Genomic DNA, 1,153,433 nt, shown 5'->3' on the forward strand with positions numbered 1-1,153,433 from the left:
AAAACCATCATTTGAGGAAATTTTATGCAGAGTTTCAAATTTTTTTTAAGAATAAAGATATTCTTCAGAAAAGGAACAAGCTTTGAAAGACTTCGGATGTGCAGCACTGTGCTGAGAATAAGGAACCGATCTGGTCCCTTCACATCGTTCTCTGTTGTAGGGAAGTGGAGCAGTGGGAGTGTGTTGGGATCAAAGGATGGCTGGTAATTTATTTTGTGTCCTTTTCTAAAGCTACTTTGATATCCAGCATAAGCTGAAATGAATAGTGTTCATTTCTTGAGGAAAATATGGTGCATTTGAAAACCAGTGTTCAAATGAGCAATAATCCAGTCTGGCTTCCTTTGTGTTATCCAAAACAGCAGCGTCTTCAGCTTGAGATAAGGGTGGGAAGACTGCTTAATTTCAAAGGTTTTCACTTTTATCTTAGACTGGGAAATCTGAATACTTTAATGGGTTTAGGTTTTTAATTTAATTCCAGGTTGCTCATCATTTCACCTTTCAGCTGGGCTATAGAGATAATTCAATCGTATTTCCCTTGACAAGTCATCTGAATTACGTTTATGTTTCTCTGCAGATGTGAAAATCAGCTACCATAATAGAGAGTGTGACGGACACTTTTGCCTTCCCTCCCTCTTTCTCCTTTAATTTAGGGACTCTTCTGTTCTTGCTCCATAATGCAGATGTCCTCTGACAGAGGCACATGAAAGACAGCCTTTGATGAAAATGTAACGTGGTACTTCTGCACAGACACGATGCCAAAAGGTTTGGAAGTAAGGCCAGAGAGCAGTCATCAGGCAAGAAAGGGATCAATATGCACAAACAGTCTATTTTGCAGGTTGGGGAGTGTGGGCTCAATTTTTGACCAGAGTTCAAATAACACACTGATCTGTTTACATTCTCCGCTTCATGATTATTTTCCACAAAGACTCCTTTTATTTTCTTTTTTTGCAGAGCTATTCCCTTGCTGTCCAGCATGTAAGAACTCCAGACCCAAATATGTGAACACAGAAGAGGATTCTCTGATCTGATTCTTGATCCCAAACGGTTGATCAAGAAAGACACAAATATGAGGCAGTAGTTTCTTAAATTAAAGTTTTTCTGTTAGACTTTATAAATTAATGTGTGAAAGGTCTTCTCTTGGAGGTACCCCAGCCAATCACAAGCATTTCATGGACTCGATTGAAGACATTCTAAAATAAATGTCTTGACATCTCCTTGTTCATGTAAGGTCTGTCTTTTTAATGTTCACCTTCTTCACACTAAATGTGAAGATAAATTTTTTCTCCAGCATTCATTTCATCACCTCTGTTTTTATGCTACCCCTGAAAGGTCAAGAGGGCGACAGCTGCTCAGGAGTTAACCAGTGCTGAGCCCCACAGTGCTTCTCTGCTTTTAGAAATCCTCAGGTATGAACTGCTACCATCATCCCACTGAGAGTTTTCTGCCTTCTTTGCTATAGGCAGTTAAATGTACTACCAGCATTTTCCTCTAGTTAATAGGCAAACAGGCATCAAAGGCACATAAAATACTTTTCCTTTGAGGTTCAGACTGTAATTCCCAAGTTTATTCTTTATAACTGTAGATCATACAAGCCTGTGAAAACTCAGGGTCTAAACTCACCCTTCATATGATATGTTGTTGTTCTGCTGGTTTAGTTTTCTGATGTTCTTCAGAGAGATCTGGGCATTCATTTTTACCCCAAATACTCACAGGAGACATCCATAGTGTCTGCTATTTATAAAACTGGCATTCATTTTATATTTGGCAGGTGTTCATGCACAACCCTGGATATCAAATGTCCTTTTTTTTCCAAGGCATTTTTGGTGCCTTACTGAAGATAGACCCTTTCAGCTGGAGAAGTAACACCAGGATCTTTTTCATATAGAGAGCTTCTAGTATAAGGTGTGTATGTAGGTGAGGGTATGTGAACTTAAAAAAACCCCCAGCCCTGGAACAATTACAAAATTTAAAAAGTGTGCTACTGTGTCTGTGTCTGCACATGCATGTTAATATGTGTGTACGTGTATGTTCTGACAGGACCATGTCAGATTAACACAGACTGAGGGGTGATGTAGGTAACAACGCAGTGTCCCTTTATAAGGCATAAACACTAGCCCTATTCTTTACATGAGATCTCTGTACTATGCTGCTTTGATAGAACCATGAATGCTAACAGCAGAAAAATTAATTAAAAATAATGACTACAGATTATTTTCTGGGTGCTTTTTTTTTTTAAAGTAACTCCATGCAAAAAAAGAGAGCAATAGGTGGATAGGTGAAACATGTTGAAGAACATTTATTTTAAAATCCAATTTATAAATAGACTGGTCTGTTAAACAAAACCTCATGAACCCAAAAGAAACTCCTCTTTCAAATATCATAAACATAGTATTCTGGTCTCTAATTATTGTCAAGAGAGTTATATAAGCTCTGTTTTACTATGTTACATCTTGCTTCAAGAGGGTGCACTCTAAAATTCTCCTCATGTAGAAGTGAGGAGTATTTTGTATCATTTAGTTAGAATTAATTCCAACTGCTCTCAAATTTATAAAAATATTTTTCTAGGGTCAACATGGAAGATAAATAAAAGGTCAGAATTAGAAATAATGGAAAAGGAGTATTAAGGTTGATATAAACAGAAAAAGTGAACAGGTAAGGTCAGAATGAAAAATTAAGTGAAAACCTTATAACTTGTGTGAGATTATGGTTAGCTCTTCAGTCAGTGAATTATCTAGACAAAGTTTATTGCAAATTATTTTTGGCAGTGAAATTAGATATTTGAATTATTTAAACAGATAGAAAGTGGCTCAGACCAAAATTTTTCTCACTTTTTTTTTTTTTTTGATAAATGACAAAGAAACCTTCTCAGAGCCTGGAAAAATGAGGGAATGGAAGAAAATACAGAAGCACTAAATACAGCAAGCTTAATTATGCTGCTGTGTAAAAAAGTGTGAAATACGAATATCCTGCTTCCAATTTTTTTTCAATGAGATTTTACTAAACCTTCTTATTCTCAGACTTACTTAAAGTCTGAAGATATCTGGCTTCGGAGCATAACAAAATTATTTGAGTTTGTGGTATAACCTATCCAGAGTGTTACTTTTGATTATGGGTTCTCGATCTTGATACTGATGCACAGCTAGTAATTTCTCTTGGCAACGATGAAGCCACAGATCTGCTCCATGAGATGTAGTTAAAAATCCTATTTCATAATCTTGTTTTGAACATCATTTTAATATTTAGTGTGACGATGTGCAACTCTGACAGAAGAAAACTGTGATACATGGAATTAATTTCAGTGGGCCAGCTGAATGCCTCACCTTGTAACGACAGCGGACAGTTCAAGTCAACATGGCTGGGAAAGGTACCCAAGAAAATGAACAATCAACTGTCTTTGCTTCAAGCTTGTGAAATTGCTTTTAGAGGACTTAAAAGAAGTACAGCATCAGTATGAGATGGAGAATTTGGAGAGGAAAACAGGTCAAAAATGATTGACAAGCCACTGTAATGTGGTGTAATCCTTATGGAAAATAGCAGTCTTCTGATACAAAGCAGTGTAGGAGTTATTACTATTTCAAGCACAGATCTGTCCCATTTGAATGGAATATGAATATTACCATGCCACTTGTGACTCGTTTTGTGAATCAGCATTTTTTATTTTATTCTGGCTTCCTTGTGCTATTTCTTTATACTCACCATTATATATGTGTCCTTTTTTCTATATTTTATGATTTTCTTTTAGATTTTCAGATCGTTAAAGCGTTCTTGATGCTATCATGTTAATTTTTTATGTACTTCTAATCTTTCCTCCATGTTAGGATAATTTGCTGTTGTGCTTTATCTCTTGCATTCCTTTTTTCCTTATCGCTTCTCAGATACTTGCATTTCCCTGAGCTATTAGAAGTCCATTACCCTTATTTTGTTATTTGCAATTTAAAGGAAGAATGGAAGACTTATCATTTTTATGATCTTTTCCACTTGAATTAACTTCCACTTTAAGATTCTCAACCACTTCCTCCTAAAGATTTTGAATTAAATCTAAAATAACTACTTTCTGTGTAATTTCCTCCACTTCATAAAAGCAAAAGTGATCCTTAGCACATTTGAAGAATTGAATAGACAATCTCTGTCCTGCCTTACTGCTTTTTCAAACAGAGCCTCAGATAGTTGTATTCCCATCTAACCACTAGGTCCTGCTATGTAGGTCTTTCCAGTCTGGATATCCTTTGGATACCTCCAGTAGTTGCTATACTGAAAAAACCTCCTGAATGGAAAATCTTTGGTTTAAACCTGTCATTATGTGCACTTTTTTCTCTTCCATATTTCAACTGGTATTCAGCAAATCTTCCTGTCACTTTTCCCTAGACTTCAGGAGAAGTAAACATGCCTTTCAGAAGCCACGCCACCTGATTTTTCCTATGGCTGTTCTTCTAGGATGTGCTATGTCCTTCCGTAACGACATTCCAGTACTGCTGTTTGCCCACCCACACCTCTGTAATGCCAGTTAGGTCACACTAAGGGTATTAAGACCATAAGGTCTAGCACATATCTCAGACTGCAACATTTGTGGGTCTATACTTCCGATGTTTGACGTCTTACTTTGCATTCTCCCCTTCTTCTTGCAATTTTTTCCTTTCTCTCCCTCCCCACCTTGGCTCTGACTATACATATTCTGAATCTATAACCTGAAAAGCAGGGGAGGTAAAGCCTGCAGAATTTTTTCACTGACACCTTTTAAAACTAGTTCAAAGTCTTGCACATGAAGAGCAACTTGCCATGCTGGTAAGGTTTTCCTCAGCAGTTAGTCTTACAGACAGCTATCCAGCGTGCCCACCTTCACACCACCTGTGCAGCCAGACCTCCCCCTGGCATGGTCTGGGCTTTCATCCCTAGCTGAGAGCACGGATAAGGTCAGCATCTCTACGTGTAGCTTCTTCAGCTTCACTCATACCATACCTGCAGTAACACCAGTGCCCAAGTACACAAACAGGAGATGCCACATGTGAGGACGTTTTGCTCTTTTGTGGCAATATCTGTATCTCTAGGTATGTGTAAAACTTGTTACTTCAGGTAATTAAGGTAGTTCTTATTAATGTTTACTTCTACCATTATTTCAATCTGCAGATATAGAAATTAATGTCTTAAGCTAATTAAATAACTGCTTGTGTGCTTGACAAAATATTGTACTTATACATGAGAATTATTTCTCCAAATTACTGAAAATGATTTCATTGAATTAATACAATATGCCAGTTAGATTCTTGGCATATTGTCTGATTCAACATTAGTACTGAGGGAAAATTTAACCTCCTCAATTCTTTTTGACATCTGTATAGTAGACAAGACAGGGATCAATGCATGCATAGCCTCTCATTTTTGCCAATTTTATGCAAATCAAAGGGCAAAAAAGAGCATAATTTTATTCTATTATTCCATTATGCCTAGTACAATTATGGTTTCATTATCCTTGTAGCAGCCTATTTGATGTACATGTTTTTCCATTTTTTTTTGCAAGAATCGCTTTCCAAAGTTTAATATTATAACTACTGAAGTGTTAACTGACAAGAAAAAGAAGTAATTTTGTTTTAAATACATAAAGGGGAATCAACAAGAAAAATCACTAGGCTGCAAAAGTACTAACTGGAAAATACCATTTTAAGGAAAGCAAATAATTTTGTTACAGTGTTCAAACAAAATGTTGATGAATTAAGTACTAGAGAGGTTACTACAGTGGCCATTATGAAAAGTTTTTTAAAAGAAGAGTAGGAAATCAACATGAGATTATATTGAAATAGAATCACTAAAACTAGGCAATATCCCTCCAAAGGAGCTGAACCGTGATATAAATATGAAGATGAAAATTGTATTAATCAGAATACTGATTGTACTGTGGATTTAACAGTTACCCCAGCATTCTACCTTTTTTTTTTTTTTTTTTTTTTTTTCCCCGAAGAGGTGAAATTTGTCAGCCTGAAAATATAGACTGAGAAGTCATGCTTTAGGAGCCATTGAAGAAACTGGTATAGGACTTACATAGTCCTTGGGTAAAACAGAATGTGATAAGGAAAAAACAGTAAGCCACTAATAATAAATGCAATTTCCCTAAGTCTTTCAAAGAAAAAATAGTGGATAGGAGAAAATTGGAGCATATGGTTTATTTCAATTTTCAAAATCTTTTAGTAAGGCTTTTTTTGACATCATTCAGCAATCTAGCCTTATCCAGAAAAATGTGGAAACCTCTGCTAAACTCTGAAGGAGGGGTGTAAATCCCAGCAAGGTTAATAGAATTTCATTACCATCAAATAAATTTTTCAGCATTTTGCCGAAACCTTTGAATAAAAAGAACAAATACAGAAATAAAGGCAGGAGTGGTATGAATCCCAAAGATCATTTCCTGATTTAGAAAAGAATGAGAGAAAATAACTCAAAGTAAATGCTTTCTCAGCTAGAAAAAGTCTAATAGCTGTGTCCCTTTGGGATCGTTAAGGGTATTGGATAAATTCAGTATACCTACTAATGATGTGTAAGAAAGGTTGAATTGTGAGATGGAGCTTTGCTGACAAGGAAAAAATGCCCCAGCTTAGTCAAGATTAAGCATGATTGTGAAAAACTCCAGAAGGAATAGCAGTGAAAATGAAATGCAGCAGAACAGATGCAGAAAAATACTCAGCAGAAGAGATTTTTGCAGTGGAAAATGTCAGTGTTTTCCAGATAATTTGTAATATATTGCAGGATGCATCAAGGTTTCAGTATGGCATACAATTACACACCTATTCAGTAGAAAGACATCTAAAAATTTTTTATTGAAAAAAATCAAAGGATCATATTAAGATTCAGTCAGCAGATTCATTTAGTCATAGATGGAAAGGCTAACAGGTATACTTGGCTATTGTTAACGTGTACAGAAAGTTTATAAAAAAACATAAGATGATTTTATTTCCTGCTTCAGTAAACTTTTATTTGAAAGCAGACAGGTGTTTCAAAGAATGACAATGTTATTGTCAGTGCTGATAGAACTTGGTTTTGTCTGGTCTTTCTGTTTTTCTGAAGCCTCATTCATCTTTAAATGGACCTGAAGTCAACTTGCACCCTGTTATTATTGATCCAAAGACCACAATTTTAAAATAAGCGTGTAAAAATTTTTCCTGATTAAAAAATTCTGCAAAGGAATAAACATTTCATTGAAAGGCTGACTCTTTCTTTGTAGAATAGATTTCACACCTTGGCTTATGCACATGCATAAAAAATACAGAACTGACCCTGCGATTTTTTTCTCCAGATGTTGGCTTTTGATAAAATAACATAAACAATATTTTCCACCTCCTTTGTTTTGTAGTTCTTTCTGAGTTTGGTAAACTTCCTACAGCATTTATAGTCTTTGCTGTACAGCAGTTTGCTTGCCATTATTATTGGAGATGATGGTAACAAATGTGACTTACTGCTGTAGCAAAATACATGCACAGGTGTTAAGAAAGGTAAGATTTTCTATCAAAGTTTCATTTTAGAAGGGTGCCAGTGAATGTTCTGTGAACTTTATTTCTTTCTAAATTAAAAAAAAAGTGTAGGCAAGGGAAGGCTTGTATTTTTAATCCTATAAAATCGATGCCTCCCAAGAGTTGACTTACCAGACAAGACAAATATGAACAGAAAATTGTAACAGGCATTATTCTGTTAGCACTAGAATCTGCTGAGTACAGATGAATTTGTTATACCTCACAGAAGAGACTGATGGGTTTTCATAATATTAGAAAAGGTTTTATGGAATGGCTCAGGTGACTCAGTGTCACTCAATGAAACATTAGCATGGAATTTAGGAACAAAAGCCTTGTGTCATCCTCCATCTAAAGTGTTGTGTGCATATTTGGAAAGAAAAGGGAAAGCCTACACTCAAGTTATACCTGTAAGGTTCAATAAGAAGCCCGTGCACTGCACACCGTAACACCTGTACGCTGCTCTGATGTTAAGCTAGAACAGCCCCTCAAACTGTATGAAATCACTCTGCAGCCATTACCTCCACCACAGCAATCTACATGATAGTTTTACCAATATATCAAAGGCCAATTCAGATCTCTATATCCCTGCCCAGAAGCAGTGGACAGCTTGGCCCCTTTTACTTAATGAGTCTGATAACATCTTTCTCCCAAGGAGAAGGGAAAGGGCGCAGAAAACATTTGTTTCTCTTAATATCCTTGTGAAGAGGTCAATCACAAAGGTAATATTTTCTTCTCCCTTTTCTGTTCAGCTGGTTATATTGTTCTTCTCAACATCACTGCAAAAACACGTCTGCACTAGATACCGTAAATAGGACTAAGCATCCTTAAGGAAAGATGTCTGCAGCAAGGCTTGATTGGTATCAGCCTGTGGGAGAGGGACAGCAGAGCAGGGAGGGGGGTGTAGGGGGGGTAGTAGTGAGGAGGTAGGGAGGAGAGGATGGATTCTGCTGTATTCTTGTCCTCAGGCTCTTGCAGAAATTCTGAACAACTGAAGTAGTCTGTGTTTGAGGGCTGTTTCCCTTTACGCACCCCACCCTGCCTTACAACAGCAACCATATAGATCTTTAAATATATTTTAAGCTGTTTTGCTGAATGAATACACGTATCAGTATTTTTCTCCTTGTACACTAGTTATGTTTTGATAGTAACAGCTAAGAAGCCTTTATACTTTACATTTGTTCTTTTTATTTTGCTTTCCTGCTACGATGGACATATTCTTGGAAGGTTTTGTTCACATAACCATCTACATCACTACTGTAATCTCATTACCTGTTTTTATTCAGTAACTTAAAACTTTTGATAAGTTATTCAAATGCTTTTAAGTTGTGAATTCTACCCAAGACATTTTGGTACCTTAGTCCTTTAAAAGTGGAAACGATTTCTGTGTCAAGAACCGGAAGGATGAAAGGTGTAAAATGTTACACTTCCAAGAAAAGTGGAACTTACAGATATGCATGTAACGATGAAAGGATTGACAGATCTGACTTCTCTCAGCCAGATCTGTTAACTTCATCTGACACCAAAAAAACCCCATCAAATCAGCACAGAAGAGAACCAATATTGGCATTTGCACATCATTCATTTCCTAGGGTTATGAAATATCTACTGCATACCCACTGCATTGATGTGACATACAGCAGCCAAAAGGTTTGCATTCCTTCCTTTCTGTAGTGTGTTACTTTTTAGCCAGGAGATAGATGCCCAGTGTTTCTTCCTTGCTGTTCTAAATCTAGAAATCTTTATGGTTGTGTTTACATTTTTAGTTATGATTTCTTTATGCAGTAAAAGTACTGTCATACTATTCTCTGCAACTCTTACAACCACCCTAGTCCTTTTCTGATAGTCTACTTGTGTTTTTCCTCCAGCCTTACAGAATTACCTAAAAAGCTGTTTAAGCTTGCCCATCATAAATTTGTATTTTTCTTTTTTTTTTTTTTCCTTTTTTTTTTTTTTTTTTCATTCATTACTGAAGAAGAAAGTTGGCATTTAATGGACATGTGCCCACTGATCATTGTGCTTTTGAACAGATCTCCTGCCTGGCAAAGGATTGTTGAGATTTTAGCTTTGCTGTGAATGTTAATTTCAAAAATTTGGCTGACTTCTGTAGATCTGAAGCAAAATCTTCCTTCAGTCTGAGAAAAATATAGTGCTGGCTTTGGGACTTTTTTGGTTGGTGGAGGAGGAATGTAGCTCCCTGCCATGGTAAGCAAAACTATTGCTTGAAGTGTTTCTGGATTAAAGAGTAGTCTTGAACTGACTTTGTGCCTTGGACTATAATCTATTAACTGCATTTCTGGTCTCATAATGTTATTTTACAGAAGACAGTTGTTCAGCAGCCTTAATCACATGTAATATTGTACAATTAGCAGACTGTTCAGCAACGGCTTCAGTCTCAGCTTTTTTTCATAAAATATAAAGCAGCAACACAATTTCCATTTCCTCTCTTTGCATGAATTTACCAATTCATCACAAAACACATACAAAGAGACGTCTAATAGCTAAGAAACGTGTCTGATCCAGAACAATGAAATGATCTATCCGAGCTCTGTTAGGAAGACAATGTACAGACTCCTGACTGAGAGTGGCTTGTGGGCCTCCTGACATCCTCTGGAATGAAAACGGACAAACACACTTTTCATCTCTGTTTTCCCCTCACACTTTCAGGTATTGCCTCCACCAAGACTGTAAACTCCTTAAGGCACAGACTTTGTGATGTTTGAATTGTGCTTGGCTCTGACATCCTGACCTTAGTTGGACTCTTACATCACACAAAGTACAAATAGATACCGCTGGATGTTATCGTGCTCCTTACTGTGGAACTGATGTACTTTGATTTTTTGGAAAGGCTAAGCCAAACCTCAAACAATTCCTCCACACTCCCAAGGGTAAGAACTGCAGAATGTGAAGGGTCGATTTGGATCTGATTTCAGACTCTAAGACTGGTCACTTTGGACTTATCTGTTTTGAGATGGTACCAGGAGATGGAGTTAAATACCTTCCCTTTATCTTCTTGGGGTAGAGATCATGTCATAAATTCTCAATTCCAGTGTTAGGAGAAAGTTTCAGAGGGTTTGATTGCTGTAATTTTCTTCATTGCTTAGAGCAAGGCTCATCATTTCTCCTCCTGTAAAAAAACCTGTAAAATGAAAACGGGCTATAGTAAAGTTGATAAAAGGCGGGCTGTGTATGACACACATTGCAGAAAAAAGGACATTTTAGGCAACTTGATTATAACGATTACTCTTGTACCGCTCTGTTTACAAAGCTGAGAACTTTTGTTACCGCTCATCAGGCCGTGAGCAGCTTGATTTGAACCGTAAAGTGGGAAGGTGGAGTAAACCTCGGGAAGGTAAGGATTTCACCACGAGCTGTGGCATCTCTTCTAGCACTAACCCTGATGAGTTCAAAGAAAACCGCCTCTGAACTTTGCAGGACCTGGGGCAAAGACCGGGGCGGCCCGGCCCGGCTCCTGTGGAGGAGGGACCAAGGCAGCGGGCGGCTCTCCCCGCTGACCGGGCCCGGACGGCGGCGAGGAAGAGGAGGAGGAGGAGGAGGAGGAGGAGGAGGAGGAGGAGGAGGAGGAGGGGGAGGACGATGAGGAGAAGCGCCGGGGCGGGTCCGCCCCCCCCGCCCGCGCGGGGCCGTGGGGCCTCCGCCGGCTTTGTGCGGCGGGTGGGCCCGGGGCCGTTCCATCTCCCCCTGCTTTTTTTCCCCTTTTTCTTTTTCAGAGTGGGCGGGAGAGGCGTCCGTTGAAGCACGGGGCTCAGGCTGCCGTCGCCGGGAGCCCCGGCGTGCCGTTACCGCGGCTGCGGGCGGAGGGGAGGGGAAGGGGGCGGCCTCCCGCCCTGCCCGGCCCGGCCCCCCCCGCCGCTGAGGGACGGGCGGATCCAAACGGACCGGGGGGCGGGGGGCGTTAGAGCGAGCGGGCGGCTCTGAGAGGCGATGACAATTAGCCTTTAAAAATGGCTGCTTGGAAGCTGTCAGGCGGGACACGGCGGGGCTGTTAACCCTCCCCTCCCGCCCTCCTCGCTTTCCCCGCAGGGCTAGGAGCGGAGAGGGGATAAAGGCTCCTCAGCCCTTTCCTCGCCGCCCGGCTGCCCCCCCCCGCCCTCCCGCCGCCGGTGCGGGGCGCCGTGGCGGCTCCGGGGCCCGGCCGCCCTCACTTCCCATCTGACTGGCGAGAGGACGGTGGCGGCCCCCGCCTCCCCGCGCTCCTCCTCGCCGCCGCCTGCGTGTGTGCCGCGGGCAGAGGGACTACAAAGGAGAAGGGGGAGTCGGGGGGCTACATGATCGGGGGTGGGGTGTGCGGTGTGTGCACGCCGGAGGGGGGCATATCTGGCGAGGAGGAAACACAAGGTCAAGAAGCGGTTCTCCTCCTCCATGGAAGAAGACGGGAGCGATGAGCCCTGAGGAGGACGACGAGGAGAAGGGGCGGATGGCTGAGAGCTGCCGGGCTTCCCCTCGGGAGTGACGGGGCGCCGAGGGCTGAAGGGGCCGGGGGGGGCAGCGCCGGGGTCGGCAGGGAGGGAGGCGAGGCAGGCGAGAAGGGAGCGGGGGGTTTGAATCTCCCGGCTGGATTATTTCCCCCGGGAGGACGCTGCCCCTGCCCGGGGTGCGCGGGCGGCGCTGCCATCGCGGCCCCTGGCCCCGCGCGAAGATGGACCCGGGCGGCGCCGCGAGGCGGGCGGGAGCTGCCCCCGCGCCCCTGGGCGCCTGCAGACCTTTCCCCTCGTCCTCCTGCTGCTGCTGCTTCTCCTCGCTCCTGGATGTGAACAGCTGGCTGCTCTTCTACGGCTTCTTGTACCTGGCCCTCTATGCCCAGGTGTCCCAGTCCAAGTCCTGCGACAAAATCTCCTGCTTCTCGGGTCATTGTGTCAACTCCACCTGTGTCTGCGACCAGGGCTGGGTGGGAGACCAGTGCCAACATTGCCAGGGCAGGTTCAAGTAAGTCTTTGATTATTACCATTACCTTTTTTTTTCCTCCCTACACCCTTTCCCTATCGTTTTCACTTGCCTTTTTATTTTCTTTTTTTTTTTTTTTTTTTTCCTTTTTCTTGTGTCTGCTATGATTTTGTTCATGTGTGGTGGAAGTATGTGACAGAAGTTAAGGATGAAATAGGCTCCTGCACCTCATGGTCCCTCCCTCTAAGAACACAGGACGGAGTCCTCCGACGGAAAATTGTACCCGCTGATCTACCGCTGAAAATAGGCTGCTCCACTTGATGGGAGCTGAGAGACAAGGAGGAATCGGCCTAAAGCTGTGCCGCTGCTGTCCCTTCTGGAAGTGTCATGGAAATGACATGTGCGCTTCATGGGGCTGCCCAGGGAGCAAACGTTACTAGTAAATTTGAATGACTTCTCCGGAGAGTGAAAGTGCTTTGCTCATTTCAGCCTTCCCTCCCTTCAAGTGTTGTAGCGAAGTGGGCTATGAGTCAGGCACATTCAGGGTAACATGAGCATAATTTAGTGGAAGGTGCATCACTCATGGTAAGGTTTGCAGGAGAGGAGAGAGGGGTAAATGTAAAAAAGTACCGTTTTTGCAAAGGAGTGAGTGGTCAGTGAAGCTAGAACTACCTTCTCATGCTTAAAAGTGGATGTGATACTGAGTCATTGATCAATGAGAAGGAAACACACCCTGACACTTGCTTTTCTATATGTAGTGGAAAAGAAGACTTTAATTTATAGGGCTGTCGTTTCCCCCACCCCCTTTGGTATCTGTATAAAGGCTGGCTGTGAAGAATACCATTTGCTGTTATTTTGCTATATAACCTTGGACAGGACATCTCATTTCATTCCCTTCTAGGGGAACTCATTCCCTTACAAGCAGGAACTGTATTTATTAAGTACATTGACATACATAGCTAGAAAGTGTTCTTGCATCTAGCTAATAACAATACACCTGTGATGCTGTGTTTTAGACAATTCAAATTATGCCTTTGGAAAAGTACTCAAGAGATTAGAAGTATCAATTGTCTATTCTAAATTGTGTTTAAGTTCAGTTTTCTCTTTGGAGCACTGAAATTTAGCTGTATATTTTACATCTCTTTTAAAGATTTAATCCAAGGTCACTTATTCCTATATAAACAAAAAGTAAATCCAGTAACTTCTTAGCTTGGGAAGTTAAGGGGTAGCTGGAGTCAGACATGTTGACTGAAGTAATATACATGCTGCAGAAAAGAAACAATTCACTAATAATATATGGTGGATATATGGTCAGTGAGATTATAACTGAGTTGTAAAGCTAATATAAGACATACAGTACTTCTTTTCTGTATATGAACTTGGTAATAAGATTTTTCAAGTTGGTCATTTGTTGTGTGTGTGTATTGAGGATTTGGGGTTTGTCCTGCCCTGTGCTGTGGAGCAATGGGCTAATTGTGTAGGGACTGAGAGTGAGGAGAGGAGGTCCAGGTGAATCTTCTTTGTGTGTGAGGATCTGCAGGAGACAGGCTTGCAGAGCTATTATTTCCTTGCTTTAAAGAGATTACTTGTATCCTTTGTCTTGGTGCCACTCATGACAGACCTGAGCTGAAGGGCTGAAGCAAATTCATCATCTCTAAAATTTCACAGCTTGTGAACTAGTATATTCTCTGAAGGGGTACTGGAGCCTTTATCCAGTTCTTACAGGTATTTCCTTGATTATTTGTTTAAACATTTGTTTCTTTACACTGATTGTGCTTGTCAAGTGAGGAGGCACAGTGGTTACGTTTTCACTTCTGGTAGAAAGTTAATAATCCATCCCCACCTAGAGGAAGTTCTGCCTGAATGTTGAAAGGGCACCTCTTCTGAGCTAAGCTAACACTGTGCTTAATCAATGTGCTGTTAGGAGTTTTGGTGAAATCAGAATAGATTTCTCATTAACTCCTCTATATTCTCTCGTGCTTAGCTTTAAAAATGACAGTGATGCTTGCATTGTGATTTCTATCACAGAAGTAAGCGGTTTCTATTATGTTGGAGATCTGTTTTTTTACTGAGGATGCATTCATAGTTGTGCCTTTAATAGCTTGTCTTTAATATTTATTCTTAGAAGCAAAATATACTCTGCAGTAAAAATAAACGTTCTAAGATTTAGAGCTTTTCAAGTCCTGTGAGTTGGGGATGGTATGAAATATGTGAATGTGTATTAGAACGCAAGCAGCAACTCAGAGTGGTTGTATTTTGAATCCGGAAAATTCAGATGGGTGTTGAATGGATGATGAGTCAAATCTATGTATTTCCAACTGAAGAGATGGAAAAAGAATGCTATTCTGCCTTATGGCTGGGTGATTGAAGACCTTTCTGACTTTTGTGGCAATTGCGGGTGTGATTTATTACCATGGAATACTTGTTTATTGTTTCCACTTGTCTGTGAAGCGTATCTGCTTTATAGGCAGGTAGCCATGGCTGGACTTTGCACCAGTGGTGCTTTCATCTGACAAGTTATGCTGGATGTGTATCACTTTTGCAGCAGTTGCTTCTGTCAGTAAGAATGTTTCAGAATGACAAAGATTGAAAGGTTTGGTTATGATAAACTGCGTTAAGAATTTATGGGTTATAGATACGATCTATACAAATGTTAATACAACCTAGTTTATTATTCTAAGCATTTACATTGTTTCAAAGTTTCAGCAGTTTGAAGTGCCTGGGTGAGTCATTCTTATGCAAGATTAAAATTGAACTTTTAATGACCTAAACTGGATGTATCCAAAACCCATTTTCTGTCACTAGATTGAGGAAACAGATTTTTAAGGGTAAGCTTCAAACACTTGAAAATAAAATGGTCGTTATTTTTCTTCATATAAGTATGGTTATTTTTGCTCTTCTGGAAATGTGTGCCTTGCGTTAGCCAGGATCGGAAGCATTTTCATAAGAAATATTCTACCTAGGTGTAACTTGGAACCATTATTTCTTTGGTGAGAGATGTGTAGAATTTTTGGCTTAGCTTTATTTCTTTTCTAGACTCAGAAATAACAGCATAGCAGGGAGACATCAAAAATCAATATTAGTAAGCAGGTGTCAAAATTAATTGACAATACTATGCTAAGTTTGCTTTTTCCCTGTAGAAGAACTACTGAATAAGTAGACTACTCGGCAAATGTTGCTCTGGACTGGATGGAAGAAGATGAATGGGGGGGAAATGGGCAAAATGGTTCTTTAGCACTGTCTTATTACTCTTATTACTCTTATTTATTAACTTTTGTAATTCTTGTATTGTGAAGCATGTGGTAACTCGTTATATAAATAGAAGAGGTGTTGCTCTTACTGCATTGCATTCACATCTGTTAGTCACTTTTCAGAATGATCTAGGCCTCATCTCTGCCTGGCAGTAAATTATTTTACTCTGTTCAGGATGGATATCTGAATGTAGTTCTGACTTGTTTCCTTCTCTTTGAAATATTTTGTTTTCTTTGTGCTCTGACAGAATGCAAAAACTTTTTTTTTTTTTGGTATTGAAATAAAAAAGGGAAATTTAGTTCTAAAAATAGGGTAAAGGAATTCTGTCTGCCTGTTTGTGGGAGACAAGTGAAAGGTAAGAAAGCCAAATGGTGAGCAAGTTCTGTTTTTATAGAGGGAGCTTCAAACAACAGTTCCCAAGATCTAAACAAAAGCACAACCATGAAAGTGCAATGTCCAGTTTTATTCTGATAGATTGATTTATTAAGGAAATAAGGATTTTAATGCTACATCTGCCACTCTTTCTTCCCCTGTGCTAGACCTTTGAATTTGTTGGTCAGTTACAGTTTTCATGATGATAGGAGTTTGGGCAGAAGGGAGAGGGAGAGGCTGCCCAAATCAGTTGTGTTATGAGACTCCAGGGAATTCAGGGAGGCAAACATTATGAATGGTCCAACTGCAGGAAAAGCTGCAGTCACAGCTTCTATGTATTTAGATGTCAAAGTCAATCAATCTTGAGATGCAGCACTGCAGGAAAACAGGTTTCATTAGTTTTGCTGCTCACAGAATGAGCTCTGAGAAGAAAAAAAACAAGTTTCCTTCAGCTTGGAGCAAAAAGCTACCCCTTTCTCTAGCTCTGGTTTGTACACTGGTGTGTAGAAGAGCATTAGAGAAAAAGTTGTGCATGAAACTGCTCTTCTTAAGTTTTTGAGTACCTGAGTGACTGGAAATACTCTGTCTTCTAAAATGCTGTCTTTAAAAAATAGATTGTGCCTTCAGATGGTTATTGTTGTTTATTTGATAACTTGTCCCAGTTTGCATATGTAACAAAGCGGATTGTGCAGGATAGGTGAGCATCTTTGAGTACCTATGCTTCAGTTAATCTGCTTTGCATGGTTCTAGGTATCTAGTTGTTATGGAGAGAGTAAGAACAAATTGATTTGTTTGATTATTTAACCTTGTCTCCAGATGGTCTTATTGCACTTCTAAATTACCTCCTGGATGTTGTCCTTAATTTCTAGAGCTCCTATAAAAGAGTTTATGTTCTTCAAGGTCAAAAAAATTTCCAAGTACAAGAACTTTCACAACTGAAATGTTAAAGGGGTATCAACTTTTATTATTCCACGCAAAATCCTTATTTGTATCTAAAACTCTGAATTCTGCTGTCTGCAGAATGACTCACGCAAGGAAAGTGTCCTTAAATTGCAGATTGTAAATGAACAATAATGTTGTATAAGAAATGATCTTTAGAAAACAGTTTTTGCTGCAGCCAGTTGAAGTTCATGCTGCTCTAAAAAGGCGTGACTTTATCCTTCATGCTTCTCTTTGATTACATCTTTCTGCTTCTTATGTAAGCATTAATATTCCTGCTGAGAGTTGAAAAGTGTCAACAGGAACGTATCTCTCTACCTCCCAGCCAACTTTTTTTTAAAGCCAGCTCATTTTCCTCATGTTGCTTCACTTGCGTAAGTCTCTTGCTGACCCAAAGGAGGTAGCAGAAATGAGCAAGTGTAGATGGGAAAGGAATTGTCCCTTTTAAAAGCGGTACAGACTTAGTTTGCCTTAACTTTAATGTGAAACAGCATCACCATTAAACTGGTGCAACTTCTGTTACACAGGCTGAAATCCTGAGTCAGGCTATCAGTTGCAAAACTGCCTTTGTCATCAGCATGGCCTGTATCTGATTCAGGACACATGCATAATTATTCTTGACATCAATGGAAATGTGTGTGAGATTTTACACCTGCAAATTGCCTTTTTATAAGTCAACATGTGAATGTTAATGTAATTAAACTATTGGAAATATCAGTGAGTATGATTTTATTTTTATAAAATGTGGTGGGGTTTTTTTAAATAGATTTTAGTGGTGGTGATCTGAAAAATATTTCTTCCAATGTAAGTTATTCTCTCTGGATTAAAATTTTAAAATACAATGATAGTTTGTATGATAAAGAGACTTTTAATTTGTAAGGAATCCATTTTTTAAAATTTCAAATCTTGTTTTGAAATTTAGAAACACAAGCCATATGACCATACTAAAGTCTTCCTACAAGTTAATCAATCTGCACTGAAAAGTGTTTTTTTGAAAGGAAAACAGTCTTTTCAAAATTAAAAAAAAATTTATTAGAGTGTATTTCTTGTTGTTGTTTAAAACTTCCTATATAGAGTCATTTAGGTTGGAAAAGACCCTTAAGATCAGAACCCAACCGCTAACCTAACGCTACCTAGTTCACCATTAAACGTTTGGATTTTTTAATGGTTTTTTATGGACAAGACATGAACTCTCTGATTACCTGGTCTTACAGCTTGCCTTATGCAGGCTGTAGGGTAACTCTGAACTGATCCCTGTTTAGAACACATGCTTTAGAAAAGCATCCTTACATGTCTGAAAATACTTCCCCTGACTGAAAACCTATTACAGACTTTCAGGATTCTTCCATTGGTTAGTTATCCTCACCATTTTCTAAACCAGCAAAAAGAAATGCTTAATCACCCTAATCCAGAAAATCTACCCTACTTCTTTTATTGTGTCTTTGAACTGCCTTGTTTTCTCATGTTTTTGGAAAAACCTGCCTTTGCTGGAGATTCTTCAGTATGTCAGGTCTGTGTTCCCTGTCTAGGTGAAAACATGGTTACCTTTTCCTCACTGAGCATGGAAGAGGAGTGTTCCTTGACTCGTCTCAACATAAAACAAGTTTTTACATCCTTGACTGCTTTCTTGGTTTTCAGCCTTCCCTATTTTATCAGTATTCTTGAGCTATGAATGCCAGAACTAGATGCTTGTCTTTTGGTGATGGTTGTACCGGTGAAATGTGGAAGCAGAGTAACCCCCTGCTGCTTGGTGTCCTGCTGCGTGCAGCTGCAGAGGATGCTTCGAAGCTTAGCACTGTGCTGCCAGCTCAGTCTATTATTTTGTCTCACAAGTCTTCTCAGAGTTGCTGCATCCTCAGTACCAGTGATTGATACATGGCCCTGCTTTTCTCAAACTAGTCTGTGAACTGAACACAGTCTCCCCTGTTTGGAGTAATATTTAATTGTGGTGTTGCAAAAAAATGTATCTGCTTGGGATGGAGCTATGCTCTTTTAAAAACACCTCTCTTCCCTGCCCCCGAGCAGTAGATAATTAACGGTGTAGAGAGTCTCTTCCTGTGTGAAAGTCTGAGACCTTCTATAGGATTGAATCCAAATGCAAGTTAGGCACAGGGCTCCTGGATTCTAGAGTCTAGTTTGTTTGCTATGTGATCTGTTCCTTAACAAAGACTAAGTGATTTGTTCCTTAAGCAACTAAGCGTGGGTTCAAATAGCTGATGACCCTGTCGGGCCTTCAGGCAGCACCAAAGGCTGGTTGCCATTGCTATGGGTGTGTAAAAAGCTCAGTTGTTTGGAATGTGTGCTTAGGTCTATCCATAAATGATACATAAATGCCTGTACTAGTTATAGCATTTAATATTTATTATGTTTTAAATGTAATTTGGCAAATAAATAGTCTCACACTGTGTATTTCTTACTTCCTTTAACCAAAAAGGTGTGATGATCATATTTTGGAAGGCATAACCATAGTTCATGTCATCTTTTTAAAATGAATATGAGTAGTTTTTGAGAGATCAGTCTATCACACTGCACTACAAATTGATTTAATTGTATCAAAATGTAGGCAGAAAAGGTGGGAGGTAATATGAAATGCCACAGCAATATCCTTAGGATATTTTTAACACATACTAACTGAAGTGCTGGTGAAAAAAACCTTATTTTAAAACAGTACCTCAAACAATAAAAAAATGCATTGGAAAACTCATGCAATATTGAAGAATATCTGTTAGTATCCATGGAATATATCATTAGCTGTCTGGTCTTGGAAAACATGCTACAAAGTTGATGTAAGGAGGGAAGAATGATGATGATACCTGAAAACATGGGCACTCCAGTGATGTGCAGCGGTTAACACTAATAAAGGACCAATAATAGACTATAAGCAAAGTGTGTGTTTTCATGTGACGTGGGTGAGCAGTGGGAATTTTGAAACTAGTATTATAGGCTGCCCTATATATTCTTAAAAGCCTAATGAGTGGATGTAAGAGTTGTACTGATTTCAGAGCTCCATGTGGAGCAAGATGCTATTGAGAAAATATGGAACTGAGCTCAACACTGCTACTTAGTGTTCGTAAGGTACAAGAACTGTGTTCAGATTTGAAGTCTCCTGCAGATGGGAAAACCTAAAGCTTTTAGACCTCAGAAAAGTAATTTAGCCACCAGCTCTATAGAATATTCTAGGGTAAATACCTTAAACTCTCTGTTAATGCAACAGCATTTTGCAAAAAATAAAATCACTGTAAAAGCTCTTCCAAAATTTAGAGCTTAACGCCACTCATCTGGAAGAAATGGATTCCAGGATTTGTCTGAATTGGTATTTTATATTTCTTAGTTAAGGATGGAAATGTGCTACTACCATCGTACGATGGCAAAATATCTACCTTGTTCATGCTAGTGATGTTTAGAAACAAGCTAGCTGTAGACTATTTCCAAGTTTAAAGTACTACGTGCCTGAGAACCATGATTGGGTAGGGAATTTGAAACCAGGATATTCTAGGATTACGTGGCCATGGAACAAATACTGAAGTATTTAAAGGTTGGATGTAGACACATGAAATGACACTTAGTGTCTACATTTTTCCTATGGATTTCTTCCATAATTTATGTGCTTCAGTGTCTCATCAGTAAAAAGGAAATAACACTTTCTTAAAGGTAAAGACTTGAGGTGATGCATGACTGACTGTAAAGATGAGGGACAGCTGATAAGCAAGGTACAATTTTAGAGAATGCATTTCCTCCTGGAGTGTGATATGCCATAGCACTGAAAAGATATTTTGAAGACCTACTCTTCTACTTGTATGATACAATGTTCTATATTAGTTATTATGTTCCTGTATTAGTACCAAAGCACCATGCATTCCTAATTTGTAGGATGATTGCATCATGTTATTACAGCACTGTGAGTCTGGATTCATAGTCTTTAAATGTAGGGTTTTTTCAGTGTAGACATGCATTTTTATGCATGGATGTATGTTTGGTCACATGTGTTTGAGTTTTTAGCTTGTTCTCTGTTACCTTGAAGGCTAGTAAGTTGCCTTCAGTGAAAAAGTGGATCATGTTGTAACTATTGGGATGCAGGAGGTGGGACTAAAGAACAATCAGAAATAATCACAAAAAGGACCAGATTTTAACTATGTACATTACCAGTTGTGGCAGTAAAGTGTGAGCAACAATGACTTTGGTCAAAAGTCTGTTAAGAGAGCTGGGGTTAGGATGGGGTTAGTCATGTCTTTAAATACCCTGGTTAACTTTGCAGAAACTGTCTATTCAAGGTGTAAGTAAACCATGAGGCACTGTGGAACAAGAAGGCAAATGGGCTCCTTGTATGCCACCCCCAATGCAAGGACAGAATAAATTAACTAGAATAAGTATCTTGCTAGTCATGATGAAGTTTAAAATACTTTCCTTTTTGTAATAGATAGTAGTGGTGAACAAAATATGGTAAGCTTAATTTTCCTGATAATGCATCTCAGCTTTCAAAACTCAAGAAAACTTTGATACACTCTGAATTGTATAAAGGAATGCTTGATATTTCCAGCTTTAGTACTAAAAGTGAAGTGCTGATTAATCCAACTGTAGGATAATTTGCACCTCTAATTGTTCTTTTTTGAACCTATGGGGTAAGAGTGTTTTGTTGCAGATGAAAGTATCTCTCACAGTTGTGACTTAATAGCAATTTGAGATTTGTTTGTAGTGCGAAGTGGATCAAAGGTTAAATTTTAGCAGCACTTAATGCTTGATCAATTTAAAGATTAACAGAATGATTTGGGAAAATATGATTAAGATAATGACATGATTACAGAATTGAGATTGGTAAGAGTCACACTACCTTACTACAAGATATTTTAGATAAATATATATATACATATATATGTGAATACTCAAAACATACACACACAGCACAGAAATATTTGAATATCCAGTGAAATATCTAGACATCCACACTTGTGAAGGCAAATGTGTGTAGTTAAGCACATAGATAGGTAAAGAGGTGGATAGAAGAGGCTAACCTATAGTTAAAATTTTCCTCTTCTCGAGTTTGGAGCAAATACTCACAATACATAGGTATCTCTCAGTGGGTGATAACTGAGAGTTGAGAAGCAGTCAGACTTCATCCTGGCCTTCTGTTGGCTTTGTGGGCAGACCATCTTGAAACTTTGAGAGGTGTCCCAGCTCAGGGGAGGTGCTGGTCACAGCCTGCTGCGATCCAAGAGAGCTCAAAGGGTCTCGCTTAGGGTCGCTATTTATAGGGTCTGAGATAAATGACTTTCGTCAGGTACTTTTCCATTTTAGCCCAACTCAGATGATGGAATATTATGGTACTTTCTACCAGTTGTGCATGCCCAGAACTCTTGGAGTTCTTGTATAACCCCCTTTGGGTCACAACCCAAGTATGGATATACTAAGCTGTTAGGAGGTTATTGATTGTTCTTACTGTTCTTTAAATGGTAAGAGATCAGGGCAGAAATCAGATGGGCTAAGGGGGTGCCTTAGTTCTCTGGTGCCCTGCCTTTGTCATTGTCCTCAAACACGAGGAGAGGAGAGGTCAGAAACCAGGTGGGCTAAGGGGGCACCTTATCTCTCTGGTCTACTGCCTTTCCCAAGCCATTTGAGTTGGTGTGTGGTCTGTTCCCAAGCAGCAGGGGAGGTAGGAGTCAGGAGTGTTAAGGGAGTGCCTTTGGGCTCTCCTTCCCTACCTTTCCCCATTCATCTTGGGTTGGCATGTGACCCAAGGAGGGGAAAATCGCACTAAGCAACGAGCAGCCTAACAGAACGGGGGTTGCACCACCATGTGTGTGTGTCCATGTATCTATTTCTCACAAAGAAAATCCAAAACAATAAACCAAAACAAACACAAATAGCTCACATCTGTGTTTGTGTGTGCCAGCCCAGTGGATGAATGTATTTTGGAGGATACTTAATCAAATGTATATGTGGTATATGCAAGATGTACTGAAGCAGTTATGGGGAAGAGGAAAATGATTTACATATTTCATTGTAGTTCATCTATGATACAGTTCATCTGTATCATAGAGCTGCTGTAATTAAGCTGCATGCTTCTGTAGTTCTCTCATATCAGATCTCTTTTGTTTGCTTACTAAGTCAACTGAGGTTTTTCTAAAGGGTAACTTAAAACATTGAACAGGAGCTGGAAGGTATTCTTGAAAAATGACAAATACTGGACAAACAGCTGCTTCTTAAAACATACAAATTTGCACTTGTGTGCATAGCTGTAATATGTTAAGAAAACTGTTAGAAAATATTTTTGCAGATGTTTTCTAAAACCTAATGCTGATACAAGTATTATATCCAGAACATTTGTATTTAAAACTTTGGGGTTTTTTTCTGGGTATTTTTTATAGTGTGGCACTTTATAGGAATAATCTGTGGGCATCTGTTTTAAATTCAAAATTACATGATTTTTCTAGAGTTTTTATTTTACAAATTGCTTATACTTATTTTAGTTTTTCTCGGGGGGGGGGGAGCCTACCTATATTCAAGGAAGCATTTACCTCTACACATCTGTATTGTACTTTGTATCCAGGTATCTAATTTAAGCACTAGGTAGCTAGTCATCACAGTGGTTTTGAGAGATAGGCACTTATTTTTTGAGCTCTTTTACATGTAGGAAACCTGAAGTTCTGTGGTTGTCTAAAGTAACATAACAAATAAGTGACTGAATTGAACTGGAAGCCTGGGAGTTTATACAATTTTCTGTAATTCTGTCCCAGTCCTCATTTTAGGAAGACTGAATTGTTTTCAAATTGCATGTTCTTTTTCTGCAAAAATACAATACAGATTGAAGTGCTTTGTTACCTCAGAGACCTTTACTGTGTAACATAATCAGATCTAGGAGAGGAGATAAAGCTGCTTATTCAGCTATGGCTGCATAGCTGAGGAGTTTGGTGATGATATTTTAGACTGACCCAAACACATGTCATTCAGTGAGTATATGGGGGGCCTCTGTTAATGAAGGTATAGGTTAGATGAGTACTTAGAATTGATCTTGAAAGGTGTCCTCTGTTCAAATGAGCCAGGATATCAAAGCTGGACTGAGTTTGTAGCTGGTCTATCTTTTTGGTTTTAAAGAGGGCAGGGAAGATACAGGGAACATGCAAACCACAGCTTAATATATTGGGTTCAGAAAAGCTGTTCGTTACCAGGAACATTGCTGGATTATTTTTGATTTTAGATATGTCCTTGAAGTGCACTTACTGCTTTTGGGGTTTGTATGCATTCAGAAATCTATTCTCTGACATTGAAATCTGAGGTGACAGGCAGCTGAATGTAAGCAGAGTATTCTTTAAAGTTAGACTTAGGTTTTCTAATTTAGATTGACTGCATTTATAAGTAGCAATTGGACTGGAAAGCAGAGCTGGTGTATGTTAGATTTGCTTGGAATGATGGTGGCTTGCAGTGCTGCACTGAAATGGTATTTGAGAACATCTTCCTCTGAATTTTTCCTTTGTGTTGATAGTTTTAAGGTCATGCTCAACAAAGATCTTACAAAGCCTTATCTACTATTATTAAAAAAACCCTGTGGTTAAAGTTCTTGCCTTCTAAGGGCATTCCTAAAGACATGCCTTTTAAAGAATCATGCACAGGTCTTTGAGATATAACTTGCTGCTCTTCACAGTCGCTATTTTTTTTGTCATCCTGGTTAATTTGATTTTTCATTTCCACCTGCTAGTGAAAACCAAAGCAGATGAGAAGGATATGTTTAAGCTTACTCCTTATTTTTAAATACAGTAATTAAGATTTATTCTGGTTTTCTGTGATGATCAAGGAGAGCTCTGTGCAATGTGTGATATTCCAGTTTATGTTGTAACTTTCTAATCTAAAAGTCTCCTTGTCTTCATGTAATTTGCTGGGTGTGGAGGGAAATTACTGTGCTTCAAGGCTTGGAGAATGACAAAACTAACATATGCTAATTTTCATGACTGAGCATAGCAGCACAAGATCTGTAGCAGAAGAACGAGACTTTGTTCTCATAGTTATACCATTGCAGGCTTAGATTTCGATGTGTCATAACACTTATTCTGGGGCTACTTGAAGTTTTAGTCAAGAAAGTATGCCAACACTTTGAAGGAAATTCTCCAGTATCCTATGTTTAAAAAGCAGCATCCTATGTTTAAGCATCAGCAAGTTCTGGGTTTTTCTGCCCTGTTAAGAACCTTCTCACTATGTTTTTGAGTCCTTCTCTCTTCCAATTTATCAATTTCTTCTTTCTGTTGGGTGTTTTTTTTTGTTTGTTTATTTGTTTTTAATGGTTCAGAAGTATTTGGAAGGCTTTGAGGTGATGTCAACCTATAAGCCAACGAGTTATTCAAGCTCATCTTCAGTATATCTTGTATTTATGAAATATATGTGTCCTGGTGATATAGTTTAAATGATAGGATGCCTTTATTTTGTGGTTTTTGTTTTTAAGGACAGCTCATCATCTTTGAATTCTCTTTTCTTTGCTCATTACATTCTTCTTGGTAGGATATACTTGCCTTGTAGTTAAGAAGACATGTCTAAAAAATCATGTCATCACTTGCATAGAGAAGTGGAATGTGCTGTTAAAAATCTGGATGAAATGTCTGGGAGCCTGCAAACCATGGCTCTGAAGGGAATTATGGAACTAAGGTTAGCAGATTTTTGTGTAAGGATGTTTCTGTGCAGAAAAAGTTGGTCAATACATACTAGCATTAAATGTTTCTATTTTTGCACGTGCTTAACAGCATAAACTAGTAATATTGTTCAAGGCATCTCTACTAGATTTCAATGGTAACTTGGGTTACAGGCTGCATAAATCTGACCTGCTTGTTGTTGTGAATCTTAAGGGTGGATTTTTTTCATAACAGTATGAGAGTTTTGGAAGATATTGTCTGTGCTTAAGAGTCTCAAAAGGATTTTTAGGTCTTTTTCCTCCTAATGTTCAATTTTACTTAGTTGGGATTCACTTGTGCTGTTCTTCAGGGTTTTGTGTGCATGTATGCTTTATGACTTATCCTAAGTTATTTGCTCAGGCAGGAAAGAGAAAATAGCATAGCTGTGTGGGTATGTGTGATGTCTGCATATCAGAAATACTACATATTTGCTCATCTAATTAATCATGTTCAAGTTTTGGGAGTGGGCAATAGTCATCTTCAGAAGGTAATTTGAAGAAGCTGTGTGGATAATGAACTTGGTTCACAGGTTCCATGTACTTGCAGAAGCATTTTCTTGAGGGACAATTTGAAAGAGACTCTCTCTCCAAGGATGTCACTATACAAAGTAAGGAGTGTTGTAGAAACAGGTGAAACTTGAGCATGGATTTTTGACTTGTGATTGATTCAGGATGGGAAGTGTTTCTTGGTTTTGGAGACAGGTTAACTTTTTTGAAGGTATACACCATCAGAAAGCATTCATGGACTTAGCAATAGTTGTAGGATAAAAATTTAATAGAAATATTAATTGAATAATTTCACATCAATTAATATTTAATAAATAATTAAGAAATGTTGTTCAATTTAGTTTCTAATAAATTAATATTTATGGTATAACAAGAAATAATGACTGTTCATAATTTTGCACCTGTAATTAGACTGCAGACCTGACTCTCAATGGCTACAGGTTTAATATGTAATTAATCTCTTTAAGATTTGTTATTTAATTGGAAGATAAATGTCAGGAAACTCATATAATGGAATGGAGAATCAAACTCTTAAATTAGGTATATATGACAGTAGTGCATCTTTCATGTATAGGTGGTGAAATCCTGCAATCTTTTTAATAGATAATGTGTATGTATGTACATGTGCATCACCTTGTTATGTTGTAGAATATTGAGTTACTTCCCCTATTGTGCTTGTCTTGAATTTTTTAAATTACAGCAATATGGTGAAAGAGGAAATCACCCAATAAAAGAATGTCAGGATAATAATAGGAAAGAATGACACTGGCAATGTGTGTATGGTACTTATGCTATATGCTTTTGACACTTGTGTGGCTGCATACAGTCATCGTTTTTAGAGGGATTTTTAAATGATACAAATGAGTAATTTTGTGAATTAATCTTTTCACCTGATAAACTGCTGGTTGCTGTATTTATCTTCCTGCTACTTTTAGAATCAAGCTGTTAAGGTGGTGTCCCATGCTAAGAATGTCTTTATTAAACAAACAGTTCTCATAGGTGTGATTTAATTACATTAGTCTTGCATTCAGAAGGAAAAATAATTATTAACTGTTAGCTTTTAGTTATGATTGTGGTTCCAAATATTTGCCTTGAGTTGGAGACATCCAAGGGAATGTTCTCCTTTAGCATGGTTTATGCATGTGAAGAAAGGGAAGTGCTAGCTTCTGTTCAAGTAGAATTTCCTATACTCTCTTAAAATATTTTAAACTTAATCTTCTCAGAAACTTGTCTAGAAAACTAAGAAGAGTTGCTATTATGAAATCTCTAGGAGCTTTACTGTGTTTGAATGCAGAAGAGAAATTAGAATCTTACCATGGAACAGAATGGGCACCTGAAAAACAAAATAACTGGACTACGCTGTGTGACCATTATTTTTGGAGTAGTTGGCTTTTGAATTTATGTTAAAAAGCACAGAAGGAAAAACATTCAGCATGAATGTGGTCTTTTGATGTAGGGTTATATGCTGAAGGGAGGAGAAATAATCTTTGAGTGTGTGGGGGTTTTGTACAACTAGCTTGAAATATGAATACTTGACTCTGTTTAAGCCTGTTCCTTCATCGAACTAACACAGCATCTTATTTTATTAATCCTCCTGTTTGCAATAAAATAGCAGTGTCTGCATTACTCAGTAGTGGTATACGTAATTGTCAGGAATGTCTGAAGTTATTGGTGTCATGGGAGACACTTACTTCTCAACTAATCTTTTCTGTTGTTGGTACTAGACATAACTGGATTGTCTAGGAATCAAGCAACAGTCTTTTGTAGGTGCCCAGAAATGTTATCAAAGGCATTTGCTTGTGCCAGGACCATACCTGAAGCAGAATTATGTTGATACATCTGATGGAATGAATTTGCAGGACTGTATGACTAGAAAGGCCTTTTGTATTGAATAATGTGGCGAATGACCAACAAGTATCAGCAGTTAAAGCATTAAACTGAAAAGTTTTAAATTATATGTAGAGGGTCATTTCTGACTGAAATATGTAGTAGTTGCACATCTTCCAAAGATTTAAGTTTTTCTGCACTGGGGAAAAAAAAAAACCAGAATGGGTGGAATAGAAGTGAAGTGTTTGAAGACCAATAGATGTGATCAGTTTTCCTTTTTCACATATAAATCTATACTTTGGATAGTGCCGATCCTTCTATCTGTATTCTGGAACTGCCATTTTTAGCAGATGGTGTCTCCACTCCCAGGATTCTCATTGTGTTTCAAAGATTTCTGTTGAGGGGGTTGCTCTGTCCAGCTCAAAGGCTGAGGAAGGTCTCTGCAAGAGTCCTGCGAGTACCACCACTTCAGTCAGCCTTTCAGTCACAGACTTTTCCCATCTGTACTTCAGAAGAAGCTGTAGTTTCTTATTTTACTCTAGACAAAAAGCCTCAGGTAGGGCCTTTCATATGCTAGTTGTATATCATTCCCATATACAATTCTGTTTTTCTTTCAGCATCACATAGACCCTGTTGCAATGGCTAACACTAGTTGTGACTCTGCATTAATTGCCTGGTCTCAGTTATTGTTCTTGGAAGAATAGCTTTTAGTCTATATAATGTTCAGGTAATTTACACAGAGAGCTTTATTTACTTACCTAACATTCCTGTGGGTAACTGCTAACTTTCTCAGAAAAAGTGAGAAGCTTGCTTATTCTCAGATAGTTTTTCATGTATCTTTTCCCATATGTTTGGCTGGGTACACGACAAAGTGTATCAAACTACTGTGAATTAAAGCTCAGTATTTGATGCTAGAATCTGGTTTTGTTTCTTCCTATCAATCCTTAGGGAAAAGCAATCTGAAAGCAAATAAATGCTCAACAATCAATAAATGTAAGATCATAATGGAATTTTGAGGGGGAAAAAATGTAAAACAATCAATCAAAAAAACTCCCTTGCAAAATGGTATTCAGATTGATTTTTTTTTTTTTAAAGCCTTGAAGTGAGTACTTAGGGATTGTCCCTATTTAAAAACTGCCACGTGATAGTGAGATTGAGAACTTGTTTTTATGAAAAATGCTTTATAGAGATTTTCTTACTGCCTTCACAATAAATTGTTTTCCTATATCTTTTACTGCTGTATAAATCTGCAGGGAAGTTTTGAATTTGTTTCATATTGCTGCGTTGTGATGAAACTCCTTATGTCATAAATAGATTTAATTTCATAATCTAATGCAGGAAGAAACATAAATAGCATTAGGAATTAACAGATAAAAGGGGAGGAAATTTTGTTACTAAGATATACAAGCAATGCAGTACTTATGAAATGCAGAACCAAATATTTTGTTTTTCCTTAAATAACTCTAAACAACCAATTTACATATGAAGGAAAAAATGTCTAAATGACAGAAAACTTTGTAGCACCCTTCGTAGCATAGCTAAAACTACCTGTGCTTTGTCATTTCTTAAGTACTGCAGTTTTGTTCTCTTTTATCTGATTCCTCTCCAACGTGTATAAGTGCCGAAATAAAATACTTCGTTTATGACTTAGATTTCTACCAGCCACTTGTGAACCTCATAAGGACCCCTGCTCACCTTGGTTCTCTACTAAATGGGAGGAGAATAAACTATGTGGCCCCACTAGAGATCTGTTTTAATTTTGGTTCCTCAAAATTTCAGAGATTGACAGTAATCATTAGATAGTTTCTAGCCTCTAACTCTGGAGCTACAAGTCTTGTGTAGCTTTTTACGGAGTTCAGTGACACTGGAGCATGTTCACTCTGGATACAAGTTTAGAAGTATGAACCGCGACCTCACTGATGATGGTCTTTTCACCAGCCAGTGCACAGTTATTTCACCAAAATGATGTGTTTAAGTAATGACTGAACTACTATTGCAATTTTAAGATAACATTAGTCACTTAAATTATTAATAAAAGAAAATAAGTAGGATTTATAAATGAAAAACATACTTTACAATTCTCCAGTTATCTACAAAGCTGTTACTTTTAAATTTCTGCTATAGATGAACGTTTGCAGTTGTATGAAACTTAAAAAGTTATAACCCTGCAATGGGGTGAAGAGGTAACTCTGAGCCTTATGGAGGAAGGAACGGGGCAGCAGGGAGTTTTAATTTGCCAAAAAATAAAAGTGTGAGCAACTTTGAGGATGAAAATTAAATATTGGAGCTGTCAAGTTTGAATGAACTTAAATGTTGAAGTTTATTATTTCTATTATGGTTCCGCCTTCCTGGGACACTGTTTGGCCTTGCATTAGAAATTGCAAATAGCAATTGTTCTTGTATTTGTTGTGGGATAAATGAAAATTATTTGGTCCTCATGGTATTTTAATGTATAGTCGTGACTTGTAGAGTATTTTAATTTTCTGTTGTTTAAATGTAAACTTTTAAAATTGCTAGGTGCTTTTGACTCAATTTATGGATTTTTATTTTAACAAAAAGATTCTTGGTGATACTTAGTTTCTGAAGTATCGTAGTACTTCTGGTATTTCTTTCTTTTTCCTTTTCAAGTGCTTTGATTTTTTTTTTTTTTTTTTTTTCTAATGACTTGCCTGCCTTCTCAACATTCTGGCAAATTGGAATTAATTAAGAAGGTGGGCAAATTGGGATTAATTAAAAAAGCTTCTCTGTAAAGCAGCAGGGATTTGTACGAGTTTAAAGATGAAGTCTTGCATATAAAGGCAAAATATTTCAAAACCAGATACGTATATATGTGTGAGTATATGTATCTACTTGTATCTCTATGTATATACAAATAGACTTGAAAATAGGATTTTCTAGAGTCTATGTGAAAGTTCAGATTCCATGCTGTTGTTTTTTTGACTTGAAGCAGCTATGTGAGTACTGCAAACCTTCCCTTACCTGGGTTAGTGCTTCTAATCATTGGGCTGCTGAACGAGAGTGGGAAGGATAAGGAGGAAGAGCTTCATCTTTTCCTTATGTGCTCATATTTTAAAATAAAAGCACTGCCACTGCTGTATTGTGAGCTGTGTTTCCAGATTGCCTATCAAGATCTGTGAGGAGGTAGGTACCTGATTCCTGTGTCAGAGTAGACATTATATCCAGCTTCATCCAACTAATGACATCCTTTCATGAATGCCTGGAAGCATAGCTGTTAGAGCTCACAAGTTGCAGTGTGGAAAAAAAAAAAATAAGGTGGCTTGTTAAGAACAGCTGTCTTCAAGACTGGACAGCAAGGCTAAGCATTTTGAGTTGCAATTTAGGTTTGAATTCTGCTTTTATCCTACAAGCTACTCTTCTTGCTTTCTCTCCAGGTTTCTGTCTGGTGTTACCAGCCAGAGTGATTGAAATTGCTGGCTGTCGAAATCTCTGCAAAGGGTTCTTCTGCTGCCTGCCCCCACCTTTCCCACGTCCGTGCAGGATTGCTACAGTAGTCCATGTACACTATTTTAGGGGCAAAGGCATCAGTTGTTTGCAGGGACCTAAAAGCTGTGTGAAAACATAATGTAATGCTTCTGGGTTTTTAATGATTGCAGTAAAATAAAGCCTTGACTACCTGTATGTGGTAAACACATAGTTCCCTGTTATTATAGTCAGGGGCATTTTATATGGAGGGGCTGTTATGTGTTTAAAAAAACATAAAGAACAAAATCCCCAAACCCCGCAAACAACTCTAGAACAAATTTGAAACTTGAGCAGATATTTTTTTAAAAGCATGCCTTAATGACTTTGTATATAAGATTTAGGTAAAAGAATCCTTAGTAAGCTATTTTATGCCGTGCTCCCAAACTCTCTGGAGTAAAATGGCAGTATTTTGTGACTAAATGTGCTGTAAACATGTTCAAAGATTCTTGAATCTCCTATTTGATTGTCTGAATTTAGACTGTTACTCTAAATTTGTTCACGCATTCTCCTTGATACATGCCTACTTTTCAGTCAGTCAAAAGATCGGTTCTCTCACTTTGCTTTTCCATTTGTCCTGTGTGCATACAGAGAGTGTCATATTTTCACCTTGAACTTCATTATGCTATGATAAGCAAGTGTCTTCTTACTGGGCTGTTATTTCTTCTAGCCACTCAAATAGCATTCTCTGTTCATGTTTCAGTTTAATCTTTCCTATTCTGTTTCCTGGGTATGGCTTTGCCTGTCTCTTGTGCTGTGGTACTCTTTCTGCCTGACTGCTTCTGGAAATCCCACATCTGGATCATTGCCTGATCTCTGGAAATCCCACACTGTAGGAGCATTTATCTTTTTTTTTTTCCCCCCCCTGGCTGTATCCCATTGGTGACATAGTCATTCTGCTGCTGTTTTAATTATCTTCTCCAGTGCACTAGTTAAAATTATTCCCATCACTTCTAAGTGTATGATTTTACAGACTAAATTACTGAACTTGACCTCTTCTCTGCTGTGAAGCATCAGCATCACCTAGCTCTTTGCATGGGGTATATTCATCTCTAACAGTATGAACAACTTCATGCCATCAAAAACTTGTACTAGCACACTTGTGCCATCATTAAGTATATTTTTACAGTGAGCTTTTGACTACCTCCACTATCCAGTGTTAATCCCAATATAGGCTCAGATTTTTTCTCTTATGAGCAACCTGTTGGTTCCATTTCCTCTCTAGCTTGTTACTTGCATTATAGTTTTCATGTTAACTTGGTCTCCAGGTTTAACTAATTGCACAGCTTCATAGGAGTCTTCATATAATGGTAATTTTCTTTATAGTTGCTTTATCAAAGATGAAGTGTGTGGTGTTAATAAATTTATGACGCATTTTATTCCACTTTCTCCTCACATTCATATTTTTAGATTAAACTATGAATATAGAATAATGAGAATCTAGACTAATAGTTTCTATTAATTCTAAGCAATTCCTTCCCTTTTTGCATTAAAATTAGGTACAATATTCACTAGAATATGACAAATGGTATAATTTAATATATTTAATGAAGTGCCTACTGTTTAACTTGCAAGTTAATGTCTTTGGGTCTTTTGTTTTCCATTGTTCTTGTGTAGAGATTCCTGTCTCTGTTCTGGTAGGACTATAAGTTGAATTCTGTTGAATTTCTACTAAAAATGTGATTCTATACACTCATTTCCATGAGCTGTCTTCCTTTTGCAAAATAATACTTCACATCATCATTCTAATTGAAAACTGTCAAACATTTATTGTTTTGTCTAATTTCTGTTGCCTTGTGTTTCCTGATGTTTTATTTATTTTTTTTTTCCAATTGTCTGACGAATTTGTGGTCATGTATATACACACATACAAACACATGGTCTCACAAACTCTCCTTAGCTGAGAACATTATTTTTAAAAATTTGGACAAGATTTGGTTCTTCTAAAATTATTAGTGTCACACATTAAAGCTCAGATGTTTTGGTTTTACGGTTGATTGCCTTGTCATGAATATGTTCTTTAAAAAAAATAAAAGTGGAATTAGAACTGAATGTAATGCTCACAAAAGTATAGATTATAATAACAGCATCCCAGATTATTTTTTAAGATGTAATTAGCTATCAAGTAATTCAAGACTTGTTTAGAGTTCTTCGTTAGGTATGATTATTTCAGCCCCATTTGGAATTTGGGAAGAATTTTAATTCTGACTTGAATGACTTGAATGCTTATGAAGCAATTTTCATGTTGGCTATAAGGTTAACAGCACGAGGTTCATCTCCATTGCTCCATAAATTTTAATTACTTAAAAAGGAAAATTAATTATGCTGAATACTACTGGAAATACCATGTTGCTTCCCTATTTGCTTTGCTATCAATTATCTTAAGTACTAAGTGTATAAATAAAACTATGAAATACTGCATAAGATGCTGTGAACAAACACTAGCTGTCACTCAGAGCAAGTTCTAACTGTCAATAACAAATAATATCTATTTATAACAATTTTATGATCCTGTTGCATATATATTGTAGAGATGAATAACTTCTGTGCTTGTCTAGTTGTTAAAGGTGACAGTTTAATCAGTGTATTTGACTAATCTTGGATTACAGCTGGAGTGCTAACGAGTTAGTGCAGCTGCTTTGGCATTTCTATTATGTCCATATGGACACTTGATATTTGTACATCGTGTATGTAACGCTCTTCCTTCTTCTCTGTTCTTTGTTCCTTGCACTAGATAACTAGTCGCTGATGGAAAATTTAAATGGAAATATTTAAGATTTAAGTATCATACATACTGGTTGAAAAAGTGCTAATTAGTTATACTTGGTACTTAAAAAGTAATTATGCAATTCACCCAATATGAAAAGCTTTGGTGCTGTTATATGCTCCTGTAATGGCCCTATTGTTAAGTACGTATGCACCTGTTACATCTGATTTAGGATCTCTGCTTGATATGTTCTCAAAATAAGTATTTGTATTGGAGTTGTGTGGTGGAGGAGAGATTTATAATGAATTATATGATTTTTACCAAATCCATCCCTGAGCAACAATAATGCTTATACATGAGAAGGTATTAAAGCATATATGTATCTACCAGTACTCTTCCCAAATATCAGATTTTAATGAGCATCAATCTACTGAAAATGTATAAATAAAAACCTACTTGCATAATCCATCCACACCTCAGTTTTAGCTAGTAAACTGCACAGTTTTTCAAGACAGATTCTTTTGTTTACGAACAAATTGTTTAAAAAAACCCCCAACAAACCAATCTGCTCTGTAATCCAAAGAAAATGGGAGTTATGTCAGTATACATCTGAAATATAAACTAATGTATCACGTCTTTTGTGTGTTTCTGTTGGTTTATATTTCAGTCTTTGCTTTTGACATGAAATAAAGAGATACAGTTTATTACTACAGAAGGAACCCTCCACCCACCCTTGTAAGAAGAAAATAAACCAGCTTTGAAGAGTTTTTAAAATTTGCTGTTGATGTATTTTACATACTCATTAGCTGTGACGCTAAAATCAGTGGATTAAAGGATTTTTAAAGGGAATGGAAGCATTTAACTAGAAAAAGTTGGCAGACATAGCAGATAAACCCAGTATAAACACTGTAAATCTTCAGGGGTTTGTGATTTTTTTTTTTTTTTTTTTTTTTTTTTAAATTTACACTCATTTGTGAGATTGAGTAAATTGTGTCATTTAGAGTGGTGCGTAGCAGGCAACTTTCTGGATGATGATGATGACTTATGTGTGTTTGGTTCACTAGCAATGTCATGATGCGTCTTAAGATGTCTGTCATCCTGATATTTTTACCTAATTTTTAAAGGGGGGGGAAAACCCCCAAGCAATACAGAGAAGACTAGGATAGTATGCTGTTTGTTTGTGAAAGATGACTACGTCTACTGGATGCATGAGCCAGGGAATAGCTATTCGTGGTAACTGAAATAATTACAGCAGCTGAGCATCCAATGGGAACTTGACATTTTGAGCCTTGATGTCTTCTTGACTATCTGAAAACATTTGGATTTATTCTCATTAAATCTCTTGTTTAATACAGTAACCTTCATGACCAATTTAATGAAATATTAGTAGGAATGTCCATTTTTGTCCTGAGATGAGAGAGCTAGGCTGAAAGTACCTTTTTGCTATAATTAAGCAGAGTGATTTCCCTTTCTGGATCTTTAGGGGTCCCATTTGCTTAATTATATGATTTTCTTTCCCCTTTGCAACATGCTTCCCATTCAGAAATCCCTGTTTGCAGTATCAGTGATGTATAGAGAATGCATACTATCCTTGTTAAATATTGCCATGTTAAGCTGGAATCAGCAGGTCTTGCAAAGCTTGCAGCCTGTAAGTGATCTGTGACATAATCTGCATGTAAAACCAGCCCCAAATAGGTAATACTTGAAGATTTCTGTCATCTTATTTTATACTTAAATTAATTTTATTATTTTAACCTTAACTGTTTGATAAGTATCTGGTTTTGAAATGAGAAACCAAAGGCTATGCAGACATATAGTTAGATGAGTCACCATGTACTAGTTGCTTGCTATTTGGCACTTATTTCCATGTTGACCCCTGCAGGTCTTGAGGTGGGAACTTTCTGGCCTTTTCATCTATGTGATGGGTGCAACTGGGACTTGCCAATGTTGACCTAAATTATGCCATCCAACCTCTGTTAATCTGAGTTTTTATTTAATTTGTCTTTGACTTTGTTGCTTTTTGAAAAGAAGCCCCCTTCAGGGTGTGTGTGTGTGTTTGTTGTTTGTGTTTTTTTATCTTGTTCAGTTTCCTTGAACTTTGTTTTTCTCTTGAATTTCACAATAGTTTGCTCTTGACTTGAGACTCAACCACTGTTGCTGCTCCTTCAGTGTCTTGAGGAATTATTTTCCTTTCCAAGACTTAAAGTAATTGAAACGACTACTCTTCATCCTTTTTTTAGCCACCATTCTCCACTTGATTGCTTGTCTGCGAACTATGTCTCTTGCTGTTGATTTTAAAATATGTTCTTCCAACTCAGCCTGTTCTGTTTCTTTAAATAATCATGTCCATTCATCTACTGAGGTAATCAGTTTTAAAAGTGTCTGGAACTCCTAAATGTCCAACAATTCACTAGTGTACTTAGCATTTCTTGCAAATATCTCAGATGGCATTAAGATAGAGTCTTAGTATATTGTTGTACCTGTATATTAATCCAACTCTCACACCTTTAACAAAATGAGGTTTTTATTGTCTAGTCAAGCTCTTATTAGCAAATCCACAGTTCAAGAGTCAAATCTGCAAGTAGACATAGGAAAAATTAGTCTTTCAGATACTCTTTGTTTTTAAAAGGAAGCCTTCAAGAGCTGTTACCCAATTGTCATGATTTTTCACAGAAATTGCAAGCCATGTAATCAAAATTATTTTGAGTCACTTGTGTTAACATTATTATTAAATTTAAAGGTTACTATGGCAAATGAGCTGTGTATTTTGGCTGATTCAGAGTAGAATATGCTCATACAGTTTTGCAGTTCTTCTGTGGACTAATTGTTACAGAACTTTTAAGTGTCTGAATTTTAATGAATTTCCAAAAGCTCATATGCTTGCTACTATACATCTTATTGATTAATAAACATATTCTCAAGAGCATATGAACTGAGAACAAGAATGTGGCCTAATAGATTCTATTGAGTACCGACCATTGTAGTACAGCCTAATTTTTGAAGAACTTGTTTTAACATCTGTGATGTTTTCCTCACAGCTTAAGTTTCATATCACACTTGGATCATATCGCGTATTTAACACAATTATTGATCAATACATCGATGAAAAAGTACCTTCAGAACATGTCATGGCATTCAGGATTATTTGAACTTTTTATTATACATGGACTATACTATGTATGGAGGATTTGTAAACTACATCTGTTTTCAGGGCTTTGAGTGTTTTAATCCACAATTCTTGCCATAGTTTGCTTCTTTCATTGTATTATTATATTTATATTAATACTTCTGAATGTTCAAGTAAAATGATTTCTGAATTCAACACTGACTTGTTTTTTCTTTCTTTTCTTTCTCAATGAATCGTGCTGGATGGCTGAGTTGTTGCAATGTTTTAGAATGCTCACATCCATGCTGAGCATTTAAAGATCTTTCCAAAACTCTAAAATACAAATGTGATAGACTTGGAGTTCATGTATAACTTTTAAGATCAATGTGTTGACTAAAGTCCTTTTCCACCTTATTCATAAGAGACATGGCTCTGCGTTCTGGTCTTGTTCATCATCAGACTTATAACTGTTAAATTCCTTTTATGCAGACTTTTATGCAAGGTAACCTGTGACCTAAACAATATGTAGCCACCCTGTTTTCTGATGGAACAGCAGGTGGCTTCCCAGAGCTTCCTTATGACTTATTCATATATGTCCCAGTATTCACTTGTGTCAATGTATTAAATGCATTACTAAAGAGGGTTCTTTCCTATTTTGAAGCAGCCATATGTTACTGACCTCATGTGGGCTGTTACCTTATCTAGTATATACAGCCAATGTATCAATCTTTTATGCAGACCAAGCTGCAGTGTGGTGCAGAGGCAATCCAGACACGGATGAGTAGCACAGATCTGAATGGCTGTGCATAGTATGCAAAAACCCCAAAGGAACAAACATGGAAAAATATGGGAAGCTACTAATCTATACAAATGCATAATTACACTGAAAGCTTACTAAAACCATATTTCCCCTCTCCCATTATATATTCTCTTCTTAGTAGCTTAAATCTACTTCTACTTAAATTGATGCTTTCTGTCTTAAAAATCTTTATTTGCAATTTAGTCACCCGCTTAAAAGGCAAGTTATTTGGTCTAACTGTCTCCAGCTTTCTGTGTTGCTACCTAAAGGATCCCTCTTCTCTTCTGGCATGTCCAAAATTTCTTCTGTGTTTATATCACTCTTCTCTATTGAGTGGTAAAGATACTAGAGAAGAACGTTCAGAACTACAGATCAAAAGTGTTGAGAGTGTTCCAACAGGTTTCTGATGGTGAGCTTTGCCCTGTCTTGTCCATAAGACCCAATCCTGTATGCCTGGGATCTCATGCCAGAGGTAACATGGTCAGGGCACTGACAGGGATGAAGAGAAGGAAGGGTGGCTCTGTGTGTGCATGGTAAATTGCAGAGAATATATATTGTGGCTGGTGTTCTGTAGAATGTCTGAACAGGAAAAGCTTACTTTTGCAAGTACCTGCCAGACTTGATCCTCTTCCACACAATGACTTTAACCTAAATATGATTTTAAAGTGAGATTTTATTATGTCAAGAGTAGATACATTCTGCTGTGAATGTGGGGTTATGTAAGATGATATACATGTGCTATATAATCCTACCCTTAGTAAATGGATTTGCAGCCTAAGAACTTCTATGAGTCAGAAACTTGGATCTTTAGGCCGATTCAGGAAAAAGCATTTTAAAATGTAAAGGGATTAAAAACTTGTATTCCCAGTTACTTTGTAAGTAAAGATTTAGCTAATTTTCTAACTAAGTGAAAAAACTGATATTAGGTTGGCAATTTCCCAAAATCCGGGCTGAAGAAGCCATCTCAATCTTGTATATAGAGATAACTTTTAGACCTGGTGTTTAAAAAGTAGTTATTTTATTAAGCTATTATTATTTGATTTTATTAGAAGTAGCTATTTCACAGTAGCTTCCCCTCATGGGAGGGGAAGAACGTGAGAAAATCCAACTGAACTAGAAGGGTTGGGAGTTCGCTTGGCTGGGAGATGAACCTAATCTACTGTCACTCTGGGTCTGACTCCAGACTGGTGGTTCAGTGCTACCTGCCGGGGGGTGCAGCCTGTGCTGTGCTGGCTGGGTCAGTGCATTCACAATAAAGTTTGGGTCTGGCTTCCCTCTTGGACAGAGAAATTGAGGAAAAAGGGGCTGTGCTTCATTTAGTTACACGGGGTGCAGAGATGAAGCAAAATAACCTCTGTAGAAGACTGTGCCTTGTTCTGCCTTTGCTGGCTGGTAGAGTTTTATACAGCCTGATCCGTGTCTGGCATTATTTTTGGGGAATGCACTTGTTAAACTGCAGGTGTGGATTTTATGAACATTGGACAAAAGTGAGCGAATTCACAGATCAAAATAAAACTCTTTCCACAAGTATGTAATTTAGTTACTCAACATTATTTACCTTGATTTATATAGTCACTGGAACTAAGCTAACACATGTTTGGATGAAGACGTTTTTCTCCCCTTTCATTTCTTCCCCTAAGTAAGTTATTTATTAAAATAGCTATACTTTTAAATACCACATCTTAAACTTCAGTCTTTTAAAGCAATGAATGAAGTGTCAGCTTCCTAATTCTGTATTTTGAGATGCTGTAAAATATGTCTAGTCTTGGAGTAATTTTCCTCTTGGGTGTTTTCTGTGACCTTTTTTTCTTTTTGATAAAGAGTATGCATCCATAGAAGTGTGTGTTATTTTTTTCAGTTTTGAATAAAAGTGTATTTTGGGGATGACTCAGCAAGCCCTCTGGCTCTTTTTAGGCCGATGATAAACTTTCAGCTTCCTTGCTGAAAAACAAGCATTGCTAGAATTAGTTTGAATTTTGCTTTAATACGTTTTAGTTTAATGACCTACTAACAGTCCTGCGCACAATGCTGTCCTCGAAGAGTTGAGGTCAGGAGTGATTGAAGCTCAGATTAATGATTTAAGAGCACCTTCTGGTGACTAATCAAAGGCCAAAAAAATGTTTATTTTGACTGGATTCCATGTTTAGAAATGTATCTAGAAATATATCTTGAAAACAGATTTGATATATGTTTTTTACAGGAGAATATACTAGAATATAGTTTTCTTCTTGGCCTTTCGTCTCTAGAACCTCTTTGGTGCCCCCCCCCCCCAATCTATTCTGTTTGTGAGAATTTCTGAACAGATGCATATGCTAGATAAGATCTAATAAGAGTAGCAATAACCAGAAACTCTAACTCTGTCAGAAATTGAGGTTCAGCTGTGTTTTTAGGTAATGTAGTGTTTTTTTCCTGAAACAGCACTGAATGTTCTTTGGTCTGTAACTCCACTTGCACCTCTTCTAATTTGTAACATTTTGAATCTGGCCAGACCATGGTTTGGAAACAGTCACATGTTGAAAGAAGACAATGTTATATTACACGTTGTAAAAGTATTGAAAAGGTTTAAGGTCAACTGAAAGTTTAAGAAAAGTTAAGTTTCATTTCCTGTGACTTGTTGCTGGTATTAAGCTTGCATGAATGAATCCTTGGAATTATTTTCTTTAAAGAAGAAATTATTTTTGTATTGATAAACATCATAGCAATTTTGCATCAATGTAACTGATCAATAGGAACTTTAGAGTCTTGAGTTATTTGAGAAAGTAGCACAAATGGCAAACTTGAGTCCATAAACAACAGAATAAAAGCAACATTAAAACTTGCTTTTATTGTGTGAGGGGTTTCTTTTGATCTGCATTCTAAACCGGTTTTGAAATTCTGGATGAATGCTGCTTTCTGACCATGTTGGTAACACAGAACCTTTCAAAGAGTATTTGAGTATTCTTTTGTCCAATAAAAATTAAGAACATTTATTGTAGTTTGTGTGGTTTTCTAGATTTAGAATTGGTTTGTCATATCTGCTCACTTATTTTTACCTGTAGTGAAACTTTCTGAAAAGCAAAACCAAGCATCCAGAACACTTAAATTATCTTTATTCCTAATTAAAAAACCACCAAACAAAATATGATTGTCATGATATAGAATATGATGTGACATATTCATGACATACTGCTTATGTCAGTGCATGCCTGTTTGCAACAGTGGACTGGAAAGGTACACAAAAAACAATCTAGTAGAGCATGTGATCACATAGGTAAGGAAAGTCAATTTTATTTAAACAGGATTGGTTTCAGTTGTCATCCTTGCTGCAATAATAATCTTCCTTCAGCTAAATACTTTCCTTTCAGATGACTCTATGCAAACCAGTGTACCACTTTCTGAATTTGCTATCTGTTCCAGTTTTGTTGAAGCCAATCAGATAAAACAAAAGTTAATCTCTTTGATGTATCTTTCGAAAGCCTTTTTTTTTAAAAAAAATTCCATCAATGCCAGGAAATTTACTCTGTGCTTGACTGTTAGGTGACTTACTGAGTGGGGTGACCAGGGCAATTTAGATTTCTGGTTTGATAGATTTCAAGGAACAGGTAGATGATAGTTGACACAGTTAAATGCCGACAGGCATACTTAATGGCATGTTTGTAAGGTGGTTTATTAAATAACAAAAGTATCTCTTCAGAACAATTCTGTTTCTGTCTACAGTTGCTGAGAGTTGGGGAAACTTCTCCCACAGCATGAACGGTGGAGGGTGTGCCGCTAGTAGCATATGATACCTCCTTTTGGCATGTGATTCATGACATCGGAGAAGCAGCAGCGTCAACCCATCTTTCTCATTCCCCCTAACTGTTCAGCTGCGTTGAAGCAATTCTCTGCTCTAGTGCATTTTGCTACCTGAATCATCACTTCTTCTCTAAGCCTTAGGGTCACTGCTATTTTCTGACCCTATTTCAGCGTGATTGCTTGCTGCCTTGTGTCTCTTCCTCTACTTGTTTCCAACTGCCTAATTTACTGGCTTTAGACTTCAGTGTATGGCTTCGTTGATTCCTGCTGGCTTTTGGGCTCTATGCTGTCTATCAGAAGCTCCTCTCTGTGGACAGGTATAGTTTCTGTTTATACTGTCTTGATGAAGAGTGGATCCTTCTTTCTAACGTATTTTGCTTTGTGTTTGAACTGAGTGAGGAAATAGCAGCAGCAGTTCTGAGAGCTTCTCATAGAAAAAGTTAGATTGTCAGCCTCTGAGAGGGAAGTGAGTACAGCCTGTTATCCTAGGAACAATTCTCAGAATTTCTGCTCATGAAAGATTGTCCTACACCTTCCATATTCTATCACCGATAAGCCAAGACAGGCTGGCTGTGTGTCCCACGTGCTGTGCTATATCCCTGTAAGGATCACATGAATAGGCTTATGAGAAAGAGATCTGGTCTTGTAGGTGTGTGTCTTGCTGTTGACTCTTACAGGGAAAGCAGGGCTTTCCAAGCAACGTTCTGCTGACCTGCATTCTCTTTTTGTGGGAAACTGGGGGCAACAGCCCCTGTGACGAGTTCCTGTAGGTCCTGTTTCCTCATTCCTATCTCTAGCTATGTTTTGAGCAACTGGCTGATACTGATCAGTGCTTTGGCCAGCTACAGCAGAAGGGTTTTGGAAATCTCAACAGAAACTTTTGTAGTTTTGTTCATTGATTTAGCAGTGTCTTCATCAAGACAGGATTTAAAGGGACTTCAAGTTTTTAAACTCAAGTTTTCTGTTGTAATTTTTCTGCTTAGCAGAAAGAAATTATAAACCAAAGTTTTTTTTGTTCTATGCCTGTGTGGTGAATAAACCCATGGAGTTTTACTGAAAAATTTCAGAGTTTGATCTTTTATAATTGTACTAATATGGTGCCTCATTTAAATCCTAAACCCATATAAGACTGTGAATGGAATATGTACAGTCTCACTTGAGCTTTCTCATTAGAACTACAGGAATGCACAATGGATCAGTCTGCAGGATGCAACCTGTTCATTTTTCTGTGTGTGTCTTTTTTGTGTGTAAAGCTTTAAAAATGCTTATACCACCTTTCAGAGATTTCCATTAGTTTTGTGTTGTATATTGGTAATTTTTCACTACTTTGTGCTTCATTGCCAAAGAAACTAAACAAGGGAGGTAAGAGAGAAAATATTTGATAAATGAAGCTGTTATTTAAATTCCATGATTAATTTTTGCTTTATATCACTTTGTGTTTGTGGATAGTAAAAATAACAGAAACACCTTCTCCCCAAACCCCAACAAAACTGCTCTGAATGTATGTAACACAGACTAAGATTTATTTCAGAAGGGTTTAAGACTTCTGTAGTTATGAAGTTGTCAGGGTATTTCACAACACCAGCTTTGGAGATGCAAAATCATTGCATTAGCAGGTCTTCTGTTAACAGTAAATAAACGGGAAGGTATATTTAGCTCGGTAACCAATGGATATAACAAAGATCTAAGTGTGCCCCTGTCTTCCAACAGTTCTATCACTATTTGCAAACTGTTCTCGGTGTTTCATTTCAGTTGAGAGTTTATGAGCTCAAAGCTAAAATTGCTAACAAGTTTTGTCTGTAATTTTTTAAACTTGTGTTTCATGGATTCTGGAGTTTAAACACAGAACAAATTACAGGCTAAAGATATCCCCCCCCCCAACCCCCAAAACCCCCAAATCAAAAAACCCCCACAAACAAACAAAACCCCCCAAATTTCCTCTACCAATATGTGAAGTGTTTAATTCTGTGAAATTTTGGACTCAAAATATGTAGTCTTTCCTTTCTGATATCTTTATAGAGGCAGTATTGGAAGTTGCTAACAGTGTTACGATTGATCTATTAATTAAAAAGTCAACCAGGAATTGAGTGAAATGACATCTCCCACAAATGATGTGTTCTAAAATGATGGGTTTTAAACTACTGTAAGAATCTTTCATATCCCCAAACAGGAATGCCTTGTAATAGCCCAGAGACATGAATGCCATTATTCCAGTTCTTTACAGAAAAAAAAAAGGGCTGTGTTTTGTACTTAAGGCAAATGTATAATGTCTTGATAATCACTATAGCCACAGGAGTAAAAATAAGTTGTTATCTATATAATTATCTAAAAGATGGTACTTGAAACCTAGTTAACAACCAGTCATTTGAATTTATTAATCAATTACATTTTTTAAAGAACTACTATCTCTTCTTATCTCAACATTTATACTGTCTGGGGTTGTGTTCAGGGACTGGGAACCTCTTGTGAAGCAGTATGTGTGCTGATGGGAGGTGGAAGAGAAAGGAGTTGCTGTTTATATATTTGTATAAAAATAGAATGAGGATGCTGAATAAAAAAAGGTGTTGAAAACGAAACAAATCGTAATATAAAACAAAACAAACTTATGTTAGTGTAGTCTTAGGGATGGGAAGAGATACTCAATGTCCTTGTTTTTCTGTTTGGAGTGTGTGTGTCAAAGTATACTGCATTTGGGTAATTTCAGAATTAACATAGCTAGTGGGAGCTGGTACTAGCAGCCTTATGGTAGGAGGTAGTTTCCTGCCAGGAAAACTCTGTCCTTAACAAACATACATTTTGATGGTTAGGTATTAATCAGTCTAAATGACTGAAGGGTAGAAATAGCAGTTTCTTGTTGAGCTCAGGTGTTCATTAGAAACTTGTCATAAATAGACAGTGAGAAATTTAGGAGTAGGTGACACACTGGATTTAGGGCATTTGGCTGTTACTGCAGGAAGCTTAAGTTAAAGCCCTGAACTAGGTCACAAATGAAAGTGAGATTTATAGTGATGTACAGTGAAGAATTGGCACAGTGTGTTACCTTTTTGCCAAGTACCTCAGTCTGCGTTGTCTATATGCTTTGTGCCCTACATTTTAAGATACTGTAGCATGGTTAATTATAGAAGTCTTATAGAATACATACATATTGCTCAGTAATAAATATATACATACATATGTTTAAAGTATATACAAATACATAAAAATTCATGAGTAACTTTATCCTTTACTCATGTTAATCTTGTGACGAAATCAAAGCCTGTAGACCATCTTACTTTAAAGTGGAACCTACTTGGATTCAATCTACTTTAGGCAGCAGAGTTGAAGTGAAAGAGGTTAACAAAATAGTGTAAAAATATGTTAAAAAATACACTTAATCATGTTGCTTTTGGAAATGGAGGGGAGCCTTATAGAAAATAAAGCATAGAGAAAAGAGCTCTAGCAATTAAAGAAACTTAAATTGTAACTTTTTTTTTAAACACTAAGGATAACAAAGGATAATGTGTTACTTATGGGTAATGTTAAAGTATCATGATCTGTTCAGGTACAGAATTTTTCTAAATGAAATAATAATTGTAGTAATGTGGTAGGATAAAAGTAATAGGACCACTTCAGTCTATCACAGTGTGGTGTTTTTTTTTTTTTTTTTTTTCTTCTGTTATTTATTTCTTTATTATCTTGGCAACATTTGGCCTTAAAAAATAATTCTTGGCTGAAATGAACATTGTAAAATGTTCGAGCTCTGAGGTGTCTCCTTGCTTCCAGTCAAATTCCTACTTGCTTCTAATAGTAGCTATCTATATGGTTACATTAGAGAACTCTGGGACTGCAGGTAATATCCTTCTGAGTCAAGACTAGTCAGAATTTTGAATATTTCAAAACTTACTCTTTTTTTTCTGAGAAAACGAGTAACCATGACATGAAACCATGAGTGCAAGAAGTTCAGCCAATGAATCAGATAGATGGTCTGCTTCTTACTCAGGAATTATTTTTATAGAGCTTTTTCACGTTTTGTTTTTTATATCTACAGTAGCACTTGTAGCCATAATTAAATAAGATGGTGATAAAGGGAAATAGTTGATGTCTTGTGTTTTTATCAAATGTGAACTTGTTTTTTCTATCAGTTCTTAACTTTAAGCATAGTGGCAGGCCTATTTATAGGCAGAATTTTGGATGACATCTATGAACTTGCCTAGTCATTTCTAACAGAGTAGGTGTCTGTCTCGTATGGCTCTGTCCAACCATGATGGTAAAATAGGAAATACCAAATGTGTGTATTATTCCATGTGAGAGATGAAGCTACATTTGAAGTTTTATCCAGGTCAGTGGAGGATATTGTTCTATTTGCAGTATCTTTTAAAAGGCATTGATTTCAGAGTTGAGTTGAAGAGGACCCCTGCCACCTGGAAAATATTGGCAAGTTTCAAACTGTTAATTGGTGTAGCAATTCTGTAGAAAGTAAGCAGTTCATTGTTGAACTCTGTAGATTCTCAACTCAATTTTATAGAAACTTTCAGTAAATATTACGTGTAGATACAACTGTGTAAAACAAGATAACATAGAAACTTTTATAGTTGTTGATAACTTCTAAATGTTTGGGGGTGATACAGTATTTAGTAGTTTCGCTTTCTTAAAATGTAGCCTAACAGTCTTCCTCCCTTTCCCCCAAATGGAAAGGTTTGCATTTAGAAAGTATTTTCTGACTTCAGGTTAAACCTCAGGAAAACAGGTCAACCATTTTTCAGTAAAACTTGGGTATCTGTGTTAAACAATTAAGCTGTAATCTCTAAGAATCTGATTTATCTCACAGATGCAAAATCAGGTGCTTTTGAAGTCATATTAAAAGAAATAGTTTCTTGATGGATATCTATTATATTCATTAGAGGAGGAATAGTGGCACAATGAGAGATATAGGTAAGGAGCAGTTTTTCTGAAGATAATCCAAGTAATTTTTCAGAAGTCTTTGTGGTTTTCTTCTTGTCACACTATGTGAATATCGCCATTCAAAAAGGCTGAGAATCTGCTGAAGGATAATAATGGATTTAATGACAGATTTGAGAGCTGATTTATTTTTCCTTCCTGTCTCTTTCTTCAGTCAGCTTCCTAAAGTGTTTATCATGCTGGCTGCACTCTATTCTCCCTCGTACTGTATCAGTGTCTTTGCAGACCAGATTTTGTTAGGCTTTGCTGCCTGTCTTTTTTTTTTTTTTTAAAGATTTGAGCTCTCTCAAAAAATTGCTTCTCCTCTTGAAGTTCTGTTATTCCAAAATCTGCGTTCATTTACATAGTTATAAAAAATAAACAAATACTTGGTAGAGAAAATGGTGTGTTTCTTTGCTTAGATTCAAGGCAGTAAGTACTTGGATTGTTTTTTAGATAGTTATGGCTTATACTCACATATTTTAAAGGATATATGCATGTACTCTGAAGAACGATCTGAAGATAGAAGCCATCATGACTTTTTCAAGACCCATGCTATGAAACTACACTTTCAGTAGTGTTATTTGCCCAATTTAGATATCAAGCTGTTAAATGAAAATAGTCCAATCATTTGTACAGTGAGAGAGATTGTGCCTGTTCTTTACCTTGTCTCTTGGCCTCTGTTCATCCAAAATTGTTAACTCATTTTGGCAAAACCCCCCTTAAATTAAGAGCATTTTGACATATGTTATTGCTGGAAACTAATGGGAAAAGTTCTCAACATTCAAAAAAAGTAGAAAGCTCTCTTTTATACACATGTCTTTCTTGGTCTTGATATTAAAACTGTGAGGAAGAGGAAATCCTTGTGTGTTTGCACCTTTACTTTGCAGTGCTGATGTCTGGCAATGACCTAGTTTTAACAAACATAAAACCCAGCACTGTTGTAGTTGGTTGAATGACTTACATTACAGTGTACAAAATTAATGCAAATGACCTTCTACATACGTGCACTTGAGTTCTAATTTTGGTAGTACTGACTTGTTAGTGTTTCCAGAAGTGAATGACTAATGAATATGAATAACAATTCAAAATCTGACGTAGCTGAGTAATGGAAATATGGCTGTTATGGGAAGTGTAGGAGTTTTAAGAAGAACTTTGTGATAAATATGCATAAATATATCATTTCTTATGGAGTCCATTGATTTTAGGTAGGATTTTTCACTATACAGTGTGGCCAGGAGTTACCATTTTTTAAGCTTGTGCTTTTATCACAGAAAAAAAAAATAGATTTTTTCCTACTGAAAAAGTGATTATAAATGAAACTTCCCATGCAGCAAGTTCCAGATCATGCAAGCTGCATTGATCCCACATAGTATTGCCTGAAGAAAGCAGTACTGACAGAATTGGATTTGTATTTCTACACTTCAGTAGGCATGATTAACCCCAGTAAGATGAACAAGAGTAATACTATTTTGTTCCTTCTGTGGAGGAGTTTAGCAGTCATAGGAAATTACAGGTTGTATATCAGCATGTATAAAGGAAGTTTTTCTGCCCCTTTCATTCAGCAGAACTGGCTACATTAAGGACATTAAATATTCTTCTCTGGTTGCTATGCTGGTCAGACTAAACCTGGAGTATGATAGGTACCATTTTGAGATGTAGATGCATTAGAGAAATTCTAGAGGAGAGAAGTCTAGAAAAGGGTGCATGAGAAATGCTAGATTAAATTCTTCAACTCAGAGAAGAAAAGCTTGAAGGCAGGTATTTGTAAAAGGTAAGCAGAAAGAGGAAGGGAAATACCTGTATTCCAGGTCTGCTCTGGGTAGGACAGCAAGTAATATGTTTAAATTGAAGTTAAAAAAAAAAAAAAATCAGACATTTAGAAAAACTTTCTAATAATAATAAGGATAAGTCAGTACTAAAATAGATTGCCTAAGAAGATTGTAGACTTCTGTCATTGGAATTATTAAGAACAGATTAGACAAATAACTGTGAAGAAAGATTTCAGTATGGTTGATCCTGCCTTGGGATAGGTGTTGGGGCATGTTGTAACTGAATGGCAATTTAAGTTTTTTTTTTGGGGGAAAAAAAGTCAAGTACCACCTAACACTGAGAAGGTAGAAGAAAATCCTTGGGTAGTCTCATACAGTATTTTCACAGTAATTTTAACTTACAATAGAATACATTTTGGTATTACCTTTAACGTTACTATGTTAGTTTTATTTTCTGCATCTGGTTTGTCTACCAAGTCTTCGTAAGACTGTGCCCACATTTGCTTATTTCTAGTCACTTTATGGATTCCCTTTTAAGTATAACAGTCACACATTCAGATACCCTATTCTAAATAACCTGTCATGGTCTGTGATCTGTGAATTTATATAATCCTGTGCAGACTAAGGAAGGGAACAGATTTTTTTTAAACTTTGATGTAAGTGTAAAATACATTGCTTAACAAAGATGCCTTGTAGAAAAGAACATCTACTTCGATTTTGGTATCCTTTCAGTTGTTTTTGAGACTATTACTGTAGAATAACAACCTTTTTCAGAAACAGTAAATGAGGAAACAAAAAGGAAACAAAACATCTGTTGGGAGTTGAAACTTAAATTCATATTTTGCAACAATCAAAGATTATATCCCTGCTAACTTTATTAAAAACAAACAAACAATTCTCAAAAAATCTAAAACCTAAACACTCAAGAAAAAAATAGATGTGCCTCACATAACTATTAAGCTTCTTGAAATACAGAATATATTCTTATGGGGGAAAAATGTTTTATTGTAGTCTTCATTTTAGTGTTCTGGGGTTTTGGGATTGTGTTGCAGCCTGATTTTTTTTTTTTTTTTTTTTTTTTTTAAAAAGTTAAAGGTAGGAACTGAATACTTTAAGTAGTAGGAAAATTTTACAATAGAAACTGTTACATTGTCAATGGATGAAGTGGGGCATATTTAAGAGCATGCCTTTGATTAGTTGGCATGTGAAAAGTTGTTGTGAATGTCCTTACTGTTTCTAAATATACATTCTTCTATTAATGCAAAGCAGTATGTAACAAGTGTAGGAGTGATTGGCATATGCAAATATTTTCTTAATGTATTAAACACTTATTCCTCTTAGTCATTGAAGAAAAATTAGAACTACAGTATGTTCAGTATATTCTGTTTTAATATACATTGGGGAAAAAAAATTAAACAACAGCAAGATTCTACAATAAATGAAAAAATGCAGGAAAATAAGATACAAATTCTTAGGGTATTTGTCAGGTGCCAATCAATGCTTTATGCTTGGAAAATAAAAATCTGGCAGTGAGTTTTTCAGAACATGTTGTTTTTCAGACCTTCCTTTGAAAAATAAAGACCTTAGTCTATCACTTAAAATTTTGGTATGAGAAATGGCCTCTTGATCTCTTTATTTCCTTCTGGTATCACAGTGCTCACTGATTCTGGTTTGTTCTGTAAGATGGCCCCAATTTTAGTATTCTTCTTTCTTAATGTATTCATTTGATCTCATCTGGGATGTGTTGTATCCCTGCTGTAAAGGTTAGGCACAAGATCTTGAGCTAGAAAGACTGCCCCTACTTGTATTTATGAAGGATTTGATCTTACAGCTTTGAAGCACAGTTATTGATTTTTATTTTTTTAATAAAACACATTTTCATGAAAGGTGGAAAGGAGATGGAGCAAAATTTTGCAACAATGAAGAGAATAGTTCTTGACTGACATAAAAATACTGATATTGAGATGAACCTATGTAGCAAAATATGCTCTATATCTTATTCAGATATATCTGAAGTAGGAATTGCAAAGTAATCCAACATTTCTTAAAAATCTGACACTAATATAGAGATAAATGAACCTCTTTATAACCCCCTCTTTTATTTAACAGTGAATATTTGTAGTATTATGAGTGGGCCTTATGCTTTGTTTGTGCTAATGCACATGTGTTATAAATCAGACCTCTGTCTATCTACCAGCAGTTTTGTGGATCTCCATGTTCTGCTGATTACAGAAAATACCCAGTGACTTCTCTGGTTTAAATTAGTTGCCCTTTCTGAAAGATTTGATGATACTCTTCTTTTAGAAGAAGACACAGGAGATGACATGACTGCATTTTTCACAGATTTATAAATATTACAGCCAGAAAGGCCCATGTTAATAACCTGCTCTGTTTTAGGTATTGCAGGCTGTAGATTTCAACTGACTACTCCTTCATTTTTGACCAATAATTTTTAACTGAACTAGAACATACTTTTCTCTTGGAATGCATCAGTCTTGATTTAAAATCTCTGCGGTGGTAAAAATAGAATTTACAGTGGTAACATTTAACTCAATTATATTTGCCATTATTTTATAACAGTGGTAATATTCCAAGGGAATATAGTTCTCTATTGCATGTTTCATTTGCCCTGTGTTGGTTTCAGCCTTTATCCCCTGAGGTTCTGGTATATGTCTGTCTGTTAGATGGAACAACCTATAGTGCCACATATCTTTCACATAAGCTATTACTGACTAATTAGCTCGGTGAGTGACTAATCTGTCACTGATGCTTCTGAATGTCTTTAACTCTGCTGTGCAGCATCCTGACTTCTTTCTATGATCTGGTAGATCTGTTTTACAGTATACAGAAAAGAGAAATGTTCTCTTGGCATGCGTCTCTAATTCTTTATAGGTTTTGATTATAACCCTGCCAACTAAAAAAATATTGTTGTGTTTATGAGAGCAGGCGTGCAATTTAAAATGCCAAAATAAAACATCAGCTGCTCCCCTGTGCATTCTGTTTAGAAAGCTGGAGTCTAGGTGTGATAAACCTGTGGTTCTTAAGAAGGCCACAAAAATAGTTCTGGCTGCCTCCTCATCCCTGAAGATTTCTCAGCAGTGAACAGGGAGCGGGGTGCAGTGTGTAGGCATCATTCTGGCTTTTCCACTTCTGTGACTAAAGCTCGTAGTCATGTTGGCTCATCTGGATTTTAATTGTTTGACAGGATCACTGTTAATTACAGAGTGAAGCTATGTCCACAAATACCTGGTGTTACATGATAGAGATTATTGCTCTTGATTTGGTAAGAGGTTATGTGAAAGTAGTACTGCTTATCTGAGTCTTATTTATGGGATTTGGGATTTGATAATGTTTGGAAAGAAAAATGATACAGAGAAGCTCTTGGTATGACTCAAGAAACTTAAAGTAATACCACTCTTATGCTGTGTGTTTATTTTTAAGAGAACAGTCTCTTTATCTTACCATTTTTCACAACCCTTGTTAAAAAGCAATGTCATGCTGCTCTTTACATTTTTCAGCAAAGTACAATAGCTACTTCAAAGGCTATCTACTCTTCTAAAAGAAACTATCAAAAAATTATCAGCCTAGGTGGAAAGGGAAATTTTTTGCACTCTACTAGTGCCAAAGGGCTGACCTAATAAAACCAACTCTCTTAAGTCACCTCTATTGCATTATGCAGCTACTAAAGAAGGCAATGGTCATGACTGCAAATGAATACTTATGATATTTCACATTTCTTGCAGCTAAATAAATATTCTGTGACTTGCTATATAGGACTTTACATCTGTATATAACCATATGACAGCACTAAAAGTATTTTGGTTGGAATTTTATGCATTACTGCCTTCTAAAAAAAAAAAGCCTTCACCTTAGTGCACACTCAGACATGGGATCTGCTCCAATAATCAGCTTTACTAAGGTTCAACCGTGAATACTAGCTTAATTTTAAAATCAGTGATGTACAACTTAGACTGCTAAGTTGTAAGTTGATATGTTGTTCAGAACTGTCCAAACAATATAATTAATAATAGATAATATATTTAATAAATCTATTTCTCCTGTATATGAACAGGAAAGTATGCCTTTAGGTAAAGTTGGTATTTCTCCACAAAAGTATTATGGACTTAAACTGCATGTGTCTTTTGCTTTCTTCTAGCAAAAGTATTCTGTGACCAAGCACTGAATCCCATGGTTGCACCTGGCAGCAGCATGGTTAGCCTTTCCCCATGGCCATTGCTGAGGCTTCTCCCCTGTGCAGCAGGGGAGGGGTGGGAGTTACCAGCTGTGCCTCATCATTCATTGCTTTGCTTTTTGAGCTGCACCAGTGTCCTGGTTTTGGCTGGGACAGAGTTAACTTTCTTCCTAGTAACTGGTACAGTGATGTATTTTAGGTTTAGTATGAGAATAGTGTTGATAACACACTGATGTTTTAGTTGTTGCTAAGTAGGGCTTATCCTAAGTCCAGGATTTTTCAGTTTCCTATGCTTTGCCAGCCAGGAGGTGTAGAAGAAGTTGGGAGGGCACACAGCTGAGACAGCTGATCCCAACTGACCACAGGGATATCCCGGACCATACAGCGTCATGCTCAGCATATAAAGCTGGGGGAAGAAGGATGAAGGGTAGGAAGTTTGGAGTGTTGGCGTTTGTCTTTCCAAATCACCATTACACATGATGGAGCCTGGCTTTCCAGGGCATTGAATTCCTTGGTTTACTTTGCTTGTGTGCGTGGCTTTTGCTTTACCTGTTAAACTGTCTTTTATGTCAATCCACGAGTTTTCTCACTTTCACTCTTCTGATTCTCTCCCCATCCCACCATGGGGGCAGTGAGTAAACGACTGTATGGGGCTTAGTTGCTGGCTGGTGTTAAACCACGACAAACAGGGTTTGTATGGCACTTACCAGGAACTACTGCTTCTGGGGAGTGGTGTACTGCAGCATTTAAACCAGCAAAACCTATTAGCTTTTTAGGGACATTTTTTCTCATCTGTCAGCTGACTGAAGTATATGGTTGTTGTTTGGTTCTGTTTTTTTTTTTTTTCCTCCCAGTCTTTTGCTCATGTTACCAGCTGTTTATCTGCTTTTCTTCTTTTTATTCAGAAACATAAAATACGTTATTGATACTGCTTTTATGCCTTGAAAATGTTTTGAAGTACATTTATTTGGATAGCTCCCCATATTAGAAGGCTTTGTCTCATTTCATCAAAAGGAAATGGCAAGTAAAAAAAAAATCTTCATTCAAACCACTAATAATTTGAACTAAGCAGCTTACAAACTGATGCTAGTTCTTACAGGAGAGGTGAAGGAACTTGCTTAAATACCTAAGAGTTTTCACAGACTTTGTCTCATAAATGCTTCTTCCTTTCTCCTTTTTTTACTTCCTTTACACGTGTTTATAGCTTTATGTTTAGAATTGCAGACCTTTGTTAATAAGTGTACATTTAGTGTTTGATATGAGTTCGAATGTAAAAAACTTGAAGTAGATGTGGTAGTGAATAGTTTTAAAATTGGTGTGTACAGCTCCAAAGATAGTAGGATAGCAGATACTGAATTCCTGTTCAGCTAGACTCCTGGTGAGAAAATTTAGCTGTAACTTGGTCAGCTTGTTCAACATTGCCTCTGGGCTTAGATCTAGTGTATTGATTTATTAAAAAGACTGCAACAAAACAGAAATACCCAACTGCTTCTTTTTCCTTATTCAGTGATAATGATTATCTTTCCACACTATGGTGGAAGAAATGAGTATTTCTCATTATGCATTTATATTCGTTATCATTGTTGTAACATTTTATAGAGTAGGATGGCCAGTGTTCACAGTGGAGCAAGGTCACCAGAGATGTGTGTTAACGCATGAACTGCAGAATATTATTGTAAAAGATACAGAAAAATGGGGTAAATAGTGAAGCTAGTGTGCTGAAGATACTGAGCTCTTTCAGAAAGCTTTTATGGTAAAAGATTATTGAATTTCATCTGCTATTTTATCACTCTGTATAGATTAATTGAAGTAATATATATGAACAGAGGAAAAAGATTCCATTTCTACATTAAATGAATTTCTATATGTAATGAATCTTGAACTATCATCACTCAGAAAAGAGTTATAGCAGCTAGTTGTGTTTAAAATGTCAGCATAGCAATTATTGAAAGAGCAAATAAAATGTTAGGATGGGAATAGAGAACAAAGTGGAAATCATTATTATGCTGCTGTACACATTTATGGTGCACTTACATCTTGAATATGATATGCTAATCTGTGTTGATCTCAGAAAGAATATAGGAGACTAGAAAAGATATATTAAATACTTGGTGTGGGAATGATTAAATATAGTTATTCCGTATGATAAACTACTAAAATGAGCAAGGATTTCTCAGGTTGGAAAAGGGACCATGGAGTGAAGGGAGGGAAACAACACAGGCTATTACATTTTTGAGTGGGATAAAGCATGTGAACAGGGTACTGTTGTTCATCTCATCCAATACTAGACCTAAGAATGTCAGATGAAGTTGCCAAGAGGTAGGCTCAGGACAAAAACACTCGAGATGTCTCTTCATATATATGTGGAAATTATTCCTGCAGGAGGTTCTAGATGCTGCAAGTTTACATGAGCTTACATGGGCAAACTCCTAGGAGAAACATTTACCTGAAGCCAATACAAAGGCACAACCTCTGGCTGAGAATGTCCCCGAGCTGCAAGTTGAAGTTCGTATAACTCTGTGGGGAGTACCTGTAGGGATTTAAATGCTTTTGTGGGTATCCACTGTAGGTCACTGTCGGAGACAGGGTACTGGGGTACGTCAGCATTTTTGTCTGACCTTTTACAGCTCTTCATATGCATTTTATTTAATTTCTGTGTATTCCAGGGTTGTTCTGCTTTCCCATGTCTAATCGCTGACCAGGAATAAGAGAGGGACAGGCTGGCAGATATGGTTATTTAAATTTATAATTTATACCTTAATTTCTTTTGATCTAGAACGGTTTTCCTACTGCTGCTGTGATCTAATTTCAGAAGTAAGATGTAAAACAATGGCAAAAGAAAGAAACAAACAAACCAAAATACCTTTAAACAAAAAAAACCCTTTACATTGGCTTGGATCCATTTTATGTGAAGGATAATTTGAACTATGTGTAGTATTTGCTTGCTACTGAACTAAAAAAATTAGAAATCTTGTGATTGCCTAGGGGAAGAAAGAAAATCAATGATATGGAATAATCAGGATTCTAGTTTTTATGAGTAAAAATAGTGTGACAAGAAATACAAAGAGAGACTCGACACTTTCCTCTACCCCTAGACTTCACAGAATCTCAGAATTGTCTAGGTTGGAAAAGACGTTGAATATCATCCAGACCAACCGTTAACCTAACATTTATTTCCATCCCGGAAGAATCTATTGGTATGTTGATGATGTGTATTCTGTTGTGCTGTCTCTGGTTTACTATGGCACTGTTTTTTCTCTTGTAGGCTAACAGAACCTTCTGGATATTTAACAGATGGACCAATAAATTATAAATATAAAACTAAATGTACATGGTTAATTGAAGGATAGTAAGTATTTATTTTCATGCTTAAAATTTTTGACAGTTTGTTACTGTGTATTCTAGAGATCTAAAGAACTTCTCAAGTAGAAACTGCATCTGGATACAATATAAACAGTTTTAGGGGTTTTTGTTTAAATGTTATAGAGATTAAAAAGTTGAAGTAGGATTTTCAGCACCGCTCAGTTGGCCAGATTCCATTCCTGTTCAAATTGCTGGCAAAAGTTAGGCTGACATTGGAATTTGGCCAGTGCTGCAAGCTCTCAAAACCCTGTGATAAATATGTTGCCTGTTTGAGTACCTTTACATAAGTTCCAAATGTGATTACAGAATCCTATTATTTAAGTCATTGTCTTATTTATCTTAATTAACTCATATCAGTGATAAATCAGGAATGGCTCCAAGTACAGAATGCTTCCACTCTAATGATAATTTTTGTTGTGTGGCTCAAAAGTTAGTGCTTCTATAAAGTATTTTCTTTTGAAATCTGATTTTTCCTCACGAACTTAATTTTAAAATCATATTGTGCTTGTAGTTTATATAGTTCAGATATTTCATATTTGTTGCTATTTTTTTCAGTTTATGTAGCACAGAACCACACAGACCCACACAAAGAAATATTGAGACACGTGCAGTAGTATGGCTAACTGTCAAAGGCACGAATTTGTTAAACTTCAGTGGGATTCTTTTCCCCAAGGCTATGGGTCAGGATTTTGCTGAAGAATGTAGTTGAGTCTAAGTTCTACTAATATTCCAGAAGAAAATTACACCCTTCTGTTTTTCCATATGGTCATGATCTCAATTACATTAGATGTCATCTTTGTCACTGCACTTCAGTAATGAACTATGATCTAATTTTGGTCTGCTCATATGCAGATAGTAATTTAAACACAACAGCAATGAAGTTATGAGTAGTTTGCAAAATCATTCAAGTAGAAATGTCTTTAAGCAGGATTGGGTGATTAGGCTATGGCTGAATATCTTTCTTATATAGTTAGACTTCTCTTTTTACCCGAGCTAGCTCAGGAATATTTGCACTGCACTACACTAGGCTAAAGTGGAAACATGCCTCAGGACTGTACGCAAACTCTGCTTTGAAGTTGGTCTTCACTCTGTTCCTCCTCTTTGCAGGAGATGGTGGAGTGGGTAGCTGGAGGAAACAATATGCTGTACAATATGTGGAAGAGTAATGCAACCCAGTAACATAGTGCAAAATGTCAACACACAAGGAAGTCACATATGTATAAAATACTCCCTCTTAAAAAATGAACAAAGATCTCTTTCCAAATGATCTCTCACAAAAAAACCCCATATGTTTTCCAAACTGACAAACTGCATCCAGGCCTGTCAGTGGGGGGGAAAAAAACCTAAAGTGAAATAAAAGAAAATAATCAGCATGTTGCATGGAATGTATTTAGGAGTCTGCTAATTTGGTCATATGAGAAAATTCCCCTTTCAGAAATCTTACAGTCCTCATTTGGATCTCTACCAAAAAGTGGTAAAATCTGATTCTCAGGTGTTGGGGGAAATTATATCTTGCACTAATATTGCTTGCTATTTTAAATTTTTATGTTAAGATTTTTATTTTCAATAACTGATATATTATTGAAATGAGGAAGTGAAGATGTGTAGGTGATTTGTCTTGAAAAACTTAAACCTCATAGTCCTGACACTGTAAAGTAAAGCATGTTGAATTCCCATACTGAAATGGGATACTTTCAATTCTCTGAATTCATGGTTTTGAATACTGATAAAACCTGGTGAATTTAAGTCTCTTGTTAATTTTAAGGATTATTAGATTTGGACTGAAGATGTTATTTTTAAAGTTTTCTAAGATAAATTGCAATATTTGCTCTCCCTGAATTTTGTTATTTAACTGTTTGAAATATTTAGTTAGTACTCAAAATGTATTAATAGTTATGCTGTCATGATCAATTTTGCTGTAATTTCTTTATCTTACAAGCTCAGTATTTCTGTAAATAATTTTTTATATTAATGTTTGGTGTGTTTGTTTTTTTTTCAGCCCAAATGCAATACTAAGATTAAGATTTAATCACTTTGCCACAGAATGTAGTTGGGACCATATGTATGTATATGATGGAGATTCAATATATGCACCTTTAATAGCTGTATTTAGGTGAGTGTATCTATTAGCCTTTTAGTCCAAGTAGTCATGTATGGACATTTTTGGTTTGTAGGGGGGGAAAAAAAAAAACATTAGAGACTTTCTCTACCTTTCTGTTAAAATTTTGGGAAACATTCCAGAAAGAATGCTATGCAAGGGGGCTATAGTTTATTAGAGAGAAGGCACAGGATCCTAATCCTCTGAAGTCAGTAAAAATTTATTCTTTGGATATCCATTGAGTACAAAGCTATATTAAAAAAACCCAAAACCAGCCCCCCATGCATATATACACACACGGTCTGTGGGGCAGAAACTGTACTTCATTTTCTGTTAAGAAATACTGATTATGCTGCTGATGTTTAGGAAATACTGATTACGTAAATGATAGTGTTTTCCCCTAAGGGAACTACTCTCAGGTCATTCCTCCTTCCTGCCCAGCTACAGCAATCTACACCACCTCTGCTAACTCTTCTGAATTTGTTACATAATTGCTTGGTGGTTTTCTTTTTTACCCCCCAAACTTGTAGTTGTTAAATGTGTCTGGCTATTATTCAGTACCTGAATTGCAGCATAAATGGAATGAAAGAAAGGTTGCTCTTCCTGTGTTCTTTACTTCAAATGTCTTTCAGTTTATTGATTGTCAGTTTTTTTACTTAGGATTCTTATACCTTTTAATTTATATTTGTGATGTGGCACTTTTTGATCCTTTTTCTCAGTATTTTTATATATTGCTTTTTTTCCTACTCCAGTCTTCATATAAGACTGGTACCTTTAACATCTTTCTGAAGTTTAAAAAAGTATTTTAATTTTCATTGAAAATTGCCTTTTCATGGAGATTACTTAATTATCATACTTTCCAGGTTTGAAATGATTTAATAAGATAAATTTCTAAAGATGCAAATATTAAGTGGAAATAAAATTTATGCTGATAGACAGTGAGTGTTAAGCACCTATCTGAAGGATATATGTATTTTTTCAAAGTTAAAATAAATTTTAAAAATTATACTCATGGTGCTTGCACCCTCAGAATAATCTAATATGTAATTTTGCATTACTGTGCGAGGGAGGAGGTGTTTTGCTTTGTTTTCCTGGAATACCCTACCTTACCTTGCAGAGATATGGGCAAGTTTTATACACTTTTTATTATTTGTTTTTTGAAAGAAGTATTTAAATGAGATTTATGAGTTATCTATATAATTAACAACCAGAATAGCTAACATATTTTCCTATTTTGTTTCCTCTCCGAAAGACTGATTAAAAACATCATTTTCTTTTCCAGTGGTCTAATAGTCCCTGAAGTACGTGGAAATGAAACTGTTCCGGAAGTAGTTACTACATCTGGCTATGCATTGCTACACTTTTTTAGTGATGCTGCTTATAACCTAACGGGTTTTAACATTTTTTACTCGTAAGTATATTTTAATAAGTAATTACTTTGTTAATTAGCCTATCATTTCTTTCAGGAGAATGACAAACCCAGGGAAAGTGTTTATCTATTGATTTTATTAATAATCTTAGCATTATACTTTGTGGTATGTTTCAAAAAACAAGAAGCTGGGGTTGTAATTGGGTTATCATTAAGGTACTAGTTTAAAAAAAAAAAAAAGAAAAAGAAAATGAGATAAATATGTTCTGAGTGAAGCCACATGGCCATTCCAAGAGTGTGTTTTTCCTGTGCCATATGGAACTAGAATGCATCCCTTCCAGTATTTATCTGACACATGTAGTTGTCTCATGGAATAGAAGGGAGGTTATATCTACTGTCATATCAATTCCCTTTTCTTGTACTAGAATCGTCTGTTGCTTGATATTTTTTTTTCCTCCTGAATGGACTTCTATGTCTTTTGAAACAGCCTACTTTCATTTCTGTGCCAGCCGCGAGGGTTTTATTCCATTTCTTCTTTACTTCTTGGGTACTTTTCCCTCCTGTTGCCCATCTCAGTCTGAATTCTGCCTTCATAGTTCTTATCTGCACTGTCTGTCTTTTAGTTTCTCTGATGGCAGTCTAATCTGATATTACTATGCTTGCTTTCCTCCAGTCTGCTTTTCTGTGTCAGCAGCTCTAAAGATGCATTCAATGGACCTGAGTCTCTTCCTTCTTACATGCACCAGCTGTTGATTGCAACTTCTGTCTCAGTTGGGACATGATTGTGACACATAATGTGATGTCTCTTTATACTGGATACTTTAGTTCAATGAGGGATTGCTTGGTCCTGTCGGACCTGTTTTTCACGTGATAGTTTTCCCATGATTGAAGATATTTTTGTTCCTTTCAATTAATTCAGATTCTGAAATACCAATATTTGGTATGTGGTGGCCAGCACTGCACATCAAACGTGAATGTACATGTAATATTTTTGTCATATTCTTCATTAATTTAAAATTCCTGTTTGTGCCTCTGACCATAGCTCTACCCTTGACAGAGGTCTTTATTAAATTTTCTATAGAAAGGTTGGTTCTATAATTGGTAGCGGTTTGCCTACCTTTTACCAGATAATAAATAGCTGTTCAGAGTTTGGGAAATCTCACTAAGTATGTTGTATTGGAAATGACACTCTAGAAGACTGTGTATTTTTAATTTTTGTCAGTTGACATCAGTAAAATGCAATCACTTGGCAGACTTCTCTACTGTAATTAGATACATTTTTTCAGTTATTCCTGAGGCTTTTATTGCACGTTTGTGTTTGTCTTGGGATCAAATGGCAATATGACATGGTAGTCTTAAGAAATGAGTGTAAGTACTCTGCATTCTTTTATAACTTGGTAATGTGGTGCATGCTACATATCATTACCTAATTATTTGGAAGATTTAAAAGAAATGAAAAAAACCTGCCAGTTTTTAATTCCATTACATATAAAACTCACAGTTTTAGGTACTCTGTTCTTCTGTTTTCTCTTGCAATGGATACTTGTAATTTTTTTAATAATCCAACGGTAACTTTCTTTATGATAAAAGAAGTACCTATGATTGTTATTTATGGCTGCATTAACTTTTTTCTGTCACTTCTGTTAACCCTCCTCTTCCTTGGTTTGGTAACCTCAAAGCAGTTTTTAACTTAATCTTTGACTTCATCTCGATGGACCACTTGTATTCTGTTATTTTGGGGAAGACAGTAGCACAATTAGCACAATATCTGTGACTAAAATGCCATGTTAGTTGCGAACAACAGTAGTTGCTTCAGAATTCTCTGAGTAAATTTTGTGTTCCTTGGAAGGTAACCTGCTTCCAACTCTGCTGATCCAGTTTTTCCTCGTTCTGTTTGAATCCTTAACGAACCTGTTGGAATGGGAATATGTCTACTTTTAAACTGATACTTCTATTGCTGGAAAGACTTAAATGTTCGCCTTCACACAGAACACCCTCCTGGTAAAGTCAGAGGGAGAGGTTCCTCACTCCTATGGTACAGAGCAGTTAATATATATCAGTGTGGTTTTAATGCCGTTTGTGTTACAAGGCAACACCCACAGGATGCTTTCAGTTCAAAATTTTCTTTTTTGGTGATGTAACAGAATCAATCCTCTGAGGTGTGAGTCTTCAGAAAATGAAATCATGTCTACTGACTGTCCTACCACAAATACATTTGGCCAAAGGCCAGACTTGAACAATTCCTCACTAACTTTTTCAGTTCCTTCTTCCTTTGGTAAGAACAAGGAAGGCTATGAACAGTATCTAGCTCTCATATCTACAGGGAGCAATCTGTATTATCAGGGGTTTGTAGTAACAGTTTATTCTGAATTTCAATCCAACCCAAGTAATCAAAAAATGTTTTGAATCCTTTTTGGACTTCATCAGGTGCATACTGCCTGAAATTCTGTTCTTGGAAACTCTTGGACCCACATCAATGTCCTCCATCCCTCCTCACCTCCAAGGAGTTGCCTGCATTTCTGGAATCAGTTTACATAATTTTGCAGTCCTGTTGCCTGTGATCTCAGTGCTTGGTAGAGCGTATCACAGAAATGCTAACTCCCATAAGAGTCACAGACTTCTTTCAGCCTAATCTTTCATCTTTTTGCATCTCTGACTGCAGAGTTAAGGAGGCAAGGTTAAGGTGCCTCTATTATTAAGGATTCAAAGCATGAAGTGCTACCTGTAAGTAGTTTCAGTTTATTTGCCATCTTGTATTTTCTTCCTGACTCGTTTTTTTTCCCGATTTTATTCCCCTCAGATGTTAGACAAGCTGTATTATAGCATGGACCAAAGCCGCTCAGGAAAACCTTTTAACTGTGTGCCTGTGGTGCAGACTTTAAGGGTTATGGTTCACAGTTGCTTCCATTGTGGATGTTCCTAGAGATAATAAGCATTTGAAGGGACTGACTAGAGTGCTGATACTGGAACATAGGAAAAAATATACAGTGATCTGTCCAGGAAGGGCCTGTCCTTCTACTTAATGTCAATATTCTTGTTATAGTACAAGGTGTTTGATCCTGACTGCGTCACAGACTTTGTATGTAAGCTTGGATGAACACCTCTTCAGCTCAGTTGCCTGTAAAATCATCATTAAACTTGTGTTTTATCAGTACATAGAAATTTTTCTGGAAAAAAGGTACTTTAACAAATACTGTTGGAATACTGTCAGATAAAGCTACTCTCATCAACACTTGGCTTGTCATTTCCCTTATTTTGCATATTTTTTTCAGAATGAATTCTTGTCCTAATAACTGCTCAGAACATGGAAAGTGTACAACCAGTATGTCTGTACCAAGCCGGGTATATTGTGAGTGTGACAAGTACTGGAAAGGAGAAGCCTGTGATATTCCATACTGTAAAGCCAACTGTGGCAGTCCAGATCATGGGTACTGTGATTTGACAGGCGAGAAGCTGTGTGTCTGCAATGATAGCTGGCAAGGTAAGGTTTTGTTATTTGGAATCAAGTTAATCTTTAAAAAAGATCTGCTTTTAATCCATCCCATCTAGTATGCACATTAGCATCTGATGAATACACACTAATGAAAAAATGATTGGAGTAAACGTCCATGTGGACCTAGTTCTGCATATTTTAATACCATAAAAGACTCACAGCTTTGTTATTTTCTGTCTGAACACACTGTGGAAATATCTGACCTAAACTTTCTTGTGGTGGTCATTCTTCTTTCTGGATTGGTAATTTGAAAAAATAATGGCAGGAATTACTCAAGAGTTGTGAGCACTACTGAAGACTAAGTTCCTCCATAGCCTAATTTCCTACTTATTAATTTCTTTAATGTCTAGATAGATTTGATTTTTTTTTTTCCTACCCTTTCTTAATGCCACATCATTACATCATATTTTGAGTACTTCCTGAGGTAAGTATTCACTGTCTGTTTTTTCGTTGTGTATTATATGTATAGCCTCTCAATGAAAAAGGAAGGTAAGCTCTCTTGTTACGATGATACAAGAATGTCTATGTGGACACGTACAGTGGATTAATGGATGTACTGTGAGCATGTGCTGTAGTTTTATTCCCCGTACCATAAATAATTTTCTTATTACTAATATCCTAAATCTTAATCCTAAATCCTTAAGATTGCTTAAGATTCTAAGTGTTTAATTCACTAGCTATAATTACATCAGATGTTTGTGAATTTTTTCTTTTTATCATTTACCGCTCCTATTAGAAGTCTCAATTGGATAAGCGTGCTATATATTGAAATTGCCATTTTTCTCTTAAAAGAAATATTAAACCACCTCCAAATTACTTGGCTGATGTGCCCTCTTCCCATTACTTCCTGCCTCTACTTTTGTTTTATTGCTGTTTCTTTTTGCACGTCAAAGGAAATGACTTTTTTTTTTTTACTCCTATTAGCTGTCACACTTAGACCAAAGACACCATGAGATTTAATACATTTCTGTTCTTAATAATTAATGAAGTTGTTCATTAAAAGGCAGTCAGGGCACCCGCAGAAAGGAAGTGGGTTAGCAATATGGTCATTGAATGGAAACAGTGCAGACTTGTTACTGAGTCATTTAGAACCTCTCGTGATTGTAGTGCACAAAAAAAAATCCTGAAAGCTCAATCGCTGTAAGGAAGTTGTGAATAGAACTTGCAGCAAGAATATCACCCTTTTATTTGTGCATTGATTCCTTGCAATTTCAAGTTGCTGGGTACAAAATGGGGAAAAGTCACAAATCTTTAGAAACACTTTTTAGGCTATACCTTCATTTACAGTGCTATGATCTTCATTAGAAGTTTAGAGCAAAAAATAAAACTAGAAGTCTAACTGTCACTGTTAATACCTTCTTTTCATCTAGCTTTTCTGGGCATACTAGCTTTCTGTTCTTTCCTACAGTGAGTAGGATTATATAGAGATAACTTGCTTCATTGTTCCTTGGAACCAACATAATTTCAATTTTTTCTTCTTAAATTCAGTGACAGATGAGATGGCTTGGATACATAATTGCTTTTCCTTATTAAGTACAAACCAATACCAAACTTTCCTTAAGCTCTCTGGGAGACTGCTTGCTTCTGTTCTAGTTATTTATTTATTTGCATCTATGCACTCTATAGTTTCTAAACTGGCAGTATTTCCTATGTAGGTTATTTGCAATGCTGGAATCAGAAAGGCTTCTACTTGTCTTACTACTCCTGCTGTCCACAGAGGTTTTTCTTGTGCTTGGTAATTCAAACCAAGTGGCTTAAGTAGGGTCTTGACTTTTGCTTTGTTTTTCATGTTTTGTGGGGTTTTTGGAGTGTGTTTATTCCCTAAATTAAAAAAAAAAACCAACCCACTGAACTGTATTGACTGAGATGTGCAATAAATAAAATCCATGGTTCAGAATATACAAGTGTTTAATACTTTACAATGTGTGGGGTTTCTTTCTTTTACAATGGTGACATCTTGTGGATGCTGTGGAAGAAGCATCTCTGAAGAAAATTTCACATTTAAAACCAGTATTCTGAGAAACGAGAACACAGTATTCTTTGGGATAGAATAATTGTTTTGAGTAGAAAGTAGGGTCCTCTCGTTATTAGGTTTATTTTGTGGAAGAAAGGTCTTGTAGATATTTGTAGTTAGCTCCTAGTCATACAAGTATAGAATAAAGCCATGGCAATAAAAATGTTTCTATTTGGAAAGCAAATAATCTAGTAATAGTAATAATTTTATTTAAAACAAAAAGTACATTTAACATTGTTAAAGGTACTTTTTGTTAAAAATATTTATTTTTAATAATGCTAATAATATTTAATAACGTTTTTCTGAGGTGATTGGTTTCAGAAGTACATACAGGAAGAAAATTTATTATTTACTTGAAATCTGGTTAATTAAAATTATTGAGGCAACAGAAAGGAGGATGAAGTTTTCTCTGAGGATTGATTCCTTTTATGAGTTCTACATGCTATTCTGCTGTCCCATTCTTGTTGATCTGTCTTGATATTCTCAAGCAGAATGTATTGATGTCTGCTGATACAGGCTGGGGATGTAACTCAGGGAGGGGAAAAAAGATGCCTTAAAACAACCAATTTGCTCTCTTTTGCTTGACACAGATAAGAAAGAAATGAGGACTTGGCTGAGACAAAAGTGGTGCCGCTTGCACTATTTGACTCGCGTAAGAAGTTGAAAAAGATAGTTTATAGAAAGATGCTACCTTCTGATGAAAATGTGTTTACAGACAGCAAATCCTCTTTGATGCCAGGAAGACTGTCTTGAACTGTCTTAAGCTGTAAATGAGCAGAGGATATTTCAAAACAGTTAACTCCTGTAATGGGTTTAAAAATTCAGGATGACTAGAAAGATTGTAAACAATTCCACATTCTTAAAAGGGTTAAGCAGACTATCTCTGGACACGCTGAAAATCTTTCAAACTACTATGAATACATTATATGCTTTTTAAAAGTAGCATTGGGGATCTTGTTGATAGTAATGTACTTTGATTTCTTTAAGGAGCTTGATTTAATACCACGTAAGGGGAATAATTAGCCTGCCACATATTAAATAGGTTAAAACTGTTTTACAGAAGGAATTAAAAATATAGCTACATGTAAAATATGCCCAAGCCAAGTGCTTAATTGGAGATTTTTCCAGTGGTGTCATGTTAAACAACATTTTATAAAAGATCTCAATGATTACATATAACTTTTCCTGGACTCACTGTGTGGTAAAGAAAGAAAGTTAGTCTCATTTTTAAGAGCTATAAATCGCCCAGTTCAAAATCATAATTTAGAAAATTGTCAATATCACTTAACGTAAACCGGTCTAGGAACAAAGACTGTGTCAGCAAAAGAAATGCTGTCTTAGAAAGCAGCGTTTGTTAGAAGACTTACAAATTACTGTAGGTAATAATTTCTATGTGAGGAATTTTGAGTAGAGAGGAAGTGACATTTTCTCTGTGGTAGGCATTTGAGAGAGAACATTGGATTATAGTGCCCAGGTTGGGGATCAGCACTTTAGGGAGGGATGTAAATACTGGCAAGAACCCAAGTCATGCCAGAAAATTGATATGCTCACTAGGAAATAATATTGTGATGGGGAGACTAAGGAGTTAGTGGTGACTAATGCTTAGTGGGAGTCCCCCCATGAGAGCTCCTGTGCAGGCACAGTATGCTTCCTCTCCCTTTCCAGTGTGATGTGGGGATGCTCTTGGTGCTGGTACCTTTTGTACTGGGTTCAGGTGGGAAAGAGAGTTGAAAACTGTTGAATTTAAGAGAAACTTTATTAGTACTTTGATCACTGAACATTAATACTACAAGTAAAAAGGGGGTCTGCTAGGGGGGAATTATAGGGTGATCCTCTTTAAGAGGATCAGTAGGGTACCTTTGAAGCAAATCTGATCCTCCACGTGTACTTTGTTTTGGACTGCATTGTGAGGTGGTTTGAAAACACAGTAACTGCAGTCCTTTTAGATGAAACTACGCTTGAAGATGAGCTCCAGGATTGCATATAATGTACACCAGTCACAAACAGCATTCAATCCTAGGGATCAGATATAGACTAAAGTTAAAACACCAGCAAAAATTCCAGAGTGTGTATGGTTAGTTGTTTCTCCCTGCAGATCTGCTCCTAGCAGATAGAGATGTAGTGGAAGACCAGATTCTGATTAACATTAAAATATATCTATTAGCAGTTCAGGCAGCTTGAATTTTACAACATCTCTCTAGGGAAAAAATGAGCCTTTATGTAAGGAGAAAAGTAAACAATGGAAATATAAAAGCAGTGCTATGCCTACTGCAGTGTAAAATTCAGTGTTTTGTCTTGCTCATTATTTTGGTATTTATTCTAACAGCATCTTGATTATGGTCAGAACTACTATGTCAATGTGTGTCCACAGCTGACTTCAGTTAGTCCTTTCAGGATAATCTGGGTTGAGTTCATTCCCACTGCTTCAGTGGAAGGCTTTGGGGTCATACTCTCTTGTTTGGCCTGCCTTATTCCTCAATACTGAGATTTAGCAAAGCTGTGCTTGTGTGATGGTGTTTTATTGAAACCAATGGAGGAAGTTTGAGATTTAGGCTCAGGCAGTGGCAGTTGAAATGCAGGACTGGAAAGAGCTTTTGACAGATGCTGAGAAGTCTGAAATCTGACATTTTGGCCTGTTGTGCCTGGATGTTCTTGAACAGAAAGCATACAAGTATGTATTTTCAGAGAAGGCGACCTATGGTGTAACATTTGCTTTGGACAAACCTGTTTCTGAAAAGAAAAAGGAAGCAGGTGTTTTATAACTGTTCATCCTGTGATAATGTCCTCTTTGTCTAGATTTTACTTCTCAGGTTTTCTCCTATCCAAAATTCAGTCAGAAGAAACTACAGTTTCTCAACTGGGAGATGTCCTGTTAAATATATGTGCATTAATACTATAGGTGCACATAAAACCACAAACACAAGGAATCATTTCCTCCCCCAATTTTAAGTTAAAATCCATTTTCTGCACTCCATATTTTTAAATTTCATTATGTGTATTGTAGAAATGGAAGTTGTCTAAGGAAATTTTGCATATACAGTGTTCATATATACTGGAAAGATGTTCTTCAGTTTCATGTTCAAATTGAGTTTAAATATTTTTCAAGCATCCTTGGAGGACTTTGTGCAATTTGTAAACAAAATATATCATAATTAGGAATTTAGTATCTGAAAATTCTGTGTGAGAAAATTAAGTAACCTTATTTCAAAAGAAACAACACCACAGTTAAATGAAGAGCCAACTTCAGTTTTAAATACCTTTATGATGTCATCTGATGATTAGTGAAAGCAAGTTTAGTATAATTTGTTGGATAAATCTCCATAAATAGTTGGCCGCATTAAAGTGGTTGATAATGCTCTATATGTGCAATTACACTGAGATTTAGGGAGTCCGTCTCCTGCTATTTGTGAGTTTTAATGGAAATTGTAATCCATTTAAAATAAATCTATGACCATCTAAATGTTTACTTAAAATGCATACATATAAATGTAGCAAGGTGGAACATGCAAGCACTTGATTAAACTAATGAACAAATGCAGTACTATGTCTTGAACACAAGAAGGGGATCGATATTGCTGATCTCCCTGATAAGAGAAGATACTAAATTTAATTCATTATCTGTAGCACCTTTGTTTAGCAATATAAAGAGACTCAGGCAGCTCAAAAACTTGTTAGCTTGATTTCAGCAGTGTGTTAAGTTCTAGACCATAACTTGAGGAAAGAAATAATTCAACATATGGTATGATTGAATAGTGAAACAGTTGAAATGTGGATTTATAAATAGAGTTCATACTAAAATAGTTTGTAAGAAAGGTGGCAAGAAAATGCAATATATTTTACCTGAACCTCAGTGTTTGATGATAGGAAATAACAGAAGCTGAAGAAACACTCAGGGATTACATAAGGGAACAGTAAAGGGAACATACCTTCCTAATTGTGAAGTGTGAGTGGGTGTACTGAACAAGTTTCTTAGGATGGAAAGAGATCAGTACTACTTAAAGACTGATCTTGGGACTGATCTTGTTACATAATTTTTATAATCTACTCATAAGACTGCTAATGAAATCTGGTAATACAAAGGTAGGAGTTCCTTTAAATATGAAGGAGGACCAGAATATTCTGAAAAAAAGGGTTAGAGTAATGTGTGGGATGTAATTACTTCAGTATAACTGCAAATTCATACATTTAAGGACTAAGAATATTAAGAATTTGTTTTATCTTGGATTGAAGTACGGAAGGTGGCATGGGAGAAAACCTGCTTATCTCAATTAGAATATGAACTAATTAATGTTCTTAATTTTATATACTCTGTGAATTATAGGCTGTAACATGTCAAGTGCACTAGTAGGATGATCAGTCACAGAATCTACAGTTAAATATATGGAAATGTTAGTATGTAATTTTTGTAACTACCCTTTCATGAATACAAATTTAAACAGGCTCAGAGGGACAACCATTAGGATGGTCAGGGCTATGGAAGATACTAACAAAACATAGTTTATTTAAACTAGTAAAATGAAGGTTGGAGAGAATAATATTGCTGTTTATAAACATTTGTGGGGTGCATAGACAGACTAGCTCTTTAAGTCCAGCTATATCAACACTGGTAGAAGAAAAATTGTGGTCAAGTGGCATCGGTACATCTAACTTGAAAAGTGGAAGGAGGCTTTTGATGATTAATGCTGTGAACTTTTAGAAAAGTATTTGGCAAAACTATTAGAGCTTGATGTTCTGCTGGCATTAGCATGGAGTCTCAAAATCTGTAATCCAGTGGGTACTGTCAGCTACTGCTAATGTGAAAAGTCCCCTTTCTTTTAGAGAGTAAGAAGCAAAACACCTTTTTGTTTATTATTAAGATGACAAACCTTAGGCAGCATCTACCAAAAAGTATAATTGTGCTCAGTAATGAAAGACTGGGAAAGCTTTCCATGCAATGTGCTTCCAGTAAAGACTGCCATGGCTTCAGGCCTTGCCCTTCTGTACCAACCTAGTTGATCTTGAGTTTGAGACATGAATTCAAACAGTTAAAGGGCACTGTTGAGTAGTATGCACCTTCTGGCTTGTCTGCTCAGACTGGCCCTGCAGATTCCCCGGTGCTAGAGAGCCCTTGGGTGATGCACTCTTCCTGGCTGAGGAAGGAAATGGGACTGAATAATAGCAACCAGATGGTGTTTCAGGAACTGCATCAGCTTGTGTGCATTAGGATTTCTGACTGTTTCATTCATTGAGGAGGCCGAGTCCTGGCACAGCTTGCCCCCATGCTGCTTTAGCCGAAGGCCTATCCAGGATCTCTCTGCCTGCCACTAAGTCTCACTTGGAGCGAGACTATTTGCAGGAGGGGGGATATAATTACATCCCATGTGGATGCTGTGGAGCTGTGCAATGGCAGTGTAGGCATACATTTATACACCTACTATCAGAATGCTGCCGAGCCATTCTTGAACAACATTTATCTTTTCATTTACATAGCAACTTCATATTTTTGCGTAGTTACTATCTCATCACCTTCCTGTAAGAAAGGTGATTTACTGCTTGGTGAAACTTCCGATAGAATTTTTATTGCAAGTATATTCAAATATATTCTCTTTTCTCAAAAAGAGTTTTCATAATCTCAAATTCATTATCATATGAAGATTTTATTGGGTACTTGACAATAGTCGTATTTGGTTTGTGGTGTTGAAAAATTATGCTAATTCAATCATTCTCAATTCAAATGGTCAGCTATCAAATAGAGAATAAATAACTATTTAAATGCTTTAATTAGATTGTATGAAAAACAGCACTGTGACATTTATATTCAATATATTGTACTTTTTTTCCTGTGATCCCAAAGGAAAAGATTAGGGTTGAAGACAGTAGATGATGTCTTCTCATTAGGTGGAAATTGATCTTATGACTTGAAGTGCTAGAACAAATTGTTACTTTGGCAGTTTGTGAAACTCCTCAATAAATAAAAATTAGATTCTTTCTTTTCTGTTGTGTGGGTAAATCACTTTTTTAAACCTATAGAATTTTTTTCCTACCTTTCAGGATAATGTAATTGACTCCCAATTCACATTTATAAAGTTGTCTGCCGTTTTTAAAGTGTTTGGTTTGGTTTTTTTTTTTCCTCCAGAGGATGGAGTGACACGTTAGAAAGATAAGAAAGAAATACAATTTTACATGGCGAAAAATCATATTTGAAAATAAAATAATAAAGCATATTTTTCATTATCTTTGTTCTGCAGCTGTAGTGCTCTCTGCACTAAAGGCACGTGTTTAGTGAATGTGATGTTTCTGAAGAGAAAATGTATTTATGATGAAATAATGCTGATATTTCATGGTATATGTATTTAAGTAGGAAAAATCTGTAAATGATATCAGTCTTATGTTTACCTTGCCTTTATAAGGCGATAGCCACACAAAAGCATTTGAGTTTTAGGTAATGTATCAGTAGAAGTCCATATTACTCTATTGCTTTGGGTTTTTTCAGCTGTATGTTCCATTTTTGTACTGATTGATAGATACTGTGATAACTCCATGACATTTTTTCACTGAAGAGGCAGTCCTGGCCATGCAGTCTTACTTGTGTGGGCACAACCATGTGTATGTGGGCAAGGTGAAGCACGTAAGGGAACACATCCAAAACAAATGCCAGCCTGGCTAAAAAGAGAAGTTTCTACCTGGATGCATTCCATCGTCTCATTCATGCTGCAGCCATGTGAAAACTGGTGCCAGTAGCAATGACAGCTGGAGTAAGCAGTGAGGGGAGGCCAGGGGTGTCTCTTCTGGTGGCAATGTTAACTGATGTCACTTTGGTGCATGAGTGCATTGTGCACAGGATATCGATGTGCTCTTTGAAGAAAAGCTGCTGCTTTCAAACTCCTGAGTTCAGGTGTGTCTCCTTAGAATATGTCCTTCCTCCATGCCAGTACAGGACCTGGGTACATGGTATTTCTCCTCTCTAGCTCACCTTCCCAGCTGGTCAGTGTAGACCAGCAACAAAGCACTGAGGCTGTAAAAGTTATCTGTGACATTCTTTCAATCACTGATCTACTTAACAGTATTGTTAAAATTTTTGCATTGCTAACTTTTTATACAAATTTTTTGCTTGCCCTCATTTTAATACGGTCAATGTAATTCTAAATATATTTTGGATTTTCTATATGAATTCTTGCGGTTCCCTGTCTCCCGAAATGAAAATCTCAAATCGATTGACATGCGAGCAGTTCGTGTGTTTTCATATTTATTTGCCACTAGGGGACACTGTTGACCACCACATTTCTGCACAAGAATGGTAGCTGTAAGAGACACAAATGTTTTTCACTTTCTGACCGGAGACACTGTTTTCATGATTTTAAAGTCTTCCCTGGTCAAATAACACTTACTCAATTGTTTATTTTTAGACACTTGTAGATTCAAATGAAGTTTTTCCTCCAGTGATTTACCAAATCAGAACCTTGCTGAAGTTACAGTTCTATTACAGTATCTATTATTAATGCATAAGAAATAATATACTGAATTGTTCATACTCTCATTAGACCTCATTCAAATACCATTAATCTATTCTGGGTAGACAGCATAATGAACAATGGGAATTGAGTTTCTCAATCATTTAATGAGTCGAAGGTAATTTGGATACAAGTGGACATCATTCTTCTATAAAGTACTAAGAAAAATTGACAACTGGTTAGGTACAGATTAGATGCCTGAGTGTTGTGTATAAGTAGTAATTGTAACAAGTTGCCCTAAAAATGACAATACACACTGGAAAAATGTAATCTCTGCCCCCCCAATTTTAAAATTATGAATTTGATATAAATTACTTATTTAGATTTGGTAAACTTCAGCAGATCTCTTTTCTAATTGCTTGTTCAGTCTCTCCTTGACTCAGTGTAAACCTCTGTGTCCAGAGCATCCTTTGTCAGGAGAGCATCCTTGCTGAGGAGATCTGGTACATTTTGCATGAGGAACTACCTCCTCTTCTTTGTTTTGAATGTGGCTTCTTCAGGCTGCATTTGATAAATCTCAGTTATTCAGAAAGATTGTAGACTCTTCATATCCACCCTCTTTGTGTTATTTTATAGACATTTATTATTCACTTGTAAATTTTTCCTAGGGAAAAAGTCTTGGCCAACTCGGTAATTCCAATTACAGAAGTCATTCAATTCATTTGAACATTCTTACTGCTCTCCTGTAAACAGTCTCCAGCTCTAATCTGCCTTCTTTTTGAGTAGGGCACACAGTTTTCTAAGTGTAGGCACACCACTGATTTATACAGTGGGGTAACAGTGTTCTCTATTCCTAACATGGTTGGCGTTTTTGATCATTGCTGAGTGTTGATGTGATATTTTCATGAGTTATCCTAAGATCAGACTTTGCTACTTCACTAGTGATAGTTATTTAAGAGCCCATCTTCTTTTTAGTAAATCTGAAACATAGCTTGCTTAGTTTTAAATTTATCTATATTGAATTTCATGTGTACTTTTATTGCTCAGTTACATGGTCAGACAAGAACTTGTTCTGTCTGTCTTCAAAGCCCGATCTTATTCTTTCTGCCCTTAAGTAATTACCTTTGTCAACAAACTTTCTCCACTGCTCATCCACTTTTAAGGATCATTAATGTGTATGTTGAATACTTTGGGTACCAGCAGAAATCCTTGTGGGATTCCACAGGTGACCTCCCTCCCTTACGAAGTGGCCATTTACTCCTGTCTGCTTTTTTGTACTGTATCTTACAGTCAGTTATTTAGACATGCTCAGGCCTTCCTTCTCTTGCTATAAAAGTTTCCTTCAGAGTCTTTGGTGAGGAATTTTAAGAGCCTTGTGAAAATCCGTGTCAGTTGCTTAATTGGATCACGCCATCTTGACTTCTTCAAAGAATTTTAATAGGTTTGGAAGACATATCTTTATGAAAACTATACAGATTTTTAAGAGTAGATGGCAATTATCTATCTATTGAGTAATTCTATCCATTCTTACAGTTTCTGTTGATGTGTCTGGTAGGAGTAGCATAGCAGGCCAGTAGTTTTCCATCTTCACCGGAACCTTTTTCAAAAAGTTGATGTCATGTGTGACATTTGGGATGCTGAGTAGGGTGGGGTGTGTGTGCTTGCTTTTTGGTGGTGTGGGGTGGGTTTTTTTTTAGCATGTTACACTGAGTTTCCAAAGAAGGCTGTGCCCAGTCTGACGTTAACTATTTTAGTTTTTAGCAATTTCCAGTACCCTGGGGGGAGGATTTATATTGCTTACGCAAGCTGAGAGGGACATAACATTGCTTATACTATCAGCATCATATTACAGAAATAATTTAGCTGTCATACAACATCTGTATGCCATCACTGATGACAAAAGTTTCAATTCCGTGATTGATAATACTTAAAGTGGAACATATTGTGTCCTAAAAATTCAGTGTTCCCCATCTAGAAATAAAGCCAATCAGTAATGATTTACAGTCACTGACAAGAGGCAAATAGTGCATATGCTGTCTTTTTTTTTTTTTTAGCAAAGTTCTGAATATATTCAGATTTTAAATAACAAGATTTTAAAGCTCTTCTAACGTCTAGAGCATAAGCTAATAATGAAAATATCACATTTTGGTTATTACAGAAGAAATGAAAATTAAGTATTTCTGCTGTTCATAATTTAATAGTCCTGTAACTTAAAAATGATAAATTTTGCTGACTTTTAGCAAAAATTATTCGCTAAAATACATTCCAAAATAATATATAGTTGTGGGTTTTGGTAGCTTTGTAAAATGATCTATAAAATTTTATAAATTTAAATATTCAAATCATTCTTTTTATAAAGTGTTTTGCAGTGTATTTTAGTATTGAAAGATGATGCAGAATGGCATTGGCAAAAAAAAAAATTTATTCTTGAGACTTAATATATATAATCTATATTGTAACTTAATTTACTGTAATGTTATTTGCTTTGATATAAGCTTATTCTGGTTGGTTCAAATAGAGTATACTTTTCCAGAGATAGCGTGCAGTGTCTATTGTGCTACACATTTTAGACCTGTACCTTGTCTAAAAATATGATGCATTATACCTTTCTTTCAATTTGTGACTCATACAATATGTTTTCTGAGATGAATGCAGAAATGGATCATTATTATTTGAGCTAATCTAATGCTTTCAATTTGACTGACATCCCTTGTTGTCAATTTTTTTTGCTGAGCATCTGTTAAACATAAAACTTTATTTTATCAGAATGAGCAATCCTGACATCTGTAATTAAGCCTCCCCTGGTTCTGCTTTATTGGCTTTAACATTCCTGTCTAACATATTGTGCAAATTGCACATTTGTTTACAAAACAGGTCCAGATTGTTCTTTGAATGTCCCTTCCACGGAGTCTTACTGGATTCTACCAAACGTAAAGCCATTCAGCCCTTCTGTGGGTCGGGCTTCCCATAAGGCAGTTCTACACGGGAAATTTATGTGGGTGATTGGTGGATACACTTTTAACTACAGTTCATTCCAAATGGTGTTGAAGTAAGTGATTTCTTCTTTGTCATATCCTTTCTGATGTGGCCTAGAGAAAACATATCTTACCAGGGAGGTAGCCTCTATACTGCAATTTAACAGAAAGATTTATATGGTTCTTTATTAATTATCTTCTGCTTGTAACTTGTGATTTAAAAAAATAAAAGTGAAAAATATGGGTAGCATCAAACTATATGTGATACTAATATGTAATTTCTTCAGTTTTGTGAAAACTGTTGCTATAGTTTGCTACAAAACATAAAAATGTATGTTTTGATAAAACAGGGAATGAAATCCATGTGCTGGTATTTTCAGACAGTACATCTAGAATGCTATCTGTATTACTGAAGTTAATTTATAATTATTGGAGACTTGTATGTAACGCATGGACCTTGCCTGTAGGTGCCATGCCAGTAGGGATAGGCATGTAACCTGTATTTCTCTTTAAGACAATTTGTATGTATGTGTATTTGACCACCTCCTGAAAACAAAATTGAAGCAGCTGTAAATATTACCTCGATGATTTGGATGCTTACTTTTACGTATGTAGAGGCCCTTACTGTGGCAAATGCAAGTGTTAGGATATGTTTATTAGCATGTTCATTTCTCCTATTTTTGTCTACTTCTTGTTTTCTTTCACATGTTTGCAGTCATCTAAAATCCCATAATCTTTGGTGGTTTTCTACTTCTGTCATTTATATTTTTTTACCTTTTCCATCCTATTGTGTGTTGATGCATTAATAGATTCATAGTTAATTAAAATTTAATGGAAGTTAAAATCAATCATATAGCTGAGAGGGTGCTCAAGAGTAAGCCTTCAAAGATGTGCGCAAGATTGTGACATGAGCAGTTTAGTGGGGTGGGTTTTTTACGTGGCGAAGAACAGTGAGCTCAGCAACCCAGTTTCATAATTTTCTTATAAGTCTGGTAATTTTTATTACAGTCCCATTTTCTGAGCTTGTTGATGGGTACCTGAAACTGCTGCTCCAGTTTTTCGATGAACATTTAGTACACTATCACAAGTTAGTACACTGTTGTAACAGTTAAAAGTGATCGTGTTACTGCTGTTAACAAACTACCATGTCAGATAAATGGTGACTGATGAAGTCTGCCAAACAGATATTAGTTTGAACATACAAAAACCTCTATTTCTCTGCAAGTAGAAAATATTTACTTTCCTTTTTCTCTTCTAGCTACAATTTGGAAAGCAGTATATGGAACGTAGTACCTGTATCCAAAGGGCCACTCCAGAGATATGGACACACTCTTGCTTTATATCAGGTTTGGACTCTTCAGTATCGTATTTAATGAATTTCTCTGTGTGTACTGGTAATGATTTTAAAATGATTCATCATGAACATAGATTTGTGAGAATAACTTAATTTCTAGATCCCTAACATTTTGTATTAGTGTTTTCTTCAGTACTTAGATGTATTGTACAATTTTTGTAAAAAAGATTTAGCAATAGATCTAAGTCACTTACTAACTGGCCATAAACCCTCAGAGCTAAACCTTCCAATAAAAGGGGTTAATATAATTGGAATTGTGGTAAGGGGAGCCAGGGGTGACTCCAGCATGGGCAGTACCCTCCCTGGCCAGGCACCATCCCCAGGGGCTGAGCCCAGCAGGCAGAGCCAGGTGTTGGTAGCAGGATCCTCTGACAGCCCCAGACTTCGCAAGCAATAACCCAGGTCCAGGAACTATTCAGGGAATCCAGTCAGGAGCACAAGGAGACGGGGCCGGAGACAGGACTTGAGAGAAGGCTACAATGTATGCTAGAGGGCTCCATCCAGGAGACCAGCTACCTACAGTGCAGGTCCAAGTCCATCCAGGAGGCAGGATCACAAGCCGTCAGGGACTGGAGTGCCATGGCTGAGCTCCAGGTGAGGCTGGTCAGAGCCATTAAGGTCTGTTAATGCCCTAAAGGCTGTGGTAGTAAGAAATACATTTTTATTTATGTGTTATTACTCTAACTACAGAACCAGAGCAGTATTAAAATAGAAACTGTTGCTCTGTAGTATCGTTTTACTGTAAGTTCAAATAAATACTGCTGGCAGTTTTGCTTCTACAGGTATCATGTAGCCTGCATGTTGCTTTACTGAAAGCACTTTTAAAGGGTTATTTCACTTAAAAAAAAAAAAAAAAAAAAAAAAAAAAAAAAAAAAAGGAAAAAAAGATTCTTGATAGAATGTAGAGACAGAAATTGTCTTTATTGGGAAAAAAAAGCACCTTTTCTTAACTCATTAATTTTTGGCTGGTGTTAGTCATGTCTCCAAAACATAAAGTACCAGAAGTGAATGCACTGTGTAATTTAGCACTGTAGAGATGATGGCAAACTTGTTAACTGTGACAGATAAATACAGAATTAGCATCACAAACTTTCAGATGTTTGCATAAGACACCTCCAGTAGGGATGAGCAGAAAAAGACTGGAGTGTTCATCTAGCCTGGTAACAAGTCTTGAATAGTGGGTAACAGTGAACGCCTAGGGAAAAATATAAGAAAAAATGACAAGAACATATAGAAGCTTCTTCATAATACTGTCCTAGTTTACAGCTGGGACTTCCTAGAACAGGGTAGTATTTTTGTGGAAAGATTATGAATCCATGTTTTTTATTTTTTCCAACTTTTCAGACCATATATTTATCTTAGCATTGAATACCATCCTGTGCCTAAGAATTCCAGTGTATTTTGTAAAGAAATAACACCTTCTGGGGAACTGGTACTAGCTGGTTTAATTTTGATAACCCCTACTTCTTATACTATTTTTCCATTTATTTTCTCTGTACCACTCATGATTTTCTGTAAAGCCAACATATCCTCTCTCTATCATTTCTTTTTCATGCTGAAAATTCCTTGCGTTTTTAATAATCCTCTAGAAGGAAGCTATTTCATACCTTAGATAACATTGTGTCATTTCCTCTACCTCTTCTAGTACTGTTATATCCCTCCTGAGATAGGGAGAATCATAGTCTTTAGTGTATTGGTTCCTCAGAGATTGATGTCGCAGAATTAACGGTCCAATTTCTTCCCTTTTAATTCTTAATGTTTTCTTAGCTTTTAAAAATTTGCTGTTGGCTTTGTACTGGTATTCTCAAAGAACTATCAGTTATAACCTCAAGATCTCATTCTAGTCAATTCATACCACCACCATATGTACAGACCTTGAAATTGTGTTTTACGCCTATGCATTGCTTCATGCTTACCTACATGAACATTGATTTACACTTTTATTCGTCCTTGTGTTACACATTTGGTATTATGAGATTCTTCTGCAATTCTTTGCTTTTGACCATTGTCTCAAGTATTTTGAGTAACATAGTATGGTCAAAGAAAATTGTAATTTTCCATTCGTCCCTGTGCCAGGTTGTTTTTCAGTATGTTGAACAAACAAATCCCAATTGTAGTTTTCTGTGGGACACCACTGATGACCTCTGTTCATTAAGAAGTGACTGTTTTTTTTTTTTTTCTAAAGTACTCTTTATTGAATTATTTAACCTTGTGTTATCTGCCTTGCTTGTCTCAGAACATCTTAGTTTCTTTAAGGCATGAGGAATGTTGTCAAGTGCATTTTGGAAACTCCAGGTACCTGTTCAACTAGACTTTTGATTCTTTCAGGAAAATCCAATCATTTGCAGGGTATAACTTCCCTTTTCAAAAGTTCTTAGACTTTTCCTCAGTCTGTCTTATCCATGTGTTCACTGGATTCTGTCATTTCTGTCTGTTGCTTTTCAGTCTCTTGGTACTGATACATTTTTAAGGAGGGATATACACACTACAGACAGGGATCAGCTGTTTTGTTCTTAAATTCCTTCAGAACTGATCCTGGTGTGACTTGTTGCTGATTGTTTCATCAGCTGGTGTTTTTTTTTTTTTCTTTGCTATAACCGTCTGTTGTTAAATTCTCCTATGGAAATACCTGTGAAGTCTACTATGAAGAACTCACATGGGAAAATTAATTTTATTGCTATGGCTTGATCTTCTCAGAATACTCCTTCAGACTGACTGTTGGTACCACAAATTATCTAGTTGACTGTGTTTCTAATGCATTTGATAAATGATGTATTAGTACTTTCTATAATTTTGCAGGCAGCTCATTAAACTGTTTCACGACTTGCCTTTATATGTCTCTGTTTTAATCTGCTGGAGTTTTTGAACCTTTCTTGTGAACTATACTTTTTCTTCTAAGTCTCCATTATCCTCCTATTAAGTTAAGCTTTATTTATTTTGTTCTTCGTAATGGGAAATTTTGGATTTTTTAAAGCAAGGAATATTTAGGTCATCTGAGCAGATGTCCTTTAAAATGTCTTCATATTGTCATTAAAGATTTTGTTCTTTGTCATGGTTTAAACCTGGCCAGCAGCCAGACACTATGCAGCTGACCAATGCCCAGCCCATTCCCAGCTTGCGATCCCAGAGAAAAGAAAATCCTGAAACTGCAATCCTGGAAGAGGGAGATCCCAGCTTGCTGGCCAACCCTCATTATATGCTGAACATGACACTGTATGATGTCAAATATTCCATTGGCCAATTTGGATCTGTTGATCTGGCTATGCTCCTTCCCAGCTTCTTGTGCACCTCCAACTCCAAATCCCATACTAAATCCAAAACACGACATTATTTTAGCTACTAAGAAAAAAACCTAGCTCTATTCCAGCCAAAACTAGGACATGCTTCTAGTTGTACATTTTAGTTTCTTTTTTTGATCGGTCTTTCGGTCTTCCTTTTATATAGTGCTGCTTTTGAAGTTAAGCAGAATTATAGGTGTGGCTGGATTTTCTTTGTTTTTTTTTTTTTTTTTTTTCCTTGGCTTCTGTTGGTCTTCCAGAGGTGTTGAATTTGTACATGACATGGTTAATATTGTAGAGATGTTTTTCAGTTTTCAGTAGTAATATGAACTAGATTCTGTGTGTGCCCCAACCTCAACTCAAAAATTGCTTTTCTGTTCATCAGTTTCTCGATTCATTACTAATGTATTATCTGTTCTTTGAAAGGTCACATCTTTCTGACCAGTATCTTTGGTTATTATAGTTCTTGTAGAATGTGGACCTTTTAGTTGGAAAACATTCAAGTAATGTATCATTTAGCAGTTCAGAATAAAGGCTTAAAATATAATTTAACCTTTTTATTTGACAGTGCTAATATTTTCTTGAGATATTCTAGACCAAAGGCTAACTATTTTAGAGATACTTTTACCAGCAGATATTAAATATAATAGAACTGTGTTAATTCAGAGATCTTTTTGGATCTCAGTGAGGAAATGCAACTCTCTTTAATATTAATGAAAGCTACAAGCAAGTGTGTAGTGAAGAAGCTGTTGCTTTTGTCAAAGGCACATATTAATCAGTAACTAGAATTCCCTAATAACAAAGCACTACTCATGTCAAATAATTAGCTAATATGTTGCTTGTACTAGTGATTATGTCAGATGTCAAAAATTACATGGGCCAAAAGGATCTTTTCATATAAGTTGAAGACATTTCAGGAGAAAAAGTACATCCTTTTGCAGTAAGTTCTGAAATTAACATGTTAGGATAAACTTTTGATGTTTTTCCTTTCAGATGTTCAGTCTCTTGAAAAAACAGAAAAATAATTTATTATGAAGAGTAGTAGAACATAATACCTAGAGATGGCAGCTTTGAGCTGTGTTTTGAGCTGTGTACTAGTAATTGTGTAACGTTTCCTTTATAGTTGAGAGAAAAAAATATCCACGGAGAAGAAATTAGATTAAGTTTTTGACTTGAGCTCCTGAGATTTCAAAGCCTAGCACTAGACCAGAGTGAGAGCACAGAGCTAGTATTGCCTGATCATGGTGCAAGGTAAATTGAAGCTATATAATTGACTCTGTGGAGAATGAAATAAGTTACTGTGCCCATTTTCCTTGGAAAGCTTCTTTAGTTAAAATTGAAGTACTGTACTTCTTTATTCTGAAGCAAAAAAAGATCAGAAGACTCCCACTGATGTATAGTTATAACAAGTGACTAAGACTTTTTATGCATTTATAGAGGAGAGAGTATAAAAGTGTTCTTGCTTTTAGACCAACTAAACTGTTATATAGTATCACCTTCAGTGCCTCTTCAGGTTATTGGAAAGGTGCTACCTAGGTCTGTTAGCAATAGGTTCTCCTGTATCTCAAAGTTTGGATACGGTTACTGGCATCTGGATTCTGAAAAATTTCAACATACTTTGAAATAATTCATATAAGAAATAGGATTATAAAGAGACTGGAGGAAACTGCTTGTGAGATTTTTTTAAAGCAGGTACATATTGCCTTGCTAAATAGTGACTAGAGAGGAAGTTAGACAGTAAACTGAAAAATAGTAAACGTCTGGAATAAAGTAGAAAGGGAGTTACGTACAAGGTGTGTATATGGTCACTGCTAGGAGTTTACTCAGTAGTGAGCTTATGGTTGTATCACAGAATTCGACCTCATAGTTAAACTGTTGTAATGGTCCCAAGACAGTGGGGGGATGGCCAGGCACTGAAATTTGTCTCCTTTGAGATTGCCGGTGGGAATGAAGCAAACAGGCAGGCTGGCATAGTAGTGATCATAAAGATGTTTTCCAGTATACAGGCCTTTTTATACATAGTCAAATTTCATTTGGCTCGTTTGAGTTTTATGAATGTTACTTCCAATTTTAAAGCTTTATTAAAAAAGGGTAATTGTTTTGATTCTTTTCCAAATTAATTAGTATTGATGTTGTCTGCATATCTGTTCTGGTATTTTTTTATTAGTCTAATCAAAAGCTAGGGATAACAAAACAAAAAGTAAACCCTTTTTCTGCTTTAATATTAGTGAGACAAGATCTTTCACCAGTTGGTTTACTGTTATTCTTTCAGTGCCTATTTTTGTTGGCTACTGTAGTGTAATTTGAACAGCACTAGCAATGTAGAAGTATTTTCTAACTATTCTATTAATAATTATTAGCAGGTTAGACCACCAAGTTGCATAGTTTTATTATTTTATGACTTTCAATTATGTCTTATGCACAATTTGCTTTTCAATTCTGATTGCAGACCTCAAAAGTGTATGAGAAGCAGGCAATATAAGCTGTCATATACTTTTTGCATGTAGTCTAGATAAAAGCCTATTCAGAGTTCCTCTTCAATTAAGTGGACCTTACTCATCAAGAGATTGGTTCGTTCATGTAAAAGTGCAATATTTTTCAGTCATTGTTTCAACATTATATGCCAATTGATTTGAAAGTTGAAGTCTAAGCATGATCGGCTTTTATGTCTAGTAGATATCAAAGCAAATGCCTAGTTAATACTTTCCTATGCAGTCTCAGTTACTTCTTTCTTTCAATGTTTAGTCCAAATATTAAATGTACAAAAGAACAGTCTGACACGTCTGCTAAAATTCCAGCCTATACCTTCAGTATTTCTAAAGCTCTGTTCACATAGTTTTATTTGCATGCTTTTCTTCAGCCTAGCTTTCTGTGAAATGTAGGAATGTTCATGCAAACAAGTAAATCTCAATTTTTTTTTTTTTTCCAAAAGCACACTACCTTATTTTCCTGTCCTATATTTAGAATGCTGCTGTAGTCCAGAAAAAAAGTTATTGGCTTTTAAGATATATAGGAACTGACTTAATTGAATCCTTTGAATTATTACCTTTAATTATAGCCAGCAACAATGTGGAAAACTGTGGAAATAATGAAGAAATAAAGTGACAGCACTCTTGATTATGATAACCTCCTGACATACAAATTGCTGCAGTATGTACTGTCTTGAACTTGAATTTGGTCCTGTTGGGAAGCTTAGGTTATAGTATGCTCCTCGTTTAACTGAGCAGGTTCTTATTCAGATTCTTATACAATGAGGACATAGTTCTATGCTAAGCTAAAAATAATAAAGCAGGCTACTGGAGGAAGAGTTAAGTGAAGATTGCTTTCCAGTCTGTCAGTCCTGTTCTAATGGGAGGATTATGGGATCAAGTAGAGGTGTTGATTATTCGTTTTTTTCCTTTGATATAACATGTAAAAGAATGTTCTCCATGTTGTTGCCATATCAAAGGAGGTGTTATGGTCTGGGGAAGATAGGAGGAGATATTAGACAGTCCTAAACCAGGTTGCACATATTGAATGCAGAAAGCAGGCTTGCAATGGATGAGTTAATGCCAGACAACTTTTTTGCGTCCTAATTAAATTTTGCTTGAAAAAAAATTCCAGAAATTTCTTAATGATGTACAGATTTGACTGACAAAACTAGAAATTTCAGGTAAGTATAGAGAACAAAAGTTCTGTTGAATTTTTGAGTCCTGTTAATTTACATAAAGTTCATTTATATACTAATGCACGGCTTACAGTCTATGGGAGGAAAAAAATGGATAGTCTTGTTTCAAGAAAATGGAGAATGACTATTCTTCATGTGGTTTGAGAGTAGCATTTCTTTGGCCAAATTTTCAGGAACATACTGGATTTTTATAAGAATTAAGGCAGCACTCATTTCTGAGAGATAAACTTTTCTGTGTATTACAGAATCGTCTAGGTTGGAAAAGACTGTGAAGATCATCCAGTCCAACCATCAACCCAACATTAACACTTCCCAACTACACCATATCCCTCAGCGCTAAGTTGACCCGACTCTTGAACACCTCCAGGGATGGGGACTCCATCGCCTCTCTAGGCAGCCCATTCCAACGCCCAACAACCCCTTCTGTAAAGAAATGCCTCCTAATATCCAGTCTAAACCTTCCCGGGCACAACTTGAGGCCATTCCCTCTTGTCCTATCACTTGTTACTTGGTTAAAGAGGCTCATCCCCAGCTCTCTGCACCCTCCTTTCAGGTAGCTATAGAGGGCGATGAGGTGTCCCCAGACTAAACCCCCCCAGTTCCCTCAGCCGCTCCTCGTACGACCTGTGCTCCAGACCCTGCACCAGCTCCGTTGCCCTTCTCTGGACACGCTCGAGTCATTCAATGTCCTTTTTGTAGTGAGGGGCCCAAAACTGAACACAGGAATTGAGGTGCGGCCTCACCAGTGCCGAGTACAGGGGTGAGATCCCTTCCCTGTCCCTGCTGGCCACGCTATTGCTGACCCAAGCCAGGATGCCATTGGCCTTCTTGGCCCCCTGGGCACACTGCTGGCTCCTGTTCAGCCGGCTGTCAATCACCCCCCAGGTCCCTCTCTGACTGGCAGCTCTCCAGCCACTCCTCCCCAAGCCTGTAGCGCTGCTGGGGGTTGTTGTGGCCCAAGGGCAGCCCCCGGCATTTGCCCTTATTGAAACTCCCCCAGTTGGGCTCAGCCCATGGCTCCAGCCTGTCCAGGTCTCTCTGCAGAGCCTCCCCACCCTCGAGCAGATCAACACTCCCACCCAACTGGGTGTCATCTGCAACCTGACTGAGGGTGCACTCGATCCCCTCGTCTAGATCATGAATAAAGATGTTAAACAGGAGTGGCCCCAAAACTGAGCCCTGGGGGACACCACTCGTGACCGGCCCCCAACTGGATTTAACTCTGTTCACCACAACTCTCTGGGCCCGGCCATCCAGCCAGTTTTTTACCCAGCAAAGCGTGTGCCCATCCAAGCCACGAGCAGCCAGTTTCACCAGGAGAATTCTGTGGGAAATGGTGTCAAAGACCTTACTAAATCAAGGTAGACAACATCCACAGCCTTTTCCTCATCCAATAAGCAGGTTGCCCTGTTGTAGAAAGAGATCAGGTTTGTCAAGCAGGACCTGCCTTTCATAAACCCACGCTGACTGGGCCTGAGCATCTGGTTGTCCCGCACGTGTTGTGGGATGGTACTCAGGATGAACTGCTCCGTCAGCTTCCCGGGTACTGAAGTCAAGCTGACAGGCCTGTAATTTCCCGGATCATCCTTCTGACCCTTCTTATATCTGGGCGTCACATTGCCCGATGTTCAATCTGTAGCCATGATACAGTTAACCACATAACTTCAATTTTTCATTTCTTATTTTAACATGATTAATTTACTTACAATTCAGTAGAAATGGATTATAAATTACCCCTTATTGAATTTCCTTTATGCTTTTTTTGTGGTAACTACCAGATAAGATTCTTTAGGAATGCAGTCAGGATTTGCATAACAGTGTAGCATTCCCAGGTACAGTCAGAGCAGCTGATAAGTATTGTTAGTTTAGGAAATAAGAAAAGTTACAAAAGGATAAAAATATGATGTTTTAGAAAAGTCTTGAATTAGTGCATGTATATGAAATATGGAATCAATATTAACACTGAGATACGGTGTAGGGAAGAAAGCCTGTCCAAGGTCAAATGAACTAATGATTTTGGCCGTTTGTTTGTATTCAATGTGAAGTATGTAGAAGAGTTACTCTTGTCTGCTGTATAGTCTGTTGACTGGGACTTATCAGACAAGTGGATGCTTTTGCTTGCTCTTTTGGTGATCTTGTTGAGTAACTTCCTTGCTCTGTTTCAGTTTTTTTCTCACTAAAATGCTCCTCTGTGAAGGGATTTGAAGTCTTGTTAAAATTACTATGCAAAAGCTAGGTGATACTGTTGGGGCATGATTTTTCAGGAATTACCAAATATACAGCCCTGGAAGTCAGGAACATAAGACAGCTGAAGTAAAGCATACTAGATCAACAGTCATTTTTGCAATTTCTTATCTTTTTACCTCTATTAGAAATTACTATTCCTTTACCTATTTTGTGAAAATTATGTGGATTATTTGTCAGTTTTTATGAAACTTTGAATGCACAAATCACCATGTTAATTTATGATTACTTACTTAAAGGAGTAATTTTGGGATTTGGAGCTTTTATTACTTTACAGAAATGAATGCTTTCATGTAGATACTGACTTTCTTCATTGCTGTAACTCTAAGGATACATTCACATTGAAAGATTTCATTCTCTTTTGGGCTTCTAAAAGAATTTTCCCCTCAAATATGAAGTTCAGATGGCTAAGCTGATTGCCATTTGTTTACCAGAACTCTAAGCTTTTCCTGTCAATTTGTTTAGTCACACAAAGTAAGTGGCTTTTCAAAGTTTCTGTGTATTTTTTTTAAAGGATTTTTTACTTTTACAGTTTGGGTATTGTTTATGATCATCCAATGAATTATTTTTGTTATTTTTTGTATTAGAAAATTAAATAAGGAAGAGGCTCTCCAGAGGTGTGCCTATATTAAAAATTGTTTTCACAGACTCAAAAAGAGTAGTTGAGACTTCTCGAGATCATACTGACCAGCCTCTCTGCTCAAATTAAGGTCAACTACAGCAGGTTGCTCCAGACATCATGCAGTTGGGTTTTGAGTATCTCCAAGGATATTCAATTCCACAATATCTCTGAGCAACCTCTTCCAGTCTTTGACTATCTTCACTGTAAAGAGACATGTTTTTTCTTACATTTAAATTGGATTTCTTGTAATCCAGTTTGTGCCCATCACCTCTTGTCTGTTCACTAGAAAACACTAAGGAGAGTCTGACTCCCACTTTATCCTCTCTCACCAAGCATTTAATTTTATTTGAATTATAAAACACATTCTTAAAAAACTTAAATAACCCCATTCTCCAAAGATGATGATGATAATATCAGTAAGTGAAGAAATTAAGAGGAATTTTACTGCCTTAAATTACCTTAATTCCTCCAGCAGACTTTCCAAATTGTGACAGTTTACTCTTTCTCTTGTATTCGAGTTATTCTCTTGTTTCCATTTTGGCTAGATGAAATGTGTGTCAATCATTACTCTGTAAGACAAATACTAGATCAAACAAATATTTTCTTCTTCTCTTGAGAAATGTGATTTAACTGTTTTGTTCAAATCAGGGCTTTGGTCTTATGATTCCTACCTTCTGCTGTCATCCTCTCTGCCCAAAATGCACAGCCAACTATTTACAGATCATATATTTTTTGTCATTTTTCTTTATGGTTCATCAAAAATTTCTACTGACTTAATTTTTTTCAGGGGAAGAAAGCTGGTTTGAGAAAATGGAAACATCTCTTTGAAAGTTCTGGCTCCATTGAAACTAACAGGACCTACACTGGCTGTTTTGTGGGCTTGCATCTGAACAGGTGCCAAGAAAAGTGCAAGGTCCTTCACATGGGCTGAGGCAATCCCAGGCACAGATATGGGCGGGGTGGAGAATGGATTGAGAACAGCCCTGAGGAGAAGACCTGGGGGTGTTAGTGGATGGAAAACTGACTATGAACCAGCAATGTGTGCTTGCAGCCCAGAAAGCCAACCGTATCCTGGGCTGCATCAAGAGAAGCATGGACAGCAGGTCCAGGGAGGTGATCTCCCCCTCTGCTCTGCTCTCATGAGCCCCCCCACCCCAAGTGCTGTGTCCAGCACTAGGGCCTCTGACATAACAAGCACATGGACCAGCTCAAGCAGGTCCAGAGGAGTCCACAAAGATGATTGGGAGGGTAGGAGCATCTTGCTTTTGAGAACAGGCCCCTATGAGAGAGTTGGGATTGTTCAGCCTGGAGAAGAGAAGGCACCAGGGAGACCTTAAAGGGGCTTTCCAGTACTTCAAGGGGGCTACAGGAAAGATGGAGAGGGACTCTGTCAGGGGAGTAGGGATAGGATGAGGGTCAATGGCTTAAACTGAAAGAGGGTAGCTTTAGATCTGATATAAGGAAGAAATTCTTTACCCTGAGGGTGGTGAGACACTGGAGAAGCTGTGGCTGCCCCCTCCCTGGAAGTTTTCAAGGCCAGGTTGGACGGGGCTTTGAACAACTTGATTTAGTGGAAGGTGTCCCTGCCCATGGCAGGGGGGTTGGAACTGGATGATCTTTAAGGTCCCTTCCAACCTCAAACCATTCTGTGATTCTGTGCAATCTGCTGATGTGATCTGTAGGTGGGAATGTAATGAATGAGTGAGCTGCCTAACTGCCTGGTTTACAGCAAGAAATTTTTGCTGGAATTCCCTACTGAGCAGGAACTCTGAATTACAAGTTCAATATATAGTGTAGTTTATATACTTTGATTTGCATTTGATAATATCTATATGAAATTTTCATTGAAAAAACAGAAGGTCTTTAATGGTTTTTGTAAGTTCTTGGATAATTTTATTAAGGTGAAGTAATATATCTGAAGTGACCAAGGTTAATTTGTTGAGTGAATGCTCACCTTCACACTATCTGCCACTGATTAAAAGTGTTGCTGTTGATGTGTGGCATAAAACTTTAAAATATGAGTGTGGTGCAGGCCTTGTATCTTCTTGGTGGTTATCTGCCTGATTTGTTATCTGTTCCTTAGACAGCTTGCCTCTTGGTCTTGTTGCTCCTCTAAGCTGAGGAGTTTGTTTTTGTAACATCTTCCATCTGGGCCAGATTCTTGATGCTTTTTCTTCACTAATTTAACAAGGACTCTCAGTTTTTTACATTGTTGTTGTTTTTAATCTCATTCCTGTTATGGTATGATAGTTTATTATAAACAAATACCTATTATGCTTTATTCATGTAAAGATCAGCAGTTTTTGTGTACTAGCATTCTTGAAACTCTATATCTTGTGTATTGTGTCTGTCAGCCTCACCTTTAGCATATTCCTTGATTTATACTTAGTTTATAAGTAAGTTATAAAGGTAGTATAAGTTTATAAGGGGATTCCTTCTTTCACAGTCTTTAGGTTTCTTGGGACCATTTGCACTTGTATCCTTCCTACAGTCATTTTCTGATTAATCTTTCCAGATGAATACCCAGCTCTGTGTGCCTAGGATGCTGTTTTTTGTCCTGTATAACTGTATATGTGTAACAATATTTGTTTCCACTCTGTATTTCTTCTACTGACTTTAGTCTCTGAGCCTTTCTATCTCCATGTTCAGCTGATCATCACTAACTTTTAAAGTGTTTTTCAGCAGCACTAGCAACTTCTTAATCTCAGAAATAGCCCTGAGCAAAGCTTAGTTAAATCTGTTTTTTGTGGTTGATAAAGCAGTTGTCATGACCTACTTGTCTTTTTCTCTGTGTGTACAGGATCTGCTGTGTCATTTATAAAGATTGCTTCTCGCAGAAGTGTTCTTTTATCTGAACTTTGAATCATTTAAACAGAACTGTGAGGAGGACTTTCTTACTGTCAGCTGTCTGATTAATCATTTCAAAGTTCATGCAGCTCTTTAGGTCACCTTTTTTTTTTTTTGTGTAGTGTCTTTCCTCAGTGTCAGAAATCTTTTTCAAACACTGTTATACAGCACCTGCAACTCTCTAATTAGCTCCCTCTTTCTGCTGTAGTCTGTTATCTGCATTTAAAAATAAATAAATAAATAGTCCACTGTGGTAGTGACATTGATTTGCCTTTTGAGATTTATGTGGCAGTGTAATAAATGAGCCATATATGATGCTTTTAAGAAGAATATTTGTTCAAGCCATTCCTTTGGATCAGTGCACAGCCTCCTTGCAGCTTTTGTGGGTGTTCATCAAGATCTTTGAAATGTTGTTTTATCTCATAGGAAAAGAATGTATTCATATATATATTTATTTATTTAATCCTACAACAAATTCCTACTGAAGGATGTGAACGTCTTTTGTTCAAACACCACCTGTCCAAACTAATTGGTAACACAGAGTATCATTGTGCAGGAGTGATTTAAATTTCAAATCAAGAAATGTTTACCTGCCTCAAATAAAAAAAAATAGTTGAAAATCTTGCAGAAATTTCAAGTGTACTCTTGAAGACAGGTCACACAGTCCGGTCAGTCATTTAATGACTAATCTCTCTGAGTAATGAAGAAATTTTTCATGTGGTCCTGGACTCCGGTGTTTACCATCAACTTGTAGATATATAGATAGCATTATAACCCTTTCAAGCCTTTGTTTTGCTGGACTAAATAGACTGTCATTCTACTGACCATCTATATTTTTCATGCTTGCCCATTTGAGTTCATCATTCTTGATGTGCATGATGATAATAGCATGCAGTTTACATTTCTATTTAAATTCCATCAGCTCCTTGTACAATTAAGTCTAAAACTTCTGCATGGTTGATCCAAAATTCTCATATTAGGTGGTTACTTTATCTTCCAGTCTCTTTTTCTGATACTCAGTATTCTATACCAAGCAAAACTTTGACAAATGCACTAAGCCTGCAGCTTTCTTTTTTATTTTTTTTTTTTTAAGACAGGTTAAGATTAAATTTAGGGTAAACCCTAGAATATTACATTACATTATGCAGAAGACAAATATAAAGACACCATGTAGATGGGATGCAGAGTGTATGTGGCTCTGGCATGTCCTGGCAAAGGCTAAGTATCATTCTCAGAACCAGAGGCAGTTTTTTCTACCCAGGATAGGCTGTTTTTGAGCCAATCTGTGAAGCCAACAAGCTGGAATTTATTCTGTGACATTGTATGACTTGGCTTGCAACTCTAGATGAAGTCTGATATTTAGTAGGATTTGCTTTCAGTCAATACTTAAGTAAATTATTCATTTCTTATCAAAACAGATGGCACTGCTCTTTGAGGTATGTAGTTCATGAAGACTTGGAAAATCTGTTTTGCATCCCTTTAAAAGAACTCAAAGTACTCTCCTATGGGTTTTGGTGTTAGCAAATGTGTCCAAGAGGATGCTATACACACATTGTCCCTTTTCTTTGTGTTCTAATGACTGAATTTTCTCAGGGCTTAAGTTACTTTGCTATTAAGAGAGAACCTGCTCTCTTGTGCACATGCTGAATAAAATCCCCATAGACTGAGTGTGTGGAAAATCCCATTTTAGTTATGTGAACTGTTCCTTAAGAAGACAATATAATAGCCTTTCTGTTTAGTTTTTTTGTGTTGGTGTTTTTTTTTTTTTTTCAATAATAGAATATTGCAGTATGAATTAGAAGAGCCATGTAATTAAAGTTTTTCTGCTTGAAGTAATCTGGTTGAGATTCATTTTGGTGTCATTTTCATGGCTGGGTTTATTTTTCAGAGAAATAGTCTCCTTATCGTTGTTGGTTTAGCTTAAATATCATTGTCTGGGATTAGTGTCTGATATTGAGCTGGTTAATGTAAGATTAAATGTGAAGATTTAAATCAGATTGTTCAGTTATGAAATATTATGCAGCACAGAAGTATGCAGTTTAGATGTTATCGTTCTGTAATCCATTATTTGCTTTCTCTTCTCTCCCAATTTTTACAGGAAGACATCTACATGTATGGAGGCAAAATTGAAACAAATAATGGCAATGTTACTGATGAGCTGTGGATTTTCAACATACACAGTCAAACATGGAGTACCAGAACTCCTGCAGTACTTGTACACGGCCAGCAGTATGCTGTGGAAGGTCATTCAGCACACATAGTAGAGCTGGACAGCAGAGATGTGGTTATGATTATAATTTTTGGATATTCTGCAATATATGGTTACACAAGCATTGTGCAAGAATACTACATCAGTAAGTCACTTAAAAATAATTTTTATCACGTACTTATAAAAAAGAAATCCTGATTTGTCTTTTTTAAAGTGAAGAACATGCCTGTCTTCAGAAAGAAAAATATGTATTAGCAAAATAAACCCTCACCTTTTTTCCTTCAAATTATATATAGGTGAGATTTCTTGTTAAGCAGCAGCATTTGAAACCTTTTTGGAGTACAGTGGCTTTGGGTATGTGTTACTGTGTTCATGGCTGTGGTACTCTAAAGAGGGTAAAGCTGAAACCAAAAATTCCACACAGTGGTTACTGTTGTGATGAGACTTACTTTTTTACCATAGACCTACTGTTTTACCATGGAGTAGATGGAGTAAAAAATAAGCAGAGCAAAAAAATGAAGGACAAAGAATACAATGAACAGTTCTTATTAAAATAATGTAGTTACTTTGAAGGTTCTTTAATGTTACTATAATATTTTCATTCTGATTTTCAAAAGGTAATAATGTAGTTCATCGTTGCATATCTAAAGTGTATATATGTTACTACTAGAGGAAATAAAAGAAAACAAACACTAATTTTTGTAAACAACCTGTCATGTCTGCCTGGGATTCCTCTTGTGTACTGCAAGCTTTTCCTAGGGGTGATTTTAAGTGCTAGAATTAAATAAAGAGATTTTTTTTGTCGTATAAATGGTATATCTAAGATATAATTTCAATAATTTGCTTTTTCACATGCTGCTTATTTAGTCTAGAATAGAAGTACCAATAGTATTCTCACCTATTATTGTGGTTGGTTGAATTATGAAGAGGGATACATGATTCACTCCGTAGTGCAAAATTTTCAGTCTGGTGGATTTTATTGCTGGTCTTATGGTTGAAATGTTCAACTCGTTCCTATTTTAATTTTTTTTAAATGTTAAAGCTCTATTTGTGGAGGATTAATAAAACAGACTATAACTATAAGCATTTATAAAACAAACAAAGTAAAAAGCCCAAGCCTTTCATACTATGCAATAAGCTTTGAGTAGGAGAATGAACTTATTTCTCTGGCAGTTATGGGTCTGAATTATTCTGAAGTTTTTGTGTCACCTTTCTGAGATGCTAGTTTTGTCACATACTAGTGAGAAATTTAGTTTGTTAGAGAACATACGCTTCACTTATATTCAATAGAAATTAAACTTTTAGCAATGTAGGGTACTACTGTGGAAACCCATAGATATCACTGAGTCTGTTCACGTGATGAAAGATTATTGGTGCATGCAGTGCTTTGCAGAACATGGTCTGTATGCTGACTGACTGTATGAAACAGAACTGTTTCTGCCATGAATAATTCTCATGTTTCAGTTTACCTCATTGCCTCTTCCTTCTTCCCCTCCCCTCTAAGTTAAATGAATTTTTTGGCAAATTTTCCCGTATTCTGTGTCATCTGTGGCATATATATATATAGTTTTGCAGCTTTAGGATCATTTTTCACCATAAAATTCTGGATGGTTTGAGCCAAGAATGACTAGGTTTTTGGGGACTTCAGCAGCTCAGAATCCAAACTTAAAAGACAGGAAGTGATAGAAGTATTGCTGTGAACCCACCTGAATAGGAAAGAAAATTTGATGCAAGAAAGGGCTTCTGATGTTAGGGAAAGAAAAATTAGAAACCAATTTTCCCTCTCCCTACTTGCTTTTAAAGTATACATTGCCATAACATTTCAAATTAGCTCCTTTATACTTTCTGAATGTTATCAGCCATGGCTTTTAGTCCTAATGAAGACTATTTTTCAAGTATTTACCAGATGCCTCCTGAAAGAAGGAGGCAACTTACCTTTTGGTTCATATGAATTGAAATTCCTGTTAATGAACTTTGAACTTGATACGTGGAATCCTGGTGCTAAAACATTCTTTAGTTACTGTGACCATGTTTTCCATGGGGTCTGGGTCAAGAAATGTCTGAAGAACTTATAATTATTTGTGGACTCCCTAGATTTTCATATAGGCATGTAATTCTTAATAACAAAACATGTGAATCAAATGGGTGCATGGTCTGAAAATTTCTCTGACAATGTCTGATTAGCGAAGAAAGTAATTTCTCTGAGTCAAATTCTGGAAAAATTGTACATGGTTTGCAGCCATATTTTCACCATGCAAAAGCATGGGAATTCATTTCTACTCCAAAGGTATGGTGGTTGTTGCAGGAACAAAAGAGCTTCCTGTTGTCCTTTCTTGCTATACATAGACTTACGACTTTTGAGGAACCGATAAATCCTGGTATGGGAACTATGTGAATGATTTTACTAACTTGAACCATAAAGCTTTTCTGGGTTACTCCCCAGGGAAATTTATTTCCTTTTAGGTTAGCAATACCTCATAAACCTTCTAAGAATCTCAATGTGAGTCTCAAGGTGAATATAATAATGGTGTTTTGTTTCAGCTGAGGTTTATAAAAGCTCCTTATATATTGAGAAACTTCTAAGTCTTCTGTGATTTTGTTTTATTTTTTTTAGAAGACAGTTTTGTTTGGATTAAGATTGCTTTTTAGGCTGAATTTTTTTTATAACTTTAGAAGTAGGTTATAGGTTGTTTTTGACTGAAAATGTTTCTTTGAAATAGTGTTAAAACAAATGGCCCTATGGTATAACATGTGTTTCCTCTTTCTTTTATAAGTTAGCATAAGCTACATAGTTGCTTGAAAAATTTTCAAGTTTGTCACCACAATGAAATGAAGATAGCATACCGAGGTGATGCTTGGACACTTATTCTTTTTACCTAATCTGTTTGAAGGTTATGTTGTGGTAAGGACAGATCAGGTCACTTTATATACTTTTCCTTGGATTTTTTTTAGTGGATTTATTACTGTGTATTAAAAAAAATTTCTTAAACATGTTTTTAGAAACAACTCTATTTCAAAATGCTATTTTAATTATTCTGTTTTGAATGATAAAATGATTATTGCTCAAATTTGCAGTTTTCCTTGATTTGGTCTTCCTTATCAGTTTCGTATAAGGAAATAGACTGAAAAAAAGAAAGAATAAGATTTTGTCTTATTTCACTTGCTTTTCATTCTTTGATGATGGAACAGTGTTACATCTTTGGTTAACTTCCTGTGAGCAAAAGGCTGGAATTTGTCATTCTGGCCATCAAAATCAGTCCTTTTTAAATGTAAACACCGTATTTTATAATTCCTTTCAAAAGTATATGAGGATTAATCTTTAAAAGTTTGGGTTTTGTTTACAGTGCCATTGAAAAATTGGTTATAATCTTGGTGACTAGGCATCTTCTAATTCATAGCCTACCTTTAGCAATGGCTTGCTTATATTAACTTGTTATCTGTGTGATACGTTGTTTAATGTAAGCAGCTCATCTTCCTTCCTGGAGTTGTCTTTGAATGATATTTATAGATATCAATCCTCTTTTTGCAAGGCTAATTATAATTAAGGCAACTTCATTTATTCCACTCATTCTAATAGTTCATCTCTACACCTTTGCCACAAGGAGTTAATCTCTCTTGAACATGGAGGATTATAAAAACTTTGGGATATTCTAGGTGAGACTTTACAAGTGCCTGGCTAAATAACCTTAATCCTACTTTGTTGGGACACCTCACTAGGTATGTAGCAAAATGACATTTGTACTGCATCCATGAGAGTCATTAGTGGCTCACAGACTTTCTTCAATGGAACAGAGCTCCTACTCATTCTTCTTAATCATTATTGAATGATGAGCTTCCATTTTATAGAAATTCGTGTTGGTAATCCCAGTTGCACAATACCTTTAAACTATTGTTGAATTTTGATCTATTTTTTCTGGTAGCCAAGATCATCCAGTTAATTCTGCATGTTTTTCTGCTGCTTCTGTGAATTGATAGTGTTTAATGCAATTATTACTCCTTAAATTTGTGACAGTGTCATAAAATAGATCCATTCTGATTCTGCAGAAGTTTCTGTAGTAATCTCAGCACCTCTAAACATTGTTCATTGCTGCTTCCCATTCAGTGCCCAAATCCCATTCCATTATAATGGTTTATTTACTAATTTCCCATTGTGACAGTACAGTATGGAGATTAGTGAAGCCCAGATACTGAGAACACCTACTCTTTCTTCTGTAGATAGTTGGTTTCTAGGTAAATGTGATGTAAATGCTTTGGTATGTTTATGTTGTCCAGTGAAACAGTTTCCCATTATTTCAACATTTATTATTTACCCTTTTCTTTAAAAAAAACCCCAACCCAAACCCACATTTGTTCTAAAGCTTTGCATATTACTGAGGCGAGATTAAGGTCTGTAATTGTCCAGGTCTTTTCTCTCCTCCCCTGGGTCTTTAATGTGAGCAGTATGGTTGCTGTTCTTTAGTAATATCTAACCAGCTTTGTTTAAAATGCTTGCTACTGGGCCTGCAGTTTCACCTGCTGTGTCTGTCAGAATTTTAGAATGGAGTCATACCTCCATATTCAGTACATTAAATCAGTGAGTTTAGCTTCTATCTCAGCTGTAATTTCTTTATCTAATTACATGTTTTTGTATATGCCTCTTTTTCTTTTTTTCTTTTCGTTGATCAGTCTCCTGGAAATGGTAAAGTGGGAGATGAGTGTGTGATTCTGTTTGACAAAGGTGACCAGAATCTGCAGCCTGTAACTGTGTCCAGGTGTTTAGTATTTGACAAATTTAATTATCTGAGGTTGTCATAGTGACTTTCCTAAGCACTTCAGGAGAAACTTTGTGGTAGAATTCTCTGGAAGATTGCCCAGATGTTGATGAAAAATGTTGAATTACAAATGAAAAGTAGAAGCCCCTATTACTGGAATGATTTTGCATCTTGTGATTTTCTTCAAAATTTGTTTGACCTTATTTTTACACTATTAGACCTACAAAATCTGGAAATTTAAAAAAAAAATCCTTTTTTCTTATTTCTGATTTGCTTATTCATAGAGCATTTTCTGTATTTGTTTTTTTAAGCTGTTGAGGATACAGTTTCACATGACTGCTTTGGTCAATAGAGTACTTCACCTGAGCTAATGATAGTGGGATCTATTTGAGTATAAGAGTTCAATAAATGCATTTCTACTTAAAAAAAGATAGATGAAGTTACATATCAATGAAATGTTTAAAAAAACCCCAGATCATGTACATAGTAATGTCTTTAAATTCAGACAGAAGTATATTTTTGTCTGAATGTGGCCGTATTCAAGATGCTGGAGAAGTGTGAAAGAGATCAAAACTGTATGTATACATTTCAGTATTCAAAATTCAGGCAGCTCAACTGAATATTAGAATCTGAACTAGGAGAAACTTTAATGTGGTTTTTGACTTTTATTTCAGAAAGATATTACTGGACCTCTTTTCTCAAATTTATTTAGTTATCCACAGCACGTGGCTTTTATTGCACAAGAAGGAATGGGCTATTCATATGTCTGCACAAGTCTTGTAAACCTATGCAATATGCAATTTTACCATGACAGTGTTCTAAATGCTACATAAACCAGTCAGATATAAATGCAAAATATTCTATTATGCATATGTTCAACACCACTGTGTAAATTTATGTGGAGGAATAGTCATTTTCCCCTGAAAAGCATATATGTCTATCTTTAGGACTGATCATTATTTAAATGAAAATGAGGATGGTGTTAGTGATAGGAAGGTGTATCTGCAGCTTGACTCCTCACCATCCCTCTTATATAAATTGTATCAAATATATTTGTTAGTAAGGTAATATGTATGTAAGATACAGTATTATTGGTAAAAATCTGATGGTTTTGTTCAGAGTTGCAGTTCTTAATAGATTGATAATATCCAGTGTAGAGATTGGAATAAAATACTAGTTACATTACATATAAATAATGTAAATATACTATGTCAGATATAAATAGTGTATTACACAAATATTAACATTCATACACACAAAAAATCAGCATAAGTCTTCCCGTTTAATCTATACTTTATAATTTGCTATAAGCACTTGTTACTGAAAAAAAATGTAACTTGCTTATAGATGTAGTGCCTGGAAACCACTTAATGAAAGTAGAATAAGAACAGTAATAACTGAAAGTCGTGACTCTTTACTGAACAGAAGAATCTGGAGGAAAAAGAGGTAATCTTAAACTACCTACGTAATATCAGATAAGAATTGAAAAGGGATTTAAACTGACTTTAAGATGAACCAAGTTATATGGTGTTGTGTGCTAGCCTTGGATAAATAACTGTATAATGGCAGCCAATTTAGGCGAAGAATTAGGAGAATGCTCCATTTTGAAAGTCCTTGTCCACGCTTTCTATTCTTCTGACATAATCTTCAAGAGGCTGTAAGTGAATTATTTCTTCCATTTCACATCTGTAGAACTGGTTGCCTAATCATCATCGGCTCTTTTAAATAGGCTGGCTTCTACAGGAGATACCTCCTGGCTTGTTCTTTTTGTGACTTATGTCAGGAGCTGGGAAGATAGAGGGGGACAGGGAAATGGAAATTTCAGGGCCACAGGCAACAAGAAGTCGCTTAACCTCTCTATCTTTTTTGTTGCTATGGTAAATTATTTTCCAGTTGTGTTTTATTCTTCAGTCATAACAGCTATTGTGAATGGTTTTATTTGGTGTCTCTTTGCAGTTATTAATGATGTGATGTAAAATGTGGATTTAAGTGCCAGTTTAATGAGCTGCTATCAAATTATCCTTCTGTGAGTTTTCAGCAACTGAGTAGGTATATTTGCAGTTAAATAACTAAGAGTAGTTGGAAACTGATTTTTATCTCAATAATTTTACAGTTTACTAGCAAAGTGCCTGTCTGTAGCCATGTGTACTTTGAGCTACTTCACATTACGTGCTTCTCACAACTCTCAGCAGTTCAGTTTCTGCTATTCTTCTTAGACAGTTTTCCCATGATGGAGTACAGGTGTTCCTAATGTAGCTGAAGCACTGAATCCTCATCAGCCATCTCTGGTGGGACAAAATTAAGTTTGAGAGAGAATTCATTGTAACTCTTAATATTTTTCAAAAGATTTGGGCTTTTTCTCTTTTGTTTTGTCTGTGTCCTGAACTCACGCATGGGAGAATATGAGCTACTGCCTGGTACCTGTAACAACAAAGTATTTGAGATTTAATCAAGAATAGCAGATGATACTCTAATAACATTATTCAGTTGCAGATATTTTGATACATTTGTATAAAATTACTTCTTAAAACAAGTCCCTAGTTGTTACTATATTTAGAATTATAGTGAAAATGATTTTATATCCTTTAAACTCCTAGTATTGCATGTTAGCAATTGGAAGCCTTAAAATTATGGTTTTTGTACATCTGTTACAGGGTCTAATTCTTGGCTTGTACCAGAAACAAAAGGAGCGATTGTGCAAGGTGGATATGGCCATACTAGTGTCTATGATGAACTCACAAAATCTATTTATGTCCATGGTGGATACAAAGCGTTACCTGGCAATAAATATGGATTGGTGGATGATCTTTACAAATATGAAGTTAATACTCGGACATGGTAAGTGGAATTTATAATGTAGGAAACTAAGTTATTTCTTACTGAAAAAAACCCCCATAAGCATAGAGTGAGGTAGAGTAAGGTTATAGTAAGGTCACATAGGTACCTCCATATCCTTTGCATGTTGCAGAACAGTGTGTTCTTTGCAACAAAATGGAAGATTGTGGTAAGGGATTATACTTTAGGCAGGGGATTAATGGAGCTACACATCGAAGGAATGGCAAGGAGGAAGCTTTGCGCGTGTTCTACAAATTAAGAAAAGGTTCTCTTATCCAGATATAACCACTGTGCAGAAATAGTACATGTGTACTGCTTCCACATGTTATGAATATACTGCTGATGCCATTCAAGTACCTGTTATTTATATAAGTAGAGAAATCTAAGAGTTGTGGAAGGCTATTTTTCACAAAACTACAAGAAATAAGAGAAAACTCTTGGTATTGTATAAGGATCCTTAGTTACTAATTTTCTTGGTATTTATATTTTTGACAGTTCTTTGTCCCTCAAGTTTATTGTAAATTATGAATGTCACTTATATGTTATGTATAGAAAGTGGCCTTAAATCTTTTTTTCTTACCTTAGAGGTGATTTGAGATCAAGAACTATTTCTTAGAACATTTTATTCTTACAATTTAATATTTGTGTTGAGCACTAACAACTGTAAGCACACAAGACTTCATCTCGGATGTTGGAAATGTAGGTTTGATTTCACTGAGGCTTTTGATTTTTAATGTCACTAACTCATGACACTTAGAAACATTATTACAAGAATTTTTTGTCCCTTTTAAAGTATTTTTACATTTCTGGAATTTTAACAATCTGTTCTTGGAACAAAGTGATATTGTATCCTTTGGTCTGATCAACAATGTAATAATAATTATTGGAATATTTCTATTTATTCATTCATATAAAAACTAATAGTGATTGCTTCGATCTATACTAATGTGGCATTCTTTGCAACTTGTAGAGAACTTATTCATTTAAAGAGTATTATACTGAAAGTCAATTGTCATATGAGACTGAAAACTGGCTGAGAGAATGGGGTAATGACACTTACATGGTAATAAAATTTTTACTATATCTGTGCCATAATCAATATTCAGAAATTTCAGTAAGGCATCTGAGCCTGAAAGTGCCACTGGCTAGGTGGTAAGGCATGAGGAAGAGGTGAAACCACAACAGCTTTCTAATTCCTGTGGCATTTTTCAAACTCACATTTTCTTGTCCTCACTCTGTTTCTCTGTCTGATCTGGATGAGGTTCATTGATTCCCTAAGTCCTGATATACAAAGCTGATTACTTTTTTATTCAGTGACACATGGGTTTTCATTTTTCATATCAAATAGACATCAACTTTGTTTCTTGGAACGTGAGGGGGTGATATTTTAATTCCTAGTGTGAACATTATTTCTCATACATGATGGAGAATTACAGCATTTGTAATACCTACATTGCTTTGCATTACTTGCATGCGGCTGCAGTTGGAAATTGGGGGACAAGGTGGTGCTGGGCTTAGATAATGGCCTGAAAGAATAGAAGCAACTGCTGGCTCCTGGGTATTTCTATTACTGTTATAACATGCTGCTGTGTGCAACACTTGGCATTGGTATAGTTACCATGGCCTAATGTTTGCAGATACATGTATAAGTGCATAAATAATGAGTTCAGTGTAAAGTGTATTTGAGACTCACATAATTTTCATGGGGTTGGTATGTGTTGGAGAATGCTGAAGATTGCTCTCATCAGTGATGCTAATGGATACTAAAAATCATGGCCAAATTAACAAACTTGGTCTGTATTATGCTTCTGCTGAATCTTGGGGAAAAGTTACTGTTACCAGGAGGAATGAGACTGAGAATACAATATGCAAAGTTTAGGGGGGAAAGAAACCCCCTGTACAACATGGAGACCAGGGCGAGGGCAATGTAGTTGGTGACAAGTAGAAAAGTGCGTAGGCCAAAGAAAAAAGTGTGAGGATTGCTGTTATAGCCATGGTGGAGAGGAGAGGAAAGAGTCTGTTTTCCTTGGAACAGTGTACGGCTCTTACGGCCTTTAGTGATCAAGACAACTATTTGTAGCCAGCTGCAAGGCGCGATAATCAAGACAGAGCCTAGTGTATAGCAGTTAATGTAAATTAGGAGGTAGCTGTAGAAAACTGGTAAAGCAAAAGACAGAAAGAAATCTGTAGTCTGAATGGATAAGAACAACATGTTCTTAATATCATTATTTCAACTCATAGCAGCAGTATTCCTCCATTGCTATTCAAAATAACTGTTAAAAATAATGTCTTTGTCCATTTCCTTGTCATTCCTAAATTTATATATGTTGCTAATTGATGAGTTGAACCCAAATATCATGGTTTTCTGGGTACGTACCATAACTGATCTGTATCAAACTGCTTAGAAAAACAGTTACGTGGTGCATTGTTTTCAAAGTATATTTATGAGAAATACACAACAAAACCAGAAGTTGCTTAACAGAACAAAAAAAAAGGGTTAAAACTGGAAGCACGTTGGTGGGTATGCTGTTAGCTTGAAGGAATTACTGCATTTTTAAGCAATTTACAAACCCCTTCATTTACTTCCATTTAGTCTGGTATTTCCTTCAATGTTACTTTCTATGGGTAGGGGGGAATTTAAATAAATGAGAACATGAGAATTTAGGTTTAATGCCTTCCTCGCAGCTTGTTTAAACATATTATCTCTTATATGATCTTCTTAGAAAATATTTACATCATTACATCTAAACAATGAGACACACTTTAAACCCTTTCACCTAAACCTTATGATGATGTAAAAATATTGAACAAATATTACCAGTGTGATTCAAGAGAGGCAGTATTATTCAATCAGAAGGAAAGATTGTCAAGTCAGTATGTTCCTATGTTACAGGAAACAACTGACAAAACAGTTTAATTGTAGGTGTAAGAAACACGCAGTAGCACAAGTGAAAGTGAGTCTAAACTTGAAAACTCTTAGATTACTGAGACAAGAGTTTATCAGGGGAATGTTAATAATACTTTTTACTGGTGATCTAATCAGCTCTTGATAAACATGTCTACATCTGGTCCACTTAACCAATTCAGGCTGGCAAAACCCACAAACACTTACTCTCTCCCTTGGTAAGATTTATGTGCTGTGATTGAATCAAGTTTGTGTTTTGTTCTTTCTACTAACCCCACACCTGCCCCTTTAAGACTGTAATATTGATAGCTCTTGGCTACTGTTGGGCACATTTTATTGTTCTGGCACAAGGCAGACCACATAGTCACAGGCTAAAATGAATGAAGAGAGATCAAAGACTCAATCTGCGTGGATTATTTTTTTCTGGTACTGAAATTCTGTATGTTTGAGTTTGCCAGCCTGAATATATTTATGAAGCAGTGCAAGTGTTTTTCATCATGCCTAGAATGACTTCTACCATTTCTTTTTCAGGTCTGAGTGTTCAATTCATAATAAAAAAAAATAATGTTTCTCCTTTCCCAATACTTAGGATGGTCTAAAGACTCCTTTAGCCTTCTAAAGAATTCTTTATTGAATTTCTTGAGCAAAAAAGGTTAGCTAAGGATATATAAGAATAGGTATTAATAATATGACTGGATTTTCATTCAGAGTAAAATTTACCATATCATTAATCACTTGTGGAGAATGTAAACACGATACAATTTATTTCATACATTTTATTGAATAAAAAAAATTAATTTAAACCACCCATGACATTTTAAATGAATACTAAATATAATTGTTGTAACGTGAGCAAATTAATAATCTTAGAAATAATCTGAATACATTTCATCATATTTACTAATAGCTTTAGTGTTTTCCTTGTATTTTATATTGATTTCATCTATATATTTTCTTGATGTATGTATACAGTGTCTCACATGTTAGTGTATTAATTTTTTATATTTTACAGGACCATTTTGAAAGAGAGTGGTTTTGCAAGGTACCTTCATTCAGCTGTCTTAATAAATGGAGCTATGCTCATTTTTGGTGGAAACACTCATAATGATACTTCCCTGAGTAATGGTGCAAAGTGTTTTTCTGCTGACTTTCTTGCATATGATATAGGTATGTATTGTATTGTAATTTTTTCATTTGAGTTCGAAATACCACAGTTTTGCTTTCTCAAGTCCAGCTAATGATACTCTTTAAAGTCTTTATCCAAAACACCTTCAAGTTATTTATAAATTATATTGTAAAATTAAAACCAGGCTTTTGTTCCATGATTTTCTTAATGTTTTAGTTTGTGGGACAAAGCATAGTAGCTAAAATGATCAGTTAAAAAAAATATACCTAATAGTGTCTTAGAATACAAAGAACAGTTATGTTGCTAAATGAATTGTCAGGGTTGATGCGTTTTGGTGTTATGAAAGTGTGTTTGTGCAGAGACCCTGGTGGTTATTACCTCCAAGTGTTGATTTTTTTCATACTAAATATCTACATAATACTAATAAAATATAATGCTGAAATTGAAAAAACAAAACCAATTAAAAAAAAAAATCCCCCTAAACCGGAACCAAAACATTTCCCCAAGTAACACTTGAGAGGTTCCTAAAAAGGTTTGAAATTGGCAGGGTTTGGTAAAATGCATTACTCAGTGCTTATATCAAGGCACCACATGGGTCTGAATTGAAAACTGGGGAGTGGAGAAGCCAGGGTAGGCAGCAGTCCAAAAGGCAAGTCAGGGTTAATCAGGTGGTGATACTCAAGAAACTGAGAATGCTTCAGCAGCCACAAGCAGAAGAGCAATCTGGAAACACAGCAAGTCCACACTGCAAGAAGCAGAGTCTAGAGAAACAGCCTCTTGGGAGACTGACTGTGGTACGTAGCTGGTTGTAGCTGAATAGACTTAGATCGGGGCTGATAGCTGAGACACATGGATTTTGCTTGATATCTTCCTCTGACAAGCTGCCCTGCCCTCTCCTGCCTCTTCCCATGCATTTCAGATCAGAGTAATAATTAAAAGATTCCTGCCTTTGAGACGTTACTTGATCAGGATAAATGCTTCAGTATAATGCCTGTTTCACAGAGCAATACCCCACCCAAAGTCTAGCATGAGCAGTCTTGCTGAGTGGGAGGAAAATTCTGGGGGACAGTCCCTTGTATAGACTAATGGGATAGTTCATTAAATGAAACAGGATAATAATAGACCATGGAATACTTTTGCGTCATTATGTTAAAGATATATTGTATTTCTGTGGACAACAGTGCAATGAAAATGGCTAGGCTGTTTGTGTTTAGTTTCACAGGACAGGAGATAGTTCTCATCCGATGCTGCTAAAAGAAAAATTTACTTGTGAAGCACTAAAGCCTGCTAGTATGTTGTACAAATGTCAAATTACAGAATTCATTCCCAGTTACTGAGTTCAAAAGGAGAACTGAATAGTAACAAAATAACCCCACAAAACTTTGCTGACAACCGGCTGGGAGGAGGCTGGACTATCATTCAGAGAGAATGAGATAATTGAAAATGACAGTCAATATGAGATAATGTTTAGTGGAACAAGGTGCAAGTCATGCACTTTGGAAATGATAAGAATTTTCTCCTACAAACTGAAGGAAATGACAGTGGCTTGTGTGTCCAAGTCAGGAGTGATATGTGGCTGTGGAATTGGCCTAAGCAGTTCTGATGGGAAGAACACACATTTAAGAAAGACAAACTCAAATGAGGCTCTGCATGGCCAGTGATAGTAAGGATGACTTGAAGCATGAGGAGCCTTTAGGAGATAATAAAAGGATGTTGTATATTTAATTTCACAAGAGAGTGGCTGAGAGCAGAAAAGATTGTTGTATATAAGTACATAAGAATACACTTTGGAGGGAAACTCTTCAAGGTAAAAGAGTCTCAAGGCAAGACTAGATGTGTGTAAGCTTTCAGTCTGTAGAATGGTTCCAACCATTAGAGCTGGGCACTTATGGAAAAGCTTTTCTATAAAATTGTGGAGGCTGTAAATCTAAGGGAATTTAACGAGTCCACAATCTGTTTCCTGTCTTGTTTATTGCCAGTGCTGTTCTTACCATAAATAGTTTTTCCCTTCCTTAATGTTCATGTCTGTATTTTATGCATAGGCTGCAAATATAAACACACAGGTCATACTTGGGCTGAAAAGCACAGCCACTTGTCCTGAGTGCTAAAAATTGCAAAATGTGTCCGAGCAGTCTGGGAAATGGTGCATGATATTGTTGAGAAAAGCCTGTGGATAGTGCCTAGAACTACTTTTGGCAAGTGTTAATCATCTGACTACAGTAGTAGAAGAGGGTGAGACATGATCCTTTCTATAGGACTAGTTGATGGCTCTTTAAGGTTTTCTGTATAGATATCAACAAAAGGTGTTTGCTTTCATATGAAAATAATCAGTAAATTAAGTACATGGAACATATATGTGTTATTTCCTGCCAGTTTCACTGGATGTGCCTATAATGCCTTTTCAAAACAGTTGAATTTTTGGACTATATCCCTGTATTACATATTCTATAGCTTCTTGCAGGCATCTGATGGTGTGAGCTATTGATTTTGTTCTCACTTCAGTTTACATCTGGTTTTAATTTTTAATGAAACAGAGCTCCCTCTTCATTTTAGAGGGTAATATTGCTTATTGGTCTACATTTATTTGTAGAATGTGCACTTGAGAATCAATAGTATGAGTCTCAGGATCTGAATAATTGTAACTTTGTCTTTCATGCAGGAAGAGTTTTTTTTATCCTGGTTAATGAAAATGTTGTATGCTCTTTTTTGCTTTTTTAATGTGAAACAATATTTTTCTTCTAGTTGATTACAATATTTAATATGGTATTCGTATTTTCTTGCAAGTCACATTCTTGATGTGTTATCAAGCCGATGAAGTATAAAAGAAATTGCTGTAGTAATTACTCTTTAAAAAAAATTTAAATCTATGAAGATTGATTTGATTCAGACTTAATCTTCTGTATTCTTTTCACCAAATTAAAAACACAATTTCACAGCACATATTAGATAGACATACTTTTCCAGAAAACAGTAAATACTTATTTTACTAAGGATTAAATAATTATGGAGTGGGTATATTTCAGAATTTTATTTCCTTTTTATCATGAGTTTTTGAACAACACTTGGAAGAAAAAATATATGATGCTATCAGTATCACGTTTCCTAGATACTTTGCAAGTGATGGAGTGTTGTGCTCTGTCTTGTAAAAAATGGGTGCTGTCTGGAAACCAGCTGAATCCTGGAGATAGAGCCTATACTATTTATGTTCATGTTGGGCTATAGAGTACTTTTGATTATATCTCTTATTATATGTGACATGGTGTTATGGATAGATTGCTTCAGCTTTTTATTATCCATGAAAATGCTTACTGTTTTTCATATTAATGTGAAATAACTATTTGGGGGGATTCATCTCAGTTAAGTTTAGCTGTATAAAAGGTTGTTTTCTAATATAATCTGGTAATCCAGTCTCCTTCTCTAGGGTAGAGCTGCTTTTTTTAAATTATTTTTCTGAAATTAATCATTGCTCTCTAGGTACTGAACTTAGTCTACACGAATAAATTTTAGACAGTTAAAATGTCATGAGTAAATGTCATGAGCCAAGACCTCAATTCAGTCATTTAAAATGCATACTGCACCTGAATATATTTGTTAAACTTGGAGATCTGGAGATGTTATAAAAACTATTATGGTGCCCTAATTTTCATAATTTATGTTGTTTAGTGTGTTTACTTAAATAACAGTTAGTTTATAAGTCTGCTGCATAAAATGAGCTTTAGAAAGCAGGCCTTTGGTATGCTTTTGTCCTTCTCTGATATTTTAGCAAACTCTCTGCTAAGTTGCTCTGGCAACTCTGACAAAGATCCACAAATGTTTATCCTCATAGAGGTGAGGTATTTTCCAACTGTACTGATATTGCTTCCATTATGCTGACAGAGGAACCTTAGCAATGGGGACAGGGCTGCTACTGGGCTCAGTCTTGGATGCTGTGGTTGACCTGCAGTTTTCTAACTGATGTTTGTTATGGCTTTTCTTATCTGCTGTTCACTGGAGTGCTGTAGTTACCTGCTCAGTATGTAAAAAGAAACTGAAGGGCCTCAACTGGTGAGGTCCTGCCTATTATGGGCATAATGTCAGTGTTCAACCTAGGATGTTTATTCAGGTCTTCCATTATAGCATTTTTAAAGATACTTGTAGAAGCTTTCTCATTTAGAAAAGAAATTTGAGTAAGTGCATATAGCAAGAATATATATGCAGTGCTTGTGAAAATCTGTGCTCTGTGACAGCTCTTTGGAAATCGGGGAGTTACATGTGCAAAGGACAGTTTGTACGATAACTATACACATAATAATGACAGTTATTACAAACTGAGATGTGTGTGTCTGAAAATCTGGCTTCATGCTTGTAATTAATAGGGATTTATCTTTCAAAATAATATATTATCTTGTTCTTCAGTCTTTGCTGTGCAATTGAGAAACTATATATTAGGACCTGTACCCCAAGTTGTCCTAATTCCTTAGCACTGCTTTGTAATATATAAAAATCACATACCTTTGGGAGGCTGAGACATGGTAGAAAGAAAGTAGGTAATTGTCACTGACTTAAAATTCTACAAAGTTCTTAGATCCCACAGAGATTAGTTTAAATAAATATGTAATAGAACTAGAGAGGAAGCATGACGTGTCAGTATTGATGTTTTGCTTATGTTTTCTTCTTGGTACAAAGTTTGACATTAGTTCAGTCTGCTTTTTTTCTTCGGGAACTAAATCACACGGGTTGGTGACTGTTGGTCTCAAATTCACCACTGAACTAGGTTTTCTGCCTACAGAGTGGTAGAGTCATTCAACCAGGCTCGGTGCTGGGGATATTTTTTTCTGAATAGTTGATTAATTGAATTATATACATTGTATAAAGAATGGAATACACTTCAGAGAGAAACCATGGTGTCCTGTCTACTGTACAAAGTTCTAGTCCAACTCCTGCTCCAAACAAAGTGTTATTGTTTTGCAGAAGTTAGTCTGAGTATACATCTCGATAACTGGGCTGAATTCTGTGGAAGAATAAGAGCACCGAAATAAATAACATTCTGTGCAAAGAAGTTCTTAATTTTTTAAACATTTATAAACAAAATGAAACCATTTCATGAAGACATCTCATTCTCTGTCATGACTAGGGATTATTTGGTGCAAGTTAGGAGATTTGAGGATGTTTTATACATACATTTACATGACTTTGAACAAAAATAGTATACTTGAATCAGCTATCGGCTGAAATGAGATAAAAGCTATTATGGATTCTTCTTGCTGCTATTGGCCTTCTGATATTGCAGCAGTCATGAGAAACCCTCCCATAGAAATGCAATTCTGTGGTATTGTCCCAAAACATAGCAGAAGTTACACTGTGAGTGTTCAGCCACACTCTTTATCTTCTGGGCTGTACCAACAACCAGCTTTTTGGAACAAGATTATGTCTGGTAAACAGATTTGGAGCAAGAATCCTACCCTGCTCCGTTCTCTCGTGTAGGCTTGGGAAGAAAAGAGGGTGCAGCATTAAAACTTTGGTTTTTTGCTTTTATCCTCAATTGTTATATTTGATATGAAGGTTTTAACACATCATGTGTCTTCCTTATGCTGCCCTATAATTAACATTACAGTGCTGATAAATGTATTGTCATACAAATTGTAAATCAGATTTATACATTAGCATTACTGGAAAGCTTTTATCTCTCTAAATGTGTGGATGGGTAGTTGGAAGGCCATGTCCATGTGGGTTTTAATTTTCTGAAGGAAAGCTAATATTGACCCTGGGGAACCTGTTGAAGTACTACTTAAAAAAACCCACCACCATGCTATGTATTTAAATACATATATGTATTAAGTATATATTTAAGTGTATGTATATACACAAATTTACATATGTGCACGTTGAACTTTATATTATATTTTATGAGTATTCAGATGCAGAATTTGCAGATAAAAGTAGATTAATTGGCCACACAGAATCAGAATTTAAAAGATATTCTAACTACTGATTGATATTTAAAAATAAAAGGAAAAAAATGCTTTTTCTAAGAGTAATGATATTTTAGTTGCTGGCTAAATGGTAATGTTAGTAAATATATTTCTGTATGCCTAAGGCACTTCCTGTAGTTTCAGTGTATGAAGCATTCAGTCTGTCTTTTGTTTCATGTATGCCAGTTGCTAAGGTACCTGGATACCCTAGAAATATATAGAGGATGACTGACAGGGAACCTCTGTAAATGACAAAATCTGAAATCATTGATACGTGGCAGCTGCTTCCATGCTCTCTCTTAGTGGTAGTTGTATTTCAGCTTTGTCTGTATCTATGGGAGAAGTGCAATAATCCATACATCTAAGATAATGATATACTCCACAATGTTTCTTTTGTAAGTCTTGTTACTGTCTGAATTTCAATTTATTATTATGGAATAAATAATATGCAAGTTCAATTCCTAATGAAAGACAATATTGCATGTGAAATATTGTTTCTTTTAAGGACAGCTCTTAATCTCATCTTTGGAAAAAATTTTGAAGACTATTTCATGAGTTTAACTTTAGTTTCACTTGTAATCAAACATATTGCTTGTATTTTGTTATGAAATGAATTGTTTATTCAGAAATTGTTTGCTCGTAAAATAAATTGTTTCAACTCTAGTCCTTGTCATCAACAAAATAAATATTCTTAAATGTCTCTAAAGATTTATTTTTTATTGATTTCCAGTGCAAACCTATCTATTTTTACAATTCTCCCTCCTTCTGGAGTTAAGAGATTATCAATGTTCTATCACAAAGAAAATGTAAAGCAGCGGCTGTGATAGATTGTTTTATGTGTTCCTGCGCACTTAAGTCATAAATGCAGTTCTGGTGCAGTCTGTAGTAGCAATTACCTCCGTATCGCTGTACTATTAGAAGAGCAGAACTGTAATAATATAATGCACTAATTGCTCCATTTAATAGTAAAGCTCAAGGTTGTTGTTTTTTTAATATTGCTTAGGGAGTCACTGTTATGTATATAGACTCTGCTGTAGATGTTAGATCTATAGTTTAAATTCAATTCATGCTGTTTCAGACATAGTTGCCTTTATGTTTTCCTGAGAGTAAGGAGATTTTTATTATCTGAACAAAGTAAAATATTTATGCAGTGTGGATTGAATTGGAAAGTAAGTTTTTTGTTCATACCTAACTGTCGTGGTTTAACCCCAGCCAGCAACTAAGCACCATGCAGCCGGTTGCTCACTCCTCCCCGTCCAAAAAAAGGTGAAATTTGTGGGTTGAGATAAGTTCAATAAGTAAAATATAACAACAATAGTAATGATGATAATAATAATAAAGGATATAGCAAAAAGATAACTAACACCAGAGAGAAAAAGCCCAAGTGATGCACAATGCAATTGTTCACTACCTGCTAACTGATGTCTGGACAGTCCAGAAGCAGTGATCTGCCCCTCTCTGCCAACTATCCCCAGTTTATATACTGAGCACAATGTCTTATAGTATGGAATATCCCTTTGCCTAGTTCGGGTCAGCTGTCCTGGCCGTGCTTCCTCCCAGCTTCTTGTGTACCTCCTCACTGGCAGAGCATGGGAAACTGAAAATTCCTTGGCTTAGGATAAGCTCTACTTAGCAACAACTAAAGCATCAGTGCGTTATCAACATTATTTTCACACTAAATCCAAACCACAGCACACTACCAGCTACTAGGAAGAAAATGAACTCTGTCCCAGCCAAACCCAAGACACTAACTTTCATGGTGTTTTAGTTGTTTATGGTGTTCAGTTGTCCAGAGTCACAAAAAAAGAGAACCAGACAGAGTATGTGCCCATACTTTTGTGAAATAATATATCTTCTTTTACCAGAGTACAACTGAGTAGTTACTGGAAATATGTGAAGAGAAAATACAAGCATAATCTGACATTGGATTTTACATAGTACGTAAGGCTGCATGGCCAGTGTTACAGAGTGTGTCACTGAGCAGAATCACTGGCATTTCAAATCTGTTTAAATAGTTTAAAATCAAGAAAAGTGTTAATGCAGACACGAAGTAGGTAGCTTTGTATACCTTTTTGTAAAGCATAGCTCCAAATGGAGTAAAATGTCACTAAACAGGCCTGCCAATGTCAAAATACAAATGTGATCATGGAAGTAAAGTAAGGAACATCGGTTGCCCCTTTTTTAGAGACTGACCTAACAATTTTTGCTTCCTATTTCTAACAATATTATTTTAAAATTTTGTATTCAGTGTAACAGCATTAACTCAGAGTAGTGAAGAGTAGTTAATAGTTAGGGTGCTTTCCTCAGAGATGAAAGCTCTAGGTTTGAATCCCACTGGGGAGGAAATGAACCTGTTTCTCCTATATTTTGGGTCATTATTCTAGCTACTATTAAACTACATAAAATAAACTTTTTTTTCTTTTATAGTATTTTAGAAGTATGAACTCTTTCCATTCTTTAAAGGGAATGGTAAGACTATCACTTCAAGAGAGTTCCACCTGCCAGTTCTGAGTGGGCATGGTGCTTCTGGTTTAGTCTTGAGTGCAGTATTGGGCATTGCTCAGGGGGGGAGAAAAATGAAGTGTAAAGAAACTTCTGTACAATCCTTACAGTTTTTCATCTGAGTTTCTATAGTATTTTCTGCAGAGGGAATGTTTAAGTTCCTTGATGTTTTCTTATATTCTTTATAAAATTTTGTAGATATGAGAGCAAGCTGTCAAGATTTTCAGAGTCATTCTCAGAGTTGTTGAAAATAATTGAGATGTCCATAATACATTTAATAAATCAGATGAAGAAAGGAGAGACTAATCACCTTTAAAACAGCTTGTAGATGTGCGGTTCTCTTAGATTTTCATAAATCAGAATTTGAACTGGAGATAGTTGGATGCTCAACTTGAAAGAGCTTTATTAATTCAGACATGAATTTAATGGAGCTGTGTTAACTTGCTTCTGCTTCAGTTCTGCCCTAATGTTTAAGTAATACATTGTTCAAAATCAGATGTGAAAGATAAGTCCAAACTTTATAGTGCCCTCCAACCCTAAACAGGTTTTTAATGGTATCTTCAACGGTATATCCGAAGAGCAAAAGTCACTCATAAAATGACCTGCAGGCCTAACAAAATGAACTAGGATTCTGTATTTCCCCTATTTTTCTTTCAGTCACATTTTGGTAAATCTGGTCTTAGTTAAATATTTTAAAGCAGATCTATGTTAGAGTATTTTACTGATGTGACAATGTTGATTAGAAATGTGACTTTTCTAGGAAGTCATATTGGGAAACATTCTAGTAATGCATGAATACATTGTACTAGTGTTTATATATATATTAGTATGATATATACTATAGCATATTCCTCTTGCTCTACTGTATATGCTATTATAGTACCTTTGTATTGATGTAACTGGTTGTATTTTTAGTGATCTCAACAATGGAACCTTAATGGTTCCTAGTGAATTCTCAGGGACTCCTTCCCTGTGTCTCTATGTCCCTTGTAGACAGCCTAGATTCCCATCTGAGTTCAAGATCTGTGAAATTTTCTGTACTGTTGCAACATTGAGAACTTTTATAGAAAATATCTTGGTCATCCTCTCTGATACCAGTAATGCAATATTGCCAGTAGGATATAGATGAGAAGAATACAGGTGATTAGACAAAGTAAAGGGTGTCGAGGCCTATGGGGGTGCACTACCCCATGCAAAGTATAACTGGAGTTTTCCTCTGCCAGCATCAGCTGGATCACCTCGAATCTGGTGCATTTCTGTGGCATGTTTCACCATATCAGTAACTTGTTTGGCTGGCAAATTTACTCTGAGCCACCTGTGTATCATCTGGTAACCATTTAATTTACACTAGGGAGGAGTATGAAGCTTTTTATTATTTAGTAGTAGTTCTTGAAGTTGAAGCCTTACTAATAGGAATAAAAGCCACTGTATTCCTCATACTTCTCAGTGACTCCAAATCAATTAGCAGAATTTTAAATTAATATTATCACTTCTTCATCTGCTTAGTAACTGTTTCTGTTAAAAACAGTATGCACTTCTGTGTGCTATATATTATACCTGGATTCATGCAGAGACAATGGTAAATACAACCAGTACCATATCTTCCACTTATTATCTGCATAATACCTTAAGAGTGCATGACATTTGAGAGTGAAGTATTTCATTCTTCACTCTCTAGAGCTTACCATCCTTATTAGACTTAATACAACAAATACAACGCACAAAAGGCCGTAAAGTGATAATGTTGAAACTCCTACTGCCTTTGCTGTTTGTGGCTTTCTTCTTGGAACTGTACTGCAAATATGGGTACTTTGAAATGTTCAGAAGAAGTTTGGAGATGATGGGCAGGGATGAATTCTATTTGATTCTTTACCGAAACCCACCAAAAATCAGTTGGTTAACTATCTGTATTTGGTATTAACCGATCTGGGCAGAGGAACTCAGATCAGGAATTTAAAGCTGAGCAAAAGTATTACTCTTGCACAGTTCTCCGTTCAGTAGTCATTGAGAAGGCTAGGAGGAGATAAGAGGGAAGGCTATTTGTAACGTGCTTCCCTCCCCCTTTTTTTTCCTTGTACTTATTGAAAAGACCTGCCAGTTTGACAAATACCATTGGCAAGAAAGGAATTATTATATCTCCAGCCCTCAAGGGTTTCTTATCTCAAAGCTGGCCTTTATTATGGTTTTATGGTTTTCCTTTGGCATTAAATCTTGCTTTTTCTTAAATAAATTTCTAAGTACAGGAAACACTATATATTTGTATATATGTTTGTAAAAATACAAAGAAGTGCAACAGTTTCCAAAACCGGATGAAAATTTAGTGTGGGTTTTTAAAATCATTTCCTTTACTATCAAAGGCATATGAGCTCAGACATGCTGTTTCTGTTAACATGCAATGACTTACAGCAGCAAAAACTTGATTTTAAAGTATAACTAAGATTTTGCCGATCAGTTGTACCATTAAAATGTTTGCTTTTTATAGCTTTTAAAATTGAAATATTTTCTTGAAATACAAATTGAATTCCTGATTGTTGGTCACTTATTTCCAATAAATGATATTATTGTTCTGCATTTCTTACATAATTCAAACATCATGGAGGCATCAGATGCCAGTGTTATGCTGGAATATGGGGATTACACAACTTTCATATTTAATAGTACTCCTATCTTCATCTGCAACTTGTGATCATAAGTAATTGATTGTTGCCCTAGTACTGTGATCTATTTTGTTGAAACTGTTTTCAGGAACAGTGTCTCTGGCATGTATGTACTTTCACCATTCTATTCAAGTAGAGGGAAAAAAAAAGAATTGTGAAAGGTGAACTCTATTAACAATACCATAATTTTGTAATATTATGTTAACAGTGATAGTGACAGAAGGTAGAAATTGAGAAGTGGCAAGATTTTGGGGGTGCATTAGGAAGTGAATTAAATTTACTGTACTTTCTTTTTCTTCAAACTATTAAATTCATTCTGAGTTCACCATCTGATGCTGAAATTATTGGTGTTTGGACCATCTGTGTTAATCTCATAATAATGTGCTTTTAGTTTCTGTCTGCAGTTTATAAAGAGATGTAATTGACCTATCCATCACAGCCACAGCCTCACTCTGACTCTCTCTATGGGCTCAGGCTGTGATCCCGTGGAAGCCCAAGTCAATCTGGTGGCATATTATGCAGTTTTGCCTGTGGCCATGACGTCCTGTCCCCTCTCATGTGCCGAGTCCACCCTTGTGTGACCTTGCACTGAGCTTTTTCGGCACGGTATGCTAACAGGCTACTAACTGGACAAAGTGCTGCTCTGAATAATTTTCTTCATTAGAAGTGTGTGAAGAGCAGCACTAGCAGAGATGAACTCTCTGACAGCGGGAATGAGAACAGGGCCAGTGTAGCCAGCAGTTAGAGTGACTTAGGCTCTGTATGACAACAGCCTGGAGGACAGTCTTGGATTTCCTAATATCCATTTTCTGTTGTTTTAGACTGAGGAAGGAGGAAGAAAGAGTGTGGGGTTTTTTTTTTTTTTTTTAATTTATCTTTCAACCTTAAGCAGACTTCCTTGAAATATGTGGTCCGATAGTGATTGCATAAATTATTCCAAATTTTAAAATTCAGTATACCTTATTTAGATGTAGCTGTCATTGGAATCTTACAGGTAAATGAATTCAGCAATATTAGGTAAAAATCAACCTGGGTAATAACTGCATTAAGACCCTAGAGACAGTTTTCAGATGTGTTCCCCACAGTCTTGCTGCATGTCACCAACTTTTTCTGACTGTTGGTCTCTGTCAACACTTCTGCTTCTCTGTGGTATTAACATTGACTCTGCAGCTTCTACAGGCATGTACTCTGTCCAGTTCTGTATATTCTGGAGAGTATGCTGAGCCAATAGGTCTTTTTTTTTTTTTTTTTTTGTCTTAGAGTCCAAACTGATAGCTTTGCCACTGGTTTAAAAGAAAAAGTGTCATCTTGTTATTCTGGTTTCAAACAATGTTAAGGCAAAATGCAAGTAAGTTTTCATTGAGCATATCTGAAAGGAGTATATAAATATCAAGCACCTAAATATATATATATATATATATGTAAACTGGAGAGGTCTCTCTCCCTTTAACTCCTTTTCAATTTTGGATTTGATCCTTATCTTAGTGTATAGCAGATTTTTTTTTTTTTCAGATGAGAAAACTATAACCCTCTCTGATATGAAAGTTTCCTGAAAGTTTACCTTACCTGTCTTCAAGTCCTGTTATGATGATAATTTCTAGAAATGATTTGCCTGCTCTGTAGAAAAGTACTTTGTTTTAAAGGTATTTCCTTGAAGTTTCAATCTCTAGGTACTCCCTATTTCTGTTAACTGTGGGATTTGAATATTTGAAGTCGGTAAAGATAAGTAGGAGTTAATGAAGAAAGGACTAATTGTTCCAAAGAACTAAAATCCCAGTCAGGACAGAAAAATGAAACCACACCAAAACCATATTTGTAAATGTTTCTACATCAGTACTAAAAGAAATATGCTTGAATAATTGATTTGACGTGAATATACTGGTATGACATTCATCTCAAATGTGTGATGAAAGGAATTGGTAGCATACTTTAATCGAGATGCCAAAAGTAAGATGATAATGAGGTGGGTTGCACAGCTGGAGGAGTGGTGTCCTTATCTTAAAGCACTTCTGAAAAGAAATAAGTTAACTGTCGAAGATGTTCCATGAAATACATATGAATTGAAATCCTTTGGCTAGTTTGAGAGCGTGTAATGTTAGGGCAGTGCTACTGATCACTTGATGACAATGATGGGAGTGGTTGTTGTTGAAATGGGCTGTGAAGGCAGAGAACTTTGTAATAAAGGACACTTCTGTGGGTATCCCTTGACCCTAATAATTGGCATGACAGATAAGTGTTGCTGACAGGTTCTTGGAGTACCTACTCAATGAATGCATCTAAAGGTAGTACCTATTGATTTATTCTTGAGCAATGCAAATATAACTTCTCGGAACTAGTGGTTGCAGCATGCTCAAATCCTGCAACTTCTGGAAGTGTAGAAGAATCTTCATGCATATTAATCCTTTCTCCAGAAAATTCATCAATGATGCACTTAAAAGGGGGACCTACCTAAAAATCAAAACACTACTCAAGAAACAAAAAGAAAGACCAAAAATTACAAAATGACATTAATGAATCGTGTTTAAATATTGATAGTGTGTATATCACTGCTTTGTGATATATATTGATAAATGCATATCACTGTGAATAAAGACTCTAAAAGGACTCTATGAAGTCTGAAGAAAATATTTAAACAGCAGAATAAAGCAGATTAGCAGTAGGAAGAACCAGTTTAGCTTTCACCTACTGAGGACAGAAAAGAAGTCTCTCAAATCCTGCCGATTTTGCAGAATAATTTAATATAAAGCCCTAGAAACTGATATTAATGATTTTAAATAAGTCAAATTTTGTTTTAGAGTCCATGAGATCAATAGGTGATGAAAGCATGTTAAGAACATTTGAAGGTCATGAGGTATAGATGGTCTGTTTTTACAGCAGAGTCTATGAGGGTTACCAGCATTGATCCTTCTGGGAAAGGAGAGGAAATAGGAAATAAAGTTAGTTGATACTTAAAATGCAAGAGTGCTGATAAAACCCATTTTACATAGATTTTGCTGAAAACTTTTTGAATTATATATGTTTTTGTTTGCTTTTGTTTTGTCTTTCAGCTTGTGATGAATGGAAGATTTTACCAAAACCTAATCTGCATCGAGATGTCAACAGATTTGGTCACACTGCTGTTGTCAGTAATGGGTAAATGAAGTGTTTTTTAAATTTTCCTGGTCGTTTTTCTGAATGAAAAAACTGTGGCAGAAATTCTCTCTATGTGAAGTATGGTCAATGGCATAATCTGATGTAATTTGTTAACATGAAAAGTAGTGCTCATTAGGGGCTTTACTTGTTTTAGGTAAACTGTACAGCTAACTGTCAATCTGACGTGCTGTGGGATCTCTTCAATGGCATTTTATATGAACCTACTACTGCACTGAGGTGTTTCCTCAGTATTGTGAACTACAGTGATTTTTGAAAATCAGTACCGACTATAATTCTCTCTTAGATGTGACAGGAGAAATCTTCTCTCTTTGCAGCATGCTATAATTCGTTGTTCTACAATCATAAAATCAAAAACATGTAACTAAAATTTGCTTGGATAAAGCAAGATTTTGATGATACTGGTACAGTTATCATCACTAACAACTTGCAGGAAAAAAAGCCTGCCAGCATCTAGACTATATTAACTATATTGCTTATCCTCTAGAAAATGTAGCATTTGTTGAGTAGAGGAGCTCAGTAAAGCTTCATCATCTCGAAACAGGAGATGGAGTGGATTTTCTGGATTTGATGGCTGAACTCTCTGCTTCCTCTACCCCAGCCCCCAAAGATGGGACTATAGGACAAACATCTCTGTTTTTTTGTTTTAGTGAAAACTGTAGTCAGGTTTAAAGAAATTTCTACTGTCTGCTTGTGTTAGTTTAACTATTACTGGTTGCCAAATGGCCTAATGATGCGACAGTTGCCGTACTATAGATATTGTACTACTGATCATACCTCTTTGTTATTCATCATGTTAATAAACTCAGTATTTAAGTATATGTGGGCAACTTACAGATCCTCTACATATGGATATTATATAGGTCAGAAGTAATGGAGTTGATAAATAATATTGCAAATAGGAGTTTGACTGATTTCAACAGAAACCTAGTAAGTTATAACTGTACGGAGACCACTTGAAAATTAATGAACAGCTTCATTAAAAGAAAATGGCTTGGAAGTAATGAATTCAGCAGCTGGTAGATTTTCATTCTGATTTGTGTTGTTTTAAGACATCTAAGGTATGTCTGATACTTTGAGAACTGTCATTTTCAGTGCATTAGATTCAAGGTGAAAATGCCTTTTTTTTTTTTTTTTTTTTTTTTCCCCCTGAATTTAATGGTATTTTTAGTAGGGTTTTTTGTACAAAAGAAGTGTAGTACAAGATACTCTTCAAAGATTTTTTGCTATTGGTAACTGTATGGTTAATTCTGTTTTAAGAGTATATGATGTAACATATATGCAAGTTTTTTATTATTGTCTTTTATCTGGGGCTGTTTTTAATTTTAAATGAGAAGGATAAGATCTCAAATCTAGTATTCTGGTTCTGATGTCAGCAGCTACTCCACCGGAAATGTTACTGTAAAGAAATATCCATCTGCCAATTATTACTGGCTGTCTTTGAAATCTTCTTGAAGAAAAATGTTCTCATTTCCTGCAGCCCATTATTTCACGCTCTGTTCTCATTATCTAACTCTAAAAATGAGTAGTTTCCTCCATAGCTGCTCCTTCTTCTCTCCAGATATTTGATATATGTCACTCACTAATACATATAGCACAGTGCACTTTGAGCAATTTTTTTGTTAGTCTAAAATTCCGTGGAGAAATAAATTGAAAAACTTAACAATCTTTATAATAAAATCACTGACAGAGTCTTTATTAGAGAGAGGTGAAGAATGCTTTTTATAGTATTATGTATTATATTTTTACTGTATATCAAGACAGATAAAATCATGAAAATGTTATCTATAGCTACAATAACCATTATATTTTCTTGCTTTTTCCTAATAGGTCTATGTATATATTTGGGGGTTTTTCGAGTGTTCTTTTGAATGACATCCTCGTGTACAAGCCTCCAAACTGTGAAGCATTCAGAGATGAAGAGCTGTGTAAAAATGCTCGTCCAGGGATAAGGTGTCTGTGGAACAAGAAACATTGTGAATCTTGGGAATCTGGACATGCTAATAATATCCTTAGAGCAAAATGTCCTAAGAGAACAGGTAAGTCGAATTTTAGTGTTACAGTGCCAGATTTGCAATGTGATGCAGGAGATGGGGGGGGAGGGAACACAAATGAACCCCCCAGGAATCAACCAAGTGGAATCAGTGATTGGACTGTTGAGACTGTTCCTCTCTGAGAATACTCAATGCAAAGGATTTATGAATTAATTTTAAAAATCATTCAATTCTGGATTTCTTTTTTTTTATTTTAAATACAGCGAAGTAGGTGCAAAACAGCAAAAGTTTAAGGTGTTAAGGGATACAAAACATAAGAGGATTCAAAGAGAAGAATTTACTTCATTGGGAGCTAAAGCATAAAATGACTTTAGATTGGATTTGGCTCAGTGTGTTTGAAGCATTTATAAAAGGGTGAGCTTTGAAATATTGTAACTGAATTAGTTTTCCTCTTTCTCCACCTTCTCCTGTTTCACGATACAGACGCACGTACATACATATATATAAGCCTTCATATGTCTGTGTGTTTTTTAACATCCATCTTAGATTTTTAAAAAATTTTATTTATTTACTACTTTTACCACCACCTTCTTGCATAGCAAGAAACCTGCATCTGAAGAGAATCTTGTGTTAAACTAAAGGAGTGAAGAATGAATAGTTTAAGAAACTTTCTGATACTCTTATGTACTGTGCTAAGAGAGCTTGCATGCTGCAAATCAGTGAATATTCCTTTAGTTGATGTGAGACTTAGGAACCTTCGAATATAGTTGTTACTAAAGGAATTTTTAAAGTAAATCTTATTAACTGAATAGAATTAATTTCCTACAGTAACTTAAACCTTTATGAATGGCTGGAGTTCAAATGAAGGATGTAACAAAAAATGCTCTAAGCAAGTGTTTAAAATGTGGTATTATTCTCCTTCTGTGCGATGTTTCTTTTTGACTTTCATTTGTATTACAGCTGCTGCAGATGACAGATGTTACCGATACGCAGACTGTGCGAGCTGCACTGCCAATACAAATGGGTGCCAGTGGTGTGATGACAAGAAGTGCATTTCAGCAAATAGTAACTGTAGCATGGTGAGTGTTTGCAAATCTATGAGCATGTTTATTAATACTGTTTCTCTTCTAGCCAAAGCAGAGGCCTGGTGCAGCAAATGAGAGGGACACCCTACTAATTGTAGCTTGTTTTGAACACAAACGTAAACATGTTTGCCTAACTTTGCAGTAAAAGTGTTGCAAAGGGCAGATTTGGTCTGCAGCAAAGATTCCAGGGCAAAACATCAATGTATTCCTTAGGATTGTGTTAGCCCACTGCATTTCTCCCAGGACAAATACCATCGTCTCCTAATTAATGACATTTGGAATGTTCCAGTCATTATCAACTTGGGTTTTGTACAGTATGCAGGCAGAAACCATGGAATCCCATGAAGGGTGGCTGTTCATTTTATTCCTTTTCAAACAGGACCAGGTCAGTTTTGTTGGTCTTGATATTTTTATTGTTGATCATCATATAAATGTTTTTTAAGTCTTGAAGTTACTTGTCATCTCATTAAAGGAATATGAGCCTCTGTCACCATGAGATTAACTGGCTTGTGATGATTTGGTAAGATTGTTCTGATTGTTGTAAATACAAGCAATAAGAACATGCAGATTCACACAAGTTTATATTTTTCTAATTTAAATATTGCTTAGTGCCATGTTTTATACTTTATGTTGTCTACCGGCTGCTGCATGTCTTGCCTTTTCATTTGATTTTTTTGACATAATAGTGTTGTAGCTTTATAAATTTTATCTCCTTAGATTTTTCAGCTAGCTCTAGACAACTGGCTGTACTTGAGTTCAAAATCCTTTCTTTAAACATTTCCATTAGTGAAAGTAACTTGCTCTCTGGTTTGAACCTCATGCAAATCAGTCTTCTTCTCTAGACAGACAAATTAAGGTGTGAGATGGATTGACTCTGACTCAAATCTTGCCCATTCAGAGTGAGCACAGCCAGCTCTAATCACTGGCATTTGTAGCTAGTCACTATTAATAAAAGCAATGCAGACACCAATTCATCAGCAGCCATGTTATAAGTCTGTCAGAGGGATTTCACATTCCAGGCACTAATGGTTAGTTTCCTTTGTGATCTTCAAGGGCTCTTCTTTTCCTAACACATTGTACTATATTAGGTGCCAATTTTCTAACTGTGGTTTCCAACTCTTAAGCAAGGAACAGTTGCTAAGGAGCAGACCATCTTCATCCCTAATAAATGTGGAGCACTGGGTATTTTAGCACAAGCTTCTCAGTTCAGTATCTTTCTGTGACAACCTTTCATGACCAAGATTGTCAGCTTAATTAGCAACTGATGCACCAGTCTTCTCTATATCATTTCCTGTCTTTTATTCAGGGTTTCAAGTGGATCGCAAAGGCTGCTGGTGGAGTTACTAAAGAATGGGACAGTGAATATTCATTGAAATTATTTCTGAAAAGAGTTACTACCCTAAGTCAAAGGTGGCTATTGCAAAATAGTGTATTGGCTGGGAGGTGATGGAGGCAGAATTTTGTAGCTATTGACATAAACCCACCAAAATAGCATTAACAGAATGTCACCATGTGGGGAAATGGAATGGATCAGGCTGATTATCCATTTTCATAGACTGCTACGTCTCGATTAGGCCCACAAAATTAAAATGTTGTCACAGTACTGTGATGGTAATGTGGGATAACAAGCTGTAGACTCAAAAACATCACAAGGAGAAAGCCCCATTTTTGCAGCTGTACAAAGGCCTTGATTTATGACTTAAATCATAGAACATCCAGATGAGACAGACAATAATGTTTTAGAATCTGTTGCTTTTGTTTCATGGAAACTGGCCAGCATACTGCAGATATGTTGGCAATCAGTTTGGCATCAGCCTCATGGTCCTGGATATCTGCAAAGCAGTGACTGTTCTGCTGATTGGAAGGGTTGTAAAATATGGAAATTTCCCTGAAATAACTCTGGACAGATGGACTTCATAAGTAGTACTAATGTGTTGATGATACACATATACCTGTGTGTGCTCACCATCTGATGTGGGTCGGCACATTAACAGGACACTATTCCTCTACTGTGCAGACTCATGGATCATCAAGATATATATCATACTCATATCTGATGTAATTTCAGGTAGAGGCTTGTAATGCCAGGTCATTCTGGGGGTCTGGCTCCTTTCAGCACTAGCAAGCTGATTTTTCTCCCATAAGCACTCACATAAGTGGGATACTTCTGCATACTATGGTTTAAGTTGATAGGCAAATGCTTCTCCTGTATTGCCCAACTAGGAAAGTTTACTTAAAATATGTGGAGTGGTTCAATATGGTAATGAAATTTAGCTTGTGAGTAGATTGAACAGCATGCTAGCAGTAGTGTCTCATTGTCTGTTTTCTACTGTTAAATATATATATTGGAGATTTTGATTGTTATAAGGATTTTGAAGGTTGCCTTGAGAAGTTACACCACTGAAATTCCCCAGACTGCTTAGAGTGGTTTTACATAATACACTGAAGTTATTACATAATACAATGTAGTGCTTATGTATAAAATAAAATAAAAATAATTTTTGTCTTTTGGATTGATGGATGCTAAAAATGGTAAGATCACCTACTCTACCTTTTCAAAAAAAGCAGATATTAGTTTGCCATAGGGCAAAAGCAGCTATAATACTGTCATTAACACTGTCCTATGCCAAGTACAGACTTCATGAACTGTGGCATACTAGTATCTGTACAACTTGCTCTTTCATAACCCTCTTCATCTAGTCCAGGGCTGTTTTCAGTTTTGAAACGGAGAATATTGTTTAAGACTTTGTCACAGAGAAGGAAATTATGTCATTGTACCTATTGTTTTTCTCCCACACATTGGATGTCTGCATCAAAGATGGAAATTTAAACAGGAATATTTTGATTGACTTGTGAAACCTAACAGTGTTGCGTATGTGTCCCTTTAAGCACTACGTATCACTCTTTCTTCTAAAATGAGGAGAAACATATTTCTGTCATGTTCATATCTGCCTTTTTTCTTTAGCTACTCTGTCTCACACCTTCCTTCCTTTTCCTTTTTCAGAAAAAATTCTATGTCCTGCTTGTGGTATATTTCTGATTTTTGTGGAGTAGATTGACTTTTACTAGCAGTTCACTGCCCTTAAGTCTATTACACTGACTTGCACTTTGACACTTTCATTAGTTCTCTATAATATCCTGTGTCCTCCTGGTCCTCACTGCTTCTCACGCATTTTGCCTGTTTCTTGATAGAGGAAGGCCACCAGATCTGCTTAATATGTTTATGAAACTGTATTCACTTTGTACATCTGCACATAAAAATCTGTATCTCGCATCTTGTGAGAATGATACTCACTGACTGTGTCATAAAATTGACTATATTTATATTTAGTAATGGAAATACTCCCAGGAAAAGCTGTTACTTTTACAATTTTATCTTCCAGTTAAAAGGTTTTAGGGGAGAGATTTAATTTTAAATTGCTACACCTTTACAAGGTGTCATTTTTCTTGAAGTAGTACCATGGAAGAGTAATCAAAGAATTGGCCTGTTCCTCTGGGAGGAGTCATCCTATGGAAGTAAAACTTTTTTTGTACCTTGTGACAAATAAAATAGTAAATGACTGAAGAGTGCTGACAGTCCCAACAAAAGGTAAAGTTTCCTTTTACTGAGGAATATCAGAGAGAGCCTGAATTTTAGAGTAAAAAAATTATCAGGGTTTTTTTTTGGTCTTCAGACATGGAGCATAATATTGGTTGAGAAAGTGACAGAGAGCCTTCATGTATTGAGAGTAATCATTTTTAAAGATAGCAAAATATCAAGTCCACATTATGGTTATAAAGCTGTTTTGTTTTTGCAGGTATGTATAGGCACATTCAAAAAGTGTGTCGCATTGAAACCCTCAAAGAACTGGAATGTCTCCTCTTGCCAGCCGCCTTTAAGCAATGTGCTTGAGGAGGAGGAGGGTGGGCTGGGTTTGAATATATACTACGCCACTTACATTTGTGATTGGCTCAAGTACTGATAGACTTACAGGCTGAAGAATGTAAAAATATTTATGTGCAAATGTAGGTTATTACTGGACAAGATGTTGGCTCCTTTTTGATATTTAAAATGTGAAAGAATTTTGAAGGTTTTCTCTTGTCTTTTTTTACCTTTTTTTAACCTTTTTTTTCAACCTTCTTATTTTCTCCCTCAACTCACCCTGTTCTTTGGGAAACTATGGAAAATGCTTGCACTAGTTATCAAGACAAGTTGGTTTTGATTCTGTATCAAAATTACTCTTTCCATTTCGTGGCTCCACACCTAACTCCACTCTACCAGATCCAAACAGCAGTCCTGAAAGGTGTGCTTCAGCAGTTAGCAAGAAATGGCTTCCTTCTCCCCTTTCATTGTCTTACAGTAAAAATTGAAGTAATCACTGCAGATAGGGTAGCTGTAATAATATGCTCCACTGGTTGTCTACAATGATGGCCTATAATCCTTCAGTTTATAGAAATGTTAACTGCCCACACTAAAAGTCTGCAAATAAAGTAACTTATTCCCATATTACTTAAGGAAAGTATTTTGAAGGCTTGAAATGGAGCACTAATATAATACTAAACTTTACTTGAAAAATGTTGATTGAGAGAAAATGTTTTCTTTTCAAAACCAGAGAAGTGCTTGGAAAAAAATTGAAATAACACACTTTCCTTACAAAATTGTAGCTCTTACTCTGGATCTTCACATTAAGCTTGTTAAAATACCTACTCTTTTACTGTAACAAACAGCAGGCATATGGGAGGGCAGAATAAATTGAGAACACTTAATCAATTGGGATCAAGAATACCAGGCAAAAGCACATGAATGTAATGCTTTATTGGTCAGAATATGGTCTCTGATGTGTCTTTTCAAGTGAAGTGCATGTGATTTTCTTGTTTGCAGAGTCTGTGATGGGAAGAGGCACAGCTGAAGTATTCCCGCATCCAGTCTGTATTGTATTTTTAAAAGCCTCAGTGCTTTCAAAAGCAACAAGGGGGACGTGTTCCTTCTGTAACTGTGATCAACCACACCTTTACCTCCACTTGCAGTTTCTGAATTTCTTATGTGTTGGTCTCCTCACATGTAATATGTATGATAAAGCCCCAGTTGACATTAAGTAACCTAAATACAGCCCAAATTGGTCTGTCATTTGAAAGTATTTTATATCTGAGTGTGGCAACATAAACTAAATGTTGTAGAACCCATGAAGGGTATGATAAAGAGCATCTTCCTGAGAGATATAGGGGACTGAAGGATGCTTCAAAGAGAACTACAGTCCTCCGCTGTTAAATATTTTTACACAGTGCCTTAATGACAAGAATCATTGTCTTTTTGTAATGCTTACACTGCTTTCAGAAACTTAACATCCTCTTTTGTGATGGGAGACCTTGGATGCTACACTAATACCAATAATAATAATAATAGCAATCAGCCTACGTTTCAGGAATTCAAACAATAGTCAAGGGGGAAATGTGTGAAGTGGTAGAAGGAATTACAAATAGAATCAAATTTATCTTCGAGGAAAAAAAGAAAGTTTAAGACTAAGGAGTACCCAATGGTAAGATTTGGGAGTACCTTCAGAGAAATACTAGCAAATCTCTTAGATTAATAATTTGCAACTAGACTAGGCAAACTAGACAAGATTATACTGTTAACCTGAAAAATCCAGGGGGAGGAGAGAGGCACATTATTTAATAACAATTTCAGAAATTCTAAGATAAACTATGGTAATATTTTCATTCTACAGTGCATATTCAGAAAATCACTGCAGTTCATAAGTCTATATACCACTATATCAAGATCAGTGCTGAAAAAAATCTAAGTAAATCAGACATAAGTGAGAAGCTTTATACATAACATGATTTACTCGTAGTTTGGTGTGTAAACATTATAAATATCCTACAGCAATATAGAACTTCAGTAACAGATGGGCTGTCATATTTCTGAATTTCATTGGGTTTGGTAGCTTAAGTTATAACCTTAATATTGTGTTAATATGAATTACCTATTGGATTCACATCTACATTGAACTAATGAGATTTTCAGGCAAGCAATGTTTAAATTGGATTTAAGGGAAATAAGTGCTGGGAATAAGGGAATACAACAGAGAACATTATTGCAGAATAGTCACTAGTACTTTGAATTTTATTTTAAACATTAAATAACCAGCACACAACAAGCTTCATGATTAGAAAGTAATAGAACAAATAACTTGGTTTAGTTGGAAAATTGTAATCTGTATATAATATCACTAAAGATTATATAATTTTCAAAAACAATCTGTATACTTAAGGATTTTGACTATGTCATCATGAAGTGTTAAAAGCGAGTATTAGTTCAGGTATTGTAAATAAGCAGATGGTGGTTACTTCTGCTCTAAAATTCACTTCAAAGCATTTCTCAAGCCATTTTGTGAATACGCTTCATGTCTGAGTGAAACTAAATGTGGGTTTGTACCAAATTTTTTTGTGCTTTAGTGTTCATATGTATTTATTGGCCTAGACATTTTGTTACGCTATGGCATTGCCTTTGGCTCTGTTACATACTGTGATGTAGATGCCTTCTCCTAGAACTACTGTGAAGCAAAAAGAACCAGAGAAGCAGCCTTTCTTACAGACCAGAAAAATAGAGAGTACCTTTTTATAATAAGCTCACTGATGGGCATCTCATCCAATAAAGGCAACAAACAAATCCCTGAACAGCAGTGTTCTTCAGCAGGAACGAAGCTGGTCCTGTGTGAGAGTGAGAATTCATTTTAACAATTGCATTGTTTCAGGACTTAAAAAAAAAAAAAGAAGCTGATTGTCTTCCCTCCTGACTGCAGTAGGTTGATGCCCTGTCACTGTCATCATTCCAGTACCAACAACTGTGTAACTTATTGTCATATTGCCCCTTTAGATGTGCTTCATTGTACACCAGGAGAATATTAGAAAGGAAAGCAACTAAAATTGCTACGTAAGCCATGCATTTACTATCTAAGGGCAATCCATTTTTGCTACTACGCATGAATTAATCTTCTGTTGTTAGAGAGACAAGAGTTGTTAGGGTTGGACAAGATGACCTCCAGAGGTCCCTTCCAACCTCAGCTATTCTGTGGTTCTGTGAGTATAAAGCTGTCTTGAATTAAGATTTATTTCTAATTATTACCTTGAAATTAAGTTAGTAGAGACATCTTCATGGATAAACTGATCAATTGGCTGAGTATTTGGGGCAGTTTATTAAATAAGATATCAATATTATGTCCTAATTAAAAGTACTATGCAGAGGGGAAAAAAGATTCATGTTCAAAATGCCTAACTTTGAAAGGAAGGTCTCAGTTTTCACCAAACCCAAGTTAAAATTCCTTCCTTCTCTTGTATACTAAGATAATGAAGGAGTAATATTATTTCTGGTTTTATGTCACTGTCTGACAAAATGGTTTTGTGTAGATTCTGTAAATTTTATACTAGCTATGTTGCATACAGGTTTGCAATTAAATCTGTAAAAAAGCATGATTGAAACTTTTGACAATTCTCTCTTGTGTTTTGGGACTATGGGTCTATATCTCCCATTTTTGTTTCATTTAATCCAGATTAAAAAAAAGCAAAGCATATTCTTGCACGTTCAGTCAATGATATGTAATTGCTTTACACCTGTATCTTGTGCCATTTTTAATATTCTGTATGATTATTTTGCTTGCTTTAACTTGTGTAAGATGAAATAATTTAGCGAGAGCTTATCCCGTAGCAATCTTAAGAAATAGAGATTTAGTTTGGTTATTTAAGCTCTTCCTGGGTTCTGTGCAGGGAAGTGATGTCTTCAAATACTGTTTGACCCACTCCAAGTTAGTTGTGTAGGGCAGATGGGGTGATTTTTGCTCTACAGATGCATTTTGTACTCTCCGCAACTAATAAGGGGATCTAGACAAAGAGCTTAAATTCAACCTTTTTCTCGGAGGGACCCACCTGCTGTGTATTTCAGTTTTGACTTCTGGTTTGTTGATTTTTTTGGCATATGTTTGAGATCCTCTTTTGTCTGTTTTACAGTCAGTTAAAAACTACACCAAATGTCATGTGAGGAATGAGCAGATCTGCAATAAGCTGACCAGCTGCAAAAGCTGCTCGCTACACCTGAACTGCCAGTGGGACCAGCGGCAGCAGGAGTGCCAGGCGCTACCTGGTAAGGGCTGTGGGGCAGCGATGCTGCTTTTTATTGTTGATTTAAAAACAGACTACATCTCCTTTATTGTTGCCAAAGAATATTTGTTCAATGAATAGTTCTGGATTCTTTTTACTCATGCTGACTCTGCCTGCCTGCCTGTGCCTGTACAGGTGAACACAGATGTAATTACATCACTGCTGGGTATATCAAGGCTACCTTTAACCTTGTTAGGAGAGATAGTAATTAAAGGCATAATGGCATGTACTTCACTCTGCACAAGCCACTGACAAGTTCTAACCTGTGGGGGTCACCGAGTACAGAGCTGAATTGCATACTGAGTCCTTTACTGTTACATATTCACTGACACTGTTACTTTTTCTAGCTGGGGTTTTATCTTATAAATTATACTTCAGTTTTTCCTGTGCAGATAGGGCCTAAAATCTAGTTTCTTGATTGTCTAATGTTGGTAATACTATGAAAGCAGTGAATATTAAAGTGCTAATATAAAAATTATAAAAATTCATATTCATAGCTACATATATGCACTTAGATATCAGAACCTTTCCATTTGATCTTCATGTCCAGATGAAAGTAATGAATTCAGTTTTTTTCCATAGAGATTATTCATTAAATAACTTTAATCAATTTATTCTGTGCAGTTTAAAACTGCATTTTTAAAGATTAACTGTATCAGTTGCTTTGAATTACTTATCTTTTAATAGTGATCTGAATCTGAGTAATGCTGAATATGTTGAAGAGGAAATATTTTCTAAGATGGTATCTGAATTTCCTGCCACTCTGCAGTTGTATTTAGGCAAATCTAAATGCAAAGATAGGATGTTAAAGCAAACATAGGGTAAAGTTGTGATCTCTTAATTCTAGGGCAATTTTCTTCAGATTTTGAAATATACATAATGTTTAGGTAAAGTGATTGGTTAAAGCACTATTAACTATGTACATAATCTAATCTTTAATATTAAATTCTCTAATCTGAATACAGGAAAGAAATAGTGTCATAATGATAGCTATGCTGAAACTTAGCATATGCCTTATAAATATTTTATAAACTATTAAAAATTTCCTTTCATAAAAATACACTATTCAGTATGATACTACTTGGTGTTTTAGAATTTGTGACGTGAAAAGGGAAATTGCATGTTGGATGTATTTTGCATTATGATCTCAGGAAGATAAAATTCAGACACCCTTAGATTTTTTTTTTTTTAAAAGTTTGTTCAAATCAGTGTTAATGGTGTGTTTTTTACACTAGCTCATCTGTGTGGGGAAGGATGGAGTCATATTGGAGATGCCTGCCTCCGCATCAATTCTAGTCGTGAAAGCTATGACAATGCCAAACTGTATTGCTACAATCTAAGTGGGAATCTTGCCTCATTAACAACCTCAAAAGAAGTGGAATTTGTTCTGGATGAAATACAGAAGTATACACTTCAGGTAACTTGAGTAACTGTAATTGATGTTTATGTGAATTAAATTTGCTTTGAGAAAACTATTTTAGGGACTCATCCAAAGAGAGGGAAGTTTATGCCTTCAAAGAAATGTAGCATGGTGCTAAAGACTGATATAAGCGTGTGTAGGATATTAAGGAAATCTCATGTTTAAAGCTAATGATACAGCAGTTCCCAAGGGTTTCTCCTTAAAAAATTTAACTATTACAGGTTACTGTTTACTTTCAAGATGTGACTCGAGAGAATGGCTCTAACACTGATCTCGGAAACCCTAGCCCTTTTCAATGCACTGTGACAGCAGGAATCAAAACAAGACAAAATAATTTTCACTGTAACAGAGAAAAGAATCCTGACTTTTACATCAGTATGTATAAAAGTGCTTGCAGGATTGGTTTTGGGTGGTAAGTAGCTAGGCTGCAAGCAGTTGAGAACAGGAAGGTGCTAAAGATGTATGCTTCTCCAGAAAACACTAGCTCCCTACGTAACTAGTATGTGGGACCAAAGGGTCACAGAGAAGCTGTACTGGTATGTGAAGCATGTGGAGATTCCCTGCACAGCAGTACCAGAATGAGCCAGGAGCTAATTAGCTCTCTGTGATAATGGTGGGGGAGGGAGAGGGCTGAAAACTCTTACATGCCTCTGGCAAGTACAGGGAGCTGCCATCAGAATATTCCTTAGGAATGTGATCCGTGTTAACTTGTTAACTGTGGGACAGGAGAAGGGAAACTGAAGATTAATTACCTGTCCATGGGTGGTCAGGTTCAGCTTTTTAGCATTTAAATATTCAAATGCTGATTTCTGTGTTTAAACTGGAAAGCCCACCCACTTCATTGGTACATGTATATGAAACACATGTATGCTCAAAAGATGTCAAACCCTACGGTGTATGCTCAGACAGGATGTCCTAGCAGAATAAGATTCCATTACAAGCAAATCAGTTCATTTTAGCAAAGGACTTTTTAAAAAGTGTGTGTTTTGGTTTGTAGAACATGTAGCATTTCCTCATCTGTATAGCCCCCTCAGAGTTTAAGTAGTTTAAGATTTTACATTTACAGAAGAATGAAAGATTATTATGAGCAATAATTAAAGCTCATATCAAGCTAGTATGTGATTTGCAAAGCTGTTATTTTGCAGATGAACTGAGATGCCTACAAGGGAAACAGCAGTTAAGGATTGCCTTTGTGTTATGCTAAATCTGAAAGCCAGAGTTTAGGGACATATACTGTGAATCAAAATATTCTGTATTATCCTTTTTAGTGTTCCATTTCAAGAAGGAGATATAAACATAGGTTATGTACTTAAGGTTTTTTGTTTTTTCCCAATAAATGAAGGATCTGGACAGAGCAACATTTTTTACTAGAAAGACATGTTTTTTCTATTATTTGCTAATAAAAGTGAGAGAAAAGTAATTCTTCTATGTCAGAGAATCTCCCTCGATATTGTAATACTTACTGCAGCCTTGAAACACATTCTGTCTGTCCACTCTTTGATATGATAGTTGACAATGTAAATGAAATGAAAATAACAATCACAAATGACAATGATTTCTCTAGTTATTTATTTTGCTGCCTTTTACCCCCACTCCCTGATTCTTATTAAAATACTGTACGGGAGGCCTTGAAATCTAATAGTGTGTGATGGAATATTGATATGACTGATATTACCTGACTGGCTTGAGGTATAGATGAGAAATAGCTTTTTTTAAGTGTTTAGAAGCTAGATTTTTCTTACATTTCAGAGCTTAGAACATCTACAAGGTGACATCCTGCCGAGCATATCTTTATTTCAATGAAGTATGTCCTCAGCCAATGTGGTGATATAAATTTGAGATACCTTGCATACAGTTTATGCAACTGTAGACAAATGTATGCACTTTAAAAGTATATCTTGGGTTAAATGATCGTTTAGTTATCAGAATCTCTAATGAAATGCTACCATGATTTATTCTAGTGTTTTCAGTGGCATTTAGAAAAGCAAAAAAAATTTTTTTTTCATTTGTATCTGTCTGTCCAGATACATTTATTCTGTGTGAGACAGCCTACATGTCTTATCAGGTGTGACAGAGGCTCTCTGAAACCTCTTGATTTTCTTTTGTCTGCCTTGTCCTCTCAAACTGCTATTATAATGATTTAAGGAGTGAGATTTCATTTTAGATGGCTTGTTTTTGTAACAGGTGGTGGTGTGGAGTTCACAGATGTAGTCAGAGCAACTGTAAGGTGAATACTACGCCTTTCATCTGTATTATCTATGGTGGAGTTTGACTTGTGTGGTTAATATCAAAGGCTTTAAAATCCTTTGCCTATGTGAAACAAAAGCTTTCAGGATTAGTGTATGTGTCAGCAACATTTGGAAATAAGAATATGGATATGGTTTTGTCTGCTGTATTTGATAATCTTATACTGAGAAAAGAAAAACAACTTGGTAACTGTTGTGCATTTTACAAACTGTTAGAAGAGTGTCAGTAAATATTACAGCCTGGAAGGACTTAAGAATTCTTTATTGTTCATCGAAACAACATGGGACTTTGTAGATTGTTTTCTAATACACAAAGTCCTTGTTCTAAGACAAATTTAGGACAATTTCTTCATGTTTAGAATAATACAGAACATTGATGCTTTGGAAGAATTCAGAGGGAAGAGGTTGTCATTGTCTCCACACCCTATCCAGACCTCATTGTATATTAATAATTTCTCTTAATTCCAATACTAAATTGGAAATTAATAGATTACCTCCTTTTAAAGGATAAAGAGATGGTTCATTTGGTACTAAAGAAAGGGACAAAACAAAGATTTTTGTAGTATGAACTCAAAACACTGTTGAATTTGCAGATGTATTCTAAAACTATCACCGGTAATTAAAGTCTAATTTGTATTTTTCCTTGAAAATAAATTAATTTCTTTAAGAGAATGCAAAAATAAACACAATGGATAGACTGCAGATTTCCATACTAAAGCAAAATGACTTGATTTTTTTTTTTTTTCTCTGCTGTTTTATTGACCTAGTAAGCAGAATTTTATGAAAGGGAAGATTTTGGGTTTTCTGCAAACTAGATTAAACAGCAATATGAGGTTAATTAATTGTTCCTGCTAGTATTAAAATGTTGTATATTCATTTAAAAGTGCAATTAGTTCTCTTGGGATTTTGCTCACAACTGTGGGATTTAACTAAAAATAATAATTCCCTTGTTAGTATGCAATAAATTCTGAGAAGATTTAGTTTTGGTGTAGTAAGCATAAAGAAAGATGAATACAGTTTCAAACAATGTGTTTCATTATATAAACTGTTTGCAACTTTTCCCCATTCTCGCTGTTCTCAGGGCTAAGCATCCTTTATAAATTACAATTGAGTGTAGGTTGCAGTTAATTAGTGAGTTTTGCATGGCAATGTTATTCCATGGTAGCTGAAAGTATTCCCAGAAGGCTGGTTTTGTTTTATCATATGTTTGGCTGTAGTGAAGCTGACATCTTTTCTGAATTAGTCTCTTCACTACAGTTTCTAGCAGTCTCACATTACTGTTGTGGTTTTGGAAGTCTAATAATTTATTTCAGCACTTCGTCTCTGTGTTAGAGTTGTTACACTGTCCTTTAGTTCACCTCTAGTTAAACTGTCTTCCTACTTTCAGGAAGTGGGGAGCTCAGCTTGCTTTGGATACCTGTGAAGAGAATTTCAATTTCCAGAAAAATTTTCCCCTACAAAGACCAAAACTTGAGAGTATCTAACCCAAAATCCCACTGGAATACTGGCTATAATATCTGTAGATGGAAATTGGGGAAGTTGTAGTCTTTTCAGTTTGTCAGATTTTACACGTTTTTTTAAACCAATGACATAACAGCAAAATTTGAAAAGAGTACGAGAAATAAGTGTATTTGTGACCTAATGCATAACTCCTACTACTAGTTACATTTAGATTTCATCGTTTGTGTCTAATAGATACTTGAGACACTTAAAAATCATGAAGATTTCTTCCACTGCTTATAATGTGTCATTCACTAGGTAAATATTTATAAAATATGAAATGTGCAGATATCTAGCATAGTTAGAACTGATGCATAGTTAAAGAATAGAAACGAAGCAGTGAGGTAGTAAAAAGAATGGATGGTTTCTCTTCATATATATCTTATTTGCAGTAAGCAGGTCTTTTTGTTCATAATGTTGCAGAAAAGAGCCAAACTCACTGCAAGCCCATCTCAAAATTGTGAATGATGTGGAAGTGTGAGGACTAAGGAACCATTGTATCTTCAAAGTTTAATTGTGTGTTTCTTGATAGGGCAACTATTTTCCTAGAAATCAAGAAGTTCAAGTGATTCTTGAGAAGTTTGCTGGTTTGGTAGTAGCATATTGTGATGCACATACTAGAAAATGAGTCAGAAATGTATCATACTCTTCCAGGACAATTTAATATTCAAAATGAAAGGAATTTAAATAAAGGTAGGGATAAATTTCTGAAAGAGATACATAATTCCTTAGCAATTTACATAATTAAGAAACAGAGGAGAATTTTGAGCCTCAGTAGTAATTGGCTATTCAGTAAAGGTAGACTTGCTCACTTCACTCATCTGCAGATTATTCAGCCCTCATTAAATTAGTGCTGAGGCAGTAGTAGTGCCTGAAAAATGTGTCATGACTATAAATGATCACATTCAATGTAGATCTCAAAGCAACTTAGTCTGACTTAAATTTTCTAAGTAAACAGTGGATTTAATTTGAAGTGTCAGCGCTCTAGTTAAGGTTACACAATTTTCCTTTCTAACATAGTTCCATAATTACTACTTAAAAGAAAATTAAAATTGGGTGGTTTAAAATAAGGGAAGAGACCATTTTTGAAGTTATTAGAGATCAATATTTAATACATTCCTGTAATGGCTAAAACCTTGCCTTATGCCTAAGACTGTAGATGTGAGTACACAATGATATTCTATTGGTATGCATCAACTGGTTGCAATTTTGCTCTTCTGTCATGAAAATAAAGGTCTGTCTAGCAATTTGTCTCAGGATTTAATAATTCCTAAATCTTTTTAAACTTAAAGGTTGATTTCTCATTTAAAAGGTTTTTTGGCAACTTGTTATCAGTGTTATAAAAGATTGTTCTATAAAACCAGATAAACCATGATTATGTGCATTTCAAGCCCAGGTGTATGGCTTCTAAAATGGTCTGTGAGTTCTCAAAACTCGCCTGGCAAGATATGCTAAGAGAAACATTGTAGAGAATAGTTCTAGATTTTAAGCAGTGTAGTGAGATAAAGCTATAGAATAGTTCTCAAGACATATTTGATTGCATTCTCCAGTGCAATGTTAGTAAGGCCCATTACAAGCTTTCCCAAGATGGATTTGGCCACCCGCTTTTAACTCTTCATGATTTTAAATGGGACCAAAAATGTTCAATGCTGATGTCCAAAGTAATGATAAATCATTAGTTAAAAATATAATGGGTTTAAAAGTGAAAAAATTTAAGGCATAAATAGAAGATCATTCACTAGATAAAGTTGAGAATCTTGGTTAAGAAATTCAAAGTTAAGATTATGATTCAAAGAAAATGGTTAGTCCTATATCTATGCAAAGCAGAAGCTTTTCCATTACTTATTAATAGCAGTTGTAACAGGTAGTAAGGCTAAAGTATTAGGGAAGTGAAGACATCAAATAAAGAAGTATTTTACTAGCTAATGTGTAAAAATATGAAGTGTTATATTAATTACTAAACTTTTCCAACTGTTAAGATATTTTCTTTTACTTGTTTAAAAACATACTTTGTTAAAACAAACATGACAATTAACTTCTGCTAGCTTGAAAATAATGTCAATTGAAATAATTTTAGGTTTTATGTCAACAAAGAAGTAGGAGATATTGCTGATCTTACTGTTTTTCTTGTTGCTTTTCTTTAATGCTAGAGCATTGCAGAGCGTACTTTGCATTAAGAAATTCTTACACCTTCTTTACAGACAGCAAACACTCCCTTTTCTATTTCAGATCAATGAAGGTGGAGGTAGGTCCAATAAAATCTGCTAGGTGGCAAGAGTGGGTCCTACTGAGCTTAGACATTGAAAGTCTCCAGATGACCTTGTTGTGCCTTTATTGGTGCAGCACAGGATGATCATGCATTTGACATTAAAAGAAAATTCTAGTAATAGTAGGAACCACATGGATTTGGAGTGTTGTTCACTTATCTTGCCAGTGGACTGACAACTCCAGCTAGTGTGGACTACTTTAAAGCACCCAGGAAAATTGTGATGTGCACTAGATATAATAGCTTGAAGAACAGCACAGTCAAATCACTTGGAAAAAGTTTCAGTACATTTCTACTCACCTGGTGTCTGGCTTGCTAGTCATAAGCTAAGCAGGCCTGCTGTGTTAAGACAAAGGTGTCTTGAGTGAGAATGATTTCCTGAACTAGGTCGTGTCAATGTTTCCTGACAACTTCTTGAATGTGGACATGTTCACATGTGCATGCATTTACATGTGTGCTGGAGCTTTTCCTCCTTCCTCAAATAGAAAAGGAACTGATTCTGGCTGAGTTGCAGGTTTCTCTTCATCTCTGAATCTAAACAACTTACTAAGTGCCAAGTGCAGTGAGGATAGGATAGGTTTCTTGATTGTGGTTTTTGGACATCTTGAAAGTATACATTCATCAAGGCCTTGAAAAAGAAAGAATAAGTCTTCAGAACTCTCTGAGGAGTAACTTTCTTTCCACTTACGTGTTGAGCAAAGATCATCTGACCTTCCAGTAAAGAAGATGGTATTCTTGAGAAGGAAAAAATAGACATATTTGTGGTTGATTTCATGTCAGCAATGTTTTTCTGAAGTGAAGAGTTGATTTGTATGATGTTTTTCACCCACCTGGTTTGATAACAACATTTTCTCAAGAGGCATGGAAACTAGAATCTTACATCGGTGAGTTTCTGGGTACGGAGAACAGGTTGTCTGGTTTCCTTCCTGTCTGATCCTCTTCAGAAACATCTTTGGCAAGATATTCAAAGTAAAGGAATCAGTTTCCTACATTCATTTTGCATTAAATGAAACAACCATAGAGTTCAAGTGAAGGTTGGTCAACTCATTATTTTTTAAGCCTGAAGAAGAAACTGCATTGGCATTCTCATTCCGGCACCTTTGAAGTCCCTCAGCTGCTTCAAGTACTTTGAGACTCCCAGCTATTATGAGTGAACCTTTCATCAGTTTGAGAGATAAGGACTAGATTCATTCTTTTTTTGTGAAGAAATTAGTTTGATAGTCACAGCACATTGGTGGCTGCAGGTGTCATAGGTGGAACTTCCTGAATTCTCTATTCACTGTTTGCTTTTTCCTGTTGGCTTTCGTGCAGTGCAGCAGCAGTTATTTTTGCTGATAAGCTTTTCTGGTATCAACACTCAATCTCTGCTATCGCCAGCAGTCTTCAGCTGTAGGCCACCACATCATGGATTTAATGCCACATAATTGAATATGTGCTTTAAGCGTGTCCTTGGAGCATTTTGGTGGCCTATTTCTCAGCTATTTACCATATTTTAATCAGACATTAAAAAAATGTTTTGGATAATCTGTTTTTGGCATCCTAACAACATGCCCAGAGCAGCATAAGTGAGCCTGCAAGGCTCAGTGGTGTGTATTTGATAGCATACTAATCAGCGTTCAGGTCTGTATTTTGATGTGTTACACTAGCAAAGAGCCAGAGATGGTACATATGGAATTTGAGTTGTCCAACATGAAGACTATAAGTTGTCCAGATATTACAGCTATTGAGAATGATGATGGCTACAATATGTCTTGCCTTTGCTTGAAATCTTTCATTTCAGGGATGCTGCTTTTATTTCCTAAGGCTCCTCTGGCTTTCATGATCCTCCCTGGGACTTTGTCATCATTAAAGGGGTTCTGAGACACTCTCTTACTCAAAGAATAATTTCTTCCAAATGTCACTGCTGCACTGTCAGTTTTTATTATTGGCCTGACATGCTTTTCACCATAGCTGGAATAGGATCTTTGTTTTCAATATACCGTGCTGAGGCCAAATTATTTGGCAGTGCAATCGAAACAGTCGGTAATATGTTGAAGGTTCTCTTGGCTAGAATTTCTTAGCCCCAAAGTAGGCATTTAGGGTTATTTTAGGTCTGTGTTTGTCAGCAATTTATCCTGTCTAAGCCCCTGACATTTTTTATACATGCCTGGCATGCACGCTTAGCGTTCTACAGAGATGTCTAGAGATGCAGATAAATATCTAAGGTTTTCTGATGCATGTGGACTGCACACACATACAGCAATCTAAGCAACTAAATAATAAAAAAGACAACAGATGTATTATCTACCCCTTTCCAGATGCCCAAGTTCCTCTTTTGCTGCTTGCATTCTAGTATCCAGAATGTGGGAGCTCTTACAGACACCTGGAAAGTTGGTCACCTGGGGTAGCAATGAAGTTATGAATAGAGAATTTTTTCTGGATGTTCTAGTTGCTGTTCAGGAGTCTTCCAGAGTACATCACTGCTTATGGAATGGAACATTTCTTAGTCATTTGCTGGTTTATTTAAGCTTGTTCTTGCATCTGTAAGTCTGTTAGTTGTTGTAGCAATTTTTGATCCTTCTTTCAACTGATAGGACAGAAGAAGGAGAGCATAGGGACTACATTTTAGGGAGATTTGGAATACAGATTATCTACCTAATGAATTTTAAGAAGTAATTGCCACTGGTATTTCTGAAGCAAAAATAATAATCCTTTATATTTCAGTTTGGTCTAACGAGGCAGGGAAGAAAGAGGAATGCTCTGAGCAATTGTAGATTTAAGAGCTCTGAAAAATTTTTCAGCCATGGATTAAACTTGAGTAGCCAAAGAAAGATGTGAGATCAAAGATGAAAGATCTCTCAGAGATGAAGGCAGTGACTCTTGGTTCACTTGTGAAATAACACATAGATCTTGAACTGCAGCAGGTACCCTTTAGGTATATATTATAGTGTTTTACTTACCTTGGCCTATAAATTAAATCACTTGAGAACCTAATTCACAATCAGAACAAACATCTCTGCTTTGGAGGTGATAGCATCTCACCTTTGCCTGCTGCAGACAGCTGTGGTGTCTGGTGCTCTGGTATTCACCTACTACCACATACCTGTCACAGCCCACAGACTCTATATCTCTGTTCCTTATCTTTAAGCCTGGGTTAGAGAAAACTGTATTCATGGAGAAAACACGAGGAAATGTGTTTGGGTTTGGCATCTTGACGTTTTTATAGTGATGGGAGCAAGAAATGTATGTAGATTTATCCTGGAACAGACAAAGGCCTTTGTGTCTCAAAATTTGCTTTTTCTCTTGCTGATTGTATAATGATGAAATTATAGAAAGGAGTGGAATTTGTAATGTAACTTTACTGATACCTCCTGAATATTTTTTGAGAATTAATTTTATTTTTTTTCTAGACTAGGTTTTTTATAGCTTATAAATCAATAATATAATTGTATTCAATGTGTATTTAATGGCATTGGAGTTGTGGATGTACAACTTTCATCTCTGTCTCTGAATTACCTAAAGGTGTTGATCAGTATCAGCAGTACAGATCTTAGAGGATGGAATATTTGTCCTGTTTTTTCCAGGTTTTTGATTTCCATGAATTGATCTTAACCTATGTGTGTTTTATTATCCACACTGGACTAGCAATTAGTAATCAGTATAGTAGCCACTGGAAAAAAACCCAAAACATTATGACCATTTGGTTTGGTTTCTGACTCTGTATCAAACAATATTAATCGACTTTAACAGAACAGAGATTTTTAGTAGAACAGAAACATATAGTGGGTGGGGTTTTTGTTGTGTGTGTGGTTTTTTTTTTTTTTTTATAGGGGGCCTTCAACAAGATAGAACAATTAAGATAAAAACTGTTATGGACAATGACTGATGAGATGGTAAAGAGAAAAGAACATGGTGAATTCTCAAAATGTGAAGTTGTTGCTGCTGAGCTATTCTTTGAAATGTTTTAACACGAAAAAAAAAAAGCCCAAACCATTTAACTAATCATCTCACGTTTGTTTCATTCTGATTCATAGAAAATTTCACCTTGGGTAGGTTTACGCAAGATCAATATCTCCTACTGGGGATGGGATGACATGTCTCCTTTTACAAATACAACTCTGCAGTGGCTTCCTGGAGAGCCAAATGACTCTGGCTTCTGTGCGTATCTAGAAAGAGCAGAGGTGGCAGGTCTGAAAGCGAATCCATGCACTGCAATGGCAGATGGTCTTGTGTGTGAAAAACCTGTTGGTAAGCAATCTCTTGTACTCAGTTACTGTTACTGTCATGATTAGCAAGCTGTTTGGGTTTTCATTTGGTTAAGAGGGAATTTTGGACAATTTGGATTAAATAATTACAAAAAAATTACTTTTGTATTTTTGAAAAATATAGTGCTTAAATCTAGAAAACAAATAATATTGCTAAAGCAGCAAAAGTTTATTTGTGAATTAGTTTACATAGCCTACTTTGCATTACACCTGAAGTCTTATAAGTTGCATCTAAATCAGTAGTAGTCAGTGACAACAGTGATTGTAGTATGAAAGTGTCTGTGGAGGTGTTCAGCAAGGCTGATATTTTCTTTCTGAATCTTGCTGAACATCAGTGAACATTTTACTTGTCTAAAAGACTCACAAAACCAACATTCTTGTTTCAATCTTTTAGGTGTGTTTGTGTATGAAGATTACTGTGGCAAATAGATGCATGACAGTTCCAATTAGCATTTTCATGCTCTGATTGTCCTGTTTCTCTTCATAGCTGTGAGGTCGAGAACATGAAGTTCTTTACATTTTCCCTTCAGATTTATTTTGTGCTTTGTCTGGTCAAAACCAGACAAGAGCTGCATTGTTGTTGTGTTGGGAACACTGCCTATCAATCTGATGGTTTTTGCAGTGAAATTGTCAGTTGATAACTTGTGTAACCAAAGCATGATCTTACCAATCCTTTATTCTCTTATAAGCATATCCAAATAGTAATGTAATTGCAAAATATATGTTGTACACTTGTTGCTACTGCCATCTGTATTTCCTAAAAATATAATCTTTCAGTGTTCTTAATTTTCAGTTAATAATTACTTACCAGATGTTTCTCAGAATAGTAAAATATATAGTCACAATGAAGAGACATCTTGAAATGTAAAGGATATGCTAGGTGGAGCACAAATGACATTACCAAGAGGCAGTATTTTAGAATTAGATCAGCATTATATGCATTTGTAATTTGTGTCTTGTTTTAGTTTTTTTTTTTTTTTTTAATCTTGAGGTGCTTCAAAGACTAGAAGTCAAAGTCCTTCAGCTGTATGAGAATATTTTTACAGTTAGCTGATTTTTGTCAGTTTTCTCTTTGTACTTTTTTATTAATTGCAAACCACAGCTTGATTATGTGCATAGCTGGTCAAATCCAGAAACATCCTTGTTTAAGTGATTTGGCATACTATATTAGCAGATGAAGAATGGCTTGACAACTTGGCTGGTATTGAATATAAATCAATAATATACAAAAACATGGCAATACATAGGAGGGCTTAATCCCAATGTTTCCCAAGGTGCTTCCATACGGAAAATATAGTGCTATGTAAATTTTTGAGTTCCTACCTAGGAATTCCTATACTTTTGTTCTTGCACACTACTTTCAAAGCAAAAATCAGGAGATAGGGTATACAAGTTGGTTTTGTGTGTTAGGACTTTTGAGATAACTTGTACCATTAACCTAGTCAGAATGTGGTCTCTAGTAGAGAAAAACAAACCAAGAAAACACCCAACACCCCCCCCCCCCCCCCCCCCCCAACCAAACAGACAAAACAATCTGTTTTACATTGAACAATTTTCCTTTTGTTACTTTCTCTTTAGGTTGTAGTGACTATGTATACTTTAAGGCAAAATTTTGGGGGATAAGTAAGTCATGAGTAGAATATTTGTTATACACTGTTAAACTAATGATGACAATAGACCCAGAATTCTTCTGTACTTGTTATAGAAGCTTGAGACCTATTTTGTCATGTATGTGTGAGTAACTAAGCTGACATTACCAGGCAATGAATATTATATTTGTTACGTCAGTATATAGATAAACCTGCTGTGAAATGTTTATGGACTCTGTGAAATTAAATGGACTCTTAGAGCTATAGTATGACTCATACTGAGTATTACTCAAGACTTTTATAAAATATTGCATTTATGTACTGCAACGTAAGTTTGGATTAAATTATTTATGTCTAATTAAGGAAGCAAGCACTTTAACAAGGATTTTTCTAATGGAACATATGATTAAAGAAAAAGGAGATTGAACTTTTATTCAGAATTATAACTGTTTGTGTTGTTTTGTTGTTTTTTCCAGTCAGTCCCAACCAGAATGCCAGACCCTGCAAAAAGCCATGCTCCCTGCGAACAACATGTTCTAACTGCACGAGTAATGGTATGGAATGTATGTGGTGCAGCAGTACAAAACGATGTGTTGACTCAAACGCCTATATAATCTCCTTCCCATATGGACAGTGTCTAGAATGGCAAACCGCCACATGCTCCCGTGAGTATCTTAATGAACAAATTCATCCTATTAAATATACTATTGTACTCTTTTCCACTCAAAAGAGCATCTATATGAATAAGATACAGCACATTCACTAAAGATAAAAATAATTTCAGATAAGTGGCCTTATATAGCTACTAATGTGAGCAGTCTATACAGGGTATGTATTTTTCTAGATCCAAATAAAATACTTGCAGTTCTTTTCTAATGAAACATATTTAGTCTTTTGAAACAGTAAAAGGTGTTTATTGTTTTCAGATAAAGAAAAAATACCATGAATGTTTTATGACCAGTGTTAGTGTGTCAAACAACAGCCATAAACTGGAACAGAATACTGTTTAAGTTCTACATATTATTTATCTAATTTAGACTTATACAACATCAAGTTATTAAGAAAGGAGATGAGCTGAATTCCGGGGTTTTAAGATTTTGATTTATTTTGTCATATTCAAAGCAGTCCATTTTCCTAGCACACAAAGATAAAACAATTTTATAATAATGATAGTCTTGAGAGTATTGTAACACAGATGCAAAACAAATGGTCTTGGTCTTCCTTAGATTCTTCTCACTTGCAAATGCTGACTATTAGCCCTTGCAGATTGTTTATTCTCTTAATGGAAATAGAAGGAATTCCGTTAGGCCATCAGGCCGGTAAAGGAGCTGATGAAAACTTTTGTCCTGTGTGATCAGACTGGGTCAGGCTGTATTAATGTTCAAGATTGCTCATTTTGTCCTTTGAGATGAAAGGGAAGTGATTTCTTACTTTGTCAAGCGGCAAAGGTACTCCCCAGGTGTCACCTTTGGAAGCACATTTCATCAGAAATTGATACAATGCCTCTCTAGGACGATAAGAAACCTACTCAATGTAGCTTTCAGTGTAGCATTCATCTAAAGCTGCTTCTTCCGAAGTCTGTAGTGACTGGACCCTGTTAAGCCCATCACTGTGCAGTGCCTGTGTTTATCAGTGCCATTATTCATGTAGATGCTGGAGCAAGCTGCCTGGTGCCTTAGATTCTTATCTCAGTCATGATTTATTTAGAACTGTTCCTCAGTTGCCATCCTACAGAAGACTGATTCTTAGTATTTTTACTGTCCTGCAAGATTTGATTAAAATATTTTCTACCTGTAAAGGACTCCAATCCAGTAGGACACAAACTTAATATGTAGGACTTCTGAAGTGTACTGTTGAACTGTCATTACTGTTTTTCTCTGTGTGAGTGTTTTTTCTAGTTACTTCTGACTTCCTTTCCCTCTCCATAAGGGTCTTTTGATATCAGCACCACCGGGACATTTTATTTCTGGACATTTTGTAGCAGGATTGGTGATGTTGACAAGAAGAAGCAACATGCTTCAGGGTTATAATTAGATCATGATTCCATTTAGTAGATTATGGATACAAATACTGAAAAATATGAAAGGTAGTTACTTGTTTTCACCTAAGCCTCAGGAAATACTAAGTAAAGTAAGGTCCTGCCATAACTGTCATAGGAACCATAGATATATTCTAATCTTAGGAGAGCAGCGTGGCTCTATGTACTAGGCCACTACATCCATCTGTGTTAAAGGAAAATAAGGCATAGGAGAATTCTTCTTTCAGGTAAAACTGTCCAAGAGCCTCTATTCCTCTTAAATGAGATTCCTTCTTCATCCTTAGTAATCATAGAGTATAGTGAAATGGTACAATATTGACCTGTTCTGGTAAACATAGTTATGCTTAGTTAGTAAATTTCAGATACTAATCTCTGTTCTAGTGTCCAGGTTCATTGTGCACTTACAAGTAAGGTTTCCATGTTCCTTGGATCCTTATGTCCTCTAAACCCAGCCATTGACCCATGTTTGATCTAAGAATAAAGAAATAATAGGAACACTTAATCTATTGTGCTATGTATTTTGAATAATAATCCTGTACTTATGTAAAGGTTTCTCTCTCATAACAGTTCACTAAACTTTTTTCACTCCTGGAAGGAATTAATTTTGCAATTTATGAAATAGTATTGGAGGCAGAAGATGAGTAGATTGAAAATTTTGAGATAAAACTGACAGAATGCCATATGAATGATGCCTACCTTTTAAAAATAGCACATATGTTATGAACTTTTAATTCTGCTTTTATGTTTACATAGTATTTGTACATCATACAGTTTCAATTTGTTTGGTGAACACAAGAAATTGTTTTTAATTTAATTGTAATTTTTGGCAGGTCTGTAAACATTTGTATTAAATAAGGCAAATGGGATTTGCTATATAGCAGCTCATCATTATGTAGAGGCAGTTTTGTATGAAAGTATATTTTCTGTTCCTGTTACAGAAAAACAAGATTCTGTGTCCATAAGCAGGTTTTTTTAGACTTTCTAAGCATTAGATATTTTGCACTTAAACAAGAAAATGAATGTTCAAATGAAACATGGCTCAGTCATTGTTTCAGTCTAAATGACTTGAAGATTTTATTAGGTAGATCTATCATTGTTGCTGCTGATGTAATGAAGTATTAAGTAGACTCCCTTATCAAGGGATAGTGTTTCTATTTACTTAAAGAATGGAATGTAACTGTACCTTTTAAAAAATTATTCTTTTAAAAATTTTATTATGAATGATATCTGAGTTTTTACATGTTTTGCTCTGAATGAAAAAAAATAAATCACACAAGCCTGTATTATTTAAAAGAAAAGAATATAACAACTGAAAACTTCACATTTACTTTCACAATTTGGAATTAAAATGAAGAACACTGTTTTATTGGTGACGTTTTGTCATTTTAATACCTGCTTGTGAAAAGGTTGCATTCCACTCTTTCCCACATCTTCTATCCATTATGACTTTTGATTGAATAGCTGACAGTTGAACAATCTTGGACCACCTCTAGAATTTCAAATTTAAAAAAAAAAAATTGCTTGAATATCCCTGTCTTCCATAAACAGTAACTTCTCAGTTAGCTCCCTTCAGTTTTTCAGCTGTATGCCACTACAGAGATTATCTGAGGATTTTCACTTTTGGTTCTATCTTCCCTAAAGATGGTGCAGCTGATACTTCAGAGCTGATTTCTCCAAGCTTTATAAATAGCAGCACGAGAATTGTTTGAATCATTTACAGTGCATCTCTGAAGGGGCAAGCCAACCAGTACAGAACGGTGGTCTTTATTTTTCTGCTTATCTTCTAAAGTATTCAAAAAACAAAATTTATAACATTCAGCTTCAGACCTGATTAGGTCTTGTTTAAAACTGATTTTTCACATGATTTATGTCAATTTCTAAGAGCAGTTGAGCTTCCCCGCTCCCACACACCCCTCCCCCCTCCGCCTTTTATTTTTATTTTTTCTGTATTTGGGAAACTTGAAAAATTTCCTCCTATTTGGATTCTTCTAAGTCTAATGATACAAGAGCTCATGCTTCAGCTTTCTGCACTGTTAAAGTCTTTTTGAGATCTCAAACAGATTTTTAACTACTTGTTTTCTTGATAGATGCAAATAACTTTAGCCGACTGGAGTATTTTTTTCTCTGACAACTTTTATTACTTTTAAACAATTTTAATAGTTGCTGAACTGAGAGTAGCTAGCTTTATTCTGCTGTCAGTTTATGTAATTAGAAATTAAATTGTACTGCTTAATATACCCTTTATAGCATGGATTCAAGTATTGCCTTTATGGAGTGGGCCAAATAGCTCATTGGCTGGATATAATGTCCTGGTTGCAGCTGAGCAAAATTGAGAGGTTCCACTCATGTAGAAGCCATCTGAGTGTCCTCCAAAAAAACCCCCCCAAACATTTGAACCACTTTCTTTTTAAAAAGAAACTTAGGCTTCCTGGCAGGATATTCCTGAATTTCATGTATGCTTACTGAATTTCATGTATGTCTACAAAGTTAATTTGAAAAGAGACAGGGACCCATATTGATCAATGTTCAGATGATTCTGATGTTAATTTGATTCAGTGTTGACAACATTAATTTAAAAAACTTAAGACATAGCACAAAAAACTCAATAAACTTGTGAAGCTTAATGGTCTTCCTGAAGATACTAAGTTGTTAATTTCTTAATAAGAAATGGCAATAACTTCAGAATATGAATTTTATTTGGTTCTAAATAGGTTTAAAATATGAGGAAGACCATTTCATGAGAAATTATTTTAGAAGAGTAGAGTATAAGAGATCTAGAAGGAGATTTGATTTTTCATATGCAAACTAGAAATGTGAAACCTGGTTGACTTCAACAGATGAGATTGATATAGTTCAATTAAATGGGATGGAATTTTGACTTCTATCTTAAGAATCCTTTTTTTTTTTTTCTTTTGAAAGATGTGTAGTATGCTAGCTTGTTTCAAAAGTTCTATATGAGAGGATTGAGTCGCATTTGTAGATGATTACTCAAGGTGCAATCCCAGGATACTTTGTACCCAAATAAATTTTTGGTTTGAATTTGAATTATCACAATTTTTGGACTATTACTATCACTCATATTTGGATTATTGACCTTGTCTTGAATTCTAGAGTCTTTCTGTTGGAAGGGCTGTTTATGTCAGTAAAATCAGTAATATATGCATCCCATAGTATATATTAATAATAAGCACAGAATATATATATTTTATCATGAAATTTAATCAAGATATGTAATATTGATCTGCTTCATTATCTTTGTTTATTAGAAATCTTTGTTGCATTGTGGTATAACAGACACTTGCTGTGTATTCTGTGATCTTTGATGAAGTACAACTTTTAAAGAAAACAAAGATATTTTTAATATTGTTATGGAAGTTTTTTAATTTGCACAAGGAAATAGAAATGCAAAATTGTTTATTTGTCAGCTGTTGTAAAATCCTAGCATCTTATTTAAGGAAAAAAAAAACCAAACACACCAAACCATAACCAATACACAAACAAAAAACCCCCATGTGTTAATATTTTATTCTGTGTAATAAAGCTCAAAACTGCTCTGGACTGAGGACCTGCGGACAGTGTTTGGAACAGCCTGGGTGCGGATGGTGTAACGATCCCAGTAACACTGGAAAAGGGCAATGTTTGGAAGGATCATCAAGAGGCCCAATGAAACCTGTTGGCATGCACTCTAATGAAATGGTGCTTGATGCTAGTCTTTGTCCAAAAGAGAAAAATTATGAGTGGTCTTTTATCCAGTGTCCAGGTAAGGTTGGCTTTCATTTTTTCTTAACATGTCTGTTTAAGCATGCCAAATTAACATAATTATTTCAAGTAATACAAATACCATTTTCATGAGAGATTTGTTTTTCCAAAATATTTCCTAAATATATAGTTAGTCACTGTCTACTGAACACAAATGTGCTTTCTGTTATGCAAGCTCACATGTGAAATTCAATGCAAATAGTTTAACCAAAATAGCTTATTTGTAAATAAGTTTTCATCCATCCTATCCTTCTTCTTTTTCAAATCCAACTATATGAATTTGCTTTGGATCTTGCTTTCTTCTGGAAATTATCTATAGTCAACCGTTGATGGCCAGAAGCAGGGCTTCCTGCATCCCCCCTGCTCACACAAAAGCCCAGTTGGCTCTGGGAATGGGAGGCTGTCAAATATCTGAGCTGTGCCTCCAGGCTACCATTTAGATATTTTGAATAAATATAATGTATGCTTTTGTAGTCTTAAAGAGAACATCTGATGTCTAAATTTGAGATATGTTAATCTGATTATAGTATTTTAATTAAGTTCACTGGAAAAGTAAGCAAGACGTCAGGTGCTTTAAGATAGTGGAAGCTGAGCTGGTACAGCCTCCTGTATGGAAATACTCAAATCCTGAAAGCAGTGTGTGAAAACAGTGGTGTAGTAGTGCAGGCAAATGAAAAGCACACTGGGGAGTTTGACAGAACTCCAGTGGTAATTTACAATAAATAATACAGTTTAAAAGACCGCTTGAAAACTTTTTTAGAATAAATGGTGTAATTATGCCAAAGTTATTTTCCCGGCACGTCTTCCTACTGCCGATGAATTTGGAAGCTGGAGCTTCCCTAGGATCCAAACTTTTATGGGTACATGCAGCTATGTTGTTTGCTCTCCTGGGTACTTTTTTCATCAGCATACTCTATGTGTGTGTGTGTGTATGCATATATATGTGTGTTTATACATATATATTTATTTAAGTATGTGTATCACTATATTATTTAGAAAGCAGGATCTCTGGAGAAAATTTTATTTTGATAACTTTTTTTAAAAATGTATAGGTGGACTGTAAATTTTTTTCAAGTTTTAGGATAATGAAGTGAAATGTAAAACCAAGTGAACACTGTCAAATGTTCTGTGTTAGAACCAAAAAAATCCAAACCATGTAATACGATTTCCTGAACAAAGAAGCCTCTAGTAAATTTCTGGAAACAATAGAATGATGTTACATTGCATGGAAACTTCAGTACTTAGTCTGTATGTTAAACCTGAGGTATGTTCAGTGCATGGTTAGACTTTCACTGCAATACATAGTATATACTACTAGTGAGATTGTAATGAATATATATCTATTGCTTGTCTAAAATGTTCAAGTTATAAGATTTCATTACCTTATTTGGTTAATATTTATTCTTCATGGGTAAAATTCTGTATATATTATATAGTCTGACAAAGAATTCACCAAATTTCCACTTTGGCTTAAAAACCCACTAGTTTTATTAGTTTGAGGCACATCCTACAGAATTCATAGGATTAAAATTTCACTTGATATGAAATTTCACTTTGATTGGTATAGGCTATAGGTTCTTAAGCTTTTAATTTTCTTAACCATATTATCTGTAATGGATTATCATAGCACAGTTTATTATTCATAGCACAGCAACATTTGGTGTACTTGAAATAAGATAGAATTGATACTAAGTCTGTACAAGCCTACTGAAGAGTTTGTTGTTTGGATGGAAATAAAAATAAATAGGTTATAACATGTAGTTTGAACATTATTCTGTCACATTAATATATAGTTGGCTAAACCATTTGTGTCCATTCATGTATGCATTTAGTTTTCATTGTGGTTCATATCCATGCTCTTTATAGTGCCTCTGGGCAATTGTGTTGGTGTAAGTATTTTAAATTCAAACAGGCAGAAAATAAGAATGAATCTTTAAAACTAGGATTCAGCAGGTAGCATAAAAATGTTTCTTTTTTTGACTGGTCATTTTGAAATCAGTAGTTCCCAAAGCAGCTGTCGTAGTATTTCTTTGGATGTAAATATATTTCTGTTTTTTTCATCAGATTTCTTTTTAAATGAACTATTATTATAAATAAAATGGCAAATATCTTCTATTAAAAAAAGAAAAAGAAAACTAAATAGTGTTGGCATGTCCTCTCATGAGAAGAGCGGTTTAGGTAGAATGCAAGCTCAAGTTTGTCTTCAAAGCCTTTCTCATCTAAAAAGCAGTGTGAATTGATTCTAACTAGTTTGTTTAAAACTAGATGAAGTATCTTTACACTAGATCCAGAAGGTAATGCAGACATCCTTTTAATATATTTTCCTAGTATTAAGTGTTTTCTTAAAACTATAATTATCAACAATTGTCAGTACCACCATCCATTTCAACACAGAGTTCAAAAGCAAATTAGACATAAAATTGCTTATCTCCAGGGCAGCTTCACTGGAGATTTTGCTACATTTATATGTATGAGGAAAATCACTCTGTTGCTACCAGTGATGTACATTAAAAAAACTTGAAGAAAAAATTACTTTCTAAAACCTAACTTGTAGTTCTTACTTAAATGATAATCCAGTCTCTCATTATTTTAATTATTTAGTACTGTGTCTCCCGTTTGATTGCACTTTATCACAGAAAGTTGTTGAATTGGGCAATTCTTCTACATTTTCACTTTTCTCAATGAGATACTTCTTTTTTCAGGAAAATCAGCAAATTTTGGTTGGATTTGATGGTCTTAAAGGTCTTTTCCAACCTAAATGAGTCTATGATTTTACAGTATAATTTTTATCTGGTGCACCATGTACATTGTAGATTATATTGATTCTTATTGTGTATGTAAATATTTTAATTTGATTTAAAATCTCTTCCATTTTCTTTGTCTTAACAAAATGTAAAAATAAGAGCTGTCATATATGACCAGTTAATGTTATGACTTGCAGCAAACTAAAATTCACAATAAAAATTTGGTTAAGGTTGCTTTCATTATTCTTTAAATAACAGAAAAATTAAGAAATACAAAACTAAGCTTTAGGAAGAACAAAAAATGTATAAATCAATGACCCACTGGTTAGAGAATATTAGAATGGAACATTTTCTCTATATTATGATACAATCTTAATCAGGCAATCCACTTTAATAGAACACCTATTTAATGCACTATCTATTTTTACTTTTGGTTTATTGGGCTGCATTTTTTTTTTTAACATTTGCTTTAATGTCTAAGACATAAACAAAACCCTGAATGGAGCTGCAATTCATGCTATTTTCATGTAGCTTTTGCTGAGAAAGGCAGCCAATTGCAGAATGGCAAACTGCCTGGAGGAAGACACCACAAGGTTGTCTAAAAATCAAGTATTAGGAAGAATAAAACTTGTAATTTCTAAAGAAATTTAGTCAAGACAGTGAGAAAGCTTCTTTTCCAGTAGTACAGAAATGTTTGATACTTGTTTACATGATTCTATAGGCATAGCTACCGAAGGAGGAGGAGATTGTAAACTTGTGAGTATTAATGGTTTATGAGCCAAGCCTGGCTGTAAATGTAATAAATTACGAAGTTCTAAAACAGCTCTAAAAACTTTTAAATCATGCAGTAAGAATATTTTTTTTAATTCTAGTCAAGACACCAATTGACTGTGACATTTAGATTAAAAATGCTTTTTCTTTTTTCTTTTTTAAATCTTACTAAGATAGCTGTCCTTTGCTGAGTATTACACACCTGTCACTAGTAAGGAATTGACAGGTTTGACATAGTCTGACATTTGACAGACTGGTGTAATTGACAGATTGCTAATCTGCTGAGCACTACGAGCTCTGAGGTTCCACTCTATAGAGAGGTCATTCTTCAAAACCTCTTGGTTGTTCAGACAAGTCCTGGCAGCAGGATCAATGATTCTGGCAGAAGTCAAATTGTGATTTTGCTGCAATAGTGATCAGTACTTTCTGAGTTTCTCCAAAACATGGAGCACTGGAGTGGAGGTGTTGTGCAAGATCAGTGGTTTATATGATAAAAAGTAAATTTATGCTTCTAGATCAGGCATAAAAAAATAATGTCTATAGGAGTCTAGTTTTTTTTCCTTTCACCAAAGTCAACAGTAGTGAGGAGGAACTGGAGCTGTTTGTCATCCTGATGTCCTTAAAATCCCTTGGTATGGCCCAAACTAATCCAAGGGTCAGAACTAAAAATAAGATGATTTTTGGATGATTTTTTTAAAGTTCTCTCTCCCCAGTAAATATAAGTTAGTGTGCGAGTTGTTCACGTTCTCCATCACAGTAGCCTTTCAAATGTTTCACAGTGGATTGCCAGTAGGTATGAGGGTTTTCAGTTGGTCTTAGTGCTTTACTGCCTCTTAAAATGCTGCCTCATCACTGAAGAAACCTGTTAAAGCTGTGAGGACTGGATTCAGTCACAATGGCAAAAAAGACCTTCTCGCACACCTTAAACTTGCATGTCACTACATAGTCAACTCCTGTGGTCTTTTGTGTGAATTTGTGTCTTGTCACAATTCTGTTTTAAAGAGGTTTTGTGTCAGAGTACAAATATATGTGCTGGTCATTAGTCAGGATTAAACTCCTCAGAATTACATTCTACCGCAATTTTGTAACCACATAGGAATGATTTTGTTCCCAAGAGCAATTTAGTAATGGCTTTTTCAATGTTATATTCTAGCTTGCCAGTGCAATGGCCACAGCACCTGCATCAACAGTAATGTCTGTGATCAATGTAAAAACTTAACAACAGGAAAACAATGTGAAACATGCATGCCAGGGTATTATGGGGATCCCACAAATGGAGGACAGTGTACAGGTAAGTCGTTCTGCTGTGAGGAAAAAAAAAAAATTGAAATGACATTTATGATGTGAATTTAACTCTTTTAATGTAATGTGAAATTAACTTTTCTTTAACGGTTAAATATTTATTCAATAATACATATATGTTGATGAACTAAATGAAAGATTCAAAATCAGATTAATATTTTTAAGAGAAACTTTGCATTCAGAATCATCATTTTACAGTTGTTTGTTCTGGATGCTCTAAGAACAGGATAATAATTTAAAGATGCTCTTTCAGTTAGGGAAAGGAGGAGAAAGAAACTGTCTTGGAGCAACACCTTAAATCCTGATGTTTGAGAGGCATTATTTCATTCTATATAAATAGTCCTCTTAAAAGCAGTGAGAAGGTCCTTATAAATGAACTTTAGTATCTACCATAATGTCTGGTAGCACTGACTTGTATAAATGTGTGATATTAGTGGAAAAAATATGCATTTAACAGACCAACAAAACAAGTCTTATTCATGTATAGTTCAAACAGAAGAGCCTAGTACACAGAGGATTGTAAGGTACCTTAACCTCTTGAATCTGTTTAGTTTTGTAAATGCTGCATTGGAGGATTCTTCTTGAAGTGTAAGTGGGAGTAAGTCCAATACTCAGTACTCCAGATGGTTTTTGTATGTTGCCATAGGGCTGCTTTTTTACTGTCAAATTTAAAATAATCCATGAAAGTAACTTCTTCCCTTATAAATAAATGGGGAAGGGGGGATATATTCAATATGAAAAGTCATTAAGGTAGTTGAGATTGAATTTAAGAGGGTGTTAGGAAGTTTTTGTCGTATGACTTTTTCTTCTCTATTATTGATGTTTCATTAACTTGACCTTTGCTTCTCAAGGAATATTTATTCATTTAAAAGGTTCACTTGTTCCTCAGCATTTTAACATGCAGTAGTCAATGCATAAAGCTGCACATCTGGTAAACTCAGGCACAATATGTAGAAAGTGTGTTCAAGGGGATGGAAAGATTAATGTCTACCCCTATTGACAATTGCACATTTTGCTGGTGCTTTATGACGCTTTAAATAATTCTTAATAGTTCTTTTATTTCCTGAAGTTGACAAAATGTTCTTTAGCTGTCTATATCACCTTTATGGCAAAATGATATATTAATATAGCTTTTATTCTTCAGGGATACATTAGCTATCAACCAAATAAGCATTCTATCACATTTAGTGAATTATGTGTAGTGCAATAATGGCTAAAATCAATTTATAAGACCAGTAAAATTATAAATTTTATTACTTGTTTTTTCAACTCTAGTCTGTAAGAGTACATATTTTTATTGGTAGACACAATTTTAACATGAGCTCTAGAAACTAAAGAATTCTTAAAAAAATAAAGATTATTATTTTGAGGCTTTATCTGCATTGGTGTATTATATTTTGTAGTATAGACCCTGTAAATCTGTTTAAGTCTTTAAGACATTTTGATGAATGCAGTCATTATGAACTGTTAGATTTTTCTTTCAGTATCATGATTTTTTTTTCTCCTGTGATAGAGGTGCCCAAATTGTGGGCCAAGGATTTCTGCAGGAAAAAATACCAGACATCCATAGATAAGGCAAATCAATTTTACCTGGATTTAAGAGGATTTTGGAACCATAGTTGAGATCAGGCAGTGTGCAAATATAAAGACAGAGAGAGGTGGTTCTATTTATTTTATTTTCTTTTTTTTCTGAGTCATTCTGGTAATACTTTTGACACCACAGACAAAATATGAAAATAGCTGCAAGTTAAAACCATAATTAAAGTAAAAGCATCAAGAAAAAATGAGTGGAAGAAAAGCACCCTGGACAGAAGGTGAACTTAAGTATGACTGATATAATTAGAAAATGAGACAATGAGGAAGAAAAATCATGAAGAACTGAAAAAAGCCCCAGTCATCCTCATAGTCCTGTTTTGTGTCAGTTTTCCCTGCTGCTGCCAGCTGAGTTTCTGGCTGGACCCTATCAGCATGTCTTTTCTACCAAGACTCATCCTTCTGTATGAGGGTTGATACTGCCTGAGCATGTCATGCGTTTTTTCCTCAGGGCTCCGGGGTTATTTCTTTGAGGATCCAGATTGAAAACTTTTTAAAGGAATGACAAGATAATGACTATAACTCTTAAAGTACATCCGTAATACTATAATATTCTTCGTATAACAAGTTGCTATAGTTACAAAGGGTGTAACTTGGTTATGAATTGGAGAGCAATTGAAGCCGGGAAAAGAGGTTGTATTTGATCTCTACAGTTAAGATGCAAAGTGGTGTACACTGGGAGAAAAACTAAGAATATTCTTTTAACATACTCATAACATATGACATAAAATAATTTTTTTCCCACTGTCCTGAAAGAAGTACTTATGTATACACTGCACATGTATTCTGCTGTTGTGACATGTGTACTTATAGGCAAATCTGACCTCCCAACTTTGACTATTGGTGATATAGATTAAAAAGATTTGCAAGAAAAACTTACTTACCTTTTATAGGCTGTTTGTTGTTCCTTAGATCCCTGATGATTTTGAAAGAAAGGAGAAGGACATGCATAGCAAGTCTTTCAGTCCTTGGAAAACTTTTTTTTCCCTTAACTATGTCAATCCTTTCCCAAATCCTTTCTGTTTATACTTCTAGGAGGTCATTCAAAAAACTCTGAAAGAAGTCAACTGTCCACCCCTGAGTGATCAATTCTGTTCTGACATTTATCCAGGAATGGAATACTTTGTACAAATATAACTATTTTCCTTATTCTACTCTGGGAATAATGATGTCTCTACAACTGTTGTCAGATAACTGATACATTCATAGTGGTGTTGAGTAGTGTTATGCTATCAAATTACTATGGGATGAGTAACAATTGTTACAGGAAAAAGATATAATTCATGTTTCGAATAGATGTGATTAAAGAGCAAATTTTTAAAAAAAAAATATTCTGGATTTTCACTCATTAATTGCTGACCTTTCAATAGCTTTAAAACCAATCTAAGAAGCCTGCATCACATCAGGATGCAGAGTCAGTAGATGTGACAAACCTAAAAAGAAGGACAAAGAAAAGATGGAAACATAATAACAAGCATCAAATACATGAAAGGAAGCTGAAATGAGAGAATGGTGATATAGTGCCTTCCACCACACTCCCATTTTGTTTGAGGAAAAAGTGATGGGATTAGGTTGCAACAAGAAAGCTTAAGGGGGAATACAAGGAAACTTTCTACTGGTTAAACTGTAAAATAGATTGCCTGAAGACATTATGAATTCTCTAGCTTTGGAAAAGGGCAGTGGACTCGCTCATTCCATATATTCTTCTCCAGTCCTAATTTTCACAAGATTCTTGGAGTCCGAGATCTAGAATGCAGAGATGTACTGAGTAAAGTATTCTGAATATATAAGAAAATGATTGATGTACAGCAAAATGACTATGGATATTTGCCATACTATGAGTGCTTAATAAAGATGTTCCTAAGTTTTACGTATTACTTCTTTTGGAATCTGTAGCATTTTTGTTATTGTGGTGTTAAAAAGCTTTCCATCTAATGCAGGTTTGCTGTGTGTACTTTTGCTTCTAAAAAACCATGCCTAATACCAATTATTAATTTAAATTTTGTCCCTTGAAGTCTCTCTTCTATACAGAGAATGAGAGTTGGAGTTTGTATTCTTGGTGTATACATGATCTTTTTATTCAGTAGTCCTACCATGTGGCTTGCAGTAATAATATATGTACTTCTTCAATTCTTAGACATTTCATTATACAGATATCTAGTTTGAATAATTTTTATATTTGGTTCATTGCTGCATTCAATATAAAATTTGTAATAAATGCAAAAGCCTTTTTTATATATGAAAGAAAGTTCTGTGACTGTAACTTATTACGGTTATCTCTTCTTTTGCTAATTAAAAATGGTTTCATGCAGTTATGACTGTGATGTGAAACAGGTAGCCAAAATATAAAATGAAATATATTTTTTTTTACCTTATATTATCCTATATTTTTAGTTACACAAAAGGATTTGCATTCTTTGTTGGAAATAAATAATACACAGTGCACAAATTAGTAAGTCCAGACCCTGTGCATGTGCATAAGATTTGTAAGCCAAAGCCCCTGTATAGCAAAGAAAAGTGCTATAGTGTTCTTTTTAAGAGTTGAGTCAATGTTCAAGAAAATAAGAGGGAAGCCAGAGGTGAATTCTGAAAATGAGGGAATAGAGCACTCTAGCAAGAGGCAGGTTTTGGGTTCCAGACCAAGTTCCAGTTCTGTTTACCGCTTTTATCTGACTGGTCTTGAGTGCAAATGGCATCCCTTGGAGTGCTAAATGCCGTGCTGTCAGTCTGTGCCAGTTTGATTTAAGAAATAAAACCCTCTAGTGATTTAACAGAATAAGGCACACTCACATTCTGTATTGTGGTGAAGCTTAAGATGTGAGATGCACAGTTCAGCTTTGGTTCTGAGCAAGTAGCGGTATCCAGATGCAGAGAACCTAGGAAGCCTTGTAGTCTGAGATGCTGGAGGACAGATACTCCATATTTTTTAAAAATTCTGTTCAAGTCCAATTTGAGGTACAATTTTGAAGGCATGAATATCAAAATTCACTAATAGAAAACTCATCATTATATATTGATGGATTTTAGAAATAAACCAGTAATGATTGTAGATGGGAACAGATACTGGGTTGCTGTCTTTTCTCTTAGGGTTACATTTCTTCAAGGTCATGTTCTGTTATGTACTGCATGTCTGGGAAATATGCAATGTTTTAATAGAAAGTCTATAAAGAAATAGTTATATGTGTACTACAGACTGCAGCATAAAGTATCAGGAGAATTGCCTGGAACAATTTTGTGTCATCTTGGCAACATTTTTTAGCATTATTTTTGAACTTATTAATCATCTACTTAGCTGTCAGTGTTAAAAAAATTTACTCTAGCTGCTTGTCATCTTGTCGTTTTCTTTATGCATAGTATTTTTAAAAATTATTCTTAAAATGTATGAGATGCCAGGAGAGAATTCTTTACAGTAATTTATGACACACACTGTGAATGTATAATACATTTAATAAGACAACGTAAGGACTTTGCTGTATTGCCATTTTTATCATAAAGTGATAACATCCCAAACAGTGTTCAGTTTTCCTGTAATTGTACTACCATTGCTGTTGCCTTTGCAGTAGGAGTAAAACTGAGTACCAGCAGGAACACTGTGTTTTAACTTTCATTGCTCACTCTCTAAGCAGCCTTATTTTGAGGCATGGTGCTTAAGATGCTGATGACCATTCCGTAAAAATCTCCTACCAGATAGGCTGTATGGGTGAAGTTTTTTAAGCAAGTCTGTAGCATTTCTATTGCCTTTATAATCTGCCCCCTTCTTTGCTATCACATAGTTGGACATTTTCAATACTAAAGGCAACAGGTTCTCCCCACATTTGATTTCTAATAATTCTGTTTGAAAGTATGATGTTAATTGTTTACTGGAAACATTATTTTTTTTTACCAGATCTTCAAAATATTAGCAAAAGTGAACATGTTTCTAGTGAGTGCACACCATGCATGCATCCAAGTCAGTAGCATCCACTGCAGCCAGGTGAGAGGTCTGGGTGCCTTTTTTGTTCCTCCAGTATGTAGAGTGTGAAGTACGGAATAATTCTGAGTTTTTCTGCTATTCTTCTAAAGCATATGCTTCTGTAAAAGTATGCCTTCTGCAGTGTCTGCTTCCTTTGTACACTAACTCGGTACTTTTCACCTACATTTATATACATGTGTTTATGTGTGTACATCTACACATACTACTAATTTTTTCCACCTGAACTTTAGCATCTACACATTAGCTGTTCAACTTGCAGATATCTACAGTAATTCCTTCAAGAGATTAAAAACCGAAGAGATAGGCATCAATAAAAGACTAAGTTGTTAGACTAGCTTTAAGGTACCTTGAATTAGGTGAAATTGACCCCAGCAATAAAATAGTTGCCTAGATTCATTTGTGAAGAAAAAACTTATTAGTGACTTGTTGATACCTAAGATATATCTTCAGTAACAGGAGGAAAATCCATGGTGTTCAAACCTCACTGCTCAAAGAATGTTATTCTGCTGAGTAACTGAGATGTGGGCATTTTGAGAGAAGAGGCTGAGGATGGCAGAAGTCATGACTTCTAGTGTCTATGAAAGAGAGATACGAGAAAGATGTTAAGCTCATCATGGCAGCTAATTGGAAATGATCTCCTTGGTTTTTAGGATCTATCTAATTTTGAAAGATGTCTACTGGGTAGATTTACAGATTTTTTTTCTCTGTCACTATTTCTACCATTTTTACCTAATCAGCAGTAGCAACCTTTGAAACACATTTTTGTAATGACAGTCCATGGAGGAACTGATTTCCTTCCTTGCCTTTCTCTCCAAAAGAAATACTGTTGAAAGCTACCATGGCACCATCAAGAACAGAACCTTGTTCCTACAGAGCACAAAGGGTAATCAATGTATTAAATATTTGGGGAAAAAAAAAGAAAAATCAGTTTTATTTGCAAGGAGCATGTGTGCATTAGACCGAGGTTTTTTGTAGGCGGCACATCTAAGAAACCCCAGTTACTTTGAAGTAATCTCTAGTCTGATTTATTAGAACAAAATAAATTTGAACAATATTATGGAAAACTAGGGGAGGTGTACTAAAGAAAACCAATTTGAAACAGATCTACCTTTTGCTACCACAGACTTTCAAGGTGGGTGTCCTTCTTTCACAGTTTTCTTTCCAATCCAACAACTTCTTGCTATGTCCCAGCTGAATCAGACTCCATACAGTTCACATTAGATCTCAGGAAAGTCTTTTTTTCTTTCCCTCCACTTTGTTCGATTTTGCTCTTTAATATAGATAGGCCTCTTTTCTGAAACATCTCTGTTTCTATTCCTGCTTTGAGTTTTCTGCTTCTTGTCATCTTCTCTCTCAATCCTACCTGCTGCTCCCAATAGTTTTTGCAAAGCTTGTAATTTTCATTTGCACCCAAAGAAGCAGCAGTTTCCTCTCCTGTGTGAAGAGTACAAAGTAACTCACAGTGCCCAGGACAATGTAAACAGTCTTTCTGTTTCACAGAATCACAGAATCGTCTAGGTTGGAAAAGACCTTGAAGATCATCCAGTCCAACCATTAACCTAACACTGACAGTTCCCAACTACACCAGATCCCTCAGCGCTAAGTCAACCCGATTCTTAAACACCCCCAGGGATGGGGACTCCACCACCTCCCTGGGCAGCCCATTCCAACGCCTAACAACCTGTTCTGTAAAGAAATGCTTCCTAATATCCAGTCTAAACCTTCCCTGGCACAACTTGAGGCCATTCCCTCTTCTCTTGTCACTTGTTACTTGGTTAAAGAGGCTCATCCCCAGCTCTCTGCAACCTCCTTTCAGGTAGCTGTAGAGGGCGATGAGGTCTCCCCTCAGCCTCCTCTTCTCCAGACTAAACACCCCCAGTTCCCTCAGCCGCTCCTCATATGACCTGTGCTCCAGACCCTGCACCAGCTCCGTTGCCCTTCTTTTGCTCTTCGTTGCCTTCATTTGCTCCCCAGCCATATTCTTAGAGTATATAAACACACACATACATATCTGCATGTATACATACGTAGTGCACAGTATTTGTATATTAAATTGTAATGCAGAAAATGACATAATTTCACACATTACAGAATGCAACCTGTCTTTTGTAAAGGAAAAAGTTGATAGTGTGACAAGGCAAGCAATTTAATGTTCAGTTTCTTTTTAGAACTAAAATATGCTGTTATCTACTTAATTGATAGAAAGGTACTTGGTAATTTCCCTTTAGACTTATTTTTCTAGGTTTCAAAAAGTTATACAAGCATTGAGGGAACAGAAAGTAGCAGTCTTAATTTTTCACTTCAACACTATCACTATGTAGCTTTCAAGTTACCTGTAATTTGGGATTGTATAGGGCAAGTGTAGAGAAGCATCAACCTAAATATTCTGAATATTTTATGACTATTTTTATGGCAGTGGAAGTAGTGGAAAAAATACTTCCCTAAGAATCATTTGATTAATAAATATTATAGCACAATGATATATTTAGTCTCAAAACACCTGGAGACTGATGTATCTTAGTATTAGGAACTGTGTGATGCTACTTTAAACAGGCAAAACTAGGCAGATGTTGTCCTGAGTAATAGGTTTTGAAAGGAGAGATAAAACCTTACTTTAAAACTTCATCAAGGGATTTTTTTTCAATAACCTGAAATAATTTGGTTCTGTTGTGATTCAGAGCTTGTGATTCTGCAGCAATCCTGGCCTTTCTAAATGTTTTCAGCTAAAATGGGAATTGAAGATTCTGTCTGTCAGGAAAGTCCAACCACTGACTGGTGTCCGAGGCACATGTTGGTTACTTTTCAGGGTTGTCACAAAATGGCTGTACATATGAGGGCTTTGTTCTCTTTAGCAACGCACTTAAGTATTGTAGTCATTTGCAGTTGCTGGAGGAAGTTCATGCCAGCAGTCTGAACAGTAGGAAAGTGATAATTGTTTTGGTTTAGGTAAAATTTATAGTCTGCTTTTGAAAACGCCATTTTAGTGTGCTATTTTTTATTTTTTTTAAACTGTGATCATGACTGAGGACTGGAGCAGATTGCCCAGAGAGGTTGTGGAGCCTCCCTCCTTGGACATACTAGAAAGCCTTCTGAATACGGTCCTGGGCAACTGGCTCTAGGTGGCTCTATCACCTAGAGCCAGTTGCCCAGGGGGATTGGACCAGATGATCTCCAGGGGTCCTTTCTAACTGTGTTCTGTAAAGTGATTATATGAAGAAGGTAGAAATTTAAAATAGAACATCTAAATTTTGGTTCTCATGGAATCATCAATCTTTCCTCCTATTGAGTCTGGCGTTCATAAAAAATTACTTATTGAAGTCTGGTAAATTAAAAACAAGCTGGAGTGCAACATTTAGTTTTGTTTATAAATGGTGTATAGGGTATTGTGAAGAGGCTGTAAAAACCCACAGTTATCTGCATTTTTTTAAATAATTCCTCCCTTGCATCTGAATTTCTGAAATGGGAGGAATGTGGTGTGTTCAGCTACACAAGTCCAGTTGGTACTAATAGAAGTCTCATAGTTTTTGATCAAGCTTAAGCTGTCTTGTAATCATCAGTGTGTCTCACGCTTTTCAGCTGATGGTGATAGCAGCAATTTTTGCAATAGATAGATGTGTGCACACATGTCCCTAGAATGCTGCACGGGCCCAAGAAGAAAATGTCATACAGAAATAGTAAAAGATATTCATTGTCAGGATAACACTAAAAAGCCAAGAATATTTATTTGCTAGTAGTTGGAAAGCAGGACCCTGAAGCTTTCTTACACCTGGCCTTTTTAGCATTTAGCCGAAGCAACTCTTCCTTTGGTGTCATGTGGGTACGGGCCTGGTGCTGCATATAGCACAAGCAGGATACTGAGAACTAGAGAGTTATGGTGGGGATCAACTCCACTGCCTCGAAGGCAATTTCCACACCTGTTTGCAATGGTGTTTTATTCTTCGAAATGTTTGCTCCTGTACATTTCATCCTGACTCTGCCTGTGCCGCCATGCCTGGTGTTTGGATGTTTTTGTCCATTGTTGACCATAGAGGTCAGCACCTGCACTGTTGTGGAAATAGCAAGGACAAAAAATAAGCTCCATCACTATGTAGCATTTGGTTTAATAGAGTGTTATTAAAGGTTTAACTTGATATTAGGAAAGAGGTAAGTAGGTGATTTCTACTACTGTTGTAGACAGCTGTAAATTTGGTCTTTTATCTTCTACAGGGGAATGCTGTTTTGGTAAGGTTTCTGGTCCAAAATATTATATTCGGGGATCTCAAGGTCCTGTGTAAGGTAGGACTGAGAATGAGACCTTTTAACTGTCATCTGCAGGAAAAACTAACAGAAATGTAGAAAGCATAAAGCAATGCAGTATACTCAACTAGCAGTATAAACGGCAGCAAAAGCATTTTCTTCTGCATCTTCCTAAAGCAGAATTAGGAATGAACGTGAATTGCTGGGAGACTTGACTCTGAGTGACATGGCAGTTCAGGATGCAGAGTTTTTATACAGTTGTTATGTTTAGATGTTTTAATGTCTAGCATGTAGATAATTGCATTTATGGAATTCACCGATGCATTAAAGATCATACGTTTGGGCATTCCGTTATTAGATTTCTAAAATTTTAGAGGACATTTTATATTGGGTTAAATATTCTGTTGTGGAAGCCTTCTTTTCAGTGGCTAATTCTGTGTAGTTAAAAATCGAAAGCATCCTCTAGTCCAGGCACTTTGTGGTTTATGCACGTAAAAACCAGATATTCAGTGGATTGGAAGCTTATGGTACATACAGACCCCAGGAGTCTACATGAATAAAGACATTTCATATAAAAATGGATAAATGTTGGAGATCAGTGAAAAGTACAATGTGCTTCATACTGTCTTCAAGTACTAGAATATGGAGTTTAATTAAAAAAATCCACAACACTTCCAATGTTTGTCTTGTACCTTGGTTTCTAAGAAACAGTGGGTCACAAGTTCATAGTTAAACTCTGTGGTAAGAAGCTGTAATTTAAGATTATTCAGAAAAAGAAAAGCTCACATGTAACACTAAATTCTAACAGAAAACATGATCTTGTTTATCCCATACAAACAAAATAACCAAAGGTTTCAACAAATGTTGGGGTCTGGCGTGAAATCACTTTTTGCAGTAGTGGTGGTGGGTTTTTGTAGTGTGGTGTTTGTTTTTTTTTTTTTTTTTTTTTTTAGTGTTGAGTAGAGATAATGACACCAATTGCTCATTTTATACAATACCTTATTAGAGAATAAAACCACTTAATATTAACTAAAATGCTGGAATTTGTTTTTTGTAGTAGGTAGAGAGCTTCTTAGTACATATGAAATATAGAGAAAAGAGATCATAGTACAATAAGGTATTGAAGAGAGTCTTCATATTGCTTTTTGCAGAGATAGTTAGAATAGGCATTCTTTTTTTTCTGACCTTTTTCCCCAAAGGTGATTTGTAAATTTATTTTCTTTAGTGAATGCAGTTTATTGAACAGTGTTCAAGATAGTCTGAATACTGAGTGAATAAAATGCCTTGTACTTGGACTTAGATATGAACTTAAATTAAATTCACTCCAATGAGAATGTATTCCATATAAGTGCCATGCTACTAAAGCAGAAAAGTGGATTGCCATAAGAAAAAGTTAGTTGAGGAATTTGAAAAAAGACATTTTTAACAAATTACTGTTCCAGTTATTTTTTGACTGCCCAGCAAAATGTGCTAAGCGAACTTGTCAGTATGCTATTGAGTGTTGTGTATACATATAATTTTCTTTTGTTTTGTTGAAGATTAGACCGGTATTATAATTTCTAGCATAATTAATTGCAAATTAAAAGCAAAAACTCAACTAAAACTAGGAACCTTATTATAGATGCATTTGTATTCCATAACCTACTTAGAATAATACTGGGTCAAGGACCTGGAGTTCTACTTCAAGGAAAATGTCATTTTCAAGCTACATTTAGATGTCTGTAACTTTATGGGAGAGAAACAGAAGGTTGAATGTAACATTCCTCATAAGTAACTTCCAGAGAGAGATTATTTGGGTGGCTATGGGATTTCATAACGTTTTGACAGGATGTCTGTAGGGCATATTTAATCTTTTTGATGACTTTCATTGACTGCATACAGAACACTTTTATAAAGCCCGTGTCAGGAACAACTTTTTTAAGCCAGTGCTTGATTCTCTAAATTTGATTTTACTTTCCAAATCAGGGTATGTGTGTTCATTGCAGAGTGGTCTGATTTTAGGAAGAGCAAGCATGAGCAAGTACTGGTTCAAGCATCAGTTTAGGACTTCTATTGAGAAAGTTGATATTTGTGCAGAACTGCTAACTGATGGGGTGTGGGTTGACCCTGGCCAGCAGCTAAGCATCACTCAGCCACTTGCTCACTCCCTGCACCACCACAGTGGGTTGGGGAGAAAATAGGAAGAGCAAAAGCAAGGAAACTCACAGTTTGAGATAAAGACATTGTAACAAGGAAAGGAAAAAGAGAGGAGAAAAACAAACTAAGCAAAGGCAGTCACTCACCACCATCCCATAAGTGTAGCGATGCCCAGCTAGTCTGAGTGATGGTTATCTTCCAGACAACTACCTTACCCCCCTCTCCAGTTTTTATTGCTGACCATGACATTATATGGCATGAAATATCCTTTTAGTCAACTTGAGTCAGCTGCCCAGCATACCCTCCCATCCAAATTACATTTTTTTTTAGATTATCTCATAATCAGAAAGTAATAAGATAGTTCAACCAAGTCTTTCAGTTCTTGACCATTAAAACTCTTTTTATTATTCTTAAAGGTGATTAAAATAAATTAGTTGAAGTGTCTTTTTCACTTCTTTGAAGGAGATTTTTTTACCTAAGTTTTCTTTCCACCCTGCACAACCACAATGTAAGTGTGTAGCTATATGTCTAGTAACCACTTTTATCAACTACAGTTTTGTTCCTTAAGCCTGATTGTTAAAGTATGTTCCTTTGCAGAAATGTAACTTCACCATCCAGTAAAGCTGATTCTAATTTATGCACGTAGAGAACAAGGTAGCTTTTTTAAAAAGGAAAATAAAAGAAGGCAAACTTATTTCTGAAATTTTACAAATGTACAATCAATACTGCATATTTAATAAACTTAATCTAAACATTTTTAGGTCCATTAAGCAACAAAAATATCTGAAATAGTAAAATGAGTAAGAGCAACTTGTGCTATCTTAATCTGTTTAAGCAGCAGTCATTTTGTGCTTACTCAGCATCTTAGCTTGAGAACTAAGTATTCAGACATCCTTTAACTGATCACCACTTACTACTTTTATAGATATTGAGGAGACACGGCAGTTTGATTTATATTGTATTCCTTTATCTCTGTGCTTATTTTATCTTTTCACAAGGATTAATGACAATTCTGTTGCTTCCACTGATGTTAGTGATCAAGTTACTGTGTAACATAGTTTTTGACAATGATGAACAAGCTGCTGTGCATTCTTATTTTTGTATTTTTGGGGTTTGCATGCTATAAATTTATGGAATAAGGAGTATTTATAAAATGTATTTCTGATGTGCTCTCTGAGCTACGCATCAGCATGTTCACCTTCCTAATGAAATTTGTGAAGTTACTGGTTTCCAAAAGATGTTCCCAGAGGAGATAGGCAGGGCATGATTTAGAAACTTTCAGCTTCCCAGAAATATAGTGATTTTGTCTGCCTCTTATAGCAAACATATTTTACCTTGTGTCAAAAGAGATGTCAAGAGATCACATAGCTACCGTGTTTAGGCTGAGAAGATGCTATCCTCCCATTGAGGTTTTGCAGTTGGAAGTTGAAGATGACGTTTTCTTAAATCACCAAATAGGGATCCTCAAATAAGGATTTTGACTATAGCCAGAGTTTTCTTGTCCCAAATACAATAGGAATAAAAAAAACCATTTTATTTGCTCGTAACTTCTGAATCTACCTTTCTAGATGTTTCTAGGTGCTGAGAAGCTCTTTTCTTCTCTCTTGTTACTGCAACCACTCACAACTTCCCTATTATTCTCATAGCTTTAAATGCAGAGACATCTGCAGTCACTAGAAAATTCCAGCATCTCTGTCTGTAATCCTTCTCCAGGAAAATCTCACAAATATGTCCCCTGCCAGCTGGTCAGTCTGACTGTAACACGTGTGGTATCTTCCATCATGACTGCAAATTTAAGGCCTAAAACAATTTGAATTTGTTACTTTTTGTTTTTAAGATTTGGTTATGTACTCATCAGTTTAAATTAGATCAGAGCCTACACATAGATTAGGGAGGTATGATGGAAACTCCGAGTGTAACAGGAGACCATGGAGTTACCTTTTTGAATCTCTACATGTGAATATGCCACCGTGACAGAAGAGTCAACAAGTAGTCATTTGGCATTGAAATGTTCATCTCTGTCTCTAAGGGGTCTTGGAAACCCCCTATAGGCTGTTGAGAAAATAGCACTTGAGGCATCACACAACTCATTTTTCCAACTGGTAGAAAGAAGATTCTCAAAAAACTCTTATAATGGCATTTCTGTTTGATTGCAGTTGATTCTGCCTTCATTTTCTGAGTGGTAAAGGCAATACATTACAATGGCAGACCGCATTAGTTATTTAAGGAAAAGAAAGCTTCACTCACAGTTGAATGCATTAAAAATCAGTTGTATTTTGTACCTCCTAATGGCTAACACAGGGAAATGATTTGCTGACTTCTTTACATTTTGTGGCGGTTTTGTCTGATAAATTGCGTAAGTCATTTCTCTTCTTTGGGCTTTTACTCTGAATGACCAAATACACACAAATAGTTGCAATCACCAGTTGTTGATTTCAGTTGTTTTTCACCTTAGATTGTTTTTTTTTTTTTTGACATTTAAAGCCACTATGAATAGCTACTGAGTGGTTTTAAATTGTTTTGCTGTTCATGCTGCCTTATATAATAATCTTTGATTTATTTTTTTCTGTTATAATTTAGGAAGTTTTACATTCTTTTTAGAAAGAGGGGGAAAAAAAGTAGCAGGCTTTTGATGAAAGAAGGTTTTTGGCCAAAATTTTCAAAATAGCCAGTAGAGAAACTGTTCTCTTTTTTTTCAAGAAAATATACAAAGACACAGTTTAAAAAAAATTACTAAGTCGTATATATCTGAAAAAGTCTTCCTAAACACATCTCAGATTGGACATGCAAAGGTGAAGGCATCCAAAAAATCATCTATTTGTGTTTCTCCTTTTTAAAAAACCCCAACAAACCAGAAAACAACAAAACCCACTGTTTTAGTTTTTACTAAACCTAGTAAAAGTTTTAGCTGAAAAATCTGAAATTACTTTTTTTTTAAGTAATTGTGATTTTTATCTTATGTTTTCATCTGAGAAGCCTCTTCACAAACAAGAAAACTAAGTAATTTAAGGACTAATACTTCTAATCTTGTAGGTATGTGGAAGAAACATCTCTTTAAATGCTTTCATGCTTAAAGAACTGTACTGAACATCAGATAGAGAGTTTAGGTTTTGACTTGAACTCACAAAGCCTGCAGCTTAACCCACTGTAAAATTTGTAGGCTATTTATCTCTTAATAACATATCATATTATATTTAAAAATGTCAAGAATAAGTGGAAATAATGAAAAGGAGACTGATAAAGTAGGACGTGTTAAACTTGTCTCTGAATAAAGTGCTCTTAATGATTTGATCTGTAATTTTTCAGTTTTACATGTTCAAATTGAGTGTAAAAGTTTCATTTTTTCCACACAGATTAACATGGAGAAAATAAAATCGGTGCTACTGTAGTTCATGAGTTTTTGTAGAAATGTTTTGGTTTCCATGGTTTTTCAGAAGAAAATACTGTCCTCTATGCGTGTTTTTCCTAATGATCCCTAGAGCAAGCTATAAAAATTCTGTACTAAGTTCAGTATTGGCATGAAAGATTCAGGCACAGCAAGACTCTTGTTAATTGTTTAAGATTCTGTTCAGTTCATAACAAGGAAAAATATCCTGTCTTTCAGTGTTAATCCTCTGTGTTGCATTTTCATTATCTACTTGTATATAACAAAATTATGGTTTTCCAAGCTGTCTTTATAATGTTACACGCTGATGATTAAAGACAGATTTAGTATGATTGCTTGAGAAGTATTTATTACAAACACCCCAAAAAAATCAGTTCACTTTTCAGGATAAATTCTTTAAACAGAAGAAATAATGAAATACAAACACTGCAAAGCTCTTTTACCAGTGTAAAAATGGCTTAAGAATGAATACCAGCCTTTAAATGTAGAAGGTTGCCATAGGATTGTGTTGGTCTGACCAAACTTAATTTTGTTTCCCGCAACAGAAAATCAGCCTGTCTGTTGTTTTCTAGATTTGTTTTGGGTTTTTTAGAATAAATATCCTACTTCTGGTATGTCTGTGTCAGTCCAAAAAAGATAAGGAAACTTCACTTTTGGTTTCCAGGTTGTTTGACTGTGTGACACAGTACTGCTTCTCAGGGAAAAAGTAATTGCATTAGTAGTAGTCAAATGATCTCAGTAGGCTTAGGTCATGGTCAAGTGAAATTGTGTTTTACTGCAACCATAAATTCCAGAAAAAGGTTAAAATCACATTCGGGTTTGGGTAAATTGCTCTTTCAGAATGGGAAGTGGATAAGGACAAAAGCATTTCTATAACCACTAGGTTAGACTCTAAAATGCCGAGGAAGAGCAGAGGGCAGGCTGCACTGCAGTCTGAGACAACTCTTGAAAATATTGCAATATGAGGAGTGTCTAATTTTACAAAAATGTCTTCCAGGGTTATTGGGCATACTTGCCTTTTCCAGAACAAATTTATATCTGGTATTGATCTGGTAAAATGATTATCTATGAATATTGAGAATAGCTGACCTTGCTTTAATTGACACGTGATTATATATAAGATTTGGGTGGTTGGAGAGAGTTCCTGCATATTCTGCATATGCAGATTCCTTATCTTATATAAATTTGAAAAGTATATTTCTTCTGTCTACCTTTTCTATCTCTCATACCTTAGTACTGTTTCAATATACATAGATATAGTTTGTCTCTTTTTTGTGCTGTTACTGTACTATAAAAAACCCCCATGGATTGAGACCAAAGAAAGATAAATCACAAGATAAACAAGGATAAAAATAAAATTAGTTATATATGTGCTAATTAGTCTAATAAGACTGATTATAAAGGTGACTGATTTTATGACTGATTATGACAGTTGCATTTGACCTGCATGTACAGCAGTCTTTTCTAATAACATCTTTTTTTTTTTTTGTATACTTATTTTTATTGCTCATTGCTTCACAGAAGTTCTTTAGCTTAATTCTAATGCTACTCAATTAGTGATATTGCACAAGTTGTTGAGCACATCTGTTTGCTTTTACATTGCCTGTCTCAAAGGCTGAATGGATGTATTTCCTGTAAAATGAATGCTAAAAGGTTACCAGGGACTTCCAGCTAAAGATACGTTTCTAGAAAAATAAGTGACTTGACAGTTCTGTAATATTAATGTAGAAAATTGTCTCATGCTCTCATACGAGTAAACTATTGGATTACTGAACTAATGGATTACTGAACATTTACAGAGAAATTGAACATTACAGTGTTATATCTAATATATGTTCGTACTTGCTCTTTCTTAGCTGTGTACAAAAGACTATCTCCTTTTTTTGATGCAACACATGTTTTCTGATGCAACTTATGCCTTGCATGTTACCAACATTAACAAAGTAGTACACCTCATTATTTAATAGCATTGTCATAGCTTTCTTTTTTAAAAAGATTAGCAAGGTGTCTTAAAGGAATTATCCACGTACAGCTACTGGTTTAGTAAGCAAACGTATTAACTTAAAGTACCATTTGTAGTGAGCTCTGAGAGAAAAATTGCTCTTGCAGCTATATGTTGGAGATGGGGGCTAAGCAATAAGTGTTTTTAAATTCAATTGTCTAAAATGCATACTTCATGGAAATAGTGATGGGTATTCTTTTTGTTGTCAGCATCAGCAAGAACATTTACATGCTGAGCTAGCAACTCAGAATCAATCATGCTGTGGATTTATTATTTAATAAATTCTATAGGGTTATGGTTTTGCAGCATGGGTTTACTCTACTGGATTATATTGTTTTCATATAATCTTTCTGTTCCACTTAGAATCTGCATGTTGTAAAAAAGAGTAGTGAGAACTGCTATTTCCCTAAAAATAGAGTAGATATTGCCACGGTGTTTTTTTTCCCCCGTTTTTAAAGCTTTAATGTCATCATCTCCGTTAATATGTAAAACTAACATGACAAAAACAGGTGAAAAATTCTATATTTAAAGCAGGCTTTTTTTATAGTAAGTGGTCATCTTCTGTTTTGGTTTCATTCCTGCGAAACTGAGTTCATTGACATGGAATATGGTACAAACCAAAGCATGGTAGGAGGGGTATGACTGGGAGGTTTGTTATAAAAGTTCACTGATCTGCACTAAAATACTCGATATTAATGTGATGTTAACTTTAAATCTTACCAGTCAATCTGGGGGATCATTTCCAGCATCTACAGAGGATTAAATTTCTAAGGTGTATTTATACTTGGAACATAAAAGTGATCAGAACTTATTATTAAAGATCAACCTGGAGGCAGTTTATACAGTATTGTATACTTCATGTTTCTCAGTTATGATGGGGGTGAATGGGTGGTTCCAAAATAGTGCATCTAAAGTTTCCAGTCTTGTGAGAAGAATTTTTGTAACTGATATGATTTTTTTTTAAAACAGGAGAAACATATAATTTGTATGACTTTTGGAAAGCTGATTTAAAGAATGTACACATTGGGCCGGGATTTGCAACATGAAATAAAGTCTCTATCAGAATTGTACAATATATTTTGAACTAAAATATGTTTCTCTGTCTATATTTTGTGCCTGAGTTTTTCACACACAAAATAGTGACAGTCTTAATTCCCATCTTTTCTTGGATCTTTAAGTGAAATAGGAACATTGGTAACAAGTTTTTCTGTGTAACATGTACTGCAATTCATTTCAGTAACTGTGAGGCTAATGATAGTTCTTGCCTAATAGAGGGCTCTGAAATCCAGCAGAAGATGGCATTTATTTTAAGTCCTAAGTTTGTCCTTATAATTAAAAATTGTTAGCACTGTGTGAGTTATGAAATAGAGAATGAGAGGTGGTGTCCTTTCCCATGAGGGAAAAGGAGCCATGATATACTATCAATCCCTGTTGTATCCTAGAGGTGTGATTATCTCATTGAAAATACATTGCCTGGAATTAAGTTACTGTTATTTAAAGCCAGTGTTGTTTTGGGATATGGATTTTTTTTTTTTTTTTTAAGGGAAGAAAATTCTCTGTATTTCATTTTAGCCAGTTGTTTTGCATAGATTCATTTCTCAATTTTGCATACTGCATATGAGTACTTAAATTAGGAAGAAATAGAGAATGTGAACAGAATTTAAGATGACTGTTATTGTATATTAAACTTGCTGCAAAGTTAAAGAAGGATTTCAAGATATTCTCTGCACTGATGACTGTCAGGGAACATTTGAGAGAGAATTAGTGTCATCATAACCTCCTGAAATTGTTTGAGGGTGGTGCTGCTATGAGTGCTGGAATATGTTGCACAGCATTAGAATCTGAATCTGATGTACCCTGTAGATAGTCATGTCTCTTCTCTAACAGTCTTGTACTACTGTTCCTATGGCGGTACTCAGCAAAAGGTGTACTGGCATTGGTGAGGCTAGTTTTTTATGGTGGTGGTATGGGTTTTTTTGAGGATAGGGCCAAAACGTGACTGCAGATTTCTTTTAAAAAAGCCTATATTTTAAATAAATAAATATTAAAAAATCAGGTTTAGAGAACCTTTCCCTTCTGGGCTTATAAGTGTTGTTATCTTTCTATTTTTTTCTGTCTTTTTAAGGGATGCAATATCCCTATCCAAAAGCACAAAATTTGTTTCTGTTTATATTTAATTTCTCTTAACCCAGCAAATCTATGTAGGCATGCTTCATCCTCTAATTTTAAGCCCACTGTCAGTGTTCCAAAATGAAATAATTAATGATAAGAATTTAACATTATCTAAAGCATAATCATGATAGAGAATGTGTCGCTGTCAACCTAGCATCCCTTGAGAGATGTGACAATGCAAAAGATTCACATTGTGCCTGACTGGATGTGTGAAAGAAGAGTGGCTATCCAAAATCCACACTGAAGGACATGGGAACTAAATGGGAGAAAGGAAATCAATTAAAAGATGCTGAAACTTGATAAAATGCTTGAGTGTGGTAAAAGCTGAAACTGTCCTTATTGGCTGAGAATCTCAGTGGGATGGCTTAGCTAACTTCATACATAGCCACAGAAAATACAATGATGTAAGAGAACACTAAGGCACAAGAATGGGATCTCAGAAATTTTCCTTGACGGTGTCTCAGATATGTTAAGTGAGATGAGGCAGACAGGCCCAGAGAATCAAAAGTGATAATGGGATCCTCCCACCATTGAGCATTAAGTAGTTTGAGCCTACGATTTTCAGTCAGAAATCTCTGCTTACCTCCGTGCAGTCCTACTCAAACTCTTAAACCTTTTATTAAATACATGGGGGGTGGGGGGAGAAGGAAGAGAGAAGCATTTGAAATGTGAAGTATTAAGTATAGCTTTCATTTTAGCTCTTATTTCCTAGAGCTTTAGGGAGTTCTTACAAAGAAAAATCACGTTAAGTGTTTCTTAGATCAACATTAAAGATCATAACTGTCCTTTTTTGGAAGGAAAAAAGGTTACTTCATATACAGGCTTAGGTGCGACTGCTGCTGCTAGAACTTTAGCCTTTGCTCCTTGAAAACAAATGCATGGGGGTGGAGAGGGGTGGTGTTGTGGGGCAATTCTTACCTCTCCCCGCCCCTCCTTGTTGGGCTGCTTGGTGCTAGGTGTGATTCCACCCACATCCCCAGGGCTTTACACCAATCTGTGGAGATAAGTTCTGCTAAGGTTAAGGTGCCCCCTTAGGAGCCTGGCTCCTGCCCTCCCAATTGCTCAGAAATGGCTATAACAGCCCATCATCTCCTAATGGCCTGGTACACCTGTGCCTGGGGTGTGGTCAAATGGGAACAATAACAGAGTTGCACATTCATCGAGTTCTTGTGCAACTGCTGGAGGGCACCAGAATACTTAGTTGTTCCTATCTGACAAAAGTCAGTTATCTTGGACCCTATAAATTTCCACCACGAGGGAGACCCTTTGAGCTGTCCTGGATCAAGCGGGCCTGTGACCAGCATCTCCGCTGGGATGCCTCTCAGGTACCAAAACCCTTAAGGTATTGTCTGCTGCCAGAGCTGAGGGAAGGCTGGGGTGAAGTCCACCCGCTTGAGTCTCTATTATCGCCCGTGGAGGAATGCCAAGGCATTGGGAGTGTTTAAACTCGAGAGGGAAATTTTTCTTTGAGCTAACTTCTTTCACCCATTCTTTCTCTGTTTATTGGTGTGTGGGTACGTACTTCATTCTACTGGATCCAAATACTTTTATTTCTGTGTGTGTGTTTGTACGCTTTGTGTTCATTCTACTGGATTCAAATACTTTTGTCTCTGTGTGTGTCTTTGTACATGTATATATGTATAAATTAAGGTACTGTTAAGTTAGTGTGACTCTTGTCATTTTAGAATCTGTAAATAAGTTGCTTTTCTTTCTTTCAACATTTCTGAATTGTTTTTTAATGATAAATTACTGTTAGTTATTAATAAATCTAGATTTCTTACTAAATCATTACTGTGTCAATACTTTCATCCGTGACAGGTGATAGCTCAAAAAAAAAAAAAAAAAATTGCATCCTTGTCCTGACTTACCAGCTGAGAACGATTGGTACAAAATATGCTTTTAAAACTGATTCCAAGATTTGCCATATTTCTACTGGCATTAGAGTGCAAAAGATATTACTGTAGCTACAGTTTTAAGTGTTGCCTTACAGCTCTACCAGAAGAGAAACCATTCACTGAAAATTATTAAGAAGAGAAAAGCAAGTAGAAAACATTAAAGAAAATATGGAAAGAGGAGTGTGAAAATATGGAGGTAACAGAAGAATGTAAATCTTCTGTTACTATGAAATCAAATGTAGATTCAGGTTGCAGTTTATTAATTAGTAAACATACTTCACATTCAAAGCTCATAATTTCTTTTGTATTATTTAGAAGTACACCAATGGAAAAAACTGCAGTGAGGCACAAATGTAGTGGTATCTAAAATGTCTTCCACTGAATGTACTATAATATTATCCCGCCTTTGCTGTTGCATTTTGTTGATAACATATATTCACATTTGCTTCAGTAACAGCAGGGATGGCTTAAATGTATTTTGGGTTTTGTGTTACTTTCCACATAGAGGTCCACAGATTGGTAGTATCCATTTTTCATCACAGACTTGTAAACCTGAGATTTAATTAAAATATCCATTCAATGCTGTTAAATAAAATTCATCCAGTAATTAGCTCCTGATGTCCTTTTTCAAGGTATTATCCAGGGAAATATTTTTTTATTTTTTTATTTTTTTCCCCAAGAAGATGATATCTAGTATCCAAAGGCTTTTATAACATAGTGTTTAAATATTTTCACTAAATAAAAGCTACTCAAGTAAAGGAGGTTCCACTTTCACATTTGTGATCTACTTTTAATTGAGCAATAGCTATGGGAGTAATCAATTAAGGCTGACTGGCAATAGTTTCTGTATCTGTCAATGTATTTACAACTTTTGGACTGTGATTTGGAATTCAGCCTTTTAGCTCCTTTATGCTGTCTTGTAATGGTGCATCACTGTTAAGAGCAATTAACTATAAGTAGAATAAGCTGTTAAGATTACACAATTTAACTCCTGAGAAGAGGCTTTTCCAGTTTAAAGTGACTAAATAATCATTCCATAAATGTAGAGGGGAAAACATGAATGGATTTAGGAAAACATAACTGATTATATAGTAGCAGCACTTCTACAAACATTTATTGTAGAGTGTCAAGATCATAGCAAAATTACAAAATCTAGCACTCTGTGGTAACTGTAGGTGTTTCTCAGAAATGTTGTTACAAGCTGTATTACAAAAGAGAAAAAACATCATGCATTACTATATATTCCATAGAAAAATCTGGTATGTGTTTCTTTCAGACGGTTTGAATCTCTAGAGTGAGTCCAGAGGAGGCCACAAAGACGATCAGGGGGCTGGAATACCTCCTTGCGAGGACAGGCTGGGAGAGCTGGGGTTGTTCAGCCTGGAAAAGAAAAGTCTCCAGGAAGACCTTAAAGTGGCCTTCTGGTACTTAAAGGGGCTACAGGATAGATGGGGAGGATTTCTTCCTCAGGGCGTGTAGGGATAGGACGTGGAGTAATGGTTTTGTTGAAAGAGGGGAAATTTAGATGAGATGTAAGGAAGAAACTCTTTACTGTGAGGTTGGCGAGACACTGGCACAGGTTGCCCAGAGAAGCTGTGGCTGCCCCCTCCCTGGAAGGGTTCAAGGCCAGGTTGGACGGGGCTTTGGGCAACCTGGGCTAGTGGAAGGTGTCCCTGCCCATGGCAGGGGGGTTGGAACTGGATGATCTTTAAGGTCCCTTCCAACCCAAACCAGCCTGTGATTTCTTAGTAAGAATTGCTCCTTCACCTTCAGCTGTCTATTTAACAAGTCTTGAAAGCTAAATAAACCATATAAATCCTGACATTGAAATATTCAATAATATTTTATGTGTAATTGTGGTTCTAGTCTGGCTGTTACTACCTTTTTCCCTATTTGGCTCTGGCAGAGCGGTTAGAGTGTGTATGTTATGGGACACTGTCACAGAAGTATTCACTGTGTGTTATTCCTTGTCAGTAGAATAGAAAACATTAAAACTCAATCCCTCTGACAGAAATTCAATATTAGGATTATAAAGTGCAAAATAAACTTTTACTACGTACAGGTTACCACTTAGTATCATATCTGTTTCCAAGCAGGAGTCCACATATTAAATCTTTTATCTTACTTGTAATTAAAACTTCAGTGAAAACATAATATGATCATCAAGGTAGGTTCAGTTGCTTTGTATTACTTTAAATGTAGTGTGAATATTAGCTGGTAATTATTCCAGTATGATGTGGGAACTTATTGACACATTTACCAGTGGGAGGTTATTAAGTTTTTTATGCTTGGTTAGAAAAGAGGGAGGACTGCCTAAACAAGATAGTAATTTGTATAAACATGGGAAGGACAAGGAAAAAGAAAGCTTCAAGAACTGGGAACATTGAAGGTTTGTTTTGAAGTGAAAATCAATCAGGCAGCAAGAGTGGCAGCAAGCAGACCATTGTGAAGAGATTTACTTTAGCCACTGAGTTTAAAAAGGAGCGGAGTGATGATGATGTTTCTGTGATTCTCCTCCAGTTCAAATTCCAGGAGCTTTTAAAGATGCCTGTTTTCTACTTCTAGAATATTCTTGTTGTGGACCATAATCACAGTATTAACTCTGCCTTTGCTCAAATGGTTTCACATCTTTCTTTTTGTTTGCTTTTGCCAAAAGCAAGAGTTCCAATTATATCAGACATTTTACCAAATATCTGCAGTAATAACTTCTTTAATTAGACATTTGAAGCTAACAGAATTTTACTATGGTTTTTGCCATTGGTCAGGATTTCACCTTGTATAGAAAAGATGTATTGTTAATAATTTTCTGTATTGCGCATTAAAATGGTAGATTTTATTGCCTGTTCTACTATACTGTAGTATTATGCACACTATAAATACTACTATTTGAGGTGAGGAGAGCCCCTAATGACACATGTGAAGTTCTTAAGTCTACAGAAAATAAACTAAATGGTATTCTAGTGAAATTTCTTCAAAGTAGTTTATATTGAAGTAGTAATGTATTTTTTAAAAAATACAGCTTGTAGGAAATGTGTTTAGAATGAAGTATTAAAATCCATGAAAATTCCTTTAGTTATGAAGTAAAATATGGGTAAAAAAAAATCTCATTTTTCCTTTTTGATTTTATAGCTTGCACGTGCAGTGGACATGCAAATATTTGTCACATGCAAACAGGAAAATGTTTCTGCACAACTAAGGGAATCAAAGGAGACCAGTGTCAACTGTGAGTACAATTTAATGTAGCCAAAAGTTATTGCAATTCATGCCTAGTGTATAATCATTTTTTTTCTGGTTTGGTTTTTGCGTTTTCTTTTGGATTTTGTGATTGATCTAACATTTTTTAGTGATGAATCTAGTGTTCCATACATTTCTTAGGAAATTTCAATATTACTTAACCTTTTGTTAAAGAATTACATCACAAATGTTAATAATATTTTGCGGATGCTACAGATTTAAAAATACCCTGTAAAAAAACCCCAAACAAACAAACTGGAGAATTACCTGTAGTTTTCTTCCCTTTTTTAGGCTTTTTAAAAATAATTGTAAGTAAAAAATATCTGCAAAATTGATAATTATATTCAGTACATTTGTCATATATCTTGATCAGAATCTACAGCAATTAGATTTTTAGAGTTTTGGAAATGTATTAAAGTGCGTGGTTTTTTAGACATTTTTCCATAAAATTAAATGCAGAACAGAGGAATGTGTAGACATACTAATGAAAGTATAATTAGTGAATCTTGTTTTGTACTGGAATAACTTACTGCATTTGTGTAGAGGAAAAGTTTTGAATTTGAGAGAGCATCACAAATAGGAGGAGTAAGAACAAGGAACTACTGGAGGAATTTGTCAAGTAGGAGAAATAACTCTTTAAAGTTAACTATGAATAGCCTTATATTTAAAGATGTTTCTTTCAGTTCGTTCTATCCTGTATATTGCATTATCCAATAGGAACTTTATTCCTTTCACAGTTATAGTAGTTTTAAATAGTATCTGGCCCCAAAATTGTCTCAGCAATGTTGTTTGGAACTAGGGAAAAGTCACAAATACAGTTTATTCCTCTCCAGCAGGGAAAGGTCCCAGAAGGTTATGTTCTACCTGCCACGAGGCCTGTTCTTTCACTGGATTTGTGGATTCATATTTGATGCACATAATGAACTGGCTTGAATCCTACCCTTAATGCTTCGCTTGATGAATAGTCAAGAAACAAAAGTATCTAATGCAGAGGCTATGTGTATATTCATGAGAAAAAGTTGTGCTGACAGGTGTACTATTTCAGTGGTACCTCTGGGACTTTTTGTCTAGCTGATTGGGGACTCTCAGGATAAGATGGGAAACCAAGATTAGGACTAAATGAGGAACTTTTATCATAACAAAAGCTAAAGAGTGATAATGTCTTGAAACTCTGAATTAAGTCTTCACTGAGAAGTTATTTTTCCTCTTTTTGTGTCCGAACGTTTCTAGATGTTAATGAGTGATTTGATTACCAGCGTGCTACAGACATGTATGTTGGTGCCATTCTATTTACAAAGATTGGAGGGGGTGAAGAATCTACTGCTCTGTACACTGAAACACTCGAACTCCAGAAAACAGTTTCTCTGCTAATAACTCCAATCCTCTCCCAGCTATCATTTAGCCCAAGGCATTCTTTATAGACCTTTTCCCCAGTCTGTATTTCACATACCTATTTTGCTATTGCTTTCCCTTTGTCTTATGTCAGTCTCATCATTGTTTTCTCCACTCTGATGTGGAACTGTTGTCTCACAGAGTCAGTTGTGCTGCTCAGCTGTATCAGTCATCTGTCCTGAGTTTATGTCTGTTGTAAAAGGTTCTTTTATCTCATTTATTTAACTGGAAGAGAAAAGGTTGTCATGGTGGTGTATTTTCCTGTTCTGGTCAAGAGTTACAGCAATTCCACAAAATGGAGGAAACGAAGATTTAAATTTTGACTTTTCAAGAGTAAACTTAAAATTGCAATTTCAGACTGAAAATCCCTGGTTTTGTCACATGTAATACATTTCCCTTCCGAGATTCTTACATAGTCCAAAGGCTTATCCAGGGCAAGCTTTGGTGTTCCAAATGGTTTCTTTTGGATGAAATAAACTGCGGAGCAGCCATTTTCAAATTGGTTTTGGCTGTGACCACATGTCAGATTGTGAGCTTCTCATCTGTTGGGTTCATAGACACAAATATTAGCATAAAAATTGAATTTCTGCTCCTGCCCTTTCCAAACTCTGGTCTTTAAAAACCCAAAGGCTGTGTAGACTATTTAGTTTATGACAACACATGTAGAAAGACACTAGTTCCAGTTATAGACACTTTGAAAGTATTAGGAGACTATCTAGGATAAAGTTTCAGTACTAGAGACTCGCTGTTAAGATCACTGGATATCCTGAGGAAAGCCGATAACCACAGATTTAGTTTTAGTACAGGTCATCAGACGATGTGCTTAGTATTTGTCATTTTGCTCTGATGCTTGGTGTTCGACAGTGATCCATTGATAAAGTCTCAGTTAAATGTTGTTTTTTAATTATTTCACTTAGAATATCAGGAGATGAAGAACATAAAAAATAGGTCACTTGTGAATCACTGAATATGGTCTTATACTGCAATCTGATTTGTTAGCTTCATATGAAGGATGCAAACTTGATCAGACCCATATTATGTCTCTAAAATGTTTTCTATTTCCTCTGTAAAAATTATCCTTACACTCAAAACTAATTTTTGAAACTATCATCTTATATTGTCAAAATACATATACAGTTGTTACCTAGAAGCTAAGGATTATTTTAAATCAGCTAAGTGTTTTACATGTGTTTATTACTTTATTTATATTCTGTATAAATCATCTGGAACTTGATTCAAGTTTTAATACTGTTCTCCATAGCTCTGGATACTTTTTTTTTTGCCGCTCATTAGACTGTTGTGCAATCTCAGCAGCAACCCTGGGATTTCTAAAACAAGGATTTCTGTGAAAATTCCAAACTCTAGCTGTTTGGTGTGAAAGTTAGATTTATATTCCTGTCAAGAATCCTATTGATTAGAAAGTCATAGCTGCAGGGTTGTATGTTATCTCTCTCTCTTCCTCCCTGCATCTCTTCCTCCTCCCTCTGATGCTTTAGATCTGCTCCATGTGAAGTACATCCCATGCCTTGGGCGCAGAGTTTTTAGGAAATCAAGGAAACTTTACAAAGCTTTTTTTTTTTGTTTCTGTTTTTACGGAGGATCTTCTTTTTTTTTTTTCCTTATTTTTCATTTATAATTTTTTTAGTATACCCATCTCTGTTATATTAATTTCTGAATTGTGCTGTTAGATAGCATAAAGTACAGTGACATTTAAAATCAAAATTGGTTTTCTAAAGCAGCTTTGAGCATACGTTTACATTCTGTTTTGCAATGCTTAATGACAAATTATAACATTTTTTCCAAAAAGAAGTGATTTTATTTTCTTTAAGTAGTATCTTCAGTTGATAAAAACCTGTCATACTCTCCTAATCAGGAGGAACTGATTACAATGGTTTGATTATTCAAAGCAACCAGACTGTAAAACAATAAAACCAGATACAAATAAAAATGCTTAGATATTTTTCCCCCTTAATTTTGATACTGAAATGTAGTATTAATAACAACAGGAAAATCATACTGACTTAAAATATATTGTTTGGTGAAAACTATTACTTTAAGACAATTTTATTTAGTTTTTTTGAATATTTGATTTATTAGGTGCTCATCTAATTCCCTCATAGAATTTTGTCTACAGAGGTTTTAAAATTTCCATAGATTTCAGTGTATCCATGTGCAGGATTATGTACACACATAACCTTTCAGGAATAGGCCTATGGAAAAGGGGATGTTTCAAAGTTCAAATTTTGATATTAAATGAGGGAACTTTAACTGGATGCAAGGAAGAAAAATATGAAAATTATACAATTAACTGAGTAGTTCAATCATTCTTTGAGAAGTTTCAGTCTGAGCTCTTCCAAGAGATAGACTTCATCTGGAGATGTAGTCTGTAGCTTTAGTCATCCCTTGTAAATATGTGGAAATCTGGATATATTAGCATCTGGAAAGGTTACAGGGTTACAGATGTTTAGTGGAAATACTGAATTTTTCAAATTGTCAGTTTTTACTGCATGTACTATAACATTTATTGCACTGTACTTCCTGGTTACAGCCATTGCTGTAGTTTTGGGGAAGGAAATCAATCTCTCTTGTCAAGTACTTTTTGCTGTGGCAGATTTTAGGCTACTGGACCTGTCCTGTTGGTATTGAAACTGTATCTTTGAATGATGGGCAGGTTAGGTATAGTTGCAGTGTTTCTAAGTTTGCCAGCATAAATCAGAATAATAATTATTTTACCTAGCTGTGGAACATTACAATGTTGAGAATGTCTGCTGTGGTGTCTAAAAACCGAAATACCAGAAGATTGTCTAAGAACTAGGCAAAAACTGGTCTTTAGGACTTCTGTAATGAAGAACTGCTAGGTAGAAATAAAATATTGAGGAAAAAATTATTTATTTTTAATATCATATTTCATAGTATATTTTATGTAGTTGTAAGAAGGATAAGTTTAAGAGTATGATGTATAGATTGTGAGAGTATTACGGAATGAAAAAGTAATATTTTGCTCATTTTAATTCTAATATTCTGACTATTCATTTCTTAGTCATACTTTGATTTTCTCTGAAAAGGTGAAATAAATAATATATATTTATAAAAATATACTTTATTTGGTAAAGTATTCACTGTATGCAAGCTTTAAAAAACAATTTAATAATGTAAGGATCTGTGCATAAATAATAAGCACTTATTGATAGTCTGATTTCCATAAGAATAAGATTTAAAAATATCCAGCTGTCGTCTTCTGGATAATTCCCCTTCACAGAATGGTATAATTCCTTTTACCAGATGGAAAGGCAGGTAAAAATATACCGGGTTAGGAGTCAAATTCACCATTCTATTGATATCACTGCAGCTTTATTTGCTGATAGCAGGGTAAATCTGTTCCCCGTTGTTTCCTCTCATAGCTTTGCTTTCTTCTTTCCAGTAGGCGAAGAATTGACAGCAATCATATATAACAAATTCACTTTATTAGAACTTCCTTTATCAAAGACCCGCACACACAAACCCCAAACAAAAAAACAACCCAGGGAGATTCTAGTCGCTGGAAGTTTAATAAAAAAACTTCAATTGAAGAACTTATTTTTCCTGATAGAGGGTAGAATCCATTTAATACTAGTTACTATGGTGATGTGTGCTTTTCTAAAGTGAAGTTAGAAAGTATAATATTTCATGTTTTAAAATGCTTGAGAAAACTGTATTTTATTTTTTTTTTCTTCAAGAATTTTTTTTTTCCTTTTTCTGTCATTTGGTCATATTCCATTAGTTTTACATATTTGGCTCTGTTTGACATGAGGTGTTTTCTCCTTGTTCATTCTGAGTCGAGTCCTTGAGTTTTCCATTTTTCAGAAAACTTTGATGTACCTATGCATGTTACTTCATTAGCTATAATGTTTCAAGGAGAATTCCAGCAAAATCAAGCATGTAGGTTTAGGTGGATTTAGTGACTGTCTCTGTCCTTATTTAACTGCCTGAAAATTTCAGCTTGCTTCTGAAAGGATAGGTTCAAGCCCTCAGCTAGTTCAAGAGCTAGATTGTTAGGTTGCTAAGGAGAACAATAAAATAAAACTCCCACTTCAACCTTAAATACGTGTTTTACATGTACTAATTTTCTGCTCTACATGTAGTAATTATTGCCATATCTATCAAGGACTTGAGATATTTCTTTTTTTCTTTAATTCATGTTTCTGGCATCAATCATTTTTTGCTTAAATTGCAGCTTTCATTTAAACAATATGTCTAATATCAAAGCTTCAGAACATGACCGAAATGCACTCTAATGGCTTAAACACTCAGAAGGCAAATATCAGGAACTTGAAACATTTGAGATTAGTTTTTAGTCTAAAATTTCAAGAAAAATAAAGTTTGTGGTTTGCAATGGGCCTTGTGCAGTATTTTTTAAATGGATTTGGCAGTATTATAGATCACTATCAGCCTTTTTGTTGATTTTTTTTTTTTGTGTGTGTGTGTGTGCTGCTGTGGGCTCACTGTCTCTCCTTTGATATATTCGGTACATGATATGTAAAGTTTATGAAGCTCTCTGGGATCTTTCAGAGTTGTGGGTTCTGTGAATGTGAAACAACATTTTTCTTAAACATTGTTACGTTGCAAACTTATATTTTATGCAGGAAATTACCTGACTTTGTAGAAATGAAGAACTGGAGTTTGAATGTCCTTGTTCCTAGAAGGCAGGGTTCTTGGTGAAGAAATGAGAAGGAGCTAGTTGCAACCACTTAGCTGAGAGCTTTTTATATTCTTGCTTTATTGTGGGTCAGTTGTGAATGTGTTAAATCTGGAGAACACTGTAATATTGATATTGCTATGTAAAACTAGTTATGTTAGCAAGATGCCTCTTGCCAAGAGCTGCATTAAAAATGGTACATGTAATTTTCTTAGGTGTTCTCATGAAATATGCCTTTTATCTTTCTGAATTCAGTACTAAATGTCTGGAAAATGGGGAGCAGTTTGGACATGAAGGTTCCTCTTTCATGACAATAAAGTAATTTTGCTTTTGGCTTCTAAGTTAGGCTCTTCCATAACTGACTGTGTGCACATATATAAATATGTGTTTTGGTTTGGCAAGCTCAACAGAGTAGAATCTACTCACTACTGGGCTTCAGATGTTCTCTAAGTTTTTTTTATATTTGTGATTTCCTCTCCAGGCTACCTCCAAAAATACAAACTGCAGAGCAAAACAGATTTTCTTTAAACTTTCCAGACATGCCTGGCTGTAAAATAGGAATACAAGGAGTGTACCTGTCTCTTGTGCCCGATGGTTTATGTTGGTATTCATGCTGGATATATATTTAAGTAATATCTTTTTTGTTTCCTGTTTGAAAAATAAATTTTTTGTTCAAAATAAGTGAATCATAATACCTTGTTTTTAAAAACTGTTCCTCCTGTGACATGGCCATGCCTTTCTGTGATTGGCATTTGAATAATTTGTTTTACTTGGTCAGGATTTATCAGTGAAGTGGTGGAACAGGGCAGACTGCCTAAGTGTCTCATGGATGACATGCCAGTGAGACCTGTTTTGAACTCCAGTGCTCAAGATATATCTGTCATAAAGCAAATCTCTTTTATAAAAGTGCTAGTAATTTTTTTGCGCTAAATGTTGCTGATGTCTCGATTATCTAAGGATGTATAGGTAAGGTAATGCTGCTATTTATTATTTTTATTATAATAAAGTAGCACAGCTGACAAGAATAGACAAGTTTGCAACTACTTTAGGTCTGAAATAGACCCGTAAAGATTTAAAACTAAATAGATGCGGAAGACAATTATTCTGTCTTTAATTAGGTATGCATTGAGCTGACTGGTATGAATTTAGGAGTAGGAGTGATGGTAATGTTTGCTCTCATACAGGAAAAGGGGAAATGGGGAAAGCCTGTGCCACATGGAAGAATTACTGGGAAGAGGAGAGGAAGGGAGATAATGACTGCCACAAAACTACTTTATTGTTGGCTCTGACTTTTTGTTATCCAGTAGAGTTGTAACCTTAGTTTCTGTGCTTGCAATTTTAGAAGGCATTTGGGAGGTTTTGAGGCTGTTTCCATACAGCTAAGAAAAGGACGATGGGCCTTGTGGCTTGGGCTGTCTTTACATTCTGCCTAGGGCTAGCTTTAAAGTAGCCCTTCACATGTCTGTGTAGCACAATACTGCGCGGTGGTCTTGGACAGGGACAATGGATTGCTAAGACCTGTTGTGATTTAAGGGCATTTTTCCCCATTTCAAGTTGTTGAAAATTATGTTGGTGCTGTGCTGTGTTGCATCCCTTAGGGTGTGCAATGAAGGCATCTGGGAAGGCTCTCTGTGGCCAGGGCTAGAAGTGCAGTTAAGAGCTAGCGAGGCTGAGTCTTATGAAAGTAATATAAGCCAAAATCCGTATGAACAACTCTTCCTATAAAGCAACCAGCACAGTGGGAGGTGCATGCAGTTGCACTGTCTCTTGGCACTGCTTTTTTGAGATGTAAAAGGAGACTGAAGTGTTTCTTGTAAGACAGCCAATAGTGTTGTTCAGATTCCAGAAAAAACTTGTAGGAGGTTGCTGACAATGGATACCAGCTTCTTTTCAACATGCAATTCTAGCAGCCAGTTGTGTCCTCCAATTTGCAAATTGTGTCCTCCAAGCAAATACGCCCATGGTCTGTTTTTTCTGTCCAGATAAGGTGCTGGGGTCTTCAGAAATCATAAATACATTCAGTTTGAGTATCATGGTCACTAACTCTGTTAACTATTAATATAATTATTCTGTTCTTTTCATGCTGCTATGGTTGGATTATAAACTGTCATTGTTCACGGGAGCCATAATTAATCTTACAGATCATAAATTGTCATGTATAGGAGAACATCTGTGAATTATGCTAGCAGAGTACTTTTTACTACTCCTTATTAATGAACTTCTGTGCCTTGATATAACCAGGCACACTGTGTGTGACCTAACCATTTTACATTTTCACTGTTCATTATACCTGCTGTCAGATTCCAGCTCTTCTTCACACAGTAACAGCTTGTCCATCTGATATCCTGCATGTCTCACACCTGGTCAATATTCTGACCCAGTCATTTTCTGTCCAGAGAAACTGTATGCACAGCTAAGTCTAGCGAATGGTTTCAGTCGGTACCTTCCAGTCATACAAAAAACTCAGATCTAGAGAGCGTACAGGTAGCTAAGAAGGTCTCCAGCTGACTCACCCCTAGGCACCTAACTGCAACCTGTTTGCTGTATGGGCAGTTCTGATAGTCATTCTGGATTTAGGAATTCTACTCGAGCAGCTGGGCATCTAACAATTTGGTGGTGAGATAAGAAGCATTACAGCACATATGTCTCTGCTGATTTGGGCTCTGGTCCATTCAGTTTTGAGGCTTTTCTTGTTCCATTGCATCCCTCTTGAGGAGACAGTGAAGTTGGAGTCCTCTCCCTAGTCAGCTGCCTCTTCGAAATCTGTTAAATCTTTCTTTTCAAACTTTACTCCATAAAATTAACTCCTGAAGATTTTTTTTTTTTCTTTTAGGAGTTTAAAGGCAATGCTTAATACTCCATCTTTTCCTACCCAAAAGCCCACTTCAATTTTTAAGAGTTAGAATATTTGCTGCAGGCAGGGGAGAAAAAAATAAGAGATTTGCAGTGGAGCATGAAGTTGTTGGGCCTTTGTACTGCTTTGGTTAAATATAAGGTGTTCTCTTTATAGAAGCAAAAGAAAGTAATTGATAGCTTTTCTGGCTACTCATTCTGCAGTCATCAGAAAAAATCCTTCAGCTGAATTGTGACTGGCAAAACCACGTATTTGAGGAAGCTCTTTTTAGAAATTCTAGTATATACTGCCATATTGTAACTGATTAAATTCAATGTATGTGATGTTATAGTAACAGCCCCCTGCATCACTATTATTATTGCTGACTACTGCTACCAGAGTCAGTTTTGGACAATTAACTGTGGAGCAGAAGGGAGGAAAGTGATATTTCCCTTGTGGAAGGGGAATACCTGAGGAGAGGTTTTTTTCAAAGATGTAAGAGTAAACACTCCTACAAAACTTTATGGAGGACAAAATATTTTCAAGGTGAGCATCTTCCAGAAAACAAATGTTGCTAGCAGAGTTTTTCATGGGCCCTTTATCTAGAACAAAAAATGTGAAATATATGATTACTTTTGCATATGTCAGTTTTAGAATATGTATGTATTTGAGAAATCAATGCTATCAGAGTAATTTTAATTTTTTGGTCTTCCTAAAGAGATCTTGGCTAGTATATGAGGTACAGATCAGCCTTAAAAAAAAATGGTTTATCAAATTTTATGTTTCATCATTGGTTTTTTTTTGTTCTGTAAAAGAGCTGTGGAGGAGAGCCAAAGAGTGTCCTGACGTGCCCTCATCCTTGCTCTTGCTCATAGTTAATATCAGCATCTTAGACAAAGACAGCTGTAGGGAGAGGGGAGAAGGGAAATAAGGTGAAAGAAGGGCTTACAGCAGTATTGTTGTCACCTTAATCAAAACTGTATTTTTTAAAAAATACATTTTTGGCTGTGTAAAGCCATCAGTTTTCAGGTGTTTCATAAACAAGCAGGTTCTTCTTATTAATTTTCAATTTTGGGTAGGATGAATCAATCAAAAATATTAAAAATTGAGACCGAAAAAATTACATAGAATGATATTGGATCATGACCGTGATAACAGCAACAACAAGAAGCTGATCAGGAGACAAGGCAGATTGTCTGTCAGATTCTAGGAGCCACACACCCAAGTAATAATGTGGCAAAGAGTCGTAAGCACATACTGCTCACCTGATGGGTCGTGAAAGCTTGGTGAATATTTCCAGGCAACCTTCCTCCTCCCTTGACTGCTCAGGAATCCCCCTTCTCCACTGGGAGCTGAGATGTTGTGCTGGGTGTGCAGCTCAGTCCCACGATGTCCTGCTGTTGTTGGCCTTGTTGACTTGGTGACCCCCACAAGCGCTTTGGATTAACCAGCTGCTTCTTGCCGCAGTGCAATGCAACTGCTCATTACTTACAAATGGCACCAACATGAGATGTTAAGTAGCAGATGTTGATAGACTATTTTGATTACTTCATCTTGGAGGTACATTAATTGTTTATGATCTTTGTACAGCTTCACTCCTCCTGTGGTTTCTACCAAGGATAACATTTTCTAGTAGAAGTACTTAAAAGTATTTGAGTAAAAAAGTATTTATGAAATTATTTCCCCTGAATCACTGTGTTGGGGAGGTAGAAAAATTTTTTTTACAGTATTTTATTAGAGAGAAAGGAGAATCGATACATTTTCATTAAATGATTATCAACAGAAATGAGGTTTGGATGGCTGAAGTTTAAAGAGAGTAGTTTTATTGTAAAAAGCATTATGATTTAAATACAGACATTGATTTCATTATGCAGAACTGATATTTCATTATGTACTGTTAGACTTTAAATACTCTGTAATAGAAACTCCAATTGTTGTGGGTCATAGGTATATTGAGTTTTGATACAGATGATGTGGTTTCTTTTCATTTGAAACCGATCTGTAAAAATTAGGTTATTTCAAAGGGATCTCAGCTGTTTCTGCACGTAGTTAATTTTGCATGTTAATATAAATTCTGGCTTTTTTGCCATAGGGAAGATTCCATGATGAGCTTATTAAATAGTACTGGATGTCCCCCAAAACAGTTTTTGTGGTGTTTTTGTTTTTTTTTTTTTTTTTTTCTTTTTAAGTAAGGCTTTCTTCCTGAAATGACAATGCTCACTGAGGCACAAAACATCAATTCTCAGTAAATGATGATGCTTTTTAAATGACTAAAAATAGGATTTTTTTTTCTTTTTGAATGTAAAGAAAAATAATTTTAAATAAAAATGAGGAAGCAATTATTTGATCTGTTCTATACTTAGTATGTATATTCTTAATATCCATAATTTTCTGAGATACTTGATTAAATGTAGTCTGAACTTTATTAAAATGGATTTAGTTTTAACTATAAAATAGCTTTGTAATTATATCCAGTAGGAAGTGTATATAGGAATTACTTCAATAAAGTTGTCTCTTGAAATATCAGGCCATTTTACAAATAAAATAAATTAAAAACATTAGGATATTGCCTGTCAAGATAACGATTTCCCTTACTATTTCAGTATGTGAAAAATTCAAAATATAAACCTAACGGGAGGTGAGTTAGAATTTATCCATCACAACATGTATTGCTTTACCAGGTGTAACTGACGTAACACAAATCTCTCACACTCCAGGATTTGCTTTTTAGGCTGGGCAGAGAAAGTGTTCAAGGAGCATTTACAATGACAAGAATATTTTCAATGGAGTCTGTATTAAGTTTGCCGTTTTAAACAACATCAGGTTGCATGAGATGAAGGTGATACTGATTTTATTAATTGACAGGTAACTGAAAATATTAGCTATTACAGTGTTGGTCTCTGTTGAAAACAGTTTTGTAATAATAGAGTAAGCATTTAGTAGCTTTAAAGTGGTTGTGTTGCTTGTGCTGCGTAATCCAGCAAATTGGTCACATAATTTTGGCCAGGACTGAGCAAAGATTTAAGAGACTACCTTAGTGTGTCTGTGGTCAGGGTTTGTGGTATCCAAGTCAATACCTCGCAGTGGATATACTGCTATACCTAGCTCAATCAGGATTTGTAGGAATTAATTTGTATTGAATGAAGAAGTATTTTAAGCAAGAAGATTATATTGATGATAAATCTTTGCTCAGGCCTACTGGTTTTTTTTATGAAATGAGAATGGATTTGCATGAAAGATTTTTATTTCAAGGGAAAGAAGTTTTCTAGTGTAGACCTGTCCTGAATGTCTACGTTTTACTTTCAGTGAGCAAGTTTAATGTATATAGCAATGAAAACATTTAGTTCTTTTTAATGAAATGAATTTTGAATTTAATGAAATAGATTCTTTTAATCTTAAATTCTTCTTAATAGATCTACAGTGCATGTGACTTTTCTAAGCCCTTGAAAATTGCTTCAATATTCTCAGATTTTTAACCCTCAGATTAAATATTATCTAGTGTAGATATGAGTTTATAATTTTTATCTGATAGGCCATCAGTGTGGTAATTAATAACTGGTACAAGGGTTGTTAAAGTTGAAATAAACATCTGGTTTAATCGATTTGTCATTAAGCTAGTACCAGTATATAGGCAGCAGTGGGAAAAGAAAACACTGGTGTGATAGCTCATAGCTCTCTGTAACCTATCAATACATAGATAAATCTGAAATTAAAATAGTGCCTCTCTATGTTGCTTGATATGGATTGCTCAGTACTCAACTTGCACAAAATACCATGTCCTATTATTTTAAAATCTATTTTCAAAAATCTTACTAATAAGTAAAAGAAATGAAGCTATGTTGTGATGAAGACCCTGTCTATCAGCTTTGGCTTGTGATATTTATTAATTTTATTTACTGAGAAAGGGGAAAAAGCCCCCAGTTTTTATACAGCACTAAGGAAATACTAGGTCAGATGAATACTGGTGACGATATTTGTTAGAAATCTCCTGGTGATGGAAAGATTGCTTTTCTTCTCCTCTTATGGTGTCTAATAGAGATAATATGCATCTTCCTACTGCTTTTTTCATTTTCTGTTTTCTTTTTCAGTTAATTGTATACCTTTACATATAGATGAAAATTTAGCTGCAATAGGTATATTTCTGGTTTTAAAGTGAAAACATTTTCTTTCACTTTGTTGCCAGTTATTAGTTTTAAATTGCTTCAGTAGTTGCTGAGAGTGTTAAAATAAGTTTTCACATAAAGTATTAAAATTATGTATAGATAGAACTAAGGAATATATTATAGTATTAAGACATAGGAGTGAAAAATGCATTACTACTTGTTCTTTTTTCACAAAGCTGATGATAATTACATAGACTAAGCACATCAGTTACACAGTGCTAAATCATGCTTGGAGAGTCCTCAGTTTGGGGAGCCTTCTAGTTACAACGAATTTGCATTTTTCTGCAGTTTTATGTGCAGGTATCTAGAAGTCACAGGTTTTCTTATATATTGTACCTTCTTTTCACCTCAACTCTGTATCTGCAGCTGTTGCAGAAGAGCCCCATGTTCTCAGGTTTCCCAAGTACATGCAGTGCTAGAAAAGCTTTCTGTCACGCTAGCTTCTATATTAATGATGGGCTAACTAAAATGATATATCCTTTTTATTTTGTTATGAAGATAATCATACTGCATGCAACATTTTAAAGAGCTGCTTAGAAAACAGTGGGTATTTGAATTGTAGTTCAACGATTAACATAAAGGAAAAAAAGGGTCTATAAAGTCTATGTTGTTTCAGAAATGGAGTTAAAGTCCTGTTCTATAGTTGATTGGTGAAATCTGATGTGATTACCTAAATTGTTATTCTTCCTTACTGTAGATTTGTCTATTTAAGAGGAATATTTCTTTCACTCCTGTTTAAAAATCTGGAGATAGTCTACTTGAGGTAATGAATTCTGCAGGCTGACCATATGTAAGCACGTATGCTTTAAACATCCATTCTTCTTCGCCTTTTCTTTCTTAGCTTAGATTATAAAGTGAATGACAAAATAAACAAAATATGGAAAGCCAGTAAGTTAAAATAAATATTATTACTGAAAAGTAGCTGTAATATTTAACCTTTTATAATATAAACTCACAACATTTGACACTAAGAGCAAGTTCTCCATCATATGCGAGGTATTTTCAGGGAATGATAACTGATAGGGTAACAAGTAGCACAAGACCAACCCTATCTGTATTCACCAGCTAAAAGATAATGATGTCTTAATATTAGAAATACTCCCTTATTATTTCCTTCTTTTGTACTGAAGAATCACCTTTGGAAAGTATAAAATATAAATTAAGCTGCATAACCTTTTCATGCTTTGAGCTCTCTTTTTTTTTTTTTTTTTTTGGTGGATGTATTGAAAAGTAAGTGGTATTCTTTATCTGGCTTACTAGGTAATGGGGCTGGGGAGCTTGATTACAGAGGAATAAATCAGTCCAAGAGACCTGAAGATATCCTAAACTTCAACAGTAAGCCTGAGTGGTTTGTTAGATTATCACTTCAGAGGGATTGATTTACAACTTTAGTTCTCCATCTCCATCTATTATTTTTATATTACATAAAAAGGGATTCTTCAGCAATTTAAAAAAAGAACAAAGTACTAGAAGTCAAAGTAAATACTTACCTAGAAAAGAAAAAAATAGTGATAGGAGTCTGATTTAGAATCAAAGCAAACTTACCAGATCTGAAAATCTGACCTGCCACAACACTTTAACTCACTGTTACACAGAGCAATGATAAATTGAGGAATATTAAATTACAGCAGGAGTCCAAAGGGAGAGCAACGAGATTGCCAGAATGGCACACTGTCCTGGAAGAAAAGTTGTTGAGCTGCTCACAGAGAAGTGATAAGAATTAAAGTGTAAAAAGAGTGCTAAAAGAGGTTTAATAAATCAGATTTCATAAAGACGGTTTAACTTTAGAGAAAAAAAAAAAAAAATTGTCCTGGAAATGAGTTCTTACAAGATCCAGGAGGAGATGAGGACAGCAACTACTTTTAAGCAGATGCTTCAAAATGAATTTCTAATCCTGTTCTTATTTAGATTATTTTATCCTTTCTTATGTAGTCTTGATTTAATCACAGATTTTGACCCCAATTCAGATAAATATTTAAAAATGTGACAACACGTTGTTATTTAAGTTTAAAAGGAGATATTTCCATGATTTGGTGAGAATTTGGAAACATAGTTTACTTTTACTTTCTCCTGCTGTTGGGAGGCTAATTGGAAATTGTTATGCACAGAACAGCACAAGATTTTCACAAAACTAATTTACAAAGTTCTTCCACTCTTGATACTTTGCTTCTCTTCAGTCATTCCTTTTCCTTCTCTTTATTATTATTTGTTGTTTTCCGTACTTGGTAAAGGTAAGGCTTTTTGAGGTAAGGTAGTGTTGAAGGTGACAAATGATGATTGTAAAGAATGAAAAAATACATAAATCAGTCCATGTTGAACAGAAAGATTGCCTCCTCTCTATGAATAAAAGAAGAGCTAACAGCACATCTAAACAGATGAACAACTTTACTACTGTTCAGTGTCATCCACATAAAAGTAAAATACCTCTAAGAATCTCAAGTGAGAATTCTGTAAATCCATTCTTTGGGGAAGATATGCATTATTATTATTATGTATTTTTAAATTTTTTTTAACAATGCATTTATTGTTGAATTGTGCTTAAGGATTTTTTTACCTCTTTCTGTTGTATTTAAACCTCCTTGACATGTATAAAATCAAATGTATTTTCCAGCCCCGCTTTTAGGGTGGAAAAAGGATTAAAATTCATTATGTTTTTTTTTTTTTCTTTTTTCCTTAATGCTCTTGTCTTTTTGTCATTGACTTTCATGAAACCTTTCCTATACCATTAGTTTATTGCTTTTGTTCCTGCTTTTTTCAAAAATGGTTAACTACATGATTTAATAAATGGTTTGACATTTACCCTTTGGAAGCTTTGATTAGAGCTTTCTCTGTGCTCGGTTTTGTAGAATTGTATCTGCCTGCTTTTCATTGTCTACTCAATGTTCTTAAGTATTTCTATGCAGTTAAAGTTATGATAACATCATAGGTTTTTCTGAGATTAGTTGTTGTGCCACAGGACGTTGATTCTTTTAACTGACATATCTGAACCCGTGCATACTCCACACCTGACCTCAGCTTTTACCTTTGACACTTAATTTCTGCAAACTAGAAATCTCTGGTCTCTTGTCATTATTATGTTTGTATCATACAAAATTTTCTGCAACACAGATGTCATTTAAGTACTGACCTTAAAATAAATTACAGTGAATGTTCAGCAAACAGTAGTTCTTTCATCAGGGCAAAGAGAATGAATGAAATAGTGACTAACTTAATAGTGATAGAAGTTCAAATTAAATTATTCCAGGTAAATGGAGACCTAGAAACAGAAAAGAAGCATTGAATAGCACAACGGAAATATTAGTCTGATACGTCGTCTTCTTCCATAGCAGATATATTGAACTATACAACAGATATATCCAGCTTTATGTTTCTAAACAGTATATTGTATCTAATTTTTTGTCTGCTCATAATATGGTAGGTTATCATACGTTCTATTAATACTGTAATAAAAGCTACCAGGTAACATTTTGTGTGAGTATTTTCTTCTGCAAGTTCCAGTCATGGAAATAATTAATATTCCTTAATATTCCTACAGAAAACTGTACTTCTGTTTTCCAGAATCTAAGCCCAATTACCAAAATTTCCTTCTGTTATAGCAGTAGGTAGTATGATGCACTTTTTTTTTTTTTCCTCTTGCTCTCTCTTCTAATGCTGCATAGGTCTTATCAACTGGAGTGGACAAAAACTAAGATTTGCCTCTGTTTTGGAAATCTTAATTTTATTTTAATTTTTTTCCAAAATGAGAGGGAGACCATATCTTTCCTAGGGAAAAAAAATTGGGAACACCTGCACTTTGTTTTTAAAACAGAATATTTCACTGTAGTTCTTGTATAGTTCTTATGAGTAGCTTATGTGAATTTGAAATTTTGTCTCATTTTGTCTTTTGCATGTGCGCTCATTCTTCTTTGATAGTAAATGAATAAACAAGTCCAAGATTGCTTGTAAAATATTCTGCCATTTCAAAAATGATGTGGTGCTTAAGACACTTTTCCAAAGCCAATTTTGAAGTAGAACTTTGAAATCACAGGGTCATTTCAGTTATTTATTTTAAAAGTGAAAAATAAAAAATTGTGAGAGAAAGAAGATAGAAAGCTTAAAACTGTAGTACAGAACATGCCATTTTTTCAAGCCTGTCTTGTGATGGTCACTAGAGAATTCTAAAATTACACCTTTAGATTTGATCCAAGAGTGAAATATTTGCTATAATGCATTAGGATACTCTGTAAACATAAAATAATTGTAGAATGTATTATTTGGATTTTTTCCACTGTGATCTTCCCAGAAGAGCATTCACCTCAGAGTGCATTTTTTCACTGTGCTCTCAGTTAATTTCTCTCTCTTGTTTATAGAGAATGTGACAAGTACTTTGTTTTTCTGACATGATGGACCATTTCAGTCACCACAACTGTGTTTTAAGTGATATTAAAATATTTTGCATTTCTAATTTCAGGGTAATGTTACAAATTATAGCATGACTTTTGCATAAATTAGAAACCCAATCTGTATACAAGTGAGGAAAAAAACCTTAGGAATATGAGAACAATTGAGGGCAGGACTGCATTTTAAATAATTTTAAATCACTATTATAATGCAGAGAAAAAAAAAAGATATATATTACTAGTGAATATTGTAACTGAATTTTTCCTCTTAAGTACTAATTTTGAGATTATCTCTGTTAAAAAATATCAAAATATTTCACAATATTATAACCATTGGCTAAATTATTGGACTGAGGGAGTTTATTATTCATTGACTTAAGCAAAATGACTTGGGACAGATTTTCATGCTGGCATGCAGAACAAATTTAATTCAAACTGAGATGAAAGGCGGTTAATGTAATTGTAGCCTATTATCCTATGCAGGCTTGAGTTAAGAAGCAAACCAACAGACAGTCAGAAAATGATGGATAGAAAATAGAAACGCTTGAGGCTGGTGAAATAGAGACTTGTGAAGGGATTATACCGTAACTGTTCCCACACAATCTCTGCATCAGTAATATCCCACCTCTACCGTATGTTTGGATTACTAAACAGGATTTTTTTTTTTTAATGCCTCCTGGGTTCTCTTTATTTTTCTCTGACGTCAAAAAAGGTCCTCGTTTAGTAAATTTCAGTACTCTGTAATCCTGATTTCCCTCCCCCCCCTTAATCTACCACTTTCATCAGTCCCAGGATGTGGTAAAGCATTCTGTTACAGCACTTCTTCATTTTCTTTTTTCTTGCATTTGCTATCACAAAGAGGCAAGTGATTGGTCACATAAATAGTTAAAGTCTTTGATCCTGAGTGTGTCTGTAGGGCTCAGTACTAGCAAGAAACTATTATCTTGTTAGAGTATTTCATTAAAAAATAGTAAATAATCATCAGGTCAGGTTTTTCACCTGTAAGAGTGGGTGTTTTGTTTAGCATAGCCCTTTGAAAGTAGTGTATTTCAGGTGACCAGGTGTTTTTTTAGGAATGTATTATGATAGTTTACCTCTTTCTTATTATTCCATACCATTTTTCAGTAGTCAGTATTTGGTTTATTGAAATACGTATGAAAATTTGCACTGAAAGCTTTTAAAAATCAAAAAGTCATGTCTCGGTCTCCTCAGAATACCTATGGAAAGGTGCTAAGTTTTGGAATACTTTGAAACAGGTTAGTTACAAAAATATTTCATACAGTTTGCTGCTCTTGTCACAGCACAGGATGCAAAGAAAACACCTTCTTTCCCATAAAATAACTGATGATATCTAGTGTAATACATACACCTCGGGTAATTTTTGCAATAACTACTTCAAGCATCTAGTGTGATGCTTACAAAATATAGGAGATCAATGACTAATCAGAAGTCCAGCTAGAGCTGCTGTCTGATAGCCTCTTTGTATAGGGATTGAGTCTTTGAGGTACATGGGCTGGGCGTTTTTGAGGAGTGTAGGCTTTAGCTTTCCCAGGCACTCCCAGCTGGGATGCAAGAATTCTCTCATCCATTGCAGGTTATAACACCAGAGCTCTTACAATAGCTAAATCTTTTTTTCCCCCCTCATTCTGCCATTGTTTAGGGTGAGATTTTCTGCATTTGAAAAATGCTTTGTTCTGTGAATTGCCCTTTGGGAAGTCATTGGGATTACTTACAGAGTTAAAGGCTCTGTTCTGTGCTGTACTCACACAGGAGCAAGCATTGCTTTTCACGGTACTACTCTGCAGCCTGTCTATCAAAACCAACATGAACACAGTTTGAAAGGATCAAGACTGACAGACCAGGACGCCTGTTATGAAATACTTCACAGTACCGTGCCGTAAGGCTATAGTGTCATTTTAGTCAACTTTTCTTTCCTTTTTTACAGTCATTCCTTTTAAGTTTTCTTCTTGAAGGGCAGATAACTTTCTGAGGAGAGTCAGCCAAGACTGGAAGTGTTGGCAGATATAGTATTGTTGTTGCAACATAGACAGTAACATTTATTTCCACTTATTTGGCACTTCATAAAGAAATTTCAGTGTCATCTCTGCTCCAGAAAATTCATGAGATTATGTGCTATAATGGACTAATGGAGATTGGTCACTTTCCTCTCAAGAGCCCCAGAGAAAATCTAATGTGTGTATTTATCTTCATACTTTATCCAACCACCCATACTCTTTTATGTGTTCTGTTCTTAATAGAAATTTCTGTATCTCTTGGATTGGTGTCTTTTTTAAAAAGTCAAATAGAAAGTGGTGGGGTTGATATCCTAGATATTAAGAAGGACTTAAAAAGAGGCCAGACATGGTTATAATGGAACAATGGTAGGCAATAAGGCATGAATTTGATGGGCTTTGCCATGCAGAAGTAAGGTGAAGTAAGTTCTTTTGGGCAGGAAAATAACTTAGAAGAATAACATATTGGATATATTTATAGATATTGATGTGGTCTGATGGACCATTTAGCAAGATTTCTTTCTATGGAATTTTACTGAAAATAAAATCAATGTTACACTGAGGAGAACTTTATATTAAAAATGATTGCAAAAGAAACTTTTTACAAATTGCTTATGTGTAGGGATGCAGATTCATGAATACTCTGTTGTTGATATTAAGTTAACATTTAATACATTTCACCAATTCTTATATTTTTTAAAGAATGAAACGTAAATTTTGTGAACTGTTCGCTGATTTTCACAAAGTAAAAATTTAGGAGAAGCTGCATTTCAGTTTGAGAAGTCATAAATATTCATAAACTCTGGATTATTTTACAATTGCTTCCACCTAATTCTAGCTAAAAGGAAAGAAATAGTTGAGAAAACTATGCTAATGTTTTTTGGAGATGTGGTTCAGGTCAGTGTCAACATAGCATCTCATTTTGAATTGTCTGGGATATTTTTACCATTTACTTTCTTAGGGTTGGAGAGATGTCTGAGATAGGTCAAAAATGTGAGAGAAGAAATGTGTATTTTTCTCCTCCCCCCCACTTTGAAAGAAGATTTTCTGGTAGGAGGGAAGTCTGCTTTTTCCAAGTTCATCCTTTTACATATATAAAAGTTTGTGTGTATCACTGCCAAACCCATGGTCATTTGTAGAAAAAGGAGAATACCAGAAGTAAAGGGTAAGGCTACAGACATGAGATTTTCTGATTCAGAGTAAGCAGTGTCAAGTCATTGGCATGTGAAATCCATTTGGCCTTTGATTCCTGAAGAGTAACAATTTTTTTTTTTTTTTTTTTTACCCAGATAGTTCCAGATGATGGCTATGGGTTACTTAATTCTTGTATAAAAAAGAGATGAAAATATAATCTAGAGCTTATTAGAAAATCTTAAATTATATTTTAATCAATTTCTCTTAATTATATAATTATGTGACAAGTTTGTCACCTGTTTGAAAGCTTATTTTCTCTTGTAGTACAATGTATTTAGTGATATGAAATATTACATCAAAGAGTATATAAAACCCATATAATGAGGGTTCATGATCTTGCAGGGAAGAAGGATTTGAATAGCAAGAGAGAAATCTGGAAATGGAAAATTTGCTTATGAAGTGACAATATTTTTCTTTTGCTGAGATCAGCCTAGATCTCTTTCATGAATTATATGAAGAGGAGACAAATTGATCTTTAGAAAAAACATTGTCTCAAGACATCGTTATATGCACTTACAAGAAGAAACAAATAAATCATTTACCCACATTATTAAAAAGTCCTAACTAGAAACATAAATCCTAGTACCTTTTACCCTTTTTAGGTTATTATCTTAAGAGGTAGGCTCATAATTCTTTATATCTAAAGCAGAAATTTTGGTCATGACTGGAAGGATCTTGGCACTGAGAAAAGTGAAAGCATCCAATTTTTTCATTAGAATCAAAGATGCTTTATTTAGCTCAAAAAAATTTAGAGAACTATTCGCATACTTCAGTATTAATGGAGAACATTGGGGCAACATAGTGCAATGTCATTACAGTCAAAAAGCAGGCCCTTAGCTATAAGAGGAATATATTTGCATTTATAGATTATTAGTTTGTGTATTTCACTGCAGCAAAATAAAGATTATAGTAGCAGGATAAAAAATACAGTAATAAGAATTAAACAAAGCTATTCTCTGAAAATCACAAAGCCCTCATAACTTTGACAATACATATTTTTCTTTTAATGTATTATTTGAGCTCAATTCTTGCATCTGAATCTTAGTATTTCTGCAGGAGAATGATGCTGCTTCTGAAACTTTTAAACATGCTTGAACTCTCCATACGTGAGCAGGCTGGTGCAGCATAACTGTGCTGGTTGTGGGGTCACTCACTTTTATTGCTGTTGACCATTTCTCTTTAAGGGCTGTTGATGTTAGAAGATGTGGCTGCTCTTTTGGCAGTTCTGTGTAAAAGGTACTGAAACCAAGCAGACCTAAGTCAAGAGCTGGGGATTTTTGTTCTCTTGCATCCAGATCCACTGTGAATTGGAATTTCAGGTATGTTACTCACTGTTCTGGACCCGTTAATAACCCAAGAACAGCTGAGGTTGGTGCTTTCATCTGTGAGTCACCACTCTTGAGCTGAAAACCTGCAATTTCTATGACATCACTTCCAGAATGTTCTGAAATACAACCAATCCATTATTGACTATAGTTAAGCATATACCTCACCTAATTTTCTCATTGCTGAAAGGGTGCTTTTAGAATAGGAAGTTCTGCATGATTTCTAAGGGGGGGGTAACCAACAAGCAGGGTGGTAAATACATGTGTGTGAATCTGTGCTCAGCTCCAGTGTTACTGCATTGTTATTACTAAAAGTTCATCATCTATGTATCTGGAAAAGCTGAAGTCACAGCATCTTGGGCATATTTGTAACGCTGAGGATGTAGTAATATAGTAGTATGTATTAATACTTAACAGTCCACTTATGCCACAGGCTTGACCCATGTGATTAGAGATGTCTTAAGTTGAGCTTTACAAACACTGTTTGAACTTTTGTTACGAGGTGTCCCACGTAACCAAATTATGTTATTTTAAATAGTATTCCAGTATTCAGAAACCCCGTAGCATCATACCATTGTGGGACCAGGAGAACAGAGTGAAAACAGGATCCTGTTGTGCAAGTTCAGGAACTGGGGCAAGGCGATCAGGAGCAAAATTAACGATGGAGGACAGCAGGAGCAAGACCACTGGCTAGACAGGGGACAGAATGACAAGTACAGGCTAGAACAGAGTTTAGCAGCAGTTGAGCATAGTCCTAGAAGATATTCGTGCTCATCTAAAAGCTGGGGCAAGCCACCAGTCAAAGCCCAGGGATAGTCTAAGTCCATTAGTCTTTATTTATCAAGAACCTCTTGTAGATGCAATGCTGAGAACCTGGGCAAAATCCCAGGCCTGTTTATGACCCGCTGTAGATCAGAAAGATGACAGCTCTTCTCCAGACTCTGTGGAAGTGGTCTGTATTAATTTGTAAGGAGAAAATATGAGGTAAGGGTTGTAAATACATACTCAGTATAGTTGACAAGCCTGTGTCTAGGCTGGAACAACATACAACTGCCTCAGGAGGGAATTAGTTGAATAAACGAATGCTGTCTTTTAGAGTGGTCTCACATACATTTTTGTCTTCACTGAAAGTTTGGCATTAAAAACAAACTCAGCTAGAGGAAAGACCAGCTGTAGTTAGTTTACCCTTCCCCCGTCCCTCTGTTTTTGCTTCACTTTTAATTGAAAGGAAAGGTTTACCAATTAGTGGTGGCAGCAGAACTGCCAAAAATTCTGGCTTCATGATCAAAGGTTAGATGAGCTGTTGTAAGAATGTTTCCAAATCGCTAATCTAGAAAGTTTAGATCTAGGTTGGTGTTATATTCTGGTGGTTTTCTTGATGTGAAAAGCTTGAACATACACCCTTCCTTAAGGGAGATCCCAGGAAGCACAGTAAAATTAGACATGTCTATATTTCTCTACTGCCAGTTTCTTATCTTTCTTAAGGTTGGAAGATCATACATATTTCTAAGCTTCAACATAAAGTCGTTTCTAAACTCTGTCTTCAGAAAAGTGTTTCATTCATTAAAAGACCCTCAAATCTGTGAATCTTAATATAAGCATGTACTCTTGGAGATATTTATGGTATTTAAAGAGAAAGCCAGAAATTATCATTCACTCAGTCATAAACATGAGAAAAGTTATTTTTGTAATGCATTTTTCCATAAATTTTATTTTGAACTCCCAGGAAAACTGGGGAGAGAAAAAGAAAGTGAAACATGTTAAAATGGTTCAGTTTTGAAAGGGTAATTGAGGGAGAGGTTGGGGAATAACTGCTAATAGCAGGCCATCAGAAGGTCAGTGAGCTTGATGAATTGAATACTTTTGTATTGGAACAAACCATAGAACTTGTACGTAACCTGGTAGGAGCCTTCCTCCATTTGTCCTTGTAAATGGGAGCTGTGTCTTTGGAGTCATGCCAGAGTGGAACCGCTCATTCATTATTACCACTTAAAGCAAATGATCATAGCCCTGTGGCACATAAAATAACGAGTGTAGCTCCCATTTCACAGATATGAGGCATATATTAAGCTTCACATATGGTCAAATGTGTGCTGGCTTTTGGAAAAGGTACAAAAATTTCTACAATGAGTAAAGCTCATAAGGAAATAATTCAGCGAATAGGAAATTTTGTAATTGGAACCATAATTGGTGACTAATGCAGAGCGATACATATGCTTAATGAAATAGGATAGGATTAAAAGACAAAACTAAATTTATTCAGAACCTAGCATACATATGTGAACAATTTTTTTTTTTATTCCTAATCCTATTACTTTCATCTTTTCACTCCACTGAAAACTAAGTGTTTAAATATCATCTTTCATTTGAATTAAAGTAGGCTTCCCTAACTAGTAAAAACTCCACCTCATGCTATTCCTAACATACGTTATGAAATGGTTCTGCACTCAGGGACAGAGGAGGGAGCATAAGAAAGGTGGTGCAATCTTTTTTCTGTATTTCAGTAAAGCCTGGCAACAAATGACATCATGAACTAGCTGTTTGAATAAGATGGATTCCTTAAAGAGGAATAGAGGTAGCACATAAATCTTACTCCCGTCCAGGTGCTGGGAACCCTGCGTGCACGTAGCACTGGATGGACCCAGCACAGATTTTCCCCTGGGGTGCTGCACAGATCCTGTCTGTGGAGAGGTGCCTCCTCCCTCTCATACTGTGGTGCCTCTTACCTTGCGTAAAAACAAAACTGTGTCTACTCATGACAAACAGGAAGGTTCTCTTTGATAACACCCACCAGCCCCCCACACAGGCTGGCAGGGGGCCTTCCAGCACCTTCCCTTATGGCAGATACTCGTGCTCCCAGATGGGCTTCTCAAGCCTGATAAGGACCACTGGATCAGACATACCTTGCCCAAGATCACTAGCTCCTTGAGTACAATGTTTTCTGTGAGGCTCCCAATACAGAAAGTATAATATATATGATAATATATCAAAATAATTTGCTGTGGTGTAATTCACTGTTCTTTTTTTATTATGCATATTTTATCATTTCATCATGCATTATGCTGAAACAACTGAAACGGCTGGCTGTAAAATTGCATTGCCATTTTCTCTTCAAGATTTTTGAAGGTCACTTCTATAATTGTCAGGGAATTAGTAATTATTTTGATTTGAGTGAATGCTTATGAACAGTGTATATTGCAAAATATTCCATACCTAGTAATTTTTGTATTAACCGTTCTTTTGTGTGTCCTTTTAAGTAGTGAAACCTGTGATGCATTAGATGGATTTTATAGATAATTTTACTTATGCATTCATGTGTTTTTTCTGTAATATAAATAAAAATATAAATATCAGAAAGGTATATGTGATGCTGGAAGTCCCTGGGTTCTCGTAATTCCTAATCTACAGGAGATGGTTTCATGTGATTAGAAGGCAACTGAATGGAGAAGGGAAGCTGTATGGAAACACCTTTTGTTTTTCATAAAGATTTTCAAGTTCTTTTGCCTTTTTTTTTTTTTTTTAAAAGTTCCTGTTTTGCAATAGGAGCAAAATAAGATTTTTTTTTTTAGACCCTGGGTCAAATCACCACAGGTGAATGCTGTGGCCAGCAAGAGTTCACAGCAGAATTTTAGTCACTCCTCATGGGAAGTTATACACCTTATTGTTACTGGTGGTCAGATACTGCTCTTCAATGTTGTACATAAATCAGTGCCATTATCAGTGAGCAGAACGGTAAGTTTCTTGCCTTCTGAGAGAGTGTCTTGTCTGAGAAAAGATTCTGAATACACATTTATATAAAATATATTTTTGTGTTCTGGTATAAAACTCCAGCATATTTTCAATACTGCCTGTATTTAATATTCTACTTTGCCTTCAAAACAGTTCAGAATAAAAAAAAAATTCCTTTTACAATAATCTCTATCATGTTATTATATTTTGTTGCATGATATACTGTCTCATTTATATGACAATCTTACATACAAGAAAAGGAAATTCTTTTAAACTCTTCATTCAAAAATGATCCTTTTCCCTTAGCTCTTTCTTTCAAAATTGCCAACCTAAAGATACTTTCAGACACTTGAGTCTATTTTTACAAGCCTAATCTCTTTAAGTAGAGAGCTGTTTGGTGAAGAATTTAGTTAGTGTTTTGTGATGTTTAGAAAAAATGTGTTCAGGCAGACCAGTATTATTACCTGAGATTATTTTCTTCTTTACTTTATAAGTACTTGCAAGAGAGATGCTTCAGCATCAATCCCACTTCAAATTTCTGTGGGAGGGACTTAGGTCCAGAATGTCTTTGTGGACAAGACCACAAATTGTGTGCTGCAGTTAGAGGTGAAGCATATGGTCTTCTGGAATTTAAGCAAAAGATTTCCTATATTAAAAAACCATTGAATTTCTGGATAGTTGACGCTGGCAAAGAGTTCTCACACTGACATGAGACCAGGAGTGGGCAAGGGCAGAATCCAGAACATTTATTTTTCCACTTTTCCATTTCCAACAGTGCTACTGTTGATTATTTTATTTATGATATTGTAAGAAAGGGTCAAGGAGATTCTTTGCCTATTTTTTAGTAAAAGTGAGCATGTTAAGAATCACCAGTTGGAAACTATTAAAAAGATCAACAGAAATACAAACATTATTCTACAGTCTGCAACTTGTTAAATGATATGACATTGAAGTTAGAAAGGTTTTTTTAAATATTACTCATAAAGAACACAAAAAAATCTCACAATTTAAGTTTCTTAGAACAAAGTAATGAAAAGGTAGTCCAAACTATTAAATGATCCAGATTTCCTGTGGGAAAATATTTATATGGAATTCAATAGGCAGCGATAAGCTTTCCTCTTTGTTTTATGAATCATTCTGGGTATTTAATAGAAAATTATAATCTTGCTGGAGACTACTGTAGAGTAGCCAAGAAAACCAAAAGTAGGATAATCATTTTCATTTAAAGTACTTGGCATTTTTACAGAAATGTTATGTAACTTAGTTTGATCACTGTGAAATTCTGTAGGATATTTCATGTCTCTGAAGATAACTACGCAACTCATCAATAAGAAAGATATTTCTCCAGATCTTATCATGTACACGTCTTGTCAGCAGCTTCAATACATTGTATTCAGTCTAAATTTCACTTAGTGCCCTAGGTGGTCAGTGAAGAGAAGCAATTGCCTCTGAAGTTCTGAGAAACAAAGTAGCTGAGACACTGCTGTGCTTGTAGTGCTGCATATATATCTACAATTTCTAGCTGCAGAGCTGGTTACCATGGTCTGTTTATCACAGAATGGTTTGTGTTGGAAGGGACCTTAAAGATCATCCAGTTCCAACCCCCCTGCCATGGGCAGGGCCACCTTCCACTAGCCCAGGTTGCCCAAAGCCCCGTCCAACCTGGCCTTGAACCCTTCCAGGGAGGGGGCAGCCACAGCTTCTCTGGGCAACCTGTGCCAGGGCCTCAGCACCCTCACAGGAAAGAATTTCATCCTTATGTCTAATCTAAATCTACCCTCTTTCAGCTTAAAGACACTACCCTTTGTCCTATTGCTACACTCTCTGATAAAGAGTCCATTCCCATCTTTCCTGTAGGCCCTCTTTAGTTGCAGCTACACAACTTAGGTCTAGCCTCTCTAGAGCACACAGCACAGCTTTGGATCACCTCTAGGTCCTCTGTAGTGCTGTGAAAATGTAATAATTACTTTATGTGTAGGGATATTTTGGTGTTTTGGCTTTTTTCTTGTTTGGCTTCTGTATTTAAAGAGTTAGAAATTGTATGAAGGATGTATTTGCAGCCTACCAGAGTGGTGTGTGTGAGGCTGGAAATGAAGTGTATGTTCCGTTGCTGAAGGAATGGCATGAAGAGGTGTGGAAGGTGTCTGATGGTGCAAAGCCTGGTCTTGTAGTTTTTCAGGAGTGTGCATGTTAGAGGGAGATATATTTGGGAATACTTTGTGCTGTCAGTGATCCCCCCTATGGATGCTCAGCTTTTGTCTTGGAGAGGGCCAGATCAAAACCAGCTGAGAGAGAAAGTTATCACTGAGGCAGCATGGATAATTAGAGATCCAGTGCTGGGCCTCCCTGCCTGGCTTGCTTTCATTCATTAATGGAGACATACCACCTGTGGTAAGTCCTGCGATAGGCACCGACTTTAAGCACACGACTGAAGTGCTTTATTCAAGAGCCTAGTCACTCTGGGTTTCTTTTATAAAGAGAGGTGCCTCCAGAAAGTAGCACACCCTAATTAAGAACTATTATCAAATACTTTTTATTTTCGTGTATTTGTGCTACCAGTAACGAAACTCATGCTATTTGGCATAAATATTCTATCTGCATTTTTATTAAAACTATACTGTGTTTAATATAAATGTTTTTGTTTTTCTTTTTTCCCCCCTGCAGCTGTGACTCTGAAAATAGGTATCTTGGAAATCCGCTTAGGGGAACATGCTACTGTGAGTATTTACATTTTTAATGTTCAGTACTTAAATGCTGTTTGCATATTCTGTGATAATTTCCTTTCCTTGGGAAAAAAAATGGTTTTCTTAAGATTTTAAGTTTGGCACGTTGATGTTTTGACCAAAAGATAAAACACCTCACTGTTACTTTGTCCACAAGAATGGAAATTAAAGTGTGCTAAAAGTTGATTCTTACACCTAGGTTAGAGGGACTGGCCAAGCCATTGGGTTATCCTCTGTATCTCAACATATGTGAATGAAAGGAATAAATAATTGTGTCACTTTTTAAAAGACAGGATTTGTGGTGAGGAAATGCAAATAGGCTGAACAGCACTATTTTCAGGAGACATTCTGAATGGTTTAGCCAGTCTGCCTCCCAGGGACATGATACACAAGTGCTCTCCAGAGTATCATAAAATGATACTGTGTGTGTTCTCCATGTTCTTATTGTTGTAGAAAAGGTGCTTGTAGTAAATTTACTTTAAAGCATTACATTTTTGAAAGTCATAATGAAAGACCCGAGAGGATGAGAATGCTTATTACCTAAGTGCAGAAATCCCTTAGTGAGCTGTGTCAATTTTGCTGTGCCAATATCAAAGCTAAATAGTAATTTTAATCATCATAAAAACATATGAGATGTTGGAGAACACTGTTTTACCTTTTCTGACTTTTGCACATACCTGCTCAATGTCAGATAATTGCATCAATTGTTTCTATTGTTTCCTAATGTCATCCCTACGTCAAACTTAAATTTGCATAAAGACATATTTCTGAATATATTTATAGCATCCATTCTGGTCTTTGGCCTTGTCATTTAGCATTTCATTTTAGAATGTACACAAAAGCTTTGGGTTAGAATCTCCTTAAGGCATCACTTACCCAATAAATGAATGTTTCTCTTCTTTACTATTGTTTCTTTTCTACCTTAAATGGTTTGCATCTGCAAGGTATGTTTTACAGAATGAATTAGACACATACCACATTACAGATGCTGACATATCCCTAGGCCTAAAACATTTATTCCTCTTGTCAGGTATTAAAGAAATTTGCTGTGGATTGATGTTTTTTTTTTTTTTTTCCCACAGAGAAGTTAAGTTCAAATGTAATACTGGAAGATAATTTTAAAATATTGTATTTTGAAGATACTGTTGACATTGACAGTTTACATAAAATAAACCAAGTTGAAAATACTCCTTAAAATTGTGTTCTAGATACTGTTAATAAAAAAAAAAATCAATTCCATTTGTTGTTTGTTGCATGAGAAATTCTTCTTATTTCAAAACAGAAATTTCAGTATTTAGAACAGTGAATTTTTGTATCTATGAATTTTATACATTTTGTAGATTTAAGGCTAGATAATGAGTGCATGAGAAGTTCATACTATGAAGAGAGTTCTATATAAGCTATTTTGGATGTGTATCAACATTTGTTTTGTCCTTTAAAAATAAACGTTATTAAATTTAAGAGAAGGAAAAGAAATGACAGTAATGGAATTTGTAGACCTCAGGCACCTCCATGAAAAACCTTATTTTTTTGCTATCATATTGCAGGTTGTGTCTATAAATCATGTTGGAGACAAATTGTACTATATTCAAGATACCCCTTCACCTTTAACTTACTACTGTTATTTGTCTTCTGTCCGATTTAAAAATATTTTAAAGATCTTGTTGTTCTGGAATGATAAATCATCTTTAAATGCTTTCAATCATTTAAAATATTGTACATAAACAATTTTCAGAGTTATTTTATCTGAAGGTAATAAGTAGCCTGTGCTAATTTAAAATAATGGAATTCTGTATTTCTTATATTTAGTGGCTGATGCATCATAATAGGAAATAATTTGTTAACTTGTGGATAACTGACTGACCTAAGATTTCAATGACAATTGCTTATCAGCACCCTCCATTACCTGCTAAGTCATGTGTTGAAATATATATATCATAAAGAGATGATTCAATTTCTTATCTATAGAAGTATTTTAAAATATGATCTTACCATGGGCTATAATTTGTATAAGAAAATGTTTTGCATTTTGTACAAGAAAGACATTTGGATGGTATTTTTCTGTGCCTATTTCTCTACTCTGTAAGAAACTTTCTCTTTAGACACTTTTATTGCTGCTTTACTTCTCCTTGAAGTGAAAAATATTCTTATTTTTTTACAACATAGGAATAGTTATTGCTCAGTAGGGAGGAAAATACTGAGGAAAACCAAATTGTATGTACTTATGAGCACCATAACTTTATGAGAAATAAAAATTCTAGGCACATTTGTTTCTACTACTTAGAATCAAAATCAGTGAATGGTACAAAAATAGGAATACAACTAGTAATTTGCTGTGTGGTTGGGATCTTCTTCAGGAAAGCTTTTAGTCACATGCTCGAGTTTAGCCACCTTCAAAATAACTGGGTTTAAGTGTTCAAAGTTTCTTTTTTTTTTTTTTTTTCACGTGTAAATACTGCCCTAAATTGGAATTATTTTCTAAGCTAAAACCTTAGAATTCAATCCCGAGTGTATGGCTAACTTTTATGATATTGGATGACCTCAATTTATCTTTAACAGCAGGATGTGGATTGAGAATGCTTGTTGCCTTAGAGCAACTTTCTGCAACTTGTAATATTGGGAATACCCACAGCTCTCTCTGCCTAGCTTACCTAGATCTTGTCCAGTCTTCACCTAGTCCTCTCCTCCTTCTTGCTTGTCATTTGCCATCGTCAGGCCTAGGAAGGGGGAACAGATTGGTGTTGGTGTAGGCACTGATATTAATGTTAATAGACTGTTTAAGATAGTAAGTAAATTCTAAACTTAGTAGATTTAGGCAGTGAGTAGCAGAGATTGTTTCTTCCTTATTTGTTTCCTTTAGAAGTGATACAGGAGAGTAAGCAGAATATTAATGCTGTACATGGATTGTGTTGTGATTGGAGAAGTGATCTGCACACAAATAAAAACACGGAATTTGGGGATAGGTATAGCATGATCAAAAAGAATGAGATTTATATAGGAAGTAACATGCTGAAACATTGCAAGGACTTAATCTAAATACAGATACTATGCCAAAAGGATAAACACAGATACCAGCATAGTCATCCAATCCTAGAGATAACAGGAGCAGTTTGTTAATCAGATTTAATTTCTAATATGGCATTTCAAAACATGGCAGCACTGGACATGAGTAGTTTTTGTACTTAAAATTACCAAAACTTAATAAAAGTAGAGTAGGAAACGCGTAATAGGGCGTAACGTAGTGTATTATCCAGATTGTGTGAAAATTGTCGTCCATTGCTTCTATTAAAACTACTTTCATTATTTATGACTTCACTATCTGATTGAAAAAGCACAACAGAGAGAACAAACTTCTCTGAAAGAGAATGAGAACAATCCACACAGATATAAAAATTAGAAAAATATTGATTGTGTAAGAATGCATTGAGCAGCTGCATGATGGTTTAATCTGTTCTAGTACCCTGTTGTCAGTAATGGCTGAATATGAATGCCAGGGGAAGAGTATAGCAAATGGACAAACATACAATGATAATTCTCTCTTTACATCCAACATTTTGCGGCTCAGAAACTTTGTGAGAGGAAGGATTTCTTGAGCCAAAAGTGTTTGATGTGCAGTTGTTTAGGAATATCAGAGGAAACCTTATAAAGAGATTTCTTATACATAATAAAAAGAAGAATATGAATACAAAAGAAAGCTTCGTGAATTTAAAAGCCACGGTTTTGTTTGTCTGTGTAAATATTCTTGCCGTTTCAGTACAAGTCTGCTTCTGGACTGTGTCTCTGTATTTCTATTGAGGAGGCTCTGCATCTCTGGGCCTTTCTGTTAGAAGCCAATCTTTCTGTGAATGATCAGAAGCTGATTCAATCCATATAAATGAATTCTGAGTGGTGGCCAGCGATGGTTGTGCAGCTGACTTATGCATGTACACAAACCATAAATACAACAGTTTGTCATGATGCATTCGTATTTGTTGTTGTTATAGTTCTTTGGTATCTCAGCCAGCATGATGTATAACAGTGACACCTAGACAGCACAGTATGCATCCAAATTGCCACATTAGTTCTTTGCACGTCGGCATTAGAAATACATTGCTGTCGGAATCAGTGCTCCTGAGTGCAAAGAAACATGCAGCAAAACCAGATGGTTTTAGACTGATTGGGAGGAATTGCTGGGACAAATGCCACTTCTGTGGTTCTGACCTGGGTTATATACAGACACAAAGCTTTAAATCATAAAAGGATGAATAGTTAAACCAGCGTTTGAGTGAAAATGAGAGCTGGAATTTACAATTCATGATTTGTTACTATAGAGAGGGTGAATTATAGGCTTGTTAACAATCACTTGTTTTGAAAGGATGTGATACTTTCCTTCATACACCTCTTTTAGATATCCATATTTCTAAGGTCAAAATCTTTCCAAATTGTCTGTTTTATGTGCATTACTTTGAGTGTTACGGTTCCAATGATAGTTTTAAACAAGAAGCACAACTGATAGATTCTAATACTACTACAAGCAGAAGCATAAAAGCTTACAATAAATCAGTAATGTGAATGTAAAGCGTATTGTTTGCCAGCACAGTTGTTAGAATTTCCAGATGAGTTGAGCATACAAGAGGTGCCTATTCCACCAAGAGAATTCCTAGCTAAGACCAGCCTAGTGGCCAGCTAAGAAAATGTAGTTGAAAAAATATACGTGGATTTACACACCTTAGTTTCTTACTCCCTTTTACCCTTTAAAAGGATGTTTAGAAGCATCTTTTATTATTTCTGAATGCTACCATCAACAAGGAAGAGAAGCTTCTCCATTTGGTTCTGCAGATTGGTTGTCCTTTTAAAATAGGCAGCATAGTGGGTTACAGGCCAGCACACTTTAGGAAACTCATACATTTGAGAAAATTTTCTTAGCAATGCACAGCAAGAATGTAGTCACAGTGCAATAAAATTGCAATAAATTAATAATTTTGATTAATCTGGTGCTTGACTTTTTATTGAACAGAAAGTTTCATGGGTCTGTTGCTTCTTGTGAACTCAAAAAGCAGCTTGCCTTTTGTGTTCAGAAGTACATTATATATCTGGGGTAACAGTACAGAGTTTACTGTGCTGCAGAGCAGACCCACTTTTAAATTTGTTAGAGATTAGAGCATGACCTTTCAGAAGGATTAGAGAATCCAGGAATGAACAGAGGTCAGAAGGGATGAGTCATTTACAAAGAGAATTAAAACAGGGAGGGGCTGAATTATTTGTAGTGGGGTGTGGTTTTTTTTTTTTTTTTTTAATTAAAACCTATTTATTGATCATTTATTCCATATCTACGCAAGAATATATGCCTGGAGATGTTTCTTGGATTTACAGCCTTAAAAAAAGAGGAAGCATGAATATCTGTACATAAGAGAGGCTGAATGAATGTACAAATTTTATTTTAACTGTTTTCCTAGGTTCAGTGTGTTTCCTTCCACAGCTCTTTCTAATCTTTCTCTCACCTCAATGTTTTATGAAATGTCACTTGTGGATGGCTTCACACAGTGACTCATCAGCCACTCTTTCAAATGTTCTTCTGGGATGAAGCATGCAAAAAAGGAAGTTAGTAGGCCTGTCTGCAGAAGTCTTAAAGGTGAGGTGTACTACAGAGCACTGGTACCACTGAGCTTGTCTAGTCAACCTCATGGACATGGAGGGAGGAAACGGAAAGCCAGAGAAAACATTGCCGAGTTCTCAGATGTTTATCCCTAAAAAAATCCAACATAATGACCAGTAGGAAAATAATATTTTAGATTTAAAAAAATAAAATTGTCTCGGGATAAATTTTATCAACTGCTTTTTTTCTACTTAAAGTACACTGCAGGAAAAATATGTGATTGTATGTGAGCTACTAAATATTTTGAAACAACTTTTTTGGAGTGACCTGAATAACTGGTTTATGGGTTTACCATGCTGTTCTAAACTCTGAGCCATAAAATCATTATAGCTCATAACACTATTGCTTGTCTCCTTGGTATACATACAGAAAGGATAGCAATAAGCAATTCTCTCTGTATGTCAACAACTCACGAAGATGAAGAATGATACTTTCATGTCCAAAATTGATGAGGAAGCATGAAATGTGAAAACTCTCAAGATAATATCTGGCATCTGTGCAGGGACATGGGGAGGAAGAAGGAAATTTTACTCCTGACTGTAGAACCTTGTAAGGATTCTAGTCCAGTCCCATTACTGCTGACACACCAGGACTTCAAAAAGGGCAAAGTAAAGGAAAGTGCTAGTCCTTACCTATAGTCCTTTCCATTTCTTACAGTAAATTTTAATTTTAATTTAAAACTTTAAAATTATATTGTTATGTGATATATGTGGTGCCTGATAGAAGAACAAACACTTTTTTCTTGTATCTTGTATTTATTTAAAATTCATCTCACCTGGTAAAAATTAAGAAGTGGTGTCTTAGTTGCTTTTTGATATCCAGGCTTTGAACTAAAGGTCCTGTTACTCGTTTAGAGGTGTTACTTTATATTTTTTTCCTGACTTTTTTTTTTTTTTTTAATGCAAAAGAAGTAACTAGAAAGATGGTTTGATAGAGGACAGATTATTTAGCATAGATAATTTATGACTGGTAGTACTTCTAATGACTTTTTAGAAATATCAGCTCAATACTGTCTCTGAGCAAATGGGTCAGCTAATATATCCTTATTTATGTTGACATAATACAGTTTAGGCTTAATTTGACCTATTGATGTGGTCTGATAGATCATCCCACCTGATGTTTCCTTGCTATTTGGACATATCTCTTTTTTAATCTTTTTTTTTTCTGAGGTTATTTGTAGTTAAAGTTCTGATGTAAGCCAATTTTCAGGAACAGTTATTATATTACAAATGTTGTAATTTCATAAAAGCGGGAATTAATACTGTTAAAAGAAAAATCTCTAAATACGATGCCAAATTTTCTGTTGTGTTCTAGCTGCCTTGCAATAATCTGGCAAAATGAAAGGGCAGAAACCTAGGTTGTTATCTTCACAGCAGAGTGGACATAAGCAGACGTAAGCAACCTCTGCAAAAGGAGTTGTTCTAGGGGTGCTGGATCTGGAATGAAACTTGGCTCTGGTTGCTTTCAGTTTGTGAGTGGCACACTGGGATCTGCCAGGAATCACTTCTTGGGCTGCTCCAGCCCTGCTGGGAAAGGTTTTTTTGTGAATGGAATCTATTTTATGCTTCCTTTTCTTCATCATTCGCCAGCTTTTGCCTTCCATGTAGTGTGCCGCTACTGAAGAGTTGTTGCCCCTGGATCCAAGCAGGTAATCGCATCAGCATTTAGCTCAGGGCCCATTCCAGGGGGTGCCTGTCTTCCATGCTGGGGGTTCCACACTGTGATGGCACTCCCCACCAGTGACTGTCTATAGAGCTGTGTTGGGCCAAAGACATACTGGCTTTCCTAATATTTCTTATACTATACAGACATGATATTTTAAATTTTGTTTTTCATAAAATAAATTACAGGTTTTTCCTCTTACAATCGCTATGAGATTTTCAGATCTCACAGCAGAAGAGCACAGTTATAAGATGGTTGCACAGTAGTCGAGAAATGCAAATACAGCCTATGCAACCTGCCAGCATGAAGATACAGTGTGATTTTTAAGCACTCTGACTGTAGGCAAACATACATGTATGTGCATTCAGGGACTTAGAGCATGGCATCTTTTATTAAAAAAAAAAAAAAAAAAAGCCGATCAAATGTGTACTAGAAGTAGCCATAAAGCACTAGGTGGCAGACTTGCTATACTCAGAGAAAAAATAAACTCAAGAACATTCCAAGGAGAGTATTTTAGGAGATAAATAGCAAGTAGCACTTTTAATAAAACTGTTAGCAGAGATTTTCCAGATATTTAAAAATTATGTTGAAACTTCAAGGGCATAAACAATAAATTTTAACTGTTGGAAAGGTGTGTGTTTTAGTTGAGTTCTGAGATGCATACCAGGAGTTAGATGCTTCGCTACCAATTTGTAGAATTCATGTTTCCTTTTGGAACAGCATCAGTTTAAATACATATCGTTAATGTAAAACTGTCATGCTCGACTTAAAATAATGAGTTCCACCAATTATATCTAACACTGATTGACTTTGATACAGATTGAAACAATTTTTATTATTTATCAATACAGTAACAATAATGACTTATATTGTCTTTTGAATATATGGGCTTATACAAATAAATTCCATTTAAAAAGAAATCTTCTTAGTGTTTAAAGAGTCTAGTGGAACAGATTATAGTTTAAATCAGACAGTTCTAGGATGGTTTGAGAAAAGATTAGTGTCAACAAACCTACCAACTCAAAACATGCAAAGAGCTACAGACAGAGTCTTTGCCGTGAGCTAATATAACCGCACAAACCAACTGTCGCCTTCCAAAGAATTGAAACAATAACCACACCAAGAATCTGAAGCTCCTAATAAAGTATTATGATCTCACCCCAGGCTCTGCATACTCATTTGCCAAATGCTAGGTTGGCTTGCAGCTTTTTTGGGCAGGCTAAAGAAACAGTTTTGCTGCCAATTATTTTCAGACTACCGTGAATTGGAGAATCTTTCCATGTTTTGTTTTGGGTTTTTTTTTTTAATATTGATTATTTTCTTTGTTTAAAAAACAGCACACTTTATTTTCGAAATGAGAATTATTTGCTTTACTGATAGCTTTTGCTGATATATCAGTGAATTTACTGACTGATATCCCAGTACAGATACTATTTAATAAATTTGCCAAAGTAGACAAAGTCATTTCAGTGACTGATCATTTAGATATACTACTCTAAGTCAAAAGATGGCCAATACCCTGGACAAGTTGGCTTTCTAACTGCTAAGGAGAAGAAAATAATAGATAAACATGCATTATAATGTGTGCAAATAAAAGTCTGAATTAGAGACCTTCATCAAATGGCAGACTGTTCCACAGGTCCCATAGTCATTTTTATATTATTATTTATCTTGCAAACATAATAGGTGGTGTTGCAGTAAAATACCTATTAGTATAAAATTTAAAACAGAATAAATTATTTATAGAAGTATAAATTTTAGAAAGCTTGATGAGGCAAGAGAGAGATACGGTGTCTTGGAGAACTCATTCAGAAGAAATGCTTTGCTTTGTAGGGGACTCTAGCTCATGCGTGAAGAAGTTTTTTTAAATGAGAAGGAAAACGATGCAAATATCTACATATATACAATATTTGATTATGTCTGTATATTGAGCTGGGGTTCACGGGGATGAATACTTTTTGGATCCTTGTGCTGTGTATACAATGTGCTGTGTATGTGTTTGTTTCCTTAACATGTCCAGAAAGACAGGACCTGTCACTCCTCAGACACCTGGGAGGCCTTATAGCTCACCAAGACAGGAGCTGTAAGAAGCAAACGGAATAGAAAAGGATCCATCAGTGTCCCTTTACTTTACTTTCTGACAGTGAAGGGAAAACCTTTGTGGTGGTTTTACAGTTGCATTGCTTCCCATCCCGACTTCTCAGGGAAAAGAGAGAATTCGTGATGAATGGGAATTTAAGGAAAGATCTGTAGTGAAATCTTGAACCAATTGAAGTAGGAAAAAACACCCCTGACTTAAATAAGTGGCTTATGGTCTGTGGGAGAATTTGTGTTGGTTCTTTTGACTGCAATTTCTTGGCAAACTAGCACATTGTTCCATATCAGCTGGGGTACTTTCCTCCACTGGCAAATATGAAGCACTTGAGGATAGTTTAGCCTCTTCCATTATTACACGCTGAACACCTAATGCAACTGTCTAGTTATTGTAAGGTATGCTATTCATGTGTCTTGGGTTTTCAACCACCTTATCACCCATCTTATCACACATATTTGTAAAAGTCAAGAGAGCAGTCAGTAATGTTTTCAGCTTTAGAATTAGTGTTTTGAAGCCCTTGCAGAGTATTTGAGTGAGGGACTCTGTTTAAATAAATTGAGGGTCATTTCTATTTCAAGATGACAACAAAATCTTGAATTATATAAACTTTAAGAAATCTTATATTAGGTTAAATGTGGACATTGTCAAGTTCAACTTTCTTTCTGGCTAACTCAGCTCAATTTCCTCAAGTAGCCTGAGTCCTTGATATTAATTTATTGTCACTTTTTCGTAGCTTGAATTATGAATATTGTTTTAAAATATGTTCTAGAAATGGAACCCATTGACAGCAAAGTGTAATTTGCTAGTCACTTGATATACAAGGGTAAGGCTGACATGAAGTGGAAGAACAAACTGTGTGAGGTCAAAACCCAGCAGTATAGATTAGCAAAATAGATACAATAGCAAACAAGATACTAAGGGAAAGTTGAAAAATGTATCTTTCAAAGAGTATGAAGATACACTGGTAGAGAAGTTATAGATATATGTATTTGATTTGTCTTTTTATGTTATGGGTAAATAAATATGCTTTACTGTCTTAACCCCTTAAGGAAATGTCATGGCCATCAGAATAATTTTAGGAAAATGACAAGCTATGCAAAATGTGGGCAGAAAAATCTTAAAAGGGCAAAAATATCACATTTTTCTTATCAGTGAAATGAGAATTTTAGAATTCTACTCTTGTTGTGTAGAAATAGGTTCTACTTCTGTATGGCTTCGTGGAAATATGGCTAGATAGATTTTAAAGTGTGAAGAGCCTTTCATGGCGCTAGGAGTGGCTAATGAAGGAGAAGATGAAGAGGGGTCTTTATTAGAACAAACAGTAGACTAAATGTTGGAAAGAGAAAAATGAAATTAAGGAAGGCGATGTACAGCTACATCATGCAGATATATCACTTCATGTTCATTGGCAAGGATTGCCTACCACAATGTGTGGTCTATGAAGGGCAGGAGTAGATGGTATGAACAATCAGTGTTTTTTAAATACCAAGGCAGACTGTCAGAATTCACTGCAGTTTGCTGTTCCTTTTTACATGATACTTCAGTTGCTAGAAAAGCTGTGTCAGAAAGTTTGTGCCTGATAATTATCAAAAGGTGGTATTATCTATCAATTGTTCTGTATTAAGCTAATTAACTGAAAAAAGCAATAAAAGAGATTTATTCTGTTTGTACATTTCAGTTAGCAGTACTTTCTTTCCATGGCCAAAAAAAGTCATGAATTAATGAAAGCACAGCTGTATCTAGTTCCTGGTTTATAGAGAAAATAGTGCTAGGAAAATAGAATATTTCTTTTAATGTCTGGCAGCTGTTTGAGGTGGAAATTGAGTTTTCCAAGTCACTTTCAGAAAGGAGTCAGTGAGCCCTGCCATGGTGGCCAACATTTCCCTTTCTCAAGCAAAGGTTAAATCTGAAGAGTAGGTGACTGCATTGGGGTTGAGAAAAACAGCCTTTTGGGCTCCGTTTTTCCTCCTTCTGTTATTTCCATTTGCTTAGTTTAACCAAATGGTTTATTATTTTACGTACTTAACTGCCAGCCCTACAAGCTAAAATTGTGGGAAGTGGAGAAAAGCATCTGGGTTTATTTTTTCTCAGATTAGTCACTCTATACTTTATACTAAGGTTTGAGATATTTCCTCCTATCTGTTTCAAAGGCTGTGTAGGCTGGATTAGGCAGTATTACAGATATGTAATCTCATTTGTAAATGTTTGGATTTTGAATATTCCATCAATGTTTTATGCTGAATTGGTGCTCAGTTCCTAGCATAAGTGAAAAGTGGTGAGGATATTATTATCTAAATCAACAGATTTTTACTTTAATTATACCTGATGGTGTTTTAAATGAAAAGGTGCTTGTGTTACATCTTCTTTTCAAAGTTGTAATGTAAAGGCATTTCTACTGTCCATTGTGCAAGTGTGGTGATTTAGCATATTGTATTCTTTACAATACAAGTACCTGTTGCAATTCATGACATTAAAATAGAGGAGACTACACAGTGAGGTATATGACATTGTATCATTTCTGTCCAGGATGAAGTGCAATTTTGCTGAAAGTGTTCCGGATTTATTTGCTATAAGGGATTTTAGTTCTCAGAACTAACATGTTAAAATTGTTTGAGAAAGAGCAAAGAATATCAGCAAAGTTGAAACATCTCAACTTCAATTTACATTATGTATTTTGTACAAATCACGTGGATTCAAGCAACATGGGGTAAGTTCTGACATTTGGACTGTAGATTTAAGGTTTCTTAAGCAAAGTTCAACTAAATAATGAATAAAAGGTAGGAAGAGATTTTTGAAAACGTTGAGATATTACAGGAGCACCTACTTATCTGTGTATATTTATAGCCAATTTACAAAGTACATGTTCTGTCTCCTTGTAAGGCTTGATCAAACAGAGGTTGCTTCTTTAATTGCTGAGATCTGTGTTAAATTATTTGAGAACCAGGATAAAAACTGCTAATAATCCACATAGAAGTTATTGCCTGAATAACTTCTGAATATTCTGAATTTCTATGAAAACATGTATAAAAACATAAACAATTTTAAAAACAGTATTTTTACTTTTGCCATATCCATATTATGGGTGTTGATCCATTTTAGAAATAAAAATCAATTTATTTCTAAACCAAAAGAGTATCTTATTTGAAGGGATTATACAAAAACCCAAACATTATAGGAACAAGATTTAAAATAACATTAAAATTTGACTGCTTTCATTAGCTATATGACAAGAAGGTCCCTCTTTGGCAATAATAGATGAACTCAAACAATAATTTCATGATGTTGTTTCTTAGATGTGCCATTTTGGTTATCAGAACAACCAGATCAGAGATCTCTTAATTGTATATAGACTATGTAACTAAAGAAAAAAATTAGAATCAGATTAGTAAGTATTGATGATAGTATATTGTAAAATGATGCTGCATGTTAGAGTTGTAATATTAATGTAAGTGCTGTAAAGCTAGTGATGCATCTAGATTGTTATGAAGAAAATTTCATGGAGAGATAAATTTGAATTTCTACCATAATATTTTAATGAGATCTTTTTTTTTCTTGATTTCGTTTGTACTTTTCTAACACTTCAAGAATTAAGTTATTACAAAAAACTGTTGGTTGTGCAAAAGTTTGTTTACTCAGCAGTTCTTACTATCAAGTAATAACACTTTGAGTAATCATAATTCATGTGCCATAAGCTTTGAAATGCTCTATTATTGGAGAGATCTAGGACTTTTTTTCTAAAATTTATGCTTAAATAGCTGCCAATTGATGCTCTCAATTTTCTTTGTTGTTGCTTCTTTTACTAATACTTTGTTCATAATTATCTAGTTCATTGATTTCCAAACTTGGTTTATAGACCGTGGTCCTGGGCAGAACTTGAAAAGAGTCTGCAGCTGTTCACAGAAACCCCATCAGTTGTTGAAGGATTTTCAGTTAAATGTTCAGTTAAATATCTATGAAAAAAATGAGATCTGACTGTGGCCCATAGTTTAAAAACTTTAGGAACATTATTGTCAGACTGTATGCTTAAAAGAACCCAGGTAATTATATATGTTCCTCAGTTTTTAGATCTCAACAAGTCTTCCCTTGCTTGCCTTAACTTTTACATACTTACAGATTTACTTCTATGACATTTACAGTGAGATGCATCACACCTATTTTTTTAAACTTATGTCTCCATCCTTAATTGACCTTTTACGTCTTTCTGTAGTCAGTAAGGAAAATCAAGGGTTACTCATGTGACCTTTGTGCATATCTGTTTCAGAAAAAAATCAGTCATCTTCAGAAAGTTTTAGTCAATACAGAGTAAGCATAGACTAGTAGCATTTAGCTGAATAAAATTTTAACTTGTTTCACATTTTTTTGTATCTGGCTCTCCCTTAGGATCAAAATTGACATTAAAATAAAATCTAGTTACCCAGTTTGCTGATTATGACGCTAATCCCTGTGTCTTTCTGTGGGCTTTTTAGCCTAGTACATTTTTTTAAGTACAATAAAAGAAACATTTGTTATTTGAAACAAATGAAATAATTGTTAAGGGTTTTTTTTTTTAGAATTGAAATTTTGTGAAATTCATTCTCACATGCTCTTGCTTTACATGGAAAAAGGCATATAAATAGTAAGTGCTGGAGTATTTTGAAGCTTATTCTGCTCTCATTACATTTAGCAAAAATGCAAGTTTTGCTAGTTTTTAGTAAAGACTTCACAGTAAATGACTCTTTGTTTTGTCACAATGGACAAGTAATGTCAGACACCAACATATTTCAATATAACAATGAAAATGAAGCAGTGGGTGACTGCTAGATACAGATGACAGAGGAATGAATCAGGCAGCTGCTCTGAAAGTTCAGAATAATTATCCTGACTGAAAATAGGTCTGGTGGTAACCCCCTAACTTTGATGTAATACGAGCAGAATTTATTTTGGTCACAAATGAATATGATTTATAGCATTTGATAATGGAACTTGGTTTCAAAAGCAACATTTTTGCTGATAGTGAGGAATATGAATAGGACTGTTCTCAACAGACTCTTACTGGAAATAGAGAACAATTGCTAGAAAGAGCAGGAGAGAGACAAACTGCCTGTGCAATGTAGAGGTGAGAGTATGAATTTTAGAATCAGCATGAATAGAGAGTTCCCTAAATAGAAAACTGTAGGAAGACTGACTGTGATGGGTCTGATTTTGCAGTCATGAGGGAGGTTCTTACAACTTTAAGTGATTTCAAGAAGTAAAAATAGAACAGTACTATTTTGTGAGGTTTCTATTCACAAAATTAGTTATTGTAGTTCACTAATACAGAATTATAATAAAAATATACCAACTCAGGCACATAATTGACTGGCTTTTAGTGTAATAGAGATACTGAAAAAATGTTACCGGTGGAAGTGAATGGTTGAAATATAACTTCTTAACTGTAGTTTTAAAAGTTTTTATTAATATGTACATGATTGTACGTAAGGCCAGCCATTTATCCAGTGAATGAAGAACCTTTCCAACTTTTTGTTACCCATCCTTTGCTATTAAACATTTTAATTTTCTGTTTCATGTCTAGTACTCTTAATAATGTACCATCTCTTCCTTCAGATTTAGTGACTATTGATCCATCATCATTTCAAGCTGGCCATAAAGATTCCCTTTGCATAAGCACAAGCTGACATCTTTTGATGTCCATTACACTAGTTTTCAGTATAATTTAATTATTGTTTATCAGGAAAAATGAAACAAAACAAAACCAAAACCACTTTAGTGTCATTGGTGAGATAAAGATCATGTGATCCTCACCTAATGTTTCTAAATTGTGATAATTAGGTTGTAGCTGGCAATGAAACTGTTGTGAGCGGGTCTGGTTGTGTGCTCTGTTCGTATGGCTGTCTGACATACATTGCAGTACTTTTGGCTTAGAACTTTTGCTAAACTTTAACTTCTGAAGTCAAGATGCTAGACATATTTATCAGAAATTCTGTATATTATGAAAACCTTTTGAGTGTTTTTCAATTTTGTGAATGTGTATTAAGAAACTGTGACAGGAGCCATGGGAGAATGACCAGTGGCCATTAGAAAACCCATGAATGTGTCTAGTTCTGTGTATTCTTGCTTCCTTTCTGGGAACTCAGGTTCGTTCTTCCCTCTCTGCTGAGAGATGTAGTGAACTGGGATGCCCTACTGGCAAGATTTGTGAAAATGGAGAAGCCAGCTCAAAATGAAATGGTTCTCTAGAATTTACTCCAGCCTGATTCTTAAAATTACTTAATAAAACTCCTTTAATGAAATATGCTATTTAGGCAGTGGGTACCAGGCAAGTGGAAGAATTAAGGCTGCTGGCACAATCATTTTTGATTTGCATCTTTATGAGGGTATCATTGTACAACTTCTGATAACATGGCTACATACTATATTCCAAGGAACTTCCCCTTTACGGTGCACTGAATGAATTTGTAGGGGATGAATCAGTGATAATGTAATGGAAAGATGAATGTATGTTCCTTTTCTGTTTTGTTGTAAAAGTGGAAAGAACTACAATGAATGATGGAAGGAACTGCAAAAGAAGAAGGATCATATGTAGTGTTATATAATTCAAAATAATATGAAAAATCAAACTCTAGGTATTTCAGATTGGCTACTCACGATTAATGGATGTTTTTGTCCTCGGTCTCCTTGTTTCATTTCCTGTCCTATAAAATGAGACTAATAATGCCTGCTCATCTCACAGTAACGTTGTAACAAATTCATTAATTTTTCTGAAGAACTTAGAAAATCGTAGTGATGAATACTATAGAAAACTGCATTAGAAATTAATTCCATCTTTAGAAAAGGGTTTGTGTAGTATGTAGTAAATGAGGCATGGGCCCAACACTGAGGACTGAATGTAGAACAAAGTGTTGAATAGCTGCCCATTAAGTGAGCACTCACCCAAAAATAATTCACAGGCACCCTTGATTGTCATGGTTAATTTTACAGTCTTAATATTCCTTTTTAACATAACTTTTTGTATATAATGTTATCATTAATTTATAGTCAACATATCTAATTTTTTTTAAAAGTATTTTTTTAAAATAATTGCCAGTGTAATTACATATTCTTAGAGTTGTAGTGGCACTTAAAAATACAGAAGTGAATTTCAAATTAACACTTCTTTGTGTTTTTTTGAGAACATTCTGGCATTTGAGACAACACAAAGTTTTCTTTTAATACAAAAGCTTGAGTATGGGAATAGGTCTGTTCCTTGTTGGATATGAGTATAAAACTCCCATATTAAACCATATTAACCACATTAAGAGTCATGGGCCTTCAATAAAGAAATAGAACAGTTTCTTGAAAATTAACAGCAATACTAGGATTAAATGATTGCTTTCAAATTTATTTTCCTCATTTAATTAAATGGCTTTCTTTGTCTAATTATTGTTGTGTTCTCACATGCACTCATTACTGACATTTTGAATTGATTTTAATGACTCCTTTTGACTGTGAAAGCAGTCAAGGGTTTTGAAAAAATCAAAATAGAGATGTGAAAAGACTCAATAACCGTAAATCCTCGCTGTATTTGACTGTTGATGATGTCAGGATGGAATTGTGGTCTTATGTCCCAACATTTTTTTTCCACGTTTTTTAATGATCTTTAATACGAAATGAAGCAACATGCCCAGAAACAGAAATTAGACTGTAGTACTCCCCTCTCCTTGCTGAGTGCCTGTGTCATTTGACTTCCGCTGGTTTCCTTCTCTCTGTGTGCAAATTAGATCTTTTTTCCCTGTTAGTGCAAATCCTTCTGCTGCTTCTCCCTTGCCTACACTAAGGTGATGGGGCACACACTCTGACAGGCAAAAGTAGGAGTTGGGTTTAATACTATCAAGAAGAAGGCAACCTACAACGTGTTTTCCTGGTGAGAGCTCTGAAGAGGAGGCTACAGCACAGTGATGTGGCGGCTGGTGTTTGTGCTGAACTTTGTAGTAGCAGTGCTTAGGATGCACTAGGCTGACTCCTGGAGAAACTTTGACTCAAAAATGCCCAGCTTGTGGATTCCAAACACTGTGTGAGGTGGGGAATTAAGATCAGAGCTGTGGGCTCTGTGTAGGAGATTTCTGTGTCTTTGAGAACTTTTCCTGTGAAACTAGACAGAAAAGTTCAGGGAGTTGAGGGATTATACTCTTGTGTGCGGCTGTTTAAATTCTGTGTGGCTGCCACTTGACTCACCTGTATCTTATATCAGATTTGAAATGAAGGTCTAAGGCTGCATAACTGAGCCAACAACACACGAGACATTTTAGTCATTTGCACCAGCACAAAATAGGAAGGGATTGTTGCTGTTGTAATGTGACGGTGGTTCAATTCTTTCCTTGCCCATTGGTGTAGGGAAACTCTGAACATCAGTTTAGAAAAAATAAATATTTGTTTCAAACATATTAAGTGGGAAAATGTAAACAAGAAGGATATTGATGGCATAAAAATAATGAAATGCTGAATATTACAATTTTGTTGAAACAGTGTAAAACTAAGATGAAATTGTTGTCCGCATAATATATGCGAAAGATTGGGGGTATGTAGAAGAGCAAGTAATGGTTAAAAAAATGACATGTTTCAGTTACATTCCTTTTTCAGTTAATTTTTTTCTGAAAATAAATGAATGCAACAGTCATTCTGTAATGCCATTAACATTTTTCCCATAGTTTAAGAGTCAATGCGGTGCTCAAGGTAGTTAATTATCTAGTCTTTTTGGGAAATCATTATAGCAAGTTGACACTTTATGAATTTAAAATGTCTTGAGAATTCAGTTTAGATTGAGGAAATATGTTTTGAAAAAAAGTGGGATTCATATTCTAGATTTTTTAATTCTTATAGAAAAATAGGAGAGTCACCAAAATGAAACAGAGTACATCAATGGTACTTCCACAGAATCAAATATTTTCTCCTGTCATTCAATGAAATAATTTTATAAGTTTGTGAATTTGATTTTTGGATATTAGTGGGCATTGATAATATTTTGATCGCTAACTCTTATGGAAGTGTTGTTGCTTCAGTTGTTTATTTTCAGAGTTCACCGGATTTTGAAAATAGTCTTGAAATCTTGTTGTTTAGATAGGTCAGCCAGATGAAAAGTATAAGCCTGCTTTTATCGGGTGTTGCTCATATGGCAGCTTGATGCTTATGTCTAATACTTTTATCTTTGTGTTTTCATTGTCATCCTGTGCTACAAAAAATGCAGTAAGATTTTTTTTTTTTTAATTTTTGTTTATATACGATTCAAATTTCTTTCCTAATTGAAGCAATCTGTTCTCTTTATAAACAGAACCACTTAGGAAAAGTTTTATGTGTTTATGTAAAGGGTAAAAATACTTATGGTGGCTTGTTAAAGATTTACAGTAGAAACAAAAATACATGGAGTAAAATTTCAGAGTTCTATTAATTCCTGATTGTGAATAGACACAACAATATATATCAACAGGATATACTGAATGTTCTTTAAATAACTGTTTCTATGTTTGGCTATTGTGCATTTAGCTATTTATACATTTAACTATTCAGAACAGGTTGTACTCTTACAACTAAATTTTACTTTAAAATTTGTATTTCTTTAGAGGCTGAGCTGTCTAGGCTGAATGGCACCAAGAATTGGGAAATACGTTGTGATGTGCTGTGTAACTGCTTAGTTTGTTTATGTGCGTTTACAATCTATTGGCATCGATTATGTTTTAGGGTCATGTTCCGGATGGGGCTTGGCAGTGGGGAGGAAAGCTGCTCTGCTTGCTGCTGCCTGTAGAAGGTGAAGCCTTCTGGAGCAGAGGGAGGTGATATTTTCCCTGCAAGCTGCTGAATACATGTGGGGGAAGAGTCTCCTAAGGTATAGGCTGAAACAGATGGAGAGAGGGAGGAAGGAGAGTGAGACAGACAGCAGCAGGATGCAACAGATAGAGTTTTCTTTACAAACCCTTTTATTTTCTACTCTCGCTTTGAATTTCCTCTTAGAATGTAAATTAATAGAACCAGTTTAATAAAATCTAGCTTTATAGCCTTCCAGAGATTTGAGATGTGCAACTTAAGAATAGGTCCAGGTAGATCTTTCTCAAAGTTTTGGGCAACCAGAAAGTATCCTGAGTATGAAAATGAACCTTCCTCCAAGCTGTGAAACTTCTTCAGCATATTTTTGCAGTCCTCAGAAAGATGGGAAGGAATGTTTGCTCAGTGTCAGCTGTTTCATTTGCACCTGACTTAATTTTCACTGTTGAATCATATTAACTGCATTAGTCAGTGCTCTCCATTCAAGTCATATGCACTTTAGGTATCTTCCCTGGGTTAGAATCATCTGTGAAGAGATGTATTTCTGCTTTGCAGCATTCACTCTGAGGCCAAGATTGAGATTTAAAGGCTTGTCCATCTCTACTGTAGGTCTCTGTGGAATAAAAACGTCATAATTTGCATTTGTTAGTGCTAAGAAATGTGCTCCTTCTAAACTAGTTTAGTGAAGATATTCTCTTCCCGTTTTGTAGTGCTGGCTTGGCATAAGTTAAAGGCCCTTTGGCACCTTTGAAGAAACCCAAGGCGAGTTCTGTGTGTTGGCTCTCAGAACTCTTCTGCAATAACACAAGCTGTGTTGTTCAAGGCTCTTCGAGTACTACAGAGCAGATAATGGCTGCAGTGTGGGATATATAATTATTTTCGATACTGTTAGTGGAGTATCTAATTAACTAAACATTTATTAATGGAGTATTTAATAGCTGATTAATAACACCATAAAACACTTTGGGATATTTTGAGTATAAAAGGCACTATACATAACCAACACCTACTGTTTTTCATGATTTACTGTTTCAATTGTATTGTAGGTAAAAATGCAGTTAAAAAAAAGCAAGTATTTTTCTGATCTGTTACAGATGGTAAAGTTATGAGGAACTATACAGTATAACATCTTTTGTCAATATAAGGAGACTTTTCCTGCATTCCTTGAAAAACAAGTACCTATTTTCTTGGCTTTTAGAAAGTGAAACATAAATGGACAGAAAAGAACAACAAAACAACAGCAACAGCAACAACCACCAGGAAAAAAGTAGTCATATTGTTTCAAGAGTAAATGACTGAATTTCTTCTAAACTTGTTTGCAGAAAAGCTGTTTGTTCATATGACTGGGAGAACAAGAGTCCCATGTCTACTCCCAGTTTTGCCTTATGATGAGATCTTAACTGTATAGCACGGGTGGTCTTTGGCTGATACTCTGCGTCTCTGAGAGGGCACAACCTGAGTTTAGAAGAGAATGGTATTTTTAACTGTTCATTTTCCATATATTGGGAACACATCAACAATATCTTGTCCAGAAGGCCTGTCTACACTGCTCCTTGCGTCTTGTAGCCTTTGCAGTAGCCAGGATTTCTGTAGGAGTGCATGCTGTGGTCCTTGTCCACCATACATTTACAATAACTCTTTGTAAAGATTCTTGCTAGAGCAGTCATTTGTATTTCATGGGATGCCAAGTTGACCAGATCAAGAGATTTAGCATATCTATACATTATTCCTAGCCTTTTGGCCTTGTAACTCATTATTATTAAAGGCTTTATTAATCCTTTTAATAGGGGTCAATCTCTACTTGCCATCTTTTGCTGTTCTGTTACCTTCAAATATGTTCTGCTGCAATGGTAATCTTACTGTTAAATATGTGGATATGGCACTCTGTTACTTAATAGAGCCAATGACACTTTATTAATTAGATTTGCATAGTCAGAGAAGTATAGATTAGTATCAGTTAATAAATAGGGTCTTAATATTTATTCACCTTTTGCCTTCCTAAGCTTGCAAAAACCTGAAAATAACTCATTATCTATGACATCTAGATCAACTTATTCTTATTTGAACAATGAAACTGTGGTGGCTAATAATAGAGAAAGTGGACTTTTCGGCTTTGAAGGTCATGGTAATTCCTTTCATGTAACTCCTTTATTTTCTAATTTTCTTTCCATGCTCTGTAAGAAAAAAAATAAAAAAGCAGAAAATAAGCACACCCCCACACCCCCCAACCCTCAAACAAACCAAACCCAAGACAATACAGGGGGCTGTATTCATGCTTCATTGGGCAGTAAGCTTTTTTATTCCTTCTATGTCAGGCTTCCCATGGGATACAATAGAGTGTATTTTTTCAGATGATGTGTTGCTGCAGAAAAGGTGATTGTCAGCAGTAAGCAAACTATTGAATCCAACAAAAGGCTGACACAGCTTTTTCCTGCTTTGACTTAATCTTTTACTCTCTTTGTATTTACTGATTTTGTTTTTATGGTCACATTTTTTTATTTGTAACACACTGGTTGTATGGTCTTGGTAACTAGTAAAATGCCATCAAGACACAGATCAAAATATGGCTTCAAAATTATTCATTAGGATGTAGCATCAGAGATGACTTGCATCTAGCCGCATTTTAACATGAACAAAATAATAAACTGAATCATGTCCGCTTACAGGTCATCTCCTTATTTCCTGTGACAGAGGATAAAACAGTCTTTTGATCTCTGTAGAACAATAATAGTCAAAGAGTTAGAAGATTTATTGTTAGATCAGAACATATCTGCTCCTGTAACAGAGCATTCAAGATCCATCCACCACACCTACCTCTGGTTCACAAATGTCTGTTGAACCAGGATTATTAGTCTGTTAACACAATTTACATCTGTGAGGGCTCTGCTGGTTCTTCACTATCTGACTGCACTGAACATTGCCTGCTGGGATTCTATGTGGTTCTCTATGAGTTACAGCAGCAGTCATCCCTGGTGGCTGCGTCTTGGGATTTTTTGGGGTTGGTTTTTTTTTTTTTTTTTTTTTTTTTTTTTTTTACATTGTGGAGATGCTGGAAACCTGCTTCACCCTGACAAATCCACCTCCACCTCCTCGCCCTGCAGAAAAATTCCTTTTCAGTCATTCCTAATGCTGTGACCCAACTAAGGATTAATCTCATTCCTTCAGCTTCAGGAGCACAGTGGGATACCTCAAAACTCATGTCTTCTGACTTATACCAGTCACTGTATGCCCCTTCCAGGAAGGCTTAAGCATGGTTGGGGTCAGTTGAGGGTGGCCCTTTCTCCCTCCTGCACCTATGCCAACTGTAGCTGGTTACCAGGGGTGTGGTGGTGGCGTGCAGTGACAGAAATGACATCAGTAGGACATCTCTCTGGCAGACTCCATTCTTTTGTAGGTTGAAAGAAAAATGTGTAGAAAAAATGCCATTTGGAAGTTAAATATAATCTTTCTGAGGCAATACTAAGCTGCCACTTGTTTCTCTTGTATGAAGAATCTGGATCACTTGCCACTTACAAAACCTCTTAGAATTTTGGCAATTTAGGAAGGGTGTGCTTGGTGGTCATGTAATTTCTATTCACAATTCCACTGTGTCATTTTATTATTAATGGTCTTATTTGCTACAGTATCATTTCATACTGTAGATGCAGCTTTTTTTTCCCAAAATTTGTACACCTAGTAATTCTAAAACGTGTTCTAGTAATGTGGCTATGTAAACCACTTATATAACACAGAAAAGTGTTTTACAGTATGACTGTAAAACTAAAATATTTAAATGCATTTTGAACAGAATTTTTGAATAATTATTTCAGAGTAAAATTAGGGAACTGATAACACTAACAATACTTGATACTGTATTTTGGAATCATTACTTTCCAAAGAATGACTGTTTCAAGTTATGTGTAATAGCTGCTCTGACGTTGTGGTAGACTGTTTCTTAACTTAGTTATTTTTATTTTATTTTTTTTCTTACTGCTTCACTTAAGTTTAATTTTTTTTATTGCTTCAAGTCATTATAGTGCAAATACTTAAACAGTGAAATTCATCTGTATAATTCTAACTTGTAGATTACTCAGTGCTTTTTAAAATAAAAATGAACAGTAATTTTTTATGTGCTTGTATAACATATTATTAATATATATACACTTGAATATATTTTATTATTTCTAATTTCTGCTTTGTCCACAGACAGCCTTTTGATTGATTACCAGTTTACTTTCAGCTTATTACAAGAGGATGATCGCCATCACACTGCCATAAACTTTATAGCAAATCCAGAACAGGTAAGAAAATGTTATTAACTTTAGACAGGTTTTGGAGAGTCATGATTACGATTTCCATTGTATATGACCATAATTAAAGGTTTTCCATGTGCCTATAAGGTATTAGAGATATTTCAAATCTTTTTGAGGACAGAAAACTATTCCAGTGCATTCATTGCAGAAACTTCCGAAATGGTAGATGTACTTCATATCAACTAATACTCAAAAAAATTGTCAGCTCATTTATTTTATTGTTGTTTCCATGAATAACAAGTTTTAGTATCTTCCTGAGATGAATTACAGGTGTAGGCCCTTCAGTTAAGAAATCTTTATTAGCAGATGAGAAAAGTAATTTTTGGATTGTAATTAAAATGTAGCCATCTGCTATGTATTTTTTTCTTTAGTTTTACAGAGAACTTATTTTCAGATTGCGATAAAAATAATGAAATAATAACTGATGTAGTTATATACTTACTTGTACACTGTTCTTACTGAAGCAAAAGAGAGGATTGCCTTTGGCTCTGACTTATTACCATTTCTATTTATGTTTAAAATGAAAAATAGGAGATGATTAAAAGGCTATATGCAGTTATGTGCAATGGTTATATACAATACATCTGGAAATATTTTGTTAACTTCAATATATGTGCTTTTTTTTTTTATCCAGTCAAATAAAAATTTGGATATATCGATTAATGCATCAAACAACTTCAACCTCAATATTACATGGTCTATTGGTTCTACAGGTGAGGGTGAATTTTGGTATGATAACTTTTTCCCATATGATTTTGTGATCCTTTAAGCTATTTTAACCTGATTGTCTCTTTGTTACTAATTTTGATAATAAAACTTTACCAAATGTGTTCTTTTTGCCATTATCATTGTGCCATTATTAATTATATTATTTAAACCTCAGATGATAATTTGCAATCTGAACAAAGCTTCATTAATATGTTAACTTTCTCTTCTATTCAATTAAAATTACTTTGGTAGAAAAAGCTTGTAGTCTATTTAAATTTTTAAAATGACAGTGTTATGAAATGCTGTGATTTTAATTAAGATAAATTGCTTCCTTAACTACTGCAGAGACTGAGATTTTATTTCTTTGTTTCAGTGTTCAAGCTAAAAATTTAATTATTAACCTTAACATTGATATGAAACAATAAAGTTCTTCTCTGTATGCTGATAAAAGGAGCTGCTTATCTTTTTTCCTCCAACTTTGAACCCCATTACTCTTCTTTGTTTTAAGAAGGAATAAAAGCTTTATTTAAACAGTTTCTCTGAATTGCTTCTATTGACTTTCTGAAAACATATCCAAGGAGAAGCATGATGCTTAAAATAAATCGTACTAAAATAAAAAAAAAAAAAATCTTTTCAAAGAAGGTTCAGAGTTTGTCTTACATAAACTCATTAATTTCTTCATCAATGTAATTCTGAAGTATTTTAACATACCGTAGTTAGCAAGTTCTATTAATGCCTTTATTTTAACTTACCACAGCCATCCATTTATTTGCAACAAATGATACATGTTTATTAGTGGGAATGTTATTAAAGCTTTCATGAACAATTAAAACTCGACAGCAACAATGTATGATGTAGACAAAGCTTTATTAACCTATGAGTTTTTATTGAAATGGAATGTAAATTGCTAGAGGAAAGCATATTATCTTTTTAGCTGACCATAACAACTTTCTTCTAAAATTCCTGTAAGTTCTATCAATTTTATGATTCAATCATAATCTTTTGAAACAAGAGTAAGAGTTTCTGTGAATTCTCTCTATGTGTATGAAATATACCTAATGTGCTGTGTAAACTGTAATAAAGGTTTATTATAGCTGTAGAATGAAGACACCAAAAGTAATTCAAGAATTCTTGTGCAAATTTACTTTGGCATATTTAATTGTGATTAATATTCATCATAAATATATATCTACATATGGGTTTTTTTAGCTGGAACAATATCTGGAGAAGAGATTCCTGTTGTTTCTAAGGCTAATATTAAGGAATACAGAGATAGCTTTTCCTGTGAAAAATTTAACTTCCGGAGCAACCCAAACATCACTTTCTATGTCTATGTCAGCAATTTCTCCTGGCCAATCAAAATACAGGTTAGTATGGCTGTTTTGTGCTTATAGAGATGTTGACATCTTAGCTTTACATTGAATTTCATGGTTTCACATACAGAATGTGAGTGTATGCTGTATTTTCTGTGTATAAGAATTACAATGCTTTTGCTTTTGATAGTGAATCAGACTTCAGACCATTGATTTTAAAATCTGAAGTTAAAATTGTTGAACATAAATGTTTATTTGTAATATATATATGCATTTAGATTTATACAAAGAAAAGGTCATACAAATATGGATGTATGTACCTAGATATTTGTGTAATTTTTCGTTAATCATCAGCTTTCTTAGCCTCTGATTTTCTTTAAGATTGAATGTCTGTATCATATTGCAATATTACAAACTTCAGTTAACACTAAATATATTTAGTTAGGATTTATATTCTTCTTTGACTTCACTAGAATCAATTTCACTGAGTGTGAGTAGTGGGAGTAGTGATATACTGTGCTGTGGCAGACTCAAAAAATTCAGTGCAATGCTGATTGTGTCCCCCCCCCCCCCCCAAGTTTCAGCGGTATTTATAGTTACCATTACTACAGCTGCATTTGTAGATAGTGTGTCCCTTGCACCAATCACAAAGCTCTTTATATGGATGACCAGCTTTTGGCTATAACTCCCTTATGGAATTAAATATTAAAAATTAAATTGTTAAAATGGTAGTAAAATTTCATAATTCCTAGTGATTTGCTCAGGAAACTGGAACAAGCTCAAAATACTTGCCAGTTAACCATAATTACAATTATTCTACAGGCTTCCATTTTGGTGGAAAAACCTCTGGTTTTATAAAATACAGAGTTGGTTTCATATATGTATGTATATGAGATAAAGTAATCTGCTGAGGAGCCTCCTGGATTAAAGCAGTCATCTTCCAAGTAAATTTACAGAGAAATATTATTCCTGTGTTGTGTTAAGTAAAATTAGACTTCTCCTAATCATACATGAACGTTAAAAGTAAATGTGTGTTATGCAGTGTGGAAGGATGAATTTATCCAATTTATTAACATATAAACATGTACTGATTTACATTAAAAAACCCTGAAGGTTAACTGCTTTCTTTGAGTGTTCATATTAAGGGTATTTTTTACACTAACCAGTCCCACTTTCTAAGGATGGAAGAACTTCAGTTGCCAAATAGCCTTCCTAAACAAACCCATGAAGCAATTTAAGCTGTAAATGCATTACACGCTCCTTTCACCTTTAAGATTGGAAGGTGCCCATATCATCGTTGTAAGACAAACATTATTAAGGTGATGTATTCCTAAAATGTGCAGCTCTTTGTCAGATGTCAGCAGATTGCAGCCCCTTTTTGTGCTGTTTCCACTGCAGCATAACACGTTCAAGGGAACATGTTTTAATGCATGATAAAAGCAATCCCTGATCATTGGTTACATCCTTTCTTTTTTTTTTTTTTTTAAATCAGACTTTTCCTTGTCTGTCACAGTTGCACAGATTTTATTGTATTTGTTTTTGAGGCACATTGAAATTCATCGGTCTAGCGAGTTCTGTCTTGGAGATGATGGTGCTTGACTGTTGCATTCCTTTCCTGTCTTGCTAATTTTTTTCATGAGACTTCTTCCATCTAGAAATTAAGTCACTCCAATTTATGCAGTGGAAAAGGAATGCTAAAGTCTAATTATGAAAACTGTTTCAGGGTCTTAATGTTGTCCTCTGTATTTGCCTTCTTAAATTAACAAGATTATTATTTAGTTTTTTGGGCTTTGGTTTTTTTTTGTTTTTTTTTTTAAAATGCTGTGATTTGTTCCTTTCCAAGGAAATATCTGAAGTTCACATTACCCATATGGATTTCTTATGTTTGGTGCTTTAGCAGTAGATAAGATCTTCAAATGATAAATGGAGTAAAGAGCTTTTCAGATAAAACAAGTTTAGTTTGGTATGTTAACTTTACAATTCTGTATGTACTAGGAATTTTAAAAGTATAAGAGCCTTTCTATGACTTAAGGTTAAGAGAGGGAAGTCAGGGTTCATCCCTATCCAGAGAGTGAAGTTTCCAAGACCAGTAGTAAATGGGATCACAGTTCTAATATTTACGATTTTCTACATTTACACATCTCTTACCAACCAGATTTCACCTTGACAATATGCAAAAATGGTTAATATTAGTCTATTATTGTATTAGAGAGTGTCCATTTAAAGGATGGTAATTCTTACAAAAATACTGATGAAAAGACTCATCGGGAGAGTCAAGATACTGAAGGTGGTTTCAAGTTCTGTTTTGGAATGGGGAACTCTTCTAGATGGTCTCTGAATTTTCAAATGGTCTAGAAAGTAGTTTCCTGAATTAGTCACCTTTGCCTTTCTGTGGTGATTAGAGTTAGCTCTGTGTTCTGGTGCAGCGCTTAGGATGTCAAGGAAGCTGGCTTATACATAAATGGTCTTAAACACTGAACTATTTGTACCGTAGTCCTTTCCACTAATGCAGTCACGCTGCATTGGTCAGATCGTGTTCCTTAAAAACATAGGGACATTTTATATCAAGTCAGTGTGGAAGGTTTCATTTAATCCTGTTAGAGCTAAGGAAATTACTGTGGCTTCCTTGAGGTATTCTGTTTATAGGAATAAGTAAGATAGCAACATGAAACTTGGTGCATGCTTTTGACACAATACTTTTGTAGAGGACTAAATACTTCAGCACATCTAGCATTTTTCAAATACAATAGGAGTACCAGTCTTCTTTATTTACATTATTTGTTGTGACTTGTCAAAGTAGATTATATAAAGAATGAGTTCCTAAGGAAGCAGAAATAGTGACCATACTTCCCTTGTAACATATTTCAAATTGCATTGTTGATAGGCATTTTGCCTCTCTCCTTTCATGGCTTCTGTTATGCTGGCACTGGAGCTAAGATTACTCGTGTCTTTCATTGGGAAGGTTTGGGTGTTGATGTTGGAGTTACTGCTCTTACCTTTTAATTTTCTGTAGGAGATGGAACAGCCCTCCTCATTATACAAGACATTTAGTTTCATTTTCTGTCAGTCACCTATATTATCTGTTTTTGTATTCAGTTATCTTCAAGATTTTCATGCCTACAAGGAAAAACTGTACATCCCAGCATGTGACTGTTTATTTCGATCAATGGCTCACAGTTGCTTCAAGTGCTTTTATTATGCATGTTACCTATTCAGCAAGCTTGGAGTTTTTTTCCTAAATCTTAATAAACCCCTGGTGATTGTAACACAAAATAGCCTCTTTTGAAATATGCTTTCCTGACTTTGAAAAAAGGGTATGCGATGGTTGTGTCCATACAAAATTTCCTGAAGATCTGCTGGTCTGTGATAACTTCACCAGCAACTACCCTGTGACCAGTTACTTTTGATGCTGGTGAGCCTAATGACCTCAGAATACAAGTTCTTCAGCACTGGATAGCAGGGAATTACCTGCCAACCATAGAAACTATGTGGGAAATTTTCAATATGAGATGAAGTCCTGCTTGCTTTATAAAAAGGTACTCTAGGTTCCCATTAGTCAGCGCCCTTCTGTCCATAATGGCTGTGGGCACACAGCTGGGTGCTCAGTCAGTAAGGGAGCTCTGCAACCCTCAAGGGAAAACTCTGCATTTAAATTTCCTGATGCTAAAAGCATTTTATTTAGCTATAAGATCTCTTCTTCCTTGACATCAAAGGAGAAGCAGAAATGTGGCATAGTTGCATAAGGGGTCATTAGAAAGATGATGATGTAGGACATCTTCAGCTCAGAGCTGTTTTCCGCAAATAGACCTGTTATTGGGTACAACATGGACAGCTACCAGTTTTTCTCAGAAGTATGTGGTAGTTATATGCTGGCACACAAATGCTGGATATTTTCCTGCTGAATTATTGGAAGAGTTTATACCCCTCTTTTTCTCCATTTCTTGTAATGCAGACCTGATTAAAAAGTAAGGATGAATACAGACCCTTACGCTTAGCTGTTTCAGACTTTCACTGGCAACAGTAGTTTATGCATCTTTTTGGAGGAAGTCTGTGTAAAGTATCTTTGTTATTAGTTTGAATATCCAAGTAAGAGGACATGATTTATCATCTGGCTTTAGCATCACTATGTTTGACTGAGTGTCTTTGACAGTCCTAACCCTGTAGGTGTACCATGTCTTCTATATCTTGTTAAACAGGGCTCAATGAAAAAATGCTGTTTTCTTAAATAGGCTAGATTTCTGAACAGAACATGTTGCAAAGCCCATAATTTGTTTCTGTTCATTTTTATTTTATTTTGAGAGTAGATATAATTCAGACTCCACTGGTAGTGGACTTTGAAGGCTGTAACATTTATTGAAAAGCAGACTGTAGCCAGCACCTCAATAACGGTCAGTGGTCCCTGAAGTAGTAAGCAGTCATAAAGCTTGGGTCTCTGACAGCTATACAAATATTAATAACAACAGTAACAACATGTCCTTCAGTCTCAGGAAACTAATTTTATGGCAAGGGATTTTTGTCAGTGAAGCTGATGATAGATGTCTTTCCTTTTTTTTTTTTTTTTTTTTTTTCATCAGTTGCTTCCATATTCTGAACAGTAGCAAGTGCATATGAAACAAATACCCTTAAAACACTGCCCTGGATATCTGGTTGATGTGCTCTGTCCCTAAGGACAGCAGTAGCATTCCTGCTTCTGGATTAGCTGCTTTCATGCACCTGTATCTCTTTATAACTGTCAAACTTTTAAGTCTGATCTCAACTTGTGCGTGAGCAGCAGAATTTTCTACCAGTTTTAAGCTTCATCTGGAGATAGTAACTGTTCTACTATTTCCTTTCCTCTCTAAAGTGTAAATGAAAGATTCATAACTGTCCGAGTTATAATTAGGAGGGTCAGTTTAAATTATAAATTTCAACCTCACTAACAAAGCACTGCCTGGAAAAATTAGGTTTGTATTTAATGAAAAAAAAAAAAAAAATCTCGTTATTAATTTCTGATCATAGAATAGTTAATTTAACATGTTTCCAGAGCACAGAACAATTATTGGTACAGCGAAGTTAGACATGATGTTAGTGTACATATAGAATGCCCAAATGTGTTGGAAAGAAGGAATTTAATTATTCTTAAACAAGCCTACTGTAAGCTTTAGTGGCATGTTGTTGGGTTCTTTTTTTCCTGCACTGTTGTTTCTGAGGAACACTGTCTTTGGCACCCTGTGGTAGTTTGTATGCCAGAACAGAATAATGAATTTTGGTGAAGATTTACATTTTAGTTTTATGTAGCACAACAAATAATCAAAACTACTTCATATATAAATTTTCAAGGGATTTTTTTTTGAAGGGGAAACTGGTGTTCTTTCCATTTACTGGCTCCTGTTTCAGAATTGATTTTCTTTCCCCTGTTAATAGACGGCCTGAGCAACTGAAGTTGTGTCATGTAAATCAAGAAGCATATCTACCCTTGTAATAAAATTTACTGTGTAGCATAATTTATTTCAGCTTTTTTTGTTTTGGAGTTCATTTTGAATGTTTAACTTCCATGAATGACTTATATGTTGTAAAAGCTCCAAGAAGTAAAACTTGTCAGTCACTGCCATTAGATCTTAAAACAGCTAATTATTAAATCAAGAAATAAAGATCAGAGGTTTTTTTTTTGTTTTAAAGACCTTTCCAAAGTTTGCAAAGGTCATAATTCTGGAATCTTTGCTTGGAAAATGTGTATTTATACACATGTAGCTGTGTTTGTACAGAACCTCCTACCATCAGTGATTACATACCTAAATCTAATGTCTGTGATTTATGGTGAATGATTCAATTTCTAAGTGCCTTAATGGTTTTCATAGAGGCTTCTGAGTAACTGCATATAGCTATATGTGAAGACACTATAATTCTTGAAACACTAAACAGGTATTGATGATGAAGTAGATACATTAGCTTCCAAAATGACTTTGATGTTTTCTTACAGTAAATATAAAATCCCTCTTAAAAAAGGGGTTTGAAAGTAGTATAACAAGAAGAAAAACCCGAGAAATCCATCAAACTACCATTTAGTTACAATTCTGCAAGGAGCGTGAAATTGAACAGAAAAAAGTCAGGAGCAGAAGGCATCTAGCACTACAGGCTGGGTTAGTTTAGATGAATGAGGTATAGCATAACATTTAAATATATGCTTAGCTTCAGTTTTCAATAGGGATCATGATATTGATCATAGTGTAAAGACAAGATTGATAATAGTATTAATAAACATATATTTATGAAAATTATCCTCAACAGAGTTGGACACAAAACTCAAGCTTAATGTGCTCTGATTAGGCACCAGGTGGTATCTATCGTAGAATCTGAAGAGGTAATGTGGGAAATTGCAGGGCCAAAAGCAGGACGGTGGGACCACAAGACTGGAGAAAAGCAAATGCAAGTTTGTACCTGAATGTAGGAAAGAAGTGATTGCTAAACACTTTACTAAAACAGATTTAGTAGTATACAGTGCTTTGGAAGAGATTTTTGAAGGAAAGTTATAATATAGTATTTAGTATTTTCTCACATTTTATGCATTGACTGTAGGTATTAAGTTAGACAGCAAGGGAATTATCTGATGATAGTAAAGCAGAAGAATGTATATTTAAAGAAATGTACCTTTTGGTAAGAGATCTTATGGCTGCTCGTGATACATTCGCACTTCGATATTCTGCCAGAGTGGCTCATCTAATTACCTTTCTGGGCATGGCAGAGTGGAAACATTTAGTTTGCTTGACAGGAAAAAAAAAAATCTAGAGATTCAGATTTATATCTTGATAGGATTGTTTGTTATGTCTGATTAAAATATATGAAAAGATGTTTTCATTGTTTCTCAATTTAGTGTGAATAGAGTTTTTGCTCTGGAGTTTATTTTAGAAAAAAAACAACTCCACTAATTGAAGGAATTCAAATTTATTTTGAAATTTAAATTAGTGGGACAGTAACGTGGAGGTGAAGATTCATTTCTTTCAATACTAGATTCTAAAGCTATTCTGTTTTTCAACACATTAAATATCATTATTAAAAATTATGCATCATAGTTACATTATTACAGGTATATCTGTTACAGATTATATAATTATATATATATAATTACTGCATTATATAAAGTAGTTGAAAATTACTACACAGATGTGGACTGTTACAGTAATTACGACTACCTTTTTTCTTTCTGAGGTAATCAAATATAATACCAGAAACCTACTCTTTCTTTCCTTGGAAAACTGACTGTCTGTAATATCCATATTTCCTTGTAGTGCAAGGCCAGTCGTGTGGAGAATAAATCACAAGACTGTGTAAGATTCTCCAAAGCTTAATGTGCCCAAATCCAATAAATCATTTTCTAAAATGCTTCCCATGAATCCTAAAGTATTGCTAAAATGAGGGGGTGTTTACTGATGATTATATTATACCTTTTTTTCTTTAACAAATAATGGTAGAGATGTTAGTGTTTGTCTTAAAATATTCCTGAACAAGGTTGCAACCATAGTCTGCCAATGTCTACAGCACTCCAATATATGGAAATGTTAATTTCTTTACGCTCCCTGGTACGTTTCTTTTTCCAGTCACCTTAGAAAAGGTGAGCCACTGGAATATCTGTAAATATTTAACATATTTGATATATTTCTCAGAAGGCAGAAGCACTGTTAATAGTTCATCTGATGATTTAAAGGAACCAAAACACCTAATTAAGAGATAATTAGTCCTCAATGATGCATAGTTTTAATTGGTGTATAATTTGAATGTCTGAGATAAGAACTCCTGTAACTGATGTGCCAATTGTGTAGGGTTTTTTCCAGGCAGACCAAGGCACCATCTACTGGTAGTTGTATAACACAATAGAGATGTATAGATATAGTATTTGCTAATAAAAATTATCTCCCTATGATGTTTAGCAAGTAGATAGTGAGATTTTTTTCCTGTAATTTCCATTTCCCTTATCTACTTAATTATTTAAATTATAGTTAGGACATTTAGAGTGTAATAGAAAATATGGCTCAAAGATAGCTTTTATTTGTTCAGGACTTTTGGTTAAGTATAGGAAAAGAAATCAATTATCTTGGGATTTTGGGAGGGAACATAGGACAGAATATAGAAACCTGTTTTTTTAATAATAAGAAAATTCCCTTCAAAGATTAAGATTCTCCCTGAAGAAAACATCCATGCCTTGTTGAACTGCAGAAGCCTATAAAGGTCATACACAGTGGCTTCGACACAGTCAGAATAATTTTAAAGTAAATGTTTGGCTCATAGGGAATCAGAATGAAAATAGGAAGATAGTGGTAGGGAATAGATATTTTCATCCTATTTATCATGACTGTTCATTCTCGAAAACGTAGTTGCTCTCTCTAACCAGGATTTTGTAGATAAATGTGAACAATGTGCAGTATTTTTGTTTAAATTTGGATTTGTGCCAAACTGGACCAAATCCATATTTTTCAACGTTTCTTAATAAACAAAATGTCAGTGGCCCAAGATTAACTTAAAAATTGCAGCGTAAGGCATTTGTGAAGTAATTTTCTTGGGAACCCCGTATCTGCTGAGTAGTGATGGCAATCTTGTCGGCCTCACCACATGATTATGGTCCTGACACTGACAGGAATTCCAGGTTTTTGAGTTAAAGTAGCTTTTGGCTTTCCTCAGGTCTTATGGTTACGAGTGGGTTTTACTTGTCAGACTGCTCTGAACTGTCCTTCAGAGCTACAAGGTACCTGAACTAACTGGATCCTCTGTCTAAAAACACAAACCAGAGCTCATTTGCATCATAGGATTGTCCTTCAGCCGCAGCATGTAGTCACTTGTCCTGTGAATTGAAGGCTTCAAGGCTAACCTCCGAGAAGTGATCCAACAGGCTGTGTCATGGTGAACTGTCTCTGAGCCAGCGACCCTGGAAGCAGTAGTTTCCAGCTCTAGGTAAATTTGACAGCAGTGACTGGAAATACAGCTCTGGGATTTTGTTCAGGACTTCAGAGCTTAATTCCTCAGGCCATGGCAAACTAGCTAGAAACTGTAGGGATGCTTACAGCGGAGTTTGCAGAGCTCTCTAACTCTCAGCTTTTCAAAAGCACTGAAGCATCAAAAGTTGAGGCTGTTTATCTGCAGGAACGTTCACAGGAGTTAGCTCAAGTGCCATCAGCATCCTTAGCATGAGGATTCCTGCCTTAGATTAAGCAAACTTTCATACTTAAGAATGTTTATTGTAGTGAATCAGTATTTGTGATGGCACTCTACTGTACAGGAGTTACTGCAGTGACAGATGAAAGGAGTTAAACTTTATATATGCTACTAGAAGACAATCTTTGAGAATGGAAAATGATCACCTTGTATTGATCTTTGGGGCTTCTCAGGTATTTCTGTTGTGATGAGATATTTCATGTAGACCTCTATTCCTTGCAAAGCTAGGTCTTATTCTTTTAACCATATGGTCAGTGTATCAATATTCTATGATGAAATAACAAAATAGAAATATTAGTAAGACTCCAGGATTTTCAAATCCAGAGCCATTCTGTGTTTCCTCGTTGATTAACTAATGCTTATGTGGTTTTGGATGAGCTAACCAATGTGAACGTGTAAAGAAGTCAAATTTCACAAATGTCATTCCTGAGAAACACAGAAAGAATAGCATGAAGTTAGGCAGAGTCACCAGGTCTTTGTTTGGCAAGAAGACCAGCTCAGACCTGCAAATTTTACTTAATTGGGCAGATATTGGGGAGTTTTTGTGCTCTTTGTTGGATTATAGTGTGAATGCTCACTTCTTTAGACTGTGCAAAGGGATGTTAGGGCTGTGATTCTGTTTTTCCACTATGAAATGTTAATTGTTAGTTTTTATTTTGAAATGCTGTAAGGACCTTTAAATTGTGGTAACAATATAATTTCAAAAATCTCTTCAGTTCTTTATCTTCAGAAAGCTAATTGCATGTATTTCAAGGAAACAGAAAAAAGCCCACCCCAAATTGCTTGGTCTGTATTAAACAAGCATATTTTGTGCCTTCAGGGAGGTAGTATAAACAAACATCAGACATAGATAAGAGTGTTAAACAAGAGATGGAAATCTGGCAGGTCATCTGCTTTTTTAAAAATCTAGCTTTAAGTACATTAGTTACTTGTCATTACTTTTTCATGTAAGCACTTGATTTCATTGCTACCATGGTGTTATATCTCATAGATGATAAATCCAGAAGGGGCTGTTGTGATAATATAATCTGAAATGAGACGTAAACTAAAGCATAGGTTTTCACAAATTAATTGCTGTTTGAATTAGACCATATATTTAAAAAAAAACATTCAGTCTTGGCTTAAGTATTTCTAGAAATGGGATATGCACTAGACTCCTACTGAGTAGTTCTGACTATTAATTATTGCCACTGTTTAAGATGTGATTCATTGTAAGTGTAGCTTTCCACAGGCTAGTATTGAAATATAATTTTGTGCTAGAAAGATGAGCTTCCTCCTACAAAGGACGTGCTGTTGTAAATACCATGTACTCCATCACCTTTTCTTCAGCTTTTCTCCAGTCTTACCGTCATTTTTGTGGCTTTTCTCTGAACCCTCCAGTATTTCAGTATCCCTTGGGAATTATGGATGCCAGAACTGGATATTCTTTTCCAAGTGTGATAACTCTGTATCTGAAACAGATGTAAATGATGTGCTTGAGGGGGCAGAAAAAGGATGCTCTTCAGCAGCTCCCCCATGGGCCATGTTGTGCTGCTGAAGGACACAGAGCAACCTTAGCACCAGAACCACCTTTCCTGCTCTTTCTTATGATTCCAATCCACCCTTTTTGCAGCATTCAGAATTTTCCTCTCTACATCCAGGGTTACTGTAGCCCTTTCCTCAGAGCCTTGGGAATTTAATGATTATTTACCATAACCTCAAATGTTTTTCAGTGTCACTGAGTCCAGAATAGCATCCTTGAGAATGATCTTCATTCTTTGATTTCACATTTATACTGTTGAAGGCAGTTTTTATTACTTTTACTTTTCCCTTACCTTCCTGTACAAATAGCTTGGTAAAAGTGACCTATTATTTTCACTTTCTTCCCTTAGCATGCCAAATAAATATATATTAATAATGGTATTGTTTTCTTGCCAGTTATTGACAAAAGCTTTAAATAACACTAGAAAACAAAGATCCAAGAATTTTGCCGTGCCTTGCATTAGAAACACATTTATACAAATGTGAATCTCTGTTTGCAATCACATTTCACATTAGTTAGTTTAATAAGTGCCATGTTGAGTTTGTATTATTCTAGTTTCTCAGAGCGGTGCTTTTTCCAGAAGGATTAATACAATCTCTTTGCATGTATAAATAATCCTTCTGGATATTTTCCTAAAAGTTCCGTTACTTGTATTTTATTGCTATGTATGTTGTTGGGAATGGGTTAGGATGTGGTCTATATAGGCATGAATTGGAGAGTAACGATTTCCTGTGAGAAAGTGTAAGAACTGCTGCATATAGTATACTTTTTTGAACACTTACATTCTTAAAATTGATAAAAGGAATTTTCACATCAATATGCTCTACAACTTTTGCTAATCTATTCCTGCATTATTATTTATCTTACTTTAACTTTATTCATAGTTCTAATCTTTCATTCTGTTACTCCTTGATGAACATACCTTACACAAAACTGGGGGAAGGTGAATCTTCTGCATTTCTTTCCTTCCTTTTTTCTTGTTTCATGGTGTCCTCATTTTACTTTCTTGTCTTCCCCTTTTATTATTATTCTTTACTGTGACAAGAAAAATATGCAAGACTGACATTGTTACAGATTGCAGTCTTGTTAAAATTGCCATATTAACTACCAGTCCAGGTAGTGAAAAACCATTCAAGCTGTCAGATATTCTCAAATGAGTGAAATAAAAGCTGTTTGTATGTATATAGAATCATCATTACTCCTTTGTCTCATAATACCATCTTTGTTCAGGCTTTGAATTGTTTTCATTTAAGGTAATTTTATTTTTGTTTTATTCCCAGTGGTAATGCCTGAGAAATTCTCTGCTGTGTACATATGAGAGTTTTACTGAAATGACTAATTTTCACTGATAACAAAGTTTTTGTATTAATTATCTCTAACAGAAGTGTTTCACATTGGGTTTCTTCATCAAATTAATCTAGATATAGTACAAAAATCACTTGCTGTGGATACAGAAGTTCTGAGTCTGGGAAACACAGAATCATTTATACTGGAAGAACTTCTGAAGGTCTCCAGTCCAATCCCCTGCTCAGACCAGGGACAACTTCAGCATTAGATCTGACTGCTCAGATCCTTGGCCAGTCAATTTTTTCCCTTTTTATCTCATGTTGCAGTTTATGTCCACTGTACCTAACCTTCTTTCTGTGCACCTCTGAGACGACTCTGAATCTATTTTCTCTGCAACCCACCCATTAGGTAGCTGGAGACAGCAATAAGATCCCTTCTTTGCCCTCTCCTCAAGCATTCACAGTTAATGACTTGTTACTATGTAGTAAGATATGAGCTCAATGAATTTACAGAAGACACTAAACTCGGTCCCAGGAATTCACTGTAATTCAGTGCCTTCTTGAAAGTTTCTCCAACCCCAAGGATTTAAAAATAATAAAAATGATTATAAATCCTGAGGTCATTATTTAAAATAATAAGTTGTATAATATAAATACAAGATAGTTTATTTTGGTATTTATCCAGCTATTAGGCCTTTTAGGCTCGATATTTATATCTGCCTCCTTGAAGAAAAGAATGCTACTTAAACTTAAATGGCATCTGGATAGTCTCCCAAGACAGAATGAGATGTGGCTTTTGTAGACACTAATACTAATCACTATAAAAAGGAAATGTGTGAACAGTATTTTCTGCGATAAATGTAGTTTTATCCTGTCAGATCTTAATTTTTCCCTTTTGGAGTTGCTGTCCCAGTGAGTGGCTTCTTTCAAGACCATAAATTGCTCATTAAACCCGTGTAGGTGAATTAACGTGTGATGCTAGAAATTTATATGATCAGGTGTTTCTCTTAAAAAAACACCTGGGAAACATGTAACTCTTACCATGGAGGGGACTTTGTACTAGTAGTTACAAGCCACATCCATTGTTCAGAGTGTAACGTATGAAATGCCTTTTCAGGTCAATCTGTCTTTTCAACTGATATCCTTCTTGTATAGCATAATCATTATCCTTAAAATCTGCTTGGTTGTTGGGTTTTATTCCCCTTTCTGGCATATGACTATTTAAATATACATTCCTGTATTGAAAATTTGATAGTGTTTGTGTGTACTCTAGAAATTGGAAAGAACAAGGATGAAGTGCATCTCTTCAGTAGCAGCAAGGATAAAAGGGTGAAATAGTGTAAAGCAGCATTTAAACTGAAATATAAGGGTGGAAGGTTTGCAATTTTTTATTGTTACTGTTACACTTTGCAGAGTTGGTGGTGAGATGTCAGTGAAGAAAGTATTTGTAACATTTTTATTCTAAAGCTTTAAAAAGGAACTTTTTGGCTCTGCTTTCTCATTGGGGATGTATTCTTGCAGCACTCATTAACATGAGTGTGGTGTAACTGTATTGCTGCATCCGTGCCAAAGCGAAGGCGCTCAGTGGCATCCTTTGAAGTGTTTATGTCATCTCTTCAGTGAGGGTATAACAAAGGATGTATGTTCTGCCCTCAGTAACAGGTATATTAGCACTCCTGTGGTTAAGCCCCATGTGCATCAGTAAGAATAGATTTTTTTTTTTTTTTTCTTAGCTGCTGCCTTCTATTTAGGCATTAAAAAAAGCAAAAGGCGATTTAATTTACCTCATACTTGTATTAACTACCATAAACTGATAGTGGTTTTTTTGTAAAATGATTACAGTGGAGTGTTTTGTGGTTTGTTTTTGGTTTGTTTTGTTTTTTTGGGGGGGGGGTGTGTGTGTGTGTATGTTTTGGGATTTTTTTTCCTGAACTAATACCACTTCATTTATATTCTATGGGCATTAACCACAGAACTTAATTTGGTTTGAAAATCCTTTTTAAAGCTGTATTCATCTGTGGTAAGGCTAGTGGTGGTAAAAAATCAATTGCGGCTGTATTATTTGCAAAGTAATCAATTCACTTTTCCCTTCTAACTAGAAGAGGCATCCTGAGGAGCTGGAAAAATTACACTAAACTGATATGCTTGCATCTTGTCTTTGTTTCATTGTAAAGACTGATACTCATCTCTTCATGTCCATTTCCTTTGAATTTTGAGTTCATATAAATAAGGGCTATTTGAAAACATCTTGAACATGTGGATACAATCTCCCTGTTCTTTTGACAGTCTTATTTGGTCTTGTTTTGGCTCATCTTATGAACTGGGTGTATCTAAATGATGTGTTCACCTTCTGTGTTAAATGTTTTGACCTGAACAGTATCTCAAATTATGTGTTTAAGGTAAGTTTGGAAGGGAAGCATACAGTATCTTTTCAGTCCTTGATTTTCATACATACTAAGTATTATTCGATCTAAAATTTGACTCCATTATTAAAGTTTTCATTAAAATAAATTTTTATTTTTACTAACTGCTGATATATATAGTAATTTACAAAAAGTGAAGGGCCACAAGTTTTGAGTGTTGGACTCTTAAGTTTTGTAAATACACGTGGAAATTTAAAGTGGTCTTCTGACATCTTACTAATACAGACTCAGGGCTGGCAGGAACCTATCCTATCATAAAGGTGATGTTACCAGATGTTGCAAGTGAACATTTTTAGGAACTGATCTATCTGTTTTAAAAAGCAGATTTCCTCACTATTTGAACTTAAAGTATTTTCACAAACCTCCTTTATTTCTACAAATGTAATAATTCAGTTTATACATATTTGTTATTGTGCATCCATTTTCTATGACATCAGTAGCTGTTCATTCTCTCTGGTGTTGCTCCCTTTCATGTATTTATACATGGCAATCATATTTCCTACCAGCCTTTGATTTACCCAGCTCAGCAAGCTCTATTTTTTGCCTTTGATAAGATTCATTTTCTGTTCCCCTCCTGGCTACCCTAATGGTTCTTCACCTTCAGTTTGAATCCTCTTTGAACAGAGTGACAGTGCAGCGTACAGTTATTAGTCTGTCAAGACATCATTTGGCAGTTAGGAGATTAAATTGCACGGTGCCATTGTTATTGTCGCAATTTCAGTTACTCCATTAAGATGCCCTACATTCTGTTGGTGTTTTTCTTTATGCTTGGCTGGTGTAGTTTGAGGAAGTGGCTTTAGTGGTGCTTATTCTACACCTGTTGTAGCAGCCAGACGTAAAAGAACCAGGACTTCTGGTTTTAAAAAAAAAGCATAATAATTTAACATGAAATGATAAACTGTTTTTGTTTGAGGTGACAAGTTCAAATGATATACTAGTATGATAGAATTCGGTCTTTTAAAGAAGTCAGTGAAAATCCGTGTGAATAATTGCAATGTATGGATGCCTTATCATACTAGTACCAACGTGAATTTGTACTGAATTTACAAATACTCAATTAGATCGTTACATGGAGTTTCATCTGTTGGATACTTTCACATAGTTTATCACTCACAGTGATAAACTATGTGATGCTACGACGATATTAAATGATCATTTCCAGTTCAGGTCCACTTATATGATCTCTCCATTAGCACTGAATACTGAGTTACTGGCACTGTACTCAGTATGGATGAACTGCTTTGTCTGTGAATTTTTATTTTTATGAAATACACTACTGCTTATATTCTTGCTCACATTTTTCAAACTGATTTTCATGATATTTAAATAGTACCTTTGTTTAACATTGCTTTTGTTTAACCTCAGTCAGTATGGTGAAATAAAGCAAATTATGTAGGAAGGAATTTTTTTATTTTTTTTATTTTCAGTTTAAATTGATAAACATACAAGATACAGTAGTGACAATTTACTAATATGATAGCAGATGTGCTAAGGTTAATTGTGTTTTCTATCAGAAGGAACCTAATGGTAAATGGTACATCACTGCAGTAACATTTCTAGAGTTTGTAGAGGGAAAGTAATTCAATTTTTATTAATGATATATAGTATTAATAAGGTTTTAAAAGGCTTTTTAAACTTCAAGTGTAGCGAAAGCAAGATGTTATTTAAATGATCATACTAAGTAATATACTTTTAAAATTCTATTGCTAAGCTGACACTTGTGTTAATATTGTTCAAACAGTAACTCAGGATACAAAGAGAACAAAATGAAACTGAATACAAAGACATAAACCAGGATTAGTTACCTTGAAGAACAGTTTTAAGTGAAACGTGTAAAGCAGTCCTTTTGCTCTACTCAGCTTTTTCTGGTTTCAGCTTGAGAGTTCAGAGGATAGTAAAAATTGCAAAGACGTCTAGAAAAAATGATCTGTGGAAATACTGAAATGATTTCACTTGTTAATCTCATGAAGGGAAGATTTAAAGGGTGATACTGCAGTCAAGCATCTAAAGCTGTCTGACTGGTGATGAGGGAAAGAGATGGAGAAAGAGAGCTAGAAGGATAAATGGGCCTAAATATCAGTAAAACATATTTAGTTTAGATATGCTAAAAGGAAAGGTGGCACAGGTAGTTTTGAAATCTCTAAAATTAGAGGTTTTAAAGAGAAACTTTATAGCCGTCTGTCTGGATCGATTTGATCTCCTTCAGGGAAGTTGGTATGCCCCATCTGCTTTACTTGCTGTGCTTTTATTATATTTTCTGTGATATCATTTTCTTTTTTCAATATTCCATGATTTTTCCTATTTGTTGTGAATACTTTGTAACAATAAAAGTGAAGAGACTCCATTGGTGCTATCTTAATAAAGGAACGAAATCAACCTTCTCATGATACGACAAGCAGGTGCCCTACTAGTCTTTCTTAGGAATTGTAGAGGGAAAACAGTAGTGGGGATGAAAGTGTTTACAATTATCTCTGAAGTTAAGAGGAACCAATAATTCACAATTAAAAAAAAAAAGTTTCATAAAACTAAACAGTGATTACTAGAAAGCAGTTAATGGGCTTCAGAAAAGGAGGATTAAACTGGTTCATTTTATGAGCTTTGTAAGTTTTGTGTGAATGTTTTAAAACAAATGAAGTTGGTCTTTTACCAATTGACTCTTTTTTCACTGCCAGTTTGTTGACACTTAGAGCCCTTTGCTCCACAAGGAATGATAATACAATTGGGCTAGTACATGTTCTTTAATTGAATTGACTATTTTGCCCTGTTGCTCAGGGAATTGATAAATTGTTACAACCTTCTGTTCTGAAAGTTGGTGGGGCTTTTTGTCTTTTGTTTTAGGAATAGAAAGTATGAAAAAATAGCATTCAGAATTTGTTAAAGACATCACTGACTTTTTGACTAGTGATATCCTTACAATCTTAGTTCTGTGAAATATTTTAGAAATTCATATTTACTGTAATTTCTGTTTCTGGTTTAATCACGTAAGTAAAATAAACTTTCATATTCAATATGCCACTACTGGTAGACTATAACTGAATGTTTTGAGCTTTCAGTAGCAAAGTTATTCTTTAGCCTGAAAACGTTGATAAGGAGAATTTTATTCTTGTCCTCATAAGGTGAACATTAATATTGTTTTTGTAAAAGGCAGTTGACCTGCAGACATAATTTGAATGACATCGTATTATTAAGCAAGTTAAGTTCAGTTCCCAAAGTTGTTATTTAATCAAGAAAATATGACAGAAAACTTTTTTTTTCCCAGCCAAATTGATATTTTTTATTGATAATTCCTAGTGTCCTGCCCCCTTCCTTACAAATCCATTTCCCACTTCTCAAATTCTGGAAGTCACAGGTCATATATAAGTAGCATTTTTTTAAGTCATCTACATGTTTGGATGCTTATTTTCTGAGGGGTTTGGGCATCTGGGTACTATCAATGAGTTTAGAAATATCAGCCATTATTTATCTTTGACTTTATTTCATATCATGCTATGAACAGGTTCTTTCCACTCATTATGATGGAATGGAGGAAATTAAAGGGGTTGCTTTGCCTGAAGACGTACACTGGGGAAATAAGGGTGTATCCACATACTAATCAAGCATAAGGAGGATTAGGTCATTCTTCAGTGACAACCTTTTATTCTTGAAGCACATCAAAGAGGGTAGAGTGGGGGGAGAGGAGAAGAGAGAAGATATATGTAGTATCTACTTGAGAGTTGTTACAGACACTTCATTTTTATCAGTTTCATGTCCTTTCCTTAAGTTACTCAGTTCTGCGCTGTGCAGAGGTTACCCATTTATGCACTCATACAATGGAACCGCCGTCATTTGCTTCATGGAAGCATCATTTGAGTTTTGGAGAGCTCTGTGGGTTTGTGTGTCCTCTGCAGCTGAACCCATTGCTGGGTATACTGGGGGATTTAATGTCAGACTACAAAATTTACATACGAACTTATCTTTATGATTTTTAAAATCTACTTTAATTCCAGTAGGTTAATAATTTATCAGTTGTTAGTCAAAAACATGTCCAAGACAACATGAAAGAAGTCTTTTCTCAAAGACGAGGCAGCTATGTTATGCTGCTGAAAATTAAGAAATAGCTTTCATTCCTTTTCTTGGTTTCTCCTGGTATTTTTTTGGTTTGGTTGTGTGTTTTTTTCCCCCTGATTGCAATGTCTGTGTAAGTACCCTTTGCTCTGTCTTTTTATGAAATAAACATGCTTTCAGTAAATGTTAAAATGGATAATTGATCTGAGGAAAAGCTTAAACTTAGCTTGTTTTACCCAAGACAGACTACAGTTCTTGGTAATACAGAAAAAGTGCATCATTATGCCATAGTTGGGAAGTTTGTGAGTGTTTGGCATGCTTTTTCATTTGATTTGTGTTTGATGCTATTCATGATTATAATTCATCTAGGAAATGCACTAAAAACACCTTCCACTTAAAACTGTGAAAAACACTCATGAGACCTTTAGCAGATGCAGTGTACTATGTATTTCCTGGAAGGGTGCCCGTTTTAGTTTTCCTAAACAGTTGTATGGCCCTTGCACTTTTATAAGGCCCCAGACATTTTGGAGAGTTAACTGCCAAATATCCCACTGCTGCAAGAGGTAATATTTGATTAACCCCTGACCAAAGATAACTGTGTCCATCAGGATATACAGAAGCTTATTTAAACTATTTCTTTTCAGTAAAGGTTCCAGGAGTCTGAGAAGATGCTCAGTAAATGCTTATTAATCGGATAAACATAATTTTTTTCTTTACTCTCTATCAGTGAAATAAAATAAATCATAGCCCAAAAGTTAATCAAAATTCCTACTAGGATTTTAAGGCATGACTCCATTAATGTAGTTTATATTACTCATGCAAGTTTAAAGTGCAGCTTTGAAGAAAGTACTTGATAAGCTGAGGAGCATGATGTTTCTACCAAATACTACTTTAGAACAAAACATTTGTCATCTTATGTCATTATCTACTTTGGGTTTCTTCTATGTTGACAGTTTTGCTGCTTGACAATGTAAACTGTTTCTCTGTTTCCTCTTTTTTTTCTCCTAGGATAGCATATATGATATGCATATAAAATACCTTGTGAAGGGCCTTCAACTTGACCAGAATTCTTTGAGATCAGGAACATAGATAATATTATTTTTTTATATAATTGAGGGTGGTACATTAAAAAAATGTAATTTAGGATTTTACGTCTAATTAGGGCTGTACTTCTATTTTTGTTTTAGATATCCCAAGTGTAAAGACATTTGTACCATTGAGTTCCATCTTGCAAAGTAGTTATAATAATCTATTGGCACCTCATAGTCATCAAGGAAATTTTCAAAGCAAAGTTTAACCAATTCAAATATGTTCCAATTCCAGATTTCTGTAATAAGATGCTCCCCTATTTCTGTACACATTATTTCCCTCAGTGAAGCACTGCACTATTCAGAAGCAGAAATAACAAAAGAACTTTCTGTCTTCATCAGTCATTTTGTTTTCCAAAATGAAAGTCTCTTTAATCTTCTGGTAGAAGTTGGTAGAAGTTTAGTGTAAAAATTATTTTTTTTCATTATTTTGTTTTCCTTTGAATTGTCCCTTGACTCTACAAACACACTATTGGTAATTGTTCTGGTTTAAGCATCGTTATACTGCTTGTAATTACATATGTACTTTTTCTAATCTGATAGTTAGCGTATACTAAACTCTTCTGCAGAAATCAAGTAGTGTTTGTGTGCATGTTAGAAGGGTAGGTTTTTTTCCTGGTTCTCAATGTCTGTGGCCTGAACCTGTTTTATCACATATCTGTCTGTATTGTTTTCCTACTGTCAAATAAGCCTTCTTCTATTCTCACTCTATCAAAAGACTCACCTTCTTTCTCTCCATTTTCCTTAAAAAGTTCCTCTTTCACACAAGCAATGGGGGTGTAAACATGGGCATTTAGTAGTAGTATTCTATTAATATAATTTTAATATAACTGTGATGTACTGCCAGTACTGAATCAAAACCTCATTGTGTGGTGGGCTATATAAACAGAGAACTAAAGGAAATTTTTTTGTCATTCTCAGATTTCTTCTATGTTAGGAATCTAAAATGCCTTTCACCAGCTACTGTCCTGGGTGGTGGTGGTGATGTCAGCAGCATCACTGTTCATGGTGGTAGCAGGTCCGTCACTGACAGTAGCTGTACAACAGTCTCTTCTGTTTTGGCTTCTGTTGAAATGTCACTGGATCACTGGATTTTTAGTTTCTCCCCCTTAAGTTTTGAAGAGCTATTTTAATAGTCTTTAAATGAGTGGAGACTCTTTCATTTAAAATATGTGTAATGCAAACCCTCTAAATCAGCTTTAAAAAATACTGTATGTATTAGTTTTTGTAGAAAATTTAGCTTTAGAATTAGTCAGAGGTGGTCTTTTGTTTAGTGTAATTTTTTTATGTCTATTAGGTACCTTTTTTTCAAACCTCTACCATTAACTCAGTATTCATGTCTCAATGAAAATAAATTCTTCCTGTGGTTGGGGGGGTGTGATGAATAGCCTGAATATTGCATGTTGATTGCTCACAAATTGCTTTATATATGAACTCCTTATTTTTGCCTTGTGATTGGCTTAACAAGATATATTATCTTTTGTAAAAGAATGAGTGTAGTTAATAGAAAAAATGGTAGAAGGAATTACTGGTCCTTTTATTCTCTCAGGAAAAAAAATGGGAAGTGTTTGGTCAGTTAGGAATAGCTAAACTGTATGGATTTTGAAGCTTATAGGACATTCCGAGGCGTTTTCAGAAGATGCTTTTTTTCTGACCTTATATGAGACATGACTGCCAGAAAAATTAGGTTCATGTGTCACTAAAGCTTAGTTTCAGGTTTAAAGCTATTTTTTCTTGTAACACTCACAGGCATAACAATTTGCTGCAAAGCAGCATCAGTTTTCTGCAGTAGGAATTTACTAATCTTTCACCAGAAACAGATTTCATTTAGTCACAAACCAGATTTTAACTATTAAGCCTGAAACTAATTTTTCACAAGTACTGCATCAATATTCAAATAAACTTGTTCAACAATATTAACTCTATTTTTTTTTTAATACCTTCCACTCACCTATTGTGTTGTACTAGAGAGAAAGTATGTCAGGGAATTGGCGATAGGCACAAGAAGATACTAAACTGAGATGAGATAAACTGAGTGGGAGATACATATATCTAAAGCTGAATGTGGCCTGGTGGGTACACTTTCCTGATGCCATTTACTTTTTATGTATATATGTATATTAAAAAGGTATATATAGAGGAATAGATATGTGTGTTCCTTGACATAATTCTTTTCCATCCATTTCCATATTCATTTCCATATACAAGTCAGAATTATTTTGCTGTCAGAACTGTATATTTGTCCCGAGGTTAAATTAAAATCTGTCTATTTAGGCTCTTCATTTGTTAGTGAAATCATCATTAGTGAAATAATGGTTTGAGTTTTAATGTATTTATCTGGATGATGAAGCAGAGTGTACCCTCAGCAAGTTTGCCGTTGATACAAAACTGTGAGGAATGACTGATAGCCAAGGAGTTGTGCTGCCATCTACTAGGACCTGGAGAGGGTGGACAAGTGGTCTGAGAGGAACCCTCAAGTCCAAACAAAGGGAAGGGAAAGGCCCTAGGGGTTCTGTTGGACACCAGACTGACCGTGAGCCAACAACCTGCTCCTGTGACAAAGGTGGCAAATGTTATCCCGGGCTGAATTAGGCGGAGTATTGACAGCAGGCTGAGGGAGGTGATCCTTCTCCTCTGCTCATCACTGGTGAGGCCACATCTGGAGTACTCTGTCCAATTCTGGGCTCCCCCATACAAGAGCTGCAGGAGAGATTCCAGCAAAGGGTCTCTAAGATGATGAAGGGACTGGAGCATCTCTCCTGTGAGAGAAGGCTGAGAGAGCTGGGGCTATTTGGTCCAGAGAAGAGAAGAAAGGTCAGGGGAATCTCATCAGTGTTTATAAATACCTGAAGGGAGGGTTCAAGGACAGAGGCAAATTTTTTTCAGTGGTGACCAGTGACAGGACCAGAGCTAATGGGCACAAACTGACACGCAGGATGTTCCGTCTGAATATCAGGAAATACTTTTTTTACTGTGAGGGCTGAGCACTGGCACAGTTTGCCCAGAGGGGTTGTGGAGTCTCTCACCTTGGAGATATTCAGAACTCATCTGGACATGGTCCTGGGAAACATGTTCTAGGTGGCCCTGCTTGAGCAGGGCAGTGTTGGACAATTCCAGATGTCCTTTCCAATCACAACCACTCTGTGAAACCCTGGTTTATATAAAAAGATTTGAGCAGGTTAAAAATTGGAGTACAGTAAAAATATGTTAACAGGAGATACACACGTTTTGTCCTGCCATATTGCCACTAAAACATCCAGCTATCTTACTGTATTATCCAGTAACAATGAAGTGGTAGAAGGGAAAAACTAATCACCCCATTACAGGCTCTAACTATCCCTTAAACCTCTGCTGCTTTTCTAATAAAATCCTTCACTTTTTTTTTTTAATATGTTTCAACACGTAAAGCAGCTATTTTTAAAGTGCTACAAATATATTGCAGACAAATGTATCATTGCTTGAGGGCAAAATATTTTGTCAAACGGTGAACAAAACAACGAAATGAATTATATCCCTAAGCATCAAATGTTTAATACACTTAGTGTAGATGCTGAAAAAACCATTAAATTGTACAATATGTGTTTGTGTAGATGTATTTTGTGATTATTTTACAGTCAGAGCTTCTTATCTTGTATTTTGAGTGTTATCATGGCAGTTTTTAATTTTTAGTGAATATTGCAAAATAAAATTCTAACTAATCATCAGATTAAATATTTTAATTAACCTTTATAGCTTTAACATAAATACAGCTATGTAAACAGCAAATGACAGTTACCGATGGGTTTATCCTGATTTTTAGCATAGTTTTATTTGTGAAAATGTGTTAGATGCAGCTTGTCATAGCTTAGTTTTTACTGATGTTCATCTATCTTGAAGTAAAGGCCAGTAAGTGCAATATTGTGGGGAAAAAAAGATCTGACAATTTGTCTTATGTCCATATTGTTCTTTGAAGTGTCCTTTCATTGTACTTTCACTTGGTAGCATTAGAAGATCTCATAAGTGAGAGATCACAGAACTCTGTAAGGTCGCTGTGAGTAACTCACTGAACATCTCAAAGTTCAAGCATGTTCTTATTCAGAGGGAGGGCTGGTAACATGGATCTGGGAGGAACAAGAGGCCCTTTCATTGTCTCTGGATAACGAGAAGGCCCTCTGACAAGCAGCAAGCCTGGAAGAGACTGCTTGATTGCAGAGAGTTTGTTCCCAAGGTGGTGGTTTCGGTGGCAAGCCTCTGAGAAGATCTTAAATTATCCTTGTTATTCTGAATAGGCACAACAAGGTTCATGTCCATTTTCTTCAAACCACTCTGAGAAAGTAACTGGTTAGCAACAGAAGTCTGTCACAAATAAAAACAGGTATACTGAATAAACTAAAAGTTGCATCTTGTGTATATACCAGTAAATAGTTGTCATCAGTACAAATTAGCAAAATGGTTATATAACCTGATGTTAAACCTATGTGTATAGTATTATTTTTGAGTGACATTACAGTTGCTGTGGCTGTGCATTTTAATATTTGTAGAAAAAAAATTGTGTCAGTGGGAGGTCACTGGGTCACTATTCTGAAGTCTGCACAGAAGTATAATGTACCGTTATACTTTTGTATCTAATGGTACAAGTTGGGCTGTGCATTCTAATATTTGTAGAAAAAAAAAGTGTCAGAGGTCACTGGGTCACTATTCTGAAGTCTACACAGAAGTATAATGTACCATTATACTTTATCTAATGGTACTATTGCAAGATGAGTGCAACGTCTTTTTTCAGACACTGTTACATAGAACTGCTCAGGGCTGAAGTATTTTGTTTGTTTGTTTGTGTTCAATATTTCATGTGGATTAAACTAAGGAATAAGCAGTTGAGGGTACGTACTTATATTGCAACCCTGCGTATTCAAAGTTTGTGATGAGATTCAGAAAAGGATTTGTGATCTAGAAGGTCCTATTGATTTTCTAATGCGATGAGGTCTTTGAAGTCTTTGGTTCCCATTGTCTTTGCTTCTCAAGATAATACATAGCTGTGAGATCCATACTTTTCTTATTTTTTGAATTCTAAGCATCAGAGAAGATAACTTGTTCAGGCTTTCTATGACAAGGCCTCCAGACTATAAAGGCAGCAAACATCATTGCAATAGCCAGATACGTCTGGAGTACCAAAGGATATTACCATAATGGAAACAAGGTGATTTTTACTGTTGGTTTCATTCAGCTAAGATGCTTGGCTACAGATGAATAGCTCTTCTATCTTCATCTCATTCTTTTCTAACTGCAGTGGATCATTATTAAGTGTTTGAATTAATTTAATTCTTTAACCATTTTCAGCCAGAGGTGGGCATCTGCAAAAAACTCCTCCAAGTAAGATGAATCTGAATATTTGCTTATTGTTCTAAAAGATAAATTTAGACCTGAGAATAATTTTTATTTATTCACCATTGTATGAAAAATGTTTTTGGAAAAACTTTTGCAAGTTAATCTTCCCAGGAGGTAGTCTACAAAAATTGGGTTGTGGCTTTGGACCGGTGTTCTATTTTATTTAAAAAATCTCCTTTGTTTTCTAATAATTTGAAAAATTATTTTAAAATGTTCTTTTAATAAAAAAGTAAAATACATTAAATATTTTATTTACGTTTGAAAATACATTTTATGGCCACATGATTAAAAAAAATTCTAAATTTCAAACATTAAAATACTGCATTTTTGAAGAGCGGTGGCTGTAGCTGTATCTTTCAGAAGAATAAGACCATGTCAGTGTGGCCTGTTGCATAAAATATAGAGTACATTTGTAACTTAGTCTTTTTGTAAAGGAATATATTTTTTCTGTATGCTAGAAAATTATGCTGTAATTAGCATGGATTCTAGATTTAATTTTATTAACAATTTTTTTTATGGTTCCTGTTTTAGCTCTGTCTTTGAAAGACCAAAAAGAAAAGAAAACTACTGTAGCTTAAACAGTAGCAACTTAAATTTAAGTACTTTATATTCTTATGCAATAGTCTACTAATCAACATTTATATATCACAGCTAAAATTGAATTAAATTAGATTGAAACTAAATTACAAGGTCCTGAGTAAATTGGATTTGGTAATTTACTATTGAGTCAATCTGCAACTGATGTCATAATTTAGATTTGCTTCTTATGTGAGAATGATGCCAAGAAGTATTCTTCCCTTTGCAGTTTCAATTTGTGAGCGTGAAGAGGAATGTACTTTTGCTAATGATCATGCTTGAAGTACAAAACTAGCAACTGACCAGATGTTAATAATGAATGTGTTAAGATGCCATTACAGGTCTTTCAGCTCATCTTTTCTTCAACTTGAGAGACAAAGTTGGGACTCAATGACTCTCAAGAATGCTCAAAGAAAGAGGTGTGTTATGGTTTGTGTGTGTGAAACGGACAAGATTCAAGATATAGGAGAAATGTTTCACTGTTTTTGTATGCATTAAACTCTGTATTGTGAGCTTTGTCTTTTGACCACTGACCTGTTTATGGTTTATCATCCTAAATTCTGACAGCTGGCTTACTTGCAGAATGTGTGGGAAATCATTTTTATAACAGGTATTTGAAGGTGAGGTCCATTATCAACTTTTTTTCCAGTTTAGTTAGCCTTCACAATGTATATTCCACTTTTTGGAATCTTGGGAAGGGATGGTTTGACATGATTTCCTGCTCTGGGCTATAAATCAGGAGACTGTTTTATTACATAATAGTGTGGCTTGCATAAATGCACTCCATTTATGAAAGCTCTTACGTATTTAGGGAAATTTCATAATATGCCACATTACTGTGAGTTGTTCCCAGCTGGAACAACGGCCTTGGGCATGAAGCCACACAGTTGGGCAAAATAATGGCATCATTTTATAGCTTGATAATGGCACCATTAGCACAAGATATTATCATATCACCTTTTTATGGATACTTATATTTTAAACCAAGCTCCGTTATATGACATAAGTGCAGCATTGGAACAGACTTCAAAAAATAAAAGTGTAATTTCTCTTTCAACAAGTTAAATATTGTAACATTTATGTAGCTATTATCTTCATTCTTTATAAAACACTGAGCTTTTCCTTTAGACGTTTAACTGAAAAATATATATCAACCCAGCAATTTTGCATCTGTCATAGGTACTGAGGTATAAGGTGTTTCTTGACCCACTGAGTGTGACTTTTATTCCCAAACAGATGGATGGAAGGTCTGCTCTTGGCCAGTCTGATGCAGTTTCTGATTCTTCCAGTCTGATAGAGCTGCTGATGCTTTGGAGATTATACAGACTGCAAGTTCAAAAAGTCAATTTTTGACTGTTCTGGAACTCAATTTTTTAACTCTAGCTGCAGTTTCTAATTGTTGATTTGTTTACTGCAGCCTCATGTTTGAACTCAGTCTTTGCTTCTGATAGCACATCTCCAATTGCAATTAAAATGCTGTGGAAGATCTATTCCCTCAAACAATCAGATTAATGACAGTCCAAGCCACAGTCGTAAAGGTTTCTGAGATTTTTTTATTCTTTTGAAAGAAAGTCTTGATTATGGATGAACTACAAGTACTCTGAGGTCTGTGAACACTTATATCATAGACCCTTAAAACCTGTCTTCCTCAACGCTTCAGAAATTTTTTCTAAGTCCTTTTAGCATCATAGCTTGTCCTTTCTTAGTACAAAACCATGTCTTCTGGTTCTTATCTTCTGAAGCTGCCAGTAAGTATCTGTTCCATAGCATTTTGCTCTCATCAAGTTGCCACCACTCCCTAAGGTTTTTTTCTTTACTGTTTCCTATTAGGTGATTCAGAGCTTGTTCTCTCTCCTCTTGAAAGTGCAGTGTGAGTGTACTACTTTACTCTCTCTATGGTACTCAGACAACTAATTGGAATTTGGAAGCTCATATAGCGACACACACAGATTAACAGTAATTGGTCACAGTCCACAATTGAGTATCAGGTTTTACAAATTCAAGCTATAACATGTAATGCAGTAAATAAGCTCAGGTTAGTAGGGTAAAGATATGAAATTGGGACTACCACTTATTTCATAAGATAACACATTAGGGTTTGGGTTTTTTTAAGGAGTGTATTGTGCAATTTTATTGCAACTCCTTTGAATAGAATTTAAGATGATATTCTTATCTGTTTGAAGTTACCTATCCCAAAGAATAGATGAATTGTTGCTTAAATATTTGATCTTGAAATTTGTTGGGCAGTTTGGAGTTTCAAATAAAAAACGCAGTTGTGATAAATTGTGTTGTAAGAATCATGCAAAATTATTAAGATTTTGGTTTGATTTGAGAGCTGTAACTTGCCTTTCACTTGAGTTGGAATTCTTACATTCCAAAAACTACATCTTTAACAGATGTGTCAGATGGAGTACTGGTACAATGACTTCGTCTGGGAAATAGATCAAAACCTATCAATGTTCAATAAAGGAGTTGACCTGAAATTGCACTTGAGTTCTGGTATCTTTGATTCCTGTCAGGCTTTTAAATTATAGCACAATGAATATTTGGAGACCTTGAAGAGTCACTAAGATTTATAGATATAGTAGTTGCAAAGGAAAATAAGGAGAAATTCTTCCTTTAATAAGAAGGTGGCATCAGAATTTTTTATGGTAGAGATGCGATTCAGTACTGATGTGATCATTCTTGGCATTAAGATTTTTTTTAATGATAAAGAAAAAAATTAATAAATGATTCAAAATAAACAAGCAAAGAACATAAAGCTTACAACAGAGCAATAGTCTGTATTTTATACAGTTTTGACTGAAAAGATGCACAAAGATTTATTGGTAATGCATCCATTAATCTTCAGTTTCAGAACACCTAAAATCTCTCATTTGAGTTGGTTAATTTTGGAAGGATGTTAAGCAGAATTGATTAATTAAATTATTTTTTTTTAATACAAAGATTTGGAATTTATCAAGAATTAATGAGAATTAATGTTTCTTTTTTAAAGATAATTTAAAAGAATTGTAAAGCTTTAGTGCCTATGGCTTATTAGTGTATATTATAATTGTTGGAAATAGAAAGTCAATACATATTTAAAACACCAGAGTACCAAAAGGCAAGATCCTGAACTGCCATGGAAAGATAAGGCAATCCTGGTTCAGATAATTTACATTATAAATTAAAAAAAAAAAAACAAAACCACAACAAAAAACCACAAGCAATTTAATTTTTTATAATTTCTCATTTCTAGTGTTCATTCTGAGAAAGAAAGTATAGTTCTAGATGCTTTGCCTTCTTAACATTTCACTATTTAAGCTATGTGAGACTTTCTTACCATAAAAATGAAATTCTGTGTTCTGGTCTGAAAAATATGTTTCCGGTATGCTGATACACCGTATACAGATTTCCCTTCACAATGTGTACATATGAAGACTCTCAGTAGGAAGCAGATCTAGTGTGTTATCTCTTCTGCTTTTTTCTGTAGTTATTATTTTATCGGTAGATTCTCTATCCTATTTTTTAATCCAGTCTTTGAACTGTCACAAGACATTTTCAAATACTGATAATGTTGAAATTAAGACTCCTGGTTTTAGTGAAGAGAAATTTTGGCCTGGTAAAGGGGAATTTTAGTCTGGTACAGCACAAATGCAGACATGTGAATGGTGGGTTGGTTTTTGGGTTTTTTTTTGGTGCTTTATTAAACTTCTAAATTTGATTGAATGTAAGAAGTATAAATCACCAGAGATGAGTTGTGCAAATCAGATAGTTTAAAATTTCATGGTTATGACTCACATGAAGAACATGCTGGTGACTGCCATGGCATTTTACCTTCAACTCATTTTTTTGGATTCTCATGTAGTTGCTTTATGAAAGTTTATGCTGGCCACAGCCTTATTAATAGATTTTCTGGTAGATCCAGGTGTAGAGATATTGATATCTGGGACATTTCAAGCAACCCATGTGTATATGTGCATAGCATACATAAATCTATATTATTTTTCATTACCATTCTGTATTGAATTTTGCAGCTATTGAGTTTCTAAATTAAGTGCAAAGAATTTTAATACTGTAGTTAAGATTTTATGCATACCAGGAATCAGGATAGGGGAAGATAGGCTTACTAGAGCAATTTCAGCTCTTGCCTCTTAATTTTATTGGTATCTCAGAATCACACACTGGTTGAGGTTGGAAGGGAGCTCTCGAGGTCGTCTTATCCAACCCCCCTGCTCAAGCAGGGTCAGCTGGTACAGATTCCCCAGGACCGTGTCCAGATGGATTTTTAGTATCTCCAAGGATATCTATCAGGTGTCTTCCCTCCCTCCTTCTGTTCTTAATTACTGGGGGTTTTTATTCCCATGTAAGATTTCATTTTGAGTACCACCAAATGCAGCTTGTATCCGAGTTACAGCATGAGTCCTGAGTGTTCTGTAGACCTTGGTAAATGAGCCTTTCACAGTGGGAGACTAGATCTGATCACCCTGTTCTGTTCTCCAGGTTCCTATTCTCCTATATCACATAAATTTGAACGTTGTAACGTTTCTCTATGTAAAATTTGACCTGCCATCACACTCACCTAATTCGTGTAAAGGGCATGTTTAACATTCAATTACTGCACACAGTTGTGATAAATGTTCTAAATTACAGCAGTTTAATAATAAGCAGTTTAATAAATCCCTAATCAAGGAACAGCAAAAGGGGCCAAAAGGGCGCTATCAAGTTTGTGGGCTCGATTAATTGTTATAAAATGTGACCAGCTTTCCAGCTTGTCTATTAGGAAAAACAATTTTAACTCTTTAGGTAGGTTAAAATTAAATAAAATAAATGGTATTGTATAAAGATTGAGTCATTGAATAGATATCAAATCACAATGCAATTCTTCAGACCAATAATGAAAAAGCATAGATGTGCTCTTTACAAACTATAAGCATTATATGGGTGCTTCTGCAATAGCATGTTGCCGTAAATACATATTAGATTACATCGCAGTGTTAAACATTTGTTGTCATTACCAGAATTGGGGCATTTTTTTCCAGGAACTTTTGATATAAACTTTAAATGACCACTCTGTTTCTGTCAAAATATCAGTTGGTACTTTTTAATGGTAACAGTAGACATTTGCAAGATGGCCCTTTTCTATGAAACTGCTTTGAAATTAATAAAAAGCATAGGTGTCTTTGGTAAAATACATGAAACAGGTTAAGTTTTGTCTGGATAAGACAGTATTTGTTGTTTTATGTTAACTAAATGTTGTTTTATATTAACTATTAATTAACAATGTGGATGTATCTGCACTTGTCAGTTTTGGAAGAATGAAACAAAATTAAATCTCTTGTCAATCCTTTTTCTCTCCTGTTTCCTGTTACTGACACAGGGGCCCAATAACCCATACTAACAACCTGTGAGAAGGGAAATAATCATGCCTAATCATAGAATCAAGGAATGATTGTGGTTGCAAAGGACCATCTGGAGATTATCTGACCCCTCAAAGCGGGGTCAGCTGAAGCAAGCTGTGCAGGGCTTTGTCCAGTCAGGTTCTGAATGTCTCCAAGGATGGAGAATCAATAACCAACCCACTGAGCAGTCTGTTTCTGTCTTCAATCATCCTTGCAGTAAAAAAATTTCTTATGTTTAAATGGAATTTCCTGTATTTCAATTTGATCTGATTTAGGTTTAGGTTTAAAAAGGCAATTGGTATATAAACCACTTTCAATTACTGTGGTGCTTTTTTTTTTTTTTTTTAATTATTATTAAGAATGTATTTGCACTGAAAGAGTATTGCTGTATAGAACATCTCATTTGTGCAAACCCCCTGTAACCTTTGAATATGGTCACATGGTTTATTTTCGTTGAACTGTTTCCCAACAGGCTAAGTCAAGATTTCAGTAAACAACATAAATCAGCATTAAGCCCTCTACAGATGCTTAAAATAATTACAAAACAAACTCAGTTGCAGCTAAAAAGCAATTAAGCACTGGTTCTCAAAAATAATAAATATAGAAAATCTTCTCTATTTTTTTTGTAAGTATGTTCTTGTCTCAGTGGAAACCATGAGTAAGTTCTTATCTGGACAAAAGGGTGTAGGGTACAATGGAATGACCTTGGGAATTTCTGTAACCATTGGGAGAAAAAAACAACTCTTCTTTTTGAGTGTAGTCAATGCAGTTAGTTGAAGATATCTTTCTGCAGTATTCTTGTCCCAGAAAGCATATTGAAAATCTTTCCTGGAATACTCTGAGGATATCTGTTACATATGGCTGTTGGCAAGAAAGATACCTCTAAAATCTGTATGTGAGAAAGTTCACCCTGCAGGGAGTAAACAGTATGATTTTAATTTCTTTATTTTTCAACACCTTCCTGTACTTGAAGCCAGATATTCTGGATTGTCTCTTGAAGTACTCATCTCTTTGGGGATGGCATTGTTAATCTTTGTTCCTCTGTGCCCTGTTCAATACCACTCTTGCAAAAGCCTGCTCAGGCTTATAGAGTGCAGTAATTGGAGTTTGTCAAACATGATGATTTTGTAGGGAAATTTGGGGGGAAAATTGCTTTTTTTATTTCTAAAACTTTCCAGGAAAATATTTCAAGGTTAAGCCATGTTTTCACTTCAGGTTTTTTTTTTTAAGCAAAAACTTTTACCATTTTCACATTATAGAAAAGTAATTTTTCCCTATAAACACTGTTCAAAAGTGACTTCTTTTGAGCCAGCTCAGACAGTAACAACCTTGTCAAAACTAGTAGCTATGGGAGCAAGCAGCAACTTCAATATGTTTCTGCAGAAAACCTGATACTTCATCCTAACATTCTGTCTAAAATTAATGTGAATAATTGATGCTTTTATAAGTATTTTCTTCCATATGCTTCTGTGATGTCTGATAACATGTACACTTGTGTGTGTAGGTGTCTGTCTTTCAGCTTGTATATTTAAGGCCATCTCTCTTGTGCTGTTGTTATGAATCTTGGAGGCACTAGATTTTCAAGACCCTTAATCTTTTATGCAGTGTGTTTAAAATCAGTCTTTAAGCCCAAAGCTGTTCATGCAGGACAGGCAGAGCTACGTTCTGTAGCTTTGATTCTTAGGAAACAAAGTTTTGTTAAAGGATTTCCTAGAAATTACTGTATCGCACTTTAGAAACATGTCCCTTGTTAGAAGCAGAAATTATTTTACTGAGGCATAGAGGAAGGCTGGAATATATCCAATCTTTACTTGACTTACTCTTCCAAATAGGCTTCTTACTCATTGCCTGACTCCCCTGCCATATAGATTCAGTGCAGCAAATGAGGTGTTTCAGAGTTCCAAAGTACACATCTGTGTAACAGAAACGGAATTAATTATCTTTCTGCATATTTTTTCATGCAGGATATTTGCCCTGACTCAAATAGTTGTTTTGTCAGAAGATGTTATTCATTATTTTGGGATCAAATTCTGCTCTGCAGACTCTCTGCTCATACGCAAATTAAAAGAATCTAAATAACCGAAAAGTACCTCTAAAAGCAGATCTTAATATTTCTGCCTTAAGTTGGTATGAAGTGTTCAACATGAGAAAGGAAAAGGCACTACCTACATCTCAACAGAGGTCAGGCTAGCATTATAATTATATAGGGCTTTGAGAAGTATTTGCCTTTGCTTTCTGAAAGCATAAAGTGTTCTTGCAGAAAAATTGTGTTTATTTTCTTTGGATCTGGATTTTGTTAAAGCTGTTCAACACCCGAATGGTTACTGTTGATTTGCACATGCCTAATTAAACAATTAGAGCTTCTGGAAAATATATTTGATATAGTTTTTAAAAAGTGAAAATAAAAGCACTCTTGGTGCTGACAACTGTGAATATTTTTTTTTTCTTCTAAACAGCTAAGGCCTTTATAAATTCAACTGCCTTACTGTTTGTCCATGAGGTGTGAACAGCCCATTCTGAACTTTGCAGGTAGCCTTCAAGATCAGAGTTCTAGGTGATATGTCTCATATATCACACTATCGTTTCTATATTTGAGTTATAGAGCTTTTGTTACAAATGTTGTTTCATGGAAATGACTGTTGCCAGTACCTGTCAGTGTAGTTCTTTGTGTCACTGCCAGAATGCTAGCACGGCTAACCTAGTTTCTTGGAAATCGGTCTCAGTTGAGGAGGTCCTGCTCTTCTCTTTGGCTTACATCATTCTGAATCTGCCTGGAAGCCAGTTACTCATCCACCTTTCCTCACTTAATTACTGCAAGTTATTAAAAAATGCGATGTCAAAGGTTCCTGCTTACTAGTATTACACATTTCTCTGCATCTTTCATAAATACTTTCCTGGATCTGACAGCCTATCAGTCAGTGATATGATATATAACATATCAATGATATATCACCCTGACTCTACAGAATGTATTACGAGGTTGAGTAAAATCTAGAGCTGTCAGTTGTCTCTGCTTTTTTTAAAATTTATTACAGTTTGCAATATAATAGGAGTTTCAAATGAGGGATAAAAGTTAAATGAAAGAGAGTAAAATTAACATAACAAAATTGGATCACAATGTGTTCTGTTAATCCTCATCATTTAATTTTCATTTCATCTTGTAAAAGTCTCAGTTGTCACTTTCTGGATTTTGATCACCTCTTCAAGGAAGAACATTAAACTCATTTGCTTCCTTACATGTTATATAGTTTCCTTCTTAGCATGCTGAGGGATTTTTAGGTCAGTTAAGCACTTCCACTTTATTTGAAACAATATTTTCACATTAGTGTGACCTGTTCTTCTTTCAGCAGCAGATCTGTTAGAACAGTCTTGTCCCTTGTATAGCTAAGTGGACACAATCCCTTACATGCTAAACCCCACGCTCTTCCTTCAGTAGCATATACATACAATACAGAAAAATTAACCCATTTTAATTTTCCTTATACCTTTGGAGGCTGAATATTCTAAATCATATGGGTTATTTTGTGTCCTCTTATCTTCACTCATGCAGACACATGTAGCTGCACCCATACCCTTCTTTGCATACCTTAATTTCTCTTACTATTAGCTGTGGATCTTCGATAAAAAACCTGAAATAAGAAAACTGATGGACATTTTCTCTGTACAGTTGAATGAGGTTTCTGTGTCTTCATTTGTCATCATTTCACAATAATGATAAAAAAGTTTCACTTGTGCACCCATAGTCTTGAAAAAGTCTTTCTGCATGAACTACCTTCTTGGCTTATCTTTTGGCTAGTTATAGTCTTTCATGAGAGGCAGGACTAAGCATTTCAATTTCTTGTCTTAGCATTCTTCTCTGAAATCCTGGTCTTTCCAAATCCGAAAGGAAGTCAGTAGGTATTTACCGTTAATAATAATGTAGTCATCATTCACCTCTGGAGAAAAGAATTTAGAATTTTTTTTTAATATATTCTAGGTTTATTCTATGATAGTGCTGTTTATAGGATGAACAAAATTCAAGTATTTGTTCTCCTAACAGCTGCTGCAATGCAGATTCCTTCCTCCTTTCAAAGTTTAATTGCATCAAATATGCTCACAAGGACTTCTACTCTCATTGTAGTAGTGCTATTTACATCAAGGAATTAAAGTCTCTGTCTTTCATGGTCTTATCAATAGGTAAGGAGGGGAGCAAGAAGATACATCAAGGAATTTCTCTGCTGAATGGGAATGCTGCTTTTTGTTTGTTTTACACATTAGAGAGGGGAATCACCAAGCACCACGCAAAAGATCAGAAAATGTAATTTCTACAAAGTGGTTTTATATACATAAATCTTCTGAAAGACGGATACCTTTGGGATATCGTAGGCCGTAGACTTCTGTGTAATCCATTACCCATGCTGATATAAACCTTTGATTTGTGGGTTTAAACCTGAGGCTGAGTAACCTCATAAATATGCTAATCCACAGTAATCAAGAAAAGTGCTATTGCAAATACAAAATTTTTATTCCACAGTTCCAACAGCTTTATAGCATGCTCTACATTTATAACAATAAACTTTGGGAAATTACTCTCTTCATGTTTAAGAAAATGCTTTGCCCTTTTCTTGGCATCTCACCAATGAGTCTTACATACATTATTTTGAATGGCATGATCTTTATGCAAAATTCAGTGCATGTTTTGCCTTTTCTAACCAGTATTTGATTTCTAAAATGAACAAAACATTGCATAAATTTTAAAAATTCAGCTTTTTGTGGCCCTATAAAAATTTTATTATCATTTTTATTAGTCTGGAGACCAACCAGTGGGTTAACTAGTAGATTGTCTGGCAAAACCAACTCTACTGTATATTTAAGAAGAAAAAGACTAAGTATATATTGAAAAAACTTACCCTTTTAGCTGTGCCTTTTTGATATCCGTTATATGTATTTCCACACGTACACATAAGCATGAACTTTAAATGCCGTAGTCGTCATATTAGGTTCTAGAGTGATTCAAATAGTATAGTTTGGTGTGTGTGTTTGTTTAGGAAAGGTGAAAAATATCTTCCATGCAGGAAAGAAAATAGGACATTTTTCATGCTTATAAACCTCTGAATATGAGAATTCTGCTTTTCTTTGGGGGGTGCAATTTCTCTGTGCTAAAAAATCCTCACTGGATGCTGTATATAAAAACAGTTGTGTTTAAAAATCAGTTTTCTGCAAGAATTAAACAACAGTTTTCTCCAGGTGATATTTCAGTTCGCGGATACTGCATTACAAACATTTACTTAGCTTGTTTTGAGTAGTCCCATTTCTAATCCGTGTCTAAAGAAAATTGAGTTACTTTAAAAATTGAGGAAAAAATAATCAGTTCTGAAACAATTTATTCCTTAATTAGTGTGAAATTCCTGTCAAAATTTATTATTTTCTAGTTTCTCTAATCCGTACTTATGATTTTGTATTATGTGCCTGAAGGACTGAAATCTAAACACTGGTAATTGGAGCAATATAGTGTTTTTTTCATGGTGTTAGGACTGTGTTTGCCAGATTAACTGTGTAATATAGATGTATCTCTTCGCATAGGTTTCTGTGTCCATTTCTTGGTGAGCTGACACTTGCACAAACTACTTCACTCTCCACAAAATAAGATTGTATTTTTGTTTTAGATTTAAATATGACATTTTGAAGAAACAAGACTGCTGTTAGCATCTTTAAAAACAGAAAATAGTCCAATACATATTCACTTTGAATTCTTTCACACATTTTAACTTCAATCTCAGATACTCTTTAAATACATTTGGTGTGGTACAGTACCACAGTTTAGGTTTCTATACACAGTAATGTTGCTTCTGAACTCCAGTCTACTTATTTCACAGTAAAATCAAAATCTGGTCATTAAAGATGAAAAGCCAGAATCAGATGCTGTGTAACCACTCATAAGGGAGTTCCCTGCCCCTGAAAAGCTCTTCTTGTTTTCTAATTTGATCTGATCACTTTTGAATTTTATTTTGTTTGATAGTCCACAACAGTAAATGAGTTACATGTTGATAAATAATAAAAGGTCAATTATGCTAAGTGATCTGGATAGCTTTGTAAATTAAACTCGTTTGAAGAGTATACACTTTAGTAAAGCCAAGTACAAGGTTATTAACTGCCTGTAAGTGTAAATAAGTATAACATCTTGACACTTGTGTCTTGTTCCGCAACACCAGGACCCCTTGCTTGTATCAGAAGAGCAGGATATACAGACCTAACAGAGTTAAGATGTCTACAGCCTTGTCCCCAAACTGTTGTTTTTCTCCTGTAGGCTGTAAGAAGCAAGTGGGGGTTTAATGTTACCATATTTCCAGCAGAGGTGCATTGTAATAGACATGGGAATGACTACCTAAATATACCGGTTTATGAAACATTTTGTGTTCTACAGAATTGTTTCCCCTTTTATTTGTATGCACTTTTTACAGGCTGCTTCTGCCCAGTCTGTGAGCATTTCCATTCAAAAAAATGTAGAGGATTTGCTTCAGTGCTAATTTTTGTGGATTGTGCAAACTAAGGAGCATGGCAGCCTATTCTTCCATTGTAGAAGTCTGGGTTCACGTGTGCTGTATGGCAGGCTGGTGGTGGGTGCACACGACGTGGCAGAAGGATTCCCTAAGTCAGAGGTCAGTGAATAGGTGGTTTCAGGTTGGCGTGTCAAGTGCAGGTGAAGTGGTTTAGTGCAAGTCAGGCAATACAGATATTTGCCTTAGCCACCCTAACAAACTTTTGCCCAATTTAAGAAGATGCAGCTTGGTGGCTCTTCTAGCTGAGCCTGCAGTGCTCTGTCTGAGGTTCACTAGAGAGACCTGAGATCTTGCTGACTAGTGTGTTCTAGAACTTTGTATTGCTTGAATTTTTTTTTTTTTTTTTTTTTTTTTCTTCTGCGGGGAAAGACTTTTGATCCACCCTCTGCACCTTACGATAACTTCTGTGAAGTGACCCTTTCACCTCAGTGAAATGTGCTCAGATTCATCAGAGAACTATTAAAGATGCCCTGACACAGTAGCACTGCCTCTGATTCTGACTTCATCACCAGGAAATTTTTCGTTTAACAATATATGCGGATTCTATAAAATATGTATTTCAAATAGCCATCCCATTGCGTCAATAATTACAGAAATCTGACTTAAAAATTAGCTGTTTAATGGTAGTGGCTAGGCATTTTCCTGGATATAAGAACCCTGAAAGAAATCCAGATTGCTTCATCAACTTAACCACAGTTTGACAGAGTAATATGATAGTAGTGTGCCAGCACCAGCAGGTTTAAACTTGCACCACTAATTCCATTTTGACATTGATGAAAACATCATATGGGTCTTTTGCATTTGAGGAGGTATCTTTTAGACTCTCTTCTGAGAAGAGATAGCACTTTAGTTTTGCTATGTTAAATGAGAGTCATGTTACTATTTTTGTAATGCAATATTTTTTTTATTGAACCATTTTTCCTCAGAAATATACAGCACTTTGAGGAGTGAAATTAATCTGTGTGGGCAACTGGTTTGTGTGGAATCATAAACAATGTATAAAGTTGGAGATTTCTTATGTTTATTTTTTGAATAAATATAATTTACCGTTTTGACTTATTATGGTGTCCTAGAGCCATAGTAGTCTGCCAGTTGAATGGGATTGTCTGTTATGGGCAAGGATTCCTGATGTTTTTGCAAGCCCATCGATCATGCTAAACTGGATGAGAATGAAGGTATTACTGTGTAGCACCCAGGTAGTTTCTCACACTCTTCAGATGCAGTATCACCAGCCTGTGCTTGAGCTAATTTAGGTTTGACAGGAAAAAATATAGTTTGATGAACAAATCCATATCATCATGCAATGCTTCTCTTTGTAGTAGAATTTAGTCATTCAACTATGCCTGACAAATTCCCTGACTCCATTCCCTTCACTTCTATATTTAATTTTCCTGCCTGTCCATTTAATCTAGCCAAGCTTTTAAAAACCAGAGTTTTGGAAGATGATGTCTGTCTAGAAATCTGCTGTTTCACACTCGGTTTGTAGAAGAACTCAGTCCAGCAAAGATTTATGTCTAAAATAGCTTTCTGGTACTATAGGTCTTTGCATCAATTACTTTTCAGCTTTTTTAAAATTTAATTTCGAAACACGTAATTTGTCTTCTGTTTTGGCCTTTTAATTTTCTTTCATTCTCTCATCGACTTTACTAATCAATATTTCATTTGTTAATAATGTCTGTATTCATCATTATGAAGATTTTTGCATACTGACTTAAACTGTAAATTAGATAACAGTTCCTCTCTCTTTCACTTCTTGTAGTTTATTAACTGAGGGTTTCTCCTCTGTGTGGTATACATTTGTTCATATGTGCCCATACACACAAAATTAAATAAAGCAGTAAAATGGTGTATGCATATTGAATTTAATAGGCATAGTACAAGATAGGAAAAATTTCAGCTCTAAAAGCCTTCTTTAAGAACTTCATTCATCTCACTTGAATACAAACCTAGGTTGTCTTTCAGCCTCTCATGACTCTGAATAGTGGAAATAATATCCTGTAATTATGATGTTGTTCGAGAAAGAATGGGGTGGGTAGTTGGATAATCTAGTGCATGACATCATGAGAGACAGGACTTCAGCATGCAGCGATAATCTCTGGAAGCTGTTTATCAAATCCTGATGTGAAGGCTGTGATTCTGAGTCTGATTTTCTTGAAGTTATCTTTCATTTTCTCTTTATGTTATCAGTGTGAAAGTTTTGCTCTCACTAATTCTCATCATCTGGGGGGACTGTTTGTCAACATTAGACTAAATTCTTTACTGGCATCAACACAGTAGAAAGCAGTAGGATTCTGCCAGCAGGCACTTAGCTCCATATTGCTTCTCTGATAATTTCATCCTAGCAAGAAGAAATATTTATTTTTCCTATTTTAGCATTATGTTATTCTGCAAAAATGCCCAATCAGTACTTAGAAACTATGGGAGAAATTTATCTCACCTAACATTATTTATATTCTATGTTTCACATGAGATCTATAGTCTAAACTAATCATAGACTTGGTGTTGTTAGCAGAGCGAAATGGCAGCTCCATAGGGTAATTCATTCCATGTTACGAGTCCCACATCTATTTTAGAGTCACTCACCTATGAAGTGCCTTCCTATCTCTGCTGATTTTTATAAACTAGCTGACTAATTTTGACTATATTCACACATTTGACTAGATTTCACATGTTCCACATGGCAAAATTCAGATAAATTTTCTTTAAAATTTCAGTTTCTAGGAAAATAGAATAAATGTGTGGCATTTTTAGCCTCCATGTGAAAGTCTTTAATGTTTCTCTAATTTAGACAGAAATCATTTGGAGGATTCATATCAGGAAATTTGTCCTTGTCTTACCTTGCTCTCATGAAATTTTTCTTTTCTAGACAAAAAAAAAATATATATTTTGTGCTTTGTCAAATATTTATATTAGGAAAATGACCTACCATCTACCTTTCACTTGTGCAGGTCACTTTTCATATTCAAAGTCCAATGTGAAAGAAAAGTCATTATCATTTTTTACACTCTTTATAAAAACACACACATATTTAAGCAAAAAAAGAGTAACTGATCTTCTGTTATATAATTACTGACTATTCAGTAATCATGTATTTACTGAGTTTAAAGATATCTATAGCGTTTTTCTTCCACTCAATCATTATATAGGCCATAATAATGTTTTTAAAATAGTTTATACTTTGGTCTCTGCAGTCATGCTTCTGTACACTATATATCTAAACTTCACTCCATACAACAAATAATAAATTGGAAAATTGTTGTGTATCTAAATTTTACATCCTGGTTCCACATTATCACAGTATTTGATTGTTCCCATTTTCCTGATAAAAATGTTATACCCAAAAATGTGCCCTTCTACACAAATGTTTCCTCATCTGTCTTCTATTTGTTGCCTAAAGTTGCCTTAGTCAAAAAATGTTCCTCAAGAAAGTGTAAAAGAGGATGGACAAGAAAACATGTTAGTCTTTATGTTCAGTCAATATCCATTTCTTCTGCTTCAGCACCTACATACTACTAGTGTGGGAGTGTATAATAGTTTTATCCAAGAAGAAATTAAATTACAGTTTTGATGGTACTGAAGGAAGTAATAATTCTACATAATCAACGCAGTCCTGGCAGTTCAGTTTGGGTTATGTCTGACCTTGCTGTAATATGTTTCCAGGTTTAATAATTAGACCATCTACTAAAGTTTTACCATGTATTTAGTTTAGTTACTCTTCATATTTGTTCATTCTTAATTTATTAACAGTGGAAGATGAAAGAATGTATTAATGGAAGTATTTGTTCATTGTCTGAGAGCCTGAGCAGGTATAAGTTTACATTAGCGGATAACGTCATGAAATGGAGCAAAGATTAAAATTGCTTTTTGTGTACATTATTTGAATATATGAACCATCTCATGGATTAGGTTCATGTTTACTGCAAATGTGAAATTTTGATTTAGCGCACTACTATTGTGTCTAATTTTCCCTTTCTTTTCCCTTTTGCTGGATTGGTTTTTTTAGAATTACAGAGACAGCTTCTCAACACCTGTATTTTTCAAACTAAAACACTAAATTCTGAGGCCAGACTATTTCCATATGAAACATATCCCTAAGTTAGACTTTCAAAATTGTCTCATTTTTGTTGTGGAACAGATCTTGACCTATTGTTCTGTAGGACTGTATTATTGCTGCTTGTGCTAGTCAAGGTGAACGTGAAATGAAGTATCTAGAGCAGTGAAAAAAAAATAAATCTGTTCCTGCAGGCATTAACTTTGGAAGGCTGGAAAAATCCCTGTATTCAAAAGTTATTCTTATTTCAACAGACCTATTCCATCCATCATTGTTCAATGTAAAGTGTATTTCTTACATCATGCATGTAACTAAACCATAAAAAAATAAGAAATACCATACATTGAAATATTGGCTGCAATGCATGCATGTATGCAATACTCTGGCATATTCTGCTGGATATCTGAATTTTGAATCCTCACTTGCTGTAAAAGATTTTTCAGCAGTCACAATGCCTTTTCTTCCAATTGGGTCACATGATGTAAAGATCTTAAGGCTTTCTTAGGGTTTTATTTTTGTTGGTTTGTTTTAAAAACCCTTACATTTTTCAAAGACTTGAATGTGTCAGAGAAAAAAAAAATAGACTGATCAGTAATGCTTGTTGGAGCAATCACCGCAGCTCATTTATGAGCTATCAGCTTTTTCTTCTTGTAACTTGTATCTCTTAAGACTGTGATCTGGAACATATATATAACACATTTTGCTTTAGAATCTTTTTATTCTGTCTGAGTTTTTATGACTGTGGATTTCAGAATGTATCTACATTTATTCAGTATATTGGTTTTACTTTGATCTAATGGAATACAAAAGTAGTGCACTATAAGATCGTTATTATTTTTTTAATATTTTAGTTCATCCAGATGAGAATCTAATCAGAAATATTGATAGAAAAACCACTTCTGATAACACTGTTCTTTAAGTTCAAATGGCAAGATGGGTTTTGTAGATAGAAGTTTGTATCTTTTACTAAGCTAATGGAATACCTTAAAAAGTTAGACAAGCTTTCAGACACACAAGTCCTCCTTCGTGTCTGATACAGAAGCATCAGACTTCAAAGCTAAATCCAAGTTGAAAGCAATTGCTCAGAGTTTAATTATAGAGCATTTCCCATAAAACAGTCACTACAGATCTTTTGCCTAGGTCCTGCTCCTCATAACTACTTTACAAGATGAACCTTGAGTCTAGGATACAAAAAGCCTTGGCCTTAGCAGAAGCATCAGTTTTATGTCACATTATAGTTTCCTCAGACATGTTTATCTCTTTGTGTTTCACAGGTTATAAACTATCCATCTCTCCTTTTTGTTGCAACTTGCCTACCTTATCAACTCTTCTTCCTCCCTCACTTATCTCCTCTACTTCACAAAAGAAAACCACACAAGATATATGATCTAATATACTAAAATGATCACTCTTCCCAAATTCTCTTTTTGTTTGAAGTCCTCTGTTCTGCGCATCAAAAAGAGCTTGCATGCTCAAGAACTAGACTCATTTTTATCTTGTGGCGGGAAAAAAATAGATGCATACAACTCTTTTATGTTATCATAGATCCTCGTAGCTGGAGAAAATTCCAAACTACCCCACAAAAATTAATCTTTTTTCACATTGCTCAAAGTAGAGATCCTCTAATTACAGGACAGCTTTCATTCTTGATGGAGGTGTCTCACAATTATTTTTTTTTTTTAATGCACAAATCTAATGGAAACTCAAACAACTTCTAAGTTTTTCCGTGAACCAAGTATTGAGATTAGACTTTGTCTTACTGGAGTACAAAGCTAGGAGTTTCTAAGTCCTGTAATGTTTTTATTTCAGCAAATTCACTATAGCTTGATAATCTAATAATCATCTGTTAGTAGTTTTTTAGCAACAAATGACAAAACTTTACGTCAGCTATAAATCAAAAGGCCTTGGTTGCATTCAAGGAATATTCCAATACTGTAACCAACTTGATTAACCTTACGTTTTCTAATTAATTTGTTTTTCTTTGCTGTCAATGGCAGAGTATTTTAGAAAAATAAACATCCTTTTTTTTAGGTTTCTGAAAAAACTATCATTATTTATGTTGCAAAGCAACAATTTATCTGTAACAGTCTTGGATCATAGTCACTGAAAGCTTTTAACTCAAGCCAAATAGGGAAAAGCACTTCAACCATTATAGTTGATGAGACATTTTCTAGTGGTTTCTATAAAGGTGGGAAGACTGTTCAGTAACATGACAGATAGCTGTCTATAAGCTTGCCTTTGAGAAGCATAGATCAAGGACAGCTACTGAAATATATGTGCATCCACAGCTATTTCTTCAGCTACCATATTGATGTCAGTCTTAAATTCTCTTTTGGAAATCTAATGCTGGTGAATGAAAGAATTAGCATCTGTAACAGAAATTTTACTTCAAATAATGTTTTATAGTACTGTAAGTAATCCTACTTCCATTTTTCAGTATTAAGCTGTGTAAAGCAGAGCTGTTATTCCTCTTTCTTCAAGGGAAATAGTTTTATGCTGGAAATTCTGTGTTCACTCATAGAGGCTATCTTATGCCATAGAAAATTATTTTCCACATGGCACTTTGTGATTCCATTCCATAAGAAATGATGCAGACGATATTTATCTTGAATGTCATTTATAAGAGATGATAGAGATACTATTTGTGGGATCCATAGGCTGATCAGACATTTTGGTGAAACTGAGGGCTACTTAGGCATGATTCAAATTAACAAAAGAGATATTCATCTCCAGTATCTAAGTCCAAAGCAAAAATCTAGGGTTGAAAGAATTTTCCTTGTCTTGTCCCTTGTCTATGTAGACACAAGAAAAAACCCAATATGTTCATATCTAGAGGAAAGTCCCATGGAAATAAATCTTTCTAATTGTATTCTGGTTCTTTGTGACAGTCTTAGATTAACAAAATTTACTTGCTTCTTAGTGATCTACTTACATTTAAAATATGTATCCTTTTTGTTAATATTCTTGGTTGAAATTAGTCTAAGAGGCATGGTACTGTTTCTTCAGAAAATACTGTAGTTCATCTTTTAAACATGAACTCTAATAATTAAAATACACCGTTTGATTAGAATCTGAAATTACTTGTGGGATGGAACTTATTATTTTTTTGTAAATCTGCTTCATATTTGCTGTGTTGTTTTTGTAAAAGAGGAATAAAGGCGCTACAGTTTCTTAAAAAAAATTGAGGTAAAACTTTCCTGATACGTTGTGATCAGATTGTGTTTTTTGATTGCAGGACTTTCCCTTGACTGTAGTTTTTTCTACACTGTTACTGCTAATGAATGCTGACACCTTGAATGAAAATAATTGAAGTAATGCAAAATATAAATGCTCCTTCAACAAACAGGTTTTGAACAGGTCACAAAAGGTGAACTATGTTGGAACTGGCATTTTTTTTTCTCTTTGTTCATCTCTTGAAGTATGGTACTGGTAAAAAACATTCTGGAAAAGCCAGAAGTTAATTTGAATAATAAATATTATTTGAAGGGAATCTAGCCTGCATTTAAAATAAAGATTGAATAGAGAAAGCTTTTGGTTTTCACACAAGGTATCATTAAACAATTGTTTATGCTTAGGATGCAGTTTATATTGGGCCAGAGAAATCTTCAGATCTTTTTTCAGATTTTATCTTTTCTATGCAAAATAAAAGTTACATTGGTGTTAACGGATACTTTGACAATTTTGTCCACTCTGTAATTTTTCAATTTTTTCATACTTTTACTCCCTAACCTCTCTTCATTTTTATACAGTATTCACCATGGCAGTAAACTAAGTTAAAGTTTCTTAGAATTTAAAATTTCTGCTTATATTAGACAAATAGGAAAAAACATTTGTAGATTAAACTTCAGTAGTGAGTCAGAGTTCTTTCTCTCTTCAGCTTCTTGTCTTTTCACAATTTCCCAGGCCAGAATGTGGGTTTTGCCCTGATCCAAGCACAGTGTTCTGCTTAAGATTAGACACATTTGGATTTCCTCTCTAGAGAGGAGATAGATGATAGTACTCAAAGAGTTTAGTACACTAAATTATATTCTGATTCATTTAGCAAGTATCTTTCCTGATAATTTGGTCTGAGAAATTTGAAATATCTGGTTTTTGTGTCAAATTCCATAGCTCCTAGAACTGTTTGCATTGCTTGCAGTTGTGCATTATTAGTGAAGAGAATGGAGAAATTACATTTTAGAGGTGTGTTTGCATAATGGTGCCCTCTATACTTATTCTTGGAATGATGCAGTATCAGGCACTTTAACACCATTATAATACTAAAGCTTATGTAAAAGGTTTGCCCTAAAATAAATAATTAAATAGATAGTTAATTCTTCATTATCATGAGTTACCATGTCAAAAGTCCACAAGTTAGCTGTGAAAGGGAATCAGAGTAATTTTTTTTATAATTACTAGTCAAGATCAGATCTTAAATGCACAAAGATCTCTAAAAACAACAATTATTGTAACAGGCTGGGAGTATAGTTAGATAAAAACTTTGCACTTTGAAGTCGAACATTCTGTATATCTTCAGTTTGATAATTATACACAGTGAAATACTGATCAAGACAGGGACTTAAGGATATTTGTAGATATAACTTAAATATTAAGTACAGTTCTTAACATTAGCAAAAAAGTAATTATAATAATTATAGGCTCTATTTCATGCAAGTGTGAATGTGTGTCTGTGTATATGCTGTCTTAGAGATAATTATTAAATCTTTGTGAAAAATTACAACGAAGAGTTGAACTAATACATATTCTGGTAAGGCTGTAAAAATGTAGCTGAAAATAATATTTGTTACATTGCATTTAAAGTAATTTGCTTTGAAACAGTTTGTTTTATTATGCAGCAGATTTATCTGTTTTAAAAAAATTAATATATGCATTCATTTTAATACTACATAATTCTAATCTTTTAAATGTGTTTTAAGCACGAGATGTTTTTTGTCATTTCTAAAACCTTGTTTCATTGTTACAATTAAAGTGGAAAATGGTGATATTTAAAACAGTAGACTGTTCATATCAGTATAATTTCTTTGTATTTTGCATGTTATACTTTATATCAAACAAATTTTATGTGGATATTTCTATCAACTTTACTTTGATAGAAAGACTATATTCCATTGTATTTTGACACAGGTAAAGATTTGGGGTGGGTTGCTCACCTCACTTCATGGTAAATGCAGGTGTGTGCACACCAGACTGAAATTACACTTGAAGCCAACCATCCATGCAGCCATAAAGCCCCAGCCTAAAAAGAGCTTTTGATTCTGCAAATGTTGTAATTTACTTCTGTTTTATTTGCAGATTGCCTTCTCACAGCACAATACTATCATGGATCTGGTGCAGTTCTTTGTCACCTTCTTCAGGTAAATTGCTTTTTCTGTCTTCTGACTGAAATCATGCTGATTCTTTCCCATGAAACATATATCTTAACCAGCTTTTTAATCTTAAGAAACGCCTGCAAAGAAGCCTTCAGACTGTGTTCTCTAATTTGCACCAGTGGAGGATCCAGGCCGTTGCCCAGTAGCTACAGGCAACTGCTGGCATCTTTCATATATTTGGTGGTACAGTCTTAACACTTCATAAAGATTAGCTAGATATGTAGTGTATATTACAGTGATTAAGAGAAACCTGCTATACTGACTTAAGCTAGTAATTTATGTGTGTGTGAATTTTTTTGTAAACTCTCAAAAATTATTAAAAATGATGGTTCTGTTCAATAGCTTGTTATTTTTAATAAAACACCCCAAATCACTACTACTAATGCTTTCAGAAGTTAATTGTGAAAGGCGGAGATACATTCCTACTGTGAAAGTAGGAGATACATAAGATTTGGTTGTGGCAGCAATGCAGGAATTGCTTCAACTGCAAATGGACAGCTATTGTAGGGTCTGAACAAAACTTCACTGAAAGACTTCATAAAATTTAAGCTGTCTTATAAAATGTCACAAACTTGAATATAAACAGATGAGTTACAGTGCTTTGAAACCTTGCTGTGAAGATATTCCCCAATAACCATGAAGTATTTGCAAAATATGAACACAGACAACTATTTTGATCGGACTTTCTGTATTTTTAGATCTGCTGTGCATTTATTTCACAAGTTCGCAGCACAGATTTTCTGTCTGCTTTAATCACTGGGCTCTGAGGAACTGTACTTGAAGAATCAGACCCTTAAGTGCTGTCAACAGATCAACTTCTGTTAATTTCTGTCACCTGGAAGGGGGCAGACATGAGCAGACACTGAATTCTTCTGTGCCCAGTGCGTTGGCTAATGGAGAGTGGTTGAGTAGCTGATACAAAGCACCCCGTTTCTCCTCGTTCACCACAAACAGAGCAATGAAATGCTGACTGACTAAAAGTCAGCCTAGTAGTGTTCTGGGTTTTTGGTGTTTGGTTGTTGCTGGTTTATTTTATTTTATTTTTTCTGGAAAGACAGCAAGATCTAAAAAATGATGATGCTCATGCAAACTTTAAGAGGACAAACTCCTACAGAAGAAAGCAAAGTCTATTCAAGTATGATAGAACAGAGGGACACCGCGACAAATAGTAGAGGTAGACTAAAAGCAGTTTGTTTCTGTTCTGTGCCCTGAGGCAAGCTTAGAAAAGGTGAGCTGTAGACTCTTTGATGTGAAGCCATTTCTATAGATACACTCACTGCATTAGCTCTCTTGGTGTGATCGTCTATCTGATGTGGTTTGTTCTGGGTAAACACAAACTCACCATGATCTTGATGAAAGAGGAGATCTCTCTGCCTGAACAGTAAGCTAATTGGAAGCCAAGGCCAATGTAATCCCCCTTACAGAGAGAAAGGTTGTAGGATAGCGGGCAGCTATGCTACCACTGCCTTTGACTCAGCTCCAGTCTAATTGCATAACCAAGGCTTTCAGCTGGCATTCAGTTCAATAGGGGCTTGCAGCTATCTGCAGCCTAACGTTAATGATCAACCTTAGGAACCTAGTTGCAGAAATATGTAAAGGAGTCAGGAAATGCTGTGAGTAGTGCATTGCAGTAATCCAAGCAAGCCATAAAAATGAATCACAGGGCACCCTCCAAAGACACATATAAATCACACTAAGGTTAGATGGTTATGATGAGGAATAGTGTTCATCAAAACAGATTTTAAAATCTTGATGTAATTTTGTATGGTATTCTTCTACAACTCAATTAGTATTAAGGTGCCTGTAGACATAGGCAGGAATGTCTAGGAGCTGGAGCTCTCATACTGTGTTTCTAAGAAAAAAATAGAAACAGAAAAATTAGCACACGGTAGATTCCCAGTTTGCAAAGCAGAACTTGAGAAGAAAATGGAAAGGAGAGGAAGGGAAAAATAAAAGGAAGAAGCTTGAATTGTTCTGAATGAAATGACTGCATGAAAAATTTATTCGATTGCACTGTGTTCCCAAGTTGATTGACTCTGCTAGGAAGATTAGCCCAGACCTATTGCTTGGCTAACCATCACTTTCCAAGACACAAACCAGTACCTTCTGTGGGGTTTTTTGGGGTTTTTTTTGTTTTTTTTTTCCAGTGTTATGCGCAGAGTTATGGAGTTTTTATAAGTGTTAGGAATCCATTAATTTTCTTATCACAGAACCAAAATAATTGTGCATAATGTCACAGCAACACTCCCGACTTGATAACCCTGACATCAGAGCTAGCAAATGGTCAGTCCATGTGAATAAGCCAAAGAAAAATCTCTCAGGTTGTTTGTCACTGGACCAGTAGTTACAATGTGTTGTAATAAACGTAGGAAAAATACTTAGTGTGTCCTTCAAAAAACAAAACTGAGAAATTTAGACTGAAAAGTCTAGACACCATTAAAGCTTTCAGTAGTTATTAAATTGGATGTTGTTTCTACAGGATCACTAGTCTAAACAAGCTGCAGAATGTTTCTGATAGGAAGATATAGCAATAACTAATCTTTTTTTTTTTTCACAGTAATGGACAGTTAGTCATACCCAAGGAAGGTATCAATACATCTTCTCTAAAACAGTTAATAGTGTTCAAGCCTTTATCTGAAAATTTAGTTTCAACAGTTCATAGCCTAACAAAACTATTTTAATAAGGGTTGGTTTGTTTGCTTTTTTGTTTGTTTGTTTTGTGTGTTTTTTTTTTTTCTTCTCTTTTTTTTTTTTTTTTTCCTCTGGATGGGAATGTGTTATATTAAAACAGTGACAAATTATGCTAGTAACAGTAATAACCCAGGTCATGTTTGCTAGCATTATTGACAGAGAAAATAATTGTGTTGAAAGACAAATTTGAATGTGCTTGATAACAAAACTTGTTTCAACCTGCTTTGATAAACATGCATTTGCATTTCTCTCATCTAGTATTATATTTTTCGTATTTCTGAGCACATGGTATAACCCTGTTCACTCTGGTGGCCTAGCCAAACCAGCAAACAGGCTTATTTGACAATAGCATTTTTTTAAACAGCGATTTCAAACACATAGTTTAAAACTGTTCCTTTATAGGGTGACTGCTTCTGAGTAAAAGATGAGATGCATGTTTTGCTGCTTGAATCAAAAACATCAAAATAACAAACGTTCTTAGAATTTTCCCAATGTATCAACTATTTAAACTATTCTTTTGTAAGGAATTTTTTCAAAACCATACATAATAAACTATGATTAGATCTGTAGGTAATGCTTGATCTACCAAGATATTATTGTACATCCTGGAACAGAAAAGTTATAGAAATACAAGGTCTTTTGAAAAAATAAACATAATATTACAGAAAGTATAGTGCTCCAGACCATGTTACTCATAGTGAAATAAAGAACCCCTATTTAATTTAATTCTTTTTATTCTGGAAGGTTTCATTGTATCTACTTATTCAGTAACCTTTTCTCAAAGAGTAGAAATGCAAGCAGATCTATAAGACTAGTAGCAGATACCTAACAATTTTATAGAAACTGTGGCATCTGTATTGCTTTAGTCAATGCTTTTGAGCTCATGCCTTGAAGACTTTTAGCCGTCACACAAATTGAGAAGTGTGTGACTTGGTTTTTTTTTTTCCACCTGCTTTGAAGCAGTACAGATCTTATTAGAAAATTTCACAGGCAGCAAATGTGAGTGATCTTTCTTATACTGAAGAAATGCAGTCCCCACAGTTAAAGAAAGTCTCTTCCTGTATTACCTTGACCAGGAAAACACCCAATAATCTAAAACTTGGCTTTTTTCCAAACTGTAAGTGATAAAGGAGTACTCAGTGTTTTCAAATCTTACATGAATATATTGTTTTAGCCGAGTAGGTAGCCAGGACATTTTAGGCATTTAATAATGGATAATGAAGTATCTTTAGTTTCCAAAAACATTATTCATTTTTTCTTTAGATCATATTCTATCACGCATAAAATTTGACAGTGTTCAATATTTGTTAGCTTTTATTATGTATCATTTGAATAAATCCAGAACTGAGAGCCAAGAAGCTCTTGATTTCTAAACCTGCTTTTAAATAAAATTATTGTTAAGAATTTATAACAGTGCTCATGCATTTCTCGGAAAAACTATTTGTTTCAAGAATCTGAATCAGGAGTTCTGGTAAGAAATGTGGTTTTGTCTCATAATCAAAAACCAGGAAAACTTAAAATCAATAGTTAAGCTATTGGTATTTTTGTGATAGTTAATGATATGCAACTGCTACTGTCATAACTATTTTTTTATAGCCTGCTTCAAATATGTAATATTGACCACTAACTAATCAGGGACTTTCTCTGAGCGTCCATCTTCTTTATGCTCTCAGAACGATTCCTGCCATTGCTTCTGGTTCGGCTCTTGGGGTGGAGCTGTCAACTGGTGGATTTTATGACTGACTGGAATGGTGCATTTTAGTCACTTTTATAACATCTCTCCTTAGTGCTATTAATTAGAGAATTTCCAATTTGTAATAAGTAGAGCAGTATTAAGAAATATGGCTAGTTTAGAAGTTTGAAAATCCTTATGTGTGTGCTTTTGAAATTCTATGAAAATTATGGTCATTTAGGATCAGGGGTACGTTCTTTCTGATAAATCTTTCTGCGAGCACTGCAAATAAGAGAAAATATTTAAAATATACTCAGTGTTTATTGCAAGAAGAAGGGATGGGCATTTGTTTTGGGATGAGGATGAGTAGCATGAGCTCCGATAGGAATTGTAGCAGATACTGAAGAGCCAGGTTTATCAGCCCCATATGTGTATGATTGTTTGCCAGAATCTCAGCACAGTCACTTCAGTTGCATTTCACGCAGTGGGAGTGGATGGCAGCATTTCAGCGGGTTGTATCAGAGCTCCCAAGAGCTTCAGTACCTGAATCTGCCATTCCCGGTGTAAATTCTCAATGGGTGAACTCCTTCTTTTTACAGTTATCCCTTGGTGTGTCTGCCTGGGTTTGTGTTTGTTGTTTTAAAAATAAAGGATGATAAATTAATGCTAGATTTTGGCATGCTTATGTTTATGAGATTGAATATTTATCTCCATAAGAAAGACAAAATGTGGTGTGTTGGGATCAGGTCATGTCCATCATGGCTGGGTTCTCAGAAAATACAGAAGTCTTATAAATCTAAATTAGCATATTTTCTGGTAACATGAAAATCAAGTTATCTTAGCAAAATGGATTTTACATTTGGGGCTAGAATAAAATTGATTTTTACTTAGTGATGCATTAAACCGTTTTCACCTCACTTAGAAGCAAATAGTTTGCTTCCACTGGGACAAGCATGTCTGTCTATATTGCAGTGGGCAAGATGAGTTGGTTTTTTTCAAAAAATGTTTGTTTTGAATTGTGGAATTTATGTAGATTTTTGTCTTCCACTCTCTAAATCACCCAGAAATTTTTGTCATCATTGTAGAATTATTTGATATATTAATATTTTCTGAGAAGGCAGTCACTTGTTGGCCTGCAGGCAAAGGAGATTCCCCAGTATCACTGGATCGGTTGCTCTTCAAAACAATGGATCTGTCATTTAATCCCGTGGTGACCAGAACTGTTTTCCATTATTTCATTCTTGTTTTTCTTCTGTCTGTGTTCATCCTTTGAGTCATTTGGAAGTGCACGTGAGTGTACTAGTGCTTGCTGTATTTTGATTTCAACATACACTGTTCCTTAAAGTACAAAATAGTTGCTCAGCTTGTATCTGAAGATGGCTGATATACTTGTGTTAGGTATAGCAGATATGGGCTTTTCCTTCCTTCCAGAAGGTATATTTAAATTTTTGAACTTCTCACATCCTGTGTGTGTCAAATACAGTCAGAGCTGTTCATTGTGCCTGGTGAAGTGCTTAATCCAAATTTCTTCTCAGTTCATAATGGCTAGAAACAAGTTCTGGAGTTGCTGAAGTGCAGAGGGGAGTTGTAGAGTTGTAGAGTAACAGGATTTGAAATATTTATTTTCTTTTTTTTTTTTTTCCTAGTCTTTTTTAGAGGGAGGAGAAAAAAAAAAAAAAAAAAAAAGGAAAATCCTAAATTGCACTCTTCATTGTGTATAGTGCTGTAGCCTAGCACTCCAAAAACATTTTGTCACCACTTTTGCTTTTATAAACTCTCATTGGAATCAAAGCTGCTACTTATGTAGTAATGTTCACAGCAGAGGCCTCAGAAGGTGTCACCTGAAATATACTTCCCAAGACTCCTGAAGAAAGTATGTCTTTTTTTTGAAGACTCAGTACTTTTCAGGCTCCCTTTCTCTGAGACAGTTCTCTGACGTTCTCCTTTCAGGGATGAGTCTTTTTACAGCTGCATTGTATTTTGTTTCCTAAGAAGCATCATGTATAATTCATACGGTGTTTGTGTTTTGATTCCCTCCATTTTATAATGTATTTTTTAAAATCAGATTAGTCAATTGTTTTCTTAGACTAAAAGAATGTTGTCGCTCGCAGCTATTTGTCTTCTAGAGTGCTTAATCCTGGTCACTTTTTTTATGAAACTCCAGTCCACAGTACTTTAAACAAAAGAACAAGAACAGGTTGTCATCTGTGATAAATGGACTTGAAATTTTGCTTTTGTCATTTTAATTCAAAAGAGAAGCAATTCTGTCTTCTTATGACAAGAACTGCTTGCAAGTACTAGTTGCAAAGTTAACTTCAGAAGTTTGTTTCCAGATGTAAGTGTAGAGTGAAGTGGGGCAAAAGCTGATAAAGAAAAATAATAACAAAAAATAAAGGAAATAAAAAATATTAAAGTTTTCCTTTAGGCAATAATGTCATTGTCCATTATAGCAAGTGACAAGCAGCTTTCTCAAGCACTCTGCCAGTCTGTCTCTGCAGACGCAGTGGGTATGGCATGCTGTGAAATGAGTGACATCGAAGAAATGAGCAATCTGTTTATGGCAATAGAGAAATATTCAGGGTCCTTGTGTTCACTTGTAATAAATCACAGAAAGAGGGAAGAGAGAGTGCTAGACTGTGCGTTATGTTCTGGATTTAATAGATACCAAAATTGTAAATCTAATTATTGCTTTTGAGAAGAGACATCTGAATTCAAGGGAATTAATCTAATGAGCTTTTAAAATGTAATATTAATAAAAATATTCCAGTAAGAATTTCCTGGTAGCAAATGAAGCATTTTTTGTGGAAGATTTTTGCTTTTTTAATTTCTTTATTGGGACTCAAGCCAGGGGGGCTACAATTTTTCAATAAGAAGCAACATTATGGAAACTCTGCTGTGGACTCTGAAAGCCGCGCTAAAAATTACACATTAAAAAGGAGTTATATAATCTATTTAAATTTTTTTAATCTGAATTTGATCTGCATATGTGGCCAGTTATGTTCTATATCATAAATAGTTTTCTATATTTTCAATTTTTTTGGTGATATTTTGGGAAAACACTCTACAGTTTCATAATTATACTTCTTTCCTTACATGTCTCGAGGCTTTTCAGTCAAAATTTTAAATATTAAGTTGAGGGGAATCAGGAGTTTTGTATTCTTTATACAGAATTACAGAACAATAATGATGCTTCTTTGCCCTGGAAATCTAAAAATCCTTACTCTATCTGCAGGAAAATTTCATGTTAATACAGCTTTTAAGAAGGAGAGCTATGAGGTTTTTTTTTACACCTATCAGTTCAAATATATTTGCCTCTTTGGAAAAGGTATTGGAAATGTTATGTAATAAAGGGAAAAGTTCTTCACCAATGTATGAAATTTCTTTATTATATTTTAGTCTAATACAGAAAAAAATACTGACATGACTTGGTGAAACTCTAAATGTATTTTATATTTCTGTGATTTATTATCAAAGGGCAACATCTGCACTAGAGAAAAAGTTCAGTGAAAGAAAAGAATGAGGGGAAAGCATAAAAAAATTTTCTTGAAGTATTAATCTCTTGCTGTGGAAGGCTGCTGAAATGTGGCATTAGTTGGCAGTCCTTATTCCCCAAATTCACTAATTGATCATGATTAGAATAAATGAATATCTTTCTCCTTTAATTTTAAATCTTAAATTAGCATAAATCAGCAAAATCATTGCAAAAAAGCTGAAGTGAAAGCACCACTATTTTGACATTAAAAAACATATCCAATTTCTAATTATTCTTGAAACTTACTGCAGAAAATATTAAATTCTGTATTTCATGACTTGTATGCAAATTTAATGGACTTAGATTATTTTCCTTCCTCTTTAGATCTGAGTCTTTTATGTGCAATATCACTTGTTGAGAGAAATATAGAGTCTTTCACCCATGAAGGGCAAACCCATAAAATTATATGAAATATGAAAGTCTTTTCTATGAGTAAAAGAAACATAATCACACTTTATGGTTGTGACGTTCTATTTATTCTATGGAGATTAATTTCAGTTTATGTTAGATTAAGCCCCTTTGATTGTAAATCTTATTTATTTGCTGCTTCAAAGAGGTGAAAGGAAGAACTGCCGAGAGTTAAAGTTCATATCTAGAGCTTTATTGTGTAATATATTTTAGAGTCCTTTTAAATGGTTCACTTTTATTTGATATTGTATTGGCAGAAGGAAATGTGAATGTTGGTCGTTCATATAGCGTCCTGACGTACACTGCATCCATTTTCCCTTTTTAGTTGTATATAAAGGCTGTTTGCATAATTGATCATTCATTCATACATTACTACAGTAGCTTCTGGTATGGCTTGTGGTATATTTAATATGAAAAGGCATCTTTATGTGTGTGTATATACATGAACTATGTATGTAGGAAAATACAATTATAAAAATATGTATGTGTGCATTTATACATTGTATATTTACTTTTTTATAATTATTTAATGTAGTTGTTTTAAACCCCCCCTACGTTCTCTATAACATTTCGACACATATATAATGAAAGAAATAGGATTTTTTTCATAATCTTTTTCCTGAAAATAACGAATTCCCCACTCAAAAACATTTTGTTCTTCCTTACCTTCAAGAAATAGTTTGATATTTCATTGCACATCAAAGACCAATAAACCCAGGCTTTGTAGGGGCAGTTGTCAGAGATGATTTTAAACTATTATAGGATTTGGAGTTTATGCCTCAGGAAATGAAGGATTAAGTTGGTTTTCTACACTTAATATATATTAATAAACAATTTTACAGGGATGTGGTAGCTGTTCTTCCTAATAAACTAATATCTTTTATATTGATATTTCCTTGATGCTGCTTTACTTTATAATATAATTTATATAAAATGCAGTAGATATCATTGATATTTTAATCTCCCTGTTTTCACTTATTCATTCAGAGCTTAAATTGTGAAACTTTATTAATACCATTATTGAAGTTTTAGTTTATTAGTATATTTAATTTTGTTGCTCTTCCTCCTCAGCAAAATTATTTTGGTTACATTCTTAATAGTAATTTTAAATGTGTTCCTCTAGAGACATCTTACAGTTTGCTTTTGGCAGTATGCTGCTTTTTTAAGGTTCATTTCCCTTTCATGTATTTCTCCTAACTTCAGTAGAGCAGTTCAAAGATTCTGTGCCACAACATCCAGTGGTCCTGTGGAAACCAGTCAGAAAGCTCCACTTTAATTTGCCCATGACCTTTATTTTGGCTCCTCCGCAATGCTGCAGATCTCCATTGTGAAAACCGTTCTCAAAACAGAAAGGCTGCTACCACCAAAACCAGTTACCACAGCCAGTGGGACACCTAAAGGCAACAGGCATCTTTTACTACAATAAATCTTTATTACTTCCAAAACAAGTTACACTCTACATGCAAAACAGCTGGAGCACCTCAACCTGTCCATCTAATCCTTTGTTTATGATTTGTTGTATACACGGGCATGCATTGTGCTACCGTAAGTGTCAGTGTTGGGGTGAATCAGTCCCTAGATGCCTACCACGAATACTGTGCTGCCCCACTCAGGATAGGTGTTCTGGGTAGAAGTACTTGAGTAGAGACAGCTCATAGACTTTTCTTTGATTTTTGTTGTTGTTAATTTATCTAAGCAGTAAAACAATCATTCTATAACTCCATTCTTCTCCCATAATATCTACATAACTTTATTTTTATGTACGTAAAATATATATTCATAAATATTTCACATGGGTGTACTAAATTTTTTTGAGCAGAGTCACAATGTACATACATAAGTGGTCCAGGTGGCCGTGGTGCAAACTTCCCAGGTATTTTGGAAAATAATGTCACTGGGATATTTCGAACTGACCTTGTGGAAATTATAGTGATCTTGGATGACAAATGTCCTTACTTGCTTTTTGGTTGTTGTCTGGCTGGGCAGCTACAGATGGCCTGAAGGTTAGTTAATGAGAACTCCTCAAAAAAGGAAAAAAAAGTACAAACTATGTAACAGAATCCAGCTGCACTGGATCAACAGTATCATCTCATGATCACAGTCAGGTTAGAGTTGTTCAGGAAGCAGCTAAAGGTAGTGTTACCTTGGTGGAGTTGGAATAAATTGCTTCATCTGGAGTTTCAGACGATTGAGCATAGCTGTATAAGATGTGATTTCTTAAAGGGACTTTTCTTTGAATATTTTTTAAGATATAGCTGTAGCACAGGTCATGCACTAAAAAAAATGATGCTTGGATCAAATACTGCTGAGGATATGAAATTCCATGCCCACCTGAGTACTACTGATGTAATGTCGAGTTCTGAGATTTAACCAATATGTGCCATTTTAAAAATAAATTCACTTAAGAATTTTTGCTCATGTCTGAATGTGCCTCCTGCAGTGATCAGTGTAGCGATGCAGTTATGTGACATCTTTAAAGCTAGACTGTGTCTGAGATTTTAGTAGGAATCTTTTCTTTAAAATAAGTTACAATATCTCTGTGTTTTCCAGGTATTTTTCTCAATAGGACCAGGGAATAAGATTATTTCTGAGGAATTCCTTTACAGTCTTCCCGCCATAGTCAATAATAGTCCTTCAAGATAGAAACAAATTTTCATCTTCATATCCATCTACTCTGTGGGAGATGATATTCTGTAGAAAGATCTGTTACTCTGATCTGCCAGACTTCTCTTTAATTCACAAAAACTCCTAATCTCTGATTTTAACATAGGCAAAACCAGGTATTTATTGTGTGGGAGTAAAGTCCCCCCTAACCTATTGTCTCTGAAAATATGTCATTTATAAAGCTCAGGATCGTCAACGATCAATGTCTCATCTACCAGGGAAAGAGAATGTGTTGACATATAATTTCTGAACCGAGCTTTTATTTAACAGCCCAAGTGCTCAGTCTGTGGCTCCATCTCACTTTTCCTTCTTCCTTTTATTTCACTCTAAGTGAGATAAGTACCAGTTACATCTGTTTCCAAGCAGAAATATTGTGCACACACAATAGAATCACAATTCTAATACAGATGTTATGAAAATAGTCATTGTAGTGTTTTCCTGCACCAGGGCAGGAAATTCTTTAGATATGGTCTTCTGTTTTCCTCAGTTAAAAGGACTGCTCTGATACTAAGTGAAAATCTTCACAAATGTTTGACGTTTCCTTGGAGTATAACTTGAGTCTGCACTGTTGATAGGCGTTAGGATGGCATTGAAGGACACTATGTTGAAATGCAGGAATCTGAAATCATTGAAACCTATTCTTTTGGATTTCCTCTTTTTTTTTTTTTTTTAATAAATAAATGGAAAAGCTAATAGCATTTAACAGTTGAGTTTATTCTAAATTCTGATCCCTATTATATACACTGTCAGCTTTTTCTCACCTTAGAATAACTATGTGTTAGTGTTTTCTATACCTGCAGAGCTGTTCATGGCAATTACTTTGCTGTGTGAACTGCAGAAAAGGGTATACAGATTTTCTATCACCATCTTTAAGAAGTTTCACATGTATTAAAGTAGTTTCAGTTGACTCTCCATATATGAATGTATTTTTTAATCCATGAGCTAAGGTATTTCCATTATACCCTTGTCATGTTTGTATATCTTCTTTTAAAACCTTGGTCGTTAATTTTATGAACTGCATCTCTGTGCAGATGCTGCTCCTGTTGATCAACCATGTCACAGTAAAACAAATCTGATGTGGATATCCTTTACCTTCAATTCTTACCAAACATAGGGTTCTGCCTGGGAGGACCAGATTAGTAGAAGACCATATATATTTCTCTTTAACTGTTATTCTGGTTTTTATAAGGTTGGTAGTTGTAGACATGTAAGAAGTGAATTTTAGAGGCAATTATGTGACTTTTATGAGACACTTTATGCAAGATTTATTTATGGGAACATATAGATTTTCAGGACTGCATCCAAAAATAGCATTTTAATCACTGTCATCTGGATAAGAAGAATTATCCATGTAATTAGTTTCAAATGAACTTGAAAAGTGTTGCTTAACTTGTGTGAATTCCATTTGAGACACAAATAAATAAATACAAATTTGCATTTAAATGATTTTTGGTAATACTTGAAGTTTTAAATACCATCTTAGATAATTTACTTCCTATTCATGCATTTCTTTCACTTTGCAGTTCGGAAAGCAAGAACTGGGAGCTTGAACCCTTTTTATGGCTTTTGTATTTGAAGGTTCACAGCTGAATTAAATTTCCCTTGGGTTCTTTTATTTCGTGGAGAAACTGTGGGAGAAAAGTTGGAGCTCAGGAGCTATTGCTTTGTTAAAAGAATAGGTGCAGGAAAAAATTTGACTCAGAATGGGACATAGATCTAGGCTGATGGAAAAAACCTGCCATATTTAAGCATGTGCAACACTAAAATATATGAAGCTGAAGGGGGAGAGGTTGCAGCTATTAGCTGATCTGTTCCAGAAAATGGAGTGTGGGGTGCAGTCAGCGTATGGAGCTGCTGGTGCTGCTATCATTTCTCATGACTAGCAAGAATAACAGAAGGACATTCCTGTGTCACCTAGACGGTGATGCTGGCTTGCTAGGCAGTGTGTTTCCCTGGCTGTGGCAGCCAGAGCTCTTAGACCAGGAAACAAGCAGTACTGGCTGGTATGTCTTTGTTCCCCAGAGTCAGTCAAGATTTATTTCCCTGACCCCACACACTGCATTACCATAGACTGGAAGCTGCACATCCTACTCCAATGCTAGCCAAGAATACTTTCCTCTACGTCTTTTCACACTTTAATTTGGAACTGTGACACTTCATTCCCAGAATCGTTCAGAATTGCTAATCGTTGAAATATTCCTACTTATAACAGTGTTTGCAAAACTGTGAGTCAAAGCAATTTAATTAATAATTAAAAACATAAAAAAAATTATACCACTCTCATACATATCAGACTTCTAATATTATGTTTACAATGCTTTGCACTTCAGATAATCCTGTTGAAATCTTTGAAGCTGCTTGTCATGTGTATATTAGTTAACACAAGTAAGGATGGCTGAACCTAGCACATCATAATCAAAAACACAATGTTCTTGTCAAGTGCAATGAAAGAAATCAATTGCTGTGACAATAATTGCTATTCGAAGACATGATTTTAGAAAAATAATTGTTCAATTATTTTTATTTTAGAATTATGCTTGCTTTATAACATATCAATTAAAATGTGCTCTATTTGCCAATAAAAAGATAGTAAATAATATGTCAGAAAAACAGTTCTTGGAAAAACAGTGTGTATGATCTCTTAGGAAACATTTGCAATATTAAGTTAAAAATGTTAACTTAGATATGAGGCTTGTTTTCTTTGCATGTATCTACATTAAAAATATTTGTCACTGTTGGTTTTTTTTACTAATATTTTTGTTCATATTTAAAAAATCCATAGTTAGTATGGAGAAACATTAATACAGTGTAGGATCACTGTTAAGATTACTGTTTAGTGAAGTGTACATTTGTGTGTTCTTGACAAAGTGAGATCAATGGGCAAGAGGTTTAAGATCTAGAGGAATATATAACTATTTTCTCACTCAGCACAGCAAGGTTTAAGTAATTAAGCAATAGTTGACTTGATGGCCCAACTCATTTTCAGAAAAAGAATTGGGAGGAGTTTTTAAAATATGTATAAGTATACACATGTGGGCAGTCAGTGAGACTTCTATGCACCTAAATAACTGTATGGAAGTAATCTTTGGGTGCTTAGGTCTATTAGTAAGCAGTGTGGACAAATAGGAGATCATCCATTGAGTAAAATGGTGCTGAGGACCTGACATACACACCACATGCATCTTGTAATTTTTTCAGTTTTGACTAGCTCTAGTTTAGCTCCATGGACTGAAAGCCCATTTGTGTCTGGAGTGTTCATTGCACATCTTCCAGTTCAGCTTCTGCATCATGAGCTCCAAGGATGCTCCGCAGTCCGAGCAAAGCACAGCAGTGGTGACAATCAGGGAAGTCTTTCAAAAGCCCGCTCACAATCCACACGAAACCAGCCATGCAGGCATTCCCTTGGGAATCTGAGGACGTGCCTGCCACGCATTTGAGTATGGTGACCGTATGACATGCTGGTGTGGTGCTGTGGTCAAGCTGACCAAGTATGGGTTTTCTTGTGAGTTGTTAGAACAGTCTTGACAAACTGTGCTGCACAGATATGCTGCTCCCAAGGTGGGCTTAACTGGTGATACCTTAGGGACTTGGTGCCATGCTCAGCTGTGCAGAGCTACTGCACTTTGTGCCCTGTCATAAGATGAGTAAATGTGATGGGTGCTTGAAGTAGAATCCTACAAAATTTTTAATTTTAATAGAATTCAAAGTATACCAGATTTAAGATAAATTTTGAAAAAGTTTTTTTGTTTCATCCAATATGGAAGTCTATACTGAATTATTATGCAAATTAGTGGCTTAAGCAAAATCACAGAAACAACAATTATTCATTTATGAATGTTTACAGTTTAATTTCTCTTTGCATGTTAAATAATAAGAGAATGAGAAAAGAAATAGCAAAGGATAGAACATTTTATTTTGTTCTGTTTACCTTCCATTTACAATATAGGTCCTTAAAATATTTATATTTAATTCATGAAATAGTTCATTTTACATTACTGCAAAAATAAGTAAATGATTTCAGTTTAGCTCAAGTACTCTTTTGATACGATATCTAACTTATAGGCATTAATATGTAATGAAAAAAGAAAAGAATTTGATGGTGTGTTTATAATGCATTTATAGAGCTTAAGGCACAAATGTGTCATTAATTCTTCTAGTCCAACCATACTGACCACTAAATTTCACAGATTTTCCTTTGTATTTATCTCTGCAGTTTGAGTTTCCTTAAAGATGATGTACAGGTTTTGTTTTAATTTGCACATACCATGCAGCAACACATCCACTAATTGTCTTTACAGTTTTCAGTCTACCTCCTAAACACATACAAAAAAAAAATTTCTCAGTTATGAGAAACACTGCCCTCTCACTCCTCACCCAGGTCTGTGAACTGCACTAAATATGTCTAAATATGACCTCTGTAAGTTAAAAATTTACTCTGTATATTGCAAAATAGTTATGCAGGCAGTAATTATTCCTTGCAGTTTTCTTTTTCTGTGTTCTATTAAATCGGTATTTCTCTTTTCTTACTACTCAGAGCCCTTCTGGGAAGGTCATCTGCCTAGCCTAGACTTTACTGCTACAACCTGTTGTTCTCTTGCAGCCCTTTCTTGGCCATTTTCCTCTGCACTGGACATAAACTACTTATGCTCAAATCTTCTTCCTCTTCAGTTCATCCATTCTCCAATTGTTTATTGTCTCTTACTTAGTATTAAGACGATGACTTTCAATCAGCCTGTAATACGTGCCACTATTAATGAATTGCTCAGTTTCAAGCATGTTTTTTAGTGTTTCTTCCTATTTTGTTCCACATGGTTTGAAGGGGCAACTGTGCAAAGCTATGTCATTATCCTCTGGCAGATGATTTCTTTGTTCCAGCAACTACAAAATCCTAATAAGGCTTGGCCTGCTGTGGTTTTAAGTGTATCTTAGCATGATAATTGTCTTATTGAGAAGATTTACATTTATAAGTGCAGAATATAACTTGCTCTGTACTCTGGGTCAGCATTTCATAAGCCATCTGCATTGCAAAGGCAGCTATCTGTTTATTCGGGTGTCATTCAGAGTCTCAGCTAGAGACTCAGAAATGGTGGACCAAATCTATGACCATGGGGATGAGTCTGTGTAAGCACATTTATTTTTGGTACTCACTGTTTACATCCATCCATTTTCTGTATCTTAGATTATCTGGTCATTGCATCATAGTAAAATCTTCTTTTTTTCAGTATATGTAATGTTATTTTATATACAGAAAATACATAATAATAATGTCTGAGTATAATTCAAATGTGTCTCCTTCCAGCCATTGTTTCTTACCATGTATTGCTGTGCTAGATGAATGAGGGCCTTGGTATTTTCTCCCCATGGAAATTTGTACTCACTGTAGGCAAGTCACCACTTGATCTTTCTGAAAAGTTAAATGATTGAGCTTCTTGCATCAATGTCAGTAAAAGATTTTCTCCAACCTTCAAATATTTTTTGTGATTCTTCTTTCTATTCTCTCCATGCTTCCAACCTCCTTTAAAAAAACCCACAAACACCAGAACTTCAAGAACAAGTCCAATAGCATCTGTTTTGGCAATACTTTGTAGAGTGATAAATTCATCTGCCAAGTGCTGATTACTACTGCACACCTGAGTATTTAAGGTTGTTTTAACCTTTTTTGCTTCATCATCCCATCAGCAATTCATACTGAGTTGGTCATTCTCACTGATCTCTAAATTATTTTGGGAATTGCTTCATTACAAGGGGAATATATATCCTTTGCTCTGTAAGTGAGGCCTGGATTCCTTATCCTCATAAATATAACTTAGCAGTGATTGTGTTTAAAAACATTAAATAATTGCTGAAATAGCTACAATTGACCAATTGGTACACTGTGTGAATTCTTTGTCCTCCTTACTATTAACAAATTTTTTTCAGTCTTTGTGTCACACATAGACCTCTCCACTATTATATGTCAGTCTTGTCAAACCAGACTGGATCTAATGCTCTGGGAACCTTGCAAACCCATCTAGAAATTTCTGATGTTGGTCCCCTTCTGGAAATTTCTTTTTTAGCCGTCAGGTGACCAATTTTTAATTCATTTATTATGCACTGCACTGATCTCTGTTTTGCCACGCTGTTTGTGATTGTGCTTTCTTTTCTCGTATCTGTCACAAGAAGGAGCTAGGAAGTATACTGAGGGATTGGACAGCATCCATCTGTGCTTGTCCTGCTGTTACACTGTTTCCTTATGATGTTAATATCTTTATCATGTCTCACTTCCACTCCCTATTATTTCAAAACTGAAAAGAGCTTATTTCTACTACCGTTACCTTCCCCTAGCCCAGTTGACTGTATTCCTTTATACCTTTTAAGTTCAACATAGTTTTTTTGAGATGAGATGGTGGGTGCTTCAAGATACAGACATACTATGGATTTATGCACTGGCGTCTGAATACTTTCTGTTTTGCTCTTTATTCCTTTTTTAATCTCTCTTAACATCCTATTTGCTGTTTTGAGTGCCACTAAACATTCAGTTGGTACGTTCAAAGAACTATCTGCAATGACTTCAAGACCATTTTCTTGAGTGGTAATTGCTAATTTAGAACCTATCATTGTGTATTTGTAGCTAGTTTTGTTTTTTTCTTGTATACATTGCTTTCAGTTCATTGGCACTGAATTTCATTCTCTTATTTTATTGCCAAGTCTTTCAATGTTGTGAGATCCTTTGCAGTCAGCTTTAATTTTTATTGCCCTAAATAAACCAAGGCTATTATCTCACCCTGGTCTGGAACCAGGTTAGTTTGACAAAATCTATTTTCCATGTCTTGTTTCTCTTCATTAACGTGAATTTTGATACTTTTTTCCTTCTGATTATTTATATTTTAAAAAAAACAGAGAAGAAAGTAAAATATTTCTTGTTTACTTGCCAATAAAATATCATACAAAAGTGTTAAAGTGTTAAGTAAACAATTCACATTATCAATGCTGTAGTTTGCAGTGATTTATTTTATCAGTGTGTCTTTGAAAAACTCATTTCTGATTTTGACTTTGCATGTAAACTAAACAATATTTTGACTGATGACACGAAAGTTCAGTGTGTGACCCAGCTCCATTGATGTACAATGTACAGAGTACAGAAGCAATTTATACAAAGTTTTTCAGCCAGAGCGCTCTCTTTTTTTTTTTTTTTTTCTTCTTCTACTATCTTAAGAGAATTGTTCCAGAAATTAATAAAAGTGAAGGACATAATTTTCTAAGGAAAGAGATCCAGTTCCTGGTCATAATGAAGCAATCACACAGTGCAAAGCTCTCTTAGTTTCTTGTGTCCATCTCTCCTGAATGTATTCATCTTTTTCCAATTCCAGGAGCTTTGAGTTCATAATTTTAAACAGACTTGCTGATGTTTCCCTAATTTAGTTGTTTTGGAAGGACTATAGAGGAGGATAAGAGTGAGGTGGCTTACCCTTACTTCATGCACAGCATGTTAATTTATAGCAGGATGTCAGTACTCTGTTGCCCCTAAGCATCTGTTGCAGTTACTAGCTAGACAATACAGTATATGGTAGGGAAAACATTTCTGGGAAATAATATTTGTAAGCAACTATTGGTTTAAAAAAAATAAAAGATGTTGCTGCAAAAGTGGATATATTCTGGTGGTCAGTGGTTTTTTTTTGTTCTGCATTTCCTTAGACACCAAGTATAAATTCACAGTCAATTTGTACTTGCTTTCAAAGGAGTCTGGAGAAAGGGAGACAGCCAAAGACAAATTTTAAAAAGTGAAATCAGTACATCAACTGGAGTAACGCATTAAACAAAACGATGAATGTTCTCTGATGATAAGTTTCTGTCATAACATTCTTTGTGCTACTTAGATATTTTGTTGTAAAAAAGTTTTAAGAGAAACTCTTCTAGTAAGAAATACTCTGTCAATAGTGTATCAATTAAAATGTTCTTACTGTGTTAGTTCCTTTCAGTGAAGACCCATGTAGACAGATGGTTTACACTGAGATTCATTAAAGTGTAAGGTTGAGATTTCTCTTTTGAATTCCCTGAGGTTCTTGAACTAGCACTTGCCCTCTCACATCCTTTTATTACATATCCTTGACTCTTCCAACAATTTTCTATTGGCAGAATGGTTCTTAGATATGCTGAACTGTTCTGGTCCATTGATCAGAACCAATCAAAAGTCCAAGTACCTTTGTTTTTTAAAGGATCTGTGCCAAGAACCAATAAAAGCTCAAATAAGTTTTTAAATTGGCCCTAGAAGGAGAGAGGAAGAATATATCTTGCTTTCCATAAAAATCCCTAAGTCCCAAAGAGCATTAAAAAACTGCAAACAAAATCCTGGTGGTTGATATTGACTGTTAAGAGGAAAGTCAAACTTTGCATCTATAAACAGATCCTTTTACCAGTTTTTCCTTTCAGGTTCAGAACAATCAGCCTTCTTGCAGGTAAACAGACGGAATTAAGTCTCTTAAGTAGAAACCCAAGCTGTTTGTTTGAGCATCCTATGTCCAAACCACTTTATATATTTGGTACTTTTGTCCTTCAAACTTGGCCCCACTCTGTCAGGCTTTCTCACGGGTGTTCAGAGAAAAGCTGATAAAAAAGTTTTGAAAGCTTGTAGTGAAAAGTTTTAAGTGAATAAGATTCTGATAGAAGCCATATCAATTTGTATTACTTTAACTATCAAGGAAAGCTTGTGTTAAGGAGACTGACTTTTGAACATACTCAGAGTAATGGTACTTTTTGTTGTCAAATATTTGGTGGTGCAGATTCTGTTGCTTGCAGACCAAGGAATGATTGGGCACTTTCATGCCATTACCTTAATAGTGACATTAAACTACAGTTGCCCTAAACAGGTTTCTAATACTCTTCATATTATGGGTAAAAATTGAACGTCGTGAGCTGTTACTTCTGAAAATGTATCTTCTAGGTCATTTCAGTTCTGTTTAAAGCATGATATAGGGAGGCATTGCTGTTACTGCTTGGATAATTATTATATTTTGCATTTATGCACAGTACTCCTCTGAACTATATTACTTCAGGGAATTGTTTCTATTTCCCGTATTAAAGAATACATTTTGAAGCTTTTTGACAAAATATACAGATGACTAGTATAATTCAGTAGTCATAGGCTTGTATTAATTGAAAACACTGTGTACAGCAGATGTGCTAACATGACTGAAAGTTCTTCACACAGCTGGAAAACCCGGATACTTTTATGGAAAACTGTCTAAAAAATTAAAAGGTCTTCTGACTGCTTACATTAGGTGAACAACTTTAGAAGCTTTTACCAGTATACAAAATTCACTAAAAGAGGTTGAGAATTCAGTGATCTTCCTACCAAAATCCTTTATGGACTAAATGTTACAAATACAAAAATATTGGAGCAAGAGAGAAGGTATATGCTCTCATTGTGAACTGCAGAATTTAATAGTTTTGATTTTTTTTTTTTCTTCTTCTGTAATGTTCTTTGAGACTTTAATGTTCTTTGGTATGTTTTTCCTGGGCAATTTACCATGGAAATACTCAATTTGGTAAAACAAACCTATTGTCATGTTCAAACCTGGTTTTTCAAACTAATTATACTCCTTGCATAGTTATCATTCCTACATCCCAGAAAATTATCCCAAATTCACAAACTGAGAGAAGTATAAATTGGTATCAATTTTTGCTGTAATTCACCCTCTTTTCCATCTACTAAATGCAGTACATATTTGTTGAGACTGTGGTGGGTATATCGATGGTTGCAATAGAACTTATCCCATGCTAATGAAGAGAGTGATAGCATTTTATGGAGACAACCACAGCATCAGAGGTGTGCATTCTCTTTTCACTTTGAACTTGGACGGTTGACTGTATTTGTCATCCTGGTAGAGTTTAGTTTTCGTCTATTTTTGTGGGGTTTTTTTCCACAATTAAATGTATTTTTGTTACCTTTGATACCCTAAAAACTTAAGTTTTTTCAGACCATTATGTTACAATTATTATTTTTTTTTTTTGTAATTACAGTTGTTTCTTATCCTTACTGCTGGTAGCCGCTGTCGTTTGGAAAATCAAACAAACCTGTTGGGCTTCTCGACGGAGAGAGGTATCAATAACTTTAAGATTATTGTAGTAGTTTTATCTTTTAGAATAAGTTGAGAGCTTTGATGAACAATCACACTTCCATTTTCCACTGTGTACACAATTTAAATATCCCTCTAAACATTTTTATTTACCCTGGACTTTTTATGCCGAAGAAGAAAATTTTTCTTCTTCCTCCTGTCAAGAATTAAACAAATTGCAGCACTAGGTTGCAGAACGCTAAATTTTCTTTACGGTGAGATATTTGGAATGGAATGGAATGGAATATTTCAGTTGGAAGGGACCTACAAAGATCATCTAGCCTGACCACTTCAGGGCTGACTAAAAGTTAAAAAATGTTAAGCGGCATTGTCCAAATGCCTCTTAAACATTCACAGGCTTGAGGCACTGACCACCTCCCTGGAAAGCCTGTTTCAGTGTTTGACCATGCTCTCCGTAAAGAAATGCTTCCTAATGTCCAGCCTAAGCCTCCCCTGGAGAACCTTTGAACCATTCCCATGTGTCCTATCACTGGATCAGGGAGAAGAGATCAGCACCTCCCTCATCACTTCCCTCCTCAGGAAGCTGTAGAGAGCAATGAGGAAACCCCTCAGGCTCCTTTTCTCCAAACTAGACAGGCCCAGAGTCCATAGCCACTCCTCACAGGACACGCCTTCCAGCCCCTTCACCATCTTTGTTGCCCTCCTCTGGATGCATTCAAGGACCTTCACATCCTTCCTAAATTGTGGGTCCCAGAACTGCACACAGTGTTCAAGGTGAGGCTGCACCAACACTGAATACAGCGGGATAATCACCTCTCCTGACCAGCTGGTTATTCTGTTTAATGTATCTCAATACTCTCAGTAATCTCAAAATAATAGTGCAAAATGTTGGTAAGTTGAGCGAACACAGAATCATACGGTAGCATCTCAAACTTCCTAGGAAGCTATTTGATACTGTGCTTAGGCTGTGTTGTTTTCTACAATCATTGGAACTTAGAGTAGAAGACAACCCTCTCTGCAGAGAGCTTATACTTATTTTTTAATTATCTTTTTTTTTTTAAATTTTTTTTTAATCTAAGAAAAATTCTGTCTCCATTAGTATCAGTAGTTCTGCCATTAAAACCATAGCACAATTGAAGCTCTTCAATAAATATTCGTACATAAATCACCTTATTCTTTTGTTGTCTCAATCATTATATCTGTGTTGGAAAATTTGGCTTAAATATTTGTTCTTACCTTTTAACAAATTATTAAATTTAGATTATATTAAATGTAGGTTATGTATACTACTACATGTATATAGCATTATTCAGATAATGTATGCCGATAGTTGTCACCTTTCATTTTGTATACTGATAGTTATATTTTATTTTGTTCTCATAAATAAGATATATAATTTTTAGACATTGATTTTTTTCTCTTGAAGCTTCTGCTTTTGATATTTTTTGGAAACACCACTTGCTTAATGGTAGTGTAATCTAGATTTAAAGAAAAAAACTCAATTCTAATTAATTGTTTCTCAGTATACTGGCACTATGAATGTTTAAGTAACTTTTTTTTTTTTTTTTTTTTTTTTGGCGTAGATCTACAGTGAATTTATATATGCTTTAAAAGTGCCAGGTAACTAGCACTTACAATTTTCCTTCACTGAAATCATAGCATACTAATGCCCAGGTTTAGCTCTGAACTGCTGTTACAAAGAAAAATGTATATTATTGTAGTTATTTAGCTACTTTTTTATTTGGATGAATTGTGTTATTCTCCCTCTAAGGGCATAAATACAGATGAAAGTTACTTTAAACTACAGTATTCTATTCAACTTACTAATATTTTGTTTGAATTTGTCTCAATACTTAACTCATCAATAGTTCTGTGCCAAATTGTGTTGTGTTGGAATGTAGCAATTACTTTGATTTCATTTCTCATGTTAATGTTTGTATTATTGACATGTTTAAGAACAGATATGAACATATGAGTTTACCAGTTGAGGTGATCTAGTCTGTTTTCCATGGTTACTCTCCTGGATGTTTGAAATACAGTATTTTTAATGTAGTCTGTAGGCATCATCCTATAAAGAACACATTCTCACGTTAAAAATTTTTACAGTTTTCCAAGTTTTACATTCCTAATGTCATCAAAAGCATTTCTGAGACTGCATGAAAGCTCATATAAACTGGCTGATAAATGCAACATAAACATAAATCAGCTTCTTTAGAAGAGCAAAATAGAAAGTCTTACTTGGCAACTGGATTAAGTTCCATGCTGAATTCTGATCCCTAGTTTTCCTTGAATATAACTAAAGTTAGTTGTCACTCATTCAGAAATGTTCCTTGTTTAATTTAAAAACTACATGAGTATATATTTTTTCCTATTTTAAATGAGTTGGGAAAGAGTACCTAGAGTGTGGTAACATTTTGAGTTGTAAATGTTTAAGCAAATCTCCTTTATTTTCAATCTGCTATTGAACATCAACAGCAGTTTATGTCAAATACAAGTTTTCGATAACATTCCATGTAATATTTTCCTTTACTCTAGATCAGAGAACTTGTTTTTATAGGTAGCATATTTTGCAAGGTTTTGGGATGAAGTGCTACAAATAAATTTTATGAACAACATACAAATAGAAGGCAATCTATTGTTGAAAATAATTCTGAAGTACCTACTTTTAAAGCCCATTTAGCAGATGAGCTCTTGATTTCTTATCATTCTTGAACGACAGGAATGTTTGGCTCTTTAGGTGTTACCTTCAATATGGACACAGGCTACAGTAAGAAGTGAAAAATAACAAGAACACAGATATGAAAAAGCATGCTGTTAATAGCATCCATTTATTGTTCATCTCAGTCTGTTTTCCCCTAGAGGAGGAGAAACTTTATTATCCAGTTCTTGTGTTCTTTTACTAATGAATTTTATCAGGCTGTTGAGGTAAGAAAATACTTTTTTAAAGTTTTTGTAGACCTGTATATGTAGCTGAAAATTCAGAACTTTGTCATTTTTTATCTTCTGACTTTAATGCTAGGCTAAACTGGGTCATTCTTGATTCCAAATTGAATGTAGCATGTCCTAAATCCAGTACAAAGTAAGAGCAAGTTGTTTGCATTGTATAGTGAGGATGTCTCAATTTTCCCATGAATTTAGGGATTTTCTCTCCAGTTCCTTTCGTAAGTCATTGTTCATTGAGCAAATATTTGCTTTCCACTGGTCAGAGCACTGCCCAAACCTTACCGAGCAATTCATTTGAATTTAGGCTCTGTTATACGTACAGGTAAGAAACTATTATATATACATATATATGAAAATAAATAAATAAATTGTATCTCCCAAAGACTTCATCTGATATCTGTCAACACTGTGTTGAACTTCACTTTTCCCATATCTATTATTCTTTTGATTTAATTAGTTGAAATCATTTTTCCCTAAGCCAAGTCCTTGAGTTTTGGTAATTTTTTTTACTCATACTAACAGTTCTCATCTTTTTCCTACTTTCATTTCTGCCTCTTAAGATACACTTTATCTAAGGCTTTTTGAACATCTATATTTATACTTTAACTCCTGGCTGAGCTTCTCTTCTTTCTTGCCTTCTGAAAGGGCAAGAAACAGCAGATAGACTCTCTGTCACCTTATACCATCAAAGTTATCCACCTTTTGCATTGCAAGAAAATGGAAAGTATCATTCTTTTAGTTCATAGTTCCAAAAAGATCAATGAAACTTTGAGCAGAAGAACATGAACAACCTCCTGCCTGGCATCCCTTGACACCTTCCTCCACCCATCCCTCCCATAGATTCGTGATATTTTAAAAAAGGTTTTAAGGAAGACTGAAGTAGTGAAATATTGCTCATCTGAGAAGCTTGATCCTTGAAAGGGATAATAAAGAATATGATGATGATTTCCAAAGCATTATTCTTATGGCACTATGTTTCTTGAGAAAAAGAAGGAATTTAGAACATTCTTGTGGGTACCAAACCTCGAATTCCTGCTAACAGAGCAGGATAACATTTGCAGGTAAGCATGGAGATCCATGCAGGAGTAGACAAAGAGCAAAACTTAAAGGAGTTTCTAAGTATTGCAAAGTTTAGGAGCAGCAAAGCATTTCTACAAGTCTTATACTACATAGAAAGATCAGATATGTACTGTAGGTTTTAATCTCTCATCCTTCTTTTTCCTCTAAAGACTCACAAATCTTTCTACCGGTACCTTTCTTGGTGAAATTTCACTTATTAGTTCACTGAATGAAAAACTGAGAGCTGTCATTTTCTCCCAAAAGATTTGTTAGGCCTCTTGTATTTTATATCCAGAATTCACCCAAGAGCCCATCCATGAAGTTTCAATCTGATTCTGTTTTCCTTCTTTATTTAAAAAAAAAAAAAAAAAAAAAAAAAGAAAAGATGTATCACCCAGATTTACTAAATAAGAAAATTGAAGAAAATAGTATTTGTTGTCTCTGCATATTTCATATCTAAAGTATTCATTCAATCTTCTGTGGAGAATGGGTACAAGAGAATCTGTTCATAGATCATTTTACTGAAAAACTTGATATGTTGCCTGCCAGTTTTGAAGTGACTCAAAGATTTTGTCTCATGAACTTCTGATTGAAAGGCACCACACTGCAGATAAAATCTGCATGCAAATACTTTCTTATTAATAGCATGCTGAACTTTTATTTTTGCTGTCAAGATTATGCTGAGGTCACTAACAAACTCATACAGATGTAAATATAAACTACACATCTTCTACTTGAGATATTTTAGCAAAGTGTTTGTCCTTCACAAGGTAAAACAGTTGCTGCTCAGATACCTTGTACTGTTCATTCAACCAGATGTTTTAAAGAATTGTTACCTTTAATCCAAATGCATGCAATCACTGATGTACATACAGAAGTACTCTTCCTCCCCTCATATAGACACACACATTTGTGTGCCAATGTGTGTCGTGTCATAATATAGAATCACAGAATTATAGAGTTGTTTTGTTTGGAAGGGACTTTTAAAGGTCATCCAGTCCAACCCCCCTGCAATGAGCAGGGACATCTTCAACTAAATCAGGTTTGTCAGAGCCCTGTCCAACCTGGCCTTGAGAGTTTCCAGGGATGGGGCATCTAACAGGGCAACCTGTTCCAGTGTTTCACCGCTCTCATTGTAAAAAATTCTTCCTTATATCTAGTCTGAAATATACATTCCTGTATATTGAATCAGTCAATTAGTTAAAATGCAGTTTTACATCTTTTCTTATGGAAATCTTTTTTACATATTGTTATAATTACACACTAGAAAGAGCTTGCACGTTCTCAAAAAGATGACTTAGAATCTTATTTCCTCATGTAATACACTATAATTCTCTTGAGCAATGAGGAAGTAATGCATGATTGCACATTTATGTAAAAATGTTTGAAAGCATGGTATTATATGTGTAAAGTGCTTGCCTAACTTTAAAGGTTAATATCATTCCTTTATTAGAATTTTCATATTTATATATAGCATTTCATTATACAGTCAGCTGTGCACCATTTGCCTGTCTGAAAGAATAGCAGATACAAGCATAAAAACATGGAATTATAGAGAATGCTTGCTTTATACAGTGTGTGGGTACCACACAACTTACTGCTTCATTTTATTAAATAAGCCTATATTTGTTTAAAAAAAAAATCCCACCTTTCTAGCCTTAATTTTAATATCAAGGTAGTTATATTATCCTGAATATTCAAAGATCTTAAAAACACACAGATGAAACTGAAATAGACTACTTCTTAATAGCAGTAACAATTCATGTAATAGCCTTAGGCTCATTTCTATGGTAACCCTAATAAGAACAAGAAAGTTCAGTTATGTTGATAGCACTAATGAATGTAGACAACATGTGAATTTTCAACTAGAGCTTTTTTACTTTTTATTGCAATGACACTTGTATTTTTAAAGCATTCTTTTTAGAAAAGGCAATAATGGCTTTGGTGTGTATAATACTGTTTATGGAATACAACATGTTTAGTTTAGCAGCATTAATATGCATAGAATAGGGAGTATTCTTGAACAACAACCAAAGGAGAAAAAGGAATATTTTGGGTCATATCTATGTTTTAATGTGGGCAAGGAACCGCCAATAGTAGATATAAGGAAACCAAGAAATATTAATACATATAATTAAAGTACCCCAGTGAGTAATACTATTCATGTGTGTAGGTGTCTACAGGATTATATGGTTTACATTTAAAAGCTGTTAACCTCACAGACAGACACTTTTCTTTTTTGGTGGCTTCTTGTCTGTTGCTTAGCAAATATCTTACACATCTATATGTTCTTATTCATAGACTGTGTGAGTAATCCTACTGAAGTCAAAGGATCTATTCATAGGACCGGAATCTCAACTTGTTATATTGCTCAAGCTCTTCTGAAATCAGTTGAGCTATGACTGCTTATTTCAAATGTGGATCTAGTTTTATTGAGGATAACTGGGGCATTTATTTTAGGCTGAAGATTTCTGCATTCTCTCCAACCTAAAATTTAGATTCCTCTCTGAATGAACCTTTCAAGTGATGTGCCTAGTTCGTTGACACTAGATCTTGTCTCAGGACTCCCTCTGCAGTCAGTGTATGAGGCACCTCCAAATGGCAACTCACCTCACCCAGTTTTCACAGTGTTCACTTATATACTCTGATACTTGTGGGGGGCTGATTTGTTAATGATATAAATAAACCAATGAGTCAAATCTCCTATACTGGGATTTAATATTTGCTTTAATTTTATAAAATTGAAGTTGTATTTATAATGCTGTCACTTAATAAAAATTAGCATCTGATTGATTCCTTTATTAGCACTGCTCACATCATGTTTATTCTCTGTAAAGAGAAGTATTAAATGGTACCAGTGACAGACTGAATATTATATTGGAAAGATTGCGGTGTGAGTTAAACAAAGTTGATCAAATGCGGGTATCTCAAAATATTATACAGTGTTAAGAGTTTCATGAACATTTATCATAAGAGTAGGGTTATGAGATTGAAGAGCCCATCTAGTTATTGGCATCTGTGTGTCTCCTGCCAGAGACATTTTGCTCAGGATGTAATCTGAGCTGTCTTGTGTCAACTCTGTGTATGAATTGCCATCTTCAGTAGGAACTCACCATGACCTGACTGCATGGAGTTGACCCAAGTTGTATCTGGGCCTGACAGTTCTGTGTCCTCTGTGTGGAGGCAGAGATGTGTTGGAATAGTATTATGGTATGTAGACTGGAGGAAATTAACTATACTAAGAAAATCACTGGAGAGGCAGAGAAAAAACAGAAGCCAAATTATGCATCAAGTGAAAAAATTCCTTTGAAAACACTACATGTAGAGAATGGAAACCTTGAAACATGGGTTGAATATGTTGTAAGGTAAAAAGTAGTGATCTTGTTTCCTTTGCAGACCTTCCCTTTCACAAGCTTATCAGTTCCATCTTAAAATCATCCTTTCCAAAGAAGAATTGAAGAACATTATATTACACTATATGTTACATTGTCTCTTGAAGTTGTCCTTTTTTAAAACTCGTATAGGTAAATAATTTTCTTATATACTGTACTACCATATTCTTTGGCAGGATAATTGGCAAGATAATTTCCCCCCCCCCCTTTTTTTTTTTTTTAATTAATGCTGAAAAATAATTGTAAGTTGGAAGTAGAGAGACAAAGCTTTGCCTTTTCTGGTGACCAAGTTTGGAACAGAAACAAAGCCAAATCAGCTATCCAAAGATGCGTACCTGAGCTATGAAAATTCATTCCTACCTCTATTACCTCGTCTTTTTTTTTTTTTTTTTTCTTAAAGTAAGTACATATAAACGGGTTTTTTTAAAACAAGTACATGTAAAAGACACTGGAAACCAGTGTGTGTGTGCAGATAAAACACCTACTTTTACCTAACGCAAAGCATTTGTGAAAGCTTGCTAACAGATCTGTCTCTTCATTGCACAAAAATTCAGAAGGTAAAGAAGATAACAGATGACAATATATTTTGCAAGGAAAATTGTGGGCTACTTCTTTTTCCTAAAAAAATAAATAAATGAGAGAAAACACAAATTAAGTAGGTGTTTTAATTGTATATACATATGACCAGGAGAAGAAAATTGTTCTCTGTTCTTAATAATCAAAGTTCCTTCTTACATTTGCATAGTGTCATTAGCCTGAAGAATCCTAAAAGGCAATAATCAAAACAAATTAATTTCATTTTAAGTGATTCCTGGGTGTATGTATAGGGAAAGGTTGGATGTAGTTATTAGTGCTGATAACATTACTTTAAAATTAACAGTTGTAGTATTCTGTTCAGTAGAATTTATCATCAAAGTCAAGCTTTCTAAATATTAGTATAAAATACTGCTGGAGATAATACTATGTTATAATGGACTATATTAATTCTTGCTGTCTATCACAGATCTGGTTAAATCTTGCAAGTGTACTAGGTCAAGCTTTCAAGCTTGTAACAGAAGGTGAAAATTAATGCTATTTAAGAGAAAGAGGGTATTGACCAAAATGAAAAAGACTGCCTGAGGCAAGTGGCCACTTGGCAGGACCTAAAGAGCCTTTGAGCTGTATGAGCTGAGAGGTTTCCATGGGACTAGTTGTAAACATAAGAGCATTAGGAGAATTTTTAACAAACTACCTGTCAGCAAGAAGCAGCAGAGAGGGAGAAAGGCAATCCTTAGTGGGGCCCTGGGAAGAAGCCAGATAACTTCTTTTGAATTTCTGAGAAGAAAAGTTGCTTGGATTTGTTTCCACACTGTTAAATGAATGAGTATGGTGAATATGTTCTTTGTAAATAAAGAGGATTGCACAAAAATAGATGATTCATTTTTTCTCTTAACAAAAACTAAAGAGCAGGTGTTGAATATGGGCCCAGAGTGGTAAGACTCTTTTCTACATTTGTATTTCTCTGTATTTGCAGTATTGTGTCAATTTTTTGTCCCCTATGAAAACACAAACAAACCTCACATTCCCCAAATCCCTGTAAGAATGTGAGTGGATTTAGGTGCAAACAGCAAAAATGCTTAGAGACTTGGAAGTACCCTGCTATGAAGAGAGAGTGAAAAGGTTTGAGGGTTTACAGTAAGACTTCTTTGAGGGAAATGTAAATACTCTTCTTTAGTTCCTCCTTAGATTTCCTCAGATCTGGGAGGAATTTTAGTGGCACTGGGTAGATAAATTTGGCCCAGGTAAGTCACCTGCAACAGGTCAGAATTGTCCTTCCTCCAAATAGCAGGGAACAACTCAAAGTCCAAGCCTAGAAGACAGATATAGTTCCTCTCTCTTATTCTGCTCCTCCTTTCTAACTGAAGTTCTCTTTATTTGCACTTGAATGTTAATCAATCACGTTTTCTAAAAGTTATTAAATCATGCTAACAATAACTTTGATTACTTGTAATGTATGGAACATTTGCTACTGGTCTATAGACAGTTGATGTCAGTATTACTGATGTTCTTCTACAAATATATCTGCTTCCACAAACATCCAACTTCTTCAAAATGTATTGATTTTTTTTTTCCCCGAGCTGGTTTTTAGGTGCATTTCTGTATGTGTGAAACAGAATAACAGTAAAGATGGATTAATAATGAATAAATGAATAATGCCGGAATCTATTCCAAAATGTTTGCTTTTCTGTTTACCTGGCATGGATTTCTAAAACAACCTCATTGGCCTTTTTCCTCTCTTAATGTTAGTGTTGATAATATGCACAATATTCTTTCTTTCTTTAAAAAAAATTTTTTGAAGGCACTGAAGTTTCTTGTGTATGGACAACTCCCTGCTAAGGTCAGAGCTTTAATAATTTTCAATGCAAAGTAAATGCCATGATCAATGCAACTGGAAATTAGTTAACTTCACCAACTTATATTTTCAGTGTCTGCAGTATTAATGGGTTTACTCTCTCAGCAGAATGTGTTCAGTGCCATAACTATCAGTATTGTTGCTGTCAAGAAACTCAGTGGGGAACTTCTCCACTTCCTGTAGATATTTTCACATACCAACATTCATTGGTGTCATCCCTCTGAGCAAACGGTGGCTGTGCAGTTCATCTGGGCACCTTCTAGACTTCTCCCCCTTCTCTGGGTAGAAGGGAAATAATGGTGACAAAATTTGCATATATATGCTTATTTCTTGAGGAACCTGCACATACAAAGTAACAGTGGAACCTTAGGCTGAAAAAAGAAAAAAAAAAAACAACAACAACAACAAAAAAAAAAAACCCAACACAAAAATCCGTTAGAAGAAAGCATTGGGTGTATGACACAGTCTACAAAAAGGTAGTTAGTCTTTCTCAAGGATATAATAATGCAATATTTATCCTTTCTGGAGCTATAGTTTTTATTGGTCCAACAGTTGACAAACAATAGTTGAGAGTTAGGGTGACCTGATATAAACTAAGCTCATTACATTCATTTTCAACAAATAATTAATAATTAACATAACCTTTGGCTTTCCTTTTATCTTCAAGTATTGACAGAAGTCGCATAAAAACATACTATATGTGGGAAAAATGCTTTGAAATGCAAAATTTAATTAAAATTAATGTAATGTTATTTTAGGACAGTTGTATAGTAGCAAAAGTATACTATAGGGAATATGAATTTTTGAACAGACCATTATTTTTATCCATTTATACAAAAGTTTATCAATTATTTTTATCAATTTATACACAAGTAATTCTGGAAAGCTGAATACCATTTGATATTTTGGTTGGAATTTATTGGATTAAGTGCACCATGGCAGTTAAATTGTAATGTCAGTAAATTACTCTAGACTGCTTTAACTGTCAGTTGACTCACATGTAATTAACAAAAATGAAACCACAGTGAACCCTGTAGCTTGAGCTTTTTTGGTTTTCTGTGATGCACATACATTTTGAAAGTCCCAGTTTCCCAGTTAAACTTATCATATCTAAATAGCTGTAGTTTCTTTGGTTTTTATATTTGTGCAACCATGGACAGAAACTACCGGAGGAGTAAGGCAGGGAATAGCATGTTCCAACCAGAGGTTTGGCTTTGGAAGAGAGTCATGTACTTCCTGGTGTTAGGGTGACCTTGTGCAAATTGCTTTGCTGTCTGGGCCATCAGTTTCCCCATCTGTTGAATGGAATCAGTTGTACAGGTCTTCCTTACATGCTTTTTATTAAAGATGCTGTTGCTATTAATTGGAGGAGCCTATTTTCATGAACATTTTGCTTTATTCCCTGATAATCCTCTTTTTGTCCCTAGGCAATTTCTTTAGGCATCTGTCCATTTAAATAGGAAAAGAGACTGAAATGAACACTGGATTGCTCTCTTAATTTTTGTCTGGGTACATTGATACTAATCGGAGATACAAACGTTGTGAAATACAGTCTGGTATTTTAATGTGTTATATTTAAGACATATTTCAATATTTGATAAAATACATTATGAAAGTATTAAATATATCTCATGTATTTCATTTTCAGGTTAATTAAAACCAATCACCCATTTCTTAGGGTTTTATGCATTCTGTGTTCAATGATGTACAATACTGATTCTGCATTACTTTTTACCTACCATAATAATTTATGCCTTCAGGAAGTTAAGGAATAATATTTCCAGAACAATGGGTGCATGTTACAAAAATACCATACCCATGTGTATGTGACCCACATGCAAGTATCAGACAAACCGTATTTTGACTTAATACCTTAACAGTGTCCATTAATAATATTCCTGGACTTGTCCTCTTCCTCATTCACATGGAAAGCAAGTCCAAATTGTAAATGTTGTTAATGACTAAATCAACCATGTATGAAATGTCCCAGTTTCACCTCTGGTTAGAACATCCAGTATAAGGTAAGCTCATCATAGAAAACAATGAACATAAATCATTTTGGTAGAAAGCAAAGGAAAGAGGAGCCAGAGAATTGCGGTGTGTAAATTCCCAGAAACATCCAAGAAAAATGAAGCTGTTTGTAAGCACCTATGGAAAAAAAAAAAAAAAAAAAAAGATTAAAAGCCTAGATATTTTTTCATGAACCAAATCATATGCAAAGAACATGCTTTACTTCCAAGGTAAAATAACAGTCCTTTTGAATGGAGGAGAAAGCATCTGATGCTTGTACAATTTGGCCTTATAAAGGCTTTAAAATGCCTTTAATAAGTAAGGCAAGGAAACATTGCCATGATTACATAGCTGTGGGGTAGGTGCAAAACTGGTCAGAAAAACATACTTAGATGTTAATTATCAGTAAAATCACATATTAGCTAGGTGTTGACTGTAGTTAGCTGCATGAACTGCAGGTTAACTTAGATTAGACCTAGCTCTAGAACTTGTCAGTGTTTTTATTAATGATCTAAGTTATACAATTATGGAATACGTCTATTAAATTTGCAGATACTAGAAGCTGGGTCGCAAGTGTGTTGCGGTAAGTATTAGACTTCAAAATAATCTTTACAAATTGGAGGGAATATCCATACTGGTAAATGCAGGCTTTTTATCTGGTTAAAATAATCATCTCCGCAGAAACGTGAGGAAAAAGCTGGCTGTGCTACAATTCTTCAGAACTGATCAATAGCTTAAAAAGGCTGACTGGCTGAATGTAAGTAAACAACAACCTTGTTACAAAAAAGGAATATATTACTGACTTGCATTGGTAGGAGTAGTAACTCTAAGGCATTTAATTCTTGTGCTTCACTGAGTATGGCATTGACTGGAGCATCATGTCCAGTTTTGACACTCCAGTTCAAAAAGTATATGGACCATTTGGAAATGTTCAGAGGAGAACAATTGGAAAGTGCGTCTGTCTCTAGATGTACAGTGTAAAGGAAAAATGTGGAGAGATATAACAGCCTTGCAAGTAGGGAATGAAATAATGCATTTGCTGTAGCTGTTGTAGAAAGGACAAAAAGTGAGACACCTGTGTTGCAGCAAAGAACATTCAGCTGACACAATGAAAAATAATAAATTATAATGATTAGAGTAGTTCTGGAATAGATTGTCTTAGAGATTCTGGAGACTCTCTGTCATTGAAAGCCTTTAAGAGTGGAGTAGGCAAATACAGAACAGAAATTAGAAGACAGATACGTCTTTGCAGGGGGGTGAATGGTCTCTTGTCAGTCTCCTGAGGCCTCTTTTAACTGTATGATCTTACGATTTAAAAAAACCACTTCATGCTGAAGTCAGGCAGAGGTGTTTTTTGCATACCAATATCATTTTCATTTATCGTAGAATCACAGAATGATTTCGGTTGGGAGGGAGCTTTAAAGATCACCTAGTCCAACCCCTGCTGCCATGGGCCCTAGGGATATCTTTCACTAGCCCAGGTTGCTCAAAGCCCTGTCCAGCCTGGACTTGAACACTTCAGGGATGGGCTATCCACAACTTCTCTTAGACTGGCTCCTACTAGATAATATGAAATTACAGCAGCATCTATCTGTGCTGTAACTGGACCTGCACGTCCTCATTAAGACTATTCTAAAATCCACATAATTTGATATTTATACTTGCATTGCAAAACTGTGTCCCAAATGACGATAAAGGCAAGTAATTATCCAGAAGTTCAGTTGTTTTTCCATTAAAAAGGCTTTTAAGTGGCAGCTTCCTTCTTTATAAATCTGACATGCCTAAATGCAGCCTTTGATGTTACTGATGTTGTATACTGTGGTTAGAACTTGAAAAATCTCAGATACTTAAAAATCAGGGTCAAAACTAGTCCCTTACATTTTATACCATTTAAGTTTATATCCATGATATATCCATCCAGCTGACTGATTGGGCCACCCTGTGATTTTTTTTTTTTTTTTAAACTTTATTATTTGTATTTTTTGGTTTCATGATTTGAGCTAGATTAATTGTTCTGGACCTGACATTGCCTTCATTGTACAAATCTGCTGGCTTCTACGTAAAAGTGGCAGACAGGGCAAGGTAGCTTATTTGAGATTAAAATCAAAAAATATACACAGATCAGAAATTGAGCAGGTTTTTTGCTGTGTTCTTTTTTTTTTTTTTTTTTCCCCTATAACACGTATTTTTGTGGTGATTCTGGTTCTCCTGTAGCTGAACCAGTTTCACTGGTCTTCTAAAATACATGTACATATATTTTCCAACAGCACTGTTCAGCCCATGTGCAGAATTCTTATCAAAGGTATAATACTGCATTTTGTGAATCATTTTTCTTGCATTCCTGTATCCTATGACAGGTGATTTGTCTGTCCTACAGATGGAAAATATATTATATTTCCACTACTTTTAGAATTGCTTGTTGTTTGCTGACATGAAGCTAACATAATTTAAGCATACTTTCTTCCTTTATATAATTAATATTTACATATGACCTTTAGCTTTCCTTTTACTGTGAATCATTGATACAAAATATATAAAATCATACAATTTAAGCAAGAATTATTTGAAATGCAAAATCTAATTAAAATAAATATAGTGTTAAATTAGGACATTTGTGCTGTTGAAATAGTGTTTGGGACATTATCAGTATTTAAAAGCGCTATTAGTTTTTCCATGTTGTTTGTGCTTAAAAAGTGCTTTTGGGTAAAAAATTTGGATCAAGCACAGTGTGACACGAGCTAAATTATAGCTTTATTAAATTGCTTTAAATTGTTTTACCAATTGAAATGCATGCAAATAGCAAATGAATAAAACACCTACAATTTGCTTTTTATTTTAATTTTTGTATGTCTGCTTACAAGGCTGTTATTAATTGGAAATAATGCTATGGCGTCGAAGCTATTACCAAACACCTTTCTTGACAAAGATATTTATCTACAGGCTGAAAATCCCCCTTTTAGTGGAAGGTAAGCAGCTTCATTTAGGTTAAGTTCTTTTGATGAAAGAGGCATGTAAGTATATATTTCTAACATAAAGAAATAAGGTGATTTAGCTGGATTGCTAGCAAAATAGGATATTAAGAAATATAGTCTAGCATCCCAGCAGTAAATAGTTTTTTTCTAGTAGTTGATACAGTCAAAAATTCACTGTCAACCAGTGTAAAATTCTCATTCATAGATAATCTTACAAAGCAGAGTTTATATCCCTCTATTTTGCTGGCATCTCTCTCAGGTCAGTCTGATATAATTTTGAAAAGTTTCTGCTATCTTTGAAGGATCTTTCTCTAATCCAAATATTTTACGGGATGCTATTTCTCCTACCAGCTTGATCATTGGCTTCACTTTTTCATTACATCCCAATTCTTAAGCTCTGTAAGTGCCCTTTTACTGTTCAATCCTACAGCGTTCCTACATCTAGTACACATATTCATAGTTTATGAGACTTCTTACTCCAAGAAGTATTGTCTGCTTGTGGTTTTTTAAATACGGTTCTTCTTTTGTTTAATTCTTTCCAACATAAGCTGCAGGATATATTAATCTGAAAATAATAGCTTTGCTTTTCTCTCCACAATGGAGGGAGGCCTCAGGCAACCAGCTGTCATGCAGCACTTTCATACTATTTTGCTCAGTGTCCTCCAGGTGGGAAAGTAGTGTAAGTGTTTACAAAACATTTCTCTGATCAGAGATTCAGCTCCTTGTAGGCTTAGTCCCTCAGTGGGACTTGGCCCTCTGTTAGCAGTTTGGGATGCAATTAATTTCAAAATCAGTATTTACTAGACTGCTAACCACCAGCGGAAGAACTTGAAGCTGCAGTCTGTCAAAAATATGTTAGTGGTATTTGTAGGAAATCAATTGCATTTTTTACATTTCATATGAAAAACATTGACTTGGTTGACACATTTGTTCCTGTATGAAAATTCTGCCCTATTTTACTCAGGGCAGTATTTTCCCCAGAGTTCATGTTAAGAGCAAGCTTTATCTACTCATCAGTGCCCTCACATTACTGTCATAAAGAAATCAGATTTTTGAACTATAGGTAAACAATCTTCTGAATAAATTATTAGTTATTGCCAGTTAGTTCTGCCTTGTGGGATGAGGTAGCATGTAACGTGAACAGAAAGTGTTTGTCTTTCTCTAGTTCACCATAATAATGTGTCACAAATGGGTCATGAGCAAATAAGGAATATGCAGCCATAACTCCACCTACATTTAATGTTTTTTCTAGATGTTCTAGGAGGCAGACTAAAACTTGGATAAGTGCTAGAAGGGAAATCCTATAGAAGCTATTATCAGGTTTGCTATTGATTTAGTGAGGTTAAAACTTTGCCCTTTAAAATTATTTGAGTTGCTCTAATCTAGATAGAGTTATGCCCCATCATGATATTGTATATAAGCCTTCTAGCCCGTGAAAAAATTTGAGACATACAAGTGCCATAATATGGTGAAATGTGCGTGGTGACTTCATATTGTAGCTGTTCTGTACCTACCTCTGCTATGCTTTACATCAGGTGGGTGTGATTGCTTTGAAGAATCCAACAGAGTTTGTAGTTCACACCATTCCCAAACATGAATTTTATTTTAAGCAGGGAAAAAACACATTCTAAAAATAAAATTTTTATTTTTAGAGTGCAAAAAGCTATACTTTTATCATCTTTTATTTATGATTGTCTTTGATTTTCACACCTCAAATTATTAAAAAATCAGCTTTTGATCTTCATACATTCTTAAAACAATCTAGTAATTAAGTGAACAAAGGGAAAAGGTAAGAAAGTAAAATTGTTTATGAAAGATAGTGAATCAAATTATAAGTAGGGTTTTTTTGGTCTGATAAAATTAGAATAATGTTTTGGCTGAAAAAAAATTACACTGTGACACCGCCCTCCCATACTCACATAAAAGTTTGTCAAGTGGTGCTTATGTGCTTTTGATAATAATGAATAAAGTTCTGAAGTTCTGGAGAGTTTCATTCCCTTTTAGCTGTTGAGCATATTTAATATCTCTCATTAATTCTACTTGTAGAGTTTCTTCTTCAAGATAAATGTTTGTTGTATCCTAAGTGAAGGTGCCTTTGATCTTAAATGGCTGGTGCTTGTGATAACAATGAAGTAGTAACTTGTGTGAATTCAAGTACAATCATGTCTTGCAGCAGGTCATTGTTATATGTGTGTGAGGCCAGCATACTTAGTACAAGTCTTTGAAGAGATTGTGTAGCTATATATGTTGGGACCCACTAATTAGATAAGGAAAAAAAGACGTCTTCCTGGTGTCTTAAGGACTTTATAATCATACTTTTATTCAAAATGGAAACTCATCATTGATGGAGTGATGTTCTGGTTGGATTTAATCTCTTAATAAACAGAAAATAATACTAAAAAGCAGTTTTTTAAAAATTCTACATTTACTTTCTTTCCATGGTATTGGTATCAAATATCATTCTCCCTGAAAGAAAAAGCTGTCTCACTGCCTTAACATTCATGCTTAAATATACACCATTAATTGTACTACCTATGTGTGAATAAAGGGATGTGCTTTACTTCACAACTGCTGGAAAGCATGGGCAAGCTTTGGCAAATACAAGTTTTCCTGGAATAGGAGAGGATAGTTGTTCTGAGTTTTGGGTGGACAATCAGTTAGACATTCAAAGGAAAAGGTTGGAGGCATCTGGGGACATTTATTACAGTGACTGTCAGTAATATTTACACCTGTAGATTATCCTGGCAGTATCTTTTCAACATTAATTGCTTCATAGGAGATGCCTTTGACAGCTAGTTAGGCACGGCTGGGGCTTATCTGAAGGCTGGGATGAAGAGTGTTCCTGAAGAAAAAATTGGCACAATGAAAGTAAGAACAGTTGGCTAGTAACTTAGTGCTGGGGAGCCACCAACACCCGTTGGGAAGGGGAGCTGGGGTGACCCCAGTGTGGGCAGTGCCCTCACCCCTCTGGCAGCATCCTGCAGGGGCTGAGCCTGGTGGGGCAGAGCTGGATGGTGCAAATGGGGTCCACTGATGGCCCTGGTCACGAACCAATTCCAGGGGCCATCCAGGGTGTCCAGACAGGTGAAAAATGGTGCAGGGCCAGACACAGGACTGGAGACAAGGCTTGAAAATGAGTCCAAATCCATCCAGTCAGTAGGGTCAGGGCAGGTAAGACCTCTTACTGCTGTCATAGTCCTGACACTTACCCTGAAGGTTGTTGCTGTGATTTTAGACAAGGGGAATCGTGTAAATTTTCAACGACATAGGTTTTTTTTGGTTTTTTTTTACAAAATAAACTTAGCTTTCTCTAGAAATACTGCTTAGTTTGTTTCATCTTGTTATAACAACACTTCTTTCATGTTTAATTGAAATTCAGTTATACCTAGTATTTTGTTATACAAATATACAAATGCACACTCTACCCGCCACTTATTCAGAGAACTACCAGAAGAAAAAATTAGTTATGGCAAAGTTTTTTAATGAAAATCCCCTCCAAGTCTGTGAAAAACTTGTTCAGTTATATTGATTATCTTATAATATTAGTCTCTGCCAGAAAATATGGGAAGCATTTGTAATCAGTTTATTAATTCATCATCCCTTTCTTCCTTTTCCTCCTGATTTTGATTGTATAGCTGTTATCTCTGATTTTTCTCCTGTTCTCGTTCCCTCTCACATCATATACATCAGTTTCTCCTTTCTGTTATTCATTGTTAGTTGTCTTTTCTATTTCTCTAGTACTTGAATATGCTCTTATGAAACGCATCTCAGCTGTGTTATGTTTTTGTTAAAACTGGCACTTCTAAAAGGTTAGGCCTCTGCCTTTTGGCTGTTAAACTTGAACTCAATTGTCAAAATGATTTCTCTAGATTGATGACTCTTTAGAGAAAGCACTGCTTTTGCCTGAGTATGTTGCTGGTACATAATAATCATTAAAGATTAAACTACCTCTTGACTGTCAAAATCACCATGCAAAACATTTAAGAGGACAGAAGGGACATTGTGACTTGGTGTAATGAAGAGAGGATGCAGCAGCGTAATATTATTGTCTTCTGGCAGGAGAGCACTTGTCTCACTACCCAGGGCCAGTGCAGGAAGGGAAATGGAAAAGTGAAGACTCTTAACCTCTCTGAGTTTGGACATGAAAATGTAGGGAGCTCTTCATCCACAGGGATCAGCCTGAGCCTTGAGTATGGCCACAAGGAATGGTATTTCCAAGTTTCACTTATGCTAAGCAGTTGGGCAAGCCGTGGTTTAGTATCCACTCGAAGGGAGGACATAAAAGAAAATACAAACAGGTTCCAATAGGGAGAGATTTACATCAGGTGGGTGATTATGTTACTTTATAACAGGAGTGAATGGCTTAAGAGCATACACTATCAAAAAATGTATCAGATATCAGTATAACACAAACATCCTAAAGTATCTGTCAGTGCATTGGTAGAGGATTATGCCTTTAATTCTCCAGAAATAGTTCATTTGCCAGAAGCTTTCTGAAATAAAAGGAATAACTATTCAGATCCCCAGATGGTTATTTACATTTGACATTTTTTTAATTTAAAAATATCTACAAGCGGCATTTTATTAATGCTCTTAATTTAAAAAGTTGTCTTCTCATTAGTGGTACATGTACAGTGGAATGTGAAGCAATGCAGAAATTGAAAAGCCAAACTAATACATGGCTTAAGAAAAAACCAGTTACAATCTATTAACAGGAATTTCAGACACAGCTAACAGGTTAATATTGTTTCTTTCACATCAGTGCATTTTCTGGAGGAGTACAGGTAAAGGATAAAATGCAGAAAGCTCTCATCCCATCATTATTTTTGGTGTTAGGGATGAATTTATAGGTCGTTACCTACATATTTTTCCCACAGTTATTTGCTTCCACAGCTTGAGCTGCTTGAATGTATAAATGTATCTGCGATCACTGTGTCTCAGGGTCTATCCTACACATAGAAAGAGTGCATTTGCAAAAGGAGAGGGCCAGCTGGGGCTAGCAGGAGGTTTTCATTGCCTTTTGGAGTAGCATGCCTTTCCACTGAGGCATGAAACTTTATTTAGATTCCTAAAATTATAGCATAGGAATTCCCCTGTATTATAGGAAGTAGAATAAACTGAGAGTAATATGTGATGCAAGTTTCTTGTCATAACTGCTTACCTTTGTATGTCTGTATATGCATGTATGGGTATTCCATATATTAACACCCCCACCCCCCCAAAATAAGCCCTTCATCCCTCCAAAAGACACCACAAAAGTGGACTGAAGGGCTGCAAAAATACCAGTAAATAGTCATACAAATTTCAGCTTCTGCCTCTGTGGTAGGAGCTACTGAAAAAGTTTGGTTCTTGGGGATATTACTTGGCTATGTTAGAAGTCATGGTAAATGGAACTGCAATGTTCACTTTTTTACACCCTTACCCTTAGAACTTTATCTATTTCGTATGCCTGTTTGCTTTCCTTGGAAGAGAGTATTAATATCCCAAATCAGGTTGTATTCTGAATTTAGTATCAAGGTTGATTCCATTTCACTGCATATTGTATCCAGTAAATGTTCAATAGCTTGGGAGAGAATCAGGTCCCACTTCATATTAGATTTTAAAGTTGCCATTTGCTACTTTAACTCTATTAATATTTCTTTCATCTTTTGTATGTTTTCTTATCCTTTTTTTAAAATGAATTTTGGGAGTACAAGTCTGAAACACAACCTTATGTAAGGGAAGTAAGTTCTGTGGCAAATTCTGCCACTGTAGAGTAATTTTATTCATCAGTATAACTAAAAAAAACCCAAACAAACCAAAAAAACCCCAACCAAAACTTCCGAGTTAAATTGTTCTTTTTACAACTAGAGCCATACATACCCTCTGTATTTTATGTAATTGTCATGATTATCAATATTTATATGTTGAATTTTATTGTAGGTTACACAAGGAAAACTGGCAGCAATAATCACTGGTTTTGCTTTAAATTGTTGGGATATTTTTGGTATCTTTGAGAATTTTATCTGGTTATGCTGAGGTTCAGAATGCTTCTTGGAGATCTCCAATGCACCTTGGAGATCTTTTTTAGTTTGTTGGTTCTTTTTTCATAGCACAGCATTTTTAAGAATGCAAATGAAAGTTTCTGGTGCAGCAGGCATTTTAATACCTGAAGCAATATTTTGTGCTGTTCTGTATTGCTTTTGGCATGTGTTTGTTCCGATTTTAAACCTTTAGAGTGAAATTATGCACATTTGTCACATATTTCACAACTTTTAGATATTTTCAGGTACTTAACGTTTTATGTTTATCACTAATTGACATTTTTCTTTTAGTACAGAGAAATAGACTTAATCAGTGTCAGATAATATTTTGGCTCTTAAAAATGAATAGTTTTGGATACACAGTCTTTAAATCTTCAAAGCTTGACATCACTGAAAACTAAAGACTTGTTTACCCTTAAAATGGGTAGCAGAGATATTTGGCCACAGTTCCCAGTGAATTTGCTTTGCAATCAGCATTCATGTCCCTTTATTCAGTTTCTTTTATCAATTGCCCACAACTGTACCAAGTTTGTTTGAATTTTTTTGAAGCACAGAAAATTATCTATAATACTTTTAGTCCAAAATTAATTAAAATCAATTTATGAGGTCCTGATGACTTCAGTGAGAGCTGGGTTCTGCCCCATTATCTGGACTGATGTCCTCAGCACCTTTTACATTCATAACAGACATACTTTAGATAACAACACTATAAAAACAGAACACTGACATCATTGAAAATGATCACATTCTTCATTGTTAGGCAGGACAATAACTGCTACAGCACTCTTTGTACCTTTATTGTAGCTGAATGAAATGTCATCATCTAAGTGTCATAAAATGTACCTTAATAAGAGGTGTGTGAATAACAACAATTCTACCCAACAGATGAGCACTGATATACAAATAGCTCATAGATTCTGGGGTTGGGGCGGGGAGAGGGGTGGTTTTTTCAGGTGATTAGAAAGGCAAAAACGTTTTGTGCCCTTGCTACAAAGTTAACAAAGCATTATATTGCCACCTGGCCATCTGTTAGGGTAAAATGGTTGTTATTTTCAATGAGGTTACTTTGATTTTTTTTTTTTTTCCCGAAACTCATGATTCACATTTCGCATATTATACAAAGGGGCATTTTATTCAATGCATTTTAGTTGAAATCTTGTGGATAAATTTTGTGTGCTCATAGCTAAATACCCACTTTCACTATTTGTTCACGGATGGTAACAGTTATATTTTATACATTGTTGAATTCTTATAGAGGCAGCTACCATTTTTTGCTCAATGTTAGGTAAAGCAAACCTGCACAGTTGTATTTTCCAAGAATCAGATTATGTTTGCTTACAGCCAAGATGCCTTGCCAGTTATTTCATGCTCACACAGGTGCACTCTCACCTTTCCCGTGTCCCTCCCCAACTGGCATATGCTAATGTGGCTGTCCCTGTGCTGCTGCTGTTGTAGTGGCCATAGCATATATTCAGGTTATCTTAATTGCACCAGAATGATTCTGTAACTTATTTATTTTTAATTAGTAATGTCATGAACAGAAATAATTGCCTTTCATCATTTATGTGTAGCACATTTCACGTGCTTTGAGACAGAACACCTTGTAGTACCACTTGTTTTTAGAGACAGATACACAGTATAAAGATTTAGATACACAGCATGTCAGCTTATCCTTGAGTATAATTCTGTTGTCTTTGGTCAAGAAAAACGGAAGATTAATATATCACTGTAAATCTGTATGTCTTGTGCTGGGAATGTTGCTTTTGCTATTTTCTGTAGTTGTGATGATCAAAACCACGCTTTAGATATACAGGAAGTATAAAATTATGATTAAGATTTTAAGATTATCAAAATTCTGTAAGCAAAGCCAATGTTTCCTCCTACTACCCACAAAGAAGAAATACTACAGATGATCTATGCAAGAATTGCATTCATTTTCTTTGCAGATCTGAGCTCCTTTGGTTTTTTGAGGATTATACAAAGTGACCATATGTGGAATATTGCTACCAGCTTTCTTTGATAAATCCAGACAGGCAGAAGAATGCTGGTGGCAGAAAGTCTAGGATACTGGAGTTTCTTATGTTTAAAACAAAACCTGGAAATTCTAGCCCTTTTTGAGCCACAAATGTCAGTGAAATTAGAACACAGGTTACTGGATGAATGTGTTTCACGTATTAAATATCAAACGATGATATCAAATACATTTGGCAATAAATTAAAGGTTTCCATTCTGTGATTTTCACAGATCTTCTGTAGTATACACATGTAACAGAGATACAAGCAGAGAGATTTCCATTCATAATTAGAACCAGAAAGTGGTCTTTTTGCACAAAACATCTGAGTGGTACTGAGAGGCTTTTATATGCCAGTAGACTGTTCCAGCTGTCTCGTAGCTTCCAGCAGCACAACAGTGGTAGGGGTCAGGGTCTGTCAGTTCAGACCTTTGCTGTTCAGCAGACGTGAGCTGGTATCATTATGCAGGCTGTCGGTGCCAGTCTCAGACTTCGTGGGGTTTCCTGTCACTCTGAATTCCTGTCGCTCTGGAATATCACTCCTGAACTGAGGGAGGAACTATGAGTACTTCAAGGAATATTGTCTAATGTATGACTTCACAGAACCTTCTCACAAATTTTTGCCTGAGGAAATAGAGACTATCCGATCTTTCTCTGTGCTCTCTGTCCTCCCAAAATTTGTAATCCATTGGTCAAGGTAACGCTGGACAAAAATAAAGGAGAAATTGCTAAGAAAATTAACTTCAACAAATATCAGGAAAATAAGTGGATGATTAGAGGACAGAGACCTATCCTATTTCTTTTGCTGAGGGAGGGACCAATGTTGTGTTTGTCCGTAACCAACAAACCACTCTGTACATAGATGCAGTAACTGGTCCCTAAGCACAGCAGGACTGATAAAGAGAAACCAAGGGAATCTGATATCCTTATGAGTGAAGGAGGGTGAAGAGTCTGGGGACAAACCCCACAAATCAAAAAGAATCAAAGCTTCATTAGTTCTGCTATAATGTAATTTGCGTGTTACACCTTTAATTCTGTCCAAATAGTAGGACCATAATCATACAGGATATTGTGGGTTTTAGTATAATAAATATTCCTGAAAGTGTAAAACCAGACCTCGTTTAAAGTCTGTCTCACAACATAAACGGCAATTACTTAAGATTTTTTAAGTTTTTCACTTGCAATAGGTAGAGAGGACTTGGAATGGGATAGAATCTTTTGTATTTTAATGGAGGTACTTTCCATTACTATAACAAAAATTCTTAATCTGTTTTTAATGGAAATGCATGCTAAAAATTTCATCATAATAGAGACATTATAATCTCGTTTACTTTGGGGCTTCAAATGCTGTGAATTGGTCTTAGCCTTCATTTCCTTGGTGGTCTTGATCGTCCTTTGCTGAAAGGCACTGTCAGCATCAAAGCCATCACAGATAGTTTAACTTGCTGCTGTGATTTCCTTGCATACATCAACATTCTAGGACATTGTCTTGCTTATTCATCTGGGACATCCCTTATTTCTTTGAGAGATCAGAAGGACTCTGACGTTAAATCAAGCTGCTGAGTAAACACATAATATATTTTGGAAACATTTAAGTTGCTATATAAATTCATCAGTGCTTGTCACTAATTTCACCCATTCTTTTTTAATAGTTGTGTGATTTATCAGCTTTGCCTTTTCTCTGAAACTTTTTGACTATATGGTCTATTGAATTTTGTTTCCATAAAATATTGTAATGATGACTCTATAGATTCATTTTCTTTTCTAGCTAAAACACATTATAACCTACACCAGAAAAATTTTGAAAGAGATATCTAAAATGAAATACAAGCCTTGTAAATAATACATATTTTTGTAATATGAAGTATATATCTATAAAATTATGCCACATTCAACTCAATTTTACCTTCCAGAATAAATACCTGTGAGGAAACATCCAACTTTAATTTAGCTAACTTTCTGTGTCACTAGCAAAATACGATAGGAAGAATCACGGTATTCTAATTTGTATTAACAAATATTATTTTCTAAAAAGAGAATACTAGCAACCTTCAGTCCAGTGTAGAGCTGAACATCAAAGCGTGAACGTACTCTTGCATTTGTTATCTGATGTCTGAGACTTAGTGTTGCTGACATCTGGAATATTTTCTCAATGTGTTTGTATAATGTGTTTTTCTCTCTCTCTGTGTTATTGATCATACATCCATTTGCCATGCAGTCAGATTTTCCTAAATGTTTGGAGCCTCAGTTTTATTTTATCTTCCTCTCTCACTGCAGCAATTTTACATTTGTTAAAATTTTCCTCAACAAACAGTGGAAAGGAGTCAAAAGTTCAAGAGTAGACTGAAGACAACCACCAAGGGGAACTGTTGCATATGGAAAATGTAGCTGTGGTTGTTCATTTGGATTTAAGTGAGACTAAGTTTGTGTTACTTCTCTCTGAGCAGATCTTTAAGATAGTAGTTGAGTGGTATTGGCACAGACTGACAAAGATACATCGTATCTGGCTACACAAGTGGGGTAGAGGTTAAAGAAGCATAGTTCAGTATAGTGGGGGCAGGCAAAGGAAGTGTTGCTATTCAATGAACAATTCAGATCTTTCTGTTGTGTTGGGATATTGACCTCTTTCAGTGATCCACTGAGGAATCCTTTCATCTACTCTGTGGATGTTCTGGGTTCCTATTGGGGTCAGTTTTCTGAAAGACACCCATCTAGCACTCTGTTTAATAGAGATTGTATATCAGTTCTGAAAATTTTTATCCCTTTGAAACATTAGTGAGAATTTACATTGTATTAACCTGCTCCTTTAAATTAGTAGGTACATTAACCTGCATATTTTAATTATCTGTAACTTAGCATCCACAGTGAATATACAAAAGAGTGCTTATAACACTTGCAGTAATACAGATTTCTATTTATAGTTTGTTTTATTCCTGTTAGGAAATATTCTCTGTCCTAATGACGAGTGTAATTTACTTCAAATTTTGCAAGCATGCAAAGTAACCTAGTTTAATGAAAATTTGCAAGGTTTTGGTTTGCTTCACTATGGTTAATTTTAAGTTTCTCTGAAAGCTTAAGGTAGATTTTGTTTACTCAGCTACTTACTTTTTTCCCATGCCGTTGCTGAAATCTCATGGGCCAGATAATCTACAAAAGCCCAGCAGCATATCTGCTGTGATAATAAACACTTAGATTCCCCAGTCAGATTTTATTTTAAGTTACTGTGACAAACTCTGCTCTTGAATAAATGTTTTTATTTAAAATGTGTCATTTGTACTGAAGTCTTTTATAACTGAATCATTGAATAATCATAAGACAAGGCCCTGAACTAGCAATAGAAGGGTCAAAAGAACATGGTCAATAATTATGTGATCATGTTGCGAATTCAGGCAGCAGGCTTTCTACATTGCCACAGTTTATCAGGCTTTTCTATGCGATGGACAGAATTGTAGCTGACACAGCATGTGTGTTAGATTTCTGTCAGGAAGCTTTAACAGAGAAATGTATTCCAATAATGCGAAACATAGCACGTAGGGAGTCCAAACAAATGAGTTCAGTTTGACCATTGTTGGGTTGGAAGTGTGGACTGCAGCAGCCTTAAGAACAGATCTGAATTGCAAAGAGTCTGATTGTTAAATGATTACAACAATCGTTTACTGCCATAGGCTATAAAAATTAAAAAGGTCTAAGTGCTTCTTTCAGACAGAGATGCGGAGACTAATTTTACATGAATGCATATCCTAACAAGATTAGCTGGCTTATTCAGGCGTATGAATTGCACTTCTGTTCTTCGTGTTAAACAAGCTTGTATCATCAGAGCCACTTGGAGCTTATCATGGTCTCAATCAGGCCTGTACTTCCACTCCGTGTTTTCCCTTCGTCTCACTATTATAACTCTAGATCTCAGAGGTTTAGATCTCAGAGGTTGACTTTTGCTAGTTGTCCTCAGTTTGAATTGTTCATTCTCTACGCTTCTATTTCTTTATTTTTAACATATCATTCTCCTAACAGCTCTGTGTATAATGCAGAATGATGTCATAGTTTAGTAACACTGTGCTAACAAAAGAATAGAAATGATCCATTCCTAACAGCATTTTCTACGTTGCAGTATATACTATATTCTTACAACCTCAGTGGTGCTGTTAGGAAACCACTGTTTCTACAGCAATTATGCAAGCAACAAAAAAATAATTTCCTGTCATGGAATTAAAGATTGATTTTTATATGTTGGCTAATCTGTTGATGGTGAAACATTAAAAATTACTAGATTACCAGAAATATATATAAAAAAATATCAATTCTTCTGAAATTTCTTCAACTTTTAAGATCAAACACCATGTGCTGCTTCATGCTTTATGAAGCAGTCTGACTGAAAAAACATTAAAAGCATTAGTACCTTTGTCATTTTAGATGTATTAAAAAGATCTGTAATATATTATGAACAATATATTTTTAAAGGGAGCCAAAAACCATTTTTTTTTTGACAAATTTGGTTTTCCTTTTTTGTTAATTTTAACTTTTATAGTTTATACCTCACCTTTAAATTAATTTATCATGTATCACATCACAGGAGTTGGAAATGTCATATTTTTAATATATCTTGAAAACACCTATTCATTTAATAACTTGATTTTTAAAATAATCCTAGATCAGTAAATGTATGGATAACTAGTATTTTCAACCTTCCTCTTTTTGCCACTATGTGTTCTTACAAGTTTGTATATACTTTTAGTAGTAGCAATAGCAGTCATGAACGTGTACTTTAGTATCTAGAACCTAAGAAAGGCTTTGCTGAGGTAGTTGCTTTACATAGAGCCTGCCATTTTCCAAGCCTCTTGTGCAAACCTGTGTGTATGGATGTATGTATGTGTGCCCACATGTGTATTTTTCTGCTGTTATAAAATTGTCTGGGTGCTAAACTGTGCTGATTTCTCAAAACAGAAAGGAAATTATAGAAAAATGATAAAGAAATTGCTTACATTATTTAAAATTTCAGGTACTTTATATACAAAGGGAAGAATAATACAGCTTACTAACCCCAATTTTTATAACAAAGTTCATATGTAAGGTTTCTGTGTTGCATGTTCATATTACAGCAATAACTTGATAGCAATTATTATAGGCATACTGCATAATATAATACTACTTTCACATTAGTTTCATCTGTTTACATTTAATTGTATTCTTTTGAATACAATTTGAAATCTTGAATACCTTGGAAACCTCTTGTTCTTTACCCTCTTTTTATTATTAGTTCCTCCGTTGTCATTTGGCCAGACTGTGAAAGTTTAAATCTTAGATCTTGTGCCTTAAAAGAAACATAAAAGAAGCAGCAAGCTGACTAGATAATACAGGATAAAATATAGAGGGAAATAAGTAATGTAAAAAAAAATTATATATGAGTATTGGAAACAGCATTAAAAATAGTAATAAAAAAGGAGCACAATAACATCTAACAGTCAATGTTAGATTTGCCTCAGAAAAATTGCTTCAGTTTTGACTCTCAGATAGTTTTTGAAGTCTAGAAAGAATATATTAGTAATGCATTCCTGTTTTATGTGAATGTGGTTAAATATGATATTGGACATCATTTTCAGGACCTAGATAGTAAACATTTTATATTCATCAACTTTCTTGAGAAATTAGTTCTCAACTAGTAGCCTCTGTGGTGTAACCTTTCCTATCAATTTGATGTTTGACAGTCAACAAGTAGACTGGTTTTTTAGTTATATGGTGAGGTCTTCTGTGACACTTGCCATGTTCCACTGCTTGTGAACCATGAGAAGAAGCAAACTGCAAGCACAGATTTCTGAGATACCAGCTGTCTGGTAGCCCATCGAGAACTCCTTTAGAAACTGGTGAATGCAGCATCCCAAACCACCAGGTACTCTGGCAGGTCTAAGGCCAAATGCCTGTACATACTGACTATACTTAATATGACTATGCCTATTATAACCAACACCACTGCAGTATTGCCCTAACTCTTCTCAAGTGAGTTTTATGTATTAGGAAAAAGTTGCTCCATTCTGCATTTATATGACTCTTTCAAATGGTCTTCAGAGGCAACCAAACTGAATATCCAGGTAAGCTGGATTTTGAGATGAGATGCCCTCCATAATGGATAGCAGGGGAGATCAAGTTTACAGCTTTGTGGCTTGCTTTATGTTTGGTGGTTTTTTGTGTTGTTTGGGTTTTTTTGTTGGTTTGTTTGTTGTTTTTTTTTTTTTATCCATGATCAGCAAAGCACAGCTTTTATTGACTTCATCAATAAGGTTTTTGTATACAAGTATCAGCATATCCAAGTATCAGCATATCCAAGCAATAAAACTTGTCTCCTATGAAGAGACAGCTGGTAAAACAGACTTGTGAGTAGTTCCACATCCCTGTTAGCCCCAGCAGCACTTCAGTCTCAGTATCACAAAGCCATATGCCAGGCCTACTGATGTAAGGTCTGAACTCAGGCACTGTAATTTCTCATTAGGCCAGAAACCTGGCCCTTTTAGTAGGCTTGCCTTTAGAAAGTGAAGTTGTCTTCTGCGCAGGTGAATGGGTTTTCAAATATGGTGTCAGGGACAAAGCAATCACAGAAATCTGTTCCTGTCTTGGCTAGAATGAAGGTGCAGTTTGTCTTGGGCTCTGGGAGGGGGATCGGAATTCAGAGAAGAGGAGACAGTGCAAGCCACACGCTATGCACAAAACAAAAAATAAGTGCAAGGGCAGGTTTAAAAACCCATACTTTCTTCCAGTTTCTCTATATTCTTCTGATTGAGATCCTACATATTGTAGGTCTTGTTGAAAAACTTACGGGCACATAAGTGACTGAAGATAGAACCTCTGGAGGATTCAAAGCCAGCCTGGAATAGCCCTCAGACGTATGGCTGCGGTTTGATGCACCTGGCGGTCAAAGCCTGGGTCAGTTACAGTGGATGAAGAGCAGCAAGAACAGAGATACCATTTGGGCAGATCTTAGGATTGTCTTTCTTTCCTTCATATTGTGAGCCTGTTTGCTTTCTGGCAGCATCCTCACCCACTTGGGATTTTCCAAGAGTGGAAAAAAAAAAAAAAAAAAAAAAAGAAGACAAATAAAAGTTCTGCATTATTCAGAGCTGGTAGTAAACAAGTTATCATGAAAGTTGGAGATGAGTCAGCTGCAGAAAGAGACATATCTTCCTAGTTTTGGTGTAGCCCTATGCTGACATGGGTCTGCTGATTTGAGACTGAATTGTTTTCTTTTCATGAAGTTGCACTGTATCATAGGCATGTCTTGCAGAATAAAACATGTCTGAATCTTTTGCCAGGCTTTAGCAAATGCCTTATTATAGCATTTGAAAATGCTGTAATGCTGAAAATGCCGAAAAAGATGATGTGCTTTGTTGCCTTATGTTGCCCATTGTGACATGTTTAGATAGCCATCTGAAAGCCAGATTTTCAACAAACAAATATGTTAAAAGGCTACACAAATATGTAGACTTTTTATGAAAGAAGTATCATGAAAAGGGTCTGTTAAGGGGAATCGTATCCAACTATGTGGAAATAATTTTTGTTCAGCAGGACAATGGCATTTGCTAATTAATTGCTGTAAATTCCCTTTACGTTCAGTTGCCTATCTGCTGGCTTGGTATCACAAAGGCAACCACATTCAAAGTTCTCAAAAGCCAGCTGGCTGCTTTTCAAATGTACAGCCTTTGAAATTGATTTGAAACTCCTTTGTGCAGTAAAACAAATGTAAATTGTTGACGTACTGATGACACTGCACATACTGCATTTCTGTGAAAGAGCAGAATCAATTATTTTTCCTTCCACAAAATGAATCACCAAGATGTAAACCTAAGCAGGATCTTTACTAGCTTGAGTTGAAACATTAGATTAGTTAGTGTTTTTCCAGAGGTGACATTTATGATTCACATTTTCTGTTGAGCTGATTCATCTTGTTTCTCGTACTTTGAATTATTTCAACAATTTAGTAATAGATTTCTAATTCACATAATTAATGTAGAACACAGTTATCTTGAAGCTGATTGCTTGTATTGAGATGCTTGAGTGGATGAAGAACTGTCTTGGTTTTGGAAGCTTGAATGCATGTGTGTGCATTCTCAGGTGGCTCAGACAAGGCAGTGCAATGATACGATTAAGCATAGTCCTCTGTGGCCAGCTAAGACCACATTTTCTTATCATTACATGTAAAAAAGAATCTATCAGCATGAGTTAGTCAGTAGTTCATTAAACTGTTGGACTTTATTTTATTATTATTCCTGTCCTGAGTTTATATCCTTTGATAGAACCTACCATTTTTCTAGTTCTGATGCTCCAAGTTATTAGGAAGTTAGAAAATGGTAGTGAAATCTTCCTTTGTGCAGAATGTTGTTATAGCCTTATCTGTGCCTTTTTCCTTCTCAAATCCCATGCAAGGTGATTTTGGTATGCTAAATTAGATGAGTTAATCTAAGTCTTCAAACTGTATGGCTGCTACTTTGGGATGTTTACTACCAAAATATTTGCCTAAATACCAGCTAGCTATTATATTTAATCTCAATTTCTATACTGCTGACCTGTAACGTTGTGACAAAGCTGGTTATTTACTTCAAAGCTGAGGAATGTCTGTATTACTTGGATGAGCTGTGCCCTCAATTGTTCTTTCAAACTCTTCTGTAATGGTTGCATAGGTGATTTACCCATCTTCATTTCTGAAGCAAGTAATGAAATCACATGTGATCAGTTGTATCACTAGTTTTTACTTCTGTTATTTGGGCTTGGTTTTGGGTTTTTATCTATATGTATCCCTTTAGGCTTATAGGAAAGGGTGAACACTGAGAAAAGCAAAAAATCTTCCTTCAAAAAAATTAATCTAATAAGCTAGTGAACACATATTAGTAAGACTATTTGGCAGAGACATGTTATGTTCTTGATAAGAAAGGCTCATTTTAAATTGTGGTCTCCAAAGTTAAATATGTGGAAGATTCAGAAAGCTAAAGAATTTTTTAGAAATTGACTTCAAACATCTTTAACAGAGATCTAGGTCTGAGCTAGCAATCAGCTGCATGGCTGAATTCCTGCTGCTTACTGTACCTGTTCAGAACCTTGGGAAGCCTGGGGGTACCTGCTGCCAAATGAGGGGTGAGGGTATGTGTCTAAGTAGATTTGGTACCAGCCTCTGTCCCAGCGGCAGTAACCTTGACTCTCTGAGGACACCTCCAGCTCTCCATCCCAGCACAGTCTGTCTTCTTTTTCTTTTTTTTCCAAGTACAGGGCAGCAAGAGGCTAATTTGACATTGACCTCCTCATCCTTAGAGTGACAAAATGCAGTTGTTCTTACCCCGCTCAGTTTTGGCATTGAGATAATGCAGAAGATGATGTTTTACTTAAACCTGTAAAGCTTTTGAGCATGTAGCAATACCGTATATGAAATGTGAGGCATCACTTTTAAGGTACCTCCAGCTGACATATATTACAACCACCATACTGCCTAATGTAAATGGTAATAGAAAAGGTTCCCTCAAAGGTACAGTATAGTAGGCAGTCAAATACAGATCTCAGCTCTCTGAATCATTGAACTCTCAGCCATATCATGGCTGAGCTTGCTTCAGCACTAATACTTTGTGACATGTGAAGGACAGGAATAATCTTTCTCAGTAACTCTAGTCCATGCATGGGCTTTATTAGAACTTAAACATGCAAATAAAGATATGGATATGGTTTGCTGAACTGGGATCACTTATGGTGTTTGTGCTGTGAAGAATGATCACAGCAGAGGATGTGAAACCCTGTTTTAGCTCACTCTTTGTTCTCCTTCAGCTAACTGAAAAGAGGTAAGGGAGCCTCGCAGTCCTATACAGTTTCCTGGCTGTCACTCAGGTGGGTAGATGAGAAAGAACCCACTAAGACTAAATTTCTCCCTGACTGCCAGTGTGTCAGGAGGACACAGCAAAGAAGGGAGCCCATGAGAGATTTTTTAATCCTGCAGTGTCATATGCCGCCTTCTGCCTCATTTAATTAAACACATGCCTGTCATTTACATTCTAGGAAAAGATATATAGAGCTGAGGAAGCTGGAAGTATTATTTATGTTAACTGACACTTGTTAAAACAATGGAGATCTTGACCTCAGCAGACTAGGCCTTATTGTTTCTTTTCATGTATAAGCACGTAGTTGAGAGAAACAGTTTTTCCTTCCAAGTATGTTTAAGGTCAACTTGGAAAGGAAGAAAGAAAGGTTGGAAGAGATAAAGTGGAAGTTTGTTTAGCATAAGCCTCCTGCTATTTATTTACATACCATATGCTTCCTCATGCACATTTGCACCGGATGATTTTATTTGGATAGACAACTGAAACATCAAAAAAGTAACAACAGTTTTTGCACAGTGTGAGGCTTCTATTACAGCAGCTTGCCATCCACTGCTAAGTTCACTTCTCAGCTGAGCAGTTTTGAATGCAATACAAAGAGAGAAAGCTGGCACTTAGTTTCATTGTCACAATATTGAAAACCACCACAATTCATAACCATGCTCATTTTCCTTCTTTAAAACAGTTCCACAGCTTCCAATATCATATTTTAGCTCAGCAGCCTAAAAAATACACTTGCGCAAATAGCCTGTCTGCTGACTCAGTAATAATTTCTGAACCCAGTCGCCAACTGCAACTGGATTGCTTAGATATGCTGTCCAAAGTCCTCAGTTTCTACAAAGTCTTGTGAAAACTGACAACCATTTAGAGGAAGGAAGAACAGATTTATGAGAGCAAGGCCCCAAGAGAGCTGAGCTTTTAGGTGCAAACCCCCCAGTTAGGGGATATATATTACCCAAACCATCAGCATAACCCCAACACTGGACACAAACCACAACCATACACTGGCTGCACTACGTGATGTTTGCCCAGCTAAAGTGGTAGCGAACACAGCAGGGAGGAGAAGGAGGTATCTGGGGAGGTACTAGGAGTATAGAATGGAGCCAAGAAGCCCTACAATGTGGGCATGTAGAGATTTTAGGCCTGTGGATTTAAGGAGGGTTTAAGAGTGATGAAGCTGAAGGGGTTGGTTATGGGACAAATGAAAAAAAAAATAATCTATCAGTGTATCTTTCCTTTCTCCTGCTTCTGTTTTGGTTTCTCTGGGAACTGCCAGCAAGAGATGTTTTGGTATCTGTGCCTGAGAGTGGTGGGACTTTATGATACAGGAATAAAGGCATTTGAATCCAAAACCTTCATGTTGTACCCAAAAGCATTCAGATTTATATTGAATAGATAATTTCTTAGTGTCCAAATGTGTTTTCTATTTCTTTGAACATACCTGAAAGCAATGGTCAGTTGAGCATAACAATATGTTTATTAACAAAGAAGTATTTAAAAATCTTCGTGAAGGGAAGAAAAGAAATATAGGTTATTTGGGTTTTTTGCATGAAGGAGGACAAGCTAGAGGCATGGAATGAAGTAAAAGAGGAAGAAGGAAAGCTTTATATAGTAGCATAATTAAACCATTAACAGATTATGCTGAGGTCTAAATGGATACATGATTAATTTAATTTTCCTGAAGTGGGGCTCAGGTCTCTAAAAGATGTCAAAGCAAAGCTTTAGATACCCATTAAACCTACACAAAGAAATACTGCTTTGCAAATGTTTGCCACTCCAAGTTTCAATCCTGCTTGTCAGCTGAAAATTAACACCGTGCACAAAAATAGTTGCTAAATCAGCATCTCTGGGACTTCCTAAACTCACATTTAACTGAACAACCTGATTTTTTTTTTTCTTTTGCATGTAAATTAGTGTGTTTTTCCTTGCATCATGAGGAAGACTGACTAGTACAAAAGGGAAGTGTCTGTCCTGTGATCCAAGTGCCTTAAGTCCAGTTTCATAAATGAGGGATGTTTGTCCTACTGGCTAAGTGAATAAAACTTGGGCCTGCTGTACTGGAAATTGAGGTTCTAATCCTAACACTGCCACAAGTGAACACTGTGCAACGAAAACTTTCTGTTTTGTAAGGTATAAGAAATGAGACCCTTCAATATGAAGGGCTCTAAGTGGACAGAGTAATCAATACCAGTCAGTGGCAGTGCTGAGAGGAGGACTCCTGTCCTCCCACTGGAGGACTCCCATCTTCCAGGCCACAGGGATGACAGTAATAGCTGCTGTTACTGTTTCCGAGATGTTATTCTGTGTCTCTGATGAAAAAAATGTTTAGTAGAGGCTTGAAGCATTCTCAGGCTTCAATTCAACACAATATTGACAAATATATTTTAGACTCATCATTCTGCAAGAAAAAAAACCAAAAAACAAACACAACACCTTGTCCCACTGAAATTTATGTTCAGAAGACCAGCCTGTGCCCATTCTATCACCTTAGGGAGCACTAAATTCCATCCAATTAAAATAAATACTCTTTGAAATAACGATGATAATTATGGATATATCAACTACTTGATTATGTAGGCTCAACTCTGTAAATGCCATTAATGTGCACACTTGCATTACGTGACTCAAAAGACCAGGATGTGTCATAAATATTTCTTATTTCAGACACATTAAAAAAAATTACACTTTCCATCATGACAGAGGTTTACAATCATTTGAGTCAAATTACCTATTATGTCACAATGCATGGTTTCATTCTGCAGGGAGTTAGAGTGCTTTTGAGGCATTTGCATCCATGTGGTAAAATGAGCATACTGAGAAATGCTTTATATATTGGTTCAATGTTGGTGATCAAATTAAAGGTTTTTTTAATGTTTCTTTCGAAAGATTAACTTTTTTTTTTTTTTTCTTTTAGTAAGAACTAGCAATACTGTATTAATATAACAATATAAATTCTACTGGTGTAAATAGAAATTCAGTTTATATTGTAGAAAAGTTTTGCAGTTTGTCCTAAGAATTTATTTCGTGGTCATGCAGACAGATGTAAACATAGATATAACATTACTAACATGGGCAATTCCATTGTTTTCAGTAGCTCTAGTTAGGTATTTGCTTTCATGTTTTGGGTTTGCTGACTTAATGAAGAAACTTTATTGGAGTCTGAGTAATATGGATTAAATTAGTATTATGCTCATGCCAAAAAGTCTTTTCATCTTGAAATAGTAAACCTGTTGAGGTGTCAGGGAGCAGCAGTAAGAGTGGGCTGCCCAGCAGGGGAAGCTGAGCTGGGGGCTGAGGATGATGAATGTGTGACACCAGTACTGGCACAAGAGGTGAAGAGTAGGGCTGGTGACCACCATCGGGCTCAGCCACCACACAGGGCATGCCAGGCAAGCCTGCAGTGACAAGAGTTGAGCCATGAAGACAAGTCAGCAGGGCAGGGTCAATCTCTGCAAGGTCCAAGGCCAGGCACAGGTGTACCTACATACTAGTTCAGGAAGGACCAGATCCTGGGCTTAGGTGCAGCTCCCAAGCCAGGGGCACATGCCTCAGGCTAGTGTAGCTCTCTTCTGGGCCTAGTCCCAGGTCACACAGCTGCCCCACGCCAGAGCTGACCTTGGACATGGGCCGTTGAACGGCTCAGAGGAGCCAGAAGACATAAGGCTCAACACTACGGTTGCCACTAACTTATGGCAATAGCTGATAGCTCTCAAAGTGTACAGATTGCATGCCTGTTACAGCATGCAGTGTATTGTCTGTTAAAGAACCTTATTTTTGTAAGGCTGAGTATTACAAGCTATGTCTATGTTAGAAAGTAATTCAGCACCCTGGGGTACACCACTAGAAGCAGCTGAAGCTCCTACATGTTCGTTGCATGGACTTCAGGAGATTTCCAGCCAGATTTAGTCTGCTTTCCCATACCACACATTTCTACCCTGTGTATCGTTTAGTTTTCCTAAGGATCACTCATACATAGCTCAGGACTCTTGCAGACCCATTGGGATTGTAGCATTTACGGTGCACACATCAAAGAGTTTCTTGTTTGGTTTCCTCCAAAAAGAGCTCAGTGCACCAGAAGTTCCCTGTAAACCTAGCCAAAGACAGACAGAGGGAATGTCAGGGGGGATTAGTTTCAAAACCACACTACTGTATTTGACCAAAATGCTAAGGTTCTTTCTTGATATGTTCCGCTCTCTCTTCCTGCCTTGCCAACTCCTTTCCACTCAGCTCTTGTAAAAACTTCTGCAACACTTCCATCCAAGATATTTATTCACAATTGGACCTACAGTAAAACATCTTGAACTTGACATCTGTGCCTCTTTTGAGTTAGAGAGTATTTGGGATATAAACTTTATTTTTGTAGTTTTCGCCACTGCTGTGACATGTAATTAAATAGTAGTAATAAAGATCAATACACACTGTGTTCTTTGTAGCAAAAATGTTTTTCTGCAGTGCCATTTTTTATATTAAAAATAATTTTACTGTGAAAAAATTGTTATAGATAGGTGCCAACAGAATTATTTTTAATTTTTGCTTTTAGCTAAGAGCACAAAAAGAAGTCTTTATTTAAAATCTGTTTTATGGAAGATTTGAGTGTATGCCCAATAAAGTTCTTTCTAGACTGCTATCCTATATGCTTAGTTCCAGATTGCAAAGAATTTTGTCCTGAAGTTATAAGCCCTCTGAAATAGGGATATAAAAGGGTATCTAACAGACCATTAACTATAGGGGTAGCATCAAGTGTAACTTTAATGTCATACAGATCTCACCTTTTAGAAAGTTTCAGTACACAGTGATGTGAATTTTAAGTGTGTTAGTCAAATATTTCTAACACATATATGGTTCGACTTAAACAAAAGAAAAATCTTGAGGTTTTTTCCCCCTTACTTTGAAGTGAAATACCACCCCAAAATGCAAGAAAAAAACCTTGAAAATTAGCATTACATCTTTACTGGATGCAAAAGCTGAAAAATGAAATAAGGAAGTTACCAGAAAGCTATTAAGTATTTTTAGGTCTACACAATTTAAATAAAGATGTTGTTTTTTTGAAAAATCTCAGAAGAAAATAAAGCTATTGTATTATTGTCCTTACCATAAAAGAATGCTAAATTAATTTAGGACCCAGAATCTTCTCCCTCTCTGAAGACCTCTTGACTGGAAGAAGTAAAAACTGAGAACACACAATACTAGCTGCAGCTTTCAAATGAACCTCAGATCACCTGTCATCTCTGTCAAACTTCATTTTCCACTGCACTAAGTGAAGAAAAAAGTGGCCACTGTAAAAATGCCTTTAATATGGCAGTTTCAAGTATCATTAAGCTCTGTTCCATCTGCTTAAAGAGAATGTGGCCATGCAATTGCTAAGAATGTTGTTACAGACCAAGCAGCCAAGCACGTAGATTTATCATATGGAGTCTGAAAAAAACCCCAATCAACTCTGTTGATGTTCTACTGCTCTTTGTTGAATTATTATGGATTAACTCAACAAGTTTGTAACTTCCTCATTTAGTGTTTAATCCACATAGAGAAAATAAATGAGCAGTTGAAAATCAGTTTTTTAAACTATCTGGTATATAGTTAATTGTCTCTTGTGGACTCAATAATTAACATTTCTTTAGGAACTTTTAAATCTCAAAGACTCAAACTTTTAAATCTCAAAGACTCAAAACACTTTACAGCAGTAGCAGGTGTCATATTTTACAGGTTAAGACAGAGGTGTGACAGTAATGTCATAAAAGAAATGGCATATACAGTGAACAAGTTTAAGTAAAGATCTCAGTGCTGTTTAGTGAACCTTGTTTCCAAGTACTGTCTCTGTACTACGTTTTTAGATCCTCCTATCCTTCTCCACTCTTCTACTCTTCAACTCTTCACTTCTATTTCGCTTTTGTTCAAGCTGATGGACGCTGAACACTTTTGAAAACCCTGTGTTAGGAAATTTAAGTGTAGCATTGCCAACTTAAAGAAAAGGAAAGGTCTTGGAAAGGATTCAGGATTGACCTTGTCAGTTGCCTCTACTGTACATTTGATTTATTTGTCTCTCTGTTACTTTATTATTACTTCCCTCCCCACTTTGCCAAGGAGTAAGGAAGGCTTAGTGGAAAAGGGAAAAGGAGGGAGAAAACAGATGAAATCAAATGGATATTCAGGAAACTTGAGATGCAGCGTTCCTAATAACTATCCCTTAAGACATCCTTTTTGCTGGAGACATCAGATGAACCATCCCATTTGTTCTTTTCCTGCATCCAGATCAACATTTTAAATAGATCTAAGTAAAAGCACAACATATCCCAAGTCCTATGAAATGTACTGTCAACATATTCTAGTGTGCTGCCTGGAAATATTCATACGTTAATAAAATCAAACCGATTTTCTTCAAAGGTGATATGTTTTGCCATTCTTGGCAAGGTCAGTAAGTCAGATTTGAGTTTGAAGTATTTAGTTTCAACTTCTCTGAGTAAAGAGAGAGCCAAAAAATTTGAATTAAAACATTCAGGAAATGTATCTCCATTTATATACATGAGCAAAGGAACAACTGAAGCTGTTACATCTTTTTTTTTTTTTAATTTGTTTTTTTCCCAAACATTTCACAAAATATAAGGAAAGGTATCCTTATATTTTTAATGTTTAGTATAATGTAGCTATAAATTACAGGAAAACATTTTAGGTAAAATGGAACAGAAACATTTGTAGTCACATGCTCTCCAAGATTAAGTTTTTTACCAAAATAGTTAAAACCAGTAAATCTAATAATATAATAGAATTAATAGATAATGTTAAAAACCCAAGCTGTTCCTGATGCTGCAAAAATCAGTTAAAGTAGCAACATATACATAATTACTATCACTTCTGAATAATGTGTTTATAAGTGTATCTACATGCATTCACAAATGTATTTATTATTAAAAAAAAATAAAAGCATAAATAGAAGCCTTTTGAGTGCTCATTTCTCACTTTGTAATGATTAAAAAATGGGTTTGGTTTGTTCCAGAGTGCTAGTTTATTCCTGGGAGTATTTCATATCATATTGCATCGCTGCATTAAAACTTCTGTTTCCTGAATAAAACGGTGGGTTTATAATCCTTTTTAGAAGTAAACATTCTTGTTTATAAAGAAAATGCCCTATATTTTGCCATGCAAGAGGAGAAGCAGCTTTTAAGAGAATATTGAGTTCAACACATACATATATATATATATATATACACACACATATAGCACGTACATGGTTGGCTGTAAGGAAAGTTATAATGTCTAAGATTTTAATGTTATTTTGGCCACAGATTAAAGTTTTCCTTTGGGTACTGAGGCTGAACTGTCCTTCTGTTAAACTGCAGAAGAGTAGGTATCTGTACACCTCCAAGCATATATATTTCAGCAGAGTGCTTGAATTTGCAACACTTTTATGCTTTGAATTAAATGCACTCATCAAAATAATTAAAGAGGAATTGTAATCTAAAGTTAGCACTGGTGAGAAGATGCAGTCCTTCTTTGTGTACTTGTCATCTATATAAGGTGCAGCACTGGAATTTAATTTTCTGATTTTAAAATGAATATTTAATTAAATTACTTTAGAAATACTTATGGTTAATGAGAAAACTCAATTTGCAGAAAGTGTACTCTTGAAATACTTTTGTGACATTCCAAGCTTGATTCCTCATATGCAATTATTATGCAAATATTGTTTTGGCAAATGACCTTTGCCATGAGTTGTTTTATAATCGTGCAAGGTTACGGAATGCTGTAGATTTTTAGGTTTTTGGTTGGTTTTTTTAGCAGTGGTTTCTGTGACAATGTTACACATAAGACACAAAGACTAATTGCTGACAGTAAAAGCCTCTGCAGTTGTAACTGATGCTTTTCTGTGTTTTAAAATGTCAGGAAATGAGACATTTAAAAATATTTAAAATTTATTAGTTAGTGTTTCCTGAAATAGTTGCTATGGATGGCAGCTCATCTTCTCCAGTAAATGTGAGAACTGTGATTGTGTCCAGCTTTTCTTTTCCAGCTGTCACTAGCAGAGTGTCATAATATTTAGAGATACGCTCTATACCTGTCAGAGTTTGTTACAGTTCAGTGATGCATGATGAAGTGTGAGGGACATAGTCTTCCTACCCTACTAACAGTATAAATGCAGTGACGATACTTCACAATGACTCCTTGTTCAAGGTCAGTGCAAAAACCTGCATCTGTAGCGTTCAACAACTCACTTATTAATTGTTGAGTTCTAGAATGCAAGGCCAATTTCTTTAATATGTCTATAATTTTATGGAACTATTCCTAGGCATTTATGAGCAATACAACAAACTTTTGTAACAAGTGCAATTTTTCCCTACAATTTCTCTTTCAAAATGAACTGATTTAATCATCTGAAATTATTTCTTTGTTCAAATCCTTTGAAATTAAATATGATAGCATTAAGCTTTTGCTATTTTACCTGAGGATTAGTCCTGCTGGTATTTGAAGATATGACTGAAGGGGTACCTCTGACTAATACTTATTCTGGTAATTTTTATAACACTTTGAAAAAATTAGAACTTGCTAGCTAAGGGATTATTATAAGCATATAAGAATAATATACACCTAACTCATTAGCCTTATTCTTCTGTTTTGCTAAAATATGCAATTTTAGGCCTTTAACACCTCAGGTGCTCTTGGCTTATTTTGTGCATGTCATTTAAACACATGCTAGTGTGAGTTATTCCATTAGAATATTTGCATGTGCTACTTTTCCAGCTGCTAATTATCTAATAAAAATACTTGCTAATTTACAGATGTTCTGTTACTGCACTATTGTCCTGAAACCTTTTTTTTTTCTCCTCCTACACCTTTCCCTGGAAATCACAGGGCCATAAAGGAAGTATGACTAATTGCATTATTAATGGCATATTCAATTGTTTATATCATTGGAAAGACTTATTTTTAGTTATTTTTAATCTAAATAAATACATACAAATATTTCGATTTTCTATTAAAGATCTACAGCTCCACAAACTTAAGCAACATTTTATTTTTGTAGAAAATGCTGTTTAAATAATGCAATAGAAGAAAATCCTTTACACAAAACAGTTTCAGGTAGAAAGTACTTTTGAAAATCTGAGAGATGAAAAACATCTTTAAATGACAATAAGGATGAAAAACCTTTGTGTATTTTCTGAAGAGTATCCATCTTTGCCAAGATCTGATGAAATCATCTCAGTGGGTTGTGACTCCTAATAGAGCAGCAGCTGCAGCGTTCACCAGGCTCCTGGGCAGCATCTCTCCAAACCCGCACGTGAAATCAGTGCGGCACGGACACAACGGTGCCACTGGGGCTGAGGTGGATGAGATCCTCTGAGTAGACTGTCTACCACTGCACATCATTCTCATTTCCAGGTGTTAAACTCCATAGCATTTCTTGGGGCAGTGAGGGGTTGTGACTCTCCTGATATCTTTATTCATCATTTGTCTTTTGCTTTGTATTGCTAGATTTGAGAGGAAGACATCATCTTTTCTTGCTGTGTTTTGGGGCAGAGGTTTTTTGTTTGGTGGTTTTTTTGTTTTTGTTTTTGTTTTTTTTAAACAGTACTGAGTATAAAAGACAAGAAGAAGTAGGGTCAGACTGAAACATAATGTATGTTCTAGTACATATGATAGTTTATAAAGAGTCTACCTGAGACTAATAAAGTCAGCAACTTGCTTGGTCAGTTTGTTTTCTGGGAACTCACATGGGACAATAACAAGGAAATGTGCCTTTACTTGCTCCAGGTTTTGGCTCCTCTTATGTCACTTTAACCTCCAGGGCAATGCTGTATAGGAGATCAGGACTTCAGCTTCCAGCAAAGGGTTCCTTCACAGATTTGAGGGAAAAAAAGAGTATATATTTCATGCTTATGTCACAGAAGGAAGCACAGATGACTAGCGAGACCTGAAAAGGTAGCAAGATTGACTGATTTTGATATATTTTTGCTTTTTGTTGTAATGTAGGTTAGTTCACCTACACAGCAGTTAATGTTGACATCAGAAGTTTCTGAATAACTTAAAAGTATGCTACACTGGTTACAAAGATTATTTTAAGGTATACATTTTGTTGAAGAAATAAACTTCTCTAAACCTTGAAAACTTTACCCTGATCCTCAACATTTGTTTTGCTTATTGAAGAGGAATCCAATGTCCATTGTGTATTTTGCTATTTGACGTTAAAACAGAAAAGCCTGAAGTGCTATACAAGTATGAACTTAAGGTGTGTAATGTTAGGCTTGAAACATAAAGTCCTACAGTAAAGCTCACAATAATTTAGAGAATACATCAATTGCATATATGATCATAATAATCACTTTTATTATAATCTATGAATCTATTTACCGTGTTTACTCCTTTTCTTAAATATTTATCTGAAATATCTTTGGCTGGATAATTGTAAAGGGATCAACAGAAGAGAGACAAGAATTTGTTTGAGATTTGAAAAAATGCTTATACAGAGAGAGACTGAAGATCTCAATGCAGTTAGCAGAATGAAGGTTAAGAGGTGATCTGTTCAGAGTTTATCTCCTCTTTAGGGAAAAAATTACCAGCTACAAGATGAGTTTTTAATGTAGCAGGAAATGATATAGCAAGATCCTATAAAGAGAAATAGAACTTGAAGGTTTCAGGGATTCTCTATCACTAAATAAATGTTGTATGGTTGATGCATAAACTACTGGGGGCAATTCTTTAAAGTATGTTACGGATCAAGTCAGACTGGATCATCATAATAGCTCCTTGGTGGGCCATTGGTTTGGTCCTTATGTAGGCATTAGAATGTCACCTTCTCTGAAAGTATTCATCATTCTTCTTTTATGCACATACTGATCTATTCTTGCGTTTTCTTAGTTTATGAGATCTGATATGTTTCATCATGAGAGAGGACAGTGGCTGACAGGCCTGTCACATCTTACTTGAAAATAATTGCAAGTGCCGAACAACTACATTTCGTTTGTATGTCTTCTTTTATGCTGCCTTATTGTACCACATTGTAACCTATTCTGCTTTAAACTTCACAAACTTCTGCAGTCACATAGCTAAGGAAAATATTGGAATATATTAACAGTAGATTGTCATTAGTTTGAGTCGATCTCCTTTCATGAGTGAACTATGTATTGGCTGCCAGGTTATGTGTGGAACAATTTCATTTTCACTGGTGTAGCATAAAACCCTGCCATGCAGTGACAATTACTGAGACCTATATCCCATAAAATGTACTTTAATTTTTTTTCCCTCTGCAGTGTTTAGTAGCAACTTAGACCTCTTGAGCACTTGGAGATTTACACTGAAATTATTGCTACCAAATTGTTTTTTTAAATATAGATTGCAAATCTTTTAAAGCATTTATTAGAATCTGTGTCATATGCTGCAATTAACTTGCCATTACTTGCAGCTGCCCTTTCCAGTGAAAAGATTAGAAGATGGGAATTTGTAATCGGGAAACCTCAACACAGCTGTCAAAAAAGACTTGGGATCAGTACAAGTAGTCTCAAGGGACAACTTGAAAGGCAGATTTGAACTGTGAACTTCTATGTCAGAATTTTGATTGCCAAGGACCCTTCTAGGTCACACAACAAGGATAATGAGTGCTACAGACTTAAATGCTCTTGGACAAAAGTTTATTATAACTGCACATAGAAATAGCCCAAATATGTCACAGTAGATTCATGGTTATTACTCAAACAATGCATTAATGTTGGCAGTCAGTTGAAATATGGTATGTATATAATAGTTTCATTTAGTATCACTTAAAGGTCTGAACTGCAAAAAGGCATGACCTGTCACTGATGTATGCAGCTATAACAAAATATGAGAGTTATCCCTTTCGTTTGACAAATTTCAGATCACTCATCTACTGTACAAAATGAGAGGAATGTAGGATAAGTTATAAAGAACTTAATTCACCACTTTGCTGGGTGGTTCTTATTCTAGAAATTCAGGTGATTCTCCCTGAAATCTGGAACATCAGAAGATGAGGTATAGTTTTTATTTTAATTTAAACAAGCAACCCTTTACTCCAAATGGAAAAAGAAAGTAGGTTTAAAGCTTCTTGGTTTGGGTTTTGGGTGGTTTTTTTGTGTTTTTTTTTTTTTGTTTTGTTGTTTTATTTGTTGTTGTTGTTGTTGTTGTTGTTTGGGGTTTTTTTTATGATAGCCAAAGATATTTCATTTGAAATAACATTCTGAGATGTATATGTAGTTTATTCTGGGAGTCTTAATTAAAAAAAATAAAAAAGTAGTATGCCAAAATAAATACATAATAAGGAAGCATCTGCGTCTGCCATAGAACTGACAAAAACTAAAATAAATTATTGCTTTTCTGAAGGAAAGCAAAAGTTGTCTTCTCTAGTCTCTGCTGTTATCATTGGAAGGAATCAGTGTTTGTGTTACTGTTGAGCTACTATGACACAGTTTTCAAACTGACTTATCATGGCATGCTGGTTGGGAAGATAGTGAATGTCACCAGTTTTCAGTAGGAATATGGAAAACAAGATTAGTGCCTCCATAAAGTGCAGTAGATAACTTTGTCATTGTAGTCGATGCTAGGAAGACTCTGAGTTTGTATCTTACCATGAACTCTGATAGCATCTGAAGTGACAGCAATGATTTCAAGATCTCTAGTGCTGCAGTTTTTAAATCACTGCAGAAATGAAATAAGGAAAGACTCTGGAAGTTCTTGGAAAAAAAGGTACAACTTTTGTTTTATAGTTAAAAGAGTGATTGCAGTTAATCTGATAATGAAATCTATCAAGTTTGAGATTTTATTTCTAAAATGTATTCAGAATTGGAGCCCTATTGAGGAGACTGTATTGACTTTGTAATTCAGGATACCACAAAACAATGAAAGAAGAGTTTAATAAGGTGGAACTGATTGGGTTGGACATTCGTATACCTCTGTGAGAATTGTTTAATTGTCCATGAGATTGAGTTGTTAAATAAGCAGACTAATATAAACTGAGTAACACAAGAAAGAGAACTAATAAGAGATTGCAGAAATAATTTTGCTTCTAATATATAGTTCTTAATTATAGTGTTCTACACTCAGTGCTGTATGCTTGAAAGCTTACATTTCATGTCTTTGTTGAAGGAAGCAAAATAAATGTTATTTACCAATACCAGAATTTCTCTCATGTACATACATTATGTGCTTGACTTAAGGTGTGCAAGAATTCAGGGATTAATTGAAATGCTGGTTGACACTGTAGGTACATCTGGAAGGTGTAGCAGAGAAAAGTTTAGGATGTATTTGTGATTTTATTTCACAAATACACAGAATGAGTGGCTGACTGACAATTAGATGTCCAGATCAGGAATGCACACTATTGATTTTTTATTCAAGTATGATGGTCTGTCTTTCATATGTTAATGTAGCTGTTCTCCCCCATCCAGCTGTGCCAGTGAAAAAGGTTATAAACCTATTTCTAACCCCAGCTGCTCATTACTGCCATCTGCTGAAGGTTATGATGCTCTCAGCTGTGCTGAATGAATTGCCAGGGCTCACTTAGCCCGTTTCAATCAAAATGATCTGTGCTAGCAAAGATGCACTGTTTAAATCATTTAATATAACCTGAGGCTAATTGTCTTTGGAAAAGAGGGTGACTGGGTTGGCTGTTACCATGTCTGGAAAAAGATATGTGTCTACATCTTTTGATTTCTCATTGTTTGATTACTTCATCCAATTTAGTAACTCCTCAAGATGATCCTGGTCAGCAGCTTGTTGTTGTACTGAGGCAGACTTTTCTTTAACTACGTTGGCACTGATCAGCCCTGCATATACCAGTGAGAACTTTGGCAGCGGATCAGTTACAGGGGGATTCCAAAATGTATTTGTGCAGTGGTATACGTGTAGTCTGTGAATATGTTAGTGGTGCTGGTGGTTGTTAATCTAAAAAATTTGTACAGTAACTGAAGAAAAATCTATGATTCTGGCTTTGCTGTCATTTGTTTACTTTAAGTAAGATGAGTTGGGGAGATGGAAATGAAGATATTTCATTTATTTTGCTTCCAAGCCAGCTTTTGTGCTTTCTGCAGTCACCATAGAATTTGAGGTAATAAGCAGGTTAAACATAAAAAGACTAGATCACTTTACATATTAAGGGTTCATGATACTTCTGGTAGTCTGATAGTTCATGACTTCTGTGAGGGGAATCTATGTGACCCATATGTGGTGTAAACTTTAACTGGTCAGAGCCGCTGCAGTGCAGTTAAGGAAATACAGTACCACGTGTATTGCATAGGTTGTGGTAGTCTGATTTTTAGCTTGAGGTACGTCTCTTGCATTGCACTGTGCCATCACAGGGAATAATCCCCTAAAGCAACATTGCAGTGGACATGGCAGATGAAGAAGGCAGTTGGGATCATTGAAATGCTTAGAACAAACTTAGTCAATGTAAGATTTTATTCTTCATTGTCCATGATCAGACATGTAAGGAGTACCCAGAGAGTGATACTGATTTCTGCCCAAGGTGATTTCTCTTTATTGTGTACACATCCTGAAGAGCAAGGGCGAGATACATATCTTCCATGTGCCTCATACAATGTTTTTCTCCTAGAAGGTATGTTTCTCTTTATCCAAAACTTTATGCTTCTCTGGAACCAGTATCTTTGACAATAGTTAAATTAGGGTTTCCTTCCTAAAAGGCAAAGTGGGCTTCAGTGCCTCTTTGTTATGTTTTCAGAAGTGGGAGGATGTAAGTGACACCACTCAGCCTCACAAGAACATTTTGCCCTTTCTGAAAACAAATTTATAACAGAATAAAGATTTTTATTGATGCGTTTAGGATACTGAAGTGCTATATAATAGCACTAGTCTTATAAGACTGAATTATCTTCAGTTGATATTATAATCTATCGCATTAAATTTGGACCTGACCATTCCATTTAAGTTAACCCAAATAAAGAAAACTTGAAAACATCACAGGAAAAAAAAAAAAAAAAAAAGATGAAAATTGTTTCTCAAAAGGTTGTTTTTGTGTTTGGTTGGGGATTTTTTTGTGGTTTTTTTTGTAGTTTGTTTGGTTTTTTTTTTTTTGGGGGGGGTGGTGGGGGTTTTTTAATAACAAAGTAGCTATATTTTCTTAAAGACTTTTTCACACTGGAAATGTATGTAACATTGCCAATTTTTGGTTTTGTTATTTAGTCTGCATTAGGATAAAAGGGTTAGATGGTTGTGAGAAAAAGTGGCTGAAAAATAGTTCACCAGGAGTATTCATGTAGTGATTAGTCCTTCACTGAATAGTGAAGGGAAGCAAGCATAAAGGATAATGAACTTCAGCTGAAGTATCACTTGAGCATTAAAAAAGTATTCCCCTGGGACCAGTGTTGACTAAATTTTAGAAACAGATTTCTAAATATCTGATTTGATTAAATGTTCTCTACTGCACTGTTTCATGGTGAACTGGATGCTTTGATAAGCTAGAAAGTATTTTGGATTTATGATAATTGACATGGAATGTCTGCTGTAAGAGCGACTTATTTCATGTGAATTAACACTTAAAAATGTCTTCACAAGTGTCCCTTTGTAGACCAACATACACTATATGTAATTTGATTTTTGTTAATAATGAAAACAGCTGTTTTATCAAATCATTATGTTTTGAAATCTGCCAGCATTAACAAGCATACAGTAATGAAAATACTTTCCAAGTAGAAACTCTGCAGGATTCTAGGCTACCAGAAAGGCATCTATGGTTTGCACCAAGGAGAATCTGCCTCATAATCATTAGTATTTTACCGATGTACTGCAAAAGATAACTTGTTTCTTCTTAGTGTTAACAGTGAACACAAGATGATTTAACTTATTGGCATTGATGTTTGTTAGAACAAAGTTTAAGAGTCAGAATGAGATCTATTTAAATATCTGTGATGTCCTAGACAGACTAATCAGGTGAGTTTACTTTGACACAATGTGAGATACTGGGGAAGCATCCTAAAATTCATTGCATTAAAAAAATTTAAAATTAATTTGCAAAAAAAGAAGTAGAACTGCAGAGACCAGTTTTAGTGTTCATTTTAATATGCCTTTACAGCAAGCAACACAAATGAGCAAAAAACCAGTACTAATTCCTCATCATAACAGGATTCAAGCAATGTCACTAGGATTCAGTAAAGTCAGATGAAATGACAGCAGCTCTTCAGCTATTATAATGAGTTCGTTAACTAATCAAAATCAAGCATATGTATTTTGCATAAATCAGATAAAATTGTGACTTCAAAAACATTCATATGAATGTCTCTGACAGAAAGGTATTGTAGAGTATAAATAATTACATTTATAATACAATGTGGTATTCAGGAAACCCTTTTAAGGGACAGAATTTTTTTCCCACTTTCCAACTTTAGAGGCTGTCACACATTCTCTGTGTTACCCTACCTGTTTATTTGTGTTGATTCTGGTCCTGGCTGATGGAGGGCAAAATATTCTGCATGCACCAGGAGTTGTAAACTGCACGGAATTTACTCAGCAAGAGAATGTTCTCTTAGTATTTTTCTTGGCAACCATTAATAGACACACCTTAAAATACTGCCAGGGCCCCACAGGATCCTTGCTATCCATCTTACCTGAGGGAAATGTTGCCTGCTTCCCTGGTCTCGATTTTCTCCAAGTATTGTGCATTCCAAAAGTGCAAATTTCACTCTGCCTAGTGACATGGAGTGTTAATACAAGTCAAAGAAAATAAAAATCTCTTAGTAATAGAATTTTACAGCCATATAGTAACAAAGCCAACTGGGATATGTATTAAGGTTTCTGTAAGCTTATGTCTGTTGGCATATCTGTCTAGAAAGAAAGTCCTATTTGTAATAGACACCTGAAGTAGTCACTATTTTGTTTTGTGGAACTACATCTAATTACAGAGGAATCATTATGACCTGAAAGACTTACGACGTTCAACCACTGTTTTACTGCTAAGCACAGGCGCTAAAACCCACAAGTTTAATATAGACCCATATGTTGGAAGAACTCAAAAATTTCAAAGAACATTATTCCCAAGTTAAGTCCTGAGTGTAGGTTGCTCATGTTCCTGCATAATTCATGTCCTTTATATTTGTGTTAAAATAGTCTTTTATTATCTGATCGCAGATTTTTATTTTTTCTCATGAAAAAGGCAAAAGTCGTTAATATCCTGCTTGCCAAATATCAGTTTATCTCCAAAGTGTCAGAGTACGAGAGCCTCTTCGACTAGAAAGAATAGTCAGATTGTTCCTAATATGGGGGAAAATGTGTATTTTTAATTTTCAGAAAAAAAGAATAAATTTTATCTGAAATTTATGCAGTCTTGAAAAAACATCACTTTGACTGAAGTGTTAAATGTGGAAATTTTTTACCTTAACAGTTAAAATTTGGTGAAATTTTAAGGAATATAAAACTATTTTCTTGTGATAAAAAGAATTGAGTGATCATTTATGAGAGATACAATGTTCAGGAAAAGTATCTAGAGACTGTAATGGAAGTTCAGACCACATAAGATCATTACTTTATTATACATAAAAATGGTTGAGTTTTCACTTTTTAATATATTTTGTTTTAACTTTCTTCCATTTGTGAAAGTAACTTACTAAAACTACCAAAAATAACAACATCCTTTTATTGTATTTGCAGGTTTACAGAATTACTTACCTTTGCATATAATGATTATCCCCATTATTTTAATGAACTACACATATTAGCCTCTTAGGTAATTTTTCTACAAAATTAATGAAATATTTTGTATTTCTGGTTTATGAAGCAATTGCTGATTATGTGTTATGAGAAGAGACAATGACAGATTCTGATGTAGACAAATAATGTAAGAAACCTGAATTAAATTTGTGGAGGTTTTCATACAGTTACTACATTTTAATATATATAGACTCCTATGCTTTTAAGAGGGCTGGACCCATTTTGGGGAGATACTTGAAAATCAACATAAAGCATTGCAGTAAATGATTTAATCACAGTAGGAAATGAGATGAGACAGACAAGAATTTGGCTGCTACTGCGCTCTGAAAAGTTTCACAAAGGGGATAATGTGAAGACTGAAGAGTGAATTTTAGGATGGTTTATTGACTTGCAGATTTTCTGTCACTACAGAATTCTTTTGAAAGGTGCCACACCATCCCTGTACCTTTGTTAATGTGAGAGAGCCCATTGGCAGTTCCAGCCAGAAGGAATAACCTTGCCAAATTACACATTTACAAATCCTGCAGTGGATTTTCTGGTAATTTGCCCACTATTCATTTTTCTTGCTGAATAGTCATTTTCTTTCCTTTTTTTTCAGCTCCATATAGAATACTGTTATTAAAACTACTTCTTAAAGGCTTGTAAGCATTTTTAAGAAGTTTAGTTTGAACATGAGCATGCTCTTAGGACTCAGAAGTAAAAAAAGCTAAACTCAAGATATTCCAAGATGTCCAGAAATGTTAACTTCTTCAAGAATGTATTCCATTCAAGTTAGTGGACTGACAGATGACACTCCAGAATGACATCATAGCATCTTTGCATCCTAGCCCTGAAAGTGGTTTCTTTCTCTGTTCCTCTTGCTGCTGTTGAAACCTGTGACTATCTTCACTCTGGTCTCAGTGGGAAAAGACAAAGTTAGTGACCATCTGTAAGATGTACATGTGGGTAGTTTTTATACCAGCTCTACTGTTGTGACAAATATTCACCATATTACATATTCATGTATAAGTGAAGTCTGTAGTGACTGCCTGCCTGTGGCAGAGGAATGCATTTCCCTGGTGCCCAGAAGGAATGTTGCTTGTCTAAACAAGTTAATACGTGTCTTTGGGTGAGGAACTTTTTACTGACCCATACTGAAATGGAGAACAGTAATGTTTGCGACTAGGAAGAAGAATCCTGCACATTTTGTCAAAATGTGACGCGTTAAGTAGGAGCAGACTCTGGTCAAAAAAGTTGTGCTGGACTGTATTTCTGTATGAGGGACAACCTGAAATCCCAGCTGACCCTCTAAATTAGACTATACTATCTACATACTATACTACATACCTGTTGAAAGCAATGTAGCTGTTGCAGTTCCACATAATTATGGTAAATTATTTGGCCAGACAATGCAGACCTATTAAAAAAAAAAAAAAAAAAAAAAGTGATGGGATACAGAGAATAACCTTGCCTTTTGGTCCAAAACTGAGGAGAGTGCTTCAGGAACAGTGTCACAAGGTGTATGCTATGGTTTTTGCAATAGGAATATTTTACATTACTTAATATTTCTGGTAGAATTTTCCTCAGTGTTCACTGTTTGTTGTAAATGCAAAAAGGCATAATAAAATTATACAACATTTAGGAATTGTACTCCAGCCAAAGTGGCTTACATTCATTTGAAACATCATCTGTCTCAGTAATTAGAATAGTTACAGTTAACAGGGACCTGGCCCAAGCTATTTGTTTTTGGACTATATTCTGTTCAAGCATCTGCCCTTGAGTTAATTTTTTTTTAATTTCTCAGTATGTTCTAGGTATGGCCTGCATATTTAATTCCTCTTGAATATTTTTTTACCATTGGTGAATGAATTACCCTTTCAAATTAAAAAAAATCCTGATATTTTTTGTATGGGTAGAATATAGAACTATATTATTTTCCATTATGAACAATTATTTCTTATTTGTTTTGTTGACAAAAATTACCTTAAAAAAAAAAAAAATTAAGACCTTTGGCATGTGAGTGAAAGAATCCCTGTTTTCACCTCACTGTCTTTCCAGGGTAAAAAAAATGCATAGAAAGACTGGAAATCATGTGACACCATAAGCGAGAACTATTCTTCTAGGGTAGTAGATCATTATATGGCTTTTGTTATTTTACAGTACAATCATTTCAGTTCAGTTACCGTATTTTAAAAGTACATTTGGGGAATGTTTAAATAATGTTATCCTGTGAGTTACTTTACTGATACTTCCATTTGACTTATTACTGAAGATGAGATGCAGAAGTCCCATTTTAGAATATTAAAATATTTAGAAACATTGACATATTTGTCATTTGAGAGATTTGTCAGGATATCAGTCTCTCAAAATGAAAATAACATGAAAATATTTACAGAATTTTTTTTATTCCAGAAGTTCAAAGATCAACATTATTAATATCAATTAGTAAATAGAGGGAAAATTCCCAGTACCTTTTCATTTCATTTTGGATCTCCTTTCTTTCTGCAGGTGTAAGAAGGAAAGGAGAAAAATGTTTAAAGAAACAGAACATTGTTGATGTACGTTGAGGAACTCTGGCAGAAGCACTAGAGGCAAAAATTGGGTCAAAAATTGACATAAAACACTTTGTCTTGTACCATATATAATCTGTAATGACAGTATAGTGTGTGCCTGTATCTGCATCTATGTGTATGTATTTATCATACAAAGGAGGCCCTTGCCTTTTTACAAGTAAGTTATGAGATCATATAGAGATTAAGTAAAATAAGAATTTTGCATGCCTCAGTTGTCACTCGGCTATCTCAAAGTACTGCACAAAAGTGAGGACTATCATTCCGGTTTAACAACTGGAGAAAATAAGGTCTGGGTTGTTAAATAACACACTGCAGTTCGCAGGTTAAATCTGGGCAGAGCTGGGAGAACACTGCTTCTCTTCTTCCCAGTCTACTGTCAGCTCTGACAAATGGCAGCTTTAGTGTATTCTTGTCACTAGGTCATTGTTAATGACATTTGAAATCTACATGTTAAATGAAAGTGTGAAAAATGCTTAATAGTTGTTTTGTCAGGAAAAAGTTATACATAAAACCACTTTGTACTTTTTATTGAAACAATTTAGCTATTAAAGCATATTTAACAAATCCAATTTTTTGATGCGTGGTGTGCCACAATTACCATCAACTTTTATTACCTTTGGCAAATGATCATTGCTGTTCTCTGAATGACTTCACCTAGACAGATTTTTCCATTTCATGCAGCACAAAAAGCAGTTCATTAGTTCCTATAACAGTGCTTGCATTCAATCAACCATATTAAGCGGTGACCTATTAACAGGATGGTTCAAAGGCTTAGAGATACATGTGTTTGGATTTAGATTGACTTGCACTGTCCCAGAAGTTAAACTCAGTCTTTTATAGCTCTTAGAAATCATCTTGGAACAATGACTTTAATTGACCTCTAGTTAGTAAGCAAATAGTATGTAGAAAATCTATATAACTGAATATCCTTAAACCTAATGGAGTTACTGTCCCCATACTAAGGAACCCTTAGCCATATCATATTTTAGGTCCAGTCATAAAGCTTTGGTTTACTAATTCATATTCTTCTAAAAGAACTGAGTTAAGTGTTGTGAAATGGCTACGTTAGCATTTTCACAAGCCATCATCTTTTTCATAAGAAAAATGAATGTTTATTTTAATTTTATTGGTAACATGTTGGACCACTCCATTCACTTTGCCTTCCTTATAGAGATGAATGCAGAGAAAGACATTTTAGAGTAAATGTACATATTTCTAGGATACTTAAAGATGTTATAGATCATCTCTGTGATCAAACTGAAGATGAAAATTAACTTTGTATTCATGCTTGACGTTTATTTTCCAGGGAGTAAAGAAATAATGGTGTGGGTTTTCTATGCTTTTGATTTACATTACTTACTCACTACAGTTATATAGACAATATGTTGAAAATTGTCTAGTTACGTGTAGTTTCCTTCTGTGTAGCTGTTTTAGAACCCTATTGTTTCCTACTGGGTTTATTTAATTTGAATAGATGCAAAATTGTCTGTTTTCTGTGTAGAGGACTTATTTTGTCATTCATTGAAAAGCTAGATGTACAATGTTTCCAGAGTGAGGAGTGCGTTTCTTCTCGTAGGAATGGTGTAAAGTCATAAGGGATCAGTGATTGAAAGTTTTCCTCTAGAACCTTTAGTTGTTATGAGGTACTTAGTGTTTATTGTGCAGTGAGGTCATGATTCTACCCACAGTGATTATCGTATCTCATCATAGTTCTGTCTGGTTTTGCTTGCAAAGAATTGTGGCTCCATTTGTATATGTTTTGTTTGTGTTTTTCAGACATAACCAGATGATGCGTTTCTAAAATATGTTTGTTTCAAGTATTTCATATGGCCTAGAATTTAATAACTTTGGATTGTGTTATAAAAATAATACCCCCTGATACAATCATAGGATTAATAGGCTTTTTTTAAATATTGGTAAGATTCTTTTTTATATTTCTGTTTTCAGAACTGTGTGCTTTAAAGATATGAAGATAAATGACAACTTAGAATTCTGTCAATAATTTCTGTAGTGTGACAGAGGAAGAAAGCAATATTTCCCTGAAAATAACAATCATAATCCTAAAACCAGGAGTTATTGACCTTGAGTAGGAAGGAAGAGAAAGAGAAGTATAAGCTGAACGTGTAAAATGGTGGCTCTGGAGGCTAGAAGATAGAAAAAGAAATCTTAGGAGTTGTCTTTCAGTGAAATCTTAAGGTTCTCTTTCAGTGTTGTCTTGGTATGTGTGGCCAAAGGTGTTGTCTGACAACGCCCTTTCTTCCATGATTCAGACAATATAAACTACTATTGGTGAAAATTGGTTTCAATAGTTTTTCATACAAAAGTTCCCTAAGTGAGTATTTTTTCTGTTTTATTTTCCTGCATTTTCTTAGCTTTAATTGGAGAGCATAGCTCTCCAAGTTTCAAGTGTATTTCCTGCAACAGCTTTTATACCTGCTAATGATGGATACTCAAGCTGTTTATTTTGTTTAGGCCAGAGAGATTTGAAAAGCAAACTTTCACTGTACAAGTCCTTATCTCACATGAAAAAAAAAAAAAAAAAAAAAAAGAAAAAGTATAGTATTGTTAAACTATCACTTCTAAGAAAATAATATATGCTCTTTTTCTGCCCTTGGCAAATATCTCTTGAAAAAGTCAGAATCTTCAAGAAGAGTCTGCATTGCCCTTTACAGATTTCTTCCAAGAAAGGGATCTTTCTACCTCTCTCACTAGAAGGGCCACAAAAGTACCAAAACACCTTCCAAAAAGACTTGCTGGAAATCAGGAAAAGCTCTTTTCATCTTCTCACAAATATATTTCTTACAAATGCTACTATATGTTTCATAAAAGCCAGTAAGATTTACGATGGAGTTAATACCATCACCAGTACATGAGTAGCATGCCTTGTGCCTCTATAATAGTACCTCAGTACCACCTTTCAGTTTATTTTTGAGTTTTTTTTTCTTTCCTGGGAAGTGGTACATAGCAGCTAAGGCCATGCAGAATATCTGATGGATTTTCAGGCTCAATCAGATGCCATACTCGCCCCTCAGGTAGGTAGGAGTGAGATCAAGGCACTTTTTGCACTCTTATTGTTTGAGGCTGTCTTGTAAAATGAGAAGACTATTTGATTGTGGGCGGCTTTTATAAATTCTTTGATAGTCCCCTGCTCTCATGAGGCTGCAAGATGATCTTTTTTTTTTTTTTTTTTTACATCATTCAGTAGGTCAGACTTCCTGATGTAGAACAGACTGTCAGGTCAGTCCTTTGTTTAGTGTTTCTGCAGTCTGAAATTCCTCTATCCACAAAGATGTCTTCAGTGATTATGTGGAATATGCAAAAGAGAAGGAATAGTTACATGTCCCTGAAGCAATTTGGGATATTTTGGGGATGTGATGGGTATTTGGGATGCAATGCATCTACATTTGTTCCATCTGAGGCATAGACATATCTGGTGCACTTGAATTACAGCATTTGTTTGCAGTACTCTTGGGGACTGCTGGGGGGACATAAGCCTGGATTATTATTGCAGTCTCAGCTAACGGTGTTGGAGATATTGATATCACTGTCTCAACTCCTGAACAGTTCCTAAGAAATTACGTACTGTGGTAGGCTACTTGGGAGATGCAAGTACTAAAGACAGTGAGAATAATGACAAAATATTTATGTCTATGGTGGCCCACCCTGCATAGATTATTTTAATGTAACTTCAGCTTTTTGTTGGAAAATAAGTATTTTTCTTTCATAAGAATATCATAGAACTAACTCTTCTTCTACTCTCCCATAGAAAATGCAACAGTGCAGCCATCTACCTAAAAATGCAAGGCCAGGAACTAGGAACAACAGAGGACCAGCCTCTCTCCTGTTCTATCCTTTGCTTGATCTTGAAACTTGGACTCATTCAGATCATTGCACAAACTGTCAGACCATCTGCCTTTCCCTGTTTATGTGCAGAATCATAGTGTCTAAAGCAGCCTAACTAGAGATGCACTTCTACAACTAGCACGGAAAGGCGATCAGAGAACTCTGTGGAGATCTCTGTGTTACCTAGGTGGGCTCCACTTTCTGGATCTGTATTCCCTGTCTCATTACAAGTTTCTTCCCAGCTCACTAACCTGCAACTGGTTTATAGTTTATACTGATATTGAGTCCAGACCTCGTCCTTTTTTGTCTTTTGAGTTATTACAGCCTGCCCCATGGCCTTTCACCTTTCTTTTATTCTGTAGTAATTTCTGCCCTCTGTGCCTTAGGTAATTGTAAGTACTGCCTGCTTAGGACCTTCATATTTTTACATCCTGTTTTCCCAAATAGCTGAGCTTTCTCCCTTCGTTTCAGCACCTTTCCCTATTGATGGATATTTTCTGTGTTCCACTTTCTTTCAGCAAAGTTACTCATCAGCTGCTGTTAATTTGTCTCTCTGATGTCCCACTGACATAGGTTGGCCAGTAACATAGGACCAGCTATTTTGCTATGTGTTTTTTTTCTTCCATTCCCACTATGTAGGCCCAAGTTTTGCAATAATATAATTATTTTTAGACAGACTAACAACAGGTTCTAGTGGTAATTTACCTCCTAAACAGCTGATACTGTGTTGAACTCATATGCTAGTTTATCCCATCGTAATTTCTGTTTAAAGGCAACATCTTGTATCAGCATCATATCTCTGATCCCAGTAAGGTTTGTGGGGTTAAGCTACTGACTTTAAGAAAGATAAAAGAGCAGACCTGAAATTCATTGCTTCAGTATCACCATTAGAATTGCACTTTCACTGTTCGCACCCTTTGGTGGTGTTAGGCAGAAGTCAATAGTGGACACAGTAACATATCAGCAAAAATTCATCCAGCTTCCCTTGGCCTTAGGTGACACTGGGGACTCCTGTAGTTCTTTTGTTAGTAATGGATCTTCCTAAGTGGATCTGGTCTTCAGATTCCCTGAGGAAGATTTTGTCCCCTGTGCCTGCTTATCCAGATGATGTCTGAGAGTTTTAGGAGCTTTGTCATTGTCTGGCTTGTAACTAAAGGACGTGCTATTGGCTGAGGTCCAAGATAATTCATTCAGTTGCTTGACGTCCTGTAGCCTGGGGATAAGGAGAAGGTGACTCCACCAAATAATGAAGACTCTAGTCTCATTGGCTGAATGGCAATTCTGTACAATAATAAAATAAAATAATTAATGTATTTTAATTATAGTCCTCTTTAAAATCCTTTGCCTTAGCATATTTTTTTAATAATGCTCAACTGAAAGAACAAACCCAGAAAATATACAGATGTAACTGTTAATAATTCATACATACATTTTAAATGCAGTTTGAAAAAGGTACAGAAACACAGGAATTACTGAGTGTTTTTTGTTTGGTTTGCTTTTTCTTTTTCTCCTTTTGAACAACCTGGATATATTATATTGTCCAGGAACCTTTTTCCCATTGTATTGCTTTGAAGATAATGAAGGCATTTGAGATCACCGTTACCTATCTGTAGATCAAGCTGAAATACGTTGATTTCTTTCAATTGCGACTAACTTAAGATCATCAGTATAAGTAGCAAAGATTTTGAAAGACATGAGATGTTATCTTCCCTGAGTTTGTGATAGCAATATATATTTCTGTACAGAAGAGATTTTAAGGACACTTAATGTTTGGCATTTCATTTCATTTCATAGATCAGAAAGTAAGTAATTCTAGACTTCCATTCTTTCCCTTCCAAAATAGAGAAAACAAATGTAAATGATTTAAAAGCAATTAGTTGTATGCATATTGTCCTGGCAAACCATCCTATTCCTTTCTAGTATGTAAATTTTGAGGCAAGCTTGATTCATCTGACTCATTGATGTGAAACAGGGGAAAATCAAGGCTGCCATTCTAAACTGATGTGGGTTGTATTCCATTCTAATTTTATTGTTATAGAAAAATAAGACAATTTTAAAATCAGTTTGAGTCAATAATAGTGTAATAGCATCCTAAAATGATATTATTATTTATTCATGCTTAGTTAAATATAACTGTAACATGAAATAAATGATTATCTGTTTTGGATATAATTTCATAATAAGGCCTTTGAAGGTCGTTTGAACTACTGCACTAATTAATGTTTTATTTCCAGCCTTCCTTAATTATTCTTGCCAGATGGTCCTTTATTTATGTTATTGCTTGGAGTTTCCAGCTGAGGTTGTTTGATTGTTGAAGAAAAATATGTGATGGCACCATAAGATAACTGTAATTGAATTGTTAGGTATGTTAGAACATTCAAGCCTTCTGTCCCTGCTTTAGCCACATCTGGGAAATAAGTTTGTTAACAAAGTGCTTTGGCACCTCATTGAATACTTGATGTGATATATGAAAATGTTTAGAGCAAACTCAATTAACATAAAAGCTGTTAGAAAAGAGAACTCTGGTAGCTTCTCATTCATTTATGAATTACAAAATCTTCTGGGTAAAATGCACAAATGGGTAAATTACCAGGTGGTTGGTTTTGTTTTGGCTTTTGTTAGGTGTTGTTTGTTAGCGTCTGACTTACTTTTCTCATATCTAGACAATATTGCTTTTGTGTTTATAATAGGGTATCTTTACACTAGACAAAATGATGTAATAACAGCATAGTAATACTCAAATTATTTGGGTATCATGTGTCTAGCTTTGGTAATTAATATCTCAGGAGTGCTGGTTTCTAACAGGGTTAATTTCAACACTGAGAGATACCAGGTTTGGCAACAGGAATGTGAAGACAGCATTTACAGGAAACGTAACTGTTTTGTTTTATCGAATCATCAATGTTGTTTGTATTATGCTAGTAAGTAGGTATCCCATTTGTTCTTTGAAAGTTCTGTGGCATCAGGTTCTATGCAGCAACACATGAACAAACGTTCTAAAAAATAAGAGGAAATAAGGGGAAAAATGGGATGTAATATTACACAAATGCATAATTTTCTTCCAACAATGTAAATATTTGTTTTATCTCTTCTCTCTCTTTTCAAACCATTGTTTTCCCCATTTTTCTATAACCATTGCAAGAAGCAGTTTTGGGAAGTGGAGATGAGTTTACAGCCCTAAAACAAACATGGAGGAAGATGTTGAATGCATTTTACAGATATCAGGGTATACAGTATGTCGAGGTAGCTGGGAAAAAAGAACTGAGATGTTTGTGTAGGAAATTGGTTAATGGAGGAACAAGAAAGATATTAACACAAAGGTTCAAAATCAGGAAAAAAAAAATAATTGTACCGTCTCGAAAATGAAAAGTGAGACGTGTATTTTTGTCTCACTAATAGCAGAGTACTGCAAGAGATTTAGGTAAAATGTACTATAAAAAGAAGGTAAATCAACTACAAATTAGAAATAATAAGAAAAAGCTTACCATAACAACAGGTAGTAAGTGCTTGTTGAATAAGAATAGTCTTAGAGAAGATGACTTTTCTCTGTTTGTCTAGTGTTTTGATTTTATTAGCACAATAGAAAACGCTCTGAAAGAAAACTATCGTTTCAGTTGCGGAAATTGGCTCCAATTTGAAAATATGGATGTGCTGTGTGAAGTTTCACAAATCTATAACAGCTTTTAGAAACATCAGTAAAATTTTGTATTGTCTTTTTCTGTTGGAGTCCGTCTTTAACAGCTCAACATATTTCCTTGGCAAATCTTCATTGTTTGCTACATGTAGTTTTCCTGAGCAGCAGATAGTCTGGGCACTCAAGAGAAATAGTCTCTCCCTCAGCCCATATCAAAGATGTGTGTTCTTGGCTTGTGAGTACTCGGAATGTAAAACTCTCTTCAGATGTTATGGAAGATGGGAAGCAGCTGCTGTCTTTCAGAGCACAAATGTAGGGCTTTCAATGCACACTCTGTCTGCCATGGAGCAGGATGGAGCCCATACAATGGTGCCCATCACACAATACAGATGTGTCAAATTAAGGCTCTACCCAATTGGTTTTTGCTACTTCCTGTGTAATTCAAGCACTTTGTGATTTGTTAACTCATTCGGCTGTAAAAACGTTATAAATATGCATTATCTGAATTGCTGCTCTGAAAAATGGGACCCTGGAGCTGGTGGTAACATCTCTGCAGCAGTGGTGGAATGAGTGAGCACTTCTGTCAGCTGCAGGAGATCTCCCCATTCATATTTAAATCTAGTCCTTGTGCCAAAACAGAAATGCAGACTGTTCACGTGCTCATCTTCCACAGTGTTAAGCGTGCATGCCTCTGAACCACAGACAAAAGAGAGCCGAATTTCTCTAACGACCAGTTAGATTGACCAGAAACTGCTTTTAGCAACTGGTTTCCCAAATATTTAAAATAGGTAAAAGAAGCATGAGTATGGGTGTGCTTTCACCTTAGTAATTTTTAAACTCTTTTCACTTTTAGCTTTCTTTTTATCAATTAATCATTTGTCTGCCTTTCACTTCCCTGCCTCACTATATAAACCAAATTTCCCCAATAATACTGTGTCATATTTTTAAATAAAAATTTTAGGACTGTATATGAACTTCCTTCACTCCTTTTCCCTCTTTCTAGCTAGTGATGCAAAATAACAGATCAAGGCCAATGCCTCCAAGTTCCATAGCTGCCTTGTCATCGGTGTACTTAATTCTGCTGATTTGCAGACAGCGTCTTTTCTGAAGTCTCACAAGAGGTTCTGCATTTTGCTGTCTCCACTCAGTGCAGTGGGAAGGAGGGTGGCCAGCTGGGAAGAGACACAAATTGTAAGAGAAGTGAGCTGACCTCTGACTTCAGTATCTGTGTGAATGGGAGGTTGGTCCTGGACAGTCTCTTACCACAGCAGGATATCCCAGTGTGAAATGCCAGCATGAAATTACGAATTATCATGCTTTTTAACTTCAGGATATGCTGCTAACTTTATATTTCCATAAAGTCACCATAGTATTACAGAGGTATGTGCAGAAAAAGGTATTGTCTAGCCATTGTGACATTAAATTGTATCAGAGTAATTTAGCAGTCTTTTGTTACACTTAGTTTAATTCTCCTGCCTTTTATAGGGATTCATAAAATTCCTGTGCAGAAAAAAAAAAAATCCCCAGGCAAAAGATTAAGTGTCTTTTTTAACCTTATTGTGTAAACCTCTAAATTCTTTGACATTACATATGGTTTTTCATGGTGTAGAAGATCAATATTAGTGTTTCTTCATGCCCACAATGCAAGATGTATTACCCAAGGTACATGACATACTACCCAACCAAAGCACCCGCTGAGATTTGTAGGTGGTGTTGGGTTACAACTGTTTTTTCCTGGAAGCTAAAATTGCCTAAATCTTGGTTCTCACTGTGCTGTTTTTTCCCTCATTATATATTTAAGAGGGTCAAATCATTCATCATTCTCAATTACTGGGATATAATTCACTGCATGCAATGTGAGCTACAGACCAGATGCCTGGAAAATTCCTGCACTGACCAATAATCTTAGGTCCCAGTACACATTCTGTTTTTAATACAACAGTAACATGTTTGTTTCCTATTGAATTATTTGCAGAAGATGCATGCCCAATCAAAGCTTTGTCAGAGAGGTGGTTATCAGAATGGGACACAATCAGGGAGACTCCAAGCAATATAAACATTCTGGGCTCTGTTCTTTTAACAGCCTATAAAATACCAATAACATTTAAAAGGAATAACTTGATTTTATTAAAGGGCAGGATCTGTCATGGGAACTTGTGGCTGCAAGGCGTTTAAATGAATGTCTCTTAGTGGACTGGTAGTCCTGCCCTCTAGTACAATTTACAGGTAATAGAAAATAAGTGCTTTCATTTTATAAGTGTTTCATCTTGCTTTTAGTCTTCTCTAATATTGTTGTGTAAAATCATTTATTCTTCATGGTGTCACACATTAAATTCATCAGAGCTAAGGTACAGACATCACACTAAAAAAAAAAAAAAAAAATTCAAAACAATCTCTGCATAAACAACCCATTCTGGGTTTGAATTTTTTGCTTTAGCTTACTGCAGCATACCCATCTTCATACATTTGATGCCAATTCTTGATTCATACCAACAAATATAAGGCACTAAAGGAATGTAAAGACTGGAGGGTTCCTGTGTCAATGGAGTCTCAGTATCCAGGATTCTTGAGTGGTCAACACTCACAGTGGTTGGTTCTTTTAAATCTGAATCTGCAGCATTAACTTGGTTTGTGTCTGACAGAGCTTTTAAATGGAGTAGTTTTTGGAAAGCTAAGAATTTGAAAAAAGAAGAGGTGGAAACATACTGGAAGATAGTCTATTGGATAAGATTGTGGTGGTATGGAAGCCCATACTATATTCATTCAGCTCAGTACACCAGTGGACTAGTTTAGCCCAGTTTTCTGGAAATGTAGTGTCAGAGGGACTGATGGGAAGGCTGAAAACAGCCTTTTTAGGTAGCTGAAGGGAGGGTACAAATGGTCTTCTAATTTCAGAAGGTAGCAATAACAAGCTGTAAATGGTAACATATGAGAAGTGCTAGATAGGAGAGAATAAATTGCAAAGGATTTTGAAATTGAAGACAAATAAGAGGTATTTGATATGATAGGGAAACTGAGGAGCCAGTGAAAGGATGTTAAGCAAGGAATGATATGATCACGGTGATGACAAGATAATGATCTCTGTAGAAATGCTGTGAATAGACATAAGTGGCCCAGGATTGCATTTGTCAAGGCTAGTGAGATGGCTGCAGTGGTCGAGGTAAAAGCTGATGACCACATGAGTGAGAAACAGAATTGTGAGAGTTATTAAATGTGCTCACACTGTTCTGTGGTTGCATTTAATCTGTTGTTGGTATTTGCAAAGCCTTCCAGTCCTTTTTAACTACAGTTTTGTGAAATACTGAAATTTTCAATTTTGTTGCTTTTGTTCATTTGTCCTAGAAATGGAAGATAAATTCATTTGGGTAAACCTGAGTTTTTTTCTCTAGGGTTCTCAGTTCTATAAAATATCTGGGGAAATTAAATGCCAAGTTTAACATGACATATACTTCTAATAAAATCAAAGAATACATGGAAGTGAAAAATCAGAATCTTAGGCTTTGAGGAGGAGGAGCTTTCATCCAAATTATGTGCCATATTAATTGCTAAGGCACTTATGTGCGTTTAAGATAGGAAACCACAATTAGAATTATTCCTTTGTCTTACCTGGAGCAGAGAGCTGGAAATAAAACTTTCCATTGCTTAAAAGAGTGCCCCAGTTGCTAAGTTAGAATATTCTGGAGCATCACTCTCTCTGAGCCTGTCGTATTAATGTTTTTTACTGGGGGAAAGATTAATTGGACCAAATAGTAAAAAGTGATGACTAGTGCCCTCATCAGCTGGGGGAGATGCTAGGTTCCATTTTTTTTCTCTCCAAAGAATAATTTAATTATAGTTATGAATTGGAACGGCTTAAAGAGGAGAGACAGGGAAATCTCAGGCTAGGCCAAATGTAAATCAAAACATTTTGAAAAAGTAACTGTGAAATTAGGAGGTCACTGTATTAGCAAGTTTTTCTGTGTTTCTTTGTGGTTTTTAACTTTATAGTTGATGATGACTGAGAGGGTCCTCTCGAAGTTCATGTAGAACAGGAGATGGATTCAGGTGTTTTGACTTGTGCTGTAGAGAAGAATGCCTTTTTCTGTAGAACACAAAGGAAACTCAGCTGTAGATGTCCAAAGCTGTATGGAACTAGTGGCTACCTTGTTTCCCATTCTTACACTTAATCAGCTGTAAATGACACCAATTCTTTATGGCCTGTTTTGTTCCTGACTACATCTAACATATAATCAATATAAATTGTCTCAACATCCCTCCTTCTATGCAAAGACCACGTGGGAGAAATGAGCACAGAATTTCCTACAGAAAATCCCATGTTAACTCAGATGTTTCTTTGTTTCTCAGACAGTAATATAGCATTGACATTTTCCATTCCTATTAACCAGAATGGTCACTGGGCACCTAAAACCAAAAACAGTGTTTCAGGATGTATGTTAATATCACTACAAGGAATAATATAAAAAGGAAATATTTGGAATATTTATTTGAAATATATATATTTTCAAAAGAAGGTTCTATGGTAAATTAATAAAATGAATAAGCCTGATGCAGTTAACTGTCCTATATGAGGAAAATTCAATTAAACATAAATTGAAGAACTTGAGTTACTTTTGAACATGACAGTATATCATGTGACATTTTGGCTCAATATCTAGTTTCCAGTTGTCAGATAAAGATGATTATTTGCAGACAGCCCTTGTTCCCTCTGGCCTGTATCACTTCTGTCATGAGAGTGTGGTGCTTTGATTGTGTTTAGTTTAAGTAAACTGCGTATAGAACAGCACAGCCTTTCCCCTGTCCTCTCGCTGCAGACTCTCCACGTTTTTCTGTCACAGCTGCACTAGAACTTAATGTATTTCCAAATGTCTGTAGGAAATATGATGATGTAAATGCTATCAGGACTGAATGGTGATGACTTAAGAAAAATGAAGTCATATTCAATTTAAATAATGACGCATGATATTAAAAAAACCCCACACCCTCAGTTTTCAGTTACCTGGTCCACACTTTCCCAATAGTCATTCTACCTTTTCTCCCCTCTTAGTGACAGATCATGGGGTTTACACAAAGCATAAATTCTTTTACAGTAGCTACATGTTTTCATTGAAGCCCTGAGGTTGCAGTGGGCTCCACTGGGAGATTTACAAGAGTTGAGGATTAATCAAATTGAATAAGGATTTCAGATTTTCTTTGGGAAAGTTATGTGATTGCATGTAATCGCAACATTCCCTGAATCTAGTTCACCTGTGGTTGTTTTCTTTTCAAATAGTGTATAATGAAAACCAAACTGGTTTATGTTAATATCTGTAATATTGAAATGAACTTTGAAGACTATCCTTCTCTAATGGTTAGGCAAACTGTTACATTTAACCTAAGATCTGATTGACAAAATAAAGAAATATTAAAGCAAATGTAAATTCAATTTTCAAACCTTTCCTAGTCTTCAGTATTATGGATTTCTTAATCTTAAATACCAATGGAAGTGCCATCACTTGATTATAATAATATCATATAATATATAAAATACTTCTGCACTATTATTTCAAAGGTTTGGAAGCATGCATTAAGTACTGACACTTCTAAAAATAATTTCTGTTAAAAAAGAATAGCATAAGTTTTCCATTTACACAAGAATGAAGAATGATACAATTACATTTGCTATGAATAAAAAAAGACTTTTGCTTCTCAATTTGAAAATGAATTATGTGGATTTTTAGTGCTACTTATATTTGTTTTAAGACTTATGAGGAAATTTATGGTGATAACTATAATAATGAATAATCACTTTATATAAATATACATAAAACTCCTTCAAGTATTATAATTAAGCATTTAAAGATAGATACTTTTCACTTCATCTTTAACATATCACATAAATAGATTAATTCATGAATAAGGAGGCTGATAATTGGACCATGTGATCCTTACCTGAACCTTTTATATTATACCATAAAAGTTGTAGACATAGGCACTCAAGACCCCAAACATTCTCTTCATAAGGCAGAATTTTATCATTAATATGAAGGCTTCTGCAAAAACTTTCCATCTCCCATCAGTGGCAATGAAGTACATGCCATTTGGTTGTGAGCTAGCCTCGTCATCCATTTTCTTAAGATTTAATACAATTTCTCCTGGTCATTTGTAGGTATATATGATAGGTGTATAACTTATGCAGACTGTTGAGTTTACCTTCATATTTATTCATGCTGCTTCTGTCTTTTTTATTACACATTCAGAGGGTTTAGGAAGTAGTAGGAAAGCACTGCCCTCTTTGAGGGCTGCGCACGTCTTAAGAACATAAGGAAGTAGAGAAGGTACCTGTGCTCTATTTTAGGAATCCATTTCACATTTTATATGAACGTTTCATTTTTTAAAAAAATATAAAGGATTATGGAGTATTGTAAAGTAATAATGGCTAATCATAGTCCACTCTTCTGACATTTACTTGATTCTTTGGTTCAGGTCTAAACATAGCATCGTTTATATTTGGTTGAGAATAGGGGTTTTTTTGTATGAACTTACATGTCAGCAATTTTTTATATTCTTGTCTATATTGCTGGGCTATAAAGCCCATGTACTTTTAAAATGTATTTCTGTTACTATATTTTGTGAACACTTGATAATATTAGATCGTTGTAACCTCAAAAACCTTTTGCAAAGTACTTCTATATGTAGTTTATAGATGGAAAACTGAGATTTGGAAAGACTAAAGTCCTCAAAAATGATAAGGTACTGACCTCCTTCTAGACATAATTCCTACTGGATCCATGATCATATTAAGCTTTTTGTCTCCTGTAACAAGAGATATTGTGGATATGTGAGGAGCAATAGATATGTAGTGTATTGTCTTCAGGAAACTGTCAAAGAAACCTGGAGGAAGCAGCAGCTACGTTGCAAAACAGGATTATAGTCTTGGAAAACTGGAGAAATATATATTAATACCTGACTGTAGTGAATATCAAACATCATGATTCAAAAATTAAGATGGGGAATGTGCTGGAAAGCAAGTCCTATACTGACAAATAAGATCTGTAAAAGACATGAAGAACTTAGGACCATGAAGATGATCAGGGGGCTGGAGAACCTCCCTTATGAGGACAGGCTGAGAGAGCTGGGGTTGTTCAGCCTGGATGTCCTGGTTTCGCCTGGGATAGAGTTAATTTTTCTTGAGTTGGGAGGGGACGCAGCCACAGTGCCTGGCCTGGATTGGCCAATGGATTATTCCATATCATGTGACATTATGCTCAGTATATAAAGGAAGAGGGTTCTCTCTCACTTCTGGGTTTGTGACAGCAGGTTCTTCGTTCTTTTGGGATCACTGGCTGGAAGCGGGCTGGTTATTGGTTGGCAGGTGGCGAGCAATCGCATTGTGCATTACCTGTTTGTACTTTCTGTTACTGCTTTGTTTTACTACACTCTCTAAACTGTTGTGGTTTTTTAAAAATCACAACCCAGGGGTTCCTTTGTGTCCCTCCAGTCTCCTCCCCCATTCAGTGGGTGGGGGGAGGGTGAGCGACCAGCTGCGTGGTGTTTGGCTGCTGGCAGAGTTCAAACCACAGCACTGGAGAAGAGAAGGCTCCAAGGAGATCTTAGAGCAGCCTTCCAGTATTTAAAGGGGCTACAGGAAAGCTGGGGAGGGACTCTTCCTCAGGGAGTGTAGGGATAGGACAAGGGGTAACAGTTTTAAACTGAAAGAGGGCAGATTTAGATTAGATCTAAGGAAGAAATTCTTCCCTGTGAGGGGGGTGAGGCCCTGGCACAGGCTGCCCAGAGAAGCTGTGGCTGCCCCCTCCCTGGAAGGGTTCAAGGCCAGGTTGGACGGGGCTTTGGGCAACCTGGGCTAGTGGAAGGTGGCCCTGCCCATGGAAGGGGGGTTGGAACTGGATGATCTTTAAGGTCCCTTCCAACACAAACCGTTCTGTGATTCTGTGATTTTCCCACTCTGCTTGGTTTGGGCGATGTCTCATTAGAGTCCTGTGTTAACTTCTGAGCCCTGCAGTTCGAGGTGCAATCTGATTTTATAGAAACCAGAGAATAGTATTATAATGAGTCTTTTCCACTGTTTGTTTTGTTTCGTTTTTTAATAATCTACAACTGTATATCAGTTGTCATTAAATGAACAGGGTCATGAATCCAAATCTTGCTGTTCTGAAGCAGTGACCCATTCCCTAGACATAACCATAATATTTATTCTTCTTATTATCTGGCCATGGTCCAGACTGGATTACATTGTTTTCTTTAAATAGATATTCTTACTTTCTCTTTGAGATTTTAAGGGTAATTTTGAAAGGATTTTTTTCCACTCCAAAGACTGATTTTTCACAAGGGTCCAGTGGAACCTATCATACACGAAATATGATGTCACCAGGAAAAGCAGCACACAGTATAGACTTCACTGTCATCAGTGTGCTGATGACCTGGGGCTCTGTGATTTATTTTCATTAAACTTTATCAGCAAAAGGTCTCCTTTGTCTCCACCTTTACAGAGTGTCTGTGAAATTGGATTTGGATGACAATGAGCTGGCTAATGCTCTGACTAGGAAAAGCAGACACTGCTCATTTGGGAACTTGAGATTCATTCTTGTCTATAGGGAGTTCCACCAAAGGTTCAATATGTTCATTGAGATCTTGGTGGATAAGAATGGCTTTTAACATGCATTTGGGTAGTTACCTAAAATTTTTTATACTAGAATTTGTACTTTGCCACACTAATTCATGGACCTGCTAGTTTGATTACTCCAGTGACCTTATTTGTTGTTCTTCTTGAAGCCACAGAGAGCGCTCAGGTATTGCTGCAAAAGCAGAGTGCTACTGTGTGTTGGTTACGGATGTCTGACATTGAGTCTTTAGGCAGTCCCTTGGCTTTTCAGTTATTTTTTGTAGAAGTGCAGGGGCCGCAGTAGGTCCTTAATAGTCTTACATGATTTAGGTCTGTAACCTAGGCAGATCTTTGTAGACTGCTGATCCAGTTGGCTGTACTTTAAACATCTTTGTTGTGGCAAGTGAGCATCCTCAGTGGAAGAACAATGATCTTCTAGGACATAAATCATAATCTGTTTTTCCTCTCATGAAGATAAAGCTAGTTCTTTTCCTTCTTAAATAAAAGTAAAAGGCTTTTTTGAATATTTTGTGTGTATCCCCTTTAGGAAAAATGTTTGTAGTAGACCAGGTTGTTGTGTGTTTTTTGTGGGGTTTGGTTTTTTTCATCTTCTGAAGGGTCTTTGTTCTCTTATATTTTACTACAACATTTTTTAAAAAAAATAATTTTGATTTTTTTTTTCATTTTTCCCTGACATCAGAATAGCTGAGAGGCATACAGATTTACATTCTGTAGTTCCAGACAACACCTCATAGAAAATAAAGAGCATCCAGAACTACATGTGTAATCTGTTCTATCATTTTTAGTGATTTTCTGAAGTTACATGGAATAAACATTTCCCAACTGGAAATCACAACCGTTTTTTCTCTAGAGCATGTTCTGTTTGAATGAGCAGAATCTCTCTTAAGTATATGCTCCAGTTACAGTAGCACCAGACCCAGATCTGTTCACACAGTTATAGCCAAATTGCTCATCTCATTTTACAAAGTCAGCAATGAGAGCGAATTACTGGGTCATATTATGTTGTTATTTTTTTCTTCCTGGTACTGTCTTGTGCTCTTCCTTTCCATAATCCACCTGGGCTCCAGGTGGCTGGTTGGCACTACTAGGGATAGACATACTAATTTTGTTTTTATTTATTATTTTACTTGTATAGATCCCAGTTTAAGATGAGATGAAGATGATATTATCAAACACAGAACATCAAGATTCAGGCTTAAAATACATATCACTTAAACTTGCATGAATGTAAAGACTTCAATACAAGTTCTTTACTTCATTGAGTGTGTGCCTTGCAGCATGGAAATCAGTTACTGTGAAGATAATCACTTTCATTTCTAGTTTCTGCAAACCTGTGTTTACATCAATGCATCATGGATGTATGTGGCAAATAGCAAAGTAGCAAGATAGTAGCTGAACTATTTAATTTAATAGCTACCACCCGATTCCTACCTGCTTTGTATAATATACAGATATTTGAAGAAATATTGGAAGTAGCTGCATATTCAGCAGGGGTGTTGTTTTATTACAGGATCTTCAACTGATGAATTTGTCAGAAAACGGGAAGCTCTGTTTTGCTCCGGTCCACACTGTATTTTGGAAGGACTAGCCACTATAAAGAATGTATAAAAAACAGAGATTGAACTGTAGACAAATAATTGTTTGCTTTCACTATGATGAAAGATACAGCTTTAAGATAGCCAAATATAATGGTAAGAAGATCTGCCAGTGCCTTATCATCCGGCAATTTAATTTAGTGTAGTCAAAAATTAACTGTTGAATGAAAACTGACACAGCACAGATTTATCAGATCAGGCAGCAAAGTACATCAGAAATTACTTATTTGGAGCTAATGGAATTTTCTTCATGTGTACTTTTGTATTAAGACTTTCATTTTAAGTAACACATTTCTGTACTGGTCTTGCTGTTCAGCCACCTGGTTTCAAAGTTGTCATTAATGTTTTCTTTAGAATTAGTCAACAATTTTACTTTTTTTTTTCCAAATATGCATGAATATTAATATTTATTTTAATGAATAATTTTGTAAATTATCTTGTAAACATTTAACAATACTATCAGATCAAAGGACTTGGTAACACCTAATATCACTACAACACGTCACATAATGTGCTACTACTTGGTGGTATGGCATACTCTAAGATAATATACTTCTTGAAATATGTTTTAATTTATATTTTTTAACTACTATTACTTCTTGTGTTTTATTCTTAGAATCTTTAGTGTTGATTGCAATTATCTCAGGGCCAGCACTGTATTGTCTTGGTTTCTGCATCAGGCAACATGACATCACAGATTATGTACCATCCTTTAACAGTAAAATCCCAATTTTCAGAAGTTAGGCATCTAGAGTCGTCATGCAGCTGATCTGAGAGATTGGTATGTGTGCCCCCATGATGAGTAGACGAGTAGGGAGTAAAGTTTAGCTGTGATTAGAGATAGCAAAAGGAAGTGCTAGGCAGAATTTAATCCTATTATATCCACACCTGTTTACCACTCAATATTAAAACGGTGAGAAAATATGGGATATAGTAAAAGTATTTTTTTTAATTACGATACAAATAATATATTTAATAAATAGAATCACTTTAATCTGAAATAATTTCTCCCTTGGAATAGCAATCATTAATGACAGAAATCTTTGCGGTTTTATACAAATATCAGAAGTAGTTCAAAATTAGTCCTTAAAAATACCAGATCTGATCTGTAAAGTTGCTTCTGTCTTTAAAATGGCTTCCATGGGTTATGCATTGGAGAAATTCCTCTACAAGGTTTCTAGCTTAATGATCCAGTTGAAAAATCCCTGACTTTTTGTTTTGGAAGGTAGAATATATATTTTTATTTAAGCACTCCGTAACTAGGAAAAGAAATTATGCAGATGGGCTAAATTTCTAGAATTTTGCCAAACGCAGTACCTACCCAACACTACAAAAGACAGTGTACTCAAAAGTACTCAAAAAGAAATTTCTGTCATTTTTCACACCCTGATTTTTAACAAAGTCCTACTTCTTTTTTTTTTTTTTTTTTTTTTCCCATCAGTGAGGTATGTTTTGGTTTTTTTAAGGCAGTGAAGCTAACAGCCTCATGGCTGATATTTAACATTTATCCATGAGAATGGTATTTAACACACACACTTGCCCTATAGATAACATAGCATAAAAAGATGATTCTAAAGTGAAAAAATATAGACAGCTGATTTTTCTTCTTCATTTTGTATACCAATACACATTTGAAGTGGTAATTAGTCTTGCAGGTTTAAACAGTTATTTGATGTATGTATAAGACTTGGGACTGATCAGTGGCACTACAAAAAGCAGAAAATTTTGAGTACAATAAAAATTCCCTATATATTTACATTTATATGTATAGTTATTATGTTTTCATTATTCCTACAATTGTCCTACTATAAGGAAAAGCAGAAGGGAGTTTCTTCTGAACAGCTCCTCAGTCACATTGTTGTTGAACACTAAATAGACTTTTAGCTCCACTTTACTTTGATGCCTTCATAACTCAATTCAGGTAACACTGCCAACCTACAGTCCATTTACCCACCATAACGGACCTACTTTTGGTACTGAAATATTAATCTATTTTCTTTGATTTTTGCCTATATTGCAAGTTCTTTGAGACAGGACTTGTTTTTTTATTCTGTCTCTTCAATATACCTCGTCTTGAGGAAATTAAGTTGGGGCTTGTAAATGGTACTTGAAGATGCTACTGTTAGCTGGGTGCTGTCATTTACAACACAGTGCCTTGCTAGGGATGTGTTAGTTTGTGGACATTTTATATTCGGAGTTGTAGTCTAACTAGTATGTTTCCATTGTTTTCACTCACAAAATAATTCCTAAAAGTTTGGGTTGCTAATCAGGCAGTCATAATTTTGTAACAATTGTCCAGAAGCACTGCCAAGAAAAACATCTTTTGTGTATTCATTGGATCACAAAACCCAATTACTGTGATTAAATTGGTAGTAATTTTGTGTGATTGTATTTGAACACCTTTTCTTCATTTCTTCATACAACTTAATTTCTATATTTTCATCATGTATTCTAAAATACTGTGTATGGGTGTGTATATGGTGTGGGTATGAGCATTTGTAAAGATAGTCAGTTATGTTTCTTGAAAGGAAAAAAAAAAGAAATCAAATTAAAGAATTGACAACCATGACATGAGACGTGGGTGGGATGCTGGATCTGAAGGTTCGATACTGCAAACTCCAGAATGTCCATAATGCACATTGAAGTGAACGAGGGGTTTAGAATGGGAGCAGCAGTAGAACTTTGAAAATCAGGGATTAGTTATAGTCAAGTGCATACATAGAATTGGTGAATACTTTTTTTAAGTAAAGGCTTGATTGGTTCTCTTATTTTCACATACTGTAGAGAATTTGTTTTCAATGATTCTAGGATAAAATAAGCAATTACTATATGATCAGTTAAGTGAAATTGTCTAAATAGTGTGAGAATGTCCTTAAAGAGAGGTCTGTTGGATTTCTTTGTGATTGAAGATTTTGTTCTTGATTATGAAATGCAAATGCCTTGTTATATTTTAACTGAAAAGAAGGTGGGACAAAATATTTAGAAATAAGTCATCCTTATTCTGTCCCTGTAAAAAAGTTTGACAGCTGTATATAACCAAATACACATTTGGATAGTGAATGCAACTGTCAAATATTTCGCGGGAGTGATAAAAGAATGGGTTATTTCAGTCTTTCTTCTTAGCACTATTCACATACAACAGTGTCATTGGCAGGCATAACATTTTTGTAATTCCATGAACTTGATGTCTTGAAAGAGTATGACTTGGCCCTAGGACACAATACTCATTTGTTTTGCTTGTCTTTACCACATGATCTTACCAGATATCCGATGATCAACTGAGACAGTAAAATCTAAAGGCAAGTAACTGGCTCACAATCTCTTTCTACCTCATTCAAGTGAGAAATGCTGCTGCATGTGATTCTTAGTAAGTGAGGATAACACAGTACTGCCTTGTTCAGGGTAAGAATGCTTAGCGCATTTAAATGCGTAAGTCAAAACACAGGCTGATTGTTTAGTAGGACATAAGAATCCAGAAATAATTATATGACTCCAAAATGCATCACAGATATTTGCCTACATGATATTTTTCACTTTTACTCTTGATTATCAAATGTGTATCAAACTGTTTCTTGCTTTCAACAGAATTCTATTTACTTGTGAAAGAAATGTAAGAGTCTGCTGTCCCACTGGTGCATAGAAGTGCATACTGTAGCTTCTTCTGAACTTGAGGATGGATTTCCTTAAAACTCATTTATTATATTAAAATATTAGAAAACTGTCAGGTACATACAGTTGAAGGATATTCCAGATGTTAAATATAACCAAAGCACATGGTAGAAAAGGAAGTTAGTAAAATTATGTGTTGAAAATATTTTTTCCTTTCATTTCGTATTTCCTGGTAAAACCTCAGTGACAAGCAGTTCAAAAGTCCATGGAAAAGTTTCACCAGAGGTTATAGCTTATCTCTGTTGATATATCCTGGCACTGTTCTTCTCATCTCATCAATGTCTCTTTTTGAGCAGAGTCCCAAGAATTACTGGTTGACAGTACATGCTTTTAGAACTATAACCTCTAATCTGTGACTAATGTTGGGTTTAATTACAAGAGCTGAAGCAAGTTACAAATATTACTTTTGTAACAGCATTTCACCTGTCGACATGTTACATTTTAAAACTGTGGGTTTTTTTGAGTAATAACTTTTAAAATCTACTACATAGCTTGGTTAGAAAGCATACATTTTTTACTTTTTTTTTAGGTAGGTATTGGCTTCACGTTCCTGTCAGTCTTCAAATAAAATCAAGCAAATTTTTTTAAAATCTGGGATTTAATAGGAATAAAAATGTGATTTTAAAAGTCTTCATGCTAGGGAAAACATTTCATGTTTCCTTAAAACTCATTTATTATATTAAAATGTTAGCAAACTGTCAGGACTTTTACCAACACTGCTCTGTTTAGAGTCTGTACATGGTAATGGAGAGTCGTGACATACCTTTACAGAGGTTTGTTTTTTTTTTTTTACCATCCTTCAGTATTAGAATTTCATATAATAATTCAACAGCTAAATCTAAATTAATTGTCTGCCACAGAAGTAAAACATTAAAATAATTTTATCTATCTTAAATAAGGTCTGCCATTTATCATGTTCTATGTATCATAAAGTATATTCCGTGCATAGTTGTGTTTCATTTTTCTTATGGTTTTATTTCATGCATTTTTCATGAAATCAAGACTTTAATGTTCTCCTCGAAGCTGGTTGCTATAGTACTATTTATACAGTCCTATAGTGTTATTTTAGCTCACTAAGTAACTTTCCCTCAGGCAAGTAGGATCAAAGTGCTTTGTGCCTTTAGTTATTGTCAGTAACCAGGACAGTTGCTATTTGAATCTTTGCTAAGCAATGATTTATGATGTTTTGCTTGAAGTCACACAGGATATCTTTCTATCTTGAGACACGAGGAACTCCCTCATCATTTAAGACAATCTCTAAGCATCGTACTTCATAATTAGTAGCATCTGGATACGTTCACTCGGTATTAGTATCTGAAGTTAAATATCATGATGAAAGCTTTTGTGATTTTCCATTTCCCCATAATTGTTTGTTCTAATAAACTAACTTTTGGTGGATAAAATGAACAATAAGATTCAGAAGTTAATGAGTCTAGAGGAACATCTGTTAGAAGGACCTTCATTACCATACATTTCCAGGGAAATGAGAACATACGGCAAGACAGGAGCTGATGAAGAACTTGTTTGGCTTAAGCAAATTGATAATGTGGCCCAGGACAGAGGATGAGCTTTTCAGTTAGATACTAATAAGCATTGCATTGTTTTTAGCAGTTAACCCTACTTGTTAATCTGGTGTCAGATGCATTGTCCTGTCCTTTTATTTCATGTCAGTGTAATCTATTCATCCACTTTTCCCTTTATTTTTCCAAGGCATCAAAACAAATATATTTTATCCAGTAGGCTTAAAAAATACCTGTCCCTTAATTTAGAATGTAAAATGGTTACCAGTCTAAAATTAAGTTTCTTAAATCAACTTTATGCTGTACTGTAAAATTCAGCGCACAAACAAAGAAGCACTGGTGTCTTTTGTGTTAAGAAAAGGAAATCTCAAGGATGATTGCATAATGTATCTTTTTATTTCTGCCTCTTTTCCTTTATGATCAACTGCGGTAGTTAAAAATACATTTTGTATAAGTGGTTCTAGACACACAAAATAAGCTTTCACACAACAGGCACTCTGAGATGGAAAAACAATTGCAACAATACTTTTCACACAGTGAAAACTAAAGCACATTTATTAATCACTCAGTCCCAGATTTAGTATTTTGAAGCTAACACTTTTATTCTGACATGGCAAACAACATGTAATGAAATAAAATTATGTCTCTAGACAGATCTGCTATTTCTAATGAAGAGACAAGAGTCACTCTTGAAGTTCTCATTGATGCTAGTTCTCCATTATAGAGTTGATTGACTTAAACATCTCTTTATTACCCCAGAGATACTAAGCTTCTGAAAATTGGCCAAGTACTTTTTTTCTTTTTTTTTTTTTTTTTTTTTTTTTTCCCCACAGACTAGACATTTTATGAGAAGTTTGATAGAACTAGTACAAAGAATTTTAAAACTTGAGGTTGTGGTGTATTTTTAAAACAGTCTGATCCTGGGGGAGGTGGGGAGTAATGGTATCTACAAAATTACAGCAGAAAAAAAGAGGAAAATATTTTTTTCCATAGCTTGGACTAAGAAGATCCTTAAAAATTTATCTTGGAAAGTTCACAGGATGTTTTTAAGAACATAAAATGAAGCCTGTGTACATGTAATTTGGCTTTGCATCTTTTGACTATAGCCAGTTTTCTAAGGTGGAAGGTTGCTTGGCAGTGGGGGAGAATGTTGCAAAGAAGGGAATATTAGGAAAGATGCGTCTATGTATAGTAACACATTCATTTATCTGTAGTCACTCCTGTGGTTGAGAAGGTGGCAGGATACTGATCCTTTTCTGTGTGGACTAAAAGCCTCCAGTCTCTTCTGTTATTCCTCACCACCAGCTGCTTCCACCAGATCTTATGGCTGTCCTGATTTACTCGTCTTGAATTCCAGCCTTGAACAACTTCCCCGTATCCAGCTCCTGAGTCTAAATATTCTTTTAATGCTAAACAAGCCTGTGTGAGCTGTTTCTTTTGTTGTCATTTGGTACAGTAAAATTGCTCCCATTCATTTTGAAGGTGGTTTAGCATACTCTGGTTCAGTAGTTCTAATTTCTTTATGACCAGCTTGATCCATTTTGCTTCATTTTCAGAACTGGATATGTTCCTTGATGTTAGAGGCATCAAACTTGCTTTCCAGGGCTGTGCAGAGCAATTAAAATGAGAGTTTTCAGGCCAATTATTTCTTGATATTTCTCTGCTTTGCTGAATAATAGACTCAGATGATATCACTCAGTGGTGGCATTATCACAGCACACTGCATGTTCATTTTTACTTAAATATAATTATAAAATCTTGAAGTAATTTTAAAGATGAATTTCAAAACTATTGTATACACATGCTGAAAGAATGGTTGCTTTATTATTAAAATAATATTTTTTGTTCTAGATCCAATTTTATCTTCCATAGTTTAAAAAAATTCTATTACCTTTGTAATTCTTGAAGAGACAATGTTTTCCTCTTTTGCTGAAAAGAAATGACTTAATGGGAATAAGGACCATATAAGCAATTTACTACCTCTTACAATTAATCTTCAGAATATATTTTAGTCAATTTAAAAAATATTGCTATTCATGATGAGAGAGCAGAATCAGATCAGAAATGTTTTTATTTAATAGTGGAGTTACTTTCAATTCAGATTCAGTTTCAAAAATATTTCATCATATTTTGAAATTTTGACAATCTCACTAGCCACAAGGTTTCTGCAGTGGTTGCGATTCCCTTCCTGCGATATTTATTCATTTGGGAATCTGATTAGTGACTTATAAGAGCGTTCAAGTCCAGTATTATATTTAAAATTCAATAGTGATGATTACTTGTTTAGCTCTGTCATTACAATAAATACAGTTGGGTAATAGCTACTATCAAGTGCTAAGTTTTAATGTAAAATAACATCTACCTTATGTTTTCAGTGTTTTCAAGAGATGATATAAATGTAGTGTATCAAGATATGCAACTTGTGACAATGTATTTTACCTGGTTATGTGCTTAGTAATTTAGGAAATTGCAGATATATGGATAGATTATTGTGTTTTGAATTTAGAGATGTCCGTTAAAGGCAGCAGATAAAGATCTCAGGAGGGCAAAGGGACACGTCTCAGTATTTCTGCTCCTAAATAATGTTCAAATTTTCAGCTTAAAACATTTCCAATTGTTCTAAATCTTTACAGTAAGCATACATGGGCATATATTATATGGGGAAAAAAGTATTTTATTTATAGTAATCAAATACTTTTATTTGTGTTTCCTTAGTTTCCCAGAGGACATAAAACCATACCTCCTTAGCTCTTAGCAGTTTTTTCTTAGAGTGTCCCAATGTTCACTACAGATGGAAAAATACAGTAAGCACCACCAGATTTCTTTTTTACCAGCCCAAAACCTTCAGTGAGATTTTAGGTCCAGAAAATAGTAGTTGAGCAGCAGTTGTACTTATGACTTCTGTCTTATTTTAAAGTAAAATTAGTTTGGGGGTTATAGGAAAAAAACATTCTTTTAATGGATATTAGTAGTTTACAGTCTGTTGTTCGTTTGTGTGGATTTTGTTTGGCTTTTCATTTTTTTCTGCTTCCATCTTTTTTTGATAGTGGATCAAAATTCTCTTGTAGATAGGCATGATTCCACTGACGTTCGTAGTAGTTCAGGCATTTATACCTAAAGACAATTTTATCTGCTTTACTGACAGTTTATAGCAGTGTTCAGTGTATTTGGTAATGGTGTTTTCTGAATGCAGACTGAGAATTGTAATAGGAGCTGCATTATATAGCTAAATGCTTTCTGGTTTTGAATGCCTGAATGTCTCATTCAGATTATCTTTTACTCTTCATCAAAAATTAACAAATTATAATAGAAACTCTCTGGACCATAAACTCCCTCTTTCCTTTGTTTGCACAGCAGCTAATGCGGAGAAGTCCTGGCTCATGGCTTTTAGGCAATACACTGTATAATAAAAATAATAATACAATTAAATTCAACTTTAAAGTGAATAGATCAGAGGCAGTCAACATCCGTGACAAGGGGCTTCGCCTCTATTAACAGACTCGTTAGGTGAAATGGTAGTTACTTTCATTTTACTAGAAGTATTGCATTTCTCTTTCTTGAAATTTGCTTTCACACATTGCTTCCCATTCTGCTACTGCTGTTGAGGCAAAGCTAATGAAAAAGAACAAATGATGATATACAGTGGAGATCAACAAAATTTGTAATCATTTGGCTTTGCCAATATAAAAAAGTACTGGCCTATTACTGGAGTCTTGGTCTACTCCTTTTTCTGATGCCTGCCATTGTATTGGTACTCTACCCTTCCAAAATAAGGGGGCCTGATGCTGATTTTTATGCTATTTTCACACATATTCACATGGGTGGGTTTTTTTATTTACAAAGATGTGAGTGAGGAACGCCTCTGTGGATTGTTATTTATCCTTTATTGGTCTGATATCTTTAGAATTGCTACATTTCACACAAATTACTCTAGAGTCTGCAAGTCTTTCCAAATAAATACTGTTGTCCCACAAAATGGATGGTACAAGGTCACACCATCCATGTGACTGCCATTTAAGTTCTTTACACAACATCAGGATATGAATGTAATTCCAGTATTTCTCCTTTATTTTTAACTTATTCCTCCCTAACATGGGGGCCATCCCCACCTTCTTCATGGCAGAGTTTATGCACATTCCCAAAGTGAAGGAAGATGCAAAGTAATCTTTTTCTCAAAGTTAGGGTTTTACCAGTCCCCTGGTTTTGCATAACAGATGCCGAAACAGAGTCATTCAATCTGATTGCATCACTTTTGTCTAGTAATACTCCATGTAACATGGTCCCTCGATAAATACACCCCTGTATTTGTGGCTAAAAGCAATGGTGGGAATTAGAAGACTCTTCTTTCTTTCTCGCATATAAAACCAAAGTCATTTTTCCACCCTTGCAAATGAATTCTGACGAAACAGCCTTCATTTGTTGTGTTACTGTAGCAGCCTTGCTCTTGCTAAAAACATGTAGGATGCTGTTAGAAGGTGGGATCATCCACTGAGACCTCTCTCCTTTAAGGAATTTGCTGATGGTAAGATGCAGGATGGAAAAACTAAGAATCTGAACCACTGGCTCAGAGATAATCAGCAGACAGATCAAAAACTTGAAGAATAAATTGGAGAACAGCAGCAGTATGCTGAGCTGTTATCAAAAGCCACAGACCCTGAATAAATGTTTCACAGGATAATGTCAGAAGCAAGTATTGTGTCACGTTTAAGAACGTGTCCCAGTTGGTTTCTCTGTACCATTTTAAATGCTTGTAGTTTTTTAAAAAATTACAGTATAAAAATTGGTGAGTAGATTTTTACTCATCCCCTGATATTATGTTTGCCTTTTATTGAACATGTCCAGGGAAAATAGGACTAGCTTGTCTTGTCTATTTGCATAGGAAATGTTCTGTGCTTGTGCTAGTTGTAGGGTCATATCTCTGGCAGTAAATTAATACCTGAAATCTTTGTTCAGCTAAATTAGTTTTTAGCCCCTTTTTTGGCTTCACTCTTTATGTGCTACTTTAATAAGTGGCATCTACCTGTACATATATTTATTGTAGTATTAATTTATCTCAGCATTCTATTAAAATCCACATAATTTTTGCCCCACAGCTAAGAAGAAACCAGATTAAATTTTCTAAAATATTACTTTCTTTTGAGAATTACTGCTCTGTGTGTGTATCTGTATGCATTGAGCGATATCTACTGCTGTGGTATGGCCTGTGTATGGGTCCTGGGAAAAGCTTGTTGTTCCAGAAATCATCTGTATATTTGCAGAGTATTTATTTCCTATTTGATCATTACCCATGAGGAGGAAAAGATTGCTATGAATTTCTTCTTTTTTATAATTTGTTTTTTTTCTCACAATAGTCGTGGGAGAAGTATGGTAAATTTTAGGTTTGCTCTTTTTGCTAGTCAAGCCACTTCATGCTGGTAATTAAATCTCCTACTTTTTGTTTGTTTGTTTGTTTTTGGTTTTTGGGGTTTTTTGTTTTTTTTTCTCTATGAGTACACTACCAACATGGTCCAACAGGCAGTTCCCAAGTGGGCTCAAACAAAGCATGCTCTTCTTGTTGTCACTATTCCTAAACTGAGGGAGTAGTTGATGAACCAACCCAAATAGCTTACTACCACCAAGTGCATGGCTTGATCTCCTTGTACCACTGGTGCCTCTGCATCCTGGACTGGGAGGCCCTGAGGGAGGAGGAAGGGAAGAGGTATGAAGGAATGCAGAAAGAGGTGTTCCTCACACCCTTCCTTGTCTGTCAAAAATTCAGAACAAATGCTATCTAAGGAAGCAGGGCAAAAAAAGCCTGCCCTGAGCAGGTTCTGCTGCTTCTGAAAGGAAGAGCAAAACCACCCCAAATCTGCCCTCTCTGAAAGAGAAGAGAAAGGGAAGGGACATGGTGGCGGAATAGCGAGTTACTGTATTATCTGCATGAAAGGTAGGACTGGAGGGACAGCAGGGGTTCCTGAGGGGAGAGGAGGGATGGCACCTGCACCCCCAAAGCTCCCACAGCTGCATGGCTGTACCCAGGCCTCAGAGCGTGGGCTGCAGAGCCAGAACCTCACCCCTGTGGGCTGGAGACTGCTCCTTCCCAAAACCTGCTTCGTAAGGGTGATTAGCTGAAAGCCGTGTTGCTACTTATGAATTCTGTTGCATACAATATTAAATATGTTTTAAAGCAGCTTCAGGAGAGCTGGGCAGCTGAGAAAGAGTCTTGTAAACATTTTCCATTTGGGTTTTATTTGTTATTGCTTTTGTTTTGCATAAACATTTTTGTAGTTATAATATCTTTCTTGGTAACATTGCCCAATGATCTTATTCACAGTAGTGCATTATAATAAGAAAATGGAGAGATCAGTATATTCTGGTTTTATTGACAATAATAATGAATGAATAATCCTATTTCTCTAGCTCCCTAGATTTTAAATATTTTTAAGTACTTTAAGCATACGTGTGTTTCTTTTAGATAGATTGTGATTATATTTTTTTAATATAGCATGAAACACTTCCATAATAGATTCAGACATTTTCTAATTTAATATTAAAATGGAAATAATAATAAGCCACACAGAACTATACAACAAAACTGAGTTAAATCCCCAAAGTCAGCACAATCAAAAAGAAGGGTGAAATGTCAGACCTGGTGTAACCCACTTCATTATGCCTCATTTTCACAGTGCTCACACAACAGTGGATGATCTTAAACATCATAATTGAATAATAATGACTCAGGATGTTTTGCCTTAGGGCATAGTTTCAGCTTTTCCTGATGTGGCAAATGATGTTCCATGTCATTTTGCATTGGGAAACACGGTAGCCAAGCTCTGTATTATGCACTGGTAGTTTTAGGCTAACCGCACACAATTGTCTGCAGTATCAAAATAAAACACCACCCTCCAAAACCACCTCTATTTATCAGAAATAACTATATGCCCACAGGTAATACTCAGTTGTTTGAGGTGTTTGTGCCAACTTGGTATGCATGTTATTAAGAATTGGACCTTTTATTAGAAATTGTATGAAAGTATTAAAAAAAAAATTCTGTATCGAGCCATGTATGTATACAGTACCATTGCTTATAGCATTTCTTTTAAACAAGTAAATTTACTTTGAGAAATGCAGCTGACATCACTGAATGCATGGCACAAAGTAAGGTTTTGCATAGAGGTTTAGTCTTTGAAAATTAAATGTAATTTATGTCCAGATGAAGTGATGTTAGATGTCCTTTTCACGTATAGTAAACTGTAGGTCCAGCCTCTATTTTCACTTCATCACAAAAATAAATTATGTGCTCAGGGAGTGCTAGATCTCATCACATCACAGCTTGATTCTTCTGCACTGTTGGTGAGTTTGCCAGTGGCAGCTGAGGTGACATTAAATGAGTTTGCTTCTGGAGAAGTGCCCCAAGAGAGGAAAATATGAGAGCTGTTTTGTACAGCTGAGTCACAGCTGCCAATCTGCAATTTGTATGAAAAAGGGCCAAAATGTTGTCTGGAAATACAAGATTAGCAAGAAAATCCCAGAGTAAATTCAGTAGACTGGGTGTTACCTCTCATCTTGACTATGTCTTACTCCACACAGTTCAGTTTTGTTTATTTTGTGCATAACAGTTCGTGCTATACTATGATGTACATTAAGATCAGAAGCATTGCTGAATGACTTCAAAATACACATAGAATGAGTGAAATCCTGGAAATGATGACAGTGCTCCCTATGCTAAGTGTTTCTTATTATTTGTTACTAAGGCTAAATAGCATGTTTTTCTTTTTGAAAATATTACTTTATTAAGTGTCAGCTTCGTATGAGAACAGACATGTTTCAGGGAAAATTTTGAATGATTTTGTTTTGGGTCAGGTGAACACTGATCTCTGAAATGTTCAGAAGGCTGCTATGCCTTCTGAAAGCTGTAATTCCAGGCAGCCTGAAGTGCTGTTCTCCATCATCTGTGTTCAGCTCCAAACCTGGGTTATATCCAGTGCAATCTCTTCCTGTGGTTCAGCTCTGTACTGTGTGGAGCAAATATGATCAGTTCCCTCCATCTGAAAGAGTGCATTTCTATCTATCACACACTAGCTGGCTGGAGACCTTGACATTACTACCCACCATCATACACGATGCCACAACATGTTATACGGTTTAGCTCTAGCTTTCCCCATCTTCGTTATCCATTGTGTAATGCTGAGTGACTTGATACTGCAGAAGAGAAAACTGGCTTACAGGTATCTTGGCTTGTCTATCAGACTGTAGCCAACATGATTCTTCAGTTGACTTTCCAGCTGAATCACAAAGTACGGTTCACTCAGCAGGAAAGCCTAATATGCATTGGAATTAAACTGAATACATGAAATTTAGGACATCTGTATGTGTGTAAATTGTTTACATTGATTCTGTGTAAGCTTTACTTTAATTTACTAGAAAAAGTCATGTTACATATGTTAGACCTAACTCACAGTTTGGAACAACCCATTTTACACTGTGGGAAAAAATAATGCCAATATCCTGCCATTCTTTCCTACTTGTAGTTGCAGTAAATGCTGGTATAATTATTACATGTGCTGGTGTGGCCACTTAAATAAGTGTATATGAAAATAAGTTCCTACATATTGCAAATATTCAATGTACATTTTATATTAAGATGAATATGAAGAATTTAAACATTTTCTAATTATACCAAATAAAACCTCTTTAGATGAACAATATAGGTAGTGGATGAAAAGGTAAAGGCATAATTTTTATTCCATGAGATTTAAGTGTGTTTTATTTGCTACTAAATACTGGAGAGTGTTCCTTTATGCAAATCCCTCTAACTGGTTAAGTATTTTGTTATGTTAATACTAAAGACATAATGAATCAAACTGTAAAATGATGTCTACAGCTCTCAGTGTTAATCTATGCATGATTGAATATGAAAATATTTGCAGAAACAGAACTTAAAATTTCAGAAAAATCAGAATTTGTCATTGAGAACTAAAAAATGGGTATCTCATTGATAAAATGTGGAATGCTATTGTATTTTTTTATCCCATTGGTGACATAGAAAGGAAACATTTGAGAAAAAGAAATGTGACTTTTTTACAGCTTGTGCTGAGCATTTTCCTTGATTCTGCCTTTCATCATTAACTTTACTTCTGGTATACGTGATTCTGGTTTAGCATATCTTGGACCCTGTCAGTCTGGTTGAAACCAACTCTCAGTGTAGTTCACAGTGTATGTTTCATGTTTCATTCTCTGAAAATCGGGCAGGACATGATAAGGGAAGGGCCTGATGTCTTCTGTGTATGTAACATGGTTAGAATGCAGAGACTTAAAAAAAATAATAACTGAGATACTCAGCTGCAGTAAGCCTTGAGTCATTGCATATAAATGAAGAAAAAAGGACTAAGTAGCTGAAGTGTTTAGTGTACATGAATCTGTGCTCTTGCATCTGTGAATTCAAATGATTTTTTTTCCCTCTGGACTAATTCAGATCCAAACACTATTCATTTCTGACTTGAGCACTAAATCGTACAACCTGTACTTTTGCAATCAAAGAAGCCAGAGTTTTTAAAATAAAGCTATATTTTTAAATCCGTGCTGGAGCATACATAAACTCATTGTCAGAAATACTGGGTGCTCAACAGGTCAACAGGCCCTATTTTATTTTCAACATAGGAAGAGAGACTACAGCTGTGAATACATTTTAAGCTAGATATTTTAGAAATTTTTTCATTTCTCAAAAAAAACATGAGGAATCTGATATCAATTTATATAATACAGAAAACTGATACACTCTCAAATTGTTTTAATTGCTATAGTCACTGTGAATCTAAAATGTTGGTACAGTCAACTGGAAGACTGCATTTGTGGGATGTGACTGGTTCCACTTCCAAAGAAAATCGTTTAACCTACCACAATTTTATTTATTTTTATCCAACCACCTTTTATTGCACTTACATTTAAAAGCCATGCTTAAAAATTTGTTGACATCTTTTGCCTTTAAAGTTGCAGAGAATTAGATCAAAATTTCTCTCCATCAAAGACTGAGAAACTCAGAAATTACTTCTGCCTGTAGGACAGGAATGAATGCACATTAGTTTAAAGGCCAGCAAAATATAACTGCAAGTTGAAATCATGAGATTCATTCATCAGAATTGAAATGGAAGAGAATCAAAATGCTGATAAATTATAAAGCAAGGCAAATATTCAAATCCTTTTTCAAAATTATTAATTTTTCTTTTCTAATAAAGCTGTAGTCTTACAATCAATGGTTTCTAGTTACAAGGGTATCCCTGTATGAAAAGGGAAACTGATCTGCTAATGTCATGTTTTCCCACATTTTGTATTGGAGCATGGACAAATCAGTAAATGTTAAACAGCCATTTTTGAGTACTTATATGGAGCAGATTTTTGTATTTGAATCACAGATATTTGCAACTGTAACTTCATAGTAAATATGTATATTGTTAGAAAACAAAAATGTTAAAAATTTTTCTACATCATCTGAGTATTCATAACATCTTAAAGAAATAACCTGTGGGGACAATGTAATTCTTTATATTTTGAGCCCTGTATAAGTTTGAGAAAATAATGGAACTGGTTGCCCAATATAACCAAATTATTTGTTAGGAACTCTTTGGAGCTACTTACTCAGGTGTAAGTAGCTCTTGTGCTCTTGTGCACTGACCCTCAAAAATGGCCATATAGGACATAAAGGACATAATATAGTTAGAGTAACCCGTGGCTCTATACACTCTTAATTTGGTAATGCTGAACTTAATGATCCACTGAGTGTGACTGACTGTTTGGTCTCCCTTTGTCCATCATCATGGTTTCTCTCTGCTGTTAGATTTTCATGTTACCTCTTCCTAATACAAGGGTTAAGGTTGCACATAAGAAAAATCATAACTGACACTAGTCTTTCAGACCCATATCTCAACAATGCCAAGCTGCCTGTGTTGATCTCTGGTCTCGTATGAAACTGGGCTTTCCGACTTAGTCCTCCACCCTGCACTCCTGCAGTTGGGGCATAAGGAATTGTTGTACTGAGCAACCAAAGCAACATTTCCTAAGGGATGAGAAGCTTCAACCCCTGCCCTGTATTACATGATTCAATCTAACCAGGTGAGGAAAAGCATCTTTCTCATCTCCTGATGGCATTAGATAAGGCCTTTGGGACCTATTAGTAACATACTCAATTCCCAATGCCAAATCTGGATAATTTGTCTTAAGCACTGTCAAAAACATTGAACACCAATGGAGAAAGATTTCTTCATCAATGCAGGGAAGCTGCAACGGAGGTGTTATCCAGAAATTTTTCCTGTAGTACCTTTAATGACTTCTATACTCCACCTCTATTTATGTGTGGGATCATAGAGTCCTTTCAGATCATCACACCCTACCACTGCTCTTGCACTGCACATATTTGTGGTCATTCAGCTCACCTGTACTGACAGGAGTCTGATCTTTGCTTCACAGAGAAGAATTGACTCCTCCGCAGTGCACTAGACTTACCTGCTGTCATTTGGCATATTGAATCTGTGCTAGATCTAATGTTGAGAGTTATCCTTACCTAGATAACAAAGATAGAAAGTTTTTAGGTCCCCAGTTAGATGGGAGAAAGAATGTAAATGTACCTCTGCAGAGATGAGTATCATCTTTAATTCATGTGGATTTTTAAACACATCTATTTAAATAACAGTAGTTCATGTAACCAAGAAATAACTTTGTCCAGGTTAATAATCAAGCAACCAACACCGTAATAAAATAAAAACGTATGTTGAAGGGTTTGAGCATTGTGTACTAGAATACTTTGCTCAACTCCAAGTAAGTAGGAAAAAATAATTAGGCAAATCATAGTTGTTGTGCGCTTTTTAAGAAGCCCCCGAGGACAAGTCCTTGCTTTCCATGCACTGTGATAAATATAGGTCTGTTGAGGAAAATCATTGAGATGGGAGGCACCTTTGACTCATAGATCATATCTTTGTTTTCTTTTGTCTCCCAATTAAGGATGTTGTTGTTTTTTTTTCTTGGTAAATAAATTTCAATTAATGAAATTCCAGCTGTCTCATACATTATGCTAGTGTAAATTTGAAAGCATTTAGCAGATGCCCATATAAAAATCCATTAACACATAGCAGGTTCTCTGACATTTTAAACCAATATATCTCCAGCTGGAACAAATAACAGAAAACAAGTCCACATTCTTGAAAAATTTATGGCTCTCTAATGCAGGTATAAGATTCCTATGCAGAAAGAGGCATATTGTGGATGAATATAAAAATGTCTTATGTTTTCAGTTTTGTAAGAGGAAAGTCATGAATACATTTTGTTGCATTCATTTGTTCTTTATACAAATTGTATAAGACTGAATGTAGAAAGGAAGAGTCAATTAAGATTCCAGATAAAAAACAATTCTGTCTCTAAGTTTTTACTGAGTATTTATCATTCCTAATATCATATGAGGGTCTCTAAATATTATCAGATATTCTGATAATTTACTTGTCTCTAAGCATTTTAATCATATACAATTATTAAAAAAAACTTTAAGACTGTCATAAAAAGCCTACTAGTAGTTCACTGCTTAAAATCTTACTAGCAAAGTCAAGCTTGGGGAGGAAGTAAAGGAATGGGAAGGATCACCTTGACTTGCCTAAAGCTTGCAATATTTAATTTGGAAACAGGACATATTAAATGAAAGAGATGCGCAAGGTAAAAGAGATGTGCACATAATGCCAATATGCACAAAAACCGTGATGGAAGATCATGGAAATATACTTTTGGAAGCCTGCTCATTCTGGTGAAGTAATCATTGCAGTGTGTGCACTTTTAAATGCCAATTTTCATTTGCCTGTGTTAAAAAAGATTTTCTTTAGGAGAAGAGGGAAACTGAATGCTATGAAGAAAATAGTGGGTTTGTTCTTTTGGTTTCTTTCTTAGTATTTATTGTGGTAGAACCAGTAAAGCTGGCTTTTCATCCCTGTTGTGCAAATTCACCACTATGCAGAGGGCTAACACAAGGCCCATTTTCCATTTCAATCCATCTAAGCCTCTAAGCTGCAATTTAAATGATGCACAGTGTTTTTGATCACATCCATAGCAAAGGGATGAATTCTTAATATAAAATATATTGTAAAGTGATATCTGTGTAGGGTTCTTCAATGCTTTTCTGTGTTTCACTGTGATTTAAGTTATTGCACTGTCAGTGGCTTCAAATAACCATGGCAAATTCAAATTTAAAGTCTGTCAGTTGGAAGGCAAATTCTAACAATTTACTGATAGTGATTTTCCTTTAAAATAGCTAACCTGTGTCTTAACCATATACAGTTACAATAGCATTCCAGTAGTGTACTCATCTATTTTAAGGATTTAACTGCAAAGGTAAATCACTGTGAAAGATAGGTGTATACCTAACAGTGACTGCAGGACTGCTAAAGTTTAACACATTTTAAATGAGGATGAGGGTTTTCAGATCAAAGCGAATGAAAGAAACTAAACATGGCTGGAGATTTTGACGCAGCTGAAGCAGCTGTCCAGAAAAGCCTACCATTCTTGCAAAGCAAAAGTGCTGTGCTTCCCTTTGACTGTGTCATTGCCACAATCCTGTACTTGGCTGTCCTCTCTGTTGTAAATTAGAATAGATGAAAACTGTCGAGCCAAGCCAGTGATGGAGGCTAATTTGATGTGATATAATTGATGAACTCTAAATCGTCCCACTTCTCTCTCTTGAAACAGTCTGACTGGAGCTCAAAATGCCAGAGTACTTTGATTTACGCTCTCTGTCACTTTTATATTGAAAGTCTCTGTGTGGCAGCCGTGAGGGATTAACTTCTTCACAGTATTTTTTTCTAATCTGTAGAGTATGTTAACACAGAGACTGGTGCAACCCCTTGTAGGAAGACTACTGGGAAAGAGATTTCCTTATTTGCAGCTGGATTGTGCACAAAATTATTACCAAGATCAAGAGAATAACAACCTAACTTCTGCTGCTACAGATATTACCAAGATAGTCTCTTGGAATTAGTGTTGTGCTTCTTATTTCAGAACTGAATTTTAGACTGTAGGATGAGGGTATTTGGTGCTTGACAGCTCTCTATTTCTGAAATTCTGATGTAATTTAAATATTTAAGATTAGACAGGTTCTAGTCCCTTCAGTAGCTGCAGCTTACTAGGGAGCAGTTCAACTCTTAATTCTCCATTAAAATATTACAAGCTTCAGACTTCCTTATCTCAGCAGTTTCTTGTTACTCATACTTTCCTGTTCAAGATACTTGAACTCAGAGCAAACTGCCTTGGTTTCTTGGTCTCTTCAAAGGTAAGAAACTGTTAGTTGCCTTGCTTTCTTAGTTCTATAGCAGGAGTGGAAAACTTTGTGATCAATTTATTATTCAAGTATTCTTGAGCTACCACCATTAAAAGGTGTAACATCTCACATCTGCTAAATCAGTTGTTTCAAATTTAGAAGCAACATGAACAAAGGAGAGCTGCTTTAATTGACATTATTACTCTGATCAGATAGCAGAACTGCATCTGTTTCAAAGCCGTTCACTCCCCTGCACAAAATCAGTTGGCTGTGGCCACATGCCGTTCCCACTAGCAGTGTGTGCCAAATTCTTGCTGCCCTGAATGTACTAGGTATGGTGAGCAAATCTGTGGAGTTTGGAATATTCCTTTGGACAAGCACACAGATTTTAGATCAGTATCTTAGTTTTGTATTGATTAGCTAACAACCTTCTCCCTGAAAATGCCAGGGGGACAGGATTTATTACAAGGATTTTCTGAATATTCTGGGTGACCACACTTTTTTCACACTTCCTGATCCTAGCTATATCTTAAAACTATAACTTTACTAACAGTTTGTAATTGGGTTGTTGACTTGAGAGATACTGGGTTTTAGAGCTTCTCCAGGGTGGGGCAATTGAACTAGAAAGGCTATCAGCGACAGAATGAGCCTAGTTTTTTAATGAAAAGGGAGTTATGTAGCCAAGTAACACAGGTTCAAATTTTGTAAGGATTACCTAGAAGAGCTTTACTCACTCAACACAGTAGCACAAGGTACTGTAGCATGCCCATTCTGCAAGGCTAGTGGATCTGGCTCTCTTTTTCTTTGTACACTGAGGATCCATGCGGATCAGGGCATTTCCATCCAGAGACAGGCAGGATTACAGAAAAGTGTCCCTCTTTTTAGTCCCCTTTGCAAGGCAGTGAAAATGATTGTTATTTTGCTTAATACTGTAAGAATTAAAGCTTGAAAGCATTTAAAGGCATCAGTCAGTCATGGTACATCACCAGTTTACCTTCCTTAATGATAATGTCATTTGTGCTTTAAGTAGTTTCTAAAGTACCGCTTTAGAATAGTTGTATAATTGTCAATGATGCTGCACTTGAAATGTTTCATTTGCATTGTCACTTTATCAGTGTACCAGTAATCTCAAATAATAGATGGGTTTAAGGAATTAGAGGTAATAATAATAAAGGCAAACTTCACCTTTGCTGGAGTACAGCCCAGCTTTTCTGCTCAGTTTTTTTTATTTTTCTTCTTTCATAATTTTCTACTTCATGGGTTACGATTTAATTTTTTAAAAATATAGAAACAAAATAGTGAAGAAAAAGAAATATAAACCTCAGATTCAATGTAATCTGAAAAAAATTCTTGAGATTCTGATCATCTGAAGTTACTGTGTAGTATAGGGTCCAGGTATGTTTCAGAAACTTCAGCTTTTTCTAAATTGGCATAGCTTCAATTCAGTCATCATAATTTGGACCATATGTTTTTACATCAGTTCACATAGGAAACAAATCCAGTGCTTACCCTTTTTGTTGTCTTGCAGGTTAAAAAATGCACTGACATTATTTACATATTAAAATATACTTGTCCTGCACTTGAACCTCTCCTTAAAGTAATAGTGTGTACACTTCATCTTTCTGACTGTCTGTGCTAGGAAAAGATTCTGTTTTAAAACACGCTTTCGTTAAGGCTTCTTTAAAAGTCTGCGAAAAAGGGTTACAATATCAAGCAGTAATGTAGAAAGATGAGTTAGAGAATTTATTCTAGAATATTTAGGGAATTGGCCGAACATGTATGTGATCCCAGAGCCTCTAAGGGTTCTGAGATTTCAGCTAGGACAAGTGAGGTTCAGGAAGGGGATGATTGTAATTCCTATCTTAGAAAAGAAGGTAAAAAAGGAAGTGCTGGACAGCTGGACAATTAGACATCAGCCAATTTATTGTTAATTCTTAGAAAAGTACTGGAATAAATATTTTTTTCAATAATCTATAAGAATTTAGAAGAAAGTGAAGATGTGATGACATTCAATGTTGTTTTTTCAAGTACAAATCTTATCAAGCCAATGTGATTTCTTGCTACAACAGACTAGTATAGCTTGTAGATTAAAAGGGAGTGAATATAAAACTGTATTCTTGAAGTAGTTAGTTATGAGTCATTCATTGTGAAAAGGGAAAGGTATCTGCTGGGATCTGATTCTGGTGTTGATTTAAGAGATGGACCATGGTTATTGCATGTGTAACTGTCATTGAAGTAAGAGAGACTGCAAACATATTATAGGACAGAATTATTATCCGAAAAGAAGATGGGAGAATCTGAAATAATTAGTTGAAAAGCTGCAATTCCACCATTCTGTAATTGGCAAATACATGATTCTGCACTGAGAAAGATGTAGCCATCTGCTAAAATAAAGGTAGGGGGAAATGGGCCATGAGCTTGGTAAGAATATTTTAAAAATGAGGTGGAATGGTAATGAATCTGAAGTGAATATAAGTTACCATACTTCTGTTGTAGCAAAGATGCTGGCACAATATTATCAACAAAAACATCTGTGAGGCTTGTGAAGTGACCCTTCTATTCTGCCATGTAAGGGTTTGGGCCCCACTTTTTGGCAAGAGTGTCTGGCACTTGGAGAGTACACAAGGGAGAAACTGAAAAAGGGGAGCAGGAGTGGTGAGATAGTGCTTGCACACCTGCATTTGTTTACAGTTGTGAAGGTTAAGGGAAACTTAAAATTCTGAGATACTCATGTAATGGAGAAGAGAGTTTTGGTTTGTTTTTTTTTTCTCACTTATAGACAGGGAATGCTCTCCACTGTAGACAGAACAAGAAGCAAATGGCTTAAATGTCAGCATGGAGATTTAATTTAGATTTTTAGAAAAGAGCTTTACAGTATGAGGATCATCAGACATTCTGGGCTTCTGGAGTGACTGTGAAACCTCCATCACTGGGGCCTTTTTGAAGAAACTTATACATATACCCAGTTTGCTTCTTTTATTAGACCATATTTACTATCTTTAAAGCAATATTAATTGCTGTAGAGGCAGCCTAAAACTTTATTTCAGAGCTGGGAATTATCAGCTTGACATCTGTTGTCTAAGGTAAGTAAATAAAGCCAATTTTAACAGTTGTGAAAATAATGGTTAATATTCATGATGCCTCATTTCAAAAGTAGTAGCTTAATAATGCTGATAGGATGCACTGAAATTTCATTAATGTAAGGTAGTGTCATGCTGTGTCTATTCCACTTAAAAAGATGGCACTTATGTTTAAAGCACCACACTATCAGTGTTAGTAATTCTTTAGGAGACATTTTGAAAAACATTATTTATGTGACACCATTGTAAATGAAAGTTCTATGGAGTAGTTTGCATAATATGATACTTGAATTTCTCTTTCATATTCTGAAATAATTAATTTTAACACATATTTTAATATATTCATTTATAAATAACTGTCCTTGGGCAAATAAAGTAGAATGTCTTATGTGGAAACATTTTAACATATTTAATTAGTGGATCTGGCTCTCTTTTTCTCTGTACACAGAGTTAGTTTGCAGAATAAGCATTTTAAAATTTTTCTCTGAATTGAAAGTGGCTCTGCTAGCTAATAGCAAAATAACAGTTTGCTGAAAGGATTTTTAAACTCAATTAGGAAGAAGAGTGCAGTTTTGGGCCTACAGAAGTTAAGTTTTTCTGTAGGCAAGGCCTTAGTATCTCTAAGAGGAACCTCTAAAATATTTATGGTTACAGAACCATGTAAATGTGCAACACAGATTCATAGTGAACTAAGTGAAAGAGATAATAGGATTAGGTCTTGTTTAGGACTTCTTAAATCTGAAAGCAGTGAATTGAACTTTCAGCTGATTCTTAGCACCCAAAAAAAATCTTCCTACGCTAATCTCTAGGGAAAAATTCTGAAGGATTGATCACAACTTTATTGTAACATGAGGCTCCATAAATTACTGGCAAATAAGCATAAACCAGGGTGCCATTTCCATTGTAATAAGCAGCTTTTCATACTCTTGAGTGTTTTAGAGATGGGAATTCTATTCCAGAATCAAAAAGGTCCAAAACCTGAAGTCACAGTAGGTTCACATTTTGCTCTTTGCTTGCTAATGTGCAATACATTAAATGTCTGTTCCTTGGATCTAGCAACAAAATGACCTTTTCAGGGCTCATCTTTTTTTCTCAATTTTGATTTGTTCAAGGGAAATTACAGACGACTGGTATTTGGTTTCCAAAAGGGATACATAAAAACTTGACCTTTTGGAACTGTTATTTTTTGGGATGTGTACACTGTATTTTAAGTATGTCTTAGCTGTTGTTTGCTGCACTATGTGTAGTTTAAATAACCCTTCATTTTATTCGGTATAAAGCTAGGACAAGAAGTATAACTCCTCTCTTTTTTTCCCATGACAGACCTTTGCTCACACCTGAGAACACTTTTTCTTCAGGCAATTTTTTTTTTAAATTGGCATGGAATAGGCCATGATATCTTAGGAATTTTCCATAGAGTCTGTTTTGCAGTGTAAATAGCACGTTATACAGGGTTCGTCGTTGTAATATCTCACTGTCTACCTGAATCACACTCCTGTCAGGCCACTTTCTGCTTCCAGAGTGGGAAATGAGGCACAGGGAAAAGAAGTGACCAGGATTATTTAGGAAGTTCAAGACGGAGAGAATGAATGAATCCACATTGTCAGACTGCTGTCATAAATTTGGTTATTCCTGCTGCTTGGTTTCCTAAACTGGCTTTTGTCCATCTCTTAAAGTCACTGTATCTCCTGCAGTCATGGAAGGGTGAGCTTATTTCACCTAAACCCCAGCAAAATAGTTTAATGGCTATGATATGCCCTTCTAGTGAAATCAGCTGATTTGAAAATTAAACAAGTCAAATAGATTATTCAACATGTAAATGAGAAAGTGCTCTCTTTTCCAGCTGTGTAAGTAGCTAATATAATTTGAAGAGATTTGTAACACCAAGTTATAATGGCAAAAGTTAGAGAAGGCAATCTTTGTCCCGTGCAAATTAAAGCAAATAATAAGAGCTTCACTGAAATACTGCAATGTATAATTCAGTTTGAGAATGAGAATTTAAGAGTTTTGAAGATAATTAAACCGTGTTTCTAACTAAAATGTCCGTGATCCACTCAGATCTGTGTAGTCATTTAAACTCATTTAAGTTACTTCTGTTGATTAGATATGGCAATAAGAATCCTCCAGAATATGCAATGAATGACTGAATTGCACTGCTTTATAGACACTGTTTTTACAGGGCTGTCCATTTATATACCTTTTTTATTTTTTTAACCCTTGCAGTTTGTCAAATGAAATGTGATCAGCAATTATTCAGTGCAACTCTCCATGAGGTTTTGGTGGTTTTCCTCATTGCAAACACTTTTCCTATAAAACTCAGATTTAATGCCTGGAATAGTTAACGCTTTTGTTATAGTCTTTGGTTTTATTCACATCAGCAGTTGAATCACAGAAACAGGAGACAAGACCAAGTTGTAACTGCAGAGAAGTCAGAGCTGGGTGGTGAATAAGCAGAACAGGAATTTCAGGTTAGACATTTGGAAAATCTTTGTCACTAGGAGAGTAATGCAGCACTGGACTGGACAACGGTTGCCAGGAAGTGTAGAATTGCCATTCGTTGTGATTTTGAATACTCACTTTGACAAAGTCATGGATGTCCTGGTACAATGTTGACAGTGATCTGATCTAGGAAAAATCAACAACAAAAAAAGAAAATCTGAGATGTGAAGGAAAAACAAAACCTAGAAAACCTAAGCAGTTGTTGCTGTTGTTAAAATAATAGGCACCCTTTCAACTGCCAACTCCTTCCTTATATCTGAAACGTGTACTGAGACTGGCTCTAAACTGCCAAAAGGAAAACTTTTTTGGTCTGGCGGTCAGAAGGCTTTTTCCACCTCTTATCCTTACCCTAGCTGTCAAGCTGCCTCATGAACCTGGGCATGCACACTTGTCTGTGCATGCTTTATGGCACACTCTAACATGTACCTTGCTTGCCAGTGGGCTAAACTAGCCCATGATGGTGCCAAACAGCAACAGAAAGAGCTCTGAAAGGATTTTTCTGTTCATTGTATTATGGCACCAAAATGGTCTCATCCTTTTCAGCTATCCTAATCTATCAGTTCCTCAAGAATGTCTGTTACTGTATGACAAAGAAAAAGTACACTTGTCCTAGTTCCTAACATCTCATGTACTTTATTAGGTTGGGGTTTTTTTTGTTTTTTTTTTTTTTCAATTAGGGTTTTTCTAGGACAGTTATGCTGGAAGGTGAGGAGAATAGCGTAGAAAAAGCAGTGTTAGTGAGAAGAACAGTATCCTATGAGAGACCAAGTCTGAACAAAAGAAAAAGAATAAAGTCTAAATAGGAAAAAGAAGCAAAACGGTAACACTTACTAAAATACAAAAGATTTGAAACATGTCAGCCTGAGATTGCTGAAATGTATTCTGTTAATGTTAAATCATTGTAATATGTATTTTGCATTGCGTGTTTTATTATACATGAAGACAATATGGGTGTTAAAATATTTTGAAAGTAAGTCTAAATGTTATCAGCCAAAAGAAGAAAAAATCCAAACATTTTTATTGAAATAAGAACTTTGCAACAAGTACATTTTCTTATACAAGATGCTATGGAGCATTTTAATTCACTCCAAAGTTCATTGCTCAGAGGATAAGTATCCCCTGTGAGATTTTTTTTGATCAATGGTAAAATTGTATACCTAGGGAAATGCTTTTGTGTGATGTATTTCTAGATGGGGAAGCAGGTCCTATTTCAAAGGTATTTATTTGACTAACACACCAAAACTCAAAATTAACATAATCTATGGGCAAAAATGTCTACATGTCCACAGAGAATCAGGTGAAATGTATATTTCCATGACAAGGAACTAATTATGCTAAAATGGTTGTTTTTTAATGAAATGTTATCAAATTATATGGGGTTTGAGTGAGAAATTTAACTAATTTGTAGTATCCTAAGATCTTACTGTTCTTCACTAATGACAAATATAATTCTATTCTTTACAAGAAAAACTCTTTAACAGGATATAAGTTAATACTTTGAAACGGCTACAAAATAATAGAGATGCCAATAGTTAATCTTGTCAATACTCTTGTACTTAATAGGATTTAAAATTCGGGTAGACCTTGAAATCGGTTGTCTGCTCAGTCAGATAAATGCTCATTGAATTTCTCAGTCCTGTGCTGAGAAAGGAACATTTTGAATTTTCTATAGTTTTAAGTTAATATTTAGGCATGTGCTTAATTCTGAATAGTATAAATTAAATGTGTGATAAGATATTAAAATATTATATGTTAATAATGTCCATCTATTCTTTGTCTCCAAGTAAATATCCCTAATTACTGAAGAAGTATATATTTATTTTTTGTTTGTATGATTTTTAAATCAGTTTTGGGTTTTTTTTAATGTGAGTATATAAGTAACACCAGCTTAGTTCTGCTTTCCAATATCCCATGTTTATTCTGCCTGAACTATGATGAAATCTGTGTGGGTTTTTTAATCTCTCTGACTGGTGAGAAAAAGGTAAGGAAGAGTTTGTTCACTCTTCTTACAATAGCCGTGTATGGAGACTTTCCCTGTGTCTTGGCTTGTGGCTGAATTACGGGAATTTCCCCATGCCCATGTGGGCTACATGAAAACAGGATGTGACTGGACACGGGGTGTCCCACCAGAATGCCACCTGCCATGCGATAATCTTACTCACAGGATTTTCTATAACTAGAGCTTTGCCTTTGTCTCAGTCCTGATACACGGACAGTTGCAGACGGTGGGAGTTAGTGACCTTTTCCAGCCACAAAACTGATTTTAAACATCATAATATCTTCCCATATTTCTCTTCATTGCATCTTATTTTTCCTGCTCTCCCCCTTAGTGGGAGCTTTAAAATGCTGAACAGAAAGAAGCAGTGTTTTGAATAGAGCACTTTTCTTTGATGTGCAAGTGCTCAGCTGCCAAACTCAGCAGCGCTTCAAGGGCAGCCGAACATTTTATAGTTTTCATTCTTGTTTACAGAGCTAATTAAGAATCTTTGTAGTACTCTTCTCAAATGAGAGATTACCAAAATTTCTGTGACTACCTTGTGAATGAAAAGGTTTTACTGAACGCATGACCAGGAGCAGAGGTGAAGAAAGCTGATAGCCATAAAAAACAGAGAGCAGATTAAATATACGTTTCTTTATAGTCTGTATTAAGTAAATATTTTAAATAATTGTTTGTGCATTTGGAGCATAGGTTATTCTGCTCATTTAAGTACTTTCCCCAAGCAATTCTATTTGTTAAAGACAATGTTTGGTTTCCCATTAAAAAGTAAGCATTTGCCAATAGCTCTGTAGACGTACAATACTGTAATGAGTTCCATATGGCAGGACTGCTCTAATAACATTGTTTTCTTTAATTTTTCTTATTTTAGGAAGAAAATAAGCTAGATATAGTAATTTTAGCATGTAGTGACTCAGTATTTTATGCTTTAAATTTCTGCAGTCTTTATCAAGTTGTTGGTAATGCTGGAGAGTCATAGTAGTTCTTTCTGGCTCTAAAATATATGAATATATGGTATTGGAGTAAATCAGTGCTGATGTAAATCAGTATCCAGAGGCTACTAGTTTAATTTTTAAATAAAGGGTTAATAATGTAATTTTTAACCATCTAGATATTAATACTGGGGTTTTATTTATTCAAAATATAAAACATTCAGTTTCATCCACAGACATATCAATTATCCCCCTGGTGTGATATGCTTGAAGTCCATTTGCACAGGTGCTTACTGACAAATATACTGCATGTTTATAAAAAACAGGCTTTGGGAATGTACTAGGTATGCATTAGGAGACTACTCTACTGTTTTGATTTTAACATTATGAGTGCTTCTTTAGATTTCTACAGACAATCTTAAAATGCAAGTCAAGAAAAAATGCATGAGAAGTATCACAAAATGAGCTTGTTGCTTTGTAACAGACCTTAAATCAAGAGTGTTTATTAGTAAGCTGCCAGCAAATATTTGCTCGCATACCTTTTATTATTTCGAAGGCTTTTATGAACAATATGTTACAGTGCTAGTGTCATTTACATTCAAATACCAGTTTCAAATATCTTAAGCTTTCCAGAGATATAATAGAGAAAAACAGTAAGAAAATGAAATTTAAATCTTTTCTAATAAAACATTTTTGCAAGCATTTTGTCTCTTCGAGATGCTGTGACATCCTGTTCAGTTGAAGGAGCGCATGACTTTAATTGCACGACTCATTCGCTTTAAATATTTAATAATGCTTTTATTAGTTGCACTGAACCAGTGAAGTAAAATTTGTAACATCTAGTGCTGGTCATCATTTTTATTCATCATGGCTTAATAAGCATTATAATTACAGATTGAGGATGAAATATGAGTTAGCTTTGTGGTTTTGCTCAGGACTTCTGTGCACACTGGAATGATTGGAAAGGATTATACAAACTCTGTGAGCATAGCTGATCATATTCAAATACACTGATGCAGGCTTCCCAGTCCTGACACATTATTCTTCATAAGTAACTGCAGAAGAGATACAGCATAAAATTATGAGTCCTGACACTATTAACTCCATCTGGCTTAGTAGTAAAGTATGAAAATTAGAAGGCCAAGTGGACTTGTTCTTGGCCAGTGTTCTAATGTGTGCGTTACCAGTGGAATTAGACTTCAACTAGTTTTACCAACCATTTCCTGTATTTGCTTGCAACTTGCACAAATAGCAAAGTAATTTAGAGTGAACAGTCAGTTAGGGAAGCTTTCATTTGGAGATTTCATCAGAGTTCAAGCTGAAAGACCATTTGTAGACAACATAAACCCTCCGGGCTCAGTTCTCGTGTCAATATAGATGATAATTTAGTATAACTTTCTCCCTTTAATATTACAAATATGACTATTTGCATGCTATTTGCATTCTTATGTTTTAATGGGAGGTATAGTAGGGCAGACTAATATCTGGTGCATTTTTTAATGTTTTGTTAAAACATCATTTTTTCCTCATCAGCAACTTATGCGGGAGCGACAGCAGATGGCCAGCCGCCCCTTTGCTTCTGTCGATGTAGCACTGGAAGTAGGAGCTGAGCAAACAGACTTTCTACGAGGGCCATTAGAGGTAGGAACAGTGGTGCTGACAAGGGACCATTGTGATTTGCATATTTATATTGCTAGTCTCATCTGCATCTGCTTCTGAAACCAAGCAGCGTCTGATTACCTGGAGCTGACAAGTCTCAGCTACATATGTTATGCCATTTTCAAGGCACAGAGTTTTAATAGCATGACATGAGCTGTAACAAAAGCCACTGGAGAATCTATTAGCCTGGGCTGGAGTGACAGCCAGCTCACCTGGCAGTCCTACCGTGATGGATGTGAGCTGAAGGAATGCAAGATGCAGGCACTAAGGAGGGAGCAAACCTCATGCTCAGTCCTTCGAGTACACAGTGCCCCCTAGTTAACATCTATCTTAATTAACAGAGATTATAGCAAATAAATAAATAAATAAAGCAAGCACCTGTGAGTCTAATTTCAGTGTTGTGTTTTATATGTACAGGTTTAAAGAATACAGAGTATACTGCATATTTTCATTTGTAGATAATGGCTACATTACTGCATTCTTTTATTGTAATTGCAGAACATTGGAAAAGAAATAATAATATGCAAGGCAATGTGATATTGGAATAGTGTAATAATGCATGAAATGGATTCTGGAAGTTTCACCTGAAAATAGGGGGAGAATTACAATATGTGGATAATAATGAATATCAAATCTAGGTTGGGCTTTTGGTAGATCATAAGCCTCTATTCCTTTACTTTTATTTACAATATTGTGTTTACAGTTATTACTTTATCTTATTTATGGTAGGACCTGGGAATGAGGTGTGATAGCTCTGAAATCTTTCAAGATTGTGCTTTTCTTTTCATTGCTGCCAATTCCTCTTAAATTCAAAGCTTCTCTTACTTTTCTCAATAGCCTCTTTCAATGGAAGATTAAATACACTCTATCAAATCTCTAAGGTTCATGGAGAAGTGAGCAGTGTGAAAAACAGATTCATAGCAGAAAGAAAAAGAATCAGCTCTGGAGTACTTATCAAATTGAGGCTCTCTGTCCTGTTACTGTATAGGAAGCAATCACAATTGTTCTTGCTGGCATAATTTAAATACTTGAAATAGATAGTGAATAAAAATGCCATATCTTTTTGAAGAAGCTTTGTTATTTTCTGACCAAGTACTAGAACCCCCACATTCTTCACCAATATCACATATTTCTGTCTCCTTTTATCTTGAAACAGAAGACCTCTGCAACTCCTCAGGCTGAGGACACATTACACTGTAGTTAAAAGTTAACTTTTAAAAAATGTGATTTCATTGTTTCTACACTTCTATTTTCTCTGTTGTCTTTCCAGAGGGAAGCAATGAGTGGGAGCTGATGCATCCAAACTCTAATTCTGTACATACTGATTATTTAATTAAACTTTAGAAGTAAACATCACAAGTTAATTGCCACATTTTCTTTTCTCCTATCTTTTATTTAGCACTAAAAGAGGTAGATGCTAAAATAATTTAATTATATTTTACAGTTTTTATTGCTTTTTCTTCCTAGCCTAGCATTTTCTAGTAATTGTTTAGTATTCAGTATCCATAGTGGTTTTTTTCCTAATTAATACATGGCTATACACAGAAAGAAGTCCATTCAAAGTTTCCTTGGAATTACAATATACTGATCTATATCAAAACAAAGCATTGTGCTGAGGATTAAATGAATGTGATTCAGGGTATTGATTGTCCTTTGATGTATATTCTGTAAGAAAGAGCTGTATTAAGCCTCTATTCCTGGTCTATCTTCAATTTGTGAAAGGACACTAAAAGTTGCAGTTTCAATTCAGTTCTTCATTCCCATCTCTCTTTTGGACTGAAGGGAGTTGGGATCACATGTGTTTCCAGGATGCAGTGCTTAAAGAGTAGGATAGTCTGGAGTAGCTATAACTTAATTTTGTTGTATTAAGTTAGAATCATTAAGCTATTTTCATAATTCTCTGATAGCTGATGCCTGCTGGGATCTTTTAAAGTTAGAGATCTTTTGGTAAAAATGTGGAATATACAGTAACTCTCTCCAAAATATTCCACCAACATTGCAGAGATCTTGCACTGATGTACCAGGGGTTCCAGTTTTAATGGTGGTGCATTGCATTCCCTCACCTCATACTTTTATTGAGACTGTGTATTACTCACTGATACTTTGGGACATTGTTGGTATTCTTTCATTGACATCGTAATAACTCTGGCACTTCCAATGACATTGTATTGATCCATGGGTCCTTTGGGCACAGTGTAATGTCATTGAACTGTTCCAGACATTACTGCAAGTCTCCTATTCAACTGCTGTTCATTAATGTCATCTGGCTTACATGATGGAGATTTTTTACAGCTGGTGTTCTATATTAATACTGATGGTCTGGTACATGTCAGTATTTACATGACTGTCTACATGGTAATTCCAGTATGCCATTTGGTTAGCCTTTGTTTTATTATTTGCATTTATTTGTAAACATCCAGAGCAACTGTTTCACTGTAGAGTTTTAGTTTGCAGTAATAAGGTACTTTTTGCTCAGTGTTTGGATAGCATATCTAAAAAAAATAAAGAGTATGCATACTGTACTTAATATGGTTGCCTAGTTTAGATACTTATAATATAACTGATAATATTTGGGTCTATTTTCAGTTAGCAGCAATTTGCAACAGATTAAAATAAAATCCTGAAAACGTTACAGAAAATAATTTGATCTCTGTTATTTTGGGCTCTTTCTGTTTTGGAGTCTTTACCAGCTATCTTTTTCCATGTTTTGCCAACAAAATGACAGTATCTTGATATTAACTCCAAAAAACTTTAATCTCCATCATATTCCTCCTGTTTCCTGCTGTAGGAGTGGGTTTTCAGGCATTGGCAATAGCCTTTGCTCTTCCCAATTTAAACCATATTATTCATCAGTCTTTACCTCCTCAGGCTGCCTTTCTGTGTAGCTGAATCACAACATGACATTAACAAGTCTCATCTTGTCATCCATTCTGTCATGTTGGCCTTATATCAACTATTAAATATCTTATTGTCAGTTTAAACTTAGTACAGAACAGAAGAAATCAAACTTAGTTTTTCCCTTGCTCTCCTTCCCTCTTGGTTTCACATCAACCACTGTCTTGCTAATGATATTGATAGCACACTAGTATCCTAATTCTAAATCTATGAAGCAATACCTACTCCTGCTGTGGCATGATATTCATGATAGTAATTTGTGCACAATTATTCTATTTAAATCGTGCCAGCCCTAATCTGCATCTTCATCTGCTTCCATTACGGTTGCCATTTCCCTACTTAGAAGTGATGAAATCTGCGTGAGCTTTTACAAGGGAAGGTGAGGCTGGAGACAAGCCACCACTCTTCCTTCTCCCTCTTGGAAAGAACTCCAGTGGAGGAGGGAATGGGAAGTCTGGAAAGCAGTGAACCTCTGGATCCCAAGAGTGGAAGAGTCAAGGGGGGCTCCAGTAGAGTGTCTGGTGCCTCGAGGGCAGGTAAAAGAAGAGAAAGAATTCCTAAGGTCCCCTTGTTATAATGGCAGTTTCACATAGCACAGGTTGTTAAGGAGCTAAATAAGAAAAGACCAGGAGCATCCTGTCCAGAAAGTTTGAGAATATTGTGATAATTTGTGATACCACCCTAATTTTTTCAATACCAGAATCATAAAAAATTAAATTAGCATCACAGCTCAATACATACAATGCTTCTTGACACTAACTGCCTTCAGTGTTAAAATGTTTTTCATTTCTTTCACTTCTTTTTTCTAGACATCTAAGCCATTTCCAGACCTGGTTGCTTTTTGCTATTCAGTATATCCGAAAAGCTAAATCATTTAGGTTATCTTCATATTCTAAGCCTCCTTTAGGCAATATTTTTTTTCCAAAAATATAAGTCACTTTTGAAGAGTCACTTCCACTGTGTTGCTGACAGTCGTTTTAGTTAATCTGTATGTTAAGTGAAAAGTAATAAAATATTTTTTTCTCTCCTGCTTTGCCTAACTTCTGGGTATTTTTCAGTTCATTCAGAGCCTGTGATTTTTTTTAAACAGGGACAGGTTCTTCCCTTAGGCTGGTGAGATAAGGTGGGCACTGCTGTAAACTCTGATGTATGGTCATGCTGAGTCTGGACAGCAGAATCTACTGTGCTACCTCTGCTGGAGTAAAGACAGATATGTTATTGCCTGTGTAAGAACCAACTGCAGAATTGTTCTTAACATGACGATCCATTTGATATCTTTACAGTATTACTTGGATACCTTTTTTTCCTTTTGCTAATCAATTTTCTTTAATAATTATTTCAGCAGAAAAACATGCAGTAAATCTTTCAATCATTTTTCCATCAAGTAACTTTGTTTCCTGTAGAATTGTCACAGATTTTAAATTGTTCTCTACTTCTGACAAGGTAAATTTTGAACCTCAAAATCTGGCTTTGTTTCACTAGTAATCAGTAAATAATATTTGTGGTACATTAAATAAGTTTTGAATTTCAGGCACTTCTGATAAATATGAAGCAAAGATTGGCCATTATTTCTGATTTATTTGAGTAAAAGAATTAGAAGGTATGTACCAACACCAGTAGCTATCATTATACCAAGAATGCCTATTGGAACTTAGAGTGACTTATTAAAACACATTAAAATCCTGTACCAGAGGTTTGTGGGGTTTAGGTAATTGAAGTTTATACTAATAAGCTCTGTTGGTAGTTTCTCCTGACAATAAGATATCAGGACTTTTTAGCTTGCTTTACAAATAAACACAGTTAAATTGGGTTCATTTTCTTGTTTAATTTCAATAATTCAGTGAGTAATTTTTGAAACTACAACCTAAACGTACTTCATTTTGTACAAAATTAATTTCAGCGTTACATCTGCATTATTTTGATGACATAATGTCTAACATCAAGGAACAGACTCTTCCCAACTCTTTGTTGCAGGTCATCAGATTGAACCTTGATATTCTCACTTTCTAATTTTAGTCTCAGTATCAGAGGATAACTTCACTCCTCTTGTAAGAAAGTAAGAACTTATTTAAAATAATGATGAAATTGTTCCTGGAGTGGTCACCTTGTTTCCACTGACCATAAAGGCAATACAGATTTGGCAACAGGAGCTATCAAAGACCATTATACTTGCACTTCTTGCTTACTTAAGTCATGCTATAGAATTTACACAATTGCAAGTGTTGCTCATGTAAACTTATTGGGAAGCTGTACTCTGGGAATTTCAAAGAAGATATTAGTATAAGATATTAATTATGTATGGTAACTTTTGTTTAAAATACAATAAAATCTGCTTATTCTTTATTGCTATGGTGGGTTAACTACACATTATTCCACACTGTGTTGAGGGCAAAGCAGACATTCTCCTGGATGGGGAAGGGTAGGTTCCCTGGCTACTGTTCTCTCACTACTCCATGTTTTATCTTTCTCATGCTTGGTGCTGAGGAAGGTGGAATTCCAAGTGTAGGATACAGCCTGTGAACCAGTTCAGGCACGATCACATAGAGCAAGTTGTAGGTTGTTCTGAATCATTCCAGCGACTGCAAAAGGTGTAACTGGACTTGAGGGAGCAGGACTGCAAAAGCTGTATCTGAACTCAAAGGAGCAGAAACATAATTTAGAGACACTTACTCCTTTCTTTTCAGTGTCATTCAGAAACAAAGGTTGCCTTGGTTTTTTGTAACCTGTCCCTTGGAAGACTTTGGTTATGCTTGTGAGGAGTTGGTGGGTTTAGTACTCTCATCCCTGACTTTAATTTTAATTTTCCTAACTAATATTTTTTTTTCCTAGAAAGGTTTTGTTTGGTTGGTTTTTTTAATGTCCTGTTAATTCCAAATTTGGATTAGCCATATTGTCCATATGTCTGTAAAACAAGCTCTGCTTGACATTGGAAAAGGCTTCACTATTTTGGAAAGCCTTTGGCAAGGCTTCACCACTGTGTCTAGTCTGTGACAGTGCAGGTCAAGGAGGACCAGAGGAGAGAGAATCTAGATGAGAACAATGTGAGCAATCAGAGACTTAGAAAATATAACTACAAGGAAAAGTCAAGGAAATTGGAGTAGACTATTGAAGGGAGTAAAAATAATAACCTTCAAATATGCAAAAGGTTAGTAGCAATCAGGAGGGCAACAGTCTTTTCTTTGTGTGCACTGTAGGCAGCAAAGGTGTAATGGACTTAAATTGTAGTAGAGGAGGTTTAGGCTGGATATCAGGAAACGCTTCTCATAATAAAGCTGAATCACTGGAAGCAGTTGCCTGGGGAGGTGATGGAATTTCTTTTACTGGAAGCTTTTTTGAACAGGTTGGACAAACATTTCTCAGGTACCATGTATCCATAGCTGCATTAGCTTCGGTCCTTTCAGCTCTGTCTTTATTATTATTCTGATTGCCACCTAGCTTTTCCTTCTGCATAGTCTCTGAAAAGTTTCCATTTCTGTTGTTTGAACACCTTAATTACCTTCATTGCGCTATTAGTTTTCTGTTACCAAATATTTCTGACCCTTCTCTTCATGTCTGCTATTATCTTCATTGATTTACTTCCTCAGTTTTCTTGCAAGGTCAGAAACTGTTAAGTCATCTCTCACCCCTAGTCTCTCCATGACTGTAGGTTTGCCTAACATGATCTCCAATCCATTCTGGAATAGCTTCAGAATTCTCCTCTATGTAATTATTTTTTGTCTTAATCAGTCCATTAACATTTTTATAGCCTTCCAAAATCCATGCATCCTGCACTACTAGAACTCACAGAAATGTCAGATAGTACACCTGACACTGAAGAAAAGACTCTATATTGGATCACATTTTCTGTTTTTCTGTATTACTCAAAGATCATGCTAAATTTGCTGCACACTGCCTCAAGAACTCCATTGTCTTGTGCTACACTTTGACCTTGATGGCTCACTGCGTTCTTCTCTGCCCACTCCCTCAGTCATGTTCATCTGGAAAACTTTCTCCTAAACTATTGAGTCACTTTGTTTTAAATCCTGCCTTCAAATCCTTTTTCCTCTTTGCAAATGATTGGTTCACCTTGGGTATCCTTTTGTGATACCATGTGTGAGAGATGTCATATCATATGCAAAATTCCCATTTGGTGGTGCTTCTATTAGAGAAAAGCATTTACCTGAAAGCAACGTTGTTTAATTTGCAATAACTCCTTCCTTGTACAATGAACTGTTTTTCATTAAATAAGAATTTTTGATTTTTTGCTATTTAATTCCTCATTCAGTGGTCATATACAACACTGTAGCTCTGCCCATTTGCATAAGATTTTTATTGTTTCTCTTCAGATTTATGTCTAGCAATGTGTGAATGTTCTGAGACTGTGATTCAGAACAAATACCTAATCTAGTTGCTCATGCATACTGGCCACAGCTATCATTTTTTTATGTGTGTTGTGTATACTAACTCCATTCAATGTAAAGTGTATAGATGTGTTAAGGTAATTCTGTCTGGGTGTCCAGTTCAGACTCAGGTAGTCTCTTTTACACCACCTGAGACTTTACTGCTAGGACCTAGGTCCCTTCACAGAAGGTGGTTCCAGTGAACTGATGGGCAGCACAGTTGACTCCCTGACACATGCTCCCACACTCGTACACCCATTTGATGGTATTATCCCCACAGTTCAGACCCTAGGTTTCCCACAGCAGAGTTCCAGGCACCAGATTACATTGAAAAAGATATAAAATAGTTGGTACAGCAGTAGGAACAGCTCCAGCTGCATGCCTCTGAAGAGGGACCACGAACAAAGAAAACTCTGGGCAATTATACCCTTACAATGTATGCACCCCCCCCCCCATGTGCCTTTCATGCACCTTTTAGTCCAGTTGTGATTTCTGGTCTGGGATCTTCTAACACCTTACTGGATTCCTTCTCTGTCTCCAGCCAGGCTGTTAACTGTTCTTGTCCAGTTGCAGCTTCTCCTGACATTTGTAGCCTCCCTATCATCTGGTTTGCACTGGCTCTGGAGACCTTCTTTTGCTTAACTAGATAAAAGTTCAGCACATCTAGGTGAAAGTTCACAGCTTGTGGCCTAAGGCTTCAGCAAATCTAGCTACTCATACTAAGTGAGTGATGCTTAACGTACAACATAATGCTGTAACCCCTGCATCCTAATGCTAAATGATTGACTCTAAGTGATTCATTCTATTTAAAACTTACTTATTTAAACTAAATGACTAGTATTTCTTAACAGATGTTCAATTCCTTGAACAGAATCAAGTTAAAAATATTTTAATATTTCTAAGTAATAGTTTTCTCCTTTGCATATGGGAAATCTAAAAACCGTCTGAGAAATGCTGTCTAGAATAAGCCACATCTTTTTTTAATTTTAAAATATATACATTCATTTAAAAATATATACTAACACCTCAAAACTTGATGTTTTGACAGAGTCCTTAAAGTTTTTAAGAATTCTAAATTGGTTCTGGAATGCATTCAGTCTCTAAATTTACAGAAAACACATTTTTAATCCCTTAATTCTTCAGTTGCCCTGCTTATTTTTCTTGAGTCAATTTACCCTCATGGTCAAACAGATATTGTAAGAATGCCTTAAAAATGATATGTAGGAGATGGTTCTACATGCAGGTTGGTGTCCTAATATTTCATACTAACAAGAGAGTAAAGCCTCTGCTTATTCGCTTATTCACTATAGGATCTGTGAATCCACAATTAGTTGTGAAAACCTGACTTTGTTCAGGTTTTTTGATAAAAATGGGTCTTTCCACTTCACAAAATTTATTTGGCACATGTACTGCATAATCAGATGACTATAGAAATTGTTTGGATAGAAATATATGATTTGTGTTGAACAAAATTGCCAACAAATTTCATGCTCAATTGGAACAATTAGCAGGAATTTTGGCTGACTAGCTAAATGTAGGTGTTTCAGCAGTATTGGCATGCTGTGAATAGAAATTGTTAAATTATTGTATTACGCATAGTTGCAAATTGAAAGTATCAAAATAAATATTCTGATTGTTTTCAAGCAGAAGTGTTTAGATGTGTCTGTAAATGTTATGAATAATGACACTGTACATGTCCTGTGTTCATTAAAACAGTTTTTCCAACATCTTATTTCGTGTAGTGCATAGGTATAAAATTCAGTAAATGCAAAAAAATATATATGTATGTACCTCTAGGATTGTCTCAGAACAAAGGCTTGCTTATGAGAATCTTGCCTTTGGATAGCATATCCATGACAATGAGATTTTTCCAGAACTGTTTAAAATGAACATACGAAAGCATGGAAATAATTATGCTGTCAGGATAACTAAAAAGAACATAGACGGAAATCTTTATCTGTTTGATTGACTGGGCCTTTCTGTACACCTGATTTGCACATGCCATTCTCTGACAGGCTTGCTCTTTCTAGTTATATGTATTTTCTTAGTATTTCTTTTGGTTTTAGATCAAAAGTTATTTCTCATCTTTAAAGTAGGACATTTCTCTCTTTAAAAGGAAAGGAGAAGAAGGGAGAGGTACAGAAACTGTAGTCTTTCATCAGATATTTCCCACGTTTCCAGCTGGAACTGTCTACTGTATAGTGTTGTTTGATATTTGGCAACCTGTAGTCCTTAGCTTTGCTTCAGAGACTTTACCTGCATGCCGTTCCCTAGCTCTGCACTTGGGTTTCAGTTCTTCCTGCCAACAATACATACTGAAACTGCAGCAGACAGGAGACAAAAGTGCAGTGCCTTTGCTTTTCTTCACAGAACTTGACAACCTGCATGCATTGTTAGGTAATCTAATAGGTTATGCCAGTTTTCACTGAAGTTTTATCATTCTATAACTTCTATCAAACTAAATTCAAGTCTGAAGTGAATATGAATTCATTGCGTAGAAGGCAATGCACCTGCCCTGGACAGCAGATGCCTAAAGCTCACCTAAGCTTCAGAGAGCCATCCAATTTGCTTACTTTCCAAGACTGTTCAACCCAGCAGGCACTTTCATACTTGGTTTACAGGCTCAGCTTTCAGAGTTATTAGCTAAGCTTTGCCTGAGTCCACAGAAAAGACAAATATTATGTCTTGTCAGGATTACAACTAAACTAATTTTGAAGACAGCCACCTTTTGCACAATAATATAGTGAGAACAGCATTTGTCCGTGAGGTAAGAAGGCACTGAGCCTGATGGGGACTATACCTACATAGCCCCAGGAATCCTGTGGGAGTACGCTCTTATTTTTATAGCTGCAAGACTGGATTAATGAGGTGGTGAAAGGAGAGCAGATTAGAGGGAATCTGACTGCTTGGATGACCTGGACACTCCTATGGAAGGGGACAGATGTACAGTGTTCCCTGTGGGCAGGATCCAGAGCTAGAGAGTATACTTTTTCCATCTTAATGTCTTAATTTGATTCCACCTGTTGTGCTTTGGGCACCATGGCTCTTGAATTTCTAGTTGCATGGTGGCTCAGTTTCAAGAAGAAGGATGGACCACATTCCTGTTTAGGTAGACCATGAGCCCCCTGGACTGAGCAGAGCCTGAAGCTCAGCTTTCTCCTTACCTGGATCACTGTGCTGATGTCTGGTCTGCAAATGTGGGTCCTGCTCTCAATGTGCCCATTATCAGAGCTGAGGGAATTTAGTATAAACGTGCTGCATAGCATTCCTTCTCGTTCCCTGTGTTCTCAGTGGAATCATAGAGTGGTTTGGATTGGTCACCTAGACCAACCCATCCTGCAATGAGCAGGGACATCTTCAACTAAATCAGGTTGCTCAAATCCCTGTCCAGCCTGACCTTCAGTGTTTCCAGGGATGGAGCATCTACCACCTCTCTGGACAACCTGTTCATGTGTTTCACCACCCTCACCATGAAAAATTTATTCCTTATATCTATAGTCTGAATCTACCCTCTTTAAGTTTAAAACCATGAGTCCTATCACTACAGGCCCTATTAAAAAGTGTGTCCCCATCCTTATGTAAGTCCCCTTTAAATATTGAAAGGCCAGAATAAGGTCTCCCCGGAGCCTCTCTTCTCGAGGCTAAACAACCCCAACTCTCTCAGCCTATCCTCATAGAAGAGGTACTCCAGCCCCCTGATCATTTTTGTGGTCCTCTGGACCTGCTCCAACAGGTCCATGTCTTTAGTGTGCTGAGGAAGAGTAGTCCTATTTTTTCCTCGTGCACATTGTGAGAGGCAGTTTTGGTTTTTACACTGATTGTTTAGAAAGGTATGATGATAATTACAGGCAAACTAGATCACTTCTTTGGTGTGAGGAACACAAAATTTCAAAAAGCCTATGAGGAGGCTGGGAGTTTAAGTTATAGGGCATGGATTCCATTCGCTGGCTTTAGCAAAACAGAGGTAGAAACACTGCATAAGGTGTTTCAGTAATAATCTCAATTTTTTTTTTATTACAGAAAACAGCATAATACTGGAATTAGAAAAATGAGTGGGCTCAATAAGGATTTAAGGCCCAGTGGTATGATTCATTAATGGTCCTGAAGGAACCTGTTCCTTGTACAATTTCTTTGGGAAATCGAAAGATTAGGAATGGTATACTGCAGTAAAGTAGAAGCTGTGGCAATGTAGAAGTTACAAAGGCATTTAGACTGCAGTGAAATTGGGAAAATCTTGTATCAGGGCCATCTCTACAAGAGAAACTCCTTTAACAAGTAAGCAGTATTTGTGATATGTGATTGCTTCCAGTTATAAATATCATGTACTTTACAAATCTATTAGAGCTTCCTATAACAAAGACTGTAAAACATTATTGTTCATTATTGTGATGCAGTAAAGTTTTTAATAGATATGTATGAAACAAAATTTTGCTTTTTTTCATCTTTGGTATATATTCTTGTTATTGGAATTTTATTTAAAGTAGAATTTTGCCCTTCCAAGTGCTATTCCTTATATTATATCCTTGACAAGATGACCTTTTGCTTATCTTTATTATCCAGCTTTCAGTAAGAAACTGGGAAGTTTAAAGAGACATTTGCTGTCAGCTTCTTGTCTCCACTGTTTAGGCCTTTAAAAAACATGTATAAATATTGAACCAGCTGCAGTTAATAAATAAAGTTACTCTGTTCTACAAACAACTTAATGGTTATTAAAGGAAAAGCCACTAGGCTTTTGGAAAGGTAGACAAGCAATTTATTTTATATTGAGAAATTTTTCAAATTGTAGGAATCAGAAGGACTCAAATATACCCATCTGAACACACTTAAATATCAGTTTATGTGCAGAAAAGAAAAGCATTATCCAGTGACACAAACATAATTTGTGTTTTGCAACACAAAGCACAAAAGTGTAGTACACTCTTTAAGATCACCACTAAATATACCAAGAGGTGCTGACATGCCTTTGGCAGTGAGATCCAGTGAGATCATTTTCCTCTGGGCATATGGATGCTCTAAAGTGAATATTTCATTTTTTACATGGAGAATATTTTAAAATCATATTAAAAGAAATAAAATATATTATCGTTTTGTTATAAATAGAGCTAGCCAAACATCATAAATTGAATATGCATAAAACCATCTCCAAAACCTACTGTTGTGCACTCCTATGTACCTTCAGGGTTTACTCATGAATGTTATTTGAGTTACATTCTCTCATCACTCGCTGAACTCAAGAAAGGTGGAGTTGCACCACATCCTAATCCAGCACAATGTATATCTGCTAGATCACCGTTAAAACTAGGCTAGTGAAATTATATACTTACTCTGATGGTTTTAATGAGGAATAGTGGATTACTGTGTATGATTAAATGCAGAGTAATGAAGAGATATATTTCTAAAAAATTGGAAAAAACTTTAATTTTTTCTCATTTCATAGTATAATTAAGTGGAAAAGTAGTACTACAATCTGAATATTTAATTTTCTTTTGCTCCAAAATAGTTGCAGTACCTGTTTCTGTTCTAGTAGGAAACTTTAATGGACAATATCCATTCAAATGAGGGCAAAGCACAGTGTGGTTGTGAATCTAGCAATAATTTATAACCATTTGCCACTATTTTGCAAAATAAATAGCTAAAGAAGTCATTAAATAAACTCTAACCCAGATATCTGTCTTAGTGACTTTCTTTTAATTATATGAAGATGTAACAACTCAACGTGAAAAGGAAGAAAGAGGAGAACTGGCAGGGGCACACAAACCATTTAAGGACCCCGAAGAAAGCAATAATTAATGTGGGGCCGTACAGGAAGATGCTTTGATGCTTTGGGAGCAACAATTCTATATCCATAAAAATGCACAAAATACACATCTATAAAAGGTTACAAACCTGCTTCTATATCTCCCCTTATGTGACTGCTTCTTGCAACTTTTGAGTGATATGTTGATAAAATTTGCATGCAAACCAAACCATATTTCTCAAAGCCTAGACATAGTGCTACAGTTTGCGTATGCACTGCATATACCCTTTGATATTCACATCAGGAAATGGCATAAACCCAGTGCATTTAGTGTAGGAGTGTATGATGTCATGCTTTGTTTTGTTTGATGTATATGTTTTGGCTTGCATTTATGTGAGAGAGGGCAAAGTCAGAGAAACTTGTCTAGGATTTGGGGTAAATGATAGGGAAGTTTGTGTAACTCTGCAGACGAAGTACTATTTCAGTATCATTATTGAGCTAATCCTAAGGAATTTATGTCTCCTGTAATACTTGGAATTGTTTTTGCTCAAAAAAATTCCATTTTGCAAGATGAACAACAAAAAAAGTTTGATCACAGACCTTCAGGCAGTGTTTTAGATGTGCCGTCTTAGCCACAGTATCTTGAGAATAAGGTCTGAAACCCTGAATTTATATTCTTTAGAAAGCCAGCACAGAAAGCAAAGGGTCAGTCTGTTTTTACAGCAATCTCTGCAATAGCCTTTGCTACTGAGGCATACTCTGTTACTCTGTTTCAGGTAGTTTTTCGAAGGGCTTAAAACGTCCAAGTATATCATAGAACTGTAGTCATCCTGAGAGGTGAAAATAGTACAATCAACTCATTTTCTCCCAGAATGTGGGGCAACAACTTTAAATCAACTGGGAAAAGCAGAAGGCATTATTCAGAAATGCTTCTTCATGAGAGCTGGGACTGAATGAGAAATTCAAAAGCTCTTCTATACCACGGGTTATATCGATCATTTTTTGGTACATCTTCTGTGTAGTTGTAGGGTCTTCCAAATGCTTTCCTCTGCTCACGTCTGTCTTGCACATTTTTAACTGAACCATCTTGACTTCATCAGTATGCAGATCTTCTCCAAGCACCATTCTCTTTCAGCGTAATCATCACTAAGATAGTAACAGTGAACGCTTCTGACAGATGAATGCAGCTATCTGTTAGCTGAGTATTTACAGCACTAGAGACATCATCTACTTACCAGCTGTTTTGGAGACTTTACATTAATAGGATCAAGGAACTGACCCTTGTTAGGAGAGTCCATGTTAAGCTGAAATTCAATATTTTTACTTACAGAATTTGAATTAGGCGGTAAATCTAATGTGTAGAAAACAGCGTTCATCATGCACAGTAGAATCGTAGAATAGTTTAGGTTGGAGGGAACCTCTGGTAGTCATCTGTCAGTCAAAGAGACTGGGAATGAGCTAAGCCCCTGAGCAATGTCAAGCCACCTTTGATCAGGTTCCTAAGGGCCCTGTCTGATGGTGTTTTAAATATTTCTAAGGATGGTGATTCCTCAGACTTGCTGGACCCTGTTCAGATATTTGACTGCCCTCATTGTGAAAAGCCTTTTCCCAGTATCTCATCAGAATCTCCCTTCTTGCAAGTTCTTTCTGCTGCCCATTGTCTTATCCCTGTGAGTAAACCATGGCATAGTCAGTCAGCAATAAAATCCTATATAAGCCACCTCCTTTTAAGAGTGAACAAATCCTGTACTGTCAGGCTTTCCTTCTAGCTCCTAGGTCACCTATATCTCACTGTTTTGTTTACAAAGATATCACAGAAGACTATTTTGAGAGTCTTGCTAAAGTCAGGCTTAACACCATCCACTGCAGTTTTCCACTGAGCCAGTTGTATCATCACCAAAAGTAGCCAGGTTGGTGAGGCAAATTTTGCCTTTCATAAATCCATGCTGGCTATTTCCTCATCAAATTCTTGCCCTTCACATGCCTGGACAGGACTTTTAGGGGGATTTCCTTCATAGTCTTCCCAGGGATGGTGGGAAGCAGGTTAGACTGATCAGTCTGAATTTCCCCAGATCTTCCTTCTGCCCTTGGTAAAGATGTGTGTAACATTTGCCTTTGCACAGAGATCAGTAACTTCCCTTGATCACCGTGACCAGTCAAAGACGATAACATTTTCCCAGTGACATTGTCCAGTTCCCAGTACCATATCTGGTCCTGTGGACTTGTCTATATCTAATTTGCTTAAGTGGTCCCCAGCTCAATATTTTTCTACTATGGGTACTGTGTGTACTCTCTACTAACTCAACCAGATGAAAAACATCAGCAAACCCCAAAATCTGTGTTGCTCCAGATTTCAGGCTTGTGTGTGTGTGTGTGTGTGTGTGTGTGTGTGTGTGAAGAAAATTGGATATAAAGTCCTTGCATAAACTAGAGAAGCTTTGATGTTAGTGTAATCAAAAAACTGCTGTAAAGGCACTTCCTTCAGTAGCAGCATCTAAGAGTGGTCTGCTGATATTACCTGGTGAGACATATTTTTTTGAGTGTTAATTCCAGATTTTTTTCCCAAATTTTACGTTTTAGTAGTTGCAATGTGTACCTTTGTATACTACACACAGTGCTTTCTAAGGAATGTGTTTAGATATTGGCAGTGCATGTGCAGTTACAAAACACAGTTATGAGTTCGTGGCTTATGTATGGTCAGGTGAGCTCAGTTTTTTGAGGGCTTTTTTGAGGTTTTGTGATAAACCTAGGCACAGTTCACAGGGTAACAAACCAGAAAGGGTTAATGATGATCTCACTTACAGGCTTTTAGGTATCCTCAGCTGTGACCAATTAGCCAATTAGAAACAGCAGCTATAAAAGCTTAGTTCCAAGTAAATAACAAGGTTGCAGGCTCTCCTGAGAAGGCTGTAAAGTAGTGCTGGGAGATGCTGTAGGAAGAGCTTTGCATGAAGAGCAATGGTTGACTATGAAAAACAGCTTGGTGAGCTACGGAAAGAAAAGTCTCTTCTCTTTCTTGTTTTAACATGGGATGTGTTGGTTGGAGTTCGGTAAATTTAAGGTGAACTGTACTAAAGCTGTTTTCTGTGCTGTACAGATTGGCAGTGCTACTTTAGCTTGCTTGTGAGGGTCCACTGCTAAAAGTCATGTCTCTTTAGTGTGTGTTAATACTTTTTTGCTGGTGTCCTCTCTGAAGGAGAGTGTCCTTTGCTAGTGTCCTCTCTACCAGGTAGATGTAATTTTTCTCCCTCGTATGTATTTTCTGTTTTCTTCTATCTTCAGGAAATAGGCAGCCATCTCCTTAATGGTAATAAAGTTTAACTTAAATAGACACAATCTCCTTTTGGGAATAGGTGTGTTCATTTGACTAATTAAAAAAATCCATGCCACATCAAGTCTTCTGAGAGATGTCATATTTAATGACAATCATTGATACATATTACCTTGTAGCTATGAATAATCTAATGCGTGTTCTAATCTTTCACAGAAACTCACATGCAGTACTGTCCTTCCAAAAGTAGTCCATCTGACTTAAAAGAAAGTAGGCAGCTGCAGTTAAGTATATTCATAAAATTTAGGAGGATCAATTTTATAGTCAGTTGCACTAAGATGGAATTTACAAACGGAATTACTTGTGTGATTATTGTATCTGTATCTTGGGAGCAAACATGAGTATATGATATAAAACAGCTTTGGAAAATGGGGAAGTAGTTATCTTGGATTGTTGCGTACAAATACTTAACAAAGCAAAAGTAATGAATTAAAGCTACAAATTAAGAAACTGTCCTCTGTATATGGTCTGATGTTGTTAGTGCAGACCACTAATCTACTTCTATAAATATTTTAATCTAGAATGAATGTGATAATGAATTTATTAAGTGTTAGTATTGGTACCCTTTTCCTCAGTTGGAAATTTCAGTGAAGGTAGTGTATTCATAATTATAAGGTACATAGTGAATCTTCTAAAATTTGTATTCAGAAATTCACTGTCACTAATTTCATGCAATCATGGGCAACTTGAAGTCAATGTGACACAAGAAATGATACTCAGCTGTCTCATCTCTAACAAATGACAGTAATTAGCCATATTTCAAGCAAAAGATAATATATTACAGATAAGAAAGTTCATATTTCAAACAGCACCCATTACCAGAGATGTAGGGCCAAATGAACTCTCATGTTGTACTCCTTTATAAGCAGTTCTGTCACAGAATATAACATTAAAATGATACTAGTAAAGTAAGTTTTAAGATGGAGGAAGCTTTTCAGAATTCATGACTTTAGTGAGCAGTCAGTATTAGTATTTACTTTGATAAGTATTAAGGGATTGATCATGGGAATTAGAAAGCCTACGCATCCTTGCTGTGTTGTCTTCCCCACTGCTAATCAGGGAATGGCAGTTTGGTTCACCTCTGGTCATTTCCACAGTGACTGAAACAGTAGCAAGTTTGTCTTTTTAGAAAGACTACAAATAAAACAATTGTTCTCAAGTATCTAAAAATTCTTTGCTGCTTATAAAGCCTAGTATGCATCACTGATCCTATGATATGGGGGCCTTGGAAACAATCTATGCAATGGGAATGAGGCTTCCCATGCTGAATGGAGATCTAAATCTTTCCCTTTCGAGATTACAGTGGTCTGAGATTCAATAGCAAATAGCTGATTAATACCTTAAGGTATTTTGTCCCAGTCTCTCAAACCAGTGAATAGTTTGAGTAGCTGGTAAATAAAATTAATTCTGTTTACCCACCATAAATAAGAGGGTAGAAAGTTGCGAAATGGTGAGTGATGGAGTGAGTAAAAGCTGTGACCTAAGCCAAATCCTGTCCACTGCAGTAGCTGCAATAAGTAACGTATCTATACAACTAGTGCAAAGCCGCAGAACTGGGGAGCGTAGAGGTACTTACCCTTTATGCAAAGCATTCCTCTGTGGTCACAAAATGCATGTAACACAGGTGAGTGAGAAAGGTGGTGTAGTTTGGAGGGGGGTGGCAGTAACAAGGCTGTGAAGCATCTGTTCTTACAGTGCTGGGAACATGCACATGAGGGAGGTGTAGTATGGGTGCAGCCTACTGCTACAAAGGGCCATCAGCTTGAAAAAGATGGACACAAATCAGTTTATGCTGCTTTGTGCAGGACTGAGGCAAACTTTCTGATTTTTAAGACACACAGTGTAAACATTCATAGGAAAACTACAGTACTACCTTGTTTGATTTCTCATGTGAAAATGTAATTCTCAGTATAAATTTTTGTGTTCAACTTCTAGAAATTCAAGATTAAAAAGCTGAATTAATGCATACCTGGCTGTGTTCAGTAGCATCTTACTGAAAGTAGTCAGGCATGCCTATGATTTTTATATGTGATTTTTTTTTTAACAATCATTTTCTAGGAATTTCACCCTTGCACAGGGGGGAGAATATCAATACTCTTAGCATTCTGAAATCCCTTAATCTGCATTCCTGATAAGACTTTGTTAGTGATTCTGAGGAGAAAACCCAAGTAGATTCTTTTTAAATAAATAAAATTTTAAAGTCTGTTTGCATAATCTATATAGCCTTTTCTAGCATTAAATGTTTCTTATAAATATGAATTAATGAAATTTAGTATTTTCTTCGTAAATTACATTACTGTTTAAACAGACATTTTATTTGAAAAAGCACAGCTTTTCTTTAGCAGCACTTACAGTGGTGTCAAGTGTTTATACATGTGATGGATTCAGATAATAGCACAAATATGTATGCTACATGATGTGAGCACAGATCAAAATTTTTAAAAATATTTTGAAGGAATAAAAGTATTCTTTGTAATAGAACAAATCTTCCTAGTGTATGAACACTACCTGAAGTGTCCTGCTGATGTGTTTGTACATTCAGAGAAAATCAACACTGTAATACTTGTTTCCTTCTTTATAACATGAAGCTGAGTTATTGCTGTACTAATGGTGTGGCCCAGAATGTTTTTTGAAATGCTGGCGAGGCTCCAGTTTATCTTGTTTTTAAGTGTCACAATTAACTTAGTGAGGTTATTCCAGTACTATCTAAGAGTCATTGTTATAATCTAAGTGGTATTTGTGGGGTATGGAGTTAGGCTCCCTGAAGTGTGAATGTCCTTTTGCTGATTTATAGTTTTGCATTATTTAAGTAGTAAATCCTGTACAATGCAGATAAGAACCTTTGAGGGAAAGCAAATATTATAGTAATTCAATATTTCAGTAGCCTTGTAGCTATTTGAAACAGTCTATTAGTAAATGATGTTTATTTTCAACTTCAGGTATAAAAATGCTTCTTATATATTAGTAGATATCCATTTCACTTTATATACAGGAAAAATGACAAAGAAAAATTGGAAGTAAGCCCAGGTTTTTTGCTCCCTATCTAGTGACCTACTCGTAAATGACAGTATTTATATTGGCCCTTTCTATCTTCAATCTAGATATGGCTTTCAGCATTACAAAAGCCATAAAATATCACCCAGTAATTACTACAGCTTTTCCTAAAAATACAAGGCTTAACTAGAACTCATTCAGAAATAGGTTGTCAATTTAAAAACACCACATGAAGTGTAGGGATAAATTTCTCCCAAAAGATTTTGCTATTGTAATGCCTGTTGCTGTAGTAATCCATTTTTAGGTGCCTGACTCAGAACTGAATCCAGAGCCATGTGTGGAGCAGAGCCAACAGGGAATACTGAGAAGGGATGCCTCTTCAAAAGTGCCTAAAACAGGCTGCAGAAAGCTGCTTCTGTCAAGTCAGGATTCACATCTAAAAATGGTCTCCTGGAGCTAGGCGCTCATGGTTCTGCTTTCAAAAACAGAGGCAGTGCTGTTGTGTTTATACTTTGTACAGTAGTTCAGTGCCTGAAACAGTCATTGACGGGATAAGAGATGGGTGTTGCAGGCCATCATCAGCCAACAGTCAAAGAATCATTTCTGACCAGCATGCAAGGCTGGTCTTGTCACTTATGGTCATAGCTGCAACTGCTGCTGTAGAGAAAAGGATTCATGAAGGATGGTGGAAAAACGACCCATGACCTAGACTGCTGTCCTGGGAGACAGAAGAGATTGGGTATGGGTTTTCTAATATCTGTGCCAAGTGATGTCCAAGCCTTTAATCCAACTGTGTTGATGTAATGTGTACTTCATGAATTGCTCTACAAAGTAGAATCAAAAACATAGTTTTTTTCCCCTAGTAATATATTAACAATATGTTACAAAATTCTACTTTGTTCTGGCCTAATTAATCCTGAATTTTTCACTGTTCTATAGGAAACTTTCCTCTATAGCAGAGGAATGTTTGCTTTAATATTCCTGCATGTGCTTATATAAAACACAAACCCTGAAGCCATGAACTCTGTTTAGACTGCAATAAATTCTGAACATGTGAATGTTTCTCTGTGTACCAGCAGGAGTTTGTTTGGCTTTGGATTTAGGTGCCAGTAAAATAATGCATGTGTCTTTGGGGGGGGCACACAAATGTGATAGGAATAGGTATCTAAATTTTGCACATCTTCAGTCTGGTCACAGTTGACCTTTCTGGATCTGGTCTTCCAACAGTTAATACTTTTCAACTCTATTCATGGGTCTGCTTAAAATAATGCATCAACCTGAGCTGTGATAAATGTAAGATCCACTTAACTTTGTTTTGCCTTCATCTATTACAGTGGTCTCAGTCTTGTACTTGGTAATTGTAGATTTTGATTTAATAGTCTTTTTGAAGTTGTTCAGTAGAGCAAATCGCATTCTTCACATTGCAAAGCATGTTTCCCAGACCACAGGCTGTTCTGGAGCTCTTCTCTGAATGTAATGCAGTTCTCCATCTTTTGTCGTCTTTGTCTAGACTAGGACTGGAGTCAAAGGATAAAATCTGAGAGTTGGTCATAAACTGGTATGGTTTTATTAATGCTTCATGCTTGGTAAGGCCCTGGCCAAAAATGAACACAATTTTACAAAATCTGTATAAAAGCATCACTGCACTCATCTGTTACTGTTTCCCAGCTCTCCCTTAAGAGTGAATAACATCCTGTGTCTAGGTAGGACATTGCTTTCAGCTGAACTGTGATGCATGCATCTTCCTTAAAGTTGTCTTGCTACATAATGTCTATCAACGGTAAATAACAATTTCTTACAGATCAATGTTATTTATAATCTGAAAGCTTTACTAGAATTGCTTTATTACCACATAATGATGAAAGTAACAGGTTGTATGGAGTCAAATATCAGTTTTCATAGGATGCCAATAGAAATACTAGTTGATACTTCATCACAAATAGAATTTATTAGAACCTGCCTGTATTTTATGTATACTACTACTTGGATCAGTCAATTCTGGTGTTGAACTGAAAATAAGATCCAGTCATGTTTTTTCACTCATGTGGTAATGCCTTGCAACCTTTCGGAGCACTACTTTTTTATCTGATGAAACTGTAGATTCTTCTAGCCCTAATTTTGTAAGGGGTTAAGATGTGATACAGACTTCAAGCCGATGAAGTATGGAAACATTTCTTCACAAAAAGTTCTACCAAACAACTTATTTTTAAAACTGAAGCATTAAGTGGTTTTTATTAATTTCATGACATATGAGGGGAGGGGAGTGCTTTTTAACTCTACTACACTATTGTCTTCAATCAGTGAATATATATGTTTTTTCTGAACCTTCTAAGTGTGGTTATAAATATATAAACTCTTGATTGAGAATACTTCCCTTCCCTTGCCCTAAAAGGAAAAACTCAAATGCCATATTGCCCCCCTGCCTTTTAGGCACAAACACTTGCTGACAGAGGTCAGAATAATTTTATTCCTGACAGCATAGGTATGTAAGGTGTTAACTTTGATAATGGAACTAGATTAAGAAGTTTGCATCTCTGATTGCCTCTTCATTTGTGTCAGCATAGCTGTGAATCAATACAGTAAAACACTGGAACAATCTGGTTCAAAATTAGTCCTCCAGGTAAAGGGTTATTTCTGTTACTACCAAAGGTTATTTGAACATGGTCTAAATAACTCTATTTGACAGGATTTTTGAACTAAATTTTAAAGTTTCAGTTGTACTCTGCAATGTTAAAGTGCTAAGCCATGCCTGTTCTGCAATGGTCAGCTCCTGAAATGGGCTTCTGTAATCTGTCCTTGCTCTGCTGTACCCTGACACCAGTTTAGTGTGTTCCAAAATGGTCACAGAAAGAACAGAGTGACTTCCTGAAGCTGGTCTTCCAAAGCTGTTCCTGGAACAGTAAGAGGAAATGAATCTCAGAAAATCCAGTTAAATGGTATCAGAGAGGGAGTTATCAGACTTGTAGAGAACAAGAATTTGAGTCAGAAGTAAAATGTTCTATTAGTCTGACATGAACCTAAAGCTAAGATACTTCCTCACTCATGAAAAAGTTTTTTGTGAAGTCTAGTAAACAGCAATGCTAGTGTAGTGCTGGTTATGTGCTGTTATATTTTTAACTACGTTGGTCAATATCTGTGTTCAGCCTGCAGCATTTTCCCAGTGGAAGCTGAGTCTGTTAGCTTTAGGATAGGCTTAGTCAATGGATTCATTTTTGTTAGCAGAATTTATCCATGGGAGCTCCCATAAGCAGAAAAGTCATGAGGCAAAACACAGACAGCTTTTCATGCTATGAAAGAGAAGCTAGGAAGTAAGAATCTGACCTATTTTTGAGGTGGCACTTCAAAGACTTTGCTGTTGAACTTTTTTCTTTATTAAATCAATTCATGTTATTAAATGAAAATTGAAAAGGCTTTTGAAACCTTTTAGTTTATTGCTGCTTGTTTGCAACTACAGTGGATCTTTCTTGAAGTCACAGATTACAGGAGAGTATTAATACAATAGTTATTTTGAAATATAAAGCAATCTGCATCTACTAATGTACATACTGCATAGTTGTGTGAGGAAGTTGCAGTAAGTCAATGAAACTGGCAGTAACCTTTGTGCTCACTCGTGTCTGACAGATCCAAGTTGCTGGACTTTGTCAGGTACCTATTGCAAGCATGCTGGAATATGATTGATTTCAATGCCTTGCTTGCAAAGTAAAGAAAAAGGCTGATGGTTTATCCATTTGCAGAAACTGCAAACTGTTGCAAGAACGTATATTAGTTGTACACGTAGACTGGCATGGTTCCTAGAGGTAAAGCTTTATGCAGATTAATAAACTCCTAAATACTTATGCTATCTTAGTTTATTGTTATAATGTAACTGTACATTTGTACTTGGGCAGTGCTAACTGAAGTTCATGACTGTTTGAAATCTGCAAGGGGGAGGTCTTTTAGTAAGTGTTAAACTGTTTCTAGCTCACAGCTTCCTTGGAGCCACTAAGAAATTGCATCATTTTGCATCCCTTTTCAAAGGATGTTCTTTTTCTTAAATTTCCTTGTTCACAATTGCCAGCAAATAACCTAAAAGTCTTCAGAAATAGGATGGAGAAAGCATAAGATGAACTATCTCTCCCTTGCCCCAAACCTGAGCAACTTTACATTCTTTTACTTTGTTTACAAACCTGTGTTCTTTGCATTTTCTTCAGCATCTGGACATCAAACTGTCCAGGTGTGCTAAAATAGTCTAGTAAATGCCTCCACATGTGGTGTATTTGCTAGCATGCATGGCCTAAGAGACCCCACAAAGTATTTTGACTCAGTTGGCCAGAAGCAACATTGCACATTGCATTTTTCACAACGTTATTAAAAGCACAGTCAAGTCTAATACTGCAGCAGTAGGGAAGCATTTGTAATGAAACATGCTGCCAGTGGGACGAATGGGGGTGTTTGAATGTTGAATACAGTTGCTAAGTATTTTCTAAGTAATCAATGGCAAAATTGAGTTATAGGCTGCTTTAAATTATTTACAGAATTTAAATTTGCAAACTTATTACAATAAGCTGCTGCTTCTAACAACACTCAAGTTCTTGAAAATTCAATGCTAAAATGAGTTATTACAAGTTAACTGTCTGAAATTAAATTAGATGATAAACAATCCATTTTTCTGCTGTAAATTGGCATTCATGACAACTAGTTCTAATATGCACCTGAACCCATTATTCCTGGCACTTCATAAAGTGGCAATTGATAGCAATTTGTATTGACAGACTTCTATTGAATATAATTTCTCAACAGGAACTAGCTAATCAATTAATTAATCAAGGCGTTACTCAAGTTTGTTTTTATGTTGCTCCATCATTCAGAAAATTAACTGTTAACATTGTTTTCGATTAATATAACTTAAACAGTTTTCATTGGCTGAATTACCAAGCTTAGACTAATGAAATAAATGTTAAAGCTTTCTGAATTAATAGCAAAACCCAAAATTATGTACGCTAAATTGCAAAACAGACAACAAATCTTAATTCTTTTATACTTACCATTATATGGTATTTCAAAACAGAATGTTTAGTGTTGCATTCCCTCTTGAAAGCTGCTTGGGTATATGTGGAAAGACCTAGTCACTACTGAAAAGACTTGAGATTGTAGTCATCAACAATATTATAATGAAAAGCACCATCAAATCATGCTCTTCTAAGGCTATCTAATAAATATTTAAATGTTCCTTCACATTTAAATAAAGCTTTCTTAAAAGTCAAAATTGCAAAGGGGTCACTCCATCCTACTGCCAGGTCATTCTGGACAGATGCTCTAAGGATGTGAACTCCACTGACTACAGTGACTGTGCAGAGGATGCCAAGATTCATCAGTCTGTAGTGCCCTCTAAGTCAAAAGGGCTTCCCTGGAGAGCAAGGTTCTGTTTGCCTGTCTCTGACTACAGTAACAGAACCTGTTGTCATCCATGTCTACCTTGTTTTTCAGGCTTCTTATTGTCATTAAATATCTTTGGGATTTTTTTTTTTCCTTAAGGAATGGCCTGAAGCTGAAAATGCAAAATAAGAAATGAATGTTTGAGTTGTCTGTAGATCAGAGTTACAGGGATGTAGATCTGGGTTTGTTCAGGTTCTCAGACTCCTGAAACCAATAATGACAAAAAGCATCAGAAGCAAATTAATCTGAAACAAATGCCTTTTGTCTTCCTTTCTCTGTGCACAATCTGACTTGATTTCAGACAGTCCTTGCCTTTTGTCAGTAACATCAAGGCTGTGTGCCTGACCACTTCTATCAAAAGCCCTTTTTGACTTATTAAACACTTCTAAGATGCAGGGTATACCTAAGCATTTTATCTTTACCTCTTGGTAATCTGAACAGTTGTATAAAAATAACATTTTAGCATGGCCAGAAAATTAATGATAGTAATTAGTTGTATCAACACATTAATAAATAGTCCAAAGATAAAGTTTAAAATAATGGACAGTTCCTTTTTAAAAAGGTCACTAGAGGTACTTCTATAATTCAGTTGAAAACAATTCAGTCTTCTGGTTGGGAAACTCATGCAGCAATTAACAGGGGAGGAGGGGAACAGAACTAGTGAGGGTGGTGGTGTTCAATCCCCTCTTATTACCCCCTGTTCCAATTAATTGGAGTAGAGCATCTAGGAGCCTAGAAGAGTGTGCTTCACTGCTGGACTTTGTAGCTGCTGGTATTTAGACTCAGTGGGTCCACGGCTGGTGGAGTGATTTGTGTGCCAAGCTGGATGTTGTGCAGGTTACTCTGGGTTTTACAGTGCGGTAAGCAAAGACTTGCCTGAAGTCAATGCATTCAATTTAAATTGTCATTGTTGGGAGGGAGAAGGGGGAATAAAAAAAATTGATGGCAAGTATGTCCTCTCAGTAGGCCATGATCTAGTTGACATTGACAAATTTTGGGGAGGCAGATGAATCTGCACGTCTCACTTCTGTGAATCTTGTAACTAGGCTGTTACATATAAGGAAGCTCTGATCCCATCTCCATTTCACATCTCTTTTGGAAGGAAAGGCTGGTATATCTGTCTGAAAGAACCTGATCCTGAGAATGTAACATTGATTGGCACTGAAAGCATATACTTAAATTAATTCTTGAATGGAATGAAGGAATTGTAATTTTGCAACTTCATCTATATTGGCATGTGTAGACACAGGGCTTTCCCTGTCAGACCCTAGATGCCTTTGTTCGTAGAAAGAAGTAAACTTGATGCTTCTGAGAGAACTCTAGGATTAAAAACTAATAGTGGTCTTGTCTAGGTGGAAATCAGGAGGGTTATATATTTTATTTAGGTTCATGAGTAACATTTGCATACTATTTTGTTTACCTCTGGTTCTCTTCAGCAGTTTGTACTGAGTGAATATTTCTGAAGACTTTTACAAAGATTATAATATGTGAGGTGTGGGAGGTACCTCCTTCATTCAGTCACTAAATAAATGGGTACAGTACAAGATTTTTAACAGGGAAATAAGATAATTTTAATCTTTGAGTCATTGTTTGAGGGCGGTGTAAAGTATGCTGAAGTTATCCAAATGCCTGCTTTCTTCCTGTAGAACTGGCAGGAGTAGAAGCTAGAGGGAAGACTGGGGCTCTGGCTATGTATCTGAGCAAGAGGTAGTATGGTAGTTGTGCTGTCCTAGAAAGAGTTCCCCAAACATCTTTTTCCCTGTTGCTAGCTTACCTCAGAAACAATCAAGGATTCTCTCAATGTCACTGCTACTGTCTACTGATTACTGTCTACTAGATCAAGTGTGAGACATGTTGGACACATCTCATTGATATATTAATGTAATAATATTGAGGTAGAGGATTTTATTCTTCTAGTAAATAGTGTAATCTAAATTGAAATCCAACCTATGGGAATGGAGGAGACCTAACATGAAACACTACTACAAAATTTCTGATGCATACTTTTTGTCAGATCTCTTTGAACACAGAAGAGCTAGAATGCAATAAATCAGTTTAGATACCGGAGAACTTGATTGGGATGCTCAATTTTACTATAATAGCCTAATCTGAAACACTTAGCCCTTTTCAGCTCTTCTGTACTCTTCCAAAATTGTTCCTAACAAGAACAATCTTTAAAAATGGGGCATTTGAGACAAGTTAATGATGGTATAGCTACTCAAGATAACCATTGCCTAAGAGTAGTATTTGCTGCCTAAGCAAAAGGCTGGATACAGTGAATAGTATCTAAGTTGCTCTCTAGCAGCTTGGAGAGACTTGAAAAGAAGGATGCATTAGCCATTAGAAGAACTGTGCAGTTAGACAAATCCACTGGTTTTAAAAACCCACAACTTCATTGTAAAAAGAAATGCAAAGTTACGTTAATCAGATTTTAAAGTTCGCTTCTGTTTTGCACTGAGTCAAAATCCAGGAATTGAGATTAAATCAGAATAAGGAAACTCCCACTTTCAACATTATTTCTTTGATATTTTTATCAATGCTTATCCCACTAAGTTTGTTCAAATACAGTCTCATTACACCACGTCCCTCACCCTCTCTTCAAAAATTTTATGCAATTAAATGCTTGCCTTTAAGTTACTAACTGGTGGTACAGTACTTTTCTGAAATATGTATCCTGAATAACTTGCTGTGAAAGCTTGATTTTCCCTATTGATAAATTTAATTAAGTATGCAGTGTGGCCATTAGCAATTTCTCTGTAACTATGTGAAAATATAAAATAACATGAGGAAAGGAGACAGTGTCAGGCTTTGAATTTATTTTTTTAAGGGAGGTTTGTGTGTGAATGTTACTGCTGAAAACAAGACTTTTCTACTGAGCTGGGAAGGAAAATGAAAATTTTTTTTTCTGGTCCGTTTCTGTTCTTTGTCAACAGTCTAATCACTTTGATATTTAACTGAATCTTGTGTTCTGTTTGACAGTGAAGAGGAATATATCTGAGTATGAGGAGATAGGAGTAAATTGGCTGTGTGGGGTTTGTTTAAGAACACACTGCTGCCCCCTAAGACCCCAGACTTTCTAGCCTGAACTTGAAAAAGCAAATATTGTGAACTTAGACCATTATATTCCCCTCCTGTAGATCACCTAACCCAATTCCAGCCATCCAATGAGAAGGGCATCCCTGAGATTTTCTTTGGCACAACTTCCCCCATCTCTACCCATTGCCAAGTCTCACTCCTGCTTTGGAAAAGGAAGCAGCAATATCAGAATATCTTTGCAAGCCTTTTTCATGCTGGCAAAGAGGCATGGATGATTCCATTAGTGAGAAACATTAGAACTCTGTGCTTTTTAATTCAGAAGTTTTTGGTCTTCAAGGTTGCATAGATATTTCTAATCAATTAAGAAAAATTGAAAGAATTGGGAAAAGCAATATATATTGCATGCAGAGATGACAACACATATGTTATTGTGTCTTTTATTTACTAGGGTATTTGAAATATACTTATAAAGCCACAAACCTTGCTCCCATTTATCATTCACTGGCAAATTGTGAAAATAAAGCAATGGGGGAAACAGTTTGGTAGACAGGGAAAAATCTAGCTGTAAGTGACTTCTCTTAAACCAAGCCAAAACTATTCACTGCTAACAAAGCTGAATTTTTTTTTTTCTTAATGGTGGGTCAAATAAAGTGCTTTATTTGCAGTGAGGACAGCATCACAGATGGTAAATCTACCTCCTAGAAGAGTTGGCACTGGGAGCAATCAGACTGGTGACTGGGAGAATGTATCAAATAAAAATAACATTGAGAGCAGTAGATTATCTTAATAAAAGCATGCACAGTGATAAAGAAAGTTAAGTCTTCTGCTTTGAATCGTACTACTGCTGGCAAGCTGTTACTGACCCTCTACTAAGTGCAGGTGTTGCTGCCTGGTGTTATATACCCATTCATGAGCAGACCTGTCTGTCCAGGATGAAAGGGTAGGAGGCTACATTAAAGTCTGCAACATCTCCTTTATTGCCATCATCTTGTTTTATTTCATGTTCTTGGTTTTAAGTCAGTTCAGAATATGACCCCAGATTTTCTCCTGATTTAAATGAAGAATGATTTCCTCCCACCCCAAAAGTGCTATGTAAGCACTAACATTTTCGAACAATAACATTGTCAGGGTATAGGACTACTTCTTCCTTTATATTGTGTTATCTGACCTTTCATTGACATGCCAGTATAATTAATGATGCATAATTACATCCTACTGCTGACAAAAAGCTGCAGTGTTGTTTTTTGTTAGTCGGGGCCAATTATCTGTAAAGTCACCCTTTGAATTCTCTATATTCAATCATCACCTATGTATGTTAAAAGCAAGCTATTTCATCAAAAAGTTGATTTCCCTTTACCCCACAGTTGTGTGCACACAAACAATGGTGTCCTTTTTGTCATCTTTTTTCCCTCAAGGAAGGGTTGATTGACACTCATTCACTTTATATCAAGTCTTCCTAAATAAACTTTCCTTTAGAAAGTCAAAATTGAAACTTTACAACTAGGTTAGTTCTCATAATTAAGGTTTTTTTCAATGGTGGAAAAACATGCAAGTAGTGCTATAGTGCTTGTATGGCACATGCTGTGTTGCTGCCAGGACCTGGAGGTTAGAAGGGAGCACTGAAGGCTGGAGCATGGGGAAAGCAGAGCAATCACTAGCTGCTCTCTGAACAACAGACCACCGGTGACTACCTGTCCCTGTACACAAGTACTGCCTCTCATGTTTTGATGTAAACATAAATCTCTTCTGAATGTCAAGATCTGACTTTATCTTTACACTAATACACATCAGCTTTCTAATAGAGACACTTTCTTTTCTAAAAAAGCTTGATGTAAGATGAAGAAAATGTATTCCTTTTATCGCATAGTTTACTTGTAAACCCTGTTAGTCTTAATAGGTAATCTTAACTTTCTGAGCTGCTTTAATTTTCATCCAAATTTAAAAAAAAAACACATCAATTTTATTTAAGTGAGTAGATAATTGTAACTCTAATGTTGTTGACATCATTCCTAGCTGTACATCTGTATAAGATTTGGCAGCTTTCTTCCTTTAAAAACAGCACTTCTCTTTAGTCATTTCAGTGTTACCTGTTTGAAGATAGAGCTGAAAAGAAAAAGCTATAGACTTTAGGAAACTTGGGCATTGTTACAGATGGATGCTATGTTATAAGAGTTCTTTTAAAAATAATTCTATATACTGTACTTTGTGCAGGGCAAAATATTGAACCCCTTAAAGTACAACTGCAGAAATGTTAGATCTTAATGAAAGTGCTGGAAATCTGACTGACACTTGCAAGATTATTGCAGATATTGCTAGACTTCTACAGTCACTGTCAGTCAGTCTGTGACCTGCTCAGATGCTAAGCAGAGTAATGAACGCAACTGAACATCCATGCTTGAGAGGAATACAGTAAATTCAGGAGCGGGATGTGATCTAGTGAGTGAATGTGGTTTTTTTCCTTCTGAAATAAAACTGAGCAATATAATCTGACTACAAGTAAGATCTATACCCCTTAGCAGATGAACACATAAAAGTTTTTATGGCTAGTACACTTAATTGGACTATTCTAAGAATCTTTATATCAATCACCAGGCAAGTCTGTCCTTTAACTGTGTAATAAGTGGTGAAAAGCCTAAGTCAGGGTGCCTGGTCCTCTGTAAAACATTTGTAGGCTCCTTAACTACTGAAAGCTTAATAGAAGTCCATTTAACCAACAGAGCACTGGAGTGTTTAAATTACTTGGCTCTCATCATATGGGAGCAGCAGTAGGATTCAGCCTGGTTGCAAAACTTTAGTTTGCATGCTTTCCCTCATTCCTGTTCCTCTAACTTTCTGCCACTTAGATGGATATAGCATAGCACGTGCATTTGTGAGTCATGGTATACGGGTACAGGGAACAGAGTATTGTCTGGCAGTTTGGTCATACACACCATGCAAATAATGTCACTTTTCTTTGTGGTGCTATGACATCTTGTGAAAAAGTTTTCAAAGCCTTTTCCTACTGCAGCTCTTAAACAAATGTGACAATAGGCAAATGTCCCATAGCAGAAAATGCTAGAGTCAAAGCAGGGCCCTAGAGCAGGTCAATTATTTCAATTATCTGGAATTCATGATGAAAAACAGCAGCAACTTTCAGGAAATATGCACAAGCCTGGCAATTGCTTGATCAGTTATGACAGTCGCTGCCAAATATCATGTCCCATCAGGTTTTGCAAAGGGAAAGCTTGGAACAGGTGGATTGTTTTAGTTACCTATGCTCCATCACAGGAGTGCAGTGCAGTTCTCAGGAGATCTAGCAGGCCACCAATTGCTTGATTAAGTATGACATCACTGGCAAATATCACAAAGTAGTAAGTAATCACAGTATAGGCAGAAGGAGAGTACATAGAGCAGATGGATTGTTTCAATTATTTGGGCCCCTTGATGAATAAGAACTTCAACTGCCATCAGCAGATCCTGTGGCAGGCAAGTAATAACTGCATTGCTATGACATCACTTTAAAATCCGGTATGGCTTAAGTATTTCAACAGCTGTAAAGCATAGATTTGTCTTAGCATTGACTTGACCCACAGCTAGCTTCAGTGCCGAGAACTGAATACTGAGAAAATTGTGAGTACTTCTAAGCACTTCATGGTATTTCACCACTGCAGGGGAAAACATTGAACCAGCATCAAGCTCACTGTTGGTACATTAATTTTTTTTTTGTATTACATTTTTCAGAAGGAGTCAGCGGGGTAAAGCTAAGGACTGCTTACTGTCAAGGCCACAACAGAAAGCAATAGCTTAGATCTGTTTATGAATAAATTTGGGAAGGTCTGAGCATCCAGAAAATGGACTTACTGTATTATGCAATTAAGGATCAAGATCTGATAAGCCTGAAACTTGTTAGGAAAAACTGACCTAAGGCCACAATCCCTCATTTTGCCTTCAGTCTTCCTCCAGGTTGCAGCTGACACAAGCTACCTTTAATTTCTCTTTTTACATTTGTCTTGATGTTAAAACAAGTTTATAATGTTTGCTTTTACAAGAAGATACATGGTACCTTATATCACTATCCCCTTTCAGCTAAAAGTTGTTTATTGACTCTGGTGCACAGAAATCTAGTTTACACATAAAAAGCTAAAGAACAGAGGACACCAAAGAATTAATAAACTTTGAAGCCTAGAGTTGTTTTTTTACAAACCAAATCCCATCTGAGCTTTATCAGATTTAAAGTCTGAGAACTGCTTTGGTCAGGCCTTGAAGGCAGAATAGAGTCAATAGGAAGCTTCTGTCTGAGCCAGTATGTCTTGTTAACATCTTTCAAAAAGTTAATATTATAAAGGATTTGATTTCTGAATCCTTCAGTGTCTTTAAATTCACCTCAGCACAGAATTGGTAGAGAAATATTTCCTCTAAGTAATTAACCTGGTTATGCAAACATATTCTAGTCATGAAGGGGTATCATTTATGCTGGAAGATGGGCACTGAAGTGTTTCTAGTCAAAATTTGAATCCTTTCTACTTTTACATTGAAAAACTAGATAGGACCATAAAATAAGAATCCTGAGGGCAATTTAACTATATTCTAGAAAATGTAAACCACAGCAATTAAAGGTTTTGTGGAGGCTGAGTGGAGTAAAAATAACCAACCCCTTTTCCTTCCATATCATATAGCTTTGAGATAATTAAAGAGGGGTATTGATTACATTCTATCCAATGAAAAAGTAATCCTCATTAGTATTCTTTATCTGACCTGTCCATTTCCCATTACAGAGGAAACTGCTTCTAATTTGAGATCAAGAAATTACTTTTGATAAGAACAAATCTCTCAAACTGATGAGGAAAATTGAGATTTTCCTCCATTTGCTGCTGGTTTGATATATGCTAAGTACCAAACACTTGTCACTTTGTGTCATTTCCTTCCAAAGTTGAATAGAAGCTACTGAGGCAACATTGCTGCCCGTTTTTCAACTTTAGTGTAGTGGGTGACGTTTTAATGGCATTCATGTGATGACTGGTATTATTTTTCCTTTTATTTCCTTCCCTCCTTCCTCTAATATTCTAAGTCTACAGTATGTAGTCTTAACTTCAAATAGTTCAAAATCAGGTACAGACTTGAGCTGCTGGTTCTGCAGTCTGCTTTTCTATTCAGATCAGGTTTATGTCTGTCCCTGTGAGTCAGAATGTTAATAGTTACACAGCTTAAAAATCATAAGACTTTAAAGTATTAGGGTGCAGTTATACCCTTTCTCACCTGTGATTAACTAAGTTAAGTCCGGAGCATGTTTTATGTTATTCTTTTAACCATCAGAACTTGAATCTTTCTTTGGAGGGAAATTTCTTAGATTTCCTTCAGAAGCTGCATATTTACTAATAATAAACTTATTTCAAGTATTGTAATAAAATAATGGGAATTGATAGCACTGCTTGCAGTGAGAAGGTTTTGTGTTTTCTTAAATTATGCTGAAGATCATCTCTCCTCAACTTATTCTTGTTAGACTATCAGAGCAAGGCAGGAATGATCCCTTAATCTAGAAACAGTTTATGTAACTGTTGTTTGGCAGGATGGTGCAATAGCAGAAATTTGGTAGCGTGTGAAAAAATAATAGAGAAAAGAAATGAATGGGTTTTAGGTGAAAGAGGGATGTGAAGAGAAGAATGCAAAATAATAAAGGCAAAGAAGAGCTGGAGGTGACTGTGGGGCAGTAGGTTGAAAAGGGGCAGGAGACACAGCACTGAGAGACTGTGGAGACCAAAACAGAGTTGAGTGATACAGAGAGAGCAAGGCAAAGACTAAAAATTGTAAAAGGGCTTGTGGAGCTGAAGAGAAAGGTAACAGGGAGAGGCTACCTGAAGACAAAAGGGAAAGCAGGTATTTGGACAGAAGGAAGAAAGGTATAAGCAAATAGGGAAAATAAAATTAAAAAACAAAAACACGAAAAAACCCCAAACAAAAAACAAACAAACAAAAACTACTAAAGAAAGGATTAGAAAACTTTTTTAAAAAAGAGATGGGAGGTAAATTAAGCTAGATGATGTGGAATACTGATAGGCAGATTAGAGAGTGGGACTGGTTTTGAAACCAGGATTTGATGACACTTTTAAGACAATCACAAGTTGTAATTACAGGATGTTTTACTTTCTGTGGCATTATCATGCACTGTTAAATAACTGTCTCGTTTCCTCTATAAGGAAATGTTGCTTTTCCCTACTCCAGTAAAGCAACTGGGTACAGGAACCTCATTCTAGAGTTTTATGTTCAAAACACTTTGTAGTACTGTAGTATACAGGGAGGGTCTTCTATTACCATTTTTATCACTTCAGAAATATTGTCCAGGTAAAGCTAATAGGTAGTATTTTTAAACTGCTGTCAGCACAATGGAAAAATATTGGGTTCATATGTGTGGCTCAAGAAAATCTATTTCATCTTGGAAACATTTATCTAAAGAACTGACCAAAAATCAAACCTCAGAAACTGTAGAAGTGTTTCGATGTGGTGGTGGTTTTAATTGAAATATCTCTGAATCATTTAACACTCTGCACCTTTCACACAATACTCTCATACAGTGGTCCTAGAAATGAAACCATTGAAGATTGTATTTGAAGGAATGAAGATAGTTTTTATTGGTATTCTTTTAGGATCGACCACAAGGACTGAATAATGCTCCCAAAGAAATACATTTGGATGAAGATGACTGAGCATGCAGATCCAAAGGCCTTTTAGGATATGGTGAACCTTTGGCCTTGGATGAAGAATGTTCTTGGATGAAAGAACTCCAGCTGAAAGACTTTGTCTTTGCCTTTTGCCTGGAGAATTGCAAAGATATGAAAGACATAAAGGAAACAAAGATTTGCAGCTGAATTCTTGCAGGGTGCAGTTACAGTGGCTGACACTGGCACACAGCCAGCCTGTCTCATTACTGTGGAATGTCACAAGCTTGTACCCCTTGCCAGTCTCCTACAGCTCCCCAAAAGCCTCTCACACACTTGTTTTTTTTCTGCTTTCTATTTGCAAATTATATTAGCAAATTTTAATTGCATAGTTTCTGTAATGAAATGAGCACCTCTGGGGTTTATGTATATCATGTATAGCTAAAAAGGTAAATGTAGAAAATGCTTATTATGCTTAGTTCATCAGATTATAATATCATGCTTGTACCTGCAGCTGAATAGGTAGTTAAGTATTAATCTTTGTTTTTCTTCATGGTTAATGACTTGCCTAAGTTTAAAATGACAAGGGTTCACTGACAGAGTCACTGAAGTGACATTCACAATCGGGTCAGCCATGGCTACCTGGACATTCCAATGGATTTCTTATTCTAAAATACTGAACTGTGTTAAGTCGATAGGAAGATATCTAGTAATTCTGTAAGTTTCCTTACTAAATATTCAATATACTTGAAACCTGGTTATACATTTAACAATTTCACTTCTTGAAGTGTCCTTATTTACGCTCTATAATAAAATGCAGCTCTACTAGATAGGTTCTGTTTAGTATCTTAGAATAGGATGTGAACAACAGATTTCATGTAACACTGTTTACTAAGGTTGACCTTCAGAGCGGGTCTGTATACAGACACCTTACCTGACATGTTTGTTACCGAAGTAATTCTGCTAACGTGTCAAAAAAACGACTACATGCAGAGAAATGCTGTACCAAAGTTAAAGGGCTTACTTTGCCTTTGATTCCAGGAGAGACAATCCACATGGAGAGAGGCTTAGTGATTTTCACCATTGTGGGCAGAATTCTGTAATTCTGTTTTCATACCAACTCTCACATCATAATACCTTTTGTGCCAACTGGGCTTGCTTAGTAGGTCTTCCAGAATTCAAGCTTTTACAGTATCTCTGTTCTAAAATATGGCCACTAGAATACGTAGTCACGGACAGACTTCTCAAAGGACAAACCTGAACAGAAAGTAATCGAAAAATGCATCCTCCACCAAGGTAGCTTAGGTGAGCCTAGCCTTATTCAACTGATGACATATTAGCCTAATTTTCCTAAATGGCCTCTAACTTGTTAAAGCTTCTCTTCAACAGCTCTTGTTCTTCTTGGCCAGCCACCTGATCTGGCTTTACAAACACAGTTCTAGAAACTGTTTTAGCCAAGAAATAGACTTTTCTAGATGACAATATGGACACTGTCTCTTAACCTTTAGCTTTTGACCCAAAGAACTGGGAGACCATAGCCTGTCTTCAATCAGTGATTTTGCTTGCTTGCCTTTTCTCCTCGTAACTCCCTGTGTCTGTTCCTCTGCTCCCTCTTATCTGTCCTTAATGGTTCATGAACATTGTGCATGACTATTGGAAGTGTCAGTTACTGCAGGGTCTCTGTGCTGGGCTGATTAATATAAAATAATTCATATTGAGGTACATATGTATGTGTTTGTGTGCAAGATGTTAATATAACCTGCTACCACCTAGTAAATATGCCTTGGGACTATTGGAATATGTGTATACATAAAGCAAGCTATGGCTAGAACTTCAGATATCTGGATGCTGGACAGTTAAACTCCACTGTTTACTAATTATTACTGTACTGATGCTGCTTTGTTACTGCCATAATAAAAGGAACCTTTACCAATGCTTTGCTACTGAGTAGTGTGTATGGCAAAGAGGTCCGGGGTATTTCTCTAAGAAAAGACAAAAAAAGCTAAAAGATATGTCTGACTTGACCAAAGCAATGTGTTTTTACAGTGATTGTGCCTAAAATCAGGTCAAATCAGTCATGGGTTAACTTGGAATAGTTATGTGACTTACTTTTCTTTTCCTATGGCCACCACTAAAATTGAGCATTTCCAATTTTACATGATTCTTCCATGTCAGATAATTGTGTGGTTGTGCAGCCTTCCCTCAGGTTGGGGCTACACCTATTCCTCGGTGAGCAGAAGTATTTGTTATTACACAACCACTTTATTTTCCATGTGTTTGTTCTAGTAAATTTGTTGAATATATAAACCATCAGACTTTTCTGGATAGGTATGTGGCTTTCAGTTCAACTTAGTGCTCTGTTCTGGTGCTAGAGCCATGCTCTATTAAAGATCTTTTACAACTCCCAAGAGGTGAATAAGAGAGTTGGGATGGATTAGACCACAAGATATTGTGTTTTCATGGAATTCCTCTTACCAAATGTTTTCACCTCTTGTTAAACATCAGTAGTACTGCCATGTTGGCAAATGTTGATTGTTCCTCAACAGAGGGAGTATGTTGTGTGTATTCATTCCCCTGGTCACTAGTGTGGCTTCCTCTAACTTTGCTAGAAATTCACCATGTTTATTTACTAATACTGTAACTAATTAAAAACTATAATATGATTTAAAAAATCCTATGATATAATTAAAGTCTGATATAACTGTAAAGGATCTTCAGAGAGATAATTTCTAATTTTAAAGCTGTGTATGAGAATTTTCCCCTGTATTTCCCCTTTGTGCACATGCTTAGAAATGTTTTACTTCAATTACCTCTGATAGGTCTATCTTCATGTGGAAAGGACATGGGAAACAACTTCTATTAGGTTCTTTTCTTAGTTGTTTTTTTTTTTTGGGGGGGGGGGGGGAGAGGGGAGCAGGGAATGGATCTCCCTTTTGTCTTCCTTTAAATCTGAACCTCGGTGCTTGACTCTTGAATTGGAGGTGGAAAAAAAATCTGTTTTGTATTTAAGACTAAACCTAACCTCATCTTTTGTTAAAAACATTGAGCCAACATTAAATTCATATGAGGGCTTTCTTTTCACTTCTGTTTTCCTCCACTGGCTTTTCTTTGTCAAAGAAAAGCATAAGGGGTGACATATCTACTCCACACGGAGTAGATGCTTGGTATTGAGGATTCATTTATCATGAAGACAAAACATAACAAGATCCTGAGGCTGAAAGTCAAAGAATTTGATCAGGAAAGATGATGCCCATTTTAAGAAGCCAAAGTATTTTATTATTGGAATGCATCATTCAGAGAATATGATAGATTTTCCATTAGTGGAAGTCTTTGATCAAAACTGCATATCTTTCTAAAGGAAGAGCTGCCTCAAAGAGCAAGCAGCTGAGCCTGATGCAAGAATCATTGAATGAGAGAATTTTGCCCTTTTTTATGCAGGATGAGTCAGATATGGGTACCATAATCCCGCAAATGGTAGTAGTTATTGTAAAAAAAGTGAGATTTGACTTTTTCTACAGAAGGGGCACCTGGAGAAAATTATTAAACCGGAGCCTAAAGCAACTATACCTCTTGCTGCTGACATCACAGAATGAGTATGACGAATGTTATAGTTAGCTTTGTTATAGGTAACCTTGTGTCTGTACGATCTTAGAAATGCTTGTTGAGGCAGGCTAGTGCTTTCCTGTAGGTAGAAGATTGAGAAGAAAAAATTGCAGCAGCTTTTAGCTTCACAGATCAGTAGTTTGCAGGGATGAAGTGGAATTTCTTCTTTAATTGTTAAAACATTTATGCAGAAAGACCTGGGTTCAAGGTCCTTTTCAGTCTGAAAGGCTTAACCCTAAGTGTCAGAAAAGGGATGCAGTTATACAACACACATCAACGTGATATATTCCTTTATTTGATGCTGGGCCACTCTAGTTGTCAGAGGCACACACAGCAGCTGCAGAGAACCTCCTGGTAGACTAGAAGTTAGGACTCTAACCTCTGCTGGCAAGCAGAGAGTCAGAGTTTTTGCTTCTGGCACTATTTTTGCTTTTTTTTTTTTTTTTTTCCCTAGTTTTATTCAATCATAGACAAATGAGATTGTAAGTTAGTGTAACATGCATGCAGGGTGCAAACCCCTAGCTTCCTCTCAGCTGGATCAGGCTGCATTTTGCCAGCACTCCTTCTGGCCCATTTCCACTTGCTGCTGGCCCATGGCTGGCAGTGGGGTGAAGAATGTTCCCTGGGCTGGTGCCTGGGACATGCTTCTTGTGAAGTGACATCTGAGGCCTACAGCAGTGGACCCCCTGCTCAAAAAAAGATGAAATTGCCTGGGTTTCAATAAGGTATTCGCAGGGTTTCCACTAGCTAGAACTCCGCTGCCACGTGAAGCCTGTTACAGGGTTTTGTCCCAGCATCATCTTCACCACTTCTGGATTACAAACATTTTAACATCTGACCCTGCATAAGCTTAATGCTGGACAGACCAACCCCCTTTAGCAATTATGGAGATATTCTAAATTAACCAAATTACAGAATTAATTTTGCAGACTTAGATGTCTTATAAATGTTATGTACCTTCATAGTCTTTCCATTGTAGCATCTTATTCTTTGTTAGTGTACATGGTTAATAAAATCTTTAAGTGCTACAGAGCTCATTATTGTCAGTAATGAGGCTATCTTCAAACTGAGTGTTTTACAGGAACCCTTGTACCTTCAGACACAAGGACACACTTTACATAAGTTTCCAGTTGTTTTCCACACTTTCAGAGATGGTCTAGAGGCTTTTTCTGCTCTGGGTAGTAATTCATTTTTATTCCTGGAGCTATGTGTTAGTCACTGATCTACCAGATTTGAGTAATCTTGCTTTTTTTTTTTTTCTTTTCCTGTATCTGACTTGTGCACAGACAACTGGAATTGGAAAAATTCTGCAATGCTCAACCTACTTCTGTCTTTCCAGGAATATTAGACTTCAGAGATAAAGTCCTCTATAGCATAAGAAGCATCAGCCTTAGCATATTATAGGTCTTTTGTTTAGCCTTATCCAATGATTTTGACCTGGAATATCTGTGGGTTTGTCTTCCAAGCAGTGCTATTACATTTCATCTCTTTAGCTTCCCTTTTACAGCCTCAGTTGTTAGATAGGAGATACTGGAGAAATTAATAGGTGATAACTTTTTGGTAATAATCACTCTTCTCTCCTACTACATCTCCCTTTCTGAGAAAATTTGATATGTTTTTTTTTTACTTTGTTATGTGTTACTTTATTGTGAAAGTCTGTTACTGGAAATGTGGTCACATTATTAACTTTTACTGATAAATGTCCTGTATTCCAGCTTCTGGTAGGTGGAGCCATTATGCTTTCATTAACTGCTATTGCTACATGATGTGGGAGAAAGGAGAGGGAGACTAAAAAGAATCTGAAGAGGATAGTTTTCCTTTGGGAGTTGAGGAATGTTTTTCCTTCATCACAGTAACAGTTTTTTGAAAGCCTGAAAGAGGTGATTTGCTCCTAGATACTTCCTGCAGGGAAAGCATGAACTGTAAAACAATCTTGACACCAGTACCAAATACAGCAGTTCTGCCAGTCTTATTGTCCCTTTTTTCTGTTGTCCAACATGCACATAGCATGTCACAGGCAGCTTTGAAATTGAATTCCTTCAGGATATATGAGACCATGCTGCAAGTCTGTTATTCTTTGTGTGTTGAGCTTTGTAACAAGCCATGCTACCTCCTCATTATTATAAATGTCACATTTTGATACTTCCTCCTTTGTATGAACTTTTGTGTTCTGTCGCTCTTCAACAATGCTTCAAAAAACCTATATGCTTCAGAGCCTAACACCTGAGTTATTCCATACTGCTGCTTTCAAGCAAGAAAGGTAAAATATAATTTTTAAGAGGAGAACCAAGACTTGAATGTTGAGGTTTTTTTTTTCTAAAGTACAGGCAGTGTTATCTGGAAGCTTTCATGGGGCCTTCAAGGGCACTCTGAAGTTGAGTGGGGAAATCATATGTCCGCAGAAAGTCTATTCCATCTTTTCGACAAAGGTTTCTACCAAATTTTCAGGTATTGCTCTGGCAATTTCAGTATTACTTTTGAATATTTTGAAGTGGTATGCCAGAGGAAGATCTTTTGTTATTTTATGGCATAGCTTATTTCTAGTACTTGCATAGCAGGATTTTTATAGATCTGAATATCTCTGAAAACAAGATGTGTTTCTAATGATCACAAATTAATAGATTTTTTTCCCCAAAGCAACCATCTTCAAAATTCATCATTCACATTGAGATCCAAAGGTTTTTACAATCCTAAACGTTCCCCATTTTTCTCCTTCACACCCTCTCCCCAACCAAGATTTCAATGCCTCCTCACAACATATTTTGTGAAAGTATCCACAAGAAGAGTGGCTAGAAGCAGTAGTAGTCAAGTGATAGTCTTTATTTTGTATCAGGTTATACAATTTAGTTTTCAGATAACAAAAAAAACCACCCCAACCCCAAAATGCAATGTAAGTTGTCAAAAAGCTGACACTCTATATACCAGAAAATATTAACATCTATTGACAAGAAAAATAAAAAGTATGAATCACTCCATCTCCATGACACATTTCAAAACTGCTATACACAGCACAAATTATAGTGTTTGATGGTATCGGGGATAATAGTACTTGAGAGTTCCTCTCTGAGTGCCCAGCGTTACTACTAAAAGGGTTCAATTGTCTTGGCTTACACTATAGAGCTACAGAAAAAAAGATTAAGGTTCTCTGAGGTCATCTTTACTAAAAATAAAAGCTGATACAGAATTGTTGTTAATAAATTCAATCAAAGGAAAATAGTTTCATATTTTGTGTATTACATTCTTCCTGCAAAACAAAAATTATACCTACATGTAAAATATTTATTTTCTTAGTGCCTTACAGAATATTTCCAATCTCGCCACTTATGTCCTCCACAATCCTGTATTTTAATTCCTTCTATTGTCAAGTTCCTAACAGTCAGGCATGCTTCCTGTACCCAGCAGCCACATGAGTCCTAAACAGAGGAGTCAAAAATATGTCAGGAAAGGCTAAAATATAAAAATTTTGCCTGAAAAGCTTATGAGGAACTATCCTCCTTCAGAGATGCCACCACTTTTGATTTTTCTTGCATTGCCCTTAGCTAGAGGTCTCCAATGCTTCAAGGAGAGGGAGAAACAGCTTCACTGAAAGCTGTAGGTGGTAGAAGTCTTTTTCTAAGTGGCCACTTGTAGGCAGCATCTTGTTTCATTTTCAGGAAGAGCAGTGAGAGATAAATATTTTGTCTGGAGTGGTTCCTCATGGAAATTCTGGAACAGAACATTATTATTTGGCAATACTGAAGGGAAAAAAAAAGTAGTTGTGAAGACTTATGTGGGGAAATCATTGTTATTTCTCTTTTGAATAGTGTTCTCTGAAAGTAAGCACAAGATGAAGAGATTAAATTATATGCAGGGTTGTGGAATTTGTTTTGTTTAGCTCATTAAAAATCAAATCCTAATTTGAGTAGGTTTTGGTGGGGTTTTTTGGGGGGAGAGGGGTGGAGAGTAGTGATTGTTTTGGGTGGGTTTTTTTTGTCTGCTTTTCTTAAAGGACCCAAGTGTAATTAATTTTAACTCCAAAGTAATAATTGGCTTTCTATCTAAACTCTGGAAAAATTCAGCTATAGTAGAAGGGGAAGTACAGTGATATTAATCATGTAATTATTTGGTTTATTATTCATGTGAAAGAAAGAAATTTAATTCTTTTAATGCTGAATTTTACACTAACTGCAGGGGTGCAGCTCCTGCCTATATAATGAAAAGTTTAATAGAAGAATCCCTGGGGAGGGTTGTTGCAAAATCCCTGTGGTTACTGAATGTTGAAATGGAGCAGATAGCAAGAGGAAGAGGAGGGTATAGAACATCATAAGGCCTGTTATTAATATGTTAACCTACCTGGAAAGAAAACAAATTAATTGTAAATCAGAAGAGAGAACATAGATACTTACATAGATTATGGATCTCTGAGGATGAAAAGGTCATTGTAAAAGCATTTTCTGAACAGGTCTGTCTTCTGTGACTCTGGGGGTTAACTGCACTATTAAAAAATACAAACAAAAAATTTTAAAGTTATGTTCTGTTTAGGTTGTCTTCATCATTACAGTGTCCCAATTGCCTTCAGCAGTTCATTAAGGAATGCAAATAGTATGCAACTTGTAGTTTGTTCTTTTGACCCTGCATATATAAAGCAACTGAAAAGGATGGCAAGTATAGCTGAATCTGTTCAGTTTTGCATTTTCACCAATGGGACTGTGTCCCTTAATCCCATCCCTGATGCCTGTACAGAATTCCAGAAGTCAAGGGACCTCCAAGTACCATTACAGACAGAGCTCAGCTGAGTGTGCAATTACTACAAAGCCTTCTTGCTTAAACTAGTTAACTTAAAGACATTTGGTGTGGATATGATTAAAGTAGAATGAGAGGCAATAAAATTCTTTTTTTGTTTGTTTGTTTTAGAAATTGAGGTCTGATGAGAGCTTAGTTTTGTCCAATAATTTCTATTTTAGTTCTTCAGTGAAAGAGGAGAATGATGCTACAGTTAAATCCAAAGACATTAAAAAGGGCAAATCGTACTTTTTTTTGAGGAGGCAAGATGTACGTTGGATGTGATGGTGCAACATGGTAGAATAACTTCCCAAGACAAATAATATAAGTAGTGCTGTTGGAGAGAGGTGAATGATGTAGTTTGAAAATTACCGTTGAAAATATGGAGTAGAGCAAGACTGTGTTGAAAGAACATATGAAGTGGCCTGTCAATACAGGTCTAATTTCTACTATGACTTTATGTTATTTTTAAAACTTTTTTTTTTTTCCAGAGTGTGAAATTACTTTCAGAGATCCCATCCAGTTCAGTGCTGGCCTCCCTAGTCCTCAGGTTTTTTTTCTATTTGCGTCTCTGTGTATTTCTATCATGAGGCAGTTTCACAGTCATAGGTGCAAATAGGATTACTTCTTGTAATAACATTTCAAAGAGAGGCTTTCATTGGCAGAAAGCAAGTTTGTGCAAAATGCTGATGACATAAGCAGCGTGTTGGATGGTATAGCCTGAAAATGGAGCTGCTAAGAAATCTTCAAATCAAATGCAGTTTTGTCCAGAAGGAAATCATTTGCATTAGAAATTTTGCTGTAGCTTTCTGCACAGGCCTGGCAGCCCACACTCCCTCTGCTCTGCGTTATCTCATTAACATTATTATTTGGACGCCAGAGTCAAACACTTATATTGGGTAATAGTTATGCCTACTTGACACAATGTCAGTAAAATGCAATTTTTTCATGTAATTAGAATTTTGACAGGAAAGAGAGGAAGAGGCAGAAAATGAGAAATTAGTTATTTCCTGTACCTCTGTCATTGCAGGCATTAAGCTTCACTGGTTTATTTTGCATGATCTCATGGCAGCCCCTTCACAGCAGCCTGATCTCTGCCAGATTTAAAGGCAGGATGAGTTAAATAAGGAGTTAGAAATGTTACTGGTTGGAACAGTAGACCTTTTAGATTTTCTAAATCACAAGAGGTACAAGACAAAATGCTGTAATTCTGATCTTGCTGGGAATCTGGGTTTACGAAAATACAAATTTTAAGTAAAACTTTCCTAAATTTTCATGTACAAAATGGCACTTGCTAGCTGGGACCCTCTGTAGAATGACAGTGAAGCTTTTTATTATTGAAAGGAAATCAGTGGGAATAAATTCTAATGAGCATTAGGACCATAATAAATTAAAGTTTTGGAGTGGATTTTTTTTTTCTATTTCTGAAAGAGAGCTTATTTTCTCACCCCAAAAGAAAGATTAATCCTCAAAGTCTTTAATATGAGTCTCAGATTTCAGAGATCAATAATCTCTGCATACAAGCAGACATCTGCCACCAGACCTCCATCTGGGACAGATATTGGTGAGGCTAATGTCCCTAGAATTAAAAAAAAGTCAAGTTATCCTGTGTCATCTTGGAAGGACACATTCATTAAGAACTGACATGTCTGCTTATACGGATAATCAAATAATAAATAAGGTTTTTAGCAAAGTGCATTTATTCAGCACTGCTCACAGCACTATCCAAATTTTGTCATTTGATTTTTCAAAATCAGATTAATTTATTACCTTTTTTCTTTTGCTGCTCTTTCATATCTTTGTGGCTGCATAATTCTGTGAACTCCTGTTACGCTTTATTTGGGTTATAAATGTTGAGGTCCCAAGTGAAATCAGAATTCCCGCTGGGCTATACACAGTGTAAGCTTGTGGTAAGAAGAGTTTTTACCCTGTAATGTTTGCTTTATAGTTGAATAGAAGCGGGCAATGAAATAGAAGCATACAGAGGTGAAGTTATTTGACGAGGGTCACAGAAAAATTAAGTGGCAGAGCAGAGATTTTTTTCAGCAAAGTTTCCTGAGATTGATCCAATCAGGTGATATTGAACTCAGCAGTATGGAATCTCTCCCTCTGCTTTAGGTAGAGATCTGCTGAAACAAAATAAACTAGCATCAGAGCAAAATACTGACTCATTTTAAGCAAAAACCAAATTCCCTCCTTTGGTTCCTCTGTTCCTTGAGTTTTCTTTTTTCTTTATAAGATTGTTATTGCTTGTATATGTAAAATTACTCCATTCATATTTAAAGTTGCAAGGTGGTTATGATAGGCTTCTAATTCTTCTCCTGCACCTCCTGAGATTTAAAATAATTAGTAATAACCCTATGATACTGCTGCCTTTTAATTTTTCTTCTAAGATCAGTGAAATTGGTATAAAAGCTTACCCTCTTCTTTACTGCGATGCTTTTGGAAAAGTTCATACAAAATTACAAGCAGTATTATAACACACTGAATTGTATAATTCTCCTCCAAGTTTGACACTAACAAAAAAACCCACTTAATTTATTTCATTGGAAGTGGAAACTGAATTCTGATAACTAATAACTTGGTCAATATTGCATCTGGCTAATGATTTATGGGTTTAAATGTGTGTTTTGCTCTTTGGGCTAATGCTGCAATCAATGTGTGAACTTGTCCATTACCTATTTGTATTGTATTATTCAAACTTAAATACTGAGTTCTGTGTGATAATCTAAGAATAATTCAGTCACTGTGATGTTCATTAATCTCCTTTCCCTAACCCATCTCACTCTCTCTCTTAATCTGGCAGTCTGATTCACCATCTTCCTCTGACATTTTAAATCTTTGACAGCACGCTATATTTACACAGTGTCATGGCATTTTCTGCAGATGATGATATAAACTTTTTTTTTTGGTGTCTCATGTTAACAGATGTGTATTGCTAGAGAGTGATCAGGTTAATTAGAATGAAGTGAAATAAATCTCCGTTTGAAAGGATTGTATCCCATTGAAACGGCTGTTATAGCAGATACAGGAGGTGAAGCTTGAGGTGAAAAGTCCCTGTTAATGTAGGTTGTGCCGACCAAAAGCACAGCATTTCATCTCTCATCTGACAGGAGCCCAGACGTTTTTGATCTATGAAACCAAGCTGCTTTTCTGGTTAGTCATAGTTCTTCAGAAAAGCGTGCAGTTGGACATATGTTGGGAAAAAACATGTTCAAGATTGCATTGAATCCAGACACAAAGTTTTCTTTGAAATTGTCCTTTCGTGTATGAATTTCTCCTAACATATTGATCCTTTCACGCTAAACCATCAAATCTTAATAAAGTATGGATGCAACTATTCAGGTAGTAAGTACAGACTTCTACTACTTAAGAAAGTAATGCAGTATTCAAATGGCAGTGTGCCCTGACTTTTCAGACCCTATTCTTCCATAATGATGCTTCACAAAATGTGGAAGAAAGTGAAGTTCAATAGATATTATGTTTCTTTTCAATGACTAGCTAAAAATTCTCCTTATCAGAGTCCCTTGTTAAATGATCAAACCTATACTGATGAAAAAGGCTGGGGGGGGAAAAAAAAAAGTCAATTTTCTTTTTTCGGGTTCTTGTAAAATTTACCAGTAAACTTTATTTGGCTATAGTATATTAATAGTGGGAAATACAAGGAATAAAGGAATAAAATTAAGAAATTTACACATTTTGAAAAAAGTAAAAGTATATAAAATGATCTGGGTTGGATGTTTCATGAAACGTCAAGCATATGGTGACAATTTCTGCCATTGGTTATTCTATAAAACAGGGAACTGCAGAGAAGCATTCATTATCGCAGTTTTCAAACGGAGGGACTGTGTATATCTTTTGATGCTCTCGTATTAGAACAGCACTCTCACAAGTGTCACGTTGGTACTCCTAAAAGTACTCCATGGAGCTTTTTGTATAGATTTCACTTTTCATACCTGGAATCATCCATTTTAAATAACTGGACTCTCCTCTGGGTATGGAGGTTCTTGAAGAATTCTGTGGAATCTCTGTAAGGCGTAAAATATTTATCTATATATACAGTCTGTGTTTGCATGAGGAATATACTGTAAGAGAAATGATAGCTAATGCATGCTCAAGTCAATTGGCAACTTTTTTCTAGGTGTTGCTAGAAGTATTTATGTGTGTATGTTGGTAGTAGAACAGAATATATATTGTGACTGAAAATGGCTATCTATTGCAGCACTGTTATTAAGGGATCTGAAAGCCTTTCTGATTCCTGCTACAAAGCTCCATCTTTTTGCCTGTGTATTATGTGTCTAGCAAGTTTTTCTTTTTTCCTTTTTTCTTTTTTTTTTTTTAAAAAAATTTAGTTCAGTGCTTTCAGTTAGAAAGTGAGGCAAATTAGCAGGTATTTGCACCACAGATAGAACAAAGCATTTGCACAGCTCTATGGAAACCCCACAAAGAATTCCTGAAACTTCATAGCATCGTACTAGCATCAGTACAGGATCCAACAGCCATAACTGACAGCTCTATAATTTCACCTTCCAACATAATATTCTTGGAACCTTATAAAAATGCAAAATGAATTCTTGCTAACAAATCTACAATGTTGTAAGTAGTTATATTCTCCTCACTTACCAATGACGATTTCTTTTCAAGGAGGATTTAAAAGTGGATAGAAAGGGTCAAACCACATTTAGTCTTGATAAATGTCACCATAAAAAAGGAAAACTTTCATTATAAATCAGGTAGATACATTTCAAGTTGTTCTCTGAAACTGTTGTTGTCTTAGGATCAGTGATGTGCAAGTCACTGGAAAATGGGTTGGGGAGTGATTCTTATTCTGATAGAAGTATATTAAAACTCACTAATATTTCATAAAAGTAGTATAAGGGGGAAATAATTGACTGTATCTTGTCATATGGTAATACCTTATAATCTAACCGGAAATCAAACTTAATCATATCAATCTATGAGATGTTTGTAAGCTGTCATGAATTAAGTCATAGGAGAATAACACTATTTCATAAATCAGTAAATGAGATCATATAAATAAATTGTTGAGATTTTGTAAATACATGTGGAGTGCTTTTGTTCTCTTCCTTGGCTTGCACTCTCTTTTTTTTTTTTTTATTTCCTTTTAGGATTATTCTTCCATTGGTTGAATGTTTAGAAAGAGGAATACATGAAATGTAGGATTTATGAATACTTCTGACATTTATGGTATTTTTGATTAACACTTTTATTAGACTTGTCTGAAAAATAATTCATTATTTCAGCTTTTCTTTGTAGTTCTCTAAAAAGCTGCCATGATCATCAAATAGATCAGGGCATGTAATAAAAGCCATACAGGCAGTAGTAGAACATACTGTCATATAACCATTAAGATTGTTCTAAGAGCCAAAATGTTGGAACTAAAAGTATTTTTAATGACTTGAAATTGCTTGAAGTGCTTTCTGAGAGTTGAAGGGTGTTGATTTATTTATCTAGTGTACTTACCTAAATTAATTTGGATAGAACTACTTTGGTTTTAATCCTCTTACAGTGAAATTTACGTTAATATTTTTTGATGGAGCATCATTTTGTCTGGAGAGTTTTGTCTAGAGTTAAATAATACCGGGTTGAGTATTGTCATTAAATAAGAAAATGTGAACAAACGGGCCAAAAAAGCATTAAGGAGTGCAATCTTGCCTGGATTATAGTAATAATTTTTAGAAGTGACCTTGCAGGAAATGCAAAATTTTGGTAGTATCTTTTTTTCTTCTTTTATTTTTTTTAGCATGGCAACAGTCAGTAACACAAGTACATTGGCAGCTTTTTAAAGTAATTTTGTATCGTATATGTATGAATTAATTTGTTCATCTTCCTCTTCCTTTGATATGCTTACTGAGAGGAAGTGTATTAACCTGTTGGGACACCTGTGTTGTAATGAGTGAGTTAATAGGCCTGTATGCTTTTGATTTTACTTTTTTTTCTGCTGGTAAAAGATAACTGCTCACCTGGGTTTATCTTATCAGCAGCCATTTTTAGCCTTGTTCTAATTATAGCATTGCTTCTTTTGGGAAATTTGGTAGCCTAGTGTCCAAGCTGCTTCATCATTAACCATCACTGTGATAAAACTTGTCTTCATCAGTGACAGTAGTTCCTACAAAGACTTTTTCCTGCCATACCGCAGAGCTCTCCCAGAGCAATTTCCCCCAGCTCACATGTACCTCTTATTTCCTATGTGACTGATAATACTTTTTCCTTCATTCCTCCTGAGCACTGCCTCATTTATGCCACACATCTTCATTAGCTGGAACTTTGTTGCAGTCACTGTAGTATCTAAATATCCTTGATGAGCATCTGTCCCTTCACTGACATGTTTAACTGCCGGTAGATATAGGCCTTCCCTTGCACATACATCTGTATTCCTAGGTCTGGCTCTAGTAAAACAGAGCAGCCCACTGATTTATACACAGATTGAAAATATATTTGTCTCTATTCACTCTTGATTACAGCTGTCCACCGCCAAACTGTGACACTTTGTTCTCTTGGCAAAAAGTTCGATGGTGCAGCAGATATTGGTTGGGTTGTCAGAGTCTCTGGGAACTAGAGAAACGGTGTAAGTGTCACAAGAACTTTACCAACGCAAAATCTTGCTGCTAATAGTTTTATCCTTTCTCTTTCATGATCTAGAAAGCGCAGGTAGAAATATACCCCGTATCATTATATTCATACATATAGTATATAATGTAAATAGAAGGGTCTGAGAACATGAACTTCCCATCATTGTGATTAATTTGCTTATTAATCTGGTCTAGCTGTTTATTTTGATTTCCCCCTTTCAAAATGATAAGAAATGTAAGATTTGGGAGGAAAAAATATTTAAAATATGGGTTTATTTCATCAAAGAGGGGAGAATTAGGCATTTCTTCTTTTCTGAGTCATGTACATAGATTCCTGATCTATTAAGTGGAGGAACAGAAATTAACCTTTCGTTTTTTTTAAGAATTAAAAAAAAACCCCAAACCTGGAATACTTCACTAGCTTGTGGGGAAACTTGGTTTCTTACTGTGTCTCAAAAAATAACCAAACTTCAGTGAGATGACATTGTGGAAGATTTTATGATTTTAGAAACCTCATGGAAAGTGATATCTTTCCATTTCTACATTTTCTGTTCTAGCACGTCCCAGGCCAATAAAAACTTACAGTTATTATTTCACTCATAACTGAAGGTTATTATGGCAGGCTGTGCTTAATTTATTTCCTTACTTAAATGTGTCTACATTATGCAATCTCTGCCGAAACAGCAGTACCTAGGAACTTGCTTCTAATTGCAGAGAAGCGAGGCAATGCCCCAGAGCTCTGTAAGAGTAGTGCTATATCCCTTTTTGTGAGCAAGTTGTGAGAGGAGTTACTTTTGGGTTCTGGTTTTCTTCATTGGTAAAGCTGAGGAGTTTTTTAGATTATGAAACATAAAGACGTGATATAAAAAAAAAAAACCAAACCTGGAGGGGAAATAGTGGTCATTTTTCCTGCAACAGACAGTCTTCCAGAGAAAACTCAGACAAGATGGTTAAGAGGTTGGAGAAATATATCCTGTTTACATAAAATTTAACTCACCAGTCTGTTAATCGCATATTCTGTAAGAAAATAAAGATTTCTCAGAAAAGCCATGTGTTTTATTAAACTAACTAATATATTTCTGAAATAGAAAACAGGCCAGCTTTCAGGCAAACAAGACCTTTTTTAGTCAGAAAAAAAGCAATGTCAATCTTCAAATTAAATACAGGTTGTAAACAATTAGTCTTAAGTTTGATTAGTATAAATAACATAAAAGGTTACTTTGAGAGAAACTAGCTCTTGTGAGCAGAGGGACATGCTAACAAAGGAATATATATTATAGCCTGATGTTCTCAGCTGGTTAGTGGCAATACTGGTTTTTACTATATTTTCAGTCCTCTGCATCAGGCCCCCATCTATCACTTATACCTTTTACCTGTACACTTTTGCTTTTGTCCCCAAAAACTGCTTGAACAACCACTCTGTTAAATGAATCGGGGATATGATCCTACTCTAAAAAATCTCAACTTGCTTTTATTTTCCTGGGTTATTTTTAAAGTAGATCATTTCAGCAGTGCAACTCTCGGGATATGACTACACAAATTGTGCTGGGAAACCTAGCAAGGCAGTGTGCTGTGATGCAGAGATGAGAAGGTAACACCAGTTCCCAGCCCAACACCTGAGCAGTTAGTGCATATGGAATTTTAAAGGATGTACTGCGCTCTACAACTGATATTTTAAGTATCTGGGATTTGTATGAAATAATTTACAGTAACGTTTACAATGAAGTGCCACCAGCACCTATGGAAATGCACAACACATGTTGCAGACAGGGTTATATCCTTTAGCTTTGAACTAGAATTTCAGCACTGTCATTAAAAAGATTTTCAAAAGTATCTCAAGAACCTTAGGGGCTGAATATGTTTGGCAGGGGAGAAGGAAACTGAAGCCCAGGTGCAGTAGAGCAAAAGTGTCTGTAAGGAATGAAAAAATTGAAATTAATTTGAGTTAATGGGTTTACTTCCATACTATTTGAGGTATTCAGTATATCCACTGCTCAGTATAAGAGCTTCTCCATAAAAGAAAGCAAGCTAAAAGGCTTCTTAATTGCTGTGCACTGTTACCATAGGTGACCATATAAATTATGGGAAGATACACAACATTTTTGTTTGCATCTGTTTGAGGGGAAGGAAGAAGAGGGGCTAAAACTTGGAACACATGAAAAAGCAATAGCAAATCTGAAAAGCAGTCATTCATTACTCATCCCTTTTCATAAACACACACGAATTAGGTGTAGGCAAGTTGATGGAATAGGTTTTAAACCTCTACGAGAAAACTTGCTAATAATACAATTCATTTTGTTGCTTCAGTTTTATATTTTATAGCTTAGAAGTTGTTGGGATTTGTTTTGGGGGGTTTTTTTTGTTTTTTTTTTTTTTTCCCCCATTTAAGGCAATAGTTAAGGAAACCTTCATGCTGGATATCATGTAACTTCTGTGCTTTATTGTTATGAGTGATCTTTTATTTCCATTTTTTTCTGTCTTGCTATAAACCCTGAGCTGGTGTAATTTGTTCAGTCCCATGTGTGTTACTGCCTGTAAGGTTGGCAGCATCAAGGACTGTGTTTCTGCAGGAGTTAGTCTGCCAAAGCACAAACACTTTGTTATTACAGAAATTGGCAGATGGAGGTGCTAATAGCTGGAGACAAGGATGGAGACAGGGTTGTGCTTACTTTGTAAAGAACCCCGTAGCTGAAGATGAGGAGTACAAGCTGGCAGCTCTTTGAACAGGAGAAGTGCTAGCTGTGCCCAGGCAGCTTCTGTGACTTCAGGGGTAAACGCAGGGACTTTGCCTTGCATCTGCCTTGCACTCGCTCACCAGTCATTTTGTCCCTCTTTGTTCCCAGGAGGAATATTCTCCTTTCTCTCCTTTTCCCTTCTCAGGGTGTAGGCTGTGATGCTGAGGGCACAGTTCAGCTGCAGAAGATGGATCATAGCAAACATCACTCACTGTTTGACTTTGAACAAACATGGCAAACTCCTCTCATGTGACACAAATATTTTGTCTAGAGTATAAAACCAGTTATGAGAGTAAAACAAACTAAATATTTACTACTTCATCAAAGGTGAATGCCAGTCCATCTATAATAAGCAATTTTATTTAATCTGTCATAAAATCCAGACTGTTGGGGCATTTTTGTTTCCTTGTCATTGCTTTCCCGTTAGAGGCTCCCATCCATTAAATTGCCTGAGGGAAGAGGGGACTCAATTCCTCCATAGGATACAAACTGTTTGTTTTCAAGTATTCTCTCTAACATACATGTTCACAGATGAAATTCATCAATATTTCCTACTTAGTCTCCCATTTATAGCATCACTTTACAACTTTTAAACTTGCAATAAGTTTTTTATATATTAAATTCCATTCAGAATTTAAAAGATATTTGTCAGAGTTGTTGAACCTGTTATTGTCCTCGATTCCAAAAAATCACTTTAATAACAACCTGTTTACTTTTAAGAAAAAGTTCACTATAAAGGAATAGACTTACTATAACCTGAGTTTATGTGCATTTTTCCCAGCATGATACCTACTCACTTAACATTCAATATCAAATGCAACTATAAATTATCCTGCAAGATCTACAGATATCAGGAACATTTAAAAATTTCTCCCATTTCTGCATTGTAAGCTTTGCTAACTAGTATATATATTATCAATGAAGCAGGTAGTTCACCTTCTTGTTTTATTAATTGCAGGGTAATAATCTGCATATAGGAATAAAGGAGAATTATATAGTGAGTGGCTTCTACAAGACAGTAACATAATTTATTTTGATACTTCTGTATTGTGTTTCATACATGCGTCCTTCAGAAGAAATGGTCAAGAGCTGTTATTTTGTTACTCAGAGATTTTGTGAAAAACTCCTTAAAGGAAAGATATAGATCTTAATGAATAAATTTTGTAGAATGACTGACGAAGTTGAAACTTCATTTCAAAAAGCACTGGGTTTTGTTTAACTCTGTATTTTTAGTATCCAGAGTTACTGAACCAGACTTTACTTAATTAATAACTATAGGATGTGAGGCAGTTCCAGTGCTGCTTTTTCTATTAACTTGCAATTTCCTTTAGGAAATGAATAAACTGGGGGGGGGGGGGGGGGGGCAAGGCATGGTTGCTGAGAATAGATGTGGTACCACTGTACATTGCCAAATTCATTTGAATGAGTTAACAAACATGGTTTATAAATTGAGTAAGTTTAATTCCATAACTCATGAAACACGTTTTGTAGGAAGAACAAAAGCAGAGCAATTTTTAAGCTGAATATGGACTGAGACTAGGAAAGCCAAGAGATCATATCTAAATGTTCATTAAAATAGTATTCTAATATGAAAATTCACTTGGTAGTTTATCACTATCAAGGCCATATTTATGTAAGATATTGAGATATATTTCAAATATATTTCATTTTTTTTCCAGTGTAATCTCTTTTTCTTCCTTTTGCATGTTGTCACTGAAAGCAGCATCTGGAACACTGCGGCTGTTAGCAATTTTGTAATGGTTGGGCTAGGCTTAAAAAGTTACCTTTGGAACTGAAAATCTACTATGGAAGTGTAAAACCACTGAAGCCTGTGGCTATTTCGTGAAAGTTGCATTAAAACTAGGGAGACTGAACCTTTCCAAACATTTTCCCCATGAATGAAGAAGGACGTTACTAATATTTGATGTTATTTAATGAATAGCCATAGTTTTATGCATCAAATTCAGCATACTTAGATTCTGAATCTGTGTTTTAAATGTTCTAATTTCAGGAGGTTATCACAGATCTATAGAAAGTTTTTGTAGTTAAGTCATTCAATTAGTTGTAGAGAGTTGTAATTGAAATATCTCATTTTCAATTGTTATCAATTATCACTGAAGTAGCAATGTTGTGTGTTTGAACACCTCAAACACTAAAATTTTTCCATTTTCTCAAATATTTCAGGGCCTAATTTTTTGCCAATATTGGCATTTCTAGGTATATTTGAATAGGAAAGAACCATACTTCTCTTTCTACAAAAACACCTATTGAATGCGTACAGTGAGTTTTCCACAAATACTACTTATTTCCTGTGTCTATATTGCACATTTGGTAAATATGATTGTTGAAGCCAAAGGAATTATGGTTAGCCAGCTATCAGAAATAAAATTTAAGAACATAATCTTACATTTACTGCAATAATTAATCAAGCGCTAGTTCTTATCTGAAAAAAAACACCTAAATAAGAGCTTTTAATATCTACAAGCAAGCATAGGACTATTAGCTCTGAACCCGTAGTATCTTGTATATTGCATAAGCTACAGAATGAGTCTCAATGTAGTTTCACTGTCATTTAACGTGTGCTCATTAAGGAATCTGCTTCCAATTATTTATTAGACACCTATGGTTGGTGTCTGTGTTTATAGTCTTTAATATCATAGATTCATCATTTTTGTGGATACCAGTTTAAATATTTGGTTTTTATTTCATTTAGGCTGTGTATAAGCATCTAGTCATTTGTGTACCTGAAATTTCTTGTTCTTGATTAACATGTGCTAGTGAGTTCATCTGAGTGTGTCTTGTTATTAAGCTTCTTTTATTAAAGTCACCTTTTAATTTCCCGAGTTAATTAAAGATTTCTGTTATTTTTACAATCTCCCTAGTTGTGTGATGGCAAGTATAGTACCTTTTACTCATTTGGTTTCTTGTAATTTATCACGCTGTCACATGGAGTTGTTAAACTATTACTTTGTATTTAAGTGTTAGTAATGAGTGACTGAAACAAATGACGTTATAATAGCTAACATATATTTGTAAATTATATTAAAGTACTATCTTCATTTTCTGCTGAACATAGGCACTGAATGAAAACCAACCTTTCATCATTTTGGTCTTTGTCATGGATGCAATATAATGGAGATTTTGGTTTAGATTTAATTTTGCTTAGTTCTGAAGAGCTAACTGTTGATGTTTGTTTGTTTGTTTTATCTATTCTTTGATTGCTATGTTCTGTATTTAGTCAGGACTAATGGAAGAGCACCCCTTTCCCCCATCAGATAATTTTTGGGCAAAATTTTCTATTGGCTAATCATTTGCAGATTCACTATGTACCTGTATGTGTCTACAGTTGAATGGGCAGTCAAAAACTGACTCTCAGTGACAGCTGGCAAGAAAAGTTGACTTTAAGTAATTAAAATTCATTATTTCATTCAAAAAATAGAGGTTGAAGGTGGACCATTCAATAACTACAATAGGTATAATCATGAGATTGAATATAGAGACAGGAAACCTACATGCCATGAAAGAAATTACTATTTCCAAATGCTGAAAGTAAACTAGACCTGTCTAAAAGAATACCATCATGTGCTTTCATACCTTCATATCTTTCTTAAGAGCTGTCCAAAACAATGTAATAGGCAGGTCTCAAACCTGTAAAGCACTTCACCATAGGCTTATTCATAGTGTAGTCATTCTGTACAGGTTATCACACTGGTACAACATCAGGTGGTTGAGTGATGTTAAGTTCAAAGTGGCAGATACAGTTCAACCATTTGTTTCAATTTGAGAAGTTGGAATTAGGTTGTAATTAGCTGCATCAGTTAATTCTGTTTTCTTTCTCTGACCTGACCACTATGGCAGAATATGAATTGCATGGCTGCAGTTTTTAGAATGAGCTATCTGCCAACACTTTGATTTTAGTATCGATTATGAATAATTTAAAAAGTATATCCTAAAGATTTATAAACCACATCCTATGAAGCAACTGAAAGGTTCTACAGAAATTTTAGAGGCTTTATGAATCAAACATTTAAAATTTTGTTTCGTGTTTAATATACTGAAAACATATCTAATAAAATAATAACCTTTGATTTATTATTGAATGTTTCACAGCAAATACTTTAGAATATGTAGTTATACTCCTATACATCAGATAAATTGAACATGTTAGGCCTTTGGAGATAGTGTGATACAGTTTCATAAAATCTGGAACAGCTGTAATTTTTAGAGAAGTTGTAGGACCAACCATAGAAAAAAAAAATCATGTCACCTTTTAGCCTTCTTCAAAATTCAAAATCTGAGCATGTAAAAATTTGCCCCTAATTGTTACATCACAGAATCACAAAAATGTCTACATTGGAAAAGACCTTGAAGATCATCCAGTCCAACCATTAACCTAACACTGACCATTCACAGTTACACCAGATCCCTCAGCGCTAAGTCGACCCTACTCTTAAACCCCTCCAGGGATGGGGACTCCACCACCTCCCTGGGCAGCCCATTCCAACACCCAACAACCCCTTCTGTAAAGAAATGCTTCCTAATATCCAGTCTAAACCTTCCCTGGCACAACTTGAGGCCATTCCCTCTTGTCCTATTGCTTGTTACTTTGGTTAAAGAGACTCATCCCCAGCTCTCTGCAACCTCCTTTCAGGGAGTTGTAATGGTTGATGAGGTCTCCCCTCAGCCTCCTCTTCTCCAGACTAAACACCCCCAGTTCCCTCAGCCACTCCCCATACGACCTGTGCTCCAGACCCTGCACCAGCTCCGTTGTCTGTCTCTGGACACGCTTGAGTCATTCAATGTCCTTTTTGTAATGAGGGGCCCAAAACTGAACACAGTTATATGTCGAAAAGATGTTGATGGTGAAGACAGAACATGCCTGTATATACTGGAAGTTGTAGAACCTTGGTAGGATGAAAGAAAAAGAACTAGAAAAAACCCTATAAAAAGCACCTCTTGTTTATCAAATGCAAATCAGACAGTAGAAATGGTCCCTGCTAGATGAAATTATAAACTCAGAAAATATTACAGTCCAGTTTTCTATTTTCCAGCATTATGCAGTTGGATTGATGGAAGCTAAGGCAGTGGTTTTAGATCTGAAGTATACATAAACTGGTATAAGAGGAAAAACTTCACATTTCTTCTCTAAATTACTTCTTTTTCTAAAATGTATAATGTATTTAGAGTGCGTAATTGTGTGATGTCAGTTAGTGTTATGCTGTCTTCAGCATGACTTGCATAAGCTCTGACATTCAAGAATAATGTGGCCTTCCTAAAGTGATATTCATTGAATGTTTTCATCTTTTATATGTGTGTGAGCAAGAGTTTGGGAGGACTGCATTACTCATAAATGAGCAATATATGAGTTATATAGATCACACCAAACAACCATCAATAAAAGCTCTGTAGATCTCATTGCCATACATTATGCATATACCACATGTTTCACAGCAGAAAAAAATAGAAATTAAAAACTGTGGTATGGGTTCAGTTCTCATATTCTTAGATTATAAAGCTAATTCCTTCATTTGTATTAGTCTAAATTTGAAATCTTGAAGCAGGTGCTGTGTATCTCAGTGGAAAGCTGTGAATCTCCCAATTTAGGTTATCCAACCCTTTAATTTCCAGCTCCTAGAGGAGGCTCAAAAGTGCTCACTGGCGCTAAATGAAATATCAAGTGCATATATCATGAGCTTTTAGATCAATTCCAGATCTTCAGAACAGAAAAGTGCCTTGGCATTTGGAGTTAGGAACAACTATTACAAAATGTATTTAGATATTTTAAGTCAAACTAGGTCTCCAGTATTTTTCTTTTAAGTACGGAACAAGTGAACAGAGGTGTACAGTGGATTTTATTTGACACAGCACATATGATAATGACCTGTGTGGGATACAGGAGAACACTGATTTAATCATTTGCATGTACGTGGTAATGGAAAGGAAAAACAGCAGCAAGTGCTATGTTTAAGAAACCTGGTAACAAGCTTTTAGATGATTTGATGAGATTACTCTCGGAAGAATCTGGAAAATTGCAAACAGAAGATGTCTCGTATTATACAATCTGTTGCAAGCAACATGAAATAGATGTGCTATAACAAAACTGGATTTTAAGGGAGATCACTGAGTCAGAGAAAAGTAGAACTGCAGAAGAAGGAAGATGAAAGCCCTCAGGTTTCTCTCATATTTGTGTCTCTGCTTTCCCCTTTCATAGATTTTTTTTTTTTTTTCTTCAACCTTTGGTGAGTAACAAGTTCATTTTATTTCTTTATTTTCTTTTCAACTCCTAATGGTCCTGCTCAGCTCCTAAAGACTATACAGTAGGGATCTAATTACATACAAGTGCTGTCCACAAAACAGTTCTAACAACTGGGGAATTAAAGACAAAATAAAGTGCTTCAAACATAAAAGTCATAATGATCTCTTGCTGAAATATTGGTGGAAAGTATATTATCACTGAGATATTAGCACTAAATAAAAATGTATCTGCCTCTAAATTTGTCTGTGCCAAGTTATGGAGATTCTGTCATGTTCTGCTCACATGCTATTTAAAAGCAGTCACTTCCAGATACATATTTTACACAGATTGTCCTGTGTTTGTGGTCATCACACAAAAATTTCTTTGGTGTGGATTAACAGCAATGTAAGTCATAGCTGTAATTTTCAATAGTTACGGTAAGGTACTGAACAGAATAGGGAAGGATGAGAAATAGATGTGATGTCAGAACTGGAAGTGCCTCAGAGTAGCCGTAATCCCTTCCATGTGATTGAGTGGCACCCTTGATCTGCTTCTGTGTGGTAAAAATGAATAATGCCTACTGACACACATCAGTAAGTTATCTGCTTGTAAGGATAGAGAAGATGGTTTCCTGTTGTGCTAGAAATTGCTGCTAAGTATGGACAATAACTTAGTGTCTGTCTCTTTGTCATGGCTGTGAGCAGCCCATGGGAAAAGAACTAGAGGCTGTGCATCAAGTCTTTGTGAGCATATGTGGTCTGTAACAGCATACTGGGAGTGGGAGATATGTATACTACCTTAAGTATATAATACCATGCATGCTATAATAAAAAAAAAAGATATCCTCATTGCATTGGCATGTTCAAAGGAGCATGCTCCCCAGGAGGTGGTGAGACAAGATTTATTAGGGGCGTTGGTTCACCTGCTTGAAGCTGTTCAGAAACAACTGTGGTCATTACAGCATGTAAAAGTGCTACAGTATATAATTAGGCAGACACCAACTTTGAAAACAATATTAAAGAAAAATAACTGATAAACTTACTGATTAAAAACTCTAAAATATGAAAGAACTTTCTAGTGGGTAACCATTAGTGTTCTGGAAGACCAAGATCTTTGCAAATGCTGAGAATAATGTACCTTTCTTTTTGGGGAAACAAAATCGTTTTTATCTAAGAAAGTAATGTTATTTTTAAAGACTGTCTCTCTATTACTTTCATCATAGTAATGTATGATCTTCATTATCCTCACTTCTTATAGCCATGGAATACACAACTCTTAGTATTGCTAAAGCACCAGACACTTCACGGGAGCCAACAGACTTCATGGGAGCAATGACGCTTTCTCATAATAGCAATGATTCAATTAGAGAGAATCCAGTGATCCCCAATCTAGATTGAGTCACTTGTCTTTTTCCAATTACTTTCTGTATACCGAGAGAAGTCAAATATTTACAGCAGGGCATAGTGGTAGCATGAGGCCCTTACTAGCCTTTGCTAGCTCACAATAAATGACTGAACCCTGTTACTGAAGAAGGGTTTGTTTACAGATGGTTAATTAGGGACTTAACTGAATCTTTTAGAAGGACAGATGCAAATTGATTAACATCTATATTATCTACATGAGCAACCATTAATAAGAAGCTCTTACAAGAAAAAATAAAGTGATATATCCAATTAACATCTTCAGCTTGCTCAGCAGTTCACTGAAAATTAGGAAACTCTAATGACCAAAACCAGGCAAACTGGAGGAAAATTACAACTATACTAAGAGGCTTTTAATGTGGACATGAAAAATTGTTTTAAATATATAAAGAAAATGTAAAAATAAAACTCAATAATACAAAGATCAAATGGATGAAATGTTAATCTCCCCAATTAAGTTTGTCATTATGTATGTGTTCAGATGCTTGCTATAACTGAAGGTTACACAAAGATAAATTTTTCTTACATGAAGAAAAATATTCATCTGTTTTAAGTTGTATTACTTATGGTAAATTCATAGAAGTTTGAATAAGGACAAAACCAATTGGAATGTGAAGGGCAAAGACTGCTTGAGCAAAGAGTGTTAGCTGATAAACAGACCAAAAAAGATAGTGTTTGGAATTGCAAATTTCAACACTAGGTGATTCTGCAAAAACAAGGACTTTACAACAGTCAGAACTGGAAGTCATCCAGAAATGTCACAGCAGAAGAATCAGGAACAAGGAAAGTGGACAGAGTAGAAACCATTCTGGCAATTTATGATCAAAGAGAACTGAAAGGCATCTATGAAATTCTTCAATATATTGATGGCTCTAGAACCTCTTAGTGCAACTCATTTCAGTAGGCATTTGTGGAGTTATGAGAAACAGCTCGCTCTGAGACTGAGGAGGTTTTCAAGAGGATTTCTCTTTCAAGGTCTTTGACATAGTTTTTATTATGCTTGAATTTTTGCTTCAACATAACATTCCAGAGATTTCTGATAGTACAATTAGAAAGAATGACATGTACTTGTTTATGCAGTCTATCTGCATGTATGTATAAATGCTATGCATACTTTACTTTTTTACATTATGTGTCCTCTCTCCATACAGTAAGAAAAAGCTAAGAAAAATTAAACAAACAAGCAAAAACCCTTGGAAAATTGAAGTAGCTACACATAAAGGGGAATGGGTTTGACCTGCTATAGGCAGATTCTGAAGGTTGCCCTAAGTCAGTGTAGCTGTAAATGGCAACTTACTCTATCTGGGAAGGAGATTTGTTGCTAGCTGTTGTAATTCCTTGAGGACCCCTACCCAGAGGGCCTGGCATGCTTTGGCCATGTTAGGCCCAGCTATCTATAACTTCTCCTCCATGAAGTAAGCGTGACCTACTTCACAGACATACAAAATCTGTTAAGATGTTCTGAATATTGTGCGTAGGTAACTGCCATTTAAAAGACAGCTTGTACGTTCTCTGAACCCTTAACCTTGCTGTAACTACAGCATTTTACTACAGCACTTTCCTCTCTGGATGCTGGTCCATCAGGACATGTGCCATGCCTTAATTGCATGCTTTGTATTCAGTCCCACACAATCATTTCTAAATTGTAACTCTGTCTTCATAAAACATGCCTGCTTTGTCTGCAATCTCTTGCTTTGTCTGTGACCTGTTTCCAGAATATCCGTCCACACATTCTCACACTTAAAATGTTTTATGGATTTTTTTTTTTTATTTTATTTTATTATCATCTTCAGCATACTGTTGCAGACAGCACAAATCACCACAACAAAAACTTTTTAACTGGCTCCTTAGTTGTGCTCTTTCGCTTAATGCTTTTCTCACTATGGCAGTATTGTACATTAAAATGGATACCAGGGGCACATGTAGTTCCATGTTTCTGTATATTCTTATGGAAATCTAATTGTGCTCTGATTGTTTCGCTGCATTTTAAAACAGATTTGTTCTATGATAATGAAAGGCAGGAATCCTCAAAGTTACCTGAGTAAAAAAAAAAAAAAAAGTTTTAAAGTAAATTGTAAGCCTTGGATAGAACTGGTATTGGGAAAAAATGTTAATTGTCCCAAATCTCAAAGATAGCTGAGAAGTTTCTGAAAGACATGGGCAAAATTGTCCTATTTGAACAGAAGCATAGTTTAGAAAGTTAAAGGAGATTATGAGCACATGACAATAAATTGAGAATGAAAACAGCTTTGCAATTTTAATTACAATAATCAGAAGTTGCTACCATACCTGTCTTGAACATCCCTATATTTTGAAATACTAGTTGCATTTTATCCTTTCTAAGGGTTTCTCTGTGAAAGGAGACAAGAAGGCCTCAGAGAAGGAATATTACCAATACCCACATGATGCATTCTTTCTGTAGTAGAATTCCTTCTGATTTCCTTTCATAGCCTTAAGTACAGTTTTCCTTTCCACAGGTTATAATAACAAGCCAGATTTCACCTGCCTAACTTCAAATAGAAGTTTGCCCCATTATCTGTCTATGGGTAGTTTAGCTGTAGCAAGAGAGAGAGGTGGTTAAAATACCAGGCACAGGTTGGTCTAACAGGACCTTACCTGCCCCTTCCCACTCTGGCACGGGCTGTGGTGTTTTTGAAGTTACCTGGCAGTGATGGCTGTGACCTGCCTCATCCCTGAGGGTGCGCTCAGGATCAGGGACCCTGCCCTGCTGGAGTCCCACTGACTTCACTGGAATCAGGATTCAGATTTTTACCCTTCTTCTATTAGTATGTTTAACAAATAAAGCAGCAAGTCTGAAACTTCTGGTTAGGATATGACAGGCCATTGAAAGATGCTTTCTGAGTGACGCATGGGCTTCACAAACCCTACTAAGACTGAAGAATAGTTTAATTGCTAAAGAGGCTGGGGCTGGCATTTAGTAACCATTGCTGGTTTTGTGCTGCTGATCTAACCACAGGAAGGAGCAGTGGGTTCCTGTTTTTCACTGTTGCTGAACAGGGAAACACTGATTTGAGTGGCTGCCCACAGGAGGGGGGAAATGAAACAGACGGGAGTTTAGTGCTGAATGAGTACAGTGTGTGTCATTTTATGGATGGCTGGTATTGTGATACGCTGTCTTTTAAGACCTATAGAAATCCTGTCTTGAGGTTACTATTGCAAGCAAATAACCAGAAAGAAAATATGTGCGGTTGATAACTTACGGTGGGATGCAGCGTAATGCAGAGTGCTGTAGTTACAGCACAGGCTAATAAAGAAGTGTTTGTTTGGAATATTTTACAAAGCTTGGTTTCTATAGTAACAATCATCATGAATACTTTCAGCTTCAGAAATAACATCTGCTTGATGACTGATCTCAAATCTCAATCCTTGTTTAAGTAAATAAGATACTTCTCCTTCTGCTTATTGTATTAGTCAGTGGCATTTGATACAGGGAATTTACTTCCATGGAAAGAGCAGCCTAAGACTGAGAAAGGTGTTGGGAAGGGGTGGGAAAAAGCAAGAGGAATCAGAATGCAATGGTGAAAAGCAAGATTTGCCTCATTAGCCTTGTAGACACTGCTAAAATAAATTTTAGTTTACGTATAGTATAAAAGTAAATATGTTACACCATTCTGTTTTACAGGACAAATATTGCTCTGTTCTACTCTTGGCAGTGGGTTAAACTCTATGTATAAAATTAGGGGAAGAGAAATCATTTGGTTAGATATGAAAAATATATGAGATGGCATACAAAGCTTCATGGAATGCAAGGATTTGAAGCAAACTCCAGTGAAAAGTTCACAAATGTGTGAATTTTCAAGGAAACTCTTAAAAAAAAAGATGGTCAATCTGCTGTGAAAATGGTATGTCTTTTGAAGAAAAGATGTTTCAAGCGTCATCACTGCTGCTAAATTTTACAATGTAAAATTTAAAGTGAGAACATTTCCTGAAGCAAAATAACAAGTTTTCCTGTACTTTCGTGCAATAAGGATGGGCACTATAGAATCCAATGTGAATAATGTTTTTTGGTGATGGTGACTGTGTACCATCTTACTGAAGAAAATAAAAATATGAAATATAAATATAAAATAATTAGAAGTTGCTGCTGTGCCCCTGGAACACACATGGAACAGAAGGGTAAGCTGAGCTAGACTATGTTTCCATGTTACTCATTTTCAGTTAGCAGTGCTCAAGGGGCTAAATAGGCTTGGAATGTGATAGCTTCTAAAAAAAAAAAAAGGCACTTTCCATGAAAGTGGGATTCAGCAAGTCCAAGTTCAGCAAATATTTTATACAGTAGATCTTTACTGGTTTAGTAAAAATGATGCAGATTTTGTAATATTTTAAAGGAGCAGACTTTTTCCTATTTTATTAAAAACCCCCTGTTTCTTAAAAAAAACCAACCTCCGTCAGTTATGTTAAGCTAACGTGAATTACAGTATCATCTAGGTTGGAAAAGACCTTGAAGATCATCCAGTCCAACCATTAACCTAACATTGACAGTTCCCAACTACACCATGTCCCTCAGCACTATGTCGACCCGAGTGTTAAACCCCTCCAGGGATGGGGACTCCACCACCTTCCTTTCAGGTAGCTGTAGAGGGCGATGAGGTCTCCCCTCAGCCTCCTCTTCTCCAGACTAAACCCCCCCAGTTCCCTCAGCCGCTCCTCATAGACCTGTGCTCCAGACCCTGCCCCAGCTCCGTTGCCCTTCTCTGGACACGCTCGAGTCATTCAATGGCCTTTTTGGGGTGAGGGGCCCAAAACTGAACACAGGAATCGAGGGGCGGCCTCACCAGTGCCGAGTACAGGGGTAAGATCCCTTCCCTGTCCCTGCTGGCCACGCTATTGCTGACACAAGCCAGGATGCCATTGGCCTTCTTGGCCCCCTGGGCACACTGCTGGCTCCTGTTCAGCCGGCTGTCAATCACCCCCCAGGTCCCTCTCTGACTGGCAGCTCTCCAGCCACTCCTCCCCAAGCCTGTAGCGCTGCTGGGGGTTGTTGTGGCCCAAGGGCAGCCCCCGGCATTTGCCCTTATTGAAACTCCTCCAGTTGGGCTCAGCCCATGGCTCCAGCCTGTCCAGGTCTCTCTGCAGAGCCTCCCTACCCTCGAGCACATCAACACTCCCACCCAACTTGGTTGGGCAGCCAGTTTCTCCAGCAGAATGCTGTGGGAAATGGTGTCAAAGGCCTTACTAAAGTCAAGGTGGACAACATGAGTAATATGCATAAATAATTTCATTCATGCATGTAATCCTGTTTGCTTTAATGCAACAGTTTCTCCAAGCAGTAATTCTTATGTGTCTAATTATTTGTCAGATCCTGTAAGTTTCATTTCTTGTTCATTTTCAGTAAAGTTCTTAATATGTTTGTGATCGCTGTAAGTACTAACAATCTTGATGGGGAACATCTTAAAAAGAAACATTAAGCGATAATACTTGAGTTTGAGTCTATCTGCAGGATTTTTCAAGGACACTGTTAAATTAATAATATAGTGCTAGGTTTGCAGTTGGTATAAATCAGCATAGTTCTGCTGTTATTCCAGTGTTGTGCTGAGTTAAGCAGGTGAAGTTTATCTCGTAGATGTTTGAGATTTGAATTAGTTCATAAGATTTAAATGAAAAAACTTCGCTCAATTATACTTTCAAAATGGTGAATGGGCCAGAGCAGGTGATGGAGGTCCTTAAGAGAGGAAAGAGAGAGATGCATCTTGCAACACCTTTAAAAAGGTCTGGTTTGTGCTTTCAGAAATCTGCTAGCCTGCCCTCTCCCTTTCCACCTAGTTGGCAGCAGCTACTGCCAAAACTGCTAGTCGGTTTAACACATGCTGCTGCTGCTATATAATACAGCAAAACTAATTTCCCTTTTGCTACCATCACATACCTTTTCCTTAAGATAGGCGTCTTTTATGGTTCTTTCTTCCTGCTGCTGGAGCAGCTATGATCTGATCCATACTATCCACACACACTCACTAGGGCAAAAACTTGTGTAGATTTACAAATCTTAAATAGTGGAATAATTTGTTTCAAAATGTTTTTGGCTATGGTGTACACATTTTACAGCTGTCCTTGGACCATGGCAAAGACAATCAAAATAAAATCTATGTCATGCTTTCAGAAGTTCGGTTTGTGTCTTCCCTACAGTCTTCAGTAGACTGTGATATGTGTAAGTTATCATGATGGAAAGTAATTTGTTATTCTGGTGCCATGAGCATTTTTTCCTGCATTAAGAATATTGCCAAGTTTGCACTTTAATCCCTTCTGCTGACAGCTAGTTTTCACAACGTGTCTTGATTTAGTTCTCTTTTTTTATTATTACAATTCTAGGTATAAATGTTTTAATTTATCATTCACTAAGCATCCCACATGTGGCCAGGAGGTTACAAAAGAACTTTAAAAGACATTGTTGAAAAAAAGTTCACTAAAAGAGTATTTTGGATGACGTATGGTGTACTGTATTTTCTTCCTAGTTTTGCAAGAAATGCAAAATACAGCATAATAACTCCAGGACTCTTGCTTTTCCTAACCCTCAAGTCTGGCACAGATCTCCTAATTAATAATCATCAAACTTTATCTTTAATGACTCTAGGATGCTGCACATCTATAAGAGTGAGATCTCTGTGCTCACAAAAGGCACCTGCTAATCAGAACTTCTGACCACTGTCCAAGAATTTCTGTCGCAATGACAGATTGAAATTTTATGATTCACCCCAAGCAAAGGACATCCCAAATTTATCTACATTATGGACATTTCAGAAATCTGTAGCTGATTCAGTTTGCTTGTTCCCAATGAAAGCAACCTGTACTGTGCCTTAGCTCAGCATTCCCCTGCCTGCCACCATGGCCACCCTTGTTAGCCTGCAAGTTAGGCAGAATTTGAACTGCACCTAGTGGCTCTGGAGGGACCGTGTCCTCTTCTGCCAGGCAAACTGGGGTAAAGTTAACCCACTGATATATGGGAGTGATGTTCTGGTCTTAAGTGATCAGCCCAAGTTCAAACAGTGATGGACTGTCACTAATTTCTCACCAGTGAAAAGTGAGTTTTCACAGACAAGCCTTTAAGGTTAAATTGTGAAGGAATAACAGAATTCTCCACTTCTTGTCTCTATAATCCTGGGAAATCCAACAGATATAGCCATCTGGGAAACACACTCTTGAATCACTTCACTGTACAACACCCCTTTGACTTACAGAATTTGAAATGGCAGTAGGAAGAATTTACAGGAAAGTATCTGGGGATATGAGATGCTTGGAATATGCCACAGACACAGGGTCTCAGGTGCTTTTCCCAACAGGATTTAGCTAGCTGCTGCCAAGATAAATTTCTTTTCACAAACTGGATGCAGGCATTGCCAGCCTTTAGTCAGACTCATACAGCTTAATAGGGGAAGGTTCCAGAGGCTCTTGGGGATACCTCTGGCAGTAATCCAGTACTACTACTACACATACCATCCGTTGTAAATTACGTTCAATATTTTCCAGATTAACCTGAAATTACTCTTATTAGTGGTCAAGATGTAACAGTAAAGTAAAAACAAGTTTATTTAACGGTATGAAGAGATAGGAAACTGCATACATGGACACACACAGGAAAAGAAATGCAATGTGCCTTGCAGCTACCTGATGTTTTGATTTGTCTTCAATGTCTTGTGTTCTGTTCAGCCACAAGAAGACTGCAGTATGGTTCACACTAGTGTCACAGAAAAAACAACCTCTAGTCAGTATGATGAGAGCTAAATAGAAACCTGACTAGGAGGTCTTTTTGGAAACCCCACTGAAAATAAATTCTGCAGGTGTTTCTCATAGTTTTGTCTTAATAAATCAGTTTTAGTCAATTCATAACTCTCTTGCTAATGAAATGCTATATGAAATAATATTACATTTTGAAAAAAAGTCTCTTACCAGATTAACTGAAAGTAACTTTGTTGCAAATAAATATAGTTCTTATAATAAAAATATGGCTCTTCTCAGCATAAACCCTTCCAGATTAATACATAAATTTAGCATCAGTACACAGCCTTTGATAACTAACCACCACCACCTACTCAGAAATGACTGCAAAAAAGAATTCAGGCTATCACTGCATATTGATATAGTTGAGAGAGAGAGAGGTAAGACAATAAATTGAAGGATAACAATGTGGTTTGCTCACTGGGGCCATAATCACAGCTTGCTAATCATAATGTGTTCCTTTTATTGTTAATTCCCACTGTTTTTCTTATGAAAAATAATGTACCAATATATTCTAAGATTTGTATTGATATTTTGAAACAAGGAAATTAACGGATATTTATATTCTGAAAAAAAAAGAGACAAAATTACTCTGGAAAGATAATTCACAATTTAAAAAATATGTAATAAGAAATGTTAGTATAATTTTGGTCAGGTTGCATTTTATTATCAGTAAGCTTGTTGATCTCAGCTCCATTAGACATTACAGAAGTTTTCAGGAAAAACTGGTTAATTCTGAAGGTTGAGTAGAGTTGGTAGAGTCCTCCCAGTAAATCAGCACTGGCTGGATGACTCAGTCACCAGAAGAAGGGTAGTTACCTCAAGTTTCATTCAGTATAGGTGGAAGAATTGTAAGATACTCCAAACTGTTCTCCAGCTTTTACTGGCGTAGGTAACGTAGTCATGAACCTCACATGGGTTGGTGGGACCTCGTTACCCAAAATTAGAAATCACTGAGAAATCCTCAGGCAAAAGAAGGTGCAATGTAGAAGCCTGAAGCACTGAGGACACTCAGGCTCTGGGCCATTCTTGTAGATTTAGATGTAAAGCTTTCCACTCACTAATTACAAAAGAGGAACTTTACAAGATGGATTAAATGAAAATCTTTAGTGGATGTTTATAATTTCAGTAAAACCCTAGGGGCATATAAAGAACTGGTGTTTCCTATGCCAGCCACAAAACAATGTTCAGAACTCCAGCCTTGCTTATTTATTCTGTGGAGGTATTTCCTAAAGTATATTTTTCCTGGCACGCAAATGATGTTTGATGATAGCGTTTTATTTTTTTTTTCCCGTTGCACTGTCATTAAGGCTCATTACTTATTGAATAAATCTGTGGAGAAAGTTGTCAAAATTTTTGGGTGTCTGGGAAGCTCATACTCAAAAGTATTAACATTAATGAGTGTTAGTTAATATGCACCCAATATTTAGAATAGCAATGCAGTATAGCACTGACAGTCCAAGAAAACAGCCATTCTAATTGCAGTCTTTGTTTCTGTGTGAGACATTGTCTTGTTTCAGGACTCTGCAAGAAGTGCCAGGTTCTCCTTAGGGCAGCAGTTGGTGCTGGGAAAGCACTGGGCTTCTGCTAGGAGGAGCACACAGCGTTGCTTTGTTTTTCTGACATTACCGTTGGTTTTGATTCTTTTGGCAAATGACCCTGGAAAAAATCAGATGGGGTTAGGATGGAGGTTGGCTACAGGTGAGAGTCACCCATCTCCTTCTCTTGGCCCGGTAGCCGTGCTAGGGACACTGAAGTTTCTCCAGCAAAATGGCCAAAGAAGCTCCCACCAAGTGACATCAATGGAATTTTGTGAATTTGAGAGGATACATTTTCTTTTCCTCCTTTGGACTGCTGAAAAGTCTGCTTTTACTGCACTAAAAATGGTCGGAGCTGTCACATTTTACTCTGCATCTTTAATTATAGGTCAGAGTATTTCACCTTAAACAAGCATTTAGTAAAAGCAGAATAGGAAAACCAGGATTAATCCTCTTTCCACAAAGAACAGAGCTACCTCTTTTTTCAAATGTGTTTTAAAAGAAAGTGGCCACAACTGTATTGTAAAAATTTAGTTGGGTAAGCATGTTCTGAAAACAGCTACCTAGATCCAGGGCAGCTGCAGGAATGCCAGTGAATCCTGAGTGGGTGCAAGAGAGACCAGGATGTACGTGAGCAGGTAGAGGAGAGCAGCTATTGGGAAATTTTTAATATTGAAACGAAGATTAACAGGGTTTTGAGTTTTTGAGTTTGCATGTACATGTCTATATGTGACCAAAATACAATTTAGGTACTCAACTGCTTTTCTGAATCTGAGACTTGCTTATCAGAAATAAATCAAGAAACTCAGAAATAACCAAAGAATTCAGGAGAAGAACCTGAAGCTGAGAAAAAATGAAGATGTGGATACTTGTAATATAACAGTCTAAATTTTACATTTCCTCCTTTTCTACATTCCTTACCACTTCAGAGGACACAGTCTTGTTTTCTTCCTTTCCCTTTCTCTTCCTCTTTTTTTTTTTTTTTCTTTTTCTTTTTTCCCCTCTGAAGTCTTGCATGTTGAACTCCAGAAAAGTGGCTATTTACATTCTGAGTCTGGTACTAATCCTGCCACAACAAGTTTGATTGTTTATTGGCCAAGCCATCAAGCTTAGTTTATGTAGAATCCATGAGATTAATTCTGTTTTAATAATATGATTAAAAACTAAGTTTAAATTGGCATCATTTATTACTAAAACAAAAAGCATAAGACAAGCTGGCTTTTTTAAGAAGAAGAGATGAAGTTTTATTTATAATGAATTCTCAGAAGTAGTACAAAGAGCATTTTAGTTAGGAAACATTACAGTGATTAATGCATAGTTGTTTGCATTTTAATACTTGATTTATATATCAGATCTGTATTTGTGCACACTGTCAAACTTTATTCTGTTCTTGTCAAAATACTTATTACTGCTGACAGGTGTAACACGCTCACATTAATCCTTAATTCCTTGATTCAATTTTCTAATTGCTTTTTTGGCATGAGTTTAGAGTCATTTAGTCTTACGTGATCTATTTGTCTTATGGTATAATAATGCACTTTTAAAAATTGGATTCACCTACCTTAGAATACTGAACAGAAAATATATATAGAAATTACTTGGTACTGAAAATCCAAAGTTTTATAGCACTTCTGTGAGACACCACTTCTTGGAATGCAGATAGAGCCAAAACACTCTACACTTTTCTTCTTCCCGTATTCACACTATTAAATATTTTCACTGGTAGATACGAATTGATGCAAAAGTTTCAGTGTGTTTCCTCCAAAGAGATTCTGAACTCTTACAGCAGATCCATGAACAGCCCCTTAGTCATCATGTTCTCCTCCTCACCTCTTCATGCCGCTGCCTTCTGTTGCCCATCCTGCTCACCAAGTGACAGAATACCCTTCCCAGCTGCTTCTTGGTCTGGGTTCTTAAAGCTGCTCATTTATGTTATTCCTAAACAGCCAAATAACACAGTGCAAGATTTGCTGAGTTTTTCAATAATTAAATACAAAAATAAACCGTTTTTGTTACCTTCTTATCATCATAAAGCAGATGTTCTAACTTAGAAAGAAATATTTTTAATGCAGTTATGAATATGACATACACTGACATATATTTTTATGCTACTAATGGTGATGTTATCATTTGTCCTTTGTATAGGAAAAAAAAAAATCCAACTAAAATTTATTTCTTGTAGTAACAGATCAAGGATGAGCAAAGAATCCTCCCAAAGCTCACTAATTCCTCACAAACTCACCCAGGCAGCTGGACTTTGGCTGAATCTTTGTAGGATTTTCAGAAAAAATTCTGGAGAATTGAGAACTTTTTCTCTGATAAAAATCTAAGACTCCAGGAAGATGACTTCTGATACTTCTTTTCTGTGAATAAATGTATGACTACACATTTAAATTGTGGATAAAACCTTCTGGGTTTTTGTTTTTTTTTTTTTTAATTCTCTGTTTTATTACCTACACTGTCCACTTATTTCTTCTTTCTACATCCACTGACTTACTCTTCTCACTGGCAATAATAAATGGTCTTTCACCCTTTTATTCCTTTATGGTTTTCTTCCCCCTCCTTTTTCACCTTCCCAGCTGACATACCTCTTTCTGTCATGGTGTGTATAAGAAAGGAAATATAAAATGTTGTTAAATAAAGAAGTATTTGTTTATTTTGTCTTCCACTGATAAAGTTTTATTAACTCCGTGATTGTCATTGTGCTTTTTGCTAAAAATGTAAGTCACTTTCTGTACAGGGGGAAAAAAAAAAATTCTACCAAGTAAATCATGGTATCTAAGTGCTTTGGGCAAACAAACATGTGCCTTATCTCTCCCAAAAAACCCGTTGAAAATACATGATAAATGGCACATTTCAGAGACCATGTTATGTCACTGTGAAATAACTTTGATTCATGGTTTTGTATTTATCTTTAAACAACTGACAAACCTTAGGGTATCAAAATTATTATCATTTGCTCTATGCTTCCATGGTTTGTTGCTAGTGAATCTGAATGATGTGAGGCAAGATAAGACATCTGCTCCTTCAGTCATAATGTTCTATAAAGAACAAATAAGCACAAATATAAAATTCTTACTGTGTTTGATTTTTGGATTAAGTCCTCTGAAAAATATTTATGAGAAATAATTTCCTCCAATTGTGTTTTGAAAGGCATTAGTATAAACTTCGAACAGAAAAGGATGGGACCTGTTAAGGAAAGGTTTGTATGTTACAGAACAATAGAAAATATAATCAGTTTGATTTATAATGAAGTAATTATTCAGCAATTTAAAATAAATAGTGATAAATTTGTTCCTTTCAGTTTTGTGTCAGAATAAACATTTTAAAATTAAGGTTTCGTTTTATCTGCCTTTTCAAGTAGAAAGGAATCATGCTATTTGTTTTGCCATTGTGACAGATCAGGGAAGATGACTTAAATACTCCATTGCTCTCATTAGTAATACCAACTATTTTAACCATAAGTGCTGTATGAAGGTTCAGGTGCTGCTGTTGTAATGCATAGTGGAAGGCAGTCCATGACACACCATGCAAAGGTATTTATTTGTAAAATCTGTTTACCACATTAGTGAATGCATGGGGGTCACTGACTAAGCACCTCCCCAGTCTGTGGCACTCTGCTCATTGGACATGAAGAGCACAAGATCTGTTCCATTCACAGCTTCTGCTGCAGGAAATTGCCTAGAGCTGGAAAGTCTGTTTTGCTCAGGAGGTGCAGGAGCAGGGCCAATGCAGGGTGGAGCAGGAATCACACAATCAATGTGAGATGAACTTAATCGGCATGGAGCTGCCTCCCTGTCTGGATGGTTGGAGAAGAGAGATGTAGGTAGATGTGTTGGAATGAAGAGGCACATATTTAGGTCCCAGGGGAGGAGTGATATGAGTATGTGACAGTTGGGAAGTCTTATGACAACTGAAAGTGCAACAGGTGGAGTGCAACAGGTAGGAGTGAATGAAAGCATGTAATAGTGGGAGAAGTAAGCAGAGAGGTCTATACCAGGCTGCTGTCAGTGTTATGTTATATTATATTATTCTATTATTCTATGCCTACACTTGTCTGATTAAATTTATACAGCCCAGAGCACAGACTAGCTGATAATCTGAATGATCCCATGAAGACTCCTTTCTATATTAAATGTTAAGACCAGAATGATTGCCATTATTTTGGGTTTTTTTTTACATTGCCCATGAATATACGTAAATCAAGGAAACCTTGGTGTGGTGAAGTTTTCTTACTATTTCGTTTCCAATCCACTTGTACTACTTCTGTGCATGTGCAATCAATGTTGCTAATATTAGCAAAGTTCTTATTCTGTTTTCCCCCTTTTCTGCATTGCTTTTAGTATAAAATCATATAATCCAGTGATGCCTGTATGAATGCTTTGCTGTTAATAGATCCACTGAAGTTGACAGATATACACCAGCTTACACATGTTCAGAGTCTGTTCTCTTCATCTGTTCCTTTGGCGTATATTGAGCCAATGCATTACAAGAATTTATTATTAAATGCTACAAATCCAGTACACTCAGATTAGAAAATATTTCTTATGTTGTTTTTTAAAAAGTTATTGTTTTTAGCTGAAGCTTTTGGGGTTTTACTTACTTGCTTCATCATTTGGTAAGGCTTTAGTGAATATAAATTGCCATTCATTATGTCACGTCAACTTTAAATTAGGTGACGTCCCTCAGCCAAGTTATTTCAATGCTATTCCCTCAAATGAATTTACAGAAATGCCTATCAAATATGACCATGAAGTATAAAATAAATATTTTTATTGATTGTTTGATTTATCGCTGTATTCTCTGTTTCCTTATCTTCACTGAGCAGTAATAAATGTTGGTTACTTTGAGGTAAAAAAAAAATCAAAATTGTAATTGTTTTACATGATGTAAGCATCTTTGTTTTCTTTATATCTAGTACTTTGCAGTGTATTTGACTTGGCTAAACATTCATTTTTCTTAGTACACTTGTATCAGTTGACGTTTATATATACATTGCATTTTTCATGTAAAGGGAAAGTTTTATGGCTTTGAATTTTGAATCAAAACATCAAAATCATATTTTGCCTTGGAACAGGACAGGCATTCTAAAAATTTGCAAACAAACAAACAAACAAAAAAAACCCAACCAAATGCTTATGCTGATCTTGACCTAATGTTTTTAGAAATATCTTTAGTGCTTGACTAGGTGTTCAAGCTCTCCAAAGAGAAATGCCTATCTCTTAGTGAGCACAAAACATGGAAACATGTAAATATGGAAATATTGTAAATTGTCAAATTGGAAAGTTATTATTCTATGGCTTTGTAGACTGCTTTGCTTTTTTCCAGCTCATACTGTCCTCAGTCCTGGTAACTTGAGAACAATATGGCAGCAACCATTTAGTTGAAAGCTAACTGCAAATTGAAAAGATCTGTATAGCTAATAAGAGAGATGCTTGGTAACAGCACATACCTCCTGCCAGCAAAAACACCATTATCATAGCTTTATAGAAGACAGAGTAAGATGATAATCATGTAGGCAACATTTTCAGAGAGTTTCTAAGTTTATATAAATATAAACTGCACCTATTTTCTGCACATGCAAAAAAAAAATCAGGAAGGTCCTGCCTCAAATAAATCATTTGCTTACCAGGACAGACACAGAGAAGGCACACTTACAGGTCTGGGAAACTCAAGAGGGATTGGCTATATTATATATCTGCATATAATACAGATTTGCTCTCATTTTATGGTTTTGGCTTTAGGATGGCTAGGTAATGGATGCTGTTGAAGCATAATTCTTTCATATGAGTACTCCTTGTTAGAATAGGGGAACTTCTGGTACTCTCAGAGACAAGTGTGTATCCCAAAAGGTTTTGCCATTTTCTAAGCTTTAAAAAGTTGTTATCACTAAATTTAGGAATCTATAAAATTAAGTGTATTTTTGTTCTCTTTATGATCATTTCATTTTTTCTGTTTGGTTAGGTTTGCAGTGTGGGCTGTTAAAGCCCGTTTTTAAGTCAATTAACATAGGTAGGACAATCTGTTTAAATCCAAAGAACTACCTGGGAAAAATATCTTCCTATTGTTACAGTGACCTTAAAATAAATTAAATATGTACAAGTAAAAATGTAGTGAAAATCTCAGGTGTTACATAGTTATTTCCCTTTTTCAGGGTGCTCCTAAACCGATTGCCATTGAGCCATGTTCAGGAAACAGAGCCGCAGTCCTCACAGTATTTTTGTGTCTACCCAGAGGATCATCAGGAGTCCCACCCCCTGGTCAGTCAGGTAAGGCTTGTGTTGGTGAACGTACTGTCTGTCCTTGTTCAACAGAGTCTGCTTGGACAAATGCACCCACACAGATCCCAAATAAAGGCACAGCAGATGAATACAAGGGGCTACTCAGTCAAGATGACGTTAAGTTTAGGACCGATGTTTAATGAGGAATTTTTGTTTGGGATTTGATGTGGTATTCCAAATAAAAAGGCCCAGTGATCGAGCTAGGCTGGTGTACACTGACGTGTCTCATTAGGACTTCCTGAAACAATACATGTGCATACCAATATACTTCAACATTGTCTTTCAGGGCAAAAAAATAAAATCTGTGGTTTCAGTTCAAGTTGCTAATAGATGAGGCTATATAGGGGATACCAGTGAGTATTCTCAGTTCAAGTTGATGTTTAGTGAACTAACTTCTAGTTAAGTTCCTTTGCGCCATGAATCCCAATGCTGTGCTGTCCAGGATTCAATTTAAATTTCCCAGAATGCCATTTGGCTGAAACCTGGGACTGTGAGTGAATGCTTCACTAGGAAGGTCTTCACTTTGGAAATGGTCCCAGCTCATTGAAAAGCAGCATTTGCATTATCTGGAAGCACTAGTGGCAGTCTCCCTTATCTGATCTGTGCGAGATCATTGTACATAATGATTACTATCATCCTTATAAAAAAATACTTCTTAAGTAGGAGGTACCTAAATACACATTTTTAATCCTTTAAGTAACTGTCTACATTGATATGATAGAAAATGGTCCTGACAACAAAGTTTAGAGAGTAATGTGGCACTGCACAGGTGACCATTTTGCTGTTTCAGAATTCACTGGAGCTGTTGCCAAAATGAGCACCTTTGTAATGAACAGTAAGCTGTATGGTGTGTGCCCAAAAGGCTCCTGTAAACCAGAAAATACGCTTTAAGGCTAACTTTTATCATTAAGAGCCAAAAAGATATACTTTCAACCTTCAAAAATCCATTTAAGAGATTAAAAAGTATTGAGTAATGATGATGAGGGCAAACTCAAAGTTGACTTATGTTAGAAATAAGTTCAGCAGAGTGTTCTTTTTCTTTTTTTGACCTGATGACTGTCTGTTATTTTTTGGGTTTCTTAGTTCATTTTGGTGGGGGAGAGGGCTTTGGTCCCACCCTGCACCACCACCACACACCCCCCACTTCCCTCCGCCAAGTTCAGAGATGAGGATTTAGTTCTGAAAATGATGTTTGTGGCTTGGAATATAATTTCTGGAAGTGCTATGAAAATAAAAGTGTTACTGATGCTTTGTCAAATACATTTGCTGGAAGAAGTATATAAATGTAAGTGCTCTGAAGAGAGCAATGAGGGAGGAAGGATGTTCAGCGTATTCCCTGTTCATGTTTTAAAGAAATGAAAAAGAAACGAAGGTGTTTATAGTTTTACAGCAAGGAAAAACATTATGAAAGGAAATTAAAAGTAATTGTTGAAATTGGAGCTTCAAATGGTTTTTTTCTGTTGCTTTCAAATTTACCTATGATGTGCATCTCAGCAGTAAAAATGTATTTATCTAGTTACTTCATAATCAGCTTCTATTTACTGTATACAGGTTTTTTTTAAAGTAAATGTTGTTTGTTGTGTGTATAACATCAGAAGAACAGGCTTTTTGAAAAAGCAGTTGGGTTCAACAACACAGCAGCAGACGTGTCATTTTGAATGTTTCTCAATCTTTAAAAGAATACACCTCTTTTTAACATGTGTTATGTCCTCCTGTTCTGCTCTGTCTTCTTATTACTTTGCCTTCCAACAGCTTTGCAGGCATATATTTCAAATGCTATTCTGCCATTTATTATTATGGTCTTTGTCAGCCATTTGGTATTTAAAAATATCTACAAGTTTTAGTCCCACAACTTTCAGTTTGTTCAGGGTCACAAGCAAATAGAAATACTTGAGGTGTGCATCCATGCCAATTCAACCATTAGATTATGTTAGATTATATTGCTATAATCGTTTTTTCTTGTGTGTAATGAATTTTGGTACTCATGGACTGTTTTCACTGTATGTAACCATGCATAGTCTAGGCAGAAGCTATTATGCAGGTTTCTTGGCATACCTGTAGCTCTACTAATTCACTTCATTCCTGTCCTGCAGCACTACCTGCTGCTTTCTTCCTGGGCTTCCTGGGAGCAGATGCTGTGGACTGTGCCAAGTTATTTGAAATGATGTGGAAGCTTTGTGCAGCAGACATATGTTTGCTATGCAGTTGGTTTCCATTATGACCTAAGCTAGGTTAAAACAATGATATTTAGGTGGATGGTAGTAGTGTGTTCAGTAATTATGTCTTGCCAAGTAATTTTAGAATTCTCTATTACTTGCATATAACCATTTTCAAGCTCATTGGGATCATTCTAGGATAAAACTGATAGTGTGTCAAACATTTGTTTAAATGGTAAGTCAACGATGCTGAGTCTCAGTTCACAATGAGAGACAGTGGGTTTCATTGCTCATATGCCTGTCTGAAATATGGGAAGGAAATGCCTGTACTGTTCTGCATTGCATTTTCTCCAAAATCAGGAAAGCTAATTCTTTCCACCAATAGCTAGTCCACGCTCTACTGGAGTTGTTAGAGTTGAATTCCTATGTTTTTAAGACCTGGATTTTATCAAACATGAATTTTACTTGTTTCCAAGGTTTACATCAACAAATATTTTGTCGAAAAGCGTTCCTGAATATTAAAAAACCCAAGCAAATAAATGTAAAGGTTACTCTTTCTGCAGCATATGTTCCATACTTCACCTTTATCAGCAGCTGGAAGAAAAGTTGAAACTGCAGATGGTGGGCTTTGGCCAAAGGCTATGCAAGGCAAAAACTTCACGAGGAGAGACCATATGTCCCACTGGAGATCTGAGTGCTCTCTACTTCCTGCAGAAAATTCTCAGAACTACACAGACTTCCGACAGCACTGTTTCGTTCTAAATGCTAATAGAAATAACAGCTAGGTTGACACAATTAAACTGCTTAAAATTAGTATGTGGTTCGATTGGTCATATAGACTCAGATGAAATATTGATGAAAATGAATTTGTTGCAAAAGAACACTATACAGTGTGACTTATGCTTTAAAAAGGGACTTTTCCAATGAAGGAATGATTTGCAGGATTAAACAGCCTGAAAATTGGGTAAGTCAATAAGTGCTACCATTGTAGTAGGTTAGATATAGCACAGTAAACATTACATTTTCTTTTAGGTGTAATCTTTGAAGAGAATCCTAACCGTTTGATTATACTTCTCTAGAGTAACAGCTGTTTTTAAATGAAATTTTGCTTGGATTAAGGCAGAATTTAGTACCAAAATATAAATTAGAATGATCAATGAAAAACATTAAAGAAGTTTAGCAGTGATAAAACCTAAATTTCTCAATTTTGGATTGACTGAGAGAACATGTGGTTTCCTCATTCTTCAGTTTGTCTCATTGGCTGCCTTGTACCTGATTAATCAGATCAAAATTCAAAGATTTTTAAAAAATGGCAATTCTCTGTACAATTCATGCGTGTATCAATATGCATACAGCAATGTATGTGCATATCAAAAAAATCACTTATTCAAACACTTGTGGGCAGATTATAACATACAATGCATATACATGTCTGTCAGATTTTATGACACATTGGAAGCTAGGGATCATCTGTCATTGCTGTAGTGTTTGACCCCATGTTTTAAATAGCTTAAACTCTTAATATCAAAGGAGATCTAATAATGAGAGCAGCTGCAACCAGATCTCTAGAAAGGACTAAATTATACGTCTCAAAGGGTATTGAGCAAAACAAGCTAAACCCACACACCAAAAAAGAAAAAAAAAAGAACGAACAAGAGGGTAATATATAAATTACTTAATGCAGAAAAGGTTGCCAATGAATTACCAGCAGTGGAAAGACCAAGAATAACTCCTTCAAGGTCTTCATACAGCTCTGGTGATATATTGGACAATATAGAAAGAATAGCTTGGTAGTGTGATAAATTCTGTTAAAAGAACTGTGGTCATGTCATCATTATTATTAAAGCCAACTAAAACCCACACTTTGATGTATTGAGGTTTTGTACAATAAGTTTATAAAATTCTATGTTTGTACCATTCTTGGATAAGGCCAGTAAATTCTTTAAGGCAAAGAGAAATGAAAAGATTAGAGAAAGGGATGTCATTTGTACTTTATTTACATGTTATGTTACTTTCACACAGCAAAATTTCCTTATCTACCCGTCAGGTAAAAGTGTAGGAGCACCCACTAATGGTGCTTGCCTATTAAGACAGTGAACTGAATGGTCTCTGAAGGTTTACCTGTATGACTGTCTCTCTATTAACCCATAGAGGACATCTACCACCTAGATGGCTGTGACTAGGTGAGGTGAATCTAACTTAATAGTTAAAAATAATACTTGGAAATAAAAATAATTAAATAAAATATAGTAATTAATAGAGCGACTTCAGTGGAAATAATTTTCAGCGGAAGTTGTGGCATGTACATCCTGGAAGACTGTATGTGATACTCTGTTGCTATAAATATCTATGAAGATAGCAAAATTTCATGTTTGACATGCCTCTCCAACAGTACTGTCTGAAAGTTACTCTCTGATATCCTTGAATCAAACCAGAATTTCATGTAACTCTGGCCACACTAACTGTGGCGTTCAATCCTACTTAATCAGCAAGCTACGGTAGGATCACAGAATCAATAAAATTACCATGCCATCTGCCTTCCCTGTACTCACCATCATAATGAATAACGACTCATTAAGTGTTCTACAAGACAATTAGCTCTGGATGGGGGTTTTCACTAACAAGGCTTTCTTGGTTCTTTTTCTAATTTTCTCTGATTAAAATACAAAAAAAAAAGCTAATACATATCATAAAAGGCACATTAATATAAATATGAAATAATTAATAGGTTTTGTGGAGTATTATATTTAATGATATTGCTCAATTGTTCTGACCCTTGGAATAAAAAACATAGGTTAGGGATTTCTGTATGGGGAACGGGTTCCTGTGTGTACTTATCTCAGTATGCAGTGAAATAGCAGTTGCAGACACACACCAGGGGTAAGTCCCATGAATTGCTACCTACTACAAACACATTCCTTGCTCAGTCCTTCATACTTACAAAATAATCCAGTATAAAGTCAGTAGGACTAAAAGGATGAGTAAAGATTTTCTTGTAGAAAAATGTTAAAAATGTAGATGAAAATATACTGTAATTAAGATGTATGGAAGATGGTTACTGTGAGCACATATATTACGTGTCTTTGTGTTGCATTTCCTATGGACTTTTCTCATGCTGGAGGGTATTTACAGATACTAAAGGAGTGAAAATGCAAGACGAATTAATGAAAAAGTTACTAACAGAATATAAATTGAATTGTACAGTAGAATAAAATGACATGTAAACAGGAAAAACATTTTAAAAACACTGAGCAAAACCAACTTTATAATTCCCCTAGAAGGGGGACACCCCTCTGTCATAAATAACAAGATTTCTCCTATGAAATACTGAAAAAAACCTCAGTTCTATTCATCTTCTCTCAAGTGCCCACATGCAACTGGAAATAAGTCAAACCGGGTATTACAACAAAACAGTGTGTCTAGAACTTGTGTGAAAATACAGGGGTGAGTCAGGCATTTTATCTGAGCCGAAACCAAAGTAGTGTTTATTGTGCCATATAATTCACCATTCCTAGGAAAAAACTGTCTCCAGAAAATATTATACATCCACATTATATGAATGATGCTTCTATGATGGAAATCACAGTGACAATTCACGTAGCTCAGCTTGCAGAGGTGCATGGCTGTATTCATTTGACCAGAAGCTCTGCAGATAAGGTGAATTATTTTAAAAGACTCAGGAAAATAATTTTTTTAAAGTTTACCTTTACTGTTTAGACCATGTGAAGACTGGGTTTAATCTGTCTCTCTAACCTAAAGCATGACTAGAGCATTTTGTTTAAAGAAATGTAATTTTGGTAATTGCATTAAGAGATACTCCATATTAGTTACCAGTGTGCTGCCAGTTAAATACTCAAGAAACAGAAAAAGTTAAAATTAAATATGCGATAAAATCAAAATGGTCTTTGAAAGAGTTTAACGACTATAACTAAAACTAAAATCCTAATTAATATAGTAAACCAGTAACTTCATCTTACTGACACAGAGCCTGATTTGTCAAGTGCCGTGGTCTCAAAAGAAGTAAAATCTGGAGTTTTTTTTATTTAAGTGGAGATGCTTAGGAAAATAGCTCTTTAAGACTTGGCGGAAACTGAAATCATCTATTCTGAAGATCATTTTACAGAGGAGTTGCTTGCTTTTAAATAGTAAGGCCTATTTTTGGAGTGACTATTTTCTGCTTAATTCCATTCTTCTGCACTGCATCAAATGAGGGAGCAGACTGTGTTTATAGTATTGACACTGTGAAAAGAACACAGCGGTAAGTGGCAGATGGTGGTGATGATTACTTAAAAAATATTTATGGCAATAGCAAAAACAAAGTAGATAATAAGACCCAGTAACCACCACCACCTCTCCTCCTGCCCAAACCCAAAGCAATTATCTTTGCAGCCTGCAAGGTAAAGTCTATCCGAAAAGCACTGAGGTTCTTAGCATAGTAACCTTTGTAAGTAATGAAGAATGAGGTGGGTATTGATTCTGTCTGGTCTTTTAAAGCATTTTTGGTCATTTTGTTATGAATTAGTTTTTACATTATTCTATCCATAGAACCTTCCTTTATATTCTGAAGAATTTATCTGAAAAGGATGTAAATACTATGAAGAATGTGCAGTATAATGTTAGCAATGTGTCTCCCACAAATCTTGGCAAAAGTAAGTTATTGATTGGATGGTAAAAACTGCATCTGTAGAGCTATCAGCCAAAAGAGGAGAGGAGAGGAGAGGAGAGGAGAGGAGAGGAGAGGAGAGGAGAGGAGAGGAGAGGAGAGGAGAGGAGAGGAGAGGAGAGGAGAGGAGAGGAGAGGAGGGGAGGGGAGGGGAGGGGAGGGGAGGGGAGGGGAGGGGAGGGGAGGGGAGGGGAGGGGAGGGGAGGGGAGGGGAGGGGAGGGGAGGGGAGGGGAGGGGAGGGGAGGGGAGGGGAGGGGAGGGGAGGGGAGGGGAGGGGAGGGGAGGGAAGGGAAGGGAAGGGAAGGGAAGGGAAGGGAAGGGAAGGGAAGGGAAGGGAAGGGAAGGGAAGGGAAGGGAAGGGAAGGGAAGGGAAGGGAAGGGAAGGGAAGGGAAGGGAAGGATGAGGAGAACAGAGGCGGTAGAGATGTTTGTTTTACAACTTTATTGTGGATTTCCTGACCTAGAGGGACTGAATTAAATGAGACATATTAATAAAAACTGTTATTATAAATACCATGAACGTTTCTTTGACAACTAGTTATTCATTGTTCAAACCAAAACTGTCACTCTTCATCCAGAGTATTAGACATAGGTGCTTTTGTTGTTGTTGTTGTTGGTGGTGGTGGTTTTGTGGTTGGTTTTTTTTTTTTGGGGGGGGGGTCTTTTGCAGCTTTAATTGCATAAAGGGAACTGAAAGAATGTCTGACAAAGCTGTAAAAGCTCTGTACACTATGAAATATAAGTACAGTCATGTACACATCCTCCACTGTTCATGGAGGTTGGCGGAGCCATTTTCAAGTTGCATCCAGATAGGAATTTGGCGATTTCCTCTCCCCGCTCATCATGGGGAATAGAAAGGCAATGATGGATGCTTATGATCCTAAGCTTCTGGCTGTGAACAGATGCACTACAACACAAACCTTCAAAATGAAGCCTCTAACCTAGAAAGAAATATCATCCTTCAACCTTACCTGCTTGCTGACCATCAGCTGAAGTACTCGGGGGTTATCCTATATTCAGCGTGACATCTATCACCCACAGTGTTTTAACACAGCAATTGTATCTCTTTACCACCTTCATTTTGTCAGACTAAGGCAAATGAGGTCTGCTTTAAACATGTTCTTCACTTTCCTGAACACCTTAGTTGCACTGTCCCAGTTTCAGCTTCAGTTCAGCTTTTTTTACCTTGCATGGCCAGGTTGTACTCAGAGTGCCATGTGAAGTCCCATCTGGCGTTGCCCGATGGCAGTAACGTTTCATTGCTGTATCCCATTTAACTTTTACTTTTCTGAAACAATTTCTCACCCATTCCAACTTGCGATTTCTGTGGCCCACTTCTTACATCCCTGCCCTTCTCTTCCTCAAACAGTGAACTATTAGTGTGTAAGTTTCTGCTTGTTCCCAAAAGACATGGCTCTGAATTTTGCACTGTTGAATCTGAGTACATTTATATTCAAGTTCGTCAGGTCACACATCTCTTTCTGGATCATATTCTATTTCTTCTCTGTACTGATGATACATAACAGTGTTTGTTGTGATTCAATTTCAGCAACATACTCCTACTTTTATGCCAGGCTATTTAATAAAAATATTTAAAAAGCCTGGTCAAAAGATTGTTTCTTGTTGCCGTGCTATGCCTTCAGCAGCCTTCTTCAAAACTACTCTCTGTTTTCTCTCCTTCATGCAATTGTCCACTCTCCATAAATCCTGTCCTAATCCCCCATCTTTTTTTGTCTGTTGGTAATTTCCCACAGTGTAAAATTTCAGAAATCTAGAAAATCTGCTGCATGTTCTTACCTGGAAAATCAGTTAGCTTATTGTAGAAAACTATCAGGTTGGTCTGGCACAGTTTTTGATGAAATGTTGATGCATTTTGACCCATTTTTCATTTACCCGCCTTTAATTATTCTTTCTTGCCAAGTATCATATAGCTGAGTCCGATTAATAGATCAGTAAAGGACTAAATAAATTCTTTTCTTGAAACTAGACAATTTTTAATATGTAATAAACAGCACTTACAGTTCTCAATTTGTATGCCACTGCATTTGACATGACAGATTGTGAAATTTCCCTGTTACCAGCTTTTGTTTTCTTGTATTCTTACAGAGCTACTGTTCTGATTCCCCTAATATCAATGCATAAAACTTCTATTGTTTCTACTTCCATATTCTCATTCCATTATCCATATTGATGGTACCTTCTTTGATAAACATTATCTCCTTCCTTGAAAACCATCAAATAATTCACTCCTGGGACAATATCTAGAAAATACTTGATCTATGCCTTGTTCTTTATACATAATGACTCCTTTTTCTTCTCTTTATACAGTGAAAATCTTTAGATGCTTGTTTTAATAAACCTTCGCAAAGTCTAACTCAGCTTGACTTTTGACAAGTCTTATTTCACTCTTACATTTCTTTACCTCTAAAAAAGTCTTTTTTGTTTCTTGATGTTTTTTATGTATTTTCATAGTTTTTTGGAATTTAAAAAATATGCATAACTTCCTTTAGAAGTTCATTGGCTCCCATATAGCATAGTTATAATGTATTTGTTGGAAGTCAGGAAAGAGTCAAAACTTTTTCTTGGTGAATATATTGCAGGTTAGCAGTAACCTTGTGCAATGTGCTTTGCTGTTGATGTAGAAAGGGACAGACAGCAGTGATCTGTTCCTTAGAGGGTCTGGGCAAGATCTGTGGTAGCCAGGACCTTGTGCTCCCACCTTGTCAAATGGCAGGGAGAGCCTTCAGATCCCACAATGAGCTCCATATGGAGGGGTGAGGAACTGCTGTCCCTTTATATTTTGGCCCCTTTCTACTCGCAGCTCTAATTTCCTCACCATAATCACTTCTTCAAAACAAAGTGGTAGTTTACAGAGCTTGGCCTTATTTTCTTTTTTAGGCGGTGTAATCCTATACTTGTATTACTGGATGTGATTTTTTAATTATTTTTTTGTATTCTGTGATGAGGAGGGCACAGGATAATTAGGGTTTGGAAAGTTGAGTAAAAGTGGTAGGATGTACAAAGAAAAGTAATTCATGAATAGGAAGAAGAAAACGTTCTGTAAAGTTAGGTCTTCAGATTTGATTGTCTCCCGGGCAGACCCTTAGGCACTCTACAAGGCTAAGGTTTCCATAGTTGAAAGAAATTGCAGTGTGCTTTTCTTTTGGCATGAACTATACAGATATCAACAAAGGAAAGAAAAACAAACAAACAAGCAAACCAAGACAAAATAGAAACCAAAACAAACCAAAAAGTCATGAAGGCAGCAAAGAAACATGTGAAGTTCTCACATGAGAATTTTGCTGTTGTATGATACTTAAGTGATTTTTAATAGAAATCTCATGGAAGAAAGAAATCTTTCACTAGTATTATTTTATTTTTACACAAATGGAAATGCTGCTATTAAGCAGTGTTTTGCTTAAGCCTCTTGATATTGGCACAAAGCCCCAGTGTTTCTTACATGGAAAATAGGCAGTAAAAGGGCCTGTTTTGTCTGCATTCAGCCCATGTGAATATACATCTTTACCTAACAGAGCATCTTATTTGGCCATGTTCCTCCTGAAAACCAAACAGATTATTTTAATTTTGTACTGTGAAACTTTGAGGATTCAACAGATGTCTAGTTAGAGTTGCAAAATGAGGTAAAGTGAACAAATCCCTGTGCAAGTGACACACCAGATAGTAAGTGTCCTTTCTATTTGAAATTGCTGGTCTGGTTTTATATTGTCAACACATACTAGGTGGAGCAGATGGCTTTCAGTTAAATTAGAACCATAAACCTTTCAAAGATAAATTTATATATGATTTAAATATTTCAGCAGGGGTCCCATCACCTATTTCTCCTTCCTCTAACTTTGAATTACTTGAAAAGAAGCACCTTTTTTTGTCAACAGAAGTCAGATCTGTTCAAATACACCACTAGAAGGAGTTACATTGAGACCTGTCCTGATTCTTAGTCATACCATCATGGAGAGTTTCATTCATCACTGGAATAATGCAACTGCCCATAGTCTACCTTCCCACATTTATATTATCACACTCTTGGGGTAAGATGCTTCTACTGTCTATTTTTGGGATAAAGCTATACAAAATTATACAGAGACCAATCAGATTTATCATTCTGTGGCATTTGATGGCATCCATCTGTTTATTTACAAAACCGTTAAAGACTTATTGGGTTACTAGACTACAGAGGAAACAAATTGAGTTATCATCTATAGTTAAATTCAGTCCTTGCATCTGCTGTCTTTTCAGCCTGTATGGTGTTTTCTGAAATTACACTGGCTTGCAGACCCAGGTTTCAGGAATACATTTACTTCACAGCCTTTTTATGCCATTTCAAGTGAATTTCTAATGCATGAGCAATTTGTGGTTCAGGAAAATGTTGACAGAAGGATGTCAGGGCTTTCTGTTGTTGCAGTTTTAAAAGCATGATGGAGACAGTTCTTGCTTAAAAGTAGCTCTTAAAAGTTTGGAGGTGCTCAATTTCTAGAATAATTTGATCTAACTTCATTCAATCAATATTGTGCAACTATTGTACAAGTCTAGGTTTAAAGCTTATGGACAAACAAATTAATATCACTATCATTAAGTATAAAACATAAGATGAAGGATGGGAGATGAACTACTCTCTGTGCTCTATATATTCAATTACTATTGTAAGTACAAAAGAAAAGACATAAGGTTTAAAGTTCAAAACTTTCTGTTAATAAAATAGCAGACTTAAGAAATACATCTTAATGGGATATTTTCATCCTTGTAGTTAGTAGTGACTTTGTAACAGTGAACTCAGTTATTGCCTGCATCCTTTATGGTTGTGGATTAACTGTTCCTTAACTATGAAATCACTAGAAATGCCCCTCTGAAGGAGCTAGTTTGGATCCAGTGAACATATTAACTCAAACCACCCCCAGATTGCTGAGAACTCAGGGTTGGTGTTAATTAGCTAACTGTTGTTAGAGAAGAGATGTTGCTTGTTATGACATCTTTCTTTACCGTGACTTCTCAACTTCTCTTATTTGTGTGCCTTGGATAGTTCTGCTTCATAATTCTGGAACGGAGAGATATAGGGGGTATAGTTCAGAGACATCTACATGTCAGGCCTTGACCTGTAAGGAGATATATATAGTAGATCCAGGTCAGTACCACAGGCTGAATTTTGCATCTCTCTACACTATCCTTTAACATCTAGATACGGCACTGTGCCTACACATACCACCAGCTAAACGGTGCATCCAAATGACTAAGTCTTTGTGGAACATGAAATAGGGAACAGTGTAGAAACCACCAAATGCTGCTTTTTGGAATGAGTTTGAGCCTAGCAAGACTGCCAGAACTCGTACACCCTGGTGAATCATACCTGACTGCAGAGCTGCTCAAGGATTTCTGCAGGATGCTCCACTATCTGGAGTACTTGCACTAGATGGATGGGCTTCTCTACTATCAGGACTATTCATTCCTGCCTGCCATTACCCAGGGTTTGTTGTTTTTTTTTAAAAAAAAAAAGAAAAGCTGGAAGATGATTTTCCTGCTTTTCCGTACAAAATACAGCAAAGATAAAAGTCTGCAGAAACAATGAGAAAGGATAAATTCAGGCATACAGAATTAGCAGGTCCATCAATGAAAACAGGCTGTTTAAAAGATTGTTTTTTTAAAAAAATCAAAACAAAAATCCAAGGAGAAGTCAAATACATTAAAAATGAACATAAGTAAAATATAAAATGAGATGAAGCTAGGTTTCTGTAAATATTATTACACCTGGCAAGTAAGTCACACACCAAAATGCATGTATTTTTTGTACTGAAGAAGATGAGCTTGAAAATGAATGATAGCTAGTTTACATGGAAAAATGGCAGACAAAATAGTGCATGCCAAAGAGGGACATTTTAAAGTACTTCTTGTGTGTGAATCACTTTTTAAAGAATCCCTTTTTATAAACCTGATCTTTCTAAAATTCTTGTATCTGAAAAATGTTACTATTAAGCGAATTTTTCAAATTGCTAAGCATGAAGCATGAATCTGAACAGTAGCAGAAAAAGACCTTGTCACTTCCAGTCTTTCATTTCAATACAGTTGTCTTAAATACTCAAAACATGCTACAGTGTAAATGAAAGATTACAAAGAATACAATGGCAAACTATATTTAGGGTTGAGAGTGACTCAACGTGACAGAATCACGGAAAATTTAGAATGACAAGGTATTTACCCTTTTCACCCATTCTGTGCTTAATTCCTACTATTTTTATATATATTTATTACTTATCATTCAGGATTCAATGGTACACAGTCTTGAGTATCTTCTGTGAAGTATTCAGTGTCCTCAGCTTCCTCTGAATGTAACTGACTGTAAGTGGGAGTTAAAATATCTAATGCCTTGCCATAGGTCAAACCTGGTAAGGAAGTATACTTGGATGTTGGTGATCAAAGGGTTACCTTCCTTATCCTTGTCCTTTGACAGTGATATACCAGTATGATACCCGTAACTGCAGTTCAAGGCTTCAGGCTTGTCCCTGGTAGCATCATTCAGGGCACTTTCCCAGGTACATAACTGCTTCAGGCTTGTGCTACCTTTTCCCCCTCAACCCTTTCCTTTCCTATGTATTTGCAGCTGTATCAGCCTCTCACTCCTTTAGTTCAAATTCAGACAACAGTGGGTTTGGCAGAACTTGCTCTGTAGTGGTATGGTTTCACTAACTAGAGGTAAGCATGGAAGTTTTAGATGGGTGACTATAGTTAATCATATCAAAAAGGAAGAAAAGACTTGCTGGGACTTGCACCTACTGGAACTTGTATCCAAAGTAGACTTTAGTCCTTCCTCTTATTACTGGTTACCCATGTGTTTGTGGACAAACGGTGTTTCTCTATTCTCTTTGTAAAATGGGAATACTACTTTGTGAGGAAGTTTTGAAAATAAATTAATATTTTAAGATGTTCTCAGATTCATTGTTGTAAGTGTAATAGAATGGTTTAGTGCATAATGTCATTCATTAATTTCCAGATCCCTGCATTGCCTCAGCAGGAAAGTTTGAGTCAAGGGTAGAGTTAAGAACTCTTCTTCAGTATTTGTGGATGAATTTTCAGATCAGTATCTCAATATATAAGGTACACTGTTGTTTTGGTTTTGTTTTGTTGGTTTTGTGTCTTTTTTTTTTTTTTTTTTTTTTTTTCCCAGGTAAGGGCAGATTAATCCATTATTCTTTCTGTAGATAAATGATTCTTGTCAAATATCCTCATGCAGGAATCTTTGTCCACAATAGAGAAATACTGATTAGTCATCATGAGGGAAAATAGATAAAGAATTTTAGCCAGCACATTGCAGCTGAGAGTACACAATGAAATTTTTTGTAGAGATATTTTGGTTATCTGAAAATGTATCAATATGCAAAAAGCATCACAAGTTTCACTACAAACTATTAGAGCATAACACATTACATTTCAAGAAGAAACTACATCATTTCCTGGGGAAGCAGGAAAGGAATGTTGGCCATAAAGTGCAAAATGATCTAAGTATAAATGTGAACTTCAGATGGAATTTTGTTTGCAATTTCTGGGGTTGGTAATTATTAAATTCTAAATACCAACTATTGAAGAAATATCCTTTGAATAAATTCTGTTTGCTTTTGTATATAGAAAGGATGAATATAATGAGGTTGGGTTTTTTTAGAAAACAGCAAACCACAGCTGGCAGCACAGTGAACCATGTCCTGAGCTGCATCAGAGGATTGTTCAGACTGACAGAGTTATGTGTAGCTTTATATGGTCCGTTAGATTGAAATTATAATACATACTTTAATTTAGTTTTCTGCTGATTTAAGAACACATGCTTAGAAAAATATTTAGCATAGACCAAGCTCTAATTTATGTGAAACAATGCATTAAAATCAGTTAGTCCTCCACCTAAGAAACATTATCAGCTATCCATCAGCTTCAATTGAGAATAGAATCTGAAGAATGCCCTTAAATAGGCATCAAATTTCTTCCACTTTATAAAGAGCTTGGTAATACAAGTTACTGACTGTGACAAATGCAGCTAGGTATAAATTCTTGTAGGTACTGGAGCTTAAGGTCCCACTTCCCTCCACTAAAATTCACATCATTCCACCTTGGTTTGTACCAGAGAAAATCTGGAATGCCATTACAGAACACTCTGCAAACTCCCATTATTTACAATAGGAGTGATGCCAAGCTCCTTTCAAAGTTGATTACAGAATCATGAAAAAATAAGGCTAGAAAGGACTTTTAGAGATCATTTAGTCCCATCTCCCCTGTTCAAAGTGTATCAGCTGCATGTAAACAATTCCTGGCAGATGTTTGTCTAACCTGTTCATAAAAGTGTACAAAAATGGGGTTTCTGCTTCTTACCTGGCAAGTTTTTTTCCCATGCATTGCTGTGATGACTGTTAGAAAGTTTTTCCTAATGGTTAACCTAAATTTCCTCTGTTATGGTTTAAGCCCATTAGAAGCATGGAAAAAAGATTATTTCCTTCCTTCCTTCCTTCCTTCCTTCCTTCCTTCCTTCCTTCCTTCCTTCCTTCCTTCCTTCCTTCCTGCCTGCCTGCCTGCCTGCCTGCCTGCCTGCCTGCCTCCCTCCCTCCCTCCCTCCCTCCCTCTTCTCTGCAGCCTTTTATATTTTTGTTATCACCTTTCTCTACGTCAAATAATCCCAGTTCCTCCAAGCTGGTCAAGGTCATGATTTTGAGACCTGATTGTTTTGTATTAGTCCTCTATATTATGCCTATGCAAAGACAAATACAGCAGGAGCATACAATACTGAGGACTGGAGGGGGAAATTGAGTATTCTGAAATTAAATCTTTCTAAAATGGTACCAAGCATTCAGTAGTATTTTTGCAAGTACACCAGCTTATCTTTCAGTCTCTTCTTCAACTGTGCCCTTTTCACATGCACAATTTCCATGCTCCTTACATTGTTAATTACTGACGTCTGATAAAGCTGAAATGATTTGCTGAAAGGCTGGCATACCTAAAATGAGAGGTACATGGTATGTGACATTGTAATTCTGAACTTGGGCAATATGCAACATCTACAGAGTAACAGGAAAATCAAGGCTGTGATTGATTCAGATTTTCTGCTTCTCAAATCTTAATTTTACTAAGTGACTTGACACTGAAACCAGAAAGCTTACTCCACACTTCTTCCTAAATTTGGCTATTTTTAGGATTTCCTGCAGAGATCTTGGCCCTGCGCTTTAATTCCTTGTTCCCACAAACATGCCCATCTCTTTCCATACGCAGTGGAGTCAATGATTCATGTCTGGTACAGTCAGCCAGCAGGGATCAGTTATTTCTTCCTGCAGGGTTATGGCACTTTATAGCAAGGTGCAATGAAAATTGCATTTAATGAAGAGGAATTTGTCTTAGGAAGCAAGTCTGACTTAGTTCCCAGCAAAAGTGGTGCATGGCAGTTTAGGATCTCTGATGTACATTTGGCTTACAGGGATGTATATTCCTTCATAAGGGAATGTTTAAATTATTTAGATAATCCTTACCTGTGTGATAAATATTGTCTCCTAAAACTCACATAGAGCTTTATAATCTGGTAATCTATTCCATCATTATAGCGCTAAGAAATTCAATAATAAACTTTCACTATCTGTTATTAGGTGACTAGAGCTCTCTTCAAATGATTTTTCCCTGATATTATGCTTCAGTGATGCTTCCTCTGATTTTTCTCCATTGATCAATAGTGATATGACAAGAGAATTTTAGAAAGCACCATCGTCCTGTATCTTCTTATCATAAATTATTGGGTTTTTTCTTCAATGGTAGGTATGTGAAAATATCCTAGATGATCAAATGAACAATCATAAACCATGTCAAGTATTTAAGACTCATTTTTTGCATTAGATTTAGAATTTGGTTTTGCCAACTTCAGCACAAGTAACTTTTCTACACGTACACTTTACACTTCCCTGCTATGACAGTCCCCATGAAAAATTCAAGACATACTGGATTTTATATCCCAAACCAGACAAATCCCTACAGTGGATTAGAATGTGAACAACATAATAATCAACAAATATGACGACAGTCAAAATCTGTCCCACTCAGACAGTATAGCCCAACTATTAGAGTTTACTTCAGGCAACAGCAGTCGACATCCTGACATTGTGCCACACAAAACTCAAGGAAGACACAGCACCCTATTGGAGCAATTATGCTGTGAAATCTTACTCAACAGCTCTGAGGAGTGCTGAACAGCCATTGTCTTTTCTCTAGTCCGTCATTAGACTCTACCCAAAATGTTCAAACATGGAAATGCTAGCAAACCTAATCTGTAGTGCCTGACTGATTGCTACACAAAGCCTGGAGCTGCCACTTATCCATCAAATTGGAAACTGATACAAAGACAACGAATTTCTAGAAAGTACAATCAACATAATCCACCACAGCAAGCTGGTCAGCAGAGCCCTGCTCTGTATCATCATATTCAATGTATTCTATGATTTTATATCCTCAAATGTACCAAGTGCTTTTCTATAGATACATATAGGTGCAATTAAACAACCACACTGCAGCAGAGTGAATTTAGAATCTGTAAAGGACAGAAATTCCCAGCTACCAATAAAATAGTATCTTTCACAAAATTCTAGTTCTCAGTCCTGAATTATGTTAATGTGAGTCTATCCAAATGAAAAGGGTAGGTCCCTCATCAAATCAATGCTTTCACAGAAAGAAAGATATATAGCCAGCTAAAAATTATGAAATTAGTTCCCAAGCTCACCTTCTAAACATATTTTATGGGTACACTTGTGGGATTTTTTTGCTAGCCTATTTCAGGTGTTCTAGTAAAAGTTGATGTTCCTTCAAACATAACTCCTATCGCTGACTAAGGAATGGAACACAATGATAATTGCAGTAAAACTTTTGTTCATTTACACATTCACCAATAGTACAAAAATAGCATAAATGAAAGCTTGGCATGCACACTGTTAATAAACTAACAAAGCAATTATGTTTAAAAAGATAAATTCCAATCAAAAGATCTATGCTTGCACAGTGCAGCCACGTGGACAGAATTAAAGTGTGCAAATACACCATATACTGAGATAAATTATTACCTTTCTCTTTCAAAAGTATGCTGTGCTACTATGATCACCTTTAGATACATCTCTAGAACCTGTTTCACGTGAGGAATTGTATCACTATAGTGATACCAATGCCATTAAAAGAGTTTAGGTTTTTAAATAGAAAAACTCTTCAAAAAGTCCCAAGAAACCTCAGAAAATAAATTATTTCTGTAAGCACTCAAATTAACCAGCTTATATGTTCCTCTTGGTGTTTGTTCCATGTTTTGACAACATCCATTTTTGCACATTATCTAGTCTGACTTCTTTAGCTTGTGTTGCATTGCTTGGGTGCTTTTGATACTTGTCACATTCTCCTCTTCAAATTTCCCTACCGAGTCACAATAGCTCCTGTAAGCATTTTCTTTTCCCTTTTGAAAAACAAAAGTTGAGACACTTTGCTTCCCCAAATAATTTTTCTTTTGATATCAAATTGCATGCTTGAATTTTAATGCTGCATTTCTATTTCTTGCTCTGGGAGTTGAAAATTTTGTTTATTCAGCTGAGCACTGGCAGCACTGGTGCAGTTTTCCCAGCGGGGATCACCGATCTGTCTGGTCCCTTACTTTGAAGGAAGCTATTTCCACTTTTTCTTTAATGTTCCTAGAGAAACTGCCAGCAAATATGGAGGTTAGTAAGAGTTATTAAGGTTCTTGTAATGATTTTTCTTGTAGAATTAAATGAAAAAAATACCACATTCATGTCACAAAGAGCACCAGATAATAATCAGATGGTAGTAGTAATAATCTGTAGTTGAAGAGGAGGACCACATCTAAGTACTTAACCTGCTTCATATTTCCAGATTGAATTGAGTATAACTTGAAGTTATGAGCTCTTAACTGTTGGTTGGGGGGTTTTTTGGTATTATTTATATCTTTTGGATTGCAATACAAGGGGCCCATTGAGAAGTCAGTAATAAGTAAAAGTCCCACCTTCAAATCAGTAGTTCTAAGCACTCCAAAGTATAGGGAAGAGAATGGCATATTGATTTCTCAAGAAATCATACACTAGAAAATGAAACAGCTTAAAAAAAGTGGGGTGAGGTACTTCATTGGCAATGCTTCATGAAGTGCATTCTGATCTGTTTGCTTTTGGATGCCACTTATACCAGAAATCTACCACTCTCTAATTGGAATGCTGTTCTGCCAGAGCTTGAAAAGGAAACATTTTTTTGTGTTCAGAACATTTTCAGCATTTCAAGCCAAACAATTTATGTAGAGGAATAGATCTTGGTTTAAAGAAATAGGAGCAGAGTACTCATTATTGCATCTGGAATCTTACTTTAACATGTTCTTTGTTTTGGAAGCAAGGCTATGAATTATGCTCATTTTATGACCTGACCAGTCACGAATTAAAGAGCTGGCTGTTTCTGTCTCCACAGTTATGTGCCTTTCTTGTAAACTCTGAGTATGTTGTAATACCATTTTCTTGTTCTAAGCTGGTAAGGTTTAAATGGAAAGAAATAACCTGACTGAAGTTGCAGGTCTACCTGTAGTTTGTTTCATTCTAGATACAGTTGAAACCAATTTTATATCCCATTAGTGAAGAAGAAAAAAAAGCATCCAGTCTTATAATCACTGACTCCACAAAGACAGACAGATATGCTACAGTTCAGTTTCGTGGATCTCTCCCTCACTAAATGAGAAGGCATTGTTAGACAAGGCTGTAAAGTTAAATACCCCATTTGTAAGCTGAAATGCCAACATGGGATCAAATTGTTACAGTAGACAGCTTTTTTAACTTGTGATGTTGCATGTGGGTGTACTAATGCGATAAAAAGTAGTAGCATTTTTTTTTTAAATTGAATGTAATCTTCTTATTGAAAAATATTTAATTGGGAAGAAACTTCTGGCGCTGTCCTACACTTACCAATATCTTTCAGGCTAATACTGCTGCCTTCTTATGAACAAGAACAGAAGCAGAAATGGAAAATGAAGTAAACTTTAACAACACATACCACTCTTTGATGAGCAACTTTAATTATTCATTGTCTGCATATAGAGTGGTGTGTTGATATCACAGCATAAAATATTCTGACTTCTCCTAGACTTTTAGGACACTTCAAGGTGTGATTATGGAAAGTAACATTCAAGAGATTGAGCAAGTTATGACATATTACTTGGAAATGACAAGAAAATGACTACTTCGCTGAGGAGGTAGATGTTACTGCAAGTAAACATCCCTACACATATGGGAAAGTGTAATTTGCTATGTTTTGTTTGTGGAAGTGGTTATTTTTATTATTTTAATGTAAAGACAAAAATCTTACTGTAGTATTTGGTATTAATAAGTTAGCTATTCTTTCCACATATTTAACTTTCTTTTACACATACCTGCTTATGCATTTTTTAAGGAACATGATAGAAAGTATGGCTCTATAAGGTAAAGGATTTATTTTTTGGGTGAACTCAGCTAATCAAAAAAGTGAATTATGATGTTTTAAGTGCTCTTAAGAAGATGCTTTAGAAATTATTTCCATAGCGTAGTGCTATTCCTTCTATGCATTTTGCTAAAAAGCCCCCACCAGATAACCTGTACTATTTTAGAAATGTTGACATATTTGAGTATATTTTTAAGTGTATGTGCATAGATAAAAACCTGATAAAATATAATGATTCTTAGCTGAAACATAACACCTTGGGAAAACTCTAGAAAGCTCAAATCTGAAGAAGGCGCCCTGTTTCAGAAAGTGTATCTTTCCCACTTTATATATCAGTACCATCTCTCCATACAAATCCTACCTCAATGTCATTCAATGATGTATCACTGTGATTCATGGCTAAATATTGAACCTTGATTATGTAAGTGCTGCAGTACTTAGTTTTGTTCAATGTACATAAAGACTCCTGAAACTTGGCCAATAAATTCCATAGTGGGAAGAAAAAGAAACGCTTTGTGATGCTGATCTTTTAAATAGAAGTTATGTAGAAATGAAGTTGGATATATGCAATAGTACAATTTGCAGATCTTGAGAACTACTCAGAATAAGTGGACAGAAAGAAGTACCTCTGTGCTCTAAACTAACTGTGGAAATTATTTCAAATATTATAAATAAGAAGGTTAACTGACTGCTCGTACTTATTTATGCTCAAATTCTGATTCCTTAGACACTAAGCAGAAGTTTATTTTCTAACACTTACTGATTCAGTCAGGCTGTGTATAAGGCCTTAGTAGCTATGTCTAAGGTTGCAGCTAGCTGTTTAAAGCAATTAAGAAGTTTAAATGCAACTGCTATCACGTGGGCAACAGTTTTATCATGTTTATAAACTTGTGTAGTGCTCATGTAGTTATATATGAAACATATATTTAGACAAATTTAGGGCTATCTGCTAAGTTTCCCTGTACATTGGAATGAAAGATTTTTTGCAGAAAAATATGGTTGTTTTCAAAGGTAATTTCTAACACTTCTGTTCTTTACAGCAGACTTTTAAATTTGGTCAAGGAAAAAAACCCATGAACTAAAGAAGTGCCATTTCTTTGTTCTCTGAATTCAGTCCAGTTTAGTGGAATCATAAACTGTAGAACATCACAGTTTTCTTTCTTTTAGCTGCATTTCATAGGAAAAATTGGCAGCAGGCCAAAATAATAACTGAACTCAAACATTTTTAAAGATTCAGGTCCACGTTGTTGCCAGAGCAGCTGTAGCAGCAGAGGCTGCACTGTAAAGTGTTGAAGCTGCTGGAGCAGTCGGGGGGAAGGAGTGGGCACAGTCCAAGCTCTCTGGTCTACAACCATACCTCTCCAGAGCTGCCATGGAGCCTTAGCATTTTGCCCCATCTGGAGGGTCACAGAAAAGATAATTTTCACCCACAGGATTATTGTTGACAATTCATATATTTGGTCCTGAACATAAAGTTGAAGAGTTGTGTAATGCAGCTGATATGTCCAGTACCAAGTATGGGGGTTTTGGGGAGAACGTTGCAGTTAAGCAAGCAAACTTCTGAAGCCTTTTCCTTTAAAACAAACAGCAAAAGCCAGAGATAAAAGCTTCAAAGGTTGTTTTAAAAAGAAATCACTGAAACTGGAAAGCCAAGTTCTTGCAAGTAATGGTTTGCCAAGTTTGGCTGTGCAGCCATTATTCAGTTCCCCTGGGTGAGTGCACTGTGATACAACCTTCAATACCTTGTCGTATGCTTCTGCAGAACACCTGCAACATTCATAACGTTGGCTGGACATAAGAAAGGACAAAATTATGTTTGTACAGACAGCTGTAATGTGCAACATTGCATTGAATGTTGAAATTCAATGTTGACATTGAATGACTCGAGCGTGTCCAGAGAAGGGCAACGGAGCTGGGGCAGGGTCTGGAGCACAGGTCGTACGAGGAGTGGCTGAGGGAACTGGGGGGGTTTAGTCTGGAGAAGAGGAGGCTGAGGGGAGACCTCATCGCCCTCTACAGCTACCTGAAAGGAGGGTGCAGAGAGCTGGGGATGAGTCTCTTTAACCAAGTAACAAGTGATAGGACAAGAGGGAATGGCCTCAAGTTGTGCCCGGGAAGGTTTAGACTGAATATTAGGAAGCATTTCTTTACAGAAGGGGTTGTTGGGTGTTGGAATGGGCTGCCCAGGGAGGTGGTGGATTCCCCATCCCTGGAGGGGTTTAAGAGTCGGGTCGACATAGCGCTGAGGGATCTGGTGTAGTTGGGAACCGTCAGTGTTAGGTTAATGATTGGACTGGATGATCTTCAAGGTCTTTTCCAGCCTAGATGATTCTGTGATTCTGTAATGTTTGAATGCTTGGAATCACCACTTACATATGTTCTAACGTATTCTGAGGGTGGATGCTGTGGATGAACATATGTTTATAAGGTTGAGGGTATGTATGTGTGCGTGTGCACCTGTAATTGAGGAAATAATTTTTTTTATTGCTGCACAAAAAGAACTATCAGTTTCTCAAAAGGATGCTGTAGGGCTAGCTTAAACATTTTAGTGCGGTAGATGTATGATTTTAAGCCCTGGGTAAAAGCCGACTGAAATTGTCATAGACATGATTTGTCTTTGCATGATAGCAGCATCTCTCATAAAGCTCTCCACTCAATCTGTGGAATGATATTAGTAGTGAATGTGGAAAATGCTCTTTTCCAGTAGCTTGAGGTGTACTTATATGAAGCTAGCTGGTGAGTGACATGGTAAATAAAATCCAGAGGACAGATGATATACAGTTAAAGATGTATTTTAGTGACAGGCAATGCAGCAGCAAAGGCAAACAGAAATAGAGCCCTGCAGTAGGTAGACAAAAGTAAGAAGAATGAAGAAACAAATGCCTTCTAGAACTAATGGTCCCTTGAATGTTTTATCTGTTATCCCAAATTAGACTAGGAAAGATCTATTTAACAGAAAAAAATATTCTAGTTCATCTTTTACTAAATCTTGTATATTCCCTGCAGCACCTATACTTATGAAATGCATATTAGGAATAGAATTGTTCCATTTGGAGAAAAAAATACCATGCACATATTAACTGTGTGTAGGTCTGTATTGGTATAACATTGTTTTACCACCTAGATAGTTTAAATCACATTTTTTCATATTCTTCTGACACTAATTCTAGCACAAGAATCACATTAGTCCCCATAGTGGATCGCCTTTCCTGACAGTAGATTTCTCAGCAAATGAAAAATTATCCAGTCATTTCTCTCTAATTATGTGTTTCTCTAAATACCTAATTATCATTGGGAACAAATTGCATGCTACAAAGATAACATTATGGAGAACTATTAATCTGTTAAGATGCTGCTTTTGAGTTTTGAGCCGTTGATACAGCTGTTAAAACAGAATTTTTGCCACCTGGACATATCATTACCCTCTTGTTGTAAAATTCAGAAGCAACTTATGAGAAGCCAGAGCACTGGACTTCGGTTCTTTAGGCATTCTGCATGTCAGATAAAATAATATATCCATATATCCTTCTTAATCTACTCTATTCTTTAAACTACTTTGGCATTCTTAGAAGGTGTGTTTGTGGCAGAAATAAAACATTTCATTTTCTTTCAGGGTTATTTGTTTTGTTAATAGCTTGGTTTGCATTGTCCACATATATGTGGCAACATTATAACACATGGAGCTTTCTTGCCAGATACAGTCTGCATGAAAATTACATGTTTCTGTAGAATACTTGATAATTGTGCTTAGGTGGCTTAACTGTAATTAATGTCTAATGTGCACTTCGGCTCGAAAAGAGAAATTACCAGGTACTTACCTCATGATTATTTCAGCATGCACTGCACAGTTGTGTTTTGTGGTCATAGTAGTGCAGGCTGCTGAACATCCTCAGCTCCTGTTAAAGCTCATTGGTTCTGGGCGTCTCTGGAACCTCCAAGATGAGTTCCTGAATCCCTGAGAAATATATAGTGACTATACATAAACCACAATTTATAGCTGATGCCTGCATACAAGTAATGCCACTGCTTGTTAATTATATCATCAAAAATCCTCAGCTCAAGGACATTCCTGATCACTGGAGTTATAAAACTTTATTTGTAGTAAAACCTCTTTTTAGAGCTGAACTTTTGGATTTCCTTTTTTTTTTTTTTTTTTTTTTTTTCATGTCAACTCTTCAGGCTAAAAGATTTTAAAGGAGACATGTATGAACTAGAGTTATTTCAGTATTAGAGGTAAATACAGCTGTACACACATTATCTATTTGCATTGATCTGCTAATATGAAACCTAGAAAAAGGTGGGCTGGTAATAAGTTGAGAGTTCAGTTCTAATTAGCAGTCATCATGCTGCCAACTCTTCCATGTAATCAAATCAGCAAAATACTGACAATATGAAAGAGAGGTGCTTGAAGAAATCTAAGTTAGCGAGACCCATTAATAATCTGATCTCATAGGAATAGAGCTAAAATTTATTCTCTATTTTACTTTCATGAAAACGTTAATTAAACTAATCAGCACTTTAAGAACCACAAGAGAAATCCTGTCCCAAATTCTGCTCATCTGTATACAGGCATCCTTGAAATGGGAATGAGGATATAACCATGGCACGTCTCTTGCCAGAATCTCAGGCGACGTGTGAGGATAGCTGTAAGCATTGTGAACTTCCCTAGCTGTGTCAGTCAGTCCCAATGGACTCAGATTCTGCAGCCATGGATTTCTGGAGTTGTTATAGGATTCACCATTTGCTGCACCCAGAGACACACATGTGGTATTTTGTTTCTTTGCTCTTCTGGGATCTGCTCACAGCAACTTCTTAATCTTTATGTTCCCCCTGACATAGTGGAGATGTGACTGGGTGACCATGAGTATTCCTGGCACTGTTGTGGGGGTCTAGGCAGAAGAGCCTGAGGAGCTGGGCTTGGAATCCAACCTGGCCAGGGGTGGACAGAGACCAACACATGAGCTGTTGAGCTGAGCAGCTGGGAGAGCAGGACTCCAGGAAAGACCAAGACAGACAGAAGGAGGAAAGAAAGGGTGTAATTCAAAACTGCCACAGGAGGCAGCTTCAATTAAAGGTCCCAGACTTTTGACAAATCAGCTGAGGAGCAGTCTCACGTGCTGTTCCTTCAACTCTTCTGCAGACAAGGTATGGGTCAAGGCATGGCAATACATACCAGAAGGCAGCAATGCCTTACACCAGTGAAGCTGTGAGTGAACGTCTCCTTGCATCCATGTTGGCTTCAAGGGAGCTGGTTTCAAACTCCAGCTTTTTCTGGGGAAAAAAAGAGGAAGGGAGATTCTGAGCCTGCTTGCTTTAGAAGAGCCAAGACATGGGAAGCAGATCCCCAGAACCTAAAGAGCACAATGCAATAATTTGACAAGTTTTATTCAGAGTAGAGATTATTTAGCTAAAAGCCACAACTGTGAGCTAGATCGAAAAACAAGAGGAACATGAAGACTATTTTGCAGTGATGACCAACTGGACCAGTATTGCTGGGTAATTTAGTTTTGGTGGAATTTGATTCCTCCATGTTGTGATGTCTGCAAGGCAGCATCTGTATCTGGCACTCCAGCTGGGTTATTTGTGAGAATGCTTGCTTGTTTGTATTATTCTAGTGCTGGGAAGCCCTAAGCACGGGTCAGTCCTGCATTGTTTTAGGCACTAAATGAACTCAGAACAAAAAGGCAGTTCTGCTGCCATAGAGGTTATAATCTAAGTACAAAACAAGAGACAACAGATGGGGCTAGACAGACGGGGGAGCATAAGGAAGCAATGTGACAGTACTGGTCAGCCAAAAAGTCAGTGTTAAAAGGAGAGCAGCAGGCCAGCTATGAGTTTTCTATAAGCAACATATCAAAGACAGGATCTGAAATGAGATAATTAAGACAGCTCTGCAAATGGCTGTAGGGAACTCCTTCTAAGAATGAGGCAGTTTGATGGGGAAGGTCTTTGGAAGTAGAGCCAAATATCTTGGGGTTTAGGGCATAGGAAGCACACAGAGTGGCAATATCACCATTTTCAGGTAAGAGCATGGGTTTTTGCAGCAGCATTCTGTATAGGTAGGAGCGAGATAAAGCTGCATGCCTTTGATCTACTTTCTAAGTGTGGAGCACCTTCTGAAGAATGCTCCCTCTTCTCATCCTCACTGAAGGATTTCTCCACTGTTGTATCAGCAGACATTTCTTGGCCATGGAGAGTTTGATGAGATTCACTTCTGAGTGCATGAAATCCTTTATTTGGCCAAGGCGGTTACAAAATACTTCTGTACTCCCAGAATTCAAAGGCTACTGGAATAAAAGCCTGGATTTGGAAGTCAAATAAATTTCTTTTCTAAAGCAGAACAGGAAAATAATCACAAGACCATGTTTGATTGTGCTGGACAGTTGGTAAACAACTTGACAGCAATTTCATCGTACAGTTACATTAGCTATTATTTTATACGGTAGTTGTATTTGGCAATTTACAATTTCTCTTTGAAAATGATCGTTGGAAAATAATACATGACATTTTAAAGAGCCATGATCCATATATGCAAACCAATAAATGCAAGATAACTACAGACAGCTAGATGGCATTAACTAAGTTAAAAGAGCCTTTTCTCTGAGATCTCTCACTTTAGTATTTCTGTATCCCATTGCTATATTAATAAAGTTCTCTGTATTTAAAATGACAATTGCTTGCAAAAATATATGATAAGCTTTATGTTTGCTTTCAATTTCCGTGATGTACATAGGGAAGATAAGAGCACTGAGTATCTCTCAACAAAATGAAATCCCTCCATATGGCACCATTCTCCCATTAAGATGTATAGTATGAACCCAAAAAGCATCTTTTAAAATAGTTTTATAGCTGAAATGGGATTTTAGTTTAGCTTAATTTGTGAATTGCCTGAAGCAAGAATTATCTTTAATGCTGTCTGTATAAGGCTGCTTCCACAGCTGTTCTTAACCGATTCTATATCAAAATAACCAGGAGCTGTCTCACATTCATCTAGAAGTTAGGTTTCTAACCTAAATTAATCTAAATTTCCTTGATAGTCAACAGAAAGAATTAAACACTTGGAGATGTCTTGTCCTATTCTATTACGTGAGTTCAAAATAAAATTGTCTTTTAAATCTGACTCTTGAGTTGGCCCTGCTCCTCTGGTGTCTACAGAGGGAGCCTAGATGATTAGCTTAGTCTAGTCTCCTCACTCAGCAGCTGAAGTTGGATGAGATTAAAAACAACCTTTGAAACTGAGCTGAACTGTCTTTTATTTCAGCCTGTCAAATGTAGTATGGTGGTGCAGTTAGCAGACATGTCTTTGACCAGAAAGTATGAGAAGAATGTAAGTAGAGCCTGTATAAAGCCAGGGTACAATAACTGCATTAGTTAAACTGGATGTTAGACAGCTAAAAGGATGACAGCTTAGTAGTGACTACTAGTTTTAGCAGGAAATCACCTTGAGAAGCTCTAACATTTGAGGTAATGTAAGAAGAATATCATATATTGAGTGCTGAGTAAATAATTGATAATATTGCACGCTGTGATTCATACATTAAGAAGAAGCTTTACTTAAAAGAGCAGTATGTTTTTGCATGACTGGACTGTTCTCATATCAACCTCTTTACTTCAGTCGTGAGGTCCTCACCTGTCTGTACGCTCAGAGCACTCTTCTTCGTACTAGATTACTGATGGCACCTTAGTGTGCCTACAAACATCAGATCTGTTCAATGCAAATTGAGAACTTGCAAGAGTGCTTCGTCAGCTGTAACATACTTAATTCTTAGAGCTGTTTACCAAATGCAGATACATTTGATTGAGTGCAGGGACCATGATTCTGTCTTACCTGTTCCCATCTATCACCTATTTTACTACTTTGTTAAAAGTTGTAGTAGCCCTGCTGTTTGAAGGACTTTTATGTAGTTCTCAGAGCCTGTAAAATAAGCTTATTTCATAAATCGTATTTTTAAAAGTGCTGCTCCAAGTGATTTGACATTTTTTTTCAAAAGTAAGATAAAAGTTTACATGCTTGGAAATGATGTCTCTAAGAAGTATACACTTTATATTTTATTCATTTTGATAGCTTATGTTATGATACATTTGATAGATCCTGATAGATCCTGAAAGACACTGTCAGTTTTAAAGATACAGCAAATAAACTTTTGTTAGTGATGAAAATGTGTCCCATAATGATCACATGCCTCTGTCTATACAAAGAGATTGTGTCAACCTTATGACATTTTTTATTTTCAAACTTTTTTGTTGCATGGTTTCAACCAGTGTTACATAACATACTCCAGAAAAGGAATATTTGACAAACAGTGGAAAGAAAGTCAAAAAGTAAAAATAAAAAATAACTTGCAGCTGAGGGGCATGAATTCTCTGGGATGATAAAACCTAAAGAAAATGGGTACAAGACAGTAATGATATATTTTCTTACCAAAGTTTGTTGTGAAAATTGTAGAAGTAAACCCATATATATATATATATGTGTGTGTGTGTGTGTATGTATACTTCCAATATCTAGATAGTGCAAATAGCATCAATTAGGACTTTAGTGGTTTGCTAATGAGACAGAAAGAGTACCAGAACCCCAGCTAGCCAAATTAACCCATTGCCTGTGGTAGAGAGCTTCTATTAATACCAGCTGAAGATATGACACATAGCTCTTCTGAAGGCTTCAGCATTATCTTTCATAATAAAATATGTAGTAGAAGACTATTTTTTTCCTCATAATGGAACAAATTTCTAGGGCAATGTGGAAATTCAATGAGTTGAAAATATGAATTAATCAGTAATGCTATTTAAAATAACATTCCTCACAGAAAACTCAATGAGATAAATTTTTCAGCTAGAAAAAAATTGAAATGCAATTACCAGGTGGGAAAGTTTAAACAGATACATTAGTCTTTGGCATCCTTCAACCAGTTTGATTGGTGGGTTACAAGATGAGAGCAAGACCAACACGAAGTATTGTGCATGTACTGAGGTTCAGTACAAGCGAGAATGCAGTGTAGAGATAAGAGACTACTTAAAATCCTGCCAAGCTGCTCCTCTTGTTTTTGCTCTATTTACACTAACTGATTCAGCAGTCAGAACACAGAAGGATTTTTCTTTGTCTTGCAAAGGACTGATAATTCTGAAATTTCATAAGAGTAATACTGTGATTTTTACTGAAGCAGGAGCCTCCTCACTGCTGTGTGTTGAGCTTTTGCCGGCAATGAGAATACAAGCAGTTGTTACTGTAGTTGTTTCACATAAAGCAGTTGTTTGCAGACATATTTTTAAACCAAGAAGATACTCGAGTGTTTTATAGCTGTAAAAATGTTTGCAGTTCTGCCAGAGCATGTCTACATGTGCCGTGTCTTGCTAGCATCTCCTTTCCACATTGATTCTGTATCACTAATATCTCCTTTCCCCTCCCCTTTCTGCCAGATGTCACAAGACATTTGCTATGTCTGTATCCACTCGGCAGTAAAGACAATACCAATTTTGATGTATTTGGCTGGGAGTATCATTTAACTACCTTTAACAGTCATTTTATTAAATATTTTTTCCCTACTATAGTATTTGATTTTTAATGCCTTTTCTAGGTGTCTCACCCTCAAAGAAAACTTTAAGACCAACCCAGTGGAAAGTTGCTGCCATGTGAATAAGGATAATTGCATTTATTTTCTCTTGAGACAGTGGACAATGTACCATGGTGAATTTATGGTCTGCCCCAGTGTGGAGTCAAGAAGCATCTCATTTTGGTTTTGAAATGAACCATCTATGAATCTGTGAATTTAAGACAGGCAGTTGTGGGAACCTTGTCCTTTGCAAAGACTTTCACTTAGAGAATACCCTGCCAGAAGACCTGCCTTGATACAGTCCTTCTACAGCCAGAGGTTTCTCCTAGGCAATTCATGAATTGCCTGTTTGCATTTAGCTATATCCATTAACAATATACTTTGATAGAACCCTGTTACAAGTAGAGAGAATAACCACTTTCCCTTTTGTTTTGTTCAGACATCCTTTTGCAGTGAGTTATATTTCTAGTTTATTTATGCTCTGAAATAAAGTGTAGGAAAACAGTACACACAAAATTATCTTAATGCTAAAAGCTGAAGTGTTTATAGTTGGTAAACCTAAGTATACTGTATAATTAAAACAATTATTTCATCAAAAGATGCTTTTTAAAATTGTTTTGCAATTAGTGCCATTGAAATAGTTCTATTATTTTACCTGCATTTAATTTCTGTTTTGGTCTCTCCAAAGCACATTTTTCGTAGAAGACAAAATAATTTAACATCTATAATTATAGTTTAAACAATTAGGGGGATGCATGATCAGATTAAAAGCCTAAAGTAAACCTTACCATACTGGGACCGAAGCACAGGAGAATACACTGTGGTGGATAACTCTGTTTAAGGTTACGAACGTATGGGTATTCTTATAATATTTTCCAGTTTCAGTGATATTGTATCACTGTGTATTCCCAGAGAGCTGAAAAAATAATTTCCCACTCCTGACATATACCTTACAGGTGCTTGCTGAGTAGCACTGTACTGTTTTGTAGCAGTAATGGATCCCTTGTTATGGGTCTGTTTGTAATACTGATTTCCCTTCAGTTAGATTTTATAAAGAGTTTCACATCCTTGTCGTGTATCTCTGGTCTCGATACTCCAGGTATTAGCCTCAGTTTGTGAAAGAGATTTGCAAAGATAATGTTTTCATATGCACAGTTCCATCAAGGCTGGTGGAAAAGTGGTCTGAAGCAAATGCCTGCTATGCTTGAGGGTCGTTCCGCAGTTCTGATGTGTAAGTGTTCTGAAACCTGTGGGCAGATCATCTCTTTCCACAAATATTTTTGTGGAAGACCACTGTAGGGAAGCAAAAAATCACGTGAATCTCCCAGAAGTGTTATTAGATGGTTAGATACTTCGCCTATTGACAGGATGCATCTCTGTAAGGTCCTGATCAAGATGCCTGTGTGAAAGTTTAAGCATGCAGTAGATGCATTGACTTGATGGTAAAGCATTTGTGTGCATATCTCCAGGAAGAGATTAAAAATATGAGGAGTATTTCTTAAATCAAAAGGAACAGTGTCCAACAGGTAGGAAATCCACGCAGGCCTTGTCCTTTCATTCAGCACTGAACAGCCACTTCTCTTCCCCTTTTTGATCTGTCAGCTTTGGGAGAGGCTGTTATTCTTGGACAGCAACAATTCCCCTCACAGCTCCCTTTTCAAGAAAGAGAAGTGAAGTTCATCTGGTGATGGTTCCACAGGGTGTTGAGGTTCACTTATTTCTGTCACACAGCTCCAATGGAAGTCAAGGAACAATCTAATATGGACGGGTCTAGACAGTGGAAGCCGTGCGCCAAAATCCAGTGATTCTTTCATACTAGGGACAGCAGAACCACAAAAAAGAGGCCTTGTGCATCATTAATTAACCATTCACTGAAAAGCTTCAAAATGTAATCAAGAGAGATTAGTCATGCAGCAAATGTCTAAAACTTAATTTCGTTATCGCAGTAACAACCAAAATGTACGACTGTATGTTGACTGTCTGGTTCCTGTACAGGGTTTGTACACTTCTGGCATGGAGTACAGGGCTTTTTTAACAGCAGAACACTCAATAAGGATAAGATATCTCTGAAGGGCTACAGTCCTACTTTATATTTTTTAACTTTGTCTTTTAAACAAGAATTACAGCTTCTTTTTGATACCTTTTGATGCACATAAGCTTTTGTCTGTAATTCCCCAAATCTAGGAAGGTCTTTTTGTAGACAGTACATTTTCTGTATTCATTTGCCCTTTTATTTATACTTAAGTTTTAACCCTTGGGTTTGTCTTTATTAAGGGACAAAGTTCATCAGGCCTAATTACATAGAGCTTGTAGAACATCACTCGGAGTGTTAGAAAACGTAGTTGCAGTGTGAACACACAATTGATTTTCTTCAAAGTTTTTGTGACTGAAATACAAGTAGATGGTAATCTGAAAATATATGATATTTACAGCTTAATTTCAGATGGGGTTTATGTTGATTGTTTACAGACTGACAAGCGCAAAATGTATTGATAATTTGAAGATTTCAGTTTTCTCATCTAGAAGGTTATTTCCTGTGTTTGTTTTAATCTGCTAAATATATTTTACTAGGCAGTGTAGAAATCCATATTTTCAGATAATTTGTTTCATCCTGAAATTACTGAAATATTTTTTCTGAGTTCTTCAGTTTGTGATGTTGACAGAATAAATTGCCAGCAAATTATAAGTGAGATACGTTCAGTTGGAATAACTGTGTATATACATATGAATATATATCTATATAAAACTCATTTTTAACAAGACACTTTGGCTTTTTTGTGATTGCTCCTGCCTGTGTCTGTTTCTTCCAGTGCTTTTCTGTCATGGTTCTTCTGATGGTCGGCCTCCAGGTCTGTTCACCTTTCAGGGCATCTGCTCATTTTCACAGACTTCAAGACATGAATTGTTGACTTACCTACTCTGATGATTTCTTTATAAAAGTTCCTTAATTTCACCTTGTTTAAGTTTCCTGAGTTTGGGCTTTAGACCTGGATGTTAAATCTTTCTTGCTGAAAGGGTAGAAGAGCCCTTTTAGCACTTGATCTTACCTTCCTTAGAACTTCCAAAATGTAATTAAGTCATTTTCCCTTACCTGATTTATGAATTGGAGAGACTTTCTGAATCCACTACTTTGGTATATCCCACATTATTTTTCCAGATGCGTAACTTCATATTTTGCTACAGTAGCAAAGCAACTAAAAATAAAACGTATTTAAATTTAATTTAAAAACAAGGATTTTTTTGTTTCCTATGGACATCATCTTCACCACTGGTGACTGTTCTGTTGTGTCTATCTCTGTCACTGCCACATTTTACCATAAGTGGCAACACTGAAGAACATGGGACCTGTTAGAAGTGCATTGTAGAAAAAGTTTAATAACAATTACCTGTGATAGCTATTTTTGCAGACACTTATGTTATTGTTCCCTCCTTTAATCTCTTTTATAGCAGTCCCATCTAATCCAAAGGTTTCACATAACCTGTGCATACTACTTCAGATGTGTTACTGATCTGATCACTTATGTTTTTCTTAAAGCTTCTGTCAAAAGGCAATTCAGACCACCTACAATCTTGATTCCTCTTTGGCCATGCCTCTCCACTGATTTTTCAAATGTGATGTGATACCTTCCAGATTTGGATTTCCCAAAGTGCCTACAGGCAGATGGGATGAATTTGAGCCCTTTATCCTCATTACATAGCCCAAATCTGCCTTGATCTGATGGATTTCTCTAATTTAAGCAGTCTCTTCCCACACAGGCTGTGTGTCCTTCTCTCAAATCTTCATTTCTTAATGTTCTCTCTCTCTCTCTCACACTTCCATCTCTGCAATTTCTCTCATTTCAGAATATTCCCCAGTTACCCTATGCTCAGCTTAGCTCCACCACTGCACCTTCCTTCCCTGCACTCTTAGCGTCATCTATCCCTGCCCTATCCTTCCTGCTATGCCCATTTCATCTCTGTTCCCTTGAATATTTTGTTTATCCATTTGGGATAAACCCTATTCTTCCTGTATTTTTAAAGCACTGTACAAATTGATATATCTGTATATATTTCCATAATTATCACATTGCAATTTCAAATAATACGACGCCTAATTCTCTTGTTGTGTTATTCAGTTTACCCAAGATTCCTATTTCTATTTAACTAATGCTGTAGAGCAGTGTGTTGGTCAGAAAGCTTTGTACTATAATTGAGTAACAAATTATTTTCTTCTCATGTGTTCAGTGAACTGGTTTTGCAGATCTTTCAGCTCAATTCATTATGATCAAATGGAGAAGCATTTGTTTCAATAAGATTTTAATCTCTAGGACTATCTTTTGCATCAGTGACTTTTCATTGTTAATTGCTTTCTTGTCCCCCATTAAGGTGTTCTTGCAACTGCTTCATCCAAACTAAGCTCCTTGTCTACACACACAATTTGAAAAGACTTTTTTCTACTTCTTAGGTAACATAACCATTGTTGTCTTCTTAATCCAGCAGTATCTTTGTTTATTTTCCTCTCCTGATGCTGCCAAAAACTGTACAGAATCATGTATCAAAAGAATTTTAGAAATGTCCTGAATTCTTCCCCCAGGATACATCAGAATATCAAAACTAGTTTTATTATTTCATAGCACTGATTAAGAACAAAGGGCACCCAGTCCATGCTGGATGTTTGTGAGTGAATTACCATTAATATTAATCATTTAAGAGGATATGCACTATCTGGAGCACACCCCTAAAGTCTCATAGTCGTCCTACTAAGAATGATTTTTATTATAACCTCTGAACCTGTTGCTACTTTAAACCCCATAAAGGGCATAGGAAGCATAGACTTCAAACAACAATTTTAAATATGCCCCAAATCTTTCATACTGAAATAACAAAATCAGAGGATGAATTAAAGTGGTCCTCTTCCTTTTCAAAAATCAATTGGTTGTGAATTTATTATTTTAAAACAGCTGACAGAGAACATACAGAAGGAATTCAGTAATGAAAAGCATTTGGGGGTTTTGACAGGTCTTAGCTGAAATGGAATCCTTTGAGACCGGCATTTGGAGGCAAAGGTGAAAGTAGAAATTGGTTTACCTGAAGATCACTGTATATGGAGTCTAAATTTTCAGGGAAGACTGCCTGCCAGTGTCAGGGCTTATTTTTTGACACATCCAGCCTGAAATCTATCAAAATCTGCAAGCTCCTTGACTTTTCATTCTAACTTCTGTGTGTGTGATTTTCTACACACAACTGTTTGCATAGGTCCTCAAAGTTTCCTAGAAATTTTGTGCCGATCTTACAATCTGTTCAAAACTACAGATCTTTTTTTGCCTACATATTCTATGCTTCACTGTAAGCATAAACTATTTTTCAGTAAAATTCATTCATTCATACCAATATTAAAATTAACTATACAAGTAATTAAATTTCGTAGCTTATTCATTTATTAGTTTTCAAAATAAATTAGTCCAGTTCTCTCTAAAAAAAAAGAGTTGCTTAATAATAGAATCATACAATGGTTTGTGTTGGAAGGGACCTTAAAGTCATCCAGTTCCAACCCCGCTGCCATGGGCAGGGCGACCTTCCACTAGCCCAGGTTGCCCAAAGCCCCGTCCAACCTGGCCCTGAACCCTTCCAGGGAGGGGGCAGCCACAGCTTCTCTGGGCAGCCTGTTTCAGTGCCTCACCACCCTCACAGTGAATAATTAATTCTTCCTAATATCTAATCTAATTTTACCCTCTTTCAGTTTAAAGATATTACCTCTCATTCTGTCCCTACACTCCCTGATGAAGAGTCCCAGACCATCTTTCCTGTAGCCCATTTATGTGCTGGGAGGCTGCTCTAAGATCTCCCTGGAGCCTTCTCCTCTCCAGCCTGTCCCCATAAGGTGCTCCAGCCCCTGACCATCTTTGTGGCCTCCTCTGGACCCACTCGAGGAGGTCCATGTCCTTGTTATGTTTGGGCCCCCGGAACAGGGCACAGCACTCCGGGTGGGGTCTCATGAGAGCAGAGTAGAGGGAGAGAACCCCCTCCCTCGACCTGCTGATCACAATTCTCTTGATGCAGCCCAAGATACGGTTGGCTTTCTGGGCTGCGAGTGCATATTGTTGGCTCAGTCAGCTTTCCATCCACTAACACCCCCAAGACCTTCTCCACAGGGCTGCTCTCAATACATCCATTGCCCAGCCTGTATTTGTCCTTAGATCTATGCAGCATTTATATTGACATTTTTTAATGTAAAATAGTATTTTTTTACTTGTGTTAGAACTGCAAGGCCAACGTAGATAGGCAGGAGTGAGGTAGATTGTGTTCTTTCTTGTACATCATTAATATGGTTATTTAAAAAGGTCTACTTAGTAGTAGCTGTGTAACAGGATGTCAGTAATGTAATTTGAAGCCTCTGAACTACACACTGTAACTGAGAGCTGATAGTGATTTGCAGAACTTTTATTGCTCAGTAGATTATTGGATAAAAGAAAAGTCCAGCTAAATTTCCATGTTTGGTCTGATTTTAAAAGTCTGTGGGTTAAGGAGGTCTGTGAATATGTTTCTTTTAACATAAACATTTAAGCACAATGAAAAGTTGTTTATATTGTGAGAACTTTAGTGCAGTGCTCATACGTTACACCCAACACAGTGGGACCCGTATCCCTGACTAGGGCTGATAGAGGTTACAGGAAGATGTCTTGAGTAGCACTAATAGCAACTGCACTGAAAAAGAAAATGAAAACCCCTCGTGCTATTTTGAAGAGACATTCTATCCATGTATGCTGTAATACGTAACATAGATAGAATACATTTCTGTGTAATTTTAAATATTATTCTCAAGTGCATCTAACCTAGCAATTGAAATATGTGTGATAAAATTGGCTGTGTTCTAGGAATTTTTCCCCAGCACTCAGAGTATGCACAGAATTATACCATTATAAAATAATGCTGTATTGGGGTCATGCTTATATATCTTTGGAAATCAGATTACTAGTTATATATTTATTTACATGTTCAGTATTTACTGTCTAAAAAAATTCAGCCATGTGTACTCAGGGCAATGAAGGCAGAGCCAAGCCCTGAAGCTCTCAAAGCTGAGTCACATTAGATGGCACAGAGATGCACCATATTCATCCTTCAAACCAGAAGATATTGCTTGCATTTGAAAATATTGACAACAAAGTATGTTAACTCTCATGTGATTACTGGAGTGCTCTGTTCAAGCTTTTGAAAACATAAAAAAAAAAAAAAAAAAGAAAAAATCTCTTGTCGGACATTACAACTGCTAGAATGTTCAGCAGGAGTTAAAGATGGATAAAAAGTAAAAGGTATAATCCACAGCAAAGTGTAGCAGACGAACTGCATTCAAGACAAATGGATTCTTCATGAAAATGCTGTGACATTTGTTTTCAATATTAAAAATTCAAATGCAAGTGTTTAATATGTCTCATACACATCAGCTCTTTCTGTAATTCTGGGACTGGCGCAGTTTTGCCCTTAGTCGTTTGGGGATTGCTTTTCCATCCGCTTTGATCACATTGTGCTTCTGCAATATTCCCACCAGTTATCCTAAGAGCTCTGATAACTGAATCTTGTTTCCTCTGCCCTAGAAAATAAAATATGAAGGAGACTCTCAAATAAAACTGTGGAAGGGGAAAAAGAACAAACAACCACCCCAAAATGCTTATTAGCACCTTTAATGTAAACATTGGTATTTATGAGGATTTAACCAAGCCTCAAAAAATTGTAGCATGCATATACAGAATGCACAGCCAGTATCAACCCTCTTCTTTCCTGCACAAAGGAAAGCATTTATCATTCTGGTAACACAAGGGACAGAAAACAATGCCAATTCACAAATAAAACCTCTCATGATTTAATATTGTTGTTTTGTCCCCTGCGATCCTAGAATGATAAATATTGTACCTTCTTTTGTCAGTATCAGAAACACTTTTATATGTGGAATAGAGGCTCATTCATTATACTCATTCTGGGTTTTTTTCCAGATTTCTTTTTCCAAGCTGTTTCAGTATATATCGCACCAGTGATATTGTGCCAGCTTGCTTGTGGTCATTCCAAAGCTTCATGGATACCTGTGATGTTAGCAGTTTAATTTCTATTTATTACTAATCCTTGTTATTTTTATTTATATTCTTGAGGCTTTCAGAGGCCTGACTGTGGCTTGAGACCTCATTACATTGAGAGGTGTACAAACAGGTACCTAATCTAGCCTACAAACGCTGGGATTGTACATGTCATGCAGCCGTCCATGGAGTGTGGTCCTTTGGGAAGCCCACAGACAAAGTCTGTTTGGTCTGTTTCTTTTTTCCCCAAAGGAGTAGGGAAGGGACAGCCCCACAGAGGGGATAGTACTTACCTCTAAGTACTTTCTGAGCTCTTCACTCCTGAGAAGATGCTGTGAGGGGTCAACGCCTATGAAATTTATGCAGAACACAGTAGTCATCCCAGACGAAATGTCTTTAGCTCCATCTTCATCCCACCTAGCCAACAATAATCCATTATCGTTCTGCCTAGTATTGCAATCTTTCAGTAACTCAAAGCATATCTTGATTTCAGAATGTTTCTCCAAAAGTAGTTGTCTTTTGCAAATAATCAGAGTACTCTAAACAGACTTACATTATTTTGCGTGGGGAATACACAAATGTTAAGCTCATTATGCTTCGGGAAGAGCTGTCCTGGCTTCAGTGTGATACCAAACCATCTCTCATTGAATGATGGCATTAGGAAACAGTCATTGCACTAAACCTAGGCAAACTACCTAATCACTGTATTAGCATGCATTAGTTAATTTGTGTGTAGCACTTTGGAGATAACAGGCTCAGAATTCTAATAGTATTTTTCCTCCCTGGACACATCTCTTGTCTTCATATTTAAGCCACTTTGGAAAGGTCAGTAGACATTGATTTTTGTAAATGAAAACTCTAAAATATGACCTGAAAATGCTAGATTTTTGGAAAAAAAAACCCAACCATGTGTGAAAATGTTTAAGTCAGGCCTCCAATTTTGGGGGCCAGATTTCTCCTACTGAGCTTTAGATCTCTTATCAGACTCATATATGGTTAAACATTTTTTTCCCTAAAAAATTCTCATTGTCTGGACCTAATGCAATTGCTGGTATGGAAGAGAAGAGGAAAGTTTCAGGGCAATAGGTTGATTTTACCTCAGTAAATACAAAGTCAGAGTAAGAATGAATGATGAAATGTAAAGACTGCATCGTGACTTCATCCTAGATGAAGCACCCAATTGTCTAAATTACTGAGCATATGAAGAAGCTTCAGCAGAGCACAACAATGATGTACCTCACCCTAAAGGCTGCTTGTTCCTGCAAGAGCCTCCTGGCCCTAATTCCCTAGTTCCTTCCCCCTGAAATCCATCTCAGTGGAGCTGAAGAGGACTCAAACCACATTGCCTGAGCCTCTGTGGACCTTCAGCACCTTCATGCACATCTGACACGGTCATTAAGGATAGCTGTCTCCTTGAGGCCATCCCAGTCACTAAAACATTCCCGTCCTTTTTGCAGCATGAGTAGTGAAAGTACAGTTAAACACATCAAAGATGAAAAGTTACATTAAAAATGTGCACGGGTTAGCACACAGCTTTTAAAATCTTGGATATAAATATTGTTCTTAAAGCATATGTGGGACTCAAATAATGAAAAAGGCTAGCTGTATTTAGATTATTCACAATCTACTTCATTGCTCTTAAAGAAATAATTAGCTCATAGTTCAAATGTGAACAGTTATTTTTATCTTTGTAAATAGTGGATGTGTGTATTTTTCTTGGAAAAGAAGTGCCCACTAAAATGAGAAGTCAGGAGAAATACAAATAATATAAATGATTATTAAGATGTTTGCAGCTTTTAAAACCTGCCATACCACCACCTTCTCACACTAGTACAATCCAAAGAGATGAACGAATGTAGAAGGAAATTAGAGTGGTCTTAGTAACTAACATCAGATTCACAAAGAGAATTTCTGATCATTGGAAGTCTATGTAGAGAAAAATAAGTACTTTGTAAAGGCAGTTAAATAGTGTGGGGAATAGAGTTTAACAAGAACAAGAAACAAAAATAAGAATGGAAAATGGAGGACTATTTGGAAGGAAGGGAATGAAAAACATTGTAGGAAAAAGCCAGGAATCCTAAATAATGCACTGTCATTATACTGGATCCTTGTCCAGACAAGACAGAACAAACAAAAATCAACACACAAGTTCACACATCTGAACACAAGCCTTACAGAATTTAGATAATTCCCTCTCGTCTCTGACACTTCCCCTTTTGGGGAATAATACCTTCTCTTTCTGAACCTCACACGTTGTCAAATCCCATTCCCACAACTGGTTTTTTTCCCCCTCACCTTTTAAGATAGAGATCATAAAACATGGTGTCCCACCTGTTTGAAACAAGGTTCAGTTTGCCACTGATTGCCTACTGTTTCCATTCTTTGCACCCAAGCTTGCAGCAAGCTTTTGATGAACTAATCCTAAGTAGGAACGATGCTTTTCATTATCACCTTCTTTTTTGTTCTTTATGAAAATCAATGTTTGCTTATGGCTGCTTCAGAGTCTCAAGTGTATGGTGTCTAATGGTATTGCTTTAAAGTTTTATATTTGAGCTTTATAACTTAGGATAATTATTTATAGTTGCAAAACTTAATGTAGCAGCATTATGGGAAACAGAATGCTGGGTCGTATTGCAAAGGGAAGAGCAGATTCAGGGTTTATTATATTATTATATTATAGAAGGCACTTCAGAGGCTACGGAAGAAAGCAACTCAACTTGTAGCAGTTCTCACAAGCTGGGATAGTACAAAACAGATTTCATTCACAACACACTCTTGTATCATCATCACTGTATGTATAGCCATTAAAGTATAATTGGAATATAGAAAATCAGGAAATGAGAGAACTGAAGCTAAGTTTTCCACATGTGATCAAAAAGCATATGGGAAAAAATAGATAGGGAAAAGGTCAGCAGTTAAGTAGAAAATAGAAGACTCAACATAATTTCTGCTTTTCAAAAACAGATGGGAGATTTAGCAGTATTGCAGTGAGGGAATTCTAACGTCCTGCTGAAGGTTTGTTTCTCGTTCATCACATAGTAAAAAGTTCTTGAAAATACGTCAGTGAAAACTAGCTCCTAATCACATCCTGGAAATACAAAGCCAGCATGGCGTTTCATACAGCACATCAGTTTTTAATGAAAATATTGTGAAGAACAATGCACAGAAATGCTCTGAATTTTGCCTGTTGTCTCAGAGAATCATCCTGATGCTGGAAAGCTCCAAGCAGAGTTTATCTCTTGCCACATCATCTTCTCTCTGGTTTCATTTCTGCCATTTCTTACTGCCATGACTAGTGATGAGGGAGCGCTGCTGCAGTAAGTCTTCAGTATCTGGAGGCTGATTTTCATTGAGTGCATCTTCTGGGAGCTGAAATTCTTGGGAAATGGACTTATGAGAATTTCTGGACTGTATCTTTCACTTGGTTTCTACCTTATACTTTCATATCCATTTAGTGGCAGGAGTCCTGTTCAATGGGAAATGAGTGACAGATTTTACTTTGCTGTATAAAAAGGTGGTATGCAAATCAGGCTGAGATTTATACCGAATCTGATCCCAAGAGAGGACTATTTCACAGCTCCTGTATCTCTTGTGGTTGCTGTTCCTGAGAGGAGAAACACTGAGCCTGAATTTAGTATGTCAGGAGGATCTTTCTCAGGTTTCTGCAGTTACATCCTTTAGATGCAAAGGGGCATCTAGAGGAGTGTTTTAAATGGTAGAAGTTATAGTTTGGTAATCTTTGTACCAGAATAGTTCTTTCAGGTTTTTTTAATGGAACTGATAAATGGGACAAAGTGCTACTTGTTGGAGTGTGAGTAAACATAAAGCTAGGAAACAAGCTATGACTATCTACTGTCAGTTTTCTGGTTTTAGCTCTCCAAACCAGGAAGCATGCTTAGGGCACATAATATGTTTTCAATGATACACAGTCATAGTAGTATTATCTGCAGTTTCAGGCATTTGCTCTACCTGCATATGTCACACAAACAGAAACAGTGCTCTGCTACTATAATTTTACTGATATTTATATTCAGGACCAAGTGTATGTAATCAATAATGAACATGCAGTGTTTGAAATGGAACCCCAATTTCATACATTTTTACAATAACCAGGTCTGTGTGTGTCATTTTGCCCGTTAAAGTTATAATATAGTGTGTTCAGTGTAATATAGAAGATTCAGTAAAGAATAAATGAGTAGCTCTATAGCTTTCCTGTATATACTGGAATTCCATTCAGAATTATTCTCTTTCGGTTCTGACCAGGATTCTGGTAGGGCCATTTGTATAAAAACTTCGTGTTTTTAAATGGTTTTTAATGGTTTGAGCTTTTCAACCTTTTACCAAGCTTTTCTGCTAGAATTAATAAAAATCAATGTTCTGTATAAGCTGTTGGAGTCACCAACAGCTATATGCTATATTGATAGCATCTGTGTCTTTTTTTTTTTTTCTTTTTCCTTATTCTCAGGTATTAATAGGTACTGACATTATAAATACCCTTACATTAGTGATCCTGAGGACCCTGAAGTTGTCACTTTAGTAATATTTAAAAATATGGTTCAAAATTCTGAGCACGGTTTCTGTCTTGTTGACTTAATTCTGTGTTACACTCCCAAGATCATTTGTTTTGTCAGAGTGACTGCTGGCTATGTAGCTGGGGATGTACTGAATATCTAATTGTGGAAATCAGCAGAATACTGAAAAACTGGCATTGTTATTTGGCCAGAACCAAATTACAAGCCAAATAGTGGTTAGAGAGATGATATATTACAGTGGTATGTTGGAAATGGAAAACAAGTCCAGTGCTTCATCAGCCTTGGAAAGCAAAACTTATGAGTGAAAATACATTATGGAAAAGCACTGCAGGTATCATGCCTACTTCTGATTAAGCTGCAATCCTATTCAGTTTCTGATGAACTATAATAATTTGTTTGTATGAACATATTCGTCACTTTCTGGTTTAAATAAAATTTTTGACATTGGAAAAAAAGATCAGCACCGGCAAAATAAAGGTGCAAGAGTTAGAAACAGCATCTTTGAGGGTTATTGCTCTAATCTTTTTCCTTAAAAGTAGATGATAATGTAAGTAGAATTGTTTTATCTCTGGTGAGGGGCAGAATTGGCCCCTCTCGGGCCCTTGAACCTATTGTCTTTAAGGTTGTGTGTTTTGTCTTGAGAAGAAGAGTAGTAAAGCTGCAAATCTTGACAATATACATTAGGACCCAGATGGAACATTAGGGAGGTGTTCACAAAAACTGAATTTCACCTGGTGAGGTTAATCACCCCAGACTTCCTCTACAGACAGGAAGAGACCTGCTTTAAATCACTCTCTGCAAGTAAGGCCCCTCTGGAGGGCAGCAAACCCTGGTGGTGCCTCCGCCTCCTCACCTTCTAACTGTTCAGGACTCCTGATTGTTCACTCATGTTCAAACCTTCTGTTTTACACATACCCATGCACATATATGCACACACACGTGTGCAGATACTCTGACTACTTAATTACATGAAAAGATAGTTCAGCAGTTGTTCGACAGTTGTACTAGTGGAGGGTTGAGCACATTCTGTTTCTACAAATGATAATCTGTCTCACAGGTATTGATGCTACTCACGATGTTTAGTAAGGCTTTAGCTTTCGTCTCAGTGCTAAAGAGGCCAACTGCATGAACGGATGTGGGTAAAAAGCTTTTAAAAATGTTATAACTCAAGCTCACCATTTTTTGCACTTTTCATATCTTCATTTTTCTCTCATTGGTATGCACAATCCCAGTAAAGGGTGATTACTGAAGATAGAGACAAAGAGTAAAATAATGCTGTACAAATAACCTCAAGTGTACTGGTTTGGAGGGAGGCTTTTGCAATCCAAATGTGTCTAATTACTATGGAGAGGTTCATAAACTAACCCCAACTGGGTCACAGCTGTGATACTGACTTGTAAACAAAACCAATTATAATTTTGTTTGTATTAACCCAGGTATTGCTAAAAATAAGTGAAAAGAGTGTTTCTTTAGTACTCCAAGAAGATTTTTTTCTCTTCTACAGAAATAGGTTTACAAGACCAAATTAGATTCTGGCATGATTAATGCATCTCACCAAATTCTTGCAGAGTAGCAAATTAGTTTATAGTGATTTTCTTGAAAACAAATTAAACGGCTGCACAACATCACAAGAATAGAAATGTTTTTCATAACATGGATAAATGATTCACTGGAAAGGAGATGTAATCAAACTGAAAATGTAATAGTTTGTGCGTAAGAAATCCAAATGTTTCAAATATTACTGTCCATTTTTGAAACCTGTGTAATTACTTGCATTTTAACACATGATGTGTAATATGCAGTGGGAGAGCATCAAGGAATTAATCTGCATGAGGTTTGTACATATTCTAAGAAGATTATTCCTTTTTAGGTATTTTTAATAGCTATCAGTTAAAAACCAAAGACCTTGATTTGCTAAAAACATAAAATAACAATAATTTTGTGAATTACAGGTGATTTGCAATTCATGCACTTGATTGATAGCTTTCTGAAAATGTTATGTAACCTATACATTTGCTTTTTTTCCCTTAATAATGTAAACATATTTTGCTACTGATATACCTGTTTGAGTCTCCACAATTTACACTGAAGAAATGCAGGGCAGAGAAAGTCTGATCACATGGATATTTTTTCATGCAGTAATTACTGGTCGCTTATTTTTTAATGTAAAAGGGAAAAAAAAAATTGCACACAAAAATCTGCCATCATTTTGTACAAAATACGCCATGTTGAAAAAGACAATGGAACAGTTAGGGGCATTATCAGATTTCTGTAATTACTATTTGCGGACCAAGGTCCAAAAATTACAATAATGGAATAAAATAATGGTCTAACAATGGATCACATGTCTGTAACTACTACCAAAGTAAAAGTTCTTAGCTAGAAACATCAAGATGCTTTAATTCTCTTAGCTCTGCTATTCTGTGATATTAATATATTTTCTGGCTAAATGTGATGCCTGCTTTATTAATTGAAATTTAGTACGGATAAGTATTGCAGCTTTAGGAGCTATTACTAAACTAGTCAAAATGTAACGATTTCTCAAGCCTATTGTAATATCTGAAGTGAGTCAATAAGAGTTTTTGAGAAGAAAGTTTTGTCTTCAGACTCAGCAGTCAACTACAAATCTTTTCTTATTATTTTTTTAATTTTTGGAGTCAGTCATATTCTTAACATCACTGGATAAATCTGTGACAAGCTTTACCAGGGAGCCCCAAGGAATAGGGTCCAAGAAATAGATAATCTACCTAGTAATGTTGTTTAACCATCATAGCTTAAGGCATGCATTAAAAATTAAAGATTTTCTGGCAAAGCAAGGTGTCAGAGATCTTGGGAAAGTATCTGTAGTTCAACTTCTTCCTTTTTTTATAGAAAATACATGTATTTGACTTTAATGGAAGTATGTATTCCATACACCTGGTTTTGGATTACCCTTCACCAACAGGTTAGGTTACAGACCAGCTTTACATAGCTTATTTTTCATTCCCACAATGTTTTACATTTCTTCATATTTGTTTGTATTCCATGGTTTTCCCTTGAGTCTATGTTAAGGACACTATTACCCTTTCTGTCCCTCTAGTCTTGCCCAAGTAATCTTTGTCATTCCTTTGCTTCCTCACCACCAGAGTGCATAGTCTTGCTCAATTCTGTTGCTGCAGCCTCTCCAAAACACCATCTTCTCTCTGCATCACCAAAACAAAAGCCCTTGCCCAGGATCTCTGCAGCCTACTTCTGAATTTCTGCCACACTGAACAACTACTGTCTTAACCATGTTTATTTCAGATCATCTTCTTGACCTTTTTTTTTTTTTTTTTATCACAGAAATAATTTCTAGTAGCTTCATGCACTCCCTTTTTCTATTGCTTCAAATATCATTATTCATATTCAAGACCCACCATGACTTAGCATTCCCTGCCTGTCATCCTTATGCAGTTTCAGATGAGAGGTCCTCTCCTGGCTCAGGTCAGCCATTATCTCAGTCTTCCTCTTCCAATTGTTAAGACAGTGCATTTCTGCTTCCATCTGCGCTGCCTTCCCTGGGCAGGGTGCACAGGTTGGATTGGTGTACAGGTCTGACAATACAGATGATACAGTCCAGCGAAATGCAATAATCTCATATTAGCTCCTCTTAAAAGTAATCAGTGAAGGAGGAGCTGAGAGAACTGGGTTTGGTTAGCGTGGAGAAAAGGAGACTAAGAGGAGACTTTATCACTCTCTACAACCATCTAAAAGGAGATTGTAGCGAGGTGGATGTCCGTCTCTTCTCCCAAGTAACAATCGATAGGACGATAGGAAATGGCCTCAATTTGTGCCAGGGGAGGTTTAGATTGGATATTGGGAAAAATTTCTTCACCAAAGTAGTTATCAGGCATTGGAGCAGGCTGCCCAAAGTGGTTGAGTCACCATCCCTGGAGGTCTGTAAAAGACATGTAAATGTGGTGCTTAGGACATGGTTTAGTGGTGGGCTTGGCAGTGTTAGGTTAGCGATTGGAGTTCATGAACTTAAGGGTCTTTTCCTACCTAAATGATTCTATGATTTTGTGATTCTTGTGTTCTGGGATGGCTTGAGTTGAGAAAAGGATGGGAGAAAAAATCTTCAGTTAATCAACATTAGATTTTACCAATCCCATAATGTCTCTAATTCCTCACTAGGTCCTGGTCATCAATACAATGTTCATTTGCCCTGCTGAACAGACAAGAACTATCCCAAAGTGCATACTCAATCCCTGCCCGTCCACAGCAGAGAGACCAAACCGCCCAGGCTGTCTCTTAGCCACTGGCAGGCTGGATAGTTTAAAGGCACCAGATGTTGTACAGACCTGGATTACAGACTAAACCACAGATATCTCACACTGAAAGGGCAAGAGAAACTGCCTGACCATATAAAAGAAAAAAATCACTACCGGCCCCTTGGAGCACAAATATTTCATACAAATGTGTAGGGCCATTTCCTTTTCAAAATGAGAAAAATTAGGAAAGGCTGAACATTTTGTAAAAGATCCTGTATTGTATAGTCTGCATTTCCCACAAGTTGACAGCAAGTAATTTATAAGTCTATTCTGGGAACAGGAATTTCTTAACCCCTTATTGATACCTGTTATTACTAAATACCAAGGGTATAATACAGTGGAGCATGACATCTCCTCCCTACTAGTGTGTGGCTATTTAATTCCACACTATCATTATTTAGTTTATTATTGTTATGGTTTAAGCTCTGTCTCATATTTTACTTATTTAATTAAGTTATATGCATAAGAAAAGGAAAACTACCTCCTGGACTCTTGGCTGTCTTCCCATCTAGTAAAAATTATCACTGAAAAAAATGGAGATACTTACCCAAAGTAATTTCCTAGTTAGTTCAGTTTGTTTAATGTATCTTTCTCATAGTAAGAGAGGTGTCAACTTAAAATGCACATCATGTACCAAACAGGAAGAGAAGACCATAAAAAGACTGTGATTTTGAGGTGCCGTCAGTCTGTCCTTTTAAAAAAAATCTAATTCAAATAAAAAAAACATTCAATATGACAGGTTATGAAGATACATATTCTTCTTGGCAGTTGCTTATGATTGTTTTTCTCTGTGGCTTAAGTCTGTGATCTCTGGATATTGTCTAGGCACACCTGCCAGATTGGGACCCTCAGATACACATGAAGGAAAGATTTATCTATTTTGTGACTTTGAAATGAACTTAGTTAGGTTGTGAGATACAGTGGTTGCTCTAGCAATGTACAGTCTTGAACTTCATTTGACTCTTAATTTTAATCCTGGAAAGTAAGCACTTGAGTATCAGCTTTATTCATGGTTAGGAGGTTTTGTGGATCACAGAATCATAGAATGGTTTGGGTTGGAAGGGACCTTAAAGATCATCTAGTTCCAACTCCACTGCCATGCAAAGCCCCATCCAACCTGACCTTGAACCCTTCCAGGGAGGGGGCATCTACAGCTTCTCTGGGCAACCTGTTTCAGTGCCTCACCACCCTCACAGGGAAGAATTTCTTCCTAATATCTAATCTAAATTGGCCCTCTTTCAGTCTAAACCCGTTACTTCTCATTCTATCCCTACACTCCCTGATGAAGAATCCCACCCCATCTTTCCTGTAGCCCCTTTAAGTACTGTGGCAACTAGAAGATTCCCCCCAGAGACTTTTCTCTTTCCTCTTCTCTCTTCTCTTCTCTTCTCTTCTCTTCTCTTCTCTTCTCTTCTCTTCTCTTCTCTTCTCTTCTCTTCTCTTCTCTTCTCTTCTCTTCTCTTCTCTTCTCTTCTCTTCTCTTCTCTTCTCTTCTCTTCTCTTCTCTTCTCTTCTCTTCTCTTCTCTTCTCTTCTCTTCTCTCTTCTCTTCCCCCTCCCCTCCCCTCCCCTCCCCTCCCCTCCCCTCCCCTCCCCTCCCCTCCCCTCCCCTCCCCTCCCCTCCCCTCCCCTCCCCTCTCCTCTCCTCTCCTCTCCTCTCCTCTCCTCTCCTCTCCTCTCCTCTCCTCTCCTCTCCTCTCCTCTCCTCTCCTCTCCTCTCCTCTCCTCTCCTCTCCTCTCCCTCTCCTCTCCCTCTCCTCTCCTCTCCCTCTCCTCTCCCTCTCCTCTCCCTCTCCTCTCCCTCTCCTCCAGGGGTTATGTTTCCCCTTTTCCAGTCAGTGAGACTTCACTGAACTGCCACTGCTTCTCAAATATGTTAGATAGTGGCTCAGCCACTTCACCTGCCCGTTCCCTCAGGACCCACGGATACATCTCATCAGGTTCCATGGACCTGGAGCACTTTCAGGTTCCTTAGATGGTCTCAAACCTGATCTTCTACAGTGAGTGTTTCTTCATTCCCCCAGTTCCTGCCTTTGCCTTCTGCGACTGGGGCGGTGTGGCTGGAGCACTTGCTGGTGAAGACTGAGGCAAAAAAGCTGTTGAGTACCTCAGCCTTCTCCATATCCTGGGTAACCAGGTCTCCCATTTCCTTCCAGAGAGGGCCCACTTTTTCCCTAGTCTTTCTTTTATCACCAATGTACCTACAGAAGCTCTTCTTGTTGTCCTTGACATCCCTGGCCAGATTTAATTCCATCAGGGCTTTAGCCTTCCTAACCTGATCCCAGCTGTTCAGATACTTTGTCTGTATTCCTCCCAGGATATCTGTCCTTGCTTCCACCCTCTGTAGGCTTCCTTTTTGGGTTTGAGCTTGTCCAGCTTGTTCATCCATGCAGGCCTCCTGGTGTTTTCATCTGACTTTCCTCTTTGTTGGGATGAGCTTGAAGGAGGTGATCCACTTGGATATTAACCAACTTTCTTGGGCCCCTCTTGCCTCCAGAACTTTATCCCATGGTGCTCTGCCAAGCAGATCCCTGAAGAGGCCAAAGTCTGCTCACCTGAAGTCCAGGGCAGCGAGCTTGGTGTGTGCTCTCCTCGCTGCCTGAAGGATCTTGAACTCCACCATTTCATGGTCACTGCAGCCAAGGCTGCCCTTGAGCTTCCCCTTCCCCACCAGCCCCTCCTTGTTAGTGAGAACAAGGTTCAGCATAGCACGTCTCCTCACTGGCTCCTCCATCACTGGGAGAAGGAAGTTATCATCAGTGCAGTCCAGGAACCTCCTGGATAGCTTATGTCCTGCTGTGTTGTCCCTCCAACAGATATTAGGGTGCTTGAAGTCCCCGATTGTGAATGTGAGGCTTCTCCTGTCTGACTATAGAGGGTCTCATCTTCTTGGACCGTGCCTTTGAATCCCAAATTTTGTTCTGGTTCCATTTTATGTGCCTTTTGTTTATGTCCTGACACGACTTGATCTATAGCACACGAGTGTGTATCACAAATTACCTTCTGGCCTTTTTAGTCATGAAAATTAATTATGAGCTAGTCCACTCAGAGAAAGTTTGGTTGAGAAAACAGGAAAAGTATAGGAAGTACCATAGAATCATGAAAAATTTAACAAACAACTAAACTGAATAAGAGCATTCCTAACACAATGTCTCATAGAAAGTGAGAGAATTTTTTCAATGGGTACTCAGAAACACTTGCCTAGTAACAACCTTGTTGACGGTTATGTTCCTCTGCCATTATAAACACTATAGCTGACATAAATATTTCCTATGAAGAATAAATGTATGTAGTCCTGGTATGCATCCATAAAGGTGAATATGATCTGCTTTATCGAATTAAGAAATTGATAATATAAAACTGCGTTATTATTATCAAGGTAATTTTGTATATAAATATCATTTATACACACAGTGTACATTGTGTATTTACAAAACAGTTCTTCATAGACTCGAATTAATGATAAATGAAAGAACTCCTTAAAATTCCCTACATAATTACTGGTAGTTTTATTGATGAGCCTGCAATTGTCTTCACTGGCTTCACTGTGTGCTATGGTCATCTTCATGAGGCACAAGAGTCTGCAATTGTCATCACTTACTCAGTATGTCTTCAAACTGCTTAGATCCATTTGTACAGATACTCATGGTCATTGGACTTCGAATAACAGATCCTTTATGATAAAAGGACTCTCTCCACTATTAGGTGAGCATGTACTGTAACACGTTGTTAAAGAATCAACAAATGGAAGTAACAAAGACTGCTGGGCGCTGAAGGGTGAAGCTGTTACTTTAATAGTATAGTGTTTACCCAGTCTTTTCTGTTTAAGTCTCTGTATGGCAGCTGTCTTTTTATTTTCATTGCTTAAGGTCACCTTAAGCAATGACTATAATTTTGGTTAAAATGTCAAACAAATCTAATTGATCTACCTGAGTTGTAGTTATTTTATTGTCTTCAGCTTACTGAATGTTCTGATTCTGTGTAGCAATGAAAATGTGTAGAATTTAATCAAATGAAGACATCTATCCAAATGTTATCTCTGAATAATTCATATTTAAATTGAAAAAAACATTTTCAGTTACCTGCCTAACCATGAATCTGAGGTCATTCTTTGTTTCCTTACTTTTAACAAAGGGGATAGTCAGAACTCAATGCATTTCTCATTAAAATGAACGAGGAGGAAAAAAGGTTTTAAATATGCACACCATCATGTAAGACCAACTTTTTCAATGTGAGTTTTTTTCCTACTTTGAGAGATAGTGTAGTCTTACATCAGTTCAAATGTAGCTGTATACAATCAGAGGAAAAATGTTTAAACATCCCAGCATGGGTATTTCCATTTAAATCTGATTACAGTGAAATAAAACTGTAGCTATTAAAGGTTTAGAAGAACTACAAATACAAGCAGTAAAAGAAGACAGTTAGTAAATGAGGTAGTAAAACATTTCAGCAGGGCAAACAGTTTATAGCACTCAGCCTTCCTGTAGCAGTCTGTGCTATTCACTACAGACCCGTGCATTGTTCCCTGAACTGCACTTAAACCTGCAATTAACCTTTCACGCCTAATGAAGCTGTTTTGCTGCGAAATTAAAATATATAGTACTGCCTGTTTTTACAGAGACTGGGAGGAGAGCATCTCAAAATGAATGACTTTTTCAGATGCTTTTGTTCAAATGCAGAATTAAAGTGCTGTTTGTATATAAATCGGGAATGCACTTATCAAGGCAATTTCATTTGATGTGCTGTATTTTATTCCTGTACTTATTAATTGTTTTGCATAATTGTAAAAAAAAAAAAAAAAAAAGACAAAAAATTCACACACCAGTAATTTTATGATTAGACACTTACTTCCTGAGAATAAACTATTACCATTTAACTTCCATTAGGAAAGACAATAGTTCTGCTAAAGATAACCAAGTTCATATTGCTTTCTCTGGTATTTTTCTCATTGTGGATGCAATTATCACTTACAAAAATATACTTTCCACTTATGTATTTGACTGGGCTCACTTCTTAATGATCTTCCCATACATACCCTTAAAACAAGCTAGAGGTTGTTTTAGCTGCATAAAACTAGGTCAGGTTATTTCTATCACATTTAGCAGAAAAACAAACTAAACTTAAAAATAGGTCTGGTTCTGCAGCTAGGCTTGAGTTTCCAGAAATCAGACTATTAGAGGTGACCCATTGATTCTCCATGTGGGATGCTCACTGACTCCACTCTTCCTTTCTGCCACCTTACTCAAGAGTCAGAAGCAACCAGAGACCATGTGCTGGTTTCGATAATGCCAGTTTGGATGAGAGGTAAATGGCAGCATTAAGGGAAGACAGGTAAATGTAATAAGTTGTGAACTGAGGTAACAGATATAGAGCACTATACGGTTTACAGTTTCAACTTTAATGACTATAAATGTATTCACATTTGTTGTTTACATACAACACCTGTAAAATAAAGGGAATGTTGGGTTTTTTTCCTTTTAATGAATATGTAAGCCACAGCATTTTTATCAAATCTTCTGTTGTATTTTGATGTAAATTCTGTTTGCTTGCAGTGTCTGTGCATCAGCTTGACTTGGTAAATGAAATTCCTTTAGACTGCCAGTCTGAAATAATGAATTGTTCCCCCAGTTAATTGTATTGCTTTGATAACAAGGAACTATGCTGGGCGTAGAGAACATAATAAATGAATTTCATCAGATGATTTGTGTGACGTTTTGAAAAATGATCTTCTGTAGTGACCCGATTTTAATGGAACTCTAACAGCATTGCCAATATATCCCAGTATGCAGCATTAGATTTGAAGGAAATAGTTCTTCCCTTTTGTTAATTGTTATGTAAAGTGAAGTTAGCATCATACATCCAAGTTTATTTTAAAATGTCTTATAAAAAATGGAAAAGCTGTTTTCCTAATAATGTTCTTTCCATTTAGCATATTCCCTAAGACTAGCTGTTAAAGACAGGATCACATGTAAGCAACCATTAAATTGTTATTTAGGTTTTATCCCTGAATTTGCTAATACCAGGTAGTGCTGATACTTTAAAGGTGCCTCAAAGATTTCAGAAATTTAATTTATCAAAGTCCAATTTAAGGCATCACTAGCTCATGCCAGGAAATATATGTGTATGTGAGAAAAATGACTTAATTAATCTTGACTCTTACATATCCTGAAATGTAGCAATGATAATTGTACTTAGCGTTTCACAGTATAGTGCCATGCATTCTCAAAAAGCTGTATGCACATTAATTAATTCTTGCAACATTTTTGTGAAGTAAGAAAGGTAGTGTTACAGTGTGCAATAGCATTTTTTCAGGATGCTGGAAACCTGAACCAAATCTGACAGTATATCATGTATTAAGGAAGAAGCCTGTAGAAACAACTTGTGTTTTTTCACAGTTTCTTAGTAGATGAGTGTTGTAATGAGGAAATGCATGAAAAATATTGCAAAATTGGATTCTGTGGTAGATAAATGGAGTTTGATATTGGCCTCACTTAAAAAATAGAGACTGCCCGTTAAACATGGTAAAAAGTATTTTTGAAGGTTTCTTTGTGGAGCAGTACTGTTATTGGTTAGAGATTGCAATGTATTGGGCAGTATGGAGAACTAGCACCATCTTTACCTACATTATGGGAATATAGATGTGCTTTTGCAGATGTGTCATAGTTTTATTGCATCTCTGGTGCAGTAAAACATACAAAGGATGTGAATACTCCTAATCCATTTCATTGCAGTAGCGCCTGTGTGAATTTAAAAATTCAGAGCTACCATGTATTAAGTGTGTTGTCAATCACAGCATTTCATCAGAAGTCAGTAATTTTGCAAGTATGCAGTAACAAGCAAATGGAAGAGTAAATTCCTAAACTACTCATTTCCTAAGCGTGCCTGTCCATGCCCTCTGTAATACCCTGTTAAGATTATAACAGGTCATGAAATATCAACAACATAACCAGAATCAGAGAAAAAGGGTTTTGGTGAGTTGACAACATTTAGAATTTATCCAGGCCAACACTGTCATGCTTCACTGTTCACCAATCCATGCATTCCTCTGATAATCCTCTGGTTATTCCCAAATTAGGGAGGCATATGTATTACAAAGGGAAATATTCAAGGATGCAATTCTATCTCAACTGTGGTCTCCATTTCCCTTTTATTTTCTGATTTTCAGCAAACCATCAGTTCTCCTGATTTCCAGTTTAGTGTCAACTGCATTTTTTTTCTTCCTGTTTCTTGACTGTTACCAGGTAGCATCTTAGAAAGTGAGAACTTGTTATCTGACTCTGAAATAAAACTGATCACTTCTGGGAAAGTACAAAAACTTGGCATGAAAGGAACCATTACACTGCTCTGGAACTCTTCTCAGGGAAGCTGAGCATTAAATTTTGTTTTTCCTTTATTTATCTTACAGGTCTTGCAATTGCAAGTGCACTGATAGACATTTCACAACAGAAGCCTGCGGACTGTAAAGATAAGAGTTCAGGAGTCAGAAATCGAAAACATCATCTTTCAACACGTCAAGGAACTTGTGTCTGAGATTCAAAAACTACAATTGTATATTCTGTAATGTTTTCTTTTTAAATGGCTTCCATTGAAAGCTCTACTACAGCCTCAGTTTTTATGGAGGCAAATCTATGAATGAACATGTGAGGTACTGTGCTCTGTTATAGTCACACAGCCTACTATACCCCAAAGCAGAACAAACTTATGGTAGGTATGAGTATGTTTGATGAGCTTTAATAAAAAAGAGTGGATCCTGATATCAACAAAATACCTAGTATTCTTAATCCTGAACATATCAGAGCAGGGAAAATTCTTGAACAGAACTAGGAAAAACTGTACATTGTTTTGTAATGTAGAAGGAAATTGTATAATTGAAAATTAAGCAAATTTCAGGCAACTAAAGGACATTTTTGTATAGCTTAATGTAACAATGAGAATTGTACAGTTCTTTCCTTGTAATCAGCATTAACATTTCTTTCCAGTAAGAAGAACTAAAAAGGATCATTTGGATTTAGGTGTTCTTTTATCATTGCCCAAAAGAGGTAGGCAGCTTTTGAATTTAGCATAGGTATAACCTGAGAATACCACATGTAATATTTGAAAGATAATGCCATCAAAAAACTTGATTTGAGCATTTCATGATTTTTTTTTTTCCCTTGCAAAAGCCTCAGAAATATAATCTGGGCTGCAGCAGACTGATGGGTGGGCTTGCGTGTTTCTGTACCTAAGAGTCTATTCTGAATTTTGAAAAATATATTTTACAAGGAGTGCATGTGGGTCCTCCATGCCAGCTAACTGATTAGTGAAATTAAATGAGCATGGAAAAGCTTCTTCTGCAATAAAGTTTGCTTTTTTTCAAAGAGAGTCTCCAAGATTGCACATCTAAGGAGAGTTTAACTTGCTGTTATTCTACCTGCTCCCATTTCAGTATGGAAGTTTGCTAGTATCTATATATTGTCCTGACCTCCAAGCAGAAGAAATGGATCCCAGTCAGCACTTAAACTCTTTTTTTAATAAAGTATGGATGTTTTTTTTCCTCCCAGCTGCAGAATTTAATCTCATTCTCACTTTCACACCAGTTAAGGAATTACCCTGCATTACAACAACAACAAAAAAATTACAAATCCAAGTTGCTTCCAACAGTGGTTCTCAAATCCAGCATCCAATATGGAACCTCACACAGTCAGTACTCAGCAACAAAACCCAGATGAAATAGTTTCCTTTCTTTAGGACATTAGTCTTTTGGGGGCTCAGTCACCATAACAGATAACCTAACAAACAGCTTTAGTGCCCCTCAGTCTTTTTATTTACTCAAAATTCATGAATATACAAAAGAGTAAGAGAACGCTAAGGGGTAGGTAGTAGACATGTCATGTTCTCATTTACACATTACACGTTGACAGCAGTATAATATGAAGCTGTAGTTTTGTACAAGCTTGTTGAAAGTATAGTTTCTCAACTCTGAACTTGCCACCATACTAGTACAGGAGAGTGATACAGAGGTATAAATGCCTCGTGTAATGATAGATTTTTGGTAAATATGAAAGATATAAAAAGAAAATTGATGTTTACTACTATATCTGTATTTTTCATGTTCTTTTTATTTCAGGAAGATGATGACATTTTACTGTTTATAGTTGACTACATAGTTACTTGCATGCCATGGTGGTGCAGTAGCGGTAATAAAACCCTGTTGTGAGTTGTGTTTATTTCGTAATGCCATTCATACATAGAACTACTCAGCTTAATTTGGATGAGGAATAAATGTAAAAATAACTATAAAAAGGAACGATTGTACAGTATGTAGTTATATCTTATACAGGAATATTAGGTTGCATCTAACCATGACAGCTCTATTGTTTTGATAAATTATGCACTTATGAATTATGGTATAATTATTTCTTATGCTGGCATGATTGTTTTAGTATTTTCATATCTTAAAATAAGATTATTATCCTAAAATAATGCCATCACAATCTTGTGACTTTCATTGCCTATTCTGACCTCTTATCTCTTAAAACTTTAAAAATTCCTTTTTAAAGCTTCTGTTGGGAACTTTTAATCAGTGCTACTTAACATAGTGAAAAAAATGGTCTTTTGGAAACAACCCTTTCTGTCACTTTTAAAATTCATCTGTTCAAATGAATATAAACTGATGGAACTGGTTTATGTAATGCATACACTTATGAAAAGGAAAGAACCACTTGTCTGGATTATATTCCAAACTCTGTACCATCCTCAGCCTAAACATTTCACATAAGAAATATACAGTGTGTGTTTTGTGAATGTACTGGAAACCCTGTACACAGAAAGACCATGTAGTCTTGTAGAACAGTTTTGACTGTATTCACTCATAAGGAATGACATTCCTCTGTATCTCGGCTGGAGTTTGACAGATTCTTGAAAAGCAGGTATGAGTTTTAAAGGGATTAAAATATTTTATTGCAACATTGAAGATGGGCAAATAGCTATCAACCATTTTATTGTGTTAACAGTTAAAAATGTTATTTTATTGTACAAGAAAAGCATGTTCGTCTTGGGATCATTCATCATTTTCATTCACTCTGAGAATGTTTTTTCTAAAGTATCTTTCTCCTCCCAGGGTCCCTAACTGCATGCAAATTAGTAAAGTCATATAATAATAAAATAAATAAAAATACTTATATAATGGCCACAGTTCAATACCAGAAGTTTGCCAACACATCTCAAACCAAAGTTTCAGAATAACTGTTACAGCTTTCTATTTGAAAGGTATAAAAATAGCATATTTCTGATAACTACATTTTGTTCATTTTTGTCAAGTGCAAACTTGTTAATAATGACCACTGTACACCAGATGAGATCTTTTATCAACTGTCACATTATGACTGCTTCATGAAAAGCCAATTTTTTTTTAAACCCTGTTCTCCAATTTAACTTTTGAAGTCTTTCTTAGAGTCAGAAAATGTTGAGTGGCCTGTTTTACCCCTAATGTGATTTATGTTAAATGAAAAATAAATGAGTAAGTGCTGTTCTGGAAAGTAAGCCTCAGTGAAATTCTGATTGTCAGGATTCCACCTCCACCCCCTCAGTCCTTGGATTCTGCTGAGGGAAAATCAGCAGCTATGAATTACTGTTCAGAATATGAGATAGACTGTCCATGGTAGCATGAGTTCACTACTTCACTTCCTTTCTGTACTTGTATATTTATATAAAGTCTTGAAACTATTAAAATCAATTTTGTGCACATACAAGTAACACCTTAGGATACTTGTTTCCATTCATTACATTCCTATGAAATGTAATGAAATGCTAGTTTACCTATACAAAAAAAATGGTTATCTGTATGTTGCCACTATTAAAATTATATCTTAAAACAAGGCCAAATTCAAGATATGTCAAGGCATGAAGATACCATCAAATAGCAACTTTCAGATTAATCTGATCTGAAAATTTTCATAGCTGACTGCTCTCTTTATAGTTAGAGCCCCTTCTCATCTTCCCAAATCAAAAACATTTGGACAAGTTCAGGTTGGGACTTGGAATTTGTTACGTGTAAAACCTGCAGCAATAATTATTTTCTAAATAATCTAATGTAGAGAGCTGGAATCCTGATGGTAAGAATTTTAGTTCGGGATCACTTTAACAGATGTTCAGTCTTTATGCATAATAACTTTCATAATATTCATCTAAATTATAAAATCATCATGTATCTAATTTCATTACCATTTTTTTTAAAAGCACCTGAAAGGTTTCTTGACAATAAAGGAAAAGTCTCTGTTAAAGGTAATTAACAATCCCTCTCTTTTTTTAAGCAAAGTTGTCCTGTCCAGAATGCTTGACATTACTGGGGAAAATTGAATGTTAGCTCTATTTTTTCAGTCTCAAAGGTGTAGCATTACCTAAAAAGCTGTAGTTTATTGATAAATAATTCAGATTATCTCTAAAGTATGGAGTACCTAAGGCTATTTTAGGTGCTTATAGCAAATAATAGCAAAACTACTGTTGTCTACAGGTGGCCAGAACTTCCCATATTGTCTTCAGATGTACTTGCTTGTTAAATACTAACGAAGAATAAAGGTGACAGAAATAGGCCTTGCAGAACCTGGGCTTGTATAACCCAGGGCCATATGTTGTTTCAGCTTTCCCTTATTTAATGCAATTTCACTTTCAGGATGAATGCTTATATATGACCACATATATGGCCACATGTGGCCACTTATATGGCTACAGATCTTTCTGATGTAAAAAATCATCATCCTGTATATGTCACTGAAATTCTAGTGACCCTCTGAAATTTATTGTGAGGCTGAAAGTGATCTATTACTACCCCAGGCTTTCTTTCATTGATACTTCCATGTAAGTTGAAGCTCACTCATGTTTTGGTAAAAAAACATCTCTTTACACCTCTTGATATGTTAAAAACTTACTTTTTCTAAAATAACAAAGCAAGGGTGGGAATGATGAACAAAGAGAAAAAACCACAAGCCCTCTTTAAAATATACAGGAAGCATATATGTGTATATATATATGGAATTATGTAATTGGTTTCACAGATGATCTAAATCAGAACATTTTCTCAGTTTCCTCAGATATTCTCAAATATTATATTAATAATTTGAAGACTTTAACTGAATCAGTGACTATTTCTTTGTATACTAATGGTCATTTCTACAGAAATAAAACCTTAAATGTATTTATCCTCTGCGTGAGGATATAGAACTGTCTTTGAAATAATGAGTAGAGAATGTTATCAGTTATGATCTAGCAATCATTATCAATTGGCTATCAGTATTTTCAGCATGTCCGAGACTGAGTGCATAAAGTGAGTCAAGTGTCTTCCATCCTCTTATATCCTTTATTTTTTAGTATAACTAAAAATTTCCTGTAACAGTTTTTACGTGCTAAGGCCATAGTTAATAATATAGAAAGCTCATATGATTTCGGAGCTTGAGAGAATCGTTGCTCATTTAACAACTTTATCTTTCTATGTTATCATCAAAACAATCCTTAGCTATATTCTTTTCCAATTTTAGCAAATGCTTTTTTCTAAAAGACTGTTTATTAGACAAGAAGCAAGAAAATAATAAGATGGAGCTCTTCAAATACACTTCCAGACCTAGAAGATACCTTTAAGGATCTGTTCTGCTGAAAGTCTGAGTCTTTTTAACATTAATTTCCAGGGCAGTATTTATCAAAAGTCATTGTTATGACATTTTTAGTGGTTAACATGAAGGACAAATTATTTTTCATGTGAAGTCCTAAAACTCTTTTACAATATTCAGTTATAAAATAGACTTGAGAAAAAATAAACATTGTTTTGGAACATAATGTTTAGCATAACCAATATGAATGTTCTTATGAGAGAACTCTGCCCAAATTTTCTGTGTCCTAATGTTTTCTCTCAGAAACAAAATCTGTTAATATTCCTGCAAGTCTCCTCTTCCCCCCTCCCCAAAGCACAAAGAGCCAAATGGTCAGGTATAAATATATTGCTAAATATATTAATGCAGGTAATTTTGGTTTTGCTTCTAAATAGATGGTTGGAACATAGCAAATCATTCTTCTGCTTTAAGTTTTCTAACGGAATACTTAGGAATGATAAAATTAACCTTACTGATGACATGGGAATATTGAAGATTAATTAATTAATGTTTAGAGAGTACTCAGAGCTCTTTAGTGATCTAAAAATAAATTATTGTATGAGTACTAAGTATATTTTACTTATTAAGGTATTTACTATCGGACTTATCTAATAGTGCTAGATGTTGCAGTTTTCTATACTATAACTTGAGGCATAATTAAAAAAAAAGAAAGAAACATTTGCTGGCAGATATTAAATAATTCATACTGTATGGCTCTTCACACAATAGCAGTCACAGAATTTGCTCTCAATTTCTCCTATCAAGGTTGCTGGTAAATCATTTTACTAATCTACTCAATTTACTGGTATCTTTGATTAATCAGGCTTCTCAGATGTCTGATTTTATGTTACTTGTTCTGTTTTTTTCTTCAAGCAGCCATTCTTTGTACAGTAACTTCTGCTTCCTTCACAGTTACTCAGACCATAGGATCCCAAAGGTGCTCCACTATTTTGATGTTCATTGTAGTCTGAAAATGTCAGTGATTGTAACATTTTAACCATGTTGAAGAATATTGGGGATAATGCATTTCCATGCCTTAATCCCTCATTTATATTAAATGGGCCAGAGATTTTACACCCTCTTCATGCTCCATCTTCTTCATTGCAAGTAGTGACTATGCCTTTTTAAAAGTATTTTATGAAGTTATAAATTCTTCCAAACTAGCTCAAAGGCCATGATACAGCATTGTAAGATTTCTTAAAATCTATAAGTCTGCATATTGCATCTGGTTATAGTGTTATATATTACCAAATATCTCATGAAAATGTTTAATATTTGGTAGAACTCTTCCATAATTCCCACTGGTGTTACCGAACTGTTCCTGCTTTAATTTAAAAAAAAAAAAAAAAAAAAAAAGAAAAAAAGTCCTACCTAGAGACCTTTATAAATTTTAAGAAAAAGACAGACCCCTCACTAGCTTTTACATTGTATTTATGAAAACCTCCTTCCATTACTCTGAAACTTTTTCAGATATTTGAAATCAACAGAATTACTCTGTACAGCCTTTGGCTTCATTTACCTCCTTCTGCTTTTAAAAAATTTAATGGCTACCCTGTCAACACATGGTGCTGAGCTCTTCCCCAAGAGTTGTAATTGCCTCTTGGATCTCTTCAGAGGTGAGCTACACAAACAACTCAGGTCCATCATTCTACAATGTCCTTTTTGAAAATAAAAGACTTTCATTGTTCAGCAGTTTTGCAAGAAAATGATACCCTTTCCTCCAGGCATAGATTCTGCCTTCTTCTTGAGCATTTAATGTTCCTCCTCTCCATCCTCTCCACCATGACCTTCAAATATTGTCTTTTGCACTGGATTTCTCTCTTGGCATTTTATTTCAGTTCAGTCTCATCATGAAGCTGATCCAGGTTCTGAAGGCATGCAGTCCTTGCTGCATGCTGATCCTGACTCCTTTCCAAATTCTTTTATCTTTCCTCTTGGAAAAATGCTGTTAGTTTCTTCAGTAGTTCTCCTACTTTATCTCCGACCAGCTTACACTTAGCATCAACATCATCTGCGCACTTCATATAGAAATATTCCGAAGCTTCAAACCTGTCCTTGGTTGCTAATCAGTGATTCCTGAATCCTGCAGAATTTTTATTTGTAGCATATATGTTTAATTTGACTCTGCTGGGACAAAGCTGGCTCCTCTACAGGCCTTTAAAGTTCTGATATCCAGCCAGTTGTTCCCATTCCCCTGCACAGCATTTTGGCTTCTCTCACACGATATGCACCCAGTGCGTTCCATGTCCTCAGTGTCCACCCTTTTCTTAGCTCTCTGCAGTTTTACCTGCTTTCCCAAGACTTATTCAAGTGTTTTCTAAGATTTTATGCTGCTTTGTGAAGAAATGGCCTTCAAATCCAGCCAATATCACTTTAATATGTCCCCACTCCTCTAGCCTGCCCAGGTTTTTACAGTCAGCAGAGCTTTTGGCGACACACATGTATCCAAGGTACTGTGTTGTGTCAAGATCCAGATAACTCTAGCCAGAGCAGGTGTACTAAACCATTGCCTAATTTCTGTAGTACTGTAAATCTAGGGGTTGTTTTGTGCAATAGTTGGAGGGCAAGGGGGGAATGTTTGACAAATTTAAATATTTTAAGTGATTTAATCATATTGCTGTATAGGTGTTCTTATCTTGCTTAACTTGACATTTTTATATGATTTGCCTTGCACTGTGCCTCTCCTAGTCCCATCAAAAGGAAAACATACAGCTTTATGGTCTCTTCACCACTGAGCCACTGATATTAGTAATGGTAGTCTTTATGCTATTATTTAGTTTATTTTATAAATTAAGCCGTTTTTCAAAAGGGGACTCTAAAATTGTGCAGCTTAAGGGTAGCTCAAAATTGAAGCATTCACAACTTGTGATTTACCCCGTCTTTGCTCAGCCTTCTGTTACAACAAACTTCCTTTGTTATAAAAATTACCAGCCCAAAAGGAATGCTTTGAAGGTTGGTTGGCTTTTGCCTACTTTGCAAAGCCTTGCTTTGATGGAAAACAACATAGAATTGCAAAGGTTTCTTTATTTGTGTTCCTGTGGCAGTGCAATGTGCAAGCAGTAACTTTGCTGTCTGGGAAGATCAACTTGTTTGTTTTATAGACTCTAAAAATGAAGGCCAACAGGAAGGGCATCAGTAGCTCTACCCGTACATATTATGATTTCAACAACAAAACCAGCATTACTAAGCTCTAAATAAGTAAAACTTAAACCAGTAAACAGCATAACATTTTGCTTTCTGATTTCTCGCCTGTTTCTTAGGAATGTGGTATACAGGTGAAGTTCTGTTTCACAGGAGGAGAGACAAAAACCCGTGATAATCTAACTCAGATTCACCCAAATGGTACATTTGCTCACGTGTGTGTGTGTGTGTCACCTATAGAAGTGTTAGTTTGGCTCAAGGTCTGTGTTTTTGATTGCGAATATATACAATATATTTCTGCATAAAAGAGTGCAGTGCCTCCAGGGGCTTGAGGAGTTTTCTGACTTTCCTTTCTTGTTTCACATAGACTGTAGCTAATAGGGGGTTTTGGTTTATGAGTGGATACCATCGTTAGTTATCTAGGAGAAGAATGAACCCCAATGAAATCTTTGAAATCTTCATGCTTCCAGTGAAACAGAAATTCATGGCTATGATCTGAAAAAAGTTCAAGCAAAGTCGATTTAGCAAACGAGGTTGAATGTGCCACTCCTTCAGAGGCCAGAGTACTAAGGCTAGAATGTAATATTTAGATCAAGTTCTAAAATGGATCTTAGAATCACCCTTCTGAGGCATGTCAGCAAAAATTCATTGATGACAGAGTAATGGCTCAGGTTTATAGGAACTGGGAGCGAGCCCAAAGCTCTCCTGTGGTGTAAGGACACTTTTTAAAATTTATTACTGTGCTGTTTATCCTTTATATTTATTGAGATCATCTTGTTATGTCAACTGCATACATTGTATTCCATTGCATCAGGGTTTTGCATGCCAAAGATTGTAAGGACACGCTTATATAGCATAATGTAGTGTGGTGCAGATCTCTCCGGCTAACTCTAGCCTGGGTACCAGAAGGGCATAGGCATATCAGCACAGTGTTGCACCTCTGCTAATAGTTTACTGCTCTGCAGAGCTAATTAGCTCAGTGAGCAAGCACATGGTGCTGGCACTGATACAAGCCACCTTGTTCCCAGCTAGCTCAGGTAGTTCTGCACAGCTTAATTTTGCTGTCTAGTTTTGAAGTTAGCAACACTTGCCGGATTATCCTTAGTGCCAAAGCAATGTAAATAACAGCCCCACTCCAGGAATATCACTCAGTGCTATTGAGTGACATTTTTCTGCAGGATTTCTTCTATGAGCTGGTGAAGCAAAACAAATGTTAAGATATTCGTATTAGTAAGTATATTGTGCCTTTAAAAAAGTCAGTTACTCCTTCTCCTATGAAGGCTGGCACTAACTGATCTGTGGAATCTGAGTCATAGCTTAAAAAAACACTAGTCAGTGTACCAAAGAACAAGCAACCAAGGAATAGCAAATATTCCTTGGATTCCTTTTGAGACAGGTTTTATGAAAGTTTGTTGCCTTTTTGTCTGCTATTTCAAGCTCCACAGTTACTCTCTGTACAAATGTGTCTGACATTTTGTTAGGTGCTTCTGAGTAAAACGCTCCAGTTCCAGAAGTACTTAAATTTGTATCAATAACGAACAGCTTTCATTCTTTCTCAGTCAATGTTGGCATATGCAAAGCAAATTGAAAGCTATGATCAACATAATAAACTGAAACATCTATCTCTTCCAGTCAGCCATTACCTTGCTTTTTTTTTTTTTTTTTTTTTTTTCCAATTTAGATAAACAATCTACAATGTGTTTACTGAGGCTTGTACTGATATCCCTCAACGGTATAGGCGAGTCTACTTTTATTCCAGCAGACACAGAGAATAAGCCCACGGTGCACAGTGCGTGCAAACTCCTTTGAAACCTAAGATTATTTGTTCTCTGACTGTTCTAAGGTAATTAAGGAGCATTGCATGTTTCTCAATTAATGATTCCTCATTCAGCTGGGGATCTTTGATGCTAATTTGTTTTAATCAGGACAGAGACTGCTAAAAAACTAAACAATTCAGTGAAGAGGAACTAGGAATTTTTAATCAAGTGGAAAAGATCTAAATGCTGTAAGGGACACATCCGTCGTGAGTTTTCACTTCTGGTTCATTCAGCTTTGTTCTTTCAGGTCTCATAAAATGCTGTGTTAATCAATGTAGGAAAGTTTGTTAAGATGTAGAATGTGTGGTATTTTTTCCTCCAGATGATGTGAACATTTGTGCAAAAATGAGGAGCTGGAACAAGAGCTATGATATTAAAAAGCATTCACCACTGGTTCTTAGTTATGCACTAAAATTGTAGTTTCACATTTTGTCAAACATATAGGAAGCTGTCAATCACTGTGGTCTTAATATGCTGGGGAGTCACTGGGAAAAAAAATCTCGGGTTTGTGGGGGGTAGGATTCTCTCCATTTAAATGCTAATTTTAAAATTATTTTGGTATCATGCTACATGCTATGTTCTGTAATCTGCATGTGTAATTAGTATTTCAAATGCTGCAGCCCATGCTACATGAAACCACATGGTTTCTGAATAACCATGTACATGCTTGATAAAATAATGTTTTATTCCTAAGTATCTTTATTTATAGCACTGAGGCAAAAGCACTTCACAGTTCTGCCTCCTCCAGCTGCTTTACCATGATAGACTTCATGTCTTCCACCATGCAAATAGTATCAATGTGCATCTTTTACTCCCATGGTTTCAACAGAGGAGGAGTGCTCCCAAGCCTTGGCTTCCAGGGGTCTTCAGCGTCTGATAGAATTAAAACCATGAAGGACACCTAAGTCCAAAAAGCAGATCTTCCTGTACAAGCAGTAATTTGGCACCTGTTCAATTAAAGGCAAATTGTAGTTGCTAAGGAATTTCCAGATCAGGAGAGGCGTTTAATGGCTTTAAGTTTTTTAGTGTTAGGAAGCATTCCCATGTTGCTAATTCTCATGTGACCTTCATCATCTTCCCAATTACTGCTTTTAAGGCATGAATTCTGTTTTGGAGTGTTAGACCTAACTTCTAGTTCTGAACCAGTTCCTGGCGAAGTGCTGCGAACTAAGCTCTAAACAACGCCAAAAATATTCAGAGCGCCAAGAAATCTAAATGGCTTCCTGCCACCTTGCCCTTCTTTTTTATGACTGTGAACCGCTTTATTTTGTACTTCAGGAGTCCAAATCAACAGAAAATTCCTGCTAATAAATTCTTAATGAGCTATTTTAAGGATGAACTATATGCAATTTAATAGCAGCAAACACTCAATTTTCTATAGGTTGTTTTTTTTAAGCAAGCTTAAATACATCACAGCTAAAAGTAGAATTCTGTACGTTAAATGATTCCTGTACAAATGGAAGCACAGCTGTCTAAGAGTTTTCTATAAAAGATGGCGCTTTTTTTCACTCAAAAGCTGTCTATACGCTGTGAAGCACAGTTCAGATGCTTGAACTTATGTTAATTGAAAGATCAACATTTTTCTTTCTTCAGTGAGTACCCTGCTCTTTTCGTCTTCGAGATGGCTCTCCCATGTGCAAAAAATGAGCTGTAATTATGCCCAGCTCAAGGCAATCTCAGGATCTAAAATATCCTGCCAGCCAGCGTGTTCTCAATCTGCCTTGTTAGTTCACAAAATTGTGCATGTGCCTTTGCTACAGTCTCAAACCTGATAATGTCACATCATTGGGACAGGAAGCATTCTCTGATCTTATCTGAAGTGACACTTGCAATTTCAAGTTCTAGCTTGACGAGATCACATTGTTGGGGCTCCACCTAAGTGTGATCTTTCCTGATTTGCAATTGTATCTGTTTTGAATGGTCTTTACACTGTTCAAGCAAAAACACATGATAATGTATTTTGTCAGATGCAAGGATAATGAAAGGGTGATTTCATGTTTCCACTTTTAGAAAATCCGGTTCATGTGACTAAACTCAATCAGTTTTCTTACTAGTTCCACCCTATCTGTCTAATTCTATTTGCACCTGGAAACTCTAGTACCTGCAAAATATGAGCATGTCAAGGTAGCTCATCTCCTTCGTAAAATAGATGAGCCTTATTACCTTTAAACCTCTATTAATTCCATGAAGCTCGGGGCTATAAAATCGCACATGCTGCAGTTGTTAAAACATATATTAAGCCTTAAGTAAAAATATTTAATACAGTAACAGCTTGTAAAGTTAAATAATACTTAAATACCTACATTGTGTTATTGTCAATAAGAAAGTATGTAATATTTAAAACGAGGAGACTCCAAAGTTACATCTCAAATGTTTTTATTCATTATAATCATTTTTTCAAATGTACAACATATGGGAAGGAAATAGCTGTTGTGAATGCTATATTTCCCTTTTTACCATACAGATTACTGAATCCTGGAACACCAAGTAAAAATAGAAGAGGGAAGAAATACTGCATATAGCTAACCTATTAAGACTTCAGGATTTTCTGAAGAAAACTATGGTGGTAAGGTACAGAGACTTAGACCTTTAATCCCCATTTAATATACGTTATGACAGACCCCTACATCAGTGCAGACAACAAAGAACAAGTTTTGACCTCTTAACAATAACATGATAGCGTATTTATTTGTCTGGATTGTGGCATACAGATCATAGTAGCAAGAAAGACTAAACTACTGCAAAGCCAAAAAAGTGAAATAATATTTATTTCTCCATTTTAAATGCTGAAAATAGAAGGTAGTAAGTATCTAGAGTATTCAAATTTATTCAATAATAAGATAAGACTGGCGTCTTGGTCCTGGAAGGCTGGAGGAGTGGAAATAGAGGATTTTCTTGGCAAGCTTTTTGAAATCCATACAAAGCTTTTGACAATTATTTTTTTCAACTGAATATTATTCCTAATTAGTCATGTCCAAGACAGAGGAAACAGGATTTCTAGTTTATTAGAATTATTCCCATATTGCAATAATAATTGTATCCCTCCTATTACAAGATTAGATAACTATAGTTTTGTTGTATATTACATACTGATATATGACCCAGATAAATCACTTAAAATTAAACCTGAAATGTTGTATTTGGACTGACTAATACTAGACAAATACTATTTCTTTAATAATGAATCCAAGCCCAAAATGCATTGTATTGTAAGGGAAGTGACAGTTCTGCCAAAACCCCAGATAACTTGCAAGATGCAGGCTCATGTGAGATTATTGTGTACTGTGCTGACTAAGAAAAAGAAAGGACAGAATTAGGTTACTGTGATGCTACCATATATATATTAGGCCATTCCTGAAATGAGACATGCATATGTAGTGCTGCCTTTGTGTGTCCCTTCCAGAGTCAAAGCATTCTCCAAGTTTTGGTTGTATTCTGGGGACAAAGTAGGTGGATACCTCTCCCTCTCTCCAATACACAGGATATTAAAAATTTTTTTACTGAATATTATCAAGTTGTATTTATCGCAAAGCTACTCAGATTAATGCATTTGAAGAAGAAAGCTGTCTTGAATAATTTCTAAGGGACTGGATTTCTTCTAGGTGCACAATGTGGTTTTGTATTTATTCCCATGCTGATGTTCAAACTTTATGACTGGATAGTCTAAAATATTATTAGATGGCAACAATAGCTTCCAATCTATTACCTGACCAGTTAGATTTTTGTTGTTTAAAACAGCTTAACCTTTCTCTACCATTTTATAGTGTATATAGAGCTTATTCCAAATGCCTTTATGCTTTGAGTGAAAGACGTGTTTAGTAGATACATTTCAAAAGTATTGTGATTGAAAATCTGCATCCTATGGAGACATTTACAATAATCTGTTCTTGGCCTAATGCTAGTTATTCTTTAGCAATGACCTGGAAGAAAATACAAAATCTCTGCTGGTAAATATTGCAGATGACATAAAAATTAGTGGAGTGGTAAATAATGACAGGACAGATCATTTCTATATTTTAGATTTGCATCATTCTGTAGGGTGAGCTCATCTGAACAATATGCATCTTAACGCAGTCAAATACAAAGTCATATGCCTGGGAACAAAGAATTCAAATCACATGTACAGAATAGCAGGAAAGTACCCTTGAAATACAGTGATACTGATGAAGATTCAGAGTTTGTCTCTAAATTTAGATAGTGTCTGAATATGAGCTCCCTGTCCAGTATAATGGCTAAGAGAAAAATATTAGCTTTGAATGCGTAAGCGGTGAATGTCAAGCAGGAGGGAGATGAGTTCATGGTATGACTGAGATAATTGCTAGCATTCTCTGTCCAGATCTTGTTTTCACCCATTAAGAAAAAATCTGAAAAACAGAAAAGGTTCAGAGAGGAACAAAATAATTATTCTGATCCTGTGTGATTTAAGAAAATTTATCCATTTAATTTATCTAAGAGTAGCTTAATAGGTGAATTGATACCAGTCTTTAATTAAAATAACTTTTCTATGATTGTGAAGAAGTAAGAATATATCACTAAAAAGGGTAACACTACCTAGTGGATAGAAGCTGGAGCTAAACAAATATGGACTTAAAATAAACTACACAACGTGTTAAAACTGAGAGTAATTGATTACCAGAGCAATTTAACTAGGATCAGAATGTATTTTCCCCCTCTGATTATGAAAAATGTACTATTGTTTAAACAGAAGTTAATTTAAAATAGATTATCATAACAATCCTTTTGGTTTTACAATCCGTTAAGGAGACATTACAAATCTCCAAATATGACCCAGAGTGAAGATTTTTGTTTGAAGAAGAAAACGTTTGTAAAATGAAAGATCTATAGGAGTATGTGCTTGATTCATTTTAAATCTCCAAGTGCTTAAAAGAAGTAAGAAACCTCTAGTGATACCTGCAACTCAAATATTATGCATCAGAATTAAAAGGGGAAAACAGAAGAGCAGTGACATGAGTTTCTGTTAACTGTCTAAGCTGCCCCAAAATGCCGAAGGAAAATAAACTGGTAAGGCAATACTGAATGCAGTAATAGCATAATTATTGGCATATTTCTTATGATACATCTTGTTTATTGCTCTTTTTAACTTGCACTGACTTTCTCTTTTTACGACTGAAATGTAGCTAAGATTGTGACATAAAACTATAGCCATTAGATGAAAGAGTTTTGATGAGACATTTTTTGAAATATTGGTATCACTGCTCTTTATTTCTGTGGTTTGTCATGTGAAAGAAATGAAGAAAAATATTAGCAAGACATTAGAAAATGTTTGACTGTCTAGTAATGTTCTGTACTAAGTCATGCGAAAGAATTGTTCCCATTGCTGAAGACACACAAGGTAAAAGATATTAGTATGATAATGACACCAGAAAGGGTCAAAGGATGAAGAAGTAATGAGAACAGACATGTCAGAAGGATGAATAGGTGTGGTCATTAATTTCAGTTGAAGGGGCAAAAATGTAGATTCTGGCAAGGTTTAGAGGACAAGTAGAGGCTGAATATGATGCAATAGCTATAGGACAGACAAGAGTAAAACACATTTGGATAAGGCAAGAGAGAAGAGAAACAATCTCCCTGCATGTAGCATTTATTCTTTTTTACAGGGTAACACCTCATTCTGCTACCGGTTGAGCTCAGGGACAGAAAAGGAAAGAGAGCTGCCAAAAGGCAGACTGCTTTTGTCTACCAGGTATAGCTTTTCAAAAACTGCTCACCTCAGTTGATTCAAGGTAGTGTCTGTTTCAGAACAAATGATGGTAAATGCAATGACTGAACTATTTGTGAAAGAAAGTGTTTAAGTACAGAAACTTGTGGAAGATAAATTTCATGGACTCAAGAACAGGAGCAGCAACAAGAGGGAGTTTATAATTTCATACCTCTCCTCTTGCTTTAGAGCCATTATTAACACTGCTAGGTAACAAGAATGTATATAAATTAGGGGTAAGGATCTCAGCAGGGTACCATCATAGCAGCCCTGAAATCCTTGTGAATGCATATGTTGATTTTATAGCACTGCTATGAGTGATACTCACCTAATCATTTTTCTGGCTGAATACCTACAGGAATGTAGTAATCCTAGAAATGCAGTGGAGATGAAAGGATATGTGTGTATATATATATTTTAATGGCAGGGTCTTGAGCTCTGATGTAATAGAAATAATTATCCAAACATCTTTGACATTCTGATCAAAGACATCCAAAAGCAAAGAGTTCAGTTATTTAGTTTAAGCTCCCACTTTTCAATTAACGTTCAAAGAAATCTTTCCTTCTGGAGATGAGTTATTGATATAATTACACCAATGAGGAGAAAAAACTTAAAGTACTACTTTTAGCAACTGACACTAGGAACCTATTTCTTTTCAATATCCCATTAAATGCTTTTTCTTTTTCTATTTACCAGGGCCTCAGTTCAGCAAAGCATTTTAAATGTTTGAGGTAACTTACTCTATTCAACAAAACACGCAATTTCATACTTACCCATATGTCCCATTGACGTTAAGCACATACTTAAAGTTAAGCACACAATTAAAGGCTTAGCTGAAGTGGAGACTAAGCTCTTTATAAAAGAAGTTAGTTGCAAAGAGAAAATGAGCAGGGGTTCTTTTCTACTTATTTGAGCTTTACAGCTAGATCTGTGTTTAAAGAGTATAGTGTCTAGAAAGAAATAGTTAATCCTAATTCCTCTTGCAGGAGTCTCTAGACAGAACCAGCTGCAAAGGAAGACTGATTGGAAAATTAGGATTTTAGGACCAGCACATCAAGAACCATCAATTCTAGTCAGCCAATTACTGTAGACAACCACGTTGCCTAACCCTTGTTAACTCTTCTTTGGATCTAGTGGCCAGATAGATCTGGAACTGAGGAACCATTGCCAGCTGCCTACCCGGTTACCTGGGCCCAAATCAAGTCTTTGGTGGCATTTTATAGAAGCTGGTATTTCTGGAAAAGATGTCACAGTAGTGTACAAGCAGGATGGTAAAACAATGTAATATGCATCCCTTTAGACTGTGAAATCTTTAACTAACTTTCATCTTATACTGCTCTCTCACTCCTCAGAGTTCTTATTTAGACTTAGATGTGATGCAGACCCATCCCCATGGTTAGACTGTAAAGTTCATAATTTAGAGCATCTTGAAAAGTGTTTGGAAGTGTTTGGAAGAGATGGCAATTTTCCTTTTTGAACTGTCAGGCACTTTTCTAAATTCTCTAAACCACAGATTGATATCTAAGTGTATGTATGTGTTATCTTTAGACCTCACACCATTCTCATAACCATTTATGATTACTGTTATTAATTTTTGTCACATATAGTTTGGGTTTCATATCACCTACAAGTCCTTTCTTGTAATAAAGACTGTTACTTACATATGCTTATCTAATTCAATAAACAAAAGATTCCAAGAGAATCTTTATGCTACAGTTGGATTCAGATAAATAGTCTTTTCAGCACTGCTGTGAGCACAAGTGACATTTTTGAACCAAAACTTAATAGAGAGTGACTGGAATAGCTGAGTCCTGATTTTTGTGGAGATAAAATGAAACTTCAGTCTTCAGACAGTCCTATCATTGATTTTAGTCTTTTATCTCCCATGAAAACATCCCCCTCAAAAATCATTTAGCTGTGGATTTAGAGAAAACAGAAAGCAGATTTTGTCTGTTTTCAAGCTACCCTAGTAATACAGTTATCTGACTTTATTCGGGCATACAGATGTTAGTTGGAGAACAAACCCACTTCTAAGCTTAGTTAACCCATTTCTTACCTTAACAGGAAGAAATAGATTTAGTATGTATCCCTGGCAATTCACACAGAAAGAACTTGGTGCTGGGAACAAAACAGACAGCCAAAAAAGAGCAAATGGGATAATAAGCAGAATGAGGTGTCTGCCAACCCACAGTTCAAAATTCTGGGATCTCAGCAGCTTCATGTGTGTCAGTGTAGCCTTGCTGCTGACCATGTAGTACAGTTTTACCCCTTCTCCTGACATCCATCCCCCTTACCTATCAGTTTTACTTGAGCAAAACTGGTATTGCAAGCTTCATAGAAGCATTTGATCCCCTGTTTCCCACAGGTTGTCAGGATTCAAGACCTGGGAAAGGCCAGTGTGTATGGCCTATGGGTCAGCTGGGAAGGAAGAGCCAGGAGAGGAAAACTGCTAACTCTCATCAGAAATGCTGTTGGGCACTTTCCTCTGCTGATACATATTTACTTCGATGGCCAGAAACCCTGTCCTCACTGAGGGCTGGCGTCAGTGTTCCTCTACAGGTGCTGTGTGTTTACTGGCACATAGATCTGGCTGGCTTGTGCTCCCTGCGCCATGGCCTCCGGGACCCAGCTATCATCGTATCAGCCCATTTCACCCACATTCCTGTACTCTCTGGGCCTCCTTGTAAGTTAGCACACTGTTGATAACCCTCAGGCTTTGCAAACTCTTGAGGCAAGGCCATGGGGCAAGGCTGTCTGATGGGCCCAACGGCATGCTCTTCATGGCAGGAGGAGTACAGCAGTACCTGGTCTACTCGTGCACTCTCATCCCCACACATGCTCAGAAAGTACTACTTGTGAAACTGTGGTCTAGCAGCACACCTTATCTTTAGGCTGAAAACGTTGTGGATAGTGACTGTGACCATATGAATCTTGCAACTGGAACTGATTCTGTGGGTACTTGCCGTTCTTGGACACCCCTCCAGTTGTGCAATCAGTCTTTGAGTGGAACATTCCTGGACTGCAGACTGTAAGTTGCCAGTGGGACTGGTTTAGTGTGGTGGAATCATCCTATTAAAAATGGGAAGAGTATGTGTCCTTCTGCCACAGAGTACATGAAGATGCATGCTACTACTGGTGTGTCCCTTGATTGTGCAGGCCTTATTAATATTGATTATATCTTGTCAGATATATGGTGGTAGATATCAGGCATGAAAGCCTTGGAGTATGGAACATGCAGATTTCACGTACAGGTACCTTCACCACGTTTTCTTCTTCCCCACCTGGGCACACAAGATAGAGTGCTTTCCAGAAGAAGCCTTGGAGTACAGTTGAACAAGAGTTTCGGAAGTCAAAGATCTGAATTGCACAAGTGGGAACCTGCAACAGGACGATATAGACAATGCCAGGTAGCCTCTGCGTTTCTGCATGGGCTTGTAGATCTGCTCCTGAATGACTCTACCTGCAGGAGCGGACCTTCAACGTGCAGACCTTGCAGGTGCCTAGTTTCAGGAATGTGAGGAGATTCAAGCAGTGGAATGCATTTATGGATGCTTGGTGTGACAACAAGGGAACAAGATAAAAGCATCTCTCTAGTTCAAGATGAACACAGGAGGGAAAGAGGGAGAAAACAGAATTTGCTTATGAATGCATAGTAAAGCCTGAAGCAAGTGTACTGGATGAAGGAGCAGAGAATCTATTTGCATTAGCTTAGCTGTGTGTGGTTATGTTTGTCTAGTAATTGGGCAACTAAAACCTTTGGGATGTCTTTCCCTAAGAGCAAGTTAAATGAAAAGCAGCAGTTACGGAATGAATGTGTGAAGAGATGTGGAGAGGAGGAGGGTAAAGGTTGGATTTGTCAGTGTTCTGCAGAGTAAGGTGGGAAACTGCTGCTCTTTGTTTAAACGTCTGATCCCACTGTGGAAATTCTTCACTGCTATTAAAAAAAAAAAAAAGCAGTGGGGATGAAATTTAATTACCTAGTTACTGAAGAGGTGGCTCTATTGGAAACAATGGTAATAAGGTAATAGCTCACAGTCCTGCCACAAGCTTTTCTTTGGTTGGGTACTGATCCTCAAAGTTGCTGAGTGCTAAGGCAATTTATACAGTGGGACTCCATATGGAAAGAGATTGGAGGAGGTCAAGTTTTCCATGGTGACCTTTTCTTTCCCCACCAATTGGGTGGTGCCTTCATGTATCACTCAGGATGGCCCACTGTGAACATCTCATCATTTTACCAGAACTGCACTGGAGTCAACTAGCAGAGTTGGCATGTTTGCCTGTTTGCTAAAGGTAAAATGTTGAGGAAACAAACTAGTGCTTTCATTTCGATAAAAATTCCATTGTACCTCCTGTGCTAATTGCAACAGAGCTCTTGTCTGTCTCTACTTACGCATCTTTTGCAAACCACTGCTTACTGCAACTCCCTTCACAGTGCCTAGCAGCTGGTGCTGTGAACAAAGAGGCTTATTGAGTACTCCTTGATGCTGGGCACTGATCTGGTGGCTGGAGCTGTGAGAACCACAAGATGATTCAGTGTTTGTTGATGCTCCCCACTGCACTCTACACTCTGTCCTGAGCTTGAACCCCAGCTTTCAGAGCTACAGTTCAGCTACCCTGCGTAAAGCACTAGGACAGCTGCTGGTTGTAGCTTTGAACTGTTATAGCACTCTGGGCTAAAGGTAGCTTCCGAAAATCACCCACTGATGATCCCCATGTCCCCATGGGGAGATATATACCCGTATTTCTTGTCTCTCTCCTGTACCTGCAGTGTGTGAGGACAGGGAGCAGTGAGAGCTTGGGAGCACAGCTCCCCCTCCCCTCTTTGCAGAGCACAGGCTGCTTCTGGCTTGCCCATGCCATTTTGTTTTGTTTTGGTTTTTTTCCTCCTCATCTAACCCCTTACAAAAAATTACTGAAGAGCTTTAAATCCTGGGGGCAAGCCATCCTGCTCAGTTCTTTGTTGCAGCCCATGTTTGCCTAATGCAGAAAAGCCTATGTACAGCCCGAGCTGTGTACGGTACGTGACAGATCTGCGCTGTGCAGTTCTGAGATCATCCCAGGAATGTGAATATAAGTCGGGCAATGAAGCTCTCTGACAGTCAATACATAACACCAAAACTGGTAGAGGGAGTGTATGTGGAAGAAAGTCATATGTAAAATTTAATGTGGGGTGTGTTGTTTTGTTGTTTTGTTTTTTTTTTTTATAGTTAGATATGCAGTTTCCATGGACACCCATTTTTATCTTATAGTATGTTTCCTTTTATTAAATATGCATAACCAGGCTTGCTCAGGATGTGAAGCCTGGTGTTTGATTTTCTTTACATTGTCACTAGGGAATTACTAATAGTCAAGCAAATTTCTGAAGACATTTAGGACAGTTTTACCTTCCTGCTATCAAAGATGGTTTAACCCTTAGGAAGCCAGCCAGATACAGAGAAAGGACAAAGAATAGAGGGAAGGCAAACTCCTGTATGCAGCATAACAGGCTAATCTTCCCCTAGCATGGCCCATTTTTCCACTGGATCGGTCTTTTTTTTCAGCAGGCTTTCCCACCACCTAGTACTTCTCTTTGTTTTGCTTTTTTTCTTAGCCTTGATAGCAGCAAGTAGTTATTACTGATAAAATCTGATAGCCATGGGAAGTGTTGGCTGTGGGACTTGAGAACTTGTGGCTTCATGAGGAACAGGTATGTGAAGTAAGGAAGCCAGTGGGGGGGGGGATTGGGAGTTTGTTTTGGTTGGTTTATTTTGGAGACATCTTGGTTTAGAAGATGAACCTTTAAAAAGAGAAAAAGCCTCATCTGCTTTTTAGGAGGTACAGTGGTGTCTTACTAAGTTGTCCTACTTCAGAAAGTCTAAGGACTGAGTTACACTGAACTTAATATGGTGCAAAACCAAAGAGAAAAAGTAGGTGTGTAGGGAGGTGGGGCCTTTTTATGAGATTTCTTAAATTTTAGTGCAGAATTATTTCTTTCCTCTTGTTTTTGAGAAGGATAGGTGGCAGACAGTTTTCTGAAGGTTTTTTTTTTCTGTTTTCCAGTTAGCACCAAGGCTCAGTGTTCTGAATATCTTCAACTTAAGGCACAGCATTCTTACAAGATCTGACTTTCACTTAGCTTATACCATCAATGAATGGTTATGAAAAGCTATCTTGCCCATGTGGAAAATTAGCTCTGGTCTCAGAGCAAAGGATAGCTGAAATATCTTGAATCACATGATGGTATTTCATAAGCTTCCGTAAAGTCAAATATACAGAAAAAAATTGGTCATGTTGTTTGTTGTTTTTTTAAAAATCCAGATCCTTTCTTTAAATTTGTTATTTGATGTTCAAGAACAAGAACTGGTGCCAAATTCAGCAAGTTTATTAAAAGCTATTGATCCCACATTTTTCTGTGTTCAGGTCCCCACCTGGTCATCTGGTTCAGATTCATACTGCTTTTTACATTATTGCAGCCTCCTAGAGTCAGGGAACATATATTTCTCTGTCAGATTTAATGGTGAGAACATTGTCAGTGTCTCACTGATGAGCCATTTAGAAGAGAGAAGGCAAAAAAATTCAAAATTATTCTCTCAACTTCACTTTACTTTTCCCATTAAAAAGGAAGACTATAGGGCAAGTTCCCCACAAATGTCATCACTTATATCTGCTTATACTGCAAAGTCTTCTACCTGAAAGCTCTCATGAAGTTTTTGTCCATTAGTCCCTTCTTTATCAGGTCCATTTTATAATATCTTAGACATTGTGTTGAGCAGCAAACTATGAAAGCCAAGAAGCAGAACAGAGGGCACATAGCATAGAGGCTGATGAGGAAGGAGGTGACTCATTTGGCATTTCATCCTGATCAGATTACTACATTTAATTTAGACATTGGAATTTGAGGTCTTCTGACACTTCTCATGGCAGACAGGAGGAGAGGTGGATGGGGGGAGAAAATGCTGTACAAAGCTCTGAGATGCAGCAGGGCAAAAAAGATTTGTTGCAATTCTTTTATATTGTTACACTGGCAAATACAGAATGATTGCTTTCTAGCACAGGTATAGAGTCTCTTGGCTGTGACTAGGAGGCAGGCTATCCTGAGTTTAGTGCATGTCCTTTGTGGCAGAGATCAGCCCTGAAAACGCATCTGCGGAGACTGTATAACTCTGTCTTCATGCGAGGCATGGACAAAGCAACTGAGCTATGTGAGGCCCTGGCAGCATCAGTTCCTTCTCTCTTACACAGCAAGCACAAGATCCTGGTGAAAGTCCGTGGTCTGACCAGGTGTATGGCCATGTGCCTTAAAGTCCTGTCATTAACGAGTGGTAGTTTGTAGCCTGTGAGTCAGATAGTTCTTCAATAATGCAGAAATGGATTCTGCATGGTGAAGCCTTGAATTCCTTATCCCAGTGATACCAATGAGAGCATGGAAAGGAGTTAGAGAGGTATGTTTTTATCCCTTTATTGTGCCCAGGTAAATGCACACACCTGTCTCTTACTTGCCTCAGGGAGCTCACTTGTGCATCCTCCTTTTAACATCGCTGTCCTGCTGTCCTGTGTAAGACAGGGAATCAGAATTAGCAATTAACACTGTTTCACTAAAGTGCCTTTAGAAGAGATTTTTTTAGCTGAAGCCTCTCCAGTGATAATGATTTCCAGCAGGGCTGACTGCCCGGCAGGGTTAGTGATAACCTGACGCCAAAGTACTAAGCAATGCTTCGATTAGTGCAGCTCACTGCAATATGTTCAATTTACACTTAGTGGACACAGTCTTGAGTTACTTTTCACACCAATCCTCATTGGCACGGAAGGGTAGCAGTGAGGCTGCATTGCTTAAAGCATGCGGACATGGTAATGTATGTAGTTTTCATGGCAAACACGGTTCTGTGTCAATGCCCCAGCTCTAAGAAGGTGGTCTGTGCTCTACAGCTGCCGGTGCTGCACGTGATTAGTCAGCCCTAATGCTGAACTCTGCAGATTAATGTGTTGCTCCTCTCCCATTATATCCCTTCTCCACGAAGCAGTCTATCTCTTGCATCAGTAATGACCAGCTGCAGAGCCTCAGGGTTTTCTCTAGCTACTTTTAACTGATCTAGCACTTCTTATTTTTTCCATGCTCTGCCCTTTCCTTGATTGGTAAATTCCCCAATGTCTTTAATCAAGCTGTGTTGAGCCTAGCAGCTCTGGCAAGTTTTCTTTTGTTTTAATAAAAGGTGAGTTTGTTCCCCAGGCAGGTTCTACCAGCTCAGTTTCAACTATTGCACATTTGTCTTTAAAAAGAGGGCCTCCCATCTCACAACCATAGGCAATATAATATCCTAGGTGAACTTCTGCAACCTGCCCTTTCCCATTCATTGAGGTCAGTGTTTTTGCCTGGTGCATTCTTCATACATAGCTTCAGGCTAATGGACACAGAGGGTTTAGTTGTGCAGCTGATGTTCCTCCCAGGCTCACACCTCAGATGGCCTCTTGGGATCTACAGAAATGTCCTTAATTAATATTCTGGCAATGATAATGCTTGAACCTGCAAAGCCAAAGTTAGCCATCCTTGAGATCTTACTGCCTGCCTCAGTTCATAACTTCTCTCTTTTTTAGACATTTGATCAAAGCTGGGAGAAATGTTTCAAGTAGAGACACTCTTTGGAAATTGCATCTAAAAGGGGACAGCGAAAATGCTTACAATTTTGGTCAACATAGGTAAGCAGATTTCATTAGGAGACTTTTTTAAAATTTTTAGTAGTAGTAGTATTAGTATTATTTCAAGCTCTCCTTGAGATATTACTTTTGCAGCAGCTCCTAATATTTACAAGCAGACACACTGGTTATGGAACTGAAGGGCAGGTGAGAGGAATTCCAGATAATTCATGAAGACTGAGCAAAGTAATACAGACTATCTCAGTTCCTGAGTATCTCTGCAACTTGTCCTAGTGTTCTGTCTAGGATATGTTGTTCCTTCTGTCAAGGTTTTTTTAACAATCATTCTCAGATTTTATATGGATTTTTTTTTTTTTAAGCTTGGTAAGGCTAGTTTATCAGGAATACTTTCAAAATTTAGACACTAGAATTGTGAAAATTGCTATTAAATGCATCTCTGTAATGCATCTAGCCCTGTACAAATAGGCAGTGAAAAGTCAAATTGAAATATTGAACCAAATGGTGTGATAAATCATCAAAATTTATAAAATGCAGTAATTTATTTAGTTCTATGGAATATAAACTAAAATCTGTCATTCCTTAAATAGTGATTACAGAAATCAGATGATGGCTAATTAACAAAGGTAGGAGGGATTTAGATCTTATCTTCCTCATTCAGTAGGTCACTGATTAGAAATAGTCACCACAAGATGGAGATCTGGATTTAGCTTCTTTCCCTGTTTGATGGACACAAACAACATCTCCCCACCTCCCAGGAGAAGCAGCTGAGCCTGTTCCACTTGTATGAAACCTTTCAGCACTCCTAGGAAGAGTGAGGAAGGAAAGGAAAGTGTGTGAACCACAGTGTAACTGTTAGGATTTTCAGCTGGGATGTGGAACTGCCTCACAGGTCTTGCTCCAATTAACATTTGCTTGAAGATTGTCAGAAGAGAAACTACCTCATGTCCCAAAAGAGATGTATGAACCCTAAAAACAAGGCCATGCCAGGATGAGTTGGATCCTGTGCACATTTCCCTTAAGCATCACTGCAGTTTCAGATATGCAATTCAAGCAAGAGACCCCAAATTTCCTGTTGCTCACCATTCTCTAATGTCTTGCTACACAGGAAGGCAGAGAAATGAGAGAACACCTGCAATGGTCCATCTTGGCTGAAAAGACAACAGACAAATCCTGGCAGGGCAGGAGATGGCATACTGCTTTCTACTGAGAGGAAGAATTAACTGAGTGGGTCTGCATTAAACTGTTGGGTAAGAGGTAACAAAACCATCTACCATCTCTTTTGAGAGTCCTGGCTCAATATTTTTTTCTTAGATGGATCCATTAAGAAATTTGACCTGAATTCAGAAATAGTTTCTGGACAATGGAAAATGCGTTTTTTGGTGACTTTATTATTGACTCAAAAAATATGTTTACCCAGCACCACAGCAATATAAATAGCTTTTATCTCCATTACAAACACGCTTATTTTATCTATCAGTGATGTACTTTAAATCTCATATTTCTGTTACAAACAGGTTTGTTTTATCGGTGACTTACTTTAAATCTTGTAGTAGAGTTCTGCCAACCTTAATTTTCTTTATGGCCAGACGCAGACCAAAGAAAAGTAGGTGCCATATACTCCCGGAAAATAGTGGGCTCGGCAAGATTTCCTTTCCAGTTCAGACTTTGTCCATGCAGAATAGAATGAGAGGGAGGTATTGGGGCAATTCCTGAGGCTTGCCAGACATGGAGGAGGGAGAACTGGGGGCAACTTGTTAAGTCTGGGAGCCCTGCAAATAGTGATTGAGACAGGGAGGAGCTCACGCCTCCATGTGGGACTACAACAACTCTAATGCTCTCTCTGCATGGACCACCAATTATGCAAATGTCATTAGATACAGGACTCAGTATGTCTGCATGAATAAACCTCCCAGGCTTGGATCAGGAAATTATTGCACTTGCCTTACAAACAGAACAGAGCTTAGTGTGGTGATGAAGCTGAGCACTTAGCATTGAAGACATGAATGTATGAAGACAATTATAAAAGGAAAGCTCTGTGGTGCGCAAATAATTGGTACAACTAGAGGAATATATCCTTAGTGTATAGCTGTAGCCTTCTACACAACCAAAGGAAAGTAACTGTTTAAAAAAAAATACACACACTTTACAAAGTAAGTGTGAATGTAACAAAGATGGGGAGTTGAGGGTTAGCAGTGGGGTACGTATTAATTAATATTTTGAAAGACCCAACTAAGAATTTCCATACTTTGAGATATTTGAAGTTCTTTTAAGTACAGCCAGAACTCAGAATCCTCTGAGTTGTTAATGGCTGTGGTGATCATTAGTGCTGGGCACCCAGTGAGTGTTAGAAAGAAATAAAGACATAGTTTATGTTCAGAAGTATTTACAATCTGAATTGAAATAGAGAACAGTGGGCAGAAATGATGAGCAAACAAAATATGAGAGAGAGGTTGTTCAGTCAGAGTTCTGGTAGTTCTCCAACACTTTGATGAGACCATTTTAAGTGTGCAGGTTGCTGTGGTATTGCTGCATCACTCCTCTCCATCCCTTCTCCACAATGCAGCTTTGGCAGAGGTAGTACGCCACGTCTCTCACAAAATATCAAGGGTATGAAATTCAGGAAAAGTCACATAGACTATAATAACATTATGCCCCAAATCTTTGAATTAGCTGATCTAATTCAGTCACTTAGGCCACGGTCATTTCAGGGTATACACAGCCTGTCGGAGAACAAGTTGCTTCAAAAGCACTTGTGGGGTTGATTCACATCAGTCCTTCTCCTGGCAGCTTGGTGAGTCCAACCCACTTTCTTCATCATTTTATATGCCTCTTGAGTGCCTGATTTCCCCGTCATTGGCCCCCCTGGATAAGAGGGCTGCAGATAGAGAGGTTCTTGAGGGTTTTCCATCTGAAGTCTCCCCAGCGGGAATACCTGGCAGGCAGCACCAGAGCTGACCATAAGAGTGCTCCAGCTCCTCTGCGGAGCTACCTACTGGCTGAAGAGGAGGAGGATATCGCCTCCCTAGAACTGACGGCTCCCCCAGTGTATCATTCATGGGGTTCCACATTTGGGATGGAGGATTTTAATACTTAGATGAGATTTTGGGGAAGTTTTGATGCTGAGCAAAGGAGTGCTTAATTACAACTATATCCAGAGAGTGTAAGTACCACATCCCGTGCCTCATGTGTTATGCATCTCATTAACAGGATAAGTTTAAAACTTTAAAACCCAAAAAGACTCACATTAGCTCTTGCTTCAAGCAGCAGAAGAACACAGAAACTATTTAAACAGTGTTCAGTATCCAATATTAAACTCAGTAAAATAGGATTCTGTGTCTAAGTGCTGGCCATTGAGGATTGAAGTGGGGCTAGCATAATACAGAGGAGAAATTAAGCCAATATTAAAAAAGATTCAAATGACATTTCAAAGGAACTCTAGCTGCACACATAGTCACTTGCACAGTGGATGGTCCATCTGGCAAGTCATTAGAAGGCTGGAGAAAAAGGAAAATGGGCGCTGAATAACAAGACGGTATACATTTTTTAGACATGGTGAATGGACCAATAGTCCATTATCTGACTGGGTTTTCCCATCTCCCTCCCTCCTTGTTTTTAGGGTTTATAATTTTGTCCATTGTCATAGTCCTGAGGGGATTTTGTGGAGTCTCTGCAATGTCTTGGCTTTTTAGATTTCATTCATTACCTCTCCTTCCTTCACTTAGTGGTGGGAGGGGGGAAGTTCCGTCCTATTCCAGGTCAGAAGGAGGTGTTGGAACCTGAATGGCTGCAGTGACATTTTGCATGTAACGTCCTGGCCACCTCCTCTTTGGTGGAGGATAGTGTTTGTGGAGGAGTCCCTGGACTAGTTCCTACCACAGCTGATTGCTTCTCGTCAGGATCAGAACCCGGGCAGGCTGTGGGGCTCTGGCAGCTCTCCTGGCTCACAGGTAGCACAGCAGGATTTGGCCCGCTCTTTAATCTTCCTCTGGTGCTTCTGCTAAATAAGAAGCACCTTTCCCTGAGTTGCCCTAGTACTGTGGACGTAACAAGAGGTTATGAACAGAAGTCTTAATTCCCTGCACAGCATGGAAGTAACACTCAGCATCTAGTTGCCAAGAAACAAAGTTCCTCCTAAGGAATAATGAACAATGGAGAAGCCAAAAATACTATTAGAAACTATTTGGCAATACACCATGTTTTTACTTTGTCTCAAGCCTTCATCTTATGATTGCCTTGATAAAGGTGTAGAGCACAGGATAAAATGATAGAATAGGCAAGGACTATAGCTCATTTTTTTCCTGTTCTGTGTCACTGCTTTGCAGAGAGGACATTCCTGCCATGGGACATATGCATCATTTTTCAAGTTCTGTGTCAATCTTCTAAAGAAGATATCTGTTGATCATGCTCAAATTTATCTAGGGAGTATGTCTATCTCAGCAGAGAGAAATTAGTTTTTTAGATCTGCCAGTCAGAGCAAACATCTATCCTTACAGTGAGGAAAAATGATAGGATCCATGTGTGACAAGTTATCCCCAAGGAAGGGATGAGTCTCACTGTTAACATGATCTGCAGGAGAAATAGTGGTGTGCAGCAGTAGCAAGAATCACTTTCCTCAAACAAAAACTATCATTAAAATTTCTGATTTTCACTATGCCTCATTTCTTGGAGAATTTTACACCATCCCCAGAAAACCTTCAGCCCTTTTTTGTCCGCATTACTGTTCAGATTTAATGAAATAGAGTAGAGTTTCTCAGAGAGAGGTCTCATGAGCTGCATGACACTGCAGACTACAATGAGACATCTTCTGTCTTAGAATCCCAGCCGGGGACTTTGGGCTTCCCAATCTTATCAAGCTGTTTAGGACAATAGAGTGTCTTTAGAAAATAAATCAGACCCTGAAGTAAGAGAATGAAGCCTATCATGTCAAGTGGCAGGAGTAAAGGAATTGTGCCTACAGACTTTAGTGAAGAAACGGGAAGGAGAAAGATAAAAGGAATGATAATCAGGTTGTCATGTTTACAGTTTTATGACCTGTATGAGCTTAATAGAGTTTAACAGAGTGGAAAAGCCATACCTTTGAAGCTTCTGTTGGAATGCATGTTACCTTATGGGGTTAATTGAGGAAAGCCCAGAATTCTGTAAAATCTTAATTGTGCCATTTAAATGGATAAAATATATATTCATTATTATGTTGAGAGCATAAAACAGTTTAAGCAGTAGCTCATGGCTGTACTCACATACTGTCTGCTCTATATTATCTTATTTAACTTTGATGTGTTTTCTTTATCCTCCCTATGTGCTGGTGCTGTCAAACCACCCCTCTCCCCATTTCCTTGTCCTTTTTTTTTTAACTGCAGACACTCTTTTACCCTCCTTCCCCTCTCTCTACCCTCAGCGTGGCATTCTGCTCCCCCCCACTGCCTTTTGCCGTAGACTATGCAGGGTGGTGTGTTTGGAACCCTAGTTACAGGAGAGTAGAGAAACAAGCAGCATCACCTACTCATAAAAGCTCTGGAAAGCCCTTTCGCAAAGCTGTCGGGATGTCATATTTATCATGGTTGGTTTAGAAAGTTTACAAGAATTTGAGACAGAGCTATTGATGCAAAACCTTTATTACAGGAGGAAGCCTTAAACTTGAGAAAATATGGGAACAAGTATGGCTATAATATTTCTGTGAGGAGGGGGCTGGTTTGTGTTGCTTTTCTCAGCTGACTTTCAGTTTTGACTTGTTTTCTCCTTATTGGGTTAACCATTCTGTTAATGCTTCCCTAGGATATATGTATAAAACTATAGTTCTTAAGGCTCATTAGCTCTGTAGTCATATTTAGATTTTTGAAAACAAGTAACACATCCTTAAGGGCTCTTCAGTACACCAGCGAAAATGATAACTGAAACAGTGAGGGATCTTTCCTTTCTTGAGTAAAATACTTCTGCAGGACAGTGCCACAGCCCTGGCTATATTCCACCAGTCTCATTTTCCCTGGCTCAGTGTCATGGCTTGCTAGTCCGGAACAAAGCTCTCAGACATGTTGCAAGAAATAAAAAATCTTAGAGAGAAAGAGAGTTAATGACCACAGTCAGAACTATTAACATCAACCAAGGCTGAGTTAAAGGAACATGTGGCAGATCTACGCACTGGGCTCCCTTTGTGACTCTTTGATCCTGTGCAGCTGTAGAACAATTCAGCGTAGCAACACCTCCTGTAAAACAGCTCAGTGACTGTGCTAATTGCTAAACTGAGGAAAAACAGCATTAAATAACACGAGGGTGACCACACTGTTTCCGCCTTCAATCACTCAACAACAGATCAAACACTGAGCTCTGCTGCTGAAAGGCAGTAAGGAACAGGAGACCTGGCACTTGTGCTGTACTTAGATCCTGAGTCTCAACTAATACACCCAAGGGAAGAGTCAAGGATAACTTTAAGGCATTTGGGGTGTTTGGGGAGCCATCTTTTCAGCTCTTCCATCAGTGCAGAATAGATGCACATTCCTGATAAAATGGGTTTGGGGGCTGGAAGGAAGCAAGTGTCTGTAAAAGCCTAAATGCACATCGGCTGGCCCCAGGTTTCTGATGAAGGTGAGTCAGTGAGCAGCCATGAAACCAGCTCTTCACAGACAGGACAAAACTTCTGTCCAGAGGAAGCTTTTCTGGATAATGTTTTTGACCCTGCTGTAAGAAGTCTTTAGGCAAACAAAGAGACCTTAATGGACTGGTAGGTGCTGAAATGAACTACATTGAGAAATGGAGTGGGCCACCTATCATAGATGTAGATACTTATTATTCAAAATACAGAGTATTTTTCATTATGAAATTAAGGTAGGTTTGAACTATAAGAGCAGGATATTACCTTAAATGCTTTTATCCCTTGCGATAGGTGTTATACTATCAGCTATTTGCAGATCTGAAGCCGTCAGCCTTTTGTCAACTACAGCCATTGCAGGTGTTTTCACTGTAAAGATCCAGGGAATGCAACAAGATGGAGATTAATTTCCAGGTCTTACCTAAAATAGCCCAGTCCATGTATTTTAAGCATTCCTTCCAGTGTGAGACAGTGATAAATTAGAAATCCCTGCCCCAGTAAAGCTTGTTAGTAAATCTGATACGCAGTTAGCTGACAACTCTGATGTATGGAGTTTCAAACCTGCTCTTTGGAAACCCTGCCTTCTGCCCACCTCCCACCCCATTGTTAGAAAGTATATCCATCAAATTTTACATGGGATAGCTCAGATTGCTATCTGGATGACAGCAGCAACATTTTCTGCATTAGCAACTCCCTACAGATAATGTCTTGAGGATTGAGAGAGAGAGATTAAGTCTGAATAAATATCCTATGATATTCATATTTAATCATTGTACTTAGAGACTGTCTAATCAGTCAAAGCAACAACTGTTACTGACATATAGGTTTCATAAAAATATATACTAAACTGAAGCAATAAGCCTTGTCCCTTTAAATTCACCTCAAGACGCTACCAGACAGAGCAAACTGTGACCTTAGAAATAGAAAATGATGGCTGTAATGAAAAAGCCATGTTACCCAGGAATGACAAACAGTAACTTTGGACATATCTACGTGGCTGGAGGAAGGGGGAAGGAGAAATTGTCCTTTGAGTAGTTTGGTCTGGCAAATAATATACCTTTGTAGCCCTATTAGCTTCTGCATTTGGGACAGATTAAAGTTGTTAAATCCATGTATCTAAGTACACATGTTTTAATATCGCCACCTTAGAGTCTTTTTCCCCCTTCATAAATGCCAATAGGATGGGAGAAAAGGGAGGAATGGCAGGGGGAGAGGGAATGGTTTTGGGGAAACTGAAATGTTTCATTTCTCTGCATACAGAACTGCAATACTTAGCAAAAGGGTGGGAAGTGACATTTATGGGAAGAAGGAAGGAGACAGTGAAAAAGACTGAGAGTGGGACAGAGACGGTGAGTTGAAAATTTCTAGATGAGATAGAGCAGATATATTGCTGATGTGCTGTAAGTAGAGTGCACCATAACCAGTTCGGCTGAGGTGAGCTGGCATGTGCTTTCACAAAGAAATTTGGCTCCTCCATCACATGAAATATTCTCTGGTTGCTGCCCCATCATTTAACAGCATGGCATTCTGCTTAGGACAGAGCAAGCTGTTCTGTACCTTTAGAGACAGTGAGTACGTGTAGCTATGTCTTGAATGTTTTCACTGTAGCATATAATAGAAAGCCTCTCCAATATAAGCATTAGCAATGCAATTTTATAACTATCTGTTCAGACAGTGCACAAGAGCTTGAAAAACAACTTGAGACATTTTATTCCCTCAGGGAAATGCCATCCGAGAATATGTTAATCTGACAAAAATGCAAAAGGCTGTCCCCTATTGGTGGACCATGAAGAATACCACCTTCTTTTTTCTGTACGCGTGTGAGATGTGCTCCTTCTTGCTGAGTGGAACAATCCTTACCCTCTCATCAAACCAGACAGCTGAAAAGTCCAGAGACATTGTGCTGCCCCTTTTGCCTTGCGATGTGAATTTGATATTAACTGTACCACCTTTGACAATGCACTTGATATTAATCAGAGGAGAAATGTCTTATTTGATTATATTTAACCATGAGAATTGATCAGTTGCATGCAATTTTAACTTCAGAGCTGCGTGTCCAAAGTCCTTTCTAAAAAGGACAAAACGTTACCCAGAGATACATGGGAGCTTGTATTTTCTGGGTCTCTGAAAAGACACACTCGGGGGAAATGAGTGCACATCTGGGAAAAGACTCATTTACCATGGAACTCTATGAGAGATGGACTGTATCAAAAGAAAGGTCCCCAAAATATCAATTCTTTGCCCATTCCATGTTTCATTGCAGTTGTCTTGACTTCTCTTACTTTAAGACTCTTGCATTAATTTCTGGCAGACTAGAGACTCAGTCAAGTCTCTGAGGAGACCACAGCAAGACCCACTGTTCCTCAGCATTTCAAGTGGCACTGGAAGCATCTGACCTCCCTGCCTGTAGCCTGGAAAAAAAACCAAAACTGGAAACTACATAGTCCTCTAGTTCTTTTTCAGGCTTCCTTTCTGCCACAAGGGACTTTCTGTGGCCTCGGGTACAATAATAATTCAGCATCCTTAGGGCAGATCAGTCGGAGGAGCTATCAAGCAGACTCAGAGTCGGGTGAGCTGAGAACTGTACACCTACACAGTTTGCAACTTGAAGGCTTTACTTCGGGTGTAGTCTCTCTGGTCCCCTAGATTGGACTGCCCTACCAGGCATATAGTTAAAAGCTCTCCAAAGGCCCGGTTGGTGGTGCAGACCATCACATCCCCATTAATGGTTGGCACATGTTTGGTACATGCCTGGACTGCAGCTTCAGACTTAGCTGCTTCCAAAAGCTACTTAGCTGGCATGCACCAAAATGTCTCCACAAAAATAGCACAGAACCACACTGCTCTACTAACAAAACAATTGTCTTTGTGAGTACTTTGCAGGATGGCAGTGGAAAACTTTCCACTATTGTTGCTAGTATCTTAAATAGGTAGAGATCGTCACTTGCCAGTGCTGGCCCTTCTCCCCCTATTTCTTGGAGTAGGGTAGATATTCCAGATTTGGTCTATCCCATGATGCTCGGATAAACCAGCACTTTTCACTGATGAAAACAACTTAGGGTGAAAAAAAGAAGAAGGGCAGAGAAGAGATGTTTATTGTAGCATACAGCAGGATAGTGGGCCAAAGGTCAAAAATCTGTCTGCTCTGGTCTCTAGTCTGGAGCTTGTAATAATTTATTGTTCCTCAGCTGTGTGGTATCTGTGAACAAACATAGGACACATGCTCAGGCAAGCTCCTCTTTTCCTGAGAGAGAGTTAGGATTGCCATATTCCCCTCACCTTTCTCAAAGATGAGACTTCAGTGTAACAAGGCAAATTTGCATGTCCTGACAGTTTTTTGTTGACTGTCTCAGATTCATCATTCCTTCATAAAGGGCACTTGCTTTTCCTACCTCTCCCACACTAACCTTCCTGCTCTCCAGACACCCTAAGGGTCTTGGATGGCATGTCCCAGAGGGAGTAAAGTGTCTCAAGCTGCTTTTCAAAAGGTTTTTTTGGAACCTCAGGAGGAATTAATATTTCACAAAAGTGACTGGGTGGGTGGAAGGGAAAGCCTGAATACAAAATCCACTTGTTGATTGGGATTCTGGGGTAGAAGCAAAGGAAGAAAGCTTTGCAGGGAGTGTTTTCAAGCTCTTAAGAGCATGTTTTTCCAAGTGCTGTTCTTAAGCATAAAACTGTTAATAATAAGAGCACAGTAGGGTAATATAAATGACACAAAAGGCAGTCTTTCATTGCAGAGCTGAATGGTTTGTGGTTTAGTAGATTTTTATGATAAAAGAGACAAAGGAATAGAAGTTTTTCCTTCTCAAAAGCTACCATGCCTAGTAACATCTTTTGCTAATAAAAAGAACTCAGCCTCCATCCCCTCCTGACATATGTCCTTACCCAATTAAAGTCCTCCTGCAGATCTGTAGGCCTATTGACAACTTGTTCCATGTCACTAAGCTTGGTTTGCTGCCCTGCTACAGAAATAACAATGCAGTGCCTCTTAAATGATCTCAGTGTTAATAAGTGGCAGAAGAGATGGAGTTTTTCAGGCTGCCAGCCTCCTACCTGGGATCTTCATTCAATCGTTTATCTTTCTCTTTGTTTTCCCTTCCATCTTGTTCTTTGTCAGCAGCACGGCTTACATACCAACAGGAAGAGATTCAGTTTTCTTTTGTATGGTAGGAAATCAATTTTTGTTCTTGTTGTTGGTTTTTGTCTTTTTCTTTTTTGCCAATTTGCCCTAGGCAGGATGGAGGTGAGAGGCTCCGGAGTGTGCAAATTTGCTATGAACGTACACAGAGAGAGGCTGCTATCTGAGCACATGGAGAGGGGAAAGAAACTGAGGGAAAGAGTAACCAGTGTCCCTGAACATGAAATCACTCTGTAAAATCTTGATGGAAAAGGGGAAATCCTTTTCTGTGCAGAATACTAGAAGCCCTATTCTAGTCCAAATAACGAAACCCTCTCAAAGTAGACCTGTAGATAAGCTGTGCAAGCAGCATTAATGCCAACTATCATTTCAGCTGCAGCCCACCAGCTGGTGCAGGCTCTTTGTAAATCTGGGTATGCTGCTAAATGTGAGGCAGTGTCTCCCATTAGCAGTTCAGTCACCTTCTCATACAAGTGTATGGAATCCAGATAAAACTGACTTCGTTCCCTTATCAAGAGGAATATTAGGAGTAGAGGGCGCCGCAAGTTCAAAACATTGAACTGAGGTTCTTCAGTCGTGTCTTCCTGAAGTGTTTTGTCACTTAGTGACAAAATCTAAGGATGAAACCATACAGCTCTAAGGAGGAGAACATACTACTGTAATGCCTACAAGAGGGCTCTGTAGTCATTTCCCATCTTACACAGATCCTGTGAAAGACTTGGGTGGGTATCTGGCACAGTTCCTGTGAGCCACTGAGGTATGTAAGTCCCACTGAAGGTAAGGGAAAGGCCTTAAATAAATTTTTAGGAGCTCTGACATGTTTTTTATTGATATATAAAAATGATAACACTTCCAGGTTTTTTTTTCCCCCTTGTTTATGTATATTGCCTCTTTAGGTCTGTATGTTCCTTGCTGAATTAGCTTTTTCGAACCGCATACAGAGCTCGGCACAAGGAGGTCCTGTCTTTTGGCACCACAGTAGTTTTAGGCACAGCTGTGCTATATGGACAAGAGGGCCTAAGCAATCTGTTGTCCTTAACTTACCAGGTTCTACCGTAGCACTCACAGCAGAACACCTTCCCTCGCTGCCCAGCCGCTGGATCCATTCCTGATCACACATCTGGTACAATAACTCTGCAGTATGAGAGAAAATGCCCAATACACCGTTACCTTGGTCTTTGTTTCATTTCTGTGATTAAAACCAAAACTTTATCTGCTCCACTGGATGCATTTACTATCATTAGTTCATTCACTAGTGCATATACAGCTGGTTTTAGCAGTGAGTTTAAATACTGATGTGTGGAGTGCAGCAGGATAAATAAAAACATACTTGAGCAAACATACATTTAGTTATTTATTTTTCCACCAGCAGTTTTAGAGAGTAGTGGGTGTTTTTTTTTAATCTAATCCGTTCAGTCAGCGGTCTCAAGAGTAAAATCTTCTGCCTCAGCTTGGTGTTGCTGCTTGGTCGAGTCTTAAAGCTTCATGGTTTTTTGACACTGCACGGAGTCTGAGGCTTTGATGTCTGAGACTGCTGCCTGCACAGAGTAAATCATATTTTAAAGTTTATCAGTACGAAGAGTGTGCCTTTTCTCAGACACACACATGCATCCACACACAGTATCTTTCCACTTCTTTTAGCTACCTACAAGTTTCCTTAGGATTAAATGATTCTTTCACTTACTGTTCCCACACAGACTTTGCCATCTTTAATTGAAAGCTCGCACCATTATGGGCTAAGGTAATACATACTTGTGCTTAGCAGTGCCAACTGAGGGTCAAAAGAGAAATGAAAAGGTTTTTCTCACTCCACTACTGTAGTCAGTGTACCTGGTCCACGTTGGCTATGGATCTCTGCGTAAAAACTGTTGCTGAAACTGGTGAGACTGAAGTGAAGGCCAGATCTGTGCATCAGCAGATAGTCCAGTGGCAGTGCTGGCTCACTCTGCTCTTAACAGTGTCATGAAATAATAAATTCCTCCAGTGTAAACCTGTAGTTGCCACAGAGACTGATGGTGACTTTTGGTGTGCAGATACAAACAAGACTGGCCTCCAGGGAGCCCATTTCATGGGTTGGCACAATTGCTGTGTACCTCCTTTGGTTGCATCTTTGGCTGGGTCTGGGGAAATGCAAGAGCCACCTCTCTGAAGCACAGAGTGCCACTAGTTGTGAAAATCCCAAATCTGCCTTTCACAGGCTAATGGAGTACATCAGGGCATGGGATTAGCGGGATTAGCAGGATCAGTGTCTGAACTGTAGCTGTACAAAGCTTTCTCCAGCGTACAGATGACCGCTGGCAGGACAGAGCCGAGGTTCCCCATGTGAAGGGCAAGACACTGATTAAGCAGCCACTCTTCTGTTACAGTTAGTTTCTCTTTTCCCAGATGGGCTTTATATAAGAAGCAGATAGTACAGTTTGCATGTGCACATGTGTCTTTGTGCCACATGTAAACTTTTAAACAAGTTATTCAAGCCAGTGGCACTTGTGATTGCCTTTGTATACGTCCTGGTTTCCATCCACACAAGTGAGAGCATAGTAGAGCACAGAGAGATTGTGCAGACTAGAACTAGTGCTGAATTTCTTTACACAAAGTTGTAAATCAAAGAGCAGCATCCAACACAATTCAGTGTACCTGGCACTGAGGGCTAAATAGGTTGCTATTCAGTTCAGTGTCTTTTGAGGAGATGCTGGAGAGGTCGTATCACCAGGGAGAGAGAATATGGAGGAAGACTGGAAAAGGGCGTTTCTGGTGACTGTACAGTTCAAGTCACAGACACCCCATGTCTGAGAGCCCTTAGAAACCTGGACTCAGAAGAGCTGAGAGAGCAGAACTTCATTCCCAGAACAAGTGAAAAATCTTCTTACTGTAATAAAAAATTAAATCTAATCCAACATCACCTGCAGTTACAAAGGATAATGCACAAAATCTGCTGTTCCAGGTGTTAATTGCAGTGTGGCATTTCAAGAAAAACTGAGGAGTGTAATACATGTCAGTGGGACTTACGCTTCTAAATCCCAACAGTGCTTTAAAAAATCCTCACTGGGCCCCCCAATCATCACGGTTACCACTGCCAATGTCTCCTGCAGTCTTTTGCACCTACTGGGGGATGTCTGGAAGTTCTCAGGGAAAGACATAAAGCAGAGGGGTTTTCTTCTCCTGTTAGTTTTGACAATACTCTTTATCAGTCATTCTTTAAAGAGCTGGGATACTCTCTCTTCAGCACCTACCATCTGCAGTTGTTATCTAGAGGAAAAAGCCAAGTATACAGTTTTTTCTCTCTTTCTTCAGAGTAGCTGCACAGAGCTCAGATGAGAAGTATATTGAAATACTGTATTGGTAGCATAGAGAACCTCCTCCACCTACTCTGTCATCTCATCATTTTTCCTCCAGTTTCTATTTATCTTCTATGTATAGATTCCCTGAATGAAGAAAAATCTTCAGGAATTCATGATTCAGGTTGTGGGACCAGGAGGTAACTGGGGACAAGGAAAGAAAGGGCAGGTAAAACATAATTACAGTGTCTGTACACTGCTTTCCCTCAGTCATCTATATAACTCTTTCCTATGGAAGTGTAAATGCTTTGGTATAAAGGTCAAGATATTAGTGCCCTGGGCATGATTCAGACAATCTTGTTCAGCTCCTGCTATTGACTCTTTGTATGACCTGAGGTAGGTCCCTCATTTCTCTCTGTCTTAGATCTCTATCTGTGAAATAAGGATAAGCATATTTCTTCTTTTTCTAGTCTATTTGGACTGTCAGCTCTTTAAGCCTTGGGTTTAGGTGTGGTGCCAATCATATCCACAGTCATGGCTCTCAAAGGATAATGATGAGAATGCAAATATGTAAGACTGTACCTGTGCTTCAAAAGCTGAAATTAGAAGAAACAGCACAGTTTATCTGACCTGAGCGTTACTGATTTTTTGATTATTTGTATTCTTTGTATCAGTTACAGCCATGCTTTTAAAATGATAATCTAGGTACGAGCCCTTCTGTAAAGAGCAGGGTGTCCATGATAATCTTACACCACCTCCAGACCACTGAAGCCGCTAAGAAATGTCCCGGGTGACAGGTTCGTTTCTAACTGCAGCTTTGGGCTGTAAGGACTTTCTTTGGATGTCTTGCTGGCCAGTGTTTACAACAAGGCACAGGACTACAGAGATCACAGGCTGATCTGGCATTGAATTCCCTGTCGTCCTCAAAGGTACTATAAGAAAGTGTAGCAGAAAGCTGTATGCTATTTAAATTCACAGCAGTAACAGCAATAAAAGGTTTAAGTGTCCCCATGAACCAGCTTCTTAATATCTTAATATCCCATCAATGCTACTTCACTAACACCCCTGCTGTAACTGAGAGGAGCAATCAGGGAGATACAGGTTTCAGCAGCAAAGCTGGCCAAAGATGCATTTTCCCCCAAGCGAGTTCCCACCTACCTTCTTGCAGTTCATCATCCCTCAGCTGTGTTGATACAACAGTTTATTATTAACAGTTATTTTCAGGCTGTTCATTTCAGGAATCCAGGTTACGGCTCAGCTCCACAAATAATCATGATGGCACAAGTGAGGCATATCAGACACAGGGGTCAGGAGGGCACGTGCAGAACAAGCAGCTGGGGAGCAGGGGCTTCCGAAGGCTGGGCTTGCTGCTGCGCCAGGCTGCAGTGCAATAGCCCAGGGCTCGCTGCATGCAGCCTGATGTCATCCTGTTAGCTGCACGGGAATGAGTGTATCTGCTGGCCTAAGAAGTTGGGTGCCTAACGAATGCCTAATGCTATTCATGGCGTAGGACCGCTGTGCTAATTCAGATGTTCATCTCATGGTATCTAGGAGCTGGGGGTACTGCTAGGAAACATTAGACATCTGGACACATGGGACATCCTGGGACAGAGAATGGGGGCCACCGAACATAGACCCTGAGAAATCATAAACAGAGGAGTCAAGTAGGAATAATTATATAAGATGACTTCTAATTAATTTTTATTTTTCCTTATATTTGCTTTTAGAGGACGAATGGGGATGTTGGCTCACTTTCTGGCTTGTAACCTATCATTTTAACCGTGATTTTACTAAAACATTGTTGAACCTCATTATGCCCAAGTTACCAAAATTGACTTCAATTTGCATGCTTGTGCAGAAGCTTATGTTAGATAGGATCACAACATTTATGGTCTCCAGATGGTAGCTGTTTTGATAGATGAAGGTCACATCTTTTTAGATCCGTTTGTTTGGTATCCATAAGCAAATTGGTTGAGATTTGGGGCTGCTTTGAATCAGAATGGAGACTGAATGATGAAACGTCCGCTTCCATGCAGAAAAAGAGGGTAACAACTAAGAGCTACTGAAGGTACACTATTGATCAACAGACTGGCCAATAGTAGCAAGCACTTTTTTTAATCAGAAGAAAGCCATACCTGAGGATACATGCTATGAAAATTACTGGCAGGGGAAGGAAGTAATTTCACAAGGAGAATATTGCTAAATTTAATCTTCCCAACAGAAACTGTGGAGATAAGGCCATTAACAACCTTCTGTTTCTGCTTCTCTTTGCATTATTTTTCTCGTTCTTAGTTGCAAAGTTTAAGAAAGCATTTAATCTCTTACAAATTATATAGCGTTTCATGCCTATTTGTCTACTTCCATTAGCAAGGGTAGAAAGAACTTTTTGTCAGCTAGTTATCATATCATTAATCCCAGGCTTCTAGGCTTGATTTGACTATTGTGAATAGAGTCACTTCCAGAATCTATTTGAAAATTATTATATGCATGTTTTCATGTAGGAAGAAATTGGTCAGCTTTCTGACAAGTGGGGTGCATAACATCAAGTTGCATTCTCACAGGTGGAACCTGCAGCCTTAATGACAGGATCAAAGCCCAGGAGAAAGCACAGGCTGAAGAGAGCAGAACAAGGCTGGATTCTCAGAAGTGACTAATAATAAGAGGTGTCTAGAAGAAGATCTGGCTTTCAGCTAGCTTTGCATGCCTAACCTCTGAAGATTAGAAGCATTTAAGATGTCTCAAACCTGAGCCAAAATCATCTTCACTCTGGAGTTTGCCCACTGATTATTCTCCTCTCTTTGGACTGATGACTTAATTTGTCCCACAGGTCCTTTATCAATGCATTTCCATATCGTGCCTGTACTCCTTTCATCTTGCCTCATTTCCTGAGAGAGCTAAACTACTTGGAATTCTTTTCTTTTTTCCAAATTGAGAGTTCAAAGGATGAATTTTTAATTAACTATTCCTGATGAGTGATTTTATTAAATGAACAGAAGGGAAATTGTTCTAATAACCTTCTGTGTTGCAGAGAGGGATAGTGAATTTGAGATCTTATGAATAAAAGGGCAGCCTCCCACAATATTGAGAACTTCCCAGAAAAGTAACATGCTGTTTTCTGCAGAATGTTGTGGATGGTTTGGGCATGCTGTTACACTTCTGTTTTGTTGAAATCAAGATGAGCTCCACTACTAAAGTCAGTGCTCTTCCTTGTTCACAGTGGGGATTGTCACAGTGTGGCTACGATGGTTCACTAGAACTAGGACAATTTCTCCATGAAGAAAGATCATAGACATAGATGCATCACAAGACCCTGGGGTCATTAAGAGAATATTTGTACAAGAAAATGCAGTATTTGCATGCACTATGACTATTTTGGGGTACCATACATGTTACTTGTGGAGCATCCAGTACAGTTCTTCCAAGATAATTGGAGTATTGCTGCTGTACACTGAGTTGAACTGTATCAATAAACACAGTGGGATTTCCTAAAGCTGTGATGGCGTCAACCATACTCTTGACAAAAGACATGTAGGCTCATGAAGATTTTCAAATTATTATTAAGATAGATAGGGTCAGCTTTAGAGGGTAAGACTACCCAAGGAGAGTCTGTGGTGTATAAAGCTTAGAAGAAAAGGTAGTACCTACTCACTAACAGTCACTGGGTCAGAATCCAGAATGCCTGAAAACTTCTCTAAGAAGTCAAAAAAGGGCTGCTAATAGTGGATTTTCATGAGTTAACCTTTTATCTCATCCTTTTTGAAATGCTGTCATGTAACATGAGTTATATGCTACCAGATAATTTTCCTAAAGTGGTTACAGTATGCACCAATGATAGTTATGCTTTTTGTGTGGACTGTCATTTTAGAATGTGCTTTAACTGCATCTTCTGTAGGATAAAGCCACTCAGGGAATCTTTCAGAGACATAATTCACTGCATACAATCCACCTCTTACATGTAGTCATGCAAAAGGAAATAAAAGAAATTAAGAATAAAGGCATCAGTCATCTTTGAATGTATCCCAATTCTTTCTCCCTGGAGAAGGTGGAAAGACGGTGGTCGCAATCTTACTGTAGCTTGTAGAACACTGATTAACACCTGTACATACATTCTCCCTGATTTCAGTGGTTATTCTATGTGCTTTTTGTGAATTTTGAAACCCTCAGATGAGGAATTCATTGAGGGTTACCAGCTACAAGGAAACAACAGCTAGGTCAACAGGCATTGCTTTCCAAACCAGCTTCAGCACAGGAATGCAACACGACCATGCCTGGCTTTGGATACAGCCCTGTGGTTTCTACTCCTCCAATGGCCATAGTGTGAATTTGAACTTCTTCAGGTCAAGCAGGGCCTGGTCTCTGGGTGTGGAGGTCTTTAAAAAATAAAAATTATCAGTAGGAGACAACACCAGCACAGCATCCCGCTCCAGCAGTGTTTTCCTTTGAGAACCTGGGCAGAGTTGAAGTGTTTTTCTGTGTATCCCTGCGGTGTGATAGCACTTTAGGTGGGAGACAGGCGCCTTTCTGCTCCACCCAGGGAGCCTCCCAGCATGCAAAAGTGCTTAATGAGCTCTGGAGTCCAGTATGAAGATGCTGACTGAATTAAGTCATCTTCAGGCCTAGGCAGTGTGGAGAGCAAGTACTATGCATCACCTTCTGAGAGACTGGCTCCCAACTTCAATTTAATCCCTAATTAGACTGAACCTTTATGTCCTCATCCATATAATGGATTTAACAGTGTTTTCCTGCCTCTCAAGACATCTGGGTAAGCACACAAAGGTGTGTGTCTTAGCACTAAAGAGCTCTTATGAATACTGTAAATGAGTACTGTCTAGATTAAAAAGCTATGGGGGTTTTTCTTTATTTTGCTGAAAATAACTGAATCACTAAGGTCATTTTTGAAGGGGGTGTCCCAGAAGAAACCTTTATGTTTTGTAGGGGAAACAGTGGGGCCAGAACCCATCAAGTGTAAAGGTGCATCCATAAATAAGCATAGAGTAGTCCAACATTTTCACCCTGAGGAAACATTTTGTTTTGTTTTGTTTTATTTCTTCCACAGCAAGGAGACTTGAGTAGAGGCAGCTGCACTAGGGAGAGACCTTATGCTTCAGGTCTGTCTGAGGCTCTGAACCCCAGAAGCGATGGAGTAATTCCCAGGTCTTTCCGTCCTCCCGTTCTCATACAAACAGAGGGTCACATGACAGAAGAAAAAAAATAATCTGTGTTTCATACTGAAATTATTTAATCCAGTCCACCAATTATTATGATATATGCTTATGGACTTTGACTAGTCTGAAACGTGGCCACATCTACTCTTTAACAGAATATTTTTGTTGTGCAGAAGAAGGGACAAACACATGAGTTTGAACTGCATGCATCAGAGCAGGCTATACCTGCTTACCGGAGGTGCAGAGGAGCCATTCCTCTCATGCCTGCTTTGCCTTTTTCCCGTTACTCACGTGTGTATTCCTTCCTATGTTTGTGCCTGTTACTAATTGTTGATGCAATAAGATGTTAATTTGTGACAGGATCAAGAATCAATAACTCTAAGCAAGAGAGGAAGATCATGGTATAAAAAGACTAGAACTTTAAATTGCTACTTGGGGCCTGAATCCAATGAACTTTATTGCTTATCATTTGAAATTGAACAAAACACTCTCTTTTTTCTTGGTTTTCTTTCCTACGCGTTTGAAGTATGATCTTTTGAAGCATCCGCTGCTGTTTATCACAAAACCAGCTGCAGAGCAGAAACATGTGAGACGTCCAAGGCAAAACGAATAGAAGTTGTCATTCTTTCTGGTTTGTCTCTTCCTATTTCTGGTTTGTCTCTTCCTATAGGCTTTCTGAGGTTCCCTTGCAGCGATACCAATCATGTGTGATTATAGTGAGTATGTTTATGTCTGTACGCTTAGTACCAATTTCCAAAGTGAAGATTGTGATTTTATTGTGTATTATTTATAAAGTTCCTGCGAGGCCTAATCCTTGCTTCACGAGAAATCACTGTTGAATATTTGAACTGAACATGTCTCATTCCACTTAACAGCCCACTTTATCAGCATACTGTCCACAGTAATGCTGAACCATGCCCACTGCACACTGGGGTAAATTTTAACCATTCCATTACTTTGTCTGAAGATTGGCCTTCCTTGTTGATAAACATCTTCCTAGTACCTTGTACTGAGTGTGCCACCTGACAAGAGGGTCAGGGTTTCTTGCTTGCAATTGAATGTTATTTCATCACCAGTGTTTTACTCTGGAAACTTTGGACTCTTCTCAGTTTTTCAAGTCAGCAATTGGATCATACTTATTTAGGTCTGGCTGTGCAAATGTATTGATTTGTAGCCTGTTATTGTTTTCTGCCTTGTATTTATGTGGCTCTAATGGACTGAAAGTGTTTCAGAACTGAAGGGGATTAAAATATAGAGCTTTTTCTCTGAGCAAGTGCAGGGAATACTATCAACTTGAAATCTGTTTTAAAATGTGACTTTATAGCATATATATATATATACACACTGTTATTTTAAACCTACAGATGCTCTGCAATCCAGTAATTGAATACAAAGCCATGAAAAGAGTAGACAGAAACTAGCATACGAAGAGGAAACAATGAGGCTGCAACACAAACCCTTGTCAAATGTGAGGAATGAGCTTTGAAAACAAGCTCTGATTTTGCCTTAGTGTCACCTGCTTGGTCGAACGATCTCACCCCCTAGCCAGACGTCACCATATGGCCAGTGACAACTTTCCATTAAAGGCCTGTCATGTTTATCATCTCCATGTACATATGGATAAAAAGCAGTTCTGTGATCTGCCTGTTGCCTCCGAGAGGTGTTTGTGCTCCTCCTTTAAAAGACGTGTGTGCCTAGACTCATCCCCTTCCTTAGTGCTTTAAGTTTCCAAGCCCAGTTTTAGCATTTTGAACCCTTGTTCAGCCACTGCCAAACCTGGAAACTGGGTCGAGCCTGCATTTTCAGCAGTCCCTAGGTGTGAGAATGGTTTTTGGAGAAGCTTAGGGCTCAACTCTTGACAGTGCTGAAAATGTCATTGTGCTGGTGACTCAAGCCCCACATGTTGCACCTGCTTTGGCTGCCCACTTGTCCAAGGGGCCGTTTCAGAGCACGGCTACACAAATACAAATGTTGTGTCATGCACCTCAGCCACTGAGCAAGGAACTTAATGTTTTGTAACAGCACCAGTCACACTTACTACAGAGTCCTGGCACCCTCAGTGAATGCGGGAAAGGTGCTAATGATCCAGTCACTCACCCATTCTTGAGACTGCTTAAGTTTTATACAACAAATTTGATTACAGGAATTACCACGTGTTTTACATTAACTGGGTGCCCTCGTATGCATGGCTGGGCTTTCCTAGTAATCCTGTACAGCACATGTGGCTCCTTGCAAATCCCCACAAAGCAATTACTGGTCTTTCTACATATTCAGGAACTGTCAGTTTCAAGTGCAATTAAAGTAAAATTGCTTTCAGTAGATACTTGGCAATGATGACTTTTGCTGGTCATAATTCTGCCCACACTTTGTTGTTTCTTCAGATAAAAATTATATTTCTCTTGTGACCTAGAATCTCAAGCTCATTTTTGACCCAAAGTATCCTCAGAGAGTTATAAAACTTAGATGATATAACAGCACATTACCTAGTAATGAACATCGTGAGAATCAGGCCAGGAAGATGAAGACAAGAGATATGAATTAATGTTTTAATAATCTTCCTCATATTAGTACAAGTCATACAGGCAGGGATCCCAGTAACTGCTGGTGAGCGATACAGTTCCTCCAGTATGGATCAATATTGCTTTATAACTCTCCAAGGAGATGATACTCTAATGTCTGTAAGGACAGATGGTCGCTCAGCTGCCAATAAAGTTACAACCTTGTCCCAGCAGTATGGTGCAACTGGGTACTTTGGACAGAATGCTATTTACAATGCCACAGCTTTTGCTGAAGACACAGGAAGCTGATTAGTTTATTTTTACTTTTATTTAATCCTAGGCTATGCAAGACATTCTTTTCTACCAATCCAGATTTTTATAATGGAAAGTGAGGACCTGTTCAACTTCTGGAAGACTAATGCTAAATTTGAATTGAAATACAGTTGTGAATCATGCCACTTGGTTCTACAGTGGTATGACAGAATACCTGTTGGAGCAATAGCTCTGACTGCACTCTCCTGTTGTTATCCTTCTCCAGTATAGGAGTCAACCACTATGAGACATTTTGCAGACCTACACAAATGCCAGCCTTCCCACGCATACATGTACACTCTCAGTCAAGATCTGCTGCGATTGCTGCATGGTAGAAATAACAGAATAGTGTCTTATTCTTGTATCTTAGAATACAAAGAATCTTCAAAGTCAGTGCAAAGACTCTATTCTGACATCTCAAAGTGGCAACCCCAAACACTACAGAACTATATACTAGCAAAATGGGTTTACCCGTTACAGACTAAGAGACTGTCCTCTGGCACTGTGCAAGGTGTAGGACTTTCCTGAATTATTCTGTAAACACAGCTTTTCTCTGGGAAAAACACATCATCTGGTTTTAAAGATTTTGTTCAATGGTGGAGAACACGGTACAAATCTTGTTTACTTGTTCTTATGTTTACTTACCTTCTCTGCTAGAAATGTGACACTTTTCTGTTCTGTGCTGGTCTAGATTTAACAGCCAGCCAGCCTTGTTGAAGCTTTGTCTATTGGATAGAAAACCATCTATTTTCTAATTTTCATTCCTTTTCAGGTACTTATAATCAGTCTTATAGATAATACATAGTGGTTTTGTGATGAGATTTACTATTAGCCATGCTTTTCACAGAGTATTAGAATTGTCCTTTTGTCTCTTCTCAGAACCATCTTCAATTTTTCAGCACCAGTCTGATGAGATTTACTGAAAAGGGACAATACTGACCCAGATGGTTTCCCAGACAGGGCTTTCAAAACAGACATGCACGTTACTATCAGTATAGCAACAAACTCTCAAAAGGATTGAATCTCATATTTTTTAAGGACCCAATGCTGTGAGAGGGGTGCAATGTCACAGAAACAGCACTCAACGAAGCCAGTGTGCCTCAGTTGACTCTATTCCTCCATTTGGGTGGTTTAGGAAATTTGGCTTCAGTACAAAAGGGAGTACATCTGCAGTGGCTCTAGATACAGTCTTCTCAGAAAATTTCACTGATGTCAGTAAACCAGAAAATTGGGAACATGGGGCGGTTAGTAGAGAAACTGTTATCACTAAAACCTCCTTTTTTTTTTTTTTTTTTTTTTTTTTTTTTTTGTCTTTAATATACCCTCTTGATATGTTCTGTGTTCAGAGTTACCTTCCAGTTCATCAGCCACTGTTAGTCCAGCTCCTGGTTCATGAGTGTTTAAAAAAGTCAGTTAACCAATAAAAAACCTCAGCCAAGCTCCAAATAGCATCTGGCATTGGTTGTTTAGATGTGTCTGTGAGTAATGGCAAGCTACGGGAAAGCCAAGCCAGTATTCAGACATTACTTTTTGGCAATGGGTCTTGCTGTGTTATTTCTCTTCTGTATTAACGGAGAGGGTCTGGCTTTTGTTTTTTAACCTCATTGCTTCAATGCCAGAACAGTAGAAATATAACACAAGTTAAAACAATAGCTCTTAAAAGATGTGATATTTTCTTTCATCTCCTGTTTAGTAAACAGCCTTGGCAGTGCCATTTCATATAAAGAACTGCAAAAGTCACAAGGTCCAGAAATACAATAATTCCAGCGATGACAAAAAATACCCGACCTGCTTTGTCTTTTTATTGACTATAAATGTGGTGAAAAAGGCCATTCCACATCCTCAGCTGTAACTAGTTAATTATTTTCTGTTGTTTTTTGTAGATGTTTCTAACCAACATTAAGCAAAATGTACATTGTGGAACAAACCATCCATACAGTATATGCCATAATTACTGTTTAGCAATTTCACACTAGCAAAAATTTATTAAAACTTCACGACTCATTAATAGTAAGTGATCATAATCGCTTAATAGAAAAGGAAACTGAGCTAATGATAGAAGTGCTGATTAATGTTTTTGACCTTAAGACAGGAAGTCAAGTGAAATTAATGTCACTGGGTGTTGAAAGTTAAGTTATTGTCAAGTGCAGATAGTCTGTAATCATAAGAGAACCCCCCCCCCCTCCCCAACTACACAAATTTTGTGTTCTTCAGCAGAAAAATATTCCTTTTCTATACTGAGTGGTATTTTTAAAAATCTACTGCATCAAGTAAGCACAAGATTGTCTCATTTATTATAAAAATTGGTTAAAAAAAGTTATCTAAACATGCATATAGATGCTAACTTTGGGAGAAAAATCTTACAGCAATATTTAATGTGCTAGCAACCAAGGATTTATCTCTTTTTTTGGTCAACAGGATTTCTTTTATGGGCTTGGGTTAAATATTAGTAGGGGAATAACACAGTACAGCTCTCCAGTCAGTTGGTTAATAACATATCAGATACTTGGGCACCACCGGACCTGACAGGACGCCTGTTTCTACGGCCAGCCATGTGCCTGGAAAGCAGCTTCCTCAGCTTTGCATCTGGCTGCTTCTGATGCCCACTGGGGCTGTAGCAAGTGGTGGCATTTGAGGCGCAGCAGGCACTGGACTGCACTAAGCGCTCTGTGACAGCCTCGGGTCAGACCGATGTGGCACTATAACATCTGTGTAGACCCCAATGCTCAAGGGTCTGAGGTAACACAGGTACCAGGCTGTAAGTGGAAAAGTCTCCTGATTCAGCAGTAAGTATTTATTTTATTTACACGTGCTTCTTTCTTTTTCTGAAATGAGACATTACTTTAAACCAGAGTCACCAGGACATGCTAGTCCTTAATTATGTCACAGCCCCATGTGCTGCATTTAAGGAGGACAAAGATGCTGGAGCCACTCACTAATTAGTCTGATCCCATCCCACTGAAGGAAGATGTCAGGTTTCTTTACCTGAGAAGGAAAACTTCTGTCTATATGCTAACTCAGGTTATTAACATTCCAAAACTCCATTTGAATAATCTTACTTAGATTATTCCACAACTCTGATGGGCAGATAGGCAGAGACAATTTCTTGCAAGTATGAGCAGCATCCTGGCCACGTGTTAGTGAGCTTTAAATTCATTTGACATCAGCCAAAGTCACAGAGGGAAGGACAATCCCTTTCTAATAATGTCACTCAATATTTAGCCTACCTATATTTGTATTAATAATAAAGCCCTCAGGCAGTGAGTTATGTGCAGCCATTGATCTGCTCAAAACAGCATGCCAGTATTGACAAATATTGTTTTAGAGACAAATAAAAGCTGAACTGTGTTTATAGCCACCAGATTCTGACCTCTGACAAACAGGCAAATATCACTGCTCAGCCAGGTTAATACTACCTTTGAGGCCTCTCCACTCCAGAATGAAGCCAGTGGTGGATTGGTGAATGTAGATTTATTTTTTGGTTTTGTTTTATCCTTGTATATCTGTGTGTGTACCTTGTGAGACTTTTGCAACTGCCTCTCTTTAACATTTTTGCATTAATGTCGTTTTTGAAAGCAAGAGGGATGTGGCACACTTGTAAACTCAGAGATAATACCATCTGTTTAGCTAACCTCACTGAGAATGTTGGTGGAATGTTGTTTTTTTAAAAGAATATATATATATACAATGGCAATTCAGAGGCTTCAGTGCTGGGTCCTTCCAAAGCAATTGACTACCAGTCAATTTTATAATGCTACAAAACATAAATGTGTTTTTATTAAAGACTCTGAATTATGCTTTCTACCTCAAAGCAACATATTTTCTAGCATCCTCTTTGGAAAAAAAACCAAACAAAAAAGGCTTCTGCACAATTACTATGGAGCAACATTTCCAAGTGCCTATTTTGGCTTGTTCCTGGCTGTTGCTCTGCAGTTTTCTGTAATTAATACAGATAAAAAAATTTGGCGATGCAGAATTAGGGGGTGTAATTTGTATTCAGGGCCAAAAAAAGACATGCGTATCACCAAAACAATTGAGTTTATTGTTACCAAAAAATTGTTTCAGGAAATCATACTCCTCTCTCTGAATGTAAAACAGAATTCAGCATGAAGCAGACAATAACACAGACAGGGGTTTTTTTGCCAACACACAGGCGCTGTGCAAGTGTCGGGGCTGGCTGATTGCTTGGGCAGAGTGGTTTGAAGGGCTGTAGGAGCATGCTTGGAAAATGGTTAGGCCCACCTTTCAAAATCCATGTCCTAGACAGCTGAGACCCTCTACTGGTTTAATGGCACACTGGAACAGCGCTTCTAAGAAAAGTCCTAATGGGAAGCTGGCCAATATCCCCCCCCCCACCCCCAACATGTCTATCATATGTCTGCCTTGAAGATGCCAAACCGCTTTCTTAATCTGATTACCAGGGTGTCATTTAAAATGTCTCTGTGTAACTCAACCCATTTGACTATGATCCTATAAATGTCTTTAAGAGAAGATAACCTTACTTTTCTGGGCATAACTAGACCTTACTAACATTCCTACTGAAAGTCAGACAAATTCCCCAGTGCAATGGGCATTGTTTAAGACGTAACGTCCAGGACAGTGGAGAGAGAATGAAATTTCTTCATGAGGACACTGGTCCTTTCTGTCACGACAAGAGACTGATATGATGAGGCATCATTCTTTATGTGGAAGAAGGGCAATGTAGCACAATGTCTTATGTTTGTGCACCTTCTAGGCAGACCCCGTTACTAACTTACCTGGTTTGCCTTTGTCCAGATGAAGTAGCCCTGTTGCCAATATCTCTCAACCCAGAGGGAACTCGTCAAAGGGAGTGAATATGTGTGAATAGTAACAATTAAAAGTAAAAAAAAAAAAAAATCAACAAAAAACCCCCTCAAAATCAAACCTACAGACAACACACACAAAAGAACCCATCTGGCCATGCATAGCTGGCTGCTTAGTGGTATTGAACACAGCTTGGTTTCATCTGTCCTCGGAGAGGCTGCTGCACAGCGAGTTTGTCACGGAGCTATACCTCTTGTATGGAGGCTTCGCTGCTGTCCCTCCCGCCCTACGCTCCTCTTTCACCTTGCTGGTGCTGTGGCAGCATAGAGAAGGAGGGCAAGCAGGTAAAAGGAAAGCCTAATGCTAACTTGTACTCTCAATTTTGATTGCTTTTTTGTGCTTCACATCCCCCCCAACTCCTTATCCTTGAAATGGTTAAACACTTGTGAGGTGGCACTGCAAGAGCTGAAGTACCTGCAGCACTTTCCGCACGGGACCCTAATAGCAGCGGAGTGACTCCTCAATCCAAGCAGCCTCAATAGGTTGGCCAGGAACCTGGGCTGAGCTGTTGGGCACTCCCGTACAGTCTTTCCCTCCCACCTCCAGAAACACAGATCATCTGAGCAGGAAATGATGCCAGGACCGCTAAACATCTCCTCCTGCTTGCATCACACCATGCGACTCCAGCAGGACCCTTCCGGAACTTCCCAGACATGATGGTGACATGTAGGACTGTGACCTGCTACATTAATTGGGACAGTATTTTTCAGCCCTGAAAGAGCAGCCCTTTTATTTTGGATTAATGCTCACTTCTACCACTCCCATCTTTCCTTCTTGCATCCTGCCCCCAAACCTTGCTTTCCTATTTGCGGCAACAGCAATTGAAACTGGTTTTTGCCTTAAAATAGTAGGAGGCTCTGGCCCACCCTTTGCTGTGCAGCAGTTTTTTGCAGGCGGGTGTGATTGCTCTTTGCCCATAATAGATTCATTTTTTAAGTCTCGGTTTGAATATGAGTAAACACTGAAATAATTTTCCTGGTTTCTAGTCATCAACACAAGCAAGCTCATTGTGAAGGCTTCCACCCCTTCCAGCACACTCTGCATTTCCGAAAATATCCCCCCCCCGCAGACCCTTTTGTCTTCAAAGCCTTTGCAGCTCTTTTGCTCCCATTGTGCGAAAAGAGGAGCAAGCCCTTTCTTTCTGGCCTGGCAGGATGAAGGGGTGGGATGGGTGTGGAGGCGCGTTTGTGTGCCAGAGAGTGAACAAGTATGAATAGGGCCAGCTGGCCACTCTTGTGCCCATCTTACCATCATTTCCATCTGATATTCCCTGCTCATTGTAATTTTGCAGGCCACATTCACTAACACAAAAAGACTAGGGAACAAGCAAATGCACGGATATTTAAAGGGAAAAGCTTTATTTCTTATTTTCTTAGATCAGAGTGGACTGTAAAACAACAGGGAACAATGAGATCAACCTTCAATAACCTTGTTTTCCTTTTTTCTTTTTCTTTTTGCCAGTCAAGCTTCCTTTTCTTGGTGTAAATCAAAACAGAACAACCAGGAAATTTTTCTCACAAAAACATGCTTTTTAATTAAAAAAAAAAAAAAGAAAATAATGTTTATTGAGAGGGATTGTTTTCTGGATATGTACAATACTAATGCAGGAGGATTATGCTAACAGAAAACGCCAAACATCATGAACTGACTTCCAAAGTGCGGACGGTCCAAAGAGTAATGTCCTCAGAGTAATGTCTAAGTCAACAGGAACAAGTGAACAGTGTTTTTATTTTTTTACAACAAATTACCAGCCATTATGACTGAAGACCTGACACATAACCTGCATGAGATGTACAGAAATCCATAAGACAACATAGAATTTACACAAGAAGATAACTGTTTGTATAAGAATTTTGTCCAGAAAATAGAAGCATGTTCTAGACAGATAGTTTTGGAAAAAGGGGGAAAAAAAAAAAAAAAAGGAAGGGAAAAAAAGCAAGAAAATACTAATACTGGATATCCTCAGTTCACAGTGAATGCCAGTCTTCCTGGGTCCCAGTGCTACTTGTTACCTTTACCTGCATCCTTTCTGTCTATCCTCAATTAATCCCTTTATTTACTTTTATCCCTTTAATTACTTTTACCTGAGCCTTCCCCTGCTATTTCCTCTTTGCTGCAGTTCTTGTCAACTTGCACTTTACACAAAAAGTGCTAAATTTGACATACCCTCAGGTCAAAGACACGTACACCTTCCCAGCATGAGTGGTACTAATCACAGCTAATCATTTCAGGACTAAGTAATGATACACAAAACATCATACAAACCCCATTAAGCAAACTCAGCTACAATGATTTTGGAGGAGGGGAGAGCACAGAGATTCATAATTGCCACCAGTTAAGTTTCCCTCGTGTTGCAGTGCTTTGAAGTAATTTCTCCCACCGCCTGCCTTTTGGATTTATGTTATTTTTCTTAGCTAGAAACAGTGGAAGGTACTGGGAAGAGGTAAGAGGTTGACTGTATACCTCATTTCTACTGTGACCCTCCCAGAGAGGAGGCAATATAAAATTCAGGACCATGGTTTTTTGCTTTCAGTTTTCACCTGCATTTACTCTTCATAGGCAGCGTGTGACTCAGTAACTCGGTCCGGTTGCACACTCCCAACTGCCAGACTCAATCCACTGTGGGCCTTTGTTCCACCTCTAACCATTCTTACAGACACTCTTCCGTAATTCACTTTCACTTCAGGGGTAGTTTTTGTCCCACCTCAAAGCATGCAGAGGATGTCATTACTAATAATCATGTCTGGGGGTGTGGGAAGGAGACCCTGTGCTCCCATCACCTGCATTTTACTTAGCATACTCCTGAGAGAATGGCTTCACCTCTCAAAAGGGGGAACAGTTTCCATGGGCCGATGCAGAAAGTCAAAGAAAAAAAAAGAATGATTTGTCTTCCACCTAGCGGGACATACATTTCTCTTTCTCAGTAGTGTGCTCTCTGTAGTATCTCCTGCTAAAATAAATGCTCCCTAAACAGTAATTTTTGCATCTTCAGGCTTTCTCCTGTTTTTGACAAAAGCTTCTTTCTGTCATATATATCCTATTCCATAAACATGATCAGGAGAGGATCATGATGTTTTAATTTTATTTTGAAAATTACTCCAGAGTTTCAGCAGATTTGTTGGTTTTATGCTTGAAGGAGTTTACCCGTCCCCGTGGTTCAGTAAATCTATGGCATTTAGCTTTTGTACCTTTTAAGCTTCCAACTAAAGACAAAGCACAGTGGACAAAATAAACTTATTCTGTGCAGACCAGCTAAAGACTTGGAGCTAGCAAGCCTGGCATGATCAACTTGTCAGTTTACAGATCGGAAAAGGTTTATCAGTGTGGTCTAAGTAAACTCTGCACTGGCTAGGCAGGCCTGGGTGATGAAGAAGACACAAAGGGTAGGTACAATAGAGACCAGCTAGCGCCAACATACCTCATGTCACCAGGGCATCTGTGGCCAGGCAGAAGAATGCTGATGCCTGTTAGTGCCCACCATAGTGCTCCTTTTATACAAAAGGCCAGTAAATACGGACTGAGATTACTGACCTGAGTTGGACTTAAGTTACTGAGACTGATACAAAGAACTGGGTGGCATCAGCCAACCATTTTCAGCTCTTTGGTGCTTCCAAGCAGGTCAAGCAAATGAACTCAGAAAAGGGTGCAGTGGGGGCTGTACTTCACATGAGAATGAAACATAATAGTTTGCACTTACAACAGCAGGACTTAACTCCTACTGTTAAAGCACTGTCCAGCAGAAGGGGCCATGAGGAGCTTTGCATCATTGATACCAATGCTGGAAAACCGCTTGACATGAGCTGGCCAACATGGGGAGCAGTGTAATGCCACGCCGCCACCTCTAATTACTTATGTTTATCCATAACATTATTTCACAGAATGAGCACCTTGAAGAAGCCTAAAAACAAACATGGCCTCATTCACTGGAAGCTGAATCCCTTGTAAGGACTGAGGCACTGGGCAGGGGGTGTTCAATGCCTCTGAGGACAGAAATCTGTAAGAGGTCAATTATTGTGGTATTTTGGCAGGAAGAATTTGAAGAAAATTACACTTAAATCTATGACTCATCTTCTCCTGGATTCTAGGAACTTCTCCTCAGGTTAAAAAGTAGTGTAAAGGCATTAAAGTGTGTTGGAATCACTAAAAGCAGGGGAAAATGGGCTAAGTGGAGCCCTTGCTGAAGTGGGATCAGGTTTGGCTGCTGTAATCTAGGCAGCGATTAGCTCTAAGTGTATGCACGGCAAAGTTCAGCTACTGGCACCTGGCAAAAGTAAAACAGCAGAAACTGCAGCTGCTCTGGTTAAATGTGCTCAGAGAACTTCACTGAGTAGTCTGGATGGTACCAGTTTATAACACCACAATCTATATTGATAAGAAATGCTACTGAGAAATTGGTTGACTCTGTGCTCTTTTAAACTTCAGATAATATTTAGGCTACATCTTGAATCTGTTGCTCTGAGTTTTATGAATGATAAAAGAGATGGAGCATCTAAGTAGGAGTTGTAGGACTTGGCTTCTGATTATTCAGGTGACCCCATCTAATATGTATCTATTAAGCACAACCATCCTCTGAAGGCAAACACACTCCGATGAGGAGACCACGAAACAAGGGTGTATGAAAGGCAAGATAATATTGAGTTAAAAATGGGAATTCACCACCCTCCCTGATTTTACCTTAAAAATGGACCCATCAAAATTTCCCAATGAAACTTCTCACACTTGGAAAAAAAAAAAATACTTCTTAGTGAGACATTATCTATTTGACTGAAATTCCAATTGGAAAATACATTAGAAGTATTTAAATATCTATAAAAGATTGTGAGAGTTTAAAACTTTTTAATCCTTATTCAGTGCTAAACTAAATTTTAAATTTCACCTGGGGAATAGCAGCATCATGTTTCAGTTTGTTCGAGTCAAACCAGTGCTAAACAGGCAAAATATGAACTTGCAAGTTCCTCCCCCCATCAAGGTGTTGGGTCGCTCAGTAGAGACATATTCCTGATCACTTTTTTTTTTTTCCTCAAAAACAAAAGCTGTAATTAAAAAAAACCCACAATACTAAGGCAAACCTATAAAGTGGACTACTGTAGAGTAGGGAGAAAATGACCTTCCAAAGTTGAAGGAGAAGCTGAAATAGCCAATAATTGAAATGTCACAGGAGGGACTGAGCTGTAAGAAAAAGCAAATATTTAAAGATGAGAAATATTTAACAAGTCACTGTATTAATTTCTCTGTCAGGTTCATCAGAAGCAAATATATTTCTATTTGATGTCAGGGACATCACGTAAAATCTGACTAACCTCATGGGCATAAAACAACCTTGGAGGCCTCTTCAGCCCAGATTAGTTTTAATGCAAAGTCCCATATATTTTTCAGTGAGGCAGATCCACCTTGGTGTTGAAGACACACAATTGCATTTTATGAAAGTAAGTTATAATTGCTGTACAAATAATGGCTCATTCTTCCACCTTTTACTACCTACTCTGAAGGAGCTGCTGTTCTGGCAGAATCCAGCTCTTTTATTACAAGGTAAGTACAAGATACTCCTGTCACTTGACATACACAAGATGTATGTCCCTTCAGGGAGCTGTTCAGAGTTTTGCTCTTCTCCTTCACTGGTTTCTCACCACCTCTGCTCCATGGAAATATCATCGTGATTAAGCCAACAATCACAAATTAAAATTAGATTGAGATTTCAAGGTGATTCCTTCTCTGTTTTCTTCCTCTCCAGCCTAGCGGCACAGGCTTAACAAAGGTGTATACTCTCATGTTTTCAGTCTGCTGATTCAAAACATCCCTCAAATCATGAACAGCCTTGTATTCAAAAGGTTGGGTCTTAGAAGGATGTAATTTCATTGACAAAAAAGTCTGGGAATAGGTCTCCAGACCGAGTCTGTCTATGCAATGCTCTGAAATGCTTAAGAACTCCTGTTCCTCCCCATTTTTCCTAATGACACAGTGGGAATGAAGCTGGTTGGTGGCATGTGGCCGGTGCCCCAGTGAAGATGGATGGTTGGCTCCTGTGCAGTGCTTGCTACCTCCCTCCCCATTCTCCTGAAGCAGCTGGGATTTCGGGGAGCTGAGTCAGTGAAACGAGGGCCCCACTCAGCACGGACCCATCACTGTGCAGACACTCCCGCAGTGCTCCTGCCTGCCGGTGCCTGCACTGCCTCTGCTGCGCTAGGCAAGGGAAAGCCTCAACTGCTGTTATCGTTACTCATATCTGAAAGGTTCACCTTCAGTGCTGCTTTTATTGGACTAGCTTGTGGAATTAATATCTACATTAAATACTGCAAAACCTCAGCCCTAAATTTCAGTTCAGTCTGAATTTTATCTTTGTGTGCACTACTCTTAAAAAGAAACGTAATGATCCTGTTATTTAACATGGCAGAGTACACACACTCCTAATAATATTAATGACAATGTCTGTTCCATTATGTTAACTGAAAAAGATGATTTGCATGTGTTTACAGTAGCCCATAATTTAATTTACACACAACTGAACTGGTTAAATTTACAATGTAAATAGTAGATCATCTGTATGTACATCCTGTATTCAGACAGTTCCTAAATTATTGTTATATTGATATAAAGCCCAGCCTAGGCTTGTTCATTGAGCACTCAACACATGGCATTTTAGTGACTGAAAGGGAAAAAAATTAAACAATTTGCATACTTCTGTACTGGAGCAAATGACTGTACTGACAAGGTCACCATGCTAAATTGACATCATCCACACCACATCCAACTTCTAAAAATTCTCCAATATTTGCATGGCGATGCCTGTAAAAACCTCATTAAGTGTCAGACTCTTAAGGTTTTTTTATCTCTTGCCTGTTTAATAAGCAATTTATTTTTTTAATTAAGAATTCAGTATGCTTTTAATTTACACAGGGAAAAAAAGCCTGAGTGCTCTGTTTTGCTTGTGGTAACATGGCTAGCTGTATAAAACACCATTTCTTCCTCTACTACATATATAATTGTATTTCCAAAAGTAACTCTCATTGAATCAGATAACTAGCAATTTCTTTTGTAATCAGAACCTAATTAGGTTGTTGTTTACAGTGTAAGTGATCAATAGCTTTTATTCTGGATCACACAGTGTCAAAGCTCTAATAATTGGTATTAAATGTAACAGAGATACTGCAGTCAAACCAAATGTAAAAAATCTTCAGAAAGTACACACTATACTGGGAGGTTATTAAAATTCCCGATACTGCTTAAAATGTTTAATGTGCTGAATAGAAATGATATTTTAAAGAAAGCTTTGTGGATCAAAGATGGATTTAATAATTGTAATGTTTATGAATTTGTTTTGAAAATATTTTTAATTGGATAATGTCAGACTTTTGAATTATAATGCTATGTTCATTAGCATTTCAATAGGTTATACTATCAACTCCTTTTGACATAAAAGAATTTGATTTGTTTTTAAAATTATGAATCTCATAATCTTTTTTCTGTTGTCACTAGTTTTCAATAATTTGATTAGCTTCTACAAGAAGAGCAACAGGAACCACATGGGCTTTGCTGGTAATGATGTGCTATATATTTCTTCTCCGAAAGCAGCTCTGCTGCCTTTGAAAGTAATTTGCAGTTTCTTATCAGCACGGAATTAAAGAGTAATATTGTCTAATTTGTTATGTTCAGTGGCACAGAGTATCGTAGAATTCTACCACATACACAGTGCTTTGAAACCTATATTATGTGACCATAATCAAGAGTACATAAATGAATTTCAGAATTTATGAAAGTGTTTATTATTAGCTAAGAAAAAGCTCAAAAGATGAACTTGTCAACAGGTTTAATAATCTCTTGGTATGATGTGTATTTTGCACACTCCCAATCTTCATTGCAGTTTATAAAACAGTAATTTATACTTTATAGTTGTGTTGCAAATAACTGATCTGGACATTTCAGAGCAGGAAGGGGCATAATTGTGTAAGTCACAATGTAAATCTGTAAATTCAACATGATGAACTCCTTGCTTGGTGAAGTTATCTTCTACTTTCAATAAAAACAAAAACTGATTACTCTTGATCATTTAGACATAACTGCTTGTAACAGTCAACAAGCCATCACAGTAAGGTACAAAGACAGCCCTTAGGAGAAATGCTGCCTATTTGATGACATTTAAAGCTTTAAAGAATTCCTTCTAGATACCGCAGAAAATCATCATGAGCCAGCACAGGCTGTCAATGTCACTGAATGAAAAGCAAAGTGATCAAATCACATATACTGGCAATATTGCCATCCAAACCATTAAAACAATTTATGGAACTGGTCTTGCAAACAGTTCATCATGTCAGCAGTGCCAAGCTCTGCAGTAGGAACTACCAGGGTGAGAAAAGCCTGTCACATGGGTGCATGACGCCACCTTGTAATGGAAGCAACCATCTTTTTTGTGTTGATTTTAGCAGTCTAAGAAATAAAACACAGTTTAAATTATATCCGACTACCTCTTTTCCCTCTACAATGTTGTGATAAGAGAAGACATGAAGTTCCTGTAACTTTTTGAGCGGATATTATCAGCTCTGTATAAGCAGATAATGCTGTTTTAGTAGAGCAAAAAGGTTGTATGTAATTTTTTATTAAACAAACAGTATAATAACTGCACTATATTATCACAATGGAAGCACAGAAGACCATAGACTGTACAGCTGAAACCTGTAGGAAAATTTGTTTCTACTGCTTATCCTCAAATTTAATGAAATGTATCTTTATCAAGCTTTCAAAATGGCTGCTTCTTCATAACTTAAAGAATCCTCACCCTTGTTAAGGCTAGATGATTATAATTAAAAGATAAATGTACTGTTAGAAAGTTCTATGTCACACGCTATTTTGATGAGAATTTAACTGAAAGACGTACATAATACCTGTATGTGAATTATAATGGCTTCTCAGCAAGGAATGCAGAATCACTTACAGTACGTAAACATTTAAAGAGGAAAATGCTAATACACTGAAAGAGTTTAACATCAGTAGCAATTTATCAAATTAAGAAGCTTCATAAAGTCCACTCTCTGGGAGAACACTCACCATTAGACAAAAACCTGGCATCCTTGATAGTCTGAAGTTTAATCAGTTTGAAAACCAAAACCATTCAATGAGATAAATAGGATCTTAAGAAAACTGCCATCCTCCTTCTCAGGTAAAAGCCAGAATTAAAATAATAATTATTAAAATAATCCAACCAGGTCGCTTTACAGGCAAATTTACACACTGTCTCTTTAAAACACCGCATGCCCAAAAGCCTTTTGGGTTTGGAATGTAGCACTGCACCAAGTATTTCACAAAGCCTCTAAATATCACAAGAAGCTTTTTTTTAGAGAGAAAAATAAAAAAAATCCAGCTGACTGAAACTGTTCTAGCAGGAGTGCCTCAGCTTAGCTCCCAGACCTGGAATTCCAAATAAACAACAGAGGACAGGAAACAGATTTTTTTTTTTTTTTTTTTAACATGTCCTTTTGTAATGCAGCTACAAGACGACTGATGAGCTTAGGAACAAACAGAGTGAGAGTGCAAGTGTCATCAGAGTGAGCGGTGTGCTTAGATAGAAGCTTCTAGGAAGAGCGAGCGAATTCTCTGAAGATATGTGACTGGTGGAGACTCCTGCTGTGTTGTCTTTCCCAATAGCATTCTGCAAGACACAATACTTTCCTTGGTCACCATTACACATTTTCATTGCAAAATATTTAAATATAGATCATGAAATTAATCTTTTGCTTGTTTGTGTCCCACCCTCCACTGTCAGACACCAAAAGATATGAAAGGCATAAAAACAGATGTTAAAATGACAGTATTTTAAAGTTAAAGGATAAAACCATGAGTACAGCACAATTAAAAAAAAAAAGAAAAAAAGAAAAAAGGAAGTATTAAAAATTCCCTACTTTAGCAGTGGTTCCATGTATAAACCTACTATTGTTTTGTTAAGTAAGACAATTTTTTTAGCGATCTGTGTTTATCATGCCAGTTCATTTTAATAAGCAAATTCAGGACCCATGGAGAAACAGCAACTTCTATGCTGTCAACAGAACAAGTTTGTCTGACAAGTTGCTTCTGGATAACAATACATAAAATCTAATCCACGACATCAGAAAAGACAGAGTTTTCTAACTTATAAAAATTTTCTTTCTCACACCTTTTTTTTTTGCTTAATCACTGCATTATTTACATTCCTTATATTCTTTGCTACCAATAATGAAACAGTATGCATACACAAATACAGATTGGCAGATTATAGTGAACTATTTAAGGAGAAGATGTAGCAGGAATATTTCTTATTGCTATCATCCTTAGTAAAAAGGCAAACCTAACAGGTATAATTACCAAAGTAGAACAATTTAGACTAGGGGGGACCTCTAAGGTCATTAAATCCAACCTACTCCATGCAGAGTTGCTCAAAGCCTGTGCATTCAGGATGTGAAAATCCTAAGGATGCAGCTTCTACAGAGGGGACAAATCTCCCCCATCCTGGAGAGGCAGCGGGCCAAGGTACAAGCTAGATGTACCTAGAAGAGTAGGTACAAAGAGCAAGTACAGAGCATCAGTTTCCACAGGAATGACTGTCTACAGAACCATAAAACTCTGTGCCATTCCCTCACTTCGATATCACCTGCTAGGACTGGCTAACTGGAAGGCCTCGAGATGCAAACTGTTACAAGTAGTAGAGGCATTGGGGGAATTATCACAATACGCTTTCTTATACTCAGACCTGGGCATCTGATTTTTGGAAACTGTCACTGACAGACTACGGGACCAGATGGACCAGCAGTTCTTAGGGTAATAGGGCCTTCTTAAGGTCTTTTAGCCAGCACAAGATGTCAAGAGATCTGTTAATGTTACTGCATTGTTCCCTCACATGTTATTAGGCTTCATTCTAGTATCTGCAGGAAATTCTTGATAGGACCTAAAGAATTAGGAATGGGCTATAGAACTGTCATTGTTTAGAAGAACTGGGTAAATCTGGACTGGTGAAGGAGAACCTGACAGATATGATCACATCTGGTGGCTTATGCCCCATACAGCTGGTTTTGCTCCAATGCCTAGAATATGTGCCTCCACATTGTAAAAATTAATTTATGTGTATCACTAATTATTAAGCTTCCTGAGAGACTCAGTTCAAAGGATATGGACTGACAGACATGGAAACTGATGTAATGTTTACATCTGAAAGGGGGCCTTGGAGGTCAGGCTGAGTAGACTACTCAAACAGCACTGCAAGGTTCATGTCTCTTGAGGCTGTCAATCTGCCTCCTGATGTATGAGCATCATTTCATGACCTAAACTGCCCATTTTTGTTAGCCACAGAATTACGTCCAGTATGTTTCTGTGTATTTGTTAAAAGCCATATCATCTTGTCTTCCTGCAGATTATTAACTAATTATGCTTGCTAGGTGCAATGGTAATTACCATGGGAATTGCCTAAACATGTACTGTACAGCTATTAAAATATAAAGTCAGCAGAGGCCACTTTGAGTGCAGCTCTGGATTTCTGAGGAAGGTCATTCTTTAATACATTATGGGATTCAAACATAACAATACTAACAAGACTTTAGCGTGAGGTAGGTCCATTATAATTTTGACAAACTTTGAATGCTTCATATTTTGTGGAGACACCTGTGCTGTGAAATAAACAGGATCCACACTCTTACCTCATTAAGACAGAGCTCTGTATCTACAGATTCATTGGATTTCCGCTTCTTCTGTGCCTATGAACAAATAGAAAATTTATTCCCTGCACAATTTATACATACAGCAGCACAAAACAATTAGATAAATTCGCATGGGTTGTCATACTCCTATAATTTTGACAGTGATTTGCACATGATTACCAAATAAACGCTCCAAATGTAACTACATGTTTTCCAATAACATTCACATTCTGATTTGAATTTACAGCAAAACTTCAAACAGTCAGCTAAGGGTACTTAGTAATTACAATGATGAGTGCCATCAGCTGCAGAGAACATGTTATGTTCTGCGGCCCCTTAAAAATGGTGCTGTATGTTCATGAGAAGAAATGAAATATGACAGTTAATAATTACCATAATATCACTGCATATTAACAAAAAAATCTATCGTACGCCTCAGTTTTAGGAAAATATACAACACAGTAGTATCATATCCTTAATGATTCTTGCAATTTCTCCATGTATTATTACGAAAATACATTTTAATACATTGCATGGCTGCCACAGAGTCTCTTCTAGAACATTACAAAAAGAACATTTTAATATACTTAAAAATACATACTTGTAATTCAAATTGAGCTGTTTGTTTACATTGTGTTCACTGATTATTATACATGGAATATTATTAAAGGCAGGAATATTTTAGATGATCAAAGCCTAAGAAATGAATCTGCTATATCTTCAGCCATGTCTTATGATGAACATCCATCTGTTGCCATTACTGTGTGCTCTCCACACTGACTCAAGTAAGAGACATTTCTGGTGACAGCACCATACAAAATGAAAGCAACGGCATGCACTCTGCCTGGCATCATACAGTATTTAATATTTCCATTGCTCAAGTGAACATGACTGGGCTGGGAGTTATCAGCCTTTCTATAATAGCAACAGCAATCCCCATGGTGCTGAAGATATTTTCAATAAATGGTGCTGTGCCTGATTTAAGTACTTCAGTGATTCTCAATATAATTTCTTTCTTTGTATATTCCAGAAACACAAACAGTACTCTTTTATAGGAGCTACCAGAGTTAAATGTACAATCAAGTCTTATAACAGAAGATGTAGATTTACACAGTGAAACTACTGACTGCACTGAGCACGTCTGATACTTCCCGGAAGTTTTGTTGGACTTGCAATTTATTTCCTGCAAAAAATAAGGATCTGAATCTCACTGTATTGCGTTCGTTTTACACTGCAGAATTCCACCAGTTTTGGCAGAGATGGACTGAACTAAAGCCTATGTGAGGAAGTGCTTTGAGGGATTTTATACCCTCAAAACATTCAGTTCCATGTGTGGCTATCTTATTTTATATCTGAGAGCCACTGGTGCTGCCTATGGATACAAAATATTCTTTGACCTAATTACAGATTTTAGACTCCAAATGAAGGAACTGAACTTCTCATTAGGAAGCACATTCCCTGTTTTTCCGGATATTTTTATATTTATAAATAGATATATTAGAGGCAACTGAAAAACTAAAACAGCTGGGATTTAAAAGAAAGCTCAACTATAGGAAGAACGCATATGTATATACATTGATAGTTTTCAAATATATGACAAAATAATAGCTCAGTTCATTAATAAACACCCTCTGTGAAATCTCTCTCTTACATACCCTTTCTTCTAATTAGTGCCATTAAAGTGGTTATGGTAAGCATAAATTTAACTATCTAAATGGAAAAACCAATGTCTGGAAGTAAATTTGCTATAACAAGAAGCAACACGGTGAAGCCCTCCTGCCACGTTTGCAGTGGTGGTGGTATTCACACAGGTTAGGAAACTTCTTTTAAATGGCATCTGGGTAGATTTCAGCTCCTAAAAGGCTGGCTCCAAGGAAACGGGTAGAGAAGGAGAAACTGGATTTAAATCCTGGTTTTCTTAAATCCTAAACACCCATAGTACATTGCATTGGAATGTGAGGCTTCAGAGGAGGTATGAGTAGCTGTTCAGAACTTAACAGTGCAAACTTTTAGGACTGTACAAGCCTCATATTTCTTAGTTTGCCATTCAGTGCTAAATTTCCTAGTCCACACAAACATCTGCATGTTGGAAACATTGTGCTTTGCTGCTTACCAACTGCTTTGGATTCCTAACACCATGCTAACTACCGTCTACCCTTGGTAGTTAGTCTCAACACCAAAGTTAGAATTTATGTTCCTTCTGTACTGTGTCTCTCAAATGAGAAAAGATAAAAATACTATTTTGTCTATAAGCAGTAAAGTCTTCCTTTACTTCATTCAGCCTGATAAACAATAGAGTGCAGCACCTAAAACATATTGAACTTTGAGAACACTATTTTAAGGATAAAATCAACAGCTGGAAACAAAATCAACATTAAAAAAAAAAAGCTTTTCAATCATTTTGATCAATATTCCCTAGCATTGATTTGGAAGGTAATAATTCTCCATATCCATATACTTAATGCAGTCATTCTAAAATCAACAACACTTATTCACATGCGTCCTTTATTATAAAGTCCTCCTTTCTTAGAATTGAAAAGTAATTTTAATAATGAGGCAGCCTTTTCTCTTATCAAAACAGAAAGCACAATATCTTCCATTTTAAAATACAGCAAAAATGCAACCTCTTTGATGGCAGGGTGGAAGTAGGAAGAAAGAAAAAACTATAATTTTCAGGATGAGACATTGTATGCCATGTTTCAAATTGGAAGAGTACATTTTTACTGTAGAGTTATAAACCTGTAAAAATGGGTTGTAATGGAAATGCTGGCATAGGCTGCACTACTATAATACAATAGTGCATCACTAAATCACAAGTAAAGGGAAAAAACCCACCTACATATTGAAGACGGTGCTAAAGAAAGCGTATGTCCTGTAATTACAACCTAAGAAGAAAATTCTTCCTGCTCTACTCTTGGGCAGAAAGGACTCTACATGTTACAGAACTTCTGTATTTGTGCTACAGTGAGGGAACACCTTATCAGAAGTAAAAAATCAGGGCTTGGAGGTTATGCTGATAGCTTTGTTGGAAATACAACCAGACTGGGAGACGTGCATTTGAAATATGAAGTGTCTCCTCAGCCATGGGATATTTATCTTACAATTTCTTCCATTATCCCCCAAAATTAAACAATAGAAAAGAATGCCCATCATGTATCAGCTGCAGACAATTCTGGCAGGGAATATCTATGCCATCAACAAATTAGGGAAATGAGAGCTGTTCGTTACGCAAGATGCCAAAGATTCACTGCTAACCCCAATCTCAGGTCTCCCACATGCCTAACATACAGGCAAGAAGGTACCTTCCGAAGTGCTAGAAGTACGTAAACTCACAGGAGCAAAATAGCACACAACTCGCCAGGTTGAACGGGGCTCTGAGCAACCTGATCTAGAGGAAGGTGTCCCTGTCCATGGCAAGGGAGTTGAAACTAGATGATTTTTAAGGTCCCTTCCAACCCAAACCATTCTATGATTCTATAGCTAGTAAGTCTGTATTCAAAATAACACTTTTTTGAATTCTAATATAAATATCTAATCTAGTGACAAAAATATCTATGGGAATTTCATCATTAAACAAAACACAAGCAGGGCTGGGCTGATAAAAATAACAATTAAAAAACAGTGAAAGAAAAGCAGCTTAAAATAACTGGTTAAACATATGGAAAGAGGTATGAGATCTTTTCTACTGAGGTAAAATAGCATTTGTTAATGACTTATACACTCAGCTGTGACATGCCTCTGACTGTAAACCAAAGTTATGTAAGACGGTTTGACACTCACCCTGACTTCACAGGGAGCTGTAATTCAGTAATGTGGGCTACTCTGACGAAGCTGCCCCCATACTGCCAACAACCTTGCACTCACTTAAGCTTTTATATTCTGTAAAAACGAACATCTGCTTTTCCAGAGAATCTTATCACTGTGGTAGCACAAGCAACAGATGATATTTAGAGATAATCATATTCATGCACCTCCTGATGAGCTTCAGTATCCTGTATGTTAGTCACACAAGCCTTGTTTTGGTCTTTGCAACCTTTAGCTTTTAATATTTGAACTAAAGTGTTGGACTTAGTCAAAAGTTGGTAGAGAAATCCATTTCATGCCTAGAAGATAAAAAACTCTCATGACCAGAAGCAAAATTTTACTTCTTTCTTTCCTAGAAAGAAAGGAGACTCAGAACTGGTAGAGGAACTTGTGGCTTTCTGAGAGGAGAAAGAAATATTGCTTATAGAGATATGTCTCCTCCAGACACAGGATTCTGTGGATCTCCATGTTTCCTTCTAAACCCAATGGCTCCTAGATGAGTTCAAACATCTGTCCTTGCTCAGACACACCCTAACCTAGTCTTCTCTTGTCCTGCTCCTAATAACCACCATAAGATCCTCCCAAACCTAGTAATTCTTTGCTTCCCATCCCATCCCCCAAATCCCTTTACCTCCATCCTGTGCAGACACTATAGCCCTGGATTTATTTCCAGAAATGCTATCTTGCAATTATGCATCCAGCTTCTACAAATCACAGCACTACATGGTTAATAAATGCATTAAACACTGCAGCAGTATCTCACCAGCAGTTATTTATGGCTTGTCATCCAGCAGTATTTTTATATATCCACTACAACATGCATATCTATGTTACTCACAGCAAAGAAAAGGTCTGACTAGGGACGGCTCCAAACACAGGTGAGCTTTAATTTGGTGGGAGGGGAGGGAAGGAGAAGAACGTAAAGCAAAATAAATGCATTGGACCTGAATGCAAACAGGCACAGAGTGAGCACCTGAGCTCAGAAAGCAGTCCCCTGCTGTTAGCCACACACTCTGGGCCTTATGTGCTTTAGGAAATGTACTGCTTAGACATTACAGTGAGAGACAACAGAAGTATCATTACGATAGGTATCTGTTATGTGGGTTGTTTTCTCAGCTAATTTTAATGAGTGTGCCTTTGTCCTCTCCTGAGATGCCTGGTTAGTTATGCCCATATTAACAAGCCTTTCTGAAGAAGAGGGACAAATCTCCCAGAATACATCCTTCAAATGACCATGTTTCTGAAGTAGCTATAACAAGTGAGGGTGCTTGTTCTTTTTGTTTTCTCATGTTGATTAGAGAGATTTACTATGCAACTAACCTGTTTTTCTAACAGCAGGACACAAACAATAAGGAGAGAAATATACAGACTGTAAAAATCCAATCAGTTTAACTCTTCTGCACTCACTAGGCAGTAGGTGCATCCATCACAACTGTCAATAGTATTTTCTTATTAGCACAATAGTACTATGCTATGCTGGAGTATAAATTACTTTCAACAGGGAAGATAAGCAAAGTGCAGGTCAGAGACACAGGCCACTAAAATAAGAATCCAATTCAGCACAGAGTAATTTTGAAACCCATACCGTACAGCCAGGGCGCAAAGCTATGAAAACAATCAGCTTTGCACAATCCTATAAAAAAGAAGTCAGATCTTTTTCTTTTTTTTTCTGTCTCTGCTGAATCAGCCCTCAAGATGCAATCTTGAGGCATGAAATTATTAGTTGTAATTCTGCACAAAAGTACTACAGTGCTGTCATCCCACTTGGTACAGTGAAGAAAGTACCTCTTAAAAACAAGCATTACCAAGACACTGCTGGCACTGGTCTCTGAAGCTATGTAGATAACACTGAGCACACTAAGAATCAAATCACAAGTTTTTCAGCTGGGAGACATTAAAAAAAGCAAAACAATTATCCCCTTGTGCCCAAATATGCACTGGGGAAACATACAGAGTTTTACAGGCCGCAGTACAGTGCAATGAACAGTTTACCAGCCAGTTCCTTCAAATCTCATCACCTTCCAGCCCTAAACTCCTGTCCCCCATAGCTCTGTACCTGTCTTAAATCACAGTTTGTGCCCATTCTCTTACAAGGGTCTTTGGCTTTCCCCCTGCAGCTTTGCCCCAGCTGGGCAGGGTGCTGAACCGCAGGATGCCATGACTGCCTTCGGGCCCAGCCACCTTCTGGTTTGCCAGTTCAAGCATTCAGAAATCATGAGTCTGGCCCCACTCAAAACCAGCCAACAGCTGCAGTGACAGACCTACCTTCACAAAGCTCTGGCTTTCTAAAGGGAACACACACTGCATTTAAAACATCCCCTTATGCCTCAACATTAATAGATTCTTGATGTCTGCAAGTACTTAAGTATCAGAAACTAGATAGAGTGCAACCTCAAAGCAGGGAGATTTGTTTTCTGGTCAGGAAAGGGAAGGGATGGTGGGTGTCCTGAGATAGTTTCCAAGGATTCTTTCAGGAGGAAAGGGGGTTGAAACAAAGTCTTCACGCCAGGGCAGGCATGAGGAATCCTCTGGGAAGAGGAGCTGGGACACATGGAGGACTCTGTTCTGCTAAAGCCATCTTTCCAGCTCTTTGATCATCACTGAGGGAGCACTGCCCAGTTTCTTCTGGACAGGGCCAGGTGGGCTGGGAACGGTGTCTGTTCCCCAGACCGCTGGGTAACGATGGATCAAATTAGCTCTAACAGGTGTCCAGTGCAGACACTTGGGTCTCTTGATAGCTGTAGCTAGAAACATACTTAGCAGCGGACAGGACTTGAGAAATCTCAGAAACAGGCCTATTAATTGATAAAGTCCAATACAGGTAAGGGAAAATCTCCTCCCTCCAACCTTTTCAATCTTAAAATTATGAGATAATTTGATTGGGGGAAATGAGGTGGAGGGGTTGGGAGTAATCCTCACAAAGCAAGCAGAAACAAGTGTGGCAAGAAGGAAAGTTGACCTGCACCATATGAATTACTGCTGGACCATTCCCAGTTCTTTATGTTAGTAAAGATGAGACCTCATTAAGCCTGATCTCTTACTGCACTTATATGGCTGGGACAAGACGGTACAAAAACTGCCTAATAGCAATCTTAAAGGTTTTATAAAAGCCAGATCCTATCAGAAACACCAACTGATCAAACAGCTTACAAGGACCAGACACAGATATCTTCAAATATTTATTTCAAGCAATTAGTCTCCCAGTGAGCACAGCACAAAATATGACACCCAGCTAAGACAACTGAACTGACTTACCTTTCATGGCAGTACAGTAACTTGTTGGTTTTGTGCTCAGTCATTAATTTATCTGAGTAAAATGAATTTCTATAGTCCTAGATTCTTGCTTCCTATTTTTAGGAGATATTATGCAATTCTCCTAACATGGTATTTTTATGGATTTGCCTCAAGCAAATATTTTTGCATTAAGGAGGGTGGAGGAGAAAACAGAATACTAAAAAGCATAGATGGAATAAGTTTTGTTAGGTTAATATCTCAATGGCTCAGGCTGCCTAGGTTTTCTTTTTTTTTCCTCTAGTTATAAAACTGAACAGCCATGTAAACCAAAGTTGAGTTGCTTGGGATTGTATTATTAAAACCCATTTCCCTAGGGATTCACCACAGCTATCAACCCAGTGCCGTACATAGCAGATACAGGTACCATCTGGCTGTTGTACACTGAACAGCATCTAAAGAAAAGCAGCACGAGTCATTACAATTCAAGTTAAAAGACATACTCAGCTTTTAATTTTGAACAAAGGTAAGCCATTGAAGAACTACAGATCCCACAACACCTCCCCAGGCTGGAGTGTGTGCCCTTGCGTGTCTGAATATGCAAACAAAGTCATTCTGTTTGGCAGCAGGCGAAGTACCTACCTCCCCTATTAGAGTGCGCTACGTGGTGCACTGGAGTGTGGTGTAAACACTCCTGAGCAGCTGTCAGCCACAGCTACTAGGGACTAAAAGCAGCTCAGCCAGAACAGCACAGGCCTGCATTGCACTAATGAGCCTTGAAAAGAGGCACCACACTAATGGAGCCACAGTGCCTCTACACCGCGCCTCGCACCTCCAGGTGTGCCTCGTCTGGAGGGCGGCTTGCGGTGTGCTGCTCTGTGCTCAGCAGCCATCCACTATGCCTCTCACTTGCCAGCAAGTTCTCCCTCGCAGAGAGCAGATGACAGGGCAGCGTGGGGCTGGGACTCTCTGCTAAGAACAACTTGGGAGCCTCCCAAGCCGAAAGCAGAGTTGCACAGAGTGAGCTCAGTAGAGATGCTCACCCCATGGGTTGGCCCCATGAGACATTCAGCTCTGAGCTGTCAGTAGGTGGAAGAGATTAAGAAAACAAGGTCATGCGTTGCCTTTGCACTCAGGCAGCAGGACCAGGGGTGGTGTCCTCTGGTTCTGCAGCTGGAAGGAAAGATCAGGCAAGCTTGCTTGAACACAAGTCTGCGTGAGGCCCTGAGCGCTGAGCATTACAGGAAGCTTCCCTTCGTGCTATGCCAACCTTAAGCAACTGATATTATTGCTGGTTTCTTGAGCACTGTGTTCACTCATAAATTTTAAAAGGGAAGGGAAGAGAATGACCATGAACATCTGCTTTTGGTTAAGTGACTTTTCTCTTTATTAACCATATGTGTGTGCGCGTGTGTGTTGTGAGTGTGGTGAGCATGTCTATGCACAGAAGGAAAACACAGAAAGCCTTAAAAGGGTTTCAAAACCAGGTAACAAGTGACTTTGCTGCAATTACATGGAGGCAAAAACAAAGGCTGCAAGTACTAAAGTAACCTTGCACAGAAAGGTAGAAGAAACTAGCTGAGCACCTGTCATACATCTACGCCCTCCCCTCCTCAGTTTTGTTTACATATTTCAAGTCCAATGCATTTCCTTACATCCGCAGTTATGTGGCTATGCCTGTACCTAAGTCCCATTAAATCCTGACATGATTTAGAGACTGGTTTATTTTTCTTTTAAAGTAATTCAATCTTGAACAGCTGTGATTTGGATTAATTGGTGAATTTTGCAGTTTTGGCACAATCTGCTCTCCAGAAGTGCCACTGAAATAAAAATTTAAAGCATTTTCTCCCTGTTCCTCTAATCCTGTAGCTAAATTCTGCAGGTGCACAGATGTATCCTTAGAACTGGCAGGGTTGAAGTTTTAGTGAACTTGCTGCAGTATTTGTCTTAGTATCTATGTTCCTTTCTAGCACTGAAAATACCATTCAGAATAAAAATACTGGAGATATTTTTTTAAGTAATGCAATCAAGTTTGCCAAGGTAAGTCTATAACAAAACAGGTTATGGCATACTGTGGTCTTGACAGGCAGTTATTCGCCAAGAAGTCAGCCAGAGCCACAGACGCAACGTGAAAAATTTAACCCAAATAGCTAATGTTTTGGCAAAGTTCAAAGTCACTGAACATAGAAATTTTTCAATGCAAAATGTAAGACAGCTTCAACTGTGTCTACAGTAAACTATTTTTATTTTCATTTGATTATATGCCTTTATACTTCTGTAGAAAGGTATTTAAATTCACTGTTAGTATTACTGATTAATAAATTCTGATAGTATTTTAATTTCTAAAAGTGAATTAATATGATACAACTTTGATTGCTGGCATTTTATTTTCTATGACAAGCATACATTTCAATGGATTTAAGTCATGACTGAAAAAAACCAAACATCCAGTCAGTCTTGTCCACAGATCTCCATTAGCTAAGATAGACCTTGGTTTGTCCTGTCAGCTTCCTAAACATTATTAAAAGGCCCTTGCTCTGTGGATCTTAAAACTCAATACTTGAGAGAGATTTTGATGTAGCATCCTCCATTCATTCTTCCCCTGCTGAAATGAGTGAAGGAGAGAAAAATCATCCCTTCTCAAAAATACTAGGAGTGAAATCCTAACACTAATTCTCTCTAATACTGGACTATAATGGACATTATAGTGGCCTTCCTCATATCCGTTATTCACACATGAACAATGCTCTCACACACAACAGTTAAACTGTAATTAATGAAGCTATTCAAATACGCCAAGAAACTCGTGTAAGAGGAGAATTCTGCAGAATCATGACCTTATTAGAAATGTATCTTATTCTGTACTGCCCTGATCCCACTGCACCAATGGGAATTCTTCCACTGGCCAGGCAGCAGCAAGTGAAAATGAAAAGTAACTTCTTAATATCATCTGCATATATGGCCTCAAATTTGAGCTCAGTAAGAATACTGAGAAATTTCTTCCATCACTGAAACAATTTCTTAGACACAAAAAGTATTGTGAATGTTAGATGTTTAACAATTATAACCCTATTAAAAGAAATCTGAGCCTATAATAAACAGATTATGCAAATAATTATCAGATTATGCAAACTGTATTCACAGGATATGATCCTGCTTTGTTTCATCACACAAATCATTCACAGAAGAAAAGAAGGCTTACATTTATGTTTACATTTAATAAGCCAGAAAATACAAATAGACAAATGCTAATAATGCCAGTAATGGAGATCAACAGGATCACTTTGGGTATATTTTTTAAGGTTTCCATAGTAAACTGGAAGAAGCTTTTGAAGATTTATTGTGACTAGTTTGCCTACTTTTTGAAGTATTATGTTGTGGCAGACTGGATAGTTCAAGGGATTATTAATGGGATATACAGCCTTATATTCCGAGGTAGCTAGTTTAATCTAGCTCAGGTCAATACTGACAACTATTCTGTAGTATTTTTGAAATGAGGAGGCGGTTCTGGAGCACTTCCTCTCTTAAGAGGACAGGTTCAATACACAAAAGTGGCACTAATTTGCACCTCAGGCAGTGCACTTCATCAAAGAGACTGAGGAATTAATGGAATATAGGTTTATAACATTGCAAAGCACTCAGGATGTTTCCCCATGCCCTTCATTTCCCTTTCTGTGAGACAAGCTGCTCTGTTAAAAAGGGACAGTCCTTCCATATACTCAGATTTTTCTAATTCCATTGCAACCCCTACAAGAAAAATCATGAAGGTGCCCTATGTTACCAAATTTTAACATCGTTTAGTAGGACTCAAGAGAGAGATTAGAAGGTTTCACCTAGAAAAACATCTTCAGAGTGCTAACTGAAAAGAATCTTGATGGATGATGGTTGGCAGCAAATATTTCCCTGAGTGTATAACGGTTTTATTAATAGTTCTGGACTGAGCTGAGGCACGTAGAAAACAGACCAAGTGAGGGGTGTTTTTTGTGATCTACCTACTCAGATGCATCCAATACTCACAAGCATCAGCTCTGCCTTGCTAGTGAGTTTCAGTGTCAATACATTGTCATCAAGTTTCCAAAGAGGAAGCATTTAAAAAAAAAAAAAAACAAAACATCAGGGTGTGTGTTAACTACATCAACAATATAGCTTCTTGAACTAAGACAGCATTACTAGAGATGAGGGATGAGTATAATGCAGACCACGTCTACTGTATATTAACATATGTATATTGCATATGCACACCAGCACTGATATTGCACTAGTGTCTTGAGCTGTCCCACTGAGAAGTGAATTTAATGGGTTTAAGAGATGCCATGTTCAGTGGCCAAGATGGGATTAGCCTCTCTAGTATTTGAGAACAGCATCCTTACGAGGGACCTGGGATATCACTATGCTGCTCACACTCAATGACCACTTGAACAGCACAGGACATCACATTTCTGATATGCTGTGCATGGGTGAATGTAATTGCACTACAACAGGCTTTGCACATAACAAAGGGCAGCAGATGATGAATGAGGACTTGCAGAGCATATATGAGCAGATGCATCTCACTGGCTTGGAGATTATTTGGAGCTGCAGCTTTGCCAGTTACTCTCTTTAAATGTTCATGAAACAGCAGAGACCAGTCTCCTGTTACACTGACATGAGCCAGCATGACTTGTATTTTAGGGGCTGTCCCAGTGATGTGGACCCAGGGTGACAAGTTCAGCTCCAGAGAGCAGAAATCTCTCACTAAGAGCATTTATCAAAGAATTGTACTGCTACTAAATACAACATTGTATCTGAGACATCAGCCTGAAGGTGAAAAGCCTCTGTTTAATTAATGATTCATAAGTATCCTCATGAAGCTGTTCTCTGGGTATAGTCCGGGTGTGTTTTTTTATCTAAAACTTTTCAGTTGTGCCTATAACATCTGAATGTCTCATCTGCAAATAATTGAGACTGAATCATTAGGAATAATCAGAAAATCTTAATCAAAAGTAATGAGGGTTAGGCCAACTCTTGATGAGACCATGATTCTGCAAATACTTGCAAGAATTTCTCAAACTAATTAAATTCAAAATCAATACAAAAAAAGGGACAATTTTTCCTTCTGAATTTGCATTTGACTTCTGAAACCGTATACAGGCAGTTAGCTCCCTGAAGGAACAGATCCCTAAATTTGCCCTCAGAACCAGATAATTACAGTGCAAGTGTGATTGAATGTACAGAAAAAATAGCATACTGACAGAATTTATTATATAGTGGTCTTCAAGAATTTTAACTTGGATACGTGCAACTGTTAATGCACTACTTGTTCTAGAGGAGGGCAAGCCATTGTTAAAAACATACTAAACACTGTTGATGAAAAAGTTCACAAAGTCAGACACAAATTCAGGAACGGCTTTTCACACATACTTGTAACTGCTCTGCTTTCATCCATGCACACTTAATTTATATACCCACTTATCCAACTCTCTGCACAAATTAGGTACTTACAGCTGCAGGTAGCTATTTAGATCCAACCTGGTATACGTCCTATCTGCCACGTACATAACAAATCTGAATGCACACATTTCAAATCTGAGCATGAATTCAGTACATCCAAATGTTTATGTGTATGCGGTAATGCATATCTAGCCTTGAATTAGAGGCAACTTGAGGCTTCTGAAAATGTCAATCTGGAAAAATAAAGTAGTACCATGTAATGCAGTATTTAGCAAATTACTGCCCTGAATACCTAATTCTGTTTTAAGAAAGACGTGAGGGAGGATAATCCTATAATTCTTGAGGACACATGCTGAGTGAACCTATGAAAAAAATATCCCACATTGTGCACAACAGTCAGTCTGTTTACTTGTGGCTCACAGAAAGAACTAAGCATGCAGGAGAGTTTAACCTGAGGTGGGATTATTAGGCAAAGTCCACTGATTACAACTACAATTTGGTATGAAATAGTTAGGCTCTCCTCCAGAGTACAGACTAAAATAAACATTTTTAACTCCTATTGATTTTGAAGGCAGGACCTGAAATGGGTGACAGTGTCTCATGTTCTGGAACTCAATAACAAGTTGAAAAATGCTGTAGAGTAGATGGTTTGAGGGTAATGTAGAGATCTATTATTCAGGTAAGACAGCTGATTAGGAGTCACATGGATAAAAAGTAAGTAGGAGATAAAGGGTGTGATTTATTTCCACTATTTGATTACTGGTGTACAGTGAAAACTATAAGTAAAATGAGCAGACAGGTTAAAAGCAGAACAAAAATACATTTCTGTTCAGATGTTTTGCTATCACTAATGTTTTTTTATTAAGAGTATATGTTAGCCAATTTGGTTAAAAGACTGTGTTTCATTTTCTGTCCTATAAACTTGCTTTGACTACTTGGAAAAATTTAGGCATGCTACAGAAAAGGTTCCAAGTTTTAGCTCTTCAACAGTATACCCTTTCTGCAGATACGCTGCCTTGTCACCAATTCATGATTTAGAATGATTACTTATTATTGTATTCTAATTTCCACTGGGCTTTTCTATATTTCATTTGCTGCTGGTTACAAGGAAAAAACTACTTCTAAAAATTCTTCTTTATTATTACTGAAATGCTTTTGATCATACCTGCCACACAATAACTGCAAGCCTGTGTAGCTTGTTTTTTAAGAACATTAATTCATAGGTTACATAGAAATATCAAAGAATGATGTATAGATATAAGAGTAACTGATAATTACAACATACACTTAAGAATAATTGCAATGTACACAACTGTGGAGATATTCCATTTTTATAAGTGTATGAACAAAAGCAGGATTTTATTAGGTCGTGTGATTGCCTCTTTAGACTCAAATGACTTTATGTGCATAAACATACCATAAACCATAGAATCCTTTAGGTTGGAAAAGACATTTAAGATGACTGAGTCCAACTGTTTACCTAACGCTGCCAAGCCCACCACTAAACCATATCCCGAAGTGCCACATTTACACATCTTTTAAACACCTCCAGGGATGGTGACTCAACCACCTTCCTGGGCAGCCTGTTTCAATGCTTGACAACGTTTTTGGTTAAGAAAATTTTCCCAGCATTCAATCTAAACCTCCCCTGGTACAACTTGAGGCTATTTCCTCTCGTCCTATCACTTGTTACTTGGGAGAAGAGACTGACACTCACCTTGCTACAACCTCCTTTCAAGTAGTTGTAGGGAGTGATAAGGTCTCCCCTGAGCCTCCTTTTCTCCAGTTCCCTCAGCTGCTCCTCACAGGACTTGTGCTCCAGACCCTTCACCAGCTTTGTTGTCCTTCTCTGGACACACTTCAGTACCTCAATGTCTTTCTTGCAGTGAGGGGCCCAAAACTGAACACAGTGTTCGAGGTGTGGCCTCATCAGTGCTGAGTACCTGACAACTGTCAGGTGCTTCCATCATTTCTAACACATCAATAACCCTTCTGTCTTTGCTGCCGCATGGATCTCCAGCCCCTACCTCCATTGAGATGGCAGACCGAAGGACTGCCAGCACACCATCCCTCAAACATCAGCGTGCTGCACCCAGGCTTATCTCTAGTGAGTAGTTGGTTTTGTACCCTCTTTACTCAATGATAAGGAAGCAGGGTTGCCTCAGACGTTTTTCCCAAATCAAAATACAGACCTACTCCAACCTCTTAATTACACTCCAGTATGTCCACAAGCCCCAGCCCCTTTCCCACTGTAGCTTTCAGTGCAGTCAAGCCACTGATGGCATAGTGACTCCTCCTGTACCATATGGGCTCAACATCCCTCCAGCTCAGCCTTGTGCATTCTTTTTTTTCCCTTGAATCTGCATTTAGAGGAAATCTAGAAAAATGTATCCTGATAAATTTCATACCGGAATAAGTCTATGAGGCAGCTGACTGCCAAAGGTTATGGAATAGATCTGCAAGAAGAAAGGACCAAAAAAAAAAAGAAAAAAAAAGAAAAAAAAAAAAAAAAAAAGAGGACAGATAGGAAAAGGATCTAATAAAGACTAATGGTTAACTGGAAGTGAGGTTTCAGAGACGGTGTAGATATGCCAGTAAATTGAGACTAATAATCTAGCAACTCATGTCATATACATAGTCCTTGCCAAACGGGAATTTTCCTCCTTGATAAAACAGTGTATTTCTTTAATTTCTATCATTTCCAAAAGGGAGGGTTTCCAAGAGTACACGAAGGTGCTTTAAAAGGATCTTTGTGTTTAGAGCTGTTATCCATGTATGAGTTTAAGGGAATCTATCTCTCTAAAAGCAGTGTGATTTTCTTTGCTGGTACTGCAGAGATGTTTAGACCTCCAGAGGAAAGGTTACAGTTCTGTGCCAGGGAAAGTACTGTTGCCATGAGACTGAGTGTAAGAGGATGAACAAAGCTGCCACATCCACTTCCACAACTGGCATGTTCTGCAAGATGTATAAAAGGAGATAATATGGTAAATGCCTTCAAGCCCATTTTCATCCAGTGGGTAAAGTCAGGTTATCCCTTCTATTTTTCTGAGCACTAGAGTACTCAAATTCATACACCTTCCTCAAATGTTGTATCTCTACTCTTTGTAATGATCCAGGTAAAACCAGCAATAACGCAATGTGAACACTTGTAACTACTAATAGACATGTAAACATGTGCACAAGGCTCCTGAGGCTTGTGGAAAGCACGATTTGTCTGATAACTGCTCAGGACATACTACAAGAAGACAGTGGCTTCTGCATACTACCCAATTCTTATCTTTAAAGTTATTTTGGAAGGAAAATAGATCAAACACAGCTGTGAGCATAAGACATGAACTTTAATTGACACTTCGCTGTAGCAGTAGACAAAATACAATCACAACCACTTGTCCCAATCAACAGCATAGGTTTGGAGTACTCTAGGAAATAGATAGCTAATCTATGCAAACAACCTGTTAATCATTAAGAAGTGTAAAAGTGTCCAGAAGTGTCGGCCACAAGCAGACTGCAAGCGTCAACAAGGGTGATGGCAAATCAGAGAATTATAGCACAATCTGAATGCAGTAGTTATCCATGAGTTCTTCTCTACCCACTCATATATCCAAGCACTCATAAAAATCCTGGGGAACAAAGATTTTAGGAAAAGACACTGGGGCAGACAGTCCCACAACCCTGCTCCAGAATCTGAGACCATTTCTCCAACCTCTGGGGATTTCAGAGAGCAAGACAAGAGACGAGGCAACCTCGCAACCCTGCACCAGGAGTGTGCACAATGAATCAGGGTCCCTCTCCAGGAGCAGGCCTTCTCCCCCATGGAATGAGGAGGCTGTGCAACAAATTGCTATGCTGCTTCCCTGACTTCTCACCCCTTATGCACCATCCTCCCACAAGATGGAGAGGGCACCTAATTCATAAAACTGTATGCATCTGTGATTAAAACGCTTTGCTATCCAAAATTATTTAGCCTCCACATTGTCATTTGTCTTAAACTGTCACAATACAAAACAGAAAACTTCAATACCTGCTTCAATAAGAGAGTTTAAAAATACATTTCAACTACAAAAGTCTCGTGAAATCCTTTTGCTTGCCTTGCAAATAACAATTCTTTGCAAAAATGGAACATCTGGTAAAGATTTTATTTGTTAAATTTTGATCTATTCTGGCAACTGCCAAGCTATTTTCATGCTTTAGAAAGAAACATCTCTGTATTGACGACTGTATCAATTATCTGAGATAGTACCAGTCTTTTACTTTGGTTTTCCTCATGTATCTCTATGGCTATACTTTCTGAGGGTAACACAGTGCATTAACATAATTTATAATAGTAAAATATTTATTGTTTCCAGAGCACTCAAATACACTGTGTGGTTTTCAGAATAAATAGAGGCTATGAGTCCATAGCTTCACTGAAGTTAACTGTAATTCATTGGGTTTTTAAGGTCAGGAGTAACTTTTCATTATGTGGAATAGTAGTATGATGGGATTCTGGTCTATAACTAGGACTCCTACAAGCTTATTCCAGTTAAAATAAAAAAGTACCAAAGACTGCAAGGATTCTATTCTTGTTCTCCATTCTGTTAGAAACCTGGTGGCATGATCGCTTTTGCCTGCACTTGCTTTGCAACAGGGTCAGCCTGCTGGCATTACCGGAGTTACTTTCACTTCAACAGTCATGGCTAAAACCTAATATTTGCTAACAGCAAACATTACGTCTTAAACAAAGCACTTTGTCAAGTCCCATAAACGCACAATATATTATGAACTATACTTCCAAAGAAAATACGATTAAACATCTACCATCACAATACAATGACCTAGAATTTTTATTAGTAGTAGTTATGCTTTAAAATTAAAATATAATACTGTACTCCATTTTATGGCTGGTTTTGCAGACTACAGTGAGCTATCTGTTTTAAAAGGGAAAACATGATGGACTAGATATTTGATTGAGAACCAAAGTTGGCTGACATTAGGAATACCTTTAATATGATGAAGAACCACATAAAGTAATAACATGGGCTATGAATAGTTTGATTTGGCTTATCTGATGTGATCCAATTTTCTGATTCCGGTTTATTCTAGCACTTTGTATTTTTGTGGATATTCCTGTAAGAAGATACTGATGTGAAATGTAGAAACAACTGCGGCTTAGGGGAAATGCTACATCTGCTTTTACTACCAATAATTTGCAGAATTCTTTCTGAGGATAAGAACTATAATCTGTCCATAGAAATTTCAATTTTCTGTAAAGGTGTGTAGTACATTTTAATAAAGTTGTATTTTTGTAAGTCATTAAATTGGTTTTTAGTAACCTCATACTCATTTTCAATTGAACAATTATTAAACTATAAAACAAAATTGCATGATTCCTAAAACTGTAGTCTGGAGTTTTACAGTCTGCTATAAAGTGCTGTATTATTACAATACACTAAAGATGCTCAGACTATTAAAACTTTTTTTAAAATGAACTGTAAAATATTTTATCATTGATGAAATAATTCTAAAGTATTATGCTCTCCAGCAGTATACATGCACAATATTTCAGTATAATGAAAAGCATGCTAATCAAAAAACCATAATTTAAACTGTAATTCTAATATGCAAAATAAATCATTTTGCTGTCTTTCAGTAATGGAAGTTTATTACACTCAACTTTCAGCATTAAAAATGTTTCATCAGAGTACTGAACATTATAGTCCAGTCTTACAGAGTTTTACATGCCAAGAAGACTAAATGCTAACCCATGTACATCTGTGTAGCTCTGCTGATAATACAGAGATGTGTTGAGTTACACTGTCAGAGATTTTCAGCCTGTATATTACTCCAGAAATCATGACTGACCTTGCAAGGGGGCCTGATGTTCAACTAAGAAGTTCAACCAAGGCTCCTAAATGAGAACAATTTTCTACTGACTACTGATGGCTGATGTCTCATAGCAACGCTGACACTAATATGATACATCTGAGCCTATAGGGTATGATACTTGGCTACATCCTCAAATTGTTCCTCTGATGTTCAAAAGAGAGGCAAAAGACTCTCTGTTCTTAGAAATTAATCAGCTGTATTAATCAGATCTTGAACTTCAGCATGATTTCAAACAGCTTGAAAATGATCTATCTTGTGTGGTCCTGAAATTCTTTGGCAAAGATGGGGAAGTACCCAAGTGCTGCCTTGCTCCAAGTAGGAGCAGTCTACACAATCATACCATTAGTACATCTGTATGTATACATTCACTGCAAAGCAGCTGAGGTCCACTGTTTGCACGCTAATGCGGGTGGACTGCCGACCACTTTCCGGCCTATGAACACCAAGATTGCCATACAGACCAAAAACCCAAACCTGATCCTTGCTCATGGTGACCTCACCTTCTCTGGTTCTGTCTGAAAGGTGCAAGAGTCATGAAGTAAATGACAGTCTCAGGGAATTTTATATATCCACATTTTTTGAGGACCCGCTCCAGCACAAATCTGAAGCAAACAAGGATTATTTTCACTGAAATCAATGCCAGTGAAATCTATGGACAAAGCGGTCTCTGTTTTGGTAAAACATAGAATTTTGTTCAGTGCTCCCGAAATCAGAAGTACAAGATTAAAGATGAAACTTTAAATTATCCCTGGCTCTTGGATTTTAATCTGAACATGCAAGCACACAAAACTTCTTTAGGTACAACAGAACTGCTACTGAAGCAAATTAAAGATCTTGCTTTTTCAGAAGAAAAGCTGCCAATAGGCATTCTCTAAATCACCTGTACCAGCAGGTTGACCCCATCATGTCAGCTAATCCTGGAAATACAGGAGATAATTTAAATCTTTTCATATGAAACATTTAGTCAATATTCTTTTCTCTTCTTTTTTTTTTTTTTTTTTTTCATTTATTTTGTTCTGACACAGCATTTAGAGTTTTATATTCCTGTCCATCTCTTGCCCCAGACTATAATTTTCTCCATAGTTGCAATGCCTGGAGAAAGAGGTCCAAGTACAACTTCTCCCATGGGACAGAGGGGGCAGAGCATTTGAAAGGACAGTGTTTGTTTTTCACAAAACAAAGAAGAAACAGAAAAATCAGAGGCTGTGTAAAGGGATGGGGGAAAGAGGGTGCCAGGTGTATGGGTGAGTTAATACTATGCTCAGGGGATATATCAAATTCCCTTTGTCTCTGTTCCAGCATACTTTGTCTCAGCAGTTGTACTACCACCTCATCAACAACACACCTACATGCTGCCCATGTTTCCTGTTTATCTTCACCCACTACCCAATTATCAGTCCATGATGCTCCACACCTGCTGTGTCTTCATCCTCAGAACATGACACTGAAGCTTTTAACCCTCTTCAAACACCTACGCAATGCTTTAATATAATAATAATATTTAGCATGTGGGAAGCTACATGAAATAATTATAGACAGTACTTCAAGCACCAGATTAGCAGATCCTTACACAGTGCTGAAGATCTGCAAAAGATAGATCTACCAGTGAAAAAGCACAGTCATTTTCAGCCTGTGAGTCATGTTTAAGTCCTGGTCTCCTAGAGAACCGTGAGCCCTGTCTCCTCTTTTTGCCCTAAGACTTGCCATAATAAATGCAATAGATGCCCAGAGCGGGATCACAGGTCAGCAGGAGAGCACCTGAAGAGCAGCACAAAGGAATGCCAGCCAATGAATCAGTCCAACTTAAATGCCTGTGTACATGCACGTAGTACAGGAAATAAAAAAGAGGACTTAGAGACATATGCACACCTGCAAGGCTACAATCTTATTTTCTTCATGGAGACATGGTTGGATGACTCCCATGACTGGAGTGTTGGAATGGAAGGATACAGGCTCTTTAGGAAAGCCAGGCAGGGAAGACGAGCAGGGGTCGCCTGCTATGTAATTGACCAGCTGGAGTTCATGGAGCTCGCCTGGGGATGGATGAGGAGTGGAACAAGACTTTATGGGTCAGGATTAAGGGAGGGTAGGGACTGGTGACACTACAGTGGGGGTCTGCTACAGGCCACCCAACCAAGAAGACCAAGTGGATGAGGCCCTCTACAGAGGAGCAGCCTCACATTCACAAGCCCTGACCCTCACGGGGGACTTCAACCACCCTAATATCTGTTGGAGGGACAACACAGCAGGACATAAGCTATCCAGGAGGTTCCTGGACTGCACTGATGATAACTTCCTTCTCCCAGTGATGGAGGAGCCAGTGAGGAGACGTGCTATGCTGAACCTTGTTCTCACCAACAAGGAGGGGCTGGTGGGGAAGGGGAAGCTCAAGGGCAGCCTTGGCTGCAGTGACCATGAAATGGTGGAGTTCAAGATCCTTCAGGCAGCGAGGAGAGCACACACCAAGCTTGCTGCCCTGGACTTCAGGAGAGCAGACTTTGGCCTCTTCAGGGATCTGCTTGGCAGAGCACCATGGGATAAAGTTCTGGAGGCAAGAGGGGCCCAAGAAAGTTGGTTAATATCCAAGTGGATCACCTCCTTCAAGCTCATCCCAACAAAGAGGAAAGTCAGATGAAAACACCAGGAGGCCTGCATGGATGAGCAAGGAGTTCCTGGACAAGCTCAAACCCAAAAAGGAAGCCTACAGAGGGTGGAAGCAAGGACAGATATCCTGGGAGGAATACAGACAAAGTATCTGAACAGCTGGGATCAGGTTAGGAAGGCTAAAGCCCTGATGGAATTAAATCTGGCCAGGGATGTCAAGGACAACAAGAAGAGCTTCTGTAGGTACATTGGTGATAAAAGAAAGACTAGGGAAAAAGTGGGCCCTCTCTGGAAGGAAATGGGAGACCTGGTTACCCAGGATATGGAGAAGGCTGAGGTACTCAACAACTTTTTTGCCTCAGTCTTCACCAGCAAGTGCTCCAGCCACACCGCCCCAGTCGCAGAAGGCAAAGGCAGGGACTGGGGGAATGAAGAAACACTCACTGTAGAAGATCAGGTTTGAGACCATCTAAGGAACCTGAAAGTGCTCCAGGTCCATGGAACCTGATGAGATGTATCCGTGGGTCCTGAGGGAACGGGCAGGTGAAGTGGCTGAGCCACTATCAACCATCTTTGAAATGTCATGGTTTTCTGTTGAAGTCCCACTGACTGGAAAAGGGGAAACATAACCTCCATTTTTAAAAAGGGAAAAAAGGAAGACCTGGGGAACTACAGGCCAGTCAGTCTCACCTATGTGCCCTGCAAGATTATGGAGTGGATCCTCCTGGAAACTGTGCTAGTGCACCTAGAAAATAAGGAGGTGACTGGTGACAACCAACATGGCTTCACACAACTGTGCCTGACAAATTTGGTGGCCTTCCATGACAGTGATAGTGTTGGTGAATACAGGAAGAGAAACTGACATCATCTACCTGGACTCCTGCAAAGCATTTGACACTGTCCCACATGACACGACATCCTTGTCTCTAAATTGGAGAGACATGAATTTAATGAACCACTCAGTGGATATTGAAATGGCTGGATGGTGGCACTCAAAGTGTTGCAGCCAATGGCTTGATGTCCAAGTGGAGAGCAGTGACGAGTGCCATTCCTCAGGGGACGGTATCGGGACCGGCACTGTTTAACATCTTTGTCAGCAACATGGACAGTGGGACAGTGCACCCTCAGCAAGTTTGCTGACAACACCAAGCTGTGTGGTGCGGTGACAGACTGGAGGGAAGGGATGTGCCATCCAGAGGGACCTGGACAGGCCGTGGAGTTCAACAAGGCCAAGGGCAAGGTCCTGCACATGGGTCGAGGCAACCCCATGCAAAAATCCAGGCTGGGTGAAGGGCAGATTGAAAGCAGCCCTGAGGAGAAGGACTTGGGAGTATTATTGGATGGAAAACAATGAGCCAGCAGTGTGCAATCACAGCCCAGAAAGCCAACCCTATCCTGGGCTGCATCAAGAGAAGCACGGACAGCATGTCCAGGGAGAGGATTCTCCCCCTCTACTCTGCTCTCGTGAGACCCCACCTGCAGTGCTGTGTCCAGCTCTGGGGCCCCCAGCACAAGAAGGACATGGACCTGTTTGAGGAGTCCAGAGGAGGCCAAGAAGGCTGGAGCACCTCCCTGTGAGGACAGGCTAAGAGAGTTGGGGTTGTTCACCCTAGAGAAGAGAAGGCTCTGAGGAAACCTTACTGTGACCTTCCAGTACTTAAGGGGGCTACAGGAAAGATGGGGAAGGACCCTTTTGAGGGAGTGTACTGATGGGACAAGGGATAATGGTTTTAAACTGAAAGAGGGGAGATTTAGATTAGATATAAGGAAGTAATTCTTTACTGTGGGGGTACACAGAGAAGCTGCGGCTGCCCCCTCCCTGGAAGGGTTCAAGGCCAGGTTGGATGGGGCTTTGGGCAACCTGGGCTAGTGGAAGGTGTCCCTGCCCATGGCAGGATGGGTTGGAACTGGATGATCTTTAAGGTCCCTTCCGACCCACTTTCTATGATTCTACGAATCTGTAATAGATATTTTTTAAAATTCCAAGTTGATGTGGTATTATGAGAATTTGTGGAAGAACAGCTTGCAGTATGACCCACATCTGTTCTAAACGCTCACTAATCTTACATGCAAATAGAAAGAATCGACATATTTAGGTACCTAGATTTCTCTTTTCCTCCTTGTTCCCCACAAATGTTTGAGCTTTTTAATTCCTACCTCATAATTTTTAAATTTTGCTGCTGAGTACATAAAGACATTCACATGAAATGGACCCAACTGAAATGTACTTGTCTTCAGTCTGAAGGGTCATGGATCTCGATTACATGGGTCCACTGCTTACATTTCTTCAAAAGCACAAAAACCTTAGATTTCCTCTGAACTAAGGTTAACTAGGGCAAGACATGTATAATAAATGTGGGAAAACAAAGTGTAGAACTAGCTAGGGAGGTGATAGATTTCAATGCATAAATTTAGACTTAAATGTCCTTAACCATCTCGACTTCTATCCTTTTCGTCTTGTGCAAAATGTCCTCTAAAACATTATAGCAAACCCAGTATGAAAGTCTCATATTTTTTTTTATCTCCCCTGATGATGTAGTAACAATTGGTCTAATCTAGTCTAATCTATCACTTGAAGTTTATTTCATTATCATCTTTCAATTCCATGATTCTCTCCTAAATGCAGAAGCAGCATTTTTCTTGAAGAATACATGGTGTGAGTACACATCCAAACTCATTCTTTTGTTCCTTTCAAATCACACATGACGGTTCAAGCAGTGGTGATAGAACATGAGACTGAAAGACCATAACCATTTTTTGACTGCCGTACTGAACACAAGTTACGACTGAGAATGAAGGATAAAAAAATATGTCACATAAATAGAAAAAGTTAGAGCAAAGCTATCAGACAAAAGATAGGGATGTCAATTACTTAATAAAATATGCCTGTATAAGGAGCACACTGTTGGCATTCACCTTCATTTTTGTTCACAACAACATATAAATATTTTTATGTGGTGCTGAGGATCCTTTTCAAGATGTCAAGCACCTCAAAAAATACTTGAATTTATCATCTTATATAAAAAAGACCACTATTTATTACAGAATCACAGAATCATCTAGGTTGGAAAAGACCTTGAAGATTATCCAGTCCAACCATTAACCTAACACTGACGGTTCCCAACTACACCAGATCCCTCAGCGCTATGTCAACTCTATTTTTAAACCCCTCCAGGGATGGGGACTCCACGACCTCCCTGGGCAGCCCATTCCAACGCCCAACAATCCCTTCTGTAAAGAAATGCTTCCTAATATCCAGACTAAACCTTCCCTGGCACAACTTGAGGCCATTCCCTCTTCTATCGCTGGTTCCTTGGCTCAGGAGACTCATCCCCAGCTCTCTGCACCCTCCTTTCAGGTAGCTGTAGAGGGCGATGAGGTCTCCCCTCAGCCTCCTCTTCTCCAGACTAAACACCCCCAGTTCCCTCAGCTGCTCCTCGTACAACCTGTGCTCCAGACCCTGCCCCAGCTCCGTTGCCCTTCTCTGGACACGCTCAAGTCATTCAATGTCCTTTTTGTAGTGAGGGGCCCAAAACTGAACACAGCCATCGAGGTGCGGCCTCACCAGTGCCAAGTACAGGGGTAAGATCCCTTCCCTGTCCCTGCTGGCCACGCTATTGCTGACACAAGCCAGGATGCCATTGGTGAGTGTTTAGCAAGCTTTTTTGCAAGCCAGGTATTTATAAAAGAGTTTATAGCATGTGTGACAAAGTTAAACATTTTCCTGGTAAAGATGGAGCGCTTATTTAATTTAGGGATAGAAAAACGAGTATATTACACAAATCCATGCATATCTAAACATAAAATAAGCATATATCAGAAATTAACATTTCTCTGTAACAATTTGAAACAAGAAAATATCACCATAATAGGAGAAGTATAAATTCTTGTAGCTATAGTAAGTAGAAATGAAGAACAATTTCTAAACAGCATCATTGAAGCAAAAATTATTTAGAAGTCCAAACCTTCAACAGGTATTAAAAATAAATATTGAGTACAGGTAAATAAAGAGTATCTCACATTTTCTTTAAATATTCCCAACCTTTCCAATTCCCAGGTTTGTATGTGTGCAGGTGAACAAGGAACAGCAACAAAACCATTAGTGTATTCAGTGTATTCTTGCTTTTCATACAATCATTCTGAACAAGTTGGAAAAAACATATCCAAAATTGCTCAGCCAGTGACACTCTGCAGGCTGGGTTAGTGCCCTGTATTTACAACCCCAGGAGGTTAGTATTTGTTCATTTCTACGGCAATTTATACTAATCAATCACTTCCTGCTCTTTCTTTCTTCACTGTGTTTTTAAACCCACTAACTAGGATAGGCAGCCTTGTAGCATCTCAATAATCATTTCCTTATCCCATCTTTGCCATTGTCTTTTTGTGCTGAGACTAATGCTTTTCATTCTACTTTTCACAGTTTAGGCTATATTGCCTTTTTGAAACCTTTCAGCTCAACTGCTAAAGCATATAACAAAGCCCTTCAGATTGCCTTTGGTCGGACTATTTCATGTTTTGATAATACTATAAAGGCATATTTTTCATGGGAGGAGAGCCTCGGAATGAATACCCTTCTGCAAGTGTGATATGAATGCCTCCAGTTCTTTTGTAAAATCTGCATTGAGGTTTAGGTCTCACATGCAAAGTGGCACCATACTGTCCAGCAAACACAGGTTGCTTTTTTAAAAATTGTGGGTTTGTTTTGGCTCTATTAGTAAGTTATTTTTTGAAAAAATGCATTAAAATATAAGAGCTTTGTTCTTTTGTGTTTTGGTTCTGACTCAAGGGACTAGTGAACACCACAGCGCTGTACTTCACAAGAACAAAACTGCTTGATTCACATAACTTCAGTGACCTCTTAGTGCAGATTTATCTGTAGTTTCTACAAAACAGCAGAGATCATTTATTTAAAGGAAACTGTTTTCCCTACAGACCTTTACTTCTTGTGTCAAGTACACCAGGGGTACACCTGAAGTTGTAACATAACTTTAAACCAGTGCTGATAAACTCATGTGGGATGTGTCTTCAAAATGCCAGAGTAACAGGAGCAAGGACCGGGAAGAATTTCATTCATTTTCAACGCAGTGGAACATCTATTCAGGCTTGAGGAACATTTCCAAATCAAACTGGATCCAGTGGGATTTGTGATCACTTGTCATTTCTTCAGTTCTTTATTTATCATGTGTACTTTGGTAGCATCTGGAGGCCTTGCTCTATAGGGGACTGTATAAACACTGAAGAAAAATGTGATCTCTCCCATAAAATAACTCTTTAATATAACATGAAGAGAATGAATAATATCCCATCAAGGTCTTGCTTTAAATGCAAGATATTCCAAGTTTCAAGTTTAAAAGTTTATGTTTATTTTTAGCATATTCTATTTGGTCAAATGACTACTGCATATAGAAATATATGCCTACAACTATCTCCCTCTCATTAATAACTTAGAAAGCTGAACTAATAATGAATGCACAGATATGAAAAACAGAATTAAAACAGAAGGACCTAAACTCAACACCATCTACCATTAACCTGATACACTTTGTGACTCCATAATGCCTCTGAATGAGTTAATTCATAACCAATTTGCCAATGCAAAATAAATGGAGAAACTAGTAAAGGACGAAGGTGAAAGAGTGGGACAGGACAAATTAAAAAGCAAAATACATTTCTGAGGGATATGAACTCTCCATTTTAGTGAACATGGAAAGTTTGACACAGTTTAATATGAAGAACAGAAAATCAATTTTTTATATGTGAAATGTGAATGCTACAAGTGTGGAAGAGCTGGGGAATTCAGGAAAAAAAGGTCAATGCCAGATGAGACCTTAAAATGTGGACACTTTCATTTGTGTCACATAACAATTTTCCTTCTGTAAAGACAAATACTAACAGGCCCAGCTGATCTATCTCTTACCTAATTTTGCATTTAAACCACCAGAAATTTTTATAACCCCAGATTCTGATCTGGCCTAAAGATGTTTTCAGTTTACATTTCCTGTTACCTTTTTCCTGCCTTGATTTTGGAGTTGTCTCCTGCCCGAGTTCTTCAAACTAAGAGCCGCATACACTACCTTCAGCAAGCGATGAGCCTCTAAATCCAGAACCAATGCTGCACCATGAATATCCTAATTGAAGTGTCAAAGAAAATCGCTACAGCCATTGGCCAAAGTCTCATCACAACCTTGACCCCCTTCAGGAAAACAAATGATTAAAAATAATTTCTACCTTTGTCCAGCTTCTTCACCATGTAGCTTGCAGCACCATATGTTCTCTAATATCCAGACCTACTCAGCCAAAAAATCTCTTAAATTTACTTCCAGTAATATAAGAAAGAAGGCAGCAGGACATGCTAACTGACATTAAGAGTTCCCTCTGCATTTGGATTACTCAGAGGATTAATTTAATCTGACATATCCTGGCAGGCTTTGGAGAATGCCACATTCATATCCAAACCTGTGATAACAAATTAAATACTATACCCTGTTTCTGAGTCAGAGAGGTAATAAAGTCGACTTTGAAATACGTATGCTTCTGATTTAAAATAAGAGTGTCTGATATTTTATAATATATCCAGTTTGTAACTACAACATGGGAATAAACAGATACTCCAATTTAAGCAGGTATCTATGCAGCAGGAGACTACTCTGCATACACATATATGAAAAGCTTTCATTTACACACTGCAGTAAGTACAAGACTCTCTTACCTGCAGGTTTGCACATGCTGGTGAATCATTGTGGGTGGGTATTTCATTGTTGGTGGTCTCTGAACCTGTGTTTTTAAATCTGGAAGCTGTTGTAGTTGTGGCTGTAGTGGTCTGTACTGGTAAGATTGGCTGCCACACATTCACATCAGTACCATTGCCAAAGGCCTGAATTGCATTTTCTGTAAAAACAAATTACAGACAATTTTCTATTTCTAAACAAATGGAAGAAAGCAGAGCTGTCTTTTCAATCATCATCATCATTATTATTATTATTCCATTGAAAATGTGTATTTATAGAAACCCAATTTTTATGCTTGAAAATGTGTCTTAATTTTTAACATATCAGAAACATGAACTGAGAGTCTGGGGTCACATAATTATCTGGTGTTGTCTCTTCTTTGTAATGTTCCCAGTAATTCTTGACAAAAGCTCTAGGACTTACTGTAATCATATTTGTTACCACTCAAAAGCCTCAAAAATTTACTTTCAAGATTTAAAATACAGTTTGAATGTTATGTCCTAATTCAGGCAGGTGATGTTACATAGCGAACTAAAAACAGAGCACGCAAAATATTAATTTATTTTTATAGCTTCTTGTAGTAAAACTAATATGCCTGTAACTACAAAATGGTTTAACTAAGACAATCTTTTCCTTACAGTTTTCAACTGAAATCTGCATAATTAGGTGAGGGAAGCATGCTTAAACTAAAACTTTAGAATATAAAAGTTAAAAAGCTTATCACAGTTTCATGGGATTAAAGAGTGTGTTTATGGCAAGAGTAAATTGGTTGGGTTTTTTTATAAACAAATAGAAAAACAGTTTTTAATCAGGTCTTTGGGGATTCAACATGGATTTAGGGATTTCTTATTTCAAATTCTTTGTACAAGAAATCAAACAATTTCATTAGGGACTAATATGTGGAAGTTATTAATACTTCTTCTCAGTGGTATTCCTTGCCTTATGAAATAATTTACATTTAATTCTCATCTGAAAATGAGAACTCAAAAATAAAAAAAATTATTTGTAAATTAAAAAAAAAACCTCCAAAATAAAAAAAATAATTTGTAAAAAGCACCACAATCAGCTGGGTTGATGGAGACAAAGTGGGAAGAGCAGAACGATATTTTTCTTGGTTTTACCTGAATAAGACGATGTATAAAGCAATATTTTCCTATGATTTCCTAAATTAACAGTAACCCTTTGTTTCTATTATTGCAAGAAGGGTCATAGAAATACATGCAGCCCTTCCAGTTTTCTAACTAAAAGTGGTCTTTACAGTTAGTCTTCTTTAATTATTTCATAGAATCATACTCAATGATCCTTAGGAGTCCCTTCCAACTTCAGATCTTCTATGATAGAATCACAGAATCAGAATGGTTTGGGTTTGAAGGGACCTTTAAAAGTCATTTACTCCAACCCCCCCTGCCATGAAGAGGGACATCTTCAACTAGATCAGGTTACCCAGAGCCCATCCAACCAGGCCTTGAATGTTTCCAGGGATGGGGCATCTACCACCCCTCTGGGCAACCTGTTGCAGTGTTTCACCACCCTCATTGTAAAAAATTTCTTCCTTATATCTAGTCTGAATCTACCCTCCTTTAGTTTAAAACCACTGCCCCTCGTTCTATTGCATCAGGCCCTGCTAAAGCATCTTAGAAGACATTTTTTAGAAGCCCTTTTTAAGTACTGAAAAGGTTCAATAAGGTCTTCCTGGAGCCTTCTCTTCTCTAGGCTGAATGACCCCAACTCTCTCAGCCTTTCTTCATAGGAGAGGTGTTCCATCTCTCCTCATATTTTTGGAAAGTTTCAAACATATAAATTATACTTTAAATGCATATTTTATATAAATATAATTTTCATACATATTTCAAATATATTTCAAAAAAATGACTGTAAGGAGGTGCTTTAAGTGTATTACTGCTCTAGTAAAGGTCCTTTCAATAATTTTTATTAAATAACTCACAGTTTTTCCTCTCACTTGCCAATTCTTTTTACTGCAGTATAAAGCAGGTGTGAACAAATCCTTTGAACAGATAGCTAGATTTACTGAATCCCATTCAGTTCAGCAGGAATTCTAGAGTACGTAACTGAATATCAGGACATTCACTTTCACAGTGGCTAAAATAAAAGTCTAAAGCTGGATTTCTAGAATTTAAGATTGGCCAAACCCTAACTGGAGAGACAGCAATTAGGACCACTGCAGTATTACCAGTGAACTTACATCTTCCAATAAAGAGGATAAAAGTACAAGCAAGGTAATATACTGCCCCACATTTTAGGGTGGAATATAACTTATTGGGGCCTATTAACTTGTATTTTTAGCTTTCTTGAGATTAGGGCAGTTTCACAGTTCTGATATAAACCCATATTCTGCAGAACAATGTTGACATAAAGAAACACTTTACCTAATACATGCAAAAAGAAAACAATGCAATGTTTGTCTTTATTGGGACTAATTAAAACAGACTGGAATTTTCACTTGTATTTTCACACCTGTGTTTTGAAATCAAAAATTCCACTCTAGTTTCAATTTAACATCTGTTGCAAAAGTCTTTTCAACTCTAGAGTGGAATTTCTAGACAACTACACACAGAGGTGCAAGAAAGACCAGGAGTTCAGGTGTGTACGTGGGACAGGTAAACTCAGCTTCATATCCCAGCTCCATATCAAGCACAGTATGAATGTGACCCTAGATCTCCTACTTTCTGAGCCCTCTAGGCCTCAGGGTAGAGTCTCAGCTATTCCACTTCACATAAATAACCAAATGGGTTTCTGAATAAATATTTAAGCTAGATTTTCCACTTCTTCTGTAAATGCCCCAAATCACTGGTGTATTTTTCAGTTTGAAGGGGAAGTATACTTTAGCAAAAGAGACTAGCGAGTAATTCCTAATTTCATCCCATTGTGGAAAAAGGATTTTTGTTTTGTCTAAAAAAAGTGGGAAGGATTTTGATCTCATCCAATAAACAAATGATGTTTTCTGCAGGCACTGTAAGACCCACTAATGACAACATCAATTTAAAAAAAAAGGAACTTTTCCCATTCTCTGTACGAGAAAAAACTTTTTATTAAATCAGAAGCATCTTTAATTTCTTCATGAAGAAGACATCTCTTACAGCTAGGATGACCATAATTTGTCTCACAGTACCCTCTAATGTCTTTGATTTGTCTTCATTAATGCTTTTATACTGATAGCAAAAGAAAAGACAAGGGATCGCTCTGTCTTTATATTCTAAAAGGAACCTGTAACATTTTAGCAATTAATACATTCACAAATGAAAAAATTCTGATGTATTACAGTATATATAAATGGTAGCCCCATCAGGTCTGAAGAAGGTCTGATGCTATATTAAACTTTACCCAGTCATGGTCTGAATTGTTTTCTGAGTTTTTTTGTTAAAAGATCTTGAGTAATTGATTCATTCTTCCAAAGCTTAATAGTGGATCAAATAACAACTCAAGTCACTCACTTTTTGTAGACAAAGCTCCCCATATCTTCACAACATGCTGCCTGTTAAGAAGCTTCCAATGGAGATTTTCAGACTGCTATACTACAATACAGACTGAACTCTACATTAGCATTAGCTCAAGTACATAGGGCTGGATGGGACGGTGCGGATCATCGAGTTCATTCACTATTTTTGAAGAAAACAACAATGTATGCTTACTTTCATAAGCTGATGAAATATGACTTCTAAAACCAGTAAGAATTTTTTACCCTCAAAACTCCTTCTGGAAGCCTATTTCTTAACTTTAGTCTGATGGTTAAAAATTTTCCAATTTCGAGCCTAAATACGTATGGCAAATATCTCCCTTTTTGATCTTGTGCCAACATTGTCCTGTAGGTTAAATAATCCTTTTCCCTCCCTGGGCTTGCCCCTCTAATGCAATTTCAGAGAACAATCACGTATCCTTTCAACTTCTGTTCTGCTAGGCTAGGGAAGCCAAGCTCTTTTGGTCTCCTCATTTATCTGAAATTAAAACTCTGATGCACACTCCACATCATCCAATTATGCTGCTCCAGGCAGACAGGAAATTTGAAAAGAGAAGCTGCCAAAATCGACTCCACTGAGCCATTCTGAAATTTATAACAGTCCCTAATTTGGAAGTGAGTTTGACTGAAAAAAAATCAATAATTTAACAAAATCTTGAAAATAGGTACCATCTAGACCTGTGTTAAAACCAGGCATCTGAGATCAAGTAGCCTAAAAAACCTGAAGCTTGGCCATAAATTGCAAGCACAATCCAATTTATACTTACCTACAGCAAATCCTTCATATCATAAACTACATGTCTTTTTTTATATTAAGTTCTTAAATTATACAGAATCCCCTCAGGTGTTGCAATTTTTTGGTACAGATGCTGCCTGACTGTTAGGCTCTGAACATGATCTGTGATGTAAACATATTTCTATATGACATAACTTTGTTATTTGATTTTTTTTCCAAAAGCTTCTCGTGTTTGCAATCTCAGCCATAAATCATAGTAACAGGCTTATTTGCTCATTTGTTTAATTCTTACACCTACAGCAGAACCATGCTTACAAAGTCCAAAGAGATGGCCTTGATGTATCATAACAAACAGTAAAGAAATGTCAGAAAACATCCTAAACCACATTTAAATACATTTAATTTTGTACTCACTAAGGCATGTATTGTCCTGGAAGAAATTCAGGAATTTCATGCATTCATCTCTGTCATTACCGCTGTTGTTGCAGTCACACCATGGGGCAACGCTGAGACTATTTGAGTCTATGTAGTTTGGTGTCATCACTGTGCCTATTAACAAAGAGTGAAGTATAGTACTGTAAGCAACCTTTGCACTGAAATATTCTTTCCATACTAAGAAGACAGCAAACAGCACTTGGTAGGTCATGTACTCAGAGCTGGATTCACAAGGCAGACCCATGGCAGGGCTCAAACTTCCAGACTTAACAGTTCCTGGCTCTTTGACACCCAGCCCTGTGCCATACTTCACGCCCTCAGTTGTTTGAATGCAACCACTTTAGGGACTGTAACATGACTCACACATTAAAGACCCATTCCTTTCCTCCAAAAAGGTTTATATTGCACTCCCACAGACAGCTTCATCAGCAGAACTGACAGGTAGAAAACTGTGGCACAGGAGAGGGGTGGATTGGGGGAAGGTGGGAATCTCTTAAAAGGCTTTGCTGCCACATCAAACATTTGTGGACCTGCGTTCTTAAAGTTGCACTCTAAAAATCCAATTTTTCTTTTTCACTTGTGGGGTTGGGGTTTTTTTCATTCTTGTTGTAGCTGCAAATAAATGGCTGAAACTAGACATCTAAACCTGAGCTTCCTCCTTGAGTTGCAGCCAGGCTGAAAAAATATTTCTGAAACACGTGAGCAAGGAAAACGCTAGTCATGCTGAGAGGAGCCCTAATACATCTTGAAGGAGCATGAACCCCATGGTGTTCGTTAGGGCCCTGCCAACAGAGTGGGTTATGGCCATGAACAAAGCAAAAACATAACCAGCATGCATATGGTACAGTAGATTCTTTGCAGGCAATAAATTACTATTAACCTTGCTGTGTCACTACTTTTTCAGTGCAGTGATTGTTTCCTAAACATTGTCAACAGCTTGCAACCACAGGTTCATTCTAACTCTATTACAAATTCCTGGGTAAATATTCTCACATTTATATGTCAACTCAAGGCTATCAAGAATGAAATGAAACCAAAGACTACATTTTGTGTCCTAAAAAGTATACAGCAACTCTTCATCACTCATCTGGATCAGGCAACTGTTATATGATCAGCACTTACTCAAACAAGTAGTCTCACTGAAGGCATCGCCCCAGCAGGTCAGAGATTTCAAACTTCCCTAAGGATTGAGAAGTTTGAAACTTTATTTGTCTGACCAAATAGGAAAAATTAAATAAAAAGGTGTAAGTATTCTAGACGTGTACTGATGACAACTGTTTCAGGAAACACGTTCCTCCATTGTTAATCTACACTCCTAGGACAGGCTATATATCATGAGGAAATGTGATCACATCTCCTCAAAACTGACATCAAAGAAGTCATTAAGAAGATAGAATAGATGAGGGATAAATATTAGAGATCCAAAGTGTACACTAGCAGAGAAAATTTGGTCCATAGGTCCAGGGTTCAAGAGTCTGCAGTAACACACAGGAAAGGGCTACCAAACATCAAGCTAAACAGAGGAATATTAGAAATAACACTAATCACAGAATGATGTCAAATAGCCTTTCAGTCACCAGGCAGCACTGGGAAGTGAACAAATCAACATGCAAACTGCTTCATACATGACGTGGGAGACAAAGAAGAACAGACATTAAGGGATGGCCTAAAAAAGCTTGTAATGTATGTGAAAATGAATGCAGTCCCACTGCCAAACTCACAAAAAGAATCTTTTGTCTTTTTTGGGATGTTCTTAAATTAGAATGCAATCCCATACCTTTATGTAGTTCTAGCTTTTAACAGATAGTTGCTGTAATAATTGCTCAAATTCTACATGAGATTAGCACATGAGTAAATAGAACAGTTCAAAATTTATTAAATGGAGGTAGAGAATTTAGTAAAATAGGCAAATATCATCTGCCCCATTAATGAAAACTTGACAGTAGATAAATAAGAAGAGGAATGATGTTAAATTAAAATAAAACAAATGAAAATATCTGTCCATTATCCATTTGATGGTTCAGTACACTATTTCAACCATGTGACATGATCTGAAAAGAAGAGAGAGAAAATGAAAACCAAGAGGATTTTGCAAATGGAAAGAAAACAGAAGGCTTAAAAAAAAAAAAAAAAAAAAAAAAAAAAAAAAGCAGCTAAGTAAAGCTTAGTGCAGGGTTAAAAAAACAGAAAGGTTTTGAGGAAATGAAAAAGGTCACTGAGGTAAGACTTTCTTATCACGAGGAGGTAATAAGGTAATTAAAATGGGTCAAGACAGGGTCTAAAAGTGTAAGAGATACCAAGATATAATTAGGGTTGATGAATACAGGAAAGACAGGACAAGGAATGTGTATACACAGCACACAAACTGTACATCCAGCAAAAACAGAGTGGCTGAAAGAGCAGCTAGTAGAAAATCAGTCTGTCATTTAAACCTGGGGGCAGATGTGAACCCAACCGGATTATATGCTTGGTTTCCTAGGCTTGATTTTCTTTTTTCCCTGCAATGTGTGTGTCTTCCCTCCCCCTCCCTCCCCCTGACCCCGCTAGCTGGCATCTTGGAAATTCTGCTGAAGGACACTAACAGATCACAGAAACCATGGTGGCTGGCAGTAAAAGATGTGCTTGGTTTTCTGTGTTCTATGTATCAAATAGTTCTGTGATGATCTCAGTAGCAAGCAGTCAGGTGTCCGTATTTTAGACAAAAGCAGAATGACCTGAACACAGACAAGAGGTCACTCAAATTAGGGTCGGTTAAGAACAAGAAGACGGATGGTGAGTCCAGGAGGAGAGGCATGTGACTGAAGTTCCTCTGGCCCAAAGCAACTCTGGCTCATTCATACAAACTCTCATGGAATTCCCAGGGAAATTAGATAGATTTTACTGAAGACAAGGGAAATGTGTCAGAAAGTGAATGCTGAAGCAGATCTTGAAGTCAGCAGTTAGAGCAATACCTAACTGATGTGGGAGCACAGACAGGTCCAGATGGCTTAACTAGGCTGTAACCAAAGCAATGAATCTCACACATGACTATCTCCAGTCTTATTCTAGATTTAATAATTTTCAAATTTTCTGTTATTTTATTAAAAATATTAATTTATCCCTATCACTATAACAAGGAGCCTAAAGTGATGAATTAAGATTTTCAAAATTGCTGTAATATATACATATCTTTAAATTTACATATATAACACCCTGATGCAACCTTAAAGCCCCCTATATAGACTGTTCTCCATTGAACATGTAAAGCACCTCAGACAAAAACTGTGCCTGACTATTTCCACTTAATTTCAGGTGGGATTCCACTAATTTCAGTGAAGTTAACTGTGATTTACATCACTGTATGTGACATCAAAATCACATCCACTGTACCGTTCCATAGGAAATTGCACAATTTCCTGAACAAACTTCATGGAGGTGCAAGTTTTGCTACCTTTAATGAAATGGTTAAATGAAATAATATTTAACAAACAATATTTTGTCTTAATTAAAACACCCGGAACTCCTGAAGCTCTGATGAATGAATGAATCTGTAACAGTTTCTTACCCAAAGTCTACCTACCTCTTTTTTCTGTGTTTTATATATATTAAGCAGACATTTGAAAGATTATACCTCTGATTTCTGTCTCAGCATCTTTCAAATTTGATGGCCTTCACATAATTTACTCCACTTTTATATCACCTTGATATCAGAAGCAGCCATCTACTGCTTCAGCACATGGAAGTTTTGTTTTGGTAATTTTCTTGGTTTATTAAAATTTCTACCAAGAAGTAAAAACTCTTGTAACATTAGTCAGTTCCTATCGTTCTGCACGTGTCTAGGGGCTAGCAGGAAGGAAGAAAAATGTTTACTTTTCCCTTTGAAAATTTGATCTCCTTTTGATTTCAAGTCATTAGGGATCCAGTCCACATTTCTGATGTGTTTTGGTCATCCACAGTAACACAAAAACACCTGACTACAGAAACTGGGTCATACTTGGGGTTTAAATTAAAAAATGGATCCAACAAAACTGCCAGCAAAATTCACTACGTCCAGCAAAAACTTCCTGGCAGCTCTTACCCAGAAGTATCTATTAGTAACAGTTACTCTTTGCCAGCAGCTAGACTTCTTAATCTCATTGACTAGATCAGATTTCAAGGCTATTCAAGTCTTTGTTTTAGAGTCAAATGGTATTCTGTCATAACTGTTCATATGTCATACCCTTTTCATACTGTCTTCATCTCTTAAGTCGTAGAAGCATATCCTTTGAAACCATCACATCTTATCTTACCAGTTACCACGTAGACTTACCTCACTTTTTATCTGCTAGAGTAATAAGAATGATAACAATAAGCCAGTGAATATAGCTTTCAGTCATTTTTCAGCAAACTCAACCTATTTTAGAAATATTTGATTTTGGATATTATCTCCAGAGACATTTATTTAACAGCAGGATCTGATTCAGGGCCTCAGCTGGGACCTTCATGCCCAACAGAAGGGGATATTACTGCATCGCAGCAGGTGCAGGCTGTAAGCTTAAAAACATCTTATCTGGTGGCCTTTAAAATGTGTTTGTTTCAGAGTGTTGACATTCACTTATTCTTTATTGCCCAGCCATGGTATTTCTACAAGTTCAGCTTCCTGAGATGATCTCTCTCTTTCAGGAATCAAATACTGTGTGTGGTATATGGAATCTGGCTTGCATAAAGGCATTCTTGTGCCAGTGGACAGTCAGGAAGGTGACAGCAAACAAAATTAATTATGTTGGGGAGGGAAGAGGATTTCAGAAGATAAATTTGGTCTCAGTTCACCTCCATTGACAGGCATCTCAGAAAACATTTAGAGAGGACAGAAGGACATAAGATAAAAACAGCAGCTGGAAGTGAAACAAGGCTGGGCTGCTCTATTGTCTCATTCCTCAAATGTCCTGCAAATTTCCCCTGAAGGTGTTTACCCATCCTTGTGAGGACTGCTGCAAAATCAACCAACCTGCAGTTCCACTTGTTCTTTTTAAACTCTTACTTCACTGTCCTATACAAATTCAACCACCTCAATAAGGTTTAATTTGTAAGCCTGAATTTATTTCAAATTCAAGCACCTTTCTCTCCTTATCTTCTATCCTTGATTTCCCTATAATGTACAAATTTACCTCAGGAATCTTTGTAAGGTAAAACAGGACCAGTACACTCGGGTGGTGAATTTTGCCTAGTATCATACTGTAAAGTCTTACATTCCACAGTTTTTATTTCATGTCGGCCTTCAAAATATAGTTTGAGTGTTTTCCTTAGACTGAGCAAGCCCCCACCCTTCCTTGTCTTCTTACCAATAAGCCCCGAGTAAGCAAGGAGGCAGTCAGCATAGTTCTCCTTCAGACAGCTACTAACAGACCGTGACTCAGGCTGGCAGTTTGTGAAGAAATCTGCAAGGCGAGATCTGCAACATAAAGAAAAATGCATATCTTTAAAAATCAAGCCTGCAGGCATTCTTACCTTTTACACTCTTTTTTTTTTTTTTTTTTGACAATATTCTTTAACTTAACGTAAACGTATATTGGACACATTTCAGCTGACGAGAGTCTCTTTCTAAGACATGTCTCTTTCCAGAATCCATTTTTGAAGTCAGAACCAAAGAGTGTAGGAAAACAGTAAAAAGGGACAGAACAACAGGGAACTGCCTGCCTCTTAGTAAAAGAAATGCTCTGCATTTTCATGCCAAAAGAAAGACAAAGGGCCATTTTATCATAAGATCAGTCATTTTGCCTGGATATGAACTCTAACTAGAATCTGTTAATCTACAGGTTCAGAGTAAAGTTTCCGCTGTTTTGCAGTTTACACAAAGCTGTATGTTTGTGCTCACAGAGTCCTCTTACTACATGACTTGAGGCAGAACCTACTTTGGTACTGCCCAGAGTTTCCAGGGAAGGGGCTTACCCCTGCTCTAGACTGGCCTGCGGAACCAGCTGGCTGAACTGGGGTAGCAGGCACATCCAGATGGCTCGGTCTGCACAGCCCCCCGGAGCCACGGTACTGAGAATCTATTTGTTCTTGTAAAATGTGCATTTATCCAAAGTCTACAGTATTGCGCCCAGGGCTGGGCAGAAGGCAATGTGTGCTCTGCATCGAGTCCTGCTGCTGAATGGCCGTATTACCTTCACTTACCTCAGCTACCCCATGTCCAAGAGCAGGAAAGCACTGCCTACTTACAGAAAGTGCTTTAAGACTAAGAGTGAAGCTGTATTGCAATTAACAGATTACTACCACCCTGGAAAACAAAAAAAAATGGACCAGCAGCCAAGAAATCTTCCGGTTATTTGAGCTTTAAAGGCCACATAATGCTCCTGTTCAGGTCTGTAAAATTCAAGAGGCATTACTCGAGGTGAGCCAAGGTCCCACATTCTAAGGTCACTCTCCTGTCCATCTTGGCCTACTCTCCTCAGCTCCACTAGTGCTTTCACTTAGACTCATAAACTTGGACCAGTGACTTTTGTTTATTTATAAAATGTCGTTTAGACCTTTATCTCCACGAACCAAATGATATAACCTATTTCAATATTCTCTTCTGTGAAAAATGGATGAAAATGTTCTTTTGAATATAACAACTCATGGTGCTGTTTCAGGATCAGGTGCTTAATCTTTGCAAATCCCTCTAAAAATCAGAATAGTATGATCTATGCATTTTCAGCACTGCTCTAGCATTATGTAGATTTTCAGTATAAATGCTCTTTTTTAGTTTTGCAAGGAAAACACAAGAGTTAGCAGAAACAAGTGATTTGCAAGTGATTTACTTTATTTGTTTACATGCTCCAGAGACTAATTATCTTTGTTTGCTTTATTGTTTTACCTGTCTCAGAATGGGATTGGATGTACCTCATTAATTGGCCTGAAAGTAGTGATGGGTAAACTTCAAAAGGTTCACAGGCTTAGTTTGAGAAATCATCCTATAAATAGACTGCATGCAAACTGCACCTGAATTTATCTGAGCTATTCTCATGACCTCTTTTTAGTTCCATCCCTCACTAGCTGTACTGACACCAGCAAATCCATGGTTGCCTTCAAACTATAGTCAACTGTAAGTTTTTCACTCCCTCCCTTCCCTTATTTAACCTTGAGATCGACATCCGTATCCTTAATAGCTTTCAAAAGTCGAGCTCTTTACCGATTCTTTTAGACGCCCTCTATGTACACATAAATTTCTAAATTTCCTTAAATCTCTACTCTGCTGGTGAATATATAGTGTACCTATCATGGGACAGGCTGAGAAGAAATGGTTTATGAAGTATGGGAAGAGATAAACAGCAGCACCATGAAGAAAATCTGGGCAGGGAAACCCTATGTCACTGCAGTGATTCCTCTCTCAGTCAATAATTAAGATAATGGCTCAGATCCAGCCTTCTGAGCAATAGGGAACAAAAACAGTTGGCAGTTTCTAAGGTTTTAACAATTTCTACTAATATCTGGATAAAGTCTGGTTTAGGATGGAAGTGAGCCTATTACATCTGTCTAGTATGAAAAACGTTTGCCATGGTAGAAAGAGCAAGCCTGCTGTACGTGCAGTATTTTTGCATTTCTAAAACAAAGTAGTTCCTCAGATTTAAATTTCATTATTTATGTGACCACAAATAAATCTTTTTGGAGATGCAATTATATGATCAGCATCTTGATAATCCTGAAAACATCTCTTGCAATCATTTCATCATTCTTAAATGTCCAGTTCTCCCTTAGATTATTAGGTGCAGTGGTCCAGAGATCATTTAATACATTCCTCTCCTCTAAGTGTTTTTAAGGACTGATAACTGTGGAATAACACCAGTCATTTACTACCCAGTCTGCTTAAAAAATGTATTTGTTGTAAACCCCAAAGGAGGCTAAATATTGCTCTGCTGATCCCTTTTGCATACAGCTTGATTTCTATGTTAATTTCTGAATAATTTTTGTGGTCATAAAAGGTAATGATCTGACAGTGTCGCACATTTAAGTTTTCATAAGGCAAATATAGTTCAGATAGCTCTGGTCCAAGCATTACTGGACATCACCATACACCTCCTCCCTAGTGAGTCATTCAAACTTCATACTATCAAAGTTCTCACTCTCTCCTGAGCTGTTAACTACACCTGATACTTATGTGGATTCATTTCCACTGGAATATAAAGTCAAGGCCAGCAAATAAAAACAGACAGACGTCCTCCATCTGCCATAAAATAAATCCATTATTTTCAGCGAAGATCTGCTGATTAACACTCACTGAAGATCTAGCCCCAAACATTTCCAGCAGACTGGCACTGACGAAAGTGTGCTCATCAGCAATACCAAAACAGTGGTACTGCTATTTATCTAGAGAGAGACAAATATGCCTAATTAGAAACCATAGAATCATTTATTCTAAAGTAATGCACATGATATTAAGATCTGTCTGGGTAAAAGAGACAATCCTTCTAGAGATGCTGAAAAAGAGCAATCAGATGACAGCAGTCCTATAAAAAAAATGCATAGTGTTAACTCAGTGTTCCTTCAGCAGGAAGAAACCTGTAGGTAGTCACTTGTGGGTAAGTATCTGACCCACGACTGACCATACTGGTAACCTAGAGAACAAACAGAGCTTGCAACACGTGTGCCTTCAGGTGTGTACAATTTTACATGTACATACATGTATCTATGCTAGATGTCTGGATAGAAAGAGGCAGTTTTATATTCCACACAATATGTAGCAGAACCACATTTAAAAGGAACTATTAATTTATTTCTCAGCTGAATCACAAATCCTGTTTGTGCACAGCAGCATTAATGATTTTTTTCCTTTCCTTTGCATAAAAAAAGGAACTGAAGAGAACCACACAGAAATATTCTTCCTAGGAAGAAGAAGAAAAAAAATAAATCTTCTCTTTGTAGGGCAAAAACCCCACAAAGTAAATGAGTCCTATCTTAGCCCTGGAAAATCTCCTCAAAGTAAACTGCAGATCTGTAAAGCTTACTTTAAATATTTTCTATACCACTAACTAAAAAAAATAAGAATAATCCTATTGGCAAATTCAAAGAAAATCTGCTCAAACAAAAAACAGTCTTTCTGAGAAGAGGAAAAAAAAAAACCACCAAACCTGCTATTCTCTAATGCTTTGTGTTAGCACCAGTGAAATCATTTGTAACAGTTAAAAATACGAAGAAACCAAAGTTAATTTGTTTTCCTTATGATAGTGGTTCTTCAAATACTCAGCAGGATAAATCAAAACTTTCAAATTTTGCTTACAAATAAGCTTTGCTAATAGCAGTATTGTGTTTAATCTACATATAATTTTTGAGGCAATTTAATTTTATATTACCACAGCCTGTTGCATAGGCAATGATAACATTGATTAGGTTTTCACTATTTTTTATTCTCAAGGTTTTGTAAAAGTTCTTTGATGTTCTGAAGTTATCTTTGATATTTATCTCTTCTTCCCCTTTAAAGTTGGTCTGCTCAGCTTCAGTACTGGTGCAATATTTAAAAGCATGATATAAACATTGAAGTTGCAAAAAATATCTAAAACTGCATTTTTAGTTTGGACCTGGTGTAAATCATGGCCTACTGGAAAGCAACTCTACGAACGAGACATATGAGTCCTCCCCAAGAAGCACCCTCATCACTGGGCTAGCAGATGTTCTCTTCTTTTTTTCTCTCTGGCTGTATTCATCTTCATTTGCTGGTACAGAGGGGCTGAACCTTCAGAGAGAGAAATCTTCTCTTAGCCTTGCTTTTGCACTGGTGATCATCGGACCAAGGCCGTCATTGAATCTGGATCTCCCACTGCCTGCACACACGTATGCTGTGACGTCCAAGTGAGTGGTTACAACTACTTGCCAAGTCGGTCAATGCAGGGAGCGACAGCTGCTGTCCTCTGCGCTCACCTCGGTGATGTTAAGTCAAGTCTAGACATGGTCACTGCCATCTCTCTTTACACTGCTCTTTGTGTTTAGGTACCTATTTGTGGCTCAACAGCAGTAACATAAAGAGTACGTAAATGCCAACGCTGAGTGACTGGGGTGACTACACTAATTAGTCAAAGCTGCTCTAGTGTCTAGACACCATTTGGCAGACACCGTATAGTCACGTAAGGGAAGTGCTGCATCAATATTCAAAACAGAAAAGAAGTATAAATCTGACACTGAAAAAATTCAGACTAAGTCAATGAATATGTGTCATAGTGATAAATGACACCATTACAGAAAGAAAACAAGCCAAAATACTTGTTCTTCTTTTGTGGGGGTCAAATGCAGCATCCTCCTCTATAGCTACAAATAGCTCCCGTATACCTTGGGTGGTGCTCTTTCTGCTGGGATGCACTAGTGGCAAGAGGGGTTGGTATGTGGCCAAACTAATGGCTTCACTGTTGGAGGAGCTTTTCATTTTCTCTTTGTTTCATAAACACACAGTGAGTGGGCAGTGAGAAAATGAGGCAAAGGCTACACAAGAAACTCTATCAACCAGCGAGACAAAAAAAGCCTCAGAGCAGCTCCATCACAAGAGACATGACCCTCCCAGCACCTAGTAGCATAACTTTGACCCAGTTTTTTTTAATTAAAAGACACTAGAGCTGTGTCACACTAATACATCTTATACCTCCTTAGTTACGTACACACACAATTGAGCACCTGTGAACAACTATAAATTTTGACAGCTTTTTTAAATGGTCATTTTTACATATATTTATTAAATAGCAACTCCATTAATTTTTTTCAGCAAAAAGGTTAGTTTTCCTTTGATTGCCACCCTCTTTCTCAAATAATGACAGTGTCTGAGCCCTGAGAGCAGTAATGTCCCTGCCTGCCCCTGGGGCTTCCCCTACCTAGCCTATGGCCCAGGACCCCATTCCAGCCCCCCAAAGTCCTGAGTCCCTGCCCCAGCGATACTGTAGGACCCTGGTCTCCAGTCCCCCACGGCCCTGCCCTGCCCAGCCATGTGCCTCACTGAGCCTGGGCCACCCGTGGGACGATGTCCCCTGCCTGTCCCCAGGAAGGTGCCCGATGCCCAGGACTGCCCCGCTCCCAGGTTGGGGTGGCAGGATGAGTCCTGCCTGAAGGGTCCTGCCTTGCCCATCCCAGGGCATTCCCCATGGACCTCAGGGAGTCCCCAGCCGACGCTGCACCCTGACACACAGCTCAGCACTCGTATCTTTCGGGAAGTGAGAAGGAAGGTTAAAAAAGTAAAGATCTGATGGCAGATCATTTGGCTCCCAAGACTTGAAAAATGAAAAAAGCAGTTTCTCTCACATGAGCAGACCCAAATCTTTTGCAACATTGGCAGAAACCATTACAGGATCTTGGACAACAAATATTAGCTAGTAACCAAAAGAAGATGTTTTTTATCTGGTTTTGCTTCTGGTTTTGGGTTGGTTTGGGTTTGGGTTTTTTTTTGTTGTTTTTTTTTTTTAATGACTGATAGCCCGCACAAATATTTGATTCTGGATTCGATTTATCTATAAAAATTACGTTGTTCATCTGGACATAAAATAGACAATCCCCAATTACATACAGGCAGCCTATTTGGATTGTGGAATAACTGGATACAGAAGCAACCAGAGATCATGCAAGATTCATTCAGTTGTCTCTTAGGATCACAACTGCTTTTTTATTCAGTTGTCTCTTAGCATCACAAATGCTTGCTCAGAGCATCAGGCACAGACATGACAGTCCACCAAACCCGGTTCCCCTCCAGCTGAGCACCCACATTGACCCAGACTGGCTAGCTGACTCTCTGTACCATGTTCCCCACTATATCTGCCAGTACCTATGTTATCCAGCATTTTTATTTACCAAGGAAGTTCTAGACATCTAGTACCCCCAATAATGGAGAGCTAACTATTAAAAATTCACTTATGCAAAATGAAATATATTTCCATCTATGCATATCTATATTTTAAAATTAACATTACATTCTTTCTATTTTTTTACTAACAAAGTTCATTTTTCTGAGTAACAAGTGCTCTAAAGCAAGCATACCCCACAGCCATGTTCTATTATTGTATTTTATGCAAAGCAAAATAAAGTTATATACCATTTTCTGTTAATATTATTCTTTCCCCTTGCTCATGTCATCTGCTAGAGACCTGTTAGATCTTTTTATTTACACAATGTCCGCTACAGAAAATCAAAATAACCTAACAAAACACTAATCTCAGTTTATCAATGTTAGGTAAATCCTCTAAGTGACTCAATATTGTGCATGAGAGTAATTTAAATTTAATATATTAGGTTTCATTTGGGTTTAAGTAAAATTATGGAGCTCAAATGTGATTCTAAACAAGTATGATTTATTTGCAATTGGGTAATATAAACATTTTTATACTACTGACCTTTTGTGTAATAAAACCAATTCTGAAAAATATGGTGCAAATCCTGAGCACAAGATAATGCAATAAAGAACTAGAACAGTGATTCTCAGATGCAGTGACACAAACCAGAATTTTCTCTTTCTGTTTGCAAAAAAATTACCTCACATCATTTTTTAGAGGCCTGTTGGAGAGAACATCTGGAAAGCATTCCACAGGAAATCAAACCTATATTAAATATGTTTTGTGGGGCTCTGTTTCCTTGCACTGACTTTAAGCATGCACAATGTGTTTCTGTCTTCTCAGCTGCAAAGAAAACACTTCTCTGAGAATCTTCTACAAAATGATAGCTGAACTGTCAGTCTGTGATTTCTATCAGGGGATGCTGGTACGATTTCTATTTAGTCTATCTGTCTCTGATCCAAAGCTCTCCAATAACATGAACAAATCCATTAGCTGATTTCCGAGTACCGTGAATTTGTATGTTTTCATTTCATTTCCTTTATGCTGTTTAATTTGAAACTTCTAAATATAAATGACTTGTCACGTTTCAAGATGTCCAAGCCTCAGAATGTCTCTTGATAGCATGTTACTCAGGAAAGAACTAGTGCATTATGGATAGAGTTCTCACTTCATTAGCTGGGCAGACAGGAGTGTCTTTGAATTACAGGCTGGAAACCTAAGAAAATCACTGTCACCCTCAAAAAGCCAGCCAAAGAAATTAGTGCCTCTGCAAGTCCTTGAGTGTGCCACTGGATGCTTAGGTGTTTATTAACAACTCTATCATGAGTGCACACTGAAAGGATGTGGTTCCAAGTACCTGAGAAAGACGTCCATGACGATAATATTCTCTGTAACCACTCGAATAAACTGTAATAGAATATTTCTGGCTCAAGCATGAAACTGTTATGGAGTTTGGAGACAGAAAATAATCTAAAAAGCCCAGTACAAGTTCTCTCTTTAACACAAAGGTTTCTGTTGGCAGATGCACTGGATCATCAGATTTCCTAAGGTTATGCAGGGATGCTTTTTGCACAGGAAAATCCCTCAGTGGCAATCTGGTGGCATTCCTGAAGGGAACAGCTCTGTGTCCCCTTGTCACAGACCTGGCTGAAAGAAAGAAAAGGTGCCCAGTGTGTCCTTGCACTCGATCGTGCAGGGTCTGTAGGCAGCCAGTATAGCTGAAACTCATCCTGAAGTTACTCTAAAAACTGTTCTGACTTCAGAAGTAAGACAATAAATCTAAAATCAGAACTACAGCAGATAAAAGCAGATTAGAGTCTCTTTTATATGAACCCTTTTTTCCATGCACAAAACAAGCCCCATCAAACAGCAAGTCAAAAAGTTCTGGCACTAGCCAACCAGTATAGCATTGATCTTATTCGACATTTTACTTGCTTTTAGAAGCTATATGGATACATAATGCCAGTACAAAAAGCACTGTTTTGTAGTATGACTAGAAAATAAACAATTTTACCAGTAAAGGATGATGTGGCTGCCTTAAGAGGGTTTTTTTTTTTGTCTCCACTGTCAAAAAAAACTGAACAAGGCCACTGAGGCCGAGAGCTGACAGCCTGTGATATATCCAGCTGTTTACAGAAGTTTCTCTGAAAGACACTGTCCATTCTGAAGAATATTTTGCAATGCTGCATGATGGCCAGTTACTGAGATGTATCTCCAGTATTTTACAACACGTAATTAGAAAAGGGAACATCATAACTGAGAGAACAACCACTGTAATTTATGCTTGAATTGGAACAAAAGAAAGTGAACTGAACATTCAAACAATACGGTCAAGTTTTAATTTAACAGAGGTCTTAGTCGTATGTGCTTTATAATAGAAAAGCTTGCCTGTAATGGTTTATAGAATGTGCTTGAACAAATGTAGTGTAAGCACAAACATGTGAATGTAAGGTCATCTAATAATAATCTCATGCAAAGGTCACCATCGGCTCCCACAGAAAATCTATAGTCAACAGTAAACACACACCAGAAAACTTTTTCTGTGTCACTTGTTTTAAAGTCAGGAGACAACAAAAACATAGCAAGCAACCACCACCTCTGCTGAGAAGTCTTTGCAGATACTGGTACATCTACATCTGGCTGCCACTTAACAGTAGTTACTCCATCAGTAACATGGTAGTGCTTAAAAAATAATGAAAGAAATGCAATTTCTATTCAGTAAACATTAAAATGCTAAAACTTGAAAATAGGCATGTGGCTGTCACTTGGTCTGTTGAGAAACAAAGTTTTATTTTTAGTTCCAGTGCTTACATTTTCTTGCAGCTATTTTAATAGATGAACTGCCACCAGAAATATTCTTTCACTGGGGCCTGATGTAGAATGATATAAATAACCTTTACAAAGTCCAGCATAATGGAATGGTAAAATCAGTTGACATTCTTTTAATTAGCACTGCCTCAAGATTTACCTACACAGAACAAGAATAGCCAAATTCATCCCTGGAATAAATTCACTGAAGTCACTGATGTCAGAGGAAGCACACTGGGAACGGACTTGATATAATAGCTCTGTTATTCACATTAAACATACAGCAGCTTCTTGCCTGTAGCACATACATGCTTTGAGGTAAATGAGAAAACATTTTATTAAAGAAAATGCTATTGTGTGATATATACACCCTTTCTTTGCCCCAGAAACAGCATGTTAGCCAAATGCAACTGGGTGTACACTGAAAGGGATCAAATATCTCTTCACCAGATTTAACAGATTAGTGGGTGGAAAGTACTCATGCAAACTGGTGGATGCAAAACTCCTGCTCGCTACAAAATCTCTCAACTAACAATTCAACAAACCAGCAGTAGCAGTAGTCTTACTGGAAGCTCATCCAGCAAAGCAAATAAGTGCTTGCTTATCCATAAGAACACGAGTAGCTCCAAATTTAGAACTACATTAAAGTTTAATGCCAAGTTTAACTTTCCTGAATTTCAATATTTTTGACAAAACATGGGTGAAACTGCTTCATTAATATATGTAGTTTAATCTTTCCCCCATGATAAATGAACAGAACAAAATAGGTCACATTTGCCCTGCTGTAACCCTTCCTGGATGATCTTTCTAATCTGTAGTCTTCTTAGTTCTCATAATACAGAGGCAGTTTTCCTTTCTCACTTAGAACAACAAAACGAGCCTTTTCAGATAAAATGATATACAGAGAAGAAGGACCACACTTAGATGATACAAATGCCCCCAAGTTCTTAGAGCTAAAGTTTACTAGGGGCTATGAGTTCTTCAGCCCACTGAATCATTTTGGCTCAAAAGGGATTGACATGGAAGGCAGGGTATCTAAATGCAGCCTATAAAACTCTAATCATTTGTATCCAAGTTTATTTTATGATTGCTCTATGTTCACACACACACTTACTTTATTCCCTCTTTTGCTTTTTCAACCCTGTAGGCAGGCAATAATGAATATTCAGTGCCATGGTTTGTTCTTAACCTTAAAAGTAACCAGACAGAAGTAGCAGAACCTCAGCCACATCAGGGATACTGCCAAAACTACACCATGCAGAAAAGAAGCCATCTGAATCAAATGGTTCTGACAATGCTGAGGTATAACTTGCGTTTTACAGATAATGGGCACAAGAATTACGCTCCCTTTTTGTGGAGACTTGGTTTCAGTAATCAACAGAGGTTCTAGCTGACTGAAGGGATGCTGCTTGGAGAGTTTCAGGCTTTCCTGACAAGGGACCTCAGCATGAAGATGCTGTCTAGTTACTGCTTCTTGGAGCATAAACCCCCTGGTGCATGATGCTCTCCACATTGTTAATGCACAAAGCAATGTGAAAGTTGGATGCAGGAATAAAGCCGAGCCATTTTTGTAATTACTATATCCTTGTGTCTTTGCTTCTTTTGGAGAAATGTCAATCACCCAGCAAGCTTTTAGTCTTCAAGGTCCTCTTAAGCAGAACAGAAAGTATAAATGAGGACTGGCCAAGCAGATCCTGGCACCATAGAATGAGATCCAGCTACACTTTAACAGAAACAAAGCAGTCTTGTTTTGCTGGGTATTCTGGGTTTTAGATTCCTAAGGGATTTATGGACATGTTTTAAGGATGAACTGCTTGATTCATTTAGAGTTTTATTCAGAGAGAAGAAATTAAAAATGACCTTTGTTTATTGGGGGGAGAAGAGAATAATACTATGTCCATATTACTCTGCTAACGAAAGACATCAATGTAATGAATCATGTAAAGGACTAGAAGGAAAGAAAATAGTACAATATTGCAGCATTTTCTATCTTTAGTTTGCCTTGACTTGAAAGGGTTTTTGCTTATGTTGCAGAGACTGCATTAATATTTTTTTCCAGGCTAGCAATTCCCCACACACATACTCCACTACACCATCACATTTTCACTGCAGAGCACACCAGCTTCTGTCCCACCTCCCCCAAGATCTCATTTTTTTGATTTTTCTAAACTGTGATTATTCTTCACTGTTAATTCATTAAAATGAATTAATAAATTAATTCATAATAAATTATTCACATAGAGAATAATAAAATTGATTCATTAAAATAAATTAATACCTGGGGTTTTTTTCACTTAAATAAATATAGTACCTCTAGCAATATATATATATAAATAATCTTCAAATTCAGGCTATGCTTATAGATGTGAGGTGAGCTTGTGGGCATGCTGCAGTTTATGGGCCAAAAGGTAACTTTACATTTTTTTCTTATCCCCCACAGTATTTTGCAGACACAGGAGCTTTCCTGATGGCATGCACAGAGAGAGCGGGAGGATTTGCAGGTAGCCTGAGCTCAGGCTAACCCTATTACACTGCAGACATCCTACATCTAGTGCAGGGTGAGTCAGGCAGCACAGGAGGTTTTTCGCCCACTCCCTGACTCAGTCTCCAAACACACAATATAGGCATAGCCTGCATGTCTCTAGAAATCAAGAGTGTCCCTGTTTTAATGTCCTTAACAACATTACAAAACCTATGTTGTTGTCTTGGTTTTGCATACCCACAGCAAAACAATCATCTCAAGGAGCTGCCAGACGGCTCTGAGTGCCAAACTGATATAAATACCCTGGAGGGATGCAAATCCAGCCCTGTTATACAGAACTGTGTAACGCTATTGTGTGCTTCATGAAAATATCCACTAAGTGTCCTTTTAACACATAAAACGAGAGCCAGTCTAAGACTGAGCAGTCAAACTTAGTAGCTGGCCAGTGAAATTGTAACCAGTATAAACTACAGGCTCAGTAAGCAAGTAGCACCTAAGTTTTCCCTCTCATTTGCTAAATTACAGATAATCACTGGACTGTGACAGGGGACTGAGGGAAGAAAAGAACAACATGTAGAGGAGCAGGTGAGGAAGGACTCTAAGTGGCAGTAATAGAATTCAAATGCGGCAGAAAGGCGGTGAAAGATAATGATTGGGAGATCTGGAAAGAGGAAATGAAAGGAGACTAAGCAAGGGGAAGAGGCATGAGAAAAAAGTAAGGGAGGAAGTGAGAGAAAAGAAAGAGAAGTGTAAGGAATAGAAAATTTGAGGAAAAGGGTATATTTCTTCTTCCCATCTTCTGTCTCCCCCCCACATGCCTTTAGTGCACCCCTCCCTGCTACTTGCTAATGCTGTGACTGAAGAAGGCTTCTGCCTAACACAAGATGCTGAGCTCCCCCTCTCCTGCAGCAGAACAAAAAAGGCTGACTGCAACATTTATAACATCTCATCATAGACTTGCCTACAGTGTTTAACCACCCCCTCCTCTGGCAAATCTTATCCATGAGGGTGTACAGTTTGCAGGAACATGTTGCAGGAGCAGCCCAGAAGTCTTATGCAGGGAAGTCACTTTTACAACCAGGTACTGGTATAAAGCACTTGCAGATCACACATATCTTATAGAAAAGAAGCACAGCTACAGCGCCTCCCTTTCCATGGTAAATACTTATTTTAAATGTTCCACAGAATATAAAGAAGGAAAATTAATTTCTTGGCAAGTTTCCCACGTTTTCAGGAAAAGTAGCAAGCAGTTGAGCTTTTGTTCTAGCTTTTACTGTGGATGAACTCTTCTACCCACTGATGAAAATGTTTGCATATTTCCACACATGTTCTTATACTTGTAGATGCAACTTATTTTCATACAGAGTTGAATGGGTGGTTGCAACAAAATTAAGACTGGATAGGACAGGTGACCAGAAACTGGTCAAGGGGGAAGAACACACCAGTGAAAGCATATTTATAAAGATTTAGCTCTCTGAATACACAGTGCCCAAAATATCTTTACGATCTTTTCAGGGAGATGACCCATTTACTGAAACCTAATAGGACATTTAATTATTATCCTTCAGACACCCCATGAAGAAAAGTTATTTAAATATACAATGCAACCATATTTACTTTTTTTTTCAGTATCAAATAGCTGTAGCCAGCAACATGAGCTTTTTACAGAACTACAGGCAAAACATTAAGAATAGTATTTATTTTAGCCAAAATAAAGGTCCAAACAGCTGTCTTCTGAAATTAATCAAGAACTACTTTATGGCTATTTCACCTTAAAAATGAGCCTCAATGACCTGACCAACCATTCTGAATACAGTAATTGGTGAGGACAAGAAAAATGTTGTTACTATATTCTTATATTAACAAAAAATTCCTCATTTTACGCTACCTTTCTTTTCAGATATTTGCAGCACGTGACTGGATTGATACTATTCTTCTAATAAATAATGTGTCTGTATCTTTATCATTCTGGTCAGTGCCTTATGAATATTACCAGGAGACAGAGAAACTATGCAAATTCAAAACACAGATTATTAAAAAGGCCAATCTAATGACTCACATTTTCATTACTCAAAGAAAATAGTATTTGAAACACTCTTAAATGTGATACTGGCAAAAATGAGTTACATTACCCTGCATTTACAGCAGAATAGTATTTTTAAAACATGCCAGTCAACTTTCTGAAGTTTAATTGGTGGCTGAAGTGAGCAGAACAGGAGGTTCCATAGAGGTGTGAGCTATTCCAGGACAACATCATTCATGAAAGTTTTTGACAGTGTATTGACTTTCCTTAGAAGTTTTGTTTATGTTCATAATAAAAAAGAACTCTAATGGCTTCTTTTTGTTCTTTCCTTTTTTGCTCTTTTCAGTGAGCGTTGACAGGCATGCCTGAGAGACTCCAGCCGGTTTCAAAGCTGGATATGGACTGGGATACAAGTAGAGGCAGCAGAATAATGACAATGAAAGTGAACCATTCAGTATTCTGATGAAGCTGAAAAATCAGGACTATTTACATAAGTCAGAACTTACTTGCACTTCCTGACATTTCTGGTCCCTTTCTCCCTCAACTGAAAGTTTATGTTATATAACAGATAGATTAACTAATAAAAAAAGAAAAAAAAAAAAAAAAACAACCAAAGCATCCTGGCATGTCAGTTAGTGATATCTGCAGTTTGGTCAAATTGCTTCTCTGGTCTTAACGCCGTTTTAAAAATAGATTCTATGACATGTGCATCCACGACAAAGCTTTTAAAGAGGATCCAAAACTGGATGTTTAAATACTTGTCTGCACAGGCCCAGTTGATATTTTACACAGAGTATGTGCAGATTCAAATCTTGCATTTCTGAGTAAGCAGCATTTGTAAACCAAGGTACTTTCAGAAATCCTTTAGAACTTGTCCCCTTTTACTTAACTAGCATTATAAAGAAGCTTTAATAGGCATGCAAATAATAGTTTCTAAATTATTGTTTCACAGTAGGCAGAACATATTCTCAAATTATTCTCCCATTTAGATACTCTTTCTGATTTCAAAATGAAATAGAAGGTATCAGAGCTAGAATTATAGGCCTATTGACTACTGCTTTTAATTATTTTAAACATATCCAGAATTACTACGTAGACTGACATGTATCAGTGCCAACATATTCAAAAGCAGGGGGATCTTCTCCCCTTTGCTTCCTCCCCTGCCCAAGTCCCTGTTTTCCTGCAGGACAAGGGGAACAAATCACACCAATTCCCTCTAAGTGCACAAGTCATAGAGACAAAATGGTTTTTGCCTTATTGTGGATATGTTGGAATAGCTCTGCTGCTGATTCCTCCTCTCCATGACAGTAGAGAGGGAAGGTATTAAATACACCAGCAGTTTAGACAGCCCAGGAGGTATTAGCACCTACGTGAGATGACTCCTAGCAACACACCAAGCTTGCTTTACCTCCAGGCATAGGACTTAAGTGCTGCACTCACTGACTCTCCCCCAGACCCTGCAGTCATTTGCCCACCCTTTCCCTTTTACCAGGGCTGCCCCGCACAGCCAGGTCTCGCTGAGCCTTAGAAGAGTGCAAACTTTTCCAATTTTGGCGTTTTAAAGCAAAAGAAGCCACAGGAAAAACACGTGCAAAAATTCGTTTTCAATCCATTGCTGGTTGCAACTTGGGGCAACGGGAGCAGAGATTGTACCAAGCTTTCCTCTGCAGCGTTGCAATGGAGAAAGCACAACACCAGACTTGTGAAGGCAAATTAAACAAAATGTCATTAAAAACTTTGCTGCCGAGACAACATTAGATCAAAGCTGACCAAAGGAAAACACAGTCATGAGAGAAGTAATGGCATTAATTTAAGTAATTTCTGAACACTACAGCCTGAATAATAGGAAGAACTCTCCCTATAAAATTGTCTCTCCCATTTTACTGGCACTGTAACACACTGGACATTTGGCAGAAAACACTGTAAAGATACTGGAACTCTACTAATTAGTAAGTCCTGTATATAGGGAAGACAATGTATATAAGCAAAAGCACTAATGACACAACATGGAAATGGAAAACGTGGTTCTGAAACTACCCGTATCCAGCTTTCACAAACTGCTGTAGCATCAGCTATGCAGGTGCTGAATGGAACTCACTGGATTAAAATGAAAACCCTGCTCTGATTTTAATCTGCTCTAATATGGGTCAACAGGAAAGTGGCTCCAGGTTTCCCCTGAGCCACGGAGGGTAGGGCACTGCTCATCTCCTCACCTGTGAACAACATTCAGGCACATCTGAGGTGCTATGGCTAAATGTTTAAGATTAGCGGTGGAGATCTCATAAACAAACTGAAAAGCAAATATTTTACCAGGCATACATAAGTACTTATTAAGATTTATATCTTATCTTCAGTGCCTTTGACATTTTACAATAGTGTTTATTTCCTTACTTGTTAATTCACAGAACTGGATAGTCTACAAGGAATTTACGCATTAGAAATTAGCAAGCTTGTTGGGCATAACTTCATAAATATGACATTAGCACAACAACGTTCTAATATAAACATACACAATGCTAAGTAGGAATAAAGCATCTCCTAAGGGCAGAGGAACAACCTGCAGGGAACCCGCTGAAGTCGAAAGAACCCAGTTAGTCCTGCGAAGCAGCTCCCTGCCGTGCCTCTCGGGGCTGAACACACAGAGGAAAGCAATTGGGAATTAGGTAACTGAATCAGTGACCCTCCAGTTATATCAGCCCAGCATTCTTGTCAGGGGAGAGGAAATAAAACAATTCCAAGGTTAAAACAGCTCCCAAAACAGCTCTACAAAGATCTAGTCTACAAATATGAGCTCCTTTTTTTCCAGTGAAGAAAAAACCCATGAGTAGTCTGTGTACTGTGACCATTTATAAGTGCAACATGTGGCTTGTATTCACAGTTATTAGTGCTCACACGTAAGATTACAATGACAATAAATCCCATTATAATGAATAATTCTATTTACACCTGGTCACTAATGGGACATAAAAATCGTTCTGAGACATCATTTCGTAGAGACACCTAATGAAAATGTTTCCAACAAAAACCTGTAAAAATAAACAGGGGGTTTAAAGATTCATCTGTAGTGAGAGGGAGTAGCTGTAAACAGTTTTGGAGAAGGCACACACTGTAACCAGATTCAGACTTTTGTTATTCTGTTAAGGATGTCGGGGATGTTGCTTTTTTGCCCTGACTCATCCTTTTCCCTAGTGGATATTCTGACCCTTAGTCCTGGCAAATCCAGCAGTACCAAAAAGTTCTCTCTGGTACCTCATTAATCACTCCCCTGCCATGTGCTATCTTACCTGCAGATGTAATTCTTCTTGCAGGATTCTTGTAAATTCAGGCAGTTTGGTTTCTCCCTGTCCTCATATGAACACACAGGAACAATAGTCTGCCGTCTCCTTTCTGTACAGGCTACGTCTCGACAGGAGCAGAAGAGCATCCCATAGCTGTGCTTTGGGGGAACTTTGTCAAAAAATAGCCGGAGGGCCTTATGACACTTCCGCTTGTTACAGATTTCATTAGACGTGCTGCTGGTGCAGGGGGTTATGTAAGCAGATCTGAACCTCTTGCAGGTATCATTTAGGTTACAAGCTTTTGCTGCATCCAAGCAATTGTTCCCCTTTGAAAGTACTGGCTCCACTAGAAAAAACAACACAACAGCAGTAAGAAATGCGTCACATTTATATTGTGTTTTGATGTTTGTGTTTACTTCACTGTTAATGAGATCCTGGTTATATATATGTTACATACAAAACTTTCAGTGCCAGAAACTGTGACCAGTCCTTATGTTTCTTAGGGTGATGGTTTAACGAGTGAACAAGAGCACAGGCATGCGTTAAGATCAGAATGCTGGCAAATAAATGACGATTACAGCGGGCAGGCTGTACTTCATCTTCTGTGTAGCAGACATGCAGGATGAATATTGGGTAAGTCTTGGCCTCACTGAAAAGCTATTAAAATTGCTGGTAAATTGGAAGGGATACGCTTGGCCCATCGCACAAGAACACTGTGCGAACATGTTTACAAAAACTCTAGTTTTGTAAAGCTCTGACATTTTACATTTTTTCCTTGAACAATATAAATGACATTCAGTGTCTACTTCGAGTAACAACATTTAAATGTAATTTGTGTACTCTGCAGAATATAAAAGCCACATGCCTGTTACTACAGTTTTTAAGGTATGAAAATAGCCCACCCAGACAGAAAGGAAGGCAGGTGCAGCCCCACTCTAAGGCCACCCACAAGGCCTGTAAGCTCTGTGCTTAAAGACACTTGCAAGATCTATAGATGCCACCTGAATCCTAGAAGTTTTATGAAGTTTATAAGCTTTGAAGAAGCTGACATAGAATTTAACAAGTGACTGTGAAAAACATTTTAAAACAAGGAGTATGTCTCTCGCAGGCACACTCTACAAGAAGTTACAGAAAAAATCAAACTTAGATAAAAGGTAAGACTATAGTTACACATTTAATTTTGCAATACATTATCCAGATATTAAAACCCAATATATGTTTTGCTTGAAAATGAAGGCCACTGGCATTAGAATGCAAAATTCAATTAAGAATAATCATAATGCTGCTTTGGATATTAAGAATGCCAACACCACAGAAAATACATTAATTTTTCATCGCTACAGAATTTCCAAGCTTAACAAAACATATTGCAAGTATCTAAAACTCTGCAGCGACCTCTTAGGGGAGCTGGCCAAAGATAAAACATCTCAAACAATCTAAGGCTCTAGGTTCCTCTTTAACAAAAGCTTTTCTTCTAAATCTTCTACCTTTTCCCAAAAACTCAGTCCAAGACCCTTCTATACTTCAGTGAAACTCTTCTCCATTGTGCTAACCCTTTGCCTCCCATTGTGGCCTGAGATGATCAGGATGTCAGCCTTTCATCTTTTTTCCATGGCAGGAAAAGATGATGTAGGCTGCCTGAGGTGCTGCACTGAGGTACTGCAATTTCCTGAACTGACTCGCTCAAGATGGGCCTTGGCACTAGCACACCCTTCACATTATACAAATATATCGCCTGCTACTATTCCATGTATCTTACCTATCCAGAAAAAACGCAATGCATAAGTAGCATTAGATTGGTTCGTCACTCCAGCAATATGCTGTTACTGTGTTCAGCGGGTTTGTACAGTTAACCTTTGTACATTTAACATTCACACTCCCAAGTCCTACTCAATCTGTTTCTTGCACAATAAACTGCAACTTTTTGTTTATCTTCATAAATTACAAAATTATAAACATGCAACATTTGACTATAAATTAACAGCGCCAAGTATTTCTTATAATAGCAGCCTACCACAGCTTAAGCAACACCAGATGCAGAAAAGACGAGATAACCAAAATATAACGCTCTCATGAAATTTGTAACATTTTATAAAAAATGTTGTACTACATTAACATATAACTATAATCTTAACTATGAATTTTCAAAGTTTTTTTGATACAGTATATAGAATTATATGTTTGGTACAAATATAATTACTATGTAATCTGCAGGGCATATAATTATGCAATATATGAATAGTACATGCTAATTAGTATGTGATTGCAGAGTAATTACATGGTTATTTGTGTCTGGGAGTCAACTGCTGAATTCCACTCTTTAAAACAATATTCTGTGGAAGAGCTCCGAATGGAGCATTGCAGTATGAACAGACATCAGCTTACTGAGTGATATATCACTGCCAGCCCCAGAGCTGGACACAGCACTCCAGGCGGGGTCTCACGAGAGCGGAGTAGAGGGAGAGAATCACTTCCCTCGACCTGCTGGTCACGCTTCTCTTGATGCAATCCGGGACACATCAGTTGGCTTTCTGGGCTGTGAGCGCACATTGACAGCTCACAGGCATTTTTCCACCCTCTAATAAATACCCCAGGTCTTTCTCCTCAGGGCTGTTGTCAATCCATTCTCCACCCAGCCTGGATTTGTGCTTGGGATTGCCCCGACCCGTGTGCAGGACCTTGAGCTTGGCTTTGTTGAACTCCACGAGGTTTGCATGTCCCACCTCTCCAGGCTGTCCAGGTCCCTCTGGATGGCACATCCCTTCCCTCCAGCGTGTCACCGCACCACACAGCTCGGTGTTGTCAGCAAACTTGCTGAGGGTGCACTGTCCCACTGTCCATGTTGCTGAGATGTTAAACAGTGTCAGTCTCAATACCGACCCCTGAGGAATGGCACTCGTCACTGCTCTCCACTTGGACATCGAGCCATTGACCACAACTCTTTGAGTGCCAATTCCTTAACCACTGAGTGGCCCATCCATCAAATCCATGTCTATCTAATTTAGAGGCAAGGATATCATGTGGGACAGTGTCAGATGCTTTGTACATGTCAACTCTGAACACAGATCCATTTTGTTTGTTTGTTTTGTTTTTTAAACAAGCCCTGGCTGTAACATGCCACTTGCCTTTCTCTTTTGATACAGATGTCTCTAGCAATTGTTTCTGGCATATTTATCATCATATTATACAATTTATTTTTACTTTTAAAAACCAAGACTAATATACAACACATAAGTGGTATGTATCAACTGCATCTGAATTAAACAAGACTGTCTAAACCAACTCTTCTCATTAATGCCAACTTCTTCCTATCTTTTAAATCATGTTTAGTGCAAAATTTACAATCCAGAACACACTTTATGCTTTATTTTTATTGCATAAGTACAGTATAACTATTCCTAAATCCTGTAGTAACTACAAACAGTTAACAATACTGAGAGTGTTTCTGAGGATTACTTATGCAGCAGTAATACATAAGGTCAAAATTTCACCCAGCTTCTGTTCTGCAAAGCTTAAATTATTAAGACAGGCAGGAGTTTGGCTCTTACTAGGTACTGACTATGTTAAGAGCAAATGGATCTAATCTAGAGCTGCTTTTCCTGCCAGCATCCTTTGGGAAAGGCTTGTGTAAGGAGATCCTTTCTCAGTTCTCTCTTGGGGCACTTGGATATGGACTGAGGGTGGTCAGAGCAGCAGCCTGAGACAAATAATGATTCCTTCCCCCACCATTTCCCCACCCAGAGCTTCCTCTCTCCCAAGTCCACTGTGCCTTGGTCCCATTCTGGAAATCTCTGCCAAACCATGCAGCTCTCCACTCCTGCCAAATCACTGCAGACTCCAAGGCAAGTTACTATCAGGCAGGTGATAAGTGATGCCTCATGCCTGTGTGCGAGGCACTGGCTTGCACCGGTGGCAAGGGGCCCAACAGAGCAGATCTGCAAACACCGGGATGCTGCCTCCCATCAAAAGTCAGCAGCAGCTGTGAGCTGCTTCCCTGCTATGGGCACTACCCTGATGCAGTGCAGGCAGAGTCATGGTAGAACACAGCCAGAGCCAGCAGCTGCTGCTTTGGTGGGAAAGCAGCAGCTCCCAACATCCACAGGGCTAGGATGCCTAAAAACATCCTCCTACCAGGCAGTTTGCTGTACACCATGTGCAAAAGCTCTGGGACAGCAATAATTGGCTTACTGATACTAACTTACCTCTACATGGATCACCAGCTCACAGCTCTTCTAGTGTAGCGTGTAACACTTGCATCCAAGGTGAGATGTTTGTTCTGATAAATTTTACTGATAAAAAGCAGGCCTTGTGTTATAGTGTAACGTGTAACCACTTTGATATTTGTTATCTCCTGAATGCCCCCCCTTCCCCCTCACCCAACACTGTTACAGCTGCAACAGTTCTGGACTCAAGCTCCTGTACGACAGCAGAAGGAAGGCAGACAAACGCTCCAGTCTTTTATCCAGAGATGTTTCTAAAGTTTTAATGCGGCTTCCTGTGCCCTGTGTGATCTTCCTTATGTTTCAGCATCAGTGTCTTCACCTCAAACTTTCATCTTCCTGGCATTTCCATTTCTATTTCATTTCTGCACCTACTAAGCCTTTAGCTGTCTCCTCAACTCCTGTTAACCCCATGGTGCACAAGAAGGGATTCTCAGCGGATATTGGGGGCTTCTTATTTGTGCTCCCGCTAGATGGAAGGAGTGAAAAAACTATTACTTGTTCTATAAGATTCTTATTAAACAGCAAAATGGACACTTAGTTTTCAATTTTCTTACAGCACATAAAAAGCAATTTACTGAGGTTGCCATTAAAATTACCATTACTATTTGCAAGTAATTAGCATTAGTAGGTTTTCTAAGGGTTTTAGTGAAGGGAATGCTGTAAAGAGAGCTGTAAATGTTAATGTGATGGAAGGCAAAATTACAAAGTGATAGAGGTGACCACATGGGCATGGGCCTACTCCAACACAGGTGCAGAATATGGCATATAGGAACCAAAAACTGACCAGAATAAAGAGGAGAACCATGATCCCACTTCAACAAAAGTGCTGCTACGGGGTTCAACAAAGTACTTCTGCTTTGTAAGAATAAATTAAAAAATAAGGAAAGCATGGGAAATATTGTCATCTGCATCTTAATGGATACAAATAAACTACCATTTTCCTGGACAAATTATTTCTAAACCCAAATGGCAGAGAAAAAACGAGTCATCCCCAAGAAATCATGAGACTGATAAACATACATGTTATTCTGAGCTTCTACTTGTCTTCTACTCAGCATTTAAAGAACAATGAGGGCTACTTCAAACCTTTTCCACAATCATAACAAGCAGATGCTTCACTTTTTAAATTAAAGCTAATACATTGTCAGCTATAACCAGGGCTTTCAGAGTACTACTAAATACGACAAGATGCATGTTGAAATTACAATTGATGGCAGCAGTAGGTACACCAGGTGACAAAGATGAGACTGACTCCTGTGTGCAAAAGGGCACACCCAGGGCCAGAGCAACAAAAGGACCTAAACAAACAAAACTGCATAAATTGAGACTTTAGGTTCCTGAGATGAAAGCTGGAACATTTTACATTTCTGGTCACTGATGTAAGTCTTTGATAACACAAATTCCATGGGTCCCTAAAATGATTTTCTGAATACACCCATAAATCTACTTGAGGAGTTAAAGACCATCTCCTGTCCAAGCCCTATCTAGATCATTTTACATTGTTTAGTATGAACCAACAGATACGATTTGGAAGTGTTCGTCACTCAGCTACCATGTTATGCACAACTGCTATGCCCAAAGTATTTTTCAAAATACTCTGGCCTTTGTTTTTATGAGACTCCACTGGTGAATTGTCAGTTGGGATCAAGAGGACTTTGGTTCAATGCCTTCCTGACTTGGGACTCAGAACCACTGTTCTCATTTCCCAGAAGGGTTCTCAAACCATCTCACTGTAGAGTTCTCAAGAAGATGCACGGGAAATAGTGTGTATTGCAAAACACAACAGAGAGCAGGATGCTTCAGCCCAAGGATGAGAGCTCTCCCTGGGAGGCAGATTGCTGGGTTCTGGCCTGCACCCAGGAAAGAGAGATATTTCTCTTACAAGAGCAATGACTGGAAACGAGGATTCCCTTTCTGAAGATGACTCTGTTAATTGTAAGTCTGCAGAGGCGTGATCTTATTTGTGCTCTCTTCTTCTAATCCCTTCCAAAAACACATAAACCTTTCTATACCACAGCTTCTACCCTTCCTTCCAGACCAACCTACTGCCTAATCACAGGGTACCCTCCCAGGCTTTGTGAAAACCCATAGAGAAGAGCACAGAGCAAAGGCATCCCACCTCCTCAAAGACTATTCTGATCACTAACTTAATGACTAAAACACCATGACATTTTCTGCTAGATGCCCAATCAAAGAAGAGTGGCTCTCCACTCCCAGGAGCATACGCTGATTGCTGCCTGGACAGATAGATGCACCTGCCCAATGCTGTGAATCTGGCTGCTCAGGTCCAAAGTCCTCCAACAAATCTGTTTCTGTATTAATTATTGTCCATTTAGATACTTATTGTGCAGGGGTTTTGTCGGGTTTTTCCAGTTAGTTGGTCAGTTTTGTTTTTTTCCCCTCTGATCCTTCCAGTCTTTTCTAGGGAGGAATGGGGAAAGGCTGAGCAGAAAACTCAGAGGTGTCTGAGCCCTGCAGGTTGGCTGAGGGACATCTGCTCAACCTATAGGTTATGTAAGAGGAAAGATATCCTACAGTGAATTGGTTTAAATTTTAGTTCCACAAGAGCTGGGAGGGAGAGGAAACCCAGCTCCCCAGCACTAACAACACTGTGGTCTGCTCCTGAAATTCCTTGTCTTCACTTACACAAATATCCTGATCACCTTTCATTTCTGCTACAAATCTAATAAAAGTTTATGCCAGAGTCCCTAATTTTCCGCGTGGCACTGAGGACAGCAGCTTTGCATTATACTGATGCCAGCATAGTTAAATCTATTTTATTCACTAGAATTCTGAATTTTCAATAATCAAAGTTCAAGAATTTGGTTCTTTAATGATACTTTTGCTTCTTCAGTCCAAGGTATCTCACACAGAGGCAAAAACATATGAATAAAATCAGAGGCTGCTAAACAAAGAAACTGCCAATTGTTGCAAACAGATCCAGACACTGTTTTTCACACTACTGCACCAATTATTTCAGTTCTACCCTAAAGAGTTTTAGGGTGTAAAGGTCATTTTAACATATCTACACTGTACTAGCATTAGGGATGGATTATGCATGACTGGGACCATATAGAGAGTATATTTTCTTCTGAGGGAGTGATCTCAGTCATTCCATATACAATTCATGCTCTGTACTCAGAGGCTGGTTTTGTGATGTGGAAGGCTATCGCCACGGTTTCAGCTGAGTACTTCTAATTAATTTCCCTTTAAAATATTCAAAGTGAAAATGTGTTACTGCATATGCTCTCATGTTATACAGTTCAGTATTTTATTATTAGCTAAATACTAAGTCAACAGAATTGAGAAAGAACTAGCACACACAGAAATACAGAATAAACCTGTGAAAATATTCAAACCTACATGGTTGCCATGAGAAGTGATTTACTGCATGCAAGTTCTCAAGACACAGTAAGTGACTGTTTACCAAAGTCATGCCAATTTACAGGGCAACTTTCAGCATTTCTTTTTATTACTGCAGAATTGAATTCACAACTTGTTTCCTCTTTTCCTCAGACTTGATTAATTACCGTGTTAACATAACTACTGTTCTCCTGCTTATAATGGGCTCCCTCTAAAGTGCTGCCCCAGCAAAATAAACCAGGAGAAAGCTTCTAGCTCTTTGTTCTAGCATTGCAATCCTCTCTAATCTCACTATTTTTAAAATTTATGTTCCATTCCAATAAAGCTTGTGTGAATATTATAGCAAATCAGATAATACCAGGTTATGACCCTTGTAATTGATACTTCAAGGTTCTTTTTGCCTTTTTCCAGTTGACGTGGTAAAAATTACATTTAGATGTGCTTGTTGACACTTGAGAATTCACTTTGTTGGTCATATACACTGTTTCAGAGAGATCACATTACATAATGATGTATTTCTAGTGCTCTATTTCTTCTATACCTACAACCCCATTAAGCTGTAAGCAAACCTCCCATGGGGCTGTAAGACTACAAGTATCAAGGGGATAATGCTCCCATACTGTTCAGAGGGAGTATAGCTGCAGAAAGTATTCCGTGAGAACACAACGTTAAACATTAGCTGCTATTTTAAAACATAATCAAATTTAAAAAAGAAAAAAGCAGCTTAAAATAAAAAGTTAAATTTTTATTTGTAGAAAAATACGCTTTTTAATGAACACAGACCATGTACGCAGGCACTAGAAATCAGTTATCTGTAGCAACGGTTTCTGTATCACATGACTACTAGAATAAATGATTAATTGGACTGTCTCAGTAAATGCGATCATTACACTTTTAATTAACCTTTTCAACCTCTTGCACCTTTTAGTTTTCTTATACATTAGATTTTTTCAGTTTTCCAGATATTATGCTTGACTAAGCTTAAAACAATGCAGAGTTCTGTTAGAAAGATAAGAAAAACAATTGAAACAGCTCTTACTGCTCCTAATAAGAAAAAAACCACTGATACGGTCATCATAAGGGTAGTTATAAATCAGGTGGTGGACAGACATTCTGAACTCTGTGGCTACATTCCCACCTAATTTTTGTTTTGGCAGCACACTGTTATTTAATGGCTCTGGCTACCAGGAAACTAGCTTTTGAAAATTCTTTCTCAACCTAGTTATAATTACTCCATATAAATCATACAATGATCAATTATAATAATCTTAGCTTCATCCATTATTTAAACTTAGCATTTGAATCTACACAGCAGGAGTGCAGGAAATTCCAAAGTCCTTCTCTGCTCGCTAACAACTGCTTTACTCCTGAAGTCATGCCAGTTACAGAAAAGAAGGGGCCAGATATGCTCTTAGCTATGACATCAAAACCTGAAATAACCACGGACTTCAGATGAGCAAAGGTTTTTGGCTCTCAATATAGTATATTTTCTAACCAAACTAGCTTCCTGTTGTTGAAACTAAATTCAACATCTGATTTTGCTTTCTTTACGCTTGTGCACCAAAGTCAGAGTTCTACAATTACATATGCTGACAGCACAGTCTATCCTTATTTTTAAATGGCCTAGATCTTTCTCACATGTATGCATACAGACACATTTGTATACACAAGTGTATATGTACGTAGAATGTTTCAATACTATTTAGCTTTATGTCTCATTTCACAAGATAGCTACTTTATATTTATTAATAAGCATGAGAAACAATCCAAATGTTTTTGTCCAGTTTAAGGCTGATTCTAAGATATCTGAGCTCAGTATGACATGAACAATAAGTGTGATGGAAGAAGGAAAGACATTTGAAAGAAATGACCTTTCACAATGGCTCAAGCAAGACATTCAAACATTTTTCAGAAAAACTTTAGAACTATAACTGAATTTTCAATTAGTAACAAGGATTTTTAGAGCATTTTAGTAAACTAACTATATTTTTGACTACGCAAAATATTAAGCTTATGATTACTTTCGCGTACCTTGTCCTATTTCAGTCTCAGCCCTGGTAAAGGCTACAAAATGTAAACACAGGATCTGTTTTGGGGTTTAATATTTTGAAAATTTCCAACACATTAGTGTTTCAACAACATGCCAAGAATTGCTTTGTCAATAAAGCTGCATTTTTCTGTTTTACTTTTTTCATTTCATTAAACAATGAAGCTGTTAAAATGTGGGAAGTGAACATGTAAAAGTGTTAGGATATATTAAAAAAATAAAGTGGTGTTTTTGCACATACAAAACCATATCTCTTCTAAACATCAAAAGAAAGAGTAATAAGTGAACTAAAGGGAAAGAGGTCAAAGTGGAAATGTGACTACTGTCTGACACAACAGGAAAAGGGCTAAGAAAACCCTCAACTTAGACTATAAATGTACATACAAATGGGAACAACTCCTACACCACGAACAAAAATATAAATCCCTATGTCCAAATTTGGGCATCACATGAAATTTGTCCATGGCAAAGCACAAGTAGACGTCTCCACAAATGGTGCATAAGTTAACTGGTAGAATTTTCAAATTTTTTTTTGTTTTTAAAATAAGAGGTGAGTACAGCAAACTCTTTCCATGAGATATAAAAACTCTTCCTCAAAAGTCTAACTAGGAACTCCATTTAGCTCATCAGATGAATAAATGCATAGTGGAAGAACCAAGGAACTTATCTGTGCTCCTCAGCTGGACATCCTTTGGTCTGCCCAAAGCCCTAAAAACCTTGAAACATTTAATATTCAAGCAGAGAAAGGAAATGTCAAGGAAGGAGAACTTATCAGAAGGAAGGAAGTTCTAGAAAGACAATAACTCATGCATAATAAAGCTGGCATTCATATTTGATCTTCGAACTACAAGGTTGGAAGGGATTTAAAAAATTAACCCACCATCCTGCCCCACAGCAAGACCAGCTATAGTCAGAACAAACCCCAACTGTTGCTTAGACATACCCAAGTCCATAGGACCATAGGGTGTGCATGCAAAACTGCTGAGGGACTTGGCCAACATCACTGTGAAGCTGATCTCCCTTTTCATAAATTTTGTCGATCAAGGGAACCTCCTGATGTCTGGAGTACAGCAAATGTCACAAATACCTTCAAGAAGGGCAAACAGAAAGATACAGGGAGTAACAGGTGGGCCAGCCTAACCTCATTGCAGGGATGATTACTGAGCAAGCCCTCCTCAAAGCCATATCCATACACATAAATGACGAGGTGATGAAAAACAGTCATCATGGATTTAACAAGGTCAAATCAGCTCTGACTGCCTTCTACATTGAGATGACTGGTTCAGTGGACAGAGGGAGAGCAGTGTCAATTTACACTGACTTTAGCAAGCCTTTTGATACAGTCTCCTATTTAAATCCTTGCAGCCAAATTGGAAAAACAGAGTTTGGATAGGAGGACTACAGGGTGGAAACTGTCCCTGCTTTGAGTGGGACCTCAATGACCACAAAGATCTCTTCCTACCTTAATTATCTGCTTAATCTATGCTCTAACCTATTTTTCAGTAACTCCACAGCCTCTCCAAATATCTATCCAGTTCCCTATGCATTCCATTAATTTTTTTTTTTTGTGGTATCTAATCTATCACTTTCTGCAACATAATTCCCATTTCCTACCCAACTTTACTCCTTTCCTCTTAGTAATGGCTTTTAAACTTCTTGAAGACTGTCATTCTCCCATCACTCCACTCTTCTTTTTAGCCAGTCCTCCCCAATCTACTAATTCATAACTTGTCATGTTTTCTAGATATCTAAACTCATGCTATTTTATTCTCAGATTTGAAAAAAAATGGAGGTTACCAAAAAGTCCATTGACCAAGAGTTACTGTATGAGTTGTATGCAGGAGATCGCTACAGACAGACAAAACCTGTTAATTTAAGAGTTGCTGAAGCATAGCTTACTCCAGCCTCAAGCAATACCACTGTATGTAGGGATGGTTTACACACATTGACTGTCTACTGCAGGAGTATATATTAGCTTATCTATGACAGCAGCTTGCTCCTGATGGCTATAACCTGAAAAAAGAGTCAAAGTATATAAAACCTTAGTAGAAAAATTATCCTGCTTATTCTGTGGTATTACTCTTTTGGAAGGAAAATCAAGAGAGGACAGAGGGCTGGAAAAGTGATTGTGAATCAAGTCTGACAACAGTAGCTGATGGGGTAAATCAGGAAACATTTGAAAGCAGTGAGGAAAGATCCTCTCTCCAGCATAACAAGAGGAAAGCTCTACCTTCTCTAAAGCTCCCCTGCAACTCCTATCAGGTAGACACATACGTCTCTGTGGTGATGACAAAAGTACATTAGCAGAAGTAAAAGAAGAGACTAAAATCATAGGGAAAGCAGCAGTAACAGAAATGGGGCAGATGCTCAATTAGTGACAGCAGCAGTAGGGGTGGGGTGAAGGTTGCCATCATAGCAGCAGAGAGAGCAATAGAGTCAGAGAACAGCAAAAGTCACAGCAGAAACACCACCCCCCCCCCCCCCACACACACACACACTCCCACACACCCCCTTTCCCTGCTGCCAGTGAAAACCATTCGGGGCAGTTATCTGGCCTATCTGCCAAACAATATGACCCTCATTCCATTAATCCACCATCCAGCTGCTCTTCTATTCTTTATCAGTTGGTCCCAATGCAATCCTGCTGAATATAAATAGATTCACCATAATGTGAAGAGGGTAACAGTAGTAACTCTTGTCTATTCATGGATTTGCTGTGGATCAGCTTCAGGACGCTTATATGAGCTGCAGTCACTGTTGCTGCTGACTTCATCTTAAGTCTCATTACTGAGGCTTCAAAAGCCAATGATCAAGGAGGTTTGTGCATTGAGGCAGGTGAACTTGATGGAACAAGGGAAATAAGATACTTTGGAAATAAGTAACTTAAATAGTACTGACTTAGAGATTTAATAATGATGATGATGGTCGCTATCCTACTGTGTGTCCAGAAGGTAAAGCAGTACAAAATGAAGGTAAGGCAGCTGTGCATGATATATGTCACTTATCTACAGGCAACTGGGGGTTTATTAACTTGAGATCATTATATTATTTAATAAATTAGACTGCACTAATAATCAGACCACTGTCTACTCTAAACTACCTTTTACTTCCACTTATGCCATGTACAACACGTGGCAATAGACAGACAGCTGCTTTCTCTTTTGTCTTCAGTTTTCTGATCCCTCTCCATGACCTAGTCTGGTTTACCTTTACTTATTTCTTGTAAATGTCCAACTTATCTTTTTTTCCAAAGTTAAAAATGTAGTTCTTCCTGAAAAAAGGCAAACAGGAAATCAAATTATTTTGACTTCATTGTTAACTACATAGCATTCGTGACTTTTGAGGTGCTGCTCCCATGCCTCAGCTGTCTGTTATTTAGTGTCCAGCCTGAAGCCCACTGAACACAGTATTTTGACTTCCATTTGCTTCAATAAACTCTGGATCAAGGTTCAATAAACTCTGGATCCAGGTTTTACGACCTAATTCAGTCTGTGCTTTAAACCCATTTAAATCAACTAAGCATTTGATTAAGTGCTATCATGAACTGGGCATCAGCTTACACTCTTCTTGGCTCCATTTTTAATTCTAAAACACATATGGAATGCATTGGCTTTTATTTAGTGTATGTGTTTACAAATATGTGAATGCACATGTACACAGGAATAAAGTAAAAGCAGCTGAAAGAGAAAACCAGTGTTACAATAAAATTAATTATTACAATGTTTAAACACTAAAGTAAAATGAATGTCCTCCTAATTTGTGAAGAGTGATCCACACTAAGTAAAATGACAACACTATTTACATTTAAATGTATTCTATTTTATTCAGTCACTTCACACACACATACTGAACTGCAGCCAGTTCTGGAGTGTACAGTTATACCTATCCAGCACCAGTAACACATCCAAGAGGCACTGGAGGGACACGGATAAGACATGAACTAAAAATGTATAACACTCCTGTAATCAAAACTATAATACTTACCCAAATCACTATTACTGTTTTTTTTTTTTAATGTCAACAGTCCAAATCAGGTAAAAAATGTTAACTGCTGCCAGGAATTCAAACCATGAGACTGACATCCCAACTCACATCCTGCTGGGACACTTATACAATATACTAAATGGATGGTTTTGAAATACTAATTCACTGGTATTAACAATATTAATCACATTCCCTTCAGTGCAGGTAATTCCTGCACCCAGTACCGTGTCGCAGAGACAGCAGTTGTACAGTGCACAATAGTTGTGCAGTGTTAGGAGTCATTCCTCTGGCACACAACACAGCCCACCGATCACTGTATGAAGTGGTAACATGGAGACTACAGCTCCCTGAACCTCCTTGCATATACACAGGTCTAGTTTATGACAGTTGCTCTGACTTTCTGTGTCACTGAATCCATGGACGCAGAATGGATGTACAGCCTTTGTATTGCTAATTTCTGTCTGCAAATGTTGATGCTTAATCAAACTGAGCAGAAAACTTTGGCGAATTTCAGTTTCCCATTTTCCTCTGCTCTCTTTTTCTTGAAGAATGGATTCAATAGCACTGTTAGGAAAACCCTAACAGAAGAAGGTTAAAGTACTTAGAACCAGAGTCCCTCACAAACAGGCTGATGAGGAGTCTCTTCTTAGTCCTGTTGATGATAAGTGATTAACATCCCCCTATGTATACTTGCTATTTGTATTTACATGCTTCTTCATCCCCATCAAAACCAGTTTGCTTATATAACTATTGATCAGTGTCAATAGCAGTATTTTTATTTTTTAATATACTTACAAAGGAATATGTTTAGTTAAAAAGTAGTACTCAGATTACAGCCTGTGACCTAAACTAAACCTACATCTTGAAGCTAGTGATGTTCTAAAATTATTGTGATATATGAGAAAGATGTCAAATAATAAATACTCCAAACAAGTACAACACATAGAAGCACTGAGAACGGTATCTTGATATTCACTACATGCACATGTATTTCTCAATCAACAACTCTTGCTTTCCAAGGCCCTCGTACAACAGTGAAACTTTCACACATCCGATACAACAGTATAGTTTCCTCTGTAATTCAAGAGTATGAGAAAGAAAGATTAAGAACACTATTGAAATCAACACTAAAACTTAAAAAATAATGAATCATGATTAGCTGTTAAAGCTAGAATTATGTAGAAAGGAGAGATATCCACAGTACAGTAGTGCTCCAGTAAATAAATAAAGCACAAAAGTCCCACATATTTGACATTTGAAGAACAAAACTATCCATCAATGTCTTGGCATGGATCGATCAAACAGAATGCTACTACCGAAAACCTAATAGTATGATGGTAATAATGTAGCCATAAAGCCTCTACTCTATAATTGACTGCTTCCACTTCAAGCTAACATGTCTAGAAGAGTGACTAATGTTCACCTAAAGATTTCACTTGCATTGAATGACAATCAGCTACACCTCACGCTGTTCTCCCTAGATTGCTTATGCTGGGTAATTGTTGAGGGACACGAGCCAGAGGGGAAATAGTCTACTTAAATAGAGAAATTTATATGAAGAATGCTATGATAATCTGAAAGAAAAATATACAGTTTCTCATCTGATTGTAAAACACAATGCAATACTTCAGTAGACACATTCCTTCCCCAAAGCAGGAGCATCAGTAGTGACTTCATAAATAGGTCAGAGTAGGTTTCATATTTCAAACAGGTACCTGAACTTTCAAGCAAGGCATAAAAAATACACTGTAGGCTTCACAAAATTACAGTCTATATTCTTTGAATAAACAACATATTTCTGAGAATAGATTCTATGCTTTGGTCAGATTTTCCTTTGGTGGAGGGGAAAACAATGCAATTTTACTGAGAGTCAATAGAGTTAATTAGGGTTATAAAACCTAAGAGAACTATACACTTCAATTACATGATTTGTCTTTATAACTGACTTTTGTGATCTTATAGAGTGGACTATCTTAAAAATAGTACGAGATAACACACAGTTTATTTAGCTTTAATTCAGGAGACTAAGATAAACCTAAGCATATTTTTGTACTTTTCTGAATGAAAAAAACCTGAAACACTGAAGAATCGCTTTGGGTTTTTTTAATTTTTGGAGGCCAGAATGAGAAATTTAAAATTACTTTGTAGGTTTCACTGCAGATAAAAATATATTTATAATTAAAATGTTTGGATCTCTCTAATGGACCATGAGTTTGAGTCAAATTGCTCTGTCGGCTTTGATATATACTTAAAGGTAATTGGCTAGTCTTAGTGATGTATTTTTAAAGAGCCACCTATTGATTAATAATGTTTCAGTATTAATATAACCTCTTTGTGTGGATCAAGAAACTTCAATAGCAGAAACCCATATTTATTCACAAATTAACTGGATATAGATCTGTTGCTTTAAGCCAAATGGGGTGCATTCACTCATTATTTTACAAAAGAAATGAAATAACTGTAACAGTGAAGATTAAAGCAAAACTTGGGTTTATATTTTAGCTGCATACAATGGATAAAGTTCATACTTTTATGCTCTTGCAGAATGCATAAAGAATGGTCACAAAAGCAAAACTCCCACCTGCAGGAATCCATGAAACAATAGTTTTGTACTTTGGGGCCTTTGCTCAAATGCAGGACAAAATGAAATGTATAGTACAAACAGAGGTGTTTCCTTCTCTTTTATTAAACCAGTTAAATATGGATTAAACCAGTAAATAATCTTGTAATCTGATCCATATAGCCAGAGCTCTTACAGTCACATGCATCTCACTGTCATCTAACAGGGTCCATAAGGACATCGAGGTTTGCTGATTTATAGAGATACTTTTGAAAATAATACCCTGGCCTGCATGCGGTGAGCCATCACACAAATATATAACTGAACATGAATAACCTGCTTGCAGATGAAAGTTATCTGCCTGAGACTACAGTGTGCATTCACACAATGTATGATGTATGTAAATGTGTGAGAAAAAACCTGTTAATTTCCATAGGAAACGGCAGAAAAACGAGTGTTGTATTGCAAACACTAATGAATAAATTCAGGAAAGGCTCATTGTCAAGTATTTTACCAAGCAGTTCAAAACATGTTTTGTGCTGTGAAATCTTAACATGATCAGAGAAATTCAAGGCTGGAAAGAACTGTAATGGCTATCTAGTTCATTCTCCTGGGGTAAATCAAACTGAGCCCATTCTTTGCAAAATATCTGCCTCTGTCTCCCAGTGGAGGGGATACTACAGCCTCCAGGGTATTACGTACAGCACTTAGTTATTCTTTACATTAGATTTCTTTTCCCTAATATCTAACCTAAACATCACATACTACAATTCAGTCCAACTGACAATTACCCTGTCACAAAGGATATTAGACTGCTTTGACATTTGTTCTTAATGAATCCACACTGACCCTCCTTATCACCTTACATCCCCTGGATGCTTTTACATCAATTTTTTTTAATACCCTATTCTATCATCCTTCCAAGCACTGAGTTTGGAACTGGATGATAATTCCCTGGGCCTTTTTTCTACGTTTATTTTATTGATAGGGTGTGCGTGTGTACATATATATATATATATATATATATTTTTTTTTTTTTTTTTTTAATAAGGTGGGTACTATGTTAGTCTTTCCCTACCCTCCTGGGTTCCCCTCTTTCTTCCATGAGTTCTCAAGGATAATTGCCAATGGTACAGCGACAGCTCCAGCTTCAGCTTTTTTAAGCACTCTAAAATGAATTTCATTAGGCTTTTGAAGTATTTTCAGGCCATCAGAAGGAAAAACCCTAAAATTTCTTGTGTGTTTTTCCTTTCTATTCAAGACACAATTTAACTTGAAAATAAAAAGGAAATATAAATCTTTAACATTTTTTTTTATTTGGTGCCACATCATGTGATAACATACCATATGTTACAGGTCAAACATCTGAAAACTGCCTCCCTAAATTGCTTGAGAAGTCACGCTGAATTCTTTTTAGACAGTCTTTTATGAGTAGAGGATACTAGTTCTCAAAGTCAAAATTCTGTCTTTTCATCTCCAATATATACAAATCAGAGGAAGTGAGGCCTAAGGTATTGGCAGTCTTCAGTTGGTTTTTCTCCTCTGGAGAATGAAAACAAACTTTCACCTCAACTGAGAAGTTAAACCAGATTTCTGGTGACTTTGTCTCACCACAGTGTCCCAGAGAAGTAGAAGTATTCTGATAAATCAGACTCTGAAACAGAGCAAAGTTGGTCAAAACTTTATTACTGTTGTTTAATTCATTAACAAACACATAAGTGGATAGCCTTTCTATTCAAACTAACTAAAGCCACCTATGGCAAAACTAGGATCTCTCAGTGTGCCCTCACATCTCCATTGCTTCAAAACCCCAAGCTATGAGCAAAGTGTCCTTATTCAAAAAAGACCACAAAGAGTCCAGATTAGGACAACGTATCCACCACCAGTTGCCCCATCACCTTCTTAAACTTGTATCTGACCACCAGAAGGAATAAAATAAGGGCATCCTGAATCTCAAATTCATGAAACAGCTTGCCTTCCTATTTTCCTAAGAAGGAAGCTGGAGTGTCTTAATCTCTCTATGGTCAATATATGGGCAAACTAACGTGAGCTGGTAGGACAACAGTGGCTAAAGGCTACTGCTAATAGGAATGTGATATGGCTGAAGAAACAGAGCAAATCCAGACGGAGTTTCAACAATGGGAAGCAAGACAGCACAAATAAGATCACTCACTGTCCACTGCAAAGATGGTACCTGAGTCGCGATGGCTGTTTATACAGCAAGTCAAGGACTTCCACAACGTGTAGTTTACATTCAGATCAGCAAGGGACTTTTTTACAGCACCTGTCCTCAACAAAACTAGATGATTTGTTGAGCCTTACAGATAATAGGGCCTCTTCTACCTGTTCAGGAAAGTAATGAGAACAACTGGACTAGAGGAGCTAATCAGCGCCCCAAAGCCCTAGCCCCAGCGAGCTGTCAGTCAGTCAGAGCCTGGGGAGCTCCAAACCCACTCTCTTAACATTTCCTCTTCATCGATAAAATCACACAAAGCTAGTGAAGGGACAGTGCCAGGAGCATCAGTTTCCATTTCCGAAGGGCTCCTGGAAGAAATGTCAGTCTGCTCAGCATTCAGTCCCTGAGTCTTGGGAAGCTGATGGGTTCAGGGAACACTGCGTCAAATGAAATGTCATCTATGGCCTTCAGATGAGGCCCATAGCCATTAAATGATCCCCAAAGTGCAAAACTATGGAAAGCCCTGTTATAAACAAAGGAGATCTAGCTCCTGGATGAAGCACTTTGTCCTTCCCTAACCAGTGGTTCTTTTCAAGGCAAATTAAAGTGTTGAGATAAGGCTACTACTGTGTTAGAATGGCTCTTAGAAGAGTTCCCTTCTCCACTGAGTTTGCAAAAGATTCATTAAGATCAATAACTAGGTATTCACTCCGCATTATGGTAGACCATGCCATCTCAATTCCACAGCTGGATCACTCAGGCTTCTGAAGCAACAGCATGAAGGAGAAAGTAAAGGGAGCACAGTTTATTATAATTAACAATTTACTGTGGATCTGCATGACTTAAAGCTGCAACTACTGCAGAAAGAACACAAGCATTAGCTGCTTCAACACACAACTTGCATAAATTTTCCCTATGTTATTTATTTCCTAAGAATTAAGGTCATTTTTGCCTTTCTGTAAAAAACAAGTCAGCTTATCTAGTTTGTCTTCATCTAAATATTTCTGTAAAACTCATTAATGATTGGACTGCTTCTGTAAAAGATCAATTTGTATGTAAAGCTTGCTGCAAAGTTGTGAAGAAGTAACATGGCACTACATCAAATGAAGTTTAACATTTTCCTTCTTTCTTTTAACCGGTCTCAGAGGTGCTTTACATTTTACTAAAATATTTTTATGCAGTGCAGAATCCTAAGTCACAATGACCCACCCAAATTCCCAACAAGTTAAGCAGATGCGTAAGAAGCAATTCAGAAAACAAGCAGTAACACTAAGAAAAAAGCCATTAAACATGCAGAGAAAGCTTTTACCAGGGCAAAGGGATAGGTCAAGTTGTGCAAAAAGGAAATATAAGGAGCAGTTTAATGGCTTTAAATGCATCAGTAATTTTACAGCATTTACTTTTTTTTTTTTTAAACTGAGAGGATGTACTCAGTACCTAAAAGCTACTATATTTAACTGGAAAAATGAGTGACCACTATTTACTACTACAAAATCCAGGCCCTAAATCCATGACAAGAAATTACTATTTACTTCAAATCAACCAGTTAAAAGGCTTTCATATATTTAAAATAACTATTTTTCTGAATTTTCATCCAAGATTCCTCATTGTCATCTTTGAGAAATTGCAGAAAATTAGTAAGGATCTCTATCCATGGTTGAAAATACTTTTTGTATAACAATGAAGTCATTACTCTTTATTTCTGTAAATTCCATGAGAGCAAGAAATAGAAGCACAATAAAAACCTTTTTCATAACAGTTGATTAGAAAATATGGCCTGCAGAAAGTCTAGCTCTCTTTGCACTTTGCACATTAAGAATCCAAATACGTTACCAAAGCTGGGATTTTAACCCCCCACAGCTTTAGCACAAAGAAGCACATTAATAAGATACAATTTAGATTTGCATTTTTTAATAAGCAAGGGGATCAAAGAAAATATGAATGCTGAAGGGATGTTAAATCATGTGCAAATTCAAACATCAAGGTATACCACAGAATGAAGACACATCTGCACTAAAGTAAGCGTAGTAAGGTTTTCCAGAAGTTGTCGTGAACAAAATGTTCTTTATGAACTGTTTGCCTGGGCCTAGTATGTCCAGGAGAGAAGCAGATGCGTTCAAGCTGAACCAAATATTTTGGGGATTTGCATATGTTAATGGGTGATGGCAAAGCAGCAGGAATGGTGGAGGACCGGCAGTGAAAGGATTAATCTTTCTAATAGCCTAGTACTGTTCTCATTAAAGACTTTGGCATCTTTCTACATGAATATATGAATATCTTGAACTACCATATATTTTCATTCAGACATTAAGATGGCATATCTCATTAAAGGTGACCACACTGTTATAACCTACTGGGAGTAACCACTAGTATGGGAATACCAACCACAAAAAACGGCTGATGACCTGCCATTAGAAAGGGCTATGTATGCACATCTTCAAATCTCATGAGGCAGCTGAGTTACCTCCCAAATGACAGAATGCAAACCAGTACCAGCACTTCTGCCGTTTGTACATGTCTAGGACAGCTGACAGGTACATAAAGGGATATACAGTTGTTGAAAAGGGCACCAAGAAAACAAGGAGGAAATGGCCTTGACAGGCTAATGACAAACATTCTTTACGGTAAAACTGTTTTACATTTTTTGAAGAATTGAGTTCAGAAGCTAAAGCTGCCTCCAGGCGTGACCAGCATTTACTCATCAGATCACCACAGGCCTTGATGACCTTGGCAATCTTACAAGGATCATATTTTTACATGGATGAACTGTTCCTGAAAAATTTCTCCAAACAAGATTTCTATCAATGTCAGTCACACTTGTCTCTTCATTCTACTTCCCCTTCCTTGATTAAACATATTTATAGGGAACATTTAAGAGAGAAAACCAAACCTTTGCTAACATATAGTTTTAATAAAATTAAATCAATCAATCGTAGAACCAAAATAGTGTTTTGCAGTTACCACACTTTTCACCACTTACATGCTTTGTCCCTCTGTCTATCCTACTGTTTTACTTTGTAAGTTCATCAGGATAGAGTTTATCTTGTATTCCGTGTTTGCATACAGCCTGGCAGAATGGTACCTCGTTCCCAATTGGCTCTTGAACATTATGTAATAAACATGATGAATATGTGGATCATCTCCAACATTCTTACAAAGAGTTATAGAAGATAATACCTTTTGAAGGAATCTCTTTCAACACTTCAGTGTCAGTGTGCAGCAATGGTGTACACTTATTTAAACTTCCAGTCTAGGAGCTTCCCATGAATTTTGAGGGTAAAATGTTCAATGTAATTGGAATACACAGTAAACTATATTCTCTGCTTGCAATTAGACTCAAAAATCCAAAGTAACTTTGTTGCTTCACCGAAAGATGTCAAACTCTGTATGCTTTCACAACCTTCTCCCATCTTCAGAAGAGACTGACACAGAACGAGAAATCTAATCTACAGCTCTTTAAGCATCACAGAAAAAAATGAGAATGGTATTTTTTCTTTCTCTGCATAAATAATGCATAATAGAAATCTATATATTAAGTTAGGGATGAAGTCTGTTCTAGCACCCATGGAGGAGCCTCTACTCAAACACAAATACTGATTTTATAAGCAGAATTCAAGATTTAGTTCTTAATTACCATTTCTTGTCGTGCCTCCATCTGTACTAGACATCAAATTGATACCATGGCACATACATACCTCTCTTGCTACAGTGGAGCTTAATGGAGAGGGAAAAGGTGCAAAAATGTCCTGGAAAGCAGCTGTTATTGGCTGCTGTCCGACAGGGATAGATGGACATCTGTTCTGATTCACAGCAGCAATCTTTCTATTCTTAAATTCCTAACGTGCATAAATTGTAAGAGGCTGAACAGAGCAATTACTCTGTATCTGAACATTATGATTTTTTTTCTTTTTAGTGGAAAATAAACTCAGACAAAAACATCACCAGAAAAACTTTTAAAAAACTTTCCCCAATCATTGCTAATTTTTGACAATGTATTTATTAAGTCATGTTTTCAGTCACAGAAGTACAATAACAAATGGACAAATCTACTGCTTTGAAAGCAATAAATGAGTTAAACTTCTCAATTCAACAATTCAGCTAGTGCCCTGTGAAAATTTTAAAGCTTGGCTGCCTGAATGTAAGATGGCAAGGGTATCACATGGCACAGTAATCATCCTGGATACATACTGGAATTACTCACTAGGACAGATATATCAAGCTTTATTGAGTTGGTAAAAACAAATGGCTATAAAGATCAACTTTGGTTTATGAATCTGGCCCATAGAAAGAAAGAAAGAAACATTTATTCAAATCAGTTTCCAGCACAATAGCTGAAAGCAAGCAACAGACAATAAAACAAATTGGTGCTTGACCTAGTACTATTCTCTGTATTTTAAATATTTTGTAGTACGCACTGTTATATATGTCTTATTCAAAAATTGCTCCATTTAACTGTTGAAACAATACGCTACGATGTTAACGCCACATCTTAACAAAAGCTGTTTTGGATCAGCCAAAGGGGAGAACAAAAAAACCCACAAAATTCTCATTTTCTGTACAGCACTGTCACTAGATATATAGCATGGATACTGAATTGTAAATTATCTAGAATAAAAGAATCACCCTTTTAATGAGTGCAATATATCATGACAATGTCAATTTGATTAATGTAATGGGGCCACATTTCAGAAGAAGGAAATTACAGGTCGTTAGGGTAACTTAAAATTACGTTATAGATTTGAATGATTTTCTTCATTTTGCTAAGAATTTATCAAATATTTTTCTTTCAATATCTTCCGTTTTTCTTTGAAGTCTCACACCATTCTTGCCTCTAGTAAGTTTTAACTCAAAAACTGACAAGTGTGAGTTGTAACACTTTATCTGGTTATACAATATCTGGATTGATTAGAAAAGAAAAAGAAACAACTTGTGAATCTACTACGGAAATAACTTTTAAAATTTAATATAATTATACAAACATATCCCTTTTATTAACATAGATTTTTGTAAACCTACAGTTGGGTAAGTTTTGTGCCTTGGAGATATAAACAAAAAATTACAAGTAAGACAAGGCACAAAAGTTTATAGGATGAAAACGTAGATTTTGGAGGCAGAGAAGGCAGCTTAGGGAAAGTGCACTATAAAAGAACAGATGAAAAGCAAACCAGAAGGATGTGATAACATGGAGAGAGGCAGTTTGGGCAGAATATGTATATGGGGAGAGGGAGAGCAACTGAGATTTAAAGGTAGAGACAAATAGCTTGAATGTGATCTGGTAAGAGATAAGAAGATCTAAAGGAAGCACAAAGCTTACAAAAACAAAGAAACCACTAGCCTGCCAAAAATGAATAATTCCCTATGTTTCTACTCACAGAGTTTTCAAAAATTATCTGGATACAAGGAATGAGATTTTCCTCACTACTGAGGATGGCAGAGAGCATTAATATAAACAGAGGAGAAGCATGGAGCCATCAGGATCATCGAAGATGCCCCCGAACACAGTGACAGATGGATAAAGAGGACATCTATTCATATACACCTATGCAAATGTTTCCTTTTGGGGGCAGAGAGGGAGCCTACTACTTTGTCTCGCAAACACAGGAAGGCATGAAGTGTGATTTCTGTAAGTCCAGTCATCTCAAGTCACAGCGCAAAAGAAATGTGACAGTTAAAACCAATTCAGATCACATCATGTTGGTAGACTAAACACTTGAGTGCTATCCTGCACCTGGAAGGCTGCTGCAGAGGGTGGCTGCTTTGCATGTTATACAACCTTTCTGCCCAGCCCACAGCACATCTCCCAAATACAGTCAGGTTTCAGCACGGCGCACAGTTTTGGAATCTTTCTGTGGGATTATTTTGCCCCATTATCCACAGTTGTTTAAAAGTAAAATTAATTCATCTCTTGACTCAAGCTACCGAAAAAAAAAGACTGATGAAACGCAGAAAGTTGAAGATGAGATTTCCTTATGGATTTCTGCAAAACCTGGTTTGTATTTGATTTGAACCAGGCAAATCATAGTTCAAATCAACAGATCTAAACATAGATTTTTATATTTGGTGTTTGACTAATTCTGGGGTTTTAATCATTACATATTTCTTTTTACTACCACAAAATATTAATGAATTTATCATTTATTCTCCTAATATCTCAGAGGAGCAACATTATAGTTCAATTTATAGCTAAGGAATCCAGGCACAGAAAAACTATTTATGAATTGGTCAGACCACACATGAAATCTTTGTATTTACAAGTGATTTAAAGAGATGCCATGAGGAGAAATCTTAGGTCCTCCAGTAATTTCTTGATCGTAACACCATCTTTCCGTACAAATTTTTGATATATCCTAAGGTCTCAGCTGACATTGCAAATAAATGGACCCAGGCATTGTCCCACACATTAAAATAATGATTCTTTTGTGGGTCTCAAAATCCAAATTCTAATAAAGCTTTTAATGTCACTTTTTACATTGTTAAGAAATCTTTTTCATGCATTTTAGAGAAAAAAAGCCCAACTATTCTTGAATTATATCCCAAGTAAATTTGAAACTTGCATTTTCATCTAGCTAGTGATTCATCAGTCAAAGCCATGTTCCCAGTCTGACAGACTTCCCAGTAACATTTACAGAGGAAGCCAAGGTTAATTTTGTTCAAATGTGGACAGTTGAACTGAGCTCTTACCCCAGTTAAATCTTTTCTTCTTAAAATGTCCATGACATGTTTTCAGCAAACAACCTTGAAAAGGCTGAACACTTGACTTGCCAGTGGTAAAACAATGATCCCTAAACCGTAAACCAATACACAACATTATACAGCATAACAAAGACTACTTTAAGTCTATTTTGCTGTGTTATATTTCTAAATGTGTTAAAAATCAATGACCAATGTACAGTTTAGAAAAAATATATATACTATCTTTAAGCCACCAGACATTTAGAAATTTCAAAGCACTGTGGACCACTAGGCATTTAGCCATATATAGATTTATGAAGTTCTTATTATGCATACTGTTTTTAATTAGGTATGATTTTAACATGCTCTCTTTGAAAGCATAGAGACATATGTCAATAACAACTATGAATGATTAATTCTTCTGTTACAGGATCTTAATTTACTAAGCAGGTAACATAAATTTGTCTATATTGAGTCCTAGGTATATTACAAAAATAGAGGGCCAGGTCACTGTCTACATTAATTTGATAAACAAAGTGATGTTTTTCATTATTAAAATGTGGTTCCCTGAAGTACAGATTAAAAAAGATGAAAGGACACTAAAGAAAACAGAGGTCAATGAGATTCAGCTTTGCACTGCATTGCACAGAAGTAATCCCAATGGCATGCAATCCAAGATGACTTCTGAAAAAACAGATGAAATCTGTCTGAATAGAATAGACCTCCAAAAAAAATACCACCTCCTTCCATGTGTACATTGTAGTGAAAGAACTCAAGGAAGGAGGAAGTAGGGGAAGGGTATCTATCGGCAGAGGTTTGTGAAGCCAAAATGCAGCTTCTGTAGACAGAAATGCCCTGCAAAAAGGTCTGATGGCATCAGGTCTGCTCTGCAGGTCTTCAGGTATCAGCTCCAGTGCCTAGGGAACAGTCAGTGTCCAAATCAACTAGAGGCATAGAGAAGTGAGCACCTGATAAGTGAAAGATGCTCTCAGTAGTAGAAAGATACTGAAAGTTCATTAGCATCTGGAAAAACTAGTTCAGTGTCTTTGGATCCTACAGAAATTCATAAGAAGTTAATCAGATTCCTATTTATCACTAATATTCTTCTATGGTAATATTATTAAAAAACTCCCTTAGTGTGCTATTTAATAGTCCAGCTTGGCATGATGTGCTATTTTCTATCGTAGTCTGTCAGACAAACTTACTCTGAAACTAGGGCAAACTACTCTGTAGCTGAGACATGATCTAAGATGTTTCCACTCATGATCAAAACTCACAGTTACACGGCTGCCACTTATTTTTAAGACTATTCAGCTAAGCCATCCTTGACTTGGAATGAAAAGAAAAAGAAGAAACTTTGCCGGTCAAAAATTGCACATTTTTACCAAAAGGACATTTAACATGTTCTTCTTGTGCATAAATGCATCAATATACAGGGACATATATACACACTAGGTATACAGTGGAACCTGAAACTCAACATACTGCTATATAGTAGCATTTTGTAATTAGGGTTAAGTGCAAGAAGACTTTACATTGTTCAGCTGCTACAGTAAGCTGATAATGCTGTTCTTCCATTACCTCATGAGAACATAAATACGAAAACACAGTCTCTTCTGTAATGTGGAGTACGCAGAGAGATTGAGAGACAATGGGAGGGAGAGCGTGAAAAATGGCAGAGGTCACTTCGTAATGAATAAAGAAAAAAAACCACTGCTAATTTCCCAAGGGGTGGGTATATTTAACTGTCACATCCGGAATCCATGTTTAAATATCATTAAGGGAGTTGGTTTTCAAAGACAGGTTATAAACTGAAGTGTTCTGAAATCACCATGCAACACTGTTTACACAGCAGAGTGGCTTTAGTTTTACAGCTGCGTGTTGGATACCGATAGCCACAAGAACCAGTAACCCCACAGGGACACTCACATGGATGTCCTCCCTGCCAAAAAGGGACACTCACAAACACAAAGAGCTTAACACCAGCCAAAGAACTTGAAAGTCTCAGACACAGTTCTAGAGCTATTAGTACAACAATAGCCTCTCCTGGGCCAAAAAAGCCACGTCAAAGTACTGCTTTCATAGATTCTCATCATGGTAACTACACTCCAGCCAAGCAAGTGGCTGAGAGAGCAGCAAAAGACAACAGTAGGAATTTTAGTGATGCGGCATTTGAAAAACACTTCACATAGAAAAGTCTTTGTTTTCAGATGTCTAGCAAAATGCAGGTCTCAGTTTACTCAAATTCTTTACTCCAAAAAATGTCTTCTAAAGGCATTCAAGGTTAGTGGGAACTCTGAATTGGTAAAGGGCCTCAAGATTCAACCTCTATTCATCTGTGCATACATGCACTTCACGTTGCATTTAAAATCCCCTAAAAAAAACCCACCAAGTTAACTTCAGTAGTTTTTTAGAAAGGTCAAAAGTTCTTTGATTATGAACAACATTGGTGAAGCAGTTTGGACTGCTAGTGTAAACATCTTTAGCATTATGGTAAAGATGAAAAGATAGAGAGCGGCAGACAAGGTACAAACAAAGACACTGTATTTCTCCTGCAAATGCATATGTGAATTCTGCATGTGCTAGTTTGCTTTGAGCTATGTTAGGTCATGCCGTGTGACACACATTTGATTTGATATAAGATTTAGAAGGACACACCTATCAAAATATGTTTATAAACTGCCTGCAGAATTAGTCAACTGCATTTTGCCTACATCTGAAGTAGATGTGGGATGTTTATTTGTAGACCCAAAGGCTAATTGAAGTCAAGGAATGCTGTTGGATTCATCTTTTGTAGGAAAAACAACTAGTGTTCATTCTATTGCCACCATCTTTATCACGATTTTGTTTGACTATGGAAATTTTTTTTTTTAAGGCTATTTCCCTCAGCCTGTTAGAATAATATAGTGCAACATCTTTGCTTAGTTATTGCTTTTAAATTCCAACACAGCAGAGAAAAAAATAAGATAAATTAAAAACCAAAATGGATTGATCTGTTTACATCTGTACACAGGAACACTGGAATGAATGACACTGATTGCCATTATAAAACACCACTTACACTTGAGTAAATGAGGTGATACACTCTATTGGAAGACTATATCTGTATCTTAGAGAGCAGTGTTTAAAATAGCAGCATACACAGTTTGTGTTTATAGAAATTCATACTTTAATTTCCACCTATTACTGCATGGATCTGTACAAGCCAATTTTTACCTGATAAAAAGGTGTTTCAAAGAAGAATGCCTGCGGGCTTTCATCTGCTTATAGACCTCCTTTCTTTTATGTCAATGTCCTCAGAAAGAGGACAAAGAGAAAAAGGTACACAGCTTGGAAGAGACTATTCCTATATAAGGGAAGTTTAACATACACTCCCATCTTCCTCTGGTGTGGTATAATAGTCTGGATTTTCTCCCATGCACCCAAGGACCCACAAACCCACTTCCTTGTGGTACTTCTAAAATGAAGTGCCACACAGCCACTTTTGAGTTTAAGTCATCAGAAGAAAACATGCTCCACAGGTAATGTCTGAGGGGTATAGGTAATCCATGCAATTTTAATTCAGTTGATATTTTAGGTTGGATTTTAATTCTGTGTTTATCTGCAGACAAAAGATTACATTCTTAAAAACATGCCTGAACTGTTCAAGTGAAACAGAGATCAAAATGCTAATTGAGTCTTTTCCCAGAAAGGTTTTGCTTAGATCTGTGAGAATACAAAAGGCCAGTTAATGGAAATATATGCAAGAAATTTTGTTTATTCGGTTCAAATCATATAGACAGGTTAATTAAAAATTCACAAAGCATTTGTTTTCTGTGTATCAAGCCTAGGGGTTCCTGGTGTGGTGTTTAAACAGGTGCATAAAAGAGCAATGAAGGGAAAATAGATATGTATCCTGAAAGAGAAATTTAAAAAGAAAATCAATATCCTAGGCAATAGAAAAGATGAATTTATCATTTGTGCATGCAAATGAGAGGGTAGTTGGGATAAGAGCTAATGTAAATTTCTTATTCTTTTTGTAGTCCAGTCCATTCTAAGACTTCAAATTTCAGCATACTATAATGAAATGATAAAGATCTGTATCATAAGAAGCCCCCAGGCAAAGAAAAATGTGAGAGATAGTGTGTTCCTCCCCACACAGTGCACAGAGGCCACCTTGTTAGGGAGAAGGTGGCCAAGGGCCAAATAGAGCTAGATTCTCTCCCTCTGCAGCCCCGAGAACAAGTAATGCACTTCCAAGGAACAGGTAAGTTTGGGTACATTCCTTTTGGAATTTACTAAGGATAACGGAACAGCCCAAGTTGGAAGTAACCTCAAAAGATCATCTGGTCTAACCTTAATTAAGGGTACTCAGGACTGGAGTGAGTGCCACAAAAGGACTGTACAGCCAGAGATACTACAGACCTGACACTGAAACCAGCTCCAATGGAAGCTGGTAATTTCATATTCTGAAAACATCTTTTCAATTTAAAGAAAGACTCTTCTTATTTGATATTTATAGATATAACCAATTTCCTTTTCTTATGTTCAGATCCAAAGTATTTAGGCTCCCAAAAGGATGAAAACATAGGATCTGAAACAGTAACTTGGCATACAGGTACTTTGTTTGACTGAGGCTCTGAAGTTTAAGCCAATTCTCATCGAAGTCAAGAAGAATATTTCCATAGATTTTATGGGTAAAAACACTGATGTGTCATCAACTTGTATTTTCTATTTTCTCACTGTTCCATAAAAGGCTGTTTAATACGTCTATTGTTAAATCTAAGATGGGAAATATTTCTAGCTGGCACACTTGAAAGGAACAGCTCTGTTCTCCAAAGGAGAGACAGATCAGCTTTAACTTCCAGAAGACTGTGGTCTCCTTCAGAACAATTTGACGCAAGGGCCACTGCACAGGCAAATGCAGACATCAGCTCACAGCTCAGCTACAAAATACCAAAAAGGCATGCCTCCAGTGGCAGACACCCTAAGCAAGGGGCACAACATTACTATATAATTGATTCTGTTAGAGTAACAGGGTCTTTCTGCATCCTATGCTCCAGAATTCTGTATTCTTTCAAGAACAGAAAAAGGCAGCCTTAAATGCATGTACAAAGGAGATAAACTTTGAAGAATGAAAGGGATGAAGTAACAGAGGAGAGGTGATGAAAGTAGTAAATGGCATATGTAAACACATGCTGAACTAACACAGAAACAGAAGATAATGAACAGGAAGCAGATCACTCGAGTCATTTATAAAAGAATTCATGTAACATGCAGAAGAACTGCTTTAAAATTATCTAAAAAGATTACATGCTGATTTTTTGCATGTAGAATGCTGAGTATGCAAATATGATTCATAAAATACAGGTTTTACAAGATTTTCAAGCATACCGTTTTGTCCCCCCCTTTCTTACAAGTACAGAATTTTACTGTACTTTGCCCACTTTTTACCATTTCCCTGGACACAGTAACGATATTAAAAAAGCAAACAAGGATAACTGATATTCCAGCAAGACAAATCTACTACAGTCTGAACTGGAAGCTCTCTTTGGCAAGACAGGAATTGCAACCATTAATTCTTTCAGAAAATAGGCTTCTACGAAAATAAAAAGCACATTAAGAGCAAAACGGTATACCACGTTACCTCATGTCATACTTCTCAATAAAAGCAATGATTTTTCTAGAAATATTCGACAAACACGAGCTCATTCTGAGTTACTGGTAGCCGAGGAAATGTGGCAACTCTGAAAATCACTTTGATCTGAGTACCTTGAGAGGAACTGAAGTGCATACCTTCACGGATGCAGGTTTGACAAATTTGGCCACTGTTTCCCAGCCCTTATGGTGAAGTGCAAAAAAGTGAAGTGCACATAAAGTAAATGCAGAATTGTCCTGTTGAAGCTGCTGGGGTGGAGGTGTTTGACACAAATCAAAACCCCAAATCAAAAAATAACTGAGGAAATAACACAACCTCCACCTCTCAGCTGCTCTTTACAACTTTTCTAACGTGGCAAAAAACCCTAAAATTGACAACACTCCTGTCATAACATGAATGCCATTAAGAACTTTTCAGGGCATCTGCAAAGCTTTGAAAAGTCATGTCATATCCATGCTGCTGTAAACTGGGAAATCTGGGAACAGAAGCACAGGTTAGCACCAACTTCACTTTTTAAGGAAGAAAACACAGCAGGATTGGAGCCAGAGGGGCACTACAGCAGCTGAGTCCGCTCCTTTCTAAATCCAGAAAACAAAGTAGGAGCAAACATTAAACAACAGAGGGGATATGACCTTTACCTCTGCCAGAAGAAGAGGAGAAAGGGTAGAAATAGGAAGGCAGAAAATTAACATAAGGAGGACACTTCACCTTCCACTTCAGGCATGGTTATGCAACTCTGAGAATATGCACAGACTGTGCAAAGAAGAAAGCAGAAAGAAGCAAAAGAGCAGCAAAAAAGGTGTAATCTCTGAGATATTTACAAGTTAAAAGTTTGTGTCAAATCTAGGCTTTAGACTGTGCTCTAAAACAAAAACTGGTGAAAGCTGCAAGTGCAAAGAAGGAAAATTACATTCCATCTGAGGGGTTGTCAGAAGGTCAGACTTCCACCCCTTGTTTCCTTTCTCAACTTTAAATGCAGTTCCCTGTTAGTAGCCATCTAGAACCAGCTTTCCAGTAATGTTTTAAACACACCTGAGCAGACTATTAGATGGAAACTAAACACTTAATCCAAAATTTTGAAGTTCCAGGCCCCTGCTCAGCTGCTACAAAAGAGAGACACTTAAGGTCCATAAGCACTTTATTTACAGCCCTGAAGTTCCCATGTGTTTGAGGTTAGACCTTGGACTCTCGGTCATGGCCATATTGCCACTTTCATGTCACTAAACTATATTCCGAGTTTAGTCTCTGTACTTGTCCATAACTTCGCTGTTAAGGGGCAGAGCAGCTTTCCACTTAGCTGATAATGAAGTCCCTCAAAGTCCATACAGGAAATGTTCTTTCTCCCAGACCTAAGAAGCTTAAAGCCTGCTGGAATTTATTTGAACTTGCTTAATAAACTGGGTGCTGCAAAAAATGCAGTCATTTTAATACATGTCCAGGACAGAAAATGAGATAGCGACAGTCATCTGATTCAATTATTTCTGTTAAACGCATAAGCAATCCTTGGAACAGAGCTAGACCTGTACTCCACTTCCCCAGGAGAAGGCTGACCACTAGGTTACAGAATCATTTTTACTCTTACATTCTCTCACCTCCTTTTTGTCACATGGTGTCAGTCCTTGTGTGGACATAGGGCCTAATTAATTTTGCCAGTCTGACATACTATAAGTGTCCAAATACATTCAAGCAGCTTCCAACTAGGGGGGAAAAAAAAAAAAAAAAGACATTCGAACCTAGCAAAACTACCCTCCCCCTCAAGTTTTTGAACTGCATCCATCACAGCACTGTCTCTAAACTTGAGGGCACAGGAAAATTCTGATTAAATGGACAGGGCTTGGAACAAATCCAAAACATCAAACCTCAAGCTTAGTTAAAAGGTACCTACTACTGTGTAGGACTTATTCTCAGTGCTATGTAGATCTTAAACTAAAATAAAGACAGAACTGTACAAGGCTTGTTTAAAAAAGAAGTAAAGACCTTATTTTTCGAGTACAAATTGTATGTGACTTTAATAGTATGAATTCTGTCAAGTGGTCCATAGAATAAATTTGCACACAGTTCAACATAACATGTGCACATTAAATAGGATTTGGCATTAAAAGACCCAACACTGAATGGAAATCGAAAATAAATGCCCACATTCTCCCCAGAAGACTATTCACCCCAAGGCCTTAGGCATTAATTTAAGTGAATGAGGAAGCCACTAGGGCAGCTGTCGGTAGCTTATTTGATTTGTGAATAAACAATGGCTTCATTTTAAATGCTATTTACTCCTACTCCATACTAATGTAAAAATCAAAAACACAAAAAAGAACTGACTATTTAAAAACACACATTTTTAAGAAGACTTTTATATTGCAAAGTTCTTCATTTCAACATGGTAAGAAAATAAAATAGTAAGAACTTCTGTTGCATTATTAATTTTAACTGCTACTAATGTTAAGAAGCCCTGAGGTTGTATCTTATACTTAATTGATATTGTGCATTTGGCTGTATATTAATGAGAAGTTAGGGTACCATAGGTCATTCCAATAAAATCTTTGGGCTTGTCAGCTTGAATTATGTATCTTTACATCTGTACAAAACAGTGGCAATATGATAATTACAGTAGTTGATACACGTTGTTGTAACTTGTTAGTACAATCAGGTACATCATGTCCAACATGCAGATGACAATCCAGTCTGGCACTAATAATCCATCAAACAGATTATTAATTATGAACAGTTTCTATGCAAAGAGAAGCATTTAGCTGCACAATGAATTTTCAGATTGGAGCACAGTAATTTCTTCTTGATACTATACAAATTTAATTACGACACAAAACCACCATCTCCCTGGCACTACAAGGTGAAAATGAAGACTTTTACCCTATACATTGATATACAAAGTGCTGAACTTTATGTGTAGGTGTGCCTGTGGGTTTTCAGATAATTACATATATAACCTCATGCAACCATTTTGGTTTCATATAAAACAGCTTAATTTCACCAAGATTCAGATTTATATGTAGGTTTTACCTTGTGCAGAATTCAGAGAGCATCTGTCTAGAAAGATGCAGCTCTACACCCTTCCTCTTGCAGAACATGCACACTGAACACTTTTTAGTTTCCATGTAATTTGTAATTTAAAAGACAATGGAACCCAGCTGCCCCAATCCTCACTCAATTTCTATTTCACATATAGACATCTTGCCCTATGATCAGATTCCTGTTTGACATGTAATAAAGGTATGGGAGTCTAAGATAAGATGAAGAATTTACATAAAAGGAAAGGAACTGTTCCAAACAATAAGCAAATTGTATCTGTTCATGAATGCAAAACCTGACTATAAAGCAAACTGAGTGCAGAAGTTAAATATGCCTTTGTGCAACTGGCACTTAGAACCGCCAATAACCCAAGATGAAACTGTCCTTGAAAGCATTGCAGCGACAATCTATGGATAAATTGTTCTTGAACAATTTTTCCAATATACATTAAGCACAAAAAGGCTCACACAATACAAGTTCAGCCTTCTTGGTTTTCTTGGTAAACATGAATATTCTGGATAGCAAAAGAAAGGAAAAAAAAAGTCCCACTGAGTAGTTCCCATGCTGATCTCTGCTGCTAAGATCTAAACCTAGAAAAACTGCAATGAGATCCAAAAGGTGCTCTGAATTTACAGTCTGTTTGTAAAATCAGAATCCAGCCCTACATATTCAAATACATGGCCTCCAAAGGCCTGAGCCCAGATATATATTACATATGAACAAATATTTTTACCTTATTCATTTCAATTCACACAGGATGTCCTGCACAAAATAGCAGGGTTTAGGGAAAGAAAAAAACATGAAAAAAAGCAGACTGCAGGTACTCCTGTCCCTGTGCAATGACACAGTCCAACAGCTCAAGACATTTCCATGCACAACTCAATTGTGTAGCACATGTGGAGGAAGGGAATCCAGCTCCTCCCAGCATTTGCTGTTCATGGTTATATGAGATCTTATGTGCACACCAGTTCCAGCTGGACTGCCAGATGTCTGAGATTTATGGACATATGGCAGCCTACACGGTAGCATCTAAACTTTTAGGACATCCACAAAACCTAGACTAATCTGTTAAATTCTTGAAATCTACATGGACAAGAACTCTGTGTACAAAAGGGAATGTGTCCAGGAGGATGCAGATGACTGGTGGTCGACACGGATTAATGGCCCAAACAATCTACAGTCTCATATGCACAGAGAAGCCATGATTCCCACTAATTTTCTTTCTGAGTTACAAAGCAGAGCTCACCAGGTTGTGAAAGGGTATATTGTATGTATTAAGAGCATACTGGCTGTAAGCATGTTTTGTCTTCCTGAGGTATTGTTCAGACATTGCAGTTCCACATTTCCTCCTTCATGGGCTGATATTTAACAAAGGACACATAAAGGAGCCCCAGCTGAGCAGGTCAGGGGCGGTGTATTATGGACAATAAATTGTTGCATCTACAGTAAAGGATAAAGATAAGAAAAGAAGTTGGAATGAGTTGCTTGAAAAATTTTATCTCATCTATGGACTCAGATCTACAATGGAGTTACACATTACACGAAGTTTCAGCACATTACCCCTGCTGAGCTGCAGTCGCTGTCTGTGCGCACGCTCTGGGGGAGCAGCATCAGGTAGGGTAAACTACATCCGTCGTTAACTTCTGAACCACAGTTTTCTGTGCCAGGCTTCAGAGAAACATGAACCACAGCAGAGCTGGGGGAGGAGTTTCTGGTGGCTAATTTGACTTACTGGAACAATCCTTCTAAAGCATCTGTATTTTCATCTCTTATTTTGTTCAAGTGTTTAAGCAAAAGAATTCTGCTTCTGAGCTCTTGGATTCAAAAAATTAAGCACTGAATCTGTATTTCAGTACCTAAACAGAGCTGGCCTGTTTCTCAGTATGATCAAAGTCATACACTTTCAACCAGTGCTTTTCAAGTTCTTTCCCACTCTTCAAAAATTATTCGTCTTTTTCCTTGCATAAAGAATGCTCAGATTAATAAGACAAGGAAGAAATGTCCTTGTAAAAGAAAAAGAGAGGGACAGACATACAGACACCACACTCACTTATGGCTAACAACGGGCCTTTTCATTAATTATCTTCCTAATGATGGATTCTCGAACAATACTGCAAAATTTCATTCAAAATCAAACTACTCGCTGGGGAAAGAGTGCATTTTATCTTACTCCCTCAAGAACTCTGAAGCCATCTTCCTCATATTTATATTCTAATCTTTCTATGCTCACTTGTAAAAGCTGATAATTAGGAAAGCCTCTTTGATGGTCAGAGGCTGCACACTATTTCTGTGTGCATGGTAACAGGATGAATCACTGGCTGCACTAATCCTGTAAGAGTGTTAAAGGTCCCATGTGACAGTTACTGTGAATGCTAAACCTGCCCTATATTATGCTATTTCCCACTAATCCTAAGAAAATTAATGTTAATTTATCATGAAAAAAAGGTTAATTATACATTTACTTCTGATTTAGGCACATTAGACCAGACTCACAAATAATACCAAGGGGTTTTTTATTGGTTTTTTTTTAATTATTATTTTAAACAGGAGGATTTCTCTTTTAGCATCCAACCAGGGGCTACACTCCAAATTCTTATTGAGTTGGGGGGTCATGCTGCAGAGGCAGGACAACGACAAGACCCAGTGGTAATTCTAATCATCCTTCTGATCCAGTTTAAAAAAAACTTTGGCTTTTGTTCTTTACGCAAAACTTGCAACAATATATCTGCTTCAGCTCTTCTGCTACTAGCTTTCAAGTATAGAGTGAATGCCAATCCTGATTCAGAAAACAGATTCAAGTTATGAACTTTTCATTGCTTATTGAAGTAGTAACTTATAGAATAAAATTTGTTCCTTTATGAAATGTTTTCTTGTAATTAAATCACAGCATTTACTTGACATGAACAAAGCCCTGTATTTTGAATGATTTATTAATACTAGCAGACTCTAGTGAGGCCTTACGTACAATCCTGGCATTTTAACCAGGGTCACGTAATAGCTGTACTACATACCCTACAAATCAACTTTGAGAGATTGTTCCCTGTTCATCCAGGAAAAGTGGGAGCTTGTTGTAACAGGCTGTTTGTAAGGTGGTTCAAAGCATCTCTGACAAAGGAAGCGATAAATGAATAGAAAGATCTTTTGCTGAACTACACAGTATATCAATCCCAATACTGATGCAGCTAACTGGTTCTTGTACGACTTGGCCACCTACTCTGTTCAAAACTACACGGACATGCAATTTTTATGCTGTGGATTATGAGCAGCATACCTTTTTCAGACTAAACATTTAGACCTTTAGCTATTATATCTTCTTAACAGGTACCACAGTTCCCATAATAAGGCGCCAAAAAGGGGCAACTTCTTTTGACAAGAGTTAACCCAAAACCGCATTTCATATAATGTGTCTTTTTTTAAAAAAAGTGGTTTTAATAGCCACTGTTGCCTAAAAGACAATGCATTTTTTCACATTATGCTTAATAGTCACTTGTATGCTGGGAGCATGCCCTAAAAGGCTCCCACCTGCCCCAATGTCTGATCAAGTTCATTTATGACCAAATTCACACCCAGTTTTGGCAGGTGCAGCTCCATCAACTATATAATCTTGTATTTTTCTCTAATTTGCCACTTGTCTTAACTGTTGGAACTAGAAGTGTTTAAAGCAATTACTTTGAGGGCTATTTAGAATACTGTTTAGACAGGCTATCTCATAGTGAAAACCATAGAACCTTGTCTATTCAAAAGTGCATAATACAAGACAATAAGTGTTTGGGTTGTGGGTTTTTTGTTTTGTTGTGGGTTTTTTGTTGTGTTTTTAAGATCAACAAGCAGTTGGTTTAATTATTAGGTTATGTACCTTAATCAACATCCATGTCTTCTGAACATGTCCCTGCTGCAAGACTCAGTCTTCATCTACCTTGGTACTTTTTCAAGCAGATCACTATTTGCATGTTTGGGCTGTTTTCCTTGCCCACAACATGAAGCGAAGAGGAAGGGGATTATGAACAAGCGGTTTAATTCACATGAGGCAGGCTCCTTAACGTCTAAACAGAAAAAAAGCTTTCCCTAAGCCTCTCCCTTACTGCTGAAGTGTTCTTCCTAAAATTATCTTTTGGTCCGGTGCTCTACTATCTCCCTGTCCCACCACACAGAAGCACCTGCATATTCCTTAAATTTGGCACAGTATGTGTAGTACTGCACAGTATCTGTCAGGAGAAAATACCAGTGGGTCCCCCACTGCTTCCAGCCAAAAACCAAACAACAAAGGCAATAATGTACATTTCTCAGTTACAGAAGTTAAAATTTAATTGACCAGAAATGGAAGAACCTAAACAGACAAACCATATCATTTCTATATATCCAACTTTTTTCTCTGGTAAACTTTAACTTCTGCTACCTCATTTATAGTTACATGCATACTTTTATAACGTGACATGGATTGGGTCCAACTATTATTACTAAAATAACATTTACATTTGTGCCTACTTCAATATTAGATGTGCCATCATAATGTGTGATGAAAAACCATCTGAAATTCAGCTGATTTTCAGAAAAATTATAACACCCAGTTATTAAAAGACAGGGTCTATCCTACTTCCTGTATCTTCCAATAGCCTTTTGAAACCATTTCTCTGCTTAATATCCTATAAATTTTTGTTAGAAACATTCTCCAGTGCCTGTGATAGGAAAACTGTGCTGAAAATCAATAGTCTGCATACTTCTTTGCCTCCAATGCGTTATATATCATAATCCTGTTTTATAAGAGTCTAAAATGTTCTAAAATGAGATTCAATTTTAAGATTCAGAATTCAGACTAATAGGTTTTAATTTAAGAAAATATCTGTCACTGTGAATAGGCAAACAAATGGATTAGATTCTCCAGTTTTATTCCTTAGGCCATAAGTGTTAATCTCTCAGCAGAACCAACATAATATACCACTATAGATTATCAAAAGTGACTACTCACTGCCGTGAATTATTCATTTGAAAGGTTATGCACCAGTGATAATATAAATTATATTTGAAAAATATTCATATAACATTTTAATAAGCTTTAAAAAATGATTTCTTTCCCAGTGTTTAAACTAAAAATAATATTTAGTGTCTCAGAAAGAATTATGGATTTATTGGATGTGTTCAAAAGTCCTGCCATAAGGTATCTGAGACTTAGGGGGAACTGATCATCTGAATGCTCTTTAAGATGTTCTTGCTCCATAAATTAAAGATAATACACATACATTTCTCTCAAAGGCCTCTAATCAAATTATTCTCATGCATCTAAAGAACTCATGACTGTTTACAATTTATGATAAACCCCAGGAATTCTTGCCTATTCTGCCAGAGAAAAGGATCTCAAGGAAGGACTTAGCACCCAGGACAGGCAAGCATATGCACCGACACTGTGTTTTGCATAGCAAGGGAAGAGAAGCTCAAGTTTCATTAGCAATGCTCAGTGCAGCACCTGAAACCAGTCCAGTGTGGCAGTGTATCTGCACTGCCCCTCCAATACAATAAACTGTCTGAAAAAGAAAGGTTTTTAAGATTTTGAAAGCCTAGTAAGAGCTTTTAGAACATAGTGATTTGGGGTATGTTGGCAAAAAGTACCTAATAGACACTGATGACGAAGCCTGATTTTCTCAGTATCCACTCACAGAAGTGAAGGCCTTTTTAAAAGAAAGTTTAATAGATACTCTGAAATTGAAACATAAAAAGTCTCTACTTACATTTGAAAACCTTAGTCTTCAATTCTTACATCATCTTAACATTGCTAAGTGAGACTTTTGATTTATCCTAGTGTATAATACAAGATTTGATAATAGCTTGAATAGGTTGAATCACGCAAGAAAAATTTAGAAGTTCTTCATCTACTCTTTGATAGCAACATTTGACAGCTTTTTCTACTCGCCCAATGCTAATAATCTGAATCAAGTTAGACCTCGCCTGAGGAATGAACCCTATGCACTGGACAGAATAACTAAACCAAAATCTAAGGATGCTTCTAAGCCGCAAGAATGGAATGTCAGGATGTCCCACTTCAGCTTCCACTAATTAACATAGATTCTTTCTCCTAAAAATCAGAAACCATCATTTTAATTACATATGTAATGAGGAAGCTCTTCTATTTAAAAAATATTTCTTATCTTGCCTCTTCCGGTATAGTGCATATGCACTTCGGGGTTTTTTGTCTTCAGGCTCCATAATTATTCTAAATATTCCATTTAAAATCCCCTTCCGAACTCCATATTCAATAGGGTTTTCATTTGTGTATTTGATTTGTGGTGCAGCTATATAACAGCCAATATTTGCTCTTCTTTCCTACCATGGTTGTCCACTGTAGGATTGGACAGGCGAACACTTCCTTTTTCCTCCTTCTGTTTTCATTGATCTCCAGTGCAAAATCTCAGCCAGTCCTCCTCCTTACTCCTTTCTCAGTGAATTCACCCACCCTCAGCTTCCAGCACCATTTCGACGCTGATGAATCACTGATCTTCACTTGCATCTTTCATTTCCCCTATGTTGCAGGCTATCTCACACCTTTGCCTGCTTCTCAAACACACAATTTTTATGTCAAAGTCAGCCTCTTGAAAATTGAACTTCTTATCTCTTCTTCCAATTCTCACCTCCGTGCCATTACTGTTGACAATACCACTATCTTTCTCAATTCTCTAGATTTCAAATTTCATGGCCTATTCAACTCTTTCCTCCATCACTTGATCACATCTCAAGCTGTCATCAAATCCTAAAAGTACTTTTCTGTGATATCTCCAATATCCACCCTGTCCTTTCCAATCCTTCGACTAAAATCTTTGTCCAAGACTTCACATTACTTGCATCAGCTACAGAAAATTCCTGTTTAAGGTCTTCTTCCCCATGCTCCAATATATGAAAACTATAGTTGCTAAAATAATTACCCTCTTTGCCTTCATTGACCACATCACTATAGTCACCCGCTAAAAAACAGTTACATGAAGTTACCCATACCCTTCTGTATTAACTTTAAGGTCCTGACACTTACTTCCAAAGCCTTGCACTTCTCCACTTTTATTTTTTCTACATTTATCTCTCTTTTTCTGTTCCTTTCTTTTTCTTACAGAGTGGCTTACTACTACTTTATTAATAGTTTTTCTGCTTCTCTCAAAACTTCATGCATGCCACCACAATGCCAAATATAGAAAATATCTTTGTTTCTTCCCTTCCAAAACAACAACTGTCTGTCACGCTTACTCAAGTATCTCTTCTTAAAATTGTCTGCTTCCTTTCACCTGCAGTTAACCAGTGGAACATAATCCTTGCCTTTATTTTGAAAAAGGAAGCATCATAATTGAGCCACTTCTTATGCTGTCCAGAGTGGTTCTGCTTGCTTCTGCCTGGAGATTTTTCTTATAAACTAGTACAAGCAAATCATTCCAAAAGAGTGACATCTTTAAAGACTTAAAACAACTCAAACAAACACAAAAAACCCCCAACTCTCTTCTCCTAAAACAAAATAATCAGTTTAATCCACTATGTATTTCACTGAAAATCAATGCTTAATAACAACTAAAAATCAATCTTTCTTCAGAAAAATCACGGGACAGTAACACGGAAAGCAAAATTTAAATCAATTATGCAAGAGGCTACTTTTAAGACATGATATAAATCCAGATTAATTAATTAAAATTAATCCAGTCTGATGTAATACCATAGTACATTGCATTACTTACATAGCAATGCATATATTCAAAGTCCTTTCTAAAAAGCTGCACACACAGTTTGATCTGGTGGAAAGCTGAAGTGATTTTATTCCTACCAAACAGATGGGTAAGCTGAGACAGAGATAGCAGTCAGTAAATCGGTGGCATATCTAAAGCCTTGAACCAAAGTCTGTTGATCGGACAGCTCTGCCGTCCCTAAAGAACAAGTGTGATGGTCCTCAGCTGAGCCCTCCTGAAGACTGTCTTTTGTCTGCACATTTGGACATCGCTACTGAGCCAACAACTGAAGATGGAAAACCCACACAAAGACTACAGGAACAGGCCAGCTTCAATATCATATAATCACCATTTTCCAGATAAATTATTTGAGCATGGGTATACAATAATTCCAGAAACAGCTATAGCAACTTAATGGTCTATCATCCACAAGGCACTTGGCATGACCCCTACAGAAGAGGCATTATAATGAATTATGTGTCTTTCACATGAAATCATCCTGCAATAGTAATTCAAAGTTAGCTCTATAGAAGAAGACTCAGAATCATCCAATGACCTATTAAAGCAGCTCAGCTCTGGAGAACGGTAACATCCAGCAAAGGAGCAGTAAGAATAATTGAGCCCAGCAGCTTCTTAAGCTTCACTTGGGACACCAGAGGGATCTCTAGCTACACTTCTAATTGTTGTCACATCTTATTCGGGGCAAAAGATTTTTGGAAAGGAGTGAAATAAGTATTATTATGATACGTTTTACAAATCCAGCAGCGTTTTCAAACACCTGATCAACTCAGACAATATTGGAAGCAGTGTTTTTAGAGCAGCACAGAAAGCAAAACATTCTCAGAAACTTAAAGACACTTCCTCAAAAATATCCAACGCTGGGATTTTCCAAGATAATAGAAAATACTTAAATACAGATGCTGGTATACTGGTCAGAAAGTTTTTTACACCACAAACGCAAGTAAAACAATAACACTTAAATGTACTGCCCTTCAATAAAGTCTTTTATTATTTCATAAACCCCCAAATTTTAATATTACAAACATTTAATCCAAAGGAGTTTCTACTATGAAGACTCTATTGAGCACTAAAGCAAGAAGAAAAACAGATCTAAACTAGAAGTGCAATGAAGTGATTATGATGGTTATGAATCAGCCCTCCATTATTGAGCCACTTTAGCAGCATGTAATAGATTCTGATTAAGCTCTTTAAGCTGAATTACAATGTACTATTAGAAGGCTACTCAATTAATATTTTTCAAGGCCTAGAAGCTAATTTTACCAGCATACACTAATTTTTACCAAGGTGTGATCAGACCTTATGACAGTATGCTCAGCAGGAAGCAATGAGCCAGCTCCAACCTTACCAGGCCTCCTAATAAAAACTTCAAGCTGACATTAAAGCTCCGAGCTCTGTCACTGCGTGGAAGCTTCTCCCCATGTCACCGGTAAGAAATCTAGGATTCCGCATGGGAGAGTTACAGACATCACATGCTTGTAAACAGAGGCAATCCCAAGCAAAATTTGCCCGTGGTCTGGACGTGAACTGGAGTTTCAGATGCACTGCACTAGTATAAAGATATTAGTTGCCTTTGTAAACATTTAGAAGCCAAGACAAGAACAACTCAACCAAGTTTTCAAATCAGTTTATACAGTGCTCCTGGCAATGGAAAGTTGTAATCACAGAATGCTCCTTTACTGCACAACAGATTTTGAAACACTGCAGTCATTCATGTTCCCATTGGAAGAGATATAAGACACACAATATTGTCTACTGTTATTCACAAAATATAAGGACTATACACATTTACTAGAAATGGCAATAACTGCAACAAAACGGCACTCTAGCAGCTCCATCTACAGAAACTCTGAGTAGGAAATGACTGTGTCTACCTTAGAGTCAGCAAACAGCTGTCTCTGACCCATGGGTCATGTTAACATCTGGGGAGAAAAAAGATTTCTTTTATGACACTTCTGAGAAGATATCTTACTATAACATTACAGACTAATTTTACCTAACCATTTTCATCCTGGTAAACATTATGAATTCTTAATGTGTGTATTTCATTAATAAAAATAAGCTCATTCTCTCCTGAATGCTTCAAATAGTTAGTTTTGGTATTGAGAATCATGTAGACAAGAAAGTGTAAGTCTAGCATTCATAAAAGTTTTGGTTTTTTTTCAAGTTCCCAGATGTATTTTTTCAGTCTGGAGTATTTTTAATGCCACTGAGGCTACATGGCACCAAAATCCAAATTTAATTCAAATGATTGCATACTGAATACTTCCCATCTAAACCAAGAGGTCTCTCAGATTAATATAGAAAGCAGTGCATGGTCATATGCCAATTCATATGAGCCTGATCATAAAATCCCTTAGCCTTGTAATTAAAGGGATTCCTCAAGCATGTTTGTCTACATAGACTACCTGTAATCATCTCTGAAAACATCCTGTTAAGTTTACTTTTCCAATCCACTCTAATGTCATCCATTTTTGAGAATGCTGTAGTCATTCTTTTTGACTTTCTTTTCTACTAAGTAGAACCTCTGGAGACAGGTTCTTCAGTGGCATGGTTTAACTTCACTGCTATCTTTTTTAATCTTGTCTCCGAAAATTTCATTTTAACTTCTAGTACTCATCAGTAATCAATAAAACATGTTTCAGCATCTCCTTTGTTTTACAGCATTTTTTTTTTCTGTGCTTTGTTTCACATGAAGCAGTAAGTAGCAGGTGTATTTTCCTATAGTCCATAAATATTTACAGACTGTGAATAACAAAGAGCAGTGCTTAAAAAAAAAAATCCTCTCTTTTACTTTTACATATAGCAGGAGGAGAAGGAAATTTCCCCTCTGGAGCCAATGTGTGGGAGTGAATGTCTTGGCACTGTGTGTCAAAGAACCTCTGGAGACAAAGGGGCTATGTCTCTATTCTTACAGACATCCAATTATTCATATATATATGTATGCACGGGAGTCCATGACTTCATGCACCTTTAGTACATTTCCTATAAAATCAGGCAGCTGGTCTTTGAATCAAGTTTTGAAATCCCACCAGCCTGAAGACAGTAGGAATTTGGAGCAGGTGAATAAGTTGTCCTGGGAATTTGTCGAGTCCTACACTAGTATTTAATTTTATTAAATTTCTATTAAAAAAGAATTGGAAATAGTTAATTTAAACATTAAAACCAAATCTTTTAGTGTTGGTTTAATGCCAGCTAAAATTTTTGCAGTCCCCAGATATTTACAGCTAGACAGTGGCTGGAATACACCTTAGGTGATCTGCACTTCTGTAGGACTATCTGAGGTTAGACGTCTCTCAAGGATGGCTTTCTAAATTTCTATGAGCAACCTGAGGGACACACAAGTAAATAGGGAGCCAGTTCTTCCATTGGAGGAGTGCAGTATACTCTCTGAATGTGTTACCATTAAGTAATGTGAACAGTTGCACTGAGGACTAGTTGTGAGCTTCCAAGTAACCTTTGGAGTTGTCCCAGTACACTTTGGTGCACCACAATATTGAAATGTAGGGCTCATATGGGTATAAATAAACCGGTTCACTGAGAAATGGCTACAGTGAGTAGACTGAAAAAAGAGTGTCAACAAATTCTTTTTAAGGGTTATTGTTTACAAATCTGAATAGATGTAAATACCCTAAAACAGCTCTGCACTGTCCTCTCCCCAGCATGGAGGGACCTCTAGGCTTTATGTGCTTCCCAGATGAATGTTTTATCTCCATCTACCTGAGTTATCTAATTGTCACTGGGGTTTTGATCTTGTCTAGACTTTAGGCAAACAGGTCTTTGCACCACCATCATTTTTAGTGGAAGAGCACGGCTCAGACTCATCTACATAATGTCATTCAGGCTAAATCTTACTCTTCCCCACTGTTTTTACACAGATGAGTACGGATCCCACCAATGAATGATCATGGCCCAGCTGAACATTAAAAATGGATGAAAAAATATTCAGCACTATCATGTACACATTTCTTTGAGGGCAAAGGGAAATTCTCCCACCTACTCCAACTGGAGTCCACGGGTAAGTCACTAAAACTGCGTCACAGAGATGCTGGAATGATTACAGTAGCCTTGGTTTAAACTCGCACACTTTAACAATAGTTTAGTTGAGATTCTTTTCTATATGTAACAATTTTTAAAAGGAACAGGACAGGCTTCCAAACATGAATTAAAAGTAGTTTCATGCAATGTGCCTGACCCCAAATCTGTACCTATAGATATATTGTCTCTCCTTCGCTGCTCAGTTGACAGGCAGCCACAGAACCAGTGACAAGGTCTACACACAAAGTGCTGTTGCAGGTAAAACACATGCCTTGGAAAACAGAAGAATTGTGTCCTCCCAAAAGGTGATCTGTAACAAGGTAGGTTTGCAAAGACACTCTTGATCTGCAAAGAAAGGGATGCTGAAACACCATCATCTAGCAAAAGTATCCATCTTGTTTGCAGTCCAGGCTTACAGTGGTTTAATAATTTCTGGCAGCTTAGTTACTGACAGACATAACTGTGTCCTTTCTTTGTGCTCGTTGTCCCCAATGGATGCACAGCTATGAGCTCAGAGAAACCTGTCAGCTAAAAAAATCACCAGTAAATGGCTTGCCATTGACTTTCCAAGCAGGTTTAAGTACAAATATTCCTTTCAAATAAAAAAATAATGTATTTTTCATTTCTAAAATATGCAGTCTAAATTGGATGAAAGCTAGAGTATATTAAACACTACATAGAGTAGGCTGCTTTGCAAATGTTGCAACCCTTCCTATATACCTGTTGGATAAAAATCATGTTTGAAATTGTAAATATAAAACTTCTACACTTAACTTTGTGATACTTTAAAAATTCTACATAGACATCTTGAAGTGTCCAGTTATGTTTCTAAGCCAGGACAGATGAAACGTGATATGCGATTATTTTTTTCCAAATAGCAAAATAGCAAGAGGGAGAAAAAGTGTTATTCATATACAGAGAGTGACAGTTTCTAATTATTGATGCATCACTAAGCAAGGTTTTGCTAACAGCTAAATGAGCTATTGCACTTACAAAATGAGGGCACGTGGCATATCTGATTAGTTTTACTTATATGTCTATGATATTATGTAATTCTAGAAAGTTGATATCTCTCTATCTTTTGGAAAAATTTGCCACTTCAAGGAACAGTTGTATTAAATGCCATAATGTTTTCTACCCAATTATCTTTTGTTTTCAGCATGCAAATGGAAAAATGCTGAGTGTACATTTTAAGTACTACATTTCATCATAATTAATTGTGAACTAGCTTCTGCTTGCACTTGTCACATGGAGCACATAAAAGAAATTAAATATTCCTGGCAAAAGAAGGTACAGTATTCCAAGAAATCAGCTTTTTGCAAACTAATGAAACAATTTTTAACAATTTTTATTACAAGCATCTGTGAGCTCCCACCAGGCAGCAGCAACAGACTTGTTTCTGCTTATATTGCTCAGTTCCAAGCTAATGTCCCTTAAAGCTGTTAGGCTGAAAGCCAACACAAGATATATCCACAAAGAGACCTGACCCTTATCCCTGCAACTAATAATGTCTCCTGGAAGTTTTAAGTTAATAGTCTATGTGAGATTCTTATTAGCAAAACTTTGCCTTTTACCCCAAATTTGGTGAATTATACTTTTCAGGCAACAGAAATCATGTACAACAACCAAACACACTGACGTAAAAGACTGAAAGGGAAATTCTCCAACTACAAGATGCTTGAAATCTCTTAAATAAATAAATATAGTCTAAATCTAGAATTCTTTCTATTTTCATTAAACATGGTTTTACTTCTCCACTTACCAAATCTCAGAAGGTCATCTCAGGAGAATTTGGGCACCTGTGAATTCTGATCTTAATTTCTTTGTTTCCACACTTCAGATACGTGAAAGAATCTTTCTGTGAACTATTAGCATAAGATCTCAGCCACTGGAATACCACAGTTGTGCATGGGTTCTGGTTTTGGTTTTTTTTTTAACGGTATTGCTCTAAATATTCTAGCAGCAGAGGCCACTGCTTTAATCTTTATCAAATGCCCTTGTTCTTGAGACAATTTTATATTTCCACTGCTGCAACCACAAAAAATACTGGACAAAATGGCATCAGTAACCTTAGAAAGTGAACTGACTGATGGAAAATATTTGACTTTACAGTGGGTAAATTACTTGTAGTTGAGTCTCTGAACACTGAAGGGGTAATAAAACCAAAGAAACCACAGAGGTCAAGACTTCTAGAGCAGGAAGCTTCAAATTAGTCTTCCTTGTTCATATTTAAATACTTAAGCAAATAGTAGTTGGCTCTTCAGCAACAACTTTGACCTATACTTAAAATGAATCTGATTATGAATCTGCCGGTTGTTTTGTTGGTTAATAGCCAAATTCAGAAAAGAAGCTAGTCTGGTGACTCCAAGGCCAATGCCCCATCTGTAGAAAAGTACTGTCTAACCAGGAATCATTTTGTGCATGACTGAAAATTCGTCTCATGGAGACAGGTTATTTAAAAAAAAAAAAAAAAAAAAGAAAAGAAAAGAAAAAATATATTCAGTAGAAGAAGGAGCTGAAAACAGCTGCCTGAGCCAATGTGGTATGACAACAATTTCAAGGAGTGGATCAATGTCTAACACAAAGCATTATTTGTATATAAGATCTTTCCTCTGAACACTGTCTCCAAGAAGATCTGCAGCAACACAAACTTTTTGTCACAATAGGAGCAATAAAAGTACTCAGCAACACAGTCTTCTCTGAAGCCCTTATTCATACCATGCTTCAGTTCAGACCACCTTGCACAGGACAGAGCAAGCAGCTATTTCTCAAGAGTTTGGAAATGATGGGGTTTTGATTTCTGGAATAACTCAAAACAGCATTTTCATTATGTGAAAATTAATGTGAAGTACTGCCAACAAGTCTATCACCATAGATTTCATATGCATGGGATAACGTAATGTTGTGCAAATACCTGCTCATCTCTACCTATAAGTTATTACAGTGTTTACTGATAAAGAAACACAGATCACATGGGAAGATTAATTCAAGGAGATTTTATTAATTTAACCCAAAATGTATCTTCCATCTAGTTACACAGGACAACCGTACTTCACAGTAGAGATTAGCTAAAATGTACACTTTCCGTTCCAAATTACTTTGTTTGCTGGAATTTTAGGAGTGCAAGTTTTAGGAAATGGGGCATAGAGAATCTATGAGGTTTTATAGCTACCAGACCTGAACACCACCTTATTCATTACTTGATCCTGAATAAAAATCTAGATTCAGGCTTAATTTAAGGGATCATTTATCTTCTAGGGTTTTTTTTTAAAAAAGCTCTTAGCCCACACTAAAGGATTAATGGATATATATAAAACAACGACTAAAAAAGATTTTACAGAAGGCAGTAACATTACCACCTGAGTCCTTGCACTAGGGTGGATATAAAAGTTTTAAGACAAACCAAATCACTAAAGAGAAAACAGTTTGGCCATAATGAAGTAGAATTTATTCTCATAATGATCAAATTCTGACACTAAACATTCCAAAAGGTGCAAATGGCAATTAGGCACCTAAGTCCCTGGAAGTTTTCAAACTTCTTCTTCCATAATGAAATTGAGATCACCCCAAGAAAAAAGGGGACATGTTGCTATTTCATTTTTGCTACATCCTCATAAGCACAGAAGAACACAGATGAAAAAGACCTGATAAAATGATGGAAAGATGGAGGGAACGTTGAGTTTTAAAGTATACCCTGTTCCCATATAGTAAAAGACCAAGTGCTTTGTGCAGAACAGTTTGGCATAAACGAAATAATTTCTGGATAGCCGCCAGTGCTAAGGTTAAAATGCAACATTACAAGGCTTCCATGATGACAGCCTACTGGGAGACGTTTGTCGAAAATTGCTTTGCCTATCATTCAGTCAGCAGAAAGGAAAAAAAAAAAAAAAAAAAAAAAGAGGGAAAAAAGCGCGCCTTGCTGTACTAGTTATGTTAGAGCTATGTTGAGTCTGTATCTATAAATGATTCAAATTGTAAGCTTATAAAGCCCCCATACAGGTGCAATCAACATAAAAGCTTAGCATTTCTCTTATTTTCTTTTATATTGCAAAGTTCTCTATTTTTACCACCATATGCCGTTCCAATAAGTGTATGTAATTATAAAGGAAGTATGATCTAAGATTTAGATTCAAGTTTCAAAAATTAAATTAAAACTATTTTTTTGACAACAGGCAATAAAGTTTTCACCAGTTACACTGTGAACAAGTAGAAGCCTTAAATCTTGCAACATCAAATAAAACAACATGTTTTAACTATACTCTTTTACTCTGCGGGAAATGACAACTTAGGCGGTGCAAGTACTAAATTGTGGTATTTTAACTGCACTATATATGTCTGCCTTTGAAAGTCCACTAAATACATGAAAGTCTTCTACAATAGTTTGAAAGAAGTAAGAATAAAGAACCAGATCTCGAATTTTCAAAGACGTCTGTACAGACTATCATTTGACTCTCATTTAAATTAATGGGATTCAATCAGCTACTTCCCAGAATACTGCTTCAAAAACATAAGGCTAAGTGGTCAGAAGGGTTTTTTCAATATGGTTAACAAATTAATATTCATATTCTACGACAGCTTTTATCTTTATATTATCCGCTACTGACAAAGAGAAATTAGAATTGCAATCTGTGTTTTGGTATCACTAAGTGATTCAAGAAAATATGATTTGTGGTTTCCTTTTTTAAGAATTAGCCAGTATCTACGAGTGAAACTGGATTTAAAGTGATTCTACCCTGTAATCAACGGGCAAGAGTTTATGCATATGCTACTTCAAAATATGGTTCATTTCACAGCTTTTCTTATCTTTCTGGACCAATTCTAAGGCAAAAGCATGTGTTTTTGAAGCAATTTCAATAATCCATGTGTTTACTTATCCACAACGTGTGGAAAGCCTCCACAGTTGAGTGTCATTACTGGGGACTCAAAGCGTATGTTGGTGGGTTTTTTTGGTTTTGGGGTTTTTTTTTAGCTTCCTACCACTTTCTCAAGAAATTACTACTTTTCCTAGAAAAATTAGTATAGAAATCTAATTCTGAATTCCAAAATCAGAGAATTCATAGCTCTGTCGCTAGCTCTCCTCTTTTAAAGATTACTTGGAAAGTTTCTCTCCAAGACTTGACATCCTGGTGGCAACTCTACAAGGCTTCAGTGTAACTCATGTAAAGCCAACAGAAAAACTATTTACCCTAGTACTCCAAAGATAAATTGGTCTCTGTTCCTTAAGCCAAATTATGCTTGTGTATGTCATATTTTAAAAAAAGAGAAAGACACAAATGTTTGTCTGACCTGGTCTCAAGTTAATATTTGCCCACATGGTATAAGAGTTTCTGGCTCTGTGGTAGCACATAGTATAAATTTCCCTGTAAGAAATAGGAACCTCTGATATGTTTTTACACCACTGTTACAAACTATACTTGGAGATTAAAACAATGAGTTTTCTTAATTCATACTTATGGAAAACAAATGGTAAAACAGTTTGGTAGAATTACAGCAATTTGAAAATCTTTTTCACAAGACTTGTAGTAATTATGCTCCTACTGGGACCTTGCATTGTTATTCATCCATAACTGAAAAAAAAAAAAAAAAAAAATTGCTTCTGCAATCCCAGAAATGTTGATATGAGTTTATATTTGAATTCAATTCATATTTGTTATGAAGTGTTTCTATCCCTAATTAGTTTGTATACAAAAGTCCAATTTTGTATTTTATTTTACTTTTACGCAAAGTGATGTTGATCCTAGATTTGATCTCTCCTATCATACAAAGCAGCCAGTGACTGTCAGCCTTTTTTAGTTCCTTAAGTACCATCATTCACAAACTGACTAGAGATGGATACAGAGATGGAGGCAGAAATGCTGCCTGATACTGATAAATTACATCAAAGGGAAAAAAGCAACCGTAACATTTTACATAGGAAAGAAAACATTAAAATTAGTTTTGTACAAATAAACCCTGACTTGACAAAAAGTTAGACAAATACTAGCTATAGTGGGTGACATGCAGCCATGGTATTCCAGTAAAAAGTTTATTTAAAGAGAAGTGGAGAAATTTCCTTTTTTCAGTTGAACATCAAACAAAAATAACTGAGAACAACGTCTTGGGCCTTTGAAAGAATCATTTCTATCACTCTGCGTGGCTGTTAACTACTTTGCATGGGTATCATCACCTCCCTCCACTCAGAGATGTGCTTTCCCATAATGTATCTTCCGGCTGGGTAACCTGATTGGGTAATACTAGCATATGAAAGCCTGAAGAAAATTATCATATATGTACTTTTGAGTTAGTTTGGGAAGGTATTTTTTTTATTTTGAAAGACATATTGGGAAAGAAAAATGTGAAGGAAGGAGAAAGGTAAGTGATGGGCAAAAGGGGGATTGTGGTGTCAGGGAGGTGCAAAAAGAAACAAGGACAACTGGTATCACTCAAAGTTGCAGAATTATCAAATGTGACATCAAGACATTGTTAATATTGACTAAAAAAATATATATATATGGAGGCTGCTAGGTCAGAGAGCCCAGTGATACTCCCCTGAGGAAGGAAAGCTCGATGCAGAGATTGAGTAGGCTTCACTCACCATATGTAATGTCACAGGAGGGGTGGAACAGCTGTGGAGCTATGACATATCTATGTCTGCTATGTACATGTTGTGCTGGGGCACTGGCCAGTAATTTATATGCTTGCAGGCTCACCAACTGCTACTGCCAACCTTCTCAACATCTTCAACACGCCACTGTGAAAATGCTACCGTGGAAGTTATCAGCTCTGTACTGCCTGCACCTATCCCATACATCTAAATACTGCAGCTGTGGTGTTTTTCATACTTTCAACACGCACTCCAAGGGAAAGAGAGATTGGATTTGGTCCAAAGGATATTACATCGATATGCTTTTAGAAGGATGAAATAGATAATAATTTCCCTCTGACCTCTAATGTTATAAAAGCTGTCACCAAAAGATATTAAAAACAGCTACATGTGTGGCAACTGGAAATAAACACAAAATCCACTGACTACTGTATATACAGTGCTCATCTAGTCCTTTCTTGATTTTATGCTGATTGCCATGGTGTCATAATGCAGAAAGCACCTCAGAATGAATACAGACTTTGCCTATGAAACACATGTACACATGTACAGAGCCAAGCAGCCTGGTAATTTAGGCTATTATATACCTATTATTACACTTCAGAAAACACATCTCTGAATATATTCTACACTGGTCTAAAACAGGAGACAAGAGAACAGGAAATGGTGTCAAAATGCAACAGCAGTTTCTCAGTGAATGCATACATGGCATCTCTAACAAATGTAACTCTAAAACTTACGGTCCAGTGGCCCCAGCATTTAAAAAGCGATCACAGGGAGTTTGAGAAGGATATGGCTCATGAAAGGATCTCTGTGACTGCCTGGATGGCAGAATTTCTAAACTGGAGGGACACTGAGCTGTTATTTATATCCAACAGTAAAACATATACAAACACACAATTAAAAATAAATAGTGTACAGGCACTATACTACTTAACATAAAAATGGAAAGTAAATCATTGGTAGGGTAAAAACAGGCAAAAGAGAAAAGGGAATTCACTTATATTTTACAAGTAAAATAAATACCAATTCCAGCAAAATAAAGTACATTGAGTAAAAAAAACCTCCCTTGTCAACCTCCAGATCCTTCAGGCCTTGCCTCAGTAAGTGCTTCTACCCTTGTATGGGGCACTACACATACACAGTCACACTGTCGGTGTAGGACACAACCCCAAGCCTGGTGGCTCCCAGGGAGGAAATCAGGGATCTGCTGCGTTGAAAAAAGGAGATCCAAGAAATCACTGATATTTTCCATGCAGTCTAAGAGATGTAGCTACAGCTGTAAATAGAATTTCAGTGAAACAACAACAAATATTATTCACCATCCTGCTTCTCCAGCAGTGCAAACCACAAGCCCTCCAAATGTATCCTTTCTACAACGCAGCAGAAGCTACTCTGGGGACGCGTTTGGCCCAGGGAGGGTTTCTTTGCAGGGTACTCAGGACCAAGTACAGCAGCAAACTCTGGACCAGAAGGTACCAGGTGGTACCAGGCTGCGAGACAGCGAGTCGGAGCGCAGATGCCAAGCGTCTCTGCATGTGTCCTGTCTAGTGGCGGACTGAGAGGCATTACCAGCAGCCTCACAAACAGCTTATTCCGCATACTGGCCAGAGGGCGAGCGCTGCGCTGGTTACGGCAGCTGGGAAGGAGTGTGTGGAGAGGGGAAATAAAAATGGGGAAACGTGGAAGGTCTCACTAGCCAAAAGAGATAAACACACACACGACACACAAATAATCACTGCAGCTTCACAGCCTGTTGGAAAGCAGCACTAGCTGCACTTTCTAGATCTTTCTTTCATATACGTAATACTCAAAACCAGACATAATGGAAAAGATTAATTTTAAAGGATTTCTTAAGTTTGCAATATTAACTGGGGTGAGAAGAACTAAAAAGCCCCCACAAAGGACTACTGTAGGACTTATGCAAATATTTCCATCTGGGTTTAGAATAAAAATCAAAGCCCTGAACCAACCAGCAGACACTGTTTCATGCACTGCTAATGAAGAGAGAATTCAATTCTCCTGTTTGATGAAATGAATACTGAACTTGTATCTTGATGTTTTACAAGAATACGGTATACATGTCAAAACAAGAGTTTCATACACAATAGCAGGATCACCAGCAGTTTCCTGTAATGCTTAAGGTCTAGATCATGTCTGTAGCCTGAGACCTGAGTAAAGGACATCGAGTCGTCATGCCCCTACCTACTAATATTTGTAATTCATACACCAACCAATGTGATGGCTAGGTGCCAGTCTGCCCTTGGCATGGCCCCCTTCCCTACTAAACGGATGATACACACATACAGACTGGGACACATTTCACAGCAGTGCAAGTTAACCTATATCCTAACACATGCTCTGGCACCTGGAGTTGCCAGCTATTTTCCTCAGAAAAAGGGCGGGGAAGAAGCTGAGCTGAATGGAGCCCATCCAGCACCTAGGGAGGGTAACGAAGGGACAAGTTCCTGTCGCTGGGCAGCAATGGATGAGCACACGCATGTTGCTCATACAGCAGCCTGGAAACAGACAGCAAGGGCAGGATTAGAAAAGGAGGAGGGGAAAATCTGTTGTTTCACACTGGTGATAGAAAAACTGAAAAAATGGTAGGATGATAAATGACTCATAAAAGTGTTAGACTACTGCCAAAAGCAGTAGATTTGGCAGCAATGCAAGATATGCTGCCTCAGGAGAGTCACGCTTCAGTCCCTTCCTCCAGCGGGGAAGTGAGATGCATGAGCTCCCATCCAGGACAGCTTCCTTCCTCCCTGCCGCAGGCTCCGTTGTACCACCCTGAGTTTGCTCTCTGCAGCACGACAGTGATGCCATTAGCCTGTCTTTTCTTCCTTGGTCCCAATGCTGATATAACACTTCAAATAACAATTTGACAGTAAATTAATAAATGTATTCCTACACTGCTAAGTTTGAAATCGTTTATAAATTCAATTTTTTTCCCCTTGCCATATTACTAAAACTCTGCTTTCCTACCTCCCTCCTTCACTAAAATCTTTTGTCTTAAATTTTTCATTTGTGGCATGTGGACTTGGGATTCTTTTTTTTCCCCAAAACTGTTCAATATATATCAGACAGGCATTTGGGAAATAAAGGAGATCTGAAAAATGAGAGGAGCTGAATTTTTGGAGATGTGCCAAAAAAAATTGAGACAAAATTAAGGCAGTAAATACATATCGATTACTCGGGGGAAACTTTTTACAATGTTTTATCAAAGGTTACCTCCTCCCAATCCTTTCTACTCTAAACCATTATACTCCCAAACCACAATACTGTTCCAGCATTTATCTGTCCATTCTTTTAATACAAGACTACAAACTGACTCTCACTCACCACAGGCAGGCAACCAACCCAAACAGACATTCCTTTGCTTCAGATGAACATATGTGGACTGCAAGACTCACTAACAACTTTCTCAATCCTTCCTTCACCTATAAATGCAGGTTACTGAAGCAGTGATACATTAAGAGACTCCCTGGAATCTCAGGTTCCATATCTGTTAGGTCTTTGACACAGGCTGATAACAAAAATGTTCATTCATATCAACATACTTCTTACTATATTTTTGTAACAGGCACTGTTTGGCCTACAGAGCTGTATAAAAAATCCAGCAAAAGCAGCATTTCCTGCTGGCATTTGAGAGTATAACATTTTTCAATCTCTTGATTGAAATTCAGTCTCTTGAAATAGAGTAAGCAAACGGTGTCCTCCTGATACTCTAAAGACAGGTTTTAAGGTAAAAACAGGCACCCAAGTGGGTCGATTCTTTTGTACAGGTCTAGGGGTATGAGGAGGAGGCATCAAGAGAGTCAGGGAGAAATCTCATGTAGCTTTTAGATTCAGGGAAAGTACAACCCATCTGGACTCATTCCTCCACTTGGCGGCTATTGTACAAACGGTCATTAACAAAAATTTGGGTTTGCACACATGTTTATGCGGTCTTCCATAACCTTCTTAATGACACTAGGAACCCCCCTCCGTAATTTGGTTCCTCTCTCACACTAACATTAAAGCAGAAATTGAGTCACCAAAGCCCAGAGAGCTCCGACTTAAGTGGCCAGAGTTATGGAATCTGTCATTGTCTTGTCTCAAGTAAGAATGAAGTAGATATTGCAGCTGAAAGTGGTATATGCTCAGCACTTTCAGGCAACAGGAACATTGATATTGCTATTCTGTAGGCTACGGTCATCTTTTATATTGTTAAATTTTTGTTTCTTCCATCTACAGCCAACAAAAACTCTTGACATGACCTTCACACTGCTGGCCTCTAGCCCTGAATATCTATAGTTTGGGTGATGAAGCAAAGCAAACATCCTACAGGCCCAAGTAAAGTGCTGAGCAGGACTTTGCCATATTTAACTTGTACAAAATGCTGTGAGGAATGGGAGACACCAGATACTGCTGGCATGAAGAAGGGCACCTGCATTATCGCTGCTGAAATGAGCGGAGGGTGTACTTACAAAATCAGTCAACAGTCAACACCAGAACCCCATCAGCAGACCTTGCAGTTCATGTGTGCAGTGTGTTCCCACCTGTTTCTCAAGGCCTGCCCAAGTTGTCATTTCTTTGGAGGTTTTGTCCCATCTCAGAGTGCTTCTAACACATTATGAGAATTTTACTATTTCACTGAGAAATTTCAGAGCTTTAGACATTTCAATTATCAACCCAATCCTTCCTGAAAAGGAAATAAGGATAAAAGGAATGAAAGTAACAAAGAATATTTACTACAGATTTAAGAGACAATTAGTTATTTTGGGAATGTGGGCTACATTATTATGCAGATATTGACAAATACAGGCAATTTTTTAAAATTCTTAATTTTTGGCAAAAAGTGTATCCTCAGTATTTGTTGAAAATTCACCAGTTTCAGATATCCATAAATCATCTAAAAAGTTCTCTGTGTCTCCACATTGAAAACTTCTTTAAAATACCAGCTGCTCTGTCTGTCATAATTTGACATATGTGCGGGTGTATGTGCAAACATGGCAGCATTCAGGGGCCTAGTTATGGCCTTTTCATTCAGACACAAGCTACACCATCATTCTTCCTTGCTTTTTTAATATTTCTTCTCTCGGAAGTTCAGAATTAAGCTGTCATTATATACAAAGTTTGGATTTTATATGATACTGCCAAACATCCAGCATGCTACTATGCAATGTGTCATTCAGAAAGCAATTGTATTTATAACTTTTCAATTACACTTGCTGAACCTAACACCAACTTTATTTGGGGTTTTTTTCAATCTTCAAAGCAAAGATTGAATTAGAATAGTGAGAGCAATAAACCATATATCAAGCCCAACAACTCTAACTGCCTTACATCTAACCACAGAAGAAAACAGAATTTCTGTTTCTTTAGACAGTGATTCTTAAGGCTCTGCCTTGCACAGAGTAAAAAATTTTTAAATGTTTTTAGTACTTTGGTGTTTGCAATGCTAGTAACTCCTCCCAATAAGAAAACTGCTCTCATATAATAATATGAGAAAATAACAGTATAACATAACTGCTCCAGTCTTTAAAAAAATGCTACTGAGTTTTCAATTACAAGAAATTTTCATAAGATTATGCTTAACAGCATATCATGGTACTAACCGGAAAATCCTACCAACAGTATGGCAAATTTTACAAAGTATGGCAAGCTATTTAGTAATAAACTAAATTTATTCTTTGCACTTCAATGGTGCTCACAAATAAAGCGCTTAGATTTTATCATCATAAATGATAAACCTGTCTTGTGTTTTGCACACAGAAAGACTGTTTCACAATATAAATAGATACTGTGGTAACATAAGAAATACAGTCTATACTCTTGGTTGTGGTTATTTCTAATTTACAAAATATATTATAGCCCAAGCTGCCTAGATGGCTCAAGCCAATTATAAACATTCCCAATAGATATGCATTCCCACAACAGATATTTCATTAAAAAACCAGGCTCATCCTCTTTTCAGTTTTGTTTGTTCAACTTCAACTAAACATAACCTCTAATGCAACTTACAGCATGTTGGGTTATACGCATTACACAGAAAGTCTCAGCAGGAAAAAAAAAATATAGCCTCTGGAAATAAATAATGGATAGCCTACAAACAGTAAGCATCTTCTTTCCCATACCATATGCCCCTAGTAATCATTAATACATCCTGATGTTCAAGAGACAGACAGACAACTGTGTAAATAAATAGACCACTATGGACTGCATTTTGATAGCTATATAAATGAAAAGTGTATTCAATATTTAATTAATTTAATTAACAGACCAGCTTTGCAAATCTTTGGGAAAACATCAACGTGCCTACAGCTATCCATTCCCAGAGTTTGGTATTTCATTTACTAATCTTAAAAGGATGTCAGAATTGGATGTCATGGTTCTGCAATAGCAGCAAGGAGGCACTGAAGCCTACACCACTTGTTTGGTGGATCAGTTCTTCCCACCGCAGTATGTACCCTTCTTTGAAGGGTCTCTGAAACAAAGCAAATCAGTGAGAAGAGGAGAAACATGAGTCATCCTTCTCTGTGCCTCTTACCCGCAATGTCCTTGAAAGCACTGAAATACATTCAGGTCCAAACTGATTTGATAAAATGGTTTCTGCTCATTGTGCATAGGGCCAGCGTCTCCATAAAGCAGAAGGCAATAGAGAATATGACTCATGTATTGTGAATGAGAATTCTGAACCTTCCCTCTGTGGACGGCAAAACTTTCAATGACTTTTAGCCACGAAGAAATGGCCTTCTATTACAATCTGTTATTCATACACAGAGTAATGCCATATTACAGCATAATGAGATCTGTATATTACATCCAGATATAATTTAGGAAAAACTCCGTTTTGCCTTATTTAACAAATGCAATATACACGTATTCTCAAATGTTGCTGATTATTCGTTCATGAAATCATAGAATAATTCAGGTTGGAAGGGCTCTCAAGAGGTCTCCGTACAAAGTACTACCAAAAGCAGGGTCAGCTGCGGCATCAGACCAAGTTGCTCAGGGCTTAGCCAAACAGGTTTTGAAACCTCTAAGGATGGCAAGTGGACTTCACATTGTGCACTTTATAATCAGCTTGCAGATAACCTGTGCAAGTGGCTTAACACACACTGTCAAAGGGCAGACAGGAGATATGCTGGGCAACATAGCTGGTGAGCTGACCTTAGTCCTTTGTCCATTAAGGCCCGCTTCCTTCTTAATAGACAAGTACATCTTCCATCTCTGGGAGATTCTGCCTTGACTGCTCTGTGAACACTAAAGGTCATCTCGAGCTTTATCAAGGTCAATTTACAGTTGACCGTAAATCAAGATGTCACTTGCTGTACATTGCCGCAGATCACCACCCAAAAACCAAAAATCAGCCTTTAAAAAAATGCAGAGATTTCAGTACAATCACCACTCATGCTACAAAAGTACATTTCTGCTTTTACAAAAACATCCTCTTATCTACAATATCCTAAAACGTTAATTGTGTTCAAACAAGAAAAGGAGCTTTACATGAGAACAGTTTTTTCTCTCTGTATCTTCCTTTAAGTGGACACTGAACTACAATCTATAACATTTTCTCCTTTGTTCTCATACAATAATATTATCAATAGAACCAATAAATCAGTTAGGATTAATTTGTCCAAAGATCCACCATTATATCAATAAAGCTATTGGTCTCAAAGCAAAGAGGACAATATGTCAGCATGAGCACAAGGTTTCTGCATGTTGAATAAAGCTTTTGAAAATGTTTTTCTCTAAAACAAATGCTGCCAGTGTGAAATTTGATGATCTTAGCAGCAAGTAACTGTAGGTAACTCTATATGAAAGATGAATCCTAGGCCTTGGGACATGGATCTTCTGAAGACAAAACACCCATTCCTGGACTCTTTCCCAAAGTTGCTGTACAGAAGTCATATCAAGAATTCTTTCTTTACACATGTCCAGTGAACCACCGGCAGCTGTATACAACACAGTCATGAGATTTTTAAAAGTAAGAGTTAGTGGGGGTCCTTCTGTTGGTTTTTTTTGTGGGTCTTTTAATTCCCTTTGCCTGTTCCAGATATATTTTCTCTGCAACAAATATACATAAAGTATTTATATCACCTGTCTCCTGTCTTCAGGGAGTATAATAATTTCCCTTTTCTGCAAGAATATTCACCCTCTCACCTTCACATTCTGTCTCTAGTAACCTATCCCCACTCCCACTCAAGCTCCATTCATCCCCATAAGCATAAGAGGTCAAGCATAAGCATAAGCATAAGGGTCAAGAGTACCCAAGAGAACAGGCAAACATTCCAAACTACTTTATCTAAGACAATGGAGATTTACCATGAAAAGATCTCACTCACGTTTTGAGGACAGAGCTGCCAGCTCTCAATGAACTACATTTCCTCATTACAACTGCAATATTGAAAAAAACCTAAACCCTAGATCTGATTTTCTCTGTCCTAGACAAGCATCCTCAAAGAGCATCTCAGAAGAAAAGACCGATATGATCTCAATATTTCTCAAAGAGAAAAGATTACTTTCTAATTTGAAAAAGATTCCATGGGTAGATGTACATTTGGATACAATATTCTCTGTCTTAAGCCACAAGATACAGTAAACTGGAGTAGCATAAGGAAAGAGTCATGCTGGATGGGAATATAACACAAAACCAGTTCATTTCTGTGTCATATGAACTTGATCAGATGAACTAAGGAGCATCTCCTCTTTCCATACTGAAACATTACCTTCTTCCACAACCAAGCAAAGCTCAACTCAGCCCTGTAAACAAGTAAATTGGACAAAGGAACAAAATCCTTCTCTTCTTCTAAAATGACATGAATCCCAGACTAAGCTTTCCCTTTGCACTTAATCATTTCAAGAATCACCCTAATTTGAGCTTTCACAAATTTCACAGTTCCACAAGCTCTTTTACAGGATCCCTGTAGTTCATACCATGCCTTGGTGCCTCCACCATACAATTATTCTCATTCTCCTTTTATCTAAGTCAGAGTTTAATCACATTTGCCAAGTAAGCAGGCATTAAGCTGTGTCCCTGGGTGAGTTTCTAATGCTAACAGCATGAAACAAAAGGAGAATCCCGTCACTTTAGTAATAGTCTTCACAGAAAGCCCAAAACCTGATTTAGCACAAATGGAACCATTTCTTATGTTTAAAGGCTGTATCAGAATGAATGCTTATATTACTTCTGCACATGATCCGGGGAAAAAAGAGGAACACATTGAGCAAACATAAAGTTAAACATAATACACATTCAATCTATATCACAAGTGCCCCAAAACCGGGTAATGATTTGAATGCAATATGGGAAATCATCTGGAAAGGTAACAAGACAGGACAATAATCCATCTTCCAAAATAAACTACACTCATTAGGATATTAAGTTAATTAGTCTACTTAACCTGATGGTAAATCATATCATAGACTGTAGGGATAGGAAAGCGATAACTTAAGATAAAGCCCAAACAAACCACTTCTCTTACAATAAACTGAAAGGTTTTTCTAAAATAATAGCATAAGAGTATCAGCCTAATGCTTATTTTACACTTGAATACTTTCTAATATCCAAGCAACCTCCGTGTGCAAATTGGTGTAGTTTGTAAAACTAATTACAAAGACAGGATGGAATATCTAGATATTATAAACATTTTAGGCAACTGATAAAGCTTCTTCATCTTTTCTTAATAAGTATGTTCAACTATTTTTCCACCCACAAGCACATTCTGAAGAAAGTTTATGGAACAGGATGCATTTATAAACAAAATAAAATAAAAATATGAACCCCACAAGACAAGCGCTTTTTAAGTTCATTTTAGAAAATAAGATTCAGAAGGAAATAATACAACAAGACCCGAGAGAGGAAAGATCACCCGGTTGCAGATCATTACACTGTGACTTTATTGGGTTCTTGCCAGAGTTTAGTTGCATTAAATGGAATTCATTGGTAGTGATGTAATTTAGGGATGAGAGATAGGGGCTGTGAACGAGGAGAAGTAATTTCTTTCACGTAGGCGCATGGGTGTTTATGACACTTAACATCAACTAACAAAAAGTGAAGGTTAGCATGTTCTACCTCTGATCCAGAGACACCCAATTACTGCCTGCCCTGCCACCTACTACTGCCTAGTCTGAAAAGCAGCAAACCGAGCAGTCGAACGACAAAGATGGTCAGTTCAGACAGATATGCTCCGAATCAAAAGGCCTTGCACTGTTACACACCACGGCCTGCGCCCCGTCCAGTCTGCAACCCACAGCTGCCTACAGCACTTGTTTATTGATATATAGATTGTCATGTACGGAAGATATAGGAATTTCTCTGTAGATACAGAGAGAGAGAGAGAGGGAGGGACTGAGGAGCTCTATGTATTGAATACAGCCCTGCACAAAGAAAGAACTCTTCCTATATGCAAAGAGCATTACAAACCGCTTCATTGCATCTTGGGATAAGAATCTCTTGTCTCCACTGTATCCTAGATTGGAGGGCCAAAGCTCCGCTACCCTTCAAAGAAGGACTAGACACATTTTACAATACCACTCAGGATCTGTTTTTTGTACAAAAGCAAAACATTAAGCAACTACATTTCTTTTCAAATTTTATTTGGGAGAAATCACAGAAATTCTGATATGCTCTTCTCTTTATGCAAAATATATCTGAATGAAGAAGGGATGAAGTCGGATGTTTCAATGTGGATCTATTTCAAACAAAAATGTATCAGTGCTCAATCTCACCCTACAGCATAACACTGCTGCAGAAAAGGAGTGACAAAACACTTTGTCTATCATCTGAGGTCCTCATAAAAATTTTAAAAAGACTGCTCCTCTGTACACACGATATTAGTAAGAATATTACTGAGAATATTCAGCCATTGGAGTTATATGATTTCTTCACAAGGAGACAATAATTCAGTAGCAAAGTTAGGACAAGTTTCAATTCTTAAAGTTTAGAAGGCAATTATTTCTACTGCAGAATTTTTGAAAAATTTTGTAAAAAGGGGTTTTAAAATACATCTAGTAAAAAATCAGACTAATTTGTATTTACTGGGCTGCTAGGTTGCAAATATCTGTGATTTTCAATGTTTCCTAAATATTTTTCTTCTGAGGAAGAGGCCTGTGTTTCTTGGTAACATTGAAGGTTCTGGACAGAAAAGTACAATTCCTTTCTCTAAGTCTTCAGGTCTCCTTTTGTTTTGCCTCATGGAAACCAAGTATAACAGTATTGTTCTGGCTTTGTTCCACTGAATTATCATGGGTTTTGATACATATTGTTAAAAGATATTCCATTTTTTCTGCTCTTGGACTCCATTTTTTATGATTAGGAACAAGCCTCTACTTGCCATTTTCTTTCCTTCGGTATCTATTCTGTCTCCAAGTAGTATGTACAATTGAAGATCTTTTCCACTCTCTCAGTCCAGTGCTGTCAGGACTCATTTTCTAGACATTTTACTAGCATCCCTTGCAATTCTCAAGTTTCAGAATATCAGACCCAGATCACTTCCCACTTTCAATACAATGCCATTCTGTCATAGTTTTCGCTTTTCCTTCTTCAAATCTTTGAAGTATGATTCTCCATTACAAAAGCTATGTTAGCTGTGCTCTCAAAGAATCATGGAGAAACATGACCAAAAAGAAGTCCCACTTATACTTGCTTATGTTGAATAGACTGGTTTTTGCTACAATGCTTTATAGATTTGATTTTTTTAACATATTATATATGTTAAAATAATAAAAAAGCGTCAAACAAGTAATACATTGAAAATTTTTATGGAAGGCTTTCATTGTTATGGATCATACTAAATTTACAAGACAACCCCATTTAGTAGTGATGTTTTTAAATGCATACATTGAAGTGCAATGCTCTTTTCTGTTCATAAACTAAAAGCCACATTAAGAATGGGGCATGTTATTAGTATAAGTATGCGAATATCAACAATTTATATCCATTTAGAATTTCTTACATTGAATTACTTTTTAATTATAATACATGTAACTCGGGCATAAGAAATTCAAGTACAAATATTTAGACTGTATTATTAAACTCTCTGGGATATAAGAACATATTAAATTCCATTCCTCTAGCAGCTACTGATGACTTATCTGAGTCTAGCAAAGCAATATACGTTATTTATTTTCCCAAATACCTTGGCAAGAACACTTATTTGAGAGCTGAAATGTAAATTACCTGTATTACAGTAGTAGCCTCAAAAGTTTTCATTTTGTGCATTAGCTTCATCTGTGCTATTTTAGGACTGTGAATTCTGAAATGTTTATTTTCATAAAAAGACATGTTAGGACAGAACTGAGACAATGATCTGGAAAATGAGTTTTCCTTAATGTGACCAATGTGGCCAGGTCCTCTTGTTGCCAATCCTTCTTCACCCTTGCCTTACAGAACTTTATATTTATTAAGCAGTTAATCTCACTCTTTCCCCATGTCTGCCCATCTAAACTCTCAAAGTCATTGCATTTTTGCCTGGCCACAACAGCATCTTGGCCCATGTGGTTTTGTGTCACCAACAAATTTGATCATTGTTTAAATTGCATCAAAGAAATACCCAATAAATAAGAGGTGAAGCATCTTCACATCAGACAGAAAGGCAATAGTTGTTAGTTTCCACCATGAAAAGAGCTTCTGTAAAGGCAGCTATCCAGAAGAGTCAAACACTACTTGAGAGCTAGTACAAATTTCACTAGTGTTAACAGATGCAGCACACCTGCATAGATTGTCATGCAATTTGTCCCCAAAATGGCATGTATTGTAAGATCTTTCCCAAAACATGTACTACTATATCTAAGTTACGACGCTGAAAGAGAAACTGAGTGTTTCATTAAATGACAAACTACAATGTGATATCCTCTATGAAAATAAAAACACAATGAAAAAGCCAAACGGATATAAACATGCATTTGTAATAAGACCTATTCTTTGAAATGGATATTCTATTTCTTTCTCCAAAATCACAGGCCGGAGGGAAATACTTCTCCAGTACATTGATATGTCCCAAGCCAACAATGGATTCAAGTTGCTAGACTTCACAGATCGTTCTTCTGACTTTCTGAGAAATGCTCTTTCAGCTGTATTTAAAAGTCAACTGATAACTAAATCACATCTATATATTCCCTATGCAGAATACATGAGGTATTTCAGAGCTACTATTTAGTGTTTACAGCAAGTAAGGTCTAAATTCAGATAGGATGGTGACTGACACTCACTACACGCACTGTCTTACTCTTATTTAATATTTATTTCAACCCACTATTTTAAAAATAAATCTGGAAGAATAATAATAATTACTATGATAAATTGGCAACAAAATATTATGTAATCAGAATCTCATGATGTGAATGCAATAGAAGTTTAGATACTGATTCAGTTCCTAGTATCAAATTCTTCTTGTCATGCTTCAGCCCTAAATATACAGAGCATTTTACTGGTGTAAATGGTAACTGCACTGATAATGATTTTACACTTATGTCTCACCTTTCCTTCAGGAAAATTCTCAGTATTATACCAAACACACACACACTTAATGGGAGAACCAGTTTATACATCACTGATACCCAAGCATTTTTTAAGAGGATGCAGATGATACAGTCCTACTACACAACAACAGGCCTACAAATTAAGACTTCCATACAAAAAGGAGGTAGATTTCAAAAGTCAGGGAAAAAAAATGTTAATTTGGGTATCACATCAAAGATTCCACAAAGAGTCACGCAAAACAAATTCATGGGAATTTTAGGAAGTTTAGCAGAACCTATGAGGAATTTAATTTTTCTTCTGTTGAATAAATGAATCCTCTGCCCAGTGATACCAGAAGATGCAGCTGGTTTCAGTAAGTTTGTGGGAAGATTCCCCAACAATGTTTAATGAGACCAGTTTTGGGTTTACCCATATACTATTATAGTTTTTCCTGAGCAAGGAAATACCAAATACAGCAGCAGGTAAGCCTAAAGACTGAGAAACCCCTTCATGCCCATGTGTGCCAATAGTAAGGATTCAGATAGTTTTCCTTCCCTTTTTCTTTCCCATTCTTAGATGTTTACATCTAGAACATCTTCTCTTTCTGTAACTGGAAATTCAAGGATTTGTTAGTAACTGTAATAATGACATTAAATTCATAATATGCCTGGTCAAGTCCCTTGCACATTGCAATAGAATACTCATAAGCCTCCAAACACGAAGAAACACCAAAATGTATTGGCACTTGAAACAAAACAGAAAGAGAAGGAATGCAAATTATCCACGCGCCCTTCCTTTGTTCCATCTGTTTTCCAGTCTATGTCAAAGCAAGACTTTCTGTGGTCAAGTGCTTCCTAAAATAATGCAGACATTAAATTCTCTAACTTGAAAACACAGAATTTCCTGTTAAATCCAGTCAGAAGTAAATACTAAACACAGCCATTTTATAGACCTTTAAAAGCAATTCTTTATCCCTGAAAGCAATATGTATTCCAATATCACTGCCTTAGAAACTATAATGTGCTCAATTTGTCCACATCAGTTACATTTCATGGCTTTACACGGCTAGATGTAATACAGTGTGCTCAACTACACAACAAGAAAGTTAAATGCTTGAGAGAAGGGGGACTTCTCCAAAAGTCAATATGAGAAACTAGAAAGCGACAAAAGTAGTTCTAAAGTTTTTTGGGTTAAAAACAAAGACTGCTCTGGAAGTGAGTCAACAGATATTGACTGAGAAGATCTGGTACTTTGAAAGAGAAGAATTTGAGAGTACTAGAAATTTGATATAGTCTATAGCAGTGATTACACAAAGTAATAAAAATCAAACACGTTATTGACAAGTTTGATTTAGCTTGATATAGAAGCAAACCTCCTCTGAAACAATGCAAAATATTTGAAAGCTCAATAATATTGGCAAAAATATAGTAATAATAATAATTAAAAGTCAATGGAGAAAGAAAATGCAATTGCCAGCTACCTCACAGAAAGTATAACTCTGTCCTTACCCTTGGAATGTTGGGTATCAGTCAAGCCTGAACATAGCCGAAGACACTGGAGGTGCCGAGGATTGCACAGTGAGAATCAGCAGGCAGTGTGGGTTCACTGGACGGTCTCTGCACTTTAGGGGAAAATACTCATAGCCCTACCTCCTCACAATTAATCTACTCAGTTCAGGGTTTCGTGAAGAATCCTTCTTCCACGTATGGCACTTTTTCTTCCTCAATGAGTTAAATTTGGAATCACGTGGCCACTACTAGAGGATAATTCCTACAGTCATATACACAATAGTATACACTATATAGTAGTGTGTTGTGCACACTATATACTGCACTGTTTTAAATAACTCTTAAGCAACAATGCTTCTTCTTTTTGATTAAATCCTTCAAGTGGCCCAATTGTGTTGCTTTCCACCCCTTTATTAAATATAAGACCTTGGCATCATAGGCTGTGTCTATATAGCAGAAATATACATTGAATAAAATAACTCAGATCCCAGACAGCTGCATTAGCACTTTGTTCTGCTCAAGTTAATTAGCCCCACTTTTCCCCATGGCCCGTGATTCAAATCTGACTTCTGATTACAATTTCAGTTATAGTTGAATAAATCATAAATAGGATGCTATATGCCACTAACTTTTTTTCAACACAATTTTTTATAGAGAATTATTTTATTTAGACTCTAAATGGTAATTAACTTAGGAGTACACTCAGCAGTTGTAAAATTCATGCTGTTCTGCACTTGTAGAGGTACAAAAGGTCCCTTGTTTGCAGTACTATGCTGATTGATTCCTATGGTAGAGCTGTTGATGCTCTGCATGAGTTTTCTCAGACAACACATGGCCTTTTAAATATTGGTGCGCTGGGTATTTATAAAGCATATATTTTTTACAGATAAGCTGGGCAAAGAAAGCTTATTGAACTTTGTAATTTAAATCAAACATTGAAAAATTATCAAAGTTTTATACAACCTATTTTTAAATGATGAAGGCAAGTTTTATAATGACAAAAATGACCAGTATCAAAGAGAAATATATTATAAGTAGCATTTATATACTGGAAATCTGAAGTCCTTAAAAAGCATATTTGTGATAAATATATCCAAATTTGCTTTACCATATCAAAAATAATAATTGCCTGATAAAAATCTGTGATTTTTGCAATATTGTGATCAATGGGGCTGCACAATACATTGCCAGCAGGCAAGCACCTCAACTGTCTGACCTTGGGACCTTCTAAGGTCCACTGTGTATTGCTGCATATATGACCTCCAGCTTTCAGTGATTCTACACAGAGAGACAGAAGGTGGAGTAGTAGTTACTCTCTCTCCTTTTCTGTGTAATTCAAGTCTTTTGTTAGCAGTGTACTTCAACTGACTAAAGCATCCTGAAGGACTGAAGCGGCCATAGGAGAGCTATCTTATTTTTCTTTGGGTGCGCGCCAGCATAAAGCCATGCAAGAGTGACTGCTAAGCTGCAGTCTTTTCAGAGTGGTGGCATGAAAAGTGCCAACATTATCAATTAAACAAAGATGGGAGTACTGCTCTCCCAGTGCATCAGCTCTGGATCTAGCAGCTGTATACTTTACAAATACGAGCAGCTTGTTCTGTTTGGGAGCCTTCTAACTTTCATAAAGTAGATGGCTTTACAAACAGGACAAGATGTTGCTGAGGATCTGGCAATGGAGAAAAATACAGCTGCTCTCTGATTGCTGAGCTATAAACTGAGTTTGCCACGTAAATAATCCTCTCCATCTGTAGCATGAAATTTAGAGGAAAAACATAAGGCCTCCAATTCTGTTCTGCAAAATGCAGGCATCATCTTTATGAATGAATTTCATACAAGGTCTCAGTACTATTTGTTCCTGATAAAGCAAGACATATAGCTTTTATACCATAACTGTCTAAAGCTTGCTTGCTCTCCTGAAGTGAATACCAATTTTGAGTCAGACGATGATCACAGCAGTGCTTAAAATACACACAAGATGCATGACAAGCATCACAAATAGGACATTAAAGTGCTCCACAAAAACCTATTTTGTCACTAAAAGGGTCTTTAAGAACTTTAACCAGTATGAGACAGAAGATCAGAAAGTACTGAACAGTGACACACGTACTACTATCAGATGAACTTTTATCAGCATAAGAGAGGGTATGGAACATCCTATGCATTGGAAATAATTAGAGATCTTTAATTTCAAGAGGTGCCCCCATGGAAAATCTCCTCTACCTGGAAGTCATTTCCCCGACTCTGTGCTATGTAGTCTCCTTATCAGATTGCTTAAAGCAAAGAAGCAGTAATCGTCATATGAGAATAATTATCAAGAACAAGTCCTGTTTTGTGGAAGAGCTCTCTCCAGGATTATCTGTCAGAGGCATCAGACTACTGCATGAAAGCCTGCACAAAACCTCTGAGAGCTTTTAACACATATTTTTTATGGCTAATGAAAAATAACATTTAGAATCAGACCAAAGGCATGAAAAATATTTTTTAAATGTTATGGAGCTTAGAAATATACCACAGAGGGCAAACACAATCCTCCTTCCTCACATAACTTAGAGGGAAGGTAATAGCTGTGTCCCTTTTATGTGTGAATAAAGCAGGCACAACATACATGTGGAATTCCAAAAGATGCAATTAATCAAAACATCTTGAGGTCGCACAAACAAGGTATATTTGCAATATAGAATACACAAAGAAACATCATTGTTGATAGTGGTTATATTCTGCAGCTTGTTTGGGAAAGCTTCATTTGATCTTAACAAAAATTTTGCCCAAGGAGGGACTAAAAATCTCATCTGGTAAAGCTGATTTTGATCCAACTCTGATGGAAAACAACTGGAGACAATGGTAGCTGAGAGCCTAGAGAGCCTACAGTACTCGAGACCCTGATAATAGAATGTAAATGTGTATCTTGTGACTTAAAGCAAGAGAAAACACTCTTCTGCAGTTAACTATAAAAAATATTCTACAATAAATATTTGTCATAATTTAACGCTTTGAATGTGGGTCCTACAGATTAAAAAAAATTCCTTCCAGATGAAGAGACAAAATAATAGAAAATGTATTTTGTCCCAGTGCTTCTACTATACATGAATGGAAAAATGAGAAGCCAGTTTCACAGGAGCTGATCTAACCCTCACATTAAAAAAAATCTGTAATTAAAGAAGTAATTGGCATACTACTGTAATTATTGCAACATATATTCTTCAAAGAACAATGTGACCTGATGAAATAGACAGGCTTAAACGTGCAAATTATTATTTCTCTTCTTCTGCCAAGTGTCCTTAAGAACTACTATTTTGCTTGCAAAATGACTGCTACAATTTGACTGATCTCCACATAACCAAATTTCTCCGTAACATATTTTTAAGTTTCCCATTAGCAACCAACTAACAACTAGTTAAAATAACAAAAAAATAATGTTTAGGCTTCATTACTCATTAGGATTAATTGTACTAGAATACAAGGTAATACCAGAGTTTATGGAATTCTACCATGCTAGAAAGCAAACTGCTCATTTCTTTCTCTCCAACACCAAACAGAGGCACTATACACATTCTCCTCCAGGAAGATGTTGCCCGCTCTGAAGTTTTGGTACTCAGTGGAGTAGCTTCTTGATACACATGGAAGGAGAGTGTAAACAATCAGACGATTATCTGTTTAAACATGTCTTTTACACTACCTGAAGCTCTCCAATTTAGAGTTTGACAAACTCTTTAGTTTGTTGCCTTTAGAACATTTAGAAATGTTGCCTTCTTCCCTTCCAGTCTGCCTCATTTCAGATGTTACTTCTTAAAAATTATATTTCAATTGAATATTCAGCATTGACTTGTCACCAGTGAAGAAAATGCCAGAAATTCACGTATTTAAATTCTAAGTACAGCATAAAAATTAATGCTGTATGACAGTCATCACAGGGTACATTCTCTAAACAACAAAAGACAGATTTTCCTTATGAAGCAAATGCAGCTTGGTTCTTCCTTCCTTGTTTTATTCAATAAAACTACAGCATGATTGTGTATCTGAAGTAAAACTCACTTCATTAACTTTAATAAATGGGGTCTGAAGCCAGGTATGAGATGGCACTTCTACATACTTGTTTCCTACCAACTAACACCCATCAACTCATTGCACTGTGATGCAACAGGTAGAGACAGAAGAATTAGTACAAGGAAATAAACTGTGATAGAGCTTTCAATTCAACAGCAACAAATGCTGCTTTGAGAATACTCGGCCTTATGCTGCTAGTGTCTTTAAAAACAAGATGACCTAATATCCTATGGTTTGAGGACACCAGGCTGTATTACAAACAGGAAGGTTTGGCTCTTTACAAATTGCAAACCGTTGTTCAGCTTTATGAACAGACATGTACAGACTCATCTCTCTTCTGTCCAGTCCTTTCTGAAAAGTGCCACAGCACAAAGTGGTGGCCCATCTGATGGCACCTGTAAAGGTTCTGAAAACTCCTGACAGGAAAAAAGAATACAGTCTCACAGAATGACCAAACTAGAGTAGTCAGAAAATTGGGATAACCGCATTTTTTCCAATGGAAAAGATCTATTTTGGGGGAAAGGTCTGGAAGTTTACACAAATGAGCCTCCTAACCTTTCTTTCAGTAAACCTGCTGTTGAATGATTTATGAAAAGAAACTTTCCAGTCAGACAGGCCCAGAATTAGAGATGTGTTTGTACCTTTACTCTCCCTTTAAATATGTATTAGTCAGATTTTAAGTACATCAGCAAAGGTGATCTTAGGCACTGGTACAGCATTGATTCATATCACATACTGGAAAAGAAGTGTTTGAATGTAATTTCAAGCCTGTGTCAGAAAGGAATTGTACAAAAGAGAAAAAGCTAAAGTCGCAAGTTTCCTGACCTCCAAGTGCTTGTGTCTGCCAAATATACATTAGCTCAGCTTCTACATTTAATACGAAAAAAGCTACAGTCCTGCCAGCACCTATTCACTCAAGTCTTAAAACAACTAAGGATAAAACAGTCAAAAGAATTAACTCAGCCACACCTGCAAACCGTGCAGCTTCTCATGTGATGCATAGCATTAGATGCAAAGAGAACAACCTGGGTTAACATTTGGGTGTTACAATGTGAAAAAGATAAACACTTCATGTGCCGATTAAAATTAACATGATCTTCTATGACAAATACAGTGGCTGCACCTCTTCCATCAGTATACCCACCACTTTCAGGTGAACTCAATCATTTAAAGCAAATCTGGGGTACTCCAAACTCTACAGAAGGAATGTGAACAGCAGGAGTTCCCCCAGTGGTAAAAATACCTCAAAGAAAGCTCTCTTCCTTCCCAAATACCTACTATACAGTATTTTGGGCAGCTAGCCAAAACCTTGTCTCTAAATAGCTCTAGAGTGATTTAGAGATACTTTTGCCACTCTTTAAAAATAAATAGTTCAAAACGATACATTTACTGCACACTAATACTACACATCTGAGAAGATAACACCTTTAAAAAACCTCTCTAGCTTTCCTGTCTAAGAAATCATTCCTAATGCGCACAGTAATTTCTAGAATTTTATTAAAATACTTTTCTGTTATTGTATCATGTCACACAACAAACAGTCATTATCCAGAATTAGACCACTGCACTCAGCTATAGTCTGATGATTTGTAAAGTATTGTTGTAAAATACCAAGGTTTTCTGAGTTTAAACCTATTTCAGATATTATAAATCCTTTTAAAATTCTGAAAACCACAAGGAAGGTTAAGTAATAAACCTTAATTCTCTGTGACATGCTCCTCGAGACACTGTTCTTGTTCAACACATAGCATCCACGCTCAGGAACATTATGAATTGTCACCCTAATCTATCAGCAACATTCTTTGCCATAGAAGAAGTACAACCTGCTCTGCAGATAGAGGAGCTATCTGTTACAAGCACCTTACACGCCTCCCATTCTGATAACTGCAGTGGGAAGTAGCTCTTCTCACCACAGTTCAGATCCAGAATCATTTATTATATTTCTAAGTCTGGCTAAAGACAGAAACTTTAAGTATACTACAGGCTTGAATACTGACTCTTACAATGCAATCCTGAGGCCTTCAATTAGCACATACTACTGCTCACAGGGAGCTAACTATTAGCTCTATCTTATTCTTTCAGGGACAAAATATTTCATTCCATAACTTATAAATTAAATTTCTCTTCACAGTCTAAACCAGATATTGCATATTGCCTGCATTACAGAAATCTGTGAATTTTTTTCTAAAGATCCTACTGATAACAGCTTTACAGAAAACACTGCCATTTATGAAATCAATTTCTTTTGCATCCTGTTAGTGCCCTAGGTATAGTCCCTTACTGATTATCATTTAGGTATGATCTTAATTTTATTATGTCTGCCTGCATAGGATTAAATACATATTTAAACAACCGAATTAATTTAAAATAATGATAAAAATCAGTATATACAGTTGCAATTCTACAAATACAATTCTGAGAGGCAAAATAGAATAACATTTCTTGTTTTCTTAGCTTGACAAAGTATGGATATCTGAAAGATTTTTATGGTGACATTTTCTCTTTAAAGCAGGACTGAAAGTTTGCAACATTTAAACCCTTGACTTAACACGACAGGAAGGAGATAACTCTCTTTTAAATAATCTTAGGAATTTATAAGCTTACTTGCAATTAGCATAAACGAAAGCTAGTTTCAGACTGTGTAATTATTGCACAGCAATGCAGTACCTAAGCCCTAAAGATGACAGCTTCACAAGTGCAACCATTCTCTGTCTTGTTAAGTGAATAATTTAAAGTAGATAATTAAGAACACTGCAGCATGGCTGCTTGCAGTGGATATCACTGCAAGTCATCTGTTTTCAGAATTATCCCTGTAACGTCAAAGATGCCAGATACCAACACATTTTTTAATGAATAAATAAATAAATAAAGCTCCACCATCACAATTACTCACCGTTTATGGCTGTGGTTATGCCATTAACGACATCTTTAATGTATTGACAACCTCACCTTTTAGTCGCTAGTTCAAATACAGTCCAAGAGGGTAACGACTGAAGGTATTTATACAGCTGCATAGTGAACTACACAGAACAAGCTGAGGGGAAAGGGCTATCTTAAGGGACAGATATCTGAGCTACAGAAATCATCACTGTAATTGGGACCTTTGTTGGCAGCTTCTGCAAGGAGGGGAGGGACTGAGTGGGGGATGAAAAATCCCATTTCTAGGACTACTAGAGCCCTGTTCTACTAGCAGGTTGCTTTGCTCAGCTCTGCCAGGCTGGACATGTTGTAGGACTGACAATACCATTTTGCAGCTAGCTAAGGCATTTGGTACCATTTTTCTTCAAACTGGCTAATTCTAAATTTATTCTCATTTATGCATTTTAATCTTCCCACAGCTCTTAGAGAAAGGTCAAGGGCATGAAGATATTTTTAGCTATGAGCAGAAATGTATTAAAAAGTTAAATGAAGCTCCAAGTCAGATTCAAATAATTTGCTATTTACTAAATCAAAAAACATCGTATGACTTTCTCCCTAAATATTAACACAGAGTTAAAACATTCACATTCTACCCAACCCAGAAGAGAGCTGTCTAGATATTTTTAAAGTCCGCACAAATTAAAAAACTAAACACCACATGAAACCCCGTGTTCAACAGTTCTCACATCAATTTATACACAAGATTAAATACACTAACACACCACAGTTCTTTGCAAGTCTCCCTTAATTTCCTATTGCGAAGGTGGGACATTTGGCAAGGGGAAGAGACATCTCACACATCAGCAGCCTTGGGGAATGTTTGCTTAGAAACACACAGTTTGACCTCTCAAAGGATCAAAGGAGTTTACTTCATCAGGTTGTAAGTGTTATCAACCACTCCAAGTCTGTGTCTCCATTTCACTATTTAGGAGACTAAAATGAAGTAAACAGATTATGAGACAAAGAACTGACACATTTTCTCAGTCTATATGGGCTTATTATGAAGCTGTAATTTTCATGACTTTTCATATGAGAATACTATGCAATCCTTTAAAGAAATCTGACAAGCAAATTTATCAGTTTCTAATGGAATTACAAATAGTGCAGAAACCTCGCTGTCTTCAATCATGTCTTGTTTCATGACTGCGTATGTGAAGAAAAGACTTGTTTGTCTGAGTCCTAATGGATAACATGATGTTCATTCCTACAGCAATATAAAATGAACAACAATAAAAACTATAATTTACTTTGCTGTCAGGTGCTGATCCTGTAGGTGTGAAGGAAAACAAGTAAAGCTGCAGGGACTGGGGTTTGATCTGGTGGTGTACTCAAACATTCTGCAGTTGAGATCTAATTGCACTTAATCTCCTCAATAAAATTATCTTCACTGTTATTAGTATCCCAGACTTGTGTTATTATATAATCCTAACCTATTTTTTAAACAGACATTTTAATCTGCTGCTTAAGCGTTCATTAATGCAAAGCCACTGCTGCGCAGAATACATTCTACTCTGTCTGCAAGCGGCAAGCCTGGAGAAGTCTGAGTTTTTGGACACGAATTCTTTGAAGCTGCTACCAAATGCTAGTACCACCTCTCTTAACTTTGTTTATGACCTGACCACAACAAGCATATGCAAAACTTAATCCTTAATCTTAAAAATATTCCATCTGAAAAAGATTACTTTAAAAAGTGCAGTGTCATTTATAAGTACACCGTGATATCATCCAAATATATGTGTTCATATGTAACAAATTTGGATGAGTCCTTTCTTTCTTGTTTCATTTCTGAATCTGAATAAATAATCTTCATGTCAACTAACCTAAATGCATGAATTACTTCCCATTTTGAGAATCCTGAGATGCTCAATTATCTAATACAACTGTCAGCCATCAACTGTACTTAATTGTCTGTATGTTTCAAGACTACTGCATGTTTATTTATATCACTTGCACGACACACTAGATGTTTTATGAGACTAGAATGAGATATGTCATAGTGTAACGCTCAGCAATATCACAGGAAACCATATTTGCTTTTTTTAATCCTAATATTTCAAGGAAATGTAGGTAAAGTGAGTATTAGTCTCTCCTCTATCTTCTCCACACCCCGGCAGCTCCCAGCTCCCAGTGATTTTTTAACTCATAGGACATACTTAAACAAATTTGACAGAGGAATTAATATGAAGTCCTTGCAAATTTTATTAAAAACTGCAGCTTTTAGACCTGCCCACGAAGGACAAGGCAGGCATGTCTCTAGCTCTGAGCCACTCTAAGAGAGAGCAGGTGCCTGCCCGCCTCTGCCCATACAGTCCTTCAGAGCATGTGTAACACCACACCAGCCACAGCATGTGCTGCCCCACAGAGACGAGAGACATGGGACAGAGTTAAGGACTAGTGAAGAAACAAGGGAGTACATGTGGAGAGGGCACAGCCCAGGGAGAGAAGATAGGAGCTCTGTCTGTGTGGAGAGCGGTGGCATCCAGGAGACAGAGGACTCTGGTAGGAAACCAGGCTTTATTAGTTCAAATATCCAGGAAAGATTCCTTTTGTTAGACCACATCTCCAGCTTTTTACAGGGAGGGTGAGAGAACCATTTGGAGAATGCTGGGAAAAGCAGAGTTTAAGGGAAGCTTTCAAGGAACAGAAAGGTGTTGCATCACCAGAAGTACTGCACAAGGGAAGACAGGGAAGTGTTGGGGGAATGGAGAAAGGTAGAGCCAGAGTGGGGCCAGAGGCAGACCACAAAGCCAAGGCATGAGTCAAGAGAGCAAAGAGAAGCCTGTCATAAAAAGGAAATGGAAAAACTGTAGTCAGATTTCTGAGAAGTGAGTAGCTAAGGTGGAAAGCAGAGCTGCTCCAGGTTGCTGTGACACAGAAAGAAACTACTGAAGTCCCACAGCTAGAGAGGATTTGGTGGAGCAGTTACGGTTCAGAGGGAGCAAAGTAGTGATGGCAGCATCTGGAAAAGGTCTGTCAAGGTAGGAATGAGTTGGAGTTATTCGCTCAGGGAAGCAACAGCGATTAGCACTAGCCTGACTGTTAGGGTTAAAGGTAAGAAACATCAGCAGTGGGCTGGAGGCTGCGGGACTGGGGAGCAGGGAGAATCATGGTACTGTTTCCTGCAGAGGAGGAACAGTGATTTCTGGTTTTGCTTAACTGAGCTTTACTACTGAATTTAGGGTGCAGGATTTAAAAGGAAGAGAGTGGAAGCTTTTAACACTTCTGAACCTCATCAGCTGCATGACAAAACTTTAATGGGAAGATGCATTTTATGGACATCAGACAGTGATAAAATCGTATAACCAGTGAATGCAGAAATTCATCTTTATTTATGGGTTCCTACTCAAATTGTTTGATATCTTCAAGTCTCTTTACAACCCATCATTTCTGCAAATTTCTATGCAGGAAGAGCTTTCTCTATGCCATTACACTTTGTGTCATGCATCTCTCATGTTAAATTTCAGGCTGAGTGCAGATTGCACAGGACAATAGCCTGACACTTATAAAAACTGTCAAAGCATCATAGTAACTAATGAAATAGTCCAAAAATAGTTTGTGTTAATGCCCTAACTATACTGACAGCATTGTTGTTACATCAGTTTCATCCACAGAAAATGCAAAATTATAAAAATAATACAAAAAAACTAATATAAATTATAGAGTTAGTTTTCGTAAATGAAAATGGTCACATTTCTAAGAATCAAAGCTGTAAACATATTCCTTTCACGGTTAAAACAATATAACATACATCTTAAAATAAGAAATGTTGAATACTTATCACAAATAAGTTCTGCCTTACAATCCAGAAATTCTTATTTCTTTTCATCACACAGAGGCATTTTACTCTTAGCATTTTTAACATACTGTCAACTCCTGACAGATACCACCAGATACTTCCAAGGCTGTCAAAGTTATCCCTGAGAGTCAAATACATATAGGGTTATAAAAATAAATTCTTAAAATATTTTAAAATGTAAAGAACCAAAGTGCAAATCGTCTGCTATAAGCTGCACCTTGCTGTGCCATCAAGAGACAGAAAGCTGCAGGATACTGCTCTTTTGGGCCTCGTTCTCTGCATTTCACCAGGGGACACAGCTTATAGACAGAGCACTTCAGGAGCCCTCTGAAGAAGGCTGTCATACAAATACGCCGGCTCAGTGCAGGCTTCTCTTCTGCACCAGTCCTTACGCCGCCTTTATCACCACAGCGTTCCCAACAGTAGGCTCAGCACTGCACCAAAGCTGTGCCACACGTGCCACAGGCTTTTCCTCACTCACCACGTCGTGCCTTCAGCAGCCCCATTAGCAGGCTGGTTGTGTCCAACTGCTTACCCCTGCGACGCAGCAGCCCGTACACACCTGACAAAACTGGGAAGTTTCTGGCAAGTCCTGTGTTTCTAAGGTCCCCTGGCAGCCCACGCCTGCTCCTGCTCACCACGTCCTTGAAATGGCGGTACCTCTCCCATGGGTAACCAGATTCTCCTTCCCTCCTCAGTGCCCAGAAAGTACCGGATCTCTCCTCGCAGTCCCACAAATGCTGCTAGCAGTACCTGTGTGCTTTTGCTCCTACTTCGGAGGAACTGGTGTGGCACGTACACAAACCATAAACCATGTAATGGGAAACAAGAATATTCAATTTGCTGCTCAAAAGCACATACGCAGTTCCTCATTTGATATCTGGCCCACCACAGTATAGAGACTTTTCTGCAAAGATACCCATTAAAGGGATGGCAATTCTACCTTCAACAGGTGCTACTCTAGACAAAGAAAAGACGTGGTTCATTATACATTGTAAGCAAAATGCCTGGCTGTGCTAATTCAATTAAGCATCTCCCAACACTTTCCTTTGAGGCTTCAGGAGAATATTGATCTCCTTTGAGTTTCCTTCAAGACTCCTAAATATTCTCTCTTACTACTCCTAGCATTCAAGGAGACACTGAATATTCATGCATAAATGCTCTGTGTTGTATCATCAGATGCTTCCTCCTTCCATGGAATGGATTTCATCTTGTTTCCCGTGTTGAAGAAGGTTGACAAATCCTGCCTAGACTACTGGGACAAACAGAAATTCTACATTTGCTCAAAGCTGTGCATTTTAAATACTTCAGGAAGAAAGACCTTTTCTTCTGTTTTACTGATCCTCAAAGAATTTAGCAAAAAAGTTCCAATAATCTCACCAAGGAAAGAAATATGGACTAAGCTGAGGATATTTACATATTCCTATTTGGGGTTTCAAGGCATGTTCATGTTCCTGCTGAAGTTAAAAGTGCACAGGCATTGCTTTTATAAGCTAGTCAATCAGTTACTTCAGCAAGGTACTTAATTCCCCTCTCATAATCAGATCTAGCTTCAAGAAATGCAGAAAACTAGAAATTCAAAGAGTTCCTGCAAGCCAACAGTCACCAAAGTGATTTTCTTTTGTGTGAAGTCCAATCTGATTATGAAAATGCAGAAGTGGAAATCAGCAACTAGTATCTATGCACCCTTGATAACTTGTTATCTGACTGGAAGCCAGCCTAGTTGTCTCTGCAAAGAAAATCTGCAGACAGAAATGTCAAAGAACACAAACATTGTACATGCTCATATTAGATTTATTTTTGTCAAACTATTTTCATTTCGTTAAATGTAGCTAAAATAGATGCCTGTGTTGTTTATTTTTTCTTGCAACAGGCAAAGGGCCACAAATTCTCACTGGGGAAAGAAGAGTTAGTCTGGATGTGTAAGTGTAAAACCAGTATCAAATATTGGTCCAAGGGCTATTATTTTAACGTATTACCTCACAAAGGAAAATGAAGTTGTGCATGAGACAATCTAGTGTAGCTACATTAACATGTTTTTACTTCTCTTTATCAAAAGGCTGAACATCATATCAGAAACCCAGAACTAAGCCAAAAAAAATAGAACAGGAAACAGAATACATCATAATCAAATAAAAAGATTCTGATGTGTTATGCTTACTTCAGTGGGAACAGAATCAGATTGCAAGACTCCTATTAACTTAGTAAGATCTGGTTTATTGTTTAGGAAATTGGGTGAATGTGCAAGGTAACTAAGATGAAGTATCTCTTTTTTTAAATAAACTGCAGCGACATGGGAGGTAAGAGCTAATAAGAGCATTGTAAATAGTCAAGAGAAATCAATATTTTTAATATTTTGTAAATGAAATTGCCTTTGTAGAAATGTGGCATCTCAAATCTTCATACAGAAATGTCAGAAAAAGATATAGCAATAAAATTAGAAAAATATGTAGCATTTGAAATATACACAGATTTAGGAATAGAACCAGGATTAGAGGCCTCAGGCAGTAGGAATTGGAGATGTCATACAGTATTAATTCATGGGAGAAGCCACTAATTCACATTCCACAAACCCCAAAAGGAAAAAGATTGGCTAGGACAAAGACACTAACTTATCTTTTTGATAAACAATTTAAAAATGCTATATATGGATTCTACAAAAGAAAAGTAATTTACCAGGTAAGAAAAAAAGAAGCAAATGCTAATTAAAGTGTCAGGAACCTGCTATCCAGAACACAGCTCTTACATTAGTTCAACAATTGAAAAATGAATGGGGGAACGTTCAATTCTTAATTAAAAGAATTTGGGGATTGTGAAAGTTTGGGCAAAATTAATTCCTGTGACACAGTGTTTTCTACACCCCCTCTTTACAGAAGTAGCAAAAAGACAAGGTATAAGGAATCCTAAAGGACCTTAAGCACACAGACAAGGAAGCTTTGTTTCTCTGGATCCTGAGAATTCATATTGAAAAACCCTAACCTTCCTCCCCCACCTTTGCTCACAGCAACTTTTCCAAAGGAAACACTTGCAGTTCGTTCTCTGTGATGCCTCTACCTCACTCTTGGGAAGGATAAAATAATGGGGAGGGGCCAGATACCTGATATCGATACTCAGAACAGGTTTTATGCTGGGGAGAAGGCAGTATCCCCTTATAAAAGTCTGTCAAATCTCCAAAAATCTCTGTTTTGTATATTGGACTTTCCAGACATCAATTTTCTAATCTGTGAACATCAATGACACAGGATGCTTAAAACACTGAAAAACTCAGAGGAAGAATTAACTAATTAATCCACTCTCCTTCTGAACAACCTAGAGATCCTAGACAGAGACCCAGACCCATTTTATGAAATCCAACAGAAAGAGTGGCCGTGAGACTGCTAAATTTAAATGCCACCAGCACACACACCCTTCTGAGAATTCCAGCACTGCTAACTTTTTATACTCTCAACACTTTAAATACAATAAAAGGCCATCTTACTCATCATAATTGGTCGTATTTGAACTTACAGCTTATTCAGTATGCATATCAAACATACTAACTTCTTATGTTATGCTACCCATGTTCTAACGTGGAATGAAGTACAAAGCCCTATGTGCTGTGCTGTCTACTGAACTCTTGTTTTTAATTAACAAATTTACCATAATAAATATAAAATATACCCTTTTCCAAATATAAGCTTCCAGATACCTTCAGCAACAGAAGATTCCCAGAGTTTTAAAAAGTAAACAGCCTCTCAGGAGAACAGCAGAATCAGGAAACACTCCTTTTGACATGTTATCATATGAGCTAGTTCCTCTCATTTGTCAGTGGTACAAAAGGCACTTTGCAAAAACAGTTTACTACACTAAAAAGAAATATTGGCAAAATAATTAATTTCTACCTGTCTTGCATTTTAGCAGCTAGAAACAAGACAAAACCAGAAGCATGTAACCAACCAAATCTCCACAGATTACCCACAAAACCTACACGTTTTAAGAAATATTCTGATTTATCAAGCCTGTTCTTTAAGATTATTTCTGAACATAATAGATGTAAAAGAAAGAAGGAAAGATACACAATGCTGAACAGTGAGTTAATAAGCCTGTGATTAACTAGGCAACTTAAAAGTGAATCCATGGGAGAAGAGCGTTATGTCATCCTAAATACTGTGATCTAAATAGTCAATTCTTTTTAACATTAAGTATTCTATTTACACCACTTCACAGATATGGCTTAAGGCGTTTTATTCAGCTTTAGTGGCTCTCCAGTTTGCATTGAAATGAATGAGGCGTTTCAGAAACGTTTATTTTCTACAGGTACGTGAACCTACAGCTTTTACGCAGGATATTTTCTTACAAGATTCCACAGAGGTGACCACTACACTGTATCAGCTGATACCAAAATAATATCTTCCAGTTGTGAGGCTCAATGTCAAATACAATACAAATTCAAGAGGCAAACTGTTCCCCAGGTAGTAAAAAGCTGTAGATAGCTTTAACAAGTGACTAATTCAAGCATCTATCCTCGATTTGGTGTGAAACTCACCTCTGAAATCCAATCAACAGATTTTGCATTTACTGTAGTTGTGACAGAAGTCAGTGGCCTTAAAATGTTTTCACCTCTCAGAAGTTGTTAAGGTTTAAGCAAAAATGTCTGTTTAAGCAAAATCTTACAATGTAATAACTAACCCAAATCTGTTACCCTCTGAACACACACACAAATACTTTGAAAGAGCTGCCTACCAGCAAGAAATTCACGCCCTTGAGGCAGAAGTACCACATCAGACATAGTAGTTCTAAAGAGAATTCAGACCTAGACATGCCCAAAACAAAAAACAAGACAGTCCCATCCTTCAACTGGGAAGACTCACAGTCCTGAATTTGGCCATGGGAGGTGTCAGAGGACTAATTTTACAGAAGGAGCTGAATTATGAACTTAAAAGTGTCGATGAAGAAGGAAGATCAGACCCTTGTGATGACATATCCTGAGTATTCAAGTAAATCAGACACTGAACTTGTATTCCTAGTTTAGCCATCAGTTATTTTTTTAAAGAAATTCCACTTTTGTTGCAGAACTAGTAGTGTTTAGCAATATATTCCTCATTTTTGTTTTAAATCAACACGCTTGAACAATTAATGAGAAAGTGGCATCCTGTTTCCATAGAGGATGCAATTTTGAACATCTTTCAGTATAGAATTAGATCAACTTTAACTGCTTTTAAAAACTGTCCTCCATTTCTTAGACTTATGTACACTACAAAAGACTTCTGTAACACGCAAAACAGTCATCTTAGCCAATGTTTTTTCTCTTTTATGTACCATAAAAGATAACTGTTGTGATTTTCTATACTGTCTCTAAAATAAAGAAAAAAAGATGGCAAAAGCATTGCACTTGAAGTATATCAAGTCATACATACACAGTACCACAGAATGGCCTTTGTGAGATGAAACGGTTAATCACTGCTTTTAATTATACCCAAGTAACTTTAAGGAGAGTGAATACTGCAGTAACATCTATAAACACAAGGCCCACGTTAGCAGAATACCAGTTATGAAACCCCTGCCAACACTGCTTGTACAGGCGTTTTTTTGGTTTTGTTTTAATCAAGATATAAAAACCTTATCAAGTTCTGCTCTTTGGGGTATTTGCAGAGCCCTGCAAAAAAATCTGTAAGACTAGGCAGCTTTAAAGAATGTAACGTGCAGTAGTAACCATGACGATAAGAAAAATGCTTTTGCTAAGCTTTTTTCTTTCAGATGACAATACTTCCAAATACTGGTGGTCTTCCACCATATTACAACTTTTGTTTGTTGCTCCCTGTGAATCTAGGCCTTCAAATCTTGTAAACCTCAAACTTCTGACAAAGTGAACAGCAATTTGGGGAGCACTAGTGGCACACAATGAGTCTTGACCAGTCCACCAGCATCTTAAGTGACTGGTAGGATGGATGTCACTTGTTGACAACTGTGTCTTATTTCATCGTTGCACAGAATCTTTAGAAAAAAAATGGCTACATTTTTAAGATGATTACTTTGCAAGTAAATGGGGAATCTAAAAAATAACAGAAAGGCAGAGTGTACATAGGATAATTATATGCACATCATGAAACTTCTGAGGTAGCTTAGAATTTGGCCCACACAGGCTGACCACAAATTTTTAAACTTCTTTGCATTGATTTTGTCTTGGTTTTGTATTAATTTGGGATTTTTAAGCAATAAAAAATAAAGAAAGATTCTTCTTTGTTCTATACTCTTTCTCCAACAGACTTTCTCACCAAATTAGGATAATGCTTTCAAAAGATGTATGTGATTTGGATCTGAAGTCACATTTTGAAAAGTGACTAAAGGGCTGATTTTCAAAGGCATTAAGATACCTAAGGATGCATTAAGCACTTAGAATTTTTAAAACTGCCTGGGCATCTAACGCCTATTTAAATCACTTAGTCCTTTCTGAAAATCCCAATGGGCAGTTATCTACATTTTATGTGTCTACATGCCTTTGAAAATCTGTATCATTAAATACTTAGGCTGTTAAGTCCCCCTGGCTTTTAATGAGACTTAGGGTCCTAAAAAGTGTAAGTACTTCTGAGAATTGGTCAAGCCACTCTCTCTGGTCTTTTCTTCTTTCTTTTAAAGAGCCATCTACTAATGCTTATCCATAGCATGGCAGTTAACTACAGCTTCAACACTGCCAAACTTACATGTTATACTATGCACATTCAATTTTTTTATGTAACTAAAATAAAGATCCAAAATACAGACTACATCCTCATTAAGACTTTCTGAGACTACAAAAAAGAAAATTAATTCCAACCTGTAACCCCTGTGAATGCCCAAAAATCATTGTTTCAATAAATACGATCCAAAATCAGTGTAATTTAGGCTGATAAAAAACAAACAGCATAATTACCAAGCAACATATTCAAATTACCACAAACAAGTTCTGAAAGACAGCCACACAGCAACAGAAAATGTTCAGAGAAAAGCTAGAAAAAGGAGGAAGTTGTGAATAGTCTCTTTAAACAGGGAGCAGTTCCAGAAAAGAAGACAAGCCTTAATTCTGAAATTTCGTTTTTTAAACAAGAATGTACAAAACTATAAAGTGTTCCCTTATGCAAGCATTTGAAAGATTTATCTTCTGATCTTCTTTAATGTCAATGGGAGGTAACTTGCACTGACCACATTCCCAAAAAGGAACCGATTTGTAAATTAGGAACGCAGGGAATCAGATTGCCACCTACAGGAAAATTTAGCATTTATTGTCAAGAATGACTCAAAAAGAATACAAATTGCCATCCTGCCAAGCACTCTTTCAGTTTTAGTTATTATTCCAAAACCAATTAGTATTTTCTTTTGTGCAACTGTATCATAAACTTCCTAAATCCAGAAAGCCATTAACAGTTCTTTTTATTCAAGACAGTATTGCTTGAAAGTTCCATAATTCAACTACAAAGCAGCAGATTGTAATCATGCTTCAGTTAAAGAATTTAAAGTCTGCTTACCTGATACAATTGGTGCTAGCCTGAATATGTCTGATAGTCTGCTGTTAACTGGCTCATAAGGGGAATCTTCAAGCAAGTCATTTCCTAAAGACAAAAAATATTTGGATGTTTTTCTTATATGAGAATTCAGGATAAGATTTTGTCGTTTAATTTTACTCTGAAATGAAGTTACTCTGTAACAGCAAAAGGTTAATCTTTAATCTGTTTATTTGTTCTCAAAGAATTATCTATAAAAAGACCTAAAAGAAACTAGTTGGTTATCCCTGTCACTAGTTCATTTCTCTCCTTCCTCCATGGATAAGGTCATAATTTTCAGAGACAGCCTGTGACATCACAGGGACTGTCCCATCTCATGCCAGCAGGAGAGATGCTGTAGCAAGGATGTTCCTCTTCATTCACCCTAACAGCAAAGCTCCTTTTTAGAGGAGCAGCCCAGGTAACAGTTAAAAACTAGCATCTTTGGAATAAAACATTCCTAACAAGACAGTATTGGAAGGGAAACTTTTTATGATGCAGAAAATGTCCAAGAGTAGTGTAATTTATTATGAAAGTTAGAACAAAAATATGTATTGACGAAAAGAGTTAAATGAGGACCACACTAAAGTGAAAGACTGCATCTTCAACTTCAGAGACAGAGCAAAACAGGGCTAAAAATTATGTGTCTCATAAGGACCTGACTGTTCTCAACAGACTACAGGAAATCTGCCAGTGACATCAAGAACAGAAGTCCCGAGTCAACTGCTGTCACATCCCTTCTAACTGGCACTTCTACAAGCTCTAGGAATCACTAGTGCCTCAACACGCCCAGGGAGTATTGCTAGTAAATACAGGAAAGAATAAACTTTTCCTTAAAACAATGCTCCTCTTCATAGTACATTTAACTTTCAGCAAAGAGCTAAGAAACTACTTTCAGTGTCCTGTGATCTTGTTAGGTGAGTCCTAATTAAGGAGTTTAAATATTATCAGGAAAATGTCTCCAAATGATTGTTTTTGTAGCTCTTGCACTTGCTAGTGCCCTTATCTTTTGACTCTGGTTTAGAAAGGTCAGCTGGGTCCCCTGGAGGAAACCCTCATTGTGGATTTCTCAACAACAGGAGACGGAGCAGCAGCTGTTCTCGAGCCAGATGAAAGGTCCTCAGTTTGCAGCTGAAGAGCACACTGTGAATTACGGGGTCAGACCCTCGGTTTAGCCTCAGTGGCAGGAGCTAGCTGCAGATGTGAGGGGCTGCAAAAATCACACACTGCATTTGGGGAGTGTAACGTTTCTGTGCGTTGCAACGTACCCTGTAAGCTCTGGTACATGCTCCAGTAAATGCGCAGGCAGTTTTTCTCCTTCTTCATGCCCCTCTTACAGCGGCAGTTGTACAGAGATTTCTGCTTGAGAGCTTCCATGGCGCTTTTGCATTCGTCCTTTGCCTCCAGGCCTGTCGCCCGGCTGAAGTTGCTCTCTTTGCCGGCTACACACTGCCTCAGTGTCCTGTATTTAGTACTACAGCTCTGCTCCTTGAGACACTGATCGCTGGCTTTCACGCAGTCGAGGCGGTCCCCTCCAGGCAGCCCGCTCACTTCTGCAGACAAAAGTACATCTAGAGAGAGGAGACACAAACCGACAAACTCTCACTGAGGGACGAGGCAGATTTAACCAGGGCTCCAAAGCAGGTGTCTGGGAAGCACAAGGCACCTCCTCACGCAGCACAGGCAGCCAACCCCATGGGCAGCACCTCGCAAACCTCCAGGCTTCATGCTACACCTTAAGAAAAAGCACACGGGCTTTTTGTGGTCTTAGATCCACTTCTGTGGGAGTCCAAGGAAACAGTATGTTTGAACCCTGATAGTTGATTTATGAGAGAACACCAAAAGGCAAGAAAACCCACAGGGGTTAATGTGCCTGAAAAAACAAGCATTCATTATTCCTTAGATCCACTTTGGTGAAACAAATAACCCTTCCATTCGAGCGTTTAACTGAGGGGTTAAATATTCGGCCTTACTTTCCACAAGAGCTTTGCTGTAATTTCAATTACATCCACGAACAACCAGCTCGGGGAGATAAGTATCCTCACTGATTGATATTTGCCTCTTTTTGCGTCAGTCACTTTTTAAAGGCTGTATACATTTTTGCTTATTCTACATGTATAAAGGTAGAAATTATGACTCCCTCCCTCCATTTCTCTTCACGTATGATGTTTTTGCAGGAGAACAAAGCAAATTACATTAACTCTCTCCTCTCCATCGTGCCCCCTGTCATGCTCCCTCAGACACACACAGATGGAAACGCAAACATCTCCTGTGGAAAGGAAACCAGTTCGGGCTGCAAAGCGCTCGCAGTCGGGCAGGCTGCCAGGTTCAGGTGAAGATGTAATCCTTCAGCTGGCTCTTGTCACACATCAGCCCCCCCCCCCCCCCCCCCGGGCAGCCGTATTTTATTAAAATGAAAAGTTTCCCTGCAACTTGCAAAAACCCAATTTAACAAGAGGCTACACAGTAAAGTATCAAAGTCTGTAATCTCCCAGAGCTTTAAATACAGACTGAGCTAAGTGATGTGAGGCAGAGCTGTAAAAACTACTGAAAACTTCACTCTTCTGCTTAAACAATAGACTGACAACTGTCAGGCATCCGATCCCATAAACCCTACGCTTTGCTTTATGAAGCGACATACAGACAGAAATCAGACGCCAGCAACTTACCCACTAAGGGCAAAGCGAAGTACAAGATAACGAGAAACATCTTGCTGTCTTCGGATGGTTTCCCCAAACGAGCTGATGTGCCACAACAAAGAGGATCAGCATGTAGATATTCCAAAACCGCCGAGGTCCAAAGAGTCCAAGTTCAGATCCATTGAATTCAAGGGCGGGGGGGGGGGGGGGAAGAAAAAAAACAAAACAACAAACAAGCCCCTCTCTCCTCTTCACCGCAACCAGCACCAGCAGCAGGAGCAGCGACGCAAACGCTGAGCTTTTTCCCTTAGATTTCAGGTCTGAGCAACCTGAAAACACAAGCGCTGACTTCAGTGAGGGAGCGGGCGAGGCGCACGCCCGGGTTTATGTGTGTGCGAGGGAGCCAGCGGCAGCGGGGCACCAGCGCCGGTCGCCTCCTTGGGTGGGCAGCGCCTGTTCCCAGGGAGGGACCGAGAGCGCACACGGAGGGGGGGGACACACACGACACGCAGAGCCGAGCTCCGCGCCGCCCGCCCGCCCGCCCCCGGCCCCGCAGCCGGGGCCAGCCGCTGACAGCCCCGCAGCCACTTGCAGCCGCTCTCTGCGGCTGCCCGGGCACCCCCCTCCCCGGGGCGATTCGCCTCTTTCCACGCGCACACACACCCCCCAGCCCGCAACTTTATTTAGTCGCTTGCGGCGGGGGGGAAGGGGGAGGGCGGTGCGCGGGGAGCCGCGCAGGTTGCGCGGTGCGCTCGCCGCCTCCGCCGCGGGCTCCGGGGCAGGTGCGGCGCTGCCGGCAGCGGCTGGGAAAGTTTGGCCGGGGAAACCGGGACGGGGGAGGGGGCTCGGCGGGAGGCGCGGAGCCCCGGCGGGGCCGGCTGCTGCGGCTCCGCCGACCGGAGCGGAGCGGCGGCGGCTCCGGGAGCACCCCCGGGGCGCTCGGCGCGGCGGGAGCGTTTCCGAGCGGAAGCCGCCGCCAAGTGCCTGAGCTGCGGAGGGGCGGCTGCCGGCGCCCGCGGGGATGACCCCGCTCCCCGCCCGCCCTCCGCGGGCGCTCAGCGGCCTCCCCCTGCCCGCGGGGGCAGCCCGGGGCGTCCCGCTGCGACCCCGAGGGAGCGGAGCCGGGGGGGAACCGACGACACGGACACACCCCCAGCGCCCGTCCTGCCCCCCCTCTGCCCTCTTCGGCGCAGACCCCGCGCCTGCGGAGCTGCGCGGAGGAAGGACCCGCGGGGGCGCATCCCCGCGGTGGTCGGCGCGGAGCAGCCCTCGGCCGGGGCCGGGCCGAGTGTATCGGCTTCCACTTGGCTCCTGAATAAACAGAGCGAACATATGTCCCGTATTCGTGACAGATGGTTCAAACAGAGAACTATTTAGTGGTTTTCCCACAGTTGCTACTATGTAGCGCTCCCCCGAAACCCAACAAAATGCAATTAGCCCAAAATAGCGTCAGTTTCCAGATTTCCTTGTTTTCATACATGGAAAATTTGATTCAGGTGTTTTTATGGTTTAGCTGCAACCAAAAGGTTTTAAAAAAGAAAAAAAAAAAATCAGTATATACTTTACTCGGAATTTTGTCAACAAGCCACTTGGCCCATTTGACTTAAGGAATTTGCTTCTCCTCAATAAATTTTGCCTAAAGGAGTTTGCCTCGCCTCGGGAGATGGAAGATGATCAGGCTGGCCACTTTTATAGCGAAAACTGGATGGCAGATGGAGCTAAACTGTTGTAAGGTACTTCAGAAACACTTATTTAAAAGCTTAGCATATGCCAGGATATGCAGAGAATACAACATTCACAGAACCCAAGAGGAAGCTTTACATTTTTTTTTTGTTTGTTTTCCTCTCCTGCCACTTTTTCGTAACAGATTTGTATTTCTACTGAAAACAAAACAAGCAAAACAAAACAAAAAAAAAAAAGCAAAGCTGTCCAGAGTACTGGTTCTCTCCATGAAGTCATAATAGTGATGTCAAATTGCAACCTATTAAGTCACAAGTGTTTGTGTTTTGGTCATTAATATGAAGGGGCACATGCTATTATAGGGTCACAAAATCTGTTATCTGCTGTATGTACAAGAGTATAATTAGAGAAACTAATTCAACGACCAGGTTTCTAGAGTTTTTCAAGATAATTAGAAGGTGCTAAGTTGGTGATGGCATTGATGATTCCAGAGAGCTGCAGCTGTTGAAGTAGCCAGATTTAATGAAACAAGTTGGCCTTCCAAACACTTCAAATACAGTTTGAACTGGGTAATATAGAGAGATGATTACTTCTTCACCGGTAATTTTGACACCTTTATGGCACATGATAAGATTTGCATAGAAGCTATCTGTATGCCCAATACGTAGGTAGCATTATTCTCCTGTTATTTGTAAGTCTAAGTCAGGAATAGCTACAGCATTCACAGCAGAGCAAGGCAAGTGAAAATAAGCCTGAAAGCCAGCCCACTATTTACAAAACCATTCATGCACTGATGTCCTGAATGCATATACACACACACACACACAGAGTATTATTTGGCATATAAAAGCAACACACTGCAAATCTCTGCATTAATAGCTACTTCCACTGTTATAAAATACAGCTTTTGTGGGTTGTCTACTACGACAGTGAAACTGAAATAATATTTTAAGTGTTAAAAATCGAATAAAACATTACTGACAGTTCAGAAATGACAGCTGGAAAGCAGGCATCCAAAATTCTAAATATTGTCACTAAACACCATTCTTGCCAGTATTTTGACTCATCTTTGGAGAACTATCACCCAAAGTGAAAAAAGGTTAAAGTCTTAATCCAAAAAAGTTTTAAAATGCAACCATGTTCTGAAAAAAAAAAAAAAAATATCCAAGGATAAGTCCATGTTACCTACAGTTGCTCAGAATGTCCAACTACTGCACACCCTAACAGGACTGGAGGTGTGAGAAAACTTCTTGCAAATCACAAGGACATTTGTTCCACGGCAGAAATTACCTTTTTTTTTTTTCTTTCAGAGATGGAATTCTTTCTAAATTTTGTCAATTTATTTCCAGCACTTTTTTATTAATCTTTGGGTGCCATCCTTTCCATTTATTACAAAACTAATTTCCATGTCCTGCTAGCACTGAGAGAAAACAAGTGCTTTACTCTCTTTGTAGAGGATCACTGTGGTTTTGGGTAGCTGAAGTCACCTGCGTGTTGAACTGGTGTCACATTAACACACAAGATATGGAGCTTTCCTGAAGTGCCATGCTGTATTAGTATTAGTTGTGTATACTCTGCTACAAATCATAGCTATTATAAAAGTTATTTTCAGGTTTTTTTAAGAATTTAGAAAGATACCAAACAAAAACTCATAAGCCACTCTGTGACTGGGGTCATAATTCTTCTGCTCTTTGCACATTCTTTTCCAATTGCCTTTTACCTCCTCTGGGGTAAAACTAAGTCAACGGATGCTTTGCTGTTGATTTCAGTCAAACCAAGGTCCACCTTACAAATGGTATCTGACAATTGCTCAAACCATAAAGCTCTTCAATCAAATGAATAATACAAAAATTAAGCCATACAGAAATCTTTAATGTGAACATTTACAAGATATTTAAGCTGGCTTTCTATTCTGTTGATTAAGTTTTATAAAAATATTCCAGAACAATTAATATAACATATATAAGATACAGTTGGCAGAGACAAACACTTCATCAGAAGACAGATGACAACATAATCACCACTGAATTATTGTTTAGAGGCCATTACAATGTAAATAAGTGGAAGACAGTACTACTTCAAACTACTTACCTCCAGCATTAAGTGCTAATACTTCAGTCTTCACGTAATTTTAGTTACTTGGTTCTGTCTAGTTATCTACATTAGCTGGTATTCTTTCATTGAAAACTTTTAATAAAGAAAGGGCAAAGTAATGAGGATAGAGGGGTTACCTGATGCTAAAACTTCTATAAAAAACAGTGCTTTAAACCCTGTTCTTTCAAAGTTAAGTGAACCACTGGGCGGTTTTAAGCTTCCCGTCACCTTGCAGGCTGAACCCAAACGGCTCTGAATACAGCAACAGCATCAAACTGTACCTGTAGTCAGGGTCGTCTGGTACCTGAGGCCAGCCATACAGGATGTGCAAAGTGAGAATGCTGTTTTTCCTGTATTCAGTTTTACTGGATTTCCTGCTGCCACCTCCTTTGCCTGTAAACGACTGACAGCAAACTCTCAGAAGGGTGTCACATGCAAAACCTCAAATGCAGTCGATGTTTTGCAGCCAGTCCCAAAAGCTGTGTTGTTGGAGCACTGCATTAGGTTGTTATGGCTGGCAGCAGTTCAGGTGACAACATAACAGTAGGCTGACAAGAAGGTTGAATTACTACACTGGCTGGGCCACAGTTAGCCTGCAGATTCCCTTTGCCATCTCTGGCATAGACCTCCTTTTAAATACTGAACCCTGCAAGAAAATATTGAAGTTGGAGCCGCTGAGCCCAGGGAAAGTTACACAGTATTATCTGCAGGCCAGGCAGATATGTGAAGAGAAATTATGCTGAGAATAAGAACAGTGTCATGAACTTTAAATATAATTCTTTGGGGAAGGAATAGGTGAAGCAAAGCTGAAGCTGAACTAATGCGTCAGAAATAGCAGGTGGGGGAGAGCAAGCAACTGATGGGAAAAAGCCTGTGTGCCATGGGAGCACAAAAAGTAGTGTTTACACAGGAGGCTTTATTCAATAATGAGAAAGGCAGAATAGACAAGTTAGAGAATTACTAGGGACTGGGGAAACAATCTGAACTGCATTTTTTGTCTTACATTTATCTGCTTACCATGAAGTCAAAGCGCCTAGTGGTGGGAATAATGCAAGAAGGATTTGCTCAAGGCATTAAAGTTTTGTAAAGGACAGATTAAATAACAGTACTCCAAAAATCAATTTTGAGGGGCTTACGAAGCCTTGAATGGGCTTTTGCAGCACAAAAGCAAGACTGAGTTTTTACCGAACCTGTCATTTATTGGGGTTTAGAGCTTTCAGTCAGTATCAGGAAAAACATAAAACAAAAACAAAGAGAGCAATGAGCAGTCACACAGTAATCAAATAAAAAACACGTGGAAGTGCAATTCAGACACTGAGTGACTTAATTAATGCAAAAGTGTAAGGAAAGAAAGTGCCACTCCATCCCCACCCCCCACTTTAATCATACCTGGGAGTGAATTCCCACAGCTGTTCTTGGCCAGAAAGTTTCTCCAGAACTCTTGCTTCCCTGTCCTCACCAGACGTTGTGTTTATGTAGTATCAGACCACTGTAGGGAAAGAAAAAAAGAAAAAAAAAAAAGCTGCAAAATTCCTCTGTGAATTCATATCTAATATATGACCCGATTATGATTCCAGTAGATCAGATACCTAAATACTAAAACAGTACAATGCAGTTCAGAGAGCTTGTAGTTAAGAAACACAACACAAAGATTTAAAAACATGGACAAAACTGCAGCCACTTGTGAAGTTCTGTATCTTATACAAACGTTCCCATCAAACTTTAAATACTGATATGCAGGTATAGACAATGATGTTTGCCCAGACTGGTAAAGAAAAAGTTGTACAGACTGATAATAGTTGTATCCCTCAATTTATGTCTTGTTCGTTTAAAAATGGAATAATACAGCCCCCTAGCTGTCCGTAGAGGCAATTCATGCTAACATGGGAGAAGTGATTCCTTGCCTCTACAGCAAAACAACGAGCTAATTCTATAGCACAAGAGGATAGAGTCAGCAAAAAACCCTTGATATTATGCAGTTAGGTAAAAGTATAAAATATATATTAAATAGTAGTAATTCATGATGCCTACTAGATGCCTGTTCCTGTAAAACAGCATCATTTGAAACTTCAGCTTCTAAACACTTGGCCAGCAGCATCAACCTTTAGTATCCATGGGCATTAGCAATTAATGTGATTCAGCCAGGGTCACAGTGTGGCTGGTTAACCTGAAACCTTCCTTCTGTCTTTTAAAATGTCTGTGATTACCAGCAACTTGGTCTTGTGGAAATCATGCAATCCTGAACTACAGGACAGGAAACCCTACCTTATACTATGTAAAACATGTACATGAATGAACATCATAGTCTTTGCAGGAAAACTAAAGCGCTAGAAAATTACTTATTCTGATTGTCTATTGCTGTAAGAATGTAACATCCAGGCAGCTTTAAAAACAACTGTGGAAAGCATTAACATCTCAGAACATTGAAATCAGATTCTTGAACAGTATCTGAGAACACCCATGTGAAAAATGAGAATATTGGTATCTTGTATTTGCATACTGCTTCTCTTACATGTAGGTTCATTGCCCCCTCACGTTTAATTGATCAAATGTGTATAGAATGGTGCGTAAAAAGTGAGATTTTATTTTTGGACACACACACAGCTCTACCTAGTGACGGGTATTCAGCTTTCACTGTTCATGCTACACCATACACACACACATTTACAGAGCAAAGAATATTAAATCATAGAGGAACATTTTGCTTTCACTTACTGTACATATCTTATTTTAAATTATAGGACCAAATCTGCCCTGACTACTGCCCCATGTAGAAAAGTCAAAAAAAGATACATGGAGGGTAAAGTCATTTTAGAATTTAGCGACCAAAGGCAAAATTATCATCTTGGATTTTCAAAACTGTATTTTCTGTACATTTGCTAGACTAGCCCTGACAAGTAAAATAATTTTTTCTCTTGATGGCATCACCAAAATTATAATTTTATTGGAAGTTTCTCAAAAGGTTAGCAACTCTCAGTGTTAATTTCTACAATCTCTGTTTGACTGGTCTTCCTTTGAGGTGAGAAACTTAAGGTACAAGTCTCAATATAGTTATACTGGAAGTGAAAGGAAAAAAAAAAAAAAAAAGGAAGTGGAAGAAACCAGTGTTGTAAATGTCTTGAGAGTTTGTCCTACAGAGAAAGAATAACTGACTATTCTCAGATATCTGCTATCAGCTGCATCCAGCAGTCTCTCTACTAAATGATCAGTCACATTTGGGGTTTTATTGTTTGCTTTGTGGGGAGGGTGTGTTTTTTTGTTTGTGGGTTGTTTGGTTTGGGAGGAGCAATTGTGTGGGGTTTTTGGGGTTTTTTTGTTTGGTTGATGGTGTTGGATTTTTTTCTTATTTGGGGTGGGTAGGGAGCGGTGGTTGTTGGTTTATTTATACAATTTTCCTGAATAAGTGCAAATACTTAAGGAAAAATAAATGCACATAACATAATTTGAAATTAGAAGTTTAGCCGTAAAAAGTATTCATAGAATCACAGAATCATCTAGGTTGGAAAGGACCCTGGAGATCATCTAGTCCAACCGTTCGCCTAGCACAGTTCCCACCTACAGCATATCCTTAAACTCTAAATAGACCTTTGAGCACCTCCAGGGATGGGGACTCCACCACCTCCCTGGGCAGCCCATTCCAATGCCTAACAATCCGTTCTGTAGAGAAATGCTTCCTAATATCTAGTCTGAACTTTCCTTGGTGCAATATTCAATAAATATGGGATGAAAAGATAACATATTTCTTGAGTGAGCAAGAGCAGCTCCTTAATTAACACATGGGGGGGGTTGCAGTTTAGGAAGAACTTTATGATGAGATAATTCTCCTGTAATCCAATTGATTATCAGATGGAAACTGTGCTGAAAATGAAGACCTGTTTGTTCTACTGAAATACCACATAATCCCATTACTTCTCTGCTACTACTTCTGTAAAATTCTGACAACAGCAGAATACCCACTGAGCATTGTACACACCGAAGTAGTAACACAACAGGCCACTTCGAACGGCAAGTCTGAAAGCTACAGCCACAACTGATCTTACCTGCAGTTTCTCCCCTCCATGCTTTTCTGCAAGCATTCATTACATCGGCTGTTAAAGACACTTCTCTGGTTTAATCATGTGACACAGTTAAATCTACAGCACTTTCTTTAGATATAGTTACCTGCTGATTACACCAGTGAAAAAAGCTTTTAGGGTGGAATGCCAATCATGCAGTTTTGGTAGCAGACATAATTCAGTTGAAAAATGACAATACATAAATTATGAAAGAGAACCATTCAAACTTCCTGGATGCTGTGTGAAATTGTTCCTGACTCAAGTCATTTACATATAACTGCATCCTGAATATTCCTAAATAAACTGTATCCTAACTTGGCAGTAGAAGTAACCAAATGTGAAGGACTCCACACTTTGTCAGTCTGGCCACCTGTGAGGGTTATGAAAGTGAATTTGACATTTTCTTTAAGCAGACATACCAAAGCCTTCTAATCTTATGTCATGTTTTGAGCCCAGAGGACAAATGAGCACCATGGGCATCTTTTCTGTTGTCCTAGGACACCTTTCTAACACTTGGCATAACATCTGAAACCAGCAATTAACAACTTATTTGAAAAAAACCCAAACAGTTTAAATAAGCACCGAATTTACAGCTTGCTTCAATTTTACTTCATTGAAATCAGGTTTTCCTGAACACTGGTGAATAATAGTTGGTCCACTAAAGGGAAGAATGTACTCCAGACTATGGAGGGTCATCTGTAAAGCACTTGAAAGAACAATGTAGTGAAAAAGGTTAGCAGACAATCCTGTAGCATAAACTGGAAGAGCATCCAGCATACAAAATTTTCCAATGCCTATTTGTTTCCTTCTTAAAAAACCACACCTAAAAAACATTTCTAAAGGCCATATTCTGAATGCAGTGGCTGTAGATATGAGCAACTAAGTCATATAATTTATTTTATAAATGGCAAAAAAGCTAAGAATCTGCAGCACCAAGTAAGGAAAAGAAGGAAGTTTGATTAATTCATTTTCATAGGAATTTCCTTATTATTAATTTATGAAAGGAAAAACTATGTTTGCACACAAAATGTTAAGATAAAATGTAAATACTTTATAATAAATTTAAAGCTGTAACAAATTACTTACACACCCACAGTGTAACCCTTCCAACTTTCTGACTTGACTAATTATTCAGTAGATCACTATTTACAACAAAATAACACAAACTTGTTTAAACATGTACAGTAATGGCTTCTTGCCAGAATGAAATGTAAGCATGATGTTCCCAGAATTACAAAAATCCAAAGCAATTTATGATTAATATAATGATTTCTGAACCTGATTACATTCTAATCTGTATGACTGGAGCTAGTGAGAAGATCCCAACAGATGCACAGACATTGCGAAACAGCGGCAGAGCACATCTGAGTTCTTCCTTTTTAATACATCGAAAAAAAAGGAAGCAAGAAAAAAAAATAAGCAGGCACAAAGGAGTTTCAAATTGGAGGGCAGCACAACTGAACTTTCAGGGATACTTGTCTGTGGAGGACCTCCAGGGATGCATGGAACCAAGCTCACAACCACGACCCATACAACCCTGCTCCTCCTGTTTATTAACAGCCACTGATCCTGGGAGCAAGAAAAGGGGAAGCAGAGCTAACCGCATTCCTATAACTCTGGATATTTGGGGCCTCTGTGAAAGAGTGACTTAATGCACAGAATAATACCTCACATAGGTTCGTTTATCATGTAGTAATTCATGAATATATTTAGTCCATCCTGACCTAAACTTTGACTTCCTCATGAACAGAAACTTGTGTATTTCCCTAGAATATATCCTTGTACTTAGATTTTCGAGATACATATTCTGTCTTTGTAAAGTGGGTAATCACAAAGCCTTCTGTTTTGGTCTTGACTATATATGCTGTAAATGCTTTGAAGCAGGAACAACTTTGACACTGTTCAGAGAGTTAGAAAGGAGGCTACAGTCTGGGCTGCAGGAATAACATTCGAATCAAACAGTTTTGGTGAAGCCATTCTGAGAGAGGGAATCTTCATTCTGAATGTCAAAACACTGGTGGGTGATGGCACATTGAGTTACTTGCTTTTGGAATAGTTAGATGGGTGACAGTAGTTTTTGTCGACCTGGAGAACACAGGGAGAAGCAGAAAGGAGAAAGCTGTTCATCCCAGGGTATCTATTCCACTGCATTACCACAGTCTTAATTGAAAATGCGTATTTTGCACTTCTTGGTGGAATGTGTTTAAATGTTCAGCCTTATTAGTTGTCTATTCTCTCTGAATGTAAATTAAAAGAGTTATATTTTAATTTACTTCTCACATTTGGATGCTTAAACTTCTTTAAATTGTGCTTGTTGAAAATGCTTAGGGTCATCCCAACTAGACTCCACAGATGATGGAAGTCCTAGAGCTGACCAAACACTTATATAACAAAAGCAAATAAATTTCATCTTTCAGATGCAGACATCTGTGCAATATGAAAACTGAACTTCAGAGCTACCTTTGTCTGCTGGAAAATACAACACTCAAATTGTGCATCCTTTTTTTCATCTCAAAACACAACTTAGAATTCTTTTGCATTGCTCTTCTTAATATTAAAAGCTCATGTTATTGACAGCACTGCTTTGCTAATCATTTGCCCCCCCTGAAAATGTGGGGGTTTATTAATGTTTTATAAATTCTTAAAATATTTTCAGTATGAAAAAATTATTTTAGTGTGATTATGGTCACTATCTACAGGTTACATGTAACCACCAGAACAATGTTATTTCCTACTGTGTTTTGAATTTGCATTATTTTGCAGAGGTCCAGCAAAGATGCAGTTAATATTGCAAATATAAAAATTATATTCTTTCTACAATTTAAAGCAGTATTATCCAACACTTATGTGCATTGTGATAATTTTCCATATACACTTTAATTCAGTCTTTTTACAGTAGAATAAAAGTGATATGCCAAACTTAAAGTACAAATAGCAGAAATTTCAAAGTTATTGATTTCTGACAGTGCTTACAGGCGTTAAGCAATACTTTTTCAGACATCTGAAATAGCTCACTTCAACATAGAGACACTGTATTGAAGGAAAGCTGGAAATGTGTTGAATGCCCAGTCAATATTAATTTAATATTGAGGTTTAGAACTTTTAAAAGTAAACCACCCAAACCTTAATTTTTTTAATCATGTTTTATCCCATGTGAAAAAAGAAAAAAAAAGAATCCCTGCAGGAAGATGATGTACTTTTTCCACTCTCCCTAGAGGGACAACCAAAAGTGTTCTTCCTAGATTTCCATGAATAACCACAAATGCTCTTTCTGTAAGATTTCTGCTTTATGTAGAATGTCCCCATTGATGAATATTGGCTAAAAATATTTAAAAGAAGCATCAAGCACACAGAAGTTTTCCTCAGTCTTTCTAACTGCTTTGCACATCTTTAAGTGATACTTAGCAGGATTCCTGAGTAAATAAATCCTAAACTGAAGGTGAAACAGAATGGCTGAAGGGATTTGTAAAAAGGCTCAGACTTACAGTTCTGAATCCTGCTAAAATGTTGGTGTCCAAAATCTTGTGACAGACTAAGACAGGAAGATACATGTCAGGGAGGCCTAAATATATCCAGCTGCCTACTTCATGGTCAAACTGACAAGTACTGGTCAGACAGAGAGGGCAAACTGATACAGACTCCCTGGCTACCTTCCTGAACATAATTTGCAATGCTAGCCCAGATTTGGCCAGTAAGTTTGGAATATACCCAAACAGAAATCTTCCAGTGGTTGGGGGCCAACAAGGTCCTACTTTGAGCTTTGTGATAAAGAACTAACAGAGTGGTGTTTATGGTTTGAATAATTATGTGACTGGACTGTCTGACTATCTACATGAGGTTTTTCTTTAAAAAAAATACCATTTAAATGTTAAAAAAAGAAAACCTGGAAGACAGCTTCCTCTCTGAAATAAAACTATTTCTAAAATAAAGCTCTTGGTTGCTGAATTGAGTTTACTGTACCTTAAAGCCACTCAAGAATGTTTCTATTTCTGTAATTATTAAAGAAAATTCAGGTTTCCCAGGGAAGTCTAAAATTTTTAAGACAAGAACGAACTAGGTGTTATATTGCAAACCACTTTACCAAGGCAGGGTCACCATGTTTCTGTGTAAGATTCACAAGCCCAGAGTATCTATGCCTATGCTGTACAAATGCAGCTCTTAACAAAATACATGCAACGCTGGGCTTGCCATCCAATGTATTCCTGCACAGAGACCATTTATCCTAGCTGTCCTCATACCTAGAAACTTATGAGGCACTGAAAAGACTGCTAGATATCTAGAAAACCTAGAGAAAAACTAACGTTCTCAAAGTCTGTTTGTATAGACTCCAGAGGTTAGTCTAAGAAAATACAGGCATACAATAACCTGTGTTTAGTCAAAGGCTACAAAGTATTACTAGGGTGAACACATAAAATGGCCACAACATCTGCCTGAGCTACTAAAACAAATTTTGGTTTTAATAGTGTGATGAGTTATTCTGCTTTGAATTGTGCATCCTGATCCTGGATCAAAATGAAGACTATAGTTTATCTCAAATGCACTCTCCCAGTTGAAGTCCTATTTGATCACTAAGATTATGAATGTTAACAGGGAAGTAATTTCTAGAAACCAACCTCAAAGATCGTCTCCCTTCTTTTCCTTCCAAATACTAGCCATTTCTCTATACCCATCAACTGCCAGTGATTCAGAGGAAGCAGCATACAGCAGTTACTGCTGACTCCTGTTTCAGAGTACTAGATACATATTTGGCCCAAATGGAATCCAGTACTATAAAATGACAATCAGAACATAAAGCCTCCTTGGGAATGAAAATTAAAAAATATATTCCTCCCCATAATACAGCTAGAATCCGTTAGAAGCCTAGGTTTATAAATTTCTCTAGAGTTAAAACTGAGAATTACACTTTAATTAGTAATATATATTCAGACTAATACTGCTACTGAATCAATATCTAAGGCAAAGAACAAAAATTTATGACAGATTTTGGAAGATAATCTCATCCACTGAATACTGAACTCATGCTCTTAAGTCTCTCCCCAAGATAACCCATTTCTTAAATCTATTTGTCATATGGATAAGGCCCATGTCATTGTAATTGTGCTACTACACAAAAGACAAGCCTGGTTTATAATGAACTAAAAATATACTTCAGACTTATTATGCAAAATTGGAAGAAGTATTCTTAAGACTCTAAATACATTTTGCACAGTTGTCGGATAAACACAGCCCTGGAAGCACAGTATAATTATTAAACATACCACGTTGCACCACATCTTGCTTGTTGTTCTTACCCTATGACTCTTGCACCATTTGCTGTTCAACATCCTTGACTGAAAGAGGTGCCTGGTGATGTGCCAGGAAAGTAAGACTTCTAATTCCCTAGTGCTGTGAGAGAACAAAATCAAAACTTTCCTGTCCTGGGCAAATACTCTAGCCTCTGCAATACCTCTGCTGCAACGTGCTCTGAGAGCTCCTAACAGTAGAGGCCTTTTAGAGAGATCAGCCTTTCTCCTTTCCCTCTTCCTCAACAAAAATCACTGTATTCTCACCACATTTCAAGATCTCAATCCAACATGTTTGCAGGGAAACACAGCATCTTGTCAATTAAAATGAACACTAAAATGTTGTACTGACTCCTCTTCAATAATACATAGTAGAGTTCACTTTCCATCTTGTGGGTGGACTCAAAGATAAATTCAGCCCTGCTGTGATTTCCCACAGGCACCTTGAAAGGAGATGGCTAGACACTTTGCTACTCAGGCTGAGACAATCTGGGACGCATGTACAGCACACAAGGGCAAGTAGGTAAATAACTTTCTGCCAACAGATACTGGTGTCTGTTTAGCAGGACTATTCTGGTATCAGGAACCTAAAGGCTTCCAAAGTCCTGATTTTATGTATCAAACTTTTCCTGTGGCATAACAGGAAAAAAAAAAAAAAAGTCTGATAACAATAACAGACAACAGTAGTAAGGGGCAACGGTATGAAAGGAGTATCACACTATCTAAAATGATAAAATGAAAACAATTTGACAGAATCAACTTTAAAAAATCATCTTTTCAGTTTAAATTTAATCAAATCATTCATTAGGAAAAAAGCTATTTTCAGCTGGATTTATGTACCTAAGATGATAATAAAAAGAGTTAGCTTTATTTTATTGTTGTTGCGGATTGTAGCCAAAAGGGACTGAAGAACGTGGGAGTAACCATTCTCCATCTATGAGGGGTTTGGATTTAAAAAGTTATGTATGCCATGCAGCTGCCAACTATTTCTTAGAAGGCTTCATGGCTTGTAACACTGGACTCCACAGAGACAATGATATGAAGAACAAAGGAAAACTAATTTGGCGATTTTGCTGTTTGCATCACTAGAAGATAACTAAGCATTCACTTAATTCAAAGCAAATGCCACACGAGGCTTTTTAAGGACTTGCAGGTTTAGAGATACTAATTTTCTATATATGTTTCAGGCCATCTCTTCACTGAAAGATAATTTACCTATGTCAAGATAGGACTCATGAAAACAGATAGAGACTAGTTTTGACCTGATTTATGAATATGCTATTTAATTTCTCTGACAAGAAATGCAAAGAGAGGGACAGACTGAGTAGCTGTAGGTTATACTGCCATTTAGTAATCTGTACTTTAAGAAAAACTCAAAATTTCCTGGATTGGAAGAGATAAACCACATCACAGAACTGAAACGTCAATACCACTGTACAGGTTATAAGAAATAAACTGCACAGTTTCAGAGTACACTTATTCAGAATTCAAGAAACAATACAGAGATAAATAGAGTACCTTGTTTTCATTAGCAGGAAGAAAGATGCCAGCATAGCCACTACACGCATAGGTATACCAATAATTCACACTGAATTACCTAGTAGATTTTTAACACTATTACGTCCTTTGTGGCCTCTAGTCTGAGGATCCATATTTGCGTAAAAAGCAATCTTTAGAACTAAACATTATAAATACAGTGTATTTACACCCCATCTATTTGTACCCACTTAACTATGACAGCTGAGTTAGAAGCCTAATTGCCATAAACTCCTTATACATTTAATGAGATAAAGCACTATCACTTTTCAAGTATTTCTTTTCGGGTAGTAGTCAAGAAACCAAACCAGGAGGAAAACCAACGTATCTGTAGTTATTATAAAATGGATTTTATAAAGTCTGAAGAACCTCAATCATTTAGTAATAAGATGAGGCATCTGTAACTGTGTTGGTGGAATACCTGAGCTAGAAAGCCCTGAGAATTCCAGTTAAAATATTACATGCTCTAAATACTTTTTTAAACTCTTTGAGCTAGAATCATCAATTAAGGCCTTTTTCTGCTATAAGGTCTCAGGAATATCTGGTCCACAAAAATGATCAACCTTTTCTTTTTCAAAACTTACCAATACATATGAAGTATCCTTGACTGCCTCTTATTCAGCTCCATGCTACCTCAAAGATTTTCTTATTCAGAGAAAACTCTTGAAGAATTTGAAAGAACAAATATTGAATCAAGTCTTGTAGTAGACTAAAATAATGTCCTGCATTATAGTCACACCCCCTTGTACCTCAGGAGAATAAATGACTGAAAAACACCAGTGTGTCAAGAGAGTAGAAGATACTAAAGTCACAAGATCTCCTGACCAGTCACATCTTACCAGTCTGTAAGAGCAGGTACTTCACAAGGTAAAAGCTCACACACATCCCATTCCAGACAGTTTATGTTAGAAAGTAAAACAATACCCTCCATAATCCCAGCCAATATGATTTAGAGAAGAAGTACTTCCTGATTCCCACCAGATGATCAATTTAACCCTGAGCATGTAAGCAAGTTATAGCCAGGTAACACCTGACATCCTAACGAACTAGCCCATTTCTACCTGCTGCCAATCTTACCATTTAAGAAAGGGCAGTCCCCTTCTCCTATACTATGTACCAAGAAGGGACATAAAGTCCTGGTATATGCAGAAGAATAGAAGAACTAGCACATGGACCTGTTAAAAACATTTCTGTTTAGGGACTGTATAAGAAAAGTACACAAACAAGTTTCTCATTAAACTTCTCTGGCAATGACAGTAAGTATCCAAAGCTTTATAGCACAAACTTTATATTCTGACTCATGATCACTTCACCATGTCACACATATCCTTTCATTAATTTATAAATTTCCATCTGGAAGTAGTTCAGGTCCCTGCCTCCATGACCTTGTCTGGAAAGCAGTTCCAGAGCTTTGCGCAGATTGCCAAGAACCTTCTTTTAAATTTCTCATTTATTCATAATTGTTTGTAAGCATCTGATCTTGAAATAGTGTTATCCTTTAACATAAAAGTCTTCTTCCCTCACGTCTACCCCCACACGTACTTGTAAAGATATAACCATATGCCCTTTCAAGCTTTGTTTTGCCAGATAAGCTATTTTCATCTCAGCTGAGAAAATAGGTACTCCTTTCCCCTAACCATCCCACTCTGCACCTGCTGTGAATCAATGTGGGTCATGAGAACTGTAAACAATATTCTAAGAGTTGTCTTACCAATGTCTTGTAAAACAATTTTAACACTTTATTGTCTTCAGTGAAAATCCTTTATTTAATATACCCTGAAACTGCTTCATGGACATAACATAATGATGGCTCATAGTCACCGTACAGCCGACTAATGCATTAAACCTCTTCCCTTTACTATCACCAGCAATTATCAAGACACCAGTTTATACTAAAAGAACATGATATTAATCCCCAAGCACCCAGCTCTACTTTCTGTACTATTAGGTTTCCAGTTTGTCAGTCCATAAGGTCATTTATTTTTTTCAATATGCTGGTCATATTCCAATTTTGTGCCATCTCTTAATGCCATATCCATTCTCCTACTTTTATTGAGTTCAAAAATACTGCTTAAATCAATGCCCAGATCAGTCCTAGAGGAGTTCTACTAGCAAACTCCTTGCATTTTGATATTTCCATTTTTAACAGACCCCTCTTTTAACCCCCTTTACTCAGTTCTTCTTCCACCTTACCATTTTTGCATTAAAGCCCATCTTCTCTACCTTAAATAACTTCCCACAGGAACAATATAATGCCTTATTTTGATCAAGGTAGATTAGGTCTACTGCATTACTCTTCTCTGGGACAATTACCTTATCAAAGAAAGATACTAAGTTAGTCTGATATGATCTGCCCTTGCTAAAACTGTGTTGTAGTTTTTCCCAGTTTCCATTTACCTCCAGGTTCTTGATAATTTTTTCCTTCAAAATCTACTTTAAGACGTTGCTTAGTGTTGAGGTCAAAATACCGTGCCTACATGTTATCTGACCACCTCTTTTCCCTTTTATCAATAGAGGGAATAACTTTATTATTCTTTATTATTATTTAATTGTATTCAGGTAGCCCTAAATTAAACAGATACACATAAAATCCCTCAAAATGCCTTCCATGCAAATCAGCATTTGCAGATTCTTTCAGTGCCCTGAAATGGTTATTGTTTAACAGTCTCCGTTTCATCACAGTAAGCAGGCTATGCTTAGCCGATAGCTCACTTACGGAAACTTCCATTGCTCTGTCTTAATTCCCTTAAGCACCTTTTCACTGCACTGCATTATCCCCACTGAAAAATGAGACAAAGTGTTGATTTGCTATTTCAATCATACCCAGGTTGTAGTTTATCTCAATTTCATTCCTTGTATTGTGTATTTTGTTTTCTTACTTCTGTGCTCCCTTTTACTAATGTGTCTGAAGAACCATTTCATTTTTGGTTTAATTGTGCAAGCCAACGCAGCTAAATTCTTGGCTATGCTGACATTTTTATATCGCTCTTGAGAATCACAGAATATTGGATTGGAAGGGACCTCAAGGATCATCTGGTCCAACCTTTCTTGGCAAAAGCACGGTCTCTACAAGATGGCCCAGCATCCCATCCAGCTGTATGTTAAAAGTGTCCAATGTTGCGGAAAGGGTGTGGAGTATGATACTGAGAAGAATTTCTATTGGTGAATAGTTTTTAATTATATATTCTTCAGGACTTCACAAAAGGGATCGCACAAAAGTCTGAGCCAGGTGCAATGCTACTCAGTGTTTTTAACATCTTGGAAGATGGAATAGAGTGTACTTATAAAATGTGCGCAAGCCAATGTATAGTGTTGAGGAGGGGACAGAGGCTGGAGAAGGGGAAGAGGCAGTGTTTTGGAGGAAAGAGTGAGAATTCAGAATAACATGAGAAATGGCAAAGATTGTGTTGAATATTGACTAAAGGCAAGAGCAACACAGTACATTTAAAGACAATAAATCTAGTGCACACACGCAGGAGAAAGAATGTCTGGCCAAGAAGCTGCCCAGTAGAAAAGGGTCTAAGAACAGAAAAGATGGCAAATATGGGGAAAGAAACAAAGACAACATGCTAAGAAAATATGACTAATAGAGGAAGGGTGGAGGGACTGGGCATGTTTACTCTAGATAATACACATAGGATGAGGAGAACCAGGCAGGACAGCAATCTGCCAGGACTTCCTGGAAAGTTCTGCCCATCAGCAGCTCCCTGCCCCCATGAGACAGGGAGCTCCCAGTGTGCTTTTTCTGTCCTAGCTATAGAGTTAAAATGGACAATCCCCTGGTATGCTTTTCAGCCCTCTGTGGCTATGATTCTTCTCATATCTACTCACTGTCTCCTACCGGATTATACCTATAAATAAAGATTACAAATATAAATATGTGTTTGCATCAGGCTCTTCATCATTAAGTCCTTTGATTAAAGAATTTTTCCCTTCTTTTTTTCCTCAGCAGTAGAAGATCTAACAGCATTCACAATCAACATCTTTTAACAATATAAGAAGGAGGTTAAAAATGCCATCAACAGAAGCATAGTTATGATTTTTTAAAAATGTGAAAACACATATGAAAACACTGTGTGTTATTCCCTTTTATAAACTCTGTAGCCTCAACCATGGGTATTAATTTTGTATTCAAAGAACTGACTTACTGATGCTATTTTAAATACTCTGATTTAATTCTCAAAGTAGGAAAAATGCAATTATTTTAAAGGAAGCAACATTTTTGCTGTTTATTATACTTCACTTTCCTTCTGTTGTCTTCTTTCTAGAAAGACAAACTGTTAAAAGACAAACCCACAAGAATTACTTACATACTTTTCACACAATCTGTGAATAGACATGTTTAATACTTCTGAAAAGAAGTCACTGTAATACAATGCAAATTATTAATTTATGAGTGTGGCACAATTGATAATACATTCTTACTGCAGCTGTGATTTTCTACTCTACTTGAATTTAACACTTTTATTATCTTGCCTGTGTGCTGAGTCCCGGCATATGTATGCAGATGTGTGCCAGGAAGCCTTTGAAAACTTCGGGAATAAATATAGCTGTTCTCCTGTAAGCATCAGTGGGATGGAATATGGAAGGGATAGAAGCAAAACTATGCGGTCTTTTTTTATGTCATCTTTTAAAACATGAAATCACAGCATAACATCTGTATCAATAGGCAGTTAAGTTTATATAGTGTTATTTATCATTTTAAAATCTTCATTAAATATGTTATTCTGCTCACAAAGGGCTGTACAGAAAACAGAGGGCACAGTTTTATACAGATCTATTTATTAGATTGGATTTTACAAAGCAGCTTTTAAAACCTGCAGGTAGAACATCCCTTTTACACAGTATTCTGGAAGAAAGAAGTATTCTGAAAACCGTTTAAATTATTTTTAAGGAGAAGGGACAACAGCTTTTTTTCTGAATAAATAATTAGAATTGGGACTTTTCTTACAAAACAGTTTGTCACTAAAAAATACCATCTGTCCCAATTTTGGTGAGAGGTTTTATGAGATCATGCAGTTTCACTAGTTATATTAAGAGCAGGTTTTCAGATTCAGGATGTATGTTTTAGTCAAACTGAAATAGCCCTTCCTCAAATAGGCAGTTCTTCCTTGGTTTGGGCACTTGCATGGAAGGTGGAATAATCCCTACTGCTGCCTAATTCAGGCCATGGGCACATATGCAAATCATCCAAATGTCTAAGGAAAACATCGTATTTTTAAGCAGGAATGTGGATGGAACCATAAAATTAATCTTACAAAAACTATTAGCAGAGAAGACAAAAAGTGTAATGGACAACTCTTGGTTTCACATGAGCATTATTTTCAGCATACAGAGAAACTCATTTGGCTTTAATGCATTCAGCAAAAGTATAGTAGTTATCTAACCTAGCATTAAATAATGCTCCTGTTATGAATAAAGACAATAAAGCAGTTTCGTTTCAGTCATCTACACATATTTTTTTTCCTATAATTGCAGCATCAGGTAAGAATAAAGCTTAAAGAGCAAAGCATTTTAAAATCTCCTGAAATATTTTAGAATAAATAATGACAGCGGCTCATCTAATAATTTAGCAGCATTGTATATGAACTTGTAAGAACCAACTGAAATGAAAAAAAAAAAAATTTTTTTTTTTACTTTGATGAACTAACTGTAAAATGATTACTTTCTATGTTTCAGTGTTCATTAAGATTCTTCTATAATTAAGACAGAATTTATGTGACAAAAAGAGATAAACTAGCATACTGGTTTTATATAGTTATAGGAAATATACTTATTTGATTAAAATGTATTTTCAACAGATTCTTTAACACATTTCAATCCAAGACTACATCTCTTGCATGAAAGTAATTTAATGGCACCCATCTTCTTATAGGACATTACAACGTAATGGATAATTCATTTTCATTTCTGCTAACACAAAATAAAAAATAAAAAAAGTCAATCTCTTTTATAAATGGAAGATGCAAACAATTAAATTCTAAAAAGTATTTTTTCACTCTTTCTGTTGTAGCTTCCATTGAGTGCCAACTTAGCGATAACCAGTATTGATGTAAAACAAACTGTAGTTTTCCAGCCAAACAGTTAAGAAAATTTACTATGACTATGCAAAGCTAAGGCAATATTTTGTACTGTGATATGCACTCCAGATCTTAAAAATTCTTTCTCCATTAGAAAAGTTACTACCATTATGCCAAGATAAATAAGAGTTTTGATAAATGGTTCAAAATGAGAGCCTCATTTGTCGTTTATCCAAATACTACAGAATAGCAGAGTAAAAAGTTTTAGGATAGAGTATTAGATCCAATAAAAGAGACAACTGAAATATATTTAAGATTCCAAAACACTACAGAGGAACAATGGGGATACCTATATAGCAGCACAGTTAACAATCAGCAAAGAAAGCAGGTGCTGTGTGATTATAACCAAAGAAAACAGAAAACTTAGATTTAAAACCATAAAAGAGTAATCTTCACTTTTGTAACCCAAAGGGTTCCAGTGAAGGCCTTCCAGATGGAATTAAACAAAATCTTGGATATAAGACTCAAACGGAGATATCACGATGCAAATAGCAGGCTATGTCCTTATAAAGAACATCTGTTGTGAGATTGTTTACATTCCTATCAAAATAAAAAAGAGTATATCTAATTCTCCATTGCAGCCAGACTTGTTAGGGGGAGTATGAAGTTACTGTGGTTTTTAATACATTATAAACACACAAGGTTTTTTCCTAACTTAGAATTTTGTCATCTGGAAAAACAGACAGAAACAGATTTGGGGCACAGAGAATGATTCTGTATTTGTCTACATATAATTTACCAGGGTTTTATTTCTGCATTTTCCATTACTTTATATTTTATTATATGAATTTTTGTAGCTTATTTCCTCCCTGTTTCAGGGAGAAAACAACGTCCTTTCATGAGTCCCTTGCTGAGCAGTCTACTAGAAATGGAGAGCTTCCAGCCTGTGGGTTAGCGGTTTGCTCTCACCCTTCCAGAGATAATAACTAGGCTGTGTTTAACCTGAGTTCCTCAGGAAATTAGAGATAGGTCATAAATTATAGGTTATTACTGCATTTTAATATTCCTCTTCTCTGCTGTCCTGCTCTAGGTTTTCAGAAATTGTTGAGGGTTGGTTTTGTTTTTTTTCATTTTATTACTAGGAACTCAAATATATTCAAACAGAGATCACCAAGTGCTTGTTCTGCTGTTCCTGTGTTTCCCCATCCCACCATCCTGGGCAGGAAGCAGGCAATGGAAGAGGCTGAACACTTCCATCCTCCCCTGCGGTGCAATGGGTGGCCAACGGGAGGGGGAGAACAACCAGGCAAAATGTTCTTGGTTTGCATTAAAACCACTTTATTACATGTTACCACTTTTCAATTCTTGCTGTGTTTTAACAATGAACCTTTAAAATAGTAGAGCTAAAGCTTTGATTTTGAAAGCCACATTATAAAATTAATTTTAAATGAATCTGCTATTTTTTATGCTTATTTATGCCAAATAATTAATGGATTTCTCACTAACTGTGGTCTCTCTCCATCAGCATTGCTGCTGAACACTGCATTTCAAGTGGTTAGTCTCCCTCTTTATTTTATATATATATATATATATATATGCACACACATATATATGCTCTTTCCCAGTAAAGATAGCTCAGACTTCAGCACTGAACGCAAAATGATAGATGTGAATTTATTACACAGAATAATTTGGCTTTATTCCTTCATGTAGAGTAGAAAAACTTTAGTGCAAAAAGAGATGGCAAATACAAAGACCACCAAGAGCAAAGGAAGACCAAAGAGATGTTGTTTGGAAAGAACGTTTGCTATAAATACATTTCAAAAATAAGCAGTATAGTTTGCATATGGAAAAAACGATACTAACAGTGCTTAAGAACAAAAGACAAAATATATTTGTAACTATAATGCTATAATTTCTAGTTTCTACTATACATTTTTTATGGTGAAGACACTATTGCATCATCTAAGCTTTATCCTGCCACATTTTACATTTGTCTTTTTTATTCTTGGCTTTCAGAAAAACTACTTTTGAAACAATCTGACCACATACGATTTAGAAATAAGTTACACTAATAAATATTTTTATAGTGATTTGAAATTACAAACAAAATCTTTCTTTTCTTCTTCCTACACAAACCAGAGAATAAACTTGTAGAAGAAACTTCACTATTAGCACAGCAGCCTGATTACAAAGGGCAATTACTAATTTTGAAGTACACTAGAAAGACATGACCTGATTACAACACAGTGATTAAGATACAGATATAGATTAAGATTAGGATGTACTGATATGACCGACAGAATGAAATTAAAGTCACCTTTCTAAGAGTCAGTGATTTACAAAAGATCTTATACTTTGAAAATGTTGGAGTTGAGTAAAGGTAATTCACATTTTACTCCTACTGTGAAACATTCAGGTTCATACCATCTCATCCATTTCCATGGGAGCCAGGCCAACTACACACCTTTGAAGTAATGGGCCTTGATCCTGATTCTGAAAGCACTTGTGTATATTTCACATGCATGGTTTACTTTACAGAATCCAGTTATTATTTTGAGTTATTTGCCATGTAAAAATCAAACACGTGACAAACAGCCGCAGGAGTCAAAAGCTATGTCAAATACTTGCCCCACTGAAATTTTTTACCCTCTAAAGGAATCATTTACAGAACTGTTAATCGTGCAGAATGGTCATTCTCAGACAGTGAAAAGTATAGTTGGAGCCAGACTCTTCTTTCTAGGGAGAGCAGTTCCTTTGCTGTAATTAGAGGCACTGAAGCACACTCCACAAAACACAGTTGTTTCTTTAATAAGAGACACTGAACACTATCCCAGCCTACAGCAGCTTTCTCAGTTTGAAACACAAAAGCAGTCAAGTCTCAAAAACTTCAAAGGAAGATTTTCATTTTATTTTCTCCTTGATCCACTGATAGAGCAGTTCATTTTCTTGAATTCTGCAAAATGACTTTTTCACTCATCAGACCTATGTAACAAATCACTGTCTCAATCACCAAATGTTCCTGTTTGACTCATCTGCTTTTCCTCTGGCCTTTGGGTAGGAAGCTTCACTTCTGAAACATTTTCTAAATTCATTTCTGTGAACTCATCTCCCTCAGTTGCACTTTGTTCCATTTTAAAAAATAATTGCATTTCCTGCAACGTAATGTGCTAGTTTCAGGTTTTTAAATTTCATCAGAACGCATTTTCTTTCTTCGATAAAGCAATGTCTTTTCTTTAAAAAGCATCTCCTTCTAGTACACTATTAGTTATAACATGGCACTTTTTAAGCAGCAAATGCTGCAACATAACGTTTTTCCAGAATTCTTAGTTTCATTCTTAGAACAGCTTTTTCACTAACAAGAGGTTTGTACTCTCATGTATATTGTTTTGGTTTTTGCAGTGAAAGATTTTCTCTTTCTAATTTCTGAACTTTGCTGCTGCAGTCTGTTCTAAGTATCTCCTCTGAGGAAAATTCTTTAACAAGACAGGACTGTCAATAATCCTAATCTTTTTCAATGTTGAAAAGGCTGGAAGGGTATAAAGTTCCATTCCTCCAGGCTTTTTCTTCCTCAAAGCAAATAGGCCAACTTTACATGGGTATTCCCTGTGGAGAGCACAGTTAATCCTTTTCAAGATGTAGAAACAAACCCTGTAATATGAATTATATGTTCAACTGGGTATTTACATTTCCAGGTGTACCATCCAGTAATGTACAAAAGAGAAAGCTGCAGAAGCTCAGAGCATAGGAAACTCATACACAAGAAGTGCTCTAGAAGAACATACAACAGGCTACATTATGATCTTTGCTTACTGACACCAACTGGAACAGAAACACTTGTCATTTTATGTTAATTGTGAAACAGAGCTGAGTCTGATCAGTTACTTAAGTTTTATGTAGGCAGCTTTACCATCTTCTGTATGATAGCAGGTTTTAGCCTACTTTCTTAAAGGCTAAGGTTAGACATCAATCTTCAAAAGACAAACAAATCTGATCAGATATCATATTTTAAACAGAATGGTCATCACTCCATAGAAAAAGGTAAATAAAACAGCTTCTGAACAACACAAAACCAGTATAAAGCATGTCGTCCCAGAAAAATAGTCAGAGCTGTTTGATCAAAACTCCCCAGACTGTGATTCAGAAAGTGTTTCACAAATGTGCACAAGTTTGACAAGACTCTGTGTCAGTTGCCTTTCGCCTAGCCTGGTATCTTCTTTCTCCTGCTCCTACTGTGCTGCTTGTTTCCATCCCCTGTGTTTCCCACAGGGGCTCCCCCAGCCATCCATCCACGTTTCCCTCTGCCTGAGGGGTTCACTCTCACCCCCCTACTTTTTACATCCTACACGTCCCATTCTGTCAGCTCTTCCTCCTCAGCTGTGTCCTGTCTACCACAGTCACTTCCCCCCAGGGGCTGGAGTCTCTTTCCCGACCCAGAGAGGCAGAGGCGGGAGCCAAGGCCTGGCAGGGCACAGAGCCCTGAGGGAAGGGCTCTGCCTGGCCACCCTCCCGCGGGGTATCCCGGCGGTAATCAGCCAGCTCTCCACAAACACAGCAAGGCCCAAAGAACCCACAGACTCCACAAGAAGACAGAAATGAACCTGGATGCTTTGTTCCAGCAAATAGAGTTCACAGAGAAGCAGGCGAGGGAGAAGAGGCACCTCATCCAACAAGGTCTGCCCCGTGGCTACCATCTTGTGAGTCCGGCGGCAGCGCTGACCACGCTTCATGGCCTCTCCATTTCCCGGGGGAAGAGCAGGGTGGCTGCGCTGTGCTGCATGAGGGGACCTGTGTCAGTGAAAGCTTGGCAGGCAGCCGGCCTGGCTGCTTCTTGCCAATGGTATGTTTTTATAAGAATGTAAATTTCACAAACTGAGCACACATTCTTACAGGTTTTTGTTGTGTTGCAGCTAAAGTCGATATAAATAGAAGTAATGAAAAAATTAACCAGATAAAAGAAGAGCTGAGCACTGCAAAAATGAAATTAGAAACTAAGGTAAGCAGGCATGTTTATAGTATACATAATAATGAAATACATTCTATTTACAAATATATGACCTGTTCTTTCAGGAATAGATTCATAAACACTTTCAAGGAGTACGCTTCAGCTACCAAATAACACGGCACTGTGAAAACTTAAAACTGTGCGTTTCTGTAGTGAAAAAAAGGTTGTTAAGGTCTTTCCCCTCTCACAAATCTCACCCTTCAGGCTAGCCCCTGGCTATATTCAAGGACTTGCTCACCTGATTTTCCAGATAAGGCTTCCAAAATCTGGAAGCACTGTGAGACAGCACATGTGCATGTGAAAGTCAGTCCTGCTCTGCAGACAGAGCCTGGCAGGGAGCAGACCACCACGTCAGGTCAGTCCGTTCACAAGACACAGCCACCAGACGTACGGTGAGAGTGGCCCCGTCTTAACAGTCCTGGGGCTTGGTGTAGCACTTGCCTTCAGAGGCTGGGAAACCATTCCTTTGTTGCCCACTGCCATTCATTAAAGGCCTTTCACAGAAAATATATTAAAACATTCCCTGTGCTTACTTCACAGGGTCTTGAGTCATATACTAAAGATCTTCCTGTGAGCCTGGGCTCACATTTAGGGCTTACAAGGCCTAAGAGTTTTTCTAGGGACAGTGGAGACAGAGGAAAGTTTCTGAATCTATTTAGTGTTTTTAAGATTTTATTGTGCATTCCATTTAACCAAACTGCAGGCATATATTCACATTAAGCTTCCAGTTTTGCAGAGCTTTTCACCATTAATACCTGTGGTTACAAATGATTTAAAAATCCATTTGCTTGTGCCTGAAAATGAAGTTTAAATATCATACCCTGTGCTCTTAAGTATCTGTGCTGGCAGAATGTGTATGCACAACAGGAAAGCATATGGAGCCTCCTTTGAAGTCAGAACTGTTGTAGCCTATCACCTAAATAAACATCTTCAAGAACCTTTGGAGGACTGCCTCACCTAGTTGTGAAAATAAATGTTTGGGGGATGATTTTCATCCTTCCAAAAACAGGCTCTTCTGACTTCTGTAAAAGACTATGTAATATATACAATAAATATCAACATTACTGCAAAGGGGTCAGAATAAAAGAGAACTCATTTACAAATATTTACTGGTTGCAAATTGAGGCTATAATCACGCAAACACTTATTCACATGCTTGCATTTATGCATGCCACAATCTCAGAGCCCAAAAGTGCTTTAAAATAGTAACTTATTTAACCAACACAGATTATATCTGGGTGTTGCTTATTAGGTAAAGCCCTTCATAGTCTTGCTCATAAATTTATTTATAAACATCACAATTTTATGTTTATACTACTAATTTGTTATTGATGGATTGTGATTTATAATCAAGGTTTATGTGGTAGATGCAGAAGGTCCCAAGAGTAGAGCCATTATTGTAAATGACTAATGGGAAGAGCTGAAGAAGTATTCCTAATTAAATCTCATATGCTTTACCCACCAGGATTAATAATATTCTCACTGGTGTCCACAAAAATATATTTGACTTGCTCTCTTAGTCTGACATTGATTCATTTATAGATAAGAAATTATAGAGAAAAGAAGTGGAATGGGAAAATGTATTTCAATCAAACTGTATTTAGGTTTAAAGATTATATAATTATTGAAATTATTTAAATTTATTTTTCAGTACAGGAATTAAGTTTACATATGTCTACAATAGTTAATGTAATTCAAATAATACTAAATAATGCTCTTCAGCTAATGCTGTTCAATTTGTCCAGCACCAAGTAACTCCACTCTGTATAACCATACATATCCAAGCACATGCATGCACAGCAGCTTATGCCTGACCAAGCAGATGAGAGTGAGTTCAAAAGTGTTTTGACATCTATTTCACAGAGGCTGCCTGTGGTCAATCAAAGATTCCTAGGAAATGCTATTTTTTTCCTCTGCTCTGTAAAATCAGGAAGCATGTAATTAGAGCCCAAATTATCACATTTTGCTTTTCATGGCTCAGTGATTTCTTAAAAAATATCTGTTATAAATGCATAGATTAAGTTGACATCTTACAGATGGAGAATCTACACTGCAGCTAGTTATGTTCAGTAATATAAATACAGTGATATAAGACTATCTACTGTCTTTGAATTAATATGTAAAATAAATATTCCTGAGAATAGCACTTTCTGGAAGCTTCACATGTCAGACATATCGCAAATAAGGGAAAAATCTGCCCCTTTCCTTTCCAACTCTCACATTCTAGTCTTAGGGCATTTGATTCCAGTATCCTCCTTTTTTTAATCAGATGCACTTCATCTGAACACTCTTCAAAATCATCTACATTATTGCATTTTACAATCTTTTCATTTTTACCTCTGTAATATCACTATTATTTGCTCTTTTCTGATTCTGCACACACAAACAGTCACATACCAGCCTGACTATTACATTTACTTCCTGATACTTACCCTGTGCCTTTACAGTCTGTGGGCAATTCTGCTAACTTTACTTTCCCTACTCATTTTTCTGAATATTACAGTCTGAGTCATTCTCTTGACCTCCTTTTCACCACTTCATCAGATGAATGATTCTCATCCTTTAAGACTCTTCAACACTTAACTGTTCCCTATTTATCTGCTGTTATAGTTTATCCTACCATATATCTTAACGTAGGTTAGACAATGATACAGTAGGTGCTCTGGAAAACTGAGAACTCTTCAGCAAATTTTGAAAATACAATAATTGAACAGCATACCCTTCTATCAGATAAACTACTGTTTAAAAGTAATAAAAATCAAACTATATGCAAAATGGAAGTTTGGGGCTTGTGGGGTTATGGACAAACTGTCTTTTACCAATGAGCTAATTTCCGTTCCACTTCCTTGGCTAAGAATTCCAGAAATTGTGCTCAGAAGAATATGAGTATATCCCTTCCTTCTTCACATATGCAGTAGTAGCATTGCAGAGTTGATGATATGTACAGCCATTCAGTCAGAACAACGGTGTTGGACCCCTGTCCCTCTGATATTTTTGTCTGATTTTATGAGCTTTACACAATTAGATGGAGGACACTGTATTATGGTGGGTAAAAGATCCCATATGATCAATATTCTTCCTGTTTTTAACCTGAAAAAAATTCTCATAAACTGAGAAGAATTTAAAATGCCATTTTAGATAGATGGACCAGCACTAAATGTGTTTTTTAAAGAAAGGATACTTTTCAAAAGCTTAGTGGTATATTGAAAGATTACTGGGGGGAAAAAAGAGCTGTTATGCTTTTGCTCGTCCAGCAGCTATGCCAGCTGTGTTTTAATAGGACCAAGATCCTTATGTATAATATCAAAGTATGTGAAACAATAAAACACTAACCTTACTTTATAACCTTTTTTTTTTTTTTTTTTTTTTCTTGGAAGGTTCAGCATCTGTGTGAAAAACAGTTCTATTTAGAAATTCTGAAGAAACGTGAAGACAGCTTAGAAAAACAGAAAGCTGAACTCATTAATCAAAAAAGCAGTCTTCTTAAAATCCTTGTATGTTTCCAGCTATGGTATTCAAACATGAGAGTATGTATGAGAGTAGTCAGCTTGAAAATTTGAAAATATGGAAGAAGTAGTGCTTTAAATCTGGAAAATATTATTTTTGTTTACTCTAAAATACTTAGCAAAGCAAACGTAGATAAATTCTCAATTTTAATTTAAACGATGATCTAAGGTAATGTATGCTGCTGTTTATCTACAAAGCTGATTTAACATTCTGTCTGCTGTTCTATGACCAAACTCCAATTCTGACATATTTCCTTTGTAAAAGAAAACTAGTAAGGTCTCACCTTAAGCCTCATCCACAATAAAACATGCTGAGAAGAATCAAAGGAAAAACTCAGGGAGGCCAACCCCACATTTTAGGAATCTTGCCATACTACACAATGTCTTTGATGCTAGACACTTGTTACATATACAGACAGATGTAGCTACTTGCAACGCCTACAGAAAACAAGCTTTTCAGTTCTCTCGTGCTAACCTGAATATTGCCTTCCTCTTACTTCATTGTGGATCCTTGCAGATGTAGAAAGAAATGGCACAGATGAGTAGTCTTCTCTGCATATGTATTTGTACTTTAAATCAACAGAGCTAAATTTTAAACATTCAGTATGAATCACCAGTATTAACCCTAAATCTTTAGACAGCTGTCCTTTTAATTAAGTAATATTTGTTCAGCATCCAAAGCATTCCCAATCCTAAGTATACAAAGAAAAATAAATATTGTAAGTACCATAGAAAAATTATTTAGTTATAAAATCTAAACATCCCTCGAAGAAATGTAAAGTTTCTTTTAATTGTAACGAGTCAATCTTGATATATATGTTATTTCTTTCTTCCTGTATATAGGGATCACTTAATTTTATTTAATTTAGTAATAAGATTTTTTTTAAGAGTTTAATATTACCTTCCTCTTCAGACTATTTTTTCCAGAAAATGAGACAGTGACTTCCTGTCAACTATAGCTTTCCTGGTAGTTACTGAGGGAGTTAAAATAAGTCTGCATTCTACAGAGGAATAAAACCCAGGTTTATTTCATTTAACAGTCTAGAAAAAAAGAGTGGCTATACTATGCCTCTGACTTTAAACAGAACTTTCTACTAATATCAATGAAGAGTTGAACTGAAAAACTGCTGGCACAACTGTATAACGTAATGTACTGTTTTTTAAAATGTTTTATTAAGAATAGTACCTTCACTTTTTCAGAAAAAAAGAAAGGTTAAAACAACAGACAAAATAATAGAGATGTAGGCCATTTTCATATTCTTTTAAGTCAGGAAAAGTAAATATACTGCATTTATACTGTAAGTTTAAGGATAAAAAACAACAGTGTGTTTCAGTTTTCCTAGCTTGACAGACTTTCTTTTTCTCGACCTCAACATTCAATTTTCCCTTTCTTTTTTTCAGACAGATGCAAAGAGAAAAATGACTGAAGAGGAAGATAATTTTACTGGAGAAGTAACACAGTTTAACAATGAGTATGGACTAACAAGTAATAGAAATCTTCTGATTAAAAAAAAAGTCAAGACTGAAATAAATGATTTAGAGAATGAGGCAGCTCTGTTGAAAAATGGTAAGTCTTATATTAAACTATTTTATCTTGGATTACCAGAGAAAGAATACAAATCAGTAAAATATAGCTGTGCAAAACATAATCTTAATTACATTCTCTTGCTGTCTGGAACTTCCTCTTAGCACTAAACTGAAAGAGTATGGTCTGACATGCCACATTACGCAAGCATAATTAAAGCTTCTTCTGCTCCCTATTCTCTTCAGTCCTTTCTGACTATGAGCACTGTGAGGAGAAAAAGCAGACCTGCAGAAGTGGCTTCGAATGTCTAATGTCAACCAGCACGGAGATGCACTGTCCTGCATAGGGCACTGTATTAGCTTTGCACTGATTATAATCACCTATGGTTGAGCTACATACATTTCTTTAGCTTCAAAACAATTATACGTGCAGATGTCTTGTAGGACTGTCTTTTACTACCACAGTATAACTATCTTTGAGTTAAGATACAGAATATGAGATTTCTCAGAACAAAGATGCAGACTGGAAAGCAATCCTTCAGCAAGGAAATAGGAGTCATCATGGTTCATAAGTTGAACGTGAGTCAATGACATCAGAATGCCAACATCATACTGAGACATAAACATAATTCTGACCTATAAGACATGCAAAATAATCCTCCACTCTATTCAAAGCAGTTAAGCTCTTAGCTGGAGTACTGTGCTTCTAGTTTTGGATATTACAGTTCAAGAAAAGATGTGAACAAGCTGGAGAGAATCCACATGGGACCAGTGAGCGTGATCAAAGGTCTGGAGAACATGAGAAGGAAAAAAAAATAAAAGAATTGAGACTATTTAACCTATGAAGGAAAAGACTGATGGAAGATAGGTATCAGCCTTCAAATCGTTAAAGAATTCTGTAAAAAGGAGATTAATATATTCTCCATACTTACAGTGAACTGAATAAAAAGTAAAAAGTGTAAAGCACAATAAGAGAGTCTGGCTGGCTGTTTAGAGATCCTTCTAGAAGAACAGTGAACAACTGAAACCTCTGCTTTAGGAGATTCTATCACCAAAGGAATTGGGAATCTCCATTACCAAACATCTTTAAAAACAGGTTAGACCAACATCTGTCAGAAATGACAGATGATCCTACCTTCAGGAGGAGGAATGCAGTAGATGACCCCTCAAAGTCCCTACCAGTGTCATGATTCTATGATTTATCAAGCACCAGCACTTTGAATTCCTGGTATCTACAAAGATACTGAAATGTGACTATCCATTTGAGTTTGTACTTGGTGGCACCCTCTTTCTGTATTTCCCGTTGCTCTGAGTCTGATCTACAACGGAGAAAAAATCTGTATTTGGTGGCACCTGTTACTTTTAATGATTCATTTTTACATATTCGGGCAGATCTGATCAGTCAAATGATCAGTAGGACAAGAAAGCCAACTAACATTCTCCTCTAGGTTCAGTTGTTGTCTTGATTCCATTCTTTTAAATTGCATTTCTTTTGAAGTGCAACTTGTCTGTCTTTGCTACACTCCTGAGCACTAAAGAGAAAAGTTTGAGTAACTCCTAGCAAGGAAATTATGTGAGGACCTCCAGTCGTTAGGGAAACAATCACAATTAATTCCAGATGCTGTCAATGTCAGGTTCAAATGACCATAACACTAAGCAAAATAAGGTCAGGTCCTGCTGAGAGGTGTCTGTTCACCACTTATTCAATGTCATCTTTCTTTCTAGCTGAAGTAACTCTAAAGCAAAACATTCTTTTTATGCCCCGTCAACAAAATATGTCAAACAATAACATTAAAAAATAATGTTATTTCATAGCTATGAATACATTAGATGACATAATTTGCTGTGAAGTGGGTTTTATATGACTGATTTTAGCTGATTTTAGTTTCATATTTAAGGTTCTTTTTGACTAGCTGAAGATGGGTAGAAGTAGTTAAGAATATTTATGGTTATATCAGGAAGACTAAAACTGCAGTGGATTTTAATTTAAAATATTTTTTTTCTTAGAAATGGAGTCGATGGAACATAAAAATACTCAGTTAAATGCACTCCAGGTGAAGAAGAATGAATTAAAGCAGGAGTTATTTACTCTCCAAAGTGAACTCAAAGGTGTGCTTGATAATCACTTGTTATGATCATTATTTGTGGCTTGACAAATGCTTCTGAAAAATCTTTTCTGTCAAGTTATTTTTCTCAAGAAAAAGAAATCATAGAAACAAGATATTAATATATATTTTACATTATGTAATACATCATTTAAGAATGTATTTATAACAAATATGGATTTTGGGAAGATTTATTTTAAATGTCAGTCATACTGAGGTCTACAGAGTTGCTGAATCATAAGCTATATATATGAAAAATAAATTTCTACTTTTTCTGGTAAGTCATATACTTAAATGGAGAATTTACTGTTTTAAAGTGAACTTAAAATCAACATAAATATTGTTTTAAAACTATTAACCTATAATTAAAGAACATCACTAAAATTCAAATGTTTAACAATCAACGTGACTTGGACTGATAGAGACAGATTTGACCTAGGTGCTAAACCTCTCAGTTGTAAATTCAGCTATCTTGTTACTGACATTTGTGTGTCTGTGCACAAAAAAAAAAGAAGTCTACACACAAAGCTGGGATGAATGTGTCAAATACACAGGAACCCCTATAGAAGTAAAAATCGAAAAGAGATAGAGAGAACCAAGAAAGGTTCTTTGTGAAGGGTAATCACAAGCAATCGGAATGATTTTGAAATCTGGATTAAAAAATGTATTCTAGAAGTGGTTTAGTAACTTTTTTACAAATGTGAAAATAATGTGTTACAGTTAGAGAGCTAAGAAAGACAGGCCATAAATATGGTCATAAATTGTTTGGGAAAACGAAATTTTCTATAAGTTTGCAGTATGCATAGCAATTAGAATAATAAAACAATTCATGTTCTTTATCCAGATATCTTGACGCTACAAACAGTTTCATGGAGAAATATTAGAAAAGATAAATTTAGAAAATGTAGGATGTCTTTGAATATGGGTGATTGCTATATATTTCTAAGGTAATTGATATTTTATGTTTAGACCTTGAGAAAGTAATCAGGGAGGCTGAAAAAATGACAAAAGATTTAGAAGCAGAAAAAGTCCAAGTCACTGAAAAACCTCAGACTGATCCTGAATGTTTAAGGTAAGAGTGTCATGTTAATAAGTTCTTAAATTTAATTTTAGGTCTGTAACTGCAGACGAGTCCTGGTAGCAACGACTATTTTACCTTTCTTGTACAATATTCCTTTGAAATCGGAAGAATCATTCATTTGTATTACTTGAATTCCTGTTGTTTCTAACAGCCTTTCACCCTTACATGCATACTCCAATGAACCAAAAACTGAATGTTTGGAAGGAAGTCAGTCAAATTTGGAGGAAGACCAAAAGACTGCTCCTTGGGTGGAAGGCCAGTTCTTAAGTTTTCATAAAAATTTCAGCAGTACACAGAGTACTGCTGAACTGCCCGATGCCATATGTGCTTCTGCTGAGTGGCTGTACAGCCTTCCCCAGAGCCTCACTGAGATGGAGTGGATTGGCCACAATAACCTCCTTGGGCCAGGTGGGCCTTGTATTGAAGCTACTAAATGTGGATTTGTTTTCTCTATGATCTCTACCATCAGGTCTAGTTTCTCTTCTAATTAAGCTAGTTTAAAACAAAATTGTGAAGATTAACCAAGCCAGAAGGCCTTGCACATTCTCTCTTAATAGTGAATACTGCTTCACAGGAACTGAGTGGTAATGACTCATTTCTTGTCAGTTTGTTTAAATGTGACATTTACATTTTCACTATGCAGAAAATAATGTAATATTTTCAACAAAAATCTTCCAATGCAGAAAGCCCCATATCACAGAATTAAGCATCTTTTTCCTATTTTATGGTGTTCTAGATGAAAGTGCCTATGGATATTTAAAAATATTTAATATTTAACAATGCAAATGAACTCCTAGAAAAGCCGGTCCAAAATATTTTCTAACAGAAATTGTCAGGGAAAACACAACTTTTGTTACATCACATTTTTCTTCCTATACATTTCTGAGGTTTTGACAAAAATAAATACAGTATGTTTTTGTTAAACTTGCCATAGAAAAATAAAATTTTGTAGAGAATCCTGAGCATTTTTCTGAAAGACAATTTGGTGATGGCCCATTTTTTGCTGAATATCAGTTTTTGAAAGAAAATTATATATCAGCCCTGTTACTAACTCTCTTCAACCTTTTACGTGGTGTTGAGACATGGCCAAAATTCCCTCAGCATAAAAATTAATTAGCTCACAAATCTGCATACAGTAGCAAAAACTTTGCATTCAACATATACATAGAAGACAGTGTAAATAATAATAACAGCAGCAATCCTGTAAACCAGCATGTTATAATTCACTCCTTTACATTATTCATTTCCTTGTGATATATTAGGTTTTGTGAATCATGAGGTTGTCAACTTCTTTCTAAATAACATACTTCCCTTGGAGTAGTTTACTGCCATGATTCCACTTAATACCCAAATTGGTGTAATTAGTTTTCTGTAACAGGTTTCCTGTGTATGAGGTATAGAAGTAGCAAACATATTACTAATCCTCAGTTCTACCACTGATTGCTATGAGAACTTAGGCAAATAATTCAAACCCATGTATGTCTGTCTTTCTGCATAGTGAAATTAACTCACAGCTCTGTGGAAAGATACTTTGGTTTTATCTGAGTGGAAAACACAAAAGTGGATAAAACATTAAATTCTCTTAACTACAAAGCCAGCAAGTGTCATATATAACCAAAGCTAGAAGGATGATGAGATTTTTTTTATTTCATAACATGTCTCATTTTATGGTCAAGATAAGCTTACATTATTTAATAATTGCTCATAGTACAAAATACAAAGTGCTCCTACTGCTATTACTACTATCACAAATAAGCAAGCTCTCCTTGATGTGTAATAATACATTGAAGAAATTTTCTTTACAGTGAAATATTTTTTTCTTTTCATATGCTGGACAAAATCTAGGACAGATTTACCTAAATCATACTTTTATTTTGCGCTTGCTTTTGATCCAAAAAGCTCAATGCTTTAAGAGAGAGAGATAGACCCAAATAAGTTAACTCAGGTGCCAGAAGCAACACAGCTGTGTTACTGTACTTCCATGTCAGCACTAAGAGATTCTGCTTTTCAGTAGAGCCAAGCAGGTGGTCCTCATTGGTCTGCTTCTGCATGTCATAGTGCTGTGCTGTTTAGAATTATCCTAAATCTTAGCAGACTCATAAGACTAGCAATTCTTTTTTTTCTTTTTTTTTGTTTTTTTCCCCCCAAAACTTACTCATCACTTCTTAGTTTGGACTACTGAATTAAGAGAATGAAAGGGATTTTAAAGTATTATGTGCTATAACCAGTGCAGTATATAAATAGTCCTCCTGGATGTATCTGCTTACCCTCCAGTACCTACAAGGAGGTCATCAGGAAGATGGAGCCAGGATCTGCACAATGCTGCATAGCGAGAGAACAAAAGGCAAAAAGCAGAAGTTGAAATAAGAGGGGTTTAGAATGAATTTAAGGAAAAACCTTGTTATCATGAGGATAGTATAGCAAAGGAAAAGGTTGCCCAGGAGGTTGCATAGTCTTCATCCTTGAAGGTTTTCAGACTTGACTGGATAAAGCCCTTAGTAACTTGGTCTGACCTTGTAGCTGACCCTGCTTTGAGAAGGACATGGGGCTAGATGACCTCCTGACTTTTATTCCAGTCTGAATTATCCAATGAACCAATTATCACTGTGGATTCCACAGCCATAGATCAACACATAAGCACTGGCTTGTGCCTACACTGCTCAGAGGCAGCATTATCTGCAACAAACCAGTCACCTCCACACTGCCTAGCAGTTGAAGAGATCATATCTGCTCTGGTCCCTTTGTAGTGTCTCTGTGACATTAAGATATAGTGTCCTGTATACACATATATTTTCCTTTCAAAATGCATGAAATAATTAAAGGAGTTATGTCCAGCACAGCAGAGCGTTGGTTCAAAATGACAATACCTAGCATGTGCGTTGCATGCCCTATAATGTGCCACAGAAGTGTCTGAGGGACCACGGCTGCTGCAGCAGAACACATGCTGATGGAGTCCATGCCAATATTCTCTCTGGAACAGATCCTTGAGCGAACTATCTTGTCCACTCCTGTGGGTGCCCTCTGAAGGGAATCTGAGAATAAAGAAGAATTCATGCAGTGTCAGTTAGAAAAACTAAAGTACCAGTCACCTGGGGTGAACCAGGTCCTGACAGTCGAGATACACCTTTGGCACTTGCAAGGGACCTTTTGCAGCCAAAGTGCCAATTAATGCAATCTTGCATATACTAGCATGTATCTTCGTAGGAATCAGTTAGTCATGTTAAAATCAATGCGATTGAACCTACTCTGTTTGAGAAACAACCCTTTTATCCTAACAATATGGGGTTTTTCCCCATAAGGAATCTATTGCAAGAATAGAATTTTTGTTTTTATAAATATTATTTTCAGTAAAGAGAAGAATATTTTGACACAATTATATATTTTATATTTTTTTCTATGAAATAAGAACAAAATTTGATTTTTATTATTTTTTTTTTTACAGAGCAGGAAACTACACCATTCTTTAAATGGTAAAAATGCCAATGTTTTTAATGCTTCCTTAGAACAAATGTGAGAGACAGTCAGCATCAATAACCTGATATATGTAGCTCCCAGATCACCCTGTAAGTCTGTTATTGTATCACATACCTAGTCCCAGCTTAAAAATCAATATCAAAAGTAGCTGGCAAGGCAAGAATCTTCATTACAATTAAGTATATATCTTAAAGTAAATTGCATTTCAGCTGAAGAGTGTAGCCAGCTAATTCAAATTACAGCAATTCATCTTTGATCTGAGAAAAATGCCCTATACGATGTCTGCAGTTTCATAAAATTTCTCCCAAATCCATCAAAGAATTACAAAAGGTCACGAGAAGCACACACCAGTAATTCCAACAGCTGTTGGTGCTGCAGTTACAGGCTTGTTCTAATACACAGCAGATACAGGAAAAAGCTAACCAAAATTTCAATGTTAAGCACAGATATAATTATTGATAAGACACTCTATAGTCTTCCTTAAAGTAGGCACACTGGAAATTGTAGGTCTCATGATACAGGTACGTAATTCAGAGGAATATTTAAGAAAAGAGAGTTTTTTTCCAGAAAAGATCTGCAATTAAAATCAAAAGCCTTATTTTAATCATCTGTTCTGCCAATGCCAACCCCAAACACGAAACAGCAGGAAAGAACGTTGGCATCAGCTCTCGAGTCATATTTCCCTGGCAGGTATCAAGTAGCATCGCTTAAGTGGAACAAAACAGAGTCCAGCAGAGACTGATACCAGTAAATTCCTAGCTATGTCATTTCACTATTATATTCATTATAGTTACTTACTATATTAATTATTTATTTTCTTTTACATTTTAATTTTTAATTTGTGCTGGCTCATGTAAAGCAACCTAGAAATAATTTTAATGAAGTTTACTTAGACTAAGAACAGACGGTTTCTACCTAAAATATTTTTCACACTATTTTAAATTTAGACTTAAAAAAAAATGTTTCTTTGAAACCTACATTTCTGTTCTACTTTAGAAAATCAGTAGCAAAAGGGAAATGCATGGTCAGCTTACTTTGTAAATATACTATTGCTTCTTATATTTCGTAATAGAGAAAGAGAAGCTCCATTATCAAAATTAGGAAGGAAAAACCAATGCTTTCTTTCATACAAATCATACAGCAAATATGTTCATTAGAGCTGAACAAATGTTTCATGCTAACAGCAGTCTGCCTAAGGCCATGCATGGTTCTGTGGTTTTAAAAAAAATAGTATTTGCAATTTAATTTTATGTTAAATTTTATAATCAACAGCTATCAATCTCTGGAGTGATATATGTGGTTCAAAATGAGTTTTTTAATTACAATCTCCTCATCGACTTTTTAAACTTTTCTTTTTAATAGCAGTGCCTAGTGGAGCTATTATAGTTTGAATTATGTTAAAATAGGTTTCCATTATAAATTGCAGTATAGATTTACAAGAAATAGATCAAATCCAACTAATGATATCTTTCTTTGGTAAAACAACCAATTGGTTAGATAAAGAAAATACAAATGCCATCCATCCAGACATCAGTAAAGTATTTGATGTTATCTCACATGGGAAACTACTAGTTAACCTGGGGAAGACCTATTAAAAATTTTGAGTAAGGAAATGAGTAATAGTAACAACAATAATAAATCTGAAAAAAAGAAATTTGGGGGCTGGAAGAAGGTAGTTACAGTCACAGCTGTTCTTGCTTAATGTTTTAAATAATTACTTCAGAATAGAAAGTGTTTTAAGACAATAGTGTAAAACAATTGAAAAACTCTAGACCTTTTAGTCTGGAGTTGCTAAAAAAGAGGAGGAATATAATTATATACAGTGCAAGTTTATGTACTTATACACAACTAAGGACTTCAATAACAGGTACCTGGAAGTAAAGGAGAAGAAAGGCCTGAGCAGACTACGTAATTAAAAAGCAACTATAAACATCAAAAGTCAGTATAGCTGTGGAAAAGGTAAAAGCAAGAAGTATTTCCGACAGAAAAGGATGGTGTAAGAATACTGTGTACAAATCTCTCACCTCCTTTTCAAGAAAGATGCATTCAACCTAGAAGATGAAGAGAGAATGAAGAGCCCATAATGCAGAAGGAAATAAGGATAATTCTAAATCCTTTCTAGCTCTGAGAAAATTATATAGTTCACATGAAGCGAAGCAGTGCATTATAGAGATAATAATTTCAGCAACAGGGTAGCTGTATTAATATGTCCATATTGAGATATAATTTTCCCTGTATAATAGAAAAATCAAGATATTTGAACTAGAAAGGTCATTGACCCATATTCATTTTCCCTCCCTTTCAATAGATATCTTATTGACCCCTAGAAACACATTTCAGTTCCGACATCTTTGATGTTTATACATTTTTCCTTTCCTGTGTAACTTGTGCTTACTGTTCCTATGGAAAGTAATCCACATAACTTTGGTTTGCTGTCTGCACAAAAGCAAATCTCATCCTAAGTGTGCACTTTAATTCAGTGTGCCTTAAATTTCCACATTTATTCATCTATAATAAGATATTCCTTCAAGACTTCTTGAGATGTTTTATGTATTTGGAGAATATAAATTTTAAAAAAACAAAAAACAAACCACACTTTTCAAGACCTATAACAACTTTTATAAATAGTTGCCTGATAGCATGCACAAAATACAAGCTTTAATCAATTATAATTATGTATTTTACAATCAGCATTTGATCCAGAACAGTAAAAGCTGAAATTTTCTTATACCTAAGGTATTTCTATTTATTTTAATATACATTTAATTCCCACTGTTATGTAGCCCAGTACCCTGTTCACTTTCATGTTTCATTTTATTGTGAGCCTTTATTATTACTACTACATCACCTTCTTAATTTTTATTCTATTTCTGCTCCATCAAGCACATACTTTTGTAATTTATTTGTTCAACTCAAGTGCCTGAATTTATGTTTTGAGATACTGAATTCCATTTAGGACTCATTTTCTCCCTTCCTCAATCAATTGATAATAGTCTGAAATTTATTGACTTCTTCATCTGTATCAATAGCATTTTCTGTTTAGTAGTGTCAGCAAATTGTAAATACTCAGCAAAATCTTGCTCTCACTGTAGAAATATACACATTAATTTAGTCCCAGTACTGAGCTGAGACTGAATGACCTCAATGCGTTAGCTCTCCTTTGGCTTGAGACAATAAACCAAAGTCCTCTATACTTTCTTCAGTCTCAATGAAGTCTTAAAACTTGATAAATGTTTCTCCTGACCTTTATGATAAAATTGAGGAAAATCAACATACATACTCTCAAGTTTATATGTAACTTCTTAGGGAACTTCATTTTGTACCATAAATTCTATGCCTCATATAGCAGTGTCAATCAATTCCATTTTATAATAGACTCTAATGTTTTCCCTTGTATTTATGGTTGAAAAACAAAATAGTGGCCATAATCAAGGCAAAGACAAGAAGGAAAATAAGAAAAAAATGTTTTACTTGTCTCAGCAAACCATAACTAAGAGACAGCCTGCTTCTTCTGCAACTCCAACAATAACCAGGTAGGTTCTTTTATCCCCACTTAGAAAAAAAGGGTCTAAACCCACATATTCCCCCTGCCTTCTACACAAACTATTTCTTCTTTGAGACCTCTTTACATAAAATTATTCTTGGAATACAAGTTCTGGCTACTGAAGTCTTGATCCAGTACTTTGAATCTGTGGATGATTTTCAGAGAAACCTGTTTGACAATAACATTATTTTCATCATAGTTCAATTCATAATACCAGTGTGTATTGATTTCACAATTATTTTTCCTATTTGCCTTCTGCATATACAGCTGAAACTCAAGAATAGTGTGTATCAACCACAAATGCCAATGACATTTAATAGCTCTGCTCATTTCAAAGCTGCAAAATCGATCATCTTCGGTGATCTCCTCCTTCTTCATCTCTTTGTCACTTCTGGCATTCGAGAGTAATGGAAAATGGACCACTGATAGCAAAGCTCAGTGTAGGGCAAGCTAGCATCCAAAAAATGCTGATGCTGTTGTCCCACCTACTTGATTTAAGTCTAGGCTTTGCTATCGCTATTTATCTTGAATGTTTTTCAAAGGAATAGTCAAACCTTCTTTCACAAATACAGCACTTCAACTCCAGCTGTTCATTAGAGCTCATTACCTGTGATGCTGTAATTTGCCAATACACTGTTAGTCCAGTGCAATGACTTTTTTTTTTTAATAAATTTTATTGTCATCAGAGAGACCAAAATGCTAAAAATAAAACAAAGGACATGGAGGGCCAGATGTTAATGTGATTTGTCAGAATTTTTTTTTTTTTGAGATTTGCTTTTTATCATAGTCATAAGGAGGATATAATTTTCATATTAATTCTTGTTCTGGCAAAAGGTACATCTCTTTCCATTTCCAAAGGTGCAGAAAACCTGCCCTCCATCTAGATGGTGTAGTTTCATGAATAATTGGTTTGCACATTCAATCTGATAGTGGAAAGATGAATATGAATATCCTGCTTATCTTAAATGTAAAATGAAAAAACTAAATCTGCTTCCAGGTTAAGCATTTTTTTGAATAGTTCTATTGCCTCACATTCCTTCTGGTAAAACTTCATCATTTATTCAATAACTCAGGCGTCCCCAATGCATTAATTGTGTAGACTATAACCCAACAGACAGCCCTTGTTTTGTGAGTATAATATTCTTAGCACATACTGTAATTATCGAGCTTCTAAATAAGAAAAAAGGAAGACCTGAAAGCAGAATCAATTGATTAATGTAAAAATAAAACACCACATTTGAACTATTGTCTTTTATCACCACTACCCCATGCTATGTAAGGAGTTGTGCTCTCACCACATTTAAAAGTTTTATAAAATATTTTAAATAAAATTTTAAAATCCACATGCAAAATATTACAATCTGAAAGCACATCGTCAACAGGAATTAATTCACAATCCCAAGACACAGATAAGCAACTCTTACTGCTTATCTTCTGGTTGTTCTATCCTTAGTGTACACCTAACATGGAATGGTATCGCTCTTAGCTGACAACTAGCAAACAGACTATGCATCAATTTTACAATGTGGAAGACAATGAAAGAGCATTTTTTCTGAGATTAACACTCTGTCTTTTCCTAAAGTAAATTAGGCAAAGTAGGGTTTTTGTTTGTCTTAAATAAAATAGGGTTCTTACATCACACTAACAGAGAACATAAAGAAAAAAAATGAGGCAAGGCAATGAAGTTAAGCTGATTTAATCAAGATCAGAAACTGATCTTAGACCTTGAAATGAACTTCTCTCAATGAAAATGTAGTACAGTACAATGTATATTTAATTTCTTAAAGTGTAGTTCAATTTTTTTTTTTGTTTGAGCACTTGTATGTATTATGAATGCAGGAGAAATATTCCTGGAAGAGACATTTGCTCCTTTGTACTACAAACACACAGAGATGATAAGTTTCCATATTGACGGTGAGATATTTACATTTTCCACAGGAACAGGAAAATTAACTTACAGTACAGTCTTATGCTACTATTCTAATGCCACATAGTGACTAAGCTATATTCCTCTTATATGAAGCTATACCTTTTAATAAGACCATTGTCTTGTGCAGAAAACAAACTCTATCTGGCATAGGACAGCTAAAGATGTGCATCATCGATATAACAGGGTTAAATAATTTATTCCCCATTACAGTACATAAAAGAAAAAATGGTTGCTACTTCCCTCTTTCAACTTCAGAAGAAACAAGGTCCTGCTTTGATGCAGTAGTTTAGATATTTAATAAGCAGAATATATACTTTTCTTCCTTTTTTAAAGTCTGTTTATATCTCCCAGAATATTCACATGAAACTATATTAACTGAAACTGTATTAACATGAAAGCGTATTCATTGAAGCTGTATTAAGGGTAAGCAACTTCAGCTTTCTCATTATGCTTTTCTTATGACAGCCATGGAAAAACTCAGTATAATCTCATCACTTTGTATTCATCAGACTGCTAAAAGCTCTGGCATAGATTTCTCTTGCTCTACTGAGTATTGACTTAAACCACTACAGTCACTGATGTGCAAAAATTTAGGTGTCTCCTTTTAGCAGGACTAAATAACCTTTTGAATGCAAAAATCACTGTATTAAAATTGGTCCTTATTGTGGAAAAGTTGAAGGATTCCTGGCTGAGACTATTGGGAAACAGTCAGTAAGCACTGAAGAATAATAGGAGCAGCAGGGAGAGAACAGCAGCAAAAGCAAAGGAGTCTGTGGAGGGGCATGGAGCAATGATTGCACAGGCTCAGGCAGAGGACCCATCCAATCCAGTATTCTGTCTCCACCAGTAGCTGCAAGTAGATATCCAGGGAAAGTAAGAACAGTAACATATGGTACTTCCTAAGTATCTGCATTCAAATTCACATGTTTAAATAAGGAAAATGATGACTAACGAGGCCATAAATCTTTCACAGTTTATGAAAACAACATGGTTCAGAAATTTGTCTAACAAAGTACTTAGTCAAGATATACTTTATAAAAACCCAAAATGTAATTTTCTGAAGTTCCTCACATTGCTATCACAACTGCCAGTGCTGAATGAAATCCAGCAGTATTGCAGAGAGCAGCGTACAAAACTGCCAATTACAGAATTAGCAAACAAATCCTGATCATGCGAATAGATCAATGAGGGTTTTCTCACATAAGTCAAACTGACAATTGGGAGAAAAGCTGAAAAAAATAGTTACCCAAGCAACAGTTCTCTGATCTGAAAATTCGTTTGGTTTTGGACGCAGGCTCAAGAAAGAACTGGAAAACTGCAAAGATGATGACTGGGAAAGTATCTGTGAGACTCTTCGAACAGAAATTGAAATTCTGCAAATGGTATTCCATTTTCATTATGTATTTTAACTGTTTGATAATTTTATTTTTAAATGTGTAATTTAAGATGATTAGCAGTGGTTTTAGATAAGCAGTTTTTCATACTATATACACAGCCAAACATCCCTGCATTGCAGGTTCACTGCAATACTCATTTGTTTTAGCATATTATTTCCAAATGTCCAGGAATATAATTTCTCACAAAAAAAAGGAAGCACAGAAAAGAATGTTAAGATACATTTGTAGCACAAGAAAGACCTATTTGGGGGACTAGGACTAATCATTAGTTTCTTGAAATCTGGAAATCATTATGCATTTAGTAGCTAAATTAATCTTTATCCAGCTGTCAGTTAAATAGAAGATGGGAGTACGGAGAAATAGGATGATAATAGCATCCTTTTATTTAATGTTTTATTTTGTCCATTCACAAATTCCTTACAAAAACTTAATAAAGTGTGTTTTGTCTCTAAATGTCAATCCTAACTTCAAATTTCTTCCTAGTCAGTCTATGTAAGAATACAAAGAGAAAAATTATTTTGAAGACCCATTTTTGGAAATAAAAGGATTTTAAAAGTTTATTTCAGAGCCCCTGATTGAGTTGTATGAAGATGCAGCTGCCACTAGCATCAAGAGCAGAATATCAGTCATGGGAAACTTGTATTACTCACTTTTATGATCAGTTTCAAGTTTCTGTTGGAGAAATGTAACTTACTTGTACTTTATCTGTTAATTTTATCATGCTTGTCAAACTTCAGAAACAACAAAAAAAAAAGTTCAATGTTTAAAAACTTCTCTGTAAAGAACACACTGAACTCACTAAATTTCATTTTCTATAATTATTTCTCTTTTCCAGAATCTATCACAAAAAAAGTCTTCAGACAAGTGAATAATGTGGCATGTGATATGGAGTGTCATAGAAACTAGTCTTTTGAGTATTTCAACACCATTTTACTCAAGTTTATCGGTTTTGCTTCTACTTTTTTTGTTTAATTAAACCACAGTTTCTATCTGCCTTTACTTTTTATTAAAATATTTTTTTATTAATTTAAAAGTGGTGGGGGGGTTGTGTTTCATCCTCAAGTTCAACAGCTATCCATCTTTAGTTTCCTCTTTGTGGCCCATGAATGGACAGCACATAGTCCACTACACATACAGCTGAGTTCCTGTATTACTAGCTCTATTCTCTATGTACCATTTTTTAGAATGAATGCTCTCCTATTTTTAAGGTAGAAATGTGGTCTTATTTGAGAGGAAGACAACTATTACCATCAAGAAATACTTAAAAGGAGCTGTGGCTATTTAGTTTACACCTTGGCAATGCAGTTCTGTAACAAGCTCTCCGAAACAGCTCTACTCCAGCAATTCTGCATGATCATCCAGAATAGTTTCCAAATCTACTGAGCAGTAGATGCCTTCATTGATGGTAAGCCAGTCCGTTACTTAGCACTTGTCTTGATTGCATGAGGTCTTTCCTTCCTCTCCCACAACCCATAAAATACTGAGTGCTCGCTTCAGCACTTGACAGCAAAGATAAAACCATATTCTAAATGAAAAGCCCACATTTCTAGAGAACTGGTGAAGAATTGCCACTGAATGAGGAACCCTATTCATTCAAGCATGTGGGATGTGAAACTGCTACAGCAGTTCCCAACCCCACAGTAGGAACTGATTTTATGATTCAGGTGCTTACAATAGGATCCTCTAAAAACATTCTGTGCTCAGCCTCTGTTCACTCTGTGGTCACCGTCTCATGGCATCCAGCTGTGTGTGCAAATAATTTTCAATCCACTTCCCACCTTGGGAGTGGGGTGGATAATTCCTCTTCACTGGTTTTTCTACACCCAGAGCTCTCCAAACTGTGCAGGGTGTCTGTTACACATAAAACTGCAGAATATGTTTTATTAAGAAGGGAGGAATAAATCACTTTTGGAAGCTGACCAAATTCTGCTCACTATGGAGAAGGTTTTTTTCTCTTGGGACACAGCTGCGGTTTGAAGTCTGGCTATGTTTGATCTGCAGCACCAGTATCAAAGAGCATTCTGATCCACTGGGTTAACTAGGATAATTCCAAGGGATTGGAATTATCATTCTTAATAACCAGTGCTCTTGGAGCTGACATCCTTATAAGTGGTTTTTTTGTCTCTTCCCTAACAGAGATTCTCTTAGGGTGTGCTTAATTTTAAACAATTTTGTCCCTCTGACTTCTGTTGGACCATCTGACTCTTTTAAAGTTCGGCAACTACTGCTTGTGGGTTTCGATAAAATACAGGGCATATTGCAAAATGATACAGTTGCATATCAGAGTGTCTACAGACAGCTAAAACAGTGCCATTTCTGTGTTTAATTGCTGGAAACAGATATAAATTTTGGATACGCTAGGATGGCTGAGTTTATCCTGACCATTTTATTCATTCATGGGAGTTTGCTTTAAGGGAGTTAAGCGTATTGGCTAATCAACTGGAAAAAAACATTTTTTAAATTCATGTTTATCCACTTATACTTGCTTTTATTTGCAAGAATCCTTGCATCTCTTTTGCAATGTCTCATATTTATATAGTTGTTTGGTCCATATAGATTAAATACTCAGATATGACATGAAACAGAACTCACTGATTTATAACAGCATTCCACATACTCATTTCATGTAAGTTTTCATGTATCTAATAACTATCAATTAATAATAATGTCCCCAGTCATCCGAATAAACATCTGGGGAAAAGAAATATGGTAAGCCCTTTTCAAAGATACTTCAGATTCCAGGAAACCAGTTGCAACTTCAGTTTTCTGGGGGGAGTTGTTTGTTTGTTGGGGAGTGTATTGTTTTTAGTAGCTGTGAATGTCTAAGGTCTTGATTATTGTAGTAGAATTACAGCATAAATATAGCAAAATTTGTAATAACTCAAATGGCTAAAGCTCTCAGAATCAATATAACAACAAAGCAAGAATAAAGCTCACCAAAAAAAGTGAAACAGAAATCGATACAAATCCTATTGGGCTAAACAAATCCCTCAACAGCTCTGAAAAAAAAAAAAAAAGTAATGCCAGACTAAACCAGCTGTTGCAGGGCGAGTGTAAAACATACTAATTTTTCCAAGCATAAAAATATATTTGTCACCGCTGTCTTATGAATAATATAATTTGGGACAAATATAATATTTCTGTTTGGAAGACTCAAACATAAAATTAAGCAAAAGTTTGTGTTTTGTGATTTTCTTTAAAATTCTCAAACCAAGAATGAGTAAAATAATGAGTGCAAAACTTTTGTCATTTTTAATAAATGTTACAGAACAGTATGTATGCCATGAAAATTGCCATGAAAATACACAGAGTTATTATAAATAAAATTATTTCACAGACATCACAATAAGAATATTTTTTTAAAGGTTAGATTATACATTATATACCTTGCATATGAAAGTCTAACAGAACCTCTGAGGCCAGAGGAAGCAGTTGTCCCTTTTTACAACTAAAGAAGATGAATTAGAGCCATAGAAATACTTGAAGCAGTTAAGTGAGAAAGAGAAGATAACCCAAGAAAAAATTTATTATTCCAGTGAAAAAAAAAAAAAGCATAGGGAAAGATGGCCATGCTTCTGTATTCAACCTGCAAAGTGCTGCTATTTAGAATCAACAGATAAAAATTCCCTCAACTTGAAGAGAGACAGAGAAATCCTTTAGGTTACTAAATTTACCTAAATTTATCTTTAGATTACCTAAATTTACAAATCACAGCTCCCAGCCGTGCTTTGTAAAAGACACTTCCCAGTTGCAGCCTAATGCAAACAGATTACTGCAAAGGAAAATCCAAAATCCATTTTGAAAAAAAAAAATCTAACAGGAAAATAATTAAGCCAGGCCATGGTCCTGAGAAGGCTTGGGAAAAAATCACTGAACTTTCACAGAATTTACCAGCCAGGATGAGTAAGTTCTGACTGCAGAGGCCCAAAAGGTAAAGTCTGTTAAACCCTGAATCTACAGTCATGGGTTTACAAATCAGCCTTAATGAATTTGGAGGCAGAGCAAGGACAATCCAAGGTCAGAAGCCAATGAAACTGAGAGATATACTAAGCCAAAGTCATGGTCAGAGGACGTGCTGAGGGGCCCAAGAACCTCAACAGCCAACAAACCAGCAGACAGAACACATACCACAGTGAAGGTATGGCTTAATTGTGTAAAAAGCACCCCATGTCCTCATGTTCCTTACCAGATACATACCTATTCTTGAAGCAAGAAACAGCTACAACTGGGAGGAGAAACAAAAAAGGAACCAAAAGGCAATTGTTTCCTATAAAAAAGAGTAAAGCTACCACATTTTCATGTTATTTCATTTATTAACAGTTCATTCAAAGACTATCAAGAGAAACCACTGAAATGTTTGACCACAGAATAGAATTACAGTTAGCTAATGCAACAGTACCCACACAAATGATCTCTAATCGGTTGACAAAAATATGATTGAATTGGTAATAGTGCCAAATTACTGTTATAAAATGAAGAACAGCAAGAAATAAAGAACACGTCACAAAAAAAAAAAAAAAAAAAAAAAAAGAAAAGAAAAAGTACCTGTAACTGAATGGCACACTAAGTCAATAAGAGTAAATTCACATGTATGTCACAGGGGGCAAAATATCAGTTGAGGTCAGGCATCCTTGTTCAGATTTGGTTTCTGGGGTCCTCACTCACAGAGGCCGCTGACAGTCTCCAGCTACAGAGCCGGTTGCCTATGCAGAGCTTGACAGTTTGGCAGTTGACTAGTCTAGAAAAGTTAGATCCCAAGGGAAAGGAGATTTTGTTTTTAAAATCTGTGACTGAATTACACTTATAACCAAAAATGGACCAGGAAAAGTACTTGGAAGGACAACCCCTGCCACAGAGGTGTAGTGGGGAACCTGAGAGCACAGATCCTACAAGAGGAGGAACTTGGAACTTCTCTTCTAAGGGGAAGACCAGAGAGAGAAGACAAGTTCCAGCTCTATCTCCCTGGTTAAGGATGCCACGCCTGACCAGCACTACCACCTATCCAGAGCGGATCCTCCTTGTCCTTCAACAGGATAAAGAGCACTGCTTTTGGATTTGCCATTCACTACATTTCTGCTGCAGATTCAATCAAATGTAGAGTGTTAGGTCTTACTATATTATGGGGGTTAAATACATTAGAATTTTTAAGAGCTCTATGTGTTTGTCTCTGTGCGAGTACCTGTTTGGGTGCTTTCTGCTCTAACTGAGGCCGTAGTATCAAGTCAGAGTAAATTTGGATGACACAGTGGGTATCTCTGTATGTCAACACGCTGGTCCAAGTTTAAACTCAGTATTAAGTCAGTACACTAGCTCAGGTGTAGAACAAGCCAACTGGCTTACCACAGTCATTTTCAATTTGATCGCAGTTTGTAACACAAGAAAGGATTTTACCACTGGTTGAGCTGAAGTAATAAATAGGGATCTGTCTTGAAGTTTTCACTAAGAGAAAACACCTCCAGGTGATTTCCTTGAAAAAGATAACAGATTTACTAGATATATTGTACACCCATTTCCAAGGATGACAGTGTAATAAACATACTGGGTAAAGAGGACTAGCAAAATATTTCCAGTCCACTGCTCTGAAATCAAATGTGATACTACAGTATGTTAACTGGGTAAAGGATCCGATTCAGTGTCTAACCATCTATGCCTTGCTTGTCAATAGATAATTTAAGTAAGTAGTAGTTCAGTTTCTTCTGAACTGTTTACTGATTGTAGCTGACACGCAATGCTTACATATTCTAGCAACAGCCCAACCTTGCAAATTCCCATAATTCTCACTGTCTGCTAGGATTTGTCAGCCCCTTATCCAAATGACTTTTGTAATTATTTGGTTGTTCTGGTGAATTTTGGGGGCTGATTTTTATGAAATTTTTAGACAACTTTCTTCTATATTCTAGACACCAGGCTGTTGTTAATAGGCCTTTTTGCAGCAAAGCATCTATACTCTGGGCTGAAAAACAATTTTATTTAACTTTGTCTGAAGAAGGACAGTTCTCAGCTGGATCACTGGTAAACCTCCTAAAGCCCAAACTGTTGAAAACACCCATAGACTTTGAGTTCTAAGTAGGGGACACGTGGGCTCTGCTTCCCTGAAGGGCCAAACTCAGGGCACATCCATACATTCACAGTCACCTCCAGTCACCCTAATGATACACGTAGGGTTTGAATGCATTTTCAGCATGAGATTGTCATGAGCAGAAAGTTTGCATTTAATTTATTTTTTGACTAAAATTGTATCAGAAAGTATAGTACTACATCACTTTCAATTTTAAAACACTAAATGTGTTACACTAGACTATATACCTTCTGCATTTCTTCAAACAGACCTATACAGTAATTCCCAGAAATTATCAGTTTCAACACTTCTATGATCACCCCCATCAGCAAAATTCACCTTGAATAGCTGAGGAGCTTAAAAATTTCTTTGGAAATGTAGAGTGGGACCTGATTCCTTTCTTCCCAGTTAATGTCTTGAGTATTTAAAGACAACATCTACTTGTTTAGAAGAAACGGCTTTACAGTGATCAATTTTACATGTAAATAATTTATTAGATAAATGAAATGCCAGAAAAGAGTCTTCATAAGTACACAGCATATTTCTTGGGTTTTACTGAAACAATAATTCCTGTTATTGTGTACTAATAAATTTCCAAGCAGCCTTGATGCCACGTCCTGGTGACAGAGGAACCCATAGCCTCTGTTTCACTTTAAAATAGAGAATTACTGTAATTTTTTTAACTAAATTTACTCTAGCAGGAAAAGAACAAGACCTAGTCAGCAATCAAACTATGGATTGGAATGGCATTCAATTCCATATTCTAAGGAACATTTGGTAAATTTGGTACTGATTAAGTTCCCTTAAACAAAATCTCCGAAGACTTACGTGCATAAAGATAATTCAGATAATCATAAACTAAACAGTGAGCTGTATATTGTGTACAATAAATAGAAAGAAAAGTCATCCTGTCTAATATCAGAATTTTATGTCCCTTGGATTCTTCATACTATGGTTCATAAAATCCTTTTAGTCTTGATTAAAATACATGGATAATCTGGCTATCAAATTGAGAGGATTTGTAAAGGGATGTTTCAGTGCCATCTAGTGGCTTTTCGTATAAATAAAAAAATATTTCTTGGTGTGACAATTTTCATTTTATAATTGTAATCAGAAAACACTTTTTGCTACTGCTATATGCTTAATTTTTAATCAGTATTATACATAATGATGTTGGATATTGCCTTTAAAATCTATTGGCTCTAAGAATATACTATTTCTGTGCAAAAATTGAATAAATATCATGCAGTGTGGGAATAACTAACCTATATTACGTACAGAGGAGGCACCATACTGTGGTGAGGCTGAGACCGATAATCTAGCCAGGTTAAAACCCATCTTTTGGAAAGCAACACAGCTTCAGTTTGAAGATTTCAACGGGGGAGAGGCATTAGTCCTGTTCTGTTGACTAATTGCCATGCTAGTCTTTGCCTAGCTGATAGTTTGAATGTATTAACTATAGCTTTTAGTCCTTGGTTTTTCTTACGCTTACTTCTCTGAGATTAAAAGGCTTTTTAATACATAGTATATACTTCTTGTATCAGTACTTCTGTGCTACAATCCAGTTACCATTCTGACTCTTCTCTGATAAATTTAACAAATTACATTCTTTCTGTCCTTCACATTATGGCATTTTTCCATAGGTAGGAGTAGGTAATCTTTATGTCTTTCTTCTTACACACACTTTCTCAATTTCTTGCACTGTTAGAAACACTGACACCTGACTTGTGAGGAATATTCTAGTACTGGCTTCATCAGTGATTATATAAAAATTGCCTTCCTACTCCTACACACTGCCTTCCTGAATAGATTTAAAAATTCTTGTTAATCCTTGTTACCTCACACATCACATTAGAAGTCTGTGTTGACTCAGTTGTTCAAGATGATTTATAAGCACTTTTCAAAGTTGGTGTTTTCAAGGACACTGTCCTCCCCTCCATACTTCTGCATTTTTTCAGATATACAACTCTGCATGTGAATACATTAAAACAGTATCTAATTGCATGAGCTGGTTCTGCTAACCAAACGATCCATGTTACCCTGTGTGACTTCAGCATCATTATCTATCACGCTGTAAACCTCTCTGTCATCCATGTATTTTAGCAACAGTGATTTTATATTTAGGCCCAGGTCATGCATAAAACTGTAGCATCACTTTGGTTTGTGCGCTCTTCTTTGGAAGACACAATTATAAACAGCCTCACTGGATGATTATTTCTCACGGGAATAATTATTTTTCAGAACCATCAGTTTCATATTTTAATCTGCTTACAGACTATATGTGCTACAATGCCAGCTATTTTAAATAACCGGTAGTATATTGTGCTAGCTGAATATCTTCCAGCAGTTAAAGCATATGATTACAGCTGTAATCTCGCAAATAATTAAATCAGGATTATTTTCTATAAAATCATGCTGACTAGCATTAATTGCATTCCTATAATTTAATTACTTATCAGTGAAATCCTTTGCTCTTTCCCACTATTTCACCTGGAGCTCACCTCAGGTTAACAGGCCATTTAGCTGCAAGTCATTTTCAAATACTTGTAAGCTATTCACAGCTTTCCTGCTTCTGCCATTTCCCCAGCACTCCAAAATTAGTTTCAAAAGCTGGTTACCTTATATGAAGTGCCTCAGCCAAAGGTGTTCTCTTTATGGAGTTTCAGGTGAGAATGATCCAGACTTGATTATTTTAAAAAACCTTAACCCTAGCCAATGTCTAACTTCTTCCTTACATATTAATGAAGTCAGTGGAATTAGTGTATTAGCATACTTCTTTCCAAACACAAAACGGAAACAGTTTCTTGATGCTCTTTGCCCTTCCTACATCATTCTGAATAGCTGTAAAGTTAATCTACCTCAGGGTCCGTTTGAAATTTGGGAGCACTGCCCAGAATCTTAAAGAAAATTCACCTGAAGTCATAAGACCACCAGTCATGATCCTTCACTCCTCTGCAGCTCCAAAGGTAGAGCTATAAGCACACCTGCCTGCCATCTCAGCGTGATAGCAAAAGTAAAACCAGTCATACCACATTATAGAAAGAGCCATTGCTAGTATCGATGGACAAACTGTACCACCATATTTGATGTTTAATTTAGAATAGTCAGGAAAGGTACGTATAGCTTATAGATATAGACTTAACAGCATTACAGCTTATAATTGTTAAATAAACTGAGTTGCATTCGGTTCATATTTGAACACTTTCCAGTCTCATTAAAGTCCAAGGAATTCTCCATCAACGACAAATTTGACCCCTTAAGTCTACTCTCTAGGCTTTAAACATTTGGCTTTTCACATCCCTTTGCTAAAATCACACTGAAATTCCAAAATAGTGAAATTTCTCAGTTATTTATGTCTCAGTAGGGAGTTTGGTCCTTCCTGTCTCTTTAGAGCTGACTCTTTCAAATGAAGGAAATACAGAAAAAGAATGGGCCTAGAAAAAATCTTGCTTACTGAAACTAAAATTTATTTAGTTCTTTCAGATTTAGCTAGCCCATAAACACAACTGGTATTACTATATTTGTATTATTTCTTTATATGAAATAAATATACATTATATTTGAGCAAGGGCAAATACAGGTAGTATTACAGAAAGTTCTGCTGCACGTTAGGTTAGCTATATTTTTTTTTCCTTATTGATACAGCATTAAATAGGGCTGAAAAATTAAACATGATAATAGAAAGCATCAACTTGGCTAAGTTTTGGGGTTTTTAAAATTATGTTAATATCCACTTGTGGCTCTGAAATAATTCATTAATAGAGACAAAATGAAGATTCTGATCTAAAAAAACCCACCCAATCCCTTTGTAAATAAACAATATTGTTATGTATACTCATTATTACATATTTATACTAAAGATCAAAATTACATTTGGCCTTTAGGAATTTTATTAGAATAATCCCTGTATTATTTGAGGATGTGCATTAGACATGCCTTTTAGAAAAATAGACTTTTTCATGAGAGAAGTAGAATGGCACCAAAGTAATAACTGCACGCTAGGAATTAGCAACATGAGCTGTTTAATCCATACCATTCTTTCTTAAAATCAGAATGCTAATACCTTTGAATTTAGAGATTTACCATGGTTTTGCATACCACAGCACAGGAGATCAAGACAATCTACTCTCTTTTTCCAAATCACACTTCAAATATTAACAGGGTGCTCGTACAAACCAACGACTGTTTATTCACATAAACTCACACCAGCATAGTTCAGCAGGAATGTAGGTGTGTATTATTGTGCTAGGGGAATGATTACTGTCTGGAAAGTACTGTACACAGGTGAGAAAATAGGCAGATAAAGCGTGGAAGTCAGCGTACTATTTACAGAGGGATTAGAGATGGAAGAACAATTATGTTCCGTTTCTTCCATTAGTACAGAGTTATTGACTGATGTCAATAAGTACATCAGCTAGATTAATTATTCAGAGGAATTAATTAATAATAAAGACATACTGTATAATGCTGTTGCATTGAAACATGAATTGCACTAGGTGGTAGTATGAACTTGCGCCACATGAGAAAATGGTCTAGAATTACCAGTAATAGCTGTGATACTCATTAAAAACTTTGCAGTGCTTTTTCCTTTGAACAGAAATACTTTACCTGGGAGAAGCTACTAAGTTGAGTGTAGCAGTAAATACCAAAAAGTGGAGAGATTTTTCAGACATTAACTTCCAAAAAAAGAAATACAACTCAACCTTGTCTCGTATTCATGCCTGTACATCTATAACCAAGCACATATAATGAATCTTGATGCTTCCTTAATAGTTAGAAACTAAATACACAAGGGGACGAAAACATAAATGGATCCTGATCCCTTTTTCCACTCTCTTAATCCTATTTCATCCCCTTCAAAAGGATTATTTCATTCTGAGTTTTCTTACTTTACTCACTTATTTTAGGAATCTTTTCTTTTTCTGTTTGTTTGCCTTACCTTCCCGTATCCTCAGCACCAGGGTTTTTCTAGACATCTTTCAGATGCACATTGCTATCAGATTTTTCAAACTTGTCCACTAGAGAGCATCATCATCAACTTCAGAGGAACACACTAGATTTTGAAAATCTGTACAATCACCAAAATTTACCTCTCTGATGGTGGCTCTGTTCCAACACCCCACTGCAGCATTTCCCATTGAGGTTCAGAGACTTTAAAGCAGGTCCCTGGACCTCACCCCACAAGCATAAGGGCAGCTAGAATGCTCCACTAGAACTCAGTGTAAGGTTTATACAGGAGCGCACAGATATAATCTTCACGCAAAAATCATCACCCATAAGTTTAGAGCATTCCTATTTATTTACGACACCTGAAGTAAACTGGTGCACAGACAGATGACACGGCATCACGGAAGAGCTAACAGTCTCATTTCTGTCACAAGTACAAAGCACAGCTGCATGATGAAGGGAGGATGAGCAATGCTCCTGTAGTGAGGCTACAGAGTTATCCTGAAAAGAGTTGAGTGCATCATTATGGTACTTACACATGAACTGAAGCAGAGGAATGTTTTGCAGGTGATGTGTAGGAAGGGGAGAGGTGATGAGAGGTGATCAGAGCAGACACTGAGCTCAAGTTCTAGGACTAGGAGTAGTTTAGGAGGAGGACATGCACCACAGGAGAGGTGAACAAACAAATCAAGGCTGGTGTTATTGGCTCAGCAGTGGTTGTGGCAGCTCTAAGAGCATAACAAACTTGGCAAACAAAGTAGGGGAAGAGTATGTTAATTCACTTTCCTTAGGTGACCAGCTGTAAAGAAAAGTCATTAATTTAAAAAACCCCTGCAGACTCTCACTGGAGAATATTTATGAGTATCAGCTGTTAATCATCTTTTTGTCACATTCAGAAACATAAACCATAACTCTGGCTCCTGGCTGTAACTGTGTCAGAACCAGTGAAAGTAAACACTCATCCAATCAGTATAAATTCTTACTAATTTCACCAAAAAAATAGCACAAATGATAACAATTTTAAAAAAGGACTGCAGTGAGAAGGATCCTTCTCAAGCTTCCAGAGAAACTACTTCAACCAACAGACTAGTGAAGATCCTATTAGCACAGTTGTCTCCAACTATATCTTCAATGCAATTATTTAAACCAAATGGCCCAGCTAGTGCTGAAAATACTCAAGCAGATGTAAGAAATCAGACATAGCTGAAGGTCATATTATTCTGGGTTTGATCCTGTTGAAAAGAATGCACAGAAATAGAGCTTTCCATACCCTCTGAGGCTTCTAGTAACATAAATTGTAATTCTCTACCTGATAGAAAATACTAGTATATGCCACCTGCATGGATACACTTATATATGTCACTTCAGAGATCTCCAATGTACTGATACATACTTATATCCTAAACTCTAATAACAACATGCAACAGTCATCTATGGATATATGTTTGCATGCAAATATTGTTATCTACTCGCCAACACTCTTAGCTTTTATTTTACTTTCTTTCAGATATGATGCTTCAGTAGAATATGAACTCCCTTGAATAACACCACTTTGTTTTTAAGCAGGATGAGCTACACTACCAGAAGGTCATTTTCTGGGATTTTTCCTTCTTTTTTTTTTTTTTTTAGCAAGTTATCATAAAGCTTCTCACTGTAATTTCTGCAAGAAAATAAGGCATCACAGTTTTCTTATTCACTCATGGGGAGCAGGAAAGTGCAGCTCATCGAATTTAAGGCTTAATTCCAATTCTCAAAAAATTCAACCGGCTCTAACTTTTCATATATAAGAACACAGATATAAACTAGAATAAATTTCACAGAAGAAATGTCATGAAATAGTAAATATGAAGGGACAAAAATACCAGACCAGTTGTCATCTCTGAGTCTCTTAAATCCTTCTAAGAGACACTGCAGCATAGTTCTACCTAGAGAATCCCATTAACTCCTGACAGCTAACGGGGTAGGCAGCATTGACTGCTGTCAACCGTCTCATACTTCGCTTGGTTCATCACTGTCCATCTCTGCTTGCTCCATCCCTTCTGTTTATTTCAGCTGTTAGCCCCATCAGGATCAGGATCTTTTCCTTTCATGTCTGTGTAGCACTAACCTCTAGGTGCTGCTGTGATGCAAGTAACTGGCAATAAGGATGATGGAAATGACACTATAAAATGGAGTTAAAGGGTGCATGCAAAATTGCCCTCAATTTCATGACCCTCCATATTAACTTCTGATCTTTTTTTCTTCTGCATAAAATAAATACAGGTGGTTGTTGATCCTGTCCTGAGTAGTAAATTGCTTGCTCTGTGGAGATGTTTCTACAACTGTAATCACACTTACTAGCTTCATATGAAACGCCAAGCACACTTCAAGACCCAAACCATCAAGTTCAATTCACAAGAGTGTCTTGCTCTGATTAATGCATGCTTGTTGTATTTTATTATAATTTCTAAACCTTCATTAAGTGTTTCAGTAGTTTAGGCCCTTAGATACTGTTTTGAAGTTAATACCTGATAATAAAAACTACTTGCAAATTATTTTTAAGTATGCTCTTTAGACACTAGTGAACTGATCTGAAGTATTAATACTTTTATTAATACTGAGTATTAATAAAATGATACCTCCATGGCAGTCCCAGCATCTCACAGACTCTGAACCCAGCGTCATCTTGTCTCAGGTGTGGAGCTTTGAGTTAATGCTAACTCTAGAGGTGAGGATTACTGACTTTGTCACCCTTGCTCTAATTTAGGAAGAACACCTTGACATGTTACTCCTTCAGGGCCTGGCATTTTGCACTCCTGCTTCAAGCAAAAACTGGTAATAAAAGTAGTGTATTCCCTGTGCTACCAGCTTAGATGCTTAATCTGCCCTTCCTCAAAACATCTTTTGGCAAAGCATCATTTTCAACCACCAAATGCCCTCTTATCTAAACACAAGAAATTAGGAGGCCAAGTTTGCACTACACTTAAGAAACAGCATTTTCAAGTCATCTATGGATCTACCACGCAATCTAAATGCAACCGGAAAAGTGATGTTCCTAGTAATTTACTTTCAATTTTACTGATAAAATGCCTGCATATATCAGTCTAATGGAATTAACTAATGAGGCAAGCTAATAATTAATACATTGTTTAGAGGCTATATTATCTTAAGGCAATAATGAACTAGTGGTGCTGCTCAGTGATGCAATGAAAGCTGTTTTTTTTTCTTCAGGTTTAAAGACTGGAGCAGTCTGGGGTGCATACAGCTCCATCCCCAGCTGAATGAAGAGGAGTGGTGCATGTTGGGTCTCACCCCCATTTATGATGAGAGTATTGCCAGAGCACAGACCCCAGTCTGAGAACCACAAAGCATTCCTTCCTGAGGCTGATAATCTAGATGAATCATCACACATAATTAGGGATCAGAGTGTCTTCACAAATCAACTGAAACTATGGGTAGAGGTGCTGGTATTCACACATCAACCCAGCTGATTTTGGAAGGACACCTCAGCTATTCAGAGAGCCCTGTAAAATATGAGACCCTGATTCTGTTCACAAAATAGTAATTTTTTGAGGCATATTATCCTTTATCAATTCTCTAAATGTATATATTGCATCAGTTTGAGACATAGACATAGCACAGACAGGCAGAATGCGGGGCTTCTTCCCTGTGCTGTTTCAGTAGCATACAGCTCTGCAGTTCACTGTTCTGAAGTTGTTCATTGTTTGTACTTTTTCTTTTTGAGCAGGGCATGGGGAATGTTCCATTAACAAAAGAAATCAGTTTATCTTAAAAGGGAATACCAAACATGCCATGACATTTTTCGCCATTGTGAACAGCAGTCTTGCATGTGCTCCTTGTAGCCTGGGAGGGATGTAATTGCTTCTCTTTGGATCCCAGAGCTCCCTGTAATCAGCTTTTCCATAATGCAGTGAAGGATTGTGTAAGTCTTGAAAACACATACCTAACTCACTCTGTGTCTACCAATTCTTTAGTTGTCTGAAGGCAATTCTCTCTTTTTGTCACTTGAATGACTTAATTTCAATGGCATTAAAAATTACACCCAGTAAATATTCATGTATCATACAGACTTACATACACAGAATTCAGTAAACATGTTAAAAGGCACGCATGTGCATACAAAATAATAATTCAGATTACTAAATTTTAGGAGTTTGTAAAGTGTTACTGCAGGATATGAGAAGAGTTTCAGTGATTAAATCCTCCTGGGATAAAGGATGCAGCAGAGAAAATTTATAAAGGCAAACCTGAGAACTCCTGAAGTGCCATTTCCACTCTGTTTAAGATATCAGGCCACTGAATGCACTTCCAGTTATTATAACAAGTGTTATACTAAAAAGGCCTTTAACTTCCTTATTGCCTTTGTTCTGTGCTACAAATTTCAAAATTAAAAAAGACAAAGTTTTAGCTTACCCCACCTAGTAAATTTTATATTTTATAGCAAACAGGGTTATTTTAAGAATTGGTAGCAGCTAGATGAAGGCCATGAAAAACAATCCCTTTGAAGTGTGTTTTCGAGGCTAGCAGGAAGTCTTTCAGAGAAACAAAAGAGCTGGTTTTCTCAGAACCCATGAAACTGCCAGCAATGAGGATGGCTTTTGATTTCTTGGCCAAAATCTCCATCTTCTTGGGTCAGGCTCTGATGTCAGTGAGATCACTGGGCTGAGGCCTCCAGCAGCTGGAGGTGACAGAGCAGTCTGTCTGGAGACCACTTACTTTTTATCATGTTTGATGCAGGCTGGCTGCTGTTCATATCACAAGTAGCCCCAGGGACTTTGAAAACTGATGGCCGCTGGCTCCCAAACTTGACTTGCCTGGCTGACGGCGCGTTCTCATCCCGAACGAGTGCTTGAGGCTCCCCTTTGCCTGGACAGAGTCAGTCCAGCATGCCTACATTGTCTGTGGGTAAGAATAATAGAATGTGCTGAGACTACATGCCCGGCACACTAACCCCAGCAGTGAAACACTGCAGCTGAGCAAGATAAAGCAGTTTGTCCCAGTGGTAGCAGTGGTCCTGATGAGTCTGGCAAAGGCTGCAGAAAAATCCTAAATTCCCAGGGCTGATCCTGCGTGAGGCCCAGGAGTCATTTGCCTCTCACCTCTTGTAACTGTTGATAATTCTAGCTTTGATCATTAGATGTTTTACATTTATCTCAACCAAATTAAACTGTAGTCTGACTGGTAGTAACAGAAAGCAGATAATGGTTGCTTAAAACATTTACATACGCTGTGTATCACTAATGTTGCAAACGACAAGAATAATCAGTGTCACCTCCTTTGCATATACCAGCATTGCTCAAATCAGTCCATGGTGAGCGTGTCCATAGCAGAGTCTCAGCATCCTCCCTCCTGGAGAGGAGACAAGGATGTACACGTGCACAATGCAGAGCCCATCTAATGTGCTCCAACGCAGCCGGGAAGCAAGTACCTGCTCTGAACACACAAACTGACTGTACGCTGCATCTGTAACATGTCCAGTCATGAGACTGAGGAGGACTAAAAGCCTAGAAGTCTTTATTTACCACTGAAAAATTTTATCCTTCCATCATATAGTTGTTAAAATGCAGTTCAGAAGGATGCCTAAATAGCCATTTCTTTTTATAAGAATTAACTGTTAAATAATCCCAAAACAGGCAGAACTCTGTGAAAATTCAAGCCTGCATTCTTCAATCATCTATAAGTGTTCACAAACTACCCAACTGGTTTTCAGAAGCATGAAGCCCACACAGAAACCAGTCCTAAAGTATTTCATTCTCCAGCTCTTTACACTTAGCATTTAGTGCCCATCCAGTAACAGGGCTGAAATGTTACTGAAATCTTGACATCTTTTTCAGTCATTTATGTGCATGTCAAATATAAATACAACTATAAATACATACAACTATATACATCCTGAAATCAATACTGCAATGCTGGCTTCTACCCTTGCTTATTGAAAACAATGGCAGTAACTTCAGCTGATTTAAAAAGAGGCTGGGTTTGACTCACATTATGAAATACACTGGTTAAACTTATTAGGTCTAATCGGTGTGGTAATGCCTTTATATGTTTCATGCTGTGCTGATTACAACATCCCACTCCCACATTCCTTGGGCTTAAAATGACTTTGTGCTTTGAAACCCTGCCTCATAATTCTCATCTGGGGTAGCTGTTGAAAGGGTTTTCTCTGTTACTCATGACTGTTTTCTTCACAATTTAAAAAAAAAAAAAATAATCTGTGGTTTTGTACCTTTGAAGCCAAAAGACTTAAAATTGAAATGATGATGCTCAATTTTCCTGAAGTCATATGGAAGGTGATACTGATTTAGCTGGCCTGCAAAATATATGGATGCCATCCTGTAGCTTTTTCATTGCTTCATTTACAGAAAGATGCTATAAATTAGTTACTTTTCTTCACAGTCTACCCTGTATTGGCTAGTTCCTCTCAAATGAGTGTTGAGAGACCTTCCAGAAACAGCAGAGGGCAGAGGTGGAGCTTCATTAAAACCCAATTTAATACCACTAGTGGCCTACAAATTATTAAAATTCTGACAACACTCTCAAAGTATACTAAAAAACCAAACTGACTGAAGAAACAGCAGTATTCAAAAGCAAAATAAAGACATTTTCATTTTTACAGGCAGTCTTGTATCACAAGCAAATATGACAAAAGTTTATTCTCTAAGTCATCCCTTTGTACAGGGAGTGGCAAAGGCGATGGGAGGCACCAAGTAGACCTCAGGAACCATCCATGTACTGCTGCTCTTTCTGTCAGCCCGTTCCAGGGCTCCTTCTGAGGAAGAAATCTATAGATCATCATATGCCTTAAGTGCACAGCTCCAGATTCAAACGTCCTCTCCAGACAAGACACAAATCAGGGACGAACACATACCTGCGGTCAGGCTGCAAGTGTAGAGGATCTTACAAAAACTATACGCAGTTTTTAAACCATTACACATGCTTCCAGACCACAAGGAGTTTAAGAAGATAAAGATTATGACATAAACATAACAGCACCTTAACGTAAACCTCCTGTACTCAACTGAAGTTAAAGGAAATGTGATGGAACAGAACCAGTGCTTTCAATATAAGAACAAAACCCACATAAACCAGGCCACATATCACATCAAAAGCCCAATATGAAAACAATTCTTTTATTAGGTGTTTTTTATTTAAGAGCAGCTAACAGCTTGTATAAATTAATATCATTCTATTGACTTTATTATCCATTTTTAAACACGGACCATTCTGCTCTGACAATTGCAATCATTTAACGGTTTGAGAAAAATTAGATATAAGGATATTAAAAACCTGATTAAGATTGAAATACAGAGGAAATCTGATGAGGCACTAGAATATATAGAATGTCTATGTCTCTATCTTAGTCTTATCTTTTAGAAATAAATACATACATAACATTATTTTATTAACACACAAAATAATTCCGCCGTCCCACAAGCTGATGTTACTTGTTTAGTATAAAATGTCTTCTTTAATTTCAGACAGAAGCGGCAACTTAAAAAAATGGTGCTTTTAAAGGCATAACATTTCAGTAATTATGCTACCAGACAGGGATTAGTCCAAAGGATGGCTTCCTATTTTACTAATCACTGCCAGCTTTAATTCAGAAATATGAAATCAGTGCCTTCAGCTAGAGCTTCTATCCCACCATTTCATGTAATCTTTAAACTGTATAGCAAAATTCATCATGATGAATTACAATTCATTTATCACAGCCTTCTACAGGGCTATGGAAACCTGCTATGATAAGAATCTTTATTCCATGCTTTCCCATTAATCTGTGAAATCCATTTTATATGGTATTTAATTGTCTTTGCTTAAAATAATTTTTAACTTTTCAAAAGTACAAATCCAATCATTTCATGCTATATGACTGATGAGAGAAAGAAAGAAATGGCAATTGGTTATGAAAAAGTCCAAAGGTTTACTGATTTCTTTCATTTTTCTGCACTGTAGTTAATTAATTTATATCTTAAAATTTAGATCAACACACACAGTGTCCAGATGCCTTAAAATACCTTGCTGGAGGAGGTTTAAATTTTTCTGTTTATATCACATTCTTCAGTTCCCTATGTTGTACTTTTAAATTCAATACTGTCCTCAGAATATGTGTTAAGCACAACAGTGTTTCATCACAGAAATTATGAAAAGCAAACTCACTTGGAATCCTATTTGACACAAACTAAGACATAACTGCAGGAATAAATTTATTTTATTTATTAAGACACAAATTTCAGATCTTACCTGATGTAAATCAGTATAACTGTTGAATTCCATCAGTGACTCTGACCTACTGTATCTGTTTCAAATACATAGCTTAGACTCACAATCTGCAAGTAGCTGCTGTAGAGACAAGCATAACCTATTACTAACCAGATGGTTATTAGCAATTGCACCATGATTATGTGAAAATAATAAAATATGTGTCTTCAGACTTGAAAGGTTGAACTCACTAATACTGCTTGAATTCTTTTCATCTCTAAACTGCTCCAGGGAGAGGGATATTTTGTCAAACTGATGCACTATGCGAATACGATTTTTTCCCCATTTTTTCCAATCTAAAGTTGATGTTATTGAATTTTGCTAAATGGATGTTAAACAGTACTAGGGCTGAAAGAGAGTGCTTATTTCTGCTCTCCTACATCAACAGGATATGGATGTCCACCTTCCTAGGAGCTCTAAACTGATGCTGAATTAAATAACTTTGCAGCATGGTAGTGGGATGTTTCAGATCTACCCAGATATGTCCAGGACAGAACAGGCTAGACAGCACTTCCCGATTTAGACACTAGAAGGCCAGATGAAGCTCAGGGGAATGTTTCCTGCAGTATTCCCTGTGAAGTTTTATCATTCCTCACCCATCTTCTCAGGAGTGCCAGTAAGTGTTATAGTTAACCACAGAATGGTAAGCAGAGAATAAAGGACAGTTAATTACACACTCACATCCTTGAAAATACGTATTGCTATGAGCAGAGCAGACAGAAGACAATGCTGTTAAATCTATTCTAATTCCTGGGGCAAAACGTAGTCAGGAGCATTACAGATCAAATCTCACAGTATCTCCAGGCTCACCTCAAGAACAAGAAAAAAAAGTGGGCTTCCACAGGAAGTACAAATAAGTACAGCTGTTAGTTTAAACGGTATTAAAATACAAAGCAAGTGGAACTTAACATTTTGTGCTCTCTTTAACTAAGTATTTTATTCTATGAGTGAACCCATTGGGACTGGCATCAATAGAAGTATTAGAAACTGGATCATAATGAAGGAACAGCAGATAAAAAGAATAATAATCCCTTCATATCTATTTCAGCAGCCAAGCAGAGTGAAAAGAACAGAAAAATACTTGCTGGTATTTAAAATTTTTTGTATTCAGAAGTGTTACTTCCTTACAGCGGGCCTTGAACTGATGTGGTGGAAAAGGTGACCTTTATATTACTGTTACCATTTATAATAAAAATTATTCATACCCAAAACTGAATTACATGCCTCACAATGTGCAGTGGTAGGTAGAAAAGTAGGTCCCTGGCCAGAAAGTTTACTCTCCAGGTTAAGACATGACAAGTGGGTGCAATTACAAGTAAAGGACAAAAAAAAAAAAAAAGACCCAGCATAAACAGCCCTACACAATATTTTAAATTAATTGTCCCCGTTAGTTCTGGTTTTTTATCACAACATAGTATATGCACTGTACCTCATCACATTAGTTCCTCTCTTACAGACGTTGCTATAGAAGGACCTTTTAGGACAGGCTGCACAAAGCTGTGTTCGATCTGCAGAAAGAACCTTCTTCCACTTTTGGCCACTTCATCCTTCAAGAAAACACACATTCATTGACAAAACTTCAGGACAGAAGGAATTTCCTTTACTGGTTTTGTTAATGGAGGGCAAAAGATGAATGCTTATCTACTTCAGCCGAATGCAAGAAGTAGTAATTTCTGACTTCCTCTGGCATATAAGGGAAAAACAGAAATCAGCCCAGAAAAGAGATGGGGGTGTGACTGTGGTCTATAAAACGAAGAGGATCGTGGAGAATTCAAATACAAAATTACTTGTTCATATTTTTCCACACTAGTAACAGGGCACATGAAATGAAGTTGGTAGTTGCACACCTAAAAACAAATTGAAAGGAGATGATTCTTCTCACAGTTGCATAATTACAGCGTGTTTGAAACAGAATGCTGGATGTGCTAGAAGCACGCATGAGTTCAGGGAAAGCTTGGTCAAGTTTGTGGAAGAGAAATTCTCAAGAAATTCTAAAGGATGGAGACTCAGCACTTTGTGGCTTGCTACTTCCTACACAGGTCCCAAATAATACTGAAGTACTTATCTCCATTAGAGTGAGAAGTTCTCTAGAAACTGACGCAGAAGTGATGACATTTAACAATGTTGCTGAGCTACCAGCTTTCCTGGTATTAGTAAACTGTCATAGAAAACCCATTTCATGCTTGTCTGCTGGTGTAAAACCTTTGATTAGTTTGTTACAAATATGAAGACAGCGTGTTCTCCCAGCAACCTTGTCTTGAACACTGGAGGAGAGGTGTGGGGTCTCACTGACTGCTGAAAGGCAGCATGAATATCACTAAATAAACATGTCATGTGTTCTGAGAAAAGCCTCAAGAAATTAAGCTCCAGTTGATGCTCAGTACTAGGTGGAATGATGATTTATAAGAATTGAATAGTTCACATTTGCATCTAGGACTTGAGACAAGGATATTCTCACCATAGGTAAAATCAAAATCCCTTAAATTTGATGACATTCTAACTTTAACTTGTCAGCATCACAGAGTCTTGAAACCTTCACCACCAGACTGTTATTGAAGTCCATGTTGCAGTAGAGGGTTGGTTTGAGACTATAATGAGGTATAGTTTGGGACTGATTTGAAGTACTGTTTGGGACTATAATACCAGGTTCCAAAAAGGCTTCTTCATGTAGTGGGTAATTCTAATTTCTTGAGCTCCCCCGAGGGCACATGCACCAAAATAGTCTAAATAAGTAAAACCTACGAATTCAAATTAACAATAATTTATTGAATCAACCAGATTAATTTAAAAGTTTGAGTGACCTGTTTCTGCAGTTAACTCTCCTTCTGAAATGGGAAGAAACTCAGAATAGAATGAAGTGAGGTTTTGGTCCAGTGTTATATATATAATAGAATTAAATCAAAAGCAGGTTATGTAGATTAGATACTAATTTTCTGTGGGGTCCTTAAATTCTAATGAATCAGCCTGAGTTTGTCTATAAATTCTTAGAGATATAAAAAACCCCCGCATCCACTCCCTTTGAATGTACTACTGTAGCACAGATCTGAGAACCCAACCACCAGATCCGAGTGTAGTGTACACTGTAGAATCACATTTTGAGCACCTGATAACTATCACTGAATCCAGTTGTGGCCAGGATGACCTAGGAAAACTTGAAAGCAGATTCTTGAGTGTGTGCTGCTTTTATTCCTTTCTTCCAAACACCCAATCAGGATTTTTGTTGAATTCTATTGGTGACTGGTTAACTGACCAATTTATACTTTAACAACAGTCTTTAATTATGCAAGCAGAAGAAAACTCAAATTAATTTTAATGTGAATAATTCAACACTTTACTGGACTAACTTAGTCCTGAGGAAATTTTTTTAAAAGTTTCCCTGAGCTACATACTCGCCTTCCTTTTAAAATTTCTGCTAGGGCAATGGAGCACAGAGATGGAGGATCTATTTACTTCTGTGATTAAAGAAATTAATCTTTCAAGGCTATCTAATTAAAAATAAATAAATAAATAAAAGCCTGGAAATGTTTTTGTACTTAACACTCCTAAGAATCACTTTACCCAGTTCATATTTGTATGTGCTAGATGTGAGATAAGTATCAGTCAGTGGAAAGGATTATACCAAAAGGGAGTCTCCCATTTCTGTACATCCTTGGCTTAGGAGGTGCCAAGAGTCACCCAACATACTTAAAGGGTTTAACATTAAAATGTTGGGATGCGAGTTTCTCATTTCTGTCTACACAGAATCATAGAATCATTTAGGTTGGAAAAGACCCACATACAGGAACAAAGATTTCTAGGGAAGCCTGATCAGAAATGTTAACATAATAGTATGACAATAATATAGTGCTATGTGAAAATATGTTGTTATCAAAACACTAAAAACTAAAATTACTGCAATTAATACAATTTCATTATGAAGATTCATGGTGATTGGATGTGGTGACAATCTGCCCAAGGAACTATTCTCCCCTGTTTAAAAGCATTTCTGTCATCTTTTCAAAGTCAGGTAATTCATCCACTAGCAAAATTATAGACAAGAAATCTACAAGACGAACATATAACAGATGACAGACTGAACAATTTAAGTTTTTTATCATTTTTTCATCCCCTCTCCTTTCTGCCTTTTCTCAGGTAACAGCTTAATCCTTCTGAACATACATGCTAGCTCATCCCTTTTTTGGGTCTTGATGTTGCAATGGTAGACTTAACTATCAAATACGAACTTGAAAATTTTGCTTAAGACTGTTAATTATTTAAGGCAGGGATCAGCTCCAGGAAGGAGTTATTAAAACTCTGGAGGAGGACACAAAAGACTGAGGCTCTGCTACGGCCTTCTGGTGTGATGCTAAATCACTTGAATCCCAACTCAGCATCACACAGAGACAAGCAGCCCAGCCGATGGCAAGAGCTTTGTTCCTGATCCTGAAAGGCTATGTGTTTGTTCAGTGTTTACATCACACTTCCCAGCACTTTTTAGCTTTAAAAATAATTACCTGTGAATGACAATAACACCCTATTTGAAACTTTGCATAAAACAGGTGGAGTCATGCAGCAACAAGTCTGACCTGGTTCACGTTATCTCAGATGAAGCGTGTCTGACACAAGGAGATCTCTTTCAGCACTAGCCAACAAAGTCACAGATGCAGCTGGGAGCACAAGCGTTGTGGAGCAGAGGTGAGGTGAGTCCCTCTGTCGCATGCCCTGGGAGGGCAGGCACAGTGCTGTCCTGCTTCATTTCAGGCTCCTCAGAGGGCTTCTGCAAGGCTTGCCGTAATCAACTCAGAGGTGGATGCAAGAACTTGCTCTGAGCTTTGCCAAGGTAAAATGGGGTACATTGGAGCCAGAAATATCTGAGGAACCGAAATAAAGTGCTTTGTGATAAGGTGTGGGGTATTTGGTGAGTGGCTGGAGGAGAGGAGACGGAAGCAGGACATGCTTGAACCGGCAGTGGGTTTCTCAGGGATGAACTCTTTCCTCTTAACAGTGTATTATGGACTTCAGGGGACTGGGGGTGCAAGGTCAGGAAGGAGATGCAGGGCTCTGCCTGTGAAGGACTCATTGGAGGACCATGGCCTGATGTTAGAGTTTTCTAAGAATGATCTTCTTTCCTTTGAAAATAAGTTAGTAGTAGTAGTAGTGAGACTACACTTAAAACGATTTCCCTACTTCACCTCAAAGTAAACAACGGGTTCCATTTACTCCAACGCTTACCTATCAGCTGGTGATTAAATGATCAAGCAGGTCAGGGCTGATAAGCATACATGGCTAACAGCAATGATCAAAATGAGTTTTCAAAACTATCTATATGATTTAGAAACACAAATTAAGTTTGTTCCTGTGTTCTTTTAAATACAGTCACTGAATAGCAGTTATATGTGTAAAACTTCACTATTAAATGCTAGAAGAAACTTCACTCTATAAAAATATGTTGTTGAAAATCCTTTAAGAATTTTATTTGCTTGCCCATAAATTGGAGCTCTAAAGAAAAAGAAAGCTTCTGTTTGTCAAGGTCAGGAAAATGATCTTTAAGAGATGCGTAGAGGATATCCTGCATATGCAAAATCTCCATGGCAAAAAGAAAGAATCCCAAAGGTATTTTCCCAAAACCTTGCTATCTTTAAGGAAATGTTGATTCTTTTGGATCCAACTCATTAAATGCCTGAAGTACTCCTATGACCATTATGACTTTTTTTTTTTTTTTTTAATGTGTTAAAGAAACCCTTAGGTGAATTCCAGACTCTATTTTGATTTATATTTGAATTATGTTCTTATTTGCTTTAGATGTTTGCAGTATGGATCACTACACTTTTTCTTCTTGGTGCAGCCAGAGGTAAGACGCATAGCTGTTAAATTCTATAGACAGCAAAAATTCTTGTGTGCAGCTTATACCAGAATATCTGTATTTTAGAAAAGTGATGTGCTTTGGAACAGATTTAACATAATTCTTCATTAAAAGCACTGAGTTATGTCATGTCTGCCACACTTAACCTATTACTTTTTAATTCTGTAAAGCTTTTTGAAACTAGCAGACAGAATGGGAATTAGAAAGGTATTTTTACAGATGAATTAGTACTAAAATTCTTCTGGAATGGTTTCCTTTACCCACCCACAACCACACCATCATTTATGGTAGCTACAACACTTGCAATGCCAGCCAAGGCACTTACTATTCACCATGTTATGCAGAGAACAGGAAAATAAGTCCTCGTCCAACACACCTCTTTACTGGTAGGAAAGAATAGTTCAACAGGCACAGACACACAGAAAGAGCAGAGAGAAACAAAACGACACAGTCCAAAAATTCACTGGCATCTGAGGAAAGACCCCTGTGAAAACAACTGCGTCACTTGTGGAGTCTAGCTGCAGCTCCACAATTCAATCTTCTCTTCCTCTAAATGTATTTTCAGTACATATCTCTCTACCCCTGCATTTCATAATGAGTAATGAATAGAGTAAGTCACAGTCTGATGTAGTATGAATCTGTCACCTATCCTAGGTAACAATAATTTCTCATTGTTTTCAGTATCTTTTTAAGAGCAATAAAAATTATTTGGGATTTCACAACTGTTGTACTATAATAGTGGGTAAGGATAACATTTAATGGTAACACCCATGTGTCATATTTGCATCATTACTGTATTAAAGCCACAATAGAAATTGGGAAACTCTAGTTCTTCAGGTACAGACTACACATCCAGAGGCTGTGCTTTGCTCTAGGCTTGCACTTAAATGCCATTTTATTGCTTCCACTAAAATGGTGATAAAAAAATAAGAGAGATGTTTAATGTACATTGTGGAGCAACCAGAGGTTGTCTATTTTAATGTTCTGGTTTCTTTTTACTCCTTCATGAATTGTTGCACAAGAAATAAAAATTTAGATAATCCCTGGAGCATTAGGATTAATTTGAAGGACTGCTCTGCGCTGTCAGCAAACACTCATTTGTTCTCTGAATCCAGATGAAGATTTTATTGTCTTTTTCTGACAGCTGTGTTAACAATACGTTTGAACAAACACATCCTGATTCTCCTGAGTTCATCAAGCTGGTCTCTACACTATGTTTGCAGCAGGAATCAGGCTTGAAGTTCAAGTCCCTGCTACATGCACAAGGCACAAGAGCGCAACTGAGCACCTTAACGAAAAATGAACTGAAGTGCCATCCTAACCCGAATCAGCCATTTTCTCCTTCCCTGGTATAAACACCATCCTGTCAGCTCCTTGTAGGTGCAGCCTAACCGGCTATGTTCCCAGAACACTAACATTTTTCTCTGTGTACCCCAGGAAGGGAAGTTTGCTACAAAAGGCTTGGATGCTTTACAGATAACCCCCCTTGGTCTGGGATCCCAGGGAGACAACTGGCAGGCTTGCCCAGCTCTCCAGAAGACGTGAACACCAATTTCCTTCTTTACACTAGGGACAACACCATAAAATATCAAGTAAGAAACTGCTATGTTTTTAGACTGATATTAGGAAGCATTTCTTTACAGAACAGGTTGTTAGGTGTTGGAATGGGCTGCCCAGGGCAGTGGTGGAGTCCCCATCCCTGGAAGGGTTTAAGACTCAGGCTGACACAGCACTGAGGGATCTGGTGTAGTTGGGAACTGTCAGTGTTAGGTTAATGGTTGGACTGGATGATCTTCAAGGTCCTTTCCAACCTAGATGATTCTGTGATTCTGAACACTGATAGTATACAACACATTCAACAAATTATATGGACAGTTTCTTTTCTCCCATATTTTTTTCCCAGGAGAAGCCCCAATTCTATATTACACACAAACAGTCAATCATAATTTTCTTCCGTGTTTTTTCTCTTTTTCCTCATTTTAGCTCTCCGATGAGCCAGGTATATTTACAACATGTTAATTGCAGCTTTCTAACACAAGTCATCTGAGACATTTTGGATATATTTTATATACGTCTCTACAGTAAGCTAATGACCCAAATTCAGTTTCAGGTTTAGCGTTATAAAACCAAAGGTAGGGAAGGCAGTACAAAAAGAAAGCTCAATTTTGACTCCTATGTGTCTCCAGATTGAAAACAAATTTCAGGCCCATACACATGACTTGAGGATGTAGTTCATACACATGATTACTAGGACCTCTGAACTACATATAACTGATCTCAGAGGCTCTGCTTATGTGGTGGCCAACAATGAGCAGTAAGAGCAGGTAGATAGTTAAGAGTGAAGATCAGAAGATAAAGTATCCATGTTCACCAGAGAGAGGAAGGAAAACAGGATGAAAAATTGAAAGAAAGCTTAGCAAGGGGAACAGAAGACTAAAGAAAAAATGGGGAGAACGAAATCATATGTAGAAAAAGAAGGAAACAGTCAAGAAAATAATTAAATGGGGATGGATAAAGAAAATAAACAAGTATTAAACATTTTGTGGAAGACTGGGACTGAGGGAAAAAGGAGACTAAAGAGCAAAGAAAAAGGCTTGGTAGAGCTTGGAGGTTTCTGTTGCAGAGAGCTGAACAAGGTTATCCCTCCTGAAGACACATCAGGTAGAGAAGCATAGAGACAGCATACTCCAGAGCTGTATGGAACAAAAAAAAGTTAAAAGGTGAGGTTATCTACATCTGCAAACTAGCAGCAGTGAGAGGAAGCTCTGGACTGTGACAGAGTGACAAGAGGAAGTAGATAAAAGGAGCCTGCAGGACTGTTTAGGATGGATCAAATGGGAACATACTGAAAGATGCTAGTGGTGTGTCAGCCCTTTCATCTGAAGATCAGCAAGTACTGGGAAAAGCTCACAACAGGATGGTCAAGGTGTTGGAGGTGCCTGGCCTGGTCTTGTCCCTACCATGAAACAGTTTTGTGGAGCTATGGACTAGTCTGGTGAAAGAAGAGAAATGACCATCAGAGAGTGTGAATTTTACTTGGACAAAGAGCAAGAAAAATGAAACAAATTGGGGGAGGTGGGGGGTGTGGTGTGGTGGTGGAATATAGTATTTGTTGCTGTTGTTGGCTTACATTACATGAAAAAGGCTTCATAGTTGGGTTTTTTATATATAAATGATAGTCACAAACAGTAGAGGTGTTTAATGATTTCTCCTGTTTGAGTCACCTCAGAATAAGTCCAACATCTCTAGCTGAGGGGGCCTATTAGGTTTTAACTTTTGGTAAATCAGTCTTTCACTGGAGGTGAGATGTGTGCTAATTAGCACACAATGTCCCCTTTTAAGCTTAGGAAACCATAACAAAAAAATGAGAGCCAAGATCTAAACCAACGCAGTATTCTTTAAAAGAAAAGAATGCCTTCCTTATCAAGAAACCCAAAAATACCTACAGCCTCCAACATTGTAAGCCTGGTGGGCTATCTCATAAAATACAAATCAGCTTACTGAAAGCAAATAGAAAGAAAAATAGACATAGATTCAAAGTCAACCACATAATACCTTGCAGAAGATGCTATCTTTGTACTTTTATGGCCAAGTCTGATAAAATCTTGTATTCACATGACATGTTGTACCAGTATATCTCAAAGCACTGTGCAAAGGATGCCAGTATCATTAGTTCATTTAACTAGAGGAAGTGAATCATTTGTTGAAGCAATTAATTGATATCCCCCAGCAAGGCAGTTTACAAGTGAGGAACAAGACCCATCTCTTCAGAGTCCAGAACTATGCCTTAACCATTGGGGTACTCTGCCCCGTATCAAAATGAGTAGTCACATCCTTGTTGTGTTGTTTGTTGGTTGTTTTTTTCTGACACAGAAAATTTCTGCCATAAATCCAGCAACTATCAAAGCTTCAAATTTCCGAACACACAGGAAAACTCGCTTCATTATACACGGTCATCTTGCTGGAGCAGACCTCCTCTGGATAACAAATATATGTAGGGTAAGGTATTAATTTTTTTCTGATACTCATTTTACTTGTATTTGAATGTACAAATATCTACATCACCCTATTAACTGACTTAAAATTCACACATAAAATTTACACCTCTGTTTTCTTGTTAATTCAGGGGATATACAAGGAGAAAAAAAATTCAGAATGAAGCTCAGTACCACATGACCACACTCTTGTTCCTAGCCATGAGTGTAGTGCACTTCAGCCCTCTGCTAAATGCCCTTTTGCTGCATTCACCTCCACAGGGAAACCTAGAATTAATTGATTTTTCAATTCCTTGCCAATAATAAAGGGGAAAAAAGTCACTTTTCTCACCTCAGCAAAAGGTCAAACATTTTGGTTTGAGGGAGGCATTTGATCTAATAAAAACAAAATGCTTTGTTCAATGGATCGTTTTCATGTTATTTAGGTACATTTCAAAAATTAAATTGTTTCATAATTAAACATAAGAATGTTTCATTGCAGAAGTGTATGAATAGAGTATTTTGGTTTATATATATGAGCTTTGGGGCTGAAAAATTCCAGCACATGAACACAGATTTGTGAATCCTTTTAGATGATCCAAGCATATACATTTTGAAGACTAAAGCTTGGACAATAAAAAAGAAGTCGTATTATTCTCTTTTTCTAACTGGGGTACTGTCATTAAGAGAAGTTGATACCTTAAAGCCAACCGAGGCATCTGGAATGGAAAACAGAACTGAAGCAAGCTTCCCTGTGTCTTTATACAACGTTCAAATCACTGCCTCCACTCTGCCTCCTTGTGTTGATGCCTCAGTATTGTAGGAATTAATATACTGAAGATCTGTCTTTACCAGTCACATAAACAGAGTCCCTGCTTACAGCAAAACAAAATATTGTTTGCATATACCCTGCTACAATTGTAATTCGTGCCTGTTAGCTTCTGATCTTCTGTTTTCATGTTTTCCACCAGTTTATGTTTCACACTGAAGACGTGAACTGCATTTTGACTGACTGGAGAGGTGGCTCTAGTGGTCTCTACACCGACGCAGTTAACAACGTCCGCATTGTGGGGGCTGAGCTGGTATATCTGCTGAACCTTCTCGAGGTAAAAGTATCCGTGGAACATGAAATCTGGTGCATAGTCTGTATGGTAAATGCCATGTTCACGGTGGCAACTTTAGCTTTGTTGCAATAGAGTCAGGAAGTACAGAGGTACTCAATAATGCAGCTGGAAATGTCATTAAAATTCTCTAATCCTGCACGAAGGGAAATTCCCTCTTTAGTGTCAGACCATAGAAAAGCATGTGCCTAAAGGCTTACAAGCCATAGTTTCTGAAAGTTTTGTTCATGATGGGGTTATTACTGGATAAGACATTAGACTGGAGGCTGTCTAGCAAAACTGGCAGGGTGAAGAGGGGTAATAGGGGACAAATATGGTTAAATCATCTCTCTGTGGGTCACACACACTGCCTCCTGCAAGAACTGAATCACAGCACAGAGAAGGAACTCTGCTGCAGCCACCAGTGTCAGGCTTCCCGTGCAGAAGCTCAGCTGAGCCTGAGACACCAGCAGCGTTCCTGGCATGGCCCTCCCTGTCCTGCAGGACCCACACGGTGGAGCATCTCCATAGCAGGATGGCCGCTTGATTCACACAGAGGATATGCCACAGGCAAAGGCACTGAAAACTCTCCCACTACAGAATCACAGAATCTTCTAGGTTGGAAAAGACCTTGAAGATCTTCTGGTCCAGACTAGACTACAGACCACTATCCTCACTGGACAGACTGGTTCAGGGGTGAGGCAGTGGGGTCGTTTGCCTTTTGGACAAGCAACCAGTGCAAATGTAGGGGAGCTATGTGCAGAAATTCCCTTTTCATTCTTTTCTATCACAAGGACCAATTCCTGACAGAGTTTACGCCCTTCCAGAGGCGTGATATAAGAGAGGATGGGATGATCTGGGAACTGCTTCTCTTTAGGTACAGATCCCAGCACCCACAACAGTAACTTCCCACCCAAGACACTCCCCTCCATCGCCTGCTGGCCTGGCCATGTCCCAGCACAGTGGAGGGGCCATGATGAAGTGCCACATGCTTGTATCCCCTGCTTAACATGTTTTTTTTTTCCTTTCCATATATCTTCACAGAAAGACTATGGCTACTCTCCTGCCAATGTTCATTTCATCGGCCATAGTCTTGGAGCACATGCTGCAGGGGAGGCAGGGAGAAGGAAACCTGGCATTGGAAGAATAACAGGTACTAAAGCTATTTCAACTGATGAAGCTTTATATTTTCATTCAGCTTAAGAGAACTGAAGAACCACTGCCGCCTTATAAACACACAATATAGACTGCAATGTTCTGGTTTGTCATAATTAACAGTATACAGCTAGCATGAGAGCATATGAACAAAGCCATGTCCTATCACATGCCATGCATTTCACATGTCCACGTTCACAGCTCTGAGAAAGGCTCAACTTCAACAGATCAGAAGGGCTTAACTGTCCCAACTGTGGCTAAATAGAGATTGCTTTTTACAGGTCATGAGTCCCAGGGAGCACTTGGTTATGGTTTTTAATGATATAAAAGAGCAGGAACAAAATACTGTATTACGTGTGGAATAATAGACTTGTAAAACACTAGCAACTCATTATCGTATCTGGTGTTAAAAGCCCACTCTAATATGACATTTCAGCAGTTCAAAAGATTAAAAATCTGAAATGAAAAATTAAAAACCCTAGATCTAGCATGTCATGATGAGACAGTAAATAGTCATGGACACCCAGAAAAGGAAGAAAGCTGTTAGTCGCATAGCTACGAAGAGATGGAGTGTCATGACACACTCACACATCACTTTTTTTAAAGGCTCTCTGTTTTCTGCTTTCCTTTTTCCTCCAGCCAGTTCTCTTCTCTGCATAGACATTGCTTTGTCTAAGCTGTGTACGCAGTGAGCTGTCACATTAGCAAGTCAGGGAAACTGGGATCAGCTTTAGCCTCAAAAGAGAGCTCACTGACACTGAAGTGAAGGGGTAACATTTTCAACCAAGATCTTTTGGAAATAAAAATAGATTTCTGATCAAATAAAAATTCTCAAACAAATCTACATTTTCAGGGTAACATATCAAGATTTCATATTTTTCACTAAAATGAAAAAAACTCCCAAACCTCTTCCTACAACATTGTTCCCCAAAAGTAAGCCAAGCACCCATCAGCATTTTACTGTGCTGCAATGCCTCCAGCCACCTTTCTACTAAAACCCTGCTTGTTTTGCTGGCTGTGGACCACAAATGGATTTTTACATATGGAGTAAAGGCAGAACTGTAATGACGTGCAGTGTACACACACTGTATGTGATGACATACATATAGTATTAATTACTCAATCAGACGTATCTCCATTTATTTAGGTTTGGATCCAGCTGGGCCCCTTTTCCAATATACTCCCACAACGGTTAGGCTGGATCCTTCAGATGCAAAATTTGTTGATATAATACATACTCACGCTGGTCATCTTTTCTTTGACTTTGGTAAGTTTTCACACAAAGGATGACACCAACACAGAGGTTGGCCGCAGCGTACCTGAGAGTGATCAGCCTTGATTCGTTGTGCATTTCAGCTCCAGGGATTCTTCAGACTTGTGGCCACCTGGATTTTTACCCAAATGGTGGGAAGAAGATGCCAGGATGCAAGCAGCTTCGTCTACCTCCTGCAACTCGGAATATCAATGACCTTATGAGAGGTACGTGTATTTTCAAAAAGTAATATCTCATTATAAGCTACAGTTAAAAATAAAGACTAGGCTAAGGTAAAGCCTTTTGCATGTATATAGCTCAGATTTGGAAAAGGGAGAAAATGCTCAAACCCAGAAGATTTAAAGTTGCCTGTGAAATACCTTCCAATTTTCTTTTATACTAATGAAATTCCGGGTGGAAACTTCAGTTAAAGCACACAGACTTGTTCATCACAACCTTTATAAGAGCCTGCCACTGTGCTGACAGACTGACAACAGTGGGAATTCCACACATGAAGGACTGGTAAAATTTCATTGAAGGATAATCCAAAAATGAATATTTTAAAATCTGAGCTTCCCTTCTCCCTGGAAAGACATCAGTCCCGATATTACTGGGGTTAAACATACTCAGCCACACCATTAACAGCTTTAGTCCCTTCAAGGGGAACAGCACAAGGTTAAAAATATAGAAGATGATAAAATGACTGCTCCATTGATAATTCATGTTCTTCAAAGAAAGCTGGGCAGTTAATCAGAATCACCCTGGGATCCAGTACAATAGGTCCCCAAAATCCTGTCTTCTGATCCTAACCTACAGAAATGAGAACATGTGTTATTCACAGCTAAATGTTATGAAATCCCTACCACTAGTTAAGTAATTGGCTTTCAAAAATGCTCTGTCTTAGAAATGGTTTGGAGAACTCAGTAACAAAAAGGACTGAAAGATGGTTGTGCACAGTCACTTGGAACCAAAACACTTTCTAATCGAACTGCATAAGAATGTCTGCATTTTCAGAAAAAAAAAAAAAAAAATAAAAAATCCACAGACATTTCACAAGGCTGTTTGCAATGTTTTGTGGTGAAGGATAAGCTCAGCTCTATTGAACATGAGCAGATGTTTTCTAAAAATAGAGACAGCCTTAACTCCTGCCTTGTGGTTAAACCTTACTTTGTGCATATCTCTTCTGTTTGATAATATTTACATTTATGTAGTGCTTTTATGTATGAAGTGCTTTACAAATGTTATTTAGTAACTCTTTCTACAGCTTTTGATGCAGTAGTGAGAGGAGTATTATTTTCCCATTGTATAGATGTTAAGTGAATTTGGCACTAGCACAAAGTAATCCAACCGTAAGAGCTGAGGGTTTTAAAGTTAAAAGCACAGACCTTTCTGAATTAGATTTAAGAAAAGAACTATAAAGAAAACATACTCAGGAAGAGTTGATGATGCAGATTGTTTTCAAGAAAAACAGACAAAAATACTTTTCAGAGATGTTTTGGTCTTTTTTTTCTTTCCTTATGTAAAGAACAATGTGTGTCAACTGGCCAATACCAACAGGTCTGTCTTTAAGATGCATAAATATTGACAGTGGGTGAAATTCTGATTTCACTGTAAACTGTGCCAGCTTGCAATTACTTTCAGTGCCTCCAAGACTTCACCCTGTGATTGGGTGACGCCCCACACACACACACTGCATCAGGGTAGAGCCTATTTTTATACAACCTAATGTTAGTATATTGTGCTTTGATAAAGGGAAGACTTCAGAGCCAATGAAGAGAATAGTTATTACAAGGGACCTGTAAATAGAACTCAAATAGCGCTTTCTTCTTTCCTGCACTGACTGCTAAATTTCTCTCTGGTGGGAAAATGTATTACACAGAATCACAGAATCATCTAGGTTGGAAAAGACCTTGAAGATCATCCAGTCCAACCATTGACCTAATACTGACAGTTCCCAACTACACCAGATCCTTAAGTGCTGTATCAGCCCAACTCTTAAACCCCTCCAGGGATGGGGACTCCACCGCTTCCCTAGGCAGCCCATCTAACAACCCGTTCTGTAAAGAAATACTTCCTCATATCTAGTCTAAACTTTCCCTGGCACAACTTGAGGCCATTCCCTCTTGTTCTGTCGCTTGTTACTTTGTTAAAGAGACTACTTGTTTCAAATAGTTCTGGCAAAATCAAGGACACACTGCTGAACATCTTCCTTTTCAGAGCATTTCATAGAATCACCATTGTCAAGTTACCACAGATTTTCTAGGGCTTAAAAACATGGAAAGCTACTGAATTTAAAATAATTATTACAATTACCTTTAAATCTAGAAATGAGTGGAAACTGTGGTTTTACTAAATACCATGTTATGATAATGGTAAGCAAATGAAAATTAATTCATAATAACTACTATATACTTTATAAACACTGTAGCTATGAATTATTCCAGTCTTTGAAATATCGAAGGGAAATTTTCCTAAGTCTTCCTGGATTCTCAGGCTAAAGTAATATCAGTTAAGTGCACATAGCAGGATGGGAGGCTGCACGAGGTCTGCCTTGGTGCATCTCCACCACTGTTAACTCCAGCACGAGCACAGGGACACGCAGATTAGAACCTAGTTCTTCCCCATAAAAAAAAAAAAAAAAAAAAAAAAAAAGTCATAAGTAAACTTTTTACTGTAAAACCAAATAATTCACACTTTAAATGTCTTTTAATTATTACTATTCTTTTAATCTGAGACATCACTATATGTACAAATGCTTTGAGGAAAAAAGACCCACAAGTGTTGCTTTGGCATAGACTTTATGTTAACGTATAGCTTTTATCTTTTTTTACCTGGGCGTTTTCCCAGAATATAGATCTATTGGATGTGGACATAAAAGAAGTCTCCGGTATTACGCTGAGAGTATTATCACTCCAAATGGATTTGTTGGGTATCAATGTGAAACATACCGAGCTTTCATACTGGTAAGCATTGGGTACATATTTATGTGAGCAGTTATAGCCCTGCCCTTCCCCTTTTCTGGGACAACTTCTACACTCAGGATCATGGGATACAGGGGAGGCTATACAGACCCACTGACTACCCTCATCCAGACCACACCCAAAAAACAAGCAAAATGTAAAAGCAGCAAACTCAAAAAAAAAAAAGATCTAGAAGAAAATAAGGCATAAATATCAACAACAAAAACAGTTACAGAGGGAGAGATGAAGAGCTAAGAGGTCAGTGAGAGGCTGTGGCTGGGTTCACCTTTCGCGTAGGTCAGCTGTAAGGGACACTCTGGCTGAAGGAAGTCCATCTAAACCTGGTGAAACCCATCATCAAGAGGACAGTCTCTGAATTTCAGAAATGTTTAAACATCTGTCTAAACAATAAACATCCACAGTATATAGGGCAGGGGAGATATTTACACAGCACAGGATTGCTCACACAACACTCAGGTGGCACAAGAAAGAAAGCAGCATCATGTCCTGGTGTCTCATGCCTAATACAACTGGGCTTTTAGTGGACCATTTCTGGCAGCATAACTGAGGACTGGTCAAGGAGTAACACAAGTCTGAATTTGTTTGCATCTACTCCCAAAAGGAATGATTACAATAGTGTGGACAAGTTGTTAAAGTTTTTAGCGACGTTGCCATGTAACTTGAAAGTCTGATGTAATTCAGGACTTGAAAACCTCAAGCCTGTGCAATTTAGTGATGTGAGGGAAATATTTTTTTCAATCTTGTAATAAGCAAGTGATGCTGATCATTTAGCCTTTTATTCATCTAATGCCCAAATAGTCAAAGATCCACAAACACCAGTTCCTACAGAAACTCCCAAATACCAAAATTCAACTATCTGAATAACAGTGCTATATTTTCCAGCTGCAATTAAATCACTTTCACTGAAAATATACACACTTACGTTGTGGGGTTTATTTTAGATGGATGTCAAGGTCTTGATCTGAAGTTTGATTTATGTAGGTAGATTAATTTCATTAAGGTTCTGCATGGGAAGAAAGGCTGAAGAGCTGACTGAATACATTTGAAAGTGAGACCCTCAAGGTTCAGTACTCCTAAACTTAAATGTCTTTACCATATGAGTGAGATATCCAGCCAGACCTCCTTGCAAATATGGTTACCCATCCTATAATAATGATCAGACAACCTTTCAAATGGACCCCATAAAAGATGAATACATTTCCTGTATTTTACAGATTAGGTAGTAAGGCACAACATGCATTTAAGGTATTTACTTATGGTCTCTGCAAGAATGTAAGGAATTAGGCCAGATTTTCAACCTGTTTCTCTCTGATTTTCAACCAGATGAAATAAGCTGACTGACCATCTCAGCTCCTCTTTTCACCACATCAATAAATACCGAAGATGTGATCTGAACTCAGAAGCAAGAGCATTTTCAAAAAGCTGGAAAAAAGATGAAAAACCTTAATTTCTTTAACTTTTAAGAAGTGGGATTAAAACAGATAATGTCTTGTAATATACATTGTTATTTTCCCCTAGGGAGACTGCTTCCCATGTCCAAAGGAAGGATGCCCACTGATGGGTCATTATGCTGATACGTTTTCACATAAAACTGAAAAAGAACAACAAAAGGTTTATTTAAACACAGGGCCCTCCCCTCCATATGCTCGTAAGTACTCGTTTTGGGTAGTGAATTCCAAAGTAACAATGAATTATGTGTGAACAAATGCCTTACGCTTCTACAGAGAGCTGCTGGAGTTAACAAGTGGCAGTCAGTACAAAATGTAGAGTTTCAGGTGTGGTAGGAACACGCAGTACCAGCATTATCTGGGAAAGGCCGAAGTAATTATAGAAACAGATCAACTGATGCTGACCTCTGAGTTATAAAACCTGATAAAATTTTGTTAATTAGATGATGGCTTCAAAAATTCCCTAAAGCTGAAGGTGGGAGGGATGTTATGCTGTAAGTGCAAAATTTCAAATCCAAAAAAATTTTTAAAACTGGATCATTTCAGAATACTTTTGCAAAGCTTGTCAAGTTAAAATGTCAGGGAGTAATAAGAAGTATAGTTTTAATTGTGATTATTGTAGAAGCTGCCACAGAACCGGGAACTAAAGCTGGTACAAAAACTTCCCAAACTTGGTTGCTTGAAATCAATATGTGCTATTGCCTCTGAGACCCTGCTTCTGCCTTAGAAATAGATGGGGATGACAGGCTCTCCTGCCAGCTGTTGGGTTGTGAACAGGTATAAGAAAAACCCTAAACACTCTGTGTATCAGGATGATCCTGGGGAAGCGGCCAGTTTTGTTTAATATATCTTTAACAACACAGCAGTCCAGTGGACCTCAATTCATAGTTGAGAGCTAACATGCCATCCATGAGAACCCCCAAATTGCTCATAAGTGTAAGGAATTACAAAATTAAAAGTGAGGCCAAGTGGAAGAGCAAGGAACGGTATTGGCCATGGCAGATGAAGTACTCAGCATAGCCAGTAGGTCAGCATGGATCTGCGATTCAGACCACTGTCAAGGAAATTAATACTACCAGAATCATGCAGAACTAACATTTACCTTAATAAAGAGTGACAATTTGTCCACTTACAAGCACATTTGTGCAATCCTTTCCTCTCCCTGAAAGACATTGAAACATATGAGAAGTTTTGCCATTAGGAAAGAAATCTTACAACCATAATCTATTTAATTTTGCTTTCAAAGGCTGGCGAAAAGAGATACATATCAGACTATCTGCAACAGAAACCATAATGGGAAATATAGATGTAGCCTTGACTGGAACTAATGGGATCAGGAAAAAATATACAATTGACAAGTAAGTTTAACATGACTATTGAAAAAATGTCTTTAACCATTGTTAGGATATTGAATGTATACATAGCTATTTTTACACGTCTCATCTTGTTCTATGCGTTTTGTGATTTACATTGGTAATAAAAGTAGCTGATAAGTGGTTGAAGTTCCCCATGTTACAGGTTGTGGTCAAAATCTATTGGCTGGTCGGTCTCTCTTGCTTTGCATTTTCTGTGCTGAGGATGACGGTTAGCATAGCAAAGTGGGCAAGAGCAAAGAGCTCTGTGGCTACTGCTGGACTCAAACATCATTCGGTGATCTTCTCTGAGAGGACAAAGAGCTGCATGATGTACAGTCGTTTAATCATTCCCTCCTCTAGGGAATATGTGAGTAAGAAAGTTGCAGCTCACTGCAACTCACAACCGTGCTGGAGGCTGGGATTCCTGTCCACTCAGCCTGGCTTTCTCCAGTAAATGGGAATTTAAATCTCATAAACTGATCCTTGTCAAAAAACACAGTTTAAATATTGTAAAACCAGCCTCCTCTGTGTTTGAACATAGCCCTTTTACTGATCTGTACCAGAAGTACGTTTGGTTGCAAATATCCTACTGCAGCAATACATTAGAGGTAATTTCATTGTTAATGTCGCACTGTAACATGCATTCTGTTATAACAAACACTGATACCACAGAAGGCTTGAGTGTATACTATAATTTTCAATTTTCTTCATGGTTGAGAGCAAGCAGAAACACTGAGAAAACTTTTTGACTTGGACTTATTTGAAGGTAGATCTCATTGTCAAAAATTATCATCTAAAATAAAACCCATGGCAATACTGACAAAGACTGGGCTAACTAATCCAGTGTTTTCATCCCAAAAGGCACAGGAGTTTAAGCAACTAAGTCATTTTCATACTTCTGTAGATCCCTCTGAGTTGTTATCTCCTCCTTAGGTACCAACAAGCCTACACATTGGGTTGATAGGCTGAAAGCCTGTAGTGGGATCCAGTATAACCTCCCCATATAAGCAGGAATGGTGTTTCCTCTGCTTTTTCAAGTAAGGTTAATACAGAGACTTTGTGGCCTTCACTGATTTGACCAGCTGGCGTCTGTACCACAGACTTCAGCCAGAGGAAAAAAGTGACATTTAGTCTTCAGAACTTCCTCCAGATTTATTCAGGATAAATCACATTGAGGTAGCCTCAGCACAACCACAATAGCTTCAGCCAAGGCAAAACATTGCAATACTCATTTGGGGGAAAAAATCAACCCAACTGTCAATGAGATATTCCTTCCTAATCCCCTTACAAAAAAGGTTAAATTAAAAGTGCGTTATATACATTTGTGTGTGTGTGGTTTCTTTTTAATCTTCCCTAAGTTTAACTCTGTTACAATGTTTGTCCAAAGAAGTATTTGACATATTTTATGTACAAAACATCTAAGGTCCAAGGACTTCACAAAATACTTTGCTACATAGCTCGAATGACTCGTCAGCAGAGAGGACAGAATTTGGTGTTTCTGCACCTGAGACATGATCCCCTGCTGCCTGAGCTGAAAGCCTCAGATCTGCATGATCTGCGCCAAGACCCCCAAGGAACATATTCTCCAAGAACATGTTCTAAGCTAAAATTTTGCCTAACATCCCTAATTGGTAATTATTGAAAATAATAATGTAATAAAAACATAATAAATGTAATAATGTAATAATAATGTAATAAATGTAATAAAATTGTGGTAGTATTTTAAGCTTCAACTCATCCCACAACTCATCTCCCTTTCTGCTTAAACTGTAGCTTTTCTTTTTTTTCTCATTTGTAAAGAACACAGAGCATCACTTATGTGCTTTCCTTTTGGCAGAGGAACTTTCAAACCAGGCCACACATACTTGAACTATATTGATACAGAAATTTCTGGGAACATTTCAAAAGTTGAGTTTCTCTGGAAAAAGCATCCTGGTCATGTACACAGAGGTTGCATGGGAGCTGAAGAAGTTACAATAACATCTGGGGAAAACGGCAATGTGTGAGTATACAGTCTAGTCATGTTCCATTCTGTGGGTCTGGGGTGGGGGGAAACAACAAACAGAAAAAAGGAAAAAATATCCAAAACACCTTTAGCATAGTGTCATGCCACATAAAGCAAGAGGACTTAAGTACTGAAAATAAGAGCCTAATCCAAATTTCACCGCAGTACCTGGGTGTCTGACTGACTATAGTTACTCCCACCAGCTGAGCACTGCAGCCAGACTTCCCAAAAAAACAGAGATATCAGATCTGAAATTCTGCATCTTTTTCTCCTGAATTACAGATTCATGTGCCTACATCTCCCTTAGCACATAGCACAGCACATCAGAAACAGGCCTGCAGAGTGCAGCACTATACTTGCCTTGGCAGGGCACCTCAGCTGACTCCAAACTGATCCCACAGGTCGGGCACCCGCTGACATGTGCAGTGCACTAGGTACAATTCTGGAGCACACCTCTCGGGTTAGTTTTAACCAAAATGAATCCAGCTGATGTGCCCCAACACCACACTCTGATGTAAACCAAAGTGTAGTAAGTGTGGAAAATGGAGTGAGAGATTCCCTTCAAAAGTGCCCACCTGGTCCAAATTATAATGCTAATAGAGTCAGAACATAACAGCAAACACATCTTAAAATTTAATAATTAGTCACTAACTAGTAATTCTTTAAAAAATAATTTGATGACACACATTTTATGTTCTCAGTCTACTAGAACTCATACTTTGACCTAATGTAATAAAAATATGATTTATATCGATTATCTTGGGCTGTTGCTAAAAAACGGTCTTGTGATGAAAAATGTTTCCTTAAGCTCTTCCTCTCTCACCAGGTCTGTGTTCTGCGGCTGTGGAACCGTGCGGCCAAGCACGTGGCAAGCCCTGGCACTTTGCTGAGGCTCAGAAAGGAATGCTGTAGTTGTCCACTGTGGCAAACCTCACCTTCTGGAAAAAGACACTTCAGGCAGCAGCAAAGCATTAACAAGTCTCCTCCAACAGATTTTCCCAGCCCACTACAAAAGCCCTATTTCCAAATTATTTTCGTCAGCTTTTATCCATACAGGGGAGTTACACTTTGTGAATTCCAGTTACAATGACAGTTAACATGTATTTTACTAATAACACCCACATGCAGTGTGATTATATTTCACAGTCAAGGGAGAAAATAATAAAATAGGGAAAAAAAGTCCCAGCCAATTCCCATTTGAAATATTCCCCGGCCAATACCCTTTGAAAATTATCTTAGAAGGAGAATCCAAGAAGAAGCAACAGGATAAAAAAAAAAAAAAAAAGAAAAAAAAGGAAAAAATATAAAAGAAAGAAAGAAGGAAAGAAAGAGGGAAAAAAAAAAAAGAAAAAATAAAAAAGAAAAAAAGACGGGGGGAGCATAGACAGCCAAATTCTTTGATAGTGCCTACTTATTTGTTCAGGAAAAGGACACTTGTATGCTTTCAGAAGCATCTGATTGCTTCTATGTCAGGAGTCTGAGGAATAATTTTAAATATAAAAATTGATAATCAGAGTTTCAATGACATTGTCTAACGTGTCCTTCCTTCCTGAAGAACGCATTTAAACAACATTTGAGCAGCACATCCCAAGGACTGCTTAGAAGCTGGGACTGCGTACGGAGTCATACAGTAGACCTCGAGAAACTCTACTATCAAAGTTCACCATGTGTCAGCCAGGACAGCTTAATGTACAGCAAAATACTTGATTGTTGCATTTTTTCCTGTGGAAGAACTCACTGATGTGCTCTGTTCAGCCCTGCTGAATGCTGCGTGAGCTCGGAGACTTTCTCCGTACCTGAAACAGACATCTTCTTTATCAAAACTATGTTGCACTATTGAGGATCTTCAATTTTTCAGGCAGCCTTCAAAGTAATTATTTTCTCTTTACCTGGTGAAGCTGAAGTTTCCACCTCTACCTTGCTCTTCTGAAGTCACTGAAGTTGGGCCTGAGCTGCATTATTTGCATTACTACGTAGCATTGCCCCCCTCCCCCCCCCCCCTCCTCCAATTTGGAAGCATTTTGATTATACTGGTTAACAAAACAGACTACTAAGTTACCAGTATCAGCCAAAATCAGCTAAGATTGTTTCTCTTTCAATACCAGCTACTCACAAAAATCCTTTTCGTTTTTAATTGTCCACTGTGGTCTAAGACACAGAGCTAATTTTTAAATCTAATGTGAGGTTTATCATTTGGGTGTAGAAATCCTGTGTGTGAATCACATTGGGCAACTCAGTTCTGTCCCTTCCTAACAACTGGCTATTCCAGAATATTGCCAGTGAGGTTTACCAGGAGGTGTTAATGAGATGTGTTACACAAGGCCAAAGGTGAGTGATGAACAGGTGTTTCAAATTATGCAGCAATACTTTTGAGATGTCAGAATCCAGTCACCTCCTATGAAATTTGCCAGAGAAGCTTGATTAGGAGGTTTGCAGCAAAGTTGACAAATCAGCCGTCTACTTTCTCAGACTCGCTCCTTCAGTACCCTTATCTCTGCCCATGGGGAGCAGGATACAGAAACCATACTGAACGGGAAACTCACCTTCTTCTACCCCTTAGGAAAACTCCTTAGGCAAGACCCTCCTCTTGCATAAGTAGGGATTCCCCTCTTCCACGCTCCCCTGGAGAAGTACAAAACAACCCCCGGGGACCTCTATGCAGTTGAGAAATACCTGTAGCTAGTAATTACACCATCTTTAACATCCTTCATAAGTCAGGCATGGCTCTCTGCCCCAGAGTTGCACAAATAAGGATACTCAGGGAAGAAAAATAGGAAGACTACTTTTCCCTTTCTTACAGTCAGGAACTGAAGCCAAAAAACTGTAAATATTTTCCTCAGGGTCATGAAAAAGTGTGCAGCAGGGCCAGACACTGGATTGGGTCACTGGATTTAATGAATCAAGACAGCAGTATGAGCAGTGCAACACAGGCCTTTGCTTCTCACAAGAAGGAAGCAATGTCCTGTGGAACTCAAGACTTCTATAAAGTCCATCCCCTCCTGCCTCCATATTTGGCTGTGCCACTGCTGCAATTCTAAAAATTAATTTGACGGTTTTATGAATAATAAATCATTTACTTGCTTTCATAAATACAAGCTTCCATTTTGTTTAATTTTAGGCTATTGCTTTCAACAGCATTCTTACAAAACATGACAGCCCACATGGGCTGATGACTTTGCTATAAACGTGGTCCAGCATCAGCTAGGCCACTTAAAAATATACATTTTATCACCCAATCAGTTCAGCTAAAAAGTAAAATATTGCATTAATTTCTTTTCCTTGTGTTATCCTGTTTTGCATTTTTGTCATATACTGTTTTCATTTTCATTCTTCGGTAAACATGAACACTGCACTTATTTGCTAATACATCTACATACAGAGCAAGAGAGATTTATTTTGATTAGCTAATGGTGAAAAAAAACATTGACAGCAGCTGTGCGTTGCTGGTAGCAAATATTCTTCCTCCTGTTTCTTTCTGTATTTAAAAATTAAAATTGTTACTTGTATGAAACGTTTGGATACTATCACTTTGTATTAATGGACGTAGTCCAAAAAACACAAGGGGTTGAATTTCACAAAACAATCTGCCTTTGACAAAGACTGGAACAGGTAATTCTTACATATCTTCACAACAAGGTAAGACAGTTTTCTAGAATAATTTAACTGCATCTTTAAAATGTCAAGTGAGATGCACCATTTGATACGTTTGGCTGTCATGTTGAAAGGTAGCTTTTTTTTTTTAAATCAAATGTGCTTCATTTGTCTAGGGTTTTTAAGGACATACTGTGATTTGCATTCAGTCTTTTGCATTATTCAATATTCTGCAACACTACAAGTGCTTCAGAATTACAATACAAATTTAATTTAATACTCCTTAAGCATTTGTTCACTACAAAAATTATGCCAAAGGTAAATTACTGACAAAACCATTATAAAGCATTCAGCCTCGGTCCCTTTTCTCTCTCATGACACTCTTTTGGCAACGGGGTAAGGCAAAACAAACACACATGCAAACAAACCTCTTAAATCTTTTGTAGAAGGGAGCAGCAATAATAAGTAATCCAAAATACTAACTCTCCACTCCACTTACATGATCTGTGTTTACTTTATATGTAACATCAGAAAAATAATTTTAAGCGAAAATGTATGCTTGTCATAAAGTGATATGTGCAGGTATGTTAATGAGAAAACAAGGACCATTTTTGTCAGAGTTCTCCGATAACAGGAATACTCTATTCCATAGCCCAGCAGACTCTTCATTCCAAGAAGCACAGCCTATCAACATGTCCCTCATAAATATTTTTGAGCTCAGAACCGAAAGCGTAAGAATAATTAAAATTAATTAAATAGAACTAATAGGCAGAGACCTCAATGTTCAGTTTATGCAGCTGTGTCTCCTCCCACTTTTCATATTTTTTCATGCTACTCTAACATCTTAGAAAACATTGATAAAATCCTTGCAACTGAACCACAAAGTTTCAGGAATAAGCCTACCAAGTCTTTTTGGTCTTTAATCTTTTTAGAGAGGAAGTTTGACAAGGCTTTTGTACAGAGAACCTCCCCAGTGCCTCCATTCTGCCTTTAAGACTATCTCCTTTCTGATTATATCATCTTATAGCCCCATCACTTGCCAACATCTTTGCTCCATGGGAAACTCCATAATTTTCTCCAGGTTAAAATACATCAGGCATTGTTTTCTTCTCTAGATAACCTGTATTTCACATGTTCCCATATGATATATCAGGTTTTGTTTCTCTCTTCAGTCTCCTGTTTCCCCAAGAAAAGCTAATTCTTTTCTACACAGTTGTATTTTGATAAGGTTTTCTGACTTCTCCCTTTACATTTAATTTAGGTTAGAGTCTTTGGCATATCAGCAGTAAATTAATGATTACAGTGGCTCAGTGTCTGAGTACACACATCCTGAAGGTACTCTTGGTAGATCTGAGATCTGGTTCTAATTTTTTTCATCTAACAGTTGGTGTCATACCAATTACCCACCTGCCTGTAAGATCACATTGCCTGGGAGCAGATCTATTTTCCCAGCTATCATTCTTGCAGGGGCATCACTTCACTCCCTTCTCTTGCATTTCCTCCTGGATATTTTTATAGCAAAATCATTTACCTACAGTTCTCCCACTCTTTTCCTTCAGTGCAAATTACTGATTTTTCCTACAGCAGGCTCCAATTCTCAAGTGTGTGTCTGTTATATCGAAGGTAAAATAAAACCTTTGGAAAGTGATTTTGCTGAGACTTTAATGCAGTCCGGGTAGTCTATGCAACCCCTGGCTCTAACAGTTATGGTTGGCAGGCTCCTGGGACAGAAGCAAAAATGAAAATCTTTCTGCATTCCCAACATTTATTTGAGTTATTCTTCCAAAACCAAAGATGATTGGGGTTGTAGCTGCCGCTGGGAGGGTAAATAATTGCTCACTGACCTATCAGCAAATCTATCTACATGAGCTCTCTAAAACTTATGGCTCTTAGTCATCTTTTGTAGTAACACGATATCAGGGACTTTGTAATATCAAATAGTCTCCAAGCTGCTTTAAGTTATTCTGTTTCCCATAATTGGGAAGCAGAAGTTGATAGGATGCCCAAATCTATTTTCATGGCATATGTCCAAGATAAAACTGAGCCAAGAATCTGTTCTTTAACTATCAAGGATCTAAAAACTTCCGGAAAGAACATGCATCATCACCAACCCTCACACAAACAGAGCACGCCTACATGGCTGTGCTGCAGAAAAACATACCTCTCCTCCCAGCTACCAGGAGGCTGGATGGGGCAAGTGTCTTGCAACACCGGAAGCGTAAGCAATATGTGAAAATACAGGTTGGCAGTGGTGTCAGTCCCCTTTCCATCCTGTCATTTTTCCTTTTTTTGACACTAGGAAAGCTTGGGACCGAATGTAGGAGACATCCAGAGTCCTAGATGGCTAACTTTCTTCTCAACCACTGGTCAGAGCCATACTTTTTATCGATCTAAACAATCAAGATTTGAATTTGCCTTTCAATCTCCAAGGCAAATCTACAGTTATTCCCTCTTATTTCACCTGCTTCTTTCAAATAAGTTTAATATTCTAGCATGAATAGGAGATTCAGAACAATGGACTTCACTGTCTTCCCTTTAATTCTGCCTGTTACTTGTAAAAAAAGCCTGACGGTGTCTAATGAGTCCTCTCTGTCTTAGGTTATTTCCATCGTCTACTTTAAAATTCTCTCCTAGTGTTATTTCCTCTAAATGATACTATGCTCCATAAGTCTCCAGCTCACAAAACCAGAAGTTAACATTATCTTTGCTTGCTTTGACTGATTTAATTAACAGCACATATTATAGAAGGTCATAAATATTTATCATTTCCAATACATTCCTTTTATTGCTGTTGTGCAGTACTGGAAAGGATACGCTAAGGTAAAATGGTTTTGCCTCTACTGAATACAAGAATTTTTCACTTCACCAGAATGAACACATTGGAATTAGACAACAGAAATATCAAGAAAGTCTTTTATTCATGGCTCTGCTACTCAGAGGCTAAAAGTAAGATTCTCCAGGGAGGGGAGTGATCTTTGTCTATACATATCAGCAAATCTCTAAAGGATGGAATACACAAAGCTACTTCCAGATGACCTCCATCCAAGCTAAGAAGTTCATTAACCATCTTCAATTTAAAATTAAAATGATTGAGAAAAATGTTGCTTTTACAGTATTATTCACTTATCTTTCTTTGAAAGCCTCAGTAATTTATATATCACTGCACTTGAAACACAGGTGCTGAGATTCTATTTGAAGAACATGATTCTCAGTGAATGTTTTGATCCTCTTTTCCCTACCTATGTGAAGGCCGCTACTATCAGAATGCAGTTATGCTCTTGATAATTCTCAGGTCTATAAAACCACCTGGATTTGTTCACTTGCATATTGTCAGAAACAACTGCAAAAGCCAGCCCTTTCTTACTGTCCATAAAAAGCTGCTGTTCCTCTTAAGACGTAAAACCAGACACAGAAAAACTGACCATTTGTAAAAGAAGCTAGAGCTCAAACCCTACAACATGGGCTAGAAATTCTTTTTTGCTATTAATCTCAACTTGTTGTACTGGCCTACATTAACTTAATCTGCACCACTGTGTATTCCCTCTGAAATAAACAGTGACACTCTGGGTTGAAAATGCATATGGTCCCCCCGTATTGGCCAGGTTGCTGCTTATCAACATACAGAGCAGATCAAAAAGCGAATTAAATAAGTTAATAAACTTTTATTCTTGCCAAATGCAGTTTTCAGCTAGTTGTGTACATTTGTCCCCGGAGGAATTCTTGAAAGAGTGCACTTGTGTTTGAATTTGTAACTACTGCTGGGGGAGGCTCAGTGGCACTGTTTCACCACTCACACACAATGAACTGACTCTGTGGAAAGTACACCAAAATATTTGAGTGTATCCAGCAATCCTGGTCCACTAAAAAATAAATTTCAAAAGGGTCTGATTTTCACAAAAAGATGTTCAGCAATTTCTGAAGATGCTTCATCATTAATAGAGGCACCAGTTTCACTGGCTGCTTTCCATTTAACTTACATGTCAGTATTTTGACAAATGGGGTACATGACATTCCTTACCTCTTTTCTGTGGCTGCCCAACCTCAACCTCCACAGACTTATCTACTGAGCTACATCATTCTGAGGAGATACAGGTCCCATAACTGCTGACAAGTTTCTATCTTCCAGTCAATGAACATAGACTAGACTGTAGATAATTTCTTATTAGCTAGATCTGTTCTGCCTTATCGAAATTACATGTGTCTTCAGTGTAAGCAGTAATTAAATATGAGATCCCATCACTGACTAGCCACTGCTTCCTCCAGATTCCTCTGAGACTTCTTTCTAATGATTATTATCATATACGGCACTGGATTGTACCACTTTACCAAAAAGAACCAGCCCCAGATCCAAACATTTATGTAGGCGCCACATACTACAAGGAATGACAGACACTCTTGACTTAGTTTTTACAACGGCTAGGAGACTGAATGCATTATGTACAGCTCAGCATGCGGAAACAGATTTTTGGTGTTATTTCTCAAATTATATCTTCTCTCAGGAAATGCATGCATCTCAAGACAACAAACTGGCTTCTTGTATGAACCGCAGATTCAACCCAAGTTACTTCATGCCCTTAGGCACTTGAATCACTCCTTCATAGGGATGACAGTCGCTCTTACACAGTTGCCTGAACAGATGATTATGGCAGCACCCATCCTGTAGATAGCAGTGTAGTGACTTGAGGTCTTGCCCAGAAGCTGAAAGACCTGGGTTGTGACATAGTTGTGACCCACAACCTCCAGAGCACAGAAGAGAACCTGAGACTTACATGATGGACAAGTCATGAAAGCATTACAGAGAAAATGATGAATTACCTGATTATCATCATCCTATCCTCCTCCTACTGACACAATTCTGAATGAAAGTGGCTGTGGCTTTTCTGCTCTAGGTGGATCACAGTATTGTCAGTACATGCCAGTTATATTCAGAGCATGTTAACAGATAAGAGAGAGCTTGGTACAGAGACACCTAATCTGTGAATCTCACATGGCCTGAAAGGACATAGATTTGTCAAAATGGTAGTGGGTAGACAGAGCTTGAGTAACTTCACTAGAAAAAGCTCATAAATACTCAGGCATTCATAGCCTCCCTAAGTTGTAACACAATTTTTTCTTACTCTCCCCTCTTTAAAATAAGTTAGCCTGCTCTATGTAAAAAGTATAAACAGGCTTGATTATATGAAAATGTACAAGGGCTTGCTTCAAAGGGGATGTACGTCAGACCGATAACAAGTAGATAGCTGGTGACTTCCAGCAGGGGACACAGAATGGCAAAATTTAGCTCCTGTTCTGAAATTCCCTGCAGAGGCAGCTCAGCCCATTGCCTGCAACAGGAGTTTACTATAACTGACTAACTCAGCTAAGCATGTGGACTGTTATGAATGTTACATACCATAAACCCTCTAAGGGCTAAAATGGCCTCATCGTGCTTTTCTTCAAACCCATAAAAACCTTTAAGAGGTAAAAATTTTGATGAGCTATAATAGATATGATGAGAGACAAGAAAAGGCAACATCTGTTATATCCAGCAATAAGGGTATCATTCTTACAAAGGTTCTCACTCACCCACACGAAGCCTATAATTAGACGCTGTGTGGGCAGGTCCGCACCCACCGCTGTGGGACTGATTCCAAGTGAAAAGAGCCGGTAGCAACCAGGATTTGACAGGGAGCTGGCTGAACGGAGCTTGCAAAGCAGCAACCCTTTCTGCATTCAGAGTGGTAAGTGGCTGAAAACTTGGTAGGGTTTTTGGGCAAGTGTCCTTACTAGCTGCTGGTTGGGGCTGGAGGACTGTAAGGACTCCTGCTTACAAAGAGACAGACTGAATGCTATGGCCTGAGTCAACAGGTGAAAAGCAAACAGCAGCACTCAGACATCCTGAGGAGACCCTGGCAGCAGCTACAAGGCTTAAAACTTTTCAATTCCAGGAAATCCCCGTAGGAGATGAGAATTTCTGGGCTGTGATAATGTAATGCAGCCAGGAAGACAGGGTGGATTCAGCGGTGCTAAGGTAATTTAAGACTGAATACATCCCTATGTTTTTAAAGGAAGAACAAAATGACGGTATTTGCACATGGAATCTGGACACTTTTTTTTTTTAAGGGAAATGAGAAAGCAAATAACAGCTGAAATGAAAAAGGAGTATAAAATATGCCATAAAATCAAGCATTATCAGGAGCACTAAAAATTTAAAGGGAGAATGGAAGTGGGGAAGAATTACAGAGCTGTTATATGAAAGAATGTGGCAAAGGAGATGCATTTTGGTAGGCTCCTATTTAGAGAGAAAATTGAATAGTCATCAGCAAGGGTTATTCTGTACTTCAGAAATGGCAAAAGGAAAATAGTGTTAGAGTTGACTAAATTTAACAGTAACCTAATCATGAAGAGAAAGAGCGAAGGTCCTCCTGGAAAGAGAGACAAGTGGCCAGATGGTGGCTGCAAGTCAGATGAAGGCTCCCTAGTTAGCACAGAATTGGCACAGCCACCTCCCCAAACTGAATCATGTTTGTTGGTTTCTTTATGATGCTTGTAGTCAGATTAAATGATCATAATTGTCTCTGTAAATTTAAATGTATGAATACCAGTGTAGGGTCAAGGTGAGAACCCTATTATTTAGGAAATCAGAGCAGACACTACACGAAGTCCTGAAGTGGGAAGCCAAGGACTTGATATTTAATAGGTTGCCTTTGCCATTATCTCACAGTTTCTTTACAACGTTCACCATTTCTAAGCAACCGACCTAAACACCTTAAAAGCTCTAATCTGATTGCATCCTCCAATGATGAATATACGTACAACTTTGCATACTTACTAACCTTTTATTGGAGTGCTTCCCACATTAAACACCTCAAGAAAAGAATTTGCATCACTGAGTCATTATTTCGAGTTCAGTTTAAGAGGTCACAAGATACTCAGAAAACTCTATGACCGCAGACCTGACATTTGTGAGTCCTGCTTTGCCTTGGTTACTACTTCGTATTGGGTGGTTTGGAGAAGGACATCTACAAAATGTTCTGGACATCTTTTCTCCACTATAAAATTGATTTATCTAATGTTAAATTTCTGGTTTTCAGAGCTGTTCAATTAAGATCAGTTTCCTCCTGGAGAACTTAACTGCATGCAAAAGTTGGTGATCCAGCAAGAAAGGAGACTGGCTAAAGCCAAGATGCTCTTTTATTTATTATTACTTGTTATTATTACTTGTTTGTATTGAAGCAGTGCCAAAGAGCCTTCATCCAGAATCATGACCCTACGATGGGCTAGTTATGGGGAGGAGCTGGAGGTGAAATTAAGTCTTTTAGCAATTATGCTAGTTACTCTGCTACCTGAATTACATCTTATGACCAGCACTTTGTCTGGTACTGCGCACACCAGTTTTCAGTATTTGATAGTCTGAACAAATAACCTGGCTGAGCTACCAAACAGGGACTGTCCCTACAAATGATGGTATTCTTTTTTACACTTGTGAAGAATGGGCTGAACAACAAAATTATATTCAAACAAACAAAAAAATTTTAGTGTACTTTCAGATATTTGTATATGCAGAAACACATACATGATCCTTTTTTATGAGGCCTAAAGATACTATTGTAATTTTTTCATAGGTTTCTTTTAGCATTTTGGGCAATGTTACAATGCCTGGGGGTGCAGTTAGCAAATGTTCTCTAAATGCCTCAGGCTCAAAGCCATGCAAGGATTTGCACGGTAGCAAGAACTGAGTTTGTAAATCCAGGAGTCACCTTCTAGTTCTTTACTCGTTGTAGTCTGAGATGCAAGAATTACTCAATTTTTAATCTACTTAATCCATGCGTTTAATTTTTAATCTACTTAATTGTTGTAATAGTGCATGTATATAATTTTAATTTCTTAAGCAAAATATCAAGTAGCAGAACAGATCTTATTAATACCTAAATATCATGAGACTTACAATGTTGATCTTATACGAGTGTCATTTTAGTCTGGCATGTCATGTAAATGAATTCAATTACACAACTTAATCTTTTAACAGTTTTTCACAATTTTTCTCTCATGACTGAGTACCCTTTGGGGACTTTCATTATTCTGCCTCAGGCTGATACTGGACTGAAACTCCACAGGTCTGAAATTCCTCAGGTCATTCATCCGATGTTTTTTACCTGTCAGTATATCACGTTTTCTTCAAACCATGTCTCTGGAATTTTCTTACTAATTAATAAATTAACAAAAAATTGTCAATAGGTTGGGGGGGTTTTTTACAGCTTTTTTATTTTTTTAAGGATTTCAGCTACCAAAGTCCAATGATTTTAAAACATCTAGTTCCAGCAGCTCTTCTACAGCAGATCTAGAATTATTGTCTGAACAGAGCATCACCATGAATACTTTTTTTCTGGTCTGAACATCAGCTGATTTTGGTAAAGACAGGAAAAGTGTAAACATTTCACTTCAGCTGCATGATTGCATTTTGCTCCATTTTATCTAGAAATGGACCAGAAACACTGCACCTTTTTACTCCTTCCATGCATTAAATATTATTCCCTCTTAATTCATGTCTTAATTTCACTGGCCATAAATGCACATGTTGGCATTGCCATTTTCCTTATGAAATATCTGCGACTTTCAGCTATTAATTCCCAGTTACCAATATTTCTGGTTTTTGTCCTCTTGTATTCTTTCAGTTTCTTTCACTTTACCAAGCTGCCTGTAGGTTGTTAATCCGTTTTCTATTACTTTTTTTTTTTTTTTCAGCATAAAGCTATTGAATCTTCATTAAAGAAAACAGTGGCCATTTTGTATCCTGTTACTGCTCACCAGGAAGAGAGAGAAGAAGGGTGATAAGAGAATAGTGAGTAAAATTCTTAGTAATTAGATTAATAACATACCTTGGTTTAAATTTTTTTTAAAAAAAATCTGTTTACTGCAGTGAGATTATTAGCTTACAGATGCTGATAATTAAAAAACCTTAAGATTTGGGCTTGTTTCTCATGAATACACTGTGTGTGTTTGTGTGCATGTCCTGAGAAGGGTGTGTGGGTACATGTGTGGGACTTAAAAAATAAACTGTTGACAGTCATTATACAGACTTTCTCATATCTCAGAAAGCATCTACTAGTGGCCCACGAATCACAGGTTGAGCAACAAGGGCTTGCTGGCCTATTGTGAAGGAAAAATACTGCTCCAGTGTAGGTTTTACACGTTAGGAAGTCACTCTATGAACATTTACTACTTCTTTTTTTTTTTTTTTTTTTCCTCTGAGCTGAACAGCAATTTAGAAATATTTAGTGCAGGTTTTACTTCCAAAGTGCACGTCCTCTGTCCATTGAGTACAACAACTGAGCTCAGCAGTCAGCAGTCCTCTTGCCAGCAATACTGGCTAGGCATTCACAAACAAGTCATTCCAGTTCCTCTTGTTCAGCACTAAGCCTCTTTAAATGCCCAGTGAAAGAATTTTCCCCTGTCAAATGGTATGCTGCTTCAACTCTTTTTACAAAGATATCATTTCTTAACACCTTTATAATATTTTTTCCATTAACATAGACTAATATAGAAAACCTACCCACTAAAAAGTTATCTTCTACCCAAACTATCTCTCTCTTAATAATAGAATGAACCAACATTCCCCCCAAAATAAAAAAAAAATACAAAATTTCTGCATCTTCCATTATTTACCTAGTTACATATTCATTTCTATTTTCTGCCTTCAAAGGAAGGACCTCTGAAAGAAAATGACTCATCACTTTTATTTGGCAATAAGCTCCCACATTTTCTAAAATCATTACTCATTATCTGCCTTTCAGATTTTGTATCTGAAAAGAAGTTCTACTATATTTCTTGCTCTTGTGTTCTCAACATGGACTATACACCTCCTGTGTATGAGAGCTCTGCATTAAATATAAACAAATCCTACTGAGCTCCCCAATCCATTTGATGAGCCACAGCTTCTCTGATTCTTTCTTGTACTGTCATCAGGTTCCCATCATGATGATGGGTACTCTGTGACAGCTATTGACAGATACTCTTACTGCTAGACTTCCTCTTCACTTTTCACTCTTCTCCAGTCTTCTCTGTTAACTACATCAATGGATATATTAGGCTGAGGAACAGAATTGCATTTCCAAGGAAATTTCACGATTCCTCTCAGCTCTTCACTTTGCAACTCCAGCTCACTGCTTATTCAGCCTTGTTCCTCTATCACATAAACAACAAGCTATTATCACAACAGGGACTTCAGGAGTTGATTAGAGTGCTCAGAGACACACTCTGTGTACTCTGACCTATCCCATCTGGCTTGGTTAGAAAACCACGTCATTACAGCCAAGTAATCCAACTTCTACTAAAAAAAAAGCGCATAGGTGGATCACATATGCCTCCTGCCTGACATTTGATACAAAAGCTTCAAGGACAAATTCTGTGAAATTCCCAATTGTCTCTTGTTTTGGAGAGCATTTGGTAGTGTCAGTAGAGCACTGGTTTTCTAGCTTTCTCATGTTGCCAAATCTCTAAAAATATCCCTTGGAGACAGCTTCCCATATAACAAGATTATACTTACTAAATTTACCATTTTTCCTTAATTTCTTCTAATGAGCTATCTCAGTGGCCAGGGGTGACACCTCAAAATTTTTGCTTTACCAGTATGTTGAAAATGAGAGGCAGGTGCCATAGGAAACATCTAGAAGAAGAGGAAATTGAGAATAGTGAACAAGGCAAACAGGAAGGGAGAATAGTGAAACACACGGAACCCCTGCCATGGGAAAACCAAGTAAGTAAAGCGTAGAAGAAAGGAATCCAAATAAAGTCAGGGATATGAAGGTGCATAAATACAAAGAGCCCTAGGTAAAAGCAGTACAAACAGCCTGAAGATAGAATCATAGAATCATTTAGTTTGGTTGGACCTGATGATCTAAAAGATCTTTTCCATTATCCTAACATTGCCAAGTCCAGCACTAAACCATGACCGTAAGTGCCACATCTACACTTTTTAAATACCTCCAGGAATGGTGACTCAACCACTTCTCTGGGCAACATGTTCCAATGCTTGACAACCCTTTTGGTTAAGAAATTTTTCCTGATATCCAATCTAAACCTCCCCTGGCACAAGTTGAGGTCGTTCCCTTTTGTCCTATCCCTTGTTACTTGGGAGAAGAGACAAACACCCACTTCTCTGCACCCTCCTTTCAGGTAGTCGTAGAGCAATGAGGTCTCCCCTCAGCCTTCTCTTCTCCAGACTAAACAACCCCAGTTCTCTCAGCTGCTCCTCACAAGACTTGTGCTCTAGACCCTTCACCAGCTTTGTTGCTCTTCTTTGGACACGCCCAAGTAATTCAATGTCCTTTTTGTAGTGAGGGGTCCAAGCTGTCAAGCATGCAGATTTATCAAGTTACAGATATCACCACCTTTGTTCTACCACACCTCCCACCTATCTCCTCACAGCTGGAAAAAAACGGGACTTCGTGATCTGATTCATTCCCTCAGCAACCTGCATGCAGTATTGGCTGCTCAAGAAATGCAATGAACAGCAAAACTGGGTGGAGGGGAAGGGTCACCTCCCTCATCCTGCTGACAACACTCCTCCTAATGCAGTCCAGGATGGTACTGGCTGGCTGCCTTTGCTGCAACGGCACCTTACTGACTTATGGTCAATTGGTGCCCACCAGGACCCTCAGGTTTCTTCCCTGCAAAACTTCTTTCCAGATGATGGGTCCCCAGCGTGTACTGACCGGTATATGAGGTTATTCCTCTTCAGGTGCAGGTCTTTGCATTTCTCTTTGTATTACACTCTTTTTAAAAGGACAAATCACTCCAAATAAAATGCTTAACCTATATATTCAATTTACTTTAGGTGGTTGGAATGTGGATTCTTGCATTTTATGTCCTTGGCACAGTAGCAGGTGAGACACTGTATCCATAAAAACTACCACTAGAGGGTGAATTCAGATGAAATAATATATAGGAGATGATGACTGGCATTTTCCTTTACATTGAAGTTGTAGCATGATTTGCAGGTCATTGTATGACAACGTCTATTACTGTGCATAGAACTAATGTTAAAAGGTTCTGCTCTGTTTAAATTTTATTACTAAGAATACAAGAGACATAACGCTGTGCTGAAAATTCATGCAGAGGTTTGGACACACGTCCTACTTCTATCAAGACAGTGCATGAGCTGTCTTTACATGACTACTGTATTCAAAGAACTGCTCAGCAATAGGGTGCTTTGCACAACAGACAGTGATAAAACATAAGTTGAGCATGAGCAAGAGACCCATTTGATCTAGAAAAAGCTACTATACTGAAGGAAATTGTTTCATTCACAGTACGAGGTTACTGTGTAGATCTCCTTCATTCCTACAAACAGACACACAATGCTTTGGAGTAGGAAGCATGTAGGAGCAATTTTAACAAGCACTTCTTAAAAGACTTTTTAAAAGAGAAATTGAATTAATGCTTTACAAGACTAGAAAATGTTGTCAGTGGTCTTTACTTGGTTTATCCTCAAATTATTTAGCTCCCACTGTGTTACCTGCTTCAAGTAATATCCATAAAGGAAACAGGAATGAATCTCAGTTTCAAAATTAATCATAAAATGAAATCCTTAGTTTTCTGCTCTTCAGACTGTTGTAGTCTCAAATACATCATCAAGCATAAGAGAGTTCAACATATAAACAAGTTGTTTCTTCTACTCTAGGTAAAGAAGTCTGCTACTCAAGGCTTGGCTGCTTTACAGATGACCCACCCTGGTCTGGGGTACCAGGGAGACTTCTGACAGGTTTGCCTGAATCTCCAGAACATATGAACATCAGCTTCTCTCTCTACACCAGAGAAACAGGAAATAACTCACAGGTGACGTTTATTTTTAACATCAAGAACTGGCTAAATATACAAATGTTTGTTAAGTTGTTAAAAAGTCTATGTTAGTCATCACAGGCAAACAAGTCAGAATAAGATAATTTGAAGGTACAGTGATGAATATACTTTTGGGGTAAAGCACAAAAAAGCATTGTGAATGAACTGTAGGAAACAACAGCTTTCCTGGCATTTTCCTGCACAAGACCACCTTTTGTACGCCTTTAGGTCTCTGAGGAAAGTTGAAGACTCGTTCAAATAAACAGCCTTCTGGGAATTCAGATAGGAGAGCAAATGCTGCTGTCTCACAGGGAAGCTGAGCTAGGAAGATATGTGACTTTAAAAAATAAAAGTCTGAATAAGGTTGATTTTATGCAATTTCCAAGCCCACATTCCACCTTGAAATCTCAGTGACTTTACATTTTTATCTGTGTCTCTGCACCCTGAAAATAAGACAGAACTACTCAAGTTGCTTATGCCCTGAAATACTGAGCAGAGCAATGTGGAGGAACCTGTAAAATCAGGAGCTGGGACCACATTCAGCAAATACTTATGAAGCTGCTAAAGCCCTTCCAGGCTCCCGAACCCACTGTCCCTGACCTGTGCAGGGATATTTAGGATTCCTCTGGCATGAGCTGTGATGTCATCACCGCTGTTGCAGACATTATTGCTTGCAGCAATCCTGAGAATCCAACTCAGGCTCTCTAAGGATAAGAGGTTATACCTGTAATAAACTTCTACAATCTGCAGAGCAGGGACATGTGAGCACACAAGATACATTCAGAAGCAGTTTACTCAGCATTTCTGTTGTTGATAACGTAAGTCGAAATACACCTTGCACTACTTCTTGGCCACTAAACTTAAATGTATCTGTGATCTAGGGCACAGCCCTTCTACACCCAAACTCCCTGAGCTCACATCACAGTCCCTGTATTTGTCTGAAAACAATACAGATGGTCAGAAATCATTCTCAGAGAAAAAGGAAAATAAATAATTAATCAGCTTGCAGCAATGCTTGAAGAGCAGCTTCACCCCTATTCCACACAGTTCTGGCATGAAATTCTTTCAGCCTTTCTGGAGTAGCTAATGATAAAAACAGGCATGGAAACATCACCCGTCAAAAAAGAAAAAAAAAAAAAAAAAAAAAAAAGTCTTGCTTAGATGCAGAGCAACATGTTGAAGCCAAAGGTGATGCCAGTAAAACAGCAATCAGAACCGGGAGATGTGGGGCCGGTGGGCTGCTCTCTGTAGGAACTCACCCAACTCAGGCCAACAGGCATCGGTGAAACACTGTGGCCCTTTTAGGTTGTTTCATATCCTGCATAAGGGGGTTCTTCCTATGTTAAGCCAAATAGACAGGAGCAGCAGAAACCACACAGGCAAAACTTCTTTGAAAACCATAGTGCAACTAAGAAAGGTGAGATACAGGGGTTCCTGAGTTCCAAAAATCACAGACTTCGTCCATTCAAGGTAGTCCCTTGAGTTCTACAGAGGAGATGACCTGGATGACTTTTTTTTAAATGTTTGAAAGTATGAATAGATAAAACTTCTTTTTTTCCTTTTTTTTTTTTTTTTTTTTACACACAGGTGATCTCAGCAATAAACTCCTCAACCATCCAAAAGTCACATTTTTCCTCACGTAGAAATACCTCCTTCATCATTCATGGATTTGGCAGCACTGGAAAAAAAGGCTGGGTGGTAGAAATGTGCTTGGTATGAGAGAGTATCCTCTGATTTTTATCAGCAATTGTTAACTACAATCTTTCAGTGTCCTTCAGACACCGATGTTCACCTTCCATTTTGCAATTAGGTAGTAGCAGATACCAATCAAGAAGTAAATGTCACAAAATCCAAAATATTCCCACTCTGGAAGATGCAGCATAGTCAAGGCTTCTTAGTCATCTCTGACATTATGCTTCTTCAGGGTTTCCATCCCCAAACCCTGCAGATCAGATCAAAGCAATAAACTGAACACAGATGTCCCCAGCCTCTACACCAGTGTCAGGATATCAGAATAGACACACCAGTTCAGTGCTTCTCCCATTAGGACCACAGAACTGTCCTTCTGTCGAAAGGCCTTCCTGAGTTGCAAAGCTCAAGCTTTAGTGTACAAACTCTATTCTGGTTCATCACTATTCAGTTCTAAAAAATCATTAAAAAAAAAAGGAAAACCATCAACAAAAAAAAAGCGCTTTTTGTTTGATTAGAGAGTGTAATGAAATAAGGATTTCAGATATGAAATGTGGAAGGTACCACAAAACCAGTACTAAGTGTACTATGTCAGTGACAGCCTTGGCTCTGATAGATAAGCAAAATCTACTCTAGTTTCTGCTTCTTCCACCCTGGCAGAGAAAAGGACAAGAAAAAAAAAAAAAGTCCACCACTAAATAATAAGTTGCAGATCTGCAGCGTTATTTTGGTTCATAAATCTATGAAAACTTTTAATCTAGAATATTAAATTTCAGTTTTTGTCATTTGAAATGAAGCAGCAATTCTATCTGCTTCTCCACACTACATGTTCCAGGATTCCAATCCACTACCTCTTCAAGCTTCTGTTTTCCTCGTCATTCACCTTTAGCTGTTTATCATGGATTAATTTTTGTTTCCACTCCTTGTTCTTTCTCAAAAATTAAGTGAGCCTTAGTCACAGAAAGCTACAGCTGTAGACTTTAATACACAGTTCTTCCTGTGGAAATACCACTGTTCTCCACAAGACTGTGACCAGTACTGAAGCAACCAACACGTTAGCTTTCTTTGCTGAAAGAGAAACTTTCTACTCTACTCCAAACCTTTACAGTCTGACATGACTTTCTCAGTTTTAAAGGCACTTGGTAAATAAGTCTACTTCCTATGCTATTCAGTTAAACTACCAACATCCCTCAAAGAAGTCACATACTGCACATAGAAACTACTATGCAGGTGTGTGGCTTTTCCAAATTATTTGAAATACCTATACAAATGGTTTATAAAGCAAAATATTTTATTACTTTTTGGCATAGGTTGTTACATTCTGTTTTGTAAGAAGACATGTATTTCAGTGTGGTACGAGCTACAGAGAAGCTACAGAGAAGAGTCCTGTTTAGTAAAGAATGAAAAATTCTGTTATCATATTACCTTTCAATATTTATTCTGATTTGAGTCTGTTATTTTTGTCTCCTTAAATACTTTGCTTTATGTGTTCCCACATCAGCTGTTACTGGAAGTGGAAAACATCAACTGCATTGCTGTCGATTGGCAACAAGGTGCAAACGGCACCTACGTCAGTGCGGTGAACAACATACGCGTGATTGGGGCTGAGGTTGCTTATTTCATAAAAACTCTACAGGTAAACGACACAGATTTAGCACCAGCAACTCTTAAGTGAATGTAGTGGGGTTATGACGTTGCTGCTTTGATTTTGAACCTTGTCTGGTATGATCAGACAGTGCTTTAGGAAGAGCTGTGCAGTGCATGCAGTTGAGATCCAGCTAATTGTACTAATTATCAACTCTAAGGACTTCTCAGTCACAAAAGACGCGAATTAGGCTCATGTTGTTGAAAAGAGGTGCCAATTAATGAAAGACCAGTAGGTGGCAACATTTCCATATGATGATACAGTCAAGAAGCCATTGAATGGAATTGAGACAAGGCCTACAAGTTCAGCGTTTGCAAGTTTTGCCAGCATTATATACGAGTGCTACAAGTAAATTAGTATCTCAGCACCACTGAAACGAGCAGGAGCTGGCTCACTTGATAACGCCTTATTTGCTGGCTACAGGCACGATAAACTGTCCAGTTGACCTCTAGTTGTGAAATTCATGATCCTGAAGGCAAGGGTTCACATTTACACATACAGTGCAGAACTGCTCAGTTCCAAGGTTTAAGAGTATCAGCATTGCTCGCTGATTTCAGAAGGACTCATGAGTACTTAAAACTGCTGAAAACCAGAACCCTGCCTGCTTGTGGACTTGATCCTGATCAGGAGGTGTTCATCTTAAAGTCCTGCAAGAGACCGTTCAGAGCCTACAAGTCAAAGTGTCAACTTTGCAAGTGCCTGAGCATCAAAAAACACTTCCCCAGAATCCGTTGGGGTAAAACCTACTGCTGCTACATAGGAAACTCATATCCAGCCTCTCATGTTTGCTTCTCTAACATTCTTCTTTGTATACAAATCCTGAAAAATCAGGTCACCTGAAAATGGGTTCATTTTCTCATTTAGTATCTCTATTACTGCACCTTTTGCAGTCTAGGTTTCTCTTTCTTCCATTACAAACATGCATGAGTGATCCTTAGACTTTCTTGTCTTTTCCCCAATTTACAAACTTCTAGAGTTTGACTTTAGGAAAAGTTAAGTGGCATTGTAAATGGAACTACTGCAGTAAAATGTATTCAGAGGAATCTGCTGTCTAATAGTAAAGGTAGACAGGCCAATACTACACATCATCTTTTATTTTGGTACACGTGTGACAAAAGAAAAACACACTTATCGAAAAAAACTCAAGCAATTAACAACCAATCCTTGTTGTATTTGGTCACTACAAAACCCAGGAAATCTCTGGATAAAACATGACCCCTGCATGCAGCCTACACGAAGGTGGAAATGGGGATTAATCACCAACACGTGTGTAATATCTCAGCAGTGCAGGTCTTGTACAGGTGACACTTGGAAAAGAGGAGAACTCACACCACCTAAGCCTGTCAGTGCAAATATTATTGAGTGATATGATCATCTATTCTAAGCAGACACATGAAGAATAGATGTGATAAAAAAGGGCTCCATAATAGTGTAAATAAACAAAAAATAAGATCATTTTGATGGAAGATTAAATTAAGGGTTAACCTAAATGAGAAGGTTTGTATTTTGTCACCAAGGGTAAATGAATACAGAAACCTTATGCCAACACTACAACAGCAAATCCATCATCACTAGGCATTAAAATTCTAGATTGGATAATTTTATATCAACTCTTAGTGTAATTTAAACAATAACTAACTCAAGGAACTCACACCCTGTTCTCTTTGCCCCACCTGGAGTACTGCATTCAGGGCTGGGGCCCCCAACATAGGAAGGACATGGACCAGCTCCAGTGGGGCCAGAGGAGGCCACGAAGATGATCAGGGGCTGGAGCACCCCCTGTGAGGACAGGCTGGGAGAGTTGAGGGGGTTCAGCTGAAGAGAAGGCTCTGCGGAGACCTTAGAGCGGCCTCCCAGTACTTAAAGGGGCTGCAGGAAAGATGGGCAGGGACTCATGACCAGGGGTGTAGGGATAGGAAAAGGGGTAATGACTTCAAACTAAAAGAGGGGAGATTTAGATTAGATCTAATGAGGAAATGCTTCCCTGTGAGGGGGGTGAGGCCCTGGCACAGGTTGCCCAGAGAAGCTGTGGCTGCCCCCTCCCTGGAAGGGTTCAAGGCCAGGTTGGACGGGGCTTTGGGCAACCTGGGCTAGTGGAAGGTGGCCCTGCCCGTGGCAGAGGGTTGGAACTGGATGATCTTTAGGGTCCCTTCCAACACAAACCATTCTGTGATTATACAAAGTCAGTCTAGATGCTCCCAAAGGCCCATAATGTAAGACACCCTCTTTGCTTGTTATTTAAAGCTTGTGTTCTTGTCTCCCACCACCACCACCTTAACGATCAGAAAATCTTCAAATACTCCCTTCACAAAATCCATCTAATTGGCCACAGTCTGGGAGCACATACTGCCGGAGAGGCAGGAAGAAGGATCCAAGGCATCAGACGGATAACAGGTAGGCTATTCACCAAGGTGCAGAGCACATTTCTAATGGGAAGAAACTTGCAACATACTGGTCTGTAGACTGGAATTAAATTATTGGCAGTGCTGGTAACACCTTGCATGAGAGCAGGCAAACTTTATGCTTCTCAGAAACAAGGGTAATTACTACATCTTCTTTCTCTAGCTTGGTTATAAACTCTTTAGTAGAAGGACAAACATAATTAATATGTTTGTAACATTACTGTCATTCACTGAGTTACATAGCACCTTACACAAAGACAAAGCAACATACCAAGAATCTTTAGTTTTTCCTACTTGTAAAGCTTTACAGTCCAGTAATAACCTCACAGGTAATAAAATGTCTCCTTCATAGTAATACAATGCCATTATATAGTCTATTGGAAAATGTTTTACTTCTGTTGCAATAAGTTTGCAGAAAAGTTCACAAAACCATGTTATTGCACTTTTTTTTCAGTTTAGCTTTGAATTCACATCACTATTATTTAACATGCCTCATACAATATTGAATACCTAATTTTGTAAGCTGACAAAAGACACATTAATATGTGCAACACTTCTCTCCCTCCCCCAACCAATAAATGTGGGGTCTTTTTAGGCTTAGACCCTGCTGGACCTTATTTTGAAGGTACTCCTCCTGAGGTGAGACTGGATCCTTCAGATGCAGACTTCGTTGATGTTATTCACAGTAATGCTGCTCACTTTCCTGCCATAGGTGAGTGTTCATGTGCAAGTAAATATTCACAGGGATGGATACGTCACCAAGACACTGACGGCACCACATGTGTATCTCAGGGCTTGGAATGTATAACACCACCGGTCACCTGGACTTTTACCCAAATGGAGGAACTGTGATGCCTGGATGTGCTGATTTAATACCCGAGATGAAACTAAGTGATTTTGAAGTTATCATTGCAGGTAAACATACATTCCCATCATGCATAGTACTTTTATTTTCGTTCAATCCTGCAAGGCTAACTGTGAAAATAACTGTCTGTTTGGGAGAAAACTGCAAAACAAAATTGATTTTTGCCTATTTACTCATAAATTAGAAAAGAAAATAAGAAACAATAAAGGCCGCATCACAACAGTGCTCCCCGGGAAACACTGTAGTGAAGGAGGTATAATACAGGCCTAAGCTTTTCTTCTGTAATTTGAAATTGGACATGCAGTACATAAAAAGGCAGGGAACAGAGAGTCTGCAAGTCCAACAACCCAACAGCCCCAGCTGGAGATCTTCCAGGCTGAGACAGGCCAGTGTCATGACCAAACCTGTGGTATGACACCACCACCTTTGTTTTCTTGCAGATGCTGCAAAGAGCATCTGACACCCATAAGGCATGAGTTAGGCAAAACCACTCGGCATTTCCAGGGACTGTACACACCTCACATCTCCACAGACTTCAGAGAGGTTGGCAGAAGGCTCATGGATTCTCCTTGCTCTATTCAGCCTTTTAGAATTGTAATTAATATAATCTTGCTGTGACATCTCATATTTATGTGTATATATATATATATACACACACACATACACAGCCATCTTCTTAAAAGGGACTAGTATGCCATAGCAGACCAATGCATCTCACTTAAAATCTTGGGGTAACAGGCACAGAGTTCTCCAGATAAAGCACAGACAAAACAGTAAATTCTACTGCAACTAGAAATGTGCAAATTCAGATGAAAAGTGATTAGAGGACCCCACTGCTGTTCTGTTCCATGCCTTGGCTGTTTCCATGGTAGGGCAAGGACTACTCTTGTACACAACAAGAGATTATTTCACAGATGCTCATAAACTTTGTTCCAACAGATGCTACAATCATCGGGGGATGTCATCACTCACGTAGCCATGAGTTTTATTTTGAAAGTATCCTCTATCCCACCGGATACCTTGGATATCCCTGTGAAACCTACAAATCCTTTGAGTCAGTAAGTATAATGGGTCAGGAATGGGTGAGCTGTAAATAAAATAACCCGGGTTTCTACATTCACAACAGGTCCTGCTACATGCACAGAGCATTTGGATGCTGGTTGCTGTGCTCTCATGGCATGGTTTGGCAGGAGGAACCGCAGTGAGGCACTGCACACAGTGGCTCCATCAACTATTCCACTCTGGAAACTGAATCCTGAAGCACAGATGATAACAAAAAATAGGAAAAAAAAAAAAATTAAACCCCATATAACTCTCATCCTAAACCTTTTTGCAAAGAGCACATAGGTTAGATGTATCTACCCTACCAATTCCTGGCTAGAAGAGGAGATGTTTGCAGCTTCCAAAATCATTGACTTCTCTACACTGGGCACTGATTAGAGCACCTAAATAAATGCTCTTGTGAATTTTGTTCCTTTTTTTCCCCCTTCCATATTGTGTTGCAAAATGGATGCAGGCAAGTTCCCTCCCACTGAGAGGGTAAAATTACCTTATATTTTGTCCTAGACTCTAGCTGAAAAATATTTGAACTAGGAAGTTTCAGACCATCATCTACACAGGTATTAAACCTGCTCGTTCCACACCCACTTGGTATGTATGGGTGCAGAAGCCATTATCTGAAAAAAGTTTATCAGGTTTTGATGGTAAGATATGACAATATACAGCACTGCTACAGCTTTTCAAGATCAGAACAGCATCCTGAGCCTTAGTTTATTCAGAACTAGGATGGAAAAAAAAATACTCCTAATTAACTGCTTCTCTCATTTTCCCGAGGGAGACTGCTTCCCATGCTCCCAGGAGGGATGTCCAATGATGGGCCACCATGCTGACAGATTCCCAGCTAAATTGAAGAGGGTAAACCAAAAGTATTTTTTAAATACAGCAGCAGACCCACCTTTTGCTAGTAAGTGGAGGAGGTTTGTTACAGTTGATAATGTGTTTGAAAAATTATTGCCTTGCTGTGATTTACAGTCACACGCTTCTGTTGCTTCTGTAAGTGCCAACATCTCTGTCAAAAAATGCTACATTATTTATCAAAATTCAAGCTCAGCAAGTCTTTCATTGAGAACATGAATGAATTCCAGTTAGGGAAAAAATAACTTTCCAGTATACTAGCACGTCTAGATCTCTCATATCACTGACAATCTAGCTGTATTTTGCTTTTCTTCATGCAGCTTGGAGACAAAAAGTATTTGTCAAACTGTCTGGTGTGAAGAAAATGAAGGGGGATATAAACCTAGTGTTCCATGATACAGAGGGGAAAACAAAAGAATATGAAATTTCCAGGTAAGATAAATTAATATTTCCCGATAGCATTTAGTACTGCTAAGCTTATCTATCCATTATCCAGATATTTAAGCAGTGCAAACACTTATTTTGTGTTGCAGATGTTCTACTGAACATCAGATATGAGAAAAAAAAAAAAAAGTTATTCCATAGATAAGACCTGTAAGTGCAGACTGGTGGTTGCATAAAGGAAATGCAAGTCACTTCCTTTCCATGAATTATGTGATTTTACAATAAATTAGGAATACATTTTGATGGGAGAAGTGCTGTGTTTCTCCAAGTTGCTCTTAAAAAAACCAAATTTACACCTTTGGAATGCACATAATTCATAAAGTGCTCACCCATTACACATGTGCTTTAGCACTACTGCTCGCATGCTAGCGTGGCATCACACGCGTCAGCATACTCACTCCACATGCTGACAAGACTTTCTGCTCTGCCAGCATCTTGCTGTATGATCTCATGCAAGGCAATCCTGTGCCTGAACTTCTCAAATTTGCTAAGTGGGTACCTCCTTCCTCCCTAGGATATGTTAAAAGCCAACACCAGTATATAAATGGCACATTTATATAGTCTGACCAGTGAGCTTCATTCACAGCTCATATCATCTCCCACTGACTACCAAAACAGCAGCTCCCACTATCTTCTGCACCTGCTCTGAAACAAGCACTGCCACACGCTACCAGGCGTTCCCACCATCCTGTGTGCACGTGCGGACCAAAGCCTCACAGATGTTCCCAGCTCATCTATAAAATCTTCCCTGAAAATATCACCTGGAGGTTTTCTCAGCATACTTGGGCACTGGATGCCATCACAGCCTCACCTTATCATCTCCTGGTTATCTCCTGCCACATGCACATTTAAATTTTTCAGTATTATGTTTCATTCTCTCTCTGTTCAGAACAGAACACCCCAGAGTCCTGGCCCAGCATCCCGTGCTGTTACAAAGAACAGCAAAGGTGCAAATTTCAAAACCCAAATCTTGTGGAGAATGTGATTTAGTTCAGTAATCTCTAAATCTTTAAATTTAGTATTGCTATCTTCTATTTGCAGTGGAGTCCTCTCTCAAGACCAAGTTTATACAAAATACCTTGATGTTGAAATTAACCCCAAAAATACTAAAAAAATTGAATTTCTCTGGAATAAAGCCATATTTACTCTGCTCTGGGCAAGACTGGGAGCAGAAACTGTGCATATAATTCACGGAGAAGATGGACATGTGTAAGTATATCCCATTTACAGGTCAAAAGGAATGGGAAAGGAGTGCAAAAGCTCTGGGAGACAGGACTGAAAATGGTCTGAATTGGACACATGGTTTGCAATCAACAGCATGAATTTCAGTAATGACAAGATCTTATACTTTGGACAGAAAAATCAAATGTTCAAGTACATACCAGGGAATAACTGTCTGGAAAGGAATACAGCAGTGAATAATTTGGAATGTATACTGGCTTACCACAGCAAAACAATTACAAACCAAGATAAATCAGTCCTCATTCCCAGGTGCATTACCAGGAGTATAGTATAGAAGATCCAGGGAGTAATTATTCTAAACTGAATAACTGGGGAAAGAATATAACCAGAAGTGGGGTCATTTTCAAGTTTGGAGAGTATCCTTCAGTAACAAGGCACACAGACTGAAGCCTGGAAAAATAGGAGAAGAGATTTAGAAAACTTGATCTGTATAGAGCAGCTGAAGGAAATGTGTTTCTCAAAGAAAAGCCCAGAGAGGTATATAAAAACATACACATAAGCTGTTTGTGAAGAGTCACAGTCAACTACTCCATACATCCCCTGGGTTTAGGTCTATGTTTATTTGATGTATTTTACAACAGAAGAAATATTGTTTAAATTTTAGGAAAAACACTTCCTTATAGTTTGGCACTGGCATTGGATCATTTAGAAAAACTGATTAAATCACTTTCAGCTTGAGCTCCTAAAAAAAAAAAAAAAAAAAAAATAAGATGCAAAGCTTTGACTGGGGCAATCTATCTTAAATAATCTAAATAATGGGATTTTAACAAGACTCCTTTCTGATTTTTTTATCTAGAGCTCTATATTTGTGATTTTAGAGATTAATTTTAGCCATGTATTAAAACTCAGATTTTACAGCTGGTCCCTAAAAGAAGGAAATCCACCTTGTTATTGTTAGTATGCAAATGCTAATATTCTGTACAGCAGGTTTTAGGAAGGTTTAAACGGGATTATGGATTGAGCTAACAATCCTCAAGGTGACAGCTGACAACATTTCATTTTTCTTTGTGGGAAAATAGATAAATCTTGATTCAAGTATTTTCTTTCTTCTCAGGTCAACTTTCTGTGGCCATGGAACTGTGGCATATGGAGTTCCCCAGTTACTTGCACCTTGCTAGAGGTCACTGAGTACAACTGTTCCGTACACAGCAGCTGAGCAAACCATCAGTCTGGTGCATGGGAATGTTGGTACACAAGGTTATTAAAGCAAAAAAAAAAAAAAAAAAAAAAAAAAAAATCAAACTGCCTATTGCCTCCTTTATTTTTCTTTTTTTCAGTTCTTTGCAAACACGCTTGTCAATGTTTTTCTTGTTTTAACCAAATTTATTGTGCTTGTAACTATGGAAGCAACTGGAAAACATATATGCTAAAACCTATTTATAACATTGCACAGTCTTACTCTACTAGTGCCTCAAAGTAAGAACTGTTTCCCACCATATTGATAATTTGCCAGATTTTCTGTCTACCCAACCCTCTTGAGGCAGCACGTTACCTCAGCATGCCCCTGTGGCTGGGAACGGTCCCAAATGCCTCCTTTCCACAGCCCACACTATTGCTCAAAGCTTTCCAGCCCCACACAAGAGCCCTCATACGATGCTGTGGATGAGGCAGGAACAGAACCAGCCTATTTGCTCAGCAGGTCGGAATGGCCCTTTGTACACTGCACCTTCATGGAAGCAACAGATGGAGGCAAATCTCAGGTGTTCCCTGTTTTGGAAGAAACTAAATGGCTGAATCGCAGCACATGGCTTCTGTGTAATCTCAAACATGTACCTTTGCTGTGGCCACTGACAATCCTGAAGAGGAATTCTGACTCTGAATAACTCCAGGCTTTGCAAAACCTGGGATTGACTATCTCGCGTTGAAATGAACACTACTGCTCTGCAAAGCATGGTGCGAGTGAGCCACCTGGAGCTTTATTTTTCTAAGTGTAAAAAGCAAACTAAATGAATAGGAAGAGTTAATCATTTATCTATTCCCATTTCACCATGTTTGATAAATGATGTACAAGCACTTGGGCAGATAAACTTCTAAGAAATAGGAGTAGAAATACAATATTAAGAACATATTTATAATGAGTATAAATACCTGAACGAATTTTTTTTTTTTTTTTAAAGAATAACAGTCAATGTTGTAGCCTTGACTAAATACTAACCAAGCCTGTATGAAATTAGAAGCATTATTAAAAACAAGTGTGAGGTTCAGCCAAGACAGGTCTGAAGTCCCGAATACTGCAAGTCCACGGGGACTTGACAGGTGGCAAAGGAAGAGCGAACAATGGCAGGAAGCACCGCGCAGTGTCCCAGGAGAGCAGCACAGCGTCCTGCGGCACCAGAAATCCAGTCCTCTCCCCTCGGCTTGCTTCCTATTCCAGACTACAGCTTCTTCAGGACTAAAAAAAAACATAGCTGGGCCTTTATTTATCACTTTCTTTTTCAAAAGCTGTCTTGCTTCCAACAGCCCCTGACTGTGAGGCTGCAAGGACCAGACGGCTCCTCCAGGCACAGGGAGCAGCCTGCATCGTACTGAGGGACATGCATCCCAGCCCTACCTCTTCGTCCCACAGGAGAGCCAAGCAGCTGAAACCCATCTGACCATGGCCTAGGAAATTGTCTAGTTATTCAATTTGCCCTGTGTTATTACCGTGTTGCATAAGAGCAGCAGACTAACTATGATAAAAATCCTAACACGAATCTTTTCCACCAGCTCTTAAATTAAATGAGAAAGAATTTTCTCTCCTTGTTTTGTTAAAGCTTACAAATGTACTAGGGCATGTATTGATTCTCCTGTATCACTGATATGAACAGACTTACAAACTAAAATGCTACTTCAATTAAGGACAGGAGCACTGAACTCTAAAACTGTATCAAAGGTGATATTTTAGAAAAATTAAAAACTCTACTACTATTTAAAGAAACAAACCTCACTAGCATGGATGATAGCAGTGCAATACCTGTACACACACCTGGTATCCATTTGGTTGTTCCCAGAGGCAGAGATTAGGGAATGTCAGCTTTGCCAGGATATGTGTCCATAGCCAAAAAGCATAACCAAGCTTACAAATCTTCCCAGGTGAAGAGTTACCAGAGGTCCAACTTCTTCTTGAGTTCACTCACAACCTTCTAGAGATGAACACTACTAAGGGTTGCCAGACCTAGTCCTGTTCACTTGCACAGGCTGTTTTTCACCGTTTAGTTGATATCTCTAGTAGAACAACCTACTGAGCTCTGTAACATCACTACACAAAGCAGTCATGTCGCAATGTCTGGGGGAATTTTGTCTGTTGTGTGTATATCTTTCCAGTATGTTTTCTCTCAGTCCATCAGTCAGAGAAGGGCTTTCTCAAAACTTGGGTTACATGGGTAGTATAGAAACGACCGAAAGTTGTAGACATTCATCCTTCTACATCTTCTTCTTTCATCAAGGAAATGAAAGGGACAGCAGGAGGTCAGACTCTTTCAATACAAAAAGAAATACCAGGCCCACCAAGAAGTTTTCTTAAAGGAATAAAGCTTTGCCAAGACCCAGAAGCACAGGAGCATTCCACATCCAAAGGTACTTGATGCAATGCAAGGAAGGGGACTCAAAAATCATGTCGTTCCCTACTAACTCCCCCAGTAGAACCCCTACATGCCAGCTACACAACACTAAACCAAAAGCCTTCCCAGGCAAGACAAGCCCCTAAATGCACTGCCACACAGATCCACGTAATTCTCTTTAATGTCCCACTCCTGATGCGTTGCTGCCATGGAATGGGAATTGCCCTATCTCTGGAACTCCAATCCTATTCTGAGCCTCAGCACACCAATTCAAGAAATCTATGTCCATGGATTTTAGAGTTTTCAGAGAAAAACACCATTAAAGTTGTTTTCCAATTTAGCTATAAACTATAATCTGAAATAAATGTTCCTATCTTTCTGGGAACATTTCCAAGGATAAAGCAGACTATAAAAAGTACATGCAAAGTGTGCACATTAGTGCATGGAGCTTCAAGGCTGCATTGTAAGTAGTTCAGGTTTTGGGGTTTTTCTTTTACCTCATCAGGTACACAGCTTCCCAAGACACAGCAGTGCAAAGGGGAATGGCAGCTCACATAAGGCGTCCTTATGCTAGATAGTTCTAAAGTAGCTACCACACATCTGATTAGAAGCATTAGGCTTAACAGGACAAAAATCAGTCTGGATTTAAGCTGTGCTTCAGTAGATTTAGGAGCCACAATCTCTAGGGGAGCAAGCAAACACAGAACTGACTCATACATGTCTCACATATGTGGCAGTCATAGATGCATGTTGCAGAGGAGACAAGACACAACATCATTTGCACCTTGAGAAAAATTAGCACCAGAAAGCTAAGTGTGCTTGTTAATCGAGTGGGTTAGCAAATCCTAGCTGCTTCTTTTTCTACTGTTCTAGATGCTTGGAATTTGGATACTTGCACTATTTCTGCTCAGCACAGCAGAAGGTAAGCATATGGGGTTAGCATTTATATAGCCTTTCTGTGCTGCTATAGTTTGTGTGATTTTATTCTACACTATGGTGCCTTAAAACTTACTGATTGAGGTTACATAGTTCACTTTCCTATACAGGAATGATGAGATGAGTGTGTGTAGATGTGTTGTCTTTCCTCTTCTCCACTCTGGAAATTCCCACCCTAAGAGTGTGCAAGAAATGCTGGGGTATTCCACCTTGGAGCAAAGCTGTTGCCCTACCAAACCTAGGAGATTATTTGTTGTACTCTTCTTTAGCGATGGAAGTGGATAAAAAGCTGGGGGCAGAGGCAGTCTAATGAGGAGATAGCTTTGTATTCAGCAGAAGCCACTGGCTTGTATAGTATAAGATTTCTTGTGTACAGTGTAGTCAGCTGTTCAGCACAGTCTCAAGTTATTGTTATTTGCAAGTTATTGGTATTAGGAGAAACTCATTAGCTGTCTTTGCCTTAAGCAAAACACAGCTGGCAAAAAGATATCCAAGATAGAGTACAGGATACCCACAGAGGAACACCACCAAATACTTCATTGATGAGCAATAGGATGGCTTCTTTCCTTGGGGTAAACTGGAGCCTTTGAAGACCCAAGAGAGGGTAACTGCTGGTCTTTGCCTTCTCTAAACTGTAGGATTTTCAAGAAACCAAGACACTTCAGGAAAAGAGACGCTATGAGTTATGACTAGCCTGTTCCACTTCTGTGCTCATTCACATATTATTGATCTGATCTGTGTGCTACAGGCAAAGAAGTCTGCTATGAAAGGCTTGGATGTTTCTCAGACGATATACCATGGTCTGGGACTGCGGAAAGACCAGTCCATAAATTACCCTGGGATCCAGAAAAGATCGACATTAATTTCCTCCTGTACACGAGAAAAAATCCCACCGTCTTTCAAGTAAGAAGTATTGCTGTTTAAACGTTAGTAAATCACATGCAAAAAGAGTAAATAAACACAGACTCCAGCTGTGGTCCTGGAAAGTGTTAGGAATGGAAAAATCTCCACTTTATTCAAGAGACAACCTCTTCCAGCTTCTTGGCAGGGTCTCTGGGGCAGAACTCTTCTTCTTCTCCAGCCTTCACAAATCAGCACTCCCCCATGTTTTATGTGTGGCCAGAGAGAAGTACTAGGAAACTGCATTTTTAAACTCATTGGGTAACTTTTTTCCGTAGATAAAATGGAAGCACATTAAAAGTAAAGTCTTGGCTGCTCTAAGATATGTGTCAAAGCTTGTTTTGAATGGAGATACAGACCTTAAGCCGCAGTCCTGTGAACACTTGCAGATATGTTTAACGCATAACTTTTAAATGCCTGTGAAGATGAGCATAGTTGCAATTTTGATAAGTTATTTACAGAAAGCAGATTTAAATGTTTATTCATTTAATATCTACAACAGAGGATCTCTGCAGTTGATGCTTCAACAATTGCATACTCAAATTTTAACGCAAGCAGGATAACCAGATTTATCGTACACGGGTTTATAGATAATGGAGAAGAAAACTGGCTGTCAGACATGTGCAAGGTAGGTACCACACGGAAAACCTGTCCCTGTGATGATCCTTAATTTGCATTTATAAACACATTCTTATAAACTGTCTGTTATCTTTCTAACCAACTTATCTCATGGTACTTGTAGTGATAAGAAGGGGAAAAGAGGCCACATTTTCAAATTGTTAGCAACTTAAATATGTAGTTCTGCAGCTTGAGGAAAAACATGAGATAAAATGTATTCAGTTCTCTTTTGTGAAGTGAGTGACAATAGAATCGGGTTCAATAAGTGTCCTTGGTAAAAACAACACAAACCCCGGAGCAAGATACTGCTTAGTAACTAGGGATATTCCAGAAATAACTGCAGAATCATAACTATTGCATCATATTTCTTTAGACAGCAGACAGGTTTCTAGGAAATCCTTCACAAAGGTATCAGCTGCCACATGGATGGTCAAGGCTGAGGATGTGGGCTGACCATTAACAAAAGCAATAAAGCTGTAGAAATGTACATCCAGAGGGACCTCAAGGGAATCATTTCGAACAAAGCTTTCAATCTAGGACTTGTTATGAACAGTGAATGAAGTAAAGCACTCTGCTTTACTGATTTTTGTGCTAATTCCCCAAAGTATTTCTTAATCCTGTCCCCATACAAAGTTGCAATTCCGGTTTATAGTCTTCTCAAATCCTATAAACATGCTTTCTATTGCAGCTGCAGCTGATGAAAGCTACTAATCATATAGCACAGAGCAAAATGCCAGCTGATTGCATATGACACTTTTAGGATACTGGTTTTCAACTAACTATTCACACAACTGCAATTTTAAATTCTATATTCCTATTTTACTTATGAGAACGCAATGAGAAATAATGTGAAAGTCCACTAAAATAAAGGTATTTCACATTTATTGCATCCCAATTACTCTTTGATACTAGGTCAGAAGAAAATAAGTTAAATCAATTTGAGAGTTTCTTGTTGAAAAAAAAAATAAAATCTATGTTGATTATCACTTTATGAACATTGAGGAATGATTGAACAAATTATTAACTAAAAAAATCCAGCAAAGTATCAGAAGCAGATTGTTGTTTTTATAATTGTCTCCCATTTTCCACTCTTAAAATAGAGATATTTTTTTTCTAGAACCTCACAACCAACAAGATAGCTCACATTTTGCTTCAACTAGTCCCTTAAATCCTTTTAATCAATTTTCACAAGGATGTAGAGGCACATGATAAACCTTTAAATTCTTTCTCTACTACAGTGGCTTATGTTTCATCACAATAATCCAATCTGTTTAAAAAAAAATCTCATTGAATCTTTTCGGTAACGTGTGAAGAAAATTGGACTGTGAATACATCAGCCCTCCTATGTGTATCTTTTATTTACATTACTTCCCATTAAGTAGTAATCCTACCTGCACATTTATTTTTACCACTTTTAACATAGCCACAGACACTTCTACTGCCTTTTTGGTCCTTTGCCAGTTGTAACTTGTTTTGAATGCTTTCTAATGTCTGAACATAAAGCAAAGAAGAATAAATATACCAAAGCTGCTAAAGCAAAATACACTCAGCCAAATAATTCAGCTCAGAGCAGAAAAGCTGTGGTACACAATAGAGTATCTGCCTGTATATACATATTCCCAAATAAAGACATAAATCTGAAATGAATACTCAGTGACACCAGCAATTTATATACCCTCTTATAAAAACATATTTTCTTTCTTACAAATCTGTATGAGAAAAACACTCTTGATTTTTATAATCAAAAATATAAATTCTAATTGAATTTGAATGAAAGAAGTACTTTTAAATCACTTAAGCGAATCAGTACACGAGTCGAGTTTTTATTTAGTGTTACAAAGTCTGTCTGAATCTAAAAATTAAAAGTATGAGCATTTATATTGTCTTTTCTTCTGAAAAAAATACTGCTATGGATATTCAGAATGATGGTGTGGTCATTACTACAGCATACCACCCTGCTTCAGCATTGTGTGAGCACACATACGCCTGTGAGCAGGCATGACCACATATATATGCTAAGGTTCTGGTTTTTAAAGTGTTCACATCACATACAAATTCATGCAACATTTATGAGTTGACCTGTAATAAGCAACATGAATTTACTGTGGGACTATCTAGTTTTAACTTTTGTTTTACAAAACAGAGGATGCTTACTGTGGAAGATGTGAATTGCATCTGCATAAACTGGACCAGAGGCGCAAAATGTCAGTACACCCAGGCATCAAACAACGTCCGTGTTGTGGGCGCTGAAATAGCTTATTTTATAAATGTTCTCATGGTAAGAATCTTCCTGTTATAAAGCTATAGTTATAATGCTGATCTGAAAGAAAGGTGATTCAGGAACTTTGATGCGTGTGAACGTAACCAGCAGAAAACATTTTCTCCTGCTCGGTGATCATTTCACAACCTGTGCTGAAAACAGACTCTTTTTTTTGAAGTTAGAGAACTATGTCATAACAGCAGGGTTAGCCAATTCAGGGATATGAAGTTCTACAAGACATCCGTAGTACAGCCAAACAGTTATTCCATAGATGTTAACAGATGTAAAACGTTGTGTAGTTTTAAATATGCAGAGATAACAGACACAGCAAACTGCCTTTTCACAGAGGCAAAACCTACAAAACAGCTCTTAAAAATGCCAGGAAAGCAGCTGGCAGCCAGCAGCGGCCGGAGGACAACTGCTCTCAGGGGAAAGCCCTTGTGCACAGAGACTAAATCTACAGAAGCTGTCAAATGCCCCCTTGCTTCACCAGCTTCACATAGGAAGCGATGCTGCGTTTGAATCTTTCTTTTAATCTAAGTGCTTTCAACAAACATTTCCCATAAAAGGACTATAAATTACTTCGATAGATATCACACTGGGTCTAGGAGCGCTCTGACCCATGTCCCACTCTCTACATCTGCATTGCAGCCACTGAATCACTGTCAGAAAAGACTGAAGGCATCTCACCTCTCCTGTCCTCCTCCAGCTGCATGTGGTGCCTGACCTACCAGGTGGAACTAAGGGTTCCTGCCTGGCTGAATCTTGCAAGCCAGATAAGCATCCTGTGAATCTTAACGGGTCTAGGATGTAGACTAGATACAGCGCCTCTCAAGGCTCTGTTGACAGAGCTGTCAAGAGTTTTAACAGCCTCCAAATGAAGGCAGCACCTGAATAAGGAGGTTTGGAAAAAAAAAAAAAAAAAAAAAAAATCTATGTATTGGACATAAGTACCTAACCAGACAAACAGATGCTGAAATCCTATAGGAGCTCCCAAGTCTGTAGTAAAATTAAAAGTCACTTTTCAGCCCCTTTTTACTCTTCCCAATTGCTGATAAAAGCAGACGTAGTGATTTATTATATTGCTATTTTCTCAGGAAAAATACAGCTACTCCCCAGCTGATGTTCACATAATTGGCCACAGCCTTGGAGCACATGCGGCAGGTGAGGCTGGTAGGAGGCGACCAGGGATTGGAAGAATAACTGGTAAGTCGGTGACTAAAGACACCACTGCGTAACAAATTGTTGCTGTTCATTTTCTCTTACGATTGTATCCGACTGTGGGCTGTAGTTTAGTCAAGGGTAATTTGGATGTTACAGAACTTAGCCTCTTCTCACAGTGCACTGAGAAGCCTTGCCCTGGGAAGTGTGGGAAAACAGTCAGGGTGATGATTATTTTGCTTGTGTATGTTTACACAGCAGAGGAAAGGCTCCATACAGCTAACAGAGCCCGAAGGCCCCTGCAGTACATCAGCTGACTTGCCGATACACGTTTTGCCACATGGCTGTGGCAGTCTCTACAAAGCTTGCTCTTTTGGTGCTTCAGCCTGGCAGTCACTGCCCAGAGCAGTGCTAGTTTGGAGCAGGACAGGAGTAATGCTGTAACATAAAAATATTCCACTGCCACTGCTAAAACCAAACTCACAATAACTAACATACAACCAGAACAACCTTTAGCTGTCATGGTTGTTTTTCATAACGATTTGTCCAACACTGATGTAATAAAACAGACCAACAGAGTAATCCCTACCTTCCTTCTCCTAGCAGCTTTTCTCCTGCCATTTTATTCTTTAAATAGCCTGACCTGTTATATAGCAACACATCACCCACTGCTTGCAGGTCCCTCCAAAGCACACTAGAAGCAACTAACTGCCCGCAGTTGTGCTATATTGTACTGTAGTTTTACTAATAAATATAACTTTCCAGAAAAAGATGGATTAAACTTGATGTTTCAGAAGCAGTAGGCTAACCTTCCTGATTATCACCCATTACCACTTGCTTTGTTATGCCTACATAAACTTTTTGCCTAGTAGAGTACATTAACAGTAAATAATTTTGTATTTCTTTTTATTTCCAGCAAACTTTCTAAAGTTTTATTTCTTCACTTAACTATTGATACACTAAATCTCTGTATTTCCTTGGCAGCAAAAATTGAGTCATGCAGGATTATATTGTCTGTACAGATTCAGGTAGACTTGCTAAGAAACTGTACTCATACTTAAAGAAACAGTCAGATATCAACTGAATCCCTCTTTTTTTTCCTGAGGGAGAACACAGGCATGTTTATAAGATCTGTATTAGTTTGAGCTACATGAGGTAACCCTTTCTAGGTAATGTTGGAGTTGACTGATCAGAGAGCACACCCCCCCCCCCCCCCCCCCATTTTCATGATATTGTTAAGTAATAGCCTGTCACTTTTAAGCGCTCCCACAATTCTGTGTTCAGAGGAAGGCTCTCACTACTGCTGAATCAGGTTTTCCTGTTCAGTTCTTTCAGAAAAACCATTTTCTGCCTTTGGTTCTGATTTGGTTTATAGCTGTCCACATGTCACTCTGAATGTGCAGACTCTGGACATCCTCTACTCGTCCCATCAATAGTCTGTGTCTTGCAAGATATAATGGATCAAGCCTCTGTGACTATTGGCCAGAAGCATTTTCATTTTCCCTTTGATCCAACAGAGCCAGTTTTCATTTTTCAGCATCCTTTGACACTAGCTGAGAGGAAATGACTCTTGAAGGAACAAGTCTGCAACACTTAAATGATGCACATGAGTGTGGCCGAGAGGCAAAGTGAGCTCCGTGGAAGCACAGACCATCTCAGCCCTCTGCCCACAGCAGGAGCACCAGTGGCCATAGCCACTGTATAACCATTTGCCATATCCCTGCACTGTTCTCCAAGGGATAGCCTGTCTCTTAAATTATTTAACTGACTCTTTAAAAAAGCAAATGGCAATCGAATAGGCATACCTATCGCAATATGAATTCAATTCTAAAACAGATATTCCAGAGACTTCACAAAGCAGAGATGCCATTTCAAGTATTTTAAAACTGTCAATACTCTCCCAGAAAGAAAAACTGAAAAGAGGTGTTATCAGTTAAACTTCTGATCAAACCACTCCTTTCTCAAAAAAAAAAACAACCAAACCCCAGGTAACTCACCCTGCAGTCTGCATTCTATAGCAGTTTTTTAACATGTTCATCACTTCCAGAGTTTAAAGCTATGGGCTCGATCTTATTCATCACTCAGGCAGTGCCAAGGGCAGTGTGTATTAAGTAGAATGACCTTTCATACACAAAAGCCAATTTTGGGTATTATTAATGCAGCCCTTTTCAATTGTTACATTTCCTCAGGGATTTCAGTCTTGATAAACCTTGGACTAACAGCCTACAAAATTCAGTCTAAAAGCAAAACCAAATCTGCTGCCCAGGAACAACAAGAGATGCAAGTATAAGGTAGCAAAAATTGTGCCATTTGCAAAGACTTTACAAGCTCCTGAAATTGCTGCAGCAATTTGGGAAACAAATTAATTCTGCTTTTCGCTAGAATCAAAAGCAAAGTTCATCACTTCAGAACCAGGTGTTTTTCCAAAATCTGACTGGAGCAAGAAGTAGGCAGTCTGGTTTCAACACCTCCAAGCACATAGGGTGCTATCAGCATCAGTTCTTGTTTGCACACTCTCAAACAAGGTACTCTAGAAGCCAGGCAGATAAATCAATTATATGGAATGCAGACACAGCAACCTCAATTTGAACAACATTATTAAAGGGGAGTTCAATTTAAAAAAAGAGTTATATCCAAGTGTTAGGATTCAATATTGATGTAAATCAGTAAAAATTAATAAGCTTCACATAGGCAACCCTTTCTATTTCCTGGGAGAAAAGCTGCTCAGTGAGAGAGCACGTATCATTAATGCCTATACTACTTAAATATAAGGAACTATAGGCAACTATATATATGATAGTCTTTATATACAACCATAGTGTTATGTAAAACGATACATCTCTATCTATATGTAACACTAGTCTTTTTCTTTCAGGACTGGACCCTGCTCAACCTTATTTTCAAGGCACTTCAATTGAAGTCAGACTGGATAAAACTGACGCAGAGTTTGTTGACATTATTCACACAGATTCAGCCCCCACAATCCCCCACTTAGGTGAGTATTCAGCTCTACTGTATTAATACCAAACTATTTATGCCCTGTAGTAGTTAAGTACCCTAATCATTCATCGAGATGTGCTGGGTCGTGCACAGACACAGAACAGCTACACCATGCTGATCATTAACAGCTCATATACTGAAATACCAAGCACAGACAAACTTCAAGCCAGTCATGAGACAATATTCATTTAAAACGTGCTTACCCCTGCTTCAAATGCTTCAGGTTTTGGCATAAGCCCAGCTATAGGACATCTTGACTTTTATCCAAACGGAGGAAAGCAAATGCCAGGGTGTGGGAAGAACCCCGTTTCACAGATCGTAGATCTTGATGGCATCTGGGAAGGTAAGTATGTTGATTACATTACAGATTCAGGGGAAGGTCACCCCTCACAACTTAACTTGTCTTAATTCAGGTGTTTTGCATTACCTTTTGGTGTGTCCACCAGCAATGGCAGCAGCAGAGTGTACTGAAACCGATAATATGCTCAAAACACACCATTTTCCAGAGCTGATTCAAAAATAAATAAGACAAAGGGTTTGCCTCTGGAAAATATGCCTCCTCTGGAGTATTTAATAGCAGAAACAAAAGTGACTGAAACCGTGCCAAAGATTTTGAAGGCTCTGTAACAACACATTTCACTTTGTTTCTATTTAGTTGCCCAGCAGCAGTACTGGGTGGAGTAGGACAACGATGGGCACAGCTACTTCTGTTAGGGTATCTTCAGCTGCAATTCTTCTCTGATAGAGCAATTAATTTTTTTTTTTTTTAATTACCTATTACAGTCTGGGTTGCATTAAAGCAACGTCACTGAGTCTATTTTTAGTCAGCTAAAAAAGGATTGGCATGTAGCTGCTCAAAGACACTGTTCTTTGTTGGTTTACATGGTTCTAATAAAAGCTCTAAGTATTAGAAAATTCTATGTGTCTTTATAAAATTAAATTGCATATAACATTAAAAAAAACCAACCCAAACCAAGACTTCTGCTGTGAAGATTTTTCTGTATATTATCCGAGCTCTTTCTTACATTACTGCAAACACCTTAAACTCTGGGAATCCATGAATTTATTTGTGATAACTAGACTGTTTCTCCAGGTTTTATTCAATGCAGCTGGAGGCATTACTTTTTTTTTTTTTCTTTTTTGGTGGAGTAAACTTCTTATCAATAATAGGCAATTACTGCACAAAGAACTAACTGTGTTGTATATGATCTTCTTTTTAACCTAAAGTCGGGAAAATAAAGGCAATACAAAGGAAAATAATATATTCATTATTTTAATTTTAAGAGTCTCCCTTCTTTAAGCACCCCCCAAATAATAATAATTCTGTTTTGAAGTCCTCAGCTGGAGCGAATCAGCATTGCCCTAGGAAGTTCACTGTTAAATACTTTTCATTTGGTTTTCTTTTGTTATGGTAATGCATCTGTTGCCTACAAAAGACCTGCTTCATGCAGTTCTCACTTCTATTGTGAAACTCAGTCAGATTGCTTGAATAAGTGTTTGGGAGAGGAAGGCAGAGGCTGGGCTGGGCTGCATAGTGGGTCTCCACAGAGCATTTCAGGTTTATATTTTATACCTGTTGAGTCAGTGACATTCCTTAGAGCATCAATTCATTGCAGAAACAAGCTTCAAACCTTACGTTTGATGTTCCACAAATTGTGACGTGGTCTTTGAGGAGGGATGATGCATTCCAATGACATGGCAAGGGCTGTGCCAGTAGCTTTCCTCTAATGGTAGTAGAAAGGAAGAACTAACCTGGGAGCATCTTTCCACAGGAACTCGGGACTTTGTGGCTTGCAATCATTTGCGGAGTTACAAGTATTACTCTGACAGTATTATCTACCCCGATGGATTTCTAGGCTATCCTTGTGCTTCATATGATATTTTTGAAACAGTAAGTATTTCTCAGAGCTTCAGGATGGACCGTATCAAAAATAGCGGCCCTTACCTATACATCTGAAATTGTTTATTTATGTTAGCTTTGCACCAGACAAGTGCACCTGTAAGAGAAGTATCAGACATCCCAAAGTATTACAGCTCGTGCAGCTGACATGGGCCAAAGTAGGACAAGGCAACAGCAAAACAGGGACATCCCTGGTTCTGTGGTGATGTGACAGCCCTGAGGTACTACTGGAGGTAGTGTGGCTTCCCCAGGCCTGCTCTGCTGCATCAAGCTGGGTAAGGAGGAGAGCCTGTCCCTGTAATCACCAAATATACTCATCACAGTGAGTGGGATCCCATATTGTAGCAGGCAAGCTTTAAAACACAGCTTAAATGTTGTCTGTTCAAAACAAGAAGTAAAATAATATGTGGTGACCTGATGGGGTCAGTCCATGATCGAAGTACTTTGGTGACTTAAGATGGCCTCAGGGACAAAGAACAATGGTTTACAGACCAAGGTCAGGAAGCCCTTCCCTGTCCTGGACTGGGAGATAGGGAACCACAGCACGGAGGCAATGGGCTCATCATATCCTACAGGCAGCACAGACAGAATTGTAAACTTACATAGTGCTTAGATTGACCTTTACGCGTTCTGAGCAGCTGATACAGATCACACCTCCATCACTTTGGGAGAACGTGAATACCTATTTCTGCCACCATAGCAGAAAGCTGCTTTCATGACAAAAAATAGCTTTGTTTGCAAGACAAAGCTTTTCTTGATCCAACCTGAAGGTATAAGGAGACATCATTCTTTCTCATCAGTTGTTGGGAAGGAGACTGACACCTCCCTGCTCCAGTTCAAGACTACTCAAGGATGTGATTGATGTGGCTGGACTGAGCTAAATGGCACAAGAAAAAAACAGATAGTCCTGAAAAATCAAAGCCTTTGAGAAAGCTTATGGCTAGCTTATATCCTCTTTCTCAAGTCACAGATAGTCCTGAAAAATCAAAGCCTTTGAGAAAGCTTATGGCTAGCTTATATCATCTTTCTCAAGTCACAGAAAGGGTTACTTGAAATTTGTTGTTGCTGTGATATAGGGCCAGTTAGGCAGATACGTTAAAAATAAGTCCTATGACTAATTTTTTTTTTCTTGGCTGGCTGGATAATTTTATTAATAGATATATTTGTTTTCACTAGGAAAACTGTTTCCCATGCCCAAAAGAAGGATGCCCAAATATGGGTCACTTTGCAGATAAATTCAAGGGTAAAATTAAAAACGATTTCCTGAAACTTTACCTGAATACCGGAGAGGCCAAGGATTTTGCTCGTGAGTTTCGATTGCTTCCATTGCTATCTACTCCTTGTAAACAAACCTTTTCATTTTCTTGCTTTACAATTAATTTTAACAGACGAACAGGTCTCACAGCAGTGAAATGGGTCTTCAGTCCTTCATGCCTTTTCCTTTTTTGCTCTAACACTAGTGCCCAGCTTTGGACCGTCTAGCAGAAGAAAGATGTTGACAAACTACAGAGTAGATAGCGGAGGTCACCGAGATGTTTAGTGCTCTGCGCTATAACGTGCAGGGAGAAAAGAGCATAGGCAATGCACAGAAGTTGAAGCAAGGAAATTTCTTTTTAAATAGTATGAAAATTACTGTTACAATGACTGGTTAAATCCAGGAAGAGGTGTTCAGAGAAACTGGGAAATCTCAATCTTTGGAGGTGTTCAAAACTCCATTCAACAAAGGCAAGAGGATCATGGCTGACTTTGCTTTGAGAAGGGGATGGACCAGATAATCTCCTTTACAACCTAAGTTATCCTAAATGACAGCTCTTCCTTCACATTTATTAACAAGAATCAGAGGGAGAAGAGCTGCTTTTGCTAATTGTGGGCTAGAAGAAACTTCCCACCCACAAAAATCAGTTTCCCTGAGCTTCAGAATTTTTTTACACTCCTTCTACACTGATATTCTGGTATGTATCAATTTCTATTCATAACACCTCATCCTTTCCAATTTTATTGGATGTGAAAACCTTCATGGTCAAAATACTGAGGTCTACATTGGGTTACCATGTTATTGACTAGCTTTTTTTTTTTTTTTTTTTCTTGTCCCAGAAAGTACTGGGAAATGTCTACCCATTTCTCTTGTTGATCTCATTAGGACACAATAATAGATCTGACTCACTGGATTTTTTTATTTGTTTTGCATGGTTATAACCCAGAGAAGAACAAGGAGCACAAAGATTCATGTGTGAGAGCACTGTGTTAACCCCTTTGAGTCCAGACAGCTTGTAATGTAGACTTGAACTGAAAGTGAAGGGCAGTGATAGTTTTCTTTTGCTTTCAACTACAGTGTACAGACTGAAAAAAACCCCAAAACCTAAGACTTGATATTTTGGAGACTGTTTCTTCCTGGGTACAATCTAACTTACCATATTTCTTCTGCGTAGTTTGGAGGTACAAAGTAACCGTGACCCTCTCTGGAAAGCGTAAAGTAAAAGGATATGCAAATATTGCCCTGTATGGAAGTGGTGGGAACACAAGGCAGCATCAGATCATTGAGTAAGTTAAAAATTCAACAGAAAAGAAACTTCTCTCCTAGAACATTTAATTCATGTTTTTACTTAATATTTCTGTTTAAACTGATCTTATATTAGAGATCACATTCTACGCCCTATATAAATGCAGCGACAGTTCACTCACTCTGGGTTTACATTTGAAGGGAGAAGGTCAGAATGCAGGATTCGAAAATGTTAGAATTTGGTGTTGCTTGTTTACTGTCCCACTAAGATCTTGCTGGACCTACACTAGCAGAGTTCTGATCTTTTTGTCTTTCACAGGCTTTCAGAATGTTGCTGCCGCAGCCGCTTACAGATGAACTTGCCTCATGATTTACTTAAAAATCTACTTTCTGTTGCTCATAACTTTGCCTGCTTAACTGAAGCTGCTTGTTTGCCTCATGTGTTTTTTTTCTTGTTTGCATTTTTCTTCTTTGTTTCAATTAAAAGATCTGAAATGATGAAAAATAGGGAGAAGGCTTTCTGAGGTAGGTTTTGGGTTTTATTTTCTAGTTTTGTTTTTTGTTTATTGACAACTGTGTCACTTCCACTTTTCCAAGAAGGACTCCACATCTTCACATGTAGCAGCAGGTGTTTGCTATGAGCTGATCCCAGTTTGCAGGCACCCATGCTTTCACCTGAGATGAGTCTGCCAGTACTGAATGCACTCCAGCACTCTCTAGCTGCGTTTTGCAAGCCCTGTGTCAATGCAATTGCTGGAATTGAACTTTTTTTTCCCCCCTCCCCATAAAATCCTGCTCTAACCTACCAGGCACCACTGTGAATCCAGCAAAGAAACAAAAAGGCAAAGGGATTTTGTCCTGTCTCTCATTACTTCCACTACCATAAGCCTTTTAATATGGAGGAGAATAAACATCCTCCTCTGAAGGTAGATGAATGAGAAAGTGCAAAGCTAGGGGAAGCAATAAAAATCCTGTCTTTCTTATGAAGTTGGTTAAACCACAAGAAGAGGTTTCCTCTGGGTGGTTCTGCTGGGTCCTCTGCTTTTTTTTCCCCCCTCCTGTATGTCTCAGGTCATGTTTACAATCACAGTTCTGCAGTGATAAAGGCATTTCACATTCAAATGTCTCTTGACTTCATACAGCAGGGGTAAATTTAAGAAAGTAACCTTTCACCTTCAGAGCATGGGGATGGTTAAGGGAAAAGGGAAGGGCCAGAAAAGCACTGGCTCATATTCAATAAGAAGTAGTAGCTGAAGCCATTACCAGTCTCAGACTGCTGCCATTTAGAACTTGCTATATTGATGCAATGTGAAATAAGTAGCCAGATCATAAACTACAGTTACCCAAGAGCAGATGCACATTTGACTCAGCCACGGTGCTGCACGTGTGGGAATCTCTGCTAGAGAGCCAGGCCAAACAGTTGGTGGATAATCCTTTCGGCCATCCAAAACAAATCCAACAGCTGTATCATATAAATTAATTAACATTAAATGAAAATTTTATTTATGTGCAAAAACCCTGCCTACGTAAGCAACAGGGAGCAAGCTCTACCTCCTCCACAGGGATCATCCTGTAACTGGGTCTTCATTGTGAGGTGTGACTGCAGTATGTCAGACCTACCTTCCTTTGCTTCTTCTGACAAACACTCATTTGGGATACATTACGTTGGAAAATTTGCAATAATATTGTTAACATATCATATGTTAAATATTATCTCTCCACTAACTTGCTAGTGCAGCCAATCTGTTGACAGGACTTGTAATGAATATTAAACACTAGCATGCCTCACATCCATACAATGTTATTTTTCACAGGGGAACCCTCCAGCCAGACAACACTTACATAAGCTTCATTGATGCAGAAGTTAACATTGGAACAGCTACAAAGGTTAAATTTCTTTGGAACAACAAACAGTTAAATCCAACTTTTCCTAAACTAGGAGCTGCAACTATCACAGTACAATCTGGAGCAAATGGAACAGAGTAAGTATATCCACTGCAAAAATCTTGAAAGTTAGTTGGGAAGATAGGTGACAAAATTATATGTTGGGTGAAAGCATTTTCATAAGAAAAGCTATTTAAAGCTTTAACAAAAAAAAAAAAAAAAAGAGTCTCAAGAAAACCTTTCACTTCCTTCCTTTCAAGACACTCTTCATCCACAGTTCAGTTCACTACTACTTCAACCATTTACCTTCAATAACTTCAAAGAAAAACTTAAAATATTTCCAGGCTTCAGAAGAGCAAACTTCCTGTACAACCCTTGGGGTGAGAAAAATTAGCATTGGCTTAGATTATCAGCATCATTCTTGCCAAGTTCCTACCATCCCCAAGAACTGGTTATCTGTGTCTGCGCTTGCATTAGCATGTCTGGTTCGCTGTCAGCTGGAACCAGCAGAAATTGTCCATCGATAATGATGGTCCCTGAGATCATAATTGACATAAGAGGATAGTAAATCTACCCTTGCAATGAGCACTTAAAAGACTACATACAAAGTTGGGGGAAAGAGACCAAAACTGATTTCTCTAGATATTGTGGAATATGGCTTGGATGTTCAGATTACAGAATTATGATTCACTGATCCCATTTTACTCATTTTCCTGGACTTTTTAAAACAAATTCCCTCATTTGTTTGATCAGTTATTTTATCCACCTCATGATTGGGTATCTAGACAAGAAGGTACAGTATATGTTTTAGACCCATATACAAATTCATAATTAAAATGCCATCGTTTAAAAGACAACATGGGAGATGAAAACAGCTTCAAGCAAAGCAAAATGATTATGCCCCAGCAGCATTACCTTTAAGCGGAGGTCCTTAAGTCCAGATGTAGTTCCTATTCACAAAAGCACATTGCTGATGAAGCATATTCCTGTAGATAGGCACTTACTCTTCTGTTGACTCATGGCCTTTGCACAAGTAGTTGTGACCATCTACTAGTGATGGTAGCACAAAATCTGGGGAAAAAAAAAAAAAAAAAGAAACTGTAAAACTAAAGGAAGGCTGGCAGTGAATCGGAGTGAATACAGTCCATCAATGTTTTCCCCAGCAGTAATATTTCAAACTTAGGAGCTCAAAGTACGCTGTGTTCAGTCATGTCAAATGATAAAAAAGGTTGACTTACATTAAAACAAATCCACTTGTATAATCCCAACGAATGCTGACAACTCAAGGTGCTTGTATTTCTTTTCAGATTCCGTTTCTGTGGTTCTGAGACGGTGAGGGAGGATGTTCTGCAAACTCTTACAGCTTGCTAACAGCACATACGGATGCCCAAAACCTTGCTAACAATAAAAGCTAGTCATGCATGAAACACTGGAGTCGGCAGCAGTCACTGCAGTTACAATACTAGTGATGTGTGTTGGGGGTTTTTTGCTGATCTGGGAGGCAGGAGTTAAGTCTGTGAACACCTCTCTATAGACAGAATTTTTAGAGCATCTTTAGGAGTGAATGAGGCAAAGCCTATGGAAAAATTCCCCAGATTTCAGCCTGTTTCAAAATAATTTCAGACAAGAGAAGGAAAGGGGACAGGTAACAGAATCTGAATAGTGGCTCCGGGGCAGTACCAGGTGAAAGCGGACCTGCTTGTGAGTAGGAGAACAGGATCAAGAAAGCTGATGTTCTTAACCAAACTGATGGCTATGCCCAGAACTATAATGAGATAAAGATGAAACAGAGATAGGAGGGTGAGTGTTTACAAAATGAGGACAGAAGTTTAATTTTAATTACCTGTGAGAGATTGTTTTGCCAATTATTAGGCCTAGCATAAAGGACACAGCCAGCATAAAGATGAACCAATAACCAAATTGTATTTGATACACAAGGGTCAGTTCATGGGTGAGCGCTGGGGGTACAAACAAGTCAGTCAGATTATACATAATCGACATCAATCCCACTGACCCCAACAACGACACCGCACGACCAGCAATGGGTGGGATAAATGGTGACATGCAGTCTGCCGTAGAAGGGACGGGAGACAACCGAGTCAACAAGCCAAACACATCAGACCAAGGAAGCCACACACTGAATCTCTACACAGCCCGCGTTTACAAAAGCCAGACCTGAGTGGAGCCCAGTCCCAGGGAGGCGGGAGGTCCTTCCCCAACAGGGAACTCTGCACAGGGCATCCCCCTCACAGACAGACACTGCCCCTCCTGCAATGGTCCCAGCTTTTATCCCCAAGTGGGACACCTGACCTTGGGTTACTCACTGCGGGACCCCTGGGGCTCCTTTACCCAATGGCTCTGTCTGCAAGGCCCCACCCTGGGGGGAAGCCTAAAGGGAAACTCACCCCCCTTTGGGAAGGGCTGTGGGAATCACCCAGATGTCAACCTTAATTGGGGGCTTGGGGTTGAAACCCCAGCATTTCAGAGATGGAACAGTGAACATGATGGAGAACTGATTTTGGTGTGTTAATGCTGAACCAAGCTTGTACCATATGATCTGAACTAATTTGAGAAAGCTCCATGGCTATTTTCAAACGTTAGTGAAGTTTCACTGAAATGCTTATAATCAGAACAATCACCAAAGTGTCCTGAAATCCCATATGCTGGCCCTCAGCCTTGAACAAAACTGCCCAATGGTGTGGTCAAAACAGGTAATGCAATGAGGTGGTTGCTCCTTTCCCTGCTTTTTGGTAAACACATTTTGCTGAAGCATGGGTAGTTCACAAATTCATTTCTGTCCCTACGTAATCCAGTCTCAGCTCCCTCAGCCTGCAGCTGGAGAAGTGGGCTGCTTCTCCTCTGCCAAGGGAGGAACCATCCTCACTGACAAATACCACAGAACTGCTGGGGCCTGGACACCTACCAACCCTTGGGACCTTTTCAAGCCAGCAGTTTCTTTTGAGGTTCCCCAGACTGGGGCACTCTGTTCTTTCTGCTTCTCTTTCCTCCCCCAGAATGTCTTGTCTGAAGGACATCAATATCCTAGCAAGGCTTTGGATCCTCCATGCAGTGGTGGAGGTTGAAATGAATTTATTCTGTGTTGGAGCACTACTCTTCTAATAAAGAAGAAGCAGCTGTTTAATCAATTCAGTGCATTCTGCCAGCTCACCACAGGGTGATGGGAGGGAGAAGATGCTGTAAAGAGTAGATAAAGAACCATCAGCACTGAAGATTGGCAACCTGTGGGCATGCTCAGAGCTGGAATAAGTTCTTGATGTGAAAGCCAGACTGTTCCTTGGTTTAAACCAGCTGAAGAGAATATCCCCCAGCAATATCAGTTTTAGTCAGAGATGTGCAGGCTTGCTTTTATGTTTATAAACCTTATAAATTGCACTTGTTCTTCTTGCCTAGATTAAAAGGTACTACCCAATTGTGCTGTCCCAGAAGCACAGCATGAACCAAATTTTGATCTGGAGAATCATTGTTTTCTGAGTCCCTGAAACCTTGCCCTAGGGAGGATAATAGAGAATAAATATGTGAATTAGTAAAGGAGACACCCCTTGTTGTGCTGTCATAGATATGTAGGGTATTAAAATGCTAAACCAGTTTCTTGTCCAACTTCTCTCAAGAGGGAAAACCAGATGGTTTTCGCCCTGAAGATATTACTTGTCTTCCCCTCATTACATTGCTCCTCGCCCCGTGCAGCTCCTCATGGCCGCAGGAAGCACACAGTGAAGTTTTCCTTGTGTGTTTTCTTCCCAGCCTACACTGTCCATGAGGGGTACAAGTTAACACCTATTTTGGCTCTAGTTTTTCCCATCTATGGTCAGCTTTATAGTGTGGAATAAGAGAGTAAGGCTTAATAAGTTCAAGGATGTGAATAAGTCCAGTTTTGTGTTGCTCCTGCAAAGCCTTTCTCAGCTCTCTGCAGCTGCACGGCTGCAGCTGTGCAGGAGGCAGAGGATCCAGCCGCAGGACTCTACACACTTTCACACTTTGTTCACGTTATCCAGCCCAAGGAGGAACGCACAGCCCCTCTCCAGGGAGATAAACACTTACGGGTTTACCCAGAGCACACGTAGCCATAGACATGGGATCTGACATCTGATGTCGGGTTTCCATGTTCCCCGCGTCCCTTTGACATCGCCTGCTTCTTTCTGCCTTGACAATTTGTCTCTTCTAGAATTTGGCTTCCTGATCTCAGTACCTCCTGCCAAGGAAACCTCAACAGGGTTATTAACTTCCTAACACTGCAGAAGAGTTTCTCCTTTGTCTTTTGTTCCTTTACCTTAGTATAAGCAGATTCTTGCCTACACAATTGTTTTGACAGTCATGATATTCTCTGCATTATCCTTTGCCATAGCCACTTCAGCAGCCCATGTAATTTTAACAAACACCTAACAGAATCAAGACATTACAGTTGACAATAGGATAATAAAAAATCTCCTTTTAATAATGAACTGGAGCTGCCGTCATCTTGTTTTAGCAGAGTAAAATCTCTCCCCCCCTCCCGAACACTTTACAAAGCTATTACATAAAATGCAATGTTAAATGAACAACAAATTACTTTCCCTTTAGCTAGCTTTTAATGCTAATGGTGCTATTTATTCCTGACCTTTTGAAATATTAGATTTTTTAAATGACAACATAAAAAGAATTCTTGTTTGAAAACGCAAGTGACTTTAAACCACATGTTATTACTTGTAAGTATAGCATGCACATGCATCATTCATTTCAGTGTCCCATTTATGGCTAATTGGTATATATTTCAGTTGACATACATTGTTCTGCTGCAAACGTGTCAAATTCCTTAACGATGTCGGTGACAAAAGCATAGTGCTTGAGATATATAAATTACGCTCTTTACCATATAATCATTCTTATCTATTGGGAATGCTATTTGTGACAAATCATGTTCAAAAATACACACTAAATTGATTATTTTTTTAAACTTTAATATCACACCATTCACGGCAAGTCTTTGATTGAATCTTTAAATGTAGAAATGTTTTGATTTTTATCTGCATCATTTTGCAGCTTTTGAAAAGCTCACTTTATTTATTAAAGGAAGAGTAGCACAGCTCAGATCTTAAAATGTATCTTTTGTTATCAGCATAAGAAAACAAATGGCCTATAATTGTGGATATGGAATGAGTAATTTTGTGAAAAATGCTTTGTGCTGTAGTTTAGGTTTTATAATTCCTGCCAGAAATTACTATTATTTTGTTGGTGGGCAGCATTGCAATCAGAATTTTAAATATGGGAGCAACTTGGGCCACGTACTTTCATTACATTTTAGATTGCCATGTGCAGTGCATTTCTCTCCTATATTGCAAATCATCTGAGAACAATAAAAAAAATTGAAGATTTCATGTGACTCTAATTATTACTGAGATATAGCCGTGCTCATTGTTGTCTTTAGACAATGCTGTCTATAGTCATTACTTTGCTCCATAAATCAGTAGGATAATGAGGTTCTATCTTTCAAGAAATACTCGAGCGTATCTTAATTTGGCATTGATGAATTTTCCTTCCAGAACCTCTTGAGGTTTTTTTAATCTAGTTTGTCATATTAGAGCTTTCATCACCTAGCCACAGCTGATAGTGTTATGTACGCATATTTATTTCCATACCTTTCTGGGATGTGTCTTGAGAGGTTGCAAATAGGAATTTTATAATGTTATGCCTGAAGGTTATTTTGTTCTTAATTTGAGCGTAAATCACAAGCTATTTTGCCACACCCTCATACTTCAGAAATATGTACTCCGTATGGTTGTATTGAACTCTGAGAAAACAAGGCTAAACTTAACATTTTGTTACTTATAAAAATTGTAAACAGTTTCTTTGACAAAAGAGATATTTACTTGAAAAAAATACCATCTTTTGCCAAATAAATTATATAATAAGTTCAGATACCCATTTTTTTCTTCTGCAAACCCTCTTAAATTTGAAGACAATGAATAGGTAACATTTATCAGTATTCTTAATCGGTCAAAACAGAAGTCTTCAGTAGGGAGCAGAGGAAGAAAGGAGAAGGTCGATGGGATGCTCCCACAGCCCTAAATGAAAAAATACTAACAGCAGCCTACATGCCACTTACTTCTAAATTGTGCCTGTATACAAGCAGAAACAAGAAGCAAAGTACTCTTTAAATTAGTCTAAATGTTGTATTCACTTACACAATAACGATTGGGTGGCTACTACACTTGCTAGCATACTGAAGACATGTATTATGTGACACCCAAAGACAAAAGTTGCATTCAAGTCCCTCTTTGTGCTATGGCCCTTGTAATTATTGTTGCAGTACATATCCTATGAAAAAATCTTACCTTTATTTGCATTACGTGGATAATTGCTTCACATCAAACCAATTAGGGAGGTGAAGGGGAAAAAAAGGGGATCTAAACCTCCAAAGCAATGAACTTTTTTGCATAATAATTCACATTATTCTAATTTTTGCATATAATTTAAGGTAAATAATTTAATCTCACTTGCTCTTATTAAAATTAACAGCAATGAACAATACTGGTGGCTTGGGTGCCTCAGTTTGGGGTGTGCAGTTTCAGAGTTTGAATTCCATTGGGAATGCTGATTATTCCCTTTGGAAAGTGAGGCCTTCCATCAGAGTGGTACCATTTCTTGCTCAGAAGAGGTTCTTCATGGAGGAGGAACATAACACCTTAATCACATATGCATGTCTTGTGTGAGATGATGGAAGAGCAGAAGCCATCCCCTCCACTGAACACTGTTTGCTGACCACAGCCTGAGTCAGGCTACAGAAACTTCCAAAGGAGCTGCTTAAAAATAAACCCAAACTCTTGCTTTAGAATGACAACCTTTTCCTTATTGTCCTTAACTCCTTACCCAATCACCAACCATCTCTCATTTGATGAGAGAATAAAAATCAACAGGAGTGTGAAAAAAGGTGCTCAACCACCTTCAGCCCTCACTGTCGGTTCCTCGGGAGAGGCTGTGGCTTGACCTCACATCTCTCTCATCTCCCCCTTGGCTTGCAGTTTGGAAACCAGTGCCATCTGATCATTTTATACCCCTGCAGAGGCACAGTAAATTCGGCAGGGAGTCAGAGAGGAGGATGTGTTTTCTCCCTCTGCACCCTCACTCTGCAATCATCTATCTCCAAACACGCAGCTCCCACAGAACGTGGGGAGGGACAGTTTGGGAAAGGAGGTTTCTCCATTAAAGAAAGACTGTAGATTCTCAAGCCTTTGCTTCAAAGGAGTCAAAATATCTTCGCTGGGTCATGAAAATCAGCCTCTCAGTTCTGAATTACTGAAGCTGAATTACAAACCCTCTCCTGGCGGCTATGACAGAAGGGACATTGAAGGGCAGATCATAGCAGGGATGAGCCCTTCCTTGCTGGGTCTGAAGGGACGGTGACACAGCAGTAGAAACAGGCATGTTTTTGTTGCAAAGGACGCTGGTAGGGGATTAAAAACTTCTTTTTAACCGAGGAAAATGTTAAAAGTGAAAAGTGACTGCACTAAAGAATAATTCTCCTTTTGACCCACAGAGAAAGAGGTGCCTAATGAAAATATATGATCACGGACAGTGTGAAGATAACTGTCTGATCAGATAATGGAATTGTTTTCAGTGATAAGAATGAATCCATTACTAATGCAAATAACGATAATAATTATAATTTGCAATACAGTAAAAATCACCTAGTCTACCTCCTCCTCTGACAGGAGACTGTATAATAAATTATAGGCTGAGAAAAAAAAAATCAAAGGGATAAAGGTTAAAAGATTAAAAAAAATTCTGAAACTTAAATGCTTAACAGGGAAGTCAAGACCTGAAAGCAGAAATTGGTGCTATTAAATCAAGCAATTGTGAAGAACGAGATATTATTGAATTGATTAACAAACCAGAAACCAAACGTTTCCACGTATCACTACCTCTTGTCACAGATTTCAATAATTTTGAAAGAACAAAAAATTAAGAGTTGGCGTATAACAAGAAAATTAATTATTTAAATGTAAGTGAATATGCTAATAGTACTCTGGGAAGATGAATATAACTTAACACACAAAAAGCCCCCACAAGAGTTCAATAAATTTGAGGAGTTTCACCAGTTGTTTTCTCTTTGCTTCAGTATCTGAAACATGTCCAGCTGTTCTGTCACTCCCAACCAGGACTGCATTTGCAGACCATGTGTATCTACAGGGCAGATCTTCTGGGGTTCTCTGGGCACATCAAGATGTTCATACTGATTCCATAATCATCTTTGTTCATGTGAGGGCTATTGGGTGTGGAGACACTGTGAAAAATGCTTCATTTCACCTTTGTGGAGGAGGAGACTAGAGCAGATGAAACAAATCTTGTATTACACAGTTTGCATCACAATGAGCTGTTTTATTGTTTACAGCAATTCTGCTTTCTCCATTGGTTAAGCAGAGAGGAAATAGTACTACATAAGGCTTACCATTCATCATTGGCACCGTACCAGTCAGATTTAGGTGATGGAGCATTAGGAACCTACCATGAGAACATGGGATTCTTCCACACCCATCAATACAGAGAAAAATAGCAATTAAAAAAACAAGTCCAAAGCACTGTCTTCCAACACTCTTCATGTAGATCCCTGTTTTCCAAAGCACAGTATGTCCTGTAAGAGCCACATGAGAAAAGCTGGGAATTCTGCTGACAGGGTGTGTGTAAGGGAGACTTAAAGACCAGAGGTGTGACACCTAGTCAAAAGTAGGGGTGACTACCAGATTAAATTAGTTTTTAACCTCAGAGTGGAGCCTGGTTTTCTGCAGTTGGAGTATTTTATTGAATTTTAAATTCACAGTTAGAAGCTCCGTGTATCCTGCCTAACCTTCCCCAGCAACTTGTTCAGGTGGTCAGAGATTTCTCACCCTCTTTGAAGTTTTTCACTGCAATTTTCATGTAGCTGGAAAGCTCAACACACTTCAGGTCAGTAAAGCAAAAGTAGTTTATCAGAACTTCCACGCTGCAGGATTTTAAGGAAAATGCTTTAACAACGCAAATTCTAAGAGCAAAACAAGTGCAAAACTCACAGTATGTTTCAGAACCATGATTTGAGGTTACCTCATTTATCAAAATGGATCGAGATTTATCAAAACCACACCCAGCTAATATAATATTACTAAAAAACTACTGTAACAAGCTCCTATGTTTTAAAGATGAACCTTCAGACTGCACATAAGAAGGCCTTTCTTCAATCAGCGTTTGCAAAAGTCAAAAATGGAACGTGCCTCAACTACTCACGTCACGTTTCATTGTTGCCGATGCTTCACCAGGGTTTTCTGTTTCGCAGTGGGATGTGCACAACACAAGTCCTCCACGTGTGTGCACACAGAACGACCTTGGCATCGGTTTCCAAATGTCCTTCCATCAACAAGATGTTTATCTGCAAGAAACCAGCATCTACTGTCTAATCCTCAAAGCCACCAACAGAGCCTTAAAAAAGATCACAGTTCTATAAAAAGTGATTGAAAGACCTGGAGTTTAATTAGAGAATTAGATTCAGGGCAAGCATGAAACTGCGCTTCAGCTACATAAACTCTTTAGATACAAAAGCTGTCAGAGCAGAAATGGGATGAAATGTTCCCACGTTCTCTAGGGGTAGGACAGCCACAGAGAGTCAGAGCTGATATTATGTAAAACTTGAGAAAGATGAGGGCAGTGAAACACAAATGCACTGCCCAGGCAGGCAGCACCACTGCAGAATCAAAAGGTTTAAAACCAAACGAATGTTGGGAGTAGCTTAGGCAGAGCTAATGCTGTTTTGAAGCAGGAAGGTGAGGTACAGTTGATGTCAGAGGTCCTTTCCAGCTACATGCACCTCCTGCATTGCTCTGGATCTGGAAATACTGGATGGGTCTGCACAGAGAGTGAAGAAAAAGGGAAAAAAATCTAAAGCCACAGTTAATACTATATACTACCTGACTCTGAAGGAGAAAAATGATAAATGCTTCTGTGGGATGTGATCAGTGTATTTTGGCATCAGACCTGTAGCATCTTTGATAAAGTGTGTGGCAGTTCTTGATATTCAGTCTCACATGTCTCACCCCTAAGACAAAACAAAATAACCACAAAATTAATTTAAATGTGTTTTGAAACACCCTCAGTCATGTTACCTGATTTTTCAAATGCTTTACACAATTATCAGACTTACGTGCTGACCTTGTTGCCCTGAGCTAACAAAACATCTATTCTCCTGCCCACTTGTCTACTATGTGACAAGGACTTTTTCATGGATAAGGCCACTAGCTGTGTGCTCCCAACACCCTGCAGAAACTGCTGCCATCTGGGACCTCTGCTTACATAAGGAACATAGGAGAAAATTATCCGAAGGAGGATGCTGTAATGTTGTTTGTGGAAAAACACACTTAAATACGGGAGCCCCTGCAGATGTCATGCAGGACCAGCATGTTTTCAGCTGGATTCAGCTCTGCTCACAGTTAACTTCCTTCTACTCCTCTCGCTTCAAGGAGTCGATAGTCATCTAGATAAAGTGTGTGTGTGTGTTGGTGGTGCAGGGGGAGTGGACTGAGAAAACAGATCCATTATGATTGTCACTAGATGAAAAGTAAAAGGTCTGTGAACAACGCATTAAACTGCAGTGCTTCGTCTGCAGCCTTGCTACGTGTTAGCAAATACGCAGTGATGGCACGTGTACCATATGCAGTGTACTTGTGTGGGGGAAGCATCAGGTCAGCGCTGAGCTTGCTCTTTGTGCTAGAGAGGAAGAGGATATGTTCAGTCTGGTGTCTGCTCTTATCAGCTGATGGCAGACGGAAGTTCCTACTAGAGGTGCAGAGTTTATTCCTGAGAGGGAAGGAAATACTCCTTGTTGTCCTTAGGAAAGAGTCACCTTTCTAACTCCTCAGATTACTGTGGTTTAGCAAACTCTGGCATTCACAGTCGTCAGTCTCACCGCTCCTTTCTACTTTGAAACCTTCCCTGATTTTCAGTTACTTCTGGAGCACACCAATGTCTCAGTCCTCCCACATCCAAATCCTGGTTACACACCTCTGAGCTGATTCCTTTGGTTTCCTTACACTCAATCCAGTACCACTCTCCTTTTACTTACTGACTCTGTTGCAGCACACAGCATTCCCAGAGTAAGCTTTTACTGTATTTTTCATTTCTCCATGTTCCTGTAAGCTCACCTGTGGACACTGAAAGAAGGATCATAGTGGTTGCCATCCACCAAGTTCTTAAAACAATTTTTTCCCATCACATGGTAACAAACACTATGTCTTAGTTTGATGGCTTCTACTCTGGGCACAAAGGCAGTGGGATATAGCATCTACTAAACCTTTCCCCATTATGACAGTCCCTGAAAAATGAGAAAATAGATACTACAAAATTATATCCAGCACCTACATAACTGTATGTGAAACAATGATACAGAATTTCTTGGTTTGCAGAAAAATGCTTGCAGTTGACTAACTTCATATACTGCACTTAGTCCTTTTGTATGTGAGGTATATGCTCAGCTGCTTTTGATATACCCCTTAGTGATGCTGAGGTCATCTCACTTTTTATCGATGAGCACATCCACCTGTTAAGTCACGTATGAAAACAGAATTGTCATGAAATCCTACATCACAAATACACCATGAACATCTTCACCTCCCCAGAGGCTACCCAGCACTCCAGACATTTGCTGTGATGCATTTTCAGGATGGCATAATGTCTTATGTTTTTGCTGCAAGAAATTGCATCTGAAGAACTGCACAGGCTGTAATGCAAACTTCTTCCTTTGTTTGAATACCCACTTTCAGATCTAATTCGAAGGAAAAAACCCACAAAATTCTGTACTACCAATACCTTGTTGTCATCTTACAGTAGTCCCACCATAAAAACGTTTGTGTGTGTTAGAACAAAGCAAGGGATGAATGAGAACTAATAAAACAGGATTTATTCCTAAAAAAAAGTAAGTACAAGCTTTCCAACATTAGTACCTAATGAGACTGGCAAATAACAGGCCTGAATCCCAGTTACACAAAGCATCTGCAGTTGTCACCAATTTATCCAAGCTGCATCTCTTGGAAACCAGGCAGCTCCTGCACTGAGTAAGGGGAGTCTGAATCCATTGTCCTTAAGACAGATGGCTGGGTGGTGTTTAATATAGCTGCTTAGGAAATGGAAAGGAGAGAATCTCTTTGGGGGAGTTGAACGCTGCTGACACGGAGGTTGTTTATTATGTCTACTAATACAAAAACATCATCCACAAACTTCCGTAAGGTTTTACGTGATCTTGGTAGAACACACACTTTATACAGGCTCCTTCCTATCAAGACAGGGATGTAACTTTAAATATAAACACACTCATATGAGAAAACCTAAAGGTTTACAAAAGTCCAGCAAAAGGACCAAATTCTGAATGCACATACGTGAAACTCCCCTGGAAACCAGAGCAATACGCTGGAACACTGAAAGCAAAATTTGGTTCTTAATGTGTCCCTGAAGACTGTAATTATATTTCCCATTGTACTAGTAACATTAATTGAATGTTTAGCTGAAATCAAGTTCATTACAAGTTAAATACAGTACCTAGCCTATTAGGATGGTGTTTATAATTATAGTCATAAAGCACTTGTAAAACATCTTCATTGCAGCAAATAGGTGGAAGTTGGGGTGTAGTGGCTGCTATGCATCTCGGTTCATTCTCTACACCTTTGCACCTGAGCAGCACTGTAGAGTAAGGTCACAGACACACCACTCAATCATCTCCACAGCTGGTGCCAACACTGCTGAATTTTAAAGGGTCATGACCCACAACAGTTAGCAGAAAAATATAATATTGCACAAACTGTTACACAAGGGTTTTTTTCAGTGCAGCCGGACCTTACAAAACATTCCTAGATCTAGAAACACACAATAAAGATGTACACTCTCATGCAAATATACCTGGTTATTGGCCATCTTACTGGCCTGATAATTTTATCAAGAAACCAATATTTGACAAGGCCTAAGAGACTATACAGTCCTCTTTGATATATCAATTTTTATATTTGGTTTCCTGTCTCTCTCAGAGCATCATGACAAAAAATATCTAATCTGCTTTTGGTATTGTCCAAAGTCTTTCTGTCTTAACTCCAACTGACACCCTACTCAGAGCTACACCAACTCTGGTGGAAGTTGAGTAATCACTAGCAGTGGACTTCTAGGGGCACTCTGTATGTGCCCAAGGTAGAAAGTACACAAGTGAACTAAGAATGCAGCAGCCTCTTGTCAAAGTGTTGTGTGTGCTGCACAGGGGTCTGCAAACCCTTGGCAAAGAGTCTTGGTGTCCACACATCTAAAGGGTTGAAGAAATCTCATAAGCAATACATACAGTTGGTGTCACTTCTGCTCAGTTACACATATGAAGGAGCATCCAAATGCAAGTTTAACCACTTGGCCTCTCACTTCCATAATAAAATAGGTTTCTTTTTATAGCCATTTTCATAAAAAGAGTAACAATGAAAAGAAAAAGTAGTTTTACGGTATTTTATTTGACATGATTGAAGACACACGAACACTCAAGATACAATCCAGACAAGTTGTGAACAGCTCCAAACATCAGTGAAATCTGAATTTATCTTGCACAGAGGTGAACAAGACCACAATGGTTGGTTTTATAATATAGTTTAAGACTATTTCAAGCAGGTGAGTACTGTGACATTATGCCCAACAACTTTTATACTATTCATCCGCTTAAGCCACTTCATATCATAAATATGCAGCTTATCTTGGCGATTAAATCTCTGCAATATATAATTAGCCTTCTCATAATAATGCATTAAAACTCCTGTATATAAATATTGGTATATTCATACCAAAGTAAACTGTCCTAACCATCACTGCACATTTATCATATTCTAGCACAATTAGTCATTCCATCACAATTCAATGCTAACTTTCAGCCTAGAGTTAAGTAACTTGGACCCAAACTTCCAAGTTGCTGCTTAGAGCAAAACTTCAGCCAAGACCTCTGCTTTCCCTAAGGCCTTGACTTTTCAACATTAAGTTGCACAATGTCATCTGAAACTCCTACCAAAAAAATGCTCTGCAGGAAATCTCCTGCAAAAGTATCAGAGATACTATTCTAAAATTATTAATTTTCTAATAAATTTCATATTAATTTTACAGCCTAACATCCTTTATCAAAATGGGCATCCACATGACACTTACATTGTAAAGTTGTTTAACTGGGTTAGAGACTACAGACCACAGCATAGTATTCTACTTACAATTCTAATTCCTTAATTCCTTAGAGACAAGCTAATTTCCCATTCTTAAAGAGGGCAACAAGGACAGCTGGGAGTTTGTTCAGTAGTTCAGTGCTCTGCAAAGATAAGCTTGATAGTGCTCTCATCAGACTGAATGAGGAAGTGCAAAAATATGCAAACCACATTTTACGTTATTACAGCAGCATAATTTCAGCAACAAAGCCCTGCTTGGATCCAGACGGGATTTTACAAGAGATGAATAAGAAAGGGCAGAGAATCATTACTGTGCAGGGAACTGTGCTTCAGGAGAGCTGCAGAAACTTCCTTAGCATTACCTGCAGACAGGCTGAAAACAGCACAAAAATCATGGGCCACCCGATCCTGTGGTTCAGCTCCTCTGCACAGGGGAGAGGGGGAGGTTGCAGCCATTTATTAGACTAGATTCTGGGTTAACTTAAGGCCACTGGAAATATTCTGTGCAGAATTTGACCAGTTCAGTTTAATATAAGATGTAAAGACACCAAAGCCTACTTTTCTTTAAGAATTTTGTCTTTTGGTAGGTGGTAGTGGTAGACAGAGACTGGGTCTTACCTGCAGCTACAATAAATCAGTGTTGCTTGGTTTTGGAAGGTAGTTTTGTGTTTAGTTTTTTGGTTGTTTGGGTGTTTGTTTGTTTTTTTTTTTTTTTTAAACTAGAGAAGTTCCTTAATAAAAGCCCAAAACATAGTGAAGAAGCTGTATATCCAGATCAAACAGTCTAATTTTTAACTTGGTTTTACAGGAGGATTCATCCATTATTATGATGAACTGCTGGAGATGGAATGGTCATCATCTGAAACAAAGAAATGAAAATCCCAGCAACATACTAGTGCATCTGTGTAATATGCTTAACTGGTATGACTTGCATTGCAGGAAGAATGCTGTATTCTCTGACACACCAACATTTCTTTCCTATTATTATAAGATCAGCCTTTTATATTTCATATCTTACCATCTTTAAAAGCCTATAATTACAGAAGCTGATTGAGAAACTATGTTATTTAAAATTAACAGCTGAATGAAATCAACAGAGGCAAAGAGCATTTTTATACAAGAAAATAGCACTGTAGAAAGAAAGAGTCTGTACAATATTTAAATATTGTATATACATAAAATTATATTGTTCATAACTCATCTTAAAGTTTCTCTTGTTTGTAAACCATGGAAAGCAACACACAAAAAAAATCCCAGTATTTAGCTTTTAAAGCATTTAGCAGGCAGCAGGAAACTGAATGCTAGCAAGCACACTTTGTAATTATAGAAAGTATCCAGGTGGATACTGTGACTAGCATTCTCTGCAGTCTTTTTTTTTTTGTCTTTTTTTTTTAAAGCTGAATACAGAACAGATTTCACATTCGACCAGGGAATTCTGCAGAAGACGCAGAAAACTCAATGGCAAAATGCAGTTCTGCAGCTCTTTACTGTGGCAAAACTCCAGGCTAAACACAGAAAGCTTAAGTGCAGGATTGGAACGTAAATTAGTGAAGTCATTGATAAAGCTTTCATTTCCCAAAAGTGTCAGTAATGGATTTAACTCATGTTCAACTTATTAGAAAGGATGGTTCAGTTTAACAATTAACCTTTCAAAGTTTCAAGAATGTAATGAATTCCAGCAGGTAATCAGGCAGCTCTATATAAATTCTCTTGACAGTGTCAACAGTTTAGGGTGATGCTACAGGTTAGCATCAGTCTGTCAAATTGGAGTAGGATTGGGATTTGAATCTGAAATTGTCAGTTCATGGCAGATACAGACTGTGGGTTTCAGAAGTTATCCACCAAAATTGTGCATTTTGCAAAATAAAAACTGTTCCAGTTGCAGGAGAAATTTCCCATGTGAATGTGCTTAAGGAAAAATTTCCAGAAAGTTATTACTTGGAAAAAAAGATGCTACCATGACCATCATTGTGCTTCACCTACATTGGAGTTGTCTCCTCATAGCTATGTAAGGAATGCTTTATTTAATGCTCTTGTAGTTTCATTCCCTTGGCTTCTGCCTTCCACTTTACTGGCCATTCAACTCAACTCAGAAATATATTTTACTCAGTTTAAATGTTTGCTACTCAAAATATATTACTGTACTTTTGATCTGGATGTTTTCTCTCTTTTAAATTGTTTAAATCTTCTTGGACAACCATCATCTAAATGTACTTCCACAACTTAACACAGGGTTTAACAAGAAAAGAAATAAAATCACTTAGAGAAGTGCTTGAATACCACATGAGTCAGAGGGACCTTGACAGGCTGGAGAAATGTGCAGACAGGAACCTCAAAAAGTTCAACGAAGGGAAGTGCAAAGTCCTGAACCTAGGGAGGAATAACCCCATGCACCAGTATATGCTGCAGGCCAACTGGCTGGGAAGTAGCTTGGCAGAAAAAAACCTTGGGGTCTTGGCAGACACAGAAGTTGAGCGTGAGCCAGCAATGTGCCCTTGCAACAAAGAATGCCAATAACCTCCTGGGCTGCATTAGGAAGAGTATTGCCAGCAGGTCAAGGAAAGTGATTATTTCCCTTTATTCATCCCTGGTGAGACCACATCTGGAGTGCCACATCCAGTTCTGTGCTTCTTGATACGAGAGACATGGGCATGATGATTAAGGGATTGGAATATCTATCATGTGAGGAGAGGCTGAGAGGGCTGAGACTTGTTTAGACTCAAGAAGGCTCAGGGGATGCTACAAATTGACAGAAAACAGTAAAGAAGATGGGGCCAGACTTCTCAGAGGTATCCAGTGAAGGAACAGGAGCCAATAGGCACAAATTGAAACTCAAGAAATTCCTTTTAAACATAAGAAAAAATTTTCTTTTGCAGTGAGGGTTGTCAAATACTGGAACAGGTTGCCCAGAGTGTAGGCATCTCCATCTTTGGAGACATTCAAAACTGGACAAAGCATCCTGCTCCAGCTGACACTGCTTAGAGCTGAGGTTGGACTAGACAGTCAATGGATGTCCCCTCCAACCTCAACTATTCTGTGATTCCATGATTTCAAATGGAGACTAATAAAAATAAGTTTAGAAGACCCAAAAGGGAAATAGCTTTGTCCTCAATAACTTTCCAAAGTATAATGAGCTATTTAATCCAACAGCTTGTTCTAAGAGCTTTGACAATAAAGGCCTTGTTTTCAAACTGGAGCAATCAATATTAGGCTCCTACCATATATATATATATATATATATATATATATATATATTCTAAATCTAATTTTAAGGATTTCTGAGGGTTTTCTTTTCAGTAGGATCTCAGAATTTAAGAAACTCAGTTCCTCAGTTCCCGTTTCTTAAGTCATTGATTTTCAGCACTTAAAATTTTGAAAGCACAGGGCAAAAATCAAAAAACCACTACAGACTACTAATTTGTTCCCATTGCCAGAGGATGGTGCTGTTTAGACAGATATCCCACACAGATGCATCCCCTACAGCAACCGCGTGGGTGAGTTTTTCTTGGAAGGAGGAGGAAGAGGAACAACAAGGCAAAGAGATTACTATTTTATATCTTTTTAACTAATCTTCAGGACCCAACAATAATCAGTATTTACTTAATAAAGGTAGACCTTTTAAGCATGCTTGAGTAACTTGGGAACTTTTACTACCTCTGGAACTTTTGCTCCCTAGACTTTTTAAAGGTCTTTCAAAATCCAGCCTTTGGTCGTCAAAGGCCACAAACATGACATACCCCACCTTACTAGCTGTTCTCATATAGCCTGCTGAAATTCAAGTTGATAACGTGATACATAAAAGTCAAAAAATGGAACAGTGGAAGATTAATCTCACAAACAGGCTGTGGTGGGGAAAATGAGCTGTTAGTAGTTTAAGAAATCAATACCAACTTTGACACTTTTAGAGGTGGCAACATCAATGGCCATGGCTTTGATTTCAGTGTCCCCAAACTGCATAAGTGTTTTGATCTCCCGCCGGTTTGGCACTGAAGCATCAGTTCCCGTGAGATCCAGGCGAAGGGTGCCACACTTTTTCACTCCAGATTCGGTGATGAAGCTAACATTATCTTGTTCTGAGCTATAGATATTGATTACTATTACTAACTGAGAAGGTTTGGCAGGTGTGTAACTGCGTGTCACAGTTTCTCCAAGGGCTACGGATTGGTCGGCTGAGATAAATTTGTCAAAGACATCAGTGCACCAGCGTGTGCCATCTTTGATTAGAAGCTTCTCTGGCGGATGCTTTCCTTCCACAAACCGGTTGAGCACACCCACACCATAGGTGAGAGGTGAACGCCGCACTTTGATGACAGCAGGGTCTAGACCAAAAAGAACAGCTCCCTTGAGGATAGTGAGCCCCACATCCTGAGGAATGATGACTCGACATCTCGAACCAAAAGCACTCTGGACAGCTTGTTGGAGTAAGGGGGATTCAGCGAAGCCACCCACCAGGAACAGAAACTTGACATTGGTCACTTCTGGCTTATCAAACACATCACCTAAACAGAAACAGAGCCCGTTCAATGGGGAGAAATACACTGTGACAAGGCAATGCAAGTGAAACTCCTAATGTCTGAGTGCACTGAACATCCCATGCACAAGATCTGAAAATGCCACATCTATGCCCACACTGCCACTCCCAGCACACGGTAGTTCCACTTCTGCAGTCTCTTCTATACTCTATTTCACTGTGAATGGAAACTTACCTCAAAGCATACAATATTTCTGAAGTGGCATTTAAAACAGATTTTTTTATTTAGCTTCTTCCACTAAAGGGAGACATGGAGTTCTTGCAAAGATATCCCGCCAGTCACATGGCTAGCAGGGAAACAGACATCTTGCCACTTCAGGTATCAGTGAGATATTCCTAAACCTAACCAGTTAAATCTGCATGCCCTTCACTGCATTCCAGATAAGTCACTGCATCTTAAATTCACTTATTACTTCTGACCTTAACAATTTAGCCACGATATGTACCACCTGTAAACTAATACGTCCTTACATTTCTACAGATGTTCTTTCTTAGTTTAAGCCCACATCCCCTACTTTGAAGAGTATCATACAGTTCAGTTGTAGGCTCATCCTTAGTTCAAATAACTGAGGCGGCACGATTGAGCTATCTGTCACAATATCGTCATTCTAGGTCTCTCCCTCTCTGCTCACATATAAGCTGTTCTGTACTAGTTGTCTTCCTAAGTTGTGACCTCTGAAATTTACTTAGTAATCACTCACATATAGCGAGCAAAGCTGGATATTCCATTCCAAATACAATTCAATTAGTGCTTTGTAATGTGTAGAACAGCTATACTTTGCTCAGTACATGTATTATACTCGATACAAATCCAATCTTCCACCAGCAAAACTTCAAATAATAGATTTCCCAATAAGCCTATGTCACTTCCCATTACTAGACAAATAAATTCAGTGCTGCTTAAGTCATGCCTGGAAGTACTTTTATCATGATGCATTATTTGTGTTTTAGAGATGTCAGTGATTTGGACAGTCATGAACAAATGTGACCTTCCACTGAGGAGAAATGAACTAGAAGTCTTAATAGCAGGAATAATCAGAAACTAGTTACATCTCTGGCATTATGTAGTTGCTGCCTGAAACAGGAAACAGAACAGCAGGATCTGGGTTAGTCAGTGCATTTCAGCCTTCTGAATGCTTGTAGCCCTGGGAGTACAGAATAATCGAAGCTTAGGCAGTAACAGGACTAAATCACACTCAGTGTATACTAGTGTATTAGAACTAGGTAGAAATACGTTAAAGGTGATTTCCCTTACTACTTTGTAGAGAACTACAAGTTTCAGAACTAAATTCCTTGCCCACATTCGGTGTGTACTAGGGAGGTAGTTTGACTTGAATTCCAGTTACTGGTTTGAAACAGGTAAGCAAGGTTTCAGTTTCAGCTCAGCCAGAAAGTGGATTTACACACAGATACATACTAAGGTGCTGAACGATCTGGTCAATTGTAGGCTTGAAAAGAGCATTCATTGCATCCGGGCTCATCCTCAGCATTCCCTGGGAGGACCACTTCACAAAATCCACACTGTAAAAGAAGTTGGAAAGGGCATTAAAATATTACAGCTGAGCTGTAAGAAATAGCTGAGCGCACACAAGACACGCTAAATAAATGAGTGAGTTTAGAGAATCCATATGAATTTGACTTAGAAAAAAGTGCCTCACCTCAACCTAGCCCCATACCAACTACAACAATGTAAAATTTCAAGGAAGAATTGTTATTTTTGCTTGTCTAATTGTTGTTTTCTTTGCCCGACTGCCTTCTGTAGCATTACCAATGCTCAGCTGCTTCCTGAAACAGCTGGCAGCTAATGCAGTGCTCGCTCATCTGAAACAATACTGATTCATCCCCAGAAGGGCAACATTTAGATTATAGCAGTAGCAGGCCAAAGCCACAGGAAACACACAAGGAAAACAGGCAAGTATGGGAAGCCTCAGGAGGCAGAAGAAGCGAAGCATTTTTAATGAGGCATAACATTTGTTAAGTGAATACAGGCATTACGTTATTCCATCACGGATAGAAATCCACATAACTCAGTAATCTCCTTTTCATTCATGCACATTATATGTCACCTTTATATTTTTTTTACCAAGTTATCCAATTAATTTAATTTTATTTGAAGGGAACATTTAGCATTCCCTCTAAGATTCACCATTAAGGCTATTAATAAGAAGGAGATCGTCTGAGGGAGAATATTTCCAGAAATTTTCAATGATTTCAGAACCTCAGTCTCATATAGGAAGTGCCTCTGAGCTGGATCCCAAGTCATTTAGGCTTAAAGTACATTTACCAATAACTTTAGGAAGACATGCAGGAGTTTCAGCCTGCATGCAACATTCATCATTCCCTGGATTTAAAAAAGGCAGAAAGAAGCCAAGGCACAGGTACTAAATATCATGTCTTCTGCTCTCAGGTCCAAAGCATCCTGCCCCAGATTCACAGGCTCTCTTGTTCATTCTCTTTTATGTCATTATTCACCAGGTCTCCTGTAGTATACAATTCCAAAAGATGCAAAATGCCCACTTCTACTTTCTCCTCACTTCCTTTTCTATAGCAGCCCATTATCTTTTCATTTAGGATGCCTTCTTGATACTGAAAATCATGAAGTCTCTGGAGGGGATTATGCCTCCCCACCTACCAAGCAAATTATCTTACTGGTAAAATACTAGAAGAAAAGAAAGCATGTCATCACTTCCAAAGAATGCTTTCCCCTTGCAAAGCTCTATGCAGTTGTATATTTTTTCACAAGTGATCTGGGATTGTTAATAGCTTTCCTCAGGTCATGAATATATTTACACATCTCACTCAAGATCTTGGATTTGTTTGAGGGCCCAGGCCTCTCAGAATTAAGATTCTGGTAACTAAATTCTAGACATCAAATTCTGTATTTGTTCTCATATTCCTAACTAATACATAAGGGACTCAGAATATATGATCCAAATTCAGGAAAGTGATGCAGTGGTGACCTAACAAAAGTCATGGAAAGCAATACCAGAAGAGTGCAAGTCTTGTACAGAAAAGCTTTTGCAAGAGATTGACCAGAACTTTTCATTCTGGAAGCTGCACTTCAGGTGATCCCGTTTTCTCATCCTTATATTGCATTTTCACATTATTACCTTTCAGTCTACATGTAATTAGGATATTTTAATGTTTTGTCTTTGCTACCAGTAGTTAATTCTGCATCCATTTGGGTTCAATCGTCTACTCACTTGCTTTTCCTCAAGGCATGTTCTACACTGTGACCTCGAAACTTCTTGTAATAGTCAATGAAGGAGAAAGGCAGAGTGATGTTTAGTGGATTGGTCCTGTCTGGAGCTGCTGCTCGTTTACGGGACTCAAATGCTATCATCAGATCTACCCAGGCAGCAGGACGCTTGATTTTAAATTGCTCAATAAAATCTTCTCCAAATATTTTACACAGGAGCTTTTCAAATTCATAGTCCACACCTAGAGAACCATATGGCCCACCTGTATTACAAACAAAACACAGCTTTAATATTCTGAACTGCTTATTAGATTCCAAGTTGACCAAATACACATCAGATCAACACTACTAGGACCGTCATGGGCGGTCTACAAAATGAAGTATCTTTCCTAAAGGCAGCAGTTGGTCTAATACAGAACATAATCTTACCTTTGTCTCACTTTTACTCCTATACCATCATAGCCACTGTATCACTACCACTATAAAACAGAAACATTTTTAGTAGAAGCAGAGGAAACTGCCTCCCTATCCACACATGGCAAGGTGTGGTTTGGACTCATATTTAAGAGTAAACAGACTTGATGTGCACTGTCCCATTTGCTCTTATTAGGTTGTTTCCTGAGATAGTCTTACAGCCACCAAGACTGAGAAGGCTCACTGATGAATCATAGAGGTGAAGATTAGCTTGGTATAGAGACTCAGCAACAAATAACAAGCTTCTCATGTGCTTAACAGCTTAGCCACAGGACAAAGTCAAAGGGGATCCAGAGTTCAGGAAGGGAATACCATTCAAGGAATTGCACTTTATATCTTTGTTGGGGACCAACCATTGCCCATTCTTCCCAGGGGACAGCAGACCCTCCTTGTTACACTGCCTGTGAAATTACGGGAATATATGATTCCCCTTAAATCTAGGGAAACTTCTGTTCTGGCAATAGTCACCTTACAAGGATCTTGTTGTGACACTCAACTATTCATATCTCCACAATACATCTCTGAATACTTAAACAGAGAAGCAATACACAGGTGACTTCTCACAGGACAGGAAGATGACGAGTCCATTAGCAGAAGTCAGACCAGGACCATGGCAGAAGGTCATGGCCTGAATGGAAGTGAATAACACAAGAGATGACAGTTTCTTACTCTCCCAGTGTCAGGACTACCATCCAAAAGCATCAGAAGCATGAAGTGACTTACACGTCTGATGACTAGCAGCTAGGTTATACTAATTTTGAGTGTTGGTCTTATTTCAGGAAGAACTGTTAGTGAAATGTAGCAAATAATAAAGGAATACATTTCCTTCACGGACAAGTCAAAACATTACATAAACAAAGCAAGCGGTGGAAGTGACGGTACCTGTTGCCTTGTATAGCTCTTTAAGATGTCCTTCAGGGAGTCTGATCTGATGGACAGTCATATCCACTGTGCCTCCTCCACTGTCAACAACGATGTAACGGTCACCTAGTTTGCCAAAGGAATGGTATTTACATTAGTGTTATCCCAACAGCATACTGCAATGAAAGCTTCTCAGGGGCATTATCACCATGAGAGATAGTGACCGACAGAAAGTCATGAACATCTGCACTGAAGGCTTGATCTTTATTAGTAATTATAACACAATGATTGATAACAAATATTAAATTCAGTTGTTAAAAGCTATTGATTTAGCACAGGTGAAAAGATCAGTGGAACTGCTCATGCTGCTAGTGTACGTTCTAGTGGGCTACCAAATTAATACTATGGCATATTTACAAAGCCTATTCCGAGGAAAATATTCTGGATGCATTTTAAAACCTGGACTCCTTTATACCATCTCCTTAACAAACCATATTTTGCTAGAGCATACAGAATTGCAGTTCAGCCTTAGTAACTGAGAGCAGCACATGAACTTGTATTTTTTTCTTTTCCTATTTATAATCACTGTGGGAACAGTGCAGTGCACAGCACATTTGTAGGAAACAAAATGTTTGCCTCCAATATAAAATCAGTAAGAGCAAAGTTCATTCAAGAAAGGACACTACCTTCCTCCAGTTCAGACCAGATCTCTCCTATGACATTTTCCACCAGAAAGGTACGACTCTGTCGATTCCGACGGACGTGTTCCTTAGCTAGTCATTGACAGAGAAAAAATTACTGAGTATAAGAAAACATGAAGAAGTTGATTATTATAAGCTGCAGGAAAGAAGTGCAAGCAGGCTGACAGATCCTTATGTATCACTTCTTAACAAAACAAACAAAAATTATTGCATTAGAATCAGGAACATTATAACGCTGTTCCTAGAAAGAAGGAGAAATGTTTTTCAGCCCCACTGATCTTCCTTGATACTAAATGGATTAAAACCAATAGCCTAATGTGAAAGCTATAAACAGGACATTTTTTTTTTTTTATTTTTTTTTTATTTTTTTTAATATTCTGGTTTTTAAAGCGCTGCCTGGGCCCTGGTGGTCTCACAGTCAGCTGTGCTCGCCACAGCCTGTGCCACCAGGCGGCAGCCCCAGGCCGCTGCCACACCAACCCGCGCCGCCTGGGGCCGGGGAGACGATCTCCACATTTCCAAAAGCCACTGCTGATTTGGGGTGTTCAGGCATCAGGATGTCAGTCTGTCTCAAAACAAGCTGCCAAAAGCACTGCTTCTCAGGTTTGTAACTTCTTAAGGCCACAGTGCTCATCAAGTTTGACCCTCATAATATTTTAAATATACACCAATTAAAAATTAAGCATAATCTAGCACTACCATTATAATAAACAGTTAACTTACAAGACTTAATTGCTACTTAGACATTTAAAAGATGCAGAACAGTCTGTGAAGAGAAAGCAGAGCAGTGATAGCCTTTGCTATTACGTTTCTAAATCAACCTCTACAACTGAATGATCAAAAAAAAAAATTCCCCAGGTAACCTTCACTCACGTTCAAAGGCACTTCAATAAAACACTACAGAAGAAGAGAGGCACCCTGTCATGCACAAAAATATCATTCAGAAAATATCAGCATGCAAATCACTGAATGTGTTTTGCTTCTTGTTTCTATAGTGCCTATCATCAGAAAAAGACCAGCAGCTCCACTTGCACCCGTGTCCTCCCCATAAAGACCCTGCGATGCAGACAAGCCGCATTAGCCTCGCTGCACCGACTTCGCAGCACACAGCGAGAGATTAAACGACAAAGCATTCAGTGACAGAACGAGCACTAGGTCCAAGCAAGGGCCTGACACAGAGCCCACAGAACTCAATGGGAGTTCTTTCATTCACTCCTGTGGGCTAGAAGTGAACACAAGAGCCAGTCTTTAACTACGACTGAAGTAAGCTTATCCTGGCTACTATGAACAGTAAAATTTTTGTTTTGACTTCACAGCAATAATGTGGTCCTTGGAGTGCTTCTCTCTGTTTATATTTAAAGGGCTTTTCTCCTTAATCTGTTCTCAGCTTGTCTTGGGTGCCTGCCATGCCTTTATGAAATTTTAATTCTAACCCCAAATTAATTCACTCCAAACTTTGTTTTCATTAATTTTGACATGAAGCCTTTCTCAACTCAAATAGCTTTTACCATACAAAGTCAAGAAGGAGAATGGTACCCTCCATCCCAGAAAATGCCCATTAGCAGAAATCCATGATCTGCCAGATTCTGTCCAGCTTCAAAACCTTCACCAGAGAAACTCTTTTCTTTTATTATTTTCCCAGAGGCAAATCCCTGTGCAGCCTTAAAGTGAGTTCATGTAAAATCACATGGAACTGGAAAGGTTTAGGACACGAGCAAGGGGACAGGAGGCGAGGGGCCCCTGAAGGGACTGTGTCCTGTAAAGGGATTGTGTCCTGTGCTCTGTGTGGGCCTCCATAACACTGAACACATCTGACAAGTGCTGGCTAGAGATATGGATTTGAGAGAATGATGTAGTGACTCTGCCTAACTAAAAAAAAATACCCTCCGGTAAGTACAGAAATAGCTTTACTAGCTTATTCTTATTTGCCTGTACCGTTTTGACCTAGTAAATGTGATAAAATAAAAATTCTGCTGAAAAATTCCTTCTGTGATGGATTGACACACTACTACCAATATCAGTGCAACTGTTATGATTCAGACAGATGGGAAATCTGTACATTATGCAGCAATCGCAGCTTAGGGCTGCTTCATTTTCCTTTTTTTTTTCTTCTCCTATTTTCCTCTCCTATTTTCTCAGGTAGGATACCAAGCTCAAAAATCTTTGGTGATGAAGGATCTTTTGCCAAGTGACTTACACTGTGGTCCAATCTCTGTCCCTCATTGTAAGTCACTCTTCAAATTATATTAGCAACAGATCCCAGGTCAATATATCAGAAGTGCTGTATCTAGTTGCTCTTCTATGAGCAGATAAATTAATTCCTATACTCCAATATGGTGTGTTCACTTGAGTGCTGAAAGTAATTAACGATATTTCATAAAGATTATATCAAAAAGCATCTGCCAAAATTCTGGAACATCTCAGACTAAAAGTCTCCTTCAAGATCCAGTTATTTAACACTGCTTCAGTAATGCAGCTAATCAAATATGCAATTCTTTCCAACAAGCTGAATTTTTAAAAAAGATCCAACATGAAGTATTGCTTTTAATTAAGGCAGAAAAATATTGTTGTGAAAATCCTAAAAGACTCCCACAACATCCCAATGAAGGCAAGGCAGTGAAGCTACCTGCATGCTAAAATTCAAGTGTGTGCAAACACGTCTACTTGGATCAATGCCTAAACTAGTCTAAGTACAGTAAACAGTGAAACAGTTTATAAAAGCAAACTGATGCTAGTCAATTCAAGATTGATGGAAACTGATGCTAACATTTCAATGAGAAACGGTGAGAAAACAGCCCTCACGGACAAAGCAAACTTATGCATGAGAATCTAAAGAAGTGAGTTAATAGAAGTACCCTGTGTAAATCCAGTTCCAATAGTGTCACTTGGACTATAACCATTGACAGGCGCCCTACTACTCAGGTCTATCATCTGGTGCAGGCGGAGCTTTCGGCAGTAGATGGAGGCAGCCTCGGGTTCCAGGGCAATGATCAGCTGCTCGGGATTTTCGGGAGATGCCATTCCTGCCTGCGAGAGAGAATTGATCAGAGAAGTGGGGTGGGAAATACTGCAACCTAGCAGGCCCTTTTCAGCAAGTGAACAAGCCTTCCCCCAGCTCAAGGTTTCGGTTAGGTCAGCCCTCTGAGTTCAACCGCAAAGGCGCTGCGGCCACTGGCTAAAGGTCTTGATCTGGGGATGGTCCTGCCCACAGTGTACAGCGCAACGTCACAGGCTGTAACAGGGAAGTACGCATGCACTTACCACGCTAAGTGTCTACCCGAGCAGCTGCGCGCCTGACAGGAGGAGAAAGGAAGAAAGCTGTTTTGAAACCTGTAATGAATGGCCTAAAACCCCGAACTCCTAATTAACCCGTGAAACTGCCTGCTAAGAGGGGCCCCAGCCTCCCTTTAAGAAATGAAGGAACACCTTTGGCCTCTCCTCCCCACAACAATATTTAAGTATGCCTTTCTTTATATCTTTATATACATATGTCCTTGCCGAAATGGACTCCCCACACTGTGTAGCTTACTAGGAATATACAATACACTTTGCCAGTAATGCATCTTCTGACTTAAACCTGACATTTTCTATCTCAAAATCCACTGCTTTTAAGCACATTCACTTTTATAACATCTTCAAAATGCTCAGTATATTCAAACACTCAAAATACAATAGAGCAGGTTCCCTAAAATGTAATGAGAACAAGCCTAAAAGTAATCCCACATTATAAAATCAACATTTGCGATTCTTTCTGTTTTCTTTCTGGATTTCCAGTCTCCAGACACAGATTTTCAAGAACCCACAAGTCCTCATGTAACCACATCACTCAGAACTGGGCTGAGAGAAAAATATGAAAGAGCATTTGACTGAATTGTGTTTTCTTTTCTCCTGTACTTCCCCGTACTCTATAATTTCCTGTTAAAACAGATAACAACATCTTTCAAGTCTTTCTGCCTAACTTTCGGTTTATCTGCTACTGTTTTCCAGTTAAGTCCCTGATTACCAAAGCATGCTAGCAAACAAATACATGTACAGATATTTTTCTGCTTCTGCAATCAGTCTTCCTGCGAATCTTAACTTCCATTCATACACACACACTGTGGTGGCTCCAAAGCATCCCCAAAAGAAGGCAAACTCAGAGAGAAAGACTGCAGACCTGGACTGGCATTTGGCTTCCTTCATACAGCTACACTGTGGGCTGTGGGAATTGCTGGCTAGTTTACACCTACAGCTAGAAACTCAAAGTAAAGTTTGTTCAAAAAGCAATATTGGGGCAAGACTTGGAGACATAAAATTGTCCTTCACATTGACATTTGACCCTCTCCATCTTAATAAATAAGATAAATAGATTTTTATAAAAAGTATCTTCCTCATTGTTGATAACAAAAAGGGAAAACCAACAACAAATAAATTCAAAAAAAGAGAGAAACTAATCATGGTTGCTCATTATTTTAAAATGATTGGGATTATGGTCACTTTACATCCTGTATTGTTGTTGGGCAAAACCTTCTGCTTTGATTACATCCACTGGACTCAACAGCATGATCTGAAATTAGTGGAACTGTCTGGAAAGGAGAACACTGTGCAAAAAATATCAAACCTTGACAGCTATGTGGCGACATACATTGTACAAATATTACATTGAAAAGAATGTTTGCAACCAAACTTTCAAAATTTGGAAAATGCAGATTTTACAGCAGCCAGAGTAACCTTAAAAGATGTAAAAAGACTATCAATAAAGCACAGGTCCAAGCCAGATTCTCCTGCCATCATACCACTTGCATGCAAACATGTTGACAGGCACAGGCTTAGATAAAGCTCTAGAGCTGTACTGGGGATGAAGATCAAGTTCTGGCATTGTGCCTTAGTATAAACCCACTCTTTCCTCCAACTGGTCTGGTTCTACTAGGCACAAGCAGGGTTGGTTTCATGCCAGCTCACTTCAACATCACTTATCTCCAGCTGCGCTCCCTCTACACACAAAGTTTTCATTTATTATATTGGAAAGGACAACATCCAAGGTAAGAATCAATACTTGGTCCCTGACAGATATTTATCTAATCTGCTAAAGAATTCCAAAAATGCATGGTCTCTGCACACAAACTACCTCAGCCCTTTAATGTCTTTGCCTTTGGAAGGTTTGCTAAAAGCCTAAACTGAATCTTTCTTGCTGCAATTTTAAGGTCAGTACTTCTTGCCCTCTCCAATAAGGGCATGGAGAACAAATAGCTCCCTACTACCCTGCTGCAGTTTTCACATATATTATATCCATTATGAGGTCTTGTGAGAGCTCTGAATCTGTGCAGTAAGTGCTTTTTTTTTTTTTTTTTTTTTTTTTTTTAATATCCAGTAATGTAGATGAATGTAGCATGCTCAGTTTACTCCGTGTACTGGGCATATATTAATAGCACAAAGCAATTCTTAGTCTCATGTCTAAGCTACATACTAAAAGAGAAAATTACATTTTAGGGAAAAAATAGTATTAAAATCCGAAGGCTACATCACAAAGCATTTGCAGAGGTGACGAGAAATATGTTGCACACACTATTTCCTAACTTGGGGGGGGGGGGGCGGTGGGGCGGAGATCGTATTAGTTGCAAAGTCATCTGTTCTAAGGGGGATTTTGGTACAAATTTCCAAGGCTGGTTCTGCTACAAGAAAACAGTAAACCATTAACAATAACATTTGCTTCCTCCCCTCATCCAGCAGCAGTCTGTACCATGAACTTTTCACATTGCAGCCTGCACGTCAGGAGAGGAAGGCAGTGACCTGCAGCAGATGGACTCAGGTCCATGTTCTCAGACTCTCCAAGCATAGCAGATGTTATTCTTGCTACTTTTTCTCTCTAGATATTATTTTATCATACTAAAAATATCTCCCGAGGAAAACATTCAACAGAAATGACAGTTTTGAACAGTTCAAAGCACAGCTGATCCTAACAGAATTTCATGAAGAAAATGCTGGGGTTTTTTGTTAAAAAAACTTTCCTTACAGAATTTGAAGGGCCAGTTACAATGAAGGATGTGTTATTTCACATCATAAAAAGACAATACAAAGACTATTCTACAGTGAAAGATACTAGGCATCCAACATATGTATATTTTTATGTGTACATATACGTGTATGGATCAACACTGACTATTTCATGCTTTGTGTATGTAGTATTTCTACTTAGATCATCAGAGATAGTACACTACGGTACATATATATCTATATGTAGCACAGAGAGAATGAGGGAAGGGGAAATGAGAAAGCAACATGAATACCTCCATACTGCTAGGGAGGAATGGAGTCATGAGATTGCTTTAATACAAGCTCTGAGGAGATGAAGACTTAGGAGGCAGCATCTCTGTCCCATCATTACAGCCGAGGAGAAAGGGACAGATGGGAGAAATATATCAAGCGTGCAGAGAAAGAGGAGTGAAAACAGCAGGTGGTCAACACAAAGAAACGGTGATGCATTCCTTAAAAATATTAACTGTGGAAGTTTGAGAATTTGCTATATTTTACATTTGTACCTATCTGCCTCACTCCATTGCCCACTGCTGCCCAAGTACTACTGTAACTAAGAACAGAGATCCACAAGTTACCAGGCTTGAACAGGACAGATCTAAACAATGTCCTGGTATTCGACATTATACAGATCATTCTGGCAGTGGGACAGATGCATCACGCTGCTTTTGCTCAGGGCAGCTTATAGCAGACTTTATAACAGAGCATGTCTTGACTCTAGTCTACTAAGGAGATTTCCTTCTCCCATCGTACTCACTAGCAGTATAAACCCAGTCATCACTTATGCAGGCAGCAGACAGCGGTCTTCCCAAAAAATGCAAATGTGGAAAAGCCATCACAGAATTACAAAAGTCCTTTGAGCACCAGACAGTTCTTAAAAATTAATTTATTCACAGGACATTGCTGCATTTATACACCTGGAAGAAGCAAAGAACACTATGAAAAAAAAAAACCTATTTTGAAAGGTTGCCCCAAACTCACTTTGCTCATATGCCTGAGGACAGGGATTTCATGCTTTGACAAGAGAATGCCGGGATTTTCACTCACTCCAGTAAAAGAGGTCTGTGAGCCCGTGCCAGCGCACTGCTGTTCATTTGCCAAGATGCATCACTGACACCAAACTTCCAAGTGCTTCAAAGCCCCATGTACAGGAGTACAAATAACTTTACCATCCAGATGCAGGTGAATTCTCACCCTGGCGTGCTAGCTCTGCTTCTATAGCCAGAGATGTATCACCAGCCCAGAGCCACAGTGAACCACAAATACACTCTTGATTCCCTCAACAGCATCAGCTGCCAAGTGTTAGACTAATTCATCATTAGCAAATTTTGAGCTCTGGACTGAAGCTCACTTTAGCAGCCTGAGCACTTCCAGAGACCTAAATGATACTCTCTCCATACGCAGAATCATCATTGCTACAGATTAAAAACTGCTCCTTTTAAAATCCAGCCTCACATGCCACGACACACAATTAAAAAAGCAATACAGATTTTTTTTGTTTGTTTGAATACTGTAACCTATATGGCCTTAACATCAGCATTATAGTAGAATATTCCATGTAGTTTGGGCCTTTTTAAGAGGCAATGAAAGCCATAAGGTAGGCCTAGATGAAAAGCTCCCATCTCTGAAAGCCACTACAATTAGAAGCATCAGCATTTAGCTGGAGTACTCCTGTATTTCATAACACAGCCAGGCAGAATGCTGTTGCTCCATCAGGCTTTACTTATTACACCATGGTGACCTCAGAAGGAACAGCATATTAGGAAATAATGCCATTGACAAGGTACATGTTTCCTATTACTATCTTTTCAAACTATTGAAAGGAAAAGTTAGATCTTTTTTGCTTTTTCAGAGAGATACATCAGGCATTTTTTTATAGGCAAAAAAAAAGCGCCCAACCACTGACTCATAAGACAAGGAACATGCCTTACGAGGAGGGCACCCATTTCTTTAAGCTATAAAACTGATTAAAAGAACAGATACTAAGGTCTTAAATATTGAAAAATCACCCCACATACAGAAAATAGTACTCCATCTGTTGAATTTAAAATTCTGATTACTAGAATCATATGTTAACTGGAGTCAGCCCCATGTATTTTGTATTCATCTTTAATTCCTTGAGCTTCACCTGCCTGGAAATCCTCTTTCTTTCTGTCTTTTATGTACACACGTTTCCTCTTCACTCAAAAAACCTTTAAAGTCAAACGTGTTTTCTGAATACTAAAACTTCTGCAATCTCACTGCTGGGAGGGCTGGGAGGCTCCCAGCTCACACTGCAGCTTTTCCCATTAACTCATAACCATGCTTTCCTGCACACAGCAGCCAATTTTCAATCATTTCTGAAGCTTCTGTCCTTCTGTCAACACTTGCTGATAATACAGGCAGGCACGCACTGTTTCACAAGATCACTGCATAGGTCTAGCTTACTTTTGGAAGCAAATCATTAAAAAGGGCCAAACATGCAGAATAGAACTACACTAAGGGCACAACAGCAGTGAGCAAAACACTGCCCCGTCTTGTGCAATTCTTCCCAAGAACTTTTCTCCACCCAAAAGGTATTTGTGTTAAGTTTATACATACAGAAATTAGACTTTTATGTCCCTAAGGTTGTGTGGAGAAAGAATAGTCCAGAGCACAGCTGTCAAACCCAACTGAAGCTGTGGGCCAGTCCTCTGCAGGCTACTGGTGCTGCCCTGCCAGGCCAGGTGAGAGAGCTCATGGGATCAAAACAGTCCCACACAGACTCTGAGAGAGACTGTCAGTGTAGGGATCTGCCTTGATTATGTTTTTCATAAGGGTGGGTGGGAGATGAAAACATTTAATAAATGGATGAGGTACATTTTACCTTACACTTATATAGGATTAGATCGAGATGGCTCTTGCACCTCAGTGTTATGTTAACACATGCAAAAAAGCCTCAACCTGTTAAGATGCAGCTGTATGTTAATATTATAAACTCAGCATCTTCCTTAAGGGAAAATTCTGCTGAAAAGTGGAAGTAAAAGAGGAATTAAGAGTAAGTACATATTGGAAATAATGGAGGTACAAAGGAGCACTACACAGATTTAGGATTAATCAGATCCATTCAGGCAGTCCAGTCTTGACCCCTACGTCGCTAGAATCTAGAGTCAGGGACAGAGCAAACTGCAGCTGGGTCAACTTCAGTGTTAATGCCCACATTAACCTGCAGAATGGTGGTCTTCATTATTCTGACCCCTTGATTCCCCTTTGGTCCATAGTCAGGCAAATTCTCTGAACTAGAGAAAATAATCTGATCAAGACTCCTTTTTTATCCATTTAGTAACATTTGCTACACCAATTTTAGGGTCAAATGGAACAAGTAAATTATCCCAACATATACTCACAAATTCTAAAAAGTAGAAAAGAACCATGCTTATACTCAGGAGAGGTGAATTTTACTTTCTGTTGCACTATTAACTGGTGAGATGATCCTGGCAGACTCTGTACTCCTTACTAGCTCAGATTACCTCTCCGTAGAGTACGGATACTAGTGCCTTTGTGCTTTATGTGTTGGAAGCCACTAAAAGAAAATATTTTGTAAATTAAGTATAGAGTAACATACTATATTACTTTCACAGCAGTTAAATTCAATCTTTCAGAAAGAGAAACAAACTAAGAATGATGTCTGATTGGATTAATTCTAATTTACTGCTTTGACAAATTTTGTAGTCATCTAAGACCTGATTCAGTACTGCATCAGTGCCGTAGGCACTGCATTCACAATTAATGAGACATGTCGAGATACAAAAACGTAGCATAAATAGACTAAACAGATAAACATGTGTAAAAGAAGAACCACCCTCATTATACATTTGGAAAAACAAGGCACAGAGACTCAAAGCCTTGGCCGATGCTGTGCAGGAGCCCACACTAAGGTGAGAATTCACTCCACAGCCCCAAAACTCCAGTTCAGTGTCCCAGCCAACTGCCACTCTTCACCAAACAGCAAGCTTCAATCTCTGCCACATGACACGTAGCACACGCAGAAACTAGGGACAGCTCCATCACAGCTCCCTCACAGCCTTGGGTCCCTGTTCTGTTCTCAGTTTGCCACCTCCACCAAGTGCATTATTTTAATCACTTCTGAAGAAACGCTGCAAATGGGATGAATATTATAATCCATTCCTCTGGGTGGTAGGAAGAAGCTTTTAAACCTGTTTTACCATTAAAGCCACATTTGTAGGCACCAGAGATAAAAGTTGGATTCCATGAATAGCTCCGTAAAGATAATGTGGTTCATTAGGAAATGAAACTCTGTAGGACAACATCATTTAGCCAAAAAACAGAAGCTGTGAATTAACATCAACATTTTTCTATTTTCCAATATATTTATTATAATTAGTAACAAAAGGAAAACCACGATTGCAAGTTAAGCACTCCACAGCCTGCATGAAGAAAGTATTGTGACTGAATCAAGGCAACACAAAACAGCAGTTGGAAATTAAGTGCCTTGTGAAATTTACACTGTTTAAACTAATCAGTTCATTGTGTTAACGGATTCATGATAACACCATCCACTTAGTGCCCTGGTAAGTGAGCTCTTCTCTAATCCTCCTCCTTTTTCACTAGCTAGCACTTTCTCCCGTTCTATGGCATCAAACTGGGATGTCACAAATAAACAACTGAGATCTAATTACAGAGGCAGAGCATGCCAGGAAAGAAGATGAGCAACATGGGAAAAGACTCTCAGCATTATCCCAAAGAGGCACGTAAGGGGGAGCTGGGTTGGCAGGGAGTGGGGTTAGTGTATGTCACAAAGCTGCAGGAAAAGCACAGTGCGTGCAGTTCTGTTAGATCTTCAGCCTTGAGACTTAAGATGCCTTCACAAAAAATGTTTGAAAAATCACCGTGCCATCACATACACTGACACTCTGCCGTTAGTCTTCAGAGTGATGAAGAGTACCGCAGTACAACAATCATGAATAAATACAACAGTGAGGTCTGACAGCCCATTTAGCTCAGTCCACTTATCTGTTCAAAGACAGATTCTTAAAATTGCTCAACAGCCACAAAACAAACAGGATTTTCAAAGGCACCCAGATTCCTCTTAGTGACCACAACAAAGAGGCCGGGTTTGCCAAAGGCAGGAAGAGTTGCTGGGTGCTCCCCTTCTTTCAAAAATTCATCCTCAGGATTTAAGTCTAGATGAAAACTAAGAATTAATTTTTTTGTTTGTTTGTTTGGATGGTGGTTGATCCTGCAAAGATCTGACATTTACAATGTCATAGAGGCACTTTTTGCTTTACAGAACCAAAAGATTTTTGCTTTCTCTTTAACATTTCTACAAATACATGCAAATATACAACACATATACATAAATGCATACATTTTCACACTATTGTTGCCTGTTGAGCTAAAATTAGGTTTGTGGCACAGGCTGTCCTTCATCCAATTCTGATCAGATGCCATTGATATTTTGCATTTCACAAGTGAGAACACAGTGGATAAGTATCACAGCTGCAGAATTCCTTTGGTATCAGCTTCCCCATCTGTACAGTTAAGTGACAGGACAAAGATACTCATCTCTCCATGAGAAAACTGCTTGAGAGAGCATAAATGAAATCTCAGACCATGGTAAAATAGTAGTGACTTCATTTTTCAGACAAGGAAAATATAAATTATGAAAGATAAAAAGTGGAAAAGCCATCGGTTTAACAGAGTGGGCACAAAACTGGCAGTTAATAGACCCCTGTAATAGTTTCCATTTATTCACTTTGCACCAGCATAAGTGATTAAGTAATGTGAAAAACATGACAGGATGAACCGCAGTGTAAAAATCAGCTTTTAAATTGTTCTTAGAATTTTGGGATTGTCCTGAAACCTCTCTTTGAGACTCCAGATAGCTCCCTTTCTGCCATGATGAAGTAGATACTGTTACTACATATTTACACAATTTTTTCCTTGCTTTCAAAATACCAGAGCATAGGCTTTGCAGTGGTTTTAGAATTCCCAGGGCTTACCCATACCCAGAAGCTCATACCAAGTAACTAACCCACAGAAAATTCACAGCCTTCTGACAGCCTTCATGCACACTGAACTTAACTGGCGTTCACACTTCAAAGGTAGAACTCACAAGCCATGAACTCCTGTAAAGGGAGTTTTTAGGTGAAATCCTCAAACCTGCAGGAGAGCTCAAAAAGCCAACCATGTCCTAGGCTGCATCAAGAGAAGCATAACCAGCAGGTCAAGGGAGAGGATTCTCCCCCTCTTCTCTGCTCTCATGAGACCCCCCCCTGCAGTGCTGGGTCCAGCTCTGGGGCACCAACAGCAGAAGGACACGGACCTGCTTGAGTGGGGCCAGAAGAGGCCACGAAAATGATCAGGGGCTGGAGCACCCCCTGTAAGGACAGGCTGAGAGGGTTGGGGGGTTCAGCTGGAGAAGAGAAGGCTCCGGGGAGACCTTAGAGCGGCCTCCCAGGGCTGAAAGGGGCTGCGGGAAAGGGGGGAGGGACTCTGGATCAGGGGTGTAGGGGTAGGACAAGGGGTAACAGTTTTAAACTGAAAGAGGGTAGATCTATATTAGATGTAAGGAAATTCTTCCCTGTGAGGGGGGTGAGGCCCTGGCACAGGTTTCCCAGAGAAGCTGTGGCTGCCCCCTCCCTGGAAGGGTTCAGGGCCAGGTTGGACGGGGCTTTGGGCAACCTGGGCTAGTGGAAGGTGGCCCTGCCCGTGGCAGAGGGTTGGAACTGAACGGTCTTTAAGGTCCCTTCTGACCCAAACCATTCTGTGATTCTGTAAAGTCAGGATAGATGATGATAAGGTACCTCACACTTGCACCTGTATAGTTCGTTTGGTGAACTTCACCAGACATGATATAAATTAACTCCAGTTAATAACAACACTACTCCCCATTTAAGAGTTTGGGCACAAGTATATACGTTGAAGGGGCAAGAGGTTTAGATCAGCATTTTATTTATAAATAGACTTCTGTAGTGGAAAAAACTCTTGGATACCAACTTCAAAAAGCTGGGATAAAAATATGTAATAATTGTGTACATTATTATTAATTAAAAAAAAATACCACTAGAATCACTTATAGCTCTCTACTGCAGAACTTACTTCCTTGTTACTTCTCAGTATAAGTAATCATGACTGCTAATTTCCATGAGTAATGGCTACAGAATGAGCTCTGTAAAGGTTATCAACTGAACACTTTTGCACCTGTCAGCTCAAGACAGACATGGAGAAAGTGGAAAGGGTTCAAGGAGCACTGCTATAGAACACGTTCTGTAAGGAGAGATTGAGGGAGCTGGGTTTGTTTAGTCTGGTAAAGAGCCAGCCAAGGAGCAATCTAATAGCTGCCTGAATCTATCTGAAGGTTACAAAGGTAGTAGAACACGACTTTCCTCAGTCTTGCCAGGAGATATAAAAGGTGCAACAGCCACATACTGCAGGACGTAGAGTTCAAACTGAATATTATAAAAAATTTTTACTAGGAAGGTGATGGAGCACTGGAACAGCTGCCCAGAGAGGCATCTCTGTACTTGGAGATTTGTAAAACTTGGTTAAACAAAGCTACTGCTGACCTGGTGTTGGCAATAACCCTGCTTCAAATGGAAGTTCAGACTAGATGATCTCCAACAAATGCTTCCAGTGAACGATGCGAGCACTGAGAAAGACCTGAACTGCTGGTAAGAATCTTTCCCAGATGACTACCACATTTTCCCAAACACACTTCCTCCTTCCTTGTCTTTATGAATACCGTGTCAAATCCTTGCCTGTATCAGCAAGAGGGAGCCCACCGTGTCTAACAGTCTGACAGCAGTACCACACCCACTGTAACAAAGCCTGCAGTTACCCAGGGCCTCACAGGTTTCCGTACGGAGTCCAGTCACCTTTGCCATCAGAGCTTTTATTTAAGTGTCTTGCGATCAAAAGGAAATATTTATCACAATACACTTTTTTTTTTTTTAATCTGGAAGCCACACTTTTAAAATCTGAAAACACAAAAAGCACAACAGTCCTAAGCAGTCCTTTAGCTTTAAGTGTCAGCCATCAGTCACTTTAAAAAGTAATTCAATATAGGGAAAGCAGTTAGTTTAATGCATCAAGGATGCAAACTCGTGCAACACTAATACAATCTACACTCCAAAAAAAAAAAAATTCAGCGTCCTTTCAGAGACGGAAATTCAATTCCTAATTAATTAATTTTCCTGTATTTGGTTGTAGAGAAAAAATGGTCTTGTGCTTAAATGCGTAAGAATACAAATAGCAGACCTGGACTTGAAGCTCATTTCTTTTGCTTTCAGCTCTGCTACCAGCTTCCCACATAACATTTTCCAAGTAAGTCACTTAGGATAAACTTTGTGAAACAAACCACTAAAGCAAATGTATTAATTTCTAAGTATCCAACTCAATACCAAGGTTTACAGTGGAGCTATGGCTGAAGTTTGTGGGAATTGGGGGTGCTTAGGCCCTGAATTATCAAGCTGGTTATCTGTCATACACATACCTGATCATGCTACTTAGCAAGTTGTTTTGGGCCAAAGCAGAATTCATTTGACATTTCATTTCTGTTTACTAACCTATAAAGCTACTCCTATTATAAGAAATGAAGTACAGCCTGTAACATTTCTCCCTTCTAATGGCTGCTTAGAAACTATGGCATTATCCCATTCTGAAAAGCAAGATGATAAATGTGGCACCTGGAACTGCAATGAAGTGTGACTTTTACTTTCAGCACACTCTGAACAATGAATTTTGTGGAGTTGCATCGGCTGCAGTCAAAATGCTGCATTTGTATGGTCACTGATTAGATGAACTGATTTATTATAGATGGTTTGGCTGTCTTATTGAGATAAATGCCTTTGCTAAGCGTGGTCAGACTGCTTCGATTTATTTTTCCTGGGGTTGCTGTTACCCAGATAAGAGTACAGATTGCTTTACCAGTGCATTTCTACACTATTTTACACATAATTTTTATAATCTATTCTTTGTATTTTCAACATGAACTTGAAATTCTATGGGACTGTAAGCACTGTTTGATTCAATTATTAAAACCTATACTCACCAGGTCTTCTGGATTTTGTATTGTAATTTTGCTTTTTTAATTTATAAAACAATAAAATTTACTAAATGTAGAATATAATATGAACTTCTGAAACTCTTAAAATGCATAGTGGAAGCCAGAGAAGGAAGAGAAGCAGATAATCTCAAGGGCTACTGAGCTCTATGAAGTATTACTTGGGGAAACATGAAGTTCTCCTGGGCAGCAAGAGCAATGAGACGATGGAGAACATGAAATATTGTCAAATCCCTATATGTGACACTATCAGAATTGCAGAATATTGAAAGAATACACTATATAAATGTTACAAGGATTAAGATTATACTTCTAATCCAAATGCTAAGGTAAATGCAGCTTCTAGCAGAAAACAATGGCGACAAAAAGGGCTCCTTTCTATCAAGCCTTCCAAAACGTCACCCTCCTCTCACAGTTAGAGAAAGTCCTTTAACTGCTCTGCCTGAGTTCAAAAGCCTGCGGAAATCTATAATTTCAAACTGTACTGTGGCAGCTCTGAAAGAGAAATGTCACCCTACCCCAAAACTAGCAGACATGTTCTATGACAGAGAAAAAGGTTCTTGGGACAAACTTGAACTATTTTATACCTGTCAGAAATCACCCAAAAATGTGTACAAACTTTATTTTAAAGTTATGCTTTCACTGAAAAAAAATATATCTTTAATTTCTGACTGTTGGTCATTTGTTTACTTCTGAAAGGAAGGCTGTCCATGCTGAACTCCCCATGGAGGTGATTTCAGGGTTTTATAGGGCCCTGCAGACCTGAGAGGTAATGTGGAAGGCAATAATCAGTTTTCTGTCTTAGCAAAAGTGAGAGACAGAAATCAAAGAGATCCAAGTGCAGGAAAAGGCATGTACTGCACCTGTAGGATGGTCTGGGAAGAAGGTCAGGAGGAACTGCCAAATACCACTGCCTGTTCTACCCCCTCAGTCTCTGACTCCCCTCTTCATGCACACACTTCAGCAAGGTCCTGAGCTTGGGCTCAGATCTGCAGCAGCCACAGCCACAGGAGTCGTGTTGGCTCACTGAGAGTTAGCATCTGTTTTGTGCAGAGATGAGGAAGGGTTTCTACATCTCCCAGCAGCACAAGACAGCACCGAAAACTCCAAACACACTGCTGTCTGAACGCTTTCTGATGCAGTCACAGAGCCTACAGCCCTGTCATAAGCCTCCTGCTTTCTCTCCTCCCCTGTACTGAAACCTGCATCACCAGGAGGTGCATCTATAGAACACTTACAGTGGAAACAAATCACAGAATCACAGAATGGTTTGGGTTGGAAGGGACCTTAAATATCATCCAGTTCCAACCCCCCTGCCATGGGCAGGGCCACCTTCCACTAGCCCAGGTTGCTCCAAGCCCTGTCCAACCTGGCCTTGAACCCTTCCAGGGAGGGGGCAGCCACAGCTTCTCTGGGCAACCTGTGTCAGTGCCTCACCACTCTCACAGGGAAGAATTTCCTTCTTACATCTAATCTAAATCTCCCCTCTTTCAGTTTAAAACCGTTACCCCTTTTCCTATCCCTACACTCCCTGATCAAGAGTCCCTCCCCAGCTTTTCTGTAGCCCCCTTTAAGTACTGGAAGAAGGTCAGTATTTCATCTGCTTTTTTGCCAGCTACTGGGAGGAGTGGTGTGAAAATCCAGTTGCCATTTTGCACTGTGTGGCAGTCTGCCCCAAACCTCTCCCAATGTAAAAAGATTCTGCTCTCCTTATTGACAGAAAATGAAGGCTTTCATACCCCAGTAGGGATGTCTGTTCTCCACTGCCTTTAGAAGGCACCTGCTGAAAATGAATTTCTAGAAGTGGCTGCTTTCCAGACAGAAAGAGAGATATGGAAGTACTACTGTCTCCTTATGGCATGATAGGAGGATTATTCCTGTTGCTATCTTAAATCTAAAAATGTCCTCTTCCTATTATACTTCACTTTTCTTGGGAAGACCTCTGTAGTTTGCAGAGAAAAATGCCACAGGTTGTAACAGTGAGATGGATGAATCCAAGAGCAGATGTCTGAGCAGAGTGGTTTGGAAATTAGTATTGTAGCATGAGTTGATGAGCAGGTCTCGAGGAAGGAAAGCAGAACATAAGGAAGGAAATATCTGAACTGTGACCATCATCTCCTAATCATGAAGCAGCTTTAAAACCACTTCTGCTTACAATGCATGGAGGAGGTTCTACAGTTTACCTGCACTTATTCCTCAAAAAGTTTTTGTGAACTGCTAATAAGAAAGAAAGATAATTTCTCGCCACACACAGGCAAGGCACAAGCTTTCTGGGTCATCATGAGAGATAGGATTTCTTGTATTTGTGAGACAGAAAAGAATACCAATAATTGCAGCAGATGTTATTTACAGGACATCATACCTAGTTTATCACATTTTGGTCTCAGAAGTAGTCCCAGATATACAGACACAGTTTTCTAAGGGGAAGAATCTTAGATCCATTACAAGGTAAGGAACAACCACAAGACTCTGAAATCACCAACTTTTTTCCTTGTGTAACAGGCTACGCAAAATCCTCAAATTGCTTGTTTTGTTTTGCCCCTGCCCTTTTAAACCTCCAAAATTTTCAAAGGTATTGGGACTACAAGTAAATCCAAAGTAGCACTGCTAAATCTGACTCATGCTGCTGAATGATAACATGCTAAGGAAGAGCTTATATTTGTTGACAGGTTGATGCTAAATGGGACCACAGTGGCATTCAGTCCATATTTCCACTAGGGTGATGTTGCTGCAGCTCACTCCCAAGTGACTGTTGCCACAGATCACATTTGTGCAGTAAATGAAAGCTTAGCTCCAAGTAGCATTACCAAGAATTTTTTGCTGCATTACATTATATCCCCCAAGGTGCAGGAGGACATTAGCTGCAAGTTTTATGAGTGGAATGCATTAGAAAAATGAAGCCATTAAATTCTCATAAGCTTTTCAATTTTTCATGTTACAATATTCTAGAAATGTTTTCTGTACCATGGGCACATGCCGATTACCACAACAGCAAAGCCTGACTCTCTATTTAAGCATCCTCCTAGTGACTCAGGCTTTCCCCTTCCCTTTGTTTCAAAATATCCTCACTGTAGGTCCTTATGGCTCAGGCTGATTTTATTAAAGAGACACAAATGACCCTGACTGAGAGCTGTTTCATCAAGAAAACTATATGCTTGCTATTTTCTGCCTAGTGGCATCTTATTTTGTACCTTGGACTTTCAGATTTTGCCTTAGTATTTTTCACTATAGTTCCCTTTCTTTTCTCTTTATAACTGAATACTGGCATCTAAGATGTCTTTTAACCAATCTATCATCCTTCTTCATTGTCCTTTCTATGAACTTACTACAAACAATCCTACCCACTAGTTTTAAATCTTGTCCACACTTATTTATATTTGTTTGTAGACTTCTATCACTCCCCCCACTCCTCCTGATTGTAGTTTAAAGTCTTTCAGGCTGTCATTTTCTTCTTTTGGGTGGAAAACCCCATCTAGCACAGTCCTTCCACCAGGCAGAAGGAAAATTCTAATTTCTGGCTCTTTCTGTTGGTTCCAGTGCCCTTTCGGGCAATTTCTAAGATCCTGAAAGACATGTTCCACAGCTTTAGCAGACAGGCACAGATCCATCTACCTACTCTTACGTAGAATGCTACGAAACCCTCTTATTTTACTTGCTTAGCAAAACAAAAAGAAAACCTCCAAATACTCCAACTTGTGCTACAGAAGCGAACAAGCAGAAATGTGCAGAACTGATTAGCAGATGGCTTTGTCAACTGCCTCTGCTTTCATGTGAACCTGGCTGAGTAATTAACATGTGTAAACCAAGATCAATTAGTACACATTTCCCACTGTGCTGAGTTCCCACTCCGTAATCTTCACTCCTCACTTATCCTTTCTAATTACACGTAGCTACAAGATGCAGAATCTTCCCTGACATATCACTTAATAAACATTTTAATCCTTATGATTAAAAAGATCTTAATATCACAAAAGTGAAAGCATGGACTCAAGGGAACCCCAGAAGCTACAAGTAATCAGGATCGTTGACGTATTAATGTACTTCTGCCTTGTCTGCCTCCACTACAAGAACTGTTTCAAAATCACCAGATGCCTGAACATCACTGAACGTTAACCTAGATGATTCTGTATTGCCTTTTTAGTTTATAGTAGAAGTCTGTTACACTATGCCTTGACAAATAAATTTTGGTTGTGCGTGTTTTGTGTACCCAAGAAATACTTACAAAGGAATAAGCGTAGCTCAGCTTCACAGATACCGATCTGGTTAAGTCTCTCTAGTCATCTTTTTAAAAAAATCAAATATTTTCACATCATGTTTTTATTAGCAAAGAATTTTATGTGCTGTCACATTACTCTTTCACCAAATTTGTTTCCAAAGGTTTCTACAGAGTAGGCTAGTACTGATCGATGTAATGTAACGTAACCCTGGAACACAATATGTTAAATAATTCTCATCATGCACATTCCGTGACAAAACTGACATGAAAACGTTAATAAATATTCAGCATAAGAGATGGATAAAGAAAGCCTGTGGAACTCCAGGCTCACTAGACTGCCTCTCTGTTTATTTATATGAGCTTACCATGCAAATGATTTTATTTGCTATTTGCAATTGAAAAATAAATCTACTTCAGAGCTCTAGAACTCCATTTCAAAATCACCAGTTCATATTAAAAAGAAAAGAACCCTAAATATCTCTAAGTAGACCAGCTGACTGATGTTTGCAAGCCTATAGAATATTTTGGGCAAGTTTACAAAAATTCCCTATCCTCCACTTTGCTCTGCTCTGCCCTGAGTGCATTTGGTATGCCATGGTTTACTTTCTTATTTTGTAGCTTCTGCATGCACCTACTCCTGTCACACTCCAAACTAATCCTTAAAACCTTATTCCTATTAGAGCATGCAGATTCTACTCTTACACAGCCCAAAGAATGTGTATTAAAAGATGAGCTGGAATAATGTCTTTACTAAAAAGAAACACTCTGCCAAGAATACTGGATCCTGTGTTCCACTAATAAACAATCTGCAGCCTGAATTTCACTTGGAAAAGAGATTGAAAAAGTGCTGCTCATAGTAATATATTAAGACAGCGAAGTGCTGTTAAGACAACCAACTATTCATGCCTACTTAGATTCAATGGATTTCTACACAAATAGTCTCGAACACTTTTAGAGTTTCATTTTTCCATTAGGGGATACCCTTTTTTTTTTTTTGGTCATCAGTAATACAAGACTAAGAAAACACAGAATTTTCTTGTGTCAGTAGGACCTCAGACCACACAGAATTGGGATCCTGGTTTTGTGTCCATGTTCACACGCCGTTCTGATGTGCCTGTAAGTGCCAGGCCATGTTTATAAGCAGGAACTGGCCTGCCCCCACACCTAAGCCATCTTTTCATGTTGGGTCTAAACCTCAGGCCCAGTGCAGGTGCCTTTGGCTGCTTCTGCAAGGACAAGAATAAGGGGCAGATCCCACCCACATGAGCAGGATGAAGTCCTCCCACATATTGTCCAACTGGGCCACGCTGCCAAGGTCTCCAAAATAAGAAAATATATCAACAACTCGAATTTATTACTCACGATGCGAGTTCTTCATGAGAATGGGATTCCTTCTAATACTGGTAAATACAGCACTTCTGACAGAACTACATCAAAGCAAAGAATTTGAAACAGAACAACTAGGACACAGAAACAAGAAAAGTTAATGCTATTTATGACCCCTTGTATTTTACCAGTGGGAACAATGGCAAACTCTTAAAGAGTCATTATTCAGGATGTAACGAACACAGATGCAATGCACAGTAATCCCAGTGGATGTGTTTTAGGAAAGGAAACTTAAGCCAAAGTGTGTCCTACAGAGATGACACTCTGCTCTTGCCACAGAGCTCTCTCCAAGTGTGACCAAACCTCAGCAAGTGTCCCACAGCTTTAGAACTATCTCTGGGCACATGGGAATTAAGCATGAGGGTCAGGAAGAAGTGTCTGTGAACTTTTATTCAGGAATAAAGCAATATTGATTCAGCAAAATGAAGCTCTTAACATGCAGCTCTCTACAGCCTACCAGACTTAGTCCCTCAGGAAGCCCCAGAGAGCAAGACAAAAGAGAATAAACAAATACTTTCTTCAAAGAGGTAACAAGTATAAAAAGAGTTAAGGATACAAAAAGCACAATAGATGAATACAGATGGGGCAGGCAGAGTAACAGCAAGAAGCAATGAGGAGCAGTTTTCACATATCAGTACGTTAATCACAGTCAAGTTTTTGTAGGTGTGAAAAAACCCCAGCATTTTAGAGAGGGTTTCAGAGGAAAAAAACGAGTTAGCATGACAGATGTTCATGTCCAGGACATGAAGCTTATGTCGGAGATGACACAGATGAAGGAGTCAAATGCAGGCTGATTCCTTGTCAAGTGTGAGGCTACAAAACCCTTTAGTGGCAATAATCTGAAGAGGTACAAAACAGGCCAGATTACAGTTGCCAAAGCCGAGGAAATGATGTTTGCAGTAACCAAGATGCAAAATCCATGACAGCTTTGATGAAAGCTCAGCAGCATGTAGACAGGAAAGGCTGTCATGCAGACAGAATTAGCAGGATTTTGATAGGCTGGATGGGAAGAGAGAGGAAGCACAGTGAGCTGAAGGGAACACCCAGATTAATCCTTCAAATGAGAAAGCAGCACAGCAGCTGGAAGGGGGCATGTGAGAGCCCTTGGGCAGATTAAGAGTTCCAGGTTAGCAGTGTTTTGTTTAAGGCAAGACAGAGATGAGAGGATGTCAGAGATGCACTGAGATTATAGGCTGGACAAAAGCTGATGGATGGTGAGTGCAGAAATAGATCTACAACCCTTCTTATTTGACTTTACTAATTCCATGCAGGGTTTAGCTTTGCCTAGACAACTACTTAACCATTCCTTCTGGCTGGGCTTTTACATTGTGAACCAATAACTGAAGCCATTAGTATTTTTGGTCTCTTAGAGCTATGTCACTTGTCACAGATTACTCAAGAAGATTTCCACAGCTCATTAACATTTCCCACTAGTTAACTCTCAGCTTAGACTAGTGGTTGTACTTCAGTGTGCTTCCAGTAACAAAGTTTCTACTGCCGCCTTTTCACACTTTTCTCTACTTGATGCCTCGATTTCTCTCACAACAGCAAGCTCTCATTTTCAAGATGCTTGCATCGTCCAAGAGCTAGCAACAAGAGCTGCAACATCTGATCCATCCGTACATACTGGTTTGAGGAACGTGTTGGATCCTGCAATAGGAATCTGAAAAACTAAACGGCAGTGCAGAATTCTGTTTTCTGCACTTATTCCTTCATCCCCATTACTTTAAAAAAAGAAAATTAAAAAGAAAAATTTGACACACCCGTGTGTCAAATAGACATCAATTACTTCCCTAAACTCATGTTTTCCTGCAATTGATCACACACCCCGAGTTAAAAGCCTTCTCAGTCCTTGCTGTTTACCAAGCTTGCCGATAAAAGTACACAATCACAGACACAACCACAGACACAGACACTAATTAACAACATTCCATTGTGCCACAAATGAGAAATGCCAAGAGATCTACCCTAGCTGCCCTGCTCTTACACAGCTCCCAGTTCACGAGCACACATGCACACAGACAGCAGGCAGACAACAATATACAAAGATAACGAATGGGTCTCTAGTGTTTCAGATTTACCTACAACCGTGTCCTTCCATCAGAACTTTAAGAGTGTTTTGCTTCTGGCACTAGCATTAGCAATCCCACAATAAAGACTGTTAAGAAAAATGTTGCTCAACATTAGAGATAGTTAGAAACAGAGTCAGAAAAATCTGGGTGCTTCCCAGGAGCACTCTGCAAGTTACTCATGAACTACTAGATATTTTACACACTGTGCATCAGATAGTTGCTGCTGATGGGTTACGCAAGTCTATGACCAAAAAAATAAATTAAAAAAAGCAAACCCAGAACATGAAATGAATATCCTGATGAAAAGAAGAATGTGTACATCTCGTGTGGTGAAGACACAAACTGAATTTGAAATAAAAGACATGCATATGGAAAGTACACATAGTTGGGGGGGAAAGAGTTAACTGCAAATAAACCTCTTACTGGTGAAAATAACATTTGAATTTAATTTTATATCCAGACTATCCGGTTCACAGTCCTTTCATTCCTACTGTGGGAAAATGGGAACTGGAAAAAAAAGGTTTTCTCCCTCTTTTTTGTTTTACTTTATAACTCTGTGATGACCTAAAGAAAATAGCAAAACAAAACTGTGTCCAGTATTTTAAAATCAGCTTTCCCTTGGGTCTCAAAACTGCATCTGTTCCATGTGCACTGAATTCAGCAGGAATACAGTGCACAAGATGAGTAAAACATCAGAGTCTGCAGTAAGAGACATCAATATACAAAAGTAAATAGAAAGAAAAAGGTATTTAAGAGGTGAATACATATGACTTAAAGCTACTGCTTGGTAGAGTTAACTCCTCTTTCAGCGTTTCTAGTCTGACTTTTCTAGACCATTTTTATACAGTTTATACTAGAGCTAATTGTCCCAAATATAGTTATAATTTAGCCTATCAACTAGGGTTTTAAAGGGGCATTTCTACGTTCAGACTGTAACCTTACCTTGTAGGCAGCTTGTCTCATGAACTGCTTTGCAGGCTGCTTCCAAATAGCAGGCACTGTAATTACCCATCTTACTTCAGTGTTTTCAAAGTCCGAGCCTCCTTGGTCACTGAGCTCCTAAATAAAAGGAAAACAGAGATGAATGCAAAATGATGGGTGTCAACTTTATAAGAAAACATTATTTTCTGCTGGCTCTAGCAACAGTAACTTTCTCTTTTAAATTTTTTTCCTCTTACATCTAATGCTACAAATCAGAATTATTGCCAACCTGTCAAGAACTCTTTACTGTGCCAAAAGCTAGGATTAGGGTTGATGCCTTCTCAAGGAGGCGTATAGAAAAGTTTACTGTTTAACATGAAGTAGAAAAGTTAGTTTTTCCAAACGCAGCTCACATACTGCTGAATACTGCAGAACGTTTACGTACATTCTTAGTCACAGTGTGGAATTTGCTCTTAGCTTGAAGAATTCACACTTGCATCTTGATTAATACACAGAAAAATATTTGAGGTATCGCTGATGAACATTATGTTTCACAATCTGAATTTTTCAATGAATTCTTTATACGCCACTTACCTTTAAATCAAATTTTTACAACTCAGTTAACAAGGGAAGTTACAGTTAAACCCTTAAAAAAAAAAAAAAAATGACTGATTGCTCCTTGAAAATTTTGCTTTAAGCAAACATTCAAGACTAGTTTACTTATTTTATTGTCCTTTTTTTCCCCCTTAAAAAGAGGAAAGTCTGTATTGCATTTGCAAATTAGGTGATATACTGACATGTTTTGGGAAAGGTTCCAAGTAAAATGTCATTACCATATGTCCTATCTAAACCTCCATCCAAACAGGGAAAGGTTCAGAAAGGTGAACAACAGGCCTTTAGAATGTAAAAAAATGTTTCTGCATGTGCTGTGCCAAGGTGTTGTGTTTGTTTAGCTATGCTGCAGCTCAAAAATCCATGCTAGAAAAGTAGTACCTTTATACTACACAGGGCACTAGGAACGGACAGATTATAGTCCACAGTAACAGTTCATTTACATCGCTTGTCTAATTAGTTTCAGCATGCACTCACAAATCACAGGGATTTATTTATTATCAAGAAAGGATGTAGCCCTGAACAGGCAGCACTGCAAATATATGGGATTGGGCCCAACAGCATTCATATTCACTAAGAATTTCCCCACACTATGCATGGGTTCAAATCTGTGACTCTACAATCAACCCCAAAATCTAGTTAAATAAGTCTTTGACAAGATGTGGAATTTGAGTTGTAATGGTAGGATTGTTTCTCTGTAGCCATAAATAGACTGGGATCTCAGGAGAATAAATTAAACACATTCAAAAAAGTAGTTTTTTAACAGCAAGGCTATTTTAAACAATGCCTTTGTTTAAGGAATATTCTGATTTGACCCAGCAACTACTACGCTTACATTGACATTATAGTGGCATATTTGAAGCCAGTGTGTACTTAACTCACATTTCAGTGTTTACATGAGATTTAAAAAGTCTCAAAAACTGTTTACAGAGGACATGTATTTCACAGGAGAATACGGAAAACAGCATCTGACCAAAGAAGAATATTAGAAGAAATGAGTATTGCAACATTTCAAATGGGAAATGGAAAATAAAATGCATTTTCCCTACCAACACTAGCCACAGTAGGGAAAAAAATAAAGAAAAAAAAGCTAGCAACATAAATGGAGGCAGTCCATCAGAACACAGTGTGAATTTACAAGTTAAGCCCCTAAGAGATGTCTGTCTTTTTGGTTCTCCTTAAAGTTTGTTTGATTTTCTGAAAGGAGGTTGTTGTGGGGTGGGTGTCAGTCTCTTCTCCCAAGTAACAAACAATAGAATACAAGGCCATGGCCTCAAGTTGCACCAGGGGAGGTTTAGATTGGATATTAGGAAAAAATTCTTAACTGAAAGGGTTGTCAAGCATTGGAACAGGCTGCCCAGGGAAGGGTTGAGTCACCATCCCTGAAGGTATTTTAAAGACGTGTAAATGAGGCACTTAGGGATATGGTTTAGTGGTGGACTTGGAAGTATGAGGTTATGGGTTGGACTTGATGATCTTAAAGGCCTTTTCCAACCTAAACGATTCTATGATTCTCACAGCACAACATGAAATTCACCCCTGCAAAGGGTCAGCACAGGGCCAAAATAACCATAGCCTAACTGCATCTCTTTGGCACACACACTACAGTTTAACTTCCTTATCTTTAACAGACTAAAGGAGCGTTGTGCAAAGGTACCGGTGCTGGTTTGGGTGATGGAGGCTGTATATCTGCACTGGTGCACAATTCCATGTAGGCCAATATACTGAACCTCTCAGTGGAATCATACAGATCATACAGATCATTGCACTGGCATAATTACACTATTTCCATCAGGTTAGCCAGCTTGTACATCTCAGCAGGTCATCCTTGTACAGACTTACAGTGAGGTTCAAGTCACCAAATTATAAATGAGCCTTTAATAATCTTTCTGTTACAGAATAAAACCATCTCATCCAACTTCCCTTATTTAATCAGTGAAGGCAAAGTCAGGTTGGGGCAGGAGACATCAGTAGGTGCCCATCCTGCGGCATTTCACAGTGCCAACTCTTTAACATGAGAGAGAACCTTGCGTGAAGAGAGAACAATCCATCATCCCAGCAGCAGTGTAGGGAATAACGACAGGACCCAGCCTCATATTTAATTCCCGAGCTTCAGCTTCTGCACTTTTAAATTTTCTTTTCAAATCAGCTTTTTTCATTAAAAAAACCAGTAGAAAATATTTAAGCTGCTAAGAAGATATTCAGAACTTTGCATCACGGCGATACACTTACTGTTAGTGAATCAAGCTTCCCCTGAGCGAGGGGAAATCACTTCAGGCTATTGTGAGCTCTCCAGAATCCACAGCCCCCCTAGAGTTTCTACAGCTGTCTTGCTTTGTTTACATCAAATACTACTGAGGTCAAAGCTTGGCAAGGTTAGAAGAGTTAAACTCACATTTATACCAGCTACAAATATGGAAAATCTAGATAAGGAAGCATTACCCTACCTTTAATGCCTGTTCCTTAAAGAACTGCAGAGCATACGCAAATATCTCAAGTGCTTTGACTTTTTTGCCATTTGCAGCTGTCAGGTCTGTCTCCATGGTAAGATTCTATATGAAAGAAAATAACTGGAAGTTCTTAAAAGGAAAAGGTAAATGTGAAGTTAATTCCCACTGCTTGAGAAAAGGGAATTCATCATTATTCACCTGGTTAGGAAAAAGTGACAAAAGTGTTCCGAAGAGGATCTAACTCATCACTTGAGTTTCCTGAAGCATGACATTTGCTACTTATTTTAGACTTTGTTTTTAAACACCTACCATGCCTACAGATAACTGCAGGCAGAGAGAGAAATATGGACTAAATATTGAATAATTACAATAAATGTATCCGTAATTAATTGTAACAAAGCTGTATATGCAAGATATTTAAATCCAAGTTGAGTTAAAAGTGTAGATTTTTGGCTTCCCACCAACACATGAAACCAGAAAACACCTCAATAAAGAAATTACCTGGCCAAATCCCAAAGACAAAAATACAATCAGTAAGAAAAATGTCAGATTAACAACATGGTTTGCACTTGCAGTTTTGACAATGAACTCTGGGTAAATTTTCTCCACTGCGCTAGGAGTTCAGTATGGCTCTTATATTCCATTTCTGCTTTCTGAGTAAATTTATAGAACAAACCGACCTCATGCAGACTCCCTAGACAGCTATACATTTCAGGAAAATTAGGACATGGAGATCTAAGCAAAGCAGATATTGAACTTCTAAGATCTAGAAAGCAGACTGGCAAAATACACTTGCCAAATGCAGTGTGAAGTGAAATGAATCATAATGTTAACTGAGGAGTTTTATTTATTTACTCTCTAAACTTAGAGCAGCTTCACATCTAGTTGACAGTCTTTAGGCAAAAATCTAGCACTGTGCACAGGAAGACAATTTGAGAAGCAAATGCACAATTACCCAAGAGAATTGGTGATTACTTACACCTGTGGTATGTAGCTTCATCTTAAACTTTTCAAAATACAACCAGTGCTTTGATTCAGCGGGATCCAAGTCATGGTAGAAATCTCTTGCTGCATACCCAAAGCTATGAAACTTCCTCTCTGGTGTCAGAAGGATTGTGGTTGGGGTCTTCTGATTGGATACGCCTGGATCTCCACCTTCCCAGCGTCTATCCAACAAGTGAAACAGCTTCAGTAAGTGATACTAATGTTTAAAGCAGCAGAAAAAAATAGTATACCATGAGAAAAACAATGTGGTGGTAGAGTGCACAGACTGTTTTCCCCTCCGAAGATACTGATTTCAATCCTTAAAATACCAAAATCAAGTGCTTCTATTCACATCCAAGCAAAAGAGGACTGTAACTTTCATTTTAGATGCTTCAATAAATTTTGCAGTTCGTTGTATAATTTTTAAGGACATAATCATACTCTGGTTTTGATAAGAACACAGGTTCCCTGCAGTAAACAATACACAACTAACAAGGAAACTGTTCTGTAATACACAACTAACAAGGAAACTGTTCTGTACTTAAGTTCTCAAACCAAGCGTAAGTTTGTAATAAATACTGGGGGGGGGGGGGAATTAAAAAAAAAAAATCAAATAATTATCCAAGAACACTACTGATGAAAACCCAAATCATTAAAATGAGTGCCCTATCCAATTGTCAATCAGACTGCATGAATGCTTACTTGTATGGGATATTTTCCCCATTTTGAATTAGGGACCTGTTTAAGTCATCTGAACACCACTGCAGAAAAGTCAATTAAATCCCTGTTTCTGTCACAAAATGTTCTCTGAAGCAAGACACGCCAGTTCAACCAACATCTGATCACGTGTCTAATTTCCTGGACACCTGAAACTCTGAAGGCATGTCTGCAGATGTTGAGCTCTCTGCACTGCACTCTCTACTCACCTGAAGTTAATGGATTTTGTGTTTTACATGCCCAAAATGCTGTAAAAATTTTACTCTGTCAATCCAAACGCCAAGTATCTTACAGGCACCAAAGCATTTCCCTCACTACCATCCACTAAATGGTAAATAACGCTATCCTGTCTTATCAAGATTAACAAAGTATCGTCAGGAGCTAAGAAGCACAGAAGTATTAAGGTTTAAGCAACCCAAAGCTTGTTTCGCAGAGTGGATAAGGAAATAAATAAGACTATCGAATATGGGAACACCCAGCAAGAGGAACTGGGGGAGGGCATGGCAGGACAACAAGGTCAGACATTGGGAAGTTGTACCACCGAGACAGCTGTGAGCATTCTTCTTGTCTTCTCATTTCTCCATCATAAAAAAAGCAGAATGGAAGAACAAGAAACTCACATTACTGTTCCTCCTCACCCCATGTGCAAGTACTTTCAGCATGGGAAACAAATACTTACCAGAAAGCATTTTCTTAAAAAGGCATCAGTGGAAAAATCTGTTTTATGCTCTCAGACATAATCATAACACAGCTCAAACAGGAGCCAAATTAATATCATACAGGCAACTGCATTCATTATTAAACCACATGTTGATTGCTTTTTTCTAAAGATAGCAAAATACACTTTCATAATATAGTACTGCCAAAGTCCTTGTTCTGAAGCACAAAAAGCTTGCCTTGTTCTGTGGTACTTATGTGAAATAGGAAGATTATGTAGAAAAAAATAATAAATCTTTTTTTCCACTTCACTCTCAGAAACAGTTGAATCAATTGAAAATTAATTGACCTCCAGACCAAGGCAGACAACTGACATGGGAAACTGCAATCTATGGGGTTAATACTTGGCAAAGTAACAAGGAAGAGGATCTTCTGAAATGCTTTGAACCCTTCAGACCATTCAGCTAGATCAAACAGAGCAAAATCTGTCCTTTTTAGCACCAGCAATGGCAGGGAATCATGTCTATGAATTTATTTCAGTGTAGAGGGCAATTCTACACTCTGAAAGCGGAAACAGCATGATGAGAAGTGGATTCCACCTTCATCCACTCAGAAAAACTCTCCTACACTTCCATAGTCCCACTGCTCAGCCCCTGAACTATTATCAGCTGGCTAAGGCTCTGCTGCAGGTCATTTCTTCCATCCTGCTGCTAGAAGTGTACTTGGTCAACTCCAAAAATCATTGAGTAGGTGTTACAGCAAACATATGGTTCCAATGTGAAGAAGTTGAGAACTCATAGCCCAGGAACAGAAAACACTGCCTATTTCACCAGATTGTTAAATCCCACACACCCGCTGCAAGCAGAGAGGAGACAGACTGATATCATTTTCTCTTGGAATCATTAATGATTCATTCTGAGTCACTGGTAGGAAATTCCATAAATAGGACACGGCTAATAACAATACTGCTTTATTTTTTATTACGGCTAGGCACATTTTCTCTTTCCGGAATAAGTACACTTAACGTGCAGTTTAAACTAAGACAAATTGATGCTCAGTGGTATGGGCTGAAATTTTCAAAGCCACCTAGAGAATTGAATGCTCACTTCCTGATGAGTTTCTGTCGGAAACTACACACGGTAATTGCTCAGCACGTTCTAAAGTTTGCAGCCTGTACTACCATTCAGTCACAGAAAGAGCAATAGGGAAACAGAAGGGGAAGTCCGACTTTTCTGTTTGCAAGCAGAGATTTAAAAATATTCCTGTGTAACATCTTTTCTAGAGAGAAGCAGCTGCAAAGGCATGTGCATGGTAACTCCTGACTGCGACACTCTTCTCAGGTGGAGCCCTAGCCTCACTCCAGTTAGTGAAGGCTTCTAGTCAGAGCTGGGATTTCAACATCTTTGTTTGCAGTTTTCTTTCACTGTCCCAATACAGGAAAAATAATGGCAATAATGCTCCTTAGAAAAAAAAAAAAATTGAAATCTCTGTTAAGCGCATGGACTAATACAAGCCAGCAGTACTCTAAATGCATGTGTGGGGTATTTTCTCAAAGCAGGGTCAGAGCCAAAAATCTGTTCAAGCAGAACCCAAGGTAGATTTCTGCCTAAATTCAGACATATGAGACCAGTTCCTAGGCTCATATAAAGTGGAGCAGCTCAACAGAGCAGCACAGACCCATTTAGAGCCCCAGATCTGACTGCATATTAAAAGTGAAAATAGAGACAAGAGGAAAGTTAATGTGGAAAGGGTCACAAGGTTACATTAAGGTTAGAGAAATGCCGTTCCTTACACATGAATCTGGCTAACAGAGCAAAGAGAGTGATCTGTGCAGAGTGATGAGAATTTGATCCAGAGCTGCAGTATAACAGCGAAGGACATGAAGCAGTGGGGTCATCAAAACGCAGCCAAACGCCACTGAGAGTGTGCATGCAGAAGAAAGTCAAGCACGTGTCTGCCAAGAATTACAATCAAACAGAGAAGAGAAGGGAAAGGAAAAACCTGAAGGTTGAAGTAAAGTTACACTGAAGAAAAACATTCTCCCTCCTTCCGATGCCAGGCTGCAGTTTGTTTCATAATCACAGGCATTTTTCCATTTATTTTTCTCCATTTGTGAAATACATTCAGTTTGTTGCCATTTAACCAGCAGCTAAAACATTTATTACTTCACGTAAATGCATATAAACCACTAGGAGTTTTTCAAAACTGTGTAAGATTTCATGTATTCCTTTTAAAGGTGATGTTATTACCTCATTCTACAGCACCAAACTGTCTTTCATTACGGCTCTGGCACAGCCCTGCCTGCTGAAGTGCTTGCTGAACTCACAGCCAGGCTGTTCATACGCATTTACTCACAGTCTCAAAGTATGCAGAAAATAGCACTCATCGTAACTTGTACTTCTATTCTGCAACGAGAGCCTGAAGGTAACCACCACTAAGAAGCCGTGAGGAACTAGCAAGAGTTGACAGGTGTGAAGTATTACCTAAAATGGGTAAAACAGTAACTAACACTATGCAATCAAAGTGAAGTCATTCATCTACCATCTAGAAACACACGCTCAACTCCAAACACATGCTTCAGTCTACTCACATGAGTGATGCTACTCATAAAGCTGGGTATTTGCTTAAAGAACTTTGTTAGGTCAATGCTTATAAATTCTTTTTTTTTTTAGTACTGGGCATCACAATAAATAAACACACAGAGGCAAAAACATGACTGTCTACTAAATACACAACTAGAATCACAACTTTGCTGACACTACACTCCCAACTTGGTACTAAAGCCCTGTGTGTTCACTCTCCTCCAAAACAGGACCCGCTAAATAAACCCATCTTACCCTTCACTGAGACATTTACAGAAAAGCAGCTTTGTTAAAAGGCAGTCAGAAATCTAAATGTCTGGAAAGGATCAACACTAAGGAGGGAAGGTGGAAAAAATGTTAGGAAGCAAAGAGGACCATGCATCACTGGTGTGCTTTATTTTAATGTAAACATTCTCAAGTGAGAGCGGGAAGTTACATTTACTCTGCTAAAATATTTGTAAATTATCTTACATGTAAGCCTCATTATATACAAAATTTGAACCCCTTCATACCTTCTGAACTACTGAAGCTTTATTTTGATACATATAGCATTCTTTTAATTGAATTTAATGAGTATTGATATATATATAAAAATACTATATACATCATGTCATAAGTCAGTTTCAACTATATCTTCCCCCAAATCCTTCCCTGCCAGAAATATGTGATTTATAAAAAGATAATTCTTCTATTAAAATATTTTGCGTTGTTTGAAACACCTGTTGGAAATCTGAACACACTTCCTCCCCAAATACGTTCTTCCCTTCTGCTTGGAAATACATTGATTTACTGCATGTCTTTTTACATCAGTATCTCGTAAAATATCTACATAGTTCTGAAATTACAATCATGCTACCATTATTGCATAAAGAAGGAAATATGGTGTTTTAAAACATAAGTAGTAAAATGTCAATTAAGATTTGGAATATACTCAGCTGGCCACACAGCACCTATGTTACAACATCCTACAGCAGGAATCCTGGTACCCTGGAAGGAGAATCTAGTCTGCAATTTGCGGCAGTATAGTGTGAACCCAATGGCAAAACCAGGTCCTAAGGTAAAATTTTGCGTTCAAATCACTTAAAGGATATCCCTAGTGAAAGCAGTGATTTCACATAGTAAAATCTCCACAGAGATTGTAGGATTAACACAGTATATAGGATTTAGGCTTGCTCAGGTACAGATTCAGACATATCTTCCCTCATTAATTTAATTACTTGCTGTCAAAGAGGACAGGAATTGATAAACATGGGTTCTGACTTGACAACCCTGTAACCTGTCTGAGACAGCAACTCATGCCCGTCCTTTGACTTCTAGCCTCACACAGCTTCCTGTGCTGTTCCGAGAACAATAGATGGATGAGATGAATATAAGGCCTTGAAGCATTACTTGTCCACACTGAAAACGGTAGGTATCTTTGCAACTGGATGGCATAATACCATTCCAAAACTTAGCTCCCGTTAGACATTATTTCAACTCATTCAGTTGAACTAGATCTCTGAAATACTTTGCAACCGTATATAAACCAACTATGCAGGCTAAGTGCACAATCAATACTGTCTGCTGAGATTTAGAGAGCTGCATTCAGCGAGCATCCTTGCTTAGAAAAATTGCAGTATATCACGCTGGACTACAGCAAGTTAGTCTTTTTGCCCTTTTGTTCTCAGTATTAGTGCTGCAAACTACACTACCTAACTGCTTTAACGGCAGCTTTGTTTAGCAGAACTTCTGTGACTGAGCTTTTCATGCATACCTTGTTTATGCCTGAAATTATCTATATTTTGGCCTTGTTACAATACAGTAATTTTAAAGATAATTTAATAAGAATAGTATAGAGGTTTAGTTATAAAAAAACTTTTAAAAAATACTATAAAACACTATAAAAATGGTTTGTAGGGAAACCCTTTCGGATACCTGCCATAATAGTTTTTGCATTTGTGATGGCATTAGATTTATATTGTGTTGATTTAACCAAGATATAAGAAAAATAAAAAACCCTACATAACAGTTTCTCACATACATACAATAAAGAACAGATTTCACATCAAACCTTAATTTTCACATTCATGCCTTTTGACTGCTAATCTCCCAGTATCACTGATTAATTATCAGAGATATGAGTCAAATTTAATGTTGAAAAGATTAAATCATCCAAATGAATTACCAGTTTCTGGGTGCAAGTAACTAAGCATTGTACACACAGCTGTATAAAAGCATGATTCCAGGGGACAGGCAGCTCCTGGGAAATTCCATGACCCTTAACAAATGTGTAGTTCCTCTCAATCCCTGAAATAAGGGCATCCTAACCTAGTAATTACCACTGCTCCCTGAACAACTCTAAATACTCACCGATCCCTCCTTTTACTTATGTCATCTTATAAACTTAGCATGTTCACATTGATTATTAAAGCAAATCAGAATACAGTAAGATTCAACAAAAATCTATAACCATGAGAAGGATGTACACTGTGGCAATACGAGACAAATCTAGACCCTTCAGGCTCCTGCAGAAAATATCTGTAGCCACTGCAGACAATCCACGTTACCATGATCAAAAACTAAATGCTGCATTGCAGCCCTTACCTCATTACATGAATACATTCTGGTTCCTTGGTGAAGCTGTAGGCGTAGCCACTGGATGTTGTGCCAAAATCAATAGCCACAACAACAAGAAATAACTGTTCTACAGCATCATCTGCATCAGAGTCCTTCTGTTAAATAGCAGAAGCAAAACAGACACTGAGTCACTGATTAGAATAACTGCAACCTGTCTTACCCTTCAGTATTTCTGCTCTCTGAGACACACATAGCTCTTCAGTGGAAATAAGGATTTCCCCAAAGCTGCATTTGTGACAAAAGTTGATACCAGAAAGCAATACGTTCCAATGAAGTAGAAATTCAAGATATTTCAACTCAACAGATTTGCTGAAGCCTTTTACAGATAACCTTCTGAATCAAAAGTTTCCTTCATACTAATTTTTTTAATAGCTATTATCCTATATCATTAAAACTTACAGCAAAACACCAGGTCATTGGTGTTGGGACTGTGTGTTGTTTGGTTGTTTTTTTTTTTTTTTCCTTAAATTGACCACCTGAAGAATATGTTTATATCCATCAGTGTGGCGTATTTGGGACTTATTTGATGGTTTTAGGAGTTAACTGTGCCATAACCTTGAACATGAGGTACTACTACCATTCAAAACTAGTAGAGACAGAACAGCCTGAAACACAGAAATAAGCTTTATATCCCATTCTAATTATTTATTTATAAAGAACATAAATAACACTTATTTTGTAAGCACTATATGCATTCTTTCCTCCTGTCTGTGCTAGAATGTGGAGAGCTGTTCAGCTCCTTATAGTAAATTTGAATACTTCTCCCTGCCTTTTACCTGTAATCCTGCAATCCCTAAAAAGCACAGCCAAGGGCAATGTGGGAACATTAACTAGAAGAGGGGGGAAGCATTCTGGCCCAAATCATAACAACATGATATAAAGCATGAGATGAATAAACAAGGAATTGTACCACTTCCCAGTATGCTTTGCCTAACACAAATCCTACATAACGGGGGAATAAGTAATGAACAGCAAGGAACTGCTCTTGCCATGCTGATGGTGGTTAAAATACCGACAGCTTGGCAACACAGGAAGAGAACAAGCCGAAAACACTGGCGAAAGGGCTACGTGCTACAGGCAGGTAGAGAGCAAAGGAGGGTAATACACCTGTCTTTTGGTGTATACACCATCATTTTGCCAAAATCAACATGGAACGGACCTGTTGACCTATTACTGTACTGGGTATGTCTGAATCCTCCACCACTGCTGCTCAGCCTCTCCTCTCAATAACATTTTGAAGCAATTGTTATCATCTTTCACAGAGGAACTGCCAAATGTCCTCACTTTATGAGCAGTGTTACACCATCTTCCTCACACTATCCGTGTTATCTCCACGCCTGCTACTTCCAGCACCTTTCTATTGTACCTCTACATCTTCCAAGATCATCCCATAAGCCTGCTACTTAAAAATGGAGAAACAAGAGTAATTTTGTCTCAAATAATGAAAGACTTGTTTGGATTCTCCTAATCAATCTTTTCAACTAGGGCAGTATATTATTTATATGTCTTCCTCGTAGAGTTTAAGGAGCAAATCTAACTGAAAGAGGATATAAATTCATCAGTATGACAGAAGTAAAAGTGGGAAGTTCTAGAGTATATGGAGAAAGAAGGGAATAAAAGCAAAAATTTATGAGAGAACACTCTGGAAATCCTGAAAAGGGATGTTGCACAACTCTGAACTTGATTAAGAAAGGTAAGGAAGAAATCTGACAAGGGCAGCAATGTGTTCTGAACATGATCCCTTGCAAAAATCAAGAAATACACTGTGCATATACTGTCTTACAGATGATGCAGGTGATCTTAAAAACAGATGGGACTTAGTTTTAATGGGAGTTTATCAACAAAATGAGCATGATGTATGAAATTAAAACACAATACCTTTATGGGACATTTGCTTGCTTCTAAATGCTTACAGAAGTAGATTTTTTCCTTAAGAAACAAAAACAGTTCTATTTTGAGGTTCTCTTTCTGTGTTGGAGGAGATTCTTTTCTCTGGGAATTTGGATTTTACTGTCAAGTCTCTTTTTTTTTTTTTTTTTTTTTTTTTCTCTGAACAGAAGGAGACTTTTCAGGGGCTGCCTAAACAAATCAACGATAAAGACAGGGACAGATCAGTGAGGATGAAATGAATGAGAGCTCTATCACCAACCCCAGTGCAACCAACATTTCACTGAAGACTATGGATAACATAAAAGGGATCACTACATGAGGAAACGACAACTTTCTAAAGAAATTATGACCCACTACACAAGCAGGAGAAAACAATGTCAATACACAATCTATATTAAGAGCACATTTCTTACCACAATATGCGATGGAGACAGTGGAGTTATTCCAGGGTCTCCCAAACTTTTGGCTGGTGATGAGTAAGTAGATGTGGAAACTGCATCTGAAAGGAAACAAAAGTTCTTCAGTGTCAGTAAGCAGTTTTTGCATACTGCTGTTCTATTTCCCTTTTGTAACAAATCTGCTAAAAAAGAAAGCAAATTCCACAGCCACCGCGTAAAATATATTTTTTTCCCTTACAACATGCAACACAACAACTGCAATTTTGGTTTTAAAATGCTTGTCTGACCTTCATGACTAACTTCCATTCTTTTGTCTACTACGTTACCATGTATAATTTTAAAAGTCTTCCTAAATATATTCATAAGTCATAGTTAATACAAGCAGCTTGAACACTATACACTCACATTAATAGCTTAAGATTGAAATGTATGAATGCAGAAACAAAACACAAGTTGTGAGATCAAAAAAGACTCATTTTAAGAGAAAAAGAGGAGATAATATCAATTTGACAATGCAGTAAGTTGCGATTACTCCATCATGAACCTTTATTCTGAAACTTTCCCAATACTGTCTCTGTTTTTATTCTTCAATACACTCTGCACTGAAACATCTTGCAGCTGTTAATATTACTGCAGAACAGAATCCAGCTGGGAAAAAGAAAAGTTTTATTAACAAATCATCAAATAAATATTTCTACCCTGCATACAATAGTGAAATTTCATTTAAAGGAACATACCAAATGTGTGACAAATACTGTAATGCACTATTTGTATTTTTCCTTCTTGTATTTACCCTGTTGATGATTGAAAAGGAAATGACTTGTTAAAATAATTAAGCACTGATGACTCTGATGGATTAATATATAATATATTTTCTTATGAAGACCGCAATTGTTTATCAAAACGGAATGTAGAAAAGGTACCACACACTGTCCATGCTCATACCCCAGACTCCAAATTTCATTCTTGAGTTTACTGAATTATCTTCTGTCGAATACAAACTAATAAGATGTTAAGCAGAATTATTTAATATGTCTCTAAATAACCACACTCAATATTAAATAATACATTTCAACACATTTTTATCACCTACTTGGATGCATCACACAATAAAATGCATATTTATGCCTAGCACACAATTCCTAGACATGACTGACAAGTCAGAGCATTATTCTAAGGTGACACACAAGTTGCTCTCCAAGAACAGACCTTAGAACTACTTAAAGAAGAATCCTATTGCTCCTGGTAATCAAATATGTGTTGCTTCCCAGGGAAGATGCAAAAACTCTGCAGTAGGTGACTATTAGATAATCTGCCGAAAGGAAAATAATCTTCCTCCAAATTTTAATATTACTCCTGTAACAACATCTGTCTGTGTTTAAGTTGTAATACACATGTTCAGCCTGATCTTCAGAAGCATTTGGAGAAGCAGAATATTCACATTTCCTATACAAGTTCTTCAAGAATATGTTACGTTACTTCTCTTGTGGCAAAGTACAAAAAGCCACAGGCCGAATGTGAACAAGCACAGAATCTGCTCGGCTTATTAAGATATATTTGGATCAGATGCTGTTATCAGCCTCAGATGCTGTTATCAGACTCCTTTGTACAATTTCTTCCTCTTTTCAAAACAGATTAATTTTTGTACCATCAACATGGCATTTTCCATAAAATGAAAGAACAATATTTCTGCACAGGGAAAAAAAATAAAGAATTAGTAACAAAATATGTTCCTTGCACCCTGCTGTTGTTCCTGACTGGATCTGAACCAATGCTTCCTGAGCAGACCAGGACATGGCAATACTGACTTAACATCTTTGGAAACCAGTACATTTCCCCCACTTAGGATGCAGGCTTTGAAGCACAAAAACGTAGACATCAAATCCCTATCTATGTGTTTTCAGTGTTTCTCTTTGTTACTAATTCTTTTCGTTACCTGTTTCAGCACTCATGTTTCAGCAATCTGTTTTCCAGTCTGTCTTCATTTATGAGCCTGGATGTACCTTGAGTTATAGCTCTACATGCAACTCAAAAAATCCTGTGTGACAGCATAAACATTTTTTGTCTCTCAGAGAGCAGTGATTAAATAACCAGTGCAATATTCATATCCAACGAAACCGTGCTAACTTGGGTGGCAGTCTATCAAGAATTTATTCAATTTATTCAATTAACTTGTGATAATCAAGAAGTATAAAATATATACAAGGACACTCACTGTATCCACAAGTATAAAAATATTTGCTAACAAAAAATGTTAAGCAGAGATCAGAGATCTGTCTGAGCCACCCATAAAAATATACTGCTTAAAACAGAAAACAGACTTAGATATTTTCGTTGAAAAACTTTAAAGTAAATTGTCCATTTCACTTTCAGAGTGCCCTTGAAAACTTATGCATAAAGGCTGGATTTGTGGAAGAGCTAAATTCTAATTCTCATCAACTGTTCAACTCTGCAGGAACGTTAAACTCTTGGTGATCTATCAATATCTTTTGACCAGACGAAAAAAATTCCTTCCAAGTCCACAAGCATTCTGCACTGTATTCACGGCTGCTCCTGCAAATACCCAGCTAAACAAAATAATTCTGCAATGATTCCTAAATGCCACCAGCCTAGACTTTTGTTGGATCAAGAGAGGAAAGTCATGGAAGGCAATGCTGCAACCTCTAAAGTAGCAAACTAAAATTTTAACCAAAATGTACCGTTACAGTGATTTTGTAGAGTTGCTGTCATGTTGGCACAAGCAACAGTTGCATTACATTGCAACCCATTTCATGAGACTACTAACTAATGAAGTGCAACCCTTGGGGCAGCCACAATTGTTATATTCTAGTTCAGCTGTAAAGCAGGCCCTGACACTATCGGAGAGTTTGCAGAGCTAATAAATGACTAAGCGCAGTCCAGAACACGGGGAACTTAAAAAACTTTATCAGAGCAGTTGGCATTTACAGAAAATGGCTTGCAAACCAGTCACCCTGGATTTAATGCCAAGAGTTTTTCTAACAAGTAGTGAAACAGTTGTTAAAAGCAAATGAAATTAAGAAATTTGTAATATTATACTATCTACCCTATATAAACTGAAAGGTCTTAAAATAGACGTGTCTCTGTGGGAGCTTTAATACTTTGTGGAGTTAGTGTTTGCTTGGGGAAAAAACACACATGTGTCACTATTTTTACAACTGTGTTCTGAAGAGCAGTAAATGCATGGATATTCCAGGATATTTAAAATTTCTTATTTCTAAAGAACTGTGATTGGTTGATCTGAAAGAAAAAAGGAAAAAAAAAAAAAAAAAGAAAAAAAAAAGAGCATCTGTTCCAAGCCAGAGAATGGAAAAAGTATTGCAACGAACCTGATTTGCCGTCATACAACAACAACAAAAAAGATGCCTAGGCTTTGAGTAAATTCCTCTTCTTAACAATTTAAAAAGATGTCCTGGATAGTATCATGGTATTCAGATCAGTTCTTAAAAGCAGGATGACTTATTAATGCTTCTGTAATGAAAAAACACCATCAAGTAGTGTCCCACATAGCTCAAGTTCCAGCTTTATCTCCCATGTTTACTAAGGATCTCTGTGTCAAACTACATACCATGAAAAAAAATATAGCTAAACAGCATGTGTTAAATAAACATTTAATCCTTGACAATTCACACACCAAAATAAATGGAAGAATCTGATTTAGAATCCAAATTAAAGTCTTCAAACACCAATATTTAAAACGAACACTTTCTAAATATGATGCAAACTTCTTGAATACAAATTCTTTAATTTATTTATGAAAGAATAATATGAACATTTACCTGAAATATGACTGTGTATGTTTGGATAATTTAACTGTGTGTAGAATGAACGTGACCACATCGTTACAATGTCTGACTTTAGTCCTAACCTCAGCAACTGCCAAAGAACACCTTGTGCATTTTAAAGGTGACCAGAAGACAAAGGGAAAATAAAGACAACTCATTTTCAGCATTTTTTTTTAGAACATTCAAAAGGTCCTATCTGATTTGCAAATCCCCAAACAATTACAGAATTGGTGAAATTAAGGGATCAGCAGATACTGTATTAATAATGAATCATGTCCATTATCATATTAGTTGCAATTGCTGGTTGAGCAGATTTAATTTAAAGTATTCTTTCTTTTCATCTAAACACATGCAAGGGTTTATTTTCTGTGGCTTCCTGCAACAGCTAATCAGTTTAGCTTTTTCTGTTTTTCCATAAATGATCAGCCACATTCCAGGTTTCAACAAAACGCAACAAAGCTGATGACAAAATGCAATGAAGGATTAACCTTTAAGTGTCACAGAATACAGAGTAAAAGCAAAGTCCAGAGCATTTATAAGAACTTAGCTGAAGCACTGTGAACATCACTGATGGCATGTTCAGCTGAATCTGTTTTTACAATAGATCTAGAGAGCAGGACAAGTTCCTTATTTAATTAGATCAGTTAACGGCAGCTGGTATCTTCAGCTATTCTCAATATTTGGGAGCCCCTGCCATGCATTCCTTTTCAGGACTGGATAAATAAGTTTTTGTGAACCACTGAAAGTATCAGACATGGACAACTACAGTCCCAGATAATCAGTTTTAAGACAGCAGGCTTAAACCTGCTTTAAGAAAGATGACTGCTAAACCCTGCACCCACAAGTCGCTAAGGTGGTACTAAAACAAAAATTTTTTTCAGCAGCTACACAAAATCTTCTCTTTTCTATCAAATGCAGCTTGTATTCAATATTTAATTATATATAGTACAGCTACACCAGGTATCAGCAAAATTTTCTGCTTCATGAAACAGGGAAACCGTTCATTTCAACAGCGAAGCAGCATGGCATTGCAATGGATTCTCTGCTATCAGAAGGTTCCCCACAACCCAGGTAACAGGTAAGTGAAAGTTTTTGCAGGCACACACTGTCTCTAGGTACAAGTTTAATACAAGCAAAAGCAGGAATTCAGAAAGTGGTATATGCTGCTCAATGGCATAAAGCACAAAAATGCAGTCAGGTCAGGGAAGGGGGGAAATTTCTGACTGTCCCATGTCACCAGTTTATCATATGAAAAAGAAAAAACTTAAAAAAACCCAAACCACACACAAAATAAAAAGAGATAAGGCATCAAGCCATAAGTCTGCCATCAGAAACTCCAACATGGACCTTTACAGACACATTTTGCAGTACTTAAGAGTCATGCCTACAGAAGAGAAGGTCTGACCGGGAACAGACCTTCACAGACCTCACTTCCAAGTGATGGTGAAAGGGACCCACCGTGGTCTGGATCTCCTACAGCTGTTTTGCAAACATGAAAACAGGCAGCATCACTAGGAAATCACCTCTCTGCAGCAATACGCCTGAACACTAGTGCGTATGTTATACCCCAGACAATATATCTGAAGTTCATTTCTATTTCTCTCCTGTCAGAGTGGCCAGAAACCCAGCACATGCTAATTAAACCCTGCTTATGATTTTCTGAATCCCGAATAGCATCAATACTATTCCCTATTTCAGATACTTCTAGCATTTTAAGTGCTTTCACCACCCATAACACACAATGCAATGAATTCCATACATCATGCAGATCTGAGACTCTAGCTGAGCTTGAGGACCCACTGGAAAGACCTAGATACCACACCCTTCTCCAGGCTCTCCCAAACTCCCAACAGAATGCCTGCAGTACACCACCCTGCCTCAAAAGGAAAGCTGCAGGAATGTTTTTTGATTTGTGTAACGCATACCCACTGTTCCATATGCCCGATCCGTTCAGCCTCTCATTTGTAGGCTGATGAATCAGATGCACAGGGTAAGTCAGGATGCATTAGACCTACTAAAAATGCCACTAACATACCTGATCTTTATGGGTCCAATAAATTAAAGTAGAATGAATTTACTGTGCACATACTGATCATTTTCACAGATCAAACACTTGCACATATCCGATGGCCATTTTTCTGGAATTTCCAGCCATCCAGTTAGTGTGAGTGACGGCCCTATGTAGCTATGATCTCAGTCAGGTTGCCGGTCATACCAAAATCTTGGCAATACTCTCCATTTTCCATTCAGGCAGTATCTTTGGATTTAAAAAATATATATATATGTACTGAGTGAAATATGGGTATAGGGTAGCCATCAGGCAACAAAGAAAGGAATTAAAACCATCATTTCTCATTGAAAACATTGTATATAATTTTGAGCACCAATAATAATTTTGCTGCAAGCAAAGCTCGCTAATGATGCTTCCACAACAGGAAAGGTTTACCATATTGCTATTAGCTGGTGACTGCGCATTGATGAAGAAAGCCTTATTCAGCTTTTTCTATCCCTGAGATTTTGCTTTGCATTAAGCACAAAATGTCACAGCTTCCAAATGTAAGATGACAACCTAGAGCATTTTACTGCAAATACAAAGATGGCCTTTGAAAATAATTATAGAACAACAAAAAAAAAGACGGAGAGAAGCAAATACAAAAAACCACTTAAAATACTCTTAAACATAATAGATTCTGTATTTCATATCAGAAGTAAGAACCTCCTGTTTCTACTGAAACCAATGAGACCACTGCTATTACCATCAATGGAATCAGAGTTCTTTGTTTTAAATCGCCAGTAGGCATCCAGCTGGTTTGTTGAAGATTGCAATATACTTCCTTTCTATGAATACAGCCATAGCTAATCTCTGATACAAATCCAAGTTTCCTGATACCCTTTCATAATAATTGGTCACTCAAAGGACTGGTATTCATCGCATTGATACCAATTACAGCACAGTGATTTCCTAAGTAAAAAATCTCCCAATTCTTTGGATAAAATGCTAAAAATAAGACATGTTCCTCATTACAACTTTGACCTTTTTAATTTATGCCTTTACATTGCCTCCCATCACAATTATAGTTTGACTGGAGAAATTAGTTTGCCACTATGCTATCAAGCTTTCTAAGATAATTTAAGTTTTTAACATTATTGTTAAAAGTATCAAAAAAGCACCCCAGGTTCATCCCATCACTCACTTTGTGGATAAAGGGAAACCAAAAGACACTACCCATTTTCTGTGAACTTAATTTAAGATGAAAGAAACACACAAGAACTTACAATAACCTTCTGAAAATGCCACAGGGGTTACATGCACCTTTCCTCTTTTTGGACAGGTTAAACTATTTTACCTAGATTGGATCTGATCTCACTAACACTTGGTAAACCAGACTAGAACAAGACTACCACACTCCCCTGCACACTTCAAAGCTGGGTCTGTAAAGCCTCAGGCAGATCCTCACCAATAGCTAAGCGTGGCCTTAAACTCAAACCCATTCACTATCCACACTGTAAGGTCTTAAATCCAGCTCCACCTTGAATGACCTGAGAGTTTTCCAGCTTTTGTGGTCAGTCAGCTCCCTCTTCCCTCCCACTCCAGGTGTTGTTCCAACTTGCTCAGAACCCGCTCACACTCCAGAGCCTGGGGACCGGGGAACCTGTCAGCAGCGCCTTGCAGTGATCGCTCTCTTCCTAGACTCCTGCTCTTCCTCACCCATGTACTACTGCTAGGAGAGACAAAACTGATCCTGGTTTACATGTCAGAGAGGGCATGTTTTGATAAAGGTGGGTTAACATCAGATTTTGCAGCTCAAAGTGGTAGAAGACAACTCTCCAGTGTCCTTCTAAATATTCTACAGATACAATTCTGTAATAGACACCTTTAATACGCACTAGCTAACCTTCTCTTCCTTCAACAAGCTCTTCTGTGAACTTGCTTCCTTCAGGCTTCCTCTCATTATTTGCCTCTGTGCAAGCATTGTTTTCCTGTATGTCTCATCTCCTCCCTCCTTGCTTCCAGACAGAAAGATACAAGAAACACAAAACAAAACACAGGATGTACAGAACCTAGGTTCTGTGAAAAGATACCCTCCTAGAAAAGGCTTCCTGCTGCTTTTCCTCCATCATCATGTCTGTCACCTATCTCACCTACGTGGCTCACTGCAAGGTTGTCAGGAACGGCCCTAATAAGATTATGCTCTAATTCCCAGGACCACACTCATAAAACGGAACATTTGTGATGCTAATCACTTTTTTTTGTTTGTTTTTGAAAAAAACACCATTTACCAGCTGAGGGTGGACTAGTTGGCTGGTTTTTGTTCTTAAAAAGCAAGATCAAAATGTTACAGAGTTATAAAATCCGTTTTACTGCAAGTTCCTATTTAAGAGCCATCTCAAGACACAATTGCATCCTGAAAACAATGCAACTGATTTACCTTTCTAGATCAAGATATTCAAAGGAATATTATGCAAAGACTGAACAAGAATTACTGTTCAGCTTTTCCAGACCACACATCCAGCATACAAGAACATTTTTGAGGGTATTTGTTTACTTAGAAGGCAAGAAGGTTATTTAGGTATTAAGCATTCCTAGATTCACATAGTATCTTGCAATGCATCAAGCTGGATGAATGCAGTGACTCCTTTTTCTTAAAACATGAATTGGAAAAAATACTTGAAAATGTTTATCTGCTTCATTTTGACAATCTTCAGGAATGCCAAACATGATTCACACATTTGTAGAGATCTGACAACAGAAAACAAACCTCTCTCCCTTCCCCTATACAAAAAATAAATTAAAAAAAAAAAAAGAGAGAGAGAGGATAAAAAGAATAGCCAAACTAGAATAACCATTACTTCTCACAGCAGTCAGTATGAGTGATGCTATGCATAAATCCCTTGATATTCTTCAAGGCTGTTAAACCCGATTTTGTTCAAACATGGGAAAAATAAGAGAATATTAGCTGTTGCGAAACTGCAAAAATTGGTATTACATTTGACAATTCATTGGCAAAGTCTTCTGTGAATCCATAGTCTATGGCTATTGATTTAGCTTCTGAGTGACACTTTATAGCTAAATCAAAAAGTTTGTATTTCTTTATTCTTTTTATTTTACAATCTTGAAAACAGACCGGTTATCAGGCTTAAAGGAAAATACCTTATGAGGAGAGAAGACATGGACAGAAGAAAGCACATGGTTAAGGTTTGTTGAGCAGATCACAAACCCATGCAGCCATCAAACAAAATCCATTTCCAGAGGTTTTTATACCAGCACTCGTCAGACTTACATTCAAATGCCATGACTGTGCATAGACACCACAGAGACTAACTCCAACCAGCCAGATAGCCAGCTGGAAAGCTACACTGTCACCATGACAAGCCTGCAGAGGAGTTCCTATGGCTAAAACCATAACGAGGCATAGCTGAGTAAGCAATAAATCTACTACAAAAGGTTGATTTTTGAATGCAGCAGTTCCATAATGACAATACTGAAAGCTTTTGTAAATGGCATGCCCTGCCGTTCTGATTACAGCATGTGCTCTACTAAGGTATCCATGGAAACTTGAGAAAGAGATGTTAAATTTGTTGGATCTGTTTGGCACCAGGGAATGGGGCTAGTTGCCAGTCAGCCTAGTATAACCACAGGTATTTTGATCTTTAAGCATGGTGAACATCAAGAGTCCTCAAACGATGATGAAGTCCACAAGAACAAGTTATCACAGGAATGCACTGCCCAAACAATGGGAAGGTTACAAGGACATACTAAAGAAAGTGTGATTTTAATGTTATTATCTTTTAACAGAGAAAAATTGCCCAATCACTGTAAGGAGGAGAGAGACATCCAAAGACTCATTCTTCAGGCTTCACAGAGAACAGGAAAAAAGAAAGTGTGAATACAAACACACAGAACCTCGCAAAGAAATGCTGTGTGAGACAGGGGGACACGGGGTGCTTTGGACTGTAAAACCCTTGTGAGAAACTGCTTCAACCCTAGAGAGTGGTCCTGAACAGCACTAAGAAAATAAGATGTATCCAGAAATGGACAAATTGAAGCAGGGTTCCCAGATTATTCCCTATGGGAGAAGAAAGTAGCGTAAGGAGAATAATTTATCTCTGCCTCCTTCTCCAAGGAAACTAGCACAGGTTGAGTAGGCTCCTGCAATAGAGACAGTTTTTCCTCAGAGAGAGTAAGTGAATAAACTCCCCCAGATGATATGAAATTGCTATTATGAAACTCCATTCACATACACACTTCTTTCTGGACTCCAACTGATAACAATTACTAGAAATCTCTCTCAATATTCCTTAGAAACTGCGTCTGCAGAGCACAGCCCCAGAGCGTTGACTCAAGCACTGAGGAACTACTGACAGAAGAAACAGCTATAAGAAAAGCCCTCTCCAGGTCTCCTGTTCCTGTAAATTAAGATGCCTTTAGAACTGATCCATGTGCCCAGAGCCCTGCAAATCAATCATGACAGAGCTACTGATTTGGGCTAGCGAGCGCCAAATGACTCTCACACACGACCAGATCACAGCGGCGTGCCAATGACGGGGCACACCAATGCAGCTCATAAATCTGCTCTCTGATGTCCTTGACACACCCCGATGCAGACCCGAGTAAGGACATTTAGTCAAGCCCTTAGTAAAGAACAAAGGCTTTCTAGCTTGAATGCTGGCCTCCACAGTCTGAGTATCTTTATTTATTTGCTTACTTTATTAGAACTGACTGCATTTTCCTTTTCATTTACATGAAAACCTTTCTCAAATCCCTCAGAGACAGACTTTGAAGAAATTTCCTGTTTTAATACTGATTACTTACACACTTCACCACGGCGATCCTAATTTTAAAACACTGCAAAGTCACTGCTTTAAGAGTAGTTATGGCAAAATTTTAAACTTATATTTATTTTAAATGCATATCACTATGTTTCTTAACAGCACAGCACATGGGCCATAGTTGACATATTTTGAGTAATGAGAGCTGTGGAATGTTCTTTTTAGATCAAAAATGCGCCTGGTCATTGAGAAGAGGGCATTTCAATTGAATGACCCAGGAGCCAGGACACTTGTCACAGTGAAGCAGCTGAAGTCTGCAGGTACATCCCAGGCATTGCAGATCACTGAGGTTCATACTTGGCAGCAGCATTCCCTCAGCGCAGCACCAACATCTGCAACCTTACATCACCAAACAGCTGCACACTCTTCAGTAAAACATCTGTGAAGTGAGCATACTAGTTACAATCACGACTGATGGACTTCAGAGCTCATTCCTGACACAGATTCCAAGTCCTCCCTGTACCTCTCTCTTTCATCATTGGAGAAATACTGCTGAACAAGCCTGCGCGATAGTGATGCAGCCTGGCGTTTCACCCATTCCTGTTTTCAACTAGCAAGGCTGTTTAATAGAAAAGTGGCAAGTGCTGTACAGAAGCTGAATAAGTAAGCAATTGAAGTCATTTATGGACAGACAAAATACTCTCAAGATTTTACTAAGCTGCATATGGAAAATGTCAGCATCTACTTAAAAAAATGAAAAAGGAATAGACTGCACAAAAAGGTCATGTTGCTTCATAGCTAATTAAGGTCATGACTGTTCTTGTTCTACTTGGAAGTAGCATCAACTGAGTGCATTGTTGTTTATTCCTTTCACATTTTCCCTTATCATTGACTGAAAGCAAGCACAGCTTTTTTAAATACCCAAGAAAGCCAATTTTCTCCTTCACAATACCTACAGACTAAAACAGCCACAGAGAACTTTCTAAAACCATAAATGGTGCCAAACACTTGTGAAATCCCATCTGACACATCGTCAAAAGGCAGAACCAATTCAGGTACAGAAAATGGAGGTGATAGGATCCTTTGGATGTTATTGTTTTAAAATTAAAAGTATATTTTTACAATTTAAAAAAAAAAAAGGGGGGGGGATGGTGGTTAGGGCAATTATAGATAGAAAAAGCAAAATCAGAGTAGATGACAGCAGCAAAAAGGGAACTAATCACCCAGAGCAGGTTAGAAGAATAAGGAACTTGAAATTTTAAAATATTTGACTACACCTGTAGCTTTAAAAGAAGAAAAAAAATCCAGACCTAATTGCAACAGCAGATATGACATCCGAAGGGGCCTCAAAAATTTCAACAGCATTCCCATGAAAGTGGGAGAAGTTGACCACGGCAGGTCACATCAACTCAATGAAAAAAAAGTAATTGGCAGAAGAGAGCACAAGATGAGACATCAGTCAACTCACATATAACCCCCACCACCAGTGACACCGTCAGAAAGCAAAATATACACTAAATCTGGACATTTACATGCAGGGATCAGGTCTTTTGTAGCTGCAGCAGCATTCTGCTCTTCCTGCTGAGGACTGGCCTCCCAAGGGCTGTTCTACCTTGAGTCAACATCCGAGGCCGCAGCACCTCTTCCAGCTCCTGGTGACAGTTGTATTTGAGAGATATCCCAGTCACTCTCTCTAGACTAGGATAAAGCCCCCTTACACCATACACGCATCGGCTAAATCAGCCTCTGGATAGAACAGAGCTCTTGGGGCCTCGCTATCTGACTATGGCTTTGGGGAAATATTGCAGGTACAGAGCAGGGCAGCTCTGCTGAACACCAACTGGTGTCCCAGAGGGACTGAACTAAATATTTGGGCTAAAAGCTTATATGGTGACAGTACCATAAAGGAAAACCTGTCAGCTGAATCATCGTCACCCAATTATGAACCAATGGCTTTAAAAATGCCAGAAGTCAGTATAATTAGGAGCTTTACATGCAATAGCTCCTGAGTATGAACAATTTAATCCAGGCTCACACGAACCATGCTGCAGATACCGCAATGCTGTGCTAACTGAAGCTATAAAAGTGATTGGCAGGCACTGCATACAACACTTGGCTATTTTACATATAGACATTTATTTTACGCATTGTACTATGCTGCAATAAGTGACTGCAGCTTCAATACTGTCAATACAACACCACTCACTAAATCACGTTCTATCCCTGAAGCCTTTTTTTCCCTGACAGCTTCAGCATTCCAGTGTGTGGAAAGCACATAAAGATTTCTGCCATAACAAATCATTGCTTTACTACACAGTCTTCTGTCTTCTAACAAAACCCCTCATGCATAGATTCTCCCTATGTCACAAGCTACTTAATTTCAGTATTGCATGGCAGTAACTTTGCAACTCTGCAGAAAACAAAATACATGATACCCTGTCATCTAAAAGACAAATGAATCTCAGTCCATTCTTTCCTTTGTCAGCTGCATGCTAGAATATTGTTGCAGGTTACTTCAAAGCAAACAGACATTAGAGAGTTTATTTAGGAAACACTGAGAGAACGTTTAGACAGGGTGGGGGTAGGGAATCCGGTAGAGCAGGTCATCTTGAAGATTCTACTAGTTTCTAAGTATTGCCTCCTGGGTTTTTTTATATGGATACTTGATGACTCTTTTATTCCACTTGCACTGCAGCTCAGCTATTTTATTCAGAATATTCCCCAAATCCCACCATTATGATCTGTACAAACTCAACCTTTTCAGCTTCCCCAGACATTACTGCCAGCACCTTAGGCTCAACATTACAGATTCCTCAAAGCTTTGCAGCATACAACGAGGAAGAAGGGATGGCCAGATCGAATGAAACCAGGCTGAGTCTGCATTTCCCTTCGGGTTATTCACCCATATCGTTTGTATCCTAGGAAGCCTCTTCCCTCCCCCAGTTCCATTCCCACACAAGGAGAGACCACCCCAGTCCTGCAAAGGCTGTGTTATTTTTATCAGTCACAGTGTAATCATAAACGGAACAAAACCACAGAATCCTTGTTTCAGGCAAAACAAGGTTCAGATCGTCTCAGGTCTTATGTTAAGTTTGCAAAGCCAGGGAGGGAGAGCCGCGGGGTCGTTAACGTGGTAAAAAGGATCCGGTCGGGTTTTACCCCATCCCTACACCTCGCTGGGAGCTCTCTGGTCCCCGTGGCTGCGCCAGGATGCTCCAGCTCTCACCCCAGACAGCGCTGTGGCTCCCCCCGAGCTGCCGGGTCTTTCTTTCCCAGTGCACCGGGCTGGGCAGGCTGCCTTCCTTTACTGCGGCAGCCCCTGATTTCCAGTCCAAGCCCTCCCCCTTCTCCATCGGGCCGTTGCTGGGAAAGGGAAACCCCGACCCGCGGGGAGGACGGAGCCCCCCCGGCGGGAGGGATGCTGCGGGCCGCGCCCGCCGCAGAGCCCCGCCGCCGGGCAGCTCGCCCAGCCCGGCCCGGCGCTGCCGCCGCATTGTTTTTCACCTGGACCCCCCCCCGCCCCGGCTCTGCTGCATCGGCTCCCCCGGGGACGGGACGCGACGAGCCGCGGCCGCTCCGCAGCGGGCGGGGGGCTCGGCGGGACCGAGCGCCGCAGCGAGCCGACACCCCCCCGCCCCCCCTGCCCGCGGGGACCCCGAACACCCCCCGCCGGGACGCTGTCCGCCCCCCCCGGCCGCAGCTCCGGCTCGTTCCCCGCCCCGGTAACCCCGCGCCCGCCGCCCGGCCGCGCTCCTGCATTGCGGCGGGGCCGCTCCCCCTCACCTGCGGCACCGCTCTCCGTCTCCGCCATGGCCCGGCCGCTCCGCGGCTTCTCCGCCCGCCGCCGCGCTCACTGCGCACACCGCGGCATGGGCCGGAGCTGCGCTGACCCAGCCCCGGGGGAGTCTCCGCTCCTTCCCCCCGTACTCGTGTGTCCCGCCGTGCCCCCCCTTCCGCGCTGCGCCTTCCTGCGGACGGTGCCGGAGCCGCAGGGCCGGCTCCGCGCTGGCCCCGCCGCTGACGGGATTCCCGCGCAGGCTGCGCGGCCCCTCCCCGCCCGCTGCCCGCAGCCGCACAAGGGACCCGGGGCTGCGGCTGCCGCTCGCAGGCGGGGCGGGGGGGCTCCGAGGGGCAGCGCAGCCCAGCCCAGCCCAGCCCCAGATGCGGATTTCGCAGCTGCTGAGGCAGAGGAACCCTCGCGGTGATCGCTATAAAAAGAGCACAAACACACACCCCGGGGCCGAGGGTGACCCCCCCGCCTCACCCCCACCCTATGCGCTGGGAAAGGGTTGTGGAGCCCTCCTGGAGGCAGCGCGGTGATGTGCTTTACGAAGGTTCTGTTGGCTGTTTGCCTTCGGGCTGCCAGGGGTGTGTCGGGACAGGTAACCCGGGCAGGTAGAAATCATTAACGGGGCCCCCAGAATCACGAATTACGGGAGGGATTTTACAGCGCGGGATTCTTTTATTTGCCTTGGGAGTGGACTCTCCCGTGTGGTTCTGCAGCGCCGTCAGGGCCAGAATCTCTTGGTTCCAGTGATGTTTTTAGCTAATTAACTTGTTTCCAGCACCTGGGAGAGAGATGCCCCTGTTGTCACTTGATCCATGATTAAGTTTGAAGAGTTTTCCAGACTCAAAAGCCATTACAAACCCGAGAATCAAAATAAGGCTGGTATCCTCCCATGCACAATCCTAGAACCAGGGAAAATGTTTTCCTGTCTTCCTCCCATGCTTCCTAGGCTAATTCTCCTTTACTTCCCACCCTCGGCAGCCATTCACATTTTGAAAGCCCTGCCAGTGGTTCACACAGAATAAATAAGGGCATTAACTCCAAGCCCAGGCTCAGTTCCTTGCTAACTCCTGGGCTCAGGATGTCACCCTGACGCTCATCACAATGTAAAACCCACCCAAAGTTTCTCCTGAGTCCTCCCACCAAAGCTGCCACTCACACGAGGCAGGATCCCTGTGAAACCCCCGAGGACTAGGGAATTTTGAAGCAAAACCCTCCAGACTGCAGGTGCTTTAGGCAGCACCTTCCTCTACTCCCTGACTTCCTCCTCCCCCAGCATTAGCTTTGCTCCCTGTAGGTTTTGCTGCCTCTAGGACAAGCTGTGGCTCAAAAGTTAAAATGAAAGCAGCAACTTGCTTCACATCTACCAACCTGACTCATCTCAAAGGCCTTCATCAATCCTTGGACATACTAAAAAGACGACCTCTTCCTGAAATCCACTGTCTTGTCCCAGGAAAAAGCTGAACTCTGCTCTCCACCTCCCAAAATCAGCTGCACAAAGGCATTTCTAAACTGTTGAGAAGAGAGGGAAGGAGCAGGCAGGGATGGTGGAAGAGCAGCTCACTCCACCGTTCACATCGGCCATAGGCCTGTGTTCTTCTGGAGACACAGTGACACGGGAATCACTCGCACAACCTGCCAAAACCCGAGGACAGCGAGTGTGGGGACAGCGGGCACAGGGATTGCTCCTTCCCGGGCTTCCCCCTGCTCCACACCAGGCAACAAAGGGGAACATCTGGCCAATGGTCGGCTTTAATTACCTATTTAGAGACAGGCTGAATATTTATGTTGTCATTAAACAGCCTCAGAAAAAAGAAACCAAACAACTCTAATACTCGGTTTCCTGACAAGAGGCTTAAATAGCAGAAACTTTTGCTTCAAATTAAATGCACTTCAATAGCAATTAATCGCAGGCTTTAAAAATGTATTGAGATAATTAACAAAGGCAGAGGGAAAAGAAAAGAAACAAGGAACACATAAACACAGTTCCAAATCGTATACTTTCAGGAAAAATTATTGTATGCAGGCTAATTTTCCATGATCCCTCAAGCAACAAGACAACATATATAAAAATAGCATTTGCTGGGTACAGACATCTTTCCGAATGTCAAGGCAGTGACTACATTATTCAATATCAAGCCAGGTTGCCTAAGTTACACACTCAGCTGTAGGTGTTCTGAATAATGCAGGAGGAGCATATTTGAAGGCATGTGACTGCTAGTTTCAGAAATAAGACCCTTTCCCAGAGAGCTTAGTATCTGCTTTTAAAATCTAATGGGAGGAGCTAAGTAAAAAAAAAAAAAAAAAAAAAAGGCATTTGAAGTAAAATTAGAGTCTTAATCTAAAATATAAAATTAAGAACTAAGGCCCCTTAAATTTTGTTTTCTTTTATATAGATCAAAATTAATTATACAGATAAAAATAAATTCTAGAAAAATAATTATTTTTCCCTTGCCATCTCTTCCTCTTGGCAACAAATAAAAAAGTACATTTTATATGAAAGACAAACTTTTTGAAAAGGTTACTGTATCAGATAAGCATGCTCTGGGACTCAAGAGGCTTTATTTTTGTTACTTATTCCATAGGAAGTTTTTTATTTTTTTATGGTCATTTTGACAGGTTGTTTAGTGTGGGTCTAGAATGATTTATTTTTTTTTCCTTCTCACTCAGCTAACATCAGCTGGCTTAGTACAATGCAGGGGAGTAGTAGCAGAAAGGAAGAACATTTTTTTGACTCTGAAACATCAAAGCCTTGTTCTGTCTGACAACCAAGGCACCCATCAGTGTTCAATTCAAGCACCAAACCCAGTCACTATGCTATTGCTCTGGCTATGGGGAGAAGCATGATTTCTGCAGTAGATTGCAGCAGACATCTGCTCTAAGTTCCTTCTCAAGCACCTGCTTGGGACTGAACATCTCTCAAGCACAATCAAGAACAGTGATACTGTAATATACTAATATTAATATACTGTATTCTGCATCTGCAGAGCACTTCTTATCCTAGGTGATGCCCAGAAAGCTGCAGCCTCACACCATCACACAAAGGGTTCAGATACACTGGCATAAACTGCCAGTACAAGAATAATACCTGTCTAACCTGGCTCTGATTTTAGCAGAGCTACCACATATATGTTATCCATTAGCATCAGTCAAAATTTCATCAGAAAATTGAAGATGACCACGGTGCCCTTTCAGGGCCATTATTCACATGTTGTGAGAGCTACAGAAAACTGTGGCTAGTCAGTGACAAGAGCGATGTGCTTCTCACAAATCATTACAAAGGTCTAAGTGAGACACTGATGGGGCAGCACTGAGAATCAGCAAGTTGTAAACAGTAGGCACAGAGATCTGGAAGGAATCTAGGCATCTGAATATTGCTTTTTCTGGAAGGAATCTAGGCATCTGAATATTGCTTTTTGTGCACTGACAGCAAGATATACAGGCATTATTACAGGCACAGAGATCACTGTGCCACTGAAGCCCAACACCTAGCCCAATACTGGTACCTGTGAGAGTTGTACCTTTAAAAACCACACCACATTTAAAACAAAAGAAGAGAAAGCAGGTACGCATGCCTAGTATCTTGGCAGCTCAGGAATCCCTCATCAAGCACTATGTACATCTGCTCAGTTAAAATTCATAGGGTAATGGTTTCAGACTTCAAAGTTTCCTTTTATGTACTTTCTGGAGCATCATTAAACATACGATAACTGATTTCTGTTTGTCACCTGCACAATTGTTATTGTGGTCTCCTCCTTCATTCCAGCTATATAGTTTCCTGGTTTATAGCACTTTAAACTCCCCAGTTCTGCTTATTGGTTCATGTACTAAAAACTTACCAATTATTTTTATTACAGAGTCAACCAGCAATCTGTTTCCCTAGATGCAGTTGCTATCTTCCCCTTTCCTAAAAACAGCCTTTTATGTTAATACTCCAGAAAACTCTGTGAAGACAAGAAGAACGAAAAACTATTCATTGCTGTCAGAGCCTTTCAATAAAGCAGGTTACTGAGCACATAAGAATATATGGGATTTCTTCAAAAGGAACAGATTATACAGTTTTCACCTGTGTTTTAAACATTTCTTATTCCCGGTATCCCAGCATCTGTTGGAAGTGCCTCACTCTGGGAACAGAGCCTGCATAGAATTCTCCAACATTTCACAGCAGGATGTTTTTTCAGCAAAACTGCTAGGCTGTGGACACTGGAAGTGTGGTTCTGGTGCTCACAAATCTCTGGCAACACACTCATTTGGAGAGTAGTTTCAAGTGCAGAAATGGCATCTCGATGCTCACCACTGCTTACACCGTTTGGTTTCTTTCACTTCTTTTACAAAGAGGTGAACACCAAACAGTGTGCCCAACGGTCCCATCATAGTCTTCCTGTGGATCCCAATGGACTGTGCTAGATGCTGTGTCCACAAAACCAAAAGTCGGGTTCAGCCCACTCATACTGTATGTCCTGAACTCCTTTTTTCCTTAAATTCATTGCCATTCCTCTACCCTGAATGTATTCAAAACAAAACAAAACCAAAAAACCCAATCCCAAAACAAACAAAAAAGCCCCAGAAGAAACATATTATATAACTTAATGTGATCATACCATATTCTGCCAAATATGCACCCATCTATATAAAGTAAAAAATGCTATTCTCTCAAGGCTTTTTTAAAATATCAGCCAGATTGTGCAACTAGAGTGGCTTGTTTTACTACACATTTGTATTGCTCCAAAAGAAACAAAGCTGCATATGCATCGAACAGTAAACTTGGTTTTGTTACCAAACAATGAACTTAGTGTTGTTACATGGTTCCTGTGAACATACACACTGCTTCAGTAAGTGATGAGCGTGTTGGCTCTCACGGAAGACAAAACAAGTGGCAGATGGCTCAGCCACCTCTAAAACAAAGGAACTACAGTTGGGCATGGCAAAATTCTGCCTACCTTATGTCTTATGGCCTCTGTTCCAGACAATACATTGTAGCTCCCAGGTTTAGGTATCATTGTTCATACCCTTGCTTTGCGAACTGCTTCAACAAATTAAACAGCAATTACCAAAATTACAATGTTATTTCTAGTGTAAGTAATAATCCAGTCCCTTAAAAATAACCTGTACGAGCCTGAGTATACTGAATTAGACAATGTAAAGGGGAAAGGACTCAGAAAATTATCAGACCCAACAAGTGACGTAGGAGTACATTCATTTCTCACTGTGTGCCTGTGATACATAGAAATGCTATCACAGAAATACATAGAACATAAGCCAGTTACCAAGCTCCTACCTAACTGCTTTCTGAAGCTTCCTGTGGTCCAGTTAAATACTAGAAAGATAAGGCAGCGTGCTGAAAGATAACCAACACGTGATTGACGTGGTACTCAAAACAAATTGCATCCAAGGGGAAAAATCTGAAACTAGGATTATATACAGTTTCCACAGATTACTCACAATGAAACAGACATTTAGGTTCCATGCAGGTACATATCAGCCTAAGGGTTTGGTTATTTTTCCCCAGATGTTTCAGAAACTGTGTGGAGAATATACAAATATAATAAAAATGTCAACCCAGATCCTCCAGATTAGTAGGGAATTAATTGGAAGAGCGGGCACTATAATGCACATTAGATTTCATTCAGCTCACTCTGTATCTAGGAGGTAGAAGAGGTCACACTGAGACACACACACATGGGCAGAGGAATTACAGGAGCTTAAAGGCCAACTGAAGAAATGCAGGCTAGCAAAGTCATAGAGTAAACAAAAGAAATAACATGATCAGTTTTACTACTTGCTGTATACAGAGGAATCTGTAACTCCACCTAAGGCTGAACAAACTGATTACTTACTGGAGTAAGTCTTAATGAATTCCGCTGACCTCCAACCTCCATCTGACATTTAATGATGCAGCAGGACTGGGACATTTTAGATTTTGAAGGGAAATGAAAGCCAACTGACACATTTAAGAAGTACCTGGTGAATACTGAAAATGTTTTTAACATTATAAACATATTTTGATAGGTTTTACAAACCTTAACGTTTAATGTATATGACCATGATATAATTTGATTTTTACTTCTAAGAATATTATCCAAAAAGAAAAAGCTAAACTGCTGTAAAAGGTGTTTTATGAAGATGTGCCATAGAAATGCTCTTGAAACATAATCTGCAAATATAAGTGATGTTGGTTTTTTTTTTTTTTTGAGAGCATAAATTCTTTTAAAAAGATCTGATAGAAAATTATATTTCGAACATCAAACGGTACCATTCACTCAGCCATGGGTATATAAAGCATAGTAAATCACACAGATGAAGGATAGAATAACAGTACACCTAGACATGGTAGAAGTGGATATTTTAGCATGAGTCCACTGGCTGAAATACATTCTTACAAAACATTTAAGAAAATTCCAATAGGTAGCACATTTGTAAAAACTAAAAAGCTAAATCATCAGTCAATCACTATGAGTCATTTATATGCTTTTGGTTAAAATGTCTGAAATGAATGGTGTCTTGAGCATCACCAACATTTTCTCAAAATCTGGATGTGCCACTCCTTTCTGTAGGTTCTTTGTTAACTACCACATACTTCTATTTTTGGAATCTTTAATGAGGGCATACACATATAAAGGAAAGTACATAATATCCCAAATGAACAGAGTGAGGTTTTCTGCTCACTATCTAATTTATCTCACCACAGGTTACATGAGACCTCTGATGTGGATTCTTTTCCCTAATCACTAAGGGATGCCAATTCCATGAGATTATACCACTCTACCACTTGCTGTAAAATCAAATTTGACAATTTCTAAACATGGAGTCTAGTATCCTAAAGTAAAGACTGAATCGGTAAATCATATTATTCCTGCAAAGGTGAGGAATTACCACAAGCATTAGCAAGTAACTAAAAAGTCAAATTATATGACAAGGAACAATCCAACAGCCATTTCACATAGACATGCCTATTTTTAAGAAAAGTAGTTCATTTTGTACAAGATTATAATCACTGAAATATGTAATATATTTAGCTTCTATAAATGATTACTGAAATAATTACAACAGCTACATAAAAAATAGACGCAAAAATAAGCTGTTTCCTGTATTTACACAAATGTAAACGAGAGTCAGTTTGTCTCTGACTTCAGAATTCAATAATAGATAAAGAAAAAAAATAAAAAGAAGATGACAGAGCTCTACTGACTTAAAATGTAATTGAAATCGGAAATCATAATTCAAATCCTGGAGAAGTCCGTTATTTGTCCATTCTCATTTAAATACAACAAACTGCACCAAAATCTTTGAACTGGCACATACAATGCAAGAAACATCCTTACTCTTATTAAATCTGTTGGATCTGCCTATGGTATTTTCAGTAATGATGTATTATTTCAGTCTTCCTTGCCAGCAGAAAAGAATGTTGTTGACATTCCTTTAAGTCTAAATTATTACTAAACTGCTGAAGTCTGGTAATTCAATAAACCAAGAATTTGTTCAGGAGAAAAACTAATACTCCTTTAAATGGTGCCACTTTCTTAAACTTAACTACCATAAAGATAATGCTTTAATCCCTTGAAGAAACATAATTAAATAATATTATTTTGCTTTTTCATTGACAAAAAGAAGAATCACATAACATTGACCCCATTAGTCGCAATAGAAGATCTGGGTTTTATTTCTTGGTGAAGATTGCCATTTAGAAGTCACAGCTCATTATTTTAGTATAGTATGTATGCATGTGTATCTTATAAAACCAGGATTTTCACTGACCACAAACATATTCCATGCCTTTTTGTACTTAAGACATGACGGCAAACACTGGTTGCAGCTTCTTTCTATTCAAACCACTGGAAAATCTCCCATTGCTTTCAATAATTTTAAATCAGTCCCTGAAATGCTGAGGTTAGGTGATAGCTGCCTTGGTGTCTGGGAACTATATAGTAGAGGCTGTAATGCATGCCAATGTTTCTAATACAGATATTCTTTAGCTAGCACTTCATTAATCTGTGCTGTTACCCAGAAATTGTGATTTTCTCCATCACCAGAGTGACTGTCGCAGAATTTAGATTCAGATGTTTTAGGAAGCCTGCTATCCAATAGGAGATTGGGGGTTGTTGTTCTGTGGTGTTTTTTTTTATAAGAGGAGGACAGAACGTGATGAAAAGGAGACTAGATTGCTCTCAGGATTTTGCACCAACAGCAGATCCCAGCAAGGACATTTGGAAACCCAAACAGAGCAAATGCACTCAGAGTATTTCCACACCTCAGATGATCTTTGTTCACCCAAGGTCTCCTGGCTTTGAAACACAGGGCAGTGAAAGTAAATGTAGGTTTTTCTTTAAAATCAGTTCTGCAGAAAATGTGTGTCATATGGGCAGGGTGCAAGCGCAATAAAAAAAGCCACCACCACAGGAAACTGCATTTGGTTTGTTTAGAATGGCAGCATAACATTTCATATGAAAAGAAGTGCCTGACACTGTTTACAAATAGCAAAATATGTGTAAAAATACCGTTCAAATCCATTTGACATCTCTCTTCCAAAGGACTTTATTTTTGGCTGAGTCTGTATTTTCAATCCTTTGCCTTAAGCTTGCATATGACTGCTCTGTTTTTTAGAAAGTAGTGACCTTCTTTTACTAATATAAAGAATGGACAATTTTACATTTGAATGTACAAAACTACTGCCAATAAAATATAATTTAATGCAGTGCTCAAAGCAGAAGCAGTTCTCCTCCTGGAAAAGCCCTCTTCCAAAGAAATGGAAAAGAAACAGTCAGAGATGACAAGGCTGTATCAAATCAGACAGTTCACTAACATAATTCTGGTGCTAGCATAAAGTAGGTCTTCAGATTGTATGACTTCAATAAAAATGGGTAGTAAATAAAAAAAAAATGTGAAGGTATGGTCAAGAAACAGAAGGAGTACATAGTGAGGAATGTACAGCAAGGAGTGAGTGCCGAGAGAAGAGTAAGCATGAGGAGATAAGAATAGTATTTTCTAAAACAAGGTCATTGCAGAGAAGGTTTCAGATTTCCATCTATGTTTATAGCCTTTGGTGTCAAGCTGTCCAAGAAAAGATCCAGAAAGATTGACTTTGTAAAAGCAAATTTTCTCTGTCATCCTTTTTCTCACCCGAGGTGCTATCTGTCAAGGCCTATAAACTTCACTGTAGATAGATTATGTTAATAAGACATGAAATACTGTATATAGCTACAGGGAAAATAGGGTGCTTGTATCAAATACATCTTCCTGTTCACTGATGCAAGATCTGAGGGGCACTTTCTACAGATAAATGGGTTTGGAATGACATTAATTTAAAACTGTATTCCCAGTCATAAATGGACCATGCAGACAATGGACATATAAGCAATCCAAATGCTGCCATGAATAACTATTTATAGTCAGCCTTCCATCTTCAAACTTTTCAGTGCTGGATATTTAACCAATACAAAAGATGCACACTTAACTCTCATCATCTCAATTTTGCACTTGAGGTAATTCAAAAAGAGGTTTTAAAGTCATTTTTTTCACAGGCATCCATAACTCATTTTCCATAGCACTGCACGGGTCTTGTGAGGGCTCAGTATCTCTCGATTTAAGGCAGGGAAAACAATAGTTCAGAAGCACTCACTAATTCTGAATGGTTAATTGTAGATTTTCAGAGTCTAACTTGCTCTGTCCTCTGGGATGCAGCTGCTGAACATCAGAAAGAGCACATGTCCAGCAGTTAAGAGCACTCAGAAACAGCTAGATGCCTATCTTGATTTTCAAATTCACAGAGGCACCTAATCCTCAGTGAAAATCACAGGAGATAATTGTAAAATTGCTTTTCAAAGCCAGCTGGAAAGCTATCTCCATTTCTAGGTCCTTTGACAACCTCACTGGCACAAGTAACTTCCCCTGTGTTTCTGTGTATCCATGTATTTGCAAGATTTTATACTGTTTGCAATTACAAGGATTTTTGTTGGAAAGAAAATTAAGTTTGCCTTGAGGTAGTTCTCTTAAAACTGTGTCTTCCTAGAGGTATTTGAAATTTCAAGGACGTTGACTGGATACATACAGTTATCACAAAGAAGGGAAGCAGCTATACTTATATGTGAAAGCTTCTTGTATGAACAAGTTTTACATGGATACATACCATCATTTCCTCTTGATGTGGTACGGTTTACAGACAAAACCACAACTTCAGATGAGTAATTATAATCATAATTCCTTTCAATCCACTGGCAAATCTCCTCGTTATAGACTGTTTGTAATGCTTCTGGATTTGGCTGACCCTCCCTCCTCAACTGGTACAGCTGAGCAGGGGCACTAGGGAAGAGTTATGGACTGGCCTCTTTCTAGGCCCTTGTTCACCAGTTAGGGACTGCTTTCTCAAAGTCCTGCTGTAGCATATTTCTAAGCCTGTAGGTACTTGAATGACTGCCAACTGGCAGGTGCAGATACTCTTTCACAGCTACTGAACTGCCTGCACCTCAGCTCCAGCTGATTGATGTCTTGGGATCTGAAGCAGGATTTTTAAAGTATGAATTTTCCATGTTTTCACTGCTAGTGCTGTCTGATCCTTTCAGATGCTCTGAGCACACCTAAGCCAAAAGGTGGCTAGCTGTCCACATTATATAGTGGAAGAGAGAGGTGCTTGTCTTTCAAACAAACAGGTGTTCTGGTGTTCTAACAAGGAGACTTGAACCTTTTCTTGCAATCAAGATATACCAGTTCAGGATATTTCCAGATCCTACTCAGGAGATACCAGCATTCTGCAGGCATATCTACCACTTTCTTCATGTTTCTGGTTCACACACTCGGCAATGATTTAGACATGCCCCTAACTCCAGAAGAAATTTAATGTTTAGGAATCCCAAAGGAAGCACCTGATTGCTCAAAGACCATCTTAATCCCCTCACAGTTCTTGATGCTCTTGTCTTGGCTAGTAAGATTTTCTCACCACACAGCTGACATAAGTGGGGCTGCTCTGGGTTACCCAGCTCTTCCCTATAAATCGCTTGAGGGAATCCTGGAGCTGAGGACTCCATTTAGCTGCAAGGCTCACTGGAGACAGGCAGTGCCAGGCACTGAAGTATTCAAATACCTTTAAAGATCTAGGCCTGAGCCAGCTGGATTTCTTTCTGTCACAGCAAGAGGTCCTTTAAATACCTTCATGTGAGTAATGCAATTTGTCACAAAAAAAGCAAGACAATAAACCTGGAAAGCATTTAAAATTTTAAATCTTTAAGGGAAAGATCTCCTAAACTCTCTCTAAAATACAAAATCTGTGGAGAATTCAGAAGAGTTTGTTAGTGGCCATGTGAGACAGCCACCTTGAATCTGGAAAAGGAGGAATGTAATAGTATAAATCCACTGAGGGATGCATACCTGCCTAGTATCTTTGTTTTCAGGTAAACTGCTAGCCAGACTGTCTCCAGTGCTCGGTTCTGCAGTGTAACATAATCTGAAATATACACCACAGTACTGCACAGATGTCAGATTTAATTTATATGCCTAAATTAAACAGACTTATGATGCAAAGCTGAAGCCAAATGTGGATTTATGTTTAAAAGTATCCAAGAGGGACCTAAGGCATGTACTTTTGCAATACAAGACCAAAAGGCTGACCACAACTTCATACTTGTTTGCCTGACAGCCACCCCTACAAACCTACAAAAACCTGCTAAAAAGGCCCCAATTACAGTCTTTGCAGAATTTCCTCGGTAGAACTTCCTCATTCCTTCCTACTGAAATCAAACCATTTCTGCAGGAAAATCTGTGAGTACAGAAAAAAGATGTGTCCATCAAAAGATGGAAGTTAAACACATGTCCCTTGGATCAAGGTTCCCTAACTCCTTGTATCCAACTCCTTCAAGGTTTGAAGTAGGGAAGGGAGGAGCTGTTACGTCAACTTCTGCAGTTAGAAGTCATCCAGACAGATGATTTCAAAATCATGCTGGATCCAAACTCTTCAGGACTTGGAACACTTGAACCACTCACTTTACATAAGGCAGCAACCACTTTCCACAGCAGCCAAAGTTTCCAGTGATTGCAGTGTTTTACTCAACATACCATGTACTACACTAATCTACTAGAGAGGTGACAGCAGCATGGAAAACTGTGTAAGGCCAGCATCTGAAAGGAAAGGTTGCAGACTCTTGGGCAAACACAGATGATAAAAGCATTCCTGGCAGTTGTTGCTATCTAAGTGTTCTGGAACAGCCAAGGACATCTTCAGAATGGCACAATATCATCTTCAGAAACTCCGCTCTCATTATCTATTTTGTTTGCGCAGTGCTTGTTTTGTTCTTCAACAACCTTGCACGACCCTCTTTAAAGCCAATGGAAGTTAAACACAGTCAGGCAAGAACTACATGAAAATCAACTCCTTACAAAACAACCATAATTAGGCTTTGAGTCGACAGACAAACCTGAATCCAGTTCTATTTTTGGATAAATATCACTTTGATTTGCCCCTTCAGGCCCAAACATGTAACATGGATGCAATTAAGAACCAAAACCACAATTGCCAACATGTTGGCGATGAACTGAACACATATTGAAAACAGAAACAAAACCACACAAAAAACCCAAATGCAAGAACAATCAACAAAAAACTAAAATAAAAGCTAAACCAATCCAAGAGAACATAAGTCTGTGACCGTGCCTCTACGTTTTACAAAAGCAACAAAAGAGGTCGCACTGCTCTGACCAAACCCTGTTTGACCCAAGGCCTGAATTTTACAATACATTTGTATCCTTAGCTTACCTTTTCTTAGGCATAAATGAAGTAGCCTGGAGGCTTCATTCAGTGCTCTCTAGAAAACCTATAAGCACTCAATCACTGACAAAATACTCATACCTTTTCATTGTTATTCTCACTACACCTGCCTTTCAAGCGTCCCCATGCCTGGCAAACAATGTACAAAAAAAGTGTTGTGACAGGAGCTCCAGAAACACACAGCCAGTGCTCACTGCAGAGCTAATGACACTGTCCCAGCTGATTAATTTGTGCTCTTTGATGTGTTTGTTTTCTTCAGCCAAGTTAATATGCAGGCTTAATTTTGTAGAGAAAAACAATCAAGTTCTGCTTACAATTCCAACAGTGTATATCTGAAGCAAGCTCATTGTTCTATTCCCAATGTTACATAAACACAGACGGTATTTGAGACCAAAGCACTGTGAAATGTGATGGATATCGAAAATCAGGCACTAGTAATGCAGGAAGATTACATTTTAGATTAGCAACAATGTCCCAGCATAGCGGATAGAAAAAAAATGCAAGGCAGCTTCAGGAGGAAAAAAATTAATATCCTGTAAACACTGCTAAATTCTAAGTTACTCCCAACAAAAAAACTTGCTGTCATTGATGAGTACACCATTCAGCAACTATCAAGACATGAACAAAAGTTTAATAAGTACAGAGGAAAAGAATTAAAAAACTATATCTCAAAAGCAAAGCTATGTTAAACATGATGTTCTCACCTGGAATACTGTATCCAGTTCATACTGTCATGTAAGGTATATAAGAACCAAGTAGGGTTCAAAGTACATTATAAGAGTGATTTAGAGATATTTTTCCATATATCAAGAAATTGTTAAGATTGAGGTTGGACACAGAGAACAGACAACTGTAGGACAAAGCCCCCTTGACACACAAATCTGCCTCAACCAGACTCACCGGCCAGTGTTCAAAGGCAGAAGAGAGAACCTTAATTCCAACCTTTACCAAACATCTTTAATCAGAAAGAATCCTGAATAGTTATGAACATGCTATGTAAGCCAAGAAACCAGAAGAAAAGACATGCTGCAAGAATACTACATGGTGAGACAGAACATTCCCAAAGAGAAGATGGCTAGTAAACTGCTAAAATAGTCATCTGCCCTACAATGCCACATACATGCCAAAATCACGCTTTGCAGCCACTGATCAGCGAGCACAAGAAGAGGCTCAGGTGCATAAACAAAATCAAGTATACTAGATATGTCCTTGTTTCTCGAGGATGTCCTTGGTATTCCTGGAAGCACTTTTGTACGGGCAGGAGACACCTTTACGTAGGCCCAAGCAAGTAACAGTGAGTTCCCACACTCCACTGCAGCAGCTGAACAACTCTTGCAGAGAAGCAGCCAGACGTGTGAACCAGAAATGTCTGGGATTCAGGAGTAGCAACCTCTCAGGCAGGCATCTGCCCTGACATCTTCATTTCTGGGTTTTATTGACTAGCTTAAAGTTTTCATTTTAGATAATATAGCTTTTGCTATAATTTTTCTTCTTTTTTTCCTTGTAAATGCTAGGGCATACAACAGCTATATGTGGCAACTGTTTCAGGAGACTGGAATTAGGATTAGCAGTACAAACATGTCAAAGAAGACAGACATGGAAGATGTCACAGAAGGCATGACATGGTTGAAACTTAAGTTGAAGTGCTATCACAAAATACAGAATTGCTACCTTGTGACATACTTTTATTACAGTTTATATTTAATCTTGTGTATTCTTTCATATGCTAAACTTTGATTCCTTTGCTTCTGATAATAATCCAGATCTGATGTCGTAGTCTCTAGGATCGTGAGAAGTAAAAAAAATGACACAGCTGCATCATGTCACTGAAACTATTCACCTTTCCACTCAAAACACTAGTGTCAGCTCAGAAATGCACCAGAAAGGTGCCCACCACTTTTGCCACCTGCAAACCCTCACCAGTCAGAGGCAATGAGCAAAGAGTTCTCAAATAAGAGTAGTGAATGAACAGTCTCCAGCTGCACATCACTGGGAAAAATCTGATCTTTCCTAAACCGACCCAGAAGACCCCCTGTGTCTAATATATAAGTATGTGCATAAACAAACATCAGTCAAACCTACAACAGCTCCTTGTTGCCTTTCCACATAAAAAAGATTTTCAGGAGCATAGGGACAGATAAGCCCCAAATTCTCACCTTCTTTTGGAAAATCTCTGTTGAAATATCATCACTGGAATCCACAATAAAATATACCTTGTTCTTACTTTTATATCTGTTTTGTATTTCTTATTAACTATCCCATAGATTTAGTTTGTTGAAAACTCTTAACGTCATTTTTGTGCTATGAGACACATTAACACTGATGTTTTCTCTGGATGGCTCTTTTAATGGTTTCTTAGCTGCCCTTCTGGTTTATTTTTTTAAAAAGTTTACAGCTTATTCAGAATCATGCTGCTCTTTTAATCTCTTGCTGGACCTGCTGTTCTCTTCATGTTAACTATATTATGTCTTGAGCTACATTAAGATGACTTGGAAATTGAGAAACAGGATTAAATCCTTGTTATTAATCTTTATGACTGTAACAAAGCCTAATGGGAAGTTGGAGGGAATTCAGAGAAGAGTGAAAATTATTAAGGTGCTTGAGTGGTACATATTTAATCATTTTCAGGAGGCAGTGGCTAACTAACATGGGTGTAACCAGTGCTACCTAACCTTTGACGAGAATATGAAGAATATGGGGTCAGACTCACAGTAGTGGAAGATATTTTTTCTCCTGTTAAAAAAACTGTAATGGGATGAAAGGATGAAAAGGAATGTTTATACCAGAAAGTATTTTAAAACTGTAAATCTGAAATTCTGAACACATCAGATGGGAAAACTTAGGGCAAAAGAGAAAAAATATTCTCTAAAGGATTATATGATATTGGCAGAGGGAAGGAAATTACCTCATGAACTAGTGCTTTCATGTGTTTTTCTTGAATGTTATCAGACTATTCTCTTTTTCTTTTTGTCAGTGTAAGCCATTTCTCATGAATCTGTAAGTCACTCTTATGAAAAGGAGAAAGTGATCTAGAAGTCAGAAGCTGTTTAGATATAGTCCTAAATCTATTTATCTGCAAGTTTCTAAATGGAATTCTGGTTTTCAGAACACGAAAGGATCATACTTTGATGTTTATGGAAGTTTCCTATGTCCCGTGTTATAAACTAGTTTTTGCTGAGAAAATAGGGAACAGTGTCCAGAGGGTTCTACTGCTGGAATGTTAATCTTTTTACAAAATTTAGTCAGCTGTTGTGGTGTGCAGCCAGGAAACTGAGTCCTTTGGAGAAGATGACCTTATAGGCATCAGACATGCTAGAAACATTAAAAAAAAGTCCTTTGGGAGTGATATGAAGGAAGGCAGGAATTTAGTATTCTTTTTACTAGATCAAAGAAGAGGCTGCAGCCTCATTGCTACCAAATGCAATCACATTACAGTTTTTTATGTTCAACTCCACGAACCAAAACCATTTCTTGGCAGATAAACTCCTAAAGGTTGAGGCTAAATAACAATATTGGAAAATCAGAGGTTTATGGTTATATTTTAAGGACAAATCTCTGCTTCGTATGTTTGTAAATCCTAAAATAATAAGCAAGCGTCAAGAGACATAACATATTGACAGAAAATAACTTTATGGCTTAGAGAAGAGCTTCATGACAACCTCTTCTGATAGCTTAAATTGTCCAATCTGCCTATATCACATGGCAGGAGAATGCACATTTCTCCTGGCACATTGGAGCTAATCATAGAGCATGTCCATGTTTCTAGGAAGTTCTGGTTTCCTTGCACCTGCATAGATCTGCATCTGTCCATGGGAACTGAGCCTGCCTGAAGCTGTTCTGTGTCTGTATTTGCAGACTTGGGGACAGATGGCAGCAGGGCACTGGTGACACACTCTGAGCACTCCACCCAACCTGTTTCTGCCTCTTGGGTTTCTTAAATATCCCTCAGGCTTCAGCACAGAATTACCTGTGGCACACACCAGTGTGGCAGCTTGCTCCTGAAACTCTTTTTTCTGGAAGACCCTGCGGTTGCCTGTCACACATCTTATGAAACAGTGGGGTGTCACCCAGGAAATAACAGCAGATAGAAATGGGTTGCTGCTGTCAACTATTCCCCCACCTGCAGCCTGTCCCTACGGCACTCTCGGGAGAACATGGCCCAAGCAGCTCACCAGTTTTACAAACTGCTCTGCTGCACAGCTGATATCCCACTAGCTGGAAATCATCAGCTGGAGTTCACATGGTGTAAGTTATTGCACATACAGCTAATACTGACTTAACTTGTGAACATTCTTCAATTAATGCCTTCTGTTACACAAGTGTCTGTTAAACCACAAAGCTGGGATTTTTCTACAGCTCCTAAAGAAAGTTAGGCTCCAAAACAGGGCATAAAGCTCAAACATTTTACCCACCTTTGAAAATCTCAGCCAAACTGACCAGTTTGGTTTCCTCAGAAACAGCCCCTCTCACCTAGCTGGGTAACAGCTGAGGCCCTAAGCTCTCCATTCAGAAGGGGGAAGGGAAGGAATCCTAATTTTGGAATTTGCTCTTCTCCTAATCTACCAGAACTCAGCTGACTAGCAAACCACACTGTGACACTCCTTCCTTACACATTAGAATAAAGTTAAATTTCAACATATGTGAGCTGGGAGAGTTTTGCTGTCTCCCATTTAAAATCCTGTCACACTTTTTGCTTACTTTGTTTTGCAATTGTTTTAAAACTGTGCTGTGGATTATGGATAGGAATATCTTAAAACAAATAAATAAATGGGACAGAGCAATTTGCCAGTATCATTCTCCCCACCATCACCACCTTTCTTTCGCTTTCTAGGAATAGCCAGGACCAACGCAGAGGGTTCTTGACTTGGCAGTTAATGACCAAGCCAAAAGATCATGTACAAAAACTTAGCCTCCAAGAAACACTCTGTTTAGCAGTTATCACTAATTGACAGAGGAAAGGTCAGACTCCAAGCACTCAGACACTCCGTTTCTCCTTATCTGTCAGTGAGTTAACTGCTGCGTCTTTCTCCACCTCGAGAGAGGCACCAGCCACCGATGAAACCAGAGTCCCCAACTTTTGAAAGTCACATGCATTGACCCAGACTTTTCCACGTGACCTTTCAAAGGTCATTCTCTGGTGCTTCTTACAAAATACATTAGAATTGTGATCTTTCTTTGCTGTCCCTAATTATAAGGCTAATCCAGTTCTCACGAAATACAATGGTTTTAATATTGGCTTCAGCAGGAGTGGAAACATGGAGTTATATCTGGCATGCAAAGATGATCTACTGTTCACAAGGTCATGGAGCCTGGAACTGAGAAGAAGCTGTAACTCCAAGTTACTCTCATGCTCTAGGGTTTATCAGAGAGAAGCTCACGGGGTTTTTTCAAAGAGCTGCTTTGTGGATATATTTAGCCACATCCTTGGGAAAATCCTTCTTGTGCTAAAATTAGGATTCCATGACCCTAAAAGACAAAAGTTTCTGTAACAGTAGGTAAAAGTATAATCTGTGAAATTGATTTTCAGACTAATTCAGCACTCCTTGTCTTTATCTAACAATACACTGCCATCGTGTGGTTCAGTATATCAACGACAATATTTATTAAGAAACTGACGCAATATCCCTAGGATGCTTTCACACATCTTTCATAGCTTTTATTTCTATTATGCTAATAACGCACCAACTTTATGCTTTCAGGGTATTTACTGAAAGTTTCAAAAAAAGAGAAACGAATTATGTGACTCCCTCGTCAAATTAGAAGAGTTAAAATACGTTCAATAACATTATTTGACATGAATTGTATTTTGTTTGCTTTAAGAGTGGGCTGTTTCTAATGCAGACCACTGCCATCCTTCCATTTTCTCTAATTAATATGAAAGGTCTGAGTCCTTGGAATGACTATATTATTTTATTTATATATATGGTTTATGCACGTAACTCTATTGATCTCATGTTCAGTTGCCTCTCTGACTTGAGAAAGAACAAATAGCTTTCTAGTTGTTTCCTCAATCCTTTATCATCTAATAATAACTTGCTGTCTTAGCCCTAAATATTCAGCTATGGATCCCAATGGGCCAACCCACTGAAAGGCTCTCATGAACTTCTGTTGCTTTCTTCAGAGCTCTGGTCTTAGAGAGAGCTGCACTAGAAAAGGTAATCTCTTCAGAATCTTAAATTTAGGGGAAAGTAGTGCAAAAGAAACATTTCTTAGTGCATGTACTGATTAATCTTGCAACATACAGAAGAGCGAGAACATAGCCTTCTCTACTCTACTACAGAAAAACCAAAACCAAAATCAAAAACATTATGGTTACTATGAGCACAACATTCACATGGGGCCAGACATTTCCTCTTTTTGAAACACTCCTGCAAGTTTCTGGCTAATCCAATGATAAGAAGTTGGCAGAAGAAATTCACTATTTCTTTTTATTCCCTGGAGTCTTGTTTTTAATAGTTAAACCTGCTTTTAAAATAATCCATCTGGCTTCATAGTGCTTGGAAGTCAATGCTGTCCATGAAAGTCAAGAGTTGCAGGTAGCACTTTATCTAGGATGGTAGAACAGAATAGAACAGATCAGAACAGAATAGAATATTTCAGTTGGAAGGGACCTACAACAATCTTCTAATCCAAATGCCTGACCAATTCAGAGCTGACCAAAAGTTAAAGCATGTTGTTACAGGCATTGTCCAAATGCTTGTAAACACTGAGAGGCCTGGGGCATCGACCACCTCTCTGAGAAGCCTTTTCCAGTGTTTGACCATGCTCTCCGTAAAGAAATGCTTCCTAATGTCCAGCCTAAGCCTCCCCTGGAGAACCTTTGAACCATTCCCATGTGTCCTATCACTGGATCAGGGAGAAGAGATCAGCACCTCCCTCATCACTTCCCTCCTCAGGAAGCTGTAGAGAGCAATGAGGAAACCCCTCAGGCTCCTTTTCTCCAAACTAGACAGGCCCAGAGTCCATAGCCACTCCTCACAGGACACGCCTTCCAGCCCCTTCACCATCTTTGTTGCCCTCCTCTGGATGCATTCAAGGACCTTCACATCCTTCCTAAATTGTGGGGCCCAGAACTGCACACAGTGTTCAAGGTGAGGCTGCACCAACACTGAATACAGCGGGATAATCACCTCTCCTGACCAGCTGGTTATGCTGTGTTCGATGCACCCCAGGATGTAGTTTGCCCTCTTGGCTGCCAGGGCACCCTGCTGGCTCCTAGTGAGCCTGCTGTCAGCCAGCACCCCCAGATCCCTTTCTGCAGGGCTGCTCTCCAGCCACTCCTCTCCCAGTTCAGACTTGTGCCCAGCATTACGCTGTCCTAGATGCAAAATCCAGCAGTTGGACTTGTTAAATTTCATCCCATTAATCATTGCCCAATGTTCCAATCTATCTAGATCACTCTGCAAGGCATCTCGTCCCTCAAGAAAGTCAACAGCACCTCCCAGTTTGGTATCATCGGCAAAATGGTGCATTCAATTCCTGCATTCAGATCGTTGATACATATATTGAAGAGAACTGGCTCTAGAACTGAGCCCTGAGGAACAGCTCTGGTGTTCTGTATCCTGCTGGTGTGGTGCTTTTTAAGAATTTGTCTCTGACGTGGTAGGCTGGCGCAGATACAGACTCATAGCTGTTACTGCACCGTGAACAAGCACTGTCTTGCTTTAAAAAGCTGATTTTATTCACGAGGATTGCCGCAGCAATTCTAAGGGACACGCAGTTGTTACTTTCAAATAAGCAAGTTGCTTGGAGAAGACAGCATTCACAGCTCATACCAGGTATCTGTTATCACAAGTCCATGGAAAAAGGTCTTCCTGACCTGTGTAATTACATTATGTCCTTGAATGTAGTAATAAATATTTTTCTGATCAAAAGTTAATAAAAAAATCAAACCTGCTTTCCTTCTGGCACTTATATATACACACACCTATATATAAACTTGTAAAATTCATCTATGTAAGTTTTTATACTTATACAAACATATAAATTTACATTACCTTGATATATTGTTTCCTTTTCTTGAATTGCTTTTTTTAGAGTGTAGCCCTTAGCTGTCATACTGGGAGGACAGATACACTGGAACATCCCACAGGTTGTTCAATATGTTATGCCATATACTGTATTACATCCCTTTCTATTATGGCCCACAAAATTCAATTTATAAAGAAGTCTTTCAAGGACCCTTAACCCTCCCATCTCCCCTGTTCTGATGTTTCTCTCTCTGTATCACTTCTTGTATGATGTCTGTGCAGCTGGACGCAGCGATCGGAGGAGGGCGATCTGTTGCTTTGTATAATGACCCAGGCTGAAGCCGAGGCCGGAGAGCCGAGGAGGGGAGGGCAAAGAACCAGGGCACTGTACCACTGTAAAACCAGCGGTGGATGTACTACATACGTGTCACAGGAGACAGGTGAGTAAGCTAAGCTAAGACACCCTGCATCCCGCACCTGCTGGGTAAATCTGGGTGCTTGCTATATACCTTAACTCTGGGAGACGGCCGCCCAGCCAGGCCCCCGCGTTCCCTGGAATCGGGGTGCTCTCTACCTGCCTGCAGCCTGCTCCTGCGCCCTGTCTCCCACCACACCACAGACTGCACTCGGCAGTCTTTCACTCGCTCTTCCCCTGACCTCTCCAAGAAAATCAGCCCACAGCTCTTCCAAGATTTTGGGAGTTTTTTGCAGCATCAAAGGTCTGGAGTGAAAGGTGAAGATTTTGACCCTACTCAATTGTCTGAGCTGCTAAACACCAATTGTCTCTGAGAATTTTAGGCTGAACTTGCTGCAAACTCATATTTAATATTGAACCTGAGCCAGTTCCTACCAGAAAAGAGCTCTCATATCCCTTATGAAAAAGATTGTTCAAAATTGGACACCCAGCAGGTCATGCAATCATTAAAAATAGCTCTTTTGTAAACAGGTAACAAAACGAGTAAGAGGAGAGGCATCCTAAAATATTACGAAACTTTTTGGGACAGCAACCAACATAAAAAGTTTATCAGAGAATTTGCATCTCTGAGTTCCAAAAGAAAAGCCTGTGAACTCTGCCCCTTCTCAACAATTTATGAGACTTATTTTACCAATCCCGTGCCTGGGGAAACCCTTAATAAATCATGAATGAAAGAAATCCTGCCTCAGAATAAAAGTTCTCTTTTAATCAGTACCTTTATAACAAAAAATTGTCTATTAAGCTTAACATCTTTCCTACAGAGAATATTTTTAAAGAGGAAAAGCTAGCCATGAAAAAAAATGCTTCACTGACTAATGGGAAGGGCATGTTTGCTTAAAATGGAGCAAAAATACTTCAAAGTGCTCAGTGATGAAAAAACCCCACAACTATAGGAATGGTACATTTAAAGAAAAATAGAATGTATATGAGTGTCACACTATTTTAACTATTTATAATGTTATTAACTGCCATATAACTATATTACACACAAATAACTATAGATGTATTTTTACTATTTAAATACTATTACATTTCAATTACTTCATTTGTTAAAGATTTTTACTGAGTGAAAGCTGGGATAGCTTTCATATCTTCTACTGCATTCCACTGCTGTATTACTGAAGTCAAGGGGAGCTTTTTCATCGACTTGAGTAAGAATTGAACTTTACAGCTCTAGTCAAAGGAAGGAATCAGATCATCTTGATGAAAGGTGGGCATTTTGAATTGTTAAACACAGTTTTTGACAACTTCTGGTCAAATGACTAGTTATCAAAAGCATAGACAATACCCTATCTGCTGCCCTGACAATACGCACTTCTACATTTTCAAGGTTTTTTAAACCTGAATTTCCCGTCTTGATCTGTGAACTGTTACTATACATAGTTAATCAGTTATGACGTTTCCTTCCTGTGACGTTTCATTCCAGAAGACCTGCATTTCAACACCAGAGATGCTGGTGCTGTATCTGCCGCATAGCTTGCAAAGTGCTTTGAGTTCCTTTCATATGAAATATAGCGTAGATTTACGATGATCAAGTTGACCGATGTAACCCATGATAGAGCCGGCATAGTCAGTTATATTTGACCAATGAAAAATCCTCATTCTTTCCACAATATTCAGCAGGTTCTGCAATTTTTCTCTCAACGGGAGACAAAATGTTAGGTTACAGAACCCTTAAAATTCCCTGCTGGATCTCACAGAATCTGCAAGTCCCACCCTGCGGGGAATGCCACTTTCCGTCAGTCTCTACACATTCCCTGAAAGAGTTCAAATTCTTTACACCAATTGAACGCATTTCTCGTCTCGTTTGAATGGCAGACTGAATGGAGACACTTGAGAGTTCTTGGTCGCAGACATTCTAATTGATCTCTTGGCTGCAGTATACTGTAATTTGTATGGAAATATGCATTTCTCTGTGTAGGCTGTCCTGCAGTGGACTAAGCATAGTCATGTCACCTAACAAGAGCACTTTATGAACCATAATTTTCTCTGTTCAAATTATATCTCTCAACTTAGGAGGTACATGAAGAACCTTTCCATATACACACACACAGGAGAGAACCTGTCAAAACATGTAGCTTTGATAACATTGACTCAAAACCTGAACGCTTAACAAGAGCTCTCTATGAAATAAATGGGGAAGAGGCTAAAAATCATGTTTTCTTAGGCTAAAGTGCTTCCCACACTATCTGTAAGACAAATTTAGCTGTGGCGTTTGTGGTGCAAATCTCATTAGGTAGGCTGGTAAGTTATGCAGGCAGAAACAGACTTCTAAGGATTGTTCTGCAAAGAGGGGGAATTGGCAGCGCACAGAGCACTTCCCTTCCCACTCCCTGTGCTGTGGGATCTGGTGAATCCCCAGCTGTGCTATAAAACAGACCTGTCAAGTCTCATGCACTGACTCATTCTTTTGTATCCCACTCTGTCACTGCCGGCATTGCACATTTTTATATGGCCGTACCATGGCTTCTCTCCCACTTTTGGATCCCACACGTCAGATGCAGGTGGTCAGTCCGCTCTGTGATTATCTGACCAGCTGCATCTGATGTGCGGGTCAAGGAGCAAAAGAAAGGTCATGGTACTGGCATTGCAGCTGGGGAATGTGCTGTTTAGAAGGACCCAGTGCTCGCAGGAGCCCTGCTAGAAGGCATGCTCCTCTCTTAAGGCTATGTGCTGCAGGATTCAGCTCTGTGACGACTGGACATACACTTACCACCTAACCTTGCACAGAAATGTGTGCCCCAGCACATGGAAACTCCCATGTCTGCATTTACGGGCTCAGCTTTCTCATGAAAAGTCTGCAAGAGAAAGATACAATGAGAACTCGGAGATCTGGCTGGTATTTCCTCAAGAAACCTTTTGATGACCTTACCTTTTCCCTTATGCTATTATCGGTCAGCTCTTGAAGACATAGAAACAACACGATTTTTTTTTCTCCTTGATTTGCAGAATATAAAGGCAATAAGGAAGTACTTATGGTGAAGGTAACACTTGTGAACTGGTTTATGCCTACTTGAGTCTCTCTTTGTGGCAATCAAAAATTACATTTCATAAACACGTTTGTATGCAGTTACTTAAAATGAAAAAGGTATTTCATTGCTAAGGTTTTAAATGTCATCTTCCCAAAAAAAGCACAGTAAACATTTTAGCCACTCTCAGTAGAGAAGGCCAGTGACTGACATATTAAAAGCCTCAAGGCTGCAGTTATTTACAAACTCTGCTTTTCTAGATTCTTCCACATGTTTAATTCCCTTCCTTATCGTTAACCCTCCCACTGCATTTCATTGACAAGTATGTTATCAACAATTTTGGTTATTCCTAACATTCCTTTCCCTGGCCCAATTTTTCATCACCTTCAGAACTATGCCAAGAAAGACCAAGAAGTGAGAAATACCTCTTTGCAGCGAGCTTCCATATGGCCTCGTGTACCATTTATTCCACACTGGTGGATGCAGCAGACTTCTACCGATGCACATGATCCTCTGTGGAATTCCCATAAAACCAGGAATAGCACCGCACAGACGCATAATAAATCAGCACATTTAACAATTTCCCTCACAAATATAGCCAAAAAAATCCAGTGAAATATGGCTAAGAAAAAAAATAGATAGGCTGTGCCTTTACAATAATAGGATCTTATGGTCTATTTGACAGAAGAACTCCCTTTGGCAGAATCTTTACTGACAACCACAATTTGTTTAGGGTATCATATTTTTTTGAACACAGACATCTGTTCTTTAATGTATTAAATCTTTCACTACACATGAAAATCATAGCCCTTACATGTAAGAAGGACTTCTGATCTTAAAGACTGGTCATTCTTATTACACTGCTTGGCTCTCTATTAGTAATGTGCAATTGCATTTATTCTTTATGTACTGAAGCCCAAACATCTGCTAGGCTGGAAAATCATCTTTGTGCATTTTTAAAATTTCATTAAATCTAGAGGTGCAAACACAAAAAAGAAAGAAACAATATACAGTCTACCCTATAGCAAGCAATCAAATCAATTAAAATAATAATGTTATTTTGTATGTGACAGCAGATAAAGCCCAAGCAGACATTCTGTTTAAAACACAAAGTACTAATTCATGCTAAAACCTTTTAAATGGAATGTGTAAATTTTGCTATCCATCATATAAAGTAGTAAGCAGTGGCAATGTGTCACAGAAAAAATACGAAAATGAAGAGAGTCAAATGCTCTAGAATTCAAAGTATGTTTCAAGGACAGGTAGGTGTATCAGTAAGTCCCTCCCACCCAGTGTGTGAGAAAACTGTATGAGTATTCAGAGGAGCCATGAATTAACCCCATGCTTAACCTGCATTAGCAGTCTATCGGCAATACCATTCTGCAGAACATAACATGTCTCTGCTTTCTTTAAGTATTTTCCTCTCTAGTTACAGCATTTTCAGCTACTGTTGTTCACTGCTATTTCTGATCGAAGTGAAATAAAAATTATCCCCTGCAGATATTGTTCACCCTTTCTTTTTTCCTATGGTCAAATGAACCCAGGCATTCATGAGTAAAAACAGCTGTCAAAATTCCACACGATGTCTGAATCCCTAGTTATCTGTTTCCACTCGAGAATTTGAGCTTTCCCATTCCCATAACTCCTTGATTTTATTTGTGACATTTCACCTCTAGTATCCCACTCACTGCCTTTGGAACGATGCAAATACTTTCACATGTGCTACAAGCAGCTTTTCCTACAGTTATTTCTCTAACCCTAAAGGAATTGAATTTGGTCTTCAAAGTGATTGTACTAGTGGAGTCTTGGGCTGCACCTACCTCCCACAGCGTGGCTTCACCAAAACAAAACAGATGGGAACTAGCTCAGCATTTCGGCGGTATGTAAAGTCGTACCCTGCATGCAAGAAGGGCTTAGGAAAACTTCATGAGTTCTCCAGAACAAAACTCCCTGTCTAAAAATGTTCCCATCAGGTCCCTTCTCCCTTCCTAAGTTTTGCTCATACCTCTACCAATAGCTGATCGTACACATTACTATAACATCAGTGGATAAGGAATGGGATCTACATTTCCAGTCCACCATTGAGTAATGCATGCACATGGCTTCCACTCAGAAGGGAAAATGTTATTGGAAATCTTTGGCAGATAAGCAATCTCATGCAAAAGTCTATGTTTTATATATCAGGTTGCCTTTGCGTCCCCTGCTTTGCATACATTAGAACTAAAACCAAAGGAACACCTTCACTTCCCAGTCCTCAACAATCTTCTCTCCTCTTCCTCACCTCTCCCCCCAGTATATCTAGTAGGTTAAGCAGTTCTCCCACACCAGCACAGAGGGCAGCCATAAGAAAATCTCATTACTACACTGAGCAGTACAATACAATGGTGATAAAAGGGGTAACTCTATTTAGCCTTACTTGGCTTCCAGATGTGCAGTCAAAAACCAGCTTAATTGTAAGGGTTAGATTATGATTCTTATTACCTTCCCATCATAACAAAGGATTCAGGCAGAACATTTCTGTCTTTATTAACTGATAATCTCTGTTACTTTGGATATCCTGTAGTTTATCTACTTAGTTTGTCCAAGATAGAAGGAAAATTTTCATTCTTGAAAGCTTTCTGATTTTTTCCTTCCCCAAAATTTATTTGATTTCATTCTGTAAAACAGCTGGACAAACAAGAGGGAAAAAAAAAAAAAAGGAGGGAGAGGGTGCTCTAATGGCCACAATTAATTAATCAAAGAAAGAGGATATCCATGCCTCCTACTGGCAGGTTTGCAACTCTGTATTTTGCTTCAGGGTATCCTTAGCAAAATCTAGAAATAGACACAGGGCAGGGAAATGAAAAACAAGAATGTGGAGGCTGCTCTTTGTTTGGGTTTGATTCTAGCTTCCTCCTATTCTTTTGCTCCACTCTTTCAAAACAAGGAAAGAAAAGATACACACCACATGACCAAAATTTATACTTATTTCCATTTTAAAAGAAGATTCACTTCTATTTTTTTTAATACTTAAAGGCTGAACACTCAACTAACCCACTGTGTTTAGGTTTCCCTGAGTGCTTCACAGAGATTTGTTAAAGATATAAAATAGCATACCAAACAATAAAAGAGCTTGTTTCCCCAATCATTTTTGTTGAAAGCTACTTTGTATATGTTCCTATGCAATAAAAATTAAGTTTATGTGTAGGTGTTCCATGTTTTTACAAACTCTACACTCCTTAGTTGTTATAAGATTAAAACAATTTTCTCCCTCAGTAAATGCTTCCCTTGAAAACCACTGGAAGCACATAATTCATCTGTCCATTTATAGCTTCTATTTTCTTCTAGGCACTGAGAAACTGCTGATTGTGATTGTTGTTTTCCCTTTTAAGAAGCCAATGTTGAACAAGTGACAGATAAGACAATTTAATGTTTCAGTGACCATAGAGATCAATTTTTCATTTATTCTGAAGTTTAAAAGAAAAAAGAGATAGGCAACCAAGGTACGATTGCAGGGATTTTGTTTAGCAAATTATTCTTCTATACCCAGAAAATTTAACAGGCACTCTCATTAAACCTGCAGGGAGTTTTAAGGTAGCTTTAGTCCTAATATTTTTCAAAAAATACATTCAAAGATTTTTCCCCTGAATCATTTTCTTCTCTATGGAATCTATCAGAAAGGTTTGGAGATACAGTACAAGTCTTTAACTGTGAATAATAGAAAAAGAAGAAAGAAAAGAAATGTATTACCACAAACTGCAGAAGATCTCAATAAAAAGATAGATAAGTGAAAAGGGAACATTGTGCAGTTGCTGTATTGGATAGAGAAATGGAAAAACCACACATATTTGGGAAAGTGTTTGTGTGGAAAAGGTACAGGATTGGTATCACCTATTAGCACTTACCCATTCCATACAAGTCATTGTAGGGGGATGGACACCTGATTTGCTCTTTCCACCCACTTCATTTCTTCCTGTTTTTTCTCCCTGTAGACCTCTGCCTTCTGTCCCTGCAGGACCCAAGTGTGCCATCTGATGTGCAACCCTATTAAGCGAGCTAGCATTATAGCATCATATGTGGGCTGGCAAAGTGTGCATACTCAGCCTACTCATGATTGGGTCCTAGAAACATGATGGCTGCACACTTCACACAGGTTCAAATGGGAAGACACTAAACACTGATGCAATCTGTTGTTCTACATGCAAGACACCCTTCTGGAGAGAGGAGGGGGCCTTAGGTATCCAACCTAGCTGTCCTCGGAAGATTAGGGATGAAGAACACCTAAGTCAGAATCTTTCTCTTCATAAGGAGACTGAACTTAGATGCCAGGACCGTTTGCCTGTACCCAACGCTGCTGTCAAATAAGATGGCACTCGCAGGAAGTTACGCAGTCTTCTTGCTATCATCCCACAAAAATAAAAACTGAATGACAGCTAATCAACAGTGAATGGTCAACAGTGACATCTAAATTGCTATCAGTAATATTCAGTGTTTTCCGCTTACTGAATACATGCAGGAAATTTAAAACTTATCTCAAGGATTTTACAGTGATAACCCAAGTAGTCTTACAAAAGTCCTGGAGATGCTATGTTGGTTTATATTCACAAGACTTATTGCCTTTGAAACTTTAAACATTAGGGACTCACTGAAAAAAGACAGAATTTTAGATTCGGGAATGTAAGACACAACCCTAGAGATAAGCCTGTTCACTTTATTATTATTATTATTATTATTATTATTATTATATATAACGTGAAAGCTCCTAAAAATAGCAGAAAATTCCCACCTTTGTTCCTTATGAGGCAAAAGTTTTTCTGCCTCTGGGCGAAGTCCTGTTCATTTTACTGATGGGAAGTAGAATTTCAAATCCCAAAGACAGATATCTGTGAAAGTAATTCAGAACATGGGTCTATAGATAGTCATTTTGCCCAAGTATTCACTGCAAGATTTTTCCATGGGCTTAACTGTTATTCTCATGCTTTAAAACGGTACAAATCTTAAACCATATTAACGAACATGTTTCTATGCAGGTTTTTCAGTATAATAGAATTACATCACTATCAGAACCCTATAAATAACCTTTGGCTCTCTTAAATGCTAGAAGCAGACTTTATTGCCTCATATACTACTCTTGACCACTTAATTAACTACCACAAAAGCTAATTAATTAGACATCACAGTCTCTAATCATTCTGGAATTTGCTCTATTATGTTCAGCAGGAATATCCTCTTTCCTCAGCAGACCCCCTAAAGTTTAGATGAAGACAATAAAGCACTCCAGGTTTTTCATTCTCATCTTTCCAGATACTCAAGATCAGGGTGGGAATATTTAGACTTATTTTATTACAGATTTTCCCTATTTAACTCTGTCTTTACTACAATGGATGTTTTTGTGAGCTTGGAAGGCTTGAGCCTGTTTCAGTGTTAGTGTTCTAACATTTTAACTTAACGTTGCCAAAAAATCATTCTTAAGAAGTCAGGAAGAATTCCAGCAGCTTGACTCAATGACTGCCTACTGCTGATGTATCACAACATGCATGTAATATGCATAGGTATTTTATGAAGCAATTTATCAATTAAACTCAAAAGTTGTACCTCCAAAATTTTAAACTGTTTTGTCAACAAGATGCAGCCTTGCAGTCTGTAAAGTCAGCCTGTGTATCGTGGTGGAATGAAAGTACCAATGAGAAACAAGCTGATAAATTGGTTTGACTAATCATTAAAACCCATCTAGTATAATCGTTTTAGCTGATCTCGTTTAAGTCATTCCGTGAAGCTGCCAAGAGAGTTCAGGGACAGGTCGATCTTCTATTCGCATCATGCAAGGATCAGGCAGATAAAATCCGATCAGTTACCTGAGCATTCTTGCATTTATATGTAATTATTCCCTGTTGTTTTAAAGCTTCCATCTGGAGGAAAGAAATCTGTTCTGCTCCTGACCTTTTCAGACCTCATGTCACTGTATTTAGCTTTAACAGATGGATTCTGCTGATCTGATATGAAGATAGAAATAAAAGATTGAAAACATGAAAAGAGTGGAAAAATATAGAATCATTAAAGCCTTGAATCATTGCTAACTGCAGGTCAGTGAATCTTCACTGGATTCATGGGTCAGTGATCAGGCCTCACAGTTTGTTCCTGCCCTAAACTGCAAAAGAATTAAAAAGACTCTATTAAGAAGGTGACTGGCACTACCTTCCTCTAATGTGCAAGTCGGTGAGAGCAGGAAGGACTCCTAACACACACTGTATCTCCAGGGTCATGACTACTCCTAACAGACAGCTATAGCTGAAAATAGGTACCAGTTCTGAGCAACACTCAGATCTACTCTGTGGGAGCAGGAACAATTGCTCTGAGCAGGGCAGATTTCTTCAGAAGAACAGAATTTTTCCTATCTGTGTGTGCCTTTTCTTCCTGTCGTCGGTCAGACTGAGTAAATCAACCGTAACTTTCTCGTAGATTCACATACAAAACACTTTAATAAAGTGTTCAATTTATTCTTCCTCCATCAAAAACAAACAAACAAACAAACAAATAAATTCTGGAAAAATTGCAATGATCAATAAAAAATAATGAAATAACTTCCCAGAAGAATACACACATGAACTAGTAGTCACAAAGAAAGGAAGCAACTAAACTTGCAACAGGGATATTCAGTTTGAGCATGCATCTCATAAACGGAGAGAAAATTCACAGCAAAACCTGATTTTCTGTCCTTAGTTCAATTCACTTTGTCTACTCCATGAAGATAAACTACAAGGCAGGATGCTTGGACTGATGTATGCTGCAGGTTAATATAACCCTGCAGTTTGGAGCAGGCTACAGCAGCATGAGTTGCTGGGCATAGTCCCATAGTACAGAGCAGAGGAAATGTGCTTGTAGAGCAGCCTTGTCCTCCCCACATACCTACCCTAGATTCATGAATTATACATTTGAGGCTACTTGATGTGCTGCAATAAGTGGATAAAACAAAACAGGGAGACAAAGACAGATTTCCGCAACTGCCTTTTTAAGAAACCAGCAGTAACTTCACAGTGTTCTGCATTTTATTACTGCTTTCATCATTTGAATAACTTCTCGTTGCAGCTTCACCTTTGCAGGAACTGTGCTTTAAGATGTTAAAAATGCATGTTTGATGTGCACATTTTTTCAATAACTGATTTGTATGTCATCACATGAACTGCAAATAAAATTTTCAGCGGGCAACACAAACCAATAATCTGCTCTTTCAAACGTACATTCATTCCTGAAACCTGATGACGATCTACAGATTTTATAACAGTAGACATCAAGTCAAACTACACACGAAGACAGAGGACAGGATGCAGAAAATTATTATTTGATATTATCAAATTGGTAATTGGTATTTTTGGTACTACCGGTAGACATTTCCATAATCATAATGCTCCCATTGGACCTATCTGGCAAAAAGTCTATGTACTGTCATTGTCACCAGCTTTCCATAGTCAACATTACTAAAAGAAGGGTACTATTCATTTAGACTGCAGGAAATTAGTAATACAGAAACAACAAGCATTCTGCTTCATGTTCTTTGATTCCATGTATCAATGAAATAGATCTACATTCATAATACAAGGAAAAAACTGCCTTAAAAAAAAAAAATCATATCAGAAGAAAAAAATCTGCTCTGGAAATTACCCTGTGGGTTTGCCACCTAACCAGCAACTGTCCTGCATGCCAAGTTCTTTTCATAACAAAGTAATGAAAATCAGATGTACACCACAGAGCCAGAAAGTAGATCAGGCAAGATATTGACTAAAGTGATTCATTATATTTTCTAGTTACATTTCCTCCTGAAAGAAACGCATGTCCCACTATTACCTTCCTATTTCAATATCAATTCATTTTGAAAGATAGGAATATTGTCTTAATACACTATGTAACACAACTTTTAGGTTTCCCTGTATGGAATGTCTTGCTGCTGTAACAGTTGCCCTCAATGAAATCTAATTTTTATTAAAATACTGGAATGGAATTATACTTCAGTTGTTCTCGCCGTCATAAAGTATAACTGCTTCTCAGCTGTCTGCTCATAGCTGTTCATTCACTGTTTCATAGCTACAATTTTGCTGAATACAGCAGAAGAGTATTTGTTTTCTCCAGAAATTCTTCTGAGTTGTCTTTTGGATCAGAGATAAGGGCAAATTAAAAAAAAAAAAAAAAAAAAAAGTGTTTAACATCATTAATAAGAAAGGATGCAACTGTTTCCTACTATAGTCTTCCTGTTTAAAAAAAACAAAACACACCCTAATCATTACATTATGAATACAGCTATCAAGTGATATAATTTCCTTTATCGTTTCCTGTCCTTAATATTATTGAGCGTTATTAACCAGTTGTCTTTACTATCCAACTGCTACTCTTCACTTCAGCAGTGGTTTAATTCCATGGAGGCCAAAGCAATTCCTGCATATAGTGACTTTCATGTAAATAGGGAACAGTTAAATTCATCCGCTTCAACTGAGAAGTCTGAAATCTAGTTGTAAGATCTGAAAAACAGAACATCTTCTGAAAATTAGATTCATCTTAGAGTAAAACTAGTTATTTCAACCTTGATCAGTCTAATGCTTTGTGCCATTTCTTGGTAAAGCACTTGGAAATACTGAGTTCTTTATGGTCAAATACTAAGTTTATTTATTACAACGGTCAGCGATGTATTTATGTTTTGAGGGCTATTTTCTCAGTTAACATAAAGTAGCATAACTCAGCAGAAGTCAAAGTGCTATTGACTAACCAAGTGAAGATCTCCATTTTAAAAAGCCAGTTCCCCAATCCGATTTTATGGTTGTCAGCTGTCAAGGCACCTAAAACTGGCCAAGTATCAAAAGCATGTTGCCATATACAAATACAGTCAGTGTGATAGTAAGAAACAGGTGAGGTCAAAGGAAAACTTCATTCTGTTTTTCTTGTTTTTAAGAAAATACTTTTACTAGAGGAGTGATGAAATAAAATTTTAAATGTTCTAGGCTTTTATTTTCGTGACCGTGGAGGCATTTTACATTTTTGAGGGTTAATCAGGGTGCTTTGGTGGAGATATTTAATACGCATTAATAATAAGGAACAGGTTTGCAAGAGAGAAGTAGAAAATATTTTATTTATAGAAAGGTCTGCACTTATTCCTTCTCCTTTTCATATCTGGACTGCCCAGTGCCTGGTTTCTGGAACCAGTGCTGTTTCTGCACCAGTGCCTAAGGTTTATTTGGGGAGGGGAGGGACAAGGGCTGCTAATGATCTCCCAGAGATAAATGAAATTGCTGATTTAGTCAAGCTCATTCTTGACCTTGACACAAGACGGGACAGGCAAAGGGAAGAGCTCAAAATAAAGCAAGTGAAAGAAAGGAAGATCAAACGAATGCTCAGGTCTGGCCAAGACCCCCCCTACATTCAGCTAACACCTGGCTGAGTTAGAAAACATGACCAGCCCAACCTTCCTGTTGGAGCCGATTGAAGCTGTCAGCTCCCGGCTTGTCACCCACTGCATCAGGAGGCCCCTGGGCTGCCACAAGAGCCCTAATTAGGCAGAAATGGCACTTCGGCAACTGACCCACCAGGACCTTTGGCAAAGCATTTAACATCATTAGTTAACATTTTTATTAAAAAAAGTGTGAATGTAAATGAACAGCCAATGCATTTCAATAGGGTTTGTCGGTGGCATTGCACGCCCCCCCACTCTCCCAACCACACACACACTTTTTTGCATGAATAGTTCACTTGTTTTCTCTAAAGGGGGATGGGGATGTAGAGAATGTTTTTCCAAGGGAACTAGACGTGTTCAAAGCAGAAGCAAGGTCTTAAACAATCAGACACAAACTCTTGCCTTTTGGGGACTGTGCTGGTGAGTGAACAACTAAATGCAATCTTACCTGCAACATGCCTAAGGGGACATCTGAAAGGGAAAGTATCCATAACCCACCCTGGAACAGAGGCACACAATCACATATTCATCTGATTGTTCTAAGTGTATTCACTGTATTTTTGTTCTTTTCTGTTACAGCCAAGAATAGGTACCTAATCCAGTAAGCCTGCAGCCCTTTGCCAGAGCTATCGAATGCTACAGCAATGCAAAAGGATGAACGTCTAAGAATATACTGCCCTCCTCTCTCCTTATAATGTCTTTAATCGTTGCACATTACTTTTGACAGAAGATTATCAAAAAACACCACTCAGGCATATTAACAGCCTACCTTAATTAAGTCTCTAGTGGCAGCAATTTATATGTGAAAAATTATTTATTCATACAGAAGAGTATGCAGCCTTGACACAGTTTATTAGTACTCAATTTCTTCTGTAAGTTCTTTAACTGAAGAGTTTACATAATATATCAATACTTGACCAAAACCCTGACACAGTTTTTTGGAGAAAAGAGATATAAGAAAATGAAATAATTACAAACACACTTTTTAATAAAGAACTGGATAGGACTTGGAAGGGTGTCCAGTCCTCAGATGTTTTATGTCTACATCCCATGAACATGCCACAATCCATGTGCCTTTTATTTCCTTGGAAGCCATTAGCTCCTTCTTTCTCCAATGGAAGCTCCAAAATACAGCACTGGGGCTATTTCCTTAGGCCAGATAAAGACTGTATTACATCAGGTTTTGGAATATCCCTCAATCTATAACAACTCTATATGTTACCAGCAAAACCTATATTTCACCAAATAAAAGATTTTTTTAATTTGTTAAGGAAATCATTCCATTACATTGTTGCTGCATGGACAATCACTTATGCCTTCTAAAATAAAGTACAAAAGTAATAAGATATTAAAATAGATCTTCCACACAAGGTACTTGGGATGAAGATGCTGAAGATGTCGGTTCAAATCCCAACTCATCAGACCTCCTCTGCAGCCAACGGAAAGCTGTCCTCTTTCTCAGACCCACATATTAGAAACTGAAATAACAGTACTGTCGTTTTCTCACACACTGGCATACCCAGAGGTTCTGGTCCCTGACTGTTTTCAAGCCACGTAAATGCTGTATCAGGGAAAAAAACCCAACTTGGCTATGCATCTTACCCCTGTTTGTTCAGTTTGATAAACAGGCCGAACTTCCCCCTCAACCCTGACCTCAATACAAGAGAAGCACTGCACTTCTATATATCATCTGACAGGGAAAACTAGGAGATCACACCTCCAAACAACATCAGATGCCTCCCATTCTGTGACTGCAATGCAGCAAAGTTTGTATCCAAAAATCCAGAATAAGGCTACACAGGACATACTTCTACTCCACAGTGCAGCTCTAACTATTGTTAACCTGTTTTGTTTCTTTTCGTGAAACTTCTATCTTGTGTTTGTGCTGCACCTAGTATAAAAAGGTCTGGATTGGGCCCACAGGCTCTCTGCACCAATAGTAATACGCATACACCGCAAGGAGATTTGTACACACAGCAAAACCAAAAGTTACACACGTACAAAACAATGTTACACATGTACACAACACTGTTACACACTTACTTGGTACACATAAATATGCTCACATACACAAGGACTGTCTGTCCACAGGATGGGTAAAAACCTCTCCTTTGTAAATGCTTTGGGCTCGACAGATTATGTCATTTAATTCTTCCTCTGTGTGTATGTTTACCCAAACAAGTGCTTTCATCCTCTTTTAAACAAGTATGTGCAGCCTTCAAGGACACCCTAGAAACATTAAAACAACATGGACTTCTAAATATAGACTTTTTAAAGCACAATACCAAGTCTAGAAATCCATGCAGGAAGCCGGGCTAGATCTTTTGACTCACTTGTTAGAGCAAGTCAGTGGTTAGTTCTGGCAGTATTCAAATCATTGTTTACCAGTGAATTAACAAAATAAAAATCTGTATCTTTCTTTCTAGAGCAGAAATAGGATGAGACAAATATTAAAAAATGCACTTGCTGACAATAATCATATGGTGACTTGCCTATCCCAAAGATGCAATTTTTTAGAGGTCATTAGCTTAAAAGCAGTACTAGCAAAAAGAATAAACGTTCTTTAGGAATTACCTAAAAAGCTGAATCATACAAGGCTCAGAAAGTTGGTAACAGTAAGGTGTCTCTATCTGACCCCTTTTCCCATCACATGACTATTTTCCAGTCTAGTTCTTCAGTATGGCTTCTTCGCTCCCGCTGGGAACTAGAGGGGTGGGTGAAGGGAGAGGGAGGCGACAGCTTATTGAAAAGCCCGTGCTCCCTGCCTAGTTTTGGCACATTTTCTGCAGGTGCCTCACACTACAGCCACAATAGGCTCTGGAAGAGAGGATTCAGACCTGTCAACAGCTACAGGAGGCAACTCCGCGGCTTTGTCTTACAGGCTAACTTCATTGTCCGCTGTTCTGAACCCTGCAGCACAGGCACCCGTTAATGAGATGAACCCCTTTTTCCTCTATTTGTTCCTCCCTCTGTTTCTCTTGCCTTTCTGTAATGATTTAACTTGATCGTATTGGTTCCTTTCTAGTGCGGATTGCTCCAACGATCAGATAAGATAATTGGCTGTAGAATACTGCTCAGCAACAACTATTACTTCCTTGGCTGAAAATGTCAGAGCAATTGAAAGCTCTTAGTGAAGTTCAAGAACAAGGAGGCAAAAAAAGAAGGAACTCCTATATATGGATGTATCTCTGTATATATAACAAGTTTGCAGTGGCCAGGAGAACTTGCTTTAGAAGCACTACTCTCAGCATTTTTTACATTTTCCTGACTTTTTTAAGAAGCTAAACAACAAACATACACCTACCAATTCCCATGAGGAAGTATTTCTCTCACTTACTTTGGATTTGTATGTCATTTACTTCAGCTTTGGAAGGCAATATTGTATAATTGCCTGTTTTGCATTTTCCCCATTTCCTAGTCCACTTCTTAGAAATCACACTAATGCAATTTCTTTTTAATCTTAAAATACTGTCTGCATACAGAAGATGCTAAGGGAAAGCCTGGAATGGCTTGAAGAAGTTGGTGGAGTTATTGAATAGCGCTGTGAGTTTAATGCCCTTCCGATTTAGTCATTTGCTAGTAACAGCAACTTGCCAAATACTCAAACAAAACCATGTTTTGTGTAGCTCTGCAGCTTTATGAAGTGATAGCTGACAGAAAAATGCTATACCATGAAAAGGTCATGTAAATATCGCACTCTGAATCAAAGTACAATTAAAATAACAGAAATAGTTCAGGCCAGTATTAAATCCATTTCTTCATCTGAAACACATGCTGTCACTTCTAACAAACACGTGATGTTACGCACTGATGAACAATTCAAGAGCACACCCAAAGACATCATCCTTTTTATCACTAAAGTATGTAGGCTCTAGAGATTTTGTATGAAACCAAGATCTCCATTTATTTGACTGACAGTACAAATAAGCAAGAAAAACTCCACACTTGCAGAAATTTACTCAGAGCAAAATCAGAAAAACTGCATAAACTCTCATCCTTTTCCATTTTCCAAATCATATTTTTCCTATACTACGTATGCACTGTCACCAGTAATAGACCATCACAAAGTCACAACCATCAAACCTTTTTACCATAAATTCTATAGCTAAAAAGCTAAGAAGCTTTTGCAAGCTTCTTAGAGTTTTGCAAAAAGGATGGAGAGCTGGATCACTACAGGCTGAGCTGCTGAATAACTACCGCAGGGAAATTCCTTATTCTTTGGTAAGGAACTCCCAACATAGGCAAAGACATGATGGTTGTTTTATGTAGTACCACAAGATTACAAGCACCTAAATCAGTGTGACTGATAATCTGAGGTGATCCAGGCTCCAATCTTGCAACGTAATTGAACCAGACTTAACACTAGCTTAACTACATGAAGTAGAGAACTAGAAGCACAACTTGTTTATATATTGAATATTTCAGAAACTGAACTACTATTTTAGAACTAACTTCATGGTTACATTTTGTTATATAAAGCTACAGGCAGTAGGGCTTGCTTCCTATGATCTGAATGAATTATAGTATAGGTATCCAATTAAACTAAGCAGTTATTTCTGAAGTCCATTATATAACATTCAGAATTACTTTAATGCTTTTGTTGGATGATATAAAGCTTTACAGCAGTGAAGTAAAAGGATTCAGCAGATGTGAAATATTGTTTCCTTTTACTCTTTTCACAAGTGTAGTTTGAAAACTCGATAATTGCAATAGGCTCGATTTTTTCAAACAGACAGTCCCACAACTTCTCTGTCAAAAATAGAGTGGAAATGCCATCTAAAACTTCAACATCAAGAACTGTGACACAGGAAACTGAGAATAACTGATCTCTCTTTGCGTCTGAAGCTTAGGCTAGCAGCCTGACTCTGGAGCCCTTGACAGAAACTCACACTTCTAGAGAAAACCTGGAAGTGGTAATTGCTACTGATGCTTGTCCTGAAACAACATGGCCTTTGAATGAACTCCCATTACAGGGCAGACTAGTGCAGTAGCTTCACAAACACTTCATGGTAGTCCTGACAAAAATGTCCATTTATGAGTAGGAAACACAAAAGAAAGGCTCTACTATCTTCTGACAAGTAGACAGGAAATTTAAGATGTTCCTGTGCTCTTTTTCTTTAGTCAGTTCTCACAGAATAAGGGTAGAATTAAACCACAAAATTGCTAATTAAGAGCTATGTTGTTTATTAAAAAAATTACTGCAACCAGGCAGCAATTAATCTCAAATTAAAGCCTAAAAACCTTTCAACTTGTAGATCAGATGCAAAACACAATGCAGTGCTTGGTATACACAGGAGGTCAAGAGTAGATGATCAGACAGTCCTTTGTGAATTTAAGCTTGTAAGTGCTAGGATGCCATTTAACTTCAAAATAGAGCAACAGTAAGCACTTCTTGAAATAATTTCATCGTGTTATTTACCTATACACAGTTTGCGCTGCCAGAATGTTCTAGGTTGTGTGTGATGGACTGCTCCCCTCCCCATGAATGGAGCAGGCAGCTGAACTGGCACAGTCAAAAAACACGAAGGTTGACAAATACAGTTGTGTACATTTTGTACTACTCTATCACTAGACATCGGCAGCTGACAATAAATACATCCTCAATCCTTGCTGAGGAAAGTGGTGATTTTTATGATGGATGTTTGGACACATTAGGTGTACTGATTGCTTTCTGGCTGAAGGCTGATGAGTTTTCCATACTGTCCTCATTGTTTTAGGTACGATTCACAAAGCGTACAATTGCAGATGCACTATCTTCCTCCAGTTCTAGATGGTTTTCTCTCAAAAAATTCTATCAGTTCCTCCAATCATGTTGCTTTCATTAGCTACTTGTAAAAAATGGTGACTATGAAGCAGCAGTCCTGTATCACAGTTAAAAGTACATTCTTATCAGTGCAATGAACAGTTAATAGGCAATATTTTCAGTGGATAGCATGCATGGGCTTTAATAAATATACAAATCCTGACAGAAATTTAGAGTCTGACACTGAATTCTGTTCTTACACACAATTCCAGTTATGTTCCATCAAACCATAATCTTTCTTACACTAACATAATCAAATACACCCTATCAATACACTATAACCCAACATGGTTACGCAATTCCATCAGTGCAATTAATGAATGAAAGAGGTGGACTTACAGGAGACCTGGTTACCCAGGATATGGAGAAGGCTGAGGTACTCAACAACTTTTTTGCCTCAGTCTTCACCAGCAAGTGCTCCAGCCACACCGCCCCAGTCGCAGAAGGCAAAGGCAGGGACTGGGGGAATGAAGAAACACTCACTGTAGAAGATCAGGTTTGAGACCATCTAAGGAACCTGAAAGTGCTCCAGGTCCATGGAACCTGATGAGATGTATCCGTGGGTCCTGAGGGAACGGGCAGGTGAAGTGGCTGAGCCACTGTCAACCATATATGAGAAGTCAGGACAGTCCAGTGAAGTTCCCACTGACAGGAAAAGGGGAAATATAACTCCCATTTTAAAAATGGAAAAAGAAAGACCTGGGGGAACTACAGGTCAGTCAGTCTCACCTATGTGCCCTGCAAGATCATAGGGCTGCATCAAGAGAAGCATGACCAGCAGGTCGAGGGAGGGGATTCTCCCCATCTGCTCTGCTCTCCTGAGACCCCCCCTGCAGTGTTGTGTCCAGCTCTGGGAGCACCAACATCAGGACACGGACCTGCTCAAGTGGGGCCAGAAGAGGCCACAAAAATGATCAGAGACTGGAGCACCTCCCTGTGAGGACAGGCTGAGAGAGTTGGGAGTGTTCGGCTGGAGAGGAGAAGGCTCTGGGGACACCTTATAGCGGCCTTCCAGTATTTAAAAGGGCTATGGGAAACATGGGGAGGGACTCTTGATCAGGGTATGGAGCAATGAGGATGAGGGGTAATGGCTTTAAACTGAAAGAGGGCAGATTTAGATTAGATCTAAGGACGAAGTTCTTCCCTGTGAGGGGGGTGAGGCCCTGGCACAGGCTGCCCAGAGAAGCTGTGGCTGCCCCCTCCCTGGAAGGGTTCAAGGCCAGGTTGGACGGGGCTTTGGGCAACCTGGGCTAGTGGAAGGTGGCCCTGCCCATGGCAGGGGGGGGTGGAACTGGATGGTCTTTAAGGTCCCTTCCAACCCAAACCGTTCTGTGATTCTGTGATTACTGGAGTGAGCTCTGCACAGGGCACAAAGATGATTAAGGGACTGGAGTTTCTTTCATAATAGAGAAGCTGAGACAGCTGGAACTCTTCAGCCCCAAGAAGAGAAAGCTCAGGGGGCTCCCATCAATATGTATAAATACCTGATGGCTGGGAATTAAGAGAAGGAAGACAGACTCCCCTCAGTAGTGCCCACTGGAAAACAAGAGGCAATGGGCACAAATTAAAAATCAGCACATTCAAGGTAAGACAAGAATGTAATTTTTGCTGAGTGTGGTCAAACACTGGAGCAGGTGACCCAGAGAGGTTATGGAGTTTCCCTCTGGGGAGATATTCAAAACCTGACTGCACATGGTCCTGGGCAACCTGCTGGAGCTTACCCTGCTTGAGCAGAGGAGATAAAGCAGATGATCTCAGGAGGTCCCTTCTAACTTGAATGATTGTGACTCTGTAATATACATCATAGTAGTATAGCTTCAAGAAATAAAGATCAAGTTTTGTGAAAACTCATTTGAGAGCTGTACCTTTGTGCTCTAGGAATCTGAAATAGTGGGTTAATATTAAACAGCATTTTCTTCAAATGTCGTCATGTTAATTACCTTACTTATTTGGTATATTTCTCAATCCGCCTGTAGAACCAAAAATATTTTCCAAAACCAAGTCACATTCAGAAGTAGAATATTTCATTTCCCATATGTATCTGATTCTTGAAACACGTTTAGAAGAAAATGAAGGGAGGTTTTGTATTAGAAACAGTCACTATCTCTATATCAGCCACTGGTTGATTTTAGAAAATAAGGCTATTTGAAATTTGAACTAATCCTCTCTGTGCAAATGCACCATGCCTGACTATTCTTCACAGTAGTCACATCTTTTCCAAAACACTGCAAACCCACCAGACTGACCTCATGTTCATTTATGTCTTTAATTTCAAGCCATTCTGTAAGAAATGCTGTAGGTTTACAAGTCTCATTGACTTTCAGTGGAACTCAAAAGCGTCCAAGCTCACTCAAAATCTGCTGCTTTGAGACAAGCTACACAAGTAGCTTTTAATACAATTCTATCAGTACACAGAATTTATAAAACCAGCATTTTGTGGATGTGGATGCTTGGGATCACTCCAAGTAGTAATGTCGGTCAATAGATTCTTTTCCTCCAAAGTAAGGCATATTTCATTGCATCAGCTGAATGTTATTCAGACATACGGATGAATATCTTACATGAAACTGTGAGCATTATGTATTCTTCAGAAGTCGTACTCAGAAAAGCTTTTCAGTTTATAATCTATCTTCAAAATGGTGTGGTTTAAGAATATGTAGGAGCAATACTCCCTTTCCGTTTTTTTTTTTTTTTAACTGAGTCTTGAACTGAAAAAAAAAATATTAAAGATAACAATAGAAATGGGAGGAAATACAGAATTTTATCTTCACAATTCACACGGCATTTCCCTAGCCTCAGGGGAACTATTTAAACTTTGTTTATAGCAAAAAGTATGTTCAAAATATTTATAAATGTAACATGACTTCCATATAAGATCTGAAAATTCTGGGGGGTTATGCAAAAAATACCAGCTACGGGAGGCAAGTATTTTTTTAAAAATAACATATTTTTGAATTAAAGAAACCTAAATTAATGCAATGGAAAAAATGAAGTCAGTTATAAATTCATATGATCTTATGGGCTTATCTCAAAATGATAGTCAAGCTTTTGCTCCAGATGGTGCAATAGTGTTTGTGACATCCACTTTGAACTGCAATCTAGTTATGTGTCAAGCAGAAGAGTCCATTATTCACAGCATCAGTGCTGAGGAAAGAAGGTTAAAAGTTCAAGACATGCCCCAAGTGATTAAGGTTGTAAAAATCAGGAGATATACCATAGGGGAAAAAAATGCCATTCTTCCTTTTCTTCTGTACTCAGTTTATCCCAAAAAATGTGTTTAAGCAAAAATACCACAGGATGAAGGAAAGCTCCAATTCTCAATAGTAATGCCAAAATTACCTTTTATTTGAACCCCTTAAACTCCTTTGCTACCAGCTTCACTTTTCCTGGAAAGAAACAGAAAGGCTTCCCTTAAAATCTGTCAGCACGTTACAGGACTTGAGATCTCAATTAACACCATTTCTCACTCGCTGCAATACTCACTTCAACTATTACATACCTGTAACGAACTTTGATTTCAAACTTTATTTTTCAAATATCCCACAGATCATCAGTTCATCTGGACTAGTCAGGTTTCACTTCTCAGTCATGTAAGCCTTTGATCTGCTAACCAGTAAGAGATAACCTACAGATTGTTTCCAACCACCCCAAAAGTTTCTGTATTTGGAACTGCAAGTACTGCTTCTCAAATAGTTGAGCAAATTTAGGGGGTTCCTAATCCAATATAGAAGGAAAGAGGAAGACACAAAGCCTGAAGTGTGGAGCCAAAAAAATTTAGATTAAAAACTTTTGCAAAATTCTTTATAGTGACAGTAATGAATGGATTTACAAAAAAAAAAGAAAAAAAAAAGTGCTTTAGTTCTCAGAACCTTTAAAAAGATAGCAAATCATTCTTTTCAGAAAGGTATCTCATTTCAACAAATAGGTCAGAAAAGTAGAAGACTAATTCCCTGCTAATACATTACTTTTTCTGTCTGCTGTTTGAAATGCACATTCAAAATAGAACCTCAGGAAAAATATTCTGACCATAAAGAAAAGAGATGATGAACAAGAATACATTCTGCTGATTTATGTAAAATCAAGTTTTTCTTTAGCAGCAATTACCCAGCCTTGGAACTAGAAAAGTTAAGTCCATGTTCCCACTTTTCTAGCTCTCTGTTCATCTTGTGAGTTCGACTGCTGGTTTTTATAAATTGCAAATGTATCGAGGCCACATTGCCACATCATCTGTGAAATTATATCTCATATGCAGTAACTGAATTTCACAGATCCTGATAGCATTCAGACTCTGTATATATTTATAAATATATTAACATTTCAGAGTATGATATTGACAGTATATTGTCCATAATCCATCATGTCAGGGTCCCTGAACTAAACAGGCTTCAATAATACCTGAAAGCTCGTAAGAGTTACTTCAGAATGCACACAGAGAGAATCATGTAGTAAACTCCTGATATCCAAGACTAAACCTAGCATTCATCAATAACCTATGCATTACATTAAAAAGATCTACACACTACAAAAACCAGTTATATCACAGATATTTGAGTACAATCTTCTGTAAACTCAAAAATCAGTTCAAAAACTTGTCTTTAAATATTGTGTGTTCCATATCACCTTTAGAGTTAGAATGATAAATGAAAGCCTATCAGCTCTCACATTTTAGTTCAGCAGGCTTCTTTGGAGAAGGAGAGGCTCACTCTTGCACAGCAGGAGCTGAACAGACCCACAGGAAGAATCCTCAAACTTTAGAAAGAAATTAGTACTAAAACCCACTCAACTTGAAGTAACCGTTGGAGCGGAGAGATTACTCAAGGCAAGTGAACTCTTATATGAGTACTTTGGAAATTAAAATAATAATGCTAGAGGGGGAAAAAAAACCCAAACCTACCTAAATCACTATTAGAAATTTCTCAATATCCAGTATATATATTACTCAAATTCTTGGATTTTTTTAAATCTAGACTCAAAGTCCAATCTAAATATTGTGTTCAACTACATCCCAGGAACAAAGTTTTTCTTTACTGTTGTACATAAAGTTATACTTAGCTTTCTTACTGAAGTTTATGCTTTATACAATACAGCATATTAAGAATTAAACACTGCAGAAGCATTCTAGGTGTAAATTTTTTCAAAAAATATTAAGAAACCATTTTTATTTAAGAAATTAAAATGCCTCAAAACCAGTAATGTACAAGAGTATTTGTACAGCCAAGCTAAAAAGGCAATCCTGATTTTATTGGAAATGTCATGCAGTTTTTATGTACTCAGACCTGACTTCAAAGAAGACCCTGTCAGGGGAATGAGCACACGTTACTCTTCTGTGAAATCCTACAAGAACACAGATGGCAGTGAGACCATGGTCTTAATTGATTTAAGGGGCAAGTTTATATCTTTAAAGCAACATTTTAGAACAGCAAAAAGCAAATCCTTTATGTGACACTTAAGCATGCCGTATTATACTTGGTTTTAGAGTGCCCCAGATTAGCACCACATATAAATACTCCAGTGACATACAAAGCATCTTGTGAAAAAAGGAACGCACACAATACAATATCATAAATGAGGAACAGCTGATCATAATTTATTTCCTGGCACAAGAGATATAGTAAGATAAAAAAAAAAAAAATTATCTACAGCTGCTCTCAAAGGAAACACGACCCATTTCTCTATCCACCCAAAATACTACATGATCTAAAAGATTTGGGGAGAAAACCTGTTGAGAAGACAAAAAAATATGGCGTTACTAGACACCTCTAGGGAAGTGGTGATTGGAAGCTTATACAGACAGTTTTGTACATTTTAAATACGTGTGTTGATAGAAATGAAATATCTTAATTGTTTAAAAACAAAAAAGAACTATTGTAGGGTGTCTTTGTACCTGATTATTTCCCAAAAGACAAAGTCATACCAATCACAGGCTTTTCCTCACTGGATTTGTTCCTTGGGGCTTGCTACATATACTTTGGTTTGAGAGTTTTTAATTGCACTTTAGCCTGTTAGCACCATGGGGCCAATAAAAATAAGAGAAATAGAACTAAATTCTTTTCATTCAACATGACTGTTAACTAAACACCAATTAATTATACCCACACAAGCCTAATGAAGATAATGGGGTTGCAGAGAGTTCACCAATGGTATGAAGTGGCTTGCAGTATCCTAACCTTAATCAGTTAACTACTTCATAATAGGCAGGATCATAGGATAAGTCATCCTCTTTCTACATGCTTACAATTCCTATTACTGTTAATGGAAATTACATGGCCATACAGATAATTCATGTAACGTTCACTTGATCAGGAACCAAAAATGATAAATTCTTGAGAATCCTCACTAGTATTTCAGTTTATTAAAAAAAAAAAAAAAAAAGCACAAGGTTATTTGTATCAGTCTGCTTCAGCTCATTGCTTTCCTAAAGGGAAATTCGACAAGTTTCTTTTCCCAGGCAGTTGATCAATACCCATAGAGCAATACATGAAGCTGTTTCTCCACAACGCATTTTATTTAGAGCCCTTTTAAAAGGCAGAAGCTGGGAAACTGATCTAGAGGCTCTTGATAAGTATCAGAGGGTACAGCTCTCTCATCAGGCTGTATTATCTGTTACGGAGAAGCTCTTGGAACACACCACCAGCACCGCTCCCTCCAGAACTCTGTTCTTCCCGGAATATTTAATCAAACCAGAGTTTTCTGGGCCAAGCACATGCACGCAACACAGATCTGAGACTACTCCGCTACTGCCACCTGGGCACAAGCCCCTCCGAGCAGTAACGCACCCAAAGGAGCCGCCACCCACCATGCAAACCTCTCCTGAACGAGGAAAATCTAACAAGGTCTTCGCTGCCTGCCCTCCTCAAGGAACGGGTAGTGTCAGTTTAGAAACTTCTTCCAAGGAAACCGCTTAAAAAAAAGAGGGTTTAACTCTCTGGAGAGGTACCATACTATTTCTGAAGGATGTGAAAGGAAAAGAAAATGATTCAGTAGGGATTTTTCTTCATTATCACCCAACCTAGAGAAGTGAACACACAATGAGCAAAGGTCTACACATATTGATTTTAGAGCTGAGGAAGTGTGCAGCTAACAGCTTTTTAAGTATCTCCATTTTCAGTTACTTCAACAAAATTACCAATGAACAGTGTAACAAAGTGAAAGTTTTTGTAGGAAATTGCAGACTAAAAACGATCATTTAGGTTGTGAAACGTTTCTTTTCATTGAAAGTAAAGGGCTTTTAAACACAGAAGTAGAGTTACTGGGGCATTTTACAGCGTTATCCTCACTAGACATTTCACAAATCATAATCTGTCTCTCTTTCAGGACGATAATCTTACACAATTTTGTTGTTCAGAGACTTTTATAACTAAAGAGTACCTGCTCGAGGCATTCTGACTTGGAAGACCATAACCAGCCTCTGAGGGAAGCGCCAACACCGCACGGTATTAAGAAAACCGAACCAAACCAAACCAAACAGCACCACAGCACACACCCCCCGGCTCTGCAACCAGGCCCGGCTCAGCAACGCAGCTGGGGCAGGGTGTTCATCAGCGGCGCCGTTCACCCAGGGCCCCGCGGGCCGGGCCGGCAGCACCCTGAGGGGACGGCCAGCACTCCGAGGGGACCGCAGCACCCCGGGGACGGCCATCATCCCGCCCAGGGCTCCCGCCGGGGTGCGCGGCTCTCGCGAGAGCGCGGACGGCCGTCGCCTAGCAGCCAGCCGGCCTGCGACCGCCGCGGCCCCGCCATGGAGCCCGGCGGGCGGCGGCAGCAGCAGCAGCGGAGGCTCCAGGGGCTGCGGAGGGAGGCGGCGCAGTACTACCGGGAGCACCGAGTGCCGCAGCGAATGGAGGAAGCGCTCAACGCCCTCTTCCCCCAGCGCCCCGCGGATCTCTACGGGGAGCTGGTAGCGCGGGGAGGGGAAGCAGCGCGCAGGCGCCCGGCCCGGCTCCTCCTGAGGGAGACACACACTTACCCCCCCCCCCCCTCCAGCCGCGGGCGGGAGGGCCGCTGTGCCCCGCGGCGGGGTGAGGGGGCCGGGGGGGCTTTCCCCGGCGAGCAGCGGCCTTCCCGGCCCCGCTTCAGGGCCGAGGGGCGGCGGCCGTGTGGCGCTCCCCGGGGCACCCGCCGGACCGGGCCTCACGGTAGCTCCCTCCCAGGTACCCGAGTGGGGCCGGGCTCCCTGCTGCCCTCAGGCGAGGGGGGTGCTGCCTGCCCGCCCCAAGGGTTTGATAAACCAACAGGTCGATGCGGGGAGCTCGACGTCTCTGTGACTACAATTAAGCTTCAATAATTCCCGCTGACTCGGGCAAGGCCCGTGATGGTTTTGTGTTTGGCACCAGTGGGACGTTGACGCTGGGCCAAATACATTTCCACAGCAGCCAGCCTGTGTTGGTTGCTTGTCTAAAACAAAGTATGTTGTCCTAGGAGGGCACAGATGGAGGTTCCTGATAAAACTGCCCAGCATGGTGATGTCTCGGGGCAGCGGCAACAAGAGACTGGGTGCTATTCACACTGCAGCTGTTCCTGGAAAGCACATGGGCATCAGTAGAAGTGTCAAAAAATCAGACCAATTTTATCTGTTCCCAGGTGGCAAAGTGTTGTAGATAGTCTTAATGAAACCACTATTAGTGGTGAAACTGGAATAGCCAACACTACAATAGTGAGCAGCTCTTTTCAGAGTAATTTTGAGTATGTTCTTTGACATAAAAATGGCTGTGGAAATGAAACATTTCTTTACATCTTACTTCTTTACCCTCTTCCATCTCCAAGTGTTTTGCGGTCACCAGTGGAAGCAACTAGAACTGGTAACCCCTGTTCTTGCTTTGCTTGGTGTTCAGCGTGTTCCTCCTCTGTGTAGCTATAAATGTTTCCTAGTTTGGCTAGGAAACATTTGGCTAGTCATGGTTTGATGAGCATCTCTGATACCAGACTAAAGAATGAAACTAGGAAGGAAGTATGTAGTAAACCTCAGGTAGCAACTTAATCCTTTTTTTAAAGCACCAACAGTGTTTATTAAATATCACCAGAGCCCTGAAGGTATTGTCATAGTTGGATATTGACAGTTCAACAGGCCCATGAAAGACTATGTTGGAAGAAGTAAAAGAACTCTGCCTGCCAGAAATCTGGGTTTTCACCTTTCTCACACGGCTCAGAAGCATGCTCACCTAAAATCCCAGATTTCCCGTGGAGTAGTGACCCCTAGCTACATCAGTTCTCTTGTGTCCTATTAGTACATGCAGCATACCCACAACTCCTTAAAATGGTGCCAGCCTTGTTAGATCAGTTCTCTCTAACCAGAAAAACATTTCTAATCAGGAGTGTTTGGTCATCGTGATAAATAACCTTACACCGAGTATGTTCTGTAAGAGAGGAGTCTACAAAAGAAGCGATCATCATTGCTATCAAGAAGCTTGCTGACAAGCTTCTCTTCCTTCCAGATTAAATCTGCTATGAAGTCCTTTAATATTGCCTTGGTTGAGTGTTGAGACATATGAGCCTCTGTACATATGTATTTGATGAAGCAACCTTGAAACAGTGTTAGATATCTGGAACGTGAAGTACTTTCTATAAGCAAGAAGTATATTCTGAAAATACTTTTTGTTTTTCCCTGTTGGCAGCACATACAAAATGTTATGCATAGCATTTCACATGAGAACTTTTTCTGAGCAGGAGAATTTTGGTTAAAGTCGCTTCTAGTATTTTTGTTAGGGGAAAAAAAAATACAGTGTTATTTTAAAGCTTAATAACTACTTGTTAATAGAAAACTGAAAGCACACTACAGGAATTTTAATACAATGTTAGGATCTAGTTGAGTTCTCCATGGATTTCTAAGAGTTTCTCTTGTCCAGTATCTTTCTTCTCTTAAAAGACAAGAGGCATGTATTTTTTTAAGATCTTATCCACAGAAAAAAATCATTCTTTTATAGTAGCTCACCACACAGGGCAGGTGAAGGCTATATGAATTCTAATAGAAATGAGTTTCATGAGTAGCATGATGACTATTTTTGTTACTCAGTGTAAAGCCAAGTAAGCTTTGGACAAATGCCTATTATCTAGGCAGGTTAAGGAGATTTTGATACTCATCACTAACTTTGCCAAATAAAACACATATTAATCTAACCTGGATGTGGCTTTGGACTTCCATGCTTAGATATGAGTTGGATCTGTTCCCTGGAATCTCATTCTTAAGTAGATAATACAGAAGTAAATGTGTAGTGTAACAGTATGTTGAATACGGGAACATATAAATGGATTTGCTCAGTAGTGGATTTGACTGAAATATATATTTAATGGAACAAAACTCTCTTTGCATAGAGGTCAACTTTTAATGAAGTTCTTTCTCTTTCATTTAAGGCTAACTACTTTTCTAAATTTTCAAAAGCTCCAGTAATATGCAAATTAGTTGGAAGAAAAGTTCTTGATGGAGTTGGTCAGCCAACATTAGAAGTGGAAATATACTGTACAGTAAAGAACTATGAGAAGGTATGAGATGCTTCTTCCTGTTTTGTTTATTTTAATAATGTAATATCAGGGAGAGGTACTATTCTGCTCATGTCTTAAGGAACATTTTATTTTTCATCTTTAATGAAAGGATATGAATCTCTGTGACTTAACAGTAGAGTGTTGTAACTTAGAAAAAAAATGCAGTGTGAGTGGCAGCAACTATAAAAACTTTTATTTTCCATGTATTAGACAATACTCGTCTTTATGAGTGGGAAGTGACAGTACATCTTTGTATATTACATTTTTATTTGTCTTAATGGTCATGTAGCTTTTCCTTATACCCCATATCTAGCCCTGTAAGGTGATTTTCCTTTTACATTTTTCTTTTTTTTTTTTTTATTTTCAGATCCTTATATTTATATTTGTATGATAGCATTTCAGAAAAATATAGTGTAGGTGAAAAACACAGTATAGGTGAAGGTAGTTTTTTACACTGAGCTAAGAGGCTGATGTGGGTGATAGTTAAGTCAAACAAATCCATCTAGCACGTTCAATCCGAAATTCATGATACATTGCCATCTCTTCCCCTACCTGAAATATTCAAGATACTGCCTTTTGCAAATGTAGCTATTGTGGCATAATTCTTTCTACTTCCCCTCAGTTAAACTATGGTTCACTTCATTCTTGAATTAAATATAACTTCATGGATATTCACAGTATATAAATAGTATTAACAGTAATACTGTTAATGCAGGCAACTGTGATATTTGTAAATGGGGTCTTCATTAAATGATTTTTCTTAAGTATTGTTTATTCTTCAGCAGTACAGAAAGACAAGTTGTAAATTACCTACATAAGACAAAGTGTAACTGATCCCGAGGGATGGCATTAAGCGTGAATGCTGACCAATCATGGTACAACAGGCTACCAACAACTGCAATAAAAAAAATGTCCTAATGACTGCATGGTCTTTAAAATAACGCCATTCTATTCTGATAACAAAATATATGTGCAAAGCGGATCTGTCAGAAGGTTTTTGCCTAAGTAGTTATAATTTAGGTCAAGAAACTTGAATAACATCTGTGATTACCAAATTATAAGAGACTAGGAAGCAGGTGTTGGATGAAAAAAGAGAAGTGGAGCAAACAGTAGATGTGGAGATAGGTGCTTGTAGAGTTGGTAAGGACTTATACTTCTTAGCCTTTCAAAAGACATTTCCAAGTTAGAAATTAAATAGTTTTTTAAGCTTTTTTTACTTTTTTGCAGAGGATTTGTTCCACTGTAATGTCTTCTCATTCTCAAATACCTGAAAATGCTTTACCTGAAACAACTGAAGCTGATGAGAAAGAAAGAAATGACTCCGTTAACTCTGCGGTGGAATGGGTCAACGAATCACTGAACATGATGTTAAGAGGCTTGAAACCTACTGACCAGTGTAAAGTTGATAAGATTCTTGGGTAGGTCTTGCATATTATGCAAATTATTGCATTTGAAATATGCACCATTAATTTATATTGTAAATGAAAAACATATGAAATTGTCAGCGTTTTCTACTATTATTTTTTACATATTTTTAGGATGTGATGTCAGTCTTAGATACATTGTACTATATTATTTCCTGCGTATTTCATAATTATGATATGAAAATCATGCTGGTTTTTAGAAAATTTCATACATGGGGAAACATAAATAAGGGTCTCTAAGAAAAAAATACTCGAACACCTCCATAAGTCAAAGGCTCCATTCAAGAAACTCATTCAGTGCCAGTTTAATTCAGTGGGGATGTTTTTTCAGTCTGCAACTTCTACTGTTCATTGCACTGCAGAACAAAAGTGGTACAAAAGGCCTGTGCGTGTGTCTTCCGCACTGAGCTAATCCACAGAAGACGTGTATACATACCGTTTTCATGTTCTGGTGAAGTCTTTCTGAGCAAGCTACTCCAAAAGACTTCTTGCTTGGGGCAGTTAGTTTCTTTGGAAACAGTTTCTTTAGTAAACATCCATGTTTATTTTTTCAAATAAATATTTCTTCCTGGGAGTATCCCAAAGTAAAACAGAATGCCCATATTTTTCCATTCTCTGCCACACTCTGCACAAACTGTAGCAGACAGACCTAATTGCCTTTTGCATGGATTAGCTTTGGAGAAACCTTGATGAAGGGAATAAAAACAATTGGAAAGAAATTCTTCCAACTGAAGTGAGTGTAAATAAAATTTTAATGAATTGTTTACTTTATATATCTTACTCAGTTTGCCTGCATCAGGTGGCTGTGACCCATGTATGCAGTTCCCATTTTACTCATGTAATTGAAATTCAGCCACTTCTGAGCTTGCAGCCACTGAGATAACCAGAGTACAGCTGACCTATCAGATTAGCAAACTGTTGTATGTCATGAAGTTATGACAGGACCCGTTACTACCCGTGCAATGCAAATACATCCTTTACGCCAGGATTGACTGCTCAGAGCTGAATTTCAAACCAGTGTGGTTTGAAGAGCATGTGTTAACATTTATAATACTTGCTCATGGTTCTTTTTGTTTAATCAACGATGCAGATGACTACCAAAAAACCAATGTCATTCATTGACTTCTCCACCTTCACACAATGAGTATATGGCAGAAGCTCAGATGCCCTTAATCCACCTTTTAGCATGTTCTTTAGCCTGTATCCCATGTCTGCTTGTCACATGTCTAACAATATTTTGAGCCAGTAATCTTTATGACTCTTCCCTCAGTGAATACTTTACAAAAAAGGTAGAAGAAAGAAAAGAAGTTCAAAAGCAAGAAGAAGAAGAAGAAGAAGAAGAAGAAGAAGAAGAAGAAGCCACTCTTGCCCTTACTTCATGCACTCCATCAGCAACATCACTACCTGGGAAAAAAAAATCAGCAAAACCAGGTTTTACTTTATATGATTTTAATATTTTCTGCAATACAGGTCTTGATAAAGGTGCTGAAATACTTTCTGAAGTATTCTGTGGACACTGAATACTTCAGAACACATGACACAATGTCTCACATTCAAAGGGTTTGGTTACTCTCTCCTAAATCATCTTTCTGACCACAGCAGTTTCTGCTGCAGAAATGAGAGAGGGGGAAAATAGCATCATTCACATGCATTGGCTGAACGGAGTTTCTGCCTTTGTTCTACATTTGGCTTAGACAGGAGGTTATTACTCTTCAGAGTGAGGAATAAGAATGGAGGAGGATGCAGTGAAGAATAAAAATGAAAATGTTAAGGAACAAAAAGGGAATCACATAACTGAACAAGAAAATGGAAATAGAATTGAGATAGAAGTTGAAAAGAATGGAAGGAAAGAGGAAGTTTCTTGCTAATGCTGAGAAAAGGAGGAAATAACGTGAAAAGCAAAAGAGAAAGAGTAAGGGGGTGAGGTGGGAATGGTAGGCACTACAGAGTAAAAAGTAAGAAAACCATCCTACTAAAGCAAAAAATGGTGTGAGAGTAGAGAAACAGCATAAGTATACATGCCCCCCCCCCCCCAAAAAAAAAAATCACAAAGGAAAAAAACCCCATATGTTACCTCCATAGATGCATTACACTCAGAAAAAAAAAGAAAAAAGAAAAAAAACGGTTTGTTATTTATTGTAAGGGCAGAAAATCTAGGCAAATTATTATTTCTTACCAGCTTAGTTTCAACTGTCACATGCTATTAGTAAAACCTCCCAATTAATATGTTAGATGTGTGCCCAGTAAATTCACCTTTGACCTGAAATGTAACATCTGCCGTTGTCAGGTTCATCCAGCTATCATCATGTTGTATATTATACTTTTAGTCAAGCTTTTGCTGTCACATATATTACTTGTTTTCACTAATTATATTTTCTTTATACTTGATCATCACATTGGCTGTAATATTGTTAGAATCGATACCTGATGATTAGGAGACAGTGATTATAAAGCTACTTATTACAGAAGACCACTAAGAGATGGTGACTTCCAGTAGCAGGTGCTTTCAGAGGTAGCATCTACGTTGTAATTTATGCAGGCTGGAAAGTAGTGTAGTGTAAAGGATCTCTGCAGTTTGTCAGAGTTGCTCCATACTTGATTACTAATGTCTGTGTGTGTAGCTCTTTATCTTCAGTGTAAGGGGTAAAGAATCTGTGGACAGTATGCAAATGATGTATAATCTAATCTGCATATCCAATTAAGGTGCATTAAGAACATTTTATCATAAAATATCAGTTGTATCCTGTAGTATATATACATTATTGAAATCAAAACTTGTACAACACTCCTATTAGGAACCAAGGTAGTTGGTCAGATTTACAAAAAAGTGCCCAGTGCATATGATTCTTGAGAATCAGATGGCTTCTTTTGGTTTCACACAGGTGCCTACTGTGCATGTTCATGTAAGCACTGTAGGCAATAAATAAGCTAGTGGGAACTGCTGGGTTTCAGGCATTTTGACAAAAGTTACTGTATCTGAAAGAGAAATAAGTTCTTTCAAAAATTTAACAAGAGTATGTATGTGGAATATTTAAAAGACCTGTTTTCTCAATGGAAAATCCAACTGCAATAGGCCTAATTTTTTCACAGTCATTATTAGAGGAAATCCAGTATCAGGTTGGAATGTAATCTTCCAAGTTGTTTATGCAATGGCTGAGCATGTAAGGAGGATGATAAAGAATACTGAAATCATGCTTATGAAAGGAACCTGAAAAATGATGTAACATTACTGGATATAAACATAAATAAAAATACAGATTTCAGTGGCTGGAAGATCTCCAAAAGAAATACATTTGAAATATGTTTGACACCAGAGTGAGGACAGATACATTGATTACTTGTAAGGTCATGTCATATAAAGCAACTGACAAGGTTAAGTTTTTAAAAAAATAACTGATACTTGTGTAATACATCGATTACATACGGAAATGACAATGTCATATTTACTCATATAACTGCAATACATAAGCACATGTTTTAAACCAAGAAACTAGCTACTACTCTCTGTCTTGTAGGAAAGAAGGTGGCAGTTGCAGAGAGAACGATCCCACGTGCAGAACCTGCTGAGTCAGTGCTTCAGGGCAGCGTAGCCATTGGGGGGACGTCACTTGCTGTAGCTAAGGCTGGTGCCACCATTAGCCATATCCCATTGTATTTACATATTGCACTGCTGAAACGTGATCAGGTACATGTGACTTTTGTAATTTTGTTTATTTGATCCCAGTTATCACGATAATTCTTGAATTCTGAAGCCAGTAGTTCCTTGTGACAGTGGTATTAAATACACCTCATAGAATACACCCTTAAGACCATTGCCTATAGCAGTCTTTGAACCCTGTGCCATAATTAAAATATAAATTCTTCTAATTTTTAATATTTTTATTTTCACATGGTACTCCCAATTGCAGGATTCGCTTAAAGAAATGACTCTCCCACTCCCAATGGTTACTCTATTGAACTGTGAAAAAATTTCACCTGCAAAACTGAGATTAGTGAAAGAAGTTATGCTTATACCACCAGTTCAGCTATCACTCAAACAGGTACTGTTTCATTTTCATTTTTATCAATGTATTCTCTAGACTTATGTACCATATATGTACATAAGTATATAGATCTTTTCAATATAGTCCTTACAAACTGTATTTTTCATTTTTTGTTTGCTTGCAAGGCCATAGTCTTAATAAATGTTAGTGCAGAATTCTAACACAAGGAACATTAAAAGGAGTAAATAGATGAAGACTTTAAAGACGATACATGAAGATTTCAAGCTTTAAAAGAATGTGCTTGTACAGAGGAAAAAATCAGCGTATGGAAGAAGATGTAGGGGAATTGTGTTAACAATAAGAGATTTTAACTTTAGAATGTGATTTTACATTAGTAGATTATAAATAGTATCAGTTGAATGACAGCACACAAAACAGCAAAACTTGTAACAAATTCAGAGGAAAACATAAAATCTTTGGGAATAAATCGCTTTTAAAATGAAATCGTGAAGATAGAAAGGAATACAAAGCCAAACAAAATCCATTCAAGGGGCAAGAAGGATGGATGAGACAGATTGGATCAACCCTCTCTTTTTGTTTAGCCATGTGATGCATTAAAGAATGTATCTGCACAAGATGCCTACATTAGGGCTGTGATTCCTACTTTGTATGCTGGTGACCTGAACAAATAGCTGAGCTCGATTCTCTTTCTTTTTCCTTTTCCTTTAGCTTTTTACAATTGTCACCGAGAGCTTTTAATAAGGTTGCTAATTCTGTACCTTTCAGAGACATAATGCCTCCTAGTGCTCATGGGAGAGCAGCAAGCTGTTTGCTGCAGTGCACAAAATGTAGCCATTCCTCCTGTGTTGATGTGTTGTCAGCTGTGACTGACTTCTGCCCCCTTCAGTATTCCTTTACTGGCACAGTTTAAGAAAATCTGAAATGTCATTTACAAAGTTAGCATTAAACTTCTACTAACTCGGACGAAAAGGAAAAAGAGTCTTGCATTAAAAGCAATTGATGCAGTTAACTGGAGTGTTCCTCCATTCCCTGACGTTTAAAATGAAGACAGTGATTTTTCCCTGCTTCCTGGAAATGTTCTAAAGGGAAATACATTGAATTTTGTCAGTTCCAGTTCGGAAGACATAGACAGAGACACAGTTGTGAACAGTGATTATCATCTTCCCACTTCTCAGATATTAGGCAGACAAGTTGCTTACCTGTTAAATTTGGGAAGAGTTCCTTTCGGGGAAGAAGAGACCACTTTCCTTGCCATCCCATTCAGCACAATCAAATATTCCTGTTCATTCCACTGCTACTAACCCTTATCATTGGACGCTTGACTGCATTTTGTGGGTGGGGGAATTGTGTTAAGGGAGTCTAGAAGAGGTTTTTTTAAAATTCTCTATATTAAGATATGTGTTTAGAATAAGTGTTCTCTCCTGATTTAAGCTGCTAAAATGAAATCATTTATCTTTCTTTTGAAGATTACTGTAATTTAATTTCAGGGCATAGAAAGAGTTCTGGATATTCAGAAAGAAATGATGAGACTGTTGCAGCCTCCAGGCGAAGCGGTACAGTAAAAATGCGTAATAATAATGTGATGTTCTTTATATTACTATTGTCTTTTTAAGCATAAACATGGAACTTTTAGCTGATTGCCAGGCTTAGTCTTATGGCACAGAATAGATGTGTTTCTCTGACATATGAATAAAACATTGGCCATTTGGTGATATTAAATTAATGACGATAGAATAAAACATTGTTCTAAGCATAGCAAGACTGTTTACCTGAAGAAGTATACTGGGAGTGAATGGTACCAGTGAATATATAATAGGTGGTTCTGGTCTCACTAAGTCTCACACACAGGCAACACGTATTATTCAAGGTACTATTACTGTAGTAATCTATCTGTCTCAGTATATGCATATGCTTTTTGCAAAGCAAGATTGTTGGGTTTCTCCAAGTACAGAGCCTAGATTCTCATTTTTGAGATCCCTTGTATTTTTGATAGCCTAGGTGAGAATATTTTGGAAAACAAATTATGGTTGGGGTGATGCCTGCATTGAAATAAACGTTTGAAATTAATTACTACCACAAAATAAAACTGGATAGTTGCTGATAATATTCAAGACCAATAGAAACCATTTCCTAACTTAAATATTTGCAACCTCTTTAGACCAAAATTCAGACAGCATTTTTTTTTTTCTTAATTCTGAGGTTTCGCTATAATTTTTGGACTTTTCTATGGAATTGATTTCTTCTTTCACTCCCAACAGCCCTGTTCTCAAGTAGCAGACAGTAAGAAAGGCAGAGCACATAATACAGGGAAGAAAGCTCCGGTAAGAAAAGATTTTCATTTTAAGCCTTCAGCAAGGTATTAACATCAGCAGGGAACCAACATGTTCCTAAATGAAACATTAATCTACATTACCATTTTGGAAAGGTCAAAGCAAGACTTTTAAATATTCCAAATGCTCATATTTTACATAATAATTTGGATTCTTCTGACTATACCTTCCCTTCCTGTGGGACAATAACAAAGGGAAAATTCTTTTGGAATCTGGCCATTTTTCGCATATAGAAATCCTGGTAAATTATCTAAATGAGCATTTTGCAGGCCTGTAGCACCAGCAGAGAACATGCCGCTTTGATCATGTAAGCCATGAAACTATTACCTATAAGACTTGCATGATGTGCTGTTTCCTAACTCCCCTCCTAATCACACTGCATTAAGTTCCCAGTTCTTGTTTGAGGTTGTAGATAATGGCAGATATGAACCACTAGCTAAAGGGCAGCACTCACAACAGTCCACAGGACATTATGACTCAAATGATCTTTTTTTATCACTTCAAAACCTGTAGTTTATAGATGAGTTTTCCAGATAGTGGAATGGAAATGCCATGCTGGTTTTGCTTTCCATTCTGAGATTATTAAAATGTTACCAGGTGAGAATTTTTCTCTTGAGGAATACATAAAAGAGAGGATAAACAAAAGTTTTTCTATTTTTTTGTTGCTTAAACAACACAAAATTCATCATCATTAAGCAACTAGCCAATTTTCTTCTGGTGGGTAATTTCCATATTCTTATCACAATATGTACTGCAGCTGCAAATTGAAGTAATTCCTTAAGATATACACAAGGAAACAGTGCATTAGGTTATCTGAAAAAAATCCATTTATTTCAATAGCAGAAAACTAAAGGAGATGGTAGTGAGACTGATGAAAGCACCATGTTAGTTTGAACTTTTTTGGGGGAAAACACAAAAGGAAAAATTACAATGTAGGCAGTGAAGAAGAACTTGTTTAGGTTATAGAAATAAAGACTAAACAGAAAAAATAATTTTATAAAGAAAAACAGTGCTTTTAGTAGAATGTAACAAGGCAACACATATGGATACCTTGAAAAAAAATCACATGAAAATGCAGATTTAACCTCTATCTCACGTTAAATGCAGGAAGACTGCAGCATTTCATGCTGTCTGTTGCTGCAGCTTAGTGCTCCAAAACCAACAAGTCAAATAGATTTTCTCTCCTTGCAGATTGCTACAAAATAATCTCATAATAATTTGATCTGCATTTTCTCCCTAGTTTTTTATGTGAAGAAACATTCATATATCCTCTGTAGCTAGGCCTCTGTTCTGTCCACTATAGTTAGTTCTCTAACTCTTGTCAAAACCAATGCCTTCCAATTGACTTCTCCAGTCTAACCCGGGATTATATCCTGCTGCTTTCTGGGTGAGTTAGTGTCATTCCTTGTAAGCCAAAATTCACAGACTTTAAAGTTAAAAATCAGTGTTTGAAAAACCTACAAAAAACTTGACAACAGAAGACCATGTGAAATATCTGCTCAACACAGCTCTGCTTGTGGCTCATGTCCAGGAACAGTGTTCCTGAGGCAGATGACTCCATGCAGCTGTGCTAGAGGTGTTTCCCCTCCATGAAATTTGTTTCTTCTAGAAGTCTTGGAAGAGTCTAGTGGTTCTTGAACACTCCAGAGAGGCAATATCAAAGTAGTAGTTGAGGATAAATGAGTAAAAGCTGTTTAAAATGGAAGAATATGTTTTTGTGGCAAAGGGATTGTCCACAGTATTGGAAACTTTTACATAGCATCCATGACAACTCAGTGGTTGTTAAGAGTTCCTTTAAAATCTTTTTGTAGACCAGTACTGGCCATATAAGAGCAAGAACCGCAAGACTGGAAATATTTCCAAGGACTGTGTGCTCTCTACCTGTTAGCACTTGATTACCCCTCATGTATAGAGGATTGTCCTTAAAGTTGTCAATGCGATTTCTGAGAGCAGATGTATATTTTGATGACTGAATGCATACTGAAACAGCAGAGAAAATATGTATATAGAATTTATATGCATGTGTGTAAATAAAGTTACTATTTTTGTTTTACTTTCAGCCACGAGCCTTAAAAAGGATATCACACTTAGGTTGCCTAATAACAGGGTGCGATAATCTAGAACAACTGCTACTCCTAATGCAGACAGTTTGCAACAATATAGGTCTGGAGCTAGGAACAGACATGTACCTAGCAATAAATTGCGCTGCTCATGAATTAATGGATTATGTAAGTTATTTTCAATATCTATTTTGTTGGGTTTTAAAAGGAATGTAGCTGTTTGTTAACATTATTTATTATTACATTGCTAACTCACCTAGAAGCTTCTAACCCCATTTTTTAAGGTAACCATCAAGCAAACCAAAAGATTTGCCTCTGCATTTTAAAGTTATGGTTGAATCAGTACTACAAGTGTAGCAGATATGTTACTGGATTGTGAATGCAAGGGCACAAGACATGCAGGCAACCTTCTGGAGGTTAGTGCAGCGGGAGCAGGGCGAACACACATGCTCCTCCTCCCCAGCGGTACCAGCACGCTGGTGCTGCGCCTTCCCCACGGTAAGGCTCACTGGACCATGGCAGAGCCCCGTTACAGCCTGTGTCCTGCCTACAGGAATCTGTTACTTTCATGATTTAACTTTAATCATTCAAATGTTATAAGCCTGCCTGCATCAGCCAGGTTTATTCCTTTTCTCGGTTTATTTATTTAATATAATTTTTCAGATCAGTCTGTGTCAATTATAGCAAACTCATTTTGGGGCAGACACCCACCACATGCTCTATTTAACAGACCAGCTTTATTTCACATTGCACCTTAGGCAATTTTGAATTAAAGTACTAAGTAGCAAATCCTGTTTTGTTTTTTTCATTTCACCACAAGGTATAAATGAAATAATTATTTTCTATCCACCCTTCTTTCAAGGATGAAGAAGAAATTCTTTACACACGTGCGCTTCTGTAATTCCTTCATACCACTAGATGCTTACTTCTCCATTATATCGCACTGCACCTGTTGTTTTTTCATACTACCTTGACCTATCTGTGTATTTTTACTATGATATGTTTGTATACCCACTAACATTCATCTCCTTGTATAGCAACATTTATTTTTTAATTCTTATTTTTCCATATTTTTATTTGTCAACATTTATTTCTCTCCAGCTGAAGTCTTCAATGAAGTTCTTGATCTTGTTCCAAGATCAATCAGGTTTCTCTCTAAGCAGAAAAAGAAAATTCCAATTATATTTAATATCTCATGAGATTTTGTGTATTTGGGTGTACTGTAGTGACAAACCTTCCATTACTATTATCTTTTGTGAAAGCAGTTGCTTTCCTGACAATCTGGTATCTGTATCCTGTACCAGAATAAGTAAAATCTTAACCAATAAATTACTGGTAATTCTTTAGCTTTCTGTTATTGAATTGTTACAAAAGTCACTAAAGCAGCAAGTATTTTAGCTCAGTTTGACAGTGTGCCCTTAATAATCCTCATACACTCTGGTTTGTGCTTCCCATAATGATGTTTTAAACTAGTCCTTGTTTTTGAAAGGGGAAAGAGGCAAGGAAAGGCAGTTATCTCAGTTTTGAGCACTGAGGGTGCACTCCTTTCCCCTAGCAGTATTTTCTTCCTGAAATGAGGACAAAAGATTAGCTTTTTTTGGAAGTGAAAAGTGAGATTTTTCATGCAAGATTCAATAAAAATGGCAGACATTGCTAACTTTATCATAAAGTAGTGTAACACTGGCATTGATGCCTAGAAAATGCTGAAATAGATCTCCCTCGTTTGGGGAGTGGCATCTTTCAGACTGGCATGAGCCCACTGGAACCCACTGTTACTTTAGGCAGAGTTTTCTGCAACAATGTGCTGACCACTTAGACACAGAGCAAAGTAGACAAGTGAATGTGTGCTTATTGAAGAGCACACAATCCACTGCCTTCATAGAGATATCAGTGTCACAGGATCCGTATGCTTATGTTAGTACTCTGGGGTTTCAAGTATTACCTTCCTTACCTTTTATGCTTTTTACTTTCTAGGTTAAAGGAAAATATGAAATACTCACTGGAACATTCAAAAGTCCTGATGAAATGGTTGACATGTATGTGGAACTGATTAATAAATTCCCTTTTATTATGGCATTAATAGATCCCTTAAGAAAAGAGGTAAGATACCACAGTGCAGTCCCTGAAAAATGGGTGATAATGTTAGGTGACATATTACTGAAATTTTTACATTTTTACAAAACATATAAAGTATGAAACTTCTGTTTTCAGAATCTTTAAGCACAAAAATATCACTATAAAAAGGTATTTAATAATTCATTTGTATATCTGTAATTGACAATAACTCTAAATTTTTCTATACGTTTGACATAATTCCTACAGAAAGAATCCTGGCATGAACAGAACATGGTCAGTACAAATATTTTAAGGAGTTACAAGAAAACACTTTTTTTCCTGATTCTACTTGCTAAACTACTGTCATTTTTATTACATTTTTCTTCCTATGTAAACAGCTCAAATTGTAAAATCCAATTATAAAATTCAAGTGATATATAAATTCAATTCTATTCTATTATATGAGAGAAGCTATAATTTGGACATAGTTGTATATTCCTTAGAATCACTCAAAAAAAATAATATTGCTGCTATTCTCTATGATTGAGATTTATACTCAGAGCCAGAACAAACCTGTCACTGGCAGCATTGCTCAGCAGAATTTTTAAAGTGGTAGTAAGATACCATCAATTTACTGCCGTGATCAAAGTTAGAGGAGTTAATTGAGTGGCCTACAGGTTACAACAATAAAGTAGAATACTATTAAGCATGTTATCAAGTTCTAGATGGATGAAAGAAACAGATTGCTTAACTTTAAATATTAGCATTTATATGTAAGATTAAGTTTCTATGTAATACAAAAATTATAAAAACTTAATTGTAGCAGAACCTACAATTGTAGACCTAGATTCTGCAGTTGTACAACTTAATATAAATTTGCTCTTGCTGTCAAATTGCACTCTTTATCTTCTTTAAAATAAATATATGGGATTTGTTTTCATGAATAAAGCATGAAGACTGTGATTGAAGGGGGAAGCAAAGTGATCTGCCAAGTGCCTGAATCAAAAATTCTAAAACAGATGAACTGCAAAATCCGTCTGATTTTATTCTTAACTGGAACGTTAAAAGTTCATTTTCTAAATATCCGTGTGTACTGTTAGCTCACTGTAGTCAGCCATGCCTCCCTGCACTGCTTCAGTCCGACTCGCTGAATTACCCATGTTCCAGAACATCAGATTATTCCTCACTTCTGCCACAGCTGCAAACTTCCTTGAGAATTCTTACAAAAAAACGTATTTGCACTGTGAAAATCTGCAGGAGAATTACAACGGATAGTGAATTACAGTTTGAAATAGAATACTGTTTAGGGAAACGCCCCCCCTGCCCCCCCCAAGCTACAAAGTTTACCCATGCCACATTTTTGCCACAGATAATTAGGTCCTTGAGGATTAGCCCTGGTACCAATTCATTGCCAGACAGCAGACCACATTAGTGCTTAAGTTTAAAGATTTGTTCAGGTGTCAGAAACTTCATTTTCACTTACACGTGGACTTAAAATCCTCGTAGCAGTGGACCCTTATACAAATTGCAGCTATAAGTACAAAAGTCTGTCTGATCCACAGACCAAGAATTATTACTGGCAGAATTATTAATGAGAAAACAAATGTTTTTAATGTGAGAACCTTGCATTCTCTGGACACAAAAAAAGCAAATTAATTCACAAATTTCTTCTTTCAAATTGTTTACATATCCTTGTCCTTTATTTATCCTTCAGTCTCAGTACCATATGGACAGTGCAGTAAAATCATGAAACAAAGACCCTAAAACTGGAGCTTTGCTGGAAAGAGCGTTGTATTCTGCTGTTCCCTATGGGTCAGTCTTACAGCTCTGGTCATCCTGGCTTGATAGCTGTCACTGAGTCTATGACTGCCTCCTGTTTCATTATTTTATATTCAAACAAATATTATGACACTTAAAATATTACCACAAGAATGAGTCCTCTGAATAAAATAGAAAATTATTTCATATTCCATTAAAATTAAATAAATGTCAGGAAGGAAATCAAAATATCAAACTCCTGCAGTTGATTTAATTTGAAATACTTTAAACTATACTTGTATGCAACTACCTTTGATTAACTCCAGATTAGAATTTATGTTTTCTAGCAAAATCTTAAAATCCAAGCAAAATTCCAGTGGTATGTTTTTCTTAGGTAGACAGATTTAAAATACAGTATAAAATATAATATGTTTATATGAAGAGTGCCTTTAGGATAAAATCCAATTTTATTTTTATCTCCTCAATTAGGGTTTTATTCAGTTCAGGTTTTTGAACTCCAGTTGTTTACTTGATTGTTTATGCAGGACAGACAACAATGGAGTAATATATGTTGTGCTCTTGGTTCCAAATGTTACCTGATTGCTGAAGATGCTGCCACATATATTTCCAAACTTAAAATGGACCAAAACATAAATGTACCAATGTGCAGTGGTGTTGTCCTAAAATATATTAACCAAACCAAGGTATCAGACCTCATAGAACTTACTGGACTTCTGGACGGTGAGTAAGAGGGGGGAAAAGGCTGACTTTCAAACCCTACAAGTCAATAAATAGTGTTGCTACACCTGTAAATATTACATTTTTTCATTTAATTATTGCCACTTGTAATTTAGAAAGCGCTTGTGAGAAGAAACTAAAATTCATGTTTTGATTCACAAATCTCTGTTCAGGAGCTTAAAGTGGCATTCAGGACCTCAACTCCAGTAAATTAATACACTGCGAATGTTTTGAATGTGGGTGCCCTTTGACACTGCAGCTAAGTGTTGTACAGTTAGGTATCAGAATTAAACAAACTCAAAACAAGATGTAGTTGAGTAATCTGAATTTTGACTAATACTAGTATTAATAATTAAGAAATCCATACAAGTCCAAAATGTTTAAAATTGCAGTTTACATAGATTATTGACTACATATTATTGAGCCTTTGTGGTAACAGTACTAAGAACTTGTGCAGTTGCATATGTAAGTTTTCTCTTTGTATCAATTTTTCTTTATTCATTTTTATACCCAAGGAATAGATGGTCAAATTTAATATATCTAAGTTCCTTCCTTATTCCTTCAAAAAGCTCAGAATCACTGTATCAAAGTGGGTAAATAGCAACTTAAAGATTGCATTCAGTCAGGATGGTAAACTCTTTTTTATACAAAGAAAAATCATTACTGTAGTAAGGAACACACTTGAAATAAATAGACCAGCCTCCTAGCCTGTAGAGTACGTTACCAGAGACATCAGCAAGAGACAGAAATTAGGACAGGATGTTAGATATTCCCTTATCCATACTGAAAATAAACCATAATGTTAATGTAGCTAACTAATATAGCTTACATTTTTTGTGAGATGGGTCTCACTGGTTTTACTCCTGTTTGTATTTAAGCTTAGATAGCCCAAGGGTAAAAAAGAATGAAAAGTCGAAACAATTTCTGTGTCAAATATATAAAATATACACTAATGAAGGTTTTACACTCCCGTTATATATAGGTCAAAGACATATTACCATATTAGGAAGTCCAGATGGAGAATCTTCTGATGATAGCCTTGTGGATCTGGTAAGTATTGAAAGCTGTTCAATTGCAGAATTGCCAAAACACTGCTTTTAACATCAACTATTTTTAAGGAGAAAGCCTGTTTCTGCTTGAGAAAGAAACGTTTTACAAAATGGGCTTTTTCTAGAGTTGCTTTTTTTCCCCACTGAGAGTTAATCTTTGAGTTTAAAGAGAACACACAGGAAATTTGCCAGAGCTGGGAGTATGTGTATGATCTATTTGGTTGCATTAGTTTATAAAAAAAATGCGTTACTTAAAACATTTCTGAGTAGTAATAATATTTTAGGCAAAAATTCTTAACACTAATGTATTTAGTCTTTTTGTATTAAAGCTACATTTGCAAATAAAATTTCATTTCATACGCCAGTGAAAATTATTGTTTGCATCCGACAAATCTTTCATTAAGAGATTTTATTTCTACTTAGAGGAGGGTTTTTATCTGTAGAAAGATGAGAGTATTAAATTAGAAGCAGGATACCATGTTTAATAATGAAGAATGACTTCACTTCCCAAACCGTGTACTTTTAAAATACGCACTTTCTCGTTTAAGGCTGTTGGACTGGGTGCCAGGTTTATCAAGTTGGGAGGTCTTTCCCGCGGAGAAAGGGTGACCAAATACAACCGCCTTCTTGCTATAGAGGAAGAACTGGCCAAGAATAGAACGCTACGTATGAGCTTCTTTCTTACTTTGTTTTCAGCTTGCAATGAATACGAGAACAAAGATTGGAGGGAGAATGATTGAAACTGCACCACAGGAGGGAAGCGAAATCAAAAGACTATAAATAAGCGCTGACAAAAAAAACCTAGGATAGCACTTGCCACAATGTATATTGTTGTCCTAATGGATTATCTGTTTACTGAATGTTAAAATAGACCCCTTCTTGAGGAGTAGCCTACATTAAGCTTTTTTCCAGAATTAATTGGTTGGAGTCTTGAAGCCCACAGTGCAAAAGGAACAAAACAAAACCCACGCATATAACACACCGAAAACCTGCCAAAACGGAATTTTAGGCCAAATACCCCACCTCCCTCAAGCCCCTAAACATACATTGCTAACAAAACTTCATTTCACAACCCTCCTTTGTGTGTTAACATTTCCAGCAAAATGTGTTTGGAAAGCTGCAATTGCATGAGTAAGCACTAAAACCCCAGAAAAACCCAAGTTGACCGATGCACATTCAGCCTTAGCCACTTGTATGCATCTGCCTGCATTTCAGGATCTGCATCTTTTTTTTTTTACACTATATGCTACCCTGTTAAATGCTTAACAGTTCATTAGAGCCACTTCTCACACGCTCAGGTATCAATCAAGACAGAATAGAGGCATACAGGCTGAACGGGAGGCAGGGAGACAAGGGGAGGAAGAAAGGAAGGAAAGGGTTTGCAAGAATTTATTATGCCTAAGAAAAAGAAGCATGAAGGAGAATTAAGTCATTTTACCCTCTTGTTTCTAATAATTTTCTATTTCTATAATGTTCTATACAGAGGGGAGCAGCACTTGACATGCACACTATAGCGCAAAGTTTTTATTTTAACAAAAATTCTGTTGAAAATATTCTGAATTTTCAAAACCTCCCCCTCACTCATATATAATCATTATAAAAGATAAAAACATAGAAATTATTTTTGCCAAGAAAAGTAGTTTCACAGAACGCACTCTTCAAAAACAATACAGGTAATTATAGAACTATGAATTTTAACTGCCTCAGCAGTATTAATATATTCCCTATTCAAATGGTATCATCTAAACAGAAGAGCTCGAGTTTAACAAATATTTAAACCTGTATCTCGTAACATGAAACAGCAACAATTCCCGAAGCTGTTAATCGTTTGGCAGAAATAAAATCCAATAACTCAATCAACAGCAGGGAAATATTGAGACAGCACGTCTGAGCTGCATCCCAAGCTCCTCATTTGGCGGGGCCGCGAGCTGCGGCAGAGCCCGGAGGGCCGAGCCCCGGAGGGCCGAACCCCGGAGGCCTCTGCCAGTGGCTTGGAGAGGGGAGGCGACACCGGCCCGACGGGAGTCCCCCCGGTGTGACCGACGGGGCACGCAGCTGGGCCCGGGGCTCCGCGGCCCCTCGGCTCTGCCGGCTGGCACGGGAGGCCCGGCCTCCGCGCAGCCCCGAAGCCGGCGCTGCGTTTCAGCCGTGGGAATCACCTGGAAGGTGCTTGCGAGCCCCACGCGAGCCCATGGACACGCCGGCCACCCCTTCCCCGAAAAGCATCCTACAGAGCCGAGATGGATTCAGGGACGGGGCGTGCAGCAAAACCAGGGAGTTGGGCGGTGAGGTCAGGGAGGAAGGAGTGTGACGGTTGGGGAGAACAGCAGCGAGGAGAGAGGTGAAGTGTTAGTTACAGGAGCAACACGTGGGCTTACATCCAGTTGTTAAGGGCTGGGTGAAGAGGCACAGCTGGCTGGGGGGAACTGCTCCGGGAGCGCCAGCGCCGGGGAAGGTGGGTGTTGGAAAAGGGGCGGCCAGGTGAGATGATTAGTGGAGAAGGGAATGCAATAACCACCCCAGCTCAGGCTGCTGCGCACCAACCCTGATCCTGCCATCCAAGTGCAGGACTTCGCTCCTTTGTTTCTAAGGACCAGGCTTTGAAAGGTGTTGAGAGACCCTTGTAAGCATCACGTGGCATTTAAAAAATAAAAAATAAAAAAATTGAGTGTCCCAGAGAACATTGCAAGAAACCGTATTACAGCAAACACGAGCTTCTTTTTTCTCTTCTATTTCAGGTGAAGCAAATCTTGAATTTATTGCTTTTGCTGAAGAATCACAGCCAGAAAAACAACTTTCTAATGTGCTTCCTCCCCCAAAGCAGAATTCGCTGCCTCCACAGCGCTCTCAGCCAGCCCCGCAGGTTCACAGCCTGCCTGCTCAGCTCCCGGGGAACACACACTGACCTTAGGTCAGCCAAATTAACTTTTGAGTAAATGTCTTTAGAAAAATAAAATAAAATTCTTCAATAACTATTCCTTAATCCATTTATTTTAAGCGCCTTAGCCAAACATTTTAAAAAGCATTCACATACTAGCTTCTCTTTTCCCGGGAGACCACTGCTTTCAGCTTAAACCAAGTTAACTGAACAGTGGCTATAGTTCGAAAATACACAAAATTCTGTGCTGTATTTGTAAATTGACAAAACAAATACCTCTGTGTTAAGTCCAAAACTAAATGTTTGCTTTCCAAAGTCAAAATCTCTCTCCATACAAAGAGCAAGCTATTGACAAACAGTAAAAAACCCCACATTTTACAAAAAACAAAGGCCTTGACTGTTATGCTGCTCCATCCCCCCCCACCCCCTCAATGCTGCGCTTAGCTCTGGCCTGCAAGGGAAACTTTGCTCCAGTTCTAGCTTGCTATCAATACAGTCGCACCAGTGCAAACCCCAAATGTAGGGCACAAAGCTGTAATTGGCATCCCTAGGAAGCTTGCTTCACTCCGACGCAGGGAAGAACAAGTCAATCTCACAAGGTCTGGGAAACTTGTCAGGAGTCTTTTTAATAAGCAACAGTGAAAAGATAAATAAATAATTTATGTCCTAGGTAACAAACAGTTTAAGTAAAGGAAATACTTCTTAAAAAACATCAGGGTTTTTGTATAATTTGAAAATTTGAACGTATAATACAGCAGCAATAATTGGAGGAAAAACACATATAAAATGTTGCATTTTAAATTCAGAGTAACAGATACCCAAGTGAAAAATTAACCACCAGAGCCAACTGCCCCCCCAGAAACGAAGATACCAATGAGAGACAAATTTCCCCAAGTTTAGGAATTATATGTAGTCCAGTAATTAGATCAAGTCCAAGATTTTCTCAGCAAACATGCAAAAAACACCAAAAAAGATGTGAAACTACCACACTCGTTACTATCATTTTATTTTTAGGAAAAGCACCAGACAGTTGCATGCAGAGCCAAACCAACAAACTCAGAACATTCATCCTTCAATACTATCACTGTTTCGAATAATTAAATAAAAAATAATCCAAGTGCATTCAAGTACTTGACCACCCAATTTCATTTACACCAATCTTAGGCAAATCCCTGATTACATTTACTCGTTTGTTATAAAAGAATGAGATAACTGTGTTGAGTTTAAAAGGAGACTACAATGGAATGTGAATTGGCAGTGGAGCAAATCAATTCTGTACCTATCTCAGTCTTCACAGGAAATAAGGGCCGAGGGAAACTGGGATTTGTGTTATCAAATAGAGACATCTAAAATGTCACCTAGTAAAGAAATTAATGCCACCAGTGTCTACCAGGTTCAAAGCAAAGGCTCATTTGTTAGTGCTGGGAGCTTTCAGCTAGGAGTTCTCAAAATGCCGATTCCAAATAACTTGCAGTCCTAGAATGACTGAATCCCAAAGGTAGTCCACACTCACAGGAGCCTAGGGTAAGTTATATTTTTCAGCACTAAATGCAAACTCCTGTTGCAGCAGTTCCAAACTTTGCTATTTAACACTGAAACAAAACCCAGGACTTACCATCCTGCTTTGAAAAACTCTGCATCCAAATGAGAGCTCCAATCTCAACCCACAAACTTCTGACTTTGGCTGCTGTTACCAAAAGTCCTGGTACCGAAATGACGTGCTGCACTGCCTCTGCTTTTCAGCCTCTGGGCTAGCTGTCCACCGGGCAATCTGCTTGTGCTTTTCATTTCCTCCAAAGAGCGTGTGTGGAGACAGCAGTGAGGAGACCTACAAGGTCATGGTTTAAGTAGATATCAAAATATTTTTAAAGCAAGGTGCCTAAACACTGATTTTTTTAATAATTAGTAATATCCCCCCATACTAAAGCTGATGCGTGTGTCATCACCTTCCTAGGGTCTAACCCAAACCCGTCCAGTTCAAGAGGGATGCAAGGGGCTTCTGGCAAGCTTTAGAATGGACCTTCAACAAGGCGGATTATCTGCTCAGTAAAAGAACAGTTAAAAACAGCCTTTCCAAATACAGTTTTAAAGTAAAGGTAACTGACACTATCTAGGAAAATAATAACCATACCTGCAAAATTAAAATGCAAAAGGGATTTTGAGTGATACATAGTTATTGAACACTTTAATGCATGTAACAAAACTGCATACAAAAGACTATTTCGATCTATGTCATTGAAAACTGTTTGTGGAATACAGACCGCAGCCCCTAGTAACACACCTAAGCAATTTACATGTCCAGATAATGATTCCCCAAAGTTACAGCCTTTCAGAATAACAATTAACAGTTAGAACTGTCTGTTTCTTTTATTTTCTCAACTTTAGTTTCTTTATGCAGCGGCTTGCTTTTTTCTTCTTTCATTTTGTTCTGATTCAGCGTGTTTTCAGACCTCTGATCCCCACTGGTGGAAACAGGATCTAAAACTACAACGGATTCTGTCTCTTTTTCACTGCTGGAAGCTTTTCTTGTAAATTCTGTATGACTAGTTGATCTAAAGGAGAAAGAATAAATACATGAATACAGGGAACAGTTCACATATTTAGGAGAAAGGCTATACATATACAGAAAAGCATTCCTATTATTAGTAGCACGTGTGACCAGGACAGGTCTACTGAACTAGTAAATAGATTTATAGATTTAGCAGCTGTTACATACAGATAGTAGTGCACAAAACGCAACAGTCACATCACCCCTCCTGAACCATTTGTTAAGCTGGCTGTGGAAGATACTTAACAGGAAAAATGAACTCTTAAAGCACTGAAAAAATTCCTTACACTATGAAAGAAATGGTTTAAAGATAGTCTCAAGAATTTATTTACTCTCTGCTCATCTCGGAGCTGGATTTAGGTTCCCCCATGTCCAACAGAGCAGTTGCAGACACAGAACATGGCACCAGTTCGTGCAAGGGACCTGCAGCCTGGGAGGAGAAGGTGGCTGCCTCTCCACACCCCCAGCCCGCAGCAGCCGGGAGATGAAGCACAACCAGCTTTGCTGCCGTGGCCCGGCACCAACAGGCTGCTCCTGGTCTCGTGGGGAGAAAGCACAAATGATTCCTGAAAATTCACCTGCTGGATTTGCTGAAATACAGAGGGTGTTAAACCTACATATTCTGCACTGCAGAAATGGGGTTACATCTTGATTGCCTGCAGTGCAGGGATTCTTGCAGATAAAAAGCCCTCTGAGCGGGGAGAGAGGAAGGAAAGGTCAGAGACACCAGGGTTATTTGTCGAGGCTGGCATCATGCTATAAACACTAAAAGCACTTGTCTATATTCAAAAGCTTTGTCCTAGTGTTGAAAACGTGTAGGCAAATCCTCAGATTAACTAGAATGCACCAGCAGAGAACAAGGCAAACACTGGGAAAGCACGACCTGAGCAAGTGGCAGGTGGAGTATTTCCTACACCCTCCCGACGCTGCTGCAGGGCAGGTGGGCAGCCTGCAGGCCCGGGCTCACACCTCCGCCAGCGGGCTACCCACACAGCCCAGCGTGTGTGGCCAGGCAGGCTCAGAGCGGGCAGCCACGCAGGCAGGCTGAGGTGGGGGCCTTACACAACGGCCTGAGCACCCCGCAGATCACACCGACACAGCTACAACCACCAAACCAGGCAGGTGCAAAGACCCTTCATGCAGGAAGGTCCTACACGTGCCAGTGGGAGCATGGCTCCGCTCTCCTGGGCAGCCAAACTGAATAGTGAAAAAGCACTGGCTAGTCCAGAACCTTTTTTTTTTTTTTTTTTTTTTTTTTGTGGTGAATTTTTCATGCTTACGCATGGGGAACAGCCTTCCATACTGCTAAGATAGCACCCTTGAAAGGAAAAAGTAGAATCAACTGGAGGCCAAAGAAGAAATTCAGCTACTGGATCCATCTGCTATGAACTGCCCTTTATTGTGACAGTCTTTGTCCTAGAGAAAATGACAAAGAAAAAAAGAGGTCACCCCACTCAACAATTAGAGCACGGGGTGGAGAATGCACTGGCTCCCACCTGACAGGGAGAGTGTAAACATACAGGTTAAAACTAAATAAATAACCACAGAAACAACAGTTGTTGCACTTTCCATTTCAGAAAGAATTTACTCAGCTTGCTGCTGAAGCACTGGATAGAGCAAATGAAATTCCATGTTCGAGCTTTAATTACAAGAATTGTCTCTAACATTAGAACTTTGGTATAAGTTAATTAATGCAGAAATTGGTGCTAATGGATACAGTTTCAGACTCATTTGATTATCATCAGAAGCTAGTGATTTCATAAGGAAAATAATGCTTATTTTATGCAAAAGTTGCCAATCATTCCAGAAAATACAAGGTGGGGTATTTTGAATGTTACAGCAAATTAAACTTTTTAAAGCAGTGTAACCAGAAGAGGGTTATTTTAAAAAGTGCTACCTCTGAAAAGCTGATTGCCCAACACTATAAAAATGGTCAAAGCCATAAATGCCAAGTTCATTTTTATTTCACTTTGGAGGTAACTATCTTTCAAATCCCAACAGCTGGACTATTTAATACAATCTGGTGAATCAAAGTATAATTCTTCACTGGGCTCACAGTGGGGAGTCTGCATTAGTGTATGGCAGCATTCCAACAACTGATGCACAGCCAAACGCTCTGAAGTCTGTTTCATTTATAACAAAAATGGATAAAATGGCAATCATATTTACCACCTTCAAAGGACAGAAAAATGAAAGATGTCGATATAAAGTAGTTTAATGGAGAAAACCAGTGATTAAATCAGCGTTTCAAGCATAAAAATAAGAATTACTATTCAGACTTCGTTGTACTAGCATTCCCTTCTTCAAATCCTTTACACTGTTGCAGCACCAGCCTGACAGTGCTGCTGTTACAGCTGAGGTATTGTTAAAAATTATTAACCCTATTTATCAGGTATTCATGGTTCATTTTCAATAATTTGTCAAGAGCAGAATGCAGACATAATAAAGTTTCAGTGAAAGAATGAACATAATTTTGGTGGTCCCTTTCAAAAAACAGTTTTTACTGCTACAAATAAAGCTCGGAAAAGCAATTAGTACAGATACAGTTAGCCACCGTTTTGAACAATTACAAATTTGTCCAGCCAAGGTATTTGCATTTAGTTCTGTGCAACCCTCTTTCCTCATTAATATTGTTAATGTTGTTATCGGTATTCTTGTTATTTGTCCAGCTATATATTTAAGCCAGAAATTAAGAACCTAGTTCTATTGTACTCATGCATACATAATTGTTTGTAAATCTGCATATATTTTAATGACTAAACACATAAAACCTTTACTGTGAAATCCAGATTTAGATGATAAATGCATTTTAGATTAATTGTATGGGATATGCAAAGTCCCACGCAGTACAGAGGACTGTTTCTGATGTAAGAGTATCAAAAGCAATACATTCTATTTATATAGTTACAGAAGCTACAGAAGGTGGGAAAAAAAAAAAAAAAAAAAAGGGTTATGCCTAACGGGCCGTCTGTGAACTAGTACTGCTGTGCCCTTTGTAAATAATTTACAGTAGGAGTATGAAAGGACAAACTAAGGATTGGACTGTCAACTGAGACTTGGATTTTCTTTGTTTCCTCTGGTTAGTATTACCATTCTGGTATTATTTAACCTTGCTTGTTGCTCTATTCATGAAACCACTAAAATATGTTTTCCACAGGAAACCAGAATTTTATGTAAATATAATGAAAAATTTTATTGGATTAAGTCCCATCCAATTTTCTAACTATATGTAAAAGCAGAAGGCTAAAGGAAACCACTCAAGGAAAACATTGTAGGAAAATCCATGGGTTTTACAGCATATTTAGAAAATACTGGCAAGAATCTATTCTGACAAAGACTGGTTTTTGCAAGTTCATAGCAGAAGCATGGAAGACTCCATGTAGTTGCTTTGCCTGGAATCTGCAATGGTGTGAATGAAGTCATTTCTGCTACAAAAGCCAACCTTAATGTGGCATCCAATTAGTATACTTGGTTTTCCAGTGAGTTCCCTAATCTAGGATGCTGAAATAGCTGTCATCTGTATTCAAAGCAAAATTGCTTTCAAAACCAAAACAAAACTCAACTGGTGCTATTCGTTACTCCCCAAAAGATGAGATTTGAAGCATTAAGATAATTTGGCAGTTGCTCACCACCGGTTGTTTCTTTACAACACTTTAAAACCGTGCCTCCAGGCCAACTATAGCTTTCCATTTGCCTAACTACCACCCACCCTGACCCCAGCACTCCCATCTTCCTGCAAGATCCCCACAACTGAGGGCAAACGTCCCTCGCGCGATAAAGCTCATACTCCAATCTCAGTGTCCTTTCCAAACTACCACGCTAGGAGGATTTGCCAAACAACAGCAGCTCAGCTGTCCCGTGCCCGACGCGGACCGAGCAGCCCACAGCATCAGGCTGTACAGGAGAGCGGGTCTCAGCTCGGCAGAGTGCCACCGTGGTCTGTCTGATGCGTGCCAAACCACAATTTTATCCTCAGTCAAAAAATTCTATTGAGGATAAAAGCCAAACTGCAGATGTGTTTGTTAAATATTTCAGAAGTCTTAACACGGCAGGGGAACACAACAGATAGGACCAAAGGCTAATACTGAGCAATAAGTAAAAAATACACCAATTCCAAGTCTTGAAAGTCTTCGATGAACAAAAAATTCCATCACACTACAGTATTTGTCAAAAGGAAATCACAGGGAATACAAACAGTGACAGTAGTGAATTAGTCTGTTGGTTCCCTCCTCTGATAGTACCAGTACTATCTATTAACACCAGACATCAGTGAAGAAAGTGCAAGAAACCTTCTCTATTTCAGGAATGCCCCTGCTAAAGCTAGCTGAGTAGAAAGGTGGTCAACACAGCAGCGAGCAGAACGGAACTGCAGACAAGCTTTAGTATGGAAATTGTGCCCATTTTTAGGCGTTTCTTTGAAAATGCTCAAAAAGACTGGCAAATTCATTTAAATGAAGAATCTTGCAGAGCTTCTACCTGCATTGAGAGAGCACACAAAAAGTACACTCTAAGAAAAATGTGGGACAGTAGCTTTTAAAACAGTTAGAACTGGGGACACCTCAAACTTCCAGAACATCCCATTGTTTTCTTCAATTGTTGTTCAGACTAAATTGCCCATGCTCAAGCTGCACTGGAAAACCTTTGCAGTTCTGTCTAGCTGAGGCTGAGCTGCTTCCTGCAGAGCTGGTAGATGATTCAGGGGTACTAAGATTACAGCCAGGAGAAGGAGGACAAATCCTTTAATTGTATAAAATCATCAGATTAAGACTAACCCTCTCTGTGGTTCACTCTGTTAGCGGAGAATTCTGCTGCCCAGAAACAAAATGTTTACAAAGTGCTGGGAAAAAAAAATAAAAAGAAAAACCAACAAAAAACCCAGGGGCAGAGCCAGACACACCTTTCCCTTCTGTGTCTACACACTGCAGGGAGTCACAGGAATTCTCTTTGCTCCCAAGGGAACTAAATTGTCACCTATTCTCTTCAAAGCAATTGTCACAGAATTACACTCACGCTGGGTTAAACATTTGGGAAGAGATTTGCAGAGGAAGTTACCTGAATACTGAGGTAAGACCTTAATTTCTTTATAAGACACACATTATTGATGTTTTCCCCCTCAGCACCACCTCAGTGAAACTTGACACATTCCAAATCATCTGCTTAATGGCTTCAGGACCTTCTTCTAACAACCTCCTGCACTGGAGTAACAGCTCACCTAGTGGTTCAAAACCCAAATTTTTCTTCTTTAGTTTGATTACAGGAAAATTTAAGACACAACCTATATCTGTCGATGTTAGAGCCCTTTTCCACAATCCCTCCTCTGGCAACTCATGCCAGCGGCACAGCTGATTCAGCTGGAGGCCAGTGCTTTGGTAACACCTACCCACAGGAGTAACCACATTACGGGTGGATGGAGTCCTACAAGCAAAGACTGAAATTCCTTACCCTGTGCATATTTAGGTTAGAATGACATTGATTTGGGGTTGGGGAGGATCCAATGAGCTGACTCCTGTCTATGTGTTGTTCATAGATACATTTTCAAGACTGGGTCATTTTCAAAGGCGTGACCTTCTTCATGAGAATGGGTGTGTTCAACTGTTAACGTGAATGATGAATAGGGCTGCTCGCGTTTAAATGTCTGTAAGTATTACCTCCTCCTTCAGATTACAAGCCTTAGTAAATGGATGGATGGTGCAGCAAAGAGAGGTATCTCATGCACAACTGTTCCTAAGGTTTTCTATAGGAAGCTGTACATTAAAATCTAAGTGAAGCAAAGGGAATAAACACTGCACTGCAAGGGACGCCTGGGGATGAGGAGACATGCAGTCCTCTACTGTGTTATAAAAGGTTTGCTTGGGTGCTGCAGACAGATGACGCAGGTCACACCTTTGTCAGATTTCAAGGAATTGCAACTGATGAGACTGCTGCATCCTTTTACCTCAGGTATGAATAAGGAGAAGAGCCACAAGAAATGGTTTTTATGCCTTTGTCATTTATCTGGTCAAATCAGTGTACTGTTTGTTTAGTGACCGCAGTCTGCTTTAGGAAATAGTGTGGAGCAATGGAAGCAGACTTGCAGAGGAAACAGCCTGTGCTTCACACCGATGTCCTCATCACACACGTTTCAGGAGGTTATACACTGAACTAGGTCTTGTGTGGCTCTGGGACAGCCCTTAAAGGCTGGATCACATCTTCTGGTTTAGTTTCACTCATGCAATGCATCCAGGGATTTATGCACTAAAACCACTTCAGTACACAAATCAAAGCATAGTAAATGGGGACAATAGGGAGATTTGCTTCAGAAGTGCTCTGCTGATCCAAACTAAACTGCTAGTACAGATGCACCCAGGGAAGCCCAGAAAACTGCCTAATTACAGAGCCAAGTTGTCAGACATGTTAGACAAATGAACTTCCTTCTGATGTCTGCTTCAAACGAGCCCTGTTACACACCTCGGAGTCGGGAGGCTGCTGCTAACCTTTGCTGCAAACAGTACCCAGGAGAAAAAAGAAAAGTAATTGCACTTTAACACGATACGGAGCATCTAGGTTATTTTGGCTCCTCCCTGCCAGCCCAGCAGCAGAAGAGTATGAGAGTCCCAGCACCATCTCTCTCTCCTTGGAAAACCATCCGCAGCAATGAGCCTTTCCAGTTGAGCAGGTTTACACCAGTGACTCAGTGCAAAGAAGCCCTGTAGCACTAAGGAAAGGAATCTGGCCCACCACATTTGTGTTAATGCTTTAAACAGATAAATTAAAGTGAAATGTGTCTTTTAGGATGTCACTGAATAGGCAAGCTGAGAAATAAATTGAGCTTCACATATGCTTTTATAACACATAACAACTGTGACTGTCAACACAAGATCCTTTTCACTGTCAATTCATCAAGCATTCTGAGAGACCTTGGGGCCTGCAATTATTTCATTTCCTTTCTTGTAAATGCAATTTCCACTTAGTTTGGTGGAATAAAGGTAGACAAAAGGTGGTAGGAGTTGCCGTATTTTCTGATTAAGGTTATCTGTTTAAAATTGTAGAAATCCGTAAACTACAAACAGTATTTTTCAGGAACAACCTCACCTTTCTGTCAGGGCAGCAGTTCAAGAAAATGCAACGGCATTATTCATGTCAAATTAAGTGTTGAACAAATCTTCATCTTTCTGATTAAAATAAAATGAAGATCGTCTTTCTTCTAAGGATATTTAATTGAAATAAAAGGGGAAAATACATATGATTGGAAAAGGCATTCTGCTTTTAAAACTTGGTGTGAACTAAAAAAAACCTGTAGAGCACAAATGGAAAGAAATTTGGCTCTTTATCCAGGAGAGTGAAGTAAGTATCAGTTCATAAAAATAGATCCGAACTAAATTTTCAGCTCATTTGTTGTGACTTACTTCTGTGAACCACGGAATGGAGACTTGCTAGAATTGGTACTGGTGGTATTTTTTAACTGATAGAGCAGGAAATCAGAGGTTTAATTAGCCATGATTACAATATTCTGCTGATCTGATTTGTCTCATCTATTTCCTTTTCTTGAAGTGACAAACTGACAAACAACCTGGCAAGGGAACTGAAGCAAGTGCACAGCCTAATTTCAAAAGGAGCTTGGTATTGTTGTAAAACAAACCAATCCTCCAGGGGATCTGCCTGAAATAAGTATTTCTGAAGCAGGTTTAACTCTTTGATGTTTAACTGGCACCTTGGATCTTCAATCTGTTGTGACAAAAGATTCTTCTGCCCATCTGTCCAAATGCAGCACTAACTGTATTTTTTTTTTAAGGATCTTAATCCTGAGATTTCAAGGTAATTCAGAATTTTTACTGACAAACATTTAATAGTCAGGACTTGTTTTGGACCAAGAGAAACTGTCCTGCACACCTGCATACAGACCAATATGTCTTACATGATTCTATTTTTTAAAATATTATGCTAGAACTACTTTTTTTTTTTTTTTTAATTCAGAGATAACTATATAACTATTATCACTCTTCAGGATACTGAGAAAACCCTCAACCTTGCTACTCCTCAAAAACTCTTGAGTTCTTTTTTTGGCAGAAAAAATGAACTTTTTTTTTTTTTTTTTGAGGAATGATCAGAGATTTTACAGGAAAAGAACTTTATTACAGAGAATTTGATTTCTACCTCTATGTGAGACTGCAAATTATTTGAGGAGTCAGTGGTAAACAGCTGCAGACTGTACATTTATCCTGTTAATCAAAATTGTTATTAAATCATTTTCAAAATAAACCAGCTAAACAGATCTGGTACTAAAATATACACCTAGAAATCCATATTCTACTTACTGTAATGTAGGCTTGGCGCCCGTGACACCCTTAAGCTGGTTAGAGCCAGGACCTGAATCGGGTACTTTGGAACTGAATTCTGTCTCCAGGTCTTTCTTGTTCAACGCTGTTTGTGCAGCACTGGCTCCCGAACCTAGCACAGGCAGAGATTTTGATTCTGATGTGGCCAAGATTCCAGTGGGACCTAAAACCCAAAGAAAGTTTAATGCTTCTGTTATCCAGATTGACTGCTCTAGAAACAACATGTAAACAGAGTAGAAATTCAAGCTAACTGAAGAAATCAAAATGGAATTTTAACAAACACCGTCCAGTGCATGAAGAGCATCAAAATACTGGTTTTGCAGCTTCTGCTCTCCCTGCCAAGATTAACCCTTTCTTGTACAAGGGCTTGCTGTATTGACAGGCGTGCACTCAACCCCCTCGACTTCTTGGATGGTAAGTCCTGCTGCCCACATAGAACCACCACGTCACAACTTGCCAGTGCTCTCCCAACCTGAACTGCAGCTGGAGCGAGAGCCAGCCCAGTGACAAAAAAGCCTGTTCTCATACTAAGGAGTAGTCCGTGAACTGTCTATTTACAAACTCCATGCTAAAACCGTACGGTGACATCAAAACCAGACACATCGACTATGGCATGGACTTACACTTGCACAATCTGTGTTTCTAACCAGGCAGAACATCAAGAGTTTCTTACAAATGCTGACAGCAAGGCATCGCTTAAAAACTGCAGACCCTTGCTCTGCAGAAGAGGTTAATTGAAAACATTAGTCCTAAACCATCATTTCTCTGGTTACCATTACTTTCACAGTAGGCTCAGACTATTAACAATGTCTGAGCTCCAGGCAGGACAGAGGAACCTGTGCATACACGGCTGTGTGTGCAGAAAATCCTGACAGAAGCATCTCCTAGAGAAAATGGGGATCAAAAGTGACAGGTGTGACAGGGAAGTGAGTCACTGTAGGAGTAAGCAGGGTTCTCCGTAATGGCTGAAATGGCAATGGTCTGGAAGAGAAAGTAAAGCTTCAAGGGTCACTTAATGCAGGCAGAGGACCACAAAGGAGTCCAGGCACTTACTGCCGCTGTCCTGGTCAGTGGTTACTTTCCGGCGTCTCAGAACTCGTTCCAGCTCTGTTTCACTGCTGTCTGTTTCAAGGGACTTCAAGCTTCGGGAACTAGTGGATTTATTCAGTGTTTCCTACAGCAAGAAATAGGCACAATAAACTTTCTGAGGACATATTATGCCTTGCCAAACATCCCACATGCACAATCCCACATCCCACAGCTGCAGTTCTAGACCAGCATGCGAAGCTCTTCCATTAGTACAACAGTGAGCATCTGCAGACTGGCTCACCACTCCTCTCCTTACTTGGATTTCCTCAAGTAGGGATTAACCATACTTACCTACACATTAGAGACTTGATACTGGGCTTAAGAAGGATGTTCTGGATCACTAGTGAACAAATTCTGATGTTTGCAGAGAACTGCCAACTTCCTCCATCTTAACATTTAGAGGATCTTATAATACTGCTAGAACATTATCATGCTCATAATCAACCTTTATTAGCAAAACCCCAAGATCCATATTGTACTGCTCCAGCATGTTTTGTATTTCAGCATGGTCCTCTGTTGCTGCATCCTGGTGTTTACACATACCCACAGAATTCAGTATGAAAGAGTTGCAACTGCAATATATTATTGCATCCTATTATCTAGCTGATCTGCCATAAACCTGACCCTATGTCCACATACTTCATGGTTTCTCTTATGCACAGAGTTCGACCTCAAGTTGAAACAGTTTTTTATACATAAAAAATAGAAATGCATGCTATTACTGCCTTATGCCAATGTTAGTATTTTGTATCGTCAAAGCTGCAAGTCCAACAGCACTTTTCTTAAGGCGGGGGGAAAAAAAGGCTTTGATTAAAGCCTGAAACCTCTCAAACTTGCCCACAAGAATTTTAACATATACATAGTGTGTACTGCATGCATCTCCCAACTGACAGCAGATAGTTACTGGATCAGCATCCACCTGACCGTAGAATTTCCCCAAAATGTTCACAATGCAACTGAAAATTTGGGACCCATATGCTATTTCACTCTCCCTCCGAGTCTTGCTGTCTTTAGGAATGCACAGGAATCCTGTTTATTCAACTTCCCAAAACATGTCAGACTCATAGAACTTTTCTCCTTGAATATAAATAACATGTTCTTTACAGCTTTTGTTGACAAACACATAACTTCTAAATAGAAATAGCAAACGACAAAAGGAAATGGCATTGCAAGTTGCAAAAGCTGTCCTGCTTTCAGGATCCCAGCAAAGTAACTTTAATTCTTCACTCCCACCCAAAAATTAAAATATTTTCTTTGGCAACTCTTTGAAATTTAACTGAGCAGGTACATTATTAATTAGTAGTATGCTCCGGATCTGTACAAAAGCAACTTGAACAACAGAGTTGCTCAAACTCTGCAATTTACAAAATATAAATGTGTTTTGTTTGTAACAATTATATGGAGGGTCTAAATGAAATGCATAATTAGCATAGTAACAACAAATGTTTATTCCATCGCATCCCACCCCCATGTTTGTTGTCTGACTGTGCATAATGACTGGTCTCAACAATAGACTGGAATCGGATTTTATACAGTTTGTCTTACACTGCAAATATCCTGAAGGGCTCAAAAGCAACAAGCTAGATACAGAAGTACAGTGACTGTAGGTTTCTCTCTGTTCCCTCCAAAGTACGTAATCAAGTCTCCCCTGATTATCAGTGATACAGTGTCAATGAAATAAAATAGCTATTAGAAAATGAAAGGACCTTCAGCAGGATTATTCAGTCCAACCCTCACTGGTCCAAAGAGCACCCATATCAAACTATTCCTATAATTACAGAGTTCCACTGTAAAACATAATCTCTGTGTTGCATTTTGTTCCTTTTCTATTTACTTCCACATTTAATTATGTGTCCCTCTGATTAGAGCTTGGCATTAAAGGTCTGGTGGCTCTCTAGATCATTTCTTCCCTTCTTCCCCTGCTTTCATGTGACTGGAGAACAGTAAGTTTAACATGTCACTAGTGCCACACTCGTGATTTTAAGTTACAGCACAGGCTGTGGCTACACTCTTTGCTGTACTGTCTTGCATCACCCAACACAACACTGATGTTATTTTTATAAGGGCTGTTTAGGTGCTATCATGGATGATTTGCCATACCTGCTGCAGACTGGATGTGAAGCATTTTGCTTCAATGCAGGCAGAATTTCATCGTATTTCACCTTACAAAGGCAAAATTTCACCTGATGTGCCAAAGTTGCACTCCAACTTTAAAAGCTTCAGGGTCACAGAAGTCAGTGAGCAAGAAATACAGCTGCTTCTGACTGCTTGATACAATTTTAGCACTTGTGCAAAAGAAGCAAACAGTTAAGTAAGCAATGAAAGGTATGAATAAAGGACAGAACAGGAGCAAATTTCACACATTGCTCTAAGCAGGACCAAACACATGCCTAGTGTTTTTATTTAGTAATAAATGGGCACGTGGACAGCTATTCAAAATCTTCTTTTTCTAAATACAAATGCAGACAGACTAGAGAGCTGTTGCTCTGTTTAGGCTACATCTACACTAATAAGAAATTTGGTGCCTCAGGAGAGAGGAGGAGTTCAGAGCAGTTGAAGAGGAGAACCCTGCAGGTACTATAGGTGCAGTCCAGGGGCTTTACTTTGGACTAGATACATTCAGCTGCCTCTCCCTCCATAAGAAGCCCACTGCCAGTACTTGGGAAGTTTCCAGAGGATCTGTGGCAGGTACAGACCCTAACATCCCCTCTAGTGGCAGGAACATACAAATCCAGAGCAGAGTTAACAGGCTAGTTTTCTCCAAAATAAATTTTGTTAGTGAGACCAAACCCAATCTTTCAGTCAAAAGTGGAATCAGGGGATTCACTCCAAAACTGCTTACAGCTTCAAACAAAAACACTAATACACCAGTTTCAAATACTGAGCTATTTTGCAGACCGTGTCAGCTCAATGAGAAGAAAAAACCTGAAATATAAAAGACAAGTTTTCTTACCAGAATCCCTTTTAACTCTTTCATTGCACTTTCAGAGGGCTTTGGTGTTTCTGGCTGTAAACAAACATAACACACTCATGTTAAAAGCCATGTGAAATGGACCATGACAGACTTTGTACTTGAAGACAGACATGACAAGGGTCTACTGCACGTATACAATATTGTTGTACAGTACTGTTGTATTATGTTCCTCTGTTCTCTCTTTGCATGGGCACATGGCTAACATGCAATTCATTTTCTTATAAAGATGAAAGGAAGGGTCTTTGCTCTTAACACTGTGAATCACAGCCTATACATGAAGAAAGATTATGCTTTTGTGAAGATGGTAAGCAGTATTTTATAGTAGTCACATTCAGGTATTAGAGCTAAATGTTGCTAAGAAGTACTGCTAAATAGAGTCTACTTCTTGATCAACTCCTTTAACCAAATCAGTTATTCTCTCTGTGCTTTTTGTTTCTCAGTAGCTGTTTGTTTACAACATGTTTGCTTTCAGTTCCTTTCCGTGTCAAAGAAACTGGGCTTCTATTTACTTACTGCTGGCTTTGCTTCTTTTTTTTGTTCTTCAGATATGTGCTGCTCTAATTCATTTTATTCAAAATCAAGCAAAGCAAATGAGGTGAGGCAAATGTATTCTTTTGAACGTTTTACAGAAAGCCTGATTTACTTTCAGTGTAAATTACTGTACTTAGCTAATATTATTGCTCTGCTATTTATTCCAAACCTTTGTTTTAGGCCTGCTTGACTGATTGACTGGTCTCAGATGAACTCCCTTTTTGATTCTGTCCATCATTTCTTCAACAGCTTGTCTCTTCAGATCTGTAACTTCTTCACCTGTTCCAAAAATCAAAGAGCATATCACATTCCAGATATGAACTACAGAGGAATAGTGCAAAGAAAAAACCATGTTAAACAGATAGCCTCCTAAACAGCTTGCTTGCCATATACAGCCAGTTACCATAATCATAAATTTTAAATTTCATTTTAAGATGAAACAGCATTTACACATACAGTGTACTTAGTTATAGTCTGTGCAGGAGGTATCCCTGCCTGTATGTGTGAGCCATATTGCTCATGTACTATCCAAATCCATGCTTTTTCTCAATTTTATTAAAAATGTCAATGATAAGCATAAATATATAGGCTTATTTTTTTCACCCACAAGTGGGCTGTTCAAAGTTCTTCTTACAGGACCATTATCTTACTTTTTGTTTCCCCACCACAAAGAGGCACGTTACCTTACACCGTGTACATCTATATGGTAGCAGAAACCAGCAACCTCATCTCTAGTTATCAGGAATTCTAGTTTCTGGATACAGCACTATCAGCTATCTTTACTATCAGCTAAACTGTAACAAGCTCTCCAAGGATAAAATGCCAATCTACACACACTGAGGATCCAGCCATGGACTTCACAAATGCCAAACCACGGTGTCTGCACAACTTTGGACAGAAGCAGGGCCCAGATCCCGAAAAAGGCAAAGCTCCTATAACTGTGTGGGAATTGCAAAAGCTCAGTGCTATAGGGTGAAGCACCAAAGACTGAAGAATACGGCCCCACTTCTATCACATCTCTTCATTGTGGCTCAGCAGAAATTCCCACAGCTTCACTGACACAGGACAAGCTGATAATGCCCCATGGCGAGGCCTATACGCAGCCCATATAAGACTGCTGAACGTGTCTTGTATTTCACACTGGTTTGAGAACCTTGGTGGAACAATAGACCAACATCTCAGACTGAACTCAGACCACACATTTAAAGAACACTGCATCGAGTTAAATGGCAAAACTTAAATACCATGAAAGAAAACAGTTGCTTTTTCAAGAGATTCAGTATCAGAACTGCAAAATATTCAGATGAAATGGAAAGCTGTGTGATGAACCTAAACAATACCTGTTAACTTATCAGTGTTCTCGATAATGTAACAAAAGACACTTAGCATGCCATGCCAAAAAGGGAAAAAAAGAGTACTTAAAGCAAACACATGGAGAAATACGGCTGACGCTATTCAAAGCTGCAACGTTGTTCCTTATGTAACAGGAATTTTAAATAGACTTTCGCTCGCTCACTTGTCAAGGTACTATTGATGATTCATAGAAATGCAGTTTCAGTATTGTAAGCCGATTTAATGTCAGGCTTTAATTTCACAAACAGCCTGTTTCAAATATAAAAGCTTAATTGGTGGTATGGGATAGAAACCACTCATTCTAAGTCCTTAACAAGGGTCAAAACAAGCTCAAGTTGGATATAATAACTAGATGAAGAAAGAACTTTGCCCTCTTTTTTTTATTTTTATTTTAAGCACAGCTCAACTATTAAGAGAAGTAGTTTATATGTGATGGAAGAAAGGTCAGAACTGTTAAAGTTTGCTAATAAATAATGAAAGAATGGGGTGTAGAGAACTTGCAGTGAATTCTACAGTATTTCCTGCAATCACTGTTTGTAACAGTCTCAACAAAAAGGTGTAATCAAAACACCTAGGATGCTTCAAGGCAAGGAAACCTGATAAATGAAGGCAATATAACTGAACTTTTACTGAAAAATAAGATTGACTCTTCATCAGAGATCTCGGTACAAGGTCACTTCTCTAATTATTTTACCAAGACCAACCACCTTATTTCTCTCAGACTGCTAACCAGTTCACAAAGATTCCCCCAGGGACCTGCTCAAGTCACACCACTCCTCAGTTCCTCACCTGAAAAATGAGAGGGGTAATACTTCTTTTTTCCCACTTTCCCATTGGTCCCATCCAAAACTCCAGCCATGGTTACATACCATTACAGTCTGCTCACAGCAATTTTTTCTTTATACAGTTATATCCTATACCTATAATTTCAGTCAAGTTCCCTTCTGCAGCTCCCTTCTTTGTTTAAGTGGCAGCAAATGAGTTAAGCAATGCACTACAAACAAACTCCTGCTGTTTCGGAAGGAAGAGAGAAACAGCGAGAAAAACCTTCCTTATTTAACTGGCAATGCTTGCCTAACTAGCTCTGACTCTTCAGGCACTCATGATCATTTGTAAATCTGTACTTAACTCCTGTTCTCAATCTGCTAAGTTTCCAGCTTCCATTAGCAACAATAAAATGCAATTTCAGCTGTTACTTTGCATGCAGAGCCACCTTAGTGAAAGATTCTGTTTTGTTTTAGGTTTTCAGTATTATTAAAGGATTAGCATTACAGTCAACTCCAAGTGGTAATTTTGCCAGATATAAATTGAGGGATGAAAACTGAAGCATTTACTAAACTAGCTCTGCAGAAAGACTCTGGACAGAAGAAATCACAAACAAGAAGCTACTTGGAAGTTGGACACTTCCCTGTATTATGCTGTATATAACCTGCTCTCTGCTTAATGCTTGTTGGGTTTGTTCTGCCTCTTCCAGATAACCTGTGGAAGCGCAAAGCCCTGGAAATACTGCAGCTGCAGCTACATGCTGTAGTGTCTCCAGTTTAGAGGCATAGGTTGAGCCTCAACACTACTGTAGTGCAACTACTACAGGCAGTACCCAACTGCCAGGGTGCAACTGAACAAGATGCACACAGCATAACTGAACCCTCCTGTTCTCCTCAGCCATCACCCAGCACATCACCATAACCAACCAAGTGCTTATCTTGTAAGATCCTTCTGTAAGCCTGTAAGAAACATGACCACTCTCTCCCCAGGGAAAGAAAAAAGAAAGATAATTTTTTTTCTTCCACATCAGTGAATGAAATCAGGTCAGTGACATATCTGATAAGCATTAGAGCCAGAAGTAGGAAGATTATAACTTTCCTTCAGTTACAGCAAGTGATAGGTCTTCCCTTAAGGTTTTTGATCTGCAGCCTCAAAGACTGCTCATACTAAAATCCATTTGGAAAAAGTAAATTGGATGCTGATCACCAGCTCAGTTGTGAGGGCACAGATGGCTATGAGGGCCACACAAATTTGCTTGGGATCTTGAGGAAGCTTGCAGTAGAGTAGAACAGAATATATCAGTTGGAAGGGACCTACAATGATGATCTAGTCCAAAGGCCTGACTATTTCAGGGCTGACCAGAAGTTAAAGCATGTTGTTACAGGCACTGTCCAAATGCCTCTCAAACACTGACACCTGGGGCATCGACCACCTCTCTGGGAAGCCTGTTCCAGTGTTTGATTGCCCTCTCAGTAAAGAAATGCTTCCTCATGTCAAGTCTGAACCTTTCCTAACACAACTTTGAACCATTTCTATGTCACTGGATGCCAGGGAGAAGAGATCAGCACCTCCATCTCCTCTTCCCCTCTTCAGGAAACTGCAGTGAGCAATGAGGTCATCCCTCAGGCTCCTTTTCTCCAAACTAGACAAACCCAGAATCCTTAGCCACTCCTCACAGGAGTGTCAAAGCTACAGAACCAAAGATACCACTTCCTAGCTCAGAGCACATATACCTGGACCGCAATCACATTTCTGGCCTGAAAGGTAAATGAATATGCTGGGTCATGGATAGCAGTAGTTAATGTTGACAATTATATGCATCTGCATCGCTATCTGTACGCACAGTTCATTCTCACAAGCTTTATCTGCAGTACCTAGTGAATAATCCACATGACCTGAGGAAGGATGAGCCATACCTGACTCCTGCTGAGGAGGTTTCTCCTTCTTGCTCACGTTGGTGTTGGAGTGAGATCTCTTGCGAATCATTGACATGAGAGACCTTCAGGGAAAATGAAACTGCAGATTGTCATTCTGTCCTGTATTACACACTGTTAGAATGAACTTGAACATGACACACAAATAGCTTGCTTATACCTGATTATACAGCTACTTACAAAAGACTCATTTAACACTTCTTGAATGCAGATGTATGTACTGAATTACCCCCCACGATGCCTCCCATCAAAATGCACCAGAGAAATTTATTTCTTTTTAACAGACATTAGGCACAAATCAAAACACTCCAGATTTGAATATTAAAACACAGTGTCTCATTGTGACACATGACAAATTGAAGCTGCTCCAGCATAATAAAAGGAAAGAAGAGCTGTAGATATTGAAGTATTATTCTCCAGAGGACACTTAAATATGGTGATCAATATCTCCTCACCAGCTCCAAGTTTGTAATCTTCTTGCAGCATCAAATAATTATCCCTTCACTATAGTCAAAATGTAAAAGTCCAGGCAAGGAAATGATTCATCTTAAAGTACAAGCTCCCATGCACATCTGATGTGTCATTGGGGCCTATCACTCCCTACTGAACATTGTTCCTCACGGCGTGGAAGGACCTCCCTGGCATAAAGGGTCAAAACTCTGTCCCAGAGAAAAGCAGCATTCAGTGCCTAGGCTCTGAAACAACCTCTATACACACAAATGTCACAGTGCATGAAGGAAACACTACAAATTAGCTACTACAGGGCTTAAAATGAATAGGGTTATCTATTCCAAGTAGTAAAGGGCACAAACTTAAACGAAAGCCCACAACACCCGCACACAGATAATTCATGATGCAGATTAGTGAGAAAAAAAGCAAGACAAATGAGTTAACAGACATAAAAGGAGCAGAAGACCAAACACAACTGTTCAGAACATGTTTAGCTTAGATTTCTCAAAACAAAGATGCACAAAGGGATGAATTCTCACTGTTAATCATCTCTCTTCACATATTTAACACAGTAGTTAACAAGACTCCTGTATGTAATTTCTGTTACATCATCGATGTCCATTTATTTTTAAAACGAAGCAGACAACATCAAGATTAGCTCAGTTCCTAAAATTAATTAAGCACACTTTGGGGCTTAGTTAATTAATTTGGGTCTAGGCCTGATACATCATATATTGGTAAGCCTCTTTTACAGTTTTTTGCAAAAATCGGGCTTGACTTGGATAATTTTGTCCAAAACTGCTTGATGATGGGGTGGTGGTTTTCTGCATTATTTTTTTTCTTTTTAATTTATGAAAGCAATTGTTGGAACTCAGTGGAGTCCACATTTTCATCACCAGCATCCGACAGGAAGGGACACACTGTAATCCAGCATATCCTTTGGTTCAAAGAGGTTTTCTTAGCAGTAGATTCAGACAAGCACTTCACAAGTCTATAATTACAGCTATCAGGTAAATAGAAAAAAATAATCTCCTAAATTTAGAGGAGACAGGTATCCCTCCTCTTTCAACCTCACAGTCTAGACAATTCGTTAGGCTTGGCAAGGCAGACACTGTTCAAAATTGGTCAGGGTGTTAGTCTGTTGGCAGGTGGGGCACAGAGCATGTCCTGCTGGTAAAGAGCTCAAGACAGATGGAGAAAGACTTTTTTTTCTTTAAAGTCACTCTTCCTGCTTGGATGCAAGCTCATGTAATGTATTCTGCTTCAGCAAAGCATTAATGCTGTGACCCTTGATTTAAGCACTTACCGTATAGGGTTAGGAGGAGGGGGAGGAGGAAGAGGAGGAGGGGGTGGCGGTGGAGGAGGTGGTACAGGATTTTCAGACTGCTGTATTCGTTTCTGAAGTTCATCAACTGCACAAGAGTAATTAAACAAACTAGAGTGAGTTCTTGGATTCTCACATCTGCTCTAAAAACCAACTCTGATGGTTTAAGCAAAAGCACTACTAATTAGCTAAAAATCAAACAAGACTAAACCACACAACTGCTAGGAAGTCCTATTTTTGGCAGTATTTCCTACCAAGGACAATGTCCTAAATGCACAGGATTCTCATGAAATCAGTTACCTCCAACCTGAATTACTTTTGAAACTAAAATGACACTCTCCCTAAAATGATAGAGGAGGGAAAAGTTTACCACATTCCTGTGACATTTTGAGGTTGTTGAGGTCTATCTGAAGTTGCATTTGAGAAAGAACTAACAAGAGATGAAAGAAGTGAACAATTTCAGCTTCCAGACTTATCTGTCTTGCTGATGGTGTGGGTTTTCCCCTTAAAAATGGTCAAAACTGGGCAATGGGCAGAATAGATTCTTTCTCTCCTGTTTTCGTGTCAGACTTAAAATGTGGAAATTACTTTTCTGCACTTGAAATGTTGTCAAATGCAATTAATTGGGGAAGGGCAGAAACGGGAAAAAAAGTCTTAAATTTCTTTTAGCTACAAAAATTCTTAGCAATTGTTCTGAATACAGTAGGAATTATGGCACAAGTACAGAATATGTTTTCCAAAATTGATATGGTTCTTTGTTCTCACAGATTCAAATTAAAATTACAATCTTTAACATTTACTTTTAAATTAAAAAAAGAAAAAAAAAAGTATCAACTGATTGACTTTATATTCCAGGTACAATCTTTATGCTGATAAATTCCTCCTGAAGGACAAACAAGCCTGGAAGAAAAGAATCTGCTGTGAAGGTTAGATCTTTTCCAAGGCAGCTGAGAAGAATTCATACTGCCTAGGAATATTTTTAAGGCTGCATAATGTAAAACTCTAACACAAAGCAGTTCTTCCAAGCAAGACTGCTAACAAGCTTAAAGATAATCCTGCTCTTAAGAATATATTTCAGAATAGCATGGCTATATGTGGCGTCTTAACTAAGGATAGGGACTTTGGCCTCCTCTGATGGGGGCTCAAATGCTTCTCTGACCAGGTATCATACTTAAAAGTAGCACCTGCTTAGGCCTTGAGCTGAACAAGGCGCATGCAAATACTTAACCAGCCATAGCTCCACGTTCCCTATAGCGAGGCCACACATACCAGGGGCCCTTTTTAAATGCAACTTTAAATAAAGAGCATTAAGTCAGAAATTTCCTCATTCAATAGGATGCTGCAGACAAGCCAGGCACCATCCTGATAACAATACTTGTATGAACATCTGCACTGCAGCAGTCGGTCCCTCTCAAATACTCTGTGAATCTTTTCTGCCGGTATTGTTGGGTGTTAGTTTAAATCTTAGAGACAGACACACAGAGTAGCCAGCCAAGACTGTTTCTTTCCTTTCTGTCACTTGACATGTAACAAAATATTTGACTACAAGTAGGAAATTTAGATGTATAATTCTGATGGATATGAGCCATAAAAGCTCGCCGGATTGGTTTGGCTAACTCCCTTTGTAGGGCTCTGAAGGCAGTACCTACCTTTTAAATATTTGTTTAAAAAAACCCCAAAAAACCCAAGAAAATCACTCAGAAAAAAAGAAACAGTCCCACCCTCTTGTATCAGCAGAAATTGTTTTCTCACATGTCAATATGAAGGGCTAAATCATGTCTTTATTTTCACTGGTATCTTCTATTGCAAGACTAGTAAATGGTTGGGTAGCTTGACAATTATGGGATGTTTTTGTATAATTCATACAGTGTAGACTCCACAGTCTGATAAATCACTGTGTATCCTCACAAAAAAAAAAAAAAAAGAAGCAGAGTTATCCCCTTTTATTTACTTTTAAAACTAGGCAAGAGGATACATTTTGACTGAATACGAAGGATCGTGTCTTTCACGCAACCCATTCACATGTATATATCCCTCTGTAAAACTCAGGGTAATCTAACAACAGTATTTTTATACCTTACAGAAGTTTTACAAGGTCATTCTTTCACAGACGTTCTGGACACGACTGTTCTGTGGTTGAAGGCAGTTGCTGTATTTTATCTTGTGAAGCACAGGTCTGGATCTCACCTACACAAAAGCTGTTGTTTCTGGGGTCTCAAACGCAACATGTGTAATTCTATTAGACACACACCACTCACTCTCCCAGCTGTACCTCTCAAATGGAATTAAGTTATTACATTATTTTACCTGAATGCTTTAGGTCTCTAGCTTTTTCTTCTGAGTTCTGACACTTAAGCTCTAGTTCCTTTTTATCTTCTTCCAAAAGTTCTAGTTGCTGTTTAAGACGACTAATCTCCTTATGCAGTGCTTGATTCTCTAGCTGCTCTTCCAATTCTTTGATCTGCAGTTGGCAAACAATAGCATTCACTATAATAAAAGGTATTTTCTGTCTTCCCTTTTGACAAATAACCCATTAGGCACAGTTACTCCTGAAAAGATGATGTTATAGTATAGGAGTGAACTACAAGTCCCAGAAAGGGGATGATTTTTGAACAAGAGCTGGACAGATTTTTCTGAGACATGTCAGAATTTTCTATTATGATCCTAACTTGTTTCATCTCTTCTTTAGAATACATCTTCAGCTCCAAAGTACTTAAGCTATAAGATGTTCCCTTTTTCTTTTTATAGAGCTTTTACCACAGAATTTAATTTCAGAACATTTCTTCATTTGAAGCACGAGAACATTGACATTTTTGTTCTCTCACTGACAGCTTCCACTGACAGGCTGGTTATTTAAACTCCCTTGTTTAAACATCAGGTTTAGAGGCAGCATTCAGGTGCAGAGTAGCAATCACTTTCCAAATCCCTAAATATATACATTTTGCTCTAGAGTTCAAGGAGCCAAAGATGCAGAGGTTTTCCATGAACTGGCAATTATTCTTTCATTCTCATTCAGAAGAATGTGAAATTACATATAGTCTTAGCATTGCTGCACTGATGAAAGCACAGGAACTGTGTACCTACCCCTAGCATTGCTCTATCACCAGAGTTTTAAGAATAGGCCTCACAGCACAGGGAAAGCTCATTTTCAGGCTTTCAAGTGAAGCAATGGTGATTTCTCCCAGTTAGAGATTGATCTAGTACAGTTTCAAAGAATGTATCTCTTTAGATCCTAGCACTTAACACCACTGTGCAGCATTCACCTAACCCTGCTTCAGTATGTCTGGCTCTTCCCCATGCATTTCTTTAGCAAGTGACCAGACTACTCATGTGAACTGCCTACCTCTCACTTCCTGTCTTCTTAGCTTATCCCCCCAAAATACCCTTTGAAGTCAACGTCCAAAATATTCTCCTGTCATCTCTTCTTCACTTAGTGGAACTTGACATCATGCTTGTAATTGCACTTCACTGGCATCCAGACTAAAATACTCACCCTAAACCAGAGCCTTCAGGCTGAAAACCCTCCACGGTTTGTACTCGTGCCTTACCAGCGACCCAGAAGAAGGGAATCACAACCTTCTCTGAAGTTTAGATTGTGAACTCTTATGGGGGACAAGATCTCAAATAATTCTGAATATAAAAAATACATTACACTCCTTAAACTCAGGAGGCTTTCAAAGAGTACTGCATGAGATGAAAAGTAATCCTCTTTTACCTTCTGTTGGTGTTGAAGCCTCTCTTCTTCTAATGTGTGTGTTAGCTTAGCATTGTCATCCAAAGCCTTCAAAAGCTGTTGATCAGGAGCAGAATTTTGCAGAAGCAACTGACTTTGCCTTTTCATCTTGTTTTGTTCAATAAACATCTGCCAAAACAAAACCCACCCCCAACAAAAACAATAGTTAAACACAGTTTAATGCTATCCTGGGAAAAATGGCAATTGGAAAGAAAATCAAGAAATTAACAGTGTTAATATGGTAGGGAGAGTGAGGAAGAAGGTGAGAAGGAAGGGGAAAGGAAGTTTGAGTGTAAAATTTACAAGAGCTCCCACTGAAAGGAAACAGGTGTTTGGTGAGAGAACCACCCACTGCTACACCTCAATTACCCACATGTTGGCAGCATTCAGAATTTAATGCATCTCTGAATTCTGTTTCCTGGAAATGGGAACAATCTGATCCCTATTCTAGGAGCTCTGGAGAGTAAAAGAACACTAGGTGGAGGAAAAAATGTCTATGAATACACAGGCTACCTCCTTAAACACATCTGCAAGCCTTGGCATAAAGCCCACTTATTTGAGGGTTACCTGGATATGTGAATGATGAAGAATCTTTGGGAAATTAATTTCAGTCCATGTTTGTGTAATGAGTGTATGCACTTGCCCCGGGAAGAGGCACTTCAGGGCAATTTCAGCCTTTTAGTTCTGATCCTTGTGTTCCTCCCTCTTCCCCAGTTATATTTTTTGTGTGGGGAATGGATACATTAGGGGGAAAAAAAAAATAATCAAATGGCCTAGAGACTTGACACTGATAAAAATATCACATATTTCTCTAGGCTTCACCTAAGAGGTGCAGAGGCTGCAGAGGCTGTCAGCACATGCAGTTTCCATGAGAGATGTGCTCCTTCCAGACTGTTTAGGAACTCAGAAGAAAAAAAGATTGCTTCCTGCCAAAAAAAAATTCCTAGCAAATTTATTCTGCATCTTGACATCTCTTTTAGGTAGAGGGTTGCCCCTGGGCAACACGGGCTTGCACTCTTGACAAAGTCAGCTCTGCCTTGTTCTTACAGCAGAAATAGGGAGTGGGTCACGCTGGGGTTTCAGATGAGCACAGGTCAGCAAAGCATGCCACTTACAGCAGGAGAACAGAGAGCAGCCTGAGAAGGCAGGCACTCCCTCAGACTGCAAAAACACTGTTGTGAAGCAAGCAAAAGCAAGATGATGTTTTAAGAATAAAGTACTAGAGATACAAAAGTTCTTTTTGAAGAGACCTTTTCAGGTTCCCACACTATTCACAAACCAAAATACAGATACAATACAGTTTCTTCCTGTCTGATGCTACTGCAATGCTACGCTATTTATTTTTTTTTAATACAACTGGATTTTAAAGAAATATCTGCCGATGCAGATTCATGGCAAGCATTCCACCCAGTGCTTTTCATGGACACTTCAACAGTCTCATCAAGCCACTCTCTAGCTGTACATACAGACTGAGAAGCCTGCTGACCGCACTGAACTTTTAACCCACAACGCAGCCTGCTTGACCCTGCGTGCCAAGAAGAGTCAATTGATGCGGCCTTAATACTAATAAAACCTACAATGAACACTTCATTGGGCAAAGCTGTGCCAAGGGGGTAGGCAATAAAGGACTGGAAGTATTCGATGAAGAGGAAACGATGAATTCAGGCTCTAGTACTGTACTTTCTTATAAAACAAACAAAACCAAATTTATGACAATACACATGCCACTCCAGCATGGTGCAAATGTGCATTGGACATAAGCTCCCTGTCCCAAAACTCCGCCAGTCAAACCAGCTATGCTTGCGTTACCTTATACTAGTAGGGCTGTGGCAAAAACAACTCAAAGGCAAGAGAAGTTCAGAATCAAAACTACCCACCCCAATCTGTAAAGGTTTGCCTTTGTATTGCAACTTATCTGTTTAACATTTTATCATCTTAAAAAACCAGCATCTTTGAAATACCATATAGAAAGGCCTCTAAATCACTGCTAAAGAACTCAATACTTTCTCGAAGCCTCCTGCTTTCCTGTTAAGTCAGCCAAAAATTACTGAACCCTGACAGAAACGACATCTCTCTAGAAGCCACCTTTAGCAAACATCACGGTTTACCTCCTGTGAACTTTCAAAGTAAAGTGAAAACATGGGTTTCATTTTTTGGAATCTGAAAGTTTGAGGTGATAATTCAAGATTTTTGTTCCTTAAGTTTCTGCCACTAAAACCAACAGAACAGAGTTGTTCCAGCCTGAGGGAGCAGAAAGCTGCCAAAACAAGAAGAAATCAAGTAGAGCAACTTGATTTCTTCTACTTGAGCAGATACTTCACCAAATGTAGAAAATTCATATTCACTTTGTTTCATGCTCTTCTGCAACAAAATGAAAAAAAATCCTTTGGAACACCTGGGTGAAAACCTTTTCATTCAGAAGTTTGCACACTGCATTTCCAATTAGCTTGATAAATTGTTTTCATGACACCGCAAATACATTCCCGCTTACAATATACGTGAAAGTGTCCTCCTCTTCACAAAAAAATTTGTTGCTTATAACTTAATGCTGCAATCAGACACATCGGAATCAATTTCTCATGGGGAGTCCCATCCATGTCAGAAATTACTTAGACACGTGTTCTTGAAGTACCAGCATATTCTAAATGAAAGGGACAAAACTAGACAAGGTGATTGTGGCAGATAAAGCAGAAAGCAAGCTGGTGATGAACTGACAGTAAGTTTTTGAAAGGTTGCTCTGTGTGTTCGACACAGGACCAAAAAGACCCTTAGAAATTAACTCTAATTTAAAATTTTAAAAATCCCTGCTTCATCGGGGCAGAAACTTGACCGCTTGCACAACCCTGAATATTAATTAAAGTGACTGCTGAAAGGGCAAAATAGCTACTAACAGGATTATTTGGACTAGGTGGAATTTAACCAATTGATGGATTAGTTCCGACTTTGCCACCTGCTAGACAATTATCTGCAGAGTATCCCAATCAATGCTAGAAATGTAAGTCAGTGCTGGAGGAATCTACTGAAACCACAACCGCAACTAAAGGCAGGTCACAAAAGACAATAGTTTCATTTTCTTTTACAAAACCTGGTCGTGCAAACCAGCTACCTGTATTTCCTACATGAGTTAACAAATAGAAGTTCCAAAGTGCAGGAAATCTGGGACTTGGCCACTTTCCATCAAGAGAGTTTGGACAAGAATTGGGGAGGGGGAAAGAGGAGGTGGTGAAATCCTGAAAACAATAGAAGTTTTTCCCTTGACCTTAATGGGGCCACACCTCATTCTCAGACCCTGCTCTAGCCATTACCCTACAGAGTGTTCACTGCAGCTGTTGTTTTTTTTTTTTTTTTTTTTTTTGTTTACACCAGAGCTGAAAAAGGAATTCTTCCTCATTAAAAAAGTTAGAAAGCAACTCGGTTAGTGTCAAGGCCTTGGGAATTTCAGTCCTCGTTCAAGTAGCATTCAGGGTCTGACTGGATGCTTTCCAACTAACTCCTCTCCCAGGAGCAAAATGAGGCCAAAGGAAACGCTTTAATATGCATATGTTGCTACATTTCCATCTATACATCGTTAGGGTATTCACTGTGTGGAATAACATTTTTGTCTTAGCTACAGTTTGATGGGAGAAGACTGTCTCGGTACAGTAGCACTGTTATAACAATAATCATTGGTTACATGAAGCAAAATAAAAAGTAACAAAGGTACCTAGCAAGGTAGAGGCAAACTTCAGAAGTCTCAAACAGAAAAGAGAAGATCAGTCAACCTGATTTCAATCCCTGGCAGCACTGCTCCATCTCCTCCACATCCTAGTGAGAAATCACTCCTCATAGAGTAGTAACCCACTCATTCACATTCTTCATCGTTTACAGGAGCTTATGTCTTTTGCATTATGTGTACCCTGAAGCCTTATAGTCTCGTGTTCAGACCTGAAATAAGTCCCAACAGAGGTAGGGTCAAGGTACTTTTATCTCCCCAAAACAGGCTGTCTGAAGAATTTTATGTGATGGGGGGACACAGAGTGATTATGGCTTGACAGGAGTGGTTGTAAATTCAGGAGGTACTCAGTTTAAAATATAAATCCAGGTGTGGATTTTAGTTCAATAGCTAATCAGGAAAAAAAATACTCTAACTTTGTGACTGCTTACTTGACTATATTATCAAGGACACCTGGGCTTGTGAGCTTCACTGCATATAAACATTACAGCAGGAAACAATGGCTAGTGGTTTTTTATGATAGAAGAGTTGAAAAACAGATGTATCTTATTAAAACAGATTAAAACACACCCATAGTTTGGACATTGACCTAGAAATGCTCTCTTTACATTCAGGCCCAGTGCTGCACATCAAGCAATGATATCAGCCTCATATGAGTTAGAAACCCCTTGTGGTTTAGTGGGTTCATAGGTGTCTGAAGTGCTACTCAGGAAAAAAAAGCTACAACAAATAAATGGGTTCTGCAGTTAGGACACAACCCCGAAAAGTCACTTCGGCACATGCTTAATTTTAAGTGCATGTGGCATTACTCTGATCTGACCATATCTGGTTCTTATATTCTTCCCTGCCTGGGAACAGCTTTTATGGAAAGTAACCATGTCATGTGATGTCAGACAGAAAGAAAAGATTACTCAGTTAATAGCAGGGGCAAGGAGGGCGCAGGACAAGACTGTCTTAAAAAAAAAGGTGAAGTATGGAAAACAAGAGCAGATGCATTTCTGGCCATGTGCTGTGACCTTTGTAGACTTCTTCCTTTAGAGGAGCCACAGATCCTAGTTGGATTTTCAAATTACCACAGAAAACTGAGAAACATGATCATGAAAAGGATGTATGTATAGTAATGGGCAGCCAACAGTCACTCCTCTCTCTCTAGATGATTCATATTTTATGGTTAATATTTTTTGTTAAGACCTCCATCAATTTTAGACCAATAAAGATACAATACCGTTGCTTTACCTATTTGGCTAATTGCCAGACAACTTTTGAAGGGACTATTTCTAAAGAGCTACAAGATGTAGCATTAGTAAGTTTTGTGGCTCAAAAGGTCTAATTTATGCAGAATGGGGGAACTGGAATATATGAGTTAGCCCTATTTCTTGCCCATCATTTGCTTCTCACCACAGGTGCTTGGAACATGTATTTTGAGTGTGAGAAAACAAAATTTCCATCAGCACTGTGACTTCCTTAAAAATACAGTATTATTTATTTTACCAGCCTCTTCTGCACAAAAGGGTTTGTCAAACTACAGCACTCATTCTTCAGTTATGAGGCATAACTGCCCAAGGCCCAAAATAAAGGGAAAAAAAAAAACCTCTGTTGTTACTTATTTCTTCATTTCCTGCAGTTAACAGTGTTCTTTCTGCCAGGGTAGAAGTATAGTGATACATTCTATAACGTTCAGAGTCTTACAGCATTTAGACATCATCTAATACTTTCAGAAATAAATCATATACCACATGAAAAAGGAAGAAATCTCTTCACTTTTTTTTTTCCAACAGATTAATTGCCTGAACAAAAAAGAGAAGGCGGGAAGGAAAGAGAGAGAGAAACCAAAGAGGGTTTCCTAGAGCATAAATCTGTTACCATTTCACAAACCTGTTCTTGGGAAAAAGCTTGATGAAACATATTAGTGTTACATCATGCTTCAAAAGTGGTAACATTCAAGCTCAGGAGAATTCAAGTACTAACCACTTATCATGTCTCTTTAATTTTTATCTCCAGTTCAGTCAGCTGGACTGCAAATTAATTATCTTCAGATACCAGTTCCTGTTGAACTATCTTTAATGCACAGAGTGTGGTACTTGTAAGCACAGAGTTGCTCCGTGAGTGCTGGTTTTGCTGTATCCACTTACAGATGTGGCACGTTAATGCAAAAGTCCTCACAAATTAACCCAAAAGGTCACAAATGCACCCGAGAAAGAGTTCTTTGGGAGCTCATGTCATCAAGGTAACCAAATCCATTGCACGCAACCTCATGAGTAGTGCAGACATCTGTTAAGAATGACAATAATTTTTCCTAAATCTTATAAAATAATAGCCACCTTTTATCTTTCAGTAAGGGAAGATTCAGTCCCAGATTAAGTAATGTCACTGTGCACCGGGCCAGGCATTTTGAGGTAAACAAGTTGAATGCAAACATGTTGTTGTGTAATAGTTACTTAGAAACACAGACCTAGGTATAGTATGCTGGTTTAATGCATCCATAAGTATTGAGAATTGCAGAGAAAGTCAAGGAAAAGATGAACGATGCACATTACAGATTCACTTTACTTTTTTAATCCATCCAGATCACAGCCCCTTTGAACACAGCCTTTCAACCTCTCAAACCATGAGCTGTTTTACAGACAACCAGAAACATGTGAGAAACCCCCATTTTTTTCCAGTTGTGTGTTTTGATCAAAAGCCTACACTAGCCTCAAAAGTGAGAGGAACCCCAACAAACCTGCTCAGCAGTTTGACACTTCATTTCTATTTATGCAAGATACAGAGAACGGAAAACAACAGCTCAGTGCTAACTTTGAGAGCACACTGTCCCTTCTCTGGGAGGCTTCCAGAGTAACTTTAGGTGCAGGGGTTGTCTCTCTGCCAGCACACACGACAGTAATAACTGTAATAAACTGTTCCCTTTACAAAATATTGTTGCAAAACAGGATTTATGCTTAATAAACCATTAATTCCAGATTATTTTGTTAAACTCCTGGGATTTTTACGTTGCTACGACTTTCAATTTACTTCCCTGACTGTATTCCTCCCCTTTTGGCTGTATGTATTGTATTTTGCTCATCTTTGTGGAAGAGTGCTTTTCAGGGCTAGCCTCTATATTATTGCGATGGCCTTCAAGATACTCTCTGCCTGCCTTTGTTTTCTTATAAACTGCTCCACAAAGACCTGAGAGATCTTAAAGTGTCTCTTAAAACATGACACTAGAATTCTGGTTAAGCTTGCCAAGATTCCTGTTAACCCTGTTTTATTCAGGTACAGATTTTTCCATGCCCCCGCCCCTTACACATTCTATTTATTTAGTTCTTTTATGCAGATTCCTGTACCTTTCACAATGGATTGTGACTCACTTCAAACCCTCTTTCTTTTTCCTTCCCCCTCTCCACACCGTGGCTGACAATATTTACTCAGTTTCGTTAGAACCTCTAAAGCACATGAATTCTAATGTTTGAAGTTGGATCATTTTTGATTAATTAAATATATATTATGGTGATGCCAGAAGCATGACTATAATTAAAGCTGTATTGGATTTTTTTTTTAATCAAAAGCTCTGATTTTCAAGTGTTCGCTCACTCCTATATGTGCTTGTTCTCCCCCTCTCCAGCTCCTTGTCTTTCCTCTCCCTCCCATCTGTGTTCGCTTCTGCACACATGCTCACCCACCCATTATTTCTCACATCTGCACTCCCAATTGCTCACGTTCTGTCGCAAAACCTCCTCGCTTGTCAGAAGGGCAGGACGCAAAGGGCATCTCTTCGAAAAGCAGCCTGCGCCAGCCGCTCATCTGGTCTCCTCCCATCGCAGCTGAAATGCAACCCCAGGAGGGCAAAGCTAAAAGATGAAGCCACGCTATGGAGAAAGGGGTTAATCTGAATACATGGGCCAACTCCCCCCATGAAGGCAAGTTTCAGATACCTCAGCCCCTTAGAAAGAGAACATGCTCACCACCAAACAAGCCCCTCACAGGCAGTAAGTCCACGTTTCCGTGAGGTAGAAGACACACCTAGGCTGTCTGAGATGTCACAAACACTAATATGAAACACTAAGATGTGCCATTCTAAAGTCTACATCATGGCACCGTGGTGACACCCACATCACTCAGACCCTATGTCCTTTCTCGAAGTGCTCCAAACAAGTCAAGCACAAAGCATAAAGTGCAGTGTTGCCCTTTACTCCAAGCTATTCCTTCCCTCAACACTGCACAGCTTATCACAACCAACCATTGTGACTTCTGCAAAACTCAAGCAAAAATCCAGCAAGATTTTTTGTTTTTTCAAGAAAATTTATATAAGGATAGAGAAAACATGTGGCTGACGAAAGCAGGAAATCCCTGCACATCCTTAGTGTAATCCAAACAGCTCTTGTAAGCACATTCTAGAAACCTCAGCTCTCAAAGCACAGCTGTGACCTTGCAGCATGATCCATGTGAGAGGACACTCATACAACCTCACCCGAGCACAAAGCTTTGCTGTTGTGGAGGCAGTTGTGGGCCAGAGCCTGTCCCTCTGATCTCTCAGGTCACTAGAGGGACACCATCGGTGTGAAACCAGGCCAATGATAACAGAATTTTAAAGTAATTTGAAATGCTACTAGTTTTCCAAACACAACTGAGCAATGTCTTCTTTATCACATGCTCCTGTATTTTAAAAAACTTCCCAAAAATCTTTCTGAAAAGCATGATACAAAAGGAGGAAAAGTAGGTACACGAAGGGAAGACTAACGCAGGCCTGAAGCTCACTCTTGCAATGACTCCATTTTGGACTGAGGAACTTCATGGAATGAAAAGCCTCAACTGAAGGGCTACGCTGTCAATCTGCAACAACAGGGACCCATATTTTAGGAAGAGACAACAAGTACATAATGACAAAAAAATAAAGAAGTACTTGTTTGCAAATAATCGGCATTCCTTTGGCATTGTACTAAACAGCTTGCCCATTAGGTTGCTATTCAAATACAAAAAGTACTTTAAATATCATCCTTCAAAATGTATAGGTGTCTGAGTATTACCGTTATGAATCTAAACAGAAGCACCACTCTGGGCCCAGAGTATCAGATTATATACTCTTTTATGATCTGAAAGCCAACTTAACTACGTATTTATGAATTACTCATTCCTGAGAGATGCAAGACCTTTACCTACAGTCTTCTGTTGTCAGTTAATGACCAGAAGCACATAATTGTTCTGTACTTCAGAAGATAAAGCAAAGCAAGTACGAGATGCAAGATAGGTATTGTAATAATGCATGCTAAATGAACATGCTTAACATTGTTAGAAATTTGTTTTCTGAAAATAAGAGCTCTGCAGATACTACAGTCAAACACACACCACTAATAAAACAATAATGCCTGCCCAATCTCAGGAGGTTTAAAAAAAAATTGCATTATAAAAATAGATATCATAAAAGCATGTGTACCAAACAAATTCAGGTTTCCTAAAATTTAAAAATAATTGAAAGATGGTAATATTTTATAACACAGACTGGTAACAGTACTGAAAAAATCCAAATGAATACTTAATAAACATAGGCAATATTTTGTTTAACAACATTTAATCACTAATAAATGCCTCTATTTTTAATAAATTTGAATGGAATTTGCAGATCTCATTTTTATTTCTGGAAAAACACAGTGAGCTTTTGATCAAAATGTAAATGGCCCAATGGCACTGAAACCATGGCAAAGGGAGGTGTGTAGGTCTGCTCAGCAGAGGAATTTGGTGACCATCCCACAAAGCTCTATAAAAAAATGAGGTTTGGAGGAGGCTGCATGTGCAGACTCTTTGATTTCTGAAACGAGTACTCCTCTTGAGTGATTTCTCTCCCACATCTCTTGACTCTAACAGCATCCTGAAAAGACTATCACTATATTTAAAATTTGGGAGTTAACAGGGCATTTTAATAATTAATAAATAATTTCAATTTTCATGGTTTCTTCTTCCCTTGGGGGAAAATACGTCAGCTGCTTTAGCTTTGCCTGAAGTACAGTTATATTTTCAACACGTGGCAGAGATAGTGACAACAATAGACAGGAGACTGAAGGTATGTGTATATACACAAGTTACATAAATTAACATTTACTTCAACTACAAGTTGACTCATCAAATAATTGAAGCTTCAGTAGCTTATATAAAGCTAGGTTATACCATATACCTGTATGAACAAAAAAGAATCTGCCAAATCTTAATACACTTGAACTTGCAAATATCTTTCTCCTTTAGGGTGAGCACCCAATCCTGTTACCCAAATGAAAATTTTCCTATTAACAGAAAGAGAAATTCATCTGTACCTAGAAGTTATTAGGTTTCTGCCAAGTTAGCTCCTTCAGTGGGTTTCCCAAAGGGTCAACAGGATGACCTTGCAAAGGAAAGAACAGGGAGTGGCAAAAGGTGGAATGAGGAGAAAGAGAACCAGTACCCTTGGCCAAGATGCCCTGAAGTTCAACCTTTGTACAAGGCACAGAGAGAGACCCCTCTCAGGCACGAGCAAGTGAGTGCAAGTGCAAATAATATCATCAACTTCTTCACCTCTAGCTTCCAGATTTTCAAATTTGTTTAGTTTCTCTCAATCCCCCCCAACATTCATGTTGTTTAAAACATTGCTATATGATTCTGTTCATATCCAAAACATCCAAATACCCAGCAAAAACCCACAAGATTAACAGAACACAGTAAGTCTGTTTCCATACCAGTTCAAAATGCATATATGCCATTGCTTACAATCACTGACTGAATGCAGTTAGACATACAGGAATTATCAAATATATATTTAAATTTTTGGGGAGAATCATCAGCAGCAAAAACAAAAAACAAAAGAGGTCTCTACTCAAAGCTGAATTCCTGAAGGCTAAATACCTGTTTGCTGCCAGCCACAGTTTCAAAATCTAAAATCCACTTCATATCAGATGTTTCCCTTACTGAAAGTATTTCAGTACTGATGACTCATGTAATTTTGATACATAATAGCTTTCTTCAAACCTGAACTCTCTGAAAAAATGATTACTTAGGAAGCTCACCTTTTATTAAAGAAAATATTGATGCATAGCTTGGGATAGAAAAGCTTGAAAATATAAACCAAGTGCAGAGCTCTCAACATCCAGAGAGCAAACAGAAAAAGCACATGAGCAAAAAAACCCAAAACTAAAACAAACTCATGGTTTTAGAGGGCTTCAGTCTATCAACAGAATGAAAGAGTGTCAGCATTTTCCAAGACAAACATGGCCAGTCACAAGCCATTGGAGCAACCACCAGCCATTCCATAACGCTACCTTATTTTCCTCTCTGGGAGTTTATACCTTTTCTAGAACACAGAAATAATTTTTTTTTTCTGCTTGAATGATCCCTGTACTAGGTTATTTAAAAGGCATATGTTAAGTAGCAGCCACACTTGCACAAACCTTAACTAATACTGTATTTTGCAACACTTTGTGAGCTCACATATTTTTCAGAAAAAACACAGTGCTTCAAATTATATCACTAGAAAGGCAGCTAATGCTTCCCAGACCCAACCACTACACACACCACATTGAAATGCTGTGGCTGACTAAGCCCATTACAAATTTAAAGCCTCACTTTAAAAGAGGAAAGAGGTAAGACTGCATGGGTAGTTCTGAAGTGCTTTATAAATGCTGTTGAAATAGTAAACCCATTTTATGGATGAAGTACAGAAGTTAGCTACGTAGTATGTGGACATTCAAAGACATCTTTTGTATGAGAGCTGGGAACCGAAATCAAGTCGTCATCTAAGCTGGTAGGTTTTTGCCCAGTTGCAATGTCTTCATTTTACAAGATCCCTTTTTTGACTACTCACCTCTTGTGCAAATGACTCTGCTTTCTTCCGCAGGTTCTTTTCCAGTTCAAAGTTTACATGAAGCTCTTCATATTCCTCTACTGCCAGTACAGACACTGTTTATAAGAATAAAACAAGATCAGAAATAGAAGTGGAATGGATCAAAATAAGATGAAAGTACTGCCTGATTTACCCAGACAAGCTGTTATTCCCCAGCACCATGAATACTTGAATCACAGTATAACTTAGTTTTACATTTCTGTATACAGTCCCCTTTGCAGTATTTGTCCTGTTTGCTCTAAACTGCAGTATATATAGATACACAATTACTGATCTTCTGAACAGAGTAATACTCTGCCCTCCCAGACTCAAAACTCCAGTAACACATGTAGCACAGGCTGTATTTTGCCTCCTTGGGTGCGAGCAATCAAAGCCTTGAGAGGGCCTTGCTGAATCTATCAAAGATTACCATGTTATTTTGGATGTACTCATATTTTCCTGCCCAGTTTGAGCCAGGTTTGATGGGTCCTTTTACAACAGACATTTAAAGGAGCCTCAAGAAGAAAGCAAAGCAATTTTGTATTGCGTGTATTTAAACTCTGCTCACAAAAGCAAGACTCGTATGGGTGGCTAAAGATAACCATGGGCACGCTTCCTCAAACCTTTCTGAACATGCCTCAATCCAGGACAGCAAGCATCATTTGTAAGTATCCAAGTACCATTTATGTTTAACATGTCTCAGTGACCACTTGCATAAGCTTTAGCTCTTATTGACTGAAGACTAGTTTGCAGGATGATGACACTGGCTTTCTAACTAACACTGTCCTATATAAGTTCCTTGCTTCTTTGGAGACAAGCATAACAGTTTTTAAAGCTATGTACAGTAAGTGGTACTTCAGAGTGTGGGATACACATCACAGACCACCTGACTCTCAAAATGATGTTAACTTAAAAAGAAAAACCACAACAAAAAAAAACCAAAACCACCCACATACTTAGAAAGATTCAAGACAAATTCACCAACTCTGACTGAAATGTATTAATTACACAGCTCCAAGACAGTGCCCCATAGACAGAATGCAGCAGGTATTGAATAGATGCCTCGGTAGCCCATTTCAAGCATACAAAAAACCCTGCTTAATGCTGCCTGTGCATTAGGACCTAAGCTGGTATAACCCCTCCTTCCTGGAAAACAAGCAAACGTGAAACAAGGTGGTGTTCTTTTTCAGAAACATTTGATCTGCCACACTATCCCACCAAAAGCTTCTTCAAGCTGGTCTGTCTAATCAACCTATCCAAAGTTTGGTGTTTTAAGTCTTCAAGTACTTTCTGTCATAGACTCAAACAGTGCAGACACGTGGCAGAGGTAAGAGATGAACACCTGGTGGAATATACCCTACTATGCAAAGCTCCTCTCCCTAAACTGAGAGAAGCATTCATACAAGATTAGACACTGTCCTACTGGATAGTAAAGGAAAAAGAGAGAAAATAATTTCCCACTAGAAGTTCATACATTTCTCCATAATTCAAAACTCAGCTGTTTCCTTGAAAACATGGACTACACTGATTTTGTACACTTTTTCCAAAGAAAAAGAGAATATTATTGGCAGAAGGCCATGGCATGATTGGAGTCTTCACTACTCCAAAGATTGCACTTTTCTCCTTTATTTTCACTATTTAGCTGTGGTTATTTCCATGGGTCCTTCTCTGTGAAAGCAGCAGCCCTGGCCATTTCCTCCACTGCCTGACAAATGTTTCAGAATTCCTGGAAGATGTCTTAAAGAGATTTTTATTTTTCCTCTAAGTAAAGCACAACTGCAAAGGAACAACTTGAAGACAAATCAGAATAGCTGGGAATGCAGCTGAAGACCTCCAGAATGTATTATTAAGGTGCTTTGAAGATGCCGAGTGCCTTTGGAAGGTACAACAAGTAACGCATCAGGACAGGTAGGCATTAGAGATGAGACCTGTTGTCTTCCACTTGAGGAAAATGTGAAACAGCTAAGGAGACTTTTAACCAAACAATCTTTAATTTTACAAGCCTAAATCAGCAAGACAAGAAAAGCGCACAGTAATCCAAGGCACTAAAATCTTTACCCTCTCCTCTGAATTATCTTCTAGATCAACCATTTCTCATGTGAAAGCACTCACTTTCACTAAGCAAAAGCTTTGCTTTTCTGAGCCCTATCTCTTTTTAGACTTTCACTGTTCTGGCTTTACTTCTCATCTCTTTCCAGGAATGGAAGGAAAGCAGGGACTTTCCTTAACTTGGAAATCCTATTTACCTCATTCCCAGAACTCTTGCCTTTTCCCCATCATCCTCTGAACATACAAGTTGCTCCCAAATATATAGATTAATTATATAGAATTATTAATTATAGATATTAAATATAGATATTCTAAATATATATCCCAAATATAGTTATTCAGAATTATTATCTGTGTCCCAGCTAAAAGGAAGACAATGTAACGATTTAGGAAAATAGGAAGTTAAAGTTCAAACTCCATCTCTGTGAAGGACTGCCTTCCTGTCCTAGCTTATCACTTGTGCCACAGAGCAAAAAGTTTTCTTATTCTCACACTCAACCTGCTATTTACACTGTCACATTTTCCTGGAGTAGAGGGAGTCTAGAATAGTCCATGTGTTAATGCAGTGCCTGCAACAATAAGGCCGAGCCTCAGATCTGGACCAGTCACTGTTCTGTAACCTGCTATTTGTACTACAACATAAAAGCTCTGAAGCTTCTGCAAAGGATGTAGCAAACTGTTAAGATAACCTGCTGAGACCACACACCTCTGTTACATTTCTCCAACAGTTTTTGCTGCTTATTAACTTCTGTTGTCAAAACAGCCTTTTCTTCTTTCACTTTATTCACCTAGAGAAGTGTAAAGATCAAAAATAAGAGTATTTTAGTTAGTGGCATAAAGCATATAGCAAGACATAATGCAAACAATATTTTGCTTTCAGTAATTCTGTTTCTTAGGTTTGGCTTGATCTTAGGGTTTCCAATCGGATGGGAAGCATTTTTACTCCAACTTTCAGACCCCACAGCAGATGGCATTAAAGGGTTATGAACTAGTCCTTCATACGGTGCTCCCGTGGCCCATTCTCATGGCACGTACCAGTCACAGCTGCAAATATGACATCTTTGGAACCTTTCAAGATGAGGCGCCATAGCACCTGGTTGAAAAGTTACTAGCTTGCCCTTCACGTTTGCATTTTAATATAGTCAGGCTGCTGTTTTGCTTTTTTTCCTGAGCTCTGTTTATTGTCCAAGAGCTGTCAGCTGTGTCTTTCTGAATGCAAGTGTTGCACAGACAGGAAGAGCCACTAAGTCCTGATTTGCATCAGTACATGGCTTATCCAGTTTTCGAGCAGGAATGAAACTGCTGGCTCAAAAAGCCAATTTGCTGGACTAATTACCATGACAGGGCACTGCCAATGGCTAAACTCAAGGATATGCTCAATGAAGTAGCACCAGTGATTAAACTGGACATTCTCCAGAAGCATTTCTTGCACATCTACAGGTTTAAAGAAGTCCAAAAAACCCCACAGGCTGTGATGGGTGAGGGGCTGTCAGGAAGTGGAGATGAGAGTTATAATATGGGCATTAGAACAGATCATGAAAGTCATGTGCCAGCCACAGCAGCAGACTGGACTCTGATGTAGAAGGCCCCTTCTAGACATGTGCCCTAAATGATCCATCATATGGGCAGGCTGGCAGGACTTGCGATTAGATAGTATTCAATTAACTTCACAACTGAGGGTTTTTAGCAAAATTAGATACAGAAAGTACTGACTACACGCTAACGTGGTCTCGCCTTCCGTGGTACAATACATACTTCTTCAATTACTTCTACAAGTTTGCACCTCAGGTTTTCCAGTTCAATGGCTAAGGTCTTCTTTTCCTCATGAACAGATATGATTTGATCTCGCAGCTCTACAGTTTGAGGAAGGAAATGAAAAATATATTTTATTCTTAGAAGAAAACAACAAAGGAAATGTCATACCAATGCAAGTACAATCAAGTATGAAACACCTTAACTGTATACAAAGAATCAGCTGTATTCCAGGTACATCCTCAATAATTGAGGAACTTCACATAAGTGTCAAGTAACAGATCTATAACAGGGTCACAGTTTCAGATTTACTCTGTTGAGGTAAGCTGCCTTGTTGCATAGTGCTGTCTTTATTTGCATTCTGAATGATTCATTTTCTGCTATAATGGGGCCAATCCTGCCACTACAGAGTGTCCTGAGTCCTACTCAGGAGACTGTCACATCACAAAGACTCTGGTATGGAGGTAGCAGAAAGCAATTTTTAATAGGAGTCTTTTTAAAAACAAATTAATGCACTTCAATTCTTTTTGGATCATGAGTTCTTGTCACAAGGGAAATAAACAAAACAACAGGCAGTTAATACTTGGGAATTTTTCACTGAAGAAATTGTCCTGAACAGCTGCCAATTTATAGTCTTTGTAACATTATGTGAACAGAGTCAGAATATAACCTTTACTGATGGAAGAGCTAATGCTTGTAATTTTCCCCCCAGAATTTTTGTTCCTTAATTATCAAAATCTGAAATAAATTAAATTCACAATGGAATAAAACATTTGATTATAATCGCTTCTTAACAGGAGATCAGTTTGCATACATAATATATCAAGGTTTAGGTTAACATAAAACCACCACAAAAATATAAATTTATTGATATATATTAGTTTTCAGTAAGTGCTTTCATTCCCCACCTGCTTCCAGTATTTCATAGCTCTGCTGTTCATTGAATACCAGCCATGAGTTGAGAAAATTGTTGCTAATCAATTGCAGATGATGATGATGACATGCTGGATGTCATTCTGTTTGGTCTCACATCTTGAAAATGTTGATTCTACCCAACCTCCCCCTCCCAATTCAGGAGCCTCAGATTTATTTTCCTCCAAATTAAAGGCATACACATTCTAAAGTAAATAAAAAGACCTGTTTTCCCAGAAGATTCTGGAACCAAATCATCTGTTTCATGGATTTGTGCTTTCCAGTGAAATTAATGGGGAAAAGTCTCACTGAAATTTATGGTAAGTGGATTAAGTCAGGTCTTACAGTACATACATCAACCTCATTATCCAGAGAAGAAAGTATATCAATAAACCTAAATCTTTATAAATGTGTACAAGAAGTGTTTCCTTTCAGATACAGGGTGTGCACTAAACTGCTCAACCAACACAATGGAGTCTTCAATTCTTGTTATATCCGAAAGGACACCTAAAAAGAAAACCCCAAACTATAAATTAATTTCAGGTACCGCTCTGACACCACTCTACAGTTCCATTAGGGACTACAGCTTTACTGTCACCTTCCCCTAATGTATGAGATACCTTCCTCTTTCTTGCTATTTTGAGAGAAAAAAAATTATCCCTTTAATAAATGAGAAAGTGTTAATCAAAGAGCATCAGACTGTACTACCTTATTTGTATATCCTTACAGAAAAGTGGTGGGAGGGAAGGAATCATTCCAAGAAACATCTAGCATTTTGTTAAATGGTGAGAAGGCTAAAAGGCTTCCAAGATACCCAACACAAAACACAAACATCTGGAATTATAAACATGCCTAGAAGAGATTTCACCTTGGGCAACACCACAAAGCATGAAGGGGAGTTTTGAAAATGCCTCTTTCATTGTGTATGGTCTTTCACTTAGCAGGTGATCCAAGATGCAACTCCAGATTTTTCCCTGAAGACAAACACCAGGCAGCTTGGCTCACGCTAGGGCCACAGTCCTAACGCTGCCTTTTGGTACATGTTATCAGATCACTGCTACCATACGCACACATGCTTCTCTCCAGGCACAGGGATGGAATATCTTCTCCTATAGCAAATGGGATGCCAACGCTTTCAAAAATACTCAGCACTTCTCAAAGTGCTGGTCATTAACATTAAATAATAACGCAAGAGAGAGGAGCAGAAACAAGGAGTTCTAAATCCTTTACAATGTACCACGTTTTGTTCTTTAATGAATTCATCAGGACAGAAAGCATATGCATCAGAGCCTTTCCAAAATATTTCTCTATTTTGACCCTGCTACCCTCGTAACCACGTTCTCCTCTGATCTGCAGCCCGAGTCTTTGCTATCTTTAAATGTATCCTTGAAATCTTTCTGCAGTAAAAGACAGGAGGAACTCCTGAGTCTTATTTCCAATTCAGATGGGTTGCATGGTGTGGATCACACTGTTCTCTACCTCTTTTCCTACACCTATAGGATGGAAAACTGCTTATTATAGAAGGGTACTATGACATCTGATTTCTTGGATGGGATTTTTTTTAAAGCATTTTTGTAACACTTGTTCTTTTTTCTCGGTGATACTTTGTACCACTTCACTAAGGCTGCTGCATTCAAACAGAAAACAATTAACAAGGTCAGGCCAAAAGTTCAAGAAAGCTGTACTCAGACATCATTTGCTATTGTAACTTGCTATCAAATAAAACGAAAGCTTTTTTTAAAAAAGTGAACCACTTAACCTCTTTCCCTGTCACCAAAGGTAGAATGTGGGCATTCCTCTTTTTGGGATACTATGATATAACAACATACAGAATCATGATGACTTCATCATAGTTAGAGAAGAAAAGCAGATTCTGGATTATAGAAATACAAATTGCCTTTCAAAGAATAACCAGAAATTTCTTAATAAAGCATGGATTTCTCTTATCAGTGTGTTTCCATATTCCCAAGCTTTGCTGTTTTAAAAAGGGACTGTTGTACTGCATAAATCGCTTGTTTGGTAGTAGCTCTGGAATATGAATGAAGTTTGTGCGTACAAAGATACACAATGGAAACAGAAATGGCGAGTCCTGCCGTCCAAGCTTTGCAATAGTGACACTGCAGTTGAAGCAATACCAAGGCAACCTTGGCCTTCTGCTTAACTTTTATTTTGTTAAGGATCTGAGAAAGTATTTCTTTTACCAACTCACTAACACTGAACACTTAGCTGTGTAGACCTCATTTTCCTATTGCACTGTAACTTGCTTTGCAGGCTGTATATCCACCATATATATTACACAGTATCACCACAAGCCTACCATGTTCTTACAGTCTTTCCTGGAAATTCTTTGACGACCACTCTCAGAATCACGACTCGGATCCAGATGGATCTCTGGTCCAAACCAATACTGCCATTCTTTAGACAACTTTTGCCTTGTATGGTGATGTAGGCTCAGCACCAGCACTCACCTTTTATTTGCTGCTGACAATGCACAGAATTGCATGATCCGGAGTTAGCTTCTGTATCTGTGGATGAATCGTCTTCGTCAATGTTAATCTCCTCAGTGATGATTTCTGGGCCCAGTTTTGCCATATAAAGCATACTAATTCTTTTCAAGGTCTTATTTTCTTTGTTGAGCTGAAAGTTGAGAAGCACAAACAGTAAGAAGCTAGTTAGTCTGTCTTTGAGCTGCCATGCAAGAAAAAGTCAACTGTATTTTTCTTCTCCCTTATCATTAAAAGATCTATCAAACAAAGACGACACAGGAACATTAGATTAAATGCTCCATTCAAAATTAAAATGGTCTGAAGATGGTAAACTTGTCCACTTTCTCCTCTGGGGAGGCTTGAATTCATCATGATGCATCATCCTCTCTGGCACTTCTGATTAATAAATACCCTGGGTAGGTTCAAATCAAATCAACTATCAAGTTTACTTAACGCTACACAGTCTTTGTGACAGCTGCTTCAGCCCCTTACCCTTAAGCATGCACCAACATCAATGGGAGCCCTAACTGAATGACCTGAAGAAGTTCTTTCAGGGCTTGTGTTCCTGAAAGCTTGTCTGGTTTTGCCAGCTATATCAATTGGTCAAATAAAAACTCTTACCTCCTCCTATGCACTTATTTTCTTATAAACTACAAACACCACAATAACTATACTACCAGTCACGATAGAATTACCTCAAAATTCTTCTGAATTCTTTTCAGTTCTCAAGAATTATCACTGTAGAGTCAACACACGCAAAATGAAAGCCATACCATAAACCAATTCTTTATGGGTCAAACCACAAGTCAGAAACCACTCTGGGCTGGATGCTTAAACACAAGCCTGGTTGGTGGATGATACAGAAGTTCTGTAAGGCATCTCCATCTTGATCAAGGTGCCAGAAAAAATTGAACAGAGATTGCTGCAAATGATTCACTTTCACCATTTCTTTCACTGTTCTGCATCCAGACACCCCATGCCAGCAGCCCTCGGTAAGCTCAGCACAGTCTCACTGGTGTTCAGGTGCATGTTGGGGTGACTGCCCACCCACCAGCCAAGCACCAGGAACGAGGCTCAATTTTCCGCTAATGACTTAAAACACGTTGAAGTCAATGTTTACCTTCAAAATTATAAAATGTATATTGTACAGTTAGGCTGACCCTGAACTTTTACCTGAGCAATCATCCTTGATACCCCTTTTTCTCAGCTCCCCAACTACAGAGATTTACTCAGCAACTTCTTAATCTCATTCCCAAAGAATGAAACAGAGCAAGTGGAGAGGGTGGTGTAAGGAACCTTATTTAGTCAGCTCACAGCAACAAACCAGCTTTGGCAAAGCAGCCCCACAGGTTAAAGCTAGTCTTTGAACTGCCCCTGTACATGCATTACAGCAAAAGTGCGGAGAAGAAGAAAAGTTGCATAAATATGTTCATTTTCTTACTTATATGCTGATTGACTATCTTATGCATTCTAATATAGTGTCATTATGCGAACAATTAAGTAAATACCTCCAGAAAGTACATTGCTAATGCATCTAAATTAAAGTGATTTCTTGCTGGTGTGATTTTTACCATATCTAAGGATGTGCTTTGGGCAGGGGATGGGGAGGGGGGAAAAAAAAGAAAAAGAAAAAAAAAGGCAGTCAGCATTGCTAATGAAATTTGGTACAAAATTGCTGTAATCCATTTTCTGATGAAGTGGCTCAGATGCATTTTACACAACCAAAAATATATAACAGAGAGATAAAAACATTCTTTAATAATAATGCACTTCTGATGAGATGGAATATAGAAAATTACACACTTGCTAAATTCATCAGACTAGACGCAATCAACAGAGCAGCGGAGGTCACCTTTCCCCTGCCCTCGCTTTGCTTTCATAAACAATCACCTGAAATGTAATGCAGTGGTTGACTTTTTCCATTTGATTTAGACACTGAAATGCTCATTATTGTTTTATATCTCACACAGGACAGTTCTAAAACTTGTTTTCCATTTAACCTAAATGCATATAAAAACAAGATATCAAGATGCTGGTCCATGACTTGCTGTTCCAAAATAGAAACGAAATTAAAATGGGTATTTTTTTCTTTAAGGCAGGAATTGTATTTTGCATCTCACATATGGCTTACAGCTTTTGCCACTTCAAAACAATTTCACAGATCCGCAAGATTATACAAAAACATATATGGGACATGCATACAATCTCAAATTAATAAAAAAAAAAAAAAATCGGATGCAACAGAATCACTGTAATTCTTCTCACCTTAGAAGCCAAAGCCTCAGCACTTTCACGGCACGTCTTCTCAATTTCAAGATGGTTCTGAATACAGTTTACTTCCTCAATAACCATGTGAGAAACTAGAGGAAGAGTTCAAAAATTAGTCAGTATTTTCCTGCATTTGACACATGCATCCCATGACCAGAATCATTACATCTTTTTCTGTTAACTTTCTATCTAAGCAGTTCAAATACAGGGAAGCACATACTTAGATAACCTCCATGAATAGGAACTGTTTTGAACACTGAATATCTGGCTCATTGCTTTAAGCAACTCTCTCAAGCCATGTCTGTAGCATTGGAGGAGGAATTGGAACATTAGCTTATAGAAGGCAAGCAGGAGCCTCCCTGACCATTGTGATTCACTATCTTTATTTCATTAACACTTGAGGAATCAGAGTCAGACCATTAAGATTGTCCCTTCAGATTGCCATCCTCTTGAAAATTTGGTATGGACACTGTTTTCAGAAGATCAAAACCTCAATACTTTTAAACAGCAAGATTAACTCAGGTGTCTTACCAAGATTATTTTCACCTTCCAGTCCTCAGGTTTGTATGATATTTTAAGTATCACACACTCACTAAGCACACTGTACAAGAAAAGCTGCAGGATGGACATATAGCACAGGCTTGGGGCAAGTCTACTAGGAAATTAAGAAAGGAGTTAAGAGACCAAAGCCTCCATATTTGCAGTGCCTCCTACAGCACATATTCCACTGAAGTCAAATCATTAGCACAGCACAGTTCCTTCTTCTGGTTCAGCCCCATCAGCTTCAAAGCTACCTGCAGCAGCTGGGATACACCCTGATGGAAACTTGGCAATTTTTGCACAATTTTTGACAACCTCAGCTGACCAACCCAAGTTCTGTATTACTCTGTGACTGTAACTCCGAACTGGTTATTTGAAGTCTCTCTGTGCTTGAGCATGCCTTAAAATAAGCACTGGTGGCCTCACACCCTGCCCTCACAGTCCTACACAGATTCAGGCACCAGCACACACGTGAACAGACACAATCTTCATGAGACCAGGGCAGCTGTCTGACTGCATCTGAAATACCTGGCTGTGATACTGTATTTGACATCACAGCTGGATACCATGGACATCAGTGGATACAGAGGATACCAATGTGAGTTAGAGGACATTTAAAAGCACAGATGCGTTTCGGCTTGCAATTCCCATCAACTTCCAGCAGTTCATAGGTACTTAACTAGCGTAGAAAGTCATCTTCTAAGTGACAAGCTTCAAGTCGCACAGGGGATCTGGAGCAAAGCAGGAAACCCAACAATAGCTTCCCCTCTCTTAGGCTAGCACCTTGGTCATTGACCCGACTCCTCCTTGGCTCCTGGCACCCTTACGCATCCTAAGCAGCAGCCTGGACCCTAATGCTGTAATTCACTTCATGGTACAGATTCCTTTTCAGCCCAGTGTCAGGATTTCAATGTGCAGAAAGGACTAGTCACAGCTGAACACTACTTTGAGCAGGAAACATGCCTGGAATATAGTGTAAATATGGACTTTTTCTAGTATCTCATTTCTTTTTCATGAAGATAAGCTTTAAAAACTAGTGATTTCATACCACTGGGTAGAAAGTGCCACTTGTCCTCTTCCAAGACTTTTGCCTAAATACGGAAGAGAATTATTTAAGTCTTCTTTGATACACAGAGGTCATCTTAATAATTACAAACCAGGATAGGATAGGAAAAAGCAAGTGTTATTTATGAAGCTTTTTTGATAGTCAATATTAACTAACATTTTGCTAGTAAAAAAGGAAACCAGCAATACATTGGAGTTTGCGGTCAAATCAGTAGCTCCATGAAAGAAACAAGTTCTACAAAACATGAGCAGCCAATAAATAGAGTGGGGCCAAGAACCGGGAAATCTTGGTCCAAAAACTACATTCACATGAAGTCTTTTAACAGCAGAGCAACCACACCTCTTTCTTTGGTTGTCTTTTTATTTCCATTTTTTCTGACTTTGGAGACATTATCTGCTCCAAGCACGCGGTGCCAGCTGCTGTATTTAATCTGAGAGAAGAAAAGCTTCATGTAGTACATGTCCATATCTCTTCTGGTTTTGTTCTACCTAGCTCTGGAAATTTGGAGCAATGAAATGCTTTGGGCAGGATGAGGGAGCAGTGGAGATACAGAGCTGCTCCCATTTTACAGCCAGGAATCTAATGGCCTCAAGCAATGCTAAAGTTAGGAAACAAGGATTGGGCTCACATGGCAGAACTAGGGATTAGTCTTGGTTCATTTAAGCTTAATTAACCTGCAATTATGATTAACTCAGAGGAAAAAAATCTTTCCAAATTAAATACAAAAATATATTATTTCCTAAGTCTGTCCAAAGTTCTTATTATGTCAATATTAAAATTCATAAAGCAGCACTAAGTGGCCTGAAACATCTCTAACCTTGACAGTTTTTTTCAGGGGTAATAATAATCCGCAGCAAATGCAGGCCAACCAAAAACCACTTAACTAATTAGTAGTTGCAGTCACCAAGAAAACATGAATCAACACTGTTATTACAAGTGGCACATTTGAGTGGCATCTAATTATGACTTGATGAGCACGATACTTGCATTATCAACATTACTACTGCATCCCATCAGGGACTAAAAGCCGCTGATGGCATTGACTGCGAGAAACTCCCACTCAATGGTACTGCAGCACCCAACAATCTCCTTGGCAGGGGCACCCTCACTAAATGACATGTTAAGCGTAATTACTGGTAGACATTGTAAATAAACAGGATTGGAAGTGAAAATTGTACCAAGTGCATAAGACACAATCTGACACATTGGAAGTGGCAGCCTTAATTGAGAGTTTCTTTGACTGCTCAAGATCATTTCAACTGCATTTCTCGGAGGACAGTGATTATAACTGTGGAGACAGACGGCATAATGGTATCAGCACTGCTGACAGAGCAGTGAATTAAATTGTATCTGCTGTTGTGTGAAAGCCTTGATGAGAGGTACAGATCCTTAGTGGTCTTATCATTATAACACAATGGTCATGTTGTCATCAACCTTGCTGGCTCCAATTGAAAAGAAATGATTGTGTGTTGAAGCTTTCCCCCCCACCACCACCTTCTATCTCTTGTGCTCAATAGAACCAATTTTCAGAGAGCTATGAAATCACGCAATAGGGCCTAAAATGCAGCTGCTTGGCATACAAACGGGGCCCCATTAAACTGGAATCACACACAATATGTGTTTATGCCAGGAGAACAAATAGAAGCTGAGTACAGGCCAAGTTTATTCACAGACACAAAGCCAATGTAGCTCTTCATCAATATAATTGCCTTTTATATTGTCGTTTAAATAATGGGCTCTATTATTGCCTTAAAATCCTAATATTCCTGGCATTTTATCACTATGTTTACAAGGTATGTCCTTTAAAAATGTGAAAGGAAGATAAAAGAAACCTATAAAATTTTACAACATCAAATATTACTTCAAATTTTAAGTCTTAACTACTTGACATTTTCTGCCACACTCTGGTATTCCTCGTATCATAACAAAAACAAAACAGGCTGCAGTTTTTTCCAGAGGAATTAGACTTCTTAGAGAACATTCTTGCCTCACAGAACAGTTATCTAAGATCATTTAAGACACCAGATGATTCCTGTTGATTTTAGATTATTTTCCATAATTGTATCATATGAACAACTACAGAATAGAAGTGAGCAAATTCCTCTATTAACACAGTCACACAAAAGTATAGATCATGTGATTTCCTTCTCCTGCATTAACTTCATCCACATTTCTGATGCTTCATCGTGCAGTTCACCGTACTGGCACAAACCAGACATAACAGACCACAATCCTATTGTAATCGTTTCTTCTAAGGAGCTATTCCACTAGGATACTTCCACTCCCATTAGATGTGCTTTGTTGCTTCCAGACACCATACAGTTTCAATGGAACCATCACCATAAAAGTGTAAAACTGAATATTGACATTCTTACAGCCCAGACAAGACCAAACTTGCTGTAAAAATTATCAAGTGACAGCAGTTCATCCTAAAAACCTTTACTGGTGTGCCTATGCTTAAAGAAATTTTACTCCTTCATGAAAAAATTACCATAATTATTATGATTATTATTATTATTATTATTAGCAATCTCAGCAATAGGGTGAAATCCCACTCAGTCCAAGCATGTATCATTTCAAAAGCCACTTGCAGAATCCAGCATTAGAGCTAAATTTGTACCACTGTATTTTCACCACTTTCCACCTTAAGAATGTCTACCTGTGTCAGAGCGTATAAATGCTGTGACAGCAGTTAGTCTGACAGTGGTCAGTCTTGCTGGATTAGCTCCTTAAAACAAGGCTTTGAAGGAGAAACAGCAAGTGGACCTGAACATCAGCATTCTTAAAGCAGCTGTAGAGTATGCAGAATGATGTTCATAACTCTCTATACCAAAAAAATCCTACTAACATTATCAGCTTACTTTTCTGAAACTCCTCCAGTTTTTTGACAGCCTCATCTCGTTCTTGCTTGATTTTGTCACACTGTAGGAGAAGAGAAAATTGACATGAAACACTGATCCCAGTTATTTAATTAGCAGTCAGTCACAACATGCAAAATCAACAAAGATCAATTGCTGGCACAATAATTTACAGAAGTCTATCAAAGTATCATTTCTTTTTGCTCTCAGTCATGCAAGATCGATGGAAAGTATGCATAAAAAATTCATTACCCAGAGTTTTTCCTAACCAAATTGGCAAGTTGTACTTGATTTGGTGTTCTAATTCAGAGCTACTCTGAAAATATTTTAGAAGAGCTGCATTATCCAAAACTGATATAAACAGTAATCCACATTCTACACAGCAGTAAAAGCACTATTCAGCATGGCAAGAATATGCTTTAAGTCTTGTTTCTTTAACACAAATAGACTTGGAAGAGAGGCCTACATTTCTATACCTACCACATGCAAGGAAAACCTCAAAGCCAGTAAGCAGGGACATGCCTTTCAGCTTTATAACATTATGAGCAAAGCCTCAGCCTTGAAGAGAGAAGGGCACTTATCTTCATACTCTGAGGATTTCCCATCACCCCAGTTTTATTCATTATGGGGTTAATGTTAATACTGCACAGGGCTACAATCATTGATCTTATGATGGAAAGGTTTCTTCAAAGAGTAAGAATAAAACAGATGTTAAATAGACTTCGCTAAGAAAACCCCTTCTATAAGCAAATGAGAGAACTCAAAGAAATGAGTAAACTTCACACGAGACACAGTCCGTGATTAACCACACTGTGAAAAACACATGACCCAGGGGGAAGTATGACTGGCACACAATGTGTCTTACACACACGACATACCAGACATCCTTCCTCACATGCGGTTGTGTGTGTTCACAGTCATAAATCAACATAAAACCATGAGTTAACTTCTGGAAGAGATCTGTGTGACTGAGCTCCTTGCAGTATAACTGCAATTACAAGGATACCAGTCATTGGAACAGATCTGGGGAAAAAAAAAAAACCTGATATGATTTTACTCAATTTTCAGTTTTTCTACACGAGGACCCACTTTGAGTTAGCTGGGAAAGTAGCCTGCTGTTAAGTAAAAAGAAAGGGGAGAGCCGGATTCAAAGGCAGCCAAATTCATGAAAGCCCTTCTATCAGCTCTGGAGGACCTTAGATGAAGAATCTGCTCTTGGGCAAGGAGAAGATGCCATTGGTGTCACCTCAGGGGCATTGGAAGCCACTGCTGATGGCTATCTGTGGGAGCAAAAGGATCTGAATGGCACTCTTCTCATGGCACCAGGGTGATGAGGACAGGGGCTGAGCAAGGGGGACAGGTCAGTCACCAGCTGCTGTAAAGGTCTGTGAAACAAGGCAGAGCTGCAGAAGGAGCAAGACATGCAGAGCAAGTAGCACCAGATGAGGACTCACCGTTTCATCTGGCCCTGTTAACAAAGCAGCTGTTTAGAGAACCTTGCACAGGAGAGATGGGGACGGGAAATCTGTGCATTAATCTTGCCAATTACCGCCCTTCCTCTCAGTTTCCTCAGCAAAAATTTACCTTACCTTACTGGCAGAAGTGCAGTCTAAGAACAGAAGGCAGTAAAAGATGTAGAAAGTATTTCTGGTTGCTCCTGCAGAGCACAGCTCCACCGCAAAAAGGGAGATCAGCGTGAGCTGCTGCCTCTTTGTATTTTACAAGAGAGACACTGTAACCACACTGGCATACTTCACCCACGGATTTTTCTGCATGCTGCAGGCTTTCAGCCCACTGCACATTAAGTGAGCAAATACTTCTAATGCTCGGTTTAAAAATCAGGAAAATTAGAGTTTTAAGGATCTCATCTGTCACCTGTGGAAGTCAACAAGACACTTTCCTACTGAAGAAAACCTTGATGTAGAGGGTGCGGTACAATCCCTGTCCCAATGGCAGGAAAAACTCCTTTTGAAACCCTCCAGCAACACGCTGTAAGGAGTAACAGCTTTCCCTGTGCAGCGAAAGGGGAAGTTAAACGACTTATTCACTCCGCCTTGCGTGCTGTTTGCAGAGACCTCCATTTGGACCACAGCAAGCTGACCAGTCTCCTGACAGCTACACATGTGTCTCTGCACAATCCCGGTCTGTGGGTTTGGGTCTGCAGAGCAATTCCTGCTCCCAGCTGCAGCTTTCTGAATATTTTCCTTTTGCTGCTACTGTGAAAGAGCAGGAAGAAAAGGAGAGCAGGAGATTGTTGCCCTTACTGAAATAATCAATGGAAAGCACTTTGCCTTTTGTCTTGCAATCAGACCTGTGCAAGCAGAGCTGTTACAAGTCCTACCAAAAAAACCTAGTTTATCTCCAATCTAGCAAAGAATTAGAAAAAGTTGAGATTGAAACAGTACAAGTAGTTAAAGACAAACTAAAAAGTTATGCAAACAAAGTATTCATATAATGCAATTAATTTCATAATAAAAAAGTCACCCTTTAAAAGAAATTGACCTTACCTTTAAGAAAGGAAAGTTTAAAAATATCAAAATTTGTAAGTGTTAGATGCTCTGCAAAAGCTGCACAGAAACCTTCAAAAATCACAAACACCTCACTTTCCAAAAAAGCAATCTGAGGCATATACAGTAGAATTGTTAACTGACAAGAATATCACTAACCCTAGATGTTAAAAAGCAAATAGCATAACATTACTATAAAATCTACTGTTCACTTTTCACATTCAAGAACATGCAACTTTTGCGGAGAAACAGTCTTCAAGTATTTACTAAGTCTTCCCTTGTCATCATTAACAGATAGCTCTATACTTGAGTACCCTCAAATAAAAAAAAACCAAAACAAAACAAAACAGTAACTCCTGGATTGTTAGTAATTTTTCTGTTTTTATCTTTATTTTGTTAAAAGTTCCAGCTGCTCTGCAAAGGAAAATAAGTATTTATACAATTTTATTTACTACATTTTTAATCAAATATTTACAGCACCATTATCGCAATAAAAAACCAAAAGGTAATAGACAATATTCACATGCCGCTCCTGAACTAGCTGTAGGAGTCAACAATAGTTTCTTGGCAATAAAAAAAGACATTACATCTGTATCTTTAGAAACAAAGAGTTCAGTTTACAAAATTAATTTTGTGAATAACTCCTTAAAATTCTTCATCTTTGCAGAAGCAAGTTCAGAAGTTTTGCCGATCCCACTTAATTTCAGATTTGGTCCTTCTAGGTACACAACATACAAGGCAATACTTTCATTTCTCATATGGAGAACCGATATGCTGACTACTTACAAGTAAATCATGCACATGTCAAAGATCGGTCCTCAAACCAAATACTAGACATACAGCAAGCTGAATAGCAGTACATGAATTTGGCCTGTACCTGGAGCTAGCACAATACCAGGACAGCACCATGCCAGCACAGGAACCTGACACTACAACGTGACGTTGGGAGGTCGATGGAACCTGGAAGCCTGCGGATACAGAGTCTCCACACACCCGCTCCCACCAGCCTAATGACTCTTTGCCACTAATTCCAGGGAGGCCTGGGTTTCTTGTCTATTCTCTTCTAACAGGCTTCTTTTTTGCCAACTATTTTGCACATAAGCTCCTACTGACTTCAGTAAAGGGCCTTCAAAGGGCAAAAACAAGAAGGAGATTGTTCAGTCCAGATATTAAGATGCAGAAGTCCACGTAGTAGCCATATAGTCAATTAAGCCATTGCTTAGCAACACAAGATACATTCTTTCCCATTTACACAGATTGTGAAATTTATGCAGATTTAATGCTTGTTCTAAAATGATGAGTTTCGTACAGTGCTCAAAAGTATCCTATGACATTTGCTATACTCTTACAAAAAGAATGAGCATGTCATCAAAGCAGAATCCCTTCTGTTCCCATTTGGGAACAAAACATATAATCCACTCTATACATGTGCTTTAACAGAGCAAACACTATGAATGATGTATCAGAGATACAGTATTACACCTACTGTTTTGGAAAGCTGTCTTGCTTTTTTTTTTTTTCCCCCTACTGGCAGCATGACAAAACACTGTCAAAACCAGTGTTCAGAGTCATTTCTGTCTGATTAGCAAGTAGTCAAATATTTATTCATGATCTGACTCTGAATACGTCAGAACTGCATATTATTAAGTTATCTACATTTGTGTGCAACTGAACATTAGTTACCTATTTTCTGGGGACTAGTATGCACGTTTAGTCAGCTACTTCAATTAAAAGGATGACCTAAGAAGTAATCTGACAATGCCATTTCTTGCTCCAGTTTTTGAAAGTATTTAAAAATTCTAATAAAAAAATGCCTGCACCAATTTTGTCAGACACCCCACCAAAGGTCTCCAAATTGGCAGTTTAGTAAGGCAATGAGGAAGAGACACTGTGGATCAAAGACTTTATATTTTGCTCCTGACTTTTCATGGTTATTGGCACCCTTTTAAGCAGCAGTGCTTTGAACAAAGTAACCTATATAAAAGTCAGTTTACTTTCTAATCTTAAGAAAAAATATTTTTAAAAGAGCATAAAATTCCAGAATTTAAAATCCCATCTTAAGTTAGCTGTCCATTATCCACTAAGATCCATGTTTCTAATATAAACTAGGATAATTTTTTCATGACACAGCTCATCTTTCAGACACATACAAGTGTAGTGGTGACAGAAAAATATTCCACCAAGTGCATCAAAAGCACATACATACAGACAACTCTAACTCCTGCGTGGTACTTTCCACAAATAGGCTGCAAATCTTCGTCTAAAAAACAAAAATTATCTTCTCTTCCTCCTATTGATGCAATTATATGACCATAATTGATAGAGGAAGCCGTTTGCTTACACTCATCCTGACAGGGGCAGAAACTGGAACAGAAGTGACCTACAACTTCCCAGACCCACAGGCCGAGGTAGCCTGTGCTATACTTCCTCCAGCATCGGATTTGATCCTGCAAAGCATAAACTCAGATACAAAGTCACAGAGATGCTAACGAGCTTTCACAATTACCCAGACCTGCAATAACACAAGGAATAGTTTCTTCCAGTACTGTCACTGCTGTAAGCAAACATAACCACAAACTCTGTATCAGTAGATTCTTTTTTTTGTGGAAGAAATGCAGTTAGAGCCTCACACTTAACCACTTGAGTCCAAGCACTTAAACAATTAAGCAGGACTGCTTACACAACCACATCAATTTGCAGGATGGAGGTTCTTGGATGGAGAATACTTGCATAACAACTGAAAATCCTCCAACCCTGAGCACGTGCTTAACTAATTTGCCCGACTGGGGATGTAATCCCCATGTGCTCAGAGTTGGACGATTTTCAGTTGTTACGCAACTATTCTGAAAAACATACCAACCTTCAGAAGAAACACACAGGAGTGGCTAGAGATATGCAGTTGTAGAAAAGAAGTAAGACAAAGGAGCAAGGAAGAAAGGAGAATGCAAGAAACAACCTCAGAACATCTCATTTCACCTCAAATTGACAACAAAATTTTTCATTGGAATTGCTTTTGAAGAAAAAAATTTCCTAAATAAAAACGTAGCTCAAGAAAAGCCTTCTTATTCTGCCCCATCCCCTCCCAACCTAAACAAAACTTTGTTGAAGAAAGACCAAAGCTAGCAGGACTTGGTTTCAGGACAAAGATGAGGAGCCTGTTTTTCATGTGGTGGACAGTCCTGATGTGGAACTCCTCACCTGTGATGGAAGCCAACAATCAGCACAGGTTTGGGGGCATGGGCCAAATTCGAGGAAGAAAGCTGTGGAGGGCAGCACACACTGAAACCACATGCAGCTGAGGAAGTCCCCAGGCTGCAAGCGGTTTGGAGACTACAAGAGTACTCTGTGGAGGTGGTATGCCGGCTCTTACACACCTCCCTCTCCGTTGCTGTCAGACAGGATAATTCTTGGTCTAACTCAGTTTCATTATCTTCTTCTAAGCACTAGGAAATGAAGTGCCACAGTCTTCCAAACAGCAAAAATAGAGATATCTGAGGCTCTGGTACAGGACAGCAGACCAGGAATGCAGCAACGAGTAAAAAAGATAAGGAGGTCAGTGGGTAGGAGGGAGTGAAGCACAGTATGCTGAGCTCAGTACACACACACACAGTCTTTGCTGAAACATAATGTGAAGATAAACTTCAAGTCTTCTTTAATAACGACAAAGTAGTTAAGGACAAGGTCTTCCCAATACATCCTTGAACTGCAACATTTATAACAACTGGACTAAAAGTGACCCTTCAGAAATTACTTCACAAAAAGCTAAATTAAACCTACGTGCCTTGGCAGTTAACAGGGATTTGAAAACTAACATCTCTTGCACCTTCAGCTCACTAATACTGGAGAAAGGAGATATTTTTTTTGTTTACAGCACAGTGTAGCACTAACAACTCTGCCTTCCTCACTTTCTAGAATTGTTAAGAAGCTTTTACTGGGCCACAGTTTCTTTTGGCAAATATCTGCTAAAGATCTTTTGCACATTGACATGGATTTATGCAACATAACACTGCCATCAAACCTCTCTGTTCTCTGCTCCCATTGGTTTCCTTGAAGAAAGCAGGTGTGTTGAATGAACGAGAGTCCTGGGTAGAAAGCGATACCTTACTGAATATGCTTAATTTTACTACTAGAAAGACAGGTCATCATAATTACAATAAGCAGTCTAGAAAGCAGTCATTATTTCTTACTCCAGTATATCTGAACATTAAAAAATGAAGCCTGCAGTGATGTATGAGGTTCAGCCCATACATTCAAAGCTTCTTTTCAAGTTGGACAGGCACACAGATTTCACAGAAGGATGTGTGATATGCTGCAAATCCATTTTATGCCGCAGCACCATTCTGCAAGTTAAGATAAGACATCTTGCTCTCTTATTAAATTGGAGGGGGGTGTGTGTGTTCTTTTTTTTTTTGGGGGGGGGGGGGGAGATTTTAAATACCTTCAGAAATCATATTCCTACATTTTGAATTTTCAGAAGGGCTGGGTGAGGGGAGTTGTTCTATTTCCTTTTCAGTAAGTCCCACTGTGCAAATCAAGTTGTAATAAGGTTTAGATCCAAGAGACACAAGTTTTCCTAAGAATAAACACTTGAGTTGGTCTATGCTCACATTGTAATCATAGGCAAATTGGCTATAGCAGCAATCATTTAAAATATATATATATTTATAGCAACTTTTCTGGAGTAGGACAGCTAGAATAGCTGCTGGGAGTTGCATTCATTGTTTTTTAATACATATAGGTACAAGTAATAATTATTACTCATAGTAATACTTACTATTTGTAAGTAATCAGCTGAGCTGACAAAAGTAAACAACCTGCCATAGCCAATAAGGTATTCTAATATTCAGCATTTTTGCATTAAAGAAATAATCAATAGATACAAACCTCTTCTTTCGTTTTCTTATTTTCTGCTCTAAGCTCTTCATATTCGCCAATAGCTATACAAGGAAAAAAAAAAAAGTTAATATTGCAGCACCTCCTTTACCCAAATTAGCTCTCCATGTCATTCATTTTAAAGCTCTTCTGGCTATCTACACAGACTTCTTAAATAACATGGGTCAAACTTCATTAACAGCCTATGGATGAAATGGATATCCTTCTAGAATTGATGTAATTGGGAAGCATCTGAAAAAGATGGTGGCTCCCAAAACAATCAATTTTTGATCAATTGAGAGTTAAACAATCTTATCGATTGAGTTCAAAAATTACAAGGTGAATGTACTGGCTTGCAGTCACCATTTTAAACGCACACTGGCTCAGGTTACAGATCAATGCTAGAAAGCATGGTTAATGCAATTCTGTTACACATATGTACCTCCAGAGTAGCTGAGCACCTTCATTCATTTATTTATTTATTAACATTTTCTTCCAAAAAGAGTCCTATGAGAAATATTTGTCTTTAAACTCTGTAGTGGAGACATGAAAAGATTATATGATTTACCCAAGATCACACAAGAACTCAGCTGTGGGGATCAGCAGGGAAAGGATCAACCTCCAGGATACTGGAGGTCTACTGTTTCAAACCAGTAAAAAATATGCAGCTACCAATTAAGCTTCCAGTTTACTGTGTATTTTTGTGTGCCTTTCTTAAACCTTTTATTTTACTACCTTTGGGATGTGCCATCATTGCCACAACTTCCCAAATCTGTTGTTCTCTCAGTGTGTCCCATGTGGGCTGTTCAGCCCTCAAGACACAGAAATCAAGACCACTAGAAAGAAGCTGAATACACCTCCAGATCTTAGAGAAACAACCCTTGCCAGAAAGGAACGCTGTTCAGTCTTCAAGATGCACATTGCAAGAATAAAATGAGAGGGTTGTTGACATCAGTATGCACCTTATTCCAGCCCCTCAGTACCTCCTCAAATTTTTTCTTGTACCTAAGAGAAGCCACACTAGCAAACAGGTTTTATTTCAAGCCAACTTCATTAAAACCAGATAAAGGGTATGAATATATAGTTTTCAGCTGATAAGAGAGATGTTGGAGTTTTATCTTAAATTTAACATGCCTTACCCTACATCTGAAGACATAAACACGTAGACTCTGATAGAATAGTCACCTGGAAACCTACTACCCCTTTCTAGCTTTAGATAGTTAAACTTTTTCAAACAAGAAGCTCTTACAAATAAAGTTACATTTTACACTGTTATGACGTTCCTCTTCGCCCCACTCCCCAGCATCTCAAAAATCTGTTGAAATAAAACAAATTCAACTCACTCCTGAAAGCGTCACTGTTCTGCTTGCCTTTGGCATGTCTATTACTCTCTGCAGCAGCACAGAAATATCTCAGATGTAAAAAACTCCAATTATCCTAATTCCTCTTTTTGCCAAGATCACTTCATTTTAGAGATGCAGGATTGAGTTACATGAAGTCTGGGATACAGAATATTAGCTCCCAGACTAGTAACTCAAAACACAGGACTCTGCTCCTTGTGTGTCCTGAGCAGCAATGGGGAAATGGCAAAACCCCTGTTGACTATGCTAATGAGAATGGGAAATGGAGGAATGCTAGAAATCTCTTAAGCAGAATCTCAGCTCTGCTGTGACCAGAAAGTGTTGAAAAATTTCCAGGGTTCTCAAGTAAAAATGTTAAATAAAACCACTGAAAACAAAATCACTGCCCACATGCAAACTCAAAGGAAATCTGATAATTTAAACAGATGGAAAAATCCTCACTCCTGCTCATCCAAGTAAAAAGGTGTATCTAAAGAGTAGAACGAACAAAACCAGCTTTCTTAAAAATGTGTCCTGCATCCCCACACCAGTAAAACCAAGGTCTCTCATCCATCCCTTTATGTTGTCCCCACTTCTCCTTACCTACCCCTGAAATCCCTACCCACCTCCTGTATACAAGAAGCAGAAAAAAACAGGTAGATGAACAGAGAAGAAAAGACCCTGATACAGTTGCTAGGAAAGAGCACCTAAAGTGAAGCAACTTGTTTTCTACACAGGAATGCAGAAGTTATGCCTCTTGGCCACTGTTCCACTTATAAGCTATTTCCCCCGTTCACTTCAGTAAAACAAAGGAAGAGATTTCTAGTATCCAGATGCAAGAAAGGAAATGAAAACGATATCAACAGATACAATTCAAGCTTCTTCACACTTGAAAACTCCTAGCGTTTGCTTGCCTTTAAGGCAAACTCATACTTGCTATTCAGTACTTTATAAATGAATGGAAAATGATATGTAGATTTGTCCCACCCTTGAACAGCTCTCCTCACATACTGGTGAACAGAACTCTGAATCATCAGCCCTTAAGGCATGGATACAAGAACAAGTTACCAAAAAACAAGGACAGGAACTTACACAACGCTCCAGCAATCCTCAGAAAGGGCTCACCTGTGTGAAAAAAGGAATTAAACTGCTTGTTCAGGGTAGCCCTTCCGTCTTTTACTGCGGATGGTAATTCACGGCATGTTTGTCATGAAATGCGAACACAAAATCATCAGCTACTTCGTGCTGCACCCTCAGGGTAACTTTCTTCAGTGCCTTTTTACCATGCTCACCCCCTTACTGTTGTTGCAAAACTGAGTTCTTCCTTGAATACAGCTAACGCACAGTAAGGACCTGGTATCTTAAAATAAGGTTGTTCTTCATGGATGGCAGCCTCTAGATGATGCCCCCATACAGATCCCATCATTCGGATTTTTAGGTATGGATTCATTAAACACTAAATCTAACAATGAAACCGCTTTTTTTAATCAGGCTTGGAAATAGAAATAATTTTAAAATGACTACACACATTTTTTGCTCTATATCAGATTCTCTGCAAAGGCAGAAGATGAAAGTTGGTGGATTTTTTTCTTTTTCTGAACATTGGGGGTGGTTATTGGGAAGTTTTCATATGAAGTTTTTCAATTGTTTTATGTACAATGAAGTTTTGAGGACATCTAAGAAAAAGTCAAAAGTCTACAAAACCTTCAGTGAAGTACTAAATGGCATAAAGGTGACGATGATCTCTTTGCACTAAAACTACCCTAGAGAAATACCAGCAGCACTAGGCAACATTTCTTAAATCTCATATAGATTATTTAGTCTTAAAACCCTCTTTGGTAAATTAGGAGATACCATTACCATTAATTTATTGATTGACAAAAAATAAATCCCGTTGTTCCAAGGGCTTCCCTAAATCTTCTCTGAGAGACAGGACTTTTTTTTCTCCTTAACCTATGAAAGTGTTCACACAATATACCTGACAACAGCACCTGAACATCTCAAAACTTCTTACATCTCATCTTCATTCAGATTGTGCTATACATAATTTACCCTGGAATAAAGACATCTCTTTCCAATAAATTAGTGGTGAATGAACAAGTGAAGATTCTTTACTAAAGGTGCTACTAAAATTCCAGAATTATAAATCATTTTCTCAAAGAATCAATACAGTAGCCTATATTGATAGTAAAATGCCTACATTGTACTCAGCCTCCAGTGAATTCTGAAGAACTATAATAAGCACATACCAGAGACCTCTTGAGATACTGTCACTGTCTGATGCTAACTTAAATATATCCTTAATAGAATTATTCCTGATATACAGCAGCATTATATAAACAATTTATCAGGATCCAGATCATATTTGTTTGCTTCAGACTACCTTCATACAGCCTGAGAGCAACACTACAACTTAGTTTCAAGATTAAGGAAAGAAAAAAGCTGGAAAAAGGAGAAAATAACAGAGTATTTTGGGCTATAGCTCTTAACCCACCCAAAACATTTCCAGCTCACCCTGCTCTTGCTGTAAAACAGTCAAATCACAAAATAGCCAACATGGGTGTATACAACATCCCTCTTCATAACACGACCATGCTCATTCATCAGCTACTCCTTCGCTCGGTTGGCCGGAAGAGACTGTCCTGTCAACATGTATCAGTGAACTGTATTAAATTAAGCAGGTAACTTTGTATACAGAAGCTCCTTTAATTATATCTTAGTCTTTTGATTTTTAGTTGTGAACCTGTGTTTCCTGAACGTGGTTTTGCTACAGAAGATATGTATTACCTAAATTAGATGTTTTATATATTAGATACTTATTATGGCTAAAAAGCACTTATTAGTAAAACAAGGTCATAGGGTAAAAGTAGGTAATGACTGTAATTCATAGTGAAAAACAGAAGAGACACCTTCATTTACACAGACTGAGGCAGTGAGACTCTTCCTACTCTTTTTATTAAAAAATTCATCAAGCCAAAGCTGAGTATTAAAAAACACAAATTTTAAAAACTACCTTAAAAATGCTACATGCATATACTTTAGCATTTATATTGTAAGCCAGGATGGCCTTCAATTAGACTGAGAGCCCTTCCATGCCAAATCCATGAGTAATGCCACTTCAGCCTTTCAAACCTACTTATTTAATCAAAAAGTAAGTAAAGCAGTCAAAGGAAGCAAGTGTCATTCCACTATTTATTCTGCTGGACTATGGATCGGGCATGTCTCTCCCAGTACAGGCAAGAGAAAGAGTTTAGAGTGCAAGACATCCTTTACTCCAGATGAAACAAGCTGTCCTAATGAAGTCATTCTTTGTTGGTAGAAATAAACCAACACCTGGGTTTTTGTGGGTTCGGATGCATCATTAGAGAGAGAATGACCCTTGACAAAAACACCAGAAGCATTAATGGGACTGCTGCCACCACACTCCTCATCCCAGTGTACTTGGAATAGGAAGAGCCAGGCCAAGTCAGTTGTACCAACTATTTCTCAAATAGCAATGCTCTCCCTACAAGCACAGCATGCACAAGACCAGTGAACTGCTGTCAAGAGTATAAACAAAAGCCAAAAGGGCTCAATTTTTCTCTTGCTCCCTGCTTTAGGCTCAAAGATCCCTTTTGGTAAACCCAGGTGATCTCTATTTCAACAGGACATGGTGTGGCATCAGCAGCACCAGCCATGCGCAAATTACTTCAAACTAATGCCTGGGCAGCATTTTTAACTTCTGGGCCTCCACGAAAGAGAGATGGAGCTGAGGAACAAGCACTTATGGGCTTGTGTAAAGGTGAGTGCATATGATGGCAACGCGTTCCTTTATAATGACTCCCAAGTCTTGAATAAGAATATATAAACCATGGCCAAAACAAGCTTTTGGTCACATATCAGTTGCACTAGCTGATACCTACAAGATTCAATTACCAAACAGTTCTTAAAAAATAAATAAAAATCATGTGTGTATGTATACATAGGTAAGCATGAAATATAAATACTGTAAGTCAGATCCTGTGTCTATGTTCCCACATGCTGTGATTTTACTCAAATCTATAAAAGTGTGTACAAAGAATTTTTAATGAGACCCTACATTTGCATTCTGCAATCTTACAGCTTCTTGGAAACATACCAGTGTCTGATAAAGCCCAACCACTAAGCTCACACCAAAAGATTTGCCTTCACACATTTCTGAAAAACAGATATGGTTCAACACAAGAAACTGAATGGGGAAACACTTTTAAACTCTAATAAATGAAGAAAACATTCAAACAGAATGGGTTCTGCTGGGGAATGATGACTGTTGTGTATGAACAACTGCAGATTCAACACAGGTAGATGGGGGGGGGAAAAAATATCCATAGAGCAGATGACTACAGAAGGGAACATAGCAGCCAACAAGATTTCCTACCCTAAACAAAGAAATTCCTCTGGCTGTAAAAATTATGCCTCTGCCACAAAGAAGAATAAATTTGTCAAGCCACATTAAGAGCTTGTCAATACCATATACTTAAAAAGCACTACTCAGATATTGCTGTCAGATTGGCAGTCTGTTCCTTAGAAGATATATATGGTATTCCCTTATTCAAAGTTTCTAACATTTCTCTATTATTTCTTTTCTTAAGAGATCAAATAGACCTTAAAAAAAACCTTATACAAAGCCACAGTGCTTGGGACTAGAGACTGGAAATCATCACACTTCATCAAACCCAGCCAACAAACACAGAGCAAGATAAGACACTTAAAGCTAGTAAGAAAATTCAGGCAGTATAAACATGTTTACTATACATGCGGTTAACAGTAGTTGTTAACCACTGTAATTCAGCAAATGTGACTATGACAGTGGCAACTGAAGTGTAATTTTACCTAGTTTATAACGCGAGATGTTTTGGTTGCTGACTCTTGTTTCCAACTGAACCAAGTGACCACAGCGGAAGATGACTCCGTCTTTAAGGGCAAAGTACCAGTAGTGCAAATAAAACCAAAGACAAGCAGGGCAATCTTCCAAGCAGGTAATCAGCTACTGTTACGATACAGCTGTTAGCCAGTTTGTTGCAGTTTCTCAAGGTCTACAACCAACTATTAATAACGCAAGGTTTTACCCACTTGAATCAGTTTCGTTTCAGTTTTAAGTCTTACCCATAGGAATTATAAGGGCCAGTTGAATATAAATGTACCCTGCTGGAAGTACACTGAAAGTACAGTTTGGTAATACTAACATTTACAATGGACCTGCTCTATCAAGCCAAGCCATCTCAGAAAGCTATTTACAGGATTAAAATTCAAACAATACTTTTAAGTCCTAAATATCATCAGTAGAGAGATCATGTTTCTTCATGATGCTCACCTTAAACTTGGTAATGGAGCAAGCCAAAGAATGATCAGTATCAGGTATCTGAGTCTAACACACAGGACTTGGAAAATTCAGCAAGGGTGAAAGATAAGCATATCTTGCACACAGACACCTTCAGTGTCCTTGTCACCATTCAGAGATCTGCCAAACCACCAAGTGAATTTACCCAGACACCAGTCAGTATCACAGCTGCCATCAAGAATTGAGCAGGCAGCTACAACACACCTGCCTCAGGTTCAACCTACTGACCTTGTTTAGGGAAAGTATAAGCAGTAGTTGAAATGTGACAGCAATCAGCCACCTACGCTGCTGTTTGCCTTCCTCTCTACCTTTCCCATTACTTCTCAGTCAGTTTAGTTCCCTGGTGTCAGGCAAGTTTGTAAAGACTAGAAAATCACATCCTGAAAGAGAAACCAAACAAGGGCTACTGAACGAATGTTCTCTGAAACCCCTCCAAATCAGTGGGTGTTTTTCAGAAATCCGACTACAGACCATAATGTTACAGTTATTTAAAGCCATATGCCACTCTGAATGCAATAAAGATAAATTATGTACACCCATTACCCCAAACATTCAGAGACAGCAGATCATTCCATCAACTGCATTTGCTTCCAAAGTAATACTGTTACCTACACCTGGAAGTAATAAAGAGGAAAAATAAGAGATTTTATTTCCTTTTCTTTTCATGCTGCCTCTCTTTAACAGAACATCCTAAAAATTACTTGAGGAAAGTTGTTAGTACCCAAAACAGTCTTGTTTTGTTATCAATAAGAGCAGAGGGGAAACTATATATTCAAACTTACAGTATATAAAGAGGAAGCAAATTACCTACAGTAACAATATTTAGGTCATTACTGTTAGGATAATTTCATGCATCTCATTACTTTTTTATCACTTGGACTCTTTACTCTGGACACCTCAGACTTGTCAGTTAACATAATTTAAATACCAATTTAATGGTGGTGTGCTACCATAATTTTGCATTGGTTTAGATGCAAAACAGCATACAGAATATTTTCAAAAGTCTTCCACTGGGTAACTTTTTGCCCATATAAAACAACTTTCTCGCCAGTCACACAATTACAAAAACATTTGATAGCCTCACAACAACATACTACAACCCCTGCTTTTGGGGAAGAACATCCACCAAGAACAGCGCCTTACAGGACAGCGTCTGCCGAGTACAGTTTCTGTTTCAACATCTTAAGTGGATCTGGGACAGCCAGTCCTCAGGTTACAGTAACTTTCCCTTGAACTAATTCCTGCAGTCCTGTAAAATTTCATTAGACATTAAAGGAAGCCTACTGGAACAGAATTTCAGACGTTAGAACTGAAGCCCAAATCTAACCAATTTCAAGAGGCTAGGTTTTCTCTAATGAATAACCCACTCTTGCCTTTTTCACAACTGATTATTGTCATTTTACCAACTGTCCTTTTGGCACAGACTACTCCTCTGGAGACAACAGTACTGAAGGGAAGCAGTCAGAAAAAAACCAGCTTTTTAGCCTTAATTTTTGGTCCTGTATTATCAGAACACACAGCTATAAGATTATGAATTTTACAGCCATTGAAATCCCTGTAAGTCAGAATCCACCAGTGCAGCTGGTAATCATGAATTTACAATGCTGAGTGTACAGGAACAACCAAAAAAAGCCATGCCAATGCAGGTCATAATTAGTTCAAAAATATCCAGATGAAATTTGGTTAAGAAAAGCTTCTGCTATACAGCAGAGCTGACAATGCATTTATGGTCAGAATGAATGACAGAAAAGGGGCACTGATCACACCCCTGTAATTTCACTCTTTTACACAACTTTGTCCAACAGGTCCTTTCCAAATAGCTCCTCCCAGAGAGACCAGGAGGACGCAGCTGTGGGAACTACCAGCTGCAAATTATAGCGTTGGCACTCTGCACCTACTGCACATGAAGCTGTGAGGCAGGAGGCACACTGACCGCTCGGCCAACGCTCACAAGCAATGTCCACAATTCAAATGGCTGGTAATGCCGCTTCTTCGAATGTTGCCTACCTACTGAACCAAGGTAGACACCTTGCTGGACCAATGTGGTTCAAGGATAGACTGACCAGGGAAGTTAAAAAATGGGCTGCCTTTTAAGCATCCAAGCTCTTTTCCATGTCTCTTCTTACAGAAGATTAAATATTATAGCATTTTAGTTTCCAAGCCAAACTACATACTCATGAAGCTAAACATCTGCAAAGCTGAAGCACTGGACTTTTCTACAAAAGCACCAAAAGTGACTCACCCGGGCAACAAAACCAGCCCAAGACAAGCGTTTCCTTTCATTTACACTGGAACTACAAAGGCTCTACAGAAACTTACACGGCGTATCAGGGCGAGCCCTGAGCTCTGGGCGGGAAGTTGGCACCCTGACAGGGAGCGGATGGAGGGCGGTTGGGTTGGTATTAGGTCCTGCAACGTGGAGCAGGAGACGAGGCACGACGCCAGGTTACGCGTGGAGCGCCTGGCTCTGCGACGTTCAGCTCCACAGACAGACAGACAGACAGACCTTCACCCCCCGCAGCCGGCCAGTCCTCCAGGCTCACCGGTACCACTGGCCAGGGGTCCACGCCGGCCGGTAGCCGTGCACCCCTTACCAGCACCGGGCGTGAAGGGCCGGGTCGATGGCAGCTGTCAAGGCGCCTCAGCCTCCTGCCCTCACCCCGACGCCCACCCAGGCTCGGCCGAGAGCACCTGTGGGGAGGTGAGGCCTCTGGGACAGGCACCCACACGGGGCACCGCCAAAACGCCTCACTCCGCCCATTTATTTGGTTCAGGCTTTTCTATCATTATTGTTTTCTCCGCCGCGTGGCCAGAGAAAGGGGCTTGGGAAGGAGACGGGAGCTGGTCGCCGTGCTGGGGACCGCCCAGGCCGCCCCCGGCGCAGGCCGCGCCCGCCCTGACGCGACCCCGTCCCCCCGCGACCCCGGGCGCGGAGCCCTCGCCTGGCGCCGCCTCACGCCGCCCCGCGGCGGCCGAGCCCGGGCCCGCGGCGGCCGAGCGGGGAGCCGCTCTCCTCGGCGCCGGCGGCGGCGACGGGCGGCGCCCGCCCGCTCCTACCTTGGTCCTTGAGGCTGGCGAGAAGCTCCAGCTGCTTCTCCTCGTCGGAGCTATTCATCCTGCCCCGCCGCCGCCGGCCAGCGGCTGCCCCGCTCCGCTCCGCCCCGCCTCGCCTCACCTAGCGCGGCTTCACCTGGCAGCGAGCGGGCGGCGGCGGCCGGAGCCCCGGGGCGCGGCGGGCGCGGCGAGCGGCCCGGCCCGCTCTGCACATGCCCAGACTCCGGCGGCGCCCCAGTGAGCATGTGCGGGGGTGCGGGCACGGCGGCACCTCGGCCCGCCGGCGGGCACCGGCGGGCGGGAGCGCACCGCGCACCCTGCCCGCTCCCCGGGCCGGGCCGGGCCCCGGAGGGCCGCTCGGGTAGGAGGGGAGAGCCCCCCCGCGACAGGCCAGGGGCCAGGGGAGGTCGGTGTCCTCGTAACCCCGTCGGTACGGGCACGGCCGGGCCGTGGGCGCCCTTGATCCGCGGCACCGGGTCCCCCGTGAGCCGGGACGAAGCCGTCCCGCCCCGCTCCCCCCTCGGCAGCGGGTGCGCGCAGGTTTAACGAGGCCCTTTGCCCGCTTGGCCCGGGACAGCTCTCCGCCTCGGCTCCACACGCTGCCCGGAGCCGCGGCGGAGGCAGAGAACTGGGATTTGAGTACCGTTGGTATGAAGAAAGCTAAAAGGTGTAGAAGAATAAACAGCTGGAGAGTTGCATTATTGTTTGTGAGGATCCGAGGGAAACAACGGCATGGGAGCTCCCGTGTCCAGGGAGTTTCTGTGTCCAGCACTTCATCGCAGCCTCGGAGCCACGCGAGGGCAGAGGGCTTTGACAGGGACCACGCTGCCTTCCTCTCAGAAAAGCACAGTCCTCTGATGATCCCTGTGTGAAAAGGGAGGGGATCCAGTGATGGCCTCTATGGTAAAACGGCTGCCTTACCCAGCTTATCCCAAAGCTGATGCTGAGTGCACTGCAGAATTTGTTTCTGCCTTTGTTTTTTGCTGAACTTCAGCAGCGGTCAATTCAGTGGCAGCTATCTTCAGATTTGCATGGGCAAAGGTACAGTTTATGCACCTCCCTCCCTCTTTCTTTGGCAAACACCCATCATTCACGGTGGCAGGCGGGTCAGAAAATGCAGCATTGCTGCAGACGTGGCAACATTAGTTAGAAATATCTGAGAAGGAAAGGAAAAAGACCTCACTGCAAAGAGTTGCTCAGTCCTCCTGCCTCCTTCCTCCCAGACTACCTCCTCTAGTCTTCTCGTCTTGACCTAGGAAACCTTCAAAATGTGAAGAGACTCCATATTGATGCTTCACAGCATTATCTGTCCTAGAGGTAGTTAATAACACGTGTAGCATCCTGGAAGGAAGCCAGGAGATCCATGTGAGCTATACTGGTGTCTCATAAGCGTGGTACGCTCATGTAAGGCAGAGGAGGCCGTGCAGGGAAGTTAATAAACTACTCAGCTTATTTTGAACGAGTCAGCACAAAACCCATTAGACTGTACCAAATGCAAAGTTATATATTCATGCTCCTAGAGCTGGAGTCCTATGCAAAGAATGGGAAATTATCTTGGAAAACGAAGGCTCTGTAGAGGAAGTGGGAGGCAAAGTGCAAGTAATTACATACGTGCTGCCAGTAAGGTACAGCAGCAATATAATGGGATGTACACTGACAGCAGGGAAAAGATTTCTTCTATGACACTGACAAGACCAAAGTAAAGTTACTGTATCCAGTTCTTTAAAATATGATGCAGAGACATTTACCGAGAAAGCACAAGTGACAGAAAAGTGACCAAAGGTTTGAAGAGAGTGCTTTGCAGTGAGAGACCCCAAAGCCTTGATCCTTTTAACTGATCAAAAAGGAAGCAAATTATTTTATTATGTTAATTTCACAGGAGAAAATCCTCAGTACTTGAGGGCTTTTCAGCCTAGTGGAAGAGAGTCAACCAGAATCTGTGCCTGTAACCAGAAGCCGAACATAAAAGCTACAAATAAAGTCACACATCAATAAACGCCTCCATTTGAAAGAACACAGAGGTCCTATTTAGGTCCTTAGAGTTCTGGGCTGACCTCATTTTCAAGTAGCCCCCACTTTAAGTCAGAGTTTATTTTCTTGGGCTGCCTGTTGGCTTCCCTGTGGTTGGCTGAACCACAGGTCTCATTCCAAGCCCCTCTTCCCATTGCTCATATCACCCCCCCTCCGTTTCCAAACCAATTTCTTTCATGCAGCGCAATAGCAGGATACGCAAAAGAGTCATTGTAAGGTTGCTTATCCCTGCACTGTGCCAAGACACCGGACATCTTCGTCTTGCAACAATGTTCTGTCTGTTGTATGCAGACAGAACAGGGCATAAAATCCCTTTGATATCTGCAGAGACAGTACGCCGATTCTTCTCTTATTTATTTATTCAAATTAAAGTATTATGGCTCTGGCAGAATAGTTCCCTTCCATAATTTGTATATTATGGCTGCATCATTGTTCTTATTGTTATTATTCACTTAGACCTACATCAAGTTACAATAACTGGAAAAGTAAACAAGGATGTCCTGGTTGCAGACCCTTGTGGTTGCAATAGTAGGATGGGTGCCACTACAACATTATTCCTCAAATATATTAAATAATTGTTAATCAAGTGTTGCTTTTCTAAGTTATCAGACAACTGAAAAATTAACTCCATTACTAAATTTGCTGATGGGTCCCTCTATGCTCTAAGGATTTAACATCCCCAGAAATGTTTCCCTGGATCATGAATTCAGTTCATTGTTTCAGGGTTATTTTAAATATTTTTTAATAAGTTAGTCAGTAACACCTATTTCTATGTAACATAGTGTCTACATAACCAATGCCATAAACCGTGAGGATCATAAAAGGCCTCAGCAGGCAATGCAAGCATCCAACATGGGATTTCACAATGTTTAAATGGGAACGGGGTAGCAATTTCTTCCTCTATCAAGTAAAAAGTTACATTCTGCTTTGAACATACATAACCAGTTTCTAGTGACAGCATTTCAAGAATACTATTTCTTCATTGTTAAATGCAAAAATTAAGACCAGTGTGTCTGAAAACTTGTCCAGTACACAGTCAGTACCAGTGTTGGTGAAAAAAATCAGATACTGAGTCGCATTCCACTGGACATGACATGTAATGGATAATCCATGTCCTTTTGGAGATAAAAATGCAGATGGATTCACCATATCTTTAGGTTCCGCCCACACGTGCCTGTTATTTCAGGACCAGGAATAGCTTCATCACAGACTGTTCAAAGTTTTGAGATTCACAAATTATACTTGGTAGGACAATGGAAGAAAGACAGGATGGGAAGGCTGGAAGAGCTGTAGAAAGTGGGACTGAAATTCAGCTCTTGCCAAGTGGGAAAAGTGATTTCAGCTGGATATCATTCTGCACAATGCTCTGTTATGCTCCATAGAAACAGTGATAATCAAATGCATCAGTAAAATAAGTGCATCGTTCCTGGAAGTTTGAGTAAATTAAAGTAATATGTGGCTATGAAAAAAGACAAAATCTGGAATATAAGTAAGGACATAAGTAAGGACATAAGACATGCTGTGGTTTTTTCCTGCTGTGCTTGACTGGGGAGACATCAGGCAGAAGAACAGCTCCTACTACTACATGTCAAATAGAAACACAGACCTGTCAGGGAGAGTCCGCAGAGAGCCTGTGATGAGAGCAATCAGTTCCAAATGTAACCTGGGCCTGTGAGAATCAAAAAAAGGTGTATTTGGGGGGATTGTTCCCTGTAGGGAAAACCCAGGGAAAAAAATGATGAAGTCTTAATATCAGTAAAGGACTATCACAAAGTTGTTGATAAGCTGTCTTCAGTAACCATTGGGTTGGAGAATTAGTGCAGAGTTTAAACTGTAAGAGGGGAGATAGGTTGCGTATTAGTAAAGATTTTATTAGTGGTAGCACTGGAATGGGCTACAAGGAAGAGGGAAGATGAAATCTTCAAAAGTTTCTGACAGGTCTGGGTGACCTGTGAGGGTCTGCCCTCCTGATAATCTGTGTAGATGACAGGACTGAGAGCAAATTACTACTCTCACTCCTCTCTGCCTCCAGTTCTCATCACCCACACCAATGCCAACTTGATAAGAGGCTTCCCCTGCCACATTTCCAACTCTGCAGGCAATCTCATATCTCCAGACAGGTCTACATATACCCAGGAGCTGGTAATGGATTCTGACTAAGCCCTAAGAAGGATGAGAGAGAAAACTAGAGCTGAATGGCAATATGTCTTCCCTGATGGATCTCTCAACATAGTAATGCAAACCAGATACTTGGAAGAGTTTGCAGAGCCCTGTGTTTTGAGGGATGATTCAGTCTTCCCATATCTCTGCTCCCAGCCCCTGTTGTTCACAGATTATTAAGTTTATAAGCTTTATTGGAATACCACTGACACATTTGTTCAAACCCCTTAGTTGTTGATATTCTGCTTACAACAGGACAGATTTATTCTTTACATCTGCTGCTCCTGAGCAACAAACCTGGGCTCACTCATGGAAATTGGGTATGGCCATGGTTCTGCAGCCCCTGGAGGGAATGAAGAGAGGCACCGATGAACAAAAGGTCACAACCTATATCCAGCGTCCAGGGCAGCGTCTCTGAGCAACAGTAGTGGAAGACAGCAGCTCCAGGTGTTGTCTTTGAAACAAAGTGTGGCTGCTGTCCTTCTGTTTGCCTCTCTGGCTCTGCACTCTGCGTCTCAACTGCTGGCAGCTGCCCATGGAGTGCAGCTCAGCCCCGCTGCACTCCTACGGTCAGTTCTTCTGTAGGATTTCCAGAAGGAGGGTTGGTGCTGGTATGCAAATGAAAGAGCAGGTGATAATCAAGATCACCTCAAACCCTTGCAAACAAACTAGTCATAAGCCTGCCCCTGACCCTGCTGATCTAAGAACAGAGGAGGTCTTATATCCATATCCAGAGAGAATAGGAGGCGCAGTGCCCAAGAGCTGGGTACTTTCGAAACAGTGATGTCATTCCCAGAGAGGCAATTTCTTTTGTGCCCGTATGTGAACTCTCCTAATCACAAGGTAGTTTGAGACCCTCATTGCTCATAATTTCTTCCTGCTACTATCAGCTTTTGCTAATTTTTCAGGATGCGTTTCCTCACCATCTTTATTTTTCCAACTGTTCATTTTGCTGATTGTAGCTTTTGACCAACATGTTCCTACTGATGACATACTTAATGTATATGTACATGTATATCTTTTCACCAGGGCTGTCCCCCATCTGTTTAAGCTGTGTGCAGACAAACAATACAAATACTTGTTTACTTGTGAAAACTTTTATTATTTATATTGCTTGTTAAAACTTACATAGCATACCTGCACTTTTTTATGACCAGAGATATCCAGTATCCTCACAAACGTAATGAAGATGAATACTAAAGGGGAAAAAAGAAGTACATAAAGCATTCAGAATTTGCCTATGATCAATATTCAGTATCAGAGTGGCTTCAGTGGCTTCTTGTGAGAGGTCTTTGTAAAATAACATCCATCCTCATCAAAACATAACCAGTGCACAGGGTGGAACAAGAATAATGTTCATAGTTATAAGGAGCTACTGAAATAGTCAAAAATTAAAAGAATCATTGTTTTTACACCAGAGACATTTCTTTGTGGTACCTACAGGAATAGATGCTGAGGTAAGAAAAGATATTCATAGCAGACAGCATGAAGGGAACCATGCAGTTGGGGCCATATCAAACAGTAAGAGAAAAACAAATAACAAAAAGCTCAGAGCTGCAGTGGGTGAGAATCTGGCTGGTAGTCTCAATTTCACAGTAGCCAACAACTGTATAAAATAGGATAATTATATAGAAAATGGAAGAGAAAGAAAAATACTGAAAGGTCTAACTTTCTTTGTCTTCCCTTGGGATAGATCTTGGTGAGATGTGGACACCTCGTGTTGTTTTCACTAATGTTTTCACTTGAAGCTGATGAAAATGAGCAGTTCCCAACATGTATGTGTCACTCAGACTGTTGTAGCTGTGCAGAATCTTACTAATAATTACTTGCATATCATTTTTGCAATTTTTTTTCATGATTAAGAACATGCTTTATGCCTGTCCTCCTCTCAGACGGGTCTTTGATGAATATCCACACAGATGGACTTTGCAAGTTGAAAATAGCACAGAATGACACACTGAAGCAAATGATAGTGATTATTCACATAACTCCTAAATTCATAGAATCTGGAGTGAAGAGGTAGGAATTGGAAACAATTGTCATGTGAATGAATGATTTTGGCCTGGAATCATCTAAAGACGGTAGATTGTGAACCTTATCTCTTCATCCTTATATTCTATACATTTTTTTCTCAAGAATTAGCAATTTAACAGAACACCGGACATAATTGTACATGCAGAAATGAAGAGTGTGGTACCTTATCAAATAGGTACTACAATCAGGAATTCAGTGTATCTGTTATTCACGCTACAATGTCATATTTCTCTTCTACATTTGGGCTAAAAGTTACACAGACCTTTTAATGGTCACAAAGACAATCTTGCCTCTCATATGTAAATAAAACCCCAACATGTCCACTAACAAACAGCAAAGCAGGGAGCAGCAGACGTCCTCTGGCTGGGAGAGAAGGCCGTGCTCTTCTGAAGCAGTGGCATCCACCAGTTCCTGCCTAAATTAACCCTTGAGGATTCATCATCCTCCTGTTGAGGAGAGTTTCCTCCTGGAAACAATGGTGACTACTGGCTGAAGGTACCCTCAGGGCATGACTACAGCCATATGTTTACCACTTTCAGAGCAGACTTATTTTGACTGGGGGGAAGGGGGGGACAAGGAAGAATAAACTACATAATCACTTCACAGATAAACAAGTATTAAAAACTAAAAAAAAAAAAAAAATGGCAATAGCTATTTGAGTATATAATTAAAATGATGAATAAAACTAAGCAGCTTATCTGCTGAAGTAATGTATATTTTTCCATCAAACCAATCAGTGCTGAATAATGACTAGCATAATATATCTGGGTAAATATAAGCACTTCTTGTTTCCCTAAGATGACAACTAACTAATCAACACACATTCAAACTGGAGTATAAGTATGATTAAAAATAAAAAACCTCAGATAATATGGATTCATTTGAAAAACTTAACTATTTGATTGGAGGCACTGGTATGATCTTTGCTAGTTGTCTCCATCTAGGATGGCAAACATATCTATCTACACAGAAAAAGGGCACAAACTGATTGGAGGATAAATCAGAAGAAGATTAATTATTTAGCATGGCATTTAAAAATACTCTAATTATACCATCATTAGCCACCCTGCATATCAAATTTGCAACTATAAAATATAACTAGGCAAATTATATCTACCCGCCCTTCCTAGCAGTACATCATACTTTGTGGGTGCTCACCTTTTATAATTTGGTTGAAATAGGTGCTTCCTCTCTCTGCAAGCACAGACAGGTGGTGGGTTTCACCTGCTGAGATGGGAATACCTGCCAGCACGTGCAAGGACACGTATTTAGAGATAACAAATAGCCCAGAAGTGATTCACTATGTTCCTACCAGAAAAAATATGAGATATCCTTTGCTTCCAGCTTGGCAGGGACAAAGATGCTCTTGGAAAGCTAACTGAGTCGCTCTCCAGACCTCTTTTCTGAGGTGAGGGACCCTGTTTCACCAGTATCACACTGGAGAGGCTGCATGTCTGGTTTATTCTGTAGCTCTTTGGATAAAATGGGCTGCCAGAGCAGAGAAGAGGGTTTCTATGTGAATATCCTTGCAAGAAACATTTTCAGGTGTCCTGTTTCTCCTTAGAAAATACCTTACTATGTTCACTTTGAACATATGAGAATTGTTTTGGCCAGTTTTAGGGAAGGAATAGGCCTCTGGCCTAGGCACCACATCACTTCTTTAAAGTAGTTGTAACAGGCTTTTTTGCTGTGGATGTTACACGGGTGACCTGAGTCATTAAAAACACAAACTCATCAGTAGCTCTATAGCTCAAGAGCTGGTAGCCCTCTTACCAAAGTTCCAAAATCAGTTCTGTTTTCAGATGGAAAATTTTCACCAAGTATTAATCTGTAAATGTTAAAATCTTTTTTTACACATAAAAGAGAGTTCAGAAAAGGGCCTCTAAGACATTAAGGCACTGGAGCACCTCACACATGAGGGAAGGCTGAGAGAGCTGGGGCTGTTCAGCCTGGAGAAGAGAAGGTGCAGGGGGCATCTCAGTGTATATAAATGCCTGATGGGAGGGTGCAAAGAGAATGGAGCCAGGCTCTTTCCAGTGGTGCCCAGTGACAGAACAAGACACAACTGGAACACAAGACATTTCATCTGAATATCAGGAGATATTTTTTCACTGTGAAGATGACCAAGCACTGGCACAGGTTGCGCAGAAAGGTTGTGGAGTCTCCTTAGAGATACTAAAAAGCTATAGTCATGGGCAAATGGCTCTAGGTGAGCCTGCTTGAGCAGGAAGGTTGGACAAGATGACCCCCAGGTGTTCCTTCCATTTTAGAATCATAGAATCATCCAGGTTGGAAAAGACCCTTGGGATCATTGAGTCCAACCATCAGCCCTACTCTAGAAAGTTCTCCCCTACACCATATCCCCCAGCATCTCATCTAAATGACCCTTAAACACATCCAGGGAGGGTGACTCCACCACCACCCTGGGCAGCCTATTCCACTGACTAACCACTCTTTCTGTGAAAATTTTTTTCCTAATGTCCAGTCTAAACCTCTCCTGTTGCAGTTTAAAGCTGTTCCCTCTTGTTCTGTCACTAATTACCTGTGAGAGAAGACCAGCACCAACCTCTCTACAATGTCCTTTCAAGTCACTGTAGAGAGTGATGAAGTCTCCCCTCAGCCTTCTCTTCCTCAAACTGAACAGTTCCAGCTCTCTCAATCTCTCCTCATAGAATTCGTTCTCCAGGCCCTTCACCAGCTTCGTTGCCCTCCTCTGCACTTGCTCCAGCACCTCGATATCCCTCTCATATTGAGATGCCCAAAACCGGACACAGTGCTCAAGGTGTGACCTCACCAGTGCAGAGCACAGGGGAGCTATCACCTCCCTACTGCTGGTGACTTGAACCATTCTGTGAAACTTGAACCATTCTGTGAAAGAAACTGCCTCCACGGATACCTCTGGTCAGATGCTCTCTCTTCTATGGTATTCTGCAAAGAGGGGAGGTGAGCTGGTAAGAATATGCATGAACATATCTTCTTGAAAGAGAATCTGCGGATCCCCACTACAAAAGATTTTACTCCACACAGTCTTATCAGCACTCTGGAAATTTCATAAATTGCCTGTTAACAGGTACCTGGTCTGCATGTTCCTCATCTGCAAATACTTTAACGGCGTTTACTCCCAATAGTCCCTATACTGATGTCTTTAAACAGTTGCAGTGTGTTACGCAACAATAAATGGCAATAGCAAAGAAGTCTTTTTTTTGTCTTTTTTTTTTTTTCCAAGGAAAAAGGGATGACCTACCAGATTGGGTGAAAAAAATTAGCCATCTAAGATCAAGTATCTCTGTGCTCATAATTTCATTATGAAACATGGAAATAATGTTTTTGGTGTGGGCAGATGTTTATCACGGGAGAACACTTAGGGAAAGAACACACTGAAATTTAATGAAGTGTCACCAAATAAAAAAAGTTAATCCTTGGTGTTTCCTGGAGCTCACAGTGCTACTTTAGACCTTGTTATCTAATAAACAAGTAACATCATTTCAAACTAAATAAGAGAATCAGTTAGTTGGAAACTTAAGTATGTTACTATACAACAATCAAGGTCTCTTGGTACTGACCATAAGCCTGTTAATAAACCGTTCATTATGCATAACTTCTGAATTCAATACCACTGTTATTTTGCCTACATCTTTATTATGCTGCTCTGTAAAGTTGCCTTCATAATTAATTTCTACAGGAAAGGCAATTCATTTTACTTATATTAAGGAATTCTGCAGATTATGAGAAATAACCCATTGACCTGTGTCCTCAACACACTTTCCATCAAGTATTTATGTGCAACTGGAGCCACTTTGTCTGTCTGTCTCTCTCCCTCTCAGTTGAACTTTGCATATGGCTCAACAGCAGTTTATGCTTTTGTTCCTGTTGCAAACTTGTCCATTTTCTGGTGCTCACACTACCTCTATAATTAGGGTCAGATGCTAGTTCCTTGAATTAAAGGGCATTTGGGCTCTCCTTCCAACAAGCCCTTCTACTCCCTTCTTGCAAAACAAAGCTGTCACATGCATTCTTTAGATGGTGTTGGATTACATCACAGGACTTGACCACACTTGCTACACTAAGATAACTATGCCAGGTATTTTGCTGATAAAAATCACCATGGCATTATTGCATGCCGTGAAGCTCTATCAATTCCTTCCAGTAGAAAACTGGGCTCTTTGTAAGAATTTAAGGACAGAAACCAAGCTCAAAGTTGCCATAAGGGTACTTATGAGGTTAACCAGCATTTCTGGAAGTCCTTCAACAAAGCAGAAGTAAAGAGACCAAGGACTAAGCAAATTTACTTCCATAAAAATATCAGATAAACTTTCTCCCACTTGCCCAGCTCTTCATTATCAGGTAACAAAAAAATATCTCCTTTGCAACACTCTACATTTTGCTGACCTGCTGTACCACAGGGCAGCTCCTACAGCTCACTCAAGCACTGTTACTGGCAATGCTATAAACAGAGATCAAGAAATTGTGTAATGAACCTTGCACTAGAAATTCCAAGAAGTACATAAAGGGCTGCTTAGGAGAGAGAAAAAACTGTTCACAGAGGAGTTTTACTGGGACTGAATTTGTCCCAAAGCATTTGTTAACGTTGAAGAGGACTCCCTGCTCTTGGAGCCTACGCACAGCAACTCTCTTCTGCAAGCCCTCGGCCACCCAGATGAGCTCGCTGCATGGGTCAGCTGGAGCTGGGGCTTGTCCTGCAGCTTCTCAGTGTTACACGACCTTTTAAAATGTACAGCACGATGTTGTTGTAAGTTCCCACAGGAGTTTGAAACAGAATCACAGACAGTGAAAACAGAAGGGCCTCGTGGGTCAGTGCACCCACCAGTGCTCACCTAGCCAGGACCCCAAGGAGAGCTTTAGCCAACAAACCACTCCACTGTGTCTTCCCTAATGAAACAGGCCATACAAGAACTCCATAGAGTGAACCCTAGGGATAAGAAATCAGTTTTCAGTAACCACCTTGACTTTAAAATTATTCTTGGTTCACCCCATTTTAACAAAGTGAAGTTTACTCTATTCCTTAGATGAGAATATATACTATTTCTGTCGCCAGAAGTGGTATATATCATATTGTCAACCTGCCAGTGCTTTTTATTTGTAAACTGATTCTATATTAAGGCTTTTTAGTTGAAGTAGATAGCAAATCACACATTAACCACATCTCTGGGTCCAACCAGAAGATCATTTGGGGATTAATTGCATTCTTTTTCATTCCCTCCCTTCACGTTCCAAATATCAAGCATATGTTTGTATGTCATATAAAATAAAATACCCTAGAACTATGTGAAAATACTGCTTATAATGGAAAAATAATGGAAGTCTTAGAGAAAAAACTATTCACTACATTGTACAAAACCAGTACAATGCCACAATCTAATAAATCAGAGTGTTCTCACAAGGTGAGTTGTTTTATCAGTTGAGTGCTTGAAATGCTATCTAATGTCTCTGTGGAAATGGCTGAAAGAAACAGCAGATGTCTCAGATTTTTGCCTTTCATATCTTATTAAAATCAAGAGAAGATGGAAAGGCAAACAAAGGGTTACTCATCATTTTTCTCTCCCTGGAAGAAGTTCCTATGAACACCGCCTACAAGAAGAGGGAGTGATAACTGAAAGACAAAAAGCAATTTAGGTAACGATGAGCATGAATAAACAAAAACGTTCATCAAGAACACTATTCCCAAGGATAAAAGGTAGAAAGGAGCCAAGAAATTCTGCAAGTCGCTCATCTGAATAATGTAGCAGTGCCACTGCAGCCTTCAGCATAGCCATTTTATATTATTCCTCACCACATGCATTCAGCTGAGAAACCCCAAACGAGATGCTTGTGATCTGATTTGTGCTGGATACTTTTGACTTCACTCTCTCATTAAGACTTGCAGCCCTGGCCTCTGAGCCCCATCCCTGCTCTGCAGGGACAGAAAAGCTGTTACCTAAGTAAGGCTCAAGCAACTTCGAGCAGCTAGCTCCATGTTTACAGCAAAGCTTTCCACTGCCATCGTTTAAGATGTCTGCATCTCTACCTTCATCAGTCCTCTGCACTGCCTTGTATGTGAAACAGCAACATTTACCATTGTTGATTATCTGCTAAACAACAAGAAATATTAAAATCTGCTTCACATTGCTATGGTAGCCACTTACACTTTGTGCTAGAAGCTGAAGCAAACACCCAACCCTTTATTCTATTATTTTCTCCTTCTGTTCCTGGAGGAAGACAGATACATTTGCATTGGCTATACAAAGCATCACTTGATAAGATGAAAACACTTAGAGAAAATTCGTATGCAAAGTGTGACCCAAGCAGTATTTCTGAGCCCGTATTTCAGCTCTGGGAAGAGGGAGTGAGCGCACTCTGGGGATCAGACCTTCAACCAACGCCCTGTGTGCGTGTCACTGTGTATTTGGTGTCTCACAGCCCACCAGAATGGCTGGTGGTTGCCGGCAGTGCCCTGCAACGCTGCCTGCGCTGCCCACTGCACCACTCACACTGTGGCTCCCTGAGGATGCTTTTCCCACCACTCCCACATCTCCCTAGGCAAAGGGCCAAGTATTAAACTCCGAATCATCCCAGGCTGTGTACAGCAATGCTCGACAAAACATTAGAGAAAAGGTGACAGAGTGAAAAGGTGCAGGAGATCAGACTGTACTGCAGTATAAGCCACTTAACGAAGATGTGCAGAAATCCAGCTGAGACACTTAAAATATAAAATAAGAATCCTGCTTTTGCTTTTCTGAGCTGAAACTCTGTAGAGGACTTCACACAGAATAGGTTAGCTTTGATCTTAAAGATGTTACACTTCAAATAAACTGAAGAGACAATGTTTCTTTCCTTAGTTGTTTTCATTTCAGGCCTCAATACCAAGCTGTTGACAGCGATGGGCTGTGCCAATGCTAAATGTCACTGAAAATAGACCAAAAAAAAGTCTTTAAACCAGTGAAGGGCCTCCTATGGAATGCCAAAGGCTACAGGCACTGAAAAAGGTTTGGTGGGTAGTCTAGGTGAACATGTCTTTAAAGGCGGCTGTCCTCAATTAGCAGGCTATAGAACAATTTAAAAAAAACCCTATAATTTACTAATTTTTGGATACTCCCTACAAAGATGCAGCACTGTGTATTTACATACAAAGGCATGGGAATCAAAACACTTCTGTACCTACTGCAAAAGGTTTCAGACTAACCGTAAAGCAGGTCTAGTGTCACATACATGTCATTATAAGGAATGGTTTGGTTTTGTTTATAGTGTGACCAAAAATATGATGATATAGACTGAAGAATTTAATGGCAAGTTTCTGGCTAAAGCCAAATTTTGGGATTGTTCCAGCAGTTACATTGGTACTGATTTTGTGTACCTTAAGGAAAAAAAAAAAAAATCAACCCACAACAAAATTTATTGCCGCTTAGTTGGGAAGCTGTAGCACCTCATCACCTTATGGAAGCTCTAAAAACCCGGGCAGGGATCCCTATGGTGGCCAAGAGACCTCTCGGCCACAAAGTTTGGTTTTGCCAAAGCAGAAGGCTGGGAGAAATGGGGCAGAGGCATCCTGGAGAGGGTGACCTCCGCACCACCTGAGCTGGAGCAACCTAGAGATGGGCACTGACAGCCTTTTTGCCTCGGGAGGATGAGGGGAGGGATGTGCTGAGAGGAGATGGTGTACACTGAGGATGTGGTAAGAAGGAGGAGATGGAGTGGGTGGGAGCAAGAGTCACTTACAGAGGGGGGTATGGAAAGAGGATGGAAGAGTGCCTGGGAAAACAGGTGACCTGTGGGTAAAGAAGGGTCAATGGGGTCCGTAATACTGGGGCCCATTGTCCAGCTGGAGTTGACCGCATTATTTCCAAGCATCATATTACTCCCTGGCCCCCCAGCTGATGATGGAGCCCACTGGCAAAGTGTCTCCATCGCCCCCGGTGAGGTGTCCACACTGCAGTGAGCCCCCTCCTCTGGCTACCAACCCCTCCAGACAGCAGCTCTGACAAACTCATCCTCAGTGATCATTCATGTGGGGGGGAAGATCAGCACTATTCCTACCTGCCTCCTGTGCCTCCTCCCCCTAGGTTTTAATATGATAAAATTTAGGATTAAAACATAGCATCCAGAAATAAAACACAAAGCACTACCCAGCTGTGAAGCACTTGCAAGTCTGTCCCCACAGCAAGCCTGGCTTGTCTTGCCTTATCTGTACTCTTGAGGATGCAGTCTTTGGTACGTGATCACATAATCATTTTCCCTGTGGGACCCATCTTATTCCTTCCACTGCCATTATTAATAGTAGCCCTGCCCATCTTCTTGCAGGAGCTGGAAGATGTACAACTAAATGCCAGAGCCTGTTAAAGGTAGTTAAGGCATAATTCTGTTAAAAGACAGTAGTTATTTTTTTGAAAGTTAGGATTACTGTTTGTGTTATCTTATATTGTTTAACAATTTGCTTCCATTTTCTACACTGAAAAGCTACTACTAGCGCTTTTTTTTTTTTTTTTTCCACTGTGATGTGGGGAGTCAAGGCCTAGTGTTAGGCCTGGGTTTGTCACACAAGGTAAAAAATTCTTTCCTCTTGGTGGTGAGCAGTTGTGTGTGTGGATTAAAAACAAGACCTTTGAGTAAATCAGGCGTTACAGTTATTCTCACACTTTTTGAAGAAAAGCATGCCAGCTCAAGAAATCATAAGTAGAATAAGAGAGTACCACTCCTCACTGCTTACAGAAACCTTGTCCTGATTTCCAACACATTCAGAAGAAACATCAGAAGGCAGCTTATTTCTACAAGAGCCACTTGAGCCTGAGCGTGGCACCACGGTGCCCTGATGTGAAAGAGCTACATTTGAGTGCTGAAGCCACAGCATCAGCTAAGCAGGTGACGCCCCTTGTGTACAGTAACGAATGGTCCCACTTTCTGCTGCTGGCTACCCCGCAAAAGTACTCTCTAGAAGAGTGCTCCATACTCTTCTGTATATCTTGATCCACCACTTCAACACATTTTCATCCTCCATTTAGGTTTCCTGATACTTACATGAGATACCCTCAAACTTAGTACTCAGGCAGATTGCCTTCCCAAAGTCTTTGACTCTGAGTCACACAAGGGTAGCCAGAGCAGTGCAATGGCCATGTTCCCTCTTATTTTTGAAGTACCTTACATCTGGACCAGATCATTTGCAAAGTCGTCACTGCAGAAGAACCCTACAGAAAAAGTAATCCCTGTTCTGAGAAGTTTGTACAGCTCATTAATACTGGTGAAACTGTTCTGATGTCTGCCAGGAAGAAAACACCATAACTCTTGTGTGACTTCTCTTCCTGGGGCTTTTAGATCTGGTGCATCCAGTTAAAGAAAAGCCTTAAATACTGCAATTCTCAGAAAAAGCTGAGCGCTTATCAACCCAAAGTCAGCTAAGGCCTCTAGGTGGTATTATAAGACAAACACAAAATAACTACCCTTTTGAGGATGGTAAGTTAGGCACTCAGCTTTGCAAAGAAAAAATTTGGGTCTGAGTGCTCTAATCAAAGGCTCTAATCTTGACAGTTCTTTACTGGAGCAGGAATTCACAGCAGCAGGTGCTGGAGGAAGGAAGGGAAGAGGGGACGCAGCGAAGGGGGCATTAACCCTGCTATTAGCCCAGGCTGCTATAACATGCATTCCTGTCTCACGGCAGGATTACAGCTACAAGTCTGGGCAGCTCCATCCCCTCCAGAAAGGGGAAGATACAGAGCTACTTCATTCTCTGCTATCACTGAAATCAGGTTGCCCATGCCTATGGCACTGCTCATGTGAGACTCCTGAGGCAGGAGAGTCATCCCTATGGTTTGTGCAATACCACCAGCTCCAAGATATTTACAGACTAGCTGTTGAAATAGGTGTAGTATGGCTTTGTACATGTCACACCAGCACTAACATCCTGGCTCTGGGTCCCCCCACCAAATGAGCTGACCTACAGCCACACCAGCTTATGAAGAAACCGCTTTCCCCTCCACCAAACGCATACACAAGCCTCTGAGCTGCTCTGCAGGCAGCGGAAGAGCCAAGAACAGTCAGTCTTTATTGAACAGCAGATTTCTTTGGAACAAATGCTTGGCAAAAAAATACTTTTACATTTTTACTTCCTACAGTGCCTCAAGAATTATGCCTGTTTAACTAACATGTGCTTATTAAACTGGTAAAGAAGGCATTCTAGTGTGGTTAGTAAAACACACAGGCAATTGTGTGCTGCGTGGGACACAGTCCAGCTTGCCTAGCTCATATGAACAGCCTGTTCTGCCCTGTCATAAATGACATTTGACTTTTATAGAGTCAGCTATATTTTATGGAACTAAGGGCAGATCCTCCGACTACAACCAAATCCATTGGCAGGAAGAGTCGGGAAACAAAGGCAGCCTGTGGAGGTGAGAAACACTGCCTGTCTGGGGAGAGCTGCCACCACAGGTCCATGAGATCTCCTCCTGGCTCTGGCACAAGCATCAGAGTTAGTAATGAGTCTCAAGCCCATCCAGGTCTGATAAAGTCCTTGGCAGTCACCAGTGGTGATTTAGTCTCTATTCTTACTCTTTCTGCTGAAGAACAATGGACTGTAGTAAAAGAACACTGTAAATTGTTCCACCGACAACTAATTTATACAGTTTACCAGTGCTGACAGATGCTAATACCTTTCTGTCTCTTTCTTGAAGATATTTCCATCAGAAAATAAATCTTGACCCAGTCTGAGCTGGTGACCTGAAGATGAACAATTTTTCTCACCAGAACACATTTCTGCACATCCAGAGCTACTAAAAGCCAGCCACGCTTTCAGTAAATACAAATTTTCTAGCTCTGCTGCTTCTAATCCTCTACCTCCTTCTCTCTGGTCTGGACAGTTAGTATCTCAGTAATGCTTTTGAAATGTGTCTTAGCCTTGAGTTCCAGGTTAAGAACCAACTGGCTTTCGTCAAACATCAGAAAACCATCCTCCTGTCAAGAACAAAGGAGGAAGATCTCTTCAAAATACCCCATGCTTTCCAGTTCTCTGATGTCTAAGATGAAGCCAACTGCCTCAGTGGGACTATGTCAAGTTCAAGGTGTCTACAAATGATGAAGTGGTACAAATTGGATGGAAGTCTATGAAGAAGGGATAGGTGGGGGGAATATCAAACAAACAAAAGACCAGATGATATCACAGTAGGAATGAGAGTTCAACTACATGAGCAATAATAACATAGGAAGAATCAGACTTCTAGTGTGTACTTTGTCTCCCCCTGCCTTTCTGCCCTCTTCATTTCTTTCACCTGCTCTGCACATTGAATATTTGCACCCATCAGCTATTTTCCAGGTTCCTTCAGGTTCCAGATTCACTCTGCTCATGACACCCACCGCCCACCCTTTGGAGCTGGGACACGGGTTCCCCACCTGAAATTTCTGAGTTGTATTCGGTTGTTTGCATTACTATGGCACCTAACGAGCTCTAGGTGAACCCTGTGCTCCCAGCTGCCATAAAAACTCCTGGAGACAGTATCCCAGTTAAACAACCGCTCCCATTCCCTCCAAAAAAAGAAGGAGCTTCAATAGATAATGCAAACAGAGACTGATAGAAAGGTAACGCTACCACTGCTGTCATTAGACAGCCTCTGTTGCTGTTTTTCGGTCTGCTTTTGCCTATCAGCAGCAGTTGGGCTCAAGGCTCTGGGCCTTTTGTCCTTGCTCTGGCACATTCAACTTGTGGGATTCATCACCCTCATAAGGGTAACATCTGCTTTTAACTGTGCAGGAATTCTATAAAGCATTGTTATCATTACTTCAAGAGAGGAGAGCTATTGGCAGAAATCATACAGATGAACTGAAAGAAGATTTTCAGGATTAATAGGTCTGAAATATTTCTGACAGATCACTTAAAGGATGCATTAAAGCAGAATATAACGCTCATCAAGCTCAAGAATTGCTTTTCTTTCCTTGACTTCTACCCATTGGAGCAAATCCTGAGCCACTAAGTCAGCTTGTTGACATACTAGGGCAGGAATAACTGAAAAACACTAGTAAAATACATTGCAAAAGCTCTGTAATAACACTCCATATCTTAACATTACTGATATTTACAACAGTCATTCTTCTTAGGGTTGCTTAGTATTCTGGGTAGCCAGGAACCACATTCATTTTAGATTATTGTTACCTAAGGTACATAAACTTGGAGAACTATATCCAGGAAACAAAAGTCAGCTCTACCTTCCATGAAATTAAATCAAGAAAGAACTGCAATAGAGGACGGTGACAGAGAGCCTGCTGTTGAAACACAGTGTTAGAACCAGAATGGTTGCCCACATTGTTTTGATATAGATCAGGAGAGAATCTAATGCTGTATTTTCAAGTGAAGAGAGGGGTAGTGGACCCCTTGGAGGAGCCACCAAGAAGTAGTCAAACATCTCCGTGCTAAGTCACCAACAGTGGTGGTGGAGTTGTTCCCACCTGGCCGTTGCGTGGACCAGGGAAGTTTGGGCTCTCAACCCCCAACCCATGAGCTGCCTAAAGAGGCTGGAACAAAGCAGCCCCAGGAAAGGCTTTTGGGCTGGTGGAGTCTTGCTGAACTTGAGTCAGGCCTATGGTCTGATTCATTAAATAAAGGCCAGTTTCGGTACCAAGGCCTCCAGACTGGCAGGGAGGTCCAAGACCTTCCCACCTGGGGACAGGGAGTGACCCAAAACTGCCTTAACTAAGACAACTGCATCTTAGCAGCTGCTTAGCCATCAGCACTTTCTCCAAACAGGAGCCACCTCTTAGCAGGTGTCTCTACATGGGCAGGGACACTTCATCCTCCCTTCCCTCATAGACAAACTCCACAGCCATGCTTGAGATGGTCAAGCTGTCGATACTTCATCTCCTTAAATAACACCACTTATCCTATGCAGCCGAGTTTACTTTTATGGCATTATGGAATCCCTGGACACTTACAGACATAAAGACTGCATTGACTAATGCTTCAGCCAATATTATATGTATATAGTTCAAAGTTAACTGCATGACTGACTCATGCTGAAGGAGGATGGCCTATTATCCATCAGAAAAAATGTAGGTGCTGCATAAACACACTTAGCTGTCAAATACAAACTGGATTATGGCTTTATTCTTATATAAATAAAACACCAACTCTCTCCCATAATGGTAAACAGGAACAATATTTAAAGGACCTAAAGTACATGATGAGCAGTCTCAACCATTTTACAAAAGCAAATGTAATAATAGAGGAAGAGAAGGGTCTTATAAAAATATTATAATGAAAATGGCATTCAGAAATCCATTAGCAAGTGACTGTGTTTCATCACAGCACTAGGAAAATACTTTAAATGTAAGCAAAGATCTTTGCTTTTAAAATCCTTAATGAAGATGTAAAGTACTAAAAGCCACCGGGAAGTCTTAAAAAATGAAAACAAGACCGTGCAACAAAGCTAACACCTTGGTTCATAATGGATTACAAGTCGATACTGTTGTTCTTGCCTACATTTCTGCAGACTACCATTATCTGAGTGAATGATACTACAAAACTCACCTACATTTTTTTCCTTGGCCTCCTTATTTCTAGTAAGATTTTCTTCATTTATTGATCTCCCTGATGGGTGCCATAGCAATGGATGAAACAGGACCATTTATTTAAACTGCCTTTTATTACAATAAAAAAATGCATTCAGGTGAAAACTCAGAACACTAAGAAAAGATAAAATAGGAACTGGAAAAAAAAGGTAAGAAGAGTACTTGCAGTGGATTGGCTACTGAAACCTAGCTTAAAGTCTGTACTTTTAGCAGGAAGTACAATGTAATCTGTACATTGCAAAACTCCCAACTGTTTTTGAGGAGACAGCTTGGATTTACTAGGTGCAGAAGCTCCTAGTTGGGCAAAGGGATCCTGTATCCTGTAGCAACATCTGGAGTTCAGAGCCTCCCAGTGCAGATGGTGAAGACACTGCTGCTTAAAGACTTCTTAAAAATGTCTTGCACCGAAAGGGAGCTTTTTCCTGGAGATGTACAGTTCAGACAAAATCTGTGATTTTTTATATGACCCTTTTTTTTGACAAGTGTTCAGCCTCTGTCCTTTTGTTGTCAGGTATGTTGTCAGGTTATGTTGTACAGCCACTGAATGTCTTTGAGGAACGCAAGGGCAGCTTCTAAGGGCAGAACTTCATTTCAAACAACTCATTCAGTAGCACATTGCTTACTCTGCCACATCAAGGAAGAGAAAACACCCTGGAAGTTTCAAAGCCCTGTAGTTTACCCTTTGCCAAAAAATGAAGAAAACCAAGCTGGTACCTTGTATTTGTTAATGCAAACCACGATTAAAGGAAGAATGGTTTCCAGATAGATGGTGTCTGAGAAAAGGATATTTTTAAGTCTGCACCCTTTGCTTTCCTATTTGGAGTGTCTTCTGCATTAAGAATAAATATTGAACCTGGGTTAGTAATGCTGTGCAGCTCTCCTCAGCGAGCCATCTCCCACTGCTGTGCTTGAACCAGTGCATTTGTGCTGAGGGTCCTGCCTAACCCACATTTCCTATGCAGGGAGGTGTGCTGACAGGCACCAGGGAGGATGGGGATGTCCCATGGCCGGGAGCAAGGCAATCCCTTCACATGGGCAAGTATTTCTGGCACATGGCAGGGTCCATCTCTCATCACTAGCCTGTGCCAGAAATGTATCTGTTTAATGGGAGTCTTGTATCACCATTTATGTAATGATGCAAGGGCACTGTCTCAGCTCCTCTGGATATTGTATTTTTATTTGCAGGTGTGCTCAGCCTGCAATACATTACACTCTTGGACATGCAGAGAAAAGCGGTCATGCAACCAATAACTGAAAATTAACTGCTTGGCTAGGACTGAACTCCAGCACCTTTATAATGGGAAATAAAACACCTGAAAAAAATTAATTGTAAAACAGTCCCCGAAGTCTCACCTTTGGCCATCATTCCATCAGCAGTCTGACATACCCCTGGACTTCTGGGTCACTTTCTTATACAGGCAGCATCTGCTCCTGTTTTGCACTTACTGAGTAGGTATGTGAGTAGCACAGCCTCCTTGCACTTGCTTTGCACTGCAGGAAAGGTTAATGTTCAACCCTAGATCGAAACAACCTGGTTTTGAACTCTCAATTATCTTAGATACAACCAAGTACACTTTTCTAAGGTGAGAGAAGCTGATGTAAGAGCACACAGCTGCATAAAGGATGAGTGATTCACTTCCTTATGCCTGATAGAAAAGTCAACGTCTTAAGTGTAACAAAGTTGATGAATTATGGGATTAAAGAGGTGGATGTTGCATTTGAATAAAAGAGAATGCAGCAGGCATTCAGGGTTGTGAAACTAGTGTTTACGCACTCCACAGTTTAATGAAAAGCATAACAATATGTAGACATGGATTTTATAAGTTAACATAATGATTTCATACACAGTAGCTGTTATAAAGAAATGTATTGTTTGGTTTTGCTGTCAATGCCCAGCAGTAACTGGTTATTTGCTGTCTCCCTGCACAAGAGGGGAGTTGGCAGGAGTCTTACCTTGAAGTGAGTCGTAAGATTCATTTTTAAATGGTTGCTAAGAGGCCCTCAGATGTGCTATTTTACTTAAGCCTTGTGCATCTCAGTACACATTTCTTCGGAGGCCTGAATTAGTGCAGTTGTTTTTTATCTCTCCAAGCCTCAGTTTACCTTCCCAATCCAGATTCTGAAGTCAGGATGGGAGGACAACTCCTTTTTCTCATGCACTAAAGCTCTTTGTACACAGCCACTCCTGGCATGATCTTTTGCTTCTCGGGAAACTTGAGCCAACAGAGAATATCCAGGACTTGCTGTTCAGCCCCACGCATCATCTCAGACAATACCTCTCACACACTTATCCAGCTCCCTTTTACGGCCAGGTAGACACTATTCACACTTACTCTGATTGCAAGGTTTCTCAGATGCTAAACTAGAGGTTAGACAATACCTAACTACTATTCACAGCATCAGCCTTACCTTACATGCTTGTAAAGAGTAATCATTTCCCTTTCTTCACGCACATTTTGATAGGATGAGCTAGCAAAGCTCTATTAGAGTCTCTGAATCAAAGGCTCTCCATTTCCCAGACTTCTAGCCCTTTGCTCACTTGCCCCACTCTCCTCCTCCTTCATGCTACACAATTAGTTGCTTTCTTAGCAGTCAAACATAACTCAAGTGCTGCTTGTTCCATTAAGTCTACACAGGCATGGTGACTACCATGGCTAGTAAGCTTTGAGCAGGAGGCACTCAGAGCTTGACTTAAATGAACAAGCTTAAATGCCTCTGTTTTATTAGGATCACTATGGAATGAAGTATGTCTTTCATCTTTATTCCCGGTTTCCAGAAAGGCACTGTCTGCTTAGGATCTCTGCTCAAGTGAAAGAGAGTCCATCCAATTCTCCAAACCCAGGATGAAGGCAAACCTCATGATTTAGGCAATCCTTTCCAGCACCCACTCTGCAAGTACTCTGCAGTTTATTTCTACGAGGATTCGCAGAAGTCAAGAGCAGAAATTTCCTAAAGACTTTTTAGAAAAAAAATGCTTATTTGAGATAACACAGAGTAGAAAAGACTAAGACGCAATAAGCCAGCCCAACAGTTAGTATCAGAACTTAGATCAAGGTGCACACGTGAGTGGTGCAAGCTTAGGCAGAAAGCAGCCTATCAGTCAGGCACACAGGATACAAACCAGAAACACATTCAAACCAAACTGAGATGAACTGCACAAAATCTCTCCCCTCCTGTGGGACTGCTTTAAATAGAGTTAGGGCTCTCAGCAGGGTGGCCACAGGTGTAGTTAGGAGCCACTAATTTCCTGGTGGTCTCAGCTGAGACAGCTTAGATCCCAGATCAGGACCCTAATGCTCATCAGTTGAGGAACACAACCATATGAGAACAGTGTCCCTCTGACCCACTTCCAGATCTCCCTCTTTGCCTTCTCCATCAGCGTCTCTGTCTCACACTACTCACTGCTTTTCTTTTTTCCCTTTTTCAGATTTTTTCCATTCTTTTCACAAAGTGGGCAGAGATGAGAATATTTGGATTACAGAGACCTGCTTTTTTTCTAAGCCAGGGTAGTCACTTGTTAATATTTTCTAATGGTTGCCCATTCAGAAGATGTTACAAAGGCTATATCTATCTTGGTAAACAAAAGAAGACTAAGGAGAAGTCACTGTCCTCAAGGTCAACAGGCTCAGCCTGGCCTGTATCCTTGCTGCTCAAGACTAGTTCCTCTTGATGAGCCATGTTTACACTATGCTGGAGGTGGCTGTTGGTATTTTCTAGACACACTGTGGCCTTAGATAGAAATAATTGTATTTTTCGGGTTTCTTTTTAACTTTCAAAATACCTGAAATAACACAAGGGCCGTGTTGCTGCTCACTAGATTATTTTTTTTATAAATTAGTGTAAACCATGACTATGTGGTGTGCACTGGGGTTGAGACATGGGGGTCTGTGCAAATGTTTGGGACTGCAAAGCCTGTTGGGATAATGCCAGAGGAGCCAAACTGCATGGTATCGCAAGACGTGCTACCTTCTGGGACCAATCCCTGCAGCAACTTGTCCCTAATATTTACCTTGGAGACTCAGAGCCTTGAGAGCAGCTGAGAAGTGATTTAAGCAATACGGTCAATGGAAGTTCCAGATGTCCAGCCTGCTCCTTCCCTTCTTTTATTTAACCATGTAGATGTACCCAGAAATGCCAGTTCTCTCCTCAGCAACCAAGGAGTACCTTCCCTGCTTTCTGTTGCCAGTCATCTTGTGAGGCTGTCCAAGTCCACAGACCAGCAGCAAATTCACCTGGAAGCCCACTAGCTCGTTTTCCATACTTTCACCTGTGGTGGCCATCCTGAGTCGTTAGACACCTTGACCTCCCAGTGACTGGGACACACACACACAGAATGGACAGTCTGGCATTCTGCTTTTATCACAGACAATTTTAAATTATTATACTACTATATTGTTAGAAGGGGGGAGAAAGTCTTCCTTGTTAGGAGGGAGGGAGCTGCATACCCCTCCTGCTCTGCCTTTTTAATCAGTTTTAGGCCTTTCCATTTAGGAAGTTTCCATAATGAGCCATGTGATGGAGTAGGTGAGACACCTTTGAGTATATAGAAAAGAAAGACAGCCCTGTTCCCCCAGCTGTACCACCCAGACCTCCTGTCTTTCCTCTGCATTGAGAGTTTGGGCACTCAGTCTCACTTTGCTGACACAGGTTTTCCAAGTGGCTGTGCCTGATGATTTGAGGCCAGAAGTGAGAGAAAAAGAAGCATTGCCCTGCAAAACCAAGAAGGGCACTGGGGGGACAAAGGGTTGGGAAGGGAATGCAAAGCTGATGCTGAGCACGCAAGGCTGGACATGCACGTTTTGAATCCTGGCTTCATGGGGACTTAGCAAATTACTGCGTGTTCAGGTCTAATGAGATAGTTGTTTTTTTTCTGATAGGTGACACACATATCAGACACAATTCTTTCCTGAACTGGGCTATCCCATTATTTAGTGGAAGTTATGTATCTCTCTGAGGATAGTGGCTGTGTGGTCGGACAAAGTCTTGCCATCCTCTGAATGGAAGAGATGTTAAGAAAATAAACATTCAAAGAGTGAAATGACTTGTGCAGACTAATACAGTGAGCATGTGTGTGCAGACATGTGCAGCATCTGTGGGCATATGCACCAGTTTGTTCTCTGATGCATTTGATGGTTTAAGTTATTATACCTGCCAAACACCAGGACTGATCCTTTATTCTTTGAATAGCCCATGCCCTTTTTCTTATCATTTGCAGTGACTGCACTGCTCTTGGATTGTGGCAGAGAGGATTCACCATTCCAAAGCATCTTTATCTGCATGATTTACTGTATTTGACATCAAGCTGCCTAGTCTTGTGGGCACTGGTAGAATCAGAACCACGTCTGGTCTCCCTCTGTAGTACCAGGGAATTAGTATTTCTGCGTAAGATCTCAGGGCTGAAAGACTTTTAACCATGTTGGTGTCAGTGGAGATATTCTGGCTCATAGCTACTGAAGCTCTGGGGTGGTATTACTGGGTCTGCACAGAGTTTGATGTTGCACCCTCAAAGGACCCTTTTTATTCTTATTATTTTTTTTTCTGCAAGAAAATAAAGCTTTGAAACTGCTCAAATATTGTTGGACTTGTCTTATCGTGTGTAATTTTGAAGCATTTGTTCCAGGCACACTACAGTTCTTGCCATTTAGTGATTACCTTTAAATTCTGCGAAGCCTTTTCTCATGTGCCCTTGTGCAGCGCTTTGGGAGATTGTCTGATGTGAAAGGCACTATTACACATTGAACTGATTATTGTTGTTTGCTGCTGTTAACACAGACAAGAAACCCTCCTGGCAGGGAAACAACTTCTTTGCTAATAAGTATTCATAATTTGTATCTCAGCAAAAGATGTAAACATATATTATCATTAAATAGGCTGTAATTTTAATTGCCTATAAATGTTATTAATTCTGATTGTGATTATTCAATAGGTAATAAAGATAAAGGCTGTCAAAATTAATTAAGTACATATTCATTAAATTCAAGGTAGCTTCAGTTTCTTTATTGCACAAATACAATTAACACTTAATCTGAATCTCAGTAAGTTACATAATCATGTGACTCAAAATAAAGGGAGGATACAACCTTGGCCTTTTACTTTTTACATGGGAAAACATTAATGATGCTGACATTGGAGACAATTAGACAGTGTCGGCCAATTGTTTTTAGTCAGCTTTCTCTCACATCTGTGGTGTCTACAAGCAAGAAGGGCCATTGTTTCTGCAGGCCTCCGTCGTGCTTTGGCTCTTTGTGCTAACCGTCAATCTCTTGCTGAATATCAAAGCTGTGAGGAAATTAGAACAGACCAGCTCTACTGCACCACACTAAAGCTTAGCAGGGTGCATCCACTATGCTACTAATTAGGCAGTGGCCAACAAAATAACCTGTCAATGTGTGCTTGCCATTTCCCACACACCTGCATTTCATACACTAATAAGCGTACAGCCAGGGAGAGAAAGGGATAACTGCTGAAGTGTGAAAAATGAACAAAATATAACAATGTTTCTCTCCCCACCTATACTACTGCCAATTACCATTTAACATTAGGTAGAATCAACATGTCGGAAGAAATACAATACAGTATCTGAAACTAAAGAGGGGGTAGGAAGGGGCAAAGCCACACATAGCGAGTGTATTAATGTTTGCTGCAGAATGTCGCACTAAGTGGAATCTCTTCTTATTTGTATAAACCAGGAGGTTGAAAATGATCATGATTAGGGTTTTTCTATTCACGCCAACCCAGGGTTAAATCCATATTTTTGTTGCTTACCAAAAATACATGAATAATCACCATAGCAAATGACATCCACTGCTCTTCTAGTAGAGCACATCCTTCATGAGTACCGGTGAGGTTAAGCCAACGCAGATTCACTGAACTTCAGATTCCCTCATATTTACTTTCAGCTATTTGGTTGCAAGCCTCTCAGAAACTTTTGTGCACCGTCCTTCCACCTTGTGACTCCTTCATTTAAAATCATATCAGTCAGGATGTCAGTACCAGCTTGCTTGGTGGCCTTAACTACATTTGTGCTTTTAATTCCTGTCGTGATTTTTTTCCCTATCAAACACACGGTTAGAAAACTTCTAGAAATGTCTTTTCAATCCAAGTGATAAAAATATACAAAACTGCCCTGTTATTACTATTATGAAAGGAGGAGGAGGAATGCTTATGCAGTGATTACAAATATTGTGTTTGAAAATGGCTCATCCTCAAAATACAGAAATCAGTTTCATTACAATTGTTATAACATAGCATTGCTGTGAATTCACCCAACTCCCACTTACAAGCCTTTGTAAATTGCTAGGTTTCGTACAATAGTAATTCGCACACCATATATTTCTTTCCCTTTCCCTTTGCTTTAATGCCTGATCAGATTGCAAGAGTGATGATTTAGAAGTGATATGCACTGAAAACAAAGCAGAGCAGAAGTAAAGATATTAAGTCAGGTGCAAAATACCGGGGCCAAGCTGCTAAGGCCATTACCTCCACTGAGGATCTGGCTCGGCTGAATTCAGCACTTCAGACTTGGAGCTCTTTATTTTTTTTCCCTATTTGCACAAACCCAACGTGTATAAATGCAAATTTACTCATATGAAACACAGTGATTCCCTTGTAGGACTCCCTCCCCCTCCATCCTGATGCATATACTTAAATTCTCTCTTATTTTTTTTTTTTCCATGGGCTTGTGCTTTGGCGGATCAGGTAGATGAATGGCAGAATTCCCTTCAAAAAGAGATTTATGGATGTATATCACTCCTGAGCAGCCCTCCGACCGGGCGTCTTTAATGTATAGCTGAATTTAAAACAAGAAATCAAAACCATAAGGGCCGATGCAATGTGTGGATGAAGCTGTTTTCCTCTACAAGAAAAATCACTTTATCTCAATATGTAGGAGAAATGACTATATTGTTATGCTATCCTTGATGGAATCATACAATAAAGGCCAATATTCAAATGGTATTTGTTAGATACTTTTGAACACCACTCTGCCTTTCATTAGACTTTATCCAGAAGCAGCATTTTCAATTATAAATAAAAACTTTCTCCGCCTCTTCCCACTTGAGCTCAAGTACAGAAGGCCCCTATTTAAAATGCAGCTCCCGAGCAGGCCACCAGGCCGCCTGTTCAGCTGCCAGTGGCTTTTGTGTACAAAGATGTTAATTGGTCCTAATCCCCTCCTAGAAGCTGTTTTGGTAGCCTGACCTGGCACCCCAAAGGACACCTTGGTGTGAAAAACTAAAGGGCCCATTGAAAAGAGAGTGAAAAGCAGCGCTGAGCATTCCAACACATTTTAATTTCGGGAATTAAAAAAAAAAAAAAAAAAAAAAGAAGAAGAAGAAGGGAGGGTGTAGCCAGAGGGGTTATGGTGGAGGGGGGGACGGCACACATCATCTTGCTGATTCTGAATCGGTTGTACAAAGCTTTAGTAACCGTGAAGTAAGCTCTACAAACACCCTTTCCACACACACAAAAATAATAAAGCCAAGGGGTGCTTATATTGCAGCTTCAGGTTTGGATCCTTCTTCCATTTTGTTATTTCTAACACACAAATTATGTTTCAGAGGGCTGGAGAAACCCAAATGCAACCCAAGGGTCTGACATCCCATCCTTCTCAGGAGGAGGTGGGTAAGTCCAGGCCAAAGTTTGCTTCCCTGCATATTCTGCTGGACCATTATGTGACACAAATAAACATCCAGGATCTGAAGCAGAGAAGAGATTTTTATTAGGCACTTCCAGAGTAGCTGGGGAAAAATAAAAAAAAATAAAATAAAAAAAAGGACAGAAAAAGGAAAAAAGGCAGCTATTACGGCAAACTTATAATCAAACATGCACAAGAAATGTTAGATATAAACACTCCCCCTTAGGAAGTTGTAAAATGCTATCTGTTCAGCATGCCATTGTACAAAGTGTACATTTACAGCTTGGGTGGTAAATTATGCTAATAGAATGCACAAACCTCAACCGTGAGGTTTTGAATTTTTTGACACAGTTCACAGATCAACTTCATAGGTCAAAGGAGTTTGCCTCCCACAGCCTGATAAAGTAGAAAGAGATAAAGTGTGTGTGTATTATTATAATCTTGCTGAATGTAAGTTTTTAGATAGAATACATTTGGTATATTTTCATCCCCACATTTGCTCATAATGAATATTTTTCATTAGACACTCCTCTAGGCAGGGGCAAAACACTTAGGAGACTCTTTTCATGAAAGTATTTCAAGGTGTTGAATGCAAAAACCCAGTAATAAAAGCTTCCATAGCACACGGATGTACACAGAAAGGAAACTACAGTAGCAAATCTTTCACCAAAGAAAACTACTCAGATGTACTTTTTCATGAGCATTTTCAATACAAGAAAAAAAATAAGGCATGTGAAAGGATGGATACCTTAACCAGCAGAGACTTGCTGGTCAAAGAACAAGGACCCGTCGTTAGAGTTGGAAGGTAAGACAAAGACATAATGCTTGCAAAATTGCCATAAAACAAACAAGCCTCTGAATATAAAGTGCTGAAGGAATGTGGAGGATCCATTTGGAGAGAATGGCAAAAAGTGATGATCTCCTAAAGCACTTTTAGTGACCAAAGGGTAGCAAATGAGATTGTCAGCATTTTCCATACTCATATTAAAAAAAAAAAAAGAGGTTGTTTTTTAATGTCAAATAAAGAAAGGATAGCTACCAAAAGTTAATCTTGTTCAGTTATCTCAAGGTGCATTATCAATATGAATCACCAATTCACTGCTCTCATCGTGATAAAAGTAACTCTTTCTCTGGCTTGGCACTTTCTAGGTCACCTCCTTAAAATTGTTAAGGTAAAGTATATCTCAGAAACAAGACAGGATGACAAAAGCACCTTAGACAGATGGAAAAGCAGATGATCAAGCTGGAAAAAAAATTCCCTCAGAAGCTGAAAAATTTAATTAATAGAAATGTCAAAATTTTAAGGTATGGGTATAAAGGCTAATATTCCTTCCCCCTCAAATATATTTGTCACTTTAAAGCATACAGATGAATTTTAATTATTTGGGATGTTTTGTGGATTTATTTCGTTACAATTTACTTCTTAGCAATAAAAGCAAAGGCAAGAAGAAGGAATTCTAAGTGACTCAAAGAGCCAGGGTTGGGGTAAGTGGCAGGGTGTTTCAATGTGCCACCCCTGTGATGTGCTGGAGGAGCTGCTCAGCAAGCGCGGAACATCTGATGGTGGAAAAGATGGCATATTTGCTGAGTTTAGAAAAAAAAACCAACAAAACACAAACCAAAAAAACCCAACAAACAGAATCAGTTCTGCAGACTGAGACCTCAGTCTCTGAGTCGTCTGCAGGTGAATCGTGCTCTGTCTCCTGAACTGAACTGATTATTCACATGATTAAGGTGAGCAGGGCTTGTTCCAGGGTCATCCACGTACAGTCTTCATTATAAAACAGGCCTGAAGCTGCACGAGGTGAGGCAGCAGAAGAGACTGAACAAACTAACCCAAGAAATCCTACTGCAACCCACTCTGGCGACCCCAAACTCTGCAAGCTTCGCTGGAGCTGCACAGGACCAGTGCAGAAGACAAAGTTTACCTCAGAGCAAGGGCTTTCCCTGAGAACCACAGCAGATCATTAGTAAAAGAAAAAATAGTATTTATTGTCAAGGTGAGTGAAAAGTAACTGCTCTGGAGCATCAAATGCTTGTTTTTCACCGGACTGCTCAGAGAAAGAGCTTTCAGATGAAGCCATGCTTATGAACTGCTGCTGATGTATGTGAATCTGTTTTCCACTCAGTATTACTGTACTAGAAAAAAAAAATAACAGGGAGAGAAGTAGCTTCTGAAAACCACTCCAGCCTCTTTGAGGAGGTGAGTGTATAGTGAATATGTCGAACTTTTTTTTCTCCCCATTCCAATCATTTCCCTCTACTCCCCCTCACATTTACAGCTCTAGAGGTATTTCAATCCAGTTAATGTATGTGTGTTGTAAATGTCACAGGGGTTAATCTCTACCAAGCTTTTAAGAAAATAAATCAGCATTTTGACTGATTTGATACTTAAAAAAAGTTTCCACCCACTCTTCCTTTCTTCTCTTGACATGGCAGGAGGGGTATTAAACTCTGGGTGAGCCTATAAGAAACTGTTGGGTATTTTCTGTTATCCCTGCCAGGTGGCAAAGAACCACAAGAGTATACAACTCCTTTTTGCAGGAGATTAGTAAAATAGAAGGATTCCTAAATGAGGGCCTGATCCTGCTGGGTACCGTCTGTCCCCCTTGATTTCTGTAGCAACTGGAAAAAAAAAAAAAAAAAAAAAAAGAAGAATTTAAATTTAAATGAAAGAGAAAAAATAAAGGAGGCAGAACATGCAGTGGAATTCCTTGTCCCTGTTGTTGCACCCACAAAACTTTGAGCTGCGTGTTGCATAGCCTCCGGGAATTTCTAAAATTGTACTTTTTGCCTTTGAATTTACATCTGTGGTTTTTCAGGGACATTGGTGAAAACTGCAGCCACACTCACACCTGCTTAAATCAGCTCTCGAAGAGTGTTACTGTCTCTAAATGTAGCTATGGCAGCAGGGCTGGCTGAAAGCATGGGCAGAATCGAATTGCAGCGGGCAGCACACTTCCAGGTCGTAAAAAATGTCCTGAGTTCCTTTTTTTATGTATGTCAGCAACCAGCAAAACCAGGCGACTGGGAAAGCGGAGTTGTGGTGTACGCAATGCCGGCTGCTGTGGTGGAGGGAAGGAAGACACACCATGCCCAGCAGCTGCAGAAGCAGCAAGCACAGCTCTCCTCCATCCTAAACCAGGTACCCAGCGACCCGTGCTGCGCCCCATCCCTCATGAGGGGCCTTGGGTCGGCTCTGGAGGGCGATGGCAGGGATTGAAATGGAGTCGGCAGAGCTGCAAAACTAACCTGATCTCTTCAGAAGGATGTGGAGTATTAGTCCTATGACTTTGTTGACAGAAATGCCGAGTGTGATCAAAAAGGGAAATAATACAGGTGTTCTCTGCACACCCCGTGCACGTTAGTGAGAGAGACTTCCCATCATCCTACCCTAAAACAAAACTATTAGTGTCTGTGTTTTAGAAATGGGGAGGTTTAATAAAAGACCTGGCACATGACTTTAAGAGGTAATCTGTCACAAAATCAGGAACAGAACATAAATATAATGTTTAAACCTTGGGGGCTTGACACTACATACAACATGCCCACTGAAACCTGCTGGCATTGAACCCAGGGCTAAGAAACCCCCTTAAAGGAGGTGTTAGAAGACTCCAGAGTGTTTAACCTCTCACACGGGGTGCACTGTCCCTCAGCTCAGACTCAGATGATAAGCGTGGTTTCTGTGAATCAATTCATTCCTTCTTCAAAATCTCCATTCGCTTTACTCTTTACATTTTTCTGTGAAAGTCCAGCAGTATCAAAACGCATGGTTTTTCTAAAACGGATTAAGAATGAAGTGCCAAAAACCCCCTTGTTCTCTCTAAATAACCTACATGCCAGGAAAACACTGAATACGCAGTGAATAGACAATTTAAGGAAAATTAATCTACATCTGTCCCCAAAAGCACAGCAAAGGTAGCGGATGTAGATTGTCTTCCTGTATTTGCATTTCCTTCACACAATGAGTGGATCTAGTTACATTTGTTTCTCCTTTCAGCTATTTCTCCAATTTTCCTTTCTGAATGGAGGAATTTATCCCTTTTTTTTCTCCCAGAGTCAATGCTGGGGAGGGAAGCAAAGAAGTTATCAAAGGGGGGAGGGTGGGGAGAACAGCCTAGCCAGAGCTAAGGCTGTAATTACTTTAGAAACATAAAGGTCTATTCTCTCATTGCTGAAAAAGGGGAATTACACACATAACTTCCATTAACATTAATGGGACTCACCTACATAAATCCCCGGTACATCAATGGGAAAATAGATCCTGTATAACTATAGGTACTGTTTACTCAAAGGAAGTGTGTACCAAAGCATACTGCCTAAATCAGGATAGAGTGGGTGAAAGCTCTACCTTACTCATTTCATTGTCATTTGCTCTTGAGGGGCAATTATCAAGAAATTATTAGGTAGTGGCATCTTAATATCATGCTCTCCTGCCTTTTTACTTCTTGTCTGACAAAGGCAAAAGCTGACAGAATGTAAAATATTTTCATAATGGATTTTTTCTAGTTGTTTTTCTGGTACTCCCCCAGGTTAGTTTTCTGCAAACAGAGGCATACATCATTTCTGTTTATCCCCCTCTGCTCTGTCTCTGTGTGTGATTATGAAGACTGAGCTAGTTTATAGCCAGTAATGTATTCGAGGACTTTATCTCTTTTTCTTTTCATGGATATATGAGAAAAAGAATTTCCTTTTTTTTTTTTTTTTTTTTTTTCTGCTATTCAGAACGGTTAGGTGAATGTCTTGCATGAATGTCACTGCAGAGCCTGCATATAGCAAGGGATTTAGTGTTCAGTATTACTGTTATACACAGTGCAACAACATCTCATTGGGTCAGTGCAATCAGAAGGAAGAAAATTGAGAGCACCAGCTACCCACAGTACTTTGGATTGTTCCAGATTTTGGAGTGGTAGGACAAGAATAAAGAATATTTTGAGTAATTCTGGAACTACAAATCACTGTCTGAAACCTTATGGCTACAAAATTTGAGCTCCAGTAATTTTATAGGCTTACCTTGGCAGGCTGTCTCAATGCACTGCCAGCATCACCACACTGACAGGAGGGTTAAACACAAAATCCAGGCAACTGTCTTGCTACCAAACAGAATGTCCCTTTTCCTATATTCCTAAAATATAGGTCTTAAAGTACTGCATGATTCATCCTTATTTAAATCTCACATAACTTAGCTGATTTTATTTTTTTTTTAATTTCATTGTCAATAAAATTTATTCACAGAAGAGCATTCATCTTTGGAGGAGGCAGGTATTACCCTCACCCAGCGATTTAGTGAAGGGGACATACCACTCAGAGCATGCAGAGCAGGACTCCAGCCATGCCCTACCAGCCAGCTGCCTGCTCTGCTCCACAGCTCTCCTTCCTTGCTTGCTCTCCCCTCGTTGGCGGGGGCTCACCCACTGCTCAGATGGCTGTATGGGTTTGGGACTCTTTAGTCAGCTTCTGGTGCTGTGCATCCCATCCCATCCATTGCCAATAAAAAATCTAAAATCAAAGCAAAACATTATGTGGGAGAACTTAGCTAAGAATATTGTAGATGTTGCTTCATCAGAGCCATCAACTTTAAGTCTGGAAGCATGGCAACAAAGTCATCCTTTGCTGTAGGAGTTATCAGTTTCTATTGCTAAATACAAGGATAAAAGGAGGAGGAACAGAAAATAAAATCCAGACCCATTCAGGTCTGATATGCAAGCCAGGGACTAGACTGGATTTACAAAGCAACACAGCTAATGTGAGTAGCATGAGTCAGCGCAATATATCATATTCGGAGAGGGAAATCATTTGTGATGGTCTTGAAGCTCTTCCAGGCATCTGCAGAGATCATATCAAATCTATGTAAAATGTGAAATTTCTGGTTCTGTAAGTCAAAGTCAGTTATGTCCCTGACTTTGATGAGGGCAGGGTTTCTCTCAGTATAAAGACAGAGGGTGCAGGGATGGAAGTTCTCACTGCTGGCTTGTTTTATTCTTTGGAGCTGCTCCTTCAGTGATTCCCCCTTTAGTCAAACGTACTGCTCTAGCTGTGAGGGAAGGCCAGGTTCTGCAGTCCTGAGTTCTATAAAGGTGCGGTTGAGTCAATATGAGTTTTGCTTGCGTAAGGACTGCAGATGTGACCCTGCATTTCGCCTCCAGAGAGGCGACTCATTTTGTAAGCAGCAGAAGTGGGGAGAGAGGGACCAGCCAGCTCAGAGAGGAGGTTTATAACTTTAGAAAACTGGTGAAAACAGGGGAGAGATTTTAAAACCAGAAAACTATTTTAATTCAAAACAAGTGTCCTTTAAATCTCTTACAATTTGCCTGCTCGGCACAGTATGCAGGCAGTTGAAGCATAATTTATTGACTTTTCTTGGAAAGATTAACTTCCCTTTTATACTTTGCTGCCTATTTTTATGCTGAACTTCTGCCTCTCCTGGAAGCTCCTCATACAAGTGCTTGTAGCCAGATTTTATCTACGTATGTAGTGATCCGGCAGGAAGAGTACACTAAGTATGCTATTTTCATCTTTTCGTGTTTTAAGCGTAGAAGACATTTGTATCAGTCAAGCCTGATAATAGGCCCTGAATACAAAATAAACTAAGGTTGGTATAAAGAAGTGCTAGTTCAGCATCATATAAATAGATTTCCGCATAAAAACCAATATTTCATAGAAATATATTTCCTCAAAAAAAAATCTTGGCACCCACAACTTGGTCCACAAATGATGTAATCCTTTCAGAGTGTGTCAGGTCCAGGAAACCTCCCATAAACATGTAATTCAGGTTGGTTTTGTTGGTGAGTCTGGGCACAACTTTCATAGATATATGTTGAACAAGTAATCCTTGTCTCAAAGAGGTTACATATATAGAATCATAGTCATATAAATTGGAAAAGACCTTTAAGATCATTGAATTCAACCGTTAACCTAACATTGCCAAGTCCACTACTAAACCATGTCCCTAAGCACCACTTCTATACATCTTTAAAATGCCTCAGGGATGGTGACTCAACCGCTTCACTGGGCAGCCTGTTCCAATGCTTGACAACCCTTTCACTGAAGAAACTTTTCCTAATATCCAATCTAAACCTCCCCTGGCACAACTTGAGGCCATCGCCTCTTATCCTATTACTTGGGAGAAGAGACTGACACCCACTTTGCTACAACCTCCTTTCTGGTAGTTGTAGAGAACAATAAGGTCCCCCCTGAGCCTCCTTTTCTCCAGGCTAAATAACCCTAATTCCCTCAGCTGCTCCTCACAGGACTTGTGCTCTAGACCCTTCACCATCTTTGTTGTCCCTCTCTGGACACGCTCCAGCACCTCAATGTCTTTCTTGCAGTGAGGGGCCCAAAACTGAACCCAGTGTTCAAGATGTGGCCTCACCAGTGCTGAGTACAGGGGGACAATCACTGCCCTAGTCCTGCTGGCCACACTATTGCTGATACACGCCAGGATGCTCTTGGTCTTCTTGCCCCCCTGGGCACACTGCTGGCTCATATTCAGCCAGCTATTGACCAACACCCCCAGGTTCTTTTCCACCAGGCAGCTTTCCTGCCACTCATCTCCAATCCCTCAGCGTTGTGTGGGGTTCTTGTGACCCAAGTGCAGGACCCAGCACTCAGCCTTGTCAAACTTCATACAACTGGCCTCAGCCCATTGATCCATCCTGCCCAGAATCCTCTGTAGAGCTTTCCTACCTTCAAGCAGACCAACACTCCTGCCGTACTTGGTGTTGTCTGTAAATTTACTAAGGGTGCATTCAATCCCCTCATCCAGAAAAGGAACTGTCAGAAACAGGATTTGAACCCACGGCTCCAGGGGACACTGCAAGGACACTGCAACCTGGACGCAGCACCTTAGACTGTTTGGCCATCCTGACCCACTGCCATCTATCAAAGCCTATCGATAGAAATAAACCATGAATGTAACTGCTAATAAATCTCTTCTCTCTGAGAATAGCTCCTGCCACCAGACTTCTCACTGTTGCCAGCTTGGTGCTTTTGATTCCTCCTCAGAATGAATGCTCATGCCCTGTGCATGCTACTAACATTTCTTAACGTTTCTTCCAAGAGAGCAGAACCACCTCAATTTGGAGGTTTAACTTGTACAGGCAAAGAAAAGCTGCCTCACTTTAGCAGTATTCCTGTCAACAAAAGCTGTGATGCCAGTTGCTGATCTTAGCCATAATTATTGAACATTTTTTCCTTTAGAAACACACAATTATTGAATTCATTGTAGACATACTGTATGTACTAACTTAATTTTAGCTGTATAATCTCATAATGGACATCAATGAATAGAGGATTAGTCAAAACCTATTAATAAAGAGATATAACAGGCCCTCCAATATTTTCTTTCAAAAGGCACAGTAAGCTTCAAGTTCTGCTTCTAGATCCAAGCCTAAGTACCCAGCCTGCGTAGCGGGCATCACAGTAGGGGCAAGAGGGAGAAATCATTCCCTTTAAATTGTGGATTAAAAGCAAATCTACCTTTCAAGTCTGACTATATTTTTCATTTTGCAGCGACTGCCTCATCTTAACACTTAACCTTAACTGTCCCTTGAGGTCCCTGAGATCCCCTTAGAGGGTGGTGTCTGAATCATGTCCCAGCCCAAGCCCACAGGAGTGCCTGTTTGCTTTTGCATGAAAATCTGGGCTCTGTAAGGTTGTGAGGACGGTGATGGTGTGAGATTGAGCTGGAGCTAGTATGGCAAACCACCAGCAAGGGAGCGGCAAGGCAACTTCCATCCTGCCTATTAGCTGTGTATTTGCATTGCTAGTTGCAGAAGAACAAGGATACCCAAGCATGAAAAATATCAAAATGTGATATCAAAATGAAAAGGAACTTCTTTTATGCATGTGTGATCACACACTTACATGTTTAAACCTTAGGAGGAATAAAAGCTTCAAGTAGTCCACAGGGTAATTTCTTCCTGATGGCCTGATTCAATGCATTTGAAGTTGATAGAAACTTTTTCCTGCCAACAGTGGAGGCTGGACTGGAGTTTAGATGAGCTGTATTTAAAAATTTATTTTAACACACATTGAAAAATTGTTTGGAAAGTGTGGATTAAGAGCAGAGAGCATCTAGAAGGAGAGGTTAGCTGAACATCATCTCTGTGCCACTGGGAATAATTTAGCTGCCTGGCTTTTAAAAGTTATCTAAGAAGAGATTGATGCATCCTGAGAAGTATCCAGTAGCTTTTTCTAAATATACTGTTATTAAAAAAAAAAAAAACAAACAAAAAAACAACCAAACAAAAAAAAAAAAACCAAACCCCAAAGAAAAACCACAAACCAAAACCCAAACTATTATACAGTTTTCATTCACCTTCCTTCCCAACATTGAGTGTGACTTCTGACATCCACAGGGTCTTTCACACCCTCTATACCTATAAAGTCATTCCAAACACAGACCAAGGATTTATTTGGGAAGATCACATAATACTGCTGAGGAAATTGCCTGCCAGCACTGAAAGTATCCAGCAGGTTCCTCCCAGCCTCGAAGAAACAATCCAGCACCTGCGGACAGTAGACTTTAACCCATATCTCACAGCACAGTGACCTTCCACTATTCACCTCAGGTCCCAGCTGGCACAGAGGCACCCACTGCAGAGTTGCCCAGGGCAGCTCCAGTCACCCCTTCCCCTCACATCCATAGAGGAGCGGGGACAAGACTTTGATAAAGGGACAATAAAAAGGAAGGTGGGTCCTCCAACAGTCTGTGTCATTTGTTTCACAGGATGTTCAGTGGATCACTAATGATTTCCTTTGCTGCCTAGAGAGCAGACTATCCCAAGGCTGTTCCTGCAAGGTTTGTAATTTCCTTCTCAGAACCCAGACGGATAATGTCCAAAAAAAAAACCCCAAAAAAACCCCAACCCAAAACCAAAAAAAAAAAACCCCAAACCAATTCCCCCCAAAAGAACCCCAAAACATGACATGGGTGGAACACAGGACTATCATGGTAGTCTTATGCCATATGTTGTCTGAGGCTTTCTTAGCTGAATAATTTCAAGGCCATTTTCCAGGATAACCAAACCCAATTTTTAGCACCATTTTCAATTTCAAAGTTATGCCAAAGAATCACTATCCTGAAAGGTGCAAGCACACCAAGATTATACTATTGCTACTACTACTACTACTACTACTACTACTTCTTTCATGTTACAATAGGTCATAGCGAGACTGGAGGTAGGAACCTTGAAAACACTCTACATAAGGTCAGAGCAGATGGACTGTGCTGTTTCCTGGGGTCCAGTGGTAGCTTTTCCATTGTGATTGAGGCAGCTCTGTGTAGCATGGAGAAGTGCTGGCTGGACCACAGCAGTACTTAAGAAGCACTGGCAGAGCTGAGGGGCGATAGCTGTCACTTTATTCTGTGCACTTAACTCCTATTAGTATTAATAGAGCTGCACACAAACAGTGAGAGCAGATCATGGCCTGCAGCTATTTATATATTTCTGTCTCATGTCTTGTATTTTATGGCATTGTTCGGTGGTGTCACCCATAAGCTTGCAGTCATTGTGTTTCTATTTTGACATATATAGGAGTGTGCATGTGAAATGTATAAAGGCAAAAAGGAAGCATACATTTTGAATTGAAGTGTATTCTTCAAGAAAGGAAGCAAATTTCCTTAAGTAAACGCTCCTGCTGCACAGCCCCCCTCTCCAAGTCTTCGTGTGGTCCCAAGAGCTGCTTTTTGTAGGCTGCTGGTGCCCTCACCATCTTGTGCAGAACTTGTTTATTTGTATTGCAGTGGCACTTAGAGCTTCCCGAGGAGTGAGGTCCATTGTGTTATGTGCTGGGCACACAGCTGAATTGGAACGAGCACGGCTTTCTGTGTGAGTGCTCTAGAGAGAGAATAGATCATTAAGGTCACTTGTTTTCCTTACAGAGGCCAAGGCAGGATTGATTCCTACATTATATTCTATCTGTGTATGTATTTTTCCGTCCCAGTTTCAAATAGCCAAGGTGCCAAGATATTACTCACTTCCCTTAGGAGAGTCTTCTGTTACCCAGACGTCTTGTTCAGACAAAGTTATGCCTGAATTTTTTAAGCCCACATTTTTTTGATTTCATTCTATTATTTCCAGACGGGGAATATTCATGCAGAGAAGGAAGCTTGTCACAGAGGTAAAAGGGAAGGAAACCTCAGCCCCAGCCAGAGCAAAGAAAAGATTGGAGGAGGCTGCCTGAGTCAACCATAAGAAGGGTCCCACCAGCTCTTTCTACCTCCACCCACTTCTAGACACTCCTGGCCATGTTTGAGACAGCACCATTGAATCCATTCAGCACTACAGCATTGTATCTATTCAGAGAAATGCACTTCAACAGGGCAACCACCCTTAAAAACAGCCCCATTGTTTCTCCTAAAAGCCTCATTGAAATCTGCGTATATAACTAGCTGCTGTTTTGTGGGTTAGCTATACTTGCGTGTTACTGATTTGAAAGTGAATGCTCCTTGGAGAGTTATTTTAGTTGAAATACAGCTTCTCAACAAAATGTTCTTCCTTTCTTCAACAATATCGTCTTGGAGACTCCTCCCTTTAGAAAGATGATCAATATTGCTTTGTGAGCCAGGATCTGATAGGAATTTGTGTTGTTAAGGGCACTGGATCAGTGGTTTAGTGAATCACACGGTTCTGTGTCTCTGTGTTTGCACGTTTACTGGGAAGCAGTTTTACCCGGCTTGCCCACCAGAGAGAGACACAATCACTTGCACAAGCACTCATACACACACACTCCTCTTGCATCCTGCCAGCAAAACTGTAGAGGAAGCTGGACTAGAAAGAGTTGCTTCTTGGGGACAAGGAGGAGTTTTTTGCTGCATTTTTTGCTATCAAGATATCTTGCAGTAGCAGATTTGTCTGAAGTCTTAACAATGCAAGTGCAGACTGAGAGTGCTGGCAGAGCCAGCCACCAGGCCCTGTGACACCTATTCCTCCAGGTGACAGTGTGAAACAGGGCAGGATGAAAAGACATGAGAGATCTGTGAAGCACAATTCATGTCTGGGTTGGCCAAAGTTCTAGTTTGTTTCGTTAATTACACCTAGAAATCCCCCAAACTATAAAAAGACATTATCAGGTGTTGTAAATGAAACCCAGCAAATACATCTAATGTCTAAATATCTAAAGCAGTGTGCCAGCCTTCACCCTTTTGCGAGCCCCATATTGATAACTGGTGGCTTATAACTAGCTGTTTGGACTGTTGTTGGTGTAGGTGCCTCTTTTAAGATACAGCTGTAGTCTGGGGGTTTACCCATCACTTGCCCACTGATGCACCCGCTGCCCAGTGATCATAGAATCGTGGAATGGTTTGTGTTGGAAGGGACTTTTAAAGGTCATCTAGTCCAACCGCCTCTGCCATGAGCAGGGACATTTTCAACTAAACCAGGTTGCTCAGCACCCAGTCCAACCTGGTCTTGAATGTTTCCAGGGAAGGGGCATCTACCACCTCTCTGGGCAACCTGTTCCCTCTTTAAAATATTTCTTCCTTATATCTAGTTTGAATCTTCCCTCCTCTAGCTTAAAACCATTGCCCCTTATCTTGTTGCTACAGGCCGTACTCCTGTCCCCATCTTTCTTAAAATCCCCTTTAAGTATTTAAAGGCCACACTAAGGTCTCCCTGGAGCAGCCTCCTCTCCAGGCTGAACAACCCCTTTCTTCACAGGAGAGGTGTTCCATCCCTCCGATCCTTTTTGTGGCCCTCAAAAAGCTTAACTCTCTCTCTTTTCAGCTTCAACCCATTGTCTTTCCTCCTCCTGCCTCTGCACTGCTGCAAGAAAAAGCCCCCTTTAAGATCCGGTACACCTGCATCCCCACTTGCTAAGGCTCCTGGCTGTATGAGCTTTTCCCGCAGAGTTATCTGTGCATAGCACTGAGGTTCATGCTAAGATTGGCTTCTCAGGTGCATTAGGAAAGGCACATTCAGTCCTTGGTGAGGGAAAAAATTTCCATCTCCACTTTCAAATGAGGGGTTAAACAAACCTGTGGCAAATTGGACTGCTTCACAGAATGTGGTAATGGAGTTGATGCGATGTGGATGGAGGAAAGTGTACACGATATTGGCCAGTTGTTTGATACTGCCACTCTAAAGGCCCCAAGAATTAGACCAATTTCACACTAGAAGAGGTGCTTGTTTCTCACATTTTCTTTCACAGTTGGAGTCCTGGTCACTTGTTGATCTTCTGTCCTCATAAAATCTTTCCAGTTCATTTAAAAGTTGGCTCTCTTGTGCATTTCTTAAATTCTTTTTGAAGCTCAAGGTCTGAAATGCTTCTTTACTTCTGAGACTGAAAGGGCAAAACTGTAAACTGAGCACCCTGACCCCAAAGGCCTTATGCTGCCAAATACAGTCAGTGAGAATTTGTGGTAAATAGGGCTGCGGGATCATGCTTCAGTATTAAGTACTAGCTAAAAGGTAATCAGTACTTGAAGGCTTTGAAATCTTATGTTTTCCCTTCAGCTTTCTCCAATGCATCCCTACACTGCAAGCTAGAAGTTCTCCACTGAGAGATTTCCAAACATAAGAGAATATTATCTCACATAAGGCTGGTAAGTTATTCCCTTCCAGTTAAGGATATCTCTTCTTTCTACATCATTTTAGAAAATACTACTGTTGACTCTTTTTAATATGTTTGCTTGCAGGCTAACCCATGAAAAAATGGTGCTGCCTGTGCTGTTCCCTCTTTCCCTCTCTCAAAGCACACTGTGCACAGACATGCATGGAACTGAATATTTATTACATAGCAACACAGATCAAGTAAAATTATATTAACTAGTAATCATCTAGCAAGCATTCTGGTTTAGACAGTGTCCAATATTTCAGCTGACCTTTAGTTAGTCAGTTATGGAACATTTTGCTCCAGAAGCAAAGTTTCTTCTATGTGTTTTAAAATTGTTGTTCATGTGTGAACTGAAGTACAACACCTCAACTGAATACTCTTGAGTTTGGGGCCTGAAATAATCCTGAATACAGAGGAAAAGTTGTCCATACTTAAGACACAGTTCTATCTATAGAAAAAAACAAGTCTAAGTCTTGTGCTGTTCTGTGGTGCAGAACTTGCCAGTTCTAGAAAGTCACTTTAGGAGTTCACCAGCAGATTAACTCTTACATTAATCAAGACTAAAAATGTTGCTTACTAGCACTGGTGCAAGATATGTTAAAAAGTAACACATTTGATTGTCATCCCAGACCACTCTTCCAGGAGTTAATAGACTCAATATTAACCCACACACACTTGGGTAATCCCCATGGTGTGCTGGCTACCACTGCCTGCCAAATCATACCCTGCAAGTACAGAAGTCCCTGACCCTCTTAATCTGAAGCTGATAGACAGGAACCAGATCATATGTAAGAGTTTTATTTCCAGAATTTAAACTGTGTTTTCTCTTTCTTCTGGTACTTGTGATCTTTACACATCAAGAAGTCACAATGGGGCATCTAATAATTCTTTATGAAAATGTCAAAAAAATCCTAGCTGAAGGTTTTGTTTACTTTCTGCCTTTAAATCCTAAGCAATAAAGTTCAGAGTAACCAAAGTAAAAAAGACTCTGCTTCCCACCAAAGTTTACTGCACGAGTCATCTCAGAATCTGGCTCTAAAAGAGTCAGTATTTCCCATCTTCTCATCTTCCACTTTAGGAAGTCATAATAATAATTAGGCAGAAATATTTCCTCAGGGAACCCTCTATGCTGATGCAGCAGATCATTTTATGCTCTTGTACATTTCTTGTTATTGAAATATCTGCCCTGAATTGCTCCGCTGTTGGGATTCTTACTGCTTTGGCCAGCACAAATGGACACTGCAAAATCTTCTTTGTTGCTGCAATTATTTCTATGTTACCTGCATACCCACACCAATGAGCTATGGAGTATAGGCTGTTTCAAAAATTCTTCTTAACAGAAGCATGCATTTATATAAATATAGCCAGATATTAAACTTCTTGGAAGCTCTAAAACAAGTGAACTCCATAAGTCTTTTTTTTTCATTGATGAAGTCCCATGGGAGTTAGCAGGGGCATTTTATAGTGGTGGTTTATCCAATGCATCTAGAAAGGCGTGTATCTGCTCTCGAGGCTGTGAAACCAAATGAACAGGTAGAAAATGATCATGTATCTTGGTTTTAATATAAACTAGCATTATAGTACATTCAAGGGCTTGAACTTCTAACTGTAGAGTTTTCAGCATTTACTATACGCTCAAGGATTGAAAAGCTGTTTATTATTGTTATTCATATTAAAGCAATGCTTACTGACTGGCCTAATTATACGAACACATAGCAGGAGAGAGTTTCTACCTGCAAATCTTACAGTATAAACTAAATAAGAGTGGGAGCAGAACGGAAAGGGAAAACAAATGGACAAAGTGCTAGAACTGGAGCTCTCGGATTACCACCCAAGGTCTGCATGGTCTGGCCCCACTGGATCTGTTATAACATGGTACTTGCTAGCAGAATTTTCCCAGACACACAGCTGTAGATCTGGAAAGAGCAGCGAATGCTTCTAAATAAGGATCCTGATCACCTATAGATCTTAGAAGTCTCTTTTAAGTGATGTCAAGGAGATGAGATTGTTCCTGTTCACTGGGATAGGACAAAACTGTGTTTCATGTACTTTTGGATGATCTGGAGGTTAGGAAAGATAGCAATATGGTTAGCGTAGTAGGGCTGAATGAAGCTGGCTGACCTGCCTGATGAAGATGTGCAGTGTGGTAACAGAAGGGTGTTGCAGCAACAGAGTCTTTCAGCAGAAATAATTTTGTCTTAGCTAAATTGTCTCCCCTGACTGAAGAGATTCATGACTTGAGGTCTCATCCCTGACCTCTGATTTCGGTTTTATCCAGCGCTACTTTACCATTCCGGGTGCATTTTGAGACGTCTTCCAGTCATTTCAGTCAAACTCCATTTGATGCCGACGCCGACTCCGGCACGCTCCTGCCAGACCAAGAGCCGTGGCGGGTTTCCGACGGCTCCCGCACCCCAGCGTTAAAGCCCCACGGCATGTTTTCTGCTCGGGCCACCCCGGGGAAGGCCCGCGGAGGGGCCGCGCTGCGCGGCCGCGGAAGCCCCCGCCCCGCGGGTCCGTGGGGCCGCTGTCCGCGGTGCTGAGCGGCTCCGGGCGTTGCTCCCGGCTGCCCGCGCTCCGCTGCCGGCGGCGGGGGGGGGGGGGATCCCCCAAATGTCCCATGGCTCCGGGGACCGGCCTTCCCAACGGGGCTTGGCTCTGCAGCTCCTCTGCCTCTGGGGAAGCGGGAGGGTTTGGTCCCGTGACGCTGCTCTTGCGCCGGTGTCCGGCAGAGCGGGCAGGCCGCGGGTGCGGGGTCAGCCCTCAGCCGTGCCTAAAGGAAAGGCTCTGCCTTCGTCCGGCACGCTGTGGAGAACGACAACGTGAGGTCCCCCAGCAGCCCACCTGGCGTGACAGGGCTTGCCTCAGGAGCAGGTTTCTCTCTGAACGTGAGCAGTTATACATAAAGGTATCCTAGGAATCTTATTGATATCAATTCGGTTTTGTAGCATCACCAGTGGTCAGGGCACTCTTGCAGAAAAAGACAATAGCCTTTGCCTAAAATTGTTGTGCCTTGAGGCCTCATTGGCTGAGCTGGTGCTCTGGAGGGTTGCACTGTATCTTTCCACTTGAATTCATGTGTCTGGCAGTCCAACAATAACATACAGAAATTTAGCTAGAACACTAGAAAATTTGTCTTGTCTTAGCTCTAGCTAATAAGGTAGAAATAAAGCTCAGACCTTAGGCTTCATACTAATTATATCCAGATGGATGCGACGTTTGGCTCATAAAGGTTTGAAACAGTAACACCATCCCATCACAAAAGCAGTACTCACCATCCCTCAGAGCCTGCAAAAGGTAAATACACGCCCCAGACTCCTGTTCTCAAGAAGAGATTTCTAGAGACATATTCTGAGTAGCAGGGTTTGGGCATCTTCCATCAGAATGAAAATATTTCTTCTTTAGCCATTTTATGAAACAGATTTATAGCAAATACTATAATAATTGAGCTTCATCCTTTCCCTATTAATCCAGTCTACTCAAATAACTTTCACACCTTTGTTCTTAGCATTGAACATACTTTTTAAAATTTCAAGATATGCCATAGAAAAGTTTCTACCACCTAATTAGACCGCCATTTTTTCTTTTATGTATACATTCTAGACCTTGCTTCTGAGAAAGTCCATACATGCACTACAAGGCATTTCTCTGGAGTAGATTTGCCACTCAGTTAGACTACCACAGTTCTGCACAGAAACTTCAGGAGTTCCAATTGGAAACTAAATACAGACTAATATATACACTGGAAATATATGACTGCCGCATTCCCTTTACAATTAATAAATTCCATGCTTAAATGTTTAAATCAATTCCTCTGGATTTTTCCCAGCTCAGCTCTTCTAATTAAAAAGAAAAGTTATTCCAAACACAAATGACATATACGAAGACTGAAAGCAGTAAGTATCAGTATCATCTATGGAGATCATCTTCTCACAAAACACCATTTAAACTCAACGTGACAAGGGATCTGTTTTCAAACACCCCCCCCAGAAAAAAAAAAAAAAAAAAAAAAAAAAAACACACCCACCAAAACAAAACAAACAAACAAAAAAAAACAACAACAACAAAAAAAAACAATAGGAGAATTAGCAAGAGGGAGAGAAGCAAACACACCAAGTTTCTTAGTATCTTAGACTTAATAAAGGGCAGCTAATTCACATATCTCACACTATTTTCACTACCACCATCATAGAACTATGCCAGTTTAAGAAAATATTAAATATGCATGAGAACACCTTTAAGTGGGAGTAAATATCAGTTCTCTTAGTAAATAATAATAATGACAGTAAGAATATCTAAGAGGACGCAATGCACTAAGAAATAATAAGCATAATCCCTTTCATTAAAAATGTTTCACTCCATGGGGCCAGTAATCCAAGACTGTTTCCATAAGGCTCTGTTGTTTTAACAGCTGTGGACATGGTATAAAGTTTCCCATTTGGAGCCTGAGCACAATTAAAGTCCCCCTCAACACCTGATGAAATGGCTTCTTATTTACTAATTCATCTCAGTAATCAGCTGATCTTGAAGATGTTCGCAATTCTGTGTCCAGAGAAGTATAGAGATTATCTTGGAGCATGCACTCAGGATGCCTTGGATTGCCTGTTTATCCCTCCTTAGCATTTTATGGCAACAGACACTTTATTCTCCTGCCTACTTCTGATTTCCGTTTAGGATTTGGTTTATGAAATTGTTTAGAGGCCTCAAAAAGATTATGACCATCTAGTGGTAGGCACAATTTAGAGGCTTATATCAAAGAGACGAGGCAGGAAAAGAGGGAAAGGAAGAAAGATCAGGGCTAATGAGAGGGAATGACTGCAGACAGTGAATTGGAGTTGACTATGGTGCTGTTAAGTTTTTGGTCGCAGTTTTCCCTCACCTTCATTGAAGCAAGAATATATACTGATACCTCCTTCTACATAGGTTTAGATGGGTATCAGTATTCCCGTTTCAGAGGAAGAACAGAAGCTCCCTGACCACTGACTAACAATGCTCTTAGGACCAGACAGAAATTCTGGTAGAAACAAGGACTGGTTTCCTGTTCTCAATTTCAGGCTAGGAGCTAAGCTGTGAGGACATCCTTCCACACTCCTGTACACACAACATTTTGCCCTTCATTTGCTTCTCTCTCTGACAACATTTTTGTAGCCAGGGTGAGGACTTCTTTCATTTGACCTTTTATATGGTTATCTTCAGCTTTTCCCCAGGTGTGGTCTCAGTAAGCTCCCTTGTCTCTGTGTTCTGGCTGGCTTCCTTCCCAATATCCAGTCTGAATCCTTGAAGCCACGGCTCCTGACTTGCCAACATGATGCTTGCCAGCATGGATTTCTTTCTACCTCCTGTCTTTCTGTGCATTAAAGTAAGAAAAACAAAATTGTGGAAGGGAATTTAAAAGGACAGGAACACCGTGAGGTTTCCCTTGCAAAATCTTCTCCAGATTGATCCCTGTGCAGCTGGGCTAATAGAAATACAAAGACAATCACTGAATATGTAAGGGATACCCACCATAGAAACAATTCAGATTCATGTTAGCATTCATTTTCTTTTCTTTTGGGGACAGAACTGAAAAGTCAGTTTCCTTTTGGTTTTCTGTCAGTCCCACAGTTTGTTTTTCATGCACCTTTGGTGATGTGGTGCTGGGTTGTAAGAAGAGGTTTCTACCGGGCAGATGTACCCTGCTCCATGACAAACTTTGTGGACCAGACTTGTGTGGATTGGATGGTGTTATCTGTCCTCTACTACCTCTGTTTCCTTGGCTGGCTGCTTCAGCTGAAAGCCAGAAAACCCATTTCATTCACCCAGGCTGTGGCAACTCAGCAGACGAGTCCTGTGATCCTGTCCTCTTGCATTGGCCATAACACCACGTGTCAGGTAAAGGTTTGTATTCTGAGTGAATCCTTACTGGTGCATGTTTTCATCACTGCTCACAGCAGGGGGATCAAACAGAAAAATGGACTGCAGATAGCTGAAGAGAAAAAGGCTCTGGGAATTTATTGCTTTGTTTTTTCGCAGGGAGAATAAGAAAGGAAAGGCAGCACCTCTTGACAAACAGTTATATTAAGTGCAGTTTGCAAGAACCGTGTATGAAAAGAAGTTGAAAGGATTTTGATTGTTCATGCAGAAAGGAGATGAAGAAGAGGTAATGTGGTAAGAGAATTAAAAAGGATGTGGTTGCAGAAGGTAGCTTGGGAACGTCTGTTCTGCTGCTTCTAATGACAGAACTTGAGACTATTCATGTTAATAAAAAGTAGAAAATTAATATACAAAATATAATAATTTTTGTTCTCTATATGATTGACTGTGGAACTCCACTAGAAGTGTTTAAGACTTAACATTTAAATTAGAATCAGTTGCTCACACAGGTATGAAGAACAGCACTAACAGTAACAACTACATATAAAAAGATAATAAACACTGCGCTGAAGTCTCTCAGCAATTATTAGAAGCAGCAATGTAGGGAGTAAACTGCTTATTAGAGAGTTCTTACATCTGAGTCAGAAACATTTCATGTTGGCTTCTGCCAGCCAGCACTCTGGACTATGGCTGTGGTCCGGGGTCACAGCTTATATATTACGCCTGCTACATAGACAGCATCACATCGATGGATTTCACTTTAGCTTCCCTGGTAATTTTGTTAAACACTTGCCAGTGACTGTGACTTGATTCTGTACCAGAGTTATTCTTTTGAAGTGTTTTTCTTTTCTCTAAAGAAATAAAATACTCCGAAGTTAATCAGGGACCTCGTGTGCTTTTTTACATGTCACAAGGTCATGTATCTTGGGCTGATGACAGGGTTGCAAATGGAGACAAAGTGGTCAGAGGCTGCACTAATCCCTGGCATGAGGGATATGGAGGAGCAGCAAATAAAGCAGGGTCTATGTTAAGTGGGTGGGCAAATGCTTTTGAAAAAATCCTCTAAATAATAGACTAATTCCTCTTTTCCCTACATGGACCTGGCTAACATTGCTTTTTGTTCACCCTGGGTGCTCTGGAGCTGATCCCGGGAGTTTTGCCTTCCTGAGAGCCACAGAAGCAGACACTCTGTCCATGTACCTGTGAAAATATTCCTTGGGTTCAGCTGAACAAACTGAAATAACCCACGCTGCCCTCAGTCTTTGTTATTGCTTGCTCACCCTAAGTCCTATGGGCAGCTGCTGCTAAAAGAAAGTTTGAGGAAGTCTGCCTGCCACAGAAATACTTTCATTATTTCCTTTAAAAAATCACTCTGGAGATAGATTTATATTTTGTTGATTTGCTTTCCTACTAAATATTTCTGGCCCTCACACTCACACATGCTCCCTCTGCATAGGCCTAATATTCCTCAATTTGAACTCAGATGCTGCAGTGATGGGCATAAATAATAATAGTGCATGAAACACAACAAAATGCAGCAAGTTGCTTCAGGAAGGTGGTTTGTGTTCATTGCTCCAGTAGAATGAAATTCAGCATTTCAATGAAAACAAGCAAATAGTCTCTCTGGGCAGCACACAGCTTCAGAACAGCTTTAGTTTAGTTGGAAAGAAAAAAAAAAAAAAAAAAAAAGAAAAAAAAAGACACACAGGACTATTATTTATAAGCAGTTTTTTTGATTCAGGCTCACTGTATACGTGGATGTGCATATGCGTGATTTTTAACTTGCCCTACGCAGTGACACAGCTACAGGTGGTATTCCCTCCCCTTTTACAGAAATCAAATGAAGACGTTTCAGTTTGTTCTCCTGTAGAAAGGAGGGAGTTTAGGCACCCACAAACCCCATGCATTGGGGATTCTGGAAGTTTTGAAGGAAACAACAAATTGCCTCCCTCCCTGTTGGGGTACAAGGTTTTGACCTGAGGAGTCACAAGCAGAACTGAAACAAGACTCTGATAACTCTGAGTGGGAGTGGAGAGCCTGCAGGTTTTGCTCTGACCCCAGCCCAGAAGCAGCCTCCAGTACAGAGGTGGGACAGGTGGAATTTGAAGGAGTCAGGAAAAAAAAAATTAATAAAGTCTCAATGCACTTATTTTACTTGAATGCTTAGACAAGATCTCTTTGCACCTCAGGGCACATCCTTGTTTGGAAATATTCAGAAATAATTAATAATCATAGTAATAAGAGTAAAAATGTCTTGCTCTTCACATGTATACTGAGGAGGGCTGCAAAGCTGTAGAACAAGGATTTCTGCTTTAGTGTGGGCAATTTAGCTTGACACTGGCTTATAGCTTGAAATTGCCTTAGGTGAGGAGCAAAGAGCTTACACTGACCATAGCTCCAGCCCTGGGACTGCAGGTCAGGCCAGCAAACAGGGAAAAAGGGCCTCACGGTGCCTGTGTGAGAAGGCAGAAACCCCCCTACTGTCTCCCGTTGAAAAAAAACGGATAGCAGGAAAATCCCCTTTTTACATGAAGGCACCTGAGGCAGCTCTGGCAGGACACGCTCGTGCTGGTGTCCCCTGTCACAGTGCAGCAGCAGATTTGGGCAATGAAGTGGCCCCATCTCAGCAGCAGGGAGATCCCGGTGGGTCAGGGCAAATTCATCACGCAGGACAGCCCCACGCAGGGCAGGGGAGGCAGGGGAAGGTTTGAGCAGTGGCGATAGCCTCCTTTGCAAAAGCAACCCAGGCCAGGGCTCCTCTCTTTGTCCAGGGCTGCGGGTGATGCTGTGCAGTACAAGCGGGTGAGGCAGAAACCAAAAACTATCCTCTCCCCCAGGGTCTCCCTGGCAGATCTGTTTTGCCACACTCAGGTCTTTTTCTTTTTAACACTGCTTCCCCTCTCCTCCCCTTCAAGTTTTTCAGTCTTGACCAACAGTTTCAATGTCACCTCTTCAAATGTCACCTGCAATCCCCTCCTTCAACCGGGTTGCCCTTCCCCAGATCATTTCTACACACTTAAAAAAACCCCAAAAAACAAAACCCAAAAAAACACCAAACAAAACAAAACCAAATCACCATCACCACCACATCCTTTCCCTCTTAATCTTGAGTATCTGCCCCGGCTGGGACAGGCTCAGGGCAAAGCCCAGCAGAGGCTGGACCAGGGACCCGTGGCCGGGCAGGTGTCGCAGGCCTGGAGACCCCCAGCTAGACGCCTCGCTGCGGGCCAGGAGGAGCCAGGGCCTCGGGGGGGCTCCTGAAAAACATGGGTTCTGCCCCACACAGGCTTCCCAGCAAAGGACGCTCCAGGCTGGGCTACCAAACAGGATGGAAGTAAGAGCTCTTTCAAAAATCCTTATAAATATCCACATTTAGCACACAAGCATATATATATATATCTATATATATATATCTATATATATATATATCTCCAAATATATGTGTGCGTATATTTATAGACGTTTATATAGATATACGGAGACCCGCACATATGTACGTGCATCCATAAGCGCCTGCCAGGCCCACACTCGCCACAAGCAGGAGAAGAGGCGCGGAGGTGAGCGGCGCCTGCTCCGGGGCGGCAGAGCCCGGCGGTGGCACCCGGGTCCCCTCCCCACGCGGGACCGCATCGCCCCGGCCACGGGCACGGGCGGGGGATCGGGCCCGCGGGGCAGGGGAGAGCTGCGAGGGCTGAGTGGGAGCCGGGGAGGGGACAGGGAGTGCCCCAAACTGGCCCAGGAAGAAGAGATCCTGCTCCACGAAATGGACCTCACAGCCCCCCGCTTCAAAATTAAAATTAAAAAAAAAAAAAAAAAAACCACAACCAAAAAACCACAAACAAAAAAAACAAAACCAAAAAACCCCCGAGGATTACATAAGGATAGGATTATTTCCTTTTTTTTTTTTTTTTTTTTTTTTTTTTTTTTTTGGCAGTGCATGTATCAAATGCAGATGATTTGGGTGCTATGAATATAAGACGAAAATACACCTAATTCCGTCATCATATAGATATAATATATTTCACTCTCACCACATAAATACAAAACATCCAAATATCCAAAACATTCAGAACAAAAGTTAGTAGCAAGGGCTCAGCACTCGGTTCATTCATTATTTTGTTTCGACTAGTTGCCTAGAAACTTCAGACGTAAATAATTTACAATAAAATTACTATTTTCTTTCTGTCCAGCTCCTTCTGTCCAGTTCTGGTCTATAATTAATTCTATATACTACAGCAACCATTCCACTTTTTGTAAATTTTTTTTTTTTTTTTGGTTACAGTTTGGTGGCATGTATTTATACAGTTTGTAAACGCCATGTGTTAAAGTTTAAAGAAAGAAAAGAAACTTAAAACCGAAGTAAAGAATTTTTTTTCCCCCCAGAGAACTAGCTAAGTACAGCATCCCTTTTCTGGCAAATTCAAGTACCGAAATTGAACAGGAAATATGCGATCCGGAATACTAGAAGGTAAAATACATATGTTTGTGGAGAAAATAGCAGTAAGAATTATGAAGGAGAAAAAAAAAAAAAAAAAAAGTGTTACATAGATGTATTTTAAAGTACAAAAATAACAATAAAAGATAAGCTTTTTATATTTACGTTCGTTTTAAAGGAAGTGTGAACGATATACGAGAGGGTTATTTTAGGAGGAAGGAAGGCTAAAGGTTTGTTTTTTTTTTTTTAGATGCGCATTGAAATTATTTGGAAAAATCAAATAGAAAAAAAAAAAATACCATCGCAACAGATCTGGACGCAAATCGAGTCGCGACTTCCATTATTTATCTGCCGATTTGATTTTGCAGATAAGGTCCGCAGGACTGGCCCGTGGGAATGGGAAAAAAAAAAAAAAAAAAAAAGAACCAAAACAAACAAACAAAAAAACCACCCGGGGCGTTGTGTTATCTCGAAGGGAGAGACAGTTTTACTGAAATTCTCTGCAGCCACTGGTTTCTGTCTCCCCGCTTCCTGCGTGTATTTTCACGGCAGTCCGTTCCGGCCCTTCCCACATTCAAGATTTATGGTGAAAAAGAAAAGTTGCTGGACGTTTTCCTGGCGGGTGTTAAGGGCAACCGGCAAGGGGACTGCAGTGCGGGGAGGGTGGGGGAAACGGGGGCCACGAGTGGAGCCCCCAAACCTTTGTGCTTAGGAGTCACTGAGGTCTGGGACGGAGGAGGGGGGTAAAAAGGACCCGGGCATCACCTGGCGGCTCCGTCCTCCTCTCTCCGAAATCCTCCTCCCTCGCCGGGCACCGGCTCCAGCCGAGCCGAGCCGCAGCCCGGCCGCTCTCCCTCTCCGTCCCTTTCCTAACGGTGTCAAAGCAAACGAACAGACAGACAAACCCCCCCGACCCCCTCCCCGAACGGACAGGCGGACCCCCGGGCCGGCGGGGCAGGGAGAGCCGCGGGGGGCAGCCCCGCTCCCGCCGGACCCCGCGGAGGTGCCCGCAGCCCCCGCGCCCCGGCCCCGGCCCCCGCTCCGCTCCGCTCCGCCCCGGCCCGCGGAGGGAACCGCGCCGCGGGGCTTGGAGGAGGCGGCGGCGAGGGAGGGAGGGAAGGAGGGAGGGAGGGAGGGAGGGAGGGAGGGAGGGAGGGAGGGAGGGAGGGAGGGAGGGAGGGAGGGAGGGAGGGAGGGAGGGAGGGATGGGGGCCGCCGCGCCGCCCGTCCCATAAATACCGCCACAAATAGAGACTATAAATATAAATACGGGGGAAGTTACTTAGAGTCAGTCCAGTGCTTTTTTCTCAGCGCTTTCTTTATTGTTGGTCCGGGAGTAGGGCTCGAAGGCGGACGAGCTCAGGTAGCGGGCCGACAGTTCCTGCAAGTTGCCCGCCAGCGAGCCGGCCACGGCCAGGGGCGCGGAGGAGAGCCGCCCGGCCACCGAGCCCAGCAGCGCGGGCACCGGCAGCCCGAACAGCCCGTGCCCGGCGGCGGCCGCCCCGTGCAGCGCTGCCGGCGGGGGGGGTCCCGCCGCGCTGCTGGCGGCCGGCGGGTGCGGGGACCCCCCGGTGGGAGCCGCCGCCGCCGCCGCCGCCGCCGCCGCGGGGCCGGTGCCCGCCGCCAGGCCGGGCCCGCGCAGCGCCGAGCCCAGGGCGCCGGTGGCGCAGGGCGGGAGGAGGCCGGGCAGCCCCGGCGGGGAGAGCAGCCGGCCTTGCTCCAGCAGCCGCAGGACGCTGCAGGTGGCGGCGGTCTCGGACACCACCGACCGCAGCTCCGAGTCCTTCCCCTGGTCCTTCTTCTGCTTGGTGCGCCGGTTCTGGAACCAGACCTTGACCTGCGGGCCGGGGAGAGAGGCAGGGTCAGCAGGGCGGGGGGAGACACACACACACACCCGGGGGGGGACACGGGACGGCCCCCCTCCCTCCCCCTCAGCCAGGTGCCCCCCCAGGACCCCGGCCCGGCCCCGCGGGGCAGAGCGGGAGGGCTCCGGCCCAGGCACCCGGTAGCGCGGGGCGCTTTAAACACGCACAAAGCGGCGCCCCCCGCAACCTGGCTGCTCCCCATTCGGGGGTGCGCCCAGGGCGGGGAGGGAGCGAAGGGTAATCCGGGAGCCCTCAACTCTTTTTATCGAGCTCCATCTTTAACCTGATCCGTCTGGTTTTACCCCATTTTACGGTACGCCGGTAGTTCTGCGGCAGCCGGACCCTTTCCACACACCGCTTTATTCTAAGGCAGCTCCGCCGGAGCCCCCGGGCGCGTCCGCGGGCCGGACCGCGCACCGCCGCGGTGGCCGCCCCCCTCGCCCCCCCGGCAGGGACCCCGCACGCTGCCACCATCCGCTGCCGCCCGCTCGGGTCCAGCCGCCTTTCCTGGGTGTAACAACAGCTCTGAGCTTCCTTCCCCATCTCCCGGCCTGGAGGGTCTCTCTCCCGTCCCTACCCTTTCTAACAATATTTAATTTTAAAAAGGAATCCTGGAAGCTTCTCAGAAAAAAAAAAAAAAAAAAAAAAAAAGCAACAAACAAAAAAACCCCACCAAACCAAACCAAACAGCACCAAAGCACCCACGGCGGTTTCTGTAACCTACGAGCTATTGAACTTGTCATTCCTATCCGGCCGGGGAAAGAAAAAAGCTAATTAGCTTGTCAGGGGAATTTATTGTTGTATGATATTTTGCAGAAATATGAAACCGGCTTTTAGAAGTTTGATCTTTTTAGATGCTTCCCCGCACTCTCACATAGTTTTAACCCGCCTGACCGCCCCCGACCCACGGCCGCTCTGCTCCGCGGGACGGAGGGGCGATTCCCCCCCCCTCGAAAATACAAGGACTCAAAATACGGCCCAAATTTCAGTCCCGTCCCCGGATCTCCTGTACCCCGCAAAAAGCGCTCAGACCAGACGTCTCCAACCCAGCATCCCCCAGGGGAAGGTGCCCCCCCCCGCCTCACCCCTCGGGTTTTAGCAGCTGTGTTCCGCTTGCTGCGGGCTGGGGGCGGTTCGGCCTCTCCTCGCCTCTCCCCGGCCGCGGCAACGCATCCCCGCGCCCGGGGCAACGGGCACCGCAGGGCGGGGGCACCCAGCCCCGGCGGGGTCAGGGCTGCTGCCCGCGGGCCGCCGGCGGTGGGGACCCGCGCCCCGGCCCGGGGAGGGGTCTGGCTCTGTGGCCAAGCTCCCGCGGACCCCTCGGGCCGGGCCGCCTCGCCGTGCGCAGACCCCGCGGCTGTGTGCGGGGACACGCAAGGCCGTGGGACTCTGCCGAAACGGCCCCCTCCGGCCGTCCCCCCTTCCCTGGTCGCACACAGGTGTAGGTCCCTCAGCTGCCCCCCCCCTCCCCGGCCGGACACGCGTGGGCACCCCAGGGGCGGCCTCAGCCTCTCCAGCGGGGCCTGCGCGGTGGCGCGCAAGAGGCGCGCAAGAGCCGCGGGGCCGTCCCACCCGTGGGCCCAGCTCGCAGGAGAGATGCCCAGGCCGGGAGGGGGGGGTCCCGCGGAGGGGAGGACAGGGCAGGGCAGCCGGGGCTCCCCGTCCCGCTGGGGCTACCTGAGTCTCGGAGAGATTGAGCTGGCGGGCGAGCTCGGTGCGCTCCCGCCCCACGACGTACTGGCAGCGCTGGAACTCCATCTCCAGGCGGTAGAGCTGCTCGGCCGTGAAGGAGGTGCGGGTCCGCTTGGGACGGTCCAGATCAAGCCCCTTAGGCAGAATAATCTCTCTGATTGAACCTTTGGCATCTGTCAAAGAAAGGCGCAGTCAGCTTTACACCCAGGCAACCTTCTTCTCTCTCTCTCTTTTTTTTTTTTTTTTTTTTTCCCTTTTAAAATTTTTTTCCGAGGGAAAGAGCCGTCGCCGGAGCCTTCAAGACCAAGACTCGAGTCGGGATGGAGCAGGGTCCCTGAGCCTGTGCACTGCACCTGGCCACTACATCCAAGGAAGAAAAAAACCCCAAAACCAACAGAGAAGGAAGGAGGGCGCGATGGGGGCCCAGGGTTCTGGAAATAATCACCTCATCCTGTTTAAAAATTGGCTTGAATATGTGCACTGACAGTAAGACACTGCAGCATCACCCACGGCCCCTCGGGGAGGCTGGGGAGAGATCCTCCAGGCCGGGCTTTGTGCCTGGAGTGCAGGACGACTCTTTGTTCCCCCTGGGCTCCGGGTTAGGGCTTGCTGGAAGCCGCCCCACACACCCAGCCGCCCCCCAAAATATAAAGCCACCTTCTTATTTTTTTCAGAGCAACTTTCCCATGAGGAAGAAAAAAAAAAAAAAAAAAAGACAGGCAGGAGCTTTCAGGGCATAGGCAGCGCTGCCCCCGAGCCCTCTGCCTGACCACCGTGAATGTGGGGACACCTCCAGCCCACCCAGCATCCCGGGGAAAGCATCGCCACCGCCGCTTCTTCGAGGTTTTGGCAAAGAGGAGAAGACGGAAGGGGGAAAAAAACCCAAAAAAAGGCACCAAACAGCCCACGGAAAGAGCACTTTTCTGGTAGCCCCGACTGGAAGAAAGCGGGACAAATCTTATTAACACGACTGTCAAGCTAGAGCCAGATTCATGTTACACTAAAGCCCTTCCCAACATTGCTTTCCGCAATTTTACCTCCTCGGTACATTTTAAATCAGAGACAACCACATCATTTTAATTTGACCCCTCTCTGGGTCAGTCGGTCGCGCAAGGATTAATTATTGTTTACAAGGCCTGCTTCGAACTAATTTTGTTCCGATTCTGTTCTCTCTCTCCTCCTCCCAAACGCACCTTAATAAAACTCAATTTTCTTCAGGATTTGGTTTGGGATTTTTTTTTTTTTACGGAGTAGAAATAGAATGATTTAATTAGTTTAGCCTGGAAGGGAGACGAGGATTGAGGAAAATTAAGCGTGTAACTATTAAAAAAAAAATACAAAGCCCTTCGTCTTTCCTCCATTCATTTTAAGGCTGATGGCTACTTCAACCCATCCCTTTATGCTGGGATGCTGGGCGCGGGGAGAGGGGGGACAGCGGGACCTCTTGCTCTCCTGAGGGGACCTTCCTACCCGCTCCGACAGCCGGGCGGGAACCGCAGCCCCGCGCCATTGTACGCGGCAGCGGCTGGTGGCGGGCGGGCTGCGCGGGCGCGGAAGGAGCGCGCCTGGCCGGCGGAGCAGAGCCGCGGCCCCTCCGAGGGAGCGCTGGCCCCGGCGAGCTCCCCGCGGGGACGGGCACCCCGAGAAAGCTGCAAAGCAGGGGAAGAAAAAAAAAAAAAAAAAAAAAAAAAGCGCAAGATGGCCCGGTGCGGGGCAAAGCCGGGGAGGAACCACCGCGGCTTAACTTTCCCCCGAGCCGCTGGCGGAAATTCACCGAAATAAAGCCGGGCTGGAGCGGGGCTGCAGGGCAGAGCCCGGCGGGGCGTGGGGGCTCTCCCCCGCAGCCGGAGGAAGGGCTTTCAGCCCAGGGACGGACCAAAGGCAAAGCAACAAAATAAACGCATCTCCCGGGCGTGAACACAGCTCACCTTCCCCCACCCTCGCGAAATACCTCAAACTCATACCTCTAACTAGGATCCTCCTGCAATAGTCCGGATCAGCCGAACTAGATTTACTTTTATTACAGTCTTCCGTAGCTGCAGAGGCAGAAAAAGTCCCTTGCTGATCCTTCAAAAAAGAAGTAGAAATATTTCCTTCAGACCCTTTGCTTTCCTTGCCCTCTTTATGTCCGTTCTTCGAGACCCGGTTAGCTTCAGTCTCTGAACTGCATCTAACGTCCATTTTGTCTTGTTTCCCAAACATGTAGTGCAATAAAAACAAAACAACAACAATAAAAAGCCAACAACAACAAAAAAAAATTACAGAAGAGTAGAAGAAGAAGACGAAGTCTATGCTGGATATTGCACGGCTTAGGGTCAGATCGGTGGGGATCTGTAAAGCACCTTGAGTAAGGAAGATCGGGTTTTATCCCACTGGAAAAGCAGCGGCTTCCTCAGTCCCAGCGTCCTAATGTGACTGTCCAGCTTCCCAGAGCGCCCAGTGATCAGGTACTCAACAGTACAACTCTAAAATGATTTAATGTCTGCCTTATTACAGAGACATGTAGTTGTTAGACACACAGAGGGACGCGCACTCGCTGTTTCAATTGATTACGGGTAATTTTGCAGCCTCCACATTTAGGTTACCTCATGAATACACTAAATTGTTTGGATAATATATCAGATCGTAATGGATGGTTTGTGTGCTTGTCCCCAATCAAGTAGAGTTTAGCCAGTGAATAAACTGAAATGATTGGTCTTGCTTTCAGGAAACACACAATCAAAAGACTGAGACTTCCAGAAAAAAAAAAAAAAAAAAAAAAAAAAAAGGAAAAAAGGGGGGGGAGAGGGAAAAAAAAAAAAACTTTTGACAAGATTCACCCTGAATTGTTAGCACCATTAGCAGCCATTATTAACTTTCTTCAGTATGCCTTTGACCTCCCGATTATATAGTGGCTTTCTCCAAAGCACGCCAAATAAATCTGAATAAAGCTGCTACGAAGGGCTGGAAAAATGCAGTTGTAGGGGGGTGAAAAAAAAAAAAAAAAAGCCCCCTGAATTCTAAACAAACAAACAAATCCCCAGCACGCACGCACATAAAAAGTTCTTCCTTCAAGCAGATCTTTCCAAGGAAGCAGGTTATCTTGGCCAGCAGAAATCCTCCTTAACACATCTCCCCACAGACAGCCATCTTAAACTCCTACCTCTCCTTATTTCAGTCCCGATACTTGCTTTTTGTGCTTCTCCCTCTGTGTGTGTGTGTATGTGTGCGTGCATGTGTGTGTGCTAATTCTGCACCTTCGCAAACACTGAACCTATTCGCAGAGCCTGCTCATTGAAAAAAAAAAAAAAAAAAAAAGCAAAAAAAAAAAAAAAAGCCAGCTTTGTGTGCAGTGGATCCAGGAGGGGGGAGAAACGGAGAGGGGGAGAAAGAGGGAGTGAGGGAGGGAGGGAAGGAGGGAGGGAGGGAGGGAGGGAGAGAGAGCCCGTGAAAAATCTCAACTGCGTGATCCACTAAAGGAGAAAAAAGTTTTACTCTAGCTATTTCATTGTCTCTGCTACAATATCTTTGAGAACCGCAACAGCCAGTAATCCAATAAGACCATTGATTAGGCTACAATGATTCAATTCAAGCAAATGGCCTTGTGCAAAGAGCATGCTCCAGTCCTTCTTGTCACCTTGCAGGGCAGAAGCCCTCTTCATGCTGCTCTCCTTATTCATTCCTTTATGGGAAATGTAGAGCAAAAGGAGTGAAAGATGGCAATTATCTAATTGGACTATTAACAAACAATTCTCTGAGTGTGGCTGTCTGGCAGTGGTTCTTGGGCGAGGTGAAAGGCCACATGTTGCACTGGCCCCATTCACAAAGAGTTTAGGGGCCTGAGAGGGAGAGAAAGAATTTTCCCTGAGAATTTTTCACACAAACGCTGGAGTATCCATCAGGCGTGCTCCTCACTGCCTCCTCCTCTGCCTGCCTGGGCCGCTGCCTTGGAATTTTACCCACCTGAAGCAGGCTGGGGGAGCCATGCATTTTATCAGTGGGTAAAAGCAGAATGCGGTGTCCTTGCCAGGGCTGCTCAGCCCCACGGGTCTCATCCTGCTCCTGCCGGAGGAATAACAGCCCTTGCCCAACGGGACCTGGTCTTTGTCCAAGGTGGTGCAATGGAGTGAAGGATCCAGTGCTGGGGCCTAATCATCATAAATGAGAAATTTAGGGGAGACAAGAAAAGAAGGGAGAAAAAAAGAAAAGAAAGGAAGGGAAAAAGAAAAGAAAAGAAAAGAAAAGAAAAGAAAAGAAAAGAAAAGAAAAGAAAAGAAAAGAAAAGAAAAGAAAAGAAAAGAAAAGAAAAGAAAAGAAAAGAAAAGAAAAGAAAAGAAAAGAAAAGAAAAGAAAAGAAAAGAAAAGAAAAAGATGGCAGTTTATAGAACATTTCAATGAGTTGTCTTTAGTGGAAATCTTAAATCTTGGTCATTTTTCCACAAATCACAGAATAATTTATTTTTATTACCATTGCCCAAAAAATCAGATTGAGATTGAGGAGGTTCCCCTAAGATTTTCATCAAGCCCTATCATTTCAACTATATTTATACATACAACTGGAAATAAAATGTCCTTACTATGGGCCAGGTTTTATTTTTCTTTACAGCCAATGCATCTCAGCAATCTCTGGTGGTCTGTTGTTATTAGTTACTACTCGTATGGCAGTCATACCCGGGGGCCCCAAATAAATCACAGCCCCATTGTGCAAGGCTTCATGCAGATATATAGAGAGGATGGAATGAGTTTATTTCCTCCATGAATTTCCAGTGGTCTGCAAAGACCTGTTGTGTGAAGGGATGCTCATGAAACAGTACATTTAAGAGAGATTTGGTCCTTTCAGGGGAGGTGCAACAAGTGGATGCTGATTAGCGAGAACATTTTTCCTGTAACTGAAGTATAGGTTTATGTTTAGCAGGTAAGCTTTGCTGTGTGATATACATAAACGTATACATGTGTTTGTATGCATAGGGAAGGTAGTATCAACAGTCCTGGCTGGGCACATTTGTTCAATGCTAAATAAAACAAAGTTCTATTTCAAACAATTTTTATGTAACAGATATTTTTTAGACAGAATAGGCATAATGATTCCCGTAAAAGGTCTACTGTGAAATACAGAGAACAATTATAATTATATTTACATAGGTGTGTGGGAGTGTGTATGACATTTCCCCCTATGTTTTTCGTTATGCTAATGTTGCTAATGTCTAGGTATAGGCCATAATAATAAACATGGAGCTATTGAACTCAATTACACCGTTTGAAGCAGAATATTTGGAGATTAAATATTGCATTTTTGTGATAATCTGGATTTTTTTTATTTTTTTTTTGCCAACAAGGACCTGATCCAAAGCTCAGTAAAGGCCAGAAAAATTTTGTTCTACATGTGTGATATCACAAGAAATGCATTACAAACCCTTTTTTGTCCATAGCAGTCAGCGTTATAAAAGGGGGTTTTCCCTACTAAATCAGTTAAATTTGCTTTCACACGTTATGAACACGGTACTGTTGAAGATCTGGAAATTCAAATAATGAGACTAATCCTGCAGCAAACTTGCAGCGAGCAGACAAGTCTATCCACACACAGCTGAGTTCCTTTAATTGAGGTCCGCTCATCTGCAACAAATAGCAAAGTCCAGACCAGCACTGGGAAATTCAAAGTTTTACCATTTATAAAGTCAACATTTTCATTAGTCTAATGGTCACTATACTTCCTGTCACCTATTCTCACTTATTTTTTCTCCCAGTAGACTTAAAATAAAGCATTCTTGAATATTGTGTTCTTTCAGGACATAACATGTCCCCCTCTTACTGTCATAACTCCAGGGATCTCTGTAGCTTCAGCACGCTTACGTCTGCATTCATGTGCAACTGGATAAGCAGATTAGTACCTCTTTTCCCTTCGAACAGTACTTAAAAATTACTTAGCACACTACACAGGTACCTTCTGCCTCTACTTTGCTATGTAGACTATCTTGCTGTTTTTTAAATACAGTTTTAGTAGTTTGTATTAGCATGTAGAAAACTGAAAAATTTGTTTCGCGTTGACTACCACTATTTATATTATTTTTATCTCTATTTGATGAGTAGAAAAGATATCCATTATTGATACTACTTCCTAAATTCTTCTTTGTCAAATATTTCTTTCCTAAATGCTCTTTAAGGCTTGCATGCCAAGCTGGTTATCACAGTCTGAGCATGGTACTAAATTGCTATTGAGCTTCAGTGCATACGCTTTTAGTTAAAAGATTCATCAAAATGATCCTGTAAATTCACTTAATTCACTACGGTAAATTCACTTAATTTACTGTATGACATGGATTCCTAACCAAATGATATTCCTTATGAGTACAACCTTTTGTCCACTTGGAGAGACAGCTCTTGCCCTCCTTTGCTATCTCTGCATTGCAGAGTCATCCTAATAGACTTTGTCTTTGGTGGGTCTCAAATGAAGAGGAAAACAGGGCCGGCCCAGCACTCCCAGACAGGTTAATCTAAATATGTAACAACCTGCTCTGCTGTTTACAACAGGCACCCATTGCTGCCCAGCCAGGACAAACGGAAGAAGAAGAGCAAAATCTTCCCCAGCATCCTCCCAGCCCTGAGCTAAAAAGCCATAGGTCAGAGATCTGCTGAATCAAAAGACTTACCTCTGTGTTTAATAGCCCTAAGTAGATTTTCCTTCCATTAATTTGCTTAATTATTTTGATTCAGACTATTTGCTTTTGAATTTACCCATGCATTTGGCAAGCAGCTGCCAAGCACAGTTTTTGGATACTTGTTTAGCACAGGAGATATGAACTGGTACCTTGGGGCTGAACATCTTCCTGGTTAATTCCAATTAACAGAGAATATGGCAGTTACTCATAATGATACATGTGGAAATGTCAAGGAGTTGCTACGAAGAGGTCCTACCACACATCCAGCACCCTTGGTCACTGTTAAAGGTGAATGAAGGAGAAACAGAAAACCTCATTATTTTGTGCACAGATGCTACATTTCTCTTGGACAACATGTTTCTGTCCAGTGTGACTGTGAGTGGAGAAGATGATCTTCATGAGGACAGGATGTTCACCAAAAGGTTCACTATGCAGGTCTCAGTGCTGTGCTAATCACCAGAAACTTTGAGCACCTTCTTGAAACAAAATGCACAGCATAATTAACAACTCTGTTGCTCTTGCGATTATTCACTCCTAGGGAGGAAATTGCCATACAATTTAAGATGAATCCTGAAAATTTCAGCATATACATACTACCGTGTATTCAGGGAACGTTTAAGAGACATATGCTAAGCCCTTAGTCAAAGATGGTAATTTGTATTGGCTCCATCTCCTGCAAGTGAGCCTAGAAAATGGTCCTCTTCCCACACAGGTGAGCACTATCCTTGAAGAACAGCACCAAAAAAAGGATTGAAGTCTTTGACTCAGTTCAGCTTTCTGTGTGAAGTGGAGGATAAGGCTATTATGTCTGTGGTAGTCTACATGGCTAGAAACAGTACTAATTCCACTTCCCCAGGGACTGATGCCCAGGTGCATTTGTGTTGTTCAATGGCATGTGGGTCCCTGGATCATGATATAAATGACATCACATGGTGTGTTTTATGTGAAATTAACTGTTACAGGCTCACAAGAACTTTAACAGGTACAACAGCAAGACAAAGACGATTTCTCTCTTTTCCATCATTTTTTGGTATGAAATAAGGATGCAGTTCTGTTTCCAAATAGGCTTCATCAGCTCTTATGCAGGTGTGTGTCCTTCATGCCAGTGCCCTTTATATTCCTCTTTGAGCAAGCATTCTGCAAGACAACTGTTTAAAATAAACGAGCATGTCCAGACATCTATTCAACATAAAGTTGTTCAACAACAAGATAATATATGTTATTCCTTGTAGCTGTTACATTCCTATGGTTTGCTATACTCCTGATTACTAGCCTGATGCAGAACACAGAACTAGCTGCTTCTTCATTTGCCTGCATACTTTGCCAGTAATTGCAGTATTGTCTCATCCAGATACTAAACTGCGCTTATTGGCAGGACTCAGCAGTGCTGTTCTGGAGGCCAGTAATAATGAGCATGGGTATCACACGTGTATCATGATTAATCACGTTGTGGTCATTATGAGCTGCTCCTTAGAGTTATCAATCTGGACAGTAGATTAATGCAAAGCTTCATTGCCTGTATCATGCCCATGGCATATGCAAGCCATCTGAACAATGGTAAGACATGATTCTTTTCATGAGGAAAAACTGTGAATTAAGAGGAAATACTGCTTGTTGTCTGACAGCAGATTGAGAGCCTTTGGTTTCAGCCTCAGCTGTGTCACTGACTCCCTCCATAACCACCAGCACCTGAACACTCGAACTCCCTCTGCCATCATTTCACCCTCTCCTGACAGGGCTATTAGCTTTACCAACTTTTCTTGAGCCCTCATGAGTATTTACCACCTCAAAAGCTGTTAGCCCACGAGCCTTTACTATCAGTGCTAAAGCTCTTGCAACCCTGTTCATTCCCATAGTCAATACAAGAAAGCTTGAATGTTTAAACTGTGCAGGAGGAGAAATTCTCAAAGGTGACATGTTCAGGGGAGCAGATCTTTCCAATATTTGCAGTTTCCACATTGAAGAACTGTGCATCAAAAGAAAAAAAAAAAAATTGGACTTTGGGTTAAAACGATGCAGTGCTTTCATTTTGAAAGCTTACGTCAGATTAGATTGAACACAAAGCATGTCTCAAATACTCATAACCATGGTCTCAAGGAGCCAAAGGAAGGCTGTTCAGGACAGTCTGGCTGAGCTGAGTCTGTTCCTTAGGTACCATCTAGTAACTAGAGCGATGTGAGAGATCAGAAGCTGTCCCTTCATTCTGGAGTGAGATAAACTGTGTATCATCCCAAGGCTGGTATGGTATGGTAGCCAGTAGACAGTGAAAATCTTGAAATGATATATTTTGATTTTTTTATTGCTGGTTTTACCTTATTATCAAGTTCTTCTCCCATGTGAAAATGGGAAATGTCAACAGAAGCCACAAGTACAAACCATAACCAGATCAAATCTGGTTTGGAAAGGTTTGTGTACCTGGGTGCTTTGGTTACATCCAACAAACAAGAGGCTAAATAAGAAATTATTGAACTATAGGTCTTGAAGTTTTACTCATAACATAAAGAGAAATGTGGCCACATTTATGGGAAATTTTTGGACTGAATGTGTAGCTTGAATACGGGCAGGATTTTGTTACCTGAAATATATCGATATTTCAGATGGACACCTGAAGTTCAAGATAGATGCTAACACTTTGTCGTGGAAGATGATGGAAAAGGCAGGCAAAAACTCAATGCAGTTTGGTTTGTTAAAGCCTGTCAGAGATTGTGGATTGGTTTAGAGTGACTTCACTTTATGGTGAATAGTTTATCTGATAGATCTAAACACACTGGGAGGCTGAGCATCACGATGGCAGACAACTCTGAACCTGGCTAAATGCAAGGTAATGCAAATCATCAGTGATTAGCTGTATAGCTCAAATAATCTGATAAACCCTGAATTTCCAGGAATCTCTGAGGAAAAAGAACCGGCACCAGGAGTCATCGGTGTCTAATTCACCTCAATCTATAGTAGCAGTTTAAAAAAAAAAAAAAAAGATTATTTGGAATTATTAAATAGAGAGTGAGCAGAATGACAAAAAAACATCAGGATAACACAGGATTATGCCATAAATCCACATTAACTCTGCGTTCATTCTTTTTATCCTCTTCTCTTGTGAGGTATATAGTAGAATCCAAAAATATTCAAGAAATAAGAATAAAAATGATTACAGAGTTGCTAGGATTAATACATGAGAGATGGTAAAGTCTAGAATTGTTTTGCTGGGAAGAAGATGAAAGTGGAGCTAATTATGGAAGTCAAAATTCTCAAACACATAGCATTGGACTTTCTTTTTATTTTATCACATGAGAACAAATATCAGGTTAAATTAAAAAGCAGTAAATTTAGAATGAAATGTAAATGCTCAGACACATATTTCATCACCTATGGGAGCTGCTGTTGCAGGAGGTTGCTGAGGCAAATACCTTGGCTTGATTTTAAAGTGAATCAGACATTGTTGGGATTACCTCATTACACGAGGTTGAAAACAGCGATCAGCGTGATTGAATCTTACAGCCCAAACTGGACACTGATCACACGAAGGCGTGATGCAACAGAAGCACGTTGGTTTGGGGTTTAGTTTGTTCTTCCTTGAAGTATCAGGAGTGGGATATTCTGTAACAGATCAGAAAGACTGATGGCATTGAGTAGGAAAAAAACTAGAGTAGTACATTTTGGATAGCAGTTAACATTACTGCCTATCACTATGTAACTTGTGCCTCTGGTAAGAAAAAAAAGTAGGAATGTGATCAGTGGAAGCGACAAGCCATTTGGCATAACCACATTGTAGGGGAGGTGGGAAGGAATTCAGTGAAACCATTTTGTCTTAGGTGTCTCTTCTGTGAAATCATGTTTTATCTTGAGCTTCAGCATTAGTAGGAAAAGCAAAGGTATAAGGATTATTGGCTCCAAAATATGCCTCTACCAAGCAAATGGGCATTTGGTCACTAGTTTTGTGCAAGGTTGAAACTTCAGAGGTAGAAAGGTACAAGACATATCTAATATACTGTGAGGCTAAGGGAATAAGCTGTCTTCTGCTGGTACATTACCCAAAATGTGGAGGACACCTCAGCAAGGAGTGCTTTGTAAAGCTGTCTGTTGAAGTCTGAAGCACTGGCAAATGCTTTGGGACTTTGCTTTGCATTTCCACAGAGAACAGGCAAGAACAAGAGCACAAGAGCAAGAAGAAAAAGAGATCTTTTATACTGGTGGAATCCAGCAGATTCCTTTGACAAAGGGATCTACAAAATTTGGAAATCAAAATCTACAAAATTTGGGCACCTTTATGGCAGAAGGTACATTGTCTCTCTGGGTGCAAAAGAAGGATGATTTTTTATGTTTTCAAGAAGAAGACATCCTGGAGTCTGGATCAATGCCAGCTGAATTCTAACATTCTCTTTTCCTTTTGCATGGAAAGATCAGTGTGGGCCCATAGTAACTGCACTGTCCAGGAGAAATAATTTGGGCAGAAATATGGCAGTAGTAGTCTTTTTACCATATAACCCAATTTCCTATTAATGAATATGAAGGGGTTTATACATTGTTATTGTTTTGTTTATTCATTTATATAAGAGAGTGATACAAATCTCAAATAATACTATTTTTGTAAAGACTGGGATATTCCTAGGATATTGTTTGGCTATTTCTTTTGCTAGGATGTTTCTATCACCCAATAACACAAGAAAACTGAAGTTATATTAATAACATCTAGAATCCCATATATCTTTGTGCTCCTGATAGATGAGATGCTGTGCAAAAAGACTGAGTATGCTTTAAGACATTTACAACCCGAACAAGACTAGCTGGATAAGAGAAGAAATATGGTTATTTTATTTTTATAGATGGAAGGAAAAAGAAGCACATAGATGCTGTGTTTTCCCAGTGGTGCCAGAGGGACTGAATGAGATCCTCAGGGTCCTCTAAGACCATCCATCAAGAAAAGAAAAAAAGTGTTCAGGAAACAGGTGTTATTCAGCAGGGAAGCTGAAAAATTGCCAAGGTCCCATTGTTGAGTTCTAAGGTGTAGAAATGATGCTACCCACTCACTGCCTTTTAATATGGCACATGCAACATTCATGTGATGTGTGAAGGACAAATGCTTGGCATGTTTTCAAAGGGCATACTCTTGAACTACTTACTCAGATCCCCACATACCAGGTGAGAGAAGCAGAGGTCCAGCTGTGGCAGCCTTTTCCAGTTCAGGAAGATGCACAGCTCTAAGGATCAATTCTAAGTCTTCCACGGAGATATGGTGCTACTGATGTTATTAAAACTGCTCTTGATTTAGACTCCTGTCAGATTAAGGTCAACTCCAGTGATTGCTCATTTAGGAACCTACTGCCTGCTTAGTATGAAGCTGTTCCAGACAATTTTTTGTCTTAGTTTAATCTTTTAGTCTGTCACACCTTCATTTCCTCTGAATGAAGAGCAGAATTGGACCTTTCGGTGTCTGTCTCTTTTTATCATGGGAACTAATTCACCATTGTGTTGGCAGCTCTCCTACTACTGTCAATGGGAATTATGTACCTTGAATGAAGGCGAATGAGGCCATAACTGTTTAAGAATTATGCTATTAAGACAGCACAATGTGTTTTATTTTTATATAGAGCATTACATATGAAGAGTCAAAACCACTTTGTGGAGAAAAGGGATAATAGACTGTACTTCACAGAGTTGTTTGGAGTGGTGCTCTGATTCAGAAGGAAAAGGACAAATGACTCTACAGATGTGAAGAGAATAGCAGAAAAAGCTGGACCTTCAAGGCAATGAAGCAGACAGTTTCCCAACAGAACAGACAAGGCAAAGGGGAAATGGAAAGATGAGCTACTGAAAAGAGCTAAATATCAGCTGGGCAAAAATATGAAGTTGTTGTACAACTTCAGGCCAGAGTAGCCCCCTCAGGCCTCCCCCCACCAAAGGCCAAACACAGTTTCCCTTGAACTAAGCACCACATCTCAGTGTCCATTTACACAGGACATATTTTCTCCCTGTTATCTTCTGCGTCCACCTGCTTGTGTCATCTCAAGACATGAGATGCACTGGGGAGATGCTGTGTGATGCAGTCACCCACTGGCTGGGGCGAAGAGCAGGAGGCAGGGCAAGGTGGGCAGCGCAGAGCCGTGCAGTCCCACTCATTCCTGCACAGTCTTTCCAGTTAGGGGAGTGTATCACCCACTTGCCCCAACTTGTTGATAATGTCTTATTGGCAGGTTGCTACTGAGTTAGGCTGCAAGCCTGAGTGCGATGAACGATGAATGGCTGTGTGCCGTGTTGTGGGAAGGCTGCTCGATCTGAATAGCTGATTCCTTATCAGATGGAGTGTCAGTTGTTGAGCTGCGTGGGAAGGCACAGGCAATGGTCCTTTCAAGTAAATGAATGCCACATCTGGATTTCTTTTCATTTCATTATGCTCCTGACCTTTGTGTACCTCCCTCCCATCCGCTTCCTTTTGATCGGGATCCGTCCAGTTGCCTGCAATCTGACAGGAATAAAAGGGACATGTGCTTGTGTTGCAGCCATTTCCACGCCTGCAGCTTGTGCAGAGGGATGTGAGCCCACTTCCAGGTAGCTCTGGCCCTGCCAGAAGCGTGGCAGGCACAGCACCCTGCCCAGGCTGGGGTCAGAGGCCTCAGGAGCTGCAGATTAAAAACTGTAGCAGTGCTGAGTTTGCTGTATCTGACCACCGGCCGTGGGTCTACGTAAGCTGCAGTCGCTCAAGTAGCTGAAATATAGATGAGCCCAAAGGCTGTCTCCTCCTCTAGGAGGAAGTCTCCGGAGGATCTGGAAACATGGCATGTGCTACATCTCCCTGCCTGCCTTCCACCCCACTGCCTCCCAGACACTTCCTCGCTGCTCTGCACGGCTGGGTGCTGACACATCTGCTTCCGAGGGTGCTTTCCAGCTATGGCAAAACCCTGCCTGCAGCAGGGCGGGTGGGCCATGCCTAGCAGGCAGCGCAGGCCTTGCCAAAGGGGTTTTTAGAGCAGATGAAGTGTCCAGACAAACCAGTCCAGCCCAAATGCATTTCATAGAAAGGGCCATCATACAGATGATCGCCTCAGACATCCCCCTCGTGTTGCACTGTGGCAGTTAGTTTGATTCACTGGGATGATTTTGCTGCCGCACCTCCATCTAGAGCTCAATCATTCAGAATAGCAGGGCTCAGAAATGCTAAGAAATGCTAAGAAATGTCTGCACAAAGTTGCTGTTTGATTAATTTGATCCCTAGGGCATGTGGAAAACTCAGAGAAACATATTTTGCCCAACTAGATGTTCAATCAATAATGTCTTCCAGCTTCATTTTTTTCCGTAGAAGCAGCTTTTGGCATTTTCTATTATCAAATCCCTGTCAAAGCATTTACGAGGCAACTGCCGTGAGGTAAAGGAAATATTTATGGTCTTCATTTTTGCAGAGGTGAGATGGAGCATGGGCAGGTGAAGTGACTTCCCTAAAGTGGGATATCGAACTTGTAACAGCGCTGGCATGGAGTCTTGCAGGGCTTTGCTACTCAGTTCTGTGTTTGCAGCACTTCTGTCCTGAAGCCCCAAGTAAAACAAGTCAAACAATATGGACTCATAACATTTGAAATAACCAATGTGAATCATTAAAATATATTTGTTAGATGATGAGATTTCCCTTTTCAAACTCTTTAAAAATAATAATATTTTAACTTTAAATCATTTTAAAATAATATTTTAATATAAAATCCAGCAAGAATGCTCTTCCATTATATACAAAATTTGCAGTCTACTATTGAAATGAAATGCAAATAAAACATTCAGAGTTCCAATACAGCAAAACACTTAAGTGTGTGTTTATCTTTAAACACATCTGGAACTCCATTGACTTTGACAGGACGACTCATATGCTTAAAGATAAGCCTGCTTTTGTTGGATTATGGCCCTGAGGATGTAAGTGCTGGGGGAATAATTTTCATGCTCTCCAGAAAGGGCTTTAAATCACTTTTGTTTAAGGAGAGCTAACTGGTTGGACGTAAACATACCTAACAAACCAATAGATCAAGATTAACTTTTATGTTGAGCCACTTGACATCTCTAGAAATTACTTACTGTTGAAGTTTGGTTCTTAAAGAAAATAACGATCCAATTATTTTTTAAATGGAATAGAGCTGTAGGAAAACCTTGATACCTCCACGTGGGAATTTTGTTCAAAAAAAAAAAATAAAAAGGAGAAGAGACATAGCCATGTTAAAGCGAATGCAGTGTGCGTGTCTGAAGGGCAGGAGAGTTAGGTGGATTATTAGATTTCAGCACTTGAAAGGAGAAGCAGTGTGGTACATAATAGGACTTTGACAGATCGTCTGCTGTTGGTTTTGCTGTTTTACTGGTGATGCTCTGAGATCAACAGAACAGACGGGCAGCAGGGTAATGCGGCCCTAAAATGTAACAGTTGGGTTAAATACAGTATCTTTCATTTGTTGTGGTAAAGAGTCTAATCTAAAGTCCTTGAAATCAATGGAAATGCTCTCATTGACTTCAAGGAGCTTTGCCTCAAGCCCTGCACCGCTCATCTTGCCACGCTACACAGGCACTCAGGTCTGCTCAGACGTGCGGATCCGGCAGGGCCAGCAGTGCGCATCCCCTCGGAAGAGCACAGGCACCGGGGTTGGGATCTAACCCCGTCCTTGACATACATAGCCCCGCACTTGAGGAAAAAAATAGAAAGAGCACTTCTGTCCCCGAGTCTTTGTATGTTTTCACTTCTTCCTGGTCCACTGCAGTGTGTGGGGACTCTGACACGCCGGTGCGGTCCCCACAAGCAGGGCAGCGGTGCTGCCTCCTGCTTCTCCATCACCTCCCACAGTCCCTGTGTGCCACTGCTGCCTGGGGTCTGGGGACTGCATGGCAGGTGCAACCTATGCACTTCAACTTAATTCCTTCCCAATGGTGCTTGAAATCATAATAATAAAGAGCAGTTGTTGGTGCTGGGTTTTTTTTAAAGTAAAAACCGGAATTGTTAATACTTCATGAAAACATTGCTTTTTAGGCGTTGTCAGCTCTGCTCTGTGCCTCATCAGTAGTCTAGGTCAGAAAAGCAGTGGGAAATACAAGATAAGAAAGCCCTACCATCTAGGCCAAGTACAGCAATATAACATCGCTTCAGCGGTAATGACAATGGAGAAGGAGCAGAATGCTGTGGTGTCCTGCTGGCAGCTAAATATGAAAGCCAAAGCAGAGACATTTATAAAATAAACAAGCATCAGGGAAGATGAGACAGTTATTACAGCACAGGAAATAGTGATCTTTAACAATGGTCCATTCCAGTTTCTCTCATTGTTATAGAAATAAAGTGGTGTAAATGAATGCTTTGTCTCATGTGTGTTTTATTGTTTCTCAGGCAATTACCAGACTGTATTCCATTTAGTCTAGGGGAGGGAATTGCACGTCATCCATCCAGAGCACAGTTTGCAGGGGCAAGCAGGTCAGGAGGAGACATGCCTGTTTCACGTCTAAATCTGTGCAGTCTTCTGACCACCAACAAAAGGATAGGTCAGGCCGTATCACACCAACGTGTGATGTAAGCGGTTTTACATGACGACAGAAAGATGTGCCGCAGCGTGGTGACATCATTTTGGTGGCAGAGCTTTGGTTAAGCAGTTTCTGCAGAAAATCCCTGCACATCGTCATGCTGTGGCTGCTTTTCCCAGTGGTGCCGGTTATAGCATTAAGTATCTGTGTGATGAAGCAGATGGAATAAAACAACGCCCATAAAATGGCTGGTTTCTCCCAGTTAGAGTCCTCTGTGGCTCTGTTGTATCAGCTGCACAGGTGGGGGGGTGCTGGAGGGACAAGGGCAAGGGGGTTACCGTGGGGTTGGACACAGGGGTAGGAGATCCCTACGTCAGGAGGAGTTCTGCCAAGGAGAGGGTAAGGGGGACCACACCTTAGTCAGAGGGTAAAATTACACTGAGACAGTGATGCACAACCCTGACACAGACAGCCCCCATATGCTGTCATACCATAAATTTGTTCTCTATGGGGTACCAGCCCTGTGTAAATGTTTCACAGAGAAAACAGTTGTGAATGCACACTGGGGCCAAGACAGAGAAAAATTCCAACTTTTCCTATCACTTCAGTGAAAAAAACCTGCAAGAAAGACTACACTTCTTGCCATCAATGTGTCAAACAGGGGCAAAAAAAGAGCAAGAATTTGGACATAATTAAGTAGTCAAGGTCCTGTCTGGAATGAGGCCCAAGCTGAACCCGCACTCTTTTATTAACCTTCTGTAGAGGAAAAAAAAAGACATTAAAAACATGGTACGGTCATAGTGACAGGTGTACAGAGGATGAAGAGAGAACACATATTTAAGTTGTCAGAGGGATGTGTGACTTAAAGGTACTAGATAAAATAAAACCTAAAGAATGAAAATACAGTTGACCATCAGAAAACATTTTCTAGCAACCCTTTTTAATATTCTCTCTCTTTTCTGAGCTATCTGGTGGTGTAACAGCCTCTCAAGACTGCAGAGTAATTCTCATGGATCGTTTTTAAATTTAAAGCTGGACTGAAAAATGTAAGAAAATACTACTGAGTGAGGATATATTAGATAGCCTAATAGACCATTTTCCTCTCTAATTTCCATTAAGGTGATTAGTTAGGATGTTGCTTGCAGCATATTAGTTAAAAAACACTGGAAACACAGGCATATAGTGGATCCAATATCTCAAAATAACATTTGTAGTAATAACAGGGATATAAAAATCCATCTCGGGTGTTTTATAACTCTAATTAGTGCCTGAGTGAATCACAATCTTTAATATATGCATCTTGCAACACTCCCCAGGAGGAGAGATTTGTATCAACTGTTTAAAAGAAAAGGAGCAGATATAAACAGGGATTTGGTTGTCTGGTGTGCAAGGGCAATCAGGAAAATTAATCTGAATTAACTGAAGCATGAATTTAATTTGTATCCTTCTGCCAAGTTACATTTTGCACATAATCCTCATTCAGAAGGAAAGCTTCTTCCATTGAGTGCAGAGTATTTGGCTCTCGCCGCATACCTGTTGACATGGATATCCATTACCAGTTTAGAATGGATTAGTTGCACTGTCCAGGGACTATTAAATAGAGAATTTGTTTGCATTTTTTCTATGCTCATGGTTTGATGGGCAAGCTGCCAAGCATTTTAGAATTAACTACACAAAAACATCACCTCCTCTACGGTGGGGAAAATGGAATTGGCAAGGCTCGGTTTGGTTATTCAGTCAGGTCCTGGGGACTACTATAACTCACATAGGGTAAGTGGGATGCCACAACTAGTGTAGCACAGCTGGACCCCGGGTCAGAGCAAGGGACATCTAGCCCAAAAAACCAGCGTTGGATCGGCGTGTTCAACAGATCATGGATGGAAAAACAAATTACTAACGGTCTTGGGAAGATGGGAAGAGGTAATGTTTTCAAATAAATCCTTTTTTTTAGGATAACACTTACTTACTTTCAAGTATCTGCCACATAAACCCTCGTTCCGGTGCTCCCTGCTCTGCACGGCAGAAGCATCTCTTCTTCCTCTCCCTGCATCCCGCTGCATCAGGCACCAGCCAGTGTGGGGCATTATTTTAAGGAAGTGGTTCATTGGTAAAGTGGTGTTTGATGTTTAGTGTTTCTAGCTTTATTTTAAACTGCGGGGGAAAAAAGATATTTATTAAAAATAATTTAAAAAAAAAAAAAAAACAAAAACAACACCAAAAAAACAACAACAAAAAAAACAACGGGGAGAAGCAAACAAGAAGCTCTTCTGAAATGTGGGCAATGCCGACGCTCCAGCTCACGCCGCTGCTTCCCGGGGGTTGCGGGACCGACCCCCCCATCACAGCGCGGGGTGGGAAGGGGGGAGAGACCGGGGTCCCCCGTCCCCCCCCTCTGCCCGGGGAGCCGCTCCGCCGGCCCGGGCCGTGCCCCCTCCCTGCTCGCCGGGGTGCCCAGGCCGGACAGGCCCCGAGGGGGCTCCCGGGGCAGCGCCCCCAGCGCGGGGAGAGCTTCGGGGCGCCGCGACTCTCCGAGACGCCCTGGGCAGGGGGTGATTTACCTGCCGGGACGGGCGGGCGGGCGCAGGAACAGCCGGCACCGGAGCCCCGGCGGCGCAGGCGTCTGTGACCGGCTCCGGCCCACGGGTGTAGGGGAGCGGGAGGGAGCCGAGCCCGGCCCACGGACACCAGCGCCGCTCACCCACCCGCCGGCACGGCGCACTTAGCGCGCAGCAGGCCGGGGAGGGCGATGGATGCCCTGACGGGACGGGACCGTCGCTCCCTTCCCCGCGGGACGGGACGGACGCGGGGCAGCTCCTCCCCGGGCCGTGCCGGGCCGTGCCGGGGAAGACTCGCCCGCTCCGCGTTCCGCAGCGCGGCCCGGGCAGAGGCCGCGGGCCCGGGGAAGCCTCGCCCCGACGGCGCCCTCCGGGACCCGTCCCACGGCCCGTGGGGCGGGGCGGGCACCTCCGGGCCCTCCCCAAAAGGCTGCCCCGCCCTCCCCACGCCCGCCCCGCCCCCACGCGCGCCCCGCCCATCCTCTGCTTCGCGTCCCCCCCACGCGGGCTCCATCCACTCTGCTCCGAGCATCCCCGCGCGCGTCCCGTCCTACCGCGGCCCCCCGCCCGCCCGTTCCTCCCGTCCCGCTGTGAGCGGGGGGACGCCCCGCGCTCTCACCCCCCCGAAGGGGGAACGGAGGGTCCCGCCGCCCCCGGCGCGGCCGCGGGAAGCGGCCGCCGAGATTCCCTGGTCCCGGTCCCCACGCCCCGCTCCCCGGGCGCGCCCACGGCCGCCGGTTCCGGGGCAGCCGGGAGGCACCAGGCCAAGCCCCCCCCGTCTCCCCCGGCGCAGATGCTCCCGGGGCGGGCGGGCAGCCGCTGAGGTTTCTATTCAGGACACAGACACAATGGGGATAGAAAAACCTTTTTTTTTTTTTTTTTTTTTTTTTTTTCTTTTTCGTGCGTGCCACCTCCCACGATGGAGCGGGATGAGGGCTGCGAGTCCCCTGCACACGCGGGGGTAGGCTCCTGCCTCCCCCCGGCCCGCAGCGCGGCCAAAAGCGGCCGAGGACAGTGAGGAATGCAACTCACGGCATCTTGGAAAAAGCGTGGGCTCGGGTTTTGCTCAACCGAGGGGCAACTAGGAAAGAAAAAAAATATGTCAGGCTGAGTTCGTAATTTTTCCTTTATCCCGTCATAGAGTAAGAGTGTAAAGCATGTTTTCTACGACAGAAAAAGAAGAAAAAGAAGAAGAAATTAAAAAAAAAAAAAAAGAAAGAAAGAAAATAATGCGGGAAAGGAGGTAAATAAAGAAAACGAGAAATACTGCTTCACTATGCTCTCTGACATCCGAAACGAATTAATTTATCCTGAGTAAATACAATTTTGGATGAATTTGCGAACCTTCACAATTCATTTTATTGACTCGATAATGTGCCTCGCACGTGGAAACTAAAATCGTTTTAGGTGACGGGAGTCTGTTCTTTGAAAGTATTGCCTCGCATCTAAAAACCCGCTTTGATATTAAACAGCTCAAAAGCACTGAATAATTTAACGGAATGATTTTAATTTTTTTTTTTTTAATAAACCGAGACATTTGAAAGTTCACTAATTCCTTTAAAATCTCTCCCCGTAGTGGACGGTCGAATTTTACCTTAATTGAGGGACGATTTTGAGATATTTACGTTTACCCTTCTGCACAGCCGGTGTCAGGACTTGTTTCTGGAAAGCAAAAAGCACTGAATTTTTTTTCCCCCCCATTTTGTCCATAAAATTGTTTTCTTCTCTGTCGTCGACGGTCTTTGGGTACCACGGCAGCACAGGGAGCGCGGCAGGGGATAACCGAACGGAATAACTGAGTATCTTTCGGGTAAAGGAAGGAAAGCTCGACTACAGTAAATGAAATCGCGCAATCAGATGTTGCAGATATTTTATTGGGGCCAACTCAAGAGATGGATGGCGCCGGCCCCGAGGATACCCCGGGGCCGGGCGGGAGCGCAGCCGCATAGCCCGGGCGTTTTCTCTAGCGGCTGGGCCGGCCGGTCCCCAGCACCGACTGATGCCTGGAAACGGCCTTTTGTTTCCAGCATCTCAGTCCGGAGCTCCGCCGACATTATTTTTTTACGAGTGGGTTGGAAGCCCACTATAAGGCGCTAATTCCGCGCCTGAGAGGCGCTGGACCGCAGCATCTCCCCAGACCCGGCTTCGTGACGCCTTCCACGGGGCAGGCAGCCGTTACAATGAGAGGGCACCCACGCCAGCCCCCACGCAGGACCTGGCCTGGCTCTATCTTTTCCCTCTTCGCCGCGCCGCCGGCGGGCGAGCCGCCACTTCCCAGCCAGCGGCTGACGGCTGGGGTGGGGGGGCTACGGTCAAGCGGGGTGTTCGGCTTTGACTTATTTCCTTTATTTCCCTCCCCAGGCTCGGGCTGGCATCCCTCAGGTTTGCGGGCCCGGCACACGTCGGGGCCGGGCCGCGGGTGCGCTGGCTGCGCGGGGGGAGAGTCCCTCGGTGCCGGTGCCGCTCTCGGCTCCGCGCCTCTTCTCGGACATCCCTCGGTAAAACCAGCAGCAACGCCGAGAGGCAGCAAACCCACCCTTCAGCCCTTTTCCAACCCTCAGAGATGGAAAACTCCAACTGGGGGACGCCGGTCCCTGCGAGGGGGCAGCCCGGTGCCGGAGCCGCCGCACCGCCGGGCAGCGGGCAGCCGCCCGGGCACCGAGCACCCTCAAGGGCTGGAGCCCTTCTGGCCCCCGCCGGGGCGAGGGGGGCTGCGGGGCCCTCCGTGGCTGGCCGCCGGCTCAGGGGGGTCCCCCTATGTGTGTGTATTTAAATCAGGCGGCCGCCCCGTCCAAGGCTCCCCGGCTCCGCGGGGACGGCGGGCGAGAGCTGCGGAGCCGGTACCTTCCTCCTCTCCCGTCCACACTCCGCCATCGCCCCCCCCCGCCGCAGGGGTGACATTCTCGCTGTTGCTACCTGCTCTCACCCTCTCTGCTTCCCTCGACGTGTCCCCCAGTCCTGCTCGCCCCCGGCCGTGGCCGCAGCCGGGCTGGCGATGGGGCCCTCGGCGGCGGCTGCGGGCTGGGACCGGCACCGGCACCTTCAACACCCCCCACCCCCCCCCCCAGCCACAGCAGCGGGGAGCGGGGAGGGAGGCAAGCGGCAGTACAGCATCCCCCGGACTTACATCCTTCCCCTCTGGCTTTCAGGGATCCTTTGAGACCTGGCTGCTCGGGCATGTTTTTTTTTTTTATTTTAGTGCCTCTCCTTGGGGCAGAGCAAAGGTCCTTCCCTCACCTCTCACGTTGGCACCTGCAGGTCTGTAGTTCCTGGGAACGCCTAAACACAGGAAATTTCTCCCCATTAAATACGCACTGAGGATGGGGGAAGGAGAGTCTTCCAGGAGGGATGAAGACTGTGTAGTGCAGGGATCCAGCAGTCGGTCCCTCGGGCAAAGCAGAGCTTTTTTGCCCCAGCCAGCCCTCACCCCAACAACTAGGGTACCACGCTGAACTCTGCCCCGACCAGAGGGGTGGATTTGCTGCCTCATTCCTCGTAGGGGAAGCAGCTCTCTCGCCCTCCTCCAGACCGGCTCAGCATTTCCCTGGCACAGAACCTAAGTTCAAGAGTTTTGCTCCTGTTGAAGTCACAGCCATCTGAGAAGTGAAAAGTTTTTTTCATACCTCTGTAGGGGCACTGGTGAGATCTGTAACAGCCTGGAGGAGATGGAGCCCTCCTGTCCCCACCCAAGAGGACACGCGATGCAAGCACAGCCACAGTCAGGCCTTTCCCACGGCTCGCAGCTGTGTCCCCCAACCCATCCGCTGGGCTCTGCAGGGAAACAGCAGTTTTCCTCCCAGGAGGGAGCACCACCCTGCCTTGCACATCTCAGCATGGGTATGTGTGTGTGGGAGTTCAGCCCCCCAAATAGCTTCTCCTCACCACCCCGTCTCATCCCCATCCCCAGTCACTGGGGTGTCCTGGTGTATTCCAATCCTTAAGCTCCTTGTTCTACACTTGCCCAGGCCCAACCTGCGAGCTCAGATGCTATTTGGAGGCGAGGAGGCAGGCTTTACTCCCAACTCCTCCCAGCCCCCAGCAACCTTCCCTGTGGGGCCCATGGGAATGGATCGGTGGGAAGGGTCGTACCTGCTGTGGCTGCCCACTGCTCAGACATCTGCATCCCAAGTCCCCATCAGAGCTCTCCTGGGCAGGGACCTCAGCCGAAATATCTCTCAAAGACCTTCACTTCATTCCCTACCAGGAGGGGCAGCTCCCTCCCTTCCTTCCCCAGTGGATTCTGAGTGACAAGGATGAAAGGAGGAATTGGGCTGATTCCCCCACATCTACCTGTCAAAACATCCACAGCCCTTCACAGCCCTTCCCAGCCCT

The 1,153,433-nt window shown here is 37.8% G+C and overlaps 10 protein-coding genes across 23 annotated transcripts; 6 read left to right on the forward strand and 4 right to left on the reverse strand.

Annotated features, from left to right (window-relative positions):
• Window positions 1-11,806: 11,806 nt before the first annotated feature.
• Window positions 11,807-532,466, forward strand: ATRNL1 (attractin like 1). 9 transcript variants are annotated; one of them, XM_074907807.1, is made up of 31 exons: window positions 11,807-12,437; window positions 55,955-56,038; window positions 58,052-58,165; window positions 59,433-59,561; window positions 62,792-63,000; window positions 75,331-75,505; window positions 76,690-76,777; window positions 91,542-91,797; window positions 99,058-99,241; window positions 103,156-103,310; window positions 117,427-117,511; window positions 119,360-119,568; window positions 120,484-120,602; window positions 126,922-126,930; window positions 128,592-128,724; window positions 129,977-130,158; window positions 138,613-138,624; window positions 140,187-140,400; window positions 142,483-142,671; window positions 147,586-147,804; window positions 152,472-152,609; window positions 177,142-177,235; window positions 205,613-205,665; window positions 229,020-229,114; window positions 229,761-229,839; window positions 231,044-231,201; window positions 277,897-277,958; window positions 298,940-299,018; window positions 399,035-399,142; window positions 474,351-474,465; window positions 528,583-532,466. In XM_074907807.1, exons 1-31 carry the CDS (start codon window positions 12,151-12,153, stop codon window positions 528,705-528,707), a joined length of 4,158 nt encoding a protein of 1,385 aa, XP_074763908.1. In that variant the 5' UTR covers window positions 11,807-12,150; the 3' UTR covers window positions 528,708-532,466. The 9 variants fall into 9 exon arrangements, with proteins under 9 accessions (XP_074763908.1, XP_074763906.1, XP_074763905.1 ...); XM_074907805.1 differs by lacking the exon at window positions 126,922-126,930 and having other exon boundaries at window positions 528,583-532,465; XM_074907804.1 differs by lacking the exons at window positions 126,922-126,930; window positions 138,613-138,624 and having other exon boundaries at window positions 528,583-532,465.
• A 56,928-nt stretch (window positions 532,467-589,394) lies between these two features.
• GFRA1 (GDNF family receptor alpha 1) lies at window positions 589,395-734,252 on the reverse strand. The gene is made up of 9 exons (XM_074908459.1): window positions 734,118-734,252; window positions 732,717-733,019; window positions 731,434-731,517; window positions 646,222-646,561; window positions 629,187-629,296; window positions 623,866-624,000; window positions 619,222-619,400; window positions 591,579-591,635; window positions 589,395-589,564 (listed from the first exon to the last, which is right to left on the reverse strand). Exons 1-9 carry the CDS (start codon window positions 734,155-734,157, stop codon window positions 589,403-589,405), a joined length of 1,410 nt encoding a protein of 469 aa, XP_074764560.1. The 5' UTR covers window positions 734,158-734,252; the 3' UTR covers window positions 589,395-589,402.
• A 25,097-nt stretch (window positions 734,253-759,349) lies between these two features.
• On the forward strand, window positions 759,350-779,188 carry CCDC172 (coiled-coil domain containing 172). Its single transcript, XM_074905953.1, has 8 exons — window positions 759,350-759,428; window positions 759,665-759,750; window positions 763,137-763,253; window positions 764,667-764,832; window positions 766,797-766,898; window positions 767,864-767,966; window positions 778,218-778,305; window positions 779,156-779,188. Exons 1-8 carry the CDS (start codon window positions 759,350-759,352, stop codon window positions 779,186-779,188), a joined length of 774 nt encoding a protein of 257 aa, XP_074762054.1.
• A 23,931-nt stretch (window positions 779,189-803,119) lies between these two features.
• On the forward strand, window positions 803,120-819,789 carry LOC141961237 (pancreatic lipase-related protein 2-like). The gene is made up of 13 exons (XM_074908038.1): window positions 803,120-803,179; window positions 803,369-803,417; window positions 804,867-805,021; window positions 807,303-807,428; window positions 808,375-808,509; window positions 809,548-809,656; window positions 810,806-810,925; window positions 811,015-811,137; window positions 813,758-813,873; window positions 815,410-815,539; window positions 816,586-816,697; window positions 818,532-818,694; window positions 819,526-819,789. The coding sequence occupies exons 1-13, from the start codon at window positions 803,120-803,122 to the stop codon at window positions 819,787-819,789; spliced, it is 1,662 nt and encodes a 553-aa protein (XP_074764139.1).
• Window positions 819,790-822,841: 3,052 nt separating this feature from the next.
• Window positions 822,842-846,428, forward strand: LOC141961238 (pancreatic lipase-related protein 2-like). The gene is made up of 13 exons (XM_074908039.1): window positions 822,842-823,021; window positions 834,106-834,154; window positions 834,952-835,106; window positions 836,697-836,822; window positions 838,300-838,434; window positions 840,729-840,837; window positions 841,441-841,557; window positions 841,638-841,760; window positions 842,650-842,768; window positions 843,544-843,673; window positions 843,945-844,056; window positions 845,110-845,277; window positions 846,365-846,428. Exons 1-13 carry the CDS (start codon window positions 822,842-822,844, stop codon window positions 846,426-846,428), a joined length of 1,587 nt encoding a protein of 528 aa, XP_074764140.1.
• A 3,294-nt stretch (window positions 846,429-849,722) lies between these two features.
• On the forward strand, window positions 849,723-865,408 carry LOC141961512 (inactive pancreatic lipase-related protein 1-like). The gene is made up of 12 exons (XM_074908460.1): window positions 849,723-849,771; window positions 850,534-850,688; window positions 851,188-851,313; window positions 853,447-853,581; window positions 854,661-854,769; window positions 857,600-857,719; window positions 857,948-858,067; window positions 859,497-859,615; window positions 860,801-860,930; window positions 862,054-862,165; window positions 863,939-864,106; window positions 865,316-865,408. The coding sequence occupies exons 1-12, from the start codon at window positions 849,723-849,725 to the stop codon at window positions 865,377-865,379; spliced, it is 1,407 nt and encodes a 468-aa protein (XP_074764561.1). The 3' UTR covers window positions 865,380-865,408.
• A 14,149-nt stretch (window positions 865,409-879,557) lies between these two features.
• Window positions 879,558-963,567, reverse strand: HSPA12A (heat shock protein family A (Hsp70) member 12A). 3 transcript variants are annotated; one of them, XM_074907814.1, is made up of 12 exons: window positions 963,465-963,567; window positions 924,529-924,614; window positions 922,193-922,320; window positions 915,649-915,835; window positions 914,667-914,771; window positions 911,629-911,745; window positions 890,813-890,984; window positions 887,943-888,029; window positions 887,278-887,382; window positions 885,926-886,184; window positions 884,140-884,243; window positions 879,558-882,690 (listed from the first exon to the last, which is right to left on the reverse strand). In XM_074907814.1, the coding sequence occupies exons 1-12, from the start codon at window positions 963,565-963,567 to the stop codon at window positions 882,056-882,058; spliced, it is 2,088 nt and encodes a 695-aa protein (XP_074763915.1). In that variant the 3' UTR covers window positions 879,558-882,055. The 3 variants fall into 3 exon arrangements, with proteins under 3 accessions (XP_074763915.1, XP_074763916.1, XP_074763917.1); XM_074907815.1 differs by lacking the exon at window positions 963,465-963,567 and adding an exon at window positions 938,871-939,226; XM_074907816.1 differs by lacking the exon at window positions 963,465-963,567 and adding an exon at window positions 926,450-926,465.
• Window positions 963,568-985,991: 22,424 nt separating this feature from the next.
• ENO4 (enolase 4) lies at window positions 985,992-1,004,998 on the forward strand. Of its 2 annotated transcripts, none has more exons than XM_074908462.1 (13): window positions 985,992-986,154; window positions 988,605-988,733; window positions 989,961-990,151; window positions 991,428-991,588; window positions 993,673-993,842; window positions 994,066-994,197; window positions 995,649-995,714; window positions 996,420-996,482; window positions 998,552-998,719; window positions 1,000,526-1,000,651; window positions 1,002,910-1,003,105; window positions 1,004,085-1,004,152; window positions 1,004,700-1,004,998. In XM_074908462.1, exons 1-13 carry the CDS (start codon window positions 985,996-985,998, stop codon window positions 1,004,889-1,004,891), a joined length of 1,821 nt encoding a protein of 606 aa, XP_074764563.1. In that variant the 5' UTR covers window positions 985,992-985,995; the 3' UTR covers window positions 1,004,892-1,004,998. The 2 variants fall into 2 exon arrangements, with proteins under 2 accessions (XP_074764563.1, XP_074764564.1); XM_074908463.1 differs by having other exon boundaries at window positions 1,004,848-1,004,998.
• A 2,651-nt stretch (window positions 1,004,999-1,007,649) lies between these two features.
• SHTN1 (shootin 1) lies at window positions 1,007,650-1,074,835 on the reverse strand. 3 transcript variants are annotated; one of them, XM_074908464.1, is made up of 17 exons: window positions 1,074,646-1,074,835; window positions 1,064,902-1,064,954; window positions 1,057,514-1,057,574; window positions 1,053,044-1,053,138; window positions 1,050,761-1,050,929; window positions 1,047,384-1,047,481; window positions 1,046,335-1,046,416; window positions 1,043,562-1,043,656; window positions 1,032,028-1,032,174; window positions 1,030,620-1,030,773; window positions 1,028,295-1,028,400; window positions 1,026,521-1,026,603; window positions 1,022,656-1,022,765; window positions 1,021,935-1,021,988; window positions 1,018,946-1,019,066; window positions 1,017,872-1,018,055; window positions 1,007,650-1,009,581 (listed from the first exon to the last, which is right to left on the reverse strand). In XM_074908464.1, the coding sequence occupies exons 1-17, from the start codon at window positions 1,074,701-1,074,703 to the stop codon at window positions 1,009,371-1,009,373; spliced, it is 1,881 nt and encodes a 626-aa protein (XP_074764565.1). In that variant the 5' UTR covers window positions 1,074,704-1,074,835; the 3' UTR covers window positions 1,007,650-1,009,370. The 3 variants fall into 3 exon arrangements, with proteins under 3 accessions (XP_074764565.1, XP_074764566.1, XP_074764567.1); XM_074908465.1 differs by lacking the exons at window positions 1,064,902-1,064,954; window positions 1,074,646-1,074,835 and adding an exon at window positions 1,060,895-1,061,004; XM_074908466.1 differs by lacking the exons at window positions 1,064,902-1,064,954; window positions 1,074,646-1,074,835 and adding an exon at window positions 1,060,895-1,061,004 and having other exon boundaries at window positions 1,057,501-1,057,574.
• Window positions 1,074,836-1,128,106: 53,271 nt separating this feature from the next.
• VAX1 (ventral anterior homeobox 1) lies at window positions 1,128,107-1,133,644 on the reverse strand. Its single transcript, XM_074908467.1, has 3 exons — window positions 1,132,408-1,133,644; window positions 1,130,429-1,130,616; window positions 1,128,107-1,128,723 (listed from the first exon to the last, which is right to left on the reverse strand). Exons 1-3 carry the CDS (start codon window positions 1,132,643-1,132,645, stop codon window positions 1,128,175-1,128,177), a joined length of 975 nt encoding a protein of 324 aa, XP_074764568.1. The 5' UTR covers window positions 1,132,646-1,133,644; the 3' UTR covers window positions 1,128,107-1,128,174.
• Between the last annotated feature and the right edge of the window lie 19,789 nt (window positions 1,133,645-1,153,433).

The sequence above is a fragment of the Athene noctua genome, chromosome 5 (assembly GCF_965140245.1).
Source record: "Athene noctua chromosome 5, bAthNoc1.hap1.1, whole genome shotgun sequence".
Lineage (NCBI taxonomy): Eukaryota > Metazoa > Chordata > Aves > Strigiformes > Strigidae > Athene > Athene noctua.

Bases quoted from the DNA above. Each gene is read 5' to 3' on its own strand.
- ATRNL1 (XM_074907807.1), top strand. From the start codon at position 12,151: ATGGACCCGGGCGGCGCCGCGAGGCGGGCGGGAGCTGCCCCCGCGCCC. The intron at 58,166-59,432 runs GTGAGTGTATCT...TTTCTTTTCCAG, and splicing joins CCTTTAATAGCTGTATTTAG to TGGTCTAATAGTCCCTGAAG. The intron at 205,666-229,019 runs GTGAGTATTTAC...CTTTGTCCACAG, and splicing joins GCTTAGGGGAACATGCTACT to ACAGCCTTTTGATTGATTAC.
- GFRA1 (XM_074908459.1), bottom strand. From the start codon at position 734,157: ATGTTTCTCGTTATCTTGTACTTCGCTTTGCCCTTAGTGG. The intron at 733,020-734,117 runs GTAAGTTGCTGG...TCCTCTCTCTAG, and splicing joins CTTCGCTTTGCCCTTAGTGG to ATGTACTTTTGTCTGCAGAA. The intron at 646,562-731,433 runs GTAAGCAGACTT...TGTTTTTTCTAG, and splicing joins GCTAGCACCAATTGTATCAG to TGGAGCCAGTACTTTCAAAG.
- CCDC172 (XM_074905953.1), top strand. From the start codon at position 759,350: ATGAACCTGGATGCTTTGTTCCAGCAAATAGAGTTCACAGAGAAGCAG. The intron at 763,254-764,666 runs GTATGTTTCCAG...TCTTTTTTTCAG, and splicing joins GCAGTCTTCTTAAAATCCTT to ACAGATGCAAAGAGAAAAAT. The intron at 778,306-779,155 runs GTATTCCATTTT...TCTCTTTTCCAG, and splicing joins AAATTGAAATTCTGCAAATG to AATCTATCACAAAAAAAGTC.
- LOC141961237 (XM_074908038.1), top strand. From the start codon at position 803,120: ATGCGTAGAGGATATCCTGCATATGCAAAATCTCCATGGCAAAAAGAA. The intron at 803,418-804,866 runs GTAAGACGCATA...TGTGTACCCCAG, and splicing joins TCTTCTTGGTGCAGCCAGAG to GAAGGGAAGTTTGCTACAAA. The intron at 811,138-813,757 runs GTACGTGTATTT...GCGTTTTCCCAG, and splicing joins TATCAATGACCTTATGAGAG to AATATAGATCTATTGGATGT.
- LOC141961238 (XM_074908039.1), top strand. From the start codon at position 822,842: ATGTATGCTTGTCATAAAGTGATATGTGCAGGTATGTTAATGAGAAAA. The intron at 835,107-836,696 runs GTGACGTTTATT...TTTTACACACAG, and splicing joins AAACAGGAAATAACTCACAG to GTGATCTCAGCAATAAACTC. The intron at 843,674-843,944 runs GTAAGTGGAGGA...TTCTTCATGCAG, and splicing joins AGCAGACCCACCTTTTGCTA to CTTGGAGACAAAAAGTATTT.
- LOC141961512 (XM_074908460.1), top strand. From the start codon at position 849,723: ATGCTTGGAATTTGGATACTTGCACTATTTCTGCTCAGCACAGCAGAA. The intron at 849,772-850,533 runs GTAAGCATATGG...TGTGTGCTACAG, and splicing joins TCTGCTCAGCACAGCAGAAG to GCAAAGAAGTCTGCTATGAA. The intron at 851,314-853,446 runs GTAGGTACCACA...TTTACAAAACAG, and splicing joins GGCTGTCAGACATGTGCAAG to AGGATGCTTACTGTGGAAGA.
- HSPA12A (XM_074907814.1), bottom strand. From the start codon at position 963,567: ATGGGAATTCCACAGAGGATCATGTGCATCGGTAGAAGTCTGCTGCAT. The intron at 922,321-924,528 runs GTAAGAAATGTG...GCTATTTAACAG, and splicing joins TGTCTCCATCGCATATTGTG to AAGGACTCTGATGCAGATGA. The intron at 882,691-884,139 runs GTATGTATCTGT...GTTTCTGTTTAG, and splicing joins CCAGATCGTTCAGCACCTTA to GTGATGTGTTTGATAAGCCA.
- ENO4 (XM_074908462.1), top strand. From the start codon at position 985,996: ATGGAGCCCGGCGGGCGGCGGCAGCAGCAGCAGCGGAGGCTCCAGGGG. The intron at 986,155-988,604 runs GTAGCGCGGGGA...CTTTCATTTAAG, and splicing joins CGGATCTCTACGGGGAGCTG to GCTAACTACTTTTCTAAATT. The intron at 995,715-996,419 runs GTACAGTAAAAA...CACTCCCAACAG, and splicing joins TGCAGCCTCCAGGCGAAGCG to CCCTGTTCTCAAGTAGCAGA.
- SHTN1 (XM_074908464.1), bottom strand. From the start codon at position 1,074,703: ATGAATAGCTCCGACGAGGAGAAGCAGCTGGAGCTTCTCGCCAGCCTC. The intron at 1,053,139-1,057,513 runs GTAAGCTGATAA...CTCTTCCTCTAG, and splicing joins ACTGGAGGAGTTTCAGAAAA to TTTCTCACATGGTTATTGAG. The intron at 1,026,604-1,028,294 runs GTAAGTGCTTAA...TTTTCCCTGAAG, and splicing joins CCTCCTCCTAACCCTATACG to GTCTCTCATGTCAATGATTC.
- VAX1 (XM_074908467.1), bottom strand. From the start codon at position 1,132,645: ATGTTTGGGAAACAAGACAAAATGGACGTTAGATGCAGTTCAGAGACT. The intron at 1,130,617-1,132,407 runs GTATGAGTTTGA...TTTCTTTGACAG, and splicing joins CAGGAGGATCCTAGTTAGAG to ATGCCAAAGGTTCAATCAGA. The intron at 1,128,724-1,130,428 runs GTAGCCCCAGCG...CCCGGCCCGCAG, and splicing joins TCAATCTCTCCGAGACTCAG to GTCAAGGTCTGGTTCCAGAA.